At 40.7% G+C, this 1,153,433-nt stretch overlaps 3 protein-coding genes, 2 long non-coding RNA genes and 2 pseudogenes across 8 annotated transcripts; 2 read left to right on the top strand and 5 right to left on the bottom strand.

Moving 5' to 3' along the window:
- Positions 1-57,790: 57,790 nt before the first annotated feature.
- LOC144308606 (ATP synthase F(0) complex subunit e, mitochondrial-like) lies at positions 57,791-58,006 on the bottom strand. The gene has a single exon (XM_077889362.1). It carries the CDS (start codon positions 58,004-58,006, stop codon positions 57,791-57,793), a length of 216 nt encoding a protein of 71 aa, XP_077745488.1.
- A 126,936-nt stretch (positions 58,007-184,942) lies between these two features.
- LOC144308676 (uncharacterized) lies at positions 184,943-197,513 on the bottom strand. The gene is made up of 4 exons (XR_013375048.1): positions 197,372-197,513; positions 189,914-190,047; positions 185,548-185,673; positions 184,943-185,051 (listed from the first exon to the last, which is right to left on the bottom strand). It is a non-coding gene; the product is annotated as an uncharacterized LOC144308676 (long non-coding RNA).
- A 100,989-nt stretch (positions 197,514-298,502) lies between these two features.
- Positions 298,503-405,550, bottom strand: LOC144309103 (uncharacterized). The gene is made up of 4 exons (XR_013375220.1): positions 405,396-405,550; positions 345,401-345,567; positions 300,350-300,469; positions 298,503-299,151 (listed from the first exon to the last, which is right to left on the bottom strand). It is a non-coding gene; the product is annotated as an uncharacterized LOC144309103 (long non-coding RNA).
- LOC144309102 (putative MAGE domain-containing protein MAGEA13P) lies at positions 325,926-330,309 on the top strand. The gene is made up of 2 exons (XM_077890235.1): positions 325,926-326,088; positions 328,726-330,309. The coding sequence occupies exon 2, from the start codon at positions 328,792-328,794 to the stop codon at positions 329,833-329,835; it is 1,044 nt and encodes a 347-aa protein (XP_077746361.1). The 5' UTR covers positions 325,926-326,088; positions 328,726-328,791; the 3' UTR covers positions 329,836-330,309.
- Positions 405,551-432,596: 27,046 nt separating the features above from the next.
- On the bottom strand, positions 432,597-934,649 carry FGF13 (fibroblast growth factor 13). 4 transcript variants are annotated; one of them, XM_077890187.1, is made up of 7 exons: positions 934,501-934,649; positions 933,168-933,386; positions 631,421-631,588; positions 500,984-501,094; positions 495,370-495,473; positions 435,531-435,729; positions 432,597-434,007 (listed from the first exon to the last, which is right to left on the bottom strand). In XM_077890187.1, exons 2-7 carry the CDS (start codon positions 933,214-933,216, stop codon positions 433,871-433,873), a joined length of 768 nt encoding a protein of 255 aa, XP_077746313.1. In that variant the 5' UTR covers positions 933,217-933,386; positions 934,501-934,649; the 3' UTR covers positions 432,597-433,870. The 4 variants fall into 4 exon arrangements, with proteins under 4 accessions (XP_077746313.1, XP_077746312.1, XP_077746315.1 ...); XM_077890186.1 differs by lacking the exon at positions 934,501-934,649 and adding an exon at positions 934,057-934,157; XM_077890189.1 differs by lacking the exons at positions 631,421-631,588; positions 934,501-934,649 and adding an exon at positions 934,057-934,155.
- A 94,567-nt stretch (positions 934,650-1,029,216) lies between these two features.
- LOC144307783 (broad substrate specificity ATP-binding cassette transporter ABCG2-like) lies at positions 1,029,217-1,032,240 on the bottom strand (annotated as a pseudogene).
- Positions 1,032,241-1,092,452: 60,212 nt separating this feature from the next.
- LOC144307883 (large ribosomal subunit protein uL22 pseudogene) lies at positions 1,092,453-1,093,051 on the top strand (annotated as a pseudogene).
- Positions 1,093,052-1,153,433: the final 60,382 nt, after the last annotated feature.

Genomic DNA, 1,153,433 nt, shown 5'->3' with positions numbered 1-1,153,433 from the left:
TTTCCACTATGCACACACAAAGGTAGCTAGGTGAGATGATGGATGTGTTAATAACTTGACTGTGGTAATTCTTTCACAGTGTATACATACATCAAATCTTCACACTGTTCACTTTAAATATATATAGTTTTATTTTCAATTATATCTTAATAAGGCTGGGGAAAACGTGATATTAGCTATGCCACAAACGTCATGATTTACTCTCATCAACTTTGACACTTCTTGAAAATACACTTTCACTCATAGCCAAAGCAAATTCTAAGCACTTCCAGAGATCCAACTTCATGAACACTGAGGTTCTTCTAGATGGTTCTGATAGACAAAGGATTAGCTGGCAGATAATGATTTCTTTGGTAGACAGAATAATGATTCCTCCCCCATAGGTCCATGTTCTAATCCCTGGCACCTGTGAATACATTACTCTTACGTGACAATAGGGAATTTCCAGTATGATTAAATTAATGATTTGGGGCTAGAGAGATTATCTAGGATTATCTGTGTGTGAGTCCAATCTAGTCAGAAGGGTCCTTCCAAGTGGGAAGTAGGAGAGTCAGAATGAGAGACTTGAAAATGCTATGTTGCTGGCTTTGAAGATGGGGAAAAAAGGCCATGAGCGTAGGTATCTGAGCATCCTCTAGAAACTAGAAAAGCAAGCTTCTTCTCTAGATCTTCCAGAAGGAATATAGTGACAGTTTGATGACAGTTTGATTTTCACCCAGTGAGACTGATTTTGGATCTCTGACCTCCACTATTGTAAGATAATAAAAGTGTTGTTTAAAGACACTAAGTTTGGGATGCCTGAGTGGCTCAGCAGTTGAGCGTCTGCCTTCAGCTCAGGGCGTGATCCTGAGGTCCAGAATTGAGTCCTGCATTGGGCTCCTTGCAGGGAGCCTGCTTCTCCCTCTGCCTATGTCTCTGCCTCTCTGTGTGTGTCTCTCATGAATAAATAAATAAAATCTTTTAAAAAATTAAAAAGAAAGGATAAAAATAGACACGAAGTTTGTGGTAATTTGTTAACAGCAGCAGCAGGAAGTTAACACAGCCCCCAAAGATTATGATGTGAAAGCTGCAGTAGTCCTGCCATAGTTGGATTTCCTGGCTCTACTTAACAGAACTGGGACTTTAGCAGGGGAGTCTGAGGATCTGATGAGTGCTTCTTCCCAATTATTCCAGAGGATTGGGCCTTCTGACTCTGACAGTGATTATATTTTGGGGTATGTGTGTGACACCGTCATCAATCCTTTGTCATATATGTGGGGGATATTTATTCTGTATCTGGTATCACACTGGGCCCTGAGAATATGAAGATGAATCAGACATGATTCTGCTCCTCAGGAGCAACCAGTCTCCTATGGAAGTCAATGAGGTAAGCGAGGCATAAAATTATATCAGTGTGATAGTGTCCTAAGGGAGAGGTAAGTTCAAGGCTCAGGAGGAAAGGGCCACCTCAGCCAGCTTGTGCTCGGTTAGAGAAGGCCACTAGAGGAAAGGGGAATCTAAGCTGAAAGCTTAATTGCAGGTTGGCAATAGGGAGAAATGTGGGACAAGAAAAGGGGGGAAAAAGAAAGGGAATGGGAAGTTGATATGCCCCTAGGCACCGTGTCAATTGCAGTTCTGGTGTGGGGGAAATGCCTCTTAGTTCAAAATGATCTGCTTGTTTTCAGAGTATTTATTCAAGACTCCAAGAATGCCAGGGAGTTGGGGGGAGAGAGACAATGGGCATCATCAGAAGCAAAGCTAAGTTTTCAGACCATCAAGTCAAGATTCTTGATTGGGAACTACAAACAACAGAAACAGTCTCTGATTGGGTTAAGAAGGTAAATATTTACATAAAAAAGATGTTGGGGGCAGCCCTGGTACCTTAGCAGTTTAGCGCTGCTGTCAGCCCGGGGTGTGATCCTGGAGACCTGGGGTCCCACATCGGGCTCCCTGCATGGAGCCTGCTTCTCCCTCTGCCTGTGTCTCTGCCTCTCTCTCTCTCTCTCTCTGTCTGTCTCTTATGAATAAATAAATAAAATATTTTTAAAAAGATGCTTGGGATCAATGTCAGTACTGGCAAACCAGAATGAGACAAGAGCCCGATGAAGCTAAGTGGTCAGAGTCCCAGCTAACATATGACGGGAGTGTAAGATGCTGGACAGATGATTACTTCCCTGTTGCCCAATACATAATAAAGAGGTGCATTGTGGGGTCTGCAGCCAGAGAAGACCAAGGATGATGGGGAATGTGGATGGCAGGGATTGGCTGGCTGCAGTTGCCTGAGGGGTTCAGGGATTACTTGTGACTGCCAGGATTGCCCAGCCACAAGTATTCACACTCCAGGAACCAGCTGGTTAGGGTGATGTTCTCGGTGTTGATCTTCTTGCTACTGTTCCCACTAGGAGCTGGTTTCCAAAATGCCCTGTTTCTCTGTGCCATTTTCTTCAGAGATCGAGAACATTTGATTGGTCTCATACAAATGATATGCCTGTGGCACTAGGCACTAGGCCATGGGCAGGGAGAACAGGTATCTTGCCTTTGCAGTTTCCTTTATGGGATTTGGAGACCGGCCTCCCACTGAAGTTAACAGGGGGAGGTTCCCCAAAAGTAAGGATGGGATGTGGATGTGAAGTAGCTAGCTGTCCCCTTGCTGCCCACATACCGTGGAGTGGGGCACTGTGACTTTTCAATCACATGAGGCCCAGGGTGACAGGAATGTGGATGGTGGCACTGTTCACTCTGAGCACTCCCTCAAGCTGAACTATGCAGGGGTGGCTTGTGACTGGAAGGGTCCCCCTGGCCTAGATACAGGTGTCTGCCTATCCAATTTACCCACGGAAGAGGGTTTGGGCTGAACTGGGTTACCAGGCTGGTCAATTCCCTAGAATCCATTAGTAGAGCCAGCCATTCTCAGTGTGATTAGCAGCCAGCATATGCATATGCAATTGCAAAATCTGTGAAGTATACTGAGCCTGGATCAAGGACCAAAGTGTCCTGGTTCCTCTGATGCTGGCTGGCTATGGCATTTCCGGAATCGGTTATACTGGGACCTTATGCCCAACGTGGTCTGTTCTACACAGTGTCAGACAGTCTCTACCAGGTTCAACCTGTGGCACAGTACATGACCTTCCCCATCTGTAGCCAGGGCCGTCAGATGACTCTGTTAGTTGTGCTTTCCCCAGCAGTGTCACCAACTACGTCCCAAGTTGACCAAAACTCCCGTGTAATTCTCCCAGCAGAAAATTTGAAGTTATTCAATATAGAACAAGTGGTAAAGAATCTGGGCTTGGGAGTTGGCCAGAGAGGGGTTTAAAACCCTGCTCTGCCATTTACTAGTTGTGTTATCCTGGGTATATTACCTAACCTCTCTGATCCTCACTCTCTGCATATGTATAGTGGGGATAATCATAATATCTACCTTGCAGAATTTTCGTGGGGTTGAATAAAAACAATAATATATGTTAAGTGCTTAGCACAGTGTTTGGCACATAGTGAGCAACTGTTTGCTATTACTGTTTTTTAAGCAATGTCTTCTTTTGACTTCTTAAGTAAGGCATATATTACTTCTTTCCAGTCCCACCACCACCATTGAACCATGCTTCCTAGGTGTTCATGAGCAACTGAGGCTGCTTAAAACAGTAGCGGCAGTTTATGTTGCCTGGATTTTTCTTTCTATAGGAAAACAAGGGGGGGCAGAGCTAAAGCTGCTTCAGCTTGCAAAAGCACGGGGTGAGCCCCTCTACCCCTCATCCAACAGAGGAAAGAAGATCGGTGCCTCACCCAGAGGCCTGTGTTTTCTGAGGTCAGTCACTTCCATGTTCACCAAGCTTGGGGATTTGAAGGCAGCTGTCAGCTTATTTTTGTTGCTATGGTAACGAGAGTTCCCGTGGAATTATCAGGTCACAGAAAATGTCCAAATCTCTTTCTCACAGGGGGTGAAGCCAGTTAGCCAGCTGGTGCCTCCAGGCCAGGGGTAGATGCCTAAGGGACTGGTTAGGATCTGGAACAGGAAGACCTAGTAATGCCCAGTGGCCAAAGCCCATGAGGAGGACCTGTCAGCTGGGCGCGCCAGAGAGCAGTTGCAAAGTCTGTTCCAAGTGGCAGGCCCCAGACTGTAAACCAAAGAACTGTGGACAGACTAGGCTTTGCGGGCACTGCAAAGGGACTGGCTTCAAGTGGGAGAAGATCTAAAGTCAAGGAAAGGTTTGGCAATCACCTGGATCTATCAAGACGTGTTTCTGTGTCTGTTTCCCCCTAGACTTTGTAATCCTTATGGGCAAAGATCTCGTCTTCCTTGCCTTTGTCTCCTCGATGCATGGAATATATTAGGAGAATCATGGTTAAGAGTATTAAACTTGCAGCCAGATTGCCCTTGTTTGAATCCCAGCTGTGCTACTCAAGAGCTGTGGGAACTTGCATGCCTTACTTAACTTCTGTGTGTCTCGGTTTTTTCATCTGTCAAAAGTAGTACTTATCTCACAGGGTTATTTTGAGGTGACTGTATGCAAAACACTTAGAACAGTGCCTGGTACATGTTAAGAATCAGGTAAGTGTTTTCTATTATTATGATCATCATTATTATTGTGATTTTCAAATTTAGTCTTTAGTATATGGCAGACAAAGACCTCCCAGATGGGGTCCTCTGCCTACCTCCCAGCTCACACCCTCACTCTAATCCACACTTGTCCTGTACATACTGTGATATTTACAGGTCCCATGGCCCACCTGGCTGCTGTGTGACTCCATGCCTCGGTTCCATCACTCTGAAGCCTCTGCCCAGACAGTCTGTCATATGAACTTCTACTCAACTTCTGAAACTCACCTCAAGGGCCATTTCATCTGAAAACTACTGCTTCTTTTGTGTTGCTCTTCCTTGTACAGATAGCTGTCAGCATATATAGGACATCCTCTTACCGATCTTTAAGATTCTGCTGAGGTGTCCAGGTGAAAATTTGGGAGGGTGACCTTTGACAGAGAATGTCAGTAAACCTGGTCTTCTGTAGGTAGATTTCATCCTCTGCAGAAAGGGCTTGACTCTATCTGGATTGGGAGATTGTCAGGTTTCTTCCCGATGATGGCCAGAGTGTCAGACCCGCAAACTTCTAGAAGTTATGTGCCTGGACAGGCTTGGAAGCATGTCACTTCACCAGCAGAGTGGAGCAGCTGGCAGCTGCCAAGGTACTGGCTGCCACTAGTTAGTACCCCTGAATGTCATCGATCCTGCGATATAAGTGAATGAGGGTCACGGGGCTGTTGTTATCATGGACATTGCTCAGTGGCAATATTATTCTTAAAGTTTTTTTCTGAAGTCAAGGTGCAAATATCTTACACTTAAAAATAATCTGATTTGGGTCTCTAGATTCCTTAATTGAGTGGACCCAAAGTGATATGTACATTCATGTTGTGGGTATGTATCTGGGTCATTTGAAAATTGTCAGTAAGGAAATAAACCCTTGAAGGCACCCTTGAAGAGTTTAGTTGAAAATCGTTGAATGAAGAGACTAGTTACAAAATGAAGAGACTAGTTACAGAATGATGGCCAGGCTTAAGGAAACCTCATAGGACACTGAAGCACCAGGAATCTACAACTGTGGGAAGCCCTTCCATTCCTAACCCTAAAGAGACAAGTGGAAGAAATGAAATTACAAGAACCTGGAGAGAAATCGAGGCCTTGGAATAGAGGCTACCTGGCAAGATTTATGACCAGTGATGAATGTAGTCACTTCCATAAGCATGAGAGGTAGAGATAAGTAGTCGGTTTCTTTCTCCTTCCACCCTTAACGCACACCCCAGTACTTCCCTTGGTGAAACTCAAATGGAAGGCAGACAGCAGAGAGAGCCCAGGTTTTATGATCTGTGATCAGCTTCTCAGGACACAAAGCTGGATATCCAAAGGGTAGAGAGTAGATAGGGAAAGGTCCACTAGAGGAGGGTTGCCAGATTTAGCAAATAAAAATATGGGGTATGCAGTTAAGTTTGATATATAAATTATAAATTACAATAAATTATAGTCATAAATAATGGAAACTACTTAACGTAAGTAGGTCCCATGCAATATTTGGTACATACTTGTATATTTAAAATTATTATCTCTGATATTCAATTTTCACTTGGCATCATTCATTTTACCTGGCAACTCTAACTAGAAAATAACCAACACAGAGATGTTTTTAATATTTGGGTTTATGAGAAAACTATGACTTTATATACCAATATGTGTATCTCAGCAAGAATGGGATTACATTTTCCTGTGTATCAGAAGAGATGGTTTCTGACCTGGATCCCTATCCCCATGTTCATCCCTAGACAAGCTCACTGGATCCATTGAGGTGAATGGCAGCTCTTCAGGAGAAGCTTGCTAGATTTTTTGGGGTATGGAGAGATTGTCACATGTATGGCATTTCAGCCAAATTGTGAATAGGTGGCAGTCTTGATCAATTTATCAAAGGGAATAATATTTGCTTTTTGAAATTAAATCAGTGACAGAAAAGGGAAAAATATGTAGATAGCAGAATATAAAAGAAGACATTTTGATTAATTTTGATATGACTCAGGATTGACACTTTGTACTATAGTGAAACTTCATTTGTATTTTAATGAGTTGTTTTTTTTTCTTTCTTGAGTTATTTTTAAAAATTAGAACTGACTTTATTCTTGAACTTCCAAGCAATTGTGCTTGAAACTAAAAGGCAGTGGTGAGCCATAGATAGAAGAAATATGTGCTTAGCCTGATAAGGCTACAGGCTAAATTGTGTGCTTTAACCTGGTAAGGTAAGCCCTGCCTTTATAGTAGGGCAGTGAGACAGGAGAGAAGAAGCAAGGCCAATCACGTGTAATTCACTTAAAAACATAAGCGCTTTCTAGGGACAGATATTGAGCTAGGTGCCTAGGATGCATAGAAGAATCAGGCTCATTACTTTCTTCAAAGAGCTTTCAATATAAGTTTATCACATAACATGGAAAAGTGGCATTGATTAAGCTAGCCAACTACTTTAAATGTCTTATTTCAATCTTCACAACAACCCTGTTGGTAAATGCTGATTGTCCCATTTTTCAAATGAAAAATTGAGGCTAAAAAAGGTCAAGTGACTTGCCCAATCTCACACAGCTAGGAAGAAGCAAGGCTAGGATCTGAATACACATACAAACAACGATAGGATGTAGCAGTGTAAATGTTTTCTTAGTAATACAGGGTGCTTCTGATCAAGTGAGGGAGTAATCTCGTTTCTTGGTCATATTCGGAGGGGGGTTTTGTGGAGAGGGAAGTATCTGAACTGGATTTTCCTGGGAAAAGAGCAGATTTAGTACAATGATAGAGGCAATAAGGTAGAGTGGAGATTAGGAGAGAACCACAAGTAGACCAGTTTGATTCAAGCATGGCGATAATGCAAGCTGGGGGAATGAGGGATTCAAGAGAAAGAAAGTTGGAAAGATAGATTGGGGCCTGAGTTGGATGGCTTTAAATGCCATAGAGGAGAATTTTTAAAAAGTAAGTACAAGAAAACTATTCTTTTTTTTTTGTATATATATTTTTTTACTGGAGTTCGATATGCCAACATATAGCATAACACCCAGTGCTCATCTTGTCAAGTACCCCCCTCACTGCCCATCACCCAGTCATCCTAACCCCCCGCCCACCTCCCTTTCCATCACCCCTTGTTCGTTTCCCAGAGTTAGGTGCCTCTCATCTTCTGTCACCCTCACTGATATTTCCTACTCATTAAGAAAACTATTCTAACTCTGAGAGCAGCAACCTAATGAGACCGGTGCTACCAAAATCACATAGGGTGGATTGGAAAGAGGAGACAACACAGGCATAAGAACCTGTTAGAGACCATTTGAGGGTGAGAAGCAGAGTATTAGGTGGGGTGCCTGGGTGGCTCAGCTGGTTAAGTGTCTGCCTTTAGCTCAGGTCATGATCCTGGGGTCCTGGGATTAAGCCCCCTGTTATGCCCCCTGGGTGCCCCTGTGGAGCCACCTGTCAGGCTCCCTGCTCAGCAGGGAGTCTGCTTCTCCCTCTCCCTCTGCTCTTCCTCATGCTCTCTCTCTCAAATAAATAAAATTGTCTCTTTTTTTTAGAGGCAGGGTATTAGGGAAGACAATGTGTTGTCCACCTGGAAAAATCATGGATTAAATTTTCCTGCAAAACATATACCGAGGTAGGTGCAAAAGAGTTGCTCTAATTGATTGGCATTATGCTAGGAAATAGAGAGCAGCTGGGTAGATAGAAATTGCCCTATGTCAGAACACCATTTTAGTCTGTTCGGGTGGCTGTAACAAAAGATCATAGACGGGGAGGTTATAAACAACTATGGAATTCTTACAATTCTGGAGACTGGGAAGTCTAAAATCAAGGGACTGGCTAATCTGGTGTCTGGTGAGACCTCACTTTCTGGTACATAGATAGCTGTTTTGTCCCTGTGTTCTCACATGGCAGAAGGCAGCTCTCTGGGTTCTCTTTTATAAGGGCGCTAATCCTGAGGCACCTGGGTGGCTCAGTGGTTGAGCATCTATCTGCCTTTGTCTTAGGTCATGATCTCGGGGTCCTGGGGTCAAGTACTGCATCAAGCTCCTCATGGGGAGCCTACTTCTCCCTCTGCCTGTGTCTCTGTCTCTCTGTGTCTCTCATGAATAAGTAAAAAAAATCTTTAAAAAAAATAAAGGCACAGGAGAGGTGAGAAGATGGTGGAGGAGTAGGGGTCCTCACCTCACCCGGCCCCACCAACTTACCTAGGTTACTTTCAAACCATCCCCCAAACCTATGAATTCGACCTGAGATTTAAAGAGAGAATAGCTGGAATTCTACAGAGAGGAGGGTTTTTGCTTCTAACAAGGTACACACACCTGAGAATCAGCACAGCAGGCCTTTCCCCCAGAAGACCAGCTGGAAGGACAGGGGAAGAGCAAGTTTTGGACCAAGCAGCACTGGAAAGCTCCAGCAGAAGTTGAGGGATTTACAGTATATAGAACCAGAGGGAAGCCCTCCTATTTTTTTTCTTTTCTTCCTTTTTCCAGTACAGCTCCTTTTTTTCAGACTGTAAATTTCCAATTGTTTTTTCTTTTCCCTCCTTAAATATAATATTTCATCACCTCTTCATTTTTAAGATTTTTCCTTTTTGACTTTCATATTTCTACAATTACAGGTTCTAGATATATTTTCCACTTCTAGATTCCCTTCAACATACTCAACTTAATTTTGGGAGATATACAAGATATGGTTTTTTTGTTTTGTGTTTTTTGTTTTCTCTGCCTCATTTTGTTCTACAATGGCGGAAGTTAATACTTCCTAAAACATGACAAGCATATACCCAGAACCAAGTGGTATACTGTGCTTGTTCATTCTGTGAGATTCCTCATTCCCACTCTGCCCCCCTCTTTTATCTCATTTATGTTTTGGTGGCCAATGTTGGGACCTTCTACAAGTATTTCTAGTTTATATAAATTTGGAACTGTGCATCTTCTAACATACAGAACTGAATATACTCAGAACTAAGAGGATCACCCTCTAGAACTCCTCAGGTAGTTATATTGGAGGTATTCTCCCTCCAATATAACTTCATCACCACAACCATCTCCCAGTCCCACCCCCCTTTTTTTCTTCTTCTCCCCCCCCCCTTTTTTTCTCTTCTTTGGGATTCTTGGCCTTTTATTTTTTACTACTTTGTTTTAAAATTTGTTTTTCACTTTAGTAGTCCTTTTGTTTTATATCGTTCTGATCTTTGTTTTCAATTTCTGAGCTCTGACCTCGGCAGAATTATCTAGGGTGAAATTTACTTAGGTTGTGGTTGATACTCTTGACTCAGCCTGCTCATACAGCCACTCTGCGCTGAGCAAAATGACTAGAAAGAACTCACCATAAAAGAATCAGAAACAGTACTCTCTGCCATAGAGTTGCAGAATTTGGATTACAATTTGATCTCAGAAAGCCAATTCAGAAGCACAATTATAAAGCTACTGGTGGCTCTGGAAAAAAGCAAAAGGAATCAAGAGACTTCATGACTGCAGAATTTAGATCTAATCAGGCTGAAATTAAAAATCAATTAAATGAGATGCAATCCAAGCTGGAGGTCCTAACGACAAGGGTTAATGAGGTAGAAGAAAGAGTGAGTGACATAGAAGACAAGTTGATGGCAAGGAGGGAAGCTGAGGAAAAAAGAGAAAAAGAATTAAAAGACCATGAGGAAAGATTAGGGGAAATAAATGATAGACTCAGAAGGAAAAATCTACGTTTAATTGGGATTCCAGGGAGCTCTGAGAGGGCCAGAGCGCCAGAAAGCATATTTGAACAAATCATAGTGGAGAACTTTCCTAATTTGGGGAGGGAAACAGGCATTCAGATCCAGGAGATAGAGAGGTCCCTCTCCAAATCCATAAAAACCGTTCAACACCTCAACATTTAATAGTGAAACTTGCAAATTCCAAAGATAAAGAGAAAATCCTTAAAGTAGCAAGAGACAAGAGATCCCTAACTTATATGGAGAGAAATATATGATTAACAGCAGACCTCTCCACAGAGACCTGGCAGCCCAGAAAGGGCTGGAAGGATATATTCAGGGTCCTAAATGAGAAGAACATGCAGCCAATAATACTTTATTCAGCAAAGCTCTCATTCAGAATAGAAGGAGAGATAAAAAGCTCCCAAGATAGGCAGAAACTGAAAGAATATGTTACCACCAAACCAGCTCTGGAAGAAATATCAAGGGGGACCCTATAGAAGAAAAAGAACACCCAAAGAATAATCCACAAAAACAGGGAGTGAATAGGTATTACGATGACACTAAATTCATATCTTTCAATAGTTACTCTGAATGTGAATGGGCTAAATGATCTCGTCAAAAGACGCAGGGTTTCAGACTGGATGAAAAAGCAAGACCCATCTATTTGCTGTCTATAAGAGACTCATTTGAGACCTAAGGACACTTCCAGCCTGAAAATTAAAGGTTGGAGAACCATTTACCATTCAAATGGTCCTCAAAAGAAAGCTGGGGTAGCAACCCTCATATCAGATAAATTAAAGTTTATCCCAAAGACTGTAGTAAGAGATGAAGAGGGACACTATATCATACTTAAAGGGTCTATCCAACAAAAAGACCTAACAATAATGAATATTTATGCTCCTAATGTGGGAGCTTCCAAGTATATCAATCAATTAATAACCAAAGTAAAGACATACTTAGATAATAATACACTAATAGTAGGAGACTTCAACACAGCACTTTCTGTAAATGACAGATATTCTAAGCACATGTCCAAAGAAACAAGAGCTTTAAATGATACACTGGACCAGATGGATTTTACAGATATTTACAGAATAGACAAGGCCAACAAGCACGTGAGAAAATGCTCTACATCACTGGCCATCAGGGAAATGCAAATCAAAACCACAATGAGATACTGCCTCACACCAGTGAGAATGGTGAAAATTAACAAGACAGGAAACAACAAATGTTGGAGAGGATGTGGAGGGTTCCAAGAAAGAGGAATCCTCTTGCACTGTTGGTGGGAATGTGAACTGGAAAAGCCACTCTGGAAAACTGTGTGGAGGTTCCTCAAAGAGTTAAAAATAGACCTGCCCTACGACCCAGCAATTGCACTGCTGGGGATTTACCCCAAAGATGCAGATGCAGTGAAAAGCTGAGACATCTGTATCCCAATGTTTATAGCAGCAATGTCCACAATAGCTAATCTGTAGAATGAGCCTCGGTGTCCATTGAAAGATGAATGGATAAAGAAGTCTATGTATACAATGGAATATTCCTCAGCCATTAGAAAAGATGAATACCCACCATTTGGTTTGACGTGGATGGAACTGGAAGGTATTATGCTGAGTGAAGTAAGTCAATCGGAGAAGGACAAACATTATATGCTTTCATTCATTCGGGGAACATAAAACATAGTGAAAGGGATTAAAAGGGAAAGGAGAGAAAATGAGTGGGAAATATCAGAGAGGGTGACAGAACATGAGAGACTCCTAACTCTGGGAAACTAACAAAGGGTAGTGGTAGGGGAGGTGGGTGGGAGGATGGGGTGACTGGGTGATGGGCACTGAGGGGGGCACTTGACAGGATGAACACTGGATGTTATATTATATGTTGGCAAATCAAACTCCAATAAAAAAAATAATAAAATAAATAAAGGCACTTATCCCATTCATTAAGGATTCCACTCTCATCACTTAGTCACCTCCCAAAGGCTTACCTCCAAATACTCTCCCATTGAGGATTTGCTTTCTACGTAAGAATTTGGGGAGACACAAACATTCAATCTACAGCAAACACCAACATGAGTGATCTGTAAGAACCAAGTCCAAAATGCTGTTTTGAATCTAATCCTGGTCTCTGCAACATTACCCAACATGAGTTGGAAAGAACTGTCATCCCATGTACTGAACTAAAATCAAAGGTTTCTGTGGTCCAGTAAATGTGGAAAGTGCTGTGTATTCTAGGTCCTTCTTGATGAGTCATAACACACAGCAGCACAGGGATGGATCTGAGCATTCCTGCAGCAAGGAAACTAGTTTAATTTTTCTTGGATGATCATTTTCCAAACTTATTTGACCTAGAACCCTTTTTAAAATGTTGAAACCTAGGGCAGCTCGGGTGGCTCAGAGGTTTAGCACCTCCGTTCAGCTCAGGGTGTGATCCTGGAGACTGGGGATCGAGTCCCACCTCAGGCTCCCTGCATGGAGCCTGCTTCTCCCTCTGCCTGTGTCTCTGCCTCTCTCTCTCTCTCTCTCTCTGTCCCTCTCGTGAATAAATAAATAAAATCTTTAAAAAATGTTGAAATCTGGTAACATCTGGGAGAAATTATATTTTATGAAATTCATATCAACATTATATTCATCTGCAAGGCATTCCCTCTTGTGGACTCTAGAGAGCACTCCATTCTTTCAAACTCAGTCCAGATAAAACTGTATCAGTGTTTGGTGAATATTTGCCAGCAGTGACCTCTGCTGTAGCAAGTATTGATCCTGACGTTAACAGCTGATGCCACATAAAATTTTTTTTAAATGTTGATGTCACAAACATAGCTGTTAGTCATCAGGCTGGAAGCCCATCTCCTGGAAGTTGTCAAATACTTTCTCCTCAACATTTTTATTATCAGTTGTTTATTCATCTCAACAAACCTTGGTGGCTTTCTAATTTTTCTCCTGACCCCAGCAGCCTTAGTGGTGGTGGAAAACTTGTGTCCGAGTAATTTTGAAATGTCATTATTTAGTAATATAACTCAGAATAACTAGCTAATTTCACCATCCCCTTGCTCAGAATCTTCCCTAGATCCTCATCACCTATGGAAGTGAAGATGAAAATTATTTGCAAGGCCATCGTGGCTCTCATGATCTGACTTTAGCATGCGTGCGCACACATGCTCACTCATGCACCACCCCCACACTATCATTTGCCAATATGAATGTCTGCTCTTTCTTGCTTCCTTGTGGTTGCTCTGTTCTCTGTGACAAATGTCCTTTTCTTTGACTGCTAAAATCTCACTTAGCCCAAAGGTCCACATCGAATGCTTCCTTCTCCTAAAGACTTACCCAGTTTCCTCCAGTTGGAATTAGTCCCAATTGCACTTTTTATACTTTTTACATAACCTTTATCACAGGTATCTCAGAGCGCAAACTAGCTTTGTACGAATCAGTCTTTCTCACTGGATGTCAGTATCCTGAAGGTAGAGAATGTTTTTTACTAACTGTGGCAATCCCTCCAATCAATCCATCCACCAGCAAATATTTGAGTGCCTACTTTGAGCCAGGTACAAAATCTTACACACAGTAGGGGCTCTATAGATGTTTATGGACTCAAACCACAACCACTAGAAGTGGAAGTGGGTTCTCTGGTGCAAAGCCTCAGTAGGTCATGTCACCACCATCACCATGATTAATGTGACTACAGGATAAGCATTGTTGTGGCCATCCTAGGTGTGACATTGGTGTGAGAAGCCTTAGATTGCCAGAGACGTGTACAAGAGGAGTCAACAATTCTGCTGGGAATCCTGGGCAACTCTAAGTGAATCAAAGACGTGTGTTGGGGGAGTGGCATTTGTAATTATTTTAGAGATTTCTGGCTTAAGCCAGCCTGGATAAGCTGCCAACAGGAAAGTCTCTTGCCATGTTTCTATAGTTGTGTTGGGATCCTTATACTGACACAATTTGAGGAAAAGAGTGAAGATCAGGTTTTTCCTTTTTCTTTTCATTTGTGGAAATTCTGCCCCCCAATTTAATCAGAGTAACCACCCCAATGGGTCAGATACTATATACACAACAGCTCTATGAATTATGGTAACAACCCTAAGGTATTATTATTATATTCATTTTACAGATTAGGAGAGTGCAGCTCAGAGAGCCAAAGTGCTCTTAGAGTCTCATCAAGAAAAAGCAGACCCATTAGTGAGCCAAGTCACTCTGTGAATTCTGTGAACCTTTTCAGTCTCAGCTGATCATGATTAAGAACAGCTAGCATATATTAGTACATGCTGTATCTTAGGCATTTTTATAAGTGTTACTTTATTGAATCTTGACAACAATCCTTTGAGTGTCCTTGCATTTTAAAGATGAGGAAAATGAACCCCAGAGAAGGTCAGAAACTTATCCAAGGTCATAACAAGATGTAAGGTGTGGCCAAGGTACAAATTCAAGTCTGTTTGACCCCAGACTCACCACTCATGTCCACTGAACTACAAGGCTTCTTCTTGCAAAGCAGCAGGCAGGCTCAGATGCTGCTGCATGGAAGGTGCATACAGTTGGTGGAATTTAACGTGTATCTCCTATATAGAATAGTTCCACACTAGTGACTTAGTCTCAAACCTTACTTATGCTCCTCTAAGCCCTCCTTATTCCCCTCTTAGAGCTCAGGTGACCCCTCTTGTTGGCCCCTCTGCAGGTCACTCTGAACTTCTTTCCCATTGCAGCCTGTGTCATCCATGGTTTAGTCTAGAAGCAGAACCATTTTCTTTAGCGTCATTAGTGTCTGCAAAAACAAAGTCCTTTCGCAGGTTCCCCATCAATTTCCCTGAACAGCACGAGGGTGAATTTGTCTCCTCTCCTCTGGGCACATAGCTCTCCACTCAACTTTCTTCAGCTGCTCCTGGGGTGAACAGTCCTTTAAGGCAGGACAGCTTTTTTGCCTTTTAATGGTTTCCAAGCCCAAAGCTCTTTCTTATCTTGTATCACTATGTTTCCTTCATCTCTTAGACCTTGCTTCTTTTGTTCGATAAATATTAGCAGGTTCTAATAGGAGGTACAGGTTTGAGCCCCACCTCAACCACCAACTTGGTGTTTCATTTTGGATAAATTACTTCTTGCCCCTCACTCTTTTTTTTAATTTTAATTTTAATTTTAATTTTATTTTTAAAATAAATTTATTTTTATTGGTGTTCAATTTGCCAACATACAGAATAACAGCCAGTGCTCATCCCATCAAGTGCCCCCCCAGTGCCCACCACCCATTCACCCCCACCCCCGCCCTCCTCCCCTTCCACCACCCCTAGTTCGTTTCCCAGAGTTAGGAGTCTTTATGTTCTGTTTCCCTTTCTGATATTTCCCACACATTTCTTCTCCCTTCCCTTCTATTCCCTTTCACTATTATTTATATTCCCCAAATGAATAAGAACATATAATGTTTCTCCTTCTCCGATTGACTTACTTCACTAGCATAATACCCTCCAGTTCCATCCACATTGAAGCAAATGGTGGGTATTTGTCATTTCTAATGGCTGAGTAATATTCCATTGTATACATAAACCACATCTTCTTTATCCATTCATCTTTCGATGGACACCGAGGCTCCTTCCACAGTTTGGCTATTGTGGACATTGCTGCTAGAAACATCAGGGTGCAGGTGTCCCGGCATTTCATTGCATCTGTATCTTTGGGGTAAATCCGCAACAGTGCAATTGCTGGGTCGTAGGGCAGGTCTATTTTTAACTCTTTGAGGAACCTCCACACAGTTTTCCAGAGTGGCTCTTCCAGTTCACATTGCCAGCAACAGTGTAAGAGGGTTCCCTTTTCTCTGCATCCTCTCCAACATTTGTGGTTTCCTGCCTTGTTAATTTTCCCCATTCTCACTGGTGTGAGGTGGTATTTCATTGTGGTTTTGATTTGTATTTCCCTGATGGCAAGTGATGCAGAGCATTTTCTCATGTGCATGTTGGCCATGTCTATGTCTTCCTCTGTGAGATTTCTGTTCATGTCTTTTGCCCATTTCATCATTGGATTGTTTGTTTCTTTGGTGTTGAGTTTAATAAGTTCTTTATAGATCTTGGAAACTAGCCCTTTATCTGATACGTCATTTGCAAATATCTTCTCCCATTCTGTAGGTTGTCTTTTAGTTTTGTTGACTGTATCCTTTGCTGTGCAAAGGCTTCTTATCTTGATGAAGTCCCAATAGTTCATTTTTGCTTTTGTTTCTTTTGCCTTCGTGGATGTATCTTTTTTTTTTTTTAATTTATTTTTTATTGGTGTTCAATTTACTAACATACAGAATAACCCCCAGTGCCCGTCACCCATTCACTCCCACCCCCCGCCCTCCTCCCCTTCTACCACCCCTAGTTCGTTTCCCAGAGTTAGCAGTCTTTACGTTCTGTCTCCCTTTCTGATATTTCCCACACATTTCTTCTCTCTTCCCTTATATTCCCTTTCACTATTATTTATATTCCCCAAATGAATGAGAACATATAATGTTTGTCCTTCTCCGACTGACTTACTTCACTCAGCATAATACCTTCCAGTCGTGGATGTATCTTGAAAGAAGCTACTGTGGCCAAGTTCAAAAAGAGTGTTGCCTGTGTTCTCCTCTAGGATTTTGATGGAATCTTGTCTCACATTTAGATATTTCATCCATTTTGAGTTTATCTTTGTGTATGGTGAAAGAGAGTGGTCTAGTTTCATTCTTCTGCATGTGGATGTCCAATTTTCCCAGCACCATTTATTGAAGAGACTGTCTTTCTTCCAATGGATAGTCTTTCCTCCTTTATCGAATATTAGTTGACCATAAAGTTCAGGGTCCACTTCTGGGTTCTCTATTCTGTTCCATTGATCTATGTGTCTGTTTTTGTGCCAGTACCACGCTGTCTTGATGACCACAGCTTTGTAGTACAACCTGAAATTTGGCATTGTGATGCCCCCAGCTATGGTTTTCTTTTTTAAAATTCCCCTGGCTATTCGGGGTCTTTTCTGATTCCACACAAATCTTAAAATAATTTGTTCCAACTCTCTGAAGAAAGTCCATGGTATTTTGATAGGGATTGCATTAAACGTGTAAATTGCCCTGGGTAACATTGACATTTTCACAATATTAATTCTTCCAATCCATGAGCATGGAATATTTTTCCTTCTCTTTGTGTCTTCCTCAATTTCTTTCAGAAGTGTTCTATCACTCTTTTAAAAGATTTTATCTTGAAGCCATTGCTATACTCAATGTAGGTCCCGAACCTACAACCCCAAGGTCAAGGGTCACATGCTCTGCCCATTGAGCCAGGCACCCCTGGACAAATTACTTCCCCTTTCGAGCTTCAGTGACCTTATTTATAAAAGTTGGGAGTGATCTCTAGGGCTCCTTTTAGCTCAGACACCCAGTGGCTGGAAGTTCAATGTCAAAGGACAATACTGCATAAACAGTCTAGGGACCTTTCCCATTCTCACTTGATTGCCTGGGAAGGTAGAGATAAAACTGTTCTACTGACCCTCCACCCCACCTCCCAAGTTCACAAATGAGTACCGCAGAGGGAAGAATATATATATTCATGAGAGACACAGAGAGAGGCAGAGACACAGGCAGAGAGAGAAGCAGGCCCCCGGTGGGAAGCCTGATTTGGGACTCGATCCCAGGATTCCAGGATCATGACAGGAGCCAAAGGCAGACTCTCAACCACTGAGCCACCCGAGTGCCTGGAGGTAAGAATTTAAAGGACACATGACCCAATGTTTTAGGATCATTCTAAGTTAAAAACAGTGTACTCATTGAGAACTTCGGTCACACCACTGCAGGTGGATGCAGAAATGACTTGTTCAAATCCGAAATCTGGATGCAAGTATGAGTGGGCAGAACTTTCCTGAAAGATAACTTTCCTGAAAAGAGAAAAAAGAACTTTTTTTCGGAAAAGAGAACTTTCCTGAAAAATCCAGGAGGCCTGGTCTCTGCTGTGTATGTGAGAGCACTCGAGAATTCTGACCACAGGGTGCGACCTGGACAAGCAGGCCTGAGGACAGATAAGAACTTCACAACTCTGGGGCTGTGGCAGCTGCCTCTCACCACCTTGTGTCATCCCGGGGAATGATTATACCTTCAGATCGGCCTAGTGAAAGAATTAGGAAGGAATAATGGTCCTTTTCATTCCATACACATTTAGCATAGTCACCAAAGGGCAAGTTAGCAGCTTCAAATAACACCTTGCCAAACAGTGAGGCTAACACAGGCTCTGACATCTCTGGAGCCTCCTCTGACTAAAACAAAGGGATCTGGCTCAGAAGGGGGTCCCCTAAACCAAATGAAAGAGCAGTTCCCAAATGGATAGCAAAACCCAGAAGGAGACAGGGAGATGAAGGGTGGAAGATGAGGGTGTTTACTTGGAATTTGATTGTTCACACTAAGCCCAGCAACCCCTGTGGTCTTGAGCTTGCTTTCAAAACACAACTCTGCTAAAAAGATCAGGCTTCGATGGGAACTTTCACACTTGAACATTTGCCTGGCTCTTCAGAGAAGTGCTGAAGTCAGTGGGAGGGGCCCTGGCACCTCTGGGATTGCAATCACAGCCCAGCCCAGGCTCTTTGCCCAGGAGTATGTCTTCCTACAGCATTTCCAAGCTCAAGTACTTCAACTTGATTTGGCTAGTCCAAAGACACCCAGGCTATTTAGGCCCAGAATTAGGCACTGAAGCCATAAGTTCCATAGAAATCAAAGTGGTGAGAAGTATTTAAAGGTAGTTGTCTGCTGAATCATATGTAAGCAGTGTTTCCCCATGGTCTCTACCTAGAAAGAACCAGATCTTTCCTGGGAGAGGAGGGCATAGAAACACAGGCTGACACCAAAAACTCTGCTTTCACATCTTTGGGTTTTGACAACAGAAAACTCTGTTTTCACATCTCTGGGTTTTGACAAACAGAATGGTAATGAAGTTGGAAGGCCCCCTAAAGGTCTCCTCATTCGAATTTTTCATTTTACTGATAGAGCCATAGAAGACCGCAGGCCTTCTGACTTCTCATCCTGGGTTCTCTGTGATTCATTGACACATAGCACAGACATGAAAACCAGGACCTCAGCTAGCTAATATTTGCTTTTGTCTTAACAGCTGTCCACTTTGGCAGCCTCTCTTCTTTCTAGACCTCCAGCTGCTACTGACCAGCATCTCACACTCTTCCCCCTCTCTGAATTTGTCTTTCTTGTCTGGCTGCAGAAGCTCATTTTGCTCTCCTTGATGGACTTGTGGTCTAAATTCCACTCCTATCATGCCCTTGCGCTGGTCCCCTCCTCTTCTATGCATAAGAAATAGAAATTAGGGCATCTCGGGTGGCTCAGAGGTTTAGCGCCGCCTTCGGTCCAGGGCATGATCCCAGACACCCCAGATCGAGTCCCGCGTCAGACTCCCTGCGTGGAGCCTGCTTCTCTCTCTGCCTGTGTCTTTGCCTCTCTCTCTCTTTCTTTCTCTCTCTCTCTCTCTCTGTGTCTATGAATAAATAAATAATATGTGATTAAAAAAAGAAATAGAAGTTAGCTAGGAGCCCATTCCACACATTCTAGCTATCTTGAGCTCAGCAATTCTCCTTGGTTCTCATGCCATTGGCTAATTTCTCTAAACTAATGCTTTCCCTCTTTTTTTTTTTAAGATTTTATGTATTTATTTGGGAGAGACAGAGAAAAAGCGAGAGAGAGAGCATGAGCTCGGGTGGGGGGTGGACAGAGGGAGAGGGAGAAGCAGACTCCCTGCTGGACAGGGAGCCCCTCCACATACTCAATCCCAGGCCCCCTAGGACCATGACCTGAGCTGAAGGCAGATGCTTAACCAACTGAGCCACCCAGCTGCCCCATCTTCCCTCATTTCATTCCATGACTCTCATATCAGGCTCTCTGTCTACCAAAAAATACATACATAAATAAAGGGTTTGTAAACATTTCTCAGGAACATTTTAAAGTCAAATCCCTTGAAAATAAAAGCAAGAATCTTATTCTTTTTTCTTGAAAGTAAAACAAAATAAAACAAAACAAGATGATATGTTACATTTAAGACTAACTTCCAAAAATAAACTGCATCACAAAAATTCTCAACAAGATACTGGCCAATAGGATCCAACAGTACATTAAGAAAATTATTCACCATGACCAAGTCGGATTTATCCCTGGGACACAAGGCTGGTTCAACACCCGTAAAACAATCAATGTGATTCATCATATCAGCAAGAGAAAAACCAAGAACCATATGATCCTCTCATTGGATGCAGAGAAAGCATTTGACAAAATACAGCATCCATTCCTGATCAAAACTCTTCAGAGTGTAGGGATAGAGGGAACATTCCTTGACATCTTAAAAGCCATCTATGAAAAGCCCACAGCAAATATCATTCTCAATGGGGAAGCACTGGGAGCCTTTCCCCTAAGATCAGGAACAAGACAGGGATGTCCACTCTCACCACTGCTATTCAACATAGTACTGGAAGTCCTAGCCTCAGCAATCAGACAACAAAAAGACATTAAAGGCATTCAAATTGGCAAAGAAGAAGTCAAACTCTCCCTCTTCGCCGATGATATGATACTCTACATAGAAAACCCAAAAGTCTCCACCCCAAGATTGCTAGAACTCATACAGCAATTCGGTAGCGTGGCAGGATACAAAATCAATGCCCAGAAGTCAGTGGCATTTCTATACACTAACAATGAGACTGAAGAAAGAGAAATTAAGGAGTCAATCCCATTTACAATTGCACCCAAAAGCATAAGATACCTAGGAATAAACCTCACCAAAGATGTAAAGGATCTATACCCTCAAAACTATAGAACACTTCTGAAAGAAATTGAGGAAGACACAAAGAGATGGAAAAATATTCCATGCTCATGGATTGGCAGAATTAATATTGTGAAAATGTCAATGTTACCCAGGGCAATATACACGTTTAATGCAATCCCTATCAAAATACCATGGACTTTCTTCAGAGAGTTAGAACAAATTATTTTAAGATTTGTGTGGAATCAGAAAAGACCCCGAATAGCCAGGGGAATTTTAAAAAAGAAAACCATATCTGGGGGCATCACAATGCCAGATTTCAGGTTGTACTACAAAGCTGTGGTCATCAAGACAGTGTGGTACTGGCACAAAAACAGACACATAGATCAGTGGAACAGAATAGAGAATCCAGAAGTGGACCCTGAACTTTATGGGCAGCTAATATTCGATAAAGGAGGAAAGACTATCCATTGGAAGAAAGACAGTCTCTTCAATAAATGGTGCTGGGAAAATTGGACATCCACATGCAGAAGAATGAAACTAGACCACTCTCTTTCACCATACACAAAGATAAACTCAAAATGGATGAAAGATCTAAATGTGAGACAAGATTCCATCAAAATCCTAGAGAAGAACACAGGCAACACCCTTTTTGAACTCGGCCATAGTAACTTCTTGCAAGATACATCCACGAAGGCAAAAGAAACAAAAGCAAAAATGAACTATTGGGACTTCATCAAGATAAGAAGCTTTTGCACAGCAAAGGATACAGTCAACAAAACTCAAAGACAACCTACAGAATGGGAGAAGATATTTGCAAATGACATATCAGATAAAGGGCTAGTTTCCAAGATCTATAAAGAACTTATTAAACTCAACACCAAAGAAACAAACAATCCAATCATGAAATGGGCAAAAGACATGAACAGAAATCTCACAGAGGAAGACATAGACATGGCCAACATGCACATGAGAAAATGCTCTGCATCACTTGCCATCAGGGAAATACAAATCAAAACCACAATGAGATACCACCTCACACCAGTGAGAATGGGAAAAATTAACAAGGCAGGAAACAACAAATGTTGGAGAGGATGCGGAGAAAAGGGAACCCTCTTACACTGTTGGTGGGAATGTGAACTGGTGCAGCCACTGTGGAAAACTGTGTGGAGGTTCCTCAAACAGTTAAAAATATACCTGCCCTACGACCCAGCAATTGCACTGTTGGGGATTTACCCCAAAGATACAAATGCAATGAAACGCTGGGACACCTGCACCCCGATGTTTCTAGCAGCAATGGCCACGATAGCCAAACTGTGGAAGGAGCCTCGGTGTCCAACGAAAGATGAATGGATAAAGAAGATGTGGTTTATGTATACAATGGAATATTACTCAGCTATTAGAAATGACAAATACCCACCATTTGCTTCAACGTGGATGGAACTGGAGGGTATTATGCTGAGTGAAGTAAGTCAGTCGGAGAAGGACAAACATTATATGTTCTCATTCATTTGGGGAATATAAATAATAGTGAAAGGGAAAATAAGGGAAGGGAGAAGAAATGTGTGGGAAATATCAGAAAGGGAGACAGAACATAAAGACTGCTAACTCTGGGAAACGAACTAGGGGTGGTAGAAGGGGAGGAGGGCGGGGGGTGGGAGTGAATGGGTGACGGGCACTGGGTGTTATTCTGTATGTTAGTAAATTGAACACCAATAAAAAAAAAAAAAAAGAAAAAAAAAAAAAAAAAAAAAAAAAAAAAAAAAGGATAAAAAGAAAAAAAAAAAAAAAAAAAAAAAAAAAAACAAAAATAAACTGCATCAAATATGGATCAGTAGAAAACAAACAAGCTTTCATCAAAGGAATTTCTGGACCCCTGTGGATATCATTCAACTAAAAGTAGATCTCTTAGTAGAAGAAACCAAAATATATAGAAGCCGTGATAAGCTGTTTTATGTTCCATCTGAGCTTAAAGGCAGTGGCCATATTGTATTGTGACCTAATTTATTTAATAAAATATATACTTGTAACCTGCAGACATGAAAATATCTAGTACCACTGAGCACCTACTATGTACCAGGTGCTGTATCTAGGTGCTGGCAAATTTCACCCCTTTTACCCTTCTGGCTAACTCTCAAGTGCAGTCTTCCCATTCCCACAGGAGAAAGCGGAGGCCACGCTAAAAGCTGGCAGGGCAGCTGGGAAGAACACAGCTGTAACTTAAGTGCTTGTAGTGCAGACACTAATTCACAAAGCAAATATCTGACCATAAAGAGGAATCACACATGTTACATGGTCCTAGATGACTCCTGCTTGAATAATTATCCTAAGAGAGTAAAAGAGTAAAAAAAGACTTCTTTTGAAGTGACAATCCAGTTAGTGTTTTATCAGCACTTGTAAAAACTGATCAGAATTTGTGATTAAGAGTCAGCAGGAATGGAATAGAGTTCCACTCTTGTCCACTGAAGGCGTGAACTCACAACAACAACCCCACAGCCACCTTGTCATTACCTTTTTGGAGACCATGTCCATTTGGGGGAAGCAGTTGAGAGCTCCCCTTCTGCAAGTACATGACCCACAACATGCTTGCGATGGGCTCATGTGTTCAGATGGGAATATTTGTAGTATTTGGTTGTTATCTTGATTTTAAGCAACAATCATGAGTAATGCATTATCTTTCCAGAAGCTGGGTCACACTCAGAGTGGCAGAAAACAGTTTGACATCAATAATTAATGTTAGTTTATTGATTTTTTAAAAACTGAAGAATGCTATCACAAGCACTTTCAAACCACATGGAGTTCATAGAGAGTGTTCATGTGCTCACGATTCCCAGGGAAAAGTTCAGGCTGCTCCAACAAGCACCTTTGAGGATAGTTTGGCTAGAGTGAAATAATGTGTGGAAAACAAAACTTCAGTATTGGCATGGCTTTCACCAACAAAAGATGGACCCTGTTCTCTCTGGGGTAGTAGCAGTTGACGTCATGGCTCTTAAAGACATTAGCCAGGAGAGGAGAGAGTGTCAGTTTGGTAGCATCAAGTCTAACAGTCTGTATCCTCAGCTCCATCACTCTGGGCAGCTTCCCTTTCTGCTGGCACAAGATCTGCCTCAGATGTAGGTAAAGCTTCAAATTATGTCTGGGCCCAATGCAGTCTTTAAAGCCACCCCACTGGGTGGCTCAGAGGTTGAGCTTCTGCCTTTGGCTTAGGGCGTGATCCTGGGGTCCTGGGATTAAGTACCGCATCGGGCTCTCCTTGAGGAGCCTGCTTCTTCCTCTGCCTCTGTCTCTGCCTCTCTCTGTGTGTCTCTCAAGAATAAATAAAAATTTTAAATCATAAAAGATAAACACACCCCCAAACTAGAGATGGTAGAGCTTCCACTTCCAGCATATGTCACCTTGGTGAGTCTCGGATACGGCCAGAACTGGTGAGCTGATAAAGTGTGCCAAGAGTACTACATGCTCTGGAGTGGCAGCCCATAGGTTAGACTTTTAAACCTCCATAGGCAACTTCTAGAGCCTTTCCCCCACTCTCTTCTTGGGTTATAATGCGGATGTGTGTGTGCACCCACTGCTAAACCACTCCCATTCCCCTCCTTCAGTAGAGGCCACTGGAAACGTGGCCCACTCTCCTCACTCATTTAATTGTTTCATTCTGAGCTTGGTCCCTCCTTCCTTCTCCCTTTTGCATGGCTCTTGTAATTCCTTGTTAAACAGATTTTCTGGATTTTTCCTGACTGTGCCAATTTCAAGCATTCAATCCCATTGTCTGTCCACGTGTATCCACTTGAGTCTCAGTAAAGACTGTCAGCAGGTGGTCACATGTGCTAACATTTGGGGTCCCTCTTTATAAGGGCTGTGCAATAGCTGAAGCTATCCCAAAATGGGAGGGACTGCTTCGATGGACAGTGAGCTAGCTGTCATTGGAGGCATTCAAACAGAAACAAGAGGGGCTTTCTACATTTGATGTGAAACTGAACTTAGATGGCATTGAAGTCCCTTCTGATGTTTTTCTTTTGGGATTTTGGTCCTCTAGGGACCTGCATAAAGAAGTGAGGGAAAGGCCAGACTTGCCCAAAAGAGCATCGAGAAAGTGGGGGCTGGTGGAAAAGTAGAGAGGAGTGGCAGAGATGGTGTAAAATGAACTCCTGCTGTGGCTGCATCATCTGTCGGGGCGACTACCTGTAGGGGGAAGGACATGCATGTGCTGCCTTTTCGCCTCTGCTGAAGACTTGCCTTGCCCAACAAATTGGGCCTATGATGTAAGATAGACACTAATATTTGTTGAGTACTTTGTTTATACCAGGCACCTTGCTAGGCCTGGTATAATTTTTTTAAAATTTATTTCCCACAGCACTGCTAAGAAATAGAGCCATGTTCATGTTGTGGATGAGAAAATTAAAACTCGGGGCACCTGGGTGGCTCAGTGGTTGAGCGTCTGCCTTTGGTTCAGGTCGTGATCCTGGGGTCCTAGGATGGAGTCCCACATCAGGCTCCTCAGAGGGAGCCTGCTTCTCCCTCTGCCTATGTCTCTCTGTGTCTCTCATGAATAAAAAAAAATCTTTTAAAAAAGAAAATTTTAACTCAAAAAGGAGTTGACTTGACTAACAGTTCCTTATAAGTAACAGAGTTGGAAATGCAAGCCAGGCCTGGCTGACTCTGCGTCTGTGTGTTCAGCCCATCACTGTACTCTCCCTTCATCCCTCCCTGCCAGTTTCCCTTAGGAATACCCTCCTGAGCAATGTCAGAAAAGGAGGAAAATGGTGGGAACCTCCTTATCATTTTCTGGGCAAGCCCTCTGGTTTCTCAATGCTCCAAACTGAGCATGGACCCAGTGACAGGTTGCTCATCTCATCCGCCCCTCAGTCATGGATGAGATGGGCAGGGTGAAGCAGAGTTTTCAAGGGACCCTGTAATGAGCACTCATCACAGCTACTCCTATGGCCAGCAGCCTTTAGAGCAGTCCTCCCTCTTGATTCTGCCAGGGATAGCCTCCTAGGAGATGTTGGCAGAGAGTAGCATGTGAATACCTTCAGCTGGCCTTGCCTGATACATGATTTTGACCTCCCCTGAGACTGCTGGGCTCTTGATGTTTTCCTTAGGACATTGATGTGGAGCTTTCTGCACTCCATTTGCATAAGGCCCACCCACAAGCTGTGAGCCAATATGGTAAAGCCTTTGCTGGCACAACTATGCCCTCGAAATAGCAGAAACCTCAAGTTTCCTTGGAGACAATAACTGGTCCAAAGGATTCCACATGGCCAGGGTGGTGGCCAAGCCTCGGACTGACCTGCTCTCTGACTGACCGTGCCACTAACTGAATTCAGCCTCCATTAAAACTATTATATCCCAACTGGACCTTAGGACAAAGAAAGCACTCTTTGTTACTGGTACTAACAGGTGGGGAAGGACATACTGATGCTATAGTCCCAGGGAGCAGAATGGACTTTCAGATGAGGGCCGAGGGCAAGGCTGATGCCATAATATAAACTGTGAGGCTGTTGGAAGGCTCATCTGCTTCACAGGATCTATATTTCATGGAAAGCCTCACTCCATCTTCAGCCATTCTTTTGGAGTAAGGAGGGAAGAATTTGCTAAAATACAAATCAATCCCACTAGAGTGATTATCCCATGTGACAGCCATTTGGGCACTTGACAGACATGTTTGTGGCATTCCCTACATGCCAGGAAGTGTGCTGTGCGCTGGGACCAGAACAATGAGCCATGCAGGCATGGTTGCTACCCTTTGAGAACTTAAGATCTCGTAGGAAAGACAGGTGTTGACTCAGTGATTATGAAAGCCAAGAACATAGTCGCCAAGAGGCCCAGAATTGGAGAATGCAGGTAAATCTAACAGGGGCTGACCATTTATGAGGATGTAATGATCCCGCTGAGACCCTAATAAGCTATCAACCAAGTGTAAGAGGAGGAGAGGAGGTAGGTAGGCTGAGGGAGCAGCAGTGTAAGTGACCAGAGAGGGCCGTTTCCTGAAACTATAAGTAATTTACTTTTCAAAACAGAAATCCTAAATAAAACTGCACTATACAAAAATGACAAGTCAAAGACACTCCAGTGGAAACTGAAGTGGGGCCTGGCACACATCCACCTGGCTCAGCCTGCCTACCCAACCCCCCAGTCCCATTCCCTCAGAGAGAACCTCATGGAGCACATTTTAAAAACACCAGTATAGGGCAGCCCCAGTGGCACAGTGGTTTAGTGCCTCCTGCAACCTGGGGTGTGATCCTGGGGACCTGGGATCCAGTCCCACGTGAGGCTTCCTGTATGGAGCCTGCTTTGCTTCTCTCTCTGCCCGTGTCTCTGCCTCTCTCTCTCTCTCTGTCTCTATGAATAAATAAAATCTTAAAAAAATAAAAAATAAAAACACCAGTATAAAGGAATGCCTGAGTGTTGGAGTCAGACATACTGGGTTCAAATCCTAGCCTATTAGTATCATGTTGAGCAATTCGCTTAATATCTCTGAATTTCAGTCTCTTCACATGTAAAATGGGAATACTAATACCAGTGTTGATGGGGGGAAGAGTTAACATTAGAGATTTGTCAAAGTTCAGTTCAGGACTTGGTAGACCATGATCAATGTTTGTTCTCTTTTCTTCCTCTTCCCTTTTCAGGCACATCTTCCATTCTCTGTCTTAACTTCCTTAGCCCTCCCCTGCACCAGGCAAAGTATTTAGTCATAAACAGCAGAAACAAACTCTTTGACTATTTCAATCAGAAAGAAATTTGTGGAAAATTTACTCAGTAATCCCCAGAATCACAGAGAAGGCTGTTCCCATGTTTGGGAACACATAACCAGGAGCAATGGCTGAAATCTCACTGCAAAAGTGATCAAGCGAGAATACTATTTTTGCTACTGCCACTGAGCACATGAGTGCCACTAGTGTCCTTGGAGCTTGAGCCTCCTATGACTGTCACCACTTCCAGAGAGAATATTCCTCTCTGTCCCATGGGACAGAAGTGTTTGATGTATGGTGGCCAAACCACCTGCCCTCACTCTAGCTGCAAGGGCAAGTGTAATCCTGGACAGCAGGAGATGGCTCTGCTTTCTATGACGACTCTTAAGGTAAGAGAAATTCCCCAAGCATAGAGGTTGGTGTCAGCATTTTGGCAGTATAGTGGATGCTCTGATACACAGCCCAGAACCATTCATTCTTCCATTCTGTATTCCCCAGCCCTAAGCAATCACCTTTTTACTCTCTGTATCTGTAAACTTGGGACAGTTTCCACTTTTTGATATTATAATCAGTTTATTTAATGCTGTTGCTAAACATTGCTGTACAAATATGTGTTTGAGGCCTTGCTTTCAATCACACTACATTTTGTAGTTATTTTTTCAGTGGTTGTCCTTGGGATTACAATTAACATGCTAATTTACAACAATCTCATTTGGATTACTACCCACTTAATTTTAGTAGCATTTAGTAGCATAAAAAACTTTTCTCTATATAGCTCAATTCATTCCTCCTGAGTGAATGACTTGTCTTTAGTACTCATAATAGGGCAGGTTTGCTAGCACTGAGTTTTGTTAAATTTTAATCTGATAATATCTTAATTTCTCTTTCATTTTAAAAAAGATTTTATTTGTTCATGAGAGACACACACAGAGAGAGGCAGAGACATAGGCAGAGGGAGCAGTAGGCTCCTCACAGGGAGCCCGATGTGGGACTCAAACCCAAGACCCTGGGATCATGACCTGAACCAAAGCAGACGCTCAGCCATTGAGCCACCCAGGTGCCCCTCCTTCATTTTTTTAAAAGTAGAAACCACGCACAATGTGGGGCTTGAACTCAGACCGTGAGATCAAGAGTCATGCACTCTACTCACTGAGCCCCCCCAGGCGCCCCATCTCCTTCAGTTTTGAAGGATAGTTTTGCTGTATAGAACATTTTTGGTTGACAGGTTTTTTTCCAGTACTTTAATTATGTCACCCCTTTGTCGTCTGGTCTCCATCATTTGTGATGAACCATCAGCCCTTAATTTTATTGAGGATCTCTCATGGTGGGTTGCTTTTCTTGCTGCCTTCAAGGGTTTCACTTTGTCTTTGGGTTTTGAGAATTTGATTATGATAAGTCTAGGTGTGGATCTTTCTGAGTTTTTCTCACTTGGAGTTTGTTGATGTTGTTGGAAGTATATTTTAGATTTTATCAAATATGGGAAGATTTTGACCATTGTTTCTTCATCCACTCCTTTTGCCATTTTCTCCCTGTCCTCTCCTTCTGAGACTCCCACTGTGCATACTACGTTGGTATGATTGATGATTTTGCACACATCTCGGAGGCTCTCCTCCTTTTTCTTAATTATTTTTTCTGCTCCTCAGACTATGTAATCTCAACTGACCTGTCTTCAATCTTTCTATTTTTTTCTTCTGCCTGTTCAGATTTGCTATTCAGCCCTGCTATGGTCTGAATGTTTGTGTACCCCTAAAATTCATATGTTGAAATCCTTACCCTCAAAGATCATGATATTAGGAAGTGGGGCCTTTGAGAAGTACTAAAGTCATGAAGGTGAAGCTCTCATGAATGGGATCAGTGCTTTTTAAAAGAAACTCCAGAGAGATCCCTAGCACCTGGCACCATGTGAAGACACAAAGAGAAGTTTGCAACCCAGGATAAAGTCCTTGACTGACCCTGATATTGGACGTCCAGTCTCTAGAACTGTGAACAGTAAATTTCTGTTGTTTATCAGCTACCAAATATTTTATAGTAGCAGTTTCAATGGACTGACAGAAAATTGGCTCTCAAAAGTGGGGGTGTTGTAACAAATACTGAAAAATGTGGAGGCAGCTTTGTAACTGGGAAATGGGTAGAAGCTATAAGAGTTTGAAATGTTTGCTAGGAAAACCCTACACTGCTATGGTTGGAGTGTTAAAAGCAAGTCTGATGAGGGCTCAGAAAAGGAAGAAAAGAGCTTACAGATAGAGCCTCAATCTTAGAGAAAACTGAAGTGGTTGTGAATAAAATGTTCATAGAAATATGGATGGTAAAGGCCATTCTGATTAGGTCTCAGAAATGAGGGCCATGTTATTGGAACCCGGAGGAAAAACAATCTTTGATATAGAGTGGCAAAGAACTTGGCTGAATTGTGTTCATGTTCTAATATTTTTTGGAAGGAAGAACTTGTGAGTGATGAAATTGGGTTTCTGGCTGAAGCTATTTCTAAGCAAAGTGTTGAAGGTGAGGCTTAGCTTCACTTAAATGCTTATAGTAAAACGCAAGAAGAAAGGAAGGACTTAAATGTAGAATTGTTAGTAAAAGGGGAAGCAGAAATAAAACATTTGGAAAATTCTCAGCCTGATTATATTGTAAAAAAAAAAGAGAGAGAGAAAACATGTTCAGAGGAGAACACTAAGCATGTGGCCAACTGATGTTTTGTTAAGATTAGTATAAATGTGAACCATAAACTTAATCAGCCATTTCAGGGGGAAAGCAACCAATTTGAACTGAAGGGGAAGGAGACAGGAAGGAATGAATAAATGTTATCAGACTTATTAGGTTTTATAGGATGGGGCCATAAAACTATTCTTCAAGACAAAGGAAGAAGGACCCCAAAGGTGATTCAGGATCATTAAAGTTGCCCACTCAATTTCAAAAGGGGGCACTATGACCTGGGTTTCAGCAAGCAGGTAACCCCACCCAATACTGTGGAGGCGGAGCCATCCCCACTAAAGCTATGAAATTAGGGCTGTCCCTGAGACATCAGACCAGTAGAGCCATAGGCACATGATTCCAGCTTGGGAAAACTCCCTTGTGGGGTATGTCCACCAAAGCCATGGGGGTGGGAAAGCCCCAGTGTTCCTGGAAGGTAGGGCCCCACCACCCAGAGAAGGAAACATCAAGTTAAAGAAGGTCATACTCAAGCCTTAAGATATAATGTTGTTATAATGGTGAATTGGAAAGCAATCTGCATACCCAAGACTGAACATTCTCTCAGTAAATGACTGAGAAAATCCTAAGGTTTCACTTCTAATTGGCCTTCAGATTCTGCACCAACAGGAAGTAAAGGCAAGGGTAGAGTTGTAAGCAGCCTGGCTGAACACTGAAGTACCCAACAAAGAGTCAATCTGCAGATTAGGAGAATATTTTTTCCTCTACTTTTCCTACACACACGTGTGTGTGTGTGTGTGTGTGTGTGTGTGTGTGTGGTGGTGGTGGTGGTGGTGGTCTCCAAACATCTATAGGTGTTTACAATAACTTTAAAAATACAAGCTGACCATTAAGCTCATAGGACACAGAACTCACAGAACAACAATACATGATGAAGAATACAGATTCTACAAACATGCTGTAGAAAATGTACTAAACAAGCAAACAGCAACAACCTGCAATAAGTGGCGACAACAAACCCTAAGAAGAAACTGTCCATGATGAAGCCAAGACGTTGGACTTAGCAAAGACTTTAAATCATCTGTCTTAAATAACATATTCAAAGAGCTAAAGAAATCACTGACAAAGAAAGAAAACCAGAAGAATGATTGTTTTCACCAAATGCAGAATATCAATAGAGATAGAAATTGTAAAAAGTAATGAGATAAAAAATTTGGAGCTGAAAAGTATAATAACGGAAATGATAAATTCACTAGAGGGGTTGAACAGCAGATTTGAACAGGCAGAAGAATGAATTGGTGGACTCAAAGATAGGTCATTTGAAATTTTCCGGTCTGAGGAACAGGAAGATAAAAGAATAAAGAAAAATGAACAAAGCCTAAGAGAACTGTGGAATACAATAGAGTATATGAACATATGCAAAATAAGTCTCAGAGGAAGGAGGAGAGAAAGAATATTTGAAGAAATAGAGTCAAACTTCCTGAATTTGATGAGAAACGCAAATCTACCCATCCAAGAAGCTCAATAAAATTCAAACAGAATAAAATCAAAGATTCACACCAAGACACATTATAATCAAATTGTCAAAAGTCAAGGAAGGAATTTTTTTAAAGCAGCAAGAGAAATGACTAATTATATACAAAGGATACTTAATAATATTAGCATTCAATTTCTCATCAGAAGCCATGAAGGCCAGAAGAAATGAGATACACATGAGATTATATATTTAAAATGCTGGGGAAAAAACTGTCAACAAATAAATCTTATCTGGCAAAACTACCCTTCAAAAATAAAGGAGAAATGAAGACATTCTCCTTTAAAAACTGAGTGAGTTCATCACTAGCAGACTTATAAGAAAAGCTAAGAGGATTCCTTCAGGCTAAAATGAAAGGACACTAGACAATGTGAATCATACAGAGAAAAAAAATTAAAATGGTTAAATTAGATACTTAAGTAAATCCACATGCAGAGAATGCAGTTAGATTTCTTTCCTTCCAGCATATACAAAAATTATCTCAAAATACAGCAATGAATGAAATGTAAGAGCTAAAACTACAAAACTCTTAGATAAAAGCAGGAGTAAATCTTAAAGATCTTAGATTTAGTAATGGGTTGTTATATATGACACCAAAAGCACACACAATAAGAGAAAAACAGATATATTAAAATTAAACACTTTGTACATCAAAGGACATTATGAAGAAGGCGAAAAGACATAAAAAATGAGAGGAAATATTTACAAATCATATAAGGATTGATTTTTTAGAATATATTAAGAAATCCTACAACTCAATGACAAGAAGAAAAAAAATTTAAGTGAGCAAAGGACTTCAACAGATATTTCTCCAAAGAAAATATATAAATGGTCAATAGGCACATGAAAGATGCTCAACATCATCAGTCATTAGGGAAATGTAAATCAGAGTTACAATGATATATCAGTTCACAGACACAATTGAATGTTTATATGTATATATATATATTTTTTTAAAAAAAGATTTATTTATCTGACAGAGTGAGAATGAGTGGGGTGAGGCAGAGGGAGAGAATCTTTCAAAGAGACTCTCTGCTGAGTGTGGAACCTAATGCAGGGCTCAGTCCCATGACCCATGAGTTCATGACCTGAGCCGAAACCAAGAGTTGGACCCTTAACCAACTGACCCACCCAGGTACCAACACACACACACACACCACACACACACACACACACACACACACGGAAAATAACAATGGCTAGTGAGACTGGAGAAATTGGAATTCATTCATTCCTGATGTGACTGTGAAATGCTATAGCCTCTGGAAGTTTTGCACTTACTTTAAATGTTAAACATAGAGTTAAAATACAATCCAGAAATTCCTGTCCTAGATATGTACCCCAAATAACTAAAAACAGGTATTCCAGCATATCCTTGTACAGAAACATTCATAGCAGCACTATTCACAAGAGCCAAAAGGTGGAAACAACCCAAGTGTCCATCACTGGATGAATGAATAAACAAAATGTGATATATCCATACAGTGAAATGTTATTCAGCCACAGAAAGGATCGAAGTACTGATATACTTGTGATGGTTCATTTTATGTGGCTTTTTGACTGGGTTACAGGAGTGCTCGTAGTTGGTTAAACATTATGTCTGGGTGTCTGTGAAGGTATGTCCAAATGAGATTAGCATCTGAATTCATAGAATGAGTAAAGGGGATTGCTCTCCCCAATGTGAGTGGGCATTATCACTGAGGGCCTAAATAGAAGACAAATGTGGAGGAAAGGAGAATTCACTTTTCCCAGCCTGACTGTGAGAGCTGAGACATCAGTCTTCTCCTGTTCTTGGGCTGGGACTTACATCATAGGCTTGCTTCCCTGGTTCTTAGACCTTTGGACTTGGATTGTATTATACCACCAGCTGTCCTGGATCTCAGCTTACAGACAGCAGATCATGAGACTTCTCAGCCTCCATAATTCCTTGAGCCAATTCCTCATAATAAACCTGGATAGATGGATGGATAGATAGATTCATTCTTCATTCTGCCACCAAAGACTCCAACCCATTTTCTTGGTCTTTCTCAAATAGTAGTACTAACCATTATTTCAGCCTTAGGTTATGAGATGATCAATTGGATATGGTCTCTGGAAAAGGTTTGTTTCTCATTATTGTTTCTGATCAATTAGCATGTGTTTGCTTGGAGACATTCCATTGAGTGTTTTGATAGGATGGATCTCTTGATCCGTCAGATCACGTCCAGGGTTTGAGATGAAGGAAATGAATGATCAGTTCTAGGCATGTTACATTTTACATTCTTATGGAAAAGTTAGGAAGAAAAGTTTAGTGAATAGCTGAATACTCTGGATGTGCATCCAAAAAGAAAGACTGTGGCTCAATATATAGATCTGGGATTCACAACTTACAGATATGAGTGAAGCATGGAAGTGAATAAGATCAATGATGACAATGTAGTTGAGAACAGAGACCTGGGAAATAACTAAAGCTTTAGAAGGAGAAAGAGGAGCTCTAGAAGGAAATGGAAGAATGATTCAAGGGATAGATGGGCAAATATGGTAGTATGGTGTAGTAGAAGGGAAAGGAATAAGTGGTTTCCAAAAAGACTATCATTGATATTAAAGACAATTGTAAAAGCATATATATTTTACTTGGTTATATTGAAAAGCTTCTCTATAATACGGTTATACCACTTTAATAAAAGGAATTGCAATGAGGTCATCATTTACTAATTATTATCTGAGTAAGTTATTAGTGAATGTAGTAAAAAATGATTATCCAATAACTTTAAAAAATGATTTCTAGTTTCATACAATTGTGATAAAAAAAGATGCATGATATGATTTCAGTCTTCCTGAATTTATTGAGACCTGTTTTGTGGCCCTAACACGTGATCTATCCTGGAGGATGTTCCACGTGCACTTGCGATGAATGTGTATTTTATTGTTTTTTGATGGAACGTTCTGTATATATATACATGTTAGGTACATATGCTGTAATGTGTGACCTTAAAAACTAAAAGCCTAGTAGTAACTGGGGAGTTGGCAGAGGTGGTTGAGTTGGAAATCATCAAAAGCCCCATTTCCAGAGAATTGTCATTATTTGATCTCTTTGGTGGCTCCATGGAAGACCCCACTTCCATGTTTATCTATTTTTTGACTTGACTTGCCTAGTGCAAATAGTCTTACCCAGGGCATTTGTCAAATGCAATCAGCATCTGCTCTACCAATCTATAAGCTGATACATATATCAATAATATACTGCCTGGTTTACAGTTGCTTTATGGTAATTCTTAAAATCTAGTAGTCCAACCCCTCCAATAATCGTTCTTCTCAAAATTGCTTTAACTGATCTAACTAAATTTTATTTCTGTATAAATACTAGAATTAGCTTATTAATTGCTATAAAAAAGTCTATTGGGATTTTAATTAGATTGCATGGAATTTATGGATCAATTTGGGGAGAACTAATATCTTAACAATATTGCATTTTCTAAGCCATACATAGGATTTATTTAGTCTTTAATTTCTCAAAGTTTTCTAGATTTCCTTATTCATGATGCTCCTCTTGCTATTTCTAATTTTCAACCTCAAATAATTTGTTGCTTACATTTAAGAATTTAATTTTGTATATTGTATATTATAGTTTAACCTTGTATCATGGAACATTTCTGAATTCATTTATCAGTTCTACTCACTTTTTTTTGGTGGATGTCCACTATCACGTCATCTATGAAGAAAATATTTTTACTTAGTTCATTCTGTTTCCTATGCTTTTACTTCATTTTCTTGACTCAAAGGATTAAATAGGACCTCAAGAACAATGTTAATAGTAGAGGAACAGCATCTGTTCCCTGTTCCTGATCGTAAGGTGAAAGCATTCAGCCTTTCGCCGTTAAGTATAATATTTGCTGCTGGGTTGTTTGTAGATATCCTTTATTATTTTGAGGGTGATCTTCCCTAGTTACTGTCTGCTTGGAGCTTGTAACATGAGTTAGTGTTAGAATTTATCAAGTGCATTTTTTGCATCTATTGTGAAAAATATTTAGTTTTTTCCCTCTTTATTTTGGTAATGTAAATTATATTGATTTTTCACATGGTAACTTACATTTGTATTACTGAGAAAAACCCCATTTGGTCATGATGTATTATCCTTTTTATATATCATTGTATTTTGTTTGCTAAAATTCTGTTAAAGATTTTTACATCTATTTTCAAAGAGAATATCGGTTTGTAGTTTTTCATTTCTTATAGTGTCTTGGCTGGTATAGATGTCAGAGTATTGCTAGTTTCATTAAATGAGTGTTCTCTTGTCTAGTTTCTGGAACACTATGTCTAAATTTGGCATAATTTCTTCCCTGAATGTTCAGTAAAATTCACTAGTGAAACTACTGAAATTTGGAATTTTGGGAGATTTTTAAATGCAACTCAAATTTATGTGATAAATATGGATAGAAACATATAGGTTATCTATTCATTAATAGTGAGGTTTGTATGTTTGTTTCTTTCCAGAGATTTCTCCATTTAATCTAAAGTGCTGAATGTGTTGGCATAAAGTTGTCCTGGTATTTATTCCCTTATTATTCTTTCCATGTTTGAGTATCTGTAGTGATCTTCACTCTTTCGATTCTAATGCTGATAATTGATATATTCTTTCTTTTTTCATGATCAGTTTGGCTAGATACTTTTCAATTTTATTGACATATCCAAATAGTCACCTTTTGGCATCATTTATTCTTTTTTTTCCAATTTCATTGATACAGAACATTATCTTAATTATTTATTTTCTCCTGCTTATTATGAGTTTAAGTTGTTACAACCTTCCTACAGGTAGAGTTTTAGGACACTGATTTGACACCTTTGAACTCTTTTTGTATAAGCATTTAATGCTATTATTTTATGTCCAAGCAGTACTTTATTTTTTTATTTTATTTAAAATCAACTAATTAAGATATACTCTATTATTATTAGTTATGAAGGTAGAGTTTAGTGATTCATCAGTTGCATACAACACTCAGTTGTCTAAGCAGTACTTTAGCTGCTTCACACCAATTTTGGTATGTTGCATTTTTATATTCCTGTCAAAATATGTTGTAATTCCTTTTTTAATGTGTTAGTTAACCTAACTTTCATTTGCTATGTTGCCTAATTTCCAAATACTTTGGGATTTTTCAGAGTCTTTGTTTTAAATTTCTAATTTAATTTCACTGTAGTCAAGGAACACACTCTGTAGAGTTTCAATAATTAAAAATTGATCTGGAATTTTTTTGTGTTCCAGCACATCATTTATCTTGGTCAGTGATCTATGTGCATTTGAAAAGAATCTGTATGCTCTTCTTGTTGGTTAGAATTAGGACAGGTTGGTTTGGTGGTAGTGTTCAGGTCATTTACTTCCTTACTGATTCTTTCTACTACTTCAACAATTACAAAGAGTTTAGCTTACCATCAGCAATAACTATATACTTGTTTATCTTTTCAGTTCTGTCGGCTCTTTCTTCATGTATTTAGAAGTTTTTCTATTATGCAAATATACATTTGAGGTTATGATACTTTCTCAATTAATTGGTCTTATTATTATATGAACTATCCATCTGAATCCCTGGTAATCTTAACTTTTCTGAAGTTGACTCCATATGATATTTTTACAGGCACTTCATCTTACTTAGTGTTTGCATGGTATATATTTTTCCATTCTTTAGCTTTCAGGGTATGTGTCCTTACATTACAAATGAATATACTGTATTCAGTCCAAAGTTAAGGCTTTCTTTTCTACAAAAGTCTGGAAATCTCTGCTTTCTATTTAGAGTGTTTAGGCCATTCAAATTTAATGTGATTGTTTATCTTGACAATTGTAACTCTACTATATGTTGAGTTTAACTTTACCATTTTGCTTCTTCTTTTATATTAGTCTCATCCATTCTTTGTGTTTTTCCTCTTTCTCAACCTTCTTTTGTGTTATTTAACTTTAAAAAAATAATTCCATTTTATTTTCTCTGTTGGCCTGTTAGCTATACTCTGAGCCACTGCTGTGGAGCTGGGAGGAGGAATGACACCCATGCTCTGTTCACAGGGCCCTGTTCTCCTTGGCTTGCTTCTCCTGATGTGGATCCTCTGCCCTAGAAGTAGGCTGCAATGAGGGCAGTTGTGGTCCTAGTATTCTTGGTATGCCATTCTTAGGGTAGAGCTTCCACTCTATGAGTTAGGACTGGGTAGAGGCCATGAACTCTCAGCCACACTCAACAGAAAACTAGCTGCTGTGAGTTGGAGTTGAACAAGATGAGAAATGCTTGTGGCCTGCTCCTCCCAGTAAGATCCCATTTCCTTTGAAAGGGAGCTGAAGAGAGAGGGATCCCTGTCACTTTTCACCACACCCAGTCAGAGTGGAGCCACTGTCATCTTGAACTGGGAGAAAGAGGGAAAGATTATTATTATTATTATTTTTTTAAATTTATTTATTTTTTTTAATTTTTATTTATTTATGATAGTCACAGAGAGAGAGAGAGAGAGAGAGAGAGGCAGAGACACAGGCCGAGGGAGAAGCAGGCTCCATGCACCGGGAGCCTGACGTGGGATTCGATCCCGGGTCTCCAGGATCGCGCCCTGGGCCAAAGGCAGGCGCCAAACCGCTGCGCCACCCAGGGATCCCGAAAGAGGGAAAGATTAAGTCTTGGCTCAAATGTCACAGACTCATTTTGTTTTCACTGAGGTTTCATTTGTTTTTTCATTTGTTTTCCTGAATATATGTTATTCATTTGCTGAATGCCCTTACAGCTATTTCCAGAAACTTTTTTTTCAGAAGCTTTAAAAAAAGATTTTATTTATTCATAAGAGACACACACACACGCAGAGAAGCAGGCTCTATGCAGGGATCCCGATGTGGGACTCGATCCCAGGACTCCGGGATCATGCCCTGAGTCCAAAGCAGACGCTCAACCGCTAAGCCACCCAGGCATCCGTCTAGAAACTTTAAATGGCACTTTAAGAATATAATCTCCACCAGTATGTATGTTTACTGAGGAACAGGTCCACAGAACTTCTGCCACTTTAGATGCGGGACTCCTATTTGTTTCTTTTTTAAATGTTGTTCACTTTTCTCCTTACTGAGTTTACCTTTGCTCTCAAATATATGAATTTAGTTATAATAGCTGTTTTTACTTTCTTGTAACTCAATTTCAGTCATTTCTCTGTCTTTTTCTATTGAGTTTTTTTTTATAGTTTATTTGCCATATTTTCCTGCTAGTACAACTAGGGCATGTCTAATCATGTTTTATTATAGGCTGGTTATTGTGATTTTATGTTTTTTTTTAGTATCTTTTAAATTTTTTTCTTGATGCAATTAAATAACTGTCATTCAGTTTGATCATTTTGAAGCTTTTTAGAAAGCCTTATAAGGTAAGGTCTAGAATAGCTTTTACTCTAGGAATAGTTTAACTTCACTATTAAGATGTGACCCTTCTGTATTTTCTACTGAATACTGTGAGCGATCAATGAAGATCCTCCACTCTGGCTTGTTAGAATTCAAATGCCTCACATGTGACCTCCAGAGACTGAGCAGCTCATAACTTCATGATTGTAATTAGCTTGGTCTCAAAAAATTTTAGTATGCCCATACAGATTTTAGTATTTAACCAATAATAAAGGAAATCCCTCTGAAATTTTCTGAAGCCCTTTATTTCTATGTAGCTACCTACTTTTCAGAACTCTTCCCCAAAACTCCCAATTGCCTCAGCCTCCCTGAACTCCAACTCTATCTTTTCAACTCAATGAGCCCACTCTGCTGTATTTTTGTCATCCTTTCTACTCTGTGATCCAGAATATTTTGACAGATAGAAAGCCAGGAAGACTGTAGGATTTATCTCATTTGTTTCCTTTCACTCAGGAATCACATTTCAATGATCCTGTTGTTCAAGGTCTAAAAATAGTTTTATATGTTTTGTCCAGTTTCTGGTTTTTGTAGTGAAAAGGTAATTGGCAGGAGCCAATCATGGCCAGAAGCAAGATCTTGAGATTTGTTTTTAGGCTTTGCTAATGTAGATCTAGAATATCTTTTACTCTTGGGCTAGTTTAGCCCCATCAGAATAGATTGATCTTCCAGGGTTCACTACTACATTTCTGGAGTGCTCAGGGAGTTCTATTTACTCTAGCTGGACTCAAGTATTTTCCAGCCTGTGCAAATTCTGGTGTGTGTTTACAGCTTTACAGTAATTGTTTTCTCACTAGTAGTAATTCTTTGCTATGCCTCATGGAATGTCTCCTACGCATGCACAATTTAGTATTCACCAACAGTCTTAAAAAGACCCCTAGGTAAAACTGATGAAGCTCTTTCTCTTGAGAGTTCCATCTTCCCTAGTATTCTTCCTGCAAATTCCAGCCACCTCAGTGTTCCTAAACTCTGATGTCTTTCTCCTCAACCTAATGAGACTACTGTACTCTGCTTGGGATCCTCCTCTTTTCCCAGAAGATGTCCCCATGCAAAAACCAGGACAAATTGTAGAACTTTCTGTCAGATATTACAATTTTGACTTGCTTGCCATCCAATATCTGAAACAACTATTTCATGTTTTTTTTTCTAGTTGTCTATGGCAAAAGGAAAAGTTCCATAACAATTACTTTACCATGACTAGAAATCTATTACTGTTTTATTTCATTTTTTAATCTATTTTTTATTGGAGTTCAATTTGCCGACATATAGCATATCACCCAGTGCTCATCCCATCAAGTGCCCCCTTCAGTGCCCGTCACCCAGTCACCCCAACCCCCCGCCCACCTCCCTAGTGACATTTATTTTTCTAATCAAATATGGTTAAGATATAGTTTGTAACTTCCATTCTCTTTTTAATTATGGTCTTATTTAAAATAAAAAAAATTCCCCTCCAAGTCATTGGGGAAATAAAACACAGTTTCATTCCAATTGATATTCACCATGAGAAAAATAAGTGTGTTAAGAGCATTGGGCTGGTTATTTGGTCTGCAGAGAAATGTAAGGAAAAGGAAAGTTCTAGGATGCTTGGAAATATTTATTCATTGGTTGAAAAAAATACTGATTTTTAAAGAATATTTATCCAGGCATATAAAATATTTCATGGGGAACCAGAAAAAAAGGGGGTAAGAATATAAAGAAAGCTCAGGTTAGTTTGAAAATTAATTCCAGAATTCTAGATTTTAGAGGCCTCAAATGTTCTTTTGTGATGAAGCTGTAGTTTCTAAAAGAATAAAAGCTGTATAACCAATTGGGTTTAATGTTTTGCCTTGGGAGGGAGGAGCAAGATGGGGGAGGGAGGAGCAAGATGGCGGAAGAGTAGGGTCTCCAAATCACCTGTCTCCACCAAATTACCTAGAAAACCTTCAAATTATCCTGAAAATCGATCAATTCGGCCTGAGATTTAAAGAGAGACCAGCTGGAACGCTACAGTGAGAAGAGTTCGCGCTTCTATCAAGGTAGGAAGACGGGGAAAAAGAAGTAAAGAAACAAAGGCCTCCAAGGGGGAGGGGCCCCGCGAGGAGCTGGGCTGAGGCCGGGGCGAGTGTCCCCAGGACGGGAGAGCCCCGACCCGGAGGAGCAGGAGCTGCACCAACCTTCCCGGGCGGAAAGGGGCTCGCAGGGAGTTGGAGCAGGACCCAGGAGGGCGGGGATGCCCTCGGGTTCCCTGAGACAGTAACAGAGCAACTGCGCGCCCAGGAGAGTGCGCCGAGCTCCCTAAGGGCTGCAGCGCGCACGGCGGGACCCGGCGGGACCAGGAGCAGCTCGGAGGGGCTCGGGCGGCGGCTCCGCGGAGGGGGCTGCGCGGCCCCGGGAGCAGCTCGGAGGGGCTCGGGCAGAGGAAGAGGCTCCGTGCAGAGGGCGCTGCGCGGTTCCAGGAGCAGCTCGGAGGGGTTCGGGCGGCGGCTCCGCGAAGGGGGCTGCGCGGCCCCGGGAGCAGCTCAGAGGGGCTCGGGCGGAGGAAGAGGCTCCGTGCAGAGGGGGCTGCGCGGTTCCAGGAGCAGCTCGGAGGGGCTCGGGCGGCAGCTCCGCGGAGGGGGTTGCGCGGCCCGGGAGCGCGAATCCAACAGCGCAGGCTCCGGAGCACAGGGCGCCGGGACACAGCCCAGGATCCGACCTCCCCCGGGACAGGCAGAGGCCGGGAGGGCCCAGGACAGCAAGGACGCTCCTGCCCCGAGCTGAGCAGATCAGCGGCCCCGCCCCAGAGCCTCCAGGCCCTGCAGACGGAGTTCCTGCCGGAGCTGAATCCAGATTTCCAGAGCTGGCCCCGCCACTGGGGCTGTTCCTCCTGCGGCCTCACGGGGTACACAACCCCCCCCTAAGCCCTGCACCAGGCAGGGGCACAGCAGCTCCCCCAACTGCTAACACCTGAAAACCAGCACAACAGGCCCCTCCCCCAGAACACCAGCTAGACTGACAACTTCCAGGAGAAGCCAAGGGACTTAAAGTACACAGAATCAGAAGATACTCCCCGTGGTTCTTTTTTTTTTTTTTTTTTTTGCTTTTTGATTTGTTTCGTTCCCCCACCCCCTTTTTTTCCTCCTTTCTTTTTCTTTCTCTTTTTCTTCTTTTTTTTTTCGTTTTTTTTCTTCCCTTTTTTTTCTCTTTCTCTTTTCTTTCCTTCTTTCTCTCCTCTCTTTTTCTCCTTTTCCCAATACAACTTGCTTTTGGCCACTCTGCACTGAGCAAAATGACTAGAAGGAAAACCTCACCTCAAAAGAAAGAATCAGAAACAGTCCTCTCTCCCACAGAGTTACAAAATCTGGATTACAATTCAATGTCAGAAAGCCAATTCAGAAGCACTATTATACAGCTACTGGTGGCTCTAGAAAAAAGTATAAAGGACTCAAGAGACTTCATGACTGCAGAATTTAGAGCTAATCAGGCAGAAATTAAAAATCAATTGAATGAGATGCAATCCAAACTAGAAGTCCTAACGACGAGTGTTAACGAGGTGGAAGAACGAGTGAGTGACATAGAAGACAAGTTGATAGCAAAGAGGGAAACTGAGGAAAAAAGAGACAAACAATTAAAAGACCATGAAGATAGATTAAGGGAAATAAACGACAGCCTGAGGAAGAAAAACCTACGTTTAATTGGGGTTCCCGAGGGCGCCGAAAGGGACAGAGGGCCAGAATATGTATTTGAACAAATTCTAGCTGAAAACCTTCCTAATCTGGGAAGGGAAACAGGCATTCAGATCCAGGAAATAGATCCCCCCCTAAAATCAATAAAAACCGTTCAACACCTCGACATTTAATAGTGAAGCTTGCAAATTCCAAAGATAAAGAGAAGATCCTTAAAGCAGCAAGAGACAAGAAATCCCTGACTTTTATGGGGAGGAGTATTAGGGTAACAGCAGACCTCTCCACAGAGACCTGGCAGGCCAGAAAAGGCTGGCAGGATATATTCAGGGTCCTAAATGAGAAGAACATGCAACCAAGAATACTTTATCCAGCAAGGCTCTCATTCAAAATGGAAGGAGAGATAAAGAGCTTCCAAGACAGGCAGCAACTAAAAGAATATGTGACCTCCAAACCAGCTCTGCAAGAAATTTTAAGGGGGACTCTTAAAATTCCCCTTTAAGAAGAAGTTCAGTGGAACAGTCCACAAAAACAAGGACTGAATAGATATCATGATGACACTAAACTCATATCTCTCAATAGTAACTCTGAATGTGAACGGGCTTAATGACCCCATCAAAAAGCGCAGGGTTTCAGACTGGATAAAAAAGCAGGACCCATCTATTTGCTGTCTACAAGAGACTCATTTTAGACAGAAGGACACCTACAGCCTGAAAATAAAAGGTTGGAGAACCATTTACCATTCGAATGGTCCTCAAAAGAAAGCAGGGGTAGCCATCCTTATATCAGATAAACTAAAATTTACCCCAAAGACTGTAGTGAGAGATGAAGAGGGACACTATATCATACTTAAAGGATCTATTCAACAAGAGGACTTAACAATCCTCAATATATATGCCCCGAATGTGGGAGCTGCCAAATATATCAATCAATTATTAACCAAAGTGAAGAAATACTTAGATAATAATACACTTATACTTGGTGACTTCAATCTAGCTCTTTCTATACTCGATAGGTCTTCTAAGCACAACATCTCCAAAGAAACGAGAGCTTTAAATGATACACTGGACCAGATGGATTTCACAGATATCTACAGAACTTTACATCCAAACTCAACTGAATACACATTCTTCTCAAGCGCACATGGAACTTTCTCCAGAATAGACCACATATTGGGTCACAAATCGGGTCTGAACCGATACCAAAAGATTGGGATCGTCCCCTGCATATTCTCAGACCATAATGCCTTGAAATTAGAACTAAATCACAACAAGAAGTTTGGAAGGACCTCAAACACGTGGAGGTTAAGGACCATCCTGCTAAAAGATAAAAGGGTCAACCAGGAAATTATGGAAGAATTAAAAAGATTCATGGAAACTAATGAGAATGAAGATACAACCGTTCAAAATCTTTGGGATGCAGCAAAAGCAGTCCTAAGGGGGAAATACATCGCAATACAAGCATCCATTCAAAAACTGGAAAGAACTCAAATACAAAAGCTAACCTTACACATAAAGGAACTAGAGAAAAAACAGCAAATAGATCCTACACCCAAGAGAAGAAGGGAGTTAATAAAGATTCGAGCCGAACTCAACGAAATCGAGACCAGAAGAACTGTGGAACAGATCAACAGAACCAGGAGTTGGTTCTTTGAAAGAATTAATAAGATAGATAAACCATTAGCCAGCCTTATTAAAAAGAAGAGAGAGAAGACTCAAATTAATAAAATCATGAATGAGAAAGGAGAGATCACTACCAACACCAAGGAAATACAATCGATTTTAAAAACATATCATGAACAGCTATATGCCAATAAATTAGGCAATCTAGAAGAAATGGACGCATTCCTGGAAAGCCACAAACTACCAAAACTGGAACAGGAAGAAATAGAAAATCTGAACAGGCCAATAACCAGGGAGGAAATTGAAGCAGTCATCAAAAACCTCCCAAGACACAAGAGTCCAGGGCCAGATGGCTTCCCAGGGGAATTCTATCAAACGTTTAAAGAAGAAACCATACCTATTCTCCTAAAGCTGTTTGGAAAGATAGAAAGAGATGGAGTACTTCCAAACTCGTTCTATGAGGCCAGCATCACCTTAATTCCAAAACCAGACAAAGACCCCACCAAAAAGGAGAATTACAGACCAATATCCCTGATGAACATGGATGCAAAAATTCTCAACAAGATACTGGCCAATAGGATCCAACAGTACATTAAGAAAATTATTCACCATGACCAAGTAGGATTTATCCCTGGGACATAAAGCTGGTTCAACACCCGTAAAACAATCAATGTGATTCATCATATCAGCAAGAGAAAAACCAAGAACCATAGGATCCTCTCATTGGATGCAGAGAAAGCATTTGACAAAATACAGCATCCATTCCTGATCAAAACTCTTCAGAGTGTAGGGATAGAGGGAACATTCCTCGACATCTTAAAAGCCATCTATGAAAAGCCCACAGCAAATATCATTCTCAATGGGGAAGCACTGGGAGCCTTTCCCCTAAGATCAGGAACAAGACAGGGATGTCCACTCTCACCACTGCTGTTCAACATAGTACTGGAAGTCCTAGCCTCAGCAATCAGACAACAAAAAGACATTAAAGGTATTCAAATTGGCAAAGAAGAAGTCAAACTCTCCCTCTTCGCCGATGACATGATACTCTACATAGAAAACCCAAAAGTCTCCACCCCAAGATTGCTAGAACTCATACAGCAATTTGGTAGCATGGCAGGATACAAAATCAATGCCCAGAAGTCAGTGGCATTTCTATACACTAACAATGAGACTGAAGAAAAAGAAATTAAGGAGTCAATCCCATTTACAATTGCACCCAAAAGCATAAGATACCTAGGAATAAACCTAACCAAAGATGTAAAGGATCTATACCCTCAAAACTATAGAACACTTCTGAAAGAAATTGAGGAAGACACAAAGAGATGGAAAAATATTCCATGCTCATGGATTGGCAGAATTAATATTGTGAAAATGTCAATGTTACCCAGGGCAATATACACGTTTAATGCAATCCCTATCAAAATACCATGGACTTTCTTCAGAGAGTTAGAACAAATTATTTTAAGATTTGTGTGGAATCAGAAAAGACCCCGAATAGCCAGGGGAATTTTAAAAAAGAAAACCATATCTGGGGGCATCACAATGCCAGATTTCAGGTTGTACTACAAAGCTGTGGTCATCAAGACAGTGTGGTACTGGCACAAAAACAGACACATAGATCAGTGGAACAGAATAGAGAACCCAGAAGTGGACCCTGAACTTTATGGTCAACTACTATTCGATAAAGGAGGAAAGACTATCCATTGGAAGAAAGACAGTCTCTTCAATAAATGGTGCTGTGAAAATTGGACATCCACATGCAGAAGAATGAAACTAGACCACTCTCTTTCACCATACACAAAGATAAACTCAAAATGGATGAAAGATCTAAATGTGAGACAAGATTCCATCAAAATCCTAGAGAAGAACACAGGCAACACCCTTTTTGAACTCGGCCATAGTAACTTCTTGCAAGATACATCCACGAAGGCAAAAGAAACAAAAGCAAAAATGAACTATTGGGACTTCATCAAGATAAGAAGCTTTTGCACAACAAAGGATACAGTCAACAAAACTAAAAGACAACCTACAGAATGGGAGAAGATATTTGCAAATGACATATCAGATAAAGGGCTAGTTTCCAAGATCTATAAAGAACTTCTTAAACTCAACACCAAAGAAACAAACAATCCAATCATGAAATGGGCAAAAGACATGAAGAGAAATCTCACAGAGGAAGATATAGACATGGCCAACATGCATATGAGAAAATGCTCTGCATCACTTGCCATCAGGGAAATACAAATCAAAACCACAATGAGATACCACCTCACACCAGTGAGAATGGGGAAAATTAACAAGGCAGGAAACAACAAATTTTGGAGAGGATGCGGAGAAAAGGGAACCCTCATACACTGTTGGTGGGAATGTGAACTGGTGCAGCCACTCTGGAAAACTGTGTGGAGGTTCCTCAAACAGTTAAAAATAGACCTTCCCTACGACCCAGCAATTGCACTGTTGGGGATTTACCCCAAAGATACAAATGCAATGAAACGCCGGGACACCTGCACCCCGATGTTTCTAGCAGCAATGGCCACGATAGCCAAACTGTGGAAGGAGCCTCGGTGTCCAACGAAAGATGAATGGATAAAGAAGATGTGGTTTATGTATACAATGGAATATTACTCAGCTATTAGAAATGACAAATACCCACCATTTGCTTCAACGTGGATGGAACTGGAGGGTATTATGCTGAGTGAAGTAAGTCAGTCAGAGAAGGACAAACATTATATGTTCTCATTCATTTGGGGAATATAAATAATAGTGAAAGGGAATATAAGGGAAGGGAGAAGAAATGTGTGGGAAATATCAGAAAGGGAGACAGAACATAAAGACTCCTAACTCTGGGAAACGAACTAGGGGTGGTAGAAGGGGAGGAGGGCGGGGGGTGGGAGTGAATGGGTGACGGGCACTGGGGGTTATTCTGTATGTTAGTAAATTAAACACCAATAAAAAATAAAAAAAAAAAAACTAAAAATAAAACAAAAAAAAAACTGAAAAAAAAAATGTTTTGCCTTAAATGCCAGGAAGTACAAGTTGAAATTTATTGTTCAGTTGCAGTAAATGTATCATTTCTAGTTTCTGGTAAAATGAACTACCAATTTGCTCTATATAGTTTCAAATATCTGGTAATATTATTTTAAATGTCCTATGCATATGTATTTACATTTTAAACTGCTTCAGTTGTTTATTTTGATTACGAGAGCTCAATAATAAAAACAATAAAAGTTTGGGGTGCCTGAGTGGGCCAGTCAGTTAAGCATCTTCCTTTGGCTCAGGTCATGATCCCAGGTTCCTAGGATCTAGCTCTCTGTCAGGCTCCCTGCTCAGTGGGGAGTCTTCTCCCTCTCCCTCTACCCTTCCCCCTCTCCCTCTGCCCTTCCCCCTCACTTGTGCTCTCTTTGTCTCTCTCAAATAAATGAATAAAATATTTGAAAATAATAATAAAAGTTTAGAGATAAATAAAATGGATCATGCATTTGAATTTTTTAAGAGGTAAGAAAGATTTTAATAATGATCATTTCTAAACCACTGAGCCACCCAGGGATCCCCAATGATCATCTTTATCCAAATAACACTACCTACTCTTTTGACCTCTACATTTTCTAGATATTTATCAGCCCACTATAATTTGGAGCTCACCACTCCACTGAACATACTGTATATAATGCAAGATCTCCAGTGAAATTTATATTGTAAAGTTCAAAGACATTTTTGAGACCTTATTTTACTAGATCTTTCTGTAATTCAAGGCTGTTGACCACTTTACTCCTTTTTGAAATTCTACTTCCTTGATTTCTAAAATACCAAGTCTTTTGGTTCTCCTACTTTAAATTCTCAGACTGCTTCTTTATGGTCTACTTTTTAGAGTGTTTACTGGCTGATTAAACTAATTTGTCAGAGATTCATCCTTGGCTCACTTTTCTTCTGCATGCACAAACTCTCTCACTGATCACATTCACATATATACAAATAGTTCTTGTAGTGAATAATGCAGAATTCTTTCTCCCAGATCTTTATGTGACATAAGGAAAAAATTTTCACATTGGGAGTGTTTACAGACTTAGTCACCAGATCTTCAAAGAGAATCTTATAATTGTCATCTAATTTCTCCATTTCTCTCAGCATCCTAGAAAGAAATAATTATTTCTTGGTGAAGAAAAGGCTGTTTATATACTTAAGAAAATTTTGAGGGGCAGAGAAGAGAAAGAAGGAAGAAAGCTGACAAAGTTGGGGAAGGGAAAACTGTTATCCCCACAGGGGACTGTCAGAGAGTAGAGTCTTAGGGGCTTCATGGTGTAAGGTTAGTTGATTAGAGAGCAAAGAGGATATAAATAAGGATTGCTATAGATTTATACTGGAATGTACTCTAAAATCTTTTTAAAAAATGAATAAATTAGTTTTGGCTATTAAACAATAATTCTTTAAGTCCCACTTCATACAGACACTGAACCACAAGCCTTCCCTATCAAGAATTATTATGATAAAACATATGATTATGTAACAGCTAGTGGATTTCCTTGTGGGTATCTCAGATACAATGTGTCTAGAACTGAACTAATCCAGAATTTAAATCCAAAACTGAATTCAGTAGCATGTAAAGTGATTAAGAGCATGGATTCTACAGATGAATTCACTGAATTTGAAGCTTATCTACATTGCTTCATACATTTCTTCATACATCTGGATGGCCTCGGGAGTATTTCTGGACTTATCTGCTTCAATTCTGTTTAAAAGAGATTATACAAGCACCTACCACAGAGGATTGTCATGGTGATTAAATGAATTAATATTTCTAAAGCACTTAAAATGGTATCCGATGCCTACTAAAATAATTAATGTGTTAAATGAAGAAAACACATGTCTTTGTCCTGTCACCCTCAATCTTCTTCCAGTGAATACAATCTCAGCAAATCAAACCACCATGTATTCAAGAGCCCATGTCATGCCTTGATCTCTCCTCCTTCATTTATTTCTCACCTCTAAATACTGTTAATTATGTGTGCCCAATATCATCTCCTAAACTCTGAAACTACCATACCATTAGCTCATAATTTCTGTGCTGGGCACTAGAAATACAACAATGAATAGATAGGAAGTAACCTTTCTTCTCACCAAATTTATGACTTACAAGAAGAAGATAAGAATTGAAAATTTAACAAAGATTAGGTTTTATTCTCTAGGTAATATAGTTATAAAGATGATTATTTGGAGGGCACCTGGGGTGACTCAGTAGGTTGGGTGGCTGCCTTCGGCTCAGGTCATGATCCCGGGGTCCTGGGATCAAGCCCTATATCGGGCTTCCTGCTCAGCAGGGAGTCTGCTTCTCCCACTCCCTCTACCCTTCCTCCTGCTTGTGTGTGCACTCTCTCTCTTTCTCTCATAAATAATTAAATAAAATCTTTCTTAAAAAGATGATTATTTGGTCCCTTGATGAGGTCACAGTATATAAGAGAAACTGACACATAAGAGAAAATTCCAAATTACAATTTTGTGACCAGTGCTCTAATAGAATGATTTGCAGAAGGCAGTGGGATTCTAGTGGTCCAAACAACCAAATCTTATCTGAATGGGAAGTCTTGTAGACCTTCCTGGAAGAGATGACATTTTTTTTAATCTAAAAGGAAATCAAGGACTTTATTTATAGCAACAACAAAAAAAATAAAGAACATTTCGGGGATAGGAAATAGTATATGCAAAGTCATTTAGTCATAAAAAAACATCATTTTAATGAGAATTGAGGAAAATTCCATGGAGCTAGAATATAGACAGAAGAAAGGAATGGCAGGAGGAGGTGAGGTAGGTTGGGTTTTGATGGTGAAGATCCTGCTGACAGGCTAAAGAGTTCCACCTCAATCCTCAGGAAGTAGGCACTAGTAGAAGATTCTGATTAGCAGGATACAGTGATTTCATCAGGATGCTTCCTTGATAAAATAGGATCAGGTCTACATTACTGTATCCTATTTGCAAAAGGGGAAACTCCTCCAGGAATATTTAATATGATTAAGTGTTTGTGCAGCCCTTACAACTACTAACTTGGGCAGACACGACTCACATTGTAAACGCTTCAGGTTTTGTGAAAAAGATCAAGACCAAGGCCAAAAAACAAGTTAATTTGATCTGTTTCCTCTCCTTCTGTGGAGTCATTTTATTAATTCTCTCCTTTAATGTCTCCAATTTTTCATTTTATCATTTTCTAGTTTTAATGTGCTTAACTATTGATTTAATTTTCTTCTCATTCCCAGGCCTCAGATCTTACCACATCATTCCCTTATTCTCCCTTAGAATTCCTTATCTCATGATAGATTTCGCCATCAGGAAATGATACCATTTGCTTAAATCTGAAACCTAAGTGTCATCCTTGATATCTCTCTTTTCCTCATTGCTCACACTGCATTCACTGTAAGTCATGCTGGTTCTGCCGCTAAAGATACACAAGCTCCAAGCTACACAAGCTTCCACGACCACTTTTTTTCCCCACAACCACTTTAAGAAGTAGTTCATATGGTGCTAGAAGCACCATTTCATTTCTTTGATTTTTCTGGTAAATAATGGAGAAGTTTCCAATTCTGAGCTTCCTCAAATGAAAATTTTTAAAAGATTTTATTTATTTATTTATTTATTTATTTATTTATTTATTTATTTATTTATTCATTCATAGAGACACACACAGAGAGAGAGAGGCAGAGACACAGGCAGAGGGAGAAGCAGGCTCCATGCAGGGAGCCCGACGTGGGACTCGATCCCGGGTCTCCAGGATCACACCCCGGGCTGCAGGCAGCGCCAGACTGCTGCACCACCAGGGTTGCCCTCAAATGAAATTTATTAAAGAGTTCTCACGTAAATTTTCTCTAAACCCAACTTCCAAATATCCACTGCAGCACCATAGGAGGTAATCACCTTTAGGGACCCTAACTTGACCTGGGACCATACACTTGATCACTTAGGCATGCCTATGGATGCAAGAACCTCTTTCTCACTCCAGGGACCACATTTCTTTACTTGGATTTATAGTGAGTGAATCCAAACAGCGATTTTCCAGGTTCACAGGGCTCAGAGAAAGTTCTATTACTTGCTATGACCTTTTTCTACCTGTTTAATCTTAAAAGAAATTGTCTAGATTTTCTAATATTTTCCCTTAGGCTACTAAACACCAGCTTAAAAAAGAAAAACCAACCATCCTTCTATTGGTACGTGGCAGGGAGAGGTTGTAGTTGAGGAAACGAGAATGAAAAAAATTGCAGAAGAGAAAATTTATGATAATCATCACACAACGCTTCCTTGCAGTGAGGTCTATTAGCTATGGATTTGGAAAATGTTGGAAGTACTATCTCTAGAGATAGTGGCTGAGGTCTAGTGATGAAAAAAAATATAAATAGTATTCAAAGCAAACCCATTTAGAAAGCTATTTATCCATTTGCTTCACAACATCTTTTTATCTCAGATGTATGAAGATTCCATAACATCATCAAGAAAATTGAGCTTTAGTACTTAGGACTCCAGTAGTCCACCTTACAATGAGTATCTATGACACACTGCAAATTATTTTTGTAATAGAACTTCTCCCAAGAGCCACAGGATTTTGAAATGTTAGAACTAGAAGGATCTACCTTAGAGTATCGGGTTTACCCTATCATCTTCTAGATGGAGAATCTCAGACTTAAAATAGGTAAGGGACTTGCTTATTGGAAGACAGACAACTGGCAGAGCTGAACCCGGGGTCCTGCACTTCAGTCCCCTTTTTCCTACATACTGGTTTACAAAATTATACTAAGTCCACATATTTGTATATTTTTGTACATATTTGTACAATTACTGAGAATGTTTTCTCTCTGTTAGATTTATTGAAATTGGAACTATTGTGAAAAAGAAACAATAAAACAGGAAAGGGATCACAATCTCTGCAAGCCTTTTCTTCATTAGACTTCAAATAATAACCCTCTTCTCCCTTTATTCCGAGGCCCTATTGATACTTGATTGCTGAGAGTTTTTTTTAAACCCAATCTTGTTTTGCTTTATTTCATCCTTGATTGCATTCTGCTTCTCTCTCCAGCAGCCACTTCTTAACTGCTACCATTTTATAAGCTTCCCTGCTGCTCTAAGGCTGTCATTGCGACTGATTAATTTCATTAGCACAACGATGCACTTAAGCAGGACTAACTCATATCTTTTGTTTTCTGATCTGGAGTACATATCACAGAGTATTTGCCGGAAGAGATGGCTGCTTAGACACCAGATAGGAAGAGAAAAACATGAGGACCTTTCCTTGTATGTCTTTAAATAAAATGTTCAAGATCTCCCCTGTTCCTGAGGAACCCAGTTAAGGTGTTCAGCTACACTATCAGAATCGTATTCTTTTGCCAGTGTTTTCCTTATCCTGGCACTTGGGAGCATGGCTTCCAATCTATCATTTGTCAAGTGAAGAGGAGAAAGAAAGGGCATTAACATTTATTTAACATTTACTAAGTACCAGGCGCCATCCTGGTAGACCTTTTATCATCAAATTAAGTGCCAACTTCACAATGATAAATCTTTTGCTGCTCTGGAAAGCTTTGAAACTAGGATGTACAGTTCCCTGAAATCATGTCACTGTTCCAATCCCTGGCTTCCACTCATGCAAGTTAAGAAACCGAAGTAAAAGATGAGCAAGGGGGGGATCCCTGTGTGGCGCAGCGGTTTGGCGCCTGCCTTTGGCCCAGGGCGTGATCCTGGAGACCCGGGATCGAATCCCACGTCGGGCTCCCGGTGCATGGAGCCTGCTTCTCCCTCTGCCTGTGTCTCTGCCTCTCTCTCTCTCTCTCTTCTCTCTCTGTGACTATCATAAATAAAAAAAATTAAAAAAAAAAAAGATGAGCAAGGGAAGTGAGATAAAACCCTACAATTTAGAAATGAGACCAGTCGCACAGAACCCACCTCCCCACTCAAGTAAACTTGGCATGAGTGAAAATAAATTTATGGTTGCTTTCTTCAAAGTTTGTAGGTTTTTCAGAAATATGGTATAGCACAACACTGTGGGCTTACAGACCATGGTTCTAGCCACAACTCTGCCACTGACTAACCTAGAGATGTTGGGTAAAGCTCTTTCTCCCCGTGGGGCTCATTTTCCACAAATAAAGAAACTACCTTGCAGAGCCCTTTTAGGAGTCAAAGGGCAGAGGCTGTGAAGCAAGGATCAGAAGAAGGACTCTGAAGCTTCCTACCTCTGTTACAAAAAGGAATCACTTTCCTTTGTTTTAGATAGTAGTGAGGTTCCAAGAAATCTTTCATGTTAACAAGCATTTATATGGCTCTAAAAGTTCAAAAATCATTTGGGTAGATGATATCTTCAGTCCTTTCTGCCTCCGAGTCCTGTGGATCTGAGTTTTGAAAATCCAGCTGTTGATTGCCCAGCACTCGAGGCTAAGAAAGCAAGCTAAGATTCTAGAATATTTGCTTTCACTTCCAACTGCATTTTTTCACTCTTCTGCTTCTGAAGACCCATTTTAAATACATGTGGCTTGCCACTGCTTATTTCATAAACCTATATCCTAAATCATTATTGTTTTCTCTCTTGAGAGGCAAAAAACACACCCCTTTGTATTGAAGAATAATCACATGGTTTGGGGGAAGCTGTATGTTTTTAAATTAGTGATCGAAAAAAAAACAACCATTGCTGAAATTGTTTGGGGAGAGGATAAAACCTTTCCAAACAGCCCTGGGGATGAGAGAACTGAACTCTGATGCATGGATTAGCGAACGGAGTGCCGAATACAGGGTCTCTTTGAACATTCATTCCTATTTTGGCACAGGTATCCCTGTGAGATACTCTTCATATTTTACGGTGGAACAAGCCAGAAAAGAAAGAGATTTTTTGATATTACCACCAGCAGCCAAACTTTATCAGACAGGTATGGGCTTGGAGTGTGTGTTTGCTCAAAAACCTCCAAGGTTTTCTATCCATTCCAGACCCAGAGTGCTCAGAGTCTGTGTTCAGTAGCCAGGTTACCATTGCCACAAGTCCCAAAATGCTCCTTTCTCGGCTAGAAGTGGTTAGCAGTTCTGGTCCTTCTCCATTAAGCCTGAGTGCAAGATTATTTTCAGACAACCTTTTTGAAAACCTGGGTTTTAATGCTTCTTTTCCCTATCCTAAAAAGATGCTACACACAGAGATCTTTCCTATTCCTGTGAATATCAAGTGGATTTTGCTGCCCCAGAAACAGATTAGCTTTTCTTAAAAAAACTTCAGTAGAAGGATTTCAATGGAATGCCCCAAGCCATCAACTATAGTTTTTAATGCCTTTGTTATTTAATCTATTTTAAAAAAACATTTAATCTTCCTTATTATAAATGGCACTATAACATCAACATTATATAAAATCTTGAGAAAAGAGGAAAATTTTACTTATCCATTCCCTTTCACAGATCCACTTTACATTTCATGCATTGTCTCTCAATTGATATACACATCTTTATAGTTATTTTAACCAGAAAATTGGTGTTTTTTTAATTCTCCTACATTCACTCAGCATCATACAATACTATATATTGTATAATGCTTTCCTTTATCTTCCTTTTTCTTTTTACTGTTTTACTGATGTATTATGAAAACATAATAAATTGCACATATTTACAATGTGTGAATTACTGCTATGTTGGTACTTGTTTTCTAAACAATTTATGACTTTATTCTTTCATTAATTCATTCTTTTTCCTTAGAAATTTTCTAATATATCATTTTAAAATTACATTCTTGTTTCTCTTAATGTATTTTTGAAGATTGTTTTTAGCAATTGCACTGAGATTGCAATTAACATCTTTTTAAAATTTTTATTTACTTAAGTGATCTCTACACTCAATATGGGCTCGAAGAGGTCAAGAGCCAGATGTTCTACCAATTGAGCCAGCGACGCACTGCTACAATTAACATCTTAAACAATCTAATTAGGGATGCCTGGGTGGCTCAGTAGTTTAGCGCCTGCCTTCAGTCCAGGGTGTGATCCTGGAGTCCTGGGATTGAGTCCCACATCAGGCTCCCTGCATGGAGCCTGCTTCTCCCTCTGCCTATGTCTCTGCCTCTCTCTCTCTCTCTCTGTGTGTCTCTCATGAATAAATAAATAAAGTCTTTTAAAAAACCAATCTAATTGTATTTAATGGCAACTTCACTTAAAGAGTACACAAAAGTTTTTCTCCAAAATAGGTCTATCCTCCCCTTTATATTATTCTCGTCATTCACATTTCATCTTTATACAATATATGCCCATCAACATACATTTGATTTACTGATTTATGTAGTCTTCTAAATCAACTAGGATAAAAATTATTAAAATAAAAATACACATTTACTATTTTTATAATTATGTAGAATCTTTCTCTAGTTCTCTTTTTTTTGTGTGGATTCAAATTATTTAGTGAAGGACAGTTTTGCAAGATATAGAATTCCTGGTTGATGATCATTTCTTTCAGCACTTTGAATGTATCCTCTCACATATTTCTGGCCTCCATGGTTTCTGATGAGAAGTATTGTTTATTTATTTTCTTTTTAATTTTTTTAAAATTTATTTATGATAGTCACACACACACACAGAGAGAGAGAGAGAGAGAGAGGCAGAGACACAGGCAGAGGGAGAAGCAGGCTCCATGCACTGGGAGCTCGACGTGGGATTCGATCCCGGGTCTCCAGGATCGCGCCCTGGGCCAAAGGCAGGCGCCAAACCGCTGCGCCACCCAGGGATCCCCAGAAGTATTGTTTAATTTTGTTCAGATCACTTATGTGATTGGGTCACTTGTCTCTGCTTTCAAGATTCTTCATCTTTCAAAAAGTTGACTATATCTTTTAAAATTTGTATTTGGAGTTCATTGAATTCGTAAATGTGTAGACGAATGTTTTCCATCAAATTTAGGAAGTTATCAGCCATTATTTCTTCAAATACACTTTTGCCCTGTTTTCACTCCTCTTGTGGGACCTCCCTTATGTATATGTTCACATACTTGATGGTTTCACACATATAACTCATGCCCTGCTGACTTTTTTTCCTTTTGCAAGCCAGAAAGTGAAGCCTCACCAAAAACCAACCCTGTCAGACCTTCATCTGGGAATTCTAGCCTCCAGTTCTGTGATAAATAAATTTCTGTTGTTTAAGCCACCTAGTCCATGGTAATTTGTTATGGCAGCCTGAGCTGCCTCCTTAGCCTTTGATATTTTCTTCACAGACATGCACTGATCAATATGTTGCTAAATACTTGAGAGGGGACCTATGCAGATCTTTAGGATTTTCTCTATATATAGCTCTTTCTTCTCTGGAATTCTGGAAAATTTTCCAGTCAGCTTGGGTTACTATAGAGATCATCCTGTTTGTTTTCCATATCTTTCACTGTCCTTCATTGTCTGATGTTTCCATTATTTTTGAATATCATTTAAAAATATATTTGCCTGCTTTTTTGTTTTGTTTTGGTTGTTTCATGAAAGCATGTAAATCTGGTTCTTGTTACTCCATCTTGGCTGGAAGAAATCTTATTTTATCTGAAGTTTTTTTTTTTAAGATGTTATTTATTTACCTTAGAGGGGGAGAGAGAGAGGGAGGGGCAGAAAGAGGAGAGAAAGCATCTCAAGCAGACTTCCTGTTGAGCACAAAGCCCAATGCTATCTCAATCCCTTGACCCTGAGATCATTACCTGAGCCGAAATTAAGAGTCAGATGTTAAACTGACTGAGCCACCCAGGTGCACCTCTCTGAAGTTTTGATTAACATTTGAATTTCACATCCACTTGATCTTCTTTTTTTTTTTTATAAATTTTTATTTATTTATGATAGTCACACACACAGAGAGAGAGAGAGGCAGAGACACAGGCAGAGGGAGAAGCAGGCTCCATGCACTGGGAGCTCGACGTGGGATTCGATCCCGGGTCTCCAGGATCGTGCCCTGGGCCAAAGGCAGGCGCCAAACCGCTGCGCCACCCAGGGATCCCCCACTTGATCTTCTTATTGCTAAATAATTGAAAGCAAATTACCCCACATTTGTGAGGCAACTTTTCTAGATTCAGATTTTTCTATTCCTTTCAGGTCTTCTACAGCTTAATTATTAACTCTCACACAGTATGCTAAGATTTTCCATGTATCTCTGTGTCTTTTCATATATCTCTAATCCTCTGGAATTACCTTTACCTTCCTATCTTTATCAGAAAACTTATTTCTCAGGGCACTATCCAAATGAGGATAGAGGCTTCCATCAGTTACACCTACAGGAAAAATCCATGTTGTTATTATTGTTACCACTATTACTGTCAATAAGAATAGCAATAGCTGCCATTTATTAAGCATTTTTTTCATTACATAACACAGAAAGCTTTATTCATCCACACCATTCCAGAGAAAGACTGTCTCACTTTAGTAAGCTGTCATCCTGGACTTCTGACAATTCTCTCTCAATCCATTTCTGCTCATCCTGCTTCTTTTTCTCCTCAGCTGCTCTCCTCCTTTCATCTTTTGCCTGAGGTCTCAGGTAACTGTAGCGCTTGACTCCATAGGCCACACTGAGGAATAGGACAGGGTCATGGTTGAGCTTGATGAGTGGAGAGACTTGCACCAGCAGCACCATCTTGTCTGTAACCTCTATTAAGCATTTATTATATGTCAACCTCTAATCCTGACTACAACCCTCTGAAGTAAATCCTGACATTGTCCTTTTTGAAAATGTATGGTAGAATTTAAGACTAAGAGAAGACATGTAACTTGCCCAAGGTCAGACAGCTAAAAATAGCTGAGCTCTGGTTCAAACCCAGATCAGAGTCTTAACTGTATATGCTTATGATTGATTTTCTCTCTTAATATAAAGGCATATTTCTGTGCCTCTTTTTACCACTAGCCTGTGTGCTCCTTCAATGCAAGTACTCTATCTTATTATTTCTGCATTTTCAACACCTGAGCACCATACCTAGCACATGGTAGGCAGTCATAATATGATGTTATACACTCTTACTAATAATAATATTGGCTGACTAAATAGATGAGTGAAGGGGATCCCTGGGTGGCTCAGCGGTTTAGTGCCTGCCTTTGGCCCAGGGCATGATCCTGGGGCCCTGGGATTGAATCCCACATTGGGGTCCCTGCATGGAGCCTGCTTCTCCCTCTGCCTGTGTCTTTGCCTCTGTGTGTGTGTGTGTGTGTGTGTGTCTGCCATGAATAAAGAAAATATTTTTTAAAAAGTAAATAGATGAATGAATGTGTGCACCAGACAGAGATGTGGCTTGGAGCAGATGTAGGTCCTGGGCTGTGGAAGATTATAGAACACCAGCCTATGTGGCAGAACACTGAAAAAGTCCAGTCAGATACTTCATCCAAGATCCATACATTCTGAAATTCAATCCAGATCATAAGCCTTGCTCTAGTAGTAGTCTTGCATTCAGAATTTTACCTCAGCTCTTCAGAGGTGGAAGAAAACATCTAGTCCTTTAACCATTTGAGGAAGATGAATTTCATATGTCAAATCTGTTACAGGGCTTATGTGATTTAAGAAAAATGTGACCTCAAACATAATGCTCATCCTCTTGGTTTAGAATTTCAAGCCAATTAAATTTGAGGTGCCTTAACATATTCCATGGGGGCCAGAAATTCTGAAAAGCATTCTGTTTCTTATGGCCTAAATATTGAGAGTATTATCATTCTAACTTTAAATTTTGGAATGAATTTAATATCTGTGAAAGCATAGGACTAAGAGGCCTGGAGGCAGCACAAATGTATTGACATTTATAAGGAGAAGGGTATATTTGACCTTTGCTCCTGAGTAGAGAGTATGTGCTCTTACCTTTCTGAATATGTCAAGCATGGTAAGACTTGAGCCATGTGATTGATGCTAGCTAGAAATACCTTAGGTGCTTCGAATGTTGCTTTTAGCGACCTGTGTCTGTGTCTTTGCACTCAAAGATTTAAGAAATTAAGTGTGGTCTGGATCAGTGAAGACAGGAGAGGATTTGGACAAACTGCAGTGTGAATTTGGCAGCACAATATGTCCGCACATATTTGGATTCTACCAGACTTTCTGGATGTGAACTCTGGAAATCACGATATGCTTCACAGAGTCATAGCATGTCATAACCGGAAAGGACTATCCAAACTCATCATGGCTGGATGGAGAAACTGAGGACCAGAAAGGGAAAAGGATTTATCCAAGGTCTTAGAGATAATGCATACTATGTCTAGAACTCTGGTCTCTGACACCTCAATCTGTTGTTTTTTCCACTACCCTAAGTTATCTCCTAGGAGAAAGAGCAAGTCAAAGAAAATGTATCTCCTCTCTAAGTGAGAGGCACCACCACTTACTGCATTCTTCTTTCATTGAATGTTCTTGGCTAAATACCATCTGAAATGATCCCATAATCTGCTTATCTGCTTTTGCCCTAGAGCCTGTCTGTGCCACCAGAGAAAATCTTGAGGCAAATTCATAGCCCCTAATCTCAGGTGGGTCCTTGATACTTCTTGGCCATCATTTTTCTTGTCATTTCTTTCAGTGATTCTCCCAAAATCTTCCTAGTCTCTGTAAGTCCCTTACTCAGCCACTAGCAGATAATGTTCATCAGGAGTTATAGTCGTGAGACATGACTTTACCCACTGTTCTTCCACCTATATTACATTTCACCTATACCCAATCTTTCTTCTTCTTTCTATTTTCAGTGGAAGATGTATTTTTTTCTCCCATTCAAGTCCATTCAATTATCCTGTTTCTTGGTTCTACTGTGAATTAGCTCCTCTTCTGGGACCAGTTAGCTACTCTTTATTCTATGTCTTCATGTTCCCTCTTTCTAATTTCCCCGCAGTCTATCTTTCTATCCCCTATCTGTCTACCACTCATCTATCTTATTGTCTACACACATATGCACCTATATTCAAATAATTCTGTTTGAAAAACAAACAAAAATTCTCATGAGCTTACATTTCCTTGTAATAGTCACCTGTTTCCCCTTTCCTTTTAAAGCCATGCTTCTTGGAAGAATATTCTATACTTGCTTTCTACACTTCATTTGTCATGGAAATTGCATTGCAATGTAATTCATCTTCTGTTCTCACTACCACCAAGTCTTTTTACCAAGGTGGCCAGTGATCTTCAAGTTGAAAAATACAACAGATAACTATTTCTAACTCTTTGGATCTCTGCTATATTTGAAATTTATTTTCCATTCCCTCTTTCTTTTTAAATACTTTATTTCCTGGGCTTCCATGATACAAGGTCTTTTTTTCCCCTCTGTCTCTCTGTCCACTCTTTTTCAATATTCTTCACTAGTTTCTTTTCTTCTTCCTTAAACATTGGTGAGATTCAAGTGTCCCTCTTTGGCCCACTGTTTTTCTCTTTTTAAATGCTTTTTTTTTAAATCATATCATCATATCCCATGGTTTCAACTACAACTTGGCTGGCAATGACATCTGAAATAAGATATTCCACTCAGACCCCTTTCCTGAGCTCCAGATCAAGTTTATAACTTCCTGTTGTATATCTCCAGTATCTTAGTCCAACTGTGACCCTAGCTGAACTCATAATTCACTACTCATTTCAGTAAATTGTATCACCTATCTAGGCACCTAATAATGTGACATGACAATAATTCTACACTCCTTTCTCTTCTTCACTGCTCCTCCCTTCTCCAGCCTTCATCAATCACTATAAACTCCTGATTTTACCTATTAAACATTTTTCAAGGCTTTTTATCTCTATCCAAACTATTCTCTGCCATACATTATCTTCTTTCTGCCAATATCTTTTGTATGGACTCCTGCAGCTGCCTCTGAATAGCTATTCTCACTTTTAGTGCTCAGGATAATCTTTCTAAAACAAATTGACCATTAGATCTCCATATTTAAAATTCTCAATGGATACTCAGCATCTACAGATTAAAGGTCAATTCTTACCATGACTTACAAGGTTCGTCATGACTTGGTTCCTATGTGATTCTTAAGCATTTTTTCCTACCATTTCTCACTTCTGTACAGTCTACTCTTATTAAACTATACATCATTCTCTGTAAATACTATGCTGACTTAGACCTACCATATTTTTCTTTTACCTTTATTCCTCTAGAAAATTACAATATACTTTCAGCAACAATTCCCTCTACGAGACTCCAGGCTAGGGGATCCCTGGGTGGCGCAGCGGTTTAGCGCCTGCCTTTGGCTCAGGGCGCGATCCTGGAGACCCGGGATCGAATTCCACGTCGGGCTCCCGATGCATGGAGCCTGCTTCTCTCTCTGCCTGTGTCTCTGCCTTTCTCTTTCTCTCTCTATCATAAATAAATAAACATTAAAAAAAAGAGACTCCAGGCTAGGCTATGTGCCCCCCTTCAGAATTCCCATTACATTTATGCACATTTTTAGCATAGTATATGCCATATTTTACTGAAATTTTCTGTTTATTTTTCTCCTCTATTGGATGATAAGTTCCATATTGGCTAGGCTTACATCTTCCTTTATATTTGCAGTTCTATGTTTGGCACATAATAAGTGCTCAGTAAATATTCGTAAATAATTTAATCATATTCATCACTCAGCAGACGTCTTAGATTCTCTGTTTTATTAATCCTTCCACATCTAATCATTAATCAACTTCTAGACAATCTCTCCAACCTATTTTTTCCTTTTCATCACTACTGCTACTACCTTACTTCTGGACTTGATATTTTCTTGCTTGTACTATTCCCCCCTCTTATTTATCATCCACACTGTAGCCAGACTAACTTTTCTTACTTGCAAATTTAACCATGTTATTCCTTTGCTTAATACTGTTTGAGTTTAAAAAAAATACTGTTTGAGTTTATCATTTCTTTTAGGGCGAGGAGCAAACACTTTGGTCTGGCTTTCAATGATGCCCTTTTTATACTTCTCCAGCTTCATCTTTTGCCATCCCCTTACACACACATACACACACACACACACACACACACACACACACATTCCCTATTCATACCAACAAAATTTTAAGTTCCTTAATCATTGAATTTATTTCCATGCCAATGTAGTTTTCCCCATATAGCTGCTTTTGCTTAAAATGATTTCCCTCACCCTTTGTCCCCAAGAAAAATACCTACTCATTTGAGATATTTAAGACTGGCTAATTACTAACAATGTTTGGCATGGTGCAAATCTTCAACAACTTTTGTTCAGTGAATAAATGTATGAATAAATATAGGTGGTATTTCAGTCTAGGTATCATATAAAGACAAGGAGAGAGAATAATTTGAAGGATAATAAATGAAGAGTTTGGGAAGTCTATGAGACTATAGGAAATAATTCCTCTGGTCTGAGAGAGTTTTGGAGAGGGTACAAAGGTAAAGAGATCATTCTGGAATCAGACAAATAATCTGTTTCAGCAGTCATACAATGTTGGTGGATTAAAAAGAATAACCTTTACATCCTAATGCCATCCTTCCCCTCCATACACACACATCCCATTTCTTTCTTCCTTGGAGGTAAGCACTCCTCAGATAGCTCAAGGAAAGGGACTTACTATGAATTAGTTTAATCAACTTGCTTTTCTAACATTAAGTAAGCAAGCCGCACTGAGGAAATGTGATTTTTAATATAGGAGTAGGACCAGTGCTATGTGTTGAATCTTGGCATGGGAACCAAGGCATGAATATAGGCATATAAAAGCACAGAGAGATTGAGTAAAGGGAGAGATGGCTGAGAAGGAGATAAAGGTGCATGAAAAATAAATCATAAGCAGAGTTATGAGCTTAAATCTAAGTTAGTTTGAGCAAACATATTTAACAGAGGAAATGAAAAGGCTTTAAAAACTCAAACTTTGTACAAAACAGAGCAGAAAAGAGGAAGAAAGAAAAAGCCAGAAAAGAGATCTCCAAAATAGCCATTTGGTCAGGACAGAAACAGTTTAATGTTGACACAAGCCTGTTGTCTGGTGTATTCATTTTTCTATTGCTGCTTTAACAAATTATCACAAACTTAGTGGTTCTTAAAACATTGCAAATCATTATTTACACTTAAACGTTGAGATGTCAAAAGTCCAAAATGGGTCTCACTGGGTTAAAAGTGAGGTGTTGGCAGGCCTGCATTCCTTCGGGAAGTGCCAAGAAAGAATCCATTTTCTTGCCTTTACAGGCATTTTCTTGCCTTTTGAGCTCCTAGCAGCTATCTATATTCCTTGATTCATGGCTCTCTTCTTCCATTTTCAGCAATATTGGGCCAAGTCATTCTCGCTGTCATCTTCCTGGTTGCCTCTCTTCTGCCACCCTTTTCCATATATAAGGACCCAAGAGGTTACGTTGGGCCCATATGGATAATCAATCTCAAGGTTAACTAATTAAGCAAACTTAATTCCATCTTTGACCATAATTCCCCTTTGCTATGTAACCTAGCATACTCACAATTTCTGAGGATTGGGCAATGGACATCTTTGGGGAGGAGACTCATTATTCTATACCTGGCCTGCCCAGTGCAACATGAGGATATGAAGAAGAACTATGATCAGGGAGCAAAATGAGAGAAAGGCTGGGCAGAGGCTCCCAACATTCCTTGGATCTTGCCTTGGGGCATCTGTAAAACACTAGGTAGCTACAACTACTGGATGGAATATTGAAACCAGCAACCTATGTGCCGGCCCTGAGAGTGCAGGTGGATGGATAGTTGAGGTTCAGCTAGTCTTGCATTATATCCCTCTAGAGCCAGGGATCTGATAGATCCCCTGAGGCCCTCCCACATCCTGGCAGGGGTTTGTAATGCCATCACCATCCCCTGAGACCTCAAGGTTTTATTTGTCTTCTTTTTAAATGAAAAAAAAAAGTGTTAGAAGAAAACATCTGACCAAATGATGTGTGGAATTGCTATGGCTGCTCGTGCTGACTGCAATCTCCAAGGGACAGTTGAGCTGAGCTCAAGAGGAAGACAGAACTTATGCAGAAAATCTTTTACCAGATTGATTTTGCATTGAGTATATTGAATATTCTGCCAGCCATAATTAAGTAGGGTCCATTGTGCTCATATTGGTAGTCATTTTCATATTCATTACAAATTTAAAAATATTTTCTAAATCAGCACAGCATAGAGAATGGCAGGTTGAGTGAGGACAGAAACATAGAATTGCCTGACCTATATGAAGTCTTAGGTCAAAGGGACACCCCACTTCTTAGGTTTACTTTTGGTTTCAGCATTTTGAAATGCATTGCCATATTAATTAGAGCCTGAAATGCTACATTAGTTTCCGAAGGAGCACGTTACAGGAACAAAGATGAAGGAAGATTGCCACTAACAAGTACAACCTTTTTATTTTCCTTTTAAAGTCAACAAAACAAAGGAAAAAGGACAAATCCTGACTCATTTGAATTAACTAGTAACACCAGAAACACTGGAACCTGTTTGGGTAACTCCTATAACTTGCATACATCAGTCAGGGTTTGGTCAGAGAGGCAGAGCCACTATGAGTGATAAAAGGAAGGGATTTACTATAGGAATTTAGCGTTATGCTACTATAGGATCTTGGGTTTTTTTTTTAAGATTTTATTTATTTATGAGAGGCACAGAGACACAGGCAGAGGGAGAAGCAGGCTCCACGCAGGGAGCCTGAGGTGGGACTCAATCCCTGGTCTCCAGGATCACGCCCTGGGCTGAAGGCGGTGCTAAACCACTGAGCCACCTGGGCTGCCCCTACTATAGAATCTTGTTAAGCAGTCTGCTGCTTCTGCATCTGATGTTAGGTATGAAGTCATCAGGGCTGGCAACCAGGGAGAAAATGTGGGCATGAAGTAGAGAGAACAGGGACAAACTGGAACTCATGAGGATAAACTGGAATATATGAGAATGAAGGAAAACCATCAAGGACAAACTCCAAGCTACAAGAGCAAATAACCTTGCGAAGACAAACTGGAATCCTGGAAGAAGACAATTTGGAAACTGTATTTGCTCTCATCATCACAAACTTCAGTGATGCAGATGACCTCCATGATCTTCATCACATGAACTTATTATCACACTTCATTGTCCGTAAAACGAGTCTCTTGGTCAGAAGCAATGCTATGTGGAAAATCATGAATGGGAAGACACCAAGAGTGGTTTTGGCAGTAGGAATGGTAAATCCATAAACAGAGTAAGTGTCTATTCCAGTGAGAATAGGCCTTTTCCATTAATGCAAGTAGTCCAATGCAACTGTCATACCGCCTAGAAGCTGGCTGATACCTCTGGGGAATGGTGCCATATTAGGGGTTCACTGCTGATCTCTGCTCTGACAGTTTGGATGACACTCAGCAGTGTCTGTAGCTGATAAATCTTGGTAGAAGTCCACGCTGCTTAGCCAATGCATAATCTCCAGCCTTGTCAGTAGCTACTTTGTTCATGAATACACTGGGCAATGACAGAAGTAGCTGGGAAAATAGGCTGGCTATCTGACTTCTACAGAACAGTTAAACTTATCCATCTGATTATTAAGATACTCCTGTGCTGAGGTCACTCTTTGATTGAAATTCACATGGAACACAAATATCTTCATATGCTGCCCATTCAGAAAGGACAATCCATATATTTCTTCTCCAGATCTCCTTGTCACCATTTTTTCTAATTGTACTTTTTTCCGAGTCCCTGAACATCCAGCTAAACCATTAGCTAAGCTCATGAATCAATGTAGATTTGTGCTTCTAGCCATCTCTTCTTTTAGGCACAACGAACAACCAGGTGCACTGATCAAAGTTTTGCCTAATGGAAGAATTCTCTTCACAACTTTTTTCTAGGGGCATCCAGAGTGAGGCTGGAGTGGTACACCTCGAAAATTTTGGGTGGTGCCTACATACTGTAAACTGAGCTTGAGTTTGTTCCTCTTCAGATAATGTCATAGGTAACTCCCCAGGAGATGAGTGTGGTCTGGGAGAGAGAAGATAATGTAGCAGTAATAAGGGTGATGGGTGTCTGGGCCACTTGCTCGTGCAACTTACTTGTACCTCCAGGACTTGCTTGAGTCTGAACTAATATATACCATCTACCAGATGATAGACTACTGCTCTGCAGGACCAACTTTTTGTCTCAGTGGATCAAGCAACACCTAATTTATGAGGAGCAACTTAGATTTCATGGTAACTTGGAAGTCTCCACAGAGGCACAATAGTAAGTTGTTTGTCAAAAGGAGAATGCCTACAGAGGATGGCATTTTTTACTCCCAAGTCATAAAGGCATATGCTGTGCTTCACCGACAGGTGCCAGACAGAAACTCTATGCAGCTTCTCTATTTGCTGTTGACACTTCAAGCACCATTAGATTTGTTGGGTAATACAGCCTGAGTGGTTGAGTTCTTTTGCATAGGAATTTGAACCAGATGTAGAGCCTTCTCTTGTTCTGAGCCCACAAAAACCTGGCAGCTTTTGGGTTACTCATTAGATGGATTGGACCCAAATGAAGGCTCAAATGAAGGCCCAAATGCCTTGAAAATCCAAAAAGGCCCAGCGCACCTGGGCTTCTGTCACCAAAGAATATGTCGATTTGTTCCAGCAATGAAACCATGTCTGGAAGAGCAGGTGTAATTATGGTTATGACATGATTAAGTTTATGATAATACATTGTCATTCATTCTCCATGCTTTCTGCCTTCTGCACAAGCTAACAGTTGATTTGGTCGGGATGTGGTAGGTAGAGGCAGTTTTAATGGATTCTACTTGTTATTTCTTATCCCGATGGTCCTCATTCTGTAGATTATGAAACCAAGGGACTCAGCCAGTTGCTGAGTAAGTCTATTCGAACTATGCATTTGGAAATGGAGAAATAACCACAGGGTGGGATTGAGGACTTGCTGGTTCACTATGAGATAGACCTGGTAACACTGCACTGATTACTTGACTTACAAAAAAACCCTACTCTGAGTAGTAGATCACAGTGGTTTTTTTGGGTCTTTAATAGGTAGTGTCATTCATAGCCAGTATCTAGTAATCCCCCAAATTTCTGATTATTCCCCTTTCCTCAATACATATTCACCCTGATAAATAGACACATATCTCTTTTCCCACCCTCTCCAGTACAGTTAGAAGCAACCAACCAACCCATTATACTCCCTTTTTCCCACTAAAATGCTCAGTGACAGCAAATGTTTGGTTGCCCCCAAATCTTGTCCTTTATTATAGATGTCTTACAGGTTATGATTTAAGTTACTATTTGCTACTACCTAGCATGGGCTGAGAGTACTCCTGTTAACCAATGGAAACAAAGTAATTAGTGCCTTTTGATCTCATCAGTTCAGAAAATCAATTGTAAATCACCTTAAAAATGAGAATCTATTCTTGAGGCTCTTGGTACCCTGAAACTACTTCTGGTCCCAAACACTGTATCAGTTAGCATGTATTTGGTCAGAGAGGCAGACTAGTATGGAAGATATAGAATAAAAGGATTTATCATAGCGATTTTACTTTTTGCTACTGAGGGATCCATGTAAGCAAGCAGTCAATACAAAGGCATTGTTTATTAGTCTTGTGATGGTATGGAGTCCTCTGAACCAGCAGTCAAGAAGGGAAATGGATATGAAGGAGGGAATAGAATAGATAAACTGGAGCCTATAAGGACAAACCTCATCCAAACTTGATAATGCAGACCTGCAGGATGAATCGCAGGAACTGCAGTACTTGTTGCTGTCCCACCCAGCAAGATAAGCCAGATCAGTGGCAATATGTCTAAACTGCAAAATACCTGGTTCTTTTTTTTTTTTTAATACCTGGTTCTATACCAAATTTCAGAGCATAAGAATGGTTACTAATTTACTTCTGCTTTCTCAATCTCATGTAAATTTCTCTTGTGGAAAAGTTTAACCCAGAACCACACAAGAAGTGCAACTCAGAAAAAAAATTTCCAGCCTTCTTAGCTAAGTCCACACAGAACTAAGCCACCATATTATACAGGAATCCAACAAACATTTATCAGGCTCTTCCTACTATCAGGCTTTATGCTAAGTGCTTAAGATACAAAGCTATGAGACATAGGCCCTGATGTTAAGAAAGTTCACAGTCTAAAAGCAGAGGGAGGCAGTTATGTCAACTGCTGATTATAATGTGCCATGTGCTATAACATGTGCTATAACAAATACAATCACCTAGAATTTTTAGAAGATGCCCAATAGATATTTGTTGAGGTAATGTGTATGATAGAAGTACCTACTGGTGCTACTGAAATGCAAAGTTGGGGGTGCCTAAGGCATTCTGAAAGTATAAAAAGAAGGCATAATGGAGGAAGTAATTTCTGAACCAACTCTTGAAGACTGAGTTGAAGTTAACCAGGTGAAGAAAAGGAGGAAAGAATTCTAGAGAGAGGAAAGGTATGGGATTGGAATAGCATAACACCTTTGGGGAAATAATAGAGCATTGGGAAGACAGGAGAAGTGGAGATGCAGGCAGATCAAATAATGAAGACTTCAATGCCATGTTAGGAGTTTTTTTTGTTGTTGCTACTGTTGCTTTTTTTTAAGATTTTATTTTTAAGTAATCTCTACACCCAAAATGGGGCTCAAATTTACAACCCCAAGACCAAGAGTTGTATGATTCACCGAGCCAGCCAGGCACCCCACATATTAGGAGCTTTGACTCTCAGTCTTAGCACTGATTATGTGGTATTTCTAATTTATTCTACATCAAGAATGTCTTGGCTAGTCTTGGCTCTTTGAGTTCCATATAAATATAAGAATTAGCTTGTCAAATTTCATTTAAAAAACCACTGAGGGGATCTTCGTTCATGTTTTCATAAGTTTGTCAGCTCTTTGTTTTCTGTTAAAAAGATGAGTAGTTATTTAGCAGACCAAATGTTAAGACTATTCATAATGTGGTAGAAAAAGAAATGGGTACGTTCTTATGTAGAAAACATTAAGTTGACATTCAATAAAACTTCTACCACACTTGGTACACAGTAAAACAAAAAACAAGAAAACAAAACCAAAAAACTCCAAACGTTGGATTTTCATCTGTATTGTGTTGAATCTATAGATCAATTTGTAAAAGTTTCTATGCTCTCCATATCAAATCCTCCAATGTTATATTCAACTGTTTATTTAGGGATTTAAAATTTTTCTCTCAATAGCGTTTTGTAATTTTTTGGTCTTGCCCATCTGTTAATTTTTTTCCCTTACTATTTGATGTTTTCCTTTTTAAAAGTTTTTATTTTAGTTCCAGTTAGTTAACATACAGTGTTATATTAGTTTCAGGTGTACAATATAGTGATTCATCACTTCCATACAAGTATTTGCTGCTGCTATTGTAAATGTACATTTTAAAAACATTATTTTCTGACTATTTGCTACTGGTTTGTAGAAATACATTTTTTTACATTGACCAATTACCTTGAAAATTTACTTATTAATTCTTATTGTTGATTCTTCTGTACTTTAAGTTTATATCAGGTAATTTGCAAATATTTTCATTTTTATTTTTTCTTTTCCAATCTTTATATCTTTTATTATTTTTTCACTTGTTTTTTCCATTGGTTTCTGTCTCTAGTGTAAGATTTAATAGAAGTACTGGTATAAAGCATCCTTATAGTGTTCCTGATCTCAGGGTGAGGAGTGGTGGGAGCCTTAAATATTTTGCCATTACCTATGATGGTTGCTGTGAGGTTTTTTTGTTTTTTGTTTTTGTTTGTTTGTTTGTTTGTTTGTTTTCTGTGAGCTTTTATTGGGCAAATATTCCTTATCAGATTAAGGATGTTCCTTTCTCTACATAACTTTTTTTTCTTCTCTACATAATTTGTTGAGAAAGTTTTCCCCTTAGTTTTGAATGGATATTGAATGCTTTTTCCAGTATCTATTAAGAAATCCTATGCTTTTTCTCTTCTTCTGTTAATTAGGTGAATTTCATTGATTTATCTTTAAATGTTAAACTACCCCTAAATTTCTGGAATAAACTCTATCTGGAAATGTTATATTCTCCTTTTTCCTATAACTGAGTTCAACTTGATTATTGTTGCAGGTTGAGTTCCCCAGGGTTAGCAAACTCTTAAGGTAGAGTTCAATAGGTGGAGTGTTTATTAAGGGGTACTTTTAGGATTAACATTGTGGAATGGAGGTGAAAGGACTAGGGATAGTCAGAGGGAGACGTCATGATGCGATGAAGTCCAAGAACCTCAACTGATGCTATGGAAAGGTCTGGAGGTAGAATGGCCATTCAGTATTGTGTCCAAGGTATAGAACATACAAGAAAAGAAGTACGGGGTTCCCTGGGTGGCTCAGCGGTTTGGCGTTTGCCTTCGGCCCAGGGCGTGATCCTAGGGTCTGAGGATCGAGTCCCACATCGGGCTTCCTGCGTGGAGCCTGCTTCTCCCTCTGCCTGTGTGTGTCTCTGCCTCTCTCTGTGTGTCTCTCGTGAATAAATAAATAAAATCTTTAAAAAAAAGAAAGAAAAGAAGTTGGCCTCACTTTATTCTCACTCCAGTTTGGTTATACATTTATAGAACTAGCCAGGAGAGGCACTGTAGTTTTGAAATAAATCCAGAGCTATCTCCATGATGGTTGGGGAACAAGAGAATATCTGGCCACTGTTTCCATTTGGCTTGGAGTGTCAACCTAGCCAGATGTGTCCCTCATCAAAAAGAAATAAAAACTTTTGCTACTCTATTTCTAAAGAATTCTAGCATATACCCTTTTGGAGTTATTTCCACTTTAATTTTAGACTCCATTACTACTGGTGTGCATAATGAATATACTGGCATTGATATTCACATTTCTACTTCCCAGCAGTCAGAATGCCAGGTTTCTGCTCACATACAGTTAAGAAGCTTTCCATTGTTTGCATCCCACTTTACTTCTTTAATCACGGTAGATCTAAGAACAGTAACAAAATACTGATGCACTAGTCATTAACTCAATGTATTTGGTTGGCAAGATGGTAATAGAACACCTAGCTCAGAGGGCAACCAGAGCCTTAGAGGAAAAAGTCTTCACTTGAAGGCATTTCATGAGAATCAATGTCTTACTCTACATTGTCACCCTTTGAGAGCTAACCCCTTAAGTGCTACCACCCTCATGCCAATAACTTGTAAATATTCCTCAAAAGTTTTTCCTGCACATTCAGGATTCACTTCATATCTTCAACCATCTACTGGATATTGCATACTCCAACATAACTACAAACTCAGTATTTTTGAAACCTAACATCAAGTCAATCTCTAGCCCAAATCAGAGCCCCCTTTCAACTTATTCCATCATGCACCACTATCCTGGGCACCTGGATCAAAATTGCATCATGCTTGCTCCCTTCATCCCTTCTGCTATATTCTCACACTTATATCATATGTATATTGCTGTGAAATCAATGAGCCCGTATCTCTGAGCCCGGTTTCTACCCTCTTTACCAGATTCTGCTGTCAGAGGAATCTTCCTTAAACACTGTGTCTGTTGATTGCTCTGTGAAGTAAGACACTAGGTGGAGTTCAAGAGCTTTATCAGAAGTTGGGAGGAGTAATACTTGTGAGAGATAAAAGGGGAAGGAAGCAGGATTGGGCATGCAGTGCATTCAGACCATAATGCAGACCTGATACTTCGGAAAGGAACAGGGAGAAGCTGGACACAGACCTGACAATCTTGGTCAAACCAGCATGAAACTGTGGAGCAAATACTACCCACTAGAGGAAACCTACTTTGAGTGGAAATGGCCAGGCTGTGGTACCCTTACCATACTAAGTCACCGAAAAATGGGGCTGACTGGGGAAAACATGTCTCAGATTGAAATTTGAAGAGGTCTCTGAAAATGCTAACAGCAAGAGGTATGCAGCTAACTGCAGTCCTTGTAGCTGGATGGCAAGCTCTTTCTTGAAGGAAGATCTGGGCAGCACACTTCCTGGCTGCCTGAGTCACCATTTTTTATTTTATTGTAATTCTACTAAGAGTCTTTAACAACTTGTTTAAATCCTAATTTATTTCTAGCTTTTAAGATTTCCATAATCTTGTCCCCTGAAAATGCATACTGTAGTTTCACAGTTAGTCTAGAAATCGAGTAGTATATGTTTTCCATCTTTGCTCTATTCTTGCAAAATTGTTTAGGCTACTCCAAGTACTTTTATATTTTGCATACATTTTAGAATCTATATGTCAACTTCTACCAAAAAAAATGGCTGGAATTTTCATTGCAATTGCATTGAATTTAGGAATCAGTTTAGGGAGAATTGACATCTTAACATCTTCTGATACATTAACTTGATGTTTCTCTTCATTTATTTAGGTCATCTTTAATTTATCTCAGTAATTTTTGTAGCTTTTAGTGTACAGGCATTGCACATATGTTGCTAATGTTGCTAAATTTATCTCAAAATATATCTTTTATTTTGATACTATTATAAATTTTTATTTTAATCTCCAGTGGTTTGTGACATATATATAGAAATATAATTTTTTAAGATTGATCTTACATTCTTTGCCCATACTAAATTCAATCATTCTAGAAGTTTTTTGCAGATTCCTTATGATCTACAATCACGATTTAGAATTTTATTTATTTCCTTCCAATCTGTATGTCTTCAGTTTTGGTTTGCTTGTTTGTTTTTCCTTTGTGAACTAGCTAGGGCCTCTAGATCTAGATCTAGATTAATTTTGGAAGTAGATGAGACACCTGGGTGGCTCTGCGGTTGAGCGTCTGCCTTTGGCTTAGGGCAAGATCCTGGAGTCCTGGGATCAAGTCTCGCATTGGGCTTCCTGCATGGAACCTGCTTCTCTCTCTGCCTGTGTCTCTGCCTCTCTCTCTGTCTCTCATGAATATATAAATAAGATCTTTAAAAATAATCTTTGGAAGTAGAGCCAACAGGAATTCCTGACAGTTTGGATGGAGGGCAGGGGAGTGAGAAAAAAAGACAACAGTCAAGGATGACTATCATAGTGCTTTTCAACCCTGGCTGCAATTAGAATCACCTGTGGGAACTTAAAAACTTATTGATGCCAGATTTACACCAGAACAATTAAACAAGGATCCCCAAGAGAAAGACCTGGGCATAGGGATATTTTCTAAAGATCTCTGGGAGATTATAATGTGTAGCTAAGGTTACACATTATACTGTCATCTACTGTTTTTTTGTATTATTGTGAATTATTTTATTTGGTGGGTGTCATTGCTTTTTTTTAAGTTATGAACTTTACAAAGTTAATTACTCACCATCACTTTTAGATTCTCTTTGTTGACTTTTAGGTTGATATTTTTCATTACTCTAGAGTATGTCCTTCAAGGGTGCTTTCTAAGAGGGTCACTGTGCAGTATCCTTTATGAAGTTGTTCAGGCCTGAGAATCTTTACTTCTACCTTACATTTAAATGACCATTGAGTTAGAAATAAAATCCTAGCTTTAAAATTCTTTCTCTTCAATTTTTAAAAATATTACTTCATTGTTTTCTTGCATATACTAAGTCTGACATCAATGTGATTCATGTTCCTTTTTTAAAAAAAGATTTTATTTATTTATTCATGAGAGACACGGAGAGATAGAGGAAGAGACATAGGCAGAGGGGGAAGCAGGCTCCTCAAGGGGAGCCCAGTGTGGAACTCAGTCCTGGGACTCTGGAATCATGCCCTGAGCCAAAAGCAGAGCCACCCAGGCACCCTGTGATTCATATTCCTTTGTATATTATCTACTTTTCCCCTCTAGACATTTTATAATTTTCTCTTTGTTATTAATGTTCTACAGTTTCCCCATAATATATCTAACTAGGAGTGTTGGGTGGGGTTTTTTTTGCCATTCTTTACTTTTTCCTTTATGCATATCTTCTAATATGCAAAACATTTTACTTAGCCTTTTCTTCCTGTTCATTAGACTCTCTTGACTAGAGTGTCATCCCCAAGAGGGCAAGGATTTCACATTTGCCTAACTAATATAACTCAAGTGACCCCAAATGCTTGGCCCCTATCAGACACCTACAACTAGATGTTGAATGGATAAACAATGGTGTATTACATTTTGGTAATTTGTAACCACCTCATTTCATAGTAGGAAAATATACTCGTGGCTTTATTGAGATTGCAAATCTTTCATATGCAACTTGTGATCATTCAAAATTCCCCATTTCCATAGTAGAACTTTCTATTGTGCTGGAACCTAAAGGGCACACACTGGCCACACTGGCCATATCTCTCTCTCTCTTTTTTAAGATTTTATTTATTTACAAAAGAGAGAGAGAGAGAGAGAGAGAGAGAGGCAGAGACATAGGCAGAGGGAGAAGCAGGCTCCATGCAGGGAGTCTGACATGGGACTGGATCGCAGGACTCCAGGATCACACCCTGGGCCAAAGGCAGGCACTAGACCGCTGAGCCACCAGGGATCCCCTGGCCATATCTCTCTTTCGGCAATGGTTCTACTATTAGAAAAAATTTATATCAAAGCCTGCTCTGTGCCAGGGTTGTGCTAGGTGCCAAGGATAAAAGGTGATCAAGACATTGTGTCCTTGGGCAACCCCGGTGGCTCAGTGGTTTAGCGCCGCCTTCAGCCCAGGGCATGATCCTGGAGACCCTGGATGGAGTCCCAGTTTGGGCTCCCTACATGGAGCCTGCTTCTCCCTCTGCCTGTGTCTCTGTGTCTCTGTCTCTGTCTCTGTCTCTGTCTCTCTCTCTCTCTCTCTGTGTGTCTCTCATGAATAAATAAATAAAATCTTTAAAAAAAGACACTGTGTCCTTGCCATCAATGAGTTCACACTCTAGCATGTGAGACAATCAGTTAAATGGATGATTACAATGAAGTGTGGAAAATGTTAATAAAGAGAAAGGAATAACTCACTAGTTTTTTTTAAAGCATGTTAGACAGGTAGGAGGGGTGGGTATGTTAAGTGGAGGGACTAGAATGTGTAAAAACAGAACTGTGAGAGAGTCTGGTATGTTTGGGAGGTGGTAAGGAGTTTTATTTAACTGGACTGTATGTGGCATGGTAGGGATGGATGGGAATAAAATGGGGCTTCATAGTGATCACAAGTGCAGTTCTTTGTCCATAAGTGTGGGGATCCTGATGATGAAAATATAGGGCTATTACCAGATTATGGAGCAAAGATATTTCAAGTATATTATTCTGTGAAATGTGTTCACTTTAGTTATGACTTTTTGGTAGATGTGTACATCTGCTTTCCTTCTTTACCCAGGCAACAGTCCCATCTGTATAATTTTCCCTTGTCCTTCTCTCATGATTTATAGTTTTTTCCATGCAAGGATTACAATACATTTCTTTTTGTACTGTATATCGTAGATGAATGATGACATGTGACTGAGCCACTATCCATTTTGTGAATAATACTGCACAGACAATGGAGAATCATATGGTGGGTTATGTGGGGATGTCTATATGTGTGTGAAGGGATATGGATAAGGAAAAACAGATGTTCAGTGAAAATAATTTTTTACAATGGATCCATTAGGAAAAAACTATTGCAAATTGCCCATTGATCTACATAGATCAACTGAGATTTTTTTTTCAAGTTGTGGGAAGCTTTCTGATATGTATTCACCCTAAATTTGGAACTTATTCTTAGTGAACTTGGTAACTCATGTGATTATCTACTATTTAGATTAATTCAGTCAAATTCTGAAATGGGAATATTTAGGTATCATTCCATTTTGAAAAAAATAATCAAAAGTATTCATTTTGGCCAAAAACTTGCAGTTCCTACGGATGTAATTTGAACTCAAATTACTCCTAAAAAATAGGAACATGTACGTGCTTGATTATTTTCAGACATGATGCATATTACTGTCAAGACTTTGACACATTTTAACAATTCAACAATTTATTCTTCATCTCAAGTTGTTGAAGTGTGAATAGACTGCTAATAGTTATCTTTCCTTTTATTGAATGTTGACATGACCTTAACTTTTTGTTATTTCTATCGACTTCCTTATTCAACCATATTTAGTTCTATCTTTCCTGTTCTTACATAAAATTTTAGAAACTTTTGAGATAATTTTGAATTTACAGAAAAGTTTTAAATATATTAATATTTCTTTAAACCTTTCCTTAGCTTCCTCTAATGTGAACATCTTATGTAACCACTGTGTGTATGTGTGTGTATAAACAAAGAAATGAACATTGATACAATTCTATTAACTAAACTACAAACTTTATTTGGATTTCATCAGATTTTCCACTAATGACCTTTCTGTTTCAGGATGCAGTCCAGTATCATGTATTACATTTAGCCATTCTGTCTCCTTAATATCCTACAAACTATAACAGATTCTCAGTCTTTTTTGTCTTCCATGACCTGGACACTTTTGAAGAGTAATTGTTAGGAAGTTTGGTGCATATCTCAATTTGGATTTGGCTGATATTTTCTAATGATTACACCTAGGGTTTGGATTTTTGGAAAGAATACCACAGAGGTGATATGTCCTTCTCATTACATAGTATCAAGGGCACATGATATAAACTTGCCTTATTACTGGTGATGTTAGCATTAATCATTTGGTTGAGATAGTGTCTACTTGGCTTCTTTATTATAATTTTACTATTTCCTTTTCCATAATCTATTCATTGGAAATGTGCCATTGAAGTTCAGCCCACACTCAAGGGAGAGGAATAAGCTCCACCTCCTGGAAGGAAGAGTATCAAATAATTTGTGTACATATGCTAAAGCCATCCCAGTAATTAGTGAATTTGGGGCAATAAACTTTGAACTGAGCAAATATACTGTTTTTTCCTCCCTCCTCCATTAATTTTCACATTCATTTGTGCATCATGCTTATAGCAATTATTACTATAATTTCCTAATGATGATTTTCTATTTCCATCATTCCTTCTATATTGGAAATTCTATTTATAAAAATATGTTCCTTCCTTCTCATTTATTTATTTATTCAATAATTTATTTATATCCATAAGGACTCATCAACATTTATTATTTGGATTATAATACAATATTGTTATTTATTTTTGTTGTTCAAATTAATCAAGCTCTGATCATTGGTCACTTTCAGATGGACACCTGTGTTCTTTTAACCTACCTTATCTTTTTTAATTTTTAAAGCACATTCTTCCTTTCTGACACTGTAAGCTGTCCCATGCTCATCTAGTTTTGCTGTTTCAGTCCTAGTTCCAGGCATTTCTCCAGGGAGCCTTGATTCCTTTGATGTAAAAAAGGTATTTGGAAACCAAAGAATAGGTGCTTTGTTGTACTTGCTGCTGCTGGGCTGACATTGCTTCCCTGCTTTCTCAGTGGACATGATTGGAAATATGTTTGTATACTAACTGTCTACATGTATATTGTAACATGTATTTACAAACATCTATATTTATTTCTCTGTCTCACTGGTTCTCAACTGTGGGTGTTTGTACAATTCTCCCAAGGGACATTTGGTAGTTCCTTTAGACATTTTTGTTTGTCACTACTAGGGGAATGCTACTGGCATCTAGTGGGTAGAGGGCAGGGATATCGCTAACCATTCTACAATACACAGGACAGCTCCCCACAACAAAGAATTATCTGACTCCAAATGCCAATAATGCTGAGGTAGAGAAACCCTAAATACATGTTAAATGCAGTTCATGTTGATATCTCCAACTACAGTTCATCACTGAAGGGTTCAGGTTCATTCTGACCTTGCTCTCCTGCTTATCTGCAAACTCATTCTCCAATGGTGAGAAATCTATTTCCTAGTATGCACAGTATATTTACAAAGAAGTTTCAGGATTGCCAACTTATACATCATGAAAAAAATATAAATCAGAGTAGGAAAATGTCTGTATAGCTCCTTTTGCCTTTGTCCTTAAAATATCCTGTTGGCTGTATCTATTCCCCACCCCTTTCAGCAAGTCATACCATATGTTTTGTATTAAATTCATTTGTCAGTTTGCATTCAATCCTGGGATCCCTGATATCCAGGTTATTTTTTTATCTTAAAAAATTCATAGAGTCATGTTCACTTTTGTGGTGTGACAAGTCTATGAGTTTTTAAAATGCACAGAGTTATGTTTGTATACCACCACAGTGCCATACAGAACAGTTCCATCATCCTAAATATCATTTTATGAGGCAGCTTTGTACTCAATCTGACTGTCCTCTCAGAACCCCCAGCAACCCTAATTTATTTTTTCCCAAAGATTGGCCTTTTCTGGAATGTCAGTTTAGTCTAACCTCTTTTGCTTAACAAAATATTTAAAATGTATCCATGTCGTGTGAATCAATAGTTTATTCTTTTTAAATTGCTGAACTGTATTCTATTGTATGTATGAATGTGCCACAGTATGTGTATCCCCTCACCATTTGAAGGACATCTTGATTATCTCTATTTTTTGGCAATAGTGAATGAAGCTGCTATACATATTTGCATACATATCTTTGTGTGAACATAAGTTTTCAGTTCATTGGGTAAATATCTAGGAGTAGGATTGTCGGGTCATCTGGTAAGTGCATATCTAGTTCTATTAAGAAGCTGCCAAATTGTTTTCCAGAGTACATATACCATTTTCCATTCCCAACAGCAATAAATGAGCATTCTTTTTATTCAGCATTCTCAGGAATGTTTCATATCAGTGGGTTCATTTATTTTGGCTATTTTAATAGATATGTGTGGTTGTCTCATTGTGGTTTAATTTGTGTTCCTCCAATGACTAATGATTTTGAGCATCTTCTTGTATGTTTATTTTCCATTCATATATCTTCTTTGGTGAATTATCTCTTAACATCTTTTCATTAGGTTGGTTTCTTATTTTAGTTTTAATATTATTTTTATACATTCTGTATACAAGTCCTTCGTTTGATATGTAATTTCCTTGATAAGTCAGTATATGACTTATCTTTTCATTCTTTTAACAATATCTTTCACAGGGAAACAGATTTTTTTTAACTTAGACTTCTTGTTTTGAGATCACTGTAGATTCACATGCAGTTATACAAAATAATAGAGATCTTGGGGGCATCTGGGTGGCTCAGTGGTTGAACATCTGCCTTTGCCTCAGATCATGATCCTGGGTTCCTGAGATTGAGTCTTTCATTGGATTCTCTGCAGGGAGCCTGCTTCTCCCTCTGCCTATGTCTCTGTCTCTCTCTGTATCTCTCATGAATAAATAAAAATAAAATCTTTATTAAAAAAATAAATAATAGAGATCTCATATATGCTTTACCCAGTTTCCTCCAAAGGCAACATCTTACAAAACTGTAGTACAATATCACAACCAGGATATTGATATGGATACAGTCAAGATAAAGAATATTATAACCACCATAAGGATCCCCCATATTGCCCTTTTATAACCACACCCCCTTCCCCCAGGCCCCACCACTGGCAACCACTAATTTGTTTTCCATTTATACAATTTTGTCATTTCAAGAAGTTATATCAATGGAATCATGCAATATGTAAGTTTGGGAAATTGGCTTTCTTTCCAAAGCATGATTGTCTGGAGAGTGATTCAGGTTGTTGCGTACACCAGTTTTTCATTCATTTTTATTGCTGAGTAATAATCCATGGCAAGGATTACCACAGTTTAACAGTTCACCCACTCCAGGACATCTGGGTTCCAATATAAAGAAAGCAATTACAAAGGTTTATGTGTGAACATAAGTTTTCTTTTCTCTGAGATAAATGCCTAATAGTGAATTTGCTAGGTTATGTTGTGATTCCATTTTAGGGGTTTAAGAAACTTTATTATTATTTTTTTCCTCAAGTTTTTATTTAAATTCCAGTTAGTTAACATACAGTGTAATACATATTAGTTTCAGGTGTAGAATTTAATGATTCAACACTTACATACAACACCTGGTGCTCATCATAAGTCTCTCCTTAATCCCATCACCTATTTCAACCATCCTCCCACCCACCTCCCCTCTGGTAGCCGTCAGTTTGTTCTCTATAGCTGAGAGTCTGTTTCTTGGTTTTCCTCTCTTCCATACCCCCATGTTTATTTGTTTTGTTTCTTAAATTCCACATATGAGTGAAATCCTATGATATTTGCCTTTCTCTGACTTATTTCGCTTAGCATAGTACCCTCTAGTTACATCCACCACATTGCAAATGGCAAGATTTCATTCTTTTGATGACTAATATTCCATTGTATATATACACCACCTCTTCTTTAGCCATTCATCAGTTGATGGATCCTTGGGCTGTTTCCATAATTTGGCTATTGTACATAATGCTGCTATAAACATCAGTGTACATATATCCCTTAGAATTAGTATTTTTGTATCTTTTGGGTAAATACCTATCAGTGCAATTGCTGTATTGTAGGGTAGTTCTATTTTTAAATTTTTGAGGAACCTCCATACTGTTTTCCAGAGTAGCTGCACCAGTTTGCATTCCCACCAATAGTGTAAGAGGGTTTTAGAGGGGGTATTTTTCGTCTTTCATCACTAAATATAAAATTAGCTCTTAATCTTTCTATATTTTCTTTATGAAGTTGAGAAATGCCCTCTATTGCTATTTTTAAAATGCTTTTTTAAATAATGGATTTTGATTTTTATCAAGTGATTTTTTTTGCTACAATTAATGTGGTCATGCAATTTTTTCTTTAGCTTATTAATATGATAAATTACATTAACTGATTGTTTTTTTTTTAACTGATTGTTTTTAAGATTTTATTTTAAGTAATTTTTACACCCAATGTGGGGCTTGAATTTACAACCCCAAGATCAAGAGTTGCATGCTCTATTGACTGAGCCAGCCAAGCACCCCTGATTTTAATTATTGAACCAGTTTTGTGTCCTTGAAGAGCAAATTCCTTTGGATTTTTAAGTTTACTTTGAAATTTTTAATTTTGAAGAAAATCTAGTTTTTAATGGATTGTACTTTTTGGTGTTCTATCTAAAATGTCATACCAAAATCACACAGATTTTCTATGTTTTCATTTACAAGTTTTATAGTTTTATGTTTTACATTTAATTCTAAGATTCATTGACTCAATTTTTATATGAGATGTTAAAGTCTGTGTCTATATTTTATTTATTTATTTATTTATTTATTTATTTATTTATTATTTACTTATGGATGTCCACTTGTTCCAGGACTATTTGTTGAAAAGACTGTCTTTTCTCTACTGAGTTGGCTTTGTACTTTTGTCAAAAATTAGATGAATACCTCTGTGTGGACCTATTATGGACTCTGTATTTGCTTCCCTTGATTTGTATCTGTTCTTTCACGAATACCACTATCTTGATTATTGTAACTTCCCAGTAAGTCTTGTAATCAGGCACTACAATGCCTCCAACTTTATTTTTTTCTGCACTGTTTTAGCTATTCTAGTACCTTTGCCCTTCCAAATAAATTTTAGAATCAGAGCCTTGAGCATAGTTTGAACTCAGTAAGAATATGTTTATTTAGTAATACCATTCATTAAGTGCTTACTATATACCAGGAGCTTAAGTCATTTAATTTTCACATTAGACTTGTATGATGGGAATTAATTTTAATTTTTACTACACACATGTGAACATTGAAGTTCAGAGGGGTTAAGTACCTTGCCCAAATTCATGCAACTTGTAGACTGTTGCTGAGATCTGAGTCAATGTATTACAAACTGATATAAGCAATTTAGTAGTCTAAAAATTGTCAGGTTGTTTTGGAGAATATTGTTTGTCCTATTACCCTTCTACCTGGTGGCAAATTACAAAGAAAGCAAGTCTCAGGTATATGTAAGCATAAATTAGCAAGGCCCAATTAGTCATGCCACCTGTTCTGAAGACTTGATGAAATCCCACTGTGTTCTTGGGCACTGCACCAGTTGGTAATTTATTGCTTCTTGGCGTCAGACCTATCCTTCTTTGCCTACTTTGTGACACTGGAGTTTGACCCTGCTGACTACAGTTCTCCTTTGCTCCATGTTAAGTTCTGCCAATAGAGTGCAGTCATGGACACTGCCAGGTGGAAGCTCAAAGTGACTCTTGTGCCAGTGTGCTGTTTTCCTCATGGCAGCAAGCACATCGGTATATGGAGAGGCCTATTGACCTTCATATCTCAGCAATGCACACGATCTGGCAAATTTCCTCACCTCCAGAGCAGCAGGCTGCTCTTGCACATCAGAGGCAGGCATTCTCTGGCAAGTTTGTCACCACAGTGGCTGCAGATCTCACAGTTCCCAGCAAGAGCTCCACCCTCGAAGTTTCTTCATTACCACAGAAGTGCAGCCTGACTCTGTGACAGCCATCATGCTCCTCAGAAATCTGAAATTCAGCCTGGCAGGGGCTCCGCCTCTCATTGTCCAAGTTCCTTTCTCATTCATGTTTCCCTCAGCATTTGCTACCTCTTTACACTTTGAAATTCTCTTGTGCCCTTTTAATAGTTAACTACCATTTACCTAATTAATAAGACTTTATATAATTTTCCATGTTCAAATCACTACTGTTAATGCTCTCTCCTGACTGAACCTTCAGACACTCTATTAAATGTCTTACCTAAAACGGTTTCTCAAGGCTGCCATAATGAAATTTTGACAGCAGGAAAGAGCCAACATCTAGTCCTCCTTTTGTGACAGGACTCTGGGACAAACAGAGTTGGTTCAGGACTTAGGATGTTACTCTTCATTGGTTATTGGACTTTGTTCAAGGATGAGTGAACTTGTACAATCTTTCTATTCAATCATATTTTGAACAACATTCATTTGTCAATGATATGTTTCTAATACCTTTTATGCCAATTAACAGTCTCTGGTATAGATTTAGATAACACTGTTGAAAGCACTTGCTCTAGCCCACTTTGGAGTGTAGAAGCCTGACTTAAGGTCTTTCAAGTGGTAAAAGCTCACTAAGCTGTCCTGGATTGTGGATTCCTGATCAGGAAATTTGATTGGTAGCTAACCCCTGAGTTATAGATTTAATGCTACCTTACATAGTTGTCTGCATCAACCTCTTTATACCAAAATATTTTAAAATAAATCACCATAGCAAGTCTATGTTTAACTCTGTTGGGATATCACAATGACTTGATTTATCTAAACTGACTGAGAACAAGGCCCAGCTCTGCATAATTCTTTGTCTATAGCAGGGATCCACAAACTATAACCCAATTGGGTTAAATCTGGCCAAACACATGTTTTTCTAAAGATTTATTGGATCATAGCCATGACCATTCCCTTATATATAATTTTGGCTGCTTTTGTCTATAATGGCAGAATTGGATTGTGACAGTCAAAAGGTCTAAAATATTTACTACCTGTAAAGAAAATGTTTACTGACCACCATGAGTCATGTTTAAGAAAAGATTTTGATTTTGATTATCATTGTTAAGAGCACTGAAAGCCAGCGGGTATCTTCATTAAAGATTAGAAGGAATAATGGTAAAACCATAAGTATAGACTTCATTCATTTCTAGTTCCCATCATCAGTAAGTAATTTAGAAGCTTTGAAGTGATGAAACAGATTAGAGCTGGAAAATCCTTAGAGGTATCACTTGCCATCATTTTCAGAAGTGGAAATTAATCCTCGAAAGGATCTTCAAGAAAGGCAGTAGTGATAGATAGTCAGCTTGCTGACTTTTACTTAGTACATTTCTCTGTTACATAGTGTATTTCCAACTGGAATACCTATGCCTTGATCATCAAGGCATGAAACCATGAAAAGAGAAATATGGTCCATCAACCCATCTCTACCATCTCTGATTTTTGTGGCCTCAGGCAACTTGCTTAGCTTCTCTGTGTCTTAATTCATTGTCTATAAAATGGGTTGTTTAATGTATGAGATTTGGAAGAAAGAAAGTGTAAAAAATTTAAAGCAAATATGAGGATGCTATTGGTTAGAACACAAAATTTTCATGAATTTAGAAGATTAAATATGAGATCTAAAAGCAGTATTTAGAAGATAAAATATGAGATCCAAAAGCAGTATATTGAAGTCCACCCCTCTATGGGGGAACTTGGCTAGGAAAATTAGAGAAGCTCTGTGCTCTACCCTGTGGTCTTTCATTATTGTCTGGTCACAAGTCCTCTGACCCTGGTGTCTGTGTGACTCCTACTTCAATGGAGGGCCTTCATGGCTCTCATAAATCTGCATTTGCATTTCCATCTGCAGATGCTTGGGGAGAAGCTCTCTGTATCTGTTAAAGGGAGCTGGCTGAAAAATTGTGACCATTCTTTTTCCCAAAAAATTGACTAATGAAGAAACTCATCTAGAGTTTTGCACTTGAACTTAAGAATGATGCAGAGCCATCCCATTCTTCTTGTGGTGCTGGTTTCTTAATTATATACTGCAGAGGAAACACAGAGTGAATAGGCAAGGTCCCTTGGGGCTATTATGCCAATACGATGGAGGGAGTAGGTTGCCTTGTTACTGCTTGTTCCAAAATTTCTCATTAATGTGATTAATATGGATAGAATTGTCAACTTTCATTTTCACTAAACAATAAAGCAAGCCTAACCTTGTACCTGTGAGGCTAACAACTCAAGAAGCAGAGGAGATAAAATTGGGATCTCATTTAAATCGAGTATATTATGATTTTTGATATTAGAAACTCAAAATATATTGCATTAACATTACTAAATTTGCTGTTTGACTAAGTAAGTCATAAATTGGTCAGTCTTTGAAAATGTCTAGACATAGCTTTTAAAGATTGGGACAAATTGTCCCAAAATGTTTCTTGACGTTCTAGGAAGGATGTGAGGGTAGGAAAGATATTGATATTGCAGAAATCTCTTAAAGGGAACACTTCCAGGAAACACTTGGATAAAACAACCAGATAAATTCATTGTGAGGGGGTGGGTATGAAAGCAAACCAAATGAATGTTTGGGGTTGTGGAGAAGGGCCTGTCATTTCCTGAGGACCCATTGTGTGCTGGGTGAGATGCCAGATGCTCAGAATTCAGTGCTAAACAGGCAAAATCATTGTCCTGACAGAGCTCACAATGGAGCTCATTATGGAGGAGAAGATAGGAAAGTAAGCAATTCTGCAGTGAAATCTGATAAGTAGTAAGACTGAGGCATTCTGAGCATTATATAGGAACATACAAAGGTGGAGTACCTAACAAGGCCAGGAAATGATAAGAGAAGTCTTCTGGAGAAAGTATCCCTTCAACTAACTTCTAAAGGAGAAATAGCTAGGGAAAGTACAGGCAAATTTACACTGGAAGCAAGAAAACCCTAGCAGAGAAGGGGTGGACCTCAAACAATTAAAAATTGAATCACCATACAATCCAGCAATTCTACTTCTAGGTATATACCCAAAAGAATTACAAGTAAGGACTTGAGCAGATTTGTATATTCATGTTCATAGAAGTATTATTTGTTTATTTATTGATTGATTGATTGATTTATATTTTTTAGAAGTATTATTTATAATAGCCAAGAAGTAGAAGCAGTCTTTGGATCGTTTCCATTGATGGGTGGATAGACAAATAAAAATATTCATAATAGAATATTATTCAGCCTTAAAAACCAAGGAAATTCTGACACATGCTGCAACAGAGATTAACTTTAAAGACATACTGCTAAGTGAAAGAAGCCAGACACAAAAAGACAAATGTATGATTCCACTTATAGGGGGTACTCAGAGTAGTCAAATTTACAGAGATTGAAAGTAGAATAGTGGTTACCAGGGGCTAGGGGCAGAGAGAAATGGGAGTTGTTATTTAATGGGTACAGAGTTTCAGTTTGGGAAGATGAAAAAGTTGTGAAGATGGATGGTGATGATGGTTGCACAACAATGTGAATATAGTCAATGCCACTAAACTGGTTAAAATGGTAAGTTTTGTTTTACATATATCTTACCACAGTAAAAGAATAAAAGAAGGGGTTGCCTGGGTGGCTCAGCAGTTGAGTGTCTGCCTTCAGCTCAGGGTGTGATCCTGGAATTCCAGGATAGAGTCCCACATTGAGCTCCCTGCATGGAGCCTGCTTCTCCCTCTGCCTGTGTCTCTGCCTCTCTCTCTGTGTCTCTTGTGAATAAATAAAATGTTTTAAAAAAATAAAAAATAAAAGAAAGCATGGGGACCCCAATACTTTTCCCTTTTGAAATTAAATGTTATTAGGACATCACTGATGTCTGAGATGAGATAGTTGGTCCCAGTTGAGATCATGAGCAGGAACAAAGGCCAGCAGTCCTGTAAGAACTAATTCATCATGCGGGAATATGGAATATGGATTAGTGATCCAGGCTCAGCATTTGAGTCTACATTCCTCTTTGAGGGGAGAATCTGTTTACAACACAATATATTGGGAGAGTGAAAAGTGTTCTTGGCCTGGCCTCCCCTGCACTGTAGGTGTGCTTTTGGATTTTTTTTTGTGTGTGTGCTTTTGGATTAATGGCCATTTGATAATGGGTGAAGGTGTCGAACAGCATAGCCGATCATGACTCTAGGGGAGAGACTTTCTTCCTCTACTCCTCTTCTCTGATCTATAGAAAGTTACTGCAAGAGTAGCAGTGAAGCCACCACAGTGACAAATAAGGAAAAATATTGGTATGTAAGATGATTTGCTTTTACCAGTGTATCTATGACAGCACACTTGTTTGTTCTATATTATGCTTAGAAGAACTGAGATTGGCCCCATGGAAAACACGTTGGTGGTAGCAATGCTGATATTTTGGTGGTAGTTGGGATGCCAAATCTTTTTGGAGTTTCTCAGTACTGAATTATGGTCTTTGGCATGATGTCACCATCCAGCAGGCTTTTTAGAGCAAGTTCTGGTGGCAGTGGTAGCATTCTCAGTGTCAAGGTGGCAGATTTGTAAGAGGCCAAGTGGGAGTTACCAGAAATGAGGAAAGAGAATATGTCAGTAGGAGTGAGCCTGTGACAGAGAGAAAGAGGTTCTCATGGTGACAAAATAAGTGCTCAGAGTCATTATTTTTTTACTTTTTTTTAAAGATTATTTATTTGTTTGAGAGAGAGAGAGCACGAGTGAGGGGTGGGACAGGAGACATAGACTCCCCACTGAGCAGGGAGTGCCACAGCTTGGGGCGATCCCAGGACCCCAGGATCATGACCTGAGCCAAAGGCACATGCCTAACTAACTGAGCCACCCAGGCACCCTTTTCATTTTTACTTTTAAAGGTAAAAGCATTTGGTCTTAGAATGGTGAAGCAGTGCATAGCCGTTAATAAGAGACAGAAGAGATAAAGGAATTCTAAGTGGAAGAAACAACATTTGTAAGGACATTTAATCCCTCCCAAAAGTCTCAACAGCATCTGTGTTATTATCCTTCATGCCGAGGAGGAACTGAGATTCATCAGGGTTAAGTAACGGCTTCAGAGGTTGAACATCTAGTGAGTTGGAGGCACAGGAATTCCAGCTCAGATGGTGAGTTCCAAGGCCTTTGCTCTCATTATAACAGTGTGTGCCTTTCAGATAGAATATCTGGTTGAGGGATCCCTGGGTGGCTCAGTGGTTTAGTGCCTGCCTTCAGCCCAGGGCATGATCCTGGAGTCCAGGGATCGAGTCCCACATCGGTTTCCCTGCATGGAGCCTGCTTCTTCCTCTGTCTGTGTCTCTGCCTCTCTCTCTCTCTCTCTCTTTCTCTCTCTCTCATGAATAAGTAAATAAAATCTTAAAAAAATATCTGGTTGATGGACCAGTAGTCAAATATATTAACATTTCAATTTTCAGACACCAGTTTTGACATTATACTGGTGTCTTATTTACTTGCCATAAACAAAGGCAAGTTTGCTAAGAATCTGGCAGACTTAACCTGGCGAGGCTTCCAAGTCCATCCCAGTCAGGTGACACTCAGCTACTCAACAGGTAATGCCCAAAGACCCTTACTTTTCACACAATCTCTAGAAGATGCCTGATCATTTGTAAGTCACCACTGACTATCTTCTTATTATGTATACAAGGCCCATTTCAAAAAATTTCCAGAACCCAGTCTCTGGCATATAGGTGTTATTCAATAAATATTATTAAATAAATAAGTAATTAATTGAATGAAAACAAATTCCACCTACTAGCACTATGTCTTTTTTTAAAAAACAATTTTTATTTATTTATTCATGAGAGACACAGAGAAAGGCAGAGACATAGGCAGAAGGAGAATCAGGCTCCTTGTGGGAAGCCCAATGAGGGACTCCATCCCAAGACCCTGGGATCATGACCTGAGCCAAAGGCAGACGCTCAACCACTGAGCTACCTAGGTGCCCTTGCACTATGTCTTTATTCAACAGAATTTTGAATTTATTTGCAATTCCAGAGTTAATGGGGAAAAAAACCAACCCTGGTTCACTGGACCTCAATTTGATGAATTTTTCTTCCTTTAGTTGATGTTTCTATCATTTTATAAAAACTGCCAAAACTGTGGGCAGCAGGGTGGTGGTTAAGCAAATTGTTTGCCTATGCAGTTGAGGAGAGAGGTTTCTGTATGCAGTTCATGTAGCATTTCTGGGTACATTTTATTCTGGACAACTGTCTCTGCGGCTGTCAGGATTTGGCTTTTCCCTTGGATGTTCACAATAGCAAAAAGATTTTCCTTCCTAAAAATAGAGAACTAAGATGGTAGTGATGTAATTTAGAATTCCAGCCCAATACCATATTTGATGAGAAACTATTTCTACACAGCCCTACACAGACGCTTTGAGAGAAATGCAGTGGTATCCAGGGGCTCTGGCATTAACAGGTTCTACCCACCAAGCATTTCATCCAAATCTTACTTCTGTGGGTGAGCACTGGGGGGACATTTCTTTATACAAGCTTCTGCCTGGCTACTGCAGAGTCTATTTCGAAGATTCAAATTTCAAATAAATTAGAGTCCTATTCAACAGGAATGACCAAATGGAGGCGCTGATTTGGGCCCTGGTTAGTTTCAGATCAGCTGCTGTTTTCCTTAAGGCAATAAGTTTTCTTTAGTGTATTGGAATGATGTAGATGTGTTTCTAGCATCCTCTTTGAAGGAAGATCCCATACAGGTGATAAACAGACATAATTTTACAAAGTTTTTTATTATGAAAAATTCAAACATATGCTAAAATAAAGAAAATAATATAATAAACCCCCATATACTCATTCTCCTACTCTATTGGATTATCTTTTTTTTTTAAAGAAAGAAATGCTTTCATGAAATCAGAATTCCCCCTACCTTTTTTTTTAAGAGAGAGAGAGAAAGAGAGAGAGAGAGAGAGTGAGAGAGAGCTCCAGTGGGGGGTGGGGTATAGAAGGAGAGAGAGAATTCCAAGCAGGCTCCATGCCCAGCATGGAGCTGGATGCAGGGCTGGATCTCATGACCCTGAGATCATGACCTGAGCCGAAACCAAGGGTTGGACTCTCAACCAACTGCACCACCCAGGTGCCCCAAGGCCATGGTTTCCTGAAGAGTTGAGAAGACTTGTAGAAGCTGAAGGTCGTGAGAGAAATGGAGAGGACAGGAGCTTTTAAAGGTGTTGGAGGTGGTGGTTATGGATTGTAGCCATTTTAATGCTTTTTGAAATATATGAGTAAAATTCAGAATTACTTCTTGAAATGAGTTTTTCTGAGTTCTATTTCTTTGAATGTGACACCACTCTGAGACTGAATCCCAATTCTGAATGTGATTTTTTTTTCCTCTGCAGGCACATTTGGACTCCCTCTGGGTGATTTCCAGGATGACCATCTTTCTTTCTTTTCTTTCTTTCTTTCCTTTTTTTCCCCAGAATCATAGTAAGGGAAACAAGACAGTAGTTTGTCTTTTTTTTGTAAATTTATTTTTTATTGGTGTTCAATTTGCCAACATATAGAATAACACCCAGTGCTCATCCCATCAAGTGCCCCCCCTCAGTGTCCACCACCCAGTCACCCCCACCCCCCACCCACCTCCCCTTCCATCACCTCTAGTTCATTTCCCAGAGTTAAGAGTCTCTCATGTTCAACAAGACAGTAGTTTGATATTTACTTAGACACTCTGAACGTTCTCATTCTTTTTGGCTCCCTCTACAGTTCTCATCCCTGCCACCAACTTGGAATATGTGCATGGTCTATTTGTTTGGTGGCAAAAAGGAAAACTTAAGTCTGACTTCTATTTCTCCTATTCTGAAACTTACATAGAGAAAGTAATCAGTATAAAAGCACCAGGCATGTTTATGTATAATTCATTGGCAGATCCTATTATTAGGTGGGATCTAGACCATTTGGCCAAGGTCCGAAATTTACAAATGGCCTCAAATGTAGGCTTTCCACAAGATATTATACATACAGATATATGTATTACAAATTTTTAAAGCACCTCAATTCTTAGAAATATATTTTGGCACTTCTTAATTTTTAATATAAACAGAACCTCAAAAAATGGAAACAGTTAAAGAAGACTTCTTTAAAGTCTCAGGACTCCCTTTATCTCCAACTTGGTTCTGCCCCTTCATAAGGAAGAAAGATCATAGATTTCTAAGTCCTTGTGTGCATACTTCTCAGTTTGCAAAAATCTTAGGTGTAACTCTTCATTTGTATAGCAGTTCACAGTTCATAAAGCCTTTTCATGTTTGGTTCCTATCTCACTAGGTTCCCACAATAGTTCAGTGGGCTAAGTATAGCACACATGTACAGATCAAGAAGTTAAGCCACTCGCTCTTGGCTGTATAGCTGGTGGGTGGCAAAATCCAGACTAGGACCCAGTTTTTTGCTTCCTACCTGATTTTCCCATTGTACCACACTGACTAGGGTTACAGAATAAGAAAATTAAGATATTTAATACACACATTCTTACTCTCAGTTCAATTTGACAATTGTGGACTTAAGTGTTTGTTTATTACAGCTTACATTTTCCTTTATTTTAACCAACTGAGCCACCCACGCACTCCACCTTTTCCCTTATTTTAAAGATTCCCTTTCCCATCACAGGGCCATTCCCAAAAATATTCATGAAATACACCCCAAACAAAGCATTGGCTAGCCATTTCCTCTTTAGAATATATTTTTCAGACCTTTACTTCATTATGAAATATCAAGCCAGTTGCTGAATGCGATTCAAAATGAAAAGTTCATCATTTTTCTGGCCCTGCTATCTTTAGAATAATTGTAAACAAGAATGATGCAGAAATTGAATAAACTTATCTAGGGAATGCACTTGTTTTTCATGTTTTAATGTCACTTATCATGACTTTAGAGTGAAAGACTTCACCAATGGAGTGGGTATTTTTCTAGAGCAAACCTTTTAGTTTGGATAAAAGAGTTTTAAGGAAATAAAATAATAAAGTAACATAAAATTCTCTTGAAGAAATGATGGAATTTTTCTAAAGAGCTGATTTTACCTTTAAAATTCTTTTCATATTTGCATTTCAGACTGAATTCCCATTGGAATGTTAAAAGCTACTGAATGACGATTACAGCTCATGGCAGTAAGTCACTGGTTCACAGCACTTGAGAACATCATCTAGCACTGCCAAGGAAGGGACAGTTTCTTAGATGCTAGTACACAAATCTAGGATTAGAGCTCTCTGGGTCATTATCCACTGAATTAAGACTAATCTCTCTGGATAGAGAGGACAAACTCCAGTTATTTAGTTCCCAACCAGTGGGAATAGAGATAGGTTGGTGAAGAGCTGCCATAGAATCAACACTAATGGTAGTTGATTGGAGTGGGCAAAATGTAGCAGAGGGACACTGTGGAATGTGGGTTGATTACTTGGAGCATGAGACTAACCAACTACTGGATTTCAAATTTGAATTTTAACATCATGGTGGGGAGGGAGGAAGGAATGAATATTATATCCCTGTCCTAGCTATATGGTTAGTATTAGTCTTGACTGGTTCTTGTGATAAATAAATAGGCCTCTATTTCTGAGGAAAGGAGTATCCTTTAAGTGTGTTCCTAGCTTAAAATTTTGCCTTGGTTCTTTATTGAAATATCCACTTAGTCATCAGGATGTTACCAAGGAAGGAAACAAAGTATAACACACTTTTCCTCATTACTGAAAGGATAATAGCGATGCCCAATATATCATGGATAGAGGAGGAAATTGGATTCTATTCCTAATCCATTGTTAATGACTTAACTTCACTAAAATACTTAGTCTTCATTATACCTATTTTTGTGTTAATTGTGGAAGCAATGAGGTAAGTCTTCCTGTAAGAACCAATTATCTTACATGACACCTTTTAATTCTGTAATTCATTGATCCTCCTGAAGTAGAGAATTTTTTTTTGAAGTAGAGAATTTGAAACCAAGTTTGGCAGTAAGCAGTTAACTTAATTATAATTGTGTTAGCTTAATGGCTATAGTGAATAGCTTCAAAATCTTCAAGAATAGAATAAGCAATCATCACAACTGGATATGGATATTTATCTGATCTTAAGGCCAACTGACAACCCTAATTTAAAGTTCAATCATTTATTGGGCACCTATTACATGCCAGGTGCATCTCTGAATGTTTCTGTATGTATATTCAGGTTTCATAGTGGGGACAGGAATAATAAGCACCTGTGTGAATACAGTTAAACCATATGAGGAAAAATCAAGAAGGTTGAATCTTGTCGAAAAGCAGGTGATTTGCAAACTACCAGTTGTATTCAGCCAACCAACTGTTAATAGGCTATTTTCAAAATAACTAAATGCAATCAGATTTTAGGTCACACACATTCTGACCAGAGGTCAACTGTTAGCCTGCTTTCTTTCTGGTTCTTTAGATTGTTCTCTCACATCCAAACAGAGCAGAAAAATGCCTTCTGACCTCATTATATGGTATAAAGCCAATCTTAAACTTTCTGATGATCTCTGGAAAATATATACAAAACATAAATATTCTGTCTCAGTGAGAAGTTTGTTTTGAGCTGAAATGCTCTATTGCATGTGATTTTGTTTATTGTTAAAGTATAATTTTCCTGTTGAAATATTAAAGTTAATGTATGGAAATAAAAGTATTTCCCCAAATGCTCTTTAAAAACATTGATTTGGGGGCCTACTATTGAGTTTAGCACTTTGATAGGCACTGCATACTAGGAGAGTTAATTCTCCTTATTGTTACCTTCCAGTGATCAGTTAAGTGAAGTATCTGGGCTTATAGTTATTATTATGTTTTTCAGATGAATAATAGAGAAAGCACCATTCTGTTTGATACAGAAAAGAAGTGTAATTAACTTTGGAATTAGTTTTTCCTTTTAATAACTCCTACTTCCTTTCTGAGGATTAAGAGGCCACAGGTAATTATTCTAATAGATACCTGCCTATATCTTACTAGGAGAGCTCACTGGGCTGGAGTTTGGATTTGAGCAAAGAAGAGCTGGGATACATCCATACTGGAAAGAGTAAAACTTTTGCTTGTGGAATGGCACTTAAAGCTCATTCTCCTGACTTCATTGAACAATTAGGAAAAATGAGATCCAAGAAAAGAGAGACACTTGCATGCAATGAACCAGCAATTAGTAAGAGAATTGGACTAGAACCTGAGTTTCTAATCTCTAGTTCAGTAAGTACTCTTTTACTTAACGACACTCAGGGTGGTAAAATCTAGATAAATGTGACCTGTGAAGAAGGAGACTGTGCATCTGTGAATTATCACATCTGGATATCATTTATTATTTAGGAAGTCCTCAAATAGTAGTCACTTTTACCTTCAGAATGACTGGCTTACAGTATGCTAGGTCAGGAAGTAATTGAAATGGACACATGCTAGAGAAGAATGAAAGGGAACAATCATCAATCTTTGAAAGAGAAATCTTTTTCTTTAGGGTATGCAATTGGGAATGTAGCAATAGGGGAAGTAGAAACACTTGAGAAATGTTCTTTTCCCCATCATTCCTGCCACAGTTGTTCACAAGGAAAATCTGATCCTAAATTTCTAGACATTCCTCTGATAACCAAAGAACCAGACACAGTCTTGGTGCTCTTCTAGGTGCCAGGAAAACAAGTCCTTCAACTTTCCAATCAAAGTTTTCTGGCAATGAAGGGGAAGAAAAATAACCCACTCTGATGAACATCAACTGAGTGGTCCTTCTCTGGGTAATTGGCTTCCTGGAAGGTGAATAGGCCTTCATTTACCATCCAAGGCCAAGTGAGTACTGGCCAAGGGAAAATGAAATATAACACATTTAGTGCTAAATTAAAGACAGGATCCACAAGCTGAGAGCTCACATGAATCAGAGACATGAATCATGAAGCCTGTTCTGTTTATGGCAAATTGGCCCTGAAGACAAATAAAAAATCAATCATTAATTTTCACGCTCTGCTTTTGATAGACTTTTTCATTTGAAGGCAATTACTATTATAATAACAAAAATGACACCTTATAATTTTACTCTGTAAAGTGCTTCCTGTATACTACTCATAATTTTAATTTCTTTAAGTTCAGAGAGGAAAGTAGGACTTTAAAAAATTGATCCAAAATGATAAGTCAAAGAAAATTCAAAGAGATATTAAAGCTTCAATTTTATCATGCCGAGCATAGAGTGATTGATTATGCTTAAATCAGTATAGATGACATTGATCAGAATTCAGAAATTTCTATGGTTTGTTTGGGGTGATGCTGGTTGAGAATGGTAATGTGTAGCCTTGTGAACTGTGATATGAAAGTTCAAAATAAGTTGTGTTTTTTTCAAGGGTACGTTAGTTCAACAGCCAGCCTTAACTGATTACCTCTTAGTCAGTTGTCACATGTGCTAAATTCTGAAAAATCATATTTGAATGTAACATTGCCCATGCCTTTGAGAGAGGAAAAGCATTCATGGTAGAAAGAACAGTGGATACAGAGGCCCAGAGATATAAAGCAGCATGGTCTGTCTGATGAAATACTAGAGTTCAGGGTCCTTGGGTGGCTCAGTCATTTCGGCATCCAACTCTTGCTCTCAGCTCAGGTCTTGATCCCAGGGTTGTGAATTGTGCCCAGCATGGAACCTACTTTATTTTTTTTTATTTTTATTTTTTGGAACCTACTATAAAAAAGAAAAGAAATACTAGAGTTCACTGTGAGCAGATCATAGAGTATAAGGATGTGTGGGGAGGGGATAGTGAAGGAGTAACAGAAGATGAGTCTAGGGCCAGATCATGGAGAGACTTATGGATTATGCCAAGGCACACTGACCTCAAGCCTGAAGACAAAGGGGCATCACTAAGGGGTTTCAAGATGGAGAGTGACACAAACTGATACTTCCTTTCCAGAAAGACCACTCAGGTGACTTGTGGATAAGAGACTGGAGGGAGAGTGAATTTGGAGATTATTACTAATCCAGTAGAGAGATGAGGACTTGAGCAATGGCAGCAGCAACAGAGATAAACAAGACAGGATAGATTTGTTGTGCTTGATAGGTAAAATCAGAAAATATTGGTGATCAAGTAGGAGGAGTGGAGAATAGCGTCAAAATATCAAAGTAACCAAATAAGTGGCACCATGTTCAAATATCCATTCTTTATCTTACCCCCAAATATGTTAATGCTTCAGTCTCATTTGTCTCAGTAAATGGCAATGCCATCTTTCAATTTACTCAGCTTCAAAGCATGAACTCATTCTTGATTTCTCTCATTCCCCACATCCCATATGGCAGTTAAATTTTGTCAGTTCTATCTTCAAAACACACACAGAATATGACTATTTCTCACCAATCTCACTGCTTCTACCCTATTCCAAGGTATCATCATCTCTCACCTGGACTATTACAATAGCCTCCTGACTAGTGTTTTTGTCTCTACTCCTACTCCAAAGTATGTTCTCCAACAAATCATCCAGATGGTTCATTTAAATGTATGCCAATCTAATCAAGCCTTTATTTCTAATTTCTGGTTTACAAAAAAACAGCTGATGAAGTAATGAGTTAAATGACACAAGAAAACAAGCAGACAAAGCTCTTCAGGATAACTGAGTCTGGTTCTTCAAAAAATTAATGCCATAGGGAAAAAGGATGGGGATCGGAGAGCTGTTCTACATGAAAAGGTAGTAAGAAGCCTAACAATCAAATGGAATGCATGGGCCTTGACTTAATTCTGGTTTAAACAAAACCACTATAAAGGAAATTACGGGGATAACTAGGGAAATATGATTATTAACTGGGGATTAGGATTGTTAGTTTGGGTAGGTATGATAATACATACAGTGATTATGTGGGAAAATGTTTTGTTCTTTAAAAAGATGTATACTGAAGTATTTGGGGCTAAAAGGTCATGACATTTCTAGTTTAAAATACTTCAACAAAGGGATCCCTAGGTGGCGCAGCGGTTTGGCGCCTGCCTTTGGCCTAGGGCGCAATCCTGGAGACCCGGGATCGAATCCCACATCGGGCTCCCAGTGCATGGAGCCTGCTTCTCCCTCTGCCTGTGTCTCTGCCTCTCTCTGTCTCTCTCTCTCTCTCTGTGACTATCATAAATAAATAAAAATTAAAAAAAAAATACTTCAACAAATAAAGTATATATGAAGTAAATATGGCATAATGTTAACATTTGCTGAGTCTAGGTAATGGGTATATAGATAATTATTGTGTTATTCTCTTTACTGTATATTTTTAAAAATTTATAAGTCAAGAAATGTACTCTTCTTCTTTAAAAAACTGAAGTGTCTTCCTGTCCCACTCAGAGTAAAATTCAATTTTACTCTGACTTTCACTATCTCTCTGATCTCACCTTCTACCACTCTCCCCCTCACTTACTCTGTTTCAAGAACAACATAGCTCTTTGCCAAGTACAGTCTTACCTCCTGGCCTTTGCATCTGCTTTTCTAGTTGCCCGGATGACTCTTCTCTCAGATGTCCACATGGCTCACAGTTTCTCTTTAATTTAGGTTCCTGTTTTCCTTAGTAGTGAAAATTTTCTAGACCATCCTTTATAAAATACCTCTCCATTCAGTTCTCCCTGTGCCCTTACCTGGTTTTATTTTTCTTTTTGACATTTATGACCTGACATAATATGTTTGTCTGCTTATTATCTGCCTGTCCCCAACCTACTCCGGCACACACTAAAATGTAAATTCATATGAGCAAGAGTTTACCTGTTTCATTTTTATTGCATTAGCCAGTGAATGGACAGGGATGCAAAAAATATTTGTTGAGTGAAATTATGAGTAGGAAATGCTAGTTTAGTGGAAAGACTAAGCTGAATTCAGGGCACATTGACTTTGAGGACTTGTAGCATATTTAAGTGGAAATGTCTTATTCTGTATTCAGCTTGGATAAGTTGTGATTTCAGATTTTGCAGGGGGAGGGAGGGATAAATAATTTTGCCTCTGGTAGATTCTATTTTTTTTCATTAAAGAAGGAGGTAATGTCATCAACTGAAAATAGCACATAGATGAAAATTAAAATTATAGAAGTTGATGGTCTCTCATTTTATGTACTTTCCTAAGTGAGGAGAAAGAGGCAGAAGAGAATCAAGGTTAAAGTCTTTGGGAAAAGTAATATTAAGGGGCAGAGAGGCCAAGATGAGACCAGGAAAAAAGACCAAAAAGATATGAACAGAGAGATAAGGAAAAAAAACCAGGAGAATCTGATGTCATATAAACTGAGGGAGATAGTAGTTTTTATTTTTTTATTTTTTTTTATTTTTATTTTTTGAGATAGGAGTTTTTAAAAGAGATAAAAACCAAATGACCTAGTATTGGTCAGGCAAAATGAAGATAGATGGTAGCCATTGTAGAGAATTGTCGAATCAATATTTTGTACACCTGAAACTAACATAACATAGTATGTCAATTAAGCTTGAAAAATAAAAAAAGATAGATAGTATCCATATGTAGGACATTATGAAGGCAAATGGAGAAAGGTTAAGTGGAGTATTGAAGGCTTAATGTCAGGAAAGAAGGAGAGGCAGAGAAATAAATATCCAAAGTAAGTGACTCTTATAGAAGGTTTGCTGAGAAGAGAAAAAGGGAGAAAGTAACTTGGGCAGTGCCTTGTTACTTGTTACACTCAACACCAATTGAGTCTTTGGGGTTAGAAGGTGTTTAAACCTACTTACATACTGAAGGTAAGAAGATAAGGGGAAGAAATTGCAAATCAAGTACTGAGAGAAAACATACGAAGGAGCAAGATTTTTTAAATAATAAATTTATTTTTTATTGGTGTTCAATTTACCAACATACAGAATAACCCCCAGTGCTTATCCCGTCAAGTGCCCCCCTCAGTGCCCGTCATCCAGTCACCCCCACCCCCCGCCCTCCTCCCCTTCCACCACCCCTAGTTCTTTTCCCAGAGTTAGGAGTCTTTATGTTCTGTCTCCCTTTCTGATATTTCCCACTCATTTCTTCTCCCTTCCCTTCTATTCCCTTTCACTATTATTTATATTCCCCAAATGAATGAGACCATATAATGTTTGTCCTTCTCCGATTGACTTACTTCACTCAGCATAATACCCTCCAGTTCCATCCACGTTGAAGCAAATGGTGGGTATTTGTCGTTTCTAATGGCTGAGGAATATTCCATTGTATACACAAACCACATCTTCTTTATCCATTCATCTTTCGATGGGCACCGAGGCTCCTTCCACAGTTTGGCTATTGTGGACATTGCTGCTAGAAACATCGGGGTGCAGGTGTCCCGGCGTTTCATTGCATCTGAATCTTTGGGGCAAATCCCCAACGGTGCAATTGCTGGGTCATAGGGCAGGTCTATTTTTAACTCTTTGAGGAACCTCCACACAGTTTTCCAGAGTGGCTCTTCCAGTTCACATTCTCACCAACAGTGCAAGAGGGTTCCCCTTTCTCCACATCCTCTCCGACATTTGTGGTTTCCTGCCTTGTTAATTTTCCCCATTCTCACTGGTGTGAGGTGGTATCTTATTGTGGTTTTGATTTGTATTTCCCTGATGGCAAGTGATGCAGAGCATTTTTTCATGTGCATGTTGGCCATGTCTATGTCTCCCTCTGTGAGATTTCTCTTCATGTCTAAAAAAAAAAAAAAAGAATGGAGGGCTGAGGGAAAAAACCACCAATATCATCTCCTCACTTTCCTGGTGCAGTAGAAAGGTATCCATGCACAGCAAAACCAGCTTGGGGCTTTCAGTTTAGGGACTTTGCTGTACTTTTCTTACAATAAAGACAAGAAGGGAGTCTCAGAAAAAAAAAAAAGAAAAAAACGAAGGAGCAAGTTTCAGGAAGAAACAACAGAGGGCACAAGTGAAGAGGCTGGCCTTCAGTAGGAAGAGAGATGTTCCTGCTCATGCAATGGGGAAGAAGAATGGGTGATACTGAGAGAATTCCATAGGTGGAATACTGGGACAATGAAGGATTTCCCCCAGTGGGCCTAGAATTGATGATATAAGAATCTGAGAGTGAGGTAATTGGGTAGAAAACTTGAGAGACAAAGACTTGGAATGGTTATGGTGAGAAATAGGAATAAACTCATAATAGGTAAAGGGATTGGTAGGCTCCACTGAGGTCAGAAATTAGGGATTATTAGAGGCATTCATTTGCACGATTTTATGAGGTTTTCTTTACCAGCCCTCTGGTTCTAGGAAGGAAGGCAGGTTGTATGCTCAGAATCGGTAGGGCAGATCTAGCAGCAGGGGGCAGTATTGTGTTGTGGTTAAGAGTGAAGGTCTTAGGCACAGCCAAGGCTTGGAGTCCTGGCTCTGCTGCTTACTAAAGTGTGTTAGCTTGGGCAATTTGCGTATCCTCTCAAAAACTTCAGTTCCTCATCTTTACAATGAGGCAATAATAGTAACGACTTAATTGTTGGTAAATTAGGTGGAAGAATCAATGTAAATTGCCTGACACTTAATAAGCCATCAATAAATCATAGCTAAACACACACGAAAAAAACTAAAACAGAGGTTAGGGGGAGCTAAGAGGACTGATGAAACAGAAATTCATGCTATTGGCCTGGGCTGCAGGCAGCACTAAGAAGAAAGTGAGATTGAGGCACTGCTAAACTGGAAGCTGATGAAGGAGTCAAGGGAACACAGTCTTTTAGTTAAGATGAAGAGCAGTAGTAAAGGGAGTAAGGGAGCTATATAAAAGGTAACTCTGAAACTGGTATTCACATTTGAGATTTAAGAGATGGAATGTTTTTTGGTAATTACAAAGTCCAGGTTGTGGTCTTATACGCTCAGTGTTGATGATTATAGGAACTTTTGAGAGTGAGAGATTGGGAAATCGAAATTGAATAGACATTAAGGGATACTACACCTCTTGTGTAGGTCACCCGGGCCTAATGTTTCACTTTTGAGCACTTTTTCCTGGAATGGTAAATGATCATGAAGAAGGAATGATCCAACTCTCGTTACCTAAGTTTTCATTAGACTTGTTGATAAATCACACAGAAAATCAATTAATTTAGAACAATAAATAAAAGTTATAAGGAAACCGAAATGTCCCTGTTGGCCAAATAAGCCCAGTCTCCTTCCAGAAGGGAGATCACATGATTTTTTAAAGAGTTTATTTATTTATTAATGAGAGACACACAGAGAGAGGCAGAGGGAGAAGCAGGCTCCATGCAGGGAGTCTGAAGTGGGACTCGATCTTGAGACTCCAGGATCATGCCCTGACCCAAAGGCAGACGCTCAACCACTGAGCCAACCAAGCATCCCAAGATCATATGATCTAAAGGTGGATGAAGATGATGTCCTCGTTGAAATAGGATGCAGAAAAGGTCACCAGCCATGGTGACAAATGAGTGCTCCCTCCACTCCACGTGCCTCCAAACCAGATGTTAAGAGGTCAAGATACTATCTCCCTGGATGTAGCCAGAGACACTCTCAAGGGCCCACTCCAATTACTCTTTTTCTAGACTCTGACATGAGTGCTGCCCAATTGGTACTTAGCATTACATCATCCTTCTTATTTTAATAGATTTGTAGAACCTGTTATAACTTCCGGGTTGATAACTTATTTTACACTGATTGCATTTAAGGTTGGATGCTTCCTAGGGAGACATTTTAATCTTATTAGTAATATTTCATCCTGCTGGATGGGTAACTTTGGGGAAAATTTCCAATAGCCAGCTCCTTCCACTCACTGGCAAGTTTCCAGAGGAAAATATTCCTTTTCATATCTTTTCCCATTCCATTCCTTTTTTTTTGAACTAAAAAAATGTTGTTATTTGAGGTCACTGCGTTTGGAGTTATTTATTATGCAGCAAAAACTAACAGGACAGAAAAATTAATGCATTCCATCCCTTTTACTCTTTGTTGTCCACACCTAAGCTATTTTCAGCCTACTAGAGGCTGTTCATAAACCAGTGAAATGTATATAACTGGAGTGAATGCTCATGATGTGCAGTTTTCCATGAGCGTCATTGTTTCCCTATTCTTTTCAAATGTCAAAACATAAAACATCCAAGTTGCAAAATGTAAAATAGTTTAAATGTTCAGATGAATCTTTACCAGACAGTTGGAAAAGTCTTTTTGTGGATGATGTATCAATTAACACCAAATCATCAAATCATTAGAGATGGCCTCATACAATTTCTTCATTTGGTACTTAATGAAATAGATCCATAAAAGTTAAACTCTTTTCCTGAGATCATACTGCCAGTTCGGTTGCAGTTCAGGACAGACAGTGGAGTGCCTATGGCTATTAAAGTTATATGTGGGGGAACTTGTAACTCTCATCCTTTCCTTTAAATTAATGCTATCTATCTGGAAAATCAATCCTCAACCAATGTTTTCTACTGCACCTCCAGTTATTAGAAAAAAATCAAAAGCAGCCCCAGTGGCCCAGTGGTTTAGTGCCACCTTCGGTCTGGGGTGTGATCCTGGAGACCCAGGATCGAGTCCCATGTCAGGCTTCCTGCATGGAGCCTGCTTCTCTCTCTGCCTGTGTCTCTGCCTCTCTCTCTCTCTCTCTCTCTCTGTGTGTGTGTGTCTGTCATGAATAAATAAATAAAATCTTTTAAAAAAGAAAAAGAAAAAAGAAAAAATCAAGCCATCAGTCATGTTGAATATAGAAATTATCAGCATCCCCAAACCCATGTCCAAAGGAGTCTAAAAGAACAGCAGCTGAAAGAGGTAATTGCACTGATATACGCATCACATATCTTTGTGTTGCTTTAAAAACACATGTGTATACATCTTATCATGCCCACCAGACATCCAGAGAATCTGCACAGGCTATGTGGACTTTTGCACAGATCCAATATTTAGGAAGAAAGAATAAAGGTAATCACACTGCTCCAGATGAAGAGAGAAAAGCTTCATTAACATGGATTTTGATTGAGCCAGTCATTCAGGCTATGCCTGCTAAATGCCTCAATTGATGATCTCACTACAATGTATAAGTCAAGACTCCATTTAATTTTCTTGAACTAAAAGGGAGAAAAGGTTGTTCTTTTAATCTGGTTATTTTCATCCTGCATCCTTTAGTTTAGGGTATGGACTCCAGAAGAAACCAACTGAGCAGCCTTTTCGGTGCCAGCAGAGGGAGCTCAAAGCTAAGTTGCGAAGCTGCAGCAATGCTCAGGAGAACGAAGGCCTTTGAGGGTGGGTGGGAGGGTGCTCAAGAAAGTGCATCATTCGGAAGAAAGACAGCAGCAAAAATAATTGCCCAAAAAAGTGCAGAGATGACATAAATGAAGCCAAGTTTGGGAATCTATTAAAAGGGTCATTCTTCAACACCCACATTTACCCCTCCCACTGCCTTCCATCTGCTGATCAAAATGAATTCCACAAGGTAATATTAACATCTTTTTCCAAACAGAGGGAGTAGCTAAGCAATTGTGGGAACTTTCTACTTGATTTCTTTAACCATCGCTCCAAAATAGATGTTAAAACTTTGCTCTTCAAGATCCAGTTAATTATAAATTAATTTGAGGTTTGTTTTACCGTAGAGTGTTTCTCCATCCATCTTTTAATGCTCTTGTACCCTTATTTTAAGAGATTTTTCTCTTCCTGACCATACATTTGCTCATAAGCTAGATGTAAATAAATTCTATGGCTATATGCATATGGATTCATTGTTTTGTAAACATCTTGATGTCCCACCTAAATTCATGTATTATTTTATCCAACATGTATTTATGGAGGACCTATGGTGTGCCAAATACAGTGCCAGAACCTAGGGAGCCACCAGGAATATGACAAAAAAAAAAAGTTATAGTCTAACAGGGGTTAACAGACAATAGCCAATCAAACAAATAAGATAATTTCAGAGAAGTGCTATGAAGAAATCGAGAAGGTAATATTGAAAGGGTGACTAGGGGACATGTCTCTCTAAGGGGATGACACTAGCACACAAACCTAAATAAGGAGACAGCCATTCAAAGATACACCTGAGTTTGGCCAACTTTTGCTCAAAGGGCTTGTGGGTCATATGGTATCTGTTGCAACTACTTAATTCTGCCATTGTGGCATAGTAGCAGCCGTAGTCAATTGCAAATGAATGGTCATGGCTGGGTGTTACAATCAGACTTTATTTACAAAAATAGGCCCATGAAAGGGGAAGAATCTTCTGGGCAAAAGGAATAGCAAAATCAAAAATCCTAAATCAGGGATGAGTTTGGTGTTTTATAGGAACAAAATGTCCAGTATAACTATTATATAATGAGCAAAAAAGAGTGATACCAGCTTAAGAGAAAGGTAGAGTGGTCAGATCACATAGGGCCTTGTAGACCATGGTAAGGAGTTTGAATTTTGTTCTAAATATGGGTGATATTATTGGAGAACAGTATCATCTGATGTGCATCTTAAAAAATAAAATCTGCTGCCATGTGGAAAGTGGATTGTAGGAAGAGTAGAAGATTAGGTAGTCCAGATGAAAGATGATGGCAGTGTTGCTTAGAGTAATAATGATGGAGATGGACAGCAGTGGGTGGATTCAGCATCTGTTATGGAGGCAGAATCAATGGCAATAACAGATGAGAAAGAGAAAGAGGGGGAATCCAAAGTTTTTAGCTTGAGCCACTGGGCAGGTGGTGATGTCATTCACTGAGTTGAGAGGGATTAGAGAAGCAGGATGTGGGGCAGGATAGAAAGAAGTTTTGTTTGGGACATAAGAAAATGTTTTCTGTCTAGAATGAAATCTTGCCATTTGCAACAACATGGATGGACCTAGAGGGTATAAACGTAAGTGAAATAAGTCAATCAGAGAAAAACAAATACCATATGATTTTACTCATATGTGGGATTTAAGAAACAAAATAAATGAACAAACAAAAAAAGAAAAACAAACAAAACAAAACCCCCAGACTTTATACAGAAAACTGATGGTTGCCAGAGGGGAGATGGGTAGGGGGATAGGTAGAATAGGTGAAGGCAATGAAGAGTACCCACATCTTGCTGAGCACTGAGAAATGTATCAAATTGTTGAATCACTATAGTGTGATACACCTGAAACTAATATAACACTGTACGTTAATTATACTTAAAAAAAAGTTTTAGCTGGCTAGTAGATGCACAAAGAGGCAACTGGATGTACAAGATTAGAACCTGGAGCACAGGTCAGGTCTAAAGACATAATCTTTGGAAGTCATTAGTTAATAGACAATATCAAAGTCATATAATCAGATGAGATCACCTAGGGAGAGTGTGTCAGAGAAGACCAGGAGGACTAGTGCCAAGCCCTGAGACTCTCAGTATTTAGAAGTTGAACAGAGGAGGAGCAGCAGAAAAGGCCACCTCCCGGAAGTTAACTGAAAAAGTGTTCCAATTTGAGAGTAGCAATAATTGTTGGTCAGTCCCGGTAACTGGTGAAGCACATAGCAAGCAGGGAAGCTGAAAGTGGAGGACCAAGCTCTGTTGTGCCTCTGAAGGAGGAAAAATGCATGCGGTATCTTTACCAAATTATCACTCTACTTAAGAAAAAAATAAACCAATTTTAACACTTTGGAGGCTGTGTTGCACACGCAACCTATATGCTCTTTATTAATAGTCCTAATTGTTCTCACATTTGTTCCCCAGTGATGAGGTAGTGTTCTTAATTAGAGAACAACACCCAGTGCTGTTTATCTCTGTAAGATCGTCTCTGCCTTACCTAACTTACTTCTCGATGTTCTGTTACCATCTCTAACCAGGAATGAAATAACACAAAGCCCTATTTTAAAATTTTTTTTTAATTTTTTTTTAGATTTTTATTTATTTATGATAGTCACAGATAGAGAAAGAGAGAGGCAGAGACACAGGCAGAGGGAGAAGCAGGCTCCATGCACCGGGAGCCCGATGTGGGACTCGATCCTGCGTCCCCAGGATCGCGCCCTGGGCCAAAGGCAGGCGCCAAACCGCTGCGCCACCCAGGGATCCCTTAAATTTTTTTTTTTTTATTTATGATAGTCACACAGAGAGAGAGAGAGAGAGAGAGGCAGAGACATAGGCAGAGGGAGAAGCAGGCTCCATGCACCGGGAGCCCGACGTGGGATTCGATCCCAGGTCTCCAGGATCACGCCCTGGGCCAAAGGCAGGCGCCAAACCGCTGCGCCACCCAGGGATACCCCCCCTTAAAATTTTTTAAAAAGATTTTATTTATTTATTCATGAGAGACACACAGAGAGAGGCAGAGACAGAGGGAGGGAGAAGCAGGCTCCTCATGGAAGCCTGATGCGGAACTCGATCCCAGGACCCCAGGATCACAACCTGAGCCAAAGGCAGACGCTCAACCACTGAGCAACCCAGCTGCCCCCCTATTTTAAAATCTTAAGTGCTAGTATATTTGCTGCCTTGATCTCTTGAATAAATGAGAAGAAGGGATAGGAGACCACAGCAGGCGTCAGTAAAATGCCTGGCAAGAAAACAGCATTACTCCGGGTGCACAAAGAGACACAAAAGCTAAGACAGACCGTTTTTTTTCTTCCTGGCATCAGGAGAGATGCTCCTGGCAGAGGTCAAGAGCTGTGGTTGTCTCTGAGAATTCCAGTCTCAGTGTCTTTACTGTTACTATGACGCTCCATAAATTGACATTTGCCTTTGCCACCATATTAAACGGAGTCACTATGTCTGAGAAAGCAAGATGTCTGGTGCCCAAAGGAAATAATAAACTAGAGAAAATAGACAGGCAGATGTTGGTGAAAGTTCTATTCCTGAGGAGGAAGACATATAACAACAATTTTTAAAGTCTTTTGGATTTTTCCACCGGGGAGTTCCTCAAGGAATCATGTCTTGAGAGATAGGCTTTTGGCTCGTACCTTTTCAAGTAGTACTCAAGGTTCTTCATGAGCAAGCACCCACAACCACTGAAATCCTATCTCTCACCACTTCTTCACATGCACCCTTTACCCCAGTCACCTTGAAACTCTTGCAGTTCCACAAATATACTATTATTTATCTCTTGCACTCTTGGGTTTTTGAACATATACTATTTTGTTTTGCTGTAATGCTGCCTCTACCATCTTCCCACACCCACTATGTGACCACCTTAATTTAGCTAAATCCTCATTTTTTCCAAAACTCAGCTCATATTAAATATCTGCCAGGAAGCATCTATTGACTGTACTAGGGTGGGTGCTGCTCCTCTAAACTCCCATGTTCCCCGTGTATAATTCTCACAGCACTTATCATGTCATATTGAGGTTGCCTGTTTTCTTGCTTGTTTCTGAACTGTCACATCCTTGAAAGCAGAGACCATATTTTGTCCCTGTCCATAATCCCAGACCCTAAAATAGGCTTGGAACACAATATGTACTAAGTAGGTTTATTTTGAGCAGATAAATGAAATCTATTGGTTTAACTCAGTACCTTACTTAGATTCCATGACATTGTCTAGTTCATAATTGTCCTGTGCTCCTTATTGGATGGATATACTTTGTCTGGGACAAGTTCTTTGTTGTTAAAATCTTAGTTTGTCCTCATGGCAAGGTCCTCTTCTGTGTACTGTTTGTTTGCTTGTTTTTAACTGTATTCTGGAGATCATATTCCCATACTATAAAGTTCACCTTTAAAGTGTACAACTCAGGGATGCCTGGGTGGCTCAGTGGTTGAGTGTCTGCTTTTGGCTCAGGGCATGATCCCAGAGTCCCCGGATCAAGTTGACATTGGACTCCCTGCATGGAGCCTGCTCTCCCTCTGCCTATGTCTCTGCCTCTCTCTCTCTGTGTCTTTAATGAACAAACAAATAAAACTTAAAAAAAGTGTACAACTCAGTGGTTTTTAGTACATTATGAATTTCCATATTCCCTGTATGTTCCTTAATTTCAGAATCCTTTCATCACTCCCAAAGAAGCCCAGTAACATAGAAGTCATCTTCAATTCCCTTTTCACCCCATCCCCCTGGCAAGTGCTTTCTGTGTCTACAGGTTTTTCTATTCTGGACATTTCATACACTTGGAATCGTACAATGTCTGGCTTCTTGCCCTTTAACATAACATTTTCAAGGTTTTTCCATGTGGTAGCATGTATCAGAATATTCCTTTTAATGACCAAATAATATTCCACTATATGAATATAGCCCATTTTGTTTATCCATTCATCAGATGATAAACATTTTGTGTTTCCACTTGGGGGCCACTAAGAATAAGATTGTCATGAGCGCTCAGTGTTCAAATTCTTGTGTGAACATGTGTGTGCAGTTCTCTTGGATATAATTCTAGGAGTGAAAATGCTGAGTCATGTGGTAACTCTTGAATTTTTTTGCAGAACTGGAAACCATTTTGCCATGTGGCTCCACCATTTAACATTCCTCCCAGCAATGCATGAGAATTTCGATTTTTCCACATTCTCACCAACACTTGTTCTTTTCCACTTTAAAAAGTATATGTTTTTATAGCCATCCTAGTGGTTATGAAATGATATCCTCTTGTGGTTTTGTTTGCATATATCTGATGACCAAGGATGTTGAGTACCTCTTCATGTGCTTACTAGCTATTTGCATATTGTCTTTTGAAAAATATCTGTGCAAATCTTTTGGAACACTTATGATAGTGTTGCTTATCTGTTTACTATTGAGTCAAAAGAAATCTTCAGGGATCCCTGGGTGGCGCAGCGGTTTGGCGCCTGCCTTTGGCCCAGGGCGCGATCCTGGAGATCCGGGATCGAATCCCACATCGGGCTCCCGGTGCATGGAGCCTGCTTCTCCCTCTGCCTGTGTCTCTGCCTCTCTCTCTCTCTGACTATCATAAATAAATAAAAATTAAAAAAAAAGAAATCTTCATATATTTTAGATATTAGATCTTTGTCAGATATATTGCAAATATTTTTTCCCATTCCATGGATTAAGTTTTTACTTTTCTGACAGTGTCGTTTGAAGCACTTTTTAATTTTAAATATGGTATAAGGAAGGTGTCCAAATTCATTGTTTTGCATGTGGATATCCAGTTGTCCCAGCATCATTTGTGAAAACATCATTTTTTCTACCATTAAATAGGTTTGATATCCTTGTCGAAAATCAATTGACCATAGATGAATTAATTTATTTCTGAATTTGAAATTCTATTCCGTTGTTCTATAGATCTCTCCTTATGCCAGTATCAGACTGTTTTTTTAGAGAGATGGGGGAGAGGTAGAAGGACAGGAGAGAGAGTCTTAAGCAGCCTCCACGCCCAGCATGGAGCCCAACACAGGGCTTGATCTCACAACGCTGAGATCATGACCTGAGATGAAATCAAGCATCGGCCACTTAACCAACTGAGCCACCCAGGCGCCCCACCAGTGCCAGACTTTTTTAAGTGTTGTTGCTTTGTAACAATTTTGAAACCAGAAGTGTGAATCCTCCAACTTTATTCTTTTTCACGATTGTTTTGGTTGTTCGGACCTGTTGAGTTTCCATAGGAATTTTAGGATCAGCTCATCCATTTTTGCAAAAAGAATCAAAAAGACAGCCACACTTTTGACAAATATTGCCTTGAATCTATAGATCAATTTGAGGTGTATTATAATTTTAACAATACTAAATCTCCTGATCCATGAACAAGAGATAGGCTTCCATTTATTTAGGTCTTCTTTAATCTCTTTTAACAATATTTTGTAGTTTTTAGAATATGCATTTTACACTTCTTTGTGAAACTTAATCCTAAGTATTTTTTTCTCTTTGAAATGAAACAAAAGTTTAGGTTTAATGTGGTAGGCATATAATTATAGGCTCAAACTGGAATATAATGAAAAATGGCATTTCTGGCAGTTATGGAGGCATGTTGCCTGAATCACTCTTCAAGAATTTTTTTTAAAGATTGTATTTATTTATTCATGAGACACACACACAGAGAGAGAGAGAGAGAGAGAAGCAGGCTTCATGCAGGGAGCCTGACGTGGGACTCGATCCCGTGTCTCCAGGATCAGGCCCTGGGTTGAAGGCGGCGCTAAACTGCTGAGCCACCTGGGCTGCCTCTTCAAGCATTTGTCAATCAGCTGTAAGGAATGCGTTTATCTGACAACCTCTACCTTCAGGTTCTGCCATGATTTCATGGTCATCCTCCAGTCAATGACTGAGCATGTGTAGAAGTACTAGGGCCTGGCCATTTCTCTCCATCATGAGACTCTTTAATGAAACATTTTTGCTTGAGAGCTCTATGTTACAACCTAACATAGATGAGGCTTTGTGAGATCTGAACCTCAGTCTGACTCTCTTGTCTAATCCTACTTCCTGTCCCTTTTCCTTTCACAGTAGCATCATAGTCTAAAGTCTTTCTCTACCCACTTCTGCTTACTCTTCCTTTTACTCTTCACAGGCATTACTTGCAATAAACCTCTGCACTCCTTTGTTTCATCATCTGCTTTGCAGAGAGAGCCTAACTGACATACAGTTTAAGCCACATTTCCATGTTGGGTGAAAAAAGGGAGATAATAAAAGGGTTTTCAGAGAAAAACAACCTCTTTAAAAATTTATTCTCTTTAGGGTCTGATATAGTTCCAGTCAGGACAACACTGTTTATAGGTAGTAAAAGTCAATTTAGTTATTCCATAGTTTGAAGGGTGACAGAAGATGAGTATAAACAGGCACTTATCAGTGCTAATTTGCTTCCAAATATGAAATGTATACCAGATTCCAATATAAATAAATGGTACAAGTTATTCTAGAAAATGTGTGCAGTCGACCCTTGAACAACATGGGTTTGAACTATGTGGGTTCATTTATATGCGGATTTTTCCCCGATAAATATAATACAAGGTTGTAAATGTATTTTCTCCTTCTTACAATTTTCTTAATAACTTTCTCTTTTCTCTAGCTTACTTTATTGTATGAATACAGTATATAATACACATAACATACAAAATATGTGCTAATTGACTATGTTACTGATAGGGCTTCTGGTCAACAGTAGGCTATACATAGTTAAGTTTGGGGAACTAAATACAGATTTTCAACTGTGCAGGTGGTCAGCACCCCTAAATCCTTTCATTTTTCAGAGATCAAGTGTATTCTGCAAGAAAAAAGTTAGCCCTTTATTCAACTGATATTAGCCAGTGTGGCTTAGATTCACAAATTCAACATCTACCTGGCACTCAAACATCCAGATGAAAAGTGAAAAGAAGACATCCATCCAGATATTTGGTGTAAGGCAGCCAAACACAAAGTTAATTGCAGAATTGAGAGGACCATCCAATTAATTTGTACCCTAAATGCGATCACCTGAGACATTTAACTAATTGACTTAATGGACTTCATGAGGTAGAAAGAACCTAGAGATCATCAGTGAAAATGTCTACTCTCCCTAACTGTACAGAGCAGAAACTGAGGCCCAAAGAGAGCAAAAGACTTGCCCAAGGTCACACAGCAAGCTAGTAGTTAAGATTGGAACTGAAATCCTTTTTTTTCTGATAGAGCTCCCTCCCTCTCATTTTTATGGTCACCATACTTGAAATATCACTGATTCTAGCATATTCCTGTCAGGAGGGAGCTAAATTTAATAAAGTACATACATCCAGTTTTTACCTTTCCCACTGAGATCACATGCAGCCCAAAAGAAAATCTTCTCTTTCCATCTGTAGGGATGATCTTTGATACTTGACAGAGTAGAAATCCACTAGAGGTTGCACAATTTAGGTTATTCAACAACAAGGCAAGAGAAGGCCTTAAGCAGCACCATCTGATTATGCAATTTTCCTGTTGTGGAGAATTAATCAAATTCATCCTAGAGGATCATCTGCTGCGTGACACATTCATTCGTTGATACTGAAACTCCCTAACAAATTTAAACATGAAAAGTGCTGTTGACTTCTTTTCTTAGTAATTTCTGATTTTATTAGAACCCTAAACTCCAGAAATTGGAAATGAGTTAGTTACCTTCAATTTTCTAAAGCGTTTCATAGTCAGGCTTTTTGGCTAGAAGATGTCGATTCTCTGGCAAGGTAGGTCAGCTCCTGGAAGAACAGCAAATTTATTAAGTTATTTTTATAGAGAAAAAAGATGGCAGGAGCAAAAGAATTGGGTGCAATTGCATCTATTTCTCCCAAAGTACCAGCTCTGCTGATAATTGTATCTTTTGGTGATTCAGTAGCTGGCATGTTCTCTTAGTCATTATTTAACTTATATACCAAAAAGATATCAGGGAATACAAGGCTCTATTAAGTGCCAAGCTGTTGACCAATCCTGGCTGCAGAAAATCTTATGACAAATGAAAGGATTTTGCTTGACTCCTCTTTCCTCTCCTTGTTAGTACCTTTTGATTGTTGTCTCTGAGAATGGCCCCGTGGTTTGAGATTGGCAATGCCCTGAACTGGAGAAACTCAGACACCTTGGCAGGGTGAGATATGCAGAGGTTGGTAATGGCTACAGTTAATCAGGGATATAGGAGTCTGTGAAGACCCTAGAGATTTTATTGCTATATCTACTTTGGGTGAGTAAATGTTCTTTCTGGAGAAGTGAAGCTTAGTATATGCTCCTGTGTCAGACTTTCTCATAGCAGAATAAGGTTTAAATGAATTCCAAGGGAAGTTCACAAGAGGCAACTGTGTGTGTATGTTTGTGTTGGCAAGATATTACAAAAACAATATTTGCTCATTTTTAAAATGAAACTGCTATGTATGAGATTCTGGGCCAGACAATGGTATTATAATACTAAATAAGACAGAAAAAGTCTCTGACCCCAGAGAACTTATGACCTAGTGGGGAATAGAAACAGATAAACAGGCTATTATAATCCACTGTACAGTGATGGATTCTATGGGAGTGCCTAGAAAGGGAATCCAACCTGGACTTGGGGAATAATGAGACTTCTTAGAGGAAGTGATATCTAAGTTAAGGCCTAAGGAAGGTGAAAAGTGAGGGACATACAACAGTATGTACTCAGTAGGGGGAATGGCATATACAAAGAAGATTAAGAAAACATGGAAAAAGGCTTGCTAGATAAAGAGATTTAAAGAAGTGATGTACAGGGATCCCTGGGTGGCTCAGCGGTTTGGCGCCTGTCTTTGGCCCAGGGCGCGATCCTGGAGACCCGGGATCGAATCCCACATCGGGCATCCCGGTGCATGGAGCCTGCTTCTCCCTCTGCCTGTGTCTCTGCCTCTCTCTCTGTGTGTGTGTGTGTGTGTGTGACTATCATCAATAAAAAAAAATTTAAAAAAAGAAGTGATGTACAAATAGAGTATAATGTGAAGTAAAGAATGATAAGGATCTGAGAAGTGGTTAATATTCTGAAGAAGATAGGCGTTAGTGTCATAATGTGCATAGGTATGTTTCAAGGACACTATATTTGCTATATGTGGAACTCTACACTGGACATTCTGGGAGCTAGAACTTTTAATAATTATTACAGCAAACATTTATTGAGCACCCAACTCTATGAAATAGGTATATAGGTATCCCCATTTTGCACACAATAAAACTTTTGAAGAAATAAGAAATATAGACAGAGAGTGAGACAGAGACAGAGACATGGACATTTATAAGAAGAAAATGTTGGGGCACTTGGGTGGCTCAGTTGGTTAAGCAGCTAACTATTTGTAAATATATATATTAATACATATTAATGTTAATATTAATATAAATTATTAATATAAATTAATATATATTATTGAAGTTCGATTTGCCAACATATAGTATAACACCCAGTGCTCATCCCATCAAGTGCCCCCTCAGTGCCCGTCACCCAGTCACCCCATTCCCCCTGCCCACCTCCCCTTCCACTACCCCTTGTTTGTTTCCCAGAGTTAGGAGTCTCTCATGTTTTGTCACCCTCTCTAATTTTTCCCACTCATTTTCCCTCCTTTCCCCTGTAATCCCTTTCACTATATCTTATATTCCCCGTATGAGTGAAACCATAAATAATTGTCCTTCTCCAATTGACTTACTTCACTCATCATATTACCCTCCAGTTCCATCCACATCGAAGCAAATGCCAACTCTTGATTTCTAGTCAGGTCATGATCTCAAGGTCCTGGTATCAAGCCCCATGTTGGGCTTCCCACTCAGTGGGGAGTCTGCTTCTCTCCTTCTCCCTCTTATCTTCCTGTTCTTTGTCTCTCTGTCTCTGTCTCTTTCTGTGTGTCTCAGATTAATTAATTAATCTTTTTTAAAAAAGAAAATGTCATAGGACTTGAGTGCTCACAGATAACAGATCTGTGATCTTGAGATGAAGATATAGATATAGGACTGGATCATAAAGGAGGGAGAGGTCAGCTGGATTTGCAGCTATGGTCTCAGATAGACCACCTCTCCCAAAGGTGTGAGTGTGGCTAGAGAAAAGCAGAGGCTGATGATCAGATCTTTGAAGATGCTCATGGTTTACTAGAGAGTGACAAAAGGAAACTATCAAGTGAGATCAAAAGGAAATCAGAGAGAAATTAACTTATATTGTCCTGGAGCTTAAAAGTGGGAGGAGTTTCAAGGAATGTGAGAATGAGTGTGTTAGCTAAAACCAAAGAAGGAAATGTGACCTCCAACAACACAGTTTTACTTTTTCTTCCCATTCCTCCCTCAAATGTACTATGTAACGAAGCAAATGTTGATAGTTTTCTTGCAATATATGAAAACTGAGATGCAGAAGCACGATGTGTTGACAGGTATTAAGACAACTCTTTGATGTAGTCAAATCCTAGAGATGTGTCAACATTTCCACAGCCAGAGATTTTTGGGCGCATCACCAGATCATTCTTTGCAAAAGTATTTGATGTTTCGAAAATTACATTATCGATTTATTTCACAAGAGGAAAGGAGAATCTGCTCTAACAATCTCTTCTTCCCCTCCAACAACAACCAGTTCCCCATAGTAGAAAAACATGGCTCAATGGCATAAGTTTAGGATTCACAAAATGCTTCAGTTAAAGCCAAATATGTTACTGGTAGTTATCTTCTGCTGGGATTAGAACCTACAAATGTAAAGCTCTAAATTGTGCAATTTCTTCTGGTTGGCCTCTTTTTTTTTTTTTTTGGTAGGCCTCTTAATACAAACTAAATGAAGAAGAAATAACCCTCAAAATGACACCTCTTTTGCCTTCATTTTTTCCTAAATGGTTAACATACCATTTGGATTTTTGAGGGGCGATGAAGTTTCACTGACCAATGATCTTTGATGCTGTATACTAAAACACAGCAAGATCAGGTATATTATAATCCAAGTTGCTTCTTACTTGATAAGCTATAATCTGTAGCTTAAGAAGCCATAGCTTATGTAAAGATACTTTTAAAATGTGGTATGTTAAAATTTCCGTATAACTTTAATGGCTGTGCCCCTACACACATGCCTATTTAAGTCCAGCCAGTACTTGCAAAGGTGAAGGGATTATAAACTATTTCAACTAACTAAACTAATGGAATTTTTGTTTTCAGATACTTACTTTGGCTTCATGTAGACACGGTCTGATAAACAGATTTTCAGTGCAGAAAAAATGTTAAAGATGCAGAATAGATTGGAACAAGGTAAGGCTAAAAGAATAAAAAGAAACTTAAAGAAGGTTGAAGCATTTTCTTAGTCTGTCTGACCTTCTACTTAGGTCCACGGGAAAAGGTCACGTCTCTTTCTCTAGACAAAAGTGAATCTGATTTAAATGGCGATATTGGATTTTTCAGATCACTGCAGAATGGCAATCGTGCTATTCAAATGATTCATTTCTTTTGTTGACTCCACTTTGTCTTCTAATCTTTATATAACTGAATAGCAAAAGAAGCACCTTAAATAATGCAGGGAACTTCAAACACTCACAGGGACTATCCCATCTCTGTTTTTCTCTGTCCATCAGCTATAAACTTCACATTAACCCTAGCTAGCCAGCTCTCAAAAGTGCTGTACCATCTATAAGGAATTTGTGGGGAAAGGAAGGAAGTCTAGGTCTATTATCTAGGTTCCTCTTTCTTTCTTTTTTTTTTTTTTTAAAGATTTTATTTATTTATTCGTAGAGACACAGCTAGAGAGAGAGGCAGAGACACAGGCAGAGGGAGGAGCAGGCTCCATGCAGGGAGCCCGACGTGGGACTCGATCCAGGGTCTCCAGGATCACGCCCTGAGCTGCAGGCAGCGCTAAACCGCTGCGCCACCGGGGCTGGTTCCTCTTTCTATGGGAATGATGCAGAGGGGACATTGTCTACAGATGGGGGTACACAGGGAGTGTTAAGGGCAAGATGGTGTGATACATGTTTGGTGTATCCTCAGATTCCCACATCAGGAATGAGGTGTTCATTATCCTAACTAGAGTGTTAGCTTCTGAAAGCTTCAAACAGAATTTCTTTCTGAGAATCACTGTCATCCAAAGGGAAATTCCTCATCCGAGGCTACTGTTACTCCCCAGGGACAGCCCACATCCAGTACTTGGCAATGTGGGTGTAGAAAGCCAATACCCTTTATGTTTATTGAGAACAATTTAAGAGGCCCATCCCAGCTGTAGAACTCTAGATCATTTGAGGCCTCTGTTGCAACTGCATATCAGTAGACCCTCCCTCTACTAAATCCTGCTTTCTCCACCCCTTTACAGTACTGTTCAGACAGCACTACCCAAGAAAACACCTGCACACAAGTTTTCATCTCAAAGTCTCTTTCTTGGAAAATTTGGCCTAAGCCAGAAGGGGAAAGTAGAGATGGCGCTAGCTAGAAACAGAGGATCTCTAAAGCTGGGTTTTCCTCCTTTCTTCTGGATTAGTAATAAAATACCATATTCCTGGCCTACTACTTTCAGCCTAGGAGTTGCTGAGATTTTACCAGTACTGAGGATGTTTCTGATCTATTTATACTCCACTGCATCTAGTGTGACTCCATTGGGATGGATGAAATACTCTGTGATATTTTAACTGAATTGACTAATCAATTCAGTTAAAATGGTAGACCCACTCAACTGTGTAGATAACAGCCAAAAAAAAGTGAATCAAATTGGACTGGGGAATTTAAGGATAACCACTAAAGACTTATGTGACTCATAAATTTGAAACTTTTTTCCTCAGTAGAATGAGTGATTAAATGAAGGGCTGATGGACAGAAAAAAGGAATGTATTAAGGGAGGTGCTGAGACAGACATTATTAATACATAGGCTATTACCCTTGTACTTCTAAATGATCCAGGATTACTGACAAGGGACAAGAATGTTTTGTGCCTCAGTTTGATCATTTTGAAAATAAAGACTTTTGATAAGTTTGGTGTGTTACAACCTTCTCACAACCAGAGACTTTTAAAAAAATCCCTATTCTCACCCTCAATAATACCACAGACCCCATGATTTGAAATACTAAATCTACTATACAAACTGCTTTTTAGTAAGTAGTAATTTATTTTCTCATATTTAAGTGATTAGCTACATAGGGATCTGTCAATAAGAGCTTCTGATGAATGTGAGGTAATCAGTTAAACCATACTAAGCTCATAAAACTTCAAAGCAAAGACATTTGATGTTCTAGTTAGCCTATGTAACTTTATTTTTGAGAAGCTAGGGTTTCCAATGGAAAATAGCTACATATATCATATTTTTGGCTTAGAAAGCCAATAGGAACCCCATGATATCAGATTGGAAACCACTAGACTGGTTTTACCTTGAAAGTCCCTCTCAGCTATAATATTCTATGTTTTATGAAATTTCCAAATGATGTTTGATTTTAGAAATTCATTTTTATCCATTTTTCAATTATGAAAAGTCACACCTGATTCTGAGCCTTAATAATTACAGGAAGTAATTTCCTTGTTAATTCATAATTATCTCATTAGAGGTGAGAATCAGAAGTTTGTTATGACAACCTACATGACAACTGGTGTTGAGAAAGTCACAATGACCTACATCTCTCATTCTCTTTCTTTTCCTTTCTTCCTTCTTTCCTTCCTTCTTTTTAAAGTAGGTTCCATGCCCACTGTAAGGCTTGAATTCATGACGCTGAGATCAAGAGTTACGTGCCCTATCAAGTGATCTAGCCAAGTGCTCTCTTCCACCTCTTATTTTAACTCAGCATGGTAAATCATGGGCCACAGAAATCTTGGATCCATTATTCCAGCAATATAACCTAAACCTTCCAGTGTGTGAATCCTGCCCCACAAACCAATTCTTTGCATATAGAATTAAATCTGTCATCTGAATTATTTCTGTAATTCCCCTGGATTTCATGGGTTACTGTGTTTGTAAGTGAAAAAGGAATATAATCATCCATCAGAGACACATACATTTTGTACAGACATGGAAAACATTTGGCCCTGGGCTCATGAGAAAGTGACGGCATAGATTATCCATGCTTATTGGCAGGGCTGGTGCAATTTACTGGCATGCCTGAGGAGTTTCTAACCAATATGCAAAGTATCTCCATTTATGGACAAGATGGCTTTATCATGTAGTAACAGAGAGGCCTGGCTGAGAGGAATGCCAAAGCCTCCCTTCAAGCTGCCTAGCTCCATACTACAAATCTCAGCCAGAGTATGGAAATTAGAATCTTACTTGATTCTAAATAACATTTCATGTTGGTGTGGGGAGGGTGGGAATACTCCACATGTTGAATAATAATGACATTAATTACTCTTTTTTGAAAAAAAAAAGGCTGAAGTTATAGAGGGACTGCAGAAGAGCTTCTTTATTTTTTTTTTAAAGATTTATTTATTTATTTGAGAGAGAAAAGAATAGTGGGGAGGGGCAGAGGGTAAGAGAGGGAGAGAATCTCAAGCAGGCTCCACAACCAGCTTGGAGCCAGATATGGAGCTCAGTCCCATGACCCTGAGATCATGACCTGAGCCGAAAACAGAAGTCAGACACTTAACCAACTGTGGCCACCCAGGCACCCTTTGGGCTACTTTAAAAAAAAAAGATTTTATTTATTCATATGAGAGAGAGAGAGAGAGAGAGAGAGATTGAGAGGCAGAGACACAAGCAGAGGAAAGGAGAAACAGGCTCTATGCAGGGAGCCCGAAGTGGGACTTGATCCCGGGACTCCAGGATCACGCCCTGGGCCCAAAGCAGGCGCTAAACCGCTGAGCACCCAGGGATCCCCCTTGGGATACTTTAAATACACTTCTGTGAAAAAACATGCTGAAATAAGTGCTTTTGGGGTTCCTGTGAGTCTTGTTTGCCTTAATTCACCAAATGCTAATGGGCAAGGACTCTTCAGTTTAGAAAGTCATTCAAAGTCGTGTTCAAAGACCAATGCAGTCAGATCACATATGCAGGGCTCTGCCATTTTGGAGGTCACTCAACATTAATGCCTCGATGCATGGTTTTGATACCATGTAGAGGTAGTACAGAATGCTGCTTGTGACTTTATTAGCAGCACCTCTTTAAGTTGCTTACTGTCTAAGTGGATTGGCTTTCTGGGAGACTGTGACTATCATTAAGGTTCTATGAATTTAGTAATCTATGGATTTAGATTGACTTACAGCTAACAGAACTGTGATTATGTTTGAAAAACACCCAGGCTTCTTCTTAACTTACTTATGTGAACCTTGGAGGGCAACTTTCTTTATTCTGTTCTCAGGATTTGACCCAATAGCATCTCAGAGGCACTGGGGACCAGGCACTGTTTTCTTCCATCACAGTTTCAGTAGAGGGCAGGGAACAACTGTAGCATACTGAAAGGCGCCCTGGAGTGGGAGGGAGTTGGGGAAGGTGCTTTAGGAACAGTACTAACTTGCTATCTAATGGAGGGCAATCACTTCACTGTCTAGGATGTGGTTCTCCTGTTTACAAGGTGACAGGCCCCGGGGCATGAGAAGAGAAGGACATTCCTTTTTATTGAAAGTTTTCCATATGATAGACACTGTGCAAACTCTTTAATACCTTATCTCATTCAAAACTATCATAGGAGGTAGACACTAGCATTCTTTTTTTTTTGAGATTTTATTTTATTTATTTATTTGAGAGAGAATGAGAGAAAGCATGCACAAGCGGGGGTGGTGTGGGGAAGGACAGAGGGAGAAGGAGAAGCAGACTCCCCGTTGAGCAGGGAACCTGACATGGGGCTCTATCGCAGAACCCTGGGATTGTGACCTTAGCCAAAGGCAGTTGCTTAGCTGACTGAGCCATCTAGTCTCCCCAACACTATCATTCTTCCATCTTACAAAGAAGCTAAAGCTCAGAGAAACTAGAAGTTTCAAATATTGCTCAACACAACCCTAAGAGTCCATGAAGGTGCCTCTGCAACTCTCAAGGTAGTTAAAGGGTAGATACCTTGACCCCCAGTTTCAATGAAACCTGCTTTGCTTTTATATGTGTATTTGTACATATATAATTTCTATTATATATATAATTTTTATTATATATATAAAATATGAAGTTTTATATATATATATACATGTATATATAGTTGTATATATTGAATTTCCATGTAAATTTTTCTTTGTATTCTATATTCTGCTATTGAAAGACAATTGAGTGTAGTCATCTCAAAGATCCTGTCTGTCTTCAACATGACATACAATATCTAGTCTCTGTAAGAAAATACTAAAAGGTAGACATCTGCTGGGCCTCTCATTAGGGAGCCTCAATTTATCACATGATTTTGAAATAGTCTATGTTGTTCTTTTGCTCTTACTATAGAAACAGACATTCCTGAACTTGTTATGACTCACAGTATTTTGACTTCCACATAGAAAGCCAGGTTGATCTGGACAGGGCCAAGATGAAATGCAAATATGAGTGGCTGGGTAAGCTTATGCCTTTAGACTCAGTGTCCTAGGCAAAGCAAAGCAAAAGTTCAGGGTGAAATTGGGACTGTCCTCAGTTCTCTAAGTCACTTGAGGGAGAGGTGAGCTATTAGGTTTGCCCCACTTAGATGAGGCTGGGACAATCTCCAATTCCCTAGCTAATTAGGCAGCCCCTACTGCCCTGTGGAAGTTTCCAGTACTGCATACTGTCATAAATATGAGTAAAGCACCCCATCTTGGCTGTGAAATCACTCGAAGTTACAGTTCGGTTTTATTTTAGCACTCCTTACCATCCATCTCTGTCCAAGTTTATTGCTAAAGACAATGTAAAAAAAAATCTCATAAAAGAATGAGATTTAAAGCCACCCAATCAACTCTAAAATGTTTTCCTGATCAATAAGGCTTTTTCTGAAAAAAAAAAAAAGAAGAAGAATTAGGCAAACAAAACTACAGAACATTATAAGTCAATTGGCACCAAAGCTGGGAACGTGACCTGAAGCTTCATCAATGTATTAATTCCTCCAGACAGGCAGTAGATTCTGCTGTGACCTCCAAACCCATCATGATCCAGGGTTCCTTTACCTGCTCTCCTTCCCAGGGCCCTGCACCCTAGGTATAGAGGTGAGGAATAACAGTCTCCTCATTAGGCTTTAGCAATAATCCCTTGGTGTTGGTGTTTTGTAGTCTCTAGAGCAGTAGGATGTGTTTCTAATTTCTCCAACCAATATTTCTTGAAGAGGAAATTTTGGGAAGTGGTAGATATGTTCACTATATCTTGGTTGTGATGGTGGTTTGCAGGTATATACATATCAACGCTCGTCAGATTGTAGAATTGAACTATGGGAAGTTTATTGTGTCAATTATACCTCGATAAATCTGTTAAAATGATTTTTGGATGCTTCCCCTGTGCCAGACACTGTACTTGATGCTGAGAATACACCAATAAAGAAGGTCTCACAGTTGCATCCTGTTTGGTTGAACCATAAGAAATAGCTGTTTGTGTATGTGAGAAATGAACAAATACTGATAATGGATTAATGTAAGTTATTAATTATATGTGCTGTATAGTCACCATGAGATAGGTGGTGTGGGTATGAATCTCCTCTTATAGAGGAGAAAATTGGGGCTCACACAGGTAAGATGACTTGCCAGAGGATACTTCCTCTGGAATTCTCAGATCTTAGCCATCTCTTATCCAGGCTGTCTGGCCTTTGTTTTGTTTTAAAGATTTTCATTTATTTATTTGAGAAAGAGAGAGAGAGCACAAGCAGGGTGAGGAACAGAGGGAAAAGCAGACTCCCTGCTGAGCACGGAGCCTGATGCCAAGCTTGATTCTGGAGTTCTGGGATCATGACCTGAGCCGAAGGCAGGTGCTTAACCATCTGAGCCACCCAGATATCCTGAGGCTGTCTGGCTGTTGTATACTGAGAAAGCCAACTCATCCAGGGCTGGACACAGAGACCACTGACCAAAGGTATAGAAAGTAAACTCTGGGTATGAGATTATTGTGGTATCTATGTTCCAAGTGGTCCTTGGAGCTGCTACTTGTGAGGCGACTCTAAGGAGCCCCTGGGCCCCAAGGTCCAGTCCTGTTGTCAATGTTAACATACGCCTCTTTGCTGAGCTAGTCTCTTGTGCTTGGGATTTGTCTGTGGATCTGAGGTGCTTGCCTCCGTTTGGTGCAACCTTGCTTAGCTCTTGGTGCTTTGGTTTCTACTCATCATCTGCTTTTTTTTTTCTTCTCTATTTCCAAATGAAATTCCTTGGCCTCTGACTTTCATTTTTCAATGGCTTGGTTTTCCTGCCCAATAGTGAATCTTACCTTCTAATTAGAAACAGTACCTTCCAGATCATGGACTAAAAGGCCCTGAGGATAGCATGGCATAATAATTTTTTGTTAAATATATTTTGGATTCATGAAATGATCCTTGCCATCAGTGGATATTTATTTATCATCCATTATTGTTCAATTACTTTCTATAAAATTGGAACAATGATAGTCCCTTAATTTATGGAGCTTTATAATCATTAAGTGAAATAATCCGTGCAGACAACCTAGAACAGTGCCTATACGTAGTTAGCAGTTAAATATGTTAGCTATTTTTACTACACACACAACATTACATAAAATGGTCAGTGCATGGGTGGAGGGGGGCAGGATTAGGGGCAAAACAGAGATGGATAACACAAAGCTACTGCTTATAAAAAGCTTGCAGTCTATTATCTATTTTTAGTATAAGGGATAATATGATGATTAAAAAATTTTAAAGGCAAAATATGCTAAAGGAAAGGTAAAATTCCAAGTTAGGGATGGGGGATGTTGAAAAAAACTTCATATAGAGTGTGGCATTTGAAGTGGCCCCTGAAGGACAAATCAGCTTTTGGCCTGAGACATTGGCAAGAATGGAGATGGGCAAGTGTTCCTGGGCATGTGGAAGAAAGGCAAGTTGGTGTGGTATATACCTGTAAGGCTGCAGGAGGTAAAGCTATAAAGGTAGATGAAGACTACACTTGAGTAGATTTTAGTGTGGGGCCACTATAAGTACCTGTCAGATCACTTTGTGAATTCTTTTTTTTTTAAATATTTCATTTATTTATTCATGAGAGACACAGAGAGAGAGGCAGAGACATAGGCAGAGGGAGAAGCAGGCTCCCCACAGGGAGCCCAATGTGGGACTTGATCCCAGGACCTGGGGATCACAACCTGAGCCAAAGACAGATGCTCAATCTCTGAGCCACCCAAGTGCCCCCACTTTATGCATTCTGAGCCCAGTGTCAAGTGCAACTGGATGTTTGTTACAATATATGGTGAAACAGATTCAGGAGCTCACTATGACGGCTAACTCTAAAAACTGTTTCTTCTGGAACTCTCTGATAGGACACAATGAGAACACAGCATCACTTGTGTGGTATTGCTACCAAAAGTACACAACCTGAATCAAATAATGAAGGAACATCAGACGAACTCCAATGAAAGGGCATTCTATAAAGTAGCTAGCTGGAAATATTCAAGAGTGTTGAGATCTAGAGAGTGAAAGAGAGGCTGAGGGGCTGCATAGGAAGGAGACTCGAAAGACATGTCAACTAAATATAACACATGTTTCTGAACTTGATCCTTTTACTATAAAGGACATAATTGGGACAACATGATTGATTGGTGAAGCTTGGGTGGGGTCTAAGGACGAGATGATAGTTATATATCAACATTAATTCCCTGATTTCAATGGTCACATTGCAGTTATATAGGAGAATGCCCTTATTTATAGGAAATAGTGAAGTATAGTAATGCAACAGGGCATCAGGATAGAAACTTGCTCTCAAATGATTCAGGGGGGAAGAAAAGGTCTGTGAACTTTATTGGCTGTATTTGAATCTTTTGTGGTAGTTTGGGATTGTTTCAAAAATATGTATAAAATTACTAAAGTAAATTTCCCAGGGAGAAAAGTAAGATTAAAATAAAGTTAGCAAGTTATCTTTAGACAAATGCTGTCTAAAGCTGGCTACATGGTTTCCTGGAGAAGCCCCTTAGATTGCCATACATCTGGCTGTAGGATTATGGGTCAGAGGCCAGCATGGCAGAAGGCTGCAGGGCCTTTTGAGGGAGCACACATAGAGAAGCAGTATCTGGGAATGGTCTTTTGCTTCAAGCCCTTAGTCATATATTGTGAACTTTGGACCCTTCTCCTTGCTGTAAGAAGCAGAGGGCAGAGAGAAATAACACTGTGGCCCAATAACAGTATGCTACTTCACATATGGGCTGCCTTTCCTCTGCTTGTAAGAAACATTAACAGGTATATTTATGCCCTACCTGATACATTTTGATAAGCCCTATGGGAACCTGGAAAAAAAATGTCCATCCTCTTTACCCCGGCTTAATCAGAAACAAGCTCTGGCTTGATAGTTGAAATGTATGGAGACCACCTACTTTCCATGAGGCTTTCAGCAGGCTCATTCCTCCTTTAGCATGGTTAGGGATTGTCTGTGTTGGCAAAATCTGTTACAGAGGAAATCAAGTTGAGAATGTTCAGTCCCCATCCCACACCCCAGTTTCTGCCACAGTTTCAGCCACAACTACAACCTGCCACCTAAACTGTGATGACATCTTTCTGAAAAGCCCAAGAGGTGTGCTACATTGCCCAGTTGGCTGAATACCCAACTGGATGGTATGATGGTATCCAGTCTATGTAGTTCCAAGGGTCAGTGATTAAACCCCTCAACCAGTTGCCTGTTAAGCGCTTTGGATAACTTATGCTAACATTTATTTGTCCTTATCATATGCCAGACACTACGCTATGCGCTTTTTATTAGTTTATTTGATTTTCCTAAAATCCTATTAGGTGGGTACTAGTTTTATTCTTAATTTTATGGAGGAGGATGCTGAGATTTGGACAAGGAATCTTACTTGCTCAAGGTCACACATCTCTGAAGTTGCCAAGCTGGTATTTGATGCCAGGTTGAATTGATCCCAAAGCCAGTCCCTTGGCCACTTTGCTATACTGTCTCTCAGGCCATTCAGTCTTATCAACTGTAGCATGGGGAATACTGGGCCCCCTGAAACAGTATCCAGATGATGCTATTCAATCAGTTGGTGATCCCAGGAGGCAGAGATTCCTTTTAGCTCTCAAGATAGGCCTAATAAATCTGGGATTTCTGCTCTAGTCACTACCTCCTATAAAAATAGAGGAACTTTGGGGATCCCTGGGTGGCGCAGCGGTTTGGCGCCTGCCTTTGGCCCAGGGCGCGATCCTGGAGACCCGGGATCGAATCCCACGTCGGGCTCCCGGTGCATGGAGCCTGCTTCTCCCTCTGCCTGTGTCTCTGCCTCTCTCTCTCTCTCTCACTGTGTGCCTATCATAAATAAAAAATAAAAAAAAAATTTAAAAAAAAATAAAAAAAAATAGAGGAACTTTGTTTTCTTCTGTTTAATCATTTAATGCACCAGTATTATGGAGAAACTAGTACCTGTTTTAGCATTGTACTAAGAATGAGACCATTACAAAAGATGTGTGATACAGGGACCCTGCCTCCAAGGAGCCAACAGTCAGGCCAAGAAGACACTGGCATGGGAGAAATAATAGGAATGCTGGGGAGAACATAATTGAGCACTCAGTGGTACAGTACTGATTTGAAGAGACATAAGGGTTCAGCAGACAGAGAAAAGGTGAATTGTAATCAATATTCACATCTAAGCCAATTGATGAGGACAAATGTCACCTAGTCAGTTCCTTGTGCTTCTCAGCAATCTCCTACTTCCTTTCAGGACTGTTTACTAGCCAGCCACTTTAACTATTTATCCCCTCACCCCATGGTCTTTTTCTTTATAGCCTTTATCATAATCTGATTTGATCATATGTATTTCCTTGTTTTGTATCTTGTCCATCTTTCCCACTGGATTGTCAGCTCCTTGACAGCAGGAACTTTGTTGTCTACACTGCTGAATCCCCAGGCCCTACAAAAGTCCCTAGCTCAACACATATTCTTTTGGACAAAGGAATGAACTCTTGCCAGATCTGCTCTATTCAGCTCTCTCCTACTTTTCTGAGGCCAAGGCTGTCTCCAGTGCCAAAGCCATAGTTAGCTACTGCAGATAAGTATAGTAGTTACTGTTCATTGAGCCTTGCTATTATGAGTCAGGGTATGTAATATGATCCACACCAACCATCCCATGAAGTAAAGAATGTTGTTCTTCTCAGCTTCCCAATGCAGCAACTGAGGCCTTAAGACATTATGAAACTTATTCCTTTCACATACCTAAGAAGTAACTGAGTTCCAATGAAGGATGACAATATACTTCATGCTCTCTGGCTATAGTCTTCTGACAAGCTTTAGTGGTATTAGAACATGCCCAGAATTGGATGCAGAAAAGTAGAACCCTGAAGAGGTGAGAGTGGAGGAAATATGGATTAGAGTTGGTGGGTAGGTGTCTGAGGTTGAATTGTGCCCCCCCATTCACATATTGAAGTTCTAACCCCAGTACTTCAGAATGTGACCTTATGTGTAAACAGAATCTCTGCAGATATAATTGCTATAATTACTATAATATGAGGTCAGATTTCAGTAAGGTGGAACCTAAGTTCAATATAACTGGTGGTCTTATAAAAGGGAGACATTTGGACATAGACACACACATAGGGAGAATGTTCTGGGACGATGAAGGCAGATTGGAATGATGGCCAGCAAACCACCACAAACTACTAGAGAGGCGTGGAATAGAGTTCTCCCTTACAGACCTCAGAAGGTACCAACCCTGACCACACATGAATAAATTTCCGTAGGTTAAGCCACCAGTATGTGGTGTTTTGTTACGGCAGCCCTAGCAAACGAATACAGTAGGAGTAGGCAATGGGAGGCCTGAGGTAGAGCAAAAACCTTACAGCTCCTGGTAGGCATCCTGGCTGATACTTCATCCTAGCCTCTCCTACCTTCAGCCACAACCCAATCTGGCATTCTGAAGATGCAGATGTAGCTTCCTTGTGGCAAGACCCTGTGAAGGCTTTTGGAAACGAAGCAGTGATTTCCTAGAAGAGGAAAGGGAGCTTCCTCATTCTCCTTGTTAATTCTGATGTCCAGGTCCTTGGATCCTAGTGTATGGGAACTGCCACTTATGGACTCTTACACAAAAGTCTGCAGAGACTTCATAGACTGTGGCTTCTTTGAGGCCAGTGTTGCCCTGAATTAGCCCACATCTTTGTATGTGCACGAACTTCAGAAGATCCCAGGAAGCTAGATCCTTCACATATCTGTTGATGGCCCTGCTTGAAAGAATAAGCTAAAAACAGGACACTGAAGGAAGAGACATCCGTAATCTCTGCAGTGTCTGGTGCAGGCTATTGATTTCATTGTCCTTTAACCCTCTGGCACCGGGCTGATATTATATTACTGGTAACAAAGAGAATACTGCCAAGAATTGTTACATAGCTGGAAAACACTAGAGTAGATCTTTTCACAGTAGAAATGAGGGCTCAAGACTGATTTTATAAATAAGGGCAAGAAAAAAATGTTTGTGCCTATCCCAGGTGCAATACCCATTCCCACAAACCTGCTCAGGGATTTTCAACAATGTGGAGTCTCTTCTAAGCCCCAGAAATTTCTGTCTTAGACCGAACTTCCCTATCCTGACAAAAGGAACCTTTCCTCCTGAGTGGGGTTAGAGTTTGATTTCAAGTATGTTTCTGTAAAGGGCCAGAGGGTGAATAATTTAGGCTTTGACAGCCATCTCTGCTACAACTCAGCCATGCTGTTACTGTGTAAAAGTGGATCTAGAACATCCAGAAATGAATGACTGTAGCTGGGTGCCAGTAAAACTTTCTCCAAAAAAATAGCTAGTGGCCAGATTTGGCCTGTGGGCCATAGTTTGCCAACCCCTGGTACATAGCATAAAACAACTAGAACTTTGCTACCTATGGAAACATGTTCCTGTTTCCAAAATTTTGGAGTCCAGATATTTCCTGAGCAGTGTCATCCTAGGGCCACATTTTTGGGCATCACTGTCATGAACTAGAAGAGAGAAATGAATAAATCTATCTCATTATTCCATTTAGGGCTCCCTATTGCCAACACTGAAGTAAAGTGATGCTGACCTGTGACCTTTTAATTGCTTCCCCTAGAATATATCAGCCCATAAATTTTGTGAAAAGGAAGAAATTGCCCTGTAGAGTGTCTCCTTCAGTGGTGAAATGGCATTCATAGAGGAGGACTAGCCTGTATGTCAGAAGCTCCAGCTTCTTGTCCCTGTCTCTGCCCTTGACAAACCCAGTGACCCCTCACAATCATTTCATCGCTTCAGCATGACAAGTCCTCCTCTACCTGACTCTGCAGGACTGTCAGGGGAGTAAACTAAAAAGACCAAAATAAGAGATGTGAAAGCATTTGGTAAAAAGCCCCAACATTACAGATCTAGTTCTCCATGGAAGCCAGGATGGTGAGAGGGATGCTCTTCTGCATAGATGGAAATGTTACACCTGAGATAGAGCACTGAACCATCATGACACAGAGACCAGGACAGGAGAGGACGAAGGGCTGCATGCAAAGCTGGGGCAGCTTCAAGTCTTCCCAGCAGATAGGCGGTTATCTTGTCACTTACATCTAAATTAATTCCTTTCACTTTTGACTGTTTCCCAGCAAGTTTATTGCAAAGAGCAGGTGCTAGTTATTGAATTTCTTTGCTTATTTTCCCCAAAATCTATTAAATCAGCACCAAACAGAATTCTCTGACACTAGAGCAAGTGATTTATTTATCTATAGTTATCTAGTGCATCTGGCTTTGATAGGCTTCATTTCTATGTGTTAAAAATACAGAGCCCTTTAAAAGTTAATCTTATTGCAAAAAGAAAAAAAATAGCTTTATAGAGGAATGTGGATGGGAATGAAAGGGAGCAGCTCTCTGACAAGTTTAATATCTGTGTTTTTTAAAAATGCATCAAAACAGGGGTGCCTGGGTGGCTCAGTCAGTTAAGTGACTGACTCTTGGTTTTGGCGCAGGTCGTGATCTCAGGGTCCTGAGATCCAGCCCTGCCTCAGACTCTGCGCTCAGCAGGAAATCTGCATGGGATTCTCTCCCTCTGCCCCTTCCCCCCATGAACACTCGCTCTCTCATTCTCTCTTATTAATCAATCAATCAATCTTTTTAAAAATGCATCAAAACATACACTATATGAGTTTGGAACAATAGGCCTGACTTTGGTCATAAATCTTTATAGAGATCTCTTGCTTTGGTTTAAGCTTGAGGTGGGTGATTTGGTGCTGGGGAAAGAACAGTGAGACCAGGAATCCTGATTTGAGTCCAGGCTCTGCCACTAACTTGTTTTGTGATTTTAGCTAAGTTACTGAGTTATTTTTGCCCTGAGTCTTCTCACTTGTAAAATGAAGAGTTTTAATTTGTTGTACTCTAAGACTTTTTCTTACCCACTTTCTATGAATGAAGAATTCAGTTGCCATTATGTATAAACCCATAGGACCGCCTATGGTTCTCATCCTTTGTTCAAGAAACATTTCTTGAGATACCACTATGCACTAGGCACTGGAAATTCAAAGATAGACAAAGACAGCCTCAGCTCCTTCACCTCTTGGATCCCGCGAGGTAGACATAGTCTTTCTCCTCCCTCCCTTGCATCAGAGAAGTGGAAGCACTGTGATAGGACCAATGCTCAATTAGGCGATTCTTTTCAATAGTACAAATTCTGCCCAAGTTTTAAGTTAATATTTACGTGGCCTAGAAACTGTTTTTGTGGTGGTCGTGAACATATAGTTTGAGTGTTTCCTGACTTAAAGATTATCGGAGGCTGGAGATTCCAGTTTTGGCCAGAGTTGCCAAGCTTTTAGACCTTGTCTGTTCAGACCTTGTCTAGTTAACCCTGCAACCTTACCAGAGGCCTTGAACCCAACTGGCTGTACCTCTAGGCTGGGCCACCAGGGACAAGATTGGTAGCAATTTGCCTGGAGAGAAAAGAGAAGCTGGAGAGGGCTCTCCAGAAAAAGAGATACAGCCCAGAACTCCAGCTCACAGCATAGGACATGAAAGAAATGAGTAGGATAACACAAGAGTGTCCCAAAAGGCTGGCCTGACCAGGAGAAACAGGTCAGGAATGGGAAGGAGGAAAGTTTGGGCCATTTTCTGGGCTTATAATAGACAGAGCCATGCTTTAGCTACTACACAGTTGTGAAAACTGAATATTCAACCATGGACATTTACTTGCTTAGTGCCTAATATGCACTGAGTACCTTGCCACTGTCTAGAGATACAGTGGCGAGTTAGACGTGGGCCATGCTTTCAGTGAGCTCATGGCCCACTGAAGGAGGCAAATGGATAAATGGCCAATTAGAATACATGCCCAAACTCGATGACAGTGTTCTAGTCTGCTTCGCTTACTGCCTTTTCCCCAGGTTGAGTATGTGACCTGGTACAAGAGGTTGTTGTAGACCAGATGATGGCTCAGAGAAAGAAATGGAAGAATCAGAGATATTAAGGACAGAGAGACTACATCCCATTTTGTGATGAGCTGGAGGGAAGAGCCAAGGGCAGAATCAAGAAAAACCTTCAGCCCTCTGACTTGGGCAAGTAAGTGGATGGTGATATCATTCACAAAGAGAGGGCCCAGGAGCCTGAGGCAAGTACAGAGACTGCTAAATCAGGATTGGAAGCCTGGTAAGGCATGGAACTGGCTAAAGGAGCTGACTGTGGTACTGATCTTTCTAGATTTGGTTTTGTCCCAGGGGTCTGTGTCATATCCTGAGAAAGAATTCAGGTCTTTCTGAAGAGGAAGTAGAACCTGAGAATGGTCTACAGTCTGACACACAGTTAATCCAGGTGTGTGTGTGTGTGTGTGTGTGTGTGCGCGCGCGTGTGTGTGTGTGTGTATGTGTTTAGTAAGTAGTGTCTGTCTCTGTATTCAGGAATTCCAATGCTTGAGTAATGTCCTAAGGTTTCCAAAGGGATGAAAGAGAAAATCTACTTGAGGATATTTCACCTAATGTCAGTTCAGTAGCTCTGCTCACAGACGTGGGTAGAGGGTTTTCCTTTCATCTACAAAGCCCTGCCTCATCTGCGACTCCTCAAAATGTTGAGACTATCACTCTCTTAAAGGTTCCTTTTTAGCACCGTTATGGCAATTAAGTTCAGCAGAATGGAGCCACATCTCCAAACATTATATCAGGTAGTAGGATGAAAAATGAGCACATTACCAGAGAAAAGTGCTCCTGCCTGGAATTTCTTCTTGGTAGTTTCCTTAGTGACGTATCTTTGGGATTTTGTCAGTTGAAACTGGCCATAGCACAACATTTGGTATGTGCCTGTGTATATGTGGGGCTGGGGAGCTTTGTTGGTATGTTTTGGTCTAGAAGTTTTAGTAATAGAATTTAAAGTGGGAATTTGGTACAAAGGCAACCTCCATGAGCGACTTACGTGTGGAAGAGCACTGGACTGGGAGTCAGAAGATCTCTGTACTGGGTTTACCTCTATCATGAACTAGCTATATAACCCTAAGCAAGATCCTTCTCTTCACTAGATCTCTCAGTTTCCCCAGCTATAAAATAATAAAACTGGACTTAATATCTGTCCCTTTCAACACTGCTGTTCTGGGAAATTGAATGAAGAATAAAGTCATGATGACATAACTACTATGAACTACTATGAGCTGAGCTGAAAATGGATAACAGCTCTGGTCAACAGCTCTGCTGCAGAGCCCTTTGAGAAGGCAGTAACCAGTAGATTAAAAGATAATTAAACCAGCTTATTATTTTCATTAATCATGTTCCCATCCTAGAAATTAATCTGATGCCTTTCTCCTGAAAGAGCCAAATTGCAGTTCTGAGAGGTAAAAAGCTCCGTGTTCTTTTGAGAGAACACCAGTTGGCCAGAGTGTCGCCCAAGAGTGTTGGCTGGGAAGCCTCTGCTAATGCAAAAGGTGGCTGTAGACTTGGGCAAAGGCTCCCATACCTAAAGAGGAGGTATACGGAGCACCCCCCAACACACACACACACACACACACACACACACACACACACACACATCCCTGAGTGCTCTTTCCTCTCCCCTTAAACAAAACGGAGTACCCTCACAATGTTCTAGGGCTTACTTTTCAACACAGCAAGCACAGCCTTCTCAATTTCATAAAGAAGGTGTAGTAGCTAACAGTTCTTCAGTCTGGCTAATTACAGGAACTTATCACCTTGAATTCAATTCACTTGAATCGTGATGGGGGTCCACATTACCTCTGGATACAGAGGCTCTCCATCGCTGTCAACCCAGAGCTGACATGATGAACACAGCCAAGTCGTGTTCTCTTAAAGGCGAAGAATCAAAGATATAAAGCAAACTGAGTAGGGCAGGAGACATTAAAGTGCCTGATAAATGGCTCCAGATATGGGGCTTAAGGCCCTGAAGTTCCCCTTGTTCATCTCTTTTGGAAATGGATACATTTCCTGACAGTGTTATTCATGGCCTGTGCTGACTACAGCCATGCAAGAGAAAACATGAGTGTTCGCTTCCTATCTGTGTACTCCACCAGCACCTCGGGTTTACAAAGTCAGCTGTGGGGGTCCCAAGAGATCTTTCTGACCCCCCTTCATTGCGTAGTTGAAGAAATGGGGACAAAGCCTCATTGGTTGGGTCAGGGATATCCCACAGGTCACAGGAAATTCATGGCAATATTAAAACTCAAAATCAGAATTGCTTTGATGAATAATCAATTAAAGCTCCTTTCCCTACCAGTGATTCTCAACTGGAGGCAGCACCATCTCCCCACTACCACTCAGGGACATTTGGAAATGTGTGCAGTTATTTTGAGTTGTCAGAATGACTCAGGGTAGGAGAGCTACTGGCATTAATACTCGGGCTTGCAGTGAACTAGACCCTCACATATTACAAAATGCCAACATATCCCTATGAGAATCACTGCAGGCCTACAACAGGCCATGCCCACTTAGAAGAATACAGAGTCATAGCTTCATTTTGTCTCCTTCTCCTCAGGACAAAGCATGAAGGGGGTGATAGACTTTGCTTCTAGTTCTAGCTCTGGCATTACATCATTGTGTGACCTCAGATAAACCTTCCTCTCTGGTTAACTCCTCTATAAAATAGTGGTTTTGCTCAGATGGTCATCACGAACTTTCCCCAAAATTCTGGGCCTTCTTCTTTCATAGTATGGTCCAGGAACCACCTAGGCAGCCACTTGTTAAGAACATAGATTCCTAGATGCCCCCTCCCACACACACACAGACCTGCTAAATCAGAATTTATAAAGGTGGGACACTGGGATCTGAATTCTCTCCTCCCCTCCCCCACCATGATTCTGAAGTGGAAAAAGTTTGAGAACCAGGATTCTAGTGCTATAAATGGTAAAGCTGCCCTGGATCAGCTAGCACTTACAGTATAAAGAGATCATTCCCACATCCCATTCAGGGCTATGGCATTTGTGTGATGGCAGACCTGTCCCCAGTGAAGCCCCAACACTGAGTTCAAGGCCTTTTGCCTGACCGTCAAGGCATCTGAGCATGGGGACAGTCAGCTCAGGGGTCGGCGCTGGTGGAGGCAAAGGACCTCAGAGCAAGCAGCCTGACATTTTAAGACTGTAGGGCTTTTACATCTCAGGTAATTGAGAGGAGACAGCCTGTGCCTGTTACAGCTGCCCTGACAGGCCTGCACACTCAAGCTCCATGTTCTGATCTCACCTAACCGCAGAACTGCTTCACTGAGTTGAAGCACCACCTCTGTAGCCTGCCTCTTTACACAACTCCAGGGGTTGTCTCCTCCATGCCAGCTCGGGGGATGAAGCTTGCAACAGACACACTGTGTATGTACTCTGTACGATACACCCAGAGCAAACCAATGGCTTCTCCCTGTTGGGTCCTAGAGTGCTTTGCTCTTCCATCCAACAACCCAAAGTTGAAGGCTTCCATCAGTGTTCAAAGCCAAAAGGCAAAGATGTAGATTTCACCTTTTGACTAGTTTGATGGAGAAAAGAGGGGTGGGAAAAGAGCTTTGAAATACAGTGTCAAAAAGACTGCTTTTATTCATCTTGAGGAAGATGCAAGAGGAAGCTTTGAAGATTTATTACCTGGCATTCTAGATGACCTCCAGGCCAACAGGCCATCGGTAATCACCCTACTAAATAATGCAAAACCTGTTGGCCATGGTTTCTTCAGGGAGTCTCAGGGATTTTGAGTCCTCTCAAGAGAATGGAGGAAAAGAAGTTAATGGCCAAACATGACCTAGTGTCCCAATTTAAGGAGATCCATCTTTCTGAGCTGATTTTATCCAAAGTTATAAAATCTAAGTTGGGGGGTTATAAATAAAATCTTGAATATCAGTGGTGCCTGGGTGATTCAGTGGTTGAGTGTCTGCCTTTGCCAAGGTTAGGATCCTGAGATCCTGGGATCGAGTCCCGCATCAGGCTCCCTGTGGGGAGCCTGCTTCTCCCTCTGCCTATGTCTCTGCCTCTCTCTCTGTGTCTCTCATGAATAAATAAATAAATAAATAAATAAATAAATAAATAAATAAATCTTTAAAAATTTTTGAATATCAATTTTCCAGCATACCTCCTCCTGTGATATTTCATGAAAGTTAACAGTTATTTCCCTCATACTGCCCTCCCTCTAGGAGGAAAAAAAAAATCAGTACTAAAGTAGTGTTTATAGATCCTGAGCCGAGGGCACCAGTTTCTGCACCGAGAAACATATGCCAAAGGATGCATATGTCCATCATTCAATAGTTGGATGTGAAGATTTAATTACAAATAATTTATTGAGAGTAAAAAAAAAAAAGTCAAAACAAAAGCCAAAAGACAATGCATTGTCAGTGAGGTAGGGCCCAATTTGCACCTGTTGGAAAGCTTGCTAGTTATTAATCTGCCCTGACAGGAAGAAAGCATTTTTGTTCCTGACAGAGTTGATAAATGTGGCGAACACCAGCCCTACATTTTAAAATCAATATGGAATGTTTTTCAGAGCAAACCCGGATCAAGCCAGCATACCAAACATAAATGGCTAACAACCAGCATGGAGACTAATTGTTTAAATGAGTTCCAGGGGACAAATAAAAATTACAAGAGGGAAAGATAGAAGGAGACAAGGACGATAAAAGGAAAATGGGTTCAGCTTGGTTCAGGGAAACTTTTCTCTAATAAAAAGGATCTATGGAATGTGAAAGGGACTTGTTATGGCCAAGAGCAGTAAAATGCAGGCAAGTAATGAGCAGGCATTCAGTGAGGGATCTTTATAGCTCATGTGCAATTCGGGGCTAGAAGTACGAGCTATGAATCATAATCACACGCAGCTCCAGTGCAGAAGCCCTAACACAACCACCGACCACTCCAGGTTGGAAATAGGCAAATGCAGCTTAGAATTTGCCTGGATCCATTTGTCTATTCAACACACGTTTACAAAGAATTCCAGAGAGTCGCTGGTGAACCAAACAGCATCCCTACCCTCAAGGGCTTCACGGTAGAATAAGTCAGAGATACAGACGAAAACTTAGAGTACCCTGCAACAAGCACTGTGCTTTTGTGGGACTTGGGGGGTGGTTGTAGGAGCACAGAGCAGGGCAACCAGGTCTGACCTGGCAGCAGGAGAATCTGGGCAAACTTTTCTACAGAGGGATCAGGCACTTGGACTAGCCGGAGTTCATATCTGGGCTCTACCACTTACTTACAGGGTGTACGACTGTGAGCAAGTCACTAATTTCTATGGGCCCCACAGATAAGACCACAAAAGAACTATCCTCTGTAACACAGAAACCTACCTCATAGGGGTGTGGCGATGAAATGAACAATCCATGGAAAGTGCTCAGCACAGTTTCTGTCATCCTAGAAGTGTTTGGAAAAGAAAAGAGTATATATTTATTCATTTCCTTCTTTTTAAAGCAGCGGGTGCTATAGACAGAGAGTATTCTTCTCATGCATTCTCGGGTTTCTGCCATCCTAGTCCCATAAGGAGATAAAAAAAGGGAATGATTTTTCCAGAAGTCTTTCTTGTGCTGATTTGGCTCTACCAGCTCTGGAAAACCAATCTCACAACTACTATTGCCATCTGCTGCTCTTTGTGTCACTAAAGCCGGCAACTCTACCTGAGCCTCAGAGAGAGCTGGGAATCCAACATGTACGCGTGTGCGCACCCACATCTGCACATGCTATATGCATACACACATATGCACATATCTACCCCGCACCAGCCTTTGGGTGACGTTCTCTCACATGCTTTATCTCATTAAATCCTCACACCAACTCAGAGACAAATGTTGCTCTCCTCCACTTACAGATGAAGAATAGGAGGCTCGGGGTTGAACTAGCTCACCGTGGTGGTGAATTTTGTGCCAGCTTGACGAGGCTATGGAGCTGTGGCAGATGTTTGGTCAAATGGCTCTTTAGATGTCTGTGAAGGTGTTTCCAAATGAGACCAACATTTGAATCATCAGAATAAAGGAGATTGCCCTCCCTTGGGTGGGTGGCCTTATCCAACCCATTGAAGGGAAGAAGAAGAAGAAGAAGAAGAAGAAGAAGAAGAAGAAGAAGAGAAGAAGAAGAAGAAGAAGAAGAAGAAGAAGAAGAAGAAGAAGAAGAAGAAGAAGAAGAAGAAGAAGAAGAAGAAGAAGGAGGAGGAGGAGGAGGAGGAGGAGGAGGAGGAGGAGGAGGAGGAAGAGGAGAAGAAGAAGAAGAAGAAGAAGAAGAAGAAGAAGAAGAAGAAGAGTGTGAGGGAACATCTGCTTGCCTGCCTTTTGGCTGAGCTACAGGGCTTTTCTTGCCTTCAGACTCCAACTAAAACCCTGGAGTTTCCTGGGTCTCCAGCCTGTTGGCTTTCAAACTGGAATGGCACCATTGGCTCCCTTGGTTCTCTGGCTTTCATACTTGGACTGGAACCACACCACAGACTCTTGGATCTCCAGCCTGCTGCCTGCCTATCAGCCTTCATAATTACACGAGCCAATTCTTTATAATTTACATGAGTGTAAATGTGCAAGAGTGTATACACACACATCCATGGTCTCACTGGTCCCGTTTCCCTGGAGAACCCTGAGTACTACACTTGCTCAAGCTTACACGGCTAGGAAATGGCCGAGCTGAAATTTCAGATTGAGTCACTCCTACCACCACTCCCTTGTTCAGGACCACTGCACTAGCATAAGACTGTATTCCCCTTGGAAGCTACCAGACCCCAGCCCCAACTTGGTAGGGCATTTCTTTTTTTCTTTTTTCATTTTTTATTTTTATTTTTATTTATTTATTTTTTATAAATTTATTTTTTATTGGTGTTCAATTTGCCAACATACAGAATAACACCCAGTGCTCATCCTGTCAAGTGCCCTTGGTAGGGCATTTCTGAATGAAGCACTCTGGGACAACTTGCTTGCACTTGTGCCTGCTTCGGATCCCCCCCACCTGCACTTCATTCTGGGACTAATGTGCTTTTTAGACAGGAGACAAAGTCAGAATTCTTTCAGTTCTAGGTATTAAAAGTCCTCTTTTTGCATGAAAATCTCAATCGTTTGCACGACAAAACAGGAACACTGCATCATATGTGTATGTATATGTTTCCCTTGAAATTTTATTCAAATTGAGCAAAATGGCATTTGGAGCTTAAGTTCTCCACACTTTGCCTAAATTATGTTCTCATTAAATAAAGAAGCGTTTTGGTTGCTTTTAACCAATGTGGACTATATCATTACTGTTAAAAAACAAATAAAAGAAAGCTGTTGTTTGTTAAGCATCTACTATGTGCCTGCCTCTGTCACTGTGATGATTAATTTTATATGTCAACTTGACTGGGCCACAGGGTGCCCAGATATTTGGCCAAATATTCTGGGTATTTCTGTGAGGGTGTTTTGGATGAAATTCACATCTAAATTGGTGGACTCTGAGTAAAGCAAGTTTCCCTCCCTAATATGGCTGGGCCTCATACAATTAGCTGAAGTCCTGAATAGAACAAAAAGACTGACCCTCCCCCTAAGAAAGAATTCTCTAGCTGACAATCTTTGGACTTCATCTGCACCACTGGCATTCCTGAGTCTCCAGCCAGCTAGCCCACATTGTAGATTTGGACTTGCCAAATCTCTAAAATCACGTGAGCCAATTCCTTATAACAAATCTCATTCTTTATATAGGCTTGTCCTATTGGTTCTTTTTCTCTGGAGAACTCTGACTAATACAGTCACGTATTTTATTTAATTCTTTAAAAAAATGAGATTTAAATATTATTATGCACAATTAACAGACAAAACAGTGAGGCACAGAGTTAACCTTTGCATTTCCCCTTCACCAGGCTGATTCAAGATCCCTGTCTAAATTCTCCATTTGCACAGAGCAAAATGTGACCAGTGGAAATGTTACCAGTGATACGACTGTTACTAGTGGCTCCAGGTTGTAGCCACATCCAGCCCAAGCCGTAATGCCCTTTGAAGTAATGGCACAGCCCAGACATACAAATCAGGCTATCAGATGCAAATAGAACTATCAGGTTCAAAGTGTACTTTAGTGTTCACAAAAGCTGCTTCTTTATCTGGTACACATTTCTCAGACCTGAAAGCCTGCTCTGGATAGCAAAGATGGGCCACCGGCAAATTCAATTTTCTTCCAGTGATGAAATGCTCCTAGTTTGGAAAACTCTCATTTCTTGTGAAGGTGCTGGATACCATGCATTGAGTTTGGCCCCTTAGGAAACTACTAAAGGGAAAGGGCATTTTAGGACACTGGACAGCAAAGCAGAGTCCAGAAGAACTGGGAGCGAGCAAGTGGTAAATGAGGATAGATTTAGTGGAGGAGTGGGCTGGCCTGAGATTTTCTGGCAAAAAGTTTTTTCATTCAACATTTACTAAGAGCCCATGCTGTGCTAGACTAGAGAAGGAAATCCAAAGACAAATAAGACACTGTCTCTGCCTTCAAGGAGCTCATAATCTAGTATATCTCACAAGATGACAGGAAATTCTTTCATCTGTAGAACAAATACTTATCAATGACAGCCATGTGCCAGGCTCATGTGCCAAGTGCTAGGCATGGAGTTGTAAGTTTGTGTATTATATATAGACTCCCAGACCTAATGACGCTTACAGCCTACTGGGCCATCAAAATCAGGAGAGGGGAGAGAACCCTGTAGCCCTTCCCCCAGTTGCCCCGCCAATTTCCTTGAGCTGATCTCTTTTACAACAATGTTCTGTGTCTCTCTGTAGATTTTCAATTCACTCACTCAGGAACATAACCTTGTGACTGGGTAAAGATTACTGTATTTTCTATTATACAAAGCCTAATGCTTTGGGAGAAAAAATAAGACAGACAGACACTATATTCAGACATGCAATCTCCTCAGCCAGGAAGCCAGGCAGCCAGAGGGAGCAGTGATAGCCATCCGTCTTCTTGCCCAGCCCAAGAACAAACAATCTTCTCTGAATATTAAAGGCCCAGGAACAATTTAGAGAAAGTCTGCGCTTGCTTTCTCTCCCCTACCATATTCAATGAAATGCAATTCTGATGTTCAGAGAGGCTCCGACTAAGTAGATAATACAGCCACATTTTTCAAAGGGCCTGCCACGGCTTTTTATCCTCCACAGCATCTAATACCTGTCAAACATTTTAGATTAAAATGAGTATGAAAAACACAGCCTCACTCAGCATTTCCTTTGCTCTGCAGGCCAGAGACCAGGATGAAAATCAGACTTGGGGTTCCAAGTCCATAGTGGGATACCCACCCACACCCAGGTATTAACTATCTAATATGTTCAGGAATGGTATATTAGAAATAGCATTGGGGGATCCCTGGGTGGCGCAGCGGTTTGGCGCCTGCCTTTGGCCCAGGGCGCGGTCCTGGAGACCCGGGATCGAATCCCACGTCGGGCTCCCGGTGCATGGAGCCTGCTTCTCCCTCTGCCTGTGTCTCTGCCTCTCTCTCTCTCTCTCACTGTGTGCCTATCATAAATAAATAAAAGTTTAAAAAAAAATAAAAAAAAAATAAAAAAAAAGAAATAGCATTGGCTTTGGAGTTGGGCATGCCACTGACCTGCTGTTGACCTTGGGAAATCACTTAAGCTCTATGAATCTCAATTTCCTCATTTTGAGACTGGGAATAATAATAATTATCCCCCTCCCCATAGGATTAGGAGAATCAAATGAGATCACACATGTAAGGGATCTGACACATGGTAGGCACTCAACTGATAGTTGTCCATCTCCTTCATGTCCCTCAACTTGTCGTAAGGACAGCCTGAGAGCGCCTTCCTTCTCTGGGCTTAGACCTCTGTTTTTGCCTGGGCTTGCTTTCTACTTCTTTATTCCCATCATATACCTAGGAAATTCCAGAATTCCTCCTGACCTTTCCTCAGGTTTTTACTGCTTCATTCTGGTCTCTGTTTTGCTGCCAATTAGGAGGTAAGGTGTCTATGCGGTATTTGTACAACCCAGTCAAATGAGCATGTTCTGTCATCATTGAGAATCTATATAATTTAACTGATGCAACTTCTCCGATAATGAGAAAGTTTCATGTTCCATATGAAAACAAATCTCCAGTAATTAGCATCTTCTTGTCATCAGTGTGTTCCAGCAGGTTGGCTGAACGGCTTGGGCCAGGGATTGGCAGCACTCCAAAGCCTGGGTCTGTTGGGATTTCAGGCCTCTCCGTGGGCGGAAAGGAAGTAGCTTAGGAAAGAGGGAAGACTCTCAGCATTTCTAATTTCCTACCATAGGAGTGGCCTAACACTCAGCACCCTGTATGTGGAAGCCCAGAAACATTTCCTGTCATTATCTCTCCCCCATTCAACTTTCTTTGGTGCACTTATTAAGTTAGTATGTCTATTATAAATTCAAGGTATGACTTGGGAAAGTCTCTTTCCTTCTCTTTGTCTCAATCTTCTCTGTTAATTGAGTAATCTAGAGGAGAACCAGGAGGAACTCTGGAATCCACTGGATTGGTTATTGGTTATTCTTCACCCCTACCTCCATCACTACCAACAATACTAAAGTCTCTCAGTAATTAAAGGAGTTCTACAACCAATTCCAACATAGGGAGGGGTGTTCCCTATATCAGCAAGAAATTTTTTGACATCAGCTGGTTCTCCTACAATTCAACTCAATTCTGACACTATCTACCCAGGGACAGCATCAGATTCCACAGATTAAAGGTTCAGTGCTGTAAGACTGCCCCCAACTTCAGAAGTCAATCACAAGCCTAGGTTATCACCAAACTTCTGACTGACTGGCTATAGATCAGAGCGGCCCCCACCTTCAGTTGGATTAACTTGCTAGAGTGGCTCACAAAGCTCCAAGAAACATGTTACTACATAACTGGTTGTTTATAAAAGGTTATAACTCAGGAACAGCTTGATGGAAGAGATGCACAGAACAAGGTCTGGAGAAAGAGCTCACATGCCCTCTCTAGGAATGCCACCCTCCACGTGTTCACCAACCCAGAAGCTCTCTGAGCCTGTCCTTTAGAGTGTTTATGGAGGCTTCATTAAGTATGATTGATTAAATCACTGGCCATTGGTAATTAACTCAACCTCCCCCACATAAATCAGGGGGTGGGACTGAAAGTTCCAATCCTCCATTTGTGGTTAGTTCCCTGGCAACTGGCCCTATCCTATGGTGCTTTCCCAAAGTCGCCTCATTAACATAAATCCAGTTGTGGTGGAAAGGAGCATCTTGAATAACATCTTGACACCAATTTCACCATTATGGCTCTGAAGGGATTTCAGGAACTGAGGACAAGAGATCAAATATGATAAAAGATGCTCCTATTGCTCTTATTGCTCAGGAAATTCCAAGAGTTTGGGGAGCTTTGACTCAGGAACCACAGACAAAGACCAAATACATATGAGAAATTAATTTTGTTCATCTGACCAAATATATTTTTCTTATAAATCATAGTCTCATGGTAACTTAAAGAACAGCAACAAAGGACTTTACTGGCAGGATGTTGGGAAGTTTGCAGGTGCAATGGGAGGCTGGAGACAAGGCTAGGAAAGTGGAAGGAACCGGCGCAGAAACAATTTGAACTCAGAGTGCTGCTATGTGCATGGATGAATCCCAGTCATATACATTCTGTCCTTGCATTGCTCTGCTTCACGTTGGAAGTTCTTGGGTTTAGAGCCCAGATGTTTCCATTTGGGTCATGTGCTGGCCTCCTGGATTTGGAAAAAGTGTAGGCAGAAGGAGTCTCCAAGAACCCTTTTGACTTCTATAATGGAAAGGCAAGCCTCACTGATCACCTCTGCAACTTCAAATAGCATAATTAACCTATTCCATTTGTGGATCCATAGGCAATGAACAAAATCCCTTGGCTTCTTATGTGGTACCTTTCGTCTTACATCTCCTCACCCTCTTCCAGCTTGTATCAAGCTGCTCCTTTACTTTTTGTGTTGTCAAGGTTGATAAGGTATGTGCTTTGTTTGGCAACCATGTTTAAATTTTCCATGCTTTTTCTATAGATTGATTGTGTGATTTCTTTTTAATTTTTAAAATAAACTTTAACATCTATTCATTACTTTTACTTATTACTTTGTTTACACACCAGTCCAGTTGAAGTCTCTCTAGTTATTTTGGCTGTCTAAAGCTCATTCTCTGATAGATTTCTCAGGAAGTACTCATGGGAGTAATATCCCCTGATTTTTTACATGTTGTAACAACTAGTGGCCCTTTATACTTAAAAGTTAGTTTGGATGATATCGAGTTCTTGGCTCCAGCTTTTCTTTCCTAGATGTCTTAAATATATTACTTCATTTTTTTTCTGGCAGAAAGTCTGATGATAATCTAATTTTCTGTCATTTATAAATAAACTGCTGTTTTTCTGGATGTCCAAATGATTTTTCTTTTTCTTTAAAGTCCATTAGTTTTATTAGAATGTGCCTTTGTGTTGTTGGTTTGGGGTCAATATTCTAAGATATTCAGTGCGCATTTTCAATATGTAGTTTCAAATAATGTTTTCATTCAAAGAACTTTTTTTCTCAATTGTAGTTTTCAGCATTCAGTTCCTTTGACCTTCTTGAGGAACTCTTATTATTTCTGTGTTCAGAATCCTCTGTCTAGAACATGAGAGACTCCTAACTCTGGGAAACGAACTGGGTGGGGGAAGGGGAGGTGGGCAGGGGGTGGGGGTGACTGGGTGACGGGCACTGAGGGGGGCACTTGGTGGGATGAGCACTGGGTGTTATTCTATATGTTGGCAAATTGAACATCAATAAAAAATAAATTTACAAAAAAAAGAATCCTCTGTCTATAATCAATATATTTTCCTCTCAAACCCATTTTATTTCCATTTCTTTCTGTTATTACAAAGCATCTTTTTTATCTTTTATTTTATTTTATTTTTTTATTATTTTTTAAAAATTTATTTATTTATGATAGTCAGAGAGAGAGAGAGAGAGAGAGGCAGAGACACAGGCAGAGGGAGAAGCAGGCTCCATGCACCGGGAGCCCGATATGGGATTCGATCCCGGGTCTCCAGGATCACGCCCTGGGCCAAAGGCAGGCGCCAAACAGCTGCGCCACCCAGGGATCCCTTTATCTTTTATTTTAAAGGACACTTGCATTTTTTCACTCCATTATTCCTTCTAGTGACCCTTTTTCAAATGATTCTTTTTTATTTATAATTCTTAACTGAGTTCTATCAACCTCCTTCTGAGTGTGTTAAATTTTGATAGGTATTGTTCTTTTATTTGTTGTATCATTTTCTTAATACATTGTAGTGTGTTTGAAATCATAAGTTACCATGGTTATCTATTTTGTGGGCAGGTCTTTCTGGCATGCTTTCATCATGTGATGTTATGCCTCTTATTTTCTTTTTTCTTATAATGACTTTGTATGAGATTTGGCCTTGGTAAACTTTGGTTGTCCATTTTTTAAAAAAGATTTATTTATTTTAGAGAGAGTGTGTGTGCATAAGTGGAGGAAGGGCAGAGGGAGAGGGAGAGAGAGAGAGAGAATATCAAGCAAACTCCCACTGAGCACGGAGCCTGAGATCATGACCTAAGCCAAAATCAAGAGTTGGACACTAACCAACTGAGCCACTAATTTTATATTGTGGTTGTAGTGTTCACAGACATGGTGGCTAGCTTTCTGAGATTCCCTGGCCTTCTCCTCTCCTGTAATTTGTTTTGGACCTTCCCTTTGTTTTGTCTCTGGTCCCTGTCCTGCTCAATTTTGATTCCATTACCACTAACTTTTCCTCAGTATGGGACTCAAAAGAAACCACATCCAATTTTGAGAGCCTATAGGGGTTGGACTACTTCAGTAGCTTAGCAGTCCTTTTGAATTTTCAGTCATATGATTTGATCTGTGGAGAGCTTTTATGTGTGTTTGTGTGTTTGTGGGGGTAAGCCCTAAAGAACACTCTAGCTATCCACTATAACTCAAACTTCAAACTGATTATGTTTCAGGCCTATGGTGATATCCTAGTAATTTCTTCTACAATACTCTTCCAGGATTGATCTAATATCTTCTTTTATGATTTATTCTCTTATTTTACTGGGTTACAGTTATAGGAAATGCCTTTTAGAAGGGAGTTACAAGGATGAACTTTCTGAGTCCTTTCATGTCTGAAAAAGTCTTTATTCTACTACAATGTTTGACTAATAGTGTCAGTGAGATAAAATTCTAAGTTTTCCTTATAGCTTTTTATGTATTTCTTTATAGTATTCTAGTTTCCAGTGTTGTTTATGGGAAATCTGATGGCAGTCTGATTCTTACTCCTTTATAGGTGACCAATTCTGTATCTCTGGGAGTCTTTAGGATTTTCCCCTTATCTGTGCTGTTCTGAAATTTTTCAGTAATGTGCATGTGTACAGGAGAGAAAGCAAATCATTTGTCAGCATTTGTTTTGAGCACTCGATAAGCCCTTTTGTTCAGGGACAACCTCCTTCTATTTTCTCTGCTCTTTCTTCTAGAATTCTTTTTAGTCAGCTGTTGGACCTCCTGGCGTGAGTTTTAAAAAATCAACTTTAGTGCACTATTGCTCAGGTAAGATAATATGCACTTATTTTAACTGCATATATACCCATGTAATTGTAGGGGCTGAGAACAGGGGATGCCAAGATGGGCCACTTCAGCATGAAGATTATTCTGAGCTGAAGGCAATCAAGACTTTGTGGGCTCAAGAGGAACTTTGTCCCTCCCTAAACAGAGACTCAGTTGGGCCTGCCTGGACTTCTGACCTTCAGAGCTGTGAGCTAAAACATGAGTACTATTGAATTTGTAACAGCAGCAATAGAAGGCTAGCATAGAGCCAGACTATATGGATTCAAGTCCTAGTTGCACTACTTTGTAGCCATGTGACCTGGGGCTTCACCACATATCTGTTTTCCTCATCTATAGAATTGGGTACTGGTAGTGAATGTTATGGTAATCTTTGTCATTTTGCATTTAACTCTTTTGGAGATTATATCAACTTGATCTTCTAATCTTTCTGTTAAACACAATATTTTAACAATCATTTTCTTTTGTAGAGTGCTTTCTTTTTGTCTGTCCCATTTCTTTTCAATACAACACCATAAGATCTTGTTTCCTGAATAATCTGTTTACTGGTCTTTTTTGGTTTTGATCTACTTATCTTGATTTTTCTCATTCATACTGTGTACCAGTGGTCTTTGGTTTTCCATCCATATTTTTTTTAAAGATTTTATTTATTCATGAGAGACACAGAGGGAGAGAGAGAGAGAGAGAGAGAGAGAGAGAGAGAGAGAAAGAGAGAGAGAGAGAGAGAGAGAAACAGAGACACAGGCAGAGGGAGAAACAGGCTCCATGCAGGAAGCCTGATGCGGGACTTGATCCCAGGACTCCAGGATCAGACCCCGGGCCTAAAGCGGCGCTAAACCGTTGAGCCACCCAGGCTGCCCTCCATCCATATTAAAGAGTCAAACAATAGGAAAGCTGACTGGAAACTCTAGGCATATGGGATGCATGGCTTCTCACCTGGCTGGCCTTGCCATTGGGAAGTGAACAGAGAGATGTTATGAGGCAGGAGTCCCCTGGTGTTTCCCAGTTCAGAGCCTTACTGTGAGCCCAGCAGGCAGCTCAGTTTCCTGCTAAGCTGCAGTTGCCTCTGCACAGATTCTCAGCTGTATTTTCCTCTGATTCACACTGATAGTCACCACTTTTCTATCTTCTGTCTATCCTCTAGAAATTTACTGCTATTTCTCATCCAGAGATGGTCCTTCTGCCAGTCCTCTTTCTATTGGACATTTAAACCTATTGAATTATCAATAGCTTTACTACTATAATTTTCATGGGATTTCCAGATACCTATACTACCATATTGAACCAGAAGCCCCATGCCTCAGTATGTCTTAACATGTGGCATTGCCTTTTCCTTTAAGCAAATAAAGGCTTTCCGAGACACGATATTCTCAACTTCCTGCCCTTACTCTTATAAATTTGTATCTGCACCTCTACTCACTTTCTCTTCTCAGCAGAACATATGTCTCATGTTTGTCCAAGGGTAGTCCTCTATCTCTATGTCCTTATTCCTCTGGTTATGAGAAAATTGGGGTATCTGATGACTCCTTTCTTTAGAATATCTTCTCAAAAAACAGGCAAAAACAAGCTGTAGACAAGAATGATAAAATCATTAAATAATACAAACTTCTTTTTTTTTATTTTTATTTATTTATGATAGCCACAGAGAGAGAGAGAGAGAGAGAGAGAGAGGCAGAGACACAGGCAGAGGGAGAAGCAGGCTCCATGCACCGGGAGCCCGATGTGGGATTCGATCCCGGGTCTCCAGGATCGTGCCCCGGGCCAAAGGCAGGCGCCAAACCGCTGCGCCACCCAGGGATCCCCAAATAATACAAACTTCTTAATAGCTCAGTAGAAACATTTCTGAAGGAACCTGTACTTCCCTGAGAGATTATTCATGTTTCTTGCCTGTGATTTCAAGTGTTTATTCCTGCCAAGTTCTTTTTTTTTTTAATTTTTTTTTTATTTATTTATGATAGACACACAGTGAGAGAGAGAGAGAGGCAGAGACACAGGCAGAGGGTGAAGCAGGCTCCACGCACCGGGAGCCCGACGTGGGGGTTCGATCCCGGGTCTCCAGGATCGCGCCCTGGGCCAAAGGCAGGCGCTAAACCGCTGCGCCACCCAGGGATCCCCTCCTGCCAAGTTCTAAGACAGAAGAAGAAAGGGAAGAGAGTCCTTTATAATTTATTAGGGATAAAAAATGGAAGGGATTGATTAAGTCCACGAATGTTGTGTCCACATATTGCTAGGGGCAATCAAGCACAAAGCTTGCTGCCACATTTTCCAAGGCTACTATTATAAATATATTAAAAATAAGGATCTTTCTTCTTTTTTTAAAGATTTAATTTATTTATTCATAGAGACACAGAGAGAGGCAGAGACACAGGCAGAGGGAGAAGCAGGCTCCAGGCAGGGAGCCTGACGTGGGACTCGATCCAGTGTCTCCAGGATCATGCCCTGGGCTGCAGGCGGCACTAAACCACTGCACCACCGGGGCTGCCCCAGGATCTTTCTTCTATCCCAGTTTAGACCTGCAATTTCTTCAGTTGGTTGTATCTCTTCATTATCACTTCTCTTTCTCACTCAATATTTGCACATTCTTTGAAACAGTCTTGAGAAGAATAGAAAAAAATCAAGATGCAAGGAAACAGGTTTAAACAAAGAGTAGGCCATTGGCAGTATCAGTAAGAAGAAGGAACTAAGAAAAATCATATTGAATTCGGTGATATGAGATCATCGAGGATCTCAGTGATTTTTGTTTCTAGAATTTGCTTAGATCAGAAGTCCGTGATGCAGATGAATGAGAAGTACATAACATGTGGAGAGGTTGAGGAGAGGTACCCAGGTGATAGAGGAAGGACTTGGGAAGAGGGGTGAAAAACAATGTTACTTCAAAAATGGAGATGCTTGGGGCATGTTTGTGAGCAGAGGATAAAAAAAATGAGCAGAAAGTGTATGTGGAAGAATTGAAAGAATGAGCAGGAGTAAAATATTTCTTTCTTCCCATAAATGTGATAGTTCTCCCACATGTCTGTCTTCAGTTTTCTTTTTTGTACTTACACACTCTCAAATATTTCAGTCATCCCCACAGTTTTAATCACCACCTCTCTATTAACAAACTTCACAGCTCCAGCTCCAGGTCAGACCTCACTCATGAGCTTCAGTTTGGCACTTTGGATTACTTGTTTTATACAAGTGTCCTGCCAGCCCTCAAACTCAGTCTCAAAGTCCATTTGCCAGTCTTCTACTCATGCTGTCTGTCTAAACTGAAATGCAATTCTTTCACTTATTCTTACCATTTACCAATATTCTTTCCATCTGTTGGAGCCCAGTTTGGTTACCTTTGTTCCATCCACCCTTCTTTCCAGGAATGATTCTGGGAATCTAATAGTGAACAAGCCTTTTCATTCATCTCCACTAAAAATTATCTCATTTTATAGACTATCATAATACTAACACTGAAAATTCTCTCAAATATACTCTAGCCTGACCTTCTCACTTCAGGAAAATGAGACCCAGTGAGGAGAAGTGTCCTGTAATGGTGGCACAGTGAGTTGATGATTCAAAGGTGAGTCTGGAATCTAGGTCTCTGGTATCTCAAGCCAAGACACTGACAACTACCCCAGCTGACTGCCTTTTTATGTACCCCATGTTTCTTATACATTGCTGTCTTAGAATATAGATAAGCAGTTGGTTCCCACATCCTTGATTAGTACTGAGTTCCAGGAGGGTAGGTGATATTTATCCTACTTCTCTGAATTCCCCACAGCATGTAATCCATTGCTTTGGACAGAATAAGCATTAAGCAAATATGTATTGATTGAACCAGAAATGATACATCACAACCTGACATAAACCATCAATTTTCATTGTCTCATTACCATATTCTGTCAATTAAAATTAGTAGTGGCCTTGGGTCCTTGAACAGTTATAGTGACAAAGCATGATATTCCAATATAGTCAGGTAAACTCCAGGCCCTAATGTATGTTTCATAAAGTCTATAAAGGGCAGAACTGAAAAGGTCATTTCACATAACAGTCCTCATCTACGGCCATACCACCCTGAACACGCCCGATCACATAACAGTCCTCTTTCTTTCCCCCATTTTATTGATGGGACAATTGAGATTCACAGAGGAACAAATAAGACTGGCTGAATGTACACATTAAATGAATGGCACTATCAGGACAAAAAACTGTCTCCAAATTGCTGAGCCAGAGTTTTTCATAACCCAAGATAGCAGGTTATACAATATGATAAACTGTTATGGTCATGGGGTTTAGAGTCCAACTGACCTGGTTCTGCCACTTGACCAGGTCTTTCAACCCCAGTGAGCCTCAGTTTCTTATGTGCATAATAAGCCTGCTTGCGGACCTGTGAGGCCAGCCAAGGAGATAGTACTCTTTATAATCTGTGGTGCCTCCCACACTGGAGGAAAAGATCCAACCATCAGCTTAGGTCCAAGGCTATGCATGCCCCTGGATATGCTAAGGGGAGGCCATGGCCAAGCACATCCACAGATGTGTACTAGATTTTTCCCATAGGCCTGAGATTAAGCAAGTGCTCCCATGCCTGCCTGGCATAGTCAAAAGCATGAGGAACATTTGGAAGATTAACTAATTACTGTGGGGCGCCAAGGAGTAGGCATTGAAGTAATAGGACAGCACCCTCAGGAGCTGTCAGTTCTCCATGACAAGCCCATTAAGAAACTGTCAATAATGGCAGCTGAAACTTCCTGAGTGGAGGACATCTGGTCCCCAAGGCATTCCGTTGGAGCTGCCTAATGCTGGAACAGCCAAAGGGACTCTGAGGTCTCACCAAAAATTACCAACTGAAGTAAGAACCAAAAAAAGTAGAGAAGAGTCTTTCCAGGATAAGGAGCACCAGCCCCTTTAGTAGGTGTGGCTACAGGGACAGAGAAGCAAGGCGGATGCTATGACCTCCAGGTAGAGTTCAGACAGGACAAGGCTGGGTATATGGATACCAGGAGCACTTTAGAAAAGTCATTTTGAGATGAGAAGCATGGGAGCTTTCTCAGAAGAAATCCATGACACAGAATACAGAAGTAATAAGTGTCAAGCACTCAAATAAGCAAGTAAGTGGTAGAAGGGAGCTGTTATTTTCTTTTAAGATTTTATTTGTTTATTCATGAGCGACACAGAGAGAGGGAGAGGCAGAGACATAGGCAGAGGGAGAAGCAGGCTCCACGCAGGAAGCCCGATGTGGGACTCAATCTCGGAACTCCGGGATCATGCCCTGAGCCAAAGGCAGATAGACACTCAACCGGTGAGCCACCCAGGCGTCCCAGGGAACCCTTATGTATTAAGCACCTATGGTGTGTAACAGATTACTGCAAACTTAGTTGCTTATAAACAATGCCCACTTGTTATCTCACAGTTTTATGAGTTGAGTCTAGGAATGGCTTAACCGGGTCCTTTGCTCAGTTTCAAGCTACAGTCAGGGTGTCACCAAGGCTGCAGTCTCACCTGAGGCTTGGAGTCCCCTCCAAAGCTTATAGGTGGTTGTTGGCAGAGTTTATCTGCATGAAGCGCCAGCAGGAGAGAGACTTCTATCTCTGATCTCTATACTTTACTTTAAAAGGCTCCCCTGATTATATCAGATTCACCTAGAATAATCTCCTTTTGATTAACTCAAAGTCAAATTGATTAGGGATCTTAATTACATCTGCAAAGCCCCTTCATCTTTACCACACAACATAATGTAATCACAGATGTGATGTGCATCATAGTCACAGATTCTGCCCACATGGAAGAGATCATTCACCAAGGGGATAAGAATATTAGAAGCCCTTTTAGAATTTTGCCGACCATAACCTGCCCTCTGACCTCCAATGACTCACATCCCTTCTAATGTGAAATACATTCACAGTGTTCTCAAGAGTCTCATCCCATTATAGCATCAGCTCAAAGTCCAAAGTCACACAACCTAAATCTGATCATCTCATCGGCTCAAATCCAAAAATCTCATTTAAATCTCATCAGCTAAAAGATCCAAATCTCATCATCTAAATTGTCTATATCAGGTACAGATGAGGCTTCCTCTCCATCTGTTAAACTCTCTATGTGCATTATTATATTTAATCCTGAAGACAATCTTTGAATAAACTTTCATCCCCATTTTATAGATAAGGAAACTGAGGCATCCACAAGTTAGCTAAATTCACCTAAGGTCATTTAGAGATTAAGTTTCACAGTTAAAATTTGAATCCAGATATGCTACCTACACTCATTGTCTCTAAAGAAGCATGTTCTGAAGCCCTCTCAGCAAGCCAGGGGTCTTAAATGATTATCTACATCCCCAGTAGCCACACTCTGAGGGCTATTAATATTCTCAGACTGGAAAGCTAAATGTCAGATAGCATCACTAACATTTTAGGGATGAAATTCCCTGCATATGTCCCTATGTAGAGGTGAGAATTGGATTGGGAGAAAAGTAGGAATTCTCATGAGAAGAATGAAACAAATGTTAGTAACTCCAATTACATGATACAAGAATCAAAGAAAAGGAAGGAAGGATATATGGGTATAGCTCCAGTCCTAGTATAACTTGATATATGATGTTGGGCAAATGTTTTTTTTTACTTCTTTGAGCCTCAGTTTCTCTCTTTGTAAAATGAAGAAGATATGTTTGAATGCTACATAATCTCTAGGCCATTTTCAAAGTCCTGCAATTCTAACAAAAGGAGCAACCAACAATGCAGACATATGTCATGATTGGGTATTTGGTAGAGAAAAGATCCCTGGTTATTTGAATTTCATGACATTGTTTGTTCTCCAACAGAAAATGCTAAGCATATGGACATAGCCTTGACCTCAAAACAGGTGATGGAGCCTTACAAAATACTGCCAGGGCGGGAGAAAAACCTTAAGAAATTCTTAACTCTAGGAAATAAACAGAGTTGCTGGTGGGGAGGTGGGTGGGGGTGGGATAACAGGGTGATGGGCATTAAGGAGGGCACATGATGTGATGAGCACTGGGTGCTCTGATGCAAAACTCTACATCTGAAACTAATGATGTATTATATGTTGGCTAATTGAATTAAAATTTAAAAAATACTACCAGGGAAAAGCCCAGGACCTTTGGAAAGCAAATAAAAGATTTAAGCCATTGATGACCATTATTCAGGCCAATATATTTCTAAAAAGCAGGATCCTGAGGAGTGTCAAAGTGAATGAAGCTCCATGAGAAGGCGAAATATCTTGGAATGCTCTGGCTGGGAAGACCAGAGACTCTGAATGCCTGGGCTGAGGTGAAGTTGTATACGCAGGAGTGCATTTTATCACTTTACCTAACCAGAGTCATTCATGTCCTGCAAGTCTCTTCTCTCCATTCACAAAGTTCTGCACTTATTTTCATTCCTTCCCCAAATACTGACCCTGTGACTACTATGTGCCAGACACTATGAAAGGATATAATAATGATATAATGATATAGTCTAGAGCCATCTTACCCCCTTTTTATTGATAATATCTCTCCCTTGAGCTTCAAAGTACCTCAAACAATTATTCATCCTTCAAAGCTCAGGTCCACACTGCCTCTTCCATGAAATTTGCTCTGGTAAATGGTGCTCATTGCCTTTATTCTTCTCTTCTCATCTCATCTCATCTCATCTCATCTCATCTCATCTCATCCTATCCGATCCCATCTAATCTTATCCCTTCCCTTCTTTTCTTTTCCTTTCTTTTCCTTTCTTTTCCTTTCTTTTCCTTTCTTTTCCTTTCTTTTCCTTTCCTTTCCTTTCCTTTCCTTTCCTTTCCTTTCCTTTCCTTTCCTCTCCTCTCCTCTCCTCTCCTCTCCTCTCCTCTCCTTTCCTTTCTTTCCTTTCCTTTCCCTACCCTTCCCTTCTCAGCTCCTTCTGTGGTTTCCTCATACAAAACCTGGCCAGGGATCCCTGGGTGGCGCAGCGGTTTAGCGCCTGCCTTTGGCCCAGGGCGCGATCCTGGAGACCCGGGATCGAATCCCACATCGGGCTCCCGGTGCATGGAGCCTGCTTCTCCCTCTGCCTGTGTCTCTGCCTCTCTCTCTCTCTTTCTGTGTGACTATCATAAAAATTAAAAAAAAAAACAAAAACAAAACCTGGCCAATATCTATTTTATATTACAAATACATGTGTGTAAGTGTGATCTTCCTGGTAGTCTGTGAGAAACTTAAGAACAGAATATGCTTTATCATACAGTAGGGCCTCAGTGCTGAAAAGTCTTCCTGAGGTTGCCCTTAGTGGCATGATTCAGGGTAGTAATTGCTATATTTACTATTTTAGGTACTGTACTGAAAACTTAACATGTGTCATCTAATTTAATCCTCACAATTCTACAGAGTTCTACAGAGTAAATTGGCTATTAAAATGGTACAGTACCAAACTTGCAGTTATAAGTATATATAAGGGATATAGCATACACCATGATGACTATAGTTACTGCTGCTATGTAATAGATAGGGAATTTCTTAGAAGAGGAGATCCTGAGTTCTCATCACAAGAAGGAATTTTTTTGTTTTATCTGTATGAGATGATAGATGTTAACTAAACCTACTGTGGTCATCATTTCACAATATATGGAAATCAAATCACCATGATGTACACCTTAAATTTATACAGTGGTGTCAATAATTTCTCAGTAAACTAGAAAAAAATTAGTACAGTTCCTATGAGAACATAGATCTGCCTGATTGTCAAACCTGTTAACATGGTAATCCACCTCCCAGAGTAGCCTAATAATGCACTGTCATCCCCCTATAGTGCCTATAAATGTCATTTTAGTTAGAAACTAGTTCTTTTCAGCTTTGTTTACTTCAGGTCAATGCTAAAGTGAATTTGGTTTGGGTATGGAAGAAGGGGAGTGAAGGAAAATAGGAAGAAAGCAATCATGAAGCTAGGGGAAAGGACCTTCCAGGATCCCCAGTGTCACTGGGGTATGATGAAAAAGAATCTTGAGATATAAGATAGAAAGAAAACAGCCACAGACAAGATTATTACACTTGGCGCAGCCACAGGTTCAGGCTTGCCAAGTGCTTACTATGAGATTGTTTTCTGGGAAGAACAGAAGGAAAAATCCATTACCAATAAATTCAGTTTCCTTGACTTACAAAGGGAATGTGAGAGATACCCAGTTCCTTGAACCCGCCCCCCATACATCTTTGTTACTTGCAGTAGGAACCAGCCAAGTTGTCACTTTATGCCCTTTACAGTGACAGATTCTGTTTGATACTTGAAGGCTTTTATCAGGCCCATGACACATAGATGAATTTTTGACTGAAAGCACTAGAAAATAAACCCACCATTACTTGTGAACAAAAAAGCACAAAGCAGCTTTACAAAATTCCAGTATAGTGGGCAGCCCCGGTGGCCCAGCGGTTTAGTGCCACTTTCAGCCCAGGGCCTGATCCTGGAGACCCGGGATTGAGTCCCAGGTCTGGCTCCATGCATGGAGTCTGCTTCTCCCTCTGTGTCTCTGCCTCTCTCTCTCGATGTTTCTCATGAATAAATAAATAAAATCTTTTAAAAAAATTCCTGCATAGTTAATGTACAGTGTTGTATTAGTTTCAAGTGTACAATACAGTCATTCAACACTTCCATACACCACCGGGTGCTCATCACAAGTGCACTCCTTAATCCCCATCACCTAATCCACCCATCTCTCCTTCTCTTCTGTTAACCCTCAATTTGTTCTCTGTAGTTACGAGTCTTGGTTTATTTCTCTTTTTTTCTTTGTTTGGTTTTGTTTCTTAAATTCCATATATGAGTGAAATTATATGATACTTGTCTTTCTCTGACAGGCTTATTTTGCTTAGCATTATACTCCCTAGCTCCACCCATGTTGTTGTAAATGGCAAGATTTCATTATTTTTTATGGCTGAATTGTATTCCATTGTGTGTGTATACATATATATCACATATGTTTATATATGTGTAATGTGTATACACACACAAACCACATCTTCTTTATCCCTTCATCCATCTGTGGACACTTGGGCTGCTTCCATATATTGCTATTATAAGTAATGCTGCAATAAACATAGAGGCATATATATATTTTTACAAATTAGTGTTTTCATATTTTAGGGATAAATACCCAGTAGTGGAATTACTGGATCATATGGTGATTGTATTTTTTTAAATTTTTATTTATTTATGATAGTCACACAGAGAGAGAGAGAGACAGGCAGAGACACAGGCAGAGGGAGAAACAGGCTCCATGCACCGGGAGCCCGACATGGGATTCCATCCCGGGTCTCCAGGATCGCGCCCTGGGCCAAAGGCAGGCGCCAAACCACTGCTCCACCCAGGGATCCCCTGGTGATTGTATTTTTAATTTTTGGAGGAGCTCCATACTGTTTTCTACAGTGGCTACACCAATTTGCATTCCTACCAATAGTGCAAGAGGGTTCCCTTTTCTCCAAATCCTTACCAACTCTTGTTGTTTCTTATGTTTTTGATTTCAGCCATTGTGACAACTGTGAGGTGACATCTCATTGTGGTTTTGATTTGCATTCCCTTGATGATGAGTGGTATTTAGCATTTTTTCATGTGTCTGTTAGCCATCTGTATGTCTTCTTTAGAGAAATGTCTGTTCGTGTCTTCTGCCCATTTTTAATTGAATTATTTTGTGGGTTTTTTTTTTTTTGGTGTTGAATTGTAGTTCTTTATAGATTTTGGGTACTAACCCTTTATTGGATATGTCATTTGCAAGTATCTTTTCCCATTCCATAGATTGCCTTTTAGTTTTGTTAGTTGTTCCTTCATTGTGCAGAAGCTTTTAATTTTGATATATTTGCAGATGACATGATATTATATATAGGAAACTCTAAAGACTCCACCAAAAATATTACTAGAACTAATTCAGTAAGGTCACAGGATATAAAACCAATGTACAGAAATCCATTGTATTTTTATACACTAATAATGAAGCCGCAGAAAAAGAAATTAAAACAATCCCACTTATAGTTGACGAAAAATAGCAAAATATCTAGAAATAAACTTAACCAAAGAATGAAAGATCTGTACTCTGAAAACAAAGCAGATTTTTTAGCAAATATCACAATGACTCTCCAATCTGAGCACTTTTTTTTTTGCACAAGAAGATGAATTATTTCTCTATATATTTACAGGCAGTTGCAGTAAACTCCAGGCTTTACAAAATTCATTACATTTTAATTCTGCATATCAGACACAAATTAGGTCTTCTCCCAATTTTCTTAATAGTTTATATTCCAATCACTTTTCCTTGTTCATATTTTATATTAACATTTTTTTTTAATTTGTCTCTGGGGCAGTTTTTAATAAATCATTTGATGGTGCTCAGCTTGCCTACTCCAACATTCTCTGTTGTCTGTTGTCATACACTCTACATCCAAGGTCAATACACCTTGGGTGTTCTGAAGCCACCCAAGGTCATTGTTCCACACCTAGGCACTTGGAAGATGTCAAGGAGCTCCCCCTTAAAATGCATTTTGTCAGTTACAAACAGATAATCCACTATATAATTCACTGTGCATTGTTAAAAGAAATGTATGTGCACAGACCTGTGCAAGAATGCACATTATACACACACACACACACACACACACACACACACGCGCATTTTATATATATAACCTATGGGAGGAAAAGAGTAAACCTTGAGGAAAGCATTGCTTCCATTTGTCAGAGATGTTGAAACATTTCAGGTGCTGACAGAGTTTTGGCTCTACCAAGGCCTTTACAAGTACACATTCCCCAGGGTGCAAATTAGAACACTAGTAAGAGGAAAAGGCACCGTCTCTTCCAAAAGAATTTGCTGGTTTCCCAGAGTAAGAGCAAACTGAACTCCCCAGAGGGGCAAGAGGAGATGTCACTATAAGGAATGAGGATGTCCAGCTGATACACACTCAAACTTCACTGCTCTGGAAGAAGGCAAACTTCTGGAGATGTAGTGAGAGTCACCCCACTTTTAAGGGCAACCTAGAAACCAGATACAGCTGGTTCTTTGAAACTGGAGTGGTAAAATCTGAACACATCAAACAAGCTTGAAGTTCAGGGCAGTGGAAGCAGAGGAAAAGTGCCTGTGTGGAAGGACAGACAGGAGGTGGAGATCTATGGAGGCAGTAAAGTCAAAGTGTTTGTCAGCAGGTTTCAGGTCTTGCCTGAAAGCTGGGTTCTAGAATGGCAGATGGTTAAGTGATTAGAAGCACACAATCTTTGGAGTCATACAGATCTAGGTTTAAATATTGGCCTCACACTTAAGAGTGTGGCTTTGAGCAAGTTACTTAACTCCCTCTGCTTCCTCAGTTATATCCCAGTTATATTCTCTGTTGAACAGGCATAATTACAGCACTCACCTCCTAGGTGTGTGGTAAAAATTGAATTTTTAATATTAAGGTACTTAGGACAGTACATAGCCCAGAGTGAATGCTCAATAAGTAGTACTCATTATCAAAATTAGACTCTGGAAGAAGGTTGGGAAAGGGTGGACCTGGAGCTGAAGTGACTGAGTAATCAGATACCAGGGAGACCAAGTATTTTATCACAGAACTTTAGTTTAATCTGGGTTGGGAAGTGAAGCCATAAGAACAAAGCTCAGTTTCTAGAATTTTTATCACTGTATTAGAGAATGATTTTATGCTGAGGTCCTTGAAATGGTTAACCAAGACTCCCCGAGTCCAACATGCTGGGTGGAAATAAGTCTCTGAGTCTGCATGGGGGTGGGTTCAGTTGATGCAGCTATAGAGAAAGAAAGGCTGAAGGGATAGAGCAGCCAAGATGTTGGCAGGGATGCTCAGAGCTGCTCATGATCCTCTGTTCTCAAATTACTTCGATCCCAGCCATCATCAACTTTTGCCTAGATTATTTAATAGCTTCCTAACTGGTGATCCTGCTTCTACCCTTGCTCCCTCGGCCCAAAAATCTGTTCTCAAAATGCAGACATAGTGATCCTGCTAAGCAATGATTCTCAACTGTAATGCACATTAGAATCACTCGAGGAACTTTAAAAAATACCCTATTCCAAAAAGTTAAATCTGAACCCCTGATGTAACATTTTATTCCATTGCTGAAACCTTTTAGTATCTTCTCTCACTCTGAGTAAAAGACAATTTCTAACCATAGTCTGTATGATTAGGTGGCTGCCTGTTCTCTAACGAGCTCCTGCTACTTCCTTCCTTGTTCACTATGTTCCAAACACAGCATCTTCTTGCTTTCTTTCTTTTTTTTTTCCAAATGTGCCAGGCAAGCTTCTCCTTCAGATACTTTTCATTTACTGTTCCCTTTGCCTGGAGCTCTCCCCCTCCCCAGACATATGCACGGTTCATCCCCTGACTTCCTTCAGCCGTGCTTAAATGTCATTTCATCAGAAAAGCTTTCCATGGCTAGTTTATCTGGAGTACCACTCCAGTCACACTGTCCCTCTGTCTTGCTTCATTATCACTATCTGACATATTTTAGACCAATTTGTTTCCATTTCCCCCACTAGAATATAAGATTTATGAAGATGGGGATTTTTGTCTTCATATCTATATCTCCAACTCCTAGAGCTGTGTCTGACACATAATAGATACTCACTAAATGTTTGTCATTGGTTGATTGATTGAGTGAATGATTAAGTGAGTGGATTTCCGTTTGCACCTTGCTAGACCCTGAGTATTTAACAGCCAGAGGAAGTTCCCAGGCTATCATGGTGCATATTTAGCATATGGCTGGGTAGAAATGGTGCATAAAATCTAAGCCCAAGATTACATTAATTGAGTATTTATTAATAATCATTTTGTCCAGATAGTTTTTTTTATTCAAAACTAGGTCATAGGATGGATTCCTGGTGATCCTCAAAGCCCATTGGTGGCACATAACCTGATAGATACTGCAAGGCCTTATCTAGAGTCTTGGAGTGGAAAGATTTCTGAGCTTAGCTCTAAAAATGTAGCAGATGGCTATGCAAATGTGGTAACTGATAGTAATACCACATTTGCATAAGTACTGTATTTTCAAAGCAATTTATTACTTTACAAAAAGCTGGACTAGAAATGGTACATTATGTGTTTCTCATTAGCCCTTGAATATGGCTCCAGTTCAGTTAATAGGCTGGGTGGCTCTGCATTGCTCAAATTTGCCAGTAAAGCTTTGTGGAGCCACCATGTGGATCCAGGTGGATCTTAAAGAAGTATAAAGCTTCCCCAAACTGTCCATGCTCCAATTTTCATCACTGAGGAGTGATAGAATTGGCCCTCATTACTGCTGTTTTGCTTTATTTCTACTTTACCCAGTCCAACCCAGCTGGATAATTCACTGTTGCAGGAACAGTCCTGCCTTGGGCATTGCCATGTCTATAGCTGTGCCTCTGGAATTTTCCCCGCCTAGAAAACTCTTTGCTATCTTCTCTGCCTATTTGAGTTCTAGCTACCCTCCAGGGCCAGATCAAGTACCCCCTGCGTAGCAAGGTCTCTGACCATCCCAGCTCAAACTGATGGCCTCTCTGATCTCCAGTAGGAATCACTGTCAATGCCATCAACTGAGCCCTTCAGTAGCTTTATTTCTGGACATCATGACATGACATGAGCACAGGCTCTTGTCAAGGCACACCTAAGCTTTAGCCTTGGCTTAACATGCCCTTAGGCAAGTGAATTCACCTCGAAAAGGATCACACCTTAGTGGCAAAATTAAAATAGTCCCAGAAAAAAGCTACACTTGACTGCACTTAACAAAGTTTCCTTAAAAACCACAAAAGGATAAAGCTGATTTATGAGTAAAATCACTGCCTGTCAAAACAAGTTCTTCCTTAAAGGAAGATAATAAAATCTGGACACTCAACAAAATAACTTTTATAATATTCATCAACCAATAAAAAATTAATAGGCCTCAAAAGAATCAAGAAAATGTGATGTATAACAAAGGGAAAAGTTAGTAAAAAAATTAGATTCAAAAATAGCAGATGCAATTAGCATATGAAGAGTTTTAAATGAGTATTATAAATATGTTAAAGAATTTAAAGGAAAACATAATGAGAAGAAATCGAATCTCTATAAGGGACTTCAAAACCTTTAAAATACAATAGCTGTAATTAAATGTTCACCAGATAATTTTAGGAGCATATGAAACACTGCAGAAGAAAATGTAATTGAACTTGAAGATGTAGCAGTAGAAACTATATAAACTGAAGCATACAGAAAAATAACTGGAAAGATCAGAATTTTAATGATATGTGGAACAATATCAAGAGATAAAGAAAATGGGGCACCTGGGTGGCTCAGTTGTTGAGCCTTTGCCTTTGGCTCAGGTTGTGATTCTGGGGTTCCAGCATCGAGTCCTGCATTGGGCTCCTCTCAGGGAGCCTGCTTCTCTCTCTGCCTATGTCTCTGTGTCTCTCATGAATAAATAAATAAAATCTTAAAAAAAGATATAAAGCAAATATATAATCACATTTCCAGAAGGGGAAGGAGAATGCAGAAAAACATTTGAAGAAATAGTGGCCAAATATCTTTCAAATTTGATGAAGAATATAAATATACAGATATGAGAAGTTCAACCTAGCACGGGCAGAAAAAAAGCATGAAGTAAACCACATCAAGACACATCATAACTAACAATAAAAAGAAAATGTTAAAAAAAAGTTTAAAAAGTAAACTTTACATATAAAAAACGAAATATAAAAATAAACACTGATTCTCCATCAGAAATGATGCTGAAAGAAAAAAAATACCTGTCAATCTAGACTGTTTTTATCCTGGTAAACACAAACTGAGAGAATTGACTACAAGAAATATTTTTCAGAAAAAAAAAGAAAAAGAAATATTTTTCAGGCTAAAGGGGCATAACACCTGTGCAAACTCAGATCTACACAAAGAAATAAAGAGAATGCTGGAAATTGTAAAACTTCCAATTATTTTTTTAAAAAATGCATGACTGTTTTTAAAAAATTAAATAGCAATGTATTGTGATTTAGGTAATGTGTAGAAGTAAAATGTATGAAAATAATGGCATAAAGTTGAGGAGGGATGTTGCAAAATTCTTACATTATACATGAAGTGATATATTAATATACAAAGCAGATTGTAGCAAGTTAAAGATACATATTGCAAACTCCAGAGCAACAATTAAAAAGAGAAACAAAAAATAAATCTAATAAGCCAACAGGGGAGAAAAAATTCTATCCTAAAACAAAACAAATAAAACAGACAACAAACCCCCCCCAAAATACAAAAACAAAACTTCTAATTCCAGAGAAAGCAGGAAAAAATGGAAAGGGGGGAATGAACAGGTAAGGTAAATAGAAAAAAATATTGATATGGTAAATTTCAACCCAACCATACAGATAATTACATCAAATTTAAATAGTCAAAACATACCAATCAAAAAGCAAACTTTGTCAAATTAATAAAAAGGACAGACTCAACCATATGTTCTCTAAAGAGACATACTTTAAATATGCCCACACAGATTAAAGTAAAAAAATCGAAAAGATATGCCATGTAAATATTAATCACTTAAGAAAACTTAAGTAGCTAATTAATATTTAAAAAGTAGACTTTAGAATAAGGAACATTGCCAATGATAAAAGGATCAATTTATCAGGAAGATACAACAATCATAAATGTTTATGCATCTAATTATATAGCAAACTTCATAGAACTGAAATAAGAATTAGACAAGAGCATAATCTTAGTTGGAGATTTTAATATTGCTCTCTCAATAACTGGTTAAACAAGTAGAAAGAAATCCATGAGAATATAGAAGAGGTGAACACCATCAAACAACTTGACCTTGCTGAAATGTATAGGCTACTATATCCATTAGCAGCAGCATACACATTCCTTCCAGGGGCCCATTGGGCATTCATCATAGGCCATTTTCTAGATCATGAAATAAGTCTAAATAACTTTTAAAATACTGAAACAATAAAGGGTGTGTTTTCTGCCTGCAACAATATTAAATTAGAAATCAATAAAAACTTAATGAAAATTACTATAATCTTCAAATATTTGGAAACAAACAACACACTTCTAAATAACCATGGGTCAAAGAAGAAAGCACAAGGGAAATTAGAAAATATTTGAACTGAGTAAATAAAAACACAATATATCACTGCTTGTGGGAAGCAATTAAAGCAGTGCCTAGAAGGAAATTTATAACATTGAATGAATACATTAGAAAACAATAAAGTTTCAAAATCAGTGATCTCAGTTTCCATCATAAGAAACTAAAAAACCAGTTACCAAAGTAGTAGGAAGGAAATAATAAGAACAAGGAAGAAGGCAATGAAATAGAAAGACAAATAATGGAGAAAATTAATGAAACCAAAAGTTGTTTCTTTGAAGAGATCAATAAAAGTGAAAAGCCTCCAGTCTGACTGATTAGAAAAAAAAGAGAGAGACCACAAATTCTCAATATCAGGAATGAATCCAGAGACTCACTAGATATTCTACAGATAATAAAAGGGAGATAAGAGTATGATAGGGATGAATATATACCAATAATTTTAACTTAAATGAAATGGATAAGCAATACACATTACCAAATCTGACACAAGAATGAATAGAAAATATGAATATCATTATATCCATTAAAGAAATTGAATTTTTTAAGAAATTGAATTTTTAATTTAAAACCTTTCAACAGGGCAGCCAGGGTGGCTCAGCGGTTTAGCTCTGCCTTCAGCCCAGGGCGTGATCCTGGAGACCCGGGATTGAGTCCCACATCAGGCTCCCTGCATGGAGCCTGCTTCTCCCTCCTCCTGTGTCTCTGCCTCTCTCTCTCTCTGTGTCTCTCATGAATAAATAAATAAAATATTTTTTTAAAAATAAAAATAAATGAAACCTTTCAACAAAGAAACCATAGCCCACTTGGTTTCATTGATGAATTACATCAAATGTCTAAGGAAGATATAATACCAATTTCACAAATTCTTTCAGAAAATATAGGAGGGAATACTTCCCAACTAATTTTATGAGGTCAGAATTACCCTGATAACAAAACCAGATAGAGACATTATAAGAAAGGGCAACTACAGACCAGTATCTCCTTTACATAGATAGTATCAGCCCTTCTCTTAAGCTTCAATACAGGGGTAGGAGTTAGAAAATGTACTCAAGTGAGCATATCCTAAGGAAGAATGTGATTAGCATTATAGAATGCTCTATGAGCACGGTCAAGTTATTTGATGGTGTTTAAGTTTTCTATATCCTCACTGATTTCAAACAGGCACATAGAGAAGGGAGCTGGGAGATGTTCTCAACATCTGGATAATTGGGCAGTTATCCCAGAGGAAGAAGAGAAAATGTCTCATTCATGTCTGTCTACCCAGTGTCCATCATAAGGCTGGCATACAGTAGGTACCCTAATAAATTCATACTTCAAAGCAGGAATCAGTAAACTGTTTTGGCAAAAAGATCAGATAGTAATTATTTTAGGTTCTTGCTGATCACATGGCTTCTGTTGTAATTACTCAACTCGGCCACTGAGAGCAAAAGCAGCCATAGATGATACGTAAATGAATGAGTCTAGGTGTGTTCCAATAAAACTTTATTTACAGGGGCATCCAGGTGGCTCAGGCAGTTAAGCATCCAATACTCGATTTTGGCTCAGGTTCTGGGTCATAAGATCGAGCCCCATGTCAGGTCCTGTGCTGGCCATGGAGCTTCCTTAAGACTCTCTCTCTCTCCTTCTGCCCTCACCCCCATGCTGCTCATGCTCTCTCTCTCTCTCTCTCTCTCTCTCTCTCTCTCAATCTCTCAAAAAGGAAAAACAAAACCCCCAAAACAAAACACCTTTATTTACAAAAACCACTGGGGGCCCCGATTGGGCCTGAAAGCCATAGTTTGCCAACCAGTGATATAAAGCATGCTACAGAATATGCCCAAGACTGACCCTATGTGGTGAAGCTACTAGCACAAGTCAAAATGGTGTCTCCCAATTCTTGATGTTATTGGTGTAACAAAATATTGGAAATAGTCCATACGTCCAACAATAGAGAAATAATTGACTAAATTTTCTTATAAACATACAGTAGAATACTGTGCCCTCATTCAAAATGGTAAAGATTTACAGTGTTTGACATGAAAAGGTATTCTGTAGAAAATTAGGTAGAAAAGCAGAATATAAAAGTCTTGTCTATATTATTGCCATATAGTACTAATGGGTCTCCTTATTCCAAACCACCATACATCAACCAGCAGCTAGAGTGATATTTTTAAAATGAAAATCAAGGTATGTTACCCTCCCTCAAACCCTTACATGGCTTTCTGTCATATTTGCTTACAAAGCTTTATGTGATCTGCCTGTCACCTAACTCTTTGATCTCATATCTTACTGCTCTTTCCACTAGCCACCTGTACTCTAGCTAGCTCCAACAACTTCATTTACGTTCCTTGATACCTTTTTCTATCTCAAGAGTTTTGTGTTTGCAATTTTCTCTGCCCAGAGTATCTTCACTCTCACTCTCAGTTGAAATGGCACCTTCTTATAGGCACCTTGCCTACCCATTCTTTCTCATGTTGGCATGCCCCGATTACTTGTTTATTTCCTTTGATTTTTGTCTATAATTCTTTAATTATTCTGTTTATTCATTTGTTTATTATCTGTCTTCCCAACTAGTATGTAATGTAAACTCCAAGAGAACAGATTCTGTATCCTAGCATAGTACAGGCACATTGTAACATTGTAGCCACAAGTACATATTTGTTAGATGAATGAAGGAATGAAACACATTCATGGTAGCATAGCATGAAAAAGCAGATTTGAGAGGTGTTAGAACATGAAAATACCTCCAGGCTTCATTCTCTCTCCTTCCCTCTCTCCCTGTACCCCTCTCCTACATTCGTAGTCACACACATATGTATGTTTACAGTATGATGTCAAATTACATGTTGGTTAAAGCCTCAGTAAACTTGCACTTAATTTTTCAGTGTTTAAAATTTATTTTTTAAAGACTTTATTTTTAAATAATCTCTACACACAACATGGGGTTAGAATTTATAATCCTGAGATCAAAAATCACATGCTCCACTGACTGAGCTAGCCAAGAGCCCCTTAAAATTGCTTTAAATGTAGACGTTATTTAAATGTACTGACTAAAAAAAATGTACTGACTATACTCAAAAGATATTCAGAATTTCTTAAGAAAGTAGAGAGTGAGCTATCTACTTTCCCCCTCCTTTTCACAAAAGGTACCAGTTATTTCTTACTGGGAAACAGTAATAACACAAGCTTTTCATTAAATTTTCAAAGTTTTTTCTTCTTACCCCTGATAAGAACCTCTTCACTGGAAGTATAGCTTGTGGTATTTTTAATGGGTTTTGCAATCCGTGTGTGTGCGTGTGTGTGAGTGTGTGTATGTGTATGTGTGTGTAAACTTATCTCCTTCATGTAGCTAGAAACAGCTCTTAAACCTGAAGTGTTCTTTAAAACATATACCTATATACGCAAAATTCTGTAGGTATTTACTTACTCAGATAATTTTAAAACATGACTAGATATCTGTCATCAACAGGAAAGAAGTGGTGTCTAAACAATGGTGACATTTTTTCAGAAAACACAAACTACTTATTAAAAGAATAAAGTGATGAGACAGAGAGCTTTATCCATCATCAGGAAATCAGCTTAGAGATAGGAAGTAAAGGGTACAGTTAGAGACTACTTTGTATGCAGAGGGTTTTTGTTGTTGTTGTTATCCTTTTCCACATGGTCAGCTTTTACTTGCCCTTAATTTCCCAGCTTAATCATCACTTTTTAAGGAAGTCTTCCCTGACATTGCTGGGTTCTTCCCATATTATGTCAAATCATATGAAATAGTGCTTTATAAAATGATCTAGCATTGGCAATATAATATGTTCAACCTAATACTTAACCCATCATAACACATCATATTGGATTACCAAGGATCTGTTTATCTGTGAATTTCCTGTCTTTGACTGTAATCTCTGTGACTTGTCATTGTATATCTAGCTAGTAATCTTTCCTAGGTATTTGTTGAATGAATGAATGAACAAACAGTAGAGGTTTTTTTTTTTTTTTTTTTTATTTAACAGTAGAGTTTCTTTGAGTAAACTCTGGTTCCAGTATTTTAATTAAAATGTTAATTTGGAAATAAGAGTATCCAGAAAATTGTCCAAGTTTGTAATGGATAGCAAATCATTTCAGGTAATAAAACTCTAAGCCAATAAGGAAGAAATTGTAGAAAACTCACTTGAAGTTGTTGAATGGACAGTATTGCCTTTAACTGAGTATCTGAGAAGCAAAAACTTTGTATAGAAATCAGTCAGGCTTAGGAAAGGAGAGCCTATAAGATGTATTTACTCTTCAGAAAGAGGGGTCTGATAGTGATAGTAGACTTTTTTCTATGAAATACTGAGGCCATCAAAATACTGGATGTTATCAGTATGAGTTAGGTACCTATGTAGACATTTCCTGGGCTAGACCAGCATAGCGATTCTTAATTTATGTTTTCTTTTAATTGCACTTAATTTAGTCTAGATAAATGCTTCTCAAATGTTAATGTGTATATTAATTACTTGTGAAAATGTTCAGTGTTACAATGCAGATTCCGATTTAGTATATCTTCTAAAATTATGCATACTTAACAAGTTCTCAGACAACGGCCATGGTGCTGGTCCCTGGACCACACTTTGAGTAGCAAAAAGGTAGAGAATATACATTTGGAAGCAGAGGAAGATGGCTCCTTGGCTCCTAGTTTCTTAATGTCTAAGTTATTCAGACTGTATTGGAATTCGATTTGCCAACATATAGTATAACACCCAGTTCTCATCCCATCAAATGCCCCCCTCAGTGCCTGTCACCCCACCCCCCCCATCCCCCCTTCCACTACCCCTTGTTCCTTTCCCAGAGTTAGGAGTTTTTAAATCCAGACTCATGAGTTTGTGATAGGTAGACATTAAAACCATGGAAGTGATTTGTAAATACAGATACTGACCTTGGACTTTGTAATTCCTCAGAGTTCATCAAAATTGGGGTAGGTGAAGTATGGGTTAGGTGGAATTGGTCAAAAGGCCCTGCTAAACAAGGAACAACAAATTACAGATTGAGCACAGGGGCATAGTGTGTTGGGAATCAATGGAACTTACATCAGAATTAATTGGTCACATATGTAATGACAAAATCGTTATTGTGCTGAGTGGTAATTAGGCCTCACTGATAAAGCCATTTACCCTAATGACAGCAATGATCCTTAACAGGGTCAGTCTAGGCAATGAGCAGTCTGAGGGACATATCTAGTACCCTGTGCCACAAGCAGTGAGCTGACTCCATAGTAATTATTTGGCAGGACACTTGGCCTCAGAGTACTGCACAGCAAGACAGAGAAGTAGATTAAACAGATCTCCATCATCAAGCCAGCTGACCTTTGACATCCTGCATATTTGAGGTGTAATTGTTAATGTTGCTGAAAGGTTTGGAATTATGTTCCAAACTTCTACAGTCCCCCTTCCACAGCTTCTAACAATCCTCCAGGAGGGCCAACCTCTTGAACTCTCTTCCTTGGTCAGGTTTGGGGCAGGACAGTTGAATAACCCATATTTTAAAGTGTTCAATGGAGTTTGTTTTCATTAGACATGTAGAGGATACTGGTAGGATGTTATACTCAGCAAGTCCACACCCGTTTCTCTCCCTGGCCCTAACCAGCTCTTTATACTCTCTGGGTATCAATATTTCTAGGTCATATCTGAGCCAATTAATGTAGAGGTTTTTATTATTCTTTTTTCCCATTATTACTAGAAAAGGTCATTAAAACTGAGAAGCATTGATGGATTTGACAACATAAAAATTAACTTGTATAACAAATTTATCATGAAGAAAATTAAAGTTCAAATGATAAAATAGGAAAAACGTTTGCAACACATATGATAAAAGATATAGCCTTAATATATAAAGATCACTTAGAAATCACTAAGAAAAAAAGTAGGGATGCCTGGGTGGCTCAGTGGTTGAGTGTCTGTCTCTGCCGTGATCCCAGGGTCCTGGGATTGAGACCTGCATTTGGCTCCCTGTGAGGAGCCTGCCTCTCCCTCTGTCTATGTCTCTGCCTCTCTCTATGTGTCTCTCATGAATAAATAAATAAAAATTTTTAAAAAAGGAAAAAAAGTAAACATGCCAGTAGATAAACACTCTAATCTGGCAATTAAAAAATTATAAAAGTGGCAAAAAATGTGAACAATATTCAATCACAAAATAATCAATGAAAAGCAAATTGAAACAATGAGTTACTATTTTATATCAAGGTAACAAAAAATTGACACTATATTGTTCTATCAACATTGTATGTAAACAAATGAGATAAATACTATTATCACGTATATTTAGTAGTGAATACATCTTTCCAAAAGGGAATTGATTTGTTAATAAATATCATAAAGTTGTGGTAATTCTTTGACTTGATAATGCTGAAATTTAATCTCAAGAAATAATCAGGAATGTGTACAAGTAATGGGTGACATGTATGCCTATCTCAGTATTATTAATAATAGTACAAATGTGGGAAAACCTAGATGTCCATTCATCGGAGATTGAATAAATACATCATGGTATGTCCATATGGTAGAATTCTATGTAGCCATTAAAAACCATTCCAGTGGAAAATCTCGACATGTGAAAGTTTTAAAAATTGAAAAACAATTACAAGTAATAAGTTTCAGATAAGCTTTAAAAATTTATAAGTATGAATAGAAAATATTTTTGAAGGAACATATACCAGAACATTAATAGTGGCTTTCTATGGAAAAAGGGATTAATTTATTTCCTTCCTCTTTCTGCCTTTCAGTATTTTCTTGCATTAACAATATGACTTTGAAATTATAAATTAGAGGGAAAATGTTTATTAAAAGTGGAGAATATGTATATCAATATTATCACTGATTCTGCTCGGGAAGAAAGGGCTTTAGAATTTCATTGTTTCAATCATCATTTGTGAAAATTATTTTTTTGAACTATTCTGAAGTAAAATGGGTTTTTAAAATTAAGGTATAATTTACATAAAATGCAAAGATATTATATACACAGTTTGGAGAACTTTGACAATTGTATACATCCAAGTGACTTCTAGCCAATCAAGACATAGAAAATTCCATTGTACCCCTTTCAAGTTAATTCTCACCACTCAGAGGTAAGCAGTTTTTTATATCTGTCACAGCCGATTAAGTTTATTTTTTAGAGATTCCATAGACATGGTAATCTAAAGTATTAACTCTTTTGTGGACTTCTTCCACTTTTCATAATAGTTTCCAGATTCATCCATGTTGTTGCATATTTAACAGTTCATTCCTTTTTATTTCTGAGTAGTATTTGCTGTCTCTCTTGCATGTAAGAGATGGTATCTCTTATGGCTGAACCTAGGTTATTGACGTTGAGCACATTTTCAAGTGCTTATTGGCCATTCATGTATCTTCTTTCGCCAAGAGTTTATTCAAGTCTTTTGCCCATTTTTATTGGGTTGTTTTCTTGAGTTGTAGGAGTTCATTATACATTCTTCATACAAGTCCTTTACCAGATTTACTTACCACAAATACTTTCTCCCACTCTGAGGCTTGTTGTTTTCTTCATGGTATCTTTTGATGGGCAAAAAACTTTGATTTTGATGAAACCCATATCATTAACTGTAGAACAATGTCCAGGTTTTGCATTCAACACTAATATGCAGTAGTATCCTTCCCCAACATAGGTGGTTCCCTCACTCAACTAGCAGCCCAGGTATCTTATTCCTAAGAAGGTAGACTGACCCTTGCTACCCAGCATAACATGGGAACATGTTATGGGAATATGAGAACATTGAAATGCATAATTTCAAGCTCCATTCCAGACTAACTGGATCAAAATCTACATTTTAATAAGATCCCATGTGACTGGTAAGCACATTAAAGTTTGAAGAGTACTAATCTATGCAAAAGTCCAACATCTCACAATTAGCCTCTAATTCCATCATGCATTTCTTCTTCATTTAGTTGAAGGCATTCAACTAAATATACAGTATTCAAGTAACTTTTTAGCCTCTAACATTTTTAACATTACAGCAAAAGAATTTATGTCAGCATGTGGCTGGGTAGATTTTCAGATTCAGTATTTAGTTCAACATCAGATACTCGACTCAGCCAGAGAGCCTAAATAGAACAGCTGGGTTAGTTTATATATTTCAAAAAACCTGTTTCCTTACCTCTCCTGAGAGACCACTGAGTCAAGCAATGTCTTTTTCCCACCATCTGGTTAGCTCCTGTACTAATTCATTTTGTCCCTGCTCTGAAAAAGCTCAATTTAAAACTCATAATCTGGTTGGGCAATTTCTTTCTTTCCCTCTGCGTTCTTGGTTTTTCTCAGAGAAACTTACTGAAAAAATATACATGTTTTTGCCCATTAATTTGCCCAAGTGTCTTTAAGGCACATCAGCGTAGGTGAATAACTAATTTATGCCACAACACAGTCTGAATAGAAAAGTATTCTTTTTTTTAATAAATTAATTTTTTATTGGTGTTCAATTTACCAACATACAGAATAACACCCAGTGCTCATCCCATCAAGTGCCCCCCTCAGTGCCCGTCACCCACTCACCCTCACCCCCCGCCCTCCTCCCCTTCCACCACCCCTAGTTCGTTTCCCAGAGTTAGGAGTCTTTATGTTCTGTCTCCCTTTCTGATATTTCCCACACATTTCTTCTCCCTTCACTTATATTCCCTTTCACTATTATTTATATTCCCCAAATGAATGAGAACATACACTGTTTGTCCTTCTCCAATTGACTTACCTCACTCAGCATAATACCCTCCAGTTCCATCCACGTTGAAGCAAATGGTGGGTATTTGTTGTTTCTAATGGCTGAGTAATATTCTATTGTATACATAAACCACATCTTCTTTATCCATTCATCTTTCGATGGACACCAAGGCTCCTTCCACAGTTTGGCTATTGTGGACATTGCTGCTAGAAACATCGGGGTGCAGGTGTCCCAGCGTTTCATTGCATCTGAATCTTTGGGGTAAATCCCCAACAGTGCAATTGCTGGGTCGTAGGGCAGGTCTATTTTTAACTCTTTGAGGAACCTCCACACAGTTTTCCAGAGTGGCTGCACCAGTTCACATTCCCACCAACAGTGTAAGAGGGTTCCCTTTTCTCCGCATCCTCTCCAACATTTGTTGTTTCCTGCCTTGTTAATTTGCCCCATTCTCACTGGTGTGAGGTGGTATCTCATTGGGGTTTTGATTTGTATTTCCCTGATGGCAAGTGATGCGGAGCATTTTCTCATGTGCATGTTGGCCATGTCTATGTCTTCCTCTGTGAGATTTCTCTTCATGTCTTTTGCCCATTTCATGATTGGATTGTTTGTTTCTTTGGTGTTGAGTTTAATAAGTTCTTTATAGATCTTGGAAACTAGCCCTTATCTGATACGTCATTTGCAAATACCTTCTCCCATTCTGTAGGTTGTCTTTGAGTTCTGTTGACTGTATCCTTTGCTGTGCAAAAGCTTCTTGATGAAGTCCCAATAGTTCATTTTTGCTTTTGTTTCTTTTGCCTTCGTGGATGTATCTTGCAAGAAGTTACTATGGCCGAGTTCAAAAAGGGTGTTGCCTGTGTTCTCCTCTAGGATTTTGATGGACTCTTGTCTCACATCTAGATCTTTCATCCATTTTGAGTTTATCTTTGTGTATGGTGAAAGAGAGTGGTCTAGTTTCATTCTTCTGCATGTGGATGTCCAATTTTCCCAGCACCATTTATTGAAGAGGCTGTCTTTCTTCCAGTGGATAGTCTTTCCTCCTTTATCGAATATTAGTTGACCATAAAGTTCAGGGTCCACTTCTGGGTTCTCTATTCTGTTCCATTGATCTATGTGTCTGTTTTTGTGCCAGTACCACAATGTCTTGATGACCACAGCTTTGTAGTACAACCTGAAATCTGGCATTGTGATGCCCCCAGATATGGTTTTCTTTTTTAAAATTCTGCTGGCTATTTGGGGTCTTTTCTGATTCCACACAAATCTTAAAATAATTTGTTCCAACTCTCTGAAGAAAGTCCATGGTTTTGATAGGGATTGCATTAAACGTGTATATTGCCCTGGGTAACATTGACATTTTCACAATATTAATTCTGCCAATCCATGAGCATAGAATATTTTTCCATCTCTTTGTGTCTTCCTCAATTTCTTTCACAAGTGTTCTATAGTTTTGAGGGTATAGATCCTTTACTTCTTTGGTTAGGTTTATTCCTAGGTATCTTATGCTTTTGGGTGCAATTGTAAATGGGATTGACTCCTTAATTTCTCTTTCTTCAGTTTCATTGTTAGTGTATAGAAATGCCATTGATTTCTGGGCATTGATTTTGTATCCTGCCATGCTACCAAATTGCTGTATGAGTTCTAGCAATCTTGGGGTGGAGACTTTTGGGTTTTTTATGTAGAGTATCATGTCATCGGCGAAGAGGGAGAGTTTGACTTCTTCTTTGCCCATTTGAATGCCTTTAATGTCTTTTTGTTGTCTGATTGCTGAGGCTAGGACTTCTAGTACTATGTTGAATAGCAGTGGTGAGAGTGGACATCCCTGTCTTGTTCCTGATCTTAGGGGAAAGGCTCCCAGTGCTTCCCCATTGAGAATGATATTTGCTGTGGGCTTTTTGTAGATGGCTTTTAAGATGTCGAGGAAAGTTCCCTCTATCCCTACACTCTGAAGAGTTTTGATCAGGAATGGATGCTGTATTTTGTCAAATGCTTTCTCTGCATCTAATGAGAGGATCCTATGGTTCTTGGTTTTTCTCTTGCTGATATGATGAATCACATTGATTGTTTTACGAGTGTTGAACCAGTCTTCTGTCCCGGGGATAAATCCTACTTGGTCATGGTGAATAATTTTCTTAATGTGTTGTTGGATCCTATTGGCTAGTATCTTGTTGAGAATTTTTGCATCCATGTTCATCAGGGATATTGGTCTGTAATTCTCCTTTTTGGTGGGGTCTTTGTCTGGTTTTGGAATTAAGGTGATGCTGGCCTCATAGAATGAATTTGGAAGTACTCCATCTCTTTCTATCTTTCCAAACAGCTTTAGTAGAATAAGTATGATTTCTTCTTTAAACGTTTGATAGAATTCCCCTGGGAAGCCATCTGGCCCTGGACTCTTGTGTCTTGGGAGGTTTTTGATAACTGCTTCAATTTCCTCCCTGGTTATTGGCCTGTTCAGGTTTTCTATTTCTTCCTGTTCCAGTTTTGGTAGTTTGTGGCTTTCCAGGAATGCATCCATTTCTTCTAGATTGCCTAATTTATTGGCGTATAGCTGTTCATAATATGTTTTTAAAATAGTTTGTATTTCCTTGGTGTTGGTAGTGATCTCTCCTTTCTCATTCATGATTTTATTAATTTGAGTCTTCTCTCTCTTCTTTTTAATAAGGTTGGCTAATGGTTTATCTATCTTATTAATTCTTTCAAAGAACTAACTCCTGGTTCTGTTGATCTGTTCCACAGTTCTTCTGGTCTCGATTTCGTTGAGTTCTGCTCGAATTTTAATTAACTCTCTTCTTCTGCTGGGCGTGGGGTCCATCTGCTGTTTTTTTCTCTAGCTCCTTTATGTGTAAGGTTAGCTTTTGTATTTGAGTTCTTTCCAGTTTTGAATGGATGCTTGTATTGCGATGTATTTCCCCCTTAGGACTGCTTTTGCTGCATCCCAAAGATTTTGAACGGTTGTATCTTCATTCTCATTAGTTTCCATGAATCTTTTTAATTCTTCCTTAATTTCCTGGCTGACCCTTTCATCTTTTAAAAGGATGGTCCTTAACCTCCACGTGTTTGAGGTCCTTCCAAACTTCTTGTTGTGATTTAGTTCTAATTTCAAGGCATTATGGTCTGAGAATATGCAGGGGACGATCCCAATCTTTTGGTATCGGTTCAGACCCGATTGTGACCCAGTATGTGGTCTATTCTGGAGAAAGTTCCATGTGCACTTGAGAAGAATGTGTATTCAGTTGAGTTTGGATGTAAAGTTCTGTAGATATCTGTGAAATCCATCTGGTCCAGTGTATCATTTAAAGGTCTCGTTTCTTTGGAGATGTTTTGCTTAGAAGACCTATCGAGGGTAGAAAGAGCTAGATTGAAGTCACCAAGTATAAGTGTATTATTATCTAAGTATTTCTTCATTTTGGTTATTAATTGGTTTAAATATTTGGCAGCTCCCACATTCGGGGCATATATATTGAGGACTGTTAAGTGCTCTTGTTGGATAGATCCTTTAAGTGTGAGATAGTGTCTCTCTTCATCTGTCACTACAGTTTTCGGGGTAAATTTTAGTTTATCTGATATAAGGATGGCTACCCCTGCTTTCTTTTGAGGACCATTTGAATGGTAAATGGTTCTCCAACCTTTTATTTTCAGGTTGTAGGTGTCCTTCTGTCTAAAATGAGTCTCTTGTAGACAGCAAATAGATGGGTCCTGCTTTTTTATCCAGTCTGAAACCCTGCACCTTTTGATGGGGTCATTAAGCCTGTTCACGTTCAGAGTTACTATTGACAGATATGAGTTTAGTGTATCATGATATCTATTCAGTCCTTGTTTTTGTGGATTGTTCCACTGAACTTCTTTTTCTTTTTTTTTTAATTTTATTTTATATTTATGATAGGCACACAGTGAGTGAGAGAGAGGCAGAGACATAGGCAGAGGGAGAAGCAGGCTCCATGCACCGGGAGCCCGACGTGGGATTTGATCCCGGGCCTCCAGTATCACGCCCCGGGCCAAAGGCAGGCGCTAAACCGCTGCGCCACCCAGGGATCCCTGAACTTCTTCTTAAAGGGGAATTTTAAGAGTCCCCCTTAAAATTTCTTGCAGAGCTGGTTTGGAGGTCACATATTGTTTCAGTTCCTGCCTGTCTTGGAAGCTCTTTATCTCTCCTTACATTCTGAATGAGAGCCTTGCTGGATAAAGTATTCTTGGTTGCATGTTCTTCTCATTTAGGACCCTGAATATATCCTGCCAGCCCTTTCTGGCCTGCCAGGTCTCTGTGGAGAGGTCTGCTGTTACTCTAATACTCCTCCCCATAAAAGTCAGGGATTTCTTGTCTCTTGCTGCTTTAAGGATCTTCTCTTTATCTTTGGAATTTGCAAGCTTCACTATTAAATGTCGAGGTGTTGAACGGTTTTTATTGATTTTAGGGGGGGGATCTCTCTATTTCCTGGATCTGAATGCCTGTTTCCCTTCCCAGATTAGGAAAGTTTTCACCTAGGATTTGTTCAAATACATATTCTGGCCCTCTGTCCCTTTTGGCGCCCTCGGGAACCCCAATTAAATGTAGGTTTTTCTTCCTCAGGCTGTCGTTTATTTCCCTTAATCTGTCTTCATGGTCTTTTAATTGTTTGTCTCTTTTTTCCTCAGTTTCCCTCTTTGCCATTAACTTGTCTTCTATGTCACTCACTCGTTCTTCCACCTCGTTAACCCTCATCGTTAGGACTTCTAGTTTGGATTGCATCTCATTCAATTGATTTTTAATTTCTGCCTGATTAGCTCTAAATTCTGCAGTCATGAAGTCTCTTGAGTCCTTTATGCTTTTTACTAGAGCCACCAGTAGCTGTATGATAGTGCTTCTGAATTGGCTTTCTGACATTGAATTGTAATCCAGATTTTGTAACTCTGTGGGAGAGAGGACTGTTTCTGATTCTTTCTTTTGAGGTGAGGTTTTCCTTCTAGTCATTTTGCTCAGTGCAGAGTAGCCGAAAACAAGTTGTATTGGGAAAAGAAGAAAAAGAGAGAGAGAAGGAAAGAAAAGAGAAAAAGAAAAAAGAAAAAAGAAAGAAAAAAAGGAAAAAAGAGAAGAAAAAGAGAAAGAAAAAGAAAGAAAGGTGAAAAAGAAGGGTGGGGGAAGCCATCAGAAATCAAAAAGAAAAAAAACGGGGGGGGTTATCTTCTGATTCTGTATACTTTAAGTCCCTTGACTTCCCCTGGAACTTGTCCGTCTAGCTGGTCTTCTGGGGGAGAGGCCTGTTGTGCTGATTTTCAGGTGTTAGCACTTGGGGGAACTGCTCAGCCCCCTGCCTGGTGCAGGGCTCAGTGGGGGTTGTTTACCCCGTGAGGCCCCAGGAGGAACAGCCCCAGTGGCGGGGCCAGCTCTGGAACCCTGGATTCAGCTCCCACAGTAACTCCGGAGCTCTCCGTCTGCAGGGCCTGGAGGCTCCGGGCGGGGCCGCTGATCTGCTCAGCTGGGGCAGGAGCGTCCTTGCTGTCCTGGGCCCTCCCGTCCTCTGCCTGTCCTGGGGGAAGGCCGGATCCTGGGCTGTGTCCCGGACCCTGTGCTCCGGAGCCTGCGCTGTTGGATTCGTGCTCCCGGCCGCAGCCCCCTCCGCGGAGCCGCCTCCCGAGCCCCCCGAGCTGCTCCCGCCCCGCAGCCCCCTCCGCGGACCCGCCGCCCGAGCCCCCCCGAGCTGTTCCCGCCCCGCAGCCCCCTCCGCAGAGCCGCCCCCGAGCCCCCCCAGCTGCTCCCGCCCCGCAGCCCCCTCCGCGGAGCTGCCCCCGAGCCCCTCCGAGCTGCTCCGGGTCCCGCCCTGCGCGCTGCAGCCCTTTAGGGAGCTCGGCGCACTCTCCCCCGGAGCGCAGGTGTCTGTAAGTGTCCCAGGGAGCCCGAGGGCATCCCCGCCCTCCTGAGGTCCTGCTCCAACTCCCCGCGAGCCCCTTTCCGCCCGGGAAGGTTGGTGCAGCTCCTGCTTCTCCGGGACGGGGCTCTTCTGTCTTTGGGATACTTGCCCTGGCCTCAGCCCGGCTCCTCGCGGGGCCCCTCCCCCTTGGAGGCCTTTTGTTTCTTTATTTCTTTTCCCTGTCTTCCTACCTTGATAGAAGCGTGAACTCTTCTCACTGTAGCATTCCAGCTGTTCTCTTTTTAAATCTCAGGCCGAATTCGTAGATTTTCTGGATGATTTGAAGGTTATCTAGGTAATTTGGTGGGGACAGGTGATTTAGGGACCTTACTCTTCTGCCATCTTGCCCCTCCCTCCCTAGAAAAGTATTCTAATGGCACTGTATTAAACTACATTCACATCTGCAATTGAAGACATCAAATGGATATAGTGCTATGTGAGGCAACTATTCTAACTAGAGTGGTTGTTGATCACTGCATAAGACCTGCACTTGCATTCATTTGTTCCATCCATAGTGAGAGTTGATAGAGCCTTGAGAAACCCTCCAGATCTTGAATGGGGTTGCCATATTTTCTGTAGGCAGTGAAATCAATGACTAAAGAATCTGCAGAGTGGGTCAGGGAAATCTAGGCTACAGGCCAAGTTTTTTGACTTACTAGCTGTGTGAATTTGGGCAAATTACTTGAAGTCTCTGAGTCTCAATTTCTCTCATATATGAAATGGTGATAAATAAAATGTGTGGATCAGATCCAATAATTTCAGGAAAACATTTTGACAGTTTGCCTGGCCCATGGGGTGTGTTCAAGAAATGCATGTTCTAATCATTTATTTCATAAAGCACAGTTAGCCTGGTCTGATGCTTAGAATTCATCTTTTTCAAGCACGGAAGTCAGGGCTGCGTCTCATGTGGTGTATATGTACATATGCATGTATATACATATGTATGTATTTGGAATTTGAGCCATCAAGGAGAGACTTGAAAAGCCATAGATAACTGATGAGGATTAGAATAGGCAGATGCTTCTTAATCATTGCTCATTCAATTTTTGTTTTAAGTATCTGTGCAGAGACTGCGGGCAGATGTGCTCAGGGAAAGGACAGTTGTTTCAAATGCCCCTGCTCATTAGGCCAGCCGAATGACTAAGGGTGAATTCAGGACTTGCCATCTCTGCCTCCTAAAAGAAAATATCACATCATTTTTTGTTTCTATTTGGTTTTACTGAAGTATAGTTGACATACAGTATTACATTAGTTTCTGGTGTATAACACAGAGATTCAACATTCATATACATTATGAAATGCTCACCAAGATAAGTCTAGTTACCATATGTCAGGATACAAAGTTATTACAATATTACTGACTATATTCCCTATTCTGTACTTTTCATCCTTGTGACTTATTTATTTTATAACTGGAAGTTTGTGCCTCTTAATCTCCTTTGCCTGTTTCACTCATCCCCCTCTCCCCTCACATCATTTTCTGAATGTGCTGTATCAGAAATCCTGGGAGATCTCTGGACATGAGGCTAGAAAGGTGATAATTAAGCATGTGAAGAATTTTCTCCTTGCCAGGAAAAGATTTTAAAAAATGAGAGTAGCTGTTGGGTCAGATAATATTCCGCATGAAGAATTGATTGGTGAAAGCACAGAAAGAGTTTTCATTTTCTGATACCAGCTCTCTGAGCTGGACTTATTTGTAAGGTTCCTTAAATTCGGCTGATTCCTGCTAGGGACTGAAAGGTCTGTTGCAGACTGTTTCATTTGGAATAATGGACAAGCACATAAATGCAGAAACACAGAAAGGCAACAGACATTTTACTGCTGTTTATTAGGACAGTGGAAAGTCAAAGACTGAAGTCCTTTATGGTGTGCTTCCTGAGTTAAGGCGGCTGCAAACCCTCCTTACTTACATCCCCCTCCCTCTTCCCCTGGCAGTAGGTTTAAGATAGGTTGCATGATATACCTGCCTGTTGGGACTTTATGTGAACATAAATTAGTGAGCTTCTATTGCAAAGGTAACAGCTTGATAGGCAATCAGCTTAATAGCTAAAGGTTACTCTTAAATATTACATTGCACATTTATTTTTATGTCCACCTTGCAAAAGTGCTTACCAAGGAGGTGTATGCCAGAAAGCACTATTGATTCAAGAGCCCTTTGCTGCATTGTGGCACGTACTCTCATTAGGCCAGCATCTGCGATGTGAAGGACTTGCTTCCTGCAGCAGGAACTGTGTGAAAATGGCCAGGAAGATAGTGTGCTAATGACGTCACACCCTTGCTCCTGCTTTTCCAGTATTGAGTGCAAATTCTCTGGGCCTTTGCCTGTGTTGTTCCCAAGAATTCTGAGGCCACCGGGGAGTGACAGGATGTTTATTGGACCAAATTCTCTCAGCATCCTGCAGCAATACCGCCTTCTTTATCCCACCTCTCTCCTATTGCCCACACTGGCCTCTTGTTTTCCCAGTGGTGACTCTGGAACTCTGGATGGACTTATGCATGCTTCAGCACTTTTAGCTCCCTTTCCTTAAAGGCAGCTGATACAGTGAAAGGAACTATAAAGTGAAACAGACTTAGGTTTCACTCCTGGACTTGGATGCTCACTAGCTGTGTGTCCTTGGGCTAGTGACTTCATGTCTCTGAGCCTCATCTTCGTATCTACAAAATCAAGACAAGAAGAGCTCACTCATAGAGTTGACAGGAGAATTAAATGAAAGAGCATATCTACCACTTGGCACAGTGCCTGGCACCTAGTAGTCACTTTGCAAATATTACTCTTTCCCCATTATTGCTCTAAGCATGAAGTAATTCCCACACCTCTTTTGGATCACTTGGATGCCCCAGTCCTCCCTGCTCCCCTGGCCCACATAAGGGCTGTAGTGTGTACCTGCTACCTGCCTGCCTTCCCTACTTCTGTTTGGGAACTTGCTAAGATTTCCCCTCTTGGTCAGGACCCCTTACTCCTTTATCAGGAATCCAAGGATTTCCAGAAAATAAAAGCAGCCCCTGTTGTCACAATTGTCCAGGACTCTTGGCCTATAGCATCTTTTTTTTATTTTTTTTTTAATTTTTATTTATTTATGATAGTCACAGAGAGAAAGAGAGAGAGGCAGAGACATAGGCAGAGGGAGAAGCAGGCTCCATGCACCGGGAGCCTGATGTGGGATTCGATCCCGGGTCTCCAGGATCGCGCCCTGGGCCAAAGGCAGGCGCCAAACCGCTGCACCACCCAGGGATCCCCCTTTTTTTTTTTTTTTTTTTTAAATTTTTGGCCTATAGCATCTTGATTAATCTCTTCTTTTACTTGGAGTCCTCTTTAGTGAGACTGATGCCTTTGGTAAATTGGCAACTGGTTTAAGCCCTGGCTTTTTCTTGCACTGGCAGATCCTTGATTCTGGATAAGTTGGTAAGGGAGGAGGAGGCTATCAAAACTTATGGCTTCCTTCAAAGCTCTAACCAAATGCCACAAGGACTGGCCATGCCCAAGACCCAGCTTTAAGGCAGCAGAGAGAGGCATTGGGCTTTATTTCTTTTACTCTACAGCTTTATGAACTTTAACTTGACTAAGGCATGGCTAGGGTCATTGTCAGCCTCATGGGGCCCCACGGCGGGGCAAGGTGGGGAACAGCAGAGGTCCTAGAAGCAGCTGCCAACTTTCTGATGCCCAAGCTCTTTGGAGCCCTATGTTTAGATTGTAGTCTTGGCCTCTTGGGCCTGAAAACCCTGAAGGCCTCCAAGCTTCACAATGCTTCACAGAGCTAAGAGGGAGTAACAGCATTCATTTAACTTTACTGAATTCCCTGACACCTAATTCAAGTGATAGAAAGAAGAAAAAAATCCAGTCAAATGACCCTTTGGAAGTCACTCCAGTTGGAGTAGATATGGAATAGCGGGACTTCCTTAGAGGTGGTCTTGTCAAGGGAACAGGCCAAAATATCACATACTCTTACAAAGCAGAGTAGCACGTCAGAAGACACGTGGGTGTGGAACTAACCACCAGATCATTCGGTGTGCTGATGAACTGCCAAATCACAAGTCACTTTGTCCTCTTATTTAGTATGCTTGCAGAACCCCTTCCCATAAATACCTGATTTCTTCTGCCTTTCTCACTACAGTCTATGTTATCACTTTCAGAAGATGAGGAAAGAAGCTGCTTTACCCTCCTTCTCCCCAGTGGCACACTAGCTCTGCGCCTTCCAGCAAGTTCCTTTACCTCCCAGGCTCAGCATCCTTGTCCAACAAGGTATGTGATGATGCGTGTTAACTGAATGGATGAATACATGAATGTAAATGAGGATAATGATAACACTCAGTTTACAGCAGTCTTGTGGGAAGTAAATGAGAAGATACATGTCTTTAGCCCTGCTCCTGGCACATAGCAGCAAGAGTTTCAGTAAATGTTAGCACCCCTTCTCCCCACTCCCCGGCACACACATAGCCTCACCATCTTCCAGGCAGCCCTGTTCAGACTACTGCAGCAAACATTTCATTCCAGGCTGTCTTCCTTCAGCACCTCTAGAGACTGCCTCCCACGCAGCTGGTGTGTGCGTTCAGACATCAAGTGACTCAGGGACAGTGTCAACAGGGTGATGGAAACTGCAACCAGACGAGAGGGTAGTCTGGAGGCAGAAATAACTCTGTGAGTTCAAGTGCCCACTGATCATTGTTCTCAGCAAGCTGAAAAGGTGCCCTGTGGGTGACTGGAGGTCTAGCAGAGACGGATTCTGTTAGAATATTTCAAGATTCCGACTCATTTAGATACTTTGCCAAATTAGAGAAATCTCAGCAGAAGCAAACCTGATCATTTACATGTAGTGCCAGAGGTTTCAAACTAGGTTTCAGATTTCCTTGAGAGCTGATATGTGCTCAGTGATGTGCTAAGAAAATGGGGGCTAGGAGAGTAGCTGCTGCCACTGAAGAGCCTCATAGCCCACCTGGTGTTGATGAAACGTAGCCCTCTTTATGGTCTTATGCCACTTGTCTTAGCAGCTTCTCCACGACATGCTTCTTCCCCATGTTTTTCTTGCCTCTCTAACCCTCTCTGCATCCTATCTGATACTTTTGTCCTTTTCTTCCTTCTTCCCTTGCCTTTTGTGAACTCCCTTCTTCCAGGGTTTTTTATTTTCCCAAACACATTTCTCAAATACATTGTTTACTCTCCCATGTCCAATGTGGTCTCCAATTTAATCTGCCAGATTACCCCAGACATCTCATCCAATTTTAGAGGTCTGCAGCCAGAAAGCACATCTTGGAGAAAACAAGACTGCCTGAGAAAGTTGCATGAAAAGTAAATGGACTTCCTCAACAGGTTGTGAGATCCCCTTGACAGGAGATACACAAACAGTGCCTCAATGCCCCATTGGTGTAGATGTTGGAGGGAAGGTTTAAATATCTCATGAATCCCTTAAGAATTCTGAGATCCTATAAACTTCAGTGAGCCAAACCCTCTCATTTGTCAAATGACAAAATTAAGGCTAGATTTTTATAGAGATGCATGTCAGTACATGAACAGGGACAAAAGCCTAGGTGTCCTGACTTCTAGTCAAGGTTTTTTTCTCACTATAGCATACTACTGCCCCAAACCCACCATCAATCTCACTCCTTCTAGAAAGCTCTCTTTGATTAAATGTGTTTCATCCTAAGTTGCATTCCACCTTAAGTATAACACCTTATCTTCCAAAAAATTCCACCACCACGATGAATGACTCTTACTCACACACCCATGAAGGGGTGGCATTAAATTCTTTACCAAGAAATGCCTTTGTGCCAAGCTGCTGGGTATACCATTGTCAATGAAAATAACCAAGCATGGAAGGAGGTAATCAGGGAGTTCAGCTAATACTTTTAACCTTTCAAATGCTATCCATGCCTCCTTTCTTGATTACTTATGGTTATTTAGGCAAGAAGCTTTAACTGAATCTCTAGGTTGGCCCTGCCAAGTCCAATATAATGCAAGATGAAGAGAAACAAAAGAAAGTAGTCAGTTTTGCCTTTGGGGAGCTGAGAATCTGGTTGGGAAGATAGCATGCCCGTGAGAAAATGACTTGAGACCAACTATAGGTAACATGGTAGCACGGACCCAGATGTATGCTTTAAACTGGAACTATAGGTAACAGCTTAGGATACACTAAGGGAAAAGATTAGGGCTATTTTTCCATCAGTTTTTCCCCCCAATGATTGCTCAACCATCATCATCATCAACAACAATAAACATTGATGTGTGTCTGCCTTGCTGAATGGGGAATAAAGGAAGCATCCGTGTCAGGATGGAGATCAAGGCCACGCCTCAGGTAGCAAGTGACCAGGGCCAAGAATGTTCAGGTACATCGATGTGCAGAGGAGGTTGCAAAAGCAGAGATCCTGAGGGCCTGAAGAGAAAGAAGCAGCTTGCCTGCAGAATGCTGGTTCCGGGCTGTTCCTTGAATAACTGGGAGGCTGAGAAGTAAAAGGTATGTCAGGTGTGGGAAACAATAGAGAAAGGAGGTTAATTTTACTACGAGACGACAATGAAAAGCCCAACTGTGAAATGGATGACACATTAAAGAAGGAGTTTGCACCTTATCCTATAGCCACTTGGGTACCACTAAGGACATTTGATAGGAAAAAGAGATGGATACACTTTGCAAAAAGTTTTGTAGGAGTATTCATTTGACTTCTAGGTGTGATTTGTTGGTGGTAGGTGGTGGGGGAATGATGATGTAGATGGACATATGGAGCCAAAACCTGGAGATGTGGATTTCAGGGAGAAGAAACAGGTAAAACTGGAGCCCTTGTTTCAGCGGGGGGATTTATGGAAAACAACACACTATATTTTAAACACAAAAATCAAAGAATGTTGTTTACATAAAATCAATAGGCAATTCTTCAGTGATTTGGACGTATTTGACCTCTTCTTCCAGTTTCATGTTTTAAAGGAAATATAAGAACAAGATGAATATTGATTTCTTCTTCTGGTTATGCATGAGTAAAAGTGTCTTATATTCCTGTGAATATCTTGCCTTCTTTAAACCTAAATACAACCAAAACACTATTTCTTGCTAAGTTAACAATTCTATAACATTCAAGTGAATTTTTAAGTTTTATGTCTTTTTGTGGTGGAGGCTGGTGCCTGGGTGGTGCAGTCAGTTAAGCGTCCAACTCTTGGTTTCAGCTCAGATTGTGATCTCACGGTCGTGAGATCGAGCCCTGAGTGGGGCTCCACGCTCGGCAGAGAGTCTGCTTGGAATTCTCTCTCTCCCTCTGCCCTTCCCCACCACACACACTGTCTCTTTATAAAATAAATAGATAAATCTTTTTAAAAAATAAAATGAATTTTAAAAAATAAGCTCTTGCCCCTGAGAGTAAAACTCTTTTTATTTTCCATCTTCCTTTGCAGATTTAATCCCTATATATAAATTTATTTTACATGATTGTCATTGCAGTTAATTATATAACTATCATTTAAACCTACATAGTAAAAGAATGCTTTTTAATTGAAAACTCACAAAAGTGAACAAAAATGTCACAAAACAGAGTTTAAAATAAATTGCTGTATTGACACAACTTTGTAATGATCCCCAAACTCTCTCTAAACTACACCTAAAGTCACACAAGCTGTTAGGAGATCCACTCATATTTCACCAGCCTAAAACCTGACATCCAAAAAACATACCTGATATTTTTGTAGGACCATTATGCTCATCATGAGCTAAAATGGACTTTAAGGGAGGTGGGGGGGATGGGTGACATTGATGATGGAGATGAAGGAGGACACTTGTGATGGGTACCAGGTGATGTATGGAAGTGCTGAATCACTATATTGTACACTTGAAACTAATAGCACATTGTATGTTAACTCACTGGAATTTAAATAAAAACTTGAAAACGTGGGCTTTAATGTCTGGCCCTAACCCTAGCAATGCTTATCTAATTCTTCCAAGAATAATAGCAGTTGCCTCCATTGCATGCTTACCAAATGCCAGGTACCATGCTGAGCAATTTGCATACATTAATGATCTCATTAATTTCTTACAACATCCTAATGGGATAGGAATTATCCTCATTTTATATAGCAGGAACCCCATGCGAGAAAGATTAGTGACTCAACCAAGACCACCAAATTCATAAGTAGCAGAGGGGGATTTCAGGTTTGGGTTGGCCTCATTCCTGTGTCTGAACTCTTAACTGGCTCTCAAGATACTATTTTCAACTTTAACAGGAAAGGAGCTATTTTTGTTCCTATTTAGTGTCTCGCTCCCAGCGCCCATGTAACTTTTCCTTTCAGTAGCAGCAACCCTATAGAATCCTTGATCACAGCCATCAGTGGGGTGAGCAACCCTGTGGCTGACTTCAAAGGCGTAAATCCTGGGGATGCCGCCCGGTGAGAACCAGCCCTGGCCAAGCCTTTGGAGGGTTTTACCTGGTAGAAAACTGCTTCTTCCTCCAATGATATCGACCCCAGGTGCTAAGCTGCTGAGATCACTTACTCGCATAATCCGTGTCTCCTCATATTTCCATATTACAGAACCTTCTGGGCTTAGGGGGTGGGGGTGGGGAATGTGACAAAGCACAGCTTCTATCCTGCTAGTCCTTTGGCAAATACTCTTTGAGTACCTTGTCTGTGTCCGGTGTCATGTTTGATCTGCCCTTGTCACTGTCAGTTGTGTTTGCACAGATGTCTTGTTTCTTTCATTGGAGCCTCAACTATTTTTTTTAAAGATTTTATTTATTTTTTCATGAGAGACGAGAGAGAGAGAGAAAGAGAGAGAGAGAGAGAAAGAGAGAGAGAGAGAGGCAGAGACACAGGCAGAGGGAGAAGCAGGCTCCATGCAGGGAGCCCGATGTGGGACTCGATCCCGGGACTCCAGGATCATGCCCTGGGCCCAAGGCAGGCGCTAAACTGCTGAGCCACCCAGGGATCCCCTCAACTATTTTTTTTATCTTGTTGCTTGCTTTCCTCTACTGTATAGTTGGAAAAACAGAAACTTCCATAGCAGTTTCTCTTGGGCACTCTGGGCTAGCCACATCAGGCGAGGTCTGGTCACTTTCTTGATGAGCTAGTGCCTGAGAAGAAGTCTTCTGGACTCACCATCAGTGCTCTGGGCGGGGACAGGGCCAGATTCCAGGGCAACCTGTGTTGTTATACAGGGCCTGTGTTGAGAAGGGCCCCGGACTTGGTTAGATGCTCTGCTGTTACTATCTTGAAATTCTTAATGATTTTTGAACAAGGAGCCTTGCATTTGCATTTTATGCTTGGCCTCACAAATCACATAATCCCAGATGGGGCCTTGGCCCACTGTAGCCAGGGGGAGCTATGCTCACACAAACGATCTTTCCCATCCCCACCCCAGGTCCCTCCTAGAGGATTGAAGGCTGGTGGGAAGATGCATGTCCAATTGGCCTTACTCAGTGGAAGTTTGCTCTCTTTCCAGTATCCAGTGGTAAACATCTTTGAGTTATCAGATATTTTGCAATTTGCTCTGCAGTCAGACATAGTCTGACTATAGAGAAGTAGAGTCAGAAGATGTGGCTTACATTTAGCTCCACCACCCACTCACAAGATAATCTTAGTAAGTTGCTTCATGTCTTGGGGCCTCAGTATTCTATCTGGAAAATGGAAATAACCATGTCCGCCTTACATACATACCTGAGGGACGTTTGTAAGGCTCAAATGAGATTGTGTATTTGAACACCGTCGAATGCCATTTCAAGCTTTTGGGACCAGGATAATTGTTTCTTTCCAAGGTTTAAGTACAATAGCTTAAAAGTTGTCCTGTTTAACAGAAGAAATGGTTATGGTTATTGAAGAAAACTGTAAGTTAGGAAATGCACAAAGAAAAAGATCAAAAGGAACAGGAAACCTTGCAGAGAATGCCTGACATGTCTTGTGTTGGAACCTACCAGAGTGACTAGCAGCCATGATACTGTCAAGTTCTTGTTGTAGTTCGCATTATTTTTAAATAACAATTAAAATCTCAGGAGCAATAAATAAATAAATAAATAAAATAAAATAAAATAAAATAAAATAAAAAATAAAATCTCAGGAGCATCATTTCTCAGCTGCAAGTCTATCGCTTTTCTGAACATTAGCCTAACTCTTCAGAAAGCAGGAATGGAAATATTGGGGAGGAATTTGTGCCTACTTGTCTAATTTCCAAATGCCTTGTATTCCTCTTTCTTCTGTCCTTCTGTCTGTTGACAGCTGATATTAAATTGTTGTTGCTGTCTTTCAAAAAAAAGAAATAAATATTTAAAATAGTATTTTTCCTGTGTGTCAAAAGCCACTGTCAATCTCCCACTCCCTGCCCCCCATTTCCAGCCAGGGATGGGCAGTTACCTGGTATCACTTTTACTGAAAGTTGGGGGAAAAAACACAGAGGAGCCTGAACCTGCCAGAACTGCCAGTCTCCTGTCCTCTTAGCTGGTATGAGGTGAGGAGCCTAGCCATTTTTGAAGGTTGTACTCTTAAATAAGCTCCCTTTTATCTTCCATGGTTGTTCTGACAGTTTTCTGGAAAGTTGGCTCATCCAGTGATTTATATAGTGAGTTCATTTTTGGGCTCATTTGCCACATTTCCAGAGTAAAAAGCATAATGTGTGTTCCTGATTTACAAGCTGGGCTTTGTATCTATTTCTTCTAAGTCTAGAATTTGCTTCTTGGTTAAAAACATCATATTTCCAAGTTAGTAGACAACTAGATGGGCCATATGCTGCTCAAAAAACTTAGAGAGGGGATATCTCATGATCACTGCTAAGGTTACTTTTTCCCCAGGCAGCTCATTTTGGACATGGTAGCCTTGCTTGATCTGTGCACAAATTATTCTAGCATCCAAACAGTCCATACAATTTGGCCATTAAGATGGTCTAAAACACTGATCAACCATTTGCAGTCTTGTTTTGCTTATCCAATACACATGGCTACACAGTGTAAAATTTAAACTTAAAAAGCAATTTTACAGTTCCTTATACTTCATTTCATTTTGTCATATCACCAAGAGCCATTCATAAATGAATCTTCATATTCCTATGGCTTAGCCTCCAGTCTTATCACAGATCCTGCCTTAACACTTTGGCTATTTTTTTAAAGGCTATAACCTTTCTGGATTAGTGTCCTCTGAGGTGTTTCACTAGATTTGTCAAACTTGCTTTCCCCCTAATACTCCAAGGCCGATATATTATGGTACTTTGAAAGGTGCATATGTGTGCAGCTTTAAGCAAAATATACCCCCATTCACAATATAAATGACAAAGGAGAAACAAAATGGAATGATTCTATGTGCTCACAAACTGGCAAAGGGACTCTGTTCCTAACCAAATGTGCTCAAGCCCCTGAAATAAAGGCTGCTAATGGTAGCAGGGACAGAATTGTGTACGATTCTCATGGAATAGATGCCTCCCCTCAGGAGATTGGCTGCCCAACTTCCAGGAAGGAGCAGAGTGCATGTGAACAATGGGCTCTACCGATGACCACTTGAGCCCAAGGCCAATTGCCTCTCCTCTCCTTACATTCTCTCATCTGTAACAGGAGGGGGTTGGGATCCTCCAAATAGTGGGCTTTGATAAGGAAGTGATAGATAAGAGACTGTAGAAAATAGTAGCAAAGAGCACGGGCTATGTAGCCAAGTTGCCTAGGTTCAAATTCTGACCCTGTCATCTACAAGTAGAGTGGCCTTGGTGAAGTTACTTAAACACTCTGTGCTTCATTTTCCTCATCCACAGAAACTGGACAGTAATAGAGCCTATGTCACAACATTGTTATAAGAATAAAATAAACTCATATATGGAGAGAGTTTAGCACAGTACCTGATACATGGTAAATGCTCAATAAATTATAGCTATTATTGTTACTGGTGGTCGGCAAGCGAAGAAAGTTCAGAACTTTGGATTAGGGTGATGCGTGGCTCTAGAGTCCCAGAGAGCCCAAAATATCAGGTGACTCAGTATCCCTCAGCCAGTGGGACTGCTGGATACTAAGTCACTATCCTCCTTACCTAGTTGGGCCATTGGTGGGTGGAATGTTCCCCTCCCCACCCCCTCACCAACACACTACACACACCCTATAATTCCCACCCCTTTACAGTGCTTCACCCGAACCACAAAAGATATCCACAGACACACAACACATGCAGGCTCACAACATCACACTTCCACACATCATTCAGAGCATGCTCTCACACACACCTCCCACACTGCTCACACATACACTCTGGCGCTCTCTCTCTCTCTCTCTCTCTTTCTCTTGCTTGTTTCAAGACCATTAAAAGCAATAATGACACTTATAACATGTAGGCTTAGAATAGTGCTCCGGACCTACACTGTGACCCTAGAGGCCACCTCCTCCACAGTATTATGTGCCCTTCATCTCTTAATGGAAATGATGTGCTGAGGCTGGCCTTGCGAGGCCCCTGTCCAGCTGGCTGCTGAATGAATGAGAATGTCTCATATTTACTGACTGAGTGAGGCCTTCATTACCTGAAGTTCAAAACTCTTCCCTTTTCAACACTGTATGGGCGCCCAATTACACAGAGTCCCTTCCGGCATCACCATCATAGCTGTAATCGCTGCCTCAGAGGCCCATGCAGAATCACAGCAGAGAACAGGAGGGCCTCTGCGGCCTGTGGAAACAGAGTCATTTTGACAAATGTTCTATGGTCTTCCATAGTTCGGGAGCCAGGTATTGGTTATTGGGCCAGAAGAACACAGTGTGGCTGGACTCCAACTTATTCGGATATCTTATATTCTGCACAACACTGCGTCAGGTCTCAGGCTGGTCAGTGAGAACAGTGGGAAGCAGACAAACCTGCTACTTGAGGGAAATTCAGTTGAAGAAAATGAGTACCCCCTCTTCCAGCTGCTGCCTTACACAATGACTATCCCTTCAGGATTACCGAGCCTCCATGGGGCACCCTCCAGTCTCAAATTTTCCTTCCTTCTTTAAAAACTCTTTCTTCCCAGTGCCCTGTCAGTTGTTGCACTAGAACAATGATACAGGTGTCACCCTGCTTCAGGAAAAGCACTAGCCTTCAAAGGACCCCAACCTTGCTGTGACACTTGGTGCAAGACACCTCTTCACTCACTTTGAGGTGGCAGTTTCTCCATTGGCTATGTAAAGGTCAGAGGCCATGTTCTGCAACTTCCTCTTCCGTGACTTGTTATTTGAGGTGTACCCATTTACTTCTAACACTGGAGGAGATTATGTCCCAGATCTGAAAAGTATCCCTGACCTAGAAGCTGCTCCTGTACCTAGAATCATTTCCTAAAACCAACAGGATTCACTGATCAGGGCATTGAGTGAGGGAGGGTGACCTAAAAGCCTTTGATTACCACTTGTGATTGGAAAGCTACTCTGAAGGAACCAGATGTCAACTTCTAGAAGTGAAGCTACCTGAAGGCTGCAGCCAGAGCTAAAAAGCCCAGAGAAAGACTGATGGCATGGAAGGAGACCAGCCTTGCAGTCAGAGAACCAGACTTCTGGTCCCACTATGCCACCCACCTGCTGGGTGACCTCTTCACGTCCACTATGAGGACTCATTTTTCCATTTTGAGAAACAGAGAGTCAAAATGGATGATCTCTAAGGTCTAATCTGCTGTTGATATTTGGTTTTTCTCCCTAAAGCTTTTACACAGAATATCACCCATTCTAAAGTCACACACTCTGTCCTCAGTCCTGGACCAGTGTTTGGTTGCCAGGGTAAACAGGCAAGCAGAAGCGTATGACGATCCTTACGGCCCCTGACATTTGCCAAGTGTGTATCTATCCCGCTGACAGTGTCAGTGGGGTCACCTTTGTGTCTGGACAACAGCATATGTGTATTATTGCTCAACTTGAATAACAGCGCCACTGACTACCTGACAGACAAAAAGGCAGCGGGTCCTTTATGACGGCATTGAATGCTCTCCCACTGTCAAGGAAACTGACTATCTGATCATGTGAGCTGATTGATGTGGAGGGGCTGGGTAAAATATAAAGCATGGTAGAAATGAGAGCTGTTATTAAAAGAGTAAAACATTTACCCAGATGGCAGTATTGATGTAGCACTGTGGTTAGGTCTTGCCAGTTTTGTTGAAATGGGTGATTGATCTTAGTGAGCATCCGCCTAACCACAGGAAGATAACCCAGCTTGCTGTCTTCATAAGCTCCTCCTTACCTGAGTGAGAGAAAAAAAAATAGTCATCTAGCCTTTATGTTCCTAGGGCACTTTTAGGCAAGGTTTTAGATCTTCCTTAATAAGAAAATGCCAGCTTTCCAAGCCTGTAATCTGGTTATCTAATACCTTGCTAAAGTGATTAAAATTGATTAAAATGAGGAAGGAATGCTCTTTTGAAAAAAGAAAGAAAAAAGAAAATGATTGGATTTCTATGCTTTAGGTTATACTTAGGCACAGATTAAATTAGCTTGATCTTGATTGAATAAAGGACACTTTAAACTTATTCCAAGTATGAACATTGTTTTCTGGAATGCTTCAGCACAAAATGTCACTGTCACTGTCACTTTTGTTTCATAAGCACAGATATCTTTTAATGCATAGATAATGTACTTTATATTATAGAGGCTCTGAAAGCATCCACACATGCATAGATATTTATTTACAACTGTTTTTGCTAAACCAACAGAGAAAAGCCTTGGTTGACTTTTAAGCACTTGTATTTTCAAATTTAAACACAGAGAATTATGACTACGGAACACCTCATTTACATAACCAAGAGGTGGCAGTATTACATCCATGATGTGTTCACTGCACCATGTATCATTTGACAATAAAAAAGTGAAATGTGTAAATAAAGATATGTAACAAATATTTCTGTTCTTCCTAAATGGCTGCATCGGTGATAGCCACTAAAAAGCATTCATTAAAGTGTGATGTTTCCTTGTAAACAACAATCACCTCCCCACACCACCACCACCAAGAAAAAAAAAAAGAAAAAAAAAAAGAAAAAATCAAAGCTAGGAACCACAATTTATTACCACCAGTAAGTTTATTGCAGCTCTGGGAATCCATACAGATCTCCTTCAGTAATCATTTGTTTTCTGGTAAAATATTCACCTCCTTCATAAATATAGTTAAAAATCAATTTAAAAAAAAACAATAATGAGACTCCCCAAAGCAAGAGCCTCTATTTCTACATAAAAAGCAATTTAGAACAACAAAAAAGAGAAAGAATTGACTAGAGATCAATAGTCTCCTACAAACTGATTATTAACTACTAAAAAATAACTATTTGAAATCAAACCCCTTTGGTTACCTCCCAAGATTTTTTGAGCAACTGCTAAGTTATGACTTGTGATTTGTGACTTGGGTTATGGTCCAATTAAATTGTACCTAAGCTACCTGAACCTGTTCTGTTTTATTTTTGGTTTTCTATTTCTAACCAGTTGCGGCAATCAAAGACCAATAACAGCAGAAGCAAAAATCATTTAAAAACATGAGTCTGTTGGGTCACCAGTTTCCTATAAAACTACTCTTAGCAAAAATCAATACCATAAATATATCTGAGTGCTTAGGAATAGGTATTTAGAATAGAAGTTCTTGGAAAAAATAGTTTAAATAGGAATTGAGTACTTTACATTTGGCCTTACAGAAAGTTAGGTAGATCAAATTTTCTGGCACTCATAGGAAAATATGTTATTTTAAACCATGAACTACATCATGCAAGACTTCTAAAGGTCCACCAGCCCTATAACTCAGCTATTTGGGTATTCGGAAATATTTTTATGTTATTTGTGTATTTATTAGATTCGTTTAGAATCAGCACACAGTCTGTCTAGAATATTTTTTGTACAGGCTCTAAAAGTCATCTAGAGACAACTAAAGGGTATTTAGAGCATTAATAAGTGACACATACCAAAATGATATCCAGCTTTCAGTTTCTAAAAGAATATTCAATTGATTAGACAGTGAGACTGGCAGTTCTGACTGATGCAGGCATTTGACTATTTTAGATATATCCTTTTCATTTCTTCTGTATTTCATTTTAAGTCAGAAATTGCAGTTGTGATCGAAGGTACTGAATATTTTCTTCATATATGGCACAAACAGCAAACACTTCTTCAATGTGTCTAGACTGAGCACCTACTTTGGCAAAAACTGATCTATGGGCAGGATTCAAAGAGTGAGGATTGTGTAGTAGGATGACAGAGAACAGGGTTGTGCCAGTGGGCACATAAGTAGATCAAATACTCCAGTAACTTCAGTAACTTCAAAGCAGACAAGAGTTTCAATTCCCAAAAAGGGATGGGGGAGTTAATGATTTGAACAAGTCTTCCAGTTTTATTACACTGTGGAAAAATTTCTAGTCTCAGTTTCATTCTTAATCAAATTTGGTGCATTATGTTGTCATTTCCTACAATGTGAAAATAAAAATGTATTTTAGTGCTTTAATTTAATTTATATTCTTTTCCTATGTATGAATTATGTGGTTGTGTCAAGATATTTGATGCTTCATCAATCCCTCACCTTTCTCTGTATCCAGAAACCACGCACTCAGATTCTCCCCACTCCCATCCCGCTATTTTCCCTACTAAGAGGTTTCTTATTTCAGACAAAAGATGTGAGTTGGTCAAGAGTAACAAGAATAATATCAACATTGGGACGTCTGGGTGGCTCAGCAGTTTAGCGCCTGCCTTCAGCCCACGGTGTGATCCTGGAGTCCCAGGATGGAGTCCCACATCGGGCTCCTTGCATGGAGCCTGCTTCCCTCTCTGCCTGTGTCTCTGCCTCTCTCTCTTTCTGTGTCTCTCATGAATAAATAAATCAAATTTTTTAAAAAAGAATAATTTTGACATATATCTATTTATAATATACCAGATACTTTGCTAAGAGCTTTACGTGGATTTTTTCTATGTAATCCTCACAACAACCATTTCAAGTAGGTGCTGTTGTTTTCCCTGTTTGAACGGTGAGGAAACAGAGACCCAGAGATGTGAACTGACCTGCCTGAAGTTCCACAACTGGTAAGTGCCAAAGATACAGCATGACACCACTTAAGGGAGGCATCACCACCACCACCACCACCAATTTAGTGAGTTGCATTACGTGTCAGGTACTACCCTAAGCATTTTATAAGCATCAGTTCATTTACTCCTCACAAACCTTGGGAGGCAGGAGCTAATGTTATCTCCATTTTACAGGTGAGCAAATGGAGACACAAAGATTATATAACCTGCCACAAGCAAATAGCCAATAACCTGGGATTTAAGGATTTAAATTCAGGTCTCTCTTGACTCCCAAATTCTTAACAGTCCTGTTCTAAAATAGAAGACAAAATTCAAGATGGACTCCAAGGACCATCCAGTTTATAAAAGCATGTTCAAATAATCTTAGTGCTGAACAAAGATCTAAAATTTTACTTTATGCTTCTTATTGGTAGTTCTGCTTCCAAAAGCCCAAGACTCTCTCTGCACACAGACTCACATGTTTCCACTTCACTCAATATAGTGTTTGGCTCTGTTCTGTAAATACGGATCAATCCAGGAGGAAACATGCTAATATCAACCTTCTAACTCCAAAAAATTCTTAACCGACTAATTTCATCAAAAGAGTTGAAGATTTTGCCCATACATATATCACTTACAGATACAAATGATTCTTTGCCAACACTCATACCATCAAAGCACCGTGGATAAAATAGATCCCTTTGGATTTCACAGACCATTTAAAGCATAGTGCTGGTTGAGAGAAGAGGGGACTCTGGGCCTCGATATTTGCATTCAAAGAGATAAATAATTGAAGACTGATACTTAAGAAATATAAAAAATGAATCAGATATATGAGAATTTCATACATTGAAAGACATTTTATGGACTGTGGTGCAGATCTAGGACTGCAGAGCATTCTTTTACTCAGGGAATAATAAAAGCTTTTTGGCACTAATGTACCATGAGGCAGAGCTATCTACAAAAGACTACAATTAAAGAAAACTTTCTTTTACTTTGCATCAAAGAAATGATTTCTATCCCAGTCTCCAAAGATTAAAAAAGCTCATGTGCAAAGATAGAGACATCTATTCTTTGAATTATTAAAGTTGTCTGTCCCTATTTTTAAAAAGTCAAATTAATATGCAGTCCTGGAGGTCTGAGCCCCACTTCCATTTATGGGAGACAGCAGCAAGGATGCTGGCGTTGTCTCTCTGTTTCTCTAAGTAATGATCAAACTGAAAAGATGAGTTATTTGTAATTAACCCATCCATTAAAAAACAGGATATATCTAAGGAAAAACCCAGTCATCATCAGTTGAAGTTTGGGTTCAGTGACAGGCTTGTCTTTGGAAAGCTAACTTAAATCTCATTTATTGGTGTGTGCTTTAGAAATTTATTGCTAGCTCTTCTGTTGGGCTTTGTGCTATTCAGCACATTGCTGGTATTTATAATGAAAGAACTTGGTGTATGGATAATTTCAAACAGGGTAAATACCACGGAGATATGACTTCAAGTTAAAATTCTCTGTGACCTCAGGCAAGATTACTTAACCTCTCATGCCTTGGTTTTCTCTTGTGTAAAATAGGATGTCTGATTTATTAATTCCACAGATGTTTCTGAGTACCTATTATATGCTCAACACTAAGATTGTCATGATAAACAAGACAAAGCCCTTGGCTTCATGTTGCTTATAGTCTAAGTGGAGAGATAGCCAATAAATATATAAACAAATGATATAATGTAGTATTTCAGAGGATAGTATGTTCTATGGAGAAAATAAAGCAAAATAAGGGAATGGAGAGGGATGAATAGAGCAGATGGACTTTTTTTTTATAGAATGTTCCATAAAGCCTTCTTTGAGTCAGAGACTTCTGAGCAGAGACCTGAATGAAATAAGTAATCCAGTCATGCAAAAATTTTGGGTGAAGAGTATTCCTTCTAGAAGGAGACAACACAAAGACTTTAAGGTGAGTATGCTTAATATATTGGAGGTATAGGCTGGAACAGAGTAAGGAGAATTGAAAGCAGTAGGAGATACGGCAAAGTCATAGACGACCTTCTAGGTCATGATTTTGGGTTTTATTCTAAGTATGATGAGAAGGTATTGGGAATTCAACCAAGGAGGTGATTTTATCTGACAGGGTTTTTTTTTTAAGAGTTTACTTATTTATTCATGAGAGAGAGAGTCAGAGACACAGGCAGAGGGAGAAGCAGGCTCCCCAAAGGGAGCCTGATGCAGGACTCGATTCCCAGACCTAGGATTACGCCCTGAGCCGAAGGCAGACACTCAACTGTTGTGCCACCCAAGTGTCCCTGACTTAACAGTTTTAAAAAGATAATTCTGCTATGCAAAGAATGGGTTTTAGGTGGGGCAAGAGTGGAAATAGAGAGCAGTTAGGAAGCTATTACAATAATCCAGGCAAGAAATGATGTTGGCTTAGATCCTGATTGTTTTCAGCAGAGAGAGTGAGAATCAGTCAGATTTGGGACATATTTTAGAGGCAGAGCCAACAAAGTCTCTTGATTGATTAGATATGGTGTATGAGGGAAAGAGAGGTGCCAAGAATGATTCTGAGGTTTTAGGCCTGATCAAATGAAAGGTTCAAATTGATATCAACAGACATGGGATAGATAGACTGAGAGGACACAGTTTGGGGGGAAGAATCATAAGTTCCCGTGGACACGTGAAGTTTGACATTCTTATTGGATACTTAAATGAAAGTGTCAAGTCAGGAGTTAAATATATGTGCCTGGAACTTAGAGCTTAGATATGGAGAAACAGACATTTGAAAAATTTCAGTGTAATAGTGGTTTGGGAAGCCACAGAAATGGAAAATCACCTCCTAAAGGAGAAAGTGTAGATGAAGAAGGAAAGAAGTTCCAGGATTGAACCTGGGCTACCCCTAACATTAAGAGATTAAGTAGATTAGGTGGAGCCAACTAAGGAAACTGAGAAGGAACAGCTAGTGAGGTAGGAGGAGAAGTAAGAGTGGTGCTTCAGAAGGAAACATTTCAAGGCAGGAAGAAAGTGGAAATCCATGTCAAATTTTGCTGAAAGATTGAAATCCTGAGATTTGGCCAACAGACTGAGCCACGTGGAGGTAATGGAGAAATATAATAAAGATGGTTGCTGAAGAATGCTTGGTGAAATCCTATTGAAGTTGGTTGAGGAGACAATGAAAGGGAAGGTGAAGGAGTGTCAATGAGTACAGACAACTATTTTAAAGAATTTTGTTATGAATAGGAGCAGAGAAATGATGTGATAACAATGTTGATCTTACTCAATTACAATGAAGGTGCTTTGCAAGTTGTCAAGTTTATTATGCACAAATAATTTGGCTATGATAAAAGGCAATCACTTCCTAATATCCATAACCAGCAAATTCACTTTACACATTTCTATGCATTCACCCTTTAAGAAAGTTTATTAATATTTTTTGTTGACCACCTTCATCTGTATTATAAGCACATGACAGTCTTGACTGAGTCAGGGACCCCCTGATATGAAATTCAAACCTCTGCCACATACTTACTGGCACCATAGATGTCTTTGTTCACTAATAGCCAGAATCTAAGAAGATGTCAATAAATTTTCCCATCAGCCTATATATATATATATATATATATATATATATATATATATACTACCCAGAGAGATTACACTTTCTCTTCTGTCTTCAATAGATGCATAATATCTGGGAGAAACATAAACAGAATGAGTCAAATTTCTGGAGAGCGGCTTGAGGTCAGTGTCATAGTTATGGAAAGAGGAGCATCAGATTAGAAAACAAAACAAGTGGGAGTGAATGGGTGACGGGCACTGGGTGTTATTCTGTATGTTAGTAAATTGAACACCAATAAAAAAAAAAAAGAAAACAAAACAAATAATAATGTCTTTTTAAAAAATGAGACAGTCATGGAAAGAAAAGAGAAATAAAACTTGTATTGAAATGAAACTTTCAAAAAGACCTTGAGGGATAGCTATGTGATGTCATTTTTTCTTTTTTGTAAAAGATTTTATTTATTTATTCATGAGACACACACAGAGAGAGGCAGAGACATAGGCAGAGGGAGAAGCAGGCTCCATGCAGGGAGCCCAATGTGGATCACGCCCTGAGCCGAAGGCAGACACTTAACCGCTGAGCCACCCAGGCGTCCCTCATTTTTTTTTCTCGTTCCATGGTGTCCAAGGACTTATTTAGAACCTGATCCCATTCATTTACAAAATGGAGACAGAGGAGGAGTTTAAGTCAATATGTAGTGGAAAGTATTAATTAGTTCTGGAGGTCCTGGGCGCCGCCAATATTCTCTGTATTCTAAAATGTTACTTACAGTAAAAGAGAAACAGAATTTGACCTCAGGCAAAGTAAATATTGACCACCATCTCAAGGATTTATCCTGTGAGCTTGGTACAAGCTAAGAATCCCCAGTGTGCAAAGGAGAGAAAGGGATCCTGTCTCCAGATGCAGAGTCTATAATCATCACACGCAGCCGTTTATATTAAAAAAGGGAGCTCAGCTTGGAAAACAGCCCCCCTCCATACACACACACCACAACCTTTGTGCCATCCAATAGTTAAAGATCAACTCTGGATAATGTTCTTCATGAGGAGAGCAGTCGGCAGACACATAAACTCTGTTTGTTGACATATTTATTCCCAAAGCTGATTGTGTTAATTTCCCAAAACTCTTGCCTTGATGAGAGCTGGTGGGGAGGAAAAAGAAACAAACTCTATGGCATTGTATAATTATACCCATATTCAAAATTTTCTTTTTGTTTCTCATCAAGATGCAAGGCTTACCATATATCACTGTGCTGACAGCCCTAATAGAAGAAAAAATAAAGCAAACAATTAGCCTTGGGGAAAAGATATAAACTAATGCACAATTCATGAATTTGCTACTCATTCATACCTGCTGTGATTCTAAGAGTTGATGAAATGCAATCGTAAGTGATTTTGAACAATTTTGATTTAATCTTCTAAAAAAAAAACACTTGGTCTTGAGATTATTTAAAATATGACTTCTTATTATGGATTACATGCAGAATAGTCTTTCTCTGACAGAAATTAAGTTTAATGATGTAATTTGGTACAACTTTCTTAAAGACACCTGGGATGGTGATCAAGGCAGCTTCATTACTGCCACAAAAGCACCCCTTGATGGGACACAGTTTCACAGATGCAGGTATCTCTGCAGTAGTCAGTATTCTGACTCAAGCCAGTTTATGCGAAAGTGAGAATTCATCTGTTGAGGTTACCAAGTATAAAAGAAGAAGGAGCATAGCTGGTTGTCAGCAATGACTGGAACCAGGACTTCATCGGCCCCTAAATATGCTCTTTTTCTCCATTGCCAGTCAGTTTCGACATCAGTTTTATTGTCTCAGATTTGCTTTTAAAATATTTGGAAAGACAGCTTATTGCTCTAGCTTGTGTGTGATTCCCAGTCTTATACCAAAGAATGATCTTTTGAGTGCTGCATCTGGGAAATATAAGATCATCCATGCCCCCATGAAGCTTGCAGAAACCTTAGAAAAGTGGTTTCCGGGTGTATGCCAGACACAAAGCACTACCTGGACTAAATCCAGGAGCAGTTGTTACTACCTGCCTGGAGCTTGGAGCTATTCATATCTCAAACAAGATTAATGTAAAACCAAATGAAAGAAAGGGAAAGAATTTACAACCATACTTATCTCTCCAATAAATCAAATGGGTTTCATTTTGTTAGATTCCCTTCTAGGCCTACAAGGCGACCGTTTTGGGGTTGGAGGAGCTCATTACTCAGGCTTTTTTTTTTTCTTCTTCTTTCTGAAAACAGCTGAGAAATAGACACAGGAACCAGGCAAAATTGATGTATTTGTCTATAGGTGGTAAAGGTAGATTGGAAGAAGTAGTTTGAACTGGTTGCCAAAGTAGAGGTTCCATATCACTTCCTTTCATGTCTATATCATGGGACTTACATGAGAGTTGGGTCTTTAGACCAAGCATTACCTAGTTAGCCACACAGAAGGCCATGGCTTGACATATATCTTGGATGAGCAGGAGTCAAAGAACAAGAAGAAGGAAGACTTCTACTCTTACCTGGAGAAGCTAGGTTCTGAGTCCTGAGCCAGCAGTCTTTTCCACATATGGAAGCAGTGTTAGAGGAAAGAGCAAGTGCCCCCAAACAGAGCAGGTAAGAAACATATGTATGCATGTATCCAGTGATCCTCCCCCTACCTTGTTAATCATATACATAGTTTTTCCTCCCTAGAAGAGAAAAAAAGAGATGAAGAGAATACCTTAAAATGTTTTTCTGATACTACTTCCTCCTGGGGAGTAGAGCAAAAGATCTCTCACGGGAACATAAGGACAGGGGAATAAGATCCACACTGACAAAATATTTGCCATAACTATGTTTGTACTATAGTTATATTCTTACCTTATACTTTTTCCACTTATGTCATAAACATTTTCTGTCATTTACATTGTCTTCCAAATCATAATTGCATAAATGTATCATCATTTAGATAATTACTGCTTCACCAGATTATTTACCTTTATTAAATATTTAGGTGGTTTCTTATTTTTCTACCCTAGATAATACTTAAATGGACATTTTTATGACTACAGTATATTTTCTCCTTTTGGATTGTCTCCTGAAGTTGAATTCTCAGAAGTAGGATTACCATGCCAAAGGCTATACACATCCAAACCCAAAATGTTTATTCCAATCTACACTGCCACCAGTGATACAGGCATGTGCCAATTTTACCACAACATTACAAACATCAGGGATAGTCAATAACATTTTGGTTTTGAATAATTTAATGGCTACAAAAAGCACCTCATTAGTGTTTTCATTTTTATTTCTTTGATGCTAGAGGGTTCAAATATTTTCCTGTATGCTTGTTTACTAATAGCACTTCCTTTTATAAATTGTTTACTTCCATTGTCCACTTACCTACTGAGTGTCTTAATGTCTTTCTTGTATGAACTTCTTAGCTTATATAGATATTAACCCTTTGTCATACTTACTGATAACTTTTCCTCATCTGTTGTTTGCCTTGTTATTTTAACCATTTTTCAGTGTATGTAGATGGTGTGTACACCATCCATTTCTCCCTTGTAGCTTCTTCAATTGACTCCAGTCTAATAATGTTATTAATCTCTTGTTCTAAAATTTTGGGGAGATAAAGCTATGTAAGAAAAAAAAAAAAAAGAACAAACATGTCACACTTCCAAAAAGGTTTCATGATGATCAAAGCAACCTCGAACTCAATCAGTTTGTAAAAGAATTAGTGAAGCTTCCAGTTGATTTTTCCTTATTTGTGCTTAAAAAGACCTTTTCTCTTTAAGAAACCAAATATGGATCACAGCGGGAAGTATTAACTTCTAACACTTTCTGAAGAGCACAAACCTTCTGTTATTCCATTCACATAAAATACCAGTTGGCAGATGGTATTTGCCAGAAAATAGGGGAGAAAAGCATTTGAACAGAGATTTAGAAATTGAAGATTCTTTCAAGAATAGTACCTGTCTATTTGGTCATATATTTAAGAGATAATCAATCTAGGGCTAGTGTAAGAAAATGGAAAGATAGGGAGGAAAGGGGTTTTGATCCTGAGCCTGGTTTGACTTTTAACTAGCTCTGTGACTTTCATCAGCTATCTACCCTCTCTGAGCCTGAGTTTTCTTCCAGATTTCATAAGGAAAGTGGAGCAGATAATTTATTAAATCCCATTTGGTGCTAACGTTCTATGATTCTTCATTCATTCATGTATTCAATACATATTTCTTGAGCCCCAAATACGTGCCAAGCACTGCTAGTTGCTGGGATTAAATATTCCATAAGAAACCACTCTTGTTTCACTGATCTTTTTAGTAGAGAAGAGAGAGACATAAGTAGAACATTGACAATCCATGTGGTCAGTTCTATCACAGCGGTAGAGAGCTAGAGCTTTGCACTGGGGGCTGAGGGAACACAGTGGAAGGACACCCTATCCTCCTGCCATCCTTAGCACAAGCTGACTTATCAAGGGGAAGATTTCCGGGGGAGGTGACACCAAATTGAACCTTAAAGATGAATAGGATTTAGTAAAGGGAAAGAAGAGATGTGAGCCTATGAGGCAGTCTTTGCAGGGGAATCAGTAGGGACAAAGACTGAGAAGCATAAAACAGCAGGAAGCATGTGAAGAACTATACATTTTTTTGAGGAGCTTGGAGTGTGAAGCACAGAGACGAGTCTAGAGGATAGGGCTTAGCTCTTGGACTCTTTGTGTTAAGCCAAGGCATCAGGAATTTATTCTCTAGGAAATGGAGAGCCATCACAGGATTTCAGGCATGAGAATACCATGGCTAGATTTATATTCTGGCAGAAATGTGTTTGGTGAGTTGAGGGGGAGTACAAGCAGAGGCAGGATCAGATAGTATACTGAAGAACTATTGTCATAATCTAGGTGTGATCTCATGGACTTGAGTGAGGACAGTAAGGGTGGCTGAATATAGTTGTTCAGGTTGTTTACTGCACAAGGGTGCCTGTCTAAGGGGGCCCATGGGAGCTGAAATCTAGCCTGTGTTCTAGTCACAGAGTCTGTGCCTTGGGAAGAGACTTTACCCTTCTGGATAAAGAGGCATTGTGTTGTAATTCACACAAAGAAGTCCTAAGGGCTAGCACTGACCAAAAAGGTAGTGGTCATAGACATGGAAATATATTATATTTAGGATGGATATAGATAGGACTTTCCAAATATTACTGCAAGTGTTGAAGAATCTAACTATTCAGTATTTTAAAATGTATCATACTAAAAAAATAAAATGTATTGGGTGGCATTTATCTTTCCCCTCATTAAATTTGCATAAGTTCCAGGGTATATAAAAATTAAATTAATTTATATAAGAAAAACTACCAGACATAGTGTTTCATGGTCTTTTAGTGTATTCACTCTTTGTTGCTTTTGATTCTCACACAAACCTTCTAAGGAAGGCAGAGCAAATGGCCTTATTTCCTTTTCGTAATTGAATACACCTAGGATCAGAAAAGCTAGGAAACTTGGCTGTAGTCATGTACATAGACTCAGATATGACATGAGAACCCAGAGTCCCAGGGTCCAAAGCCAGCGCTAGTCATTCATATCAGCTGGCCTCCACGGCTACCTTGCCTATTGTAGTCTCACTGTTAAACTAGTCTGAGAGATACAATAGCTGAAAATTACTGTACAAACTTTCAGGAATCATCATACAGAAATCCTATTGTTATGTAGAAGTTCATTAGTTAAGACAATCTCTTCGACCAAAAAAAATACTAAGTGTCAGTCCCATTAGACTAATGAAACTGACTGAATTGGAGGAGGCACCATTTCTCTGGCATTCATTCGAGCATCTGTGCTTTTGGCTCCTGTGTTGTTTAGCATTGCATAAACAAATTACTCCAAACCTTAGTGACTTAAAACAACAAATAATCATTTATTATCTCTCATGGTTTCTGTGGGTCAAGAATTTAGATAGGGTACGGTGAGAATAACTTATCTCTGCTCCACAACACCTGGAGCCTCAGCTGGAAGACTGATGACTAGAATTATCTGAGGCCTGGCTCACTCACTCACAGGGCTGGTGGTTGATGCTGACTGTAATTTGATGGCCAAGCTGGTATGCTCAACCAGAATACAACTAGCTAGCCTGGGTTTCCTCACAACATGGTGGCTGCACTCCAGAGAGACAGACAGGCAGGCAGATGTAGACAGACACATAGACAGAGAGAGGAATAGCAGAGACAGAAAGAATAAAAAATTATATTGTTTTTATAATCTCACCAAGGAAGTCACATATCATCACTTCTCCCAAAGTCTGTTGGTCATGGAAGTGACAAACCCCCATCCATACTTGAGAAAGAAGCCTTCCTAGTGGGAAGAATGTCAGTCACATTATACAAAGATCATGTCAAATGGGATAAATATATTGATGCTGGAATATCTTGCAAAATACAATCTGCTACCATCTTTTATGCCATTTCTCCTCCCATTTTCCCTTTCTGTGTTCTAAGGATTGAGTAGTTAACATCCTAGAGTCAAATCTTTAGTGGTCTATCAGCTGGTATCACTGGACTATGTCAAGAGATGATTTGGAAAAAAAAAAAAAAAAAAGAGATGATTTGGGTCACTGATAGTCCAAAGCTAAGACTTGATTTCCAAAAAAAAAAAAAAAAAAAAAACTTGATTTCCAGAATGTGCTGCAACAATGTCAGTTCTACTAGTAAAGCAGCCTGTGCAAATCCATATGCCTCTTTCAATTTTCTAAAAATCCCAAAGACCATTTCAAAGCCTATGCCAAGCCATAGCACTCTATGCAAAGTTCATTTTGCTCTGTCCTGAAACAATATGTGAGAATGGCCTTAAGGCCTAAGCAGACTGTATTTATGACTGAATCAACTGACTTTTAACTGTTCATGACCCAGACCGCTTAGCCCTGCCTAGATACCTTAAAGCATGGTGAATGACAAGAGGGTCTGAGAAGAGTGGATGGATAACAACATGGTACAACCCTTCTATACCATTCAAAAAACAGCTCTTGGCTTGTTGTCTTAATGTATCTTCCTTCTTGTAAAAGCAAGATGAAACTTAAGTGCACAGAGCTGGATGGCCAATAGGCCTATAGCTGGATGGTGCAACAGTCTGTATCACCTTCTAAGTTGAAAGCTCTTTGACACAAGAGTTGTAACTCATCCAGATGATGACAATATTAATAACAGTAGAAATACCTTATACTTACACACATAGTCTAATTCATCTTAATCTCCAGAGGATCTGGCACAAGACATGGCATTTAGTAGGTATATTAGCTAGAGTTCTCTAGATAAAAAGAACCAACAGGAAATTTTATGTATTTTATTATTTATATATGTGTGTGTATACATATATACATATAAAAGATTTATCCGAAATATATATTTGTGTGTGTGTGTGTGTGTGTGTGAGAGAGAGAGAGAGAGAGAGAGAGAGAGAGAAAGAAGAGATTTATTATAAGAAATCGGCTTACACAATTATGGAGGCTGACAAATCTCAAGATGTGCAGTCTGCAAGGAGGAGACCCAGGAGGATGATACCGCTCCTGTCCAAGTCTGAAAGCCCAAGAACAAGGAGAGCTGATGGTGTAAGTTCTAGTCCAAAAACCTATGGCTCAAGACCCAAGAAGAATTAATGTTTCAGTTCAAGTCCAAAGGCAAAAAAAAAAAGACTGATGTCCCAGCTCTGCAGTGAGGCAGAAGGAGTTCCCTTTTACTCATGAGAGGGTCAGAGTTTTTTTGTTCTAGTTTCAACTAATTAAATAAGGCCTACCCACATTATGGAGGGCAATCTGCCTTACTCAGTTTACTCATTCAAACGTTAATCCCATCCATAAATACTCTTACAGACACACCCAGAATAATGTTTGACCAAATATCTGGGCATCCCATGCCCCACTCAAGTTGATACATGAAATTAACTATCACAATAGGTATACCACAAATAATTATGAAATATATTAATGGATTCAACAAATAGTCCTCAGTATCTACTATGTGCCAGGCTCTACCTTAGCTGTTGGGGTACTGTAAGACAAAGTTCCTGCCTTTGTGGGTCTCACAATTTAGTGGGAATGGCAAACAAGCCTATTAGAACAATGGAGTATGATGAGAGCCTTGGTGGGGTAAGCCTAGAGTACTCGGGAAGTACGAGTAGTGTGAGTACCTATCTCAAAGTCTGTAGTGAGGGGAGAATGAAGAAAAATGTCACAGAGGAGGTAAAATATCATAATCCTGTAGTAGAAGTTACTAAGTTGATGGAAACATGGGTGAGGGGGAAGAAATAGCACTCCTGGTAGCCAGAAAAGGAAGCGCAAAGTCTAATTACAAAGTATGTTTGGGTTGCTGTATTAGTGAGTATTGTGAGGATTCTTCAGAAAAACAGAATTAATACAGTGTGTGTGTGCATGCGTGCATGTGTGAATGGGGAGCGAGAGAGAATTTTTAAGGAACTGCCTCATGCAGTTATAGAGGCTAGCAAGTTCAAATCTTCAGGGTATATCAGTAGACTGGAGACCCAGGGAAGAGTTGGTGTTGCTGTTCAAGTCTGAGAGCAATCTGCTGGCACCATTTCTTGTTCAGGGAATGTTCAGTCTTCTCTATCAAGGACCACCCATGTTACAGAGGGTAATCTGCTTTACTCAAAGTCTACTGATAGAAATTTTAATCTCATCTAAAAAATACCTTCACAGAAAAATATAGAATAATGTTTGCCCAAATAGCTGTATACCATAGCCTACCCAAATTGACACATAAAATTAACCATCACAGTTGCTAAAACATGGTTGAGGGAGCAGAACCATAGGGAGCAGAACTCATGTGGAGGGGGAGGTTTTGTAATAGTTGAGACAAAAAAGGCAAATAGGGTACAAATCCCTAAGGATCTTATAAGTCAAGCCAAAAACTGAAGACTTTACTCTGAGAGCAGTGAAGAGCCATGGAAGGACCGGATTTTCATTTTAGAAAAATTCTTTTGACTATGATGTGGAAACTTAATTGAGGAGGGCAGAGAATGGAGAACTAGCAACAAGAAGACCAGAGAGGAGACAGTTACTGGTTCAAGTACAAGATGGTGGCCACCTGGACTAAGGGGTTGATATTGAAGATGGAAATAAGTGATTGTAATCTAGAGATAATTTGGAGGTAGAAGTCCCAAGAATTAGTCATGGATTTAATATGTTAGGGAGGGAAAAAGAGTCTAAGTTGACACCCAGTTTACTGGTTGGGGCTCCCGGTAGATAGTGATTTAATTTACTGAGATGAAAAGAAAAGGAGGAAGAAGTTTGGGGGATATGATGACGGTTCATTTTACACATGTTGACTTCGAGATCCTATGAGGTTCTAGTTCCTCATCAGGAAAGTAAACTTTGGGGCACCCAGGTTACTTGGTTTATTAGACATCTGACTCTTGATTTTGGCTCAGGTCATGATCTCAGGGCCGTGGAGTCAAGCCCGGTGAGGGTGCGTGCTCTCTCTCTCTAATAAATAAATAAATAAATAAAATATCTTTTTTTTTTTTAAAAAGAGGGAAGTACACTTGTAAATTTTTCTTATGTTCCTATGATCTAATGATTGTCTGCCCTCCTCCCTGGATTCACTCTGGATGCAATCCAGAATGACACAACAGAGCTGCACACACTAGTACCAAAAACAATTTCCTGAATCTCTTGGAGATTTTTATTTTTTTTTTAATTTTTTTTTAATTTTTATGATAGTCACACACAGAGAGAGAGAGAGAGGCAGAGACACAGGCAGAGGGAGAAGCAGGCTCCATGCACCGAGAGCCCAATGTGGGATTCGATCCCGGGTCTCCAGGATCGCGCCCTGGGCCAAAGGCAGGCGCCAAACCGCTGCGCCACCCAGGGATCCCCTCTTGGAGATTTTTAGATTAAAATAATTGAATATGGATTTTTTTGCACTGGATTCCAAACCAGTCCCATTGTCTCCAGAGTCCTGGCAAATTATTTGACTTATGTGATGTCAAGTGGGCTCCCACAGTACCCTCCTAAGCTGTTCTATATTTTATTCATACAGAAGCCAGTGGATCCTTTTAAAATGTAAATAAGGCCCTTCTCCTCTGCTCAAAACCCTCTCATGGCTCCCCATTTCACTCTGAGTAAAAGCTAAAGTCCTAATAATGACCCCCAAAAATGGAGCCAGAAGTGACAGAGGCTCTATCCCTTGGCTAGTTCTCTGATCTTATTCCGTTCTGCCCTTACTACCTCTGCCTCTAGCCTCAGTGGCCTCCCTGCTGCTTCACAGATGTGCCAGGGATACTTCTGTCTTTAGGTCTTTGTACTTGCTCTTCTGCAGTCCAGAAAGCTCTTCTGCCAAATAGTACCCTAATGCTTTTGGTCCGTACACCAATGTCACCTCTTCTAAGAGGCCCTTCATGATCACCCTAAATAAATCTTGCCTAAATGTGTCAAATTCAACACCTGTCCCTCTCCACCACCCCACAAGCATGCAGATCCAGTCATTTCTACTCTGAAAGGAGAGTTAGTTGGAAGAAACAAGTGTTATTGACAAAAGGTCTCCTGGGATACAGCACCGTGGCAGAATGGGAATAGGAGTAACCAGTAGAAGAAGGATGAAGTCAGCCTTCTTTGGGGCCTACCTAGACCTCATACCCACTTCCAATAGCTTTGTCTTCTTTTTCTAGCACTTCACTGTGCCTCCTTAACATTGGATTCTCCGTTGGAATGGAATGTCTCTAGTTCAGCGTCTAGCTCTGGGTTCTCTGTGCTGATGATGATCTTCAGAAGACAGGAGCCCTGACCTAGTTAGATGAGAGAAGGTAGTGTCATAGAAGTAAGTCAGGACCATGGAACCCCTGGTTCCTCTTTTTTCACCCTAAAGCCTAGAGCCTTAAAATTGCTTTCCTCTGCACTACCATACTTATGTTTTTGTCCATTTGTAGTTCTTCAAACAGAGTAGAGCATAAGCTATCCTTCAACAATGGTGCCTAAAATCTTGGAATGATGAATGGTCACCCTGCTTCAGAAGGCACGTGGGGGTTGTAACAGGAGAGGGTACCATCTCTGATCTTACTCTATCACTTAGCATATCAGGAGACTGTTTTATTTCCCATTTGAGCATCCGGAAATAAATGTTCTACTCTCTCAACTCCTAGAGAATATGGTTCTGTTCTTTAGCTGACATTTATGTTCCCTGCCAACAACTCATTAGATATGCTAGGGAAAAAAAAAACAGGGGGCGGGGTGGGAGGTGAGGGGCTGAGGGGAGTAGGCCAAAAGGATGAGATATCCAGGAACATTTCATTTGCTTTAGGCTTTATTCTTGTCATGTATCTTCCCCCACTCTATCTCCAACCCCATTGCTGTCCTTGCAATATCAGTCTAACAAACACACCATTATAATCGAGGAGCTTTTTACAATTGTTTGAAGGCATTAATTGTTAAGCTGGCTTAACAATTTGGCTATTACATTCAACAGACACTAATTCAAATTATAAATAATGCTTCATCACCAGCTCTTTCCATTTTAATTTCTCACCTATGTACAGTATCTTGCTGCCAGAATGACAGCTCGCTATCAGGGAGAAAACACAGGTAGAGGAAGAAAACACCCAGAAGAGAAAATGAAACTAGCCAAGAAGTTCAACATACGTGCCTCCATGCAGTCTGATCTTGGAAGAGAGAACGCTTTCAGTTAGAGTTAGAAATCTAGGGCAATGTGTATCTAAGAAATGCAAATTCCAAATCCTGTAGCTAGTTCATTTCTCCAAAACTAGTTAGCTAATTTATTCCTCTACAGCTTCCCCAAGGGACTCACTGTACCTAGAGTGTCTTCTCTGGAGTGGCCTCCCTTTTTTTTTTGTCTACCTAGCAAACATCTACTTTTCTTTCAAAATGCAAGTCCTACCTCCTGTGGAAAACCCTCCAGCAATACTCGAAGACTGGCTTTATTTTCACGCACCTTTGATGTTTTAAAACTTTTTATTTTGAAATGCTTTCATGTTTACAGAAGAGTTGCAAAGATAGTTTCCATAAACCCTCCACTCAGCTTTTTCTGATGTCAACATCTTACAATGTCACTGTACATTCATCAAAACTAAAAAATCTACCTTGTTATGATACTACTAACTCAACTACAAAACTTATTCAGATTTCACCAGTTTTTTCACCCATATTCTTTTTCGGTTCCAAGATCCAATACAAGATCCCACATTACATTTTGCTGTCATGTTTGCTTAGCTTCCTCCAATCTATGACAGTTCCTTGTTTTTTATAACCTTGACACTTCTGAAGAGTACTGGTCAGATATTTTTCAAAATGTCATGTTCCTCCACTGTAAAGTTATTATCTTTCCCTTTCTATATTCTATTCATAAGAAGTGAGTCACTAAGTCCAGCCCACACTCAAGAAGGGAGGAATGAAGTTACTCTTCCTGGGGGAAAGAGCATCAAATAATTTGTAGACATTTGTTAAAACCACCAGGGTAATTACTAAATATCTGAGGGGATACTTTGAGGCTATATAGATACCCTGTTCTGCCTATATTAACTTTAGCATCCATTATATCTTGCCTGCAGCACAATCACCAGAGTGTTCTAATAGCAATCATCTTTCTCCCATTCTTTCCACATTTGTAATTGGAGTTCTTCTGTAAGGAAGATTTGTCCCTTCTCCCCATCTATTTATTTAAACACCTGTTTATATCCATGTGGTCTTATGGGTATTTGTTTTATAATTTGGGTTATAATCCAATACTATTGCAATTTATTTTGTTGCTCAAATTTTCATGTGTTAGACATAGGAGCTATTTTAGTTTGGTTCTTGCATTATTCTAACATCACCTGTAACATCTTTATTACATTTGCCTGGGTATGTGTTCACCTCATCTAATTAGACTGTGAGTCCTTGGAGACAGAAATATTGTCTTATTTATCTTTGTGTCTCCAGTGCTGACTACAGGGCCAGATACATAGTAGGTCCTTGATAAAAGCCTGTTGAGTGAATTAGAAGAGCCGTAAAATGAGAGTGGAAGATTTTCTAATTAATGAAAGAGCCTATCATTTCAGTTCCACACAAACCCCTAAGAAGCCACAGGAAACTTTGATCCACAGTTGTTTATAAAGATTTTCTCATTTTTAATTGGATATAATCTAACACAATCGTTGACCAATTTGTGAACAGAATTGCTGCAACCAACAGAAGTAGTTTTTGAATGGATGAGCAGAGAAAGAACATCTGAAATAGTAAAAGTGCTTTCATGATCATGGCTTCCAGGTTGGCTATGTGCTTTGTGAAGAGCACTTGAAAGCAGTCTGTTTAGCTTCCATGAACACAGGGCCCTTGCAAGCTCCTTCTGCCTGGCGGTTGTCACTGGTGTCCCAGATGGGATCAGGAGAATGAGTGGTATAGATTTTAAAGTAAGCCTGTTCAGCCAATCAGAACATTTTACCAAGCAACTTAATGCTTTGAGATAATATCTCCTATTATGTCAGCATTTCTGACATTTATTTTCATCTTTGATTTACATTATTCTGGGAAGAAAAGCCAGCAAGTGGCAGAATTTTAGAAAATCTCTGATTCTCACCCATTTTTGTCTTTGGTGAGGACCAGTGATCCAGGATTTCTGACAGAAAGCTTAAATCTCCTGAAGGCAAAGCTGTATGAAACCAGGTCATGGTGTTCTTGGTCTCTTCCCAGGTATTAAAGAGCTAGAAAAATCTGTACTGAGGCCAGCCCACAGCTACTCTACTGTTTCAGAGTCCAGAAGAGGAAGATAACCAATGATCTTTGATATGGTGTGAAAACCTTTCTAGAAGAGTAGCAGAGTAGACTACAGAGTCAGAATTGAGTTGGAATCTTCTTAACCTCTTGCTTACTGTACATGATCTTGAAAAAAATCACTTACCTCTCTAAGCCACATTTTCTTTATATGTAAAATGGTCATGACAATAGTGCCAACCTGATTGGTGGTTATAATGAGATCTTGGGTATAAATCTCCTAATGGAGTGTTTGACTCATAGTAGGTGCTCCAGGATGACAACTGTTATGAGTATGTTGTGTGTCAGAGGCTCCACACACATTCCCCAAGTGCTTCCTATTATATTTCAAGTTCTTATCTAGTCTGCAACAAATACTTCATGCTGCTCTACTCCATCCCAAATGTAGAAACAATTAGCAAGCCTTCCTTCATACAAACCTCAAGCCCCTTGCTTGCAACCAACCTTTCTTTCTTTCTTTCTTTCTTTCTTTCTTTCTTTCTTTCTTTCTTTCTTTCTTCTTTCTTTCTTTCTTTCTTTCTCTTTCTTTCTTTCTTCTTTTCTTTTTCTTTCTTTTCCTTCCTTCCTTCCTTCCTTTTCTTTTTCTTTCTTTCTGCAACACAATCATGTTTATAGCTCTCCTCAAAATGACTCCAAAAAATTTCCAAATTGTTACCAGCAGCAAAAGCCTCCAAAATCAAACTCCTGCTTGTTTTTATTGCCCTCTCTCCAGACCATCCTGCGGCTCTTTTGACAATACTCCATGTTCCCACAGCTTGTTCTAGTACAATGGGATAAAGTCTCTTGTGATTTTCCTTAGGTAGCCATGTTGCTTCCTGATCAGGTGTTATCAAGATTCTTTTTTCAGTGGAAGGAGAGATGGGGGAAAATGCACTTCTCATCAGCCAGAATCACAAGAAGAAAAATCCCCCCCATGGGAATTTATCATCACCTGGAGGTCCTGATTAGAATGCAATGATTAGTCTGGTTTGTTACTTGACTTCTGAGTAGCATGCACCTAAAATCACAGGGCTCCAGCCTGCATTCCAGCTTCCTCTACATCCAGTCCTCTGGCAAGTTGGGCTGACAGAGAAGAATCTCTGGGAACAAGCCTTGAGGTCAGACTCTGGCTAGCACAGCCCTGAAGACCCCATAAGCTGACAATAAATAATAAAAACATAGCCTAAGCACCTATAAAAGTTATATGGCCTGACCTCATGTGGTGCAAGATATGATTCCTATAATCAGGAACTAATTGGCCATTTTTAGGACATGAGTTCCCTGCCATCAATCCTGCCTCCACTACTGTGGTTTCATCTGTGCATTTGAGAAAAAAGTTGGTAAATGAAAGGATATTTGTCTCTAAATATTGGAGGAGAAACAATAAAAGGAAGAGCTGGGAATTATTCAGTGTGGTCAGTGGGGCAAGAAAGAGATTACAGAGCTTAAATTGTGTTTTTCCAAGCATCAGGCTAGCTGCATCATTAATGAAAACAGCATGTAACAAAAGGTGAAACAGAGGGCATTCTCGAGACTCATCATTAAAATCATTTCACTACCTTATATTTGGAAGGCAAGTTAGTCAGGGACAGAAGACTACAAGCTGCCTTATAAGATGAGTCTCCAGAATTGGGGGACAAGGTCAGGCAGTGTCACTCTGATTGGGATAATAAGAATTGAAAACGGAATAGATGGGGTTAGCCATCTGTGGAAATCTTTTCAGAAGCAACCAACCCTAAGAGATGACTTGAAAATGTGTTACTAATGAAATGAAAGCAAGTCCCTAAAATTTCCTCAGGAAGATGCCAATCAAAATGTCACGCCTTTAGGATCTGCTGTGATCCCAGAATTGTTCATTAGACTGGGAGTCAGTAAGATATGGAATCCTACATTTACTTGTTGAGTGACCTTGGGCAAGTTCTTTGACCTCTCTGGGACTCAGTTTCTTCATCTGCACTATAATGAAGGTGAATGCCTACCTGATAGAACTGCTGTATTATATGAAAACATCCATTTGAAAATGGTATGTAAATTACATGGGCCCTAAAATATTAGTTTGATTGATGATGATGATGATGATGATGATGATGATGAAGTGACAAAATGGTGAATGGATGTGGGCTACAGAAAAAGGAGAACCACAGTTTACATTCTTTTTCACCAATTGTAACTGGACCTCCCTGCCTGGTTTAGGAATATCTCAGGATACCTCTGTCCCCTGCCTATCTCTTAAACCCTCTCAGCCACAATTACCAATGATTTATTGTCCAAAGTCCCCATTCTTTTTTTTCCTATGCATATCTTTTTTTAAATAAATTTATTTTTTATTGTTGTTCAATTTGTCAACATACAGAATAACACCCAGTGCTCATCCCATCAAGTGCCCACCTCAGTGTCCGCCACGCAGTCACCCCCACCCCCCGCCCACCTCCCCTTCCACCACCCCAGAGTTCGTTTCCCAGAGTTAGGAGTCTTTCATGTTCTGTCTCCCTTTCTGATATTTCCCACTTATTTTTTTCTCCTTTCCCCTTTATTCCCTTTCACTATTTTTTATATTCCCCAAATGAATGAGACCATATAATGTTTGTCCTTCTCCGATTGACTTATTTCACTCAGCATAATACTCTCCAGTTCCACCCACATCGAAGCAAATGGTGGGTATTTGTCATTTCTAATGGCGAGGAATATTCCATTGTATACATAAACCACATCTTCTTTATCCATTCATCTTTCGATGGAAACCGAGGTTCCTTCCACAGTTTGGCTATTGTGGACATTGCTGCTATAAACATTGGGGTGCAGGTGTCCCGGTGTTTCATTGCATCTGTATCTTTGGGAGAAATCCCCAGCAGTGCGATTGCTGGGCTGGGTGTAGGGCAGATATATTTTTAACTCTTTGAAGAACCTCCACACAGTTTTCCAGAGTGGCTGCACCAGTTCACATTCCCACCAACAGTGCAAGAGGGTTCCCCTTTCTCCACATCCTCTCCAACATTTGTGGTTTCCTGCCTTGTTAATTTTCCCCATTCTCACTGATGTGAGGTGGTATCTCATTGTGGTTTTGATTTGTATTTCCCTGATGTCAAGTGATGTAGAGCATTTTCTCATGTGCTTGTTGGCCATGTCTAGGTCTTCCTCTGTGAGATTTCTGTTTGTCTTTTGCCCATTTCATGATTGGATTGTTTGTTTCTTTGCTGTTGAGTTTAAAAGTCCCCATTCATTTCAGAGTCATTCTTCCCCCTGGAGACAAATATCTTCCTTTAATTTGCCAAGGCCTCCTCTCTTCTACTTTCTTTCTCCTCTTTCTTCCTTTCCTTTTTCCTACCATTTTCCTTTTGCTTATTACTCCCCTAAAATACACATGAATGTAAAATGAGTCAAGTCAAAAATATGTGCCTTTGATTAGGTTGATAACCTTAGCCTTTGCTCTAAAGTCCTCTCATCCCCTCCAGTGGGGTAGGGACCATATTAGCTCACTTATATTGTTCAGGGCTGAAGGTGCTACAGTCCACAGAGGTCACCAGGTCTCTGTACAATGTGATATTTCATCTTGTGATTCTGCAGTTGATTTCCAGTGTATACATATCTTCTACTCATGCCTACATCCCAACCAGTTCCTTTGTAAGTCCTGCTCTAGAACTGTTGACATGTCCAGATTGTGTTCTACATCGGCCATGCACTGTCAGTACACAGAATTCCCTTTGTTTTGGAAAACACTTGAAATGGGGTTCTGCACTGGAAAGAGTATTAGACCGAGAAATCAGAGAAACTGGGTTTAAGTTCTCAGGATACCATTAACCAGCTCTGTGGCCTTGGACAGATCACATTATTTGTTCAACCTGTTTTCTCATCTGTAAAATTGAGATGATCATTGCTTCTTGTGGGACCCAGGAAATTGAACAAAATCTCCTATCCCTGGACAAGCAGAGCAGGACTGACTCTATTTTGGGCTGCACCCGCCTTGTGCTGACCTGCTTATTACTTAGGGCACTGCCCCGCCCTAATCAAAGACCAGGACACACCCTAATCGGAAATCCGGCTCAGCGGACCAGCATGACTGTGCAACTTTCTGCATATCCCATTGGCCACTGGCCCCTATAAAGTTGCTAAGCCTCTTAGTCTCGGGGTCCAAGTCCCTGCTCCGCTGCGTCGGGTATACTTGGACCCAGGCTCGAGCTTTTAAATAAACCCTCGTGTGATTGCATCGGTGTCGGCTCCTTGGCGGTTTCTCGGATTCGCGATCTTGGGCACAACACTTCTCTGCTTGTCTCACAGAGTTCATGCAAAGACTTTACAGAATTCTACACTTGTGCCTCTCATAGCATTTTAAATTTGCTTTAATTTCTTTTACTTATCTGTGTACTTCCAGTGGAGTAACAGTTTCCTGAAGGCAAGACCCGCTGTATCCCCAGAGCATGGCAGAAGGCCAGGCACATGGTAGTTTCTCAGTGATATTTGTTGAAATTAGAAGCACATGAATGACTGAAGTAATGATTGTGAAAGTTCTCTCTGAACATAAAAACATATTTGAAATTATTTGAAAATATTCTATCGAGGCAAGTATTACAGGCATTTGCATACCCATTTTACAGGTGGTGAAGTATATACTTCATTATCCAAGGTGATACAATGAGTGGGTCAAGGAGAAGGGTAGCCCCTATCTCTTGACACCTTGTCCAGCTCATTTGCTGTAGTGTATGGTCTTTAACTTTGCTATCAGTATTATTATTCTTATTGGTTGGAGTTTTCAGATATCTTACCCTGGGCCATGTGGGATGAGGTTACAGTAGTGCCCAATCTGGCCTGGGCCTTCCAGAGACACTATCGAGTATAAAACGTCCCATTCTGTAGCTTTTTTACAAATCAGTTTGTAAAGAAATCCATTAGACCAGGAAAGTCAATGCCAAAGGACACAGCTTCTGAACAGAGTCCAGCTCAGTAAGAAACTGCTACCAAATAACTCAGGTTAAAAATATTTGCAGGAGTGACTATTCACAGATAGTCAGACAATTGACAGGAAGCCAGGCTCTTCTAAAGCTCTTTAAACGATCTTTTTTTTCCCCCCCTCAGGAAACCAAGTCACTTGCCTCTATTTTATTAAGAAACTGTTACCCTAGGATTTTTTTTTACAGCTAGAATGGATGCTAAAGGAGCAGCAATCACCTTTATGAAACAAGTATAGGGCAGCTTTCAGGAGCCTTGCAATTGCAATGTGGTGTCTCAATCAATTACATTGAAATAGCAGCAGCTGCAGAGGCGTTGTTACCATAGAAACACAATAAGCATAGCTTATAGAAGTGGACAACAGGACCCAAGCACCCCACGCACTTCTATGTGAAGATGGTTCAGAGCATAATTATGCCAACTCTTGCCACACATAAATGCCCATTTTAATACACAATCCCTGAACTTGTCCGTAGGGTTCCCTTTGGGGACTATATTATAGCAAATATACTGAGTAACCAAACCTTCATGTGATCCAAGAAAACTCTGAGTTGGATTCAGTTCCATACTTGAATAGGTCAGCTTTGCCACTAAATTGTCATTCTCCTGCCCTGAGGAAGCCCTCTTTTCTCATCCGGGCTCTCACAATAACCCCTGAGGTGGTTCCCTGCTCTATTTTTGGATCCTGCAACTCTTCGTTTCCACTGTTCCCAGAGTGATTTTTCTAAAATTCAAATATTTGACCATGTTACTATCCTCGGAATACCCTTTCCAGTGGTTCCCTATAACCTCAGCTGCATTTCCAAAAATGTGTTCTGGGATTCGGTTGCTAAATAAGTTTGAGATGTACTTCTTAAAATATTCTTGCTTCTGGGCATTCTCCATGCATTCTGGTGTATTGAAAACTCTGAGAAGAGTACTATAAGAAACCTGATCTGTGTAAGCCCGGTGCTTCCATACTTATTTGACCACAGAACCCTTCTTCATACTACTTTTATCAACATATCCTGAGCACCGATAGACCAATTTATCAGTCTCTTTGGCATCAAAGCCAGGTACCATTTTCCAAAAAGTGGTTTCCAGAAAGTGACAGTGGTAAGATGTCAGTAGTTTATTCATTCCTTAGACCCATGTGCTTTTTCAGCTACAAGTTTCCTAGAAAACCTGAAGTTCTTCAATTGTTTAGCTTGTGTACTTGAATTTTTACTAATAAACTATTTTTATGGAGAAGTTTTCGATTCACAGTAAAACCAAGTGGTAAATACAGATAGTTCTATATCCCCTTGCTCCCACATATGTACAGTCTCCCCCCTCGACATCTTGCACCAACGTGGTACATTTGTTATAACTGATGAACCTACATTGGCACATCATTATCACCAAAAATCTCTGGTTTACATTAGAGCTCATCTTGAAGATACCTTAAATTTTCACTATGAATTAAAGTTCCTTGTCAGTTTCCAATCTCTCTTGGGATTGTTCTTTTATTTAAAATAGGAGCACCAACCAAGCAATCTATTTTAAGAATCAGGTTTTCAAGATTCAATAAAGGTCTTTTATGAAGAATTTTACTACACCAGGAACTTGTCCATACATCAACACCTTGTTGTTTTCATTAGCAAGGGCTGAAGACTAATCCTTTCCTATCATTAAGAGCTTGACACCAAGGAACAGTACACACGCAGAAGAGATGTGCTGAATTTTGAAGGGGTGGGTAAAAGTTTGCCAGTTGAGAGATGGGAGGAATGGGATTTGCTATGGACTGAATTTCGTTCCTCTCAAATTCACGTGTTGAAGCCTTAACCCTCCATGTGACTATGCTGAAAATAGAGTCTTTAAGGAGGTGACTAAGGTTAAATAAAGTCATAAGGATGAAGCCCTGATCCAATAGAACTGGTAACCTAATAAGAAGAAGGGTCACCAGCACACTCTTGCACAGGAAGAGATTCCTCACCAGAAACCATCCATGCTGGCACCATGATCTCAAACTTCCAGCTTCCAGAAACTGTGGGAAATACATGTCTGTTGTTCAAGCCACCCAGTCTATAACATTTTGTGACAGCCTGAGAAGACTATTCTAGCACCCAAGCAGAGAGAGGAGCCTATGCAAAGATAAAGCACCCTAAGAGCTTGCAAAGAATAGTGGGTGATAAAGCCAGACTGTGAAATCCCTCTGTATCATGCTAAGGGTCTTCCAAAACACTAGGCCTATAGGATTCAGTCCAGTGTGTGTTCTTTTCAGCAGTAGTTATGGAGTTTCAGAAAAAATTTATAAGAAAAACCAGTCAGGAAGTGGGGTTGGAGCAAGTGAAAGCTCCAGGACTGATTCTCTTTCTTTCTTTTTTTTTTTTTCTTTGTTTCTTTTTAAATTCCAGTTAGTTAGCATACAGTGTTATATTAGTTTCAGGTGTACAATATAGTGACTGAACCCTTCCATACATCACACAGTGCTCATCACAAGTGCCCTCCTTAATCCTGATCACCTATCCCTCACTCACCTCCCTTCTGGTAACCACCAGTTTGTTCTCCATAGATAAGACTCTTGGTTTCTCTCTGTTTCCCTTTCTCTCTCCCTCTCATTCTCTCTCATCCTATCTCTCTCTCTCCTTTACTCATCTGTTGTGTTTCTTAAATTCCACATGAGAGTGAAATCATATGGTATTTGTCTTTCTCTGACTTATTTCACTTAGCGTTATACTCTCTAGCTCCAACCATGTTGTTGCAAATGGCAAGATTTCATCCTTTTTGTGGCTGAATAATATTCCATCGCATCTTCTTTATCCATTCATCAGCTGATAGATACTTGGGCTGCTTCCATATCTTGGCAATTATAAATAAGGCTGCTATAAACATAGGCATGCATGTATCCCTTTGAATGAGTGTTTTTGTATCCTTTGGGTAAATCCCCAGTGGTACAATTGCTGGATCATAAGGTAGTTCTGTTTTTAACTTTTTTTTAAAGATTTTATTTATTTATTTATCACACACACACATACACACACACACACAGAGCGCGAGGTAGAGACACAGGCAGAGGGAGAAGCAGGCTCCATGAAGGGAGCCTGACGTGGGACTCGATCCCAGGTCTCCAGGATCAGGCCCTGGGCTGAAGGCGGCGCTAAACCGCTGAACCACCCAGGGTTCCCCTGTTTTTAACTTTTTGAGGACCCTCCATACTGTTTTCCACAGCGGCTGCACCAGTTTGCATTCTCACCAACAGTACATGAGCACTTCTTGTCCTCCACATCCTCACCAACACTTGTTGTTCAGGAACTGATTCTTTAAAAAAACAAAAAACAAAAAACTACAAGATTGATAAAGAATGATCTGCTTTTTAGGTGTAGGATCTTCAGGGCTCATGTCCACTGTGAACTGAATTACCATAAGAGCTTTTTAACTATTCCCCACATTCAGTCTTGTCCCCTCCCACATCTGACAATCTATTGTGTTCTGTTGCAGCTAAGTGCTGTAAATCAATGGCTCTCAAAATCGAGTATGCATCAGAATTGCCTGGAGGGCTTGTTAAAACACTGATCGCTGGGCTCACTCCCACAGGCTCCATGTCAGCAGGTCTCAGGCCAGGTCTGAGAATCTGTATTTCTAAAAGCTCCCAGGTGACACTTTTGCTGTAAGAAGACCACTGATGGGCAAATCTATCAGTCACCTGCTAAAACCCCCTCAATATCTCCTGAGTACCTTAGGGTAAAGTCCTTAACCTGGCTAGCAAGGTTCTAGATTACCTGGCCCTTGCTCTTTTTGTCTGCCTCATACCTCATCCCTTCCCTTGTCAAACTGCTTGATGGTCTCTATTCTTGCTTTTTTTTTTTTAAATGATTCTGTGATTTTGCATATATTTTTCTGTCTGGAGCTCCCACTAGAAGCCTTTCTTCATACGGTTACTCCCGATTTATTTTTTAAAACCCGACATATCTATAACCTACATGAATCCTCCTCTGAACAACTAATCTGCAGGAGAAGCCCTTTATCTGTGCTGCTAGAGCATCCCATACTAGCACCTGTTGTTGTCCTTAACATGTGGTAGTTAGTCTAAGTATACATTTGCATGTTTGTTTTCTCCTTTAGAACATGAGCATGCTGATGGACAGGATCTTGGATTTCATTCATGTATCTGTTTTCCCAGTGCCTAGAACGGTGCTTCCACATAGGGTAAGTTCAATTAGAGCAGGATAAATAAGAAAATAAATAAGTACATAGGCTCTGGCTTTGGTAAAGACCACAAACCACTGCTCTGATTCCTCTCCTCAATGACCTGTGAGGTAGGTACTATTAGAATACCTATTGTGCATATGAGGAAATTGTGTCTCAGAAGTGAAGTAGTCTGCCCAAAGTCACACAGCTAGTGAGTGATGAGCCATGACTAGAATCCACATATGTCTGACTCCAAAGTTTGCTCTTTTAACCACTATCCTATACATAATGTCCAAATGGTTAGCTACATAAGAAAACAAACATCCGGTGAGGTGTATATATGTAAGAAGTAGAACATGCCATCCTAGAAGCCACATATGAGATGGTACTTACTGCTACTAGGTCCTTGCAATGGGTCTGAGAAACACTCCTTTCCATTATCCTTTCATGTGGTGTTTGGGGCATGTGTGTCCATCCATGAGAAGCCACAGCAAATACAGAGGAAGAGACTCAGTTTACCCTTGTAGGACATCAAAATCCAACACACACACACACACACACACACACACACACACACAGTAAAAATATCTCATAGTTTCCCTTGTTCAGAATTAGAGCCTTGCAGGGAAATGTTTTTTTTTTTCCCCAGAGGTTTGTCTACTGCATTCAGAGAAACCCAGTTTGTGGATGCGTTGCTGCTTATATTTGTAAACACCAAATATATAAAGTTGGGTATGAATTTAATCAATCAATTAGCTAGGCTTTGGGTGGGAAATAACTCAGATCTCTGGCTCATTAATTCAATTAAAGTATTTTAGCTGTAGCTTATTATTGCCCCCTGGATATGTGCATGCATTTTCAGCAATGCTGAAACATAGCTATTTTAGAAAATAAATTTTATGTATAGTGTTAAAGACTAGCAATGCAAACCTAAGACCACATATCTGAGGAATCCACCAAATTTTTCCTTACCATGAGCCATTTACTGAGGACCAGGTTAGTGCCTTGTCAATTTGCCTCTTGCCACCTTCCCACTGCCATCCAATCAAATTATGAAGCCAAGTCAGCAATGGAGGTGTGTGTCAGGAGACCAGGGTGGCCAAATGTTTGGTCAGTCCACATTCTGTTCTCCAATATCACCCTTAACCAGTAAATAGCAACAAGGTGAGGTCGGAAGCAGGTGGCACAAAATCCTGGTTATAGCAAGCACTTTGTCATAATGGCTCCAATTTCCATTCCCTTACCTGGCTTTGGTCTGTGAGAAGGTATTCATTTAGGCACTGGAAAAAGGTAAGATATGTATACACATGCATATATGCGTGCACAAACAGACCGTTAACACAGCTCTCCAGAAGCATACTTCAGGACAGAATGTTGTGAATGATGTTTTGGCTTAGCACTTTTGGAAGGAAAAGGGAGGAAGTGGGGTTGTGCTCAACCTGACAAGGGGTACTTCCGATCGGCATAGAGTGACTAGGCTTTTATACTCTCACCTCGTTCAGTCATCAGATTTGGGACCCTAGAGAAATGCATCCTCATTGGTGAAGTGGCTCAGAAGAAGCAGGCCCAGGAGGAGCTGGCAGTTGGGTTCTCCACTGCTAGCAGCTGGGCAGTCAGTCCTTCCTTGAAGGGGAACTTAGGCTGAGCATCTCTGTGTCCACCATAGTCTACCCTTTTGCCACTGGGACCCACTTCACAAGTGTGAGAAGAAGCTCCCCCAATCATTTGGTGCTTTGTTTTTTTTTTCTTGAGGAGACACTAGAAAAAGGAAGTTAGTGGAGCTAACTACAGCATCTGCCACTGCAGTTAAGCTCAGAGTTGCCACTGATACTTGTTTTCTTTTGTCCACTATCCAATCTACATTCCTCTCATTGCCAGCTACCACACATACTGGACTTGGTGCTTCCCTTATGGTGTAAACTTGACCCTCATCCTTGAGTGGTCTGAGCCCTGGTCACCATACTTTTCTCAGCCTGGGACTGCTGCACTTGCTTTTTTTTTTTTTTTTTTTGGTGGAGAGGGACTGCTGCACTTGTACACTTGCAAGTTACAATGGATATGTGAGGGTATCAAGAGATGATCAAGTTGATCATCTGTGTTCTATAAGTATTCACCCTGTTGCCATTGTGAAACAACCCCACCTATTCCTGTTGATTGATTAGGGTCAATGACTCCTGCAAGATGGTGACTCCTTTTGTCTCTTGTGGTCCAAGAACACAAGGATCCCCAAGTGGTCTACTGCTAGTTGTAGCTTGTAAGTCAGTGTTACCTCTAATGTGTCCCCTGGTAAAAGTGTGCTTCCTTTGGTGACAAGGACCTCTATTCCAACTCTGATGAGCCCACAGTTCCATGGACAAGAAGCAGGAAGTACCAGTTAGTGGGGGCACTCCTACTTTTATATCTATTGTTTCCCAGACCATATATGCATCCTGTTGGGTCACAGAACCATATATAAGTCTTTGATTTTATTCATATACCGCATACTAGAACAGGGGACTTCAGAGTTTTGTCTTCAAGGTGGCACTCCAGCTGTGTCTTCAGCAGGCCCACCCACGTTCTGTCAGGCTGGCAATTTCTGGGCCATGCAATATGGGAAACAACCAGTGGAGCTCATGGTTTGGTCCCTACTCCCATACTCCTTTTCTAAGTGCCCCTTCCTGGGTGCCATCTTCTGATGATATGTAGGATCCCATTTTGATGGATCCCTTTATGAACCTTCAGATAATGGTGTCGATAGATGCCCTGCAGACCAAAAACAGCCAAATTAATACCTATCTAGTTCTGAGAATCCCTTTGTCTCTTCCATGATGGAAAGGGACCAGAGTGCCACAGCCGTGGCCAAATGATATCCTCAAAGAATAGTTCCATATTGGAAGCTCAGGGTTGGCCTTTATTGCTGGACAGGTAGACATTTGACACCAGCAGAAGCTAGATTAGCCTTGAAGAATGGAAGCCCATGCTGCTGTGTCCATGTATAGCCTTATTTTCTGCCTCTATGTGTCCACAAGCCAGTTTTGGGGTGGCTGATATCAAAGGCTAGCTGATAACAACTGATCAATTCATTTTATCAGTTTGGTTGTTAAGTGCCTCTTTCATAGTAGATGCTTTCTGGTTAGTTAAAATACTAACCAAAGACCTTCATACGTTGCACCCACTCAAATATGTCTATCCACATGGCTCTATTCCAGTGTTCTTCTCTCAGACCTTTCCATCTTTTTTCTTTTCAGGCCCCTACCAGCCAGACAAGCCATTCACCACTGCTTATGAGTCTATAATATATTCTAACATCTGACCACTTCTCCTTCCACAAAAGAGGGACAGTGAGGTGTACTGCCTGAAACTTTACCCACTGGGAGAATTTCTCCTGTGATTGTAATGCAGCTACCTTCCATTTTTGGTTTATACTTATCTACCAAGCTGACTCATCTTTAACCAAGCTTGATATTTTTCAAAACTTGAGCATCAGTTGATCATAGGGGCTCCCAAAAAAACCATAGGCATGGCTGAGGGAGAAGTGACAGTAAAAATGTGGTGGATGACACAGGGATCTGAGTTACCATCATGCAGTTTGCTGGTACCCTCTGTTTCTCCTTGCACTTAGTCTCAGATGTAGCACTTCCATCTGATGATAGGTTGTTTCTGGGCTTGCCAGACCTTATGACTGATATGTCTGACAGAACCCAGCTCATAATGGGAAATTCCAGATGCATGGTCACTTGGTGTCCTAAAGTCACATAATCCATCTTTGCCAGTGTCCAGTACCATAATGAGTTGTTTTTCAAGAAGCTTTTATCTCTTCAATGTATAGGGAATGGCCTTATTGCAGAACTCCAGGGTCTCATGTTATAATTCCCCCACTACCCTTTCCACAAACTCCACATAACATCTCCCCCTACGACCGATATCTGTAGAACCAGATGGTTTGCAGAACTGTAAGGCTCAAGCATCAGGGCTGCTTGCATCTTGGCCTGCTGTAGAGAGCTTTCCTGCTCTGTGCCCCCACTCAAAGGTGATAGCTTTGCTTTTCACTTGATATATGGGCTGAAGCAGTATTGCAAGATGTGAAATATACACATCCTCTGCCTGAGGAACCTAAGACGGTTGACCAAACACAGTGCTTTCTTCTTTGTGGTAGGCAGAACAAGTGAAAAATTTTGTCTTTTCCTTTGATGACAAAGGCCCAGCATACTCCTGACAGCTGGACCCTTGAAAACTATACTTACATGGCAGACTCCTGAATCTTTATCTCATACCTCTTAGAGTGGACTGCACATGTCTTACCAACATCTCCAGCATGCTAACCATCTTGTGCTGCTGTGACCTAATTAGCATGAAGTCATTGATTTAAAGGATCAATGTGATATTCTGCAGGATGTACAGACCGTACAGACCTCTTCAGGCTACTTATAGCAAAGAGTCAGAGATTTTACATAACATAGGGGTGAAACTGCAAATGTATATTGCTTTTCATCCTTGAGAATGTGAACTGCTTTTGATCCTCTTTGACTGGGATAGAGAAGAATTTGCCAAAAGTGTGGCAACATGTCATGTACCTGAGACCATATTAATTCCTTCTAACAAACACATCTGGCACTGTGATTGCAATTTCAACTACCACTTGCTTGAGTTTATGGTCCTCTATGGTCATCATCCAGGATCGATTGCTTTTCCGCAGGGATCAGACTGGTGAATTAAATGGGGATGTGATGGAAACTACAACCTCTGCATCCTTCATATCCTTATTGGTGGTACGAATTTCTGCAGGATGTCATAACTGGTTTGAATTTACTATCTTCATCTGGGGCTGGGGTAGGGGCAGCTTTTACCCTATAGGCAAAGGTCTCAGTGTGTGGATTGCTTCAGCTTCCAAGTATGCCAATCCAATAATACATTTGGGACCAGGAAAATGACATTGCATGGGTTTATGGACCCAATAGACACACACAGTAAGCAACTTCTGACCAGGGCTTTGTCTACTATCTATCTGTCCTCTAAAAAGAGTCATGACTTTCAGATTACATCTTGTTTCCTAGAATTGAGTCACATTCCTAGAATTCCTAGAAATGTCAATTATGACAAGAGAGGCTAAATTGTCAATCCAAACAAAAGCTGAGTTCTGTAAGTAAGGAAGAAGTGGAAAATGGATGTTGAGTACATAACTGCCTGTGAAATCAATGCCTATTGCACCCAAGAATTTTCATACTTGAGGTTTACATAACTAGGCTAGAAGAATTACAACAGTGTTCAGTATTATTCCAGTAATGTTCTCAAAATACTGCGGTCTCAAAATACAGTGGGTTCATGAAATATGGTAAGGCCATAGAATAAGTGCCCACATGACACTGAACCATATCTCTGTCTCTACCTTTCCAACTTTCCAAAATGACATTTTCCTCAAATTCATATGAATTGTCAAAAACATTTTGTGTTTTGTACTGTCTAGTCTCGGATCATGTCCTTCCTGCTTTTTTGGTAATCAAATGACCTCTTTTGTGATGTGAGGATGATAATAGCTGGTAATTTGATCCCAATTAATTTGCTTCATATCCTCATTTGGAAAAATCAATTCATCAAATAGAGGTAGGATCAGAATTTGACCCTTAAGAGTAAAAAATGGAGAGTTATGCAGACCTTAACCAAAATGTCTGATTGTCAGAGGAGTCCAAAAGAAGATAAAAATATTCTCTACTTTGAGCTTATCTATATATTTCAAATCATTTGCACCTTGTCCACAGAATAAAGATTGTCTTCTCTATATCATTCAATTCATGCCAAGTCTCCTAATGAACATGAGGTCTTCATTCTACTCTTTCAGCTTATGAACCATTTTGCCAACCCTTTCCCACTGGAGAAAAACCTCTTCCTTTTGAAACCACTCTGTCTCATTTCTCTCACATGCAGCTACTTACACCCACCGATTTTTCCTCTTGCCCTGTGAAAAGGGTTGGCAAGCATTCTGATCCCTGGACACTTGGAAGATTACTTGGTGTATTAGAAAAATTGAAGTTTTAGATTCTGAGGGATAAAAAGGGAAAGGGTGAAAGAAGCTATTAGCTTTGCCTTCAGGGTGGAGCATCTACAAAACAATCAGATACTTAATATGCCCAAGATCAAACTACTCCTAGCACTTTCACTCTGCATTACTCAGCCAAAAGAATTTCTAGTTCCTTCTTAGCATAGAGTTGTAGAACCAGAGAACAACTTTAGTTATTCTGGCCTAGATTTGCCTCATACACCAATAAGGAAAGCAGGAATAAAGCAGGAATAAAGTGATGCATCCCATCACACCTATATTACTCCCTACCCTGAACTGATTTTTGAAGCTAGATAGGTGTAATGAACTCCAGATGTATGATAGTTAAATTATAGCAGACTTGTACCATGTAGTTATAATCATCTCGTACATCTAAGTGCCACTTTAAAGTTACAAAAGACCTGCTGTTTGATTCATTACCTCATTTGATTTTCCTTGAACTCCAGTGATGATACCTGAACATGGTAGTCATTAGCACTGATCACAAACATTTAAGCTCTCTCTCCTTCTTGGCATGTGGAAAGATTGCACTGCCCTTACCTCCTGAAGTTAGTTGTAGTCATATAACTTGTTTGGGCCAATGAAATGTAAACACATGTGTCATTTCTAGGTAGAAGTTTTTACAGCCTGTCTATGCTTGAATACATTCTCTCTTCCCTCTGTCAGAGTAACCAATCTCTATCTCTCTCTCATTCATTCTTTTGCTCTTCCTCTCTCTTACTTACATATACACATCACACCTTTTTCTCTCTACACCTCTACTTTATTCTTTTCTGCTTAATTAACCATTCCATATGGGCCAGCATGCCTGCCTCCAGCAAATGGCAGCTTGGGCCCCAAGTTTACATGATCAAATTTCCAGAAAAGAGAAACTGATTGTCCAAGCTTGAGACAAGTTTTTCTTTCTTTCTCCTTTCTTTCTTTCTTTCTTTCTTTCTTTCTTTCTTTCTTTCTTTCTTTCTTTCTTTCTTCTTTCTTTCTTTCTTTCTTTCTTTCTTTCTTTCTTTCTTTCCTTTCTTTTTTTAGACAGGTTTTCATCCCTGGAACATTTAGCTGTGGCCAGGGGTACAGGGTCACAGGGTCACATGGGAAGTAGGCTGCTCACTTTATGCTATTGGTAAGGCAGATTCTCTAAGAGAAGGGAACAGGCATAGTGAAATAATGGGCATTGCTAGAATACAAGCCAAAGTTAGTAGGCTTTCAAAACAAGAAACAGGACTCAGGTGTTCTAACTTATAGTTCAGGATTTTGTCCACCACAATACCTGCTGCAGCTTCTAACTTTTATATTTGAAAGAAATGACTGGGCATGAACTCTATTTGAACACATGCAATGATACTACTTTTTATAACAGGATGCCAGTATAGTTTGTAAAAAGAAGCATATATGGCAACACAAAAATCAACCGGTATTTGACAGAAGATATTTGTTTTTCATTGGACAACAAATCGCAACCTTCTTGGATTTACAGCTATAGAATATTTATTTTAAGTGCTCCTCCTTTCTCTTGTCTTTTCCCAATGTTTCTGTATTGAACGATCTGTTTGTCCTAAATCCATCTAAAAAAAAAACTTGTCTTTAATTCTCTTCTCCAACTTTCATAGTTTATATGTATTTTCTATCCAGATAGTTTTGCCTCAACTTATATTTTCCCTAAGTTAACATTAACTCCTTAACAGTTAGTGTTCCCTAAAGAATTTGTAACAGCATTAAGAGGAACTTAGTAACTTGTTTCCCCAAAATTAATAAATATTTTATTTTTATGACTCCTCTGATGTTACTGTCACTATATACATAGTGTTTACAAGCTCAATGTGCAAAACTCCATCTCCTCTGAAGGATTTTCTGTGTCATTTGGGTAAACTACTATGTACCAAATGAGCAGTGGCAACTTAGTCATGGTTTTGTGAATAGAACTCCCCCTCCTAGGATTAGTTCACCTAGAGGAAAAGTGATGATTCGTTTATTCTCTGTAAAGAAGTAAGAGATTTATCTTCTTCATTTGCTCTTCCCCACCTTACCTATCATATGTACTTCTGTACCTTACTGTGGTGTAAAATAATTTTATCACATGTTCTCCTTAGCAACCAATAATTGAGCTATGTTTCCTAAATCCAGAGCTTATAGTTATCCAGATATTGGCCTCACCTAGACTTACTTTTTGAGGAAGCTTGATGTGGTAGAAAGAGTTCAATCCAGGATTGAGGAACCTGGACTCTAGTCCAAGCTTTGTTCTTTTATTAACAGTGGTTAACCTTCTACAAGCCATTTAGACTCAGAGCTTTTATGTCTTCATTTGGAAAGGATGCGTGATAATGCTGTTCAGTCATTTCTCAGGCCCACTGAAGGCTCAAAGGAAATGCCTGTGGAAACTGAGACACAATACACAAATACACCTTTATTATTTTCCATAGGAGTCTATCTCTTAACAAACCCTTCAAAATCAACATTCAAAGAGAAAATTTAAGAATACTCTTAAATAGAAAGATAAGCGATCCCTGACTTAGCAGCATCTGACTCATAAATGATTCATATATGCAGTTTACCACAGTTACCCCAACTGTTGCTGTCAATGTAAAAACAATTGGAACTTTTAAACAAGCTGTAGGTTTGCAAATGGAAGGGAAGACTGTTTAATAAAGCAATCACTTTAAGAAGAGACCCAATGACAGACTCATAGTCACACCCTGTAGTTGATGCCTAAATCCTAAATTTCACACACCCTGTTGAATTTTTCACTGCAAGAAGTCCTACCGGTTATAGGCTCCATTGTATTAATATGCATCTTCTTTGAAAATGTGAGAACTTCCTCGTAACCCTTGCTTTGTAAGGATCGAGATTTGGGTTGAGACGAGGAAGAAGATAGTTTTGTGTCCTGCAGTACTTTTGGTAGTATCAACCTGGGTGGCTTTCCTTAGTGGAGGACTAGAACAGAATTGAGCAGTATTAGACCCCAAACATAAGGAACAAGAGGCAAAAAATCAAAACCACAATGAGATGCTACCTCATACATGTCAGAATGGCTAAAACTAACAATACAGGAAACAAAAGGTGTTGGCAAGGATACAGAGAAAGGGGAGCCCTCTTTACACTGTTGGTGGGAATGCAAATTAGTGCAGCCACTCTGGAGAACAGTATGGAGGTTCTTCAAAAAATTAAAAACAGAGTTACCCTATGATCCAGCAATTGCACTACTGCGTATTTACCCAAAGAACACAAAAATACAGATTTGAAGGAGTATATGCACCCCGATGTTTATAGCAGCATTACCAACAAGAGGTGAGAGGATCATAAGTATAATTTTCATTTATCAAAACAAAACACCTGATGATGGCTCTGTTACTTGAAATGGAGGAAACAGTCCCCTCCACATTCTGCTTGTGCTACTGCTTTTTCTTCCTCCTCCTCCTCTTATTCCCCTTTTTTCCTCTTCTTCTTTCCCTTCCCCTTCTCCTTCTCCTTCTTCCAACATGAGTTGTGTTAGAGCTACAGGGAGTTCATGATTCCTAACATCTAGAAGCTTCCTTGACCCAACCCTATATTTCAGGAATATAGCTCTCAGAATCCAGAGATCAGACCAATGGCATTAGATCTAGAGTTCTGGAGGGATGAAGGTGGACTCCTAGAGAAGGGACATACTGGGGACATCTAAGGTATTGATGTAAAGACTACTTCTTTAAACTGTACATATCATTATACAGGCTCTTTGTGTAGATGATACATTTCATCAGTTTAAATTGTAAAAGAAAGAGTTTATTATTTTATTTAGCAAATGTTTAGTAAATGCCTGCCATATGCTAGGTGCTGGGGATATGGTAGTGAACAAGAAGACAAAAATCCCTGTTCTTTATGGTGCTTACGTTCTAGTGAGGGGAAACAAACAATACATAAAACCAATCATGACAGTCGTTTGTATTTTAGAGAGTGATAATTGCTAAGGATAAAACATAAATCAGGAAAGGAGTTAAAAAAGATGGAGGATGGGTGGCAGGGAAACCATCACCCAAGAGTGAAAGAGGAGATGGGGTCTGAGAAGTGATGGGGATCGGATCACATAAGGCTTTATAGCAGGGACTCTGATTTTTAAGCAGTGGCAGGGAAGGCATTCTTTGGAGGGTGTTGAGCAGATGAGTGGATATGATCTGGCTAATATTTTAACACGATCACTGTTAACTAATGCCACATCATTTGCATAAGAAATACAATGGGTGCCATAATTGTTCTCCTGCAGTATAACCATGACAATGAGAAATAAAGCATTAAATACACAGCCAAGGCCTTGTAATATGGTGACCATAATTACTTTTGAAAGGTTTTGAGCATAACGGTAATATAAGGGAAACCCAATACTTGAGAAGGACATTTTGGTGTGGGGGCTAAAGTCAAAGGTACCAGTTTGGCCACTATGACAATAGTCCACAAGTAAGATGGTGTTGACCCCATGATCAGTGTTACAAGCAAGGCTTCAGGATATTTGCTGTTCAAGCCTGTCTTCATGTATGCACCAGGTTTCATGGTCACCCTTTCCTATAAAGCTTTCCTTTCACTTCAAAATAACTCCCAAAAGGAATGACTGTCAGGAATCCAGGTAGGAGCTACATATTGTCATGTAGGGATCATAGTTTCTAAAGTGACATTATCTGACAAACCACACAGCCACTCATTGCTCAGAGCCTGAGAATTCTTTCTATAGCTGAAATGCAAAAAAAAAATAAATTAAAAAAAATTAAAAAAAAGGACATACCTGAAATATATGAACCAAACAAAGATGTCCTTGCAGAGAAGTTTGAAAAATAAGTGCAAAAATAATGGTAGGGTTGTCTGCCCATATTTCAGTCAGTGTGCCTTTATCACTCTGGCAGGCACATCGAGGAATAAGTCCACAAGCATATACTAAGATTTATATGCTGAACTACTCGTTTACTTCCATTTTAGAAGATACCAACATGTGCAATTTTATATATGAGAAATTTGGGAAAAATAAAAATGAAAACATTAAAGTATGAGTTCACAAAATATAATAATTCATAGTAACTAGCAAATGCTTTGCTATGCATAATAGCTATATGAGTTGACCCTATTTATTTTCCTCAAGAAAGTTTTATAAATTATAGCATTAAACACAGGCAACATAGTGATTTAGCATTTTCCAAGTCAAGTCTGATTCAGATAAATGCTAAGATGCAATGAAACAACACATGGGAAACATCAGATATGTAGAGGGAAATTTAAGAGTAATTTTAATTGATTTGTTTTCTGCATACCTAAAATCAGATACCAAATTCAGAAAGCTTGGGAAATATACTGATATTAATTTGACACTGAGATTTTAAGGCAAAGTAAATATAAATGAGATCTCTATTCATGTCACAAGAAATTGCTAACTACATAAAGGGACTTTTGTCTCTGGCTGTTGGTTAAAATCAAGCTGGTGCTGGCCAATGCTGTAGTGTCTGCTAGGACACTGGCCATATGATTTTCTTGTACAAGTATTTGAATGCACCTTAGAACACAGAGGCACCTGGGTGGCTCAGTCAGTTAAGCATCTGACTCTTGGTTTCAGCTCAGGTCATGAACTCAGGGTTGTAGGATCAGCCCCTCATTGGGCTCTATGCTCAGCATGGAGTATGCTAGAGACTATCTTTCTCTCCCTTCCCCTCCCCCTACTTGTATGTGCACCTGCCTGCTCTTTCTAAAATAAATAAATACAACCTTTAAAAAAATATATTCCAATGAGCCTCCTGGGTGGCTCAGTTGGTTGAGTGTCTGACTCTTGATTTTGGTTCAGGTCATGATCTCAGGGTTGTGGAATCAAGCCCCACAATGGGCCCCACACTTGGCACAGAGTCTGCTTAAGATTCTCTCCCTCTGCCCCTCCCCTCACATGTACACTTTCTCTTGCTCACTCTCTATAATAAATAGATAAAATCCTTTTTAAAAATGTTCTTTAGAATACATTAGCCAGAATCTAGGCTTTGAAATCTTTGTTACACAGAGGTTTGTATTGGGTATGGGGTGTTGCGGGTAATAAGAAGTAAAAACTGAGCGTTCTATTTTTTTACTTGTGGATTTATTGGGTTGAACATGTTTCAATGTAGACTGATTTTTTTAAAAAAAGGCATAATTCACACAGAAGTGAGTCAGTCAGGAGCAATTGGCGACAGGCAGTCCTTCAGTATAAAAAAAGCAGCAAAAGAGTCAGGGAGAATGGACTAATATATTGAGTCTATGCAAGGGCCATCCTTCTCTTAGTGGGAGACTGCCCCCAGAAACCTGAAACCATGGCTCTCCTGATAATAGGAAATTGTCAGGCACAGGAAATTCAGCAAAAGAAGGCTTTTCATAAATGAGTGAGCAATGAAATAAACTAAGCTTGACACTGAACCCTGCTGAGACTTCCAGGGCTTAAATTGACCAAGAATGGGCTGAGGGAGAAGGTCAAGGCCACTTTAGGTCAAGTAAGTTAGAAAAGAAATTACCATTCTTTTTTTTTTTCGTATTTACTTTGGTCCTAAGTTGGCTACTTTATCACTTTAAACACACAGCACAATGCTAAGCATTTTGTTTGTTCACACCACAAATATTTATTGGGCTACTGTTTTGTGGCAGATACTTTACTTGGTACAGGTATAAAGTGATGAACAAAATAGATATGGTCCTTGTACTCCTCAAATGAACAGTCTAATAGGACAAGCAAATATTACACAAATTAATCTAGAATATATGAATGAATATATACATAGAAACTGAGATAGGTGCTTTAAAGGAAAATAATTGTGTGCACTAAGGGAAAATAACATGGGTACTTACAAGTTGATTGTATGCTGGGGAAGGCTTTTTGGAGGAAGGGACTCATGTCATTTAAAACTCAAGATAACTGTAAGTGAAAAGTGTCATTATCCCCATTTTACAAACATGAAATAGGGAGATTTTTAGTAAGTAAAGAGTCAGCCGCTAACTCAGCTAGTAATTGGAAGAAAAAGAATCGAACCAGGTCTGCCTGATACTATAGCCTATGCTCTTAGCTCCTAGCCTACACTGAGCATCAGCTTGACAAACAGGTGCCTCTGAGTTTCCCTAAATTGCTTTGTTCAGGTTTATGTGTATTCTCAGCAACAGGGCTGTCCATGCCACTTAACCACTAGCACTGCTTCACCTGCTGACAGTGAGCAGGAGTTATGGTATGGTCCCAAGTAATAAAGAGATGACAAAACCTAACCGTAAAGATTCACAGTAGGAAGAACTGTAACAGCATTTGATTGGTGTGTCACTCCATATTTTCCATTAAACTGTTTTTTTCTACGTAAATCTGTTTTCAAACTAAACTTCAGCTATAGTTGTGTAGCTGTGGAACTCTCCCCACCTGCTCCAGAAAATTGGTTAAGCATAGTATCAGGCAACTTGTAGAATTATTCTTGTTAATAAGGCACATAGCTGTACATAGATCAAGCATTTAATCCAAAAAACAAGGAGAACAACAGAGTAAAATCAAACTACAGGGAAAAATTAATAGGACAAGAGCAAAAATGGACAAAAAACACAAAAACTGTAGAGGATATTAACAAAAGCAAAAGCTGATTCTTTGAAGGGGGGCGGGGAAGAGACAAATAGCTAGCAAGAGCTACTGTCAGGTCCAGGAAACCTTTCTCTCTCTCTCTTTTTTAAAAAGATTTTATTTGTTTATTTGAGAGAGCAAGCACAGGGGCAGGGGCAGAGGGAGAAGGAGAGAATCTCCAGCAGACTCCCTGCTGAGGGCACAGCCCAACACAGAGCTCCATGCCAGGACCCTGAGACCATGACCTGAGCCAATATTAAGAGTCAGAAGCTTAAACTACTGAGCTACCCAGGTGCCCTAGAAACATTTCTTTATATTCTTCTTTATCAAATGTGCCATCTTAGGCTAATTTCATTTCTCCCACCACAAGCAAAAGGTAGCAACACTGTTATTTCATACACTGCCATGGCTTTTCTGTTTGTATTGAACCAATATGTATTTTCTTTCCTTTGCAGTTTCTAATATAATTGATGTAGGCTGGTTATATCATTACTCTGGGCTCTAACCCTGTGGCTAAGAACCCATCTCAGCCAGATGGAATAGTGGAACCACATGTGAGCTGAGACTCCATTGTCTTATCTTAATTCACTTACAAAACACATTTTCATGGGTAAAATTATTAGGAGTTTCAAGATTGCAACCACAGAGCTTCAATCCCTGAGTGTGGGGCCCTTCAGAGCACAGGGCCCCAAATAACTGCACTGATAATGTGGTCATGAAGGCAGACCAGGTGGATCAAATGATTGCTCATTACATGGGGGCTTTTGCCAATTACACTTTTATAGCTTTAATAGGCAAACATACTGAGCTAATTCCACTGGATGGTACATTCTCGAGACTATACCTGTAGAATAACTCTTCCAGCTACACGCTACTTGTTTCACTTTTAAGAATGGAGCCATGGAACAATCAAATCGATCAACAAATATGTGAACTACCACTGTGCTTTGGAGGAAATCAACAAAGGTAGAGAGACAAGCTTCTTGTCCTCCCAAGAGCTCACAGTGAAGTTGGAAAGGTAGAAATAGAGGATGATCAATAGATATGTATCTAACTTACTTTTCTTAATAGCTGCATAATTTCCCGTAATGTGCTTCTATTTATTCTAGTATTCCCCTATTAACAAGCAATCATATTCTTACCAGTTTTATCAGTTAGCTTTTAAAAAAATCAGTTAGCTTTTGCTGTGTTATTAACTACTCCCAAATTTAGTAGCTTAGACAGCAACATTTATTAATTCCTACAATTCTATGGGTTGGCTGGAAAGTTTTTCTCATCTGGGTCAATGCCGCTCATCTCTGCTGGGTTCACTCTTGTTTCTATGATATACTGGAAAATTAACAGAAAGTTGGACGTCCAGGATGGCCTCAATCACATCACTGACAGTTGGCAAGCTCTTGGCCATACTGACAGTTGGACATAGTGACAGGACTGGCAAGTACACAGATCTCCCACCATCTAGCATTTTGGCTAGGTCCATTCACATAGTAGCCTTAAGCTTTCAGAAAAGCAAACAATCAAGCCCCGGGGCACAGGCACTTTTGAGGCCTTTGGATTATATTAGCTAATGTCCTATTGGCCAAACAAGTCACATGGTCAACCCAAATGAAAAGGATAGAGAAATAGAATCTACTCCTTGCTGGAAGAAGAAGAATTTAATCACTTTTACAATACATCACACCAGTTTTTTCGGACACTACATAATATGCTATAATAAATATATTTATATAACTATGGTGATTTTATTTCTTTAAGATAGGTTTCTTAAGGGAATCATCAAGCTAAAGGGTATGTGAAATGTTTATTTTGATAGATATTACAAAATTACTTCCAGAAAGACTAGTAATTTATATATTTGAACAGCAATTTATCAGTGTTCTTTTTCCTGCATCTTCACCAGGAAAAGAAGTCATTGTTATTATAGTCTTTTGACAATCAAATGGGTGAAAGATAATATCTCATCACTGCTTTAATTTCTATTATCTTGACTACTAATGTGTGGTACATCTCAGAATATAGCTGTATGATATATTCGCTGAGAGATGATGTATTAAGGTGATTGGAGGAATACTCGAGTGATTGAGACATGGAGCCTACAGATAGTCTAGTTGTCGAGATAAGGCAAATACATAAGTCCAACATTAGGACTCGCTGAGCAATACCATAACAGAGACTTGGATAGAGTGTATGTAGCAAAAGTACTGAGTTTTGTCTGACTGGGGAGATCAGGAAGGATTCCTGATGAAGTGATATATTTGAAGTGTCATTTCTTGAGTCATTGGCTTATTTGATCACGTTCTAATATGTGACTGATGTTGAGGACCACTTAGGCCAGATGATCTTTGAGGTCCTTTCTGCTCAAACAGTCCAAACACAGAATTTCTATAAATGTCCAGAAGATGGAGAGGTCACTTCCATCCAGGGGTAATGACAAAGGCTAAATTTGTGTAACTTTGGTGGGTGATTAGTCTTAATAGTTAGAATTGAGAAGAAAATGGGCATGAGAAGCCATGAAGGAAGGAAATCACAATATGAGTTCAGGTAATATTGTGTAGATCATTTTTTTTCTTGAATAGTGTAATAATATGTGTAAAAATGAGTTAAAGTTCAATCTAAGGAATTTTGCACCTTATCCTATAGACAATGGGGAGTTGTAGGAGATACTTCACCAGGGAAGAGGCATGGTCAATTTATTTTTGTTTTTCAAAGGGAAGTATAGCAGGCAGAGCCATAATCTTTGGGGTTCCTTGTTCAAAATGAAAGAAAACGTGCCATTAATTGTACATATAAAGATATTTCTTTTTTTCTTCAGCCTCTCAACTTGTCACAGTGTTTTTATATTTGCTATTGAATGTCATTATGAGTAAGGAAAAGTTAGAATTTTAAATTATTAACATGAATTTTACCATTCATCTTTATATTGTGCAATGCCAGTATACATGCAAATATCAGAGCATTAAACATGTATGCAAGATGGCTAACGTCACACATTAGTACTCTGTGGCTCATTTCTGGAGGGTTCTTCTAGGTGGCCAGAAGAGAAAAGTCAGAATAGGGAAAGCTGGAAGGAGAAAGAGAGACTACCCTCAGGTCTGGAGCTGGCTGAAGGAGCGCTCCTGGGCACTGGGATACTAGCAAGTTGAGAGGTCACCCTCACAGGTGCCCAGAGGCCTTGTATCACATCATGAAGCATTAATGCTGCTGTATTGCCTCCCCCACCAGCCACTAGACCTATGCACCGTACCCTGGATGGGGAAGTGGTCTGGGGAAGTCAACTTAGGCATCTGCCACACAACCCATGGCAGACAAATGATTCTCAAAGATCTTTAGACCTCTGCATTGGGCCATAATTTGTACTTGGATTGGAGGTGGTTGGGCAAGAGGCTTGCCCTCACCAAAATGCAGACTCAGGCTGGCTACCCAGCAGCCATGCTGTGGTGCTGTCAACCTGGTGTGGGGATGGCTGTCCCTATGCCCCACCCTGAGATGTCATAGAACATGCACAGCTTACTCCAGCTCTCCCCACACCTGCACCCAAGTTCTTGCTCAAATAAGAGAGCAGCAGAGCCTAGAGAAAGATAGGAGACCAGGCAGGGTCCAGGGTGCCAGAGGATAAGGAACGCATAGTCAAGAACCTGTTCTGAGAGGTTGCAAAAGGTGAGACCTCATGTGAGCCAAGACCCAAGCCTCTGATGCATGCTCCATTGTCCCATCTGACTTAACTTACAAAACAATTTTAAAGGTAAAATCATTTTTAAAATATAAGACAGCAAGCTCAGAGCATTTATGAACATGGAGCCTTCTGTAATTGCACTGATCACATGGTTGTGAAGCTGGTCCCTGTGGCAGGAATGTGGAAAGTAGATGAAAGGATGGGCGGAGTTAAAGAATGGATACAGTTGTGAGGCTGTTGTAACAGTTTGAGAGAGCTGACCCTTCATATTCCTGCTTCACAATTCTCACCTAACACCTGCCACTTCTGTCTTCACACTCACAAATATAAAAATCTTACAACAATTTAATCCCATTTACTTCTTTTTATCATCTGCACTATTGGTGGCATATTTATTACTTCTACACATAGTATGAACCTCATTATGTGGTGTTTTTAGTTTAATCAATTGTCTTTTAATTACATATGAGAAGAAAAATAAAACCAAGCATTTTCTATTTACCTATTTGTAATTTCTGATATTCTTCTTTCTTTTATTTATTTATAAATTTATTTTTTATTGGTGTTCAATTTGCTAACATATAGAATAATACCCAGTGCTCATCCCGTCAAGTGCCCCCCTCAGTGCCCGTCACCCAGTCACCCCCACCCCCCACCCACTTCCCTTTCTACCACCCCTAGTTCGTTTCCCAGAGTTAGGAGTCTTTTATGTTCTGTCTCCCTTTCTGATATTTCCCACACATTTCTTCTCCCTTCCCTTATATTCCCTTTCACTATTATTTATATTCCCCAAATGAATGAGAACATACACTGTTTGTCCTTCTCCGATTGACTTACTTCACTCAGCATAATACCCTCCAGTTCCATCCATGTTGAAGCAAATGGTGGGTATTTGTCATTTCTAATGGCTGAGTAATATTCCATTGTATACATAAACCACATCTTCTTTACCCATTCATCTTTCGATGGACACCGAGGCCCCTTCCACAGTTTGGCTATTGTGGCCATTGCTGCTATAAACATCGGGGTGCAGGTGTCCCGGCGTTTCAATACATCTGTACCTTTGGGGTAAATCCACAGCAGTGCAATTGCTGGGTCATAGGGCAGGTCTATTTTTAACTCTTTGAGGAACCTCCACACAGTTTTCCAGAGTGGCTGCACCAGTTCACATTCTCACCAACAGTGCAAGAGGGTTCCCCTTTCTCCACATCCTCTCCAACATTTGTTGTTTCCTGCCTTATTAATTTTCCCCATTCTCACTGGTGTGAGGTGGTATCTCATTGTGGTTTTAATTTGTATTTCCCTAATAGTCAGTGATGCTGTTTACCATTTGGTATCATTCCCCTTTAATTTAATGAGGATCCTTTAGCATTTCTTATATTACAATTCAGATGGTGAAAATTTTATCAGTTTCACTTACCTGGAAAATACCTTTTTTAAACCCTCATTCTTGAAAAATATTTTTGTTGGATACAGATAGGTTTTATTGTTATCCTTTTAAGTACTTTAAAGATGCTACATCACAATCTTCTGGTCTACAGTTTCTGATGAGAAGCTAGTAGCCACTCTTATCATATGTAATGACATTCCAGTTTGCAGCTACCTTCAAGATTTTTTCTAATTTTTTGATCATTAATTTGATTATTATATGAGCAATTTTGATTTTTTATGGCTTTGCTTGTTTTTTTTTTTTTTAACTATTTGTATCTCCAAGTCAATATTTTCTTATTTGGGCAATTTTTGACTGTTATTTTTAAATTTCTTCCACTCTAATACTACTCTCTTCTGGGATTCCAAATACAAGTATGGTATATCTTTCAATATTATTCCATAAGTCTGTGAGGCTCTTATTTTATCAATCTTTTTTTCTCCATCTTTCAGGTTGGTTAACATCTACTGTTTTGTCATCAAAGTCACTGACTCATAATTGTGCTATCTCCAGTCTGAAATCTGATATTGTTCCTTTCAGTGAATTATCCCTTTCAGTTATTGTGCTTTTCACATTTAGAAATTTCATTTTCATGTTTTCACGTTATCTGCTAAAATTCTTTATCTCCTCATCATTAAGGTCATGCTTTCCTTTAATTCTTTAAATACACCTTCTTTTAGTTCTTTGAACATTTTTATAATGACTGCTTTAAAGTCTATCTGTTGAATGCAAGTCTAGACCTTTAGTGGGTCAGATTCTATACATGTTTTTTCCTTGAATATGACTCACATTTTCCTATCTCTTTGCAAGTCTACTAATTTTTTAAAAATTCTATTCTGGATATTGTTGATGACACATTTTAAATACTTTAGATTCTTTTATTTTCATCTGGAAAGTGTTGAATTCTTTTTAATTGCTGACCCATCATCTTAAAATTGTGTTAGCTTCTAGGCTTCCACTTTGGTTGGTAAGATCTATGGAAATTGCACTGTGTTTCCTAAGCTCTTCTTACTTGGTAGTACTCAACTTCCAAACTTTGTATCCCCTGCAAATTTCGTCAGGGTTCAGTTTCTAGTCTTTGTTAAAGCAGATCTAGAGTCAGCCATAGTGTAGTTCTTGATCTTAAGGTATAGCCTTTCTGGTGTCTCAGCTCAGGATGTTATTGAAGTGTTAATTAAAATTTTATACACTAGCGAGGTCAGACTTCAATGTTTCCCAGCACCAATTGACCTCTAGTATCTCTGTTCTTTTCATTTTAAGATTTTACTTGCTACTTACTTATTTATTTAAGAGAGAGAGAGAGAGAGAGAGTACTTGAATGGGGGTGTGGGGAGGGGCAGAGGGAGAGAAAGAATCCTAAGCAGGCTCCCCGCTGAGATCACGACCCTGAGATCATGACCTGAGAAAAAAACAGGAGTTAGATGTTTAACCAATTGAGCCACCCAGGAGCCGCTCCCTCTCTGTTCTCTTCTCAGGCTCATAGCAGCTGCTCTCTAGTAAGCATCACACACTCTCACCATACGACTTGCACAGGGCAGTCAAGAAGTCGGGGAGTCCTCATGACTCAGATTCCTGGCCATGCTCCCTCTGTGTAGCTCCTTTCCCTCCAGTGCCCTGCACTTGCCTTTTCAGATTCCAGGTTTTTCAGTTTCCTTGAACTCCCATTTCCTCCTTCTCAGTTGAATGGGACCACTATGCTCAGCTTGAATTCCAATCCTCTGCACCATGTTCGAGAAATTGTCTTTAGGCAGAGAGCCATTTGTTGTCCAGACTCTGAAAACTTGCTTTATATATTTTATCCAGTTTTATGGTTGCTTATACTGGGAAGGCTAATCCGGTACCAGTTACTCCATCATGATTGGAAATCATATTATTTTTCATTCATTTCCTTTCCCAGTGGTAGCTGTTTGCAATCACCATGTCTCTGGTCAGTGACATGGGGTATACTTCTGGATATCGAAGTGATCTACTTTCAATATCCTTATCATCCCTTTATAAAATTATATTTACAAGACCAGAATTACTCAGTTGACGGTAAGGAGACAGTGTTACTTATACTAAAGATAGAACCATGAAAAGTCCATCATCTGTGCTGCTGTTTAATACTTCATCAATTAGCAGTTATTGTTAAGACTGGTTACTTGTTATTCATTATGCCTCCTATTTCCCTTCACATTAATGAGCTTTCTAATTTTTCAAACAACATACATTTGTTGAACCTTTACTATGTAATACCACACACACACACACACACACACACACCACAGCTGACTTGAACAACACAGATTTGAACTGGATGTCCACTTACACGTGTTTTTTTTTTCAATTAATACAGTACTGTAAATGTACTTTTTTTTTCAATTAATACAGTACTGTAAATGTACTTTCTCTGCCTTATGATTTTTCTTAATAAAATTTTCTTTTCTTTAGTTCACTTTATCATAAGAATACAGGACCTACAACATGTAACATACAAAATAGGAGTTAGTCAATTGTTTACGTTATTGGTAAGGCTTCTGGTCAATGGTAGGCTATTAGTAGTTACATTTTGGAGGAGTCAAACATTTTATGTAAATTTTTTACTGAGTCTGTGCCCCTTACCCCTACATTGTTCAAAGGTCAATTGTACTGTGTACTGTGAATACAGAGATTAAATGCAGTCCTTCAAGAAAATTACCATCTAGTGAGGGAGCAAACAAGCAAGTAGATTATTGACAGAATGCCCAAATTGTGTGAATTAGCATATGCCTGGAAACTGACAAGTAGCAAAGTGTTGAGACCTTTCTCCATCTGTTATAAGTGATCAATTAATTTGATTATTCTTTGACATCTTATTTTTCCATCAGCTGATGCTCAAACTTGTGTGTCGTTCAAAAATCTTCCTGGATATTTGTTTAGGATCTACAAAGTTAGTTACCTCAATTTCTTCTACATTGAATAACACAATATAAACTTTTTCAGATTTTCAGATATAAAATTTTAGACACAAATATAAATGAGCTAAGTTTTAAATAGGTGTTTTTATCAAACCTTACAAATATGCAATCACATTAGTAGGAATAAACACAATTTTTTTGCTCCTTTCTCCGAAAAATAACAAAGCCATTCATTTAATACACAGTATTTTTTATGATTAATCCACAATTGAAGATACTATAGTTGGCTTCTCCAAATGTATGGTGAGACAGAAGGCATTGAGAAGAAGCACATAAAACACCTAGTCCCACTTTATTGAAAGGCTAAGGGTTGGAATAGTTCTATTTGATGGGTTAAGTACTGACCTATAAAAGTGGAGAAAATAGGCCGGGGAAGAAGGGGTAAGCCTGGTGGAAAGAAGTTGAAGTGTGGTTGCTATACCGTTATAAAACTCCTAGACCTGATCAAAGACAGGAAAGCTAAAGGGATTCTTTCATGTGCTGGAATAGGAAGTTTCAGAACATTCTTATGAAAAATAAGCAATGATCTTGCTTAACTGCTAACTGGGCTTCCTGGAGACTTTTTCTGCCCTTTTATTCCAACATCAGCAGTTTAATAAGGTTTATGAAGAGAGAGAAGAGCTTGTTAAAACTCCTGCTTCAACTTTTCTTTTTCCCCCCTCTTTCCTGTATACTGTTCAGAATCACCCAACAAATGAAAAACCTACATGGTAATGTCTCAGCTCGTTAAATGCAAAAGGAAATAGGAGGCATATTGAATAACAAGTAACCAATCTTAAAAAGAACTGCTAATTGATGAAGTGCAAATGATGGGCCTTTCATGGTGTTATATTTGGTACAATTCAGACTCATCCATAAAAACTTCATTTTAGAGGAAATGAGAAAATTGAGTTTTAGAGAGCAAAGAGTGGGTTTTCAAAAATGAAGAGGAAACAAATGCAGAATATTCAAATATGTAGGAAGATGGTAGGACTATAATTTCAGTGATAACTTATTTGTAACTATTGTTTCTCTGACTTTTGTCTTAGAGCATCTAGGTTCTCAATACTTTTACAGAACATAAAAATTGCATTAGCTCAGTAGCAAATATTTAGTATCAGTGGGAGAAAAAAAAGTGACTGTTTTTTGGTCTTTGTGGCATGGGATAATAGAAGAAAGAAAATGAATGTCTTTTCTATTTTGGACGTTTTTAGAAATACCATGAGTGATTGATTGCTTAATCAAAAGACCCAAATAGACTTTTGAAATACAGGTTTCTGTGTGGTCTTTTAAGATCGATTCTGTGTGAAAATTTGTGATACAAACAACTTGGGTTCACATCACATCTCCCATTTATTAATATCTCTGTGCCTCAGTTTATTTGTTTTTTAATGGGTAGTGAAGAGTATCTTTCTTTTAGTGTTGTTAGGATTTAATGAAGTTATGTGTATAAAGTGCTTATGATGAATTCTGGCATATGTTAATGTAAGTTATGTTACTCACTAAAATGGAAACTCTGTGAGGGTTTAAACTGTGCATTATTTGTAATCGTGCCCCGAACACCTTTGTAAGTGCCAGACACATAATAAACACAATAAATGTTGAATGAATGAATGAAATCCAACCCCCCTGGCATAAAATCATAGGGAAATTGGTCACATCAAGGATGGTGTTGGCTGGTATTAGTGATTTCTCAATGAAAAAAAACTAGCGTAGTCAACAACAGAGTCGCATGTGGGAAAAGGTTGCTCTGGCTCTGCTCCTACCTAGTACAGGTACAATACCTGACCACTAGAGGGCAGAGAGATAGTAACTGGCTCTCCGACAACATACCAGTTGGAATACATTGAAAGGCATGCGGTTTTGGTTTTAACCTTTGGGTGTTTCTAAATTATTTCATCCTGTTGATGATGTAAAATAATGTTTCTGATAGGTAGTATGTCTCTGAAAATGTTCTTCGTGGAGACCATTATTTAATATATGTTGGTTTAAGACTACTGGATACAGCAAGAATATTCACCAAAGGCATTTGATTTTTTTCTTTTTCTTTCATGAAAGTGTTACAATGTCCATTTGATCCTCATTAATTTGATTTAAAAATTACCCATAAATATGTTGATACTGCTGCAGTCTTTTATTCTTTTTTTTCTTTTTTCCCTTTTATTCTTAATATCTTTCTTACTTGAAACAATTCCTCCTGAAAAATATTAAATAAATGAAAAATTCATAATTTATCAATATTCAAAGAAACAACAAAATGAAGGCAGAAAGGTCCAGAATATGCTGGTAGTAAATTGTAATTGTATAAAACTACAACAAAAACCCCAGATGAATGGGAGCAAAAATAATCAGCGACCTTCCAACATGTATACATTATACGGGCAAGTGAACTCTGGTCTATATAAGTAGGAGAGTAAGCCAGGTCTGAGCCTTTGAAGATTACCATGGTGATAACATTTGGATATTATCTGAAATTTATAGCATTCTTACCAGAGTTATGAAAGGATTTCATTTTCAGTATGCTTTCTAACCCAATGACCCAATAAATGTTTGTCTTTCCATTATATAGGCATATATGCCACTTATTAATAAAAATCTGTGATTAACATTCTGTTATGAAATTAGTTTCACTTAATTGGGAGTAGATATAAAAAGACAGGTGTTCAAGTCAGGAAGATGTAGAATCAGAATCTGTATGTCATATATGACCTTCAACAAATCCCTTTTTCTGTACCTGTTTTTTCATCTGTAAAATAAGGAGTAATATCCAGATAATATAAGTTTAAAGTGGTATCTTACATGTTAAATCCTCTTTTTTATCTATCACATAAAGTAAGAGAGAGAAATGAAAGTTACAGATAATTTTGAGATTTAGATACATAAATTTTTGGATTCTTTAGTTGGTTGCTAGTTAGTATAATTAATTACATTTCACTAATACATGGGACTTCTCCAGATTAGTAGAGAAAGTGCTGAACATTATCATTACATTTCCAGAGAAGAGCAACATACTTACTATAAAAAGTATTTGCCAAAATGATGAAATATTCTTTTTGAAAGATTGCAATATAAGTAATAGACTCAAGTAGCTTCCAGTGAGTAGAAAATCTAGCTGTGTCACTTGGTTTAAAGAATTGTAGCTATCTTATTTTAGATTAGAAATGTGGTGGCTAGGAATTTATCCTGTCTTTCAAAACTATGCCATCTATGTGTAAGGGGAATGGAGATGACTAAGCTCATTTAGATAGGCACATGGATGCCTGTCACTCAATGACCCAAGTCTTCCCTCAGAACTAGTGCAATTGGAGAAACTGACCTATTTCATTTTAGGCTGCATCAAGAATCAGAAGCAAATATGGAACTATTAAATGTCCAGATGAGTTTGGGCCAAGTTGAGGGGGGGAGGACGCAAAATTTGAAACAAAAACAAAGACCACAAAAGAACCTGATTAGAAAATTGCTATTCCCTATGGAAGCAAAACTAATGCAGATAACTTACTTTTAATAATTTTATTGAAGTGTAATTCACCAATATAGAGAATCCAGTTTTATTATATTCCCAGTGTTGTGCAACCATCATTATTATTCAATGCTAGAATGTTCATCGCCCCAAAGAGAAATACTGTACCCATTTGGCTGTCAATTCCCATTCTCCCCTCCTTTTCTAAGCCCCTGGAAACCACTAATCTACTTTATGTCTCTATAATTTTGTCTATTGTGGACATTTCATAAAATGGGATCATACAGTATGTGGCCTTTTGTATCTGGCTTATCTCAGCATAATGCTTTTAAGGCTTATCTATGTTGACACACACATCAGGACATATTCCATTTTATTGCCTAATAACATTTAATCATATAGATGTACCAAGTTTTATTTATCATTCATCATGTGATGGACCTTTGGGTTGTTTCTACTTTAAGGCTCTTATGAATAATGCTGCTATGTATATTCATGGAAAGTTTTGTGTGGCCATACGTTTTCTTTTTATAACTTTATTATTTTTAATATTTTATTTATTTATTCATAAGAGACACACAGAGAGGCAGAGACATAGGCAGAGGGAGAAGCAGACTCCTTGTGGGGAGCCAGATGTGGAACTAGGTCCCAGGACTTCGGGATCACGACCTGAACCAAAGGCAAATGCTCAATCACTGAACCACCCAGGTGTCCTAGCCATACGTTTTCGTTTCACTTTGGCTATATATACCTAGGACTAGAATTCCTGAATTATGATACTCATACATTTAACCTTTTGAGGAACTATCAGATTGTTTTCCAAAGCAGCTGTACCATTTTCACTCCCACGAGCAGTGCTTGAGCTTTCCAATTTCTCCACACCCTTGCCAACCTTTGCTATTATGTGTCTTTTTGGTTATAGGTATCCTAAAATGTGAAGTGGTATCTCATTGTAGTTTTCATTTGCATTTCCTATGAATAATGATATTGAGCATCTTTTCATGTGTTTATTGGCCATTTGTGTATCTTCTTTGGAGAAATATTTTCTAAGATGCTTTAACCAATTTTAAATGGGTCACCTGTCATTATATCATTATCAGAATTATTTATATATTCTAAAAAATAAGTCTTTTATCAGATGTATGATTTACAAATATTTTATCCCATTCTGTGGGTTATTTTTCACTTCTCTACTGCTACCTCTTGACATACAACTTAACATTTTAAGTCCAATTTATCTTTTTTTTTTGGTTTCCTGTGCTTTGGGTGTCATATCTAAGAAACTGCTGCCTGATCCAAGGTCATATGATTTATTCCTACATTTTCTCCTAAGAGTTGTATAGGTTTAATTGCTAAATTTAGGTTGTTGAGCTCATTTTTGTATATGGTGTAAGGCAGTTTAGATGTCCAACTACATTCTCTTGCATGTGGGTATCCAGTTGTCCCCAGACCATTTGTTAAAGAGACTACTATTTTCCTGTTGAATGATCTTGGCACCATTGTCAAAAATCAATTGCCCATGGATGTATGCATTAATTTCTAGATTCTCAATTCTATTCCATTGATCTATAAGTCTTCCTTTAGGCTAGTACCACACTATCTTGATTACTCTAGCTTTGTGTTAAGTTTTCCCAGACTGTTTTGCCTATTCTGGGTTCCTTATATTTCCATATGAATCTTAAGATCAACTTATTAATCTCTGCAAAAAAAAAAACAGCAGCTGGGATTTTGACAGGAATTATGTTGAATCTGTAAATCAATTTGGGGATTATTGCCATCTTAATAATATTAAGTCTTCCAATCCAAGAACACAAGATGTCTTTTCAGTTGATTAGCTGTTCTTTCATTTCTTTCAACTTAATAATCTTTAATAACTTAATTTCATAGAAGGAAAATTTTGGAAGGGATAGTCTCTGGCAGTCATCCATCTCTGATCACACTGTGACACCTCCTTCTGGCATCCACATTAGGCCATGCTTTTAAGGTCTTTTCTTGGAAAATATAAGAGCCTTGATATTCAAGTAGACCTAGTTTAATACCACTTCTGTCACTTAAGAACTGAAGGATCATAAGAAAATTAGATCATTTTCTATGCCCCAATATCCTCTTCTTGAAAATGGAGAAAATGCCTGCTTCAGGATTACCATAAAGAATCAATAAGTATCAGAAAGTGTCTGCATGGTTCTGGCACATGGTGGTCATTAAATAATGCTACTCTTCCTTTTACCCTTTGTTCAGATAGATAATAAATCTTTCCTTAAGATGAATGCCAATGGATAATGGGAAAACCAATCACTGATACCATGCTGCCCTTGTAGGTAGCAGATAAAATTTTCTTAACATGATAGTCATCTCAAGAATTATTTGGGTGAGATTTTCGGACATGTGCCTTTCCAACCACACATTACAGACTACTCCCCCACAACTGTATTGTTTGCTACCCATGGAATTTTGTTAAGGGTTACAGATGTGTGCAAGGTATAAACAACTCTGCCTAAAGACACTGGCATTTGAGATAGGGAGACAGGAATACAAAGTCAGTAATTTTTAGCTGTGATCAAGATGGTTACCTTCCAATAACTTCTCAAAAGAATTATTCAAAATAGGTGGTATGAGGCTTCAAAGGAAAAGATTCAATATGGTCTGAGATAATCTGCAAGGCTTTATGTATATAAAAGTAAATTTAGCCTTGGAGAGGAAGAGAAACAAGGAAGGAGAGAAAGGCACGAGGGAAAAAAAACCTTCGTGTGATTTTTCAGGCCCAAACATAGGCAGTTACATCTTTACGGGTCCCCCGTGGCAGGGGTGTGTGTGTGGGGGTGGGTAGGGTGCTGCCCTCCTGGCACCAGATGGTGGTGCAGTCAGAGCACTGCAGTCCCTTAGGGGGGTTGCGGTCAAGGACTTAGATCCCTGCATTTCTACACTTCCCCACTCTACTTCCCAGGACTGATCCACTTAGAGCCCTTCTCCATCGTCCCTCTCTCATCAGCCTCAGGGTTCATAAAACTGCTGGGGCTTTTGGTTCTGGACTTCAGCAACAGCGAAGTAAATAACCTTCACACCTGCGCTGATCATCTGACCCTCAACTGATCGGAGGTTCTGCAGACAAAAATGAAACGGGGTGGGGGGGGGCGTCAGCACTTGCTTCAGCTTGAGGCTCTTGCTTTGGCTTTCACAGAGAACCATTAAAGGCTTCACATTTTCATTTTTGGCTTGTGGCTTCCATCAGCGACTCTAACACCTGGCAGCACAGCCATCTCTCCAGGCTCAGCCAAGCTCTTGAGAGCAGGTAAGAGCACCTTGTTCTGGCTAAGTGCACAAAAGGGAACATTTCTTGGAAAGAATATGAGAGGGGTGAGAAAAATCGAAGGAAAGCCAAGGAACCAAAAAGTTCAGAAAGGATGGAGAGCTGAGAATCCGAGGCAGTAAAATCTCACAATATTTCAGGAATCACTTTCTGAATGAATTAGGCCTGGCCCTTGTGTTCGATACTTCTAGAACTTCATTCTGAGTGAAAATTCCAGAGAGGGCGACAGCCCAGTGAGGGCCACATTCCCACTGCAGTACTTCATTGGATGGTCCATGTCCGCCAAGATTGTGCCTGATAGGGGTTGGGCTGTTTCCCAGAGCAAAATGTGCTACCAGAAAAAGATGACTGGATATCGGTAGGAAAAAACAAAGGAAGGGCATGTTTACCAGAGGTAAGCATTTGGAAGGACAGTAAGGATCCCGGTTTCCCAGGGCCACAGGGTTCATGTGGAGTTGTAGTAGGAGACAGATGAGGGATATCAAGACCATATTGTGAGGACTCTTAAAAGCTGGACTAAAGAGCTTGTTCTTTATCCTACAGCCACAGGAGCCATTACAAATATTTGTTAGTGCAGCAACATGAGAAAAGTAATCATTTAGTCCTACCGCCCTGGGAACAGGAAGAGGAATAGGGAAAGGAAGATGGATCATGCTAGAAGGTTATTGTAAGGGTGCAGGCATGACATATGCAGCGTGCAGCTGCATGACTAAATAGAAAGAAATTACTAGCCCTTGCAATTTAGGTACCTGACAGGCTGGATGAAAGTTGAGAGAGTCAAAAATGAAGCCTGGCCAAAAGATACACTGGAAAATGAGGAGGAACACCTTGTTTTTGGAGAGAAGAGAACCTCAGTTTCTTTGTACATGAAAGAAGTTGGACTAGCTCTCGAAGGTGACCTCTAGCTCTCAATTTTTCTGACTCTATGAGTTTTGTCTTAGACACATCTGTATGTATACTAGGCCTGTGCATGCACCGTTTCAACAAATAGGCCCATTCTCAGGGGGTTAGGGCTGGAGAGGCTATTAAATGTTATTCATTGTTATTCATCGTGGGGTGCCTGGGTGGTTCAGTGGTTGAGCATCTGCCTTTTTTTTTAATTTATTTTTTATTGGTGTTCAATTTACTAACATACAGAATAACCCCCAGTGCCCGTCACCCATTCACTCCCACCCCCCGCCCTTCTCCCCTTCCACCACCCCTAGTTCGTTTCCCAGAGTTAGCAGTCTTTACGTTCTGTCTCCCTTTCTGATATTTCCCACACATTTCTTCTCCCTTCCCTTATATTCCCTTTCACTATTATTTATATTCCCCAAATGAATGAGAACATATAATGTTTGTCCTTCTCCGATTTACTTACTTCACTCAGCATAATACCCTCCAGTTCCATCCACGTTGAAGCAAATGGTGGGTATTTGTCATTTCTAATAGCTGAGTAATATTCCATGTGCTCACTGCCCTACGACCCAGCAATTGCACTGTTGGGGATTTACCCCAAAGATACAAATGCAATGAGCATCTGCCTTTGGCTCAGGTCGTGATCTCAGGGTCCTGGGATTGAGTCCCACATCGGGCTCCCTGCAGGAGCCTGCTTCTCCTTCTGCATATGTCTCTGCCTCTCTCTGTGTGTCTTGTAAACAAAATCTTAAAAAAAAATGTTATTCATTTTACTTTGTAGCCCTAGACTATTCTTGGGCAGGAGACAGTTGTGCTGTCTCCTACCATCTGACAGGAACAGAGACAGAGTTCTTTATATTTGCATATTCCTCTTCAGACAGAGTACTCTTCACATCCATAATCTCTTATGATTGCACTCTGTGAGGTAAGCAGAACAGTAATATATCCATTTTATTGATGAAGAAACTGAGGTCTAAGAAGATAAAGTGAGTTGCCCAAAGCCACACAGCTACAAGATGGAGTTAGGGTGGGATTCATTTGTTCTGATTTTTAGTCCAGGTCTCTCGTACTATACTGGTTACTAAAATGTCATGGCCCTTGAAGAAATTAAGATTGCCTATAAAGAACCTAGCTTAGAGGATGCGACAGTAGATGAACATATTACAGGGATTTGGGTTCTTAAAAATCAGATCTGCTAGCTTTCTTTCCAAAAGTTAGAATGAAAATTAAACAGGAGACACGTGTGTATCACATGTATCACAGAATTTCTGTGAGCTAGTTTCAATAATTTACCTTCTATTTTACTTCTCCCTAACACAATCACATGATTCAACAAAATTAAGCAGTCCTCAAAATTGGGCATTGAAAAAGAAGCTTATGTGTTGAAAGGATTGCTAAAAATGGGAAAACAGAAACGAGACCAATCACTATTTCCATCTCCCAATAGCTGCAGTATGGAACACTTTTTATGGTTTGGGCAATGTTCCACTTTAGGGATGAATGTTCTTATGACGGACGATGTAAATAGCTCCTACTGGACCACTGAATCAGCTGCCTGAGTATCATGATAGCACTTGACCCTCATTCTTTTTTCCCCATCCCTGGGAGCACTAGTGGGTCGCAGAGTTGGTTCTTCTGGCATGGATGCTCATAATGCCTTTTATAAATCTTGCCCATCTGAGAACAACCAACCTCCCACTGGTCCTACTCGCCTAAGCCTGGAACATTAGAAGCGGGGACAGGCACTTCTGACTTATTGATTTACTGCTTCCTAAAACATAGACAAAGGAGAGGAAGATCCAGCAATACTGGTTTGGCTATATTATCTTCATTAAGGAGAAAATTTAACTCAAAACATTCCTCTGACTGGGTCATACTGACCAGTACAGAGTCATCTTTTGAAATGTGAGGTATTCTGAGAACACATTAAAAAAAAAAAAAACAGTTAAAATCTGAGCACGAGTTTAGCCTTTATTTGGCTTTGTTACAAAATGGGGAAACTCACATGCAAAGTCTAAAATCGACTTCACTATTCTTTAGCCCACCAGTTAAGATCAGATAATCACAAATAGAACTTTCAGAAATGTTCTCTACTGCCTCCAGTTAATCTATCTCATTGAGGCAGAGATGGAGCAATCAGCCTTTGGAGCCACTGCTTTATCTTCAAGCCTCACAAATCCAGGCTAAGAAAAAGGCCAACATAACAAACTAGGCTTCCCAGAACACTGATTATAGGTGTGCTTACCACTGAGATGTCTGTCTCTGTGTGTGTAAGGGGGTGGAATTAAGTCAATAGATATAATTTTTCCCATTTGAATTCTTTCTTCCCATAAATCTTTTTCTTTAACCTTTGGCACCTGCCACAACATGTCTGCTAGTGAGTACTCATAGATAACAAAAACTAATTAGCAAATAGAAAGCAGGTACTAACAGGAAAAAAGCTTACAAAAATCTTCTCCACTCCCCCACCCCTGTCAAATGAGTATAGCTTTAAAGTATTTGGGAAATTTTCTCAAGTTCATTTTTCAGGCAAGGTTTTCTTCAACACATGGGTTTGTGATCACTCTCAGCTTAGAACACTTCTGAGGACTTTCATCGAAGTCTGGTGTTTGATCTTCTGCTGAAGCTCTACCCTGAAAGAAAAGAGTGAGTGTCTCATCCCAAACATTAGCAGTTTGAATCTGCTGAACTGATCTGAGGAGGGGAAATGACCCTTCAGTTAAAGCAGGCCTCCGCATTTCTTGTTGCAGGTCTACACCTACTTCCTAGTTAACTGAGCCCACACAAAGCACCAGTGCCAGTCAACAGAGATAGAAACTCAGATGGGAAATGGCACCTCTCAGGGGACACCTGAGTGGCTCAGTGGTTGAGCAGGTGCCTTTGGCTCAGGTCGTGATCCCGGGGTCCTGGAATCGAGTCCCACATTGAGCTCCCCGAGGAAGGGGTATCTACTTAGGGTGTTGAAATATAATTAGGAGCTCTTTGGGCATGGCAAAATGGGTAAGGGCCATGTGAAAGTAAAAACTGATATAAAGTTGAGATGACTCGTACAACCAAATATATGGGGCAAAATAAAAAATTCAAAGAAGCCCATTGGCTTTTTCTATTGATTTACAGCTTAATCATATGAGCACAATGAATATTTAGAGACCGTATGATATAAAAAGAACAATCAGAATAAGCTATTATGTCTTCCTGAATCTCATTTAAAACCTAATTAGATCTGGTGGGGAGCTGGCTGAGTCCTGTCTGGGTGGAAGGAGATAGATGTGTCAGTATAAAAAAAAATATCGAAAAGTCAGCTTATTTCTCTACAAGCCCAGCATTTATCTATAAACACCATTGTGCAATGCTGGAAGAGTGGATACTTGTGTTAGAAGAGACAGTTTGGTTTATAAAGTGGTGTTTAAATATGTTTTCACCCCCCTTTGAGATATGGAAAAATAGATGTATTATTATCCATTTTACTCATATTTAAATTAAGGTCAGAGAAGTAAAGTAACTTGCCCAAAGTCACAGAGCCTGTCAGTTTGCAGAGCCAGGACTAAAATCCAGATCTTCTGGTGCTAAACTCTTTGTTCTCTGCTCAGCCATACACTTTATTTACCCAAATGTGCAACACATTTACAGAGCAAATTATGCCACGCAATTGTAATTGTACTTAAATTGTCCTAGAGTAATCTTCAATTATATCAATTAAAATTAAATTGAATTAATTCACTTCCTCACAATAAACCTACTTATTATAAATCTACTTATAATCATATCCACCTGGAGAGACACATAGACAATGAGGTCACTTTTCTCTAAAAATCCTTGCAGTGGAAAACTGCATTCTTCTATACCTTGCTAATTGCCCTGGGAGTTTGACTTCTGTACTGACACCAGCGAGCTCCCTTGCCTTTGGCTTCCTGCTGGGTTTGACCAGCTGGGAGGCACTGGTGGGCAAGGGAAGAAGGTGATGTGTGATTGGGGTATGTATCCTCCTGCCTCCCTCCCAGCTGGTGGGACGGCAATGACACTCTACCAACAGCCACAGCTCCTGTCATGTGGCCCTTGCCCTATAACTATCCCCCTTGGCTCCCAATAATCATTCCCTCCCTTGTCCCCTCAAGCCGAGGGTTGGTAATCCCATGTTATCCATGGGGTATGTAACAATTCCTTGTTGCTTTTCCTAAACCCCACCCATGCTTTTGTCAATAATTCCTGTATTAATTAATCCTCATATGATAGAAGAGTATGCCATCTGTGAAGCTCCTAGCTTTTCTTTTTGTTTCCTTGTACCCATTTCTGACATTCTTCTCCTGGTTTTTGAATAATCATCAGATATTCACCAGGGTATTCTCAAGCTACCGTGCCCCAGATCATGTCCCAGTGCTGGCTCTTAGTTATTCATTTGAATATCTCTTTGGATGCGGATGCGTTTAGCGGTCAAGGATACAACCCTTTAGTCCCTTAAAAGTGATGGAGTTGGTGCTTTAAATGTAATTGTGTGAGTTTAATGGCAAGACTCAATGTGACCCATTTCACAAACACAGGGCATATGTATCAGCTGGGTCTAGGTTTGTTTAAAACTGTCAACTTGGGATCCCTGGGTGGCGCAGCGGTTTGGCGCCTGCCTTTGGCCCAGGGCGCGATCCTGGAGACTCGGGATCGAATCCCACGTCGGGCTCCCTGCATGGAGCCTGCTTCTCCCTCTGCCTGTGTCTCTGCCCCTCTCTCTCTCTCTCTGTGACTATCATGAATAAATAAATAAAATCTTTAAAAAAAAATTTAAAACTGTCAACTTTATTTTTTTAATGATTTTATTTATTTATTCATGAGAGACACAGACAGAGGCAGAAACATAGGGCAGAAGCAGGCTCCCTATAGGGAGCCTGATGCAAGACTGGGTCCCAAGATCCGGGGATCATGACCGGAGCTGAAGGCAGATGCTCAACTACTGAACCCCAGGTGTCCCTAAAACCATCAACCTTAAACAGTTGATCATGCACTAGAAAAATCCACCATACTCCTACATTTTGATAACCATGAATCCAAAAAACTGCTTTTGTCATTTGGACAGTGCCTTTCTCTATACTATTTTACTGAAAGAAGGAAAGAAAACTGACAGTGAATTCTTATGCAAAGAATATTTGTTTATGGGAAGAGAGTTATTATTTGAAGTACTGACGTTGCCACGTACTCTCAACCTAAATTCGCTTTTCCTTGACTACATTTTCTTTCCTCTACATCTATAAGGCAGCCCTTTGAAAACGGATTACTGTGTTGCAGGCTAGCACCTACGACTCAAACAAAAGAGCCTCTATAAAAATCAGGGAGCTACTGGGAGCAATTATCCATATGGAGGAGCAAAGCTTGTAGATATACATGCCTACCGAATAGCTCAAATGAGCATGAACTTTTGAAGAGTGAGAGCTCTGGTGACAGAGTCGAATTTCTGAAGTCCTCCCTCTGAAGAGCATAATACAGAGAAAGCGTGAGCAAATACGTTAACAAACATGCTTCTTCGGTGTTAGAAAACTGCATCAGTTCTTTTTGATGGATTTACTGATTGGTGCCCTACACCAAACTCTCAGCTGATTCAAATAACTCCTATATTTTGCCGCTTTTGACACATCCAACCAAATAACTAGTTGCTGGGGTTTTCTGTAGCTGGGGGTACATTCTGACAAACTCTAGTGCATGGATGAGAGCAATGTAGGTGACTTTGTAATGCACATCCACAAATGATTACCAGAAACAAGGCACATAGTAAGGGATGACAAAAAGATTCCTGAACCACCATCGCAACCCCATTCTTTAAAAATAGCACAACAATGCAACAATTTGGCGATAACTTCTAAAATTGTACTTGAACTAGGGCAACTTCTATGCACAGAAATAGAGAGAATTTGTTGCCAGGATGCTTCTAGTGTCTGTGGGTTTTAAAAATAAGTTCCGGTTTTACCCCGATCTGGAACATCTCATTATCATCATCAAAAGGAATATCTGGTTCTGAAGTCTTACATATTTACTATCTTTAAAATATAGCCAGGGTATTGCAGTTCTTGACGTTTACATTTATCTAATTTATTGTCCACAGGCTGTGAATTGCTTATTTAATTTAAATTAATGAGCCGTGTTCAAATCAAAGAAAGCTAAACTAATTAAGGCAGAATAGTCTAATCTGGCACTTTAAACCCTAAGATTTATGCAGACATTCAAGATTTGCATTTGATTGCATTTATTTAATCAAGCCAGGAAGCTATTTGCCTCTAATGGTTGGGCTGGGTTAATCTGTAATAAAGATTAGAGGTGGGAGTTCAATTCAGTTCAACATTTGAGCATGTGTGCCATATAGTGCTGGGTACTAAGGCTGGATGGCTAGGCCTCGTACCCTACCTTCAAGGAGCCCACAGTCTATTGAGAAGAATCAAAGGGAAGAGAGAGAGAATATCACAAGGGACAAGTCTTTCTATTTCCTCCCAGTCTGAAGTCTACCCTCCAGAAGAGGATAGAACTTCCAAAGATACTTTCAGTTCAACAATCTCCTGGGGTGCCTGGGTGGCTCAGTCAGTTAAGGGCCTGCCTTCAGCTCAGGCCATGATCCTGGGGTCCTGGGATCAGGCCCCACATCAGGTTCCCTGTTAAGCAGGGAGCCTGCTTCTCCCTCTCCCCCTGCTTGTGCTTTCTGGCTCTCTCTCTCCCTCTCTCTCAGTCAAATAAATAAATAAATAAAATCTTGAAAACAATGCCCACCAATCTCCTCCTGAGTACCTACTACTATGTGTCAGAGTACTGGTACCAGTGCTAGTGAGTAGGAGTACTTGGATAAAGTTTTTGTTTGGGCAAATGAGATGTACCTAGTGAAGACAGAACATAAATGTTTCCAATAGAGTAGGACTAGATAGAGATAGAAGAAGCACTGTGAAGAGAAGCACAACTTGTTCCAAAGAGCTAAGGACGTGAGATGTTGCCAACTAGTACATTCAACAAACATTTAATAAGTTCCCACTATGTGCCAGCCCATGGGGTGAAAAAGAGTAAGACACGTTTCCTTCTGTTAAGGAGCTCATGATTCAGCAGAGCCATGCATTGCGAAGTGCTAAAAATATTTGCATCAGATGGGTTATCATAACAAAAAAAAAAAAAAACTTAAAATATTTGGAACCCTCAACCTTCCAAAAGTCATATCACCCATGTAAGGTTAAAAAAATAGAAAATTCTGCATGAACTATGTATATTTCAAAGACTCAGAAATGTCAGAGGAAGGTTAACAAGCAATTTTACTGAGTTGTACTGTGCACACAAATAATCTGCAAGCTCAAGTTCCAAAACGATTCACAATGCAATTACAATTTCTATAAATTAACTTGTGCGAAGTTGCTTCAAATATTTTCCTTGGATTAAATTCCAATTTTATGACATGAGACTATACACACAATGTCAAAAATCAACAGCTGAAAGTATAAGATTTGGTCAACTGTTTTTCATCTACTTCATTCTGATTTTAGTATAACAATATTTTTAATAAATACAGCAATGTTCAAACACCGATTCACAGAACTGTTGCGTCAGTACATTTCTGCCTTCTTACAGTTACATTAGGCAGTTTGTATTTACAAAGGGCATTTTCTTTTCAAGTTCTAAACTTTACAAATACTAAGATTGCAAATTATTTCCCCCTCAAACTTCTGTTTTATGGTTAAAAATCATTAATTTTTCGATCTTTTTTTACATACATCACCAACAGTGGACTTTCTCCTGGGGGCTACATTTCCACCACATAAATTTTAATCATTTAGAATTATGTGAGGTTGGGGCACCTGGGTGGCTTGGTGGTTGAGCGTCTGCCTTTGGCTTAGATTGTGATCCCAGGATCCTGGCATCAAGTCTCACATCAGCTCCCTGCATGGAGCCTGCTTCTCCCTCTCCCTATATCTCTGCCTCTGTCTCTGTGTCTCTAGTGAATAAATAAATAAATAATCTTTTAAAAAAAGAATTATGTGAGGTTGACTAGAGAACAAGCATGACGTTGGCAGAGGAAGCGCTTGCCAGTCCACTGGCTTTACCTGCCATCTGAGTGAATCCCAAAAGTTGCTAGTGGTGTGGGGAAAAGATAAATTATCACATCCACCTGAAGGGTCACTTGAAATTACTTTAAGCTTTCAATATGAAATCTAAGATTGCTGTACCATAGTATATATTTTTTAAAATGATAGCCTTATTTTTTTAACTTGAATTCCTGGAAATTTCTTTCTTTCTAAACAATACAAGGATCTTTTTATTGAAGATTTATTTATTTATTAGAGAGAGAGAGCTCAGGGGGAGAGGCAGAAAGAGAGGGAGAGAAAGGATCTCCAGCGGACTCCCTGTTGAGCACAGAGCCCTACACGCGGCTCGATCCCAGGACCTTAGAGATCATGACCTGAGCCAAAATCAAGAGTTAGACAATTCACTGACTGGGCCATTGAGGCACTGCAATACAAGTAACTTATAAATGGCTCCAGTCACCCCTCCCACTTTCCACGTTATTGTTTTCTAGTATAGTCCCCACCTTTTCTAGAATCACATTATCTCAATATTATTCATTAATGATCAGTCATTAACATGAAGTTAGTGAACTAGTTTTGTAAAGATGAGACAGTAAATATTTTTGGTTTTGCAGACCATGCAGTCCCTTTTGCAGACCCCACAAACTTAATTCTGCTGATGTAGCATGAAAGTGGCCACGGACAATAAGTAAGTGAATGCAAATGGCTGTGTTCCAATAAAACTGTATGTACAAAAATAGGCAGCGGGTGGCATCTGGCCCACCAGCAAGAGTTTGCAGAATCCTGGTTTATAGACTCAGAGTTTATTCAGGTTCCACTTCAGTTCTCCCCACCCCCTTCCTTTTCTTTTTTTAACTTTTGCATCCCACTCCTTGTAGGATCAATTTCCTTCTTTCTGAAATGCATCCTCTGACAGGTCTCTCAGAGAATTTCTTTTTTCTTTTTTTTTTTTATTTTCTATTTATTTATGATAGTCACAGAGAGAGAGAGAGGCAGAGACACAGGCAGAGGAAGAAGCAGGCTCCATGCACCGGGAGCCCGATGTGGGATTCGATCCCGGGTCTCCAGGATCGCGCCCTGGGCCAAAGGCAGGCGCCAAACCGCTGCGCCACCCAGGGATCCCTCTCAGAGAATTTCTAAAGCATAAGCACTCTTTGACAGCAAAGAATTCCTGAAGGCCTTTAGAGTTCCTAATCTCATTTGATGGGTAAAGATTTCAGGCTCCATGTAAAAAATTTCCCAGTTCAGATTATTTTCTTCAAAAGGTCTTACTCTAATACAAACCTATATCTCCCTTATCGTTAAACTATCTAATCGTTTATATAGATACGGACAAGAACTGAAAATATTCATTTTCAGAGAGAGAATAAAGAGATGATTTGTTACAATGGTGATTGTAGGTGATTTTTTCCTAGTTATGTTTGCTCAATAAATAAACTTTTTAAAGTTTCAACGGATTCAACTTTCTTTTCCTTACAGAAAAAAATATTCCCAGCTTTCACGTAAATTGGTACAATACCAATATTTAAATAGAGTGACATTGGTTCCCCTTTGTAAGTTTCCAATTTCTCAAAGAATACCTTGGGGAAAGCTCTTGACAACTCTGTGCAGTTATGCTGTCTGGATGACATAAATGATTTGAACATGGATTCCCAGAAGTGTACACTAGTCCTTCCCAAGAGGCCTGCGTGCCCACCCCATGTGCTGGCAATTGGCATCCTCTGGGTGTAAGAAGTGTACTGCAGTTACAGCCCAGCTTCCATCAGTGTCATCTGCGTTGCTGATTTAATTTCAAATGTATGTTGATCGTAATGCCCTTGGCAATGGGCATTTGGGGAAAAAACTGTTATTAAACTACAGGTAGAATCACCCTAATCTTACATACTCTTGGCTTTTAATGATTACTATCATCATGTCATATTCTGTATTAGTTATCTATTACTACATAATCAACTCACCTCAAGACTTAATGGCTTGATTAAGCAACTATTTCTTGTCCCTCCAGATTCTGTGATACTTGTCTGATCTGGGCTGCTTTGATTTAGCTTTTCCAGGTTCACTGATGTCTGTCATCAATTGGTGGGTTGAATGGCACTGGATGATCTAGGATGGCCTCACTCACATGACTGGCACTTGTCAGGCTTGAATGGAACATCTAGGTTCACCTCTATAGTGCATACTATACATGCAACCCAAGTCCCCCTCTTCAGGGACACATTTCCCCCATGGTATTTAGAAGTGTTGCCACTAACAGTTACTGCTGAGTCTCTACCCCAATAATTGCCAAAAGGAGTTTCCTTACCCAAGATTATATTCCTTCCTCAAGGGCAGCCCTCATCCAATGACTGACTGATGCAGACATTAAAATGCCTGGCCCCTTGGCCTCAACTTGAAACAACTTTCAAGGGTCATCTCAGCTCTAAAGCCCCACCAAAGGATCAGCGTCTTGAGACCTCTGTCTCAATTGTGTTGCAGCCTAACTTCCCCATGACCAATCCCACATTTATTATTGCCTCACAGTTGTTGCCAACCGCACTCCCTAGTAAACTTCCCGCTTGAAAGTCTCAATCCCAGAATCTGTCTTCTGACATGACCTGAGACCTTCTCCATGTGGCCTCTCACCCTCCAGCAGACTTTCTTGGGCTCACTCACCTATATAAAGGTGGTTACAGGGTTCTCAAGAGCATAAAAGGAAATCACCAAGTCTTTGAAGGCCTGGGCTCAGAACTTGTACCATTTCTCTTCTGTCACATTATTTTGGTTAACGCTATCAGTCAGTAAAATAATTTTGAATGGGTTAAATAATCTTACTAGCACTGATGATGAGCAAGAGGATGAGGATGATGATGCTGACATCCTTTTAATGCTTAATTTGTCAAAGGCAATGTTCTAAGCACTATATTTTTTATTTCTATTTTTATTTAAACCTCACTTGGTTTACATACACTGCAACATTGGTTTCTGGAGTAAGCACTATATTTATAATAACTTATTTAATACCAGAGCCTTATGAGGTAGGTACTGGTGTTATCCTTTTTTACAGCTGAAGGAACAACTTCCTCAAACATTTCCCCAAATGAGCTAAATCTAGCACATGAAATCGATGAAATCCCTCTGACCCCAAAGTAGAGCTGGGTGATACTGCCCTGTGAAGCACAGAGCAGTCATTCCAACTGGCGGATTCCATCTCGGGGCTTCAAATCATTGAACGATGCTAATGCTAAGTGAGAAGTTTCACTGATTTCAGAATCTTATCAAATGACTGAGACTCGGGTGCAGCAGGGACAGTGGGAGGCTTCACTCCTTCTGGCCTTTTTTGGAGCACATTGTGGCCTTCATCATTGTGCTCATGAACCTTTACCAGGTTTTAGTCTTTAAGGGATTTCTCTGTGGAAAGAATTCCACCGGAAGGATTAGTCTGGTGCAGTCAAAGGCCCTGCTGTGCATCGGAGCGGACATTTCAAGCATTGAGCCAGCTCATATTTGAATAGAGGTGGATTTAGTTACTGATCCCATGTATTTATACTGTCTGCCTTGTATTTTAATGATTGCTTTTTTCCAACCTCCCTTGATAATCAGGAAAATGATTTATTTATGGCGACCCAAATACTACATTTATTTATGGCCACATGGATTTCGCAGAGAGCTTTGTACGGCCATGAACTAGCCAACCATCCCCTCATTCCTCTAACTTAACCATTTGTAAGGGAAGGTGAGAGCACTATTGTGGCACCATTTATACCCCATGGATTGGCAGGATGGATGTTCAGTCTCCCTGGCTGGGTGGGTATTCCTTTTCTCGCTCACTGTTTGGCATTCTTGACAAAGAGGTTGACTTGGTCATGGGAATGTAAGTTCCTGTCCCCTCATACCACAACTTCCAGACAAGCTTCTAGAAAACAAAAGGGACAGCGTAAATACCCTACATTTACAGCATCTGCGTTTTTTGCCATTGTGAGATTTTTTTTTAAAGATTTTGTTTATTTATTCATGATAGTCACAGAGAGAGAGACAGAGACATAGGCAGAGGGAGAAGCAGGCTCCATGCAGGAAGCCCAATGTGGGATTCGATCCCAGGTCTCCAGGATCGCGCCCTGGGCCAAAGGCAGGCGCTAAACCACTGCGCCACCCAGGGATCCCCCATTGTAAGATTTTAAGTGGTCTAGAGTTGTCTTTGTGGATTCTCCACCTGAAGCTCTTTCCTGTCACTTGTACTGTTACTAGAACACTAAAGATATGATGCATGATATAAACACACACATATTTACCCCTTAATAAAATAAAATAAAAAATTATTTGCAAAGTGGGGCACTCTTCCATTGTATTCTTTGAAAACTGGTCTAGAGTGTGTTATCAGAAAATTTGAGTTGAGGAGGGAGGGTGTGACCTAACTACTTCCTTCAAAATGTAATCATTGACTTAAGAAAATTATAACTATGCTCCTCGGACAATTAGTAAAACCATTAATGAAAGGTGACTGAGCACTAATAAAGTTTGAAAGGTTCCCCAATGAATGGCAGCTAGCCAAATCAGAATGTTAATTTTGCTTTTATTGTATTTATCACTTGTTGAGCACATTAAACTAACAGAGATCAATCTTAGGTTTCTTGACCTCAGTATTATTATTGATATTACTTGCAAAGTAAGACTTTCACCCAGGGAAATTATTTTGATGAATTTCTCAGTGGACTAAGGAAAGATTCTATCTTGTTTCTGACTCATAAAATTTCTATTTCATTCATTTCAGTGGGCAATGGAAAAGATAATTCTCTGAAATTGCCAGGCCACTCATGCCCTCTTTTATATTATATTTGGGTTTGTCTACTTCGATAAGTAGGACAGGGCCATAACGTGATGACAGAGTTCCAAGAGTCCCTGCCTACTCCTCTCCGCAGGCTACTAGGTATTGTGTGCATCTGCCTCAGAGCAATCCCTTCTCACTAAGTAGGGCCAAACTTCTCAAACTGAGAGAACACCAGCATTTTGATTCATGGAACAATGTGCTAAAAATGCTTTTAGCAAATGATGTGTTATAATTGAGTTAAAAATGTGTAGACCTGTCTAGTTTTTTGTTTTTGTTTCTTTTTAAGCTGGGTCTCTATTTGTTTTTACCTTAGGTGACTGAGATGTCAAAAAAGAGGTAGAGAAATGAATTTAAAAAAAATTGCCCCAAATAAGGACAAATATAGGCTTTAAGGCAGTTTATTTTCTCTTCTTAAATCTTCCTGATTCCACTGATGACATCTTGTTCCAAGAGAATTAAAATCAAATCATCAGTTAGCTGTATCTATATACAGTTAAATACAGATATTTCCTTCAGTGTTCAAATCCCTTTGAAATTGTCTTCCCTTTAGCTGTTAATTTCTTATTAAGTGTGTTTTTGGTACAAGCCTGAAATATCATTAAATTGTCACAGATGGTTCTGCCTTGATCACATTTTTTTCAGTGTGATCAGTCAGTTTTCCCCTTGATATATGTAGCTAGGAGCTAGCTTTCTGCTTTGATTTGCCTGAGATTTTGAAAACAAGAAATGCAAATGTCATTTTACACCATAAACCAGACTAAATTTCTTTTCTTCCTCAGGATTCCTTGGAGGATCTTTATTTACATTGATTTAGGTTGTGTGGCTATTTCTAGCCTGTCACATGTGGATTGTTTACCTGAAATTTGTTTGAACTGATTCAGTCTTTGTGGTCAACTGAAGGCATTTATCAAAATCATGACGATCATTCATTTATCTGTCTAGATGTTCTCAACATACGTGTTTTAGGATCAGTATTTCAAGCATTTTCCCCATCTGTCCACTTTTCTATGCCACTGTAAACCTGAATGCCAGTAGTCCTAGTAATAGCCATAGGTACAAGAAAAGGATTTGTAGGTGCCAATGCTGACATTTTATTTTTATTTTTTATTTTTTTCAATGCTGACATTTTAAAGCAGTTTCCCCACGTTCATGTACCCAGTTTTGTTTTATGTGCTGAATAGATGGTGGAATTCCCTTCCAAATATCTGAAGACAAAGAGCCACCTCTTGATTCAAGCTGTTGGTTTTTTAAGGATGGAAATCTAATTAACCTTGATTATGGACCTTCAAGGGCCAGTGTAGTGCTGTGGGCTCTGAGTAGATTCGTGGTGAATTACAGACTGATTACCAGAAAATCAGGGGCTATGAAGAGACTGTTAATTAGAAATTAAATTGCGGAACTGATTAAATAATATTTAATATATTCTATGAGATTAATTTTAATCTAAAAGATATACTAGAGATCTTTAAAAATGATCAGCTCTATAGAAACCATAATTGGAGGTAAACATGAATTCAAACAGTCCAGAAAAAAAACAGCAGCATCAGATTGTGACCAATAAAAAGCTTGGATACCCCCCCCCCCCACCTAACATGTGCCCCTACATTTTTCTCCATTCCCATTATCTGGAGAAGAGTTAAAGAAAGGAAATCATAGGGGAGGTGATGCTTTGCATATCTTTCTTGTTCATTGAATGTGCTTATTATTCTTGGTCACTTCTGGTTTACCTTGTTCTTTCTAAGTGTCTGTATTTGTATAGATGGGAAGTAAATTGTAGTAAAAACATATAGTTCAATTGTAGCTTACGACTACATAACTAACTTGGTTTTTGTATATTACTGTGACCTCAAACAACTGCAGAAAGTTGGTGAGCCTGATTCATGTCCAAATTGATTCTCCTCCTGAATATCCAAGTATTGACCATGCTAAAATAAAAGAGGTGGCTTATAGAAGTTAACTTTACCTCATCTCTTTAGCAACCCACTTGAAGCAAGAAGTGGGGTCCAATGACAACACAGTGGTTTGGTTCCATCTCTCCCTACAGGCCACCTCCATGTTACGACTGGCAAAAACTGCCTTTGGTGACCTCCCATAGGCTGGCACTCCAAATGCATGTGCTCCTTTACACCCCTCTGCTAAAGCCCTTGTGAAATACCTCACTGATTTTGTAGAAATACTATAAACATTAAATATTATATTTAATATTTTACATTTATAGCATATATTTATGTTATATAATGTATGTAATATTTTGTAGAAATATTATAAGCCAAAAAATTTATAAAACATTCACACTAGACCTCTTCATTCTACAAATGAGGAAACCAAAGCTCAGGAAAGTAAAATGACCTGCCTGATATTTACAGAGCTACTTGGTCACATTCAATACAAATATAATTATGCCATAATCCAGAACCTGAAAAAACGATTGTACATTACTTTGAAATGCAGTTATATTCCTCTGCAAGAGCCATCTGAATTGGGGACATTGGCAAAATGATAATTTTGATCAGATGAAGAATGGAGGTAAACCCTACATGGAGTTTATTACTTTCATTTTTTTTGTGCATATCACAGGCATGTGAGGAATGACACAGTAAACATCATGAATACAAACGACACTTAGGTTATAATTTCAGCACTGGGACACAATAATAATTATACCACCAATAATAAAAGAGTTGACCCATGAACAACATGGGAGTTAGGGGCACTGACCCCCTACAGAGTCGATGATCCACCCATAACTTTTGACTCCCCCAAAAACTGAACTACTAATAGCTTACTGTTGACAGGAAGCCTTACCGACAATATAAACAATTGATTAACACATATTTTTGTTATATACTGTACTCTTAGAATTAAGTAAACTAGAGAAAAGAGAACATTATTAAGAAAAGAATAAAGAAGAGAAGATACATTTACAGTCCTGTACAGTAAAAAAATCCACATATACCTGAACGTGGGCAGCTCAAACCATTTTTGTTCAAGAGTCAACAACTATATTTCCTTACTTATTTTTTTGTCATTTTTTTGTTATTGTAACACTTACATACAGTGAATGCCCATATTTTAAGTGTAGCATTGGATTAGTTTTGACAGTTCTACATACCTGTGTAAATACAACCTAATCAAGAACATAGAATACTTCCATCACCTCAGAAAGTACACCTGTTCACGTTTCAAGTCAGTTCCAATGCAACCCCAACACAACCATGTTTGGATTTTTATTACCATAGATTTATTTTGCCTGGTTTTTGTACTTCATATAAATGGAATCATGAAGTGTTTACCTGTTTATTGTTCTGACTTCTTTCACTCAATATACTGTGAGATTCATTCAAGTTGTAGGTATCAGTGTTTTGTTTTTAAATCCTACTGGAGTGTTCCATTATATGACTATAATACAATTTGTTTATCCATCCTCTCCTCGATGGACTTTTAGGTTGCCTCCAGTTTTAGACTCTTATGAGTAAAGCTCCTATAAAACATCCATTTACAACTCTTAGGATGAAAATATGCCTCATTTCTCTCGAGTAAATACCTAGCAATGGACTCTCTGGGTCAGAGGGTAGGTGTATATGAAACTTTTTAAGAAATTGCCAGATGATGCTCCAAAATAGGTTATCATTTTATACCTCTACCTGCAAAGTATGAGAGCTTCGGTTGCTCCACATCCTGACCAATACTTGACATTGTCAGGTATTTCAATTTTAGCCATCTGGGTAGGTGTGTAGTAATATCTTACTGTGGTTTTCATTTGCATTCCCCTGCTGCCTAATGATATTGCACATGTGTTCACATGGTTAATGGTTACATGTAGAGCTCTGTTGGTGAAATTTCTGTTCACGTATTCTGCACATTTTTATTAGGCTGTCTTTTTCATTTTGATCTTAGGAGTTCTTTGTATATTCTATTTAAGTCTTCTGTCAGTCTCCGGCTTGTTCGTTCCTTCGTTCCTTCGTTCCTTCGTTCCTTCCTTCCTTCTTTTCTTCCTTCCTTCCTTCCTTCCTTCCTTCCCTCCTTCCTTCCTTTTCTTTCTTCTTCCTCCTTTTTTTCTTTGTCCCCTCCCTTCTTTCTTCTTTCCCTTTCTTCATTTCTCCTCTCCCTCCCTCTTTATTGCTCCCTCCTTCCCTCCATCCTCTCTCTCTCTCTCTCTTTCTTTAATAGATTGAATTTTTAAGAACAGATTTAGGTTCACAGAAAAATTGAGGGGAAGGTATAGAGATTTCCCATATGCCGTGTGCTCCCACACATGCATAGCCTCTTCCATTATCAGCATCCCCCCAAAATTGTATATTTGTTACAATTCATGAAGCTGCACTGACATACCATTATTATCCAAAGTCCAGTTTACGTTAGATTCACCCTTCATGTTGTACATTCTGAGTCTGGACAAATGCGTAAGGCCAGGTATCCACCATTTTAGTATCATACAGAGGAGTTTCACTGCCTTAAAAATCCTCTGTGCTCTGCCTATTCATTCCTCCTTCCCTCAAATTCTTGGTAACTACTGACCTTTTTAATATCTCCTTAGTTTTGCTTGTTCTAGAATGTCATCTAGTTGGAATCAAACCATATGTACCCTTTCCAGATTGGCTCCTTTCACTTACTAACATGAATCTAAGGTTCCTCTATGTCTTTTTGTGGCATAATAGCTCATTTCTTTTTTAGCGCTGAATAGTATTTCATTGTATGGATGTACCACAGTTTATTTGCCCATTCTTTGCTTTTTTTCATCATCTCTTTAAAAAGAAGAATACTTTAATTTTAACGCAAGACATTTTTTTCATTGTCTTGTTAGTGCTTTCTGTGTCTGGTTTAACAAACATCCACTTACCCCTAGGGCTATAAATGTATTTTGCTATGTGTTCTTCTAGAAAAAGTATAATTTTATCTTTTATGTTTTGATCTATTACCAATAATAAATCACTTTTGTAAAGTGTTCAGTAGAGAATCAAGTTTCAGTTTTTCTTTGTATGTTTATCTAATTATTCTAGCACTGTCTGTCAGAAATATGTTATTTTCCCGTTCAATTACTTGTGTTTTCCAAAGATTTCTTGTATATGTTTAAATAATTTCTGTACTCCTTTTGGTTTCCATTGATCTATATGTCTGTCCTTACATCAACACCACACTGTCTTGATTACCACAGCTTTACAGTAAATACTGAAATCAGATACTATGTTTTCTTTGTTCTTTTTCAACATTGTTTTGTCTGTTACATATATTTTGCATCTCTGTACTAATCATATAATCAGCTTGTTAATTCTACAAAAAAAGTTTCTTAAAACTGGATTTTAATTGGGATTGTACTGAATCTCCAGATAAATTGTAGACCATTAATATTAACAATACTGGGTTTTCCAATTCAAATACTCAGGCCTTCTTTGATTTCTGTTACCAATATTTTTTTTTATTTTTTTTGTCACCAATATTTTATAATTTCCAGTATAGAAGTCTCATCTATCCTCTGTTAAATACAGTCCTAAGTATTTCTGATGCCATTGTAAAAGGTAATATTTAAAAATTTTATTTTCCATCTTTTCTGCTAGTATATAAAAATGCAATTGATTTTTATATATTGAACCTTGTATTCTTCAATGTTATTGAATTTACTTACACTTCAGTAGTTTTTTGTAGATTCCTTGGATATTTATGTGAATAATCATGTCATCTGTGAACAAAGTAATTTTACTTATTATTTTTCTACCAATACCTTTTATTCATTTTCTTACTTTACTTCATGGGCTATGTCCTCTCCATCACTGTCAAATAGAAATGGTTAAAGTTTATATTCTTGCTTTGTTCTTGATCTCAGAGGGAAAGCATTCTATACTTCATGGTTATGTGTAATGCTATCAATTACCATTTGACACACTAACACAAAACTTAGTGGCTAAAAAGCACACTGATTTATTACTTCTCACCAATCTGTGGAGCAGATAGGGCCTTACTCTGCTAGTTTCTCCTAGGCTAACCCATGTGGGTTAGTGTGATGTACAGCATAACATACTTGGCTCAACTGGATGCTAGCACAGCCAAGGCCTTTCTCTGTGAAATCTCAGGACTTTTCTCTCCATGTGGTCTCTGATCTCTCAATAGTCTGATGACGCTTCCTTACATGGCTGCAAGAAGATTTCAAGCAAGCAACAATGGAAGCTATAAGGCCTCTAAATCCTAGGCCCAAAAGTCAGGGAGGACATTTCTGCCACACCTATTGGTCAACAGAAGCCGCAGTACCAGCCTACATTCAAAGAGAGAGGAAATAGGCCTCACTACTTTTTGGGAGAAGTGATACGTGTTTGATTGTGGGTGGCTGTATTTGTAGAAAATCTACCACATTAACTGTAGGTTTCTGGTAATTGTCATATGTTATGCAAATTCCCTTGGATTCCTAGTTTGCTGAGAATGTTTTTATCAGGAGAGAGTATTCAGTTTTATCAAAGGATTTTACTACATCTACTTAAATGTCCATATAATTTCTCTCCTTTATTCTGCTAATGTTAATGTTCAGAAAATTATATCGATTTTCAAACGCAAAAGCAACCTTACTTGCTGCCGGTTATTAAGGACCTACTATGTGCTAAGGACTTTATATGCATTACTGACTTTTATTTTTCCTAAAACGTAGGCATTATTTTCCCATCTTACAGATAAGAAAATTGTGTTTCAGTGTTGAAGTTATTTGCCCAGGTTCCCTCAGCTAGTAAGTGGCAAATTCAGTATTCAAATATAGGCCTGACTCTAACGTCAACATTTTTCTTCTGCATCTTGATAGTGGAGTACTTAAAAAGGAGGTGGAAAATCTCCAGCAGCAAAAGTTTCTAGCTTCATCATTTTGATACTTATTTATATGTAGGCCTAACCTTTGAACTTCTTGAAAGTTCCTTATTTTTTATTTATTTACTTTTAAAGATTTTATTTATTCATGAAAGACACACACACACACACACACACACACACACACAGAGGCAGAGACACAGGCAGAGGGAAAAGCAGGCTCCATGCAGGGAGCCTAATGTGGGACTCTAAACCCGGGACTCCAGGATCATGCCCTGGGCTGAAGGCAGGCGCTAAACTGCTGAGCCACCCAGGGATTCCCGAAAGTTCCTTATTACATATGGACCTGTTGCTGCCTACTTTTGCGCTTGATAGTCTATGATTTCTTTTTTATCAAATACCGAAACTCAAAATATAGAGAAAAATTAGAAATGACTAAAGCTGAAAGATTTTAACATCCCTCTCAGATTCAAGTCACATCAACAGTGGCTGAGTAAGTACAGAAATATGTAAACAAAAATTACATTACAGAACTTCTGACCCCAAATCCTATTGCTACTGACTCCCAAATATGATTAGATAGGATAAGAACACCCAACATAATGTATTATATTTCCATCAAACACAACAGATGATCTTAGCTATGACAAAAATGCCAAATTATGGTGAACCCATGACTCGAAAATTGCAGCTCTTCCTACACTAGTACTCTACTTATAAATATATTCATGAAAATTATCATTTGTCATAGAGCACTAGGGGGAATAAGATTCTGTTTTTAGTCATATTAAGTGATTTTAGTCATATTGGGAAGTTACCTGTAGTTAATCAGAATTTCCCCACTTCGAAAGATACATTTTTGTAAGTCACAATACAATAATCCTTCCTGGTACAATAGTTATGAAGCTTTGTCTCTATCATCATGTTACTCTGTCTGTAAATAACCCCTTATAAGAATATAAGCCTTTACCAGGAATCATACTTAAAAACAATGCTTGAATAACTAAAACTGAGGTTCATGTCCAGTGTTTTTTCACTGTGCAATAGCTATCTCTTAGCTAAAATATTTCCATATATGGCATTTATAAAATAATCTGCATTTGTAGCTCCAAAGAAAGAAACTAGGCCAATATTAAGAAGTGGTCTTCGATAACACAGACATTATTGGTGATATCATGTAAGGAAACCTAGATATGTTCTTCTGCCCAAAATTATTTGTGTCCCACACTTCTCACTGTTTCTAATTCACCCATTTTGATTGGCAGTCTCTTTTAAAATGTAAACTATCTAAGGGTAACCACATCAACCCAATGATAAAGCCAAGTAACAGGCTCTACAATATACATAGTGTTCTGTATTTTGTAGAGAACAATTACACTTTGGGAACTACATACGTTGGGAATTATTTCTACCTCCTTTAGCTTATTTGATCTTCATCAGAACCATATGGCTTAGGTGGTTATAATAGTAGTAGTGGTGATAGTAGTAGGAGCAGCAGTACTATTCATGATAGTAATGATAAACCTTTCTGTAACACATATTATATACTAGACACTGCTTTAAGTACTTTACATATATTAATTCATTTGACCATCACATCAACCTTACATGGTAGCTTCTATTTATATTACCATTTCTAAAGATGATAAAGCCAAGTGATGGAAAAGTTAAGTACCTTGCCCAAGGACAGAGGACTGGTAACCAGTGAGTCAGGATTCATATCCTGGCAGTCTGATTCTAAGGGCCTATGTTCTTAACCACTTATCCAAGATCATTTATTTATTTACCCAAAAATTATTTACCGAGTGCATACTATAGATGCTCTTCAACTTTGGAGATATAGTAATAAACAGAGTTGGTCTCTCCTCACAAGGAGTTCTTATTCTAGCAATAAAGGGATATGAAAACAATTGAAAAGGCTGTGTGAATGACAGTAATGGGGGTGAAGTTGCTTTTGTTTGGGATCTAGGAAGGCCATTCTGAGGAGAAGACACTGGAGCTGAGATAGGAGTAAGAGGAAAGACGTAGCCATGTATAAAGCTTTAGGACAGAGTCTATCAAAAAATAAGAATAGCCATAACTCTAAGGTAGTAATGACTTTGAAAAGAAAGCAAGCGGGATCCCTTGGTAGCTCAGCGGTTTGGCACCTGCCTTAGGCCCAGGGCATGATCCTGGAGTTCCTGAATCAAGTCCCACGTCAGGCTCCTTGCATAGAGCCTGCTTCTCCCTCTGCCTGTGTCTCTGCCTCTCTCTCTCTCTCTCTCTCTGTGTGTGCGTGTGCGTGTGTGTCTCTCATGAATAAATGAATAAAATATTAAAAAAAAAGAAAAGAAAGCAAGCAAGGGCAACTAGAATGTAGAGAATGGGGGAATATCAGAACATGAGATGAGCAACATCAGAGGGGCCTTGATTACATAGAAGGATTTGGAAGTTTGCTCTGGCTGAAATGGGAAGTCATGGAAGGCTTTTAGCAAGGGAGTGTCATGGTCTGATTTAAATTTAAAATAGCTATTTCTGGCTGCTTTGTTGAGAAAGAACTTTATAGTTTTAAAAGTGGGAGCACCCCAAAAAATAAATAAATAAAAGTGGGAGCAGAAAGACCAGTTAGGAGAACACTGCAGTAGTTCACAAGAGAAATGATGGAGGCATTGTGTAGACTTGGGGGTAGGGGAGATGATGATAAGTAAGTGGATTGGGGGTATATTTGGTAATCACAGCCAGTAAGGAGAGAATCTGGATGAAAATTCAAGCCTCTTTGACTAAACTTATGCAAATAGTGTCTACCTTTTAAGAAGGTAGTTTCAGTTATAGCAGTGAGAAAGTGAAGATTTTATTTGTGGAAGGGGGAAGAGGAGAGAAATGAGAAGGGTGAAGGATGAGGTAGAGAGGGAAGAAGGAAGACTCAGAAAGATATCTGGGGAATATGGAGCACTGAGGGGTATCCTCCAAGTGGGTTGCCACAGTTAGGGGCTTTAGACAGTAGATGGTCTCTAGATTTGAGGGAACAGATATTTACTCTTCCAGAATAGGAAGCCAATTTAACCTAGAAACTCTGCTCATAAAATAAAGCCAGACAGACATTACATGGCTTCTAGGTTGAGAGATATTATTAGTGTTTACAACTACAAAGATGGTTTTCCCCTTTATCTGCCAACTGACATCCCCCGCTCAAAATAACAAGATCATAGAATTCAGTCAAATGAACTTAAATTTTCTTTTGCTTCTTTAACAGAGAGTGATTTAGCAGAGTACTGCCATTCTCCTTTCAAACGGGGCTGTGTATAAGCAACACATATGTCTTCGTGCATCCCAGCCAGTCTAGTATGCTGTGAAAGCCTGATAAATGTTCAATCACTCTAATGACCTAAGACTTCTTCCTGGATGTCCTTAGGCTTTTCTCTCAGGTGTAAAGACTACATTATTCTGGGAAGCAGTAACAGTAATGGTTTGGTCAATTAGTGTATTAGCTGTGACTAGGTCCAAATGATGAAATCGTAGTTTTAAGCATTTTAGATGTAAGGCACAATATATCTAAAACCTCTTTTGTAGATTAAATCAAGCTATAGCCAATATTTCATCAAACCTCATTTAACAAAGCTTGCCAAGACTTGGAGGATCACTCTCTCTCAACTTTGTTTCTCCTTCGCTTCCCTCTCTTGTCAAATCCTGTTCTAAGGAAATGATTTGAAAGTCACTTGCAAAAGTATACATGTCTAATAAGGCTTCAGGTATTTGCTCCTCCATGAATAGTCTCATTTTATCAGGAAAACAAGAAATTCTGAGCCAAAAGAATAAAATCTCAGTTGTAGAATTTGTCCATCAAGGAAATGGGCACAGCAAATAAATCAAATGGCCACTAATTTCATCAGGGTTCTCCAGAAAAACAGAACCATTAAGGTGTGTGTGAGTGTGCATGTGCACACACATGTGTACGCGCGCATGTGCACACAGATTTATTTTCAAGAATTGGCTTGCAGGGATACCTGGGTGGCTCAGTGGTTAAGCATCTGCCTTTGGCTCAGGTCACAATCCTGGGGTCCTAGAATCGAGTCCCACATTGGGCTCCTTGCAAGGAGCCTGCTTTTCCGTCCATCTATGTCTCCACATCTCTCTCAGTGTCTCTCAGAAATAAATAAATAAAATCTTAAAAAAGAAAAGAATTGGCTTGCAAGATTATAGAGCCTAACAAGTCTAAATCTGCAGTGTGGGCCAGCAGTCTGGAGACCCAGGAAAGCCAATGCTGCAGTTCCAGCTCAGAGGCAGTCTGCTGGAGAATTCCTGTTTGCTCAAGCGGACTGGTCTTTCTGCAGTATTCAGACCTTCAAATGATTAGATCAGGCCCACCTGCCTTATGGATGACACTCTGCTTTACCCAAAGTTCATGGATTTAAAAGTTAATCTCATCCAAAAACATCCTCTCACTTCACACATAAAACTAATAATCACACTTTTGATAAGAACTGTTAAGAATATGGTTCTATTTGTTTACTTCTTATATGGTTTGTGTCCCTTATTATATTTGATCCTGTTTTGTTTGCAGTTCTGTTCAAACTAAAGATAATAACATGTAAATCATCCACATGTTCGAAATGTTATTTTAACTTCTATTTGTATAGGATATGATAAAAAAAACCTATAGGGAAATACTGATTGTGTCCAATTTGACAAATGTATATATTAAGCCCTTATTATATTGGTAGGGATTGCAGGAGAAATAAAAAACAAGACATGGTCTCTGTTGTCACATGACAGATAGTTAATACTCTTATAAACGAAGTATGAGCACAAAGAAGGGAAATTTAGAGAAAGGAGACATCATATCCCATTGAGAGAATATGTCCATTCCTTCCTTCTTTCCTTCAACACATATTTATTAAGTTCTACTCTAGGTCAATTACTATTTTAGGCTCTGCAAGTACAGTAATAAAAAAAAAAGAAAAACTCCTTGCCCTCATGGAATTTAATCATTTATTTATTTATTTGTTTGTTTGTTTGTTTATTTAGAGTGAGAGAGCATGAGCAGGGTGGGGGCACAGGGAGAGGAAGAGAGAATCTCAAGCAGACTCCTTGCTGAGCAGAGAGCCTTATACGGAGCTCGATCTCATGACCCTGAGATAATGACCCAGCCAAAATGAAGTCAGATGCTTAACTGTGCCACTCAGGCACCCCACCCTCATGGAATTCAGTTTCACACCAAATATGAAAACAAGTAAGCAGAGTGCTTTTAGGGCCTGATAGTCTTCAGAGAGTAGTAAGTTAAATTAAAAAAATAAGATGGAGTAATGTGAATGAAGATGACTGGTATTGCTATTTAAGTTAGGGTAGCCAGATCTTTATTTCTACAGAGGGACATTTGAGCTGACACCTGAATGAAGGGAAGGAGTCATCTATGCCTGTGTCTAAGGGAACAGCATTCTAGGCAGAGGGAATAGCAAATGTAAAGCCTCTGAAGAAGACATAAATTTGGGGTGTTCATGGTAAATATCTTTGAGAGGTGGTGTGGGTGAAGGAACTTGAGGACAAGGTGAGATTTTTATGAGATTAGGAACAGATAAAGAAGTGCTGGTTCAGAAATACAAAACTGTCTACAGAGACTGTTGGTTACATAATCACGTGGCTTCATAATATTGAGTCAGAGGAGTTCAAATATATTGCAATCTTTTTTTGTCTGAAGTCTTCTATTTCCTTTCCAGTTTTGCACAAGTAATGAGCAATTACATACATTATGAAATATCTGTCCATCAGCCTTCTCTGTCTGAGACCAGGAAGAAGAGGGGTGAGGTGGTCGGGGGGACTATCCAGAGTACGTACAAAGTACTAGAAAGTCCTCTTTCCTCAAAGACCTTTGCTCTGTAACTTCACAATGGGACTAATAGAAAGTAAAAAGCTGTTTTTATAGGCTTCAGTAAAAGGGTAAATCTATCTGCACTCACATCAAACTGAGAATCATTTTGAGCAGGTAACTGGATACTTTTCATGTGTGCCAATACAATCTCAGGTGATCAGAAGGAGACTTAAAAGTTGTCTCATCTAAGCACATCCTAGTGCTTTTGTCTCCACCAAGTGATTGCCCACCTTATTATGATAGAGCATAACGAATGATCTTTTTGAGGTATTCCATTCCATCATTGGTCAGCTTAATGAAATCATTATCCTTGTAACACCTATCCATTGGTCTGAGACCTATACCTGTATCCGTCTGAGTTTTTAATTACAGATAACAGAATCCATTATAGCTAACTGAAGCAGAAAGGGAATTTTTACAGGTTACTTAGGTAACTTACAGAATGTCTGGGAGTGTGCGGGACCTAACCTCAGATATTATCCAGCCAATAACAGCACGGCCAAGTGGACCACTCGGCCATACCATGAGCACTGGCTAATACCACTAACATCACTGTCACTCAGCACCTATGATTTTGGATGACAGACTGTAGGACCTTTTGCCATAGTTTCCTAGAGGATTCTCTATTCACAGCCACCAAATTTAGTGAACAAGTGCATCTGATTGGTGAAGCCTAGATCACATGCAGATGCTGAGATGCAAGAGAATCTGGGAAATGCAGTTTTGTGATTGCAGGACTCTTATGGCCGAGAAAAGTATGGTAGAAGAGGACTACAAGGGGTATTGAGTGAGCCAATTTGTAATATTTTTCAGATTTCCTCTATGAGCTTTCTTGAGATTAAACATCTCTAGATCCTTGAAATGTTGGAAGATGCTGAGCTTTTGAGTCTGTTCCTGGTACTTCTCTGAGCACATCCTGGTATAAATCCTCCAAAATGTCAAACCAAAAATTGGGTACATTTTTCAGTTATCTTTTAGCTTATGCAAAATGGAGCAGGCCTATCTCCAATTCTAGAAACTAAATATCTTATAGATATAGCCACATAACACTGTTGATTCATGGAACCTTCTGAGTAAGAAAGGAAATATCTTTTACATGTCCCTCACTTTTATAAGGCAAGTCACCCCAAAACTGTATTACTGTACTTACAAAGTGTGTTTTATACACAAAAACAAAACATCAAAATGTGTCACCCTTAAGTATCACCTTTTTAAAATCAGAATCCAAAATCTGTGATATCAACAGGCTCAAGAAATGGGCAAAATCTATTTTCCAATGTAAGTCATTATCCCTTCTGGCTTTGTATCTACCAATGGTTGAATAGGCATGTCAACTATATTCTCACTCAATTCATTAATATAAATGATTAATATGACAAGGCATAAGATAGTCATTAGAGATGGGTTAACATTGATGTGTTAATTAGAACAAAGATAATTTAACCCGATATATATCAACACAATTGTCTGGTCCCAATTCATCCATCTTATGCATAGGATACTAGATCAGGCTTTGTAAAATGCCACATAGAAATCCAGTCACACTATTTTCACAGAATTCTCCTTATCCAACAGTCTGACAAAATTCAACATAGTCCATCTCATCACCTTACCTTATCATCAAAAGGCTCTGTCTTTTGATTTTCCTATTCCCAACAGAGAGGCCCTCTCTCCTTCAGGCAACCCAGGATTGAAAGCTAAACCATCTCTGATATTTTCATTAATGTTTACCTCATTATTAATTAATCTCTAAGCCAGTTATGTGTTTTTCATTATAATTCTCTGGAACTCATGTCTCTATCTTGCACCTTTACCACCTTGGATTAGGCCCTTATCACTTCAGACATGGACCACTGCAAAAGCTGTACTGATTTCCCTCATTCTTTTATGTAGTGACACTATGAAGAATGGCTTTCTTTTGCTCTTGTCACTCCTATCTAAAATGCACTCACCCATTTCCTCTATACACATTTATCAGATATTTGGGGGGAGGACTATTTCTTGTTTCTTCCAAACCCTTTGTAAACAACTTGAAGACAAAAATTATAGTATCAACCCCTATCATTGTTCACACAAATATCACAAATCTGTTTAATAGCTATACAGCACACAAACAGCATATAGCTGTTAACTAGAAATCAAATACTTATTGAATCAACTCATTTATTAAAGGTAGGTATGAGGTATTTTTATAGTATCAACTATTTTTCTAGTTATGTGAAAATAAGTATATGCAACTTTTTAGAACCATATTGAATTCATCTGAGTGGTCTTGCGGTAAAGTATTAGGAATTTGTCCATTGAAAATCTTCCAAATGTATAGGATGCTAGTCCAAGCAAAAATCTATTGGCAAACGAAACACCCTGAGTCCAATGCTTCACTTGTAGTGTTAGGCTGAATCGTATTTGGCAGCAAAATCCATCCAGAGACCTCGAGAGACTCATTAAAACCAGATAACGCTGAAGCATAGCAAAATGGTTTCCATTTGGACCATGGTGCCAGCTTAATAGATGTATGAAAAATAAAATGATTAAGTATTTTCTTGTAAGGACATTCATCTGACTAGGCAGTTCCTAAAAACAGTCAATATGTGTACACTTATTAGGTCAATGTAGTTGACCCAACTTCTTTGAACCATATGACCTAAATACAAGTAACAGGAGAGATGGCCTGATACCACACCATGTATGTGCTAGAATAGTAAAAACAAATTATATAACTTTAGAGTTGAGGTATTAGTACATAAATATGCCTCTTTTGTATGACATAAAAAAATAAGAATAATCACTCTATGAGAGAACCATTCCATGAGGCACATAGTTCAGTAGTTCCGAATCTTGTATATGATATATGTTTATCTTGTCTCAAAGCAATTAAAAATGTTTTTCTAGGGATCCCTGGGTGGCGCAGCGGTTTGGCGCCTGCCTTTGGCCCAGGGCGCGATCCTGGAGACCCGGGATCGAATCCCACATCGGGCTCCCGGTGCATGGAGCCTGCTTCTCCCTCTGCCTAGGTCTCTGCCTCTCTCTCTCTATCTCTGTGTGACTATCATAAATAAATAAAAATTTTTAAAAAATGTTTTTCTAGGTACTAGAGTGATTCCGTATCATTGTAAAGAATCTGGAAAACACATAAACACAAAGGAAAATGAAATTTTCCTACTGGAAGCCTACTATTCAGATATTATTCCTATTACCATTTGGTAAAACTATGTAATTTTAATATATTTTATACAAATAGGGATATGATTGTGCATACTGTCACAGGAAATATTTTCTTTTTTAAAAAAGATTTTATTTATTGATTTATTGAGAGAGAGAGTGTGAGCTGGGGGAAGGGCAGAGGGAGAGAGAGAGAGAGAGAGAGAATCCCAAGCAGACTCTGCGCTGAGTGAGAAGACCGATGCAGGGCTTGGTCCCATGACCCAAGATCACGACCAGAGCCAAACCCAAGAGTTGGACATCCAGCCAACTGAGCCACCCAGGTGCCCAGAAATATTTTCTATAATAAAAAATTTTGTTCTTCATTTTCTCATGTCACTGACACTAACACTCATACATCTATTCTTATCAATTTTAATCTTTTTGGTGATTTTCATTAGTGCTCTAACAGGTAAAGTCAGGAGCATATGCATTGTCAAGATAACTGTGTTAGTTTAGCAATGGTGACAACTATTGTGAAGGTCCTTTCTAAAAGACCTCAGAAGAAAAAAAAAAAAAGGACCTCAGAAGATATGGTAATCTCCAATAAAATATGTAGCTGTCAGCAAGTGCCAAGTAAGCCCCTTGCAGGGAAGACTGAGTGTCTTACTTCTTGGAGCCCCTATGGTGAGGAATATTGGAAATTGGGATAACTGCTTGTCTAGGCATCAGGAGATCTGAGCTCTGATTTTGACGCTGCCTCTAAATCACTGCTAATGTCATTATCTTATCTGGATATGGATTTAAGAAGGCGTTAGGAGGAGAATATTTGAAACGATAAGAAAACTAATCACAAAACCTATTCTGATCTAGACAGAAGGTACAGGTGATCAGTGCATTACATATTGAATGTTGAATGATTGAACAGCATGTCTAGTTCAAAAAGGTTATGATATTAAGAAGTTATAGGTATAGCATTAAATTATCTGGAGAGGAGGAAAAGAATAAAGGAAAAAAATGTACAGTCCTTCTAAAAATGCTTTTCAATAAAAAATACAAATACAAGTCTCCTTTCCAACTACAGATATTTGTAAATCATTATCAGACAATGTTAGGTCATAGATTTGCTGAGATTGGAGTCTTGACTCCCTATGCACCTCTTCCTATCATAACATTCCTTTAAAAAAAAAATCATCTGAATCCCACAGCAATGTATCAGTATAGGCCCACGGTAAACATCGAGAGATGTCTCAAGCTGGGTAGTTCTTTATATTAAGGTTTTGAATTGTAATATCATGTGCCCTATACATATTCTTATAAAGTAGTTACGGTTAATGTTTCCTGAACTACATCTGCTCTTAATTCCTTTTAAAATGGACTGAGAGGGCAGCCCCGGTGGTGCAGCGGTTTAGCGCCGCCTGCAGCCCAGGGCATGATCCTGGAGACCCTGGATCGAGTCCCACATCAGGCTCTCTGTACGATGCCTGTTTCTCCCTCTGCCTGTGTCTCTGCCTCTCTCTGTCTCTATGAATAAATGCAAAATCTAAAATAAAATAAAATGGACTGAGAGAACAACTACATGCATAAGGTTTACTAATGAGGCATCCTATTTTTGGTTTGTGGGGTCTCCATATTACTGATTCAAGGCTGGAGAATGACATGATGTGGCTCTTCAAGACCTCACAGCTGACAGAGTATATTATGAATGATACAACGGAGCAGAGCTCTGACAGTGATAAAGTGATAAAGCACTGGGGCCAGAGACAAGCAGTGATAAAGCACTGGGGCCAGAGACAAGCAAAAACCTAAGAAATTCAAATCCCTGTCACACAAATCTCTGAGTCTTCAACACTAATCACAGCCACATTTCCAAAATAAGAGAGAAGCCCCACTGTCCTGGACACCTGCCCTTCCCCTGCACTGCTCCTGTGTTTGCCTTCTTTAGACCTGGTTTCTCCACCCTTCATTCAAATTTCTCCTTGGTTTACTTTGACCTATCAAAGCGCAGAGCCAGCAAGAAGTCTTTGAGGGGTGGAGAGAGATCTGAGAATTCTGGGGGCATCAGAGATGTTGCCTGTGAAGGACACTGCCCTGCTATTCCCTGTCACTGGCCACAGGAAACCAGGAAAACAGGACTGAGTGTCAGATGAAGGGAGGAGTGAAGGACAGGAAGCATCAAGTATCTTTTATTCTTCTCTGGGATCTGCAGGGGCCTCTCTCTGAGCAATGCGGGGAACTATGAGGGACATGACTAACCATTGTCACATGTGATCTCAAGTGGGGCAGCAGGACAGACTGGATGACACATCAACCTTTCTCACTGACACCTGGATAAACATGCCACTAGTCTCCAGCAGCACAGCCATAAACACCAGCTGAGGACGTCATAGGGAAACACAGGGGACTGACGACTTTGCCTGGGCTCAGTGGCTGGTTCACAGCATCTCAAGGGAATAAGGGAGTCATAAGGGAGAAGGACATTTAGAGAAGCATCCCAAATCTCCAGCTTTTGTTAAGTGTTCTGTTCACACCCATGCAAGTTTCTCCAAGAGAGCTCTTGGCAGAGCCTTGAGACAAATGAAAATTCACGTTTCTGCCTAATAGGAAACAAAGGGTTAGCCTAGATGGCTTTAGATGGCTGCTAAAGCATGTCTCCAATCTTTCTGGTTCTACAACCCCAACAGTAAAATGATAACCCCTACTAAAGCTAACATTCAGCCAAGACATTCTTATATAGTCCCATCTACTGTTTGTATCTGTTCTAATTACCCAGTGTCCAATTAGGTTATAGTACTCATTAAGGCAATTTTTGAAAAGATAAGGTTTCCTCAGGATTTTGCCTGAGATACACTGGTCATGGATAGGAAGCCCTCTTCCAGAGAGTCACTGGAGAAAGGTCTGGGGTGTTCACATTAAGCACACTTCTTTATTTCACATTTGAAAGGCCTTTGCCACCAGCTATTTAAGGGTTGACAAAGTTAGTAAGCCAGGGGAGACTTAAGGAAGGGGTCCATATAGGTAAAATACCAGATGGTATAGGAGTCCCAGCAGGAGCTTATTAAGCATCTCCTCACCACATCTGTCTTCTTCTATTGCTGGTTGAAGGGCATTCTCATGGCTGCTCATCTCCACCAAAGCCAGGCGACCCCAGGAGTTCTAGCTACTACTTCAAAAGCCATGCAGATAAAAGTCTAGAAAACTTAAAGTAACAGCAGGGACATGCTGGGTGGATTCCCCCAAACAGCACCTATGGTAGATGGAGCGGCTAAAACAACAGTAGTAGTACAAAATAGTTAGTAGGATAAGACCCCCCCCCCATCCTCCATAGTTCTTTGAGATTTGGAAGTATTCAGTGTCTCTGGTCACATGGCTATAGCTAGTTTCCTGCCACCTTTTCAATCCAGCTTGTGGTTATGGGATGAGGAGAAAAGCACAAAGGACAATGCCCATACCAGCCATTTGCCTATGCAATCTGAGGGCTAAGTGTGAGAGAGGCTGGGAGTGTGAGACAAGTAGCATGAAATGCAAACATTCTGATTCTAAAATAGAAGATTAAGTTCATTCCTATAAGCCAGTATAGGAGGTTCTCAGAAGCTCATGATTCCTGAATGTCCTTTCGTGGTGTAGGTATGGTCTTACCAAGAGGCAGAGAAGTGGGTCGTAATGCCCAAATATCTTTTTTAGCTTGATATAATTCTGTCAGAGACACTGTCCAGCCATAAAGATGTAGCTCAAAATATAAAGGAAACTCAGATGGGTGACTTACAAAGTGGGCAGTATCCATAGTATGATGAAAATTGCACAGATTTTGAAACCCAGGGTTGAGATCCCAGATCTGCCACTGAATATGTATTCTGTGACTTCAATCAACATGGTCTCAGTCCTCTCATTTGTTAGATGGAACTTTATCATAGCATTTATGAAGGTTTAATTAGGATGAACTAAAATACTGTGTATAAGCCCTTAGCATAAAGGTCTGGCACATAATGGGTGCTCAATGAATGAAAGCCATATAAACACTTCCTTAAAACATCCCCTATTCATGTCTTTTGCCCATTTCATGATTGGATTGTTTGTTTCCATGCTGTGGAGTTGAGTACGTTCTTTATAGATCTTGGATACTAGCCCTTTATCTGATATGTCATTTGCAAATATCTTCTCCCATTCTGTAGATTGTCTTTTAGTTTTGTTGACTGTTTATTTTGCTGTGCAGAAGCTTCTTATCTTGATGAAGTCCCAATAGTTCATTTTTGCTTTTGTTTCCCTTGCCTTCATAGATTTATCTTGCAAGAAGTTGCTGTGGCCAAGTTCAAAAAGGGTGTTGCCTGTGTTCTCCTCTAGGATTTTGAAGGAATCTTGTCTCACATTTAGATCTTTCATCCATTTTGAGTTTATCTTTGTGTATAGTGTAAGAGAATGGTCTAGTTTCATTCTTCTGCATGTGGATGACCAATTTTTCCAGCACCATTTATTGAAGAGACTGTCTTTCTTCCAGTGGATAGTCTTTCCTGCTTTGTCAAATATTAATTGACCATAGAGTTGAGGGTCCATTTCTGGATTCTTTATTCTGTTCCATTGATCTATGTGTCTGTTTTTGGCCAGTTACCACACTGTCTTGATGACCACAGCTTTGTAGTACAACCTGAAATCTGGCATTGTGATGCCCTAGCTATGGTTTTCTTTTTTAATATTCCCCTGGTTATTCAGGATCTCTTCTGATTCCACACAAATCTTAAGATGATTTGTTCCAACTCTCTGAAGAAAGTCCCTGGTGTTTTGATAGGGATTTCATGAACAATGAGATACCACCTCACACCAGTGAGAATGGGGAAAATTAACAAGACAAGAAACAACAAATGTTGGAGAGGATGTGGAGAAAGGGGAACCCTCTTGCACTGTTGGTGGGAATGTGAACTGGTACAGCCACTCTGGAAAATTGTGTAGAGGTTCCTCAAAGAGTTAAAAATAGAGCTACCCTATGACCCAGAAATTGCCCTGCTGGGGATTTACCCCAAAGATACAGATGCAGTGAAAAGCTGAGACATCTGCACCCCAATGTTTATAGCAGCAAAGTCCACAATAGCCAAACTGTGGAAGAAGCCTCGGCATCCATCGAAAGATGAATGGATAAAGAAGCTGTGGTCTATGTATACAATGGAATATTACTCAGCCATTAGAAATGACAAATACCCACCTTTTGCTTCGACGTGGATAGACCTGGAAGGTATTATACTGAGTGAAATAAGTCAATCAGAGAAGGGCAGACATTATATGGTCTCATTCATTTAGGGAATATAAAAAATAGTGAAAGGGAATAAAGGGGAAAAGAGAGAAAATGAGTGAAAATATCAGTGAGGGTGACAGAACATGAGAGACACCTAAATCTGGGAAACGATCAAGGGGTAGTGGAATGGGAGGTGGGCGGGGGATGGGGTGACTGGGTGACACTCACTGAGGGGTGCACTTCACAGGATGCGCACTGGGTGTTATGCTATATGTTGGCAAATTGAACTCCAATAAAAAAAATTTTTAAAAAAACATCCCCTACACTTTGCCCACATTTTTTTTTTCTTGGCTTCCTGGAGTCCAAGGGCTTAAGTCACAGACACAGACATGGGCCCGAGAAGTCCAAAAAATGTAAAGGGCAACTGATCATTACATTTTTTTTTCTCCAGACTATGGCTAAAGATAAACCATTGCTGCCTTGTGGCTCTGAAAGGATCTCCTTTAACAATCTGGGGTGTATAGAAGGGAGGTTACAATAAACAATTCATTAAACCAGAACATTTAAAATGTTACTACAAGACGCAGAAAGGAAAATTTAATGAACTCTCAAGGTTCCTTGGTCTGCTCTGTGCATATTTATATTGAAGACTTCAACCAGATGGGCTTGTCAGGGTAGGGTATTCTGTAGGAGACTCAGCAGCCCCACAGCTTTGCCCCAAATGCTTCATAAAGACCTCCACATATGAAGAGCTATATTGACTGATTGGAGAAGTTTATGAATTGAAGAGACGAGCTAAAATTCTTTGCAAGCAGCCTTTTTTGTGAGGATGGAGAGGAGGAAGACCAAGCAAGAAGGGTGCCAACAGCAGTGTTGCCAAGCAGGCAGCCCTACTTCCCATGTCTAGAATCAGCCACAAAGTTTTCTTTTAGACAAGCCTAATGGAGTAGAGGCCTAAAGCTCAGACGTTACACAGAATTTAGTTCAGAAAAATAGCTGAAAGTTACAAATGCTTATTCAAGTCAATTTGTTCCTCTAAATAGGCCCTGCCTGTGCTTTCAGAAATGCTAGAGAAAAGCAAACATGTTACAAATGTAGCCTAGTTTATACATAACATTGGAATTCCCTATGTTGGATCAGTTGAAAATAAATTAGAAACTATTTTTTTTACAAAAAGACTCACGCTAGGATTTTTTTTCAATTGTGCATTTTAGAATAGCCTTTATCCATATGCAACTTCTCGTGAATGTCCCTATTGAGCAAAGGCAGAAAGTCTTGTACAAAAATGGAAAGAAGTGGGGTGCCTGAGTTGCTCAGTCAGTTAAGCATCTGACTCTTGATTTTGGCTCAGGTCATGATCTCAGGGTGGTGAAATCAAGCCCTGCATTGGGCTCCATGCTCAGCTGGAAGTTTGCTGGAGGTTTTCTCTCTCTTTCCTCCTCTGCCCCTCTGGTTGTTCTCTCTCTAAAAAAAGAAGTGGAAAGAAGTGATGATTTATGAAGAGCCAAAGAAAGCATGAATTGGACACAACTCTTATTTGTCCAACCATCTTCTCATTGGTCAACCTGTGTTAATACCCAATTACTAGGAAGAGCTGAAAGTTACCCAAGGAGCTGAAATTTTAAGTGTGGTTTGCAATCAACATTCCACAAAGTTACTATGTATACCAGGATTTCTTGTAATAAGTATTCTGTTCTATAACTATATACTATTGTTAAACCTCCTAAATACTGATTCTAGGGCCCAGGAAGTCTACACATCTTAGCTACAGTTCTTTTGGTGATAGGGGAAAAATTATAATTTAGAAAGGCAAGAAGGAAATAAAATTAGTTTCCATTAAAATTAAAGGAAAGCATTAGCTGACTTCATTAAGACGAGTCAGAGCCATTAGGAAATCAAATTACATGTCTAAAATCATGAAGCCCACAGATAGAGCAATAAGTATGGAATCTATTTCCCTTCTAAATTTACCCAGTATTTCCTCAAAACTCTACCAGAAATATAATTCACTTATCATGCACCCTTCCTAGCTAGAGTTATAGAACTTTACATAAGAAACTGCAATTATAAAAAAAAAAGAAAGAAAGAAAAGAAACTGCAATTATCCTATATTGTAAGACATATACAAGGTTGTTATTCTGTGTTTATTCCTGGAATTAGATGGTAGCCAAAAAGAGCCTATACAGTGATGAGTAATTTCAAAACAAGCCAAGTTTTTATTTGTATTTTTAAATATTGCTGTATCAGTCAGAGTCCCGGCAGGCCACAGATGGATGGCACACTCAAAGGGTGTAAGTGAGGAAGGTTTAATATAGAGGTCATTTTCACAAAGGGCTAGGCAGGTTAAAAGAATCCAACAAAGAGGATAAAGGGCCTGGAGAGTAAGAGCAGAGGGAAGCTGCTACCATGCCTAGGACTGAAGGAGCCAGAGAAGGGAAGTGATGTTACTAGAACTCAGTGCAAGCTGTAGCCATCAAAGGATAGGGGGGAAAAAAAGCCCTACCCCCACTTCTCTCTTTTCCCATCCACTGACCTTATGCTAGTGCCTCCCACTGACTGAATCTGACCCTAGCCCCATCTACAGACCCAGGAGGTGCAGTGCCTAGAGCCTCCAGGGGTACAAAGCAGAGCAGAGAAGGGTGGAGAATGACTCTGTACAAACAAGTGGAGAATAACCAGCATAACTGTGAATATTCATAAGCCGTATCAACACTTCCTTAAAATGTCCCATTTCTATTTCATCCACTTCCTTCGTCAGTCACAGCTCTTCTTTTCATAATCCCTAAAACATCCGTCCAGCACTCTACTCTGTATGCTTCCTATTAATGCCTTATGCTCTTGTTCTCTCTCTTTACTCTTTTTAAAAGTAGGCTCTGGATCCAACATGGGGCTTGAACTCATGTCCCCAAGATCAAGAGTCATATGTTCTATGAACTGAGCCAGTCAGGCACCCTTCTCCCCCTTTACCCTTGATTTATTCTATATCACAAAACACCAAGAATGGATCTGATAAGGCAGAGCTGTCTTTCCAGGGTACAGGAGAAGAAGAGACTGACACATACCAAGCAAACTAGAATTCTCTTTAGCAAGTGGGAGGAAAGAAATACCAGAAGACTTGGTTTATTAATCATTGTCATCCCTTTACAATAGGATTTTCTAAAATTCTTTTTTAAAATATATTTATTTTTTATTGGTGTTCAATTTGCCAACATATAGAATAACAGCCAGTGTTCATCTCATCAAGTGCCCATCTCAGTGCTGGTCACCCAGTCAAATTCTAACCTCACCACCCATTTCTTACCATCAGCATCACTACAACTATTACCACTGCTCAGCTGTCACTCTGCTAAAGTCATACCTGCTAACCCCCAAGGTCTTGACTCCTCTGAGAGCCAATGCCATCATGCTTTCTGCAACCTCTTTCTCCAGGAGTTGAGAGTGTTCTGTAAAGAAGTAAAGTGGAATTATTTTGGCAGTTTAAAAAATTAAAGTAGTAGAGTAATAAACCTGCAATTAATGGAGCTTATCATCATCTGCATGTAGTCAGGGAAAGAGATAATCAGAGGGAGCCCTGCTGAGACCACTGTCATCCTAGGGTGACTATGTGCATACCAGGCCATGCCTTCTAGGGAACAACATCAGAGGCTTCATATTACAAGGGAAGTAGACTTCACTACAGTAATCTGGCAGGTCACCAAACAAACAAGAAAACCATAATAACAAGACCAGAGGCTATGAGTGCAGTCAGCACTCAGACTTGCTACAGTATATTATCTAAAATGTCCAGTTACCATAATAGTTTATGAAACAGGATGGACCAATGCACACAAAAGAGGAAGATCTGGCAACAGAAAACAACCTGTAAAATGGAACAGATGACATATTTAACAAAGACTTCAAAGTAGTTATTAAAAGCATGTTCACGGGGTGCCCAGGTGGCTCTGCCTTCCACTCAGATCATGGCCTCAGGTTCCTGGAATCAGGCTCCGCATCGGGTTCCCTGCTCAGTGAGGAGTCTGCTTCTTCCTCTGCCCCTCCCCCTGCTCATGGTCTCTCTTGGTCAGATAAATAAATAAAATGCTTTTTTAAAAATAGAAACATGTTTGAAGAAGTAAAGGGAACCACACTTAATAAAGGTAGTTAGGTGAAAATGTCTAGCAAATGGAGAATATATCTATTAAAAGTAGAAATTATAAAAGAGCACTCAATGAAAATTCTGGTGCTGAAAAGTTAAATACCTAAAGCAAAAATTTCATGAGAGGAGCTGAACAGGAGACATAAACTGGCAGAAGAAATAATTTGTGAATCTGTAGATCAATAGGGATTATGCAATCTGAAGAACAGAGAGAAGAATAAAAATGAAGAGAGCCTCACAGAAATGTGGGATACTGCTATATGGGCACCAGCATTAGCACCATGGGAATGACATAGGAGAAGAGAGAAAAGGAAAAAAAAAGATGTTTGTTTTTTTTAAAGATTTTATTTATTTATGATAGACAGAGAGAGAGAGAGAGAGAAGCAGAGACACAGGAGGAGGGAGAAGCAGGCTCCATGCCAGGAGCCCGACGTGGGACTCGATCCCGGGACTCCAGGATCACACCCTGGGCCAAAGGCAGGCACCAAACCGCTGAGCCACCCAGGGATCCCCCAAAAAAAGATGTTTAAAGAAATAATGGTTTGGGGCACCTGGGTGGTGCAGTCAGTTGAGCATCCAACTCTTAATTTCAGCTCAGGTCATGATCTCAAGGTCATGAGATTGAGCCCCGCATCAGGCTCCATGCTCAGTGTGGAGTCTGCTTGAGATTCTCTCCCAGTCCCTCTGTCTCTCCCTCCACTCATGCTCACTTTCATGTGCACACACTCTCTCTTATAAATAAATAAATAAATAAATAAATAAATAAATAAATAAATCTCTAAAAAGAAATAATAGCTCAAAACTTGTCAAATTTGGGGATCCCTGGGTAGAACAGCAGTTTGGCGCCTGCCTTTGGTCCAGGGTGTGATCCTGGAGTTCCAGGATCGAGTCCCACATTGGGCTCTCTGCATGGAGCCTGCTTCTCCCTCTGCCTGTGTCTTGGCCTCTCTCTCTCTCTCTCTGTGTCTCATGAATAGATAAATAAAATCTTCAAAAAAAAAACTTGACAAATTTCTTGAAAAACATTAACATATCCAAAAATCTCAACAAATTCCAAATAGGATAAAAGCAGAGACCCCAAAACATACACATAATAGCAAAAGGGCTGAAAAAACAAAAAGGAGAAAATCTTGAAAGCAGTAAGAGAAAAATGGCTCACTGGTTAGAAGGGAGTCCCAATAAGATAAATAGTTGACTTCTCATCAGAAACATTGGAGGCCAGAAAGCAGTATGAGAACATATTCAAAATGCTCAAAAAAGAAACACCACCTGTCAACCAAGAATCCTATATCCAGCAAAACTATATTTAAAAATTGAAGAGGAAATAAAGACATTCCACATTAAAAAAAAAAACTGAGAATTCACTGCTAGCAGACGTTCCATACAATAAATATTAAAGTAAGTTTTTCAGGCTGAAAGTTAGTAAGCCCAGACAGTAATTCAAGAACATGTGTATGCACGTGCATGCGTGCTCACACACACACACACACACACACACACACAGCACAAGTTAAGGTAATTATGTAATTATAAAAGACAGTATAGGTGAGTGACATCAACAAAATGATGGTGTAGGCAGCTCCAAACTTACATCCACCCCCGCCCCCAAAGAAACATCAAAAACAAGCAGAAACTGTCAGAACCAACACTGTCAGAGTTCTGGAAAACAGTCACAACTTTAAAGCAACCAAACAAACACTGAATCAAGAAAAAGGCAACTTAAATAAAGAAAAGAAAGTTTTGTGGTGTTCCCTTTGTCCTTGGCTCCCCTCCCCCACTCCATGGTAGTGGTGTTGCTCTCTAGCAGTGGCAACCTGCATTTCCGCTATGGGACCACAGTCCCAGGTTCTGGACAGAGCAGCACAGAGTCCCTCCACCCAAACCACTGTGAATGCTGGATATAACCTCTGGAAGACTGACACAAGGGACTCATTTCTGGTCTGCTGAACTCCAGACTCAGGCTAGAAAGGTGGTGAGGACAGTTTCTTTGTGAAACTAAAGATAGTTGAAAGCAGGTGTGCACCTGTGGTAATTTGGAAAGCCATGTGCATGTCCTGGGCAAGACTTAGGCCTCTAAAAGATCTAAGAATACCCTAAGGTTTGATCTTGGGCTGGCTCCTAGAACCAGTGCAAGCTTAAGTGTTGGAGTGCCCTGGCACAGAGACAATCTGCAATGCAGGAGAGAGGGATCATTTGTTTGTTTGTTTTAGCTCTGGAAGGACAAGGAGATCTCTGTCAAAACACTAGCTGAACACGAGCTAAAGAACAGAGATTTCAGAGAAATGAAAAGGAATACATGTCTTTACAAGTTAATTTGGGTTAGTCACTAAACAGACTATTATAGATTTCAGCAATCAAAAAGCAAACGCTGGGGAAGAGGGAAAAATCTCAGAGAAGCTAAAATTTGAGATGGGCCTTAAAGAATGGGAAGACTAACCTTTAATAGTAGAGTGGAAAGGAGAGAGGAAAGCTTTTTCACAATTTTCTACAAGATTTTATTTATTTATTTGAGAGAGAGCATGTGGAGAGGGGCAGAGGGGAAGGGGAGGGATAGGGAGAGACTCTCAAGCAGACTCTGCTGAGCACAGAGCCCAATGCTGGGCTTGATCTCACAGCCGTGAGATCATGACCTGAGCTGAAACCAAGAGTCAAGATGCTCAACCAACTTAGCCCCCCAGGCGTCCCAAGAAGAAAGCTTTTGCCATGGAGGAAAACAAGGAGGCCACACTATAGGAAATAACAATATTTAATCATGGATTTAGGACAAATCAGCCTCTGAGATACCAGACTCCAATTGTTGTTTGGGGAAGAAGGGCAAAGGAAAAATTATACCACTCATTATTTCCAGATGAAGCTGCATGAACATGAGAGTTACTTTCTCCAACTAGAAGCTTATCCTTTCCATTAGTTTGGCAAGGGCTGAAACTAGTTCAGTAGCTCTTCTTGAAGTGGACTAATACAGATGTTGGGAGTTAAGAAGTAGTTATTACCAGGTGTAAAAATAAGACCGTGACCCATACTCTAGTTTACAGATGGGGAAAACAAGGCCAAGGGAAAGAAGGTGACTTCACCCCCAAATATATTAAGAATCTAGAATTTGAGCTAGGGCTTAAGAAATGGTTGACATTCTAGCTTTCTTTCTTTTTCTTTCTTAGACCTTAATGTCTTTTTAGGCAGAAAGAGAAACAAGTTATATGATACTGAAAATAGTTCATCAATGTCTCCTTTTAGATATCCTCACACACCAAGGGAAAAAAAGATATAGATTTCATTATTTGATCTATTTTGTACAGGGAGCTATAAATATCTTATCAGTACCCTCTTGAGATACAGTATTTTTTTAAGATTTGTTTGTTTATTTCAGAGAGAGAGAGAGTGCAAGTGAGTTATTTGTGGATGGAGGGCAGAGGGAGAAGCAGACAGTAGACTCCTCGCTGAACTCAGAGCCCAATATGGGGCTTGATCCCAGGACCCTAAGATAGTGATCAGGGCTGAAATGAAGAGTCAGCCACTTAACCAACTGAGCCAACCAGACACCCCAAGATATAGCATTTTTAATGAAGTAAATAATGTCTAAATTTTATGTAGTGCTTTAGAATTGACAAAGCATTGTTATGTATTCAATTTAATCCACACAACAACCTTATGCAGCAGGCATTATTATCTCCAATTTTGTGAATGAGGAAACAAGACCAACGACCATTTAAATAAATCCCCAAGTGGCCAACTAACTAAGAAGGCACTAAAATTCAAATATAAATTTCCTGGCTTCAAATGAACTCTAGCAATCATCTCTGACTGCATCTTCCTATACTAATCAAATCCCACATATTTTGCTTCCTAAGCAGGCCTCAAATCTGTACCGTCTTCTCCATGCTAGTCTAACTAGCCTACCTAATCCAAGCTCCTCCTGTGTCTCCCCCACACTGTTGCAATGGTACCTTAACTTTTCTCCGTCCCCACTCTCATCTCTCTAAAATATGGCCTACATGCAATAGCCAAGGTGTTATCTAAATGCAAATCTGAACACACATTTAAGATACAGCGAGTGAAAATGGAAGAACAAGTCAAAAATTGGCACTATTTGAGTCTAACTGCATTTACACCTTGTTATGGGGACTGCAACCACGGAGTGCCACGCAAGTGTTTCTCTCTCTGTGGATCTATGCGTTCAGTGATTTTACAACCTTTTTGGGAAGATGGAATTAACATTCTCCACACCAATAACCCCCTCAAAGAAAGGGAGTATATGATTAAGTGCTGAACTGTAAATAATTAAGAGCCAGAACATACAACAAAGAATCATAGGCTTTATTCTCTTTGTTTGAGAAGCTGCTTTGAAAAAAAAATAATTTTTAAAAAACTAGATAACTAGTATATCTTTCAAGTGTTCACATTATTTTGTTTTTCTTTTCATCCTTTAAGCACACTCATACACTCAAATACATACAATGCCATACAATTCCACTAAGATCTCAAGCTCATTAATGAGAATGATACCTCTGATGGAAACTGTGATTGCTTTCCTCAAACACTTTCACACTGAGTGCTGCCATCTCTGTCCTCTGCCCAAATGGCTTTTCAAGTTGCTGAAGGGAGTTTTTCCTCGTCATCGAAGTGAAATGCCAGGCTTATAATAACCACTGCCTGGAGACAGGAGCTAACAATCTACTACACCAAACCCTGAGAATCAATTAAAGTACTTTATTGAATCAACGAGTCAAACTTTCATCAAGTATCCACTCTAAGGCCCTAAAATACAACCATCCTTGACTTGGACATCCATTTATCTTAGTGTTTTCCCTCCTTCTGAATTCTCCTATATATCTGTCCATTTTCTGTTTTGGCAAAAAAGAAAAGTATGGTATATTTATTTGGTAGGCCAAGGAAGTGTCTGTTAGCATAAGAACACTAAATAAAATTTTTAGTGATGAAGAGAACCATATGACGAGGGTGGCAGGAAGAAGAAATAGAGAACTTGATTATTCTAAGATTATTATTAGAATAGATAATTCTAAGAACTTGATTATTCTAAGAATAAATTATTAAGAAATATTTAAAATACACCAAATTATCACAAAACCTATTTAAGGAAACAAAACTGCACAAGAGTAAATGAAGTCTCATGCCATGTTACTAAATGTGAAGATGTGCCATTTCCCATATGTTAACTTTTTTCCAAATTATTCTATACATTGAATGCAATTTTGAAGACAGCGGAATTACTCTGGGACTTAAAAGTAATCTTACGCTCATCAGAAAGAATAAATGTGACCCATCAAGAAATTGTGTAAAAGAAAAAATTTAAAGGGTACTTGTATTACAAAATTATTTTATTTTAATCTTTAAAAGATTGTATTTATTTATTTATTTGACACAGAGCACGCACAAGGAAGGGAAGCAGCAGGTAGAGGGAGAGGAAGAAGCAGGCTCCCTGCCAAGCGAGCCAGACCCGAGGTTCAATCCCAGGACCCTGGGATCATGACCCAAGCCAAAGGCAGATACCTAACCAACTGAGCCATTCAGGTGGCCCCACAAAATGATTTTAAAAGCATAATATTACCACAGAAAGAGTGTGCTCAATGAAATATAATAGGAACTCTTGAGAGATACTGAAGAATGCATCAAATACAAATATATGATTAAAATGTCATGTCAATTTAATGTGAAAAGGAAAGTTGTCGGGATCCCTGGGTGGCGCAGCGGTTTGGCGCCTGCCTTTGGCCCAGGGCGCGATCCCGGAGACCCAGGATCGAATCCCACATCGGGTTCCCGGTGCATGGAGCCTGCTTCTCCCTCTGCCTGTGTCTCTGCCTCTCTCTCTCTCTCTCTCTGTGTGACTATCATAAATAAATAAAAATTAAGAAAAAAAATTTAAAAAAAAAAAAAGAAAAGGAAAGTTGTCATACGTGATGTCACAAAAATCAGCAAACCAACAAAATCTTACGTAAGGAAAAAATACTGTGAAGAAAATTGAAGTCAAATGACAAATCAGGGGTAAGAAACCTACTGTGCAAACCACTATTACAAATCAAAAAGAAGAAAAGTAACATTTTCCCCAACTTGGTAACTATATGAATTCAAAAAGGAAAGACAGAAGGCAAACAAACACGAAGACAAACCATGAAAAGTTCAAACTCACAAATAATAGATGTAAATAAAGACAATTTTCACCTATCATACTGGCAGAACCATAGAAAATTATAACCAGTGTAGGCAATGAAGTAGGGAATGGGGATCCTGATTCCTGAAATTGGGAAAGTCATCTGGTGAATCTCTGGAGGCATTTCGGCAGCATGCACCAAAAAACCCTAAAAATATACATAGGCCGGGACACAGAAATTCTGCTTCTTGGAATTTATCTGAAAGAGATAATCATGGAAATACATAGAGATTTAACTCATTTCAGTGTTATACGTGATACCCCAAATTTTTAAATCTACTTTTTGATCTCCTTCACCCTAAATTTCTACAATGAACAGTTACTTGTGTTATAGGAGAAAAATAATTGTCGGTTTATGAGCAGAGTTAAATAAATGAGAGAGGGGCCATAATGATTTAACAGAAAGAACACTGGGCTGGTCACCAGAGATTAGGGATCCCAAAACTACATGCACTTTAGAATAACCCAAATAACTCTCTCTTTTTTTTTTTTTAAATCACCTTTATTGAAGAATGTGTTTGTTCTGGCTCCAAGCCTCTATTACTCAATTACCCATCATCCTCATGACTGTTAACAAGCCACACTCTGCGATCACCTCTTCTACCATCATTCCTGGCCTGCAGAAGAGAGCTACCATTTAATTTCTTAATGATGTTAGTATCCCTTACACTAGCACATTCCTGATAACCTTGGTGAGTCCTTTGGGTTCCCCTGTGAAATACAATTCTTTGGTGGGTTTTGTGGCCCTACATAATATATCCCACTTCCCTGAGTCTTTTTATTCCTTCCTCTACCCCCTGCTAGGGAAACTCTGGGATCTATTTCCCAAAGCATCAGCTGTATCTTTCTACACTAAGGGAATTTGTACCATGCACAGGGGTCCTTGCCAAGGTGTTAAATCTTGTGCTCTAAGAAAATGCCCTGAGTCAATTAATTCTCCATAATCCAATCTTGCATTCCAGCTCTTTTATAGAAGCACCCTTAAGATCCAATCCCAGACAATAGTATGGCTTCTACAAGACATGCGAGCAAATTCTTTCAGCTCCTTCAGTGTGTAATCCTTTTCTTACTTATCAGACCCATTGCATCCTAAGTTATGTTATGCTCATATTTAACCCTAAGTTGTTGCCCGGGCAAACAGGAGAGGAGATGAGGCAACTCTGAGGACTGAGGGGCACCTGTTGCCTTGCATTGGAGAATACTTCAGTTTCTTCCCTCATGGGAAAAGTACTAGCTTTTACTCCAGCATGGTGGACCATCTCTGCAAGCTCTGAGGAGTTTAAGGGGAATCTACAGAGCCAGAATCCTCAAGAGCATCCTCTCAGATATCTACATCTCATGTTCCAGGGATCCTCCCAACAACAGATTTGCCTTTGGCTGACAATTCAAACATCTCTGGAGTGGAGCTGTCAGATCCTAACTAGCGGATCCTGAATTTGTTCCTCAGCTATGCCTGTTTTCTCACTGGCAGAGGTAGAGGCCTCTTTGCAAACTACCTGGCTCTCACACGTGGCCTTTAGCCATTTGTTAACCACCCTTAGTTTCTTATTATCTCTCTGCAGGGTATTAGGGCAACTGAGTAACAACCAGCAACTCCTACTGGACCCCATCAAAATTTAAAACGTTAGTTCTTTATATGGTATTGTTAAGAAAAGTATACAACTGACATTCACAAAGACAGAACAATATTCTGGGTCATAAAAAGCTCAGTAAACTTAAAATAGTTCAAACTATTCAAAACACATTCCCTAACTGTAGCAGAATTAAGCGAAACATCAGAAAAAGTAGTATTCAGGAAACTCCCCATAGGTCAAAGTGGAAATCACAAAGGAAATGAGAAAATATTCTGAGTTTTAGTTTAACAAAAACACAACATAACCAGAGTTTGTGAGACATAACTAAAGCAGCGCTGAGAGGAAAATTTGTATTATTTGAGGCTTATATCATAGAAGAAAGATTTTATATCAAAGACCTAAGATTTCACAAAAAGAAACCAGCTAAAGAATAGCAAATTTAAGAAAAAGCAAGAAGAAAAAATAAAAAGATGAGAACAGTAAAATTGAGAAACAAAAATAGCAGTCAATCAATGAAACCAAAAGCAGGTTCCTTTAAAAAGTCTGTATAAGGGCACCTGGGTGGCTCAGTTGGTTAAGCGTCCAATTCTTCATTTCAGCTCAGGTCATGATCTCAGAGTCATGGGGTCCAAGCCCTGTGTTGGGTTCCCCCCTGGGCATGGAGCCTGATTAAGTCTCTCCCTCTCCCTCTGCCCCTCTACCCCCCACTCACATGCCTGTGCTCTCTCAAAGAAAGTTATGTTCTAAAAAATAATAAATAAAATACTGAATATAATTGATAAACTAGCTGAACTGACCAAAAGCAAAAGAAGACATCGAGTACAAATGTAAGGAATGAAAGAGGAGAAATCACCATAGACAATATAGAGATTAAGAGGACATAAGGAATACTCCAGGGGCACCAGGCGGCTTCAGACAGAGGAACACACGACTCTTTGATCTTGGGGTTGTGAGTTTGAGCCCCATGTTGGGTGTAGAAATTCCTTAAAAATTAAATCTTTTTTAAAAAATAAAGAATACAGGCAGCCTGGGGGCTCAGCGGTTTAGTGCCAGCTTCAGCCCAGGGCCTGATCCTGGGGATCCGCAATCCAGTCCCACAGCAGGCTCCCTGCATGGAGCCTGCTTCTCCCTCTGCCTGTGTCTCAGCCTCTCTTTCTCTCTCTCATGAATAAATAAAATCTTTAAAAAATAATAAAAACAAAAAATAAAAAATAGAGAATACTACAAACAACACTATGGTAATACATTTTACAACTTAGATGAAATGGATAAATCCCTCAAAAGATATGAGCTTTCAAGGTTCACTGAAGGAAACATAGATAACTTGAATAATGCCATGTTATTCAAAGAAATTGAATGTGTAGTTTAAAAACTTCCAACAAAGAAAGATTCCAGTCCAGATGGCTTCTCTGGCAAATGTTATCACACGTTTAAGAATAATAACAATTCCACACAAATTCCTCGAGAATATATAACAGGAGGAAACCCTTTCTAACTCAATTTATGAGACCAGCATTACACTGTTAAGGACTCCAGACAAAAACATTACAACAAAAGAAAATTACACAATATTCCTCATAAGCATGAATGCAAAAATCCTCTATGAAACACAAAATAGATGTGAAGCACAAAAATAGAATCCAACAATACATAAAAAGGATAATGCATCATGGCCAAGCAGGGTTTATCTCAGAAATATAAGACTATCTCAACATTCAAATATCAATCAGAAGAATTCACCACACCAACTGACAAAATCATATGATCATCTCAATAGATGAAGAAAAAGCCTTTAACAAAATTTTACATCCATTCATGCTAAAAAAAGGAAAAAACTACAAACCTAGTAGTAGAAAGGAGCTTCCTCAACCTGATTATCTCCAAAAATTTACATTTTTCCACTGATGATCAATTTTTACTGTTTTAGTCACAGAGAAAGTTTATTTTTCAGTTTCTACTGAACCAGTGACTTTTATTCACATCCTAAAAATTCACCATAAGCTTTTAAGACCTTAGAATGAGGAATATTCTAAGTTTTCCACTGATTAAACATCACATAAGACAGTCTAGAACCTCTTTAGCATGTACAATTTTTCCAGAAAATAAACCTATGTCACTTAACTTCTTGGGAGAGACATGTGGCCACGTGAGTTGGTACTGGAGACCAGGAAGTCTAACAGCATTTTCTTTATATTTCTATCCATTCCTTAGGCTTTCATATCCCCTGAAGTCCACCCATGCTTTCCAAAGTACTTGGGGCCCCAAATCAAAGCCTTGCTTTGACAAAGAAAGATTAATTCACTTCTTGTTGTTATTCCCCTCCATAGCTACCTAGGCTTACGTTCTCTATATTCTGTTAACTCACTTACCAATCTTCCATTCACTGTATATTTTTCAAATATCTTTTTCTTTTGTTGTTGTGGGGTTTTTTTTTAGGATTTTATTTATTTATTCATGAGAGACAGGTAGAGACATAGAGGGAGAAGCAGGCTCCATGCAGGGAGCCCAATGTGGGACTCGATCCCGGGACTCTGGGATCATGCCCTGAGCCAAAGGCAGACGCTCAACCACTGAGCCACCCAGGCATCCCTGTTGTGGTTTTTTTTTTTAAATTTTTTATTTATTTATGATAGTCACAGAGAGAGAGAGAGGCAGAGAGAGAAGCAGGCTCCATGCACCGGGAGCCCGACGTGGGATTCGATCCCGGGTCTCCAGGATCGCGCCCTGGGCCAAAGGCAGGCGCTTAACCGCTGCACCACCCAGGGATCCCCCTGTTGTGGTTTTTATGTGTGGTATTTCTTTATTGTTGTTTTAATGTGATTTGGGGTGGTAGCATAAATATGGGCATGTGCTTTCTTGTGGCATAATTTCTATAGTATATAATTTACCCCTTCTAAATACAGATTTTAATGACTTTTAGTAAATTTACAGAGTTGTTCAACTATCACTACAGTCTAGCTCAAGAATATGTCCATCATTCCAAAAAGTTTCCTCATGTCCACGCACAATCAATACCCACTCCCAGACCCAGTCCTAGGTAGCCAGCTAACTGCTTTCTGTCTCTATAGATTCATCTTTTCTGGAAATTACATATAAATAGAATCATACAATATATAATATTTTGCATTTGGCTTTCTTTCATTTAACAGTATGTTTTTGAGGTTCATTCATGTTGCAGAATTATAAATACTCTATTTCTTTTTATTGATGAATAGTTTTGCATTGTATGGACAAACCACATTTTGTTTATCCTTTCACCAGTTGAAAGATACTTGGACTGATTCCAGTTTGTAGATGTTATGAAAAAAAAAGTTTCTATAAACATTCCATCATAAGTCTTTGCGGGAACATGTTTTCGTATCTCGTAGATATCGAGGACAAGAATTGTCGTGTTGTGTGGTTTGTTTATGATTAACTATCCAGGAAACTGTCAAACTGTTTTTAAAATTGTCTGCAACATTTTACATTCCCACCAGCAATGTATGTCCATTCTAGTGGCTATCATTGTGGTTTTAATTTGCATTCTCATAATGAGTAATGGTATTGAGCATTTTTCATGTATTTATTTACAATCCATGTATCATTTTTGCTGAAATGTCCATTTGAATCTTTTGCCTATTTCTTAATTGGTTGTTTTCTTGAGTTGGAAGAGTTCTTTAATTATTCTTGTATCAGCTCTTTAGCAGATATATGACTTGCAAATATTTTTTCTCCCAGTTTGTAAGTTATCTTTTCATTTTCTTAATGTTGTCTATTGAAGCATAAAAACTTCTTGTATAAAGTCCAATTTATCAGTATCTTCTTTTATGGACCATGCATTTAGAGTTATATTTAAGAATTTGCCAAGGGGCACCTGGCTGGCTCAGCCAGTAAATAGTGCAAGTGACTTTTAATCTCCAGATTGTGAGTTCAAGCCCCACGTTTCATGTGAAGATTGCTTAAAAAGAAAAGAAAATTAAAAAAAGAATCTGCCTCATCCAAGGAGACAAAGACTTTCTTCTAAATTTTTTTATAGTTTTATATCTTTCATTTGGTATGCTAGATTTTGAATTGCTTTTTGTGTATTGTGTGAGGTAAGTGGTATAAGTCCATTTTTTTGCATCTGCTATCCAATTGTTCCAGGACCATTTATTGAAAAGAATCCATTCTCTATCAAACGGACTTCACAAAAAAATAAATTAATTTAAAAAAACCGGACTTTACAACTTTGTCAAACATCAAATGACCACAAATATAAGGATGTTTCAAGAATTTCAGGTTTTTTTAATGTTTTCAAAATAATTTTATTTTTAATTTTTTTGTATATTTTTTATTGGAGTTTGATTTGCCATCAGTTTTGTTCCGTTAATTGATATGCCTATCTGTACACCACTACCACACTGTATACTAATGTCGCCTTATCCTAACTTTTAAATTGGGAAGTGTGAGCCCTCAAACTTTGTTCTTTCTCACTATCTTTTGGGTTATTCCAGATTCCTTGCGTTTCCACATGTATTTTAGGGATAGCTTGTCAATTTCTGCCAAAAAGCCACCTGAGAATTTGATTGCAGTGAATCTATGGATCAATTTGCCATCTTAATAATATTAAGCCTTCGAATTCATGAATGTGAAATGTCTTTCCATTTATTTAAATTTTCTTTAATTTCTTACAACCTTTTATAGTTTTCAGTATATAAGATTTGCCCTTATTTTGTCAAATTTGTTCCTGAGCATGTTTTCATTTTAATGTTATTGTGAATGAAACTTTTTATTTTTTAATTTTTTTTTGTGAATGAAACCTTTTAACATTTTATTTTCAGATTATTCATTGCCTTACATGAAATACCTTATGATGGTCATTCCCAGCCCTTTCAGGTCAAATGCTAACAGCATGTTAATATGTAGAAATCTGCACAGATATGGCTTCCAGGACTGTGTACAATAACTCCACGTATCCTCTTCCTCCGAAATCCAAGGCTGAATGTTGAAGAGTAACTTTCATATAAACAACTGGATGCCTAAAATTGTGATTTAAAACAAGAGCTTTGAGTTTTGTTGACTGTATCCTTTGCTGTGCAAAAGCTTCTTATCTTGATGAAGTCCCAATAGTTCATTTTTGCTTTTGTTTCTTTTGCCTTCGTGGATGTATCTTGCAAGAAGTTACTATGGCCGAGTTCAAAAAGGGTGTTGCCTGTGTTCTTCTCTAGGATTTTGATGGAATCTTGTCTCACATTTAGATCTTTCATCCATTTTGAGTTTATCTTTGTGTATGGTGAAAGAGAGTGGTCAGTCGGAGAAGGACAAACATTATATGTTCTCATTCATTTGGGGAATATAAATAATAGTGAAAGGGAAAATAAGGGAAGGGAGAAGAAATGTGTGGGAAATATCAGAAAGGGAGACAGAACGTAAAGACTGCTAACTCTGGGAAACGAACTAGGGGTGGTAGAAGGGGAGGAGGGCGGGGGGTGGGAGTGAATGGGTGACGGGCACTGGGTGTTATTCTGTATGTTAGTAAATTGAACACCAATAAAAAAAAAAATAGGATACAAACCCAGAAGTGACATTAAAAAAAAAAAAATAAAACAAGAGCTTTCTGAATTTAGATTTAGATTTTCAGGAATTTAGAGTCTCTTAGTTGGCTTAATTCCTGACAATTTTTATTAGACAATATAGTTAGTTTTAGAGTTATGATAAGTAAACAGGTTGAGAGATGGAAATAAAATAATTCAGATTGTACACATCTGTGTAATATTCTGCAAATCTGTTTGGTCTTCATTCATGATAATAAATACAGGTAACATAAATAGATATAGATAATGTAAATCTGTTTGGTCTTCTCTCATGATAATAGAATTCTTGTTATGACATAATATTACAGAACTTTTTACATGTTTGTACAAACTTATCAGTCAACTATGGCCACAGTAGCAATATGTGGCAAACCAACACAAAATCTCAGTGGCATAAATGGTAAGTAAGCATTTTGTTTAGCTCACAACACTGTGGCTCAAGTAATCAAGGCTGGAAGCTGCAGGACAGATCTGCTAATCACAATTTTGCTTGCTCATACTTCTAAGGGTTGGTGTATCTAGGTCGGGCTCAGCTGGACAGCTCTTATCACAGATATACTGGCTCACACATTCAAGGATTGGTTGATCTAATCTGGGATAGCCTGGGCAACTCTGTCAATCTCAGATTTGCTTGCTCACATACCTGGGAGTTGGCTGATCTAGGCTGAGTTTTGCTATGGTCTCAACTCTGCACCACTTTTCCTTCATCCTCCTTTGGAGTCCGGTGGGCTATCCTGAGCTATGTTCTGGCAACAGCAAAGGTCTAAAAGCAAGCAGAAATAAGCAAACATGTTGAGGCCTAGGTTTGGAATTCGCTCACTGTTACTTCCATCTTATTCTGCAGGCCAAGGCAAATTACACTGTTCTGCTCAAATTTGGGTTTGGAAGGACACTGCTGCAACATACACTTTTGGAAGGATGAGGTCTGAATCAAATAATGCAATCTTCAACAAAACTTTAAAGACTTTTGAGACTCCCTCAAAATTACTTTCAAGAATGCCAACTCAGTGTCAGAGTCACAGACTTTGGAAAATGTCTTTGTATTTGTGCCTTTATTCTACTTTCTGCAACATAAGTAAATACATACATTTCTAATACAGGGCTATATTAGTGTGCTGACCTACACAGTATGCCCAGAACCAGAGACATTTATTTAAATAAAGCTTTGGAATATTTAATTTGATAAGAAAAACAAATGGCTTTGTGCTTTTGAAATTCTGGTCTAAGCATTTATTAGTCATTTGTACATTGTTCCCTCTGATTGTTATCAAGCTCTAATGGATGTATGTTTTAACACTCCCTAAGCCTCTTGTGTTGAGTGAGGAGACTCTGAGTGGGATGTTCAGCAGTTGGTATATGATTCCTAGCTGGCAAGATTCCAAGTAATCACTAGATGGTAGAAAAATATCTTGGTTCATCATAAAAAGAAAAAATATTTGACATGTAATTAGACTGTACTTATTTAGTAAATTATATTGGGAGCAGAGGAAAATTGCATTTTGAACAAATATATCAAGAAGCTAGTATTTTACTCTAATTTGTAGCTTGACTATGGTTTTCCATTCAACTGTGACTAGGAAATTATTTCACTCAGTGAACTCTAAATATAGAAAAAAAAAGAAAAACAAGAACCAATTATGTAAATTTGAAATTTCCTACAAATCTTTTTCTGTTAGTCAAAAGCTTCACAATATTTCATAATCTAAAACCCCATAAGAAGTCACATAATACCCAGATAATATAGTGTTTACAGAATGCTATGGAACCTAGAAGAATTGAAAGTTTTGGTTATAGCTAAATATATGTTTGGAAAGAAAAATTGGCTCAGTACAAGTTCTCATATGTTCATAAATGTCTTTATCCACTAGGGAACTGACCACATATCTCATTTTGAATCAATTCTTTTTTTAATAAATAAGAGGAATTGGCATTTTTATTTTTTTATATTTACTTTATTTTAAAATTTTTATTTAAATTCAATTTGCCAACATATAGTATAACACCTAGTGCTCATCTCATGGTGCAACCTCCTTAATGCCCATCACCCAGTTACCCTATCCCCCCATCCACCTCCCCTTCTGCAACTTTTTGTTTGTTTCCCAGAGTTAAGAGTCTCTCATAGTTTGTCTTCCTCTCTAATTTTTCCCCACTCAGAATTAATTCATCTTAACCTCTGTTTATTGGGTCCTCATGATTTACAAAGCCCATGACAGGTACTGTGCATACCCAGACAGTTTTGGAAGGCCCAAATCTATAAAGGGGAAGAGATACCTAGAGAAATACTAATGAAAGAACTTATATTTACTGAGTACTTGTTCAATATTTAATGCATATCTATTATGTGCCAGCCACTTCGTGAAGTGTGTTATCATTATGTCATTTAATTGTCACCACAACCCTATGACAAAGGCATTATAATTATTTCCATCTTACAGATGAGGAAACAGAGGCTTAATATGGTCAATTAACTGGTGCATGGTTTCACAGCAATTTAAAAAGGTAGAGCTTTAATTTGAACATGTCCTGTTGGACTCAGTATTAACCACCACCGTCCAATAGGATTAAGTGTTCCCTACTAGAAATAAAGCCCAATAAGCTCAAAAAGAAGTGATATAATATATATATGATATATTTAAAGATCATATTTTATTATTTATTCATGAGAGATAGAGACAGAAAGAAAGTGAGAGAGAGAGGCAGAGACAGAAGGAGGGAGGCAGAGGGAGAAGCAGGCTCCATGCAGGGAGCTGGACGTGGGACTTGATCCCCAGTCTCCAGGATCACTCCCTGGGCTGAAGGCGGCGCTACACTGCTGAGCCACCCAGGGATCCCAAGAAGTGATATATTAAATACTAAGTAAGGGAGCCATAGAGGGATGGGGTGCAATTGGTTGAGCCAATTTCAGTATTAAACATATAGTGAAACTACTGCATCAATGCTATATTAATCCATCAGTGCCATGTAGATGTTTGTAAAAGCTGAGCCATTTGAAATGTATTTTTCAAATGAATAAAACTGATAGTAAACATTCAGGAATCATAAGATTCCTCAGGGAATTTTAGGAGTTATAAAGTGAAAGAAATATACCACCATATAGAGGAAAATTCTGAACTGAATTGTTCAAAGAGGTGATGAAATATCACATTAGGACTAAAAATGAAATTTCCTATCCTATTGAAGTTCTTGTTTTGTTACCTCCAGAATTCCCATTTCGACTCTCTTAGTATTAGCTTATTGTTTTGGATACTGACTTTTCTTTCTGTAATGCCTTTCCTCTGTTCTTTTGCTTAATTCACTCCTAATACTCAGTCATGCAAGACTTGGCTTGGGCATCACCATCTTCTCTAGTAAGTTACCTTAGAAAATATGCTTCTCCATTCTTAATTAAATATACATTTTGTGGGCAACCAAAGCCTCTTGTTCTCACTTCCATCTTCTCTCATAGTTCTTATACTATGTTGCAGTATTCTGTTTCTTTCTCATGTCCCAATGACTGTGAGTTCCATGAATGCAAGGACAGTCTTACTCACCTTTGGGTCCTCAACTTTTTTTTTTTTTCATTTATCCATGTAACTACATATCCAACAGAAAGTATGTTGAATGTGACTTCAAACTATATTGTAAAGCAATTGTAATGGCACTGCTACAAAAACAGACATGTACACCAATGGAATAAAACGGAGAACCCAAAAATGAACTTAGATATTTACAGTCAGTTCATATCCAAAAAGGGTGCCAAAACTACACCATGGGGAAACAATAGTCTCTTCAACAAATGGTGCTGGGAAAACTGGATATCTACATGTAAAAGAATGAAACTGAGCACTTATCTCACACAATACACAACAATCAGCTCAAGTGGATTACACACTTAATAAACATAAAGCTTGAAATCAAGACTCCTGGAAGAAAACAGGGAAAATGTTCCCTGACATTGGTCTTGGCAATGATTTTTTGGATATAACTCCAAAAGCACAAGCAGCAAAAGCAAAAATAAACAAGTGGGATTATATCAAACTACAAAGCTTTGAGCAGCAAAGGAAACAATCAACAACAAGAAAAGACAACCTAAAGTATGGGAAAAATATTTGCAAACCATATATTTGATTAGGGATTAATATCCAAAAGATGTAAGGCACCTACACATCTCAAAACCAAAAATATAAATAACCAAATTTAAAAATCAGCAAAGGGGGATCCCTGGGTGGCGCAGCGGTTTAGCGCCTGCCTTTGGCCCAGGGCGTGATCCTGGAGACCCGGGATCGAATCCCACGTCGGGCTTCTGGTGCATGGAGCCTGCTTCTCCCTCTGCCTGTGTCTCTGCCTCTCTCTCTCTCTCTCTCTGTGACTATCATAAATAAATAAAAAATTAAAAAAATCAGCAAAGGACCCAAATCTACACTTCTTTAAAAAAGAAATTCAAATAGCCAACAGGTACATGAAAAGGTACTCAGCATCTGTAATCTTAGGGAAATGCAAATCAAATCCTCAATGAGATCACCTCACATCTATCAGGATGATTATAAAAATATATATAAATACATATATTAGGATGACTATTGTAAAAAAGACAAAAAGATAACAAGTATTTATGAGGATGTGGAGAAAAGGGAACCCTGTACACTATTGGTTGGAATGTAAATTTGTACAGTCATTATGAAAAACAGTATGAAGATTCCTCAAAAACTTAAAACTAGATCCAACATTCCCACTCTTAGGTATGTATCCAAAGGAATTGAAAACAGGACTGTGAAGAGATATCTGCACCCCCATGTTCACTGCAGCATTATTCACAATAGCCAAGGTATGGAAACAACCTAAATGTCCTTTGACAAATGAATGAATAAGGAAATGTGGGGTATACACAATGGGACATTATTCAGCCTTTAAAAATAAGGAAATCCTGCCATTTGCAACAACATAGGTGAACCTGGAGAATATTAGGCTAAGTAAGCCAGACACAAAAAGATAAGTGCTGCATGATCTCATTTATGTGTGGAAGCTAAAATAGTCAAACCCATAGAAGCAGACAGTAGGATAGTGGTTGCCAGGGCTGGAGCGGGGGCAAGGGAAATGGGGTGATGCTGGTCAGAGCATACTAACTTTCAGTTACACGAGATAAATAAGTTATAGAGATATAATGTACAGCATGGATGACTATAGTGAATAATACTGTATTGTATACTTGAAATTTGCTAAAAGGATATATCTTAAATCTTTTCAACACACACACATACATGCACAGTGGTAACCACATAAAAGTGATGGATATGCCAACTAGCTGGATCTTGGTGATGATTTCACAATGTATATGTTTACCAGAACTTCAGGTTGTATACCTTAAATATATAAAATTTTTATATGCCAGTGATAATAAAGCTGCCTTAAAAGTTTGCTGAATGGATGAATGCTTATGTAACTGCACAGCTAATACCTCTGGAGAAACAATTCACTTAAGAGCTATCATGTTATTTATTTATTTTTTAAGATTTTATTTTTTATTTATTAATGAGAGACACAGAGAGAGAGAGAGGCAGAGACATAGGCAGAGAGAGAAGCAGGCTCCATGCAGGGAGCCCAATGTGGGACTTGATCCCAGGACTCCAGGATCATGCCCTGGGCCTAAGGCAGATGCTCAACCGCTGAGCCACCGAGGCGTCCCAAGAGCCATCATTTTAATCTTAAATGCTATAAAATGGGATAAGCTATCCTATTTTTTTCTGTTTAATGAATGTTTACATTTAGTAATGGCTATGTATTGACAAAGGAAAATAAATATTGAAGCTAAAAATTGGATGAAAGTGAACTACTGGGACAGCCCTTACTCTGTCAATGACTATAAAGACATTCAGGGCAGCCCAGGTGGCTCAGTGGTTTAGTGCTGCCTTCAGCCCAGGGCCTGATCCTGGAGACCTGGGATCAACTCCCACGTCAGGCTCCCTGCATGGAGCCTGCTTCTCCCTCTGCCTGTGTCTCTGCCTCTCTCTGTGTGTGTGTATGTGTCTCTCATGAATAAATAAATAAAATCTTTTAAAAATCTCTAAAAAAAAGACATTCAGAGGATACCCCAGAAATTATCAACTCTGATCAATGTGAAGTATTGTAGCCCCTCATTACATCAAATCCAAGGCAAGGCTGACACCACTCCTGGGCTTTTTGCATTTGTTCTTTAGTTCTTATTTTCTTTACTATTAAATTTTGTTCCTTGTGTTTGAACCAACACACAGGATTCACTTGCTGCTTTCAACTTATTGAAAGGTATTTTTTATATATATTTGAACTACTGGCTTCATATTTACATCAAAAGTACTGTAAGAATATCATGAAGTGCCTCTTATAAGTACAAGTTGGCACCCAGCTCTTTCTCTAGTTTGATCAGTTCTATCTGCTGAATTTGAGTATTATGAAATTCAAAACAAATCTCAATTTTGTTCTCCTTCCATAGTGTTCATAAAAATAAAAGCAACTTCAAGTTCTTTTCCTGAACTCTACAAACATATCTAGTAACTGGTTTCCTCACTGGCATATGGGCCTACTATACCACACAAAGCATACATTGATGGCATATATTTCTCTTCTGTAACATCCCTTCCTTATGTGAAATTTCAGAGGAATTTTTCTTCCTCTTGGAGGAATTTAGGGCTCAAAACGCCTCTCATTACAGGAGTGAAGCTGTTATCTACAATGATGAGTTTAGGTCATGGTTGAAATACACAGGTCCTATAGATCCATGCTATGCTATTAGTCATGCCATGAGTATGCTTAGGCTACCAGATAAGGCAAGACCACACTAAGGCCTAGAACCCTGCAGTGTAGAAGCTTTGTGCCGGGGACACCTGGGTGGCTAAGCAGTTGAGCGTCTGCCTTTTTGCTGAGGGTGTGATCCCGGATCAAGGGATTGAGTCTCACATCAGGCTTCCTGCGAGGAGCCTGATTCTTTCTCTGTCTATGTCTCTGCCTCTCTCTGTGGGTCTTTCATAAATAAATAAATAAAATCTTTTAAAAAAGAAAAAGAAAAAAGAAGCTCTGGGGCCAGGTTTGGTATGATTCCTTCCTCTACAATCTAGTAATAACTATACTTAGCAGCAGCTTAATACATATTTGTTAAATTACAAAGTCCATCTGCCTGACCATTTTTAAAGGTTCACTTGGTTCTTCATGCTCAGTGATATCCATTATAAAGTGATTAATTTGATTGCACTTTCTTAAATTGCATTTTCCAAATATATCATATCTTCATAATTTCATTTCTTCACTTGGAAACCAGAATTTACATGTCTAGTCATAATACATTGAAATCATTGCCTCTTATCAGGTCAGCTTTCAATTAGCACAGTCCAGAAATTTCATTCAAATGTATAGTTTTATACTGTGCACCTACATATTTATCCACATCCATAATTCTGGATTCATCTATACCTTCCTTAGGGGAGAAAATTCTAATTAGAATAGCTATCTATATGCATGCCCAATGTTGTTAGAACCATGCCTTCAAAACTGTGACAAAATCCAAGAGGGAACTTCCAACCTGAACCTGAACCTCTGGTTCAACCAGAGGACAGCAGAACTGAGCTCTGTGTGACATATATATATCATATATGATTTCAATATATATATTAGATTATATGTATATTAGATTAATAATAGATTAATAGACATAGTTACACAGAAATATATAAAATATATAAAACACCTTGTTATATATGACTACATGATGAATAAAGAAATTAAATTACATTAAATTAAAGGTCCTGGGGCACCTGGATGGCTCAGTTGGTAGGCATCCGACTCTTGATTTCAGCTCAGGCCATGATCTTAGGGTCATGAGATCGAGCCCCTTGTCTGGCTCTGTGCTGGATGCGGAGCCTGCTTAAAATCATCCCTCTCCCTTTTCCTCTGCTCCCTGCTGCCAATTGCGTGCACACACACTCTCTATCAAAAAAAAAAAAAAAGAATAAAAAGAAATTAAAGGTCCTTTCACACCAAAAAAAAAAAAAAAAAAAAAAAAACCTTAAAAAAAAAAGACTACTTTTTTATATGGTATAGTGAGTTGATTTTCTTTATGTAATATTTTTAAAGTTTCTTGTAGTAGATAGCCCTTAAAGAAGATATTATCAACAGAGATTCATATTGCATTATCTTAAAATCTAAGCATTTCTTTTTAAGACATCTTCAAGGATGAACATGGTTTAATTATAAGGAGAGAAACCAACAGAAATACTTTTGGCACAGAAAGTCTGCACTCTGCCAGAGAATAATTTATTCCTGGCTTCACATACCTAAGAGTATATTCTCCTTTTGGAGCACATTGTTTACTACAACCCCATAAAGATGAAAGGAGGAAAGGTTAAATACCACATAAAGCCCATGATTTTCACATTCAGCAACAGAAATAGGATGAGCATTCATTTATTTAACTAGCTTTTGACTACCTACTAAATGCCACAGTTGTGGGTTACATTACCTAGAAAGACAGTTCTGAGATGGACTTCAATGTGCAGGATGTTAACTAAGGATTGTCCTTAAGATAAACATCTATGGAAGGGAGAGGAAGAGTAGGAGTGGGCAGAGGGAGAAGTTACGATGTAGCCCAATGACAGCCTTGTCTAACCCAATTGTACTCTGAGGCTATAGCTGCCCTTCAGAACTGCCCTCTCCATGGGTGGATATTACCAGGCCTATATACGTCTAAATCAACTATTCATAGTGTCTGAGCTACCTTGGAAAGGGATGTGACCTTGCACAAGGCAGCTCTGTGTAGCTGAGGTAATCCCTGAAGGGGCTAACTGAAGACAGTCTGCTGACAGTTCTCCTAACAACTGGGGCAGCAAGCCTTTCAATAAAGAGGGATCTGGATGGCACATCATCTTGTCCACCATAGTTATGTACCACGTTAGAGTCTGGAAACAAACATAGGCACAATTCTTACCCTTGGAATAGTCAAAGTCTGATAGGGTAGATTGTCTTGGTGACACATAAACAAAAATAATAGTGTTATTTGTTTTGTGCCTATTGTATTTAAGGCACTGTTACATACATTGTCTCTTTTAATCCCCACCAGGAATCAATGGGTGGTACTATCAATATCTTGTTCAAAAGAAGAGGAAAAAGAATCAATGGGAAACTAACCTGCCCAAGGTCCAACGGTAAGTGGCTGTTGGATCCAGGATTCAAGCCCTTTCAATCTGACTTAAGTGTAATAAGTGATAAAATAGTAAGTACTGTAGAAATACACACAAAAAAAGCATAATCAACTTTGTTCACATAATTCTGTCTCAAAGAATAGGATTTTTTCTAAAACACAATGCAGACCATATTACTTCTCTCTTTTAAAGCCTTAGGTGACTACTTACGGCTTTTAAGACAAGGTCAAACTCAATAGCATGAGGTTTTCCAAAGCACTTTCTGAGCTAGCCATTCTAATTGCATATGGCCTCTCTCATCCCTCACCCTCTCATTCACTCACGTGGTCAGGTTGAACAATGTGAAGTTTCATTGCCCAAATACGGTTATATGGCTTTAAACTTGAGTCTTTGCTTTGCACACAAAGCTCCCTCTTCCAGGAATGATTTCATAGGAACTCCTATATGCTCTTGAAGACTTGGCTCAAGGCTACCTCCTCTCTGGAGCCTTCCTCAAATTTCCGATGTACAGTAAATCACTTCCTCCTTTTCATTCCCCACTACTAGCTTGTACATAATTTCACTATAGAACTATCATGCTGCCTTATAATTATTTATATGCATGTCTATTTCTTTTACCAGAAAACAAGGACTGTGTTTTTCTTATCCTTGGATTTCTAGGCTCTAGCAATTCCTGGCACAAATTAGGAGATCAATATATTTTTGGAATGAATGGATGAATAAGTCTTTCTGGACTCATACCTCCACTTCATCCCCCACACCCAACCAGTCACCAAGTCTGGCAGCATCTGCCTCTTAAAAAAGATTCTGAATATCCTCTTCATATCTGCAAGCACTGACTAGTTCAATACCTCATCATTTCATACCTAGACTGTGTCAGCAGCCTCCAAAGTGGTTTTCTGGCCCTTGGTTATACTCCCTCCTCTCTCTACTCAGGCTACCTTCTGCATGACTAGCAGAGTGATTTGTCTGAAATGAAAATGGGATTACTCGAATCTCTTAGCTTAATCCTTCCCATGGATCCCAATGACATATGAAACAAATTTCCTATTTATGTTGCTTATATGGCCTGCTAGGTATTTGTCCCCTGCTGATCTCTGCGGCCTCATATCTCCCCTATAATCAGAGTCAGAATGGTAAAAACTAGCACTCCCAGAATTGCTAATAGTTTGGCACCAAATTGAATCCAAAATACTCTTTAAATACTTCTTCAGCCATTTTTGAAAATGAGAATGGGAAGAAATGAATTTCCTAATAGTAAAATTTTATTCTTCTTTATGTTTAAGGTAAAAGATTTGACATTAATTTATTCCATACAATTTCCAAATCCTGACAACTTTTTGGGAGGCACACTGAATCATTTAAAATTTAGCTACTGGATGAAATTTCTTACTCCAGATAAATAGTCCTATACTTTGCTGCTGAATTTGGGTGGCTGTATATAACTGGTCTTAGGTTTAGCTGTGTCACCTATAGATGGAACTTGCCATTTGCATGAGTCTGTTGCAAAAACCATTCAACAATGAGAAGTCATGGACACCTGGGTGGCTCAAGTCTGCCTTCATGAGCTCGAAGTCCTGGGATCAGAGCCCTGCATCAGGCTCCCTGCTCAGGGGGAAGTCTGCTTCTCTCTCTCTCCCTGTGCCCCTCCCCGCGCTCATACTGTCTCTCTCTCTCTCAAATAAATAAATAAAATCTTAAAAAAAAACAATTAGAAGTCAGTTTCACTAGGAGCATTTTTATTTCTACTTGAGGTGCTGAATATTTCAGTCAGAAGGAGTCTGATTTCTGGTTTTGCCTGTTATATGATGAATTGTGAATAGAAATTTGAATTAACTGATGTCATTTATATTTAACACTTCAGTGGTTTAGTGCCTGTAATCGGTTGACACCCCGTGCATTTGCGTGCCTGCCCTCCTCCCGAATCTGATTCTGTCCCTACCCACCTTACCTAACCATACCATATATCTGGAAGTCTTCAACATTCCATAATTTCCTAAATGTATGTATTATAGGCACACTGTTCTATCTTCCTTCAATACTCTTCAACCTTTTTTTTTTTTTACTTACTAGGTTTTTTATCAGTCTCATGTCCTCTGTACAGCTCTCCCTGATGCCCACCCTCAAGACACCAAAGGCTGAGTTAGGGTCCTCCTTTTTCTTTGTTTCTATAGGGCTCTATATGTGACTTATAGGTTTGTCTTCAGTCATTGGGTAAGAAGTGAACATACTGGGCACCTAGGTGGCTCAGTTGGGTGAGTGTCTGCCTTTGGCTCAGGTCATGATCTTGGGGCCCTGGAATCAAGTCTTGCATTGGGCTCCCTGCTTCTCCCTCTCCCTCTGCCTGCAGCTCCCCCTGCTTGTTCTCTCTCTCTCTCTCTCTCATATAAAATCTTAATAAAAAAAAAGAAGTGAACATCCCTGAAAGGGTTATGTAGATGTTTGGGGAAAAAAGAACTCAATTTTTACCATGTTTAATTTGTTTTGTTTTTTTTAAGATTTTATTTATTCATGAGAGACACACAGAGAGAGTCAGAGACATAGGCAGAGGGAGAAGCAGGCTCTCAATGCACAGCCTAATGCAGGGCTTGATCCCAAGACCCTGGGATCACGCCCGGAGCCAAAGGCAGACGCTCAACCACTGAGCCACCCAGGTGCTCCTGAACATGTTTAATCTGAAATTTCTTTTAGGACACCCAAGTAGAGCTATCCAGCATTCAGTTGAATATGTATCAGTCTACAGTTCAGATGACAGCATTAGGAGACAATTCACCATAGTTTCTCATATTTCTTCATGTCTTGAGAACAAAGTATTATATGTAGAAATTCTGGGTATAGGGAGATTTATTTGCCATGGAATAAGATTCTTAAAGTACAGTGGAATAGGCCAAGAAAGAAGTCAGTAGTAGAAGAATGATTTAATGCTGAGCACTAAAAAGTGAGAGCAACTATATCCTTGACTTAAAAATATAACCTGCACTGGAGCGCCTGGGTGGCTCAGTCAGTTAAGGGCTCCCTGCTCAGTGGAGAGCCTGCTTCTCCCTCCTCTTGCCCTTCTCCCCAGCTCTCACTGGCTCTAAAACAAATAAATAAAATCTTCAAAAAAATAATAACCTGAACTTAGGGCACCTGGGTGGCTCAGTTAGTTGAACATCTGACTCTTGATTTCAGCTCAGGTCATGATCTCAGGGTCATGAGATGAACCTTGTGTCAGGCTCCATTCCATGCTCAATAGGGAGTTTGCTTGAGATTCTCTCCCTCTGTCCCTCCTAATTCACATGCATATGCTCTCTCCCTCCCTTTCTCTCTCTTTAAAATAAATAAAATCTTCAAAATAAAAATAACCTGCTCTCTCAATCTAAGGGCCACCACCTCTGTGAAGCCTTCCCAAATTCCCTGGAAGACTTGGGTTCCCCTTTTCTACTACATATATATTTATATCATTATCTGCTTTAGTCTACCACTTATCATACAGTATTGTTACTGTTGGTTTACATGTTTTTTTCTGCTATGACCAAAAATATCTTAACAAAATGCAAAGATCACACTCATTTTTCTTAAGGTGTATTTATTACTTATGGGTTTGATGAAAAAAAAAGAAAAGGGATATCTGAAATTGTGCTGATATAGTATAGCTGTAAGTATTCACTTAAATAATCTTATGTAAATAAATAAATAAATAAATAAATAAATAAATAAATAAATAATCTTATGCAGGGCAAAAGTATGATCAAGCTGTAGGGTAGGGTGAAGAGGCTAAATTAATTTGACCACAGAATTTCTTTTCCACAGACCACACATTGCCATCTCTCATGACACTAGTACCAGGTTAGTTGGAGAAGTCCTATAAATGTCACCTATATAAAATGATAGCAAATGTCACCTATATAAAAATCTCATTTCTGTTTACAGAGGAAATGTAATAAAAAAAAACCTGCATGAGTTTCACCCACTCATTGTCACTCATAAATTATAAATAAGCAGACCACATAAAATAAGTGGCTCAGAACTCCTATAAGCCAGTTCATATTGTTAGCTGTCAACCTACCATTCTATTACAGAGGCCTCAAAATGGACTCAGTCCATATGAGTGGCACTGGCATTTTGCTTCTGACTGGCTCTGGGTAGGAAAATGTTCCATTCTACTTTAGAAGTGGTACCCAGGTATAATTACACATGAACAAAAAGATCTGCTGGTGATATCACACCAATTTTGGACACCAATGAGTCTTCTTAAACTAACCATTTTTGTATGTAAAAGTTCTGATTAAAAACTCTAGGGAAAAATATACTATTCACTCTGACATACACTTAAGCCGTCTACTCACTATGCTTTGATCACTGTTCTACTTTAGACAGCTATTTGGTATTTACTCACCTTATTGGAGAACCCAGCTCACACAGTCTGCATATGATCATATAGGCAAAGGAAGATTAAGACATTAACTGGCAAGAAGAGACCTCTTTTTATATTTCCATATACATATGATTTAAGATGGTTTGCATTTCTCCTACAACCTCAAGATAAACATAATCTATACTAATTTTTGTTTTAATATAGGCAAATGGTACTGCAGTTCCATGTACTACTTAAAGTAAATGCTTTAGAAGGGGTGCCTGGCTGGCTCAGTTGGTAGATCACACAACTCTTGATCTCAGGGTTGTGAGTTTGAGTCCCACATTGGGTGTAGAGATTATTTAAGAATAAAAACTTAAAAACAGTAAAGCATAGCTGGGGGCATCACAATGCCAAATTTCAGGTTGTACTACAAAGCTGTGGTCATCAAGACAGTGTGGTACTGGCACAAAAACAGACACATAGATCAATGGAACAGAATAGAGAATCCAGAAGTGGACCCTCAACTTTATGGTCAACTAATATACAATAAAGGAGGAAAGACTATCCACTGGAAGAAAGTCTCTTCAATAAATGGTGCTGGGAAAATTGGACATCCACATGCAGAAGAATGAAACTAGACCACTCTCTTTCACCAGACACAAAGATAAACTCAAAATGGATGAAAGATCTAAATGTGAGACAAGATTCCTTCAAAATCCTAGAGGAGAACACAGGCAACACCCTTTTTGAACTCGGCCACAGTAACTTCTTGCAAGATACATCCAAGAAGGCAAAAGAAACAAAAGCAAAAATGAACTATTGGGACTTCATCAAGATAAGAAGCTTTTGCACAGCAAAGGATACAGTCAACAAAACTAAAAGACAACCTACAGAATGGGAGAAGGTATTTGCAAATGACGTATCAGATAAAGAGCTCGTATTCAAGATCTATAAAGAACTTATTAAACTCAACACCAAAGAAACAAACAATCCAATCATGAAATGGGCAAAAGACATGAACAGAAATCTCACAGAGGAAGACATAGACATGGCCAACAAGCACATGAGAAAATGCTCTGCATCACTTGCCATCAGGGAAATACAAATCAAAACCACAATGAGATACCACCTCACACCAGTGAGAATGGGGAACATTAACAAGGCAGGAAACCACAAATGTTGGAGAGGATGCGGAGAAAAGGGAACCCTCTTACACTGTTGGTGGGAATGTGAACTGGTGCAGCCACTCTGGAAAACTGTGTGGAGGTTCCTCAAAGAGTTAAAAATAGACCTGCCCTACACCCAGCAATTGCACTGTTGGGGATTTCTCCCAAAGATACAGATGCAGTGAAACGCCGGGACACCTGCACCCCGATGTTTCTAGCAGCAATGTCCACAATAGCCAAACTGTGGAAGGAGCCTCGGTGTCCATCGAAAGATGAATGGATAAAGAAGATGTGGTCTATGTATACAATGGAATATTCCTCAGCCATTAGAAATGACAAATACCCACCATTTGTTTCAACGTGGATGGAACTGGCGGGTATTATGCTGAGTGAAATAAGTCAATCGGAGAAGGACAAACATTATATGGTCTCATTCATTTGGGGAATATAAATAATAGTGAAAGGGAATATAAGGGAAGGGAGAAGAAATGGGTAGGAAATATCAGAAAGGGAGACAGAACATGAAGACTCCTAACTCTGGGAAATGAACCAGGGGTGGTGGAAGGGGAGGAGGGCGGTGGGTGGGGGTGAATGGGTGACGGGCACTGAGGTGGGCACTTGACGGGATGAGCACTGAGTGTTATTCTGTATGTTGGCAAATTGAACACCAATAAAAAGTAAATTTATTATTAAAAAAATAAATGCATTAGAATATAGTTTTAATTCTGTCTGCCAAGGTAGTTAAAAGGATGGACCCTACAACCACACCATGTGGACGCCATTCCTTACTAGTCATGTGACATGGAACAAACAATACATTTTTCCTGTGCCTTGGATTCATCAACTACAGAATAAAGGCAATATCTGTCCTTGCCTCACAGAATTTTAGGTGGATTTAGTGAGCTAACATATAGAAAGCATGTAGAATAGTGCCTGACACATAGTAATGCTATATAACTGGTAGCAGATTGATTAACCGAGGGGCTTCACAATAGCTTTATTATGGTTATGTTCATTGTGAATCTATGAGTCTAGTTGTTAAAAATGGACCAGAATCCTATCATTCAATACTGTAGTAGAATTCCTAGCACTATAAGACAAGAAAAAGAAATAAAAGGTGTTAGATTTGGAAAGGAAGAAAACAGGGCTGATATTAATCACAGATATATTGTTCTACATAGAAAATCAAGAGAATATACTGACAAATTTTTTGGAACTAAGGAATGGGTTCATTTATCTTGCTGAAAGTGATACCAGCATACAAAAAGGTATTTAATCTCTACACACTAGCAAAAAGGAGTTGGAAATTGCAAATGAAAAATTTTAGTATTGCAGTACCTGGCTGGGTCAGGTGGAGCATGCAACTCTTGATCTCAAGGTTGTGAGTTCAAGTCCCATATTGGGTGTAGAGTTACTTAAAGAAAAAAGATCTTTTTTTTTAAAAAAAGAAAAATTTTAGTATCATTTATATTAGCCACAAAAATACTACATACCTAGAAATATATCCAATGAAAGATGTGCAAGACCATTATATACAAAATTGTAAAATTTTAATTGAAAAGTATTTAAAAAATCTCAATAAATGGAAAGCAATAAATAGTCATGGAAAGTCTCAATAGAGTAAAGCTATCAATTCTTGCCAAATTAATGTATAAATTCTATGTAATTCCAATTAGGAGAGTAAGCTATGGATACAAATTCTGAGGGTTCAAACTATAATGCAGCTACCTACTATGTGACCTTGGGCAAGTTACTCCACCTTTCTGTACTTCAGTTTTGTTGTCAGGTAGAGCTAATGTATTCTATTCTTTTCTTGTGAAAAATAAATAAAATAATAAATATAAAGTACTTACCATATTTATGGCACACGGGTGCTCTAACAATGTTACTTATCATTGTTGCTGTTATATTAACACTTACAGATCCATAAGAAAAGAAACAAATAACCCTAATAAAATGGGCAAGAGGGATGCCTGGGTGGCTCAGTGGTTGAGCACCTGCCTGTGGTTCAGGGTGTGATCCCGTGGTTCCGGGATCGAGTCCCACATCAGGCTCCCTGCGTGGAGCCTGCTTCTCCCTCTGCCTATGTCTCTGCCTCTCTGTGTCTCTCATGAATAAATAAATAAAATCTTTAAAAAAGAAAGAAAATGGGCAAGCAAACAAAAAGGAATTCACAGAACAAAGTAAAACTGTCCAATATGCATTTAAAACCGTCTTTACTAATAATTGTAAAAGGCAAATTAAAATTCTCAGATATCATTTCTCCAATCATATTGGCAAAGATTAAGATGTGCTGGCAAGAATGTAAGAGAAACAAGTGTTTTTGAACACTGTGAGAGTATAAATTGGCACAATTTTGCAGGAAAATGTGACAGTAACTAACAAATTAAAAAATGTGCATACATTTTTGATCAAGCAGTTCCATTTATGGGAATTCATCCTACAAAAACTGTCACGTAAATACACTAAGATAGAAGAATGTTTGTTGCCATATTACTTGTAATATAAGAAGTTGGAAAACTCCTAAAGACTGTATTACTCAGTCGATGAAAATAAAGAGATAGACAGATATATATTAACAAGGAAAAATGTCCAAGATCTAATGTTAAGTGGAAGAGCAGGATGCAGAACACTAAGTCCAAAAAGATATCATAATTTAATTTTTTCATATAAATGTTAGTATATGTATAAAACTCCTCGGAAGGATATATAGAAATTGTTCACAGTGGTAAATTCTGGGAGTGTAAATGGAGAAGAAATGCATGTGGCTTTTATCATCTATTTTAAGCATGTTTCAATTGTCTAAAAATATTACAAGGTGAGTGCATTGTTTTTATGGTAAAAGAGATATACTTCTGCTAAGTTTTATTTAACATGGTTCCCGCTGTTAAGCATATTTCTTCACTTTATATATACATATAATATATATAAAGCATATATAAATATACATATACATCTATATACACACTTATATGCTAAACTATTTGTCTTAAATTATTTGAAGAAATACTAAAGATTTCCCAAATTCAATGGGATAGGATGTTTAGTTTTGAAACATGAAAACTTTGGAATGGTGATTCATTAAATTTTTAGTTCTACCTTTTTAGGTGCATGCTAAAATTGATTATGTATTTCACCAGAGCCAAATGACAAAGGTTTCAGTTCTCTGAATGAATGAATAATTTTTGTCATTTCCATATATATATTTCTCTTCCCAGGACAGTGAAGAATCATACCTTAAGCTTTGTTTGGTCACTAAGTGATTTCCCCAGCAATGGTAACTCTTGGGCAGCTTGGATATTAAAAAGCACCACTCCTGATACCTCAAGGAGTGGGGGGTACAGTGTAAGGGGATCCTGAAAGACAATATTCTCTAATTGGAGAAAGGAGTATTTATAACAACTCTAAAGAGCCTTCCCAAAATGACCTTCCACCTTTCCTCATCTCATGTTCCATTGTGACTGCCCATAAAGCAAAGACAGGATGCTTCTTCCAAGTCTTTCATCACAGCCACCCCATTCAGTGGTTCTTTCTGTTCTCTCCCACCTTTCAGCAAGTTAGACCTACTATTTTGAATGTCTTACCTAAGATCCCTTCAAGGTAATGTGACATCTAATATTTAAGTCTTCATAGATATGTGAATCATCTCACTTCTTTCCTACAAATTTCCCTTATGTGCCTTGAAGACCATTTACTTCTTGGCTACTTCTAGGTAACTTTTCCATCCCTTATCATTTTCCCAGTGTCCATGGAACACTTCCTAGATTTCTGTTTCCAGCCTAAAAGCACTGCCTTCAAAGCTTCAATACAATCATTTCTGTCAAGACGTTACTGAATTAAACGTGCCCTACCAAGTAGCCTAGTACTGTTTTAAACTCAAAGGGTTAATTCATCTCAGAAACTGTATTACCCAGACTTAAGGTCTTTTGCAGGATAGATGGAGAGGAGGCAGATATTCACATGCTAGAAGTTGTTCTGAGCATTTGCATTCAAGAAACTACAATCAAATGGTGTGGAGAAAACTGGACAGCAACATGCAGAATAATAAAATGGAATGGACCAATTCCTTATACCAGAAACAAAAATAAATGGATGAAAGACCTAAATGTGAGACAGGAAACCACCAAACTCCTAGGGAGAACACAAGCAGCAACCTCTTTGACCTCAGCTGCAGCAACTTCTTACTACACATGTCACCAGAAGCAAGGGAAAGAAAAGCAAAACTGAACTATTGGGAATTCATCAAGATAAAAAGTTTCTGTGCAGCAAAGGAAACAACCAACAAAACTAAAAAGGCAGCCCACAGAATGGGAGAGGATATTTGCAAATGACATATCTGATAAAGGGTTAGTATCCAAAATCTATAAAGATCTTACCAAACTCAACACCCAAAAAACAAATAGCCCATTAAGAAATGGGCAGAAGGCATGGAATAAACATTTTTCCAAAGAAGATACAGATGGCTAACAGGCACATGAAAAGGTGATCAACATCACTCATCATCAGGAAAATACAAATCAAAACCACAATGAGATACTACCTCACATCTGTCAGAACAGCTAAAATTAACAACACAGGAAACCACAGATGTTGGTGAGAATGGAGAGAAAGAGGAACCCCCTTACACTGTTGGGAATGCAAACTGGTGCAGCCACTCTAGAAAACAATATAGAGGTCCCTCAAAACGTTAAAAAGTACCCTATGATCCAGCAATTGTACTATTGCGTATTTACCCAAAGGATACAAAAATACAGATTTGAAGGGGTACATGCACCCTGATGTTTATAGCAGCATTATTAACAATAACTAAACTATGGGGATCCCTGGGTGGTGCAGCGGTTTGGCGCCTGCCTTTGGCCCAGGGCGCGATCCTGGAGACCCGGGATCGAGTCCCACGTCGGGCTCCCGGTGCATGGAGCCTGCTTCTCCCTCTGCCTGTGTCTCTGCCTCTCTCTCTCTCTCTCTCTCTCTCTCATAAATAAATAAAAATTAAAAAAAAACAATAGCTAAGCTATGGAGAGAGCCCAAATGTCTGTCAACTGCTGAATGGATAAAGAAGAGGTGGTGTGTATATATTACTCAGCCACCAAAAAAAATGAAAGCTTGGGGTGCCTCGGTGGCTCAATTTGTTAAGCATCCAACTCTTGGTTTCAGCTTAGGTCATGATATCCAGGATGGGAGATCGAGCGAGCATTGGACTCCGCACTCAGCAGGGAGTTTGCTTCTCCCTCTCCCTCAGTCCCTCCCTCAGCTCATGCATGCACATGCACTTGTGCTCTCTCTCTCTCATATAAATAAATAAATTAAATAAATATTAAAAAGAAAAGTTATCTATAAATGCAATTAATTAAAGAAGACCAAGATAAGATCATCCTGGGTTATCTGGATGGGCCCTAAATTCAATGACAAATGTCCTTATAAGAACAGGAAAAGATACAGAATACACAAAGGAGAGACACATGGGAGGAGGTCATAAGAAGATGGGGGCAGATATTCAAATTATGCAGCCCCCAGTCAAGGAATGCCTGGAGCCACCAGAAGATGGAAAAAAGCAAGGAAGGATTCTTCCCTAGAGTCTTGGGAAGAAATGCAGTCCTGCCAATACCTTGATTTCAGACTTCAGGCCTCCAGAACTATAAAAGAATACATTTTGGGCGGCATCTGGGTGACTTGGTGAGGTGTCTGACCCTTGATTTAAGCTGAGGTGTGATCTCAGGATTCTGGGATCAATCCCCATGTTGGGCTCCACACTTAGCACAGAGTCTGTTTAAGACTCTCTCACTTCCCCTCTACCCCTCTTCCCCCTACTACCATGTACACACGTGCCCTCTTTCTCTCTCTCTCTGTCTCAAATAAATAAATCTAAAAAAGAGAATATATTTATGTTTTAAGGTACTCAGTTTGTGGTAATTTGTTAAGGTAGCCCTAGGAAACTAATACACATATGTAAGAATTACAGTAGACAGTGGAATTACAGAAACTCAGAAAAAAAGGGTGAGGTGAAACATATAAGGATTGAAAGGAAAAAAATCCACCGACATAGAATTCCATATCCAGCAAAATTGTTCTTCAAGAATGGAAGAGGGGACACCTGGGTGGCTCAGAGGTTGAGCATCTGCCTTTGGCTCAGGTCGTGATCCTGGAGTCCCAGGATTGAGTCCCACATCGGACTTCCTGCGTAAAGCCTGTTTCTCCCTCTACTTATGTCTCTGCCTCTCTCTCTCTATGTCTCTCATGAATAAATAAATAAAATCTTTTTAAAAAATGGAAGAGAAAATAAAGAATTCCTCAGACAAACAAAAATTAAGGCTATTCATTTCCTATACACACACTTCGAAAGAAATGTTAAAAAGAAGTTCTTCAGGCAGAAGGGAAAAAAACATAGGTCAAATCCTTCAATCTACATAAAGAAAGGTAGAGCATTAGAGAGGGAATAAATGAAGGAGAAAGAAAATGATTTATTTTTCTTATTCTTAATTGATCTAACTGATAATTGCCTAGTAACAATGTGTTGGATGATTATAGTATATGCATAAGAAAATGAATAATAGGAAGGAATTGGGAACACTCTTTAATAAAAAATACATATAGTACATGTGAAGCAGTTGAATGTTCTTTCAACTTTATGAATTAAAAATGTATATTGTAAACTAGGGAAACTGTCCAAAACTTTTAAAGACATATATTTGACAAGTCAGACAGAGAAAGACAAATACTTTAAGATCTTACTATAAGTAAGATGTGAAATCCAAAAAGCCAAACTCACAGAAACAGAGAACAGGTTGGTGGTTGCTGGGGTGGAGGTGCGAGGGTGGAAATGGGTGAAGGTGGACAAAGGGTACAAACTTCTAGTTATAAGATGATGAAGTTCTAGGAATATAATACACAGCATGATAACTACAATTTATAATACTGTATTGCATACTTGAAAGGGGCTGAGAAAATAGATTTTTAAAAGTTCTCACACCACACACACACACACACACAATTGTAACTATAATGGACATGTTAAACTAACCTTAATGGGTAATCATTTGCAATACATATGTATATCAAATTATTATGTTTTATACCTTATACAATGTTATGTCAATTATGTTTCAGTAAAGCTATTAAAAGTTTCTTTGATATACTGAGTGACTGAATAAGAGAGGAGATAAAATGGAATATTAGGTACTCAAAATCAAAGAAGGGGAGAAAAAAGAAATGTAAAATAAACAAAACAAATAGAAAACAGTTATAAATATGATAAATATCAATCCAACTACATTAACAATCACTTTAAATGTGGATGACTTATATACACTAGTTAAAAGACACAGCCAAAGTGATAGAAAACAATATCCAATCATATTTTATCCATAAGAAATTAGTATTAAATACAAAGATTCAGTTAGGCCAAAAGTAAAGGGATGGAAAAAATCATACCATACTAACAATAATCAAAGGAAAGCTGTTGTAGCTATATTAAGTTCATAGAAGCCAACTTTAGAGCAAGGGAAAACATCAGGGATACAGAAGGGCATTACATAATGAAAAAGGAGTCAATTTTCTCCAAGAAGATATTAAATGCATATGCAACTAAAAACAAAAATGTCAGAATATGTGAAGCAAAATCTGATAGAGATGAAAGGAGAAATAGACAAATCCACTATTCTATTTGGAGACTTCAATACTACTCTGTCAGTAGTTGATAGATCAAACAGGCAGAAAATCAGTAGGGATATGGGTGACCTGAAGAGCACTATCAATCAACTTGATCTACTTGACATTTATAAAATACTCCATCCAACAAAAACAGAATGTATATTATTCTCAAATGACATAAAATATTTATCAAGACAGAAAAAATTCAGAGCCATTAAACACACCTTAACAAATGCAGAACAGAAATCATACAAACCATGTTCACAAGCTACAATGCAATTAAATTACAAAGCAAGAGCAAGAAGGCGAGTACTCCCCAAATATTTGGAAATTCAATAACACACTTCTAAATAATTTGTGGGTCAAAGAAAAAATACCAGAGAAAGATTTAAAATATGTATTTTGTCTTGACAATAAAAGTACAACCTAACAAAGCGGAGAGAAAAATAGAGCAAAAATCAATGAAATTGAAAACAGGAAAACAATAAAGACAATCAATGAAACCCAGAGTTGGTTCTTTTGAAAGATCAATAAAATTGATAAGCTTCTAATCAGGCTAACCAAGAAAAAAGAAGACAGAATTACCAATATCAGAAATTATATAGGGATCGTCACTACTTATCTCATGGACATTAAAAGGATAATAATGAAATAACACAAACATAAATAAATACTATACTTGGCAAAGCTGTCCTTCAGAAAGGAAGAAGAAATGAAGACTTTCTCAAACAGAAACTTAGGGAGTAGTTCATCACCACTAGATCTGCCTTAGAAGCAATGCTAAGCAGATCATATCATGATCATATAAATAGAAAATTCTCAATAAGAACAAAAAACTATTAGTAATAATAAAGAAATTCAGTAAAGTTTCAGGATACAAAAACCAACATACAAAAATCAGTGGTGTTTCTATGCACAATGAACAACTAAAAATGGATATTAAGAAATTGATCCAATTCACAATAGCAACAAAAAGAATAAAGTATTTAAGAATAAATATAACCAAAGAGGTGAAACACTTGTACACTGAAAATTATAAAACATCAATGAAGGAAATTAAAGACCACAGAGATAAATGGAAAGACTTCTGTGTTCATGGAGTGTGAGAATTGATATTGTTAAAAAAAATCCACCCAAAAAAATCTGTGGTCTACAGATTCAATACAATCCCTATCAAAATTCCAATGGTGGGGCACCTGGGTGGCTCAGTCGTTGAGCATCTATCTGCCTCTGTCTCAGGTCATGATCCTGGGGTCTCAGGATCAAGTCCTGCATCGGGCTGCCTGAGGGGAGCCTGTTTCTCCCTTTGCCCGGGTCTCTGCCTCTCTGTGTGTGTCTCTCATGAATAAATAAATAAATAATCTTTTAAAAATAAAGTAAAATAAAATTCCAATGTCATTCTTTATAGAAAGAGAAAAAAACAGCCCTAAAATTTTATATGGAACCACCAAAGACCCTGGATAGCCAAAGCAAACATAAGCAAAAAGAACAAAGCTGGAGGCATTACAATCCTTGATTTCAAATTACATTAAACATCTACAGTAATCAAATAGTATGGTAAAAAAAAATACAGACCAATGAAAGAGAATAAAGATCAAAAATAAGTCCACATATCTACAGTCAAGTGATCTTGGGCAAGTGTGCTAAGAGTAACAATGGGGAAAGGATAGTCTCTTCAATAAATGATTGGGAAAATGGGATGTACACATGCAGAAGACTCAAGTTGGACCTCTATTTCACACAACATATATAAATCAACTCCAAATGGATCAAAGACTTAAATATAAGATCTGGAACTTTAAAACTACTAGGGAAAAAAACAGACTTTGGTCTTGGCAAGGATTTTTTTTTTTTTTTTTTGGTTATAATCTTAAAGCTCAGACAACAAAAGCAAAAACAGAAAAATGGGATCGCATCAAGCTACAGATCTTATGCAACGGCAAAGGAAATAACCAATAGCGTGAAAAGGCAGCCTACTGAATAGGAGAAAATATTTGCAAATCATCTAACTGATTAGGGTTAATATCCAAAATATTAACAACTAAAAAGCAAAGAACAACCTGAATTGTAAAATATGGGCTAAGGACCAGAATAGACACTTCTCCAAAAAAGGCATACAAATGTCCAGTAGGTATATGAAAAGGTGCTCAGCATCATAAATCATCAGGGTAATGCAAACCCAAACCACAATGAAATAGCACTTTTCACCTGTGAGGATGGCTATTATCAAAAACGGCAATAGATAACAAGGGTTGGCAAGGACGTGGAGAAAAGGGTATCTTTGTAGGCTGTCAGTGGTAATGTAAATTGGTACAATCATTATCAAAGACAGAATGAAGGTTTTCAAAAAATTAAAAATAGGACTTCGGGCAGCCCCAGTGGCTCAGCGATTTAGCGCCGCCTTCGGCCCAGGGCGTGATCCTGGAGACCCGGGATCGAGTCCCACGTCAGGCCCCTGCATGGAGCCTGCTTCTCCCTCTGCTTGAGTCTCTGCCTATCTCTCTATGTTCTCATGAATAAATAAATAAATAAATAAAAATCTTTTTAAAAAAATAGGACTTCCATGTGATCCAGCAATTCCACTTCTGGGTATATATCCAAAGGGAAATGAAATCAGTATCTAAAAGAGCTATCTGCATTCTGTGTTCATTGTAGCATTATTTGCAATACTCAAGGAAATAACCTAGTGTCAGCTAATGGACGGATGCATAAAGAAAATGTGCGATATATATAAAAATGTGAGCTACATGTGGAAATGTGATATATGTTAATATATTATTATGTTAATCAATACATATATTCCACTGTGTCACTGCAATATTATCCAATTTTTAAAAAGCAGGAAATCGGGATCCCTGGGTGGCGCATTGGTTTGGCGCCTGCCTTTGGCCCAGGGCGCGATCCTGGAGACCCGGGATCGAATCTCACATCGGGCTCCCGGTGCATGGAGCCTGCTTCTCCCTCTGCCTGTGTCTCTGCCTCTCTCTCTCTCTGTGTGTGACTATCATAAAAAAAAAAAAAAAGCAGGAAATCTTGCTATTTGTGACAATAATGGAGAGCCTGGAGGCCATTATTCTAAGTGTAATAAGTCAGACGGAAAGGGACAAATACTGCATGATCTCAATGATAGGTGTAATCTAACAAAGTCAAATTCATAAAAGCAGAGCGAGATGGTGGTTGCCAGGGGCTGAGGTGTGCGGTAAATGGAGAGCTTGTGGTAAAAGGGTATAAAGGTTCAGTTACATGGGATGAATAAGTCCTGGAGATCTAATAGGCAGCATGATGACTACAGTTGTCCATACTCTACCATATACTTAAAATTTACTAAAAGAGTTGACGGTGAGTGTTCTCACCACACACACACAATAGGTAACTATGTGAGGTGGTGGATATGCTGATTACCTGGATCGGGCAGGATTCGGGTCAGCAGAGGGAGCAATCCCAGGCCCTGCACGGCATCAGGGTGAGGACCCGTATGGAGGGCTGAATTAGCCACTGACCCCAAACAGAGGGGCCCCACAGGAATGTACACCTGCTTTCAGCTCCTACAGACCCCACACAGGCCTGTCATGCTAAGGCCCATTCTCACTAGTATGTGGGTGAAAGCAGTCAGGCCTTAACCTGACAGATGAAGTCTCAGCTCAACAGGGCGCTCAGCCAGTGCAAGAAGTTAAGTAAGGACTCCCGAGTAGACTGGAACCCACCACACTCTGCCCCTACCATCAACCTGGGGAAACCCAGGGATGTGTGGAGTCCTGACTTCGGGAATCTGAGGTAGATGAGGTTTCCTCTGAGGCAACTGGACTCCCGTCAGCAGAGGGAGGAGTCTTAGGCCCTGCCAGGCTTCAAAATAAAGAACTAGGAGGAGGAGCGAGGGGACTTCTTACCAGACAGAAGGGGCCCTCGGTTCCGCCCTGCACCTAAGTCATCCCTGGAAGGCCCCCGGGCAGTGTTCCCAGAAGTGACGTATCCTGACTTCCGCCTTAGGAGTCTGAGGGACGTGAGGCTGTGTCACTTCAGGTGTGGACTCAGATGGTCAGACTCAGATCGTAGGAGGGACGTGTCCCAGGCTCTGGCAGTCGTTAAGGTAAGGACTCCTGAGAAATAACTGAGAACACTCACCTCGGAGGGTCTGCGCCTCTCCTCCCCCAATCCCCCAGCAACTTCGTCCCCCCACCGCGCCCCCCGCACCTTGTCTGCCCAGAAGCTCCACGCAAGGCCCCGGATGTGTTTTATCCAGACTCCCATCTTGGGAGTCTGAGGGACGTGAGGCTTTTTCTGATGGGAGCCGCTGATTCAGGTTGCCAGAGGGAGGAGTCCCAGGCCCTGGCTAGCGCTAAAGTGAGGATTCCAAGAAAGGGCGGAGGGGAGCTCTTACCCTTTAGTGGGTGCCCAAGCCTTCCCCCCACCTTTTGTTTGCTCGGAAGGCTCCTCGAGGGCAGGGCCCCAGACGTGGTGTATCTTGGGAGTCTGAGGGACGAGAAGCTTTCTCTGACAGTAGCGGATTCCGGACTCCGGTTGTCAGAGGGATGTGTCCCAGGTTCCGGCAGGCATTGAGGTGAAGATCCAGAATAAGGATTGAGGGAGACATCACTCCTCACTCCTACCTTGCCCATTGTGTGCCTTAAAAGCCCCACACAGAGCATCAGATGTAGTATATCCAGCCCTCCATCTTGGGAGTCTGAGGGAATGAGGCATTTTTTTGAGGGGCGTGAATTCAAGCCACTCCTCAGACGAGTCGCAGGCTCTGCTGGGCCTGAAGATGAAGAGCCTTGTGGCGGGCTTAGGGGACCTCCCTCCAGACAAAAGGAGCACACGGGTACCCTTCCCTGTTGTCAGCCTAGGGAGGCCCCGGGCAGGGCAGTTAGATGGAAGCGGCTCGCCCAATTCTTGGTACTTCTTTGCGACTGGTTTCTGGGAGATGGGAGCCTTGGCCTGAGGGTCATTCCCAGGTGAGCAGAAGGGACACAGGGGACAGCCCCGGTGGCTCAGTGGTTTAGCGCCGCCTTCAGCCCAGAGCGTGATCCCGGAGAGCCGGGATCGAGTCCCACATCAGGTTCCCTGCATGGAGCCTGCTTCTCCCTCTGCCTGTGTCTCTGCCTCTCTCTCTCTCTCTCTCTCTCTCTCTCCCTCTCTCTCTCTCTCTGGCTCTAATAAACAAATAAAACCTTAAAAATAAAAGAAAGGACACAGGGTACAGGCTTTGTCAGGAATGAATACGAAGTCCTTGAGAAGGACTGTAGGTATGCCCCACCACTGAACCTGGACAAACCTCCACAGAAATGTATCCTGATCCCTTATGTCAGCCCTGGAGACCCCGGGAGATACAGTCAGGCTAAGCTTCCTTCTATTTTCAAATTGGGGGTTTGGGGGAGGTGAGGGCTTTGGTCTGAAGGACTCAATATCTGGTGATCATAGAGAGGAGTTTCAGGCCCTACCAGATAAAGACATGAGGATCTTAAGGTAGGGCTGAGAAGATAGAGGGCCCCACAGAAACCTGTTCTTTTTCTTAGCTGTGAGAGGTCCCAGTCAAGGCTGTCAGACACAGATGTCCCCTCTACTCCCCCTCACTTCCTTGCCCTGGTGTCTTTGGGAGATGAGGGCCTTTGCCTGAGGGAAACATTCTTAAGTCAGCAAAATGTGGCTTTAGGACCTATCAGGAATAAATATGAATCCCTTGAGGAAAGCTAAGGGTAACCATCAAGCCAGAACACGGAGTGGTGCAGATCCCAACACAACCCTAGCTGTCAGCCCTAGTATATACCATGCAGGCCTGGCAGGCTGAGGCCAGGTTTTACTTGCTTCTTGGTGGTATTACTGAGGTGATAGCCTTGGTCTGAGAGGTGCAACCTCGGTGGACAGAGAAAAGAGCCCTAGTCCTGCAAGAGTCAAGGTGAAGACTCTGAAGTGGGGTGGAGAGGACCTTCAACTGTAAAGGGGTCTCCAGCCCTGTTCTGCTCCTGCTGTCAAGCCTTTGAGACTCCAAGTAGGGCTGTTAGGCAGAACCATCTTTTTATAATCCCCTGAACTCCCCCTCACTTCCTTATCTGGCATCTCTGGGAGACAGAGGCTTGGGATAAGGGATGTAGGTCTGCAGAAAGGAAAGAATATAGGCCCAGTCAGGAGTAACTATGACTAGCTGCTGGAAGGCCAAAGGTAGTTTCCACCCCCAGAGAGGTCCCCGCAGATACCTGTACTGAGTGAGCATTGAGAGGACCATCTATCCCAGAACAGTAGAGATATCACGAAGTCTGGCCCTCCCTCTCCTGTCAGTGCTGGGAGGGCCAGAATTGTGATTGTAGTTTACAGCCTGAGGGGTTCCTTCAACTCCCCTTATAGGGGCTCAAATAATCCCAGGGGTGAGGGTCTTGGTCTGAGGCATATGTCCTCAGGCCAGCAGAGCAGAAGAAGCACAGGCAGCACAAGGAGTCAGTCAAGGTGAGGACTCTATCAAGGGGAGAATATCTACCAAGGACTCCACTCATGCCAGAACATAGGAGACACCACAGCACCTGACTTTCCACACCCTACTGTCTTACCTAAAATCCGCAGGCTATGCCTGCTGGCTATACCCTGAGGAGCTTTCTCAGGTTCTTCTATAGGTTCTTAGGGGATAGGCCAAGACGGGAGACCCCCAGAGTACTATCTAATAGGAGACCTGTCAAGATGGCCTTTGTCAGAGCTGACAAAGTTGAGTTTCTCACACTATTCCTCTCTCCCTCAGTCCAGTTGGTTGTCATCATCTACCTCCTGCCCACACTCCTGCCTGCTGCCCCCAACACAAGTCAACATGCCTCACAGTAAGAAGAGTCAGTGCTGCAAGCTTGAAGCAAGCCATGAGGCCCAAAGAAGGGCTCAGGACCCAGTGGATGCACAGGTTCCTGTAACAGAGAAGGAAACTACCACCTCCTCTCTCTCCCCTTTGATCCAGGGCACCCCAAAGGTGGTGCCGGCTGCTGGAAAACCAAGTGTTTGCCAGAGTTCTCAGGGAGTCTGCTCCTCCCCCTCCACCATCAAAGGTGCTCCATTGAGCAAGCCAAATGAGGGCTCCAGCAGTCACAAAGAGGGTCCAAGCACCTCCCAGGCTCCACCAGATCCTGATTCCTTGCTCAGTGAAGTGCTAAATCAGAAAGTGGCTGAATTGGTGCGGTTCCTGAGTGTCAAGTATGTAACAAAGAAGCCCACCATGGCGGCAGAAATGCTGCAGAGTGTCATCCGAGAGCACAAGGGCCATTTCCCTGTGATCTTCAAGAAAGCCTGTGAGTGCATGGAGGTTGTCTTTGGCATTGAAGTGAAGGAAGTAGACCCCGTCAATCACTCCTATGAGCTTGTCAAGATCCTCAACCTTACCTACGATGGGATGCTGAGTAATGAGCAGGGCATGCCCAAGACCGGCCTCCTGATCCTTATCCTGGGCGTGATCTTCGTGGAAGGCAATTGTGCCCCTGAGGAGAAGATCTGGGATATGCTGAATAAGATCGGGGTGTTTGCCGGCAAGAAGGATTTCATCTATGGGGAGCCCAGGAAGCTCATCACCAAAGATTTAGTGCAGGAGAAGTACCTGGAGTACCAGCAGGTGCCCAACAGTGACCTTCCACGCTACGAATTCCTGTGGGGTCCCAGGGCCCACGCCGAAACCAGCAAGATGCAAGTCTTGCAGTTTTTGGCCAAGGTCAGTGGCACTGCCCCTACTTCCTTCTCATCCTGGTATGAGGAAGCTGTGAGAGATGAGAGAGCACGAGCCGAGGCCAGAGTTGCTGCTACGGATGATACTACTGCCATGGCCAGAGAAAGTTCCAGTGTCCCATCTGGCAGCTTCTCTTGCCCTAAGTGAAGTCTGAGGAAGATTCTCCACTATGTGTTTGAAGAGGGCAATCAAGGTTCTAAATAGTGGAGGGCTGAATTGCAGATTTTATCTTTTTATCTTTTTGATATTTTTCAAATGTTCTTTCTTCTAAAAGGTTTTTGAGCTTCAGACACTAGGCCCATGAATGATACTGGTCACATGTTTATTGCCGTTTTCAGGTTTAAGAATAAGAATTTTGCTCTTCTGGAAAACATATTGGGAAACTTTTATTTTCTGATATGGAGTAAGATAGCATAGCATTGATAGCAGAATTTCCTTAGAAATATGCAAGAGCCCAGCAATAAAATAGATGGACTCAAGAAATAGAGGGGAAAATGGAAAAGATGGTTATCCTAGGATTCCTGTAACCCATTTAGTCTGTTGGTTAGTGAAATTAAAGATCTGTACTTGGATTTGTTTGGCTAAAGAATGCATGAGAAATTAAATCTTAATAAAAGAAAATCCTGGCTCACTAGCTCATTTATTCTTACAAGTGTTTTACAGATGAGAAAAAAGTCTAGAAAGGAAAATTACCCTTAGCCGTTCCTTTGGAATCATGGGTAAACCAGAGAGAAATCTCCACCTGTGGCAAGAATGGAAAGTGCCCTGCACCCATGTCCCCATGCCACTGAACACAATGTACAAACCATGCATTCTATATGCATTGTCTACAAGATTTCTGGAGAATAGGGTGATTTTCTTTGATGTGGTGCCCAGGGGCTAGCACTTTTTCCCTGGCCTGGAAAAGCCCAGAGCCCACTCCTTGGAAAGGACATTTTAATTAGGTTATCTTGAGTGTGATTTGGCCAGCTCTAAGCAAGGGCTAGACCTTTGGTGGGAGTGAAATGAGTGAAAATAGTGGTTTGAATGGAAGAACAACTGGGAGGGAGGAACAGAGTTAGTCCTTGACTCAAATTCTAGGAGCTTTGAGTTGCATTCAGCTGGGGTAGACTTCCCCCATATCCAAATTAAATCATATATCCACTAACAGGGACATTTTATAGAGTTTTATTTACAAAGCACCATTTCTGGCTCATGTGGTGGTTTGTGTTCTGGAGTGCTACATATTCTCTGAGATGTCATGGAAAACATAGTCACAGTTAGTCACAGTCAATCCCAGAGGAAAGAAACAGTCAATCCCAGAGGACAGAGTGATAGAGTCTTGGGTCAAAGTCATATTAGCAAGTATTGCTGTTTGTTAAAGATCCAACAAATACCAGGCACTGTGCCAGGCACTTCACTTACATACATTCTAGCAGTTCTACGAGAGGCTTATCAAACTCACTTCACAGGTGAAGAACCGAAGGCCCAGAGCACTTGGAAGTTTGCCCTGGGACTAGATCCTGGGTCCAAATTTGTCGGTTCTCACTCCTCCGAGCCTGAGGCTGATCTCTTGTCTCTTTGCTCATTTCTCTTCTCCATGCTCTATAATGTCTTTCTGGTAACAAAAAGAAGGGCCCTTTGGCCAAAGTAGGCCTAAAGAAAGAAGAAGTCAATGATACCAGACATGACTTGGGGACTGTCGGCTTTATTTCCCTCGGGTCTACCAGCCTGAGCTCCCCAGAGCTCCTGGAGAACTGATGCGGCCCACCTGCTGCTGTGTGTGTGTCCGGTCCCAGCACTTTTCTGTGTGACAGCACCCTTGCCCTGTCTTCCTCTGCCTGCCTTCCTGTCCCACTCTAGAATCTGACCTGCTGACCAGCTTTGAAGCCCTGTGCTCCCAGTGGGACAGCCCTAGTCACCCATCTTCCCCACCTTGTCATGGAGCATCCCTACTCTTTACAGAAGGATGTCCCCCTGGCTGTCCATCCATCCCTCTTTCTGGAACCCCAATAGCAACAGCCTCTTATCAATAAAAGTGCACTTTGGAGGATGGTTAGACGCCTGAGCACCCAGGCTGGCCTCTTCTTTTTTTAAAAAGATTTTATTTATTTATTCATGAGAGATAGAGATAGAGATAGAGAGAGAGAGAGAGAGAGGCAGAGACACAGACAGAAGGAGAAGCAGTTTCCATGCAGGGAACCTGACGTGGAACTCGATCTCGGGTCTCCAGGATCGCGCCCTGGGCTGAAGGCGGTGCTAAACCACTGAGCCACCCAAGCTGCCCCTGTCCTGGCCTCTTCAACACACACTCCCAAATTATTTTTCAAATGAGCTGGCGAGCAGAGTCTGATTTGCACATAATCTACTGGCTCTCAGGATGTAACCCTGATATTAGAGAGGGTTTTTGAGACCACACGAATATTTGGAATAAGAGTCTAATAAGATGTATAATTTAAAATAGGCCACTGATCACATCAGCAGATGAGCAAGTTTACCTGGATAGTCAAAAACCAAAACACCTCTCCTCTAAGTGGTAGGAAACAGCACTGAAACCACCATGTAAGCAGAGAGCTACAGGGGCTGAATCCCTAAAACCTCGGAGTCCTAGCATGAGCAATGTTTTTTTTTTTTTTTTTTTGGTGTACATGTTCTGGTTTAAAAAAACAAAACAAAACAAAAAACAAACAAAAAAACTGGGATGCCTGAGTGGCTCAGTGGTTGAGCATCTCTCTTCGGCTTGGGGCGTGATCCCGGGGTCCTGGGATTGAGTCCCACATCAGGCTCCCTTACAGGAAGTCTGCTTCTCCCTGTCCCTATGTCTCTGCCTCTCTCTTTGTGTCTCTCAAGAATAAATAAATAAAATCTTTTTAAAAATTAAAAAAAAAACAAGTTAGCCATCCTTCCATCCTTCCACTGCTTCTTGTACATACATCTTGCCCACAGGAAAATTCCAGTTTGCAGTATGCCTCATGATGCCTGTGCAGGTGTTTGGGAAGATTCAGTCATTCAGAGGGGAGCAGAACCTCTCAGGTTAAGGTTGTGATTACACATCATAAGAAAGGAGAACAGGGATCCCTGGGTGGCGCAGCGGTTTGGCGCCTGCCTTTGGCCCAGGGCGCGATCCTGGAGACCCGGGATCGAATCCCACGTCGGGCTCCCGGTGCATGGAGCCTGCTTCTCCCTCTGCCTGTGTCTCTGCGCCTCTCTCTCTCTCTGTGTGACTATCATAAATAAATAAAAATTAAAAAAATAAAAATAAAAAAAAAAGAAAGGAGAACATTCTCAGGCTACTGAGATTATAGAGATTATTGGAAAGGGCAAAGCAGAACTCCTTGACAATGCTGACAGGGTCACTTGAAAACTAGATGTGGCCCTATATTTGAGAATGCTTATCACACAGTAGGCACTTGAAAAAGTTGGTACAAGGCAAATATGGCTTTCTCAGGAACTCCTCCAAGAAATGAAAGGAATTGGCATCATAACAGATTATAGTAGTTGCTTTTTCTTGAGTACCTACTACATGGTGGCTCCCCAGACAAACTACAAGTGCTCATCCACATCTTGTCTTTCTCTCCTTCCTGGGTAGCCCACTTGTAGTTAGGCAGGAGCCAGTATGCCATTTCCATGCTTCCTCTGCTGTTCAGAAGCACACCTGGGGACCCAGGTGGAGAGATAGAGCTACCAGATGGAAGGAGCCTGGATCCCTGAGTTACCTGAAAGCAGGTGCCCCTTTGTACAATTACTTTTGTGCTTCCACCTTTTGGCAATGGTAAATGATGCCGCTATAAACATGGATGTACAAATATGTGTTCAAATCTGTGTCTCGGGATCCCTGGGTGGCTCAGCAGTTGAGCATCTGCCTTTGGCTAAGGGCATGATCCCGGGGTCCTGGGATCAAGTCCCACATCATCTTCTAACCTAGGGCATCTGTTGCAAGTAGCTGGAAGCTCTGCAGTAACTAGCTTCTCATCATAAACACAAGGGGCTGGAGGTCCCTGGTAACTGGAGGTAGAGTTTCCCTAATCTGTCTTATACCTAATTGGTGGATGATGATTGTCAAAATTGTAGACGTGGGACATCACATTGCAAATGAAACTTCAAAAGAAATCCAATCCATGAACATGAGAAGGCACAGCAGTCTAACTGAAGTGAGAGCTATTATCCTGGAGTCCTGTCCACTCACTACCCTTCCCTCTTCCTATGAGACAGTGGCCCTGTCACCCAACCACAGAACTCTAGTTTCCCTCTGAGCAATCTGGGGAATGCCTGGTGCTAGAAGCCCCTTCCTGGGCCGTTGACTGTCATGCCCTTCACAGGCATGTATCTGTGTGGACCCCATTCCACCCAATGTACTGAATCCTAGTTTTGCTGCCTGGCTCTGCAGCATCATCAACAATGTGTGAGCCCCAATTTCTGCGTCTCCAGCATACCTTACCACCCCATTTCTCATTCCCAACTCCTCACTGTCCCACCCCTGACCTAGACACACTGGCACATGCTGTCCTACCCACTCATTGAGTCTCAATTTTCAGCATGGGACCGGCTGCCTTCCCTGTGACCCACACTCTCCCCCTTAGGATTCTGTTAGGATTTTTCACAGGCTCTTCCCGCTGATCCCAATCCTTGTCTCTTCCTTCCTTCCTAGCTTTGCTTCAATCTCTCTTCTGCAAAGAGGTCCCAGCTAGTGCCTTTCTGCGGGAGCTTCTTAGCACCAAATAACATGGAGGGCCTTCATTGACTTTGCACCTACATTTCCCTACAAAGGCAGAACCCTTTCAAGAACCTTAAGTATGCCACACGAACTGTGAGGATTTCTACTCTGATAGGAACAGGAATTTGTCCCAGCCTCGTGTGAGTTCCAGAATTCTCTTTCTGTGTAGCAATCTCTTCTTAGTATTTGGTCCTGCAAATTTTAGGCCTTCCTGGCCTCCCAGCTTCATCTCAATTCAAGGAGATTATCCAGGCTTCCCCATCTGTGCACTGTGGCATGCATTATCTCCCCAGACATATAAGCTAGGGTATCATAGAACTGACCTCATTGGGTTTCCATTTCTTAGAGATCACTGTCCTTCATGACCTGATGTCCAATAAATTGAAAATTGTTTCATATGTTTCTTTTTAAGTTTTTTTTATTGGAGTTCAATTTGCCAACATGTAGCATAACACCCAGTGCTCATCCTGCCAAGTGTCCCCCTCAGTGCCCATCACCCAGTCACCCCAACACCCCGCCCACCTCCCCTTCCACTACCCCTTGTTTCATATGTTTCATCTGGATTTTTAGGTATACTATGTAGGAGTTTGGTTCTTGTTACTTCATTGTAGCTGAAAGACCTATAAACCAAACTTAAAATCTAAATAATCTAGGCATGATTAATGCCCCCAAAATTTCAATCTTATTCAAATTAAAATCAGAATTGAAAGGCTGTGGACATTTATGTAAACATAGACATACTGATTTACAACCAAAAAAATATACAGTAAAGTACCAACAGTGTTTTTCTCTGCTAGTGGAAGCCTAAGTCATCCTTTTATTTTCTTACGTATGGTTTTAAAAATTTCCAACATTTGTAAAACATGAATTACCTTTATTATGATGAAATATAAGTATTTTTGTTTTTTTAAAGATTTTATTTATTTATTCATGAGAGACACACACAGAGAGAGAAGCAGAGACACAGGCAAAGGGAGAAGCAGATTCCACACAGGAAGCCCAATGTGGGACTCGATCCCAGAACCCCAGGATCACACCCTGGGCTGAAGGCAGGAGCTAAACCGCTGAGCTACCCAGGGGTCCCATGATAAAATAGAAGTATTTTTAAATGTGGTTTTGACTACCAAAAATTAATACTCATTCTCTAGATGGTTTGTTTATAACAGTGATCAACCTCTTGCCAGATTCTACCCACCTCTGGCAAGCCTCCTGCTTGTTTGACTAGAAAGAAAAAACATGCAATCCATTTAGCTATGTGTAGTAATGCAACTTTCCCCACACTTTCAAAGTTAATGCTAATAAGAATCTATCTTCTTTTTAAAGCCCTCTCTCCAGAAAAGTATTCACATATTTTAAAAGGGGAAATTATATTTACATCTAAATCATATTCTCCATGATTTGATTGGATCCAATATTTATAGGATGCATAGTATACAAGTAATTTTAGGAGAAGGAATTAGAATTACCACATTCATTACTAGGAGTGTTGTTTATGTCTCTTGTCAAGGCTCATAATAAATAAATCATGCTATTTTAAAAATATGTTCTTCAGTCATTACTGCATTAATTCCAAATTACGCCTGAAATGCACTTTAGATTTTCCTGATGGATGCAACATTTTCGTAAGAATGTTTATCCTTCTTTCAGAGACTAGCACACAACTATCAACACAGTTTCTTAACACACAATTATCCTTCACAAAGTAACTATCATGTTAAAAGTGCTGACTCATCATTTTGGTAATGCTTCTCTATATGTTCTGTGCTTTGTTTTTAGCTCACATTCTGCATGCGATAATTCCACCATTTTAATGATCTCATTCACACACTGCCCAAACAAAGCCGTTAATGGTCATCAATATCACCCAAGATTATTTGGGTACCTTAGGATTTTCTCATTACTGGACTACTTGTTCTTTTATTTTAGAAGAACTACACAGCCTCTTTCCTCATGTGAGCCTTTTCTCTTCATTTTTTGGACCATGGCACTCATTCTGAAACTGAAAATTCCCAAATTTTACCAGATGATTGGGATCCGAAGGTGTTTCTGTAGATTTTAAGCAGTAAAATATATACACATTATTTATTTATTTGCAATGGAAACCCCTTGTAATACTTTTATTTTTTCCCTTTTAAAATATAGGTTCACATTCTCCAAAGAAAGATACAAGTAAATTAATAAGCACAAATATCTGCCAATACCATTTTTTTTACCAACATCACGTAATACTGAGCTAGCATTTCCCTCCTGCAAAATTAAAACTGTTCCTTATTTTCCCACATTACCTTATCGCCTTAAATGCATTTGGTGTAGATCTAAATAATTTGATGTCTATAGGCCAACAATTACAAATTGCTAATACATCATTTATGACCCTAAGTGTCCTGTCATTTTTGTCCTTTCTGCAAGCTTATGTAAATCTCTCTATATGCACAGTTTCATGTACTTTAAACTATGTCTACAATAGGTTGAATATTTATGTCTTCCCCAAATTCATGTATTTGGAGGTGGGGCCTATGGGAAGTACTTAGTTCACAAAGGTGGAGCCCACATGAATGGGACTGAATCCTCATAAGAGGCTGAAGAACTAGCTGGTCATCTTTCTGCCATGTTAATATATCAAGAAGTTGGTAGTCTAGAACCTGGAAGATGAGGGCTCTCCCCAGAACCCAGCCAGGTGGGTTCCATGATCTCACAATTCTAGCCTTCAGAGCTGTGAGAAATAAAATTCTTTTGTTGATAAGCTAGCAGGTTTATGGTATTCTGTTACAGGAGCCTAACCTGTCTAAACCAAGACAATGTCCAAAGCTATTGCTTTATAACAATCTTTTAAAAAATTCTTGGTTATTTTAGCTTCTCTGATCTTTCCAAAGAAACAGTTTTTGTCCCATTGATGTTATTTACCATTTCTTTAATTTCAATTTCATTGATTTCTGCTCTTATATCCTTCTGTTTGCTCTGGATTTAATTTACTTTTTCTTTTTATAGTTTAAGGTGGAAGCTGATATTAATCAGATTGAGTCCTTTTTCCTAATACAAGCATTTAATGACATAAACTTCGCACTTGGCACTGCTTTAGATTTTCATTCAGTTCAAACCATTTTCTAATTTCTTTCAATTTTTCTTTTGAAACATAGGTTAGTAAAAATGCATTATTTAATTCCAAATATCTTGGAATCCTGCTGACATAAAAAGAAAACTAAATAAATGTTGAGGCCTTAAATGCCAGAGTGAGGAGTTTGTACCTAATGTATTGAGCAATGGGGAGCAACTGATGATTTTTGAGAAGTATAGTGATCAGAGGTATGTTTGATTAAAAAAAAAAACAATTCTGAAGGATACAATGGATTGGAGGCAGGAAGTAGGTAGGTAGCACGTAACTCCTTCTACTCAACTATGCCATATCATGCACTTACAACTATTAAATTTCTGTTTCTGAAAGACAATATCTCTAAGTAGTTAGGTCACTTTGAATTTAAATCCCAATTTAAATGTACTAGCAAATTCACTAGTTAGTGTCATCTGCAAACCTAATTAGCACACACTTGAACTATCTACACAAATAACTGGCTAACCGTTATTACAGCTAAGCCAGTTAAATTGCTCAAATTGGGCTAAAATCATTGTTAGTGGAATAGATATTTACATTTAATATATGCATCTCAAACTATACATAATTGCAATTTAGGTACTCAGAACCTACAACATAATTGTCATGAGATCGAATTAGTGTGAAATCAGAATCTTATAAATCTCTGCCTAATTATTCTGAATCATATACCTAGAAGTCTGGTTGCTATATATTTTCACAAGTTTTCATCCTGTTTTAAATCAAAACACTTATCTCAACAAATTTATTGGAACTTACAAATACCACGGAAGTGGAACAATCATCAGCCAACATGCATGACTTAAAAAGTAACCAAAACTAAGTTGGGCTGGGTTAATAAAATAACATTACATTCTATTCAGCAAAGATTCTGCAGTTTTAAAGGCTTCTGATATTTTTTCAATAGAGCAAAAGATGACAATGTCCATATTATAGAGGCAGGAAGTTGGAATGTTCTCTGGAATGTCTATATGAGGAAATAGGAATAATTACTTGCCATGAATGGGAGATGGGCAGAGCATCTGAAGCCAGGCCCTGCACTTAAAAAAATCTAGTAAGGCTTTCACTTTCCTTTACTTGGCTCTTCACAGACAGTAAGCATAAGAGACACTCTTGAATCATGAATTGGATATACAACACTCATCCTGAAGTCACATAGCAGCTTTCAAAGAATACTCCACAATTTTGTCAAGGACACCCTTTTTGCCATTCCCATCAATGTCGCTTCCATTCAGAGTGTGACCCTTAATGTTTTGGGGTTACAGATCCCTTTCAGAATCTGATGGAAGTAGGGGAGATGAAAACTTTTGCCAAGAAAATTCTCTAGTTTGTGCACAAAACTCATAATTTTGTCTATAATTTCAAAGGGTTGATAGATTCCTCCCTGTTACAGGTTGACTTGTGTTCCCCAAAAGACATGTTGAGGTCCTAACCACAGTACATATGAATGTGACCTTATTTGGAAATAGGGTCTTTATAGATTAATCCAAACATTAGGGGTGGGCCATAACCCAATACAATTGGAGTCCTTACAGAAAGAGGGAAAACAATGTGAAGAGACAGACACACAAGGAGGATGCTATATGAAGATGAAGACAGATTGGAGTGACGCTCCCATAACCCAAGGAACACCAAAGATCGAAGCTGTCACCAAAAGCTAGAATATAGGCATGGAACATACTCCCCCTCAGAACACTCAAAAGGAACCAACAATGCTGACATCTTGATTTCAGTCTTCAGGCCCCCAGAACTGTGAAACAATTGATTTCTGTTACTTTGTGCTACGTGATTTGTTTCAGCAGCCCTAGCAAACCAATACACCAACTTTCAAGTCCCATCCATTATTATAAATATTTTTAGCAACCTATGAAACCTAGGATCATTCCATTTTCAGGTATTTGTCCAACAGCCAGGCGTAAGATATCTTGAGGAGAGTATAAAGGAAAATTTGCTGCAACTTCTATGAGTAAGACTCCAAAATATTAAACCTTTTAGGAAGCACCGCGCAGTTTAATGAACCACTAAAGAGTGTGCTTTGAAAACAGGATAGGCTGGTAGCAGAAACTTCATTGCAGTGTTCAGATTCTCCATATGACTAACATTTGCTTACTCATTGATTAATGTGTTTACCTGTCTTCTCCATGAGCATAGAGTTGAATATCAAATTTGCAGCTGACTCACTTTTGAATGGATCTTCAAACACTCTTTTTCCACCGCTAAGTAAAAAACTTCTTTTTAGGGAAATAAAATGTAGGCAACAGGCAAATATACTTGTACCTACCAAACTGTTAGTGTGAGTTCCTTTTCGGGTTGTTAGCTGGGATTTATATCAGTTTCCCATGCCCACAGATCTTTGAAGTATGGAAAATATATGAGTTTAAAGATGTGTGGGTACAGAAATGCAAAATCAAATAATATTAGCCAGTACATCATATTGTTTTGAGGTCAAAAAAGGTGTTAAAAATCCATGAGGGCAGCCCAGGTGGCTCAGCGTTTTAGCATCTCCTTCAACCCAGGACCTGATCCTGGAGACCTGGGATCGAGTCCCACGTTGGGCTCCCTGCATGGAACCTACTTCTCCCTCTGCCTGTGTCTCTGCCTCTCCCTCTCTCTGTGTGTGTCTTTCATGAACAAATAAATAAGTAAAATCTTTTTTAAAAAAATTCATGAAAAAAGACAGGTCTCAATGTTAAAAAGATAAAGAAAAATTGTTTCCATTAAGTTTATTTTAGTTTCTTAATCTCTAGGGGAAAATACACTGTCCTATCAACTTTGAGTTTGGGGCTCTGTTTTAAGAAGAGTTTTCATCTGGGGCACCTGGGTGGCTCAGTCAGTTAAGTGTCTGGCTTTGGCTCGGGTCATGATCCTGGGGTCTTGGGATGGAGCTCTGCTTCCGGCTCCCTGCTCAGGGGAGCCTGCTTCTCCCTCTCCCTACCCCCTGCTCGTGCTCTCTCTCACCATCTCTCTCTAGTAAATAACTAAAATCTTTTTTTAAAAAAGAATTTTCTTCTAATTTTCTTTTGTAGAGTGGTGAAAATATTCTTCATGTTGGGTAGAAAGAGAAAGAGAAAACATAAATATTAATAATAAAAGAATTATTTATTCATCAAATATTTGCAAAGTGTCTACTATATATGCGGCACCCTGCTGGACAATGGCAAGGCAGAGACAAATGGTCCCTGCTCTAAAGGAATTTCACTGATAGGAAAAGACACAAAACCCAACAATTATAGTATGTGATGACAGCAGTCATCTAATTCATTCAGTATTTGTGGGAGAGACTGTGGAGGATGGGTGCCCTACAAGAGATAATAATTCAGTTGGATCTTAAAATTGGCAAGTGCATTCCAGGGAGATGTGATTAGCAGGAACTAAAGCAAAGATAAGACACAGTGTGTTACATGAGATATACTTATACTAAAAAAAGTATTCGTTGTTTATTTGAAATTCAAATTTAGCTGGGTGTCCTCTATTTATATTTTCTATGTCTGGCAGCTCTTTATGTAGAGAATCAAACATATTTCAGGGTTGTTGGAATGTCAAGTGCACTTCAGGGACTATGAGAGACAGGGCTGGAAAGGTGCAGATGTTAGATCATGAAAAAGTATGTTTACCAAGTCAGGGATCTTAGTTTTGTGAGCAATGGTGATCATTGAAGACTTTTTATTTTATTTTATTTTTTAAAGGTTTATTTATTTATTTATTTGAGAGAGAGAGCAAGAGCATAAGCAGGGGGCAGGATCAGAGGGAGAGGGAGAAGCAGACTGCCCACTGAGCAGGGAGCTAGTTGGATGCGGGGCTCAATCCCAGGACCTGGTACCCCCAGAAAAGTTTTTAGCATAAGAGTAATAGTCTCTTTCAGATGAGTGGTTCTGAAAATACATGGAATATGCATTCAAGTCCATAAGAGTAGAGACAGGGAAATTACTATAGACTAATGTTAGGTTAGTCCAGGAGAAATGATGTTAGCTTAAACCAGTGCAATAGTTGGGAGAAATGGAGATAAGATCATAGAATAAACTAGCAGGAGTAAAATCCAGAAGTCTAAGTGGTTGACTACATGGGGCGATGAGAGAGAGTGAGTCAGGGCTGACTCCAAATGTCCTATCCTAGTGACTAGAAAAATGACATGGGAAATGTAGGAGAAGGGATAAGATTTTTAGGGAAGAGGACAAATTATATTTTGGGCATGTTAAGCTGGTAATGCTACTGGACCAGCCAAATAAAAATGACTGAAAAGTATCAGGGGAGCAGTCTATGTTGATAGTAGAGATTTGAGAATCATCAGGATAGAATTAAAACTATAAAAGCCAGAGAACCAATTAAGAGCACTCATTCTTGCAGTTGATAGAATTAGAAATCTTGAAAGAAAATTGCCACTCAATGTAGTTTTAATCTCAGCTCAACAATATACCATAAAAAGATCCAATACAGCGAATACACAATTATGGCAGGACCCTGTACTTATTGCAAACCATGTGGTGGAGTTGTTTATCTTATTTGTGGAATTATCTCATATTTAATATACCTGAGTATAATGAGAGAGATTGCAGCTAGGAATAGGCCAACTTGTAGAAAAAGCTAACAATATTTTTGTAGAATGTATATATTATCCTCATCACAAGGTGCAATCAAGATGACTTCTCTGGGCCAATATAGGCACTTATAAAATTGAATTTCTGGTTTTTAATAGAGTTTAAAATTTCTACACTGAAACATGAGTTGTAGTCTTACGTAGCAAAGGAGCTTATTCAATCACATGTGAGTAAAATGCGAGTGTGAGGTTCATATGAAAAGCACTTTAACCTGGAGAAAGACATTGTGTGTTCAATAAAACGGAGTCTTTCACCACCTATCAAGGTGCTAACGTATGTATATCAATAATAAGCTTATAGGTGAATTACTGAGAACCTGATGTGCCAATTTCCATAGAAATTTTATGAGCTAAGTAAATGGTCACTTTCATTTCATCATTGAAGAAAGTGAAACTCAGAAGTTGCTCAATATTTACAGAGACACAATCATTTCCAAAGTCTACACTTAAGAATTTCATATATATATAAATATATCTACACATACATATATGTAAAATACATATACCCCTAGTTATTTTCTTATCATGGTCAAAGTAACCATTTCTAATATCACTGGTTGATTCACAGTTCACATTATAAAATGTTCTTCAAAGGGAATGGTGTAACATGGATCCCTCCCTCTCTGAATAGCAATGAAATTAAATACCAACATATTGTTTTGCCATATGTCAATTTACCTTCCTAGGTTTGAGCCATAGCATCTCAGTGTTGAAAACAATTTGGGTTTATCAAGTCCAACTTCCTCTTCTGTGTAGGAATCCCTCTTTGACATCCTTGACACAGAAATTTTTAGTCCCTACTCAAATATTCACAGTGACTAGGAGGACATAAGGTCACCAATCTCATTGTTGGGCAGCTGTGGTAGGTCCTAAATTTGCTTCTGAAGATTTACAGGGGGCAGCCCGGGTGGTGCAGCGGTTTAGTGCCACCTGCAGCCCAAGGTGGATCCTGGAGACCGGGATAGAGTCCCGCATCGGGCTCCCTACATGGACCCTGCTTCTCCCTGTCTCTGTCTCTCTCTCTCTGTGTGTGTGTCTCTCATGAATAAATAAAAAAAAAATAAAATCTTTTTAAAAAATAAAGATTTACAGGTCCACCCATGTTGTTTTATTTTTTAAAGCAAAAAATGGTATTTATTGGCTCATATAACTGAAAAGTCCATAGGGATATACTAGCTTCAGGCAAGGTTGGATCCAGGGGCACAAACATTGTCATCAGGACTCAAGTCTCTCCATCATTTGGCTCTGATTTCCTCTGCACTTGCTTCATTTTCTGGCTCACTTGATATGGTGGGCCCTGTTGGTTAGAGCTTTTATACTACAAAGCCAAGCAACCTCAGTAAAGATAGCTTCTGAGCTTCTCCTCCACAGTTCAGTAAAACTCTTACAGCTGAGTATCACTGGACCAATTTGAATCAAACAACCATTCCAGAACCAATCACTATGGTGAAGGAGATGGGATATGCTGATTGATCAGGTCTGAATTACATGTCCACCCAAGAAGCTTAAAGTTAGGCCAGACTGTCTGAACCCATGTTGTTTTAAATAGAAGATTTTATTCTTTCTTTTTTTAAAAAGATTTTATTTATTTATTCATGAGAGACAGAGAAAGAGAGAGAGAGAGAGAGAGAGAGAGAGAGAGAGAGAGAGAGAGAGAGAAAGGCAGAGACACAGGAAGAGGGAGAAGCAGGCTCCACTCAGGGAGCCTGACGTGGGACTCAATCCCGGGTCTCCAGGATCACGCACTGGGCTGAAGGTGGCACTGACCTGCTGAGCCACCCGGGCTGCCCGATTTTATTCTTTCTATGGCTGAATAATATTCCAGTGGGGTGTGTGTGTGTGTGTGTGTGTGTGTGTGTGTACACCATATTTTTTCATTCATTCACCCAAAGGACACTTAGGTCATTTCTGTTTTCCATAGTGGCTGCACAAATTTACATTCTGACCTACAGTGCACAAAAGTTCCCTGTACTTCACATCCTCACTAGCACTTGTTATGTCATCTTTTTTATTCTAGCCACTCTAACAGGAGTGAGGTTATAGCTCATTGGGGTTTTAGTTTGTACTTCTCTCGTGAGTAGTGATGTTAAGCATCTTTTCAGGTACTTGTTGGTCATCTGTATGTCTTCTTTGGAAAAATGTCTACTCAGATCATTTTTTATTTTTTTATTTTTTATTTTATTTTTTTTTCTCAGATCATTTTTTAAAAGTATTTTTTCTTCTGACTCCTCCACAGTATTTTATAGCTTTGTTTGACTCTACTTTGTGCTTCATTTTTATTTTAGGGAACTAGGAGTACTTTAAACATTACTTTTTAAAGCTTTGTGACTTCAGAGAATACCGTAAGGATAAAATAAATCACTTTCCTAATAATGTTTGTTTTTTGCTAATGCATCAAGAAGAATGCTTTACTATTAATAGTGGGGATGGAGGGCAAGGATACATTATGAAGATCTGTACTGGTTTTGATCTTAATATTATTTATATTTTCAATTAATCTGAGCATAAGGGCTGCCTGGGTGGCTCAATGGTTGAGCATGTGCCTTCGGTTCAGGGCATGGTCCTGGAGTTCCGGGATTGAGTCCCACATCAGGTTCCCCTCAAGGAGCCTGCTTCTTCTTCTGCCTGTGTCTCTAACTCTCTCTCTCTGTGTGTCTCTCATGAATACGTAAATAAAAATCCTTTAAAAATATATAATATATTAATCTGATTATGAAGTGAACCTAACTTCCGCATGGCTCAGGTCGTGATCCTGGGGGCCTGGGATGGAGTCCTGCCTCAGACTCCCTGTGGGAAGTCTAGTCTACTTCTCCCTCTGCCTATGTCTCTGCCTCTCTCTGTGTATCTCTCATAAATAAATAAATAAATAAATAAATAAATAAATAAATAAATAAATAAATAAATAAATAAAATCTTTTTAAAAATCTACAGGTAAAAGTAAATCAATCCATGTTTGTAGATAGTATCTTTTACATGGAAAATCCTAAAGAATACACAGACACACACACAAAATATTAAAGCTATTAAAAGAAATTCAGCAAAAGTGCAAAATAGGAGATCAACATACAAAATTCAGTTGTCATTCTATATACCAGCAATGACCAATTTGAAAAGTAAATTGAGAAAATTCCATTTATAATACCATCCAAAAGAATAAAATACTTATATGTAAATTTAACCAAGGAGGTAAAAGTTCATGCACTGAAACCTATAAAATATTGCTGAAAGAAATGAAAGAGGACCTAACTAAATGTAAATAAATTCCATGTTTATGGATTGGAAGACATAATATTGCTAAGACAATATTCAGGGGTACCTGGGTGGCTCAGTCAGTTGGGCATCCAGCTGTTGATTTTAGCTCCAGTCGTGATCTCGGGGTCCTGAGATTGGGCCCCATGTTGGGCTCCACGCTCAGCTCAGAGTCTCCTTGGGATTCTGTCTCTCTCCCTCTGCCTTCCTTCGGCTCATGTTCTCTATCTCTCTCTAAAATAAATAGATAAAATCTTTTTTAAAAAAGATAGTATTTGGGAAGCCTGGGTGGCTCAGCAGTTGAGCATCTGCCTTAGGCTCAGAGAGTGATCCTGGAGTTCCAGGATCAAGTCCCACGTTGGGCTTCCTGCATGGAGCCTGCTTCTCCCTCTGCCTATGTCTCTGCCTCTCTCACAGTCTCTGCCTCAAATAAATAAATAAATAAATAAATAAATAAATAAAATCTTTTTTTAAAAAAGATAATATTCAAACACTACCAAAATCAATCTACAGATTTAATGTGACCCCACTGAAATTCAACATCCTTTTTTGCAGATATGAAAAAGCTGATACAAAAATTGATCCAATATTGCCAGGAGTCCCAAATAGTCAATATAATCTTGGAAAAAAAACAAAGTTGAAATTTACACTTTCCAATTTTAAACTTACTACAAATCAACCATGATCAAAACAGTGTAGCATCGCATATGGATAGATACATGGACCAATGGAATAGAAATAAATAATAAATAAATAAAATAGTCCAGAAACAAATCCAAGCATCTACAGCCAACTAACTTTCAACAAGAGTGCCAAGACAAATCAATGGGGTTAAGAATAGCCTCTTCAGGGGTGCTTAGGTGGCTCAGTCGGTTAAGCATCTGCCTTCAGCTCGGGTCCTGGGATCAAGTCCTACATTGGGCTCCCTGCTCAGTGGGGAGTCCGCTTCTCCCTCTCCCTCTACTTCTTCCTCAGCTTGTGCTATCTCTCTCTCTCTCTTTCAAATAAATAATTTTTTTAAAAAAGAATAGTCTCTTCAACTAATGGTGTTTAGACAATTGTATATTCATATGCAAAAACATAAATTTGGACCTCTATCTCATACCACATACAAAAATTAACACAAAATGGATCAATATTCTAAATGAAAGAGCTAAAAGTATAATTCTTAGAAGAAAACATAAGTGTAAAACTTCACAACCCTAGATTCATCAAAAACACAAGCAACAAAAGAAAAAATAGGTAAATTGGACTTCATCAAAATTTAAAAATGTGTGTGCAAAGGATGTTACCATGACAGGGAAAAGAGAACCTACAGGATAGGAGAAATTCTATGAAAACTACATATCTGAATAGGATCTCACGTCCAAAACATAGAAAAACTCATACAACTCAACAACAAAAACAAAAAGCCCCAAACAACCCAATTAAAAAATGGATAAAGGAAAAAAAAATAATACATAAAAAAAATGGATAAAGGACTTGAATGGCCATTTATCCTAAAAGATATCCAAATGACAAGCACTTGAAAAGATGCTCAACATCATTAGTCATTAGGGAAATGCAAATAAAACCCACAAGGACATATCACATCACACCCACTGGGATGTCTATAATAAAAAAAATAATACCAAATAACAAGTGTTGGCAAGGGCAGTGAAATGTTGGTGGGAATGCAAAATGGTGCAGTTACTGTGGAAAACATTTTGGTGGTTCCTCAAGTTAAACACAGAATTACCATGACCCAGCAATTCCACTTCTGAGAACAAATAAACCCAAGAGATTTGAAAACATTCAAACAAAAACACGTACACAAATGTTCTTAGCAGCACTATTCACAATAACTGGAATGTGGAAATATCAGAAATGCCCATCATTGGGTGAGGGGATAAACAAATGAAGCATATCCACACAATAGGATATTACTAAGCCATAAAAAAGAATGAAGTATTGATACATGCTACAATGTGGATAAACCTTGAAAATATGCTGAGTGAAAGAAACCGGACGCAAAAGATCATATATGTTGCATAATTCCATGTATATGAAATATGCAGACTTGGTAAATCTATAGAGACAAAAAGCAAACTGGTTTTGCCAGGGGCTGGGAGGGGGTTTAGTGGGAAGTGACCACTTAACTGGTACACAGTTTCCTTGTGAGGTGATGAAAATGATTTGAACTTGACACAGGTGGTGGTTGAACAACATTATGGATGCCCTAAATGCCACTGAAATGTACACTTAAAATGGTTAATTTTATGTTATGTAAATTTCACCTCAATACAAAAAATGAAAGCTATCTAATGCAATCATACAGCACGTAACCTTTTGAGATGAGTTGTTTTCATTCAGCATAATTCCCTTGAGATCCATCCAAGCCATCTGCCTTCTGTGTCTTCAGAGAAACTGATGAAATGGCCAAAGCCAAGCACAAAGCCAGCTAGCATTCTCTACCCAAATTAACATTGCTCCATTCATACTGTGTACATTTCCTCCAGGTGTGATGCCAGTTACCTATCCTATCACCTAGTCCATGTTTCTCTTTCTTGTTTCTAAGGCTATGGTGAAATTCTTAGCTGAATTTAATGAGCATCTGTATCAGTTACTATTGCTGCTGTAACGAACTGCCACAAACCTAACAGCTCAAAACAACATGAATTTATCTCACAATTCTGAAGGTCAGAAGACTGAAGTCAGCTTGACTTGGTTAAAATCAAAGCATTAGCAGGGCCGCATTTCCTTTGGAGACTCCAGGTGAGAATATGTCTCCCTGCCCTTTTCAGGTTTTGGAGAATGCCGACATTCCTTGCCTCCTAGCTCTTTCAATAATCTCCAAAGCATCAGTCCAACTCTGCCTCTGTTATCACAACCCCTCTGTCTCTGACTCTAATTCTGCTTCCTGTTATAAGACTGATTACACTGGGCCCACCTGGGTATTTCATGTTATCTCCCCATCTCAGTTCCTTAATTTAATTACACCTGCAAAGTCCTTTTTGTCGTGTAAATTAACATATTCACAGATACCAAGGTTCTGAATGCAAACATATTTGATGGGCCATTATTCAGCCTAATACAGTATTTTTTGCTGAATTCCAGACATATTGGTTCAACAGTATTCCCCTGATTTACCAGGCTAGTTAGCCTTTCAAGGATCATCAGCAGAACCCATTAATTTAACTGCAATGCACTGAATGAATTGAGTAGAAAGTACCACAATAAACTGGACATGCCAATTATCCTGCACTACCGTCTGAACACACACAAAATGACTTCTCTAGAGTTATAACTTTTATTAAAGTACAAGCCTTGCTTACTGCCATTCACACTCTGCCTGTTTAGGAGCAGTGCTTGGGATATTTTTCAGACTTGATATGCACTGGTTAATGATTCTTTCTGCATCTTTTCACCAAGATATTATTTTGATGGCATGTATTATTGACTTGCATTTTCCCACCATCACAAATATGGGTCCCTGGGTGGCTCAGTCAGCTAAGTGTCCAACTCTTGATTTTGGTTCAAGTCATGATCTCTGTCTGGGTTGTGAGATCAAGCCCCACGTTGAGTTCCACGCTGGGCATGGTATCTGCTTAAGATTCTCTTTCTCCCTCTGCTCCTCTACCCCCTCCCTCTCTCTCTCAAAAAATAAAATAAAATAAAATCACAAATAATTTGCACTGGTAAATAGAACAAACTGATAACTGGTGCTTAAATAACTGATGCTCATTTGAGCTATGCTATGACCAGTACTTTCAGAGCAAGATAACAGACAATATAATCTCACAAAAGCTAAACAATTCTTCTAAATATACATAAAATAGAAAAGATTATATATATAATTTTATATGTAATTTACATATTATTACATATATAACTTCCCACGTTAAAATGTGAAAGCATATACACATGGCAGCATTTTTTTCCTAATCTCTACCATCCTAGGTCTTCAAAAGGAATTTTCTCACTAGTGAACTAGAGTTGATCCTCAATATATAAAAGTAAATCACTTTTTCAGGAGTTCAGATTCAAAGTGCCATTACTACATATGACTATTATTAGTTGTAGATGTAAAAAATATAGAAAATCTGACCAGAACTTCTGGACCAGTTGACAGGGATGAGAGTTCTGGGACATTTACTCCCTTGGCCTGAGATTCCAAACACACTTCTGTGTATTCACTGAATATGTTGACTTAATAGGACCAAAGACACTACCTCAGGAAGGCCCCTTTGGAACATGCCCAGAAGACAGGCTTTCGAGCTTTGTTTGGACACTTCCCAAGACCACTTTGGTCTTTCTAAGATACCTCTACCCCCTCCTTCTCTCCCTACACTCCCATCTCAAGCTAACTACTTTGCTGCTCATGCTCTTTGCTTGTGCTTACCTCTGCATCTGGTTAGGCCATTTTGATATGAGGGAATTACTGAGAATCTCTCATTAAGCTTTGGTTTTCTTCTGTGTCACTAAGTCCAAAGGACAGAAATCTCTTTTTAGTGACCTTGGCCTCTGCTGTGTTTCCATGGTACCTTTACTGCACTCTGTAGTGACCAACGATCTGCATGGCCTTACCATTTCACCATATGTCAAGGCATAGAATTTATTAACTTTTTAATGAAATGGTATATATTGATATTTCATTGTTTCTGTGTTTTTCTTTGTTTCCATTCGTCTCTCTAAGCTGTGAGCTGAGAGTTTGAGAGCCAGACTTTGAAATGAGTCAGCTGTTTAGAGCCCAGACACTGAAAGAGGTTTCCGTAGCAACAGGAGATGTGTGGGAAAGCCTTATGCACACTATAGCTTAGGAAGCAGGATTTACTGGCTGAAGAGCAAAGCTTCCCCTCCATCATGGGGTTATTTTCTTAGTACAGGGATATTTGGTTTGGACTATTTTAGCTAACATTCAAACACGATAAAATTTCTTCTCAAGGTAAACTTGGCATTTTGTGGAAATAAATTAAATACTGATATGAAACACATACTGTTTCAAAAATAACCATAAAATCAATAAAGCCCTATTAAATAAAGTAGCTAAGCTTTAGTCAAAGGTAAAGAGCAAAAGTATCCTATTGTTCTCATCACAAACACATTTATGGCTAAGTGAGTTCAATCTGGCAAATGTCTTGCCTGAATCCTTATCTATAGAGTGGTCCTTCAATATTCTGAAAATATCTGACATCCAGCAGGTTTCCTAGAACAGATTTCATCTTTCAGACGAACAACCCTTATGTGATCCATGGCCAGCTGACTTGATCAGTTAAAAATTGTACAAAGCAAGTCGAAGCTTATGGAGGGCTTCAATATTCCACTCAACCCTGGGTAGTTGCATTGTGATGCAGCCACTGGGCAGAAAAGTGAAAGAACCAGTGTATTTCCACATGCACTACTGGAGAAGCACTCCCAAGGGCACTCCAGGAATCGCATCTTTATGTAATATGGAGGCTGCATATTGCCTGGAGTTTTGAAAACCAGCAACAAAAGGACTTGTTACTTAATAAATATTGCAATTGGATCAGGAGGGTAGTGTAAACAAATTATGCAATACAGAAAAATTTTCCAAAGACTCTATCTCAACTGACCGCTAAGCATGGTCATTTGCTAGTCCAGGGTTCTCCTCCCAAAATCTTTGGGGCTATGGTGATAACCTGGTTTATGAAAACCCATTCTTTCCTCTTTATTTCTGTTGACACCCTCTACACTCTTCTGTTCTCTATTCTTGTCACCATTCTGCTGAAAGTAAGCTGTGTGTCCCCTACGGAATCATCTTGTTCATTTCTCAAATGACCTCATTTCTTAGCGAAAAAGTGCCTCAGATTTGTGGTCATGATAATTAAAATATTGAATGGTCTTTTAAAAGTGGCTATCACTAGAAGCTGTGTGGGAGTGCTTACAAACTAGCAGCAATGTTTTGTAACTTCAAGATATCCCACGATTCTAGGCTTGGCTCCATATTTATAGAAAGTCAGAACAAGAATTTCTTTAGTGATCAAATAGTCCACCCTCCTATTTTATGGGTGGTAAAGGCTTTACTTTACTTTCCTGTTCGTAAAAGGAGGTTTGGAGATTATTTAATTTAAAATATGTTTCTCAGTTCTCTGCTTACATATACTTTAATGTCAAATTACATTTAGCTAACATGTCTGTTTTTCTTTAAAAGATCTTATGTATCCGTAAGGTATTTAATGGAATTTGAGATAAAACAATCTTCTACATCTAGGTTTTGTAACTTTTCTTATGCAACTAAAATGGTTTTCCCTCTCTGTTGATGAAAGAGGAAGGTGTTGAAAATGTCTAATATTGTCCAGACTATTATGTGATGTTCACAATCACTAAGTTTATAAGTGGCATGCTGACTCTTACTGCTGCATTAATATAATGACATTAAAGTCATAGCTATAGTCTCAGCAGGCTACCTCATTGTATTTGTTGCCTTTTTATTAGGAAAGCTCTTAATAGAATGTCTGCAAAACAACTTCTCAAATATGTGTGCCAATTTTACTATTGTGCTGCCTTCAATCTTGGAACTACTGAGATAATAAAATTAACCCAAATCACAATGACCAGTCTGTGGAGTAATAAATATGTGTGAGTAAATACATGACACATAATTTGTGCTTAGTAAATGTTTGTTTAATGAATGAATGAATGAATGAACATCCCTGGTAGTTTTTACCAGTTTCTCTCATGGACTTCTCATCCTCCATCCCATCCTCCCATGTTTAGGAGTAGTAACCAATGTATCATTCTATGGCTTCGCATGTCATTTATGCTTCCAGTTTGATGTTTTCACTTCAGTCCCAGTGCTAATAGCTCTGCCTGGATACTAGACATTTTCTTGGATTCTGAGCTCTTTTCACCCAAACAAATTATAGCCATTTAAGTGAACTTCCTTTTCCACCACTACTTTCTCCAATCAAATTCTGTTTCATTCCAAATAACTTTGTCCATGTTAATATTATTTGTATTCTCTTAAACTATTCAGGCTCAAAAATTTGAAACATTTTTGGTAATTTCTACTGATGTAGCTCTCATTCCAATTAGTCACAGATTCTATCTATCCATTTTCTTTAAAAAAGACCATTTTCATTCATATTATTTCCCTCCTCTATGTCCATTTTCAAATAGCTGTCCCTCATCCTTGGATTACTGCCACAGCTTCCTAGTCAATCCCTCAGGTTCCAAGTTCTCCCTCACCCCAAGTTATCTTCCACAGAAAATCTCAAGTAACAATGCCTTATGCTTGCAACACCATGTGAACCGGGAGAGGCTGAGATATGTTTTCATAATATATAGCCCCCAAATCACAGACTTAAGACACAAACATTTCTCACTCACAAGAAGTCAGTTGAGGGTCATGAGGGAGATGGGGTTTTCTTTCCTCCATTTGATGACTCAGAGGTTGATGCTCCTTCTCTTTTACAATAACACCATCTCAACATATCGTCCCCATGGTTACTAAAGAAGAGGAACAGAGAGCTTGGAGATGGCACACGAACTCTTAATGCTTTGACTTAGCAGTGACACGTGTCACACCTCCTCACAGCTCATTAGCCAGAGTATTCACATGATCCCAACAGAACTCAAAAGACCCTGGGATCTGTAGGGGAGCATATGGAAAGTGCAAGAGCACTAGAGTCTCCCACAAGCACTTTTATGTTATCCAAGCGATTTTATGTCAAGTTCTCACTTGATTCCCACAGCTATCGTGGGAGGTGTCTGGGCCAGGTAGCAGCTCCCTTGTAAAGATGTAGCAGCCAAGGCCCAGAGGGCAAAAGTGACTTTTCTAAGATTACAAATTTAACGAGCAACAGAAGTGGAATCATAAACAAGGATGCCTTTCTTCAGTCCTGATTTCTTTGTGCTTTAAAATATCCCTCCTGAAAAGGAAAAGACTCAAGGGCCAAGAGCAAGCCAAGAAGATGAAGATGGTCAAGTCCATACTCAGCCACTTTCAGTTGCTTATAGATATTGTGATGATACCTAATCTGACTCTGAATGAGCTTTAGACCCATCACCCATTGTCAACAGGACCTTGTTAATGGTCCTGAAACTCAACCCAATTCCAACTGACCCAATTATCTCCTTCAACATACCCCAAACGCCTACTGTTCCTATGTTCCTAGCTCTTTAAATGGCACCACCATCCAAACAATGACTGAAGCCAGATATTTGGGAGTCATCTTTCTTCCTCTCTATCAATTATCTACCATGATCAATCAATCACCAAATCCTGACCTTTCTGGTATTCTAGTACTGGAATACTCCTACCTTTCCTCTTCTACTTCATTTTTCATACATCAAAGAGAGTGATCTTTCTAAAATACCGGTATGATCTTGTCACTACCATACATAAAAGTAATCAAATATCTGTTATTACTAGGGACTTTGAATATACAAAGATGAAAAACCTGTGATTCTTATTTTTAAAGACCTTCAAATCTACATAAGGGTGGTGTTATGGACCAATAATGCTTATGTCCCCTCAAAATTCTTCTGTTGAGAGCAACTGGGTGGCTCAGGCTGTGATCCTGGGGTCCTGGGATCGAGTCCTGCATCAGGCTCCCTGCCTGTGTCTCTGCCTCTCTCTGTGTGTTTCTCATGAATAAATAAATAAAATCTTTTTTAAAAAAATTCTTCTGTTGAAACCTTAATCCCAATGTGATGGTATTAGAAGGTGGGGCCTTTCGGAGGCAATTAGGTCATGAGCATGGAGCCCTCATTAATAGGATTACTGCCCTTAAAAGGAGAGGCCAGAGAGCTAGCCAGCTCTTTCCACTGTGAAACAATACAGCAAGAAGTCAGCAGTCTACAACCTGAAAGATAGTCCTTATCAGAAACTAACTCCTGATGTCATATCCTGATGTCTAACTTGCGATCTCCAGTACTATGAGAAATACATTTCTGTTGTGTTTATAATCTACCCAGTCTATGGACCTTGTTTATAGAAGCGTAAATGGACTAAGTCAGGCAAAGATGGAAGGATAATATAGTCTATAATAAGTTAAGGTTTTTGGACACAAATAATAGAGACTAACTCTGGCTAATTTAAGGGAAATGTTTCTTGAAAGAACACTGGAGGGGTGCCTGGGTGGCTCAGTCAGTTAAGCAGCTGCCCTCAGTTCAGGTCATGATCCTGGGATCTTGGGATTGAGCCCCACATTGGGCTCCTTGCTCAGCAAGGAGTCTGCTTCTCCTTCTCCCTCCTTCTGCCCTTCCACCTTCCACTCATTCTCTCAAATAAATAAATAAAATCTTAAAAAAAAAAAGAGCAAACATTGGCTAGTTCACAGGACCAACAGGGAGTCTGGCAAAGTAGGTCGAGAAACAGTCAAGCACCAAAGGTAACCAGGAAGCAAGAAATACAGCCAATGTCACCCCCCAGGAATAGCTGGTGCTAGTACCACTGCCGCTGGCCACTTGACTCTACCACCTCAATTAATAATCTCCAAAGTTTCCTGTTTCCTTGCATCAGTTCCTCTGAATTCAAAGTCCCAGGAGGAAGCATAGCCTAGGCTTTGTTGGAAGTTTAGGTTACGTCTCCATGACTAGGCACCAGGGAGGAAGAGGTAGAAGTACCCGGCCACTTCAAAATCCATGATGGAGATGGAACACTAATTGCTCCCAAGACTCACACAGTGGCCAATTCTCTCAGAACTAAATGATTGTTGAGATATTGGGTGGCAAAAAATGACAATTGTACATAACTATAATGAAGTTTACAATCCCTATCTAAAAAACTTAGAAACAGATTATTTCATAATTCATAAATTTTCAGACTTAGAACAGTAATAAGATCCATATATTACATATTAAGTAGCACACTGAGTGGGATTTGGGGCAGTAGCCCATTAGCAAACACATCTATATTTCTAAACTGAAATAATCAACTATTAACACGAAGGTGAGATAAATAAAGATTAGAAAGAGTCTCGCATTACTTCAAGTATGATTTTACTACCAAATAAATTCAGGTCAGTTTGATTCTTTAGTGAATTATGATACGTTTTCTATTTTCATAGCTTTGGGGATTGGAGAATTGCAAGAAAGAAATGGTTGGCCTGTGTTAGCACCATAAGAACTCTTTAAAGTTTCTGGAGAAAGGAGAATATGATTATTCTGAAGGGATCAACCATAATTTACTAAAAAAGGTAACATTTAAACCTAGTTCAACATAAAGGATGAATAGGATGGGAATGGACTTGAATGTGAAAAAAGGCCATGTACATTAGAAAGCACAGCATGAGGAAAATCAAGGGAACACGGAAAGAATAGTTTAGATCAAGTTTTAGGGTTTGTTAAGAGGAAGAGCGGGATATAACCTGGAAAGGCAGAACAAATAACAGAGCCAGATTAAGGGATTAATTTTATTCTCCAGCCAATGGAGACCCATTAAAGCTTTCAGAGTAGAGAATGATTAGATCAGAGCTATGCTTTTGAAAGTTTAATCTGGCTGTATTGTGTCAGTTTCACATAATCTATATAGGTAAGTTTTATCTGATGTCACAGGAGGTGTTTAATTTATACAATTGAAATCCATTTTCTCTTGTCCTTGTCTCAGTAAAGATAAACAGCTGCTTAGCATCACCAGGTCAATATTCCTATACTTGCAGAACATTCCTACTCAATTGCCTACTAGGAAGTATTGAAGAATTGTCAGACTTGTGAGAAACCAGGTTACTGGTATAAGATAAACCACAAACACACAACATAATGCAGAATACTGGGCTTAAGTGTTAATATTTCACTGCTTCTCAGGTTGTTGCTTGTTTCATTTAACGATCTGGTATCAGTATGCCAGATACTGATCAGAATCATCAGTCACTTGCAGTTATTCCCTGTGAGAGAAGTAGTTAAAGAGAAGATCAGCTCCAACAAACATTTATTAAGCATTCGGTGGGAGCCGGACATTATCCTAGACAATTTCTGTAGATGATACTCAAGTCAGACGGGAGCTATTTCTTGGCCATGCATCGGGAAACCAATCTGTCTCCCTTCTCCCCTCCACCCCACATGCCACCCTCCCTTCTTGGATACAAAACAGAACTTCCATCTCTGGCACCACTTTGGCCTTCATTTCAGTCTCTCTAGTCTTGGCTACCACAGAGGTCAGAGTGACTATGTATCAAAGACCATTGGCTGCCCCAGCTGATTAGCAGCCAAAACCACAAAAGAAATGCATTCGCAGCATTTTTTATGATATTGGCCATTACTTCCCACTAAGTGTGAACTATAAAAGCCACTTCACTGCCTCCACCCTCACTACTGCTGTTGGCTCGATAGCTCTGTCCTCCCTACAAGCTGTTACCTGCAGACTCTGCCATGACATATATTGGCCCAGTTATGGTTGAGATTAAACTGCAGAATGTTTTTGTTCTGTGGGCTAGAATATTCCCAGGAATTACGGGACTCAGTTGTTGAAAAACAGTTTATTTTTCAAGCATTTCACCAATATCATTAGAATACTGTAGAGTCCATCCCTTCAAATCCCCTAGTTCCTCCCACCACCAATTCATTCTCCAAAATCACTCCTTTTTAGCTTGCAAAAACAGTTTTGTCTTAGCATTCTTAAATTTTCCAGGCTGTAGTTAAAAGAGATCTTTTTTAAAGATCTTCATATTTATCCGGCTACTGTAAATGGAAAGATACCATGACTCAAAGCAACAATTCTCAACTTGATTCTCCCATGGTACATGGAATGGAAAGCATGAATATGCTTACCCTGCTCATCTGAGAAAGCCCTAGGGCACTAGTCATAATTGCAATTCTTTTCATTCAAGAAAACAATTCAGAATATAAGAGACTGAGAGTGACCACATATTCTCCTGGTTTACCTCCCAGCCCACTCAGAGTCCTTTGGTTGGCCCCTCCTCCACAACTTGACTTGAAAATGATGGAGCACTTTGGGACTCAGTCATGGGGGCATCTCTTCTCATTCTACACTTTTTTTTAGAGACTTCCTTGGAAGGCATCCAAAGATCCATTTTGTATGTATATGTTGATTACTCCAAAAATGTATACTTCCAAGGCAAATCTCTCCTCTGACCAAAGAAACACAGCTCTTCCTTTGTCTATTTGATATTCGATTTTTTCAAAAGCATTTTATTTTTTAAAAAATATTTTATTTACATTCAATTTGCCAACATATAGTATAATGTTCAGTGCTCATCCCATCAAGTGCCCTCCTTAGTGCCCATCACTGAGTTACCTCATCCCCCCACCCACCTCCCCTTTTGCAACCCTTTCTTTGTTTCCCAGAGTTAGGAGTCAAATGCATTTTAAATGCAATTTTTCCTTATAACCTTCTTCCCCCAGCCAGGTCCTCTTCCAAGATGCCATGCATCAGTGAATAGTTCCACTTTCCATTGTGTTTGGAAAGTCAGAAACCTAAGAGTCAGCTATAACATCTCCTCCCTCAACACCTGCTAGCTAATCCATCCTCAAGTCCTGGAAGTATCCTCAGGTAAGGATTTCTCAAATCTATCCATATTTCTCCCTTTCCACAGCTTTTCCCTTAGTCTAAGCCATGATCCTATTGCACCTGGACTACTATAATTTACTTTCTACACGGTAGACATAGAGTATGATGTTAACAGGGCCCAGAGGTGTTATTCAAATCAGCAGTTGTCAAGCACTGGAGAGGAGTAAAATAAGGTGATCAAGAGTTAAATCAGTTACTGGAATCGTAGAAGAGGAGATGCTCATCTTTAAGCAGACTATTGTGAAAGACACACAGCCCTCTACAGAACAGTCTAAGGTCGTAGTTGATAGTAAAATATTAATAGAGAATCTAGGACGTAAGATTCAGGAGCTGAGAGGCCTGGATTCCTTTTCTGGAAAGAAGTTAGCTTGCACCCATGACTCTTATGACCACCCTGAACTTGCCTTTGAGAATACAACTTGCCCATCTTAAAAACAATACTCAGAACTTGCATTTGTCTTCAACAACTGTCTGCTCTAGTTCTTGGATTTATTCGACTTACATCTGCTAAATTCAATTCTCTAGCAGAAGGAAAAGGATCAACAGAGATGTGGATGAAGACAGGGATAAAGGGAACAGAGGTTCAGTACTAGAAAAGAAAGAGACACATAAGATGATCTAAAACAGTGAGAACATGGTTCACCCATAGCTACCTCTTCCTCTTACAGAATCACAGAATCAGTCTCATCATACATTTCTAATTAGACATGAGCCTATAATAGTGGAAGTGTTCCTCATCTCTTAGCACTCTCACCTCTCTTGTTTCCCTCCAGCCACACTGTCTCTCTGTTATTCCTGGAATATATTAGGCTTTCCCCAGGCTTAGAGAGATACTTGCTTTTGCCTCTGCCTGGGCCAGTCTACTTTACTTCCTTTATGTCTCTGCTCACACAATATTTTTTAGAAATTTCCCTAATTGTCCTCACCGGCACTTCCTATCCCGCTTTATTATCGATATACCCAGTGAGGGGGTTAGCCTCAGAAGAGTAAGCTCTTGTCTTAATCTCTCTCTCTCCTCACTCACCCCAGGGTATCCTACAGCATTTTTGAAAATTAAGGTGTTACTGACACATAACATTCGTTCCAGGTGTAAGACATAATGATTTCATATCTGTATACATTGTGAAATAATCACAAGAAGTTGGGATGCCTGGGTGGCTCAGTGGTTGAGCGTCTGCCTTTGGCTCAGGGCGTGATCCTGGGATCCGGGATCAGTCCCACATCAGGCTGCCTGCATGGAGCCCGCTTCTCCCTCTGTCTGTGTCTCTGCCTCTCTCTCTGTGCCTCTCATGAATAAATAAATAAAATCTTTTTTTAAAAAATCGCAAGAAGTCTAGTTAGCATGTCACCACACAGTTACACAATTTTATCTTGTAATGAGAACTTTTAAGATCTACTCTCTTAGCAGCTTTCAAACACACAATACAGCATTATTAACTATAATGAGTCGCCATGCTGTACATGACATCCCTGCATTTATTACTTTTATAGCTGGAAGTCTGTATTTCTAACTCCTTTCACCCATTTTGCCCCCTCCTTACCCCCCTACCCCTAGCAACCACCAATCTGTTCTCTGTACCTAATAGTGGCTTTTTGTTTTGTGGGGTTTTTTTAAAGCTTCCACACGTAAGTTAGATGATGCAGCATTTGTCTTTCTCATTACAGAATTTTAGAATAATGTCAGACTTTTAGTAGGTACTCAACAAATATTTTTACATGAAAAAAAAAAGGAATACATTATCTCTTGTCACCTAATGACGAAATACCCTAGTGAAAACTCTTCCTATTAATTACTAGCAAAGTCTAACAAAGAAAGTCCTACATATTTAAGCAGCCTCAATCCGGTTGGATAGGATCCAAGCATTATGACAATCTCTGCCAACACCCACACAAAACCCCCTTTGCCCTATCCATCTGCTAAATGTTTCTCTTCATGTATTTGCCTCGTGGCTTTGTTTTTAGTCCCATCTAAACTTTTTCTTGTCCAAAGGAAGAAGCATAATCTCAGTGTCTGGTACATATTTAGCCTTTTCCTGTTCAAGACTTGGTGTTCTTTCTTATCCTAGGCGTTCTGAACCACAGCCTCCTCTCCACAGTGGTTATCCTCCGTCTGGGCCACCTGCCCCTGGCTCACCACATTCCTGATCTGACACATGTTCAGCTCCTGTCCCGAGTGAGCTAAATACCTGCCTCATCCTGGGAATGTGCGGACAGGCTGAGCTGTGTGTGGGCAGGTACAGCTGTAGAAGCGAGTTTTCGAGCTGCTTTTAGAAGCTGTTTGAGAAGCCATGCTGATGACAGAAAGCAGCAAAAGATTGTATTCATGCCCATTAAACTCTAGAAAAAAAATACTAAGCACTGAGCTTTACAGAATTTAAAAATAGAAATGTATACATATTTATACAGAACCAAAATAAAGCACTAATTATTCTACTGAGATTATATTGAGCCTTTTGGTGTGTGTGAAGGTTTTGCATGGAGCATTTTATAAACGTAGCTAAATCAGCCCAGCAGAGAATAAGAGCAAATGCAACTCTCATGCTCTGAAAGGTCCATGAAGTGTAGACTGAAGTCCTATTCAGAGCCCCACCTCTTCTCTAGGGGGATTTTCCCAACACGTGGTATTGATTGAGGACACAAGAAATAAAAATATCTCCTAGCTTTACATTTTAGGTATACTTGGAACATTTCCCTGACCAATCTCAGAGGACAACACAGTTAAAAGAATTAAAATGGGAATGAGGGGGGCGCCTGGGTAGCTCAGTTGGTAAAAAGCCAGCTTTCAGCTCAGGTAGTGATCCCGAGGTCCCAGGATCAAGCCCCGCATCAGGCTCCTTGCTCATCATAGAGCCTGCTTCTCCCTTTCCCTCTTCCCCTCCTCCTGCTTGTGCTCTCTCACTCTCTCTCAAATAAATAAATAAATAAATAATCAATCTTTTAAAAATAAAATAAGCTGAGTAATATCCCATTGTATACATAAACTACATCTTTATCCATTCATCTTTCGATGGACACCGAAGTTCCTTCCACAGTGTGGCTATTGTGGCCATTGCTGCTATAAACATTGGGGTGCAGGTGTCCCGGCGTTTCATTGCATCTGTATCTTTGGGGTAAATCCCCAACAGTGCAGTTGCTGGGTTATAAGGCAGGTCTATTTTTAACTCTTTGAGGAACCTCCACACAGTTTTCCAGAGTGGCTGCACCAGTTCACATTCCCACCAACAGTGTAAGAGGGTTCCCTTTTCTCCGCATCCTCTCCAACATTTGTGGTTTCCTGCCTTGTTAATTTTCCCCATTCTCACTGGTGTGAGGTGGTATCTCATTTTGGAATATTACTCAGCCATTAGAAATGACAAATACAAAATAAATAAATAAATAAATAAATAAATAAATAAATAAATAAAAAGGAAAAAAAGAAAAAAAAAAGAAACGACAAATACCCACCATTTACTTCAACGTGGATGGAACTGGAGGGTATTATGCTGAGTGAAGTAAGTCAATCGGAGAAGGACAAACATTATATGTTCTCATTCATTTGGGGAATATAAATAATAGTGAAAGGGAATATAAGGGAAGGGAGAAGAAATGTGTGGGAACTATCAGAAAGGGAGACAGAACATAAAGACCCCTAACTCTGGGAAATGAACTAGGGGTGGTGGAAGGGGAGGAGGGTGGGGGGTGGGGGTGACTGGGTGACGGGCACTGAGGGGGGCACTTGACGGGATGAGCACTGGGTGTTATTCTGTATGTTGGTAAATTGAACACCAATAAAAAATAAATTTATTAAAAAATAAAAAAATAAATATTTTAAATGAAAAAATAAAATAAAATGAAATGAAATAAAATAAAATAAAATAGGAACTAGGGTATAATGACCATTCTGTAAAAAAAAAAAAAAAAAAAAAAAGAAAATGGTGTTCAACTTTAAGTAAGTTATCTACCCTCTCTGAATCTCAGTCTCTCCACCTAGACAATGTGATTTTGTAACAGTGATACCTAATAGCTTAACATTGATTTAATACCCCTCTTTGGGACTGTGGAAATGTATGGCGGCATTTTTGACATTTAGAAGGCAGGTGCCAGTGATATGGAAAGTCCTACAATGTGCATGACAGTCCTGCACAATCAAGAATTGTCTCCCTTAAAATGCCAATAGTGTCCCTTAGGGGAAACACTGGACTGGATGATTTTAAGATCCTTCCCAGCTCTGACATCCTGTGATCCCGTGATCCTGCCTCTCTTAGAGTCACTATGTTAACATGTAAACTACAAACCCCTAGAATCAATAAAATCACGACCCTGAGATCACAACCTGAGTGGAAATCAAGAATCCAACACTTAAGCGACAGAGCCACACAGGCGTCCCTAAGTGGACTGTTGAAAAGTTAAAGAAGTATACTGTAATCTCTTGAGTAAATACTAAAATAAAAATAGGAAAGAGATATAGCTACAAAGCCAAAAGAGCAAACAAAAAGGATTTCTAGAAATGTATATTCAATTAATCCAATGGGGCAAGGAAAAGAGGATTAGTAGAATAAACAAAGGAGACATCACAAAATAAATAGTAAAATGGTAAACCTAAATCCAACTGTATCAAATTGTATGGTAAATGTGGATGATAAACAAACACTCCAATTACAATGCAGAGGTTGTCAGAATGGATAAAAACCAAGATACAAGTATATGCTATCGACTGGAGATACACTTTAAAGGTACAGAAACAAATTGATTTAAGAATATTGAGGGATGCCTGGGTAGCTCAGTTAAGCAACTACCTTCAGTTCAGGTCATGATCCTGGGGTTCTGGGATGGAGCCCCATGTCAGGCTCCCTGCTCCATGGGGAGTCTGCTTCTCCCTCTCCCTCTGTCTCTCATCCTGATTGTGCTCACTCTCTTGCTTTCACTCTCTCTTCTTCAAATAAATAAATAAAATCTTTTAAAAAATATATTGATGGGAAAAAAGATACAGGATATTAAAGTATGCCAGGATGATATGGGTCACTATATTAATATCAGATAAGAAAGACTTTAATAAAAGAGTATTACCAGAGATAAAAGGGAGGCATTTCATAATTTTACAAAGGGGGGTCAATTCATCAGGAAGATGTAACAATAATAAATGTTTATGCACCTGATAACAGAGCTTCAAAATAATGAACAAGTTTGACAGAGTAAAAAGGAAAGCTTGACATTTCTGCACTCATAGCTAGAGACTTTAACATCTCTCCTTCAGTCACTGTAGGATAAGACAAAAATCGGTAAAGAGACAAAAGACTCGAACAACTTTTAGCCAGCGCTTTGAGTTGCTTTGTATTTATGGGCCATGGCACCTCATAAGAGTAGAGTACATGTTTCCATCTGAGTGTAGAAAGACCACTGTCTGAACCAAAAGAAAAAGTCCAGTGCATTTAATCGGACTGAAATCATACAAAATAAGTTCTCTGATCATAAGGGAGTTGACTTTTAAACTCATAATAACATATATCTAGAAAAGGAAATAAGTATCTGGGAACTAAACAACCTGCAACTAAATGATAGGGGATGAAATAATAAGTCATGGGGAATTAGAAAATATTTTGAACTGAGTAATAATAACAATAGTAACAAAAAAATCACAATAGTAATAAAATATAAATAAATCAAAATATAACATACATAAATTATGGGATGTAGATAAAGCAGCACCTGGAGAAAACTTTGTAGTTGTAAATGCTTGCAATAGAAAAACATTCCACTCCAAAAAGCTAGAAAAAGAAATGCGAGGACAACTTTTAATTCTTATTCTTTTTTAAAATTTTTAAAAAATATTTTATTCATTTATTCATGAGAGACACAGAGAGAGGGAGAGAAGCAGAGACACAGGCAGAGGGAGAAGCAGGCTCCATGCAAGGAGCCCAACGCGGGACTCCATCACGGAACCCCAGGATCACGCCCCCGGCCAAAGGCAGGCGGTAAACCGCTGAGCCACCCAAGGATCCCTCTTTTTATTTTTAAGGATTTATTTATTTATTCATGAGAGGCACAGAGAAAGAGACAGGAAGAGACAAAGGCAGAGAGAGAAGCAGGCTCTTCGCAAGAGCCCAATGCAGGACTCCATTCCGGACCTCGGGATCACAACCTGAGACAACAGCAGCCACCCAACTGCTGAGCCACCCAGGCATCCCAACAACTTTTAATTCTAAATTAAGCAGAAGAAAATAAATAAGGAAGAGCAGATATCCATGCAATAGAAAATAGACACCCCTCAGAGGACACAAACAAAGCCAAAATTGGATTCTCTGAAAAGTCTAACAGAAATGATAAACCCCTTAGTTAGACCAATTAAGGAAAAAAAGAGGGAGAACATAAATTAGCAATATAAGTCATGAAAGAGAGGTTATCTCAACAAATCTTATATTCAAGTATAAAAAAGAAATATGGATAATTTTAGAACATCAAAGTAGACAACTTAGATGAAATCTTCAAATTTATTGAAATATACAATTTCCCAAAACTGACAAAAAATAAAACAGAAAACTTAAATTACACAATAAACCTTCAAGAAGTTAACTTTGTTATTTTTTTTAACTGTCCAAAACGAGAACTTCAGGCTCTTATGGTTTCACCAGTGAATTATATCAAATATTTAAGAAGGAACTAACAGGAATCTTAAACTCTTTCAGATAATAGAGGAAGAGTGATTGATTCACAGATATTAGAGGAAGAGGGATCAATTCACAACTTATTTTAGGAGACAAAGCATAAACATAATTTTAAAATGTAAGAAACTCATTACCAAAAAAAGAAAAAGGAAAAAAAAAAAGAAAAAACAGAAGCACCTGGCTGGCTCAGTCAGAGAAGCCTACAGTGCCTGATCTCAGGGTTATGAGTTCAAGCCCCACATTGGGTGTAGTGATTACTTAAAAGTAAGTAAATAAAATGTAAAACACACACACACACACACACACACACACACACACACAGTATCCCTCATGAGTAGAGGCAAAAAAACACTTAATACAATATAAGCAAATAAAACTCAAAAATATGGAAAGATGTAACCATGAAACATTTATAGCAGGAATATAGCATTGGTATAATTCAAAAAATTAAATAATGTATTTTGCCATATTTATTAAATAAAGGAAAAACCACATATGGCAGAATTCAACACCCATTCATCATTAGAACCATCAGCAAACTAGGTATAGAAGGAAACTTCTTTATTTAGATTAAAGGCATTTACCAAAAAAACCTAGAGTCAACATCACATTTCATGGTGAAATACTGAATTCTTTCCCCCTCAGAACAAGGGAAGAATGACCACTTTCACCATATCTATTCAGCACTTTACTGGAGGTAATTAACACCTAAATAAATGGAGACATTTGCCATGTTCATGAATTGGAGAACTTAATATTTCTAAGATGTCAGCTACCAATCCCCAAATTGATCTATAGATTCAATGCAATCTCAAACATAATCTCACCATGATTTTTTGTAGAACCTGACAAGACACTTCCCTAAATGTATGTGGCATTAAGAGGATCTAGAATAGATCCTCTTAATGGATCTATTAAGATCTTTAATAATAAAATAGGTTAGAAAAAGAACAAATTTGAAAAAGAAAAAAGAAAAAAAGAAAAAGAACAAATTTGGAGAAACACACTACCTTATTTCAAGTAATGTATATTACTCTATATGTATATTACTAAGAGAGTGTAGTACATTACTTTACTAAGAGAGCATAGTACTGGCATAAAGAAATAATGCAACAGAGCCCAGAAAAGACCCACACTTACAATAGTTATTTAATTGTTTGAAAAAGATCACTAAAGCAATCCAACTTTGAAAGGGATATCTTTTCAACAAATGGCTATGGAATGACTGGCTACCCATATGGCAAGGTAATAAAGGTTAACTTCTGCCTCACATCATTAAAAAAAAACATAATTTGAGATGGATCATTGACATAAATGTAAAATACTGTATATTTAAATAAATAAATAAATAAATAAATAAATACTATAGTGTGTATTTATACAATGGAATATAGTTCAGTAATAAAAAGGAACAAATTATTGATAAACACAGCATGAACCAATCTCAAAAGTATTGTGTCAAATAAAAGCCTTTCTACACAAGAGTACATACTGTCTGATTCCACTTATATAAAGTTCTACAACGGACAAAACGAATCTACTGTGAAAAAAAAAATCGGAACATTGCCTCTGGTGAGGGTGTAGGTAAGGTGTGACAGGGAATGAGGCATTAAAGAAATTTCTGGAGTGATGGTTATGTTCTATAGTTTTTGAGGCATTAAATTTCTGGAGTGATGGTTATGTTCTATAGTTTGAGAAAGTTTGAGGTTACATGGTGGGATCCTTTATCAACACTCATTGAATGTTACATTTAAGGTTTCTACATTTCATTTTGTGAAACTTTTACCTAAAAAACTGTAAACAAACATTTAACTCTGGTTGACAATAGGCATCTTGTGGTGTTTCCTTCTTTAGTGAACTATGCCTGCCATTTATTTTGAAATGCATTACAGAAAATAAGGTGAATTATCGGTGGATAGATCCAAGATTAAACAGGTATTGTAAACTGTTCATTTTAAAATCTACATAATGTGTATATTTGTACTCACTGTCTCATTATTTTAATTATTTGTGTGTGCTTCAAAGATTTAGTTAAAAGATGCTGGTAAAAAAATCAAACCAACAGGAGATGCATAGGTTTACAATGAAAAGTAATGGTCTCTAGGGTGGCTCATTTGGTTAAGCATCTGCCTTCGGCTCAGGTCATGATCTCAGGGTCCTTGGATCGAGCCCTGCATCATGCTCCCTGCTCTGCTTCTCCCTCTCCTTCTGCACCTCACCCTGCTCCTGCTCTGTCTCTCAAATAAAGGCTTTTAAAAAGTAATGGTCTCTAAAATATGTCAGTAAGTGAAAAAAGTCAAGGTACAGATGCTTCCATTTGTGTAATACATATGTACACATTTTTAAATATTATATGTATGTGTGTGTGTTATGTGTGTGTAGTTTCTTGTATTCTACGCACAAAATATTTTGGAAGGATAGACAAGAGACCATTAATGGTGGTCACACTGTGCCTGCCTCAGGTATATTTCACTGCCTCAGGTATATCTCACCATTCTATACTGGATCGAATTTATTATGATAATGAATTACTTTCTCAAAAAAGGCCTATGTAAAAACCAAAAAATAAAGAAAAAAAATGAATCCACTCATCTCCTTCTCATCTGTATTTAATAAGCAATGCACAAAGCTTATTAGGAAAGACTAGAATTTGGGAATCCAACAAGGTCTTGCTGCTCATCTGGGCAGCCAAGTAAACAATTTCTGGAAGATCACTTTACACATAGTCATATACTGGTGTGGACTTTAGGTAAACTATTTAAATTTTCTGAGCTTTTGTTGCTTACCTGTAAAATAATGATAATGATATAATGCTGCAACTCTTAATTAAATGGCATGGGTGTAGCAAGTTCTACAGAATGGTATTAGCCCCCGTGACGACAAACTTCCAAAACAGAGTGGTAAAATCAGTGCATTGAGGATCATTGGAGACACTGGATTTCAATAAAACAAGGTACATTTCTTCAAATGAGCCACCATAGGTGCCCAGATGCTCAGGAAAGCATTGATAAACTGCCAGAATAAATTTATTAACTCAAAGGATTGCTGCATTCTACACATGCTGATAACAGCTTCAGTTCATCCTTAATGAACCCCTCATATCTGAACCCCTGAGTATCTTTGCTCAGGTGATTCCAAGTCATATGCCAAGTTCTTGGGCCACTAATACATATAAGGGCGAGGCACCTGGGGTGGCTCAGTCAGTTCAGCAGGGAACTCCAGATCTTGGTTCAGGTCTCCATCTCTAGGTCATGAGATTGAGCCCTGCATTGGGCTTTGCGCTCAGCACGGAGTCCACCTGAGTTTCTCTGTCTCTGCCCCTCCCTGTGCCGGTTGCTCTCTCTAAAATAAATAAATAAGTCTTTAAAAAAATTCGTTAAAGCCAAGAAGTGCTCTTTGGGTGTTCTGAGAATCAATTTCCAATGTGTGTTGGGAAAGGGGTTCCTCCACCCACACCAACAAACAATTTTAAGACACCAGCGAGGTGTCCGAAAATTCACCCTAATTCTGACATGATCTACCCGGAGACAGAGTCAGATTCCGGAGGCGGTTTCACAAGCCTGCCCCCTACCCCGACTTCAGAAGCAGGTAGCAAGCCCAGGCCATTACCTGTACTTCAGACAAAGTGGCTATAAATCAGAGGTTCCCAAGACCTCCTCCTTGGGCTCAATTAATTTTCTAGAGCGACTCACAGAACTCAGAGAAGCATTTTACTTAATAGAGCACTGGTTTATTATAAAAGGATGTAACTCAGGGACCCCTGGGTGGCTCAGGGGTTGAGCGTCTGCCTTCGGAACAGGGATTGTTCCTGGGGTCCAGGATCGAGTCTTGCATCGGGCTCCCTGTGGGAGCCAGCTTCTCCCTCTGTCTATGTCTCTGCCTCTCTGTCTCTCTCTGTCTCTCTCTCTCTGGCTCTAATGAATAAATAAAATCTTAAAAAAAAAAGAAAGAAAAAGGACGTAACTCAGGAACAGCCAAAAGGAAGAGTTATGTAGGGTGAGCTCTGGAGAAAGGGCTTACAGCTTCCCTGCCCTCTCCAGACCACCACTCTTCCCAAATCTCCACGTGTTTATCAATCCAGAAGCTCTCAGAAACCCGGCCTCTTTTGGGGGGTTTTAATGGAGGCTCCTTTATATAGGCGTGATTGACTAAATCATCGGCCATTGGTGATGGAACTCAATTTCCAGCCCCACTCCCTCTGAGGTTGGGAGGGTGGGACTTAGACTTTCAAAGTTCTCTCTAATCACAAGGTGGTCTCCAGAAGCAACCAGCCCCCACTCAGGTGCTTTCTGCAAGTCACCTAATTATCATAACAAAAGACACTTTTAAGTTCTCATCACTTAGGAAATCCCAGAGGTTTTGGGAGCTGTGAAACCAGACCTGTGGACAAAAACCAAATATGTATTTTGGTCATTCAGATATATTTGTTATAAATTATAATACTGCAAGTGCATAAAACATTATAGAAATAATCCCATTAAACTTAAGGATTAATCTTCATCTACCTAGAAAAAGAGTTTATCCAAATAACTACTTCTCCAAAGCTTTTAGTGTTTTTTTTTTCTTTTAATTGAAGTATAGCTGACACACACAGAAACTTCAGTTTTATAGGGCTCATGCAACTGCTGGAAGTTTACACAGATACGACACAACTATAGTGGCAGGTACAAAATGCACGTACATACGAGGTTCAGATTGTTAAAACACAAAATTCAACTGAATAAAATAAAAAAGACCTCACTGTTCCTGGGAATGTGGGTGTTTCCATTAGATCTGTGTTTGCTTAATTTAGCAAATATTTATTGAGAACCTACCTACTACGTGTTGGGGCCCATCACAGGCACAGTGATGGAGGTGCTGGGAAAGAAAGATCAGGTCTTGCTTTTGTGAAGTTTGCATTCTCATGGGGGATGATAGACAATACGTGAGTAAACATATACACAGTAAGAGAACCTTAGATGATGTTAGCTACCGTGAAGAAAATGAAAGACGATGAGACAATGACTTCAAGTAGGGGGCCGGGCACCTTGCTCTGGAGTGGCCCTGGAAAGCCTTTGGGAAAGGGGTGACATAAAAGCTGAGACCTGGAAGATGAGAAAAAGTTGTATGTGGATTTGGAACAAGGCGCTTCCAAGGGAAGAAACAACAACAAGCAGCAAGGACCGGTTCTTGAATATTCATGTATGGTAAAGTCTCCCAGAGTACTGATTTAAATGACAATTTCTGGGCTCCAATTTCACTATTCTGGTTCAGTAAATCTGAGTTTTAGCAAGCTCCGTGCCCACCCAAGGCATTTCTGACTCTGGTGGTCTATGAATCCTATTTCGAGAAACACGGATCTAGGGCCTGCTTCTTGGTGTGTGGGATGATTTGCATACTAAAGCCCAAAACGGGTTGGGGAATCCAGAGCTTTGGGCCTAGAGAAAGGATCCTTGGAATCTTGTAAGCCCTGACGCAGGGGTGACAGGGGAATGGGCAGGCCAGGTGGAATCCTGTGGGCTTGTTACTCAAGGCTGGAAAGGAGACAGAGGGAGGAGGGTGTAGGCCGCAGGTCTAGTCACTGTTCCAAATAGCAGAAATCAGGAAATCTGTGAGATCCACAAGAGCTGAAGCCTGTTCCTACCTCAGGCTGCTCTCTGCCTTGCCTGCTGGGTCCCAGCAGCCTTCAGAAGCCTACAGGGATACTCTGTCTCGAAGGAGGATAAAGGTTGAAATGCCAGATTTTACTTCTCCAACTGCTTTATCTCACCAGTTAGAAATATCCAAATGTTGTTGACTGGGAGAAACTTGAATAGAGAGGAGATGCAATCCACTTTTTATTTCCAACCCAGATGATGATAATGAGCTTCACCACATTCTAATTACTGATTTCTGCCTGGAGGAACATCTTGGCTTTTCCAATTAACAATAATTTAATATGTTATTGCTTATCCTTTGTTCTTTTTCTTTGAGCTCATCCAATTACTGCATACTGCTTTTGTTTTCTTAGCCCTAAACACTAGTTTTATTATTTTTTCCTTATGAGATTTTTCTTAGATCTTGTCCTAATTATAAAGTATTTCCAGTTGTATTTAAAATCATGGTTAAATGCCTCGTATTTTGGCATGTATTAAAAGAGTGGATAAAGTATCATTGTTAGTTGGGGAATAATGTGAGTTACAGAATATTGTTTGGAGTTTTTTTTTAACAAACCACTTTTATTTCTTTAAACTATTACTAGTTCGAGGTAGATGCAATTTAAACAATATTGCAACAATATTGCATCTTTTTTGCAGATCAATGGCTTCAGAAGCAACCCCCTTTGTTGACTGAATAATCAGTCCAGGAGGCATTTTGTACTTTCTTGCCTTTAATACTGTGTGGGGCTCAAACCATCTGAGAAGCATGGTGGTTTCACCATATTTCTCAAATATTTTACAAAGAAACCAACAACTGGCACAAAATTTCTCAAGATGCCAGCCCACCTATTTTTATCGAGTAAAAACTATCTGCTAGGCATTGTAATTAGTTTCTTCCAAACAGCTCTTGCAGCAGACTCCTCATAATCTACTGTCTTGCAATGTTGAAACTGTAAGCTTCTTGAAGGCAGAGAACTTATATTATGCCTTTGTTTTCCCCAAAAGATCAAGTGAAATCTTAGGGTCAGAATGGGTCCCCAAATGTGAAGTGATTGACAGGTTTCAGCACCATTTCTCGTTCAATGCCCTGGCTACTGGCATTTACACTATATGGCTCTCTCCGAGTATAAAATCAAGGAAAATTAATCTTTTAACCCAATTGGCCACCTACAACTGCACTGAAGTCATGCTTTGTCCCCTCCACAGGCTCATAGATTGCCTTACCAATCTGCCAAAGGACAATTTTCATAACTACTCTATTAAAAGACCTCATCAGCTTTATTCTGTTAATTTCATTTATAGAATTTCTCATCTAATAGAAGAAATATAACCTCTGACCCATTATTATGAAGGACTATGCTTTTAATCAGGCTGTGTACTTTTAAAAAGGTTATGCATATTGCAATATCCCAATTACTTGCCAACCCACCCTTCCCAAGGGATTGGGCAATTCACTCTACTGCAATAAATCATTGCTCCTTACAAATAAATTATCAGCAATGTGTCTATGAGGACTCTTTCCATTTAAATTTGCTAAAAAGCTCTTCAGCTGATTTGTGTTTATGTAAGAGAATGTTTTCAACTGTTGATCTAATTTCAGTTGTGAAAATGTGGAATAGGCTGACATTAGTAGAATAAATTTTGAGCTTGCATCTGGAAGAACTGGTTCTAGGCCTGACCCCATCACTTATTAGTCTGGTAAGCTGGGAAAGTCATTTTGTCTCTCTAAGGCTTTGACTTGTTTCCTGTAAAAGGGGGAGATCATGCTGCCTGTCCTCTTACCTCTCAGGTCTGTGACCATATACAAGCTTTGTGAGCAGGAGAGCACAATACATACTTAAGGGATGACAGTCAAACCATAACACAACAAATTCCTCTACCTTGAGCTTTTATGGATTGAGCATAAATTTTCCTCGAGGAAATTCTGATTCCTAAGTGAATAAAATTTAAAGCCCTGCTGGCTAAAACTTGTTTCTTGCATGGAAACATGCTCTCTCTAGAAATGTGCTTCTCTCCCCTCTCTCTGACTTAGCTACTTATTTCCAACTACTGCTCTCTCCATGCAATTCCTCCACCTTCTTTTAGGCTGGTGTGAAGTCTAGCTCCTTGGGGCTCAGTGGTTGAGCATCTGCCTTCAGCTCAGGGAGTGATCCCAGGGTCCTGGGATCCAGTCCTGCATTGGGCACCCTGCAGGGAGTCTGCTTCTCCCTTTGCCTATGTCTCTGCCTCGCTCTGGGTCTCTCATGAATAAGTAAATAAAATCTTAAAAAAATAATAAAGTCTAGCTCCTCAATGATATAGCCACACCACACTGATTTCTTCACACACTGATGTCTCAGAGATTTTACGATGGTCTAAACCATTTGATTAATGCTGGCTCCTCTAGCAATCCTTCTCTGACCACCCTGACCAGGTCTAGGGTACAGGCCCCTCCTCTGTGCTCTCAGAGACCCCTGGAGCATATCTCTTTTCTAGTACCTGTCACACTTCACATTCAAAAGAGCATTACAAAATATATCTGATGTAAAGTTGAATAAAACAATATTTGATCACTTATTTACTCATCATCAGGTTAAAAAGTCATGACATCATCACTACATTGACCCCTCCTAGACAGCCCTTCCATAACTCTCAGAGGTAGCTACTATTCTGAATTGATGTCCATTATTCCATGCAATTCTACCTCATTTAGCTACACACAAGATGTGGAACTATACACCATATAGTATGATTTGCTATGTTTTTAAAACTTTATATGGAATTATACTCAAAGTATCCTTCTGTGGTATGCACTTTTACTCAATGTTGTTTGTGAGATTCTCCTGTGTTGTCTCCTTGAATATACTATGTATACAGGTTTGAGTCTACTACAAGATAGTCATGAATTCTTCTAATGGATGGATTTTTTTCAAAACATTTTAAGATAATTGTGCTGTGAACTTTCTTATATTTGTCTTTTTCTGCACTGGTGTATATCTTTCCATAGAGAATATACATAGAAACACAATTGTTGGGTCACAATGCATGAGGGGCATCTGGGTGGCTCAGTCGGTTGGGTGTCTGCCTTCAGCTCAGGTCATGATCTCAGGGTCCTGGGATCCAGCCCTGAGTCGGGTTCCCTGCTCAGTGGCAAGTCTGTTTGTCCCTTTCCCTCCACCCCTCCCCTGACTCAGCGTGCTCTCTCTCTCTCATAAATAAATAAAATCTTAAAAAAAAGAAAGTATGTGTGAGCTAAGCTTCAACAAATATTGCCAAATTGCTTGCCAAAGCAGTCATAGGAATTTATATTCCCATCAAAATTGTCTTGGATTTGCCCTAGTTTTCCATACTTTCCAACACTTAGTGTGGTTAGACTTAAAGTGTAATGGGTCTTATGTCATTTCTATTTGGTCTCATGTGGGGAGCATCAGAAGGAAATTGAATGGAGGGCAGAATTTTCATTCCTTCAGTCCCTTCTCTGTAGGGCCACCACAGCACAAGCTAGAATCATACCTTCACTGTCACTGGAGAGACTTTTCCTTACTGATTTGTGGGCATTCTTTACAAATTCTGGCCACTAATATTTTTTTCTTGGGTATGTGCATGACAGATATTTTCTCCCAACGTGTGGTGTGTCTTTTCACTTAAAAACCTATTTGGGAGTGAATGGGTGACGGGCACTGGGGGTTATTCTGTATGTTAGTAAATTGAACACCAATAAAAAATAAATTAAAAAAAAAACCTATTTGGGGGGGATCCCTGGGTGGCTCAGCGGTTTGGCACCTGCCTTCAGCCCAGGGCGTGATCCAGGGATCCCGGGATCGAATCCCGCATCGGGCTCCCTGCGTGGAGCCTGCTTCTCCCTCTGTCTTTTTTTTTTTTTTTTATATTGGTGTTCAATTTACTAACATACAGAATAACACCCAGTGCCCGTCACCCATTCACTCCCACCCCCCGCCCTCCTCCCCTTCTACCACCCCTAGTTGGTTTCCCAGAGTTAGCAGTCTTAACGTTCTGTCTCCCTTTCTGATATTTCCCACACATTTCTTCTCCCTTCCCTTATTTTCCCTTTCACTATTATTTATATTCCCCAAATGAATGAGAACATATAATGTTTGTCCTTCTCCGACTGACTTACTTCACTCAGCATAATACCCTCCAGTTCCATCCACGTTGAAGCAAATGGTGGGTATTTGTCATTTCTAATAGCTGAGTAATATTCCATTGTATACATAAACCACATCTTCTTTATCCATTCATCTTTCGTTGGACACCGAGGCTCCTTCCACAGTTTGGCTATCGTGGCCATTGCTGCTATAAACATCGGGGTGCAGGTGTCCCGGCGTTTCATTGCATTTGTATCTTTGGGGTAAATCCCCAACAGTGCAATTGCCGGGTCGTAGGGCAGGTATATTTTTAACTGTTTGAGGAACCTCCACACAGTTTTCCAGAGTGGCTGCACCAGTTCACATTCCCACCAACAGTGTAAGAGGGTTCCCTTTTCTGCCTTTGTGGTTTCCTGCCTTGTTAATTTTCCCCATTCTCACTGGTGTGAGGTGGTATCTCATTGTAGTTTTGATTTGTATTTCCCTGATGGCAAGTGATGCAGAGCATTTTCTCGTATGCATGTTGGCCATGTCTATGTCTTCCTCTGTGAGATTTCTGTTCATGTCTTTTGCCCATTTCATGATTGGATTGTTTGTTTCTTTGGTGTTGAGTTTAATAAGTTCTTTATAGATCTTGGAAACTAGCCCTTTATCTGATATGTCATTTGCAAATATCTTCTCCCATTCTGTAGGTTGTCTTTGAGTTTTGTTGACTGTATCCTTTGCTGTGCAAAAGCTTCTTATCTTGATGAAGTCCCAATAGTTCATTTTTGCTTTTGTTTCTTTTGCCTTCTTGGATGTATCTTGCAAGAAGTTACTGTGGCCGAGTTCAAAAAGGGTGTTGCCTGTGTTCTTCTCTAGGATTTTGATGGAATCTTGTCTCACATTTAGATCTTTCATCCATTTTGAGTTTATCTTGGTGTATGGTGAAAGAGAGTGGTCTAGTTTCATTCTTCTGCATGTGGATGTCCAATTTTCCCAGCACCATTTATTAAAGAGACTGTCTTTCTTCCAATGGATAGTCTTTCCTCCTTTATCGAATAGTAGTTGCCCATAAAGTTCAGGGTCCACTTCTGGATTCTCTATTCTGTTCCACTGATCTATGTGTCTGTTTTTGTGCCAGTACCACACTGTCTTGATGACCACAGCTTTGTAGTACAACCTGAAATCTGGCATTGTGATGCCCCCAGATATGGTTTTCTTTTTTCAAATTCCCCTGGCTATTCGGGGTCTTTTCTGATTCCACACAAATCTTAAAATAATTTGTTCTAACTCTCTGAAGAAAGTCCATGGTATTTTGATAGGGATTGCATTAAACGTGTATATTGCCCTGGGTAACATTGACATTTTCACAATATTAATTCTGCCAATCCATGAGCATGGAATATTTTTCCATCTCTTTGTGTCTTCCTCAATTTCTTTCAGAAGTGTTCTATAGTTTTGAGGGTATAGATCCTTTACATCTTTGGTGAGGTTTATTCCTAGGTATCTTATGCTTTTGGGTGCAATTGTAAATGGGATTGACTCCTTAATTTCTCTTTCTTCAGTCTCATTGTTAGTGTATAGAAATGCCACTGACTTCTGGGCATTGATTTTGTATCCTGCCACGCTACCGAATTGCTGTATGAGTTCTAGCAATCTTGGGGTGGAGACTTTTGGGTTTTCTATGTAGAGTATCATGTCATCGGCGAAGAGGGAGAGTTTGACTTCTTCTTTGCCAATTTGAATGCCTTTAATGTCTTTTTGTTGTCTGATTGCTGAGGATAGGACTTCCAGTACTATGTTGAACAGCAGTGGTGAGAGTGGACATCCCTGTCTTGTTCCTGATCTTAGGGGAAAGGCTCCCAGTGCTTCCCCATTGAGAATGATATTTGCTGTGGGCTTTTCATAGATGGCTTTTAAGATGTCGAGGAATGTTCCCTCTATCCCTACACTCTGAAGAGTTTTGATCAGGAATGGATGCTGTATTTTGTCAAATGCTTTCTCTGCATCCAATGAGAGGATCATATGGTTCTTGGTTTTTCTCTTGCTGATATGATGAATCACATTGATTGTTTTACGGGTGTTGAACCAGCCTTGTGTCCCAGGGATAAATCCTACTTGGTCATGGTGAATAATTTTCTTAATGTACTGTTGGATCCTATTGGCCAGTATCTTGTTGAGAATTTTTGCATCCATGTTCATCAGGGATATTGGTCTGTAATTCTCCTTTTTGGTGGGGTCTTTGTCTGGCTTTGGAATTAAGGTGATGCTGGCTTCATAGAACGAATTTGGAAGTACTCCATCTCTTTCTATCTTTCCAAACAGCTTTAGGAGAATAGGTATGATTTCTTCTTTAAACGTTTGATAAAATTCTCCTGGGAAGCCATCTGGCCCTGGACTCTTGTGTCTTGGGAGGTTTTTGATGACTGCTTCAATTTCCTCCCTGGTTATTGGCCTGTTCAGGTTTTCTATTTCTTCCTGTTCCAGTTTTGGTAGTTTGTGGCTTTCCAGGAATGCATCCATTTCTTCTAGATTGCCTAATTTATTGGCGTATAGCTGTTCATAATATGTTTTTAAAATCGTTTGTATTTCCTTGGTGTTGGTAGTGATCTCTCCTTTCTCATTCATGATTTTATTAATTTGAGTCTTCTCTCTCTTCTTTTTAATAAGGCTGGCTAATGGTTTATCTATCTTATTAATTCTTTCAAAGAACCAACTCCTGGTTCTGTTGATCTGTTCCACAGTTCTTCTGGTCTCGATTTCGTTGAGTTCTGCTCGAATCTTTATTAACTCCCTTCTTCTCTTGGGTGTAGGATCTATTTGCTGTTTTTTCTCTAGCTCCTTTATGTGTAAGGTTAGCTTTTGTATTTGAGTTCTTTCCAGTTTTTGAATGGATGCTTGTATTGCGATGTATTTCCCCCTTAGGACTGCTTTTGCTGCATCCCAAAGATTTTGAACGGTTGTATCTTCATTCTCATTAGTTTCCATGAATCTTTTTAATTCTTCCTTAATTTCCTGGTTGACCATTTTATCTTTTAGCAGGATGGTCCTTAACCTCCATGTGTTTGAGGTCCTTCCAAACTTCTTGTTGTGATTTAGTTCTAATTTCAAGGCATTATGGTCCGAGAATATGCAGGGGACGATCCCAATCTTTTGGTATCGGTTCAGACCCGATTTGTGACCCAATATGTGGTCTATTCTGGAGAAAGTTCCATGTGCGCTTGAGAAGAATGTGTATTCAGTTGAGTTTGGATGTAAAGTTCTGTAGATATCTGTGAAATCCATCTGGTCCAGTGTATCATTTAAAGCTCTCGTTTCTTTGGAGATGTTGTGCTTAGAAGACCTATCGAGTATAGAAAGAGCTAGATTGAAGTCACCAAGTATAAGTGTATTATTATCTAAGTATTTCTTCACTTTGGTTAATAATTGATTGATATATTTGGCAGCTCCCACATTCGGAGCATATATATTGAGGATTGTTAAGTCCTCTTGTTGAATAGATCCTTTAAGTATGATATAGTGTCCCTCTTCATCTCTCACTACAGTCTTTGGGGTAAATTTTAGTTTATCTGATATAAGGATGGCTACCCCTGCTTTCTTTTGAGGACCATTCGAATGGTAAATGGTTCTCCAACCTTTTATTTTCAGGCTGTAGGTGTCCTTCTGTCTAAAATGAGTCTCTTGTAGACAGCAAATAGATGGGTCCTGCTTTTTTATCCAGTCTGAAACCCTGCGCCTTTTGATGGGGTCATTAAGCCCGTTCACATTCAGAGTTACTATTGAGAGATATGAGTTTAGTGTCATCATGATATCTATTCAGTCTTTGTTTTTGTGGACTGTTCCACTGAACTTCTTCTTAAAGGGGAATTTTAAGAGGCCCCCTTAAAATTTCTTGCAGAGCTGGTTTGGAGGTCACATATTCTTTTAGTTGCTGCCTGTCTTGGAAGCTCTTTATCTCTCCTTCCATTTTGAATGAGAGCCTTGCTGGATAAAGTATTCTTGGTTGCATGTTCTTCTCCTTTAGGACCCTGAATATATCCTGCCAGCCCTTTCTGGCCTGCCAGGTCTCTGTGGAGAGGTCTGCTGTTACCCTAATACTCCTCCCCATAAAAGTCAGGGATTTCTTGTCTCTTGCTGCTTTAAGGATCTTCTCTTTATCTTTGGAATTTGCAAGCTTCACTATTAAATGTCGAGGTGTTGAACGGTTTTTATTGATTTTAGGGGGGGATCTCTCTATTTCCTGGATCTGAATGCCTGTTTCCCTTCCCAGATTAGGAAGGTTTTCAGCTAGAATTTGTTCAAATACATATTCTGGCCCTCTGTCCCTTTCGGCGCCCTCGGGAACCCCAATTAAACGTAGGTTTTTCTTCCTCAGGCTGTCGTTTATTTCCCTTAATCTATCTTCATGGTCTTTTAATTGTTTGTCTCTTTTTTCCTCAGTTTCCCTCTTTGCTATCAACTTGTCTTCTAGGTCACTCACTCGTTCTTCCACCTCGTTAACCCTCGTCGTTAGGACTTCTAGTTTGGATTGCATCTCATTCAATTGATTTTTAATTTCTGCCTGATTAGCTCTAAATTCTGCAGTCATGAAGTCTCTTGAGTCCTTTATACTTTTTTCTAGAGCCACCAGTAGCTGTATAATAGTGCTTCTGAATTGGCTTTCTGACATTGAATTGTAATCCAGATTTTGTAACTCTGTGGAGAGAGGACTGTTTCTGATTCTTTCTTTTGAGGTGAGGTTTTCCTTCTAGTCATTTTGCTCAGTGCAGAGTGGCCAAAAGCAAGTTGTATTGGGAAAAAGAGAAAAAGAGAGGAGAGAAAGAAGGAAAGAAAAGAGAAAGAGAAAAAAAAAGGGAAGAAAAAGAAAAAAAAACGAAAAAAAAAAAGAAGAAAAAGAGAAAGAAAAAGAAAGGAGAAAAAAAGGGGGTGGGGGAAGGAAACAAATCAAAAAGCAAAACAAAACAAAAACAAAAACAAAAACAAAAACAAACAAACAAAAAAAGAACCACCGGGGAGTATCTTCTGATTCTGTGTACTTTAAGTCCCTTGGCTTCTCCTGGAAGTTGTCAGTCTAGCTGGTGTTCTGGGGGAGGGGCCTGTTGTGCTGATTTTCAGGTGTTAGCAGTTGGGGGAGCTGCTGTGCCCCTGCCTGGTGCAGGGCTCAGTGGGGGTTATTTACCCCGTGAGGCCGCAGGAGGAACAGCCCCAGTGGGCGGGGCAGCTCTGGAAACCTGGATTCAGCCCCCGCAGGAACTCCGGAGCTCTCCGTCTGCAGGGCCTGGAGGCTCCGGGGCGGGGCCGCTGATCTGCTCAGCTCGGGGCAGGAGCGTCCTTGCTGTCCTGGGCCCTCCCGGCCTCTGCCTGTCCCGGGGGAGGCGGGATCCTGGGCTGTGTCCCGGCGCCCTGTGCTCCCAGGGCCTGCGCTGTTGGATTCGCGCTCCCGGGCCGCGCAACCCCCTCCGCGGAGCTGCCGCCCGAGCCCCCCGAGCTGCTCCTGGAACCGCGCAGCCCCCTCTGCACGGAGCCTCTTCCTCCGCCCGAGCCCCTCCGAGCTGCTCCCGGGGCCCCGCAGCCCCCTCCGCGGAGCCGCTGCCCGAGCCCCTCCGAGCTGCTCCGGGTCCCGCCGGGTCCGGCCGTGCGCGCTGCAGCCCTTAGGGAGCTCGGCGCACTCTCCTGGGCGCGCAGTCGCTCTGTTAGTGTCCCCGGGAGCCCGAGGGCATCCTCGCCCTCCTGGGTCCTGCTCCAGCTCCCCGCGAGCCCCTTTCCACCCGGGAAGGTCGGTGCAGCTCCTGCTCCTCCGGGACGGGGCTCTCCTGTCCTGGGGACACTCGCCCCGGCCTCAGCCCGGCTCCTCGCGGGGCCCCTCCCCCTTGGAGGCCTTTGTTCCTTTATTTCTTTTTCCCCGTCTTCCTACCTTGATAGATGCGCGAACTCTTCTCACTGTAGCATTCCAGCTGGTCTCTCTTTAAATCTCAGGCCGAATTCATAGATTTTCAGGATGATTGGAAGGTTTTCTAGGTAGTTTGGTGGAGACAGGTGATTTGGGGACCCTACTCTTCCGCCATCTTGCTCCTCCCCCCCCTCCCTCTGTCTGTGTCTCTGCCTCTCTCTCTCTGTCTCTCATGAATAAATAAAATAAAATCTTTAAAAAAACAAAACAAAACAAAAAACCCTATTTTTTAATTAAAATGTTTAAAAATTACAGTGGTTCTATTTATCAGGTTGTTCCTTTTACAGTGTATGTTGCCTTTGTCTTCTAAAAGAATTACTTCTCTACCCTAACGTCATAAGGATCTTTTCCTGGATTTTCTTCTAGATGATTAATAAAAGTTTTGCTTTTCACCTTAGACTTTCGAGCCACCTAGAACTGAGTTTTGTATGTAGTGTGGAGTAGAAATCTACATGTACTTAATTTTCCTATGGCTAATCTGTTTTTCTAGAACAAAGTATTAAACTGTTCTTTATTCTCTACTATGAAACACTTCGTGTTTTTGCTTTAGGCCACTCTTCTCTTTATGGCTCCAAGTTTAGTATATATGCTGACAAAGTGGGCACTCGCACTTCACTTTATTATCTGGTTATATATCTCCCTGTAATAATTTTCTATTGCAGCTATAACAAACTGCCACAAACCTGAAGGCTGAGAACAACACAGATGTGTTCTCTGAACTGTAAGTTCTAGAGGCCAGAGGTCTACAATTAGTCTCATGGAGCTGAAACCAAGGTGTCAGCAGGGCCAGGCTCAGCCACATACTAGCTGACGATGCTGGGAAAGTTCTTAATTTCTAGGGGCTGCTATTCCCCATGCATAAAACAGGATAGCACCTTTCTTGCCAATTTCTTAGGGCAGTTGTGAGAATGAAACAAGACAACAGAAGCAAAAACACTTTTCAAGCAAAGGAAATCCACCCTGATTGGAACAGTAAAGACAAATAAGTAAACTTATGAAAGGAATGAAGCTTTTGACACTTTAAAAAGTGGCTAAGAAAATGATTATCTAAAATATAAAGGTACTGTGCCAAATCCCAGTTTCCTGTGGCTCCTGGGGCCTCCTAGCAAGGTTAATTATTCATGCTAACTGGCTGTTGCCATATTTTACTTACAATTTCTCCCATTACACCATCACTCTGATTTTTTTACATGCAGAAATGGCTGCCTTTATATATCACGTCAATATCGAGACTAATACAGCACAGGGACATGAATAATAGCCAATCTGCCACAGCATACACTACACCTCCTAACATGATTCATCGATGCAGTTTTGGTAGTGCCCTGTTTCTTGATTTGAAGTTCTGGAGGTCTATGTTTCCCCTTTATATTAACTTTGAATGTGCCTTGTCAGTTATCTAAAGCATGGTAGCTTTGGACTGAAGAGATGCTGTATTTTGAGGGCCAAGGACTCTGACATTTGTATAGAACTCGGGTTTGTAGACTAATTCAATCCTTTTCTTAGTTTTCATGCCCTTGTACATAAGAAATGACGACCTGGCACAATTTACATAATTAGTGGTGACACAAAGTATTCCCCTTCTTTTCTTAATTTTCTTTTTTAAAGAGCAAGGCTGAGTTAGAAGAGCTATCACCAAAAGACTTTTAATTGAATGAGCAGCCTAGAAAGTAATCAATGGTCATGCTGAGGGTAATCTCATTTATGGCTTGTCTGCTTACTTGTAGCTTTAAAATAAAAAATCCCCCAGCACTTTCTGGGAGATTCTTTCTTCAAGTCTGTGAGTTATTCTCTTTGTTCTAGGACATCAACCATTTTCATATCCCCATACCTGCTAAAGTCCTGTGTCTAACAGAAGAGCCACTTATCTATTTTTAGCCGTGCTAATGGCCGATTTTCACACAATAGAGCAACCTGGCCAAACAGTGACCTGAAACAGCATGTTAAGACAGGTGACATGTAGAGTCACTGTTACAGTCCCCAATCCTGGCTGTTAAAAGCTCTATGTGGTTAACGGCTAAATCCGGGACTGTGTAAAGATGGCGCTCCCCACACAACTTTGGGAGAGCTATTTTCAGCTCAGGTTCAGATAGACGCTGAATACGTGGTCTAGGACAGTGGAGTGAGGCCTTTTATGGGCTGAGGTTGACATTTCAACTGCCTGATAGGATATTTCTTGAGTCCCCGCCATGTGTCCATGGCTGTCAAAGTGACTAAATTGTTTGATTGACTTAGAAGGCGAAAGATGAGTTTTAGAGCACAGATCAAATTTGTGAAGTGAGAAGTTAAAGTGAAAATGTCTGGGTGAACAAGGCAGTGATAGCTTAAAAGTTCCCCCAAATGGTGTGTCCAGAGAGCAAGCACTGGGAAAGCCATAAGCAAGGGGCAGCAAGATGGGGATGGTCTTAGAAAGGGACAAGGAGACAAGGGGGGAGGGCCAGGCATCCTGTCTGTTTCCTCTCACAGCCACTTAGCTCCCATAGGAGGCAACACTGGATGCCTCTAGTCTCTTTGGCCTGCAGGCAAAGTAGTTAGTTGGCAAATATGAACTGCCTACTGTGCACACCCTCCTCTAAGTACTATAAGAGGGAGATACAAAGAGATATGTGACATGGGCTCCAGACTCTAGCCTCTAGTTGCTTATAGGCTGGGGAGGCAGTGAAGATATCTATGCATGAGAACCCTACCCTGAACTTTATGCCATGTGCCACATAAGACGTATAGCTTATAAAGGTTCATGGGAGTTCATGATACCCCATCTGTTTGGGGCAATTTCTACCTTCCTCCCCTGACTTTACAATCTAAGGCAGGTCCTTTCACTATAGGCTCTCCTAAAACCTCCACTTTCCTGGAGTCTATAACTCTCCATGATTATTTTCTTTGTAGTTACTTTCACTGTATAACCTGTAATCAACATGAAAAAGACCAAGGGCATTTTTCTGCTCACCACTGCATCTCCAGCACCTAGCAGAGTATTTGGTATCCCTCTCATGTACTCCAGTTAGTATACTTCCTAATATTTCTTTCTTTCTTTACTTCCTAATAGTTCTTTTTACTTAACTTTAGATAAGATTTACATACGATAAACTGAATTCATTGAAAATGTACAGGGTCTGATAGATGCATACAGCCACAGAAGCACCACCACAACCAAGATACATTTCCATCACCCCAAAAAGTTCTCTTGACCCCCCTATCTCAATCCATCCCTATCTCCGATCCTGGCCTCAGGCAACCACTAATGTGTATGTCTGCATGTCCTACAATTTCTACAAAATTTCCTTCTCTCTAATTTTTAGAGTTTCACATAGATGGAATTATACAGCACCTAGCTTCTTTTGTTCAGCATATTGAGTTTGAAAGCTCTTCATTTGGTTATCGTGTCGCCACAATAATTTTTATGTCTCCTCCAACAGCATTTGCTGATGACGCATTTCTGTTTTATTGTCATATTTTCCATGTATTATGTCAATCATTTTGTCGTGACAAATGAGTAAGTGTGTTCCAAGCAGTGTGCGAAATTTTGTAGTTTGTTAATAAGCAAGAATCCTCAGCAGAGGCTTCAAAACTTTCATCGTTGTTAAATGAACTTGGGTGAAATACTGAAGTATCACACGATTTTTCACACATTCGAAACTCTGGCATTAACTCTCTTCTTTTTCCTTTTGGCAAAGTCTGGCATATCTATTAGGTAGTCACTGCTTTTACCTTGTAATCCAGCTGACCGAGAGCTTGTACTGGGAGTCAGAACATGTGTCACATATGCCATTTCCTTGTCATTAATTTGTGCTTATGTTATTTGTGTTAGCCTCAAAGCTGAGTTTCTCTGAAGGAATCTTTTTTTTAAAGTCACTCATCAGTTTTGTTAAGGTTTCTTTATTTCAAGCTAGATTTTTGAAAATCCACAAGTCAACTGGGGCTCACAGAAACTGTAATTAATTGTAATTGGGGGAAAGTGCAAGGATGAGCCAGGGCCCCACCATAAACCCCTGCGTATGGAGAACTTGCCACTCTTTCCATAGGATGCCCGGGCCTCCCTTGTGCAGTAGGTGGTTGCGTGAATACCAAGTGAGGCGCCAGCCTATATCCATGTATACAATAGAAATACAGCTCTTAAAAAAATAAAGAAATACAGCTCTTTTTCCTTCCTACTATTCGAGCTAGAAACTATATAGAATAGTACATACCCCACTTTGAAGACCATGGTGAAGTGGTGGAGAGTTCTGGAAACCTGATGAGCAGGAGTGACATAATAACAAAGGGTATGATAATTAGATTTACAGGGTGATGCTTTGGAACCTGTGTCACAAGGAGCAGTGACTAGAGGCAGGGGGAAGAAGAGTCAGAGGTTGTGTTTGCTTTTATTTCCATTCATTTTTTAGTTAGTATATTTAAGTGATATACACTCAAAGTAAAATATTGAAAAGAATAGGGGCACCTGGGTGGCTCAGCGGGTTAAGTGTCTGCTTTTGGCTCAGGTCATGATCTCAGGGTCCTGGGATCGAACCCCACATTGGGCTCCTGGCTCAGTGGAGAGTCTGCTTCTCTCTCTCCCTCTGCCCCTCCTCCTGCTTGTGCCCCCTCTCTTAAATAAATAAATAAATAAATAAATAAATAAATAAATAAATAAAATCTTTTAAAAATATTTTGAAAGGAATAAAAGGTACAAAGTCTTCTTCCTGCTCAACTTTCATCCCAACTCCTTAGCTCATGACTGCTCCTAGTTCCTTGTGCATTCCCTGGATGGCTTCTGTGTGTATACATTTCCATGTGTGCCTATGTTTGTCTACTGGCACAAACGTGGTTAACAGTTCATATGGTTCTAAACATTGCTTTTTCACTTAACAACATACCTCAGACATCTTTCCACATATATAAAAGGAGAACCACCTGATTCCTTTCCACTGCTAAGTCTTCTATTACCTGGATATGCCATCATTTTTAACCAGTCCTCTTCTTTCTATTTAGATCCTTATCAGAAGTACTGCAGTGGTCATATGTGTATGTATGTCTTGCATCGAGTTATTTTTAGAAGCAAAATTTGCTGGATAAAATCACATACCAGGTTCTACTGTTGCATAACAAAACTTCCCTATAAAATAACAGCCATTTATTTGTTCATGATTTTGTGGGTTGGCAATTTGGGCAGGGCTCAAGTTGCATGGTTCATCTCTGCTCGTGGAGCAGAGATGCATTTTCATGCTGTTGGTGGGTTGGCTGGGGAATTGGTTGTTCCTAGATGTTCTCTCTATCCCATCAGGGCTCTGGCTCCAGGGGCTGCTACAGCTGGGAAGGCTGGGCCTCTACTGATCTCTCTGCGGTGTCTCTTCCTTAAGAAGGTTAGCTCAGACTTGTTTATAAAGTTGTAGTGATCACATACTTTCTAGAACATTCATCCTCTCTACTGATAGCACCATTTGGATATGCTCCTCTTTGTCAATCTCTCTCAAAATAGTGTCCAGAACATAAGACAGTACACGAGGATGGTCTGACTAGTATAGCAAAGCAGAACCATTACTTGTTTTCCTTGGACATTCCATCTTGGTTAAGAGAGCCAAGGCTACACTAACTTTTTTAGAAGTTGCATTTTATATTTTATTCATATCTGCTGTCAGTAAATTAAAAACCTATGTGTTTTTTCTTCAAGTATGCTCCTTTTAGTACTGTGCCAAGAGACACTTGAAAGGTTTTTTTGTCATTTTCCATGTGACAATCCTCTAATTTTAATTTTTAAAAAGATTTTATTTGTTCATTTGAGAAAGAGAGTGTGAGCGAGAGACAGCACAAGCGGTGGTGGTGGTGGTGGTGGTGGTGGTGGCAGAGGGTAGGGAAGTGGCAGAGGGAGAGGGGGAGGGAGAAGCAGACTTCCCACTGAGCAGGAAGCCCATGCTGGCCGGCTCATCTCAGGACACCAGGGTCATGACTTGAGCCAAGGCAGATGCTTAACCAACTGAGCCATCCAAGTGCCCCGTGACAATCCTTCATTTAAAAAAGGGAAATTGGCTTAATAAACTCATCCATATTCCTAGAAAGTGGTATCACCAGTACTTGGCCATCCTGTTTTCAAATGATAATTTAAGCATCACATACTTTACCAGGGAAGGGAACAAAACATGAGATGTTCTGCAAAAATGTTCAATCTTGTTTTCTGTTGAGACAATATGTACGTTGGTTACTTTGCCATTTTCCAGTACAGAGGAAGCCCACTTCTTATGTTCCAAATGAAAAAGGAAAACTGGTAATTAGATAAGACTATCATCTCAGTTATAGGAGTCAGGTGTACTCTCCCCAAAGACGCAATAAATATGAAATGTTCAAGGAGCTTGGTTCTCCTGACAAGGTGAAGATGGGTTCACCCCTTCCAGATTCTTTTGAAAAAGAAAAAATATGTTATCAGCATAGGGTTGAAAATCCATTACGTGTAAAAACAAATAGTTCTTTAATACTAATAAAAATAAGTAAATAAATAAATATTATCTTAATATTTTTTGTTGAAAAACTTTCAACTTTCTTTTCAAGTCCAAAATCTTTCACTTGCTGCTTTATGAAAAATGATCAATCAATTAATTTAGGGCCTGGAAAGAAGTATCTTCTGATCTTCGACTAAGAATTCCCCCTGAAATAAGAAACCAGCTTTTTGTTCATCATAAATATCAAACTTTACGTTTATTTATATCAATCAAGTTTCATCTTCTAGATTCAGATGAAGAGTCTGCCTTGGAGAGATCCTTAAGGCTCCTGATTATGTCATAACAATCCATTCACCACCCCTACCAAATTCTTGTGATAAGCAGATTTTATACATGTTTCAAATGTCCTCCTCCAAGTCATTAAAAAATTGTTGAACAAGACAATCCCAACTTTCCAGCTCTGCAGTATGACACTAGAAAGTTCCCTCCAGGATTGCAGGGAGCCATAATCAGCACCTTTTGGCTACAGTAAATTGACCAAGGCTGAATTCACCAAGCTCTACTGGGCATCCAGCCTATGCTTCTGTAGCTCATCCAAAAGGACATTGTGAAAAATGCTAATATCTGCTTTCTGGATGCCCTCTTTTTACTTCCTTTCTGAATTCCTACTTTTAAACTCAGTCAAGTGGTTTCACAGACTGGACTGGTGTTTATTTAACTTTTGTAAGGAAAAATATTTCTAATGCAGAGGTATTTTTAAATGTCTGTAAAGTTCCTCAATTAAAAAACGCCAAATTCATCTATACACCAAATAAATTGAAATAGCCCAATGCACACTATTCTTAGCTCAATCTGCCAGAGCTCATTTGCATAATATCACAATGTACTGATTTCAGCTGTTTGTAATATCAGGACCAGACGGAGCAAGGCCAGGAAATAGAGTGCAAGTAGCAATGAATGCTACAGTACTGCTTTTCATTAATGAGAAGCTCAAAGCATGGCCTCTACAAAATCACACTTGTCAGAGCCTTAAATGGGTACTGTCTAAGGAGTATTGATTGATCTCGACTAGCCAGGAAATTAGAAAGAGGAGAGTCATAGTGGAACAATTCATCTTTGTCAATAAAAGGAATCTCTGTTTCTATGGGAAACCATCTCTCTCCTGGTCCGTAGGATGTAATCTTCAAGAACTGTATATTCTGTAGCAATTCATGTGTTTTCTTGGAAAGTCCTCCAATTGCAAGAATTATGTATGCTTCTACTTGTTATCTTAAGCCACTTGTAATCACGTTCACCTCCTCATGTGAAATGCCACAGAAGTGAAATGTCCACCCAGCGCACCCAGGAGTTGCTTAGTATTGTAACATTTTAAATGGGGGATAGTTGTTATAATGGCCATGGAAACCCAAAATTATATTCTGTGATGTTGTCTAGAGGGTGATTTTTTTGCTTAGAATGTAGGTGCCATGGAAGTAGGGATGTTCCTTTGCTCAACGCCATGTCTTCAGCACCCAGAAGTGTGCTTGGCACATGGCGGACGCTCAGGAATATTTGTGCGATGACTACATGGATTGACAGAGAACTACTTCAACACAGACCTACTGAGTTTCTGCTGGGGGCAGGTACCAGGTCATATGCTATTGGGACTGGTCTTTCATTTGTTCAATGGAGAGCATGCCTATGTCTGAGGCACTGAGCTAGGTTCGAAGGGTCTAGCTATGGAAAATTTAGTGTGTCTTCTTAGAGCTTCTAGCCAGCTCAATGACAAGTAGCCAGAAGTAAAAGATAGATTCCTTGCTCTTGGGAGCTAGCTATTTTAAAATCGAGTTGAGAAGGCCAGACTTAAATGTAAGAAAGTTAAATAATGAGACTTTCTCACATAGATCATTCAAAGGCGGTCATTCCTTTTTTTAGGTATAGTCCTAAGCCTTACAGATTCTCTCTGCAATTAAGTTCATGTCCAGTTTTGTTTTCTGAGGGCTCAGAGGCTCTTCTTCCCTCAAACACTTAATCCTACTCTCTCCTTTCTCCTTCACTCTATGTGATTCTCATTTATCATCTTGGCTTTCCTGCATCCTGTAAACCCCCAGTCAAACAGGAAACCAAATAAAGTGTGATGCGTCTTGTTTACTTTGAAACATCTCAACCTTTCTGCCTACACCACCGAAAGCAATCAAACTTCAAAGTCTGTTGGCTGTATCATCTCAGCACTTTTAATTTAGATGTAGTTACATTTGCATAACAGTTTAGCTGTGAATTTGGCAGGAAATTTCTGAAGAGTTATTTTGGTTCTACAGAGAGCGTGCCCAATGTCTAATAAGCAGATCTCCTGTGCGGTATTGCATTTTTATCATTACAAAAAAAGTACCCTGGAGGCTCATACCTTGGCAAAAGCTTTTTTGCTAACAAATAATACGATTAGCAGCATTGCTTTTCCTGAGAGTGATAATGTGGTAAAGCCTGTTGAATTTTTGAAACCATAGTAACAATACCGGAAAAAGTCAATGAAAAACGATATTTTAATATTGTGTGGTATATATTTTTTCCATTTGTTTTTATTGAAGTTTGGTTTGCCAACATATAGTATAACCCCCAGTGCTCATCTCATCAAGTGCCCCCCTCAGTGCCCATCACCCAGTCACCCCATCCTCCCCGCCCACCTCCCCTTCCACAACCCTTTTTTCGTTTCCCAGAGTTAGGAGTCTATCATGATTTGTCTCCCTCTCTAATTTTTCCCACTCAGTTCCCCTCCTTTCCTCTTATAATCCCTTTCACTATTTCTTACATTTGGAAGAAGCAGCAAAATATAGACCAGGTAAAAATCACTCATAATCCTACTACCTGAAGCTAAGCACTTTAATATACTGAAATAAGTTGTTTGAGTTATTCTTTTGCTGTGTGTTTGTGTGTGTTTGTATGTGTGTGTGTGTGTGTGTGTGTGTCTGCGTGGAATGAACTCAGGAGTGTATGCTTCAGGCCAAGGATGGAAAATAGGTGTTCTCTCTTTCACTTGCTCTTTTGCTTATTAGAGAAGACTGATATACTGAAGAGGATTCTGAGACAAGGATACTATGATGGATTACTAATGCCTGCCTTATTTCTTTTATTCTTTTATCCTTTGTTTCTTTTTCATGACTTTGTATTATAAAAAATTCAAACATAAAAGAAGCAAAATGATATAATGAAACCCTGTGTACTTGCCTAGCTTAAGCAAGTATCAACTTTCTGCCACTTCTGCTTCGACTGTATCTGTTCCTTCTACTTCCCAAGCCACTTGGTTATTACATTCATACACTTCTTTTTTTAAAAAAATTATTTATTTATTTGAGAGACAGGAAGAGCATGAGCAGAGGTGGGGTGTAGGAAATGCAGAGGGAGAGGAAGAAGCAGACTCCCCACTGAGCAGGGAGTCCAACACACAGCTTGATCCCAGGACCCTGAGATCATGACCTGAGAGGAAACCAGAGCCAGCTCCCTAAATGACTGAGCCACTCAGGTGCCCCCATGCACTTCTTTTATAACCAAAAATGGCATATGTTAAAATGTACACATTTCAACTGCACAATTTTGAAAGGTAGATACATCCATGCAATGCACACCTCTGTTCAGAACATTTCATTCATAATCAGGCCTGGCCCTCCTCTACCTTGGAGACATCCAGAATTCTGAGTCTTCTAGAACTTCATCTACACATACGTATATAGTATATACACACTTGTGTCCTGCTCCTCTGCTCAGCATAGTGCCTGTGAGATCCATCCTTGTTTTTTTTTAAAGAATTTATTTATTTATTTATTTATTTATTTATTTATTTATTTATTTGACAGAGAAAGGGAGAGGGAGAGGGAAAGAGAGAGCGAGCAAGCACACAAGCAGGGGGAGTGGGAGAGGAAGAAGCAGACTCCTCACTGAGCAGGGAGCCCAATGTAGAACTAAATCCCAGGATAATGGAATCATGACCTGAGCCGAAGGCAGATGCTTAACTGACTGAGCCACCCAGGTACCCTGAGATCCATCCCAGTTATTGTGTGCATCAGTAGTTCATTTGTTTATTGCTGAATTTATGAATATACTATGGTTTGTTTATCCATTTTTCTGTTGATGAACACCTGAGCTATTTCCAGTTTGGGCTATTATGAATAAAAGTGATATAAACTTTCTGGTGCATAGTGCATGTGTCTGTGTCTGTGTCTGTGTCTGTGTGTGTGAGTGGGTGAGTGGGTGTGTGTCTGTGCATGTGTAGATATATTTTTACATTTCTTGAATACCTGGAAGAAAATGGTTAGGCCATATAGTACGTGTATGTTTAGTTTCATATAAGAAACTGTCAGACTTTTCCCACCCTGATAACAGTGTATGAGAGTTCTAGCTGCTGTACAACCTCATCCTTGTTAGGGTTATCAGCCATGCTGGTGGGTATACTGGTATCACATTCTGGTCTAGTCATTAGGGTGACCAAGTGCTAGCACACACATTTCTAGGCTGAGGCCTGATCAGGGCCCAGTGAACATCAATGACATATCAATGTCTATGGTGTCACAAAGGCCTCTCCCTGACCAATGAGTGGCTGGAGCATGGGGAAAGAGAGGGCGGTAATGAGCACTGGGCACTGGTGTCTTGGGACAGTCAGACCAGCTGGACACTCGAGGTAGACCAATCAGAGCAAAACACCATGTCTGGGAAAAGAAGTAGTCAGAACTCCTGCAGGCTTGGGAAGCAGACACTCTCCTCTTCCACAAAAACCAAGTTGAAATTCTCTGTGAGCCATGAAGACCATCTCCTGCAGGAAAACCACCCTGCCCAGCACCTACGCTTTTCCAGCCAGGTTTGCCTCTCCGCCATTCTGAAATATGTGGCCACCAACATTCTGGAGCTGGTGGGCAATGAGGCCCACAATGACTGCAGGGTTCAAAGGGCAGTGAACAACAACATGCAGAGCAGCCACCTCTTTGAGGATGACACCACTTCTCAGGTCTCTGAAATGTTCTGATCCAGCAAGAACTGCTGATGCCTGGGTCCCAGAGACTGGAAGGAGTCCACACAACCTCATCCAGTGCCGAGACTTCTCACAGAAGGAGCCTGTGCTGCTAACACCTACGCATGCCATTAAAGAATTGAATTCCAATTGAATTCCAGCAGGCTTCTGGCTCTCCTCAATTTTAGTCATACCGAGGTGAAGTCGTCCATGTGTTATCTAAGAGAATAAGTTCCATGAGTAGTTGGGAGGGATAGAGGACGTGGTCCATGTGGGGTACTTGAATCAGGTGCCTTCAGAGGAGCAGTCTGCAATGGTACCAGTGTCGGGGGTGGCCATGGTGGGGGCACCTGGCTGACATAGCAGGAGTAAGAAGGCTTCCTCATTGCTTCTGAGGAAGGAAAACCTGGTGAGGCCAGAAAGTTGGCTAGTGGGGGGTCAGGTGAGGCTTCAAGGCTTGCTGAATTCCCAGAACACTGGTAGTAGTTGGGGTGGGGCCGAAGATGAGGAGGTAAAGAAGGCTTCATTCATGCCAGGGAATGCCAACAGGTCAGAAGGAGACAGCAATGGGGCTGGGGAGAGAGGCTGGCATAGCAACTGGCATGCACTTAATGGCACAGGGGCTTTTACATGAAGATTGGGGAGCGATGAAGGAAAAGGTAAACAAGTATAGAGAAATTACAGGCCTGTTGGTTTCATTGATTATTTATTTATACCCTGTCTCATCCCAAAGAAGGACTTGAAGCAGGGATTATTAAACAGTGCTGTGATTCTTCTGGTAGAATATATCCTTCTGTCCTCTCTAGCGGACAAAAAATAGGAATATTGCATATAAGCACCCTCTGGCCTAAGTCATGCAAAACAAGCAGTTCTCAATGGTTATCAAATATTAATGAGCGGATTTGTTAATGTATTCCATTGTAAATGCAATTATCAATCTCATTCTCCGACGAAACACCAATGAGTCTAACGATCATACATTTGATAGAACATCAGAGTTAAAAGTGCTTAAATAAGTGTTTGAAAAGATGTATGTATATCCTATGTAAATTCTGCTCCAAAGAATAAAAGCAAATACAGTTCTTATAAAAACACTTTCATGCACTGTATGAAGTCAAAAATAGATGTCGTGCTACATGTAGAAACCAGAGATGAATTTTTATGAACAATAACCATTCACCCTCCACTGTGTCATTACCTGAGGTTTTTACTTGTTCAGTCAATGCTCCAAGGCCACTCTCTGCTGCACCTCTGGCCTTTTTGTAGAGGGCTGGTAACCTGAGGCCAGATAACTTGAGCAACAGAATTAGATGGACTGAGTTCAAAATAGCAGCTCACCACTCACTGGCCATTTGATCTTGGACATCCACTTATTCCCTCTGAACAGCAGTTTCCTCGTATGTAAAATGGGAACTACGAGTTCATCCATCTTTGGGTTTTTACAAGAATGAAGCAAATTTATGCCTGCAAACTGTCGTTTAGCACAGAGTACTCTTAATGAGTAGCTACATCTATCTTCTTCCACATATACCAGATGTTTAGGCCTGGTTCTTCTTCTTCTTTTTTTTAAAGATTTTATTTATTTGAGAGAGAGAGAGGGAGGGAGAGCACAAGCAGGGGGAGCAGCAGAGGAGACGGAGAAGCCAACTACCCCCTGAGCAGGGAGCCTGACACGGGGCTCTATCTCAGGACCCCAGGGGATCAAGACATGAGCCAAAGGCAGATGCTTAACTGCTCTGAGCCACCCAGGCGCCCCTAGGCCTGGTTCTTCCGTGATCGCTGGATGCTGGGGCCACTGGCTCTGAAAGCCATACCCTGCTAAACCTCGTGGAGAGACAAAAGAGTACCATGAGGATAAGAAGTCAGAGTTCAAACAGAACTAGACAGTCCACACACTGGGTTCCTCTTGGCTTCCCACTGCCTGGCGACCTCCCCTATCTCTGCTTTCCACCCTTCGTCAAGGCAGAAGGACTCCGCGTGGCCTCTGCCTGCTACACAGGAGTACTCTAAGAATGAAAGTAATAGAACTGGTTGTGGGCTTGCAGCTCTTTGGAACATGTACTTATATAAATAAGTCCAGGAAATCTTCCTTGTCACCTAATGCTCATTAAATATATTTACAGATAACTCACTGTCAGAATGTTCACCCACAGAAATCATGGTTTGTTAGGCCCACAAAGTCCTCCTTGCCTTAGCAGGCCTCTCCCCAGTAACTGCCAGTGGAGAGTCACCATCAGATAATAACACCAACGTTGCTATCACCACCCCACCCCAAAATGGAGTATCTGTTGGCCCCGGGCATTGGTTTCCTGTATTACAATGCCCTTCAGCCTACAGCCTACAGTGTGGTAGGGAATGCCAGAGAATTAATCATTATACTTAAGACTGTAGCATGTTGGTTAAATAGCTACTTTTTAAAAACTGCTCTTTTCTGGACTTACAGCTATTGCTTATAGCACGAAACACAGTCTCCCGGGTACTCCATTGAGCAGCCCAACAAAGGGAATTTGTTAAAGGTATCAAGAAGCCAGAGTAGGTGGGTGGACCATGTCCAGGTTAGCATTCTCTACAGCCAGGACTTTGCAGTCCATGCAGGAGCCAGTAAGTAATGATCAGTCATGACTCTTGTAAGGAGGCAGGCTTCTGAGACTCTTTCAGATACTCCTTGATGGCCGCAGTGAAGTTTGAAGGCTGAGCCCTCTGGGGAGTCCCACAGGTGTGAGGCCAAGGAGCAGAGCAATACCACCAATGCCTTTAAAGAACTGTGTTTCAGCTGTCCTTGTGGCTTTTACAGGAAACATGGGGACCAAGATAAACATAGCATCTGGCCTGGACTTTGCCTATTCATTTCTTTTTTTTTTTAATTTTTATTTATTTATGATAGTCACAGAGAGAGAGAGAGAGAGAGGCAGAGACACAGGCAGAGGGAGAAGCAGGCTCCATGCACCGGGAGCCCGATGTGGGATTCGATCCTGGGTCTCCAGAATCGCGCCCTGGGCCAAAGGCAGGCGCCAAACCGCTGCGCCACCCAGTGATCCCTGCCTATTCATTTCTTAATGATATCTTCTGAGGAGGAGAAATTTTTAATTTTTATGAAATATAATTCTTCAATATTTGATCTTATTTTCTGTTAAATTGTGAATTACATGGAATTATGTTTATCTTACTACATTGCTAGGATAATTTCATTAAGTCATATGTATTTTCTTTTCTTAATTTTTATTTCTTTTTTTTAAATTTTTTATTTATTTATGATAGTCACACACACAGAGAAAGAGAGAGAGGCAGAGACACAAGCAGGCTCCATGCACCAGGAGCCCGACGTGGGACCCGATCCCGGGTCTCCAGGATCGCGCCCTGGGCCAAAGTCAGTCGCCAAACCGCTGCGCCACCCAGGGATCCCCTAATTTTTATTTCTTTAAAGATTTTATTTATTCATGAGAGACAGAGAGAGAGGCAGAGACTTAGGCAGAGGGAGAAGCAGGCTGGCAGGAGGGAGCCCGAAGCGGGACTTGATCCCAGGACCCTGGGATCACGACCTGAGCCAAAGGCAGATGCTCAGTCACTGAGCCACCCAGGTGCCCCCTTTTTTTCTCTTTAAATATTTTATTTATTTATTCATGAGAGACACAGAAAGAGAGAGGCAGAGATACAGGCAGAGGGAGAAGCAGGCTCCATGCAGGGATCCCAATGTGGGACTCGATCCTGGGACTCCAGGATCATGCCCTGAGCCAAAGGCAGATGCTCAACCGCTGAACCACCCAGGTGTTCCCCCTTTTCTTTTCTTAAAAAATATTTTATTTATTTATTTGAAAGAGAGAGAGAGAGAGCGCACAAGCTCAGGATGGGGAGGGAGAAGGGCAGAGGGAGAAGAAACAGCCTCCCTGCTCATCAGAGAATGTTACTCGATCCCAGGACCCCAGGATCATGACCTGAGCCCAAGTAGGTCCTTAACCGAATGAGCTACCTATGCATCCCTAATATAATTTCATTTTAATTAGAAACATGCTCTGTAAAGTTTCAAACTTTTCTGAAATTTATTGAAACTTGGTCTGTGTCCCTGAATATGGTCTATCTCGGTATACATTCCATATACATGTAAAGAGAATGCCTATTTTGCAGTTGTTTGGTGTTTAATTCTATAAATGTCAATTTAGGTTAAGGTGGTTGATAGTGTTCTTCAGATCTTCTATATACTTACTTATTTTCTATCTAGTTTTATTAGTTATTCAGAAAAGATGTTTTAAAATCTCTGATTATGTTTATGGGTTTATATTTTCTCTCTTTAATATATAGTCAAATTTGTTTCATTAACTTTTTTGGTTGCTTTTCAGGCACATTCAGAATTGGCATTCTTCTGTCCTCCTGATGTATTATTTATTATCATTAAGAAATACCCTTCTTGGGAAGCCTGGGTAGCTCAGCGGTTGAGCATCTGCCTTTGGCTCAGGTCATGATCCTGGAGTCCCAGGATCAAGTCCCGCATTGGGATTCCTGCATGGAGCCTGCTTCTCCCTCTGCCTATGTCTTTGCCTCTCTGTGTGTCTCTCATGAATAAATAAATAAAATCTTTTAAAGAAAGAAATACCCTTCTTAAAAAAAAAAAAAAAGAAGGACGCCTGGGTGGCTCAGTGGTTGACTGTCTGCCTTAGGCTCAGGTCGTGATCCTGGGGTCCTGGGATCGAGTCCTGCATTGGGCTCCCTGAAGGGATCCTGCTTCTCTCTCCACCTAGGTCTCTGACTCTCCCTGTCTCTCATGAATAAATAAGTAAAATCTTAAAAAAAAAAAAAGGAAAGAAAGAAAAGCCCTTTTTGGGGTGCCTGGGTGTGTGTGTGTGTGTGTGTGTGTATGTATGTATATATATATATATATATATATATATATATATATATATATATCCATATCTCACACTGTCTTTATCCATTTATCTAGTGATGGACACTTAGGTTGTTTCCATGTCTTGGCTGTTGTGAATAATGCCACAATGAATATGGGGGTATGTTTTAATCTTCTTTGGATATATACCCAGAAGTGGGGTGGCTGGATCTTATGGTAGTTCTATTTTTAATTTTTTAAGGAACCTCCGTACTGTTTTCCTTAGCAACTGTACCAATTTACGTTCCCACCAACAGCGCATCAGGGTTCCCTTTTCTCCACAACCTTGCCAACAGTTCTTTTTTGATGATCGCCATTCTAACTGGTGTGAGGTGGTATCTCATCATGATTTTGATTTGTATTTTCCTGATGATGAGCCATGTTGAGCATCTTCTCATGTGCCTAGTAGCCGTAGTATCAGTAGTATATCTTCTTTGGAAATATATCTATTCAAGTCCTTTGCCCATTTTTAAATCTGATTGTTGGGTTGTTTTGTTTTGTTTTGCTATGGAGTTGTTTGAGTTCCTTACATAATTTGGATATTAACACCTTATCAGATAGATAGTTTACAAACATTTCCCCCCATTCCACAGGTCGTTTATTTTGCTTTGCTGATTGTTTCTTTTGTTGTGCAGAAGCTTTTTCATTTGCTGTAGCCCCTACTTGTTTATTTTTGCCTTTGTGGCCTGCACTTTTGTCATCATATCCAAAAAGTCTTTGCTAAGACCAACATTTTAGGAGCCTTTGAGCCTTCTTAGAGTATTCTTTACTCAAGATCTGATCTATCTCCTCTACCGTGGTGTTATCCTTCTGACAACTCTACCCCATGCACTGTGTGTTATGACGTTTTTCCGCTCTGACTGGTAGGAGCACAAAATATTCTCAGCCCTCTGGGACCTCTGGAAATTGCTCGGCCTAGTGCTTCACAGAGATTCTATTTCCTGAGTCTGGCAGTTTCCTCTCATGCATGCACAGGAGTAATCAGCCAAAGGCTCAAGGGAACACATCGGCAGATCTCTGGAGTCTTCTGTCTGCAGTTTTCTCCTCTCTGGGGCTCTGCTCCATGATTACCAGCAGCATCGGCCTTCCTAAATCTTGATCTTTGTCTTTGCACTCCATTCCCCCCTTCCTCTGCACCGTAGCTTGGAAACGCCTCCTGGCAATAGGTTGAGGGAATTGGAGGGATCATCTCATTTATTTCTCTTCTCTTTGAGATAATAGGCCTGTGCTGCCTGCTGTCCAGCCTGAAAGCAACTGGTGCATGTATTTTATCAAGTTTTCTAGTTGCTTAAATCAGGAGAGTCAATCAGATCCTTATGACCCTACCATAGATGATGGCAGGAATCTGTGATAAATTTCATGGGTTCTCGCTTCCCACTGACCTTTTAAAGCTTTTCTTTAATTCCTTTAAGCACAGTGAACACATCTGTCTTACAGTTGATGACAGATAGTTCCAGTTTCCCAGGTGTCTGCTGATTATCATTTTTCTATTGTTGCCTAACAAACGACGACAAACTTATTCCCTTAATTCAACAGCCAATTATTAGCTCACAGTTCTGTCAGAAATTCAGGCACAACTCTGTGCTTTGAGGTTTATCAGCTAAAATCAAGATTTGGGGCAAGCTGCATTCTCATTTGCAGCCGAGAGGCTTCTTTCAAGTTGTCACTGTTGTGGTTGAATTAAAATGTTTGCAGTTGTAGCACTGAGTTCACAGTTTCCTTGTGGACTGGCAGCTCGGGGGCTCTCTCAAGCCCCATAATAGTCCACACTCCTTTCCACAGGGCATCTTGCCTAGACTACCCATTAGGTCTACTTCACTTCTGGCTCAACTTGACCCTGAAGCTATAACTGTTTGGTTTCCCAGCTTGGAATGGTTGGTGATCTATTCAATCTTCGCACCCTAGGCAGACCCTGGGATTTAATGACTTGACCCAATCTTTAGTTCTTGTTTTCCTGCAGGCACATGAGGCTGCTCTGTTGCATTAGGGAGAACACTGATGGGGCACTGATCTTTTTTCTCAGAGCTCAATCAGTCTTATAAGTCGTAGAAACTCTTTCCAGAGTCTGAAGTCATTTTAAAGCTGAATGTTACAGGAAAAATTATTATGGTGGATTTACAATTTTGCTGTCATATATGTGATGGTATCTTAAGTAGGTATTTTCTCTTTCATAACATTCCTTCAGAGATCAGTAATTCCTTCTGCTTCCTGGTCACTCTAGGAAGCTGGTCAAGGATTCTGGACATTTTGGACAAAAGGTTTTATTTTTTGTATTTCTCCCACATCTCTGAAACAGGACATGTAACCTACTCCCGGATACAGAAGGAAGGAATATGACAGGCAGGGACTGGGTTCTGGGTGCAACAAGCTCTGTCACATCTAAAGGCAGAGGTTACTTGGGCCCTGGTTTTCACAATTGTGACTTAGGTCTTTTTCGGAAAGGGAATATTATTAAGAGCTCAAATAGAAGGCTCTGGAATCAGTTCTGCCCTTTTGGCTTGCAGGCTTTTCAGACTCCCTGTAGTTGTTAATGTGCTTGGGGTAAAATCACCCTGCAAGGTGGATGACACCTACAGGGAAATTAAGGTCAGCGCAAGAAAATAACAACTGTACATAGATCTCATTTCTAACATATCACGTGTTGGTAAAAACAGTCTTTAAATGTTCTTGCTAAAGCGGTATTAAAATGGATGGACTGATACATCTTGTTACATGTAGCTTTTATAGAGATTAGGAAGTGAGGCTCTCTTAGAAGGTCATTTCAATTTTCTCCTAATATAACTTGCTTTGACACCTCAAAAAAAAACTTCCTTTGAATTGCATATTTGCTTTTAATTTCAGTACCTTCTATTTGTTACCCTGTGTATGCATCATTAAGTATGCAGTTTTGTCTTAAAAAATGGAGCAAATTTTAAAATGGGAAGATTACCATTCAAAAATAATGATGTACCTCTAGAGAAGGGTTGTGATTCAGTTTTATGTGTGTCTTTGAATTATTCTCACCCAAATTAACAAATCTGGAAAATCCTGATCGCCAGTGTCAGATTTTTTTTTTAGCTTGAAGCAAGCTTAGAGATCATCTAATTTCTTTTTTTTTTTGAGATTTTAAAAAAATAATCTCTACACCCAACATGGGGCTCAAACACACAAGCATGAATGAGATCAAGAGTTGTGTGCTCCACCAACTGAGCCAGCCAGGTACCCTGCTGATTTCTTATTTTATAGAAAACAAAGATTTATTAAAATTATATATGTAACCTGGGATCATACAGCAGAGTCTCACAATCACTCTTTCCAGTGCTTTTGTGAGATAATGAAATGTACCATACACAAGCTACAGAGGATACTATTCTGGATAGCATATGATAACAAAATCCTCTACTCATTTGTGGAGCAAGTATTTTCTTTCTGTGAAGCAAGAAGAGATTAGAGCAGTGACTACTTGTGCTACCCCTTAGCTATAAATTTAGCTCAGATCTTTTTTTTTTTTAAGTCTATTTGGTAATTACACAAAATCACAACCATTAGGGATGAGTCACTCTACATACAAGAAAATTGGTATTGAGATTAATTTGTGTTAATCAAGCATAATGGGCTGACCATGAGCAATGACAGCAGCTAATATAAATACATGATCAACTTAGGAGAGTGGTGGTACTTTTCCTAATAAGTCCATTTGGACTGAAACAGACTCCCTCAACCCCTGTGCTACCATCATAGACCTGTCAATCCTTCAAACTCCCTAAGGCCTATGCTTCCTAAGCTTTGACAATATCTAGAAGAAACTAAAAAATGATTTCGTAATTCTTTCAAAAAAATCTTCTGGCATTTAGTGTCTTGTTAGGCACTTAAGCAGCAGATAAATCTCAGCTTCATAAAATCTGACTTTTTGGCTCTGCTTTCAATGGAGATGAAACCAAAGAAAAAGACTGTCAATTTCTGACACCATCATGATTTCCTGCAAAATTATGTGAATATATTGTTGTCATTCTGATGTGGACTCCTCTAGCTTTTCCTTTGTGGACTTCGAGAGAATAGTTACTAATAGACTTCCCTGGGAATGCAGTGGTTTGTCTACTGATGACTCATCTTTCCGTACAATCTCTGCTTTTCAGAATGTGTCTATTGCCTCCAATTCTCCAAGCACTACCTCCCCCGTTTCTTCCCCTATCTCTCAACCTCAAAATGCAAAAGGGACTTTAAACTAACACACGGTTTCATTTGATTTCATCTTGAATACACACGGCCCTTTTCAATCAGCCTTCCAGATCATTAATGTACATGCAATAAGTATCTCCAGCAATGTCTAATTTTGGTGTTATCATTACACAAATGATATTGGGCTACACATCTTAACTCTTTTCATTTCCTTTTCTTTTCACTCAACATTATGCTGTTGAAACCTACACCTATTCCATTTTTTACTACCATATAATATTCCATCGTCTGCACATACCTTACTTTATGCATTTCTCTACTTGCATTTAGATGGCATCTAATACTTCTATGTTACTAACACTGCTACCATGAACATACTTTTATGTGTGTTTGTGTGCCTAGACAGTAATTTCTCTGGGCTCAATACTCAGGAGTGGAAATCCTGGGTCCTGGGAAATTCACATTTCTGTTTTTGCTAGAAACTTCCAAATATCTTTTTATAATAGCTGCCATCAGTTTACATTTCCATCAAGCATACGTGAAGATTCCTGATTATGCATATCTTTTCTAGCACTGTATAGTATCCATTTTTTGAAGTTTGGGCTGTGAGCATAAAGCAAAATAATGTTGCTGTTTCATCTCACATATTTCTGATTACTTTTTTTAGATATATATTTTTATTGAAGTTCGATTTGCCAACATATAGTATTAACACCCAGTGCTCATCCCATCAAATGCCCTCCTCAGTGTCTGTCACCCATATTTCTAATTACTAGTGAAACTAATCATCCCTTCATACATTTATTGTGCATCATGCTGCCTTTCTGTGAACCACCTTTTCATAATCTTTACCCAGTTTTCTATACTGCAGAGTCCATTTGTCTTGCTGACTTGTACAAGTTTCTTATATATCTAGACTAACTATTCTCAGTGGAGATAGTATTCCTTTCAAGAGGACATTTTGGAAATTAGTGGGGGCGTGTTTAGTTATCCCAATGGTCAGAGGGTATTATTGGGTTTTAGGGAGTGAGGGCCAGGAATGTTAGACATCTTACACACACAAAATATTCCTTTATCCCTCCTAACTTTCTTTTTTTTAAAAAGATTTTATTCATTTATTCATGAGAGACAAAGAGAGAGAGAGAGGCAGAGACACAGGCAGAGGGAGAAGCAGGCTCCGTGCAGGGAGCCTGACGTGGGACTTGATCCCAGGTCTCCAGGATCAGGCCCTGGACTGAAGGTGGTGCTAAATCACTGAGCCACCCGGGCTGCCCTATCTCTCCTAACTTCTTTTTTTTCTTTTTTTTTTCCTCTCCTAACTTTCAAATGTCTTGTCAGATACTTAAGGAGATGACAGATCTGTTTGTATATGAAACACAGTAGATTCTGAGTTCAGATCATTTAAAGCACAAAGTAGTCCTGAATCTTTTTTTTTAATTTTTTATTTATTTATGATAGTCAGAGAGAGAGAGGCAGAGACACGGACAGAGGGAGAAGCAGGCTCCATGCACCGGGAGCCCGACGCGGGATTCGATCCCGGGTCTCCAGGATCGCGCCCTGGGCCAAAGGCAGGCGCCAAACCGCTGCGCCACCCAGGGATCCCAGTAGTCCTGAATCTTGTTCAGGAATGCAACTCTCTTTCATTTGAATGATTACCTAGGTTCGCTTATCATTTTGGAAAGGCAGGTAACCAATGGCAACAAGGCTCAAGAATTTGTGACTCCAATAAAACATGCCTAGTTTACTTACAATAAAACATACATTAATTTACATTTGTAGCTGTACCATTCCTAGTGATTCTATGTCTGTGTGCAACTATCTCTCTACTTCCTATGTCTTCTAACATATTTGGCCCTTTTGAAACACATAACTCTTATCCTTTTATTTCTTTTGATATGACAATTAGGACATTGTAATACTTATTTTTAATTATGTGTGTTAGTAGATAATATTATCTACAAGTTTTATTTTGGGGTAATATAAGGTGGTTACACAACAATTTTTTAAAAGAGACCATTAGATCTGAAAGGATTGAGATATACTGTTCCAAATATTAATCTGTTTGTGTTTTTGACATTGCGAATGATTTTCCCCTAATATGTCCCTCGTCTTTCTTTGTGGTGTCTTCTAATGAACTGTGCCTTGACTTTTGATGTGGTCAAGTGTAACTCTTCCCATTATATTTTGTGCTTGCTGTATCTTAAGGAATCCTCTTGAAAGCCAACAACAAATGGATCTTCTATATTTTCTTCCAATAAAGTTGCAACTTTGCCTTCCATTGGGGGCTTTTTGTACATGATGACAGGCACAGGTTTCATTTCATTTTCTCAATATGGTTAAGTCCGTTTTTCTAATTACCACTTATTAAATAATCTGTCCTTGATTTGATACAACTTTGTAATATATTTTAAAATTGTGTAGGGCAAGACCCTTCTTTGGTCTTATTTTTTAGAATTATATTGGTTATTTGTGGATATTCACTTTCTCCTATACATTTTAGAGTCTGTATGCCCAATTACTCCCAAAATACAGTGGGATTTTTGTTGTAATTGCATCAAAGCTGTAGACCATTTCGGGTAGAAATGAATACAAAAAGATTTTATGTACTTCTATTTATTCAGGCATTCTTCAAAGTCCTTTGTAAACATTTAAATTTTCTTCATTAGATTTTGTGTTTTGTGATTAGATTAAGTTTCAGATGCTTTACAGTGGTACCTACTATTATAAATTGCATCTTATTCTCTACTGTATTTTCTAATTGGTTATTATTGATCTAGAGAAATGCTATGGGTTTTTATGTTGACTTGTGTTAAGCAACTTTTTTGAACTCTTCAGGTAGTTCTAATAGTTTGGGAATTCTCTTTTACCTTCAATGTAACTTAGAGGCTGGACAGGGAAGTGTCACCCACTTCCTACCATTTCTGGAAGGAGAATCAGAAATATTTTGGTTATTAGCTATAATAACTACCATATTTGATGATGAATATGAGGTAATATATACCTTCAAGGTTCTCTAAGTTCATTACTCACACCCACAAATAACTACAAAGTGGGCAGATATGATAAAAGCCAAAGAGAGATTAAATAAAATACTGTGGGACTTTAGAGGAGGAAGAGATCTATTGGGCCATGGTGCCCTACAAGCACAACACTCCTTCTATAAAGGTACTCCCCTTACTTCTAGTTGGTGGGACTAAATTGATCTTTATGAGGATTGTGTCCATTATGTAGACATTAACTTCAGAAACCTCACACTATACATAAGCAGAAAGATTTCCAGGTGCACTGCATAGACAAGGGAAAAATAAATGTGAGATGAGGCTAGAAGATTCATCAGCCACTGGGCTCAAGCTATGATTTAGCTTAGAAAGGGGAATACATTTTTGGTTCATATAGTCAAGTCAGCTCAACTGCTGTTATTGTTGAGCTACTCTGGAGCCTCTATTTCAGATTGGCTTCCAAATATGTGGACTCATATCTGAAATGTTTCCCACCAACACTGGCAAAGTGAAAGTGACTCATTGTAAACTTTTCAGAGATAATAGTTAGACCTTGAGCATCAAAATTGATTATACTTTGAAGCTATTTGCAGTATGAGTTTGCTGAATTACTGTTCAATTCCTATTAATCATGCTTCTGAGAACTTCTCAGTGGATTGGAATTATGGCATATTTTATTTATTCATTTATCAATGATGGGGCTATTAGAATGTCAATTCCAAGCCTCATTATATGTGTAGCTTCTTAGACGCTTTTGCTTTTGTATTTGTGGATTTCTAATTTTTTCATTATTTTGTAACCCTTGCTAATCCTTAGCTGAGCTCCCAGCCCACTTTCTGCTCTCCAGTTCTGAGACCAGTTTCCTTAGTTCAAATTACCCTGACCAGACTCAAGTGTACACAGATTTCATAGCTCATGAAATTCCAGTCCCAGTCCCAGTGATCGCCTCAATTGTGTGAGGTCTAAGCGCCCCCAAGTCCACCTATGGCACCCTCAAATGCATATTCTTCTCAGTACTATTTGTCTGTGCATATGGTCCTCATGGAGAGATGCTCCAAAGAAGACTTCCCAGGAATTTCTACAGCCATTGTATTTGGCTGCAGGGAAGCTTATATTTATTAGATCTTTATGTCATTTAGGGAAAAGGATGGGAGATGTAAAAGCTTAAAGGAACATTTTGAGGACAGCTGAGAGAAATCATAGTTACTTTGTACTGGCAACAGTTTTATTGTTCTCAAATCCAATGAACTGTCTTTATACCATAGGTTAATTGTTAAAAGAAATTACTTATCATTAGTTTCATTTTCTCTACTCATTTTTAGGTGGTGACCTCCCTTCTTTTACTGAGAAAATAGAAGCAACCAGAAGAGAATTTACCTACCATCAGATATACTAACCCAATTACATTGTACACACACTGCCTCATCCTTTTTTCCTATGTAACAGCAACCTTTGCACACTTGTCCTGGACCCCTGTGCAAGGCTTACAATCAGCACCCCTCTCTACTGTGTCATTATATGCAGATGAGAGTGCTCTATGACAAGCAGAGAAAACAAACATGCTATGAAATCTCCCTGTTAAAAAAAAACAAAAACAAAAAACTCTTCTTAGACTATACAACCACCCAAAGAAACCCTTTTTAGACTATATAACTACTCTCCACACTCCTCCCCCCACCTGTATTAGTTATCTAGGGCTGTGTAACAAATTTCCCAAAACTTAGTAGCTAGAAATGACATGGATTTATCTCATGGTTCATCTGGATCAGGAAGTTGGGAGCAACTTAGTTGGTGACTATAGCTCAGGTTCTCTCATGAGGCTGTGATCAAGCTGCTAACCAGGGCTGCAGTCCCACCACCAACAGAGCTGAAGGATTCATTTCCAAGTTCACTCACCAAGTTGTTGGGAGGCCTTGTTTCTCGTGGGCTATTGGAGTGCAGTCCTTAGTTCCTTGCCACACTACTTGGTCCTCTCCAGAGTTGGAATGGCAGCTCGCTTCTCCCAGCACCAGTGTTCAGAGAGACAGAGAAAGAGAAAAGCCAAGAAAGAAGCTACAGCCTTTATGTAAATTAATCTTCCTGCTCAGAAGTGACACCCTATCACTTCTGCCGCATTCTATTCTTAGGAGTGAGTCACTATATCCAGCCGGAACTTGAGGGGAGAGGCTTACACAGGGGTGTGAATACCAAGTCAGGGAATTAGGGGAGAGTACGTACTTCAGAGACTCACTACCACACTCCCCTCAAAGGTGTAGTGTAGACTTACTATCTTCATTTTCTCACTTCCCACACCTAGAAGGTTTTTGCCTCCTCCACTCTTTTGGAACAACCTTCACCTTGCCAAATCTAACGATCGGTTCTAAGCCCTCATATTAAGGATTTATCAACATTTGACAGTTAATCATATCCTGTTTCTTGAAAAATTTTCTTCACTTGACTTCTAGGACTCCACAGTCCCATGATTCTCCTGATACCCCACTGGCTTTTCCTTTTCAACCTCCTTTGTTGGCTCTTTTCATCTAATCTCTAAATATTGGAGTCTCTAGGGGATTTCCTCTGGGGCTCTCTTACCAAGGTTATATCATCCAGACTCACATCTAATAATCACCTAAATCTTAAAATGCCCCAAATAAAACCCTTGATTTCTACCCATAAAACTGATTTCCCCAGTGTTCCCCATCTCATTGAACAGTACCACCATAAACCATATTGCTTCTGTAAAGATCCTCAGCGTCTTCATGCTTTCTCTCTCATTTCATACCCAGATTCAATGTTTCCACGAATTTATTGTACTCTACCTTCAAAAATATCCCAAATTCAACCCCCACTCACCCATCATACCACTGGCATTTTGGTGCAACATACCAAGATTTATGAAACTAAAGCAGTGCTCCAAATGAAATTTACAGCTGTAAATACCTATTTTCTCTTTATTGATATTCTCTATGTGGTGATACATGGGCCTCCTGGTTTCCTTTTGCTCCTTGTCCACACTTCCTTTTAGATCTTGAGTGTACTCAAGATAGTTGATTTAAAGTTTACTGAAGTACAACATCTGTGCTTCTTCAGGGACAGTTTCCATTGACGACTTTTCTGCCTGTCAGTGGGCCATATTTTTTTGTTTCTTTGCATGTCTCACAACTTGTTGAAATCTGGGCATTTTATACAAAACAATGTGGCAGTGCCAGAAATCGGCTTCTTCCTCCTCCCTGGGGTTTGATATTTTTGCTGTCTGTTGTTTGTTGGTCTAGTTACTTTCCTGAACCAATTTTCTGAGGTTTTGTGTCTATTATAAGTAAATTCTTTGTTGTGTGTGGCCATTGAAGTCTCTGCTTAGTTAGATTATTGGTCAACTAAAGACTACCCAGAGATTTCCTAAACACTGGAACTAAAGGCTCCCAGTGTTAGCCTAGGGGCTCTGCTTTCCTGTTCAGGCACTCGAGACTGTTTGCCACACTGCTTTAGTCTTTACTTCCTGCTTGTGAAGAGTTTAACTCAAGGTGACAACTTAGCATGTTCTCAGTTTGTACAGAGCATTCATAAAATCCTAGCTAGGAATGCACACTTATCTACACATGTGCAGCATAACCTTTTAGATTTTCAGGAAACTGTCAGTTCTTCAAAGCCCCATATGGACATCTTATTCCCAAGCTTTCCTTCTTATTTATTTATTTATTTATTTATTTATTTATTTATTTATTTATGAGAGAGAGAATATGAGCGGGGGGCAGAGGGAGAGGGAGAAGTAGACTCCATGCTGAGCAGGGAGCCTGACGTTGGGCTCGATCCCAGAATCCCGAGATCATAACCTGAGCTAAAGGCAGACACTTAACCAACTGAACCACCCAGGCGCCCCTCAAACTTTCCTTTTAAGCTTTTTGGTTGGCCTATTGTTGGCTCTGTTGCCAACTGCCTCAAACAGCTATAAGTTTAAACAACTGCTGTAATTGTTTTCAACAAATACCTTCAAGACAAGATAGTACTGGGTGAGTTTTGAATTAGGTTAAAGAAAGACAGGCCTCAGGAATGGAGTCTTCTAGTGTGTTTTACGCTGGTCTCAGCCTATCATTAGAAATGTTATGGGCTAGAAGTCTCTGGAGATGCTTCTGTAGACATCTTTTTCCCATTCAATGTTAGGACTGACCCTTGTAGTTCTTATTGAAAGATTCTGTCCAGCGACAACCCTCAGGAAACTTTGAAAAATACAGGTTCATTACTTCTAAAAGTAGGATATCACACAGCACACCTGAGGCCACACAGGTTGGGGGAGGGGGTGAGGAGAGAGAAAGTGAGGGAGCAAATGGGCTGGGGCTCTGCTTTTATTGGGGTCAAAAGCGGAGCATAGGGTTTCATGGGCTCATTTCTATTGGTAAATTTAAAACATAAGAGCAAGAATTTAAAGAGTAGGGAAAAGACAAGTGGCCCAAATGGTCAGTTACTGAAATCAACCAACAGCCCCAAAACCAAGGAGCTTCAGTGCAGGGAGATCTTTGTCTACTCATGTGGCTGACAATGTTTTAATTCCAGATAGATAGCCTGATAGCCAGCTTTGAAGTGGATGCCTCAGCAACCAAAGCTTAAGTCAGGCACTTGTGTTAACAAAACAGAAAAAACCCTCATAACTGTCAGGGCTTATACTACACAGGGAACGCCAGATTAAACAATGATGGGAATGGGACTGCATTCTCTGCTGGCAGCCAGACTGTTGCCTTTCACTTTGGTTGCAGGTTGTTAGTTCTTTAGGCTACTGTTGAGCAGAGAAGAGAGGCTGAGGAATGGGGCAGATTAAAATGCCACAAAGCTGGGGTGCTTGGGTGGCTCAGTCAGTGAGGCATCTGCCTTCTGCTCAGGTCATGATCTCAGGATCCAGGAATCGAGACCCAGTGTCGGGCTCCCTGCTCAGCAGAGAGCCTGCTTCTCCCTCTCCTCTCTGTTCATGCTCTCTCTCTCAAATAATTAAATAAAATCTTTAAAATATTAAACTTTAAAATGCCACAAAGCTCTCTGTCCTGACCAAGATTCAGCTTTTTTTCTTGAATAAACGTTCCCAGATTGTTCCACGGCTTTGGTTAATTTCCAGAGTTCTGAAAACTGATACTAACAGTTTTTGCTAGTGTTTTCATTGCTTTTATGGAGGAAAAGGGTTTCAAAATTCCTTACTCCACTATTCCCACCGATGTCCCCTAATTGCTGCTGTTTTGACTAAATGTTCCTTCTGTGAATATTTGCATAGTTGGCTACCTCACTTCAGTCAGATCTTTGCTAACATTGTCACTCCTCAGACTGACCTTTTCTCATCTACTCTTTCTGAAATAGCCCCATCATCCTACCCTGCTATATTGTCCTCATAGCACTTGACATTGTGCTATATACTTAATCATTGTCTTTCCCTCTAGACTAGAGTCACTCAGTAAGGAGGAGGACTGTAAATTTTCTTTACAGTTTTAACTCCTTCATATAGCACTCTCTGGCATTTAGTAGAAACTCAATAATTATTTGTGGAATGAATAAATAATTGGAACTATTTAATTTATTCTTCCCCAAAATAAAATATCTGGCTCAACCAAATCTATTTTTCATAAAATAATAGTCATCATTTTGTAGGACTATTAGTGTAGTAGATACTAATTAAATACGGAAAATCCAGAAACTTAGAAAGAAAAGAATAATTACCCATAGATATTCTTGTGAACTTTTTGTTATATATCATACAAATTTCTTTTACAGAATAAGATTGTTTTATTACCTGAACATATCTCTATATGTGTGTGAACCATAATTTGTTTAACCATTTCCTTATTGATGGACATTTAAGTTGCCTCTAATTTTTTTTGAAATTGTGATGAACATCTTTGTAGAAAATCTATTTTTCATTTTTATGGCTATTTCCTAAGATAAGAATCCTACAATTAAATTTTCAGGTCATGGAGGGGCACCTGACTGGCTCTGTCAGTAGAGCATGCAACTCTTGATCTCAGGGTCATGAGTTTGAGCTCCATGTTGAGGATAAAGCTTACTTTTGAAAAAGTAACAAATAAATAAATAAATTTATTTTCTGGTCATGGAATATATAAAATGTCATATTATTTTTATACATATTGAATTTCTCTCAAGAGATGATTTTATTAATTTATACCCTGATCAACAGTGTTGGAGCATTCCTATTCCCTCAAAACTTTCTTTTTTTTTAAATATTTTTTTTTAATTTTGAGTAATCTCCACACCCAACGTGGTGCTCAAATTCACAACCTCAATATCAAGAGTTGTGTACTCTACCAAATGAGCCAGTCAGTTGCCCCTCCCTCAAGACTTTCGAACCCTGAATACTTTCCTATTTCAAAACAATGTTTCATCTTCATGTCCATTTCTTTAAATGCTAATAAAGCTAGCAGTCTTATATTATTGAAAATGTTCATTTTGGGGACACCTGGGTGGCTCAGCGGTTGGGCGCCTGCCTTCAGCTCAGGTCATGATCCCAAGGTCCGGGATCAAGTCCCACATTGGGGTTCCTGTGAAGAGCCTGCTTCTCCCTCTGCCTGTGTCTCTGCCTCTCTCTCTCAGTCTGTGTCTCTCATGAATAAATAAATCTTAAAAAAATGTTCATTTTGATTTTATGATTACTCATCCCTTCACTTTATTTTTTAAATATTTTATTTATTCATGAGAGACACACAGAGAGAGAGGCAGAGACACAGGCAGAGGGAGAAGCAGGCTCCCTGCAAGGAGCCCAATGTGGGACTCAATCCAGGACCCCGGGATCATGCCCTGAGCCAAAGGCAGATGCTCAACTGCTGAGCCACCCAGGCGTCCCGACTCATCCCTTCATTTTAAACACTTTTTAATTATTCAATTTTTCCTTATTGATGAGGGAGTACTCTTTAAGCAAATAATCCTTTATTAAACATGAAAGCTTTCATGGTTCCTCCTTTCTATTTTAATATAAATTTTAATGTTTTAATTTCTAATGCAGCCAAATCTCACTATTTTTGACGTAAACATTAAATGTTACTTGTTTAATTATTTATACATTTTTTGCTACTGTGAATAGATTTTTGTTCTTTATATTTTTGAAATAATAATATTGGTATATAAAAAAGGCTTGGATATTTAAATTTTGTAAGCCGGGATCCCTGGGTGGCGCAGCGGTTTAGCGCCTGCCTTTGGCCCAGGGCGCGATCCTGGAGACCCGGGATCGAATCCCACGTCGGGCTCCCGGTGCATGGAGCCTGCTTCTCCCTCTGCCTGTGTCTCTGCCTCTCTCTCTCTCTCTCTGTGTGACTATCATAAATAAATTATTTAAAAAAAATAAATAAATTTTCTAAGTCTTCTTTATTCTATATAGCATTATTTCTGGTGTCTGTTTAGAAAAGTTAAGAAAATATGAAAATACTTATTCATATGAAAAAGTAAGCAGCAGAACCTACCCCATTATTTATGGATCTATTTCCTAGGCAGATCCTCAAACTCTAAAACTCAGAATCAAAATGAGCATGTGGTTAAATGAAATACAGAGAGTATTTGCCCAACTGCCCATGTGCTTTTCTGAAGATTGCAAGTTGTGGCTTCAAAATTTAATAAAACCAACTGCAATGGCCCTGAATTGAAAATACTCCCCCTCCTCAAAATCTGTAGCTACTCCATCCCTGGCCAAAAACAATGAAGTTCACGTTCTTATCTTGCAAAAATACAATCACTGTATGCTCTCATTAATGATTTCCCCGATGCAGTTCCTTTCCTTTTCTTTCTAATATTTTATCATGATCACTGTTCTATTTTCAGCTTCTCTCCTCTCCATTTTTTCATCAACTGTCACTTATTTCAAGTTCTTCCTCACTTTTGCCCTGTCATTCTTGTAATAATTCCACTTTGACTTTTCTTAACTATTTATTTGTTTATTCTCTTTTATTTCCATGTTGATTATCATGTCACTTGAATAGAATGATTCATTTATTCCTTCTTTCAACACACATTTATTCAGTACCTAATCTCTGCCAGACATTGTTCCTCACACTGGGGATATATCCCCAACCACGGAAACAGACAGACGATGACTCTACCCTCACAGCAGAAGAGATAATGATCAAACAAGACCTTCTACAATATATCAGGTGGTGATAAGCGTTATGAAGAAAAATCAAGCAGGGAAAGAGGATATTGAGTGATGATGGCAGAGAGAGGTTGCAATTTTAAGTAGGGTGGTTCAGGAAGGATGCTCTGACAAAGTAACATTTAAAAACAGACTGGAAAGAAGTTAGGGGGTAAGTCATGGCAAGATCTTCATCTGGGTAAACGATGTTCCAGACAGAGAGAACAGCACATAAAAAGTGCTGCCCTACATTAGGAATTAGTGATAATAAGAAGGCCAGTGTACCTGGTGTGGAGTGAGCAAGAGAGAGAATAAGGAGGTGAAGTCAGAGAAGTAGGGGAGGGTAGAATGTGTATGACCTTGCAAAATTTTCACTTTTATTCTGAGCAAGTTTTGGGAAACCACTAAAGAACTTCACTGAAAAGGGTGACATGATCCAACTTAAATTTTAGTGACTACTCTGGCTACTAGGTAAAGAATAGGCTGATGGGGGTAGGATGGATGCCTAGAAACTATTAGAGGAAAGGTGATAGTCTAGATAAGAGATGACAATGTTGGCTATGACTAGGATGCTTGTGGCAGAAAAGTTCTCTCTATTTTGAAAACAGAACTGATAATAGTTACTCACGGGCAGGATTTAAATTATGAGAGAAAGGGGATCAACTGAAGGGTGAAGTATTTCTCTGTTTTGGGCCTGAACAACTGGATTAATGGCTTATTTGTTAAGCAGATGGGGAAGTCTGGGGAAACACAGGTTTTGGGGTCGAAAAGGACTCAAGAGTTCTGCCTTGTATGCAGATTAAGTTTCCAAATAAACATCCAAGTGGAGATGCATGTAGCCAGTTCAAAATACGAAGAATAAGTTCAGGGGCATGTCCAGGCTAGATGTAAGTTCGAGATTTATCTATTTTTTCAAAGCCATTGGGTTAGATATCACCATATACTTTTGCATATGAAGACAAGATCTCAAAGTCTGAGCCCTGGAGCACTCCAACATTCAGGAAAATGAGGAAGACCCAGAAATGGAGACAGAAAGGAGTAGCCCATGAGGTAGACAGACAACCAAGTAGTGTCACAGGAGCCAAAAAAAAAGAGAAAATTTCAAGGAGGGATTGACTTCTATGTTCTAAAATTAATATCTCATTTATTTATTATTGCATTGTCTAGAAACTCCAACAGTGACAATATTAACAGTTAAAATTCATTAAGTACTTAGTATGAATTAGACATGGGTTAAGCCTTTTCCATGTATTATACAATTTAGTCCTCATATTAATCTTAGGGGTAAGCAAAAATTATCCTCATTTTCAGATGCAAATCTAAGGGCCAGATAAATTACATTGCTTGCTTAAAATTTCACAGTTTATAAGCCTTGGATTTGTATTCGAACTCTGGAATTCAGAAGTCAGAATCTGTGTTCCTAAGCATTATCCATTTTGCCCAAGTAGTATTAATTATTAGTAATGTTAATCGTAGTCATTATTGGTTTTGAAATACCTTTTACACTTATGTATTGAGTATGATGCTGGCTGTTGGCACATATATTAGATAATAGAGAAATAGACATAATCATGCTATGAAAATGTAAAAAAAATGACTTACTTCTAATTTAGTACAAGTTTTTATTGGGAATAAATGCTGAAAAAGTTTTAAAGAGCAATTTGGGGCTTTTTAGGGTAAACATCGACAAGATTATTTTAAAATGTATAAGGAAATTCAAAGTATCTAGAATAACTAAAATTTCAAAAAGAATGAAGAATCTACTTCATCTGATTTGAAGACTTAATATAAAGCTACAGTAATCAAGATATTGTGGTATCGGCATAAGGATATAGACATTTACATCAATGGAATGAAACAGAGTCCAGAAATAGACCCATACATATATGATCAGTTGATTTTTGCCAAAGGTGCAAAGAAAATTCAGAGAAAGGATAATCTTTTAAACAAACTGTACTGAAACAGTTGGATGCAAAACAACCTGATGCTTTCTCACACCATACATAAAAATTAGCTTGAACTGCACCTTAGACCTAAATCTAAGATCTAAACTTATAAAACTTACAGATTAAGGAGAAAAATCACTCCAACCCTTAGGTTAGGCAAAGATTCTTAAAAGGGACATGAAGCACAAGGAAAGAAAATTTGAAAAGTTGAACTTCAAAATTAAAAAGTATTGCTCTTCAAAACACATGGTTAGGGGCAGCCCCGGTGGCGCAGCGGTTTAGCGCCGCCTGCAGCCCAGGGCGTGATCCTGGAGACCCGGTATCAAGTCTCACATCGGGCTCCCTGCATGGAGCCTGCTTCTCCCTCTGCCTGTGTCTCTGCCTCTCTCTCTGTAGCTGTGTCTCTATGAATAAATAAATAAAATCTTTAAAAAAAACACATGGTTAAAAAAATGAACATGCAAGCCTTAGATTTGGAGAAATAGCTACGAAGCATACTGACAAAAATCTTACGTACAGAATATACAAAGAGCTCTACAACTTTCAACTCTATTAAGACAGCTCTACAGTAAGGTACACAACCAAATAAAAATCAGCAAAAGATGTGATCAGACACTTCACAAAAGAAGGTGTATGAATGGTCAGTAAAGAAAGATGGAAATATGCTCAGCATCATTAGTCATCAAGAAAATGCCAATTAAAATCACAAGGAGATATGACCACATACCATTAGAATGGCTAATATTTACAAAAAGATGGTAAATGACAACTGGAACAGTCACACATTTTTGATGTGAATATAAAATAGTATAACCACGTTGGAAAACAATTTAGAAACTTCTTATTATGTTAAACATACACTTACCATGTCTCAGCAATCCCACACCTACATTTTTATCCAAGGGAAATAAAACCATATGTCTACACATAGACTTGTACATGAATGTTCATAGCAGCTTTGTTGGTAATAGCCAAAAACTATATAAGCAATCCAAATATTCTTCAATTCATCAATGCAATGGAATACTATTAGCAATAAAAAGAATGAACTACTGATAAAGGATACAGTATAGATGAACCTCAAAAAAATTAGGCTGGGCAAAAGAAGCCAGACACAATGAGCATATAGTGTATTATACCATTTATATAAAACTAGAGAAACGACAACATAATCTATGGTGACAGAGAACAGATCAGAAGTTACCTGGAGCTAGTGCCAGATGTATGGGCTGGGGGAGGATTGACAGTGATGGGATCATGATGGGACTTTGATGGCACAAAGACACTTTCTGGGATAATAGAAAAGTTCTCTATCTTGATGGTGGTGGTGGTTATAGGAGTGTATCAATTTGTCAAAACTCAAAAAGTTGCACACTTAAAGTTGTATTTTATTGTAGATGAATAATACTGTGATATATTTTAAAAAAGACAATGTGTTTTGGCATCCATGAGGGTAATCTTATGGTTTTTCTTCTCTATTATTAATGCAAGATATATATTAATACATTTCCTAATATTTAATTCCTTGCATTTCTGAAGTAAAGCATATTTAATATTGATATAGTATTAATTTACTGTATTGCTAGATTTCAGTTTTTAGGGTAGCATTCAAGGTATTTGCATCTGTTTTCATAAAATTGGTCAGTGATTTTCATTTCCTATTATATCTGTTGGGTTTTAATGTCATGGTCATGATAACATCATAAATAAATTTGGAAGCATTTCTAAACAGTTGAATACCAGGGATATGCACTTACTGGTTTATATAACTGGAAAGTGCAGTGATACTAGTTTTAGGCAATACTGTAGTCAGAGATACAAATGATATCATCAATTTTCTGTTGCTCCTTTTTAAAACAAATTTTATTTGAGAGAGAAGTGAGAAAGCACAAGCAAGAGGAGGAGCAGAGGGTGAGGGAGAAGCAGACTCCCCACTAAGCAGGTAGCCTGACATGGGACTCGATCCCAGGACCCTGGGATCATGACCTGAGCCGAAGGCAGACACTTCACCAACTGAGTCACCCAGGTGCCCCTCTGTTGCTCTTAGTTCTACTTTTCTTTTGATTGGTTTCACTTCAGGCTGAATCATTGGGTGACAAAGATGGCCCACAAAACTTCTAGGCACATATCACCACACCTATTGATCCCAGGGAATAAGAGCACCTATTGTCATACCACTTCAGGAAAAGTCCCATGGAAGATTGCCTTAGCCCAGGATGTGTGTACATCCTTGAGCCAATTATATTGGGCCCGAACATGGTAGGCTAGGGTAGGCTAGGTAGGCTACATATGCTCAGTCATGTAGCGGTCCAAGGAAAGCTCAATCTCATTAGAAGCACATAAAATAGGCTCCCAAAAGGAATAAGTGGTTCTGTTACCAGAAAAAGAGGGGATGGGAAATGTGCTATGAACTCAAACACCATATAAATTACACTCTTACAAGCACACTTGCTCTTCTTAACTCTCTCTCCCTTTTACTCCCTGGTATTTTTTCAGAGTCTGGTATTCAAGATCAAGTTGATTACTATTGAGTTAGATGTTTTTCTTGTGCATTTTTCTGAGATAATTCTGAGAATTATTCGTGACACTTAAATTATCTTTTATAAATGTATTGAACCTGTTTATTGAATGACCTGGGCTCAATAGGGATTGGCGGAAGCTCTTTGACTGTTTCTCACCACCTTCTACTAAACTTGTTCTATCAGTGTACTACTCTGTCTCCTTAGAGAAAATATTGGGCATGTCCCATATCTTCACTGGTCATCCTCAGGCAACAGAAAATCCTCCAGGGACGTTCAAGTAATGAAGAGTCCGGTTCAGTGTAGTATCAACATCATATGCCAAGGTCTCCAAACAGTTCTCTTGAAGTCACCCTGATTTAGGCTTCAGGTGGGAAGAAATAGTTTCCTCTCCACCCTTGTGAATCTCCATAAGGGTCTATATACATCACACCAAAACTCTAGATTTGTCACACTCTTCAACTTCTCAAAGAATTCTTGGCCTCTGCTTATATAACTTAAACATGATTGCCGGACACAAGGTGGTAGATATAGTTTGGGGACACAGCCTTTGCAAGGCCTAATAGGTGACTTAGCTCCTCACTTTAGGATGCAGAGGTTTCAGGACACCTATTTATCTCAGCCTTTGGAGTGTATGAAATGTCGCATTAACCAACTAGCTACATGAGATTCAAATTATTTAACTGTATTTAACTGGTTACAAAAGTCACACTTTTTTATTTTGGGGTTATTCACTTTTATATATATAACTTTTGGCTGATGAATGTCATTGAATATATATATTCAATTCAATATATATATTGAATTTATATATGACATATATATGTCATTGAATTATACACACACACACCATATTTATCAGAAAGGATAATTTAGTCATTCAGTTATGCAAAGGCTCAGAAAATATATCGATAAGACCTTACACGAACAGATTATTTAGCTTAAAACATTTCCCTCAAAACTATTTCCCAAAACACATTTTGTGAATGTAGAATACTGATTATTATTACATGGAGAAAGGGGGGCGGTTATGGTAAAATTCTTTCTCACACACAGACAAATGTGAGTGGATCTTCCTTTTATATGTTTACTATTTATCAGTTTGCTGTTCAAGAGAATGGGCTGATACATATATTCAATGTAATAGCTGGTGAGGGAGTAGAATGTGGAGAGGAGGATGGTGCCTTGGGAAGTTCCAGAAATATCTTCATCTCCCTCTGATTACTACTTCCTTCTTGTTTGGTAAAGCCACTCAGCTATGGGGCAGAGCTTTTTGTATTTAGATGTCTTTCAGCTTAGCTGCCATTCCAGCTCTTTGATGGTTCTGTCTGGCCTTCTTCCCAGGGCTGTTGTCAGAAATGCAGCCATCTGTAGAGCTGGCTATCTGCTTCTAGTAGTTTTGTGCATCCTGGAGCCTTCCAGAGCAGCTGCTTGTTGATACTGTGGCTCTTTAGTGGCAATAGGGGCTAGATGACACTTGTTTCACATCTGCCCTAAGGCTCACCCTTGCCTGCAGCCCTTGCCCTTCCAAATGGTAATGGTTGGCTTTTTCCATCATGGCCTCTACATGGAGCCATAATTCTGTCATGTCTTTTTAGAAGAGAGAGACTGGGATTTGCACCTTTCTTCAGGATGCTGACGTGTTCATAATATTTAGAAGAAATTCCTTGAAATTTCTAGTGCATGAGTAGCACTCCTACCTGCTTTCCAGAGATGAAACAGGTTCCCTGCCAGCCTTTTAATTCCTTTGCTTATTCCACAGGTATATATTTGGGAAGAAGTAGGCACTGTTATTCACACCCCATCTTATGTAGAGTTCCTGAAGTTCACTTTATTTATTTTTTATTTGAGAGAGAGAGAGAGAGAGCAGAGGAGAGGGGCAGAGGGAGAGAGAAATTTAAGCAGACTCTGCTCTGAGCGTGGAGCCTGATGTGGGGCTCAATCTCACAACCCTGAGATCACAACCTGAGCTGAAACCAAGAGTGGCTTAACCCATGCTTAGGTGACCCTTAACCGACTGCACCACCCAGGTGTCCCTCCTGCAGTTCACTTTAAACACATGAAGACACATAAGCATTCGGAAGGAAATTAAATATTTCACCTCCAAATGCAAATGTCCTGCTAAAGGACACTTGACATCGAATCAAATGCATCTTGGTCCAATCAGCGAGGGGACTCACTGGACTGGGACCCAGAGGCTCAGTTATGAAGTTTGTGACCAAGGGCATGGGAATTAAAATTTCAATGTCTCCATTTCGTTGTCTGTAAAAATAGATGTTTGGAAGAGAATCTAGTTCTCAAGCAAAGCTATACAGAGGAAGATTAAACTATCCAAAATTTGTACCACAAATTTCGGGTATAAATGAACAGAAGAAAGGGACAGAAGAGGGCCTGTTTTCAAGGCATGAAATAACAGACAACAAACTAAGATTCTTTCTAGCTCTGATAGTCTACTACATTGCCTGTTTCAGTGTGTGACAAGACATTTCTTGAAATTACCACACTCTCGTAAAAAATGGGCTTCCACATTCCCTAGAAATACATTCACGTTATATATATTTACATATAATTATTTATATATAAATATATATAATCATATAAATAAAAATTATATAAGTAATCATTCATATAAAATTTTACATATATACATATATATCTTTGCATACACATTGGCTATTTATTTTTAATCTGGTGATTTTTTTATATTTTAAATATATTTTAGAGTCTACATTTTCCACATAGTCATTCTTTTGGGGTTGCCAGAGCCAGTTCCAACGTGGGGGGAATTCCCCCACCCTGCACCTCAATTCTGACACTACCTAGAGCTAGCATCAGATTCCTCAGGTTCAGGGCACTGTCCTAGTAGACTGTTCCCCCTGCTCCCCCACTTCAGACACCAGATGCAAGCCTCAGGCTCTTACTCATACTTCTGACCAACAGGCTACAGGTTGGAGGCACCAACCACTTCTTCCTCAGGTTCTTTCAACTTGCTAGAGTGGCTCTCAGAACTCAGGGAAACCCTTATCTACACGTGCCAGTCCAGGATATGATAAAGGATACCAATCAGATGAAGAGAGGGGAGGGTGAGGACTGGGAAAAGACACAGGGCTTCCGTGCCCCTCCAGGTATGCCACTGTCCCCCATCTCCCATGTATTCACCAATCTCGGAACCGCCTCTTTCCTTAGGTTTTTATGGAGCCTTATTGCATATTCATGAGGAAGTCATTGGCCATTGGCTGATTCAACTTCCTGGCCCTTGCCTCTCTCCGGAAGTGGAGAATGAGACTAAAAGTTCCAACCCTCTAATCACTTAGTAGGTCCTCCTGGCAGCCCGCTCCTGCCCTTGGGTGAGATCCAGAAATCATCTCATTAACATAACAAAAGGCATCTTTATCATCCTTATCACAGGAAATGCCAAGTGTTCTAGGAGCTGTGAGCCAGGAACTTGGACAAAAGTCAAAACATATAGGAACTATATACTTGGTCACTTAGATGACCAAATAGCATATTTCCTATAAATCATAACATCACACCCAACATATCACATATTTAATAATAAAAAAGAAATGATCATTCTTGCATAGGGGGTTGTCTAACAAAAACCAATGGGCTACACAATATGCTCCTGTTAGTTTCCAAAAGGGAAAATAAAGCAGCAGCAGCAATAATAATGATAGAAAACACTAAGCTCTTATTCCATCCCTGTTTTTGTTTTATACCTGTGTTTTGCGTTATATTACAGAGTGAATATTTCGTATTTGCCAGGCGCCAGTGCCTGTTGTAAGCTCTTGGCTTTAATCTTCGTAAGAAAACTATAATGTCTTAAAAAAAACCTGGGGAAATGGGGTTCTAGATCATCAGAATGCCACCCCAGCATATGAAAGAGCAGAGGGGGGAACAACATCAACCCAAAGAACTCATTTTCTGGTGACAGCACGTAGGAAGTGCTCTCCCTCCTTGTTCCGTAGAGCTGTGAGTCTCTGCTGTGTTGACTGGATACCCATGTTGTGAAAGATGTCAGGCATATTTTGTTATTAATACTAGTTCAAAGACCAGAGTGAGCTAATTATGTGCTTTTTTCTAAAGTTTTTAGAATTTTCAAAGTGTACAATGGCACAGGTTTATTTATCTATTTAGTTATTTTTTGAGTAGAGTTGACACACAATGTTAGATTGGCTTCAGGTGCGCAACTTAGGGATTTGGCAAATGTATACATTATGCTGTGTTCACAAGTGTAAATACCATCTGTCTGTCCCATTACATCCCTAATATGATATCATTGACTCTACAGCTTATGTTGTGCCTTTTATTCCCAGGACGTATTCATTCCATGACTGGAAGCCAGGACCTCCCACACCCCTTCAGCCGTTTCACCCATCCCCCATCCCATCCAGCAACCATCAGTTTGTTTCGGTTTTTGTTATATTCACAATGTGGTACAAGCAGCTCTAGGAATTCCAGGATATTTTCTCATCCCCAAAGGGAACCCCAGACCCATTAAAAGTCACTCCCCAATCTCCCCTTCCTGCCCCCCTCCCCTCATGGCAACTGCAAATCTACTTTCTGTCTCTAAGGATTTGTCTGTTCTGGACATTTCCTATAAATGGAATCTTACATTAGGTGGCCTTCTGTGTCTGGCTTCTCTCAGCATGCTTTCAAGGTTCCTGCATGTCGTAGATAGAGCAGCACTTCACTCCTTTTATGCACAAATAATATTCCATCCTATAGATATACCACATTTTGTTTATCAGTTCATCAGTTGGTAGACAATTGGATTGTTTTTACTTTTTAGTTATTGTGACTGAGGCTGCTGTGAACATTCACGCACAAGTTTTTTTGAGAACAGATGTTTTCATTTTTCTTTTTCGTCTGTACCTAGGAATGGAATTGTGTCATGTGCTAACCTCTTGTAAGGTTTTCAGGGATGGCCAGACGTTTTTTTCCCAAAGTGGTGGCACCACTTTACATTCCCACCATCAGTTGTATGACAGTTCCAGTTTCTTCACATCCTCAACAATATGTGTCATTACCCTGTGTTTGTTTTAGCCATTTTAGTGGGTGGGTTTATTATAATTTCATTGAGGTTGTGATTTGTATTATCCAAATGACTGACAATATTGAGCATCCTTTCATATACTTATTGGCAATTTTTATGGTGTCTTTAGAGAGATGTCTATTGAAATCATTTGATCATTTTTAAGTGACTTACTGTCTTTTTATTGTTAAGTTGTAAGAGTTATTTATGTATTCTGGTTAGTTTCCAGAGTTCTTAAAAAGCTGATTTAGAATTTCTGCCAATATTCTCATTGCTTTTATGGAGGAAAATATTTTCATGGGTCCTTACTCTACCATCCCCAAAGGGCTCCCCTAAGTATATACTTTGAATAATCAATCACTGGAAGAAAACTTGCAAACCATACATCTTCCAAAGGATTCATACCTAGAATATATAACAAACTTTTAAAGCTCAATGGTAAATTTTTAAAAACCCTATAGAAAATAGACAAAAGCCACGAATAGATATTTCACAAAATAGGATGTATTAATGGAAAATGAAAACATGAAAAAATGGGGAACATCGTTAGCCCTGGGGAAATGCAGTTAAAACCACAATCATATATCACATGCATCTATCAGAATGGCTATAACAAAATAAAATAGGGGCAACACCAAAAGCTGGTGAGGATGCAGAGAAATCGGATTCCTATGCATTGATCATGGAGCCTGAAGTAATGGCAGCCATGCAGAAAGCAGTTTGTCCATCTCTTACAAAACTAAACATGATTAGTATATGGTTCAGCAATTGCATTGTTGTGCATTCATTCCAGAGAAATAAAAGCTTACGTTAACACAAAATCTTGTACATGAATGTTCATAGCAACTTCATTGGTAATAAACAAAACCTGGAAATGATACAAATGTGTTCAGCAGGTAGGTGATTAAACAAACTATGGCACATCTCTTCCAGAGAATACCATGCAGCAATGAAAAGGAATGCACTTGAACATGCAACAACTTGGATGGATTATTCACTGATTTAAATGATTATTGATTGATTTTAGTGATTATTATTATTATTGATACATACAACAACTTGGATGGATCTCAAGGGAATTTGGCTGATTGAGAAAAGCCAATGTCAAAGTGTGACATACTGTGTGATGGTATTTATACGTAACATTCTTGAAATAACAAAATTATGGAGATGGAGAACAGATTAGTGGCTTCTATGGCTTTTATGGACAGGGCAGATGAGAGAAACAAGTGTGACTCCAAAGGAATAGCACAAGGGATCTCAGTGGTAATAATATTGTGATCATTGTGGTAGTTGCAGGAATCTACACAGGTTATAAAATTGGAACCACACACACCCACGAGCACATTGTAAAATGGATGAAATCTGAAATGGTCTATGGACTGTACCAAAGTCATTTTCTTTGTTTTCATATTGTACTATAATTACGTCAATGTTTTCATATTGTACTATAGTCATGTAAGTTGTTACCATTGAGCATTGAGGGAACTAGGAAAAGAGCACATAGGACTTCTCTGTACTCTTTGCATCTTCTATGAATTTATAATTATTTCAAGATAAAAGTATGAAGCAATCAGAAAACTTGCACTTATTCTTATAGTCATAGTATTGCACCCAACTACATTCTGACAGCTTTCTTCAGAAAGAGGAGGTGGGAAGAGGTCAGGGCTAGTCATTAGGAAATTGAAAAGAGCCACGGTACATCCATTTGAGTGCATACCATGGCAGAAGGAAAGGTTCTGAAACACTATCTTTTGGTACCACTACCTTTTAGTAAAGAACAAGGATAATGCAGTAATGGAGAGAATTGAAAGACTATAGGTTTGCTTGTGTGTGTGTACGTGTGTGTGTGTGTGTGTGTGTGTGTGTTGTTAAAATTTTACCCTGGAAATGTCTAATACTGGATTTCAAAATGATAGTCTTTCAACCTCACTAAGGGTAGTTTTAGATCTAGGACATTCTCCCACTATGTTTCTATTTTATTCTGTGTGAACAATTCTGGTTCTGAGAAAATGTAAAATCTTTGATGTGTTCTTATGCTAGCAATGCCAGGAAAGAAGGGGCAGATGCGTTTTCCTTAAAAAAGCCCTACAGTCCAAGGGACTAAACTGACTCAGTTTCCATAATTGGTGACAGAAACCCTACTATTTGCTGTGATGTTGCTAACCTATCAGAATGTGGTCCTGTAACACATTGTAAATATTATATTACATTCCGGTCAGGAGGGTAATTTCTTTGTAGACATCCTGTCTTTCTCATTAGGCTGTATTATTTTCCAGGACAAGGACCATATTAATTTCATTCCTGTATTCTGAGTATCTACATGAGAACTGGGCCTTAGTAAGAACCCCATAATTTTTTTTTTTAAGATTTTATTTATTTATTCATGATAGACACAGAGAGAGAGGCAGAGACACAGGCAGAGGGAGAAGCAGGCTCCATGCATCGGGAGCCTGATGTGGGATTCGATCCTGGGTCTCCAGGATCTTGCCCTGGGCCAAAGGCAGGCGCCAAACCGCTGCGCCACCCAGGGATCCCCCCATAATTTTTTGATAAACGAATGACTGAGTATGGCAGATGAACTCATCAGTCTTGGAAGATGTTTATTCTTTGGTCTCCAGTCTTGATTATATGAGTAACATATTTCATCTCTTTACCATTTTAAGTTTCACTTTCAGAACATGAGGTCCAAATATGGTCCAGTAGTGGAATAGTTCTAGATTTTGGGCCAACTTAATGTATAAATAGACTGGGAATTGCCTACGTATGGTGTTTTGAGGGGTGGACTTCATTCAAATATCTTCCCTCAGATACCCAAAAGGCCTTTGTCTTAATTCATCTGGGCCACTATAACAAAATACTACAGACCAAATAACTCATAAACAATAGACATTTATTCCTCACAGCTCTGGAGGCTGGAAGCCCGAGATCAGGACACCAGCGCTGTCAAGTGAGGCCCCTCTTCTGGGGTGCAGACTTCCCTGTGGTGTCCTAATATGGAGGAAGAAATGATGGATTTCTGTGGGGTCTCTTTTATAAACATTAATCTGGTTCATGAAAACTTCATCCTCACCACCTAAGCCTGTCCCAAATATCCTGTCTTCTTACACCATCAAGTTGGCAGTTAGGATTCCAACATATGAATTTGGTGGTGGTGGGGGGGGGACACAGACATTCCAATCATAGCAGCCCTAAATATAATTCTATACTAGGATAATCAGAGTGTCCTTCAACACCGTTGGTTCAAAATCCCTCATTTTAACAAATGAAACAACTAAGAAAGGAGGAATGTCTTATCTTAGGCCATCAAGCAAATGAATGAAAGGGGTGGAACTGGATAAAGTGCCTATCTCCCCAATTCTAATAAAACTAAAATCACATGAAGCTTCTTTCTACAAGGATAGGAATTTTATCAGGGAGCAATGAGTATGGATTGAAAGGGATGCAGTGAGAAATTCATCATGTATAAAATGCAAAAAGGAAACCTATCAGTTTACTAAGGCCCATTTTGATAATAACTTTCTTGTTGAAGTCAAAGTAACAGAACAAAAGAACACCCTTAATCTGCTGCCTACAGAAGTGTCAAGGAATAAAGGCAAGAGAAAATTCCTTTTTTTAATTTTAATTTTTTAAAGATTTTATTTATTTATTCATGAGAGACAGAGAGAGGCAGAGATATAGGCAGAGGAAGAAGCAAGCTCCCCACTGGGAGCCCGATGCAGAACTCAATCCTGGAACTCTGGGTTCAGACACTCAACCACTGAACCACCCAGGTGTCCCAAGAGAAAATTCCTGATCAGCATCATTGTTCAGGTTGAGGATGATCTGAAGTTCTGACCAACTACTTGCTCAATGCTGAAGAGTAAGTCACAGTGTAACGAAGGGAACTGAAGTGGCTCTGGGAACTTGACTAATTAACAGACCTAAGAATACTTTGAAAAGATAGGACCTATTGGTTAAATAATCTAAATTTGAGCTTAAATGATCATTGAAGGGTGAAAATTTTTAATATAGTGTAGCTATTAAATAATAGGGATGGGTTTTACTTATCATCAGAGGAAACTCTTTATAGTTACACCTTGTAATATCTGGAAAGGCTGAATTTTATGTAGTCAAAATGACATTGTTAAAAGGCTCAACTAGTTACCAGATTACACATTTACTTATAAAGGTGACTAGGGCATGAAGTGTGAGAGTTGGAGAAAGACCATACATAGGCAAGCCTCCAAGGCCAAATCCAGAGGTTTAGAATTGATCATACTTTATTAAATAAGGGAATAATACAGCTTAAAGGATTGTTAGAAAGATTATCTAGCCAGGATATGAAGGGGAGATAGTGAGAGACAGTAACATTAATCTAGGTAGAATATTCCAGAGGTGTCAGTAAGAATGGCCAAAAAAATAAAAAAGGAAAAGAAAGAACAAATAAATACTTGGTGACCCTCAGCGATTGGCTGAGTATGGGAGACAGGCAATTCAAAGACCTCCTTTGTCTGAACTTGAAGCTGGTAAGGATGTCCTTGGTCCTGATTTGGACCAGCTTGGAAGAGACCTGAGACCTAATGAGTACAATCCCTTATTGATATGGAGAAATATCTAAGCTTTAGGGGAATGTATACAAAGGTTTGGCCCTGAATTGGATTTAGCTGGAGATTAAGGTTTGGAGATTCATTAATCGGCAATGATTAGTGTAAATATAAGATGAAGTAAGCCCTTCAAGGGGATGGAAAAGTAGAAAGACAGAAGACTCAAGAGTGAGACTAGAGGGATACCTCCAGCTACCTGCAAAAGACCTAGAATTTTCCAAAGCTATCTGGGAAAGAAGCACAAAGCTGAAGGAATTATTACCTGACTTCAAGACCTAGTACAAAATTAGTCTATAATTTAGACGGGGTACTACTGGCATAAGAATCAATAAATATACCAACAGGACAGAATAGAGAGTCTAGAAATAGATTCACACAAACATGGCTATTTGATTTCTGACACAGACACCAAAGCAACTTAATGTGAAAATTATTTTCAACCACTGGAGCTGGAGAAACTGGATATCCATATATGAAAAAAACATGACCTCAACTAGAACCTTACATCATACACAAAAATTAATTTAGAGCTGCATCATAGATGTAAACATAAAAGCTAAGGACAGGACAGAAAAATCAATAGTCATAAAAGAAAAGAATTTATAAATTAGACTTTATCAAAATGAAAATTTCGGCTCACTAAAAGTCACCATTAAGAAAATTGACACAAATGGGTAAACTGGGAGAAAATATTCACAAATCATATACCTGACAAAGAAATGGTACCTAGATTATATAAAGAATTCCTTAAAAATCAATAATAAAAAGAAAATGCCATATAAATGCACGAGTCAGAGAAGCAGACATTTCACAAAGGAAGATACAGGAATGGCCAATAAGGAGGTGAAAATGTGCCTGCCATTACTAATTGTTAGGGAAGTGGAGATTAAAACCAAACGTGACACCATGACACATATACCAGAATGACTAAAATTAAAAGGACTGGTTACACCAAATGTTGACAAGGATCTGGAACAACTGGAACTTTCATACACTGCTAGTAGGAGTGTAAAAATAGTATTACTACTTTGGGAAAAGTTTTAACAGTAGCTTATTATTATTATTATTATTATTATTATTATTATTATTGAGAGAGAGAGCATATTCATGCATGAGGGAGGGAGGGGCAGAGGGAGAGGAAGAGAGAATCTTAAGCAGGTGCCACGCCCAGCACAGAGCCTGAGGTGCAAGGCTTGATCTCAAGACCCTGAGCCCACGACCTGAGCCGAAATCAGGAGTGGGACACTCAACCACCTGAGCTCTCCAGTGTCCCTAACAGTAGCTTATAAAATGAACCATACACCTACCTTGGGCACAGAAAACCTGCTCCTCAGTATTCATCTCAGGTAAATGTAAATAGAATTCCACAAAAACCTTGCATAAGACTGTTTATAGCAGCTCTGTTCAAAACAGTTCAAATCTGGAAACAGACCAGGTGTTGCCAACTAGATAAATCATTTGAGGGACCATTTCCTTTTGTCATCTTGCTTCCTTTTTTTCTCTACAAGATTGTAGTGGCCAAACCACCCATATTGCTTGACAAATTCTTCTCAGGGCAGGCAAAGAACGCACTGTTATTAAGTCCACTCCAGTCTAATAAGCTAGGCCGTGAATCATACTTTGCTCATAAACTATTTCCTTTGGTTTCTGTCTACCAAAGAGACTAATTTACTCATTGGGTTTCTACATAACAGAGAGTAACTAGGTTTCAGAGACACTCCAGGAATCCAGGCTTGGGAGGCTTATAGTGTCCTTCAGGCAATGAGACAGTAAGAGAATGAAACGTTGTGGGGAGGGCATTCTTCTCCGAGTGTCATTCCCAAACCAGGGGCTGTGCCTCCTTTGTCCAGCCACACTGTAGGCTAATGTTTTCTGGATGCTTTGTGCTATTTCAGGACTCTGCACCTTTCCCTAGAGTGGTTTTTGGCCTAGGGTTGTCTATACTACCTTTCTAGCTGTTGAATTCCCACTCCACTCTCTTTCTTTTTTTAAAATAGATTTTATTTATTTATTCATGAGAGACACACAGAGAGAGGCAGAGACATAGGCAGGGGGAAAACACGCTCCCTGTGGGGACCCCAATGTGGGACTCGATTCCAGGACCCCGGGATCATGCCCTGAGCCAAAGGCACCTGCCAACCATTGAGCCACCCAGGTGCCCCTCCCATTCCACTGTCAAGGCTCAAGTAAAAATTAACTCCCCTTTGAAACTTTTAGTTTCCCTCATTAACTTTTTCTTCCCCATTTCGTTCTCCTGGGATCTTGATCGTATTATAGCATTTGTTGAAATCTGACTATATCTGCTATCTATGTTACACTGAGAGTTTCTAGAAAGTAGAACCTGTGTGTTTGGTTTCTAGTGCAGTTTAGTCACATGATGTTAGGAAATGTGAAGATCTCTCTACTGAAACCTCCCTGAGAGTACACACAGCAAGACTGTGTCCTGCCCCACAACACACACGCACACATAGGTGTGCACACACATGCATGCACACACACATACACACACACACCCCATAATCAGTGTTTTGTGTGTATTTGGCCTTCAGTATATGGGTTAATGTAATGATGATGTGTTTTGAAATGCCCCTAAAGCCCATGAAACTCAAACGTTGTTCATACTGTTTTGTTCAGCTGTTTTACATTAGAGGAAAATTGTAGTGTAGCCAGCCTTTGAGAATGAATTCTTCCTGGTTTTGCAATTTTTAAAGAAGGAAAAAACACTTGAGTAGTAATCATCCAGTTTGTGTAAGGGTATTGTGACAGAGAGGTTTACATATGTGAGGAATGTAGAAATGAATTGTTATTTCCAACTGTAGTTCCACTTTATTAATTCCAATAAGGAAATAAAATTCCCCTGTTGCTAAACCCCAGAATATCTCTTTTCTTGCAAGACTGACTCAGTCTCAATCCATTTGTCCTTGCGTGAATGCTTTATCCAGGCCTCAGTTACTTGCTGTGCAGCATTGACAGCTTAGAAAGTAATAAACATCCACTGAGCCAACAAGCTGAGCAATTGATTTAAAGGAGCTGAGCTTTCACTCATTCATCACCCTTGTAGATTTCTCTTACTCTAATTGTTAACTTTACAGAATTGCAAACAAATTATTGCAAGAGCCAGTGCAAGTATTTAAGGTACCAAATATGCACACATGTGAACATGTTGAAGGACAACCCTGGGTGATACTCTAGTGTACCTAAGTGTCACAGCAGGCGGGACGGCTTCTGAAGCCAGGGAGCCCTGGCTTTTTTAACTTGATTGTCCCAGGCTCCCTACTGAATAGACCTCTGTTCATCTCCCCAAAGGATAGAGCATCTCTGAGACCTTTGGGAGGCACCTCTACATGTGTGTGCATGAGTGAAGTGACTCTGTGTGTGTGTGTGTGTGTGTGTGTGTGTGGGGAGAGAGAGAGAGAGAGAGAGAGAGAGAGAGAGAGAGAGGCATTGTTTGAAAAATAAATAGAAAAGGAGAAATTGGATTGATATTTGTTTAGTTTAGAATTTTAATACTGAAAGCCATCCATGCTGAGTGTTCCAGAAAGACTTCCTGCACAATGACAGAACTGCAGCTGTTACAACCCTCTTTAAGAATACCCACATAGAAACTGGAACATTCCCAAGATGATGCCATGTACTTTTCTGTATTTTTTATTAGAGTAATTGTGATGAAGAAAATACCAGACACTTGTTCTCATGTGATATTAGCAAAAGGGCTGGTTGATTTGGCAAAGATTATTGTTCTCAGTGCAACAGATTCAAACTAACATTTAGAAAGGAGCACAGTGTTTAGGAGACTAAAAAGGTCCAGGATAGAGGCAGCTGGCTGGCTCAGTCAGAAGAGCAGGGGGCTCTTGATCTCGGGGTCGTGAGTTCAAGTCCCATGTTGGGAGTAGAGGTTACTTCAATAAACACAACTTTTTTAAAAAAGAAAAGATCCAGGATGGTCTATGAAAGAGTCATCTCCAAATGCTGTTTCTCTAAGTTTGGATTTTCCTCTTTTTCTTCTCAGGGCTAAAAAGCAGCCCAGAATTAGAGACATCCTGTTGTGTGTACTATAGTTTGATTGCATTCTCAATCCTTAGCAGGGAAAAGGCACAACCCAAGGTGGCAGCCTGCTGCTTTCATTCCATGGTAACTAAATGCATCAAGCCAAACCATGGGACCACAGAGGGATAAAAAGTATGAAAAGCTGTCATTGTAAATATGGTTCCTAATTTGGGGTGCTAGTGACCTGCCTAGAACCTACAGTTCTTCACTGCCTTTTTTAAAAAGTAGGCTCCATGCCCAATGTGGGGCTTGAACTCACAACCTAGAGATCAAGAGTTGAATGCTCTACTGGTTTTGGGGATTGGAAATGGTCATCCATTATATCACTGCCATATCCCTGTACGTTTTGGGACAGGCAAGTGGCTGCTGCTTATAATCAGTACCTGAAGTGTGGAAATGGCTCTGTGTAAGGACTGGAAGAAGTTTGAGAAGCATGACAGAAAAGCCTAGATTGCCTGGAAAGGACTGTTGGGAGAAATATGCACATGCCAGTGAGGGCACATTTCAATTTAACCTGTGAATGGCACCTTCGGCTACATGAGGCTCCTAAGGTACATTTGAATGACATCGATTCAAAGTGGATCAGTTCTGCTTTTGCCATCCCTTATCCCCAGACCGGTTATGATCGGCTGCTTCCGATGGAGAGGTAATCCTAAAAGACATCCACTCCCCCTCCCCAGTGTTCACTTGGACAATAGATGCTTGGAAAATTTGGAAACTAGTAGCTGGGGTCTGTAACAAATTCTTCCGCGAACTTGGCTGGCTTAGGGATGGGGCATCGTGCTGCCGAGGGAGGTGGGAAGAAGCGTTAGAGGTCACGGCTCCTCTCGGGCCTTTGAGGGTTCTGTGGCAAGGAGTGTGTGTTCCCTCCAGATACAGACACATCTCCTGAAGGAAAAAGTCAGCATTTGTTTTGCTAAATTTTACTTACAAGTAGCTTGGTAAAAGCGGTTTCTACCTGTATTGTCCCCCTGGGCTTACAACGATGCAGGGATTGGCTACATACTCACCGACCATGGAGACAACATGAAATCGAGGGCTCTGCCATCGAGGAGTGGGAGCTGGGCTGGGCTGGGTGGCAGATGCAGCAGATTCCCAGGCCTAGCCTAAAACCAGGCAGTGGGTGGCCACCACAGGCGATTTGGTACCCGAGAAAGGCTGGAGTATCACCGCTCTGCCGCAGTGTTAATAGGTGCTCTCTGACACTCTGGCTTCGTGGCCAGATCAATTTCTTTATCCCAGTGTTTCTCAAAGTCAAGCAGGCTTCCTTGACACGGGGCTTCTTAGAATTCAGTGTGCTACCACACATTTTGAATCCCAAACAAGGGAATAGTGTATGTGAGTGGTTCTCGGAGAGTGATTCCCCAGGACCAGCCGCCTCAGCATCGCCTAGGAATTTGTTGGAGATCTGAAGTCTGGAGCCCACCCCAGACCTACTCAATCAGAGACTCTGGAGGTGGGGTTCAGCAACCTCCTACAGGCCCTCTAGGTGGGTCTGATGTGTCTGAGAGCCCAGTCTCTGCAGTGTTTCCCAGAACCGTTCTTTCATCAAGCGTGTAGCAGGGCTAATATTTTCTACCACGGAAGTAAGTGTGTGTGAAGATGTGTGAAAGTATCATCACTTGTTGGGAGGTTTTTTTGATGGCTACTGAATTATTGATTTATTTAAGCATCGCTTCCTGTTAAAAGCAATTCAAAGAGAATGCTGGGAATAACGGATTCTTCCTGGGTTTTCTGACCACTTTTTATTTATGCCAGCCTTCCCTGAGACACCAGTGCTCTGATTTGTTTATAGCCAGCAGACCTACGCTTGTTTGTGAACAATGAGAAAGCTAAAGCAACCAAAATAGTCAGTAACCAAACCTGAAAGTCCTCGGAACAAGAGGGAGACAATGCATTACTTTTCTCTACTGATTGAAAATCAGTAAGACTTAATAAGGGTTGAGTGATTCTATTCATGGTACTTAATACAAGGCTACTGAATCCAAGCTAGGCGGGCAGCCTCACTTCATGCAGGCAGACTTCGGAGCTCAGGCAGGGTGAGGGCTTAGGATGCCATTTCTGGATGACTGGGCTGGGCGAAGAGCTCCCACTGAAGCTGGCCCAAACATCTCAGGAACGGGGAGCCTTCCCTCTGTGCAAAAGCATGCTGCCCAGGGCCCCAATAACCTTGTTTGATGGATGCCACGGAAAGCACCAGTCGATTATGTTTTTTACCTGTTCTCCACTCTTTCCTTCATGTATCGGCTACTCCTGAAGCAGGTGTTGCCAGGTGGTGGCAGCTTTGGGGAACTAGTGTGAACTCACTGACATTAAAAATGCTGGGGATCCCTGGGTGGCTCAGCGGTTTGGCACCTGCCTTTGGCCCAGGGCGCGATCGATCCTGGAGTCCCAGGATTGAGTCCCGCGTCGGGCTCCCGGCATGGAGCCTGCTTCTCCCTCTGCCTGTGTCTCTGCCTCTCTCTCAATCTCTCTCTCTCTCTCTCTATGTCTATCATGAATAAATTTTAAAAAATGCTTACATTTTCCTTCAGCCTTTGGAGGTGGAAAAGCCTTTATGCAGTCCTGTGCTTTCCCCCTCCTCCAAGAGAAATGACCAGGGGAGAGGGGAACTGACAGTGTGAATGGCAGAGAGAATACCAGAACACAGGTCTCATTTGTATAATTCCATCACTCACTGGGAATGAGAATTCTCTGTTCCAATCTGAAGTCCAAGTCCAATAACTGGTAACAGCCTCAGTTTAAAGGGTGTTCATGTTAATCTGAATCTCTAGACTGTAGACCAAAGGCAGTGACCTTATATACATAATTCAATGTTTAGCACCAGTTTCTATGATGGTTAATGGCACGTGACAGACAATAAATACACGTCGAAGGATTTCTTTGAATGAATATAAAGAGTTTATTCGGTGCGTATTTGGGTATACAACAACAAATATTAAACAACTTTTTTTTTAACTTTTTTTGTGCACAGGACAGAAAACTGCCTGTACATGCTATGTCCACTTTTGGAACACAGATTTTAACAATTATTAATGCACAAAATCTTACACGTCATGCAACTCTATGCCAAGATTCCAACTTTCTTCCATGCAACAGATATGAAGATCTAAATGGAAACCTAGCTAAGTCTTAAACACTTTTCCAGAAGCAAGTATAAGTATATGTTGTTTAGGGGTAACCAGTCTTAACATTTCCTTGTACACAATATTCACATGCCAAATACAATGACAGGAGGACTCGTACATATACAGATAAGACATTTCTTATTTTAACAACACAAAAGACGACATCACAGTTCCACAGGTCCTGTCTTTATACAAGAAGCCACAACAGTAGTTTAACATGGTAACACAAATGGAATTAAGAGAAATCTACACTTGAGGATAATCTTTTTTTTAAGTAATCTTTACTGACTGGGGTTGACAATACACCTCAATTTCTATGCACAGAATACAGCACAAGAACTTGACCAGGATACACTACAAATCTAAAAAAAAAAAAAAAATTGGTAGAATCACAAGAACACTGTTACCTTGAGCCTGAGATGCCAATTCAGATTCAACCCTGAATTTGGTTGATTTGGATTAAGTGACACAGAGTCAATAGAACCATTGAATTTCAGAAATCATAAAGTTGCACTATACCAAAGTAAATACATTTGAATCAAGCGTAGATAGAAAACATTAAGCCAAGAAAACAACACAAGTCACATAATTTTGTTTGCCCCTACAAAACATTTAAGCAGTTAATTTTGTTTTAGTTTAGTTTAGTTTAGTTTTTGAAGAGCAATTGTGGTCTTTTAAATTTTCTTGGTTGGAGAGCAAATTTTTATCGGCATTAGTGCTGTGAAATGTTTTTGGCTTGCCATCCCCAAAGCACAGGTGAGATCATGAGAAATTGGGCAGTCCTTCTCCAGGATTTAGTTCACCACTGATGGCGCTTGGCAGTCTGCTGCACAAGCTCAATTGAAATTATGGGGCGTTAGTATGGATGATAGGAAGGTTTTAGTGGCAGAGAGACTAGTGCACTCTGCCTGTTTGTTTGGTAAACGTCATTGACAACTGTGAACTTTTGGGTGAAGGACTGCTAGAATTCAACAGCACCTGGAGGTAAGGTTCTGTTACAGAGCCCTTGTCTTGCCCTCACTGGCTACGTTGATTCGTTGTGGCTCATGGATTTGCCTCCGTTCAGCACGCCGGAGACACTTCTACTCTTCGTAGGGGTCCCGCTTCCAGATCGGGAGAACTCGGTCAGGTCGTGCAATGACGGCTCCTTGTACATGGCCACTGGAAAGCACAGAAACATCGGGTCAGTGGCCTTCGGACGTGCACCCCGCACTGGCCCTCAGCTTCTCGTCCGGTTACTAAGGCTTCCGTGCTTTAGGATGCACGCTGAAAATGCTGCCTTCAAGGACTCGGCCGACAATAGGCTGGCTTGGCTTAAGCAAGATCTGGGCTTGGTGCAGTCGTGTGCAAAGAATTCTAATGCCTCGTTGCCCTCACTTATGTGTTATGTACATGAGGGGACTGATGAAAAATGCATTTAATAAAGCTCTTAGAAGTTTAAATATAATCTACAGCATGCTGTGCAAGCCAAATATTAAAATTTAAAACATTTTAAAACACCAATTTCTATCATACTGAAAAGGACATTCGTTCTCCAAGGATCTAAATATTAGTGCAATTCTTAATGCAGGAAGCGGTAAATCTTGTTATTGCGGTGCCGTGAGTAACAATACTAGCTTACACTTACAGGGCACCTACAGCGTACTAGACACTATCCAAAGCACTTCACATGCACTACCTCATTTGTTCCACCTGAGAAGCCTGTGACTCGAGTGCTCTATCCACACTTTACAGTTGATGAATTTGAGGCACACACACAGGTCAATAATCCACCCATGACCGCCCTGTTCGTATAGAGTGGAGTTGGGATTCGAATCCAAGCAGCCTGGCCACAGAACATTTGCTGCTCAGCAGTGCTCTGCAGATCTGATGGGGCTGTCTGTTGCCACTTTCACCTTGATCCAAACCCCAGGCCGGCAACCTCTTGGATGTCTTGCTCTGCCTTGCCCGCGTGCTCTAACCCTTCTCTACCACGTCTCAGCTACTTCCGACATCCTTATCTTCTGCATCCCACTTCCATCCCTTACCCTTTCCAGTTTGCTACTAATCTGCCAACGATGGCTGCAGACAAAGTATAATGAAAACTGTTGGGATGATATTGCTGGGCCCTTAAAGGGATTAAGTGTTAAGTGTGTGCACGTTTTAGCATCTGTGTTTCTGTCCAGGAACCATTTTGGTGTAATTTGGGGTTTTTGGCTGTCCTGAGTTAGCCATCAAGCTGCTCCCACATAAGCAAGGTGTTACTATCTATAGGTGTACTGTGGGAAAATTCAGATCAGAAGATTGGATGCTATTGTCAATGCTTCATGTTTTAAGTGTTATAAAATGTTACTGAATTTCTGTATAATTGCCTTTAACGAGGAAGAATTACGTTCTACTTAGAGAAGTGTGATGAAGGATTAAGTATGGGTATTCTATTTTTTTAAATTTTTATTTATTTATGATAGAGAGAGATAGAGGCAGAGACACAGGCAGAGGGAGAAGCAGGCTCCATGCACCGGGAGCCCGACGTGGGACTCGATCCCGGGTCTCCAGGATCGCGCCCTGGGCCAAAGGCAGGAGCTAAACCGCTGCGCCACCCAGGGATCCTTTTTTTTAAATTTTTATTTATTTATGATAGAGAGAGAGAGAGAGAGAAAGTATGGGTACTCTAAATCCATAGTTCCTAATAGTATGAGGTTTACCTTTGAGTGGTTTGGGCAGAAAGTGAGCTGCAGGCTTGTTTTTCTTCACATGGTTTCCTTTCATGATCTCCCCTTCCTTGTTCAGACCCAGATACCACCCTCGGCCGGACTGCTGCTGGCGGTATATCATCGATGAATACGTCACGTAATAATTTTCAAACACTGATTCTTTGAATTTGCACTCAGGTGTAAAATGTTCCTGCAAGAAAAGTCAATAAACCAAAGCTCAATATTTACAGCTGTGAATTTTGTGGAGAAGCCTGTGGTATTGTCCTTCAGGAGTTGAGGACATAGTTTGTACAAGCTTCTATGACCAGTGCTCTATCTTAACAGCATAAACTATTATCATTGGAAACCAAGACTATATATAACATTTCACGTGATGCTTTGGAAAAAGCCCTAAGTGCAAGTGCTACTGATCAATGACTATCTCTCTTTGTAAGAAGATAATGGAAAAATTAGAACAAGCTACATAACTGTAATATATTGGACAAATGCAAGAGCTAAAGATTGAAAAGACAAGTATAAAGCTGTCACATGGAGCTTTGTTTCCTTCAGGATTAAATATGAGAAAATAAACATTTGGTCCTTCTACTTAATTTTCATAGATTCTTCAGTTACCATACACTATAATTGTCAACGGCCTGAGGCTAAAATCTGTGTTACAATGTGACATTACTGGCTGCCTACATTTGTAGGGAGTTGCTACCAAGAAAAGCTACCCTTCACTTTTAGGGAAACCAAATTGATTTGTTTTTTAATCATTGGACCTGGACTTAAAAAAGGAAAAAATATTCTCCCCTCACCTCATCCTTGGCTTACAGTAATGTTTACAAGCAAATCAATAGAGAAGCAAGGAATTTACAGTAATTCTACAAGCAGACATGAGAGAGAAGCCCAGGGGACTTTGAACCCTGGAATGGGATTTCTGCCATGTTCTTGACCATGTTTTCTTTGGATCTGCCCATACAAATGAAGGGTTCTCAATCCAACAGACTATCTCAGGAACAAAACAAAAACAACAAACAAACTAAAAACCTTCTTTTAAGTTCTGTGGATTTTTGCATATGCAATAACCAACCATTAAAAATAGCCATTTGTAAGCCAAATGAAATGAAGAGCAGATTCTAATCCCTAAGTAACCCAAAGAGTAGCAGGGGGTCCATGTGCGGTCGAAGACAACGAGAAGAATGCTAACTGAGCTACGTGTGTCAGTGGCACTGAGGAAGCCATCTTAGGTATTGGCTAAGTTGCTGTTATCAGGAATACCTTCTGACAAAACCCTAAAAAACAACAACAACAACAACAAAAAAACCCTTGTAAAAATATCGTATGATTTCTGGACACCAGCCCTTTATGAACAATGCCTCCATGGCCCTAGCTTCCTTCATTTTCATGTTAGATCTCAGTTGAAGCAATGCATGCTATCTGCAGAACAGAATCTGAAGTGCTCTCAGAATCTGGGGTCACTTCAGGAAAGAGGGACAGATTCCTCAAATGAGGCAGCCTTGTGTTGAAAGTTAAGCCACATTTTCTTCCAGGAATCCACAGAACCAGTTTGACTCTGTTATCTCACCAATTCTCCCCATCTGGCCTCCACAGCACAGATGAGAGTCATCTTTTGGGGTTATTTCAGCCACACTTGGTAGCTCCTCCAAGGATTCACACAAATTCGACCTGCTCAAGAAGAAATGTATTTCCAAGGCAACTATCACCTGTGGGAACGAACCCACGTTTCTTCATGGGCTGTGAAAACTTCCCTTCGTAGGGGAACACGGGGAAATCCAATGAATGCCTACAAAGAAATCTGACTAAAATCTCCACGTTTCTTCTAGTGATGAAGACTGTTGCATAGAACATTGCTGAAATTCTTTAGGAATGAAATCACCCTTTGGGGGCGCTGCCTAGGTGGTTCAGTCGGTTAAGCATGTGCCTTCAGCTCAAGTCATGATCTCAGGGTCCTGGGATGGAGCCCCATACTAGACTCCCAGCTCAGCGGGGAGTCTGCTTCTCCCTCTGCCTCTCTCCCTGCTTGCACTCTCTTTCTCTCTCAAATCAATAAATAAAATCTTTAAAAAAAAAAAAGAAATCAGTATTTGGGAAATAAAAAAAATCTCATCCTTGGAAGGTGAGTTTTACTTTCATAAACCATTCAAAAATAAATATTGTCAAGAACATATATGATCGAGGTGAATGATACTGGGTAGGCGCATAAACATACTGTATCACCGACTCCCAAACGGTGGGATGGGATGACCATGTGCTGAGGTCGGTCCCCGAAAAGGGCTGCAGTTAATGTTCTGTGTGACGGCAGCATTCATGCATTCATTCATACGCAGTTTCTGACGATCCACTGGATGCTTGGGTGGCGTCACAGTTCACAGGTAAACAAGTAGCCTCAAAAAGCCTGCCATGTCTTTGCAGGAGTTGGCCAGATACCCAAATGATTTGGAACACAAGGTGTGCTGCCATTCGGTTCAGCGGGGGAGACGGACAGGGGGTGTTTTACAAGAACAGAGGAAGCCCGCTTCACTCGGACTGGGGGACAGCGGAGGGATGGGCTTCACAGGGAGGGTGTCATCCTAGGTGAGCTTTGAAGGGTGGGTAAGAATTCAGAACAGAAAAAGCAGAAGGATATTACTGGAAGCCCAGGGCTACAGTCTCTGTAACTTCCACTTCTGGGGCCCCCGTGTCTCAGTATCACCCACCACCCTATCCTGGCAGCTGCTCCCACGGAAAACTTGAGGCGACCTTGAAGTTCACCCACAATCCCTCCAGCCCACGATCTCTCCCTTTCATTTCCATTGCAAGTGTCGTAGCTTGTGCCCTCTGACCTCTCTGCTGGCCTGCGGTAATAACCGCGCTAACTGGCTTTTCCCCTTCTGCTGGCACATAAAATCCCCTTCCTTAGGCATTGTGGACAGTTCCGCCCGTTTTGCAGTACAAACCACGACTTGATGTGGCATCTAAAATTCTCCACAACTCAGCCACTACCACGACTTCAGCCTCATCCTCTGCCGCAGGCTCATGGGTGCCTCATTCCCTTTCCAGATGCCACTAATTTCCTTTGCTTAGAATGTAACACTTTTTTTTCTTTTTAAAAAATTTTAATATATCAAAAGGCCTGCTTTAGTGACATGCTAGTCCCATCAGAAAATAATCCCAATAACCCCTTGTCAGTAACATGCAAGTTGACCAGCCAACTCTTTATTTCTAAACCTCTGTGTGTACTTGTGTGTCTTTTAAACCAAAGCCACGGGGCTCAGGTGACTCCTCCTTCTACACCGTGCTTTCCACCTGTCAACCGACCGGTGTCTACCCCCGCCTGCAGAAGGGTGGGCAGGGCACATGGGAGCCCTATAGTGGCAGTGAGGGAATACCAAGTCTCCGTCCGCTCAGTAGGAGATCCTTATTTCCAGACTATTCACCTCAAATCTGGCTCCCCGAGAATGTCACACTTCTGTCTCTCCGCCCGCCGGTTGTCCTCTCACCTCTCATGGCCTGGCTCAGATAGAGGCTCTCTTTCAGTCAGAACTGCATGACACTGGTCTCTGTGCTTCCTTAAACCCTACCTACATCTCTAGCTGGTCCCGTGACTCAGGCGTATGCGTGACAGGCTCCAGATGGCAGGGAACATTTTCTGGACCCACCTTCCACTCTCACCGATGACTGGTCATATTGCCTAGCACGCAGCAGACCACCTGACCATTGTCTATAGGATTTGGCTTGCAGAGAGTCAGATTTCAGCATGAGAAATTCCAGGATTCGAAAGTCTCAACCAGTAAAAAGTCTGCAGGGAACTTCCTTAATACCATATGGGATCGGCTGTCTGCAGAAGGAGGCTGTCATTGCACGGACAGATCCTGCATGCGCGATTTAGTATCTGTTAAGAATAACAGATACTACAGAGATACTGGCACAACATTAGGAGGAGAAACTTGGCGATTGTTACAACTATTGAAAAATGGCAAGGAAGGACTCAATGAACTGAATGCTCTGTCACATCCTGGCAATTTCTTAGTCATCACCACTAAATTTGGACTCAGAAACTCAGTAGAGAGGAAAATGAGGCCAAAAAAAGAATGTTGAAGTAACCAAAGGAGTGCTCTGTTCTCTGTGTGTGACAGTGTCATTTTATCCAGTGTTGGAATGAGTAGGCAGGGGAGGCTTCATTTTTACCCAGTGTGGAAAAATGTGAACATCCCACCCAACACAGGAAGGACTAGCAAAGGGAAGAGGGGTATGGTTGTCTCTCTGGGCCTCAGCACTGATTCACATAAATAACAGATAGTGGGCTTGACCCTATCAGGGAAGCCCCATCTGGAGGATGCCCAGGTAGACATATGGCAAGCAGTCGGCTCCTTTGATTGTTGGGAAGAGGATTACTCGTGCTCTTGAAAAAGGTTCCATCATGGCCTTGACACACCGTAGACCCAAAAGAGTGACAGCATCACTCTTCAGTATTCCATATGCATGAGATAAATATCTGCTATCACGATGAATGAATGAACGGTGGCAAAAGATGCCATGCATTCCTTGGGCAACCACTGAGAAGTGACTTGGCATGAGTACATAAGAAAAGGTGCTTTATACCTTACAACTTTTTATGCATGGATTTCTCCTAAAAGTTGTTTCTCTCGCATACCTGTATTTTTTTTCCAGAGGAATAATGTCTTTTTAGCTCATGAAGTAATCAACCTGTCGTTAAATTGCCTCTGATTCATCATCTCTCTTCTTCTTGAAGTTCAAGGTTAGTGCTTTCTTGGTGAGTATTGAACCTTTTTATCTGAGGAATCCGTACCAGTTAGTTACAATGATTATATGTTGTATAAGGAAGAAGAATCCATGCAAAGTGAGCAGATCCAGGAGCAAAATCCAGCATTTCTTTTTTACTAATTTATTCACTCTTAAGGGGGAAATAGATTTTTGGAGTTTGGAATATCATTGACAGGGATAAAACATCTGAAACCATCCGTATCACATTCACAGAATGGACTGAAGAATATTTACAGCCACAAACGGTCATGGTCAGCTGCCCTAATCAGGGCTCATGACCTCTACACAGACTGAGAGGCAATGATGAAAGCATTCATATAATCGGTAACGTCGGTTATGTGCAAACAACTCCCAGACCCAATGGTGGCCAGAAAGAATCTTTGCCCCAGGAACAAAAGGCTTTGGACCTGTGTCAATTGCTTTTGTCTATTAGGGTCAGAAGGAGCAACAGGGCCCTGGGTTGCCCCTGGCACAGAAAGCAAAGGATGGAGAGGGTGCAGTACGTCTCTGGCCTCCTGGAGCGGGAACCAGGTTGGGAGCAGCATGGGCTGTGATGGTGCTTCGGCTGGGGGGAGCCAAGCAGGGGCCGTGTCACTCAGCAGGTGCTGTGTGTACCTGCACCCTGGGTCACCAGAACCAAAAGGGTGAGAGTGAAATGTCTCTATCCGTCATTTCCATCATCTCAGTGCCCTACACACCGCTGCAAAAGCAAGATACACATGCCATGACAAAATGCCTTTCTGATTAATGTGGCAGGCATGGGCCTCAGTAGCAGATTTTTCATACGTTTTCCCCCTTGCTGTTGTGTTTTCAGTTCTGGTACCACTGATCAGGTGGCAGTGCTTCATTTGAGTTGATATGTCAGTAGGATGGGAAGCTTTGAAGATTGCCATGTATACTGTAAATGTTTCCTTTTAATGCACTTCTCTTGAAATAGGTATTTTAATTAAAAAAATTTTGATGATTTTATTTATTTATGAGAGACACACAGAGAGAGGCAGAGACACAGGCAGAGGGAGAAGCAGGCTCCCCGTGGGGAGCTTGATGCAAGATTCGATCCCAGGACCCCAGGATTATGACCTGAGCCAAAGGCAGATGCTCAACCACTGAGATACTCAGGTGCCCCAAAAGATATATTTTTCAAATGGGCTGCACTGATTCCCTTGGGTCTCAAGAGAGTAATAGAGTCTACTGAGGATGTCCATATGTAAGATGGCAACACTAAGCCTTGGGCCAGTGAACACAGCTTGTGACAGCAGTAGTGTCACACGTCCAGCGTAGCCTTTCACATACACACATGCTGAGTGCACACATCCTGCTCTAGATGAGTATTTCTCAATACATTCTGTCTTGTTCACACATAACGCTTTCTACATCAGGTACCACAGAACACGGAGATGAACACAGTCTATAGATATGTGAGTGAGCTTTCAGAGAAACTTAAAAAAAAAAACAAACGTAGTAAAACACAGTATCTTCCTTTCATCAGGTTCTATAAACATACTGTAACTACTCATCTTTCCCTTTAATCTTCTCATTTGGTCCTGTCTTCCGGCCACATTTTCAGTAGCCTGACAATCCAATTATTTTAACAATTACTGACAAAAGCAAGGGTCACTCTTCTAATTCTGAGCCATGGTCGGATGACAATTTTCCAGATTTAAAGTTTGCAGGTTACTTAAGCATGTCTGTCTCATGTGCATCAATTAGTCCCCAGACTCATGAAAATACTATGCAAATTAAAATTAGATTTTCAACTCTGTCAAAAAATTTAAAAAATAGATTCTTAAAACATAAATCAGACCCATGGGGGGGGAACACTGTAACTACCTATATTCTCTAATATAGGTCTCCCCTCAATCAGTAATTTCAAACTCCAGGATTAATTATTATATTCAAGACTTTGATGTTCTCTCCCAGGGTATATGTGATGTGAATGAACTTCATTATTATTAAGATCAAAGAATGGGAAGGGAGAGGCTGGGGGGGGGAGGGGAAGGAATCGATACTCACCCAGTGCAACACGGGTAAGCAAAATTATTAATTCATGATCAACAGTCAATGGTTTGTTCATTCAAATATCCTGTGGACTGTGAGATACTTGAGGGCAGCTCCTAGCATCAGGCCTGGCTTAGAGTCCATGATTAGTACACATAGGATGAAATAAATAAATGAAAGAGCAGAATAACATATGAAGGGAGCTTGGAAGCTCCCGTGTACAGGTCCAACCAGGGGTGAAGTGTGCAATACTCTGCATAGACGACTGCAGAGGGAGGAGAGGAAGAGGGAGGACGGGCCGTGAGGGAAGGAAGGAGAGAGGGAAGGAGGGACAGAATGCAAAATGGTAAGAGGGAATAATAAAGACAAAACACTGTGTAAGCTGTAAGAATAGATTTCCTTGTTAATAACCAAGATAGGGGCATTAAAACTTATCCTCTTGGTCTCTGGGTCTGCAAATAGCCAAACATTTCAATTACTTTCTATTAGCCTGAGTTTTGTTACAATGGGAGGTGGGTAACCCTGCCAGTCTTGCTGACCTTACTGGATTGTTGTACAAGGATCCGATGAGACGAGGCGTGTGAAAACAGCTCCATAAACATGAAATGTGGGATGACTTCTCAAAATATATGCCCAGAAAACCAGGGCAAAAGAAATACATTCTTGTTTCTTTCCAAGGTTCTTCTTCACTCCGGAAATCCATTTATAAAGGGTCTGCTTATACATGTTTTATTAACATGGGAGAAGATAAATTCTGCCCCCAAATTAGGACTGTACATGAATTACACTTTGTGTTTAGTGCTCTCCTCCAAGCCTGCTTCCCAGAAAACCGTTTTGCCTTTCATTTTTCATTTCTGTCTGCAGCGGGCTGCAAAGGCTGCACTGCTTCCAGCCACAGCAGTAAAAAAAATGAGGTGCTTACAAATGGGCTTCATGAAATACCATGCAACAAAATGACTTCAAAGTACACATGCTATTTAGCAACTGTTTGTAAAGAAATGCAAATTATAATTAAGAAAATGGATATGGGATGATTTTTCCTCATATGGTACAGTGAAATTTCTTGATACCATTTACATATTCCAGGATATTTCATAAGATATTTTGATTTATCGTATGTTGACCCCACAAAATATGCCGGCACAGTATTGCTTTTTCTAAATTCTTCGCAAACCAAAATAACAACAACAACAACAACAAAAGTATTAAGGACCTTATCAATCAGTGGCCTGTTTAAAACAATCAGGGCACAGATCTGACCACATTTTACGCCTGGGGTTCATTTAGTCCTTTGTATTGGCCTGTTTTGGATTTTCATGTATTTTTGTAAAGCAGTCTCATGCAGTGGATTACTCGGGCTGCCAAATTTTACTAAGCGATTTGTTTTATTTTTACATACACTTAAATAAGCTAGAAAAAAGCAGGAGGCAAAACAAAAACAATGCATGCCATACAAAGCCTAAGAGGGGTTGTTTTTGTCAAAATAGAAAAATTCTGTGATCCCAAGGCCTCACGCAGCTCCAAACCTGGTCAGCAAATAGGTTTTGGAATGGAAGTAATTTGCTAGGATTTGTAAGGAAGATGGATGGGCCACATGTCTCCAAGGCTATGTAATTGGTTCAAGACAGTATTGGTGTGACCCACCCCTTGCGGAAGAATACAGCTTGTTTAGGCAATGCAATTAGGTAGCAGAAGACATCATGTTCTGGAAGACACATTGCAGAGAGACTGTGTGACCAGCACATTAATTTTCAAATTTTACCAGATTAAAATCTTGAATCACTGTATAATGAAAGACTGCAGCGAAGTATTTTTTTCCCAAGGGAAGAATACTTCTCTTAGCTGAATAACTCCCTAAAACTTTTTTTTTTTTGTCTGTGATGTGCATTACCTCTGGATGTTGGTTTTTCCTACAGAATGGCTGACCTATGTGTTTTGAGAGGGGAATCAAATATCAGATATGCTTTCTAAAAATAAACTTCCTTGTCTTCTGGCTGCTTACCAGAATTAATTTGTGCCCATTGGGCAAATATTCTCTGTTACTATGGTGTTCTCTCATTTGTGGCAGTACTCTTCAGTGTAATAACTTCAGGGTGGGATCTAAATCTATCTCCAAGAGAATGACCTGGGAAGTATTTGTAGTCAGCAAGAGAATAAGCTTAGTAGGTTGTATCTTTTTAAGTGGCTGTTGCAAGTTCCTTGTGTGCAAATTCAAATCCTGGGAACTCTGAAAACTTTTCCCAGAGATCCAATGAACTGTCATGCAAAGGAGAAAGGTTCTTCCCTCATAGATCAAATAAAAAACTCTAGCAAGGTAGGTGGCCTATTAAAAATGAAGTCATACCAAGATGGGTGCACAGGATGTTCTAGTACTTCAGGTAGCTTTGAGGATCGTCATTTTGATTTGTATTGGACAGTGGTTGTGTTAAATTTGATAGGGTCTGCATCTGCAGAAGAGACACTTAGAATAACCAGGAATCTACTTCTTCAAAGACTTTCAAAGAAGACTTATCTTTTCTCTTGCACAAGTAGGAGAGCAATGCTGGACCATACTGCCTGCTCAAATGGAAGTCACTAACGTGTCACTAACACCTTCCACCTCAGGGATCCCTGGGTGGCGCAGCGGTTTGGCGCCTGCCTTTGGCCCAGGGCGCGATCCTGGAGACCCGGGATCGAATCCCACATCGGGCTCCCGGTGCATGGAACCTGCTTCTCCCTCTGCCTGTGTCTCTGCCTCTCTCTCTCTCTCTGACTATCATAAATAAATAAAAATTAAAAAAAAAAAAAAAAAAAAAAAAAAAAAAAAACACCTTCCACCTCAAACCATAAAACCTGGAATTGCAGGACAAGGTGCAAAGGCCTAGTCAAGGATGAGAATAAATCAAGGATGAGAAAGGAGTTACAGAGGGCTACTGGACCACCACCACATCGTATGACACCTGCAAACTGCTTCCAGGGATAGGAAGCTGTAAGGACAGTCATCTTTCCATGAAGGCAGTACATTTCTAACTCATTTGCCCCTTGAAAAGAGCTAACATGAGGATGCTACTGACAGTCACTGACAAGTCTGAGTTAATTAATTCAGCTCATTAATTCAAGACACAAATGGAAGGATTTATTCCAAACTACTATTTTCCATGCACCTACTGTGTGCCAAGCACCATGGGAGGTTCCTGTATATATATAATAATCTGATTTCATCCTGATGGCAGCTCTCTGTGATAAATACATCCCTCTGGCCTGAGAGAAGAGACTTCCACTTCACAAGAGACAAAACCACAACAGGAAAGAAGCCCTTAACCAGTCCTTTATAAATTTGGCTGCAAGTGTGCCTTGCTAGTCACTGTACAGACGGACAAGCTGTGATGTCAATTCTCCTCTAAACGACCGTTCTAATGTCTGCTGAATATCCAGCTCTTCCTCCTACTGGCGTGCCCTGCCTCTCTGAACCCTAAGCTCTGCTCAAACCCACCTCTTCCACTTTCCAGCTTTCTGAATTTGGGCAATTCACCTGTGCTCTGCTGCAGCACCTGTGAGAGGAGACTGGAATCCTGTGCCTCACGGCAGGGACTGCAGAGGCCATGGAAGGCAGCGAGCATACGTGTATATGATCACTGGCCATGGGGTCCCTTTCCTCACCTTCATTTTCAGATCATGTGATATGTAAGAAGATGCGGCATCCTCCCCACACCAACTTGAAACTGGTATGAAAACGCAGTTGGGGGAGCCTGGCTGGGTCAGCTGGTTGAGTGTCTGACTCTTGGTTTCAGCTCTGGTCATGATCGCAGGGTTGTGGGATCGAGCCCCGTGTCAGACTCCATGCTCAGCAGGAGTCTGCCTGAGATTCTCTCTCCCTCCCTCTGTCCCTTCTCTTCCCTATACTCTCTTTCTCTCTCTCAAATAAATAAATAAAAATCTTAAAAAAAAGAAAACTAGCAGTTGTCAATGAAAACAAATGAGCAAAGAGGCACCTTTCCACTTTTGGGAGGGGTTCAAGTTACACATTAAGTGTATGCTTTCAGTAGCGATTCCTTTTCAAGGCTAATAATACATAAGCTTTGAATTTGGGGCTTAAAATATCCCAAGATTCTAAAATTTGCATTACTATAATGTGTATAAGTGGAACCCACATGATATTAAAGAGATTGGTGAAATAATCCAGTATTAATGGGCCAAATGACATTTGCATGTCTCATTTTAATTACTATGCCACTAGAAAGTACAACATTATTATCTCATTTCTTTTGTTCTAAACTACTGTTTTGCTGGTTCTACTTTCATAATGTAGGTTACTAATAACAACAATAATGAAAAATCTAATAGCACCTTGTGTTGAAGCAGTGCCTACTTTTAAAGTTTTTTTTTTTTACAACTGCTTGCACAGTTATGGCATGCAAGTGACAGATAAGGGACAGTTGAATAGTGATGATGATAACAAAGGTAATAATTATAATGGATTTTGGTAGGCTTATTTCTTCTCTCTAGAGAACTCTTTTTACTTTTGAAAAAAATGGAACCAGAGATGCTAATCAACCGGAACCTGGTTTTCACACTTTGTTCTAGAGAATAACTCCAGAGCAGGGAAGCAGCTTCTTCTAGAGGAAGCCGGAATGTGTTTCAGATAGCTAGTGTTGACACGTGAGAGGTCCTTATAAAGGCAACCCAAGCTCTCTCTGGGACATTTCCAGGGCTGCCAAACCCTTAGGACCCTGCAGCCCTAACTGGTTCTGTGAAGGAAGAGCTTTACCACAGAGCTCAGGCTAAGCCCATCGGCCTGTCTCAGCCCACTTCTTTCCCACCTTGCCAGAGAGCTTTCCGTGAGTGTGTTGATTTGATGTTCTCCTACATTATGCCACGAAAAGCTTTCTTTTACTGCAAAATGTTCATGAGTGAATTTCAGCAAATTTAGTTTTTTTTTTCTTTCCAGTGACCTTTCTACCTTAGGGGGTTTTAGGGGACGACCCTAGAGCACATTTACTGAAACTAGGCTTCTGCCTCTTTAGGTGTAGATGTGGGTAACGGGAAGGAGACATAGAGATCCATCTGATAAGGTATGTGTGTGTTGGAGAGAGACAGAGACAGAGAGATGAGGTGGGGGACAGCGAAAGACAATAAAAAGTGAAAACAGAGAAAGTCAGCGTGATGATTTGTTTCCCCTAATTCTATAATCCTGTGACCGTTGAGAAATGCTTGCCCTCCATGCACTCCCCATTGAGGTTTAAGGTGGAAAAGTGAATTGTTTTTCCTCTGTGGAAACAAATCTGTTTCCTGTCCAAACTCCCAGTTGTGCTCTGAGCTCAGGGTAAAATCTGAAAGGCCACCCAGGGCTGGTTATGTTCTCCCATGAAGTGAGCCTCTCTAGAGGAGCCAGACAGAAGAGTATGCCTATTTCTTCCTGAGGATTTTCCGATGTGCAATACACACCCAACTCTGGAAAAACAATGACAACAAAGAGCTCCAGGTCTCTTGAGAAACTCAGGATTATGGCAGAGAAGTCCTGGGCAAATTCATTAAAATAAGACACTTTGAATGGATGCTGCTATCATAGAGTGGATTGGATTTTCGTAAGAGAAATGTAATGCTTAGATGTGTAGCTATGTCACAGTAAACACGACAACAGTTCCCCATTTATGACCAAAGTGCCGTCACCAGTGATGCCATGCATTCTCACCATCATCTTACATTATGGTTGTGTAGAAACCACCACAGTGAAGCCTGAATTCTAAAAATATGCTTTTCAGGAGAGTTTAGACCAAGTATCCAGCTATGATTCACAAAAAAGCTTTCAGTAGCTTAGCTTAAATTCAATTTGGTTTGTTCTGTCTATCCTGAGATACTGTACCATTTTTATATTAATTTTTCAAAGGGATTTTGAGGACATTAAATTTTGAAATAGGCAAATTACGCTTCTTTATCAAAATATGTAATTTAAATTTTCAAATATTCGTTACCTAAGTGTTACTGTAGTCGAAAACACAATGCAAGAAAATAATATAAACGATGAGAATCTGTAAAAATGATTAATACTTCATAAGCTCTGCACAACCACGACCTATTTGGAATAATTTTTGGCTTTCACTTTCAACTGTGTAGACTGTTAAAGCATTTGCATGAGAATGCAAAATGCATAAATTATCCTTGCAAGGAACACTTAAAACTTAAGGTAATTATATAGCATAGAAGTGGTCTCAAAGAACTCAAACAAAATAACAAATAAATCTATAGTCACCCGTGAAAACGAGTATTATTCTGTGCTTCCGGTGATCTCGATCACGAAAATCCCTCTCTTTACAATTACATTCACATTTTCAATTCTTACTTTGTTCTTTTACCATCAAGCTCTTACAGCTGGCCCTGAAAATTTGCATGCTGTAAAAGCTGAACCAGACAGCTAGTAGAGATGAATTCTGCAGTCATATTCATGCCGTGAACAGAACCATGACACTCCCTTAATATATCTTATCATTGCACTTTTATACTAAACATGCATCCAAATCACATCCTATTTTTTACAGTCCTCAAGGTCTTTCACAATCTCGCACATGTTCCCCTACAACTCTAGCAATAGCATTCCTCCACTTAAGCCAGATTGGAGAAATGAGGCCAGGACCAAAAGTAGCAGTGATCTGTCCTGTGAATGGGAAAGTCTCTCCTCCAAACCAATTCCTGTGCTTCGGAGGCTGGGACGGTCACCGTGATTAAGAGAGAAGTGCTGGGTCACAGGGCAAACGTAACTCATCCCCGCCTGAGCTTCTTCCTTATGTTCTGCAGTACTAGGACGTTTTACATTCAAAAAATGAAACAAAAGAAAACAAAAACGAGTTGCACTTCTTGAGCCTCCGAGCTGCCTCCTGTCATGGTTCCACACGCCAAGCAAGCAATTCTTTGGGGGGCGGGGGGTGCTTGCTAATAATCAGCATCTCTTTTTTTCCGCAGCACGCAGAGGAAAAAGGGCCGAATGTCAGCATGTCAGAAACGTCCAGGCTCAGCACTGGCTAGAAAGCAAAAGCACTTTGTAACTGATTATTTCTGAAGAGTCTTCCCAGCATCAAGAGAGGGGGTAATGAAATTACATCTGTACAGAAGAAAGCTCAATTATTTATCTCGTGCTAATTTGTACCAGGTGGCTGGTGATGAAAAACCATACTGGCAAATATGCGCTTCGTATTATTTAAAAGATAATCGAGAGTGCTAGAACTATAAATGCTCACAATAGATTTGCGGTTGGTCTTACGGCTCCTGGAGACTCCATACAGAGGTTCTTCCTAATGCACGTGACTGGTCGATGAGAGACTGTCTCACCAAGGCATCACGTACCCATGAATCACATTAGCACTGGGGCTGCTTCTCTTTTTTTAACCTCTCAGATGGAACAAACTAGGGATATCACCACGTGACGGTGCCTGCTCTATTCCTCAGCATTAGGAGGGTGCAAACGACGCTCCTTCCCCAAGAGAAAGAGGAGGATGTGGCCCTTCGGGGAGATCACAGTCCCCAGAATTAAACTTCCTCACTTAGCTTCAGGCAAAACTGGTTAAATGTGGGACTTCCAACTGAAATAGTTGACGGAGAGGTGACGGCTGTCAGGAAGACAGGGCGTACCAGATGCACAGCCTTTTCCTTTTCTACCCAAGTTATTTCTCCAGGGAGCGGGTGGTGTGGGTTCGACATCCACTTCTTCCCTCCCCCTCCCTGCCACGGATCCGTTTTCTTTCTGCTCTGAAATCCACCGCTGGAGAGAGGAGACGCGGACTTGTTCTCTGGTTGACTCTCACACACCAAGTGTTCAGGGTTGGTGACCAGACGTTCAATCACACGTGCTGGCTTCTATCAAACAAGGCATTTTCGGAGGCCCCTTCTACCCTGTTCTCTAGGTAAAGCAGGTAAAAGTTCCGGCCCCAGGAAGGAGTCGGGTTTGTGTACAGAATCACAGTGGCGTGATCTGCCTAGTGAGTCACAGCTTCTCGGAACAACATCTTTATATAACGGTTATTGTTTTGCCGAATGTGCAGTACCAATCTCTGGCTGACTTGCGAAGACTGGTTATTTTAGATACCATTTTATGGGGATTATACTCATTTAAGTCAACAAAAACTTCTTGAGGGCCCTATCAGGTACTTTGTCTTTCCTACACCAGATGCTGACGCTTATGATGCTTTGCACTTGGGGAATAGCAGTCGCCTTCCCCAGATGGTTGTCCAACGAAGGTTCCCCAAGCTGCCGCCAGAACTCAAGCAGTGCCCCAAGCTATGTTCTCAGAGTCAGAGAGGATGGACCCAAACTGACTTCTAGAGTCTACAGTGGGCCCAGCCAGATAGAGATCCACGATGGGTAACCAGCATCCTGACTGAGCATTTCTTTCATTCAAAAACGATTCATAAAAAAAAAAAAAGATTCATTTGGTAATTTCAGCTCTTATAGTTAAGTGTTATAGTGTCATCAGCAGTGGCAGCTAAGCATTCACCACTCTGGAAAAAGTATGGCTGTCCTAGGTCAAGAGGTAGGTTAGAACGGCAATAGCTTATGTTGAAACCTAACTGATCCTTCATGATCACAAGGGAGTGACCAAAGTTGCCATTATGATGGTACTTGAAAGAACATAAAACTCATCTATTCTCTGACTAGTCAAACATGAGTCAGTGTAATCGTAGGGAACTACAAGTGATACTGTGCAGTATATGCCCGAGGAAGAGTTAACAAGGTTCCATTTTTTAACCACCCTCCTGCATGGTGAGATTACTAGTATGCCAACCACCAGAAACAGTATGCTTTAAACACCTTGGCACCACTGAAGTTATACTTCTTGCGATTCTGATCTAGTGAGAGAATGTTTACAGAAGCTGGATATTTGCTGAAAATCATAGGGGAAAGGAATGAACAGGGAGGCTCGAAGCTAAATGACTAGAATAAAGGACAGCATAAATATGTTGAGCAAACACTAACACAGTTTCAAACCTCATAGCTTTGGTGGTGGCTCCATAGGCCATGCCCAGTTGTCAGGGACTTTCCAAATTTTCTAGCATTAGTAAAGGAACAGGAGAAGGCAGATTAAATAGGTGTGAAGCCATTAGAGCTGCAGTGCTGTATTTGCGCAAACACATCAAATTACATATGCAACTCCAACAGGAAAGCAAAGAGATGAGTATGCAAGCAGCAACCACTGGAGGACAGACGTACATGCAAAGCCGGTGTGGGAACTGCTGCAGATCACAGATCTGTCTTCTTCGCAGCATTGACTCTCTGTCCTAAATAGTGTCAATGTTTATCCACAGTTGCTTACTGTATTTTCAGTAAGCAATAATAGGTTCAATTTTCCCTGAGCCTGAGTCACAGCCTGGTAGTAAATTAGGTGCTTAGGAAGGTGCGCTACTTCCTTGAGGCCACTGAGCCATCATTTAAGGCATAATATGCTTGCTTTGGTTTATGAAGATGCTACTGACTCACTTCAGTGGGAGTCGTTTTTCCTGCATTGCTGACGGCTGAGTTAAATGAATGCACTAGTTTTTCTCCTCCTTGCAGTGGGGATGGGATGACTGAACTAATTATACATTCTTGCCAATTCCGTGGTGACCCACAGAGCGAATGCCCACAACGCGGGGTTAAAGTTTGAGGTTGGATCTGCGGCTGTGGAACAAAGCACAGCCAGTGAGGGCTGGAGGAGATCGTGGATAAAAGCCATACTCCTAGTGAAACCTTCATTTAAGACATAAGGCAAATCATGCCGCGCCTCCACGCGGCACCTTCCAGTGGCTTCCCGTCTCCCTTGCAGCCAGAGCCAAAGTTCGAACCTTGGACGGTAAGACCACACTCTCTCAGATCCTGGCTACTTCTGGGTTCTCATCTGTCACTTGCTCTCTTGCATTTTACGCCAGTCACACTGGCTTCCCAGATTGTCCCTTGAATATGCCATCCATCTTCTCACCTCGGGGACTTTGAATTCGATGGCACTTCTGTCAGGAATGTTTTCCTTTCAGATATCCACCTGAACCCTTCCCTCTTGTCTATCAGATGCCACCTCCACAGAGCGCCTTTCCCTGACCACCGATGCGGAAGCTGTCCTTATATCTCAGCTTGCTCTATCCCCTAATCCAGCTTGTTTATTCACCAAAGCAAACTATGTATTAATTTATTTATCTACCATCTGTCAACCTACTCTAGAACATAAGCTCCACAAGGGCAGGGATTATGTTTTTTGTACACGGCTCTATTCCAGTGTGCGGAACAGTGCCTTGATCTGCTGAACGAATAGACGGATGAATGTCACTGGCCTGATGGATTAAATGGACAAATTATTCCAGATTAATAAGGCCTTTGCATAAGCATTGAAGATATAGATCTGTCAAAAAATAGTATTTAGGCTCCACTTGCTATTGGGGCTTTTATTTTCACTGTGGTTATGATCTGCATTATAATTATAAACTAGCATCTCTGCCCAAAGAAACAAAATAAACCTTTGCTAAAATTCTTTTGAGCTATACATGAAAGGTTACTCATAAAAAAGGGTAGGTCAAGATGAAAGGAAATAGCTAAAAAGAATACCTTTGAATAGCTAAAAAGAATTACCTGCCAACAGGTAATTAATCATTGAAAGCAGCGAATCCTTGGGCAGCCCAGGTGGCTCGGCGGTTTAGTGCCGCCTTCAGCCCGGGGCTTGATCCTGGAGACCCAGGATCGAGTCCCACATCGGGCTCCCTGCATGGAGCCTGATTCTCCTTCTGCCTGTGCCTGTGCCTCTGTGTCTCTCATGAATAAATAAATAAAATCTTTTTTTAAAAAAGCAGCAAATAATGGCTAGTAAATGGCTAGTAAATTTCACGGGTTTATCTTGGTAAAATATATGAAAGTGCAATCTTCTCCTCAGCATAGGAGAAATGTCAGTTCGTTGTACTGAACAACAGAAGAAATGAAAAATACATTGTTTCCAAAGAGGACACTATTATTTTTGATGATTTAATTAAAACATATTAAAGAAAGATTAAAACACTAAAATATCAAGAGGAGTTTAGCCAGGGACCTAGTGTTTAACTCCAATGTATTTTTCATAAGGGCTTACAAACCAATGTGGTCTGTGCCTAGATGGGCTCTGTGCAGAACTCAGCTATCGCCAGCTATGTACATACCTCTGCCTGTAATGGTTTTCAAGAGTGTAAAAATAAGTCATAATAGCATTTGCCCTGGACCACATTTTGTCTTCAATTCATGAAAACAAAAATAAAGACTTTTTTTTTTAAGAAAGAGATATGTTAAAGAAATAAATGCCACAACTTGCTTATTAAGTACAATGGGATAGAAAAAACTCACTTTGGTGCTACACTTCAGATATTCTTTAGAGAAAGGAATAATTTGAAAGGAACCATAGTGAAGGAAACAGAGAAAAGAATGGTTTAAATTATAAATCACATTTGACATCAATTTACTTGATTTTGTCAGCAGCAATAAATGCAAAGTGTACCACTATTCCACTCACCAGATGACCACAGCCAGCTGCGGAAAGTGGATAGGTAGGTACACCAGGAGTTCACTGCAATGCTAATGAGTAGACCCATAAGTAATGGTATCTAACCAGATGCCTGGGATGGGCTAGCCAGGAGCAGAGGCTCAGGGCCCTGATCTCCGTATAGAGGTTTGGCTGTATTCCCTGCAAGACAGTCTCTTTTGGATATAAACTAATGAACTAGATCCTGATCCCTTATGTGACAGAGTGAGGCAACAAGTATATTAAGTCTCTAGTTGTTCTTTTCATGGAAACTGGTTTTTAAGATCTGTTCACATTGGGACGCCTGGGTGGCTTAGTGGTTGAGCGTCTACCTTCGGCTCAGGGCGTGATCCTGGGGTCCCAGGATCGAGTCCTGCATTAGGCTCCCTGCAGGGAACCTGCTTCTCCCTCCGCCTATGTCTCTGCCTTTGTGCATCTCTCATGAATAAATAAAACCTTTTTAAAAAAATCTGTGCATGTCAATCAAACGTCTTTGTTGTTGATTTCAGCACACAGGTGAAGGAAAAAGTAGATAAACGATCCTAACTATGGCCAGTAGCAAATGGCTGCCCAGAACTGCAGCACTGTACATTCTTTTCTTCTTCATTTTATGTTCCATATTAAGGCAACTTTGTATACGGATTGAAAGAACAGGCTTTCAGGTCAGAAATGATTAGAACTCAGAGCAATGATTAGAACTCAGGTCTAGCTGGGTAATGTCGGGCACAGACTGGAACTTCCAACCTTAGTTTTCTCATCTTTAAAATGAGAAAAATATTAGTACTTTCTTCATAGGGTTGTCAGGAGGATTGATAAATAGGTGAAGACAACATGTAAAGGGCTGCCTCGCCCCTAATCAGGTATAGAATTTTCTAAGCAGATGTCTTCAACTCAGGACCCAATGGCAGTATTGCAGGACATTTGGATTTATATAAAGCACAATTACTTTGCACCTGAGTAAAAGAGCAGCACAGTGACCGCTGCTAACAGAGCCACATCACTTGCATGTAGAAACCACAGCAGGATGCCAATCAATTCGTGCCTGCAGTCACTAGCAAATCTGCTTCAGGGTGGATGATCCAGGCACTTGGTTCCTAAAATGGGGTGGTGGCAAGTGAATTCATTTTTGGAGTCAATTCTGTTTTTCCCTCTGTCCTTAATCAATCACCCTTAGAGCACAGGTTAGGATCCCTCACCTTCCAGAATTTAAAGAATAGTTTGTAAACATCTGGCTAAGAAATCCCTGGGGGATTTCTCTGGGGATGCTCTTCCCCTCCTCTGCTCTTTCTCAGCTTTTGAGGAGTGAAGCCGCCTTTCCTGTTGCCAGGCAATGAATCGCAAGAGCTTAACTTTGGATAGTGACTACTAAAAATGTGTCTCATTCTAGTGCACCTCCTTGTCTGCATCCTCGTTCCTAGGCCTTTCTTGTTCTTTGTTCATATGCACGTCTATGAACGCTCTTAGAATATTGCTCTTCAACAGTCCTGTTCATGGAAGTGGTCAGATACTGGTACAAAGGGGACCCTGGGTAGACATCTGGTTGTAATCAGCAGTTCAAAGTGTGTTTCCCCCGTTTGATTATAAGTTCAGAGAGGGCAGGGGCTGTGTTTGCCAAGTATCAGGCAATCAGAGGATTACTGATTGCTTGGATGGAAGGATGAAAACACACATACATACATATATTGGGAAGCTATTAAGAAAGGAGCAGAAATAGTACAGATGAAAAAGGAGCAAAAAACATTTATTCAGGATCTTACCACCTTGTTAAAGAAAAACAGGAGAAGCTGAGATTACGTGTATAATTTGGTGAGAGTAGGGAAAGTGCCTATGCCTTTTTAGGGGCTGCTACCCCGAGCAGATTTTAGCCAGGGAGTCGTGATACTGCATAATGATGGTGAAAGGATAATTATTTACTGTCCAATCAAAAGGGTTTGCAATTAACATCTAAGTATGATTATTATATGGCATCTAACCCGAGGCTAACATGTGGAGCATAACTGGGAGTATTAATGCTTTGCATGTATTCATAGCACCCATGATGATTATGCTACCCCTATGTTTTGAGGATGGAACTAGAGAACGCACACCTTCTTTGGGGACCACTCTCACTCTGTGGGAGTCATTCAGTACCTGTGATATTAGGACCTTTGATTCCTTCATTCATTCAGCAAACACTGAACACCTACTATACACATGAAAATTTCAGATGCTAGGCTAAGCACCAGGCATAGAGCAGTGGATGCAATGTAGCTATATTCTTCATTGGAGTTCACAGCCTGGTTAAGGAAACAGGAGAGTGAGCCCTGCAAGTACTGTTTGGCAAGCTAAGTACTGAAGGAGTAATCACAGGGCACTAGGGAGTCTTGGAGAACACGTGGCTCTCTAGTCAGGCAAGGACTGCCTGGTAAGACCATCCCACACCCAGGTTTAATAGCTGTTTTATCCTGAGAACCACTAATTTAATGCTGGAGGGTAAAAATGGAAAAAATTGTGGGGGAAACACAACCTCTTTTTCCATCCTCTGTGTAGGTACCACTAAACTGTAAGTTGAATGACAGACACTCTTCTGAACATTGGAAAAATCGGCACAACGTCCAGGAAAACAGGACGGCTGGGCAATCCTGGTTTGGGAACATGGTGAGGCATCTTAACTATGAAAATAAAGTGCCAGCTGCAGGCACTGGTAAGGCCTAATTTCCTCAACCTGACCAACAGTGTTGAATGGAATAATCCCTTGCAATTTAATGGCCCCTACCGAAGCTTTTCAGACACGATGGCAGTTCACAGCAACACCCCTGCACGCTCTGAGCTCAGGCCCCAATTATAGGTAAAATGACTTCTTTTTACCTATAATTGTTCTTCTTGAGTGAATCCTTGTTCTTTTTTTTAAGATTTTATTTATTTATTCACGATAGACATAGAGAGAGGCAGAGATACAGGCAGAGGGAGAAGCAGGCTCCATGCCAGGAGCCTGACGCGGGACTTGATCCTGGGACTCCAGGATTGCGCCCTGGGCCAAAGGCAGGCGCCAAACCGCTGAGCCACCCAGGGATCCCCTGAATCCTTGTTCTTTAGAAATTTTAGGAAATCAATCTTTACAAAAACAAAGCTAATTAATTGGCATATGTTAATTGACTGCCTATGGGCAGGGTACTGTACCAATTCTTGGAAACAAATGAAAAGATTTAGTTGAATCTTTAGTTTTAATTTTGATCCCCTAGGGTCTCATTTTTCATGAATAAACACAACCCATTAAAGCCACTAACTTACAGATTAGGTGTCTACGTGACTGCATCTACTATTAAAATAACATTAATCACTCCACACTCTTCAATGATCTTATTAGAACCAGACACAGATCTCCAACGATCACTGACTTCATACTAGCATAATCATTTAAAGATGGGCACCTGTCTTTTCCCCTAAAAAGCCATTATTAGAAGCTTTCCCCTCAAATCACAGGTATACATGGTCTATTGGAAAATATTATTTGAAAACAATGACACAGCGTTACAGAACTATATAGCATGCGATGCTGGAACCACACTGCCCACTTGTTTTTAAAGATTTATTTGAGAGAGAGAGAGCAAGCCAGAGAGGGAGCGAGCATGGGGGAGGTCGGGAAGGGCAGAGGGAAAGGGAGAGTCCTAAGCAGAATCCTCGCTGAGCACAGAGCCTGACATAGGACTCGATCCTACAGCCCTGAGAGCATAACCTGATTGGAAACCAAGAGGTGCCCCTGCCTACTTTTGATTTTCTCAATTTTTAACTTTACAGCTGTGGCTAGATGCTTAAAAGAAACCAGATCTTTTATTGATGACTGGGCTTTATGAAGGCTTATTCTGGTAATCCACAACAGAAATTGTTTATTTCCTAGCATTTTGCCTGTCAGAAGAAACCACCACCCCCCACTATGATTACTGCTCTGATCCCACAAATCACAACCTGAAATACTTAATCAATATAGGTCTTTGATGATTCCGTTTCTTTTTTTTTTAAAAGATTTTACTTATTTATTCATGAGAGACAGAGAGAGAGGCAGAGACACAGGCAGAGGGAGAAGCAGGCTCCATGCAGGGAGCCTGATGTGGGACTCGATCCAGGGTCTCCAGGATCAGGCCCTGGGCCCAAGGCGGCACTGAGCCACCCGGGCTGCCCTTCTTTTTCAATTACTGTATAAGATAGCAAGAGATTCTAAGACCTTGACTTACTGATTTGCTCCGGATTTTTAAAGTGACCATGTACAAATCGATGGAATATTTATTATGCCCAATAGGTTGTTTTCTTTTCTTGAGAATGAGTCATGAAAACGGAGACTGAAATAAGCCCCCCAGTTCTGATTGTGAAACCCCATGAGACAAAGCCAACCAGTGAGACTGAGCATTTAGATTCCACCAGGACTAAAATATTTGTGCTCAGGAAGGAAGGATGTTTCTTCTAAGAGAGAAGGAAAACTAAGTTTCTGCACTCAAGTAATTTTCCCAAGTAATTTTCAGAATGAGCAAAAAAGGTGAGCTTGTCAAAACAGACAAGTTTCCTTTAAAAGAGAGGTATGAGCAAATACAAGCAACAATTACTAACAGAAATTGCCCTCACTACAATAGCTATCAGCCAGGCTGCACAGCACATGTAAGAAACTAATCCTTAAAACCTTGTGTCTTTTGTACAGATGCTTAAATGAATGCAACTAGCTAATCCAATTATTTTAATTGTACTTTTTAAATTACATTTTTTGATTTATTTTGGCTAGGGAGATAATTCAAAAGTTACAATTATGACAAATTCGAATTCAATTTACCGGTACAGCGGAAGAATCATTCTTATGAAATACTATGGGAGATAACTTTTCAGTTTGTCTAAAAAATGTTTGAGCATTCCAGTGTCTGGAGAAGCTTATATAAGTCTAGTTACATCCTGTTTGATCAAGGAGTTGTAGTGGGGAAGGACCTTTGGTTCTGTCACCAGTCTTTAGTGAACATGGCTCAGGGGACACAAAATTTACCTGGATTTCCAATTTAATCTATAAAAGGAAATCACTGTTAGAACCTACTCCTTTAAAAGTGAAATACTGTAGCCTTCCCTGAAAATCTTCTGGGCTGTGAATAAGTGACAGAAGCCCCATATTTTTTTTTAACCTGTGTATTTTTTTAACCTATCTGTATATTTTGTTTAAACTATATGTATGGACTTGCTCATGATTTGGAGTGCCCTCCCTAGAAGTACACTATGACATACATTTTATTTGAATGTTGCTCTATATAAGAAATGTTCACTTTTAGAACAAAGTGGTTTGAAATTTATCATATTTGGGGGAGTCACATAGGAAACACACACTCACTTTAGTATCCATTGAAGCAAACTACAAACAGGAAGAATTTCTCCCCCCCCCCCCAGGACCATCTTCTATAGTCCAAAGGTCCTCCAATAAAAACATCTGAGGAGTTCTACTGCTTTAGACAACATACACAGTGTTGTCTTTCTGGAAGTCTACTACTGCTACTCATTTGCTAGAGGAGTTAGGACCAATAAATGGATCAAACTGCATGGTGATACTTAGCTAGTATACGTGCATGTCACTTTCCATCCTTGCCCCATTCTCCATCACAGCTGTCTTGCTCAGCCTTCTCCTTTGGCTAGTCACTGAATAAAGAAGAGCTTGGGAAAGTTTATTAAAAGCAGTATGACCCTCAAATCTCACCTTCTCAGTGGCTTGGTACTCCTCTATGATTCGCATTTGTGGACATGGACTAATAAAATGTTTTGTGCTTCTTACATAAATTGAAACAATGATTTTCTTTACCAAGGCATCTACAAGTCAGGAAGGCTCGAGTTTTCTAAGCTCTGATGCTGAGTCTACTCGGTGCTTTGGAGCTCCAGTGGGAATGAACAAAAATATTCCATGGTGAATTATGATGATGTCACTGCCGCTGCATTACTTAATTGTATTAGATGCTTTCCACACTAGGGAATCTGAGAGGCACCACAATTCTGTTTGGAGGTTTTCCTTGCTTCTCACATAGGTGAGAAATAAGGTATAGGAATAGGTGAAGATCAATGTTTCTTTGTTCGTTGTCACAGGTAGTTTGCCATTTTTGTGTGTTTTATTCTATAGGAATGGTTTTACTTGATTCCATAATTGGGATATAATGAGAAAGAGAATCAAGCTGTGAAAACGTTCATGACAAAATCTCACTCACTAAGCACTATTTCTTTCAATGTGATGCAATTTCATCAGGTGGTTCTAACCTTTACTGCCTGAGTTGTCAGGAAAACTAAAACACAATCCTTAACAAAAATTCTAACTTGCATATTAATCAAGTTTTGCTTCTCTTTGGAGGAAGTAGAATAACAAAGAATGAATAAAGCCTCAATATTAGAAATGAGAGGATTTGTATTTACATAAAGCGTCATCCAAGTCTGTGTGAGAAATATAAAAAACTCCACATTATTAAAGCTGAAATTCATGAGGTCCTAATGACATTCCCCTGACTTCTACAGGCCTGGCATTGAATGATTTTCTTCCTGAGCACTGACAAAATCAGATCCATTGTTCCTTTAATTTTACTATTTTTCCCTATAAAAAAAGTTCCTTTTTACGCAAAAGTACAGTGATAGGTAATGACAAATACAATAAAATTGAAAATGTTCTCAGTTAACAATGAAGGATTAAACTGTCTAAGTAGTGGTCAATACGGTTCCTTATTCTTGCTATTGTGATTTGAAAGATGCCTTTGGAATATGCTCTAACCATCATTTTAATACATATGTTGTTCAGCATGAGGAAATTAGCTTACTAAATAATGTTTTCAAAAAGCATCTGAAAATAAATGCAGCAATCAGCAATACATATACTGAATTCATGTTTGGAAAATTTCCGTTTTTAGATGGTAGAAAGTACATATCCATGACAGAGGAATAAAATGTAATTCAGGTAAAATGGCACATGTGACTCTGAAAAAAGCATCCTGCTTCCATTCAAAAGTTGCTTCTCAACACTAAAAGCAGCGAGGGCCCCCTTCAGTTTTCCATTTGCTAATTGTTTCTAATCTATTCTGCAATAATAATTTAAAAACCCCCCACAGCGTACTAATGGATAATCATTAAGGAGGAGGGAACAGCTTTCGGCTAGCGCCCATTCTCTCGATGTCCAAAGAATGCATCAGCTGGGGGCTGGAGGCTCTAGTGTCTACTGAGTAGCTGCTGGGGGCTGTCACCAGCTGGCTGACAGACGTGATAGCTGGAGTGTCTCTTTGCTCCAGAAGCTCCCAGTGTTCACATTTCCTTTCTTATTATCTGGTCCAAAGCTGTCCTCAGGGTTTCTAAACGACCTGTGCTTTGTAAGGAGCTCTAGCTTGGATGAGACTAGCCCCTTTCTCACTCCTAAAAGCTAGATTCTGGACTAATGGGAAGAAAACAAAATAGTGTAAGTTATCCAAGAGAACAGATGACCTGAAATGTGTCTCTGCTGGAGTTCTCTATTGTGCAATGCAGGATTCAGGGCAGAAGTTTTTATCTTCCTAATTATATTTTTGCTTAGGTGGATATTAAAAAGATTGTGTCTCTTCTGAGCCTCCTTAGATAAGGCGGAAGAATTGGGAGAGAGCAGAGCCTGACATGGCCAGTATGTAACATCTTGTACAAATTCAAACCATCATTTCAACATCCTAATTGTCTCCAATCAATTCTGAGCTGAAATGCTCAACAAAATCCATAAAGTAGTTAAGAGTACCTTCGTTATTTATATACAGGTAGCTGGAAGTTGACTAATGAGTCTTAAGAAACAACATCTACAAAGCAACTGCTGCCCTTCAGGAGAAAAGTTTACATTAAATCCACATCAGAAACCAGAATGTCCATTTCTAAACTGAAGCCTTGTGTACAGACATCCATTAATATCCTAAGAATAACAACGTTTGAGTTATATGTGCATGCCGTATCTAGTCCCAAATGAGTCATCCTCAACTACTCTCCCTTACTTGCCAATATGTAAGCATACAGTACATGAATGGACATACGGTCATGGATAACCTCAGCTACAGATGTTCACATAAATAGGCAGGCACATGTTTCATTTATTAAAAAGCAAACTGACCATCTAAAACCCAATTTTTAAAAAAATTTTTAAAAAGATTTTATTTATTTATTTATTTATTTATTTATTTATTTATTTATTTATTTATGAGAGAGAGAGAGAGAAAGAGAGAGAGACAGGAGAAGCAGGCTCCATGCAGGGAGCCTGACGCGGGACTCGATCCCAGGACTCCAGGATCATGCCCTGGGCCAAAGGCAGGCGCTAAACCGCTGAGCCACCCTGGGATCCCCTAAAATCCAATTTTATATCAGAAATCAGAAGGCTAGGATGCCTGGGTGGCTCAGCAGTTGAGCATTTGCCTTTGGCTCAGGGCGTGATCCCGGGTCCGGGGATCAAGTCCCACATCAGGCTCCCCACAAGGAGCCTGCTTCTCTCTCTGCGTATGTCTCTGTCTTTCTCTCATGAATAAATAAATAAATCTTTAAAAAAATCAGAAGGCTGCTCTGTGTGAGTGTGAGTGTATGTGTGTATGTGTGTGTGTGTATGCACGCAGGGGAAGGAAGGGAAAGACCAGGAGAGAGGCATGCACAATCTGGTTTATATTTTCAATGCTTTATACTTCACTCAACGTCACTGCAGCTGAAACTTTAGTTATTTCTAGTCACGGAGGGAAGCACTACAGAAAAACCCATAGCATCATCTTCTGTGATTCACCTGCCTCTTTGGTATCCTTTGTCATCTGATCGTCTACCAGCCTCATTTAGGACTCCTTTAGTTCACCTCCATGGCCGCTCTTACAAACGAGCAGCTGCTGCAAGAGCAACTTCTTTAAAAAAAAAAAAGATTTTATTTATTTGAGAGAGAGTGAGCGAGCGAGCACGAGGAGTGGCAGAGGGAGAGGGAGAAGCTGGTGCTCTGCTGAGCAGGGAGCCTGATGCAGGGCCCAATCTCAAGACCCTGAGATTATGACCTGAGCTGAAGGCAGATGCTTAACTTGAAGGCAGACGGTTAACCGACTGAGCCACCCAGGCGCCCCTGCAAGAGCTACTTCTTAAAGGGCTCCCTAAATGAGTAAGTAAAGAGAATGGCTGTTCCAGTGGCCTGTTTTGGCTCAGTGGTACAAACTCCCAGCTGGCAAATTCCCCAGGAAGTAACCACTACAAGAACAATCTGTTTGATTGATGCAGTGAAGTCTGCAAATTGTGATGGCATGAAGCTCCCTATCCAGATTGGGAGGAAACTTTGACTAAAGTAATCTGTTAAGGACGATAATGTGAAAGCCCACCTTGCTTTTATGGGGAGAGGAGAGGTGCCTAGGGCCCTCCTGAAGCTCAAATTTAGTCCAAATTATGAGTTGGTTCTCAAATGTTATACTCAATACCTGTACAGGCACTGAAAGACAGATCATGCCTTTGTTTCAATGAAATTACCTCATTTAGGATATTTTAGGAGAAAATATTCAGAAAAGCAAGAAACAAAGTTCAGCTGAAAAAAAGGAACTTGTTACAAGAGAGATTGGTTGCTCATTAATCCTCAAACACTAATCTGAGGTTGTGTGTATATGTGAGAGAGAAAAGGAAAATAAATTAATACAAAATTAAATTAAGGGAAAAAAAACCCTCCTTCCACAGATGGCTGGTTATAGAACACTTGGCAGTTAGAAAATGCCAAGAGGGTTTCCCACGTAGGGCCAAGAAAAATTATTTTACCTCTTTTTAAAAGAAGCACTGGCAGAAAGACCAAGAAACGGGGGAAAGAAACAAAGAAGTGGCAAAACAGAACCAAATATCCAACAGTGGTCTAGTTCTAAGAAGCTAGGCAACACAGAACAATTGGTTCAGCTCTAAGAAGTCCAAAAAATCCAAAGTATAAGAAATCAGTCCCCTACTCAACCTTTTCTACCTTCCTTACCACTGCCGCACTCACGGTTATCCCCATGCTGATTAAGATTGTATTTATTTATTCATGAGAAACACACACAGAGAGAGGCAGAGACACAGGCAGAGAGAAAAGCAGGCTCCCTGAGAGGTGCCTGATGCGGGACTCGATCCCAGGACCCCAGAATCACACCCTGAGGCAAAGGCAGACGCTCAACCGCTGAGCCACCCAGATGCCCCTCCCCAGACTGTTTTAAATTTGGCTGTGCATCGACCTCAAGGCTCAAGGACATGCTGAATGCAACAAGCTCCCTGGAAGTGAGGGCAGACGGCCAAGGTCTCTCTATGAAAGGGGTTCTTAGTGATCTGGCGTCTGCTCCTTCAGTTCCTTCAGAGGCATCTGGCCCTGGAGAGTATTCTAAAGCTCAGTTTCCAGAGATCATCTCAAGGCAAGATCCAGGCCTTACTTCAGCCTCAAATGCCTTTAATTCATAACTAATTTGAAGGGACAATGCCAGACCACCTGCCTTCTTTGGTCTTGGGAGGCCTGGGAACTTGGCAATTCTCCTTTAAATATCATGTTGATTCTGGGGTATGGTTCAAGCTGAGATTCTTATGGTTCCAAATTATTCTTTCTTTTTTTTTAGGGAGGGAGTGGGGATGGGCAGAGGGAGAGGGAGTGAATCTTAAGCAGGCTCCACACCCAGCACAGAGCTTGATCCTGCAACCATGAAATTATGATCTGAGCTGAAATCAAGAGTTGGAGGCTTAACTGACTGAGCCACCCAGGCGCCCTGTATTCTTGATCTGACTATGTAATCAAGGCTGTTCCAACCTTGTGCACTGAACAGCCATTATACTTAGCAATTGGTCCTGGTTGGTTTGAGGGGATAGCTGGTGAGCCAATATTTGTGCCTTTTAGGGAAAACAATTTTGGAAGATTTCATAAGCCCTTCGGTTCTGTGTATCTACAAGGTACGTTTCTGGTCGGGCCTTTGAAAATGAAGCATCAGTACCTAGTAGACTGTACTTCATGCCCAAACATTAATTCTGAGCAAAGGAATACTATTAAAAGTATTTCATTGCTGTTTACAAAGAATATGAGGATTGTTTTACAGTAGACAGTTTTAGCATTCTGTAAGTGCTCATTAAATGCAGGCAATTTAGCTGAGATGTAATGGCTTCCTTCTCTAAAGAAAAGCAAAGTCTTTACCTCACACAGAACGGGTGGCAAAAGTGCGTGCCTACCACTTTTTAAATAGGCACCACGATAACAAAAAAAAAAAAAAAAGGCATCAAAAGTGCTACTTTTTAATTAAAAAGAATACCAGGTTAAAAAAAATAATACCAGGGGCACAAGGGTGGCTGGGTTGGTTTATTGGCGACTCTTGATTTTGGCTCAGGTCATGATCTTGGGGTCGTGGGATTGGCCCTTGCATCGGGCTCCGCACTCAGCAAGGGATCTGCTTGAGATTCTCTCTCCCGTTGCCCTTCCCCCTGCTCTCTAAGATAGATAAAATCTTTTAAAATATATTAAAAAGAATACCAATCTGCTGTAAAGGGAAAAAAAAAGGCAAGGAGCAAAACTGCCATCACCTAAATTAAGGCTGATAGAGCACTGGGAGGCACATGGTCATCAGTTTCCCAGGAAATCAGGTAAGGAGGGACCCCACTCTGGGCAAAGGCACCTTTAGTGTCTCTCATTCTCTTTTTCTCTCTCACACACACATACCTGCCCTCATGCATGCACACACTTCTCACTCCTGCTCCACACGGCCTGGGAATGTAGTTGAGAAGAGCACTAGCTGACCTACAACAGCTTAAATAAGCTGGCTACTGGGCAGGCTATGCTCACCAGCACCCTTTAGTCAGTGTCTTTTTATTTGATTATGTATCCTCTTTCTAAGAAGTTCTGATAGGGAGTTTTTGCCCTGTGGTTTATTTGCCTGGCATTTATACTAGATTTCTTCTTTCAAAAGATATTTTATTTATGTATTCATGAGAGACACAGAGAGAGGTAGAGACACAGGCAGAGGGAGAAACAGGCTCCCCACAGGGAGCCTGATGTGGGACTCGATCCCAGGACCCCAGGGTCACGATCTGAGCCAAAGGCAGACGCTCAATCGCTGAGCCACCCAGGGATCCCTCTATTAGATTTATTAACCTGACTATCCACACTTTGAAATCAAGAAGTTCCAACTCTGAACAGCTGCAGTCCTGTCCCCCTAAATTATTAGAGAAAAAGAATGGATTTTTGTCTTCCTGAAAAAAGCCGGAGTTTCTCTATGAGGTATCTCATAAACATCAGCAATGAGAATTCTGCATTGAAGAGTTTTTTTGTAGATACATTACACAGCATATTTGCATTTCTGAAAGGACGAATGTGTTTTTACAGTTAGAATTTACCCATATTCTGTTTTCTGCTAATGACGAAAAAGGTGAGAAAGCCATTCTTCTGGGTTATGACCAAAAAAAATATGTAAGACAATATGTGAATAAGAGTTTTTAGCAAGAAGCATTTAAATAGAGGCACTGGGACATGGCAAAACGTACTGGAGAGAGGACTGGTTTGGAGTAAGAAGACTTGAGTTCAAATTCCAGCTCTGCCACATATTTATTAAGCATGTGTCCTTGAGCAAATAACTCCATCTCTCTGAATGGCAGTTTCCTCATCTACGAAGACATAATCATAACCATGGCCCTGTATATCTCACAAGGTGGCTGCAGGAATCCAACAAAGAGATGAATGTGAAAACTATATATATTACTATATATTTTAAAGCGTTAGTCAGACATATGTCAATTTCTATTGTTACAGATGAACAGGATACAGAACAATATATAATTTGTAAGTAAAAGATCATTATTAACTATTCCACTTCCTCACACTTTTTCAAGGATTCAATTGCCCTGATCTAGACACGGAGGTTGCACACATTCAGATGTTTCACAAAAACAAAATCAAAGAATCAGAAAACAAATAGACTGTTAACTATTCGGCCTTTAAAATGATAACATGGGAGATTATTTTTTATATATGAGGGAATATTAATGGTAATGACAAAAGGTTTCAAATATGGTATGTATAGTGTGTGTTTGTGTGTGTATAAGTACATACATATATATATATATATGACCCCTCCTTGATATATACACATATATATCAAAAAAGAGATCTATATATGCAGTTGACCCTTGAACAACATAGGTTGAACTGTGTGGGTCCACTTGTATGTGGACTTTTTCAATAAATACAGTACTGTCCATGTATTTTGTCTTCCTTATGATTTCCCAAGTAACATTTTCTTTTCTCTAACTTACTTTAAGAATATAGTACAAAATACATATAACATACAAAATATGTGATCATTGACTGTTTATGTTATCAGTAAAGGTTCTGTTCACTAAGAGGTTAGAAGTAGTTTAGTTTTTGGGGACTCGAAAGTTATACACAGACTTTCAACTATGTGGGGGTTGTTGCCCCATACTCCCATGTTGTTCAAAGGCCAACTGTGCATGTGTGTTTGTGTCTATATATATGGAGGGGGAGAGAGAGTATATGCACATGTGCACTTATGCGCACATGAACCACCACAAGAATCTATAATAGAATGTTAACATTGGTTGTCTCTAGTTCAGGGGATTTTTTTTATGTATACATTTTTGTATTTTCCAATTTTTCTACAGAGAACATAGAATTCATTGATAAACAGAAAAGAAACATGTACAAAATCACTGTTCCTTTAGAGATAGGGAGGTGAAGGGGGGAAGATTGAGCTAAAAAATTAAAATTCTTGTTCAGATGAAGACTGTAAGAGAGTTACAAGGACATTTCGTAACTACTGAAGAGACTTATCAGGGTTGAAGCTTCTTCTTAGGAGCAGAGCAGCTGAATTGTCATGAAGCACTGGACTGGTGGGGTGGATTCCAGTTGAAATGGCGGTGGTAGCCTGTGCCCTCTGTATGGGAAACCCTGCCCTGCGCTCCCTTCAGTAAGCATACAGATAGAGTGCAGACCAGGGTCTCCCAACAGCAGCCGATTCAACATTCCACTTCAGATTTTCTCTCTTCAGTTGTGATTGTGCGTGAGAAATGGATGGCTCAGTGAGTTACTTTTCCTTCTGAATTGTCCCATTGCATTGATGAGCACTGGCTGATGAGGGTAGACTGCCCTTGTGGATCAGTCTGCCCCCTGTGAATCCCTGTGCTCTTGGACTTTATATAAATCTTATTAATTCAGTCTCAGAAAAAAAAAAGCAAAATACGACAATTAAATACATGATAAGATCTTCACAGTCTTCCTGGAATTAGAGGCTGCTACGTATTGGCCTGAAGTCTTATGTCACTATATGGACTCTAATCATTGTTGTCTGACAGAGCCATCCCTATCACCTGCTGCAATGCAAGCATCCTAAGGGCAAATATTAAGTCCCGTATTACTGATGCTGGGGACTGCTTAAACCTAGGACACCACAGCGTGACAAGCAGGGTATTCTGTTCGACTTTGGAGATAGAGGCAATGATCCACTGCTGGCTATTTTGAGTCTGAGGAACCATCAGTGATAGACAAATGGGGATGTGCCCTAGCCAGTTGGATATACAGGTCTGGCTCTCAAGAGGGAAGCTGTTTGCATATGGATGGTGACTGAAGCCAGGAGGAGGAATTTAATCATCTGGAGAAAGAAGACTGTGGCTGGGACCTGGGGGCAGGGAAGACATCTACATTAAGAAAAGGGGAAAGAAAGGGAGGAATCAAAAGGAAAACAGTGGAAAGCCAAAGAGAAGAGTTAGTTTCAAGGAGGAGGAAGTGATCCACATAGTTCAGTGCTGCAGAAAGGAGAAAGGGGAGGACTGAAAGGAACAATGGATTTAATTGGCCAGTCAGTGGTGACCTCAGCAACGGAGTTTGAGGATGGTAATGAGGGCCGTAGATAGAATGGGAAGGGCAGAGGACTTAGGATGCAGATAAGAAAAAAAAAAAAAGAAAGAAAGCAAAGAAAGCATTAAGTTGCCCCTTGGCTATCAAGCGAAATAGACAGGCAAACAGTTTGAGGGGGAAATAGAGTCCCAGGAGGGACTTTTTAGGATAGGTAGTTCTGGAATGATCTGAATGCCAATGGGGAAAGGCCAGCAGTCGAGGAAATAGTGAAAGCATGGGAAAAAAAGATAATGGATGGATCTAGATCTATATTGCTTAGGGAAGGGAGAGATCAGAGGGCTCAACGCTGAAAAGGAAGAGGAAGCCTTCTTCTGGGAGAGGGAAGTTGAGCTCAATGACCTGTTAAGGCCCTGCACAATACTAATATTCTTTGATAAAGGATGAAAAATATCTTATAGCTATTGTATTGAATTTTGGAAAACTAGGAAAGAGATGTACTCCTATGGACTCAGGTTGGCTCTATCTGTCACAGAACAAGGTAATGTTACAAGGATCCAGTCTACTTCAGACAACTATCAATACTGTCAATAAACCCCTTCCCTGGAAGCTAAACCTAGACTTTTTCCAACAAAGGTCTCTCTTTCCCTGGTTTCTTTTAAGAGCCAAGAATGAAATTTGATACCTTTGCTTTAGAGTGACATATAATCTCCATTTAAGTTGACAAGAATATATTGGAAATATGTCATTTTAATAATGTGGATTGAGGTTCCCTTCTTCACTTCTGGCCCCGAGCAGTCCTTACTATCTCTAGACAGCCCCTCTTGCTTCCCCCTAAAATATCTTTAGGATTTCTCCTGTGTGCAAAACAAATACCAGCATGATGTACATTTCAGCACTTCTTCAAAGAGGTTTCCAGGTGCTAGATACAAGCAGTAGAAGATCTTGTATTTTTTCCTTTAGATCTAAATAGTCTGAATCTCAGTATTGCTCATGGGAACTGTTTCAAAGGCTGAAGTGTCAGAATCAGAAAGGAAAGAAATGTGTGGGTGGGAAGTTGCTACATGCAAACCTGTCATATTCTTCTTTCATTTTCAGACCTGAATATGCATAGATGCAGAAATTATAGCTTATTCCAAAGTTTTTATTGTCAGCATCAAACATAACAAAAATGTCAAGAAGATAAGATTGGTATATTTAAGTGAAAATGTTCAACAGATTTGATCTTTAACTCAAATAGCTCTATCTCTTAATGAGCCCTTTCATTCCCTTTGAATATATTTTAAGAGAGGGCTCCGGGGCAAAGTACACAGTAAAATCTCCTTTATTTAAATGTCACTACTTTGAAACTTACAATAATTAAAAAACAAAATAGGGGAGAAACTTACTTTTGTTTAACAATCCATTTATATGGAGTACAAAACTATGACACTGAAGAAGAAACTTTAAAAATAATTTTAACTAAAATTAAAAACATGTATGCATAAGGATGTGCACCACAAATAGTTTTATAACAACAATAGACAAGGAAACAATCTAAATATTCATCCACAGAGGATTGCATAAGCAAATTCTGGTACATATATACAATAGAATATTATTTTTTAAAAATGTCAATATACTTATTGACATAAATATATGTATACAAGATATAAGTGATAAAAGTACTATCACATTTATGTACAATCAAGTACATAGATTGTATATATACATAAAGAGGCATATGGATGACAGACACAAAAATCTGTGGGTGGTGACTTTAGGATGATGTTAAATTTCATTTTCATATAAAATAAAAATTAGGAAGTTAAAAAGTACCTGTGAACAAACTTTTCTGGAGTCTTCAAATAACCTAAATTCACATGTAAATAACTGAGGTGTTAATTATATATCATTTCATTAAATCGGGTCATCTCAGGACCCTTACTAAATAAAGGAATTAGATAGTTTAGTTAATCTAGGGAATAGGTATAATTGCATCTCTTTAAAAATACTTTGTAAGACTGACCCACTTTGTAATTCTTTTTTAGTAGTGAGTGGGTTGTGTGTGTGTGTGTGTGTGTGTGTATGTGTGTGAATTGGATGGCAAGTCTCAAAGTTGTTCTTTAGCTGTGGTGCGCATGCACACACACATCACCACTACCACCACCATCAGCATTCCTGTTATTAATCTATATCATCATAAAGAATATTAAAGATATTAAAACTGATCACATAACTCTTAGTGGAAATAAATGTATACTTAAAATACTCACAGTGCTTCCTAGCAACAAATCTAAACAAGTGAGAAAGGAATCAATGGTTGGACTATAGAGGTTCAATATAAATAAGGCTGAATGACATCTCTGCTTCATATAGTGAAATACTCTTAGAAAGAAAAAACTTTGGTTTTTATATTTATATTTGGCAATTAAAAAATATAAATCAGCATTTCCATATCATGGAGCCAGATAAAATTATGAATCTTAAAAAGACAGTCAAAAGTTATCAACACATATTCCTCATAGAACACTTGTATATTTATCCATCACATTGATATAAGTTTGCACATTACTCTTGGAAGTTGTTGCAACAAGTTGAATCAACTTGAAAGCCTAAACAAATTAATCAATTAGTCGAATATTTCGACATACATGTATTGAGCACACACTATAAATCAGGCACTGTTCCAGGCAATGGGGATAGAATACTGAACAATAAATAAAGACCCTGCCCTCAAGGAGCTGACATTCTAGTAGAGCGAGGCAATAAACAAACATGTGCATATTCATTCATTCAACAGAAACAGTGAACACAAAATTCCCACCAGCAAGTAATTTATATTCTAGTACATAGATATGAACTCTAAAAATAAACAAAATATACAAATCAACATTTTAGTCAGCAAATATACATTCAACATATTTATCATGACTTGACCTATTCATATATGCTACATAAATCATGGATAATGGGGAGACAGAGAATGGGGGGGGGGAGTGCTATTTTAAGTTAGTTGGGGAAGCCTCTTTGGTAAAGTGATATTTTAAAAGAGATCTGAAGGTACTGGGAGTGAGCAATGGGGATATGTGGGGAAGAGGAGTCCAGGCAGAGGGAACAGCCCATACGAAGGCTCTGAAGCAGAGGAAGGCCTGTCATGATGGGATGAAGGAACAGTATGAAAGCCAATGTGACTTGAGCATAGTGAGTGGTGAGTGGTGAGTGAGAAGCTGGTGAGTGTTAGGAGGGTGCAGTCAGCCGGATAGCTGGGCAACCATGTCACAGAGCATCTCAGAGTCCCTACTAAGGTCTCTGAGTTTGATGGACTCTGCAGAAGCCACTGGAGGACTCTCAACAGAGTTGTCAGGAGATTATCTGACTTACATTTGAAAAGAATGATTATATGGAGAACAGAGTGGGAAGGCAGAGAATGTAAGAGGGAAGACTAATTAAGAGGCTGCTGCCATAATCCAGGTATGAGAGGGTGGACCTAAGAGGTAGAAGTGAAGGGGATGAAAAGTGGTTTGGATCTCAAGTGTATGTATTTTGAGGAAAAAGCCAACATTTGCTGATGTATTAGGTGTGTAATGTCAGAGGCAGAAAAGGTCAAGGCAAGGTCATTCTAAAGATGTTGACCTCAGCACCTGGAAGGCTAGGGCTGCCATTTATTGACCGGGAGAAAATGGTAGGAAGAGCAACTCTTGGGGAGGGACATGAAGATGTCTATTTGGACAAGTTAAACGAAAGATGCTAATTAGGCATTCCAATGGAGCTGTCAAGGAAGTAATTGGACATAACGATTCTGGATTTTAGATAAGAGGTCCAGGCTGGAGAATCTGGGGGGCCATCCACATACTAACAGTATTTAAAGTCACGAGAATGGCACAGCAAGAGAGAGAATATAGACAGAAAAGAATAGGTCCAAGAACTGAGCCCTGAGACCTACCTAAGTTTAAAGGTGAGGAAGATGAGAAAGAGCTGGCCAAGGAGAAGCAAGGATGAGCCAGTAAGTGGAGGGGAACCAAAGGATTGTGGTGTTCTAGAAGCTAAGTGAAAAAAGTGTTTCCAGGAGGAAGGAGTGTAAACGGCATCAAACACCACTGTTAGGTCAAGTAAGAGGAGGATTGAGAACTGGTGACTAGATTTTGGAAATATGGAGATATTTGGTGGACTTGTGAAGAATCACTGTGTAGAATAATAGGGTTGGGGGTAGTAAAAGCCTGACTGGAATAGGCTTCAGAGGGACTAGAGGAGAGGAGGTGAAGACAAGTCTTACTTCTTTGAGGGATTTTGCTCTAATAGGATGCTAATGAATGGGATCGTAGCTGGTGAGGGATACATAATAAAGGGAGATTTTTCTCATTTAAATGGGAAAAACAGGAGCATGTTTATGTACTGATGGGGATTATATGTGAGAGGGAAATCTGATGACACAGGAAGGGGGGGGACAATTTTTGGAGTGATGATCTTGAGTAAGAGATGTAGAGTTGAATCTATGGCAAAACTGTACAGGCTGGCCTTATATGGGAGCAAGGAAAAGTGATCCATAATAACAGGGGGAAAAACGCACACTATATGGGTACACATATACGTGAGTAGGTAGATATGGTGGTGAAGTACAAGGCAATTTTATTCTTTCTGTTTTCTCTGTGACACAAGAATCTTAGCCTGAGAAGGGGGATGAGACACTCAGGATTTTAGGGGAAAGAAGTTATGAAATCATCAAGGTTGGTGCAAACGTAATTTAGCTAGGGAAATTATAATACTAATAAGGAGAAGGAGGTTAAGGATGAGGAGAGGGGGTAGGAGGAGGAGAAATAAGCACTTGCTATGTACAAGGCACCATTTTAGGGGCTTTATCTATGGGAACCTATTTAAATCTCTCCATTCTAGGACACAGTTTCCTAAGACTATCCCCCTTATTATAGATGGCAAAACAAAAGTCAGCAACTGATCCGTGTAGTAAGCTTATTGGACAGCACTTGTGGCCTACCAATGGTCATGAATGTAAAGCAAAATCAGCAGAATTGCTTTCTTCCAGTAGCACTGGTATAGATGGAGAATTGATATAGATGTGAATTTTACTGGGGCTGGGATGTGGCCAATCACTTCAAATGGGGGGAGGGAAAGAAAATTGCATTAAACCAGTAACATACAAAAGGGCAATTCTCATGATGGACTGTGTCACCTAAGTTGGGGAAGGAGATGAGTGAGGGGCATGGGGGTGCTGAGGAAGGTAAAAAGATTTTTGAGTAAACACACAGCCCTCCTAGTGGGAACAAGAAATTGTTAGAGAATAGAGACTAGAAGGAATGAACTGTAAAGGTAGAAGGTGAGAGTCAATGGGTGAGATGCTTGAAATTGACATGGGGGGTAGAGGTTACTTTTAAAGTTTTCCATCAGAGTGATGGCTGAGATAAGATAGACAAGATCACTACAGAAAAAGGTCAAGGAACTGAGAGGTTAGAGAACTTGAAAATAATCTGCATGAATACTGAAATCATTAAGATTTATAGCAAGAGTAAGGGTGCAGGGTGTGGCAATGATCTAGGAGTTAAAATTGTCAAGGGGTAGGTGCCTGGGTGGCTCAGTCGGTTGGGTGTCGGACTTCGGATCAGGTCATGATTTCATGGGTTGTGTGAGCAGTGGAAGGGCTCTGCTCTTAGTGGGGAGTTTACTTAAGGTTCTCTCCCCCAACTCCTCCCCCCTCTCTCGTGTACACACACTCTCTAATATAAACAAACAAATGAACGAATGAATGAATCTTTAAAAAAATGTCAAGGGGCAATGGATAGTGGTGCTAGAATGACAACCAAATGCAAGTGAGCTCCCTTTATGCCCCCTTCACAGGAGGAGCAACAGGAGAATGGACGAGTGGTGTGTGTGTACCACAAGGTAAGCTAATGATGGAGGACAAACATTGGAGAGTTCTCATGGTTAGGATTCTGAAGAGCACCCCAAACTCTGGCCACTTTCCTAAGTAATCAGTTCACTGTTCCCATCAATTTGCTACTTGCTAACTTCTGCAGCTATGAGGTTTTGAATTCTATGAATATTCTTTCATGCCCTTTTTTATTCCAATGAAACAAGCTAGGTTCTGTATGATGCAAAAGCCCAGCTCAAGTGTGAATAGCTCCCAACAGAACTGTTGGTTAGATATACATACTTTTTCAGAAGTCCTCATCACCTAGCCCAAGAAATAGGATTTACTGAATAAATGCCAAGGCAAAGGAGAAAGGAAATCTAAATCTTCCTGAACTTTGAACTATTTATAATTTTACTATGAAAAGCTGGAGAATTCCTAACAGTCATCTGTTATGTTTTTAATTCTACATTGTATACCACATGTAATAGTAATTCCACAAAAGGAAAATTCTCATGACTTTTATGTCTAATTTATCATTTATTTTACTCCGTTTCTTCACATTGGGGCAATTCTGATCATCTACTATGCATCTTAGTGACAATGTCACATATTAAATCAACACCTATGGCCAGCCCGGGTGGCTCAGCAGTTTAGCACCGCCTTCAGCCCAGGGCGTGATCCTGGGGACCTGGGATCGAGTCCCACATCAGGATCCCTGCATGGGGCCTGCTTCTCCCTCTGCCCGTGTCTCTGCCTCTCTTCCTCTCTCTGTGTCTCTCATGAATGAATAAATAAATAAAATCTTGAAAAAATAAATAAATCAACACCTACAAAGCGGGGGGGTGGAAAATTGAGGTAAGTTAGACACTGTCTAAAGAGCCCATTGTTTGGCTTTTTTATCCTTTATAAAGGTAATACAATAAAATTAATTTTAGAAAATCTGATAAAGGCATAAAAATAAGAATTACACAATTCTATCATGTGATAATAACCATTCCGAATATTTTGAGGTATGTGTCTCCTTTACAGGGAACGAGAGTCAAGAGGTGGGGCCTGAGTCCTCCAAGAGGCATTTCTGTTGTAACTTCTCAATCTCTGCATTTTGTAGTAATTCTAGCTCCCATTAAATAAAGGGGCGAATACATGCTAGCTGCTAAGGCATTACTATTAATGAAAGCTTTTGCCATAGAGGAAAAATGTTTGTTTTAAATGAATAGAAATGTCTTCTGTGTATAGTCAAATGGTTTAGTATAGATGTACTATAAGCTGTATGGATGACCAAAGCTGAAAAACCCCTACTCCAGTGAGTCTGCAGCTTCCTGGTCCCTATGAGATATACTAGCCTGGTAGCCTAAGGAAACAGGGTGAGCTGGAATCAGATACAGGACAGGTTCATGGGGCCATTCTGGGTTCAAAGCAAAGATGGGATTAATGAGCATGGAAAACCTAACTACATGTCTGCTAGTGGTTTATTTCCCTGAATACACATTTTCTTCCCCGCTATGATCACTGAATTCAGAAAGCATGAACTAGATCCTCAGTCTCATCTATCAAAAAGGTAGGATACCAAGGGAAAATGATCTATTATCTGAATTCCAGTGGACTATCTTTGTGGGGACTGTCATGATCTCCTTGTAAGGAATTCCCAAAACTCTGAACTCCTACCCATCAATCAGCCAATAAGAAATGTCTAAGGTTGGGAATATGATTAACATTTCAAACCAGCTTTTCCTTCAAATTTAGTTGATCCTTTCCCAGAGAGCTTTTCATATTTCACTGCCTGTTTTCACATTATGTACTGCCTGTTAAAATCATGCACTGCTAGAACACCTCTGCAAAACAGAATAGCAGGGATGGTGGTGAACTATGGGATGCCATCTTGGGAAATAAAGTAGCATTCCAAATAAATTATCCTGTGGAATGGATTATTTAATCTGTTAGATTCGGTCATGTCAATTTTTCTTTTCATAGCTTTCCTACGATCTTTGTTCTTTTCTAATATAGGGCATATACCACTCACACCTAACTTGGGTCTGCAATAAAGCTAGAAAGAAGAAAGCTATCTAGGACTGTGAGCTGTCACAAACAACCCTTTTGTGCACACTTATGAGGGGACCTTATGTTTTCATGACAGATAGGTAAGCTGGGGAAATTGCTAGCTCTGAAATGATCCCAGACTTATGTAACCTGAACTTACATGAGTGTTGTTTTTTTTTTCCCACTGATATTCCTTAATTAATTTAACTTACAAGAGGTTTCAGCCAATCACAAAGTACACTCAACCAAGTAAACCATAACAAAGCACCCACAAGAGATGTTTTTCCTTATAAAAATGTTTCACAAAAAAACCCTAAAAAACTGATTGCTTTTCCGTAAGCCACACTTCTTAGCGAAAATGATATTTTACAACTATAACTGCATGAACCTCAAGAAGTGTTTCCCAAACTTTTGTTACAGAGAAGCCTGCCTTAGTCTGATGTTCATTCAACCAATGTAATGGGAGTGCAAATGTTTATTGAGCCACCCAGATGTACCAGAAAATTCATAGAAGTAATCTTACTGAACCTCAGGAATATGTAATACCTCATTTATAAGATGAGGAATCTGAAGGTCAGAAATACAGGATAATTTGCTCAAGGTTACATGGCTGGCGAGTGATAGTAAAGAATGTATCTCCTTATGATGCCTGTATTGGGTCTCAGAGGTGGGTCTTCCTATTCTTCTATTTTCTGCGACCTTATGAACATGGACAATAAGGCTGTTTGTGGCTACCCCTGTAATCCCTTCTGCTAACTCTCCATAAATATATCATGAGAGAAAATTTCGTGCATTGCCATGTCTAAGGAGTATTACACTGTCCCTAAAAGTTGTACCACTGAGGTGGGCTGTCTTCCTAGGACAGAGAAAACTTGTTAACACTGGAAAGCTACCCCATGAACTCCTCAGCAATATCCTGCAAATTAAACATATTCAGACTCTTCTTAGTACCTCGCAGAATTATTTTTTTAAAGATTTTATTTATTTATTCATGAGAGACAGAGACAGAGAAACAGAGACACAGGCAGAGGGAGAAGCAGGCTCCATGCAGGGAGCCTGACGTGGGACTTGATCCCAGGTCTCCAGGATTACGCCCTGGGCCAAAGGCAGATGCTCAACCCCTGAGCCACCCAGGAGTTCCAACAGAATTATACACAACTCCCATCTCCAAATATATTTTCAAAGGAGGAACCTGGGAACATTGATCTCATTATGTTTCTCTAAAATGAAATAACTTGCACATAAATAGGAATTTTATGACAGATTCGATGTCCTCTAAAAGTTATCTTTGACTTCACTGCCATTTAGAGATGGATGAGAGGAGACCATGCTATGAAACAGCTTTTCCCGGCTCATTTATAAGGGAATAGGACAGAACTCTTTGCGTTTAATTTTCAGAAATTCCAAACATCAGCATTTTTGATTCTCAATGGAATTAGATACAAAAGGATAGATAAGCAAACTAAGTCAAATTGGGTACATTAGCCCTTACTCCCCTTCAGACCACCAAAACTTCGATGTTTTATCTGCCAACAATTCTGGCAAAGAAATCTCAAGCATGTTTTCCTGCAAGCCAAAGCAATATAGATTCTGGAGAATCATGACTTTATAAATTCATAGAAGACAGAAGATTGCCATGAATATTCTGGAAGCTTGCTGATGTTTTGTAGTAACACTAGTAAAACCTGTTAACATAGTATATAACTGGGGTAACTTTGAGGGTAGATTTGTTTTAATTTAATTTAAATGTGATCTATGAGCATACATTTGTTAAATCTTACACATTGAGTTACATACCCAGAGATCCCTTCTGATTAACATCAACTTTTCTAATACTGTTTTACTGGGTTTGGAATGAAACTACAGAATGGATAATTACCATCTGAGAGAGTAATGCCTCTAACTACCACAATTATCCACATTAATTCAAATTGCATGAAAAGAGAAATAACAAATGTTTGGAAGACTATGCTATGGGGGAAACTAAACAAACCAATGCAAAGGAAAACTTGATATTAAAAGAGGAAGGAAAATCATGTATTTTCCCTCGTTGTAGGGGGTAATGACAACTGAGTCCTAAGTCTACTTGATTTGCTTCCTGGGTCATTACCAGTGGGACACAGATACAGAGAAAGCAAATGAGCCCTCATTAGGGGATGCAATAACTAAATGTACTCCAAAGGCCGAATGAGATATTTTTCAGCTTAGAAATATCTAGTTATGTACCTTACCATTTTCAAAAGCTGTCGACATCCCTGTACATACAGAAAATTGCTGTATTTTGACACTATTCACACATTCATTTATTATCTGAGTCACAGACCATGGAAATGTGACTTTTTCCATAGTTCAGTGCGATGAAGAGCAGGACCATTAAGTGGAGGCAATTAGAAGACACAAACTGTCATCCTTTATTGGTCAAGCCCAATTATGTCCCCAGTAGAATCCTAATGTTACTTTTATCGAAATAAACCGGATAATCCAAGAGAGAGAAAAAGAAAATGTTATCATGAAAGATGCATTAGAAACCCATGTCCACTATTTTGATCATGAATAGAAAATAACTGTCCCCTTCCCCAGTAGAACCCATCTATTTCAAAGATGATCCCCTGGGGCAGCCCAGGTAGCTTAGTGGTTTGGTGCCGCCTTCAGCCCAGGGCGTAATCCTGGAGACCCAGGATCGAGTCCCACGTCAGGCTCCCTGCATGGGGCCTGCTTCTCCCTCTGCCTGTGTCTCTGCCTCTCTCTCTCTCTCTCTCTCTCTCTCTCTCTCTCTCTCTCTCATAAATAGTCTTAAAAAAAAGAACTGCTTCAAAGATGATCCCCTGACCCACCAATACTAAGGAGTACTCATTAGATCTGCGCTCTCCTCAACCCCATCACTATGGGTTCTATTAAACATTTAATGATGGATGCAAAGCTGAAGTATTTATTACTTGCAAAACAGATTCTACGGACCATGGGAATTAAATTTAATATTTGAGGTAACTGAGATCCTGACAAAGGAAAGGGGCTGCCCAAATTCGTAGATTCATTTGAGCATGGCTCAGAAGCTGCATTTCTTGATTTCTGGTTCAGTGTGCCCCTATTGTGACATGTGGTGCCACCGTGACATCACTACCTGTTCAACCACTGTTTCTCGTGTGTGTGTGTTACATGATTCATCAAATAGCATTTTATTCACCACTATTTTAGAATGGTGACAGAGACCTGAAATATACATACACCTCCAGGAGGGAGAGGGAGAGACCCAGGCATGTGCTCATGCATGAAAACACATGTAAATTGGATTTCTAGATGGTTCCTTCCCAAACTGCACCACTCTTGATTTGGTCACCTCTTACTATGTGAAAGAAACAAATCATTTATTTACTCTTTATTTTGGCCTCTCACATGGTAAAACTTCCATCTATCGCCTATTTACAAAATATTAGTCTCATGTCTATCCACTGGGTCCTCAGCAATGAATTTGGTATTATTGGCAATGGAAAAGAAGGAGAGGGCTCTATTCTTAGCCACAAAAAGCTTGAAGTATCATTGAGGGGAATACCAGATTCACACACGAGAACATCTGGACGATATGAGAGGTACGTGAAGATACGACACTTGTACTCTGCGCACATACAGTGAGGGGTCTGGGATGCTTGTACAGGCTTTGGCAAGGTTGCCACATTACCAGAAAACAGTCTGGTGTTATCAGATCCTTCTTAAATCTCTATATTTACAATTAACTCAATGAAGCCCCAACAAAGTACGGCCTTGAAAGATGTAAGATGTGTAATCTAGCTTCTACTGAGGGGCTTGTGCTAAACAAAAATGTAGAGGCAGTGAGTCCTTCCAGGAGCAATCCAAGAGAAAGGGAAATGACTACAGACAAAACACACAATAAAGCCAAACAGCACAAAAAATCCTCCTATCTGAAATCACAACATCACATCTGAAGGGAAAAATGAACTACTAGATATTCTTACAAAAGAAAATTTCAATTAAAAGCAGGAATTAAAACTCAGTTGGCTAGGAAGCTTCTTTTAGCACCCACAAGGAAATACAACAAAACTGTCTAGAGGAAGAATTTGCTCTTGAATTATGTGGGACCACCACTCATGATACATAATTGCCTTGGGAATGACTGCCAACATCACAGCTAGGAAAACTCTGGAAACTCTATGAATCTGCTACAAGATTATAACACAGGCAGAGATTGTGGGATTCTGTGGAAGACTCAAAATTCATGAAACAGCTAAAGAAAACTTCACGTATCTTGCAAGAAAACCACTTCATGTTTCCTGGCCAGCACTGCCTAATATATAAAGATGACATACACACCTACAACTTCTAGAAGGACAAAGAACCATATTAGTGTAACTCAAGCCATAATGATAAAAAAAATTAAATAGAATGATGAATTTCAGACTACTGTTTATTTGTTACACAACATACCTATTTTGACTTTTTATTTAATTCAGCAGCACAAAATAGTAATCCAAATTCAATAATTTTTCTCAACCACTTCTCAAGACACAGACTGTGATGTAAGGTGATGTAGGCAGCAGGGCTCCAAACGAATATATCACCATACTTAATATTATTATTTTAATATTATGACTACACTGGGCCTCTATAAAATTCTTGGGAGTCCTAGAGATGGGACAAACTTAGAATGGAAATTCTTTTTATAGCCAAATTTCTCTGGCATGACACAAACTAAATAAACTCTCTCAAATGGGATCTTCCTATATAAAGAGAGTGTATTTATATCAAGGGACCCCCAGGAACTTTTGACTCATCATGGATTCTGGTATAGCAGCCTTGCATGTAGCTTCATGAAAGATTAATTTCCTCAGTACACTGAATAAAACACTGATTTGTGATGAAATGGTAATAGGCTGAGTGGCAATAGTAAGAGCAAATAAAGGTTTAATAAAATGGAGTAGAAAAGACAAAATTTTTTCATGACTGTAATACTTAAATTCCCCATGAAAAAAGAGTATTTTTTTAATATCTTGCTGCTTTTAACAACAAAGTTTATTTTACTTTTTAAAAGATTTTATTTATTCATGAGACACACACACAGAGAGGCAAAGACATAGGCAGAGGGAGAAGCAGGCTCCCTTCATGGAGCCCGATGCGGAATTAGATCCTGGACCCCGGGATCACAACCCGAGCCAAAGTCAGATGCTCAACCATTGAGCCACCCAGGCGGCCCAAGAACAAAGTTTAATCTTAACCTCTAAGAGAAAATATATTACTTATGTCAAAGTATCACTAGTTGGCTTCAATTTTTCCCTCATGCTCCAACAAATGTTTGAAAATGTAGAGTAGCCAGTCGGTTGGGTGAATCCATATGCTAATTTATAACCTATGGAATAGTCATCGATTCATTAAGAAATTAAACGTTGTTAACATTTAGAAAAAGAAGTGTTATTGTGCTTATAAAAGTGAAATGGGAACATGATGAACAATTTGCAAAGTAATTAACTAATGTGCCAGAAATGAGCAACTTGCTGAAGACATTCGCCAGGTTTTTTTCACATTTTCATTTCCCCTGACTGAAACGCACCATATGAGGTTTCAGGTCCCTCAGGTTGAGAAGTGCAGAGCCATATAAAAAGGAGGATTTAACTACTAATAAATGCTCTTGATTCAGTGTATCAGTGGGTTGGTATCTCATACTCTTATGACATGCTTCACACAGAGAAACCTCAATATGCTTTTACCTCTATACAAATGACATTTGGTATCTTGGTAGAATTTCTTGGATTACTGAATTTTGGACTTGATGAAGTCTATGCAATGTCAGCTAAAAAAACTATACCATTGGGCAGCCCAGGTGGCTCAGCGGTTTAGCGCACCCTTCAGCCCAGGGCCTGATCCTGGAGACCTGGGATTGAGTCCCACGTCAGGCTCCCTGCATGGAGCCTGCTTCTCCCTCTGTCGCTCTCTCTCTCTCTCTATCTGTCTCTCATGAATAAATAAATAAAATCTTAAAAAATATATATCATTAAAGGAGTGATTCCAACAAATTGTGTAAATGACACCTATTCTTTAGGATTACTTAGTTATACATAGAAAAAGGCTAGATTCTATGTCTGTAAAGCCTCTCAAAGGCTGACTTAGGTCACCATTCAGGGATGTGTAACAATAATGTGTAATAATAATAAAATATTTAAAAACCCACTCAATTAAGCATTGGTGGTTAAAGCAAAGATCCAAATCAACTAACCATCCATCTTATTTCAGCCTGCTTTTTTTTTATATTATCTGTAGCCAGTACAAGAACCTACCATAGCACCAATCGAATATCATTATGGTTCCCATTTTTAAACTATGGTAGTTCACAATTATTCTGACAAAAATGGCAAGTCCCCTCCCAAATGGGAGAATGACCACATAAAAAGACTATTTATCATACGTATGCTTCTATATTTACCACCACAGAACACCCTTTGTCAAATATTCTGGAAAAATGTGAAATAAAATAGGAAAACCTGACCTTTAAGGAGGTAATCAAATAATTTAAAACCTGTTGGCTGACGGGCACCGAGGGGGGCACTTGCTGGGATGTGCACTGGGTATTATACTACATGTTGGCAAATCGAACTCCAATAAAAAAATATACAAAAAAAAAAAACCCTGTTGGCACAGCTACTTGTTTGAATAGTAGCACAAATGAGGGGTAAAAGGCAACGAGGTGAACTTACGTGAAAATGTGTGCCATCCTGTTACCTCCTCTCCTGATTCACCGAGTAGCTGCAATCTCCTGGCAGATCTTTACCACTAAGGCTGGGGCAGGGATCAGGGAGGGCCAGGGCCACTTGCTCCCACACTTCTGAACCTGAAGGTGTAACCTAGCACTTGGGAGCAAGGCAGAACTTCAGAGTACTGATAACACTGGGGAAGGAATCACATTCTATTTTCATTTCAGCTCCCTAACACTGCCGAGACCAAAGGTCCTCACTGCCAAACCAACAGTCTGAATTGAATCTAATCCAGAATTGGTTTTCTTTCTTTCTTTCTTTCTTTCTTTTCTTTCTTTCTTTCTTTCTTTCTTTCTTTCTTTCTTTCTTTCTTTCTTTCTTTCTTTTTATTCATGAGAACAGAGAGAGAGGCAGAGACACAGGCAGAGGGAGAAGCAGGCTCCCTGCAGGGAGCCCGACGCAGGACTTGATCCCTGGACCTGGGATCACACCCTGAGCCAAAGGCAGGCGCTCAACCACTGAGCCACCCAGGCGTCCCTAATCCAGAACGCTTTCAAACACATGTGGAATTCTTACATTCCTTTACTATTATTATTCTTCACCTGTTCGCTTGCTTCTTTTGCGTGTTTTGATGGTACACAACTACAAAAACAACACTACCATCCGGCAACTTGTAGAACAACTGTCTCTGTGTGTCCACATCCAGGTGCGAGCACCAAGAGGCAGAGCCTGCACCTCTCTGAAAGCAAGAACTGGCAGTGGCTCATGCCAATTGATGAACATCACCAGAATGTATTACAGATACTGGAAAACAAATAAAACAGAAAAAACCTCCCTTGATGTCAAAACTCTGCTAGTCTCACTAAGGCTTCAGGGCTTCAAGACAGATGCTATTAGTGAGGGGTGGTGAATAAAACGATCAGTTATGATGAGAAAAGAGCATCACCTCAAAATCTGGAGGGAAGGCAGACCAAGAGATTCCACATCTCGTAAAATAAAATACTGTTCTGCGTGCCCTCCATGTGAACAGAAATCACAGCAAGGTCCAGAGCAAAGAAATGTACTGAGCAAAACCACTTATCACGGTTCTGTTGAGCTCCACTCTCAAGGTTAATTATCGGTTTAAATCAAGTCTCACACCTAGATCAGAGCCACTAGCAGTTAAAGTGTTTCCTGAGCCTATTATGTGTGCCATCGTGTGCCATATTATGTGCAATTTAAGATTCAAATACCCTTGTGGCAGACAAATGCTTTGATTTATTGACAGTCCTACTGGGAGTGGAACTTTTTGTTTGAGCAAATAATCCTCTTTGGGAATAGAAGAGTATGAGAAACACAATGAGTTGGCTAAGTGGCTTCCCTTGTTGGAAAGGATATTAGGGATATAAATGTAATAAACGACTTTAATAAATGTGCTTTTTTATCTACCTAATGTCTCTGTTAACCTGCCAAGTAACCACCCATCTAATCAGAGAGAAGGAACATGAGTAACAAGGATTTCAGAACAAAAGGAGATCGTAGAGTCAAAAATCTGACTCTGTTTCTTCAGCAATCATGAAAGTCACAGGTAGGAAATAATCATTCCGTTCTGGAGAAATAAGTACTTTGTATTCCTCAAAATAGCAGGTGTTAATATATCTTGCATGTTATAGCCCCAAGAAGTTGTATCTGGGTCTACGGGTCAGCATCGTTTCTCTTTGCTATGGCTACTACTACAGGATGAAATTGTAGAAAACTGGAGGGAAAGATTTCCCAGTGGCATTGTCCAAATATGACAGGTGGAATCTGACATATCTCAAAGCTCTGGTTTGTTGAATCCACTGTAACTCACTTATGTTATGCAAGTGGAGTCACACGTTTACAAGACTTTAAAAAAAAAACTATGTATTTATTCATGAGAGAGGTAGAGACACAGGCAGAGGGAGAAGCAGCCTCCCTGCAAGGAGCCTGATGTGGGACTCAATCCCAGAACCCCAGGATCATGACCTGAGCCAAAGGCAGAAGCTCAACCCCTGAGCCACTCAGGTGCTCAACACATTCACAAGACTTTTAAAGCCCTTCGACTTCCATCATTTCTTGATATAATTGAAAACCATCTTTCCATTCTATTCAATTTAACCATCCCATGACATATAAACATGGTCTTAATGTGATCTCCTAAGATTTCAGTGCCAAATACCCAATATATACTGCTTAATACAACTGGTAAATTTCCATAAAGCAGCACCCTCAACCCACCCCCATCCCCAAGGACATTCAAATTGTTTCCCTATATGGCATTTTCTTACAGTGAGTTCAGGAGTAAAAATAGCATTGCCAGGCTGCAGAAGTTGGGGAGGAACAGTTCATGCCAATCCTTCCCCTGGTAGATCAACTATTAAGAATCAGTGCTCTGGGGATGCCTGGGTGGTTCAGTGGTTGGGTATCTGCCTTTGGCTCAGGGAGTGATTCCGGGGTCCTGAGATTGAGTCCTGCATCAGGCTCCCTGGGGATAGCCTGCTTCTCCTTCTGCCTATGTCTCTGCCTTTCTCTCTGTGTCTCTCATGAATAAATACATAAATAGAATCTTAAAAAAAAAGAATCAGGGCTCTGAACATAGGACAGCCATTGTATGGAGCAATGTGATCACTGTGGCCAGATTATAGCCTGGTACCTTGGGGATGTTCCCCGGATATCTGGTCACTGATTGGCCGCCCGAGCTCCTAGACCATTTCATGCCTCTGGTTCTCTGGGAGTTGAGACATGTGACTGGGCTTTTGAGACAAGAGGCATGGGAGGAGTTTTCAGGAGATCTCTGCCTGTAGGCTCAACTTCAGTCTTCTTCAGTGCAAACAGCCTGCAGAGAGGCTCTTTCATTAGCACTTGTATTACAGGGAATCATCAGGACGTAGACAGGAATCAGGGAATATTTTACACAACATTTTTAAGAATTCTTTTTTTTTTTTTTAAATTTTTTTTATTTATTTACTTATGATAGTCACAGAGAGAGAGAGAGGGGCAGAGACACAGGCAGAGGGAGAAGCAGGCTCCATGCACCGGGAGCCTGATATGGGATTCGATCCCGGGTCTCCAGGATCGCGCCCCGGGCCAAAGGCAGGCGCCAAACCGCTGCGCCACCCAGGGATCCCCCATTTTTAAGAATTCTTTAACCAAACAACCAAAATACTTTTTGTTGCTACTGTAACCTTGCTGATTTCCTGGCCAGATTAGAGCAATGGATTTGTTACGCACAGGCTTTTCTGTTATAGTGTTTGCTATATATAATGGAGTTTTACCAGTTGGAATCTCTTTTCCGAAAGCTATCACTGTCGCTTTCTGGTGTCTCATCGTCAATTATGAAAGTATTATGGGATGATTCATACCCTCCCTCTGTTAAGCCTTTTTCATCCTCTGTATTACTGCTAAGTTGTTCATGCCTTGGGGTTGTTATTTACATTTGACTTTTCCAAATACCTGTAATAATTTTTTTCTTGGGTAAAACTCCACGTCACCTCTAATTTTGGCTACACCCATTATATGCTGAGCCAGAGTTCCTATCCACATCTGGGGCCTTTATGGAAGGGTGTGGTCTAAATTATGGCTGCTGGCTGTATGCAAAATATATCCAAGAAATCAATTGAGGCTTTCCCAGCAGTTCCACTTCCAGACTGTCAAAAGCAGTTAGCATCAGAGTATCTGATGAATAACTTAATCAGAATTTTAGCATGGACGTGTTATCTATTCACACATTCTGCTGGGTAAAACATATTAAATGTATTAGTCAGGGGCTTGCCAGTCATTAACCTTGGTTACAGCTATTATAATGATCAGAGAAATGCTTTCATTTAAAGTTTCCCTGTTCAGAAGTCACAATTCCCTTTGAGTGGGGTAACCACTAAAACCAGTGCTGCTGCCTTCAATTTTTTTGGGTCTCACTAATTCACTATTTATTTTTAAGTAGGTTCTACACCCAGCACGGAGCCCAAAATGGGGCTTGAACTCATTACCCTGAGGTCAAGACCTGAGCTGAGATCAAGAGTCAGACACTTAATCGCTTAATCAACTGAGCCCTCTAGGGGCCCCTTAGTAATTCACTTTCTTAGGTAACCTGGAACTATTAACACTTGAGAGGATCCATGAAGGGTTATAATGGGGCCCTGTCACTTATTTCACATATTCAAAAGGCCTGACACAAATAGCATGATTTGCCTTTATTTTTTATTATACACATCTTTATTAATAAGTTTAAAACTTACTAAAAAGGTAGTTTTTGGCATATGTTGCTCTTTGACTAAGGGGGTGGAGAGAAATCAATTACTACTTAATGAGTAGAGGATTGGTAGGTAAACTATTTGAAAACACAACTTTCCTGAAAAGGATGGTGAAAAAAAAAAAAAAAAAAGCCTTGATGACCTCTGTTTTTTTCCATCACACTATGGATTAAAGTTCTACAAGTAAGAAGGGAAGGACTAAAAGCACTGCCTGCATCAAGACATGAGACTCACTGGATAACTGCACGAAATGTCCCTACAAGGTCTCATGTGCTCTGTTCTATACAGCTAGTAAGCATCACTGAGAATGTTGCTAGAGCAATCTCCAAAGGTATTGCATGTTCAGTGTAGGGTATATATTTAAAACAGATTTATTTTGGGAATTCCAAAATAACTACTCCCATAATAGCAACAGAGCAATGAATGCAAGACTGGCTTCTTCCATTTGTCTTTGTGTATGTGTGTTGTGTGTGTGCATAAGAACAAGCACGCGTGTGAGCACTCATGGGTTACCCCCCTACATCTGGCTATACTTGCTAAAATTCCTCTTCCTCATTCTTGCCAGTTATTTTATTCTTTAGCTCCGTGAGACTGGCTTTTTTCCTACAAATATGAATGCAGCTTCTGAGTTAAAGCCATGAGACACTCTTTTAAATATGTGCCCCATGACCTCTCATTTGGATGATTTTTTCAACTTGGCCTCAAAAACAGAATATGGAGCCAATCTCGCTCTATTTAGCTACAACTACTATTGTCTCTTTGATTCCTGAGAAAGTACCATCCTCAGTCATTCTTCTATCTGAGAAACTATACTTTCACTCTAAATAATTTACCAGTTTGGGCTCTGTTTTTACAGAGACTATAAAGCGAAGGCACTTGACTGTGAAGGTACAAACAACCAGATTTATCTAATTTCATATTCAAATACTGCCAAGCTTGATTTTCTTTCACATTTGAATGAAACTTCCACGAAATGGAAAGAGAACTAAACATTTGAAATAATCTGTGACTTGGGAAATGTATTTTGAGTTTGAAAATTATGCTGATTCACTGGTATTCTGAAGAATATTGAAGATGAATACAACCATATACAGCATATTTTTCAATACAATAATTATAATGATATCTACCTCAATAGTATCAACCCAATATCTGAAAGCCTCTTTAAAACATAAAATTTAGCTCTTGAGCTAGCAGAGCTATTCATTAACAAATAAAATGGGCTTGTTTTCTGTTTTTCTTTCTGTAAAATAATTTGATCCAACAAGCCTGCTGGATATAGGCACCAAAATTGGGGACCTAAGTTTTCAGTCAACCTTTTTCTAATTTTATATTAAATAAATCAAATCCAATACTTTGTGGATTTCTAACTGAACTATACAAAGAAGCTAAACTTTTAATGACATGTTAGACTTTGTGTCTCCTAGTTCTGTAGGGGAGTTCTACATGACGGCTACTGGCTGCATGCAAAATCCATCGAAGAAATCAATTTTGATTAGATAATGATCATGTTCTTCTGTCCTGGATATTAATAGCGTTTGTGTTTATTTTAAATCTATTTCCTTATATAATTGGGTCATTCTTACTTCCCTAAACATTACAGTTGTCATGTTTAAACCAGTGCCCTTCATTTAATTCTAATTAAATTTATAAGCCTCTATGACAATAACCCTAGAAGTTAAATTTTATGGATTTACTGATATTTGGATTTAACAGAACTCAAACATTTTATATGTTACAAATGTTTGCTAGGAGGACATTCATCACACTGAATTGATCAAGGAATTCATCTAAACTTTAACATCCTTTCTTAATTAGAATATGGGCTACAGCTGGGAAGTCATATCACTTAAAATTAGACCTTAAATTGTCACATACTGAAATACGAGAAACAAAACAAGTCTGCACAAGAGTAAGCTCGCAGTTGACAGCTAAGTGTGCTGAGCATCTGAGGCCTTTTAACACAAATGAGCCCCTCACCCACAGTCTGAAGTTAAAACATCTATCAGAACTGATTTTATTTATTTTTTATTTTTTTAAGATTTTATTTATTTATTTGAGAGAGAGAGAGAATGAATGGGGCAGAGACACAGTGAGAGGGAGAAGCAGGCTCCATGCAGGGAGCCTGACCTGGGACTCCATCCCAGGACTCCAGGATCATGCCCTGGGCTGAAGGCAGGTGCTAAACCGCTGAGCCACCCAGGGATCCCCTCAGAACTGATTTTAATTCCCCCAAATGATATAAACTAACCTTTTGCTGATATTTAAGCCCAGTGACCAGAATGCTAAACCCTGGAAACCCTTTGCTTCTGGATCCTATTTTTTATGATGCTTCTTCACTTTGTAAAAAACATGTTCATTTTTCTCTACCTTGGTTTAGCTATTGGTAAACTTATATGACATAGCTAAGAATCAATGGTCATTTCTCAAATTTTTGATTACTTATCATATTTTTCTAAAGAGGTTTGGGATTCTTGAAAATATAATGTTAAAAATTGGGTTTTTAAGGAGTAGGATACCTACTCAAAGCATCTGCCAATGGGTTGTTTACTAGTTGCAAAGGAAAAAAAAAAGCAAGAACTATATGGTGGAAAATCAGACAATATCTTGATTGGATCATCAAGATGAACATCTGTGATGGGAGAAGAAACTTGGTAAATTTAAGGTATTTGGAAATACTCCAGCAGAGAAGGAAAAATCTGTCCCTGTAGTTCAGATTCCAAGTCTGACTGGGCCCCTGGGATCAGGGACACAGCCCGCTTCATTCCCATGGCATCAAGCTGACTCTCAGAGAGACCTGCTTCCTGATCTTGCATCTGATTTGCTGTGGTAGTCCCAGGACCATAAACCTGGCAGTAAAATCACTCCAGTAAGTCCTCTCTAGGAATGTGTGAATGGAAACGGTTTACTTGTCAAAGGGTTTCTACTTGACCCCACATTATTGCCCCCAACTCCAACGAACAACTCAAGCAACATTGTGCACTCTGGACATGGAAAAGCGGTGTTGATGAGAGGTGAAGTAATGAGGCAGGTTAAAAGGCTGCTGCTGAGTTCTGTAACATTCCAAAATCAAAATAAAATGCTTTTGGTATAGCTTTGAGTTTGTGTTCTGTTTCTAGCATCTGGTATTACTCCTCCTAAAAACAGATACTAGGACATTGATAATATTTTCACATTTAAGACTCTTGATTTTCTGCAGTTACTACTTATTTATTTCAACTGGTTCTGAAATATGGATTATGAACAGCTTTATGCTATTAAATATTTATACTATAAAGTTTTGAGGAACTCTCAAAAGCTTGTGTACAGCTCATTATTGGTAAAGAAAAGCCAAAGGTATGAAAAAAGTTCTCTATGCTCAATGAATATTAATTTCCTTACAGCTCCAGAAAGCCTGAGTTCTATCATCGACAAAAGTAAGTATGTTATGAAATAATGGCTAATTATGATTCTCTGTGCCACAGATGGTTTCTCACTGCCACTTGAGCCTACATCAAGTCTGTCCCCCGTGGCAACAAGAAAAAAAAAAGGAGGGGGGAGGGTGCAGTGCAGGAATCCTAGGATTAATCATGGAAAATAAATTACTATCTCTGTGGCAACAACAACACAGAGGTATTGTTTATGTAATGGGCAAAAAGGAGGGGAAGAAACAGTAAAAAAAAAACATAAAATGGAACTTCAGAGAAATTGAAGTCGTACAAACGGAAATGCAAAAGCATAGAAAGAAATACAAGGGAAGAAAGTGAGAGGGCTCTTCCAAGGATCAGCATTTTCCTTCATCTCAAGAATGAGTCCTTCAGAAATGTAAAGTCGATTTGTTTCAAAGAGGAGAAAAACAAGATTAACGTTGGAAATTTCAGCTAAAGGCCAAAAATGCGTCTGAGTTCATGGTTTCTGACTTCATGGTGGGGACAGGAGCAGTTCTTGGTGCCATTCGGCAATTAGTTGTCTTGGCCCTAGAGCAGTGCTGTTCCACCCAGGATACCTGGTAGCATCAGCTGGGGAGTTTTAGAAAATATGTCCTGCACCGACATCACCTTTAACTATTCTGATGTAATTAGTTTGAGTGTAGAATGGAATTTTTTTAAAGGTCCCCCGGTGATTCTAGTAGGTAGCTAAGCTGAGAACCACGGTCTGACTAGGATTCAGCAAAGTTTTTTTGGTAAAGGGGAAGATAGTAAATAATTTAGCCTCTGTGGGTCCTACAGGCTCTGCTACAACTCTGCTGTGATAGCACAAAAGCAGTCAGAGACAAGGAGTCAGTGAGCGGATGTGACTGTGTTCCAATAAAACTTTATTTACGAAAAACAGGTCCTGGGCTGGACTGGGTTCAGGAGCCTCAGTCTCGGAAGCCCTGGTCAGTAGACTGCATGTCCCTTTCCCAAAACGGGTGTTCCCAATCTTCACTCCCCACCCCCGGGGGGGGGGCTGATTTTCATTCTACTTCATTGAGGGAGAATGCAGGTCATTCGGCTACAAATTCCTCAACTTTCTCATCCATCAGCTGCAGGCTTAGGACACTGATGCTTGTGTCTGTCCTCATCTCTTTGGCTGCTACTGTCAGGGTGGCCTCCTTCTTACCAAAGTGAACCTAATCCTTTCACTTAAAACACTCCATTCCATCAGTCTCCTCCACTCCTTTGGGACCCCACTCCATACATGATTCCATTTCCCATGTCTTTACTTCCTGCCTCTATATTGGCTCTTTCCCTTCGCATGACCGGTATATTCAAGTGTCTTAACCAAAGAACCTTCCATCTTGTGTCCTCCTCTAAATACTCATGTCTTCCTGTTGGAGATGCTATACCTACTGCCTCTACTTCTCCCTTCCCATTCACTCCTCAAGTTATCCAGTACAGTCCATGGTTTCTGTCCCCGTGACTCCACTGGAAATGTTCTTGTCAAGATCACTGAAGACTTTCCTATGACCTCTTCCTAGTTTCTGTTTTCCTTATTTTCTCGGAAGCATCTGACACTGCTGACTCTTCTGAAAACTCTCCTCTCTTAGCTTTTGTAACACCATGATATCTGCCACAATTAGGTCTTTTTCTGCTGCTGGCCACCTACATGATGGTATTCCCTAATATTACTTGACAAACTCTCTTTTTCTTCTTGTGCTACATATTCTCCCAACTATTCTCATGGCATCAACCACCACCTACATGCAATAACTCCCACATTTTATCTCTAGCTCACATCTTTCTCAAACTCCACGTTCATATTTTCAAGTATCGATAGCAAGCTATGCTTGGGTATCTTCTTTCCAAGGTCTGCTTTTTCCTTTATTCTCTATGTTGGCTAATAGCTTCACCATCAAACTGCCAAAGGTAGGATTCTCCTTCTCCCCCACACCTCACGGTCCCTCATGACCCGTCATTGTGCAAATTTTAAGAAGTGTCTCTACCGGAAACTACTTTACTCCCATCTGGGCAGTGAATGGCAAGCGTACATGTTCGACCATACATGGTGGTCCTGCTTTCCCTCCAAATCCAGTCAGCCACCAAATCCTGGTGATTCCACCTCTAAAACAGCTCATGAATACATGTCCTTTTAGCCAGTGCCACTGCAAATGCTCTAAGGCACACCTTAGTCATGCCTCACTGAGATCATTTTCTAATAGATTTTTTTTTTTACTTGCCCACATCACCCTATTTTTGCTTCATCCTTAGGTCGTTGTCCAAAACCATTTTCTCTTTGCTAAGTGGCACTTCACAAAACTGCATACAATTGTCAGCAGTAGAAGCACCACGGTTTCATATAAGTGAAGAATGATCCTCTCTCTTTTGATGAGGGTTATTTCCTTTAGCTTTTTGGTCGCAACACCACAAGATGCCAAAGTCACTAAGATAGACTCTATCCTAACAGACTCTGGGCACCATACTTTAAATGATAACGAAATGGGTGATCAACACAGGGAAGGGATTCCAAGCCATGATCCAAGAGAAGTAATAAGGAGAACTGGAAAATATATCCTGGAGGAGATTCAGATTCTTTCCTGGAGCAGACTAACTGGATGTTTTCCCTATATGAACTCCAGGGTTATCAATCAGACAGCTTTCCTTCCTCAATGAAAACAAAGGTTCTTTCCTTTGCTTACTCAAGGTTCCTTTTCCTTAAAGGGAAATACATACAAAGTGTCCCACATTTCGCTATCAGTTTGCCCAAGCGTGGAAAGGAAGCCCATCAATCTATAATGCTGATTCCTCCTGGGAAGTCTTCCTTAGAAATGAGCTCATGTTGGCATTTACCTGTTTGCTAAAATAATGGTCAGTCTGAATGGTAGGCTATAAATTTTTTATCTCAGTTCCCTAAATGTAATACTGAGTGCTCTAATTTTCTTCAGTGGGGGCACCTGACATATTACCTAACTTACATAACTTTTTCCTCACTCTAACTTGTTATTTCCAAAATTACAGTTATTGTTGCAAGATTTAAAAAAAATCAACCTTCTGGATCTTTGACCAGTAATGCTAATAATTAGTTTCTATGCCATCTGGTATTTACCTTCTCAAAAGTATGCTTTGTATATTCCATTTCCTTCCCATGCCTGCACTGTAGTTTCAGAAAACAAGCATTTACTTTTTATTAAGAACCTACCTTTGTATCTGGTCCTGTTGAGGTAGGCTGTGGATCTAAGTGATGTTAGTTAAAATCCTGCATTATTAAATTCTCTTACCTTAACACACAAACCTGAAAAACAAATCTCCTTTCCTATCCTTTATAATAAGAGCAATGTATTGATAAATGGCAGAGCCCATGAATATAGCAATAAATCCAAATTTTTCATTTGTTGAACATGATAAAGCCCCTGCATTTATTCGACAAGACCTTTGAAATGGCCTGATAGGAAGCTGATAGTGACCAGGGTGAGAGGATCATGCTGGTGATTACTCTTTTCTGGTAAATATGAAACAGACTACCCAGTTTGGCAAATGAGTCGGCCCTCTGTGGTCTTACTCTTCTCCCAACTCTCTCTCAGCCTGGACTCTGAAAACCAGGGCTATGTCATGGTTTCCACCACACCTGCCAACAGTCTTTCTACACACCTGGCTTTGCAATAACCTCAGGGAACAGACTCGAGAGCACAAGGATTTACAGGTTAAGCATTCTGGCAGTTGGAGGAACAGATTTCTCCAACCACTGGAACAGCCTCCATGACAAGCTTCCAGCGGGAAGCTTGACAAGCAATTCTCTCCATTTTACACATCCTAGCCTTTTCTTGAAAGATAAGAAATTCCAAACGAAGATTACAGACTATCCACAGATTAAGGTGTCTCCTGTGATAGGGAACTACATTTAGTGGGAAGAGTGAAATCTTCACCCTGATAACTGTACCACTTCTGCCTGTATTTAAATGTTAAACATTTTTAAAAAGTGGAATTCGGCCTCAGGTTCCTAACTGAATTGTTGTCTACACTGTCCACAAATTTCTTGGGAAAAGCAGGAATTTGCACACATGGAGAGGCTGAAATGTGCCTGATGGAAAAAGGAGTAGAGATAGCCAGTGTGACTGAATTGAACTGAAGATAAGAAATAGAGACACTTCCAGAATTGTCTTTTATGTCTTACAGTTAATTTGAGGAAGAGGTCTCCTTGATTTCTTGAGGAGAAAACATGGATAAACACATGTTGAGCTGTGCTATAGAAATGGCTTTGCTTCCCACAGCTGCAAAGCAAGACAGCAAGGCAGAGCATTATATTATACGCTACATAAAATGATAACCCAAGTATCATCGTATGCAAAAAAGTTTAGTGGCTCTTTGATTTTATACCAAAAACGTTAGCTTCAAATGATTAACCAGCAATAGATATAATTTTCACTGGAAGTTAATTTGTCCTTTCAGATGGGATATTTCCATCAAGAACATTCTTCCTCATCACAGAAATCTGCAATGATAACACATATGCAGCATATTTTATTTCACATCTGATGAAAACCAGAGTAGTCAAAGCACAAGCCAGTGAAAGGCTTACCGAGGTGTACAGGTATCCCTCGCTGTTCATTGCCAAATACAGCTTGGTCTGAACTCCTTGGATGGCCACCACTCGAAGACCCACAGGGATGAGGTTAAATAGGGCTAAAATCAAAAGAGAATGTGAAAATAATGTTATCATTCTGAGTTCCATAGCTTTTGTTTCCAGCAGGTCTGGCCCTCCAAAAGTAACGTGTGCTTGGTAAAAATATGTCTACATATTCACACATAGACAGATAGATAGGCCCTCTTCTACCCCTTAGTATGCTTGTGTGTCTGCTTGCAGTCACAAAACTGGCGCTCTGCTATGGCTGCATATTGTCAAACATCCTGGGGAAATGAAAGACAATCCCATGGTTTGTATAGTGTTGGAAGTAGGGAATCCCGATGCTTTTGGAGAGCTACAGTTTCAGGAATTGGTCGATATATTAAATAACTTTATCCTCAACGAACTATTTTAAACTGCTCTCCCCGCCTAGATGACTGCTAAAATTCACAGAAATGGTTATGATCTACCAGTTGGGGAGATATTCCTAGAATCTTAGAAAAGATACTAGTCTAACTCCCTCATCTAAATTATCTGTATTATTTCCAATGCAACAACCCAAAAATAAATCCAGGCCTTGAAAAAAAAAGTCATTTTGTAGTCTTATGTTCCTGGAGTAGTATTTCAGTATTTCTTAAAGAACCAACATTTTCCAAGATAGGGTTTGGGATGGCGGTGGGGGGCCGTGCCTAGCTTTTAGTGTCTAGTAACAAAGGTGATAGGAGTACAAATAATGAACTAAGAGGTCTGTTTGTTTATTTAGCAAAATAGTTGTAAGTAGGCAGCCAGCTGGTACCAAAGAGGCCTTCATTTCTCCATTTGAAGGTTTGATTGCGTGAAACTTACACCCAGCCTCTCCTCACAATCACACACCACTCACTGGAGAAAACCAGTGGGCGTCCTCCCCCTACCAGCTGTCTACTCCCTCCTACACTGTGAATAAAAATAAAACAGTACATTTTTAAAACGTAGTGCTTGCCACACACATCTTTTGAAGCTAGCCTGTGCACCTTTCAAGAGTCATAGACCAATGTTGATGATTTTTGCCTTGGTGTGTAAGTTTACTGAAGATGATATATTGGTCTGCTATCATTTCTGTGAACAAGAATGTAAGAGAGTCACCATATGGGTAAGAATAGCTTTTCTGAGATCTCTCACCTTGATACACACACACACACACACACACACACACACACACACACACACTGCTGCAGTAGGTGGGGTAATGTGGATTAGAAATATTAATGAAGAACTAAATATTCCTTGGGGAGCCTACAATGTATATTTCCCTTAAAATCAGGGTGTTACCAGAGAGCAGCTAGGACATATTGTACAGTTCAAAATACAAGTGTTCCTACCACATGCCACTGATGGCACCTCATTCAATGCTCATCATATTAAAAGCTGTGCCCTTCTGTTATGTGAGGTAAAGGAAAGTAATTGCACAGATTGCAAGCCAGAATCTCATGCTATATTTGACAATGCAATGCATAGGAAAGGAGTCTGTATTTTTGCGTATGTCATGTATATATCTCTTTCTGTTGATGATGCCTTGCTCACAGAGGTGCTCAACACACATTTGTGTATTGATAGCAATCTGTGCAGTGAAAGCATGATAATATCATATTTTTGGAATGTGATAGATCATAATCCCATTATATAAAAGTTCTCGTTTAAAAAAAATCTGGGATCTAGAAAACAAAAACTTCCATATGGGTTTTTGCGTAAAAGCCATACCACTGCATACCACCAGACAACTAGAATACCAGTCTGTGTCTGAATCCTAGTTCAGTCATAGTAATAGAGGACAGGGAATGATAAATGAAATTCAGAATGTTTCTAGAACCTCATTCTTCACAACATTCAGAACCTCCTTAATTCTCTCAATGCAGCTTGTAACAAGCAAAAAAGAAAAAAAGACAAAAGTAAGAGAGAGAAAAAGATTTGATTTTCACCACATGCCTCAATCACTCTCTGGTGTGGGTTTTAATAAGCAATAAAATGCTTGAATTCCAAATATCAGATAGCATGAGGTGGAAGAAAAGCAAAAACTATCAGTAATCCACGTCTGAGATTCTCTGTTCCTGAATAATGGCACAAACTAGCTGGTAGAACATGAATTTTTCATTATGTACCATAAATTTCTGTGACAAAAATCAGCACCCTAAAACAAAAAAAAAATTGAAGAAAGCAGAAAAAGTAAACAGTGGCTGGTCATCCTAGTCCAATCTTTTCTTTTCTTTAGACATTCCAGATAGATCATAAACTGGGTTGGCTGAAAGTCTGAAGGGGCACCCTTTCCAGATAAGAATGCAAAGAAATGTTATCAGCGGTAAGCTTGGGCAGAATCAATATTTTCCTGTGTGTCTGTGCTTCTCTAAATCTGGAGTACTCCCTCAAGGACAGAAGATACTATTTCAATTAGGATGCAAATATTCTAAATATGAGAAGAAAATAATTGACTTCATTCATGTATCTAAAACACATCCATTCAACACCTAAAATCTCTTCCATTTCCATCAAATTTTTGAAGAATCTTTTAATAAATAAAAAGGCTTTTGTTTCTTGTTTGTTCTGTGTGTCTACATAAAACCAATTAAACTCCTTCTACCCTGAAGGGATCATCTTCTCAGAGATGTGCACAAGTTGGCACTTAGTGTTTACTGGATAGGATTACTGAGGTCATCCTTCTTCATTCGTTGGGCTAAGGTCAATTTCTCAAAGGGAGCAATTATTAGAAGTGTATCTTAATGTAGATTGGGAAGACTTGACAAAATGAACGGGTAACATGGCTGGAGATTTGAAGGGAAAGTTGCCTATTCTTTGAAAATAGCCTTCATCCCACCCAAGGCAGATTAGAATAAAATTGCTGCCACGAAGTATCTATCATCTTATCCTTTTCAGGGGGAAAATACATAATTTACAACGGATGATTTGCTCACGATGAGATTTTATTGAACTGACATCAACCATTGTAATAATATATCAAAGGTCAGCTTAAACGCATAATAATATACAACATATGTTTTTTTAGGAAGAGATAATATCTGGACAAATGTGAACGAATTTGTTTTGTCATGATTTTGCTTACCATGTCAGAATTCAAGTATCATCAACTCAATTTGAACAAAATGAGAAAAAAAAAAGGATGAAAGGTCCTAAAAATAAATAAATATAAGAAAAATATAAACGTGGTATCCAGAATACATATTAAGGAAACACTATATAAATGAAAGAGTTACAGTTGAAGAAAAAAACAACTTGTATTCTTGTTCTACTCATTTAAAAAAATGAATGAATGCCAAGAAAATTGCTTGGCTTTAGGGGGGAAAAAGGAATGAATTCACATGGCTAGACTTCCATTGTAATGATGATCATTTTAATCATTAAACATCCTTCATGATGATTTATGCCCTACAATATCCTCAACTGGGGAGATTAGCTGGTCCCCTCAGCCTCTGGCCACACTTGGCATCTGGGGTAGGGTCAAGCTGCACAGACTTGCTATGTCTTTCGAGATCCTCTTCATCTGAATGCTTCACGTTGTGGTAATACTTACCACTGGTTGACTTACCTCTTATTATTTCATTCTGCCTCAAAACAGACTCTGCTTATCAGGCTAAGCTCTTTCAAGGTCTTATAATATCATTAGTACACAGAAATGCCATTCGTATCAGTCACAGGTATAAGACAAAGGCAGAAGCTATGAGTATATAGGAACTGAAGAATGAAACCTACTACGTGATTTAAAGCTCCACTGTAGGAAACAGAATCTTGATATACATACATATATGTGTTTGCCTGTGTGCATGCATTCAAGTGTGCAAGTGTATACATGTCTTAAAATGACTGTGTGCATGCATTCAAGTGTGCAAGTGTATACATGTCTTAAAATGAATCACATACCGTGTGATCTTGATACATTTGGTATGCTGCTGTTTACAAAATACAAGTGCACTGTCTGATTTTAAAAAGTTTTTCCTTTTCAAGAAAACACATGTGAACACTGGACCCCCCAAATAATTTTTTCTCTGATTTTAATGGAGAGAAGACGTTAGAAACAGATGGAGGAAAACTTGATGGTGCTCATTAGCAGCTAATCATAAACTTGCTTTCAATAATGCCCACTAGATCCGTTTTGCCCAGGCACTTCGAAGAAATAGACTGGCTCACACCCACTGCCCTTTCCTTCCCCGAACACTGATTTGTATATATGATTTATGGGAATGTTTTATTACTGATCATTATGTATTAATTGTCTATTATATGATTACAGTAAAATCCTCTAGTTACATCTGACTAATTTTTTCAAATAGAAGAGTATGCACAAAAGAACATCTAGGATACTCACTGTAGAACTTTCATATCACAACAGTACCACAGCATTTCGCAAAAGCAGTGAAGACCTCATCTGGTATGGATGTTTTTCATCCTAGGGTACCACCAGGGCTTTCTTCAAGGGTAATTAAAGGTGACTTCCTCTTGACGTCCTAGCTTGGACATCAGCCCAGGAGGCATTTTTAAAAGGTGAGAAACTCCTTTGACACTTAGCATGGGGACCCCTGTCTATGGCTTTGCTGTCTACAGCCCAACATCTCTAAAAATGCTTCAGAGGACTTGTTAGCCTTCTGACCGGCTTTCCTTAGCTGTTTTCTTAGCCCATAAAGGGGATGTTTCTGGGAAATTATTGAAGTCTGATGGAATTGCAATATAAATTAGGGAAAATAGTGAATTGTGAGAACTAGGTGCTTCAGCCTAATGGAACAGTTAATGGGTCTGCAGAAATCTATGAATTGCAGGAAAACAGTAGTCATGAGGGAAGAGAAGCTTCACTATTTGCAAGTTTGTTTTTATTACTTCAAACAAATAAAAGCATATGTGATAAAAAGGTTATATAACATCTCATCATCACATTACTTCAATAATTAGAAATAAAATTGCCTTGATTTTTGATGTGTTTCCTTTTTTTAGGTTCACCATTATGGTCCCAACTTGGTCTTTACTTAATCCAAGGTAATCAATCAATCAATCAATCAATCAATCACTAAAAGAAATCCCTTCACCCACCTGTGGAGGTATCTCAGTCGTTAAACTCCCAATTAGTCTCAGAGTTATCAGTGTGTGTGTTGGGGGGGTGAGGGGTGCAGGAGTGAAAGCTTGTAATGATGAGTTCTCATGACACGAAACCACTCCTCTCTCTTGGGATGAGACCGGTTCTTAAGAGTAGAGATAGCATGCTATTTCAGGATCAGTGTGGGGGTGAGTAAATTTTCTGTGGGAAAAAAAGTAATAAAATCCAAAGGACAGCCATAATATCCAGATTACCATGGAGATGACATTTGGATTGTTCTTCCGATGGTGTCAACATTATCTGCTCTAGTTCACTACTTTACATATTTTCACGTTCAACTTCCTTTAGGTTCACCAGCATCAACAGGATTACAAGTGTTGACTGTATTTTTTGCATTCAGGTCCGAATTTCACAAGCGTTGTTAGCTTAAAAGAAAAACGAAGAAAACACAATGCCAAGACACGCTGGGGCTATGCTATTTATTCTGCAGTCACTTACTGTAAGTGCTGTCCTCGTCTTTTGTGCCATCAATGGTTCCATCTGCTTGCAGCTGCAAGTGGTAGCCTTGTCGGCTGTAGAGTTTGGTGACTATACCCTTAAGTTGTGGCTCTGCAAAGACAACGAGGATTGGGATCAATTGGTAAGTTGTGCATGTGTAGCTGAAAAGACGCAGAATTCAAAATTCTAGTTTCAAATTTTCGTGTAAAATGTCACGCCCCAACTTTAAAGAGTCCTCTGAAAGAAAACAAGCCAACAAACTCCAAATTTCAGAGTGAATCTCCAGACCGGGGAAAAAAAAAATAGGTTTTGACCTCGTCACTCTGGGACAAGCCCTAAAGCTTCTTCTGACAGTGGTAGCTAGTTTCTGATAGCGAGTGCCTCGGCTTACAGAGTGGTACTCTATCTCATTGAGCATTCGGAAGGGGTTGGCAAATGTTATGTTCTGCCTTTTAACCATGTGCCACTTTGCGCGTGGAAAGAGAAGGAGAAATAATCAAGATAATTTAGAGTGGTTTGCCAACCAGAGACCAAAAACACACTAACAAAGACTTCTCTCGGAATTATTGCTCTTTGAATAAATATTCCCCTCCCATCATAATGTTGAAAATGCATAAATAATCTGGAACCCCATCAAAGGACTCACATTTAGAAAACTGAGCTGTGCTACAGAAAAAGAGGGGAGAAGGGGAAAAAAAAACAACCATTACCATACTCTATCGTGTTAAATAACCTTAGGGAAAATGGGTGCAAGAAGAGCAGTGTTTTTGTTGGTGGGGAGGAAAGCAAATTAGTTCACGTTTATTTTCAAATTTTGTATCAGAAATCTGAAGATCTAAACTACGGGTCCTCAATTACAAGGATTCTCAATTATGAATCCCCATAGATTTAATAAAATACCAAATTTACCAATAACAGCCGCGCTACCAAAATTTGCTTTTACTGAATACAGACACCTGCACCGAAATAATGTGTATGTGATTATTCAGGCCACATAATCATGCTTTGCAACCGCTGAAGCCTTTTTTTAAAACAAGCCCAATTCACAGCGAACGCCTTAAAAACTTCGAGCAAACAGAAAATGGATGTCTGCGTTTCCATTCCATAGCGTGTGAACCACACAGGGCACAAATTGATGAATAAGTCTGAAATTCTGTATTATTTGTCTAGTTAGAAGTAAGAAAACAGCGTCAAGGATTCATTTGATGAAGGATAGCCACAGAAGCTGCAGGTTCGCCTGAAGCTTTACCTTGACGCAACCTGACACCTAGAGCTGAGTGAATTTCCCTGGCACCGGAACAGCGCGCTACTCTTCTCACCGAATAGGTTCCAAAGGACCTACAATCTGGCGATGAGTTTTAATTCTTTCCTCTATCCAGCATTTTTGTAGCATTTAGTAACCAGTTTCACTAGCCTAACCAGATCACCAAGCTCTTTGCCCCAAGGTTTTAGGAATCCACTCCCCCCCGCCTCCCTCACTCCAGCAAATATTTCCAGGGTGCACCACAAGTCAAGTCTGTCCCGATAAGCTTAAAAGTGATCAAAGAAACACAAGGCCAAGAGAGCCAAAGCCCGCGTCCCTCGGGGGGTGGAAGCTGGCTCGGGGGAAGGGTCAGAGTTGCAGGGGTAAAGGCAAAGGAAGGTTTCTCCGGGTTCACCAGGGCGGGCGGCGGTGTCTGCCCGGCTCCGCGCCGGCAGTTTCCACGCCACGCGCACAGCTCCGCACGGCAGCCACGTCTGGGTCACGCGTGCCAGAGCCCCCCGGGGCTTGCACAAATGCGGCGCGTCCGAAGCGGAGGGCGCCCCCCCAGCCCCCGGGCCGGCGCGGCTCCGGGCTCTGCGCCCGTCCCACGGCAGTTGCAATGCAGCAAACCAGTTACCGCTAGGAACGTGGCGAGAAAGCAATCGCTTCCCACGCACGCACACCGGCGAGGTGGCCGCATCCGCACCAGATGGGCCCCCGACAAACTCACCTACGCGTACATACCCGCCCTCCACCCCCCTCCACTCTCGTAAAGTATGGAAAATTTAAAAAGCCCCAAAGCCGTCCAAGCGCCCCTTCCAACCTGGTCTCCTTCTGCGCCTCTTCTTGGAGCCGAAGAGTTTGACCCGGGAAAAGACGTTTAACTTGTTTTTGTCGCAGCTGGTCTTGCCTTTGCTAGGGCTGCTGACACACTTGCAGGCGTTGGATTTCTCGCGCTCGCGGGCTTGTCTCTTCTGACGGATCAGCGAGCTGGCGATAGCCGCCGCCATGGCCACGACGCCCACCACCACCACTTCTTTGGCGGCCCCTCTCTGGCTTCGCCTTCGCCTCCCGCTCCTCCGCGGCGCGTCCGCTCGGTCTCGCGCCGCGGCCGCCCTCGCCTCCCTTGCCGGGGCTCGCCCGGGCTTCTCCGCGCTCGGCCGTCAGCCGAGAAGGGGGCTCAGCATGCCGTCCCGGCTCCTCGGGCGGTGGTCCGGCCCCCGCGCGGGCTGCGGGCTGCCTGGGTCCGAGCCGACGCCACAGCCCGGGCCGGGATCGCGGCGAGACTGGCGGCGGAGGCAGCGCGGCGCGGCTGCGTGCGCTCGGCCCCTGCGCCCCGAGGACACTGTGCGAGTCCAAGTGGCTCGGGTCGGAGTTTCGCGGCACCCCCCGCCCTGTGCCGCGCGGAGGGGGCCGGAGCGGGGAGGCGGGCGGAGGGAGCGGCGCGGGCGGGAGAGAGGCCGCGAGCGCGGGCGGCGGGAGGGGGGAAGGAGGCAGCGCGCGGGGGAGCGCGCCCTCGCCCTGGCCCCTCCGAGCCTCCGACTAGTCCTTGCAACTTCGGGGCCTGGCGATCGGGAAAAGTTGGCCCGCGCCGGCTGGCCGGCGGGGATCAAACAGGTAACGGCCTCGCATCGTGGCGGCGGCGGCGGCGGCGGCGGCGGCGGTGGCGGCTGCTGCTGCTGCTCTGGGCGCGGCACCGGCTCTGCATAGGAATCCAGTCGCTGCAGGCACCCTCCGGAAGAGCGCCGCGGCCTCCCCGAGGCCCCCTCCCCCGGCGGCCCCTCCCTCCCGGAGCCCAGCCCGCTGGCTCCCGGCCGCCCCGCCCCCCGCCCCCCCCCCCCCCCGGGCCCCGGCGGGCGGCGCAGGCTAACACCTGTAGGGGCTCGGCCACTGCCCCACCGCCCGAGGCTTCCCGCCCTCCTCTGGCCAAACGGAGCTTCGGGAGGAAGCGGTGATGCAGGGGCCCCGGGAGGAGGTAGTTGGGCCGGAGGAGCGGGGGCGGGGGGCCGCCCGCAGGTGGCGGGGGGGTGGCGGTGTGGGCTCTTTCGTTACCGTGGGACTCTTAGCGGGCCACACCGCCCCGGGCTAGCGCCCCTGGGAAGTTCGCCGGGCCCCTGCCGGGGTGTACGACTCACAACTGCCCCCTCCCCCAGACACGCACACCCGCTGAGCCATTTCGCCTGGCGACACTTGTAGCCCTTCGGGAGAGAGGCCAGGGCTCGCAGACGGTTCGGCCCTCCCGGCGGCGGCGGCGGCGGCGGCGGCGGGCACTGCAGAGCTGCGCTCGCACACCACGCTGCCACCCAGTGGTTTCTGCTGACTTTTCATTACAGGCCAATCTGTGCCGTCCGAACCCCGCTTCTCCTCTTGCCCCAAACCATTCGTTTGGGTTTGGTATCCAAGCCGGAGAGCTCGGGTCGTGTGCACAAAGCAGTATTGGGGAAACGCAGTGCCGAGACTCGTTATTGTAGCCCTGGCCCATCTCCAATCTCCTCTAACGTCTTTTTTTTTTTTCCCCCTCCTCCAGTTCTAGCAGCATCTCTCCCTCCAATTCAGGAATCGAGTGTGGCTTTTTCTCGCCTCACTCTATTCACAAGTTCTGTCCTTTCCCTGTTCTATATTTTAATCTGGAGAAGAAAAAGGAGTTTCGAGGTCAAGGATGCAACAAAGAGAATGCCCCATCCCCGTCCCCATCTTCAAAACATACACTAGCGTTTTACTTGATTTCTAATGCCAAAAAGGAAGCTGCCAACAGTAGGGCTGCTGTCTCGGAGCTGCCACTATGCTCCTTACTGGACCCCCCACCCCATTTCCAGATCTTTTCAGAATTGATGCAGATGCAAAACCAAATGCCCAGAGCCCAGTCTCTTCTTGCCCGAGCTCCCAACTAGGAGAAACTCCTTTGGGCTTCTTGGCGCATCAGAGCTGTAGCACCTGACCCTTCTGGAGATTTCACTGCTCCACAGGGGAAGCTGCTGCCACCTCCCCTTCCACTTGTCCCCAGTCTGGAAATGTCTGTGGCCCTATCAGAAGCACTGATAGGAGCCTGCAAAGGCAGGCTGGGGTGAAGGTTGCAGGGACTGAGGCGGAGGGTTACAGGACAATCATGCCTGAACAGCTGAAACTCCCCCCAGGTTTGCGGGCTCTGTGTTTTTGGCTCTCTCGAAAGCACAGGGAGGATGGGCTTGGAAGAGAGTTTTAGCACCTCAAGTCAACTCCAGTACCCACTACTCCAGACATTAATTCAGGAGGGAAAAACCCTGGTGGGCCCCCACCGGACTTGGAACACCTTGAAAATCGGGACTGGGTCTTGGTCCCCACTATATTCCCATCTCCTGGCGCAGTTCCTGTCACATATAGTTGATGCTCAATAAACAGTTTGTTGAAAATAATTGACGAGTGACTGATTTACGTTGCTTCTTAAGGGAAGGAGGATGTTTCCTGGCTCCGGATGTAGGGGACTCAAATCCCAATTACCATAAAGAGAAATAATCTCACCAAAAGAGGCCTCAGAAGATCTGACCAGGGGCAAAATATTCAGGGTGTGGAATGGACCTTAAAGGGTTCCTACTCCCTTTCAGCATGCTTTTAACTTCTACTGAGCACCTGTGGCCTGTCTGCCTACAGACCACACAAGAATTCTCCTGTCTCCTTCCTTAATAGAATTCCCAGAGACCTGTGACTAGAGGGGGGAATCATCCATGGGGAAAGGGAAGGAAAGCCATTTGACTTTGGGTCCAAATCATACCATGCAATCAGCTTAGCCATTAATCACACAGATATATCTCATCCCTTCCTAATGCCCATGTATATTTCGCAGGTGCTTCTCAACTCAAAGAGTGAGTGTAAGTCTCAAATTCTCAAAGAACTGTGCCCAAACCTAATCCACCTTAGGAAGGCATAATTTAAAAACTGCAGCCAACCCTGGAAAAGCATTTTTTGCCTTGCCTTTCTGCCTCACTGCCACTCCACCAGGAGGATGGCATCTGAGTGGGAGGGTGAGGAATCTTCCTTTGACACCTATTTCCACAGTGACTTTTTCTCCTGTCTTGCTTTGTTCCTCCCCGTTTACACTGCACCCTGCTTAAGCCCAGGGCTCCCAGTTGCTCTGTGCTGGGTGGGTCCACTCACCTTTGCTCCTCCCGGACCCCCTCTTCCCAGTGCACTGTCCACCGAGCTCCCTCCCTGATCACGTTCGGTGGGAAAGCACCCTTAGCTCCTTTCTCCTGCTCAAGTCACACAGAGTTCTAGCCTGGGTGACAGGGGGCATATATTTTCATCCTGTCTCTGCCACTAATGGGCTGTGTGACCTTGGGCATGCCATTTCTCCTGTTGGGGCTACCGTATTCCCATCCTTAAAGTCATCCTTTAGACAACCTTAATGGCTTTCAAATTGTATTCTGCAGAGCCCTAAGAGTAGGTGGAGGTGATTTAAGTTCCTTCACCCACATTCCAACCACAGCATCTCTGCTTTCATCTATTTTATACACTGGGACTATGATTTCTTTCTGTTTTAAGATTTATTTATTTGAGAGAGGAGAGAGAGAGCACACATGCTCACGCACAAGTGCAAGCTGGAGGAGGGGCAGAGGCAGAGAATCTTAAGCAGACTCCTTGCTAAGTGCTGGAGCGGCTCCATTCCAGGACCCTGAGGTCATGACCTGAGCTGAAACCAAGAGTCGCACGCCCAGCCCGCTGAGCCAGCCAGGCACCCCTGTATAACTTCCTACGAAGAAAAAAATTAGAAAGATTCCACTGCTCAAAACAAGGCATTTGAAAATCTCTGGATGAGATGTTCTTTAAAGTCTTTCTGATTCTGGAGCCTATGATTTGTTGGTACATTCCCCTGTTCCTGCTCTGTCTTTTCCTTACCCTCCTCATGGGCCCCCTCTTCGCTTTCCCTTCTTGCCCCACTGGAACATAAACTCTAAATTGGATTCCAAAGAAAAATACCACAAGTCTCTTTGGCTCCATTCCTCCTGGGTTCACTTGAGAACCAGGTTTTAGCATTCTTTTCAGGGAGAGTTATGTGAGTTATCAGAGCATAGAATGCTGATCGTTCTCTGCCAATCTCTTTTGAGATTTTGGCAGGCCTCAGATGAGCTGTAAAGAAGCTGAGGGGATCTGCTCTCAAGAGGCATCTCCAGGAGAGAGACAGAAACCCAAACAGATGTGACTGTGATGAGTAAAAATGAGGGAATTCAGACAGTCTAATCAGGAGCAGTCTCAGTACTATCTGAGCAGAAAGGAGTTGGCCGTCTTTCTGAAACTCTGAAAATGAGAGATTTCAAACACCCATCCTTCGTGAAGATACACATAATTGGTGCCACTTGCCAGTTTGCTCTCCATCCTCACAAACGGTCCCTCAGAACCTCTCAGTGACCAGTTATCAGGTCAAGACTGGTGATGAGCTCAGAGGGAGGACAGGGGGACAGGTTCAAGTGTACCAAGGTCAACCAACACTGGGGTCTCACCATTAACCAGGTAGGGCAGCAGAGGAGGTGTTTAAGAGACCAGGTGGCAAGTACCACCCTTCGTGTCCATCTAATTATGTTCAAAATCCCAGAGGAATGACTGGATAGAACTACAAATGAAGAGATTAGAGAAAAGCCATTTGCCAAAGGCTTTTGCCACTTAACTCCAAGCAGGGAGAAAAATGCAATTTAAAGAAATCTTGTCAACGTCCCACTGGAATTCCAGGGACAGAAAGAGTGACTACTGTATTCTGGAATACAACTTGACACATTTATTAGCTGGCAAAGAGTCTCTCCTAGTCAGATCATTTGGGGGAACTGTGCTTCAGAAACAAAGGTCTCCAGAACCAATTTTATAGAAATGGATTGGCTTTCTTGATTTACATTCAGAAAGAAAAGCCAGAGAATCCTACACTTGCAATTGCACTAGGATGGTGGCTTGGTCTTTACCGTGTCCTTTCTCTGGGATCATTCTCCAAATAAATAAGTTCTAGAGTTTCCTAAAGCAAATGAACAAGCAAATAAATTCAATGGGGAACACACTGATGAATTCTGATCCTTAAGAAAAATCCTATAGCCCATATAAAAATTTTATTGTTCAATCATAATTTATGAACATTAAAACCAGAGAGTACCCTGATGGTATTAATCATATCTCTGAATTCAGTTCTTTGCCATTTAATTAGCCATAGAAGCTGCAACATCAAGAGTTCAAGGCCTCTGATTACCTGCTTGGTCATTTAATCAAGAAAACCTGGAGAGAAATAGCCGATTGCTGGGGTGGACGTTTCTCCCTTGATCATAAAAAGAGAACACCAGGAAATGAGCTTAAGCTTCCATATGTGAGGATTTAAGTTTTGCACAAGGAAAACATGTTTTTCAGTAAAGGCTGTTAAAAATCATAATTGACGGAAGCCTGAGTGGCTCAGTCCGTTGAGCATGTAGAGTCTGGCTCTTGGTTTCCACTCAGGTTGTGATCTCAGGGTCTTGGGATGGAGCCCAGAGTCTGCTTCTCCCTCTCCCCCCGCCCGGTCCCTCCACTCACCAGTTCGAATGCTCTCTCTCTCTCTCTCTCTCTCTTTAATAAATAGATAAAATCTTTAAGAAAACGTAATTGAATGCTGATTCTCCTATGGAAGTTTTTTTTTTCTTAATATTTTATTTACTTATACATGATAGACACAGACAGAGAGGCAGAGACACAAGCAGAGAGAGAAGCAGACTCCATGCAGGGAGCCTGACGTGGGACTCGATCCCAGGACCACAGGATCAGTCCCTGGGCCAAAGGCAGGCACTAAACCGCTGAGCCACCCAGACATCCCTCCTATGGAAGTTTTATGAATACAACAGAAACATTGTCTATCTCAGCGGGTATGTGGGTTGATTCTCGTCAAGGCTCTCATTCAACCATCAGACCACACTATGATTAATATACCCATGAGCTGCACCCAAGAAATGATCACTGGAAAAGGGGCAGCAGCACTGTTATTGAGAAAGTTCAAGGCCCTCTCTGAAGGGGGCATGAGAGACAGTGCCTTTGCCTTTGGAAGATCATACTGGGTGAACTCGAAACATGTGGGTCAAGGCAGCACAATCATTTTGTAAAATTTCTGTTGTTCAAGGGGGTAGGAAATACTTTGCAGATAACGGTAAATTTATTCTTAACCAAATGAGTTGCCTCAGTGGTGACAGAGCATCCAGAGGCAAAAAAAGCACCAACTTCTCCGAGTTCTATTTAGTTTTCTTCAGTAATATTCAAAGATTTTTGAAGGAATGGTTGCTATTTTATGAACTGACTGGTGGCTAACAAACATAAATGAAGTGTTTCCATGATGAAATGTTTATGGCAGACTAAAAATGTGCAAGACTCAGAGGCAAAATATCTGTAACACTGGGTTCATTTCTTGCCCAGTGAACTAAATAATCTAAATGAAAAGCTAGGGGAAAAATGATGTGAGGATTTGAGGCAAAAGCAGGCAATCAGTAATTTTTCTGGATCTAAGCTGTTTCAGGAAATAGGATTTCTGGAGGAAGGTGACCTACACTCAAAATTTGAAGAAGGGAATGCAGTGTTTGCAAATGATCTAATGTTCAGTATTACTTACCCTATGGGGGCGGTATTGGCAACCAGCATAAGCAACTCTGGATGGATTTCCTATTTGTCAGTGGCACTGTTTCCACCAATTTCCTACCAAGATTTGCCATTTTTTAAAGGAGCAGAGAGGTAATGGAAACTGCTTCAGTGCTCTTTCAGGATTAACAGTCCTAACATATTTCCTTTCAGACACCAACCAGGATTTGGGCAGGGGAACCTGCTGAACTTGGGAGAAATAGTATCCTCTAGATTCGAAAGAGGGGACGAAGGACTGGTCCATGATTCATCTGAGGACTCTGCAGATGTAGGAAGTTTCAAACTCCTCACTCTGCTTTAATTTTTTCCCCCAGGAAGCTGGGGTTTCAAATGGTGAGGGTAGTCCATTAATGCTGTGGTTATAATTGGACAAGCAACTTAAGTGCTGTTACACTATTTTCTTTAATCCTTCCAACAACCTGTAAGGTAAGGTATTGCCATTTTACAGATGAAGAAAGTGAAGTCTAGTGAGACAAAGGGATACATCTATGATCTCCTGGCATGTCCACAGATGGCAGTGCCAAGATTTCAACCAAGGGTCCTCAGCCACTACATATGTGTATAAGTCCTGCCCATTACTTACGACTTTTTCCTCCTTGGCACTGGTCTAGAATTTGGGTTCCTGAACAGTGGTGTCTGGATATAGCTCTCTCTTGGCTTGGGTAACAGAAGAAGATGGAACATAGCATGACTTAACTTGGTTATGTTTTCTCGTTCTTTTAAAACAAAAGTGAGGGATCCCTGGGTGGCGCAGCGGTTTGGCGCCTGCCTTTGGCCCAGGGCGCGATCCTGGAGACCCGGGATCGAATCCCGCGTCGGGCTCCCGGTGCATGGGGCCTGCTTCTCCCTCTGCCTGTGTCTCTGCACCTCTCTCTCTCCCTCTGTGACTATCATAAATAAATAAAAATTAAAAAAATTTAAAAAAAAAAATAAAATAAAATAAAATAAAATAAAACAAAAGTGAATTTTGAAACAAACAATAGATATCATCTATACACACTTATTAGCCTGGTTCATACCCTGTGAACAATAACTTCTTAGAGTGAGTGATATGTTAAGAAAACATCACTACCTTTCTCACTAAAACTAAATGATTACAAATCACTGCTTAATATCCTTCTGGGTTTCTCACCCTTAGGAGTTCTTTAACACCAGGGCCTGGTGGGCCGCCCGGGGTGGGGGGTGTTGTTTCTCAGCGGTTTAGTGCCACCTTCAGCCCAGGGCGTGATCCTGGAGACCTGGGATCAAGTCCCACATCAGGCTTCCTGCATGGAGCCTGCTTCTCCCTCTGCCCCCCCCCCCTCTCATAAATAAAGAAAATCTTAAAACAAAAAAACACCAGGACCTGTTCTGAGTCAGGTAATCTGGGGTTTTGGAGTGCTATGAGACCCAAAAGACACTTCCTGGACTTTATCTTCATCACTACTTAGCAGAGGCAGGAAGTTGAAGTGCTCCAATTCTCTTGGTTCTTTTCATACCCGGAAAACTGGCTTTCCACACCATAAGCTTCTTCGTGCCATCTGCTTTCAGCTATGGGAAGCCTGAGTTCAGCCAAAAGAGAGAAAAATATTGCACACAGTGTATTCACTTGCATGGTCTGAAGCCCAGGACTATGCTTTCGAGCTCAGGGGTGTCTCCAGTATCCATTCTGATTTGCTCTAGCTTGTCCCTTCTGACAAACAGCGAAACATATAATCAACAGATTGAAATTGTTTAGTGACTTGTCCTGCAACCACTGAAGACCTCGAGCAATTTTTAGAACCTGATTTCGTAACAGGGACCTTGATGCTCAATTAGCAATCTCATTTTAGAAGAGATGTGAGGCAAGAGAAGTAAATGAGTTTGCCCTAGGCTAAGCTATTCATTCATTCATTCCAAATTTACTGAGTTCTCTTTGCCATGTACTAGTTGCACCCTAAAGGATGCAAAGGAACGATTAGCTATAATGTATTTACTGAGCACTACCTATATCCCCAGCACTAAGTACTTTATCCTGGTTTACTCACTTAATCCTTACAACAACCTTAGGAACTCATACCCATTCTACAGATGAAGAAGCTAAGGCAAAGGGAGGCTAATGAGTTCATTCACGTAGGAAGTGGTAGAGCTAAGTGCACTCAAATCCACGCATTCTGACTTCATATCCCATGTTCTTGAAACTGCTCGACTGCCCTTCCATGACTGCCCCTAGCTACAAGTGGAGGAGAAAGAGAAGTAAATAAAATAACTAAAATACAAATGTGATTGAGCACTGTAAGAGCGGTGCCAAATGTCCGAAGTTTGTGGGGCACTCAAAAAAAAAAAAAAGGCACAGCTAAATCTGTGGGTAGGAGGGCAGGAATTGGGATCAGCTTCAGAAAAATCGCCACCACCACCACAAAACCATCTCACTGAAGATGAATTTTGGAGGATGAGGAGGAGCTAGAAAGTTGGGGAACAAAATTAGGTAAAGCCAGATTTCAAACCTGGCTTAAACTGACTCTTGATGCTAAACTCTTAGGAGGCCGTATGACTTCCCCTCAGCTGAGAACTTACAAAACCTTGGATTCTTTTTTTAAAAAATTATTTATTTATCCATGAGAGACATACAGAGAGAGGCAGAGACATAGGCAGAGGGAGAAGCAGGCTCCCTACAGGGAGCCTGATGTGGGACTTGATCCCAGGACCCTGGGATCACACCCTGAGCTCAAGGCAGACGCTCAATCACTGAGCCACCCAGGTGTCCCACAAAACCTTGGATTTTTATGGCCCTACACTTTAAATCACTTGGCAACAAGTGGATCTCCTATTGCAACCATTCTCCGGGAACCTACTTTTCTGTGAAATATTGATTACTGGTGTGGTCATGAAGCATTGTGGGGATTGGGAGAAATAAAATATACTATGTGGCTATTCCAATGGACATTCATGAGTTGTTTATTCCATGCTTGTAAACCAATCGTCTTCCCTTTCTCACTGATTGTGTTCCGTACATATTGTCACTGGTGATGTTCAAGTGTACAGTAGTTTATTGATTTACAACTGCCATCAGTAGAGGGTTTAGTAGAAGTAACCCCTTTGGAAAGATGCCAATCAAAAGGAAAATTCAATTGGCATGTATGCCACAGTGAGTCAGGCAGTCTCTGCCTGCAATAACTGGGGTGAGCTTGGAGACCAGAGATTTGCATGTGGGCAGTTATTAAATAATTTTATGATGATTATGATAAATGAAGCTAACAAATGAATTAAAGATGATAAGAAAATGACTGTCCAAGCCAGATAGATAATCCTAGTAATTCCTATTAGAGAGAGACAACTAGGATTTGGTTGGTATTTGAATATATTCAGAACCTATTTGAAAAGTCTTCCTACTTATTACATTCCTCTTTCTGCCACTAAAATACCATGCCTACTTGCTGTGTCCGAATCTTAGTATCCTTCAGTCTGAAAAAATAAATATTTAACAGAATTGTTAAGGGAAACAACAGTGCCTTATTTCACTCTAAGAAGAACGAAACCAAAACAAATAATCCAATTAAAAGATGGGCAGAGGACCTGAATAGACATTTTTCCAAGCAAGAGGCACAGATGGCCAACACACACATGAAAAGATGCTCAGCATCACTCATCATCAGGGATATGCAAATCTAAACCACAATGAGATACCACCTCACACCTGTCAGAATGGCTATTATCAAAAGGATAAGAAATCACAAGTGTTGGCAAGGATGTGGAGAAAAGGGAACCCTTGGGCAGCCCGGGTGGCTCAGTGGTTTAGCGCCACCTTCAGCCCAGGGCGTGATCCTGGAGACCCTGGATTGAGTCCCACGTCAGGCTCCCTGCATGGAGCCTGCTTCTCCCTCTGCCTGTATCTCTCTCTCTCTCTCTCTCTCTCTCTCTCTCTCTGTGTGTGTGTGTGTGTGTGTCTCATGAATAAATAAATAAAATATTTTTAAAAAAGGGAACCCTCGTGCACTATTAGTGGGAATGTAAGTTGGTGCAGCCGCTGGAGAAAACAGTATGGATGCTCCTAAAAAAAATAAAATAGAAATACCATACAGTAAAGTAATTTCACTTCTGGGTATTTACCAAAGAAAACAAAAACACTAATTTGAAAAGATGCTTGTACCACTATGCTCATTGCAGCATCATATACAATAGCCAAGATATGGAAGCAACACAAGTGTCCATCAACAGATGAATAGGTAAAAAAGATGTCGTATATACACAGGATGGATTGTTACTCAGCCATAAAAAAGAATGAAATAGCGCCATTTGAGAATGTGGATGGACCTAGAGGGTATTATACTAAGTGAAATAAGTTAGAGAAGATAAATATCATATATAAATAAACAAACAAAATACCAAAACAAACAAACAAAAACAGACTCATAAATACAGGGAACACATTGGTAGTTGTCAGAGGGGAGGGGGCTTAGGGGATGGGTGTAAGATGGAGGGGATCAAGAGGTACAAACCTCCAGTTATAAAATAAATAGGTCACAGGGATGAAAAGTATAGCATAGGGAATATAGTCAATAATATTATAATATCTTATATGGGGACTGGTGGTAACTATATTAATTTTGGTGAACATTTTATAATGTATATAATTGTCAAATCAGTTTATTGAATATCTGAAACTAATATATGTATGTCACCTCCTTAAAAAAAAAAAAGAACCAAACAACACATTGTCTGTTTGTGTGTGTGTGTGTGTGTGTGTGTGTGTTTACTCCAGGCAGGCCTCAGGCAATGTTGAAAAGCCAGCACCTCAGCCCAGATGCCCACTGTCCTTATAAGGCCCCACAGGAACCTGCTTTCGCAGATAAGGCTCTAGGATCCAGGTTGTCCTAATTCTTCTTCATTCAAATGGTCCTTTCCTATATCTCATCCCTGCGACACTGCTTTCCAAGACGACAGCTAGTTGATCAGAAACTCTCATCAGAGCTGGGTTAAGTACTAATATATCCTCATAACCCACTCTCTTTCCCCCAATTGGCTCATTCTAACGGGAATTTTATGGAGGCAATATTATACTACAAAAGAGTGCCTCTAGTGGTAACATTTTACTTTTTTTTTTAATTTATTTTTTATTGGTGTTCAATTTACTAACATACAGAATAACACCCAGTGCCCGTCACCCATTCACTCCCACCCCCCGCCCTCCTCCCCTTCTACCACCCCTAGTTCGTTTCCCAGAGTTAGCAGTCTTTACGTTCTGTCTCCCTTTCTGATATTTCCCACACATTTCTTCTCCCTTCCCTTATATTCCCTTTCACTATTATTTATATTCCCCAAATGAATGAGAACATATAATGTTTGCCCTTCTCCGACTGACTTACTTCACTCAGCATAATACCCTCCAGTTCCATCCACGTTGAAGCAAATGGTGGGTATTTGTCATTTCTAATAGCTGAGTAATATTCCATTGTATACATAAACCACATCTTCTTTATCCATTCATCTTTCGTTGGACACCGAGGCTCCTTCCACAGTTTGGCTATCGTGGCCATTGCTGCTATAAACATCGGGGTGCAGGTGTCCCGGCGTTTCATTGCATTTGTATCTTTGGGGTAAATCCCCAACAGTGCAATTGCTGGGTCGTAGGGCAGGTATATTTTTAACTGTTTGAGGAACCTCCACACAGTTTCCAGAGTGGCTGCACCAGTTCACATTCTAGTGGTAACATTTTAAATGACAGAACAGGCTGCTGCAGTAGCTTAGAGGCAGGAAGAGCTTTGGAGAGAACACTTCAATTGAAAAGTTCCCTGCCACTTTAGAGTACTGGTTCTATGACTGTGTGTGCACGTGAGTGAACACATAAGGCTGCTGTGCTGATTTGGCTATTCATACACCACACGTACATGTGTCAGACACACTCATTTAGCTCCTGTTCAATCTTTCCTTCTCTTCACAGCCAAGATTATTCGAAGTCTTTACCAAGAACCCCACTTCCTGGGGCACCTGGGTGGCTCAGGGGTTGAGCATCTGCCTTTGGCTCAGGTCGTGATCCCAGGGTTCTGGGATCAAGTCCTGCGTTGGGTTTCCCCCAGGGAGCCTACTTCTCCCTCTGCCTGTGTCTCTGCCTCTCTCTCTGTGTGTCTCATGAATAAATAAAATCTTTAAAAAAAAGAACCCCACTTCCTTACTTCCTTTCCCCATTCACTCTGATTTTATTATAAATTATATATATATATATATATATATGTGTGTGTGTGTGTATTCCTAGCCATTTTTTATATATAGATTTCAATATCCTTCAATATCTCTTTTGATGATGGACGAGTATTTGCTCAGTCATTAAAATTGAAATATTCCTAGTCATTGTATTTCTCTTCAGTTGTGCTCCTTCCCTTGTTCAATTATTTTTCTTCAGTTATAGAAATTTACCATCAACACTTCATCCGCTACCTCTCCTTAAATCTCTCTCTAGTCTTCTGAAACTTCTGTTATGTGACTCATTCTTTCCTCATGAATCCTCACTTCTATTCCCCAGTTCCTTCTCTTTATTTTTCTGTGTAGAATCTGGGTGCTTTGCTGATCCCCCCCTCTGGGCTTAGTCTATTGTTTGACTGTTTGATTTCATTGACACATGCACACACACAATACCATATCACAATATTATCCAATAATATATATGACATGTTAGAAATTATATACATTGACAGACATACACACGTGGGCATACATATGTATATATAATTTTTACAATTGCTGTTTCATCTTTTCTAATAAGCCTCCTATTCTTTTCGCTATGTGCTGTTCATACCTGATGGATTTTAATCCTTCCTTTATCTCACTGAATGTTTTGAAGGTGCTTATGTTAAAGTCCCTTTTATACTGCCTTATTATACAACTTCTCTGGAATGTGCATTACTCTCCTTATTGTTGTTGCAGTGGTTTATTTCTCTTCTTGCTCTGTAAACTTGACTGTGGGCTCACCTTTAGCATGAGAGCTGTTTTCTGTAGAAGTCTCATGTGAGCCCTGGATAGCACAGTTATCTATTTCTATGGTTCTGTGTTCTTTCTCTGCCAGCACGCTATGGATTCCACTGGATGCAGATCCAGTTTTTCATTTTAATTTCCCAGCTTTTAAATACAAATTAAGATGTGGGGATCCAATTTCTTGTCCTCCAGGCACAGAATGAATACTCTGCTTACATTCTGTGACCTTAGGCCTTGAGTCCTGATCTATCACCAGTTGGACAGGACATCCTGGCTCCTTGCTTTATATAAAAAGCTCAGGGCTCTGTGTCAGGGCTCTAGGTTCACCTTCAGTATATGATACTCTTGATGGCCAATTAGCTCCAACTGTGACACTTTGCTTTGGCTTTAAATTTCTACTTTGTCCCTATCACCAGGAAATTTCCCTTTCTTACTTTTGATTTTTTTGTGTGTGTATTGTCAGACTTAAGGTAATATTTTATCCACTATTTCTATGTTTTCATGGAAGGATAGGGGTTTTTTGCCATATCTGGGTTCAATACATTGACTGGAAGTCCCTATTCAACCTACTTTCACCATGACAGTAAAATTGCTTTTACCAAGATGATCAATAACCTTATTGTCACAGTTGATGACTGTTTCTCAGTCATTACTTCCCACAACCTTTCAGCAGCATTTGACACTATTGGCCATTAGCTTCTTGATACTTTTCCATAGACTTCTCCCAGACTACATTCTCCTGATTTTCTTACTACCTATATTTGACTGTACCTTCTCAGTCTTCTTCTCTTCCTACTCACCATTTGAGTTCCTTAGGATCTGCCCTATGCCCTCTAATTTTCTCCCTTATTCTTCTCTTTCTAGGTATTTACTTTTCATTCATCCATTCAACAAATGTTCTTTGAACAGTTGCTCTGTGCCAGACTGAGTTGTAGGTATTCAGCAGTGAACAAGGCAGATGTGATCCTGCTCATGTGGAAATTACAGTTTAATGAAGAGCTAGATAGTAAACACTTAAACATAAATATGCAGTTATAAATCGTGATAACTGCTATAACACAAAAGGATAGAATGTCATTCAAGGGTAATACAGAAAAAGCTAATTGAGATTGGAATTATTCCAACATTTTGTTGACTCTTGAAATATGATACTGGCTCAGCCTTATGAATACTGCAGGATATCACTACCTTTTCTACTGAAACAAGTCTAAAAATCTTTACTGCTTTTTTTATAGGAATCAGGCCATGCTACCCCAAAATATGGTACTTTGGCATATTGAATGTTTAAAGCTAAAGGAGTTTGAGGAAACAGCCGAAGCAGAAAGGTCACTCTGATTTTCCCTCCTCTCTTCTCCCCTGATACAGGCCATAAACCTCTCATGTGAAAAGTGACCTCCTTGTACAAACAGGAAAACATCATATCTCTTAAGACAAAGAGATACCAAGAAGAATCCTGAGAGACTTTGCTAAGTTTCCCCTGGTTTACTACACTTACCTCATACTCCTGGGCCTATCAGAGTTCGGACTGTGCATTCTTCACCAAACCTAGTATAAAAATACTCTGGTCTAATTGTTTCTTCAGGTCTTCATTTCCTTTTGAAGATTCTTATGTCATGTAAAACTTGTATGAAATTATTTTGTATGTTTTTCTCTTGTCAATCTTTTGTCTAATTTTCAGATCCAGGGAGGGACGACGCTAAGAGGATATAGGAAACGTTTTCCTCCCCTACACTTTCATCAGCTCAGACAGCTCCTCTGAGCTCTCTATATGGATACTTCTACCCAAAGGGCACTCAGGACCACAAACTCAACAAATCTAAAGTTGAACTCCTCTCCCCAAACTGAGTCCTCTTCTCTTATTCCATATGGCTATTAAGTTTGTTTCTTGTATCATACCCCTTTCTGGATTCATCCACCATCTCACCCAAGCCAGAAATCTGGGCATTATCCTGAATTCTTCCTTCCTCAACCTCACATCCAAGGAGTAACCAAATACTGCAGTGTCTACATTCTTAATATCATTTCTAGATTCCTATTAAAATTTTTGCCTATATCTATTTCATTTTTTGCCTGAATTTTACCATAGCCTCCTCTGTGGCCTGTGATCAAACTACTTTGCTCACTGCTACATTTCTAACAGACAAATCTGATCATGTTGTTGTTGTTGTTGTTGTTGTTGTTTTTGATCATGTTGTTAACAAGTCTCAGTGGCTCTGTACTTACAAGTCCCTCCATTATCTGGCCTCAGACATCCTTGTCACCTTTATTTCCTGCCTCAGACACACTGTATTTCAGACATACCAAAGAACTTACCTTCCTCCAAACACCCTCTTCCAGCCCATTAGCCACTCCAACTGCTGTACCTTTGAAAATTCCACTCCCTCCTCCTTGGCAAACTCTTCAAGATTTATTTCTGGCATCATCTCCCCTGGGAAACCTTCCTCAACAATCCCTGTATAAAGACAGTTTCCTCTCGTCTGCTCTGTAGTATCCTATGCATGTAGCTATTACGGCACTTGTACTATTTATTTCTGTCTACTTTGTCTGCATGCCCACTAAACAGTGAACTCCCTGACACAGGGACTGGGACTTCATCTCTGGATCCCCACATCTAGACACAGTAGGGACTCAATAAATGATAGTCATGGCTAAACAAATTAGGCAACTCTTCCTTCTCTGTTTAAAAAGCACACCTAGAGCAGTGAAATGCAGGACAGGTCTATTTTGATAAGAGTAGGTTAATATGCAACTCATGGTAGAGTGTGGCCATGTTTTTTGTTTGTTAAAAAGGTTTTATTTATTCATGAGAGACACACAGAGAGAGGCAGAGACATAGGCAGAGGGAGAAGCAGGATCCCTGTGGGAAGCCCAATGCAGGACTCAATCCCAGGACCCCAGGATCACGCCCTGAGCTGAAGGCAGAAGCTCAACCCCTGAGCCACCTAGGTGTCTCAGTGTGGCCATGTTTTAATTATAAACATAACTATATCATTCAGTCATTGCACTAGAAGTAGGGAACTACTGGATTCTTGTGAAAGGGAAAGTTAAATCAGGTTAGTAATGAGATTGGCCCCTATTTTAATCAATAAAATATTTCTTAGAAGTCTACAATAGTTTAAGGTTTGACTTACAGAGCCCTTTTACAACAGCTATTGTCTTATTGATCTGCATGGGAACCAGTGAGGTAGCCAGAGTAGGTTTCAACTGTATACATTTTACAGACAAGAAAAATGTTTCTTACTGAGAGGTCATCGTTTGCCTTCCATCACACAACTAATTTATTTATTAATCAGTTTAGCCCCTATCTCATTACAAAGAGGGAATGTAGTTGCTTACAAGGTGTAAAGGAAAATAAGTTTGGGAAGCAAAGCAAAGGGCATCAGCATGAAGAAAGAAGAGTCAGACACCAAAGATGGCCAGCAGGGATTCAAACCCAAGGTCCTATTAGGCTGCCTCCGGAAGCTTTTGAACCACTGGGTGGTGATCCGTAGGAGTTTTGTTTGCATTAAAAAAAAGCAGCAACAATTTTGACATCACAAAGCAAGTAGCCTGGTATCTATTGAAATACTCTCCCATCAAATGTAAACACTGAAAATTAAAGCCAAACTTGAATCACTGCAATTATCCTGCTTGGACTAGAGACCTAATCAAGCAACAGAGAGAGGCAAGGTGAAATGAGCTGAGACCACAAAGAAAATTGGTCCATGAGAGGGCAGGGACCGGGCCTTGTTTTTCAGAGCTACATATATATTATAAAATTAATTAGATCAAGAGGTCACTCGGTTTCTGAGATAAACGAATTCAGTTTTGATCATATCATGTTTTGTAGACATCCATCTGCTCTAGATTTTGATGAGAGTTTAAATAATAACGTGGCTTTACTTGTATCCTATGCCTCAACCAGACTCACAGTTACCATTTTCCTAAGTGTTTTACTGAAATTGAAAATGATAATACCTATAAAGCCTCTCTACTGCTGACATTTCCAAGTCTCTTCCCCAGCACAAACAAAATTAGAAAATGGAAAATATAACCTTTCTAGCCCTGTATTTTCTTCACAGGATATAAAATTGAAAGGTAGTCTCTATTCCAGAATCATGACCACCTAGCAGGGATGATAATCACAATGAGAGAGTGTTAATAATAGCAGCCAACAATGTTTGAGCATTTACTCGGGGCCCGGCATTGTTTTAAACACTTTACATATGTTCACTTATTCAAAATTCTCACAACAATCTTACGAGGTAGGAACTATTATTATTATTATTATTATTATTATTATTATTATTATCCCCAAGTTATAGATGAGGACAAAGAGGCATAAAATGAGGTTAAAAGTTTGCCTAAGGTCATACAGCTAATGAGTGGTGGAACTGGGGTACTAATCTACATAATCCTGCTACATGTAGACATGCAAATAATCCTAATCTATAGTTGCTTGGTTAAATAGATGGATTATATATTTTGAGAATCATTTCTGATCTTTTATACTCCCTGCTACCTTTTTCTGTTTATATCATTGCCAATTAACAAACATTCCAGTAGTAGAGGCTCAGGGAAAGTAAGGATACTACTAAACTTCTAGAAAGTTCCATGAATTCTTTCAAAAGGTGGGAATACTTCTATTTTTCTCCCCTCAATGCTCATTGCAGTGATTTCCATCATACTTTGTGGCTTTCAAATCACTTCTTCACATGTACATAGCTAGCCCTGGTGTTGCCATGGAGATTTATATCAAGACCTAATTTGCATATTCTGTTGATTAGCAGGGGTATTTGCTAATCCCTCCCATCCACTACCATGACTAATCTCATGTGTTGGTGATGTATGGGATTTACGAATGTTAGGAACTGATCCTCTCAGGTTATTTAACACTCCAGTTCTGTTCAGTAACAGCTTAATTAAACCTTGCCGGTGGTGGGGGGGAGGGGGAAGGTCAACAGAAAAATAAAAATAAATCTTTTAGGAAATTAGCTAATGAGAAGGGGAGTTAGAATCCACTGCTGTGAGGAAGAGCAAAGAATATGAGAATATAAAACAACCTAAGTGGAACATTTCAATCTGGGTATTCAGGAGTTGAGCATCCCAACTATCAGTTAAGAAGAGTTTTCTGTGTGCCTGGCAGTGTGCTAGGTTCTTTCATAGTATTATTTCCTTTTGTTCTCACAATAATCCTATGAAGCCAGAAGAAGAGAAATTGAATCACACGCTCAGATTCAGACACATCAAGGGATAACCATCTGAACAAAGCTGAACCACCAAAATGTGTCTGACTCCTTCCATACCACTGGAGTGGGACTGTAGATGGAGCTTACTTTCTATCCAATATCTTGATCCTCTAGAGGACAGAAACAAGGCCAATAAAGACAAGCTGCAAGGAAACAGGTTAGGGCTCACTTTGACAAAGCCATTTCTAACAATGGGGGCTGTCCAAAAATGGAGAGAATGGATTATTTTGGGAGGTAACCAGGGCCCTGTCATTGGAAGTGGGCCTGTGGGGTTCATAAAGACCTGGTAAAGACTTACTTAGATGTTATAGAAGAGATTCTTGCATTAAGTGAATGATTTGAATCATTATGAACCCCCCTGTCAAAACCCCAACACAAAGACCACCAGAGAAACCTGTTGATCATAAAAAGCTGAGCATGTGAAACATGAGGTGGAAGAGAAAGTACCCCCTAGACAGAGTCTCAGCAGTAGCTCAAACATTGCTGAAGAGTACTTACAGGGTTTTAGGGGTTGAGGTTGGTCATAAGGTGTTTTAAGGCAGAACTTTGTAAGCGCCGTCCTTACAAATTCAGTTCAGATTTTGTAAACTTGGAGTGGCTACAGTGGTCTTATTTTGGGGACACATGAGCTATGTGGAGTTACCATTAAAACAGTTGGAGGTAAACAAACAAACTAACAAACAAACAAAACAGGATACCAAGAGACTGTCACAGACCAGAGGAGAAGAAGACTTGACAACATGTGATATGATATCTTGGATGGGACCCTGGAAGGGAACAAGAACGTTAGTGGAAAAACTAGTGAAATACAAACAAGGTCTGGGGTTTGACAGTTAACACGCCAGTGTTGGTTTCTTAGTTTTGACAGGTGTACCATTGTGATTTAGGATGTTGACATTGGGGAAAACCAGGTGAAGGATATATGGGAAGTCTCTGTACGACTTCTGCAACTTTTCTGTAAATCTGAAATTATTCCTCAAATTTGAAAGTTTATTAAAAGGCAGCTTCAGTTGCATTTGTCTTGCACATTGTGCCTTGCTTCAGTTTATCTATCTTGTGAGTAATAGTTCAATCTGTTTTGTAACTCATGGTTTGGTCTGTTTCTCACCTTGATTTAGAAAACATCTCAGAGGCCCTCTAGTCAGAAAATAGTTTCTATTTAACCCAACCTATGGGGAAATAAGTCATAGATTTTGATGGGGTTGGAAAAGAAGTGTCGAAAATGAGACCTATTTTCACTCGCTCTTTTTTTTCTGATTTTATAAATTCCTGAGTTAAGGGGATGATCATGAACACACAATGATCCCACACCAACAGGGAAGCAGAAAGCTAGCTGCTAAGTCTGGAAGGGGGAGGCACGCACATCCTCTTTCACTGCTACCAGCAAAGCAACTTGTAAAAACTGGAAAAGCCCATGACACGGTTATTGAATCAGAAACTGCACCCTTGTTCTTCTAAGCTGGACTGTGAGATTTCTCAGCATTAAGATTGCCAGCACCAGGCATTATGAATTTCAAGTCTTTACCTCTTCAGATGGTGTTTGTGATTGCAGCAGAGGAGATGCCATTTAGGGCAAGGAATATTGATAATATAATGGCTTCTTCCCTAACTAAGGGTATTTGGCACACATTCCCACTGATATTTACTTTTATGTGCCCAGGAAGCTTGAAGATCCTTTTCTCCTCCCTGCAAAAATATTGATATTATTAGCAATGGACAAGGCATGACTTTGCATTTGCAAAAATAAGGACTCTGCATTGTAATAAGGTAACTTTTGTTGTGGGTTTGCACGTGGTAGTTAGAAAGAGTATTTAGTTGTGTCCAAGGTAAACTGTCATTTCCACTTTGCAAACCATAGCCTGGAGGGATGCCTGGCTGGGTCAGTCAATGGAGCATGCTACTCTTGATCTCGGGGTTGTGAGTTCAAGCCCCATCTTGGGGGGTAGAGTTTACTTTAAAAACAACAACTATAGGCTTAACAGAATGATCAAAACAAGAATCTGGGTTTGAGTCTCAGTTCTCCTACTAACTAATCTTGAGACTTTAGGAAAACTGTCTATATTTCAGGCTTCTATTGCCTCATCTATAAAATAAGAGACCTATGTACACCAAACCTCCTTGAATTTAATTCATCCACAACTAATCAGAAACAATGGTCGTGGGAGTTTATCATGTAGTCATAGTCTTTTTTGTTTATCATATTTAGTTGTTTTATCATATGGAAAAAGTCATGAGGCATAGGAAGCCTGAAGGCCCAGGGCAGGCCCTTCACTTAATGCAGAAGATAGTGGGCCGCATGGGTTCTGCAACTAGAAAATTTGATTTCATAGCATGTTAGATGTATGACCAGAGAATGCCAAGTAACTGCTCTGTTCCTCAGCTTCCTCAACTGTAAGGGGAAAAGAACTATGGTACCTACCGCCTAGGGTAATAGTGAGAACTGGATGAGCTAATGTTTATAAAGAGCTCAGTATGGGGCAGCCTGGGTGGCTTAGCAGTTTAGCATCGCCTTCAGCCCAGGGTGTGATCCTGGAGACCCGGGATCGAGATCCATGCAGGGAGCCCGCTTGTGTCTCTGCCTCTCTCTCTCTCTCTCTCTCTCTCTCTCTCTCTGTGTGTGTGTGTGTGTGTCTCATGAATAAATAAATAAGATCTTTATAAAAAAGCATGTTTATAAAAAAAGAGCTCAGTATGTACTTGGCATACAGTACACACACAGTAAATTGTTGTTGCCTTCGTCACGTTGATGTAGGTTATTTTTTTTATGTAGGTTATTAAAGCCAACTTTATCTGCATACCTATCTTGACAAAATCAGCCAGAACTTTCCATCTACTGTAGACCAAGAGAAGGGACTGATGTTAGTTGAGATCTCCGATGGTTTCCCTTCTCCCGAGCTTGCCCTGGTCTGGGCTGTCGGGAATGGAAGAGAATCCTGGCAAATATGTATACTGCACTTACTCAGTGTGCCAAACACTGGACCTGTCATGTATGAATTAATTTAATCCTACTGATGAGGTGGGTGCTATTATCATCCCTCATTTTTAGATGATAAAATTGAGGTATAAGGAGGTTATTAAGCAACTTGCCTAAGTGGCAGCTAGTACATAGCAGAGGCAGGACTTGGACCCAAACAGTCTGGTTCCAGAATCCCTGCTTTTAACACTATGCCTAGCCACCCTAATAACAGCTCGTGTGTGCTAAGTGCCTACTAAGTGCCATATGATTACAAACCTCCACTCCTCTGTGTTGTCTCTTAGCAAGAATGGGACTCCTGATTATTTTGGTTTCTAACTCGGAGGCTTTCTAGCAGGAGATGAAGGCAAATTTAACTGAGTGTAAGATTTCTGGGAGACTTGTATAACTACAACACCAAAATTCTCTCTGGGAAATATGCAGAGCACTCTCATTAATGAGGCTCAGGAAGCAGTAGCATTCAGGGAGGCCCCCTGTTGCTGGTCCAGGTCCCACGGGCACTGGGGAGATCTGTAGATTTCTCCAACAAGAAGATCTTCTCTAACATAAAGGGAAAGAGTTACTGAAGCACATAAAGAAAGCTTTCATATGAAATTCAAATTTGTTCAACCTTCCCGAGAATGAATCTTAAGTGAACAAAATAACATTCTGACTAAAGCCCATAATCACATCACTTTTTACATGATGAAATACAATGAGATGCATGGAAGAAATAACTGTGGAACAAATTCACTCTATTTAATTCTGTGGGAGAACAATTCTTCTTGATTACCCTAAAAATACATACGATATCAATGAAACTGATATACTTTTTGTGATCTACTAAGAAAATGTACCTAGGAAAATGGGTAGTGAAGCTAATGATTGCTATTTCCTTCTCTTTAGAGTTTGGAAGTATAGCCCACAAAGAATGCTCCAGAGGGCATCATAGCGAACAACAAAGAAATGGAAAAACATGTAAGTTCTGTGGCTTTTATGCTATTGCTACTGGATGTTACTTGTATATAATTCCTTATTTTAATTTTGTGTAAAAAAGAAAAGTCTCTCAAGTTCCACAGGGTCATATCATGAATCAGGAAAAGAAGACAGATGGGGGAACTTATATTTTTAATCATAACAGTAACTTTTACTTGCCCAGTATTTTAATATTATATTATTCTTTCCAAAGCTACAGTTAGCAAAAACTGAAGAAAAAATGTACAAATCCATACTCCATTGAGGAACCTTATATTCAGTAAATTATGAAGACGTTTATATGAAATAAAAGCCTTTTATGAATAATAATCTGTCATGCGATGGCTTATTGCTTACACTCTACCTTAAGGTGATACAATTTTTGCAGCTTTCCTGTTTTGGTGCTCTGGGTTATACTGCCAGGTTCTCTGAAATTTCAGAGGAGTCAATCTCTCATCTAGCATTTAAATGTGGGTGGACAGAGACCATGTTTCCCCTTTCTCCTTTTCCCAAATAATCCATCTCTTGAGCCATGGCCTCTTGACTCTTCAAAGACCTTTCACTGAAGATTTACCATGAAAAAACTCTGATCTCAAAACTGGAGACTTTTTAAAAATTTTTATTTATTCATGAGAGACACAGAGAGAGACAGGCAGAGACATAGGCTGAGGGAGAAGCAGGCTTCCTGTGGGGAGCCTGATGCAGGACTTGATCCCAGGACCCTGGGATCACACCGTGAGCCAAAGGCAGATGTTCAACTGCTGAGCCACCCAGGTGCCCCTAAACTGGAGATTTTTGAAGTAGGCCATATGCGTCATTTTTGCTTTAGTCAAGCATGCACAGAATTTTGGAGTATTGTGTGGATGATGGATATTTTACTAACATCATATTGAGTTCTATTGCTTTGTTAAGAATGCTACTCAGGCACAAATCTAAGGCAGGATGGTAAACAAAACTCAGAAAATATAAATTAGAACTCCTTTCACACTCTAGATTTCACAATGAATAGGAGTGGTCATCTGCCACTAGAGGAGGGGTGGGGTAGTGGAGGTGCCATAGTGCAGGGAAGCCCTCAATCTGAGGTGTATAGGGCGGGGGGGTGCAGAGTAATGACTGAGAGAACCCCCACAGGTGATGAGTCCATTGAGAACACTGAGTACCATTCAGTGGCCCTCTACTGCTATGAGGGGCAGGAGATTAAAAAGATAATGCCCCTCCAGCCAGGGCTCCAGGTTACAGAACCTGTTGAAGTATGGGGTTAAGGAAAGAGAACAGACACAAACTATCCAGGGACACAGAGTGAAAGCCATTCTGAAAGGACAAATACCCACCATTTGCTTTGATGTGGATGGAAGTGGAGGGTATAATGCTGAGTGAAGTAAGTCAGTCAGAGAAGGACAATCATCATATGGTTTTACTCATACAGGGATGTAAGAAATAGTGAAAGGATAAAGAAGATGTGGTTTATGTATACAATAGAATATTACTCAGCCATTAGAAACGACAAATACCCACCATTTGCTTCAACGCGGATGGAACTGAAGGGTAGTATGCTGAGTGAAATTAGTCAATCGGAGAAGGACAAACATTATATGTTCTCATTCATTTGGGGAATATAAATAATAGTGAAAGGGAATAGAAGGGAAGGGAGAAGAAATGTGTGAGAAATATCAGAAAGGGAGACAGAACATAAAGACTCCTAACTCTGGGAAATGAACTAGGGGTGGTGGAAGGGGAGGAGGGTGGGGGGTGGGGGTGACTGGGTGACGGGCACTGAGGGGGGCACTTGACGGGATGAGCACTGGGTGTTATTCTGTATGTTGGCAAATTGAACACCAATAAAAATTTTATTATAAAAAAAAAGAAATAGTGAAAGGGATTTGAGGGGAAAGGAGGGGAACTGAGTGTGAAAAATTAGAGAAGGAGATAAACCATGAGAGACTCCTAACTCTGGGAAATGAACAAAGGGTTGCGGAAGGGGAGGTGGGCAGGGGGTTGGGATAACGGGGTGACGGGCACTCAGGAGGGTACTTGATGGGATGAGCACTAGGTGTTATACTATATGTTGGCAAATTGAACTTCAATACAAACGAATGAAAAAAAAAGAAAGCCCTTCTGAGGAGAAGGTTGTGTTCTTGCTCTTAAATAAGATGAAGCTTATGGGTTAAATATAACTCAAGAGACAACAAAGCACAGATCCAGATCCACCTACCAAAAGATTGATCCCAAATCAAGTACTCACAGCCTAATAGGAGAAAAGGTGTTCCCATTTTGAGTACTGACATAATTTACCACAGTTTCTGTTCTTTTATACACAGTGACTTGTATTCCAACAGAAATTACAGGAACAAACAAAAGACTTACAAAAAAAGGGAAGAAAACAGGAAACATTCCTATGAGATGAAGAGTCAACAGAACCAATTCCAATGATGGACTAGATGGAAAAATGATTAAACAGGGACTTCAAAATAACTATGATAAATATTTCAAAAGATCTAGTGGGAAAGGTAAGTAACATGCACAAATGGATGTAGAACTTCAGCATTGAGCTGGAAGCTATAAATAGAGAAAACTGGAAAAACTAAGAATGAAATGTGGAGTATCATAGAGGATGAATTTGTTTGAACGGATTATCAGTTGGCTGGATAGAGCAGAGAATGGAACTTATGACTTGAATACATGTGAATAGAAAGGATCTAAAAGAGGGCACCGGGGTGGCTCAGTGGGTTAAGTGCCTGACTCTTGATTTTGGCTCAGGTCACAATCTCAGCATCCTGAGATGGAACCCTGTATTGGACTCCTCACAATAAGCACGGAGTCTACTTGAGATTCTCTGCCTTTCTATCCCTCTACCTCTCCCTCCTGTGTGTACACACACTCTCGAAAATAAATAAATAAATAAATAAATAAATAAATAAATAAATAAAATCTTTTTTTTTTTTTAAGAAAGGATCTAAAAAGAAACAGAATGAAATAAAGCAGTGACAAAACTAGAACAGAGTGCTGTGGGACAACAGAAAGCCTCTGACATATGAGTAATGAGAGTCCCTAGAGAAGAAGAATGAGAGAAATGAGCAGTAGAAATGTGTGAGAGCATAATGGCTAACAGTTTTTCAAACTTTATGAAAGCCAATCTTAAATATCCAAAAAGCTCAGAGAATATACCAAGCAAGATAAACAAAACCCAGCTAGGCATCATAGTCAATGTACAAAAAAACAAAGATAAAGAGACAATCTTGAAAGCATCCAGAAAAAACAGAAATACTACATCCCGTGGAGCAATGATAAGAACCATATATAACTTCTCATCAGAAATAAGGAGGGACAGAAGACAATAGAATATCATCTCATCTGCTGAAAGCAAAATAGACCCTGTCAAACCTGAATTACATACCCAGCAAAAAAATATTCTTCAAGGAGGAAGGTGAAATAAAGAAATTTCTTAGGAAGAAAAAAAGCCGAAAGAATTTTTATCCAGCAGATATGCACTGTAAGACATGCTTAAAAATAAAAAAAAGCTATTACTGAAGTAAAATTATACCACATAGAAATCTAATTCTGAAGGAAGAAATGAAAAAAAAAACAGCAGTAGGAGTAAACATATTGGTAAGCATAAAGGATCATTATTTTTAAAAATAGTATTGTGTTTATGTGTGTGTACATGTAGAAATCACATAGAAGACTACTGACTGTTTATAGTAAAATTAATAATCAAGTAACAAGAACGTACAGAATAAAGTAGATGAGAAAATTATGATAAAGGCCGTGAATGCGATAATTGGAAGAATAATGCTGCAAATTTCTTACCTTGCTTGTGAATAGAATATATATTCAAAGTAGTAAAGGTAAAGGTGCATATTGTAATCTTTTGAAACTGCTAAAAGCAATACCTAGAACATAATATGAGAAAAAATATTTGATTCACCCCAAACATGCTGGAAAAGAGAAATAGGGGGACACAGAGAATACTGGACAAATAGAGACCAAGGATCAAGATGGAGGATTTAAATTAAAATGTATCAGTAATTATTTAAATATGAATGGTGTGAAAACCCTAAACAAAAGGGTGAGGACTGGAAGGAAAGACTCAATCATATACACACCAGAAACACACTTTAAACAGAAAGACACAAAGGGGGTGAATGTCAAAAGATAGAAAATATACATATTGCAAACACTAAGCCTATCAAAGATGCTGTGGCTCTACTAATATAAGATAGGGTAGACTTAGAAGTGATGAATGATACCAGAGATAAAGAAGGAAACTTGATAATTATAAAGTGGTCAACTTATCAGAAATATAAGTTCCTATATGTTTGTACTTACTAAGAAACATACTACATACATATTGCATACATACATATTGCAAAAATTGATATCAATAAAAAAGATTGAGATAAATGCACCCTCATGGTTGGGGGTTTCAATACTTACTTCTAAGGCATTGATAGAACACGTAGACAAAAAAAATTTTGAATATAGACTTGAACAACACTATCAATCAATTTGACTTGACATAAATATACAGAACACTACACTACCCAACAGCAGAAAACACATTCTCCTCCAGGGTACCTAGAATATTCACCAAATAGACTATAAGCTTAGTCATAACACAAGTTTAAATAAATTTCTGAAGATCAAAATCAAACAGAATAGGTTATCTGACTGTAAAACTATCAAGTTTGAAATCAACATCGAGAACATAAATAGACCATCCCCCCAAATTTGGAAATCAAATATCACACATTTAAAAAAGTCATGAGTAAAAGAAAAATCAAAAAAGGAAGTGGGATCCCTGGGTGGTGCAGCGGTTTAGCGCCTGCCTTTGGCCCAGGGCGCGATCCTGGAGACCCGGGATCGAATCCCATGTCGGGCTCCCGGTGCATGGAGCCTGCTCCTCCCTCTGCCTCTCTCTCTCTGTGTGTGACTATCATAAATAATAAATTTTAAAAAAAAGGAAGTTAGAAAATCTTTTGAATTGAATGATAATTAAGGTATGATATTAAAAAAAGAAACCAATCTAAAGCCATCTTATAGGGAAATGTATAGCTTTGAATGCCATTAGTGAAAAACAAGAAAGGTACAAAATAAATGACTTATGCTTCCACCTTAAGAAACTAGAAAGAGGGGCACCTAGGTGGCTCAGTGATTCAGTGTCTGTCTTTGGCTCAGATTGTGATCCCAGGGTTCTGGGATAAGTACTACATCAGGCTCCCCAGAGGGAGCCTGCTTCTCCATCTGCCTGTGTCTCTGCCTCTCTCTCTGTGTCTCTCATGAATAAATAAATAAAATCTTTAAACAAAAAAGAAACTAGAAAGAGAAGAACTAACTAAATCCCAAATAAGTATGAGGAAGGATATAATAAAAATGAAAAGGGAATCAATGATGGACAATAGGTAGAGATAATCACCAAAAGCAGGAGTTGATTTTTTGAAAAAAATAATAAAATTTGAAACCGCTAGCAATATAGATCAGGATAAAGGGAGAAAAATATAAACTATTAATAAAATAAGTGGAAATGAGGACATTACTAGGGATGCTACAGACATTAAAAGGACAATGAGATGCTATTGTGACCAACTCAATAAGACAAAGAACCCAGTGAAAATAGGCAAAATGCTTGAACAGATACTTCAATAAAGATCTACAATAAAGAAGATCTACAAATAGCCACAAAGCACATGAAAAAGCACTCAACCTCATTAGTCATCAGGCCGACATAAATTAAAACCAATGTAATACCAGTATACAACACAAGAATATGTAGAAATGAAAATAACTGACAAGCCCAAGTGTTGGTGATTATATGGAACAATCACATACCTGCTTCGCAGCGGCTTGAAAATTAAATTTACATCAGTCTTATGACCTAACAATTTCACTGCTAGGTGTTTGTCCAAAAGAAACTAAGGGGCTCCTGTGTGGCTCAGTAGCTTAAGCGTCTGACTCTTGATTCCAGCTCAGGTCAGGATCTCAGGGTCATGAGATCCAACTCTGACTCTCCTTGAGATTCTCTCCCTCTCCCTTTGCCTCTCCCTGCTCCATTTGGGTTCTTTCTAAAATAAATAAATACTTTTTTAAAAAAGAAATTAAAACATATGTCCATGGAAATATTTGCAAAAATTCTTTGTAGAAGATTTACTCAGTGTAGCCAAAATCTGGAAACAGTCCAGATGTCAGTCAATGAAAAAATAAGTAAACAAACTGGCAAATTCATGCAATGGAATAACGCTACTCAGTGAAACAATGTAAGGACTTATTGATACAGACACATAGGTGAATTTCCAAACTTATTCTGGGTGAAAGAAGCTACACACACACACACACACACACACACACACACACACACACACATACTATAATCTTCCACTTATATGAAGTTCTTAGAATAGGGAAAATGAACCTGTGATGATAGAAGTAAGTTCAGTGGTGGCCCTGGCAACAGAGGGGTGTTGACTAGGAAGGGGTATAAGAGAACTTTCTGGGGTGATGGAAATGTTCTATATCTTAAATATAGATTACTTGAGTGTATGCATTTTTCCAAACTGATCACACTGTCTACTTAAGATCTGAACACTTAAATGTACATAAATGATACCTAAATGGCAGAAAGCTTTGAAAGTAACATACACTCAACTTCTTGGGTGTGGGGGACTGGTAAGGGAAAGACAACAATGAAGATTGGGAAGACAGTGAGTAGTGAAGAAGAATACTAAGAGGAGGATTTCTCTAAGTGATATATATGTGGTTTTCCTGTTCCAGAATCTCATGGAGTACTTGTTAAAATGTAGACTCTTGGGTTCCAACCAAATTAGCTAGGAATCTCCAATTTTAACCAGTTTCACAGAGGAAACTGATGGCACACACTAAAGTTTGGGAACAGCTGGGTTATAGAATTTTCAGTCCAGAACACAGAATTTTACCATATAGAGATAGTGTAGTTAGACAACACTGAAGCTAATGCTTGGAATGTGATTTTGGATATTTTCACAAGTTATGGATGTTATGAGTCAGCTTTCATATGTCTATAAAATCAGATTATTTTATTTTATTGAGAAGGGTTGACATCATAATTTTTAGTTGGATGCTTGAAATTTTAAGCATCTGATAGAAACTATAACTTTACCCAAGACTCTAAATTTTCCTGTTATTTAGATGAATTGTCAATATGGAGTCACGTAAAAATGTTTAAGGTAAGTGAGTTATGTTGTATCAAAACAATAATTTTGCTTCTATTAAGCATAAAACATTGTAGTCTTGCCATCGGAACATAAAAACACCTGCTTGGGATTGACAGTGACCAAAGACTACCAACCTCTTCCACTGGAGTTTTAAATATATAAAGATATTGCGATCAGAGCAGTAATAATCAGCCAATCAGCAAACCAGTATTTGCTCAAAATCTATTATATTGGGGATCATATGGCATTATATGGATCGGTTTTAAAGACTGACTCTAATGTTCATTAATGGGGAACTCTGTCTCATTGTTGACCTCTCTGAGTCTCAGCTCTCAGTTCCCTCCATAGTAAAATGAGGGCCTATTCACTTACCTTGCAGGGTTGTTGTTAAGAATTAGAGTCACAGGGATGCCTGGGTGGCTCAGTGGTTGAGCGTCTGCCTTTGGCTCAGGACGTGATCCCAGGGTCCTGCATCGGGCTCCCCCACAAGGAGTCTGCTTTTCCCACTGCCTATGACTCTGTCTCTGCCCCTCTCTCTGTGTCTCTTATGAATAAATAAATAAAACCTTTTTTAAAAATTAGAGCTACACACCAGTACATGTTTAAACTGGGAATTGACCCATAGTCAATGCTCGCAAATGGTAGTTGTTTGCACTTGCTCACACAGTCTAACCATGAGGGTGATTATTTCAGCCTCTTTCCTAATGAGGACAACAAAGAAACTGTTTATGAAGAGCAAGGATCAAGTGGATCACATATTTAGAGACTGAAATATCACGAAGAGGAAAGATAATGAATGAAATACTGAGCTCATCTTTCCTTGTTTTGGGACTGTTAAGGTCTCTAGGATAGGATTATGATGTGATTTAAGGGAAAGGGACTAAAACGGCTGAGTGAGCTGCTTCTAGACTACATTCCTTGTTTTATTCAGCATTGTATATCTCGAGGCTTACACAGTGCATGCAACATAGGAGGTTGCCAGGGCATGTTTGTCGAGTGGATGGAAGGGAGCAAAAGGAATCTTCATGGTCAGTACGCACTCTCGTCGAGCTCAGGAATAGTGAAATTGACTAGTTTTGTTCTCTATCTTGGCATATTACGGTGCATGAGTGGTTAACCAAGAAGCCAAGGAAGTCCCAGGACCCAACCAAGAGGGATTTTTTCCCGTATAAATAACATTTTTAGTTACTACTATTCTTCTTAGTCCTGTGCTCTTGATTAGGGAGATGAAGGACTGAACATGAACCTTGCCTCTTAGGAATTTCTAATCTAGTGGTGAAAATGAGCACCAAGTTTAATACACTATGAAGGAGTTTAGAATGAGGGTCATGACTGGTTTAGTCAGTAAGCACTATGAGGGTTCTAGCAGTGAAGAAATCTTCTCTGGTTGGGGGAGGGGACAGGAAAAACCACTCAGAGGACATGAACCAAAGTCACACATTGAAGTCCCTGGTTACATTACACCTCTGCAATGAGGCCATCCCAAATCCTGCCAGCAGAGGGCGTTTCTCCTATTCCTCATCCCTTGTGGCTTTTGTATATTTCCATTAGATCACTCATCACAGTGCCTCTGGTATTAGCTAGCTGGGCAATCGGACTATGCCTTCCTGACATAGAACTGGAAAGGGATGCTGAGCCAGACTATTGTGAGATCTGCTTACAGGATAAAGTCAACTACCCCCTGCCCCCCAACTGGTTGGCATTCAGAATGAAGTCAGTACAGACAGGTTTTTAAACAGGGAAGGAATATGTTGAATGTGGCATTTGGAGACCTTATCATATTCCATTATAACAGCTAGTATTAGAGCTGGAAAAATACCTTCTTCTTACTCAATTATGTAGTTAGGCCTAAGAAGAACAATGAATGTACGAAGGATGACGGAGTGTTGGGTCTTCTGGAGCCCTCATCTATGCCTAACTAGCAGCCATCTTAGCCAGGAAAGGCCCCTGGATCATAATTCTTTGTCCTCTCAAAACAGAGTAAAGAATGGAATATGTTGCAAAAGAGTCAATATTTGGACAGTGCAGCTCCATGTTGAACTAGACAGGGAATTGGCATGGGTAACCAATTAAGAGTTTTGGGTCCAGGAGGCATGTGTAAGCCCTCCTTAAAAATGGAAATGATCATGCCAGTTACTTACAACTCCCTCCAAGTAAGGATATTTAAAAATTCTATTTTATAAGGCAAGAGTATCGTGTCATATCAGATAATAGGCACTAACTCGGAAGAAACACTAATGAGTTATTCAGAAACTTGCAAAACAAAGTGAGTAGACTTAAATGTGACCATTTTCACATTCTTACAAATGAAGTATTGTTATATTAAAACATACTTCAGCAAGTCCTAGTCAAACAATGCCTTCTGAACAAAATGTAGATATCATGTTTTCACTCTGGTACAAAAAATTTAGGCTTTCAAATGGATAGGTTAAAGAGTAATCCTTTAAATCTGTCCACTATAAAAGAAGTCTTCACCCTACAAAAACATTCACCAAAAGGTTCCTTTCCTTACGACACACTCTGTGCAGAATTCAAATGGGACTTGATTTACACATAATTTTCTGGAAACAATTTAATTGTATAGGGTGGGATATACCTGTGCTGTTGACTGAGATACGCTCAAACTTTCAGGCCATGCTCAGTGGCACTGCTGGAAGTAAAAAGAAAGTTACAGCATATTCATCTTTCTCTCAGGGAACCAACAGAACCTTTTCTACTCAGGAGGCACTTGCTTCCTATGGATACTTCTTTGTTCACAAGAGCTTAGCTGCCAGGGCGAACTGTCCTACCACCTGAGACCTCTTCCCTTGCAGTAGTATCCACGACTCCAGAGCCTCCAGTTTCTTTTTTTTTTTTTTTGAGCCTCCAGTTTCTAAATCAAATGGCACAAGGCAAATACAGACTTCCACTATACATTCTAAAGACACAATTTGAAGACAATCTTTCCGGTCAGTTTTGTAAGCTCAGCTTAGATCATTTAATCATTTGTCCAAAGCAAATGTACAGAAATATTTTTGAGTATCCTATGCAACCATTGTGGATATAATCGTCTGCTCAACAAATGCTGGGTACCTACCAAGCACCAGGCCTGGGTCCAGGCAGTCAGAAATGCATATTATGGAAAGGCACGCTGACTTACTGCCCAGGTGATAAGGGCTTCAGTATTCAGAAACAGTGATCTATGGAACAGCTGAAAGTGCATATCTACATCCCCTGATAAATGGACTAAGCAATTACTGATAAGAACACAGTTAATAAATAGATCATTTCCTAAGTGCCTATCAATAAGAAAACAATTAACAAATGTATTGTTTCCTCTACTGCCCATAGAGAGAGACATCTGTCTTATGTGTTCTAAATTCTGGAAGCTCTAAGTCAATATGATATGTGGACTATTGGGCAGGTGTAAGCATGGCCACGGAATAGCATGCTCATAACCCACCAGAAACAGGAAAGAGCATGAAGGGACCTTGAAAAGCTGAAGAATGAGTCACGGACATGCAGGAGGTGGCAGAGCAAAGACATAGCACTTGGAGCAATAAATGGGTGAGCTAAAACAGGGCTGGTTAGACACAAGACTAAAAGGGTAGGCTAAAGAAATTTGGATTCCTTTAACGGCAATCAGCATGATCATGAGGGCTTCCAGGCTGTAAAGGGTTACACAGAGCATGACGACCGCCCTTTCTTTAACTTCCCGGAGGACCAAATGAGAGGCACCAGACTCAACTAGAGAATGAGGGATTTAGGGGAGTGTTCTTGCCTCCCCTATTGAAATGGGTCCTTTGGAGGGCTCATGGGTGCTGTGGCTGGGACAGTCTCATCTGTATATGAGGGGCGAAGTGTTTCCTATCAAAAGGCAAAGGGACAAACTACCCAACCTTTCTTGGGACTTGTCATTCCTTCATAGTAGCATAATCCTCTCTTCTGGTCTCATTTGCACAGTGCTACCCTGGACTCGGCACCTCTCCTATACGCACCAGGTACTTTTCACATTCCTTTCAAAGAGAAATGGTAATGTTCCCAGTCCCTGACAATCTGTCCCCTAGTTGGCATGCACTTCTGCAAGGGGGCTCTGTTTGCCATGCATCTATTTAAAACAGACACGTCTATTTATAACATTTCATCAATCAATCTAGAAGTCTTTTGTAAGCATAGAGTTGCTCTGTGCTCGGATCTAACCAAACAGCTCAGATGGCAACCTGATTGTTTCCAATGAATACATGCACATGTCAATGCAATAATTGTCTGGGGGGGTGGAAATTACCTGTGTCACAGACCTTACTTAGCAAAGAATTAATGTGTGCACTCCACTCAAATACTTTACAAACAGAGCAATGGGTTTAAATGCTTCTGCCACATGTACCATGTCCTGGGAGAAGGGACATAGAGTCTGTAGTTCCATCCTTTAAGGATGGCTATAAGCTGTTTCCCATCTTGACAGGAGGAAACTTTCATGGGTTTATAGAGGCATGAATTGTGAGAATAAAAAAAATGAAATTCTGGACTCAGTTCACGAATTCTAGGATTTTCATCACTCATCTCCTTGATGCCCTAACCATTCGAATGAGCTTCCCCACACCCTCCTTTTCATGGGGAAATCAACTGAAAATTACCAAGCAAACAATGCCCATGCGACAGGACAGATCAACCCAACCCTTCCTCTGGGAATGCTCTGGGACCACCCCAAGTAGTTCAGGAGATCCTCAGAAGGGAAAGCCTATAAATCCCAGTTAATTCCACAAATAAACTCAAGCTACTCAGCAGTTTGAGGACAGGTGGAAGGACTTTGAAGAAACACAAACTGCAAAGAGTCACCACTCATCCGGAGGAAAGGTTCTAGCAAAATACAACAGTGAGAGGGGTTAGTTAGCGTTCTCGGGGATCCGTTGGGAGTTCAACGATAAAGTGCAAAGGGTTTTCAATGGAAGCATTTGCTTGAGGAAGCTACTTCGCTCAGGTAATACGAAAATGGGCAGGATGTTTTCCAAGAAAAGATGTCATTTTCCATTTAGTTCTGTGCTAAAATTTCTCATCAAAAAGTAGCCAGTGGAGAGATTCCAGCCATCCAAAAGCATCCCTGTCTTGCTATTTTCAGAGGCTTGAAGCTGGCCGCTTCAGCAACCATCTCTCATCTTGTTTTTCTGGGTGAGCCAGAGGCTCTTGGGCGTTGGTTCCATTAGCTGTCTGCCGCATCTCCCCTGCCGCCATGGAGGGACAGATCCTGTCCTGGGTTCGCGCAGACACTGCAGAGTGCCCATCTTCTGTGATTTCCCTGAAGATGCACCTAATACGATTCTCAGAATTAAAGTGATTGTGTCCACCTTTCCTTAGCTCTATGTTGCCTTCTCTTTCTCTCCTAAGCTAAGAGCAAAATACATTTAGAGCTTATCATAATGATTTATTCTTGCTTCTTCCTTGAGAACTAATATTTTGTGCTGTCCGCAGGGTACATGCAGATCTGGAGGGAGGAAATATCTCCAGAATCTGCTGGTGTCACAGTTTTCTAAAGACGAATAGGACTTTACACAGACAGATAGACACATTCGCTCTTCTCTCACAGTTAATCCCTACAATTCTTCTAAGAAAATAAAAACAAAGGAAGCATTTTTCAAAGAGCCTGCTCACTAGCCAAACATCATGGAGTACAGGGAAAACTCCAGAGCCCTCGTCCCATCCGGAAAGAAAAGATCTCAACAGAAAGATCCCCGGCATAATTTTGTTAATTTCTATAAAGGCGTTAACGTCCAGGATAAGCTTTTACATTTACGTCCTTCAAAAACATTGCTTAAATAAAATCTTACCTGAATACGACTTCCTTAACAAAGCCATGCTTCTTTATAAGCTGGTCCTACCCAGACAATTGCTGTCTACATTTGGAGCAGACACAGAGAAAGGAGATCAGAGAAAGTTTGAGGCATATCTAAAGTATTCTCCAAGGTACTGGCCAGAAACATCAAGCCCATACTCGCGGTATAGAGAGATCATTAATGGGCATTAGTGACAGACCATTATGACTCTCACAGATCATTAATGATTCATCATGTAGCAGTATTGTTCTGGCAATAATCAGACCATTGCTTGGACTCAGATATAAGCTTCACCCATACTATTTGCTTAAACTTATTATTTCCAAGCATAAAATTTTATTTTGCCTTCTAGAATTACAAAAAAAAAAAAAAGGTCTGTAACAGGATCCTTCTGCACATCAGAGGAGCTTCTGGAACTAGCTGCCTTCTTTGGTAGACGCTTCTCCCACTGTCAGGAATCTTGTAGCCTGAAATGCTCCCCAATAGCTTTGGGGATGTAGAAAATGTATCTTTTATTTTGAAATTGAATTATTGATGAAGAGAAAATGCTACAAGCAAAACAGACATTTATAAGAATCACAGTTGCTCAGTCCTCTGTAACAATTACTTGTAAAATGATGAAATTCTACCTGACTTTTGAGATTCTTGCCAAAAAACACATTTTCACATCAGAGTCCTTTGTTAAAAATTCAGAGACTCTACAAGCAGCCTATGACAAGGCTTTCAGCTAATTACAACCAAAAGCAAGAAACACAGACTATTTTAGCATTATACCATACATGTTACTGAAGCACTCAACAGTGTTAATATAGGAATCAAAATTTTAAGAAAAAGTGAAACCCCACACCAAATTGCCATTCTTTTTATTTTTGCCTTATGGAAAATTCACTATTTTGGTTGAAAATTGAAATGAAAATGGAAATTTAGTTATTCCGGGAGCAAATGAGTCTTTCCTATTGAACAGATTGGATTCTCCTTCTGTGTAGCTCTGGGAAAACTTCCCTTGAGTCAGAGAGAAAGGAAATCTGTTTCAAGGTCTGAATATCGTCACTATCAATGAATATTGAAGAATTACCGACACCTACAAGGAGCTATATTTATTGAGCCCCATCACCCATGCTCAGCGCTATATGGAAAGGAAGATCATGTATATCCAAAAGCATTCCATCAACTTACATAATTTTTCCCCTTAAGCTTCTCTGCATAATCAGAACTGCCTTGTTCTCTCTGCCTCCACTTTTCCATCCAACACTAAAGAGTGTAACAGACAACAGCTGCAAACGTAAGCCCCTCCCAAAGGGATCCAGCCTCCAGCAAAACTGGCTTAGCTGTAAGGACAGGATTTCAGCAGTAGGCAGAGGGTGGAGAAAATCTGTTCTGCCCTGAAATCAAACACTCTCCCCCAACCCCCACCAGACGCCCACAGCCCAGGGGCCTGAACATCAGGAGGCCTCAAAACCCAAATGCGCCAAAGAGTTGTTTCTCAGCAGACTTCCTGCCATTATACAGGGCCACCCCCAAACCTCCCCCCACACACACACTCTGAGAAAGACCCTGCACTTCATGTAATGCTCTCCTGTCACCGGTTTTTATTGGCCAAAGGTTTTTCAACAGAAGGTACAATTTTTGAACATATTCATTTTGTCCTGGGCCCTGCAAACAGCATTTTTTAAATAGTCAGTCAGACTTAGAGGGGCAGATGATCTGCTTTGGAGTGTGGCCATTGGGTCTTCCCCACTGCCCTCTGACTAGGCCACCAGGCATACAGTTGTATATGCGCAGATCCCTGTTTGCAAACCAAAGTGGCTAATGGAAGAATTTAGGCTTCAGTGAACTCCCTACACAGGAGAGATGCCAAATTCCTCCAAACAAAAATAGAAAACCCTAACATGAAGGCCATGTCTCTTGGCCAATATAAGGGCTCTTAAAGAAGAGTATTTCCCAAGGGGCAAAATTAAGTCATCTCAATAGGAGTGGTCTTCTCAGGTCTAGTCAAGAGATTCGTCTTTTCACTGTGCCATGGCTTCTTATGGCCCTACAGGGTCTGCAGTGCTCAGGGAAGCGGGGGAGGGGGGGAGGTCCCCTGGGATGACAGTAACTCAATCTTTGGATGTCTAGACTGCACAGAAATAAACAGAGTGAGGGTTGACATAGAGCCAAATTGCAAGGTAGGTGAAATGTATTTCAGCTGTTCTTTCTCTCCAATGAATTCTCAGCCACTCAGGGCCTTCCTGCTGCTCTCTAGCTACTAGACCTGTCCGGCAGGTGTAACCCCCACAAGGCTTGGCGGCCCCCCTCAGTGCCCATGCTTCTACCTTCTTTTGTATTTCATAGAGACCTCCTAGTCCTCGGTGTGTCTGATCTCGGCCAGGTGTCACGGAGGAAAGCCATCGGATTCCATGCTTTGCACAGATTTGTGAACAAATGCTAGACAGGCACAAGGGATCATAGTGCTCACCTGTCCTACTTAGCCTTACTTGGTGATATACGTCGGTGTCTTTATCATATCTTTATTGGTATCGGTTTCTAAATCTTAGGGCTAAGGTCCTCCCACCCTTTAAAAAGTGGCACAGGGATATAGGTTTTCAACTGATCCATCCACTTGGCTCAGGGCACCACTCCCAACCTCACACACCAGACTGAGTTGTCTGGATCATGTTCTTTCGCACCTTCGAAGATCTGTTCTGGATCTTCCCCCACCTTGGGGTCCCCCCTTCTCCTTATCCCTATTTATCTTTCAAGTAGGACATCTACTACGAAGGCTCTCAAGTTGACCCTTGAGAGTGGTCTCATTGGTCCCTTCACTGCACCCAACATAAACTTCTACCACTGGATGATCAGACTTGATTGCGTTTGGCTGTTTACACGATTCTCACCCGCCTCCCCGCTATTTACTGGAAGTAAGTGACAGAGGGCAAGGGCCACAGGTGATCTGACAAGCACCTGGGAATAAAGGGCATCGCTGGAGAATGGTGTATCCTTATGGGGAATGCACCAGAAGTCCGAACCTGTGTGGCTTCCATGATTGTGGCACATACATATTCACAGGTGGTAGGGTGCAGGTTTGCATTAGTTGACTTAGGTGGGGGCTGCATGGGCGTCCTTCACTTCCTTTACAATGGGTTTCATACAGAGAGGATTGATACTGGGATCAGCGTTCAGTGCCGAGTAACTCACCCTCTTCTAATAGATGCCATCAACAACTAACTCTCTCTGCCCCTCGACAGGGAGTGTGCCTCTAAGGTCACAATCTGTCATCTGTCCCTACAGGCAGGATGCAACTCAACAGAAGCTGACAAGTCTAGTTAACTCTCTGGTGAGTGGCCTCTAATCCCTGCCCCTGAAGTTACAGATCTCCAAGCATTCACGGCATTATGGTCAAGTGGCCCAAGCAAGCTTCCTGCCTTCCTGGAGGGCCCAATCAATACTTTGCCCTCCTCTTAGGGCCCAGACACATCAAAAGTAATAATGCCTGATATTTAATCATTTCCCATTAAAATGCAAAGCTCTGTCTCCAGGTCCCCTTGACAGTTTAATTGTTTTAAAATGTCTGGAGAAGCCGATGTAAACAGATTTGTGGTATATTGTTTACTTGCTGTGCCCTCAGCCTCTTGGCTAATTAATAAGAGCAATTTGCTGCTACTGGGCATCTTGGCTGTGCGGATCCCTCCCATTGGGAAGAAGTTATGGGAGGAAGAATTTATGGGAGTAAGGACAGATACTTTTTTATTCAAAAGTACCAATGGGTTGAAATCTTGTCTTCACAAAAATCAATGCTCAGGTGTGTACCATGGCTTTATTCACAATTTTCCAAACTTGCAAGCAACCAAGATGTCCTTCAGCAGGTGAGTGGATAAACTGTGGAACGTCGAGTCAATGGAGTATTATTTAATGATAAAAAGAAATGAGTGATCGAGCCATGAGAAGACATGGAGGGGGACACCTGGGTGGCTCAGTGGTTAAGCATCTGCCTTTGGCTCAGGGTGTGATCCTAGAGTCCCGGGATTGAGTCCCACATCGGGCTCCCTGCATGGAGCCTGCTTCTCCTCCCTCTGCCTATGTCTCTGCCTCTCTGTGTCTCTTGTGAATAAATAAAATCTAAAAAAAAAGAGAAAAGAAAAGACATGGAGAAACATTCAGGGCATGTTACTAGGTGAAAAAAAAAAAGCCAATCTGAGAAGCTATATACTGTGTGATTCCAACTGTATGACATTCTGGAAAAGGCAAAAAATGGAGACAGAGAAGTGCTTGCCAGGGTTTAAAGGGGAAGGGGACAGAGGGATGAGTAGATGGAATGCAAGATTTATAGGGCAGTGAAAACACTCTGTATGATACCATCGTGATGGATATATGTCCTTATATACTTGTCCAGACCCACGGAGTATACAACACCAAAGGTAAATCCTAATGTAAACTATAGACTTTGGGTGCTAATGATGTGCCAATGGAAGTGCATCAATTGTGCAACCAACTACTCTGAAGGGGCATGTTGATTATGGGGGAGGCTGTTTGTGTATGTGAGAGGGGGAACAGGGGTACATGGGGCATCTCTGTACCTTCCCCTCAGTTTTGCTATGCATCTAAAACTGCTCTAAAAATAAAAATCAGAAGTACTGGTACCTAACATGTTCCCGGAGCACATGTTTTCTCTGAATTCTTATGGCAACCCTGGAAAGTTTCCTTTGTTACTGGGTGGTTAAACTGGTCACACTTTATGGTTTCTCCCAACAGAGAGTTTTCATCATTCCGTGTCCCTCCTCCTCCATAAAGCATTCTGCAGTGCACTAATTGCTCCAAGTTCACTGGCACTGCCCATGTCTCTCCTTTCCCACAACAGGCAAGAGTCCCAGGAAGGAAAGAGAATGTGACCCGGGAAGCCCCCAGCCCAGTCAGAAGACAGGAGCCACTTGACTGCTGGCAACTACCACTGGCTGCACCTCCCTTGCATTTTCTCAGAATAGCAGGCGCCAGAGAGGGAGCCAGGGAGACCCAGGCTGCCCTCAGTACTCCAGGGAGACGCACGCTGCCCCCTACTCCAAGAAGCACAGGATTCAGTTTCAGTAACAGCTCATTGACTCTGTTGCCCACAGCTCCAATCCAATCCGTGCCACCACGGCTCTCAGGTACAGGGGAAACCTTGGCCACTAGTAGTTGAGTATTTTAATGTCCAGCCACGACTGCTTGAGAAGATAGGTGGTTGGATTCAGATGATAATCATTTCTTCACTGGGCTATTACACGAATGAAATGAGAAATTCAAAGAAAGTGCTTAGGGCAGCGCCTGGCACAGTGTGAGCCGTCAATGGAAATTAGTCCTCTTCTCATCTTCCCCTGAGTACCTTCTGGCCCATTTGCTTGTATCCCCTGTAATCTCACTGTTATCCTTCCTGATGTTTTTGGCAGCATTTTTATGGAAACTGATCAATAAGCAAGCAATCTATGAACACTGAGTCCTCACAATGTACCCTTGTATTAATGGACCTTTGCCATATGCAGAAGATACGAATACACATAAATAGAGCTCAGAGTTTAAAAGGAAGATAAACTTGGAGGGACGTGCTGCATGAAGGCAGTAGCTGGAGCTATGATGTTGAAAACGAGATTTGATTTGCCTAAGTCACTGGATATACAAACTACAACTCCCCAAATATTGACCACATTGTGGGTGTCCTGCCATTATGGCCTCCAAAACTCCAAAACTGAACAAGTACACACGATCTGGTACTGCTGTGTCTGTACTATTCGTAACAAGAGCTGACTGACAACCCATCTCTGATATTTGGATGGGTCTTCTGTAACACTCCACTGAATGTCAGGGTTAAAAGTGCAGCACATTTTATGCTGCTTGATTCTGCTTCTGACGGCCTAGTACATAACACCTACATCGGTCAATACACAAATTTCAGATCTACAACAAATCACTCAGCTGCAAACTTAATGCCTGGATCTTTTAAAGGTGCTAGAGGCATGTGTGTGTGTGTTTGTGTGTGTGTGTGTGTGCACATGTGCATCTTATTAGCAAGGAGGCTTGTTCCAGGCATACATGATTTTCAAGCATGAAGGGGGAGTGTTTCATTCCTTGCAAAATTGTACGCAATGCAGGGAAAATTTTTTAAAAAGTTATTTGGTTTCTGCAGTTTCTCTCTGAGGGAAGAACAAATTAGCGGCGCCTACTTTCTCTTTGTGTTCATAGCACCCCCTGGTGGAGAACTAGCATATTTTCGTTGCATGCTAATCCACCGTCCATGATCTTTATTTTCCTCTCAAGAGCTTTATGGAGGGAGAAATTAAATATTTCAATTTAAAAATAAATAAATAAATAAATAAATAAATAAATAAATAAATAAATAAATAAATAAATAAATATTTCGATTTTTCTAGATTCATATCTCATGACCAGAGGAATAGAGAATCCAATTCCAGTTACTTTTGTTCACTTATTCTGAAGATTCTCTTGGCTGATCTAAAAATTAATGTCAAGTACTTGCCTATTTTAAGGAAACTTCCTTTTCATTCTTTCATTCAGCAAACATATCCTGGGGGCCTATTATGTACTAGGTCTTTTCTGGGTGCTTGAGGCAGAGGAATAAATCAGTCTGGGTCCCTGCTGGGGAGTAGTTTGTTCAAAGCTGAGAGATAACCATGAAAAGCCATCTTCAAAAGCACAAGGCTGAGGGGCTGAACCAGGCCTGATAAGACTCAAAGGTGAGTGGAAACCAGCCAGGCCACATAAAGCAGGTGACAGCAGACCTAAGCACTGAAAATTGAACAGGTGTTCCCAAGGCAGATGGGGGCTGATGAGGGAGAGAAGATATTCCAGGTAGGAAAAGTAGAGAGAGCAAAGACTCAGAGGTATGGAACGTCCTGAAACCGGATGGATTACATTGTAAATTAAAAGTCGTCTGGCATGGCCACAGGCTAAGGGATGACAGTGGCATAGAGGAAAGGATTTTGGAGGCATCAACCAGAGAGGTAAGGCAGGGGATAACTTAGAAAGCTGGTTTAAGGAGCTTGGGCTTTATCCCAAGGGTGATTGGGTTTTATACCAGAAAACACAAGAATGCTTTCAGATGGATGACTTGGGCTGCCACCTGGAAGATCAGAGCGCAGGGGGTGAGCCTGGAGACCAGGAGCTCTGTTAAGGGATACAGGTGAGAGATGATGATGATCTAAATTGTACTCTACTGTAAGGATGGAAACCGCAGTCGTAGGTTCCCTCTGAAGACCCCACCAAAGCCTGGATCATTGTCTATAAAAAAACAAATAGTTCGGGGCGCCTGGGTGGCTCAGTCAGTTAGGCATCTGACTCTTAATTTTGGCTCAGGTCAGGATCTTGCAGTGGTAAGATCGAGCCCCGAGCCCCATGTTGGGCTCCATGCTGACAGTGGGGAGTCTGCTTCAGATTCTCTCTCTCTCTCCCTCCTCCTCTGCACAACCCCCCCACCTGCTCACACACCCATACTCGCTTACATGTGCTCTCTCTCTCAAATAAATAAATAAATAAATAAACACATAAATAAATAAATAAATAAATATATAAATATATAAATAAATACATAAATACATAAATAAATAAAATATTTTTAAAAACTTAGTTCTGCTGACCATAAAAAGAGGACTTTTGGGTTGGGAAAAGGGGCAGGCAGTGATTACTTCAAACAGTGATCTAAGCTGCTCCTTTGACCAACACAGTGCACTTGAGCTCCATTCTGGTTGTAGATTCACAAGGAGGCAACTGAACAGAGTGGTGAAAAGCATGGGCCCCAGAGAACTCAGACAAGACTTGGCTCTACTACCCATTGTCAGCTATGCCTCCTTGGGCCTGTTTCCTTGACCCTCTGAGCTTTGGTTTCCTCTTCTGTCAAATGGATGTAGTAATTGTATCTAACTTGTAGGATGGTTGTACCAGCTCAATTAGGTAACGTACAAAGCCCTCGCTGCAGTGCCCAGCACACAGGAAGCAGTTGATAAGGGCTAGTTCATTTCATCTTTCTCTTCCTTGTTCAGTGTGACCAGGCAAACTGGTCTTTTGTAAGATGGCTAGTCCCATAGTCTTCTCCAAGGTACCCTACCTTGGGCTGTAAGGAAAACTTCTATTTGAAAGGTGATTTCAGCAGTTTGTCTCCTTCCTAACCAGAGCAGAGTGTAACATCTACAGATGGAGTTGAGAAGAAGCCAGGTTATAATGGTCCAGAGGGCCTGGTCGACATAGCTGCCAATTCTCACCAGGGCCACGGAGCCTGGAAACAAGGCTGGCGGCAGCATCCTGTGGGATTTCTAAATTGGCCAAGAAAGAGAGAGGTGAATAAGAAAAGGCCCAGCCACAATGGGAGGCCAGGTGGATTTGGTATCCCTGAGAGCTGTTGGGTTGCTGGTGCTGGGAGAGATGGCTCATGCAAAGGTTTTTAACATGATTCTCCCAGAATTAGCGTTCATCAAATTGAGTCCTGGGAACACTAATCCAGCCAAAATTCTCTGACTGAGAACTCATATCCTGTGATCAGTCAGTTTGGGAAAGGCTGTTCAGTACATCCCCTCTTAGAGATTCATATTATACATTTGACTTGGGTTCTAATAATGCCAACACTAAAGAAATCCATAAACTGTGAGAGACTTTGGGCTAACCTTACTAATTTGCCCCCCAGAAGCCTTTATGTCTTATAAAAACTACTAATATTCCCCAGAAGCCTTTATGTCTTATAAAAACTACTAATATTCCTTAATAATAATATCTAGTGAAGAAGAGTTTGAGTGCATGCCAGGCTAATGTCTCCTGGGCACCAGCCTCTTTTGCCAGGGCAGACACAATCACATAGAGAGGTGTAGAGAGGCCCCTGTCAGTGGCCTCCCAAGGGCCCAAATCCCAGGCTGGTGTTGTATTCTCAACCCATGTATCCAATGGTGGCAGGGATGAGGTCAGAAAGTTGCCTCTGATGGGGCCAACACCATTGCTTCTGGTGCTACTTGTTTCCAAGCTAGGCCTCCCTTAGGGAGGTTTTAGATCTCTGGTACCTAGAAAATGGTAAAACTAAAGCACTTGAAGAAGGTAGTCCACTTGACCTAGAGAGAATGGAGCTTCTGGGCCTGCCACAGCAATTCTAGGCTTTTGAGGCAATGAAGGCTAGAAAGGGAAAGAATTCAAATATCATTTCTCCAGCCCAAGGGTTCCCTGGGGTTCTCACTTGTCCTTGCACTGCTCCAGCAGCAGAAGCTCCCTCTTCTGACACATGAAGTGATGGAAACCCAGGAAAAGCTCAGTGAGGGCACAGTGTCAAGGTAGCCATCTATAAGCCAGGAAAAGGTTTCAATGGAAATCAGGCCTTATGGCCCTTTGATCTCAGACTTCTAGCATCTAGAACTGGGAAGAAACAAATTTCTGTGGTTTACGTGACCCAGTTTCTGATATTCTGTTATGGCAGCCCTAGCAGACGAATATAGTACTACTACTTCTTCTTAAAAAAAAAAAAAAAAAGATTTATTTATTTTAGAGACAGTTGGGGGGAAAGAGTGAGAGGGAGAAAATCTCTAGCAGACTCCCATTCAGTAGACGGCCTGACACTGAGCCCAGTGTGGGGCTTGATCTCATGACCTGGAGATCATGACCTGAGCAGAGACCAAGATGCTCAATCAACTGAGCCACCCAGGTGCCCCCAGTACTATTCTTCTAAAGCATACATAACTTTGCCATTTCTCTTCCAAACAACCCCACCTAGAGGACAAAACAGTAGTCCAAACTTGTAAAAGTGTATCATGCTTGGATAAGCAGATACAACCCGGAGTGGTTTCAAAACAGAAATTCAATTTTAATGAAATAGGAATGAGGCAAAATCGCAATCTCCAAATGAGAAATGAAACCAGCAAATTTTTGATGAGTGCCTAATTTGTACCTGGCTCAGTGCTTGACCGTAGGGGGCCGGACTGGGGTTGAATAAAATCTAGCCCCTTCTTTCAAGGATACCAGTGCTTAGTGGTTGAGAGATGAGTGAACAGGCATTTAAAAAGCAAAGGAGAAGTTCTGTGTTATAGAGGCAGGGCATCTAACTTTGGGAGGTTTTTTTTGGGGGGGGGCAGGGAAGGCATCCCAGGAAGGTGATATGAAGCTGAGACTTGAAGGAGAGCAGAAAGCAACCAAGTGCAGAGAGGAATCCTACAATCTCTCTGCCCTAAGTGAGCTCCTAGCTCCCAGGAGAGAGACCAACACACATGCAATCACCTTATAAGGTGCTAAGTGAAATGACAGAGATGTGGCACAAGCCATTATGCAAGCATGGGGGCGGGGAGGCACCTACTGAACCCAGCCTCAGGGGTGGCCGGCGGGGGGGGGCCTTTCTCAGAGCAGGTGGTGGCAGCTGGGTTTTGAAGGCCAGTGGTCATCGGTCAAGTCATTTGCAAGTGGGTAAGAAAATGCATAGGGCTAAGAGAATGCCAAGCACAGGCAACAGGTACAAAGATATACAGGCTTGAGTGGGTCTGACACAGGTAAGAAGTGCAGGCAGTTTGGAATGCTAGCAGCACAGGTTTCCAGGGATGGGATGAGACATGAAGCTGCAAAGTTGCCAGGGGCCGGATCATGTGGTGCCTCATGAACCACAGAAAGGGATGGGATACAATCCTGTCTTCCAAGGGGAAACACGCAAGGGTTTTAAGCAAGGGACAGGCCAAGATAATGTGATTGGCATTTTGGAAAGATCTCAGGGACTGTGGTGTGAAGACTAGCGTCGTGGTTCCAAGTGCAAGACTTGACACAGGGAGACTTTTGAAGAGGATGGCAATTGTCCAGAGAGTAATGTTGCTAGCCTACATTAAGGTGACTGGGGAAAAGGCAAGAGACTTCAGAGCCACTGTGGTTGCAGAATTAATGGAACCAGGTTATAGACTGGAGATGGAAGGTAAGAAAGGGGCAGCTGTCAAGGAGTACTCTCAGGATTCTGACTTGGGCAATTGGATGGTTGGGGTGTTGTCATTCACCAAGATCAGGTGTCTTGGAGTTCATTTTGCCAGTTTTCTGTTTTTTACAGATGAGGAAACTAAAGTTGCCTAACATCATTCAAAAAGTGAGTGATCGCTGGCACTACAAGCAGATGTTTTCTGATTCTTTGCCAACTAATTGTTTCACACACGCACGGATTCAGTTTTGGATATGCCTGTGGGGGTATGGCAGTGGAGATGATGTAAAATTAGTAGGTCTGGAAGAGGGAAGAGGTACCTGGACTAGAGATAACTTAGATGGTGGGGCAAAGAGCAAAGCCATGGTGGTTGCACTTATGGCCAGTGGGGTAGATGAGATGCCCTAGGAAGGACACATAGAGCGAGATGAGGTGTAGAGATAGTGACAAATGAGACTTCAGTAGCCCTGACCTCCTAGAAGTCACACATAGAACTGTCTGTCCCCTGAGCCCATGCTCCCAAGCCTCTCTATTTCATACCACTTGGACTTAACACAAATCCCTTGTATTGTTTGGACTGAAGCACAGACCATGACTTTAATTTAAAATATAGTTTTGTGAACAATTTATTTTCCAGACATTTATCTTCTGAGGCTATTCCTCATTGTCAGAAAAAAATCAGAGGCATCTATGTTTGAATCGGCACCTTCCATTACTCATTTTTATTGATGATGATTTTTTTATGGTTGAAACATGGAAAGAATTTAAAAATTTAAAACATGTACCCAGAGAGCCAACCACACTACAGGTTAGCTTCATATTTTCACACATTTCCTAAGCACTCTTTGACCTTTATATATTTAGTCCATCCATTCATTTGCTCATACATTCATCAGATACTTATTGAGAACATTTTGGGTTCCAGGCACTGTTTTAGGCCCTAAGGAATTCAAGCATTCAACTCCTATGTCAGCATATATCAAATTTTTGTCTTTTCCAGGAGCTACATAGTAGGTGAAGCTTTACTTATCTGGAGTCTTGTTTTTCCCTTGCTCTGAGTTTCTTGACCACCTATAGTAAAAAGGGAGGCTCTGTCAGTTGCTTAGTTTTAATTGTTAGATAAGACTTTTGGAAATATTGTGGAAATTAATTTTATTGGTAGAAATGAACCCACAGTTCCAGAAGTAGTTTCCCTTTGGATGGTTATGAGCTACACTTGGAATTCTTAGCGTGCAAAGATGAAGCTGTGTCTGAATTATCAAACATCTACCCTATCAGTATGGTAGAATTTCAAGACAGCCTAATTCAGCTGAAAATAAACAATATCAAACTAAAAGGTTCCTGGAACCTTTGACATGAATATATGAATCCTATAACCATCCTATCTTTCTAGTTGTGTGACCAAATCTGGGCAATATTTGAGTCTCTGACTTAACTCTGTGGAAATAAATTTTTCTTTTGTGAAATGTCTCAAGTTTAGAGCCACTATTAGTAATATAATATAGAAATGGGATTGGGATGTGTCCTGGCTGATTACACTAGACACTTAATGAGAATATTTTAGTCCGTTAAGTGATGGTATTCTAGTTGACTTAATCAAAATTGATCAGATACTAGACTTCTAACAGTGCTTTTCTGTTCAAATAAAGCTAATTAATCTGTTTTCTGGACTGGCTGTGTCTTATCACTTCTGAATAGCTAACAGATTATTCCTCACTTACTATCACCACCACTACCACCACCTAACAAAAGCCTGCTGCCAACATACAAATGGATTCAGATTGTGAGACCCACAACTGAAATAATGCCAAAGTGTCTGATCATAGCAGCAACAAATGGCTTCCACTTAAACTCTACTTTATCAGGGAACTCTGGGTGGCGCAGCAGTTAAGCGCCTGCCTTTGGCCTGGGGCGCGATCCTGGAGACCCGGGATCGAGTCCCACGTCAGGCTCCTGGTGCATGGAGCCTGCTTCTCCCTCTGCCTGTGTCTCTGCCTCTCTCTCTCTCTGTGTGTGACTATCATAAATAAATAAAAATTAAAAAAATTTAAAAAAAACTCTACTTTATCAGCAATCAATATGTATGTGTAATAGGTTATAACACACAGGCTGAACTGGAATTTTGGATAGAATGTGAAACCTCGTCTTTCTTTTAATTAGGGAGCATGCCACAAATATACTTAAATGTTGATGTTCTGCTTAAAACTGGAGAGAGAACTTCCAGTAAAATAGATGGAGCATAATTCAGCATAGGCAAATAAAATGCACTAAAATGTAGGCTCTGTGAGGACAGGGACATTTATCTAGTTCCCTTTCATGTCGTCAGTGCCTCACATAATATTTGGCACAGGGCAGGCACTTAATAAACATTTTTTGGATAAATGAATGGATACAAGTATCATGAAGATTATCTGCTTGATTAACTGGATTGCTCCCCTCTCTCCTCAAGCAGACCAAATTTCTTTGTTTCGTGAATAAGCCAAGCTCCTTTTTCCATTGGGATTTTGCATCTTTCCTTGTTGCTAACTGGAATGCTCACTTCCAGAAATTTAGCCCCTTGACTCCCCATATATTATGCTACCAAGGTAACTGCCCTGACACTGCTGTCCTTAGAAAGGCCTGCTTACACATTTTGGCCCTTGACTGGTGTCTGGGAGCTCAGTTGGCAAACAGTCCCCTACATTCCCTACAGTGATATAAACCTTCACTAAATGATAAAAGTGGTTCACCACATTTAAACAACTTTGAGCAAACAATGTGGTTTATGCTGAATGCTTACCTGTTTTCCTTCTGGGCACCTGGAATTTTGGTATGTACCAGGCAGATGGTGCCCACATGACCAGCCCTCAATAAAAACCCTGCGCACTGGGTCTCCAATGAGCATCCCCTTCACATATGTGGTCACATTTATTGCTGGGAGAAATAACCATGTCTTATGTGACTCCAATGAGGAAGGACTCTTGGAAGCTTACACCTGGTTTCCTCCAGATTTCTTCTCATGCACCTTACCTCTTTGCTGACTTTGCTCTGTATTCCTTTGCTATAATGAATCCTAGCCATGAGCACAACTACCTTCTGAATCCTGTAAGTCCTTCTAGTGAAATCACCAAACCTGGGGAAGGGTTTGGCTCCTCTCAACATATCTTCCACTGTATACTCATCATATTTCATAAAATAAACAAACCAGCCTCAGTCACCCTAAGCTATAAGCTCCACGAGGCTTCATTCACCATAGTATTGTCAGCACCTAGCACCATGCCTGGCAAACTGAGGATATTTAAAATATTCAGAATGTACAAAATCAATGAAAGAACAAATAAATAGAGAATTAAGAATGGGGAATAAAAACTTAAGACTATGTTTACAAACTCATTGTTAAAGGTAAAAGAGTGGTTACACTTAATTAATATTGGTTCTGGGGACACCTGGGTGGCTCAGTCTGTTAAGTGTCCAACTCTTGGTTTTGGCTCAGGTCACAATCTCAGGCTCATGAGATTGAGCCCCATGATGGGCTCTATGCTCAGTATGGAGTGTGTTTCAGATGCTACTCTCCCTCTGCCCTTCCTACTTAAAATCTCTCTCTTTTTCTCTCTCTAAAATAAATAAGTAAATCTTTAAAAAGTATTGGTTGATTTTTATACCTCAGGGTCCAACAATTTATGGTGGAATGCATATCTAAAATCATAATAAGAGCTAATTAGAAAAGATGATCTAATACATTCAGCTTTCTTCTCTTGCATTTAGCACCTGGCATATAGAAGGCACTAAAATATGGCTATTTAATAAACAAATTAATGACGATATATACCAAGTTCAAACTCTATAATGAAATTGCTACAGTAGTTGGCTCTCAGAAGAAGAAATCAGTCTGGACTGTGAAAATCCATTTGTTAGCAAATCATCACAGATTTGCAATTCTTTTCTGCAAAACTTATCTGTATTTTATAGAATCACTGATTTTTTTGAACAAATTTTCTAAGATTCTAGCTCTAATCCATTTACTGTAATGATTAGGAAATAAAGATCTATAGAGGGAAAGAACTTGCCAAAGTCCCAAGGAATCAAGAGTACCCTCTTCAATGTATGAGGGGTGATAGGGAGTAAGTTGTGTCTCCCCCCAAATTCTTATGTTGAAGCTCCAACCCCCACCACCTCAGAATGTGACTGTATTTGACAAGGCCTTTAAAGAGATGATTAAGTTTAAAGGAACCCATTAGGGTGGGACCTAATCCGAACAGAAAGGTGTCCACATAAGAACAGGAATTTAGGGGTGCCTGTGTGGCTCAGTCAGTTAAGTATCTGCCTTTGGCTCAGGTCATGATCTCAGACAGAGCTGTGGGATGGAGCGACCTGCTCATCAGGGAGTCTGATTCTCCCTCTCCTTCTGCCCCTCTCCCTGGCTTGTGCTCTCTTTTGCTCTCTAATATAAATAAAATCTTTTTTTTTTTAATGAAGAGGAAATTTGGATGCACAAAGAGAAGCAAGGATGTGTGCACACAGAGGAAAGTCTGCGTGAGGACATGGTGAGCAGGTGACCATCTGCAAGCCAAGGACAGAGACCGCCATAGAAACCGAACGTGCTAACAACTTGATCTTGGACTTCTAGCCTCCAGAATCGTGAGACATCAGGGTCTGTAGTTTGAGTCGCCCAGACTGTGGTGTTCTGTTATGGCAACCCTAGCAAACTTATACAAGGGGTTTCTTTTTTTTTTTTTTTTTCTGGTTTATAGTTTTATTTTTTTTTTTATTTTTTTTTTAAATTTATTTTTTATTGGTGTTCAATTTACTAACATACAGAATAACACCCAGCGCCCGTCACCCATTCACTCCCACCCCCCACCCTCCTCCCCTTCTACCACCCCTAGTTCGTTTCCCAGAGTTAGCAGTCTTTACGTTCTGTCTCCCTTTCTGATATTTCCCACACATTTCTTCTCCCTTCCCTTATATTCCCTTTCACTATTATTTATATTCCCCAAATGAATGAGAACATATAATGTTTGTCCTTCTCCGACTGACTTACTTCACTCAGCATAATACCCTCCAGTTCCATCCACGTTGAAGCAAATGGTGGGTATTTGTCATTTCTAATAGCTGAGTAATATTCCATTGTATACATAAACCACATCTTCTTTATCCATTCATCTTTCGATGGACACCAAGGCTCCTTCCACAGTTTGGCTATCGTGGCCATTGCTGCTATAAACATCGGGGTGCAGGTGTCCCGGCGTTTCATTGCATTTGTATCTTTGGGGTAAATCCCCAATAGTGCAATTGCTGGGTCGTAGGGCAGGTATATTTTTAACTGTTTGAGGAACCTCCACACAGTTTTCCAGAGTGGCTGCACCAGTTCACATTCCCACCAACAGTGTATGAGGGTTCCCTTTTCTCCACATCCTCTCCAACATTTGTTGTTTCCTGCCTTGTTAATTTTCCCCATTCTCACCGGTGTGAGGTGGTATCTCATCGTGGTTTTGATTTGTATTTCCCTGATGGCCAGTGATGCAGAGCATTTTCTCATGTGCATGTTGGCCATGTCTATGTCTTCCTCTGTGAGATTTCTGTTCATGTCTTTTGCCCATTTCATGATTGGATTGTTTGTTTCTTTGGTGTTGAGTTTAAGAAGTTCTTTATAGATCTTGGAAACTAGCCCTTTATCTGATATGTCATTTGCAAATATCTTCTCCCATTCTGTAGGTTGTCTTTGAGTTTTGTTGACTGTATCCTTTGCTGTGCAAAAGCTTCTTATCTTGATGAAGTCCCAATAGTTCATTTTTGCTTTTGTTTCTTTTGCCTTCGTGGAAGTATCTTGCAAGAAGTTACTATGGCCGAGTTCAAAAAGGGTGTTGCCTGTGTTCTTCTCTAGGATTTTGATGGAATCTTGTCTCACATTTAGATCTTTCATCCATTTTGAGTTTATCGCAGAAGAATGAAACTAGACCACTCTCTTTCACCATACAAGGGGTTTCTTATCGTCCAGATGACACATCCCCATCGGATCAGAGAAGGCAGCTGGCAGTCAGAGATTCTAGGAGCGCTGGGCAGCTCATCCCTCCCTCCAGCTGCCCTGTCAAAATTCTGGCTGGAGAAGCCAAACCAGCCAGTGGGGGTTGCAGTGGGGGCAGGGGAGGAGCCTGCCTGGGCAGACAGTTTGCAGCAGGCCTGCTGTGTGCTGGTTATTAGCAGGCAGGTTCCTGGAGATGGCAGCATTAGCTAATGATTACTCCTTCAGGCAGTCTAGCTGCCTTTTTGCTTTTTCCCTAACATTCTGCGGCAAGAAGAGAATAAGGCATGAGCCCAAATAAAGCAAGGACCCTTGCCAGGGCCATATGTTTCTAACCGGGATGGGGAGCCCTATAGAGCTTATAGAATGAATCTTTTTCTCTTGGCTAATTTCCATACCTGCCCCCCCCACCACCACCCCCAACGCCCGCTCGGCCCTTTAGCAGAGCAAAGCCTCCATGCCGGGGACCGGGGTGGGGTGGGGGTGGGGTGCAAGGAGGGGAAACAATGATGCCCCTGCATCACCCAGGACAGGTCACAAATACCCCACTTCAGTTATCCTGGTGAACTCACACTCCTGCCCACCCCCTACCTCCCACACCCCGTGGCAATGGGCTGTGCATAATTCTGGCTCCGGGCTTGTGTTCCTACTATCTACTCCATCTGGAATGCCCACCTTCCCGTTGTCTACTCCCTGATCCTTCAGCTACTTCCAGGCTGAACTAAGTCCCTGTCATCCCATCCGTTCTGGTGTGTTGATGGCTGCTCCGTCGAGGCTCCCCCTGCCACGATGACCCCTCTCCCCACACCCCCACCATCATCCGTGCTCTACCTAGGGTGTGTGTCACTAAATATAGTCCCAAGTCGCCTGTAATTCTCTGAACTTTGTAGATGTTGCATATACATGCAGAAGGGAATTCACATCCAGCATGGCACCTCGGTGCATTTCTGAGAAAACCTAAAAATAAGTGTCTTGCAATTATTTTCCACCACCGTTGAAATGTCAGTCAAGGGCCTGAAGGAAGAGCTAGGTGCTCCCTGTGACAAGCAATGCATGGGAGCCAACCGGGAGCTGGCGGAGTGCCAGCAGGGGCAGGGGCAGAAGCTGGAGGACGGCACCAAATGCTTCCCCCGGGGTCCCCAGCCTGGAAATGCTCAGATCACTGAGGAAGACGGCTGAGTGCTCTGCCGTGAGGGTGGGCAAGGAGATGCGGGAGCAGTGGGAAGACAGGCAGGGCGGGGAGGGCAGGCGATCTACTGAGATCCCCCTCCGTACCAGGTTCTGCAACTGCGGCCCAATTTGCATTATCTGAACCCATTCCTTCAGCAGCCCCGTGAAGTCAGTCCTGTTACCACACCCATTTCGGACTTGACAAAAAGGCCAACTGACTTGCCGGAAACCCTACACCCAACAAGCAGTAGGGGCGAGATTTGAGCCTGGGTCTGTTAGCCTCCCAGGGGCTGTAGCATTAACCACTGTGCTGAACTGCCAACTGCAGCACCGAACACCAGCATCACCTAATGTTTTGGCTCTGACTGCCTGCTGACTCGACTGCCCCTCTGAAGTCAAGGTAGAGGGGAGGAGCAAATGCTGTCCACAGGTGTCATCATCGGAGTACTTCCTCCTCCCACCAGAGCCTAGAGGGCCTTTGTGAGCCAGTCCTCCCGCCCCAATGTTGAAATTGAGGGAATGCACCCTCAGGAGGGGAAGGGGGCCTGCTCTGGGTTCACACAGCCTTTGCTAAATGAGAGCTGGACCTTTCTAGGCACAGTACTTGGGCCACTGTGAACGGGTCCACAGAAACACAGAAGGCTCCTTGGGTCCCCATACCCGGCAGCCAGATTCTCAACTCCCTCCCCTGGTCACTCAAGAAGGGCCTCCTCAAAGGGGCCCCTCCCGCTGCCTGCCCTGAAGCATTCTGCTTTGCTGCAAGTTGTGATTACAAAAACTCTCAGAAGTAAAATCATTTATCCTTGTTAAAGGACGCAGCCCAAATCAATAGATGCATTTTATCTTATAACAGTCATTTTATTCATGCTAATTAAATAATAGATCTACAATCAATTATTTGGCTATTCACTAATGGAAAATAATGACAGTGGCTCATGTGAATAAATTCACACCCCCCTCCCTTTTTAATCATCTTGGGATGGTCTGCACAGACTCTAATACAAATGTGTTCACACTTCAGGGCTGCTTGCACAGCATTAACTCTTTCAGACTGCCTGGCGGCACAGAGAATATCGCGGACCTTCCGTTAAGAGGGTAAAGATGTTGGGACACCTGGGTGGCTCAGTGGTTGAGCATCTACCTTTAGCTCAGGTTGTGATCCCAGGGTCCTGGGATCGAGACCCACATCGGGCTCCCCACAGGAAGCCTGCTTCTCCCTCTGCCTGTGTCTCTGCCTCTTTGTGTGTGTCTCTCATGAATAAACAATCTTTTTTGCCCGTACTTGGTTTCCATCGCAGGTTAGTCTAACTCACTGTTGGCTTTTGGTTCACGAGAAGCAAATTTCTGGTTAATTGTAGATCCCCAGACCAAGGGCTTGGGATAATATCATGAATCTCATCAGACCACTTTTGCTTCAAGATTGCAAACTCCTAACTTGCTGCAACAGATTGGGAGCATGGCATATACCCAGTGAACCTCGGTGTCCTGACATCTCCTTAGGGCTTATTTTATACTGGTCACCTTCCCTATATAATGCCATTTATGGCAACTGGCAGAGTGGGAGCTATTTATAGTCAGCAAAGCAGGGCACTGCTCTTGCAGACATCTCAAGTGTGCTTTCTTCATCACCTGTCTCTCTGGACAAGCAAACGAGGGAAGAATGAAGTTCTAATATAGGTTGAGAAGAAAGAAAATGTGTGGAACAGCCACAAAGGCCTCGCTGGCTTATCCCAGGCTGTGGGTCACAAGAGGAACGCGATGATCTTGAACCCTGCTCAGTACAGTTCTGCCTGCCTCACTATGTGGCCTAATCCTGGGCTCTTCATTGCTTCTTCTGTCCTACTTCTTGAGTGCAATGTGTAGAAGTGGAAAGGGTATACAGTTTCCAGAGCCAGAGACCCAGACTGACTCTGCTGCTTGGGAGCTGGGGGACTTTGGGCAATGACGTCACCTCTCTGGACTTCAGTTCCTCATCTGTAAATTGGGGGCTCTGCAGGTTTGTTGTGAGGCTCCAAGGAGATGATTCAGGTAAAGCAGCTGACACATGATAGGCCTGCAATAAATGGCAGCTGTTGCTGCTACTACTGAATCAGACTAGGACCCTGCATTTCACATCTTGATTAGCACAGTTCTTTCATGAATAAAAGTAGCCTTTGATGAATCCTTGCTATATGCCAGGAACTGTGCTAGATGCTACGTGTGCCTTATTGGGCCATCCAAGGGTGCATTTGGGTTAAGGGCGGGGGGGGGGGAAGAGGATGATGGTTATTATAATTAAAGGAATAAGCTGACTCCTGAACTTCTGCCAACTTCAGCAACCGCTATTAATCTTGGAAATGTTCATGTCAGAGTCCCAGAACAATGCACAGTCAATCCAGATCAAAATTATTTACATGGTAGTCCACCTAACGCATCTGCCCTCCTTCAAAAGTCCTTGTGTTCATTGTCAGCGGAAGAGGTGGAAGGGCGCTGCTGTGCGGTTTGAATAAGAGCATGCACACTCGTGCCAAAGAGAAAGGCCAGAAGTAGAAAGCCTTTTGCAAGCGTCTGAAAGGTGGTTGTTTTCCATTACTGTAAAGAAATGTAAAGTTCCTGCCTTTGGGTTCCAGGATTGATTCCTGGGAATCAAGGACCAGGCAGTCCCCTTAAGGAACTGAGATTTCAGAACCCCTCAATGGGGGTGAGGTAGAGCATTGGAGGATGTGGCCAAAACAAAAGAAGAAATAAGTGGAGCATTTGTTGCAGATTAGAAGAGTGAGGCTAGCAGGCTTTGTCCACACTATCCCACCTCATCCTGGATTCCACTACAGCTCACCATCAAGGCCTCCAGTTCTACTCCTGTAAACAAGTTCACCATCGGGACTTTACCAACAGCTACAAGTAAAAGAAAATCTGGAACAATTGAGCATGGACAGGTCAAAATGAAAGCTAAACTGTCTTCCAGCTTCTAGGAACACATGTCTGGACACACACTGCATTATCACAGGCACTGGATCAAAATCCTGAACATGCAGATTTATGTTCCTCTCTCGCTCTGATCTCAGCAGAATCACCATGTTAAGTGTGCCTGAAAGAACCCCAGGGGTTTAATTTAAGTCAAGGAGAGGACCTTTGCCAATGCTTTTTATGGCCCTTGAGATTTAATATCCTCTATGATGCTGTCTGGTCTTCCCTTACTTGCCATTCAGTTCTTATTAATGATTACTTATGAATTTGACAAAGGTTGCAGAGACAGTTTTTTACTCTCATTACCAAACCCAGTCATCACCTTTGGATTGAATAGTACTGCTCTACCAGAGCTCAGAGCACTTCACCACTCCTGGAACTGCTGTGAAAATGTTCAAGGTCAAAGGCTTTGAAAGGGCCACTGAGGCAGCAGGGTAGTCAGGAGGCATGCTGTCCTCCATGCTGTTAAAGCCAGTGGTAAAACCAGACTCTCAAAAAGCAAGTCCATAGTGCACTTTGTGTGATGTCTGCCCCAGAGCAGGGGCTGGGGCCCTCCACTGTCCAGCACAATGTCTGTCATAAAAGCAGTCCCACCGGGGCACCTGGGTGGCTCTGAGTTGTACTTGGCTCTTGATTTCGGCTCAGGTCATGATCTCACGGTCATGGGATGCAGCCCCTCCTGGGCTCTGTGTTCGGTGAGGGGTCTGCTCCGGATTCTCCCTTTCCCTCTCTCTTTGCCTCTTCCCCTGCCCTCTCTCAAATAAATAAATAAATCTTTTTTAAAAAAAAGAAAGAAAGCAGTCCTATCATCAATGCCCACCAATATGGCACCAAGTGTCCTACTGATGAAATCCAGAGATTTCTTTTTCTTTTTTTTGAAGATTTTATTTATTCATTTGAGAGAGAGAACGAGCAGTGGGGAGGGCAGAGGGAGAGGGAGAAGCAGACTCTTTGCTGAGCGGGGAGCCAGACGTGCGGCTCGATCCCAGGACCCTGAGATCAGGACCCGAGCCGAAGGCAGATGCTTACCCAACAAGCCATCCAGGCACCCTCAGAAGAGATTTCTCAACTCTTAACTTCAAAAGACTTACCAGCACTTGACATTGAGAACCTTGCTCCTCGATACCCCCACTCTCGGCTTTCCTGAGCTCGCATTATCCTGCTCATCTTTCCAACTTCTCCACGTCTTCCTTTGTCTCCTTCGGTGCCCCATTTTCTACTTCCCAATTCCTAATTGTAGGCAATAGCCAAGATCCTGTCAACATCTCTCTTCAGTTCTTCTTCCTTTCTTTCTCCTGAGATCAGTGCTGTCTAATAGAACTTTCTGCCATGATGGAACTACACCTTTGCTTCTAATACCATTGCTGTCCGACGTGGTAGCCATAAGTTACATGCAGCAATTGAGCAATTAAGTGTGGTTAGTGTAACCGGTTTTTAAATTTCATTTAATGACAATTGATTTAAACTTCATTAGGCATATGTGGCTACTGCCTACCTTACTGGATAGGGCAGCTGTAGACTCTGGCATGTGGCAGTCTGATCACTTTGCATGGCTTTAGGTAGCACTTCCGTGTTTATGACTCCCCAGTGTCCTTTGACTTGATAACCAACTGTGAGTGCAAGAATTGCACAGATCTTACCTGCAGTAAAAGCTCTACTTACAGACTCAGCACATACAATAAATACTTGTTAAATGAGAGGACGCATAAAAACAGTGAGTGAATTTTAATTTCATCCAATCTTGTGAGTACTAGATTTTTGGACTGAGAACAAGACTGTTCAAACAAAGAACAAATCAGTTAGCTGGCTGTAAAAGACAGAACCTACGCTCTTCTCCAAATTATTACACTCTGTCATCACACATAGGACCTGAAGCACTTGGATTCTGTCCTTTGGGGAGCAGCATAGTGTTGGGGGTAAGACCTTGATATCTGCAGTCGGAATGTCTGGGTATGAATCCTGGCTTTCCCACTTATGAGATGTAAACGTGGGCAAGTTTCTTCATTGCAAAATGGGGATAATGATCATACTTCATAGACTGATTGTGAGGATTAGGTGAGGTCATGTGTAAAATTGCACCTAGTGCCATGTCTGGCATATGCTGATGGTAACAGTGGTAGCTAATACTGATCTGGAGCACAACCCTCTGAGTTCACTAAATCTGCCTTAGACACATCCTCTGTTAGCCCATGGGACTTCAAGATATTCTGGATTTATGAAAGGATAGTTTCCAAAATGGCTGAGTCACTCCATCATATTTCACTATAACTAGAGACCACTGGAGCCCATTGCTTAGCTCACAGCAAGCTTGGGAGAAAAATATATATGTTCAGATAATATACAAATATGTATTATATTGCATATATATTTTATATAATATAGAAACATGTACATATATACATATATAATACATAAATATATACATATATATGTATATATACACTCACATAAAGCTATTTTTCCCAAGCTTGCTATGAGCCAAGTAGAGGGCTCCACTGTCTCTAGTTGAAGTCTAACTATCTAGACATATAAGTGTACATTATACATATCATATAATATCTTATGTGAGATATATCTCATATGCACATGCATATCCTAAATAATGGAGGGGTTTTCCCTGTGCGAGTGAATCCTTAGTACCTACAACTCTAGTTGGGAAACCTGTGTGTCTTTGTTGGTTTGGGGACAGACCCATGGCTCACTTCACCAGTATTTGCTGTCCTTCCATGTCATACCTACTATATTCACCTGTGCACAAAATTGTGGCTGTTGTACCCATAGACACTGTGTCTCCTGTATAGCAAGCAAGATAATTGGAGAAGACCTTAAAGTCAACATTCATTTTTTGATTGAGTGTGCTGGTACCAGTTAATTAGTGTCTTCATTCATAGTATTCTCTTCTATCCTAAATCATGAACTGCAACACGGGGGCTGATTCAGTGGATACTACAAAGTTGGCATTCCCCTCCCCCCTTAAGTGCCACCTCTTCCCTGCATCAAATTTACCAGTTGTGAAACAAGGCCTTCCATTCTTTTTCCACATGGTAAGCTGCAGTTACGTGCTACATCCAGTGCTACATCCTCAGCAATGGGACGGCATTGTCACTCTTGTATTTATGGGGCAGAGAGAAAACAGAGCTGGGGAAGTGTCTGAATCAGGCGAACCTAAGTACAGTAAATGCTCACACTGTCAGCTGGTTGCTCTTTAGACAGAAGCAAGTGGTTATCAGCCAGATACCTGGCTTTCCACTCTGTGCCTGAGGCACGGTAGGAAGATGGTGTCAAGTTGGTGGATCCAGGCCTTCCAAACCGTTCTCTTCTCCCCCTGCGTGGGTGGCATTTTTGGCTTATACCCTGAGCTGAGAGGCCCCTTCCTTTGCCCAGAAGGCCTCAGATTCGGGGCCCCTTGAGCACAGTCCAGTGGCACAGACACAAACTATGGTCAGGTAGCATGTGAACTGTGAACCTGCACCAATGGACTCTTGGCAGCTCTTCCAGATGAAAGCATGTGTAATTAAGCCTCTGATACTCTAGAATAAAATCAAATTCTCTTGTTCTACCTGGAATAAAATCTAGGTAGAGAGCAAACCTCTAACTCTTGCTGACGCAAACACCCAACTTCTTATTAATAGTTCAACAGTTATTAGGTAGGCATCCTTAGGCATGCTGCTCCACCCTATCAATGCTGAGGTGGGCAAACTATGGTTCAAAGGCCAAATCCAGTCCACCGCCATCTGTTTTTGCATGGCCACAAGAATGTTTTTTTACATTTTTTAATGGTTGAAAAAATCAAAAGGAGAGTAATAGTTCATGATACATGAAAATTATGTGAAATACAAATGTCATGGTCCAGAAGCAAAGTTTTATTGGAACACAGCCATACTCATTTGTTCTGGTACTGTCTGTGGCTGCTTTCTAACTACAGTGGCAAAGCTGAGTTATTGGAGCAGAGATGGCAAAGCTGAAAATATCCACTGTCTAGCCCTCTATGGAAAACATCTGCCAACCCCTTTCTTAGTGTTCCAATGGCCTCTTTTATAGAATGCTATTGTTAACTCGATCTTCACCTTAAGACCTCCGTAGGAATCAAATTAGTTGATGTATATAAATGTGCCTTCTTGGGGATTTAAGAGGCAACACAGAGACAGGAAAGAAATCTGGGGTTCTCTGAGAGATGGCTGTTAGCTTCCTCTCTTTAGTTAGGTCTTTCATGATAATGGCAAGGACCTATTCAATGCAATAAACATGTACTAAACCCCCCAGTGGTAAAGAAAAATGAAGAAGTCAACAGTTGGAGGGATCTTGCCTTGGATATCAGCTCTACCGTGTGCTCAATATGTAACTCAGAGAAGACCTGTGACTTTACAGATCCTCTTTCCTGATCTGTGGCTGTAAAATGGGTTGATAATATGTCATTCCATTTAGCGTTCCCAGTGGTCCAGAGACTTACTTAGCTATGTCAAAGTGCTTCCAAAATGCAATAATAAAATCCTTTCCATGCCAGTGGGATTATTCTTACATGTACTGTCTCTCCCTTACTCGCTTGCTTACTAACCCCTTCAAAACTGCCAGAACTATGAAGCATGGCTTCCCCTGACAGAAAGTAATGACACCTGCTGCCATGACATAGGACTCTGGTCGTGTTGCCTAGTATACATGTTTGTTTACTTGTTTGACATGGAAAGCTAGACTCCTTCATCTCACTGGTACCATGCCAGGCACCCTACCCAGTTCCTGTTAGTCACATAGCAGAAAGCACCCAAGACATACTTCAAGACAAATCAAAGCATAGAGTTTGAATGAGAGGCGGCCTGGAGATTTCTGAATAAATGTAGCCACGTGGAAACGGACAAGTGCAATGTTGTCATAGTGAAGAGAGCTGACTAAGCGGTCAGATGGGCTTGGATTCGAGTCCCCACTCTGCCCCTTACAGCTGAGAGGCCTTGAACAAGTCATCGAGCCTATCGAGAACGTGTCGAGGTCTCCTCCTTACTCCACAGACAACATTCACCATCCTTCCCATGACTGTCAAGGCCCTGCAGGATCTGGCTCATCTGCAACTCTCCCTCCCTCTCTTCTCTTCAGCCTTATTGGACCTGTTTCAGGTCCTTGAATGCTCTGTGCTCTTTCCCACCAAAAAGACTCTGCATTTGCTACTTTCTCTGCTGGGAACGAAACTTCCATTTCTGCTCTACTCTTTCCCACTTCCCCTGCTTAGCACCTTGTTAATGGCCATTCTCCTTTCAGACCTTAGTGTGGATGTCATTCCTTCTAGAAAGCTCTTCCTAATGCCACCACCATATCCACACAACTAGTTTGATTCCTCCTCATGAACCCATCACCACATCTGGTACCTCTGGGTACTACTATTTTTAAAAAATATTTTATTTATTCATGAGAGATACACAGAAAGAGGCAGAGTCATAGGCAGAGGGAGAAGCAGGCTCCCCACAGGGAGCCTGATATGGGACTTCATCTCAGGACCCCAGGATCACAACCTGAACCAAAGGCAGATGCTCAACCACTGAGCCACCCAGGTACCCCAGGGTACTACCATTTGACATAAATACCTCCATTTTAAAAATTGCAAATTACATATTATTTGTTGAGCGTCTGTCTCATCCATGAGAGGAAGGGCTTGGTCTGGTCACCCACCATTTTATCTCTAGCAGTAGGATTTGCGCTTGCTACCTTGTAGGTGATCAGTAAATACTTATTGGATAAATGAATGAATGACTCTGTGGCGTGCTCTCTCTTAAGAACCATTAACTTTATCATCTCACAGATAACAAAGATCCAGAAGGCTAACGTCTGCATAGTGGTCAGTTCACTGATGACAAAATGACTTGGAGAACAGGCAGCAGTTCCAACCTCTCCGCTGACATAACTTCACGGCAAACCTACTTCTCTTCACTGTTGCTAGTCAAAATGCCATTAGAAGCCATATAACGCAGCCCATATTTAGGGAGTTTAAGTATGTTTTTGACATTGCACATGATTTATGCAAAGGCACAGCTGAGATGGCTTATGTTTCCTTACACTGCAGCAAATTAAGGTGTCTATTTTCCCCAGCAGGTATGTGAATATTGTAAATCCAATTAATGCTAATGATAGCACGTGCCTACAAAGAGAACAAAGTGAGTGAAGGAGGCTGTTCCTATTATAACCTGCTCACAATCTCCCAGTGCCTCAGCGAGAGGGAGGCAGCTTCTTTTTCTTCCTCTTGAAATGAGGCAATCAATAATCTCACTCATATCTTCCATGTCTCTTACCAAAGATAGATAGAAGCTCCACATAAGCCCATTTTGAGCAGACTACACTGAACTTTGTTCTCTGGCATTCAACTATGCTTCTCAAACTTTAATGTGTGTACATATCCCCTGAGAATCCTGTTAAAATGCAAATCTCCACTCAGGAGGTCCTGGGCAGGCTTGAGATCTGACATTTCCAAGGGCCACGCTTGGATATCATTCCCTGATATCATCAGTAGTGATTGATGGGATCAGTGACCATTATGAGGGCCCTGCAAATCCCTTCTTTTTTTTTTTCATTTGAGAGAGTGAGAAAGAGAGAACAAGCAAGTGGAAGCAAGTGGAGGGTAGGAGGAGGGGCTGAAAAAGAAGGAGAGAATCTCCAGCAGGCTCCACACCAGCACATAGCCTGACTGGGGCTTGATCTCATGATGTTGAGATCATGACCGGAGCCGAAATCAAGAGTTGGAGGCTTAACCAACTGAACCACCCAGGTTCCCCTGCAAATTCCTTCTGAACCATCCTCCAAAGAAGAAAAATTTGGGTCACCAATTGGAAATTCCCGGGGGTCATGGTTAAGCATTGCTTCAATAAAGCAACTCTCTGGGAAGCTAAGAGGTGTTTTAACCTTGGTTAATGATGACTACAAGCAGAGGTGCCAGTCAAAACAGACTGGGCATTTTGGCCCAGCCACTCACTAGCTGTGTGACCCTGGCCAGGGCATTTGCCCTTTCTGAACATCAGTTTTCTCATCTGTGAAAAGAGATCACAAATGCAGACAGGAGCTTGGAAGATATGAGACTAGAGATACAGGGCAGAGCCTGGCAGTGATTAGATCAGCACAGCTAAGGATCACCTTGGCTCCAGCAAACCTGGCTACATTTAAGACCCATACTAGCTGGTCTACTAAGCTTCCTTCTTGGCAGTTTCCTCTGTTTCCTCTGTGAGAATACCTGCTAAGAGGTGAGCCTTCTAAAGGTAATTCAAAGCTTCAGAGGTTTAGGGCTTGGCCCTTAGCCTTTTGACATCGCTACTGCCATCAGCCCTACCAGAGACAGCATCCTCCCAGACTCCCCTTTCTGCTCTTTCAGGCCTGGTGATTAAGGCACCTATCATTTTATCTTCAGACCCCATCAAAAACTTTTTTAAAAATCTAGAAACATTCTTCTTTCTATGGGATTCAGAAAGTTCTATAATTTTCGGCATGTATTATCTGATGCGTCAGCTCTGGAATAGGCCATTGCCATACCTCTTTTAGCTTGTGTGCTGTTCAAAGTCAGGATGGAGGTCACCTGTAGGGATTAGTGACCAGAGAGGCTCTGCTCAGGGTGCTAGTAATATTCTGTTTCTTCATCTGGGTACTCCTTACATAGGTGTGTGCAGTCTGTAAACATGAATCACTAATTATATGTATACTCTTCTATATGTATGCCATAGTTCACTATGAATTTTATTTTTTTAGGGTTTATTTACTTATTTTTTAGAAGAGGCAGGGGAAGAGGGAGAAACCCAGGCAGATTTCGCATCAAGTGCAGAGCCTGACACAGGGCTTGATCTCAAGGCCCTGAGATCATGACCTGAGCTGAAACCACCTTACTATGAATTTTAAAACATGCAGTTCCTACTAACTCATCTACAAAGACTATGCAATGATGTAAATTAATGCTTTTATGTTCAAAAAGCAAGAAGTAGTAGGGTTAAAATAATCCCTCAAAAGTGGCCAGTGTCTGTGCCAACAGCCTTGGTGACATCTCATTAATTCTGCCAATCAGCCTACCTCTTTTATTTTGGTCTACATATGAGAAGACACATGAAGCAGGATCATGAAACCCTAGAATTCTGTGGGGAGAGGAAGAGCAACTGGGAAGTTTGGGGTCCTGTAGAGCATGGTCCTGACTGGTTTGGTTTGGTTCTGTCCCAGGGGGTATCTAATTGTGTTATGCTGTGGTAGTCAACATTCTGCATCAGTGACCAGTTATGAGTCAGTATTGACCATGACTCAGCTGACTGTTCTAATCCAGTTAACATGGGTGACAAGCTCGATCTATCACGTATATGGCAATGATACATATTCAATCCATGACTACCTGGCAAGTAGTCCTCAATGGACCCTATTGCATAGTAATCACTGATGCTAGGATTGTTTTCTTGAAGATACATTTGTGCAAACACAGGGAGGAAGTATATTCAGCTTCTATTTGGTTATACACAAAGGATTTATAGTAGACCTAAGAGCGCTTTGGTGTCAGATCCAGTTCGAATCCTTGCTCTGCCACTTACTAGCTGTGTCACCTTGCACACATTAATTAAACTCTATGTGCCTCGGTTTTGTTATAAATGAGTCAGGTTGTTAGGATTAAAAAAGATAATGTTTGTAGAATGTACTGAGCCCACTGCCTGGCACAGAGTAAACACTCCGTAAGTAATTATTATTACAGCATTATCATGCCCTTAATTATCTTGGATAATCAATGAGATAGAGTGCAGAAAACTCCTGATGTAAAGTTAGTGCTTGATAAATGCTGTTATTATCTTGAGACCACTGTTTCAGAGATTAGCACTGGTGTGGGAACATTTGGCCCACAGGGCAGCTGGATGTTTTCCTGACTAGCTTGGGGTATCATCTGGACTTGGAAAGGAAGGAAAGGAAAAAGTGACTATAAATTATTTTCCCTGAAAAGGTCTTGCAAAGCCTCCTGGGACTGGGCCCAGCTAACTCATGCTGCCTACCTGCCATCGATCATCCAGTTCAGGGACAATCTACAGCAAAGGCGGAGCATTTTACCCAAGTGTAATCCCTGAAATCTCAGCCTGGATTTCTCTCACTTTATATTCATTCATGCAGTTATTCATTTGCCTCTCTCTTTTAGAACATGACTTACCCAAATGTGTTCCAAAAAATAACAGTCTCTGAAAATATATTCAGTGAAAGAAAATAGTTCTGTGGTCAAATGCGGTGCAGACTGTACATACTCCATGCCTCTTGATATCCGTAACTGCCATTGGCCTATTAAAGGCTCTGACAAAGACCTGCCATTCATTTGATCACCTATTCATTTGTTAGTTTAATAAAATATGCATTGGGTGCTTACTATTTGCCAGTCACTATTCTAGACATGGGGTGGGGAGGGGGGAATATAGCAGGGAAAAAAAAACTACCCTACAGGGCACTGTCTAGCCCAGTGTTTTCCAAAGGCATTCTCATTTTAGAGACCCTTCATGATTGGACATTTCTTGATTGCCCCACTCTCATTACAGCTGAGATGAGTATCTAGAGGTTTCCAAAGCATGGCATTCAGTGTCACACCTCTTGCATTTGCTTGTGCCACTCTGCCCTCTGCCTGGGATGCCTCATCTCCCCTCAAGCCCCTCCTGCCCTGCCCCATTGTTCCATCTAGATTCTGCTCAAGCTCCAACTTCTTTGAGTATGCCCCTTAGCTCAAGCCACCAGGCTGAAATAGCTTCCTCTCCTTGGTGCTCTCATTGTGCCCTGTGCATACCCCGTATCACAGCACATATTATAGTGTTTTTTACTTGTTGGTCTCCTGCCAGACTCTGCAAGAAGGAAGGGACCATGCCCAATACATCTCCATATTCCCAGAATTTAGCACAGTTCTTGGCTCTCATAGTGATTTTGCAAATAAATGTTAAATGTCTGTATGAACCAGGGCCAACAGCCTGGTGACTTTTATGCAAATTATTGCTTTAAAAGGCACTTACTTGGGGCACCTGGGTGCCACAGTCGGTTAAGTGTCTGACTCTTGGCTTCAGCTGGGGTCATGATCTTGGGGTCATGGGATCAAGCCCTGCATTGGGCTCTGCACTCAGTGTGGAGCCTGCTTGAGATTCTCTCTCTCCCTCTCCCTCTCCCTCTGCCTCTGCCCTTCTCCTACTCATGCATGCTCACTCTCTCTCTTTCAAATAAATAAATTAATTTAAAAAAATAAAAAGGTACCTGCCTTTAGCAGGCTCAGACGGGGAGTGCATTATTTGGCAAGTGCAAGGCACACCCATGTGTGGGTGGGTGGGAGGTGCCCTGTCCTCTAGGTGCAGAATAAGGAAGCAGAATATGGGCCGGGCTTCAGCTCCAACTGACCCCTTTGGCCTGGAACCTTTTTTGCCAGCAACCCTGGGATGAAAGAACAGGGTTTCAGCTGGGATGTGGCATTTTGGAGGGAATGCTACACAGACTGACCTCCACTGCCCTTTCAGACCTGAAACACTATAAGTTTAAAATAAGTAAACTAAAGAGACATTTCTATGCAAACCCAAATGTAATTAGCATGTTTCCTTTCTCTTGCTTAAATTATCATAGAAGTTGGTTGTACTCAGCTGATGGCCCATTAACCAAATCGGACATCTGCTGCTCATTTGTCTCTAAGGAAGCAGAGCTCATTCTGTAGGATTCCTACTATAAAGAAATAAGTTAAAATTGGCCTTACTGCCGTATTTTATTTATGTAATTTGGAAATTATAAATAGCTTCAGGATTGCCAGAGAAAAATGTAGGATGCCCAGTTAAATTTGAATTTCATATAACAATGAATTTTTTTAGTATATGTCCCACGCACTGTTTGGGGCATACTTGTACTAAAAAATTTGTTGTTGCTGCTGTTTATCTGAATTTCAAATTTAATTGGGCATTCTCTATTTTTATTTGCTAAATCTGGCAACCACACGATACCCTTGTGTATCAATAGCTAGAATAGAAGAGTCAGATTTTCTGGGTACTGAACCTCTGGAGAAAGGTACAGGGTAGTTGGGGCAATAATTAATGGATACACATGAGAACACCCTCTCAACGCCTTCCCTGACATACAGGATGGAGTAAATAGAAGCATTACTGCCAGGATACTTTAAGAGAAAGAATCTTTTCTCCCAGAAAGGAAGGAAACATACTCAGTTTGGAAGGATTTAGAACATCAAGGTTTGGTTGCTAAATTCTGGGGAGGCTGTGATAACAGAACACATTTAACATGAAAAGTAGAGAGTGCCTTCATTATTGCGGCTAGTTTGTTTGGTTTTGTTCTCTTTGCTTTTAGAGAAAATATAAATGTATATTTTTCTTTAAAATTAAATTTTTAGAATATTACAATGAAGAGAATTTAAAAATACCTATGTCTTAAGGCTTTAGCAAGAACTGAATTTGCTAACACAATTTGAGCTCCTAAACAGAGCAAATGTTCCAGAAATTGGAGCTAATACTATTATCATCTTTATTGTTGGTATTATTTCTAAATCTGGAGCAATCTATGATGAGCTGCCTTTCTTTTAGAACATAAAAGGAAGGAATACAGCACAAACATAACTATCGGGGGAAGGAGAAAAGAGTGGGCTTCCATGCCTTACGTTTCACCCTCAAGGCTGGATTTGTGCCCTCAAATTGTGGCACCCACAGCAAGAGCAAATATTCTACCTAGACAGAATCTTGATGCTGTTCAGTTTTGATTATTTTTTATTCTGTGTGCCAGTCCTCTGCTTCCACGCCGTTTTCAACCATGTTTAACATGGGCCAAGGGCAAACTCTGCTAGTTTTGTTAGTGAGCTGTAGAGACAGAAATATGGGTAGAGGTTGGGTCTCCTCTTCTATTCCAAAGCATGTTCTGATAGCCAGGTTGTAAATTAGCAACTCAAACTCTACCACAAATTGATCCATTATTGTTTGGGGCAAGCCACTTTTCCTCTTACCTGTGACCTATTTAACTCACCATTAGCTTTGAAAACTTTTAAAGCTCATGAAGTACTCTAACTACAAATAGATCCTGTGTTAAGCTGGTATTACTTCTCGTATTATTAGTTCCTAATAGGAATCTGGACAAAGTATTATTCATTGAGTCTTGCTGGCAGAGCTAGATATGAATGTATATAGTGGGCTCAAATCACAGCATCAGAAGACTATTTCTGCACCATTGACTGAGCTCACTGCTGTGTCATTTTAAGTTCAAGCTGATGGCTGGCCTATATTTAGTTTAAAAAATGGTCTTGCTGAAAAATGACAGAGGTGATCAATTGAGCCTCAGCTCAAGCAAATGATAGTTGCCACATAAAATTAAAAGAAGGATTGGTATTGTAAAAGGCAAGTTAATTCAAATAGAACCATGAAATTAATCAGCCCCCCATATGGCCTGTACTACCACAGTCTATGGTGTGCCTGGGAATCGGGCCTGATGCACAGTGCTGCTCCTGCCAGGGAGTCACATGCAGGCCTTCCAGAGAAATCCTGATCGCACTGGGCCTCTAGAGAATAAAGAATCAAAGGTAGACTCAGCAATGGATGAAGCTGATGGGCTTCCCATATTTCAGTGTCCAAGTTGGAAGGGGTAGTGCAAACATATCATTCTTCTCAGATGGACACTGGACATTTTATGAAACATTAAATACGAATAACAACTGCCCACTAGCCTGAGAACTTTGAAATACTGAACAATCAAATGATGTACACTATTTACTTTTTGTAAAGCCATGCTGTGTTCTATTTTAGGTGGCTATGGCGTTACAACCCAAGTAAGATTTTGACTGTCCATATACCGTAGCAGAAAACTTTTATAACCTTACTTCTTAGCTGTCAATAATTTTTGTGCCATAGCAAAAGTAATTAACCATCAAGCAATTTGGTAGGAAATGTATTTCATGGAGGGACGATTCCACAGCGTAAGAACACAGAGCATTCAGCATTCATCGAGTGTCTACAGAGACACTTAGAGTACGATATGCCAGCAATGGGACATACCCTTAACCTTTACTTTTTATGGTATTTTTGAAAGTAAGCTCTAGGCCCAATGTGGGGTTTGAACTCATGACCCCAAGATTGAGACTTATGTGCTCTACTGACTGAGCCAGTCAGGTGCCCCTTAATCTTTATTTTGATAAGCTTTTGTCCAGCTATTCCCAGAAACTGGCAAAAAAGTAGTATCTCACAAGCAAATCCCTGTCAAGTACAAAGACAGAAGAACGAATAATGAAATTTAGCCTACCCTACACAGCACACCTGAAATGCCTCCTCGGCAGGAATAGAGATAATGATGATGTTGGCAGCTAAAATTCACACAGTGCTTGCTCTGTGCTAGGAGCTATCCTAGGTGCTATGTACATATGAAGTCACTTAGTCCCCACTTTAGTCATAGGAAGCAGGCACTATATGAGTCCCATTTACAGATGAGGAAACAGGTATAGAGAAATTTAGTACCTTGCCCAAAGTCACCCAGCAACTGAGGGGTAAAACTAGCATTCAAACCCAGACAGCTTAGTGCCATAGTCCATGCTCTCATCCACCATGCTAAACTGCTGTGCCCTTCGTACAGCTCTCCTAGCACCTTCACAGATTTTGGCTTAACCTAACGCTCTTGGCGTTTAGTAGAAATGACTGGAATATGAGGCATGCTATCTAAGTGTCCACCTCCCCCACGGAATGGTGACACACTTGCAGGCAAGGCCTATGTTTCATTTATCTCTGTATCTCCCAGGGCCTAGTATAGGTCCAGAAGACATTTTGAAAGTAAACCAATATTAAGGGGCACCTGGGTGGCTCAGTTCGTTAAGCATCTGACTCTTGATTTTAGCTCATGTCATGATCTCAGGGTCATGAGATTGAACCCCATGTCGGGTTCCATGCTTAGCATGGAGTCTGCTTGAGATTCTCTCTCAACCTCTGCCCCTCCTGTTCATCCTGTTTCCCCCACCCCTCTCTAAAATAAATAAAATCTTTTTTTAAAAAGTAAACCAATTTGAAATATTATGCCAAGCCATATGAAACTGACATTGTTATAGGTCCAGATGGCTCTAAAGGTAGCCATATTCTTATGCCCTTTGCATCTTTATTAGTTTTTGGCATAATGCTACTTATAGGAAGAGAATAATACTATCAGATAGTCTACTCACCTACCATTGGAAAGGCCAGAACATGGCAATGTTGGAACTCCTTGATTTCCCCATGCAAATATTTTATTCTTCATTTTCCTCTATGGTAGGTATGTAATTATGCCTTTAGGTATCTACAACATTATTTTTTAAAGGTCTCCAAACCAACTATGGTCAGTGCATCAGACATTTTATCGATATGACATCCAGCTTAACTTTCCAAAGCAAGTCTCCACTCCATCCTTATCCCCTTCTCTCACTCATTCATTTATTTGGCAAATTATTCTCAAATATTTCTTCCAGACTGGGCCTTGGGGGATACTAAGCAAACAGATTCAGTTCCCACTGGTGTTTTTTTTTTTTGTTTTGTTTTGTTTTGTTTTTTGTTTTTTTTTTTTGTTTTTTTTTTGACTTTCAAGTGGTAATGATAGATCCCTCCACAAGATGGCACTCCTAATTCTTCTTTGTATTCCTTCTCCATCATGATTTTGAAAGAGCCTGATTTCTCCACTGTGGGAGAATGAACAGAACAGAACCAGGACTTATTTTGCAACTACTGTAGCTAACTGCTCATATGAACATATTTTAGACACTTGAAAATGGTTTTCTCAGAGACTTTCAAATGTTACTTTGGGAGAAGATACATGTTGCAACATGGAGGGCATGCTGTGAAGAGGCTGCAATCCTCTGTTACTGCTGGTCCATGGAGGAACATTCAGGCTTATGGAAAAAGAAGGGCAGAAAGCTGCATATAACACTGCAGGCAAACGGGCACTCCAGAAGGATTTGCTCACCGGGCAGAAGGCACTTGCCCTAAAGCTTCCCAGGGAAGTCAATGATCCAGCTGAATCTTGGAGTTCAGTTGTTCCCTCCCCAAACTGTTCCCACCCAGACTGGTTCCTGGTGCCTAAGCCTGTCCTCACCTGGTCCCTCTCCACCAAAAGCACAAGCCTGAGCTGAGTTTGGCAGATTTAAGCCAATGATTTTATTTCAAAGAAATGGCCTAAGGCTGAAAAGAATAAGTATGAAAGTCAGAGGAACATTTATTGAATGCTTTGCTTAGCAAACTTACCTCATTTAATACTCAAGAGAACCCTACACATTTGTGTACGAAACGCTTATGTAACACCTGATTCTAAGCACTTCACAAACATTCATTTATTTCAATTAATCATCCTAATATTCCCATGAGGATACATGCTATTATCATCATCGTTTTACAGGAAACTGAGGCACAGAGGGATTAAGTGACTTGCCAAAGGTCTTACAAGTAGTAAGAAACACAACCAGGTTTCATAGTCAAGGATATCACACTGCAGGGTCTGGGCTTTATGCTGCCTCCTTGTTTCACAGAAAAATAATTAGGTCCATCCGTTGAAGAACTCAAATTCCTGCTACTAAACTTATAAACTTACCTGAATCTGCACCTTTCCTCCTTCCAACCAACCTCTTGCTAATGCTGATATTCTCATCTGCATTCTGATCCCTTCCCTCTTAGCTATTTGTGGGACCTCACCCTATTCATTGTCCTCTCTCTATTGGCTTCCACTTACTGGCATTTAAAACAGAATCAGATAGGGCACCTGGGTGGCTCAGTGGTTGAGCGTGTGCCTTCGGCTCAGGTCTTGATCCTGGGGTCCTGGGATCGAGTCCCACATCAGGCTCCCTGTATGGAGCCTGCTTCTCCCTCTGCCTATGTCTCTGCCTCTCTCTGTGTGTTTCTCATGAATAAACAAAATCTTTAAAAATAATAATAAATAAAACAATCATATGGATCTCTCCCTGCTCCTCTGTAAAAAGTGTAACTATAGAGTTTAGGAATAATGTAAGAGGCAAGTAAAGGAGAACTCTGAAAAGTGGCAAGAAGGAAGGCTAACTGGACTAGGATCTCAAGACTGGAGTAACAGCACAGTGCAGGCTGTCACAGGATCACTCTTATCCATCAGAAGGTGATCCAGACCTGCCATTTCCTGATCCTGGCCTGAATAACAGAAGGGATCTCAGGTAGGCTTCATTCTTCCCCAAATCAAATGGTCATCCTTCTGACCACATCAGGTGAGCCTGGTGGCACCAGCAAGGAAAGCATCCTTCTTCCTGCTGGCCTAATACTCTCCTCCCTTACTGAGAAAGACCACATAGCCAGACAGCACGGGTAAGGGGCATCCTGCCAATAAGCAGGCCTAGTCCAGAAAGATTCTCTGTTCCTGCAGACCTGACACTCCCTTCTGCTTTGAGAGACATCAGGTTGCAAGGTAGGAGGATCTTACCTAACAAGTACCCTGTGCTACCAGCACTTTTGTCACCATAAAGGGGACAGAGGAACATGAGTTCCTTTCCCTTGCTGAGGGATGTTGGGGCAGATGGGTGGAACTGGCAGGGGGAACCCAGTCACTACAAGTAGACTTCCAGTAAGTTTCTTCAACCATGTGGGCCTGGAAAAACCTCTGACCCCTTAGGCAAGGAGAAGGAGGAGCCAGTGGGAACCCCCTGTATAGATAAACTAAGCCAACCAAAGTAATACCGCAAAGGCTCCAAAAATTAAATTTCCATTGGAACTACAACCCACAAGATAGGCCAGGACCTGTGTGCCAAAGCTAAACAGAATGACTGCCTAATTTCTAGGAAAAAAAAAGATTTAGCTAGGATTCAGAGTCTCCTAACATATTAGCCAAAATGTCCAGTACATAATTAAAAAAAAAATCACCTGTCACACTAGGAACCAGGCAAATCACATCTTGAGTGGGGGGGAGGGCAGGGAAAGATAATCAAGTAATGTCAATACTGAGGTAACTTAGATGTTGGAATGACCTAACAAGGATATTCAAATTTTTATTTATTTATTTTAGAGAGAGAGAGAACATGAACAAGGAGAGGAGCAGAGAAGGACGGAGGGATAGGGGGAAAGAAAGGATCTTGAGCAGATTCCCCACTGAGCATGGAGCCCGAAGTGGGGTTTGATCTCAGGGCAGGACCCTGAGATCGTGACCTGAGCCAAAACCAAGAATCAGATGCTTAATCAACTGAGCCACCCAGGCGCCCCAATCAGACAAGGATTTTAAAACAGCCCTCATAAAAATGCTTAAACAGCAAATACAAATTCTCTTGAAATAAAAGAAAACATATAGAAATGATAAAAAAAAAGAACCAAATGGAAACTATAGAAATGAAAACTACAATAACATAAAAAAAAAACCTTGTTGAATGGAATCAATAGCAGAGTGAAAATGACAGAGGACAGAATCCATGAACTTGAGAATGGATCAACAGAATTCACGCAATATCAACAACAGGGATTAAATGGACTGGAAACAACATGAACAGAACCTCAGAGACTTGTGGAACAACAAGAAAAGATTTAACATTCATATCATGGGAATGCCAGAGGAAAAGGGGGAAAATGTGGAACTGAAAAAAATATGTAAAGAAATAAGGGCTAAAGATGTCCCAAGTTTGGTGAAAGGTGGAAGAAGCTGAGCAAACTACAAATAGGACATACCCAAAGAAATGCAAGCCGAGACAAATCCTCATTACATTTCTCACAAATAAAGACAAAGAAGACATTTTGAAAGCAGCCCAAAAGAAACAACACATTACCCATAGAGAAACACCAATTTGAATGATGGCAGACTTCTCATCTGAAACCATGGCAAATAGGAGTAAGTAGCACAATATTTTTCAAGTACTAAAAGAAAATTCTTTTCTCTGAGAAAGGCCATGTGAAGAGAATGAAAGACAAGCTACAGTCTGGGAGAAAAATACTTGCAAACCACTTATCTGACAAAAATGATTGAGGCTACCTAGAACATACAGAAAACTGTCAATACTCAACAGTAAAAATCAAGCAGTCTGAAGAAAACACGGACAAAAGCCATGAAGAGACATTCCACCATGGAGGACATACAGATGACAAACACATGAAAAGGTATTACAAATGATCAGCTATCAGGGAAATGCAAATTAAAACCACAGTAAGACACCAAAATACACCTCTCAGAATGGCTAAGACAAATAATAGCAACACAAAATTCTGGTGATGATGTCAAGAAAGTGGATCCCTTATATATTGCCAGTAGGAATGTAAAATGGTGCAGTCACTCTGGAAAATGGTTCGGCAGTTTCTTCAAAAGTTAAACATGAAACCACGGTATGACCCAGTAATTGTACTCCTGGGCATTTATTCCAGATAAATGAAAACCTGTCTTCACACAAAACCTGCAGATGAATGTCTGTAGCAGCTTTATTCGTAAGAGCTAGAAAGTGGTAATGCCTTGGATGTCCCTTAGTGGGTGAATGGTTAAGCACACTGTGGTATGTCTGTATCATGGAACTCAACAATGAAAAGGAGTCAACCATTAATACTCACGGTACATGGATGAATCCCCAAGAAATAGGGTGAATGAGAAAAGACAACCCCCAAAGCTTACATATTGTGGATTCTATTTATAGGGCATTAATGAAATGACAACATTACAGAAATAAAGAACAGATTACTGTTTACAGGTAAGGTAGTTAGGGACTGAGTGGTGTTGTGAGATGGATGCGGAGGGGGACAGGTATGGTTGGTTATAAAAGGGCAACAAGAGCAACTCCTGTGGTGGAGCCATGTGGAGTCTTAACAGTGGTGACACATACATAACATACACAAATGACAAAACTGTATAGGATTTAATATGTATACACACATATAACCACACAGGTGGATGTAAGTGGTGCTGGGGAAATCTGCGTAGGACTCGCATTGTATGTCAGTGTCAGCATCCTAGTTGTGACATTGCACTGTGTTCTTGCAGAATATTACCACTGGGGGATGCTGGGCAGGAGGTGCAAAAGAATCTCTGTATTATTTCTTGCAACTGCATGTGAATCTACAGTTACCTCAATAGCAATTTCAAATAAAAAAACATAATTAAGGGGCACCTGGGTGGCCCAGTGGGTTAAGCACTGGACTCTGGTTTTTGGCTCAGGTCACGATCTGAGGGTTGTGGGATCATTCCCCGCATCAGTCTCTATGCTGGGTGTGGAGCCTACTTTAGATTCTCTCTCTCCCTCTCCTTCTGCCCCTTCCCTCATCCTCCCTAAAAAGAAAAACATAACCAAGTGTTGCTCAATTTTAAAAAGCCTTCATTTAAGACTCCAAACTCTTCTCTAACTACCACCCTATTTGTTGTTTTAGTTTCCCTTCACAGCCAAACATTTTGAAAAGGTCCTCTGACTTCTGTGTCAACTACCTTATTGCTCAATCAATTCTCAATCCACCACAATGGATCCTATCATGTTACACTGAAATGGCTCTTGTCAAGGTTAACAATGAACTTCTTGTCTTTCTATTCAGTGTTCACCTTTCTGTCCCAATCTTACTAGATGCCTCAATCTGTGGCCTGCTCCTTCCTTCTAGAAATACTCTTTCCCCCTCCTACCTTACTGGTTATTCCTTAATCTCACTTTGGGTTCTTCTTTTTCTATTTGCCTATTTCTTTTCCTTCCAGTTCCCCCAACACAGTATAGTTTACCCTTGAACAATAGGAGTTTAAACTGCTCAGTCCACTAATATACAGATTTTAAAAATACACTACAATTCTATAAATGTATTTTCCTTATGATTTTCTTAATAATATTCTTTTCCTTCGTTTACTTTATTGTAAGGATACAGGAGATGATATATATATAGCATACAAAATACATGTTAATGGACTGCATATGTCATCAGTAAGGCTTCCAGTCAACAGCAGCCTGTTAGTAGTTAAGTTTTGGGGGAGTCAAAAGATATATGTGGATTTTCAACTGCATGGGGGGGTTGGCACCCCTAACCCTCATGTTGTTCAAAGGTCAAGTGTAATTCATTCTAATGATGAACTTCATTAAGACCTGCAAGATACTGGCCTTACCACCTTCTCCTAGTAGTTCATCACTCTATCCAGACCTTAGATTCAACTGTCCATCATTATACACATTGTCTTGCAAACAAGCTAAACTTCCTAATTTCTCTCTGCCTCTATCACATCTCTTGCAAAGTCCCACTTTCAGTCAACTCTCTCTGCCTACTTCATCCCCGTATTCTATTTATCTTTTATATTTTATTTATTTATTTGAAAGAGAGAGAGAGAGAGAAATGAGTGGAGGGAGGGCCAGAGGGAGAGGGAGAAGCAGACTCCCTGCTGAGCAGGGAGCCCAATGCAGGGCTCGATCCCAGGACTCTGGGATTATGACCTGAGCCGAAGGCAGACACCTAATCACTGAACCACCCAGGTGCCCCCCTTATTTATTTATCTTGCAAGTAGTCTCCACACCCAGCATGGAGCCCAACGTGGGGCGTGAACTCACAACCCTGAGATCATAACCTAAGCTGATATCAAGAGTTGGATGCTTAACTGACAGAGCCACCCATGTACCCCTTTCATCCCTATATTTTCGCAGCTGAGTATTTCCTGAAAAACCACACAGCTGTGTTGACAGGTTTCATTTTAAAGTCAAACCACAAATGTTGGAGAGGATGCGGAGAAAAGGGAACCCTCTTACACTGTTGGTGGGAATGTGAACTGGTGCAGCCACTCTGGAAAACTGTGTGGAGGTTCCTCAAACAGTTAAAAATAGACCTGCCCTACGACCCAGCAATTGCACTGTTGGGGATTTACCCCAAAGATACAAATGCAATGAAACGCGGGGACACCTGCACCCCGATGTTTCTAGCAGCAATGGCCACGATAGCCAAACTGTGGAAGGAGCCTCAGTGTCCAACGAAAGATGAATGGATAAAGAAGATGTGGTTTATGTATACAATGGAATATTACTCAGCTATTAGAAATGACAAATACCCACCATTTGCTTCAACGTGGATGGAACTGGAGGGTATTATGCTGAGTGAAGTAAGTCAGTCGGAGAAGGACAAACATTATATGTTCTCATTCATTTGGGGAATATAAATAATAGTGGAAGGGAGAAGAAATGTGTGGGAAATATCAGAAAGGGAGACAGAACGTAAAGACTGCTAACTCTGGGAAACGAACTAGGGGTGGTAGAAGGGGAGGAGGGCGGGGGGTGGGAGTGAATGGGTGATGGGCACTGGGTGTTATTCTGTATGTTAGTAAAAAGAACACCAATAAAAAAAAAAAATAAAGTCATGGTCATAAATTTCAAATGAACCCTCTATGTTGCCCAGACATCCTACCACACTAGCTTTACTGTCCACATTCCCACTCTCCAAAACAACTACTTCACAGCTACAAACCTACAAACACATCTGACATCCAGCCTGATGCTCACACATGATGCCCTTGCCTCCCTTAATTGACAAAGCAGGAACACGACAGTGAAATGTCCCTGCTTCTCTTGGTGGCTGACTCCTCCATTTGGGCTCAGGGTCCATCCCATCTCCTCCAGCCTTCTCAGGGGTTACTCTCCTCTCATTTAGCCTGTCTATTTTTTGAGTCTTATATTTCTCCCTCTCTACCTGATTGTCATCAGCAAACAAGCATGCCCTATTTATCACCTACTTTTACCAAAAATTCCTTTTACCTCACATTTCTCCATTCCCCTCACAACCAAATCCCTTTTATAAGTCTATATCGTTATCACTTGCACTCTTTGCCTCTTGTTTTCTCCTCAATTCACTCTAATCCACTGTCTCTGACACTCTAGAAACATTGCTTTTGCCAAAGTCATCATTGACCTTCATGTAATCAAAGTCAGTTCTCTCTTCTCTGCTCTTAATTTACTTGACTCCAAGCAGGACTTGACACAGCTGACTCTTCCATCCATTTTAAAACCTGTTCTTCCCTGGGCTTCCAGGACACTGCACTCTTCTGGTTCTATTTCTATCTCACTGGCCTCTCCTCAATCTGTTCTGTAGCCTCTTTTCCTTCTCACCCTAAGTGACCTCATTCAGTCCTATAGCTTTAAATACTATCTATGTGCTGATGCTTCCCAAGCTTACATTTCTACTCATATGTCCAAGTGCCTCCTGGCCATCTCTACTTAGACGTCTGATAGGTACCTGAAAACTAATGTGGTCAGCCCCAAACTCATGATCCTTCCTGCAAAATTCTTCTCCCCTAGACATTCCCACTTGCTCACATCACAACTCTAGGATGGATTACATTCTTTTTCTCACCTCATGTTCAATTCTTCACAAATCCTACTTATTCTACCTCCAAAACTGCATCCTGATTCTGTCTACTTCTATCCATCACTAATATTACCATCTTGATCTGATCCACCATACTCATTTGGCCTAAAGCAATTGCTTCTGATGTTTTTTCTTAGCTTCTGTAACTCCCTGCCATCCATTCTCCACTCAGCACCAGAGTAATTTTTTAAAAAATCAAATCATTCACTTCTTTTCTTAAAATCTTCCAGGGACTACCCAGCAGACACAGAATAAAATCCAAACTCCCTTTCCTACCTCTTTCCAATAAGTCCTTTGGGAAAAGCCAGGGAGGCGCGTTGGTCTCCACTTTCCAGAAAAAAGAAAAACCTTACTGTGGACGAGGGTAAAGGAAGTAACATATAAACACTTACCCAGTATCCGTACCTGAAGAAGAGGAGACTGCTTTACTTGAAGAAAATTAAAAGCCAGGGCACCTGGGTGGCTCAATGGTTGAGCATCTGCCTTTGGCTCAGGTCGTGATCCCGGGGTCCTGGGATCGAGTCCTGCATCAGGTTCCCCGCAGGGAGTCTGCTTCTCCCTCTGCCTTGTGTCTGCCTCTCTATGTCTCTCATGAATAAATAAATAAAATCTTTAACAAAGAAAATTAAAAACCTTTGGCAGTTTCTTCCTAAGCATGGGTCAATCAATCCACCAATCTGAGCCTTCCCTGGGAGACTGCTTTCGAGAGAACTTCCTGCCTCCAAGAATTTGTTACAATTCCCCACCCCCTATCTTTACGTCACTTCCTACTGTCTTCCTCACCACCTAGCCAAATGCAAGCATCATTCACTGCCAAGGCCAGAGGGCAACAGTGATCAAAAGAAAGGCAAGGAAAGCTTTGGCCTTCTGTCTTCTGGTCCAGCTAGATGACACTAACCAGCTGTGTGACCCTGGGCAGGCCACATAACCTCTCTGAGCCTTAATGTTGCTGACTTACGATTCAAGAATCAACTGTTTTCAAGTCGCAACACATCACCAATTCTATTAGCACCAGGTCAAAGATGGGAAACAATAGGTAGTTTGCGGGGGGAAAACCTGGGCATTTCCTTTTTTCTTAGAAAACCTTAACGATTAACCAATGATTTGGTCTTTCTTTTGCGAGACAGAAACCTTAAGCTCCTGAACCAAACTGCCGACAGCTGCTCCCTTACTCGTTTACAATTTGTCAGTGTTGGACTAATTTCTTTAAAGTGGTGGGTCTCTCTTGATATTTCAAAGGAGAAGATTTTTCCTCATTATCTGCACTGTGAAAAATGTTTTAAAAGAAATTAAATGAGGAACGATTAATTGATATTTGAATTAGCCCTTAATCAGCCAGATGGGGCTGTGGGAGCTTCAGGAGCGTCAGCTCTGGCAGCCCAGGTTTTGTTTCATGGGCCAAGTGCACCAGGGCAAACCCGAGGTGGGCCTCCACCCCAATGCCCAAGCCTAAAGCCTCACAGCCTTCCTGCCTCCATGCCCTCCCAGTACTCTTCCTATAGCCTATCCAACACCTGGCCCTGGTGAATCTGCCTCAAAAAAACATTTCAGAGATAGGAACAACCTCAAGAGCCAACCCTTTCATCCTGCACCATGACCCCCCCCCCATGCTTTGTGTGTGTGTGTGTGTGCTTTTACATTTCTGTGTCTTTGTCCTCTGCCTTTAGTAAAATCTCTGCCTCTCATGCCCATTCTTAGTTCTCATCCATCCTCTCCAATGTAGCTGAAGTGGCCCTTCCTCTGGAAAGTCTCCCCTGAGTCTGCAAGACATAGGCACGCTTTACTCTCCAGCATGTCCTGCACGCTGCCCATACCCTTCCTAATGTGCACAGCAGTGTAGCATAATAACCTTTAGAGTTTACCTGTTAAGGCTGAGTCTCCTTTAGCTCTGTATTGCCAGCACCTGGCATAAGGCTGGTAACATTTTCAAAGTACTTAGTCACTACCTATTGAATAAAAGAGCAGAGGAATGGATCCTCTAATCTTGGATCTGCTCATTCAGGAATCAAAAATGGGGCTTCCTAGACCACAGGCTTAGTATGATGGCAAGACCTGCCTTTTATATGTCAAACTGTTCATTGGCTGTTTTACTTAGGGAAGTCCTTTTCCTCCACCATTGGTGGTGCTATGACATTGGAACTGACGTTGGAAGATTTAGCAGCTATTATGTATCTAACTGCAATCAAAGGGGGAAGGGCTAATGTGGACTTCTCAATTTTTGTCCTGGAAGGCTCCCTCGGTGGTCTATCTATGAATGGTAATATCCTGATGTCTGCAGCAACATTTTAATTTCTGTATGAAGCAAGATATTTATGAACAGTCAAGCTGGTTTTGTCACCCTAATGACCCTAATTGGAATTTGCCAGTAAAACAAGAACCCCATGCACATTCGGCTAGAAAAGTGAAATGCAATTAAAAAGGGTTCATTTGTTAGTCAGCTACATTTCTCAACTTATCCTCGGGATATATTTAAAATCTATGCATTTTGACAGGAAAGACATTAGCTTTGATCTGTGGTCTTGATATCAAAATGTTCACCATGGTTAAAATGTTTGCTCATTAAAACATAATTCAGCCCCAGCTTCTTCATTCTTTTCTGAACTCCACAAATTTATGCAATTTCACCGAAGAGTGAAGATGATTTAACTGTATCCCAAGGAACTGGTTTTCAGGGGCACAAATCGAGTGATGTTTCTAGTTTTTCACAATAATACCACCTTCCCATTCTAAGTTAACCACTTCTCCGGGGGGACCAGGGGGTACCTCAGCATTGCAGCAAAGTGCATGGTAGGATGTCTGCCATAGATCCGGCACTCTGTAAGTTGCAGCTAAATGACAACAATAAGTTTAATAAATGTGCGTTGACACCATCTATATTTTCTGTGTATTTTATCATTAAATCCTAACATCTCTGTAGGTCAAGAGGCATTATCCCTCTTCTGTGGATGAGGAAACTGAGAGGTTTAGAGAGTTTCAGGGTCTTGCCCCCAATCACATAGTTGGTGGGTGGCAGAGCCAGGAAACAAACTCATGTCTCTATCTCCAAAGCCAAGGTATTTTTCCTCTTGCAGGAGCCTCTGGCCACAATGAATTTCATCTCATTTCTGTTTCATAGGTGAGTAAACTGAGTCTGAGATAGGTTAAAGTAATTGTCCCAGGTCACCTCACCAGGAAGTGTTGGAGTAATTTGTAACCCAGATGCCTGTCTGATTCCTAATTTCATGCTCTCTCTTAAACTAACCTGTTTTCCTGACAAATGGACATAGGTTGACCTGAGTTTGATCCCATGAGGTGTCAGGAAAGCCTGGGGACTGGAGGGTGCAGTGGGTGAGGGGCAGTATTTAGAAAGGTTGGAGGGGACAGCAGCCACAATACTATCCTCATGATCCTAGTGACTCAATTTGGCTCTAGATAGCCTGATTCCCTGTGGTTCAGGACACTGTTGGGGGACATCAAGCCCTAGTAGTAAATTGAATGGCTATCCCCCAAAGTGTATGACCACATTCTAATCCCCAAACCTGTTAATGTTACCATATTTGGAAAAAGGGTCTTTGCTGATGTAATAAAATTAAGGATCTTGAGATGAGGTCATCCTGAATTATCTGGGTGGGCACTACATCCAATTACAAATGTCCATATAAAGGAAAGGCAGAAGGATGCCTGAGTGGCTCAGCGGTTGAGCATCTTCCTTTGGCTCAGAGTGTGATCCTGGGGTCTGGGGACTGAGTCCCGCATTGAGCTCCTTTTTGAGAGGCCTGCTTCTCCTTCTGCCTATGTCTCTGCCTCTCTCATCTCTCATGAATAAATAAATAAAATCTTAAAAAAAAAAACAAAATAAAGGCAGAGGGATATTTGAGACAGCAGAGAAGACACAGAGGAGGTGACATGAAGACAGAGGCAAGGATAGAAGCGATGGCAGCTACAAGCCAAGAAATGCCTGGAGCCACCAAAAGCTAGAAGAAGCAAGGAATAGATTCTCCCCCTAGAGCCTCTGGAGGGAGTGTATCCTCGCCAATAACATGATTTGTGGTCACTGGCCTCTGGAAACATGAGAGAATAAAATTTGTTGTTTCAAGCCATTGAGTTTGTGGTCATTTGTTATGGCTGCCACCGGAAACTGTTACATGCCCTGAGTATGGATTGAGGTGCCTCCATCTGCAGACACACCAAAGGAGAGCTCTGTCTACCTCTAGGGCTGAGTAGCTTGATCATGACAAATCCCCAGTCAGAGAATCCAGGATGCTTAGAATTCAGGGTGCAGGCCAAATTCTTGGACTATAAGGCTCAGGGAGTATGTGGGTGTCAGTTGGGGCCTAGCAAAATCCCCATGATTGGAAACAGCTGGTCTAATATGTGTGCCAGGAGAGTCTTGATAGGTGTGAAGGATTCTAATGACCTGGTAATCAATACCACACAAGATGTACTAGCCTATAAACATGTGGGTTTCAGCGAGGCTTCAATTAGGGCAATTTACCCTGCCTTTAAACTTCATCTGAAGCTGTATGAGGTAGAGAAATGAGCATGGTCTAACAACCTTGGGCTTGAATGCTAGCCCTGACCAAAGCTATAGTCATTGAGCTGACATAACTAGAAAGTGTCTCAGTTCCCTTATCTGCAAAATTGGGACAATGACAGGAACTCTCTCGCTGAGATGTTGTCAGGATTTAATTAAATATTCCAAGTTTACATGTAGTATCACTGACACAAAGTAAGCGCTCACTATAAATTGTAGTTACTGGGCAGCCCGGGTGGCTCAGTGGTTTAGCGCCGCCTTAGGCCCAGGGCATGATCCTGGGGTCCTGGGATCGAGTTCCGCATCGGGCTCTGCATGGAGCCTGCTTCTGTCTCTGCCTCTCTCTGTGTCTCTCATGAATAAGTAAATAAAATCTTTTAAAAAATGGTAGTTACTCTGTTCGGTCATGAGACTGCAGCCCCATTACTGGAGAGTGCAGCCATTACATGAGAGTGCAGCCCCATTACTGGAGTCTTGTCCTTGAGCTGGTTCAGGAGTAAGGGGTGGGCTTCTTCTCATGCTCAATGCTGCCACCTAAGTGGAAGACGGCTCAGAACAACAGCTTCCTCTCCATCCTGGGCCCAGTTCTCAAAGTGGGGCGGGGTGGGGGGGGAGGCATGTTGAAATCCAATGTATTTCATAGCTCTGAAAAGACAGGATGGCTTTTCTGTAACTCAGGATAAAATTTACTCACATTCATATTAGGGATGATTCATAGGGATTACAGTTTTTAAAATGAGGTCCACAAAACAATACAAATGGCCATCCCAGCTAATGGGCTCAATGTGGTCATGCTACTCTGTGATGGCATCCACTCGAGTAGCTGGGAATTGGATGACGCAAGGGACATGGCATTTGAAATGAGTACTTTCTATGAAGTCACACTCCATTTGCATTGTGACATCAAACGACTCAATTCATTTTCGTCTGTTCCACTCAGTTCACAGGCCTTACCTGCAGTCTAATCTATCAGATCCTTTTAGAGGTGTTACAAGGAAGATCTGTCAGCATAACAAGTGGACTTTTGTATTCCTACTGTTCAGTGTTCCTGTGTTCTGGGATTCTGACAACTGAGAAAACTCCTGCAACTTCTTATTTAATCATGGAGAACCTCGGAGGTGAAGAAACTGACCTCTCGTCCCAAAGGCAATAATTTTGTTTTAAAATATTCTCCAGGGAAAGGAGAGGTCTGGATGGAGTGAGCAAAATTTGGAGTACTTTTAACAGGTCTCTATTACCGTTACTAAGTTACATGTTAGCTCCTGCCTTAGGATGTCAGTCACTCAAAAGAAAAAAAAAAAACTCCCAGAATCACAAATAAGTCCAGCCAGGAATAATACAAAGCATATGTTTGTCCCTAACTGAAGAGGTATTTTGACATTTTGTGCTGTGCCTGACATCTCAGAATTTCTCCGTGGAGGTTTACAGGAAGCCAAACTCATACAATCCAAGAGAGGTTTTATTCATTCTGTTGGGAGTTCTCTTTACAACTACAAACATTGGGTATAAGAAGGGTCAAGTTATTCCCTCAAGAAGCTAAACCGTAGGTGGAAAGGAGTCAAATTAATTAACTCCTACATAGGTTTAAGTTATTTATAAACCCGAGAAATAAGCACAGCCTGGATTCCCAAGTGCCTCTAGCTAACACACTTAACTCTTTACTGACCAGCTAAAAATACCCTAATCCTCACTTCTACTTGAGAAATTTTGGTATAGCCAAGTCAGCTCTGCTATCCTCACTTATTCTTCACACTATATGATTTGGCAAAGATGTCTACAGTCCTAAAATAAACACAGTGAATCTAGGCTGGTTTGTACCATGACTTATTCCTGCGAGTAAATGACAGACCTACTCTGAATCAGCTAGATCAATCCAAACTGAATGGCTGTCATGGATTCTTGGCAGGTAACATGTGAATAGTGGGTCTGGGGCAGGTGAATCTCAGAAACACATGCAGCCTATGTTGTAAGACATACGTATGGGAACAAATGACCCATGTTGTAAAGACAACAATGATGGTTATGATTCATAGACAACTTGGCACACATGGGGGTCCCATTCCAGTTGAGTTCAGGAGCTCCTGCCCAGGCAAAAAGAATCATAGGAGTGGACGAGGCCGTAGGAGTCTGGAGAAGTGGACCATAGGCAAATAATATAATTTACTGTCCAAATCAGGACATTGATGACGATGAATTGAGGAGCTATTAATAATTATATCCAAAAAATAATTATATCAAGACATAGCTAGAAGGCAGGGGGAGGGTTCTGCTAATATAACTCAGGTTGGCATCAGAGAGAGGACATTTTGCACAGGGCCTGGTGTGTAGTAAAGTTCAATAAAGGTTTGTTGACTGAATACATGGATAAAGTAAAATTGTATCACTTCTCCAAAGTCTTACAGTCACCAACCACTGGGGTTAGTATACCATTATTGAGGACTTGGTGATGGTGATAGTCTTGGCTCATCAGTGTTATCATAAAGGGAGAGAACAGACTTCTAACCACCAAATCCAATGGCTTTGTCTCAGCTCACACACTCCTTGATCTTTTGAAGTATTGGATATTATTGGCCAATCTCTCTTACCTTGGTTTCCACTTCACTGTGCTGTTTTTTTTCTCTTCTTTTCTGAGCACTGCTCCCTGGCCCCCTTTACTAGTCCCTCATTGCCTTTTTCTCCCTCTGCCCCACAAACAGGTATTTCCAGATCTATCCTCAACTCTTTGTCCTCTCTTTCTTTGTTCCTTTAGTGGTCTCATCTACTCTGAGTACTACTCACATGATTCTCAAACTTGGGTCTCCCTCCAAAGCATCAGTTCTGCAATGTCGTATTCCATTTGTACCCCAGGCTCATAATATTTGAAACAGAATTTACCATCTTAAACCAACTCTTCCTTCTGATGTCTTTCTGTGAAGGGTATCTTCGTTTGTCAAGGGACCAAGGCTTGAAACCCCAGGTTCATCATTTTGTCTTCCCTTTCTCTAAGCCACACATCTAGGGCAATACCAAGGTCTCCCAATTTTTGCTACATCTGTCCAACTCTAATGGCAATTGTCTTGGTTCTGGCCCAGCATCTTTTTCTTGTTATAGTTTATGTACCTTTTAATTAGCCTATCTGCCTTCATTTTTAGCTTCCCAATTCAAATCATTAGGGTTTGAAGTCTCCTCTATTTAGATGTCAAAGCATGACCCATCTTAGCTGCATAATTGCTACTGCTAAAAGCAAGTGTGTGTATGTGTGTGTGTATGTGTGTGTATAGGGGGAGGGGATGCAGAGGTGATCCAAGCACACAGATAAAGAATTTGAGCAGAAATCTATATGATTCTTTTATATAGCTAGTAGCAGGTAGGAGACAAGGGTCTGGAAAATGAGTCAGGGTGAGTATCCTGGGAGTAGGAGTTACTTGGTCCCATTTTGTGTCACTCACCTCTGCTTGGGCTAGACTCTTGCATACACTTACTGTTCTGGGTGGAGGTCTTGGCAGTTCAGATTGAACCCTCAGGATTCCCAGTCTCACAGCCTACTGGGTGAGACCCAAATGCATACTCCCTGTAGAATCTATTCTGGAGACTGGGTGATGGGCACTGAGGGGGGCACTTGGCGGGATGAGCACTGGGTGTTATGCTATATGTTGGCAAATTGAACTCCAATATAAATAAATAAATAAATAAACAAACATACAAATAAATAAATAAATAAATAAATAAATAAATAAATCTATTCTGGAGGCCAAGCTGATAGTTGGTACTTGAGCCCTAGAATGTGATTTCTAGGTTAAGAGTGTATGAAACTGGTAAGACAGTGCCTCAGTTATCTAAAGTTGTCACTGTTGGATCTCCTGCCAAGTATTGGCATCTCTTTGCATGTCCTTCTGGATTGGCTGACAAGGCTTTGGTGAAGCCTTCCACTCATCCTCCCAGTTCCACAATGCTTCAGAAAAAATGGCAACACCGTAGCCCTCAGGAAGGTGCAGCTTTGCAGCTACATGTGCTTCCTGGGCAACAGAGCCGGCTGTTTGGATGCCAGATGGGGTGGCAGCACCCAGTCCAGTTTGGGACTAAGAAGAAAATCAGAATGCAAACCCACTCTCTGAAAAGCAGTGCCCACTTGGGTGCCATCAGCGCCATTCCTTCTGCCTGAGTTCCAGCAAGGAGCCAGTTCTCGAGTTGACCCCTCTGAAGAGAAGCACACATTACCACATTTAGACTTATTCTGCTTTATAAAACCTGACACACTTTGCTCCCACAGAATTTAAATTTTCCTCTTCATTCACTTAAAATATCTTCAGTTCCCTAACAAGGAAAAAGTGTGGAAGCTAAACAGCAAGCACTCTGCTTCAAATTTGTCCTCGCAAACCCCTTTCCTTAGCTAATTAGTACCATTCACTTTCCTCTGGTGGACAGCTAGATGCTTCAAGTGTGGCACTATGTTTTCTCATAAAATGCTATCTATCTAATTGTCACAGCTCCTCCTATCACCATCACTACCTGTCATAAGTCACATGCACCTGACTGGTGCAATACACTGTAGGCCTGAAAGCATCACTCAGAAGCCCAGACTCTCATTTTCAGTACGCACCTACATGAACCGAGGGTAGGTGGACACAATCATTCATAGGAGCCAGTGATGTCTTCTACCATAATCCTTTATCACGATTAGTCCAATATTCTACACGTCTATGTGGGATGTGTATGCACACACGCACATACACACCTGAAACCAGATATATATTCAAGATCTTCATTGTTCGTAAAAGGAGAATCATTAACATGACCTATCACTCTATCTCTGCGCTTCATGGGCATTTCTGCTTTGTCAATGTGACTTAGGCTCTTTTTGTATACACACATCTTATTTTTAAAAGGCTTCTTTGCAATTCATATCTACTTTGCATCAGTGTATCAGAAGAAACAGTTCATTTCAGCTTTGCTTTGTACTACATTGTGGTAAGTTTTAAAACAGATGGATATTCAATTTCTGAGGCTGTCTTTCCCATTGAACTACATTCAAATAGTTTTAACCCTAGAAACGGATTCTCTAAAGTCTTACAAGTTCATTTCAGACTGTGGGAACTAAAAGATCCAGCATTACTTTTTTTTTTTTAAGATTTTTATTTATTTATTTATGAGAAACACACAGAGAGAGAGGCAGAGACATAGGCAGAGGGAGAAGCAGGCTCCATGCAGGGAGCCCAATGTGGGACTCGATCCTGGGATTCCAAGGATCATGCCCTGGGCTGAAGGCGGCACTAAACCACTGAGCCACCAGGACTGCCCCCCACATTACTTTTGAAAGAAATATTGAAATATCAATTTAATCACCTGATAGTAGGGCAAACATTAATATGGTTTCATACTATCTAATGTATGACTAATGACTACCTAATAATGAATCAACTGAGATTAAAAAGAAAGACTCCTAGCAATGATTTGTTGATACTAATCACATGAAAAGGCAGACATTTCAGGTAGGTGCAAAATTTATGTCAGATGTCAAACTGACATGGGTTTATATATGTTATATAAATATAAATTAGTGTACATATAACCTCCTATGCATTCAACTCTAAATAAACACACTTGGATATGGAGGAGAAAACCCATCTATATGTAGTGACTTCAGGGAAATAACTGTACAAGGTAATATCAGATGCCAAGTTATTTTCAGATACTGGGGCCTGAAGAAATCTGTCTCCTGTCCTTAAAGTATTTCAAAATTCTTTCCTATATTTTCAGATACTTGATATTTTATAGCTAAAATGAGATGAATTGTGATAAATATAAGTGCACACAAACACTGAGGGAAGAAATCTAAATATAAAAATGGCTGATGCTCTTATTAAATTGACTAGATGGACTGTAGTTTTTAAATGCAACATTTGGTTGGTCCTGTGCTCCAGCAACCGAAAGTGGGGGGCAGGGGTGGAGGAGTCCATTGGGCCATACAATCTAATTAATCCTCTAATTAATGAAAACAGAATAAAATTTCATGGTTCAAAAATGTATAGGGCCAGTTGAGTTCCATAAATGTTAGGACCTAGCTGCTTTTAAAAAATGTATATTTTATTTATTTATTTGAGAGAGAGAGAGTAGAGGGAGAGGGACAAACAGACTCCCTGCTGAGTGCAGAGCCAGACATGGAGCTTGATCCCAGGATCTTGAGATCGTGACCTGAGCTGAAGGCAGACGCTTGACAGAGCCACCCAGGTGCCCCAAGACCCAGTGGCTTTTAATCATAGAGGAAAGAGGGAAAGTTGGGGCACTGTTAAAAATCTGGGGTGGCGGATCTGAATCTAGTCAAATCAAGAGTTTGAATCTACCCTTTATACTTTTTAAAACAGTAAATTTCAACTCTATGTTAATGAAACCATAACTCAAAATACAAAACAATGAAAAAGTAGAGCTCTGTCTTAGCATCCCATCACTCAGAATCCCTAGAGTTCCCCAAAGCAGAGTTTGAAAACTGGTACTCTAGGACTACCTCCAGCAAGAAGAGAGAAGGAAAGCCAAGTTCTATCTCAGGGTGGGAATGTGAGGACATGAATCTGGAGCTGGACAACATGGAATGACTTGAAAGAATGTATCACAAGGTAAAATGAGCAAGAGCTACAATCAGATTATGGTGGCTTCCTAGAATAGCACAGCCTGTGCTCCTGTTGGTGGCAGCTGCCTTAGCAGAAACACACAACCTGCTGTCTATATTCAGAGTGCATTGATGCAGCCCTTGTCAACGCTTCCAAGTGTGGGAAGTGCTTTTCTCCCATGTGTTCTCCCACCCACACATCTGTATTTCCTTCCATAGCTTCTCTACCTGAGAAACTGCATTGATACTACTTTGAGGAAACCACTCTGCATCATGGTCCAATCAGAGGTTGTAATCCCAGGAGAAGGTTATTATCTCCAGTGCCAAAGATAGGCCATATAGGGCACAAGTATTTCAGATTCTTTGAAAGTCATGTGCCCTGCTGCACTCCACTATCCACAGCCCTTAACCATGAGCAAACACTATAGCAGAATCGGGGCATTTCTACCGCAAAGCAAAATGGAGCACAGCACCCAGAGCATGCTTAGGAAATGTCAAAGTCATCAAATGAAGCTATCTCGAAGCACATTCTCACTAAAAACAAAGGTTATGCTATATTTTAGCAGAGCTTTGAACACTCATACCCTTGTTCTCTCCCTGGGCACAGTCTTCAAGGCCCAGAAAAAAAATGCTACCTTCTGCAGGAAGCCCTCTTCCTTCTACTGTAGTCTGCAATAATCTTCCTCTTTTCAGACTTCCATTTGCAGTTACCATTTCTACCACACTTCTTTTTAATTGCTCACGTTTGCTTCCTAAATTTTTCTAAGATGGTTTTCTGTCTCTTAAGCTAGACTGAAGGCTCTTTTAGGATAAACACTGTATAACATATAGTAATGAACCACTTAGTTCGAGGTCAAACTTCTGAAAATCAATCATATAGGAGGGAGCTGTGAAGAAACAATGGCTTCAGCACCAATTTATCCCTTTACCTCCACATTCATAAAGCCAATTGCATGCCAAATATCTTTGCTTTGATGTTTAGTGTACATCTCAAAATTCACATGGTCGTAAAAGAACTCTAGATTTCCAACCCCACCGCAACTCCATCTTGACCCCTCAATATTCCCCACCTTAGAAAATGGCACCCTCATCCATCCAGTTGTTCAACTCTCAAATCTAAAAGTCATCCTTCTTTCTTGTATCTCCTTCAACTCTCACATTCAATCCAACAGTAAATCTCATTACTTCTACCTATAAGATAAATGCCAAATCCAACACTTCTCATCTTCTCCACTGTCACTTTGGAGTTTAGACCAAACCACTATCGTCTTTTGTCTATACTGTACCAACATCCTCCTAACTGAACTCTCTGCTTCTGCAGTTGCTCCATTATAGTACATTCACTCTAATTTTCTCTCCCTACCCCGTTTCTCCACCTCTTACCCCTCTCCCACAAACTCTTTAGTCAACTGAAACTTTTCTAGAAAATTCAAGTTGAACCAACAGCTGTCACCTTGTTTCACTTCCTTGTTCTGATCTCTAGAGCAGTGCTGAGTTCCTGACACCCATTTATCAAAGCTCCAAGTTCTCTCTTCTTTTTCTCCAAGATCCCCAGCTCTTCCAACAATTCCAAACAACAGACACTTTTTGACACCTTGACATGTCTGGGAGCTCTCCTCTAGATTCTCTCTTGTTGTCCGTATTTCCCTCAATTTATGATTCTTTTTCTCAAATGAAGAGAGTGCTACCTACAGGTGGGTCCAACCAAAGCAGTGCACTTCTTGCCTGATCTGGTCACTACACTTGTTTTAATGAAGCTTGGATGAATGTGTTATTTTAACAGTTAAGTAGAATGAAGCTTGGATGAATGTGTTATTTTAACAGTTAAGTAGAAAGTATTGGCTCCTATTAAGTTTATGGGTCAATCTAGAATTCTCCTTCAGATATCAAAAGTATTACAGCTAGAGCAGTGTTTTTCTTGAATTTTACATATGTGATTCTACTGTTGAAGCTCAGGGTAGATTTTTCTCTACTTGTTGAGTTTGGGCTGACCATTCCAGACTGCCAAAATATTTTTGAATCTTCATTATTACCTGTCATGACTGTCATCTTCCATAACTATTCTCTTGGCTTTTGATAAGCTATTCCTTGGCTTCAGTGAAGTCACTGATGAGAATGAATGAATGAATGAATGAATGAATGAGTGAACACTGGACATTTCATCTTGGAATACAACTGGAATAGGCTTGGAGCAGATTTGTCCTTCCCTGGACTATTTGTTCTAAATGTAAATGGCATTATCATGAAATATATCTCTCATGTTCTGAATAACTTCAACGGTCCAAAGAAAAGCCTGCTTTTCTTTAATTTTTTTACTTATAAAACACACAAAGATAGCCTTGGAGAAATGGAAGGACATTTTTTTTTGTTTTTTGTTTTTTGTTAATGGAATGACTCAACAGTATAAAGAGAGTACTTAATCTATCAGTTTAATTTATAAAGTTAACTTGTAAATTTTATGTATCCCCAATAAAAATATCAACGAACTTTCTTATAGAGTTAGACAAGTTGTCACTGAACCTCATGTGAAAAAATTAACGATAGTTATGGAAACACAAAGTTAAAAAAGGATGAGCACGCAGTAGCCCTACCAGTATAATGAAACATAAAGCCTCTGTAATTGAATAGGTGTGGTAGTAGGGCATCAATAGAGACACTTAAAAAAAGAAAGTTCAGAAGGAGACCCAAGTAAATATGGAACTTTGGTATATAATAAAAGTTATATCGTGAATAACTAGAGCAAAGACAGGCTTTTTTGACAGATGGTGCTGGGACAAAGGTTAGCCATTTGGAAAACGATAAGTTAGATCCATATCTCAGACCATACATAAGAATAATTTTTGGCAGGAGACGGGCAGAGGGAGAGAGAGAGAGAAAATCTTAAGCAGGCTCCACACCCAGTGCAGAGCCAGATTCGGGGCTCGATCTTACAACCCTGAGATTATAACCTGAGCCCAAATCAAGAGTTAGAAGCTTAATCAACTGAGCCATCCAGGTACCCCAAGAATAAATTTAAAGTAGGTCAGGGATCTAATGCAAAGTGAAACCATATAAACACTAGAAGAAAATATGGGTGAATTCCTCTTTAAGCTGGGTGTGGTAAGAAATCTTTTAACTAGAACGCCAAATGCAAAAACAATAAAACAAATGATTATTAAATCTCACTGCATAACAATACCTTCTCGCTACATAACAATTAAAACAGCTAATGAATGTCAATAAATACCATAAACAAAATGAAAAGATAACTGACAAGCCAAGAGAAATACTGCAACATGTAAGGCAGAAAAGTGACTACTATCTCTACTATATAAATAAAATAAATCTTAAATTTTGAAGGAAAAAAACCCCCAAATTCTAGATACAAAAATGTACAAAGATATGGGTAATGTACACACAAAACAGATATTAAAATGGCCTTTAAGCTTACAAAAAAAAAAACATTCACCCTCACTCAAGTGATATGTAAGTCAAAGATATGAAAGTTAAAACTACATTAAGAATCCATTTCTCATCCACCATACTGGAAAAAATTAAAAAGTATAACACACTCTGTAGGTGAGGCTGTCAAGAAACAGGCACTCTCACATATTGTTGGTGGGAATGTAAACTGGTGCAAGTCTTTTGATGGGAATTTTGCAACATTTAACCAAATTATATGTGTACTAACATTTGGGCTCAGCAATCCCATTTGTCAAGATTTATCCTGAACATATATCTCCAACAATATGAAAATACAGAAGCACAAGGTTACTTACTGCAGCAGTGTAATTGCAAAAATATGGGAAACAGGAGTATGCCATAGAGTACCATTCTTGTAATTTTCTGGAGTCTAAAATCATGTCAAAATTAAAAGTAAAAAAAAGGGGGGGGTGATTTCCTCTAAAGAGACCCTCATGAATCAGGAATTTTCGAGACTCCCTTTGTCGAAGTATCTATCTCACATTGCATTTTAAAAATAGAGAATCAAGGCTTTGACATATAAGTGAGCAGGATATTTAACAAATCATTAATCACACTGTTGTAGTCCTCTTCAGACTGACAATAAATTGTAGAAGAAGTCAGTCAATCAATCCATGCCACTTATCTCGAGAATTCCTACTGTGAAGGGAATACTCCAGGAGGTCCTATGTGACATTAGGGCAAAAATGATGGAGGTGGTTCTGGTTGTTCTTCCCTGTCTCCCTACAACAGGTCATTGAGCACCTCTGAGTCCAGTTTACCAGGACTTCGGTCAACTGCCAGGGAGATAAAAGCATGGCTGCAGAAGCGGGGGGTCTCATCCTGGTGTATGGGAAGGAGGGCAGGCCCCAAGACCTTATTCCCTCAAGCTTCCTGCAGGTTGATGGCATCAGCATAGGCCAGCTAGAGAGTCTGAACTTGCTTCATCTGAAATTCAGACAGTAACATTAAGACTGGTGGTTCTTAATCCCTTTTAGAATGCAGAGGCCACCTATGAATCTCTTGCACTTCTGCATAAATTGGCAGGCTAAATTTTTTTTTTTTTTTATTTATTCATGATAGTCACAGAGAGAGAGAGAGAGAGGGGCAGAGACACAGGCAGAGGGAGAAGCAGGCTCCATGCACCGGGAGCCCGACGTGGGATTCGATCCCGGGTCTCCAGGATCACGCCCCGGGCCAAAGGCAGGCGCCAAACCGCTGCGCCACCCAGGGATCCCCGGCAGGCTAAATTTTATAAGATTTTACCACTTCTCTGCAGGGAGCATGAATGCTTTCATTCTTCAAGAAATGCAGTACATCAGGGATGCTGGAGAGGCAAGATATAGAGGAATGGATGAAAAATTAGTTGAAACCGCTAAGGTTTCTTCCCACTCAAAGACATCATGATTATATGGTTTAATTCCTCTGAAAAATTTCTGATCCCTCTTGAAGAAGTAATTACATGTGCTGCCTTTGTGCCTCCTCCGATTCTGTACGTAGGCCACTAGACTGAAGTTAAAGATGTACGTGTGCATCTACAGCAAGGGTTGGCAAACTTTTGCTATAAAGAATCGAACAAGCAAATATTTCTGGCTTTGTGGGCCATGTGGTCCCTGTTGCAACTACTTGGCTCTGCTATCGTAGTGCAAAAGTAGCCATCAACAGCATGAAAGTAAATGGATGTGGCTGTGTTCCCATAACATTTTATTTATTTATAACATTTAGAAAAAAAAAGGTGATGGACAGGATTTGGCCTAAGGGCCATAATGTGTTGATCCCTAGTCTGTGACATTCAAGGCAGAAGCTGTGCCTTGACATCCTCAGTTCTAGCACCGTACCTCGAGTCTTCAATGGTATTCAATAACTACTTGTTGAATGACTACACAGGCAGCTGGAGGTTAGATGGTATGGTTATGTCTGAAAATCTCCATGTATTTCATTTCTCACAGAGTGTGAAGTATAGAAATAACCTTAAGCTTAACTGTCATCCAATCATCACTATAACATCAGAATAACTTCTACAATATTCCCACCAAGTTGCGGTCCATCTCTGCTTGGATATGAAAATTGGCCATCTCTTAAGGTACCCCAATTCGTTCTAAAATGGCTGTGCCCTTTTGAAAGAATTTCTTACACTGAGCCAAAATTTGTTTCCTTTAATCGATCCTGGCACCTCCTAATTGCTCTCCTGAAATTGTAAACTATGGGCCAGAAAGGACCTTAGATTTCACCTAGTTCAGATTCTTCATTTTACAGATAAGAAATTAAGGCTCAAAGAGATCTGGAGAGTTACTCACAGTAGCCCAGACTGTCAGCAGCAAAACTCTTAAGTAGCTAATTTGATGTGTGCTGGCATCCCTTGCTGGGTTCCCCACAGATTTGGTAAAAATAAATCATCTTTCATTTACTTCTGGAGTACTGTTTTCTTTCCTCTTCTTTCAGCAGAAATACTTTTCTTAAAATGAATCTTAAAATAAAATGAAATGGGTGTACACTTGTTTATATGCAGCCAGAAATGTGAATTGGGATGTAGTATAGGAAGCACTGGGCTAGGAGTCAGGTGACTATTGTATTTATTACTAACTCAGCTGAGGTAATGCAGGCAAGTGGTTCAACCTCTTTGAATTAAATTAGGTGATTTCTCTGGCCCCTTCTAGTTCGAGGATGAAGTCCTTCAAATGAAAAAAGTAGAATATTTAAAAGCACAGAATGGGCAACTTTTCCCCTGCAAAACCTAATTTCTTTCATTTCAGAAAATATTTCAGCTTCCATAGTGGTTTTAAACCCAGGGGCCCCTGGTACTTGAGTTCGAATCTCAGATCTGCCACTTACTTGCTTCATGACTTGGGCGCAGGGAATTCCATCTCTTTGAGGTTCAGTATCCTTATCTGTAAATTGAAGATAACAGTACCTACCTCACAGGCCTATTGTGAGGATAAGAGATGCATTACATAAACAAAATATATAAATAGTATATAGTAGTATTCAATAAATGAATCTGTCACTGACCTAAGAATTTGGGGGCAAACTGTGAGGCAGAAACAAACTGTGGGTATGGATAATGAATGCCTCTAAGCTGCTACAAGAAAGTTCTGCGAGAAATGAAACTTCCCAATGACAGCCCCTATATCTTTTGCCCTCGTGTCATAAAGCTTCTAGACCTTTCTATAGGATCTGTAGCTTCATAAAGGTATGGCTCAAGTGTGGAAGCCATCTCCAATGTTTGCTTTCAAATTCTAGTTTTAAAATGCAACCTTAGGAGGAATAGCCAAGCGGCCTTTTGGTGTTTAGTACCCAATTATTATAGGATTATTGATGGCCAGTAATTTATTCCCCCAAACAGGAAACTTTTAGTATTAGAGGCTGACTGTAAGCAATGTTTAATATTGGTGCACATACTGCTTATTTTTCCATTCTCTGTAGAAGAAAAATAGCTTCTTTTACTTTAGCAAAATGTGTTATGTTAATAATATACTCATTACAAAGCTGCATATTATACTTACACACACTACAAGCAATAACTTGAAGGTGGGATATTGTAATTTGCACTAACAAATCAGAAAATAACACTAACAAGTTAGGTCAAGTGTCTTTTATAAAGTAACCAATTAGGCCAAAGATCAAGCCAAAACTTGCATTCACAGCTTCTACCACTTCTGTGTGTTGAAGACACTCAAATTCTCAGGAGTTAATCAATTTGTATCTGTGGGAAACAAGTGAAATCAAATAGAAATCACAGTACAAATGGTAGGTGGTACATAGCATTAAAAAAAAAGAATGAAGGTGGTAAAACAAAACTTGTTTTATTCAAGCAAATAGTGACAAAATGGCAATAAGGTAGATCATAAAGAACTCTAAAGAGGTAGCAAAAATGTTTCTCTATTCTCAAAAATCTTATCAATTACAGACAAAAATATCAACTTTCATTCAACTCATCAATGCAATTTCATCCAATTCACCCATTGTTCAATTCCACATTTACTGAGAACCTGCCATGAGCCTATTGCAGTGCTAGGCACCAAAGGTGGACAAGATGCAAGTCCCATCCTCTAGGATGTAGGTAGGCAAACTTTCCCTATAAAAGGCCAAATAATAGAAGTTTTTGCCTTTGTTGGTATTCCATCTCTCTTGTGACTATTCAGCTCTGCCATGGAGCATAAACACAGCAACAGACAATATGTAAATGCAAGAGCTTATTTAGTAAAGCATAATACAATTTGGCCTGCAGTCTAAAGTTTGTGACCTGCTCTGAGTTCTGAGATTAGCTCACGAGCCAGATCAACTCACGTCTGAAGACAATACAATGGGAAAAGCATTTCATTTGAGATAGGAGTAGGGACATTAGTGTTACCTGGCAGAGGGCTAAGGGAAGGCTTCTTATAGTAAATAGCATTTAATCTGGGCCCTGAATAAAGAGTAGGATTTGGGAGAACCTAGTGCAACTCTCCTTGTAGAGAGTTGTTTGTAATATGATGCTCTTAGAGAACAGGGAATAATGCAGTATGTCTGAAGCACAGGAGGACCAGCAGAAGAGGCTGGAGAAGTTGACCAGGACCAGGTCAGAGAGGGCCTACCTAGCAGGCCATATTGAGGAAATCTGGCTTTCTCTTGCAGTAAAGAGTCGGCACTGAAGAATTCTTAAGCCATGAAATGATGCGATCAGATATATATTTTACCAAAACCCTGCATCAACCAGTAAGGATGATGGGCTCAGATGAAGTAGAAGAAGATAAATGACAAAGAGGTTGGATAGGAGAACATGGTAATAGTCCAAACAACCGATCTCAGCTCTCATTGGTTACAATTAGGCTTGGTTACATTAGGGCTTTATTGGTTACATGACAAGAGGAAATGCACTCTGGGGATAATTTCGACTTGCGTGGTCCAATATGGCAGCCACAAGCACTGAAATGAGGTAATAAAACTAAGGAACTGAATATTTAATTTGTTTAAACTTTCAATTAAAATTTAAATGTAAAAACCAGTATTCAGTTCAGTTATTGCAGATATTCAAGTATGCCTGGAACAACTTGGGTGATATAGATGTACATTTTTAACAGTAAATTTGATGAAATCAAAATACAGGCTAAATATTTCCAATGAATATTTGGTATTGGAAGTGAGATGTGCTGTAAGTGTGAAGTAAACAGATTTTAAGGACTTAGTATTTAAAGAGTATACTTAGTAAAATTATTTATAATAATTAAATGTGAGATGATAATATTTACACTATTTTGGACTAAATAAAATATATTATTAAGTTTACATTTACCTAAAAGAAAATTAAGTTTATTTTTACTTTTTCAGTGTGGCTGCTAGAAAATATAAAATTACACATGTGGCTCATATTATGTTGCTATTGGACAGCACTGCTTTAAAGGGAGGATTTCTATGATTTAATGAGTACATGGGACAGAGTAGGGGTAACAGCAGTGATCAAATTGAATGATCTGAGGAAGAGTATAAAAGAAAGATGATTTCAATGCTTTTAAAAAGAAAAAAAACAAATGACCTTCTCATAATGTACATGCCCATCCAGGTTCTTCAATCTGGGAAGGAAGACCAAGGTTCCTATACTCTGCACACCTATACCTAGTACAGGTCCTCATATATGGAGGACACATGATATCTGTTGGCTATTACTGATGGTGAAGATCACATGATCATGAATACACATCGAACCTCAAATTCAGATCAGTCAAGAAATGTGGTAGCTCTGTCTTGGTTATCTGTGCCTGGTTAGAACCACTCTAAAGCAAATAGAAAGCCATCATTATATCTCCCTGCATAAACAAAGACAGATGTAACCATCATATTCCTATTAAAGCAGTCAAAATAATTCCTTAGTTTCACTTTGTTATTCATAACAATGCTAAGGTTTGTCAACAGCTTTTCAGGACCAGAGTTACAAGTAGTGGAATGGGAAACTTACAAGACACCTCAAAGGCAGTCAAGGCCCTGATGGAAACAAGCTACTAAAAGCTACCTGGGTTCACTGAAAGAGAAGGGTCATCTTGTATGGGCAGCTTTCTAGAAGGAAACAGATGGCACATTCAAGGGAGTAACTGAAGAGTGTCTAATAAGTAGACCATTTAGAGAAACAAGGGCAGCATTCAGAAGACCCTTATGAAATAGTGAAGCTCCCAGGGATGAGAAAGAGTAAAAAGTCCTTATCTCACGTAAACCTGAAAGGGCATGGGATAAGTTATTACTGGAAGCCAGAGAGAGCTGTAGCCTTGGAAGAAGGACCACTTGAAAGAAACTCTGGCCAAAGACAGAGGAATATCAGCCTTTCTCTCTTCCTGTCCTCTCATCTCTTGTCAGTGCTCCATAATGGCCTGTTCTAATGGAACTATCTTGAAGCTTGAGGGCAAAGGTTTTTGGATGATTCACTTAGGCCACACTCTATGGTCAGAGGAGGTCCAAAAGGAAAAAAAAAGGATAGAGAATGGATGTAGAGGGGCAAATGGTTAATATTTTTGCCTTCCAAATTCATTCTTTGGGGGATCCCTGGGTGGCGCAGCGGTTTAGCGCCTGCCTTTGGCCCAGGGCACGATCCTGGAGACCCGGGATCGAATCCCACGTCAGGCTCCTGGTGCATGGAGCCTGCTTCTCCCTCTGCCTATGTCTCTGCCTCTCTCTCTCTCTCTCTGTGACTATCATAAATAAATGAAAAAAAAAATTCAAATTCATTCTTTGGGCCAAGTATAGAATCTACAGTAAATCTACAGTAGAAATTAAAACACAGGCATAGCCTATGTTGAGGAACCTAATCAAAAGAAAAATCAATTAATAAGGATAAAAATGAAAACACACAATTCCTTACACTAGATAAGCACTAAAAAATATCTGGAAATTAATTGAGATTGACTTGCATTATTCTTTGGAACAACCTGCCCAGCCTATCATTTCCACCTTTTTTTTTTTCCTTTCTAAAATAGAGAATTCTTCCTATGTTCTGGCATGGAGGCTTCAAAATGGACAAAATGTGTTAAATGAGTGGTTCTCAACTGGAAGTGTTTTTGCCACTCCGCCCCACCTCACTCCACCCCCGGGCACACATGGTATTCCAGGGACATTTTTGGTTGTCACAACTTGAGGGCAGGGGTGGTATACTGCTTGTATGTCAAGGGTAAGAGACCAGGGATGCTGCTAAACATCTTATGACAGAAAGGACAATTGCCTACAACAAAGCTATCTGGCCCAAAAGTCAATACTGTTGAGAAACCATGTTTTAAAAGCAAGTATTGTGGTTGATTTAAGTAAGTGAGAATGTGAAAAAAGAGGGTAAAAAAATTTCAGAGATTTGGTATGCCAAAGAACTTAAAAAAAAACACTGATATTTTAACTTCCTAACAGAAAATGCATTTACTCTGAGATAGCCTGTTTCTGCAACATGAAATGAAAGTAGGCCCTGAAATTAAAGTGACTTTCTTAAAGTGTTCAGATGACTATTTTGAAGCCAGGCCTTCATCTGTGAGATTGCTCACTGATTGGGTAATTCTCCTCATACTTGAGAATTCTTGGACAGCTGGTAACAACATACAGTATCTCTCACTCTACTTGCTTCAGACTGAACCTCTGCATTCAGTGACCATCTGGAGGTAATGGTCACAAGGTAAAGTTTCTTCACTGAGACTCTTGAGGACATTAGTAAATGTTTTTATGTTATCTGAAGGTGACTGAGCTTGCTCTGCATAGTCCTATGGGAGGTAGTAGGGGTAGAAAGAAAAACTAAAATCAATTCATAACAACAAAAGTCAACTTTTCCCTCTGTCTTCTCCCAAGGGATATTTACAACAATCCTAACATTAGGTACTCATATTCTGACAATCTAACATATGTGGAAACTCAGGCTCAGAGAGGTTAAATGCCATGCCAAAGGTCAAATATGTGTTCAGTGGCTAAGCTGGTGTGTGTGTGGGGATCTTAACCACAATGTTCAAAATAGAGGTACGCCCAGTACGAAATGATTCAAGCAAGAATAAAAGGATGTTTGAAGAAATTGACCTTTTGGGTCATTTTTTTAAACCTGAGGGCGCCAACGAATGAAGAACTAAGTAGAAAATCCACTTTTGGAAGAAGGGATTTGCTCTCCCTGCAGGAAAAACAAAGCAAGGCTTTTAGGGTATCTGTAGCCAGTGACTAAGATGTAAATAAACTATTAGTTATCGCAAGGTTGCCAACCTTAAAAGTAATCAACGGTCCAGTCCCTTGGCTAAGGGAGCCCTGCATACTTCTTTCTTCCTCCTCAATCAATTTCTTGCCTATCAACATCCTGCCCCTGACATTGCCAACAGGATGGAGACTGAACCAATCGGATCATCTTCTTGTCTGCAACTGTTTGTTAGATGCTGAAGCCGTGCTTTGCCTCTTGGATAAAAGAGTAAGTTGATGATGATCACAGGCTCCAAGCTTGCTAAGTGGCCTCATACACATTGAACAGGGAAGATGGCAGAGTTGTCTTTCAAGTTGATGAGAAATCAGTAAAATCACTCATGCCCTCACAGAGAGATGAGGGAAAGTGGCTGAGAAGGGATTCTGCTTATTGAAGTCAATTATTTTTAAGAAGCTACCTCCCCCTTATAATCAAGAAGCTAAAAGGCTCGATTTCTTGGCATCCATTGGAATAGAAAGGAGGGAACTGAATATTGTATTAACTTCCCATCTTTAGAATGTCTGAGAAAGGAGCATTGCTATTTAGTGGCTTGAAAAGTAAAAGAAGACGACTCTCCAATCATGGGATAAAAAATTTGGTTAAAGTGAACGCAGAGTTCTTCAACTGGTGGGCAGTGTCACGAGGTCCTATTAGCTGTCCATTATCAGGACTGTGAGGCTTTTAAGGAGTACCCAGCCATTGGAGATGTCAAGTTTAACTCATGTAAGTCCTCCAGGAGTTCCAAGAGTAGCAGATGGAAAAGCAAGTCAACAAGGAACATACAATGTGGGACAGTATATATAAAGGCTATGGGATCACCAATTCTGCCCAGAGGGGTGTGGGGATGAGAAAAACATCACCGATCAAGGTGTACCATTCCAGGTCTTATAAAGAAGGGGGAAAAGCAGGGAAAGCAGGGGAACCAGCATGAACATAGTCACAAGGCACAAAACTCCATAGCATAATTGGGGAATGCTAAATGGTCCAGTATGCCTGGAACAAGGGTGCTTCAAGAGGATATGAAATTGGGAGAGTTTGGATTTAGTTACAATGTATTAAACACTGTGAAAAGGATTGGACAGGACATTATAAGATCCAGACTTATATGTGGAGAGGTAAGGGGCACCTTCAAGATATTTCAGCTCAATTCCCCCATATAATTATTCCTATGAGGGAGGCCTGGGTGGCTCAGTGGTTGAGTGTCTGCCTTTGGCTCAGGGCGTGATCCCGGAGTTCCGGGATCAGGTCCTGCCTGCATCAGGCTTCCCGTGGGGAGCCTGCTTCTCCCTCTGCCTGTGTCTCTGCCTTTCTCTCTGTGTCTCTCATAAATAAATGAATAAAATCTTTTAAAAAATTATTCCTATGACTAGTACAAGTACTATAAATAATACTATGATGACAGCCATTGTCATTTTGAGCACCTACTAGGTGCTAGTTTCTATGTTTGATGATACACCTTTGTTCAGTGATAAGCATTATTTCATTTGATCCTCAAAAGAACCATATCATGTCCATTTCATCACACCCATTTAGGAGATCAGAACATTTCCTTAATGGATTATTTTTATATAGGGGATAGATAATGGGAGTAAACTGAAACTCATTTTCCTACATTGTTTAATACCCATGCAAATTAGCACCGAAAGTGTCCTGTCTCCAGAGCTCCTTTATCTGAACATATTTATATTCTGAAAGACCGCATAGCCAGTGGGACGGAAAATGCTAGAATTGTAAGGGACAGAAGACTGATTGAGAACAAGGTCAGCAAAGAGGCAGGAAGAATGGTCTGCAGCACACACAGAATGGGGGATTACAACCTTTGAGCAGGAAGAGATGCATCTCCTGTGACCAGGGAAATGAGACAGAGGACTACGACTGCAAGTGCTGGTAAGTCTGAAAGTGCAGAAGGGGGAAGCTGTGGGAGTTCACCTGGACTTTTTCCTGCAACATTGTGAGTACATCCACTGGGAAGGTATGACAGTTAATTTTGTATGGCAACTTGACTGGGCTGAGGGATTCCCAGATAGCTGGTAAAACATTATTTCCGAGTGTGTCCGTGAAGATGTTTCCAGAAGAGATGAGTATTTGAATCAATGGACTGAGCAAAGAAGATCACCCTCCATAATGTCAGCAGGTATCATCCAATCCATTGAGGGCCCAAATAGAACAAAAAGATGGAGGAAGAGTGAATAGGCTCTCTGCATGGGCTAGGACATCCACCTTCTGCCTTCCTATGTTGGTGCTCCTGGTTCTCCAGCCTGACAGCTCTAACCAGGATTTACACCATTGACAAGCCCCTCACACCGACTTTCAGGCCTTTGGACTCAGACAGGAATTTCTACCATTGGCTTCCCTGGTTCTTACGCCTTGGAATGAATTACACCACCAGCTCTCTTGGTTCTTCAGCTTGTGGATGGTAGATTGGGGGTCTTCCTGGCCTCCATAAGCACATGAACCAGTTCTTAGGATCAAAATCTCTCATTCTACCTCCCTTCCTATTCATTCTGCTTCCCTGGAGAATCCTGAGCAATATGGTAGGCTTCAGATAGGGCAGAAACTTGAGCTAAGTGGCAGAGGTTTAGGACATCTGCTGTGGGAGATGAAATGGAGACAACACAGGATATAGGACTGACCTGATAACCTTCAGTGGCAAGGCTATACATCCTGGATGCATTTTCCCTACTTTCCATTATAAAGGGTGAAATTCTTTTACTATGTCCCAAATTATAAATAATCTAAAAAACTAGAACATGACCAACTATGACACTTTTTGTAAAAACTGACCTGATAGAGGTCAAATGTTAAAGGACAATTGAGAGCGCGTACTAATAACTTCTTAGGGATAAAAAAAAAACACATCTTAAAAGTAGAGTTGTGTCAAAGACCTTGGCCATAAATACAGGCCTAGTTTCACAGAATTCTGCCTATATTCTCTTTAAGTGTATTCAAAGAGCCCATAATATAACATTTGGACTTTAAAGAGAAGGAATAGGGAGTGGTTAGGACTTTCTATGTTAAAAACCCTCTAAACTCACATCCCTTCCTTCACTTACCCTATAGCTTCACAGCCCCCAAGGAAAAGTAATGCTGTCTTTCTGCTTCAGAGAACAGGCTATTACATCTTGCTGCAAAGAAATTATACGCCCTACTTGATTTGTGCTTTAGAATGGTATTTGTGCTCAGACATTTTCTCCTTTGGGCATTTCCTCCCCCACACAGGTAGCTTCCAGTCCATGTCTTATGCAGACAGGACCACTAGCCCAAGGAGTTGAGTAAAGCATTCCTTTGAAGAGGATGACTCTTGGCCCACTGAAAAAGACCACAGGAAGGTTGGACTGTCAACGTCACTCATCTTCCCTTCTCCTACCTGTTACTACGGCACCTCGGTTGTGGGTGATAAATGTGGTGGTCAAATGACTTGTTCTGATAGTATTAGGAGCTACTCATTGGAACAAAATATATACAAAGAGAGAGTAGTTAAAGACCATGGTCTATGGAGTCATGCAGATCTGGGTTCAAATCCCAGCTCCACAATTTACTAGCTAGCTGGTCTTGGATGAGTAAATTCAAATTTATGCTCCAAATCTCCATTTTCTCATCTCAGACCTGAGGACAAATAATAAGAGCAACCTCACAATATTGTTGGAGGGAATCACAAAAGGTAATGCATGGAAAGCCTTTCCATGGTACCTGGCACACAGTGGTGCTCCAGATTGTGCAGGTAAGTGAAAATAATTCAGTACCTCCTCTTGCCTGGGTTTCGGAAGGAAAAGTAACTTGTCCTTTACCTTTCCAGGCCCTCATGATAAACATGCAAACCCTTTCAAAGTGGACTGCTATGATTAAGAACTTGACCTCTGGACTCTACTGCCCCAGTTTGAATCCTTGTTCTGCAACTTATAATCTACCTTTCTAGGCTCCAATTTTCTTTAAATAAAGTCATTTATGTAAAGCACAGTGATTGGTATATGGTCATGCTAAAAATGTAGGCAATTGATATTTTACTGAGTATGTTCACTCTTAGCTCATGAAGTAAAGATGACATTTTCCGGGGACAGTCTGACAAATTCTAGATTTCCCAACAATAGTGTCCAGAGCCCTGCACCATACTCAGTTCCATGCTAGCAGCCAAACTCACATCAGGATGGTTAATTCTTTGGCTTCTTAGATAGGGAGTTTCTAATTCCTCAGGGAATGAAGAAATAGTTTGGCCATGCTGGAACAATCTGTGACGGATTCTAGAAAATGTGAACCCCCTCCTCCGCAATGGTGGTTTTCACAGAATGGGTGAGAGTATTTACAGAAATAGCACCTAAATGAAAAGTTTTGCCTGACTGAAAAGCAATCTATCCTCTCACTCCCTGTCAGGTCGCCTTTCTGATTTATAAAGATCCTTTCTAGAAGATCATGATATCTGGCCTTTCTTAAATATTTGGCTGTGCCAATTCCCACAGGACTTTAGTATTATAATTCTTCAGAGTTTTGGGATGATTCACCTGATGCATTTTGTGCTCTTGGGAATGAGTCTGCTATTTCTGAAAATCTCTTATCTCTGTTAGGCCAAATGAATACCATTTGGCAACGTATGTCTATAATGTACTAACAGCACTCAGGTGGTCTAAAAGTTGGCACATCCCTTAAATGCCTAACTCATTTCCCTACAAGTCATTTATAGTGTTCAAACAAAATCCATCCAAAATGAAACCAAAGAATGGTGCCTTTTCACAGAAAACAAAACCTAGGACCACAGGTCTACAGCACAGATTTCTCAAATGGTAGGAGAGACCTGAATGGTAATATTTCACAAAATATTCTAGTCATGAAAGCTTCTTCATGATATGCCAACTATGCAGAAACAAGAAAATCAGATCCAAAGAACGCTGCTAAGGGAAGGAATCAAACCACATAGCCCAAGGCAGCTATTTCTTACTTTATCTAATAAAATGCTTTGATCTTGGAAAGTTGTATATAGCTCAATGCTTATTTAAATATATTTTGCAAAGGCCTTACAAATCAATCTTGCAGTGGATCCATTAGTAAAATGAATAATTACTCCCATTTACCTCTTCTACAAATTCTAATGCTTGAATAGTAATACTTAAAGTGGGATTTACTTATGACCCAGGAGACCCTAGCTTAATAGCTATGAACCAAGAGCAACTTTTATTTCAAGATTGCATTATGGTTCTAAACTGGTACACTGGTATATTAATGCATAGGAAACTGAAAGACAAGCCATAAGCTGTGACACATAGAATAGCATAGTGGTGAATATGTGATATATAGCCTTCTCTATGTGAGAGTGTACTTCCTGTTTAATTGGCTGCACTTTAAAATTCAGCTGATCTCAAAGGAAGTCTTCCAGTTACCAGAGCATGTTGTGATGTTAGAAGAACTTGCGTGCAAGCTAGAAAGAAGCAATGAATACCAACCACCTGGAAGCTTCCAGTGAACAGACTGACACGTTCTATGGTCCTGGTGGTCTGATTGCAGTGATTGCAACTTCACAGCACCTGGCTATTGAAGGACTCCCTTGAAGTGGAAAGACAATGGAAGAATGGTAAGGGTTGTTGATATAGAAGTGAAGATAGCAAAAACAAAAAGGAAGATGGCAAGAACTAAAGAGTTTTCATTGGACGGAGGTACCTTGTAATTGCAAGAACAACTTCATATGCATAAAATAAGAATGATATAAGACTCTTTGGCAACTTTAATATTCCAAAGCACAGTATAAATCTCCAGGGCAGGGATGTGGCAAGCAGCTGTTTCTAAGTTTTTACACTTGGGACCTTTCCTAGGGGAGCATTTCATGTGGGTAACATATTTGCTGTTCTTTTTTTAAAAAAATATTTTATTTATTTATGAGAGAGAGAGAGAGAGAGAGGAAGAGACACAGGCAAAGGGAGAAGCAGGCTCCATGCAGGGAGCCTGATGTGGGACTCGATCCTGGGTCTCCAGGATCGGGCCCTGGGCTGAAAGTGGCGCTAAACCACTGAGCCACCCGGGCTGCCCCATATTTGCTGTTCTAAAGACAATCTTAATAACAATAATAACTAGCATTTACTAAGTGCAAGGACAAAGTATGTGAAACTCAGGAACCAGTCTAAAAACATAGTGCCAAGATGGGCCTCATGAAATAGTTTAGGATGTGGGGTTCCTGGGTGGCTCAGTCGATTGAGCATCTGCCTTCAGCTCAGGTCGTGATCCCAGGGTCCTAGGATGGAGCCCCACATTGGGCTCCTTGCTCTTCGGGAAGTCTGCTTCTCCCTCACTCTCTCAAATAAATAAATAAAATCTAAATAAATAAATAAATAAATAAATAAATAAATAAATAAATAGTTTAGCATAGTGGCAACAAACTGATGAGGGCTCTGAGGTCCATTTATACATGACAATGGCTGGACTGGCTTATGGATGGGCTGATGGGTTAAAAGATCCAGAGCTGAACTTTCATTATCTTTAACAATGATAATAATAAAATAGTTCACCTTTATCGATCACTTGCTATGTTTCAGGTACTATGGTCAATCAGTCCTCAAGAGAGCCCTATGGGATCCCTGGGTGGCGCAGCGGTTTGGCGCCTGCCTTTGGCCCAGGGCGCGATCCTGGAGACCCGGGATCGAATCCCACATCAGGCTCCCGGTGCATGGAGCCTGCTTCTCCCTCTGCCTGTGTCTCTGCCTCTCTCTCTCTCTCTCTCTCTGTGACTATCATAAATAAAAAATTAAAAAAAAGAGAGCCCTATAATTTCAATCCTAGTATTGTCTCTATTTCCCCCTCGTGTGCCACAATCACTCAGCAAGTGTCAGGGAGGTCAGAGTGAAAGCCAGGTCTGCTCCACAATGAGTTCTGTGTTCCTTCCATTCCACTACAGCTGTCTCTCATGAACACACTGGTGAAGACAAATCCTGAAGGGCCTGTAGGATGTCATGTACAGTGGTTTATGCTGTAGTTAATTGCACCCAGCAGAAGGCACTAGGAGAAAATGATATATATGAGTGGATTCTCACAGCAGAGAATTAAAAATACAAAAAAATACAATCAGCAACCCAAATGTTTTTAACCTGAAGTAACCTGCAAGCAAATTCTATGTGGAGTCTAATTGCCTTGATAAAGTAATCAATCTATTGTTCACTCTGCATTTTAAAATTTCCATTAAGGTAAAACAGCACTCAAGAGACAGACGTTATTGTACAACACATTCTGTGAAAGCTTCTTGCTAGTAAGACAAACATGCCCTTAATAGCCTTGCGTAACACATAGTATTTTCCAATCCTGAGAAGTATTCTTTTGTGCATCGAGAGGTAGCAGAAGGTTCTATTTACTTGATATGCCATGCTGCTTCATCTCTAACATAGCAACATTGCAGTCTTCAATGGAGAACTTGTGCCTACTATGTGCCAGGAGGAAGACACAGGTCCTGCCCTCTTTGGGAAGACAAAAGGCAGTAGTAAGGCCTAACATGGAGGGAAATCGATAAGGACAGACTAATCCCAAGAGGCCTCCGAGTGGAAGTGTTGGGAACAGATCTGGGAAAGCAAAAGCTAAGGTTGGATTTGAGCAAGGCTTTTAAGAATTTTGAACCTGACTGACTTTGAACTTATAGGGATGATGTCCACAGTGAAAGAAAATGGAAAGATCTTCAGGGTTTTTTTAAAGTCCAGAGATGAAGATACTCAAATCAGATCTGCTATTTATGGACAAACAGATTTGAATGCATATGTATGCAGCTACTATCTTTAGAGCTAATAAGAGATTTACCAAAGCAGAGTTTTATGCATCTAGTATACCTATTACTCTAGATAAAATTATTTTGTATATAAAAAATACACATTTAAATGTAGTCACATCTTAATCAACAATTCAAGTCACCAACCTAGGTGATACCTCAGATGGAGGAGCTGACATATCAGAAGAGCAGTTTAGATCCCTTGTCGTTCAAAATTCAAATCAAATTGTATTTTTAAGGGGATCCCTGGGTGGCTCAGTGGTTTAGCGCCTGCCTTCGGCCCAGGGCATGATCCTGGAGTCCCGGAATCGAGTCCCACGTCGGGCTCCTGGTATGGAGCCTGCTTCTCCCTCTGCCTGTGTCTCTGCCTCTCTCTCTATGTCTATCATGAATAAATAAATAAAATCTTTTTAAAAATTGTATTTTTAAGTACCTACTTTTCTCTAGTTCTGCCTCACTCAACTGAGCCTCAGTTACCTGAGGTATAAAATTGGGATAAAATATGCCTACATTAAAGGATTGATAGAGATATCAGAGAAACTTGACATGGCATTTACTTGGCTTGGATGGGCCTTCAAATAAATAGCGGCTATGGTTACTGCTGCTCCCGGGCCAATGCAAGGTGCTGGGGACAGTGGGGAGGAGACATAAGATTAGAGAGCCTACCTTGAGGTGATATTCCCCAAGGTTCTCTCATTTCCAATCAACCTGGCACGTCACTCTGGTTTTCTAACCATTCCTTAAACTCCTCTGTCCCTGAAACCACCAGCATTTGGAACAGTTGTAGGAATATCAGAGCAGGTGTGGTACTCACAGAGGAGTGGTGCTGGTTCTCTGGATGATAGGCTGTCATCTGGAAGAAAACTAGGTCATTCGGAAGACTCTAAAACTTAGGTGAATAAACATCCCACCATTATACCTAATGCTCACCCAGAATTAGTTTACACACTGGGAGGATATGGGTTGTTATTCAATTTCCAGCAGAAACAGGAAAACATGGGAGTAGATGGATGGTAAAATTTGATGTGTCCAAGTCCCCCTGCCTCTATGTACTTCTGCTTCTCCACAGGGGAAATTGTAATGAAACAGTGGGGTTCAAAATGAAACAGGGAGAGAGAAATGAAAGAATACCTGGCTACTTTCAGAACAGAGCCTCTCCCGCACCTCCTACATATGCTCACCATGTGTCTGGAAGAGACGGAAGGGGATGCAAGGAGAGCATAAATGCCAGGACAGCCCCAAGATGAGGGATGGGAAGTTGAGGAGTGATGTGAAGTTTGATGCCTGTGATTCTGAGCCAGGAAACAGAGGTGTGAAGTCCAGTGGCTAGCAAGCTGTGCTGGTCTACCTACCAACCTACCAACCTACCAACCAACCAACCAACCAACCATTCTCTCTGCTCCCAGCTTTTGACTGTCTGTGTGAAGGGATCCTCTTTGCTCCAAAGCACTTCTCCACAATAGGGTACAAATATGAGGTTCTTTACATGAGGGCCATGACCACATTAGGTCCCTGAGGTCCAGTTTAGAAGAACTAAAGGGAGGGGTTAACGGGTCACCTCTTCTAGGTAGGTCCTAAAAGCCCCCCTTGTGGAGAAAGCAGAGCATTGCTTAAGCAGCACATTCAGGTTTGAACCTCAATTACTCCATTTTCTAATGGTGTGATATTGAGCAAGTTAGCTAATTTGATCATATGAATTAATTTTTGACATGAAGACAGTCAAGTACTCAGAAAATGTTACTCCTCCCTATCCCTACCCCAGTCCATGCCTAGGCTTCATTCTTCTCAAAGCTAGCCCAGAATCAAGATCACCAGCTTTAGCAAGAATCTGGAAAAGGAAAAGCCCATGGCCATCAGCATATAGACCATGGAGTGCTCTAGCTTTTGATCCATGAAGGCCCACTTGAAGGTAGCAAACACTTGAAACTTATGAAATCATACACTTTGACAAAATCTATTAATCCAAGTTACATCCTGACTATACATAAATCTGTTAGGAAACCTAGGAACCTACTGATTCTTATTTTATATATCTGAGATATTTAAAACAAGAGAAATCAGTACATATTCAATCTATTTTTGTTTTCATTTTACAGAAAAAGATATGGAGACCCAAGGAAGGAAGGGATCTTGTCCAAAGTTATATAACCCACCAGGGGCACTTTACTATGATAAGGGAATAAAAGCAAAGCTAAAAAACAGGAACTAGATAAACCACAAATGCTTTTGAAAAAAAAATTAAGTTAGCTGAGAGGTAAATTTAATTCTGTTCTTTGTCCTTTATAATATTAATTTTTCTGAACTTTGATGAGTTTAATTTCTGTATATCCCCTAAAATATTATGCAAGGCTTCACAAAATTCCTTTTTTCCTGATCTCATGTTTGTTGCTGTAAAGGAACCAAGAGGATAAAGGGAAAAGTTGATAGTACATCTTCTAGGGTTGTTTTAAGGACCCCAAGGGAAGCAACAAGCCCAGTGCAGCCAACGTTAGTTGAGTCTTAATGGTTAGATTTAATGTTCAAAACTTTTTGAATTCTCAACTAGATATGAAAACATGTAAAAAAAATATTTAGGAATACTTTCACCTCTGCTCATCATCAGCTCTGCTGAAGAGAGTGGACTGAACAGAAGCTTTCTAAAAGGACCACAATGAAAAGAACTTTCTGAAGTCGGTTGTAGCTGAGCCTGGGCCCTTTACACAAACTGATTCATACTACTTTTTATATGTCCAGATCTCCCAGAGAAGACTCCAGGAAAAACCAAGTAGGTACTCAATGAATGACCATGGAATCATTCGTTTAACCAGAGGCCTAAGTTTTCTTCTACCAAATAACTGCATTCAATTTTACTGAAATGTCTTCTAAATACTTTACAAAACTTGAAAAGCTTTTGGAGAGGTGGGGGACAGATTGGGAGGGGTGACGCAGAATTTGGATTAAGTTCTCCAAGGAAGGAGAACACTGGTCGTGATTAAATGGAAGCATTTGGACTGGCTCTTAAAGAAAGAGTAATTTGTAGACCTTATCTTTCTTATTTACATTGTTGTTATATAGCCCAGTGGTTCTTCACAGGGGATGTCTCTCCTCATGGGACATTTGGCAATGTTGACAGACAGTTTTTGTCACAACTCTGGGGAATGCTACTAGCATCTAGTGTGTGGAGTCCAGGACAGCCCCTGAAGACAAAGAATTATCTGGCCCCAAAGGTCAGGAATGCCAAGGTTGAGAATCCCTATTCTAGCTCAACACGAAGGCTGGCATGACATGACCGAATAAAAAAAAATAGTTATGTCAACTACTTCTTATAGCAGGATAGAAGCATTAAAAAATATACCCACTGGGTTCTCACTTGGTTTCCCACATTAATTTGATATCATTTTTAATCCAGTGTCATTCATTACCAAGTATTGGAATGTGTTGGCTGATTTGTTTAGATCCTCCATGTAGAAAAAATTAGGCTTGTTTAGATCCTCCATGTAGAAAAAATTAGGCACCAGTGCACAAGGATGATGGATACTACCACTTGGAGTACTCTAGGGGTGTGGGTCCATTTCTGATTTTTCCACTGTTCACTCCTCTATAGCCAGCGGGGATGATACTAAACAGGAGAGAAGACAAAGTTCACATTATGTGTTAAATCGAACCTTCTTCCTCCTGTGTGCAAAGATATAGCTCCTTCCTCTTTAAAGCCCTTTCTCAAGGCCAACAGACAGGGAGAAAAGGTTGACAGGTACCAAATGGTTTGACAAGCCATAGAGATATATAGTCTCCTTGGTTAGCCTCCTTGTTCCACTACTGAGACCCCACCCACATTTTATGGTACAGATTGCTGTCTCAGCACAGATTAAATTGAGATGCAGGAAGGAAAGTTAGCACTAGATAGGCTAAGGACGGGATCCCTGGGTGGTGCAGCGGTTTGGCGCCTGCCTTTGGCCCAGGGCGCGATCCTGGAGACCTGGGATCGAATCCCACATCGGGCTCCCGGTGCATGGAGCCTGCTTCTCCCTCTGCCTGTGTCTCTGCCTCTCTCTCTCTCTCTCCGTGTGTGTGTGTGTGTGTGACTATCATAAATAAATAAAAAATAAAAATAAAAAAAATTCAAAAAAAATAGATAGACTAAGGTCAAAATTGAATGCTGATAGGAGTAGGTGCATGAATGCAGTATTTTCTACATTTTCCTGTCTTGGTAAAAAGGGTACTGAACAAAAAAGGGTTTAGTAACTATAGCCTCTGATCTTAGTTTAGAAATGAGTAGCTGCCTAATATAGTCTTAATTAAGGGGTGAGCCAAGTACAAGGCTTCTTTCAAAACAAACTTTTCCCCCAAAACCCTGTGGACCAGCCTGCACTATGAAAAGCTAATTAAAATTTTCTTTTCTCATCCTAGAAACACAAAGCTTCTTTTGACTCTCTAGAGGCCACTAAGGAAGACTTATTTGACCTTGGACAAGGGGACAACCTATACAGAAAACTGTCGTCCAGTTTTGCACGGGAAGTTAACATTTCCTTGGGATCCAAATTTGCAAATCCTAGGTGACAAATCAGCTCAAATATATAGACTCGATATCATATTGTCAACTCAACAGTTCTTTACCACAAAACTGTGTATTTGTTCTTTTTAAACATTAGCTCTTCGATTCAGCAAGAAACCTTCCCTACTAGACAAAGAATCAATTTCCATAGTCTAGCAAAAGTGCACATCTTTGTAAAGTTGGCAGAAAACGTGCTGCATTGGAAACTCACATAATGTCATCCTTGATTGCAGCATATTAATACAACTCCAAAGTGTATCTGTTTTTAAATACTGAACTCAAGAGGCAATTTACTTTTAATTTGAATTCCCGGTGGTCCAATATTTTGAGGCTATTAAAAAATATTGAGCAAACTTAACTACATTAAAAAGGACAAACAACAAAAGAATAAATCAGTCTTGGCAAAGACTTAAAACTTTAGATGCATTATGGAGAAGAAAAATCAATGACATCTTTATAAAGACCTACTGCTAAAGGAATAACAGGTATGATATAATTCCTCCGCACTCCATCCTATCAGGAGTCATTCTAACCAAGTGCACTTCAGTGATTTATGCCAGTTATTTACTAGTGTGAGAGAAGTGGAGAGATACCTGCTCTATATTGAAATGAATTGGGCCACAAAATCTAGATGTTAAAAGGGATATATAAGAGGCTTGGGGCACCTGGGTGGCTCAGTTGGTTGAGTGTCCAACTCTTGATTTTGGCTCAGGTCATGATCTCAGGGTTGTGAGATCGAGCCCCATGTCAGGCTCCACATCCAGCATGGAGCCTGCTTAGGGTTCTCTCTCTCCCTCTTCTTCTGCCCCTCCTACTCCTAAAAAATGAATATATGAGTGGCTTACAATAAATTAGTACCTCCGCACTGCATTCTGCTCCACTAATCTATCTCTACTTCTTAAAGCTTACTCTTCCCTTGGCTTCCTTATTCCCCTTTTTTCCTTTCTTTTACTTCTGGGAGTCTCTTCTACAGCACCTTCAAATACTGGTATGCTCCAGGGCTCACTTCTCTGCCTATTTTCCCTCCCTAGGGGATCTCTTCTGCTCTTGGGTTTTAATACCATGCCATGGGTGGCATGTCTGCCACCAACCTGGAACTCATTCTTAAGCCATTTGAAGGCAGGACCCGGTAGTGTCTGATATGTAAAAGTTGCTTGGTAAGTGTTAAATGAATAAACAAATGAAACATAAAAATGGGTTCACAGGACTTCAGTTGAAAACATGTGCAGGAGCGGAGTTGTCCTAGATGAGCCCATCCTAGAACCGTCAAACCATCCTGACTCAGCGACTGACCACAAATGTATGCATGAACTCAGTCTAGAGCAGCAAAACCTATACATGGCCTTAGCCAGCCTACAGATGATGAGAAAGAATAAAATTGTTCCTGTTTTAAGCCTGTTTTAGGATGACTTGAAATGCAAAGAACTAACTGATAGACTAGTTCAGTCTGCCTTCCCTTCCAGTCTTTCCACCTCAAGGGCAGAGAGTGCCCCTATTCAATGCTGTGCCTAATAACCAGCAAAATTATTGGCTTGTATAACACAATAAGTTTCTATCAGCAAATGTATTAATTCTGCTAATAGTGACTGAAAGTGTTGTCTGTCACTTGCTGCCTAGAATTAGGGCAAATGGCTGGTTCTACTTGGAATATCAAAATTGGTTATTTGAAGTAATAATAAATGTTATTGAGTATTTATTGTTGACAGACACTGCTCTGCCTATGGCATCTATTTTAACAAAGCTTATTCTATAGGGATGAAATAAAGGATGGATGTTTAAATGGGTCATAATTGGGAAGGGAGACAGACCTCTTTTAAAACACTGGTAACTGCTCCCAAAGAAATAGCTGTCCTAGAATAAAAGGTTCCCAAACTATCATGATTTGCTTTGGGGATTTTTTTTTTCCTCCCTCAGTAAATATTCTGGATATATTTAGCCAATTATCCACTAAGTGAACAGCTAACCATGCATGCCAATTAGAAATTTACTGAATCAGTTCATGAACCTTCTAACACGGATCCAAAATGCTATCTTCTTGGAGAAAAATTAAGCGATTATAGAGGAAAAGTGGCAGAAGAAGGAACAAAAGAGAAAAAGTAAGTAGCTCGAAGTGTCTATTACCCTTACTTTTTGAAATGCCCTTTGTTCCTTCCTTGTTGCATGAAAAGAAAGAGATTTTGTTCACAGCCTGAGGCAGCCTGCTAGACAAATGGCCTCACTGTGTGAATGGCCTGCTTGAGTCCACATTATCCCACAGAGGTCTGTGATTAGGCTGTGCATTGCTGGGCTGGCTGTCTCCTAGAAAGGGCTCCAGTAGAGGGACCACGTGAGCTCTACTATTTGTGTTTTTCTCAATAAGCTATTTTAACTAGAGATGTGCATACGTGTGTGTGTGCATGCATGTGTGGGCTCACACCTTTTTCGAATGGCAATTAGCAACCACAAGGGGCATATTTCACTTGTCCCAGTGTGCTGTGTTTCTGGAAGGGGCAAAGTCAACAGTGTCACCGTAAAGGACAATAGCAGATTTCTGATTGAGTTGAACCTGGACAGCTCTGGCTACATGGAGATCCTCAGTCAAGGCTCTGCACCAGATCCAGGAGAGAGGGACAGAAGGACAAATAACCCCATTACAGACATGTCTGTCCCTGTAATCTCCCTGTATCTACAGATAGACTACTCTAAAAAGGGGGCCACCTTTGGCACACAAGATTGCTCTCCTCCAAGGTGGTTGCAAAAATCCAGCATCAGAATGGAACCCCTGAGTTCCCACTGGGAGTGTTCAAGATGGATGGTCTCAAAATGGGCTTTATCTGTGTGGATCCCACCTCAGAAACATGGCACTCTTAGAACCATACATCACCCTTTCTCTTTTCTTGGGGAGGCGGCTCATGGCACAACCAGTAAAGGCTGCTTTATGGTCTAGTGGCTCCATGAGGAAAACTATGGCTCTAAAGCATTGTTTCATTTAAGGAAGTACTACAGGAAAAATGACCTACAGTTAGTAGACGTGAATATAGGGAACAAAGGACAAGAATATGTGAAAAATCCAATGATACTGTAATAGCATTGTATGGTAACAGATGCTACCTACACTTGTGAGCACAGCATAACGTATAGAGTTGTCAAATCACTATGTTGTACATCTGAGCCTAATGTAACATTGTGTGTCAATTATACCTCAATAAAAATAAATCAATAAGTAAAGAAATCTGGGGGATGAAAAGTATAGCACAGGAAACGTCAATATTGTAATAACACACAGTGACAGATGGTGATTGCACTTATTGTAGTAAGCACTAAATAATGTACAGAACTGTGAATTCACCATGTTGTACACCTGAAACTAATATAACATTGTATGTCAACTATACTTCCATTTAAATAATAAAGTCCAGAAGGAAAGAAGAGAGTGCATGAAAGATTATCCAAATTCAAAGAAGGCAGTGAAAATTTCAAAACAAAACAAAATAAAAGTTAAAAACAAGAAACATGTGACAAATCTCAAATATGGTGCTTTGTTTAACCCCTGGCCTCCTGCTTAGACCAGCATTCAAACTAGGTTGTAGAGAAACACATGACACATCTCCCAGTGTATGCACTGGGTATGTGTACTCTGTTGGGTGGTTAAAGACAGCTCTAGAGTTTTCTTCCAAACAGCACCTGTCACCAGCAGTGGACAGGATGGTGCTGAGCTCTTTTCTCATGCCTTGCACCTGAAAGGGGGAGTCAGAGGTCATGGTATAGAACAAGCTGAGGCAGCACAACGTAGAAGAAACCAACCAGGCTTGGGAGAGAAAAAGACTTGGCTTCAAATCCCAATTAAGACACTTATTAGTTGTATGACTTTGAGCAAGTTATTTCATCTCTCTGCACTCCAGTTTCCCCCACTGTACCCTTGAAGACTGATGACACCTACCTCATGGGTTGGGAAGATTAACAGTAATAAATCTGAAGTGCCTGGCATATAAAAGATGTTAAAAATTGATAGCGAAGCATCTCACCAAAGCACACTATAGAATGTCCTGAGCAGAAGGTATCACACAAATTCCTGAGACCTACTTCTTCATGCTTCTGGAGGGAAATGGACCATTTCACGCAATCTCGCTCCTTGTGAAAGTCACACAGAACAATATCTTGACAGTGACCCAACCCAGTTTGGAAGGACTTTTTCTTCACGTGCCTTAAGTCAGTCCTCACCTTGTAATGAAGGTTTTATCATCCAGGGACTTATCGCAACAGATATTTTGTGAGATGATGTTTTGAGGTGGGAGGTCAGTTGGCCTGAGGGATTAATATCTGGCCTGCAGCTAAATAAACGTATACCAGCTCAGGGAATAAATCTGAATTCTGATACTGCAAGATATAAAGCATTTTGACCAAGTCAAATTTGATGAGAATTTGTCCTGTAAACATTTTAAAGTTAAATGTAGCTGTTTCTCTTTTCTCTGAAGAGCAAGGCACCTTTTAAGTCTATTGTTTCTCCGACAGCAGGCACAAGGTCCCTCCTGCTTACTTAGTATATACAGCAATTTGTCTCAATAAGAGGACACTGGAGTAACTGGAGAACAAAATGGAAGATATTTCTAGGTTCAGCCTTGTTATGAGATATAGTCTCTTGTAATTTAGAGACCACGGTCTTAGGAGTGAGACAGGCAGCATTAGAGTATTGGCTCTACCACTGCCCACTCGGGTGACACTGGACAAGTTATTTCACTTCTCTGACTCTTGGTTTCCTCATTCATAATACAGAGAGAAAAAAAATACCTACTTTCCAAGGACTGTTGTGAGAATTAGTGTTAGATAAAATGCTTGGCACATAGTAAATTCTGGATAACTGTCAATTACTGTTTTTATTATCATTTACCTTAGGCTAGAGAGTAGGGCTCCAACAAGTGATGAAAGAGAATTCATTGCTAATATCCAGACCTCCAGGTAATCCTAATCTTATGGAATTGGGCAAGTCTTAATAACATTCCTGTCAATGGTGGCAATTTTATTGAGCTGAGAAAAAATTCAGCAATACAATCAGCTCTTTAATACTTCGAAATGACCTTTCCTCATTTCTACCATTACAGGTGAAAAGCATCTCCCGACTTAAAGAAAGGAGATGAGGCCAAGTAACCTGTTTATGTTTTCTACCTAAGGACAGTTTTATCGCATTCAAAGTGAATTCAGCTATTCATTGAAGAGAGAATAGAGAGAGAGAGCTAATCACTATCTTCTTTTTTTGTGTGTCCTAGATTAAGTCATCACACCCTTAAAGCTAAGGGACATTTCACCTACTTCTTTTGAGTGCTGCACTACGTCCAACTCTAGGCCCACGGAATTAACAAATAACTCCTGAGTTCCTTCCACATATGGCAACTCCTTTTCATAGCATAGCCTGAGAATGGAGTGTGGATAGCATTTTAGTCCTTTAAACCTAACATGTCTCTTCTGCACTTAAATTGCTGTTAGACAATAAACTCACATGGAAGGCAAGATGGTAAAAATGGAACATATGGAGAAGCCACGGAGGGAAAGGGGCATGAGCTTCAGAGGGCAGAAAAACGGGGTTCAAATCAATTCTTGTCATTTAACAAGGAAGTGACTTAACCTTTCCGTACTTTAGTTTGCTTATCTGTAAACTGTTGGTAGCAGCCCCTACCGTACAGAGATTTTGTGATGATGCCTCTAAGGTTGCTTCGCACAGTGTTCTCATATGGAGGAGCAGCTAAGTGGAACTGTACTTTTTCCCTTCTTCTGTGGAGATCTGGTCTTCCAGCCAACATACACTTGTCGCTTCCAAAGCTGGATGGGCTTGAAGGATGACCTGGAGCTGTTCCAAGAATATATATCTTAAAATAGCTGGGGCTCGTAAGTAGAAATATGCTAGCACATGGGTGGAAGTGGACATGTGATTTTGATGTGTTGGAGTGAGTGTGGATATCAGCTGTGAAGCAAGACAAGGGTAAGTGTTGATAAAATGCAGGATATTATACCTCTTGTTCTGCACTTTCCCATGGGCATTATTCAAGCTGCGTATTCTGGAGCACACTAAGAAATGCTGTAGAGTATAACAAATGAATACGAATCAATGTAGGCTAGGCAGGATTTAGAAACATGGATAGCAATTAAAATCTCCCGATTGTGTCAAATTCTTCAGCACATACATGCTGCTGTAAGAATTTTATGCTGCAGGAGCTGGTGATGTCTGCACGATAGGAGGGCAATGTCCTGATGATGACAGCCTCTCATGTAACTCAGGGACAGACACACAGGTCATGAGCAGTTTGAACCAACTTTTGCAATCTCACCGAGAGCAGGAACAATCAAGCAAAGAAGTAATAGTACTTTTCTGACATATGATACACCCTTCTTCTCCATCTTCTTCTTCAAGTGCACTCCTATGTCGTCCCAAGAAACTCTTCCATTTGCATTTGCAAGCTGAATTGTAGTTTGAGAAGACACATGTTGCAACAATTGCTTGCAAGAAAGGATGTTGGTCACAAGGTGGCAGATTACCATGCTCCTACGGAGAAGCCTGATTAATTCATCTAAAAGCAGAGAGTGGCAGAGGCAAGAGAACTTCAGAAAGGGGTGTGTGCCAATAATGAAGCAGCAGAAAGAATTCAAGGAATCAATCCCATCTACAATTGTACCAAAAACCATCAGATACCTAGGGATAAACTTAACCAAAGAGGCAAAAGATCTGTACTCTGAAAACTATAAAACACCAATGAAAACAACTGAAGATGACACAAAGAAATGGAAAAGCATTCCATGCTCATGGATTGGAAGAACAAATGTCATTAAAATGTATATAACTACCCAAAGCAATCTACACATTTAATGTAATCCCTATCAAAATATCAACAGTATTTTTCACAGAACAATCCTAAATTTGTATGGAACCACAGAAGACCCCGAATAGCCAAAGCAATCTGGAAAAAGAAAAGCAAAGCTGGAGGTATCACAATTCCGGAGTTCAAGTTATATTACAAAGCAGTAGTGATCAAGATGGTATGGTAGTAGTACAAAAACACACACAGATCAATAGAACAGAATAGAAAACCCAGGAAAAACCCATAAGTATATGGTCAATTAACTTACAATGCTGGAAAGAATATACAACAGGAAAAAGACAGTATCTTCAACAAATGGTGTTGGGAAAACTGGATAGCAACATGCAGAAGAATTAAATGGAGCACTTTCTTATGCCACACATAAAAATAAATTCAAAATGGATGAAAGACCTAAATGTGAGGCAAGGCACTATTAAAATCCTAGAGGAGAACACAGGCGATCTCTTTGACATCAGCTTAGCAACTTCTTGCTAGATATGTCTCCTGCGGCAAGGTAAACAAAAGCAAAAAATAAACTATTGGGAATCTCATCAAAATAAAAAGCTTCTCACAGTAAAGGAAACAATCAACAGAAAGGGGTGTGTGTGAGTGCGCATGCATGTGTGCGTACGCGTGTGTGTTGCGAATGATGGATACCTTACATGGCCACAAGTTCTAAAGGTCATATAAGTGCTGGCTGTCCAGCAGTGCCCTCTCATCACAGGGCACCTCCTAAAGAGGCCCATGCAATCAGCACGATAAGAATTCTGAATTGACAGTTGACATCACACTCCAGACCTTATGCCAAGGTGATTTTTCCTAAGGCAGTGATCCCAACCCTGTTAGCACATTAGAATCACCTGGGGAGCTTTTTTAAAACTACCTCTGCCAAGAGAGATTCTATAGGTTTCTGTTTGGAAAAGTTATCAGTTAAATGGTTGGTTTTGGTCTGATGGGCTCAGGCATCAATACTATTCCAAAGGTCCTCGGGTGATTCCAGTGTGTAGCCAAGGTTGAGAATCATCTAAGTAATCTAAAGCAGCATCACTCAAAAGTATGGTCCACAGACTTAGTGCTGATCTGTGAACTATGTCACTACACACATTTTTTATTTCATTCAACTAACATTATTTTTCACAGCAAGACAGTAATACTTTCTTGATGAAGAAAGCACTGCATTGGTTTATATTCTGGCACAAGCTCCTTATCTCATCATTGACTTGTAACAAATAATTTCAGACCCAGCACTGATCCGTGGAACCCCGCTTTGAGGAGCTTTCCTATCTTAGGAAAGGGTGGGGGCAGAGAGATAAAGAACAACATTCATTCCCAAAGTGTATTACTTGTCAAAGCCCAGCTGTGATGGGGAATAGCTGATGCTCAGTGGAGCCAGCATGGTGTTTCCCAAAGTGATTTGTGGGATGTTGATAGGAATTACGAACAAAAAGTGCTTGGTAGCTGGAAGATGTTTGCCCAAAGTCAGATTCCTGATTCATAAGGCTCCTCAAAACTTTTAATATATTCTTATGAATTGAGACCCTCTAAGAGTGGTGTGGAATTTAGGAAACACGCATTTGATCACAGAATCTGTCTTTTCACATAGATGTATGATCAATATTTCATGAAACATTAATTTGGAAAATATCGATCTGCTAATTATTTAAGAACATGTGGAAGAAAGTATAGTCAGTCCCCACAGTCTCTTCAACCAGGCAAGCAAGTTATCATTTAAAACAAAAGACAGAGTAAAAAGTAGAATGGAGGCTACAGCACAATCTTAGGTATCTCCTTAACATGGTGAGGCCTTCATACATTAGGGTTGGGCTGGATTTTGGGAAATGGCTGAAAGTCATTCAGGCTATGTCTTTTTGGACAAAGGAACATAGCCTCCCTGGGTCCCACCATGCTGAGTCAGAATGGTATATTTTCTTAAGTGGTTTATCCACTGGCTTTGAAGATCAAACAAACAAACAAGAGGAGTTGCTGAGATATCAGACCCTCAGAAGCCATATACTATTAAACTACACTACTATTACTCAGAAATAATAGCTTTGATGGGGCAGTACCCATATGGCTGGATGAGGTTTTCAAGTATCGGCACTTAGATTTTCACTTCATTTTTTTTTTTTTTTATCAAAATCATCGCCATACACTGTCATTCATCCAAAAGACATTTCGGAGCATTTTCCCAGAGCAGTGTTCTTTTAAACATAAAAAAAAACTTGCAATGGGTCATCAGTGTTGGCTTCATATAGGAGAAATATCTACCTTCGATACTAACAAAGGGAAACCGCAGGAAAACCTAACCGCCAGCTTGATGAAAATACCTAGGCTCAGGTAAGAAAGGAGGTCTATTGCTTTAAAAAGCGAATCATATTTTCTAGAAATGAATGGTTGCTAGTTTCCACTGCAAAGGCCAGCCTGGAGAGTGAGTTGAAATGCATGTAACTAAAAAGAGAATAATAAATGCCCATCCTGGCCTGAAATTGAATTACTGGCTGTTAAGTATACTTCCTTGATCAAATTATGAGTTTTCTAGAGAGTAGAAACTATCCCCAAAATATGATTTAATTTTGTTTGCTGCCGTAGGTGGGAAATAGGACACAAGAGAATGTGCCATTACTAGTCTCCTAATGTTTTAGGATATAAGTCGTCTATTAAGAAATAGCTGACATGCAACTGAGAGAAACACATTTGAATACCTTCTGGGAAGAAGATAGTATTTACTCATTACTAATCACCAAGGCCTTCAGATTTCTGGCTTTAATTTGTTTTCAATTTGGACCAGTTTTAAAATCTTTCTGGTGACTCTGCAATTAAGCTGCCATTTGCTTCAATGAGCAAAGAAAACCCTCTGGTGTCGTTTTGTCATCCTTCAGGTAATACATCAAAAGGCAAGGTGACCCTAAGTCATAGTTATTTTGAAATTAAAAGATTAAGAATAAAGTCTTTTATCTCTTCAGAGTCACCCAAACATATGACTCCATGTTCTTCTAATAGGAATATCCCTCAGTTCTCACCCTCAAGGGGACAGATATGGAACCGTCACATCCCTTCCGCAAGTCAAGACATTTTCAAGGTGTCAAGCATCAGAGGTTGCTTAGTTTTTATCATACTATTAATTCAAATAGTATTAGACCCATTTTTCTCAAAAGGCCAATTATTATTAAAAATGAGGAAGACACACGACAGGAGACAACAAAGTCGAAGAAAAAGTAAGGATGAAAATAAAGACATTTCCCTTTGTACGCGCTTTACTATTCTTCTACCCTCTTCCTCTCCTTCCATTTAGGCAAGACTAATGCTATTCATGGAGACATATTCTTTTTCGGGTGTAAAGAAAGCAAGCCAACATCAGAGCAACAGTCGTTGGCACTAGTTACAAATATGCCCCCTTAACATTTGGCACATAATTTTGCTTTCCTTTGGTTGGTAAAAGCTGCCATCCTTCATCACCACTCTTGAGCACAGATTCTCTTCTCCTCCAACCAAAGTCACTATGGTTGGATGCCTCTCTGAATTAAAAGGTTATAGATGCCCTGAGGGAGATGGAATATAAATATAAACAAGACTGTAAGAAAAAGGCCAAATGCTTGATCAAAAGACTGGGTGACAAACCCCCGAGCTCTGTAATATTTTTTCTACATTGTGTTGACTCCTTCAAATTTACTATTGTAAACAGGATTTTTAATCCTAAAAGCAAATACTGAAAATCCAGGATTTATTTCTCTCAGTAGATTTTCAACAGTATCGACCTGCAAGCCTGTATATCTTGGTATGATTCCTTTGAACAATCTTCAAACATCCGTAAAAAGCCCTGAGACTGGCATTTAGGAAACAACAAGTATGAGGATAATAGGCTGGCTCTCAGAAGTTACTCAAAATCAGGGATTTCATTTTGGCACACATGACAATGAAAGGAAAGAATAAAAGCTACCAGACTGTATTTTCTCTTCTCAAAAGGCTCCTGGAACAGTAAGGAGAAAGATCTTGATAACAACCGCCACTCTCTGTGTGTCTTTTCTTATAACAAAGAGCGTTGCTGGTACTGAGCCACATTAGACTCTCAGATACTTGTATGTGCGTCTTCAGCCAAATTCCAGTACTCACATAAGATTACATCATAAGTGGTTTTTATGGAAATAATCATATCTCTCAAAATCACAAGCGTTTGGAACAGATTAAAGAACTTATTTTGGAATTGGCTGCTCAGAAATAGAAACCTGTTTTTGGCAAAGTGTGATTTGGCTTTAGTGTATCCTGAAAAGCCAGTGGGATAGTTCCATCCTTCAATGCATTGTTTCACATGGCTTCTGAGTGCCCTGGACAGGATATAAAAATACCTTTTAAAAGACAGATGACTGTGAACTGTAAATAAATGGTCTATACCAAGTCTCACAGGGATAATCTGGCCCTCACAAAGACATCACCGATCAAACAAAACACCAAGACTTTGTCTAAAATAATAGAAAAAGGGTTGGTCGATTTTTATCAATTCAGTAAGAATAAAATTAATTGCAACTTTATTGTAATACACATAAAGCTCTTTGACCTAATTTCATCTTTTCTAAACTTACCCAATTCAAACTTTTATTTTCCTCCCAAATTTCAACGAAGGTTTCATTTTTCACTTGAGGGTTATATAAAAACCACCTCGTTAGAAGAGGTTATCCTGTCCATTGCCTTCACATGCCGTGGAACTGGTAGGTATCCACAGCCAAGGTCAGTTAAGGTCTCATGCTGTGGCCCAGAAACCATGTGAGGAACTCTCTTCAAAATGCTTCACATGGGAATAAAATGTTTCAAAGTATGGATATAGTTTACAGTTAAGACTCTATTTGTAAGAGGCCTTTTATTTCCACTTATTGCAATAACATGTTACAGCAACTATAAGAGAAAACTTAAGACTGTACTTTACAGCATTTAAAAACCAGTCTTGCAAAAATCTTCCAGGTTGCCAGAGTGACCACTGAACCCTTCCAAACCTGCAGTTCCTTCACCTCCTGGAAATGACGAGCTTTGGCATCCTACATGAAGCAAGCATGTTAGTTTCTTGGCAGAGTCTCCTTATTTATCCTAGACTGCTTCCACAGCATGATTGCTCTCACCCCATCTAAGATCTTCTGGACCGCTCTAATTTGTACAGAGATCAAGTGTTTTCATTTCAAGGTCTGGGTTTGCCATTAACTTCTGAGAACCTTGTTTGAAGGGGGTACAGTAAAAGTATAAACAGTATTCAAATGTCATTTCAGAAAGCCTGTAATGAGTCTAGTACTATTTATGAATAAGCCATAGGGGTAAGGAGGGAAATGTTAGCTTCACTATCCCAGAGGACCTGGAAGGAGAGCAAGATAAGGAAAATCTTCAATCTGAAAGAAGACAATGCCCATCATCAAAGTGTACAAGTGAAAGGATGATAGTCACATTAAAGCATGATGGCAGCCACTCAACGTGTGGATGAAATGAGAGATTAAAAACTATCCAAACCTTGTATAAGGAGTTTTACCACTACCCATTCCTAAAGAATTTTTCATATCTGAAAACATTCATAACAGTATGTATATACAATATACTCCAGGTGATATTCTAAAAATTGACAGATCCAAAAAATAAATAAATAAATAAATAAAAATAAAATAAAATAAAAATTGACAGATCCTGCCAAAATTGTCTGTAGTAAGAAAGGGGATGAGGGTTTAAATGTATCCAACTGTATTTTTCTTAAGTGAGTACTGTTAAAATAATTCGAAGTAAGTTTCTGATTGCTTGACTGAATTTAACCAGGTGCTTCTCAAATTGCTTCTTTTTCTTCCTCTCACCCAATTCTGTTTTTCAGGCTGACATGCGAGTAGAAAAATAGTATAGTATCGGTCACACATATATTTAATTGTGTTATATATGTTTCACATATATGACTATATAATAAACGCTCTATATCTATAACACAGATACTGGTTTTATACTTGCAAATACACACATGTCATTTTAGAGAAAAGAAAGCAGAAAATATTGGAACGCATCATAAATAAGTAACTGTCACTCATTGAAAGTTTTTGTTTCATGGAAGCATAAAGTCAAGTTGGTATCCTCTCTACCAAACCACCAAAAGATTCATTTTACTCACTGTAAAGGGTCATCATCTACATCTCCAGATGGGTTAAGTGTTAACATCAGAACTCATGCCCAAAGTAGACAGCTGGGATACCAAAGCATGGGTAAGAAACAAAGGCAAACATTCTATTCTAATGCGGAAATATAAACAAACATAGTAAAATGTACACCGCTCCTTTTCTGCCAGTGAACATTTAAAACCCTCGTTGGAAGTGAGGGGAAGGGGGGCTCTGCGATGTAAAATATTGAGTCCAGAACTATGGACTAGAGTCAATCTGGAGTCGTCTCCTTCCACACCAAACTTTAAACAGAACCACGTGGCAGTTTTTCTAGGTCGGAAAGACAGTTGTAAGGCAGATACCCGAAATGTTGCAAAAGGGCAACCTGAAATAGGAACAAAGTCGCTTTTAGAAATCATACCAGCGCCATTTATGGAGAAGTGTACATACACCCACTGCCAAAGGGAAGGTGCATTTTGTCACTTCCAATGTCACTCCCCGGTCAACTGCATCACTAGGATCTGCCCTGGAGGGAACACAGGCTGTTTTACCATGAGGAATTAGCACACACAGGGGGCTTCTCAACTGGCACCTTGGGAGTTGCAATGTACACAAATGGCAAAGACCACATTTTGTCACGTGAAAAATGTTCCCGTTTGGTATGTGCAAAAAAAAAAAAAAAAAAAAAAAAGAGGGAAAAACAGGAATACTCTATCTAGACAGACGAAGTACTTTAGCGATAGATCCGCAGCGCGGATGGCGATGGCCACACTACCGACCCCACTTTAAGTACCAGCAAGTCGAATTTTCCACACCTGTCCTTGAGCTGCAAAGGGGGAAAAAAACCCCACCAAACCACTCATGGTTTCCTGGAGGCATGCATTTCACCATGGCAAAGTGCAACGGGGCGTGCATTACATGAGACGGCAGGCCCGGCTTCAGCGGACTACGGAGATCGCGAGCATTCTTCAAGCACAATGCAGGAAGCTTTACGGAGCGGAGGAGAGCCCGAGAATTTGGAACCATCTTCTCACTCAGTCATTTGGGAAGTGTCATTCCTCAGCCCACTGCTGTCTCAGGAATGCCGGGTGATGGGACCCAGACGTGGCCAGAGGTTGGCTGTGGGAGCAAGCAATGTCGGCAGCCAGGATGGGGCAGCCGAACCCGGCTCAGCCACGACAAGCAGAGGCTGCTGCGTGCTGCGCCCCAGGGACTGTGTCACGCAGGGTCCCTTCCGAGCCCGCACGACACAGTCACCGGCGCGCCGGGGGTCCTCCTACCTGCCAGGGGCCCGCCACCACACAGCACACCAGAGGGCAATGCACAGTCAAAAAGAAAGAGAAAGAAAGAAGGAGAGAAAACAAGCAAAACACGCGGCCGGCGTGCACAAACCTTCGGGCTCTGTGTTTTCTTTGTGGTGTACTTGCTTCAGCGGGCAGCAGAAGATTTCGTGACACTTAGCACGAAAGGGGGACTCTTTTTTCTTTAATTCCGCAGATTGGATGGAATCTTGCCGTAACATAATGTATTCCTGTGTGCCAGGGGGGGCGTCATCCAGAACTGTGGTCACCACATAACAAAATGAACTCGAGTTAGAGCTTCATGAAAGCAGCGAACGTCTTAAATCACATCTACTCCCAGGGAAGACCAAAGAAACAACATTCCTAAGAAAAGTCGCAAAGCAAATCATTGAATGGCTTTCAGATGTTATTCTTAGGGGCTGACTTTAAAATAACCAAGCCCTGGGAATAGCTTCCTCAACTACGTAGAGCTCTGTTGCTAGTGTAACGAAAATTTAAGGGCGTGAAACTGGGCCAGGAGCACAATAAAACCAAAAAATAAATAAATAAGAAGGCCGATAAAAATAAGGCCAGGAGCCTTAACATCAATAACCATATTGTATCTAAATAAACACCATATACTCGCTCACATGTTTCAGCTTAAGATACAATTATAAATATCTGCAGGTTGAACTGGCTGATGTCCCCCAATTGTCAGTGTCTTAGTTGATGTTTCTTTCCTTGGTCTGCTCCCCGGGAGAACCTGACTTTAGCACAACATATACTCAGTCACACAGAAGATTCAAGGGCGCTGCTCTTTAATCTTTGATTTTCAAAGAGAACTGGAGCTGTTGCACATATTCTTCAGATATTCAGAACCCCTTAATGAGGACAAGAAATTCTAGTTGAGAGCCTAACAATCAACACCGGATCTGTATGAAAGACCTACCTGGTTCACGAAATTTGGCCTGGCCTTAGATATATCCCAAGCCCCTCTCACCTTCTTTCCAGACCCTTTCTGGATTTCCTAACCAAGATTGTCAATAACTAGCGCTTTCTCCCTGCAAAAAAAAAAAAAAAAAAAAACCATGGGTTCTGCTTTTACAGGGTCCACCACAACATTCTTCAGCCTGAAAACCACCCACTGAGGGGAGTGGGGTACAAATTCGATCTGTATTTGCATAACAGGGAACTGACCCCAGAGTGGATTTTTTTTTCTCTTTCACACCCTTCCCAATGAGGCCGTTCCATTTTGCCAGGAGTGAGTCAGTGCCTCTAAAGCTGTGATTAATGGCATGCTGACTCATCCTACTCCCCCAAATGCATACACTTAGCATGCATTTAGAAGGACCGATACCACCAGCAACCCTCTTATCTGGAGAATAATTCTGTGGTGTTTGTAAAATATAAACAGCTTCTGGTTGGTATTCAGTGGGACCTGAAGCTTCTGTGTTTGGCAAAGCATTCCAGCTCATTGGCTGGGATTTTAATGACCTTTAAGAACTTTCTTTCATGTTGGGCTAAAAAAAATGGTGTAAAAACCAACAAAACTTTTAAATTAGCATTATGAGTTTAGAACAAGTTATTGATAGATGGCTTGTATGTGCAATTGTTGTCTTCCTTTATAAGCCATTAAATTATGCAAGAAGGTGATGAATATTTTAGTCAGCTCTCTATTTTCCTCTAGCATTCAGCAGCAGTAATCAAAAATATTATATAGGCACACCATCACAGTTTTTCCTGGCAGAGAGTTCCCTTCATCTACTAGGAATGTGACTATAACTCCATAGAATCTCGTTGTGAAATGCACATCTTTCCTAGCAACAGCTGCTATTCAAAACATTTGCAACCATTTCCTGCTATGAGCAGAGTTATGATAATATAGACACTTATCAAATTCCAGCATCACAGCTGAAGACCAATTCTGGTTCTACCACCCAAAATATTTAAAGAAAACCTCCCAAACTTGGAACTCTTTAAAAAAAGGAACTCCCATCATTATATAGAAGCTAAGAAATTCCACTTTCACGCACTGTATATAAAAAATATATTTTACGATGAAAGGACAATTGGAGGAATAAGAAGAAAAGAACAACTTTTTGATAATACATAGGGAACTTGTCATTCAGAAGCCCATGATAAACATCAGGAAATTGACTTCCACCCTCATTTTGCAATACCAACAATGACGTCACAAATGGGCATTTCTGGAGATTAATGGCAGACTGAAGCTAATAGCCTTTTGCTGACTCTCCGGCCATCAGCTTTTCCCAGCTGGTCATTAATTCCCAGAAAATGCCTTGCGCTGCCATCATTATTGTTTAATTATATACAACTGGTTATCTGTAACATACAACAAAATCCTAATAAAAGCGACATGCTGTCCGATACAAGAACCAGTCCCAAAATTCATCATGATGGGGAAAGCATGAAGGTCACAAAAGTGCAGGATAATTGCTTTCCACAAAATTCTCTCTCCTGTTCTTCCTTCGAATTGAATTCAGCAAGTGCAAAAGGTGCCAAGATGAGAGCGTTTAAGGAGCCATGTGAGTAATAACCACAGGCATAGAACATTTCCTTGGAAATTGTGAACATCTGGGAGTTAATGGCTCAGCTTTGGGTCTCAGCCTGTCGCTACTCAATGCCCCAAACATCAGTCAATTCAGGCAAAACAGAAAAAAAAGTCAATTTATCAATAGCTTGGTGTCACGTTGACACAAGAGCTAGAACCACTGTGGACTTTTTAACCAGAAGTGACACTGCATGGGCAACACCTCACTTGGGTCTATAAAATTTCCGAACTTGAGGATATTCTACATGAAAAATTAAAACTATTGTATCAAATCCACTTATTCCCAGGGCTCCCTCAGGTAGGACAGTGGCTATATGTGCAATGACAGCAACAGGATTGGCAGGGGACTTCCCACAGGACCCCAGCACTAGGGCGGGTGAGCACCTTAATTCTTCTTCTCTAGAAAAGAGATGAGGATGCAAAGCTTTCAAGGAGCATTAGCTCTATAAAAGGGGGAGGAGGCTTGTAAAGTAACCAACTCATCAAAACAGGAAGAAAAGAATGTGACTCTTTTTTCCCTGGCTTAGCCCAATGTTTTCTGCCATCTTCCTCCTTCTAGTACATTCCCTTCTTGCCCAAGACCTCTATCCTCTGTAGGCCACTCCTTCTTCTGTTCATTTGAACTATCTGTCCAGATTTATGCAATGACTCCTGCTGCCCTCCCCAACAATAGATTTATCCGATCTTGGAGGGAGATAAATGACTCCAGTGATTAGGTAGACAGTGGATTTACACAAAGCCTCCTCCAGTTTCAGAGGCTCAACTTAACTCTTCACGACAAATAAGACCGGAAGAGTAGCCCATGGTTGATTTCCAGACCATGTGGTCCCATGCTTTGAGGAAGGTTGCTGAGCCCCATGACAACAGCTACCAAGAGGTAGGCCTTTCCTGGGAAATTGCACCCATATAGCCAGTGACCTTGGCCTTGATCACCCAGCCCATTTCCTCGGGATTGCAAAGTCCCACAGGAGTGGTCAAGAGCTGGGAGAAGACAAGTGCACACATGCAAATCCACACATCCAGACACGCAGACACTGGCAGGTGGCATACTCAGACATGGAAGTGACAAGAATAAGTGACTTTAGGAAGGGGATGACTGTTATGAGCACAATTTATGAAAGAACTAGGGCCTGTTATAAATGGTGTTCTATTGACTAACCACTGAGGTAGGTAAGCCTGCATCTAGAATTGGTGTCCCAGCGGCAGCACTGGATTGTTACTAAACCATCCCCACTGTCCTCTAGGTCTTTCAGCAATCACCAAGATCAAGGACAGGGGTAGGGGGGCAGTTAGGGCAAGGGAAGGGGGTTTAAGTCTAAGCCTGATGACCTGGTCTAAGCTACTCATGTTCACAGAGATACAGTATTCCCATTTTCAACTAGACACAGAGAAAGCAATAATCCATAGCAAAACTTAATCACCAATAAAAAATAATCCCAATGTGAGCACTGGGTGTTATACTATATGTTGGCAAATTGAACTTTAAAAAAACTAAAAAAAAATAATCCCAATGTAATGTACCTTTTAAAGGTGTTTTTAATTAATGAAGTTAACATTTATCCCTATTTTTAAAAATCCAGTTGTTTTGCTCTAGAACTTTACCAATAAGTATAACATTGGCTACATAAAACAGCTACCCAAATATTTAGCAATATCACAAACACTACAATGTAATCCTCCATGTCATTCCAAACAAAATTTCTTCAGAGATTATTAAATGCAACCCCTTTGTCTCAAAACATAAGAAAAATAAAGCTCAGGAAAGGGTACTTTGACAAAGCCCAGCCTGAGAGCCATGATTCCAGCATGTTTACCAGCAAAATCTAAAGTAAGACTGCGTTGTACAAACACTAAATTAAAAAGGAATAGGGTACTTCAGTATGACTTAGCTTAAAAGATTACCCCTGCCTCTAACACATTTTTCTTTCACATTTTTCTTTCTTCATCCAAAGACAGAAAGGCAACTAGAGACAGCCTAGGAAACTATTTCGACAATGCCACATAGGCCCTTGCCCCCTTGCCAGGTCACTGTAATTTTCAAGGTTTGCTGGCTTCAAACTGGAAGCAGTTAACAATCCCTCAATTATTTGATGATGGTGTTTTTTTTTTTTTTTTTTTTTGCTTTCAAATGAACTCTTCACAGAGATGACTCAACATACGTAATTAATGGTACCTGATTCTAAATCAAAGCGAATCTGAGATCACCAGGGCAACAGAAATGAAATGATTGGAACTACCAATCAAAGTTATTAGACATATATTAGTGACTCCAAGAGACAACTACATAAAAACACCTATGAATCAGAAAATGTGGCAAAATATACACATTATCAAATGTCCTCACATAATGAGAAAAAAAGTGAGAAGAAAATAGGAGTAATTGGAGCAATTACTCTTCCATGTCATCGAGCACCTGTCATGCTGAAAAGTACATTCAACCACAGGATGAGTTAGCTCAAGACCTCCATTTTGCCTTCTGGCTAACTACCTATTACTTATCTGTATATGATATTTAAACTCTACTGCCAGAGTGAAAATGATCAGGATGGCAGGTCTTTTTTTTTAATTTATTATTTATGATAGTCACACAGAGAGAGAGAGAGAGAGGCAGAGACATAGGCAGAGGGAGAAGCAGGCTCCATGCAGGGAGCCCAATGTGGGATTCGATCCCGGGTCTCCAGGATCACACCCTGGGCCAAAGGCAGGCGCTAAACCGCTGTGCCACCCAGGGATCCCGGATGGCAGGTCTAAGGTAAATGAGTAACTGAAGTAAGTAATTCACTTAACAGAATTGAATACTAATGATCAGCCTAAAAACAACTTTAAAATACTTCGTCCAGAAGTTTCAGTTGCCTTCTTCTTTGCAACCTCCCCCGTCTCCATTCAGCCCCCTCAGCCACTATTAGGAGTTCCTCCAAATTTTGTTTGTTCAGGCTGTTTTGTTCTTTTTGCGGTAGGATTAAATGCAGACTCTCTGTCGTGGTGGCTTCCCACCTCCTCAATTCCATCAATACCTCTCTTGTTCTTCCTCACACTAGATTTTTCCATTAGTATCTAGAATATGGTAAACATTTTCTTGCCCGAAGACCATATACTTGCTGCTGATTATGACTCCCCCTCTATGTCCTACCAAGTTCTACTTAAATGTCACCTTCTCAGAAATGTCTTCTTGGCTACCTTAGGTAGGTCTGTACACAATTATAATTTGTAAATGTGTGCATGTATGTGTGCATGTATGTGTATGCATGTGCGCAGGGATGCACATGTGCATGTGTCTTGTCTCACTCTCCCTACAAGAATATTGAGAAGCTCTCTCAAGCAGGAACATTAATTGTCTTATTTATCACTCTGTAGTTTTTGGGTTATCATAATAGGCTTTTACTGAAACGTTAGGTTGACAATTGTTTTCATATGTATGTCTTTCCTCCACAACTTAAATGTAAGTTCCAGAGGGAAAGAACCATGTCTTTTGGTGTCATCTTTGCTTTCCCTAATGGCCTAGAATGCTTTTGCACATGGTAGCTCTGCATGCATAAGATCACTCCCTTCTAGGGAGAGTCATGCCTACCCTGAAAGTGTGTGCTGAGAAGGGATCATAAATGGAAGGGGTTCAGCATGTTGCCTGGCAGCTGGCAGGCACACAGTGGACACAGCCATGGAAGAAATGCTATCTGTGAGAGAGATGAAACTGTTGAGCACTGCACTCTGGCAGTGAGGACACCAGGCCTCACTGCTAACCTTCTGGGGGACCTTTGGAATACCACTTCACCTCTGAGCCTCAATTTTCCCATTTCAAAAGTGATGGGTACTAGGCCAAGGGTTCTCAACACTGGCACTTTTGACATTGGGGCTAGATAATTCTTTGTTTTAAGAGGCTGTTCTGTGCATCAAAGGATGTTTAGCAGCATCCCTGGCGTCTCCTCACGAGGTGCCAGTACCATCCCTTCACTCTCCTCCCCTGGCCAAGTTGTGACAACCAAAAATGTCTCCAGATATTGCCAAATATCCCTTCCTAGCAGGATGAAGGCAAAATCACCTTAGCTGAGAATCGCTGGACTTGATGATGGATAAAGCCCCTCTGGTTTATAAACCTCTTTATAGAGAATAAGTACCAATCCTGGAAGTCTCTTTGTGACCCTTAGAGATGCTAAGCATCCTGCCAGGACTCCGCTATTCTGTTTGGGGCATGATTACTACCCCGCACAGTCCAGACAAGAAAGAGAAGGAAATGCACCAGTGAGTGTGCCCCATCACCTCGGTAACAGAAAGCCGTTGACTGGCAAGATGTCAAGCACAACTGCTACACATCAGTGGAGTCATTGCTCAGCCTAGGGCAAAGGCTTTTTCCGGCAAATGATGACACTGGGCAGCACCTATGGTGAGCATCCTCAGACACCTGCTGTGAATAACAGGTGGGGCACAGCCAACCAAAGACCTGGCTTGGATGGGTATGAGAAGTACAAAGAGGAGGCTGGGAAACTCTCTCTGACCTTATCCAGGGAGCTTTCTTGAAGCCTGGCCTTCCCATCTTCTAAAAGCCCAAGTCACCAGGGAGGAAGCATCCTCCTAATGAAGACAGAAATGAGTCCGTTAACAAGAAAAATAGCCTGTTTCAGCTATCTCCACCTAGCCGAGTTCCCCTCAGCCTGGTGCAACCACAGTCTAAACCACAGTTCTCAGCTGTGTTGGAGCATTAGCGTGACCTGGGGCACTTTAAAAAAGTAAGATACCCACGGTGATCAATTCAACCAGAATCTCCAGGCTGGGGCCAGGCACTGGTAGGTTTCCAAGTTCCTCAGCTGATTCAACTGCACAACTGGGGTGCAGAATAATTCAAGCCTTTCCACATTGTCCCCAGTGAAAAGTCCTCTTTCCCCCCTTGGAGGATGGGCCCTGGCCCCCTGTCATCTTATGATTTCCATTTCTTTCCATATCTCAGCCCAGCATTGCCACCATGCATTGTGCGGCGGTGCTATATGAGGTATAAAATTGTACAGCAGTCCATATCTCCACATCGCAGCCCCGTTCCAGCTGGAGCAACCACCATGGCTTGCCCACAGCTCTACCAGTGCATTAATCCATCCCTGCCCTCTGTTCTCTTTATTATTTTTTTCAAAATGATTCATTCTCTCACCAGCCAGTTCTGTTGAACTGAGTCAAACGAAGCTATATTCTTATCAACACCCCTCAAGGTGAATGTCTTAGGCTGGTGACAACATATGTCTTTGGCCTGAAGCCAGCCCATGATGCCTCATCTTGCTACCCTGGTCCCTCCACATCAGCTTCTTACATAGGCTCCTCACCCTCAAGATCCACACAGCTATTTCCAAGTTTCCATATGCTACAGCCTTAACCAAGTACAGTCTAAGCTCCCAGTCACAAAACAAAATGGTGCCAAGAATTCATTGGGAACTTTGTTGGTGATTGGCTAAATATGCTGGGACTTCTTTCATGACATCAGACAATTAGAGATTGGGGATACATTTCCCAGAAATTGCTTCTTTGAACCCTGTAATTCAGGGGTTCTCCACTCTAGCCCCAGAATCAGAATTGCCTGGGGAGCTTTTTTAAAAAAGGCTCACCTCTAGAGATTCTCATTTAATTGGTTGCATAGCACGATGTGGGTCATAGTAGTCCTTAAAAAGCTTCTCGGATGTTTCTAATTGTGCAGCTAAGGTGGCAAACCAATATGTCTAATTGAGGGAACAAGAGAAAAAATAAAGCCACAAATGTAAGCATGATTAACTGCAAAGATGTTATCCTGAGCAAAGAAGGAAGAACTCTAAAGAAACTGGGACTTTTAGGTGCTAGGCCTTATAATTGAGTAAGGAACACAAATGGATCTTTCAAGGAGAAAGTCTCAAAAGCCTTAGGGAATGCAGAGGGGTGTATAGGCAAAGGCCTTACAACCAATCTGTCCTGGTTTCAAATCCCAGGTCTGAGACCATAAGTGGTCTCTACAGTGTGGCGTTGAGCAAGCTATGTACCCTCTCGGAGGCTTAGTTTCTTCACCCATAAAATGGGATGCCCGCTGTTCTTAAAGGAAGGCCCTGAACCAGCAGCACAGATACCACATGGGAGCTTGTTAGAAATGCAGGCTCTTAGCCTCACCAAATTCAGACCAAGAGAATCAGCATCAGTCTTTTCAAAACATTCTGAGGTGACTGCTACACACCTAGAAGTCAAGATTTGCCTAGAACAGTGGCTGGCACACAGTGCAGACTCTGTCTGGGTTTACTTCCTTCTCTCTCAAGGCCAAACAACTATTTGGGCAGCACTTCAATGTATATTTGTGGCAACCCTGCCACCTCTGCTATGACCTTGGGCACATCCATGTCCCATCTTTTATAGATGACCAAACTGAATCACAGTGTTCAACAGGGCTGTTTTAAGAATTAAGAGAGATTTTGTGGGTAGAAGCATATGTGGGTAGCACAATGCCTAGCCCTTGATAGGTACTCCATACACACGAAGTACTCCTTGAGTATTGACCGAGGTTGAATCGCCCTTAATGCAAAAGTGTCTTTCCCTAGTCTCCACAAGGCTTACACAATCTTCATTTTAGTTTTCTAATCAAAGTAGGGGGGTTGGCCTGCAGGAGAAAAAAGGTGGCTGTACCACCCATAGAGCAGTAAATTGACTGACAAAAGGTATTTCTTCTGGAACGATGTATAGAATTTCTTTTTTAGATTAAGATTAAGATTAAGATTTTATTTATTTTTTCATGAGAGACACACAGAGAGAGAGAGAGACAGAGAAACAGAGACACAGGCAGAGGGAGAAGCAGGCTCCATGTAGGAAGCCTGATGTGGTACTTGATCCTGGGCCTCCAGGATCATGCCCTGAGCCCAAGGCAGATGCTCAACCTCTGAGCCACCCAGGCATCCTATACATATGGAATTTCTAGAAAATGTTTACCTATGATTGGCTTCATTGAAGAAAATTGTATTTGGTCTCACTTATTTTCTTTCTAATGCAGTGGTTCTGGCCAGTCTCTTAAAGACTGAAACTCTATGGGTGCCTGGGTGGCTCAGTCGGTTGAGTGTCCAACTCTTGGTATCAGGTCTGATCATGATCTCCCAGTAGTGGGACTGAGCCCCACTTTGGTCCATGTGCTCAGCATAGAGTCTGCTTCACATTCTCTCTCCCTCTCCCTCCCACTCACACACACTCTCTCAAATAAATAAAATCTTAAAAAAAAAACTGAAACTCTAGGCAGCCTGTAAAGATTACTGTAAGACAGACTCTGGGTATTACTTTTGCATCAAATTTTCTGCCTCTTCGTCCATGCATAAATAGGGAGGCAATGGCATCATTCAATAAGTGGCCTTTCTCTTCAGACACAATAAGCTAGGGGACAGTTCCCATATAATTCCCTGCCTAATGCATGTTTGTTCCAGTCAGCTTTGCTCTATTTGTGTGTGTCTCTGTCTGTCTGTCTGTCTGTCTGAGGCTTTGCTTTTAATAATTGTTAGTACAGGTGCTCTGGTTAGGCTCACAAAATGATGTCATAGCTACTCATAGCAACATCCTGAAGTCTTCTCAGCCTTCGATCTTAAGACCTTTCTTGGGCAATATCACAGGCTAAATTGCTAGGGAAAGCCTATTTTCTCCTATCAATCGTTTCCATTTTTAGAGCACCAACTCTCAGAGGACTGGGGTTTCCTCACCAATATACTAGAGAGCACACTCTCAAGCACCACACCCACATCCTCCTGGAAAATGTGCTCAGCAACACCATACTTCTTCACATGGCATGCTTGAAGAGTCCTGCACTAGTCGTTGTCATTATTTCCCTAGAGTTCTTATTGCATATTTCGAAAGCTAATCTGTGATATAAATCTCATGGTTGCTCTAAGTCTCTGGAGAGCTCAGGAAACCCCACTTTACAGGCTCTATTGACAGCCAGGAAGTCCTTGGTCCTGGTAATCGTAACTGGAAAACAATATAATGCTGCTTAAAAATTATGACTGGGAGAGTGATGAATGCCATCAAACTCACTTCTCCCTCTCCCTCTCTGTCCCCAAAAGGTAACTAAGTAGCAAACTCATTGTACTTTATTGGTCAGGAAATAGTACCTTTATTTTCAAGCAAAAGGAATTCCCTTATTTCCCATTCTTGCTAGTGTTCTGTGGTCATATGTGCCTCTATCACCTACTGGCACTCCTTCTACCAAGGTGACATGGATGAAAGTTCACTCACGTCCATTAGCAGCCCGCCATGACTGACCCTTTGGCAGGAACCATAAAGCAAATACCAACACATGGGCTGATCTATAAAAGCCATTTCTCAGAAACAATAAAAAACGTGTATATCACTGTGGCTTTGTGCTACCTGGCATTCTACATAACGTGACTGTGCCAGTGATTTGAGAAGGGGTAAAGGAGAAAGAAGGTCCAGGAAAAGAGGGAGGAGAAGGCTTTTCCATTTGATCAAGATGTGAATCCTGGCAGGTCTTGTTTCATTTAAAATATGCACTGGTTACATCCTTCTCTCCCTAATTAGTCACAAACTGTACTCAAGCTCATCAAAAGGCAGTTAGTTCAGTTCAGCTGCAACATCATATTATTCAGTGTGCAAGCTCAAATGGCCCTCAACACCTCCAAGAAACACAGTTCTCACGTAGATGCTGCAGAAGAATTCTTACCCTTTGGATAGTTAAAAGAGGCACATTAAAAAAAAGGCACATTTTTAGCTAATGGAAAGCATTACAACAAAATCCCCAATTACAATAGCTGAAATCCAGAAAATAATTCTAAACAAGAAGCATTCTAATTCAATGAGCTTCTTTCTTTGCACTCAAGCCTGTCACAGTTTCTAACTCTCCATTCAGTAAATAGAGCTGGTGTTTCTTCTCAGGAGGGCTGTCCCTGCAGGAATTACAGATGGGAGAAGATATTGTGCCAGGTTAGAACCCACTCTAAATTTGTTTGAGAAGAATTTCAAAGCACATGGTATTTGAGTTTGTTTACTCTTGGCAGCATTTCTGTTTAAGAAAAAGGAATTACAATTATTTTAAAAGCCTCAAGCCATCAAATGTCCTTTAAATAGCATTTAATGATTTAGGTGTAAATGAATCATAAACACTTAGATTAAACTTCCTCCTCATTCCTTACAAACCCAGCTGGTTAAGTAAGGTTTTAACAAAAGAGCACTCAGTCTGCTTCATCCTTTTCAAGATAAGGTCATTGGAGGGGGGTCTCCAAGCTGGGTCTGGTGCTCATGTTTAAAACATTGGGAGTACTCACATTATATTTTTAAAAGGAGTAAAATAGAGTGCCGGGTGTCTACTATGCACTTTCACATATCATTTCTAATATCCACAACAACTCCATGAGACAAGTATCATTATTATCCCCACGAGACACAGAGGAGATTCGATGTTAGAAAGGTTAAGGAACATGCCTAGAATCACCCAGCTATCAAGACACAGAGTGGGATTCAAACCCAGGTCTTCATGCCTCTGTAGCCTATATTCTTACAACACTGTATCTGATAATCATTTGTGTATCCGTGATAGGCAGGATAATGACCCCTCAAAGATGCCCACATCCTAATCCCTGGAATCTGTGAATATGTTACCTTGAGGCAGCAGATGTAATTAAGGTTGCTAATCAGCTGACCTTTAGATGGAGATTAGCCTAGATTATCCAGGTAGTTCCACTGTAATCAGATGAGCTCTTAAAATCAAAAGAGGGAGGCAGAAGAGTCGGTCAAAGAAATGAAAAAAACGAAGTGGCAGGACACATTAAAAGTATGAGAGGACCCAACCTACTGTGGCTGGCTTTTAATGCTGAGGAAGGAGGCTAGGGGCTAAGGAATCCATGTAGCCTGTAGAAGCTGGGAACAGCCCTCAGATGCCAGCTAGCGAGGAAACAAGGATCTCCAGGCAACCAGGAACTGAACTCTGCTAACAACCCAAAAGAGCAAGGAGACACTCCTTCTCTAGAGCCTCCAGAAAGGAATGTAGCCATGCCAAGACCTCCATTTGGGCCCAGTGAGATGTGCATCTATCTTCTGATAAAAACCTTATGTTGCTTAAGCCGCTAAGTCTGTGACAATTTGTTATGGCAGAAATCAAAAACTAATACAATATTCAAAGTTTAATGCTGAAAACCTAACTCAGGTTTATAACTCATAAGCCTTCTACAGTTATTTTAATAACAGTAATTAAATATCACTTAATAACAGTAATCAAATATTACATATGGAATTGACATATCTTGATCGTCAGCCTGAGAAGAAAATATATGTACAAAAATGCTTCCTCCGGCCTTTTCATTTTCTATTCCCAACATAATAGTACCTTTCAATACTCTTTTAACGAATACTTACTGGGAACCTACCATATGTCAGGCACTCACTAGTGAATGTATACAGTATACAGCAGATGGGGAAAAAACAAAAACCCTTGCCCTCATGGAGTTTACACATTGAGGGGAGGGGATAAACAGTAAACAAATCAGAAAGGTGAATCCCCCAAGGGTCTCTGAGTCACTCACAGGAAGAGATCTGCTCTGAATTGCTGCTGGACCCATATACATGAGAAATAATCTTTTACAAGGTAAGGGTCTGCTGTGTGAGCTTTCTGTCACTATAGTATAACTTGGTCTCATCAAAATAATATGGACAGCCTCACTGGGAAGATGATGTTGGAGAATGAAGTGCAGAAGACACTGAGCCATGGAGACATCTAGAAGAGCATTCCCAGTGGAGGGATCAAAAATGCAAAAACTCTGAGGTAGGAGTAGGAGTTGCTGGTTTTTTTTTTAAAGATTTTATTTATTTTTTCATGAGAGACACACAGAGAGAGGCAGAGACACAGGCACAGGGAGAAGCAGGCTCCCTGTAGGGAGCCCGATGCGGAACTCGATCCCAGGACCCTAGGACCACGACCTGAGCCAAAGGCAGACGCTCAACCATGGAGCCACCCAGGCACCCCTGAATCGCTATTTTTGTAGAAAATGGAGGTCAACGTGGCTGGAATTGAGAGAATGCGGGGAAAGAGTGACAGGAGGTCAGAAAAGAAATGGGAAGTCTGCTCATGCAGGCCACGGTAATAACTGGCTTTCCATTCTGAGTGGCAGGAAGCCATGGCATGGTTTCAGGCAGAAGAGTGATGTGATCTGGCTCATGTGTTCAAAAGCTCACTCTTCCTGCTGTGTACAGAAGGGACTTCAAGGAAGAAGAAGCAGAGAGACTGCTTAGGAGGCCACTGCTATAATCTAGGTAAGAGATGATAATAGTACGTAGTGGTATATGTGGAAAGGATTCTGGGTACACATTCTAGGAACATAGACTCTTATGAATAGAAGTTCCATCTAGAATGGATAAAGAAGTGAGATATATATATATGATTATATGAGATATATATGTATATATATCTGATTATATATATATTATATAATGTAATACTACTCAATTATAAAAAGAGAAAGATATCTTGCCATTTGCAACAACATGGATGGACCTTGAGGGTATTATGTGACGTGAAAGAAATCAGTTAGAGGAACACAAATACCATACGATTTCATTTATGTGTGTAAGCTAAAAAACAAAACAAATGAACAAACCAAAAAAAAAAAAAGACTCAAAAACAGAAAAACAGGTAATTACCGGAGGTAAGTGGGTGGGGGGATGGGCAAAACGGGTGAAGGAGATTAAAAGGTATAAGCTTCCAGTTATAAAACAAGTCAAGGAAATGAAAAATGCAGCACAGAGAACACTGTCAATAATATTCTATTAACACTGTATGGTGACAGAGGGTGACTACACTTATCACAGTGAGCACTACCCTTACCATAGAATTGTTGAATCACTATGTTGTACACTTGAAGCTAATGTAGCACTGTATGTCAATTATACTTCGATAAAAAATAAATTAAAAAAGAAGTTATATGTAACAGTATGCAACATCTAGCAACACTAATACAGATACCTTTTGATAACGGTACATGGACTATATAGTTCCCAGAGGATAAATATTTACTGTGGACTAGCTAATTCTGTTCTTTAGACATTGGAGAGATACTACCTCGCCCTTAGCTCTCCCCTGTGGTATCTCATTTGACTAAATACATCTATATGGAATATGATCAAGTAGGTATCCAGCAAACATGAACATTGCAGGAGAGTATTAATGGCATCAATAGAGATGATGGGCAGTTTGCAAAACAACATTCTTGAGAAATCAATTCCCCTGACCCTTTACACCATTCTTGTTTCTCTTCTATAAACCTAGTTTCCTTCTGTCATGTCAAAGACTCCACCAAACAAGTCTAACACTTCAAGTGCTACTAGAGAAGAGGAATGGTGGGAAAACAACCTTAGAACTCAGGTGCCTGGACTCCAAGCCCAGCCTAGTAGCCTTCCCCTTGCCTTATAAGTCACACCATCTGTATGAGCCCAAATTTGGACCTCAAATGGAATGGACCAGATGATCTCTAAGGTTCTTACTGCTTAAGTTCAGGGTAAGGGTCGGGGGTTCTTCTCTCTCCTTGATAATGTTTTCAATATGAAGCTCACTAGCATAAGACTGTTGGCTTCTCTCTGGTCCATCATTCACTCTTTCCTGGATGGGGTACTGCTGAGGTCTGAAAAGACAAACTAGCAGCCCTAGCCTAGCCCCTTCCTTTTTCCTTTCTCCTTGGGAGCCAGCTCATCACAGAAAGCATGCATTCAAAAAAAAAAAAAAAAAAAAAAAAGGAAAGCATGCATTCTGCTCTGCTCCTCTATGCCTTAAGCTTTGCAGGTAGAGGTCCATGCCAGGTAAAGGAATGAAGAGTAAGACAGGGATCTGCAATGATCCAGAGCTGCCTGCGGCTGGGTAGATACATCTAATTATGGGGTTCATTATTAGAATGTCCATCTCTTCTTTTTAAAAAAAATATTTTATTTATTTATTTATTTATTTATGAGAGAGAGAGAGAGAGAGAGAGAGAGAGAGGCAGAGACACAGGCAGAGGGAGAAGCAGGCTCCACGCAGGGAGCCTGACGTAGGACTCTATCCCGGGACTCCAGGATTAGGCCCTGGGCTGAAGGTGGCGCTAAACTGCTGAGCCACCCAGGCTGCCCCTAAATATAGTTAACACAAACAGTTTTATTGGTTTCAAGTGTACAACATAGTGATTCAACAAGTCTGTGTGTTCTGCTATGCTCGCCACCAGGGTAGCTACCCTCTGTCCCCATACAGCCCTATTACAGAGCCATTGACTATATTCCCTATGCTTTACCTTTCATCCTTATAATTTATTCCCTAATTGGAAGTCTGTACTTCCCATTCCCCTTCACTCATTTTGCCCATTCCTCTACCACCTCCCATTTGACAATCATCAGTTTATTCTTTGTATTTATGGGTCCGTTAGCAGAAGGTTTTTAAATTAACATCCAGCTCCTTCCATCTGTGGAGGGGGCAAGCCAGCCTTCATGTCTCCCCTCCTTCCTGCCTATTCCTCATTCCTCCTTACCATTTTTCCCGTCCTAGGAGTAGAAGTCTCCTGGTACTGATCCTGGCCATGAAAAAACAGTGGTAACCATTGTAAGTCAAATTGGCCAACAGAATTTGACGTTCTTGTAGAGGTTTTAGGATTTGTCCAATACTCTAGAAGCCATGATTCTGAGCATTCGCAAATATTGATGGCATTTGCGGGGGTGGGCGGGGACACTCTTTCTTCCTCTGTCCAAGTTGGGAACAAATTAAGAAACAAGTCAAAAGAGAAAGGTGTATAAAGAATAAAATATTACCTTTATTCTAAATAAGTCTGACATTGGGAGATTAAGTTTTTGTCTGTGAAGAGGTGGACATTCGGGGATCCCTGGGTGGCTCGGCAGTTTGGCCCAGGTGTGATCCTGGAGTCCCGGGATTGAGTCCTGCATTGGGCTCCCCCGATGGAGCCTGCTTCCCCAGGAAAGCAAGGCCTCTGCCCATGTTCCTGGCTTCACCTTTGCCTCTTTGCTCCTGAGCAAGTACCACTTGCTTCTCTTTTCCCAAAGGCTCCCTGGAGGCATGTGGACTAAAGTATGTTAACCAGACTTGTAATATGCTCCAGCCATGGCTGTTGGGAACAACCTGAGGTAAGTCCCTCAGGCTCGATTCAGGTTCCTAGAAAAATCTGGAACTAGAGGAGTCCTACTGCCATGATAATTGGACTAGTCCCACTTGTCAGGGGAAAAGGCATGCAATCATTGAAGAATACTGTAATGGTTCATTTTATGCATCAACTTGAATGTGCTGCAGTGTGCCCAGATATTTGAGGGTATTTCTGTGAAGATGTTTGTGAAATGAGATGAACATTTCAACTGGTAAAATGAGTAAAGGAGACTGTTCTCCCTAATGCGGTGGGCCTCGCCCAATCAGTTGAAGGCCTGCATAGACCAAAAGGGCGGACATTCCCATAGTAAAGGGGAACTCCTTCTGCCTGATGACCTTTGAAGTGAATCATCAGCTTCATTTCTGCCTCCATACTCAAACTGAAACATTGGCTCTTCCTCGGTCTCGAGTCTGTTGGCCTCTGGACTAGCGCTATACCATCAATTTTCCTGGTTCACAGGCTTTAGGACACAGACTGGAACTAATCCATTAGCTCTCCTGTTTGTCCAGCTTGACTCACCCTATGGACCTTGGGACTTGCCAGCCTCCATCACTCTGTGAACTAATTCCTTATAATTAACAAATATATCCTATTGTTTCTATTTCTCTGGAGAACCTTGACTAATGCAAACACCACAGGAAGCTGGGAGACATGGAATATCATTTGTCCATTTCTCTAACCAAACTGCAATTTAGCCACATTGATTCTTGATTGTAAAAATAATCCTTCTTCTCCCCATTTACTTCCAATGCTGGGTGACAACTCCACATTGTGGACAGATGCTTGGGTGACAACCAATGAGTTGAGTTATGCCCTTGTTTCATCCCCCCCTTAAAATGTAAATGAAACCTGTGATGGCAAATTTAAAAAAAATTAAGATGTAATACAGCTCCCAGATCAGTTGATTTTGTTAATCAAAAGGGATAAATCTGGGCGGGCCTGACTTAATCAAGCAAAAGCATTAAAAGTGAGAGACTCACCTGCTGGCCATGTGAGCAGCCTTAGGAGGGGGCCATGGAGCAAGGAACTCTGGGCACCTGAGAATGGCCCCCAGATGACAGCTAGCAAGAAAATGGGGGCTTCAGGCCTATAGCCACAAGCAATTGAACTCTGCCAATTGTCACATGAGTTTAGAAGAGGACCCTGACCTCCAGAAAAAAAGATAACCCAACCAATACCTCCATTATAGCCTTGTGAGATCCTGAACAGAGAAGCCAGCTATGCCACGGCCTCCAAATATTTATTGGTAGGGACTTTATCAGCTACAAATGTGCTGTTATCCTGAGGTTTTGATTGTTAAGACTGAAGGACCAGGCTGTTGAGCCAGAGTAATTAGGATGGCTCTCTACCTGTTCCATAAAGATTACCATGATAAAGAAAAACAATTATCTCAATATTTAGCATTAGTCACCTTAGAAGGATTACAACAAAAGAAAAATTTCTAAATAGAATGTGAGTAGACTAAAGCGTCAGTAACATTTCTTCCACTTGAAGTAAAGTCATTCTGAGTATGAAATATAAAAGCCTCTTTTTTAGGAGAAATTTTCTATTCTTAGAAGAAGCTCGTTTGTGGTTAGCTTTATTTCTTCTTTCAGAGAAAAAGATGATTTGAAAACACGGTCATTTCATTTTAAATAACATAATCACTTTTGAGGAACTTTCTTTTTAATTAGAAAAGGTTATCTTTTTTCCTATCTTTTACTGTGGTAAAATATATAGAACATAAAACTCGCCATGTTAACCATTTTCAAGTGTACAATTCAGGGAATTAATTATATTCACCATGATGTGCAACCATCACCAATATCTAGTTCAAAAATTTTTCATCACCACAAGCAGAAACTCTGTAACTCTTAAGCAATAATTCCTCATTCTCCTCTTCCCCACCCCCTCCAACTTCTAATCTACTTTCGATCTCTGAATTTGCCTAAGTGTAATGATACAATATTTATTCTTTGGTGTCTGGCTTATTACACTTCACAAAATATTTTCAAGGTTAATACATGTTGTAGTACGAATCAGAACTTCCACTATATGTATATGCCACATTTTGTTTATCCATTTATCTGTTGACGGACACTTGAGTTGTCTCCAACTTTTGGCTCTTGGGAATAATGCTGAAATGAACATTGGCATACAACTATCTGTTTGTGTTCCTGTTTTCAATGCTTTGGCTATATACTTAGAAGTGTAATTGGTGGGTCATAAGGTAAGTCTATACTTAACCTTCTGAGAAACTGCCAAAGTGTTGTTCACAGTGGCTGCACCATTTATATTCCCACCAGCATGGTATGAGGGTTCCAATTTCTCCACATCCTCACAAACACTTGTTATTTTCCTTTAAAAAAAATTATAGCCTTCCTAATGGGTATGAAGTGGTAGCTCATTGTGGTTTTGATTTGCATTAATCTAATGGCTAATGATGTTCAGCATTTTATCATTGCTTACTGGATATTACATATTTTCTTTGGAGAAATGTCTGTTCAAGGCCTATGCCCATTTTTTTTTTCTCATTTTGTTGCTGAGTTTTAAGAATCCTTTATATAGGGGTGCCTGGATGGTTCAATTGGTTAAGCATCTGAGTCTTGATTTCAAGACTTGATCAGGTCATGATCTCGGGGTCATGATGGGATTGTGCTGCACACTGGGCAACTTGCTCAGTGGGGAATCTGCTTGTCTCCCTCTCCCTCCACTCCCCCCCATGCTTGTGCATTCTTTCTCTCTTAAATAAATAAATAAATCTTTAAAACAGAGTTTTTTTAATATATAAAACACATATCAGATATATTATTTACAAATATTTTCTACCATTGTGTTGGGTGTCTTTTCACTTTGACACTGTCCTTTGCACAAAAGTTTTAATTTTGATGAAGTCCAAATTTATCTATTTATTCTTCTCTTGCTCAGGCTTTTGGCATCATATCTAAAAAATCTGGTGCCAAATCCAAGTACATGAAGAACTATCCTTATGTTTTCTTCTAACAATTTTACAGTTTTAGCTCTTACATTTAGTTTGTTAATCCATTTGAGTTAATTTTTGTATATAGTGTGAAGTAGGGATTCAATGTGATTCTTTTGCATGTGGAATTCCAGTTGTCCCAGCCCCATCCATTGAACAATTGTTTCGGCATTGAAGGGACTTGTCACCCTTGTCAAAAAATCAACTTTTTAACTTTTAACGGATCATGTTTTTCCAAAATCTTTCCCTTCTGTTAGGCCCTAGAGGTTCATTGAAAACATATATTCTAAAAAAAAAAAAAAGAAAAGAAAACATATATTCTTTTGTCCACGATTAAGATGGCTTTGTACCACGATAGCCAAACTGTGGAAGGAGCCTCGGTGTCCAACGAAAGATGAATGGATAAAGAAGATGTGGTTTATGTATACAATGGAATATTACTCAGCTATTAGAAATGACAAATACCCACCATTTGCTTCAACGTGGATGGAACTGGAGGGTATTATGCTGAGTGAAGTAAGTCAATTGGAGAAGGACAAACATTATATGTTCTCATTCATTTGGGGAATATAAATAATAGTGAAAGGGAATATAAGGGAAGGGAGAAGAAATGTGTGGGAAATATCAGAAAGGGAGACAGAACGTAAAGACTGCCAACTCTGGGAAACGAACTAGGGGTGGTAGAAGGGGAGGAGGGCGGGGGGTGGGAGTGAATGGGTGACGGGCACTGGGGGTTATTCTGTATGTTAGTAAATTGAACACCAATAAAAAATAAATTAAAAAAAAGATGGCTTTGTACAAATGTCATAGATATTTCAAAATCCAAAAGGGTTATGTTGACATATTGCCAGAATTTACAAGTTGTCTCCAGTTGTGTATTAATAAGTAGATTGTAGGTGACCGGGAGAGGAATATATTGTTATGTACAGAAAAAGCTGTAGATCTTGGTATTGTGTCCTGTTTTTTATCTGTGGCCATCACTTTCAGGTCAAAGGGAGTATGGGAGTAGGTTCTCCACGAAGAAAATCTGTTTTCTTGAGAGTTACAGTGCTGAGCAGCACTTTTTTAGAGTACCTACAGTCTATGCAACTGTTTACAGATTTAGCATGTTAAGGATCTCTGGTCTCACATAAGTTAGCATGTTTTTCTTAAATTCCATGGTATTATATTTTCCTTTGGTACCATTGCCAGAGCACCTGTCATCATTCTAATAAAGTTATCACATCTCCATGGAGAAAAAGGACTCCAATGGGTAGTCTATAATCACTTATTTTTACCTCTATTGAAATCTGAGCTCCAAAAAGCTCTGAAAATTTTGGTTTTCAAATTTATGTATCTTATTTAGCAGCCAAACCTGACTTGAACCTCTGTGAGGTTGTTTGTTTGTTTGTTTTTTCTGTAAGGTTGTTTGTATTGTAGCCTTTTATTTTTATCCTATTTAGTGACTATTCATACATTTTGTGCAGAAACACAAATGTGTCTGATTATGGGATGGTGTTCTAAACTCTGTAGAGAATTTTATGCAAATAGTGTATGCATTACAGTATGTTTCTAAAATGAATTTTAAAAAATCAGCTTTTCAAAAAAAATCAACTGGACATACATGTATGCATTTATTTCTGGACTCTCAATTCTTATCCATTGGTCTATATGCCAATACCACACTGTTTTAAGTTACTGTAGCTTTGTGGTAAGTTTTGAAATCAATAAACATGAGTCCTCAAACTTTGTTCTACATTTTCACAATAGTTTTGTCTATATTGAGGCCCTTTGTCATTCTATATGAATTGGAGGATTGGCTTTTCCATTTCTGCAAAAAAAAAAGCTTTTGGATTTTGATACAAATTACACTGACTCTGTAGATCACTTTAAGTAGTATTGACATCTTCACAATATTAAGTCTTTGTATCCATGAACATAAGATGATTTTTGATTTATACTTAGGTCTTACTTAATTTCTCTTGGCAATATTTTATAGTTTTCAGTGTATATGTCTTCACTTCCTTGTTTAAATTTATTCCTGAATATTTTATTCTTTCAGATATTACTATAAATGGAATTCTTGTCTTACTTTGCTTTATAGACTGTTCATTGTTGGTATATAGAAACACAACTGATTTTGTAGGTCGATCTGGTACCCTGCAACTTTCCCCAATGAGTTTATTAGCTCTAGTAGCTTTCTCATGGATAATTTGGGATTACCTACATATGGTATGTATTTCTGTGAAGAAATAGTTTCATTTTTTCCTTTCCAATTCAGATGCCTTTGATTTTTTTTCTTTTTCTTTTTTTGGATGTTATTCACTTTTATTTTTCCTTTATCTCTTTGACTTAGAAACATAGATTTTTAAATTTGAACAAGACTTCAAGTCACTTCATTAAAGGTCTGCGAACTCTAGCCAAAGGTTAGGTAGATGCATAAAGTCTACCTGAGAAACTTTATTTATTTATTTATTTATTTATTTTTTAAATTAATTTTTTATTGGTGTTCAATTTACTAACATACAGAATAACCCCCAGTGCCCGTCACCCATTCACTCCCACCCCCCGCCCTCCTCCCCTTCTACCACCCCTAGTTCGTTTCCCAGAGTTAGCAGTCTTTACGTTCTGTCTCCCTTTCTGATATTTCCCACACATTTCTTCCCCCTTCCCTTACATTCCCTTTCACTATTATTTATATTCCCCAAATGAATGAGAACATATAATGTTTGTCCTTCTCCGACTGGCTTACTTCACTCAGCATAATACCCTCCAGTTCCATCCACGTTGAAGCAAAGGGTGGGTATTTGTCATTTCTAATAGCTGAGTAATATTCCATTGTATACATAAACCACATCTTCTTTATCCATTCATCTTTCGTTGGACACCGAGGCTCCTTCCACAGTTTGGCAATCGTGGCCATTGCTGCTATAAACATCGGGGTGCAGGTGTCCCGGCGTTTCATTGCATTTGTCTCTTTGGGGTAAATCCCGAACAGTGCAATTGCTGGGTCGTAGGGCAGGTCTATTTTTAACTGTTTGAGGAACCTCCACACAGTTTTCCAGAGTGGCTGCACCAGTTCACATTCCCACCAACAGTGTATGAGGGTTCCCTTTTCTCCGCATCCTCTCCAACATTGGTTGTTTCCTGTCTTGTTAATTTTCCCCATTCTCACTGGTGTGAGGTGGTATCTCATTGTGGTTTTTATTTGTATTTCCCTGATGGCAAGTGATGCGGAGCATTTTCTCATGTGCATGTTGGCCATGTCTATGTCTTCCTCTGTGAGATTTCTGTTCATGTCTTTTGCCCATTTCATAATTGGATTGTTTGTTTCTTTGGTGTTGAGTTTGATAAGTTCTTTATAGATCTTGGAAACTAGCCCTTTATCTGATATGTCATTTGCAAATATCTTCTCCCATTCTGTAGGTTGTCTTTGAGTTTTGTTGACTGTATCCTTTGCTGTGCAAAAGCTTCTTATCTTGATGAAGTCCCAATAGTTCATTGTTGCTTTTGTTTCTTTTGCCTTCGTGGATGTATCTTGCAAGAAGTTACTATGGCCGAGTTCAAAAAGGGTGTTGCCTGTGTTCTTCTCTAGGATTTTGATGGAATCTTGTCTCACATTTAGATCTTTCATCCATTTTGAGTTTATCTTTGTGTATGGTGAAAGAGAGTGGTCTAGTTTCATTCTTCTGCATGTGGATGTCCAATTTTCCCAGCACCATTTATTGAAGAGACTGTCTTTCTTCCAATGGAGAGTCTTTCCTCCTTTATCGAATATTAGTTGCCCATAAAGTTCAGGGTCCACTTCTGGATTCTCTATTCTGTTCCACTGATCTATGTGTCTGTTTTTGTGCCAGTACCACACTGTCTTGATGACCACAGCTTTGTAGTACAACCTGAAATCTGGCATTGTGATGCCCCCAGATATGGTTTTCTTTTTTAAATTCCCCTGGCTATTCGGGGTCTTTTCTGATTCCACACAAATCTTAAAATTATTTGTTCTAACTCTCTGAAGAAAGTCCATGGTATTTTGATAGGGATTGCATTAAACGTGTATATTGCCCTGGGTAACATTGACATTTTCACAATATTAATTCTGCCAATCCATGAGCATGGAATATTTTTCCATCTCTTTGTGTCTTCCTCAATTTCTTTCAGAAGTGTTCTATAGTTTTGAGGGTATAGATCCTTTACATCTTTGGTTAGGTTTATTCCTAGGTATCTTATGCTTTTGGGTGCAATTGTAAATGGGATTGACTCCTTAATTTCTCTTTCTTCAGTCTCATTGTTAGTGTATAGAAATGCCACTGACTTCTGGGCATTGATTTTGTATCCTGCCACGCTACCGAATTGCTGTATGAGTTCCAGCAATCTTGGGGTGGAGACTTTTGGGTTTTCTATGTAGAGTATCATGTCATCGGCGAAGAGGGAGAGTTTGACTTCTTCTTTGCCAATTTGAATGCCTTTAATGTCTTTTTGTTGTCTGATTGCTGAGGATAGGACTTCCAGTACTACGTTGAACAGCAGTGGTGAGAGTGGACATCCCTGTCTTGTTCCTGATCTTAGGGGAAAGGCTCCCAGTGCTTCCCCATTGAGAATGATATTTGCTGTGGGCTTTTCATAGATGGCTTTTAAGATGTCGAGGAATGTTCCCTCTATCCCTACACTCTGAAGAGTTTTGATCAGGAATGGATGCTGTATTTTGTCAAATGCTTTCTCGGCATCCAATGAGAGGATCATATGGTTCTTGGTTTTTCTCTTGCTGATATGATGAATCACATTGATTGTTTTATGAGTGTTGAACCAGCCTTGTGTCCCAGGGATAAATCCTACTTGGTCATGGTGAATAATTTTTTTAATGTACTGTTGGATCCTTTGGCCAGTATCTTGTTGAGAATTTTTGCGTCCATGTTCATCAGGGATATTGGTCTGTAATGCTCCCTTTTGGTGGGGTCTTTGTCTGGTTTTGGAATTAAGGTGATGCTGGCCTCATAGAACGAATTTGGAAGTACTCCATCTCTTTCTATCTTTCCAAACAGCTTTAGGAGAATAGGTATGGTCTCTTCTTTAAACGTTTGATAAAATTCCCCTGGGAAGCCATCTGGCCCTGGACTCTTGTGTCTTGGGAGGTTTTCGATGACTGCTTCAATTTCCTCCCTGGTTATTGGCCTGTTCAGGTTTTCTATTTCTTCCTGTTCCAGTTTTGGTAGTTTGTGGCTTTCCAGGAATGCGTCCATTTCTTCTAGATTGCCTAATTTATTGGCGTATAGCTGTTCATAATATGTTTTTAAAATCGTTTGTATTTCCTTTGTGTTGGTAGTGATCTCTCCTTTCTCATTCATGATTTTATTAATTTGAGTCTTCTCTCTCTTCTTTTTAATAAGGCTGGCTAATGGTTTATCTATCTTGTTAATTCTTTCAAAGAACCAACTCCTGGTTTTGTTGATCTGTTCCACAGTTCTTCTGGTCTCGATTTCGTTGAGTTCTGCTCGAATCTTTATTAACTCCCTTCTTCTCTTGGGTGTAGGATCTATTTGCTGTTTTTTCTCTAGCTCCTTTATGTGTAAGGTTAGCTTTTGTATTTGAGTTCTTTCCAGTTTTTGAATGGATGCTTGTATTGCGATGTATTTCCCCCTTAGGACTGCTTTTGCTGCATCCCAAAGATTTTGAACGGTTGTATCTTCATTCTCATTAGTTTCCATGAATCTTTTTAATTCTTCCTTAATTTCCTGGTTGACCCTTTTATCTTTTAGCAGGATGGTCCTTAACCTCCACGTGTTTGAGGTCCTTCCAAACTTCTTGTTGTGATTTAGTTCTAATTTCAAGGCATTATGGTCTGAGAAAATGCAGGGGACAATCCCAATCTTTTGGTATCGGTTCAGACCCGATTTGTGACCCAATATGTGGTCTATTCTGGAGAAAGTTCCATGTGCGCTTGAGAAGAATGTGTATTCAGTTGAGTTTGGATGTAAAGTTCTGTAGATATCTGTGAAATCCATCTGGTCCAGTGTATCATTTAAAGCTCTCGTTTCTTTGGAGATGTTGTGCTTAGAAGACCTATCGAGTATAGAAAGAGCTAGATTGAAGTCACCAAGTATAAGTGTATTATTATCTAAGTATTTCTTCACTTTGGTTAATAATTGATTGATATATTTGGCAGCTCCCACATTCGGGGCATATATATTGAGGATTGTTAAGTCCTCTTGTTGAATAGATCCTTTAAGTATGATATAGTGTCCCTCTTCATCTCTCACTACAGTCTTTGGGGTAAATTTTAGTTTATCTGATATAAGGATGGCTACCCCTGCTTTCTTTTGAGGACCATTCGAATGGTAAATGGTTCTCCAACCTTTTATTTTCAGGCTGTAGGTGTCCTTCTGTCTAAAATGAGTCTCTTGTAGACAGCAAATAGATGGGTCCTGCTTTTTTATCCAGTCTGAAACCCTGCGCCTTTTGATGGGGTCATTAAGCCCGTTCACATTCAGAGTTACTATTGAGAGATATGAGTTTAGTGTCATCATGATATCTATTCAGTCCTTGTTTTTGTGGACTGTTCCACTGAACTTCTTCTTAAAGGGGAATTTTAAGAGTCCCCCTTAAAATTTCTTGTAGAGCTGGTTTGGAGGTCACATATTCTTTTAGTTGCTGCCTGTCTTGGAAGCTCTTTATCTCTCCTTCCATTTTGAATGAGAGCCTTGCCGGATAAAGTATTCTTGGTTGCATGTTCTTCTCCTTTAGGACCCTGAATATATCCTGCCAGCCCTTTCTGGCCTGCCAGGTCTCTGTGGAGAGGTCTGCTGTTACCCTAATACTCCTCCCCATAAAAGTCAGGGATTTCTTGTCTCTTGCAGCTTTAAGGATCTTCTCCTTATCTTTGGAATTTGCAAGCTTCACAATTAAATGTCGAGGTGTTGAACGGTTTTTATTGATTTTAGGGGGGGATCTCTCTATTTCCTGGATCTGAATGCCTGTTTCCCTTCCCAGATTAGGAAAGTTTTCAGCTAGAATTTGTTCAAATACATATTCTGGCCCTCTGTCCCTTTCGGCGCCCTCGGGAACCCCAATTAAACGTAGGTTTTTCTTCCTCAGGCTGTCGTTTATTTCCCTTAATCTATCTTCATGGTCTTTTAATTGTTTGTCTCTTTTTTCCTCAGTTTCCCTCTTTGCTATCAACTTGTCTTCTAGGTCACTCACTCGTTCTTCCACCTCGTTAACCCTCGTCGTTAGGACTTCTAGTTTGGATTGCATCTCATTCAATTGATTTTTAATTTCTGCCTGATTAGCTCTAAATTCTGCTGTCATGAAGTCTCTTGAGTCCTTTATACTTTTTTCTAGAGCCACAAGTAGCTGTATAATAGTGCTTCTGAATTGGCTTTCTGACATTGAATTGTAATCCAGATTTTGTAACTCTGTGGGAGAGAGGACTGTTTCTGATTCTTTCTTTTGAGGTGAGGTTTTCCTTCTAGTCATTTTGCTCAGTGCAGAGTGGCCAAAAGCAAGTTGTATTGGGAAAAAGAGAAAAAGAGAGGAGAGAAAGAAGGAAAGAAAAGAGAAAGAGAAAAAAAAGGGAAGAAAAAAAGGAAAAAAAAAAGAAGAAAAAGAGAAAGAAAAAGAAAGGAGAAAAAAAGGGGGTGGGGGAAGGAAACAAATCAAAAAGCAAAACAAAACAAAACAAAAACAAACAAAAAAAAAAGAACCACCGGGGAGTATCTTCTGATTCTGTGTACTTTAAGTCCCTTGGCTTCTCCTGGAACTTGTCCGTCTAGCTGGTGTTCTGGGGGAGGGGCCTGTTGTGCTGATTTTCAGGTGTGAGCAGTTGGGGGAGCTGCTGTGCCCCTGCCTGGTGCAGGGCTCGGTGGGGGTTGTTTACCCCGTGAGGCCGCAGGAGGAACAGCCCCAGTGGCGGGGCCAGCTCTGGAAACCTGGATTCAGCTCCGGCAGGAACTCCGTCTGCAGGGCCTGGAGGCTCCGGGGCGGGGCCGCTGATCTGCTCAGCTGGGGCAGGAGCGTCCTTGCTGTCCTGGGCCCTCCCGGCCTCTGCCTGTCCCGGGGGAGGCGGGATCCTGGGCTGTGTCCCGGCGCCCTGTGCTCCGGAGCCTGCGCTGTTGGATTCGCGCTCCCGGGCCGCGCAACCCCCTCCGCGGAGCCGCCGCCCGAGCCCCTCCGAGCTGCTCCTGGAACCGCGCAGCCCCCTCCGCACGGAGCATCTTCCTCCGCCCGAGCCCCCCCGAGCTGCTCCCGCCCTGCAGCCCCCTCCGCGGAGCCTCCGCCCGAGCCCCTCCGAGCTGCTCCGGGTCCCGCCGCGCGCTGCAGCCCTTAGGGAGCTCGGCGCACTCTCCTGGGCGCGCAGGTGTCTGTTAGTGTCCCGGGGAACCCGAGGGCATCCCCGCCCTCCTGGGTCCTGCTCCAACTCCCTGCGAGCCCCTTTCCCCCGGGAAGGTCGGTGCAGCTCCTGCGTCTCCGGGACGGGGCTCTCCTGTCCTGGGGACACTCGCCCCGGCCTCAGCCCGGCTCCTCGCGGGCCCCTCCCCCTTGGAGGCCTTTGTTTCTTTACTTCTTTTTCCCCGTCTTCCTACCTTGATAGAAGCGCGAACTCTCCTCACTGTTGCATTCCAGCTGGTCTCTCTTTAATTCTCAGGCCGAATTCATAGATTTTCAGGATGATTGGAAGGTTTTCTAGGGAATTTGGTGGAGACAGGTGATTTGGAGACCCTACTCTTCCGCCATCTTGCTCCTCCCCCCTGATTTTTTTTCTTACCTCATTGCTCTGGCTAGAACTTCCAGTACAATGTGGAATAGCAGTAGTGAGAGTAAGCATCTTTGTCTTGTTCCTGAACTGAGGGGGAAAGCTTTCAGTTTTTCACCATTGAGTGTGATGTCAGCCTTGAGTTTTTCAGAAATGCCCTCTATCATGTCGAGGAGGTTCCCTTATATTCCTAAGTTTTTCTGAGAGTTTTTATCATGAAAGGGTGTTGGATTTTATAAGATGCCTTTTCTGTATTTGTTCGGATAATCATGTGATTTCTTCCTCCTTAATTCTATGAATATGATGCATTGATTGATATTCTTATGTTAAGCCACCTTTACATTACTGGGATAGACCCAGGTTGGTCATGATGTGTAATCTTTTTCATATGCTGTTGGGTATGGTTTGCTGGTATTTTATTAAGGATTTCTGCATCTGTATTCATAAGGGATACAAGTCTGTAATTTCTTTTCTTATGATGTCTTCATCTGTCTTTGGTATCAGGGTAATGCTGGCCTTATCAAATGAATTAGGAAGTATTTTTTTCCTATTTTATGAAAGACTTTGTGAAATATTGATAATTCTCCTTAAAATGTTTGGTAGAATGCACCAGTGGAGCCATCTGGCCCTGTACTTTTCTTTGTTGAGAAGTTTTTATTTTATTTATTTTATTTTTTTTTAAGATTTTTTTTTTAAATTTATGATAGTCACACAGAGAGAGAGAGAGAGAGGTAGAGACACAGGCAGAGGGAGAAGCAGGCTCCATGCACCGGGAGCCCGACGTGGGATTCGATTCCGGGTCTCCAGGATCATGCCCTGGGCCAAAGGCAGGCGCCAAACCGCTGCGCCACCCAGGGATCCCCCGTTGAGAAGTTTTTAATTGGTGATTCAGTCTCCTTACTAGTTGTAGGCCTATTCAGATTTTATATCTCTTCATTAGTTAGTCTTGACCAGTTGTATATTTCTAGGAATTGGTCTGTTTCATCTAGGTTACCTAATTTGTTGCAGTTGTTCATAGTACTTTTTATTCTGTAAGGTCCTCTTTTAATTCTTTTTATTCCTGTAAGGTCAAGAATAACGTCTCCATTTTCATTTTTTATTTTGATTCTCTCTTCTTCTTTTATTTTGATTCATCTTCTCTCTTATTTGCCATGCTAGCAAAAGTTTTGTCAGTTTTGTTTTTTTTAAAGATTTTATTTATTCATTCATGAGACACACACACACACAGAGTGGGAGGCAGAGGGAGAGGCAGGCTCCCCTCAGGGAGCCCAATGTGGGACTCGATCCCTAAACTCCAGGATCAGGCCCTGAGCTGAAAGCAGAGCCCAACTGCTTAGCCATCCAGGCATCCCATGTCAGTTTTGTTTTCAATGGTTGTTTTAAAACAAGTAACTTCTGGTTTCATTCATTCTATTGTTTTTCTATTCTGTATTTTGTAAATCTCCACCCTAATCCTTTTATTTCCTTCCTTCTGCTAGCTTTGGATTTAGTTTATTCTTCTTCCTCTATTTCTTCAAGGTGTGAAGTTGGCTTACTAATTTAAGGTCTTTCTTCTTTTTAAATGCAGGCATTTACATTTATAAATCTCCCTTTAAACAATGCCTTTGCTGCATCCTGTAAGTTTTAATATTTTGTGTTTCCAATTTTTAAAAGATTTTATTTATTTATTCATGAGAGTCACACAGACAGAGGCAGAGACATAGGCAGAGGGAGAAGCAGGTGTCCCATCGGGAGCCTGATGCAAACTCGATCCCCACGACCCCAGGATCATGACCTGAGCCAAAGGTAGATGCTCAACCACTGAGCCACCCAGGCACCTCTTGTGTTTCCATTTTAATTACTAAGTATTTTCTAATTTCCCTTGTGATTTCTTATTTGACCATTGGTTGTTAAGAATGGGTTGCTTTCTCTGCACAGCAAAGGAAATAATCAACAAAACTAAAAGACGACCTACTGAATGGGGGAAGAAATTTGCAAATAACATTCTGATAAAGGGTTAGTATCCAAAACACATAAAGAACTAATACAACTCAATGTCCAAAAAACAAATAATCCAATTAAAAATGGGCAGAAGACATGAATAGATATTTATTCAAAAAAGGCATACAGATGGCCAACAGACCCATGAAAAGATGCTCAACATCAATCATCATCAGAAAAATGCAAATGAAAACCACAATGAGATATCACCTCACATCTGTCAAAATGACTAAAACCAAAGCTACAAGAAACAAGTGTTTGGAACAATGAGGAGAAAAAGGAACCCTTGTGCACTGCTGGTCAGAATGCAAACTGGTACAGCCACCATGGAAAACAGTATGGAGGTTCCTTAAAAATTTTAAAATATGGGGTGCCTAGGTGGCTCAGTTAGTTAAGCATTCAACTCTTGGTTTCAGCTCGGGTCATGACCTCAGGAGTCATGAGATGGAGCCCCGTGTAAGCTCTGTGCTCAGCAGGGAGTCTGCTTGAGATTCTTTCCCTCTTCCCCTCCCCCTACTCTCTCTCAAATAAATAAGCCTTTAAAGAAAAATTAAAAATATAACTTACTGTATGATCTAATAATTCCACTACTGGGTGTTTACCCAAAGAATAAAAAACACTAATTCAAAAAGATATATGCTCCCCTGTGTTTACTATAGTATTATTTACAATAGCAAAATTATGGAAGCAGTCCAAGTACCCATCAAGAGATGAATGGATACACAAGATGTGGTACATATGCATACAATGGAATACTACTCAGCCATTAAAAGGATGAAATCTTGCCATTTGCAACAAGTTGGATGGGTCTAGAGAGTATGATGGTAAGTGAAATAAGTCAGTCAAAGAAAGACATATATCATATGATTTCACTCATATGTGGAATTTCAGAAATAAAACAAATGAATATCAACAAAAAAAGACAAAAAAAAACCCTCTTAATTATTGAGAACTGATGGTTACCAGAGGGGAGGTGGGAGGATGGGTGAAATAGGCGATGGGAATTAAAGAGTATACTTACCTTGATAAGCATTGAGTAATGTATAGAAATGTTGACTCACTATATTGTATGCCTGAAACTAATATAACACTGAATGTTAACTATAATGGATTTTTTTTAAAAAGAGTGGTTTGCTTAATATATACATATTTGTGGATTTTCAAGCTTTCCTTCTATTATTGGTTTTTATTTTTACTCTACTGTGGTCAGAGAAGATACTTCTGGTTATTCCAATCTTTACAAAATGGTTACGACTTGTTTTGAGACCTAATGTATGGTCTATCTGGAGAATGTTTCATGTGTACTTGAGAAAAAGTATGAATTCTGTTGTTGGGCAAAGTGTTTTGTATATATGCTTGTTAAGTCTAGTTGGTGTGCAGTGTTACTCTATACAATAATCCTTTTAAGAGGAGAAGTTTGGAATCAAATGGCTTTCATGTTGGAATCACATGACTTTCTAAAAAACTAACTCTCCTTCTTTCTCCTTCACCCTCAAAGGAGTTCCAAATTCTTCATAGACAACCAGTAAAACCTTAAGCCCCTCACTAAGTAAAGTGTTACATCAACAAAAGCATGGTATCATTTTGTGGCTCAGAAAAGTCAAGCCATGGGGATCCCTGGGTGGCGCAGCGGTTTGGCGCCTGCCTTTGGCCCAGGGCATGATCCTGGAGACCCGGGATCGAATCCCACATCAGGCTCCCGGTGCGTGGAGCCTGCTTCTCCCTCTACCTATGTCTTTGCCTCCCTCTCTCTCTCTCTGTGACTATCATAAATAAATTAAAAAATAATAATAATAAAAAAAAAGTCAAGCCATGTAAAATCAATTGGTGGTTAGCTTCAGCTCTCATTTTGTGAGATGAGATGAATGGGGCTGGTTTCAGAACACAGGTCATCTGATACTTAGGCCTGAAGTTAGTATACCATATCAGTGTTTTTCAAATTTCCTTCAATAGTAGAACTTTGTTTCAAATGAACTCTTGCATGAAACCCAATACATGAACTGGTTTTAGGAGGGGGTACAGAGAGAGCCCTGCTGGCTTTCCTCCTCTGCTTCCCCTCCCTCAAACTGACCTTGAAAACCACTGCCCTAAATCACAGGCTTTGAGGCTAGGAGAAAGGATGGAAAAGCCTGCCCCAGAAAACATTTGTATTCTCTAGGACAGTGGCAGCCACCCCTTGCAATTGAAGTTCCAAGTCAGGCACAAAGCATATGTGAGAAGAAACCTAGACACATGGCTCTATCAAGACACAGCCCAGGCAAACTGCAGTGCTGCCATCTTTAGCATCAGCTGTCCAAGGTTGGCACTGGCTTCAACAAAGTGGGTCTATACTGCAGTGTCAGCACTTATCTCATTTCCATTCTACTGTGCACCATGCAAATAAAACCAGCCTAGTGCAAACATTTTCTAACACAAAATTCCTAGAGACTGCAAAAGTAAGCCATTTCTGGTTTGGAGGTAAAGCCCAACCAAATCTCTATCAGTCACAATTTGTATCGAGCCATATCTTCAGACAACGTATGGGAGTCAGGCATTAGGCGGCAGAGGTCACAAGATGAGAGAGCAGCACAAGTGATACCACCTCATTAAAGACAGCTTTCCTTCAGGCCCATAAGGTAAACTCATCCCCAAACTAAGATATCAAGGTCTGCACTTGGGAGCGTAATCAGAACTAAGAGAGGGAAGATCAACCTCTTCAAGGCATACCACCAGGAATCTGGGGTCACAAGTCATTGCCACCAAAAAGGCTAATTAAACAGGAGACTGAGCTCAGTTACTTCAGCTGTGGGGAATGGAAAATCAGAAATCACCCCTTCCTTCTACATTTTTTATTGAGCAGCCTCTATGAGCCAGGCACCCTCTGGAGTGGAAATGCCCAGAGCAATCAGAGGAATATGTGGTGAAGAGAAACACAGGATTCAGAGAATTTTCTGATTTTAAGACTCAATCCATGAGGCTGCAAAATCCCCATGTCTCCAATGGTGATGTAAGAGCCAGAGCAGACAGCCAATGATATGTGCAAAGTTACACGAAGCAAAGAACTCCAAGTTCTGGTCCTATCTCTACCTCTCTTTTGCTGTGGGACCCAGAGCACATTGGTTCCTATCTGGGTCCCAATTTCTCCTCTGTGAAATGAGACAGCTGGGGGATGAGGGACTCCTCTCATAGTCAATAGGAGTATAGCCCTGAAAAGCAAACTCTGGATTGGGTGAGTGTCCCAAAGTGTTGATTATATAAGCTTCAACCTCTCTCATGTTGTGATGATGATAATGATAAATAGTAATAATAATAACAAAATATCAGTGATGACAGCAGCTACTGCTTACTGAATGCTGAAGAGGTCACAGGCATTCTTCCCATGTGATTGATTTTATGAATCTTCACAAGTGTCTTGCCAGAATGCCTGATGTGGAAAAGCCCGTAGATGTTTTAGCAGCAAGAAGATCAAGAGGCAGACCTACTCAAATGTTGCAGGACATTGTCCCTCCTAACACTCACCATCTCACTTCCTCTTTTTCCAGATTTGAGACTTATCCATCCCAATCATAAATCCAGTAGCTGTGGGTTTCGGTGCTTTCACCATCCCTACTGCCAGAGTCCCACATGTCCTAGGCAGTACGTTGGGTCTGCAGAATTGGAAACTTCCCCTCCTTCGGTATCGTGAGAGAGTACATTTTTGTTGGATGGGAAAATACTTGGCTTTTTCCTCCATATTTTATATCCATGTGTCAATACACACTGGAAAAGGTTAAAATCAACATTTCAACATAATTCTGTGCTCTCTTTGCTCTGAGGTAATTATTGTAATTGAAATTTGTCAATAATCAGCAACATTTCTATTGAATGCTATCAAGATGTTCTGAGGCAGTGAATGAAAAACACTGTTATCATAATGATACGGCAGAGACCCAAACCTAATGTCACATGTGACCAATAGAATAGTAATCAATTCGATGTGTTTATTAGCATTTCAGTTTAAGAACTATTTTCCCCTTTAGTTCCTCATTTTGATTTAATTTTGATCTTCCTAACAATTATGTAAAATAAACAAGGCAAGTGTTATCCTGATCATTACAGTGAGGGGAGCTGAGGCTCCAGGAGTTATTTGGTTAAGGCTGCCCGGAAAATACATGCCAGAATTAGGAACAGAACCAGGTCTCTGATCCTAAATCCAACATCTGACACACAATGCTGGACACCATGCCCGACATAGCCAACCTGAAAACCTTCTGAGCTAGGCAAATTGAGGGCTAGTGGTGATTTTATAAGCAAATCTGGTAAAGAAAACACCATTAGACAGGGATTATTCAATTAAGATCTGTCAGCATTGCCTCTTGAGAGAAAATTACTCCAGACAACTCTTTATCTTTTTCCTTTTTGAAATTAAACACAGCAGCAACAACAAAGAGTTGAAGGGGGAGTCCCCAAAACCAGACTGAGGAACTGTACTTCCAGAGAAGAACACAAAGATTGAATCGGCACCTCTACATACTTAGCTGCGGAGGAGATGGTAGTATTTTTCCTCATTGAATTAAAATGTAACAAACCTCTAATTTTCCCATGTTTTGGAGAGAAAATTATAAGTAGCTGTGCCCCCTGGGCTTGGCATGAATCTAAATACAGTCGGCTGTACATAACCCTAAATGTGTGAATGCTGCCATTTAGAGGTCCACACATTACTTAGCATTCGGTATATGCATTATTTAGGAGGCCTCTAAAATCTCTCCTTAGCCAAATGCCCCAGAGAGGTCACCCAAGCCCAAATGGTTGCTTTACAAATGGTGTTTTGCCGAGACCAGGCTTCTTCTCTCCTGCTGGAAAGGGCATAGTGCCAACCTAGCAGGTGCCCTGGCATCTACACAGAGGTGTGGGAGCCTTCTCTCACATACCCAGCTTCACCACAGGGTCTGTCCCCAGTCAGCTTGGCCACTTCATACACAGAATGGACAAATTTAAGGTGAGAGTCTCAGTTTGTGCTCTGGCCAGCATGTCACTGGTATATACCCCTGGGCAGAAGGAGAACCAAGTGCAAGGGTAGTGGTGACATGGAAACAGAGGCCGTGCAGTGTCTGCCTAAGCCTAGCAATTAATTACCTAAGGAATCAAATTCCAGGGAGCTGCCCTATCTTAGGTGTGATGGGCCACAAAGACAGCCCGTTGAGGTCTTGTAAGTCAAGGTCCCTAGAAAGTTTCCCAGGGGCTCAGTCAACATTTATAATGGAATTGCTTCCCTTTGGCCACCTATAAAATAATGGCAAGAGAGGTCCCCTGCCATCTTTGATGCTCTGAATCACTGGGAGGGATCTACTTTCCTTCCTCTGTAAAAGAAAAAATAAAAGGCACAGCCAACAACTTCTCCAGCAGGCACTGAGTACTTGCTCATTACCTACCCTCCACAGCTCACCACCAGCCCCCTGCTCTCTAAGACTTTAACCTTCCAACTGAACTGGAAGCAAGCTGATCCAAACATAAGGAGGTGGGTTGTAAATGTGTTTGACTATTTGCTTGTTTGCTTTTGGCAAATCCTGGTGGAATAGGTTGGAGCCTCAGTATATAAGCATGGGCAGCCCTGGGACCCGTTCTCAAGAGTCCGGATCAGAATTCTACACAAAGCATGGCATAAATTGATGACATTTCTCAATAATAATCAACTAGGAGCCAAGGTAATAAGCTGGAGAGGCAAATATGTTGCCAGATGCTGGAGATGGAAAAGGACATGGCCATGCAAGTGAGGAAAAGGAATGCAAGATACAGCACAGGTGCATCCCAGCCACGATCCAACAGCTCCAGACTTGGGGGCCCGTGGCAAGGGAAGCACAGCAGGCCACGTGGAGGCTTTCATGAGGAGAGCACTACCTAGACAGATTACTCGGAGGGAACAACGATTTGGCTTGAATAAACAGAGATGCGCTGACACCCCCCCACACCAGGAGGAAGCAGAATGACTGTATTAACAAGCAGAATGCTAAACATAAGTCATTGCACTTTCATAACACTTTTCTCAGGAAGGGCACAACCATTCAAAGACCTGGGGTCGAGGTGCCTGGCTGGCTCAGTCAGTAGAGCATGTGACTCTTGATCTTGAGGTCATGAGTTCGAGCCCCACATTGGGTGTGGAGCCTACTTTAAAAATAAATAACTAAAACATTAGAAAAAAAAAGACCTGGGCTCTATTTCTGACTGTTGCTTACTAGCTTTGTGATCTTAGGTGAGTCATTTAAGTGTCTGGATCTTTATTGTTTTATCTGCAAAATGGGGACAATTGCATTTCCTCTGCCTGCTTCACAGGGTAGTATTAAATGAGGTATGAAACAGGGCACCTCACACCATCTGGACTCTAGATGAGTATGTTGGGGGAAGAGAGAGCAGGGCAAAAGGACCTGAATACATGGGGTCAGGTTCAAACTAGACTCCAGCTGAGACCACAGCCTAGCCTCTTCTGTTCACTCTTATTCTTCTGCAGAGAATCTCTGTCTCAGGATCGGCTTCGAGGGAACCAAACTTAAGACACCAACTTTCAGCAAAACAATTTTAGAAAATTAATATACTCTATTTTCTCCTCAAAGCTTGAGTTTGGTCTATATTTTACTGAACCAGGTACCCGAGATGGCGAGGCGGATCATTCATGCCAGTCTTCACTACCTTCTATTGTCTCATGGAGCAAAGAGAGATATTTGTGAGCTAGATAGCACTAGAGATGCCCCTATTGCCACTGTGACTGAGGGTATTTTAACTAAGGTCTTGATGGTACTATGTTGCAGTGATCCCAAAGAACTCCAAAGTCTCTTATACAGTGGTTTACACGTGGCTCTGTGAAAGGGAAATCAAATGTCCTCAGGAACACGGGCAAATCCTGTGTCAAAAGTGGGTAGTGGAGAACCTCAGAGATTTGGAGAGGCCCTTCTGGAACCTGGCTTTGCTCATTCACAGCCCACGCAGGAAAGAGGGCCTTCAGCTGGAGTTCTCTCACACTAATTGTTAAAGGTCAGATTTATAGCCAGGCACTTGTTACCCAAAACATTTGTTCTCGAAATCTTGTCCCTGAGGACCAAGTCAGTTTGCCCACACTAGTGAGTAGTGGGGGAAAGGCAAATTTATTACTTGATTATTTTTGAAATGGGTTCAGATTTTCTAGCCACAGCTTATTTCCCCTTCCTAAAGTGGAGACCAGGAATGAGAGGCTACAGTTAGACAAAAGGTGTGTAAAACACTGGTGTTTCTCAGAAAAGGGCAAGTACTGCATTCACTCACACACAAATGCAGGACCACAGGGAGGAAGTCAATATGTATTGACTGGGATTTCAAATAACCAAAATGAGGCATCTAAAGGGACTCTCCTGTGGATTTACTTGCCCATGTAAAAACAAATCAATCACTGTAACACAATACTATAAAGACACTAGTTCAAGTGCCCTCCTCTGCTGAGGAGAATTAAAAAGACCGTCACAGGTGTCAACAATGGCACTTCTTCAAGTGCCATCTAGCTCACAGATATCTTTCCCGGCTTCTTAAATGGAAGGTAGTAGAGACTGGCATTGATGATCTGCCTCACGACCAGGGGGTGCCTGGGTCAATAAAATATAACCCAAAGTTGACCTTTGAAAAGAAAAATGGAGCATATTAGCTTTCTGAAATCATATTGCTGCAAGTTGGTTTCTTTGGCTAGGTTCCCTAAAAGCGGATCCTGAGGTAAGGGATTCTTCTGGGGAAAACCGGAGTGATCAAAGAGAGGGTGGAGGAAGGGAGCTGACCAAGGAAGGCTGTGGTCTCAGCTGGAGTCTAGCTTTAACCTGACCCCTTGAGGAGCTCTGGGGCACAAACTGCATCAGGTGGTTGGACCCACCCGTGAGGCAAAAAGGTCGAACCAGCATGAGCTGTGAAGTGCCCCCAGGGGGATGGGGAAGCAGTAGCTCTCAGGCAAGAGGCCTCCTGCTCCAGAGAAGGGGGCAACAGTGAGCCTTAGGAAGCAATGCTCTCAGCAGCTAAGGGATAGGTCCACATGAGTAATAAAGAGAACATGGGCAGGGCACCAACAGTGTCCACTGGCTGAACATCCACCAGATACCTTGAAAACAAAACTTACTGCCATGGGTGGGCCAGCTTCCCTGCCACCTCTCCAACCTCATCTCCTCTTAATTCTCTCCCTTCACTCCACTCCAGCCACATTGGTCTCCATGCCGGTCCTTGAACGCGCTCTCATCTTACGGTCCTTGTACTTGTTCGCTCTACATGGAACTTTTTCTGTGCGTATATCTGCATTACTCCTCCCTTACCTCCTTCAGGGCGTTATTTGAATGCCATCTTCTCTATTCAGCTTTCTCTACCCCTGCCGTACACACGCGCACACACGCACACTCACAAACCCACGCACGCATGCACACACTTGAGCAACACCATCTCTCTCCCCTGCTTTATATTTCTCCATTGCACTTATCACTATCTGGCATAAAATGTGTTTTATTTATGTTTATTTATGTTATTTATGTCTCTTCCCTCTTGAATGTCAGCTTCAACAAAGCAGGTATTTTTGACTTATTTTTTAGTTCACTGCGGTATCTCTAGTACCTAGAACAATGCCCAGTTCATTAAATATTTGTTGAAAAAGTGAGTGAATATCTCCTTAATTTTAATGCCCTCTCCCCTAAGCTTGAGCTGACTGGGATATATTTCCATTGTTCACATTTTCTCCTTCTATTTCATCTACACCATTTCCAGTGCATTAGGTTCGCTTTAAAAAAAACATTTACAGTAATGATCTTGTTTATTCCCACTTCATATTTTCAAATGTTCCCCAAATCAACTACAGTCATCATATCCACATGGGTTATGAGTCATATTTGTTTTGAAAGTGAAAATGTTTAAAGCAACTAATCCTGCCAGTCATGAGGGATAAGACATGGCAAGAGAGAATTCATTGACACCAAGTAGACAAAATCCAAATGGACTGAAGGTATGTGGTATATCCTAAAAGGGACCAAAACCCCCACCCTCACCCAGATATGTTGCACCTGAATAGAAATCCCTATAGTTTCTACCAACTAAAGCTATCCAGATATGGTACTTACTTTAGGAAACCTAGAAAATAATATGTGCTACTTTTTGCATTACTTCTGTAAAACATATGACAACGTTTATGAACACAATCAATACTTACTGAATGAGTTTTCTGAATCTGGAGTGGAAAATAAATCTTAGTAAATCACTGTGCACCTACATACACAGTATATATTTTGAAAAGTCAAATGTTTTTCTGATTAGTTCATTCCAGTGGGGGCACAAAAACAGAATTGCCAAGTGGTGATAAGCTTCCCAAAAAATGAATATGCTTTCGCCCATTTCCAACAGCAAAACAGCCCCAGAATAACTCTAAAACCCTTGCTGGTTACATGACCTTGAACTTTCTCAGCCTTACATTTCCTCAACTATAAAACAGGAAGAACCTCACTGGGATTGAATGTGAAGGGACTTCATAAAGCAAGACAAACACATGAAGTTTGAGGTAAATCTTTCCTCTCAGCAAGATTCTAAAATTCAGCCTGGGTTAAAGTTATGTTTTGTAGCTTTAATTACTTGGAGAAAATACACACTAGGACAATAGAAAGGCCTTATAAATTATGACCACAATGGGCAAGACAGTGGGAAACTCAAAGTCAATAATAGTCACCTCACATTTGAAATTAGCAGATGTGGCCAATATGCTCTTCTATGTCTTGTGCTTTTTCACCTATTAAACAACTATGGGAGTCCTGCCACAAAGAGTAATCTTTGGCCTTTGTCCCAGACTGCCCTTTGTCTCTGGGCTAGTGTCATCTACTTCATTCCAGTCTGGTAGACAGATGCAACATAGCATGGCAACTAACAGCACGGGCTATGGAGTCTCCATGGGTTTGCTTTCTAAAGCCCTAAATTACTAACTGAGCAACCTTAGCAATGCTGCAGAACCTCACTGAGCCTCAGCATCCTCATTCATAAAACAGGTGAATGAGTATGAATATGTACCTCACTCATAGGGTGGTTATTAGGATTAGATCCATGATGTGTGTCAAATGTCTATTCCACAGAAATAATTCAAGAAGAGGAAGCTATGGTTGTCACACAGTTGAGCTGTGTTGACCAAATTCTGTTTCTGTTTCAACTTTACCTTTTATAGTCCCAGGTTCCTGACATGCTCAATGAAATCTTAGGAAACACCAGCTGCTAGAACAAAAGCTAAGCTGCCTCATCTGACCGAGCCATCATGGATGTGACTGACAAGATCTCTTCCTTGTGGAGCCACAATGTGACAACATGGAAAGAGCATTGGACTTGGAGTCAGAAGACTTCAAGTTTCAGCCCTACCAGTTCTCAGTTCTGTGACCTAGGCTAACCCGTTTTACTTTCCTACTAGAAAGTAAGAAGAGCAGGGACCATATCTAAACATGGTCATAAAGCTCCGGCACAGTGACTTAAACCTAATTGGTGCTTGATAATGACTCATAAATGACTTAAAGACATGCATATGTCACAGTCTCAACTTCCTTATGCATTCAAAGAGATAACAGTTGTTGCCCTGCCTGTCTCTCAAGGTTGTTCAGAGACTAGGCAGTGACTCTTGCAGTACCTTCTCCTTCTCTCTCAAGTTTGTTTGGAGACTAGGCAGTGGCTCTCGTAGCAACCACTCCTTCCCTTATCATTTATCTCACTCAATTGTGACTGCTTTTTTTTTAATATTTTATTTATTTATTCATGAGAGACACAAGGAAGGAGAGAGGCAGAGACATAGGCAGAGGGAGAAGCAGGCTCTCTGCAGGGAGACTGATCTGATGCAGGACTCGATCCCGGGACTCCAGGATCATGCCCTGAGCCAAAGGCAGGCAGACGCTCAACCACTGAGCCACGCAGGCATCCCTGTGACTGCTTTTTTATGTTGGTTCCCCCTGCCTAGTAGAATGTCTCTTATGATTTCCTTCCTCCTTCTACTCGCTTCTTAGTTAATGCCTATTCATCCATCAGTTCTCAGCTCAAAAGGCCCTTTCTCCGACTCTTAATAGCTCCTCCTGCTATTATAGCTCTTCCTATATGTCCTCGATGGAACTCAAATTACATTACATTTGTATGGTTATTTCATCCTTCCCATTGGATTGTAAATATCACCAGGGCAGGGCCTCATGTTTATCTTGATCACCAGCATATTTCTTGTTTCTTGGCCAATTGTTAACCTACTTGAACAGCTTATTAAACTGTTGGAAGAATGAGTGAATGGAAAAGTAAATGAATGAATGAGAAGCAGATGAAATGAAAATGATCCTCCTTTCTACCTTGCCCTTTTACAGATCTCGCTGGTCGTTAGTTAGACTATTGCCATTCTGTAGTATCATTCCAATCTAATGCTCTTAAGAATATCACTTTGCAAGCCCTACTACTTAACAGGAAACATGTACTAGAACAGATTCTCAGACACTGAAACTGAGAAAGCCAGCACTCAACCTCAGTGTTTGTGGACATCCATCTACCTCGTTATGATGACAAACGTTCCTATCCTCGGACCCTCCCTATCTACCTCTAGCATTTGAGCCCCTAGGCTCCCATTTCTCCAGCTTACCTGGAACCTGGCTTAGTGCTCTACTGTTCTGAGCCTCTAAGATCCATGTTTAGCAGGTTCTCACCTAGGGTGCTTCCCAGACTCTCTAAGGTTGATGGCTGGCCTTTACCACTCCTTTTGGCTTAGCAAGGATGATGGGGAGGGGAAAGAAGTAAGGTGAGGAAAGAGAGTCATCTTTGCTTGCTTCCCAAGGCACTGCCATTTTTGCTTCTTCCCCATTCTTCTGCTTGCTCATAGAATTTAGGTGAGGGGAAAAGCAAAATTTTGCCTGCTACCATAAAAGTCATGAACTAGCTCCCTTTAGAGGATCTTCCCACTAAACCTCTACAACCTTCCTGGGAATTCACTCTTATTATTGTTCCTATGTTGCAAATGAAGAAACTCAATGACCAACAATTCCCCTAGTAGATGTCCCATGAATTCCACCATTCTTCTGATATCTTTGTCAACAAGAAGTCCTTTGTGTGACATAAATATGACGTGTGGCATGGTAATTGTTCTTGCTGTACACCATAGGCATTAAAATTGTTCATCCAACTAATATTTTTTCAGCACCAACCACTGGCTCAGCACAGCAGTAGACAAAACAAACACAGAACTACAGGGATTCAAAAAGGGGCAGAAAGACAGAGACATTATTATACAGCAATGGAGGAAATTAAGGATGTGTTGGGGGTACAGAAGAGAGCTGGATAATTCAGACTGAGGTGCAGGTGGAGAGAAAAGGCTTTCTTTGCTGCAGTACAGACAAAAATGGCCAAATCCAAACAGGCCCACCTAAAGTATTTCCAGACCTCAGCTTGCAAAATATTCATTTAATCAACAGATATCTATCAAATATCTACTCTATGTTATACACTGAGGATGAAAAGGAAAACAAGGCAAACTTGGTCCATGCCCTTAGGTAGATATTTCAGCCAGATGGTCTCAAAGGTGCCTCCCAACAAGAATATTTGATTGTTTTCCCTCCCAACAGAACAAAAGTCTTTTGATTTGATGCCACCATGACAAATCTCAAGGGTAACAATAGGCAGTCTTTCCAAGATTAGAGAGGCATCTCCTTAGAATCCTACAAAAAGAAAACCCATCAAATCTCCCTGGTGTCTTAGAGAAGACAATGCATGTGGCTTTCATGACACATCCCACAGCCCAGCTCTCTTCAACAGGCCCATAAAGGAAATGACAAATAACTCAAAGCAGCAGGCATGGAGAGCTCCAAGAAAAATCATTCTCATTCATATGCCAGAGAACAGAGTTATTACTGTGGCATCCTTGCTTATAACTGTATATCAAGGCTAGAAGAGAAAAATATCTGTCATGAAAGAGGGGCACTGCCATGATGCTAAGCCAGAAATTGGGCTTTGGGGGCTCAGAATGGAGGGAAAGACTGGATGTTAGCATACATTGGAAACACAATCATTTTTTAAATGAGGGAAAGATATCTAACCTCTACCTTTTGAACTTTTTCTACATAGATATCTTAGCACTTTAAAGTTTGAGATCATTCCAGAACTTGTTCATTCTACAAATATTTTTGTAGTGCCTGTCAGGCATTAAGCACTGTGCCAAGTTGCATATGAAACAGTGCTAGGACTTCTCTTTCCCTAAGACATATGGGCCACTGGTATCATCATCAAAAACATCCCTTTCCAGTTTGTATAAAACTGTACACACAAACAACAACAACAACAGAAACCTTTAGGGCTTTCTCTTTGCGTACTAAGTACTGTGCATATATTAATACACTTATTCCTCACAATAAACCTATGAGAGAGGTACTATTATTATTCCCATCTTACAAGTGAGTAAATTAAGGCACAGGTTAAGTAACTTGGCCAAGTTGTATTTTTTTGCATAATTACACAATCTGGAATTAAAATACATCATCCTAGAAATGTTTTCAGTACACTTTCCATGTTCCAAAGTAAGATATGCCATGGTCGCCCTTAAAGAGGTTCAGTAAGCAATTAGACAACATACAAATATTGACCACCCAAGAGGTTCCTGGCTCTGTTTCAATATGCTAAGGGAAGTGACTTTGCCTGCTCAGGTTGCCACAACAGAATACCACAATGGATAGCTTAAGAAACAGAAACTAAAAAAAAAAAAAAAAAAAAAAGAAAGAAAGAAAGAAAAGAAACAAATTTATTTCTCAATGTTCTGAAAGCTGGAAGTCTGAGATAAGGGTAATTTTTGAGGGAACTCCACCCTCTTTTCCATAATGGCTGTACAAACTTCTCATCATAAGGGTTTCCTTTCCTCCACATCTTTGCAAATACTTGTAATTATTTTACTTTTTGAAAAATAGCTATCCTCATAGGTGTGAGGTGATATCTCATTGTGGTTTTCATTTACATTTCCCTGATTAGTGATGTTAAGCACCTTTTCATTATCTGTAGGCTGTCTTTAAGTCTCCTTTGGGAAAATGTTTATTCGGGTCCCTTGTCCATTTTTTGATTGGGTTATATGTTTGGTTTTTTTTTTTTTTTGCTATTGAATTATAAGAATTCTTTATTTACACTGTATATTAACTCTTTCTGGGATATATGGCTCACAAATATTTTCTCCCATTCTGCAGGTTGCCTTTTTATTTTATTATCTGCTTTGCTCTGCAGAAACTTTGGTTTGATGTAGTTCACTTGTTTATTGTTGTTTTAGTTGCCTGGGCTTTTGGTATGAGACCCAAAAAATCATTGCCAAGATGGTTATCAAGGAACTTTCCCCCATGCTTTCTTCTAGGAGTTTTATGGTTTCAGGTCTCCTATTTATGTCTTGAATCCACTTTGAATCGATTTGGAGTATGGTGTAAGGTAAGGGCCCAATTTCATTCTTTTTCAAGTGGATATCCAGTTTTACCAGCACCATTTATCAAAGACACTATCCTTTCCCCATTATGTATTCCTGACCACCCTTTGTCAAAACTTAGTTGACCATATTCATGGGTTTATTTCTGGGCAACTACTCTGTTTCATTGGTTTATGTGCCTGTTTTTAACACCAATACCATACTTTTTTGATTAATATAGCTTTGTAATATGTAGTTTGAAATCTGGAAGTGTGATGCCTCCAGCTTTGCTCTTTTTGCTCAAGATTACTTTAGCTGTTAGGGGTCTTTTATAGTTCCATATGAATTTTAGTATTGTTTTTCCTCTTTCTGTGAAAAATGCCATTGGACTTTTCATAGTGATTGCATTGAATCTGGAGATTACTTTGGGTAGTATGGACATTTAAAAAATATTAACTCTTCCAATCCATCTTTCCGTTTATTTGTGGTTTCTTCAATTTCTTCATTAGTGTTTTTAGTGTACTGATTTTTCACCTCCTTGGTTATATTTATTCTTGAATAATTTATTATTATTTTTTTTTTTTTTTAAATTTTTTTAAAATTTTTTTATTTATTTATGATAGTTACAGAGAGAGAGAGAGAGAGAGGCAGAGACACAGGCAGAGGGAGAAGCAGGCTCCATACACCGGGAGCCCGACGTGGGACTCGATCCTGGGTCTCCAGGATCGCGCCCTGGGCCAAAGGCAGGCGCCAAACCGCTGCGCCACCCAGGGATCCCTATTATTTTTTATACAATTGTAGATGGGATTGTTTTTCCTAATTTCTTTTAGGAACAGTTTGTTGTTAGTGTATAGAAAAGAAATTGGGTTTTGTATGTTGATTTTGTATCCTGAAAATTTACTGAATTTATTATTTTGAACTGGTTTTTGTGGAGTCTTTACGATTTTCTTATATAAGATCATGCCACCTGAAAACAAAGACACTTTTACTGCTTTCTTTTTTATTTAAATGCCTTTTGCCTTTTATTTCTTTTTCTTGCTTCATTGCTCTGCCTAGAACTTTTAGTACCATGTTGAATAGAAGTGGTAAGGCTGGGAGTCCTTGTCTTGTTCCTGATTTTAGAAGAAAAGCTTTCAGCTTTTGACTATGATGTTAGCTGTGAGGTTGTCATATATGGACTTTTTTATTCCGAGATACATTTCTTCTATATTGTTGGAGTTTCATTTTATTATCTTTAAAGATTATTTATTTATTTATTTATTTATTTATTTATTTATTTATTCATGAGAGACAGAGAGAGAGAGAGAGAGGCAGAGACACAGGCAGAGGGAGAAGCAGGCTTCCTATAGAGAGCCAGATGTGGGACTCAATCCCAGGACCCCAGGACCACAACCGGAGCCAAAAGCAGATGAGCTGAGCCACCCAGGTGCCCCTGGACAGTTTTTATCATGAAAGGATGTCAAATTTTGTCTAATGCTTTTTCTGTATCTGAGACAATCACGTGATTTTACCCTCCATTTTGTTAATGTGGTGTATTACATTAATGACATGTGTATGTGAGACCATCCGTGCATCCCAGGGATAACTCTCACTTGGGATCAAATTTGTATTGCTAGTATTTTGTTGAGGATTTTTGCATCTATGTTCACCAGAGATATTGGCCTCTAGTTTTCTTTTCTCATAGTGCTCTGTCTAGCTTTACTATTAAGGGTAATATGGGCCTCTTAAAATAAGTTTGGAAGTGTTGCTTACAATTTAATTTTTTGGAAGCTTTTGAGAAATATCAGTATTAACTCTTCTTTAAATGTTTGTTACATTCACCAGTGAATCCATCTAGTCCTAGGATTCTTTTCTTGAGAGATTTTTATTTTTATTTTTTTTAAGATTTTATTTATTTATTCATGATAGACATAGAGAGAGAGAGAGGCAGAGACACAGGCAGAGGGAGAAGCAGGCTCCATGCAGGGAGCCCGACGCGGGACTCGATCCTGGGACTCCAGGATCACACCCTGGGCCAAAGGCAGGCATCAAACTGCTGAGCCACCCAGGGATCCCTCTTGAGAGATTTTTAATTACTGATTTAATCTCCTTACATATGATTGATCTGGTCAAATTTTCTATTTCTTCATGATTCAGTCTTAGTAGGTTGTGTGTTTCTTGGAATTTATCCATTTCTTCTGGTTTCTTCCTAGGTTATTCAATTTGTTTAACTTTCCAAAAACCTAGTCTTAGTTTTGTTACTCATTTTTTATTGCCTTTCTGGTCTCTAGTTAATGTATTTCTGCCTTGTTCTCCGTTATTTCTTTCCTTACTAGCTCTGGGCTTATAGTTTGTTCTTTTTCTAGTTTCTTAAGGTGTAAAATTAGGTTGTTCATTTGAAATCTTCCTATTTTCTTAATGTAGATATTTATTGCTATAACTTTTCCTCTTATAACTGCTTTTGCTGCATATTATAAGTTTTGGTAAATTATGTTTCCTTTTTTTTTTTGTCTCAAGATATTTCTGACTGCTCTTTGATTTCTTCTTTGACCCACCGGTTGTTTAGGAACATGTTGTCTAATCTCTACATTGTTTGTGACTTTTCCAGCTTTCCTCCTATTATTGATTTCTCACTTCATAACATTGTGGTTAAAAAGATGCTTGATATGATTTCAATCTCCTTAATTTTTTGACTTGTTTTGCAACCTATAATATCTATTCTACAGAATGTTCTTTACGCACTTGAGGAAAATGTATATTCTGTTGCTGCTCGATGGAATGTTCTATATATGTCTCTTAGGTCCATTTGATCTGGTGTAGTTCAGGTCCAATGTTACCTTATTAATTTTCTGTATCAATAATGTATCCTTTTTTGAAGTTGAAGTATTGAAATCCCCTACTCTTATTGCATTACTGTCTATTTATCCCTTTAGGTCCTTTAGAATTTGCCTCATATGTTTAAGCACTCTGATGTCAGATGCATAAGTATTTACAATTATTACATCCTCTTGATGAATTGATCCCTTTATCATTATATAATGACCTCCTTTGTCTTGTCATAGTTTTTGGCTTAAAGTCTATTTTGTCTCTTGCAGGCAGCACATAGTTGGGTCTTGTTTTTTGTTGGTGGTGCTAGTGTTGTTGTTTTTATCCATTCTACCATTCTCTGTCTTCTGATTGGAGAATTTAGTCCATTTACATTTAAAGTTACTATTGATAGACAAGGGAGTGCTACTGCCATTTTGTTAGTTGTTTTCCAGGTGCTATGTAGATCCTTTGTTCCTTTCTTCCTTTCTTGCTGTCTTCCTGTGTGACTCAATGACTGTCTCTAATGGTATGCTTTAACTTCTCTTTTTTTGTTGTTTCTACTATATGTTTTTGTTTTGAACTTACCATGAAAGTTACTCAAAACATACTAAAAGTCTATTGTAAGGTGACAACTTAACTATAACTAAATAATATAATAATGGATGCACAGTATAAAAAGATGTAAATCATGACATCAAAAACAAAATGTGGAAGGGGAATTAAAAGTGTAGAGCTTTTGTATGTGGTTGAAGTTATTTTAGTATTTTTTTTCTTTTTCCTTCCTCTTATAAGGGTAGTAGTTCTATCATGGAGACTCTATCATCATGACCTCATCTAAACATAATTATCTCCTAGAGGCTTCATTTTCTAATACCATCATATTGGGACTTAGGGCTTCAACATATAAATTTTGGGGGAATGCAAACATTCAGTCTTTAAATGAGATACACGATGTAAAACTCTTGTCTTCCCAGTTATAGTTTGAGCTCTTTTATGGTATAGATTAATACCCAACAATGTAATAGTAAAGTATAGGTTCTGATTTCATATGAGAACTGAGTTCAAATTCCAGTCTCATCACTAATGAACTATGTAGCCATGTGGCAAGCTACCTAACCTCTCTGAACCTTATAAGATGGCCAGAATGACAATTCTGAGCTGTAGGGATTAAGTGATATGATGGATATAAAATAGTAAATACAGTGCCTGACTAAAAGCAAACAATCTATACTAGTGAAACATATATGCATATCACATAAAACAGAATAATTAAGTAGGGAATCGGTGGTACTGAAGACAAGTGTTGCAGAAAGTCCACAGAGTGAGGATCAATATAAACAGCAGGTGCAAGAGAAGGCTTCATGGTAGCACCGGAGAATGATTAAAAATAAACAAAGAAGAATAATGAAGGAATTTCAGCCCAGGAAACAACCTGAAGCCCACAAGAGATGATCAGGGTAGTCAGGGTGCCAGGAACAGCTTCTGTTTCATAATATTTATTACCATTCTCACTCCAAAATAGTCCTGTATTCCCAAATGCACTGGGTTCCAAGGGGTTTGGATAGAAGACTGGGAACGTGTACTACTTTCCCTGCTTATCTTACACAATTCTTCTAAGGAGACAATTTAAGTTGGTATAAATATTCCAGGAGTTCAGAAGAAAAAGGGCTGTGTGAAAATCAAAATGATTTTCATATAGTTAGGAATTGCAGCTGTGACTGAGCTTGTATTATAACAGCAACAATCTATAAGTGGTGGCAATGACTGTCAAATCATTGCAAAAGAAAAGACTATTAGTTCAATCCATCAGGAAGGCTGGCAAGCCACTGACTCTGTAACAAGATTCAGTAGGTTAGCCTGAACTCTGTATTTCACTTCCTCATGCAAGGGTTCCAGTGGCTATTGTGTGTATCATCTCCACCACAATCAAGAGATAGAGGTGTTTCTGAAGTTGGCTCCTTTTGGTCCCCTTAGGCTCTATTTCCTGTGACATAGAAGCATCTTAATATTTTCACATGTATGATTTCGAAAATCTTCTTCCAGGTCTTTCTGACTAGTCTCTAGATGCAATATTTCATTTAAAAAAAAAAAAAAAGAGGGGCACCTTTGTGGTTCTGTCAGTTAAGCCTCTGCCTTCAGCTCAGATCATGATCTCAGGGTCCAGGAATGGTGCTTCTCCTTGGGTGGGCTCCCTGATCAGTGGGGAGCCTGCTTCTCCCTCTTTCTATCTACTCCTCCCTGCTGTTTGTACTCTCACTCTATCTCAAATAAATAAAATCTTTTTAAAAAGAAGAAGAAGAAAAGCAGTACCTGAGCTACTACACCCTATTTTTCAGCCCCGTGTTCACAGGACAGAGTCAGAAGTATCTGATTATAAAGACCATGTTATTATTACTAAGAATGCAGTGAGAGTTCTATAAATAATTAGAATCTAACTCCCTTTATCAAAATAAGTGAACAAAGTACATGTTGTGACATACCATCAACAGCCCATTTGCTTTGCTAAATCTCTAGCTGTCAATTCCTGTTATTTGCAGCAATTCATTCTATTTATTCCTGGGAATCTGTAAAATCATGCTGCATACATGCACAATCAATGTCTTTTAAATGTAATTGGTAGCAATGATTCACATTTTCAGGCTTAATCTCCAAATGTAATTACTATGGTCTTGGTGGTTTTGAATTTAATGAATACTTTTAGTTGTATTTTATTTATCGAAAAACCAAGTTCTTCTTGCCAAAATGACCCCATAAGTATATCATTGCATCTGTACTGTATTCATAAATGGCACTACAGAGATTTAATTTAGCAATTCTATGAGGCTACAAACAATAAATAGCTCAAGGGAATAGAATGCAAATGGCATACTCAGAAAAAATTAAACAAAAGGTGACATTCATTTGCAAAGGTTCCTGATGCCTTACTGAAATTTACTGGTCAATCTAATTTATTTGATATTCATGAAATGTAAATTAAAATAAATAAAGCCCAACTTTCCACTACCACCCAGGGAGCTACTCAATTCCAACTACCTTTCCATTGGGAATGGCATGAGTTAGATCAATATGAGACCAGTAATAGAATGTACTCAAAAGGGGAAAGCAAGCACTAACAAATTTCCTTTTTAGATAATGCTATATTGATACGAGCTAGGGGGCACAGAATTGATTACATTATGTTAAATGAAATCTAGGATCCCCATCCCACCTCAAATTACTTAAATGTAATTAAAGAACTTTGCATCCTTCTCTGCCTCTAGTCTGTGCCACAGATATATTTAGATTAACTTCTGCTTACTAAAGTTGCACATGCCCATTGTGGAAAATTTGGAAATTGGGAAAAGCAGAAAGAAGCTAATAGCTACACACTAGCCCACCAACAACAGATAGTCCTCTGTTGATATCTTCACTTATTTTTTCTTCCAGCCCTTTTTCCTACATATTGTTAATTTTTCTCCCATACAACTACACTCAAACTTTCATATCTCAGTCTATTCACATAACATGACACAACAGGTACTATCTATTTTTCCAAATTTATTAAAATTTATCATACACTTAAATTTTAAATGGCCACATAATGCGCTACCAAACAATCCTCTAATGTTGAACATTTAGGTTGTTTCCATTTTTGTTATCATAAATAAGATAGCAATGAGCATCTAAGTCAGATCTGCAGACAAATGATAATGAAGTTTCTTAGTTTTTGTTCTAGATGTATAATTACAACATCAAGTGATATATACATTTTAAGGCTTTAGATACATCTGTTCAATGTGATTTCCAGAAAGATTGTTTGAATGTACCTTTCCAACAGAAGTATACTTGAATACCAGCCTTAACTTAATACTCTTTAACAATGTGTATTATCAGTAAAATACAAACAAATGAACTCACCTTTTGCCAACATCATAAATATATTTATCTATTTAAAATATATTTATCTAAGAAATAAATGATTTATTACGTTGCATGTCCTTGATTACTAGAAAAGGAAGCTAAACATTTTCTCATAGGTCTATTGGCTGTTTGTAGATTGTATTCTGTAAATAGACTCTGTGAAGCCTTCTGAGGCTGGGGCCATGTTTAAGTCAATGAGATTCTAAATATTTTCAAAGAAGAAATAAGGAGTCCTTCTTTCTCCCTAAATTTATGCTAAATACTGCTTTCTATTGTCCAAACCTACTTCCAACTTTCCTCAATGAGGATAGCCGACTTTTTCTATTACTTTATATAGAGAGATCAATTAGTTCAACCTTCAGCCTCTTCTTTTTTAAAATTAAGATCCTTTAGTCTAATGGCTCTCAAGGCTTAGTGCACATAAAAATCACTTGGAGTACTGGTTAAAATAAAGATTTCCTGGTCCATCTCCTAGAGCTTCTGATGCAGCATATCTTGGTTGGGATCCAGAAAGTGTATTTTATTTAACAAGCACTCCAAGAAATTTTGGTATTGATGATCTAGAAACCACACTTTGATAAGCAGCTTTAACCACCTGTCACAGATCTTTGCTAATCCAAGAAATCCCATAGGAACTCTCCTGTGCCTTTCTCGCCAGTGTCCTCTTCAGGGATTCCCTGGGCCAATAGCTGCCTTCTGTCAGGGTGACAACTCAAAAACACTCCCACCACTTTGCCAAATGCCTTGTAGAAGAACCATACTGCTCCTGGGCATGGAGTCCCTGCCAGAGTCCCTTTGGCTCAAAATTTTAGAGTACATCTGACCACTGCTGAGATTCCTGAGAGACACTTAACGTGTGTGTGTGTGTGTGTGTGTGTGTGTGTTTAGTCCAATATCATGTTTGTTTCTTTTTAACAACCTTCTATCTACTTGTAATTGCTATTCTGCAAGGAAGACAAAGATGCTTTGCATACATACAAGAAAATGGCAAGGTCGAACAGAGAGCATATGAGTATCTCTCTTTGGAAATCTACACATCAGTATCCTTTCAAAGCACAATGGAAAAAACAAAAAGGAGCTAGAAAGCTAAATGATGACTTATATTAAACAACGACTGCTCTCATGCCTCTCAGATAATAAAGGCCTTGCTATTCTCTTTGCCAAAGCTGTCATCCTATGTCAAGGATGGTTCTGATTTTAGGCAGACAGGTAGCTCCTGGCATTGGAGGCTAAGGGATATGTGGAATATGTTCTCTTAGAATGCCCACCACACAAGAGCAGGAATGGGCAGGGTGAAGCAGTGGGTATACATTGGACAGTTCTTGGCAGTTAGAGGCAATTTGTGTGGAAGTACACTAATATTTTCATCACTATGAGTTTCAGTGACCCTTGGGCCTTTTTTCTCTTCCTTCCTGGCAATGAAGCTGTAATAAGGAAGGAGGGCTCACCTGCATTAATAGTTGGAAAGCTGTTAGAAAAGTTGAAAGAATTTATTTCTGTCTCAGTCTATGGAATGGAATGGTCCAGCTAGCATGACTGTCAGCTTCTTTAATACATTTTATATTTTTGTCCTAAGTGGGTTGAAGGAGACAGGCTGAAGAAGTGATTCTTCTAGAGACACCTTTCAGTTAATAACATTATGAGAATCTAAGACCAGGAACTACTCAGAACATAAAGCAAAAAACTTGCAATGGAGCCAAGAATAAATACTCATGCAAGGCCATATTATACAGATGTTTGGGTGTTAGTGGGTATCAATACTGCCCCTATGGTTTTGGGTTCTCTGTCTACACTACTCTAGGTGCCCGGTCTTGTGTAAGGCACGTCCTTTGTTAGCTCCTCTTCCTCCTCCAGTCTGCTGAATACAAATATCAGCCCAGGTGAAGGCTTTGGGCTTGTGGTCTTCACACTCTACATTCTTTGTCTTGAAAAGATTCTCTAAGTATCAACTGTTGCCCACATGCTTATGGCTGCTAAATTGCTACCCCTAGCCCAACTTTTCATCTAAGCCTCATTTCTTTTTTTTTAAGATTTTATTTATTCATGAAAGACACACACACACACAGAGGCAGAGACATAGGCAGAGGGAGAAGCAGGCTCCATGAAGGGAGCCCGATGTGGGACTCAATCCCAGGAGTCCAGGATCACGCTCTAAGCCAAAGGCAGACGCTTAACCGCTGAGCCACCCAGGCGTCCCTAAGCCTCATTTCTTTTTTTTTTTTTAATTTTTATTTATTTATGATAGTCACAGAGAGAGAGAGAGGCAGAGACACAGTCAGAGGGAGAAGCAGGCTCCATGCACCGGGAGCCCGATGTGGGATTCGATCCCGGGTCTCCAGGATCGCGCCCTGGGCCAAAGGCAGGCGCCAAACCGCTGCGCCACCCAGGGATCCCCCTAAGCCTCATTTCTGTATCATCAGCTGGGCATCTCATCTGTACTAGACCGGCCTGCTACCAAAATCAAACCCAAATCTTCAAAGTCGCAGATTAATAAGTCAAAAGGGACCTCAGAGAGCACATTCTTTCCTTACTTCCTAGCTTCAACCTTCGGCCCAAAGATCGCCCAGACCCTCAAATATAATGCTTATAATTACAGGCTTAGGGTCAGACTCAGATTCAAATGCTGGCTCAGCTTTTTCTTGGTATCATGACCAAACACTGTACTCTTTTTCCCCCCAACCTTATTGAGATAGAGTAGACAAATAACATTAACATTGTGTAAGTTTAAGAAGTACCACATGATGACTTAAAACCTACATATATTATGAAATGATGTCCACAATAAGGTTACTTAATACCTCAATTATCTCACAAAGATACTTTTTTTTTGCATGGGTAGTGAGAACATTTGAGATCCACTGTCCTAGCAAGTTACAAGTATACAACACAGTATTGTCAACTATCGTCACCATGCTCCATTTTACAACTTCTGAAAGGGAATTTCCTTAGCTTTAAATTTGGATGATCATAGGACCTATTTTCTTTCCATGGTGGCTGTGAAGATGAATTGAGAAAATGTAATTAAAGCACCTGCTTTACTCAAAACATGTATTCATGAGATGGTTGCTATTATCATCCTTTCTCTAACTTTTTTTTTTCTTTCTCTAACTTTTAAATGTTTATCTACTTCACGTCAGCCAAACCATTTCAAATCTTCTTTCACTGTCTTGCATCTGCATTAATTTTCTCAACCAACATGTATTTATTGTGCATTACTATGTGCCTGAAACTGTATGGGCATCAAAGACAAAGCAAGGACGAAGAGAGAAATGGTCCATGGCCTTATCCGGCTTACAATCTAGTGGGCAAAGACCTGCTTTAAAAAATACAACTCAAGGGGTGTTTGGGTGGCTCAATTGGTTAAGCATCTGCCTTTGGCTCAGGTCATGATCCCCGGGTCCTGGGGTTGTGTCCCGCATCAGGCTCCTTGCTCAGCAGGGGGTCTGCTTGAGGATTCTCCCTCTTTCTCTGCCTCTCCCCACCTTCCAGCTCATGTGCTCTCCCTCACTCGCTTGCTCTCAAATAAATAAAATCTTGGGATGCCTGGGTGGCTCAGTGGTTGAGCATCTGCCTTTGGCTCCGGTCATGATCCCAAGGTCCAGGAATCAAGTCCCGCATCTGGCTCCTTGCAGGGAGCCTGCTTCTCCCTCTGCCTATATCTCTGCCTCTCTCTGTGTGTCTCTCATGAATAAATAAATAAAATCTTTTAAAAAAATAAATAAAATCTATAAAAATACAACTCTTATCAATATTATGATGGAGAAATTACATATCAGTAGCTTAGCACCCAGTAATGAGTCTTAAATCATTTATGACTAGCCTCTTGCTTTGCTAATCCAGCCTGCACATGGTCACTGAATTCATCTTCCTAAAACATTGCTTCCTTCATGTAAATCTCCTCCGTCACCTTTCACTGGCTGCCCACTTCTTACGAGAGACAGCCAAACTCCTCAGCCTGGCCTTCATAAGGCGCTATAAGTACAAATACAACAGGCTTTGGAGTTAGACACAGATGGATTTAAATCTGGGCTCTGCTGCTCACTGGATATGTAAACTTCAGCTCCTCTAAACTTCAGTGACCTTACTTGTAAAATAAGGAAACAATTACTCTTCCACATCTGGGACTGTTACATGGTCCTCCCCGGCCTGGGATGCCTTTCTCAACCCTTCCTCTGTCACCTCTGTCTCAATGGCTCCCATGCATCCTTCAACCAGTGCTTCAATAGCAGTGGCAGATCACGCAGAAGAGTAAAGAGATAATGTAGATGATGCTCAATGACGGTGAGGGTCTAAATCCCTGATCCAGTACAAAGTTCAGGGGCGGGGGGGTGCTTAATTCTGCTTTGCTTGGCTAAGTGAACATGGATCCCAGGCTTGGAGTGGCTCACACTCCACTGATCACTAACTACTATGGACAATTATGTGAGTGGACCCTAAGGTCATAAGACATCAGGTACAGTTGTGAGAAATCTAGAAGGGAAACTCACCAGTGAAGCAGCAGAACAAGCCACGGCAGATGTTGCACAACTGCCACACCTCTGCCTGCGGGACCAGCACTGTTTCCACTGGCCTGGTTGGAGCAGATTTTTAGGAGGCCACCAGACTCTTGGGCGCACTTTCTTGTTTAACCTGAACACGGGCCCAGAGAACTCGTCCTGCCAAACCACTATGGGGCTGATGGGTATCTGTCCTTCCACCACGTCTAGGGTCTGCATGGCCAGCTCTAGTAGTTTGTCATGTGAATGCTCCGGCCAGGGAACCAGTCCAGATTCAGATCTGAACCAAGACTGTTCCCTCCGTGATAAAGGAACTAAAAAGCTCATGCTTCTGTGTTTGTTTGATGAGGCCAAATATTCACAGGACTCTCTCAGACACCTGCTGGATCACGGAGCAACCCCTCAGGCTCTCAGGCACACTGCTGACAAATTCTCGCACATTACCTCAGCTTAGCCATAATATCAGCAGCCTCTGAAGTTCAATTCCACTTGCCTAAATACATGCCATGGGATCTTTCTCCAGCTACAAGAGGCACATTCACTCTTCTGTTTAAAAATGCTCCCTCTGACATTAACAATAAGAACACAAATTAAGATTTCCTAATGGATCTGGAAACAAACAAGGCAAAAGGGAGGGGAAAGAGCCCTACTTTATTCCATTGCATACCTTTTAACTAGCTAAAATCTGTAGGTTGTTTGAGGGCAGGCACTATCTGTGTTATTCACCTGTGTCATCGGTGACTACCACAGGATCGAAGCTAAAAGCAAGTGGTCCATAAACAGTTCTTGAACACCCATTAGGGGCCAGGTCAGGCACTTTACTAGGTGCTAAGCAGGTGCTCGGTATATGTGTGGTGAAGCGAATTGATGGTTGTCACACTTCCTTCTATCCAGTCACTGGGGCAGACCATGGGGGGCCCTACGCACCCACTTTATACTTCGGTTCTCTGAGGGAGAAACACAGGCCCTTGTTCACCCTCAATCAGCGTGTCAAGACTCCCTTTTCCTCGATGCCTTCTTATTATTTTCAAGCATTCATACCTTTTTTTAAATAGAAGTTTCCAAGAATACTTAAGAGATGATTCAATGTCCCGAGTTTGCTAGGGAGGAGCAGATTGGTGAGATGAAGAGAATCAAAAGGAGAATCATTTCTTTTAACATCTTCATGAACCATCAGGGCGATGTTATAGAAAGAAAAGGAGAGAATCTGCATCACCTGCCTTCTGCATTCAATGGGCAGCTGGCAAGTGAAATAGCTGAGTGATGCTGTTTGATGATTTATTGTTGTCACCCTCTCTTTACTCCTATTGTCTCTCCTAGGCCCATAGCAAGGGCTCAGGAGGATACTGTCCCACTGAAATTGTAGGAACATTTCCTCTCGCCGAGGAAAGATCTTTCTGGCATTTGCCTTCATGCTGGTGGGTTTGTCCTCCCCTTCCTGCTCCTTCACAATCCACTCAGGTCCACAGAATCAGAACCCGGATTCAGTGCTCTGTTGTTTTCCCTCGGATCCTCTAGCCTTTATTTAGTGTTTTATTCAGGGCTGAGGCGGTTGTTGTTGTGGCTTACATATTGGAAGGGCTTAGATGCAAAAAAAGAAAAAGCTCGTATGAGTGTGTGTGTGTGTGTGTGTGTGTGTATAGAGGTGGGGGCTTATCAGAATGTGAAGAACCTGAACACTTGCTGACCGTGGGTTGAGGTTGATATGTGTGAGTAGGAGAAACACAAGGAAATGGAAGCCTATATTTAAATACAATATTCAGTGTAATGATTGTTAAGCTGATTACAATTCCCCCTGCCAGACAAAGCAAAGCACACTGTCCAGGATGTACACTGCCCTCACATCCCACAGAGCAGCCTTCTTGGCTGGGCAATGTCATCTTTTCAGCCTATTCCTCAGCACAAAACTGCAGTCATATTGGCATTATTCTCTCCATTTCTGGAACAATGGTACCAAAGTTGCCATTCTAGGAAAGTGTGGTGAGGTTTTATGAGGAACTGATGTTTTGGGGCCCAAATGACACATGCCTGGAGAAGCCTTCTCTACGTCTCTAAGCAGAAAGCAACCAGAGTTACAAAAATGATTATACACGTGGCAGGCCATGGCAAAGGCTCTGATTTCTCCAAAGAAACTTCCATGCAGCATATTTACCATCCCCTAGCCCAAAAGCCTATTTTTAGCCTTTCCTAATGTTACTAATAAATGAGTAACTAACTCACATCCCCAGGAGACTGCCTGCAATTAGAGGCATGAAGCAGAGAGCCAGGCCAGCTCCCTAAGTGAGATCACTCATTCTCAGAAAACTGGAAATGATACGATTCTGTGCGTGTGTGTGTGTGTGTGTGTGTGTACGTGCGCGCGCCCGGGTCCTCACACACATGAGAATACGTGCGTGTGCCCTGGGTTTATTATCATGGAAGGAGGTAAGTTTGAGAAAGAGAGAGAATGGGAGAAGAGAAAAAGAACTAGGAGTTACCTTACAGATGACCACAGGTCCTATCGGGCCAAAGAAGTCAGCAAGATTCTTTTTGTGCATGAGTCAAAACCATTTTTCCTAGACATCTGCCAACACTTCAGGGCTCCCAATGGATGCCCAGCTACACTTTTTTTTTTTTTTTTTTTGCCCGGCTACACTCTTACATGCCTTAGGCTTGATTGTGTTACCCACCAGCGTGCAAACCTCCAGTAACTCAGAATTCCGCACAGAATCACGCCCTAACTCCCTCACCACACATCATACACAGATCTCTCCACTGTTACCCTCTGTCCCTTGGCATGTGGAAGCTGAAACTCCTGATCCTCATCCCCTCACCTGTCTTCCTCCTGCCGGGCCTCGCCATCTGGCAACTCAGTACAGAACCTGGGTTTCTCTGTACTACTCCCTGAATTCCAATCCACGAGCAGGTTCTACCACAAAAAGCAGCCCCCAGGTGCGATCATGCATCATCCTCATACCACCAGCGCTCCGCTGGACTCCTCCGCTAGCTTCCTAATTTATCTCTCCACTTGCATTTTTGCACTTTTCTACTTATTCAAATAATGTCCAGAGCGACCCTTTATTTTTTTTTCCCCAGAGCAACCCTTTATACCCTAAATCTGATTGTGTTACTTCTCTGCTTAAAACCATCCAATGGTATCTCATGCTGCTTAGAAGGAAATCCAAACTCCTTAGCGTGGCCTACGAGGCCTTAGATGACACGGGCCCTGTCCACCTTCCTGGCTTCATCTCCTCTGACTCTCCCCCTAGGTCACTGCTCATTTCTGTCCTTCCGACAGAAGCTGCTTATGTCCGCCTTGGAGGCATTTCGCACCTCCTCTGCCCTCTGCCTGGACCACTCTTTCTTCACTGAGGTCTTACTCTTACACCTCAGAGCTGCCTAGCTGAAGAAACTGCCCCACCAGTTACTTCCCACCCATTCCCCCTGCTGTAGTTTCTTCAGAGCATTTAGGACTTTATGATATTCGCTCCACACTGGGTCACATAGGTCTTACACATCTCCTCATTCTGGCACATAATCCGCACATGACTAGGGACGTGGTCTGTCTCTTGCGCTGCTGTATCCCCAGCAGATCGTCTGGCACATAATCAGTGAATATGTGTGGAAAGGCATGCTAGATCTGTTTCTAATTTTTTTTTTTTTGGAAGTTGGTAATTCCTCTTTCCTCCCCAGTTTCAGTATTTAGAATCTGGACTGATGCAGTTGATTAAATTATGAGGGTGGGGCTGCTTGGTGGATTCCTACCCAAGCCTGGGAGTTCTGCAGGCCCTAAGCTTGATGACCATCGTGCACTTCTCTCTGTTATACATCACCAGGAAACCTGCACAGCACACTGGGGAGCTTAGCATGCTGTGGGCAGAGCTGGCTGTGGCAGGAGCCAGGGCAGAGGGTTACAAGTTCCCCCCACTTTGATGCACCTTTTCCATAGCATGCACCTTTTCCCTTTATGTCCATAGCAGTCCCCTTGTCAGGAGCCATCCTGGACTCTTGCGAACCTCTGAGCTTTTGAATACACAGTGCTTCTTTTCTCACTTCCATGCGTTATCAACATCCCAAACTCCTACAGATCCTTCAAAATCCAGTATAAACATTGCTGCATCTGCAAATATTTCTCTTACTCTCATTCCTTCCACTGGTTCTCACAATATATCTTACAGGTCAATCAAAAATCACAAAGCAGGGCAGCCCGAGTGGCTAGCGTTTTAGCGTGGCCTTCGGCCTAGGGTATGATCCTGGAGACCTAGGATCGAGTCCCATGTCAGGTTCCCTGCATGGAGCCTGCTTTCTCCCTCTGCCTGTGTCTGTGCCCCTCTCTCTGTGTGTGTCTCTCATGAATAAATAAATAAAATCTTTAAAAAAAATCACAAAGCAATGTGATGACTTCCCTTCTAAAGTGTAAGCTCCATGAGGTCAGGGACTAGGTTTTCCCATTTACACAGGGTTCGTGGATTCATTTTTCAATTCAGTCATTCATTAGATATTTCTTGAGCACTTGCTATTAGGAAAATAATCCAAGACCAGTGTTCTTTCCATGATGACACACACCACAGTTACTGATAGTGAGTCCAGTTGAATTTCTAGTTAGTTTAAAGGTGTCAGAAATCATGCAAATTAAATAATGAATTCCTTGCTATTTTGAATCCATGCATATCTGAAGAATCAAGTAAACTGGAAGCTTTCTGAGAACAGAAACCCAGATTGTAGTACAGAGAGATACACAGATGGAAATTACGAAGACCAGGTTAGTGGCATGTAAGGCAAAGTGAGGAATGCCAACTGACATCTAACAGGACTTCCAGAAGGAGGTAATAGAGAGAAGGGGAAAAAAGAAAACAATTTAAGATGTAATGGCAATCATTTCCCAGAATTGAAGAAAAAGATATGACTCCTCAGACTTAAAACATACTAAGTTCCAGGAAAGATATACCTTTGTCATGAAATTCGTACATTGTAGTGAAATTATAGGACCTTGAAGAAAAGCAAAAAATATTTAAAGTGAAGAAGAGCAAAAAAAGCGCCTACAAAAGATAGACAGTTGGGCTGAAAAAAGACTTCTCATGGGCAGCAAATGGAGTAGTGTTTTTAAAGTACTAAGGTTGGCAGCCGGATCTAATGGGTCTCTAACCCATCAATCAAAGAGTGAAAGTAAAATTCCAACAGCTTCGAACAAAGGGAGACTTAGTTTACTTCTTAGAGAACTTCATTACAAGGATATACTATGGTTCAAAAGGAAGGCAACTGAATGCAAATGAAAGGAGTCGAATGTAAGGGAACTAATGGCAGGCAAAGAAGTTGCTAGCGAATCTAAATAAATACTGATTGGGAGATCAAAGAAAAAACATTCCAAGTTCCTTACAATTCTCGGGAGGAACGTAGAGAAATGGAATAGCTTTAGATTTGTAAAGCTAATCATATGTCTTAACATTTAAAGACAAACCAGTAAAATAACCGAACTAGACACCTAAGGGAAGTCTGTTCTCGGTTGTAGAAATCTAGGTTCTGGGATGTCTTGATACGATTCAAAAAACTTTGAGCCCACTGACTTGCAGATTTAATGATGTCAGATACTTCTGCTAGATTGCTGGAGGAGGGCATTCTAGAGTGGTTATTTTGATGCTTATACCAAAGGGTAAACGTGGCACCTGTTATGTGTCTTCCTTACAAATGTTGGCACCTGTTACGTGTCTTCCTTACAAATGTTCTTAATGTTGCCGATCAACTGACAAAGAAACAGAGGGAATGTTTCACTTACCATAGTAATTCAATCTCATTCTCATCTCATCTGCCCCTTGTTCTCTGAAGGAAACCATCCTTCCTTTTCTTTCTTTCTTTCTCTTTCTTTCTCTTTCTTTCTTTCTTTTCTTCTTTCTTTCTTTCTTTCTTTCTTTCTTTCTTTCTTTCTTTCTTTCTTCTTTCTTTCTTTCTTTCTTTCTTCTTTCTTTTCTTTCTCCTTCCTTCCTTCCTTCCTTCCTTCCTTCCTTCCTTCCTTCCTTCCTTCCTTTTTTCTTTTTTGAGAGAGTGAACAAGTGAGCAAACTAGCTGGGGGCAGGGCAGGAGCAGAGGGAGAGGGACAAACAGACTCGGTGCTCAGCGTGGAGCCCGATGTGGAGCTAGATCACACAACCCTGAGATCATGACCTGAGCCAAAATAGAGTCGGAGGCTCAACTGACTGAGCCACCCGGGAGCCCCCATCCTTCCTTTTCTAACAGGATTCACTCTGTCCTGCAACCTCTCTTTCCAAAGATATTCTCACAATCTCATTTTCACTAACCCTTTTACTTTCCATCCATCAACTTTTTACCTATTTTTAGGGAAGGAAAAAAAATTCTAAAACAAATTGGAGCTCTGCTTATTCCCCAACTTTCTGTCAGGCCCCAACTTTCTGTCGGGGCAATAACGAATAGAAAGGAAAGAAGAGGAAGAACTGAAAAACCATGGTGATGAAAACTCTGCATAAGAAATGACTTGGTAGGGATGCCTGGGTGGCTCAGTGTTTTGAGTGTTTGCCTTTGGCTCAGGTTGTGATCCCAGGGTCCAGGGATCAAGTCCCTCATTAGGCTCCCGGTAGGGACCCTGCTTCTCCCTCTGCCTATGTCTCTGCCTCTCTGTCTCTCATGAATAAATAAATAAAATCTTAAAAAAAGAAATGCCTTGGTAGAAATTCTTAAATACCATAATGACATTTATGCAGGCAGTGGTTTATTGAAATCTATGAAGGAATTCTAGATATATTGGCTACTAGCCTCTGTAGTGAAAGCAAAACATAAATGGTGTGCAGTATCACCTAAATGCTTACATAAAACCATAAAATCATTTATAGGCACCTTTGAGAGACCCATCACTATATTTTGCTAAATCCTCCTAGTTTAAAAAAAAAAGATTTAATTAAGTATCAAAAGAACCAACAGAAAAAAAAATGTTATGTCTCATGTGGAATATATCAGTGCCTGATGATTAATATTTGAATCTAGAGAACTGGATTAGACAGTCAACTTTTCATTATCTGTTACAGTAGGAAAAGAGTTTAAATGAACATCAATTTCAGAGAAGCTGAGATTCGCTACTGTTTCTGGGAATGGTGGAAAGAAAAAGGAGGAGTGCCTGTCTGGCTCAGTCATTGGAGTGTGGGGGACTCTTGATCTTGGGGTTGTTGAGTTTAAGCTCCACATTGGGTGCAGAGATTATTTTTGAAAAAGGAGGGGAAAAATGATCTGGTTCCCAGTGAAACAATTTCCAATCTCTACCAGTTTAAAAGAAGCTTAACAATTAAAAACAGGAAAAAAATACTAGTTACCAGGCATTGGTGATTGTCCCTTGCTTACAAGCTTCTAGGACATCAATAAAAAAGTGGCTCTCCAAATTCCCACTACTGAATATGCCAATAGTTAAATCTTTAGGTTGCTATTCTGCTGGAAAATGTTATTGTAGAACGGAAGACAAGAAAACTGACAAGTCTATAAAAAATTAAAATGGTAAAATGAACAGGGACCAATAAAACTATACTCTACCAGCTGAAAAGCAATCACCTTGTCTAGGGAAGCTGTTTCTCCTGGTGCAGTGACGTCCACAACTGTTTAGCAGGGCATAACCCAGCACCCTGGGGTGTTAGTGTTTGGAGGCTCCCCACATATCTCACCCACACTATAAGTCAGGCTGAGAACTCTTCTCAAGTAATTAAAGTATCTGCATTCACATGGTTTGTATCATTGTTTCATGAAAGAGGAAAATGTCTTCAGGCTGCATCATGATTATTGCTCCTTCCAAATAAGAATTCCCCAAACTCCAAACTAGTAGGTCAAAAGGACATTGACTTGTGTCAGGATACTTTAAGTGTGATGACACAGAAGCAGTGCGGCTGAAGTTCCAAGGAAGCACAGCACCATTTCCAGGAGGACACAGGTTTTGTAATTGCATTGGTGTGTCTGGGTGGGAAGGGGTGGGCTGGGAGGGGGCCTGTGGCTGGGTTCAGAATGAAACATGGTCAGAACAGCAACAATATTTCCGACAATGACACAAGGTGACAGGTGCGAACTGAATTATTTAGAATATCTATTATCCTTTGCATACATGTGTTGAGCACCTGGCAGGTTCTAGGCTCTTTGCTAGGTACTGGGAAAACAGAAGGATTCAAATGGAGGACCTGCCCATCAGCTACTCTCATTCCAGCACGATGGTTCTCAACAGCACTGGCTGCACAGTAAAACTCTGGGTGGGAACAATGAAAATTCTGTAATTCAGTGATTCTTGATCTTAGACACACATTAAAATCTCCTCAGCCTTGGGTATGCCTGGGTGACTTGGTTGTTTAAGTGGCCAACTCTTGGTTTCAGCTCAAGTCATGATCTTCGGGTCATAGAATCAAGCCCCATGTCGGGCTCTGTGCTCAGCAGGAAGTCTGCTTGAGGATTCTTTCACTCACTTTCTCTCTCTCCCTCACATCATCTCCCTCTGACCCTCCTCCTGTTCACATCCACTCTCTGTCTCCCTCTCTAAAATAAATAAATAAATCTTTAAAAAAACAAAATCCCCTCAGCCTACCCCCCCCCCCAGACATTCTGGCTTACATGGCCAGTGGCAGAGCCAGCACACTGGTAATTTTTAGAAGCCCTCCCAAGTGATTTTCATGTACAACCAGGAAGACAACTCCCAAGCTAGTTGGGAGAAGAGACATGTGCATCCCAAGAGAACAAATCACATGGGCTAATTTTCTTCCTTGATGATTTATGACTTGAACTGATGAGAAGTATGAGGTGTCTGGGTGGCTCAGTAGGTTAAGCATCTGCCTTTGGCTCAGGTCATGATCTCGGGGTCTTGGAATCAAGCCCCACGTCAGACTCCCTGCTCAGCGGGGAGCCTGCTTCTACCTATGTCTCTCTCTCTCTCTCTCTCTCACATTCTGTCTCTCATGAATGAATAAATAAAATCTTTAAAAAATGAAAAGTAAGAGTTTGTTAAAAAATAAGAAAGATAGTTGGAAAGCAAAAAAAAAAGGAAGAAAGATTTTTCTCTTACATAACAGGAATCCAAGTGTCAGGAGTCTGTACTATTAGGGATTTACTTATTATCTACAGATCAATATGAAAGATAGAAAAGTACTTTGAAATCTCAGTAGTTTCACCATAGATGTAAATACAGTTGCAACCCAACCGGAAGGGAAGAAAGAATGGCTCAGGAAATCTAAGTGATTTGAACGCTGAGAAGGGACCTAGGTCCAGAGAGGGCTGGGTAGCACAGAATTTCCCTACAATTGGGGATTCTTGGGCCAAGGATCTGACTGACCACAGAATCCACGGAATAAATTTTGCTGAAGCTTGCCTTTGATAACAAGGCAGGGACCCCTTGAATCTTCCATGGAAACAGAGTCTCTCTCTCTCTCTCTCTCTCATATGTAGGTCTCCTCTAAAAGGAATAACAGAACTCTGTAATTGGCTAATTAGAATACAAACACATGATAGAGACTTTAATTTTCATAAACACACGATAATGATGTGACTACTCTGACGATGGATCGCACCAGGTGCTGCTCATGGATAAGCTATGCTCAGGATGGAAACAAGCGAGACTCCCTGTGCTTCCCCAGCCAGCATGCTCACAGAACCACAGAGCCCGGGGAAGGAAATGATCTCTGAGGGGGCTTTAGGGACTTTCAAATGCATATATCAATGTTCGCTGCCCTTGGGGACCTCAGGAGTTTGGTGGGCTGCTTTTACTTGATGCGGTGTTTGGGTTTGATGCATTTTCATCGCATTTTATTTTGGGAGGAGGAATAGATGTGCATTGCACTTTGCAATGATATTGGGGAAGAGGCCTAAGCATGTCAGTACACAGGGTGGCCCGGGCCACATCTCCTGCAGGAGAAAGTCAACAACATAGCAGGTCTGAATGGTCATTAATCTTTGCTCCCAAATCTTTTTTTTTAATAATAAATTTATTTTTTATTGGTGTTCAATTTGCCAACATACAGAATAACACCCAGTGCTCATCCCATCAAGTGTCCCCCTCAGTGCCCGTCACCCATTCACCCCACCCCCCGCTCTCCTCCCCTTCCACCACCCCTAGTTCGTTTCCCAGAGTTAGGAGTCTTTATGTTCTGTCTCCCTTTCTGATATTTCCTACCCATTTCTTCTCCCTTCCCTTCTATTCCCTTTCACTATTATTTATATTCCCCAAATGAATGAGAACATATAATTCTCCCAAATCTTCAAGGAAGGGGACTCCCCTTACCTATCTGGCAGTATGGCCTCACCAGCAAGCCACAACTGTGCCGAAGAATGTGGCTCTTTCCACCGACAGAGCCACATGGCCATAGTCTGCTCTGTGAGTTTGGATTCATGGGGACCAGTTCGTGGGTCGGTGTGAGATAAGTTAAAGAGATACAAAGGAAGCTTATCCACCCCATGAGGCCATTTTTGTGAAAGAGCTTTATAGAGTTGGGGAAGAATCATGGAAAGAAATCCCTAAGAATTCAATTTAAAATATTATACAGGGAATGAACACACAGCCTGGCCTGTCAGCCATGGTTTGCCTCCAGGCCGGCGATCACAGCCCAGCTCTGCCACTTACTCATGTTGTGACCCCAAAATCACAGAGGATAGTCACTTAAGCCCTAAATCAAACTTTCCTGAACTGCCAAAATGGGGATAAGGAGAGTGCAGTTGCTGAAAGGGTAGGGGGTTCATGTGCAGCATTCAGAAAATATTGTTGCCCTTGGTGTACTCATTGTCTTGTTGATACTAGGTTCAGTCTTTACCAATGAATGGATGGTGAGAGATTGGCCTCTTGCCACGTGCCAGGCACGGTTCTAGGCCCTGAGAACACAGTAACGAATGAAACCAAGTCCCTGTTTTCTTGGACCTTACATTCTAGCAGGTGAGACAGAGAAGGAGAAAAATCAGTAAGCAGATAGAAAGCCTAATGTCAGGTAGTGATGTGTGCCAGTTAGAATAATGGAGGACAGAGAGACGGTCGGTGTCAGGGAAGACCTCACTGAGGGTGACATCTGAGGAGAGACCTGAGGTTTCAATGCTCCCAGGGACCAAGACACCAATTTTTTCCTCAACTTAATCACTTAGGCAACCGGTGATGCAGGCTCCCTGGGCCTGCAGTTCTGTGTCTCCTTCCCCCAGCATTCAGGTTTTGGTCTCCCAGGGTTGTGCGATTTTGCTGCCAGCACCACACAAAGGCAGGCAAAAAAAAGCCTCATTTGCAGCCCAGCTTAAAAAAAGAGAGAAAAAAAAAAGAATTTTTGAGTTTGGCAGATTGTTATTCCACCTGCCGATCCCTAAAGAATAAGCTACTACCTTTTTTTTTTCCCTCTTCTAAAAATAGATGGCTGCTTCAGTAAGGTGCTGCGTAACAAAGAGGCTGCATGGCTCTCGAGCCCATTTAATTCCTATTATTCAAGTCGGCCAGGATAGTCTCATTGGCTCCTGCCTCCCCAAGGAATTGTGGCCACATGATGAGACAGTGAGGCGCATAGGACGCCTGGTAGGAAAAGCCTTGGGGAGATGTCGCGGGGGGCGGGGGGCAGCCGGGGGTGGCAGGGGAGCTTCTTAGCTCAGCTTAACTAACTGGAGCGGGAGCTACTCTCTCCCAGTGCACAGGATGGTACAGAATCACTCCATTAAGGCAGAATCAACTGGAAGGACGGTCTGCTTGTGTCCGTCCCCCTCAGTCGCATCCCCATGAGCACCCCCCCCCACTCCCCTTCTCTAACAGACTGATATCAAGACTGTGGGCTGGGAAGGGACAGGAGTTAAAGCGGGCGCTGCAGCTGGAGTTCCAGTAACTCAACCTTGAGGAGAAAGAACAGAAGCTGAGTCAAAATGCCCTGGGGCCTAGGCATCACATTCCCGACATCAACAGGACTGTAGAAAGCATCCCCTGTGGCCTTTTCATTTTCTGCTCTGGTTTCCAGCTGGCAAGAGGGCTGGCTTAGAGGCCCAGCTTCATTCAGATAGTGGCCACTGCCACTGAGCACGCTCCCCGAGGGGGAGGGCTGGGAGGTGCTTTTGGGGATTTCCCCTGAGAATCTAGCACCTTCTTGGCTTTCTGTTCTGGGTCATCTTAGTGATCTCATTTGTTTCTGATCTCATAATTACACCTGTTTTCTTCCTGAGCCATATGGGGGCGGGAAGGGGCAGGGGTTGGGAAGTCACTGGCACCTTGACTGGGTTTTGAGAATTAAAAACCTAATTACCACTTATCAAAAATCAAATAAGGATGCTGATTAGAAAGGCAGCCTGGGTCACCTGGCTGGCCCAATTGGTAGAACGTGTGACTCTTGATCTAGGGGTTGTGAGCTTGAGCTCGCATTGCATATAGAACTTAGTTTAAAACATAAATAAATAAAAATACAAAATGGGACGCCTGGGTGGCTCAGCAGTTGGGCACCTGCCTTCAGCTCAGGTCATGATCCCAGGATCCCGGATCAAGTCTTGCATCAGGCTCCCTGTGAGGAGCCTGCTTCTCCCTCTGCCTATATCTCTGCCTCTCTCTCCATCTATGTCTCTCATGAATAAATAAGTAAATCCTTAAAAAGATAAAAAAGAAAATTATAAAACAAAGGCAGCCTGACATGGTCAAGAAAAGCATCACATGTGAGGCCAGAAGACCTGGGTTTCAGTATATCCCCAAGTAGATGCAAGAAAATGCACTGGGAGAAGACAGAAAGGAAGGAAATACGCCCAAATGGTAATAGTGGATATATCTGTGGAGTGGGATTACGAGTGGTTTTTTCTTCTTTATCATTTTCCATATTTTTCAGAGTTTATCTAGTAAGCATGTCAAATCAGAATGCTGACATCATATAAGATAAAAGACTGGCATTAAAATCTCATGTTAGGGGTGTCTGGGTGGCTTAGGCAGTTAAGCATGTCCCTTCAGCTCAGTTTGTGATCTCAGGGTCCTGGGATGGAGCCCCACATCGAGCTCCAAGCTCAACTTAGAGTCCTTGAGTTTCTCTCTCCCTTTCCTTCTACCCCTCCCTCCTGCACTCATGTGCACGTTCTCTCTCTCTCTTTCTCTCTTTCTCTCTCTCTCTCCCTCTCAAATAAATAAACAAACAAATCATTTAAGAAAAAGTCTCCTTTTAATCATTTATGACTTGTGTCACTTTGGAGCCTAGTACAGTCCCTTCTTTGGGTCCTTAGTCTTCTCATTTATAAAAGAAAAGGCAGGGATCCCTGGGTGGCGCAGCGATTTGGCGCCTGCCTTTGGCCTAGGGCGCGATCCTGGAGACCCAGGATCGATTCCCACGTCGGGCTCCCGGTGCATGGAGCCTGCTTCTCCCTCTGCCTGTGTCTCTGCCTCTCTTTCTCTCTCTGTGACTATCATAAATAAATAAAAATTAAAAAAAAATATTAAAAAAAAAGAAAAGGCAGAAATTGGAGGAGGAGACTTTAGCTCTAATGTGCAGTGTTACTAACACATTTTGAGGGGTAATAGTAGTAGATTTAGGCAATTTAAAGAGCTGGAACATTACCACAATTTCAAGTCACTGACCAGAGTTGCCATGCGCTGTAGGAACTAATCCGTTCCGCAGGGTTCTGACATTGAGTCCAAGAGCTAGCAGGTGTTGCTATTATCCTACATTTGCTTGTGAGTCAGCCTGGTCTTGGGTCTTGATGTGTGGGATTAATAACAAACTATTCAGAACATCTGCCTTCAGCTGATACAATCTGTTTATTTCAAATCCTGCCTTGGAGTGTTCATCAGAAACATATATAACAAAGTACGTCAATTATCTCATTTAATGCTTGCAATCACACTATTAAACAGGGATATGCATTATCACCCCCACTTTGTGAGTGATGAAACAGGCTCCGAGAGGCTCGCACCTAGGTACCAGCATTTGAACCCATGTCTGCTCAGACATGCTAAGTGCAACTCCACCAATGTGGCTGAAACAAAACTGTGGGCAGTAGAGTTTACTGGGGGCGTCACAGAGCTTCTAGCTGTCTCTATCTGGTTTTCCGCCATGACTCAGGGACTTCAAATCCTCTGGAAGAAGGATTTGTTATTGTTGTGCTTTTTCCCTCAGTCCCTGGGGCATAAAGATAATGATCAGCACTGCAAGAGCCTCTACCACAGTCACTCCCATCCAGGGCCAGAGGCCTGGGAGGCTTGGGGGTGAGTGTGGAGGAGGCCGAGAATCCCCAGTGAGAGCAGGTGGTGATTATGCCGGGATCGGGCTCCTCCCGTTTGAGAATTCTAAATGCAGGAGAGAGGGAAAGATGACAGAAGGCCCCATGGCAGGCTCCTGGGTGTAAGACTGAATGACATGTCAGTAAGAAACTTCCTGACTTTGTTTCATGGTCCCAGTTCAATTCAGTCCCAAAGTAGAGCCGTTAAGATTCAGGGCATTAAATTAACACTGGATTGTGATGAACACGGGCAGCCTATGGAAGGTACTGCTCCCCAACTTTGGGCTAACATGATGTTTCTCTCACAAGGGCCAGTAACAGCAGTGACAGTGAGTGTGGTAGAAAAACAGCAGCATTTCCAAGTGGTGTGAGTGACTCTATAACTTGCTTATTAAGTGACAGCGGATGAGTCCTATAATCTCTTTGAACTCCACTTTCTGTACTAATAAAATGAAGACAATAAATCTATCTTGCAGCATGTTTATGAAGATTAAATGTGCACATTTTCCTAAAGCATGGAGAAACTATTTTCTAGATATGTTAATGGGTAGTTGGTGCCTATGTATGTGAATCAGGAAGAGTACCATGATCTAAAGATTTCTGAAAATAATGAAGTTATTGTATTTGTAGTCTTACACACCAACTTCTCAGTCTATCGTGAAGTCTAGAATCTGCTCAGAAGTGCTGTGGACAGCTCAAGGCCGGCCAAGAGTGCTAGGCTGACCCAAGGGAACCATTCTGGATCACCAACTTCTTGAGAGTGTCTAGACCAAGTGTATTGATCAAGCTATGACCCACAGGTCCTCCTACCTTTGCCTAAGGGGCATCATCTCTCAGGAGCTGCCAGGGCCGAGGAGTCCAGCTCAAGGTCAACAAGCACACAGGCTGGTTTCAAGCTAGTGTCCAAGGTCCCCAGCCACGACCAGGTTGGTCACCCTTGACCACCATCAGTAAGACTGGCTGGCAATAATTGCCACATGCAAACACTGGAGTACCTTTAAGAAGACATTAACATAGCCTAGCCCAGAGAAAACACTGGTACCTCAGGAGGGTTACGGTTAGGCTCCCATGCAGACTGGGCAAAACCAGCAAGAGTAGAAAGTTCAAGTAAGGGCCAGAATGGCAAAGCACAGCAAAATGGGAGCATCAGCTAAAAAATGCGAAGGAGACATACATGTTATAAAACAGCAAGAGAAACAGACGTGGCCTTATGGAAACCCAAGTGAGCGTCCACCATCCCCCTCTGAAACTTGGCCTCTACGGATATGACGTGGGCAATTAATCTGTTGAAATTTACAAGGTACCAGCTATACTAGCTACACCATGCACAGTATATTTTATTATTCAATCATTTGCCTACGGTAACACCGATAAGTAAGTCACAGAACCAGGCCTGAAATCCAGGTTGACCTGATTCTGAAGCCTAGGCTTTTTCACTGACACTGAGAGAGACTCAGGTTGCTTGGCTTTCCTACACCTCTTGACTTCTTGTGGTAACTTGTCCCAGGGTTGGATCCTTACCAGCATCCTACAGCTGGCCGATTTGTTCCTTCCTACAGTTCACGAGCCCTGACATCCCAGGCCCCTTTTATGCAAGAGAGGTGTTGTGATGCCTAATAAATCCCTTGATGACTAAGTAGTAAAAAGAAGTCCCAGCTTATGCCAATAAAGGGAAAATTACCCCCTTTTCCAGGACACTCTGAAAATCTTTCAGTAGATTTTGAAGACAATTTGAAATATACTTTGCCTGTGCCCACTGCCAGGCCATTGTTCTAACTGTTTCCTGTAGTGTGAATGTCTACATTTTGTCACATTTTATGTGTTTTTCAGAGCTCATTTCTATTTTTTTCTTCCAAGATTTTATTTAAATTCCAGAGTCCATCTTAAATTATGTTTCCCACCATGAAGTATTTGTTCATTCTCCCAACACGCTGGGACCCCTCACTGCTCTGAATCTCCAGGGCATATACTGTCTTATATCACAAGCAACTCATAATTTACATTTACTCTAAACTTCCCAAGCATTGCTGTGAGCTTGTCAAAGCAGAGATTGCATATTCCCTACATTTATAAGTCCTAAAACACTCAGAATAATAAACACCCAGAAAAAGACCCCTGTCCCTGGAAAGTACTCAGAAAAAAATCCATGACTTAAAAAAGGATGTATAAATGCCCAACAGGGATCCTGAAAGAACAGCTCCTTCCCCTTCCTGGAGAAAGGGAATAATGAGTAACACCTCCTCCGAGGTCCCTTAGCAAACAACTTCCTGCTCTTTTAGAGATTGGTCTTTGTGTCTATCCCAGAAGCAGCACAATACATCTTATAAAAAATGTTTGGGGTTGGTATAAAAAATAATAACTTGGGCAAATTTGGTCCCCAAATCTGTAATTTCCTCTTAAATCACTTTATTTAAGGCAACAAGGAGAGACTGATTAATCCACCATTGGTGAATGGAAAGTTTCATCCCCTTGATCTGTCTCCCCCTTTGTCCGCAGTGTCCATGTTTTACTGACACTATAATGTTTCCATGGCAGTTTACATTTTGAACCTTTCACAGTCATTTTCCTTTTGCATTCAGCATGCTAAACAAGAGTGGTTAAATCCACACAAAAGATGGAAAAACTCAACCACGGTGATGTTAAAGGTCATCCTTCAAATCAGAGGCAGATCTGAGAACAGTACACTGACATCGAAACTTGGGCTCTGAAGTCATTATTAATCAACCAGCCAGCTGTCCGTACAAAGGAAAGGAAGAAAAATGTAACTGAATTAGAGTTAAAAACCTCTTCTATCAACACATTATTATTTAATTGACTCGAGGAAGAGACTGACACAAACTGACCAAAGTTGGGCAAGCCAAGGAGCGGATGGAAGAGCACGGACTACCATGCTCCACCCAACACCTACCAAATCTCGAAAACAGTGCCCAGGAATCTGCATTTTAATCAACTTCCAGGTGATTCTGCTGTGCAACTATGTTTGAGTCCATGGGATTATGTCACTACAAAGGTGTAAGATTTGGAGTCTCATCCAGGTTCTGTTTTGAGTTCCCAACTAAAAATGGCAGTAGGGCATGGGAGAAAGTGGGAACAGTCCTCAGGCTGCATCCAAGGAAGAAGAACTCCTCAAAGAGCCCTGTACAAGTCTCTGGGAGAGAGTATCTTTTTTTTTTTAATTTATTTATTTATGATAGTCACAGAGAGAGAGAGAGAGAGAAAGAGGCAGAGACACAGGCAGAGGGAGAAGCAGGCTCCATGCACCGGGAGCCCGATGTGGGATTCGATCCCGGGTCTCCAGGATCGCGCCCTGGGCCAAAGGCAGGCGCCAAACCGCTGCGCCACCCAGGGATCCCTGGGAGAGAGTATCTTGATCCTTCTTCTGGCTGCACCCAGTATTTGGCCCTGACATTTCCTGAGGATGTGCTTTTCACTCTTATATTATCCTGGTATGAAGAGAAAACAACCTGCTAGCAAAGACAACTCATTCGAACCCAGGCATATTGTTTATTCCACAGCAATAAACTGCAAACACTGCTTTCATTACATCATCTTAAAACCCATTTGTAACCAGACAGCATCATTCCCCTTTTAGGGACAGGACTGTATTATGATTTTCTTCTCTTGTACCTGAGCAGAAAAAGCCTCTACTATTTAGAAACCCCAATTATAATTGGGTTACTGTTGGATTTGTGAAAATATAATGAATTAAATTACCCAGAGTTAACAATGATAAACAGGGTAGGAAAGGGGAAAAAAAAACCTACCCACCAGCCAACCAAACAGAAAAAAAGGACTACCATGTTTAATAACTAGCATTTTTAAATCATCCTTCAAAAAAATGATATGATTTGACCGGTTTTGCGAATCCTTAATGATTGGAAGAATTCAATAGCTTGCTTTTGGATTTTGGTGCAAAGACAAGGCTCCAGGAAGAAATGACTTAATGGAGGCAACATGCCTCCAATCCAGGATTAAATCCAGACCTACCCTGAGGGAAGGCTCTCACCGCTATCCTGTTAGGATTATTTGTTCTGTGCTTGAACCAGGTGAGCTAATGCCTCATTAATGAGAGCAAGGCGACCACTGAGATAATTCCTCCTCTTCCAGGCCTTATAAATAAAGAAAATACAAAAAGCCACGGAAATATTACATGTGCCTTTGACAAACTTCATTCACTAATTACAGATCAATCATCAGTTCTCTCAGAGATTTTAGTCTTGGGCTCCTCTGGAGACAGCTCCCCACCTTCACTTCTACCACTGCCCTGGTCAGCAAGCAGCTAATAGCCAAGGAAGTATTAAGATGCCGGCAAAGGGGCACTGGAGCAGATGGTTTGACCTATTCCTGCTCCCCTGAGCAGCTACTGCCTTTCCCACAAATATGCTGCCAGTCCTTTTCTTGAATCTTCCTCTTGCCATTATTTTGCAGGTACCCCACACTGTAATGTAGGCCAACTCCCTGGTCCCTGCCTGTTCTTTCCCCACTCGCAAAGAATAAAGCCTAGCTCCTCGTGCTACGCACTCCTTCTCGGCCTCCCTAGACAGTAGGGCTGGGTCATCCATGGCTCAGGATACATTTATCTCTGCCCTTTTTCTTTAAAACCAATCTGCCTGACAGCATGTTGACAGCTTCCAAACCCACTAATGGTTTCCAAAGCTTTTGTAAAGCCAAGACCTTGCTGCTGTTTCTGAGCTTCTCTTGGACCTGTCTTGCCTTACAAACAGAAAAATAAGAGAAAGAAGGAAAAATATAACCTTTCTTATTTGTGCCCCAACCAACCCTCATGCTCAGGTTGGGACAGTCCTGGTGAGAACTCCTTGCAGAGGAAAGGAAGTAGCAGGAAAGCTGTTCTAAGCAAAGGTTTTGTTAATGCTCTTAGAAAATCCACCTGGTCAGGTCCGTCAGGTCTCACAGCAAATGCTGTGTTGTGTCTACCCTACCCATATTACCTTGGTGCTCCGTGTTCTGCACACATGGACACCTTTCTACTTCACATACCTGCAATTTCTGCCAGCCAGAGTGCAACTTTCTGACCATGGGAACTTGCTCAGCCTGGGCTCAGGGTAGGCTGGAGAGTTGGTAATTGCCAGGCAGTTGACATTTCCAGGAGTAGCCCTTAACACACAGGAGTTCGTGATAGAGTTGGTGAATAAATACTCTAGTTTCTTAAACTCTGAGGCATGTTCTGCACAACTCCTACGATTCCCGGGATGACTGAATCCCAGATGCCTGCAGTTGGAACCTGCTAAATAACCTTCCATTCCTTGCTTCCCTGTCCTAAACCTCCCTACTCCAATAATGGTGCTTCCTGGAATCCCCTCCCAAGTAAACCACTTGAGCTCAGGTCCTGCCTCAGTGTCTACTTCAGGGAGAAGCTGACTTAAGATCCTTAGCATTATCATCCCCAGGCCCATGACTGCCCCTCCCCAATCGCTGCCGCCATCACCACATGACCATGTCTGCTAAAAAGCCAATGGGTTTGGGAGCAGTGCTGTGGACAGCAACCTTCTTGCCCACAGCTCTTGTCAGCTCTTTCCAAGGACTGTTCATATGTGCACTTTACACACACTTTACACACGGTAGTTATGAGGCTTGCTAGGCCGATCTCTGCCCTGGGGGAGGGGCCTACAGCATTTCTGAGGCAGCACAGGATTCTATCCTCTATGACAAGGAGGGACACTTGGTGAGTTGGCTAGAGATGCTCAATGAAGGATATGATATGAAAACTGCTACTAGGAGTCATTTATTAGGAGTTATATGCTAAGATTTCTCACTTCGTCCACCCAACTGGCCACTCTAGAAGATTCTCAAAGTCAGGACCATACTTCCTGGCTCTGGTCTGGAGAACATGGCTTTGCTGTGACTGACCCCATGCGATTCAGCCATTCAACCGTGCTCTCTGTACCTATTAGGCGAAATGTTTTCTGCCGTCTTCATGATTCCATGTGGAAGGATGGCTTGAAGTATAACATTTGTGGTCTCTTTCCATGAGCTCATTCACCCCTCCCCAGGGACAGAGTAACCAGTCTATTTTATAAGTTTGGAAGAAAGAACTGGGCATATTCAGCTCAGCTCCCCACCCCCCTTCTCTTGTAACCTGCTTGCTTGAAGGAACATGTATTCTGGTCTGCTTGGCCAGGGACCTAAGCCATGATCTCTAAATAGTTTTATCAGAAATCAAGGTGTTATGTTCATATCCATTTATCTCACTACTATTTCTCATTTTGTTCAGAACTTGAATGGAGAATGAAGGGGTATTATTTATTGATCCACTAAAGCCTCAACGGGAGCTTGTGTCTTATCATCCCTTCCACTGTCAGAAAGGATCTACAGGTGAGGAATTACAAATCCTCAAGGATTCCAGCTGATGAGTTCATGGGCTTCTCTTCATCATTGTCATCATTTTCTACACCCTCTGAGAGAAGCAAAGATACTCATTATTTGGCATGTGAACTTTGGGAAGCTACCTAAAACTTCTGCACCACAGTCATAGGATTGTCATGAGGATTAGCTATAAGCTGCCTTTCCAAATGCCTAGCATAGAATATGCATACAAAAAAATGATCGATACATATCCATGGTGAACGGTTTCGGTTTCTCTAATCTCTTTCTAGTCCAAGCACCCTCACTGATCACCCTTCCTTCTTATCCATTTCACCGCAAATACTTCCATAAACTCTTTTTTGTCCTGGATCCTAAGAAGCTGCAAAGTGTGAACCGCAAGTAGCTCTATGATGTTTGGGTAATTTCCCTCAATTGGTCCTGCTGGTGTCACACAAAGGTGCCCCCAGAGCTTTGGGAGGCCTATCGATCATAGAGCAACATCTGCTCCACAAACCCCAGTGAGTTGATTGTCAGACAGCAGGAGATGACTTGAAAATCTCATGCCAGGTCTGGGATGGCAAATTTCTGACATATCAGCCACTCTGACAATTCTAAGTCCACAGCGGCCAAAGAATCCTCACAATGCTTCTGAACACAGACTCCTGGCATCTTTCACCAATTGACTGGAGTTGGCAAGTGAAGGAAGTCCATTTGAAATCTCTGATCTGGATAGACTAGATAAAAAACAAAAACAAAAACAAAAACAAAACAGGCTTCATAACACAAAGAAATTTGCAGGAGTGTTTGGACTACATGCCAAGGGTCCACATTCTAATAGACCACCATCAGAAGGGGGCAGCAATGAGTCAGAGAAGGGCTAGCTTGCAGCATATCGTGTTGATTATAAATTCCTATTTCTGATGTGGACAGAGATATCACTAATAGAAATATTAATATGAAGCAGGCGGAACACATTAACTCATTTTTGACAAATTGATTGCTTTAAAAAAGCACTTTCAGTTAGGAGAATGATATTATTGCTTGTTCAGGCATCACATCAATACCCAATTGAGCAGTGATCGTATTTCAATGAGACCAATATGAGCAGAGGCAGAAGGAACTTTAGAGATCGAGTTGTCCCATCCTCTCTGCATACATGGGAAGACTGACTTCAACATAGGAGAAGTTCACATGGTGAGTTAGGGGCAGAGTTACGACTAGAGCCAATGTGTTTTAGCTTCAGGACCAAAGCTCTTTTACTAAGCCAGATGGTTCCTAAACTACAAAAACAAAAAGAAGAGGGGGGAGCAAGAGTGAAGGAGAGAAAGTGGGAGAGCATAAGAGAAAGACAGTATGAAACGTAAAAGCTTTTTTTGAAGCTAACTTTGACTATAGTCGTGTACTGGCTTCAAAGAGCACTGCTAATTATGCAAGAATAAGGTGAAATAAAAAAAAGAAAAGGAGCAGCATTAGACCAAATAACTAAGTAGTCTAAGACTTAAATAAATGCATGTTTAGCTGTGAGCCTTCTGCACCTTCACTTCACTTTTTGAGCAGCAAGACCTATTTAAGGGAATTTACTTTCCTATAATTTACCACAAATGCTAAATGATAGTTCACTTCTGGACAATTGCTTCCGGTTCAGTAAAGATTATCCGATTGTGTTCATCATGTCTCATGCTTTCTTGAATTCTGCTGTTTATTTTCCTGTTTTTACTTGTAAGTCGCCTTGCTATGGGCATATTTTTGCTCCTGGCAGAATCCAGGAGTGTGTGTTTCATCTGCAACAGGTTGCCATGACATAAGATCCGGCTTTCAGCTCTCTGATTAAAAAGAGTCTTCTCACTCCGCGATTAGATTGAAGCCCCAAAGCAGCATGAGGTACCAAAAAAGAGGCCCTATATTCTTCGTGCTTGCCAGTGGAACAATTTTCATGAGTTACAAGGATTCAGAAAGGAGAGTACATGATCACGTCATCTGAAATCAGAAGCTGCTGGGAGTTTTATGAGGTCTGACCCATCTCCCTCAGAAAGAACATGTGTCTGTGTCTCTGTGTCTCCGTGTACACATCTGATGGGGAAGGGGAACCATACCACCAGACAGTTTAAACATCTTGGGGTAAAACCTTCCTAAAACAACTGGCGCACTTCTCTGTCTCATTAAATAGAGCACAGAAAATAATGTAAGAGTCCCTGTCTACTTGTTCTTCACTATTATTTTCATGTAGCTCTTGGCACTGAAGCTTGTTGTTCATCCATGTTCTCTCTCACTTTCCTTCACTTTAATTTAACCGACCCCCTCCATTACCAAGGCCCCCCACTGCCTTAAGCATGAAATCCCCCACACTGTAGCCTATGACACCCAGACCCTGTTCTCTGCCCTCAGCATCTCAGCCCACAGAGCTCTGGCCAGCCTACTTCTCCCAGGAGAAAAGGAGTCCTGGATCACAAGCAAATGCCTCTCTACATGAAGTACACTAAGCCACAATGCTTTGTGAGGTCTGGTGTTTGCTTATTTTAAATGATTCTCCGTCATTCCCACATTCATTGAAGGTCACTGACCACTTACCATGGGATCTGACACTGTACTCAGGGATATATCTGTTAGACAGACAGGCACAATCTCTTCTTTCATGAAGCCAAAGCCATATGGGGGATATAGATGAGTCAATGTGCAGTTACACGGCAGTGTGAGAAATGCTATAATGAGGGTAGCATGAGATGACATGGAAACATAAAGGAAGAGCTCAGAACAAGACTTGAGAAGTGGCAAGGGAGTCTTTCCAGAGGAGTAGATATTAACTTAAATCCTGAAGGATGAATAAAAGTGAACGACTGGCTGGCAGATAGTAATATTAATTGACATGAACTGAAAATCATTATTTGCTGTCATCAGAGTATCTGTCTATAGAATTTCCCTACCCCTTCCAATGTACTGCTTCTAATGTGTGAGGCGCATCAAAATCAGTTCAGTAGGAGTGTTAGTATCATTTATAAATTAAGAGCCAAGAGACTGTTTGAGACTCTAAAGGGAGTGCCTAAGAATAAAGTGCAAAAGGATTTCTTATTCAGGATCACAAAAACCACAATCCATAAAGGTAAAGAATGACAAATATTACTATATTAAAATGTGAAATGTGTACACAAAAAAGACACCCTGGAAAAATTAACTCAACAGGTCACATATCAGAAAGCACTTGTAATATTTAACAAAAAAGGATAACTATTAATAATAAATAAAGAACTGCATCAAGTCAGTAAGAAAAGGGCCAAAAAGCTCATCAGAAAAAAAGTGGGCAGATAATATGAATTTCAAGGAAAAGAAAGCCCTAATGGCCAAGGAATATATAAAAAGATGTTCCACTTCCAATATAATCTTGAAAATGCAAATTATCAAGAGGGAGAAGGTTCAGCCACTTCAGAAAATAGTTTGGCAGTGCCTTTCAAAACTGAAAATGGACTAGACCATACAACCCAGCAGTTGCGCTCTCAGGCATTTATCCCAGAGAAATGAAGGCTTGTTTTCAAAAACCATAAATTGTCCAAGTGTCCTTCCATGGTTACCTGGTTAAACTGTGGTATACCATACGAGAGCATGCTATGTGCAACAACTTGGAGAAACCTCAAGAAAACCATGCTGAGTAAAAAGAGCCAACCTCAAAGAGTTACATACTGTATGATTCCTTTTGTGTAGCATTTGTGAAATAACATAATTATAGATATGAACAACAGGTTAGTTGCCAGAGATGAGGGAGGGGGAGAGGGGAAAGGTATGTCTATAAAGGAATAACACGGAAAAGTCTTGTGTATAATGAAGTGTGCTGTGGTGGTGGTTATACAAGGCTACACAGAACATGAAATTACGTGTAACTACACACACACAGGTGCGCCTAGGTAGTTCAGTCGGTTGAGCATTCAACTCTTGATCTCTGTTTGGGTCTTGATCTTGGGGTCATGAATTCAAGCCCTGCATTGGGCTTAAAAAAAAAAGAACTATACACACATACATACAGAGACACATGAGTGCATGTATAACTGGTAAAATCTGAATAAAAGCTCTAAAGATTGTATCAATGATTTTGATATTACACTATAGTTGTGTAAGACATTAACACTGGAAGGAGCTAGGAAAGGGTGTAAAGGACTTCCCTGTACACTTCTTTACAATCCCTTATGAATCTATAATTATTTAAAAATAAAACATTTTAAAATAATTTTCAAAATGGGGAGGGTAGATCAGAAGCAAAGTAGACAAAATGTTAACTCTGTCTTTTTGATGGGCATGTAAGAGCAGGTAACATTATTTTCTGTACCAATACTCTACGTTTGGATTGTTTTGTGACCATAATAAATAATAACAGTAACAGGAAAAACACAGTTTAAAGAGAGAATAGGTTTGTTGCCAGAGATTAGGGAGAGGGGAGAAGATGCAGGTGGGGCTATAAAGGATAACCCAAGGAAGTCTTGTGTACAGTAACTAAAGCATATCTAATTTCAAATCATAGATCTGTCACTGACTAGCTGTGTGACCATGACAAAATTACTTAATCTCTCAGAGGAAATATGAGTTTCCTCTTTTATCAAGTTAGCATAATAATCCCTGCCTTAAAGAGATTTCTTTTTGTAAGATTAATTAAAATAATGGATATAACATGCCTGGCATAGAGCATGAATGTGACTAATGGCTGGGAGTTAATATAGCCTGTAAGCAGTATAGCTTAGCTCTTTTTAAAAAAATGGTTTTATTTTTTTTAATTTTTATTTATTTATGATAGTCACACAGAGAGAGAGAGAGAGAGGCAGAGACACAGGCAGAGGGAGAAGCAGGCTCCATGCATCGGGAGCCCGACTGGGATTCGATCCCAGGTCTCCAGGATCGCGCCCTGGGCCAAAGACAGGCGCTAAACCGCTGCGCCACCCAGGGATCCCAAAATGGTTTTATTTTTAAGTAATCTCTACACCCAACGTGGGACTCAAACCCACAACCCCAAGATTAAGAGCTGTATGCTCCACCAACTTAGCCAGCCAGGTATCCCAGCCCAGCTCTTAAGACCATGGATCTTAGATTTAGCTCTGGATTTGAGACCTGGCTCTGCCACTACTTCTTGTATGCCCTCAGACAAATTACCCCTCTAAACCTCAGTTTTCTTGTCTATAAACATACAAATGATAAAAGCTATTTCATAGGGTTATTTTAAGGACTAAATGAAATAATCTATATATAACACATAGCATGGCGCTAGGTATATTGTAACACTGAAGAATTAGCTAATGTCAATCTGTCCAACCATTAAGTATGACTTATATCAAAAGCAAACTCTACTGACAACAATATCATGTCTTAAAAGTTCATACAGGGAATTAACAGGTCATAAGAAATGAATTGGTTTAGAACATTTACCCCCTCATCATTGCTACCACACAGAACTTGTGTAATATGAACTCCAGAGCACGTAAAGGCTTTATTTTACTGTGTGAACTTAGGTGGTGATACTATGCATATTTATCAAGTTCTTTGCAAATTTATTATTTCATTTTATGGTATTTCTAACTCCAAAGTGGCCTTGCCTCTTTAGTGACTATGTTGATGGGATATGTATTATAAGAAATGCTATTACCACATTCCTTAGGGTAAGTCTTACAATTATTCTTTCCCGTCTCTATGACTGCTAATTCCCTGGGTCTTTCTGACTGCTAGCTATAAAGAGCCCTTGAAGCTGTGGTTTCTCCACATGACTTTTTTTTGCCTCAGCCTAAGAAATATATCTTGTGATTTATAAGAAGGAAGTCAATATTCCTGGAACAGCTTGATTGCAATATTGCACACAGGCATATGAACAGATTTGATGGCGTTTCAAAGATCTTTCCATCTACCCTTATAATTGCACTTGTTGGGATGTAGTTTTTCCCACAAGAGATATGTGAATTTTGTTGCACTAGTCCTGTAGTGTGCTAGGAGCTGCAGGAAGGTGCCACAATTATGAGGTGGAACCTAGGCTTCAAAAGAACTGAAAATTCATTGTGGAGATAAGATTTACACACATAAAACAGCCAAAGAAATTGGCCAATCAAGTCTTTCTTATGGAATTAAAAAAAAAGATACAAATCCCTGAACTATTGTTCTTCATTTTGGTCTATGGTTCAGGGTGTCAACAGCTGATTTTGCTGCTGGCTATGCCTCCAAATGAGCCTCTCTAAGAAATCACTACCCATTTCTAAAAATACTTAATGTTACTTAAATGTTAAATTAAGGATTCCTAACTGTAACTTTGGTGGAAGCAATGTTTATATTCAGTGTTTAAGGTCCATCATTCAACCATCAAACAGGCTTCCAGTGGCAAAATGTGAATGTTCCCATAAATTTCCCTCTTCCATTGTATAAGGCTTGAATTCCAAATCAAGATGGACCTCATGGGGAAAGTCATGGAGTATGGCCTGCATAGAACTCTCTCTGCAAGCCTCAATCTGTGGGAATTCTCTTCTTTCTTCATTTCCTTATAGGATGAGCCTATCCGTTTCCATGGCCTTAGCAACCATCCTTCATGGAGGCGGGTGGTGGTGGTGGTGGTGGTAATCTCCAATGCTGCATCTTCAAGACTTAACCTCATGTTCAGCTCTAGACCCGCCTTCCAGATATCCATTAGTCAGAACCTTCCCAAACTAGATTTCCTCAAATGTTCCCAAGTCTATCTAAGTACCATCAGTGAACAGACTCCACAGACATATTTTTGATTCCCATTGCTCCCTATTTCCCTATCTAATTTGTCTCCAAGCCCTGACAGTTTAGCCCATAAATATCTCTATCTGTCCACTTACCATCTCTACTGTCACCTTTGCAGCTCATGCAAATATTTTCCCTTCCCCAGAGGACTGGAAGTGTTTCTTAATAGGACTGCCTACGACAGAACATGAAAGACTCCTAACTCTGGGAAACGAACTAGGGGTGGTGGAAGGGGAGGTGGGCGGGGGGTGGGGGTGCCTGGGTGACGGGCACTGAGGTGGGCACTTGACGGGATGAGCACTGGGTGTTATTCTATATGTTGGCAAATTGAACACCAATAAAAAATAAATTTATAAAAATAAATGAATAAATAATAAAATTAGTCTCTTGTAGACAGCAAAAAAAAAAAAAAAAAAAGTAGGACTCCCTGCTTCATTTCTTGCCTCTCCCCCCATCCAGTCATTCTCAATGGGAAGAGTCTTCTGTCCACACTGCAAATCCATACCTGACACTTCATATGTGTTCACTGAATTGAGGTAAATTAAATTGCAGTAAAACTTCTTATTCAGAACATGTGCACATGAATGATTTAGGGATGCTTTCAGTGCCAGGGAATAAACATGATTTCAAGGTATTTTGCAAGCATAATGTCCCAGGACTTAAAAAGAAAAATGCACTTCTATTATATTCACATTCCATTAAATTGCCAGCATATTTGAGGTATGATGAACTTCATAATACCAATTTATTAATGTTATGAGTTCATATTTTATGGTACTGCCCTTTGGAAACTATGCAACATTCTGAAAGTAAGGTGCTCACACTGAGATAGGGTGTCCTACTGGCCCATCTAGGGCAATGAGGAGGCAATCACTAAATTAAGCCCTAGTGAATGTGAGAGGTTAATTTCTTTCTCAAACCTGAGTCATTTATTCCCAGCTCTGCTAACTTACTAAAGGATCAAACAGAATATATTTAACTATAAGATCAAAACAGAAGGATGATTCACTGACTTTTTTAGGTTGGTAGTACAGCAATTGATTTGCTCCTACAACCTTGCAGAAGCCATCTTATACAACTACACTGAACGACACAGCCCAGCAAGCCACCAGGTGATGTTATTGAATGAATATGGGACTTCCTCACTGTCTTGGTTGTTGCCAATTCTCACTCCTGTCTCATATGAGAGGGGGTAGATGCCCAGGCTACTCATCATTCGCCATCATGCCTTCTCCTGAAAGATGTATGGCTCCCTCTCCATTCCCTTGGCTCCCTCTCCATTCCCATCCATCTCCCCTTTCACAAAGCTCTAGCCACATGGACCTTCTGTGGAGTTCTCAAACCAACACCAAGCTCTTTCCTGTCTCTGGGCCTTTGTTCTTGGTGCCTCCTCTACCTGGAATGTGCCTCCTCTAGATAAGCACATGTCTGGCTGCTTCTCGGCATTCAGATGTCAGCTCAAATGTCACTTCTTTTATCTAAAGTAGCAAACCTCCCCACTACCTCAGGTGCACCTTAGCCCATTACCAAGACAGCCTGTCTCCAGTGGCATCACTATCTCTGCATTCCTGAATTGATCAAGGCAGAAGAGGATAACCATGGAGAAATTTTAACACCAGAACCTATAACCTTTTGCTGATGAAATGTTCCTTTTGATTTTCCCAAGGCTTTATGAGGTACAGGAGAAAGGGTGTATTAGTCAGTCCTCTCTTGATTGTAAATGGCAGGGACATCACTCAAATTAGCTTTCATAACAATGGGAATGTATTGGCTCACAAATGGGACATCCTGAGAGGGGTATTCAAGTTGGCTTCAGGCATGACAGGTTCCGAGGATTTGAGCAATGTCAACAGTTTTCTTCCTCTCTTCTCTGTATCTCAGCTCTTCTTTCTGTTGACTTCATTTTCAGGAAGAATTTTCTCACATTTGGCAAAGATGCTCACAAGAAGCACTAGGCTCTCTGCTAGGGACATAGCAATGAATAATAAGAAAGACACGTTCCCTGTTCTCTTGGAGGCATGACTTGGGGAATGATGAGCTATATGGGCATCTTCTCCTATCTGACATGCCACAGGAGTGGAAGAGGCAACAATGCAAACAGCAAGGAGAGAGAAAGAGAGACAGACAGATAGACAGATGGATATAAAGAAATAAATATGATCATTTCTTATAGTGGTATTAAACACATCCTTGGGACACAATGGTCACAGCTTCTCATATATTTGAATTCTAGCCAATCTTTACAGAATACCAACTCTGTGCCACCCCGGATCAAAGGGTTAGGGAGCAGAATGTAACAATCAAGTCCCTGTCCTTGAAAGACACACAGTACTGCACTATTCCCCAATAACTCAAATATGTACCCAGCAAGCAGAATAGGATGGAAACCATAAGGGATATCATAACCAGGAGCATGGACCATGCTAGTAGGTAAACTTCCAAGTGGTTGAGGTAGGGGGGAAGTCAAGAAAAAATACTGGTAAACTACTGTATGAAGTGATGAGAGACAGAACTAGAGTATTGGCAGTGGTGATAGAAAGGAAGTGATGAGCCATCACGGCGTCAGAGAGAAAGAATGGTGCTCGCCGACAGCTACAGGGAACTCAAGGAGTAGCAGTTCTCAATGGGAATAGTAGGGCAGGAAGTGATGAGCATGGTTTGGGACATATTTGTTTGAAGGATATATGGAAAGCAGTTATCATTATCATTTCTGTTCCCATTTGTTTAGGGCCCATCTGTGCCTAGAAGTATGCTTCATATACGTTTTTCCACTTAATTACACAGCCAGTGCCTCTCAAATTTTTACTTATGCAACACATGAATATCAGGGAAGTTAGAGAACTTAGTTAAGGTCACATAGCAAGTTAGTGACCAAGCCAGCATCTGGCCGTCTATCTGACCCTTTCCACCTTACCCCTCTACCTTACCACAACCTGTATTTTCAAAGCTGGAAACCACAAAAATCTTACAGGCTCACCTTCACATTAAAATCATTTCCAGTTGAAGAAAGAAGCAAGGGGGATGACTAAAGCCCATGTTGATTTATTTGGGAAGACTTTTCACAAGACTCTTTAAGGAGCTCTCTGACAGTGCTAATTTTAACCAAGTCATTGTAAAGCAACCTTGGATTCCTCCATGCAAGGCAAAGTACAAATACAAGTGTATGACTCAGCACAAACCAGCTGTGGATCTCTCTGCATCCATTACCCACACCCCGAAAGGGATGAGTAACAGCCCCAAGATTCACTAAAGAATTCAAAACTTGCTCAGGATGCCCCCCCACATTCCCCACACTGAGGCTTCTGCACCACTTCCCAAAGAGTCTACTCCTCGTCAATCTTTTTCTTATAATCTTCTGGCATACTGGTGTTGAAGGCAGGGCACAGTTGGGCTATGGAACATGTCATGCAAATGATAAGTGGCAGTGAGCATCTGTTTGCTGAGACCACTGATCAGAGGGGGAAGTGGTCAAGGAAAGATTCAGATTGTAGTAAAAGCAGCAATAGCAGCCATGGCAATCTGGTCTCCACATTTAGATGCGGCCCCTCATGTAAACAGCTCTGAGAAGCTGGCCTGCATGACAAAGCTGTCCAGAATACTCGAACCCCTGATTCTTCCCAGTTTTATCCCAATTCTCCTATTGATCTCACGACCACCACCCCTGAGAAATAGAGGAGGGTGTTTCATCAGACTTTGATATGGAGTCCACAGCCCAGGGGATAGAGGACTTTTCTCCCTTGTTCTTCCAAATTCCTCTTCAGTGGCACCTGCCTATCCCATGATCAGTTATTCATCCCACATATATAATGCTCCCCCTACTAGGTATATAACACTGCTTGGACTCCAGAGGTACAGCATGACCAAAACAGACAAAGATTCTTGTTTCCATAAAGTGTGTGTGTGGGGGGTGGGGCAGACAATAAGTAATTAGCATAATAAGTAAATTGTACAGTATAATACATAGTATAATTTGAGGAAAAAAGGAAAATGTGAGCAGAATAGGGGGGATCAAGAGTGCCAGAGCTGAGGGTTTTAAGGAGATTGTGGTTTTCAACTGGGTGGTCGATTTGGGCATCATTGACATTGTAAGAGATGAGCCAAAGCCCTGAAGGATTTAGTCTAGTATCTAAGAAAAGGCCATTCCACATTAAGGGCCCAAAGGCTCAGCACAAAGGCCCTCAGGAAGGAACAGCCGGCATTTCTGAAGAACAGCAAGGAGGCCTCTGTGGCTGGAGAAGAATGAATGAGTCTTGTTCAGGTAGTCTCTTAGAAAGCCAAGATGATTCCTTCAGGCCCAGAGTGCAAACCTTGAACCAGCTTCCTTACCTAATGCATTTGAACAAACTACCAGAACAAGAGAGCCCCAAGGTGATGTTCAAAGAAGGCATCCCCACTATGAAAAGAAAACTGACTCAAAAAGAAATTGTTAAATGGATGACTGAATCCATGAATAAATAGAAAAATCTGACTTTTATTATTACAACCTGATCTCCCTGGAGCCTATCCAGACTCACTTTGTCCCTAGGCTCCGGGGACCCTCGAATCTATCCACCTGGGATCCAGAGTTCGATCTACTGATTTTTAGACTGAAATGATTCACAGTCCACTGTGCAGTCACCTGGGATCTGCTACATGGAGTAGAGCACCTATATCTTTTTTCTTTTTAAGATTTTATTTATTCATGAGAGACACACACAGAGAGAGGCAGAGACACGGGCAGTGGGAGATGCAAGCTCCAGGCAGAGAGCCCGATGTGGGACTCGATCCTGGGTCTCCAGGATCACGCCCTGAGCCGAAGGCAGACCCTCAACCGCTGAGCCACCCAGGCGTTCCGAGCACCTGTATCTTTAAGAAGTTTCTCTCCCTGTCCCTATTTGCTTATTATTAAATTCCGATGCACCTAACACACCATGGGCTCACTAGCCCTTCACTTCCCAATCCCATCCCTCCACTGCCAATTCCTACACTGGCTTTAAGGACTTTCCCCTTGACTCTCCCATACACCTGGAGCAAATCACACACCATCCCAATAGATCTTACCACCTTCCCTTTTGACTGGAGTTTATTCAACAAATGGGCGTATTGTGCCCGATGCGTGTTTGGCACCATTAAAGAAGGGAATGTCACAGTACCCACCCTAGAGAAGCTTCCTAGCCATCCAGCTGATACAGATTACAAGCCATGCTACCACGCAGCACCAGAAAGAATAGGGTCAGCGATTCCCATGAGCTGCCCATGCAAGTATAAGTTGATACACTCTGTAGCAAGCAATTTGGAACTTGTAGTAAGACCTTAACATTTCACTTCCTTTCCCATAGTAAACTTAATTCTGGAAAGCTGGACTAAGGAAACAGAGCTGTGGTCAAATGTTTACACACACAGATATTTGTTTGTATTGATATCTGGGAGGGGGGAAGCGGACAAATTCTTCCAAATAAGTAAATATTTCAATATTTTTTCTATCACTCTATAACCACTAGGAATATGTACTGACATGGAGAAATGCTCATTATAAACTATAGGAAAAAGTGGATAAAAACTGTACGTACTACATTGTTATAATTTTATTTTATTTTTTTACTTTTTTTTAAAGATTTTATTTATTTATCCATGAGAGACACAGAGAGGCAAAGACACAGGTAGAGAGGGAGAAGCAGGCTCCATGCAGGGAGCCCGATGCGGGACTCGATCCCAGGACTCCAGGACCACGCCCTGGGCTGAAGGCAGGCGCCAAACCGCTGAGCCACACAGGCTGCCCATTTTTTATTATTTTTTTTATTTTTAATTTTTTTTAATATTTTATTTATTTATCCATGAGAGACACAGAGAGGCAGAAATAATGGAAAGAAATCTAACAAAATGCCACCTTGCTCTTTCGCTGTTTAGAGTTTCAGGCACTGTGTGCACTTTCCTGATCTCTCATAATGAGCAAACATTCTAATTTCTTTTTTTTTTTATTTATTTATGATAGTCACACAGAGAGAGAGAGAGAGAGGCAGAGACACAGGCAGAGGGAGAAGCAGGCTCCATGCACCGGAAGCCCAACGTGGGATTCGATCCCGGGTCTCCAGGATCGCGCCCTGGGCCAAAGGCAGTCACCAAATCGCTGCGCCACCCAGGGATCCCAAACATTCTAATTTCTATATTAAAATTTTATGCATGTAAAATCTATAAATTTTTAAATTAAATAAATAACTTAAATATTCTAAGACGAGCAAGAAGCATAACACAAAAAAACTGACCCAATTTTGGGAACAGGGGTCTCCAAGAAAACTGGCTTGTATGTGTTACTTACGTCGGTGTATTGCATTACACCTAGATGGCGGCGGGGAGCACAGGAGAGTTTTGAATCTCTTCCATTTCTGCCTTTGAAGGACACTGTCCTCTTGTGGGTAGGTGTTGGCACAGTGCTTTAGGAAGGTAGAAGGCCAAACCTGGGGGTGCCTGCACCTCCTCAGAGTCTCCCGATCCCCGGAGGACACCACGCTCCCCACGGGAGAGAGGAATCAACAAAATCACTCTCAGAGAGGAATCTGAAGGGACCTCAAATCAAAGACCCATACGCTGGGAAGAGATCTCAGAAAAGGCTTAATCCAGATCCACAGCTCCCCAGCCAGGGCAGGATTTTTCTCCACCGTTTCTCTATGCATCAGGCAGTCAGAATACGCTTCAACACCAATGAGACATGCACACTTCCCTTGCCCACATGAAAACAATCTCCTAACCCACAGGCCCACTCCAGTTCTCTTTCCAGGTACAATCTCACCACCTCTCACTACTTCCTACCACAGTGAGCCTGGTTTTCAGTGACAGCAGTCGCCCCACTGTTTATCAAGCATACATACTCCGGTCAGATATTTAGCCGCTGCTTGGGCTTTGGCTCTGTCCCCCAACAGTGACTGTCTGTACTGCAAATGCAATCATTTCTCTTGCTCTCTTCTCAAGATCATATGACTTGCCCCACTAGGCATAGCTGATTGGGACAGCTGATACAAGCGAGGCCACTTTGACATTAGAACCCGGGACTTCTGGCCAATCCCTACTGGATCCTTGAACTAGGAAGTGGATTTAAAGTTGAGGTTGATGTGGCCATAAGTGTGTGAAAGCAGAAAAACAAAAAGCAAACAAACAAACAAAACTTGTGTGTGTGTGTGTGTGTGTGTGTGTGTGCATTTAGTATGGGGAGGAGGGGAGGAGAGAGAAAGTGCTGTGAGAAGCAGTGATGAATGTCTATATGACCTGACATGATGGAACAAGTAATGTTGGTCCTTGACCTTCCAGTTCTTGGGTCTTGCCACAGGATCTGGGGAAGGCTATACTCCCAGACTCCCCCAGTCTGGTCACCTCTTTTATTGAAGCAGTTTATAAATAGATTCTCCACTTATTTACAGCACTTTGCACATTTGTACTAACTCAGCCAGTAAAACATAATTAAAATAATTGTCCTCATACTGGATAAGCCCGACAGCCCAAACAATGCCTGGCTTGTCCTTCGCTCTGCCCCTAGCATTCAGCACGTAAGAGGTAACTGCTTGCCTTAGTTGGGCAATATCATGACTCCCTCTGCTTTGTGTTTACAATATTCTCCTAGTTCTCCTTGGTCCAATTCAAGCTCCATTTTGCCAGAGCTCCTTCCCTGGCTCCGTGATCACAGCAATGACCTCCTTTCCGTAAAATACTCTACAGCAACTGTGCGGTCCACACCATTCATGCGGATCCTCAGGCATATACTGTCAGGAACTATTATGCCCCTGCTCTAGCTGTGCTTCTGTGTGCACATGCGTGTGTGCGTGCATTCAGTCATCTCAACAGCTTGAAAGCTCTTGAAGGCAGGGGCTACCCTGTTTTCTACCTCTCTTTATATTTCCAATCCTTAGCACTATCTTTGGCTTGAACAGGCGCTAAATAAATACTTGCCTAAGAAATGCAGCATGGAGTCTAAATTTGCCTTTTTCAGTCTCTGAGCCAATCTTTGGCAGGAAACTGATAGTTTTCGAAGCCATGGACTCAAGCCAGCAGGGTACTGGGTGCCTAGCAGCAAGTGGCCTGAAAGAGTTAATGCGCTTCAGCGAGTCAGAAAGAATACAGCTTGTTTACTTTGAGGCCAACACATTTGTCAAGCTCCCAATGAAACATGTGCTGTGGTAGGGTGTCGGATTTTTATTTCTGCTGTGTTTATGCCATAATAGAATAATGTTTTTATCTAAAAGCTACTTGAATTCAACTAATAACGACTGTGTTCACTTATTTAGTAAAAGCAAAATTTAGGTTATAGAGCTCTGTTCATTTTAATGTTCACAGAAACAAGGTAGAGGGCTAGTAAAATGCATACAGAATGGAAAATATGATCTGCTGTTTTCTGAATGGGGCATACTACCCCCCCCCCACAAAGAGGACTCCCCAAACTCCAGAGAATGGGCAGAAATAAAGGGATATGAACAAAATATTCTGCTGAGATTTGGGAGGACAGATGTGAAAGTCTTTTAGTTTTTTTTCTTTAAAGTCAGAGTCATTTGCCAAGCGTGGTCTCCCTTCAGGAACTTAAGAACCTACACTTTGAAACTCGACCTCAAGGGTATTATGCTGAGTGAAGTCAATCAGAGAAGGACAAACATTATATGGTTTCATTCATTCAGGGAATATAGGAAATAGTGAAAGGGAATAAAGGGGAAAGGAGAGAAAATGGGTGGGAAATATCAGTGAGGGTGACAGACCCTGAGAGACACCTAACTCTGGGAAACGAATAAGGGGTGGTAAAAAGGGAGGTTGATGGGCGGGGGGCTGGGGTGACTGGGTGACGGGCACTGACGGGGGCACTTGACGGGATGAGCACTGGGTGTTATGCTATATCTTGGCAAATCGAACTCCAATAAAAAAATATACAAAAAAAAATAAAAAATAAAACTCAACCTCCTGGGATGCCTGGGTGGCTCAGTGGTTGAGTGTCTGCCTTCGGCTCAGGACGTGATCACAGAGTTTTGGGATCGAGTCCCACATCAGGCTCCTGCAAGGAGCCTGCTTCTCCCTCTGCCTATGTCTCTGCCTCTCTCTGTGTCCCTCATGAATAAATAAATAAAATCTTTAAAAAAAAGTAAAAATAAAACTTGACCTCCTTTCCCTTGCCAAATCCCCCTCCCCATGCAGTGACCCGGGCAGCTTAGACAGGATAACACACCAGCCTGAGAAGCTTCTGCACTGTAGCTGTTTACCACATGCACCCATCACTGGGACCACACACAGGGTAAACCACAACTGGACCAAACAGATTTATAATTGAAGTTGTAAAGTCAAGGGCTATAGAGATACCCCACACCTCCCTGAGCCTCTCCGGGCTGATGCACTTGATGTATCCCTAGCAACTTGGGTCACCAAGGTACACACGTATCCCCCATTTAATAACCGGTTGTCTGCAGGAAACAGAAAATGAAAAGAAAGGACAGTAGACATGTCGCGGTGGGGGGGACTCTTGAATCAATTCTCTTCTGGAGTAAATTTATCACGGATTATAAATTGAAAAGGATTTGCTACCATAATCCGAATTCTCATCATGTCTTTCTCCCTCAAGGCCCATCTTTGGGGCTATTTACTCTCTAACTACCCACACTGCTCAGCAAGCATGAGTACATGCTGGAGGAGGTACTCAGAGAAATACCTGGGCACTGGTTATGGCTCATTTGCCCATAGCAGACTTGATTCTTTGTTGATAGACAAGAATCCTCTTTTTTAATAACTGCCGATTTCCCCCCAGCCAGCAGTGAGGACTGCAGACCCATCCCTAGCTACGGAGTAGGGACTGACAGGGACTCTTCTAGCTACAGATGTTTATGGGAAATCTTCTGGTGAACACTGTCTAGGATGGTCTGAATCCCCTTTGCGTCAGCGCAGATGTTTTTGTGAAAACTCCAATCCACCAGGGAGCGGAGATTTTGAGCAGAATCCTTTTGTCAAGAATCAAAATGATGAACCAACACCTCTGAGCTGAAACAGGAAAATACACTCATTAAAAATAGAACATGTCACATTATCTAGTTTGGGGGCTGAGCTGTCTTCCACACCAAAAAACAGCTCGCCATGGCCAAATTGCTCCAGGCCTCCAAAAGCCTTAATGTAGCTCTCTGTGAATAGAGTCATCACCTTCTGCGAACTGATACACAAAAGCCTGTATATTTTTCATTTTACCCCAGGATATAGAAATGGGAGAATTTACTGTTTCCAAAAACTTTTGTGTACTCTACTCAGCTATACCCTAAACACACGAGCCTAGGGAGAAGAGCCTAAGAAAGGGCGCTTTGCAGCATTCAAAAATAGGTTTGCATGCACAAATAAAAACCATCACATATCTAAATAGGAAAGAATGACCACAGCTCAGTTTCTAACAGATGCAATCTGATTCTGTAGCTAGTGTTTTCCCATGTGCGTTTCCCAGCAGCTTAGGTGGCCACACAGATCGAAAAGCCAGCTGCCACCTGCGCACCCCCTCAACGCACACGACATTATAAAGGTCACTCCTCCGTGGAGTTGAGAGTAGCTCACCCCTCCCAAATGCTGGCTTTAGCCAATGGGGTATCCTCTGTAAATGAGCTCATCGCCACTGACTGTTCCTGAGATCAGTTCCAGTGGTGCACTTGTCCCTCCCAACAGTGTCATCTTAAATCTGAACATCTCCACAAGAAAAAAAAAAATCTGAACATCGCCACAAAGATAAGAGGTACCTGGTGTAGAGTCAGAAGAGTTTAGGCCCTTTTGCAACAAAACGGCCCAAGAATCCCCCCACGCCTTCCACACCAGGTCACAGCTTACTGAGCCATTAAAACTAAACCTGTTCCCTGAAATACAGTGAAAAATAATCCCAGCAAAAAGTAGAAGAGGCAAAAAGTCTGCCAGGAGTGTCATGCCTTGGTTTGTTAAGTTGTGAGTTTGTTTGCTTCTTGTTTTTAAATTGCTGCTCAGTGTCTGCAAGAATCAATGGGAATCCTGGTAGCCTGGGCTTCATTGCTGGCCTCCAGCTCCACCGGCCGAGGCATGCAGAGGCTCAGCCACTTCCTCCAGCTTGTGAGCAACTTCCATTTACTGGCTGGGCTGTGGTCAAAGTAGCTGGGAGCTAAATTTGAGGCCCATCGACATCACTTACTCACTATATGAGACCTTGGGCAAGTATGACCTCTCCGGAGCTCCTTTCCTCATCTATAAAAAGAAAGGTCTTGATGTGTTTTCTAGCTTGAAATAAGTCTTTGGTCCTATGCCTTTCTAACCAGGAGCATCCAGATTTTTAAGAAAATCTTTATTTCTTAGAGGATAACAGTGACAGACCTAGGAAGATTCTCTGAGACATTTTTTAACATAGACACCCACTGGCTGACTTGTGGGTTAAAGGTATTGTCCCCTAGGACTCGGCTTCTGCAGTGTGGCCTGGGAGCCCAGCCAGTCAGAGAGAGAGAGAGACAGAGAGACAGAGAGAGAAAGAGAGAGAGAGAGAGAGATGCCTGCTGCCCTTACACTGAGGGGCCCTCTGAGCTCCTTGTTGCTCAGAAAATGCAAAGGGAGCAAGGCCATCCTCCAAGTCTCACTCTTGGAAGTCCCCCGGTTGAGTAACTTGGGAAGGAGGTCACTCTGGGTGAATGGCATTGTCTTTATCTTAAGGCCAAATAGTAAAATGTGTGGCCTCTTAGCAATGGCTCCTTAACTGGTCTCTAGGCTTCAGGCCTCATTTTCTTCACACAATTCTGCAAACTGCTGTAAGACAAATACTCCTCAAATAGTTTTGTCCTCAACGTCCTGCTCAGAACTTGGACTGCCTCCCTGTTGCCTACAGGACTAAGCTCACGTATTTGCCTTTCCCACCAGTCTATGAGGGGACTGAGGTCAGTGCACTGACCATGCCACGGTCCTCTGCAGATTCACATCAGTCACAGTAGCGAGCCACATGAAGCTAGATTCAGTGATGAATCTTTTTACTTAAGTGGTAGACTACTGATAATTTTAATTATCATGCTTTTGCTAATTACTATTTCAAAAGTTTCTGTAATCAAAAGATTCGGTTTTACTTTTCTAACTGAAAAAAATAGGTTGCTTTGTTAGACTCCAGTGCAACCCCTTTGGCTTTCAACTTTCAACTCAAGAGCTCAGTCCCAAATATCAGCAATGCATGAGACACTGTTCACAGAGCCCCGAGCGAGATGTGGCTGCCCTAGAGGAGTTTCTAGACTAATTGGGGGATGCAGCAACTAGAGGAACAATGGTGCCATAAGGCAAAAGGCAGCAACAGCTGGAAGAGTGGTCCCGGCACGATGTTATGGGAGTTCAGAGGAGGGAATGGGCCCATAGCCAGGAAGCAGGAGATGATGCTTTCTCCTCAAAATGCTGATAGGGATGCAGAAGCAAGAATGTTCTCATCCCACATGACCACACCTCAAATATGTCTGGTTTAAACGTGGGCAAGCACAGATGAATTGCCATAATGATAAAAACTGCTCTTCAATCTTGTCTAATTGTTCTGCAGCGCAGTAACAATTTGGCATCTTGTCTAATGTGTCAGGGTACCTTGATGGGAACCTGTGTTTTATTTCAAAAGTGTTTTTCTTAGGGAGTGTGGCTCTCTGCTCACAGCTTTGAAAATAAACTGGATGAAATGTGCTATAGGTTGCAAACATGCATCTGTGATTTGGTTGCTTAGGAGGCTGGAAATCAAATCACATGATCACACAGAAAGAAATGGTAGGTATCCAAGCTGGCCCATCCTAAGTCCTATTCAATGTACCTTTATCACCCAGCACTTTGCAATTGGATTCCAGGAGTCCTTCTGTGAGTTGAGCAAGGCAAATATTATTATCCATACGCCCCAGATGAAGAAGGAATCAAAGGAATCAAAGAAACCTAAATGCCTTGGCAAAGTCCCACAGCCAATAATGGAAGAAGTCTGCAGAAATACTGTGTGTGTTAGTAAAGCTAGTCTAGATGGAATAGGATAGTGACCAAGCTTTTCCTCTCTTCTCACCCCTGCCCTGGACTTGGGCACACCTGCGACCTCAGGGGGAGGAACAAGGAGAGGAGAAAGGACAGCTCTCCAGTTTGGCAGCTATGAGTGGTCCTTCGACCCTGTAGCAGCAGACCCTAACTTCCCAGAATCGTTAGTCTTTGCAGAAAACTTTGTGGGTGCCCTCCAATGGATCAGGGCCCATGTAAATCCAGATCCACCTGTTCTGTGCCACAAGTAGAAACAACCACTGAGGTCATGACAAATACTGACACACAGCTGGGAAGCAGAGCATGTGAGGATTGCGGGCAGCAGCACGGGCAAGACGCTCTTCCACCCAGCTTCACGCTACTTCTCTGGAGCGCACACTATCATCACGCATCGCCCCATATCGCCCTCATAGCCATTTGCAAATAAGGGCCTTCGACACCTTATCAATAGAGATGGCACGTGGAAGGATAAATTAGTTTCTTGTGACTTGAAAAGACTCAGGTGCCAAGTTTAGGCAATCTTCCTCTTACCATCCTTTTTCCAGCCCTGCAAGATCATCAAAGGCTTTGAGTACCTGTGTTTTTGTACAGGAGGAGGTAAGAAGTGAAAAATCAAATCTATGTAGGGTACGCTTGGTTCTTCTTAAAATTCTGCTTTTCAAAATTAACACACAGTTCTGAGTCGTAACACATGTATAGATTTGGGGAAGCACCACCACATCCGTCACTCCCCAGCTCACCCTCATCCGAGCCTTTCTTTGTCATACCTGCCCCCTTCTACATCCTAATAATCGCTTTCTCTACATCACTATGGGTTGGGTTTTGTTTTTTGTTTTTTTTTTTAAGAACGTCACACAAATGAGAAGAATAAAACCTCTCTGGTGTTTCATCTCGGTGTGCACGAGGCACAACCGCAGGCCCTGGTGCTTTTAAATGTGAGGAATTAGGTGTATAGCCTGCCTGGGCTGACGGGTCAAGAAAAACTTGTGAAGACTGAACCTCTCAGATTGTTTCTCCTGGGTCCCCTGGGCATTCTGACGGCCATAGAAAGGGACAGGCATACTGGTTGACCCCAATGCCCCAAAGTAACACCTGAGCAAAGATTAAATCATCTCAAAACTCTCACTAAGGCTCTGTCACCTTTGGGAGAGAAGGCCACACAGTCTATGCCGTGAGTGCTGCCACAGACTCCCGAGCCTGCGACATTCCATGGCCTCTCCCTAAAACTCCATCCCTGGGCTGCCTCTCCTTGCACAAGAAAAAGCTCTCTCTGTACATGTCAAAACTCCCAGAAGCTTCCATCCAGATCCACAGGCAATGTCAACAGCACCGAAAAGCCTAAGTTTTGGAGTTCATCTGCCTGGAGCCCAAGTTTTAGAGTTCATCTGCCTGGTTTTAATCCTAGCTTTGTCACTTTTTAAAAAACAAAACATTAACTTCCTTGTGACTGACTCTGTACCAAAGAGTGGGAACTAATAAAACATCTCACACAGAGTTATTGTAAGGATGAAAGGAGATAATTCATATGGAGCCATACCTGGACACAGTCAGGGCTCCATAAGCATTAGCTGTGATTATAATAATTATAAGACCACGTGGCATCTCCTTGTTAACATTTCAGTCTCTCACATTCGATCGTGAACTAAGCTCCTTCCCCTGAGCCAGGGACCTGGTGTCATTCATTTCTGCTTTCCTAGTGTTCAAGCTTAACAGCGAGCCAGAATCAATTCAGGCTAACTCCTGCTCAGACTATATCCGGTCATTTACTTGACAAACATTAATTGAGCACCTCTTATGTGCTCCTCCCCACGAAAGCACACCTTCTACGGGAAAATTTCCATGAATATCCACATACACTGGTCTCTATGAGGAGTTTGCTCCAATGGCCTACCACTCTCCTTCCCCTATCTGCACTAAGACCCCAGGAACTGATCCTGACAAAGTGCAAGACCATGGGTGGGGGCATGGGTCACAATGCTCTAGGACAGAGTTGTCACTTTGGTGAGGAGAAAGATTGGAGGTCTGTGTCTCTGCAAGGTGGGGATAAGAATGAGAGTGACTATGGCTTTTGTTGTCTCTGCCTGAGAGAACACCTCCCTACAAAAGCAGGTCATCTCTCTCTACCTGACTAGTGTGACAGGAGCAGGCCCAAGACTCCCTCTGCTTGAGTAGAGGTGCCCTCCCCGCCCTCCAGCCCATCTCTGATCCCCTCCTTTAGAGAGCTTAAAGAAACCCAGATAGACTGAATGTAGACATCATGATCCCTTCTGGTCTTGGAAGTCCAGCTCAGCTCACCAGGACTAGGGTTACAGCGTCGGGTTGAGATCCAGAGCCCCAGAAAGGGTTCCTTTGTGTATATTGTGGGGCAAGCTGGCAAATACCAGTATTTCCAACACAGCTTACAAAAATATACACAAAAATATATAAGGGCTGAATTTGAGACCCTCAGCTATATTCATCCCTGTACCCAAATCATCTCTGTGGGACCCTTAACATTGCCTATGATTGCCTTCTGACTCCCTAACTAAACTCTAGGCTGCTTGTGAGCAGGAGCTGTGCCCCGGTCCTCACGGTGTACCTAGTGTGTGGCATAGCATCTGGTACTGTAGCTTTCCAGTTCATATTTGCTGAATGAGTATTTGTATTAATGACTGCATGAATAAACATATCCTTCTTTGCCATCTCATGAAACCACATATCCCTGTATGCTGCTATTGTCTACCCCCCCATCCCCAATCTCTACAGCAGCTAACAACTGTGTCTGACATCGTGCAGACTCTCTGTTAATATTTGCTGAAAGATAGTGAAAGGGAATAAAGGGGAAAGGAGAAAAAATGAGTGGGAAATATCAGAAAGGGAGACAGAACATGACAGACTCCTAACTCTGGGAAATGAACTAGGGGTGGTGGAAGGGGAGGTGGGCGTGGGGTGGAGGGAGGTGACTGGGTGGCGGGCACTGAGGGGAGCACTTGAGGGGATGAGCACTGAGTGTTATTCTATATGTTGGCAAATTGAACACCAATAAAAAATAAATTTATAATAAAAAATATTTGCTGAAAGAATACCCATAGAAGAATGATCTAGACATGGAAAATCAAAGCCCATGGAGAAAAAGAGAAAGCCAGTAAGCAATCAGTGTTCTTCACAGTGAGAAATGCCCCCACAGTTCTTTACTTGAGTATTCTGCTTTAGAGAAAATATTGAGCACAACACACTGGGGGAAAGGATTAGGACTGGAGAAAGAAATATGGAAGCCAAACTGCAGAAAACATGAAAGCACTGAGACCAGATGAGATCACTGGGGCAGGGTTCACATGGGGAGGAGAAGAAAGCTCAGAGGCAAGCACTCAGAGATTAGTTAGAAGGGGGCAAGCCAGCAAGGGAGATGGGAAAGGAGTGTCCAATGAGGAAGGAGAACCAGGAAAACTTCGTGAAATCAAGTAAATCGAAAAAATGACAGCAATCAACTGATAGGTGCTACTGAGAGATCAAAGGAGACGCGGAAAGAAAGGACTGTTCTATCAGGTAACACAGGTAACAAGGTCCCTGGCGACCTTCACCAAGAGTAGTCTCAATGTTGGGATGGCTAGAATGGCACTAGAGAATGGGAGAAGAGGAAGAGTAGGCTGTCATTATAGACACAAACAGTAAGTCCTTCCTCCAACCTTCGGGGAAATTTAATATGCTTGCCAAATACCTTTTTAGTAGTTCATTTCCTGCCCACTACTTAAAAAGACATTTCTCTCCTGGCCAACTTAGAGCAGTTCTAGGATGCAAATAACAGGCATCCAGAAAGGGGGGCAGGGTAGCAAGCTTTTGGCCTGAGATTCACTGGATTCTCCAGCCCCAAAGAGCCATGAATGATCAGCCTGTGCTGCCCTCTGTTTGCTGCTTAGCCCCTGGCACATTCTCACTATCCCAGTTCCATCTATTATTAATGATATCATTGTAATCAAAAAAGAGTTAGGGAGAATTTGGAATGCATCAAGTAGGAGTTGCAACAAAATACTTTGTTATTCAATGCTGAATTTTTAAATGAAACATCTAAATACAGATTTCTCCCCAAGAGATGTTCTGATTTGAGGCTGAGCTTGATGTACTGCCAAGAAACTGTCTAATTACAAATTGGGCCCTAAACCTAGATGCTTAGGTAAGTCTCTCATGCAGAACACAATGTAGTCTTTTCTACCCAGTTCTTCATGTGGGCTGGAGCGCAGAATAACACCAAGGCCAGATAAGCTCTGATGAGAAGCTTGTCCATTAAGCCTTGAGAGACATTTACTGACGTTTCCCCAGCTTGGTTGGGTTTAAGTGCAATTTTAATTTTATTTTGCTTTTAAAGGGCTTGGGTAAGAGAGGCTGGTATTTAAAGCCATTTCCTAAAACAAAACAAAACAAAACAAAAATCTGATTTATCTGAAGATGTTCATGCTTGGTTGAGGCACTGCCAGGAAATAATGAATCTGGGCCTAGCCTGACATCTGTTGACGTTGCCAACGCTGCTAGTGAAAATTTATTGATGGAAACCAAGCCATGGGTCAAGTGCCCCAGGACAGGACCTAAGTCAAATGATCTCACCTTTATTCACCTGGTAAAAATGAGAAACTACAGATGCTGTTTCATATTTCACAAATTACAAATGCTTTCTTATACGGACAAAGTCCTCAAACCTCATCCAGTAGCATTCAACTAGGCGGTCCTAGTTCCTGGAATTGGAGACCAGAGTGGGTTGTAGCCATGGCCTCTCATTCCTCTGAAAACGGGGCACTTCTGTTGATCTACAGGTGCCTGAAGCCCCCTCTTCACTACTGTGTCTATACTCAATTTCACCTGGACTCCCTTGAAACCAAGTCCTCAATCTAAACGAGTATTGGACAGAGTTTAAGCCTGTAGTCAGTGGATGTGCATCAGAATTCTTCCCTGAGTGAGACCCAGTGGCCCAAAAGATGGGGTCTTCTCATTAGTGTCACATTCAAAGAAATAGTCTACAAACCCAGACAGTCCTTATTCTACAAAACACTGTTGTTATCATCGACCTTTAATTAAGCAACTACTTACTATATGCCTGGAATGCTGAGAAGGATTTTTATATGGAGCATCTCATTTGATCCACAAAACATTGGTATTATTATTTTCCTAATTTCTTAGGTGAGCAAACTGAGGCTGAGAGAGGGTAAGCTATCCAGGCCAGATCATATATGCAATGTATATAATAAATATCAGAGCATAGACCCCAGATCCCATGCTCCCACTCCTGCATACTTCCGTCTGGAACAAAATGCATGCCTGAGTCAATTAACATAGTGCCATCTCCATCCTGAAAGAAGCCCCCCACAAACAGCCAAAGTTGGAGTGTGTTTTTGATATACACTTCTACGTAACAATTTGGCAAAGAAAGGGACATCGTGGACTCAGCCATAGCTCCAGGGACACCTGTGACTCAGCCGTAGCTCCAGGTTAAAAAAACCTGGTCACTGGAGCAATAGGATAGGTACTCTCCTCCCCTGGCTTGCTCAGAAAAACCAGTAAGAAGAAGTACACCTTTTTTTTTTTCTTTGCTAAAAAGCTAATTCTTCCTGTCCATAGAAAGAACTCTTCTCAGAATCCCCCCTCACATAACAAATCTCTGGACAGTTAATTAAGAATCCATTCTTAACTAGACTCAAAGGTATTTTCTATCCCCTTAGTTCACAATGGGGGAAAAAAAACCCTCAATATTGCAAGGAAAACAAAACTGGAGAAATTCTCATTACACCAGCACGTTGCACATTGTGCTCTTCAAGTATTTTGTTTGTTTTGCCATTCAACATATAACTTTTCATCTTCAAGATTGCTCTAGGCCACTTACAAGATTGAAAAATTTTATTTGAGCCTGACAGTTTCTGCAAGCATTAGACCAGCCAAGATTCTACTTTGCTCATGAAATTTATATCAACACTACCTAGAATTATGAGGGAGGAGAAAAACTCACCAATTCTCTCCTCTTGACCCTAAATCCTTATAAGAATCACACTGCATATTTTCTTTTGCATTGTGGGGGACGTGAGAAAGTCTGCTGAACAGAGATGAGTTGGGATCAGCTGTTCCTCCCCTGGCCATCAATGTGCATGAGAATGGTGTCGGCTAACCCTCATAGCCCACAACCAGTGAGAGGGGCCTGTAGAGGCCCCCTGTGGGCTCCGATATGGAATGTGGAGTAGGGCCTGGCCATCTAGTCCTGTGGGCTGTGCACAGCTCAGTCTGGTGGACATGAATGGCACCCTACGTGTAGGACAGTACATGGCAACCAAAGCCCTACAATGAAGCCCATGCCTCAACATGTCACTAAGCTAAGAGTCTGAGTTTGGCAGGGCTCCCAATATTAATTCCAATAAAAATTACATAAAGTATGTACCACTGAAACTTCACTACCTGACCTACTAGGAAGTAGGTTTATCTGTCTGCCTGTCAATAATGTCATTAACTAAACGACCAATGGATGTGTCCCATATGGGGAACTACAGGGCATCTAAATGGTAACAGAGCCATTTTGCTAAGGGAAGAAAAAAAATCAGAGTGGATCTTCACTAGGACTCCATTTAGAAGGAGTGGGAATGAGCCTTCCAGAGGTATTCTTATTCAAATACTCACCATTTTAGTAAAGATCAGCACCATAAAGGGGATGAAGGCAAAAGAGGAGCCTGCATGAGGTTCACTGCTGAGAATAACTCCATGCCTTTTTCAGCCCTTGGGGACAAACTAAAACACAATGACAGGATGCTATTTGACTGCCTGTGTGAATCTTTTTTGAGAGCAACAGCACCTGAGACACTCTTTAGGGAGATGCCCAAAACAATTTACAGAAAGAAGGCTTGGTACAAATTCAGGACTCAGAATTGACTATTAGTATTATTTTACAGGTTACTTAATGAATTCACGATGGATGTTTATTTTTTGTATCTCCTATGTGTTAGATATGTTATGGGAACTCCACTCCATCTCTGTCAGCTCGTTCAATATACACACAACCCCATGAGTTAAGCCGCATAGTCTCTATTCTACGGACTCATCAAATATCTACGGGATGCCTCTATGTGCCAAACAGGTAAGTTCAGGGTAATAAGGAACCCACCCAGGGTCACACAGCCACTAAGTGGCAGAGCCAGACAATGAACACAAGGTATTTTTGACTCTTAAGCCTATGCCCTATCCAGAAAACTACATAGTCACCTCAGCTTCCCCAGTGCCTTCTGTTCTCCAAAAGGTCTGTATCCAACATTTCCATCCTCAAAGTTCTCCAGATACAATGTGTCATTTTCTTGTTCCCATCTCCTCATTAAAAAGCCTTTGTCACCAAAGAGGAAAAGACAATATTAATGAAGCTCTTGTACTTAAAGCATGTGCAAATCGAGGATGTGGATCAAGTGGATGGAGGCTCAGGAGACATGAGTTCTGGTCCTCGGTGCTATGTGACCTTGGGCCAATCACTTTGGCTATTAAATCTTAGTCTCCTCATCTGCCTGCCCTTATAGGAGGAGAAGATGAATGGCTCTCCATAAGGATTATGAGAAGGTCATGATGGGAGCTCTAAGAGCTATTTTTAACATTTCAATAAGCCAAAGAGAGATGGAATGATTGTAAAGATCCCAGAGGTCTAGCAGACCCCAGGCTAACTCAACCATTGAGTACCTTTGCTTTGGAAGGAATTCTATCAGCGTATTGTGGTCATATTGATTATTTCATGCTGACCAGATGCTCTAACGGGCAGTTATCAATGGCTCTGAGCAAAAAGCAATGGGAAAATAAATTACGATGTGATAAATGTAATTTATTTAGTAGGCCGGATATTTGAAAACATGGAATGCAGGGGTAAATTAATTAAAGGTGCCCTTGATGATGAAAACTTTTGGAACCACTAGACTGGATCATCTCCAAGGGCCCTTCCAGTTCTAAAATCCTCTAAAGTACTCCCGGGCAGCCAATAGATCATAGGCTACATCGTAGAGCCAGGCAGGCTAATTTCAGGATGAAAGATTAAAAAGCAGCTACTGTGTTGCTGCTCCTCAGACCTGCTTAGATATTAAATTTTTTAGTAGCTGAAAAGCAGTAGCAATTTTCTCACTAGTATTATTCTACTTGGGAAAGAGGTAATCTAAAATTTTAAGAATAAACATTCCCACCACCCCACCACCCTCATAGGATTAATAAAGCCATTTTATTTTTTAAAAGATTTTATTTATTTATTCACGAGAGACGCACAGAGAAAGCCAGAGACATAGGCAGAGGGAAGCAGACCCCCCGCAGGGAGCATGATGTGGGACTCAATCCCAGAACCCTGGGACTACAACCTGAGCCGAATTCAGGTGCTCAACCACTGAGCAACCCAGGTGCCCCAATAAAGCAATTTTAATTTAAAAAAAATCATTCATCTGTCATTCCTTTCTTCCTTCCTTTTGGTCCTATGTATTTGAAATGGCTACTATTTATCCCAAACATTGTTTTCTTTTTCTTATTTTGGCCTCCCATAAAAGCTGTTGGTCATCATTGCTCTCAAGACTGTGTTGGTGGGGGACACCTGGGTGGCTCAGCGGTTGAACACCTGCCTTCGGCCCAGGGAGTGATCCTGGAGACCAAGGATCAAGTCCCACATCGGGCTCCTTGCATGGAGCCTCCTTCTCCCTCTGCCTGTGTCTCTGCCTCTCTCTGTGTGTGTCTCTCATGAATAAATAAATAAAATCTTAAAAAAAAAAAAAGAAGACTGTGTTGGTGGTCCGTAGACCACGATGAGGTATTGAGTATACAGAGGCAGCTTACACTAAGGAGAAGTTCAAGTGTACCTGCAAGGAACAGCCTAGGAAAAGGTAGCTACTGCAGTTAGAAATGCAGTCCCATATTAGGCCTGTGGTGTAATGGAGTACTTGGATTGTCATTTCCTACACATTTATACCACAAGTGGTGTTCTTCACTGCTATGTAAGGAAGAGTTTGTGGATGTGCACTAGTCCTCTTCCTGGGCAATATTCTAAGTCCTAACAGCATGTTAAATCATCAAGACAATTTAGGTAGGGACTCCTCCTCTGCTTCTCCAGTACAGATGCTGACCTCCAATATCCTGCACAGTGAGGGTAAATCATAGGTAGCAATGAAAGAGGTAGTCCAATGTCTACAGATCATTCAGGCAATGGAGTCTGAAGGAAGGCAGTTTAGTGCAATACTCCTGCCTACTCCATGAACAGTGGGGACTATTCCTAGGGGAAAGGATCAGCCTACCCAGGACTCTACAGACCCAGGGCTCCTTATTATGATGCTTATTAACACCTCTTGCCAACAGAAATGATTAACCCTTTACCAGGAAAGCATCCAGGAACTGAGACTCCTATTGGTCAGTGTGTTTCCAATTAAGTGATTAGACATGAACTAGAAGTAATAGGTATGTGGAAAAAATTCAGTGGGTTAGGGAGATATGAGGTCAGAAATAATTTCATATCAGGATAAGCAACAAAGGCGTCTGAGCACTCATAGTGACTGAGAAGCGTGGCTTACACCATAAGCTTTCTACCCACCTGTAGAAGACTATTCTCTAATTAGACAATGTAGATAAGTTGACAATTCCACTTTCCAGGTACACATTCCATGTACTTTTCCAAGAGTATTATTTATGTTTGACAATCTGTTTCTTTAGGAATGGACTCCTTCAAGTCTAGGGCGTATAGTGATTAAGAGCAATGAATTGGAGGCAGATTGGATGACTTCAAGGTCTGGCTCTGCCACTTACTCTCTACATAACCTTTAGAAAGTTACTAACAGCTCCAAGCTTCAGTTTCCTCATTTGTAAGGTAGGTATGATAATACTGTCACCAGCGAGACCCCAAGACCTGACATTTACTGCTCACTTGCTTGCACTTAATAATCTTTTTCCCACGTTTTCCCTTAAGCTCTTCTTTCCAGCTTCTCTCTTAACTCAGGCAAAAGACTCAAGGGGCATAGTGTCCCACAATGGGAACTGAAACTACCCCTCAGGCAATAATGACCCTCAGGACAAAGAGCTCTGGCAGCCCAGACCACCCAGACCAGCTTGAACTCAACCCCCAATTCATGCCTGTGCAGATGGACCATGGAGAGACCGACAATGACCTTTACTTCATTATAATACTAAAATCTCAGCCCAAGGATGAGCACAAGCCTCACTTAGATAACATAAAATGTATATATAGGCACGTTTCCTCAGGGTCCATGCGCCACCTTATGCTGGCCTCTACATATATGACAAGGCTGTCCTTTCTAAATATTTATTCTAACCTTAAATAAAGGGAACCCATTCGCCCTTGCTGGAGGAGTCATGGCTTTGGAAGTGATTTCCCTAGTGATCTCCTGATTTGCTGCAAATAAAGCTTTCTTTGTGCAACAACTCCCTCCATCTGGTGTAGTCTCTACCTGTAACTCACCAAGGAGCTGAATTCACATAAGTTTGGTTACAATACCTCTCTTTCAGGGTCCTTGTGAAAATTAGAAGGGATGCAAAGATAGCACTTGACACATGGCTAATGTTCAATAAACAGTGGCTATTTGTTATGAATTATTAGCAGCGAGAAGAAAGCAGTGGATGGAAGAATGGAATATGGACTGAATTAACTAAATGCTCTGCTTTACACAACCTAGGCAGAAAAGAGCCCCCCTATCTTAATGGGCATGCACTAGGCATTTGAAACTAGTAAGTGATTATTCATGGCCCCAATTCACTTATAAATTTTCCCAGGAGGAAATGCTCCTGGAAATGCTCAAGAGTTGAAAGTGAATGAAGTCGGTGTGCTGGACTTATAAAGAGTAATTTAGTAAGGGAGTCGAGGTGATCAAAAGACTTGGGAGTTGGCCTTCATTTAACCTCTTTGAACCTCAATTTTCACATCTGGAAAGTAGATGTAACAAGCCCAGACTGATTACTTCAATATGTTTTTGTGAAAATCAAATGAGACCAAGAAGGTCCATGTAAACTGTAAAGAATTCAACACTATGAAGCATTGCTATTATCATTGCTCTCATCATTTTTAACAGGCCCTCCAATCTCCTGAAATATATTTGATCTGTCACTTTGAACTGCCATCACCCCCCTTCCTCTGCAAAGAATTCATCCCTAGGAACCGATCGATTCACTGGGTAGAAATACTCTCACAAAATGTATCACAATCATAGAAAACATCCAGAGAACTGGGATGCTCCTGATTTTTCCTATATAATCTCTGACCGCTTTCAGAGTTTGGGAACATAACTGCATAGGGAACAAGGCACAGAAACAGACCATTTTCTGTACCATAAGCCACGTGTTGTGACAAAGTGAGTTGGAGCTTGATTGCAGAGGCCATAGGATGAAACTGAATCACTTCATTCCACCGGTGTGGCTGAAAGGGCTCTGTGCACTCTCACCCCTCATTCTCTTTTCAATTTAAAATTAGCTACTTTGCTGTCACCATTTCCTACTTCTTCAGGTGTGCAATTTACATAACAGGCTTTAAAACAGAGTCACCAGGTGAGATGATACTACAAAGAATGCATAGTCAACTATGGGTATAGGATAAATGGAAGTATGAATAAATTATGACTATAAACACTGAGAAACTCTTTCATAAAAGTATTTTTTTCCATTTTAATGCAACAGCTTGAAATGAGAAAAAAAAAAACCTTGTTTTCCAATTTCAGATAAGGGATGCATGTAGAAAGGGCACAGCTTTACAATCAGACAGATTTACAGTCAAATCCCAACACCAGTACTTACTAGTTTTGTGCCTTTGAGCAAATCACTTTAGCCTCTCTGAATCTTAATTTCCACATCTGAAAACTGAGGGTATAAATATCTATTTTGCTGAGTGACTGTGAGGAGCAAATAAAAAATCCCATTACGGTGCTTGCTTGGCACATGGTAGTATTCAACAAGTGTCAACTTCTGTGATTCGTCTGCCTCTCCTGATAAGGAAAGCCCATGAGTTGTACTTGAGTAATACCTATGTATATGCCATGAGTCTAGTCTCAGGCCTCACAAGATGTGATCACTAGAGAACCAAGATGAAACAATAAATTCATCACAAAGAGATCTCCAAGCCTTTTGATCCTGATCCTAAAACAACTACAGGCCTGTTAAGGGCTGAATTGTGTCTTCCCCAACTTATTATGTTGGAGTCCTAACCCCAGTACCTCAGAATGTAACAGCATTTGGAGATAAGGCCTTTATAAAGTAATTAAGGTAAAATGAGATTGTTAGGGTAAAGAAAGCCTTAATCCAACATGACTGGTGTCCTTGTAAGAGGAGGAAATTTAGACACAGATGTGTGCTCTCACAAAAGAAGGACCACGGGAAGACAGAGGGAGAAGACGCTATCTACAAGCCAGAGAGACCTGACAATGAAAACAACCCTGCTGGCACCTTGATCTCAGACTTCCCAGCCTCCAGAACTGTGAGAAATCAATGTGTCTTGTTCGAGCCACCCAGTCTGTGCTATTCTGTTATGGCAGCACCTAGCAAACAAATATGAGGGTTTCCCCAGCAGAGCGGGCAAGTGTTTTGTGCTTATTCACTCGGCCATGCTAACCAGAGAGCAAATCAATGTTTATCAGCACTTCAGTGTGATTTCACAAAATGGCTCTCAAATAATTCTGATGATGTATCTAGAAAAGGAGATGATGGACTAAAAAGTCTTAAAAGGATGCTGCTGCTCTTGACCCTTTAGAAGAGACTGGTGAGGGGGGGGAATGAGGAGTCCAGACAGTCAAAGGGACTTGGGCCTGGCCGTGAAGGCTCCAGGACTAAAAGAACAGAAATACTTAAGGGATGAGGCCTTTTGGGAAGGTGTTCTGCAGGAAGACAGACCAGAACACCAGGTAAAGAACTTCTGGCTTTATCATGTCCAGCCAGGTGTAAGGATGTTCGAGCACCTATATTTGAGCTATGCAATCAGTACAGGGCTCTAATGTTTCCAAAGGTCTTGCTCCACATTTAGCCCCTGAGACCCAAGCCACCCCAGATCTTATAATTCCAGAGTTTTGAGACTAAAAGCAGACTTCCCCCCTTTTTTATAACTCAATTTACAAATTTATGGCTGGAACTCCTAGTAGAGAAAACTGGATTCTTGCTACCCTCATTTTGGAAAAGTAGACTCTTTGAACACTGCTTGTCTCTACCAGGGATTGCATTCTTACAGTAGACAAAATTGCCTGCATACCCATCCATGTTCTCTCTCACGCCTGAACTAGTAATAACAGAACTACTGCTCTTCTAACAAAACTATTACAGTATGTAAGGCAGAGTGGATGAGAGAGAGGGGGAGTCACATTTATGGACATGACAACCCTACAAGGTAGGCATTATGACTCCCATTGTACAGATGAAGAAATCCAGTCTCAGCAAGTGGGCTAGGATTAGATCCAAGATTTCTCTGGCACCAAAGTTGGGGATATTTCTGTGATGCTGTTGCTACAGAGGTCAAGAAGAATAAGAAATGACATCTAGTTGAGAAGACCTGGGAAGGTGTCATATTTGAGGTGGACCTTGAAACATGGTGTCTTAGTTCCCTGGGGCTGCTGTAACAAACTACCACACACAAGGTTGCTTAAAACAACAGAAATTTATTCTCTCACAGCTGTGGAAGGTAGAAGTCCAAAATCAAGGTGTTGGCAAGGTCATTCTTCTTCTCGAGGTTCTAGGGGAGAATCCTTCCTGGCTTCCAGTGGTTGCCAATAATCCTTGAAATGCCCTGGCCTGTGTCTGCACCATTCCAGTTGCCATCTCTGTCTTTACATGGCCTTCTCAGTGTGTCTGAGCCTCTGTGTTGTCAGTGACTTCTTATAAGGACACCAGTTGCTAGATTCGGGTCCACCCTAATCCAGTATGACCTCATCCTAACGAATGACACCCGCAAAGAACCTATTTCCAGGGGTACCCGTGTGCCTCAGTGGTTGAGCATCTGCCTTCGGCCCAGGTCATGATCCCAGGATCCTGAGATTGAGTCTCGCGTCAGGCTCCCTACAGGGAGCCTGCTTCTCCCTCTGCCTGTGTCTCTGCCTCTCTCTGCGTGTCTCTCATGAATAAATAAATAAAATATTTTTTTAAAAAGAACCTATTTCCAAATGAGGTCACATTCTGAGGTTCTGGGTGGATGTGACTTTCAGGGGAACTCTAACTCAGTACAGCCATTTGGGTTTTCAACAAACTGATATGAGAAGAAAGGCTTCTCAAGTCAGGGGGAAGGAACAGCATGAGCAAAGATGCGGAAACAGTAAGACATGGGAATTACTTGGTAAATGGTTTTACTCTGGTAAGAAAAGAGGTAAGACTATGAAGACGGGTTGAGACCAGAGCATGAAGAGCCCAGATTGATTCCCATGGAGAGAACGTCAGCACAGGTAGCTCCCAAAGGCTTGACTGAAGTCTTTTGTTGCCTTCAAAATGCAGACAGAATGCTCAGCTTTCTATGTTCTGGCTGGGTATACACTTCATTCTGAAATCAGCAGCAATAGTAGTAGCAGAAAGCCACTTACCTGCACCATCTTCCCTTTGCCTTCCCTACCACAAGAGGAAGATGTTAGAAGGGAAGGTGTTAAAGGGGTAAATGTACAGAGCAAATACCACATTCTTCTCCATTACAAAGAATCATTTGAATGTGTGTTTCCATCATTCAGACATGACAAATAGCCAGGGATCCTCCTCTATGATTCAGGAAAGCACCGAATCAATGAGTGATCTGCACACGGCTTCACATATCAAACAAATATATTTTGTGAATATATTCTCCAAACACAGAGAAGAAGTTCATCAAAAAATATTATTTTCCTCTTAGGATGTAACTCATTTGAAATTCGATATCACTTTTGTTTGCTATTATGTATAAAAGTAGTAATATAAGTCATTAAATATGAGGCTAACCAATAAATACCATTTTGAGGACCTACTATGTGCCACACTGTGCACTTGTATTCTATGGAACACTCACAACACACTCACCAGTACTTACTTAAACTCCATTTTAGAGATACAAGTAAGGCTCACAAAAATCAAGTACTGTGTCCAAGAATTCAAGTTTCATGTTTGTTTCATCTTCAAGACTCTGCTCTTTTCACTCTATAACAATGACTTAAAAATCTCCTAAACACCTGCATGTAACCACATTTAACTACCAAATTGCATTTTTGCAAAAGCACTTCATGTGTTTGTTTTTTCACACAACTTCAGTTTCAAAAAAAAATGTCCTCTTATGCCAGGGAGTTGTATAATTGTATCTGTCATATCTGGGCTGGGAGAATCTGTTATCAGTAATAATCAAAAAGTATAAAGATGTGGGGTGCCTGGGTAGCTCAGTCAGTTACGCATCTGACTCTTGATTTTGGCTCAGGTCATGATTTCAGGGTTGTGAGATCAAGCCCCACATCAGGCTCCACGCTTGGTGGGAAGTCTGCTTGGGATTCTCTCTCTCCCTCTCTCTCTGTCCCTCCCCACCCCATCTGGGTGCTCACTGTCTCTATCTTAAAAAAATAAAATGAATTATCAAAAAAAGTATAAAGATGTGATTTTAGACTTATATATAAAGAACTATGTCCATAACTACAGCCTGTCTCTTCATGGTGAATCATCTCTATGTTCAATAATTCCATTTCAAGTCTGCTAAGGGCATAAAAGGCAACTCCCCTTTATTTGCCTCTAGCATTAATTGCTCTTGGTGAGAATGGTAGAACATGAATGAAAATTATTTTAGCAACAGCAGGAACTGTTTGTTGAGGGTGTACTATGTGTTATTCCCTGTGCTTAGAATTGATCATACAATTGTTCATTTAATACTCGTAATTACTCTGTGAATTGAGCAGTTGGTATCATCCCCTTTACATAAATTAAAGAACTGATGCACAGAAAGATCAATGTGCTATGGTCACAATGCTGGTCAGCATTTGAAATCAGGTCTGTCATACTTGAAAGCCATCCTGTTGAATTCAGCAGTATACTGCCTCCCATCAGCTCATTCTGATAAAAATTATCTGATGAATGAATGTATCCACTATAAAAAATAAGGTCAAAGAGAGGGTACATTTTATAGTTGTTCAAATGGAAATTCTAGGAGACACTACAAGAGAATGTCTTCATGGTTTGGGGCTGGCAAATATCTCTTAGGACACAGAATGTGTGAACCATTGACAAATTGATACATTAGATATCATCAAAATGAAAAGATCCTATACACAAGAAGAGAAGAAAAATAATAAGCAAGCCGCAGTTTGGGGAAAAATATTCACAAAACAAAGATCTAATAAAGAACTTACATCCAGAATATAAACAAGCTAATAAAAAATAGTGAAGGACTTTAACAGACATTTCACAAGGAAGATAAATGAATGACCAGAGACATGAAACTGTGCTCACCAGGGACATATAAGAGAAATACACATTAAAACCATAATGATACCATGACACACCCACTAGAAGGGCTAAAATTAAAGGGACCACAATTATCAAAGTGCTGGCAAGGATGTGGGGTGTCCACAACTCTCATACATTGCTATGGCAGTCTATTTGGAAATAATACTCTTTCCATATCACCAAGGAAATCCATATCTAGATAGATACTGAAGAGAAATGAAAATGCCTGTCTACAAAAAAACTTGAACACCAATGTTTATGGCAATTTTATCTGGAAAAGCCCCAAACTAAAAACAATCCAAATGTCCATCAAGAGGAGAATGATCCACTGTGGTATATTCATACGTTGGAATGCTACTTATTAATAAAAAGAAATTACTTCTATCTACTAATGATGTGGACAAATCTCAGAACCAGCACACTGGGTGAAAAATAACAGATACAAGGGGCTTCATCATATATGATTCCATTTATATGAAATTCTAGAAAACACAATACTTACATATGATGCAAATAAAAACAGAAAGCTTTGGCCCCCAGTGTATGTGGAGAAGTTGACTGGAAAGGGACAAAAAGGAACCATCTGGGGTGATGGAAAGTTTTGAGATCTTGATAGAGTTGTGGGTTACATAGGTGTAAAGATTTGTCAAAGCTCATTAAATTATACATTTTATGCAAATTAAATATTAGTACATTTTATGGCATGTAAATTTAACCTAGGTCAAAGATGTGTGTATAGGGAGGAACTACTTAAAAGGGAGCTTTGATGTCAAACAGACGTGGGTTGAATCCAGGCACCATCATGTAACTTCTTCTATAAGTCTGTATTTATTGAGCCTATGTTATATGTCCAGTACTGTTCTCCCTGCTGGGGATACAGCAGTGACCAAAACAGGCAAAAACCACTGTCCTCATACAGTTGTTTGGATACTTTCTTAAGGGTAAATAATGAGACACTGGAAGACTTTAAGAGAGGAAGTAAAGCTATATCCAATTTGCATTTTCAAAAGATCATTCTTTCCCATTCAGCAAGTGAAGATCATTTATCAGCTTTGTGGCCTTAGATAAGTCACTTTACCTCTTTGAGCTTTATCTTTGTTAAAAATATTAATGCTTATCTCAAGCATTATCATAAGGATTATGGAAATACAGGTACCAACTGACATTTAGAAGATGCTCAATAGCTATTATTATGATCTACCCTGAGATACTTCTAACTCCATTACATTTACTGTTAAACTTCAGTACTTCGGCGTCAGCATAAAATAGAGAAAATGCAGTTTTAAGATGATGTGAATGATCATCTGGGGAAGCCAACAGAAAGGTGATCCCTTAAAGTTCACCCTGTTCTAGTATTACATCCCCTGAAATCTGATACCAAGTCACTAAAGCAAGAACAAAAGGAATTCTCCATGGAAGAGAATCTCATCTTTGAGGTCCTCTAGAAAAACTGTAAATACTCTTTGTGTCAAATACTTTGTGTGAAAACCACCATGTTTGAGTGGTGGGCCTGATTAATGGGGAGAGAATTTTGTTGAAAGTAAGAAGTACTAAGACCAAAGGAAATCAGGGAAGGGAGGATCTGGAGAACTCTTCCCAAATCAGTGGTTCCCACACTTGACTACCCACCAGAATCACCTGAGGACTTGAAAGATCTAGAGATCTGTGACCACACTCTAGATCCCCTCAGACTTTCCAGTGGGCATCTGTACTTTAAAAAAGAAAAAAAAAACCTCTTAAGATAATTTTGATATACTGAAGTCCTGGATCACATACAGAACAATTTGTTCAGGTGCAAATCCCTCCTCCCCTATTGGGGAAACTGAGGCCAAACAGGGGAGAGGGAACTAAATCATGGCTTTCACAATAGCTAGTGGCTAAACCAGGGCTCTTATAGCCACACCTTGCCACAGTTCCCATGTTCTCTCCATGCAACAGAGAGTTATAGATGATCAGTGGTGAATGCAACATTCAGAATACAAAGTTGTCCTCATCTCAGACCAGCAAACAGCAAAGGAGACCAAAACAGACTTGACTTGTCTTGGTTTGCCCATTGTCAGGTTCATAATGAGTCTGGAGACCACAGCTGGGACTCAGTCAGGTTTTCTGACAGTGACAAAGTAGGTTGGAAGATGAGGGTAGAGACCAGCCCAATAATAGCCTAGGTTGCCTAGTTGGGTTGGCCTGCAGCCAAGCAGGCACCATGCCAGGACCATAACTGGCTGCCACTTCTTTAAGAATTATGGCAGAGTGTTTGTGGAAAGCCAACGAGATGGTGCTTTGTTGAGGACACAGGGGATGCTTTTGATTGTGATGGGTATTCTACTAAAGTCCATACTGCCGGATGGATGCAGGTGACAAGGACAAGAGAACCAGCAGAAATGAGAGAGGATGAAGACCTTGATGGAACAGCAGCACACAAGTCAGCTTTAATTCCATTTCCTGCTGTTGAGAGAGTGGTGACTTTATATAATTGTGAGTTTAAACTGTGTCATGTCCAGCTTCTTCGTGAAGCTAATGTGGTATGGGTGGTAGGAGGTCTGCAATTAGAAGAGAAATGAGAGATAGTTGAAACTCTACCCTGGAGATTAGGGGCCTGGGTTCCAATCTCAGGTCTTCCACTGACTGAATGCATGACCTTGTGTTAGTCATTTCTGCTCTCTTTGGATCAATATTCTCATGCAAAGGAATGAAGGAACTGGACTAGTTCACTGGGTTTCCTCAGAACGTCCTTAGGAAGCACTTTGAGGGAGGGGAAGGGTGAGCACCACCCAGCCTCTCTTTCCTTACTGCCTTTGACCAGGGGATTATGTGTTTAAAATAATTCTGAAATCCAGTGAACTCAATGACCTGTAGGATTGATCCACCATGGAAAAATCTGCGGTTCTCATGTGCTGTGGGGAAACATCCATGGATCAAGAGACTCCTGCAGGCTGAATTATATGCAGAGATGCAAAATTATACTTTTCTGGGAAAAGGTTAATATCTTTCATCAGATACTCAAGATATCCATGATCCCTGCTAGAAGGGATATGGAATGTTCAAAAGCCCCCTTACCGTATAAATCCATTTCACTGTAAATCTAGATTGAGTATAAATTAGGATATTGGAATAGATATATATCTACAAACAAAGAACAAAAGAAAGGAGAAGAAAAGGAGAGCAGGGGAAAGATCAGGCCCATCATTGAACCTCCCATATCAGAATGAGAGAAATCATTGCAAGCCACACTGAGTCTCTTCAAAGAGGACACTAGGAGCATTGTCCAAGCTAATTAGAACACATTATAATAAGGAGAAACAATTAATACTTCCATAATACAGTATCAAAGTGCATAAATGATTTCATGGCATTCAGAAAGGCTTGGTACAGCTGCTGGGGACTGTTTAGTGGAGAGGAGGATGAAGAATGAACAGGCACAGAAATAGATTTACTTTTCACCTCTAAATCAGATTTATATTCAACTCAAGATGAAGAAAAGGGACAGGAGTGAAAAGTTCAGCCACCAGAAATAGAATCCCCATTTGACTTTCTTGGCACACAGTAGGCACTCAATAAACATGGCTTAAGAGACTCTCCCAAATTACTCAGCGGTAGAAGATTAAAGTCTTTCAGGCCCCAGAGTCCTTTTTTTTTGTGAGTCATGAAATCCCTACTCTAACTTTCTGGGCAGCCACTAGAAACCACCCTCCTCCTGGCAAGGCCCTCTGACCACTGTCATTGCTCTCAGTGCTCCTGCAGTGACAGACTGGTGTGTTGTGTGGCACTCTGGGGGACAAATTACCTGGGAAAGAGTCCAGGCATGTCCCTACACATCTGCCTAAGAGGTTCTTATTCCTGTTGTACTGGCTAGCCAGTCCCCATGGAAGGGTCTCTCTGGAGTGACACAGCCTAGGTGACTCCTGTGACTTAGGTCAGTGCATGCCTCCAACCTTCTCCATGTCCCCACTTCACCACAGCAGCCCACACCTACACAAACCCTCCTGGTCCTTGCTGCCTACTGCCTTGGATTGTTGGACTTCTTTTCTCTGCAGATATCTAACATCCCTTATTACACTTCATTCCCTGTGGGAACAAGGAGAAAACAAATCAAACAGAATCTTCAGAGTTGATGTTTTACTTATAGAAAGTCCTATTTAACTTGCTTTCTTTGTCTCGCTTCCAAACACGCCCTCTGAATGTTTACAAAAGGGATGTGGTTAACTAGAAAGCTATTTCTATTTCACCACCTAACAGCTCTTTGACTTTGGTCAGGATCAACTAGCTATGCTTCACTTTCATCACCTGTAACATGAGGACAGGGGTACTCTCACTCACTCATACCTACATTCAGCAAACACTTGTTGAGCAGCTATTCTCAGGCAGGCAGTTAGCTAGGAGCACAGCATGGGTTGAACTGTGGAAAGAGAATACAGCTGGGGACTCTGCTTCCATTCAGTTTCCAGTGTATAAGGAGAGTTAAACATTAAAATATGATGTATGACTTGATAGGGAAGATCCAAGGATGCTATAGAGACATACAGCAGGAGTGAATGAAGTTCAAGCCTGATCTGGAGAGCAAGAGGGCTTCATCGAGAGTGAGGACAGCCCTAAGACAGAAGGGAGGTGGAGGGAAAGTTTTCTTGGCAATGGAAAAACAAATGCAAATAAAGGATCTGGGGTCTTAATCAGCAAACGATGGCCCAATCTAGCCCACTAACTGTTTTTCTATGGCTCGTAAGTTAAGAATGAAGCGTGGCTCTTCAAGGGCTCATATAAATTTAGGAGAATCTGAGTCTACTTGAAATCTGGGCCTTTCTAAATATCCAGGTGGGTGATCTGATGCCTTAGGGATATGGGATGCAGTGGATATTTCCACTTTCTTCTGCTGCAGAATATACTGGACATCAAACAATATGTAGTTCTACCTATCCAAGGATGCAAGCACAGAAGTATGCAGCTCGGACTGGGGTCAACATCCCAAGTAGAGGCCAACCAGCTGTTCCAGCCCCATGGAAGCATGCTGTTTACATGACCTGACTGCCCTTCCCAGGGTGTGCTTCTCAAATCTACCTCTTTTCTTCCTTTAGGCCAGTTTGGATGTCTTCTCCCTTCAGAAGCTTTCCTTAAATCTTCTTTCAAGCTGTGTTAGGGGACACTGCTCTGTGCTTGGGCTGCCCTTTGCACTTACCTCCACATTGTACTGTGATCTTTCACTTATATCTACATCACTTTCACAACACTCATTTTGCTCACCGCTTTATCCCCAGTGCAAAGTACAGTGCTTGGCACCAAGGGTAGAATCGGAAAATGTTTTGTTAAATTAATGAAGGCACAAATAAACGAATGCCAGGATATATGGCACATTGCCAAAGTGTGGGACATGTAGTTGCCCCTCAATACTTCCTTTTAAATCTATATTTACTGAGCAGGTGCTTTCCTAATTCTTTTGCTAAGCCTCACACATGTGGGCCTGATGTAAGAAGTATCACTAGGAACAGGGAGGTTCTTGAATGATTCAAGAGATTCAGGGCTGGGTACATAATTTGGGGAGCTCAGTACAAAATGAAAGAGTGGGTTGTCCCTTGCTCAAAGAGAACTTCAAGATGGTGACAGAAGAGCATTAAACCAAGCACAGTTCACACATCCATGAAGCCAGCCCTGAAGACACTCTTAAAGACCAGAAGTCTCTTTAACATCTACAGCCAATGAAAGGGAGTGTTGGAGAAGACCTGGGTCTTTTTTTTTTTTTTTGGTATTATGATGGATGGAGGGTTTTTTTTTAAATTTTGGTATGTCGAGTGTATCACTCATTTTCTTTGTGATTTCTGCTTTTCTAACGTCTTACAAATTCTGACAATTATTACATAGAGGATGTGAAGGCAAAGATTAATTAAGCTGTGTGTGAGAAAGATATCACTTAATTTCTTAGTTGAATAAAAAGCTGTTGAGACAATGACTTATACACCAAATCACAGAGGAATGTTCATTCCTTCCATACTTTTTAGGAAATTATTATTAGTTGTCGAATTTAGTGGCATTTTCTTGACTGCAATCCTACTTGGTCATAATTTAAAACTACTTAAAATTTTTCCAAGCTAAGAATAAATGGGAAAGAATTTGTTTTCTTCCTTCCCTCCTTCCATTCTTCTTTCCTTCCTTTCATTCTTTCATGGACCAAAATACATTTTCTGAGTCCTGATGAAGTGCTGGCACAGTTCTGGCTATTGTGAAGACAAACTGAAAAAAGATAGTGCTCCATTAAATGGAGAACATCTTGAGGGCTGGGTAAGACACACCAACAATGACAAATAAGAGCCCTACTTAGAGGATGCAAAAGTCCAGAGAAAAGAAGAAAGCAGGCTCCAGTCTACCTTAGGTGTAATGCTTAAAAGCTGAATCCTGAAAAAAATGAACTATTGGGACTTCAGCATGATCAAAAACTTTTGCATAGCAAAGGAAACAGTCAACAAAACCAAGACAATCGACAGAATAACAGAAGATATTTGCAAATATCTTATCAGATAAAGGGCTAGTATCCAAAATCTATAAAGAACGTATCAAACTCAACACTCAAAGAACAAATAATCCAATCAAGAAATGGGCAGAAGACATGAACAGAGATTTCTCCAAAGAAGGCATACAAATGACCAACAAACACATGAAAAAATGCTCAACATCACTTGGCATTAGTGATTAGTGATTAGTGAATCAAAACCACAATGAGATACCACCTCACACTAGTCAGAATGGCTACAATTAATAAGTCAGGAAATGATAGATGTTGGCAAGGATGCGGAGAAAGGGGAACCATCATGTAAGCTGGTGCAGCCCCTCTGGAAAACAGTATGGAAGTTACTCAAAAAGTTGAAAATAGAGCTGTCCTATGACCCAGCAATTGCACTACTAGGTATCTACCCCAAAGATACAGTGATTTGAAGGGGCACCTGCACCCTAATGTTTATAGCAGCAATGTCCACAATAGCCAAACTATGGAAAGGGCTGAGATATCCATCAACAGATGAATGGATAAAGGCAATGTGGTATGTATATATGTATGTATATACAATGGACTACTACTCAGCCATCAAAAAAATGAAATCTTGCCATTTGCAACAATGTGGATGGAACTAGACGGTATTATGCTAAGTGAAATAATTCAGTCAGAAAAAGATCAATTATCATATGATCCCACTCATATGTGGAATTTAAGAAACGAAACAGAGGACCATAGGGGAAGGGAGGAAAAATAGAACAAGATGAAATCAGAGAGGGAGACAAACCATAAGAGACTTAATCATAGGAAACAAACTGAGGATTGCTGGAGGGGCAGTGGATCGGGGGAATGAGGTAACTTGGTGATGGACATTAAGGAGGGCATGTGACATTATGAGCACTGGGTGTTATATAAGACTGATGAATTACTGAACTCTACCTCTGAAACTAATACACTATATGTTAATTAATTGGATTTAAATTTAAAAGTATTTCAAAAAATTAAAAATAAATATTTTTAAAAAAACTTTTAGGGGGATCCCTGGGTGGCGCAGAGGTTTGGCGCCTGCCTTTGGCCCAGGGCGCGATCCTGGAGACCCGGGATCGAATCCCACATCGGGCTCCCGGTGCATGGAGCCTGCTTCTCCCTCTGCCTGTGTCTCTGCCTCTCTCTCTCTCACTGTGTGCCTATCATAAATAAATAAAAAAAAAATTAAAAAAAAAAACTTTTAAAAAACAAAGCTCATTCCTGAAAGGGGAGTAGGCAATATTTAGACAGACAGAGGGCTAGATAGTTTCCTCAGACAGAAGAAAGGGTAGATGAAAAGATAAGTTGTAGAAATAACGTTCGTGCTTGTTTCCCCACTAGAATATACGCTATATGTAGAAAGGAACTTTTGTCTGTTTTGTTCACTGAGGCATACCCAGTGTCCAGACATAAATAACTCCTTAGTGAATGAACGACATATCTTGGAAGTGGAAGTATTTGGGTATGCTTGGGAAATAAACAGGGATGATGAGAGTTGAAGCTGGATAGAGTTGGCAAAGTTGGGCAGAGTTGTACACATCATGCTAAGGCATTTAGGCTTTATTCTGTGTAGGCAACATGGAGCCATTGAATGATGCTGAAGAGGAAAGGGACACAGTGGTAGGAAATGTATTCTGAAAGAAGGCTGGCAGCAGGTGGGAAAAGACAAAGAGGAGGATTGACCGGAGGGCAACAGGCCTTGTATGTCATTGCTGTCATTGATGACTGAGGTGACAACAGCCTGAACTACAGTGGTGGCAGTGGGGACGGAGAGGAGACCTATTTAAGGAGCAAATTCAAGAGAACTTTGGGATAAAACACATTTGGGGGAGGATGGGGGCAGAGAACAAAACGTCCAGGCTGACTTCCAGGTCTCGGACTTAATTGGTAACATCCTTCACAGAGATTTGAAATCCACTGGGCAGAGCACTTTGTGGAAGAGGATGATCCATCAGCCACATATAATCGCAGTACAGCAATATAACTTATATAATGCCTGCAAAATCAAGTGAATTTGTGAGGTGTCATATTCCTGTAATTTGTCACAGGAAAGCATAGTGCATTTTTCATTACTAGTGTCATTTTCTTATAAGAGCACTGGCTTCTGAACCTAAAATTCAACGTATTAGGGATGCCTTTTAATTAGCACATCACTACAACAAATTGCAGAGCTGATAGCTTGTCATTGCCTCCCATGTATAACCAGCAGCAGGGAACTAAATTTGAAATTCTAACACCAGTGGAAACCCTGAAAGCCACCTGACTCAAGGACTATATCCATACTTTGTTGGCAGGCAAGTCACTCAAGCAAATCAATCAAGCCTGTTTTTGACTGGCTGATTCACCTGCCAGAAGGGCTGTGCATGCGAATGGCAACAATCTTGGATTGAAATAGACACAAGTCACAGAGATCTGAATGTGTGTGTGTGCGCACATGTGCAGGTGTGCATGATTGGGTCGGGTATGCCAAAATAAAAGGACGAAAAGAAGAAAGACAGAAAGATAGGTATAATCTGTTAAATTTTAAGTGTCATGGGGGCAAGGAGAATGTTTTATTCGCCATTATAGCCATACTTCCTAGCACAGTGCCTGGCACATGGTTGGCTCTCAAGAAGTTTTCTTTAAAAAAAAAAAAGAAGCTTTCTTTAATATAACTGAATGGGGAAGAGAAGGAGGCTGGGCATCAAGCCCCATTTTCCAGTGACTCAGGCAATTAGAAAGGGGGCACAGCTGGGATTTATAGGCTCTTGGCCCCTACAGCCTATGCTATGTCTATGCTGTCACACTGTTCCCCTCAATGAGATGGGGATCAGGACAAGAGGAACCCTGCCCAGGGATTGGTGTGCTGTAGAAACAGTGCCAATTCAGATACCCCACAAACAGCCTTCCATGAAAGCCTTTGATCCTTCTAGTTTAAGAGTGTTTCTATTTATACCAAATATAACTTTCGGAGAAATGTTTGTTCCTACAAAGCACCAAGTGGGCCTATGACATCTGCTAGTGACTAACACACAAGTCTCCGTGGTGAATGGCAGAAATAATTTCTGAACTACTTGAGTTTTCATGTGGCCTTTCAGATTCTTTAAGTTCCCACCCATTGTCCATACTTTTTGCAGCAATCACATTCTATTTTCAAATATGGCAAGTAATAAAACACTCTTAGGTACTACAGTTGTTCACAATGCACTTTATTCAGCTAGACTTCAGAAAGCGAATATTACTTAGAAAAGTAGTGAAACCCGGTATAAGCAAATTTGGACAGAACTAACCATGGTGGCCAACTGTGCCAGTGTTCCCTGGGGGAAAGGTAGGACTTTTTTTTTACTGCTTTGACTTCAGGGCCCTGAGGTCAAATGGAGATACATTTAATAACTGGTTCTAGTGTCTATTAGCTGTGCAGCTTTTGGCAAGTTACTTACACTCTCAAGATTTCAGCTTCCTCATCTGGGAAATGCACACAACAGCAACTACCTCATAGGGATATTGTTAGACTTAAATAAAATGTTCCATGTAAAGCACTTAACTCAGAGCCTACTGCATAGTGGGGATGAATAAATGCTAGGTGTTTTTAATATTATCTTGAGCACATTAATAGAATCATAAGAATCAGTTGGGTGGTTTGATATTTTTCCTTCAAGAGGATCCTTCCTTTTTTTTTCTTTTCTTTTCCTTTTATTTATTTATTTTTTTTATTTTTATTTTTTATTGGTGTTCAATTTACTAACATACAGAATAACCCCCAGTGCCCGTCACCCATTCACTCCCACCCCCCGCCCTCCTCCCCTTCTACCACCCCTAGTTCGTTTCCCAGAGTTGGCAGTCTTTACGTTCTGTCTCCCTTTCTGATATTTCCCACACATTTCTTCTCCCTTCCCTTATATTCCCTTTCACTATTATTTATATTCCCCAAATGAATGAGAACATATAATGTTTGTCCTTCTCCGACTGACTTACTTTGAAGTTTACATTTTGGCTATACAGATAAGACAAATACATGAGACATACAGGATTACACCACCTGAATGGCAGTTAGTGTTTATTTTGTGAGTAACTGAATAAAGGAAAGTTTGATGTAGAAAGTGGAAGAAATCACTGGAGTTCAGGCATGGAGGTTATTACCATGAAGCTCATTCAGAAAGCAATTCCTGATCTCAGGTTAGCATGGTGGGCTGGAGCTAGCCTACTGCAGCTCATGAGATCTGAACTTCAGCAGAAGGAGGGAAGGATAAGACAAACAGATCATTCGTTGCCTTTAGGATAGAGAGCCCCCAAATGGTCACCAGACCCAGGGCGTGCTAATTTCCTCACAGCAGTTGCCTTGGCCTCAGTGGGGGGCAAAAGAGCCTGTCGGGTTAGCCAATGCTGGAGTTGAGTGCTGGAACACCTGAATTAGACTGAGCAAGAGGACAATTTGCAGGTTGAGCCCACAATTTCTTCCTGAGTATCAAAGTCACATCAATAGTGAGTTTGGGGCTAGAAAGTAGAATAAGGATCAGAGGCCAGCAGTTGGGTGGATGCAGAATTGGAGAGGGTGGGATGGGAGAAAGTTGGAAAGAATATATGAAGCAGAAAAGTCTATGGTGTTAACAGAACTAGGCTGCCCATAACTCTTTTTCTTTTTAAGGAGGTGGGTGGGAGAGGGACAGAGGGAGAGGGAAAGAGAGAATCTCAAGCAGGCTCCACATCCAGCCTGGAGCTTGACGCGGGGCTCAATCTCACAACCCTGAGATCATGACCTGAACCAAAATCAAGAGTCAGACAATTGACTGGGCCACCCAGGCAAGCCCCCCACCCCACCCCATAACTTTGCTATTGGTTGCTGGGGACATGGTGAGTTGGTTAAAAGAGAACGAGTGGGATGGAGAATGGATCTCCCTGGCTGGTGCCATTTGGTTATTTTATAATACAGCCTGCTTAGGAGCTCCTGACCCTGAGAACAAGAGCTCCAGCAAGTCCTCCACCCTGCATGGCTCTACTCTGAGACCTCATTCCCACCTCTCAACTCCCTTTTCGCTGAGTCATTATCTCCTCTCTACTTTGAAGTCTTCAGCTCTTAGATATTTAATGAGAGTTGGGACACCTCCCCCCAACCCTGTAAGACAACTAAGGAAAGAGAAATGCCTAACATTACATCAGACTGGCAAAATACGGGTTTTAGAACCTAACAGCTAGGATTTCAACTAGACGCATTCCAGCAGAGGTTTCTGGCATTCGTCACAGCTCACTGAGACTTACGAGAACGAGCACATCGTATGTATCAGCATCAGCATGGTGCTAAGCAGTGTAGAAGACACGGAGCTAAACCAGCTGCGATTTATGTCCTCATGGAACTCACTAGTGCAAGTGCTGTAACTACAGCCACCCTGATTTTCAAACCCTAAATCAGAACATGTAGTATGACTTAATGTATTCGGGCCTGTCTGGTGCTGGAAGCCAACTAGAAAGTAGAGTGTGAAAAAAAAAAAAAAAGAAAGTAGAGTGTGGAGGCTGAAACCCTAGTTTCTGGGACAGTTTGATAATCATGCCAAGGGATTACATGACACACTTGTCCTCTCTGAACCTTTCAAAATGATTGTTTCGTGGCAGCATTGGCTGGTTTTTCAATGGAAGAACAATTACAAGAGGAACAACACTCCCCATGTTCATTGTATACCCAGAACTTTCACATGCACTATCTCCTTCGAGGTGTGCAGCAAGCTTATGACATGTGCAGGGAAAGTATTATGATCCCCATGTTTCAAATGAAGGCATAGGCTCTGAAAATGAGGTTCAATGTCTTGTCCAAGATCATACATCTAGCAAATGGTGGAACTTGGATTCAAATCCAGGGTTGCTGATTTCAAGCTCTTCCATGTACCATAATGTAAAAATATGAGAGAATTACAGAGAAAAAGCCCTTCCTTTGTTCCACTGGGGACTCTGGGAAGGTTCCTTGGAGGAGACAGGATATGATCCAGGATTAGAAGATGGACAGTTCTTTGGCCATCAGAATCCAGAGGAGGCAAAGGATCCTGGAGGAAGAATGCTATGAATAAGAGGGGATAGCCAAAAAGCACGGGGGATGATAAGAGAACCAAAAGCAGTTCACTGGGGCTTCAGGGGAGTAGAACAGTGAAAAAGGCTGAGAACAAGGGTAAGAGCACAACTGCAAAGAATCTGAACTTTTAGGTTAGAAAAGACTGTATCTGGTAGACATTAAGGTGGTACAGAGGTTTGAGAGAATAGCAAAGGGCAAGAACACTATGCTATGCTTTAGGGAGCTTAAGCTTGTAGTAGCACTGAGAATATACTGGAAAGGCTGCAGTTTGATCTATATAGAAAAATGGGATTTGAGAAAGTTATCTGGGACCTGCAGTATTAGATTTTGAGGCACTGTTCATTAGAAACTTCTCACACTGTCTTAATTGGGAAAAAAAAGATTTTTGAAAGCCTGGACTTGCATTCATGGCCATTCACTGGCAACTACTGTTCTCACTTTGGCCTTTTTTTTTTTTTTTATTGGTGTTCAATTTACTAACATACAGAATAACCCCCAGTGCCCGTCACCCATTCACTCCCACCCCCCGCCCTCCTCCCCCTCCAACACCCCTAGTTCGTTTCCCAGAGCTAGCAGTCTTTACGTTCTGTCTCCCTTTCTGATATTTCCCACACATTTCTTCCCCCTTCCCTTATATTCCCTTTCACTATTATTTATATTCCCCAAATGAATGAGAACATATAATGTTTGTCCTTCTCCGACTGGCTTACTTCACTCAGCATAATACCCTCCAGTTCCATCCACGTCGAAGCAAATGGTGGGTATTTGTCATTTCTAATGGCTGAGTAATATTCCATTGTATACATAAACCACATCTTCTTTATCCATTCATCTTTCGTTGGACACCGAGGCTCCTTCCACAGTTTGGCTATCGTGGCCATTGCTGCTATAAACATCGGGGTGCAGGTGTCCCGGCGTTTCACTGCATCTGTATCTTTGGGGTAAATCCCCAGCAGTGCAATTGCTGGGTCGTAGGGCAGGTATATTTTTAACTGTTTGAGGAACCTCCACACAGTTTTCCAGAGTGGCTGCACCAGTTCACATTCCCACCAACAGTGTATGAGGGTTCCCTTTTCTCCACATCCTCTCCAACATTTGTTGTTTCCTGCCTTGTTAATTTTCCCCATTTTCACTGGTGTGAGGTGGTATCTCATTGTGGTTTTGATTTGTATTTCCCTGATGGCAAGTGATGGGGAGCATTTTCTCATATGCATGCATGTTTCTCATATGCATGTGAGATTTCTGTTCATGTCTTTTGCCCATTTCATGATCGGATTGTTTGTTTCTTTGGTGTTGAGTTTAATAAGTTCTTTATAGATCTTGGAAACTAGCCCTTTATCTGATATGTCATTTGCAAATATCTTCTCCCATTCTGTAGGTTGTCTTTGAGTTTTGTTGACTGTATCCTTTGCTGTGCAAAAGCTTCTTATCTTGATGAAGTCCCAATAGTTCATTTTTGCTTTTGTTTCTTTTGCCTTCGTGGAAGTATCTTGCAAGAAGTTACTATGGCCGAGTTCGAAAAGGGTGTTGCCTGTGTTCTTCTCTAGGATTTTGATGGAATCTTGTCTCACATTTAGATCTTTCATCCATTTTGAGTTTATCTTTGTGTATGGTGAAAGAGAGTGGTCTAGTTTCATTCTTCTGCATGTGGATGTCCAATTTTCCCAGCACCATTTATTGAAGAGACTGTCTTTCTTCCAATGGATAGTCTTTCCTCCTTTATCGAATAAAGGCATTCAAATTGGCAAAGAAGAAGTCAAACTCTCCCTCTTCGCCGATGACATGATACTCTACATAGAAAACCCAAAAGTCTCCACCCCAAGATTGCTAGAACTCATACAGCAATTCGGTAGCGTGGCAGGATACAAAATCAATGCCCAGAAGTCAGTGGTATTTCTATACACTAACAATGAGACTGAAGAAAGAGAAATTAAGGAGTCAATCCCATTTACAATTGCACCCAAAAGCATAAGATACCTAGGAATAAACCTAACCAAAGATGTAAAGGATCTATACCCTCAAAACTATAGAACACTTCTGAAAGAAATTGAGGAAGACACAAAGAGATGGAAAAATATTCCATGCTCATGGATTGGCAGAATTAATATTGTGAAAATGTCAATGTTACCCAGGGCAATATACACGTTTAATGCAATCCCTATCAAAATACCATGGACTGGGATCCCTGGGTGGCGCAGCGGTTTGGCGCCTGCCTTTGGCCCAGGGCGCGATCCTGGAGACCCGGGATCGAATCCTACATCGGGCTCCCGGTGCATGGAGCCTGCTTCTCCCTCTGCCTATGTCTCTGCCTCTCTCTCTCTGTCTCTCTGTGACTATCATAAATAAATAAAAAAAAATTAAAAAAAAATTAAAAATACCATGGACTTTCTTCAGAGAGTTAGAACAAATTATTTTAAGATTTGTGTGGAATCAGAAAAGACCCCGAATAGCCAGGGGAATTTTAAAAAAGAAAACCATATCTGGGGGCATCACAATGCCAGATTTCAGGTTGTACTACAAAGCTGTGGTCATCAAGACAGTGTGGTACTGGCACAAAAACAGACACATAGATCAGTGGAACAGAATAGAGAATCCAGAAGTGGACCCTGAACTTTATGGGCAACTAATATTCACTTTGGCCTTCTAGCACTGTATTACCTGTGGTAGACACAGGACTCAGAAAGGATCTTGAACCCTGGGGGCCACCCCAAAGCAAGGCCCACTCTCTCATGACTTTCCAAGTGACTTGCAATTTTACTAAATACATTTATTCTATGAACATGTGTGAGAAGTTACAACAGTTACTTCTATTTTAAAGAAAATGAAAAGTGCTTGTGAGAGTTTCTTGAAAGAAAAAGTGGCAGTTGAAAATGGATTAAGGTGGGTTATTAGCAGACAGATGAAATGACATTTTGTATAAAGAAAATGGGCACAACAATGCATTTGGGACTTGACTGTTGAAATTATGGTCCTCTTCTCCATGGTCAAATGGAATAAAATGTCAGAGTCACCATTTTCCCCCACAGAAAGCTGCTATAAAGTTATAATTTTAATATAGATGGGTTCCACAGATAAAAGAGTTTTTATGGTGCTCTAAAAAATAGCTTCTTTTACAATAGCAAATGTTAAAGCCATTTAAGATATTAACTATGACTCAGTGCACATTTAAGATATTCAAAATACTAACAATGAACTACTTTAACCTGAATATTAGAAATGCACAAAGGGGTTGTTTTCAGAAGGTCTATAACTTTGTTCACATGGAAACACTGGCCCTAAATAGTGCTCAGATGACAATATGCATGATTCTCAATCTGTAGGGTCCAGATAGTACTTCTTTGTCTTCCAAATGCATTAAGTGCGATTCATTTTCCTGACTTAAATTAAATGTTTTTCTTTCCCTCTCTGTGTCTCTCATGAATAAATAAATAAAATCTTGAAAAAAATAAATGTTTTTCTTTCCCTTAAAGGACTAAACTTTCAAAATATAAGATTTCGTGAGATGAGGAAGGCATTGAAATATCATCTGTATCTAGTTATGGTATACAGTAGTAGCCTTTGTAGATAGTCTACAAAATCTTTTTTTTTTAAGATTTTATTTATTTTATTTGAGAGAGAGAGACAGCATGAGCAGGGGGTGGGGAGGTAGAAGGAGTAAGAGAATCTCAAACAGACTCCATGCTGAGCACAGAGTCCAATGCAGGCCTTGTTCTCAAGATCCTGAGATCATGACCTGAGCCAAAGCTAAGAGTTGGATGCTCAATCGACTAAGCCACCCAGGTGCCCCAACAGTCTTACAAAATCTTAAATGATTTTGCCTGTGATCTACTTAATGGATCTACTACTTAACAGTAAATTGATAGAAAAAGGTACTTCATATGGAAATAGTGTGGGAAAAGATCTCTTTTTTGCCACAGCTTGCAATGTTTTCACAATTAGCTTCCATTCCTAAGGAATCAGCCACTATACCACAGGTATCTTTTTTTTTTTTTTTTTTTTTTTTTTTTTACCACAGGTATCTTAATACACTTCCTTGACCTTAATTAGTGGGACTTAATTGGTAAGGACATAGGTCTCAAAATACTTGGCTGAGAGGCTTGACCACAGGGAAACAAAGAGGAATGATGGAGGGGTATATAGAGGAAAAGTGAGAAAGGAAACAGTCTAGAGGGAGATGAAGGAGGTAAGAAAGGAGGAACAGAGCCAGAAGAGGGACATATGGCATACCATTTGGAACTGGCCTTTACCTAAACATGGCACTTGCTATCCTGGAGTCACTTTTACCTTCACTATTCTCATAGTCTATTTAAGCTATCTTACTACTCAAAGATTTGAGGTAACAGACAAAACAAAGCTGGAGTCTTAAACTTGTACTAGCCAAAATGGTAGCCACTGGCCATAAGTGGCCATTTAAATATAACTGGAAATTAGTTAATATTAAATACAATGAAGAATTCAATTTTTCATTAGGATTTGTCACATTTCAAGTGTTTAAGAGCCACATGTGACTAGTGGCTACCATATCAGACAACGTAGATACAGAACATTTCTATTCTATTAAAAAAGTTCTATTGGTCAGCATGGTCTTAAAACATTATTTCATATGTGGCTTGATGAACCTTCCATAAAACTGTCTAGTCCCTTCCTTTCTGCAGGCCTGCTCTCTCTCCTTCAGAGCTTACCTCTGTGTGAATTTAATGTACTTTCTAACCTGCTTTCTTTTCATGGGCTAGCTCCCCTCATGCTCTTAAGATTAGATTACTTGGTGGTTTCATTTAACTATATTGATAAAAATAGCTAACACTTCCTGAGTACTTATTATAATTATACTTCTATGCACTTGATTCTTACCATATACCCAAACCTTACTACCCATTTTACAGACGGGGAAACAGAGGTATTGAGAGGTTAATATTTTACCCAAAGCCATACTGCTGGCAGGTGACAGAACCAATACTGGAATGGAGGCACTCTGATTCCAGAAACATCTACGCATCATAGTACTAAAACAGTGTTTTAGAGGACTATGAAGTAAAGAAACAAGACAGAGTTTATGTACTTGGAAAACTTAATCCCAGAAGCTAACAAAATGAGGTAAACAGTAAGCATTTCAAAAAATTGATAACTACTAAGAGGTTTTGGTCTCATGTTAAAAGTACCTTTTCCACGAACATAGAACAGACCTGTTAAGTCACAGGCATTTGAATGAAAGCTTGCTAAGTGGTAACCCTACCTGCTTAGCCTTCAAGTAATGTCAGAACAGTTACAAACAAATAACTACCACCTCTGAGTTCTCTGTTTACACATCTCCCTGTGAAGAAATATCAAGGTCAGACCTCTTGTCTTCTAAGAGAAAGCTCCACTGTGATTGTCTAAAGAGACTACAGTCACTGAAATGTAGGGCAGATTAATAAGACATCATGGGATAAGAAGCACACACCAACTAGGAAATCAAAACATCTATATTCCAGGACTGGCTCCACCACTGGTTAACAAGCACTGCCGCTTTGAATCAGTACTTGCTCCTTTTTAGGGCTTAGTTGAAACATTAGGAAAATTAGAGAACAGTACACAAGATCAGAAATTTTCAAATTTGGGTATCTGACTTTCCAGAAAGTAAGTAGGCTGGGACAGCTGCCACTCATTTATAGATTCTCCTTCCTCACTTCCACTTCCACGGTGTTCCTTTTCCCATTTGACAGAAGAGAGATAGACCCCCTTGACCATCCTGAATTTTACTTTGGAGCACTGTTGAAGAGAGTAAAACCCTCTGGAGTACCAAACAACAAAGGGAGAATTCAAGAACAGAGAAGCTCCTGAAGGAGAGTCCCAGTAGAGCAAAGCAAAGTGTTCAGGTAAAAAGTACTGATGAGGCAATGCCTTTATGTCATCCAGTTGACAAACCGTGGCAAAGCTCTGTGGCTTGCCTACCTATCTTCATGTCAGAATTTGGTAGTGTAACATTTGTCACAGGAAAATATAATAAAATCAGATTCTAATAGAAAGTCTATCTGAGTTGACTGGTTTGACAATGAAGACTGGGTTCACTAATCTTAGAGGTTATATGGTGGACATTTTCCATAAACTGAATGAGCTAACTAAGCCATTTCCAAGGTTGTGACAAAAATAGACTTAAAGCCTATAAAAAATACACAATATGCTGAAAATTATGTCTTTTGCAACCATTTAAAGTTTTTAAAGTATTTATTTAAGTAACCTCTACACCCAACGTGGAGCTTCCACTCACGACCCCAAGATCAAGAGTCGCATGTTCTCACTGACCCAGACTGGCATTCCCTTTTGCAATCATTTAAGCTCCTGGTTTATATAAATAAAAATAATTATGTGAATAGTTATGCAGTTTTTCAAAATACTTTCATCATTTTAGAGGGAATGTGAGCAAAAATTTTGAGGATCACTGAACTAGATGTTAGAAGCCTTTCCAGCTCTATTAGTCTGGGTTTCTATAATGTTCAGAAAGCACTCCTTACCCATTCCTTTTAATCCTTGAGCCAAACCTTATCTCATTCTAAGTCTCCAGCATTTGTATCATTGGATTCTGCAAATTTCCTTGAAATATGTGACATCTTACCTTTCAATTTATTAAGTAGGAATCAAAAAGAATTTACCCCTTCATCTCTCCCTGGTTCATGAGTGCTGATCAGTTATAATTTCATGTTGTCTTTACCATGAGGATTTGATTAGAGAGAAAATGTTTTCTTTTAAAAAACAAATTTTGCATTGGTATCCACTTTGTCCCTGCAATTAGCTGCAAAAATGCAAAACAATTGCTAAAGCTCTTCCCATGAAACAGCTGGTTGATAAATGCTAATAATCTCTAGTGAGTAATAATGATAGTCAGCACTATAGACGCTTCCAGACATACTTTTTGGCACTAATGGAGGGGAAGCATAGGAGAAATTCATGTTTGGAGAGATACAGGTATCTTTTGTTTCCTAGATGATAAGAATGAATAGGGTTTGCTTGTCAACGCTCATTAATTTTGGCGCCTTCATGATCTATGTATTCTGTTCACAGACAAAAACAATAGAAGAGGTGAACAAAAGGGTCAAACAGAGCAGACAAGATAAGTAGAAAGGTTTACATTCACATCTTTGGGAAACAGATGGTGAAGGCTTAGTATGCGCCAGGCCTTGGTTAAACACTAGGGATAGAAAGAGATGAGTAAGATGCAGCCTCTGCCCTCCATGAGCTCATAGTTCAATATGGGATGAGATCAGAAACAAAACTGTTATGTTTATTTCACTTTTATGACAACGATGCCCTAAGAGTGGAATACTATGAGAACAGAGAAAGAACATCTGGGGGAATTGTAGGGTCAGCAGAAAACATCTTTTGGACAAAGTGATGCTTGTTCTAAGACTGGAAGATTGAACGAGAGTTAGGGCAAAAGGTCATTCTAGACAGAGAAAGAGCCAGTGCAAAGGCAAGGAAATGTAAAAGAATATGGCTCAAAGAAGCACAGCTGAAATGGAAGTGTTCGTGTGTGTGTGTGTGTGCATGTGTGTGTATGAACATCAGACAGGAGGCTTATAATGGTATGAAATGAAGCAGGCAAGAATCATGGCTCCATGTGTCATGCTAACAAATTTGAGAATTCTCCCAAATAAGAGATCTTCTACTGAGCAAATACTGTATACCAGCTATATGCCAGTATGCTAGGAGTGAGGAGGAAGACATGAAGAGGGGTAGGACATATTCCATGAAGGGCCACAGACCAATTGTACACTACATACACTATCTACTATCTATACCAGTTCTATACCTGTGTTCAACAGATAGGTTTCCACAGAATTTTCAATCAGTCCTTCCTTTCAGGTTCAGATGATAATGTCCAATAATCCACTTGCTCCATAGTCCACAGAGTTTTAGAACTAGGGAAGCAGCCTACATCTTTTATTTAACTCATCCTCAATCTCCATCCAAAACCACAGGGCATTAATTTTAGGTTCAGAAGCCACATCACGAAGCACCTCTCATAATCAGCACTCCCCACCCTTTTCCTCACCTCTTGTTCTCTCTCCCTCACACACAACCTCTTGGTTCATTTAATTCCCTTGCTCTCATCTTTGCTTTAGTAGCTAGGCAGGATCAGGGATCAGACTGAGCTTCTGATCAGGGCTGAGTAGTTTGGCAAGTATTGGAAGCAGAGTCAGGATGCGTACCTCCAATACAACTGAGGTGTGGCCACTTTGGGGAGCATGAGGGTAGAGGTATAGTCAACAGTTAAGGATTTGACTAATGGGATAAATGGATGTCTCAGTGAATGGAATGGAAGTCTCAGTGGAAGTGGCTCTTTCAGGCTGCAGGATTTAATCAGGGTTGGGGGAAGGTCCCTAAGGTCAGGAATGCAGGTGGGACCAGAGATAGGGTACAGACAGGTGTGGGGGAAATCATCTGAGTTTTCGGGTGCTGTCAAAATTCATGAATCTGATTGAAGTTAAGAGAATATTTGTGAATGGAATAATTACACTTCCTTTTTTTCTTATTTCATGCCTATTTTCTCTACTTTGCCAATATCTCTAACCCTTTCTCCTATGGAATGTCACAATCCTCATCCAGCCTATCCCTGTAGTCACAGCACACCCATGCCAGGGAAAACCAAAGATAAAGCCCAAACTCAGAATGTGTATTTCTCACCAAAGAAGTGGGAAGAAATGGACTCTGTGTTTCAGTAACAGATTTCTGCTTGGAACTCAGGAAGGCATTTAGAAAGAAGCCATAGAGGAAGCTGTACAAGGAACGTTGAAAAAAATCATTCTTTCAGCCAAATATGATCCAATACATGCCTTCACAGACTGAGAGAAGAGAAACCTGAACATGTATGATCCAGTGGTGGAGGAAAAATCAGCACAAGCTGGAGTGGGAAAAGGCACGACTCAGGAATCAGGAGGCTAAGGTCCTCATCCTGGCTCTGCCACCAGCCTAGCTGACAGTCTTCAGGAAAAGTATATTCCTCTCAGAACCCCCAGCTTCTTTATCTATAAAATGAGGAGCTTTGAATAGTTGGTGCCAATGAAGACCAGAGCTGGAAGGGGCCTCAGCATTTGATTTGCTTGTGTGTGTGTGTGTGTGTGTGTGTGTGTGTGTGTGTGTGTGTGTGTTAACTGGAAGCAAGGTAAAAATGTGATGTATTAAGCTTCTGTGTCAGTTCCCTGTGTGGGGCTTTTTATTTGGTTTTGTTTTTTCCCTTTAAGAGCTATGAAGTAACACTGTCATCGGTCCTCATTAAAATAAAAACACAACTGGAGATTTTCCCCAGCCACAAAAATTACCTACAGCACAAACAGGATTAAGGCAGTTTGGGGAAATATTAATGGCATCGCATGTATTCATACTAATGCCTTTTAGTTATATAGTTGCTTCCTCCCAAAGAGCTCAAATGGCATGGCCTCTACTTTTAGCATGCTTGTCCTCAGGATGCCACTGTGAAGGAAGGAAGAACATGAGCATCATCCATTAGGAAGGGGCCATAGGACTACGTGGAAGACAAAACCGAGGCTAAGTCTAGATCACAGCAAACACGTGGCAAGGAACTAAATGCTTCACAGATTCACAGAGAGGGACTGATGTCCTAGTTTTTTAGGCAATTCTTTTTGGCTGTGTGTGTGTATGTGTACACGTGTGTGTGTGTGTGTGTGTGTGTGTGTTACCCAATTGAGCTAACAAAGCTCATCCAATCACAGTCTTCCAGAGATACCTAAAGGAGAGGGGCCAGTAAACAGTGGCAGGGATGCAACAGGACTCAGGTCAGCTGTTTCTCAGCCGATGCTTTTTCCACATAATCTATCTGGTAAACATGATGGACTTTACTGCAACAATACCTCCCCAACCATTCTGGTTTATCACATAGATTACAAATAAAAGTGACCCTTAAGCAAAATCCTCTACTATCCTTTTGTTCTGAGGAAAATTTAGAAGATGAGAACTGTTGCTGGCTGAACAGGTTAAAAGAGCTTGAAAGTGCCTCAAGGCTTTGCCCAAGGTCCATCTAGACAAGTGGGGACTCTGAGAGGACCCTCCACTGAGCTTTGCACCCACCCCAGTGTGCTGGCTTCCAGCTGAGAGTCTCCAGGAAGAAAAAAGCCATCAAAAGGACCTTGACTCTTCCCAAACCCTAAGAAGCCAGTTGTCTACAAATATGAGTGATTACTGAATGCAATTGCTAATTTACCAAACACTGATCTTAAAGGAATGGAATAATTATTACTCAATCATTGTTGTTCAAAAATAAATTAGTAAATTAGAATACCATTTCCTCAATGCAATGATTAGCATTAGAATAATCTTATAAGGAGAAACTATTATCTTGCTGATGAATAAAAGCCCTCTGGTCATAAAATTAAACATGGCATTTTTTCTACAAGGTGCCTTAAGAGAAAAAAGACTGCTGTATTATATGATCTATACAGACACCATATAGCTTGACTACTTGAATAAAATTTAGCACCTTGTTTGTAACTGACTCTTGAATCTGCAGGCTCTACATACAGTAGCTTATTTTACCCCTAGAACAATCATTTGTTGTTATGTTGTATTATCCCATTTGACAGATGAGAAATCTAGGGCACAGAGAAATGGAGAAACTCGCCTACAATGATGGAGTTTATAAGTGATAGGAATAGGATTTAAACCTAAGCAGCCGAGCTCCAGAGCCTATGCCCTTAACCATCATGTGTTGCTGCCTGTGTGAATGGAAACTTACCAAAAATGGGATCATTCCTGTCTGTGCTTTTGTTCCTTAAGAGAACCCAGCTCCATGACTGGGCATTGTAATTACAACCAAAGTAGTACTCTGAACTCATCTGTCATAATTTCTCTAATTTTACTCATAAGGAAACCAAAGTGCAAGCAAAGTCCAAGATCAAACAACCAGTGAATGGCACAGACGTGCCAAGACTCTACATCACCTCAGCCTGAATTTCTTCCACTACACCATGTAGTCGAAGCTGAACATGCCCTCTGCTGGGTTAGCAAATCCAGTTAATCACCATATCACATAGGAAGGGAAAGGGGTACATTTTCCCATATAATGGAAATATTTTTAAAGAGAAGGCTGGCATACCCACTAAAGAGGCTCTAGAGTTAACTTCTGTAAAGCCACCCAATTTTCCCATTGAATCCACTTTAAAAAATAGGAATATTTTATATTCGATTTTCTTGTCACAGGATATTATGAAAAGTGTATCAAAATAAAGAGTCACAGGAAGGAAATATGGAAAATTAACAGAAATAGAATGAACATTTTTTTAAAAAATCACCCATTATCCTGCCATCTCTTCAAGCCAAATATTTAATACCATTATAATGTTGCTTGTGCAACAAATATTCAAAATGAACAAAACCTCAAAACACTTCTAAGGAAATAAAACAAAGCACAGCTCTGTAAACGCATGTGTCCCTCTGGCGGTGTGTACTGAATTCAGTGGCCCAACCACACTCCAGGAGATTTGACCCCTACATACCAAGAAACTGGCTGGAGACAACTTACAAAAGACTCCTTAAGATTTTTAGAAGGCAGAGCAAGAATGTTGTGATATGGCCACAAAGGCAGCATTACTTCCAGTGGGAGGAAATGCAAGCCACCTCTGCTTTTCTAGGGATCTCATTATTTTAAATATTCAGATCTGGGTGGGGGGATGGGGTAACTGGGTGATGGGCATTAAGGAGGGCACTTGATGGAATGAGCACTGGGTGTTATATGCAACTGATGAGCCACTAAATTCTACCCCTGAAACTAATAATGCAGGATATGTTACTTAAAAATTAAAACTTCTTAAAATAAATAAATATTCAGATCTGCCCAGGGTCATTGTATGCTTTGCCTCTTCCTTTCCCTTCCCCTAGAGTGTTAGCTCCTAGACTCTCTTCCTCCTCTACTAATAAACCCCTGGGTTCTTCTGAATAAACCTGTCAGGACTGCTGGAACCAGCATCAGCGGCAAAATGCAAGGGACAAATCCTGCAAGTAGCTCTAAATATGCAGCTCCACAGAGGTAATTCATGACTTAAATTCATTAAATCAAATCTTGAAATTCAAAATCGGATAATCCTCAGCTAAAGCAAAGATTTGGCTGGTGTTCCCATAGTTGAATAACCTCAACAATGACCAGAATGACTTCTTATTGGCTTGAATAGTGGATAGACTGCTGGTCTAAAAAATGAACAAACAATCAAAAATGTTAACATTAGCGAATTAGCTGATGGTAATTGTACTCAGATACATCAGGGGGGGGGGGGATGAGTTCTTGAACTCATATTGGAAATTTCTCAGGGATGGTGGGTGAGGTTAATATTTGTTTTCGTGATAGCTATTATTCAGGTTTTGGCTATAAAATACATGTACAGCATTTTAGTGATAAACTAAGTATATATAAAACATATGCTCTTCATTTGTGAGTTCACTTCCAATGCTGATGAGGAGCCAAAAACCCAATCTATAGGATTCCATTAGTAACTTATAACACCTTTAAAGATAGGAAAGAATCTCCTCATTATAATGGAAATTGCCTAGTTTTATTATCATAGATCAAAATAATAGTTTGATTTATGAAGCTCAGTCACTACTCACTCTCTGGTTCTCAGGACTTCCCTAAGTTAGCAAAAATAAGCAGAATCATTTTCTACCTAACTCACCATGTGTTCTCTTGGTGGGCTCTTTTTCATTTCTACACCTCTCATTTAAATCTAGGCGTACCAGAACCTCCCTCATTAAGCCCCTTCTCTTCTCCCTCTATTCTCTCTCCTGCTGTGAACGTCATCTGCTCTCCGGATTCAGCTATCCATATGCTACAGACCCTCCAATGGCCTTATTTTCCATAGCAGGACTAACGAGGCAATTAGGTGAGCAAATCAGACTTCTAATTCTCACCACAGGTGAACAGGCACATATCAGGTCCCCCATAAATATTTGTTAAATGAACGAATGAAAAAGTGAATGGATCTATATTATATAATGATGGGCTATTATCACAGGCTCCTCAGCTGGGATCTCCAAATCATGCTGCATAAATGTGTAGGGAATCACACAGATTGGAAATGTACCAAAATTTGCTACTATTTTCCTAAAAGGCTCCAGTTTTCGAATGTAAATACTGTCATTCCAAACAACTCTGCTCTGTCATTAGCATGCAGAAGGAGTATGCTTGAGGGAGTATGAGAGCATTGGTGGAAAGGACTGCTACACCGTGTACATTGCACAGGAGGCCCGGACTTCCTCTACTTCTGGAACCAAGAACCGCAAGGAAAGTAAGTTCTGGAAGTCTGCTTGTACCATACAGCTTCTGTAGTTAATAATATAGTATTGTACACTTCAAAATAAAAGGGTAGGTCTCATGTTAAGTGTTCATGTCATGATTAAGAAAAAACTTAGGTAAATGGGAGCCAGTCTATCCAGCTGCATCATTTAAAAATACAATCACAGGGATCCCTGGGTGGCGCAGCGGTTTGGCGCCTGCCTTTGGCCCAGGGCGCGATCCTGGAGACCCGGGATCGAATCCCACGTCGGGCTCCCGGTGCATGGAGCCTGCTTCTCCCTCTGCCTGTGTCTCTGCCTCTCTTTCTCTCTCTGTGTGTGTGACTATCATAAATAAATAAAAATTAAAAAAAATACAATCACAAAAAGAAGGACCTAGAACTAGCATAAAGAGGGTTTTGAAGTTTAAGTATGGGGTAAAGGAGGAAACTGTACACCCACAGCCTCATTCTGAGCATGCCTGCTGACACCTTCTCTATGGTAGCTGCTGTCTCAGTGAATTTCTATACTTCATTTTCTGGCCACTGCTAGGCATATACAAATATCCTGAAGACTGCTGAGGAGATTAGAAATTAAGAATAATTAATCGGGGTTTTTTTAAGATTTTATTTATTTATTTGTGAGAGTCACAGAGAGGCAGAGACACAGGCAGAGGGAGAAGCAGGCTCCCTGTGGAGAGCCTGAGGCGGGACTCAGTCCCGGGACCCTGGGACCACACCCTGAGCTGAAGCCAAATGCTCAACCACTGAGCCACTCAGGCATCCCTAAGTAATAGTTTGAGAAGCAAAATGAGGACTGGAGTTTTTACCCTTTCCCTTTAACTTGTATCCTTGGGCATCTGCTGCCACGTATAGGTGGATCAAACCTATCCTGTCTTGTCATACCAGGTTGGGAGATAGATTTCTTCCTTTATGCGAATGCTACCTTTTTAACATCTCCAACCAGGAACAATGCCAAGAACCAAGAGAGAAATGGTACTTGTATTTAAGGATCAGGAAGGTCTCATTATGAATTGTATCAAAATAAAAACTCTGTCCCCTGGAAGCCAGTTTGTCAATAGGGAAGGACTCCATTTAGCAAGTCAACCGATTTGGTGTCCCGGGATGTTATTTTACTGCTGAGATGTCCTGGCCAGTACACCAGAGGCTACGCTGGCCACAGCCACACTTCACACAAGAGCCTCAGGGGGTGTTTCTCTGAAACTTTCCTAACCCAAAGTATTTCCTTAGGAAGGACCTGGCACACGGTAATATTCAATAAACAATATTATTATTGATTTTTCATATTTAGAAATTTCCAAGCTAAAGAAACTTTGTGCTATTGTCATAGATACCTGGAGTGGAAAGATGCCATCTGAAAATAACATTCAAAACTAGGGGGTCTCACAGAGCTGGAGTTACAAAGGAAATCATCACAGATACGGGAAACAGCACAGACATCTAACCATAACAGGAAACAGATTAATTTGATATTTGAGTCACACAATGAATATTATGCAGACATAAAAATAATGACGTAAAAGAATAATGACATGGGGAAATACTCGTGATGTACTGTTAAATGGGGAAAAAAGCAATTTACATATTTCAGTGGGGTTAAAGGTCTTGCCTAGAGTTATATAACTACCATGGGGAATGCCAGGATAAGAAGCAAGACTCATCTAACCTCAAACCATGTTCACATCCCCATGTCACATTAAAACCCACAAATTTGGGGCACCTGGGTGGCTCACTTGGTTGAACATCCAACTCTTGATTTGGGTTCAGGTCTTGGTCTCAGCATCGTGGGATGGAGCTCCACCCCAGGCTCTGTGCTGGGCACAGAGGTCTGCTTGTCCCTCTCCCTCTGCTCTTCCCCAACTCTCTTTCTCAAAAAAAACAAAACAACAGCCCCAAATTCAAGGTTGGAATCCCCAAAAAAGCTATGACATCGACCAGTGCTGAACTGAATGAAGCGTTAGCACACATTTCTAAGCAGAGCTTGTAAAAGATTTTGGAGAAATAAAGCTGGGAGAAATTTTTGGGCATTTAAAAGAATCTGTCTGGGCAGGATGTGTCCAGACCTGGAGACCTCTTAATTTGAGAAATTAAAGATTTCCCTTTTTTTTTTCTCCAGAATTGCACTGTATGAACCTTTTTGATGGTACAAACAGTCCTGGACTATCTGTCCTGACCTTTAGGCTTGGATCTGTACTACGTGACCATGTGCAGTCTCTTAACCACTAGGAGCCTACACTTCATCTATCTCTAACTGGTAAGGTTTGGATTAGATATCCACTCAGCTCTTTTTTGGCTACAACCCTGTAGGCACAGGAATTCTGAGCCTATGGGAGAACAGTGCCCCTTTCGTAGAAGGAGGCAGTTCTGAGTTAGGGCTCATGGTTTCATTAGCAGAGCATAGGCTGGATTCTAGCCCCCATCAACTCCCTCCTCAGGCATCTTTACTGCAAGCCTTTGAAATGGAGGTCCCAGGCCCAGTGCAAGGCCCATGGACACTGAAACTTGGGAGTTAAACCATCTGTCGCAAAGGATAATGGTGCTGGTCCAGGATTTAGTGGTGGACACACAACTCACCTGTTGGTGCCTTTCCATGATGTTATGGATGTAATTGCTAACGAACTGCTGCTACATAAGGATTCTGGGAAGATTCCTGATGTTCACAAAAATAGAGTATACACTTTCTCTCAGCCTTGGTACTCAGAATACGAGTTCCTCTCGTGGAACAGAACTGAAGAGCTTATTATTGCTCTCATAGATTGTGTGCCTGATTGTCTCGTACTTTACAGTACCTTGCAAGAGACTATGAAGTATTCTGGTCAGGACTCTTTTCTTCCAGGCTTGGCTCACTGTGTGACCCTGGGCAAGTCACTGACACTCTCTGGGCCTCATTTCCTCCTTTAGATCATTCAGGAATGGATTAGATCATCTCCAAGGGTCCTAACAGCTCTGACCTTTATGGCTCTATAGCTCCCTTTACATTTTCTAGAGGCATCAGATCCCAGAGTTGGGTGGGGAGGGGAAGCAAAATCAACAATGATGGCTTCCCAATCATGAATGTGTTTCTTTAATGATTAAAAAATAGGGGATGGGGAGTATTTGGAAAAGTGTTTCAAGTACCTATAAATGCCTGTCGGACAATCTTACGTAATATAACTTACATTTCCAGTGACCTTTAGGAATATTGTAAACCAGCCTTTTCCCAAACTTCACTAGAAAAAGGAACACACTTCTGCTTTCAACTTCTGTACAACCTCTGCACTAGGTAGTTTAAAAAGTCCCTTTCTGTATCAGTTTGCATTCCCACCAGCAATGTATGACAGCACCTGTTTCCTCACAGCCTCAGCAACGGAATTATGTTGTGATACTTTGAAACTGTCACCATTCTGATAGGTGGGAAATGGCATCTTGGGGTTGCTTTCACTCGCACTTCTCTAATTATGAGTGAGCTGGAGCATTTTTCCTATGTTTGAGGGCCATCTTCATTTTTTTAAATTTTTAATTAAAAAAATTTTAATCTTAATTCTGGTTAGTAAACATGCAGTGCAATATTGGGTTTCTGGAGTAGAATTTAGTGATTCATCACTTATATACAACACCCAGTGCGTTCATCACAGGTGCCCTCCTTAATGCCCATCCCCCATCAAACCCATCACCTGCCCACCTCCATCCCAGCAACCCTCAATTTGTTCTCTATCCTTAAGAGTCTCTTGTGGTTTGTTTCCCTTTCTCTTTTTTCCCCCTTTTCATATGTTCATCTGTTTTGTTTCTTAAATTGAAGGCCATCTTTAGATCTTTTTTGTGTGTTCATATCTTTTTCCCATTATTCTGTAAGGCTGATTTTTAAGATATTTTATTCTTTCCTACACATATGATGAGTATATATAGATATTGTGATTTATACTAAATATATGGTATTTTTTCACTTAGCATTTGCATCAATATACCTATGGATTTATTTAGGAAACAGAATATCTAGGGTTTTTAACCATCTAATATTTCATCAGAGCATGTATTATAGTTCTATCCCTACTCTAGCATATGACATAGTTGACTTTGCCATCATTCTTTTTTTTTTTTTTAAGATGACTTTGCCATCATTCTTAAAAACAATGGTATAAGGTGCTGAAAGACACATAAACAAGGATCTTCATCTTTGGGAACATTTCTCTAGGTCAGTAAATATTCTTTCACACTATGCTTTTTAACAAGTGCATTATATTTCATCATGCATTCCATTTTCTTAGCTAGCTTCTTGTTATTGAACAAAAAAATTATATCTAACATTTTGCTGTGAGAAATGACCCTGCCCCAAAGTTCCTTGAAAAAAAAATGGCTTTCTGCACATCTTTCATCCTTTATTTCAAATGAATTCCAAGAAGTCGTATTCCTGGATCAAAGACTTGGGGTGCCTGGGTGGCTCAGTTGGTTAAGTGTCCAACTCTTGGTTTTGGTTCAGGTCATGATCTCAGGGTCATGGGATCAGGCCTCAAATCAGGCTCCAGATTCAGCAGGGAGCCTGCTTGAGATTCTGTCTCTCTCCCTCTCCCCCAGGCCCTCCCCCTTCACGTGCTTGCTCTCTCTCTCTCTCTCAAAAAACAAAAAAACAAAGGCTTCACAAATTCTTAACGTTTTGATACACACAGCCAAGTTGTCCACAGAAAGGGCATTATGTTTCAAGCCTCTCTAGAAAACAATGAAAGTCCTACTTCCCTCTACCCTTACCAACACGTCATCTTTAAAAAAAAACAAAACAAAAAAAAACTCTGTTTTTTTAATATGTAGAAAATATTTTGTGTTAACTTTTTTCTTTTAGTTGAGCTACAGCTTTTAGTCTCATTTTAAATGTGAATTACGTGGTCTTGTGTAGCGGTCTTTTAAAATATCATCTAAAGTTAGTAAGTTTGGTGCTTTATATTTTGATAACAAGCAATATGTGGAAAAGGTAGGAAAGTTATTATTGTCCCTACCTCTTTTTTTGTAAATAACAAAATGAATGTTCAGAGAGTCAGAGTAGTTTGCCCAAGGTCAGTGAAAGATCAGGACTTCTAGCATCTTCCTAGTCCCCATCCCGAAGTTGCTAAGTAAACATGGAGCTGGTAGGAAACCCAAGCTTTTCCAAATGCAAATAAAAATGTAACATATATAATTCAGTGATGGAGTCAGCCCAGCCCTCTCCTCTCCTCTTGACTTTCCCTTCTAGATTATATCTTGGCAAAAGAAAGCAAAGGGAGGAGGAAAGTAAGGCAGCTGGGCCTGGGAGGTCTCCCAAGCATAACTAGAACATATTTTATTCGCTTCAGCATTTGGCTCCGCAACAGTACTTGAGATGACAGTCTGCGAGGTGCCTCAGGGCCAATCACATGGCCTCCCCACCGATGTCCTATCTAGGTTGCTCCGGCCTCCCTGGTCCCAGCATGACTCCAGTTTGCCTTTTGCATGAAGATCCAAAAAGAAATGGGCCACTCAAGGGACAGTTGCTTTCCCCCACACCATACAAGTATGCATATTTCTTAATTTTAGTTTCTGTGTTATTAAGAAAGATGCAGATGCACTGATTTCTTTCAGTCAAAGTCACATTATATTTTATGTTTTTCCAAAATATTTGTTTGCTTCTCTCATACCAAATGCTCAAAACTGTCCTCTGTGGTAAGGTATTCAGCATTTTTTCAAATGACATAATCTCAAATAGCTACTCATTTTACCCTAGAGGATAGATTATGTACAAATGTATATATGCATGCACACACACACACACACACATACACAATGGCCATTTGTTGTATAAATGAAGGTGCTAATATGGGGCCAGAGGTAGGGATGCATGAACTAGCATTCATTCAGAGACTACTGTGTGCTAGGTACTATAATCATATTACTTCACTTAACTTTTCAAGTAATCCTATAAATGGGACATCATGATGCTGGATTGGTTTCTCAGACCTACTGGACGTTTTCACATGTCAGGTTCCTTCTAATCATATGGAATGTCTTCAGTAAATTTGTATCAGGTGACTCTGCTTTGTGCTGTGTTAATACGGGATGGTTTCAAGGAGAGAAAAATAGACTGAACTCCTTACAAAATCAAGGCCCAAGATGTGCCATTTATTTTCAGCCCCCCGGTCATGTTTTCTTGTGGAGACCAGACAATGTAACCCCTTACAAATGGAGGCCCAAGGTGGTGTCCCCAACTCTTAAATCTTCCAGATTGTGTCAGATGTCTCTAGTAAAGCTGCATCAAAGTAACTCCACTTTGGAGGATCTTTCTTAGTGGAGATAAGCAAATCAAACTCCTTAAAGGTATGCCTTCAACCCTATCAAATGTCAACAACTCTATCAAACATCTCAAGTAATTCACATTGCAATTACTGGCAGTAGCAGGCCAGAGAAGTTGGCAGTGAAGACAAGAAGATCAAATCCCTTAGAAAATTGGGGCCTGAGGTGTATCTCAACTTTTCAGATGGGGACCTTGGGAGGCCACTTGCTCCCATCTGCTATGAAGCCCCAGGTGACAAATTATTTTTGCACTGTGCATACTTTAGGAAGCTGCAAAAAGCAACTACCAAAATCCATAAAGGGGTAGAAATTTCCCAGCAGTAGTTCCTAAAGGGAGGCAATCCTTCCACCACAGCCACAATGCTGCACCCAAGGGGACTTTGTCCAGGCCCAGGACCATGTACTCATGGGGCTTTTTTGAACCACAGAATCACATGGCCAAACTCAAGAAGGCCAAAAAGTTGGACTGGGCTTTTGCAGGACTATACTATCTGTCACCTCAGAAACTCATTTCCTTTATTTACTATTTTTTTTTAACTTTTTAAACCGTTTTGTTAAGATATAATTCAGAAACCATATAACTCACCCTTTAAAGTGAACGATTCCGTGGTTTTTAGTATATTCTCCGATGCTGGGTATTTCATATAAATGGAATTATACAACTTAAAAAATAACTCTGAAATGTGGCTATTTTAACTTCTCATAAAGAAGTAAATGGGAGCTCAGAAAAATAGTAATTTGTCCATGGTCTCACAGGCAGAGAGTGGTGAAGCCAGGAAACAAATCAGGGTGTCCCTGGATCTAAAATCAATGCTATTTTTATCTTTCCATCGTATACATTCCAGAAGACCTGGATTCCAGCCTTGCCTTAGCCAGTATTTTGCTTTGTGAAATGAAATAATTCAATACAGACTTTGGATGTTTGATAGAAAAGACTGTGATGAATTATCTGTAGGTATTCAGAGACAGAGAGTTCCTGGCTTGAGCAACTAGATGGATGAAAGTTCCAAGGTAAAAGTAGAGGCAAGGTAGGTCAAGTAGAGGGTAAAAGTAGAAGTAAGGTAGGTCAAGAGAGACACATTAAGAGGCAAACTAATACCACAGAAAATAAAAGCAAATATTCACATACTGAAGATCTCTGGAACGTAACAAAGACTAAAACATGGCAAAGAGATAAAGGATAATAGATATGCATCATAGGCATTCCTAAGGAAGAAACCAGAATAACTAGAAGACATGTGATGGTTAAAAATATAACTGAAGATAACTTTCCTGAGCTGAAGGAAAACCTGAGCATATTGATAAAATGGGTGCCTCAAATTCCAGGAGAAACCAGTGAAAAGAGATCCACACCTAGATAAATATGTGGGGTGTGTGTGTGCGCGTGCGTGTGTATGTAAAATGCTACAAGAGGGATCCCTGGGTGGCGCAGCGGTTTGGTGCCTGCCTTTGGCCCAGGGCGCGATCCTGGAGACCCGGGATCGAATCCCACATCGGGCTCCCGGTGCATGGAGCCTGCTTCTCCCTCTGCCTGTGTCTCTGCCTCTCTCTCTCTCTCTCTCTCTGTGACTATCATAAATAAATAAAAAATTTAAAAAAAAAATAAATAAAATGCTACAAGAATCGAGTCTAGAATAAAGGAGGTCAATTATAAAACAACAATCAGCCTGGTATTCTCTGGGGATGTTTGTGGTTTTTTACCCCCTGATATTTAGAACTGCAGAATTCTTCTAGGAAAACCTAATACTTTAAGGGCCTGAAAGTTGTGCAATATAAATACTAGCAACCAGTGTTACCATTGTTAAAAACGATCATGTTTAGCCTGGAAAAGCAGTGCAGACTGACGCAAAGACCATCAAACTAGGTGCCCTAAGATCTGGCTAATGGTATGGGCATATAGAATCACTCAACTGACCTCCTTAAGCCTTGGTTACTTCCTATTTAATATCAGAATAATTATACTACTTCCTCAAAGCTTTGAAAGAAGGATAAGATATGCTGGGTTTTACTTAATTAGAATTACAAATCCACCAGTAGAATCAGCTTAATGGTTTTTACTTTGCTTTCTTAAAGTGGTTCTGTTCTGTTCCTCCCTTCTCGGCAGAGATTTGTAGTTAAGACAGCATGACCAATGGAGCCATAAAAGTTCCTTTCCTTTTCTTCATGTGGCAACAACACAGCCACGAGCATCTGTCTTTCGCACAGAGAGTAGCAACTGTCTTGACAATCTAGGTCCTCCAGAATCTTTTGCCATCCTGATTAGTGGACCATATCTTCTCCTCCCTCCAGAGTGAAGCTCATGGGTCTTCCTTTACATTTTTGGTTCCTGCTCTACCTTCCATCACCCATCCTGTATTATGGGGCCTGCCTCATGCCAGCTCTAATACCTTCATTAAATAGAAGTGACTTAGCATTGAGGAAGAAAGCAATGTTGAGCTTAAATTCCACATTTGCAATGAAGTTTTCGCCAAGGACTACAACCATCATTCAAGTTTTAGAATTCAAATTGTCTAAACTGTGGCATCTAAATGTGATGAATGTTCAAGTCATAGTCTTTGTTATCAGTACTTCACCATTTGATTCTGTTATATTCACTATTTTAGGTATATTTGATTGTATCCCAAAGTCCATTTTAAATCCCTTGGTGGTTAAAGATATAGAAATATGATGTCCAAAAATAGGCTGTAGTAACTTGAGAAAATGTTTATGGTAAAGTGAAGTTTAAATAAATCAAGATCCAATATTATATTTTATATATGATCTCAACTAGAAAAAACGTACTGAGAGAAGAATGAAGAACTGTATGGTGAAATCTTGGCAGTGATTATGACAGGGTGATGGGGTTGTACTTAAAATGTAGGTATGGATAAAAGAAATCAATAATAATTCTAGGGGGATCCTTGGGTGGCTCAGCGGTTTGGCGCCTGCCTTCAGCCCAGGGCTTGATCTTGGAGTCCCGGAATTGAGTCCCACATCAGGCTCCCTGAGTGGAGCCTGCTTCTCCTTCTCCCTCTGCCTATGTCTCTGCCTCTCTCTCTCTCTCTCTCTGTGTCTCTCATGAATAAATAAATAAAATCTTAAAATAATAATAATAATAACAATAATAATAATAATAATTCCCACAGTGACCAGGGATTGCTTTTCATAAGTTAAAAAAATCAAAATAAACTTCAGGAAATAAATATTATGCCTCCATCCCTTATATATTATAATACTTCTAAAAGGTAAGTATTTAAGATTTTATTTTATTTTTTATTAGTTTTATTAGAAATAAAGAAGTTCATTATATAATGATTATTTATAAAATATATCAATATAACCTAAAAATAAATGGCATACTTACAAGGAAATATAAACCACAATTATAGTGGAAGAATTTTATCAAACGTCTCTCAGAAAGTGACAAATCAATCAGGCAAAAAATTAATACAGTCATAGAGAATTTGAAATACATAATTAACAAGCTTGATCTAACTGAACCATAAAGAACCCTGTACCCAATGATTAGAGAATTCACATATACACATTCTTTTCAAGCACACGTAGGACATTAAGGAAATCTGATCACACACTGGCCATAAACACATTCTCAAAAATTCCAAAGAAATGCTTTCAAAAAGAACATGAGCTCTTTCCAAAAATCCTAAGATCAAATGACAAGTGGCCACAAAGGAGTAGTGAGGGAGAGAAGGAAGGAGGGAAAGAGAAAGACCTACTAGGCGGTGTGTTTGGAAACTGAAATAGCAATCTAAATAATTTATATATCAAAGAAAACATTGTAATGGGATTTAAAATATTTTGAATAGAGTAAGCATGGTATATACTTAAAAGGTGTTACTTGAAAAAAAAAAAAGGTGTTACTTGAAAAAATAGTTGCCATATCAACTTTGCATTCCATCGATCTGGAAGACTGAGAATTGACTGTATTAGGAAACATCAGTGACTGGCCTCTTTCATCCTGTATTCAATTTCCTGCCCTGTGGTCCTCAAATACCAAAGAGGACCCAGTGAAAAAGTTTCTATAGAAAATTCCTGTTTCAAACAGGAATGTTTGAAGATTAAGGGATACCTGATGAAGAAGATGGGAGATTTACCAGTTGACAAAGGAGCAAGAGGAAAAAGGGGAAACAAGACCAATGGACTAATCTTGATAGAAAAGGAGGGACTGTTTTCTTCTAAGATGAGAGACAATGATAAAATGATGAGTGTGGGAAGAAGCACAGAAAGGACTTCAGTTATTTAAAATGGACAACCAACCTTTGGTTACATGGCAATCTTTGGGTTCTGAAGTCATTTCTAGTGATGTACTTAAAAGCCTATGTTTTCGGTATATTTTTTCCTGTATTCTTTTCTGGGTACATAATACTGACAGCCATCTTTAAAATCATTGTCCTAAATCCCGTTAAAGTTTAAAAAAACCTCATCGCACTCCAATACTTTCTCTTCTCTCTGCTTCCCTCTACTCTGGCAAGCCCCTCTTCTCTTTCTTTATACACTCTTTATCCAACCAAGTTCTTATCACTTCCCTCATTGTCCTTGTTTTCTCTCAATTGTTGATGGTATGAACATTTGTAATCCATGTGATGCTGATGGTGACTTTGTAGCGGAAGTGAAACCCACTTAATCTCTTTCAACTAACAGAAACACCCAAGGTACTTCCACAAAGGGGAGCAACCCAAAGATGCCACTTGATAAAGAACAATTCCCACCCCAGCCAAATAAGGGAGCATCTGCAATGGTCTCAGAAGTTAAATATGTGTCTAACATACATATATGAGTTTCACCGAAATAAACAAACTTGGACTTTCCTCCTTTGAAGTGAATGGCACATCCTATTAGTGAACACTTTGCCAACAACCACACACTCTCCAGTGACAGTACTTATCAGTTCTAAGTCAGGCGCTACTCTAAGCACTTCATATGTGTTAACTCATTCACTCTTCACAAAAATTATGTGAGACTGTCATTATTACCCTCATTCTACAGATGAAGAAATAATATAGGCACTGGTTTACAATATAAGATAGAGAACAGCATACAAGGAAAGTATCTAGAGTCAAAATAAAGTTTTGGTATCATCCATAATAACTTTCTAGACCCTTCTGTCCTAAATCAGGAATTATCAATCTTTTTTCTCTAAAGAGCCAGATAGTAGATATTTTAGACACTGTAGGTTCTATTGTCTCTGTTGCAACTACTCAACTCAGCGATATGAGCATGAAAGGAGCCATAGGCTATAAATATAAAAACAACTAGGCATGGCTGTACTCCAAACTTCATTAATGGACACTGAAACTTAAATTTAATATATTTTTTACATATCACAGAATATCATTCTTTAGATGCTTTCTAAACATTTAAAAAATGTAAAAATCCTTCTGAACTTAAGGACCAGACAAAAACAAGAGGCAGGCTGGATTTAGCACGTGGTCTAAAATTTGTTACCCTCCCCACCAGTGTAAATTAGTAATGTATCTGATAACAAATCCACAGCACCATAATCCCAAGGATAAATTTGATTTCAAGTGTAATTTTAACCAAAAAAGAAAGGCCAACAGGAAGGCAGGAAGAAAGAGACAAAGAGAAAGCGAAGACACAGCGGGAGGGGAGGAAGAAGGAGAGAAGACACTTTGATAGAGCCATTATATTTCTAAGGATTTTTTTAAGTGATCATGAATGTGTGCAAGATTAATTTCTTCTCAAGGATGTTCATATCAGCATGATTTATAATTCTAAAAAGATGAAAAAACCCTCCAGAAAATAGCATGAGACTGGTGAAGTAAATACAATAAATCAATGGAATATGATATTGAATATCATCTTGTGGCAGAGTATTAATGACATTTGATTATGTTCAAAAGACAAGAAAAAAATGTTTTGTTATGTTCTCATTTTTGCTAAAAACCATACAGACATAAAGATGATAGAATAATATATATCAAACTGTTAACAATGGATATCTGCAGCTGGTATGATTAAAGGTGATTTTTCTTTTTTGATTTTCTATAGCCTTTGTTTTTAAATATTTACAACAAATATGTCTTATTTTCATAATTAGGAAAAGTGAAGTTAAATTTCTACCACCTACACCCCAGTCAGGTAGTGCTATAAAACTTCTGAAGAGGGGGGATCCCTGGGTGGCTCAGCTGTTTAGCGCCGCCTTCAGCTCAGGGCGTGAACCTGGAGACCCAGGATCAAGTCCCACGTCGGGCTCCCTGCATGGAGCCTGCTTCTCCCTCTGCCTGTCTCTGCCTCTCTCTCTCTCTCTGTCTCTCATGAATAAATAAAATCTTTAAAGAAAAAAAACTTCTGAAGAGTTTCTATATGCTTCTCCTACTTTTAAACATCTTTGGCTTAGGTCCATGGGAAAAAAAAACTTCTCCCTTGACGGGCTGGCTCTTACATCCATGGCAACATCAGTGAACCCACAGAAGACCATCAGGTACATATAGTTCTGCCACTAAGCAGTAGGAAAGCAGTAATCAGTGAGATCCACAGATAGTTCCCAAAACATCATTTGGACTAGAAGTTTCTCTGGAAGACATTTTTAAAAAAGACTGTTGCATAAACAAACAAACAAACAAACAAATAAATATTAAACCTGGAAGAAAAAAAGACTGTTGTAAAATGAGTAATTTGGATATTATATTCTCTTTACAATCTTATGGGGGATATTTTCAGGCTACAGAATATCCAAAAACTGGGTGGGGAAAAGGCCAGTTCAACCCCCTGAAAGGCTTTTCCAAATTAACTAATGATACATTCCCAGTCAATTCCATTAATGCTTCACACCAGGGACCTCACAATACTAAATTTCTGCCTTAAATCTTCCTTGAAATAAGGCAGGGGCACAAATAAATAGCAAAAGCAACCAGAAGTGATGCCTGGGTGGCTCAGTGGTTGAGTGTCCGCCTTCAGCTCAGGGTGTTCCAGGATCGAGTCCCACATCGGGCTCCCTGTGAGGAGCCTGCTTCTCCCTCTGCCTGTGTCTCTGCCTCTCTCTGTGTGTCTCTCAAGAATAAATCAATTAAGCCTTTTTTAAAAAGCAATCAGAAGATGGAGTATTAATAAAGAAATAATGTCCTCAAGATATTGCTAGTCAAAGAAGCTGTATCCAAACACACTGATGGCCTGGTAAGAAATATTGACAAAGTACCTAACTTTGAAGTTTGGGGTCCTTATCTAGACTCAAGCTTTAGACCCCAAGAGCTCTCACCCATGACTTACTTATCTACAACTTACAAGGTTGTAGAGAAACTCCACAAACATCACCACGGGCCTCATGCACCAACCTCAGGCCAGTAAATCTCAATGAATCCTCTATTCCAGAAGTGTCATCCTTGGTCATTACCCTTCCTCACCTATAGTCTCATTCTGGTTATTCTTCCATCTATTCTTCATATCTCCATATTGGAATATTGGGGAGCTGGCCCTGTTGTTTACTAACCCAATATCATGATCATTATTCCTGAAATCCTTATGGAAAAACTTCTGTCCTCCTGAAATGCTTGCCTTCAAGCTCTATGGCTTTCTGTGCCTTCTAATTACTCTTCTCCAGTTAGGATCTATTCAGGATGATTTTAGATTATGGTTTGCCCCCCTCCCTTTTCTACTTTGAGTCCTGACATCATCCTCTGAGAGTCCTGAAGTCCACTGATGCCTGCATTTCCTTTGAGTCTACCAGAATCTGTCTTCATGCTCTATGCTGCCTGGATCTGATGGTTACAAATCCAATCTACTTGCCCTCCAGCCCCCTTGGCTTCTTTCCACCACTGTCCTTCTGCCACAATAACAAATTCCAAGCCCTGGCCCAATATTACAATCTACTTTTCTGATCTACCCAGCAAGAGAAAGTCATGCAAACCAGGCAGTTTAGCATCATGATAAATTCATGGTCTCCAACCTTTGCTGGAATCTCAGCAACATCCCTTTGTACTTTTCATTAGTCCATACTCTATTCTCCCTCAGGAGAGGATCTTGTTAAGCCTCTACTGTCTCATTCACAAGCCCCTTACTCAACCCTACTCCTTCTCATTTCAATATTTGACTTGCCCCCTGTTTCACTAACACAATTGGCACCTTTGGCTATGATTTCCTGAATTTTCCATATCTCCAACATAAACATTCACAAATCACAACTTTCATAATTTTCTTCCCTCAAGAATAAGGTTTGGGAGTTCCCTCATCCAATTCAAAAGCAACCCTTCCCCTGTGTGCCCTGGTCTGCATCCTCTCCTGTCTACCTCTTGGACATTGGCTCTCAAGTTCCCTCCCATATCTCAAACCATTCTCTCCATACAGGCTCTTCCCTTTCAAACTACAGGTATGCTATAATCCCCTCATTGCTTTAAAGTTTTACAAAATGCCCCTCCCTTAAGGACATGCCCTCTAGAAACCACATTTTCTCCTCTCCCTGCCCCCGCGAAACAATTGGAAGTACCCAACTACTCACTAACAGTCTTCTCTTCCTTCATTTCATACTCACCTGTTCAGTCTACACTATCTGCTTCTTGCCCTTTTCATTTCATAGAAAGGGCTCTTGGTAAAGTCAGCATTGGTCTCTCAAATGCAAAATCCTGTAGCTCAAAAAAAAAAATCCTGTAGCTCTTCTCAGACTTTACCACTCTGGACCTCTCTTCTAGGCATACAATGTTGAACACTTGTTCCATCTTGAAGTTTCCTCTTTCTTTGGTGTCCATGACAATGCATGCTCCTGGTTCTACCAATCTATCTGACTCATAGTTTCTCTTGTAATGTCTGCCACAGAATTCAAGACTGATCTCAACACGTGTAAGCTCAGTGTTACTCATTATATTTCAATTCCCTTTGTCCCAACTTCCCTGCCTTTATACCACTTCACCAGTGAAATGCGTCCTTGTTAAAATTTTTGATGCCTGATTAAGATTTTTACAATGATAAATCTTTTAAAAGATTATGGCCTTATAATTTTTATCTCACATTATGTATTTTTTAATAAAAGTATTAATATCTCCTCTGAAGCTAATCATAATTATTAGTTAATATTCTTCCTAATATTAATGCCCCTAAAGTAAGGAGGGCCACAGCATAGGTTAGTAGAAAGGGCCTTGGTTTATTCATTTAAAAATGGGAATAGTGCCATTACCCTAAAAATACTATGAGAATTAAATGAGGTAAAAGTGCCAGAGTGACCAGAACATTGCTTGGCATAAAGCAAGTTGCCTGACAAAGGTTTGTTGCATCTAAATCTAAAGTCATCGAGTCTCCCTGGATGTTAAACAATGGGTCAGTTGAAAAAAAAACACCAAGTTAGTCAAGGTAAGTAAAGTGTATCCATCCAACAAATTGCCTGGCGTACTAAGATCAAGGCCAGAGGTTAGCATCCCCTGGTTGTACTAAAGTATGCAAATGATGACATGGCAGTCCACTGTCTCCCATGGCAGGCCCAATGGCGGCTTCCATTCTTCTCTCTGTCATTCCTGCTGGCAGCATGGTGAGAACCAGTAGCAGCAAAGAGGTGAGAGGGCTAGAGCCTGAGCTCCCATGGCTGGCAGGCACAGCAGGTATGGGAAACATTTGCTGCCACTCCAACCAGTGTTCAATCAACATTCTCCCCTGCCCCCAACTGTGACCCAGCACACCTTGGCACACCCCTTTATGAAGCTGCCAAACACCAGCATAAAGAAAGCCAGTGGCAGATGGACTGGATTTTGATTTTTGCAAGCAGTCATTCTGGCATTATACAGCCAGTCTTTGAGTGCTTCTCCTCCCCAAGATTAATGAGGTCACCATGGGAGTTTGTGAATAGACACAGGAGGTGAAACTGCCACATTTCTTTAGCTCCTCTTTTTTGGCTGTCAAGTGAAATTACCCAGTGTGGCTTTAGTAGTGCCCAAGGCAATCACGAATTTAGCACACATTACACATACCCATTGCATCTCTTCCATTATGCCCCTTATTCAAAGTGGCATTTGATTGTATTGGGAAAATATTTGTTCTTATGTAAGCTTCCTTAGACCTTATAAAATGTACTGTCACTTACAATCTAACTGATACAGAGATGTTTACATAACATGACACTGATCTTTTGGAATTCGAGAGTGGCATTAATATATAACACTTTTCCATAATGGGATACAGCTTCTTTTGTCATTTTCCTAAAAATTTTAATGTTTAAAAATCTACTTCCATTGTCAATTCACTTTATGATGCAGGAAACTTTTAGTCCAAAGCAATATACAGCATGTCACGCATCATCTCTCGTGAATCCTTAAGTCTTTAAACTTCTCAAGCCATTTATCTGCCTAAATAACATCTCATTCATATTTTTTTTCATCTCATTCATATTTTGCATGGATTCAGTTTACATCCAAAGGAACACACTGATGGTGACACTTAAAACATATAATGCAATTAACATCTACGCTACTTCTGTCTGAGATACAAACAGGTTTATCTCAAGTCAAGTTTTCACTCATTACTGATAGGCTGTAAGTAGAGATAAATCCTTAAACATGCTAAATAAAAGGTCAGGGGCCTTTTGTACCTTTTCTTTAAGGTCCTTGTAAATAAGGCATACAAATGCAGACAGACAACAGACAAGGAATGAAAGGACAGTGGGACACTCAAGAAGAATTCAAGAAGCATGCCTAGATTCTTGCAGCCTAGCCATTTCTTCTCCAATTTTTGAAACAACATCAGAAAGTATCACAATATAATGCACACAGATAACTTATATTTGGCAAACTGACTGTTTCTACAGCCTTCAAAAGAAGGGAAAATACACAAAGGTCTAAAGCCAACAGCAACAATCACATAGAACCCCTCTACCCAGAGATGACCATCAACATTTCCGCACAGGTCTCTCCAATTTTATTTGCCTAGGGCTGAATGAGATAATACACACCCTGACCCAAATCCATCATGAAAGCTGAGATCATAATGTATACAGAGTTCTTTAGTTTTATCAGCATTACACTGTATTTTCTCATATTACTATCATTATAAACATAATTGCTAATATTTATACATAAAGCTCCATCACATGGATGTACTAAAATAAGATAAAAAATACCGAACGATACTATTCAGATTACTTTGGATTTGAATAGGGAAATTTGAAGCTTGGAAGTGGTCAAAGTAGTCACACAAACAGAAATATTAGTCCTTGAGCTTTTTTTGTGTGCGGCAATTTTATGGAATGCCTTGAAAGTCACTAGCATTGAGGCAAAACAGCAATCAGATATCTATGCTACAGGAAAAACAAAGACCAAATAATAATGGACCAAATTTCATGTCATTCCATCTTTTGTTGTAGGTCCTGAAAAGATCCACACTATGTTTAAGTTCAGGCTGAAGTTGGGGCGGGAGAGAGGAGTGGCATACACATACATGCATGCATGTTGCAAGAAGGAGGGGTATAATTACAGAGTACTTTTGCCAAAAAATTTTTGCCTTAATCTGTTTTATATATAGGGTTCGTGGATAGCATTTTTGAGTAAAAGAAGGTTCTGCTGCCAAACACTTAATTGCAGGCACACATACATACATACATACATACATACATACATATATGTAAGTACAAAAAGTAACATAAAATTTGAAAAGCACTGGTGCAAGAAAAAGAATCCAGTACTTGGAGCCTATGGACTGGGTTCACATCCTAGCTCAATCATGTTAGCAGCTACATGACCTTAATGGGATCATTTTTTTCTCTCAAAGTCTCAAATATTCTTATCTATAAAGTGAAGACAAAATACTCACCTTGCAGGATTACTACATGCAGTAATGAATAATATAAAACACATATCCAGACACTAGGTACCTAGTGCATAGTAGGTCTTTAAAAATGTTGACTGAAGCTAAATTTACCTGCTTGGTGGTCCCAAGAAAAGATGAGGTTAGAAGAACTTCATCATGAAGTCAAGTTCTCAGAATCAGTCTAAGTATAATATCATACACAGTCTAAAATGTCATCAACCAGTTAACTCACTGATCTTTCACCAGGGCTTGGCAAACTTTTCTATAAAGGTCAAATAGTAAATATTTTTGGCTTTGCACACCAAGCCATCTGTCACAACTACTCAAGTCTGCCAATGCAGTACAAAACCAGCAATAGACCATATTTAAACAAATGAGCTGGTTCCAGTAAAACTTTACTCAAAAAAAAAAAAAAAAAAAAAAAGGTGGTCTGCCTGCAGACTCTACTATGCCAACCCTGGTTTTAACAGTTATATGAGATCAGCCTGGCAAGTAATTTGGAGAAACCATACCACAAAATCTACAGAACCTATCTTAAGGGATGCCTGGGTGGCTCAGCTGTTGAGCATCTGCCTTTGGCTCAGGGCATGATCCCAGAGTCCCAGGATCGAGTCCCTCATGGGCTCCCTGTGTGGAGCCTGCTGCTCCCTCTCCCTGTGACTCTGTCTCTCTCTGTGTGCCTCTCATGAATAAATAAAATATTTTTTTAAAAAGCACTTATCTTAAGAATAAGAAAGAAGGTATAAACTTGGATACCAAGTGGCCAGTGGGAGAGAAATAAGCTGTATTCTTGCCACAATAGTCTTAACCCAATTACAAGTGACTTTCTTGATTTGAGGGTTAAGGCTCAACAGCTGGAGTCAATGGCAACCAGTGTGGCCCCTTTACTAGGAAGCCATCAGGCCCTCCAACAACTCTACCAGCTATTCTGCTGGAAACTGCATACAATTCACCAGTGTTTATGTCTGACCACACACATGTGATTTATACATCCTTTTCAGTGATCTATTGCTGTAGAAAAAAAGCCACCCAAAACTAGTGGCTCCAAACAACAATTTACTTTATTGTCTCACAGTTGTCTGCATTAACTGGGCTATGCTAAGAGTTTTTACCTTGGGTCTCTCCCAAAGTAAGAACTTGCACTCAGGTGGCAGTTGGAGTCCTGTAAAGATTCACTTGGGCTGGATGTGCAAGATGGTTTTTTCACTCCATCTGACACCTCAGCTAGGATGGCTAGAGCAGTGGGGAGCTGGTCAAACATCTCTTTCTCCATGTGGCCCTATTTAATATTTGAGCTTCCTCGAGCACGATGGAACTAGAGTAGTCAGACTTCCTGCCTGGTACCTAGCTTCTCCCAGAATTAGTATTCCAAGAGACTCAGACTGAAATTGCAAGGCTTCTGGAAAGTCATGCAGTGTCACTTCCACCACATTCTATTGGTCAAAAGCCAGCCCAGGTTCAAAGGGAGGGCCCCAATATACAGAAGCATGGTTCATTTAGATGCCATCTTTGGATACGAGCTACCACAGGCCTGTCAAAACGTATCCATTCTGAAGATCAAGTGTTTGGAACTGTATTTGGTTGAATTATTTATAAGTGTGAAGCCAAATCAGATCACAAACACTAAGCTTATAGTATCTGCTCATAAATGTGTGCTTCCCTAGATTATTTGCCTACAGAGTACAACATGTCAGAAGTTTTGGTCAGTCTCCTCACCTTCCTAAGGGGCATGTAGAGCCACTTTCAAATAAAGATATAAAATCTCTTCAAAGAAGCTGAGGATATTTTTTAAAGACTTTTTTTTTAAAGCTGACCTTTGAGGCAAAAAGTAATCATTGCCCAAGATTCTAGTCACAAAGCCTGTTTGAGAGTAAATCCGAGGCAAGAAAATAACAGTTTCTGGGTTATTCTAAGAAACAGGGCAGAAAAGATAAACCAAGAGGGAATCTCAGAATCACAAGGGACCTGAGAGAGTATCCATTTCAACTTCCCACACAATGCAGGTGCCCTTTCTGCAATAAGTTGTAGGGAATGGACATTTTGATCAAGTATACTATTCCATGATCAATTATTTGCGTGCATTATCTCACAACAACCCTCTGAGATCATTATAAAATAGGCAATATCATTATTCTCATTATATAGATAAGGAAACTAAGGCTCAGATAAGTGATTTGTCTATGGAAACATACATAGAAATTGGCAGCAATAGGATCTGGAGCTCATTTCAGCTGATGCCAAGCCCAGTGTTTTTTTCTAGTATTGCTCTGACCAGAGATGTGCCCAATGAGAGATGATTAGTTGTCTATGCATAAAAACAGTCAGCATATATAGACCTTGGTCTTCACAAGCTCACATTTCATTTGTAGAGATAGAAAATGCATCAATGCAACCCCAACAGGTACAAAATAATATGATTCATAATGAACAGGTCCCTATCCTCCTATAGATAGGAAACAGAACTGAGAAAATGCTCTCCTGACTAATTGTTTTGGCCATAGAATTGTTTCTTTAAATGAAATCTTATGCTGATGTCAAAGGTGAAGTGTAGACAAAAATAGAACTTCTCTGGTCAAAGCAATGATAGGTTGCCCATAGCCTTTCCTATTCAGCTTTTCTTTGACACTCATCTCCCACCAACTTCCTCTCTATGACATCCTTGATACTCCTCCAGAGTACATCAATAGGGCCTTTGACACAGAGTTTGAAAACCACCAAGTAAGCTGTTAGGATGCTCCCTGAGAGCCCATTTACTTCTATACTTCCCTGTAGCTCTATGTCTCCATGTACTGTACCAAAGTCCCAAATGAGCCTATGATGTGTTCCCAGCTAGGTTACACAAGAAGTGTTAGGTACTGAGAGGGGTGCCTGGGTGGCCCAGTCAGTTAAGCATCTTGACTCTTGATTTCAGCTCAAGTAGTAAACTCAGGGTTATGAGATCAAGCCCCACACTGGGCTCTACACTTGGCGGAGAGTCTGCTTGAGAGTCTGTCTTTCCCTTTCCCTCTGCAGCTTCTACCTACCTGTCGCGCTTTCACCCACTCTCTCTCGCTCTCTTTCTCATATAAATAAATAAATCTCTAAGAAAGGAAGGAAGGAAGGAAGGAAGGAAGGAAAGAAAGAAAGAAAGAAAGAAAGAAAGAAAGAAAGAAAGAAAGAAAAGAAAGAAAAGAAAAGAAGTTGTTAGGTACTGAGAGCAAATGACTAAAAGAGATTCCAAGGAGGAAAGAGCAGAGCCCTCAGAGCCACCAGCAAAAGAGGACTTGGGTTAGACACTGGAGGCACAGGTAGGAAGGCATGAGCCAAGCTGCTGAGTAGCCTAAGGAGTGTTGCTACATCAGTAGCAGCAAGTGGGAGCTCATGTTTGCACTTTGCAGCTCAGTGCTTCCTGCTCCGCTGGGCTCTGAATGCCAGACGAGCCATGACAAGTGAGATGGATGGATGTTTCTTGACTCATTTCTCTACAACCTTCCTGTTTCAAGTTCACAACCTTGCCATCTCAGGAGACAGATCGAATGCATTCCAAAGAACAGAGGAGGACTTCAATGGGCTCTCTGTTCTTTGAATTTTGTGGTGCCAAGGAAGAATCGGGCTTATTTGTCAGCTCTCTTTCCCCAGCCTGGTAAAATAATTAGAAGACTAGAGGCAGAGTATCTGATTATACTTAAAAAAGAAATGCAGTTGATATTCAGGGGCTAATTTGGAGAGATTTGCAGGCCTTCTTTTCCCCCTCAGCTCTGTAGGGAGATCCGCAGTTCACATTTGTATCAAAGCAGAGCAGAATTAGAGTTTCTGGCAGCTATTGCTTTATTAAACAAATAAATTTTATTTGGAAAGGTAAGTTACATGACATTTTTTGTATCTTTTTTTGCAGAAGGGTACTGTGTAAATAAGTAATGTTAATAGTAACAATAAAAATGTTTAAGTTTACCCACAAACTTTGAGAAAGAGAAAAGCCAGAAGGTTCACACTTATTAATCCCAATACCGTAGGTCTTTTTTTGATATTTGAATTTAACAAGCCTTTATCAATCACCTATTTAGGTGCGTGATAAATATTCCCCAGATGGCCATGAAGCTTAAGTTACTGTCCCCATGTCAGAGATGAGAAAATAAAGGCCCAGAGTGATAACTCATGTGCCCAAAGTAACATTATTAGGAAGTAGAAAGGTAAGAAGTTTGAGTCCAGGTTCAAAGCTCTTTCCAGTATACAGAGCTGTGTTCTTACAGGGAAACAGACAAAATCTTATTGGCCAAAACACAAAGCCATATAAATGCACATGGTATTTCATGACACCCACCACTGTGCTTCTACCTCCCACCTGTCGTATTTCAGGTACCATCTACCTCATGATCAAATGACTGAAGCACAGGGCAAAGCCAGAAGCTCTTTCGAGTTGTGGAAATAGGCAATCATCTTGAAGCATTCAAGCTCCCAACTAATATGACCTTTCACTGCATAGAGCAAGTGTTAACCAAAAGCGAAAATTAGTTTGGAATGAGCTGATTTCTCTCTATTGCTGTACGTCTTATTATCCCTAACATAATATCTAAAGAGCCAGGAAAAGTAATGTCTGGCTACAGAGTCAAGATGTTGCCTGAGCTTCTATCTTCTCTCACTAAACGATCATGGCTGTCCTGCTCCCAAAATGACTTCTATTAGCATTACCAACATTTACCAAGCACCTTTAAACATGGAAACAGATACTTTATAATCATAATAGCCAATTCCATTTATTGAGTACTTAACTCTGTGCTAGCCGCTGTGGTCACTGCTAGAAATTCAGTGACAAAGTCAATGTCCTAGAGGCCTACAGTCTAGGAGGGGAGACAGACCTGAATCTGGTAATCACCACTTAGTGGGAGAAGGAGCCCAACAGGAAACATAGCTATAGCAGAGAAATAATCTGGAAACTCAAGGAAAATCTCCAGTGGGAAATGACATCTAAGCTAAAACATGGAAATAATGAGGGGAAGCTAGCAGGTGAATGTGGGCAGGAGGGAGAGAATATGCTTCTGACAGCATGTGTGAAGACCCAGAGGCAAGAAAGAACATGTTCTAGAAACTGAAATAAATACGTTATGAGTAAAGTGAGGGTGAGGGGTTGGTAATGAATGGTTTGAGAGTTGAAGAGGTCAACGGGGGCCCTATCTTAGAGGAGCTTATAAACCATGGTGTCTGGAGCACAGTAGGAAGCCACTAAAACAAATGGCGTAGAGTTTAGGGTCCATGATTCACAGGTGGAAAATGTGGCTTTTGAGCATCTTGAATACTGGGCTTACTTTCCTTATATATTTGCTTTGCTGAATTTTCTACTCCTATTTATTTTGCTGAAAGAAAAGCCCCCTGATGACAATTTGGTGTTCTGAAAGAAAAAGAAATGTTTTCATTATATTGGGTGGGGGTAGAACTGGGAATGATTTTTTTAAATTACCTTTTGTTTTATTTTTAAAAAGATTGCTAATACTCCTCCTCTCAAATAACAAGTAAAATAACTAGAGGAATGCTTTTATGATAGTATCACAAAGGACAATGTATTCTATTACCTCTGCAGCAGGACTGGCCAGTACAGTGCCATTTGCAGCATCTAATGTGTGGAAATATCCCAGGGCAGGGAACAGACCCACTGTAAACACTGTATGGCACTGATCTTTCTATCATTGCTCCACCCACCAATCCATCTGCTGCCTCATATCAAAGATCATTTAAAAAGAGCCCCAATACATAGAGACAATATGATAAAAAAAAATAGGTAAAGGGGATCCCTGGGTGGCTCAGTGGTTTGGTGCCTGCCTTTGGCCCAGGGCACGATCATGGAGTCCCAGGATTGAGTCCCACGTCAGGCTCCTGGCATGGAGTCTGCTTCTCCCTCCTCCAGTGTCTCTGCCTATCTCTCTCTCTCTCTCTCTCATAAATAAAAAAATTTTAAAAAAATAGGTAAAAAATTTGGGATGAAAGGTAAATCCAAATATGTCACTAAGATCAATTCCAGATCAGAAACACACTCAGAACTGCATACCATGAAGTCCTGTAGAGCTATTAGAAAATGACCCAAACTTGATTTTGAGCTTTCTGGTAGCCAAAGCAAAGAAAGCCAATCAGTTTTAACAGTGATCCTCAGCCCTGGCTGCTCATTAGAATCACTAGAGGGAGGGAGGAAGGCTTTTAGAAATGATCCTTACTCTAGAAAAATCAACTTCTTGAGAGTGGGGCCATGCATTCATAATTCTAATATTCAGCTATGGTTTTGTTACTCAGTAGATCTGATCATTGAATAACAAATGCCCATCTGTTAGAAAACACCTCAGTTGCTCATAAGAAACAGTTTTCCTGGCAGTGAGGACAGAGAATACTTCCTCTCTCTCATGGTTTCTTCTGAAGTGTGTAGAATGGAATATAGTGGACAATGTGCCTAACCCCATTCCTACCACTAACACAATGTCAGGTCTCTGATAGACAGTTCTTTTCTTTTTAAAGATTTTATTTACTTAGAGAGAGAGAGAGAGAAAGAGAAAGAGAGAAAGAGAGAGCATGAGTGGGGGGCAGGGAGAGGGAGAAGCAGGCTCCCCATTGGGCAGGGAGCCTGACGTGCGGCTCCATCTCAGGACCCCAGGATTATGACCTGAGCTGAAGGCAGACGCTTAACCAACTGAGCCACCCCAGTGCCCCTCTGATGGACAGTTCTTACAGAGCTGCATGGACGTCCAGCATCTAGGGCTAAAGTACAATTCTGAGAAGACGGGCTCAGGAGGCCTGAGATGCTTTTCTGGGACATAGCTCTCTGACGTGTTCACTTCATTGAGAAAGAGCATTTCCAGAGAAGCAGACAGAAAAATATAGTTTCTTCACTCACCACCCCAAAGAGAAGCCCTTTGAAACTCAAGCACCTTTCTCAGCAGCCAGGCAAAAAGCAACAGCTCAGTGTGCCATCATCCCAGATGATATATTTGAGGTATTAGAGATATGAAATGTCCCTCATTTGCCAAGGGACCAGTAAGTAAACCTTAAAAGTCATTTTTATGTCAAGCAAATACTTAAGGATCACAGGGAAACTCACTAGTGATCTATGGAATAATAGCACACATGACCCATAAAATAGGGGAAGTTTGGATAATTCTATTGATTTTGACCTTTACCAATGCAACAGAAACACCCTGGCATCACAAATGTGTTGAAGCCTCATGGGTGACAGAGCTCCAATTTTTATAATCCACTTTAAAAATCAAATAACAGCCCAGATGCTGTCATATGCATGACATTCTGCTGCTTCTCATAGCTATCCTCTGCTTGGAAGCTGGAAGGCCAGGCCTCTGGGGGGGCTCCAAAAAGTCTGCTCTTCCTCCCTTTCTCTGAGGTCCATGAGGTTTGATTAGCCATCACTCCAGAGTTTCTGCTGTTTTTTATTTTCTACAGTGACAATTTGCAAAATGACCACCTTATTTTCAAACTTCTTTTTAACCCCAGTATCTGGTTTTAGTGAAATCTGACCTAGAAGTCTAATATTTTAAAAATAGATACACACAGAACTTCTCTGGGTGAAGGAAACCCATCATCCCATCATCTCTTGTAAAAAGCCCTAAGTCTCTATGATGCTCAGCTTGAAAACCACTGCCTTGTAACAAGCACAGGTTTAATGAGGGGTGACACCCTGAAATTGAAGGTAGGGGGGCTCAGATCAAGTGGCAGACTCTATGAGCCCCAATAAAGACCACTCTTCTACTATCTCTTTACTCTTCACCACCTACTTAACTCTTTGCAACCTGGCATCTTTCTGCCACTTCTCTACAGTGGTTCAGTAAGTATAGTGTCAAGCGAAAGAACACTGACCTTAGAGTCAAAACAGCTGGTTCTATCTCCAGCTGCCTCCTTTCCTGGCACTGGGCAAGCCTTTTCATATCTCTGACCCCCCCCGCCCCCACACACACACTTCCCTATCTATACACTGAAAAAAGGAATTCCTTCCTCAAAGAGTTGCTGTGAGCATTAAAAGGAGGTGATGTTCATGAACCTGCTTGTTCAACTGAAAAATGACATGGAAATAAGAGCTTATTGTATTTGGTTCCAATTGCTGTAAAAACTGATCACTGATTTAGTGTCTAAAACAACACTAATTTATTTTCTCCAAGCTCCAAAATAGGTCTCACTGGGCTAAAATCAAGGCGTCAGCAGGGCTGTGTTCCTTCTGAAAGTTCTAAGGGAGGATCCCTTAGAGAACAGCGTCATTAAAAATGTCCAGCTTTGGGAGGCTGCCCACATTCTGTGGCTCACATCCGCATGTCACTCTGATCTCTGCCCCTCTTTACCTTATAAAGACCATTCTGATGACATTGGGCCCATGTGGATGATAATCCAGGATAATCTTCCCATCTCAAAATCCTTAACTTAATCACATCTGCAAAGTCCCTTTTACAACATAAGGTAATAGATTCATATTATCCAGGGTTAAGCAGTGGGCATCTTGGGGGTGAGGGGCATTATTCAGCCTCCAAAGTACTATATTAGGAGCTGTGTGATAGTCTCCATGTGCCGTTCCATACCTACATTACCCTCCCCCCACACCTCACTATACACTCCGGAAGGTTGACCTCTATGGTCTACATCAACCCAGCTCCCTTCCTCTCTGGCTTCCAGTGAGGTTTGGCCAATAAGACGCATTGGCAAGAGAGTCCATGAAGCATGGGGTATGCATCCTCACTACCACATTTCTTGGTGTTGGGCTACAGGTTGGTGATACCTGTGTTCCTCGACCAAAGGCCACAGCTCTGTCCAAACAGCTGCTGCTCTCTTCAGACTCTGTAACCACCCCTCCCTCAGCCTCATCAGAACAGGGGGCAATAATGAGTCCCTGCTGTTGCTTGCCCTGGATGCTTTCTCATTGCTTCTTGGTCTCCTTTAACCATTAACCTTAAACCTGGACCAAAGCTATGTAAATAGTTCCTTCATTAAATTATCCTTTAATTACTCTTCTGGGTGTACACTTGTTTTCTGCTGGGAACCTGATAAAAATACTGGCATTACTTTTGGAAAGTTTACCATGACCACCACCTTAAAACTTACGTGCCCTCACTCCCTTGACCTCTCTAGAATATCTGATGATGTCAACAGCTTTTCCTTACTTTTCTAAATAAAGGGTACATGTACTCTTTAAAAACTTAGGACAAGGGCGCCTGGGTGGCTCAGTCAGTTAAGCATCTGCCTTCGGCTCAGGTCATGAATTCCGGATCGAGCTCCGCATCGCACCAGGCTCCCTACTCAGCAGGGGATCTGCTTCTACCTTTGCCCCTGCCACCCATCCCCTCCCTTGCGCTTGCTCTCCACGTGCTCTCTTGCTCTCTCTCTCTCAAATAAATAAATAAATAAATAAAATATTTAAAAAATATAATCAAGACCTCAGGCTTTATTTAGCTCTTTGAACAGGCCAAGCTCTTCCCGTCAGGATCTTTCTATACGTTGTTCCCTCTGGTTTAAATGCTTTTCCCATTGCTAGTTCCTTCTTATCACATAGATCTGTTTAGATGTCATCTCATAAAAGAAGTCCTTTCTGCTCCTTTGATTTCAACAACTACTATTCTCTATAATAACTCTGCTTGTTTCCTTCATAATATTTCACCATCTATGCTTATTTAATTAATTAATTTGTCTCCAGGAGGGCAAGGGATCATGTCTATCTTGCTCTCCACTGTACCTCCAGGCTAAGCACAAGACATTAAAAATGTTTATAGTGAACGACAGACCTAATAAGAGTGGAAAGACCATGTTCTGCTGTATCATTAAAAATTTTATCTCATTTAATCCGTAGAACAACCATGTGGATAAGTAGATATTAAATTTCACTTTACAGAAAAGGAAGCCAATCCTCTGTGAAAGTAAGTAATTTGCTAAATGTTAATCAGCTAAGCTTGGAACAGAGGATTGAAACCAGGCATCCTTTACACTCTGCAGCTCTTGCTAATAATAGCTAATGTTTATTGCACACTTACTTTGTGCCAGGCCTGTACTAAGTGCTTAATAGACATTTTCTCATTTTAATGGTCACAACAACCCTACAAAGCAGTAATCATTATCCTTCATTAACAAGGAGGAAAATAAGGCTCAGAGAGGCAAAATGACTCGCTGGAGATCACACAGCTAGAAAGGAATAAAGATTTGAGTCCAGCTTGATCTGATTCCAAAGCTCTGTCCTTGGCATCAGTAAGTCCAAGAGCCCTTAGAAAGGAGTCAGAAACACTGACATCAAGAATAAGGTAAGGTTGGGGGGAGGAGCAAGATGGCGGAAGAGTAGGGTCTCCAAATCACCTGTCTCCACCAAACTACCTAGAAAACCTTCAAATTATCCTGAAAATCTATGAATTCGGCCTGAGATTTAAAGAGAGACCAGCTGGAATGCAAAAGTGAGAAGAGTTCGCGCTTCTATCAAGGTAGGAAGACGGGGAAAAAGAAATAAAGAAACAAAGGCCTCCAAGGGGGAGGGGCCCGCGAGGAGCCGGGCTGAGGCCGGGGCGAGTGTCCCCAGGACAGGAGAGCCCCGTCCCGGAGACGCAGGAGCTGCACCAACCTTCCCGGGCGGAAAGGGGCTCGCGGGGAGTTGGAGCAGGACCCAGGAGGGAGGGGATGCCCTCGGGCTCCCCGGGACAGTAACAGCAACTCCGCGCCCAGGAGAGTGCGCCGAGCTCCCTAAGGGCTGCAGCGCGCACAGCGGGACCCGGAGCAGCTCGGGGGGGGGGGGGGGGGGGGGGGAGGGAGCTCGGGGGCGGCTCCGCGGAGGGGGCTGCATGGCCCCGGGAGCAGCTCGGCCGGGCTCGGGCAGAGGAAGAGGCTCCGTGCAGAGGGGCCTGCGCGGTTCCAGGAGCAGCTCGGAGGGGCTCGGGCGGCGGCTCCGCGGAGGGGGTTGCGCGGCCCGGGAGCGCGAATCCACCAGCGCAGGCTCCGGAGCACAGGGCGCCGGGACACAGCCCAGGATCCCGCCTCCCCCGGGACAGGCAGAGACCGGGAGGGCCCAGGACAGCAAGGACGCTCCTGCCCCAGCTGAGCAGATCAGCGGCCCCGCCCCGGAGCCTCCAGGCCCTGCAGACGGAGAGCTCCGGAGTTACTGCGGGGGCTGAATCCAGGGCTCCAGAGCTGCAGCAGCCACTGGGGCTGTTCCTCCTACGGCCTCACGGGGTAAACAACCCCCACTGAGCCCTGCACCAGGCAGGGGCACAGCAGCTCCCCCAACTGCTAACACCTGAAAATCAGCACAACAGGCCCCTCCCCCAGAAGACCAGCTAGACTGACAACTTCCAGGAGAAGCCAAGGGACTTAAAGAACACAGAATCAGAAGATACTCCCCTGTGGTTCTTTTTTTGTTGTTGTTGTTGTTGTTGTTGTTTTGTTTGTTTTTTTGTTTTGTTTTGTTTTGCTTTTTGATTTGTTTCCTCCCCCACCCCCCCTTTTTTTTTCTCCTTTCTTTTTCTTTCTCTTTTTCTTCTTTTTTTTTCTTTCGTTTTTTTTTCTCTTCCCTTTTTTTTCTCTTTCTCTTTTCTTTCCTTCTTTCTCTCCTCTCTTTTTCTCTTTTTCCCAATACAACTTGCTTTTGGCCACTCTGCACTGAGCAAAATGACTAGAAGGAAAACCTCACCTCAAAAGAAAGAATCAGAAACAGTCCTCTCTCGCACAGAGTTACAAAATCTGGATTACAATTCAATGTCAGAAAGCCAATTCAGAAGCACTATTATACAGCTACTGGTGGCTCTAGAAAAAAGTATAAAGGACTCAAGAGACTTCATGACTGCAGAATTTAGAGCTAATCAGGCAGAAATTAAAAATCAATTGAATGAGATGCAATCCAAACTAGAAGTCCTAACAACGAGGGTTAACGAGGTGGAAGAACGAGTGAGTGACATAGAAGACAAGTTGATAGCAAAGAGGGAAACTGAGGAAAAAAGAGACAAACAATTAAAAGACCATGAAGATAGATTAAGGGAAATAGACGACAGCCTGAGGAAGAAAAACCTACGTTTAATTGGGGTTCCCGAGGGCGCCGAAAGGGACAGAGGGCCAGAATATGTATTTGAACAAATTCTAGCTGAAAACTTTCCTAATCTGGGAAGGGAAACAGGCATTCAGATCCAGGAAATAGAGAGATCCCCCCCTAAAATCAATAAAAACCGTTCAACACCTCGACATTTAATTGTGAAGCTTGCAAATTCCAAAGATAAGGAGAAGATCCTTAAAGCAGCAAGAGACAAGAAATCCCTGACTTTTATGGGGAGGAGTATTAGGGTAACAGCAGACCTCTCCACAGAGACCTGGCAGGCCAGAAAGGGCTGGCAGGATATATTCAGGGTCCTAAATGAGAAGAACATGCAACCAAGAATACTTTATCCAGCAAGGCTCTCATTCAAAATGGAAGGAGAGATAAAGAGCTTCCAAGACAGGCAGCAACTAAAAGAATATGTGACCTCCAAACCAGCTCTGCAAGAAATTTTAAGGGGGACTCTTAAAATTCCCCTTTAAGAAGAAGTTCAGTGGAACAGTCCACAAAAACAAAGACTGAATAGATATCATGATGACACTAAACTCATATCTCTCAATAGTAACTCTGAATGTGAACGGGCTTAATGACCCCATCAAAAGGCACAGGGTTTCAGACTGGATAAAAAAGCAGGACCCATCTATTTGCTGTCTACAAGAGACTCATTTTAGACAGAAGGACACCTACAGCCTGAAAATAAAAGGTTGGAGAACCATTTACCATTCGAATGGTCCTCAAAAGAAAGCAGGGGTAGCCATCCTTATATCAGATAAACTAAAATTTACCCCAAAGACTGTAGTGAGAGATGAAGAGGGACACTATATCATACTTAAAGGATCTATTCAACAAGAGGACTTAACAATCCTCAATATATATGCTCCGAATGTGGGAGCTGCCAAATATATAAATCAATTATTAACCAAAGTGAAGAAATACTTAGATAATAATACACTTATACTTGGTGACTTCAATCTAGCTCTTTCTATACTCGATAGGTCTTCTAAGCACAACATCTCCAAAGAAACGAGAGCTTTAAATGATACACTGGACCAGATGGATTTCACAGATATCTACAGAACTTTACATCCAAACTCAACTGAATACACATTCTTCTCAAGCGCACATGGAACTTTCTCCAGAATAGACCACATATTGGGACACAAATCGGGTCTGAACCGATACCAAAAGATTGGGATTGTCCCCTGCATATTCTCGGACCATAATGCCTTGAAATTAGAACTAAATCACAACAAGAAGTTTGGAAGGACCTCAAACACGTGGAGGTTAAGGACCATCCTGCTAAAAGATAAAAGGGTCAACCAGGAAATTAAGGAAGAATTAAAAAGATTCATGGAAACTAATGAGAATGAAGATACAACCGTTCAAAATCTTTGGGATGCAGCAAAAGCAGTCCTAAGGGGGAAATACATCGCAATACAAGCATCCATTCAAAAACTGGAAAGAACTCAAATACAAAAGCTAACCTTACACATAAAGGAGCTAGAGAAAAAACAGCAAATAGATCCTACACCCAAGAGAAGAAGGGAGTTAATAAAGATTCGAGCAGAACTCAACGAAATCGAGACCAGAAGAACTGTGGAACAGATCAACAGAACCAGGAGTTGGTTCTTTGAAAGAATTAATAAGATAGATAAACCATTAGCCAGCCTTATTAAAAAGAAGAGAGAGAAGACTCAAATTAATAAAATCATGAATGAGAAAGGAGAGATCACTACCAACACCAAGGAAATACAAACGATTTTAAAAACATATTATGAACAGCTATACGCCAATAAATTAGGCAATCTAGAAGAAATGGACGCATTCCTGGAAAGCTACAAACTACCAAAACTGGAACAGGAAGAAATAGAAAACCTGAACAGGCCAATAACCAGGGAGGAAATTGAAGCAGTCATCAAAAACCTCCCAAGACACAAGAGTGCAGGGCCAGATGGCTTCCCAGGGGAATTTTATCAAACGTTTAAAGAAGAAATCATACCTATTCTCCTAAAGCTGTTTGGAAAGATAGAAAGAGATGGAGTACTTCCAAATTCGTTCTATGAAGCCAGCATCACCTTAATTCCAAAGCCAGACAAAGACCCCACCAAAAAGGAGAATTACAGACCAATATCCCTGATGAACACGGATGCAAAAATTCTCAACAAGATACTGGCCAATAGGATCCAACAGTACATTAAGAAAATTATTCACCATGACCAAGTAGGATTTATCCCTGGGACACAAGGCTGGTTCAACACCCGTAAAACAATCAATGTGATTCATCATATCAGCAAGAGAAAAACCAAGAACCATATGATCCTCTCATTGGATGCAGAGAAAGCATTTGACAAAATACAGCATCCATTCCTGATCAAAACTCTTCAGAGTGTAGGGATAGAGGGAACATTCCTCGACATCTTAAAAGCCATCTATGAAAAGCCCACAGCAAATATCATTCTCAATGGGGAAGCACTGGGAGCCTTTCCCCTAAGATCAGGAACAAGACAGGGATGTCCACTCTCACCACTGCTGTTCAACGTAGTACTGGAAGTCCTAGCCTCAGCAATCAGACAACAAAAAGACATTAAAGGCATTCAAATTGGCAAAGAAGAAGTCAAACTCTCCCTCTTCGCCGATGACATGATACTCTACATAGAAAACCCAAAAGTCTCCACCCCAAGATTGCTAGAACTCATACAGCAATTCGGTAGTGTGGCAGGATACAAAATCAATGCCCAGAAGTCAGTGGCATTTCTATACACTAACAATGAGACTGAAGAAAGAGAAATTAAGGAGTCAATCCCATTTACAATTGCACCCAAAAGCATAAGATACCTAGGAATAAACCTAACCAAAGATGTAAAGGATCTATACCCTCAAAACTATAGAACACTTCTGAAAGAAATTGAGGAAGACACAAAGAGATGGAAAAATATTCCATGCTCATGGATTGGCAGAATTAATATTGTGAAAATGTCAATGTTACCCAGGGCAATATACACGTTTAATGCAATCCCTATCAAAATACCATGGACTTTCTTCAGAGAGTTAGAACAAATTATTTTAAGATTTGTGTGGAATCAGAAAAGACCCCAAATAGCCAGGGGAATTTTAAAAAAGAAAACCATATCTGGGAGCATCACAATGCCAGATTTCAGGTTGTACTACAAAGCTGTGGTCATCAAGACAGTGTGGTACTGGCACAAAAACAGACACATAGATCAGTGGAACAGAATAGAGAATCCAGAAGTGGACCCTGAACTTTATGGGCAACTAATATTCGATAAAGGAGGAAAGACTATCGATTGGAAGAAAGACAGTCTCTTCAATAAATGGTGCTGGGAAAATTGGACATCCACATGCAGAAGAATGAAACTAGACCACTCTCTTTCACCATACACAAAGATAAACTCAAAATGGATGAAAGATCTAAATGTGAGACAAGATTCCATCAAAATCCTAGAGAAGAACACAGGCAACACCCTTTTTGAACTCGGCCATAGTAACTTCTTGCAAGATACATCCACGAAGGCAAAAGAAACAAAAGCAAAAATGAACTATTGGGACTTCATCAAGATAAGAAGCTTTTGCACAGCAAAGGATACAGTCAACAAAACTCAAAGACAACCTACAGAATGGGAGAAGATATTTGCAAATGACATATCAGATAAAGGGCTAGTTTCCAAGATCTATAAAGAACTTATTAAACTCAACACCAAAGAAACAAACAATCCAATCATGAAATGGGCAAAAGACATGAACAGAAATCTCACAGAGGAAGACATAGACATGGCCAACATGCACATGAGAAAATGCTCTGCATCACTTGCCATCAGGGAAATACAAATCAAAACTACAATGAGATACCACCTCACACCAGTGAGAATGGGGAAAATTAACAAGGCAGGAAACAACAAATGTTGGAGAGGATGCGGAGAAAAGGGAACCCTCTTACACTGTTGGTGGGAATGTGAACTGGTGCAGCCACTCTGGAAAACTGTGTGGAGGTTCCTCAAACAGTTAAAAATAGACCTGCCCTACGACCCAGCAATTGCACTGTTGGGGATTTACCCCAAAGATACAAATGAATGAAACGCCGGGACACCTGCACCCCGATGTTTATAGCAGCAATGGCCACGATAGCCAAACTGTGGAAGGAGCCTTGGTGTCCAACGAAAGATGAATGGATAAAGAAGATGTGGTTTATGTATACAATGGAATATTACTCAGCTATTAGATATGACAAATACCCACCATTTGCTTCAACGTGGATGGAACTGGAGGGTATTATGCTGAGTGAAGTAAGTCAGTCGGAGAAGGACAAACATTATATGTTCTCATTCATTTGGGGAATATAAATAATAGTGAAAGGGAATATAAGGGACGGGAGAAGAAATGTGTGGGAAATATCAGAAAGGGAGACAGAACGTAAAGACTGCTAACTCTGGGAAACGAACTAGGGGTGGTAGAAGGGGAGGAGGGCGGGGGGTGGGAGTGAATGGGTGACGGGCACTGGGTGTTATTCTGTATGTTAGTAAATTGAACACCAATAAAAAATAAATTAAAAAAAAAAGAATAAGGTAAGGTTTACCTAGAAATTACTTATTCTGTTATTTCCTAGACAGAAAGAAAAACAAAGTGTGAGGCTTGTTCTTGGGAACAACAGAGAAAAAGGAAAGCAGAGATTTTCAACTCCTACTTTGCTTCTACATTCTCTATCAAAGGTAATGAGCTGACCATTGGAAAAGGCAGAACTAAGGTACTTTATAAGAGAGTAATGGTTAGGATGGGGCAAAGCTTGGTGAAGAGACTGTGATAGAAGATTCCTGAAGGCAAAGGTGTTATTTCATTTACTCTGTATCCCTAGAATGGCAACTGTCCCATACCACTCTACCACTATTTTATGAATAAATCAATCAAGAATGGCAACTGTCCCATACCAGTCTACCACTATTTTATGAATAAATCAATCAAGTCACCTGCCCATTTAGGTAATGTTACCAGCAAAGACAGCACCTGCAGATTAGATTTCTGAATGGCCCTTTGGAACATAAGGAAAGATAAAGAATGTGAGACATGTGGGAGAACTAGGGATGGGCAAACAATTTTCAAAAGGGTTGAATGTTTACATTCTCAAACAAATCAAATGAGATCAATGGGCTACTTTCCCAGGTCAGTTTGTTTAGCGGCTGGGGAGAACTTTTTGATAAGGAACCCTAGTGCTCACCATTATCTTTTGTGACATTAACTGAGCATTTACTGTGCAGGGATTGTAGTAGATGTTTCAAGTATGTTTTCCCATTTAATCCTCATGGTAGCCCCATAAAATACTATCGCTATTTCCTTTTCAGTGCTGAGGAAAGTGAGGCACACAATAGCCCCATCTCATCCTTGTTGTGACTAAACCTGCCAGGGGAGTTGAAGACACTTGTCAGTGTACAGGTCAACTAAAAGGCTGGCTAAATAAGGAATTGGGTTTCACTGAAGCATTACTTGTGGGAGGGGAGGGGGGAGATCAGAGACAGAGGGCAAGAGAGATGTTCAGCAGCTGGGAATAGGATGTAGATTAGATTGGCAGCATCGAGGGACACTTAAGAAACAAAATCCTTGGAGGGGATGAGTGGGGGATCAAGAGTTGCCTAAGAAAACCCAAGCTCACATAACATTCCATAGACCAATATGTATGCTGATACAACAAAGGTTTTTTTTTTTTTTAAATCTATTATGTGGAATAAAATAGGCAGATCTATTTTCTATTATAACACATTTAAATGAATGGAATAGCACTCTTGAGAGGATTAGCAAGGATTATAACGTGCATACAAAAGCACTAAGGCTCATATATGGTGAGCTTGTTGGAACAAGAATTTCAATCTGAGTCTCTTCTACAGGATGGACTTCTCCTACTGACACCTAAAATTATATTCTGGATTACTTTCCTTTTTTGTTAATTACATGTATTCATCCATTTAACTGGCATCTACTAAGCCCTTAGTGTATTTTCAGCACAGCTCTTGGCCATATCTTAGCTTTGCTCTTCCACGTAAACCCAGGTACTTTAATAGAACTCAGCTGCTTGGATCACAGTTCCTAACTTTTTTCAGGTAACCCCAATGGGTATTTTCCAATTACATTAACCACATCAACTTGGATTTTAATTTAATTGTAAAAGCGGCATTTGAAAACACATCACAACACAATGATTGTGAGTGGAAGAACAACATGGAAAATGCCCTAGTAGAATTCATCTAGATTTTCGATAACAAACTGCAAAAGGATCTACTCTATTTTTAAAGATTTTATTTATTTATTCATGAGAGACAGAGAGAGAGAGAGAGAGAGAGGCAGAAACACAGGCAGAGGGTTAGAAGCAGGCTCCATGCAGGGAGCCTGATGTGGGACTCGATCCCAGGACCCCACGATCATGCCCTGGGCCGAAGGCAGGCAGGCGCCAAACTGCTGAGCCACCCAGGGATCCCCAGGATCTACTCTCTAAAAAGGAAATGATGTTCACTCTTCTATCGAAGACATTCAAAAAATTATTTATGGTGTTTAGTAGCTTGTCATGCAGAGGAAATAGCCTGAACAATCAGTCACATGAGTAAAACTGCTGACCTGTCAGAATGTTGCATCATGGTATCTGACAAAACTGGGCATTTAGCCATTAACTAGAAGAATGAGTATATCTACATTACCTAAGATTTTAAATAAAATTTATAAGAGCAGTAAAGGAGACATCATTACCTGTATCTATTTCCATTTCAAAAGCCAAAGCTATGCTCTATAGAACAGTGCTGTTATTTTAGCCACAGATGGGTATTCTCTGTGGTCCACACTAACGTAGTACCCATGCATGCGGAACATGGGTTTGGGGTATGTGGAGGCCGATCCAAAAAAAAATTAGTCATTTGGACCAGGAGTCATTCTGAAAATGGAGTGTTGTGCTGGTATGATATCCAAGGTAGTGCCTGACAATTGTCTAGCTGAGTATGGGAAGATATAATCAGTTCACAGGTAGTACCCACACTTAAGAATTTAGAGACAGATTCACATATTACACGATGTTGGTAAACTCTCTCAGCTAACAAATATAATCAGTGCAGTGTACATTGCCTACCTAGTAACATCCATTTATATAAAAAATGTTTGATTTTAATAATAAAGTACAGCTAATGATCCCATTTGGTTTCTTAATTTAAATATTATTTTTAAAAGACAGATGATTCACTGGAATTTATTCAATTTTGTGCAGTGCTCATCTCAACTGAATTATATGTAATTTCTTTGGACATGGCCCTTTAAATATTTTATGAGTGGACATAGTGTGAGAGCAAGTTCACGTATCATTGAAAGCCATCACCATATAATGTTAGATTTGTATTTGAGAGAATTGGATTTTTAAATGTATCGTGGATTCTGATTATTGCATTATTTCATTTATTTATTTTGCTTTATATCGCTTTATTTATTTATTTATTTATTTATTTACTTATTTCATTTCTTAAAGATCTATGCTCAGCTTTTAGAACATGAACATGAACATTCCTTGTTTCTGTATTCACAATGCTTGTTACACTCCCACAATTATGGTCCTCAGTAAGTTTATGTTTAATATGTGGATATCAGCCCCAGCTATGTGTCATCTCTTGGGGGTAGAGGTACTCCATTTCTCTGACCTAGGTGCACATGTGAATGAGTTTCAGCTGTAGTAATAGTCCTGGCTTTTTACAACCCCCACCCCTTACTTAATCTACCACAAAGAGGAAGAGTAAGTTGTCCAACTGTGAGGCACATCCACTGGGCCACACTTCCTAATAAGGGAGGGGTAATCTATATTAAAAGGCCACAAGTGGGGAAAACATCTTGATTGTTTCTTAATAAGTTAAACATAAAATTATCAAATTCCAGAGATTCTACTCCTAGATATCTACCAAAAAGAACTGAAAGCAGGTATTCAAATCCTTAAATTTGACAGTTCATAGCAGCACTATTCACAATAGCCAAAAAGTAGAATCATCCAAATGTCCATCAACAAATAAATGGATAGGGATCCCTGGGTGGCGCAGCGGTTTGGCGCCTGCCTTTGGCCCGGGGCGCGATCCTGGAGACCCAGGATCAAATCCCACGTCAGGCTCCCAGTGCATGGAGCCTGCTTCTCCCTCTGCCTATGTCTCTGCCTCTCTCTCTCTCTCTATCATAAATAAATAAAAACAAAAATTAAAAAAAAAAAACAAAACAAATAAATGGATAAATGAAATGTGGTGTATTCATTCAATGGAAATATTATTCTGTTATAAAAGGGAATGACGTACTTATACATCCTACAGCATGGGTGAACCCTTGAAAGTACTATTCTAAGTGAAAGATACCAGACACAGAAAGCAATGTATTATATGATTCTGTGCATATGAAATTGCCAGAACAGACAAATTCATAGAAGGAAAATAGATTGGTGGTTGCCAGGGCCTTGAAGGAGAGGGTTATGGGGGAGACTGCTCAGTGGGTATACAATTTCCTTCAGGGATTTCCTTTTGGGCTGATAAAAATGTTCTGGAATTAGGCAGAAGTGGTAGATGCATGACATTATGAATGTTCTAAATGCCGTTGAATTGTATACTTCAAAATGGTTAAAATGGTAAATTTTATGTATTTGATCACAATTTTTTTTAAAAACTCTATAAAGTATTTTCTTTTTTCTGTATCTACTGATAATATAGCTTTTCTGCTTTATATCTATCACAGTGATAGATTTAGAATTGTTGAACCAGCCTTGCATTCCTGGAATAAACCCAACTTGATAAAGTATCTCTGTCACTCATCCCCTCTCCCTCTTCTCTGCCGACTTGCCAACCTGAGTCCATGGAAATGAATGAGTTCGTGGAAACCTATTTGTTAAGGGTGTCAAAAAAACTGGCTTTTGTACTGCTCTTGCCCTTTCTGGTTTCCACTCCGGGTAGGGGCCTCTGCTCTGCAGGAACTTGCCATGAGGCACAATGGCAGCTGGACTTCACAGGGAAAGTGGTCTGAGTTTGTTGTCTGCCTATGCAGATGTTATTTCTATCTTGCTGACTGAATGACTTTTCATAGTTCAGCCATACATGGCACAGATGGCAATTAAGTTTTGGAATCCCATGACATTCCTTCTGATTTCTGGGATCAGTGCCCTTGTATAATGGGCAGTCAGGAGAACAATTTGGACTATCTTTGGGATCAGACTGGTATGAATACTTGGGAAGGGTCTAAATCTTTACCTCAACTACCTGATGGTAGTTCAAAGCCCAAGCAATTAAAATTTTCCTCACCCTTGATATCAATAAAAATTTCAAACAATGCATAGGAATACATCTTTACCACATTTTCCTTTTCTAGAAAAGCCCCTCCCAAGTTATATCTCAGACCTCTTTTTTTTTTTCATTCATTGAATATGATGGGCAGAGCCAACTCTACAGGCAGTGTATTAGGCTCTGGGAGCCCAACGTCTAGTAAGGAGGAAACATATGTTAGCATATCAATATTATACAATAAGATATGATAAAAGAAGGATGTACAGAACCCATGTCTTTTAAGTCTTCCCCCTCAGCCTCCATTTTAGATACAATAATTGATTTTCTTTCACTAGTCTTAAACAAGAACCTCACCTACAATGCTATCCTTCAAAATACTCCCTTCCAAAATGCAATAACATACTAAGAATCTCATCATTCTCTCTATATCCCTGCAGTGCCTAATACACAACCTTGCTCCACATGGGCAGCCAGCCTATCTGTGTTCTGGATTGCACAAATGTATGAATGTAGTCAAGTATCAAGAGCATCAAAACGTATAGAGGAAGAAGGCAAAGCAAAAAATGAAGGAATGAATAGGCAAATAGACATGGAAGCTGAAAACAAATGGAGAAATGCACAAAAAATTATCACCAGTGCCACAAGATTCTCTCCCCCATTTACAATGACACTAATAGCACTATTGTCACTCAGCGGGAAACCACGATGTTTTAAAATGGAATGTTATAGACCTCCAGTTTATTTTCCAGGAGATGCTGGGAGTATCCTGACAAAATCTATATTTCTCCTTTTGTGCATGGGTTTTTTAGTCACTTGGAAATGGAATAGCTCAGAAGAACCATTTTCAGTTATAGTTAATTCAGATTGTCTGAAATAACTCTAGGCCACAAATAAATCAGCCTTTACTATATGTCTATAAAAATCAACCAACACTCAATACACACACCTATTCTCTGGCTCTTCATCATGACATCTTCTGTATGAGTGTGAGAAGCACTGCCCCAAATTGAAACTGTTCACTGTCTGATTCTATAAACTTCTTGCTGCCTGGCATAGGTGGGGAATGGCATGTGTGGGTTAATCAAACATTCTACTTATTGAAGACTCACCAAATATACTTAGAGCCCCAATAAATACTCTGAACACAGAAGTGTGCAACAGTAAAATTACATAAAGTCAAATTCAACGTATCTTTGATGTTTCAGATGCTCTGCTGAATCCAGTAATCCAAGGTGTGAGATGTACCTAGATAGTATAGTGGGCATATCTATTACCATTGTTATTTCAGCCCTAAGGCTGGCTAACATATGAGTAATTGAAAAATGTCACTGGTATCCACTTTGGTTATTTAGATATCATAGAACCTTAAAACATGAATAATCTTGAGGCTCGCTTAGCCTAGTGGCTTTCAATCTTACACCTCAGAACCCTTTATTCAAATATAACCCCAGGAAGAACCCATATGTATAAACCACTGTAAAATGGAATCACTTGGGTTGGGTTTGGGGGTTGAGGTCTCAGACTAACTCCTTCAGTGATCTCTGAGGTACCTCTGTAGAACTCTATGAATCCGTAGCATGAAATTTATAATTAAGAGTTTTGGCTAGATCAGTACATTTCAGATTGGGAAACTAAAACCCACACTATCAAAATGATTTGTTCAGGGTCACACTAGAAAATAGTGACTGATCTGGAACTAGAAGCCAGGTCTCCACCCCTAGCAGTCTTTCTTGCAATTTCCCTTGCCCTGTATTTGCTCTGGAAAATAGGAGTTAGCACTAGTTCCCAAGAGTTCCATGTTAAGCATATGAATGATTTCAGCCATGTTCTTAAAGTCCTCCTGGCAAAAAAATCCTACATTTTTTCACTTGTTTTAAGCCATTGATCTAGACTCAGGAATCAGTATAAATTACAAGTCTTTACAGCTTTATTACTAACATTTACTTAGATAGGAGGAGTTACTTCAGCTCATCTGTCTATGATATGTGATATATCGGATTTTCTATTGAATCATTCTTCACAACACTGTTAGCCCTGTTTTAGTATGCTAGACCTTAGCACTGGTAATAATGGTTATTTATAAAAATCATAAGCTAAAAATAATAAAAAATAGGATGAGACATGCTTGAATGTGGAAACTTTTTGCGTCACACTCCTCACCCCCACACTTACAGGATTAGAAAGCAATCAATCTATTATCAATAAATAAATGAATGAATGGACAAGCTTGAGATAATTTGGGGAGGTTGGAGAATCAGTAAAGCCATCTTCTTCTAGTCCATAGCCTTCTCCAGCAGAGAATCTAACAGTAGCTACCAGACAAGGAAGATCTACTAAGTACTAGGTACTTTACATACCTCTCCTTGAAATGGGAATATGATCATCATGTATTACAGCCTAGAAATTAAGGGTCAGATAATTACTTAAGAAATAAGGTTCTTCCATTTGATATCAATTCACAGTGGACCAAGGGGTCGAACCCTGAAACCTGGCCAGCCAGTCTGAGTGTTACCATCTCCATCTGAGGAGCAAGTGTAACAAGATTGATCTAGGGCAGTCAGTTCATGATTAGGATTAGGAAGTTCATGTTTACAGCATTTCCCCTAATCTCCTTTGAAGAAATACCAACAATATGAAATTACAGAGCATCGTTGTTATTACAAGAGATTTTGAAAACTGCTGAATGTATTTTCAACTCGAAAGATTGTGCTGGGAATCATTTTAATTCAAATTCTCATTTGGTATGAAAGCAATAAACATCTTTTAAAAAGATTTCTTTCTTTGCTCTAAGTGGTTATGAGTAATAATGTGGGTGTAAATCTTCTTAATTCTTCCTGAGCTATTTGAAATTCTTAATCATGATCAGAGTATAAAACAGAACAAGATATTATATGTGTATCATTGAAAACTGTATTTGCTGAAAAGTCACTTTAAGTTTCCTTTCCCTGGCCTAAACGATGGTAGTTCTTAGTGCTGGAGCACACAAACTTTCAATGATAGGAGAGCTGCTGCTTTGACTTTGAATTTAAGCCCTGGAAATATGCATTTTTGTTTATTGTTTTTCCTGTGTGTTTTCCCTTGCCAAAGATTAATTTCATTCTCTGCAAATTAGCAGCAGAGGGGAAGCAAAGATGAGTGGAGGAGTCTGGAGACCTGTCCACTAAGCTCAGGTTGTCTGGCTATGCCTGTTCTCTCTCTGACTTTCCACTTTCTCATCAGTAAAATGATGGGATTGGGTAAATGAACTCTAAGGCCCTCCCAGAACTTGGGTACTAATATTCTTCAACATAACAGCATGCAGAATAAGACTCTACCAGTAAAATATGGTCACTTAGCAAAGGTGTATTTGGGTTTCTACTTTGTGCCAAGCATGTGCCAAAAGACACATAAAACAAACAGGTCTTCAGAGAGAAGCCTTGGTAAAGAAGAGTCAGGGAAGGCCTTCTAATAGAAACAGCAATTGAGCTAAATCTTGAAGGGTCTATCCTCATCTTTAATTTTTTTCCCTTATCTTTTAGAAAATACAGGGAAATACTGGTTGCTCCAATTAGAACCCTGGATTGGAAATGACTTAAGATCAATTAATTTGTACAAGTTAGCTTTGGAGTTATTTTCTAAGTATATAAAACACACACACACACACACACACACTATAGACAAAAATACCACCTTTCCCATCACAATGGCTAAATTTTAAAACACTGACCATACCAAGTGTTGGCAAGGATGTGGAACAACCAGAACTCTTATAAGCAACTAATAATGTAAAGCAGTGAAGCCATTTTGGAAAACAATTTGGCAGCAGGTCAAAAAGTTAAACAGAGCTACCATATGGTCTAGCAATTCAACTAGGTATAACCCCAAAATAGTTGAAATCATATGTCCACACAAAAGCTTCTACATAATTGCTCATAGCAACATTATTCACAATAGCCAAAGAAGAGAAAAGAAAAACAAATCTCCCCCTGTGTATCCATACAATAGAATATTATTCAGCAGTAAGAATGAATGGATACTGACACATGCTACAATGTGGATGAACCATAAAAATTTTATGATGCTAAATGAAAAAAAGCCACATATTATACCATTTATATAAATGTCTAGAATAAAAATCTAATCTCTTGGTATTTGAAACTCTAGTTATTACTACTCTTATGGTGATGAGTAAGTTCCAGACAAGGTCAGGGAAAATGTTTCTAGGGTACTGGCAATGAACCTTTCTTGATCTGGGTGCTAGTTAGAATGGTTGGTTCAACTTGTAAACATGTAGTGAATTATACACTTAGGATTCGTGCACTTTGCTGTATGAATGTCATTCTCCTGAAGTTTACTAAAAAACTTAGAGGCTATTTATAATTCAGCTGTTTCTACCTTATTGGAAAATGCTAACTCTATACAATCAAATACCTGCATCATCTTGAATGCTGTTTGAACTCAAAAACAGAAAAGAAGCGGTGTAGTTTTGATGTGGTTTTCTTCCCTTAGTCCCTGGGATGGGCTTCGAATATTTTCAGGATCATAAATAGCAAGCATCCTGTGGCTGGCACCCTGGGTATCTAAAGAAGGGGGCAGATGTTTTAAATATAAAAGGCAATGTTCCTGCAAAGTGAATACCCTCTTTATGAAAGCCTTTTTCAATGTTTATTCTTTTTAGAGAGAGAGAGAGAGAGAGTGTGTGTGTGTGTGTGTGAGAGAGAGAGAGAGAGAGAGAGAGAGTGCTGGGGTCGGGGGCGGGGGGACGAGGTAGGGCAGAGGGAGAGGGGGAGAATCTTAAGCAGGCTCCATGCTCAGTGGGTAGCCTGATGTAGGGCCGGATCCCATGACTCTGAGATCATCACCTGAGCCAAAAATCAAGTCTGATGCTGAACCAACTGAGCCACCCAGGCACCCTGAACCTTTTAAAATCAAATTTGTCCTACTCTCTTTCCATTCTCACTTCCATCCATCCATCCATCCATCCATCCATCCATCCATCCACCTACCCTCTGTCCACCTACTCATTCACTGAACAGACACTGAGGTCTTACCACGTGCCTGGCACTTTGCTAGGACCTCCCACAGTGAGCAAGACTGCCAAAGCCCACACCCTCATGGGGTTTACCAAAAAAATCATCAAAATGATTGAAAATTCTAAAATTGCATCTAAGTTCAAGTATCTTCTTGAGGCTTTGGGGACTTTTTTAAATTCCATAGCCATAGATGTAGTCATTTAATGACTAAAATGTCTTTTCTTAGACAGTGGGCTGGGCCAATTTCCTATATTGCTTGCTGATTTGACTACCTTCAGTCACATAAACAGTGTTCACTGATCCCCAAAATAACGCTGTGAGAAATGAGATTTTTTTAAAAGTCCATACATCACTAATGATATCACAATGGTTTCTATAATTAGCACAAAGCAGTCCATCAACAAATATATATACTAACTGCAGGTTCCAAGAATGAACAGAAAAAATTCCAAATAAATACATAACCCAGCCATGCTCTTTCATGTGTGCAGGGAGGATGAGAGATACAAACACCAGTACCCATGAATCCATGAATCCTACCACCTAAAATATGGCAACAGGAGCCGGGGTCACCACATGAGATGAGGTTCTGATTTGGTTTGTGGCTGGGCTCCCCTTCTCTCTTTGAAAGTAACACTGAGTTCAAGAGGATTAATCAACCAAAAAGTTACTTTTCAGAAGTGCCTTCATCTTTCGTGTTCTGAGATTGAAAAAAAGGAGATGCGAGGAAGGTATGGGGAAATCGGAAAAACTTTGAGCATCACTACCATTATTAATATGCCCAAAAGCCTGAAAATTCTGAATTTTTGAGATATGACTTTCTGATCTTCAAAAACCAACCAAAAGTGATTAAAAAAATAACCACAGAGTCCTTTTCTTTCAAAATGTTTTCAGTGATGAATAAAGAGAAAAAAAAAAACCCACAATTTAAGCTCCTCTATGGCAACTTGTAAACTTCAGCCTTTTCATCTAGAATCCTGAGTCATTTGACCCCTCAACTCCCCAGCAGACAGCCACCACACAGCATACCTGAGTCACTGCCACAAAAAATAGGTGTTTCTACACCACACTTTTCATCAAGGGTAAAGAGAAGAATGTTTTTTAAGTAAAAATGTCCAAGAAGGTCTCCCTACTTCCCTGCTTCAGGTTTTCAGGCACCAGGAGATAATATTAAACTTTTCCAACTGTCTCCTCAGGGAACATTATGGGGTCTGTGTGGCCCAATACAAAGGCCCCAAGAGACCCTCTAGGCATGACCAAATGTATTTTCCTGTCCTTTTGCACAAATGTACTTTTCCGATACTTTATCACTTTGCTTTGCATGCCTAACCATAGTTTCCAGATTCATCTTTATTGATGCACAGAGATATAGTTCATTCATTTAAACTGCCATGTAGTCTTCTAGTCCTTAAATATGCTATTTATGATATTAATCCATTCCCAGTATTGTTGGATATTAATTTCTTATAGGACAGTAAACAGTTTTGTTTATGTCTTCTTACCTGTGCAAGGATTTTTTTCATGGTAAATACCTATAAGACAGACTTCAGGATCACAATAATGTACACACATCTTCTCCCACTTTGCTAGATATTGCCAAGATATTCTCCAAAGCAGATGTATACATTAAAGCTCCCAACAGAGCTCCCAGTTGCTTCCATCTTCCCTTCTGATGCCCACTTGGCATTATCTTGCTTTTTAATATCTGCCAATTTGATGGTTGTGAAGGATTGTCTTCTTTTGAATTTAACTCACATTTCATGTAACTCATTACTAGTAAGGCTAAATACTTTTCATATGTTTATAGATGAATCAGCTTTTTCCTTCTGTAAATTGGCTGGTCATATCCTTTGCACATTTTTTCTCACAAATGATCTTTTTCACAATGATTTTTAGAGTATTTATAGCTTCTGGATATTAATCTTGTATTGTTTGTAAGAACTAAAAATACCTTCTACTGGCCTGTGGCTCATTATCTTAACCGTTCTCGTGGTATATTTCATCAGTTACGGGTTTTATTTGTAATGAAGTCAAATTCACCAATCTTTTATGTATGGCTTCCATTCTGTGATTTAAAAAAAAAATCCTTCCCCACCTTGAAATCATTAAGATATTCTCCAAAATTTTCAGAAGCAAATTATTTTTGCTTTTAACATTTAGGTCTTTAATCTACCTTGAATTCACATTTCTGTATGGTAGAAGGTAAAGAATTTTCCTTTTCTTCCATCTAAATAGCCAATACTCCCAGGACTATTTATAGAGTGATTCATCCTGTTTCTGTTGATTTGTAATGTCCCCTGTCATAAACCAAGTTCTCATATAGGTGTGAGCCTGCTTCTGGAATTTCAATTTTGTTCTATTGGTACACTTCTCTGTTCCTGTACCAACTTCACATTTTTATTAATATGGTTTAATAACCATTCTTGATACCTGATAGAGCTGGTCTCTTCATCTCATTTTTCTTCTTCAAGAGAATCTCGGCCAATCTTTGCCTTTTCTCTTTCTGTAAGAATTTTAGGACAAGTTTTTCGAGTCTCATGAAACAAATCTATAGGGTTTGATGGGAACTGCACTGATATACAAGTTCATTTGTGGAGAATTGACTTCTTTATGATATTGGGTCTTCCAAACCATTAAGTTGGCATATATCTTCCATTATTTATGTTTAGGTCATTGTTTATGCTCAGCAATAAAATTTCACAATATTTCCTTAAAAGGTATGTATTTCATTAGGTGTATCTCTCAATTTATTATGGATTTTGCTGCTATTGTTAATGGATTTTTTCCTTTCCAATTTAGTGACTTATCTTGCAAATAAACTCTAATTCTAGTGTATATATTCATGAATTACATAAACAGCTAAGGAAATAGAGCTTATGTGCTTGAAAGTAGCTGACATCCTGAGCTTACCAAATTAGAGTCACTTTTTATCCTTTCATTAAAGTAGAACAATTCCCATTGTGCTCAGAGACTGCTTTTTAGTCTGGCATTGTTTCTATGTTTCAGAAAGATTTTTTCCTATGAAAGCTTCCACTTTCCCTATATAGGGCTCATTCAACTGTGGTAGCTCTAAATACAGTTTTTTTTCTTATTCTTTAGACTATGTATTGGTCCTTTACTTTTTCTAATATGCATGCTTGTTTTTTTTATTTTTTATTTTTTTTAATTTATTTTTTATTGGTGTTCAATTTACTAACATACAGAATAACCCCCAGTGCCCGTCACCCATTCACTCCCACCCCCCGCCCTCCTCCCCTTCTACCACCCCTAGTTCGTTTCCCAGAGTTAGCAGTCTTTACGTTCTGTCTCCCTTTCTGATATTTCCCACACATTTCTTCTCCCTTCCCTTATATTCCCTTTCACTATTATTTATATTCCCCAAATGAATGAGAACATATAATGTTTGTCCTTCTCCGACCGACTTACTTCACTCAGCATAATACCCTCCAGTTCCATCCACGTTGAAGCAAATGGTGGGTATTTGTCATTTCTAATAGCTGAGTAATATTCCATTGTATACATAAACCAAATCACCTGCATGCTTTTTGTAGGCATGTTTTTTTTTTCTCCTTAGAAGGGTTTAGAGGACATATTATGTGTACACACACAAACATATACACACTTGCATACACAGGCACACACGCTTTATCTGTTTTTTTCAATATATAGTGTTTCTTCTTGATACTGTTTTGCTTGTTCTGTATTGATATTACTCTCTGTTCTCCATTTGTAGTCACTCTGTCCTTATGTTAAACATTAATTTTTTCATCTTTTTTTTTAGAGGGGAAGGTTTATTGGAAGTGACAGTTTTTTTTTTAATTTTCTCATCTTTGAAGATCCCTTTTTTATGTATTTTTTAAGATTTTATTTATTTATTTATTTATTTATTTATTCATGAGAGACACAGAGAGAGAGAAACAGAGACACAGGCAGTGGGAGAAGCAGGCTCCATGCAGGGAGCCCAACGTGGGACTCGATCCCGGGTCTCCAGGATCAGGCCCTGGGCTAAAAGTGGAGCTAAACTGCTGAGCCACCTGGGCTGTCCTGAAGATCCCTTTTTTATAGACAAAGCTGCTTCTTCAACAATTTCCTCTTCTTTTAGATAGAGGCTCATATTCTTCGGTAAGTCAGTACTTATTATTCAGGAACCATCTTCCACCAACTTGCTATCATACACATCTACATACTAAACATAACATATATCCTCTGTAATGGATTCTCCAATAGGTGAAATTTTCCACAGCCATCTATATTTTCATATCTATAATCATCAAGATCTCTTTTTACCAAATCTTCAACAACCTTCATAAGTTTCAAAGATTCCTCAAAATGATATCATACTTCAGTTTTTTAATACAGTTCTAAAATCCACTTGCAATGCTTTGCCCAAAGACTAATTTTTTTTTATATGAATGGCTTCCCTCCATTCTATGAATCTACTCACAGGAACCCGGAGCTTTAAATAGTTTCTTATTTACTTGTTAAAGTCTTGAAGTATTTATATTTACTTTTGGTCTTCCTTTTTCAGTACTTCTTTTCCTTGAACTTTTCCAAAATAGCTTTTAAAAGTCAAAGGAGTTGGTTTAAAAGGAAAGTAACTTTAATGAACTTCTTACTTAAATACACTCAACTGAGGAAACATATGCACTAATGGGTTTTCAATTTTCATAGCAGTGGCTAAATTGAAGTCACTACAATCTTGAGAAAGGAACCATTGCAAAGGGCTATTCTCAAAGTTCTTTCCAGTGACCCTGTTCCCTCTTCATTTGTTCACTGCTTTAAGTTAGTTAATTTCCTTTTAGAGGGCCGGCTGAAAGGAAGAACAAACCTCAGGGCCCAAGCTTACTGTGGGGAAAGCAAGGAAAATCTTGCAAAAACAACATGATCTAAAAGAAACTACAAGGTGGAAGAAGAGATACCAATGCACAATTGTGGATGCCATGTTGGTTATTAGCATGTCTTTTTTTTAATTTAAATAATCTGCTAACATAGAACACCCCATGCTCATCTCACCATGTGCCCTCCTTAATGTCCATCACCCAGTTACCCTATCCCCACACCCACCTCCCCTTTTGCAACCCTTTCTTTGTTTCCTGGAGTTCAGTGTCTCTCATGGCTTGTCTTCCTCTATAATCTTTCCCCACTCAGTTCCCCCCCTTCCCTTATGGTTCCTTGTACTATTTTTTATATTAAGAGTAAAACCATATGATAATTGTCTTTCACCGACTGGCTTATTTCACTCAGCATAATACCCTCCACTCCAGTTCCATCCACACTGATGTAAATGGTGGCTGAGTAATATTCCATTCTGAATCTCACCTTTCTGATGGCTGAGTAATATTCCATTGTGTGTGTATATATATCACATCTTTTTTTATCCATGTATTCTCCTAGGTTCTTAATGTTGTAGAAGGGCACTAACGACTTTTCTATATTGACCCTGTATCCAGAAAACTTGTTGAGCTCTGTATCAGTTCTTTTAGTGTCTACAGGTACTCTTCATTATCTGTGCAATCACGCCATGGATGAAAATAACAATATACTTTCAAAACTTTTATCTTTCTTTTCCCAATGAGCTGGTTAGGATTTCATTTATAATGCTGAATAAAAAGGTGATTAAGGGTTGTCTTGGAGTGCCTGGCTGACTCAGTTGGTGGAGCATGCGACTCTTGATCTTGGGGTTTCGAGTTTGAGCACCATGCTGGGTGTAGAGATGACTTAAAAATTTTTTTAAAAAATTTTAAGGGTTTTCTTGTCAATCTTGTTCCCGACTTCAAAGAGACATATGGACATCCAATATTTTGTCATTAAGCATAATATTTGCTATAGTTTTAGCAGATAGCCTTCATCAGAGGATCTATTTCTAGTTTGTTAAGTGGCTTTATTGTTTGTTATTAATCATGCATGTTTGTTAACGTTTACTGAATGATTTATATACCTATCACAAGGACAACAGGGCTTTTTTCTCCCTTAATATATTTTTATAGTTATGGATATCACACAGTATTGCATTTTTGTCAGATAACTTGGTTTGTATAATACCAAATTAGAGATTTCCTTTAAGGCTTAATACAAGGTCAATCTTTGTACATGTGCCCTATTTATTAGAAAACAATTTTTATTCTCTAATCATTTTATTCTCTCATCTATACATATCCTTTGGATCTGATTTAGCCATTCATTTATTTAAATCTTCTCTATTCTAACCAATATTTGTTTGCTTGCTAAATCCAATTACTGTCTTCCCTGAAGATGTCTAGTACAAAGCATTACCCAGAGAACTTTCGCCAACCACAACAAATATCAATCAAATGGAATTGAACCATTTGAAAGGCTTGGGCATGTAGCTTCAGTGTTTTCCTACTCCCACCAGGGAAGTTGTTTGAATACCTATAATCAAAATCTTCACTCACAGAGCCATTTGTTCCTTTTTGGACATTGAGCAAACTTATTACAAAGCATAGGGTGAGGAGCTGGCAAGAAATTCATGCCAAGTTGCAAAAGTTTGAGGGAAGACACTATAACCCTGAAAGGCACTTTCTTTTGAATTTGTGTTGGAAATGTTTCTAACTATAAGAACAAAAGGTAGTCTTGGACTGTTTCTCCTCAGATAGCTGGCACTAAATTTCTATTTACTGTTATCAGTAAATAGAATACTGTTATCCTATACAAGCGTAGTTGTATTTAATTACTGTGCAATGCTGGGGAGACTTCTGTTGGCTCTTTTGTTTAGCACTTAAGAGTGAAAGGAATAACAGGTGTGTGTTATGTCAGTGTCCCTTTATTCATTTCAAAGCCAATTTTTACCATAAAAATGTATAACTCATCCAGGCCACCAGCCTCACTGAATTGTGTAATAAATACAATTCTAAGGGCTTCCAAGCTAGCTCTGTTTTTCCCTCATATCAAGTGTGGACAAACATTTTGTTGAATAGTTGGCATCTAAAGGGAGGTTGTAGATAGCAGATGATCTGAGCAGCAAAGCCCACTTTTAAATGACTAGATATGATAGATGAAACCAAAAAAATGAGCCTAATTAGGTTCAGAGAGGTAAAGCTACTTGCCCAAGGTCACACAATCCATCCATTTTTCTCTTCCACTGCATCAACCCAAGTCTAAACCACTACCATACCTTGTTTGGTCCACTGAAGTAGCCTCCTAAATTGTCTCCCTCTCTCCTCCATGGCTCCTGCTTTCATCCACCATCCACCTCCTTATAGCCAGAGTCATCTAATGAAAATATGAACTTACATAAAACCCACCAATGGCTTCCTACTGTTCTTAGGGAAATGTTCACTTTTCCATGGACAGGTAGGCCTGGAAGACTCAGCTCACTTCCTATCCCTTCAGCCTCAACTTTTGCCACATTCTCCCCCATTTGCTATGGTCCAGGAATGCTGGCCTTCATGTAATGCATTAGAACATACTGTATTCTCTTAGGCCTGTTCTTCCCTCTCTCAGGAATGTTTTCTTTACATACCCTTGCCTAAATGACTCTTCATTCTTCATATTACCTCAAGTTTCACATCTGAGGGTCATGCAGTTCCATCAGTGAAGTTCACTGATGCTCCAGACAAGGTCAGGTTTCTTCATAGCACTGACCATGTTTGTAACATAGTAAGTTCAATACCTGTTTGGTGAATGCACAAATCATTTGATTAATGTCTGTCTTCTTGACTAGATGGTAAGGCCTAAGAGGCTCACCAGGACCATTTTTTTAAATGGATAAATAAGTAGTAGACCCAGGATTTGAACCAGGACTCAATCTCCTCATACTCCCTCCTATTCCCAAATTCTACCTTCCCACTCTGTCCTCCCCTCTTCTGTTCCTCAGTCATCCCAGTGGCCTCCTCACAACATACATTGCCCAATTCCAGTGGTGCCTCTAGGGGGCTATTCTCAGTTCTACCTAGACATTCACTGACAAGTGCCCCTCATCTAGGGACAGCTTTTGTCATGGGAAGAAGGATCACTTACCTACTAATACCTAAAATGCCACCATCAGGATATTGTTTCTTCCCAATAAGGATGGCTGTCTTCATGTAGCTCCCTTTCAAAACGTCCACTGGCCTACTGTGGAGGAAGGTAACATTTGACTTATCTATCCCTCCAAGTCAACACCTTTGAGGTCATACACTTCACCTGGCTCAGAGTTGGCTGAGGTACTCAAATAATTAAATGGAAGAAAAAACTGAAAGCAGAGGAATGGAGGAAAAAGAAAAGGCTCTCAGTTTGGCCATAGGCTAAATCTGTCTTTCCATTCCAGCCTATTTTCCCATTAGTTTGGAATGGATAACTTCATGTTAGACCTGTATATACCTGTATATTAAATTACCCATTTTAACCCCATGGTAAATGGCATGTGTATGTGTATTTCTCCAATTATCTTCATTTATATAGTTTGAATCTCTAACAATCAGACATGATCCCTAAGAAAGAGTGCTCTCCAATGATTATGGTGGTGCCCTTCTCTGACCATTTATAGCCTCTGTGTGTGGAGACCACCTTCCCTACATTTAAACCTCCCCATTAGCAAGAACATCATACAAATGGTTTCTCTGGTCACCCAACACCAAAGCACTCCAGAGACCATTAGTGCATCCTGGATTAGAAAACCCAAAAAGTATAAATTGAGAATTTGTGATCTGAATGTGGCCTAATTATCCCATGGTCAAATACAATCAGTGCAATCACTGGAATAAATGCACAGGTATGGAAGCATAATTTCCACTCATTTGGATACCTAACAATTTACTTGAAGCACTGTCCATCATGCTCACCAGAACCTAAAAAGAAAAAGTAAAGGGAAGGGCCACAGCATCTTTTGCAAGCAGGGAGATTAATTTGTTTCAAAGCAATCAACCTTGGTGGGTGGTAATTTTTTTTCTTTTAACGATTTAATATGTTCTCTCCATCATCTCTTTGACCAGTGAAATAAGAACATCAAGTCTTAGTATGAATAAAATGCAACTCTATGCAATCATAATGTTTCTAATGAGTTATGATCACAGAGAAATCTGAACACTGCAGAGGTGAAAAGAATCACTTAACTGAGGCTGGAAGAATCCGATTCTCACCCGGGGAACTGGGGAGAAGAAAAAGTTCCATGTTTTCCTCAGTGCCCTCCCATGATCCTCTGGCAACTCAGAACTTTCAAGGCCTTGAAAGTGTCGGGGCCATTTGGCACATATAGCAAACTGCCTCCGAATTCCACCCTGGAGACTCTGAGGATGTATTCTGGCCTAACCTCTGACCACAGCCCATGGGGAAGGTGGTGCCTAGCACAGGTGTGTTTACCTGCTAAAGAATGTACTCCCTGAAACGTTCAGATTTGAAGAGTTTTGGGTTTTGCGGCACCGCAGGACCATTCTTCCCGGATCACTGCACCTGAACTACGTTTGGGATCTGGGATCGACTTCCTATTCTACAAAAGGACAGGGTGGTGGGCTGCTGACTGGGACGGATGACACAGCTTCAGTTCCAGGGCATTGGTTGGACGTTGATGGCACTGTTTTCTAGTGGGCTCCGACTGCCTACTCACCAGCCCCCTTGGAGGTCCTTATTTAAGCAGCAGGAGGCACCTCTGAAACTTTAATATGCACCTTAATAGGACACTTCAGGACCAAAATGCAAAACACATTGTTTTACTGGGCTTGTGTTGTTTTTAGTATTCGATTCAGCTGCATATAAATTCAGTGGGCAACCTCACACATAGTTCAAGCAGAGGTCATGGAGATGGCTTAGTTGAGCTGAAAGCCATATAAAACAGTGGTATTGAGGATCACACAGCTGATAACCACAAAGTATTAATTTGATTCATAATACAAATAATCGAGCTCATCTGTGAAAAAAAACTTGATCCACTCAGTGGAACACACTAGAGAGAACACACAGGCCATTCTCGACCTTAAAAGGGATCTCTAACCCCAGCACAGTTAATATTTCTCGAGCTTATCCATGCATTCAGCACATCCGTCTACCTAGCCTTGTTCACATGTATCAGCCAAGATGGTCCTTCAACTTTGCTCAGGAATTAGCTCCCATCTTTTAACTCCTGTGTGCACGGGGGAAGAGGGGGGAGAGGGGACAGAAAATGTGACTTGGGAGTCAGGCTGGTCCGGATTCAAATCTTGACTTTGCACTTTCCTAGCTATGTGACCTTGACCACATTACTAAACTTATCAGAGCCTTCGGTTTCTCATAAATTTTCATGAGGACAACTTCATAGACTGTCATGAGAATGTAAAGAAATAATATCAAACTTAGGCCTGCCATATGGTAGTAGTCAATAAATGCCAATTGAGCCTCAATAAAATGCACCTCCATTTAAAAAGCAACTGGAAGATAATCAAAATAAAAATTACCAGTGGAAAGTTTGTTACTGATTAGTTTAAAGAACAACTGTGTTTGGAGAAGAAAGCTTCAGCTTATTAGCAATAAAACCCACCTCTGAATGCCACAAAGACTTTTAGTTAATACTGTATTTGGAAATACTGCACCACTTCATCACGGAGCAGAACACAGTATTAGGTGACTCAATTCTTCAGGATAGGGACCGTGTTTCATGTGTCCTCAGGACCTAGCGCACCATCAACATGACATACATACATACAAACCTACATACATACATCCTTTTAGAAAGCACCATTGTAGTAGCATGGACTCTAAACTGGCTTCCAAGCACTGACTTAAGGAAGGTGCTTCTGTTTTCAGTTAATAATAGCACTCAAACATTAGGCATATTTTTTTGCAATGTACTGTCCACTGGATATTGTTACCTCACATTCACCCCTCTCCACAGTCTTATGAAAGCAGCGCTAACATTTTACCCACTTGTGCAATGAAGACAATGAGACTTGGTTTGCCCAAGGGCACGTGACTATCATGTGATGGAACCAGGATTCAGACTGAAGTCCATGTGACTTCCTCTTTCCTCCTACCTTCCATCGACTTCAGCTACATGGACTTGAGTTACTTGACTACCACCACTGGGGCTTAAGCTTGTGCATTTCTTTTTTTCTTTCTTTAGTTCCCACGGTGGTCCTGACTCATACACCTAGTTAAGAGTAAATTAGAGAATGATGAAAAATGCGTGAGCTAGGAAGGAAGCTAGCAGTTGAGACCATTAGCACAATTCTCCACATCTGAATAAAGTTATGCGGACTAACCCATCTCTGAGACTCAAGCAAAGGAAACAGGACCTTCACGTGGCTGCAGACCATGTCCGCAAGCGTTCTGACACTTCTGTCGCTCTTGGCTTGCCCTGAACAATCTGTCACCACATAGCAAGGCTGGCCCGGCTGTTGCCACAGACAGCACCATTGCACAGTGCTCACTGAGTCTGACAGATGGGACTGGAAAGACAGTGACATCATCTGTGAGGTATCCTAACTTCATACGAAAGAGAAGATGCTATTAGCAGTTCACACTGCCTATTCTTCTCCCAAGTGAATTTTTAAAGACTTTTGGAAAATAGTCTAAACAAAAAACAAAAAAAAAAAAAAAAAGGAAAATAGTCTAAACCTCCATGCTTTTGCCGAATCAAGAAACAACTACTACCCTAGTTCCGTAATGAATGCAGATCAAATACATTTCAATTGGAAAAGTCAATTTAATTTGCAGGTTTCTGCCTACGTGTTCTGCTTCTATTTTCTTTGATAAGATTAGTGGAACAAAGTTCAGAGAACTTTTTTAGTTCAAACGTTTTCCCATAATGGCAAATCAATCTGCTCAGGCAAACAAAACATCAAAACGCTAACAATAAGGAGCTATCCTTGGAAGTTGATCCGATTTACACATAAATATACCCACTAAAATTTAAATGGAACTTTATAGAGGAATGAAATTGGCCGAAAGATTTTTTTTGAGTCTTTTAAAGCAGCCGCTACAATAACAACGGCAGAAGAATGCACAAATTGGGCCAACTCTAATCAATCTTGTGTATTTCTTCCACACTGTTAGAAAATACATTTCATAGGAGGGTAGAGCAAGCTCACAGCAGGCAAAATGTGGTAGCTGAAGTCAAGCATAGCTAATTTGCTGCTTAGGACAGATGCGATCTACAGAATTCACCGATCCATCCTGATCAGCTCGCATATGGAGGACCGATTCCCAGCATGCGTGGCTTCTATGGGTTTTATGTTGATGAAACAGGCTTCTCGGATCTAGATGGATACAGGAGATGGTAGCAGTATGTAAACACAAAGCATATTCTATTTTACATGCCAGCGTTAAGTATGATAAGAAGGCGATTTGTCACACCAAGCCTAGTGAAGTGGGAGCCAGAAACAGGTCTCGGGCTCTCCTATAAGAGGTGAGAGCTCAGAGAAGAAGCAGCAGGTAGGATGACAGCAGGAAGAAGAACAAGACAGAAGCCTGATATCCACAGAACCAGCAAACCCAGAAGATATAAAGGTCTCAGAGAGGAAGAAGGCAGAGGCACAGTCCCACGGGCTTAGTCATCAGAATATATACCAAGAGCCTTAAACTCATGTTTCCAGAGCAGCTTCCGGGGACAAAGGCAACTCCCCCTCTGGCTTCTTTTAGAACCTCTAAATGAGCACAGAAGGGAGGAAGGATTGGTGGCTGAGCCTCACCCACACCCTCTCCCCACCCAGCAACTGACACAGTGACTTAGCCTGGAGCTGGGATAGGGAGAGTTGCACTGAACTGAGAGGACAGACAGATGAATGAGTGTACCAGCTCCAACATGCAAAATGTTGGGTGCTGAAGGGCGGTTCTGGAGTGGTTAACAATGTGGGCTATGTGATCCTAAAGGCCTCGGTTCAAAACCCTGCTCTAAAGCTGGTTGGCTGTGTCATATTGGGAAAGCTACCTCACCTCATCTCAAAAGGGGAGTAACAGTACTTAACTCCTATGACTGCTGTGAAGATTAAGTGAGTTTAGGCATCTAAAGTGCTTAGGGAAGTGCCTTCTTCATGGTAAGGACTCAAGAAATGTCTTCATCACCATGATCATTGTTAACAACAAATGACCAGGAAGCTTTTACATTGACCAAACTGGAGACCCTGCCACCTCAGAGGATCATTAAAAGCAGAATCGTAGGGAGTTTTCCCCCAGAATACCTGCCTTAGAGTTCCTTAAAATTAAATATCCTACAAACTCAGTGCCAGTCCCTCTGACTTCCATACACATGCTTCTTCTGGAGCTCCGCCGTATCTATTTGTAACTTGGGAGGGCATATTTCATACTTGTGTAGGACAGGCACCTGCCACATTATAAAGTCAGGGAAGACATAAAAAGGTAACAAGGTAAGGAGGCCAAGGGAGACAAAGCCAAGAAGAAGCTAGCATACACCTTCAATTCCCCCTCGCCTCTTCTCTCAGGAGCTCCAGTTAATTCCAACTCTTCACAATGACTCCACACTTGCTCCCAAGCAGCTTAACATGGCTGGAAAAACACACAACTACGTTGTCTGCTGTCCTTGAAACTAAGATGTTAAACCTAGATGTTAAGTGTGGGCCCTCCATGCTGTCTGCATCCTGCTCGGTTCCCACACCCAACCATTTGGTTGCCCATCCTGAGACTATTTTGTACTGTCTCCTCTCTGCTCACATCTCTAACTCTCCTTTCTTCCTCCTCACCGCTCCCAGCTGATGACCTGGCTTCTGATTTCAGTGAGAAAAAAGAAGCAATTAGGAGAACTTCCACCTCCTCCAATACCATGTCTACCCACCTACCAGCATCCGTACCTGTAAACTTTGCCTGCTCTTTGCTAACTGTGGATGACATGTCCCTGCTCCCAAGGATGACCCTCCACCCATACTGAGCAACAATCACACCTGCTCTCACTGTCTTTGCAGTATTATATTATAGAAATGACCTGATAAAATAACATAGGTCTACTTGTTTCTCTCTTTACTGTCTTCCCCACCCCATTGGAATATAAACTCCTTGCAGATAATGTTGTAGTCTATAGCCAGAAGTAGTTTCAGGCCCTTAGTAGGCACTCAAGGATTACCTGTGGAATGAACAAGAAAACTGAAAGAAGGAAAGAAAAGCATGAATTTCCCACTGTGGGTGAAAATACCTTTTGCATGCTTATAAGTCTTTCTCTCTCTGCCCCCCAATCCCATACCCCTACCTCCCTCCCCCAGCCTCCTCATCATCTGGATAGAGGTCTAATGTCCCAGGAGGCTAGGTTATTACAAAGGGACACTCTTCAGGGAAGCATACCCTGGGCATCCATGTGAGTGATGATGTCTCCATGGAATTTGTTCTTGGCTAAAGGGTGCCAGGCACTGGGGCCCACAACCCTGGGCCAGCCAGGGAATATGGGAAGTATGCTTGCCAAGCCAAGGTCTATTTAGGATCCGGATCCAATGACAGGAAAGCTTCTTAACTTCCTTCCTTCCTTCCTTCCTTCCTTCCTTCCTTCCTTCCTTCCTTGCCACTGAGCCTGAGGCTATGCCAGGGAAAGTCCCACCCTCAGATGTCTAGAGAAAGTATCTCAGGGAGGAAGTCCATGGCTTGTATATACCATCTGCACCAGGCTCAGGAAGCCAGCCAGCCTGAATGGGGAGGGGGTCTTGGGCTTGCACTTTCTGTCTATGCATAAATAGTTCCATTTCTGAGCGCTGTGGCCAAGACAGATGAAGGATCAAATGACATAATCGATGTAAAAGCAGCCTGTTAATTAGATAGTGTGCATAATGCACACCAGGGAGGTTGTTAAGGAGATGAGAATGGAGAAGATGAACGTGAAAGAGGTGGGAGAGGTAGAGAAAGGGAAGATGGGGGAAGGGAGAAGGAGTGGCAAAGGTAGAAGAGATGGAGGAGGGAGAAAAAAAAAGTAGGAAGAAAAGTGATCTAGTTCGCCGTGTCAGCAGTGAATCTAACTTTTACTGGAGATGGCAAACATGGCTACTGAACTCTGACACTGGAGTCACGGTGTGGACACCTTGGGCAAGTACCTTTCCTTGTCTGCCCCCCCCGGTTTCTTCACCAATCAACACAGGAAGCCAGTATCCTAAGATGATCTACAGTGACCCTCATGGCTTTGACCTCTGTAAATCCATAATCTTTGCAGTCACCAGCTTGGCTCCGTGATCTGGGTCAGTGGAGCCACCAGGCACCAGGGCCAACCAGAACACAGTCTGGAGCTTTAGCAGATGTCCTTGAAAACAGGCAGAGACTCCCAGTGCCAACATCATTTTGGTTCCTGAATGGAGCCTTAGCTGCCTTCCCATAGCCCCCAACTTACTTTCCAGGAAGACATTCTCCCCAGGAACCTACTGGTATGTATGTCTCACTTTACAGCTTCTTTTCCCTGAAGGAATAACAGCACAGACTATCATTTGTTCCTCAGTACAGAATGAAACAATCCAATGAATTCAGCCAATTTGTCCTTCAATAGCTTTTATTGGCCCTTTAAATGATAAATTCATTGGAACCCTTGACCCCAGAGCCTAATACGCAGTGACTCTTAATGTAAATGAGACCTCTCCCCCTAAACGCTCTCTGCTCCTGGTCCCTTTCGAACATCCATAAATCATCCCTGACCACCTCAGGCACAGCCACTCTAGTCTTACTCTGGGAAAGGCTCCAGCATGGCAGGCACCACGCTTTAAGTTCTATGGACCACATGGTGAAATCAACCACAGGCAGGCATCCCCTGAGGAAACCACCCTGTACTGGGAAGGCAGGGGACATGGTCTATGAACTCCATTTTCCTTCCTTATTGGTGAATTTTCCAAGTTAACCAGTATGGAATTGAACTCACTTGTCCATATATCGCCTTAGAATATCTTGTAATTCAGAGGCTTTGTGGTATGCTGGAAAGAATACTGGATCTAGAATCCAAAAGACAAAAGTAAAATCTGAGGGAGGGGGGCACCTGGGTGGCTCAGTCGGCTAAGCGTCCAAACTTGATCTCAGCTCAGGTCTTAGATCTCATGGCTGTGAGTTCCAGCCCCATCTTGGGCTCCACGCCTATGGAACCTACTTTAAAAAAAAGTAAAATTTGGGCTCTACCACTGTCATATGTTGGGCAATTCAGATCTCTCTAAAGGACCTCCTGCCTCTTCCCATCTCTAGAACAAAGGTATAATTGTGCATAAGGAGAAAGACTGAATAAGATCCCTATGTCTAAAGCACATAGCACAATGTCTAGTACATGTGTGTTTAAGTATTAGCTAGTAGCCACAGGTAGTATTAAATGAAATAATGGGTATAGGCATGCTTCGTAAAATCAAAAAAAAAAAAAAAAGACGCCTGAAGTATGTTTGTGCAATAGCAGACTCGAATGTGAGTAACTAAGTTTCTGCCTTGGTTTCATTATGTTGCATCCTTAGCAGCAGCAGCAGCGAAAAGCACGTATTCACGTTTGTGCGAAAGAACTAATACATAGATAAGGGCACAAATTTCGGCACCGGCCACAGCATCATTATGACAGCTGACAATCGGAAACCGCCCAAACATTCAAAAACGGAGCCAGGTTTGAGGACATCATAACATATGCATGTAAGAGATTACTGGACAGCAATTGAAACAATGCTCTGAAAGCATATTTGACAGAAAAAATAGGCCTAAGATACACGCTGAATGGAAGAAAGGGAAGTCAAGAACCACAGATGTCCTCTTTTATACGTTATAAACCACTCTTGAATGAATTTTAACATATTTTACCTTGACGATGAATAAAAAGTGTATGCCACATGACCTCACTTTTGCAAATGTATAGCATATATGTTAAAATGTATGGAAAATTTCTCAAAAACTTGACACTAAATGGTGACTCTCTGGATATTAGGAATTTAGGTGGTTTTTTTTGCTTTTTCTTTGGACTGAGCTGAAATTTTCTGAGGTTTTTTTTTTAATGATTTTTTTTTTTTAAAGAATGAAACTGGGGATGCCTTGGTGGCTCAGCAGTTGAGCCTCTGCCTTCGTCTCAGGGCATAATCCCAGGTCTGCAGATAGAGTCCCATGTCGGGCTCCCTGCAAGGAGCCTGCTTCTCCCTCTGCCTATGTCTCTGCCTCTCTCTGTTTCTCATGAATAAATTTTAAAAATCTTAAAAAAAAGAATGAAACCATATTTGTTCAACACCATGACAGATAGAGTCCCTAACCCTAAGTCTCTAAGTCTGCCAAGGAGTCAAAACTTGGTTTCAGAGGCAGACCTACTGGTTTCAGGGAGCCTTGGGTCTCCCAGGAAACAGACAGGCACTGACTTGCTGTCCCCTAAATGTGTTCTAACAGAGAAATAAAGGCAGGGATATTTGTTGCTTTCCCTGCTTCAGCTTCCTAAGCAACCAATCCCCCTTTGAAATCACTTCAGAGATACATTTTTTAAATGAAGCCATTCTGGGGAGAGAGGAGAACGGAGAGTGACAGCTTCATGGATATGGGGTTTCCTTTTGGTGCGATGAAGATGTTTGGGAATTAGATAGTGCTGATGGTTGCACAACACTGTGAATATACTAAACATCATAGCATATGTTTTCAAATGGCTGGCTGTTGTGTGAATTTCACATCAATAAAATAAAAATTAAAATTAAGCTATTAACACTGAGTGCAGGACAGGTAACTTCATTACGGATGTGGGAAATGTGCCTCTTTAGTTTGTGTGTGTCCAACATGTAAATATTCTGCACACCTAAGTCAAAATTTTATTTTTATTTTTTTAAAGTTATTCGAGAGAGAGAAGGAGCAGAGGGAGAGGCAGAGGGAGAAGGAGAAGCAGACTCCCCACTGAGCAGGGAGCCCAACATGGGGTTCAATCCCAGGACCCTGAGATCACGACCTGAGCAAAAGGCAAATGCTTAACCGACTGAGCCATGCAGGCTCCCCTAGATCAAAATTTTAAATGCTCCATATCACTTGTCATCAGGGAAATACAAATCAAAGCCACAATGAGATACCACTTTACAGTGGTGAAAATGGCTAAAATTAACAAGACAGGAAACAACAAATGTTGGAAAGGATGTGGAGAAAGGGGAAACCGTCTTGCACTGTTGGTGGGAATGTGAACTGGTGCAGCCACTCTGGAAAACTGTGTGGAGGGTCCTCAAAAAGTTAAAAATAGACCTACCCTACGACCCAGCAATTGCACTGCTGCGGATTTACCCCAAAGATACAGATGCAATGAAACGCCGGGACACCTGCACCCCAATGTTCACAGCAGCAACGTCCACAATAGCCAAACTGTGCAAAGAGCTGAGATGTCCATCGACAGATGAATGGATAAAGATGTGGTATATATACAATGGAATGTTAGCCATCAGAAAGGATGAATATCTGCCATTTACATCAACATGGATGGAACTGGAGGAAGTGAAGTAAGTCAATCAGAGAAAGACAATTATCATATGGTTTCATTCGTATATAGAATATAAGAAATGGTGAAAGAGACCATAAAGGAAAGGAGGGAAACTGAGTGGGGAAAGATTAGAGAGGAAAACCAACCATGAGAGACTCCTAACTCTGGGAAACAAATTGAGGGTTGCAGAAGAGGAGAAGGTTGGAGGGATGGGGTGACTGGATGACGGGCACTGAGGAGGGCACTTGATGGGATATGCATTGGGTGTTATACTATATGTTGGCAAATTGAATTTAAATTTTAAAAAAAAATTTAAAAACCTTTACCCCAAAAGAACACTTTTCACTTTGTTTAAGGGGGATGTGTGTTATTAATGAATATGTAGTTTTTATCATGTCATCATAGTCACAGGATGTTAGAACTGAAAGATAGTTTGACCAGCCACTTCCTTTTACAGAATTGGTAACTGAGGTTAGAGCAAACTTGAATATGCAAGTAATTTACAAAAGCAGTAAATTACAAATTGTAAAAAAGCCAAGTGTCTCTACAGTGTTCTTGCCACAATAATCCACTACTAGTCTTTTATTTTATTTTCTGAGCCTCGTTAAACTTATTTTTAAATAACTATCTATTGTTTGATCAAATTCTCTGCCTCATGCCCTGTTCCTGATTTTGCTTTGTGCACCCAAAATCCTTTGATATACTGTACATTGGCTTTGTGTTTTGATAGTTGTATTGAGCAAATTCATCCTTGTTTAATACAGTTATTTCAGTTATGAGAAGCAGGTGATGCTTGTGGATTAACCCAGTAATGCTCCACAACTTATTTATTCCTGGGAAAGCTAAAGATCCAGGTTTCATCTGAGTCTCAAAAACACTGTCATTAACACAGCAGTTTCTTGATCTGCATCTCTCACAATGCCCTAACTCCATAACCCAGTGAGATTGTTTATTTGAGGGACAAAAAAGCTTTCCATTCACAACCAAGAAAATTATACCTTCCTTGTATTTTGTACAGATTAATTTTTCAGAAGGTCTGTGATCAAATGGCTCTCAAATACATCTCTCCATAGTTGAACTGCAAGGTTGCCAGTGATCTACTTGGAATCAAAGGAGTACTGACATGACAGAGGCAGCAAAGATTTTTCTGATCACTTTGTTAATGTACGTGTCACCAATTTGCAGTTTGTGACACCCCCATTCAACGGTTGGAGTCCGAGCTGGTGTGCCCATTCCTGCAAATGGCAGGTTTTAGGAAACATCTGGGCAGCTCTGATCACTCTGACGAGTTTGGATACATCTGGTGGGAATGATCTGAATTGAATCTGGATCCTAGCCTCCAGAGGTTTACCCACTGCACACCATACCAGCGAAGTCCTCTATGCTTCCACAGCCCTATATGGGATTCAACATCACTCCCTAGATTTTGGAATGAGACAAAGGAGCTCAACTTGTTTCCTGCCTATCAGAAAGCCAATGATGATGTGTTAAGTGGCAACTTCAGTGGGAAGGAGAGGGGAGGGAGTCGTATTTGGTCAACACAGCCCCATCTGTGCACATAATCAATCTAGAGCCAGGGCCAATTTTACAGTGGGGTTTTTTGACACAAGGGAAAGAAATGGAAGAGCTATCCCAAGCAGATTCAACAAAGCCAGCCACAGTTGGATTCACTCATCATCATCTGAAAGAAAAATCCCAAAGAGCCAAATAACCCCCAACATTAAATTTGACCACTATTCATAGGTAGACATGGACCAGACTTCAAAAGAAATGTCAATGATATAACCCCACTCAGAGTCTCCAATCCAGGGATCTCTTCTCTTTTAAGGGTGGGGTGGGGAGGTCAGGGGCACAGGGAGAGAGAGAGAATCCTAAGCAGGCTCCACACCCAGCACAGAGCCCGATGTAGGGCTCAATCCCACAAACCTGACGCCATGACCTCAGCTGAAATCAAGGGTTGGACGCTTAACAAACTAAGCCACCCAGGCACCTCCAGGGATCTCTTTCGATCTCTTTTTCACAGCAGAGAAAGTATTTAATAAACGTAGTGACAGGTAATACTAATATCATCTTTGTCCCTATTACTATTAAGGTGCTTTTCATAGTTCCCAGAATAAATAGGCACTTAAAATTGGCTTTTGGATTAATTTATTAGGCTACTATACTGTAATGTATACTATAATCATGATCACCACAATAACTGCATTTTTTAGCTGTGATGTGTCAAGCACCATGACTATGCTAGGCAGTTTAATATGAAGTAACTCACTTAATACCAACAATGGATCTGCAGTGTAAATGCCCAGAAGAGGTTCCTATAGATCAAAAAGTTCTATTACTGGTCACATCACTAGTAAGTGACCAAACCAGAACTTGAACTCAGGTCTTTCTTACTGTAAAGTGACTATTAATCATAATAATGAAAATAGCAAAGCTTCAATGAGCACTTATCAGATACTGTACCCAATATTCAACCTGCCTTATTGCTATGTTAAGCAGATTCTGCACAGCTATACAATACTGCCTTGGTTTCCAGGGTCATAAATCAGAAAGGCACTAGAAATACTGGGAGAATTGGAGTTTCATAAAGCAAAAGAACAGAGGCTGTCCCTTGGTCTCTGTCCTTATACAAAGATAGCAAAAGGTACCAAGAGCCCATGCTACAGAACAATTTGGGCCCTAAGGAGAAAATCCAGTCACATAAAGTCTTCTTGTCAAGTTGGGTCATGGAATACTGGCAATGGCCAAGACCTTGGCAAACAAACTTTACAACCCACCCCCCCATCATTGGTAGACCAGAAATCTGAAGTCCTGAGAAGGGGAGCAATGCGTTTTCATCACCTCACAAAGAAGCTCAGGGTTTCTGAAAGCTTTTCAGAGTGGCAGGTGGGGCCACTCCAACATTTACCAAGGGCTCTGTCAGTGCTCCAAGATGGAATATGACAATGAATCCAGCACAGGCCCTGGCTCTCAATTTGCTCACTGTCCAATGAGGGAGATGGACAAGTCACAAGCAACAGGAATTCAAGCCAAGGAGGAAGCTGAATGGCACCAGGCTAGGTGAGTTCAGAGGAAGAAAAATCCTTTCCAGCGGGCAGCGGGGTGGCAGGGGAAGGTCAGTAGAGGAGATGATATCAGCAAACGACGAGTCAAATTATGAGAAGGAAAAATACAAACAGCAATGGCTGTTTGGGAGCCATAGGGAGAAACCTTTCGGGGGTGTTCAGGAAGCTTCGCAGGGCTTCAATTTGGCTGAGAATGAGTACAAGTAAGGGAGAACAGAGGAACATAAGGCTGTCCAGTTGTTTGGGAAGCCCATGGACGGGAGGCAGAAGAGGGGAGACTGTCCTGAGCTGTTGGAGTCTGAGCATAAGACCGAGACAACCACAACCGGCCTCAGAAAGATGTCCCTTGGCACTGCTTTCTGGTAAACATCTGCGGGGGGAAGAGGCCCAAGAGAAGGGCGGTAGGAATGAGGAGAAGAGTCAGGAGGCTGTTGCAACAGACAAGAGGGGACGAGAGTGGCATAAAGTGTGGCAGGGACCCACAAAGGGTAGAGGAGCGGGCCCACTCCACAGACTTGTCCTTTCCTCCCCTAGCGCTGCGTTTCACTGCAGGGACACTTCGGTGATCTGGAGCAGCTCATGCACACCTTACTCCTTAAAGAGGCTTTTGCTCCCTGAAGGGATGGGACTGTCTAGCTTCAGAATACTCAGTCCCTCTGGCCTGTGTTTGACCCAATCTTACATGACTGAGTGCCTTTTTACATCCTCTAGTCCTAAACTTTAATGACTTCACATCAACACAACATAACTGTTTGCTTTTTTTCCCCCCAGTGGAGCTTGAGGATGGGATGCACAGACAGAAGCCAGCCACTTCCAGACAACAGCCCTTCCACTGTGACCAAACTGACAACTGCATCCCATTGTCTGTGACCACTGCTTTTCCTGGGTCTTGGATCTAGCTGGAGCTTTTCGCTGCACCAATCCTCGAAAAAGGCACCTGCCTCCCAGGATCAAAGCGAACAGAGAAAGCAACTTGGCAATTAGATATGTCCATTCAGAAGTCAGTATTTCCCAACTAAAACTCTGCAAAAGTATCTGGGAGGCACAGAGCAGAGGAAGATCCACCGAGCTCCTAGACTCTGCAAGAAACCCAAGAGCCCCACCAGAGAGACCAATCCTCAGCACCACATATTGATGTTTGACCTACTCACAGCAATCTGCACAACCTTTCCGTGTTCGCTGAAGATATCTGCTGAAAATTAACTAGGTGGGTTTGGTTTTCTCCCCTCTGATGAGTTACTGATCTTCGGATAAGGCAGTATTACTTGATAAAGCCTTGTCTACACCAGTAAAACACATTTCAAATCTATAACAAAATCTCCTAATAACAAAATCTGCTGCACAACCCTTACCAAGACTAAAAATGGAACACCCACCAGCAAGCAAAGGAGCTTGGAGTGATCGGCAGGGACAAAAATAATAAAGTCTTCCAGAGATGAGCACTGGAGCATGCCGCAAACACCTGTGGAGTACTATTTACCAGAACCAACCACAAGCAAAATCATCCCTATGGACAGAGATGTAAAATCAATGGGCCAGTGGGCCTTTTGCATCACACCAGGTAGGAGATATGGCTCCAGTGGGCTGAGGATAGCTGTCGTCACAATTATACCCCAGAGTACACATCCATGGGATCGCTCGTCTCCAAAGCTGTCCCTTGGTAATTCCAACTTACTGCCCCGCATGTGCCCACAACTTTCGGACAGCTGCATTCCAAGATGCTCATGGATACTTTTAACCATCTGCTCTGGCTAGGAGAGCTAGACAGTGGAAAAACAAGTGGCAGCTGGAACTGCCTCAAGAAAAATATAAGCTCCCTCCTCCACCAGGAATCAAGGGGGCTCTCAAAGATATTGAAGGGGGCTCTGGACTTCCCACGGTACTTGGACAGCTATAACTTGGATGTTAACAGAAGGTGTGATCCCAGAATCACCTAGGGGACTGGAGTTACCTTTCTAACCTCCTCTTCTGGCCCAGGACAATTAATGCCCTCAGACTGCAGGAAGTGTCAGTGGCCTCAGCCTATTAGGTTTCCATGGAGCCAAGATACACATACTGGGTATCACTCAGGACTCTGGGCTTAGGGGATGTGTGGGAGCACAACAGTGGCTTTGCTCTTACAATAATCCTCTACAACTAAATTTTATTATATTCTATGATTGCCAATAATGAGCAATCACATTGCTACTGCCCAGAGGACTCTATATACACCATGTCCAATGGCCTTGACAGACATTACCACATTGAATCCTCCCAACATTTTTATCTCTCTCAATGGACGAAGAGACTGAGGTTGGGAAAGATGAAATGACCAAAATCATTCTGCTTGGTAGAGGATGCCGGAGTAACACCTCAGAGTAATATAAAAATCTAGATGAAGAAAAAAAGGAGGAAATCTGATCTCCCATTCAAAAATAAGGTTGTCTCTCATACAAGCCCTCTATAGTGTCTATTTGTTTGCTTACAGTTAAGAATAATATCTTGGGGCACCTGGGTGGCTCAGTTAGTTAAGCAGCTGATTCTTGGTTTCAGCTCAAGTCAGGATCTTGGGGTCCTGAGACTGAGCCCCCATGTTGGGGGCTCATCAGGGAGTCTGCTTGCAGAGTCTCTCTCTCTCTCTCTCTCTCCCTTTCCCCCCCACTGGTGTGCACTCTCATGCTCGCACATTCGCTCTCTCTCTGTCAAATAAATAAATAAATAAATAAATAAATAAATAAATAAAACTTTTTATTTTTTTAAGACATCTGACTCTGGAATTTAAGCTCAGGTCTTGATCTCAGGGTCATGAGACTGAGCGCTGCATCAGGCTGCAGCACAGAGTCTGCTTGAGATTCTCTCCCTCCTCTGTTACTCCTCCTGCTTGTACTCCTGTGCGCTCTTTCTCTCAAATAAATAAATAAAACATTTTGTCAAAAAGGAATAACATCCCAAGGGAAGGTTCCTTTCTTAAAGTAATAGGACCCAGAAAACCAAGAGTCATAAGCAAATTATTCTGCATCTTATGGACATGGTGAACACAATTATACATATTACTTACTAGTGCTGTGTGAAGAATCACCATATAGCTCTAGAGTTAGGTGGAAAAAAAAACAAACATACCACACATGGTGTGTATGCAGTGAGGGACCATTTTAACAGATCTGCATGAATTAGAAACAAAATTTGGAATGTATTTCCTGAAACTGGAGCTAACAGAGGTTCAGTTTGCTGAGGGGCCACCTCCGGGTGAGAGGATCTACACATGGCAGAGGGCTACATCTGCTGAGGGCAATGCCATACAGAGAAACCAGGAGTCCTGTGGGATAAGAGTCAGAAGAGGAGAAGGCTGACCTAATCAAGCCACCAACTCCCCACTGAGAGCCAGCTATGTGCGAGTCATGGTAGGGAGCCCAAAATCAATTAGAAAATGTGCTTTCTGTCTTCAAGGCACTTTACAGCCTGACTGAAAATAAAAAGCATGTTCCCTTACAGAGATAAGTGATAAGAAAGGATAGTTCAGGGGTGCCTGAGGGGCTCAGTCAGTGAAGCATCTGTCTTCGGCTCGGGTCATGACCCTAGGGTCCCAAGATCGAGCCCTGTGTCTGGCTCCCTGCTCAGTGGGGAGCCTGCTCCTCTCTCTGCCCTTCCCTCCTGCTCTGCTCTCTCACTATCTCTCTCTCTCTCTCTCAAATAAATAAAATCTTATTTTTTTAAAAAAGGGTAGCCTGCAATAAAGTTTCCCAATCTAGGACATTCCATCAAAAGCCCCGAGTCTTAATGCAGACTTGACTTCCACTCTATGTGTCTCTGGGTGAGACTCTGCCCCTCTCTGTTCCTCTGGCTCCTCATCTGCACAATGATGGGTTTGGCCCAGATGACCTGTAAGCCTCTTGATCTGGAAGCTCCTGAATTCGATCTGTAGGTTGGTGGGGTAAGGGGAGGAAAACGTGCTCTCCCAGCCAGCAGACAACTACCTGGAAACAGTAAACCCCAAATTGCCTCCAAATATACACAGTACCGAAACATTCAGTCTTTGGTTGCACCTCTGAGTTAGTTCCCAGCTTACTTGGAAGCAGCTGTCCCCCTTCCCTCTGATCAAGGAAGCTGTTGATTCCAAAATTCAGAGGTTGTACATTAAGGTTTCAGGGACAGCCTGTAGATGAGGTGGGAATGACGTGACAAGGCAGCGATGTTTGTTTCGAAGGAAGCTCCAGACCCTTCTGAAACCCAGAAGCTCTGAGTCGGTAAGTAGGCAGAGATGCTATTGGGGCAGGAAGCCACCGAAGCAGCGGCACACATTCTTACCTCATCTAGCAGTCTCCAAGAACAGTCAGCAGACAGGAGGTCACATGTGACCACTAAAATACCTGAAAAACTGACCATGGGATAATGGGAGGCAGGCAGAGGCTACCCACATAACAGGTGGCCAATACATCACTGAGGAAATCGCTTACTCTCTCTGAATTTCAGCTTCTTTGTCTGTAAAAGTAGAGATGATAATAGTACCTACCTGTTTGAATTGGTACAAAGATTGCATACAACCCGGCATAATACTTGGAATATAGCAGATATTAGATAAAGTGTAACAACTATGAGTATGCCTAGCCATCCTTTTCTGCATCCTTGTTCCCTCAAAGAGAAGCTCCTTGTCCATGTCTCCTCGGTATTGCTCTCAGGAAAGGATCTAGTAAATCCACTCACTTGTTAGGAAGCAGGGAAAATGGTGAGAGGTGTGGGGTCAATGCCTGCCATGGCTTCCTTAGACCAGGGAGCATTTTTAGTAAGCAGGAAGCACATACAGACGAATGAGATTCAAATGTTGGACTTTCAGACTTCAGCCAGTTGAGGAAAGGGGAGGTTTCAGAGGTAAGGACATCTTCACATTAGCCAAGATCACAATGTGTGGCCTACAATTCACTTCTTTAACTTTACATTTTGCCACAGGATGAATACCTGTTCAATTCCACTCAGTTTAATTCAGCTCGATAGAACTTAGACTCTTGAGTTGTTCTCCGCTAGGATCTTAGAATGTGGGCATGAATAACCCAGAATCTCACCTTCCAGAGGTTCATGACCTGCAGGAGCTTGCACACATGTGAACAATTCATTAAATATAAAATGGAACGTGAGACCTGGTATGGAGCAGTTGGGGGAATATGCGGTTAACACAGGAGGAGGAGATACTCATCCTGTTTGAGGGAAAATAGGAGAAAGCTTCATAAAACAGGTGGAATTTGAGATGAGCCTTGAGAAATGAGTAGCTCAAAGGAAGAAGATGTAGGAAAGAGCGATCGAAATGGTGAGAAGGCCATAAATGAAGGCACTGCTTAAGAAAATTATGCATCCATCAGGAGAAAGGCAATAATCCAGCATGACTGGAATGCCAAGTAATGAATAGGAAAACAGATTTTTTTTTAATGCAGAGCAAGACTATATGGGCTTTGAAACAAAAAGGAATAGAAAGAACTGAAAGCAGAGTGGCAAATAAATAATACTAAGAATTAAAAGGGGTTTAAACTATAGATCAGGGGATCCCTGGATGGCGCAGCGGTTTGGCGCCTGCCTTTGGCCCAGGGCGCGATCCTGGAGACCCGGGATCGAATCCCACGTCGGGCTCCCGGTGCATGGAGCCTGCTTCTCCCTCTGCCTGTGTCTCTGCCTCTCTCTCTCTCTCTGTGACTATCATAAATAAATAAAAATTAAAAAAAAAATAAACTATAGATCAGCAGAGGAGAAAAGATCAGATAATGTTATGAGCAACTTTATACTCATAAGTTCAGAAATTTCAATGAAATATGCAAATTACCAGAAAACCATAAATTTTCTAATTGACCCAAGAATGGCCCTATAACCATTTTAAAAATTTAAAGCATCATATTAAACAAATGCCAGATCCAAGAGGGTTTATTTACAAGCAAGATCGACTAACCATTCAAGAAACAGATAATTCCAATCTTACACAAACACTTCTAGAGAACAGAATAAAGGAATATTTCCCAACGCATTTTATGAGGCTATTTTCACCTTGGTACCAAAAATAGTCAAGAATAATAGAGAAAGACAAAAGGCACACTAACCTAACTTGTGAAAATAAATGTAAAAATGCCCAGCAAAATACCAGCAAATGAAATCTAACCATGTCTACAAAAGAAAATCAATTATGACCATGTTGGGTTAATTCCAAGAATTTAAGTTTGTTTTAACATTAAAAATTCTGTGAGTGTAAAGCACTGCATTGCTTCAAAGGATTAAAGGAGAAAGAAAAAACTATGCTATATGAACATCGCAAAAGGTACAGAAAAATGCATTCGATAAAAATCAACATCCATCCACAATGAAATCTACTAGCTACCTGATAAAAGCTATCCATACAAAATATTTTGGAGGCATGATAACTCAGTGGTAAAATATTATAAGAATTCCTTTTGAAATCAGGAACAAAAGAGGAATGTTCATGATACACTCTTGGGCTGGTGCCACCTTGACTCAACATTGCACTGCAGGGCTTAACTGGTGCAGTATGGCCAAACAAGGGAAAAGAAGAAATAAAACCATCATTATTTGCTAATACTCTGATTAATTCTATAGAATAAAAGAATCTTATAAATCATTATATTTTTATTAAACAAATTTAACAAGGCTGTCAGAGACAGACTTCTAAAGTATAGGCGGTATTATTCAATTGTCCAGGCTATACAGTAGACAGGTGGGGGTTCATTTTTTTATTTTAATTATTTTTAACCTTCACGCATATGGTACATGTAGGCTTCTGTATATGTACATTTCATCATAAACATTGAGAAACAAACAAAAAGTTTGGGGACAGAAAGATGAGTGCTGCATTCTCCTGGTAGTTCAGGTGAGGGACAGGAGGGTCTGCAACAGTGCAGGGACAGTGAGGACGGCTAGCTGGGGGCTGCTGCAGGAAGCCCACTATATAACCACAACTAGCAGAGCTCAGGGGAAAAGGCGAGAGAAAGAAGAGTCTGAACAGAGCACAGAGCCACCCTTCACCTCCGTGTCAATGAGGTCTTTGCCCCAGGATCCCTTTCCTGACAGCTCTGCTCTGTACCTGTCAGTAGTAGATGGGGGAACCACTTTCTTTGTGCCCCCCCCAAGGCTACAACTGGTGGTCTCATCTCGGCTCCCTACCTTGCTAACTCTGGCAACTCTTGTCTGCGAGCACAGCCCGTCCTAGCCCTGGCCTTAGAAAAACAGAGCCGGATGTATTGAGTAAATATGCTTTCCTGGGTCTGAATGACCCAGCTTCTCTTCTTAGAATAAATACAGGAAATAACATCCTCATAAGATAAGCACAAATCTTCCTTAACTAATCTCTAGCAAAGGCATGGTAACCTGTCAAGTTGCTGTCCATAGCTCAATCTGTCTGGGGCTTTGGTGGGTGGGGATAGTAGTGGAGAGGACCTTTTCTGTCTCCGAAATAATAATTCTATATCCTGTGTCCCAAGGCTGGCCACCTGGCTAGTAGAATACTGACATAAAAGTAGGAACAAGGGTTATCTTTTTGGTTCCTGGCACTTCGACTTTCTGCCCTTAAGTCTTTCTGTACCATGCCCTCTCCCCTGCCCCGCTCTCTGGATCTCCCCTATGGATTGAAAAGAAAGGGGACCAGTCCAGGAATATATCAAACTCTGCTCCAAAGACCCAGAGCATTCTGCCATGGAATCCCTCAGCGGGCCCCTGGGCTGGGAAAGGAGGAGGACAGGAACTGAATTTTCCACCCACACTTCAAACACAGCAGCCCCAGGGTGACCTGTTGGACATAATGGACTTTGTATAAGATTTTTCCGTGAGGATTCAAAAAAGTCCTGTTAAAAGAATACAGAGCAAAATACGAAAAATGTGTGAAAACTGCTATACTGGAAGACCTCTGGTCATGAAAATAACAGCTTACTCCAAAATGAGTAAGTCTAACGAGCCCAGAACCATAACCCAAAGTACTGGCAGCAACTGACCCGCCTCACACTCTGGGCCATCCATGTTCCCAGAATAATCCAACAGCCATGTAGGTCAACCAGCCCCTTAGTGGGGAAAGCAAGCAAGCATACACACACACACACACACACACACACACACACACACACACCAACCAGCAGCGAGGCAAAACTACTTCTTTGGGGCTGGAAGCCATCATGACATGCATAGTGTGACACACAAAGACTGGGTATGAGCAGGATCTGCAGAGCAGATGGCCCCAGCTTGGTTCACCACATTAGGCCATGTACTAAGGACACACAAGCAGAAGATTAAGGAGGTAAGGAAAAACTACCAATAGGTACCTCAGTAAGGACACCCTAGCACCTAGCAGAGAGAGGAATGGAGAGACGGAAGAAGGGAGTAAGAGGGAGTGACCAAAGACAGGAAGGAGAGAAGGACAGGAAAGAAGGAGGAAGGGGGAGAAGGGGGGACAACAGGCAGATCAGAAGAGTGAGAGGCTCTGAGCGGCACTGACAATAAACAACACTAGGAATGTGATGCGCAGACCAAACCCCAAAAGGTGGCCACTGCAAGGAAGGCAGACTACCTAGAAAGCTAAGTTGAAGATCCCTCAGGGAAGCTCTATTACCAGGAAGAGGAATGGAAGATTTTTTTTCCCTTTGAAAAGTATGAACACCTGCAAACAATAGGATCCATCCACTAGCCAAGAAAGGTGAATTTCGTAATTCCCACTTTCTAGAAGAGTAAAAGCTCAGGGGCACCTGGGTGGCTCAGTCAGTTAAGTGTTCGACTCTTGATTTCGGCTGGGGGTCATGACCTCAAGGTGGTGAGATGGAGCCCATGCTGGGCGTGGAGCCTGCTTAAGAATCTCTCTTCCTCACCCTCTGCCCCTCCCCCAACTCTGTCCCTCTCTAGAAAAAAAAAAAGAATAAGAAAAGTAAAAGCTCAGAGGTGCAGGGATGTGATCTCTCATCTGCCAAAGGGGAAACGGGCATCACTGACTTTATATGTGAGCCACCCTCCTTGGCCGGCCCAAGGGAAAGGGACTCGATACCATTCATCCTTTACTCTTTTCCCACAATACCATGAGCCAAGAAAGGTAGCAGCTGTGCCTTAGCATCCAAACCAAAGATTGAGCAAGATGAGCAATCTTTTATAAGGTTGAGATGCCCTGAGTCTGTCCGGTCCCCAAATATGACTCATGTCCCTTCAAACTGCAGAAATCCACCGAGATTGGGGAAACTTAGCTGCTAAGCCATAAATGCAATGGACTCAGGGACCCAACTCTGACCTCTGCTGAGAAGAACCAAAGGCTACATTCTTCTCAAAGCTATTCTGACAAGAAGCCAATAGTCCACTATGCCTCCAGAGATTATTAATATAGTGGTTTGGTTAGAAATCAATAAATGTACTTTTTAATCATCCTTGAAGCCAAAAGCTATTGAATAGTCTGCTGCAAACACCTACAAACTGGTGCGATTTATTTTACTGCTCTTCCAACTACAGCATTAGTTTTGAACACGTGCTATTATTTGTGGGTTTTAATCAGACACAGTATCATATTTTTAGGTGAGAAACAGGTTTACGATTTTGCCAAAGAATATTCAACGGGTTGGGTATTATCTTGCCTTTCAAGAGAACTGAAAGAACTCTTATGCTTGAGGAATAAAAAATAGAACTCAAGGAAGTATAAAACCTTCAGAATAAATATAAAATACTTCTGCAACGGAAAAAATACATTAAGGCCGTAATCTATTCCCTTTAAAACTGTAGTAAATGAAATTAATTGCAGATTTAAAAAATCAGCTTATATCTGAGCAGACCACCAGACATGTCCCTGAAACAACTCTGTGACACTATACTTAGAATAGTTTCAGAAGATGAGGAGAAAACAGTACTCTGGAATAGAAGTTAAGTACCTAGGAAAGGACAGATTGATCAAAATCGAGTCAGGTTTTGTTCTGAGGACACAGAAAGGCTTTTCAGAGGAATGCAAAACAGGGCCCAAAGCAACGGTAGGCTTCCAACCCAGCCCAGGCTCACCCTGTTAGAGGCCCAGGCATCTGTCATGGGCTGTTTTCCTTCCTATGGCTTCTTGGGGGACTTCGTGGGAGCACGTAGCCAAGGCATCCTACAGGACTATCCATATTTCCTTATCATGCTGGCCTATTCTGAACTTGGATCAATTCAAGAGTTCAGGCTCATGTGCTGTTTTGCTTCCATATTTCATGGCACAGATTCAAAACGAGGAAAGGGGAGAACCTACACAGGCCGTGGCCCTTCCTTCAGGCTGCTGCCCTTACTAAGAGGGCTGACTTGTTACTGCCACAAGCATTGCTCTACGTCTGTGCGTGACTCATACTTCGGTGCGTAGCTGGTTGCTTTTGTGAACTCTCCCACAAATTACAGTCACTTAAAATGGTGTTGCTACATTCACCACAACAAACTTATTTAAAATAGAAATTCAAGTGATACTGACGGACCTCGTCCAAATGTATAATGTCCTTGGCCTGTCCCTTTGAGAAATATAAGCATATTATAGAGCCACACGCCCATTTCCATATTATGCAACTACTTATTTCTTTCTTAACAGCTGTCCCAGTGGTGGTGAGACCAGTGCCCAAACCCTTAGAGAATTTGGGTCAACGTGGAGGACTGGCCTGGAGAATGGCCCCAGAGGAAGATGTCAATCTCTTCCCCCCACCCACCCCCCACCGCCTCTCTCCTCTCTGCCTTACTAAATTCATGCCTAACATCAATATACCCTCATCCATAAAGCTTCATAACTTTTCTAAAATTTCTATGGCATTTATAATCCTCACAATATAGTATCTTATAGTTCCCCTACTTGTTTATGTATGTGCATCTTCTCCTCCCTACTGTTTTATAACATGATAATTATCATCATCAAACAGCTTGCCAAGGCTCCAACATACACTAATACCATGGTACAGTCGGGGAGAGTAGAAATGTGCTTAGAGACAGAAGTTCTAATTTTAAAGTCCCTGCTTCATCATTTACCAAGAATGTAACCCTGAAGAAAACACTTAGCTTGTCTGGGCCTTAATTTCCTCATCTGCAAAATGGGAGTGATGCATAATGGTGGAAGAGGAGAAAGAAGGCAAGGAGGAGGAGGAGGAGCAGGAAGAGAAAAGACCTTCTTGTCAGCATGGCATTGTGGAATGACAAACTCTGGAGTCCGATGGACCGGAGTCCTGTCATTTACCTACTAAGTCATCAAATACAACTTACTTAGATGCTCGTAGTCTATTTCCTCCTCTATGAAATTGGAATAATAGTCCTTATCCTGAAGACTTGCCTGGTTAGTTAATCAACCAAACGACCCTTAGAGGACCATAACAATGCCTCAAACAGATGATAAGTATTATTATTATACTTGCAATCAGGATTATTATTTACACTTGATTCCTGACCTCAAAGCATTCCCAGTCCAGCCAAGCAAATGAGATACAGAGGGAAGCACACCTCCCTCCCAGTGTGCAGCCCCACATGCTGAGGACCAAATGGGCAGTAACAGAGGTGAGAGCTTTGGCTGATGACAAGGGAGGGAGAGCTCACATAGGCTGCACCATCATGGGAAGGCTCCATGTGCAGGAAAGCAAAGCTCCCTTGCCATCCTTCCCCCAGCATAAGAACCCACTCCGTGTCACATCTTCCCATAACAAAGTCCAGACTCAGAGGAGTTTAAACAATGTCCAAGAGCACTGGAAATCAGTGACAACTTTCAATCAGAGCATTGACATGACAAGAGCTACACATTAGGAAAATTAACCAGAGTCCTGTCCAGAATACATTTAAGAGGCCAATAAGCTCATGATATCCAAGAGGTAGAAATAACCCAAATGTCTATTGGTGGATGAAGGGATAAACAAATATAGTCTGTCCATACAGTGGAATATTATTCAGCCATAAAAAGGACGAGATCCTGAAATATACTATAATAGGAATGAGCCTTGAAAACATCAGGAACCTCAAAATCATTATGCTAAGTGATAGAAGCCAGCCACAAAAGTCCACATTCTCTATGATTCCAGAACAGGGAAATCTGTAGAGATAGCAAGAATATTGGTGATTTGCTTAGGGCTGGAGGGAGCATGGACAGGGGGATAGAGGCATGATAGCTGAAGGGTTGGGGGCTTCTTTCTGGGGTGATAAGAATGTTCTGAAATAGATCATAGGCAACTTATGAAATACATCCTAATAGTGCTGAGGCCAGTTGGGAGCCACTGCAGCAGTCCAGGTGGAAAGAGTCAAGAGCATGGGACAGGAAGAAGTGAGAAACTATTCTCAGACCCAGATTCAGAGGAAGATGAGGATCCCTTGAGAACCGGGGACCGGGACAGGAATGCAGCACAGTGGTAAAGAGCATAGACTTTATCATCACCCAGCCTGGGCTTTCCATCTGCCTCAGCCACTTTTTGCTGTTTGACCTTGGGCAAGTCACTAAACCTCTCTGAGCCTCAGTTTCCCAGCTAGAGATGGAAGAAATGGTAGTATCTGCCTCATAGAGTCATGGTAAGTATTTGACGATGAAAAATGCATTAATATCAGTTTTTGAGGACCTTTCCTGAGGTCTGTGAATTGAAAGAAACATTCTAAACACAGGACCTGGCTGAAAAGTGAAGTGGCCACTGGCCACCAGCAGGTAGAGGGTTTATAAAGGAGGAAGAAGAGGTACTGAGAACAAACCTCACAACTCAAGGTCTGGCCAGGGGTCACATTCCCAAAGGCAGGCTTCTGAGAAATAAATGGATAAATGAGAGCTTTAGGAAAAAAATGTATTAATGTCAGGTAAATTGCCTAACACATGGAAGGTCCTCAATAAATATCAACCACCATGATCAACTATCATTATCGTTATTCAGAAATGCCTTTGACCAAATGGGAAGAACAACGTGGGGGGCAGGGGGTTAAGTTCAGAGGGCCTGGTATCTGGTGAGGCCAAGACTAGGGCTTCTTGTCATTACATTTGAGATACATATTAGCTGATGTGACTTCACTGCTCAAAATACTTCTTACACTGGGTTTCCAAAAAGAACAGTGAAACTTAATAGGCGGGCTATTAGTAAGGAATACCCTCTGAGAAATGTGGTCTTTGGCATACCCAAGGGTAACCAGGGACATTGGGCAACATTGGACTGCTTAACCCTAAATTGAGCTTGGCCATTTCCTGCCTGCCTGACAAAAGGAGAATGCGCACTCCAAAGTGCACATAAGCACACCAACTCACATTCCTTGTATGATTGTTTAATTCAGAGGCCAGCAAATTACAGCTCCGAAACCAAATCCAGCTGCCACCTGTTTTGTAAATAAAGTTTTACTGTAACACAGACATGGCTGTGTGTTTCTGCATGATCTATGGCTTTTGTCATACTACGATGGCAGAGTTCAATAGTTGCAACAGAGACTGTATGGCCCACAAAAGCCTCAAATATGTTATGTAGTCCTTTACAGAAAAAGGAAAAAGTTTGTCCAACCCTGGTTTAAATTATATTGAGCATGCTACTATGTCCTGTATGATTCTCATTTTTTTTTCGACCTTTTCCCATTTTAAACTCCGATTCTTTACCGCGTTTTACCAAGTTTCATCATTTACATTATTAATATCAACATTGTTTTCCAGTGGGATTCCCTATCTGGCCATACTAAACAAGTCTCAGGTACAAAAGGCACTGGACTCAGGGCTGCCGGACACTTTTCTGTTTCTAAAGATTTATTTATTTATTTTAGGGTGAGGCAGAAGGGCAGAGGGAGAGAGACAGAGAAGCAGACTCCCCACTGAGTACAGAGCCTGGTATAGTGCTTGAACCCAGGTCCCTGAGATCATGACCTGAGCCGAAGGCAGGCACTTAACTGACTGAGGCACCCAGGTGCCTCAGGTTGCTGGACACTTTAAAAAATAAAATCTGTTGGTGATTCATTCATTCTTTAACCTGCAACTGCCACTATCTGGCCTGCATAGATCGTGAGGTGCCCCATGCAGAAGAGACAGGGCAGTATGGGGAAGAGGCAGGGCACAGGGAACCAAGAGGCCGAAATTGTAATCCTGGCCTTCCCACTAACTTGCTGAGTGACTCAAGGAAAACTGCTTTCCCTTTCTGGGCCACATAGTCCCCCTCTGAACCCTTATGGTCCCTCCCAGCTTCATGACTCCAGCTCCAAACTCTATACAGTATAAAGGACTCTAGTTCACCTTCATGACATCTATCAAATAGTGAAGATCCAATAAGTTTGAGCATATTAAGCAGTTAGCACCGTGTGGGGTCCAATAGTAAGCACCCCATAAACAAGAGGCCCAATAGTAAGCACCCCATAAACAAGAGCAATTACTATCACAATAACTAAATATGGATTTTTTATTTACTAAATATTTAAAAGACATCATCTTTTTAGAATAGAGCACATGATTTTACATTCTAATACTTTAGAATAAAAAAATACTTTAGAATACATTACAGGCTGGTTTGACTACAAAAAAATTTTATGAAAGAATCTAAATTTATAGAAGAGCTAGAAGATGATTAGTTCCATTACAAAAGGACTTTTTCCTCTATCCAATAATTCATCAGGTTTCACTTCAAGTTTCCTGCAAAAAGTAAACTTCCTTTAAGTAAATAGGAGTTGCTGTATGAATATGTGATTTTCATTCAATTCTTCAAATTCCCTTCCATTGTGTAAACCAAGATGGCTTGCTTCATACACATCAAGGGGAAACACTATGCTGGCTTCTGTTGGCAATCACAGGCAGGATTCCAGAAGTAATGGGAGTGACACAGCATGGGAATGCTAATCCTGTATGTTTGTTAACTGGAGCTAAGGCAAATCTTTGCCTCTAATCTAAGATCTGTGACTGAGTCATCATCCTAAAACACATCCCTCCCCTGTGTGTGACAGCGCCCTCCAGCCAACGGAGCACATTCTAGACCCAGAGGCACCCGAAAGCTGCCCTTGTAACTCCACAGAGGCACTCAAGACTGATTACCCATTTGTCCGATTACTCTACCAAGCCATGCAGAAGTTTGGTGACTTACCCAGGGCCATTCTGCATGCCTGCCGCAGCAGTGGTGTTCAAAATCCAGGGCTACCACTCACAATACCTGCGATATGGATTCGTTTAAGTCCAGTGCTGTAAACTTCTAAAGAAAAGGTTGGGCTTTGCTTGTAGGAGCCCAGGTTTTGTAATTTCCTGCTGACTAGGGTCTTACGGCCTCTGTACTTTCAAACTTGTAGGGGCGGATGGAGAATCAGTCTTCACAGATGGAATGGGAGCATGAGATCATCGATTTGGGCCTCCAAGATGTTTATCCTCATTATGCTTTCTGGTAGCTGATTTAAATATTTTAATAAATCAGTTTTATTGGGTTGGGCTCAGAGAATATGTGAACAAAGACACAACTTCTAAGATCTACTTAGGACTCCAAATTTACCAATGAAAATATGTGAAAGCGGCTATATAGAGTTAAAATGGGCCTTCAATCTACAAATGGATTTTAAGTTCATCATAGCCAAGTGTGAAGGAGGCTGGATGTGCCACTGCAAGCACTGCTCTGAAGGACAGGAAGGAGACCATGGAGACCAAGAAGAAGCTGGAGGGGAAACAGCAAGAGTCCCTGAGAGCTACTCTGTAAAATCACTATTGTACCCGCTGAACAGATGCAGAACTCAAGCCTTGGGATATTTCCAGAAGGCTTTGGAAGCTTATAAATTATCCTTTGTACACAGGCCATGTTATTTTCTCATCGTTATTTTACTTTTAATATGTATCAGCCCCTGAGGATATGAAAGTGATTAAGATGCAGTCCTACCCCTAAGGAGTACACAGTAGAGAGAGGAGGAGGGGTGTGGACAAGTATATTGACAAGGATAACACAGTATTATCTACAGAGGCACATGCTAGGCACTACCATAAGGGGCTCCAGGCTCCTTGGAGTGGTACTTATAGATGGTATTTTATAATATCTAAAATTATGGTTGTAGGGGGAAACCATATCATAACGTGCCCCTCTAAGATGAGTTTCGTTGCAACAAAAGCAACTGGTTATTTGTCATGAATGCATTACATACAAGCAACCTCGTAAAAAGCCAAGGCAACAAAATAAACTAGGCCCCGCAGATGGAAAGTAATCAGAAAGCCTTAGGCCATCGATAAAATATGCTGATCATGAAATATTTATCCTTCACTGCAGAAAAGAGAAGGATCAGGTTATGAAAGCTGGCCTCTCAGGCCATCTGCCAGGGCTAAGTCTGCATCTCCCTGAATCTTGGGAAGGAGAGTTTAAAATAAACATTTATAGAATTAACTAAAGAATGGAAGAAGGATGGAGGGAGGAAAGACAGAAAAGGAGACGTGAGAGGGATGATTTTTGCCTTTGATGTCACCTTTCCTTTTCTGGGGGTTCTAGCACATGGGAATGATGAGGGCTCCCTTGGGAATGGATATTCAGTATCTCAAAATCTATAAAATATAAATGCCCACAAAGATACTGAATAGAAGGAGGAAGAAGGGGAAGAGGGAAGAGGGAAGAAGGAAGAAGGAAGACAAGACGATGGTAAAGAAAAGGAAGAGGAGAAGAGGGAGCCATAGTTTGTTGAATATCTAGTATCATCTCATTTAACTAATGAAAACACTCGGGGATCCCTGGGTGGCTCAGCGGTTTGGCACCTGCCTTCGGCCCAGGGCGTGATCCTGGAAACCCGAGATCGAGTCCCGCATCAGGCTCCTTGCATGGAGCCTGCTTCTCCCTCTGCCTGTGTCTCTGCCTCTCTCTCTCTGTCTCTCCGTGTCTCTCATGAATGAATAAATTAAAAAATATTAAAAAAAAAACACTGATCAAGTGGTAGAGAAATGTGGATTCAAGTTTTGGCTTTGCCACTTCCTAGCTAGTCCCTCTGGACCTCAGTTTTTACATCTGTAAAATTAAATAACAATCCCTGTCCTAACCATCTAGAAGACTGTGAAAGTCAAATGAGATGTTCCAAGTGAATGAATGGGCCATAGAAACTCTAAAGTCTTGTCAAACATTAGTAATACTTTTTACTCCCAATAGGGAACACTATTTAACTGTGACATAAAATAATGTACCTTCTCAAGTTCCCTTTGAGTTCCAGATCTGAGAAAGGTACAGTTTTGCTGTTTCCACATCAAATAAGGCACAGGAAACCATGTACGAAAATATATTCTGGAGGTCAACAGCCACAAACCTACAGAGTTCTGGTCACTGGAAGTTCTATGCTATGGACAGTCTGGTCAATGCTCTAGTTGGGCTTCTGATGAGACCCTCATGCCATATAACCCTGGCTCTGCCTGGGCAGCTGACACAGAAAAATGTCATATCTGACAAGCTCAGAGACAAGGCACAGATGAAAGACATGGAATGGATTCAGCTTTAAGAACATGCCAATACAGACCATAGTCAACACTTCGTTTTTATCATTCTTTTGCTCTTACAGAAGCCACACCAAGTCATGATAGAAAAAATGAGAATATAAATATGAAAAATAGAATCAAGTAAACAAAGTCATAACTGCACTACCTACATATAGCCATGGATAATACCTTTGAACATGTATTTTCAGATCTCATTTCATGCATATAAACATGGATCTTTAAGATTACAATGATACATGGTAATCTTTTTTAAAAGTAAGGATATTTTATTACAAAAATAGATGGGTTTTATAAAAAGAAGACTATTAGATAATAAACACAAGGAAAAAATGGGATAATATGGTGTGGAAACCACAATGTTTTCTAGTTTTTATTCTCTTGACAGCTGTTAGAAGTAGGTCCTGTGGTATCTGTCTTCACTCTGGGAGAAGGGACCAGCTCATTAGTGTTTATTAACAACCAGCCCAGCAAGGAAAAAGCTCCCAGCTGTCAACACATGTCAAGTGCATTCAATACCAACAAAAGTACTCTTCACTTCAATACCAAGAAAAGGGTGAGAATCGTAAGATATAAGCCAGGGCACCTGCAGTGTTTTTGGATGATGGTGACAAAGATAAAGAGTGAGGATGAAAAAAGAATGTATGGGAAGGAAAGTGGAGAAGAAGACAAAACCATGCCTCAGATGTGATTCTCTTCGAGAAACTGAAGACTTTCTGAGTGATTATTAAGAGCACAGGCTCTGAGCTCAGATAGACATGATTTGGCACTTGAGCTAAGCCACTCACTTGTGGTGTGAGCAGGGACAGGTCACTTCCCCTTTCTGAGCACCCATTTCCTCACATATGATACAGGAATGTGTAACAACTGTAACTGCCCTCACAGGGTTACAGAGAGTCTCAAATGAAACAAAGCATATGAAGTGCTTAGAACAGAGCCTGGGGCTTAGTGAGAGAATGACAATGGTAGCTTGTCTTGCAGAAGTCCTCACAGCTCAGCCAGGGAGTCCTCAAGTACATAAAGCTGGAAACAACTTGGGAATCATGGAGTCTAACCCCTCCTTTCTCAGAGAAGAACACTAAGGCCCAAGGAGGGGAAGACAATTTACCAATGACACACATCTATTTGCAACTAATTCAGTAAACACCTAGTAAACATTTGGGCCAAACATTATTCTAGAACTTTCGGAGGGGGAGGGGGCAGTCACAAAATATGTCTTGTAGGTGAAAATGCTTACAATCTGTGCAGGATACTTTGATCTCTCCATGCCTCAGTTTCCTCATCTAAAAGGTGGGGGCAATAATTATACCTACTTCAAAGGGTTAACTGAGTGAATACATGTCAAGAGCTAAAAGCTTAGAACACTGCCTGGAACATAAGCTATATACATTTTTATATGAATAGGTGAGGCATATCTATTTTTAGCATTTTAATATATTGTAAATTGGGAATATATGTGTACATGTATTTGTGTGGGTATATATGTGTATACATATATTAAGTCATTTATTTGTATATTATATGTATATTTGGAAGACTCGAGTGAGGTAAAGGCCGTCTTCCCATATCGTCGGTTGTTCTGTTTTCTTTATTCTTGGCAAGCAGAGCAGAGGAGGCGTAGAGTACTCCACAGCAATGTTTCAGGGTCCGGGTGCTTGCTGTGTGTCTGCTGAGAGACAAGTGTGGTGGCAGTGGTGGCAGTCCTCCTGAACTACCACACTAGCTAAGTGCCCGGAGGCCCCGTGTTCCAGCAGAAGCTTCCTGATTCCCCACCTCCCTAAATGCGAAAGCAGCAGTGGCTCCCTTTGGTGGGCCAGCTCAGGGGTGGTATCCTGGGTATCCTTCCAGGAGTTCCAGCCTTCAGCAACCCCCCCCCCATCTCAGCGATTTTTGTAAGCACCTAATTAAAACACCTGCCTAAAACAGCAAGAGCACCTTTTGTTGCCCTCAGACGAATGCTGATTGCTACAAATGGGTTAGACCTCAAAAAAAGGCAGAGATGGAGTGGAGAGAGAAAGTAACCCACCCCAGCTAGTGGGACCAGCCTGAGCATGGGGCACAGCAGGAATGGGCAGGATGCAGTCCGGGGAGCATAAGAAGTTACCTCCTGCCAGAGCAGAAAGAGATGAAGGTTTGCTTTCTGGGGACTCATGCCACAAAATGAACCCCATGATCTTGTTATCAGTTATCAGAGAGGACTGAGAGCAACTGTATGCCACCCCCATGAGGCAAGGCTGGGCAACTAGTGCCATCACCAGCCTCAAAAGCCCCCTTTGAAAAAAAAAAGATTTCACAGAATGGTAGTTGCCAGGGGCAGGGGGATGGGAAAAATGGGGTGATGCAGGTCAAAGGACACAAATCTTGAGGTATAGAAAAGTTCTGAAGATGGAACGCACAGCATGGTAACAATAGTTAACGATGCAGTATCATATACTTGGAAGTTGCTAAGAGTGGGTCTTCAGCATTTTTGCCACACACACAAAAAAACAGGTTACCTATGTTGACTATGTGGGCTGATTGATGTGCTAATTATCTTGATCTTGGTAATCACTGTTCACTTTAATCGTATACAATTGTATTTGTCAGTTATTCTTCAAAAAAGTTTTTTTAAAACAAAAAGTTCTCTATCACTACTAGGGAAAGGAAAATCTGGAGATATATAGTTATGGTGTCGTACTCCAAAGATTAAAGATGTTTAGAGCAGGAGGGAACTGAACCCGCCTAACAATGAACAATTTTATTGCTTCTAAACGGAAATTTTTGATTAAAGTATATCAATATTAACTCTATTTTATAGGATTCCAGTATCTCTGCCAAGACAGCCTGTCGCAGTGCCACAGAAAAATCTCCCCGATGAAACTGTTACAGTTTATGAATGCTATCTATTTCTAGAAAAAAAATTCTGCTATGTGTCATAAATGGGGAAAGTTTACATAAGAGAAACAAAACAGAACACCCAAAACGAGCAGTACATTTAAAATAAAATGCTTCAGTACTACCGAAAGTGAGCGCAAGAGCTAGCTAATACATTTTCCCCATTCTAAATTCCTCAGACATGAAGCATTTGCCAATCTTCAGCTTATACCTGACATATTAAATTTTAATCACTAAACTGCTAGATGAACACTCCTACTCGTGCCAGCTTCTTCTACATGACAAATAATGCATGTGAGTGGTAATGTGGCAGAAACATTGCAAAGTTTTATGCCATGACCTTTTAGTAGTAGAAATGATGATAAATTCTAAGACCAATAAAAACTGAAGCCGGGCAGCCTGGGTGGCTCAGCGGTTTGGCACTGCCTTCGGCCCAGGGTGTGATCCTGGAGACCAGGGATCGAGTCCCACGTCGGGCTCCCTGCGTGGAGCCTGCTTCTCCCTCTGCCTGTGTCTCTGCCTCTCTCTCTCTGTGTGTGTCTCTCATGAATAAATAAATAAAATCTTAAAAAAAAAACGGAAGCCATATTTCTGTGATACCAAAAAGAATACCAATCTCTATCTAGTTCTCGGGAGATAGAAAAGCACAAGCTATAGAGTGAAATAATTATGGGGTTGAGTCCTGGTTCCAAGGCTTATTAGATCTCAAGCAAGTGTCTTAGTTTACTTGAGCCTTGATTTTCTCATCTGTAAAATGGGGATTATGGTACACCTACTTTAGAGGGCTGTTAGGATATTTAATAAAGTAGTATTTATAAAACTCTTCACTTAGTGCACGACACAAAGTAAGCTCTCAATCAGAACTAATCACGAAGTTAACCTGCCTTGTTATAATAATGGCTTTGAAATAATAATATGCATATCATACAATTCACTCATTTAAAGTATGCAATATAATTATTTTTGTATTAATTCAGAGTTGGACAATCATCACCATAGTCTAATTTTAAAATATTCTTGTTACCCCAAAAAGAAGCCTTTTACCCATGAGCAGCCAATATACTGCCTTTTTAATCTTGCCAAAGATTGCTAAGAACTTGGGCCCTGGAGCCAGTCACAACTGAGCTGAAGTCCAAGCTCTACCACCTGCTTACTGTGTGATCCTCAGCAAGTTACTAACCCTTACTGGGCCTCAGTTTCTTCACTGTAAAAGGGAGGTGATAGTAGTACCTACCCTATATGCCAGCTGTGAAGATCTGGTGAGACAATGCATACATAGGACCAGCCAATGGCTGGCCCACCAATGAGCACCTTTCAATTCATTCTGCTTAATTTTCTCTTCCCCTTCTTCACCTGTTTTTCCTGATCATTCCATTAAAACACATCCCCAGGGTCTAGAATAATGCTTTTGCACAGTAAGCACAATAAGTATTTCATGAACTCAACACTTAATCATATGGCAGTTGTGTATATGTGCACACATGCATGGAAGTACACGTGTGTGTTTCTTTTCATTTAGACAAGATCCTATTCCAGAAAAAAAAAACTGCAAATGATTTATTGAATATCAGTAAAATAGTATGAAAGCAAAAGAAAGTGTTCACATCTAAGGCCAACTACAGGCAAGCACATCCAAGGGCTGTGTCCATCAACACTGCTCCAAATGATCATAATCACAGTCTAAACTCAGCTACAGAGACCACATGGAATGAACTCACACTCTAGAGATCCAGACCAAGTCATCATCCCCCTCACCGTGAGCCCTTCTCACATCTTTCAAGTATATGAACCTACACCTGCCATAGTCTCCTACAGCTTCCAGAAGGTTCTTAGCAAAGGCTCACAAAGCTAGTAGGTTATGAAGCTGTGATTCAAAGCCAGGCCACCTCACTCCAGAGTCTATGTTCTCTTGGCTACTTCCCACAGCTTCCTTATTAGAATCATTCATATTTTTTTAGGAATCCAAAAAAAAAAAAATTCTGCTTGCTTTCTTCGTGTCTTCTACAATGGTGGCAGGTAACGTGAATGCTATTTCCAACCAGGTTGGGGGTTGACTATACTTGGCTTATTATATTTGAAATACCTGGTTAAATTGTAATAAATAACCTCCTTACTCTAGAAGAAGAGTCCATTCACAATTCCTTCCACTGGGTGAGAATCCCTTTTAATGTGTGGCATGAGCATCAGCATGACCGAGTAGAAAGAGTGTTGGAGTGGGAGTCAGATGACAGGGGCACTAACAGCTTGCCTTGGCCAAGTGCCTGTGCTACTCTAAATCTCCATTTCCTCTTCCTGGGAAGTGAGGGGGACTGAACCAGGGATGACTAAGGCCCCTTCCAGCTCTAATAGTCTCTGATTCGCTGATGTCCCTAGGCAAAGAAAAACTGACTCCAGATTCTCTTAACACCCACTTAATTTAAATAATTAATGTCTTTACAGCCTTTGATGGCGAGTCATCAAGTGATTTAATCATGAACTCCTCAGAAAAGAGCAGAGAGTTCAGGTCTCCATCCCAGGCCTCAGGGCCTGGATCACTGGAAGCTGGCTCACTAAAGGGAATGAAAGGAAATTCATGGGCACAGAGAGAATGACTTTTGTGCAGAATGATTTGCCTTGGAGAGTCCAACTTGTTTTACCCTGAAGTGAATCAACTATATTAAGAGAAAAAAAAGGAACTGGATCTGCTTTAGAAAACACAGTTACACAATTATCGGGGCACCTGGCTGGCTCAGTTGGCGTAGCGTGCAACTCTTGATCTTAGGGTTTAAGTTCAAGTCCCATGTTGGGTGTAGAGATTACTTAAAAATAAAATCTTTAAAGAAAACACAATTATCTAAAATCTAGACGTATAGTAATATTATATTAACAATCCAGGGCAGTCTGGAAGAATAAATAAATAAAATCTAAATGTACAAGATGGATGTATCACGGGCAACTGCTCACACGACGAAGAACACGGGCTTGTAGTTCAACACACTTGGATGGAATCAAATCCTGGCTTAGAAAATTAAATGTGAGGTATATGAGCTTGAACCAGTTCTATTCAACAATTGTACATTTATTGGGTACTGACCAGATGCCAGGTCCTGGGTCAGGGGATCCACTGATTAAACTCCGTCTAATCAGTCCCTATCCACAAGGACCTCATTGTCTCATGAGTGAGACAGACACTTAACAGGAAGCCTTCCTGGAAGAGGTGACATCTGAGCAAAGATTTGAACTTGCTTACCCACATTCGCAGCTGTTTCCTCATCTGTTCAATGGGGGAATGAAGTCAGCCTCACACAACTGATGTGAGTGGTCAATGAGGCAATCAGTGGAGAAACAAAACACAATAAAAATCTATAACAATAGTACCCATGATGTTTTCTCAATCTTATGCAAAGCATGACCTATACAATTTGCTTCTTTTTATATTATTTCTTGTCTGTCTCATCCCACTAAAATGCCCTACATGAGGACAGAGATCTCTGTTTGGTTCTTAATATATTATCTCCAGAACTTAGGATAGTGCTTTACTTAGAGTAAGTGCTCATCAGATAGTTCTGGAAGGAAGGAAGGAAGAAAGGAAGGAAGGAAGGAAGGAAGGAAGGAAGGAAGGAAGGAAGGAAGGAAGGAAGGAAGGAAGAGAGGAGAGAGGGAGTGAGAGAGGGAGAGAGAGAGGGAAGAAGTTCATTCAGGAAACTTTACTATTTTTAGCAAATTCCATAAAAAACGATCTAAGTTAAAAAGCGTGTGTGTTCTACATCTTTGAGTTAAATCTCTAAGTTCTCCCTCCCAACCATAAGAGCTTTTTTATGGATTCCTGGAGGTACCACAAGGAGTAAGTAGTTGCATATGCCAGCCTGGAGCTCAGTGGTGCATCAACCTGAAAACTCCAAACCACAACAGCCATCTCAAACTTAATGAGTCCCAAACTGAACTCTTGCCTTTTTCCCAGACCTGTTCCTTTCAGCCTTCCCCCCAACTCAGTACACCTATTCTTCACATGGCTACCTCCTTCTCATCCTTCCAGTCTATTGAAAATTCTGTTAGTTGACTACTTAAAATCTATTATCTTTCCTTCTTACTGTCAAAACCCCCATTCTATTCTGGCCACATGTCAAGCTAAAAAACAGTAGGACCTAGACTCCTTTGCAAATGTCAGGTAAATGACAGTTTTGGGTGGGCTTCCAAGGATTGCTCTTCAAAGGACTGACTTAGCTGGGAAGCAGACCCTTTTGCCTCCTCTCTTCCTCTTTCTTCTTGACCTCTTGGACTAAGAAATGACTTTATGGAAGCCCCATCCTAAATCCAGAGGACCTAAAAGCGAGCTAGAAGGTATCTGTGTCCTCATAACATCATGGAACTACTCTATCTACCTCCTGGAATGCACACCTCCAGATTTCTTACATGTGAGAGAAACATATTTAAGCTATTATTTTGAGAAGTTTCTGTTATCTGGTATTAAATGACTTTTCTGATATAAGTTCTCAGCTCAAATATTACTTTGTTCCTTTCATAACATTTCTTAATATTTTTTATGTAATTGTTTATTTCTTTATGGTTTTGTTATTGTTGTTTGTCTGCCTTCCCAACTAGAATGTCAGCTCTATGACTATGGAGACTGTTTTTTGGCTTACCATCTCCTAGCATGTGCCTAGAATAAAAGAGGCTTAATAAATATTTTTCAAATAAATGATTCAAGTAGCTTAAATATGGTATGATATACAGTGAGTGCACCAGATCTACTCCCATTTTGAAAAATGAGGAGCTTTTAACCCAATGAGTAATGTATAGATTGCCAGGATCACTTTGTTAACACCATTCAACAAAAGTTCATTGAGCACCCACTGGGTTCCGAGCCCTATGCCAAGGACTAAAGAGAAGTGTTTCCCAAATATTCATTTCATAGCACTTCATGCAAAAACTATCTCAACAGCAAGTTAGCAAAAGCAACCAGACTCTGATCATGGGCTACTCTGAAATTTTAACAAGGAAGATATGGTGAATGATTATTGCTCATTTTCATTAAAAATGTACAAGTTCCAAAATTTGGATGCTCATATTGTGGCATTAAGATTAATACCCTTAATTTATTTCGCTCATTTCTAACATATTTTTTCCATTGGTATTCTTCCTCCTAGATCAAGAAAATACAGTAACAAATATTTCTCATTTATCCCAAAAGACCAACTTGTTTTGGGTAATTAATATATGACAGACTATAATAATTCCATTGTGGATTTGTCTATTCTAGTGGTTGAATTCTTCCCATGAATATTGTTTGGGCATTTTCTTGAATCTTTAAAAACACATGAATATTAATATAAAAATGGCAAATGCCCCTTCTCCTTACAAACCTAAAAGCTGATTTTAATGGGCTTTCAGCGGCAGCAACCTAAAGGAATACTGGAAGCTGTTCTGGGGGTTGAATGCTTTTTGCTTCTAGTTGGTAAAGAAAGGAAAACCAAGGAGTGGGAAAAAGTTCCATTTTGTACTGTGTCTGGTTAACCAGGAAGAGAGAAAAGAACACCAGGGGGCATGTTAGTAAGGACAGGAAAGGCCAAATTGAAGAACATACAGCAGGAGGGAGAACAGTACAGAGTGACCATGTTCCGTCTCCACCATGGCAACCACCTGATTACTGATGGTTAGACTGCCCTGGAGACTGCTAATGAGAAAGCAAAGTAGACCATTTCCCTTCCCAAGATGAGATATGTTACCAAATTAGACATTAGAAATAGCTACAGTATGAGATGAGGACTAGTCAAGCTATAAGGTCTACTGAAGCGGAGCACCTATATAACAATAACAATAACAATAGCCACCATCCCTGAGGATGTGTGATGTGCCTGATACTGTGCTAAGAACCTTGTAGGTATAACCATTTAGAATGTAAAGAAGAAAACAAACAAACAAACAAAAAAGAGGCACCAGAGACCATTTAGCTCAGTGGTTCTCAACTGGAAAAGGTTTGGGTCCCCTGGGGACATTTGGCAGTGTCTGAAGACATTTCTAGTTGTTACAACTGGGGAGAGGGTCAGCGGATGCTACTGGTGTCTTAGTGGATAGAACTCAGGGATGCCACTGGGTATCCTACAATGTGCAGTACAATCCCACACAACAAAGAATTATCCAGTCCAAAATGTCAATGTTTGGGAAATCCAGATTGAGCTCTACCCCTTATGGTACAGAGGAGATCAAAGTCCAGAAGGAATGTGTCTTATCCATAGCCATTCTCTTTTTTAAAGATTTTGAGAGAGAGAGAGAGAGAGAGCGCGAGCTGAGCAGGGAGAGGGGAAGAGAAGGAAGGAGAGGGAAAGGGAAAGAATCTCAAGTAGACTCCGCAATAAGCATGAGCTCAATGTGGGGTTCAAACTCACAACCCTGAGATCATGACCTGAACTGAAACCATGAATAGGACGCTTAACCGACTGAGCCACCCAGGTGCCTCTGTCCACAGTCATTCTTATCTATATATCTATTTATCTATCCATTCGTCTATTGGCCATAGTTAAAAATTTCATTTGAATAAAGGGCCCTGCTACTTTGAAAAGTGTGAAAACCACTGCTCTACCCCCAGATATATTTTCAGAGAAGCTGAAGTAGGTGCTTTTATTTTCCAAGAAGCCCATTACTATCCAGAAAAACATACAATCTTCCAAGTTAAGTCCTCTTAGTATCATTTTTTAGATGAGAAGTACAGCCATAATGAGAGCAGAGAGAGCCACTCCCCTACCCCCCAACTCACACACTACATCCCACGGATGCCTGAGGTCATACCTTCCTGCTGCTCAGGACACAGACAACAAGCTTCCTGCCCTCCCTCAATCACTGCCCACTTGGTTGCTCAATGAAGCATCCCCTTTCCTGCTTTCTCATGCAGTCAACCCTCTTCATATCATCTCCTTGGTATAAGGCACTAAGCTGGGGCCGGGAGCAAAGGATCAAGGAAATTTAGAGGAAAAACAAGGCACAGTCCAGGTCCTCTAGGGGCTCCCAGGTTCACAGGGGATGGGGGAGGCAATGAACCATTTGCTACCCGGTAAACTGGGATAAGAGTCTCCGGAAGCTACACAGTGCTGTGAGAGGCCACAGGAGGAAAGGAGTACATTTGGCATCTGGGAGAATCAGAGAAGACTTCCTGGAGGAAGTATCCTGCATGGCCAGAGGCAAGCAGCAGAGCGTTTCTTTACAGAAGTACATGTGCGAGGAACCTGGGAGAATCAACCCACAAAGGAGGAGATAGGCAGCAAAGGAACCTGCATCCAACTCTAGTTTTAGGGCTTTTGATATTTAAGTAAAACAAAAGACTCTTTCGGAAACCCCCAACATACCCCGTATTCAATGATTTATAGCCTCTACTGCCAACAAAATAAAACCAAACTCTTTGCCTTGGCATCCAATGCCCTTCAATGCCTAGCTTAAGCCACACGTCCCGCTACAGGAAGCTGCTAAGGGATCCAAACTGGTCTGCTCCTTACCGCTAGAACTGCCTGGGGAGCTTCTCTCTACTCCCCCTCCCCACCAGCCTTTGCTAGTACCCAAAGCTCTCCTGCCAAAGCACCCATGGCCTTGCCCACCTTTCACAGCAGCAGCTGGAACTCTGCCCGCTAATAAGGAGTTACTCCTTGCACTCATTGCAACCATGAGAATGAGTGGTGATCAGTAAACAACATCTTCATTTACTGAATACTAACCACGTGCTATGCACTTACTTTACTTAATCCTTCTGAGGATGTGCTGTTCTCATCCTCATCTTGCAGCTGGAGAAACCGAGACGCAAAGAGGTGACGCGAGGTGCCCAAGGTCACACAGCTAATGAGTGGCTGGACGGGGAGCCAAGCCTAGTTCCAGTAGGCCCCATGGCCCTACTCCCCTCCAGCAACCCAAGCAGTGTCCCTAGGGCCTACCTGCTCTGTGACACCTTCCTTGAACCCCCAGCCTCTGAGCTACCCTGTTCTTCTGAACTCTGAAGCACACAGGGTCTGCAACTCTTGTAGTCCATGCTGCCTTAGCTATGGACTGAAATCAGCACTCTTAGTAACAACAGCAGACATTGAAACAGTGCTTATATGTGGCAGCAACCCTTTGAGTGGCTTAACATAGGGTGCTCATTTAATCCTGCCAACAACCCTATTACTATTGCCACAAAGAGGTGAAGACAATATCCCAAGGCCCTGGGATAGTAAAGTGCTCAAGTGAGGATTTTAATTTAGGCAGTCTAGGTCCCATAGTCTCCCTAATCCCTGTATTTCCCTCTTGTATACTAACTCCTCTCATCTCATAACAGCCTTATGAGACAGGGACCATCCTCGCCATGTTTACAGATGAGGACATTGAGGTTCAGAGATGTTAAGTAACTCACTTGAGGTCACACAGCCAATAGGAAAGAATCTGGGATTGGAATCCAATCCAGAGTCCATGCTCTTGACCACCACACTGTACGCGTAACCCTAATGAGCCCTAATGAGTTCTTTTCATCTCCCAGCTATATCCCTTATTAAATCATCCCCAAATACAGCAAGTTCTAGCCAAAGAAAAAGTATTTGTGGTTTTTGAGGTAGGTTGCTCTAGGAGGCTCCCCACCAGGAGGTCTGTCCTGACCTCCGAACATGCCCCAAGGGCAGCTGCAGAGCCTGGGCCTCCCTAAGCCCCTGCCTCCCCAGCCCTAGATTACAGTCAGGCCCAAGCTGACAACCAGGTTCACTACTGTAATACAGATGACTAATGAAGGCAGAGGAGGTGGGAGAAATGACAAGCATATTACTCATTTTTAAATCACAAATGTACAATTATAACCTTACTCACTAATAATTTCAGGTGGCACTCTTCTGACAAGTAAGGATGACTCTATATCTAATAGTACCGTTTTATAGTAGTGAGTGGTATGGGGAGAAGCATATAATCATTTATTGTTGTTTTTATTTCCCCCAAGGGCCGCCAATGTTACAATTCTGACATCACTATAATTTATTGCATTTCCTTCTATTCCTCATCCATACGGCCTGTCACAGAATGAGCTACCAATTTTCATCCTCCATGAAAAGATTGGACAGGATTTTAAGTGTTTGGAGTGTTTTCTTGAGACCAGCGCCTCTGTGCTGTTTGTGAAATAAGAAAGAGCATGAGTCTGTATTTTGGGAGATCTGGATTCCAGAAGTGACTCTGTCACCACCTGTGTGATCGTAAGCAAGGCAGTTTCCACTCTAGGTGGCTGTAATGGTACCCAGGATTTGTTTTAATCAAGCGTGGTAAGACACACAGACATGGAAGTGACTGTCATGAAGGAAATTCATTACAGTACTCACAATCCCCTTGAAGCAGGATGCACGCCCTTCCAGCAGGGCCACATGGGAAAGAACTGGGGCCAGCCAGGAGGCAGAGGGAATGAGAAGAAAATGTGAGCAAGAGCCTTGATTGTGCTTTCCTTGGGAAGGGACAGGTGACGTGAGGTAAGCAGATTTAGTTTGGGCTACCTTTTAATCATCTCAGCAGGCTCTGGGGCAGAAAGGCTCCTGTAGTTGTCTGGTACCTTGCCCTAGAGTAATTAGGGCAGGTGAATAATCTTCGGAGTGTGAAAGCCCCCTATGGACGGTGGTTGGGGGTATGAGCTCTGAACTGATTGCTTGGCATGAGAAAGGCACACTGGAAGGCAACTTGCTTACTATCTCCAGGAAGTGATGACCTTGGAACAGCAGTGCCTCGGAGGTCAGCAAGTCCCCAAGATGTCAAAGCACCAGAACAGAGGAAATAGAAAGCATGCTTGATAAAGGGCCTCAGTCCCCTTCTCTATAACATGGGATAGCCAAGAGTTGAGTGGAGTTGGTGTGGAGTCCATACCTTATCTATAAATGCGAGCTTCTCCATGACCTCCCAAAGCCATGTGCAAGTTGAGCTGCTGGGTAGAAATCATAGGAAGGCAGATATTGATTCAAGAACTTGCTCCAAGCATGTTTTCACCTCTACCACTCCACAGGCACCACATCTGTGAGGATCGCCAATGATCTCCCCATAGCCCAATCCAATAGGCAATTCTCTATGACACTTGAGACACTTGGGTACATGGAAACTATACCCAGTACTCTCTTGATTCCCATTTTTCCTCTTTGGCTACCCCTCCTCAAGCTCCTCTAAAGAATGTTTAGATTCATAATAGCCTTCTCAAAAGTAACACGGTCACACTGGAATTCGTGACTCCCACCCAAACTTAATTGCCCCAGATGAGAACCACTGCCCTAAACCAGTCACTTCTCAAACAACTCTACCTAAATCCAAGCCACCTTCAGCTTTCACCTGGGATAGGCAACATTCCTGCAACCACGTCCTCCTTCCTAAGTTTACTCTCGAAAGAACAGCCACTGATCCTTTCAAAATAAGTCAAATCATGGCATTGTTTGCTCAAAATCTTTTTTTTTTTTTCAAAATCTTCTTAAGGCTTGCAGTCGCATTTTTCTTAAATGCTGGCATCCTCATCATGGCTTACAAAGCCCTATATGATCAGGCCCTTGCCCACCTCTCCTGACCCTCTTCCCCTTGCTCACCACACCATGGCCCCCTTGCTGGTCCTCAAGCACAGCAAGCAGATCTTGAGCAGAGACCCTTTAGACCCACTCTTCTCTTTGCAGACAGGCTCTTCTGCAGTTGTTCAGATGGCTCACCTACTATATGTAGGTCTCAACTTAAATGTCACCTCCTTGAGGAGGCCTTTCCCAGCTAAAACAGCACCCTAGTCACTATCCCCTTCTCTTCTTTTGCCTTCAAGGCATTTATTACCACCCACCATTAGATCCTTGTCTTACATGGGAGTAGTGAGTTTCAGTTCCATGCCACCCTACAGAATTACTCAAACAAGCCAATCACCTCTTCCCAGAGTCAGGGCACTCCTACTCTCTTGATGCTGCAAACTCTGTGTTCCACAGTCCCTGGCTGCTCACTCTGTTCACAGGTGCAACTCCTGCGTGGCACTGCATGGAGGGCGGTGGCCCACTGCCCTGGGCCGTGAGTATATGTAACTAATAAAATGTCATCCATCTCATCTGTCCAGTGGCAGATATTGTGTTGGACCACACCCATAACCCTATGGCACGAATCTCTCCCTCACCAATGGGGCAAATTAGGAGACAATTCAAACAGTGTATAAACGAACAAAGAAATCTCTTCACTGTGGTACACCCGAATGACCCAGTCACTTAAACTTCTGGCTCTTGGTTTCAGCTCAGGTCATGATCTCAGAGTCCTGGGATAGAGCTCTGTGTTGGGTTCCCCACTTATCAGGGAGTCAGCTTTCCTTCTCTATCCCCTTCTGCCGCTCCCCTGCTCATTCTCTCTCTCTCTCTCTCTCTCTCTCTCTCTCTCTCTCTCTCTCTCTTTCAAAGAAATAAATCTTTACAGAAAAATAAAAAATAAAAATAAATCTCTTCATGCTAAATCCCATCAGATGGAAACTGAGCTATTAATTCCTCTGAGTCTTTTCTTCCCCAGGACAAACATCACTCAGTGCCTCCAAAACCACACAGGCCTTGACTTCAAGACTGTCCACCCTCACACACTACTCAAGAAGTCTAGATCCTATGTGCCTTGCAGTGTAGAGCTTACGACTAAGCATAGGCACTTCCTGCCACAAGTGGGCTAGCTACCAAAATGTAAACATCATAGCTCCAAAGTTGATACCATTTCTGGAGTCAAATCAGAGCCCCTCAGCTTCCACTCACTCTGGCCAGTTGTTGTCTCGGTTTGCTCATCTGAAGAATGGGAATAACAGCAAGACACTCACAAGGTTTTTGTGAGGCTCGACCGAAAGCATGTTCGTCTGGTGTCTGGCCCAGAGTTGGTGCTCATTAAACACTTGCTGTTTTGCTATTTTACCACGATCAAGTCAGACAAGACAAATGGTACACAGGAGTGAACAGGGGCCGGGGGTGGAGGGTGGGCAAGAGTGAGTTGAGGATGAGCACAGGCGGCCTGGGGTTCCAAATGAACTCTCTGTGGAGAGGTTGCTACTGCTAACTCTCATTCCAGCTGCATGGACAGTGAACTGTCTTCAGGTTTTAAAACAAATTTCAACAACCAAAACCAGATAATCTGTTTTATGCTTCTCTCCATGATACAGAAAAAAACCCTTTTAGCTTTTTTCCCCCCAAAATCATGAAGCCAAAATGGTATGACATGGAACAAGGATTCAACCAACTGAAATCCATTATGGGAGCGAGGTGGGGCAAGTCACAGAAATAGATAGTGCCACACATCTGACTTCAGGGGTATTTTTAAGTATCCTTAGAAACAGCCTCCCTGTGGGAAGATTCATATTTAGGACTGATTATTTCATAAATGTCTTCAATCTGATCCAGGGGAAATAAAACTGTTGTCACTAACACCAGTAAATTTTTCTTTGGCATGAAAATGATGTTCGGGTTTATTTTCAGCTTACAGAATTATGGATTTTGTAGTGTTCCACCTGCCATTCATTTAAAAAATAATTAGTTAAGAATGAAAACTATTTTTTCCCCTTGGGGAAACTCCAATATAATCTGGAAAACATCCTATGTTTGTGATGTAGCTCCACAGAGTTGAATGTCTTAGTTTTTATGAGCAGTAAGCTGCATCAATTAAAACGAATGGAAAGAGCAAAAGATTGTGACTCTAGTTATATTACAAACAGCACTTCAAATGACCCATAGCCCTTAGCCGAATCCTAAGTAAATCAATGAAGCAAATGTGGGCTGGGCACCTATTCAGTGCCAGGTCTCATGTGTGGCCTCGGAAAGGGGAAGTCCAGCAGGTGGAAAGGACCAGGGTAGACAGTAGCAATTGGTCCAAGTGCTAGGACCAGTCCTGGCTGCTGTGGTCTAGTCCATGTCCACCTCCTCCAGCTCACTTACCTGCATATCTCATGTGTCCCTCTGGCCCCTGCTACTAGTGCCAGGGATCTCTCATCTGCTCGGGTGATGGTGCTTAACACACAAGCCACTGGTTGACCTTGAGCAAGTCACTTCACACCTTTGAGCTTCCATCTGCTCACATGTCAAATGGGGACACTCAGTGCACCTAAACCTCATACGGCGGGGTGCGCTTCGGCAGGCAGCAATGGCTGGAACACAGCCGAATTCGTTTGCTTACATACTGTCTATGGCAGGTTTTTGAACTACGAGGCAGAGTTGCATAGTTGGGACAGAGTGGCCCACAAAGCCTAAAATATTTACTATCTGGCCCCTTACAGAAGACGTTTGCAGATCCTTGCCCAGAATGTCCTCTCCTTCCTTCTAATTAATCCCATTCATGTTTCAAAATTCAGGTCGAGTCCTCTTCTCTGGGAAACCTTTCTAGACCTCTTACCCCACCAAGGACATTGGAGTCTTCCTCTAATATGTACCCCTACCCCCACTCTGCACTCAGTTCATGACCCTATGAAGCACTAATCACACTGGGTTGGAATTATGTGTCAGAAACTCAAGACAGTGACCTCCTTGTGGGCAAGGGCTATGGCTCTTTCATCTATGGACCCTGACCACCCAGCACGCAGGGCTTGACCCAGAAAGGGTACTAAATAAATCCTGATGGAATGAACGAGCTTGGCTATGCTGCATCTGCAATGTCACGCAAAGCTACACCACCCCCTACTCAACAACTGCCATGGCACTTGTTGAAGTCAAGGTCATGGCCCATCAGTAAGAATAAGGACCACTTGAGGAAACTATTCTCCAACAACCAAGTGTGGCCAAAGAGACATCATCAGGAGAGTCCAACCTGCCCCTGCTGCTTGCAGAGAAGGTTCATCCACCAGGCCTGCAGCCCTAAAGGCTCTTTTCAGCTCTGAGCACAGCTTACCCAGAGGTTTGTTGGCTGAGCCACATTGCAAGCTGTTGGGTTCTCTTGCCTCTCCAAAGGGCTTACCTACTTCACTCCAGCTCCCTATACCTTGCTTTGGCCAATCACCCACCAGTTGCGCCACACCCACCATGTCTCAAGTACTATCTCCTAGAGGTATGCTAGCATGTCCATGGGCCTGATTTTTTACCTTGACATTTTCTTCTTAGGTACTAATCTTAATATCAGGGATAGGGCACAGTGCCACAGAAAAAAAGCACTGGACTTGGAGTCAGAAGACCCAGGTGTTACTGCTGGCTCCCCCTACTTCCTTTTTTTTTAAAGATTTTATTTATTTATTCATGAGAGACACAGAGAGAGAGAGAGAGAAGCAGAGACACAGGCAGAGAGAGAAGCAGGCTCCATGCAGGGAGCCCGACGTGGGACTCGATCCTGGATCTCCAGGATCACGCCCTGGGCTGAAGGTGGCGCTAAACTGCTGGGCCACCTGGGCTGCCCCTCCCCCTACTTTCTAACTGTGAGAACCTTGGGCAGCTCAGGCATTAGCTTCCTTATATATAATTTGAAGACAATAATGGTACCAGATCAGAGGAAGTGAGGAGACCAGAGGAGTGAAAATGCTCTTCACTCCAGGAAGTACTAATTCTCAAATGATAGGAACATGGCCTCTCTCCCCGGAAGACATTTTAGAGTCATCTGAGGGGCTTTTTCAAACCATGTCCAGCTCTGGAGGGATCTGGAACATGGCCTTCTTCTCTTGACATTCAGAGCTGTGGTGAAGCACCTTGGCCCACTGGAAGGGTGTTGTCACTCAAGGGTCTGGGGCAAGAAGAAGGTTGAATGGGACCACTGTGCTGCTGGACAGGTGGAAGTGGACATGACTGTCAGTGCTGAAGAAAAGGCCAAGAAGGCATGGGGTTCCAGTGATGTTTCCCTAACGTTTTCATGTCATGGCATCTACACATAATGCCCACCTTACTTAGCATGCCGGGGCAAACAGCTGAGGCTACTAGCTACCACAGGCAACCCAGACCCCTACTTCTCACCATTACGAGGGCTGAAGGGAACACATTGAACATACTTTAAATCATTTTTTCAGCACACCCTTAGGAAGCTGTGCTCGAGCAAGAGCTGGTAACTTCAAGATATATGACCACCTTTCAGGAGCAAGTAAACCTGCCCCAAGACCAGTGTTAGGTATATGCCTGTAATAATTTCCCCAGTGACCCTTAGCACATCAGAAGGAGTCAAAACCGTGTCTCACCATTTTAAAATGGTTGCCATTTGTGTCACTGCTTTTCACTTTGGTCTGGGACTAGAGGTCACCTTAGGAGCAGCCCTGCTTTGAGGGTGCTTCTTGGCCCTGTATCCCAAGTCCACCTCTCTCTCTATCTCTAAATAGTTCCTCAGCCTGGACTCACAGGCATGCACTACCTTCACTTGGGTTCCAGCCTCTTCTCAGTCAGAAAACACAATCGGCTTCAAGAGCTCAGTCAGCATTAGCACCAGAATCACCTTTAGGACTGGCCCTGGCCTCTAGTTCTCATTGCAGGAGTCATCCCTGTTCCTTAGAGGCAGGCCCTGCCATGTCCCCCAAATCCAGTCACTTGTTTCTTGTCTTGTTCCTCTGCATCCAAGACTAATAGTATTCCCTGGTTCCTCCAGGCCTGGGCTCCTGTCTTATTCTTTCCCCATCTCTGAGGGCCTGGAATGCATATTTTCAGCCCCGACTTGGACTCCCAATCACTATATACTGCCACAACTTCCAGTCACCAACCCCACAGTGGTATCTCCAGATACCATATTCTAAATTTTCTCCAAGGCCTTGCTGCACAATATTCTCCCCAGCACTTGTGCTATCCTGCCTGGGGTGTGTGCTACCTGCATCCATGTACTTCCTGGCCTGGCCACTGCCTAGTCCAAGGGCTGAAAAGGTGCCTTCTGCTATTACATAACTTTTGGGGACTTGGGCTTTGGAATGACGAAGACATGAAGGAAAACCACAGCTCTACTGCTCACTAGCTATATGATCTTGAACACATCGGCCTACTTCAACTTCCTCATTTATGAAATGATAAGAAGAGTACCCATCTTAAAGGGTCATTGTAAAAAAAAATAAATAAAGGGTCATTGTGAGAATGAGTAAAAAATAAATATTGCTTTCATTCATTAAATAGTTGAGTTCGTACTATGTGCAAGACATTGTGCTAGTCAGTCAACGGAGGATATAGTGGGACCACCTAGTGCTAATATCCTAGTAGAAATTAGCAGATGCTCTGTAATTGTTAGTTAAAGTAAGGAAAATGTTGGTTAGAGCATTCCATTATAAGTGTTCACTAGCTCCTGAGGTATATTCCAGCACCTGGATGGATCATCCATGTGGTCATAGCAACGCACTATAATCACTGAACACTGTGCCTAATTTCATCCCTTCATTCAACAATTGTGTGCAGGGGCCTCCCCTGTGAAAATACTCTGCCCAATGCTACGGAACCAGTCTTCCCAAACCTGGTTCTTCAGCAAAATAATCTGGGAAATTTACATACGTATGTATGTATGTATGTGCGCATGTGTGTGTATGTAATATAACATGTAACGTAATATATTCATTGTATACATATTATACCTCTAGACTTATAGAATCTGAATCACCAAGGTCAGAGATATTGGTCTCTTTTAAGGCTCAGGTGATTCTGAGAACCAGCCCAGCTTCAGAATTGATGTGATAGAGGAAAAAGAAAGGAAGGCCTAAATCCCATCCCCCAAGGAAGTTGGTGGGGAAGCATACCTGTTATGTTAACATGAGTTAACATGGCCTGGTTTAGGCTCTTCACGGAACAAATAAACACTAAATGCCATGATTGCAGTGCTTGAGCACTCTGCGTGCTGAGGAAAAGCCCAGGCAAAGAACAGGCAGATCCCTTCTGCTTGAAAAATGTCAGCAAGCTATGAGATCCTGGAAAATTCTCTTTTCTGATTATGACCACTCTTGCCTGCTTGCTTAAAGATGAGGCCAAGTTACTGATGTTTTATCTCATTAGCTCTCTGACACCTTGGAGAAAGCCACTAGTCAGTCTCTAGCTCATTTTCAAAGCTCCTATACAATAAGGATCCCGGGCAGCCCAGGTGGCTCAGTGGTTTAGTGCCATGCCTTCGGCCCAAGGTGTGATCCTGGAGACTCGGGATCGAGTCCCGCATCGGACTCCCTGCGTGGAGCCTGCTTCTCCCTCTGCCTGTGTCTCTGCCTCTCTCTCTCGCTCTCTCTCTCTCCCTGTATCTCATGAATAAAAAATAAAATAAAATAAAATAAAAACAATAAGGATCCCTCCCCCTCTTCTTTCAGTATTTACAGAGGAACTTCATGAGTCAGGCACAGTGCTGGGAACTGGATGGATATGGAAAGAAAGACTAACTCAATAACGAACAGACACACCACAGAAAGTATCATTTCAAATGATTAGTTTAAAAACTGTTTCGTATTTCTTACTGCTTCTTTTTCTAGATGAATTTTGCTAGCAATTTGTCACATCTCATGAAGTCTCCCACCAGGTCTTTAATTGGCAGGTATTATTACATTAACTCAAAGAACGCGGTAATCTTTCCCATGTTTTGTCTTTCCAACTGGAACAAAGTATCTTTCTGTTCAGTTATTTAGTGCCTTCTATTCTTCCCTTTAGGATTATATAATTTTATTTAAATAAATCTCATGTCCCAAATTCAATTAATCTCCAAGTATTGAATATATTTTATCTCCATTGTAAATGAATTCTCTTCGTCAGTATATTCTTCAGTTGTTTGCAACCAAGAACATGACTATTTGTGTTAATTTGCCTTGAATTTCAAGATGCTTGTTAACTTCATTTATACAACTAGTATATGTTAACCTTGGATGTTCTAGAAATGCAGTTTTTCTGGGGCATCCCTCCAGTATCTATGAGAGTCTGGCACACAATAAGTGATAGGCCTACTGAAGAAAAGTTATGGCTTGCTTTGCTGATGGTGTTCATCAAATTTCTTTTTCCTTACCAATGACTATGGCTTATATTTCTAGTACAGTGTTAAAAAAAAAAACAATAAGAGTCCTACCTTCATCAGTCATAATTTTTCCAATTTTTATTAAACTCTATTCTCTATGAAGGACAGTGTTAGATTTTATATTTAAATATATGAAAACCAGATTCTTTTGGGGGTTGGGTTGCTATATATACTGTCCGAGAATAGTTGTTCCACTTATTAGATGCCTTTTCAATATCTATTGAGATCTTACTTTAACTGTGTTCTCCTATTAATAGGATGAACTGTCATAATAATTTTAATTTTATCAGTTAGTCCTGTGTTCTGGAATTAAATATCACTTGGTCAGAGATAAATTTTTAAGTGGAATTATTTTCTGTTTATAATTGTTAATAAAGAATGAATATCTATAAGAAAATTGGCCTGTAATTTTCTTTTTTTGTACTTCCTACCAATTTGGGGGTTGAAATCATATTTTCTCAAAAAGTAAATTGGAAATTGAGTAAACCAGCATCAATTCAACTTTATAAACAATTTAGTGGAGACAGGATTTTTTCATACTTGTAGAAAATACAGTATAGGAAACTCTTATAAGCTTTTTAGCCAGATAGATCTGAGTTCAAATCCTAGCTCACCACTTATATGCTATGTGATTCAAGAAAGCCATCTAACTTTTCAAAGCCTCACATATGAGTTGTAAACTGGTGTTACTAATAGCTCCCATAATATAATCATAGTATGGATCAGAACCTATACAGGTGTGTGTGTGTGTGTGTGTGTGTATGATCTAGTCCATGATAGGTGGTCAAAACGTACCATACCATGGCTTTCAAAATTCGGGATCTTTCTATTAATATATTTTGTCCAAATACGCATGGTTTGTTTGAGTTTTTCACTGTAAGACTTTAATAACGTCTTGTTTCTTTCTCTGTAATTGGTCTGGTCATGTTTTCTGGTTAATCTTGCATGAGCTTTTATATTTTGTAATTTTGTGAGGCATCATTCATTCCCAGTCTGATTTATCTGATTTATTAGCATACAGTAAAGAGTACTGTTTATCTGCAGATTTCTAAATCTTTTCCGTTATCAGATCTCCTGTCTCATTTCTAATGTAATGAATTTGTGATTTCTCTTTTAGTGAATTTGTGATGAAACCACTGTTCATTTTTTCAAAACTCAGCTATAGAGTTTATCAGCTTTTTCTCCATTTTCTTTCTACTTTTAGGTTTTATTATTTCTGCCCCCTCTTTCTGGCTTCTGACATCGCTCCTATTCAAAAACATCTAGATGCAAGCTTAATTCATTATGCTTTGCCTTTCCTTTCTTAGCAACATAAACACCTAGAATAATGCATCTCCCTGTAAGCACCACTTTGGCAACATCCCACAGTATTTTGATATGTTCATATTTATGTTCGTTTTGCTTATTAAAAAGTCTGGGTTACTGGGTTCCGCACTTCTCTCAGAAGATGTTATTTAAGACAGTGTGTTGTTAACTTCCCTTATTTATTTCGCATTTCTTTATGGTTTCATAAAGTGTTTTTTTAGTACTTTTGTCTTTTTATATTTTCAAAATATGTACCTAAATGTATCTAAATCTAGGCATATCATTAATTTTTATGAATGGTCTGCATGCATTTGCAAAGAAATTTTATCACCACCTTAAGAGTAAATAATGTGATTAGTTTGAAATTTATGTTGTCATTTTTAATTAAAGTAAGAGCAAGAGGACCCTGAAAATGTGCATTTTCTTCTTTAGATTCTAATCTTAGTTATGGGAATTCTTCCAAAGGAAAATGAAATGCTGTTAGTTAATTTCCTAATGTTGCCACTTAACGTAAGAATGACAGTCTAAACAAAATATTTTAATGTGTTAATTCTAACTAAATGCAGTAATTCATGGTATTTAAACTCGGAAAGGCAAGGAAATCTCATTTTGGTAGTTTCAAAATACACTAGTGTTGTCATAATGTTCCTCTTCTAGATAAATAGCCACTGATCAGGGGGAAAACCCACATCATTCTTTTCCGACAGCTGACCAGTACTTTCCAATGTATTTCCATAGGTTAATGGGGGGAAAGGCTTCAGTGGTCAGTTACAATGGGAAAGCTGGTTTACACTAAAGTTTCCTTACTGCAAAACGTCTTAGGGTCTTTATGTACTAATGGAGATTATGAATTTCTTAAAAAGGGATATAGGCTCGACCCGAGATCGAGTCCCACATGGGGCTTCCTGCATGGAGCCTGCTTCTCCCTCTGCCTGTGTCTCTGCCTCTGTGTGTGTGTGTGTCATGAATAAATAAAATCTTTTTTTAAAAAAAAGGGATATAGGCTCCCCAGTATTTGACCACGAAACCTATCATTGCTAACCATGTTCAAGCCCTGTATTTTCATGGAATACACTTTGCGAAACACTACTGCTGAATAACAAAAGCAGTTCTCCAGCCTGGCCTTTGGAAGCAAGTTACCCCGGGCAAACACAAAGGCCCCAGCAGGAGACCCAGTGAGGTCAAGTAGGAGATAGTGAGCAAAACAAAAGCAGAAGATAGGGGGGCAAGTAGTGAAAAGAGGGCACTGATTACTGTTCCACAGATTCCAAGGGGTGTCCATCCCTTGAGCCCCAAAACAGAGACTGTCCCAGGTCAAACTGAGCTTTAGATAACAGAGAAAGAAGAGCAACCTCATACTATAAGAAACATGTCCCTTCTCCTTGGAGGTTCACAGCCATGCAGCATGCCCTCTCCAACTCCTCATTACGGTCACCTCAGGCCTCACAAGCACTCCCTCACATTCACTGGGGGCTCCCAGTCCCCTCACTCCACTGTAAGCCCCACCTGCACACAATATGACTTCAGTGTGCAAGTAGATAACACGTCTGACCTCAGCCCTCTCGGTTCCTTGCTCTCCTCCTTTCCAGAGGTCACATCCATACATCCAGGTTGACCTCCAGAATTTGTATTCACCTACAACAGTTCAAGTTCAACTCTGATAGCTTCAGCTTCTTTTTTCTGGGCACTAGTTTTCTCAGCCTGTGACTCTCACACTTTGGTACTTCAAAAGTAGAGAAGTCAGAAGATGACGAAGGCTCCAAGAAGTCTATTAGGCCACTCTTGCCTCCGTCTTAGATACTGGAGTCCTGAACTTCCCTCTTTTGGCAACATCCTTAACTCCTGTGCTTCCTTTTCCTCCCATTTTCCCCACCTGGCAAACCCGCAACTCCAGATCAACACAGCAGAAGAATGACAGGTTCTGACAGCAGAACATATGTCATGGAGCAATATGGAGTGGTGCTACTATGTATTTATACTGTCCAACCTTACTTGTGCCTTCATCCTGGCCCACAACTCTTTCATATATCTCACTCTGGTTTCTTTCCCATTCCATAATACAACTCACTGAATCTTTTCACCTGTTCCCTTACACTTGACCTTACTACCTGCAAAATATACCCTCTGCCTACCACCCCTTATTGGCCACTCTCCAAACACACTGAACTACTTATTGTTCTCAGAAGACATCACGGTCTGTCTTGCCACTGGGACTTTGCACATGTGATTTCCTCTTCCTGGAATGCCTTTCTCCTGTCTTCTTTGAAGCTTACATCTCCTTCTATCTTGACACTGCCTCTCACAAAATGCTTTACCTCACTCCCTACCCAACAGGCTAGCCTAGGTGTTCTCATCATTGTGTGCATCACCTTGCATCATAATTTCCTCAAAGCCCAACCATTTCAACCCATAAACTGCCAGACCTGCCTTGAAAGCAGGGGCCATTCTTCTTTACTCCTGAAACCCAAATATTCAGCACATAGAGGTCTAAGCCCGTCCTCAACCCAGGTTAAATGAATGAGTGAGCCTAGTGCCATTAAATACTATTATAGAAAAGAGTGAGAGCATCTAAAATGATTCAGAAGAGCACGTTAGACTTTAGAGGTCTATCATGTCTTTTCCTCCTGCTCCACATAAATAACTTCTAATTACCCTTCAAGAGTCAAGTCCAATGTTAACTCCTCCAGAAAGCTTTCCAGCTCCCCCTGGGGCCAGAGCCAATGCCCCTCCTCAGGGCTAGCACAGCCCCCTGCATTAACCTCACTCACTATATTATAAGTAAGTAGTTACATGATGATCTTTCTATTTAAAAGTGTGAGTTTTCTGAGGGCAAAGAATGTGCCTTACATTTACATCTTTATCCATGTACCAGAGACCCTGGACCGCCCCCAGGTTCAATGATCTCCTAGGAGACTCACAGGACTTGACAAATTGTTGCACTCGTGGCTGTAATTTATTGCAACAAAAGGATACAAGGCCAAATGGGCAAAGGGTAAAAAAACACATGGGGCGAAGTCCAGGGGGGTAACCAGATGCAAGCTTCCAGAGTCCTCTACCAGGGAAGTCACAGTACACATGCTTAATTCCTATAGTCACAAGCTATGACTAGTCAAGTGAGATGTTGTTTACCAGGGAAGCTCATTCAACTAAATGTCCAAGGTTTTTCTTTGGGGACAGTAATACAGATACTCTACCAAGAACCTATCAAAATTTTCGACTCCCCAGATTCAACATAAACCACAATGTTTGTACAAACAGTTCAGGCACAGTGAGCCTTCTTATCATTTCAGGAGTGGTGGGAACCTTCCTGAAATCCAAATTCTCAGATGCTGGCCAAGGACCACACTAACCTTATACGTAGGCTTCTGAAGGACAGCAGTCAGGCCTGCTATGCTAACTCTTCTCGGCATAGTCTCTAACACCTCATACTGAGCCTGACCCAGGGGAGGCATTCAAAAAATGAAAAAAGAATGAATAAATATCAGACATTTAAGTAGTCAATTTACCTTGGTAAGCCCATGACTTTTCACAATCACTCCACATCATACGTGGTGCTATTCTAACTGTTGACAAGAAACTGGATGATAGGTTAAACAACATGTTCATTAAAATGGCAAGATGAGGATCTGCACTTCTGGGTGCCTGACCCAGACCTCAAGCCTTCTGCGCTTTCCCACAACTGCTTACCCAGTGGGGATTACACAAGCAGCACACAAATAGAGTAGAACAGCAGAAACTGCATGGCTAGAAAAACACACACACCCACAGAAGCTACTCGACTTGCAGGACACGTGCCAAAGAAATTTGTAAAAGTTCTCAAGAGGAGGGATCCCTGGGTGGCGCAGCGGTTTAGCGCCTGTCTTTGGCCCAGGGCGCGATTCTGGAGACCCGGAATCGAATCCCACTTCGGGCTCCCGGTGCATGGAGCCTGCTCCTCCCTCTGCCTGTGTCTCTGCCTCTCTCTCGGTGTGTGTGACTATCATAAATAAATAAAAATTAAAAAAAAAGTTCTCAAGAGGCATTCATGCATTGTCTGATGTGGAAGTTGCTCAGTTCTCTTCTGGTCTCCAGCCACTCTCCTGAGGTAGCTACTTTGGTAGGGGCAATGGCTAAGTTATATACTGAACCACCATGTCGAACTCAGGCAACATGCCAGACTCATAGCCGTGCCTGTCAGGCTAAGCAGACACCAGCCCACCAAAGGGCTCCACTTGGGACCTGGCCCAGAGAAGGAGAGCTGTAAGTAGCCAAAGCACCAGAGTCCCCAGGCCCTACTTCAGGAACATTCGTTCACCTTGGCCAACTTCCTCCCAAAAACATTCTGATTGTGTCAACCCTCCCACTCACTGATGGAACTAACATTGAGACTGGACAGCAGCGGACTCATGTAATGACCTAGGGGTCATGTATGTTTAGGGAAAAACTTTCAAATCACTGTGAAGCAACTTTTAGGTATCCAGTTCCAGTTCAAGTTCTTTGCCTTTATTCAGTGCCTGCTCTGGTCAGAGTACTACACTGGGCCTCGGGATTACAGAGATGAACAAGTTCCAGTCACCGTCCTTGAACATTGTGACATAGAGTAAGGGGTCAACAGTGGAAGTTCTCTTGCTCCCTTCTCCCAAGATTGACTGTAGGGACTATCCTTTCCCGATGCAAAGTTGAAAAGACCCACTGGAACCAACATCAACCATAATAACAATGACAACCACCACTTATTAAGCACTTACTGGGTACACCAGGTGCTGTGTTAAGCACATGACACGCATCATCTCTTTTCCTCTTCATAAGAGCCCTGTGAGGTAGGAAGTCATATTAGCCCCACATTGTGGAGGAGCAAATGGGTTTAGAGAGGTTAAGTAGCTTTCTCAAGCCCAAACATTCAATAAGTTGTAAAGCTGGGATTCAAACCCACTTCTACTTGACTACAAAACCTGACTCACAGGATGCCTGGGTGGCTCAGTGGTTGAGCATCTGCCTTTGGCTCAGGTCGTGATCCTGGGGTCCTGGGATTGAGTCCTGCATCAGGCTCCCCACGGGGAGCCTGCTTCTTCCTCTGCCTGTATCTCTGCCTCTCTCTGTGTGTCTCTCATGAATAAATAAATAATCTTAAAAAAATTCAAAACCCAAGTTACCATTCACCTCACTCACTGCCTTAGAGAAGTTAGTGTGGAATTAGGGAAGGCTGGCTGAGGAAGTAAGGCAGCAAGGCAGCGGGATCTAGCCAATTTGCTCCTCCCTCCCCCTACAACCCAGGGGCTATTTCTGCACTAAGGACAAAACAGTGTGGTCATGGCAGGTCTACACTGGGCCCAAAAAGAAGATCCGTGTTCCATAGCCCATCAGCCTTTTTCACAAGAACAGCTTCTCTCCATTCACACCCAAATGCACAGGGGACTGAGACAGCTACCAAAACTCACTTAATACTGTCACATCTTAGAGACATACACTGTGGGAGAAACGATGGCACAGGTTGGGTTAGGATCCTGTCTCCCCAGGCCTCAGAATGTTCTGGCTAGGGTTTCAATAATAAGCATCATACCTTGCAGGGGGACGGAGTTCCAGGTTACAGAGCATTTTTGCCTGCACAACCTCACCTGATCCTCCCAGCAACCTTCTGAGCGAGGTGTGAGTCCCTCACTTCTGATTAGAGGAACCTGAGGTTCAAGGATGTCAAGCAACTTGTCCAGATCACAGTTGGTATGAGGCAGTGTGTGGACTCTGACCCAAGTCTTCTGATTCCAAACCTTGAGCTTGTCTATACGAAATCACATTTGTTACTAATAAATATTGAGAGGATTCCCTGGGTGGTTCAGTGGGTTTAGCGCCTGCCTTAAGCCCAGGGTGTGATCCTGGAGTCCCAGGATCGAGTCTCACATCAGGCTGCCTGCATGGAGCCTGCTTCTCCCTCTGCCTATGTCTCTGCCTCTTTCTCTCTCTGTGTCTCTCATGAAAAAAATCAATAAAATCTTTAAATATATATATATTGAGGGGCATCCCCAGTGGCCCAGTTTAGTGCCATCTTCAGTCCAGGGTGCAATCCTGGGGACCCAGGATAGAGTCTCACGTCGGGCTCCCTGCATGGAGCCTGCTTCTCCCTCTGCTTATGTCTCTGCCTCTCTCTCTCTCTCTCTCTGTCTCTCATGAATAAATAAATAAAATATTAAAAAAATAAATAAAGCCTGCTTTAAAAAATATATATTGAGTTGTCATCATCCCACCCTGCAAGTCAGGCAAAGATTTACTGAGTGCCTCACTGTCTACAAAGAACTATAAGAAACACCCGGGAATCCACAAAACTGGGCATGAGCTATGTGCCCTCTCTTGATTACACAGACACTTGAGAATGGTCAGATCACTCAAAATACAACAAAATGTTAGCATATTTTTTAAAGAGCTTATTACATAAAGTGTTAAACTCCTTACAATGTTGAAACATAGACTCCACATAGGAGGGCAGCCAATTAAAGGCACTAAGAGTGTTCAGGCTTCCAGAACTGTACAATGGTAATTGAAAGGGGGTAGAAATGGTTTGTTCTGGTTATCTTAAAATGATTTGTATGTACCTTAAAGAAAAAAACTAAAAGTAGAAAGACCTGTCATCGCCATGGGTCCATTACAGATCCATTCATTCATTTTCTCAACAAACACTGAAGTAGAACTACATGTCAGGCATTATGCTAGATGCTAGGCACAAAAGGTCAAATGAGGCACAATGTGGGAGAAATACACAAAGCAGGGTGAGAAGGAAAGCCTAGGGACAAAGAACAGTGTGTACAAACTCACTGAAGCAACAAAGTAAGGCAACTGCTACTGGCCAATTCTTTCTTCTTGAAACGCTCTGCTTACCTGACAAACACCATTCTGATTTTCCTTCCACTCCCTTGGACTTTCCATTTTTTACTGATTTTACTCTTCCCAACTTTAAAAAATGGCGTTCCTCAACTTGGGTCATGCCCCTTTCTCTGTAAACACTCTGCTCTTGTATGAGCTCAGCCATAATCCATGGCTTAACTTTGCATTCATATCTTTATCGTCCACCTCCAAATCTTCATTTCCAGAATGCGTCATGCATCTGAAATTCCGACTTGTCCATCCAATGAGCTACTCCTTTTCTCCCCTTTCAGGTTTCACAGTATCTCCAGCTCAACCATGGTTCAAAGTGGAATCGTTCACCCACCTTACTTGAGTCTAGTGCTTCCAGTTAATGACATCACCCAGTTGCTCCAATCAGAAACCTGCGAGTCATATCCTTACTCCCCACATCCCACCCATCAGCGAGTCCTTCGGGGCAGCTGCGTGCTCTAACTCTCTCTCAGACTTGCCCACACTGCTCCATCCCCCGGGGAAGCTGGTTCACAGATCTCCCTGCTTCTATTCCTCCGCTTCTACAAATCCAGTCTATACTAAGTCATTCTGACCTTGCCTTCTGCACTCAAATCCCTGGTCCAAGTTGTCATCTCCTTCTGTCCACAAGACAGTGGCCAGGGAATCCAGGAGGTAGGCAGCAACCAGTTGGGTCTTGTCAAACCATCATGCACCTGATACCATTCCTCCTATGGCTCCCCTCTCACCAAGTGGGAAAACTGAAATCCTGACCCCAGCCAACAAGACTTTCCACAACCTGGTCCCTACTCTCTCAGGGACTTCAGCTCCCACCACTCTCCCTTGCTCACTCCATCCCAGCCACACTGGACTTGTTCCTGGGCCTCAAACATCCACATTATCTTCCCTCTTGAGGGCCTCCATACCTTGCTCTCTCTGCCTGGAACATTCTTTTCCTCTCATGCTTCTGTCTCTGACTTCCTTCAGGCCTTTGCCGAAACGTGGCCTTCTGCTTGAGCTCCTCCAGCACGGCTCTACGGAAACGGGCACCCTTTCCCCCACGGCTCACCCCCGCACCACTGCTGCTCTTCTCTATGTACCTGCTGTTCTCTTGACTGTCTTTCCCCCACCGCACACAGGTGCATGCATGCACGCACACACACAAAAGAATGTAAATCCCATGAGGGCAGGGACTTTTTTGGTCTATTTTATCCCATGATATATGCCCAGAACCCAGGACAAAAACTGGAAATGTAGTAAATGCTCATTAATTTTTTTGTGGAATGAATAGTAATTGCACTGACCTTTACAAAATGTAAATGCAAATTGGATCATGTTACCCCAGGCCTAAACTCCTTTAAGGACTTCCCATTGCCAGAGAAAAAGGTACCAAGGCAGAAGCATCTCGGGCCACCCTCCATTCACTCTCTCGCTCTAGCCCTGCTGGACTTCCAGTTCTCTACCATGTTCTTGTTTCCTCCACTGATGGGGCTTCACATTTGCTGACCCCTCCATGGGCAATGCTGTCTCCTCCCTTCTCATCAGAGACTAACTCCATCACATCCTTCCCATTCCAGCTGAAAAGTCACTTTCTGGGGAAGCCTTCTTGGAACCCCTAGACTAGGGCAGCCCTCCCAGTCTTGTATATCTTCTCTATAGCCTTTCTCTACTTCTCTCTCTCTCTCTCTCTCTCTCTCCTCTATTTTAGATTTTATTCATTTATTTGAGAGTGAGAGGAAGAGCATGAGCTGAGCAGGGGGAGACAGAAGGAGAGAGAGAAGCAGACTCCCCACTGAGCAGGGAGCCCAATGCAGGGCTGGATCCCAGGAATCTGGGATCATAACTGGAACTGAAGGCAGCCGTTTAACCGACTGAGCCACCCAGGTGCCCTCTCTACTTCTCTTATTAACATTTCTATTTAGCTCTTTGATGTTCTGTTTCCTCCAATAAACCATGAAGACGGAGATCATATCTTATTCAGTACTTTGATGCCTAAAAGGCACATAGTAGGTACTCAGCAAATACTTCTTAACTGATTGTTCAAAGCTTGTGCCTGATAACACAATTCAAACCATATTCACTTCTGCAAATGTAAGGTCATGGGGTTAGTGCACCCTGGGACTGACATACTGATTAGTCTGAGAACCAGAAACAGAGTTCCCTGGAGCTCAGGCCAAGTTATGACTTTGCAGGGCTCAAGGACTCAAGGTACAGGCTGTGCGGAGGAGCCCACAGTTGCTCCTAAGTGAGACCACCACACTCCATTCATGAGATCTAAATCAGTACTATAGGGAAGCCCCGGTGGCTTAGCGGTTTAGCGCCGCCTTCAGCCCAGGGCGTGATCCTGGAGACCTGGGGTCAAGTCCCATATCAGGCTCCCTGCATGGAGCCTGCTTCTCCCTCTGCCTGTCTCTGTGTGTGTGTGTGTGTGTCTCTCTAATAAATAAATACATAATATTTTTTAAAAAAATAAATAAATCAGTGCTATAAACACCAGTTATTCACAAGTGCCCCTGTCACCTGAATATGAAGACAGGAATACCCAAAACGGAGTTATCATAAATGTGTTTTACCACATTTTTTTCTAAGCTTTAAGCAATGACTGAGATGTTTATTGTCAATATTTTAGTTGTCATGTGAGAAAATACCACAGATAATCAGCTATAGGTTCTCTAGATAAAAATGACAGCTAACAGAAAGGGAAAGATAAAAACATGACCACATAAAAACATCATAAATGGAACTGCAAATAATAAAAATAGACAATGTGAAAACTTCCAGAGAATAACAAAGTACTCTCTCCAAGGAAACTTTAATTAAGTACATGATTCTTCAAAACTGCTACTAAGTAGTAGACCTCTCTAATTCTTAACAGTTTGGGGGAAGAAATGATTTATGGCTTTTAGGTTTGGTGCAGTGGGTAAGAAAGAGGACTTGGTACCAAAGGATCTGCCAGGGTTCAACTCCAGGTGCGGCCCCTTTCAAGTCATGGGACCTTGGGCAAATGGTGATACCACTGTGAGCCTTGGGTTCCTCCTCATATGTACAATGGAACAAAAATAATACTTTTCTCATAGGTTTTATGAGGATTAAATGCAGTCATATATGAAAAGAACAGAATGAGCACTCATTGAAATGTTATTTTCATTATGGTGGTGCTAGTTGCCATCATCCACATAGAACACGAGCTAAAGCTAAAGAGATATTGGCAAGTAGAGGTCCTGCTAGCCTTCCTTTAATGGGAAGAAGAATGAGAATTTGGAGAGTGATGTAAGGCCATTCAAAATAATCACGTAACAACACACTGGCAAAGACAGGGCTCAGCAATGCACACACTTCATTCCCTCTACGTTTGATAAGCCAGATGAACAGTACAAGCAACCCATGAGATTAAAAGGCCACTGGGGACCTCTTGCCTCGGAGAGCCCTGTTATGCAGATTTTGATAAGAGAGCCAGGGTCTTTAAGCACATTTATATTTGGATATTTACTTGGTAATCTGGGTTGCCAATTCCACATTACTCATGACCAAGCAATAGGCCCCCTAGTTTGGAAGAGCTGCCACAGTCCAGCCAGAAACCCTAGAGATAAGAAGTTGCTTCCCTCTTAACCACTGCCTGAGACCCTCCCCTTTCTGGGGACCACTTCACTACCACATCCTCTGAGAACAATGTCTTGGGATTGTACCTTCTGTCCCAACTACCCCTCAAGGCAGAGCACTTCCCACCAGCCCCCAGGGCCATGCCCCTTGGGCAGGTGCTCCTTCTCCTGTGCTTGGACCCTTGCAGTCTTCCCCAGTCTCTAGGCTGCCAGAGGCATCCTTCTAGAACCAAGGCAGAGCCCATCACTCCTCTGTTGGAAAGATCTTCAATATGTCCCTGCCACTTAGGTAATTAATTAATTAATTAATCAATTTCATGAACCTCAGCATAGCATTCAAAGCCTTCTATAGCAACCATCCTCAAATGTGGTGATCTCAGATTCTTAAAAATAATTGAGAGGTGGCAGGGGGGAAATAAAGCATAATTTCTTGAAACAATAGGTAAGGAGCCCTAAGGGCCTTTATTCATAGGGTTATATCTGTCAATATTTATCACACTAGAAATTAAAACTGAGGCGTACCAGGCTGGCTCAGCAGGAAGTGCATGTGGCTCTTGGTCTCGGGATCGTAAGTTTGAGCCCCATGTTGAGTGTAGAAATTACTTAAATAAATAAATAAATAACTTTAAAAAAGAAATTAAAACTGAAAGTTTGTAAAATATTCAGGTATTAATGCATTTAAAGTTAGCCATAATAGGGCACCTGGGTGGCTCAGTCAGTTAAGCGTCTGCCTTTGGCTCAGGTCATGATCCCAGGGTCTTGGGAACGAGCCCTGCATCAGGCTCCCTGCTCAGCTTGGCTCTCCCTCTCCCTCTGTCTCTCCCCTCTGCTCATCCACATATATTCTCTCTCTCTCTCTCTCTCTAATAAATAAATAAAATCTTTTAAAAATAGCCATTATAAACCTACTTACTACATGTGAATATAAATAACATAATTACATGGATACATAAATATCAATTTTTATTTAAAATAACCACATTTTACTGAAAATAACCATATTTTTCAAAACAACCAAAAACGTAGACAAGAGTACCAATGCTTGTATTTTTGCAGATCTTTTTAATGTCTGGTTTAATAGAGGAAAGCTGGATTTTCACACTTGCTTCTGCATTCGATTCATTGGGATAGGTTGTTATAGCTGAGGTGTGTGAGGAAACTCCAGTCTTACCCAGAGATGTAATTAGGAAAGGGAGGACTTCCACATTCCCCCACTGTCTTGATGGTTTCACGGTATACACATGCATCGAAACTTAACAAACTATATACTTGAAATATATGCTGTTTATGTCAATCATACTTTAAGAAAGCTGTTAAAAACAGGAAAAAAGAAAAAATCTGCTCATCATGGCCTCGACCTCCCTTTCTTCCTCCTCTCCCTCCACTCCCTACAGAGCCACACAACCTACACCCCAGCTCTGTGGTACTTTGCAGTGGCACCTCAGCTCCAGCCAGCCTGGCATCTTTCCTTCTACCCCTTCCTTGGCCTGAAATGCCTTCCCCACCCATGATGCCTCCACCCTCTGCCTCCCTCCCTTCTCCCACTAGCGAAATTCCTCAAAATCCACATCAAATATTATCAGCCTAAGAAACCTTCCCAGATCCCAACACACTCTGGAAGGAAAATTAAGCTACTGTCCCCTCAACTTTTGTGGGTGAGGAAAGAATCAAGTGAGAGCACCTGGGGGAGGGGACACATCTCCATCTGGATTTCCTCACACTGGCCTATTTCCTGTTAATCCTCTGTGAATCGAGAAGAGACACTCAAAAAAGGGGCTCCAAGGAGCCTACAAGCAGATGAAGGCAGCCCAGGGCTAACAGCCTAGTGTTACAGGGCCTCTGAGGAAAATCCAAGTCCATTTCCAGCCCCCACCCCATACAAAGGAAGTGATCACGACTCCATATACACACTCAGAGAGCTTCCTGAGAGCAAGGACCACACTTAGCCACCACAACCCTCTAAGGTCTTGGCACATAGCAGGGCTCCACGAAATACCGGTGCTGCAAGTAAGGCAGAAGACTCAGCTTCTCCGGCCACAAATGGCATCTGAGAAGACACGGGTTGTCCTCGGTCCTTAATTACAGAGGGTATTAGTTTCCTAGGGCTGCCATAACAAAATATCACAAACAAGAGAAATTTATTCTCTCACAGTCCTGGTGGCTAGAAGTGTGAGACCAAGGTACCTACAGGACCATGCTTCCTCGAAAGGCTCTCCTAGCTTCCCCTACCTGCCAGTGAACTGTAGGGTTCCTTGACTTGTAGTTGCGTAACTCCAATCTCTGTGCCCATCTTCACGTGGCCCCGTAGATCTCTCTGTATCTCCGAATCTTGTTTTCCTTATACAGACACCTGTCGTTGGATCTATGGCCCACTCTCATTCTGTATGACCTTCATCTTAACTTGATTACATCTACAAGGATTCTATTTCCAAATCAAGTCCCATTCCAAGGTTGTGATTAGACATGAGTTTGAAGGAGAACACACAGAGCACATGAGAGAGTGCCTGGTACCCAGTAGGTACCACCACCCAGGAGGTGACCATCCTCCCTTCCTTCTGCAGATGCAGATGAGTAGCCAAGTGCTCCCTTCACTGGGGGGATGGCCTAGGCTTGTAGGCTTTCTACTTACACGCTTACTTGCCAAATGGGAGAGGCTGGTGGAAATGAAAGACAGAAGTGGATGATAACCACCTTTCTTCTCGGCTCCTATCCTCCTCCCACAACTGCTCTGCCTCCCTGTTTCCTTATTCCCTCACCCCGCCCTGCATGGTCAGCCCCATACAGAACACACACCTGCCTGTTCAGATGCTATCCAGGAATCGCCTCCTTATACTTAGGGACTATAATTTAATGCTAAAATTTCTCAGCAAGAAGGGTAGAATTTCCCAGTGAGAGGATATGTTTGGTGTATGCAGCCTACACAATAAATTGTAAAGGCCAGCTTTTTTCGAATGAATAAAAGGGAAAAAATGACTCTGAATATAATTACCCTAAAAATGCCTTCCCAAATCAGCACCGATCCAGCATGCTTCTACTGCAGTGGCCACTGGTTACAACACACCATGAAATGTTGCGGTAAAGCACCACAAAGTCTGTTGAGAACCAGAAAGACATAAATATGGTGTGTCTGTCTTTAACACTGAAAGGCCAGGAAGGTTCAACAACACCCACAAGGGGAGACCTGTAATTGAGCTGTTGGCAGGAATGAGTGAGTCCCTGATGTCCTAATGTCAGTTTTGCCCTCAACACACAGCAGGCCTTGCCGGTTGCCAAAGGCCTGGATTCCTAGAGAGTATTCTAACACTCATGGGGACAGGCCCAGTAGGGCCCTAACCCCCTCTGCCCAGAACACAAGAATCTGTCAGACAATGAGGTAGAGGGCCTCCGCCCTACTGTGATTCCCTTTTGTCCCCAACACCTCATCTTTAGTACAATTCTGAGTTAGTCAAAACGGCATTCTTCTCAAAGGCAACCTGGACATCATCTCCAGCGATGTTAAAATGGCCTTGACCTTTTCTGCTGTCAGTCTTGGTGATTTGGCAATGTACTTGCAAAGCCCTATTATTCCCCTTGAGGATTCTTTGTCTCTCTCTGCTCTCATTTCTTTCTTTCCTCTTCCTCTATTCTTTTAGGATGTTTTCACTTCCTTCTTCAAACTGTGAGACTTAAGACATCATTAACTTGCCCCATTTCAAAGGCTTTCCATTTCAAGACACCTCTGCGTAATATATACTGTTACAATACGTAAGATTAAAGGTTGAAAAATTAAGCCAGACACATGGAATTGACATCAAGAGTGCCCACGTACTGTGTTATACAGAGAATACTCTGTTAAGTAGACACAGGGTCAATACACAAGGACTTGATCTGTACAAATGTGGAAAATTTGAAGTGCTCATACTTATAAGGGCTACAAACATTATATCCAGTTAGTACGTTTAGTGAAAGAAAAGTGTGTTTAAGTGTAAAGTGGCCTAAGAATACCAGCTAAGGGTAAGTCACTAATGGTGGCTCAGCCGTTGAGCACATCTGCCTTCAGCTCAGGGCGTGATCCTTGAGTCCCAGGATTGAGTTCCACATCCGGCTCCCTGCATGGAGCCTGCTTCTCCCTCTGCCTGTGTCTCTGCCTCTCTCTCTGGGTCTTTCATAAATAAATAAATAAAATCTTTAAAAAAATAATACCAGCTAAGTATCTGGGTCAAGATTCCCATTCAAGTAATTACATTTTACCAACCAAATGTTAATTAGTACTTCTAAAAAACCACCATTGGATAATGCTACTTGGTAAGATTCCTTGAACAGGTACCTATCACCATGCACACAGCAACCTAGCTCTCCCACGGGTTACTTTTTTTATGAATTGGAAATTTGTACTCCCTGATCCAAGGCTGAAACCCTTTAAAAGTAGTCTTGAATGGCCTACTGAGGTAAACTTCTTCATATGTCTACTTTCTATAAACTCTTCTGAGAAGACAGTGTACCAATCCCTTGCTTATCCAGCACAAAACTTACTAGTGCATTTCACCAATCCAGAACTCAGATGATAACAGGAAGAGAAGCAGAACATGTGCACAAGTGTGCACGTGCATGCACACGTACACACACACACACACACACACACACTTCTACAAAATTTTATTCACAGGACAGCTCCTCACTAAGAACTTCCTTTCTCCTAAACGCTCTGCATCACTTGCCATCGGGGAAATGCAAATCAAAACCACAAGGAGATACCACCTCACACCAGTGAGAATGGGGAAAATTAACAAGACAGGAAACAACAAATGTTGGAGAGTTTGTGGAGAAAGGGGAACCCTCTTGCACTGTTGGTGGGAATGTGAACTGGTACAGCCACTCTGGAAAACTGTGTGGAGGTTCCTCAAAGAGTTAAAAATAGACCTGCCCTACGACCCAGCAATTGCACTGCTGGGGATTTACCCCAAAGATACAGAGGCAGTGAAACGGCAGGATACCTGCACTCCAATGTTCCTAGTAGCAATGTCCACAATAGCCAAACTGTGGAAGGAGCCTCAGTGTCCATCGAAAGATGAATGGATAAGGAAGATGTGGCCTATGTATACAATGGAATATTACTCAGCCATTAGAAATGATGAATACCCACCATTTGCTTCGATGTGGATGGAACTGGAGAGTATTATGCTGAGTGAAGTAAGTCAATCAGAGAAGGACAATCATTATATGGTTTCACTCATACGGGGAATATAAAAAATAGTGAAAGGGATCATAGGGGAAAGGAGAGAAAATGAGTGGGAAATATGAGTGAGGGTGACAGAACATGAGAGACTCCTAACTCTGGGAAATGAACTAGGGGTGGTGGAAGGGGAGATGGGTGGAGGGATGGGATGACTGGGTGATGGGCACTGAGGGGGGCCCTTGACGGGATGAGCACTGGGTGTTACACTATATATTGGCAAATCGAACTCCAATAAAAAAATATACAAAAAAAACCTTCCTTTCTCCTATTTGATACAAAGTTTTAACAGGGTTGGCTATTGATGTCCAGGTGAACATTTGAGTACCATCAAATGATAGGAAGGAGAATGAGTGCTATGAATAGGCCACTAACAACAACTCAAAGTGACAGTTACTAGCCTGCCAGGGAAGGAGTCAAAAACAAAACTCAGAAACATCAGCCCAAGAACCCAAAGTGGTCTCAGAGCATTTGGTAGATAAAGTGTTCCTCATACCTCAAGACTTGATTCTTCTTAGGAAGCTTCTAAGCCTCCAATCAAAGGTAAGTTATATTCAGCAATATTTTCTACAAGTGGTGACTAGGACATCTTAAAAAGATACTCGCTCCAACTTTTCACGTTAAAACTACTTTGGCAACCTAAAGTGCAAATAGTCAAACTCAGCTATCCACAGCGACCTCCTTCCTGGGGCTCAGGTAGCTGAGCTGGTGTGGAAGAGAAAGCTTTGTCTGGACGTGGTGGCTTGGGATTCTTAGCAAATAGTGCACCTTCTGTTTTCCTGGTGGATCCAGCCCTCATCTACACCCTGAAGTAGGCTGAGTCCCCTTGTTTCAGTACCCTACTTGGGCTGCTCTCCCAGGGCCATGGTTCATGCCCTGAGTCTTTTCTAATCTTCCACCCTATATCCTTTTAATACCCAACTTTTCTGGGCCCTATATATTAGGGAATTAAGATTCCTAAGAGGATATAATCCGATAAACCACGCAGTCTCTTGGAGACAACACAGACTCCAAGAGGGTGAAAGTTGTTTCTTAGGGAGGGAAGGCAAAAAGCTTACATATTACAATGGCTTGTGGTCCTCCGAACTTCACCCTACCTAACAAAATCCCCTTGCTTAGAGTTTAATTTCTCCTGTTAGGTTTTCTTAGCTATCTGATGAACAACAATGACAATTAATTCATAGTTGATACAAAAAACATACACAAGATCAGTACTACAAAACTATAATCAATACATAGTTGTGATTGGAAGACTTTCTTTGGATGGATTGTTCATCCCAGAAATCATATAGCAAGAGATGGCATATGTGTGCCAATCTGCTGCCATCGGCTACCTTGGGAAGATTATTTACATTTCGCCCTCAATTTATATTTTATTACACTATTTATTTCTAAAAAGATCACTCAACCACCATTAATTATGTCATATGCAAAGATCTGAATAAGTATCTAGGAGATAATTAAATTAGTTATTTTCTCAGTTCAAACAATAGTTAAGAGTTCACTAAAAGTGCTCTTAAGTGAATTTATTTTTTCCACTTGTTTACTTTTACTAGAACAGTTTAGAATGATTTTTAAAAATCTTGGGGATCCCTGGGTGGCTCAGGGGATCCCTGGGTGGCTCAGCGGTTTAGCGCCTGCCTTTGGCCCAGGGTGCAATCCTGGAGACCCGGGATTGAGTCCCGCATAGGGCTCCCGGCATGGAGCCTGCTTCTCCCTCTGCCTGTGTCTCTGCCTCTCTTTCTCTCTCTGTGTCTATCATGAATAAATAAATAAAATCTTAAAAAAAATAAAAATAAAAATCTGATCACATCGTTACTATTATTACACATTTCTAGAAATTGTAAATCTGTATATGCAATTTGGCCCATTACAATTTTTAAGTATATAAAAGTTACTCTGCAAATACAAATAAACCAATAAGTTTATTGGTAGTAGCTTTTTCATTTTTAATTTGACTTTTATCTTTAAAATGTCATTCTTAATCTTGCATGTTATCAAAATGTAAGTAAGCCTTATTCTTTTTCTATATGAAGCACAGATATACATATAATACATAAAGAGAACTGCAGCATATCTCTGGTATTAAAATTTCATGGAGAGGGGGGTTTAGGGAAAAAATGGCTAAAAGGGCTCTTTAGGGGAGAATAGTTTGTTTAAAAAGGCAATGAACTAATCTCCATTGTCTAACAGGATTTAACTGCAGCACCGTGAACAATTGGGAGGCAAGAGGATACTCCCTGTACTAGAATTTGAGGAATTCCCTGGAGATGGAAAGCTCAGATCCACAGGCAAAGAGGAAACCATAGCTCAAATCCTGTGCAGGAAGGTGAAAGTAGATCCAGAGAAAGCAACGAGTTCACTCTAAGCAATGAGTGAACTATTGCAAAAAGATGGAAGAGGCCCTGGGGCAATTACCAAGGCGATTAAGTTAAAAAACAAGGCCAATGTGTCCTAGGCTTTAAGTGTTCTTGTGTGGGCCAGCATAAGGGTATATGTGCACTTGAGTGTGCACCCGCACACACATGCTCACGTACACACCCCCTCCAAGAACCAACCACAGACTACAACCTGTGCATCACGCTCTCAAGAGAACTCTCTAGCTCCAGGGCCTGAAGAAGATGCTGCAGCTAATTGTGAACCCACATATATGGGAGAGAAAAGTCCAGAAAGGTGGCTTTATCTTGAATGGAGCTATCCTGATGCTTTCTTCATTCAGAATAAAGCTCTGCTCGTTCTCACTTGGGGGTTGGAGTCCCCATCCTGAATGCTTACTTCACACCCAGACCCCCCTGAAATGACTCAGCATTGCCTCAGGGGAAATCAAATCAAATCCCTGAAATAGTTTGCAAAGCTATTCATGACATGCCCCCACCACCACCACCACTGAACTTCCATTCAGTTCTTCCAACACATGCTGTTCTTGTCACCTCCAAAGCCCCCACGTACACCTTCCCTTTGTCAGGAAAGCTCCTATACCTCCAACCCTTCTCCATTCTTCCTTTTCTGGAACTCCTAATCATCTTTTGGGTCTCGGCTCCCCACCCCCAACCCCCAGCTGAACTGGGGGACCTGTCAGGCCCTTCTCCTGTCACAGCTTTCAGATAAATGAGCAGACAGGTGAGTCTAGCACTGTTTCAGCCCTCACTTGACTGTGAGCTCTGTGAGGGCAGGAACACTACCTACTCTTCTTATCAGCCAATCCCTGAGGCCTCCTTTAGGTTAATAACTCAATAAAAATATTGATGGATCAAGCTGAAATGGGCAGAAGACAGACTTGGGAGTCTGACAAGGGTTCTTTTGGCTATCAGCTCCCCTCTCCCCAATTGAGAGCCAAGAACTCCAACTATTGGCCAGACCAACTTTGGCTTCTACTTTCTCAGCTATTTCTGGTTTTACAGGAATTTGCCTCCATGCACTGGTGCCCCATGAAGGTTTTCAACCACAACTGTCAACATCGTTATCAAGAAGTAATGCAAAAAAAAAACAAAAAAAAAAAACAAAAAAAAAAACAAAAACAAACCTGACCTGGGAGTGAGGAAACCTAAGGAGATTGATGAAAGGTTCTACCCCTCACCAGATATCTGACCTCAACCAAATATTCTCCCCCCACTAGGCCTCAGTTGGTAAAATAAAAGGACGGTATCTTCTAATTCCTCCTCCAGCTCTAGCAGTCGATGACTTTTCATCCTAATTTACAAATCAAGTTATTCCTATACCATTAGCTGGATGGGGTTGAGGGGAGTTCTCCTTTCATAAAATATAATAAGGAAAACAAAAAGAAATCAGGATGCTTGGGTGGTTCAATGGTTGATTGCCTGCCCAGGGCATGATCCTGGAGTTCCAGGATGGAGTCCCTCATTGGGCTCCCTGCATGGAGCCTGCTTCTCCCTCTGCCTATGTCTCTGCCTCTGTGTGTGTGTGTGTGTCTCTCATGAATAAATAAATAAATAAAATCTTCAAAAAAAAAGAAAAGGATATACCTACTGTTGTGGGTCAAACTGTGTCCTCAAAACACATGTATTCAAGTCCTAACTCTTATGCTACAGACTGCCTGCTTGTGACATCCCAAAATTGCTATGTTGAAGCCTTAATCCCCAATGTGATGGCATCTGGAGGTGGGAGCTTTGGGGAGTAATTAGGATTGGATGAGGTCATGTGAGTGGAGTCCCCATGATGACACCAGTGTCCCTGCAAGGGATCAAAGAGACCCGAGTTCACTCTCTCTCCACCATGTGAGAAGACAGTGAGAAGATGGCTGTCTATAAACCAGAAAGAGGGCCCTTATCAAGAATCTGACCATGATGGCACCCTGATCTGGGACTTCCAGCCTCCAGAGCTACGAGAAATAAATGTTTGTTAATTAAGCCCCCCAGACTATGTATGGTATTCTGTTATAGTAGCTCAAACAAAGATATCTCAGTACCTGTGAATATGATCTTATTTGGAAACAGTCTTTGCGGATGTAATCAAGGTACGATGAAGTCATAGTGAATTAAGGTGGACCCTAATCCAATGACCGGTGTCCTTATAGGAAGAAGGAAATTTGGTCACTGGAAAAAAGGAGACACACACATCCTGGAGAGAAGGCCATGGGAAGATGGGAGCCAAAATTGGAATGCTAAGGATTGCCAACAATGCCAGAGGCTAGAAGAGGCAAAGAAGGACTCCCCCTCAGAGTCCTCAGAGGGAGCACGGGCTCACTGACACCTTGAATTCTAGGTGTTTAGCCTCCAGAACTGTGAGACAATGAATTTCTGTTATTTTCAGCCATCACATTTATGGTAATTTGTTAGCAATCCTAGGAAACTAACACAGGTACCATCTTGAGGAAAAAACAAAAACAAATAACAGAAAAGGTCTTCTCATTTTACTTAGGACCTAACACCCCTTGACTAACCCTGGTTGGTATGTCCTTGGGTCCTGGTAGTAACAGGACTTCCTAGGACAGCTGCTAGTGAAACAAGGTTCTGGCTATACAGAAAGCAGGCACATGTGCAGGAGTGGACAAGGGGACTCAAAATCGCCTTACTTAGAGTTACCAGGAGGTTTTTTTCTATTCAGAACATTTTGTGCTGCTCACAAAGCATACAATAAGTCACCATTTTGGGAGCAGCAATGTAACAGTGTATTTACCAACCCCAAATCAGCAGCAGAGAGGTATCCACGACAACATGTCCATGGTTTCAGGAGAGGGTCAGATGAACATATAACACGACCATAGAAAGAAACAATTACGAACAAGGGCTCTTCTGCATTTACTACCTGAGAGTGCCCAGTGCCTGCTTGTCAATTTGAGGAGTTCCCTAATATCAAAATGGGGTTACTAAACAACCATAGGCCCTGAACAATAACAAAAACAACAAAAAGCTCAATGTATTTTCATTAAGCAAAGGCTTTAAGAGACAAAAAGTAGAGACCACAATAGCAAAACAACGTGGCAACTAGAATCAGGAGCCCTGGGCCCCAGCCCAGCTCTGCATTTATTTGCGGATGTGATGGCAGCTGTACTTTTGTGTCCTTTGACTGAGAAACCATGAACCAAAAACAGCTAGGATGCACTGAGCAATTCTTTTCATGTGCCCGTTAGTAATAACAAAGGGTAGCACATATAGCAGACACTTTGTACCCGGTGCTGCTCTGAGCACCTTCTTGGAAAATCTATCTTAAGCCTGACGACAACCTTTTGAGGCATGTATTATTATTGTGCCCATTTCCCAGATAACAAAGCTGAGCCTCAGAGAAGTTAAGTAACTTGTCCAGCATCATCACACATCACACAACGGGTGTGTTCTAGATGGAGAATCTCAAACCAAGTGTTCAGATTCCAGAGCCTCTGTTCTTCATCTGCCGTGACGAGCATAAGCACATCCACGTGAAAGCCAGGAGCACACACGCAGAGCATGTTGATCACTTAGTCTAGAGCTAATATAAGCTGTACATACTTAGTATGAGGCGTTCATGTCACCCCCTCCATTCTCAGGCTCCAGGACTCACAGGTTGGGACTTGGTGCTAGAGATACCCAAAAGCCTAGTCCAGTTGTGCATCTCCATGGAGGTCCCTGCCAGGTCAGTGCTGGTCAAGTACCTACTAGAAGAAAAGCCCCTCAAGTCCCCACTCCTTGGGCAAAGCAATCCCCCAGTACTCAGATGGCAGGAGGTATAAGGATGTGACTTATTTGACTTGCTAGCTTGTCCCGTGTGAGTTATCTTCAGGATACTGTAGCTAAATGTGGACTCCCTGAGTCACTGTCCTGGGGTAAGAACCTGTAAAGTCTGGATACAGAAAGAAGTGCAGAAACATTCAAAGGCTCTTTCTGGCCACAGCACAGGAGCCTGGAACCAGCAGCACATTCGCCCCGGAGATACAGACTCCTAGTGGAAGACAGATGTGTAGAGACAAGTGTGGCAAATGCTTGCCTGAGACTTCTATTTCCTCCTCTTTGCTTTGCATGAGCCCTCAAAGAATGCTGGACCAGATACAGGCACAGTCTTCTGGAACTTGTCCTCTACATTCTTCAGAAAGTGCTTGGGATGGTGATTTAGGGATTTCTCCTCTGCTAATGACCACCTCCTGGTAACAGCTGTTAAGCCAAGGTGTCACAAGCCACAGCTAGGGGCTGTTTGTCATGGTGAGCTCTGGGCAGCCAAGATTCCTCCAACAAGAACAAAGAAATCACCTGAGGCTGGGCTCCAGGGACCTGGTATGCTTGGTGGTAATGGACAGCTTTCCCATTCTGCAATCAGCTACCCATGCATTGGCCGACTGACCTTTCTGTTAAGCTCCAGACTGAAGAAGCTAAGTGCCTACCTGACATCTCCTACCAGCCAGGAAAAAACTGAGGCCCTCAGCCCGACAACCCATAGAACTAAGTAAGTGGTTCTCGAACTTTGGTATGCAAAGAATAGTCAGGGAGCTCACCAAAAATCAGGGCCCACCCGCCCCGAAGGTCTTCCTCAGGAATGCTAGTGGGGGGTGGGGGGTTACCTCAAGACTCCAAAGCATTTTTCACAAAATGGTGACTGTGAAGTCACATTTTGCCCAACAATGGATCCTAATTCCTGTTCATTTTCTTGTCTGGAGTCTTTTTCAGTCCGCCACCTCTTCTCCGTTCCCACTGCCACCTGCGAGCTGTATCCCTCATCCTACCTACACTAATGGAATAGTCTTCAATCTACCCTTTCTCCCTGCTTCGAATCCCTCCATCTTTTTAATCGATTTTTCATAGTACCCCCCAGAAAGATCGTCCTTAAACTGAAATGGGATCATATCAATGCCTTTCTTTAAAAACCTTCACTGCCAATGCAAAGATTAACCAAGTCATTCATCACAGCCCTCAAATACAGAATTATACACTTCTGAATCAGCCAATAATAAAAGAACGATTAGATACAATGCAACACACCCATGTGATCGAACAGTATGCAGTCATGACAAATGATGTTTTAAGGACATTCTAATCGCATCATAAAATGTTCACAAAATGATAGGTGAAAAAATACAAGAAGTACAGCTGTAACTATACTTGTAAATATAGAAGTATAGCGTAAACATGTATGATCCCCACTGAACAGATTCAACACTGAGAAGAAATCCACCAAAAACTTGAGTGGTTTCTCCCTAGGGTAAATTATGCTGTCTTTGAATGTTTTGTATATTTTCCAGGTTTCTCATAATGAGCATGTACTAAAAACGCACACAACAAAATAATCTGCAGATAATGTCTAGGACCCCCTCAATGTCAAGCGTATGCCGCTACAGCTGGCAGTCAAGGCCATCCAGGACCCTTGCTCTTGTATTTGGTCTTGTCTTCAAATACATCTATCCTCTGATCACAAAGAACAACGTGCTCTTCTTCAGCTACATGCCTTGTCTTTGCTTACACGGTTGTTTTGGCCTGGAGTGAAGCCCCTTCCTTTGCCACCTCTCCACCTTCAGATGTCTTACTCAACTTCCAACTGTCACGTCAAAAGCTACCTCCTCCCAAGAAGCACTTGTCTGATCCCTTCCTGATGACTGTCCCCCTCCTTTGTTTTCCTACAACAAGTCTTTTGCTAGCTCATCTGCTCATTCATCTCACTCATTCAATTCTACTTTCAATCACACGGCAGTTCACATGCCTCTCGACACCATGGAAAGCAAGTATGGGGAAGGCACAGGCATGTGTGAATCAACACTCACTGCCTCAGTTGACCCAGAGACCTGGATGTCACAGACACTTAATAAAAGGAATGCTGAAATGAAATGAAACTTATAGGGCATTTATAGAAAGTAACTCATTACATCTTTTGGAAACTGGTGAGTATGGTTTGGATCCAATGGAGCATCAACTCCTAATTAAATTCAGCATTTTACAGGAAAAAGAGTGCCATCCAACAAATTTCCTGCCTGTAGATATTACTGTGCATCACCATGAGGAACATACTTAAAATCTAAGGCAAGGCAAGTACAGTGTGGTCCACAAGCCAACACCTTTGAGATTTACAGGCCATCATCAATGAAGGTGAGGAAAAAGTAACAGGTCCTTCAGCTGCTAGTTAGGGCAAGTTGAAGCGACGAGTCAAAAGCTAAGTGCAATAAAATAAACCCCACAAAGTCATCTGAGAAAAACAAGACCCAAACAGATGCTGTTGGGAAAATATCAGAGCAAAATAGACTATTCTCGGCATCGTCCAAAAGATAGGAATGCAGACGTGAGACCAGGAAAGGAAGTGGCATTTGCTGAGCAGCTACCATGCACTGGGCCCATGATGCAGGTAGCACACGCCTGACATTATTTAGTCCTCATGACAGCTCTGCAAGGGACAAACTGTCACCCCCACTTCACCAAGGGCCAACTGAAGCTCAGAGAAGCTCTATCATTTGTCTGAAGTCACACCACCAGTAAGTGATAGAGCAAGGACTCCAACCAAGGTCTTTTTTGACTTAGCCCCAGGCTCTTTGCGTTAGACCAGATCATAATGAGATTTTAATGGGGCCCTGCCTTCCACCATCATCTCAGGTATAATTCCCCCAGGCAGCCACCACAGAGCTCTTCCTAAAACCCAATCTGAACATTCCACTTTGCCATATAAAACTCTCCACCAATTCTCCACTACCTCAGAGATAGTGTCCAAGCTCCTTATTTTGAAACAAAGGTCCTTTATGACCTGGCCCAGGTCCGGATTTCCTCCTCTTACCCATCCCCCCCCACCACATGCTTCCCAAACTCATCCTCCTGTCATGATCCTGTGCCTTTGCAACTAGTATTCTCTTTGCATTTCATTTTGGCAAATTTCTATTCCTCCACTAACGCTCATGCCAAACATCACCTCCCCCGAGAAGCCTCCCTTGAAGAATTATCCTTTAGAAATTAACATCCCCTTTCTCCGTGTTGCTCTAATACACCACACGTAACTCAAATGAAGGCCTTGTGGAAGTACACTGTCTGTCTCCCTTCCTGGATTGTGAGCTCTTCAAGGGTAAAATAATCTCTCTACACCTTGTACTTGGCATAGTAGCTGACACACAGTAAAATGTTCATGGGAAAATGGCAGATTTCATCTAAACATTGAGACCAAATATATTCTAATTACAGAGATGAAGAAAAGTGAAAGTCAAGTCAGCAATTACGTTTCTGCATGCACACATGCACACACACACACATCAAGCCAATATGTCAACATTGCACTACTTATAGCAAAGTAGAAACTCAGTCAATGTCAACCATCTCAAGTCACTCCAGGCAACTATTACCAATATCTGAGATACGAATGGTGGCAACACCTCAAGAATGTGGACATCTCACTTGGAATTTGGTAATAACAGTTTCCCAGATGAGTTCCATCCCCACGATACATGGCCAGGTGTCCAAACCTCCGGTGGCCCCAATCTCTCATGTGTGATATGTAATGATGAATGCTCTAATCGCCAATGTCTGTGGAGTCCCAGCACGCAATCTCAGAGCCTGTGTATGATATCAGCACTGATCGGCCACATGTTTGATCCCGAAGATAAATATGGCATCCTTTATCATCCCACAAAACCAGACAAATTCCATGTAGCAAAAATGAGGGTTGATATCATAATGCCCATGACATATACTGCTTTTAAAATAACGCAAAAAATAAAATAAAATAAAATAAAAAAAATAAAAAAATAAAATAAAATAAAATAACAATGCATAGGTCCCCTCCCAAATGCCAAAGTGCAAATGCTGCAGAGTAATGATCTACCAACTTTACCAGAATATAAACTACAAACGTCCATCTTTTCAAAAACTATTCAATCACGCTTAATGAGAGGACATCATACTTCATAAATAGAAGATGCTGGCATTCAAAATGGACACTACGATACTATTTCATGCTCAAATGCCTAAATGTGAGAGGGCAGTTTCCAGATGCATGGTGTTTTGTTATAACCACTTGTGAACTGAACTGTTTTCCATATTACTTTTCACGAAAGTCTCATGCTTACTAGTCAAAACGCCAAGTCTTTAAATCCAGGTGACTGTTGTGTAAACAAAATTCTGGAAGTTTCATTGATAAAGCCATCTAATCAAGCACTGGCACACTGGACTCAGGATTGGCCTATAGGTGTATCAGAGAACATTCCAAAATCTGAGTTTCTTGCTGCCTAGAACATGCAGAAAACCAATTTTAAATACCATGCCTATTTAAAAAATATAAAATCTGTCTATTTTACGATAAATAGGCAATGGTCTTCTCCATAAGAAGTAACGAAAGTTTTCCTTCCCTCCCTCATGTACTGCAACAAGTATATATTAGTATCTATGCTGGATAAACACTGAGGGGGAAAAAGTGATCTGTGAAAGAAGAAATACAGTAAGAGGTCTTCTATACAAAGTAGAAATGATGAAAAACAAATGATATATTCTTTTGGATAGTTCTAAATGGAATAGCAATATAAAATCACGCATGTAAGTACTGGTGCCAAATTCAGAAATCTTGGTAAGTTCCAGCCAGGAAGGATGGCAGTACAATCAGTGAGGGATACACAAGGAGCTCCAACTGTATCTGTAATATTTAGTTACGTGACAGTAGTGTTCACTAGATTATTCTTCATACCATTTTTTTAAAAGATTTTATTTATTTATTTATTTGCCAGAGAGCGAGACAGAGCACAAGTTGGGGGAGGGGATAGCAGAGGGAAAGGGAAGAAGCAGTCTTCCTGCTGAGCAGGGAACCCTGATACAGGGCTCGATCCCAGGACCTCGGGATCATGACCTGAGCCAAAGGCAGATGCTTAACCGACTGAGCCACCTAGGCGCCCCCTTCATACCATTTTTATATGTGAAGTATTTCCTAAGAATTTTCAAAACCCAGTGCTGGTGTTAATTCCTGGAGTTCCCTTTATGGGACATAACTACAAATAAATGATGCTCACACTGTTGAACCAAGACTTTTTGTACTCAAGAGAAATTTATCAGGAGATGAAGCCCGAAGCCACTGGTGTAAATGAGGAAACAGTCTTCTGATTACAAATAAGAATATCAATAGCCAAAATGTATCCAACACTTAATATGTGGCAGGCCCTGTGTGAAGCACTTTATGCAAATTCTCTTCTTTCACCTTCATAAAATCCTTCTGAAGAAGATACTAGTATGATTTACATTTGCTTGATAATGAAGTTGATGCCCTATGCGGTAGGGAAAACTAGAGAAGGTCACATACCTCGTAAGGGGTAGGGTAGGGATTTGAATCCAACTCCATTCCTCAATCCTCTCCTGCTTTTTACCACCTCTTCCTACCATCTTCCCAAATACCCAGGGCTTAGAGCATGAGGTGTTGGGGTGAATTCAAAAGTATATCCCCTCTAGAAGAGCCCAGACCCTTGCCAGGCTGCCAAGCGCTATCTGGATTTCAGGCCCATTCACCCCAAGAGCCGGATGCCTTTGTACAGCGACCCTATTACCTGCTCCCCCTGCTGGCCTAGGTACCACTTTTACCTGCTTTCTTCCTAGAGCCCCGGAAACCCTTTCATAAATGTAGCCCGGTTGGAATACAGTTAGAATGCCTGGGGATCACCGATGACCTAGGTATCAAAGAATACCCCCAGACAACTCGCCAGAGGGCCACCAGGGACAGAGAGAGCATTTAAGGAAAGCCAGCTGACTGTCCCCGGCTAAGCCTGCATTCTCAGTGCCCAAACCGGCGAAAGAGTTTGTATGAGATTTCCTTTGAATCAAGAGACCTATTGCTAAAACTGTAGTATTAATTAAAGGCATTAAAACCATTCCCCTAAATCATTTTAGTCTACCCTCCCCATCTGTCCAGGACTCTAAGCCCCAGACACCGTTCACACATTTTGGTCCCACTGCCATCTCTCCTCACCCAGCAAGCCACCCTTCCCTCCTTCGTGCTAACACACCCTCCCTACCTCAGCTCGAGTGCTGTTTCTAAAGCAGGCATCCAAATAGGCCTCTTTCCTGCATGTGGGCCTTTGAAGTTCAAGCTGCTTAGCCAGGCCTGTCAGGTCTGTCACCATCTGGTCCTTGCCCTCTTCCTAGTCTTACCTCCTGCTACCCGCTTCCTGAATACCTACACTGTCTCTACCAAAGTAGCCTTCATTCCCCAGCATGACGATGTTCACAGACCTCTGGGCCCTTGCAGGTACTATTCCTTCTGCCTGGAAGGCTAGTCCCCACTTCATACCCCGGATAATTCGTAGCCATCCTTTGAGACTCAGCTAAGTGTCATCACTTACATGAAGCCTTTCTTGAGTGTGCCAGGGCTTCCACACCTTGGCAACTTAGTGGCTCCCTCCTCTGTGCTTTCAACCACTTTGTACTTGTTTCTATTATGTTTCTTGCCATAATATGCTGTAAATATCTGTTTGTAAGGCTGTCTAGCTAATCCTCTGGCTATGTCTTAGCACAGCAGAGCTAAATAAAGCCAAATAAAGTCCAAAAGGCATCATTGGCCTGACATCCAAGGCTGTCCTTACCAATCTAGCTTCAGCTTACATGACTAACCTTTCTGTCCATTCCCTTTCCCAAGCCTTACACCCCAAGAAAAACCTACTTCCCAGGTAGCCACCATGCCACATGCCTTCACAACCCTGTGACCGCTCCCTCTGCCTTCCCCCTTCTTTGCATATCCAGATCCAACCCACCTGTAAAGGACCAGCTGGATTGCCCTCTTCCATGAGTCCCCCCCCCACCCCAGCACGAATCAATTTCCACCTCCCCTGAATTCCCAGAGGCCTTTGAGGGTGTCTTTATGTGTGTCTCATCCTGTGAGGCCTACCAGATAGTGAGCTTCTGGCAAGCAGAATATGTCCCATTCATCTCTGTGTCCCCAGAGCGGACAGCAGGTGCTCAACCGCAAGCTTGACGAAAGAAGGATCCATTCTCACAGCTATTTTTAAAAGAAGGATCCTTATTAGGAATGTGTGAAATGCAAAGTCTAGATTGTGCTCCTTTTCCTCCTTAAGAAAACTATTATTAGATGCCTAATTTCTCGTAGGTTGTACAACAGAGTACCAAAAGAATATTTAAAAGGCTTTTTAAAGAAACAAGTGCAAGGGAGTAGGGGGAGGGGATGTCTATGAATATCTTCTGATCTGAGGTTCTAATCCAACCCTTTACTGAATGCTCTTAGACTATGATCTCCTCTCTGCAGAAATGGGGCTGTGAGCAGACCCTACACCCCAATCCAAGCTCTACCTTACAGCCTGTTTGTCTACCTGCTTGTCTCCTTATAACCATCCATAATGACTTTTATTTTGTAAAAACAAAAACCAGTGTCATATCTAAATCTGCTTTTTTTTCTAAAATATATAAGGCATTAATAACAAATCAGCTTCCTGAGTAAGGAGGACTTATCACAGTCAAGTGAAAGAGCATGCTAATTGTTTTCTTTTCAAAGTGTGATTTCCAAATGAATAAGTTAGGATGTTAACGACTCTATGCAAGAAAACAATGGATTATCTTCTCTACATTGTGATTATGATATTGCTTTGATGTGCAGCTGATTCATAAACTTTTCAAGAATAAAGAACATGCATTGTTCTATTATTTTCCTTTATAAACATTCAAGTCACTTGGATGTGATTGGTTCTGTCTCTTTCTTGAAAAAAAATAAAAACAAACAAACTGAAAAGCATACATAGAATGTGTTTTGCCTCCAGTGGGTCCTCCATAAATACAGTTGTTTAAAACTAGCTTCATCTGGATTTGATTCCAACGTAAAAATTCAGACACTACTCCGTATTTCTCTTTCATTTGTATTACATTCCCTACTGGTCCATAAAAATCCCATATACTTTCATAAACATTTGAAGTGGTTATTTTTTTATTCCTTAATATCAGGACCCCAATCCAATTTGAGTAGAAAGTTATATGTGATGAATTTGATAGTTCTTGAGCTAGTTCTGCAGCAGGCTGGAAGGCCAGCCTTAGTGAAGGAACACTTATTAACTCGTTCTGGCCAGCTGGTGGGGAGATGACAATCAGCCAGGCCCCTGGGGACCTTGTTTCCTGAATCCTATGTAGGCTTATGCCAAACTCCTGCTCACATCACTCACACCTTCCATTTCTTCCTTCCTCTTGCTCTCTGTCTCTCTCTTTCTCTCTCCATTTTCCACCCCTGCCTAATCTCGCTTCTGCTTTCTTGGCTCTTAGCAGAAACCAGGTATTTGATCCATTCTAGGTTTCCAAGGTCTTGGTTTGAGGAGTAGAATATTACTCCGTGAACCTGTGCACAAAGCTCTGGACACAGAAATTTTTAAAGGAGAAACAAAATCAATTTGTTCATTATTGGCAGAAACCAGAAAGCTCTGAGGATAATTTAGATAGTATTCCTTACACAAGCCCTCCGCCAGAATTCTGCAACCACAAATTAATCTGTATATTCATGTTCCAACAGAGTCAAGATCTGCTGGCAGACACAGATTTTCTCAAATCAAGATACAAATTTTACATAACACCTGATTAGGCTAAGAGACTCGCAAATTCTATTACCCGTGGTTTTTTTTTTTTTTTCATATTCAGCCAAGAACCAAAAAACACTTTAATTTCCGGATTTATGTCAGACATATGCTCAGCCCCCAGCTGAATTCAACAAAAATTCATAAAGCATATATCATGTGGTTGGTACCAAGGGGGATTCAGATGCTGTACAAAACCTGCCTGTCTCCAATCTTCAGAGAGATTATAACATGGGAAGTGCGATGGTCTGGATGTTCCGTCCTCCCCAAAACTCATATGTTGAAAATGTAATGCCAACGGTATCCGTTTTAGGTGGGGCCTTTGGGGGGTGATTGATTAGGTCATGAAGCTGGATGAGTACCCTTAGAAAAGCAGCCACAGAGGGGCCCCTGGGTGGCACAGTCAGTTAAGCACCCAACTCTCCGTTTTGGCTGGGGTTGTGATGTCACAGTTGTGAGATAGAGCCCTGAGATAGGCTCTGCACCCAAGCCCAGTGGGTTCTGCTTGGGATTCTCTCTCTCCCTCTGTCCTTCCCACTCATACTTTCTCTCTCTCTCTCTCTCTCTCTGAAATAAATAAATAAATCTTCAAAAAAAAAAAAAAAGAAAAGAAAAGGAAAGCAGCCACAGAGAGCTCCCTAGCCCCTTCCTGCCATCTGAGGGCAAAGCAAGACATCTGCACTGAAAAGAGGGCCCTTGCACAAGCACACTGGCACCCTGACCTCGGCTTTCCAGTCTGTGGCGTTGTGTTATAGCAGCTCAGATGCACTAAGACAGTTAGAGAAACAAAATATCGATCAATTTTAAAAGTTAATTACAATCTAAGGCAGTTTACAAGCACCAATGAATAACAGCGCCAAAAAATGTCGTAGGAGGTACTCTGACAACCTCAACACAACAGAAGTGTCTGCTCTGAAAGAAAAGGATTCAGAGGCATTAAGGCATCCTACCAGAAATCAGAAAAGCTGGGCTTTAGGCCCAGCGATGCCACTGGCTATCTCCTGGAGCCTGAACAAGCAATTTCACTTCTCTGGCTCTCAAGTGTCTCATCTGGACAATGGAATAAAACTACCTGCCCCACTTAGCTCATCAAATTGTTTTAGAGATCAAGTGATATGATCAATGGAAAGCATTTCCAGAAGCTATATTTTGCTGTACAAAAACATCTTGACCACATCCTTTACCCCCTCCATGCCTCAGTTCCTTCAACTGTTAGAATGCCGAGTGATCTCTAAGGTCACTGAGTGTAGGATGATGACAGAGAAAATGGGAAGAAGGGATGTGAGAGACAGCTCTAATGCCATATTGCCAGAGGAGACTTCTAACTAAACCAAATCGATATTTCTATCCATTCAGCTCTAACAGCCCCAGAGAGAATGCTATCAAGTATATGGTATTTTCATGCTAACACCCCAACAATCCCATCTCCAACTTAGAGCCACCAGCTCACACTCCACACCACGTCACATAACTTTACACTCCTGCAAAGTTGGACATTCTCCATGAAAATCTCAAGGGGGTGCAGGCCTGGACTGTGATTACCAGAGACGGAATTTCATAACAGTCAGCTCTATGTCTAAGGGCTGTAAAGAAAGACCAAGCGAACGATGCCTAGAAAAACACGACACCATGTGTTTTGTGTGGTCTCAATCTGCATAATTTGGGTGTCAGGTCTATAATCATAATTTTGGTGTGAGGTCTGTAATCACAGTCAATTTCTTTCTTTCATTCTTTTCACAAGCCCATTCCAGTTATTTCCCTACTTTATCCTCTGATTGCAAGAAAGAATGAGGGAATAAACTGCACATCAGTGTTCTAGACCCTTTTTATATCTCTTTCCTTATCTGAAAATTACTGACTCAGCCAAAGAAAGAAGAAAGGAAGGAAAGGAGGGAGGAAAGAAGGAAAAGGAGAGAAAGGGAGATCTGTCACCCAGACTACCTAACAAAGTCTCTCTTTTAAAAAATTTATTTATAAATTGCAAGCCAGCCAAGATTAATGACACCTGACACTTGCACGTGATAAGATATCACAAGTGACTTTATAACAATAGTTTTACTTTACAGAACATTTAACTCTACAGTCAATATTCCATGATGCCAATTGACTCATCTGTCAGTGGCCTAGCACTGGTTATTCGGGAAAGGCAGAGATCACAACCATCCCAAGAGTGGTGTGAAGGGGAAAGAGTTTTCACATGGAAATGGCTCGTGTCTGGTTAAGTTCTCAGTTTTTAGTCAAAGTCCACTCCAAATATTAAGACTGCTTTAGTCCTCAGGAGTCAGTCTGGAAGGATTCCACAATTGCATGTAGGCTCCTAGGCAAGAAATAACAACACAGAATGTACCACAAATCATGGTAAATCCAAGGTATCTCACCGTGGACTGGGGAAACAATGTACCCAGATGTGGTCCCCTCTGAGTTTTAGTACTTTTGTTGCCCTCCCGTGACATGTCTTCAAACTTTTCATAACTCTTCCTGAGTTGACAGCAAATTTTCCCATTCAGAGAAATCATTCTTGCATCTCTTTAGGAAAAGACGCATCTCTTTCCACAGACAATTGGTTTCAAGTTTTATTTCTGCTCATACAGTTCTGAAGCAAGTAATCCTGTGATTCCAGGATGGAAGGAAAAACATGCAGAACTGGGTTCATGTCCCAACCCGGCTGCTACTGCTTCTTAGCAGCAGGATCACAGGCAAATCGCTTAACTGCTCTGGGCCTTTGTTTTCTAATCTGCCAGATGGGGACGATAATGGAAACAGTCTCAAGGGATGGCTACAGGAATTAGACCCGCCTCATCTGTGAAAAAGTGCTTTGTAAACAGCCAATGGCTGACTGCATGTTTTAATATATGCATCTACCTAGAATATGGATCTGATTTATGTCTGTATGCCTAATATCCAGTATTGAGACTCAAACAACACACTTATTAGATGTTTGATGGAGGCACAAAGGAGTGATAAGTGAAGGAATGCAGTCCCCATGTGTCCCCACAGCAACAAGAGCAGGGACCATTGTCCTATGCATCTCTGTTTCCTAGTATCCAGCACAGGACATGGCTCATAGTCGTCGATCAAATAAATTTCACCTGATGAATGAATGAGTGATCCTGTCAGGCCGGGCCCATCACTAACACCCATGATCATTTTTCCTGCCATTCCTGTCTCCCAGCTGTCCCTTCCTGGACTGCAGCTGCCATCCAAGGGTGCCCTCCCCCCTTTCAAAGGGCCTTCCCTGGTTCATTCCCCTCCCCCCCACAGCACGCTCCTCCTGAACACCTCACACGTGTGCAAAACACACAGCTTTGTTTCACGGTTGCTCCCTGACCTTTCAGATATAATCCTTCCGGAGACCAACACAAACTCTTTGGGGACAATGATCAGGCCTTATCAATCTGTGGAACTCGCACCATGCTGGGCACTTGGCTAAATGGTGGCCTTCTAGAACTGATATTCCCTAAGGGCATTCCATGCCCAAATTGTTCTAAGCCGGGATGGCCACTGCAAAAATTCTAGTAATCAGAAGCCTCACATTTTGAGTCTTCTGAAATACTAGGGGTTAATGTTTTTTCTTAGCTCTATTGAGATGGACCGAAGCACTGGATGACAGAACTCATTCTCGCAGCTAGGATATACTTCTCTAGCTACTTAAGCAGAGGATCTCAAACATGATCGGCCACCTTATGTGCATCAGTATTCCAATGGGCTGGGCTGTACACACAAGATGTGGCTGAAGAGGACGTGTAATGGGGCTGCCTGATGTAGCTGGTGCCCATGTAACTGTGTGTGGTCACCGCCCCAACGGCTTCTAAACAGCACAGGTTGGCACAATGTCCTCCCCCAGGGACTACTGCACTATGGGTTGCTGATCTGTATTCTTGCCACCCAATACACCCACCCAGAAGGCAAAAGTACCCTATACCCGTACTCCTTTGGGGACCATTCAATTCAACTGAACCCCTCCTGTGTGCCAGGTGCCAGTGAAAGAGAATGGGTCCACACTCTGCTGAATGAAGGTCGGCTCAAACAGAAAAGCCGGCTGATACACAAGTCATTAGATACGTTTTTCAATGTACTTGAGCAGATCATGGAAGTAACAGCAGAAAGATAAACCAGTTCCCTTATTCATTTACTCATTTACCGACCATTTACCCCTGGCTGCTCAACAGAGCCAAAAAAAAAGACAGAGTACCTGACCTCTTGTGGCTCACAGTCTAGTGAGGAGCAGACAGGCCAACAAAGTACGATGTAGGTATTATTACTTACGATGCTGTAAATTCACCTGTTCATGTAGCTGCACCCACTGCAGTGAGCACCGGGGAGGAGGGGCCCTGGGAAAGCCACACGACCAGCCTGCAGGGCACAGAGCTACCAGTCCTGCCCCGAGGCCCTCAGTCTAGCAGGAGGGAGGGGGAGAGAGAGCAGCCCCCTCCAGCCTTCCACCCCAGGAAGGAGAGATGTACTGTCTCGTAACTGCCTCTTTCTCTTTCTGCTCCAGCCACCACCACCACCCACCTTGCTTGTGATGACCGCCTCCTTCAGCTGTCCAGCTGCCCACTGCAGAGTGCACACCTCTGGCCAGGCAGTGAATCGAGCCAACTTGGGGCTGGCTCTATGATAGTCTTGTGGGGAAGGCAGTGACCACCAGGAAGGCCAGCAGTGAAAGAGAAATCTGCCCAGCAAGAGTCAGCTATCCCACTAGTATAAAATGAGTACCTACTGGGTACCAAGGCACCGTGCTGGAATTATAGCAGTCCCAGGCCTCAAGGAGCCCAGCGTTTAGTGAAGGGGAGAGACCCACAAACAGATTAGAGTACAGTACAGTAAATGAGATAATCCAGGAACTTACTGATGAAGTGTTGATATTATAGTAAGAATTATCCACTAGGTTTAGGGAGAAGGGTGGGGAAGGTAGGGGAGGTAGATGTTTGAACTGGGTCTTGAAGAGACTTGAAGGGCTTTGCCAGGTGGATGAGGTAGGAAAAAACATTTGCGGCAGATCCTACTGGTTCCTTACAGAACAGAATTCCTTTATCACCCCCTTTCCTCTCTCTAACAGAATCCAGACTTTGGTTTTCACAGAGACCCTCTAGGCTGATATTCTTGGTAATGAGGGTTTAAGTAATAACTATAGCAGCAAACACTTACATGATGCTCACTATATGCCAGACACTAATCTAAGTATAATATACATTAACTGATTTAATGTACACAACGACCCATTGGGGTAGGTACTATTGTTATTCTCATTTTACAGATAGGAAAACTAAGGCACAAACTGTGTGCTTAACCATTACACCACACTGTCTCTTTATCATGAGACGCTGAAGCCCCACACAGCAAAAGTGACATTAGTGAGCAGTCTCACGGGTTCCTTCACTTAAATATCAAAGGGCAAAGCCTGAAAGGGGGCAATGGAAGGCATTACCCTAAACATTTTAAATTGGAAATATTTTAAGCTGAACCTTCCTATCTTGGATCGTCAATGGGACCATCAGTCTTTTATGTTAAATAAACTGAAGTGTCTGTCATAAGGTTGCTTCTGCGAAATTGCGGACTGTTCTAATACATATAGTATAAAACGTTCTATAATGTTTCCATCCCTGAATGACAGCAAGGCAACAGAAATGCAAGCTCTCCTGCTGATTTGGGCCTGTCACTTTCACAGTACCTTGTCTTTATTTGTTAAAAGTAAATTGCCCACTTGTTCCCTTGGGGTAGGGTGGGGAAAGTATCGAAACTAAATAAGTGATGTAATCTTAGTGGTTACAAACATGTAATGCCATACGTGAATAATGCTAATTTAGGGAAATTTCCCAATAAAAGGCCACATGTCATTTGCAACAATCTTCCACCAAAAAAGGCCCTCTGGATGGGACACACAGGTGGCTCCATGGTTGAGCATCTGCCTTTGGCTCAGGTCATAATCTGGTGTCCTGGGATCAAGTCCCACATCAGGCTCCCTGCAGGGAGCCTGCTTCTCCCTCTGCCTATGTCTCTGGCACTCTCTCTATGCCTCTCGTGAATAAATAAATAAAATCTTTAAAAATAAATAAATAAGAAAATAAAGGCCTTCTGGAGAAGCAAATCTATTCATTTGTAAAAGTCTCTGTACATGTACAGTGCTATCACATGCCATATCTCATTTTATTCTCCAATAAGCTTGGTAGGTGCTTTAAAATATTACTCTCATTGTACAGGTTCATGAAACTGAGACCCGTTGAAACAAAGAAGCTCACCTGAGGGCACCCAGTTCTTGTACTCTTTCTACAAATATACACCATTCCCTCCTCCTTCTCCTCCTCCTCCTCTCTCATCCCATTCAAATCCTTCTATAACAAATGAGCACTTAAATAAAGACAAGAGGAGACAGCCTGTCTGCAGCCTCTTCCCAACTACAAGAGCTACTACTGTCCTAGCACCCATCCACTCCCACGCTCGGCCGGTTTGCACGCAAGAAGCTGGCTGCTTGTACCAAAGATAAAGCAACACATACCCAAATCTTGTCCAGGAGAGGCCAATATTTTTCACTTTGGATTTATTGTCTCCCCAGTATAGAATCAACTCGGCGCTTCCATACCTAGTGGGCTCTCTCCCACCTTATCTACCCACAAGTGGCAAGGGTTAAGCATGCAATATTGAGAAAGAAAGGGAATATACATCTATTAATTCCAGCCTTAATCCACAACAAATACTGAACAAGAACCTCTCCTCATGGCTTTGACTCTACTCAATGAGAGTGCTTCAATGCTGCACTCGTCTGCACCTTTCAGGTCCTCAGGAGAGATGCCTATCTACCTAACTGATGCTCCTCCTTCCTTTCAGAAGTCAAATGGTCCAAAGTAGCTCAAACTGAACCTCCCATACCAGGGAGATGCTCATTCTTCCAAGACATCAGAGTGGTTCATGGTTTCTTTTGCATGAATGAAAATTTGGCATGCTTGCATTTGCAAATCGGTAGGTAGTTTTCAACACCAAAGCAGGTGTATACATGGGTACAGACCAATTTAGTACATGCAAATGTTATGTACATATATACACAGATTTCAGAGAACGCAATAAAAAACCTCTGCATTTTTTAAGTTTCACATAACTGTAGGCTGCACTTGAAATTTTGCCTTGCACAATTTATACAGGAATCCAGAAAGGATGGCTTCACTCCTGTTCGGTAAAAAAGAAACAGCCCTGACTGCCTGACTTCTAGAAAATACATTTTTTATTCTTGTTCACTTTTTTCCCCAGGCAACGTGCAAAAGTTGGCAATCCTCTTCTCCCAGATATCCGCATGGCTGTCTCTCAGGTTTTCACTCAAATGCCATCTTAGTGAGTCCGTCTCTGACCACAGACACAAAACTGCAGCCAATTACCACCGCCACCACCACACATTCTTAGATCTATTTTTCTCCATACATTTGTTGACGGATAACATATCTTTTTTTTTTAAGATTTTCTTTTTATTTATTTGAGAGAGGGAGACAGAGAGAGAGCACAAGTGGGAGAAGGGGCAGAGCAAGAGAATAACCAAGCAGACTCCCGCTGGGTGCGGAACCCGATACAGGGCTCCATCTCAGGACCTATGAGATCAGGACCTGAGTTAAAACCAAGAGTGGGATGCCCAATAGACTGAGCCACCCGGGTGCCCAGACAGTTTTTTGCCCATATATTTTACTCATTATATGTCCCCAACATACATATAGACAGACACACACGTACATGCGTGTGTGCATGAACATAAGCCCAGAAGGGCAGGGATCTAAGTATCATTCCCTGCTGTATCATGTACACCTAGAATAGTGCCTGGCACATAGTAGATATTCAATAAGTTAGTGAGCAAATGTTATATGAAAAAAATCCTTGCATCAACATTGAAATAAAATTTCCCATACAAACTATTTCAGAATGCATTTCTGTCTTAACATAACTGTCTTCCTCTGAGAAAACACTCAAATACATATTCCAGAACACAGTATCAGGCCAACTTTCACTATCATAGCCTCAAACACAAACCATTTAGTTCTAGCTCGTGCACAGACGAAACCAACCCTGGGCAGTACCTGTATTAACTCTGTTGTGCACCCGAGTGAAACTCATTAAAAGAGATTCAATGTTAACAGAATTCACAAATCCTGCTGGGGCCAACCCTGAGCTACCTATGTAGCATCCTCTGAGTACACTGCAAAACCGGACCAAACACTCTAGCAATAAATATGTTCTAAAAACAATAAGAACATTTCAAAAGCTATGTATTTATTCATTATGGCAAAATCACAAAATCCATGAAATCTATAAAACTGGGCCAGCTAGAAGTTCAGTCTACTTTGCATGCTTGTGCATAAGAAAGTATTCCTTTCACCCCATGACATAATACCTGCTCTCCTTTCTACCCTTCAGATGACACCAATCCCCTGATGCAATGATTCCCGAGCAGTGTGACTACACTGGGCTGATCTTAAAATCTAGCCCCTGTAAATGGCAATACCAGTATTTGCACCTTTCTCCTTAACTGAGATTGGGTTCTTACCAGTTGCAGTTTCGGCTTTAACGTTTGGTGTTTCTGAAAGAAGGGAAGACAGTGCTGCCCAAGACCAGGCAGAGGGACTCCCCAGACCGCAGCAGCCGCTGTGCACGTCCAGTCTCACCTCCACGGTGCCGTCAGGACACACACTCAATGGAAAAGCACCTCAAGGGCTTCTATTCTTCAGCCTTGGCCCACCCTCAATGACACCCACCCTTAAGTTCTTAGGAGAATGGTCTATTATAAACACTAAATGCTAAATGCTATTATCTTGTTAATAATAGCACCCCTTAAAACTCAAGTCAGAATCTGGCATTATCATCTACATTTTGCAGACACGAATATTGAAATCAACCTCTTAAGAGACTTTCTCTTGCATTAAATAAAGGCTGGAGAATAGTAAAGTAGGACATAAAACTTGAGCTCTCCAGTCCCACTCCAATATGAGGACCATTATAAGACACTCACCTAAGGTTTGATTTCCACTTTTATGGGGTTAGTCCTCATTTGAAAATAATATTCCCAGCAGTAAGCTGTAGATAAGAGAGACTGTGTATGCTAATATGTACATAACTAAGAAATGTAGTTGCATAAAATATGAGGGGTGACTGGCTAATGTTACTTCATTTATTTGACCAACATTTACTGAGGCTCTGTAACGTACCTTAGAAATAAATGAAATCAGGGTCATTACCAGTCACCAGTGAAAATGGGTCTCATACTGGGGAGACTTAGGGGATGAATAGAAGGAGAGGAGAGGTGATACTGCCCAATTACGCAGTTTATAAGTGCTAGCGAGGGAACTGGGTTTTAGAAACATGAAAGCCATTGTTCTTGACTCCTCTCTCCCCCTTAACTGGGATATGAATGGACCACTTACGTTATTATTAGCATTATACCCAATCTCCTCCAACCCCTGAATACTGCTGTCAAACCTAAAGACGTTGTCCATCTTCATTCCTACCCTCCCGAGTCTGAGCTTGGACCACTGTGCCAGCTTTCTCACTGCTGTCCCAGCCCAGACATAACTAAAAATGTACATCAGAGCATAGGGCTCCCTACCATACCAAGCCTCTAAGGGCTTCCCAATGCATGCGAAATGAAGTTCAAGCTCCTCGCCCTCAATGCCTTTGCATGTTGGCCCCTGCCTACGTCTTAAGCTGCACCTCATGCCTCTCTAGCCACAGTGTTATTCAATTATTCACATTTATAATTATAGTTGCAATCTCTCTCCTTCTGCCTTGCCCTGTCTCTCCCTTTCCTCTATTCCTCTCATTTCTTTGTCTTCAAGTGTGATGGTCCCTCTGCTTGAAATTCTCTCCCCCTCCCTTTGCCTGCTCAGCTCTTAACTCACTGTCCTGATCTCAGTTAAATGTCCTTTCCTCCGGAAGCCTTCCCTGACCCTTCAGAGCAGAGTTAGCTGCCCTCCTCTGGGTTCGCACAGTGTCCTAGGCTTCTATTACAGCACTGCTCACACTGTGTTTGACCCAATTGGCTACTTCCTGGTCTGTCTTGCCCACTAGACTACCTTTAGTCTCACCTTTGTATCACTGGCACCTAGGATCATGCCTGACATGGAGCTGGTACCCAATACACGTTCAGTGCATGAACAACTGATATGAATGGAGCCATCCCGAAAGTTCTCCGTGGCAACATCTGGGCAGTATTTGTGAATACACACTCACTGCTAAATACTGCTAAATACAAATACTGGGCAGTATTTGTGAATACACACCACTGCTAAAGTCAAAGCTGAGAGCCAACAGATGTAACCTGAAGTCAGAAATGAGTTGTGTCCTGCCTAACCATATCCCCAGCTCTCAAGAATGATATCTGTAACTATCAATGGTCTTTTGCCTTAATAGAGATTCATGATCTACTAATACTAGCCATATGACTATGTACCTTTGCATGAATAAAGTTGATTAAGAATAAAGTTGATTAAGCTGCCTTCTGCACTGGTAGTGTCTGACTGCTAAACAATCCTTATTCTGGATAGCTAAAAGGTTACCTCTCACTCCTGTTATCAATTTTTAAAAAATCACACTGCAAATACATATATAGATTCTGATCACGGAGCCCACAGTGGACAGAGCTCCAAGGCCTCTGATCCTATCAGCAAAAACTAAATAAATAAATAAATAAATAAATAAATAAATAAATAAATAAATAAACATTAACAACAAACAGGATTTCACTTAAAATCTAATGAGTTTTATTCATTGGAAAAGATGATATCCCATGGTTTTGTTCACAGTTGGCATTTAAACATGTACATTATGAAGTTATCACTGAGCCTGCTTGAATTCTGAGTTACTTGTCTTTTCATGGATCTCTTCCAATCAAGGAACCTCCTTGTTAATGCACAGAGAAATGGTAGGTTTGATATACTGGAATCAATGGAAAGTCCGCTGAATGGAGAGTGGCCTAAGTCAGCATACACAAGGGCTGCCCATGGACTACGCGACTCGCTCCTCTCAAATACTCGACCTCCTTTGGTTGTGTAGGTAAGCCGCGTGTTCTGTGCCTACTGTCCCCATGGTCCAGGACATATCTCTGCTTTCTCATCAACTGGCAAACCCTTACCCATCTTCAGGTGCTGGGTTAAGGTTCTCACTACTACCCCTACCTAACTACGTTAGCTCCCTTTTTTGTGAGCTTCCTGACCTCTCCATTGGCCCCGCACAAGGGTACTGCTGCCTCGTCTATTCCTCCCACCATCAGCTCCATGTGTGCAGAACAGGGGCTCTCTCCCTCATCAGTTTCCCCGGAGCCTGGCACGGAGCCTGCCATATGGCTGGTGCTCTCTGAATGGTGTCCAGATTCTCAGGCACGTGTTTCTAAAGTGTTGTCTATCACCTGCAATAAATGCATCTGCACACTCTCGCGCACCAATGGGGAACAGAATATATTAAACATTGTGAGAGGCTTTATTAGAAACCAGAGCCCACTTTGGGAAATTTCTATTTCTGGAAACATACGGAGATGTTAGGAAGGATTCAGAAGACGGCGGGGGGGGGGGGGGGCGCATGAAAAACAAGGCTTAGGAGCCAAGACATGGAGTGGGAAATCTGTGCCCTGATACAAATACAGCACTCACACTGCACCTGTGCTCACCATCTTGGGAGGTGGTTGAGAGGAGACTGCCCAGGGATGAAGATCAGAGGGGCCTACCCAAACCAAAACTAAAGTCCAGGCTTGGTTATTTCCCCAATACGATGCCAAGAACTCAGCAAATGTTTCTCCCATTCCCCACAAAGGATTGAGAAAAAAAAACTTAATTGCCACATATTTAAACCTAATTTGTGCTCCTGAACATAAGCCATGTCTCACACATAAAAGAAACAGAGAAAACAAATAAAAATGTCAAATTGTTCCAAGACTAACTAGGAAGTTTAAATTTTCCAAATGACAGAATGAGTCAAATTTCTATTCGAACTAGCATTTATTGCATTTTGCTTCGTGGGCTAGGCTCTGTCCGAGGGACTGGGAATCCAGAGAAGAATGACAGCATCAAGAAGTTTACAGTATAGTAGGAGAGACATACAAAGCAAAGGGGAAATGGAAATAAACTGCAAAGAGCACAGGAAGGCATGATCCACTCCAAATGCAGGGATCAAGGGTCTGGAGGCTATCACAGAGGAACTAAATTATTTCTACAAAAAAATTATCAGAAAGGGAGACAGAACATGAGAGACTCCTAACTCTGGGAAATGAACTAGGGGTGGTAGAAAGGGAGGTAGGTGGGGGCTGGGGGTTGACTGGGTGACGGGCACTGAGGGAGGCACTTGATGGGATGAGCACTGGGTGTTATTCTATATGTTGGCAAATTGAACCCCAATAAAAAATAAATTTATAAAAAAATCACTGTACAAGAAAACACCATAAACAATAAATAGACCTAATAGGACCAAGGAAAGCCCTATACACTCTTCTCATGGTTCTTAAACTTGCAAGTCATTGGAACTCTCCGGGTCCCTGAGGGTTTGGGCTCTTCCTTCACTATATTCACCATGTTATTTTGATGATCTAAGACTAGAGATTGAGAAGACCAACTGAGTATGTTAAAACAACTTCTCGCATCAATTGAAAAAAATAAAGAACCAACACCTATGTTCAAAGCAGCATTATTCACAAAACCAAAGACTGGAAAAACCCAAAGAGGTATGTATCACCTTGACTAGGCTATGGGATGCCCACACAGCTGGGTAAAACATTATTTCTGGGTGTATCTAAGAAGGTGTTCCTGGAAAAAAATAGCATCTGAGTCAACAGACTAAGTAAAGAAGATGGCCCTTACTAATGTGGGCAGACATCATACACTACGTTGAGGGCTCCAATAGAACAAAAAGGTTGGAGGAGGGCATTCTCTGTCTCTCTCTCTCTGTCTCTCTCTCTCCTTCAGCTAAGATGTCCTCCTCTCCTGCCCTCAGATATCAGAGCTCCAGGTTCCTGGGCCTTCGAATGCCGGGACTTATACCAGCTCCCTCCCTCAGGTCTTCAGGTTCAGACTAGATGCTACACCATCAGACCCCCTGGTTCTCACACCTTCATGCTTGGTGCGAGTTACAGCATCGGCTTTCCTGGTTCTCTACCTTGCAGATGGCAAAGCACGGCACTTCTCAGCCTCAATTACCATGTGAGCCAAATCCTATAGTAAATATCCTCTTATGGATCTGTATCTATCTACCTACCTATCTATATCGATATCGACATAGATAGGTATGTATTAGGAGAACCCTACTACAACATGTGATGAAATATTCAGCCTTTACAAGGAAGGAAATTCTGACACATGCTACAACATGGATGAACCTGGGGGACATTATGTCAAGTGAAGTAAGCCAGTCACCAAAAGACAAATACTGTGGGATTCTACTAATACAAGATCTCTAGCCAAACTCTTAGAACCAGAACATAGAATGGTGGCTGCCACGGGCTGGGAGAAGGGGCGTTGTCGGGTAGGGGTTGTTATTTAATGTGTATAGAGTTTCAGTTTTGCAAGACGACAAAGCTCCAAAGATAGGTTTCACAACAATGTGAGTATACCTAATGTCACTAAACCATATGCTTAAAAATGGTTAAGAAGGTAAATTTTATATTACGTGTGTTTTACCACAATTAGAAATAAAAGAAAATTTTTAAAAAAGGAACATGCTATAAAGATACATGGTACAGTGTCATGAACCTCTCCTTTAAGAAAAAGTGCTTATGGAATACAAAGGCCCCAAATGTTTAACTCGTGTAGAAATACTCTACTCCTTCTAATGAAAGCTTCTTCATTTAATGCATAGATAGAAAAAAATGCAATGCTTCAGTTCTTTCAGTCATGGGCAAATACAATGAAAGGAGATGAACATACTTTTTAAAAATGTTCTTGCCTTTGTGGGGGGAAAACAATACAAGCAATCTTATTTAGGTCACAGCAGTTACTGTAAACATCCCAAGGAAAGCTTATTAATAACAGCCACCCACAAAGGACCTGGTTTTCAACCATGGAATGCCATGGAGTCATTGGAAGAGAGAATTTAGAGGAAAGAATTTGCCCAGATTTTAAAAATTAGAATGTTAGCATCTTTTTGATGTTCAATTTGGATTTAGAAACAGCAAATAGGGCCAATATTTTAAATTTGGAATTTGGACTAGATGGTGCCTGAAGGGCCTTCTGGCCATAAATCACAACAATTGATTGCTGATTTAAAATATCAGGGAAGCATCCTAAGTATCTATGCCAAGCTTTGATTACTGCTATCAGGTAAAGGATGCCACCTGGCTCAGTCTCTCAGCGTGGGTACAAGGAAATGCACTAAGCTAGGGCCCTACCACTAATGGGCTCTATGACCCTGAACAGGTCACTGCCTCTCTATGGGTTTGATTCCTTCTTCTCCACAATGGGAAAGTTAGATCAAATGGTTTTTATGGTCCCTTTCGATAGCTATAAGCTCTGATTAAGAGCCTGTAAAGCATGTGGTGAAGGCTGAAGAACAATCCCAGTGTACATAATACCACTGAACAGCACACTTAGAAATCATCAAAATGGTACATTTTAAGCTGTCCCTTTACCACAATAAAAAAATTTTAAATAAATAAAAATTTTCAGGGCATCTGCATGGTGCAGCCTGGTGAGCATACAACTCTTGGTTACGATCTCATGGGTCATAGGATCGAGCCCTGCATCAGGCTCCATGCTCAGCACAGAGTCTGCTTAAGACTCTCTCACTCTCTCTCTATGTCCCTCTCCCCACTTCTAAAATATATAAATCTTTTTAAAAAATAAAACAAAGAAAATGTTTCAAAAACAATCTGGGAAGCAAAACCAGCCACTTTGAGCAATAACTTAGAATTGCAGGAAACCCAAATGCTTCAACAGGAGGCCTCCAGGCTTGGCGTTTATTTCTTTATTTTTAATCAAGTAATCCTTGGTCCCCAAAGAAACATTCAGATACATGGAAGATGATGCTATTAAAAGAAAACCTTTTCATAAAACAGTAACTCCTTTAATACTGGAACTACCTCCCATTCACCATCTGAGTCCAATCCGCACAAGTAAAGCTTTCATGAACTGAGCCTCACCTGTACACAATATGGTCAAGAGCATGCACCCTAGCAAAAATGTCACTCTCGCTAGAGCAACTCCTCTCATTTCCTCCAGCCATGGAAACTAAGCAACTCAACTTTTGGCTCAAAGGCAGGAGGACAAGTTTATTATCTTCGGCCAGGTTTTTCAGATCCTAGGGAGATACCCTCTGCACTAAAAATCAATACAAGATTTTCCAAGGTGTTCGGTTTTGTCACTTGTCTGGAGACAATGGCCTCCGAAAAGAGGATGGACTATCTTACTTCCCTTCCTCCCTTTCTGTGCATGCTGCCCTTTAAAGACATGCTCTTTGTTCTGCAAATTCAAAGGTTGCTTTTATGTCCAGTGGGGTGGAGGGAGAAAGCTGTGTGTTTTTTAAATGGTGAAATCTGTCAAAGTCCCAAAGGCTCTTGTGATACAAACCAGGTCATTCTATACAGCCTGAACCCCCAATTCCGTAGGGGAAATAGGAACCATTTTTAACTCAAAGTAACTAGCAGTAGCAGGTGAATGCACTTGATTGGTCATAAGCAAATTATAGGGACACCACTTGGGGCCTAGAAGATGAGAAGAGCTTGGGGTGTACCTAGGCCTGACCTAACCCTCACACTCCTACCCGCCCACACGTCATCTTAGATATAGACAGGAAAGTGGTGGTACCCAAGAAGGGGAGTTCCCTTGTCATGTGCTCTGGATTGGCAGAAGGATATCTGAGAAGTCCCACTCTCACCTCCTTGAGCCCACCCCACAAAGATCCACAGAGGCTCAAGCCACCAGAATGGTCAAACTGAGCATTCACCTCTACCATTCTGAGAGCATCTCCCAAGCTCCCTTCCAGCCCTGCCCTCTATGGAAGGGTCAAGGCTGTGAAGTTCTCTTCCTTCCTTAGTTTCTCCTACAGAGGAGGCAGTGAGAAGAAGAATTGGAGGTGATACTGTCAAGGAGGAGAGAGAAGAGGAACACAAAGAAGAAAGGAAGGTCCCAAACAGAACATCTGCATGGGCAAGATGAGCAGGGCTGGGGGAATGCGAGAGGTTAATTAATCCAACCCAGGAGAACACCGAGGACCCGAAGCACACAGTTCATTAACGATGCTGGGCACACCCGTCAGGGCTCCAACTCACTGAACAGTTGTGGAGATAATGAGGATATAGGTGTGGAGTTGAAAGCTATGGACCCCAATGACACCTAATTTCCAGGGGTCCTTTGATGTCTCCAGGACACTGTTTTCCCAACTCACCTGATGATTAAGAATCACCTAGACACTGTTTACAATTTAGATTACCAAGCTCTCTTCCTAAAGTTCTGATTCCGCACACCAGGAAGAGGGTAGGCAATTTTTTTCTCTAGCAAAACCTATAGGTGATTCTTCGGGCAAGCTTGAGAAACACTGCCCAGAAGCAGTAAGTCCCTAAAACTGACTGTGCCTTAGACGTAACTGATGAGACATAAAAAATATGGGTTCCTAAGCCTCTGCTGGGGGATATATGTGGGAGGAAGTGATGCTGATGCCCAGGCAGGTACAGGAAGCTCTCCTGTGGTGATCCCTGGACTGAAGATGAATAACCCACGTCTGACTCCCTGCAGGCTGCCCCCTTGGTAGATTGGCCTGGCCAGGGCCCCAGTGGCCATGATGGGCACTATGATGGGCACCATTCACTGACATATGACCAACATGGATTAGAGTGCTTGGTGTAATGATAGTTTGTTTCTTCAAAGTAAACTTGCAAAATTATCAGCTCCATGAAGGCACAGATCGTTATCTGTCTGCTACCTGCTGTATTCTCAGTGTCTACAGCAGTGTTTACAGTACATAGAAAATTCAATAAATATTAAGCAAATTAATGGATGAATTAGTATAACTGAAATCCATTAAATTGGAGTATGACTGTCAAATGTATGAATCTATAGCTTTGTTTCAGTTGCCAACAAGCCTACTAATAAGAACCTTCTAACTCAAATAATCAATATGGAAATTACTACTATTTTAGTTGTGTATTATCAATATCACCACTGACCAAACCCAATGTTGCTAGCACTGTCTTTGATGTTTTCCATACATTATTTCGTTCCATATTTAAAATAGGCATGTGAGAAAAATATAACTATCTTCCATGTTGGAGAAGCTTAGAAAGATTATTTGCCCAAGATCACACAAAGAGTAAGTACAGGAACTCAGATGTGAACCCAAGTCTCTAAAATCCGTGCTTTTAACCATGTAGCCATGTTTACGTGGAAGATGGCCTACTATAAAGTAGAAATTATACCCCAAATTAAATTAGTAAGATTAAATCCAGATGGAATGTTGCTGCCATTCTAAGGGCTTTTGGTATAGTCTGGAGTTCCAAAAAAAGAAACCTAAGAAGGATGTTGACCACTGTGGTTGAGTAACACATTTACTGAACATGTGTTTTGCGAAAAGGGCCCTTGAGGAGGTTACAATCTATTTGGGAAGCTAAAACATAAGCAAGTGAAAACTTCATCATGAGATTTGTCCAAAGTAGCCCATGGGCACTGCCAGAAGCCCAGTGTTGGGAGGTAAGCAGTTCCTATGGGGAGGGTGGAAGACAGGCTTCCTGGAGGAAGAAGAGGAGAATCATAAAATGTAGAAATAATAGGTAGAACATTCCAGATCAAGAAACAGTGGGAGCTGGAGCAGAAAAGGCAGTTTGAAGACAATTCATGAGCAATATTTTGTTTATATTATTTTTATTATATGATTATTATCATTATATATGTCCACTGTAGGGAAAATAGAAGATACAAATTTTTGAAAACTATAAATATTCTATAAGCCAATCAACCACTCAGAGATTCCTTTTACTGTCAATTCTTTCAAGATTTACTCTAAGCATATTGCATGTCCCTTTATTCAGACATATGCATGTTTGTCTACATGCATTTAATTTTATGTTTACAGATTTACCCATGCATATATTATGTATCTTTATATATGCATATTCATATATGCACATTTATAAAATACTGATAATGTTTGTGGCACCCAGTGAGATTGAGTTCAAGGTGGTACAGAACAACTGTTCACACCCACAGGCACAAAATCACCATCTCTCCCCTTCCTCACCCTTGAGTCCACAGCCAGAGTGCATATGCTAAAAAGGATGGTGCTGAAGATTATTTAATAACGTAGAAAAGCATTCTAATATGTTAATGAGTGAAAAGAGCAGGTCAAAGTCTATACTGCATGATCCCACCAAGACTCAAAGGTGATTACCCATGTATATGCATGTATTCTAAAATTCAGAGAAAAAAAGACTGGAAGGACAATCTCAGAAAATTAACCTGGGAGTGGAACCCTTGGGTGATACTCTTATCTCTGGTTGTAAGATTTTCCAAATTGTCCCCGGTCAACATGCATTATTTTGTAAATCTGAAAAAAAAAAAATCAGTGCAATGAAACAGAAGGAAGGTAAAAAGCGTACAAATGAATTCAGATCGGCCCTGAATGTTCTGCTCAAGACTCCTCCTATGTTTCTGAACAGCTAAAACCGAATTAGCTAGTGAGGATTAGAGGAAGCAAAGCTCTCCGGGTGGCCAAGCCCTGACTTCAAGGCTTTGATGGGGATCTGTCTCCTGGGGCTGCCTTTGAGGCGCAGCGGGTGGGTCGGGGGTAGCGGGAGCCGGGACGCCTGGGGGGACCTGGAGGGCCCCCCCCAACCTCTCGCCCTTCGGCCCCCCGGCCGCGCGGCGATCGCGAAATCCTTCCAGCGGGGCGGCCGCTTCCTCCGCAGCGTCCCCGCGCCGGTGGGCCGGGCCGCGGGCACCGGACAAGTGGGCACAGCCGCCGCCGCCGCCGCCGCCGCCGCCTGGAAGGCGCTTTGTCATGCCCGGCGCTGAGCAGCGCTCCGCCAAGTTTCACCTTCGGTGACACAACTTTTCCGTGTTTCTTTTTTAGGCAGCCGCCACATCACGAGGCTCATGAGCACACCGAGGTCTGTAACAGACCCGCCTGCCAGATCCACGGCGACCGAGGAACGCGGGTGACCCGAGCGCCCAGCGCCACCGTCCTGTCCGGTCCCCGGCTGGTCGGGAAACGAACACTCCCTGGACCCGCAGCCTCGAGCGAGGAGCGGCCGGCCCGGTTGCCCGGAGCCCGGAGAATGGCTCGCAGCGTCCTCAGCGCTCCGAACGCCGCGCGCAAACGCAAGAGCCCTTGGAAGTCTGAACGTTCCCGATCCCCACCCCCCCCCCCGCCCCTCGCACCCCGAGGGGAGAGGCAAGCAGACACACAGAGAATCAAAAGCAAAGGCAAAATAAGCGGGTCAATTCACAATACTTTCAAAGTCACGCTTGAAAGAAGATTCTGAAAATATCCATAGGCATATTCAAGAACTGCACTCAGCCTGCCTTCTTTCGGTTGTTTACTTCTACTTTTAACAGCAAGCTAAATATTTTAAGAACTCGATCTGTTGACTAGCCCCCAGTTCAAGAGCAGTAGAAATGCCACCTCCACAATTTGGAGGGATGTTTGAGCCCTGGGTTTCATGTTTGTTATTCAACTTACCTACAACCATGCGATACACCCTTTACTGCTCATTACAGCCCCTAAACATAGGTTCTGCAGCACAGAGAACTACAGGATTCCGAACTTTGGGAAAACTATAATTAATATGCTAGTTCAAGGCTGTGTCTCCATTAACAAGATATATTTTTGGAAATATTATCTAACGGAAGGCAGCATAAACAGTATGAATGAATAAATAAAGCTCACACTTTATTTTTCCATTTAAAATGAGTTATATAATAAGTAGTGAAAAGCCTCTTCCATGGAGCTACACTTTAAGGAGTAGATTTCTTCACTCGAGTTAATATAGCTGTCAAGGGAGAAAATTCAGAAATGAGAATTCTCCAATGAGCCCAGTATATATCCTAAGGAACGCCATTCAGCTAATGAAACCACTGACATCTGTTGACAAGAAAAGGAGGGGGAAGAAAAGGAGAGAGGGAAGCAGAGAGAATGGGGCAGGCTTGAGAAAGAGAAGGAAATGAGACAGATGATTCTGATGAGAGGCAGGCTGAAAGCATATGCCATGTAATAGGGGAAAAAAATAAACAACTGGGAGTTTTACCCAGCAGTGAATTAAGAGGAAGTGGCATCTTTAGAACACAGGTGAAACAAACTCCAAGACACAGTTCTGGAGAAAAGCACCATTATTTTCAAACTGACAGATGCTTAAATCTTGTAAGTCACAGTAGTGGCCAATTGAGGGAAGATGTACACAATGAAAAAAAAAAAAAAAAAGAACGTCCAAAGCCAGAGGAAAAGGAAGGGTAACTGTAAGGTAGGGCTGAGTTTCTTTTGTCTCTGTGTGCAGAGGCCCAGCATAGTGCCTGGTAGGGAAGAGTCGCCCAACTAATGTTCAGAGATTCTTTCAGCTGCAAGAGGACCATAGCCCTAGAGCTGTCATGCACGTATACACAGGCACACTCTTCCTAACCATGCCCACAGTGGCAAACAGGAAGCAATTTTGTCTTTGTGCAAACCGAGATTAGATAAAGAATCACCTGTGTTGCCTAGGGAGACACTATGACACAGTGGTAAAGAGGTGGATTTGATGGGTGCCTGGGTGGCTTAGTTGGTGAAGTGGCAGACTTGATTTCGGCTCAGGTCACAATCTCAGGCTCTGGGCTGGGGGTGAAGCCTGCTTAAGAGTCTCTCTCTCTCCCTCTGCCCCTCCCTCGCCCCCAAAGGACGTGGATTTGAAGTCAGTCAAACTTGGCTCAAACCCTCACTCCACCATCTTGCTAGCTGAGTGACCTTAAGACTGGCCTTAGTCTCTGAGACTTAGTTTTTTCATCTGTCAAATGGGAATACTATTAGTATGTATATCTATCCTTGATAGAACTGTTAGGAAGATCTCAGGAGATAGTTCATGCCAAATCCCTTAGTGCTTAGAAAAACTATTAAGACCCTAACCCAAAGTATTTTCCCAACCAACCTAGATGCCAGAAAGTCAACTAGACATTATCAGTTCCTTTGGGTTAAACCTCTGCCTCTGGCAGTCCTTAGTTAAAATGATAATATCCCCAGGCATCTATCAGATTAAACCAAAGTGAGACAGTGACAGAGCCATTCTGTAACAGACAACTTTCTGATATGACAGCAAACTGGAAATGAACATAGAACATAGCATAGGACCAATGAGTTTTGGTACATGTATTCCACAATTATTCATTAATTACTACAATGCCAGTCACAGTGCTAGGTGCAACCCACTATCTATGTGACCTCATAACGCTACATTCTATGTGGAAGCTTCAATTTTCTCATCTCTATAGCCGGTAAACACTAATCACTACTTTGTTTGGCTGTCATGAGGTTTAAATGAGATATATGTAAAACTAATAAATGCCTACTGTACAAGTACTCAGTAATTTAGAAGCTACTATACTAATGATAACTATCATTATTATTGTCATTGTTATTAAATGATGAATCGAACATACCCTTGCTTAATGGAATTCCTTACCTTGCCGAGAACATTCAACAAATACTCTTTATGGGCACTCAACAGGGTTTTGTACTGGGGGAGTCCCCAAGAAACCAGAGAAAGGATGGGAAAGGAATCTTCCTGAAAGGGGAGGTGACTGAATGTCAGAAACAAAAAGGGCATACTGCAATATTCCATTTATATTAAACTCAATAACAGGCAAAACTAAAATATGATGACAAAAATCAAAAGAGAAGCTGCCTTTGAAGAGGGAATAACAAGAGAGGAACATGCGAGAACTCCCTGGGGCGATGGAAATATTCTATATCTTGATTTTGATACTGATTACATGGGTGTAAACTTTTGTCAAAATTAATCAAGAGGCACACTTAAGATCTGTGTAAGTTACTGTGTATAATCATCAATTACCCAAAAGGAAATTGGGTTCATTCTATTTTTTTTTTAATGAACTATTTTCTAATTTGGCTTCTGACCAGGCCTGCCTTTCACCAAAAGATATTTTCTTTTTCTTTTTTCCCCAGCCCTCCTGACAGGATCCAGAAAGAAAAGACATGTACACCTGAGAATTCCATTAGGCCAAATAGTGACTGTCCAAACCAGATCTGAGGTCTCCACAGAAAGGTGAGAGCAGGCAGGCCAAGCAAGCAACCCAGGTCACACCAACCCTACTGCACCTCCTAGAATGTTGACCCCAGCCTTACACCAACCAAAGCCAAGGGTGCTGCCAGAGTTCAAAATTATCAGGGATGCCTGAGTGGCTCAGTGGTTGAGTGTCTGCCTTCAGCCCAGGTTCTGATCCTGGGGTCCCGGGATCAAGTCCAACGTCGGGCAACCTGCATGGAGCCTGTTTCTCCCTCTGCTTGTGTCTCTGCCTCTTTCTCTCTGTGTCTCTCATGAATAAATAAATAATATCTTTAAAAAATAAAATAAAAGAATCAACAAGGATACCTACTACCCTCTCTGCCCTTTGGCTCTGGAGAATGTCATTAGCCAATGACACTAAGACCGTTTCCATCTGCAACTCAATGCTAAAAGTAATTTCAAAGGGCAGAGGCAAGCATAGGGCATAAAGGCAAGCATAAAGCATAGGGCCTTTACTTACAGTAATCTCAACATACAGTCATTGTAATTTGGGTTTCTTGTCTATTACAAACCCAGATTTTTAATAAACTAGTCCCCATTCCCATCGTGCCCCAAGAGCCAAGATTTTCTCTCTTTCCTAATATGAAACTGCCATTTTCAGGAGCAGTGGAAAATACTGCTTTAGAGAAAAAAATAAATGGTCCTCCAATTCAAGGAGAAAATAGACCTGCAGGCTGGCGTGGTAGTCATAATGATCACTATACACTATCGCACGTTCTTTAGGAAATTAATGCTTTTACCCAGATATCCACATCCCTAATGAGTGGTTCATCAAGATATGGCATTCACCAAAGTGACAAGAATGCCACAGTAGAAAAACTGTCAAAAATCTGATTCAAGTGAGTTTGTAGAACCAGTATATCACAAACAGATAAGCTATCTTTCAAGTTGATAAGGACCAAGATGAATCGTGTTTCCCAGTACAATGAACCTTAAGTCCACTCCTCAGCCTGTGCTGAGAAATCCTGAGGCTAATGTGTCTTCTAGAGAGGCAAACAGAAATTGGTGACCACAGACAATGATTTACGCAGACGTTTATCTTCCTTACTAAATACTAAAAGCATATGTGTTAAGCTTGACCAGGAAAGAGTCAAGTGGGATCCCCTCCACCAGCAGGATTTTAATTCATGGGTTTTTTTTCTCCTTGGATCGTTTAATCGTGGCAATTATTTTCTATTCCTTTCAAATTTCTCAACTCCAAAAATATAAGCCATAATGAACCAGACACTAGAAAGCCTTTTTATTGGATATATTTGAAGAGCTGCAACACATTCTGGTTGTTCTGTGTTGATTGTAATTCCCAGAATGAGGAGTTGATTTGAACATAAAACAGCACAGCTGCAAAGAGACCTGGAATGTTAACAGCTTCATCTCCCTACTCACTGCCTCACAACTCAGCCCCCCAGTTTACCACCCAAACTGTGACCCCCCAATCTGTCCCCTGTTCTGATCCTGTTCTCAGGGCCACTATACATTTCCCTGCCCTAGGCATGGGCCTCAACCCTTTCCCCTTCACCCACAGCTCACTTTCTGCTTCTCACCCTGGCCCCAAACCCAAGTCCATTCCCCCCTCCAACCTCACCCACATCTCCACCCCAAGGATGCACACTAAACGCCTTGAATGGGTTGAACTGTACCCGAAAGAGACTTCAAGGAAGGAACACTCAGGAAGGAAGAAGATACAGCAACCCTAACCCATGTCCCAACATGCTCCTCCTTCTCGCTTCAGCCTCTGTCAATAAAGAAGCTGCACACCACTAGAAATCATAATGAAGAGGACTGGGGCGGGGGGCACTGTGCAGTCCTCTCCTACACCTATCCCCACAAACAGATTAACACTTCTGATTCGAGATCGCCTTGGCCACACACTCTCATCAAGCCAGTGACCACTATCCTCAGCATAGAAGAAAACATGGGGTTTATGACACTCCGTAAAACCACTGGTCCATGATGATTTATTCACAAGGTGAAAAAACAAGTCCCTACATGAGTAATAGGTAGATTATGATTGTTAGTTTTTAGTGAGAAGTCACCAACGTCATGATTTCTTGTGGGTAAAATACCTCTAAACACCTGCTTTGCCCGGCCCAAATCTGAGAGAGACACTTGACAGAAGCTATTGCAGTAATCCACCAAGACCAAGATGATCTTTTGGAATGGCATTCATGGTTCAATACTGGATATGCTGGCTGTGTAACCACAATGCCCTGTCCTTAGGTATGGTTAGAGAGACTGTTGGAAATGGACAGGAAGGGAGCAGAAAATGAGCCATACCCACAAATGCACACTGGCACCACAATCTATTACAGCAACAGCTGTGCAAGTGGCTGGCTTCTTGGGCTATGCGTGGAATTGTCGTCCATCACCGGCAGCCAGCATAAGCCCAGCCTGACGCTATTACAGACCGTCTCACCAAGAGAAACCACAGCCTACATTACACGGCCTCAAAACTTGCCTGGTTGAGATGGCTCTCCCTAGGCACATGGTTGAAAACACATACCCAACTTCAAACAGGTAACTACAAGCCAAATGGTAATTCCAAAAAACGAGAATTGGCTAGCACTTTTACTCAATCTAGGGATGGTTTGGTTTTATCTGTCAGCAGGCTACACGTTTTCTGAATGTCACATAACACAGTTGCGGTAAACCAGACACAGCCTTAACCGAGTGCTTTACCAACAGAGAACTGCCGAGAAGATTTTATGTGACAAGGTAGAGAAGAGTGAGTCAAAGCTAAGGGACTATCTACTTGAACAAACAAATGTTATGCTTTCTTCTTCCCTGAAATGGAAATAGGTCCTCCTGTTCAGAAGCTGAATGCAGCTAACTATACACCTATCTGCCAAATTAAAAGTTTATACAAAGCCTAAAGAAATGCACAAAAGGTGATTTGCTACACAAGAAGCCATTTTCATAGTTTCAAACAAAATCAAGATTCCCATCCCACCCCACCCTCCAAGGGGACAGACTATCTCATCTGGCTACGTTACTGAAAAGATTATAAAGGATCACTGCCCATCACTGAGACTGGTCTTAACCTTCATGAGTTGAAGAAAATGTCATTTAAATACAACTGGCAATTGATGTGTGTGAAAGCCGTATTTCGTTCAGCAGCACAAAATAACTTAGTGATTCCCTACTATCTGTGCTTTAAGAACTCTAGAAACACTATACTGTATTATAATCTTCTAGGCTGTGGGCATGAACCCCAGATGATGGGGTGGGAGGCTGAATTTAAATGAACAGGAGGCTCTGAAAGCAGATTATGAAATTCATTCAAATAATTGACTTGATTCAACCATTTGTCACACTGTTGTTCAAAATCATATATGTGTATATTCAAAGTATCTATTAAACGTTCAACTCTATATCCTGCCATGATGCAAAGAGTGTGCTCATGAGTCCCTTAAACTCAGAAAAATATTAAAAATGATCCAATTGTAGGAAATGTGTAAATAACCAAACCTCTTCATGAAACTTTATTGGTTAAAATAGAAATAGACCTGGTATCTTTCATCTCTAACACAAAAAGTAGTCTTTAAAATTTGGTCACATAAGGCTTTGAACATACTTGAAAGGAGGAAAAGCTAACTATCACGCATTGACTATTTTCAAAATGCTCTAAATTCAACAACCAACAGAGGCAGAAATGGGACTCCCGCTCTCAGCAGCCATAAGATTCCCATCTCCTGGGGAAAGTAAACTCCCTTCTTAAAAGTTGTCTTATAAAATTACTTTAAGTTCTTCTAATTACAACCATAATTCCAAATGCTAATTACATAATTCCTACAGAGAGGTATTCCGTTTCAAATGTGGTGAGTCAACATCATAAAATATTATGACATACGCCTAGTAAAAATTATCATTATCTAGTTACAGAAACCTGTCCTAATGTTTCCAGACTTGTTACTCATTTTGGACAATTGCAAATTATATTCCTAAGACAGCAACTCACTTTCCATGAATGAATTCGGACTTAGGGTCCTCCCAAAGGTAACCTAAAATAAATGTTAGGTAACCACCTGCTGGAAATCGGGAACTAAAATCCCAGAAACAAATCTCAAGTACTCCCAGATTCAGAAGGGAATCACTGGCCTAGAACAATTTGGCGCTACAATCTTCCATTGCAGTTACCTCTCCAGGCCCTCACGGCAGAACAAAACCTTTCAGCAAATCTGAAGGCATTTTCTTTTAAACCTATGAATGCCTGTTTAAGACAAACTACAAATAGGAAAGCTCTGGAAATGCACACCCAGAGTTCTACTTTCTAAGTGACTGTTTCAATTAATCTGCGCACCTCAGCCAGCAGCTGGGAGTGGGTAGGGAGGAGCCTTGAGCCAGGCCAGTGGCAACACTGACCCTCAGGACCACAGATCTATAGCCTCCCCCCAAACTTGCCCACCTTTCCTCAACGCTTTGCCTAATTGGAAGAGATCCACTCCATTTAGAAATAAGGATAAAGGCCCTGAGCTGAAGACTTTGACAACTTTCAGCGGGGGAGGGCTGGTGCTGCCCTAGAATCTCCTGGGGAAGGGAAGCTCTCAGATGGGGAGAGGCGAGAAGGAAGAGATGAGAAAAAGGAATAGGGACAGGAGTGGGAGGCAAAGGGGCCCCAGAGTGCAGGGAGGAATGAAGGGCCCCGTCAACGAAAGCCGGGGCTCCCTCTGTGCAGTCCCACTTGGGCTGCGGTTCAGCGCGCCTGGGGACCTCGAGCCGGCCCAGCCCACTCGAGCGTCTGCTCTGTGGCCGCCCGACGCTCGCCTCTAAGGCACCTGCCGGTTCCCAACTGCTCTAACCACACCCCTCTCTGTGCCTCTCCCCGCACCCGGGTCTCCAAGGATGCGGTCTCCAGTCTGCATTCCGGAGCGACGCCGGGTCCTTCGCAAGGCAAAGGCCAGTGCCGGCGGGGGTCAGAAGGAACCCCCCCCTTCCTTCTTCTGAGTTCTCCCCGGGTGTGAGCCCTACTCTGCTGCGCCTCCCCAACCCGCCGGTGGGAGGCCCCAGGCCGAGATGCACACTCCGGGGGACCGGCGGCTGGCGCCCCGGGCCAGGCGGCTGAACCCCAGAGAGGGGAGGGAGGGGACTCTCCTCCCTCCCAGCGGAGGCCCGCTCCCGCTGGGCACTAGTGGCAAGGGGACAACAGCCTTTGTTCTCCCGGGGCTTGGCGAGGCTGCGCTGCCGAGGCGCGGCGCGGGCGGCGCCGGGGCACCGGGATTGCTCACTTTTGCACGCGGCGTGTTGAAGGTTGCAAGCTCCTGCCTTCTGGGGAGGGGGTAGAGAGTTGGGGGAGTAGGGGGTGTGAGGGGGAAAGGAGCGTGGGGGGAGGGGTTAGGCGTCTCGGCCAGGCTCTTTGTTTGCATTGGGGGCGGGGAGAGGGGTTTGAAGGTGGATTGGAGCTTGGGTTTCTGAGAGTGGGGCAGATTCCTGAGTATGTCACCATGTTGCACCCGCGCAGCACACATATGCACACTCGCGCACACGCACACACATGCACTCGCACAGATAGGCGGCCGGCTGGTAGCAGGCAGCGCTGTTCCCGGCGCTCGGGGCTGCAGCAGCTCGGGTCGCCCGCAGCGCCACCACGGTGCGTCCAGAGGGGGAGTGGAAGAGGCTGGAGGCACTCGCGGGGCGACAATTCCACGAGGAAGGAGGGAAAGTGGTGCAACCCCAGCCCCCCCCCCACCCACCCAGCGGCCAGCCTCCCCCCCTTCTCGCCCGGGGTCGCAGAGGTCACGGGCAGCTTAGGCTCCAGCAGGAAGGCAGGGAGCCACCGAAGGGCGGCGCGCACGCGAGGGGGCGAGGGAAACCAAGGGAAGGGAAGCCGGCGGACTGGGCGGGCGGGCTTACCCTTAGAAGCATCTTTCTCCTCTTTGGGCTTGGTCACCTTTCCACTCATAGATCCCAGCTTGCTTGACAAGGGTCGCCCAGGAGACGGAAGTCCTCGCCGAGCGGGCCGGACTTCGGAGAGTGCTTAGGGCGGCAAGTCGCGATCGCGAGCTCCCCTCGGTGTGGCTCGGGGCGGAATCCGCTTTTCCCCACCACTGCCGCTGCCGCCGCCGCCGCTGCCTACGAGAGAGTGGGGAGGAAAGGAGAGGGGTGAAGGAGGAGCCGCCGCCGCCGCCGCCGCCGCCTCAAGCCCGAGCGGCCGGCCACGGGAGGAGCCGCTCGCCTTGCTCCAGAAGTGAAGAGACAAAGCGGCGCGGCGCTCCCTCCGCGCCCCGCGCCCGCGGCTCCGGCCCGCCCGCCCGCTCGCCCAGGGCCGCGCTCGCAACCCCCGGGGCCGCCGAGAGGTGCGGCCGGCGCTCTGGGCTCCGCCGCCGGCCTCCCCGGGCTCCGCGCGGGCCGCTCTCCGGGCCGGCGCGGGCCGCGCGGGGAATCGCCTGGGTGGGCTGCCCGCGCGCCGGCGGGCTCCTTGCCCCCGCCTCTCTCAATCCGCCGCGGGCCGCCAACTCAATCAAAATAAAAACCCGAGGAAGGTTGAAAAAAAATCAAAACAAAGACGAAAATATTCACTTAAAAATAACGAGCCTCCCCGAAAGGGAAATGTTTGAACATGTGATGAGCAACGTGTGAGCCTGTTACACCGCAGAGCCGCGCAGCTCCTCGCCCGCGGAGAATCGAGAGGGGAGGGTCGCCTCTTTCTTTCTGTTTAATCAATTTTCAGGTTGCTGTGATTTTGCCAAAAGGGGGGCCCGAGTGGCTCGCGAGCCGAGGAGCGGGAACCGAGGGCCCTTACCTGCTCTCTCCCTACACCCACACCCCCTCGGAGCTCGCCCGCTCCCTCGCTCGCGCTCTCCTCCCCGACAACTCTCCGGTCCCAGAGAGCCGCGATCCAGCCCGCGGCGCGTTCTATATAAACGGCAAGGTGTGGGCACGCGGGGGGCGGGGGCGACGAGGGCGGGGCCCATTCGGAGCCACCCGCCGCCTGTAGTAAAAGGAGAGCTCGGCAGGGGCGCGCCGACGTCAGCCGCCGGTTGGCAGAGCCCCGGCGAGCCCAGCGGAGAGCGGGCGAGCGTGGCGGCCGGGCGTCCCCGGCCCCTCCTGGGCGGGCAGGGCCCGCGGGCGCCGCCGCAACGGGCTCGCGCCGTCCGCCGCCGGGATCGAAGCCCGTCGCGCCCCCAGCCCCCACCCCGCCCCTCAGCCCGCAGCGCTGCCCGGGCCCGAGCGAGCCGTCACCTACACTTTGGGGACTCCGCTGTCGGCAACTGCCTGCAGCGAGCGGCGGAATCTCAGTCCGGGAAGTCGGCGACTCGTTGCCTCCGGCTAGCTGCCCAAGTTGAGACAGCCGGGCTCTCCGGGCAGGGAGGAGGGCGCGCTGGGATCCGAGGGTCACTAGGGCAGAGAGTGAAACTGGCCTCGGCGGCTGCCACCTCCCACCCCCACCCCCACCCCCTCACGCAGGCCCCTCCTCCCAGGGCTGATCGCTCTGGTTGGCACGCTGCGCGCGAAGAGTGCCCACCATCCAGGACAGCCAACCCCAAGCAAAGGGAGTGAGGTGGCGCTGGGGGCGAGGGCTGTAGAGGGATCAGTGGGATCGGCGTCTCGCCTGGGGCGCGCTAGCGACAAAACACAGGGAGGGACCCCGAAGATTTCAACTACAAGGAAAACTGCTGGAAAATTGTACAAGGGAGGGGGCGACTGAGGAGGGAGATAGAGCCAAGGAAATGGAAGAGGGGGGGTTACAGAGTAGCTAGGAATCAGCCCTGGGGCGATCTGGGGAACCCTGTCCGCGATGGCCCCTTTTTGGGCGCGCGGAGACCCGGGAGCCCGGCGCCGGGTTGAGAGGCTGGGGGTGGGTGGGGGGCGGCCGCTACCGTGCCTTGGTCCTCAGAGCTGTCCATTAACCAGACCCAAGGCTCCAGCCTGGCGGTGGAGACTCGGCAGCGACTCCCACGCAGAAAATCCGTTTCCCACCCAACTCCACCCGCTCCTTAATTCGGTTTCGTTAATGGCATTAAACCAGGCAAAGAAATTATATAGATGGATTAGTCCCACTGAATCCCAGGCGGTAACTCAATTACAAGAGCCTGCTGTGGCTTTCAAGACCGGGAGAGTGGGCTGCCTCCCAAGCCGGCCCAGGTCTAAAGGTCAGCAACTCTCTAAACTCAATTTGCAGCCTCCGTCCTCGGGCTGGGAGGAACTCCAGGTCTGTTTTTCCTGTAAATTATATCTGATAATCGGGAGGCTGATGACACAATGTAATTATCCAACCCAAGGTTAGACCATTAATTAATACCCGTACTTTGGGAAAGAAGGAATCTCTCTTCAAATGACCGGAAATCAAAGGGGGTGGAGACTTGGATGAGTTTAGAGGAAAAGTCGAGGGAAAGATGGTATAGAGTCCTTAGAGAGCAAACACCCAATAGTCGGTTACCATGGATTTAGTGCCTACCTTGCACCAAGCAGCACACTAAAATCTTTACATCATTATCCTAGTTTATCTTCACAACAGCCCTAAGGAGTGTTGATACTGTTATCTCCATTTTACAAGTGAGAAAACTGAGGCTCAGAGAGGTTAAGTTACTTGCCTGGAGGTCACACAGCTGGTAAGTGAGGAAGCCTAGACAAAAAAAAAAAAAAAAAAAAAAAAAACTAGGAGAGCCAGGATAGGAACAAGGCGAGTCTGTCATTCTAGACAGTGCTCTATTAGACCACATAGTCTCTCAACACTCCTACTAGCCTATTGAAAGGTTGGGGGGGGCACATTTTTACTGGACCTGTCTCTGCCAGACCTAAACCTCTAAAACTTTGCAAACTCCCTTAACCCAGCACATTCAAACACACATGCATGTGTACACAAACACACACACACACATTTTATTTGTCCACATACCCCCAATAAGCCACAAGACCTTTTGGGGAAAGGGTCAGTCTCTGTCTTGGGAAATATTAAGCATGACACTTAGGTCTGTCCTGAGTATCTCAGCCTTCCTGCTACATTAACATTTCCAGATTTTCAGGCAAGTTCTCAGCACTGATAAGACTTCCCCCTTCCCCTCCATACCCTAGTACCAATGGCATCTCTAGCAGAGCTAACTTTCCTGGAAGCCAGATGTTACCCTGTTCCTCAAAGAACATTAACTAGTTATCATATGAATAAACCTGGGTTAGTTAAGATGATTCAGATGAGTTGAGATGTCACTTTGGGAGTATTTGCAGGATCTGTCTACCCATGAACACTAAAGTGTGTTTCTTCACTATAAGCCACTCTGCAAAAGAAATAATCAGAGGATAAAGACAACAGACACCACATGCAAAACCAAAACCATGATGTGTGTCTATACGGGGGCAAATCAGTGACATCGTAAGTGTGTGCATTCATGCCAGAGCCCAAGGATTACAAAGTACCAGGATAAGCAATCTCATCTAAACAAAGCTGAAGACCCTACCAGGGAGGTCACAGGCAGCCTCTTTTGTGGAAGCCATGGGGGCTTTCCCCTTTTCAAAGCCCTGTGTTTAATACGAACAGAATGTTGGTATTGGCTCACAAGAACGCATGCTCCAGTGCCCCCAGGTCACTTGGTAATTTGGGGTGGTCAGCTGGGAGAGGATCTGCCATCTGTGTGAGGGCATTCAGGGGGGTAGTCTTTCCCTCACAACCAAATGGAGTAGTCTTTTTTTTAAGATTTTATTTATTTATTCATAGACACACACACACACACACAGAGAGAGAGAGAGAGGCAGAGGGAGAAGCAGGCTCCATGCAGGGATCCCGACCTGGAACTCGATCCTGGGTCTCCAGGATCACACCCAGGGTTGCAGGTGGCGCCTAACCGCTATGCCACTGGGGCTGCCCAAAAGGAGTAATCTTAAAGCATCTAGTGCAGCTCTGTAGCACTTCCTCTTCCCCACCCAGATCCTTCTGCCCCTTCCCTTGGGGTAGAAGGGCCTTCCGCCAACAGCCCAGCAACTGGCCCTACTGATCTCTTCACTTCTGGTTGCCTTGTCACTATGGTAACATGGTCTTGTCCCTCCTGTCTCTGCCCACCCTACAAGAGAGAGAGCCACTATATTTGATAAAACACGGGGCACAAGGGTTATCTGGTAGAGCTGAGTAACCTGATCCTGGAATTAAAGCAATATGCCAAAGCAAAATGCCGCATGGCCACACCTCTAAAGAGGCCTGGGTGCTTTCAAGAGTAAGGGGTGGAAGTTTGAATCTTTGGAAGGAAAACAGAAAAGGTCCTGAGAGTTTCATTCCCTTGGCCCCATCATCTCTCTGGTGTCTGTTTCATGCCAGTTCCCAAATGCCTCAAGACACCAGCCTCTGGATCCCAGGTTCACTCATCCTCCGGCAGCTCTGAGCAATGTTTCTGGGCAAGATGCCACATGCTTCCATTGTCTGTGCTGGAGGGTAAGGTTGGGGTGAGTCGGGGCACGGTGGACAGATACACTTAGGGCTTCTTCCTGGCAAGTTGGGACTGACTGAATGTAAAGCCATTATCATCAGGCACCACCAAATTAGACGCTTTAGTGACAAGACAGCTTCTCACTGGACCAAATGTGTTTTTCATTTGCAAAAACACTTAACAGCAGAAAGCTGGTTCTAAAGGAGGCAGCCTGGCAAAAGCTAGACTTGCAGCCCGGGTACTTGAGATAAAGAAAGGCCCATTGGGCCAAGATCTAGGAGTTGGAAGTCACTTTCATTTTTTCAGCTCACATCTTAGCGATTTGAACTTTGGGATCCAAAGGCTAGAGCTCTGAAAGGCATTCGTTTCTGATTCAAACCCTACAGTGTTCATCTACATCACCATTTAACATTGCTTTTGATCGGGATCTTCAGTTGTGGATTTCTGTGACAAAAGAGTTAGGTAAGATCATCTCCAAAGATGGTCACTGTGGCAGTTTTAAAACATGGCCACTGGGCCCTACGGCCTCTCCTCTTGACCCTGGGTAGGCCTGTAACTGCTTCAGTCTATAGAGTATGGCAGCAGTGATGCTCTATTACTCTTAGGCTAGGCTATAAAGGGCCATGCAGCTTTGGCCCGGGCCTCTTGGGATGTGTGCTCTGGGGAAAGCCAGCCAGCCAGCAGCATGCATGAAATCTGCCGACTGAGACAGGCATGCTGGAGAGCTCACCTCTGGACTCTCGGGCTGACACTGGTAGCTGAGCTCCCAACCGACAGCCAGCATTGACCGCCAGCCAAGCCAGAGACCCATCTTGGGCATCCAGCCCAAACCACCACATGACTGCAGCCCCAGCTGACGTCCGACAGCAACCTGGTGAGACACCCTTCAGTGGGGAACTGTTCAGTGGAGCCCTTCTCCAATGCCGAGCCCACAAGCTTCCTAGCAAAACTAAATGGATGTTTTCAGCTGCTATGTTTTAGCGTAATAAGCTATCTGGAAATAGTAAGTAAAATAGTGACCAAGAGTTTCTCCTAATCCTATGGCATATGCCATACCACCCTCTGGAGGTAAAGGCCCCTTGAATCCAGGCTGGCCTCATGACTTGTTTTGACCAATAGGATGTGGCCCAAATGATGCTGTGCCAGTTCAAGGCCTAGCATTTAAGAGATGTGGGAGCTCTCCTTTCTTCCGGGGGAGAGGGGAGCCAGGTACCCTATAAGAAGGCAGACACCCTGAGACCTGTGTCATGAGGATACCCAAGCTGGCTATATGAAAAGGCCATCTGAGGAACCCAGCAGATGGCAAGAACAAAGCTCCAACATGTGATCCCAGTCAAGCCATCCCAGCCAGCTTCCAGCCCTGTGAGCTGCGAGGCCCCAGCCTTCATGGAGCGAAGAGCCAGTCTTGCCACACACTGTCCAAATTCCCGACCCACCGATTTATGTGCATAATGGCTGTTTTAAGCCACTCAATTCGGGGATAAATTGTTACACACAGCAAGAGATAACTTAAATGAGACTCCTAGAACCATTTTGGGACCAAGTTGTCTCTGTTCCTTGGTCTTCTTTTCAGAGTAGAATGGGTTTTTAGAGTGGGTGCCAGTTATAAACCAGATGTCAATGATTTATCCAAAAACAGCTTCCTACCAAGACCTTTCCAATCCACATAAATGTGACTTTTCTGCCTCTCTTGAAATTGAGCATTTAGACCATTATGATGTGATGTTGGGCTGGACAAGAATGGACATCTGTAGGGACACCTGGCTGTCTCCGTCAGAGGGCATGTGACTCTTGATCTCAAGGTTGTGACTTTGAGTCCCATATTGGACGTAGAAGGCTACTAAAACAAGGAAACTTTTAAAAAGGAGAGAGAGAATGAACATCTTTAAATGTTTTAGCAGTTTCTTGTCCAGGGAAGAAGGAAACAATGAGATTTACCTTGTTCAAGGATTCAGTCTCGCTCCCAAACAAAGAACATCACTGGGCAGCTTTGGTTTCCCACCCAGAATTCCCATCATTCTATAGCATTCAAGAATCTCCTGTGTCAAGGGGAATAGGTAATCAAAGGTGGCCTTTTCCTCACAGCAAACTCCTGTTTTTCTCTATGTCCGAAACAGAGGACCTCGCCATCGTCTCTCCCAGTAAATAACACGCAAAAGACTTTGGTTCAACAAGCACCTGAGAAAATGCTCCGCATCACTGGCCATCAGGGAAATACAAATCAAAACCACAAGGAGATATCACCTCACCCCAGTGAGAATGGGGAAAATTAACAAGACAGGAAATGACAAATGTTGGAGAGGATGTGGAGAAAGGGGAACCCTCCTGCACTGTTGGTGGGAATGTGAACTGGTGCAGCCACTCTGGAAAACTGTGTGGAGGTTCCTCAAGGAGTTAAAAATAGACCTGCCCTACGACCCAGCAATTGCACTGCTGGGGATTTACCCCAAAGATACAGATGCAGTGAAATGTCGGGACACCTGCACCCCGATGTTTATAGCAGCAATGTCCACAATAGCCAAACTGTGGAAGGAGCCTCGGCGTCCATCGAAAGATGAATGGATAAAGAAGATGTGATCTATGTATACAATGGAATATTCCTCAGCCATCAGAAACGACAAATACCCACTATTTGCTTCGATGTGGAGGGACCTGGAGGGTATTATGCTGAGTGAAATAAGTCAGTCGGAGAACGACAAACATTATATGGTCTCATTCATTTGGGGAATATGAAAATTAGTGAAAGAGAATAAAAAGAAAGGAGAGAAAATGAGTGAAAATATCAGTGAGGGTGACAAAACATGAGACACCTAACTCTAGGAAATGAACATGGGGTAGTGGAAGGGGAGGTGGGTGGGGGGTGGGGGTGACTGGGTGATGGGCAATGAGGGGGGCACTTGGTGGGATGAGCACTGGGTGTTATGCTATATGTTGGCAAATTGAACTCCAATTAAAAATTGTTTTAAAAAGACTTTGGCTCTGGTCTGCTTCCAGAAGATTTTCAAATCGTGCTCTTGCCTCTATTCCAGTGGTTACAGTGATGATGCCAATGAAAAAGATTTCAGATAGAAGGACTGTATTTGTTGAAAACTATTTGGATATGGTAGTAAGTGCTTAGCCCATTTTGATTTGCTCTTATCTAGAGAGATAACTTATCTTGAGATTGTATACTCCCAGATGAGAAGGACTGGGTTAAACTCTGCTCAGACGAACTCCCTCCATGCCCACCCTGTGGTAACATAGCACAGAGCACATCAAAGGCATGATAAACAGCCTCATCATCATAACATCATTTCTTCAATATACTGAGTTTCTTGCTCCATAGTAATATTTATCCAAAGTATGCAACTTTATACTCAAGGCAACCCTGAGTTAGTGACCATGATTGCCTCCATTTTCCAGATGAGGAAACAAGCTCCAAAAGGTGAAGATTGCAGGAAAAAGGTACACGCAGGATGAAGACTCAAGTAGCACCTTCTGCTTCCCAAGTCCCCCCTCTTTCCCTTACATGATGCTGCATATTTTCTAAGTGTTATGGAATAATTGGTGCCTCTAAAATTTCTCCAAAGATAAAGCCAAGCATTAGAGCAAGAGCAGAGGTCTCACTCGGGGCTTCTTGGGCTTTCATTCACCTTCTACCAGCACCTGCCACTCTGTGTGGGAGAAAAAGATGTGTGCCGTCCAGCTTCCCCTCCCAGGAAGGGCTCGCTGCCCAGCTGTGAGCCACCCCTGGATGTCAGCTCCTTCAGAATCTGCCTCAGCTGCAGAATCCTAACCTCACCTGAGGTCACGCCCTTCCTGGGGCAGGCCACATCCAGTGACCGAGAGAGGCCTGGCCATTTAGAACCAACACAAGTTCTCTGACAGGCAGTTCTCACTCCAGTTTGCTTGGCCAAAGGCTTTGTTGGGCCTGCTTTGTGGTTCAACTGTACCCTCTGCCCAGTCCTGCCTCTTCCCCCTTCCTTTCGCAGCCATTGAGCCCTAATGAATATTTTCCTTCATAAATTTCATCTTTCAGAGATCGCAGCCTGTGACTTGTCTCTTTTTCTCTCCAACCCTGTCTTTTTGCCCGGGCTTTTGACAAAGAGAGATTCTAGAATCTTCCTCTTCCTCTGCCAGTTTAAGTGATCTCCACTGTATTGCTAGTGCTTTTTGCCTCCAACTTCCCTGTCTTCTTGGGAAGTTGCCTGGAGCCTTCTTTGGAGCTCCAGGGTTTGGGGCTTGGCTTTCTACTGCTCCCCAGAGCACTGATACCCAGCTGGTACTGTAAATAGATATTACATTTTAGGGAAAGAGGAGCAACCTGCAGATGGTTAACAAATGCCAAGCTGAGTTTCTAACGATGAGACAGTTGTACCTGCACTTTCCTTCCCTTGAAACTATGTGTAACTCAGTTGGTGGGGTTGACCCGGCACCAAATGGACATGCACGTGCTTGGAGTGACTGTACCATCACACTCTTGACGTGACTGTACCTGCCATACTGTAGCCACCTGTGTCTTCTCTAAGGGACTTCCCTACTCTGTTGCCCATTGCTGGAATTATTTACGCTTCCCCATTCCACTTCCAGCAGCGCAGCCCCCAGTGTCATTTTCAGGGTTGTGTTCTCATCCTCTCACCCACTGCCAGGGTCTAGCATGACTCTTTCCTGTTACTCCCCCCCCCATATTTATTCCCCTTTGTTACATAAAACCTCCCTCCTCCCTACGTCACCCAGCCTGCAAACATTTGCTACTGTGCACTTCTGGACAGAGCATCTCAGATCGCTGGAAGGAGGTTTGCCCCCTGCCTCTAGGCTGGGAAAAGAGGAGCCCCCTTTGAGGGTCTCCCACACAAGACTAACGACCAAAAACAGAGGATGGCATCTAATAGATGGTGCTTTATAGAAACTATCATTTCATCCTTGTTCCTGTCCCTAAAGCTACATACTGCTACCCTTTATTTACAAATAATGAAAAGAACCGAGAAAGAGCAATTCACCTGTTCAAGTTCCCACAGCTGGCGAATCGCACTGACAGTCTTCGAACCCAGGTCTTTCTGTTGCCAAAGGCTGTGCACTTGCACTGCCAGTTGCTGACCTGGTCAAGAAGGCTTAGGTACCTGTCTTGGCACTGGTTGGCAGGGGCCACAGGATTCTGGAAGAATCCATGACTAGCAAGTGCATAACGCTTTAGCTTCGGTGTCAGAGAACATCCCTGAGAGCTATAACAAAGCATGCCAGTCAGAAGAGGTATGGCACTGAGACCGAAAGGAGAGAAGTCCTCTCCAGAGGCCTCTGTAGCCACATCTATGATCCTACACTGCTCTTCTTTGGCCTGCCTCTGCGGTACTGTGCTACGTGGTCAGTTTTCAGCACAGCTACCACTGCCACTCCCGCCCCAGTCCAGAACTAGGTTACCCAGAGGCCCCTTACCCATGTGGCTCCAGGTTAGCATTTGCCACTGAGAAAAACTCACTGGAGACTTGGAAGGTGGGAATGAAGCAGAAGTCGCTGTGCTCAAGAGCCTGTGGCAGTCAGACCGCGCAGCTTCACAGATCTCTCTATGAGCTTCTACTCCCCAGTCACCTTCTGGGTGACTTCTCAGGATTCCAGTGCATTCTGGCTTCCTCACTTTCTCCCCTGCTTCTAATTGAAGTCATTACAGACCTTTGTCTGATCCTCTGGCATGAACCTTCTGGACCTTCACTCTCCTAAGTTCCTCTCACTGCTATTGTGTGTGTGTGTGTGTGTGTGTGTGTGTGTGTGTGTTTCTATTTCTCTGTTTATTTACTTAACCCCTTATTGCAATATTTTAGTAGCTCTATTTTTACCCAGACACTGATATAGGTATCACCCTGAACTTCACCACTGGCCATGTGTTATTAAAAAGCAACTCCCTGGGAAGTAATAGAACCAAGGTCCAGTCATATAAAGGCCTGCTTTCTTTTTTATAAGAAATCATAGCAAGTTCTGGAAAGATGGTGACCTAAGCATGGGTTATTTCCCATTTCCAACTCCAACCTACCTGTTTCTCCTTAGCCAAATGGCTATCAAGTTCTCTGGAGAAGAGCCGGATGTGAGGCCCTAGGCATTGGGGAATTTCACACAAAGAAGTATTGTCAGGCTATCTTCCTTGTGTGCTGAGCAAAGCCTGGATCCAGTGCCAGCAAGGCCAGCACAGGGACACCAGGACATTGGGAAAGCAATATCAAACTTGTGTCCCTGGTCTCCTAGGCCTCCAAGGGGCCAAGAAAGAATAAAGTAACAGTGCAGGTCAGTGTAGAGAAGGACCATGTGAAGAGGCCTGGGAAGAAGATGGCTTCCCACCACTTGAGGGCCTACCAGCACTTAGAAAGCTCCAGCATCAGCTGACCCCCACGGGCTGATGACAAAACACTTCATAACCATCTCCGTGGGTGCAGCAACCAACCAGCACCCAGAAAAAGGTTGACTAAGCAACACATGCCTAAAGAAATAGACTGGCAAGAGGAGACACAAATGATCACTTCGACAACAACAAGAATAACAAAATAGGAACACAGAGAGAGATTCAAGTGCAGCATAAAAACAGACTTTCTGGAACTACACATGATTCCTAAGTAGACAGTACAGTAGATGAACAGAAGGAGAGGATGATCACTGCTGAGACCACTTAACCTAGAAGATAAACTAGAAGAATCACAAAGCACAAAGCCAAAAATATCACGAGAAGGAAATAAGGAAAATCTAAGAGGTGCAGAGATCCTGAAGAAGTCTTCTAGAAGGAGAAGAGGGAAGAGACAGAGGAAGGCAGTACTTGTTCTAAAAGATAATTACAAAGAGCTTTTCGGAGCATAGCATATGATAAATTTGAATATACAGTTTTATATTTAAATGTTTAATACTTAAAATATAAAATAAATATAAAATTTGAATAATTTTTAAAATGCAAAAAGTCACTGTTTGGAAACTAAGAAATATACTCCTAGAACACGGAAACTAAGAAATATACTCCTAGAACACTTGTTGGATGATGGAAAAATTATGAACTATCTCAAAAGCAAGTAAAACAAACACTTTCTGGGGCACCTGGGTGACTCAGTCAGTTGAGCATATGGCTCTTGGTCTCAGCTCAGGTCATGATCTCAGGATGGTGGGATTGAGCCCCACATCAGGCTCTGCACTCAGTGGGGAGTCTGCTTGAGATTCTCTCCTTCTGCCCCTCTTCCTACTTTCTTTCTCTCTCTCTCTTTCTCTCTCTCTGATAAATAAAATATTTTTTAAAATAAAATTTAAAAAATCATCATAACAATGTGGTTCATCTGTTATAATTCAACTTTTTAAAAAAGATTTTATTTATTTACTCCTGAGAGACACACACAGAGAGAGAGGCAGAGACACAGGCAGAGGAAGAAGCAGGCTCCATGCAGGGAGCCCGATGTGGGACTCAATCCCAGGACTCTGGGATCACGCCCTGAACTTGAAGGCAGACGTTCAACCACTGAGCCACCCAGGTGCCCTTCAACTTGTTTTTTAAAACAAGTAGTTTCAATATCATTTAAATTACTGCAGGACATAAAAAAAGAAAAAGAAAAGCACCTTAATTCCCCTTTTGCCAGCTTTAGGGGGGTATAAATTCCCTTTTTTATATATAATTGGCACATAACATTGTGTACGTTTAAGGTGTACAAATGAGACAATTTGAAATAAATAATCTATATATCAATTTGAAATATACAATCTATATATATGTTATATATGTATAACAAAATGTTCACCAAACTAAGATTAGTCAACCCATTCTTCACCTCACATAATTACCTTTTTGCTGTTGTTGTTATAATGAGAACATTAAGGATCTGCTCTCATTGCAATTTTAAAATAAATGAAACAGTATTGCTAACTGCAGCCATCATGCTGTACATTAAATCCCTGAAACATGTTCATCTTATAACTGGAAGTACTCTTTGACCAACATCTGTTTCTACCCTCCCCCACCAGCCGGTAGTAACCACCATTCTTCTGTTTCCATGAGTTCAATGTTTTCAGATTCCACATACAAATGTGATTGTACAGTATTTGCCTTTCTACATCTGACTTATTTCACTTAGTGTAATGCCATCAATGTCCATCCCTGTTGTCACAAAAGGCAGGATTTCCTTCTTTTTATGGCTCAACAATATTCCATTGTATATATACACCATATCTTCTTTTTCCATTCATTCATCAATGGACACCTAGGTTGTTTCCATGTCTTGTCTTTTGTGAATAATGTTGCAGTGAACATGGGGATGTAGGTATGGCTTCAGGATGGTGATTTCATCTCCTTCAACTATATACCCAGAGGTAGGATTGCTGGGGCATATGGTACTTATATTTTTACTTTTTTAAGGAACCTCCATACTGTTTTCCATAGTGCCTATACCAATACACATTCCCACCAACAGCACATGAGGGGTCCCTTTTCTCCACATCGTCTCCAGCAGTTGTTATCTCTTGTCTTTTTGACAACAGCCACTCTAATGAGGTGATATCTCATTGTGGTTTTAACTTGTAATTCCATGGTTATTATTGACGTTGAGCACCTTTTCACATATGTCTTGGCCACATTAGTTTATTATAATTTTTTTAACATTTGATTTTTTTCTTAAGTAATCTCTACATCCAATATGGGGCTAGAACTCAGGACCTCCAGATCAAGAACCGCATGCATGCTCTACCTACTGAGCAAGCCAGGCACCCTCTCTTGGCCACAAATGTATATCTTTTTTCAAAAAATGTTGATTCGGGTCCTTAACCCATTTTTTAATTGAATTTTTTTTCTTTTTTTGCTATTGAAGTGTATGAATTTCTTTTAGACATGTTAGATACTAACCCCTCATCAGATACATAGTTTGGAGATATTTTCTTTCATTCTTTAGGTTGCCTTTTCATTTTTTTTTAAATTTTTATTTATTTATGATAGTCACAGAGAGAGAGAGAGAGAGAGGCAGAGACACAGGCAGAGGGAGAAGCAGGCTCCATGCACCGGGATGCCCGACATGGGATTCGATCCCGGGTCTCCAGGATCACGCCCTGGGCCAAAGGCAGGCGCCAAACCGCTGCGCCACCCAGGGATCCCTAGGTTGCCTTTTCATTTTACTGATTGTTTCTTTTGCTGTGCAGAAGTGTTTAGTTTAATGTGGTCTCACTTGTTAATTTTACTTTTGTTGCCTGTACTTTGGGCATCATATAAAAAAAAATCATTGCCAAGACCAATGTCTTGGAGTTTTTTCAAGTTTTACAGTTTCAGGCCTTATAATTAAATACTTAATCAATTTCAAGTTAATTTTTGTGAGTGGTATAAGATAGGGGTTCAATTGCATTTCTTTTGCATAAGTATCCAGTTTTCCCAGCACTATTTCTTGAAAAGACTGTGCTTTCTCCATTAAGTATTCTTGCCTAGTTTGTGGCTTCTTAATTTTTTTCCATTGGTATGTTTTTATGCCGATACCATACTGTTTTGACCACTACAGATCTGCAATATAGTTTGAAGTAAGGGAGTGTAAGGTCTCCAGTTTCCTCCTTTCTCAAGATCTCTTTGGCTACTTGAGGTATTATGTGGCTTCATATGAATTTTAGGATAGTTTTTCCATTTCTATGAAAAATGACATTGAAATTATTTGATAGAGATAGCACTGAATTTATAGATGGCTTTGGGCAGTATGTACAGTTTAATAATAGTAACTCCTCCAGTAGGATCCAACAGTACATTAAGAAGATTATTCACCATGACCAAGTGGGATTTATCCCCAGGATGAAAGGCTGGTTCAACACTCATAAAGCAATCAACGTGATAGATCATATCAACAAGAGAAAAAACAAGAACCATATGATCCTCTCAATAGATGCAGAGAAAGCATTTGACAAAATACAGCATCCATTCCTGATCAAAACTCTTCAGGGTGTAAGGATAGAGGGAAAATTCCTCAACATCTTAAAAGCCATCTACAAAAAGCCCACAGCAAATATCATTCTCAATGGGGAAACACTGGGAGCCTTTCCCCTAAGATCAGGAACACGACGGGGATGTCCACTCTCACCACTGCTATTCAACACAGTACTAGAAGTCCTAGCCTCAGCAATCAGACAACGAAAAGATATAAAAGGCATTCAAATTGGCAAGGAAGAGGGATCCCTGGGTGGCACAGCGGTTTGGCGCCTGCCTTTGGCCCAGGGCGCGATCCTGGAGACCCGGAATCGAATCCCACGTCGGGCTCCCAGTGCATGGAGCCTGCTTCTCCCTCTGCCTGTGTCTCTGCCTCTCTCTCTCTCTCTCTCTTTGTGTGTGACTATCATAAATAAAAAAAAAAATTGGCAAGGAAGAAATCAAACTCACCCTCTTCGCCAGTGATATGATACTCTACATAGAAAACGCAAAAGACTCCACACCAAGATCGCCAGAACTCATGCAGCAATTCGGCAGTGTGGCAGGATACAAAATCAATGCCCAGAAATAAGTGGCATTTCTCTAGACTAACAATTAGACTGCAGAAAGAGAAATTAAAGCGTCAATCCCATTTACAATTGCACCCAAAAGCATAAGGTACCCAGGAATAAACCTAACCAAAGAGGAAAAGGTTCTATACCTTAAAAACTACAGAACACTTCTGAAAGACATTGAGGAAGACACAAAGAGATGGGAAAATTTTCAATGCTCATGGATTGGAAGAATTAACATTGTGAAAATGTTAATGCTATCCAGTGCAATTTACACATTAAATGCAATCCCTATCAAAATACCACGGACTTTCTTCAGAGAGTTGGAACAAATCATCTTAAGATTTGTGTGGAATCAGAAAAGACCCCGAATATCCAGGGGAATATTGAAAAAGAAACTCAGAGTTGGGGGCATCACAATGCCAGATTTCAGATTGTACTACAAAGCTGTGGTCATCAAGACAGTGTGGTACTGGCACAAAAACAGACACGTAGATCAATGGAACAGAGTAGAGAATCCAGAAATGGGCCCTCAACTCTGTGGTCAACTAATATTTGACAAAGCAGGAAAGACCATCCACTGGAAAAAGGACAGTCTCTTCAATAAATGGTGCTGGGAAAATTGGGCAGCCACGTGCAGAAGAATGAAACTAGATCATTCTCTTACACCATACACAAAGATAAACTCAAAATGGATGAAAGATCTAAATGTGAGACAAGATTCCATCAAAATCCTAGAGGAGAACACAGGCAAAACCCTTTTTGAACTCGGTCACAGTAACTTCTTACAAGATACATCCATGAAGGCAAGAGAAACAAAAGCAAAAATGAACTATTGGGACTTCATCAAGATAAGAAGCTTTTGCACAGCAAAGGATACCATCAACAAAACTAAAAGACAACCTACAGAATAGGAGAAGATATTTGCAAATGACGTATCAGATAAAGGGCTAGTACCCAAGATCTATAAAGAACTTATTAAACTCAACACCAAAGAAACAAACAATCCAATCATGAAGTGGGCAAAAGACATGAACAGACATTTCACTAAAGAAGACATAGACATGGCCAAAAAGCACATGAGAAAATGCTCCGCATCACTGGCCATCAGGGAAATACAAATCAAAACCACAAGGAGATACCACCTCACCCCAGTGAGAATGGGGGAAATTAACAAGACAGGAACAACAAATGTTGGAGAGGATGTGGAGAAAGGGGAGCCCTCTTACACTGTTGGTGGGAATGTGAACTGGTGCAGCCACTCTGGAAAACTGTATGGAGGTTCCTCAAGGAGTTAAAAATAGACCTGCCCTACGACCCAGCAATTGCCCTGCTGGGGATTTACCCCAAAGATACAGATGCAATGAAATGCCGGGACACCTGCACCCCGATGTTTATAGCAGCAATGTCCACAATAGCCACACTGTGGAAGGAGCCTCGGTGTCCATCGAAAGATGAATGGATAAAGAAGCTGTGGTCTATGTATACAATGGAATATTCCTCAGCCATTAGAAACGACAAATACCCACCATTTGCTTCGACGTGGATGGAACTGGAGGGTATTATGCTGAGTGAAATAAGTCAATTGGAGAAGGACAAACATTATATGGTCTCATTCATTTGGGGAATATAAAAAATAGTGAAAGGGATTATAGGGGAAAGTAAAGAAAATTAGTGGGAGATATCAGAGAGGGTGACAGAACACGAGAGACTCCTAACTCTGGGAAACAAATAAGGGGTGGTGGTAGGGGAGGTGAGTGGGGGGACAGGGTGACCGGTGATGGGCACTAAGGGGGGCACTTGATAGGATGAGCACTGGGTGTTATGCTATATGTTGGCACATCGAACTCCAATAAAAAATATACAAAAAAATAAAAATAAATATAAATAATAGTAACTCCTCTGATCCATGAACATAGGATATCTTTTTATTTATTTGTGTTGTTTTCAATTTCTTTCATCAATGTCTTATTGTTACCAGTGTATAGATTTTTTACTTCCTGGGTTAAATTTATTCCTAAGTATTTTATTCTTTTTGATGCTATTGTAAATGAGAGTGTGTTTTTTATTTCTTTTTCACATAGTTCATTGCTAGTGTATAGAAATACAAGTGATTTTTAAATGCTGATTTTTTAAAAGATTTTTATTTATTTGAGAGGGAGAGAGACAGCCCAAGCAGGGGGAAGAGGTAGAGGGAGAAGCAGACTCCCCGATGAGCAGAGAGCCCAATGTGGGGCTCAATCACAGGACCTTGGGATCATGACCTGAGCCAAAGGCAGATTTTTCACCGACTGAGCCACTCAGGCAACCCTAAATGTTGATTTTGTATCCTGAAATTTTGCTGAACTCACATATTAGTCCTAAGAGATTTTGGTGGAGTCATTAGGATTTTCTAAATACAAGATCATATCATCAGGAAACAGAAACAATTATATTCCTTCTTTTCTAGTTTGGATGCCCTTTATTTCTTTTTTGTTACTAATCACTTTGGCCAGGACTTCCAGTCCTAAGTTGAACAGAAGTAGTAAGAGTGGGCACACTTGCCATATTCCTGAACTTAGAGAAAAAGTTTTCAACCTTTCACCTTTGAGTATGATGTTAGCTGTAGATGTGTCATATGTGACCTTTATTATGTTGAAGTATATTCCTTCTATACACAACCTTTTGAGAGGTTTTATTTTTATCATGGAAGGATGCTATTTTTCTCTAATGCTTTTTCTGCACCTATTGATAATATGATCCTTTTAAGTTTCTGTGGAATTCGGTTTGCTAGTATTTCTTTGAGAAATTTTGCATCTACATTCATCAAGGATATTGGCCTGTAGTTTTCTTTTCTTATTGTACCTTTAGCTGGCTTTGGTATCAGGGCAATTCTAGTCTCATAAAATGAGTTTGGGAGTATTCTCTCCTCTTCTATTTTTTGGAAGCGTTCAAATGAATTTGCACTAGTTCTTCTTTACATATTTGATAGAATTCACCTGTTAGGCTATCTTGTGCAGAGCTTTTCTGTGTTGGGACATTTTTTTATTACCAATTCAATCTCCTTACTTGTTATTGGTCTGGTTAGATTTTCTATTTCTTCATGATTCAGACTTGATAGGTTGTATGTTTCTAGGAATTTATCCATTACTTCTAGGTTATCCAATTTGTTGCCATATAATTGTTCATAGTATTCTCTTATGATCCTTTGTATTTCTGTGGTATTGGCTATAATACTTCCCCTTTCATTTATAAGTTTATTTACTTAAGTCCTTTCTCTTTTTTTCTTGGTAAATCCAGCTAAAAGTTTGTCCATGGTTTTTTTGTTTGTTTGTTTGTTTGTTTTTCAAAAAACAACTCTTGGTTTCATTGCTATATTTTTATTGTTTTTTCTATTCTGTATTTCATTTATTTCTGCTTTGATCTTTGTTATCTCCTTCCTTCTGCTAATTTTGCACTTAGTTTGTTCTTGTTTTGTAGTTCCTTGAGGTATAAAGTTAGGTTGTTTGAGATCTTCCTTTTTTCTTGATGTAGGCATTTATCACTATTAACTTCCCTCTTAGCACAGCTTTTGCCACATCTCATACATTTTGGTATACTGTATTTGCATTTTCACATCTGTTTCCAGATACTTTTTTATTTGCCTTTTGATTTTACCCTTGGCACTACTGGTTGTTCAGGAGTATGTTGTTTAATTTCCACATATTTGTGATTTTTCCAATTTTCATCCTGTCATTAATTTCTAGTCTTATGCCATTATGGTTGGAAAGAATAATTGGTATGATTCCAATCTTTTTAAATTGCCAGACTTGTTTAGTGGCATAACACATGATCTATCCTGAAATATGTTCCTTGCACTTGACAAAAATGTGTATTCTTTTGCTATTGGGTAAAATGTTCTGTGTGTGTATTTTAGGTCTATTTGGCCTAAAGTATAGTTGAAGTCCAATGTTTCCTTATTGATTTTCTATCTGGATGATCCTTTCTCTGCTGAAAGTGTGGTACTGAAGTCCCCTACTATTACTATATTACTGTCTATAACACCCTTCACATCTGTTAGAGTTGGCTTAATAAATTTAGGTAGTCTGATATTGGGTGCATATATATTTATAATTGTTATATCTTCTTAATGAATTGACCCCCATATCATTATATAATGACCTTGTCTCCTGTTACAGTTTTTAACTTAAAGTCTATTTTGTCTGATGTAAGTATAGCTACACATTCTCTCTTTTGGAATGTACTTTTCTATCCCCTCACTTTGAGTTTGTGAGTGCCCTAAAATTGAAGTGAGTCTCCCATAGGCAGCATATACATGGGTCTTGATTTTTTGTTCATCCATCCACTCTATGCCTTTTGTTTAGAGAATTCAATTCATTTCCACTTCAAGTAGTTACTGACAAGTAAGGACTTACTATTGCATTCTTGTTCATTGTCTTCTGGATCTTGAGAGTTCTTTTCTTCCTCTCTTGCTTTCTTCCTTTGTGAATTGATGCTTTTTGATAGTGGTAAATTTTGATTTCCTTCTCTTGTGCATATCTACTACAGGTTTGTATTTTGTGGTTACCCTGAGGTTTACTTAAAACATCTTATTGATATAAGTGATTTTGGAATTCTTGCCATCAATATGGAATACATTTCTCTGCCCCTTAACTTTAGAATAAGCCAAATGACTTTGGGCAAATAAAATGAGGTAGAAGTGTGTCACTACCCAGCCTATGCATTAAGAGGCTTCATACATTTCCATCTTCTTTCCTGCCTGAGCTTCTGCAATCACTTTAAGACTAGCCTGGCTAGTCTACTTGCCCTGGCAAGTAGGAGGATAAGAGTTACCTGGGTCAGAGCTGCTCCAGCCACAACAACCTGAAGCAAAGCAGCCTCAAAGATCAACAGACCTAAAGTGACAAGCGAAGCCACTAAGCCAAGCTCAGACTCTATCACCCAGACCCCAACTAACCTGAAGAAAACATGAGCAAAAACAAATGATTGCTGTTTTTGAAGCCACTGAGGCTTTGGCTGGCTTGTTTTACAGAAATTACTAACTGACATATAGGACTACACTTGAAAATGTAAAGGAGGCTCAATATCAGCAGATCTATTGGCATAATTAATTACATCAATTAATTAATGAGGAAAAATCATGTGAATAATGATATCAAGAAAAGCTTCAAAGTCAATTGATAAATTCAGCTGTAATTCGTAATACATTTTGGAAATAAACAGGATTATGGGGACTCCTGGGTGGCTCAGCGATTGAGCGTCTGCCTTCAACTCAGGGTGTGATCCCGGTCTGGGGATCAAGTTCCACATAAGGTTCCCTGCAAGGAGCCTGTTTCTCCCTCTGCCTATGTCTCTGCCTCTCTCTCTGTGTGTCTCATGAATAAATAAATAAATCTTTAAAAAAAGAAAATAAACAAGATTAGAAGAAAATTTCTTAATACAGACTATTTACCAAAAGCAGGTGCAAGATACTATTTCAAATGACAAAGCCCTCACCTGTTCAAATAAAATACTGAAGTAGACAAGAATCCCCCATCCCTATTATTATTCAACATTGTCTTGGAAAGTCTAGCTTATATATATATATAAAAAGACCTGACCCTCCCCTCAAAAAGAAAGAACTATTATAAATATCAGAAAATACAAAGATTTCCTTGCCTGTTAATGGTATATTTGTACATCTAGACAAAGCACTATAGTAAAGCCTGTGAGACTTATTTAGAGCAAGTGGTACAGTAAAGAAATACAAGGTTGCTATACAAGACGGTGTTTCTCTATTCAAGGGATCAACACCACAAAATGAATATAGGAAAAATGACATTCAGAATAATGAAAAAAGCCTATATAATATACACAGGACTAAATTTAACAAGCACCAGACCAGTGTGAAGAAAACAGCAATAGCTTACTGAAGGACATAAAACAAAATCTGAAAAAAAGGAATAAATGAAAAAAATCATAAGACTTCATATCATAAAATTTTAATTCTCCCCAGATCAATATTTTTAATCCAATTAAAATTCCTGAAAATTAAAAAAAAATTCCTGAAAATTTTCAAGAGAAAAAGAGAACATTTATTTATAGACATAATATAAGTATCTCTATACTTTTACAGAAGAATAAAACCCTTAGAATAACCATGACAAATAAGGATAATGGGAGAGACACACATCTCAAGCCAGATATCAGAATATACCCTAAAGTCACCATAATCAAGTTGAAACTTAGTAGTGGCATAGGAATAGTAGGCAATTAGATAAAGGAATAAAATAGAGAATGTGGAATTTAACCCCATATATAAGCATTTAATACATGGCCAAAGCGGTATTTCATTTCAGTGGGAAAGAGATGGATTGTTAATGAACAATACAGATGCAACTGGCTATTAATTTGAAATAATATGTAGTTGAACCTATACTTTATGCCAAAAATCAATACAGTTTCTAGAAAAAGACATATTTACATATAGAAACAGTAAAAGCCCTGCAAGAAAATCTGAGAAACTACATGCACAACATAGGAGTAAGGATACCCTCTTAACCAATCCTTAAAACCCAGAAGTTAGAAAAGAAATTTGGCTATAAACAATTTTTCAAAATTTTGGCACAAGGCACAATAGTTAAAATAAAACAAGAAATTGGAAACATAGCTGCATGCAAAGAACAGATGAGGGGCTTATAGCTATAATGTACAAGGAGCTCTTACAAATTGACAAGGAAAAACAACCCATACCAAAAATAGGCAGAGCACATGAAGAACCACTTCACATATGAAGCAAATCCAAATGGTCAACAGTTTTTTTTTTTTCCAAAAATGCTCACATTCATGAGTAGCCAGAGAAACTCAACTTTTTTTTTTTTAAACAAATTTTTTTTTAATTTATTTACGATAGGCACACAGAGAGAGAGAGGAGAGAGGCAGAGACACAGGCAGAGGGAGAAGCAGGCTCCACGCACCGGGAGCCTGACGTGGGATTCGATCCCGGGTCTCCAGGATCGCGCCCTGGGCCAAAGGCAGGCGCCAAACCGCTGCGCCACCCAGGGATCCCGAGAAACTCAACTTTTAAGTAACAATGAGATGACACTTTTCACCCATAGGACTGTTAAAATTTAAGAGTAGTAAAATCATCTGTTGCTGGGATCGCAGGAAAAGCTATACATACATCCATATATTATTGGTGGAACTGTGCATTTGTTACATGCTTTTTAAAAAGAAGTATTGCAATATTTGGTGAAATTTAAAGCAACATATGTATACCCTTCAACCCAGCTATTAAATTCCCACAAATCTTTCCTAGCATAAGAAAAACAAGTGCACGTAAGGGTATATATACAGAGGTGTGTATTGCCATGTTGCTCTTTAGTGACCAAAACATGGAAGCAAATTGAATGTCTGCTAAAAGTCAAATGGTTGAATAACCTGGTCACCATCTATATCACAAAATCCTGTGCTGCCATCAAAAAGAATGAACTTAAAAAAAAATGAACTTAAGCAAGTGCAGCCGATTTGTAGATTTTGTTTGATGAGAATGGCCTTCATGATGACAATAGCAAACACTCACATAGAGCCCTGTCTTAAAGCTTTATGTATTTTAACTCAATGAATCCTCACAGCAACCCTGTGGACAGGCAGTATTACCACCTTCATTTCCTAGATGAGGAAACTGAAGCCCTAAGGTCACACAGCTCATAAATGGTAAGGTAAATGGCAAGAAGCATAAAATGCAGAAAAGTGTAACATGATATAATTTCTGTAAAATATAAAAGACACATGCATGTATATATGTGTACATATGCATGTTTCACATAGTTACATGAGAATAAAAACATGGAAGGGTACATATTAAGTTAGTAACATGGGTTATTACATATGTTTTATATAGTTATTTTATATGTATATAAGTTAATTAAAAATAATTAAGGAGCCTCAGCATTTCAATGACAAACAATTCCAGAGGAGCTGCAGTGCTACACCTGGTAAAGCAATGAAAGGAAGCCCATCTCAAGTGGAGGAAGACCCTGCAGATCCCCATCACCCAATGTCTCCTGCACCTCCTCTGCACCCCTTGGCACTGTGTTCATCCCTCCCTTATGACGGAACTACTGTATTTAGAAATGCCGGTACTTTCCCATCCTACCTAAGCCAAAAGACTCCCTGGAATCTAGTCATCGCTGTGCTCTGAGATTGCCCAACCCCAGAAGACTTCTCAGATCCCACTCTTGTGCATAAATCTCAGATTTGGGGCATGGAGACAAAAAGGACCTGCCTCGCATCCACATCTCTTAGGGAAAATAAAGCTTTATCTTGGGATAGGGGATTTCCTTGCCTCATATACCGCAGAGTGATGTAAGCTTTGCTATGCCCACTGACACACTCCACAGTCATGCCCAAGGTGTTTCCAGAGATCAAAGGGCAGAGATCCTATCTCCTAAAAAGCTTGGGTTTTAGAAGGAAAGATACACCTTTTATGTTAGGTACTTGATGAATGTTTGTCGCATGAGGCAAATGATGATGTCCAGCAATAATTCAAATAAAAAAAAGAATGAAATTTTAAATTTCAGAGCTCTAAACAAAATGCTATGGAAGTTGACATGGGGAAACATGAATGCTTCAAGAGATGGTTTTACATTATATGGTTTTACTCATACAAGGAATATAAAAAATAGTGAAAGGGATCATAGGGGAAAGGAGAGAAAATGAGTGGGAAAAATCAGAGAGGGTGACAGACCATGAGAGACCCCTAACTCTGGGAAATGAACAAGGGGTAGTGGAAGGGGAGGTGAGCAGGCGGATGGGGTGACTGGGTGACGGGCACTGAGGGGGGCACTTGATGAGATAAGCACTGGGTGTTATACTATATCTTGACAAATCGAACTCCAATAAAAAATATACCAAAAAAAAAAACAGAGATAGTTTTATAAAGAGATGACACTGGAGGGGCACCTGGCTGGCTCAGTCAGCAGAGCATGTGACTCTTGATCGGGGGGGGGAGGTGTCATGAGTTCAAGCCTCATGTTGGGCATAGAGCCTACTTAGAGAGAGAGAGAGAGGGCATTTGAGCTAGATGCACTGTTTCTTTTTTTTTAATTTTTTTTTTATTTATTATAGTCACACACAGAGAGAGAGAGAGGCAGAGACACAGGCAGAGGGAGAAGCAGGCTCCATGCACCGGGAGCCTGACGTGGGATTCGATCCCAGGTCTCCAGGATCGCGCCCTGGGCCAAAGGCAGGCACCAAACCGCTGCGCCACCCAGGGATCCCAGATACACTGTTTCTGAAAGCAAGGTCAGCATCACAACCTCTGAGGTGCTCCAGACCTGCTGAATCAGAATCCCCAGAAGTGGTATTCTGAATCAGAATCCCCAGGAGTAGTATTTTAAAGAAGTCCTCCAAGCTCTTCTTATGCACACTAAAGTATAGACCACAAAAAAAGTGGGGCAGATTTGGGTGTGCAGGAAAGTGAGGAAGGACACAGCAGTCGAAGGCAATAGCATTAGTAAAGTATTTGGGCATGAAAGCAAAAATTGGAAGTGCTCCGTTTGACTTGACAGGGGGCAGGGGTTGGTGAAGAGGCATAATGAGGAATAAGATTCAAAAGACGGGTTAGGGCTAGATCATGGAGGGCCTGGGGAATGCCAGGCAAAAGGTTTGAACTTTATTTTAAGGACAAAAGAAAATCATTGAGAGATTTGAGATAGGCAAACAAAACAAAAGCAGGAGGACATTGATTTTTACAACGCTCCCCAAATCTGGCCATGCATCAGAAGGACCAGGATTGCTTGCTAAAAGTCCGGGTTCCAGGGATCCATTCCCAGACCCTTTAAATCTGCATTTCCAGGGATGTGACCCAGAAATTATATTCTTAAATAATCCAGGTGATTCCTGAGCACCTAGCCTGGCACTAGTTCATGAAATGGAGTTTGAGAATCATTGCTTTACTGACAATGCATTCCTGAAAAGCTGTTTGTTCACGGAGGTTTTATTAGTGGAATCCCTTGTTCAAAGTACTAGGCAAGTGTGCTACTTGGAGGCAACCTTCAGAGACTCACTTTCTCTAAGATGCTTCAATAAAACACACACCTAATTTGAATGCAAAACCCCTGACAACTTTCAATAAGATGTGACAACATGTTTGGGTGGTAAGACCAGCACCTGGTATTGATGATGCCATATGGCTGCACAAATGCAACATGGGGAAAATAATTCAAAATGTTTCATCTAGCTTTGCAGCAACACAAATGAACCTTAAAATAATAATATGGGAAAGAAGAAAGTGCTAGTAGGATGTGATGCTGATAGAGCCCTGGCTTCAAAACGGAAATATCCACCGCATATCCATGTTGAGGTCACTCATCCCAACTTATCCTCCAATAAGAATTACACGCCATATGACTCCCAAGATGTTTCTTCTAGGTTTAAGATTTTAAGTTTATGCTCTCTGGACACTCATCTACATTGAAGATGGATGAAAGAAAAAAAAGTGAGGAGGGGATACAATGTCCAAGTGTTAGTTAGAATAATCCATTCCTCTACAAAATGCACAGGGATGATGAGTTGGCATCTGAAGATTCATTTCTTCCAGCCATGTAATATTTTAAGATTATGATTTTCATTTAAAGTAAGCATATCTGTTACTGAAGTGTCTCTTCGCTTACATGAAAACACCTTTGTTTGGCAAGCTGGAATGTTGGCACAGGAGTTCATTTAGCACAGTGCTCTAAAGTCAACTTTAAGCAAGAAGTTGTTAGTGTTTCACCTCCCAACAACTAAGGCAGTTTCTTTTTCTCTCTGAGGGCTCCTAATTTTACCCCTAAAAGTTTCTAGCTACCCTTTGATTCCAAGTCCTTTCCAAGGCTCACTGCTATAAACGGGTTAGAAATCAGAGATGAGTTCTGACAGCAGCATTTCAGGAAGAAAATGGAATCCAAGCAAATCTTTTGTGTACCTGGACTGGCTTCCCTCTTTTGAGGCAACTGCCTGGATTATGGGAATCCCTACTTTAGGCAGCTCTATAATATCTCTGTGGCTGAATAGCAAGAGGCAAACGCAGACAACCAATGTTCTGAGCCAAATTCACATTCTCAGATTTACCAGCAGGACAAGAAGGACAGGGCATCTACAATAAAGCAGCTCTAGGTAGAGAAGTTGATAAAGGGTGAAATTTAACATTTGAGGTACTTTCTTGCTAGCTACTACCTTGGTTTTTGGGTGGGAGGGTGAGAGAAAAGGAAATAATCGCCAAACATTACTGTGGCTTGATCAAGGATAGGAATGACTTCCCAAACATTACTGTGGCTTGATCAGGGTGTTGGGAGCATGGACTTAGACTTTTATTTATAAGCTACGTCCTGTCCTGACATTTGCCCCCCCGGCCCTCGGCCAAGGAAACCCAGGCAGGGGTTACCCAACAGGATCACAATTCCAGTAACATTTCCCCAGTTAGTTTGTTTTCACCTACCTTAGAAGTGGAGATGCAATGGGCCTGGCAGTGAGGAGCAAACAAGATCCCACCATGGACTAAAATCTTAAAGGGATCTGTTGTTATTAGTGCCAACAGTCACGCGCTCCCGGGGGGGAGGAAGCTTCTTGATCATATCATCATCGAGCGTTTCTGAGATTTGCAAGAGTCTGCATCTGAGCCAAAGCACCCCCAACTCCCTAAGCCCCTCCTGGTTTCAAGGGCTCCCAGCAAGGAAAGCAAAAAGTCCAAAGTAATCGCAGGGGTCAGTGGACCCTGTGCAGTTCACATCAGACTGTTCTGAGGAGTGGTAAGTCACAGGGTCTATATTGCAGCTATTTTTAGTGAAACCAAATTCCTTCCCCAAGTTCTCTTGCTTCCAACTTGTTCTAAGTGTAGGAGACCAGCTGTGGTCAGATCATCTTACTGGGACCAAGGCTCTGTCAAGGCGAAGGGACCAAACCAGGGAGGCGGAGCAAAGAACTGGCGACTATTGGTGCTTTGGCTCTTTTCCACTGTGTCAGGCATCTCCAGAGAAGGAGGATCCTTTTGGAAAGTGTTACTACCCAGAGGAGTGGGCATTCCCCTCCAATCTGGCAGAAACTTGATAGGTAGATGTTAGAGAGAAACATTGAGAAGTTGGCAGTCCTTTCCCTGTTTTCCCCAATTCCTAACACACATTCTCTCTCTCTCTCTCTCTCTCTCTGTTTTTCCTTCTCCCTCTCCCTCTCTCGCTCATATGCATGCATGCATGCACTCACGCACGCACTTGCACTTGCATGTCTGTGCCAGGTTCTGCAGCCAAATCCGGATGCCGGCCTGACTGGCAAAGAAGGGTCTTGAAAAGAACGTCCTCATCCAGGAGCCAGAACAATGGTGAAAGCATGAGGAGGTCTGATGTCTAATCACTTTGTAGCTGTCAGTCATTGTTCCGACAGGTAGTTTTAATGGGGAAGAAAATTCAGGAAACATCTATTTTGGCTCCAAACCCTTAGCCAGAGGTGTTAATTCAGAAGAAGACGGCTCTCTGGGCTCCTGAGAGTGCTAAGTGCCTTCCCCAGCTTCATCTAGGTAAGCATTTAACAACCAGTGGGCCATGACCCATTAGATAGTAGTGAAAGCTATATAGCAGGCTGTATCAACATTTAAAGATGAAAGGAAATAAAATAGAGTAGAATAGAATAGAATTGAATACAATAAAGTAGACTAGACTAGAATATCATGCATTGCACACAGTAAGGGTGAGTATTGTTCTGTGAAACTTTTATTTCTTCTGTGTTTATGGGTACTTGATCACCACATAAAATATTTCTTATTGCTGGTCACCAGAAAATTTTTACTTTTTTGAAAAACACTAACCTATGAGCACTGGGTGTTATGCTATATGTTGGCAAATTGAACTCCAATACAAAAAATTTTAAAAAAAGAAAAACACTAGTTTAGATGATTTGGTAGAAAAGCACATGAAGGCAAGCCCTCAGACCATCCCCAATGTTGTAAATACCACTACTACTACAACTACTATAACCACTATTTTGGGGTTTCTTTTTTTTTAATATTTTATTTATTTATTCATAGAGATGCAGAGAGAGAGAGAGAGGCAGAGACACAGGCAGAGGGAGAAGCAGGCTCCATGCAGGGAGCCGGACGTGGGACTCGATCCCAGGACTCCAGGATCACGCCCTGGGCTGCAGGCCGCGCTAAACCGCTGCGCCACCGGGGCTGCCCTATTTTGGGGTTTCATTATGTGTCAGGCACTATTCTTAGTGTTTCATGTTTATCATCTTAATTAATATTTATCAAAGCCTGACGTAAATTCATCTGGGTTCTACAGAAAAAGTCGTAGGCGCAGCATCAAGTTCAAGCAGCTAGAAAGGGGGATAAGGGTAAGAGCTGGGTGAACCTATGAACCTAGATGCACCTGTCTCCAAAGTTTGTATTCTTAACGGCTCTAGACCATTTCCTTCTTTAGGTCAATATATAGTTAAATTCATTCATTAAATACATAATGAAAATCCTGGTTGTGCTGGAAGCTTTACACAAAAATGAGAATGCTTAGAAAAATAATTTCAGATTCCAGGAAACTTCCAGTAACCTCCTATTAAAAAGAGGATTTTATTTTGAATTAGTTGCCTATTTGACTCAGAACCCCAGGCCCTAAACCCACCCTTAAGACCCTCTGGTGGGCCTCAGAAAATCAGCTGGAAGAACAGGATTTCAAGGCACTAGGTCTCCATGCTCTTACCCCTCTAGTTGCTTCCACTCTAATTCCACACAGAAATCTTGTACCAGAGCGCATTTGGTTTTTGTCTTTTTATAGTTCGAGCTAAATTGGTTCAACCACTTTTGAGTTGATGAGGAAAAAAAAATCATACTTCTTCCACTTCCAAAATAAGCTCCTCTTTTGGGCACACAGAAAGCTCAGAAAAGGCTGAAACTTTAAAACTTCCCACTTCACATATGGGTACATTTAGGTCCTCCTTACTTTTAAATTTACTTTTTAAATTCCTAGTGATCATTTTGCAAACTCCCATGTTCTGTTGTGATTTTTGTAATTCCCATAGCACACACCCTACAAGGACACCCAGTATATTCTAGACCAGAGGTATTGTCTCAACAAGTGCCACCTAGTAAAAAGTGGGGCTGGGGGTGAGAGAGGAGATGAGTAAGGGGGGAGTAGGGGGGGAAATACCACCTAAAGCCTCCCACTGGAGTACAGGTTAGGTCAAATATGCCCCAAAGGGGAGGCCCTCTTTTGTTTCCTGGCTGCTTGCATGAGCCAGAGCAATATCTCATGGCTGCTGGCATGGAATTCTCTTTAAACCAGGGAAGGCTGAAACTTGACCTAACTGGCTATTCATTCTTCTGTAGCAGTTCTTGGCCACTCATCAGAGTTTCTCTGATCTCTTTGTTTGGAATGAAAACTAATGGACTCATAAACACATGCAGAATTTCCAGGGAAGAAGTTCTCCATTGTCATCAGTGACATGACCAGACACTGGGGCCACGGGTGCTGTCGGGAGTCCAGCCCAAATCTCAGCTCTCCAGCATGGGGGCCCAGCAACTTCCTGGCTGGGATTTGCTCTTAGGGGCAGACCTTCACCCCCACCTGTAGCTACATCCTTCCGACGCTTTTCAAAACAGGAACAGTTGTCCCCGTCCTCACATTCTCCTGGCTATTCTATTTTTGCCAGCATGCAATAGGATATTGCAAGCCTGCCCCAGCCAGAGCGGCGCTGACCGGACTCCCCACCCCTGGGGCGTGCGCCTAGCCCAGCCTGTTTTAGTCACCACACTCCTAAAAGCACCAAAGAAAAAGAAAAGGGGTTCTACTTCTCAACCTTACCACTCTGCCTGAAGCTTCTATGAACAAAGGACATTTAATAATAGAATTCCTCCTCTGGTATTTATAGCACCAATTGCTCAAAGCTGTTTTAGGCTTTATTTTTAAAATCCCAGCCTTTGTCACAACCTCCCAGGAGCTGGAGCAGAAGGCAGGGATCAGCAGCTCCACTCTGCAGACCGAGAAACTGAGGCTCAACAAAGAGACACCAGTCCAAGGATGGACAACAAGCAAAGGCAGCTGAGAAGTGGAAGCCCCATCCAAGCAAGGCACCAGGCTGATGAGGCTATGAGCCTTCACATACCTGTTAATTCATTCTCTCAACATCAATTAAGTTCTGATTCTTTTATTAGTGCCACACTAGGCACCAGGGAAACAGAGAGGCAGGAGTTTATAGTCTCCTGTTTGCTTCAATGAAGAAATTTCAAAGAGACAAAAAAAGAAGGGGGAACTTCATGATTGAAAGATATTTGAGAGACAACGTATGGACCCTGTTTGGACCCTGGGTCAAATATACCAAATGTAAGAACACATTTGTGACACAACTGAGGGAATTTTAATGTGAACAGGATATTTGGTAGTTAAGGAATCGTTAATTTTCAGATATGATAGGATGATAAAATTACCTTACCATTTAGAGACATATCTTGAAGCATTTATTGATGAAATGGCCTGATGTGTGAGAATGGCTTCAAACAATATATGATTGATAGGAGAAAATAGGTAGGGATATAGATGAAACAGGAATGCCCTTGAGTTGGGTGGCTCAGTTGATTAAGTGTCTGACTCTTGGTTTCTGCTCAGGTCATGATCTTGGGGTCTTGAGATTGAGCCCTGTTGTGGGCTCTCTGCTCAGCTGGGAGTCTGCTTCTCTCCCTCTCCCTCTGTCCCTCTCTCACTCATTCTTAAATAAATAAATAAATAGATAGATAAATAAATAAATAAATAAGTCTTTTTTTTTTTTTTAAAGAAAAGAATGCTCTTGAGTTGATGATTGTTGTAGCTGGGTAACTGGTAAGGGCAGCTCACAATACTTTTCTCTTTAAGTTTCATGTCTGCTTGAAATTTTCTATAACAGAGGAATAAAAATAATTTTTTAAAAAAGTCAAAAGTCATGGTACCTGCTCTCAAGAATTCCAAGAGTCTGAATCACCTAGAGAGTTTTCCTGACAGCCATGTGAAATAAGCACAACCTTTCCTGTGCTGTGGAAGCCAAGAACAAGGAATGTGGGGCTCCAGCATGGGGCCACAGGTTCACAAGCAAGTTGGCTATAGAACTGACAAGGCAGGACAAGAGCATTCCTCACTGATGTGGATCATGATTTTATTCTTCTCCATGACATTCCATCAGGAATGGACAGGCTGTGTTTGACCTGGACAGACCTTAAGGTCCTAAAGTGGGGTAACTAAGTCTGAGAGGCTGGAAGTGACTTCTCAATGCTACATGGCAAACAAGTGGCAAAATTGGCAGTCTAAAATCTGGGGCCACTGACTCCCATAGCAGCACCGTATTCTTTAAACATTTATAGGATACTTGCTATGCTCCAGGAACCATGCTAGGCACTATTATACTGTCATCCCACCCTCAGATCCAAATAGGCAGAGAAATATGTATTTCTTTCGTTCTACTGCTCTTACTTTGGCATCCCCTATACAGTAAGCACTTGACTAGAATTGGAATTAATTAAGGTTTAGGTCCTGAAGAGCAATTTTCCTTTGTCTTGATTGGGGGGTAAGTTGTAGATTGTATTATGTTCCCCATAAAATTCTTATGTTGAAGTCCTAACCAGAGTCCTTAGAATGTGAGCATATTTGGGGGTCCCCTGGGTGGTGCAGTCAGTTAAGTGCTGGACTCTTGTTTTCAGTTCAGATCATGATCTCAGGGTTGTGAGATTGAGCCCCATGCTCAGTGCGGAGTCTACTTAACACTCTCTTTCTGTCTCCCTCTGCCCCTCTTCCCCTCATCGTGCTCTCTATCTCTCTCTCTAAAATAAATAAATAAATATATTTTTAAAGATTTTATTTATTTATTCCTAACAGACAGAGAGAGAGGCAAAAACACAGGCAGAGGGAGAATCAGGCTCCATGCAAGGAGCCTGACATGGGACTCAATCCCAGGACCCCGAGATCATGCCCTGAGCTGAAGACAGACGCCCAACCACTGAACAGACGCTCAACCGCTGAGCCCTCCAGGCACCCCAATAAATAAATCTTTTTAAAAATATGACCAAATTTGGAGATACAGTCATTGCAGATGTAATTAGTTAACAGATAAGGTCATTAGGGTGATGGGCCTTAAAGCAATGTGACTGATACCCTTATAAAAAGGGGAAATTTGGACATGAAGACAGACATGCATAGAGGGAAGACAATGTAAAGGAGAAGAAGTTTGCCTATAAGGAGAAGACAGGCAACTAGCAGCCAAGGAGAGGGTTCTGTAACAGATCTTTCCCTCAGCCCTCAGAAGGAATCGACCCTGCCAACACCCTGATTTTGGACTTCAAGACTCTGAAAAGAGAGACAATAAATTTCTGCTGTTTTAGCCACCCAGTGTTGGTACTTTGTTATGGCAACTGTAGGAAACTAATACAGCATATCTGAGTGGTCAGGTGAGTAGGGGAGGAAGAGACTGAAGGAGAGTTCATGGATTCATTCCACAAACATGTATTGTGACCCTCTGATGTGGCAGGCACTGTGCCAGGTACCAAGGGGGATAGAAAGATGACTTTTTGCTCCCAGTGCCCAGATAAGTGGTAGTCAGAGTTTATCTTGTTCACTCACAACACTAATACAGGACAGAAAGTCATCAGAACCATGAAGGAAGTACTGATAAAAATACCATTGGAGTTCAGAAGAGGAGGAGAATCTCTTTCAGCTAGGAGAAGGAGAGAATAAGAGAAAACTAAATTCAAAGGTTATCAATTAAAGTATGTCCTAAAGAATGGGTACAATTTGGGCAAGATGAAATATCAGGAAAGAACATTCCCAGTAGAAAAAAACAGCATAAGCACAGGCATGAGAGTGGCATAAAAAAAAGTAAGTCTAAGGTAAGTGAAAAAGAGTTTGAGGAGAAAAAGCTGAAAGGTATCCAGATAGAAAGGCAGCTGTAGAAATCTAGATGAGACAAATGATGGTGGCTTTGAGTAGGACAGAGAGATAGTAGAAGGATTTGAGGCAAAGAATGTAGCTCAAAATCGACTTATTAATGGTTTTCACTCAGGTTCAGGACTAGAGCAAGCAGAGAGATTGGATGTCAACTGGTTTAGAAAACTAACCAAACTTAGATGAGTCAGCATGTTCCTGCTCTGTGCCACACTTGTACTAGGCCTTGGCCATGGCCTGTAGACCCAGTGGTGAGCAGAGCCATGGCCACCACCCTCATGGAGCTCAAGATGCGAAGATGAGGGCCACATACAACCACTCATTGCATACTAATTTCAATCCACTTTGAGAAATGTGAAGAAGACAATATATGGAGTACTAAGGAGGTATGAGAGGAAGGTCAATCCAGTCTTAACAGAGACCAGAAAGTAAAGAAAGTTGGTGGTGAAAGGGTAGGACTGAGAGGGAAGCTTCTCAAGTACAAGCAAGACTCTGAAATAGGATAAACCTCACAAGAAGGTCAGTGAGGTTGCAGCGCATAGACTTAGGGAGAGTTTGGTAGGAGATGAAGATAGAGAGGCAGAGAGGGAACAGATTACACACAGGGCCTTACAGATCATAGTAAGGAATGGAGGCTTTCTCCTGAAAGCAATGGGAAGCCAATATATGTTCTAAGAAAGGGGTTGACATGCTCTGATTTTCCCTTTTAAATGTAGATAGGAGTACAAGCATGGGACCAACTAGTTGACTATTACAGAGGACTAGGTGAGAGACAGTGGTGGCCTGTCCTGGAATAGGGAGGTGAGAAAGAAGCAGACAGATGAGATCAGAATTCAGAAAATAGAATGAACAGAATTCAGTGTCTATTTGAAAATGAGAAAGGAGTGGGAGGAGTCAGGGATGACTTCTAAGATTTTGTGCAGAAAAGCTAGATGGAAGGGGTGGGGATGAGGATGGGGTGCACAAGTTTAGGGGACAGTGAAGATTGTGAGATCAGATTTGGATTTGGTGTCCAGTGCTTGCTGAGCAGTTCAGCAAGGGTATAGTGGCTTCACCAGGCTGAGGACTAAGTCTGGATAACATCCTTTCACTCAGCACAAGCCATAGGCTAAATCAATGAGCAACCTGAGGTGTCATGGTACCCCACTCCTCATTACTGGCCCCGTGAGCATTTTTGAGGTGACTATGCTGGGTCTGTGCTCTTCGTGATCTCTGTTCTTCTAGATGCTTTTTTTTCTGGGACCTCACACAGATGGGTCCAGCCCCTAGGTCAGATGGCATAGGCAGAGTCAAAGAAAAGGAGACCCTGGATCAGCCTGGAAGTAACTAAGACTGACCACAAGAATACTACTACCTCCACCTCCCACCTGAGAGACTCTTGGGGTGCTTCCCCAGCCATAAACCTACTTGTTTTCCACAGCAGCACCATGACAAAGGCAGAAGATGAAATAGCTGACAGATGTGGACTCTCTAGAATAAGGTCACATGTGTGGTTTGAAGACAGGAGTTGTGACTTCTTTGTCCATCTCTCTCCCTCCTTCTCTCTCAGTGCCTCAGCCCCAAGCACATGGCTTGGCACAGAAAAGAGACATAGTGAGCAGCACTTGGTGAAAGACAGAAAATGCTGTCGTTCCCCTTAAACCCAGGAAACAGCAGTATCTTCCTAAAGCTGTCTAGCCGCTCCCTGAAGCTCCTACCTAAAGCTATCTGGACATGCTTCCCAGAAACACAAAATAGGTAATGGGGGGAGGGGTACTGCTTTTATTTGCTGTCATTTGTTATATATCTAAAATGTTTCAAAATGTCAAGTAAAGTAAATGGTGCAACCCAGGCTTCCAGAAGCCATATGATCCATCATTAAAAAGAATTTAATCAAGGAAATTGCCTTTAATAGGCACAGAGACTGTCATCTGGGAAAATGAAATTTGCAAGGGAAGCAGCAGGCCTTCATCCCAGGAGCCTGGGGTCGGAAACGTCCTATGAGGATGACAACAGAATAGAATAGGCACTTCTGGAGATAAGGAGGCTGGGTTAAAGGAGCATGGTGAAAGAAGAAAACTGTTTCCTTGATGCGGAGATCCATAGAGGCAGAAAACACAGACCTGAGCTCTCAGCTATATAGATCCCTCCTGCACGCTGCAGCGTGCAAAAGTTTAGGGCAACCTTACTAAGAGACCAGTGGATTTCTGGTTTGACAGCTGAGGGAGAGAGGGGTTTCCCTGAATGTATCTGTTAGGACTTTTCATTGCAAATGATTGAAACCCAACTGAAACGGGGCTAATCCCCTCCTCTATCAGGCTAGTCCCTCTCTGAGAATCTCAAAGATATAATCTTAGTAAAGAGACCTCTTTTCCATTAGCACATATTTTGTATGCTCTAGGTAAGGCATACTGTATTACTACAAGGTAAGCTAGGGGAAAGAAAATGTTATTAAGAATATCATAAAGAAAATACATTTATAGTATTGTGCTGTATTTATTAGAAAAAAATCCCTGCGTAAGTGGGCCTGCACAGTTCCAACAATTGCTGTTCAAAGGTCAACTGTATGGGTTAATCGAATGCTTATGCTATCTGTAGGCTTCTGGTCAATAGTAAGTTATCCGTTGTTAAGTTTGGGGGGTGTCAAAAGTTTTACATAGATTTTTGGCTGCGCCAGGGGGCAGGTGGTCAGCGTACCTCACCCCAGCACTGTTCAAGGGTCAACTGTACATTCAAAAACCTTTGAGGGGGGCAGCTCGGGTGGCTCAGCGGTTTAGCGCCGCCTTCAGCCTGGGGTGTGATCCTGGAGACCAGGGATCGAGTCCCACGTCGGGCTCCCTACATGGAGCCTGCTTCTCCCTCTGCCTGGGTCTCTGTCTCTCTCTCGCTCTCTCTTTCTCTCTCTGTCTCTCATGAATAAATAGATAAAAATCTTTTTTAAAAAACCCCTTGAGGGGAATAAACCCAGGCAGGATGAGGAAACAGCACTGGATGAGGATGAGGAAGGAGGATGTCAGTGGAGAGAAGGGCACTTCGTGAAACTCTGGAATGGCCTTCAGAGATTTTTGCCTTGTGCTTATGGCAGCAACAGAATTCTTCACAGGATTGGTGGAAAATGCTCTTCTGCTGGTCTAATCAAACAAGGAGGGCCTCAACCTGGACACGCATTGGGAAGCAGCAAAACAGGTGTACTTGGGCCAAGCAAGTGTTTTATTTTTTGTTGTTTGGTATTTCTTCGGTTCTTTAGTCAAATCATTCTGGTCCAACCGCCTTCTTCACAGATCTCAGCTATCACAAAGACTAAAATAATTAATACCATCCAACAGCCATCCTGGAGCCAGGCACACCAGGAAAGGACTCATGTATCACCAGTCTGGCTCCACCAGTTACCAGGGAAGTAGGAGAGAGAGTAGGAACAAGAAACTGAAAGTCTATCAGCCTGATGGGGGCACTCCATCTTTGAGCTTTCACTTCCTTACCTGTAAAATGCAGGGGCACCTGGGTGGCTCAGTCAGTTAAGTGTCTGACTTGATTTTGGCTCAGGCCACGATCTCAGGGCTGTGGGATTGAGCCCTGTGTCAGGCTCTACACTGAGTGTGGAGCCTGCTTAAGATTCTCTCTCTCTATCTCCCTCCTCTCCTTTTCTAAAAAAATGCAAAAAAAAGGTGCATTTGGAAATACCTAGCATCCTATTTGGTTCATGGCACACATGCAAAAATGGCTATTTCTTCTTTTGTTCTACCCCTCCATGCTCCAAGATCATTCTAGCCAACTTATTTTCCTAAAAGCATCTGTTAACTAGTCAACTGAACCATAGTCTGAAATCCTGAAAACAGAACTAAACCATCCTATCCCTCTGATCCTCCTCACTCCTTGAGGTCACTGGGAACTTCCCAATGGCCCATCTCCTCTTATTTTGTGAGGGAGTGGAAATAGTCATATCTTGCCTTACTCAAGAATCAGAAGATGCTATTAGCTCATTCTGCCCATCCTGTTCTACCAGAGGACTGAGAGAGTCATAGTATTTCCAAAACTCAGATGAGCCTTAGAAGTCATCTGGTCTAGGGGCTCCTGGGTGGCTCAGTCAGTTAAGTGTTTGCCTTTGTCTCAGGTCATGATCCCAGAGTCCTGGGATCAAGTCCCAAGTCAGGCTCCCTGCTCAGTGGGAGTCTGCTTATCCCTCTCCTCACTTGTGTGCTTTCTCTCCTTCAAATAAATTTAAAAAAAATTTTAAGCTTAAAAAAAAGAAGTCATCTGGTCTAATTCTCTACCCCATTTTACATATAACAAGACTGAGGCCAGAGGGGGAAAGGAATTGGCCAAGGTTGCACGGTATCTTAAAGACAGAATCAGGGGTAGACATTGAGACTCAAAGACCTGTGCTCTTTCTATTGCCTGATTATAAGTCTTTTTCATTTTCATAAAGTATAATATACTTTATTAGCTAAACTAATGTCTTTCAACTTGGATCTGCAAGAAGGGTTTTCAGAGATGAGACAAAGGGATTAAATGAGAACTGCTCCTCAAAGAAGAAAGTTACTCTACTATTCATCCACCAAGGCAGATTATGTGGTATGGGGGGTGTGAGGGAAGGAAGCCCCTGGGCCTAAGCCACATATTCACAGAAGGCCTCAAAGTTCATCTTTTGACATCTTTTTTAAATAATAACAATGACAGTGAACACACAGTACTTGGTATATTCCAGGACCTGTTCTGAGCCCTTTGTAGGTAATAACTCATTTAATCCAAATAAAGTTATACTACAGTGATATTTTAAGTGTATGTCAAAATTGTTAATATAGTAATAATATTGTAAACATAGCATAAGTGTTTTAACCCTACTTTGCTATTACTTCTTTTCTTAATGTATCACAAGCTTTCAAACAAGGAAAGAGGCCTGGGTATTGACCATGAAAAGACCCTGTACCATCCACTCATCCATCCATCCATCCACCCAATCAACCATCCATTCATCCACCCATCCATCCATCCATCCAATCATCTTTCCACACACCCATATACCTACCCTTCCATCCATCCAACATAATGCCAGGCTCATCCTATTAACTAAGGCCTATGTTTAGTGTCAGTGATACAGAGATGAAGAGAACATATTACCCATGCTTGGGTTGTTCACAGTTCCTCCAGAAGAAGAGTAAGTATGAACCTGCATGAAACCACAGTGAAACAATAGTATAAAGGCATGCAGGAGGGGTACCTTACCAATTTTGTTCCCTTAACTATTTTTAGAGGGAAGTATCAATAAAGACTTGCCCAAGAAAGCGACACCTCAGCACACCTCAGAGGAGACTAGGAAAATAACAGTGGGATTCCCCAGCAAAAAGAGTTCTTCAGCTTCTGGAGTCATAATACCCTTGGAAAATATGATGAAAATGTATCTTTCTAGATAATGGCATATGTATAAACTTGTACACACATTTCCCCCTTTCACAAGTAAGCTTAAAATTCAGCTCTCTTACTCACTAGTCATGAGACTCTGGGCCTGTTACCTCTTTGATTAAATGAGAGGAACAATAGTACTTGTCTTCTTTCAGGGTAGTTGTTACTATCAAATGCAAAATTGTGTGTAAAGCATTTTCAGAGACTTGGCAATCAATAAGTCATAGTTCCCTTTCCTTTCCCTAAGTGGAATTTAATTTTCAAAAGCAATGAAACGACAATGTAGCCAAAAGGGTAGATTGATCTTTTCTTGATTCCTATGGAGTCTCTCTCTCTCTCTCTCTCTCTCTCTCTCTCTCTCTCGCCTCTTCTATCATACAGACTAGTCTATCAGGCCTCATTTCCCAACTGTCTTTTTATAGCCAACATCTTAGATTATTTGGAGCCCCTTAGGGTACCATACCATAGAGATGTGATTACTGGTTAGGGCAAGAAGTCATTGATTCCCTTGGGGAATCTTCTCTTCTACCTGAAAGGACTTTGACAAGGGCTGGAGATGCTGTGTCAGGCCAGAAAATACCTCCACCACCCCAACTGATCTCTTAGCTCAACTTCTAGTATCAGTAGCTTAACTTCTGTATCAATTTCCCATGGCTGCTGTACAAAAGTACCACAGACTGGGTGGCATACAAAAACAGATTCTCTCGGGCAGCCTGGGTGGCTCAGCAGTTTAGCACTGCCTTCGGCCCAGGGTGTGATCCTGGAGACCCGGGATCGAGTCCCACGTCGGGCTCCCTGCATGGAGCCTGCTTCTCCCTCTGCCTGTGTCTCTGCCTCTCTCTCTCTCTCTGTGTCTCTCATGAATAAATAAATAAAATCTTAAAAAAAAAAAAACAGATTCTCTCATAGTTCTATAAACCAGAAGGGATGGTTCCTTCCGGAGGTTCTGAGGAAGTATCCATTCACTGCCTCTCTCTCTCTCCTAGCTTCTGGAAGTTGCCTGCAATCCTTGGCATTCATTGGCTCATAGAGCAGCACCCCAATCTCTGCTGTCATCTTCTTATCCACCTCCCTGTGTGGCTCTGTGTCAAATCTCTTTCTCCTTTCTTTAGGAGGATCTTTATTGTTGGATTTAGGGCCCATCCAGACAATCCAGGATGATCTTACTTCAAGATCCTTAACTTAATTACATCTGCCAAGACGTTTTTCTAAAAAGGATCACATTCTCATCTTCTGGGAATTAAGACGTGGACATTATTTTGGGGTTCCACCATTCAATCTACCACTACGGGTCTTATTTCTTTGAATAAATTCCAGCTTTTATGAGCCTGGTGATAAGGTGTTTTGTTTTGTTTTTTAATTTTTACTTATTTATGATAGTCACAAAGAGAGAGAGAGAGAGAGAGAGAGGGGCAGAGGGAGAGGCAGGCTCCATGCAACGGGAGCCTGACGTGGGATTTGATCGCGGGTCTCCAGGATCGCGCCCTGGGCCAAAGGCAGGCGCCAAACCGCTGCGCCACCCAGGGATCCCCTGTTTTGTTTTGTTTTAAATGATGTCATTACCTTTGAGTCAGGGGGAAAATCTATCAGTTACAAATTAGTGCCAGACATAGTGCTGGGGGTTGTATATGCATTAACTCACTTAATCTTCACAAGCCTTTGTAGGAGGCAGATGATACAATCATCTTTATTTTGCAGATGAGGCTGAGAGTACTTCAGTAATTAGCCCCAGGTCAAACAGCTAGTATTTAGTGAAGTTGCATTCAGAGTCCTTTCTACCTGATTCTGAAACTTACTTTATTGAGTCCTGACCCTAGGCAATACACCCTTCTATGTGCTTTGCAAATCAATACATGATCTAACATTCATAATTACCTTACAAGTTAAATACATTATTAGTAGCCCTTCCCCTCTCTATGGATGAGGAACTCAAGGCACAGAGAGGTTTAGTAACTGGTCCAAGGTAATACAGCTAAATGATCATAACCCTGGGCGTCCTTTGTCTGTAAGATTAGGAACGGAGATTGACTCAACATCTATGTCAGGCACTTTGTATTTTTTCACAAGGAATCTTCCATGGAAACTTGCAATACAGATCTTATTCTGTTTCCAGAAGGGAAACTGAGGCTCAAAGGGTGAAATGGCCTGCCTATGAATGATGAAAATTTGATATAAACCAGGTCTTTTCAAGTGGCCAGGTGTGTTCTTTCCACTAGCCCTAACTTCTTCCCAGAGTCATTGTGAGGATCTAAGGAGATGATGAGTGTGACTGGGACTTTGAAAAGAAGACAGGTCTTATGAAGATAATTATCTATGTCCATATAGGACTCTTCCTCTTCAAACTCATCCTAACTGCTGTTGTCATCACTATTAAAGTACTATCACACTTGCTTAACCTGAAAAGTCCAAGGCCAGGGTCACCAATGCCCAGGAGGTGCTACTGGCTTGCACAGCCCTGATTTGATAACACTTTTGAGAAAAAATTACATAACCTGAGGGAAGAAGGATGAGTTGGCATGAAGCACAGAGTTCGGTCACATTGTAGTCACACTTGGCGTGTCTAATTAACCATCAAGTGTATGCCTCCTGGCAATGGCTGAAAAGAGGGTCAGGACAGAGCCACTCACCCCCTACATACACAAAGAAGTAAGAAAGTAGAATAGGGAAGCTCAACAGAGCCACAGATCACCAATGGCCAAGGGCTTCTCAAGGCAGACCCAGGTATTAACAAGGCTAGGCAGGGCTGGGGATTGAAGGGATGCTGGAGTTGATGTCATTAGGAATGCAGTTCCCTTATATATGCTGGAGGTCAAGGGCAGCAGGAATATAACCACACAGGGCACATGCCCCAACACACGAGCTCCATCTCCTGAATCCCCAATGTTTCATTTTGAATGATATCATCAGGCCTGAACTGTTAGCCCACCTTCACTCCTTCATCACCCTCAACTCTTATGGGCCCTGCATTATGGTAGTTGCCCATGTCTCAGAAGTTTCCTCAGACCTTTCCTTGGGAAATCTTCTTTTCTACCTACATCTCTACATCCAAGGTGGGTGGGGCTTGAACTGGGGTCCCCACCTTTCTCTCTCTCTCCTTTTTAAAGAGAGATAGAGAGATAGATAGACTTACTGGTTTAAAAGAAAGAGAGTGTGTGTATGTGTGTGTGTGTGTGTGTGTGTGTGTGTGTTTGTGTGTGTGTGCCTGCCCATGGGCATGGGGCTGGGGAGAGGGAGAAGGAGAGAAGCAGACTCTGCGCTGAGCATGGAGCCCAATGCAGGCTCAGTTGCACAACCCTGAGATCATGACCTGAGCTGAAATCAAGAGTCAGACACTCAATTGACTGAGCCACCCAGGTGCTCCACCCCACCTGTCTTTTGAGAAAGTATTCTCCGCACGGTGACTATGTGACTCTAGAAAGTACCCTACTTCACATCCCCACTGAGGCTGTAGACAGAGGTCAAATGGCACTGGTAAGATATAAGCCTGGCCAATATACATCCTTTTCTGGCATTTTACAAATTGGAGCTGGAGACATTCTAAGGACATTCTTTGTCCTTGGGTCAGTGGCCTGGAAAGACATGAGCTTGAGATTGCCCTGTGGTCAGGTTTCTCACCGCATGGAGAGTGCCAGCCTCCAGCAGGAAAGAATGAAGCTGACACATAAAGAGAGGCGCGTGGAGGAAGAACAAATGCCTAAAACCATTCTTCCTGATTGCCAGCTGTCCCCAAGGCCAGCTTCCCTGGCTTGAGCACAGGAACCAATACACTCCTCTCTCTCTCTCTTTCTTTTTTAGGAGTTTATTTTTAAGTAATCTCTACACCCAAGGTAGGGCTTGAACTCACAACCCTGAGATCAAGAGTCACACACTCCGCTGACTGAGCCAGCCGGGTGCCCCTACACTCCTCCTCTCTTTTTTGGTTTAAACTCAATTGAATTGTTTTTCTTTTACTTTCAAAGAAATAGTTCCTATACGCTCCACATGCCGACCAGAGTCACAATTATTCTATGTAGTCCATGTCATGGGGTGCCTTAGAACATTTCTGTGAGGCAGCCAGTCCCATTTTACAGAAGAGGAAGCTGAGCCACTAAGGACTTAATTTTCCTAACCCTCACAGCCAGTCAGTGGGAAAGCCTGGAATCTGTGCTCTTCCCCTATCCCTTGCTACTAAAAATTAACTTAATCCCTGCAACATGTGTTACAGTCATCCTTTCCTCTGTCCTTTCTGCCATCTGCCTCCTACAAAGGCCTCTTTAACCCTTTCCTAGTATGGTGCAATAGCATCCTGCCAGGTTCCCCTGCCTCTCCCCTCACTAATCCATCATTTCCCAGTCAGTATTCCTAAAACATACTGGATACATAATTTACCCAGCTAAAAAATCTTTGAGGACTTCCCCTTGCCTATTCAATTAACATCTTAGCCTGGCATTCAAGGCTGTTCAGTCTGAGCCTAAGCAACTTTATGGGTTTCTCTCCTCTCGTTACTTGCTGTTGAGGTTCCAGCTATACGAGACATGCACCATGCATCCCTTTGTTCAAGCAGATCCTCCATCTGAACTGCCCCTGTGCCCACTGTGGAAATCCATCTGGTTCCTTAAGGACCATCTCAGAGTTGCTTTCATTCTCCCTTTTTAGGCCACTTTTCACATTCTTCTGGGTATTATAGCAATTCTGAGATTTTTCTTAAAATCTTTACCAAGCCAAGAGTGTCAGGAAAACAAGGTCTGTGCCTTCTTTCCTGATTTCATTCAACATACATTATTCAGCACCTTCTGCATGATTGGCCCTCTGCTTTGTGCTAGAGATAGTAAATTATATTAGATAACATGACAGGCACTATTCTAAGAATTTTATGCACGGTAGCTCACATAAGTCTTACAATAACTCTACAAAGTAGGTCTTGTCACACCCATTTTATAGATGAAAAAACAGAGGCTCAGGAAAGCTAGATAAATTGCCAAGATCTGTCATGACAATTCCTAGGTGATCCTATCTACTCTTGCCTCTTCATTCCTTTATTCTTGCATTCACTTATTTCACATAGTTTCACTAAGTGCCCACTGTAAGCCAGGCACTGATGGGGATTCAGTAGTGCACTGGGCTAAGGACTGCCCCCAGAGACATCCTCATTCGAATCTCAGAACCTGTGATTATCACCTTACAGATCAAAAGAGGTGATTTAATTAAGGCTCCTGAGCAGAAGGTAGCTTGAATTATCCTGGTGAGCTCACTGTCATCACAATGGGTCCTTATGGGAGGAAGGCAGAGGGATCCAAGTCAAAGAGAGATGTGATGATAGAAGCAGAGATTAAAGTGATGCAGTCACAAGCCAAAGAAATCTGGAAGCCACTAGAAGCTTAAAGAGGTAACAAACAGATTCTCTCCTGCAGCCTCTAGAGGGAGAATGGCCCTACTTGACACCTTGATTTTGGCCCAGTGATACTGATTTCAGACTTCTGACCTCTGAACATGTGGCAGAACACATTTTTGTTATTTCAAGCCACCCAACCTGTGATAATTTGTTATGGCAGCCCTAGGAAATTAGTACAAACAATGAGCCAGGCAAATGATCTCTGTGTTCATGGAACAGATAGGACAGATACTAATTTTAAAAACATCGAGAAGGTCATGGAGTATTACAAATGGGTAGTGAGTTTCTATACTAGCAAGCTCACAGCCATGGCTCTCCTACCCTGTAACACATGTGAACCAGCCACAAGGGTGAGATGGCTGGGCAAGGGCTAGAACAGAGTTAGTGTACTGAACAAGCTTGGCAGGAATGTCTCTTGAACACTGCCACTGAAAACATGAATTTATCATGGTATTGCTTTATGAGACTGAAGATTAAAGGATCTAATCCTTATCCTTCTGGCTATTAGCATCTTCATAAATGTTACACAGAGGCTGTTTTAGCTCCTCCCTCACCCCAAAAGAATGCTTCTCTCTTTGGTTAAGATATGCACACACGTTACTGTGGAGGCAGTCCTGTAGCCCCTTATGTTGGTCTGACAAGTCGGTCACCTCCATTACAGTGGTCATGACTGACTAGAGAGCTATTTTTTGTTTTGTTTTGTTATAGGGAGAGAGAGAAAGCTCATGCTTGAGCAATAGAGGGGGGTGGGTGGGGAGGGGCTTAGGGGAGGAACAGACGAAGAGGGAGAGAGAGAATCTTAAGCAGGCTGCTTTTCCAGCATGAAGCTTAATGCAGGGCTCGATCCCATGACCCTGAGATCATGACCTGAGCTGAAATCAAGAGTCAGATGCTTACCTGATTGAGCCACCCAGGTGCCCCTAGAGTGCTGTTTTGAAAAGTTCTGAGGCTATGGCCAGGTTCAGTCAGACACAAGGGCATGACTAATAAGCATTGCCTGCCATGTGTTGTGTATAGCAGCATGGGAACACATTCAGCACACATCTCTGACTATCCTCTAGAGCATTGTTCTCAAACATTGAACTCCCATCAGAATCACCTGGCAAGGGGCTTATTAAAACAGATTGCTGGGCCCCATCCCAAGGGTTTCTGATACTTTAGATTTGGGGTGAAGCCTAGGAATTTGCATTACTCACAAGTTGTCAGGTGATGTTGATGCCGCTGGTCCAGGTACTGCACTTAGCAAACCACTGCTCTAGTGTGCTTCTTAAACTCTAACATGAGTATGAATCATCTGCAGTCTTTGTTAAAAGGTGGATTCTGATGCAGCAGGCCTGGGTGAAGCCCAAGATTCTGTATTTCTTGTTAAGCTCCCAGGCAATGCCCATGTTACACCATGGACTACACATACCTCGAGTGGAAAAGAACTAGAAAAATAGTTCTTGATTGTGGTGGCGTGGCATACTTCTGTGCCACGGACAATTGTGAGGTGTCACAAGTAATTTAGAACTTAATTACTTTCTCTAAAAACAAATTAGGGAAGATTCATTACTTTCTCTATTTAAAAAAATCTTTAACTTGAGTACTTGTGTAGTATAAGAGAAAGATGCAATTATAGCACATTTCCCAGGAACTGAGTATAGATTCAGAGGCCATATCATCTTTCTCCTTTATCCATTAAAATCTCATTTATTTATACAAATATACAGAGAGTTATAGGAAACCAAGAAGACTTCACACTCCATGCCCTAGGGAAGAACAAGAGAATGCCATCTCTCCACATGGGTGACCCTGTAAGGACTGGAGGGGCTGCCCTTGGAGGAATGTTTGGGGAGGTAGGGACAGGCTGCTCTTCCAAAGGTATCACTTGTTCCCCAGGTTGTTATTGGCCCTAGAGGCATTGGGTGGTGTCTGGAAAGCCGTGTTAAGGGACTGGAGGAGGTGGGGTAGACTTGGTGTGCTTTCTGGGTGGGCCAGGCCCAGCATTCCCACTGAACACAGAGTGGGATCTAGCTGGCTTCATGGCTCAGCCAGAGCAGGGGCATATGGGTTCCTTCTGTCACAGCTCCAATCCAGGTCCAGGAGGATGTAGAGACTTTGGGGCTTCAAAGAAAGAACATGGCATCTTCTGGTATCTTGGCAAAGCAAATCCCTAAGAACACTCCACCCTGGTTGTGCTGCCCTCTCGAGCACAGTGTAGTTGTCTATAGTGCATGCCATGCCTCTGAAGGTCATCTATCATGTGTAGAGCAGAGAAAAGCTATGATCACAAGGCTAGAGGGTTAGGATGCAGTCCTTTGGAAAGGGCATCCCACTTTTTCCCCTTAACCTAAATTACAAGGACATGAATAGTGAGGAAAGAGATAGTAAGCTCTGTAAATAGAAAGGCAAGAGAGAACATGGTAGGGTGACCAATCATCCTGGATCTCCCATGCTGAGGGCTTGCCCAGCATGCAGGAATTTCAGTGCAAAATGCTAGAGAGTCTCAGGCAAACTGGGATGGCTGGTCACCCAAGTGTCCAGCATCTTTCTTCTGCCTTCCTCATATTTCATGTTTGGGCACTACATAACCCTGCCCCTTCCCAAACATTCTCAGGAAAGTTCATGTTCTTGGTGCAGTTGTAGAAGATTATCATTGCTTATAGAAAGTTAGCCATTATCATTGCAGCTGTGGGCACTTTTAGGGACACAAGGTATAACCTCCAGTTCCCCCATCTTTCTACAACTCCCAAAAGGAAGAGGAAAAGCATGGAAGAGGAGAGGGATGGGGAGACTTAGAGGAGCTTTGATGTGGGCAGGAAACACACAGTGAGTAGGAAGTTGTGTTTTCAGAGGGGAAGAGAAGGTACCATGCATTTCCCTTCCTCCCTGTGGGTTGCCTTCTGGTTAGCTTTGTAAATTTTTCTTTTTTTCCCCTCTGCTCCATACCTTGCTTGGTATTATGGGCCTATGAAGTGAGCCTGAGGGTGCCTGTTCATCATATGAATAAGCTCTGATCTTTGTGGATAAGCATGGTTGGACAGACAACAGAAAATCACTCACCCAATAACCTGCTGACCTGAGGTCATCAAGGGGAGTGCAAGGCCCACACATCCTCTAAAGATAATTGATCATACTTGTATATTTTAGGAATCCCAGGTTTGGGTTTGTCTCATACTAGTTCATCAACAAAGGGAAATAGCAGAATAGGGACCCCTTTTTTGGGGGCGGGGGTTAATCTTCTTCTTGGGCTGCAGGGCAGAAGAAATAAAACTGAATTCAAATGTAATACTCATGTTTAGAATCCAGATGCTTTAAAAGCTCAAGGTATCCCCCCCCAAAAAAAAAAATCCAAAAAAAAAAAAAGCTCAAGGTAATGTCATGGTCTACAACTTTCTTAGAAACCAAAGAAAAGGGATCCCTGGGTGGTGCAGCGGTTTAGCGCCTGCCTTTGGCCCAGGGCGTGATCCTGGAGACCCGGGATCGAGTCCCACGTCGGGCTCCCAGTGCATGGAGCCTGCTTCTCCCTCTGCCTATGTCTCTGCCTCTCTCTCTCACTGTGTGCCTATCATAAATAAATAAAATAAAATAATTTAAAAAAAAAAAGAAACCAAAGAAAAATCTTTGGTCAGAAGTTAGATGGATTGTAGAATGTGTCGAGAGAGAAGAAAATTCTCAGTCTTGTGTTGCAGATGTGAATTTGAGAAACAAATACCTACGTGTACATATTAAACTTAGCTCTAGACCTCCTATATCTACTGAAGACAGGAAACTTAACCTTACCAGTTCAAAGTAAACTCAGTCATTTATGGGTGATTTCCCTTTTTTATTCTCTTTTAAGTAAATACTTAGAAAATCCAGGATATTTTCTCTCCCTTGTTTTATTTCTTTCTTAATGCTAGGTAGACAGGGAGAGACTTCACAGGTTCCAGGGATCTGTGACCTGCTCCTTATCTTTGATCAGTCTTAGTTCTAAGCTAGCATGGACTGTCCATGCCATTTGGCTTGCCTGTTCTTGGTAGTCCTTTGGCAAATGACATCCCACTTCTTCCCCCTAGGTTGAGTTACAAGGACAACATGAAGGGTGGGAAGAGAGATAGTAAGCTCTGTAAATAAATGGGCAAGAGGGAATACAGTAGGGTGATCAGTCATCCTGGTCTGCCCAGGCTGAGTGGACATTGCTGAATCCACTGACTGCCAAAGTGCCGATGTTTCCCTCTAATATTTTATTGCCCTGGACCCTGCAGATTGTTCTGTATCATTCTTGCTCTGTGTAGTCCCCTCACATCCACTGGTCTGCTGTTAAGCACCATCCCAAAGCAACAAGAGCAAAGAGAGTATGTCAGGCAGCATCTTTCTAACCATTCCATACTGCCCTTGTTATTAGCAAGGTATGGTAGGGTGGAGGTACATTTCCCTACTGGCCCCAGAACATGTCTTGATCAGAGGATAGGGGATGCCTCTGCCCTCAGACGACAAATAAAGAACCAGAGTGGCTCTAAGAGAAAAGAAGAAAAGGAGCAGTTTGCTTAGCCTGCTTCTGGTCTGGCCAAAAACAGTCTGGGTCATCCAGACCAGCTCACCAGAGGAGGACTGGTCACATAGGGATCTGGAGCCAGAGCCCCAGCTACTAATGTGTTTTTGGAGATGATTTCAACAACTTCCAGATTATAGAGCAGTAAGAGGAAAAATGGCTTGAAAGTTAGTAGATTTGGATATCTAGCCAAACTGTGACATCCAGAGATCAGCTGAGCTTTCTTCTTCCCCCAGTATCAATTGGTTATTTCTGTTATTTTCCCTTATCTTTCCAGTTATGTTTTGAGGCATTAGCTTATCTCAGCTGTATTGGCATTTCAAAGAAACACTTTTTCCCCATAAGGCAGAAGTTCGTGAAAGGTGATCTTTATATATTCTCTCAGAAGGTTTGATTATTGAAGTCCCCCAAAAATCTCATTAGCAAATGTTTTAATGATGACAATACTAGCCTATTGTCCTTCCCATTAGTTTAGTAATACATAACTGTTTTTCAAAGATATCTTTACTTAGCTCAAAAGACAAAGCTTTTTTTTTTTTTCTTTTTTTAAAGATTTAGTTATTTATGAGAGAAAGAGAGAAAGAGCATGAGAGCAAGTCATGGGAGGGGCTAAGGGCAAGAATCCCCAAGTAGACCTCCTGCTGAGCATGGAGCATGATTCAGCTCCGTCCCACAACCCATGAAATCATGACCTGAGCCAAAACCAAGAGTTGGACACTTACCTGACTGAGCCACCCAGGAGCCCCAAGACAAAGCTTTTAAATTAAATACATACACATCTTAGTTAAATGGATAGCTTTTTTGATATGGAAATTATAATGTTGGATTATTATAGCAGTAGCTGAAGGAAGCATGTGTTCAAAATTCTCCCAACAGCAATTTAGCCATATGTACAAAGAAGTCTTAAAATTATGTGTTTATGCATATCCTTTGTTTCAATTGCACTTCTAGGAATTTATAGTAACAAATAATTCAAGATACATGCACAAGACTGTACTTCCACTCAGAATGTAGAAAGGTGTAAGAGAATATCACTTCCACTCTAACCATGAAAAAATTCTGGGTAATTTATAAAAACAGAATATATCTTGAGCCCAACAGAAATCTGAAGTCACAGGAAAAGCAAGTAAAATGAGTTCCAGGGGGACTAAGCCCTCTTAGAAATGAGGCACATGATCTATTTCATCCTTGGCCAGCAGAGGGAAAATGAGGCTGCCACACAAGTGGTATCAACTAACATTTTAATGCATTCTTTTTTTTTTTTTTTAAAGTAGGCTTCATACCCAATGTGGGGCTTGAACTCATGATCAAGAAATCAATAGTTGCATGCTCTAGGTACTAAGCTAGCCAGAGGTCCCCATTCTAATGAATTTTTAAAGGCCAAGTATGAGTTAGCATATTTGGAATAGCTACGTTTGGAATAGCTAAGAACCATAGACATTAGGAGAGCTCACAGTCATTTCCACAGACCTCCACAGAACACCCAGTGGTGTTCGCTAGAAATACTAAAGGGAGGTCAGGAGACTGGAAAGAACTCACTTTATTAACATAGGCATAGAGGAAGTAGGTAGCCTGCTGCTGAGGAACTAGTATAAAGTCGCACCTGCTTCCCTAAACCTTATATTTTATGACAAAAGTTTTAAGTCACTAGGGGAATGACAGTAAATCCTTTTGCTCATGCTCCAAGCAGAAATCTATCACTTTAGGACAGAGATAGAATCAAGAACCTTCTGCCCCTATAGGAGGGGCAGGATTCCTTCTTAGGCTCAGGATACTGTAAGATACCAAATAATGATCCATATCATCTAGGAAACGGGGAAGGAACTCTCCTACCAGATCAACCACAAAAACAAGGCAAAGTTTGGCTACTATAGACAAGAAGGGAAAGAACATGGAGAAAGCCCTACCCTTGAGACCCAAGTGATCAGCACTTGCTTAAGAAAGAAGCTGAGCCAAAACAAAAGAAGACTCTTCTATCCCCTACTATGAGTGTACCACTAAGTAACAAGCAATAGCAGTTTAGCAAGAATGTAGAGAGAGTCAACCTCCATAGGGTATGTGTATCAGAACTAGTAATTTACCAAGGGGGATAATGGAAACATTGGGGAAAACCCATCAGCACCCAGTCCCATTATAAGAACAAAGTAACAGCACAAAATATCTGGAGGAACTTGAAGATGGTAGCATATTTAAGGGGAAGAGCAACAACAAAACCCAAACCCCACAAAATGACTGACTAGACTGATTCAACCCCTAACACCAATGGCCTAGCATAAGAGATGTACTCATTGCTAAACTAAATACTATTCACCCTTATTCCCGATGCTCTTCTACTCATAATGCCCAGAGATCAATTTAAAAATTACAAGAAACACAGAAAAACAAGTTAAACGCACACTTCCCTACCACACACACACACAGTCAAGAGATGACATAATCAGCACAACCAGACTCAAAGCTGATCCATTTGTTGGAATTTTTAAACAGGGACATTATTATTTCTTTTAAACAGGGACTTCAAATATTATTAATATGCTAAAGTCTGAAAAAGTATGATACTAGGGGGAAATTTCGGTATATGTAAATAACTAAGAGTGGAAGGAATGGTAAAAATTAAGGTAAATATAAAATATATTCTTTCTACATTATAATTGTTTAAAAGACAATTGATAAGTTCAAATTCTGAGTAACTTGGAGAAAGCATAGCCCTATGCTCTTTCCCACTGAGATCAGTTGTAAAATCTTGATAGAATGTATGAGTTTCTATTTGAGGACTCTGAAAAATAATTAGCAGGTGGTTTGAAGCACTAGATCATAATTCAAGATATTACCAAGTGTGCAGTTAATTTACCATTTTCTACTCCCTCTGCTATCATCAAGCCTAGACCTAATGCAGCCTAAAACCTGGAAGTGAGAATTGACATGGTCAAAGAGAAATTCAGGAGATACCTTATAGTTATTGCTCATTGAGTAGGAAAGCAACTTGCTGGGATCCCTGGGTGGCGCAGCGGTTTGGCGCCTGCCTTTGGCCCAGGGCGTGATCCTGGAGACCCGGGATCAAATCCCACATCGGGCTCCCAGTGCATGGAGCCTGCTTCTCCTTCTGCCTGTGTCTCTGCCTCTCTCTCTCTCTCTCTCTGTGACTATCATAAATAAATAAAAATTAAAAAAAAAAAGAAAGAAAGCAACTTGCTAATCCACAAAGTGGAGGAAGTCCACATTTAAAATTTTTTCTCCATTCTCTCACACTCCAGCCTTCAAGAAATTCTGTATCAGAGGAAGTAGCAGTAACAAAAGCAGGAAAAGAGTCTGGTAAGAGCCAAAAACTCTGAAGGAGAAAAACCAGTCTTTTTAATCAAAGGAGCTAAAATCCAAAATGGGTAGGCTGAATCTGCATTGCCTTTTTTCCCTCTCTGTTCTCCCACAGATTGTGCCAAGTGTGTATTTGGGAAGTGCACAGCAACATGGGGTAAATACAGACCCAGCTATTGAGCCAGGGGACCAAAATAGGGAGGCCTAGGGCACCAGAAGTACCCATGAGGTCACAGAGAGAGATCAGGATATCAAACCCATGAAGTTGTTTATGGAATCATGTGCATATGTGAATCTGACCCTAAGCAATAGAATATAGACTTTGAAAATTGAGAAAAAGGATAGCCCATTACTCAGGTCCCAGACTAGCCATTAGATGATACAGATACAAAAATCATACAAAGGCTTTGAAAGTGTAACACTGGAGCGCCTGAGTGGTTCAGTCAGTTAAGTGCCTTCGGCTCAAGTCATGATCTCTGGGTCCTGGGATTGAGCCCCAAGTCGGACTCCCAGCTCAGTGGGGAATCTGCTTCTCCCTTTCTCTCTCTGCCCATCCCCCCCCCCCCCGCTCGTGCTTCTCTCTTTCTCTCAAATAATATTTTTTTAAAAAAAGAAAATGGAACACTGAAATCACAACTCACAGAAGCCTGGTTGGAAATTGTGCCCTGAACAAGACAGTGTTGATTATCTGCAAAAGGTAAAATATCAACATTCTCCATTTGATTTAAACAATACCCAGAATCTCATAATATAATATTTAAAACACCCAATAAAAAGCTCAAATTACTAAACCTATGAAGAACCTGGAAAATGTAAATTTGCATGAAAAAAAATAATCAATAGACAGCAATATCAAGATGACACAGATGCTAAAATTATCTGACAAAGCAGCTATTTAAAAATTATCTGTTTAAAGAAGCTGTTATAAAAATGCCACAACAAGGGTGAATAACTAAAAAGATGGTCTTGGGAAAAAATAAAATATATATACAAAAAAGTACATTTAGAACTGAAAAACACAATAACTAAAATAAAAAAGCAGACTAGATAGGCTCAGTAGCAGAATGGGGAGAAGAGAACAAATCCATGAAACTGAAGATAAATCAATATAAATGATCTAATCTGAAAAAAACAAAGAGTAAAACATAAATTCAAAAACACAGCCTCGGGCATGTAGAAACAAAATCAAAGGCCTAACAGTTATGTCACTGAAATCTGAGAAGGAGGAGGAGAGTGGGTACAGTACTGAAAAAATATTGGAAGAAATTATGACTAAAAACTTCCCAAATTTGATGCCATGTTCTTCTTGCCTTCATGGACTCTGAGGAGGAATCTCTCACTGCAATTGTTTTCTCCCTATAATCAAGGTGTCAATTTTCTCTTACTGCTTTAAAGATTTTTTTCATTGCCTTTATTTTGCAAAAGTTTGATTGTAATGTGTCTTGGCATGGGTTTCTTTGGGATTCTCCTTTTGCAGTTTGTTCAGATTCTTGAAGCTGTTTCTGTCTTTGCTACATTTGGGGAATTTTCAGCCATTATTCTTTAGGTATTTTTTCAGCTCTGTTCTCTTTTTTTTTAATCTCTTTTTTTTTTATCAGGTCTCTTATTAACATTAGATATTTTGTTATAGTTCCACAGGTTCCTGAAGCTTTACTCAAAATATTTTTAGTATATTTTCTTTGTTGTTGTTCCAGTTCATGGATTCTTTCCTTCTTCACCACCCCTGCCCCTGCCACCATTTTGTTGGTGAACCCATACAGAGCTTTCTATTCCAGTTGTGTTTTCAGTTGTAAAAGTTAACATTTTGTTCTTCTTTGCATCCTCTATACCTTTGTTAAGACTTTCTATTTCTTTGCTATGCCTTTTTATTTTTTCACTATTCCTGATTGTACTTGGGGACAATTACCCCTTCATATGATTTTTATGATGGTTGCCTTTAAATCTTTGCCAGATAATTCTCATATCTATGTCAGCTTGGTGTTGGCATCTCTTGATTATCTTTTTTCATTCAGTTTGAGATCCTCCTGGCTTTTCATATTTTTCTATTGAAACTTGGGGAACTTCATACTGTTTATGAAACTTTGAATCTAGTTTATTTAAAACTTAGTTATTGTTCTCTGACACTACTATGGCAGGGGGAGGGTGAAATATACCCATAGCTGACAAGTGGGGTTAGAAATCCAAGTTTCCTGCTTGGCCTCTATTGACAGTCAAGAGGAGCCACCTCATTACTGCAAAATGGTGAGTAGGAGTTCTGGGTTTCCCATTAGGTCTCAATTAATATATCCCTGGCTTGAAGGGGTACGACATCCTTTTACTGCACCCAAATGATCTTCACTGACACCACGAGGTAGTGGGCTCATTTCTAGCTTCCAGGAATGAAAGTTGTTCCCTACTTGGACTTCTTTGACACTGACTTGGTGGCAGTACTGGGTCACCTTGTTATAATCTGCGAAGGTGGCACTCTAGCCTCCCCATTCTGTCTTTACTGGTATGAGTGGGGCTAGGGTCACAGTTTTTTCTATGGTGTTTGGAGGAAGTGTAGCAGTACTATCTTAAAGATTCTGTCCTGCTAGGCTGCCTCTTTTCTAGTCCTTTTTCTAGAGAGAATGTACTTTTATTAAGGCTTCTTCTTCTTTTTTTGGGGGGGGGGGTTGGTATATGTGCCCACTGCTGCTTCTGTGTTGCTGACTTCTCCAGCTCCAAGTCTGAGACATACAAGGAAAAAGAAAACCCAGCGAATTCACTATCATGTTGTGCCTCAGATCCTGAGGTCCATAGATGGTTTGCATTCTTCTCTGTGTTTCAAAGTCTTCTTATATTTGTTATATCTATAACTTCCATGGCTTTTAGTTGTACTTAGCAGAAAAGATACGATAAAGTATATCTACTCCATCTTCTTTGAAATGTAAGTCCTTCAAAAATATTTAAAGAATTAAAATCATATAAAGTATGTTCTCTGGGGACATACATACCCAGGTGGGTGGCTCAGCAGTTGAGCGTCTGCCGTGGCTCAGAGTGCGATCCCTGGAGTCCAGGATGGAGTCCCGCATTGGCTCCCCGCAGGGAGCCTGTTTTTTCCTCTGCCTGTGTCTCTGCCTCTTTCTCCATGTCTCTCATGAATAAATAAATAAAATCTCTAAAAAAATTATGTTCTCTGGATAAAAAATAATTAAACTAGAAATCAAAACCGAAAGCTATCTGGAATATCTCCAAATATGTGGAAATTAAAAGATTCCTCCTAAGTAACTTAGGAAACAAGAGAGAAGTTACAAGAGGAATCAGAAAAAAAAACTTGATTGAATAAAAATTAAAACATACGTTAGTCAAACTCTGTTATGTTCATCTAAATCAGTGTAGACAGGGAAATTTTACAGCAGTCAATGCATGAATTAGAAAAAAACTATAAGTCTTAAATCAATAATCTAAGCTGCAACCTCAAAAACTAGAAAGAGTACAGGAAATTAAACCCAAAGCAAACAAAAAGAAGGAAATAATCAAGAGAAGATAATATTAAAAAAAAGAAATACAAAAAATAGCAATGGAACTAAATTGTTCCTTTGAAAAGATCAGTAAAACTGGTAAATCTCTAGCAAATCTACTCAAGAGAAAAGAGAAGAACAGGAGAGACACCTAACTCTGGGAAACGAACAAGGGGTGGTGGAAAGGGAGGTGGGCAGGGGGCTGAGGTGACTGGGTGACAGGCACTGATGGGGGGCACTTGACGGGATGAGCACTGGGTGTTATGCTATGTGTTGGCAAATCGAACTCCAATAAAAAATATATACAAAAAAAAGAGAAAAGAGAAGACACAAATCATCAACATCCCAAAAAGAGACTAGTGTTATAACTACAGCTTTAAAAATTATTAAGGCCATATTCTGAATAATTTTGTAGCAATAATTTTGGCAACCTGATGGAACCGAAATTTTCACTGAAAAACAAAACCACTAACATTATCCAAGAAAAAGAAATCACCTGATATCCTTAAGGCTATTAAAGATACAGAATTTGTAGTCAAAACATTCCCACAAACAAAACCCCAGTCCCAGGTTAAAAACCTCCTCAAAGAAAATTATTGAGCCAAAGGAGGAATGAATAGTTAACAACTCAGTTGATGAGGCCATCTTTATTCTGATACTAAACCAAAGACATTAAAAGTAAAAAACAAATCAAAACAAAACAAAAACAAAAACCCAGGGAACAACATCCCTCTTGAATATAGATATAAAAAAACCTTGGTAAGATATTAGTATATTTAATCTAATAATATATAAAAAGAATAATATAATATGTCCAAGTTGAGTTTAACCCAAGAATGTAAGGTTGGTTCAAAGTTCAAAAGACTAATAATGTAATTCATTATAACAATGAATTTAAAATTTTTAAAAAACATCTCACTCCATGCCACAAAATTATTTGACAAGATTCAACACCCACTCATGTTAAAAACTCTCAAGAAACGAGGATAAAAGAGAAATTCCTAACACTGGTAAAAGAGCATCTACAAAAAACTACAGCCAGCAGATATTCTCTAAAAGCAATTTCTCCATCACACTCAAATGGTAAGAGTTAATGTTTTCCATCTATGATCAGGAATAGCACAGAGATGTCCACTTGTACCTCTCTTATTCAACATTGTACTAAAGGTCCTAGCTACAAATAAAATAGAAGAAAATACTTTTTCCTATTCTCCAATCAAAAGAGAGTTGAAAGGAAGAAATAATACCACCTTCATTCTTACAAGACATGATTGTTTCCGTGAAAAATGTCAAATAGTCTACTATAAAGCTTCTAGAAAAAAATGAGCTTCTTAAACTTATAGGATATAAGGTCTAAATACAAAATTCAATTGTATTTCTACATATTGGCAACGAACAATTGGAATTGAAATTTAAAATGAAGTAATGCCTTTTACAGTACCACCAAAATCATAAAATAATTCCGTATAATCTAACAAAGTACATGCAAGATCTGTATCCTGAAAACGTATCTTCACTTTAGTATTAGGGTTTTTTGTTTTTAAAATTTATTTATTTTTATTTATTTAAATTCAATTAGCCAACATAAGGTAAATAGTTTCAGGTATAGTGTTTTTAATAGATATAAACCACAAACTAGATAAAATGCCAGTAATAGAGCACCAGATGAATAATGTATGGTTCTTTCAAATAAAGAAATGCTATTCAATCATTTAAAAAGACATTGTAGATCATTATTTATTAAAATGTGTTTTAAATATTTTTTAAGCTTAAAACAGTATTTGTAGCAATTTTTTTGAAACTAACATGTGTGTGTAAGAATGAGCTGTGACAAACATCAAGATTTAAATAACACATATCTCTGAGCGACAGATTGAGTGTTTAAATTCTTACATCTACTTACCTGCTTTTCCTAATTTGTATATATGAACATGTATAGCTAATGTAATTAAAAATAATAAATGTTTTTATACATTAAATTTGGTCTCTATCAGAACTCTTGTATAGTTAAGAAGGAATGTTACAGGGTGATATGCATGTATCATCTTTCTAAATTTCTCTTCACCCTTCCCATCTTCATCAGAGTAGCTCTCTAGATAAATGTGGCCCCAACCTTATCATGTAACTGTACTGAGATTTGGATAGTTCAATTCAACTTTCATCTTTTCAACATTCTATAATCTTAATTACATTTCTATTTCCTTAAAATACTTTCAGATACACTGATATTTTGACATTTATATACAATTTTTCATTTTTTAATTTCCTTTATTTTACCCCTGCTGCATTTGGTGTGATAATAGGACACATGACTAATTCCAAGATTAGTTTTAATCAAACAATAGTTTAAATGATCACATTTCTATTTGCATTTAAAAATATCATTTAAGTATTCACGTCATGTGTATATTTAATTCAAATACTGCTGAGGAACATAATTTCTGTTTTACTTGTACTGTCTGCATTGGAAAAAAATCACTAATTTACATCTTGAATTATTATTATGTTAAAATGTTCCTCAGCAGAAATCAGATCCTGAATTGTCAACAAAGTCTTCCGCCTGATTTTTTTTATGCAAGTCACCTATTCCAACCTCTCTATTAAAGGATTAGCAAAATGAGTACACACTGGTCACTCACTGGATTTGAAAGAGAACTCTGGCCCATAATATGAACTCTAGCATATAATTATGGAATTGAGTAATAACACTGGTAGCTGATACATCTGCAGCATATAGCTTGGCACTTTGGAGAACAAAGTGCTTGGGTTCCGATCCTGGCTTACTGGCCAGGGACCTTGAGTAAGTTACTTCATCTCTCTCGGCCTCTATTTCTTCCTTTGTAAAACCAGGGTAATGCCAGTACCTTCCTCAGAGGGATGATATGAAGATTAACGAAGTCACTACGTGTCAAGTGCTGAGAATAGTGCCTGGCACTCAATAAAAATATCGTCTATTTTTATTTAATAAACTGGTGGTTTAGGGTAGGATGAGCTCAGTATCTACATGAGATGAACATTGGATTAAAAGATCCTAATTGATCTAATGACATCAACATGACTAATAAAATATACCAACATTTACCTACTGAGTACTGAATTTCATATACCTGTGCTAATCACTGTATCATGGCATGTCCTGGATTAAGGTAATCTTCCAGTAATCATATGGAATAAGTATTAGTGTCTCCATTTCATAAGCATCACAACCTAATGGTAGGACTTCAGATCAAGATTCAGATTTCCAAGGTTTTAATTAGGGCAGTACTACTTGTTAGCTACGTGAGCTGGGGCAGATCTTTTAAACATTAAAAACTTCAGTTTCATGGAAAACTCTGAACTCTGGGAAACGAACTAGGGGTGGTGGAAGGGGAGGAGGGCGGGGGGTGGGGGTGACTGGGTGGCGGGCACTGAGGTGGGCACTTGATGGGATGAGCACTGGGTGTTATTCTGTACTTTGGCAAATTGAACACCAATAAAAAATAAATTTATAAAAAAATACGTCAGTTTCCCCATCTCTAAAGTAGGGAAATTTTTAAAAAAGATTTTATTTATTTATTCATGAGACACGGAGAGAGAGGCAGAGACAGAGGCAGAAACAGGCTCCTTTCAGGGAGCCCCATGCGGGACTCTATCCCCAGACCCTGGATCACTCCCTGAGCAGAAGGCAGACACTCAACTGCTGAGCCACCCAGGCGTCCCTAAAGTAGGGGGCACTTTAAATATGAAAGGCTTATATCATGTAATTACTGTGAGGATTAATGAGCTACTGCATATTAAGGTCTTAGTGGAAACAGAACGAGTTAGGGGGCCTCAGAGAAAGATGAGATACAGTTTCTGTGACACAAGAGAAGTCATCTTTGGCCCCTGGCTATTTCTCCTGATCCTCAGTGGCCCTATTTGCCCAAGCACACTTCTTGCAGAACTTCCTAGCAAGTGTTAGAAGAAAGAAACCCGAAAACATCAGTAGTTAAGGATTTTAAAGGAACAGAGGGAATACAAAAGCTAACTGCCTCTGCCAGGCCTACCCATATCAGAGACGAGGAGTCAATGGTTAAACTCCCAGGGCCGTTAAAAAAGTAAGATAACTTCAGCAGACTTTCCTGGAGGGAGAGATTCTCTAACTGCCATGTTCAGGGTAGCAGTTCCAAGGGGGCATAAGAAAGAGTGGCCACGACCTGTCCCTGGTACTCATGATTCTATTGCAGAAAGCTGATTTCCAAACTGACAAATGACCCCAACAGTGTTAAGTGTATCCTGGGATGGCTCAGCTACTAGCCATACTGTCAGCCTACCCATCCAACCACCTGCCCTTACGATCCTGAAACCCTCAGAATAACAGCCCTGGAGGCAGCAATGGAGTAAGAAGAAAGACTGACTAATTTGGAAAAAAAAATTATCTTTTCTCTTTTTCTTTTCAGGCAATGCTAAAGAAAATAAAGGGGGCGGGGGTAAGACTGAGCTTGGCTGAGCACCATGCTAACCACTTTATACAGATCATTTATCTAATTTGTTTCTTTTTTATATGCTTTCTAACGCAAAAATTTGTAAGAATAATACAAGGAATCTCTGTATCCCTTTACCTAGATTTGCCAGTTGTTTATATTTTTCTCATTTGTTTCATTATTTTATCACTCGTTCTCATTCCCTCGTTCTTTCTCCGTATATACACTACGTATACAGCTGACCCTTGAACAATGCATGGGTTAAGGGCACCCATCCCCATGCAGTCAAAAATCTGTGTATAACTTTGGACTCCCCCCAGACCTAAATAATAAATAGCCTAGTCTTCACCAGAAGCTTTACCGATAACAGAAGAGTTGATCAACACCTATTTTGCATGTTAGATGTTTTAGATACTGTATTCTTATAATAAAGTAAGCCAGGGAAAAGAAAATGTTATTAAGAAAATCATAAGGAAAAGAAAATACTTTACAGTACTGTGCTGTATTTATTGAAAAAAATCCATGTATAAGTGGGCCTAACCAATTCAAATCCATGTTGTTCAAGGGTCAGCTACAGATTTGTGTATACGCACACACACGCACACGCACATATGCATGTATATAATTATTTTGAACCACTGTAAGATGAAAACATTGTGCCACATAATTCTTAAATATTACAATGTGTATTTCTTAATAACAATGCCATTCTCAGGGCACCTGGGTGGCTCAGTGTTTGAGCGTCTGCCTTTGGCTCAGGTCATGATCCCAGGGTCCTGGGATCAAGTCCCACCTCAGGCTCCCTGCAGGGAGCCTGCTTCTCCCTCTGCCTATGTCTCTGCCTGTCTCTGTGTGTGTCTCTCATGAATGAATGAATGAATAAATGAATCTTTAAAAAAAAAAGAACAATGCCATTCTCTTTTTTTTATTGGGGTAAAATATATAGAACATAAAGCTTACCATCTTTACTCTTTGTAAATTCCTTAATTCTGAGAATTAAGTATGTTCACATTGTTGTGCAACTATCACCACTATCCACCTCCAGAACTTCCTCATCATTCCAAAACTGAAACTCTACACATTAAATAACTCCTCATTTCCCACTCCCTCCAGCCCCAATAACCACCATCTAGTTTCAGTCTCTATGAATTTACCTACTCTAGGTACCTTGCATAACATGTGTGGACTCATACAGTATTTTCCTTTTGGAACTGCCTTATTTCACTTAGCATAATGTCTTTAAGGTTGTAGCATGTGTCATAATTTCCTTCCTTTTTGAGGCTGATTAACATTCCATTGTAAGAGTGGACCACATTTGTTTATGCCTTCATCCATTGAGGATACTTGGATTAAGTCCATCTTTTGGCCATTGTGAATGATACCGCCTTAAAAATGGGTGCACAAATACCTGTTCACGTCCTTGCTTTCAATTGATTTGACCATACACCCAGAAGTAGAATTGCTATATCATATGGTAATTGTAATTTTTTTCTGAAACCATCAAACGGTTTTCCATATGTTTTGCACCATTTTAAATTCCCACCAGGAGAGCACAAGGGTTTCCAATTTCTCTACAACCTCACCAACACTTACTGTTTTAACAACAGCTAATCTAATGGGTATGAAGTGATATCTCACTGTGGTTTTGATATTCATTACCCTAATAATAATGATGTTGAGCATCTTTTATATGCTTGTTGCCCATTTTTATATTTTCTATGGAGAACCCTATTTAAGCCCTTTGCCAATTTTTAATTGTTTTGTTGTAGAGTTGTAGGGTTTTTTAAAATATATATTTGGATATTAATCCCTTCTTAAATATATGATTTGCAAATATTTTCTCCATTTTGTGGGTTGCTTTTTTACTCTATTCATAGCGTTTCTTTGTTGCACTGAAGTTTTTAATTTTGATGAAGTCTAATTTATTTTTTCTTTTGTTGCCTGTGCTTTTGGTGTCATATTCTAGAGATCATTGCCAAATACATTTTCACGAGGCTTTTCCCATTTTGTTCTGAGAGTCTTATAATTTTAAGCTATTATATGGTAGGTCTTTAATCCCCTTTGAGTCAATTTAATCCTCTTTGAGTCAATCAATACGCTAGAAGGTAAGGGCCCAAATTCATTTTTTTTCTTAAGTCCAAATTCATTTTTTCTTAAGCATAACACAGGGCTCGAACTCACAACCATGAAATTAAGACCTAGGCTGAGATCAAGAGTCAGATACCTAACCGACTGTCCCCCAACTTCATTCTTTTACATGTGAATATCAAGTTTTCCCAGGATCACTTGTTAAAAGACTACCCTTTCCCCATTGCCCATTCTCCTGGCAGCACCTTGATCTTGGACTTGAAGCCTGTATAACTGTGAGAAAATAAATTTCTGTTGTTTAGGCCACCCAATCTGTGGTATGCAATAAAAAGAGAGAATGACATTGTTCTTTTTTAAAAAAAAGATTCATTTATTTACTCATTCATTCATGAGAGATACAGAGAAAGGCAGAGACACAGGCAGAGGGAGAAGCAGGCTCCCTGCAGGGAGCCTGATGTGGGACTGGATCCCAGGACCCCGGGATCACGACCTGAGCCAAAGGCAGACGCTCAAACACTGAGCCACCCAGGTACCCTGAGAATGGCATTGTTATTAAGAAATACACATTGTAATATTTAAGAGTTGTGTGGCACAATGTTTTCATCTTACAGTGGTTCAAAATAATTATATACATGCCTGTGTGCGTGTGTGTGTGTGTGTATACACAAATCTGTAGCTGACCCTTGAACAACATGGGTTTGAATTGGTTAAGCCCACTTATACATGGATTTTTTCAATAAATACAGCACAGTACTGTATTTTCTTTTCCTTATGATTTTCTTAATAACATTTTCTTTTCCCTGACTTACTTCAAGAATACAGTATCTAAAACATCTAACATGCAAAATAGGTGTTGATCAACTCTTCTGTTATCGGTAAAGCTTCTGGTGAAGACTAGGCTATTTATTATTTAGGTCTAGGGAGGAATCCCAAGTTATACACAGATTTTTGACTGCATGGGGATGGGTGCCCTTAATCCATGCATTCATTGTTCAAGGGTCATAGTGTATACATAGTGTATATATGGAGAGAGAGCGAGGGAATGAGAATAAGGAATAAAATAATGAAACAAATGAGGAAAATGTAAACAACTGGCAAATCCCATCTGTGATGGCAGCCCTAGCAGACTTAACCACATTGGCTACTTATTTAGAATGTTGAATCCGTTGTATTCTTTAGACCAATCTCAATTGTTCATGGCTTATAATCCTTTTAATATACTATACTCCTGGATTCTGTTCACTAGTATTTTGTTGAGAATGTTTACATATATACTCATGATGGATATTAATCTGTAGTTTTCCTTGCTTGTGACATCTTTGTCTGGCTTTGATAGGGTAATGCTGGATTGAAAGAATGAGTTATGAAGTATTCATTCGTCTTATGATTTGGAAGTTTGATGATTGGTGTGAATTCTTCTGTAAATGTCTGATAGAATCAGTGAGACCACCTGGTCCTAGGCTATCTTTGATGGGAGGTTTTTAATTACCAATTCAACCTCAATTATGAATCTACTTATATTTTTCTACTTGTTCTTGACTCAAGTTTGCTAGTTTGAATGTTTCTAGAATTTATCCACTTTATCTAGGATATCTAATTTGTTGGCATGCAACTGGTCATAGTATTGCCTTATAATACTTTTTATTTTTATAAGCCAGTAGTAATGCCCTCAATCTTATTTCTGATTTTAGTAATTTGAATCTTCTCTATGGTCAGTCTAGCTAGAGGTTTGCCACCTTTGTTGATCTTTTAAAGAGCCAACTTTTGGTTCTGTTGATCCTATTTTCTTTTTATTCTTTATTTAATTTCTTTCTTTTCAAAGATTTTATGTTTCACTACCTTCTGTGGGCTCAAACCCACAACATCAAGATCAAGAGTCACAGGCTCTACTGATTGAGCCAGCCAGGCACCCCAAATTCCATTCTTTAATTTTTAAAAAACTATTATTTCCTTCCTTCTGCTATTGTAGGGTTAGGTTTACTCTTATTTTTCTAGTTCTTTAAGGTATAAACAGATTATTGATTTACAATCTTTCTTCTTAATAAATCCTTTAAAAAGTATTAAAAGGGGTACCTGGGAAGCTCGGTCAGTTGAATGTCTGGCTCTTGGTTTTGGCTTGGGTCGTGATCTCATGGATCATGGGATCCAGCCCCTCAAGGGGCTCTGTGCTCAGCAGGGAGTTTGCTGAGGGTTCTCTTCCTCTGCCCCTCCTTCCATATACTCATGGGCTGTCTCTCTCTCAAATACAGAAAACTTTTTTTTAAAAAAAAGTATAAAATCTTCCTTCTTTGTTGTAGGAGTTTGCGGCTATGCATGTCCCTCTGAGCAATGCTTTCACTGCATCTATTAAGTTTTGGTATAATGTCTTTTCACTTTCATTCACTCAAAAGTATTTTCTAATTATCCTTGTGATTTCCTTTAGCATTTTAATATGTATAGGATCTATAGTGATGGCTTCTTTCATTTCTGAGATTAATTCGTGTCTATTGTTTTTCTTATTTAGTCTGCCTAGATTATATTGATCTTTCTTCAAAGACTTAACTTTTGGTTTAATTGATTTTCTGTATTAATTTTCTATTCTAAATTCACTTCTGCTCCAATTCTCATTACTTCTTTTGTTCTAAGTCCTTGGATTTAATTTACTCTTTTTTCCCTAGTTTCCTAAAGTGGAAACTTAAATAATTGTTTTAGATCTTTCTCATTTTCTAGTACATAAACTGAATGCTATCAATTTTCCTGTAAGCACTGATTTTGCCGCATCTCACAAATTTTGGTTAGTTGTGTTTTCATTTTCATTTAGTTCAGAATATTTTTAAGCTTCTCTTGAGATTTCTTCTCTGACTTATATGTTATTTAAAGTACGTTGTACATAGTACTAGAAGTCCTAGCCTCAGCAATCAGACCACTAAAAGAAATAAAAGGCATTCAAATTGGCAAAGAAGAAGTTAAACTCTCCCTCTTCACAGATGACATGATACTGTACATAGAAAACCCAAAAGACTCCACCCCAAGATCGCTAGAACTCATACAGCAATTCGGCAGTGTGGCAGGATACAAAATCAATGCCCAGAAATCAGTGGCATTTCTATACACTAACAATGAGACTGAAGAAAGAGAAATTAAGGAGTCAATCCCATTTACAATTGCACCCAAAAGCATAAGATACCTAGGAATAAACTTAACCAAAGAGGTAAAGGATCTATACCCTAGAAACTACAGAACACTTCTGAAAGATAGTGAAGAAGACACAAAGAGATGGAAAAATATTCCATGCTCATGAATTGGAAGAATTAATATTGTGAAAATTTCAATGTTACCCAGGGCAATTTACACGTTTAATGCAATCCCTATCAAAATACCATGGACTTTCTTCAGAGAGTTGGAACAAATTATTTTAAGATTTGTGTGGAATCAGAAAAGACCCCGAATAGCCAGGGGAATATTAAAAAACAAAACCATATCTGGGTGCATCACAATGCCAGATTTCAGGTTGTACTACAAAGCTGTGGTCATCAAGACAGTGTGGTACTGGCACAAAAACAGACACATAGATCCATGGAACAGAATAGAGAATCCAGAAGTGGACCCTCAAATTTATGGCCAACTAATATTCGACAAAGCAGGAAAGACTATCCACTGGAAAAGAGACAGTCTCTTCAATAAATGGTGCTGGGAAAATTGGACATCCACATACAAAAGAATGAAACTAGACCACTCTCTTTCACCATACACAAAGATAAACTCAAAATGGATGAAAGACCTTTATTTTAAGATTTATTTATTTATTTATGATAGACACAGAGAGAGAGAGAGAGAGAGAGAGAGAGAGAGAGGCAGAGACACAGGAGGAGGGAGAAGGAGGCTCCATGCCGGGAGCCTGACATGGGACTCAATCCCGGGACTCCAGGATCGCGCCCTGGGCCAAAGGCAGGCGCCAAACCGCTGAGCCCCCCAGGGATCCCCAAAATGGATGAAAGATCTAAATGTGAGACAAGAATCCATCAAAATCCTAGAGGAGAACACAGGCAACACCCTTTTTGAACTTGGTCACAGCAACTTCTTGGAAGATACATCCATGAAAGCAAGAGAAACAAAAGCAAAAATGAATTATTGGGACTTCATCAAGATAAAAACCTTCTGCACAGCAAAAGAAGCAGTCAACAAAACTAAAAGACAACCTACAGAATGGGAGAAGATATTTGCAATTGACATATCAGATAAAGGGCTAGTACTGTGGAAAACTGTGTGGAGGTTCCTCAAACAGTTAAAAATAGACCTGCCCTACGACCCAGCAATTGCACTGTTGGGGATTTACCCCAAAGATACAAATGCAATGAAACGCCAGGACACCTGCACCCCGATGTTTCTAGCAGCAATGGCCACGATAGCCAAACTGTGGAAGGAGCCTCGGTGTCCAACGAAAGATGAATGGATAAAGAAGATGTGGTTTATGTATACAATGGAATATTACTCAGCTATTAGAAATGACAAATACCCACCATTTGCTTCAACGTGGATGGAACTGGAGGGTATTATGCTGAGTGAAGTAAGTCAGTCGGAGAAGGACAAACATTATATGTTCTCATTCATTTGGGGAATATAAATAATAGTGAAAGGGAAAATAAGGGAAGGGAGAAGAAATGTGTGGGAAATATCAGAAAGGGAGACAGAACATAAAGACTGCTAACTCTGGGAAACGAACTAGGGGTGGCGGAAGGGGAGGAGGGCGGGGGGTGGGAGTGAATGGGTGACGGGCACTGGGTGTTATTCTGTATGTTAGTAAATTGAACACCAATAAAAAAAAAAAAAAAAAGATAAAGGGCTAGTTTCCAAGATCTATAAAGAACTTATTAAACTCAACACCAAAGAAACAAACAATCCAATCATGAAATGGGCAAAAGACATGAACAGAAATTTCACCAAAGAAGACATAGACATGGCCAACAAGCACATGAGAAAATGGTCCACATCACTGGCCATCAGGGAAATACAAATCAAAACCACAGTGAGATACCACCTCACCCCAGTGAGAATGGTGAAAATTAACAAGGCAGGAAACAACAAATGTTGGAGAGGATGTGGAGAAAGGGGAAGCCTCTTGAGCTGTTGGTGGGAATGTGAACTGGTGCAGCCACTCTGGAAAACTGTGTGGAGGTTCCTCAAAGAGTTAAAAATTGACCTGCCCTATGACCCAGCAATTGCACTGCTGGGGATTTACCCCAAAGTTACAGATGCAATGAAATGCCGGGACACCTGCACCCCGATGTTTATAGCAGCAATGTCCACCATAGCCAAACTGTGGAAGGAGCCTCGGTGTCCATCAAGATGAATGGATAAAGAAGATGTGGTCTGTGTATACCATGGAATAGTCCTCAGCCATTAGAAATGACAAATACCCACCATTTGCTTTGACGTGGAGGGACCTGGAGGGGATTATGCTGAGTGAAATAATTCAATCGGAAAAGGACAAACATTATATGTTCTCATTCATTTGGGGAATATAAAAATTAGTGAAAGGGAATAAGGGAAAATAGATAAAATGAGTGAAAATATCAGTGAAGGTGACAAAGCATGAGAGACACCTAACTCTGGGAAATGCACAAGGGGTAGTGGAAGGGGAAGTGGGCGGGGGGTTGGGGTGACTGGGTGATGGGCAATGAGGAGGGCACTTGGCAGATGAGCACTGGGTGTTATCCTATATGTTGGCAAATTGAATTCCAATTAAAAAAAATCTGCAATCCTAAATAAATAAATAGAGTATGTTGTGTAATTTTCATGTATTTTGGGGTTTTCTGTTTATCTTTCTCTTAGTGATTTCCAGTTTAATTCCATTGCTGTGTGAGAGCAGACAATGTGTGATATGTATTCTTTTATATTTGTGAAGGTGTGTTTTATGGCCCAGAATGTGGTCTATCTTGGTGAATGTTCCATGTAAGCTTGAGAAGAATGTGTACTCTGCTGTTATTGGATGAAATAGTCTATAGATGTCAATTATATCCAGTTGATCGATGGTAATTTTAAGTTCAACTCTGTCCTTACTGATACTCTCCCTGTTGGATCAATTCTTTTCTGATAGAGGGATGTTGAAGTCTTCAACTATGGTAGTAGATTCAGCTATTTCTCTGTGCAATTCTATTATTTTTGCCTTACACAGTTTGATGCTCTGTTGTTCTCCTTCCAGTAGCTACTAGGCTACTGCTTTTCAAGGCTGCCATTTAGTTGTGAAGAGGAAGATGTGAATACAGGAAGTTAATAGACAAGAGAGGCCTCTGATGTTATCAAGATACAGTTTTCCCTTGAATAAAATGCTCCGTGGATTTTTGCAAGTCTTTGGTTAATTACCAGAGTTGTAGAAAAGTTTATTTTGACAATTTGTCATGGTTTCCCTTGCTTTCATTAAGGAGTATTTTTTGAAGGTGCTTACTCCTCCATTCTGCAAGTGTTTCTCTCCTCTAATGCTTTTTGGTTCCAGTCCCATACTGTCTCTGTGAATTTGGGTTACTCTCATTACTTCTCTGGGCTCTCTTCTTCTCTACAATACAGAAATGTCTGTGGGTATGAAGGCTAGATATTCTCAAGATCATTTTTCTTACATTGTCAATGCAGTTTAAGTTTTCATCATGAAATATATTAATATTGTTTCACTCATTCTAAGGTATACTTATTTTTCAATTTTAACATCACTGATATTGGAATGCATAATTGATGTATAAGATAGCATTGTTTCATAGTTTCATTTTCAGCATTTAAAAAAATTTCTTAATGGTAACCTAAGAGAACATCTTACAAAAAAGGCATTTTAGATTTTATATGAGGTACATTAAGTTAGTTCAATTCAGGAGGCTTTAAGGCACATTAAGTTCTTTTTTACAATTTTATTTATTTATTCATAAGAGAGAGAGAGGCAGAGACATAGGCAGAGAGAGAAGCAAACTCCCTGTGGGAAGCCTGATGTGGGACTCGATCCCAGGACCCGAGGATCATGACCTGAGCCGAAGGCAGACACGCAACCACTGAGCCGCCCAAGCATCCCAAGGCACATTAAATTCATAGTGAGCTGATTTAAAGGTTTTTCATAAGAGTGACCAGAAAATATCCTATTTCTTCTCTGCATGCTCTGGACCAAGGGTCTATTGTTAGACTTCCTCAAATGCCTACCCTCTCTATAAACTTCATAGTTTAGAAAAAGGTGTAAATTTCAACCTATTGATCTTTAATCCTAGGTCATTAAAACTGGCAGGAATCCTAAAGAGCAATGACCAACCTCCTCTTTGTGCACAATGGGACACTGAGTCCCAGCTCTGCAGAAGGACTTCTCAAGGTCACACAGAGATTTAGTGGTAGAGTGAGTCAGGATCATGATCTACTGTTCTCTACCAGACCAGGCTGCTTCTCCTTTATCCCTTCACTCTGTTTCACATTTATCCGTATATCATTCTAAAAGCATTCTCCTCACCTTAGTGGGCAGTCAGAATGGAGACAGCTACACATTTTTAAAATCAATAAATCATGTTTGTATTTCTAGTAATGTGATCTCCATTTGGACATAGGTAAAAATGCTAAAATAAGCCTTGTTACAGACCAGGTTCTCCTCTCCCAGGGACCAGCCAGGTCACTGTTGGTGGGAAGGAATGAACTGGCAGCAGCCTTTGCTAAACCTCAGGAGCAACCCAAATGTTTCTAAGTCAACTGGGTCAGGAAATGCAGGTTTTAGCCTCAGCCCTGACAATAGTTACCTGGCTGTGTGAACTGAGGTCTTGACTGGTGGGGCAACATTTGGTCTGAGGTTTCTGCAGCCAAAACTGGAACAATCTGGGAGGCAATATTTTTAGGAGAAGCTGGATCAAAGGCAAAACAGATAGGGATTAAGAACCTTGAAAAAGTATATAACTCTTGATGTAGAAATTCAGTTTCTAGGAATTTATAAGATTATTAGTATACAGTTTGAAATATATTGTATATAAAATATAAATTAAATATTTTATTTATTATGTATTAGATATTATTAATAATATCAGGCATGAAAATGTATATATAAGGATGAATACAGAAATACTTATGCATTACAGTGAAGAATTGGAAATAATCTGATGTTCAACGACATTATTAGTAGATTATAGCTACCCTTCACAGTGAAATGTCATATAGCCACTAGAAATAAAAACTAAAATGTAGTATGTATTTCTGGGCATGGAAAACTTTTCATAATAGATCAAAGGCTGGTTATAAAATAGTGTCTGAAATATAGTTCCATGAGTATAAATTACAAATGTATCTCTATGCACAGGAAAAAAAGACTAGAAGTATGTTCACTAAATGTCAACAGTGGTTTCCTGTGATTGGTGGAGTTAGCACTTTTTTTTCTCCATTTGCTTGTTTATATGTTGTATATCTTGTACCAAGATAATGTAAAAATTAAAAAGTTTAATGCTTAATAAAAAGTAAGACAGACCATTTAAAGCAGAAGAGGCTCAGTAGTGGGGAAAACAGTAGTAATGAATCCATGAACCTGAAAAGATGGATCCTGGATAAAGGAGTGCTGACCAGGCGAAGGCAGGACTTTGGTGTATGGTCAAAGCTGCTTTGGCTTTCTGGAAGGCTCCTGTGGAGGAATACAGGGGATGCGTCCCAAGAGCTTAATGGCTTGTACCGCAGAGCAAGGCACTCTCTTTGGCTCATGTATCCACATACTCTTCCAAGCAACACCCAGCACAGTTCCCCAATAAGTGGCCTCTAAATGTTTAATGACTGAATAATGATAAATAGATATGCAGCTATTAGTCACTCATTAAGAAACAATTTTTTTTTTTTTTTACAAAACACAGCTGAGGCAAAAACTGCATGATTTCAGGCAAATCTCCAAATTAATATTTCAGAAATACTTCATTTACAATATCCTGATATCTTCAAATAAATATATATATACAAAGAGATTACTCACTCAGCTATATTTCTACAACTTTCCCTGAGTTTGGGGGAAGATATGCCTCCAAGCCTAGCACATTGTAAAAGATTTATTAAATTAAAATGACTTCTCATCTTTATGAAATGATTAATCCCAAGTTTGCTTTGGAAGGATCTGGAGCAGTGAATTTTAACCTAGTTCTCACTCTGGCACTGACCAGCTATAAGATGCTGAATAGGTCATGTCCACCCACTCGAGGTCTCCGTGTCCGCATCTGTACAGTCTATCAAAACTTCCTCCAAATCTAAGAGTAATGACTCCACAGGTGGATGAAAGCTGCAGTAAGCCTCTGTGTCACCTGTGAAAAATAGAGAAGACTTTTGGATTCCTGCCCAAAGCCGTTTCCATTAGGGTTTCTGGTATTAAACATGCAGAACTCCCTTCATCCAATGGAATGATGCTGCTTATGTTGACTCTCATGGGTCAGAGTCCCTGCTAGAGGACTGGGAGGACAGGTTGATCTCCAGAAAGTCTCATTAGGACTGGTATTGAGGAAGGAAGACCCCTGACTGGTCAGTAGTAACTTCTACACATTAGATTTCTCTTCAAAATATCTCTCCCATATTCCACCAATTTGAGAGACATTGAGGTTGATCAATGCGTTTGCATATACACAGAAGTTATTTACCCATTGGTGTCTACTGCTTTTAATTAGGGAGGAAATGGTCTCATTCAAAGTTCTACTGATTCTTGGGGCGCCTGGGTGGCTCAATAAGTTAAACATTCTACTCTTAACTTCAACTCAGGTCATGATCTCAGGGTGGTGGGGTGGAGCCCTACATTGGACTCTGCTGAATGAGGAATCTGCTTGCGATTCTCTTCCTCTGCCCTCTGCCACCCCCACCCCGCTTGTGTGCATGTATGCATTCTCTCTCTCTCTCTCTCTCTCTCTGTGTGTGTCTCTCAAAAAATTCTTCTGATTCCTCTGAAGGACAGAGAAGAGAGAAATAAAAGGAAGAATAAATGAAAATGGAGAAAGGAGGTTATTCATTTACCATATGTCAGATTTTTCCTCATTAGGGAGTCTACTTTCTTTGGCTTGTTATACTTCCATCCTTCCCATCTATATTATGGACACCCAGAAATTATTGTTTTCCTCTGTATTAGTGAGGGTAAGCAAAGCTAGTCTTTTAACTCAAACTTTGGTGGCTTAACAAAAATAGGATTGTTTGTTGCTTATGTCACAATCCAACATAAGTCTTCTTGATAGAGCAGCTCCCTCACTGTCATCCTAGACCTAGGCTCCTCAACTCTTCAAGTTCTCCCCCATCAGTCTGATATATAAGAAAGGGAGTGAGGAGCACATGGAGTTGTTAAGGGCTAAGTCTGGACAAAGTTCATATCCTCTCCACTTATATTTTATGTAGAATAGTCACATGGCCACCCCTTTATTGCAGGGGAGCCTGGGGATATAGTAAGCTGTGTGCCTAAGAAGAGGAGAATACAAATATTGGTTACTGCTAAGGCTTTCTGCCACATACTCCAAGGTCAAATCCTCCACTGTTTGATTTTCAGTTAGGAATGCACATCACTAAGACTTTGGGAGGCAGTGGGTTTAATGGAAATAGAGCAAATTCTTGGGGCACCTGGGTGGCTCAGCAGTTTAGCGCCTGCCTTTGGTCCAGGACGTGATCCTGGAGTCCCGGGATCAAGTCCCACATCGGGCTCCCGGCATGGAGCCTGCTTCTCCCTCTGCCTGTCTCTCTGCCTCTCTCTCTGTGTGTGTGTGTCTTTCATGAATGAATAAATTAAATCTCTAAAAAAAAATAGAGCAGATTCTGGAGGTAGACACTTTGGTTTTATTTTTTTATTTTTTAAAAGATTTTATTTATTTGAAAGATAGAGCGAGAGCAAGAGAGAGCACAGGCAAGGGAGAGGGAGAAGCAGACTCCCCACTGAGCAGGGAGCCCCATGTGGGGCTCAATCCCAGGTCCCTGGGATCATGACTTGAGCCAAAGGCAGACACTTAACCCACTGAGCCACCCAGGCACCCTGACACTTTGGTTTTAAACCCTGGCCCTGTCATTTACCAAATCTATGACCTTGGGAAAAGAACTTGGCCTAAGCCTTGGTTTTCTCATTATTAAAATAGGTATAATAATGATAGCTTTCTCACAGGGCTTCTGGGAAGGGTAAATAGCTTATGTAAAAATGATTGGCATGGGAGGCACCTGGGTGGCTCAGTCAAGCATTCAACTCTTGGTTTCAGCTCAGGTCCTGATCGCAGAGTCCTGGGATTGAACCCTGCATCAGGCTCCACACACTGCACAGAGCCTGCTTGCACCTCTCCCTCTGCTCCTTCCTGTGCTCTTTCTGTCTTTCAAATAAATAAATAATCTTTAAAAAAAAGATTGGGGGATCCTTGGGTGGTGCAGCGGTTTGGCGCCTGCCTTTGGCCTAGGGCGCGATCCTGGAGACCCGGGATCGAATCCCATGTCGGGCTTCCGGTGCATGGAGCCTGCTTCTCCCTCTGCCTGTGTCTCTGCCTCTCTCTCTCTCTGTGTGACTATCATAAATAAATAAAAATAAATTTAAAAAAATAATTAAAAAAAGATTGGCATGAAACTTGGCATAGAGAAGATGCCCAATAGAGGGTCTCCTTTTTAAAATAGTGGCAAGCCAACGCCTAAGTGTGAGGCCTGCTGCACTAACCTGTCTCTCAGATATCCAACCAAACAAAGGAGAGAGAGGAGGCAATGAGATCAGAGAGCTAACAGGGACTTGCAGCCCATTGCAAAGGTTTTGACTGTTATTCTGAGGGAGTGGAGTAGCCTCTGGGGCTAATATTAGTACTTAGCTCACGGGTTTATTTGGAGGGTTATATAAAATAATATGACCATGCTTAGCCCAGTGCCTAGCACATAGGTATTGGTATAACTGTAAACAGCACTCATTTATTCTCCAGAACAAGAGGGAAGTGGTACTGGCTGAGTGAGGAGAAAGGGAAAGAAATTGTGGCATCTCTTTGGTTGGTCTCAGTTTTCTCAGTGGCTTGAAGAAGGAGATGGGGGTGCAATGGAGGTCTTGAGGCGAGTCAAAAAAGCCTGGCGATGCTGCCACAATGAATGCTGTCTTCCTTAGGTCAGCCTCATAGGGGGGATGTCTGAAGACAGAATGAGATCATGCCTGGAAAGTTCTTTGTGCTCCAGAGGAAAAAGATGCCCTGCACATCTACGTTGCTATTATTTTGAAAGCCAAATGTGAGGCTTTGAAATGCAGGCAGCCTCTCTTCAATATCTAGTTATGTTTCCACAGCACACGAAGAAAAAAAGCCAACTGTTTATATGCAGTAGTATTTCTGGTAACTGAACTTATTAGTTTAAAAGGCAATATTTACAGAGCTCACAAAATAGCATGCTTTCTGTCCACAGAGACCTATTTTAATTAAAGCTCTATCTTTAAAATTCATTAATCAGTTCTAAGAGATTAGGAGCCCGCATATTAGATTTCAACATGTGAGCTCCACATATTCCCTTCTGCAGGTGCAAGAGGCAATGATTTAAACAATCGTGAGGATCTCTTCTTTCATTTGATTTCCATTTTATTTAAAGGCACTGGCTGCCTAGCCTCAGGAATTTCACATTTTCTTAGGCCTGAGCAACTCCGTCGCCTATTATGTAGATATCTCATTATTATCGTCACCTGGGCAGAGCGGGACTTGGAAGCCGACTCTCCCACGGAAGAGGGGATGGAAAAGGGGAAGTTGACTATTGAGAGACAAAATGTCACCATGCTCCCCTGCCACAAAGAGGCTTTGCTCTTATACCCTGGATCCCCGGCTGTGCGGGCAGAAGGATGGCTGGAAGAGCTCACAGTGGTAATGGTACCATAATAGTAACCATAGCCACTGAAAGCACAACAGCCACAGTGTATGGAGCACTCACTGTATGCTATGCACACTATGTGTTGTGAGCCTCACAGCAACCCTATGAGCTAAACACTATTATCATCTTCATCGCACAGATGAGGGAACTGAGGCTTGAAAGGCTGGGTCACTTGCCAAAACCCACACAGAGAGTGACAGGAAAGCTGTGTAGGAGGAAAATGATTGGCCTTTGAGTTCCATCAATGGCCATTTTCTAGATGTGAGCTCTTCAGCATCAGTTCCCTGAGCTTTGGTTTGCTCACACATAAAATGCGCATGACTATGTCTACCTTAGTGTTGTGGCAAGTGTCACGTGCCATAACTGGAGTACAGAGCATCTAGCACAGAGCCTGGCCCAGAGAACATGCCAACGCAGGGAAGCAAGTCAGACCATGAGACTGTGAAACATAAAGCTGGGCATACAATCACCAGAAAGCTCACCCACCCCCTCACCCCGCTCCACCCCCCGGCCTCAACTACCTCCCTTGCAACCTCGATTGGGAGACTAGAGATGGAGGCAGGAAAGGTGCTCTGCAAGGGGAAGATGGGCCTTAAGTCAGCTGGTGTTGGGGTGTAGAAGAGCCCTGGGCACCAGGGGTTGCAGCAGCAGATAGCTAACAGAAGTGGAACAGAGGCTTCTAGGTGCAGGATGACAGCACAGGACAGTGAGACCAGGGAGGTGATAGCTGGGCCTAAAAGGGGCCTCAGCCACTTCTGCCAGGAAAACAAGCTGTCACTGCCAGATGAAAACGCTAAGAAAGGCCCTCGATGGCAATCTTGTCCAACCTCTGCAATTCTCCCATAGGGATACCAGGTCTCGTGAGTCTATTTTATTATATGTCCAGAGAGGAGGCCTCTATACTGGAGTTCAAGATGATTCTGCTACCTTACTAGCTGCATGGCCCTGACAAAACTACCTAATCTCTTTATGCTTCAATTCCCTCATCTATAAAGAATTGCCTACTTCATGGAGTTGTTCAAGGCTTAAATGAGAGAATGCCTGTAAAACCCTTAGCACAGTGCCTGGCACCTGCTAAAGCATTCAATACAGAGAAGCTCCTAATTACCTTTTCCAAATTCTCTGGAACTTTACTCCCTGCCACATTTATCTTTGCTGTCCTTTATCACTGCTGCCCCTAAACCATCCTTCAAAGCTTGCCTCATTGTCTATTGCTCACACCCATTACCTATGACATTTAGGCCCTCACTATCAATGCTCACACTGGTGAGGTATCTATTTCTATGGGACTCTGGAAAATGGAGGGCCTAATTCAGTGTCCCCATTCTGAATGCCCCTTTTGGGATAGCTGAGCCCCAGAAGGATTAGCTCTAGGAGTTCCCTCTGGGCAAATCTTCCCTACCAGCTATGGCTTCTCATGCTGGGAATACTGAGTGGGCCTCCCACAGGTTTGGCATTCATTTTTTTTTTTAAATTTTTATTTATTTGTGATAGTCACACAGAGAGAGAGAATGAGGCAGAGACACAGGCAGAGGGAGAAGCAGGCTCCATGCACCAGGAGCCCGACGTGGGATTCGATCCTGGGTCTCCAGGATCGCGCCCTGGGCCACAGGGAGGCGCCAAACCGCTGCGCCACCCAGGGATCCCTGGTTTGGCATTCAGTAGCAGGCTCCTATAGCTGCCTTACTCAGTACCCCTGAGCTAAGGCTGGTGCCTCTCCCTGAACCTCTCCCTTACCCCTTTGCCAGGCACTAAGCCTATGGTGGTAAGCAAGAGGGACAGAGTCTCTGCCCTCAGTGATCAGAAACAACACTCGACTGGGCAAGAGGTAACAATAACAGGTATTAGAGTTATTCACTTACTTATTTAACCACCATGAATTCAGCACTTTTTAAAAAGACATTTCATTTTCTTTATTTTTTTATTTATGATAGTCACACACACAGAGAGAGAGAGAGGCAGAGACATAGGCAGAGGGAGAAGCAGGCTCCATGCACCGGGAGTCCGACGTGGGATTCAATCCCGGGTCTCCAGGATCACGCCCTGGGCCAAAGGCAGGCGCCAAACCGCTGCGCCACCCAGGGATCCCAGACATTTCAGTAAAAGTCTGAAATCCAGGTTTTTATGTGAAATCTTCCAGTTTTAGATCAAACCAAAACAGTTTTAACACTGGTAGAACCAAACGAATTACATGCAGCAAATCTGGTCCAGGCCCTCGTATTGGCAGCCCCTACATGGCATCAAGTACAGAACTTGACAATCAATCCATCATTCAGTCAACAACCCACAAGTTGGGACTGCTCACTCACTATCATCAGGCACTGAGCTAGAGCATAGGCTCAACAGACAATTGTTCCCATATCCCATTTTTTTTCTGGTACTTTAAGGATTTCATTTAAATCTTTGATTCAGGGGATGCCTGGGTGGCTCAGCATCCGCCTTCGGCTTAGGGCATGATCCTGGAGTCCTGAGATCAAGTCCCACATCAGGCTCCCTGCATGGAGCCTGCTTCTCCCTTTGCCTGTGTCTCTGCCTCTTTCTCTCTCTGTGTCTCTCAATGAATAAATACAATCTAAAAAAATATGTATACAAGGAATATTCCTTAGTCATTAGAAATGACAAATACTCACCATTTGCTTTGATGTGGATGGAACTGGAGGGTATTATGCTGACTGAAGTAAGTCAATCAGAAAAGGACAAACATTATATGGTCTCATTCATTTGGGGAATATAAAAATTAGTGAAAGGGAAAAAGGGAAAGGAGAGAAAATGAGTGAAAATATCAGTGAGGGTGACAAAACATGAGAGACACCTAACTCTGGGAAATGAACAAGGAGTAGTGGGAAGGGAGGTGGGCAGGGGGATGGGGTGACTGGGTGATGGGCACTGAGGGGGGCACTTGGCAGGATGAGCACTGGATGTTATGCTAAATGTTGGCAAATTGAACTCCAATAATTTTTTAAATAAATAAATAAATAAATAAATAAATAAATAAATAAATAAATCTTTGATTCGTGTGGGATTTATTTTGGTATAATATATGAAGATATAAACTAAACTTCTTTCTTTTACAGATGGGCAGCCAATTGATCCATACCAAATATGGATAAAAATCCTTTTTCTAAAATAACAACTTGATCATATAGTAACTTCCTATATACACTGGGTGACTTCCTATACATTCTACATTGTATACTATTAATGTATCATAGTTTTGATTATTTCAGCTGTAGAATAGATTTAGAATACATGTAAATATCTGATAGGGTTATCTCTGCTCTTCACATTTCTTTTTCAAATTTTTTCCCGGATAATAGTTTGAGCACATATTTTGTGTCAAGTCCTATGCTCAGTGTAAGAAATATGTTGGTGATTCAAAAGCAGACACCATCCCTGGCCATATGGTGCTTATAAACTACTGGAGGGGACTATATAATTGTAATTATATACTTCTTGTAATTACTTGCTTGATGTCTAGGTGATAGAAAGAAAAAGAACAGGTTGCTAATAGAGCAGATAATGGGGACCTGACCCAGCTTGAATGATCACAGAAGTTTCCCTGAGGAGGTAACATTTGGTCTGATCTCTGAAGGATGCAGAGTTACCTATGCAAAGACAGTAGGATACAGGTTGGTGGGTAGGAGAAACCATTAGAAGCAGAGGAAACATTAGAGAAGGCCCCAAGAAAGGAAAGCACATGCCAAGTTTAAGGAGTTGAGACACTGCCAACTCTGGGCTGGCTCTGGGGGTAATCAGCAAAGGGAAGAATGGTACAAAATGCAGTAATGAGTTTCACAGGCACAGGTCACACAAGGCCTTTTGTTCATGATAAGGAGTTTAGACTCTCTTTCAGGGGCAGTGGGGGATGGGGGGCTGTTGATGGATTTTAAACCAGAAAGTGGCATGATCTGAATGATGTTTTCAAAAGATCTAGCTACTGTGAAGATAATGGGCTATGGGAAGGCCGAGCAGAAGAGCAGGGCTCAGGCCAGTTAGGATGTCCAGTGAGAGATGATGGTAGCTTGGGATAGGAGGGTGGTAAGAGGGAATGAGAAAAGTGGATTGATTTGAGAGGGGTCAGAGTTATACTGAAAAAGACCTGATGAACTGGATGTAGAGTGTGAGGGAGAGGTGGGGTTGGGAAGGACGCCTCATTTACAGGCTTGCTCACTTGAAGGGGGGGGGACAGCAGGAGCTGCTCACTCACATGGGAAACACAGCAGAAAGAGCAGATGTGTATCTGGGGGGGAGGACAGTGAGTCCATTTTGAAATGTGCTGAACAGAGGTGCCCCGGCAGCATGGCAGTTGGCAGTTGCATTTAGGAATCTGGAGCTCAGAGGAAAAGAGAAATCTGAATTCTGTTGACTTAGTACAGAGATGGTAACTGAAGCCAAGGGGTGAGAGTGTCCACCTGGGGGCTGTGGAAAGTGAGCATGGAGGACTGAAGACAAGCCTACTGAGCTCAAAGAGTTACAGGTCAGCTAGAGGAGAAAACTAAGGAAGCTGAGAAGAACCAGCCAGAATGGTGGCCGGGAAAATGAGTGCTTCAAGGGGAGTGTGGTCAACAGTAGCTGCTGGGGCAGATGCCAAGGAAGATGAGGACTGAAAAACATCCATCGGACTTAGTGACATAGAAGTAGTGGGACAGGCTGAAGTACCGGCCCTGCTCCTCCCATTCTCCCCTTGAGCTGAATGGTACCCTTTAGGTGACTGGCATTACGTGCCAGAAGGCAAGCTCAGTTTTTCACGTGTCCCTTTGCCCTTTTCCCAGGCCCACCCATGTGCCAAGGACAATGCTAGTGGCTGAGCAGACCCCCCCTCGGTACAGCTCCTTGGGTGCTTCAGGTCTCTGGGCAACGCCAGCCCAACCAGCGTTCAGAGCATCATTTATATAACTACCACTTCCCTCTAGTTTGGTCCTCTTGCTGGCTTCATGTCATTTGCCTTTCATTGAGGGCTAATAGTTATGCATTAGCTATAATTTATTCCAACAATTACTTTTGAAGGGCTCAGCAATGATAGTACTTTTTAATCCTATACTATAAAATGTGTTTTTTGAGGCTATAATTACATAATTATATAAATAAGTGAATGAGCAAATTATCCGAAACAAAATCTTATTTAGACTTCAAGAAGCCCATCTGATTCTTTAATACTCCAGATACCTTCCTTTTCAGGTAACTTTGAACTACTTTCCTCACCCCTGTATGAATACATAAAAATTAAAGCACAAGGCTGGATTATCATAGTGGCAGACAAGAACTTTCAGATCCACCGTTGGTAGGAAATTTGATGATGCAGATGTCACTGAGAAATGGGTAGTTATTTAAAAATCACATAAATTCATGATTAAATCAAATGCAGGATTGCAATTCTATTTGTTTCAAAATTAGTTGTTTCCTTATATAAGAAAGCAGAGCATAATTGCGGTTGGATTTACTTTATACTGTACAAGTTCATCCATTATCTCTTCCTTTGAGGATTCTCATCAAGTTTAGTTTCAAAGATGTCATTAGTGACTAACATTTGGACAAAATGGTTCCTCTTGCTCTCTTGTTGTGTTTGCATTTATTAGGAATATAATTGAGTATTATCTATCCAATTTGGCATCTCAAAAATATCATATAATTATGGGGAAGGAAAATAAGACAAAATGTGATATGTACATATTCCTGTATGGTTCACTGGGAGCACTGGAATCTGGAGAATTCTTTTAGGAATTTTGCCCACTGTTCTGGGCAAAACATTTGGCCCCACCCCCAAATGTGGGGAATGTATCCTCTCAGTTAGCTGGGCACTTTTTACCAGCGACTCTTCAGCTGGTTTTACAAATAACTTTATTTTTTAAGTATTTTATTTATTTATTTGAGAGAGAGAGAGAGAGAGCAGGAGTTGCGGGGGGAGGGATAGAGGGAGAGGGAGAAGCCGACTCCCTGCTGAGCAGGCCCCTCTACTCTGGGCTTGAGCCCAGGACCTCAGGATCATAACCGGAGCAGAAGGCAGAGGCTCAACTGATGGAGCCACCCAGTGTCCCTGAATTTACAAATAACTTTAAAAACCAATTACTGGGATGCCTGGGTGGCTCATTGGTTGAGCGTCCGCCTTTGACTCAGGGCGTGATCCCAGGGTCTCAGATCAAGTCCCATATCAGGCTCCTGCAGAGAACCTGCTTCTCCCTCTGCCTATGTCTCTGCCCCCACCCCCATGAATAAATAAATAAATAAAAATTTAAAAAAAAAACAATTACTGTTTGACATTGGCCTCACAACAATAGGCTTGGTCTCCATTCCGTTTCTGGGACTCAGCCTCTGACTCAGATGAGGATCTGCTTCTAGAACTCTTCCTTCTCATTGTCTGGTCTCCCAGGTTCTCCTGGGGTTTGCTGGTTTGTGTCCTTGTTGCTTCTAGTTATCTTCTAGAAAGCTCTATCCTTTAAGAAAGAGACCACCCACACTGGGATCACCAGCCCAGTGTAATGTCTCCTCAGGAAAAAAAATGTATCTCTTTCTTTATAAAGTCCTTCTTATGCTGCTACTGCTGGTGATCAGTGAAACAGATCTCTAGTCAGAGTGACCAATGCTGTCGCCCAAACTTACTTTTCTTCCAGTACCACTTAAAAATGGGTACTTTCTTTTTTTAGAAGACTATAACCAAATCTCAAAGCCTTCTCTAGTCTCTTGTTTCTGCCTCATCTATCGAGATGGAACCAAAGGAGCACAACATACAAATTAGTCAACTAAGAAGCAAACAGGACTCAACACCCATCATCAGAGGTTTGAAATCTAAAAAAAAAAAAAAAGGGATCCCTGGGGTGGCGCAGTGGTTTAGCGCCTGCCTTTGGCCCAGGGCGTGATCCTGGAGACCAGGTATGGAATCCCACATCGGGCTCCCGGTGTATGGAGCCTGCTTCTCCCTCTGCCTATGTCTCTGCCTCTCTCTCTCTTTGTGTGACTATCATAAATAAATAAAAATTTTTAAAAAAGACAAAACTTCCTGGTTTTAACTGCTTTCTTTCTTTTTTAAGATATCAGTGCCCTGGGATCCCTGGGTGGCGCAGCGGTTTGGCGCCTGCCTTTGGCCCGGGGCGCGATCCTGGAGACCCGGGATCGAATCCCACATCGGGCTCCCGGAGCATGGAGCCTGCTTCTCCCTCTGCCTGTGTCTCTGCCTCTCTCTCTCTGTGACTATCATAAATAAATAAAAATTTAAAAAAAAAAAAAAAAAGATATCAGTGCCCTAACTCCAGTTTAAGAACCAAAAAAGGGAAAACCTTTTTGCATTTCTGCTACTATTTGGAGAACACAGGGCGACCTACTTCATCTTTAAAGGAAAAACAAACACAAAAGCAAAAACAAAGATCTTAGTGCCATTATCCTGATATTTGATACCTGGCTTCTGTTTTATTTCACGATCTGCTTGATTTTTATTTTGTTTTGAAAATCTCCCGCAAATATCCCAAAGCTTGATGTTGCAAGGTGAAGTGGCTCTTAAAATCAGTATTTTGCAAGACTCATTAAAAGTATAGAGAAACAATGGGATATGAATTTCTAGGTGGGCTGTGTTTAAAATGAGTCACTTATACATAAACAATATATTTGTGATTTGGGACATTACTAATACATCCTCTTTAAGAAAATCCTACACACAAACTCAGAAACAATACAGATAGATTAGAGGGAGCTTATTTGCATTATAAAAGGTCTCTTCAGTTTACAAAAGGATTCACCAACAAGGCTTCTTTAATGAGAAAGCATTTGTACAAGATTTCTGTTTACAGAAATAAAAACACCAATTTAGGGGATCCCTGGGTGGCGCAGCCGTTTGGCGCCTGCCTTTGGCCCAGGGCGCGATCCTGGAGACCCGGGATCGAATCCCATATCAGGCTCCCGGTGCATGGAGCCTGCTTCTCCCTCTGCCTGTGTCTCTGCCTCTCTCTCTCTGTGTGACTATCATAAGTAAATAAAAAAAAAAAAAACACCAATTTGTACCAGAGCTACAGGAACTCTCCAACGGGTAATATGAGATCCACTCTCTATTAGATGATTTATCTCGGGTCAGCTGGGATGGAAGGCCACACTCTGGAACACACTGCCTGACTCCAACAGGACCCTGAAATCCACTGTGTAATTCTAAGCTCATATTTCCCAGATGCCCCACTCTTGTTTCCTGAGCGCCCAAGTGAGGAAGAATATTCTAAGAAAACAATCTTTTGGGACATTTCAATTCAGAGATTGAGAAATAATAACACCCCTACTCTCCCACCATTCCTCCTTTTTTTGTTGTGTATTTATTTTTAAGAAATCTCTACCCCCAACATGGGGCTCAAACTCACAACCCTGACACAAAGAGTCACATGCTTTTCTGACTGAGTCAGCCAGGCATCCTCCCCTGTCTTTTGACCTCCATAATAGGGATGGGCAAGTTTGGTGGTCAGGACTTGCCAGACCCATGGTGCTTGACCTTAACACCCATCTGTGGAGATGGGGCTCTATACTTCTGCTGACTAGAGGCTTGAATGCAACTGCTTTAGGTCTCCATTTGAAACCTTTGTCGATGATTAGGTTAAAACATCTACAAAGGTTCTGTTGTGGAACAAAGCCTCACTTTGTGCTTGGAAGCTCTGCCAAATAAGGCCATTTGTTAGTCCCAGCAGCTACTGAAAGAAACTCTGAACCACATTTTAATGTTATGTTTCTTCATAGATGGTAGTTTCCAGAGAAAGAAGCAGAAAACATAAAAAGAGGACTGTTCTGTTCTTCCCCAAAGGTGAAATGGGTAAGCAACCTTTACCATCAAGGATCCCATCCTACTGTGATGGGGGCAGCTTCTCTTTCTGTTTCAACTGGGGGAAGAAACAAAGTAAACATCGCATGAACAGGACTGGTTCCCCTGATCTGGAGATGAGCTAGAAAGGCAACTGGAAGCAGCTGAGCTTATTATTAGAAAGAGCCTCTGGAGCTTGGCAGCTCTACAGACCTGGGTATGAATCCCCGCTCCACCATTTATTCTCTGTGGAACTTCGGCAAGTGATTTCATCTCTTTAATGAGATGATTCCTCATCTGGGAAATTGGGAGAATAGCATAAAACTTGCAGGGTTGTTGTGTTAAATGAGATAGTGTATGCAAAGGGCTTTAGGAACACAGAGAAAAAATTAATAAAAAAAGAGCACAGAGGAGGCACTCAATAAATGTTGAATTAGTGACCATCTATAAATATCAAAATGAATTTAATTGTTTCTAAAGCTTAAGCAGGACTGAGAGAATATGGATGGTCGTGACATAAGGAAAACTAGACAGGTCATTCGGATTTAAGGCAAATCCTAGACCGAGGAAGGATTTGATTCTCAGGTATCATTTAGAGTAACAGGGATGGTCTAGGCAAAGTTTGTAAGCAAAAACAGACTTAGATTAAGTGTGGATGATTTTTCATTAGTGGATGGCAAGATTGTCAACTCTGTTCTGCTACAGTTGAGCGCAGCACATTGGCTCCCACACCAGGGCATATGGTGATGGTGTGATTTCTTTGCATACACCTTCCCTGAGAGGAAAAGTAATGCTAGTGCAGAACCCGCTAGTCCTATTATCTCAAAAGTGTGGCACCCCTTATGACAATCCTTTCCAATCACTGCCAACTACTGAACTTGGTGCATTAAGGAAATGAAGATTCAAATGTTTTCCCCTTCTAGCGTGTGGCTCTCAATCAGAGAGGTCTTCAGAAACAAGGTAGGCCCCTTGCAAGGATCTCCTTCTGATAGCATTAGGCCCCTTGGCTCTTCTTTTTGTTGTCTTGGATTAGTTCAATGAGAAACCTATCTAGAAAATAGAGGCATTCTACAAAGCACAACAAAGCATAAAACTTGCTTTGGCTTACTGAATCTCTTTTTCTTCATCCAGTTTGGTATCAGAGAAAACATAAGCTGGTATCTCTTATTTGGGCTATATCCATAGTCCTCTGCCCTGACCCCCAGTTGAATTCACCTTACCTGAGGGTGAAAGAGGTTTTCCTAGTTCTCCTTCCCCAGAAGTCCTTCCTCTCATCTTATTTTCATGTGAGACGATCTAAAGTCTGCTATAGAAACTTACTGTGGGCTCCAAGGAGCTCTTTACATAAGAACCCCATTTGGGCTATCCCAGTTCTATTCAAGCAAACATGAATGTCAGTATTTGGGCTATACTAATTATTACAGGTGGTGTTTCTGACCTTTTGCAGTTCAAGTTCACTTTCCACCTTCCACAGGTACCATTCATGTATGGCTTTATAAAATCTTTATTGGGCACCACAGGCAAGGAACACTTATTGGATTGGTAAATTTCAGTAGATTACTGGACATGCTCAATTCAGTTCAGTCCTCTTTTCTATTGGGAGCAATTGTACTCATGGGAGCAGGTGTTCTACTCTGCTCCTCCAGGTAGGCAGCCTGCCCTGGTCCCATGCTGCTTCTATTTAAGTGGGTAAATTTGCCTAATTTTTACAATTCATTTAACAGACACATTTTGCTTGCTCATTAAACTAGGTGTCCTAGCCTGGCCTCCATCATTAATGAAGTGATATTTCCTGTTTTGTGTATGTCTTAACTTGTTCAGAATCTGGATGATGAAATGGAACTCTACTTTCAGGCCTGTGGAGGCCTCCATAAGAACCAACTGTGTGCCAGGCACATAGTCCAAGTCACAGGGATATAACAGTGTCATCAACAGAGTTCTTGTCTTCATGGAGCTTATATATTCCAGTCTTTCAGGTGACATTTCTGGAGTGAACTGCACTTCTCTCACTATCACTTATGCAACATGTTATCTCCAAGAAGTAGGCAAACAGGGCAGTCCCCCAGCCATATGACATCAGCGGCAGAGCCGGTTAAGTGCTGTACCCTGTTTTCCTGCTCATGCCTTTTCCTAAACTTTGCCTGGACTTATGCTCCTAAAGGATAGGACTCTTGCTGAATTGGAGAAGGGATTCTCTTTGTTATATCTAATGTCAAAATTGGCACTTTTTTCCTTTTACATACTGTTCTCTTCTCATTTATAGATCACATCAATGCCCTGTGGCAGAGTCAAAGCTTTTGAAGGCTCACTGTTTAGGAGCCAGAATTACTTCAAAGCCCAGGAAACTTTAAACCTTGACCAAATATCAGATATAATTTTCCAAATAAAACCAGAGTTTCCAAAAATACTCTACATGGTGTACCATGCTTAAAGTTCTAAGGCCGTTTTGATATTTCTCAGTGTGCAAACCCAGAACCACATCTTGGAACCAATTATATTTCTATTGAGTAGATTTGGTATCACCTCCAACAAGCCATTCCAATTAAAATGTTTTGACTGGATGCCAATGATGTACCCAGAAGTGTGGTAACTGTCAACCCCTACTTTCCCCGGCTCTGCCCAACTTTTAGTACAAAAAGCTATGAAATATATGCAAAATAGGATACCAGAAGCCCAACCTCAGTTAAGGGTAGGGTAGTCTTAGTCCTACTACCTGGAACCCGTTCTCTGGTGTATCTAAGAGGAGACTCTGGGCACTCATATCCCAACTGAAATAAAGCCTTCACCCCAAATCTCATTGTATGTGTCCAACAATAGTTTCTAATTATCATTTCATTTCCAACCACCCCCCATACTGGAGCTCTGTTCCGCCCCACTATTAACATTTTTCTCATGCCCAAGAATTCACATGATAACTAGCTTCACAATCATCTTTTGCATATGCTGTAAGGTTACACTGCCAAAGTCACAGTTATATGTGATGTAAGACTTATTTCAATGAGAGTCAGACTCAAAGATTCCAAAGGGGTTGGTGAGGAAATATCCAGGTGAGAAGTTAGTGATGATTGCTTTAGAGGAAAGAAGGAGCTATGGTCTGCTTGATCATCCCTCCCTGCTCACACACTGACTAAAACATGGGATAGCTGTGGTGATTATTTTCTGAACCATCAATCCTCAAGACATATGGTCTGTCAAATAAATGTTTATACCATTTACAGTGTGAAAGACACTAAGAAATAGAGTTTGTAACCCCCAGACACTGACAGGTCTTGTACATTTTCATTGTTTATGTCAGGGGCTAAAAACTCAAATGTCTACAAGGTCAAATATATAAGTGAGTGAAATGAGGTAAATGTAAGACAAAGGGGAGTGGTGGGTTGTTGGTGAGCTGGAGTGTGCCTGTTCTATTTGAAGACATATCAATTTAATTTTTAAAAACTGAAACAAATTAAATAGGCCTGTAGGTTGTATTTGCCTTAGAGCCACCAGATTGCCAATTTTCGTCTACTGAGATAAGAGATTACTGTACCATCCTTGAAACTTCAGGCTTTATGATCTCTCTGGCTAAACATCTTCTTGATAGAATTACTCAGCTTTGCACAACTGTGGATGAATGGAAAAAACACTATTCAGGAGCAGAAGACCTGGGCTCTAGTTTAGAGCCTATAAAATTATAAAATTTATAAATTATAAATTATGATATTGGATAAGTCCTTTACCTTCTTTAGGCCTTAGAATCCACATCTGTAACATTCTTGCCTATAAAGCACCTTTGTCTCTAATATTCTCTTTCCCATTTTAATCTTGCCCTTAGGAATGAGTTTCTGGGAAACAGAAGAGAAAGACACCACAATACCACTGTATTTCCATGATGTGCAAATAAGATGTCCATGATCAAGATCTGAAACAATACATTCTATGAAGATTCATGACAAGCAGTTAATTCAGTGTGTGTGCGTGTGTATGAATGGTTTGGGGCAGGAGATAGTGAGGGAGCACAAGGTGGAACAGTTCCATTTTTATTTTTTCCAATAATGCTGATTTATAGGTCTGACTCATGAATAATTGTCAGCAGGGAAACAGGAAATGGATGCTACCTAAGGATTTCCATTCACCATTAATTGATTATTCATTCATCCAGCAAACATTGAGCACCTCAGAGTCTGGTGATGTGGGGCTAAATGAGCAAGGTCTCTTAGCCTATGGATCTAATTGATAAGCATCAAGAGGCATCTGGTTTCACTGAAGAATAAAATGAACACAAAGGATGTGGTGATTGGGGTGTTTCCAAATGATGTCCTCTCTTCAGGTATAAATTGGCTGTATTCAAACTGGTCCTACTGGGATTGTCACAGATAGTTAGTAGTAGAGACTAAATGGGTAAGACTTTAACTATAGCTGCTTTGGGGCACCTGGGTGGCTCAGTCGATTAGGCACTTGCCTTCAGCTCAGGTCATGATCCCAGGGTCCTGGGATCGAGTCCCACAATTGGGCTTCGTGTTAGATGGGCAGCCTGCTTCTTCCTCTACAACACTTGTGCTTTCCCGTTCTCTCCTTCTCTCTCTCCCAAATAAATAAATAAAATCTTAAAAAAAAACATAGCTGCTTTGCTTTGATGCAATTTATGTATTGGGGTTCCTCATATGATTTCATTTGAAAAAGTAGTTTTACTAGATGTGGTAGGCTAAATAATGCTGCCATCACCACCACCACCCCACCCAAGAGATCCACATCTCAATTCCTGGAACTAGGATGCCTGGGTGGCTCAGTGGTTGAGCATCTGCCTTTGGCTCAGGGTGTGATCCCAAGGTCCTGGGATTGAATCCCACATGGGGTTCCCCACAGGGAGCCTGCTTCTCCCTTTGCCTGCGTCTCTTCCTTTCTCTGTGTGTCTCATGAATAAATAAAATCTTTAATTCCTGGAACCTGTGAATGCTATCCCACAGGGCAAAAGGGTTTGGCAGGTATGTTTTAAATTAAGGATCTTGAGAAGGGCAAATTATCTGAGATTATCCCGGTAGGATCAATATAATCACAATCATAAGAGGAAGCCAGGAGGGTTAGAGTCAGAAAGACAGAAGGCAATGTGACAACAGAAGCAGAAAGTTAAGTGATCCCACCACAGGACAAGGAATATGTGCAGCTTCTAGCAGCCAGAATAGGAAAGGAATGGATTCTCCTTTAGAGCTTCCAGAAGGACCACAGCCCTGCTGACGCCTGGATATTAGTCCAGTGAGATTTGTTTTCAACTTTTGACAACCAGAACTGTAAGATAATAAATTTGTGTTCTTTTAAACCACTAAATTCGTGGTGATTTGTTACAGCAGGTATAGGAAATGAATGAATACACTAGTATAAAACACTGTGATGTTTGGAGGCCCTTCTAATCAAAGGCCAGGTCTTATTTAACCAGAGTGTATGTAGACAGATGTTTTCTCAGAGCAGTGCCTCTTCATGACTCTAGGGTCCCTATAATACTGACACTGTAGTCAAAATTCTAGGTGTGAGCTACTTAGATGGTCCAATTTTGAACCGTTTTCACACCCATCAGTTTCTCTAGGCCAGAAGCTGATTTCCTTACTTTAGGTAGCACTCAGAAACCTCCAGGTTTCCTCCCTGTAATAGCACTGACCCACTTCTGCAAGCCATTGCTAGTTTAACGATCTGAAAAGGATATGTAAATTCTTATTCTTCTCCATCTTATTTTCTAACCTGGCTGGATTAAGGGGTAATCAGAAATTAATGCTCTGAGTAGGCGCTTCTTCTGACTCAACAGTGAAAACAAGTCAGCAAAAACTTCAGTGACCATTTTATTGCCCGCCTCCACTCCAACAGGGTTAACGATTATGAGGCAGGGAACTTAGGCATCATCATTTCCCATTGGGATTTTGGCTATTCTTTTAGTTCCTGAAATTAAAACAAAACAGGAAATAAACTGTTCATGGTAAAAACTTGTTATATGGTAAGGTCAAGGGATGTTTTCTTCAGTGTTTCTTTCTCTTTGGATCAGCAAGGCAGAGGAGAGGAAGGCTCAGTAGGCTGAGTATCAGGCAAAGTGGTTCGAGTCCTGGTTCTGCTACAAACTTGCTATGTGAGTTTAAGTTCCTCAATTATCTGTATGACTGAGATTGGCACTTAATTTCAAAGAAAATTTTCATCTTTGGCAGTCCGAATCAATGGTCCCCAGATTTCTTGATTTTATGGACCAGTAACATTTCCCATGGATATACTGGACACATATGTAAGATTTACAAAGTTTGATCACCAAATGAGGACAGTTAGAAATCTACCATGATAGGAGCACCTGAGGGGCTCAGTCTGTTAAGCATCTGACTCTTGATCTCAGCTTGGGTCTTGATCTCAGGGTTATTGAGTTCAAGCCCCATGTTGGGCTCCATGCCCAACTTTAAAAAGAAAAAATCTACCATGATAATTTTAAAAACGGCAAGACATTATATTACCAAAAGAATTGGAAGGACATAATCTCAAAGCAGAGGACATGCCATTATGTTCATTCCTTTTAAAAAGCTTCATGAAAAATGCACTAACTTGTCTATTTTTTCTCATTTAGATACAGACATGGGAAACACTGTTTAAGAAAGACTGACAAAGTCCCTCAGACCCACTTTGGGGATTCAATGTTCTACAGGACCAAAACTTTCTTCTGTTTCCCCTTAAGTCACCCTAAGTGGATGATCCCTCTGCCACGTTTACTCATTGCCACTCCAGTCAGAAACCCATCACAGACGATGCCATCAGGCCTTCTCCTCTCCAAGAGAAAAATAACAGACATATCTAAAAGCCTCAGCAGAGAACAAGGAGGAGAATAAGGTGGAAGCTGGGTTTGATGGGTTGGAAAAAAATCAAACAAATCAAGAGGACATGTGTGCTCATGCACACACACACATTCCAAAAGAAAAATCCAGGAAATTTAAAATTTGGCCTTGGGCATCTGAATCTAAGTCTCATTCATGTGACTCTGGTTCACAGAGAAAAATGCCATACCCTAGATTGCTCCACACACCAGAATAAGCCTCTCTAAGCATTTCAGAAAATGCTACAAAGATAATCCCAGCTCAGAAATGTAGGGGCTACTTATTGATTCATAGGATGGACCACTGGCCACTATTGCCACAATGTGCTAACTTTTTCTCTCTTAGACTCACAGAAGTTGGGTGACTTACCCAGTCACATCTTGTTAGTAGGAGACATACATATTGTTAGTTAGGAATTGTTAGGAAACTAACATATTGTTAGTAGGAAAGCTGAGATCCCACTGATGACTGTCAAAATACAATGCCTACAATCTTAACCATGGTTACATACTACCTTCCACACAGTCCAGTTTCACCATAGCATAGGCTCTATGATGGTTTGGTTTCCCATTCAAGAAGATGTTTTAATCCAAACAATACAATAGGAATGATTGTGGTAAAATCTACGTGAAGGGTAAACGGGAGTTCTTTGCAAGTATGAAATTATTTCAAAATGAAACATTATTAAAACAATAAAAGATGGCCCCAAAAATCTAAATTTGGGTGATTTGTTGAGAATGATACAAAGGCCTGAGTGCATTCAGTACTTATTATGTACTACACAATGTGCAAAACACTTCACAGGAATCATTTCATATAATTCTCAGAACAACACTTTAAGTACTACGATTATCCACAATTTTCGAGTGAAGAAACTAAGATACTAAGAAATTAAGTCATCTGGCAGAGGTCACACACCTAGCAAGTGGACTTCAACCATGATCTAGACTAATGCTTTTCCACTATAGTGCACCAGTTGGATATGGGGTATTGGTATTTCAAGCATATAGATGTGAAGAGATGATATTAACAAACATCCATTTACCTATGCTCTGCATTATCAAATCTTAATTTTAGCCATATTTGTTTCAAACCTTATTTTTTTAAGAAATAAAAACTATTTCATGATACCAAAACCAAACAAGGACGCCACAAAAAAAGAAAATTATAGGTCAACATCCCGGATGAACATATATGTAACAATACATTAAAAGGATCGTACACCACAATCTAGTGGATTTATTCCAGGGATGCAAGAATGGTTCAACATCTGCAAGTCATTTTGATGCACCACATTCATAAAACAAAGGATAAAAATCATATGATCTCCCAGTAGATGCTCAAAAGAGTATTTGACAAAATTCAACATCCATTTATGATAAAGATTCTCAATAAGGTGAGTATAGGGAGAACATGAGTCAACATAATAAAGGTCACATATGAAAAACTCACAGCTAATATCTTACTAAAAGCTTTTCCACTAACATTAGAACCGAGACATGGATGCCCACTCTTGCCACTTTTATTCAACATAGTATTGGAAACCCTAGTCAGAGCAATTAGGCAATAAAAAGAAATAAAAGGTATCCAAATTAGAAAGGAAGAAGTAAAACTGTCACTATTTGCAGATGATATAACATATAGAAAACTCTAAAAGACACCACAAACTGTTAGAATTAATGAATTCAGTAAAGTTGTAGAATACAAAATATATATACAAAAATCTGCCACATTTCTATATACTAATAATAAGCTATCAGAGAAATTATGAAAACAATCCTATTTATAATAGCATCAAAAAGAATAAAATACTTACAAATAAATATAATCAAGGAAGTGAAAGACCTATACACTGAAAACTATAAGACACTGATGAAAGAAACTGAAGAAGACAAAATAAATGTAAAGATATTCTATGATCATGGATTGAAAGAACTGGATATTATTAAAATGTCCATATTACCCAAAGCAATGTACAAATTCAATGCAATTACCTTCAAAATTCCAATGGCATTTTTTTCACAGAAGTAGAAAAAACAATCCTAAAATTTGTATGGAACCACAAAAGACTCCAAATAACCAAAGCAATCTTGAGAAAGAAGAACAAAGCCAGAGCCTCACACTTCCTAATTTTAAACTATATGACAAAGCTACAGTAATCAAAACAGTATGATACTGGCATAAAAGCAGACTCATAAGTCAGGGGCCCCTGGGTGGCTCAGTCAGTTAAATGACTTACTCTTGATTTCAGCTTAGGTTATGATCTCAGAGTCAGGGGATCAAGCCCCGCATCAGGTTCTGTGCTCAGTGAGGAGTCTGCTTGAGATTATCTCTCTCCCTCTCCCTCCCCTTGTGCCCCCCTACTCTTGCTCTCTCTAAAATAAATAAATACTTAAAACAAAAACCAGACACATATATCAATAAAACAGAAATAGTCCAGAAATAAACCCACACATAAGGTCAATTAATCTATGACAAAGGAGCCTAGAGTATACAATGGGAAAGGACATTCTTTTTAATAAATGGTGCCGGGAAAACTGGACTGCAACATGTAAAAGAATGAAAATCTACTACTATCTTCTACAACACACAAAAATTAACTTGAAATGGATTAAAGAGTTGAATCTAAGACCTGAAATCATAGAACTCCTAGAAGAAAAAGAGGCAGTAAGCTTCTTGACATAACTCTTGACAATGATGTTTTGTATGTGACAAGAAAAGCAAAGGCAACAAAAACAAGATAAACAAATGGGAACAAATTGAATTTAAAAGCTTCTGCACAGCACAAGAAACCATCAACAAAATGAAAAGGCAATTCACTGAATGGGAAAATTATTTTCAAATCATATATCTGATAAGGGGTTAAAATCCAAAATATATAAAGAACTCATACAACTCAATAGCCAAAAAAACTAACTTAAAAATGGGCAGAGGATCTAAATAAACATTTTTACAAAGAAGACAAACACATGGCCAACAAGTACAGGAAAAGGTACTCTACATCACTAACCATCAGGGAAATGCATGTCAAAACCACAGTGAGATATCATCCTACACCTGTTAGAATGGTGATCATCCAAAAGACAAGAGACAACAAATGTCTGCAAAGATGTGGAGAAAAGGGAATCATCATGCACTGTTAGTGGGAATGTAAATCAGTGCAGCTGCTATGGAAAACAATATGGACATTCCTCAAAAACTTAAAAATAGAACTACAAAACGATCCACAATTCCACTTCTGGGCACTAATCCTACAGAAATGAAAACACTAACTCAAAAAGATGCATATACCCCCAATGTTCATTGCAGTATTATGTATAATAGCCAAATCATGGAAGCAACCAAAGTGCCCATCGATAGATGAATGGATTAAGAAAATGTGGTATCTCTCTCGATAGATGATTGATAGATAGATAGATAGATAGATAGATAGATAGATAGATAGATAGATAAATAGATAATAGATAGATAGATGATAGATACACAACGGAATATTATTCACCATAAAAATGAAGGAAATTTTGCAATTTGAATAACACAGATGGAATAGGTGAAATAAGTCAGACAAAGACAAATATTTATGAACTCCTATGTGGAATAAAAAAAAATAATAAAAAACAATTCCTAAAATAGAGTGGTTGCCAGAGCAAAGGGAGTGGGATGAGCAAAATGCATGAAGAGGGTCAAAATGTATAAACTTCTAGTTTCAAAAAAATTAATCATGGGATATAATGTCAGCGTTGTGACTATAGTTAATAATACTGTACTATATATCTTTAAAAACTTATTCACAAGAAAAAAATTTGTCACTATGTATGGTATTAGATGCAAAGTAGACTTACTGTGATCATTTCTGTATATATACCAAATCATTATGGTGTACACCTGAAACCAATAATGTTATATGTCAATCATATCTCAATAAAAAAGAAAACATTTCAGATAAAGTTGAGAACCCCATTGTATTCTTCCCAATCCGATTCCCCACTTTTCTTGTTAGGAATTCAGTATTAAAGTTCCCTTCATTTTAAAAATTGTTTTGTAATACATATATACATCCATAAACAATGTATACCATGAGTGTATTTTTCAACATTTAACAAATGGAATTATACTGCACCATGAGGTAACATGGTTTTTTCACTCAACATTATGGTTTCAAGATATTCAATGGTGTCTCTGCAGAAATTTTTTTTACAGAATCAAACTTATTAGTTGTTCTCGTTATGATTTGTTTTTTGATTTATTTAAGACAATTTTCCTGTCCTATAATGATAAAGATGGTCTGTGTTTGATTTCATATTATGATTAACAGATACTTAATATTTTTAAACGTTCTCCTCATTTCTTTTTTTTTAAGATTTTATTTATTTTGAGAGAGTGTGGAGTGTGCTTGAGTGTATGTGGGGGGTAAGTAGAGGGAGAGGGAGAGAGGCAAGCAGACTCCACACTGAGTGTGGAACCTGATCCTGAGATCATGACCCCCAGCTGAAATCAATCTGAAGCTCAACCAACTGAGCCACCCAGGCACCCTGAGTTTTAATTTTATTTGGTCCCATGTCATCCCCAATTCTAGTAGAACCACATACTGAATGATCCTTCCTCCCCCAACTGACTTGATATATCCCACCTCACACATATCCAGGTTCCATAGACATATGAGTATATTACTGGTCTCTCTACTCTAGTTTATCAGTGTTTTCATCCCTCCTGGTACCATGACACAGTGTCTTAATTACTATAGCTTTATAGAAAGTTTTAATCGCAGGTAGAGCAGGAGCCTCTGCTTAGTTCTTCCAAAATCATTTAGATATTTCTCCCCTGTTTTTTCTATTCTCTATAAGAGTTTGTAAAAAGGGGCAGCCCCGGTGGCTCAGCGGTTTAGTGCCACCTTCGGTCCAGGGCCTGATCCTGGAGACCCAGGATCGAGTCCCACGTCGGGCTCCCTGCATGGATCCTGCTTCTCCCTCTGCCTATGTCTCTGCCTCTCTCTCTCTCTGTGTGTCTCTCATGAATAGATAAATAAAAAATAAATCTTTAAAAAAAAAAAAGAGTTTGTAAAAGAGTAATTATCTGACCCCAAAAGACTTGGTAACATTTTTCTGTAAAACTCCCTGAGCCTAATGTCTTTTAAGGTAGAAAATTTTTGACTATCAATTCAGTTTATTGATTTATAGAGGTTTGTGTTTACCTTGAGTCATTTTTGATAACTTTTCTAAGAAAAATTATTTTTTAAATAGATTTCATTTATTTATTTGACAGAGAAAGAGAGAAGCACAAGCAGGGGAGAGCAGCAGAGGGAGAGGGAGAAGCAGACTCCCCACCAAGCAGGGAGCCTGATGCAGAAATCGATCCCAGGACTCTGGGATCATGGCCTGAGCTGAAGGCAGATGTTTAATGGACTGAGCCACCCAGACACCCCTCTTAAGAAAATACTCTTTTATGTTTTCATGTTTATGGGCACAAGGTTTATTATATCTTATGATCACTGAAATCTCTAATTTATCTACATAATTGTTGTATTCTTTTTCCCCAATACAGTCTTTTCTTTACTGTTGTTGATATTTCTAGTTGTACTCATTCTTTTTTCCCCAAATAACCAATCTTCTATTGATCCTGTCATTTTATTTGTCTTTTACCGAACTCATTAATTTCTGCTCTTTACAATTTCCATATTTCCAGTTTATTTTTCTTTTTTAAGTTGAATACTTAATTCATTTATTTTTAGTTTTCTATTAAAAGTAGTAAAGATTGTAAAATTACCTTTAATTATCATTTTAGCAATATAAAACTATTTTTGGTAGTATAGTACTTTTATTGTCATATAGATTTTTGTTTCATTTTCAAATAATTTAATGCTGACAGTAAAAGCAATTCTTATGTTCTACATCCCAAATTCCACAAATTTATTTTGTAGAATGTCCATCAATTAGGAGTTGATTTTCCTTTGTGATTCAATTCAGGTTATATAATTTTGGCAGAGCTAGTTCAAAAATGATACACCCCTCCTATTGCGTCTAACCAAGATACACACAATTACCTATGTGTCCCATTACTTGGGGATGCTAATTTTGATCACTTAGTTATGATGTCTTCTGGTTTCTTCACTATAAAGTTACTATTTGCCCCTTTGTTATTACAAAGTACCTTGTAGAGGAGATCCTTTCAAATCATGTAAATATCCTCATCAAAATGTAACCCAATAGTTTTGTCATCCATTGACAATTACCAAATAGTGATTTTCTACTATTCCTTCTTTTTTTTTTACTTAAATCAAGATGCTTCCTTTTTAATGTGTGAATCAATTATGTAAATTAAAGAGGAATTTAAGAATATTTTTTAAGAAATAACAATTTTAGGTAGGCAATTGTAAGGAAGATAACAATCATGCATCCCAAGGCTACGTGATTCTTCCACAGGCCCCAAGGGGAGAGCTCGATGCCCTGGGTTAGCAAAAATTCTTTGCCAGTATGTATTGCATAGCTACAGGTATTATTCGTTGTTACGTTGACTCCTGGGCAGAAGTTTTGTCTCAAAAATTCATTATACTGCAAAGCCGCATAACCAGATCGAGGAATGCTTAAGTACCGAAGCCATGAGAGCCAAGGCCCAATGGTTCTGAGATTTACCAACAGCCCTGAAAAAATCATCATAAACACAAAGTCATGAGGAGAGTTGCTATGGATACCACCTCTGGCCTGCTGCTATGGCCAGTGCCATAGAACTAGCTGAATAAGCCACCATCATAAGAGTAAACATCATGACGAAGAAGGCCTCCACAACTGGTTTCAATCCTAACAAGAAGTATGTTATACAAGTAAATATAATACTTGGTAACATCCTCATGGGTGGTAAATCAGATAACAGTTTTCCAAAGAAATAAGATGACACTCTGTAATATCCACTGATATATTCATATATAAAGAGCTTCTTCTCAACCACAAGGAGCTCCACAGCTGACACACTGTTGAAACACTGCTTGGTCGTCAGGAAGAAAAGCACCCCTGATCTATTCTGGATTCCTGTAGAATCATTTTTTAGATCATAGAAAATGGGACCTAAAACCTATCCCAGGATGACTGTTACAGTTATCTGAGCGATAGAGGCCTGGGGATTACCCAATAAATTTTTGTTTTTGTTTTTGTTTTTTTGCTCTTTTTTTATAATAAATTTATTTTTATTGGTGTTAAATTTGCCAACATACAGAATAACACCCAGTGCTCATCCTGTCAAGTGCCCCCCTCAGTGCCCGTCACCCATTCACCCCCACCTCCCGCCCTCTTCCCCTTCTACCACCCCTAATTCGTTTTCCAGTTAGGAGTCTTTATGTCTCCCTTTCTGATATTTCCCACACATTTCTTCTCCCTTCCCTTATATTCCCTTTCACTATTATTTATATTCCCCAAATGAATGAGAACATATAATGTTTGTCCTTCTCCGATTGACTTACTTCACTCAGCATAATACCCTCCAGTTCCATCCACGTTGAAGGAAATGGTGGGTATTTGTCGTTTCTAATGGCTGAGGAATATTCCATGGTATACATAGACCACATCTTCTTTATCCATTCATCTTTCGATGGACACCGAGGCTCCTTCCACAGTTTGGCTATTGTGGACATTGCTGCTAGAAACATCGGGGTGCAGGTGTCCCGGCGTTTCATTGCATCTGTATCTTTGGGGTAAATCCCCAACAGTGCAATTGCTGGGTCATAGGGCAGGTCAATTTTTAACTCTTTGAGGAACCTCCACACACTTTTCCAGAGTGGCTGCACCAGTTCACATTCCCACCAACAGTGTAAGAGGGTTCCCTTTTCTCCACATCCTCTCCAACATCTGTGGTTTCCTGCCTTGTTAATTTGCCCCATTCTCACTGGTGTGAGGTGGTATCTCATTGTGGTTTTGATTTGTATTTCCCTGATGGCAAGTGATGCAGAGCATTTTCTCATGTGCATGTTGGCCATGTCTATGTCTTCCTCTGTGAGATTTCTCTTCATGTCTTTTGCCCATTTCATGATTAGATTGTTTGTTTCTTTGGTGTTGAGTTTAATAAGTTCTTTTTTTTTTTTAATAAGTTCTTTATAGATCTTGGAAACTAGCCCTTTATCTGATACATCATTTGCAAATATCTTCTCCCATTCTGTAGGTTGTCTTTTAGTTTTGTTGACCCAGTAAAATTTTGAATGAACGCTTGGAAATCCATTTGAGTTGCTGACAGAAAGAGGTGGCATATGTGATCTCCTTAAAGGCTGAGCGCTTCCTTTTCTGACTCTTTGAGAGTTGATCTAATTCCTCTTTTGTTTTTCTGCAGAAGTCAGAATTGGCATAAAACTCAGCTATTCTTTCTATGAGTGGAGTACCTCGCTTGGAAGGCTCTTCAGTCACCTTGACTTTACCCTCTTGGTCCTCTCTGTTTAATACCACAGCAGAGCAGTCTCCATTAATGACATCCAGGAAGAAGTCTGCAGCGTTATTATAGGGCTCACAATGGTAACCCACTGATGCAAAGAACCCCAAGGCCTCCTGCGCAGGCCCATGGAACATCAGTTTTCCTGCAGCCAACAAGGTGAGGCTATCAAACAACTTGAAGATAGAATAATGAGGCTGATGAATGGAGAAGATGATTGTTCGTCCCTATTCAGACATGCTTGAGTCTAAGCCAGTTGTGGGCTCATCCAGGAACAAGATGGCTGTATCAGTAATAAGCTCCATTCCGATACTAGTTCTTTTTCTTTCTCCTCCAGACATGTCACGTATAAACTGAGTTCCAACCTTGGAATCTGCCACTTTATCCAGACCTAATTGCTGAATGACCTTTTTAATTTGCTCATTTTTTTCATGACTCGTCATAGTTGTTGGAAGCCGAAGAGCTGCTGAGAATTGTAAATTTTCTCTCACTGTTCCCATCATGACATCATCTTGTACCATATAACCTGAATTACATTTGAAATTGGCAGGTCGAGGTGCTCCATTTATCAAAACATCCCCAGATAATCCATGTGGATATTTCTTTTGCAGCTAAGACCTCTAACAATGAAGATTTGCCTCCACCTGTGGGTTCCAGAATGGCATTGAGGCCAGGTCTCATGACACCATTGATATTTGTTAGTATTTCTTTCTCAACTGTTTTTCGACCAAGAAGAAAGCCACTCTTCACTTTTACTCAATAGTAAATGTTATGAAAACTTAACATGGCTACTTCAGTAAATGTCTTCAGGTCGTTGGAGGTCATCCTGGAGAGGTCATTGGTGCTTCTTTGTGACATTGGGATACAAACTTGGTCATTTTTAGAAGACATCTGGAGAGTTTTTGTCTCTTCAGCTTAACAGAGGTTCAGTTTCACCAGGGTCTTTGATCTCAGAGTCCATGTGCTCAGAGGCCTTTATTATTCCTTCTATCTTTACTAACATTTTTTGTAAGAAAGCACTCTCATTAACTTATTTATTTATGCTTCATTTATATTTGCATGGGCTCCCAGATTCCTAGCTGGGCCTAGTGAAGGAAAGTTAGGTAGCTAGGGCACAAAAATGAAGGAGGTATCTCCTCTTACTGTTACGCCAGTGGCCTTAAAACTGATGTGCCTCTTGGTTTTGGCTCAGGTCATGATCTCAGGGTCCTGGGATTGAGACTCACCCCAGGCACCATGTGGAATGCAGAGTCTACTGGAGACTCTGTCCCTCCCCTTCTGCTCCTCTCCTGGCTCACACTCATTCTAAATAAATAAATAAATAAATAAATAAATAAATAAATAAATAAATAAATAAATTCTTAAGAAAACAGGGACATGCCTAGGGCCTGTTTGTTCTGTCTCTACTTTCATCTCTTCCCAACTAGAATTTTTAAATTTCATTTATTTATTCATGAGAAAGAGAGAGACAGAGACACAGGCAGAGGGAGAAGCAGGCTCCATGCAGGGAGCCCAACGTGGGTCTCGATCCTGGGTCTCCAGGATCAGGCCCTGGGCCGAAGGCAGTGCTAAACCGCTGAGCCCTCCAGGCTGCCCCTAATCTAGATTTTTATACTGGTCTCCACCCAGCCCTACAGGTCCCTATTCCAGAACGAGGCCTTATTAGTGTCATTTCGGAAGTTCTGTCCTGTGGTAATATTGGGGACTTGACAGATCCTTTTATCAAACAAATGGACAACTTGATTTATTCCTGTGTCATGAGGCTGTTTCTATATTCTCCTATTTCCTAAGGCCTGTATCTTGCTGGGAATAGGTTTTCAGGTAACATTTCTGTAGCTTCCTTTCATGAGTCAAGATGAAGTGTTCTGCCCCTTATTTCCAGTCCTTGATTTTAAGCTTTGAGTTAGTCTTAATACTCCTTCATACTTGAAGCATGTTAGCTATCTTATTCAAAAGGGCCTAAATTCTTGGCTATCACTGCCTATTACTAGAGCAGGAGCCCAGCAACATTGAACTCTACTCATATTCAGGCTTTTCTTTCCTGTGTCTGATCCTGCAGAAGCTTGTATTCCACCTAAGATCAGCTGTGCATTTTTATCTTTTCTATATTTTATCCATCCATGCTATTGTCTATAGCAATTATCGAAGTATGCACCATCTCCACATATGTCATTCTTCTTATTTTTCATTCAAAGATATCTAAGCTATAAATGTATAGACACATTATAAATAATTGATCTATTTATGATTTTAAGGCCTCCTACTGAAATCTATATGCTCTCTATTTTATCTAGGTATTTGAAATCTAGTTAATAATACATTCCAGTGAAGCCTGGGTGGCTCAGCAGTTGAGCGTCTGCCTTTGGCTCAGGGCCCAATCCCGGATTTCCGGGATCGAGTCCCACATAGGGCTCCTTGCTTGGAGCCTGCTTCTCCTCCCTCTGCCTGTGTCTCTGCCTCTCTTTCTGTCTCTCTCATGAATAAATAAATAAAATCTTTAAAATATATGTATATTCCAGTGTTAAACACAAGGTTTAGATTTCAAATAAGAGAAGCTGAAGAACTAAATATAGATAAGATAAGAGAGCTCCATGAGAAAACATGATTATCACTCTAAGGGAAAGAAAAAAAATGAAGTGAACTACTCCTACTAGATGGTACAGATTGAGCTTTTGGCTTCTATAACAAATACCTAAGAGAGAGGGAGAGGCCATTTTTGTCTTATGTATGCATGTGAATATTGTTTTCATTAGTGATTATGATAATAGATCTGTTCTCAGAAGAGAGGCTAATTGTCCATTTATCTAGGCTTCAGCAAACTTCCTATAAAATTAATTGTGTGGCATATACACTATGTTTAATGACCAGCTAATAAACTCATTTTTAAGAAAGGACTGGAGATTGGCATTCTAGGATTTTTTAATAGTGGGCTGAATATTTAAATCAAAAGTATGTCTGACACTTTTTAATTCATAAACTCATTGTCTCCAGGACCTAATTTATGTATCAAATAACTGACATGGGTTTGTGGTAGAAAGATTCAGCTCTAGCCACCTAAGACAAGTGACTAATAGCTCTGGATAGCAATAGCAGGAACAGACAACCTCCCTTTAATTAAATATCAGACTTAATATCTACAACATTAATGCCAGTTCAGAAAACATAATGGAAATGATGCAAATGCAAGTCTTTCTGAATCACAGAATAAAAGGTGGTAAACATGAAACTCAATCTTCCATTTTTAGACTCATTTTCATATATTCTCCAATCCCTTGCTTTATCTTAAACCTTTCATTTCAATAGTTGCAAAATGGAAAGTCTTCAAGAGATAGGAAATCAACGTGCTGAATGCTTAAAGAATGATACAGATACTACAAAATTGGAGTCAATGTCTTATAGTCTAACAAGAGCCCGATGAATATAGCCCACATGATAGATAATTTTCATTTTCAAATCTGTTTTGCATTTCACAGCAGAATATTCTGGCTAAAGTAAGATTTTGTTTTCCTCAACAACCCAACAATGTCAGGAGGAGTTGCTGTCATATACTTAGCATCATTATTTCTTTTCTTCTCATCCTCTCTTTCCACCACCTCAGGCTGGGCTCTCATCACCTCATGCATGCGTTACAATAACAGCCTCCAAGCTTTCGAGCTGGTCTCAGTGTTTTTCATGAAGAAAATAAATAGAAACTCCTGCTTAGCCTATGATTATGATGGGTCAAGCGTTGGGCACAGCATTTCAATATAGTTTGTCTTGTTTACTCCTCACAGCATCCCCGTGAGACAGGGACATTCTATTATAATCTTCATCTACAGCTGAGACAACTGAGGGTCCAGATACACAGAACGACTTGCCTAAGAACACACAGCTAATCAAGGACAGAGCTTCACTTCAGACTCAGCCCTCTGAGGCCTGTGCCTATTACCCTGTGCTCAGAGTATAGAAGAAGTGTCTTTACCCACTCTAGTTAGTATCATTCAATTCATCCTTGCACACCAATGCCTGAGAATCTTCCTAAAACCCAGCTCTCATTATTTCCATTGGCAATGGGATAGAGGACCAGAACTCATGTAATCTGGGCCCAGTGGACCTTTCTAGTATCCCTGTGAATTCTCTGTTCCAACAACACTTCTATTCATGGTCCCTGGGTCAGGACTTTGTTCATGCCAGTCACCCACATCTGGCAACATCTTGCTTAGCCTCTGATTCCTCATCTACAAACTAGAAATAATGACACTGTTCTTGTGATACCCAGTCTTAATGGATTAAGTTCCTAGTACAATGCCCAGCATCTAGCATGCTCTAAATAAAAGAAAGCTCTGTCTATTCAAGTCTCACTCATCCCTCAAGGATATATGTAATACCTCTTCTTTCATGGAGCCAGTCCTGAACAGAAGTGAGACCTCCCTCTTCTACTGGATTACATCTCCTTCTCTACCTCCTTCCTCTTCCCTCCACTTATTTACCCTCTCTCCTTCTTCTCTTTTTTCATTTTCATTACTCATATGGAACTTGCCCTGGACTTTGCATCACAGTGATTCAGGTTAAAGGTCATCCCTCACTTGTTAAAACACATTCATAACAGGGAAGGGCCCTGTTTGATTCTTCTTTGTAGCCTCCTTGTAGGCTGATGTTTTCAAACCAGAAAAACTATAGAGTTTTGAGTCTCAGCTCCGTACAAGTAGACAGCCTTGTGGATGCCTGTTTCCTTATCTGTATGTGGAGATGATAATGATACTTAACATTTAAGGCTACTATGAGGTTACTTTTTATGAAATGCTCCACACAGAACTGGTCACAAGTATTCTAATGAATACACTGCAAAATGTCTGTGTTGATCTGTTATCCACTGCAATGCACCTGTTTTTCATAACAGGGCTTAGTGGTTAAGAACACAGAGACTCGGGAGGGATCCCTGGGTGGTGCAGCGGTTTGGCGCCTGCCTTTGGCCCAGGGTGCAATCCTGGAGACCCAGGATCGAATCCCACGTTGGGCTCCCTGCATGGAGCCTGCTTCTCTCTCTCTCTCTCTCTTTCTCTCTCTGTGTGACTATCATAAATAAATAAAAATTAAAAAAAAAGAACACAGAGACTCTGGAATAAAACTACTTAGGTTCAACCTTAGCTTTGTCTCTTACAAGCTGTCCTTGGAAAATTAATTTTGATGAGACTTGGTTTCCTTATCTTTGAAATGGGTATGACGGTAATATAGTATCTATCCTACATGATTGTTTTGAGGTTTGGCAATACTGTTAGTAAGACATGTACTATAATATTCCTTTACATAGTCAATGCTCAGTAAGAACCAAGTCTTCCATTAGTTTAACAATTTATTTTGGTAGTGGGAATGGGGTTTATAATATTTGCCATACCTCTCTTGCCTGCTCTCATGGTAATGGCTGGTCTGGGCATGTCAATATAGAACCCTGGGGGGCTAATAATACAAACCCACTTTTCTCACTATGACTCTTTGAGAGCCATCACTTGCTCTGCTTTCCCATTTCCCAGTGAGAAGACTAATCTAATGTACATGGAAGTAAAGTGTTCCCTAGTATAATTATAGCCAGAACTCCAAACAGAGCCATGTCTAGCTCTAGCCTCACTAGAATATATGGCTTTGATACCAGGGGACTAGAGCCTCTCAATATTTGCATTCACCGCTCATATGAAAACTCAAGCTAGAATCGACACAGCATATATTTTAGTGGTAAAGACAATACTATACCAGAAAACTATTCATTTCTCTTGGCCAAAATGACCTCTTCCTTCAAGACTGGGGCCCAGTAATTCTCCTTAGAAAATTATAGCTCTGTTCTTAGAGTGCCTCTTCATCTGGGAGGAAAATTGCCCATTCACACAGTAAGCAAGGATGAATAAAACATGTTGGTGGTGAAATACACTAGGTATGAGGTCCCATTTAATTTCATTCCACTACGTCAGCACATTCTGTAGAGGTAAGTTTCCTAGACTGCCACAGGGTTTTGCTATTCAATACTTCAAATGGCAGAGACTGGATAGCTTGTTGCTTCCTATCATGCTTAGGCAGACTTGTGTCCAAGTACAGTGTGAAAAAGTAGAAGTGCCTCCCTCTGCTTATCAAAGATATGTGTGAGGTTGACACATTGGACATAATGTTTCTGCTTAGATGCCTCTGTAGTTTTGGTACAAATATGAGGGTATTGGGGTTAGCCAGCTTCTCCAAGCTTATCAGCAACTTCCTGAGAGGCATTCTTCATACAAGGTAGAATAAATATTGTCAAATCTCTCAGGTAGGGTTTGGTCCAGTAAGACAAGGAATGACTCCAGTGGTCCTTAGTTGAGGACAGGATTAATGAGGCAGAAGAACTCATTACCGTATCATATTAACAGGATAACTGTTATTATTATCATTGTTATTAATATTTGCTATTATTTACTAAATGCTTACTTTGCGACAAGCACTTTCCAACCTGCATAGCACACTCTCAACAGCTGTGAAAGATGGGTTTTATGATCTCTGCTTTCATTACTATGTGACTTTGGACACATTATTTCACCTCTCATTTTCTCTACCTACTCATTGGTAAATGGTGCTTGTGGGAACTTTCAGGTCCCCACAGGTAAAAACACACATAGAGGCATACACAGATGTCAGGGAACAAAACCAATATTTAATGACAAATACCCACCATTTGCTTCAACGTGGATGGAACTGGAGGGTATTATGCTGAGTGAAGTAAGTCAATCGGAGAAGGACAAACATTATATGTTCTCATTCATTTGGGGAATATAAATAATAGTGAAAGGGAATATAAGGGAAGGGAGAAGAAATGTGTGGGAAATATCAGAAAGGGAGAAAGAACATAAAGACTCCTAACTCTGGGAAACAAACTAGGGTGGTGGAATGGGAGGAGGGCGGGGGGTGGGGGTGAATGGATGACGGGCACTGGGGTGGGGGGACTTGACGGGATGAGCACTGGGTGTTATTCTGTATGTTGGTAAATTGAACACCAATAAAAAATAAATTTATTTAAAAAAAACAATATTTGCCACTGTGCCTCTGTGAGCAAAGATGGTCCGTGCTTGAGAGATTCTTAACAGTGTTGGGCACTTTCAATGAGGGTTGACATTGCCAACCATATCCAAATGGCTTCAGTGGAGCCTTGATGTAGAGGAAGCCTTCTCCTAGAGGAAAAGTCACTGAACACACAGATCTCTACATGAGTTCCAGTTCATCTGCTTAGTCTCTGGGAGACTTTAAATGTGGCCCTTAATCTCCCTGAGATTTCTCTAGAGACAGATTAATTAAGTAGGTTTGAATTCCAGTTCTGTCACTTGCTAAACTAGTGACTTTAAATAAGTTATTTTAAATTACTGTACCTCATTGTCCTTATCCATGAAATACAGTACCTATTTCATAGGGTACTTTTGCACATTAAGGAGAATAATACATGCTAAGTATTACCACAATGCCTCTCCCATAGTATGTGCTGGATCAATTTCCACTGTTATTGCTGTTATCTTCCATAAAGTAAAGATAATAGTATATAATCTGTGTGCCTTATGGGGGCAGTTACAAAGGCATCGTATAGGAAAAGGCACGACAGCTTCAAATGGGTAGTATTTTTAATTCAGTCTCTAAACTGGAAGAGACTCTCTAGGCTGTTATTTTTCCCTCTCTTCCTTATTCAAGAATGCCAACCTCACAAATGGAATGTAGCTACAAATGTTGTATCTATGTACAATCCTTATACCATGCAGAATGCCCTCAGTCTCTGTTCTGTAGGTCCTCCTAAATAGTAGCCATGTACTGCTGCAGATGCCATCCCACCCGACCTCAGGTATCCTGAGGTCATCAAGCCCTTCCTGAGCCAGTGGGGTAGAATCCCAATCCTGCCTTTATCCTCAAGACACAGATCTTTAGAAAAGGAAAAAGATATGGCACTTAAAAATAATCCATATCCTTTTTTAAAAAATCCAGATCTATTTGGTATTCGATGGCCATGTGAAAAAGATGCCTCTAGTGTTGGTTAGAATCAATTATGAAGTATATTAAGGTCAATTATGACTGATTGATACAGAAACTATTGAGAATCTGTTATATTTGACAACATGTGCCAGGCCCTTAAACATATGCATTACAACAAAGAAATAATCAATCAAAATATAGTCAAATGAGTTCATGGTAGAATTATTTATAATTGGTTTTCTAATAGCAAAAAAGGAAAGCAGAAAAATGTCCAGTGATAAGAGACTGGTTAAATGAGTTATGGCACAGTCATACGGTTTGCAACCATGAAAAGGCTTTCAACAAAATTTAATGACTTGAAAATATGCTTACAATAAGAGGTTAAATGTTAAAAGCAGAATACAAAACCATGAATAAAACCTGTTCATCAAAAAAGATCTATTAATTTATCCATCAGGGTAAAGACTTGGGAAAAATGTACCAAATACAATAGATATCTCTAAGTTAAGGTATTATGGTAACATTTATTCTTATTGTTTTCCTCATTATATTGTACCTCTTTCAAACCTGCTGTAAGAGTCACGTATAGAGGCATGATTTGGAGGCAGTTTGTAGGTTTGTAGGCAACAGTATCAGAAAAGCCAAGTCTTAATTCTAGCAACACCACCTCCCAACTATAAGAACCTGAACAAGACATTGGATGTCTTCGGACTTGAGTTTCCTTCTAAATTAAATGGAAATTATATTTAGCTCAGAAAGTTGCTGTGAAAATTAGTCAGTGTGCGCAAAATACCACACCCAGTACTGAGTTCTTCGTATGTACTCAAAAGCATAAGTTATGGTTTTGCATTGCTTTTATAATCAGAAATAAAATGGTACTTTAAAAATAGCTCTAGACTTCAATATCAAGGCTGGTCTTAGGCTCAAGGCATTTTGCTTGTCTAGCAGCTTGTTGGAAAGCAAAACATGAACAGAGTACAGACTGCTTAAATAAAGGCCCCATTTAAAACACATCACAGAAAACCTGTCCTGGGTGAAAAAGGAGTTACACTCTGAAACCCCTATGGGAAAGAAATAGTTTCTTTCTGTGTGAGCACAGAGCTGGTGAAATAGGATCCTGGCTTCCTGTGATATTTGTTGAGGGTTTGTCTTTTATGGACCCACAGAATATTTTTTTTAATTTATTTTTGATAGTCACACAGAGAGAGAGAGGCAGAGACACAGGCAGTGGGAGAAGCGGGCTCCATGCACCGGGAGCCCGATGTGGGATTCGATCCCGGGTCTCCAGGATCGCGCCCTGGGCCAAAGGCAGGCGCCAAACCGCTGCGCCACCCAGGGATCCCAGAATATTTTTAATATATCATGCTTTTGATATTTTGAGAGAAGGTGATGGTGTCAGGTGTCCACCAGTGATCCTTTCCAGAGAAACCATGTTGGGCTGTACTGCACACATCCATCAGCTTCCTTACACAAACTCAGGGTACCAAAGGCCACTGGGACAGGTGACTGCATGAATTGAACTATAAGCAGTACATCGATCACTCGATAAACCAGTGTAAGAAAACATATTCCCTCCTTCTCCAGGAAGTAATCAGCCCTAGGTAAGATGACACAGCGTCCTTTTGAGATGTCAGCCTCACAACCCAGTGTCAGGTCAGGAAGCAGGAGATGGATTGAGTTCAGCCAAGAAAGGAAATGTAGACAGTTCATCAAAGGATTGCACACAGAAAACGCAGCACCCAGCATAGACAAAGGTCAGATACTGAGTTAAATGAAGATGCCAAGCCAGAGCAGATGAGGGTTAGGGAATCAGGGTCTGAAAATTTAACTTGAGATTGGAGATGGCTCAATGCTGGACAGAGGTAACAAGAAACCGAGTAATTTGCATGGGAATCCTGGGGGGTGGAATACATCTCCGCTTGTTCAACTATTCTGGGTATGCTCAACAACTTTAAGAAAGCTCCCGAGGAAGAACACTCCCAAACCAAATAACTTCCCTGGAACATGATGCAAAACTGCTAGTGTACAAGTGGAATCGTTCACTAGACTAACTAGAGTCTGTGAGTGCTCACTAGGTTCTTTTCTTCCTGGGCACACACTTAGATCATACCTCCTAGTGACCCTTTCACTTAGATATGTCTTTATGACTAAATGCTAGCCAACAGAAAGTGAATGGAAGTGACCCTATCAGTCTGGGCTGGCCCCTCAAATCCTACTATATGCAACAGCTGCCCCCTCCATGCCACAGTCCCTGTGGACCCACATGAGACTGAAAGAAAGACATAAGCTTTTATTATTTCCAGCTGCTGAATCTTTGGTGTTAATTTATTATACCACTTAGTCTACTCTGATTATGCAGTTGAACATATTGTTCCCTTCCTTCCTATAGGAGCATTACAATTATATTCCAAAGTTACATTTCTTAATTGTGTTGTCAACACTCTGTAAAAATATTTCTTTTCTTCCTGAAATAATAGTAAAATGTGCTTACTGCAAGAACTAGGGAAAACACAGAACAACATGAAAAACACACCAAAGATTATCTTAAATCATCATCCACCTTTCAGAGATAATCAAGATTGACATTTTGGCTCATGTCTTATCAATATATTTTCTAGGAGGCTTTATATATGTCTGTATTTCAAAACTGGAACTAGAGTGCTCATCATGTACACTCAACACATATGTTTCCCCATCACACTTTTTATAACTTCATAAGAAATTCTTTAGCAAAGATAACGTTAACTTTCCTATATCCGACAGTTAGAAAATGTAATCAAATAAGCCATTTAAATTAGCAACAGAATGATTCTTACTGAAATAATCCTCTTGTGAGTGTTTGTAAAACTCAACAATCCCAGTAAAATACAAATAAAAGTCTATTTTGAATCAGCCACACTTAAAGTTCAAATGGAAACATGACTTGTCAGAAACCCAAGGAAAATTCTGAAAAAGAAGAGGAGTGAGAGGGGGCTAGCAAGAATACCTATTAAAAATTATAAAACTTGTGTAATTAACACAGTTTGATGCTGGTAAATGAACAGAGAGTCAATGGAACAGAATAGAGAATATATATATATCTGATGTGTACGTGTGTGTATATATATATATGTCTGATTATGAAGGAAGCACTTCAAATCAACAAGAGGAAATTAATTCTTCAATAAATAGTATTGGGCCAACTGGCTAGGCATTTGAAAAAAATGAGGTTGGATACCTGCCTCATTTCTTATACTAAAATAAACATCAGATCAATAACTGTTAGTGTTTTCTTTTTTTTAAAGTTTTTTTTAATTTTTATTTATTTATGATAGTCACACAGAGAGAGAGAGAGAGAGAGAGAGGCAGAGGGAAAAGCAGGCTCCATGCACCGGGAGCCCCATGTGGGATTCAATCCCGGGTCTCCAGGATCGCACCTTGGGCCAAAGGCAGGCGCTAAACCGCTGCGCCACCCAAGGATCCCCTGTTAGTGTTTTCTTTAAAATGATACCAGTAAAAAAAAAAATAAATAAAAAAAATAAATAAAATGATACCAGTAAAGTAAAAAAACAAAGAAAATTGATTTGTTACATCCTCAGGAATGTTTTTAAGTATAATGCATACATCAAAAGCCATTAAACAAGAGACAGAGGCATTAAAATTATTTCATGTATCAAAATACCACAAATAACATGAAGTTAAAAGAAAAGTGGCAAAATGCCTTCAACATACACAGTAAAAAATCTAAATCTTTTAATATATGATTTACATACAAATAAATTTAATAAGCCATAAGAAAAGTGGGCAAAGAATATGTATACAGAAAAAATGATGGGGATCCCTGGGTTGCTCAGTGGTTTGGCACCTGCCTTCCACCCAGGGTGTGATCCTGGAGACCCGGGATCAAGTCCCGCATCAGGCTCCCTGCATGGAGCCTGCTTCTCCCTCTGCCTGTGTCTCTGCCTCTCTCTCTATCTGTGTCTCTCATGAATAAATAAAATCTTTTTTAAAAAAGCAATGACTTTCAAATATATGAAAAGATGATCAACTCAGAGTAAAAGAGATACTAAATTAAACTAAAATAAACGATCATCTTCCAACATAGGATTAAAAAGGATACAAAACAATACTGGGTTCCAGGATGTGAAGAAACACCCTCAATCATTGTTTGTGATAATTAAACCAAGCCACCCTGTTTGGAGGACAATTCAGCAATATTTATCAACATTGTAAATGTACATATACTTTGATCTAGGAATTCTGGTAACAGCCATTTTCTTATGACTGTGCACGTGAGCCATGATGTGTGTATGAAGATAATGCCTTCAAAATTATTCATAATAGCAAAAGACCATAAACAACTTTGGGACTGTTTACATAAATTATAGGATATCCATATATTTGAATATCATGTAGCCACTAAAAATAATGAGGGAAATCTATTCATATGTAAACAGAAAGAACGCCAAGACACATTGCTAAATAATAAAAACAGGCCCAAAACAGTGTGTAGAATATGAGATCATGTTTGTGAAAAAGAGGAAGATACAAATATACAAATATGCTTGTATGTGAGCAGAGTATCTCTTCAGAGACACACGAAATAATTGCAGTGGTTACTTCTAGGAAGGATGACTGGGGGATTGAGAGTGTTGCGGAAGAGCAATTTATCCTTCAGTGTATAACCTTTGCAAGCTTTTGCCTTTCTCCTCTGTGTATGCATTATTAAAAACATAAAGGAAAAAAGGTCAAATTATGGAATCCTCCAAGATGTACATTACTTGAGAGGTTAGTATCTTCATGTTAACACTCAGAGCACAGAATTCTTGGATTTTACAGAGGGAGAGAATCAAGTACAGAACTGCTCCACCTTAATTTCCCTGATTTATCCAAATTCGAATGTAAAAAAAAAATTATATATTTCTCATGTAAAAAAGCATTGAGCTGAATTTCATTCATAACTACTACAAAGGTGAAACAAATCCTGCCAACTATCCACAGAAAGGCAAGATATATAATTACAGGGAAGGGAAGGGCAATGAACAGTTAGATGCTGGGCTAGATAGTCTGCATGCACTTTCTCATTTCATCTTCCTGGCAAGTTTTGTGAGGTAGGAGTTATCTCCACCATACAGATGAAGAAACAAACTCCTAGAGAGGAATGAATTTGGCCAGGATGACATGGCTGGTGACTCTGAGAAAGCAAAGAGATAACACTCCACTGCCCATGTTATTTCTCAGAGGTCCACTGATTAAAAAGAACAGGTTTTGCGTTTCTTACCAGCTCAGGAAGTATCTAATGAAATCCATTAGTGTACAGCCCTTGTACTCCACAAAGGCATTACCAAGCTTACCATTCTTCTCCATCTTGAAAGATGGAAAGTTTACAATTAAGAGTTGGGACCTAATCTCTTGAACCCCAGATTCCTTATTCATAAAATGAGAAGTACCTATTTAGCAGGGTTTTCATGAAGATCAAAATAAGTTTTGTGAAGTGCCTGGCACATCGTGGATACTCAATATATGGTGGTCCCTAAGACAGTTACCATGATCAACTGAAATTGAAAGATGTACAGGCAATTATAGATTCCAGATTATGGATATTTCTGGAAGTAGGACAGTGAAAGATTTAAGGATGTGAGCTCTGATTTACCTCATTTAGTATAATTCCTTCAAGGTCCATTCATGGTGTCACAAATGTTAGGATTTCCTTCTTTCTCATGGCTGAATGATAGTCCATTTGTATATATATGGAAGACATATAGAAGAAGTAAATAAAATGTATAAAATAAGATATATAAAAGTAAATAAGATACATAAAATATATTATTTTTAATAAAAGTATTTATTGGAGAGAGAGAGAGAGAGAGAGCATGAGTGAGGAAATGGGCAGAGGCAGAGGGAGAAGGACAAGAAGACTCCCTACCAACAGTGGAGCCCGCCATGGGGCTGAATCTCAGGACCCTGAGATCATGACCTGAGCTGAAAGCAGATGCTTGAACAACTGAGCCAGGGTGTCCCAGCCTCATTTATAAATTAAACTTTATCATAGATATGTATGTATAGGAAAATAACTTCTTTATTCATTCAATTGCTGATGGACACTTAGCTTGTTTCCATATATTGGCTACTGTAATTAATTCTGCAATAAACCTTGAAGTGCTGTATGATCTCACTTATATTTGGAATCTAAAAAAGCCAAACTGAAAGAAAAAGAGAGGAGAAGAGTAGTTACCAGGGGCCAGGGAGGGTAAAATTGAGATGTTGGACAAAGTGAACAAACTTGGAATAAAACAATGAACGAGTTTTGGGTATCTACCGCACAGCCTTGTGATCATAGTCAACAATACTGCATTACATAATTCAAAGTTACTAAGAGATTAGATATTCAATATACTCACCACAGAAAAGAAATGAAAATTCTGTGATGTGATAGAGCTGTCAGCTATGTTATGGTGATAATCATATTGCAACATATACATATCTCAAATCAATGTGCTGACACCTTAAACTTAGGTGTTATATGAGAATTGTACCTCAATTTTGAAAATAATAACGTGAGTTCTGAAGTCAGAATGACCTCTGAGCCTTGACTCCATCAAGATTGGGTATGACCTTGAACAAGTCATTTAACCTCATGTAGTATTCATTTCCTCTCCCATAGAAAGGGGATGACAGTTTGTAGACATCATCACATAAGTTTGTAAACATCCAATGAGATGATAAGCATGACATTTTTGGCATAGTTCCTGGTGTATCAATAAATGGAATCTCTAAATTTTTATCATATACTTTCTGAAGTTAAATGGAGATCCCTAAGCTTTTTTTATCAAGACTCCTGGATCCTGGCTATGGACATCCAAGTACAAAAATATTCATAACAAAAGAAAAGGGAAAACATCAATAATCACCACCTGTGCTGCCAAAACTTCTATTTAATGTTCTTCAAACTCTACTTCCTCCATAATCATGTTCCCTCATCCAGCCCCAGGGAAAATCTAATCGCTCCTTATTTGTGATTCACACAATACTCTGGTTATACTTCCAAAACAGCATATTGGAGAAACTCATGTGGCTTAAACTGACCGTATAACTTATGGTTCAAATCAAGACATTTTTGAGAGTAAAAAGGGTGCTATTGATCATTTCACTGGAATAAGAATAAACCAGTACTTTCCAAGGAAACCAAGATATATGTAACTTTATGCTTAATGTAATGAGAATGAGCTTTAGTTCAAATGAAGAAATGATACTATTATTTTTGTGTACTTGTACTCCCTAATAAATAATGAGCCTCCTAGAGTGAAGAGAGCAGGTTTTAATTAGTTTTACACCTTCCTAGAATTTCACTTCCATGATGCCTGGAAAATATTAGATTGTTGTTAACCTGTCAAGCAAGTGACACCTGTCACCACCTCCAGGGAAGGAGTCCCATTGTATGCAGTATAGAACAGAGGATAAAAATGCCTGCCACCGGGAACAGCAGTCCACTATATCAACTATTGTTTGAGGTCACCAAAATAGATATGAGTTGTACAGGCACTCGATAGAACAACACTTCACCCACACAGAGAAAACAGAGTAAGATCAGCTTCAGTAGTGGGCATCAGTCCCTTATGGCTGGCAGATCTTGGTGCACAAGGAGAAGGTCTGCACCCATCACTCTCCTGTTGCAAACAAAGAACCCTGCCTTCTCTTTACTGGGAACAGAGCAGTGAAACTGGCCAGGTATCATATGATGTACATGCGTAAGTAGAACAAAGGGGTACGCATTAAGTCTGTAAACAGGGAAAGATCCCCACTCAAGGAGATAAGCCCAGCACGGGCTGTGAGAACTCTATCTGTTGGGAAGAAAGCATTCCAGGCTGAAGGCCCATTCTTATGCAGCTGAGTAGGGGTCAAAAGACTGCATGCACAGATGAGACTGTTTTTCCAACAATGCTTAATGAATATATTCATTGACTGAGTCAATGGTGTAAATACCATATTCTCATTTCTGAAGCCTACTTTCCTAACTAGGCCTTCAGGCAAAACTGTCTGAGAGGAGGAAGTGGGTGTCACCAAGTAGGCACTTGGAACAGGAATGTCAGACAGCACTAAGGGAGTTCATGGTAATCTACTGATAGATTAATTTAAATATTTCAACATTTATCAAGTACTATGTGCTAGCTACTGGACACATGATGATTAAGACTAAGTCCCCATCCTCACAGGGCTATAGGCAGAAGTAGATTTCTGACAGAAGTAGACTCGGAAGGTAATCCTCTATTCAGACCTAGATAGCAAGATCTGAATTCCACAATGGTAGAATCGTAGACCTAGGAAGGACCTCAGAGAAGAATGGTTTGATCTTTCACAATAATAAAACTGACCATCATTGGCTGAATGCTTACTATGTATCAGGTGGTGGGTTAAGAGCTCTACATGCCCTTAACCATACAACAGCCCCTTAAAATTGGTATCATTATTATCCTCATTTTACAGATGAGAAGACTAAAGCTCAGAGAAGTTAGGCAACTTTCTCAAGGTCACACAGCTAAATGGTAGCAGAACTGAGCTTTAACCCATGCCTATCTGGCTCTCAAGCCTGGGCCCTTCTAGCTGAGGAGTATTGCCTCCCTTTGCATCAAAGCCTCCTGCTGATAGCATCCCTAGGCTCCAGGTTCCCAAACCTGTAGCCCTGGGTCTTTATCAGCGCCCTAGGGACAGGCTTCAATGAATCCTGAGTTCCAGAATGATTTGCAGAGTCAGAATCCTGGTCCAAATATTGAAACTCCAGGAAGTCTCTCTGATTTGTGGGTGTTAGGCCATTGTCCTGTTTGAAACTAAAGAGGCCCAGCCATCTGTCAAGTCCCTCAGTGATAATGGAATCAGTGAATACCCTCAAAAAGCAGCCAGCCTCTGCTCTTAGTCAGAAATCTCCTGAACCTGGGGCCAAAGCCCCCACCAGCCTCTGGTCCATACATACCATCCATTTCCTGTGCACATACTAAGAAAAAAAAAAACTGTATCCTACAACCTCTCCACTTGCCCATCAGGACAAATCTCAACTGAGCCCTGAAGGATGAGATCTGTCTTCACTGGTCCTTCTAACATTCAGAGAACCCCAAGTCATATGCATCCCAGATGTCCTGAAGTCTGGCAGAGGGAAGATGGAGTCTACTCAGAGAGGTACAGGTAGAACGACTCATCTCTGAAGGCTTCCCTTCCCAGGTGGGGAGTCAGAGATTTGGACACATTCCTACAGGTTGGAGTGGGTTTCAGGAGACCTCAGGGATCACTCTGCATGGCTCCCTGAGAAATTACCAGACTCTCTGAGGCAGTTCTCATAGGATCCACACCTTTGATATAGTTCCAGAAAAGCACTAGAGCCCTGGGACCTCAGAAGAGCCTCCCTGAATGACCCTGGAATCCCTCTTGCTATCTTAGTCTCTGTCTTCATCTAAGTCTACCACACCTTTTAGTGGATGTTATATCTGTGATAGGGAAGGGAAAAAAAAAACCAAGGCAAATCTCTGGAGTGACACAGAGAAGAATCAGAATCCCACTCTTCCACCCACTGGTGATGTGGCATCACTTGATCCCCTCTGGACCTCAGTTTCTTCATCTCTTAAATGGGAGCTCATGATGCAGACTTTGATCGGTACTTCATGAGGACATGCATATAAAAGCCTTTTGTAAATGTAAAAATTAAGTAGGCAGCCTAGTGCCTGGCATACAGAAAGTATTCAAGAAATATTCAGTTGTAGGAGAGACCCCTAACTCTGGGAAATGAACAAGGGGTGGTGGCAAGGGAGGTGGACGGGGAGTTGGAGTGACTAGGTGACGGGCACTGAGGGGGGCACTTGATGGGATGAGCACTGGGTGTTATGCCATATGTTGGCAAATTGAACACCAATAAAAAATATATACAAAAAAAGAAATGTTCAGTTGTAATGAAATGTAAGTTAGAGAGTTCTTCAGTGATGGGTCACTGGAACATTGAATAGTCACTCAAGAGCACAGATGAATCCTCTTCTCAGAGGCAGCTTAGTCGCTTTCTCCTCACACCACCTAGCATGCTATTATCCCTTCTTTGATTGGTGAAACTATGACTGAGGCTAGCTAATCTGTAACAAGTGTCTCTAACGGTAGTCTTCAGTTTGTCTAATCCAATGTTTTATTATTAAGTATATATTGGACTGAAATAGAATCTCTCGAATTTATTCAGAGTAAACACAGCTTTGCAAATTACCCACTTTGGCCCTTCCAGATGGTGGCTAGAAATGCTGGCCAAATGCAAGCATTTATCGGGTGCATTTATTTAGGTGCCAATTTGAGTTCAAAACCCTGCCCTCTTTACTTGTGTGCAAATAAATGGAAATTGATTTTGAGAATTTGTAAGCAAAATTTTCACACTGGCTGGTATATAAACAATCAATAGCCAAATTTTTCCTAGTGTTCACTATCTTTGCTGGCATTTTGGGATATAGGATAAGGTTGGTAAGTCCCGTTTGTTAATGAGCCGCTGTACGAAGGTGGTATGCAGTTTGCTTAAGTGCTTTCATCTGGAGTTTGCAAAACTTGGATATCCTCATCAGTATGCGAAAACAACTTTGAAACCATGACAAAATTCTGGGGTTTGCCATACTCCAAACCAAAAGATTTACCTTAGGAACATTCCAATTTAGTTGCTAGCTAAGCACAGGAATAACTCAAGGAATAATTTAAGCCTCAAAGATTGGTTCAGTATCCTGGTGACTAACAAACATCAAATTTCACTTTCTAAGGCAGAGGCATGGAATAAAGACATCTCGAGTTGTCAACAATAGGAAATACAAAGCAGATCCACCCTAAGCTGTGAGGCATACACAGTTACAGCCTCCCACACACAGCCAAGTTGGCTCTTTGTATGATGTCAATCCTCATACAGTGAATAAATGTACACTCACAGCCCCTACTAACTGAATGAACGACTACTATTTATTTATTCGGCAAATATTTCATAAGTACCTACAGTGTGCACTAAACTAGAAACTGATAAAAGACCCTGCTCTCATGGGAATTTCATTTCTGTGGGAGAGAGAAAAAACAGGTAAACAAGCAACTGAATAATTAGATATTATGATAGAGGGAAATTTTTTTCCACCTTTGTATTATGCTTACTATGTTTTGTGAATATTTTCTCCAAGCGTTTGGCTTGCCTATTCATTTTTAAATGGTATCTTTTGATAAACAGAAATTCGTTATTCTCATGAAATCTAATTGATCAAAATATTTACTTTTAGATTTCTTTCTTTCTGTGTTCTATCTACAAAAAACATTGCCTATCCCCAAATTGGAAAAACACTTGTTTCCTTTTAGAGGCTTTGTAGTTGAAGCATTATATTTATATCTGTGATCTACCTTGAGTTACATTCTGTGTATAGTGTGAGGTTGGGGGTCAAGATTCATTTTTTTCTCCTATATGGTTATCCAACTATTCCAGTATCATTTCTTGAAAAAAAAAACTTATTTTCCCAACTGAATTACTTTGGCACATCTGCCAAAAATCAATTGACATTAGAAGTTTGGATTTAATTCTAGAATCCCTATTCTGTTCCACTGATCTATTTTTCTATCCCTATGCCAGTACCATACTGTCTTAATTACTGAAACTTTATAGTAAGACTGGGATTAATATATATGAGTTTACTATGTTCTTTGTTTTCAAAATTTGACTATTCTATACTTCAACACGGTAAAGGCAATATGTAAAAAGCCCACAGCTAACAGCATGATCAGTTGGAAAAATGTAAAAGCTTTCCTTCTAAGTTCCAGTACAAGGCAAGGGTGCCTATATTTGTCACTTCTATTTAACATAGACTAGTACCAGTGGAGGTCCTTGCCAGAGCAATTAGACAGAAAGAAAAAATAAAGGCATCCAGACAGAAAGGAAAGAAGTAAAATTATCTCCGTTTGCAGGTGACATGATCATAAATAAAGAAAATACTAAATACTCAACAAAAAAATCTATTAAGGGGTGGCTCAGTTGATTGACTCTTGATTTTGGCTCAGGTTGTGATCTCAAGATTGTGAATCGAGCTCTGCATCAGGCTCCATGCTCAACGTGAGTCTGCTTGAAATTCTCTCCTTCTCACTCTCCCTCTGCCCTTCCTCCCACTGATATACTCTCTCTCTCTAGAAGAAAGAAATAATCTTTTAAAAATATTTTTGTATATTTTTTATTGGAGTTCGATTTGCCAACATAGAATAACACCCAGTGCTCATCCTGTCAAGTGCCCCCCTCAGTGCCCGTCACCTAGTCATCCTATTCCCCTGCCCACCTTCCTCTACACTACCTCTTGTTTTTTTCCCAGAGTTAGGAGTCTCTCATGGTCTGTCACCCTCTCTGATATTTCCCACTCATTTTCTCTCCTTTCCCCTATAATCCCTTTCACTATTTTTTATATTCCCTGAATGAATAAAACCATATAATGTTTGTCGTTCCCTGACTGACTTACTTCATTCAGCATACTATCCTCCAGTTCCATCCACGTTGAAGCAAATGGTGGGTATTCGTTGTTTCTAAAGGCTGAGTAATAAATATTCCATTATATGTATAGACCACATCTTCTTTATCCATTCGTCTTTCGATGGACACTGAGGCTCCTTCCACAGTTTGGCTATTGTGGACATTGATGCTATAAACATTGGGGTGCAGGTGTCTCTGCTTTTCACTGCATCTGTATCTCTGGGGTAAGTCTCCAGCGGTGCAATTGCTGGGTCCTCGGGTAGCTCTATTTTTAATTCTTGGGAACCTCCACACAGTTTTTTATTCTACTAAAGCTGTTCTGAAAGATAGAAAGGGACAGAATACTTCCAAACTTGTTTTATGAGACCAGCATCACATTAATTCCAAAACCAAAGATCCCACCAAAAAGGAGAAATATAGATCAATATCCCTGATGAATACAGATGCAAAAATTCTCAACAAGAAACTAGCCAACAGGATCCAACAATACTTTAAGAAGATTATTCACCATGACCAAGTGGAATTTATCCCCGGGATGCAAGGCTGGTTCAACACTTGTAAACCAATCGATGTGACAGATCACATCAACAAGAGAAAAAACAAGAACCATATGATCCTCTCAACAGGTGCAGCGAAAGCATTTGACAAAATACAGCATCCATTCCTGATCAAAACTCTTCAGAGTGGGGCAGCCCCAGTGGCGCAGCAGTTTAGCGCTGCCTACAGCCTGGGGTGTGATCCTGGAGATCCGGGATCAAGTCCCATGTCAGGTTCCTTGCATGGAGCCTGCTTCTCCCTCTGCCTGTGTCCCAGCCATTCTCTCTCTCTCTCAATAAATAAATAAATAAAAATTTTTTAAAAAAGTTTTTAAAACTCTTCAGAGTGTAAGGAATAGAGGGAACTATTCTTTTAAAAAATCTATTAGAACTAAGACAATTGGACACCGAGGCTCCTTCCACAGTTTGGCTATCGTGGCCATTGCTGCTATAAACATCGGGGTGCAGGTGTCCCGGCGTTTCATTGCATTTGTATCTTTGGGGTAAATCCCCAACAGTGCAATTGCTGGGTCATAGGGCAGGTCTATTTTTAACTGTTTGAGGAACCTCCACACAGTTGTGGTTTATGTATACAATGGAATATTACTCAGCTATTAGAAATGACAAATACCCACCATTTGCTTCAACGTGGATGGAACTGGAGGGTATTATGCTGAGTGAAGTAAGTCAGTCGGAGAAGGACAAACATTATATGTTCTCATTCATTTGGGGAATATAAATAATAGTGAAAGGGAATATAAGGGAAGGGAGAAGAAATGTGTGGGAAATATCAGAAAGGGAGACAGAACGTAAAGACTGCTAACTCTGGGAAACGAACTAGGGGTGGTAGAAGGGGAGGAGGGCAGGGGGTGGGAGTGAATGGGTGACGGGCACTGGGTGTTATTCTGTATGTTAGTAAATTGAACACCAATAAAAAATAAATTAAAAAAAAAAGAACTAAGACAATTGAGTAAAGCTGTAGGATACAAAATGGACATACAAAAATCAACAGCATTTCTACATTCAATAAACTATCTGAGAAGGAAACTAACAATCCTATTCATAATAGTAACAAAAGGAATAAAATACTTAAGAATAACCTTAACCAAAGAGGTGGAAGATCTGTATACCAAAAATTATAAAACATCAATGAATAAAATTAAAGAGCACATATATAAATGGAAAGATAGTTCATGTTCATGGATTGGAAGAAATAATACTATTAAAAAGTCCATATTTACCAACATGGTCTAAGATTCAATGCAAACCCTATCAAATTTCTAATGGCATTTTCCACAGAAATAAAAAAAAAATCCTGAAATTTATATGAAACTACAAAAGATCTAGAATAGCCAAACCAATCTTGAGCAAGAAGAATAAAGCTGGGGGTGCCTGGGTGGCTCAGTTGATTGAGCATCCAATTCTTGGTTCTGGCTCAGGTCATGATCTCGGGGTTGTGAGATCAAGCCCCATGTGGGGCCCACACTCAGTTGGGAGTCTGCTGGAGATTCTCTTCAGATAGATTCCCACTCTCTTTCCCTCTGCCCCTCGCCCCACTCATGAACACTCAATCTCTGTCTCTTCCTTCCCAAAATAAATAAATCTTTAAAAAGAAGAATAAAGCTGAAGACATTACAATTCCTGACTTCAAAACATATTACAAAGTGACAGTAATCAAAAAGAGTATGGCAGTGGCATGCTAATAGACACAAAGACCAATGGAGTAGAGTAATAAGCCCAGAAATAAATTCACATGTCTGCAGTCAACAGATCTTTGAAAGAATGGCAAGAACACATAATTGGGAGAGGATACTCTCTTCAATAAGCAGTTCTTGGGGGGGTGGGCACGGGGGCACCTGGGTAGTTTAGTCAGTTAAGTGCCTGACTCTTGATCTCAGGATTGTGGGTTCAGGCCCCATGTTGGGCTCCATGATGGGTGTGGAGCCTACTTCAAAAAAATGTGATTTTGGGAAAACTGGATATTCATTTGCAGAATAATGAAATTAGACCCATATCTCACATCATATACAAAAATCAACTTATAAGGGGTTAATGGCTAAAAGATAAGACCTGAAACTATAAAAACTAACATAAAGGAAAAACTTCTTCACATTGATCCAGGCAATTATTATTTTAGATATGACCTCTATATAGAGAAAACAAAAGCAGAAATAGACAAGTGGGATTGCACTGACTAAAAATTTGCTTCATTGCAAAAGAAACATTCAGCAGAGTGAAGAGACAACCTACAGTATGGGAGAAAATATTCGAAAACCATACATCAAGCAATAAGGGGGGGGTAATATTCTAAATATGTAAGTAACTCATACAACTCAACAGCAAAAACAAACAAAAAAGCCTCCAAATAACCTGATTTTAAAATGGGCAAGGGACCTGAATACATGTTTTTCAAAAGAAGACGTCACAAAAGGCAACAGGTATGAGAAGTTGCTCAACATGACTCATCATGAAGGAAATGTGAGTCAAAACCACAATAAGAAATCACCTCACACTTGTTAGGATATCTATTATCAAAAAGGCAAAAAGTAACAAGTATTGGTGAGAATGTGGAGAAAAGGGAAACCTGGTGTCCTGCTGATGACAATGTAACTGGACACAGCCACTAGAAAACAGTACAAGCATACCTTGTTTTATTGCACTTCATATATACTGTGTTCTTTACAGATTAAAGGTTTGTGCAAACCCCATGTCAAGTGAGTATATCAACGTGATATCTTTTTTTTAAAGATCTTATTTATTTATTCGTGAGAGACAGAGAGAGACAGAGAGAGAGGCAGAGACACAGGCAGAGGGAGAAGCAGGCTCCATACAGGGAGCCTGACATAGGACTTGATCCAGGGTCCCCAGGATCAGGCCCTGGGCTGAAGGCGGCGCTAAACCGCTGAGCCACCGGGGCTACCCACCAACGTGACATCTTTAATAGCATTTGCTCACTTCACATCTCTATGTCACACTTTGGTAATTCTCACAATATTTCAAACTTTTTTATTATTCTCATATTTGTTATGCTGATTGGGATCAGTTATTATGACTTGATGAAAGATCAGATAATGGTTAGAATTTTTTAGTGATAAAGTATTTTTTAATTAAGGTATATAATTGTTTTTTTCAGACATGCTATCACACACTTAATAGACTACAGTATGGTGTAAACATAGCTTTTATACGTTTACAAACCAATCTTGAGTAAATCCAATTCTTGGTTCTGGCTCAGGTCATGATCTCAGGGTTGTGAGATCAAGCCCCATGTGGGGCCCACATTCAGTGGGGAGTTTGCTGGAGATTCTCCAGCACTGGGAAACCATAAACATAATTTGACTTGCTTTACTACAATATTCACTTTATTGTATGGAAATGAACATGCAATAAAGAGGTTCCTCAAAAAATTAAAAATAGAAGTACCATATGATCCAGCAAGCCCACTTCTAGATACCTATATACAAAGGAATTAAAATCTTTATCTCAAAGATATATCTGCATTCCATGTTCATTGCAGCATTATTTCAAAATAGCCAAGATATGTAAATAATCTAAGTGCCCATCAACAAATGAATTTATAAAGAAAATTAGTATGCATAATTAACAGAATATCATTCACCTTTTAAAAAGGAGGGAAAATCTGCCATTTACAACAACATGAATGAACGTGGAAGACATTAAGCTAAGTGAAATAAGCCAGCCACATAAAAACAAATATTGCATGTTCTTATTATTTGTTTGAGAGGGGGATAGAAGGGGGTAAAGACGGAGAAGGAGAGAGAGAGAGAATCTTAAGCAGGCTTCACACCCAGCACAGAGCCTAACACGGGGCTCAATCCCAAGACCCCAAGATCATGACCCTAGCCAAAACTAAGAATCAGATGCCTAATCAACTGAGCCACCCAGGCACCCCTGCATGATCTCACTTACATGTGTAATCAAAAACAGTTAAACTCACAGAAGTACAAAGTAGAATTGTGGTTGCCAGAAGCTGGTGATGGAGTTGTTGGGGGAGAGATAGTCAACAAATACATAGTCTCAGTTATAAAAGATGAATAAATTATGGAGATCTAATGTACAGCAATGTGAATACAGTCCAAAATACTGTATTGTATACTTGAAATTTGCTAAGAGGGTGTTCTTTAGTGTTCTCACCATAAAAAGAAAAGAAGAAAAAAGAAACAGTATGTGAGGTAATGGATATGTTAATTATCTTGATTGTGGCTATTACTTCACAATGTACACATGTATCAAAACATCAAGTCTTGAACTTAAAACATACCTAATTTTTATTTGTCAATTATACCTCAATAAAGATAGGGGGAAGAAATTTGGCTATTCTAGGTCCATCGAAGTTCTACATAAATTTTAGAAAACACTTTCAGGATTTTTATTTTATTGGACAAATCTAGCAATTAATTTGGGGAGAATGAACATCTTAATAATATCAAGTCTTTAACCAGTAATTTTGTGCTTTTGAATGTAGAGATCTCATATATGTCTTATTTTTCCCCAACTCAGGTTTTTGATGCAATTATAAACATAACTGTTTTCCCAAATTTTTTTTCAATTGTTTTTGCCACTATAAATATATACTATTTTTCAGTTCTTATTTTTTTAGTATTTTATTATAATTTTTAAAATTTGAGAATAGTTGACATACAATGTTACATTAGTTTTAACTTGGTGATTTGACAAGTATATAAGGCTATGTTCACAAGTATAGCCACCATCTGTTACATTATATTGCTATTACAGTATCATTGACTGTGGGGTGCACGAGTGGCTCAATTGGTTAAGTGTCTGACTCATGATTTCAGCTCAGGTCATAATCTCATGGTCATGAGACCAAGCCCCCCATTGGGCTGCATGCTCAGTGCGGAGTCCACTTGAGATTCCCTCTGCTCATTCTCCCACTTGTGTACTCTATCTCTAAAATAAATAAAATCTTTTTAAAAAATCAGGATCTTTAAAAAAAATTATCACTGACTGTATTCCTTTATGCTCTGCTTTTTATTCCTGTGACTTATTCTATAACTGGGGGCCTGTATCTCTCTCTCCTCTTCTTTCATTTTGCCCACTGCCCCTCATCCTTCTCCCCTCTGGCAACCATCAGTTTTCTGTATTTATGGATTTTTTTTGTTTATTCCTTTTTTAAGATTCCATTTATGAGTGGAATCAAATGGTATTTGTCTTTCTCAGTAACTTATTTCACTTAGCTTAATACTCTCTAGGTCAATCCATCTTATCTAAAATGGCAAAAAGTCACATCCTTTTTAATGCCTATATAATATTTCAGTGTGCGTATATATGTCTGTGTACATACATACACAACATACTCCTTATCCATTCATCTACTGATGGGCACTTACTTTGCTTCCATGTCTTGGTTATTGCAAATAATGCTGCAATAAACACAGGGGTGTATATATACCTTTTCAAGTGAGTATTTTCATTTTTCTTGGGTAAATATCCAATAGTAAAATTTTTAGATTATATAGTACTGTGTTTCTATTTTTAATTTTTTGAGGATCCTCTATGCTTCTGGCCACAGTAGTTATACCAATTTATAGTTCTATCAAGAGTGAACAAGAGTTCCTTTTTCTCCACATCTTTGCCATGGTTGTTTTTTCTTCTTAATTTTAGCCATTCTAATAGGTATGAGGTAATATCTCATCATGGTTTTGATTTGAGTGACATTGAGCATCTTTTCATGTGTCTGTTGGCCATCTGGATGTCTTCTTTGGAAAAATATCTATTCAGGCCTTCTGCTCATTTTTAAATCAAATTGGTTTTGGTTTTGGTTTTGGTTTTTTTTTTTTTTTTTGGTGTTGAGTTATATGAATTCTTTATATATTTTAGATATTAATCCCTTATTGGATATGTTATTTCCATATATTCTCCCATTCAGTAGGTTGTCTTTTTGTTTTCTTTATCGTTTCCTTCACTGTGCAAAAGCTTTTTATTTTGATGTAGTGCCAATAGTTTATTTTTGCTTTTGTTTCCCTTTCTTCAGAAGACATCTAGACAAATGTTGCTATGGCCAATGTCAAAGAAACTATTTCCTGTTCTCTCTCCTAGGATTTTTATTGTTTCAGGTCACATGTGTAGGTCTTTAATTCATTTTGAGTTTATTTTTGTGTATGGTGTTAGAAAGTAATCCAGTTTCATTCTTTCACATGTAGCTGTCCAGTTTTCCTACCACAATTTATTGAAAAGATTGTCTTTTCCCTATTATATACTCTTGCCTCCTCTGTCATAGATTAATTGATTACATAAAAATGAGTTTATTTCTGGGTCTCTATTCTGATCCATTGATCTATGTGTCTGTTTGTGTGCCAGTACCATACTGTTTTAATTATTATAGCTTTGTAGTATATCTTGAAATCTGGACTTGTGATACCTCCAGCTTTGTTGTTTCTCAGGATCGCTTTGGTTATTCAGGGCCTTCTATAGTTTCTTTTTTTTTTTTAATTTTTATTTATTCATGATAGGCACACAGTGAGAGAGAGAGGCAGAGACACAGGCAGAGGGAGAAGCAGGCTCCATGCACCGGGAGCCTGACGTGGGATTCGATCCCGGATCTCCAGGATTGCACCCTGGGCCAAAGGCAGGCGCCAAACCGCTGCGCCACTCAGGGATCCCCCTTCTATAGTTTCATACAAATTTTACTGTTGTTTGTTCTAGTTTTCTGAAAAATACTGTTAGTATTTTGATAGGGATTGCATTGAATCTATAGAATGCTTTGGGTAATATAGAAATATTGACAATATTAATTCTTCCAAACCGTGAGCATGGAGTATCTTTCCATTTATTTGCGTCATTTGCAATTTCTTTTATCAGCATTTTGTAGTTTTCAGAGTGCACATCTTTCACCTCTTTGGTTAAATTTATTCCTAGGTGATTTTTTTTTATAATTATAAATGGTAGTCGGAGAAGGACAAACATTATATGTTCTCATTCATTTGGGGAATATAAATAATAGTGAAAGGGAAAATAAGGGAAGGGAGAAGAAATGTGTGGGAAATATCAGAAAGGGAGACAGAACGTAAAGACTGCTAACTCTGGGAAACGAACTAGGGGTGGTAGAAGGGGAGGAGGGCGGGGGGTGGGAGTGAATGGGTGACGGGCACTGGGTGTTATTCTGTATGTTAGTAAATTAAACACCAATAAAATATAAAAAAAAATAATTATAAATGGTATTGTTTTTTAAAATTTCTCAGTGACTTCACTGTTAGTGTATAGAAATGCTACCAACTTCTGCATATTAATTTTGTATATTGCCACTTTACTGAATTCATTTATTACTTCTAGTAGTTTTTTGGTGGAGTCTTCAGGATTTTTTATGTATAGTATTATGTTGTCTGCTAGTAGTAACAGTTTAACTTCTTCTTTAGCAGTATTGGATACCTCTGATTTCTTGTTCTAACCTGGTTGCTGTGGCTAAGACTTCCAGTAGTACGTTCAATAAAAGTGGTAAGAGTGGACATCCTTGTCTTGTTCTTGATCTAAGAGAGAAAGATCTCAGTTTTTCATTACTGAAGATGATGTTAGCTGTGGGTTTTTCACATGGCCTTTTTTATGTTGAAGTATGTCCCATCTAACCCCATTTTGTTGAGTTTCTATTATGAATGAATGTTATACTTTGTCAGATGCTTTTTTGTATCTTTTGAGATGACCATATGATTTTTATCCTTTGTTCTGTTGATGTGGTATATGATGTTTATTAATTTGCCAATATTGAACCATCCTTGCATCCTGGGAATAAATCCCACTTGATCATGATGAATGATTTTTTTAATGTATCATTGTATGCAGCTCACTAATATGTTGTTGAGGATTTTTACATCTATGTTCATCAGGGATAGTGGCCTTTCCCAAGCACATTGCTTATCTTTATTTTATTTAGTTGTTTTTCTAAGTTTGTTTCTTATTTTTTTCTTTTGGAACATATTTCTGTCTCCCCATTTTGCTTGACTTTTTGTGTTTGTTTCTATGGATTAGGACTTCTTGTGTTTGTTTCTACTTCTCCTAAAGTTGAAGGAGTAATCTTGTGTATGCAGACTATGTGTGCTTAGTGACTTCTGCTGGCTGGCTGGCTTTTTAATGCCTATTGGTAGTTACTCTTTTAAACCATGGTGTGTGTCTGTCTCTCTACTGGTCTCTTGTCATTCTATCTTTGATTGTTCAGTAGTTGTTCAGCCAATCCTTGTTCTTGTTCAGGAGGAATTATTCTATTAATAGGTGTAATTTGGTGTGTTCCATGAAGGTGGTGAGTTTAGAGGCTTCCTACATCATTATCTTGGATTGGAAATCTACCGTTATTATTTTTTTATATTGAGTCACATCACCTTGGTTGATTCACTTAGTAGGTTTCAATAATTGTTTTGTAGATTCTCTAGAATTTACTACATAAACAATCATGTTGTATATGAATAGAGATGCTTTTAGGTTTTCCTTCCCAATATTTATGCCTTTGATTTATCTTATTTATTGAACTTCCTAGGATATCCAGAACAATGTTCAATAGAAGCAGTAAGACTGGGTATCCTTGCCTAATTCTGAGTTAAGGGGAAAATATTTGTATTTGATCATCAAATATCATGAGACCTGTGGGTTATCATATGGAGGAAGGTTCCTTCCATTTCTAGTCTACTGAGGTTTTGGTTTGTATCATGAACAGGTGTTGGATTTTGTCAAAATCTTCTTATGTCTGTTGAAATGATCATACTTTTTTCCTTTTATTCTTTTTACATATTGCTGGTTTTAACTTAATATTTTATAAAGGACTTTTACATCTGTGTACCCTAAGTATATTGGTTTATAGTTCTTTTTCTGCAACATTTAACAAGATCTCAGTATAAAGGTTTTGCTACTTCATAGAAAAAAATGTATTAAATCAAATTCCTTTTCCATTTTCTGAACAAGTTTTTGTATGATTAGTGGCATTTATTACTTAAATATTTTATTTAATTCACCAGTGAAAAGTCGCCAGCATTATCATCCAGCTGGTTGCTCAGACTCTTAAGTCTGAGATCCTTCACTGTTGACTCCATCTTACATATTATCAATCACCCACACTTGTCAATTTACCACCTGTATTAGTAAGAACCTAGTCAGGAAAGAGAAACCATTCTAGAAATTTCAAACATGGGGACTTTAAAGGAGAGGACTGGTTGAATAGGTAAATAAATTACCGGGAAGTCAAACGGCAATCATAAGGTAACCCAGAGATTAATTACTACCTGCCCACCAAGGATTAAAGAACAAGTGTAGTTAGGGTTATCGTAGGCCAGAATTTGTAACCTTCCAGTGGGAACTAGAACCATGGTGGCGACTACTTGGTAGGGGATGAGATCATGTAGGCAAGCGCTATGAGGAAACACAGAGAAAGCACAGCCATTACTGAACATGATGTCCAAAGTAGAACAAAAAGGAGAGGAAAATGCCCTGGATTTCCCCCTTCACTGTCTACCATTCATTCTCTATATTGCTGTCAGGTTTCTTTCTAACGTGGATATATTGGCATTACTCTGCTTAGACTCCTTTCATATTTCTCAAATGTGCACAAAATCTAAATTCTTTTACATGAAATATATGCTAGCTTTCTATTGTCAAATAACAAATTACTACAAACTTAGTACTTTAAAACAATACAAATGTATTATCTCACAGTTCCCAGGCATAGGTTAACTGGGTCCCCTGCTCAGTGTCTCACCACCCTGCAACTGAGGTGTGGTCTAGGGCTATAATTTTCATATGAGGCTTGGGGTTCTCTTCCAAGTTCATTCAGGTGTCAGCAGTGTTCACTTCCTTGCATTTGTAGGAATAATGGCCCCATTTTATTGCTAGCTGTTTGCCAGAGATCATTCTCAGCTGCTAAAGACCACCTGCAATTCCTTGTCACGTGCTCCCCATAGGCAGTTCACAACAATTTTTCATTCTTTCTTCCTGGACAGCAGAGGTACATGTCTCTGACTTTTTAATCCCTATTTAAGAGCTCACTTGATTGTGTCAGACCCACACAATATACTCTCCCTTTGTGATCAACTCAAAGTTGGTGAATTAGTAATCTACACAATGGAGTGATATCCTATCATAGTCATAGGTCCTGCCTCCTGCATTCAAAGGGTAGGAGAATTTGAACAAGAAAACCAGACCAGTTAACACTAGGAATCTTGGGGACCATCTTAAATTTCTGCCTATTTACAGTATATAATTCCCTAGCCCTACTTACCTGTCTAGTTTCAACTCTGACAACTCTCTGTCATCCCCTTATAATTTCACTCTAGAATTACAGAAATATGTATATAGATTCTGGAATATGTATTTCCCTACTTTGGTACATGCTGCACTTCTCTACCTGGAGTGTTCCTCCCGCCGTCTGTCAATCAGGTAAACTTCTATTGATCCTTTAAGTCTAAGTTCAGATGTTACTTCCTCAGTGATGACTCCCTTGACTCCCGTGCTGAGTTAAGTGCTTCTTCTACTCTGCTTTCGTTGTGTTTTGTACTTGCCCCCTTAAAATGAACCTCCACTAGCTTAAGTTTCTTGAGAGAATGTACTCTATCTTTTTAGTTATATCTCCACATCTAGTACAGCATGAGTAAAAACTTTGTTAGTGATGGTGGGGTGAATGAGTGAATTAATGAATAGCCTAAGCAATTATGAGAAGTCTGGTATAGGAAGAAGGCACTGAAGATTAAGCTGGAGAGCCTGTCAAGAGCCACTTTTAGAGGGTTTTGTATGCCATACCAAGGGATTGGAACTTGTCCTTAAAGCAACAGGGAACCATTGAAAAGTTTAAAAGCAGAGAATGAAATTATTAGACTTGTGTTTTAGTAAGTTCACTCTAAAAGCTGTGGACGAGTGTTTCTCAAAATATACTCCTTGGACCACCTGCATCAGAATTGGTAGTATTAGTATAAATGCAGATTGACAAACTCCAGACCTGTTGCAGAAGGCTATCAAAAAGTAGAGTTTGGGAATCTGCATTTAGCATAATCCTCCCCCTTCATGATGTTTATGTTCACTAAAGCATGAGAATAACTGCAATACAGGATGGACTGGGGAACTTACTAGATGTGTGCAAACCTCGACAAGTATTTCCACTGCTCTCTCCCTCAGCTTCCTCTATCTGTAACACAGCAATGATAACAGCACTTACCTTATAGTGTTGTGAGAATTAAACAAGGTAATGAATATGAAGTTCTTAGAAAATACCCAGTACACAATAAGAACTCTGTATACATTAAATATTATACCAATATTTCTTGGAAGAGCAAGAATGGGAAAAAAAGAATATGTTAAAGCCATCTGGTTGGGTAATGCTATGGGGCTGACTTAAGGCACTGATATTGGGAATAGAAAAGAAGGGCAGAGTTGATGGGCATTTGGAGAGATTATCAACAGGACTTGTTCACTGAGTGTACAAGGGACTAGAGAATAAGAAGTTAGAGTTGCAACTAGAAGAGGTGAGGGATGAAACTTAACTTTTGGAAGGGAGGTCCTGAGTTCATTTTGGAATAATGTAAGTCTGAGATACCTACAAGTCTTCCAAGTCAAGTTGTCCTGATAGATTGGCCAACACACCGGAAAGGAGAGCAATGTGTTGTGAAAACAGTATCAAACACATGGTTGCCAAGACTTGCACAGTCAAAAATTATCTGTAATCCCAAGTCATTCACCAGTCAGTCACCCAGACCCATCAGGAGTTCCTCTGGAAGCCAGATATCAGAACAGGGTAGGGGGTGGCCATTCTACCTTAACCACTGGGCCAACCTAGAGACTAGCTTCAACTACAATCCAATTCATTAGACACGTTCTACTCAAGCCAAATGTTGCATGGCTGAATTGAACCAAGATTAGTTTTCATCTCCATTTGCAAAGGTCTCTCAAAGGATATTAGGCAGAGCACAGTAGTCACTGAGTATTAAGCATAAGTGTGATCACTTAACAAAACCAAAGCAGGGAGAGCAATGTTGCAAAGTGATACTTTCCAAACCTTAAGATCTGTGGAAGAGGGAGCCAAAAGCCCACAGTATTTGTTTTTAAAGCTGTTTCAGCTGTTTCAATCAGCTGCTTGTCAAGTCCTTCCTAAGGTATAAACCAGGATATAAAAGTAAAGGGGACAAACATACAGGTTTTATGATGAAAATGTTGCTGTGGAGTAGTCATTTATCAGAGATCTTTCATCAATGTCAAAAAACAAACATTTTCTAAATCACTTTGGCCCAAAGTAACATAAGTGTGACCCACCACCTTAGCTGTTTACAACTGCACAAAGACTCCTTTGTTTGTGCAGTCTTGCCTCTGCATACGGCTGAGGCTTACATTTAGTTCAAAAGGTCTCGGAGAATTTATACATCAATTAATTGTACTGCAGACCTGTTCCATAGCTGTTCCTCATTTAATCATAATGGATCAGCCTTTTCAGGAGTTCTGATGCACCCAGAATGAGGCCCAGTTGATTTATATAATCTGCACATCAGTTATCTCTTCCCTTCCGGTAGGTGGTAGGAAATACTGGAAGCCAACCATTGTCAATATCGTTGATATTTATACCTGAGCATTAGGAGGATATAAGCTTTTAAATTATATATGACTCTTTTCATGAACAGATCTAAAATGTTATCAGTGAGACAGTATAAATGACAAAACACCAGCACAAAGAATTCTTTTTCTTTTTTTAATTTTTATTTATTTATGATAGTCACAGAGAGAGAAGGAGAGAGAGGCAGAGACATAGGCAGAGGGAGAAGCAGGCTCCATGCACCGGGAGCCTGATGTGGGATTCGATCCCGGGTCTCCAGGATCACGCCCTGGGCCAAAGGCAGGCGCCAAACCGCTGCGCCACCCAGGGATCCCGAATTCATTTCTTCCATACAGTTTGACATCAAAATACAGGGTCCTCAGAAACCTTTAAAAAAAAAACTACCATGAAGCTGATAATACAACTTATTACACTCCCTTGTGATAGCTTCCTCTGCGACTGGCTCTGGCCTAGAGTCTAGGGGTTTGGGGTTATCAGAGCAATAGGAATCATTTTTCTTATTTTTGTTCTTTTTAAAGATTTTATTTATTTATTTATTCATGAGAGACACAGAGAGAGAGGCAGAGATACAGACAGAGGGAGAACAGGCTCCATGCAGGGAGCCCGAGGCAGGACTCAATCCCGGGTCTCCAGGATCATGCCCTGGGCTGAAGGCAGCGCTAAACTGCTAAGCCACCGGGACTGCCCAGGAATCATTTTTCAATTAAAGCTTCCTCCTCCAACAAAATTAGCAAATTTGTTTGCCCCCTACAAGATCTCTGTAGATTCTTTTACCTCTTGTAATAATTACGATAGTACTGACCATAAAAATTCGTATTTTAAAACACTGAGGTTTATATTTTGCCTAGTTCTTATGTATTTTTTAGTATAAATTAACATAAGTAATATACGCACGTGGTTAAAAAAGAAACCAAGTACCACAGAAGGGCATATTTTAAAAAGTGAATCTCCTGAGCCCCCATGCTAGACCTCGCAGAGGCCCATGTGTACATATGCATCCTTTTAAATCATAAACATGAATATACTGCACAAACTATCCTGTACCTTGTTTTTTTTGATTGACTAATTCATTGATTGAGACCTCCATTATCACTCAAATCCAATTTCCTCATTTCCTCTCTATATTTCTGCAGTAGCACATTTAATTGAAATTCTTATTGAGATAATCGAAAAGTCCTATGTCCATAAAAGAAATAACTGAGAGATCACTTACTTGCTTTGCCCAGTTTACCCACATGGCAACATTTTGCATACTATAGTATAATATCACAACCAGGATACTGACATTGATATAATCCACCAATCTTATTCAAATTACCCTACGTTTACTGATTCTCACTTGTGTGTGTGTGTTCTGTGTTTACTTCTATACATTTTTCCCTCCTGTGTAGGTTCAGGTATCCATCACAAAACTCAACATACTGAACAGTTCCAATTACCCAACGATCCCTCTTGTTTCCCTTTGTAATCACACTCATCTCCCTCTTGCTGCCCCCTCCCTCAACCCTGATCACTGGCAATTGCTAATTAAGTATCCGTTCTAAAAATTTTGTCATTTCAAAAATGATATATAAATGGAATCATGCTTTAAAAAATTTGGGGGATTGGCTTTTTTCTACTCAGCATAATTTCCTGGGGATTCATCCAAGTTGTTGCATGTATTAATAGTTGGTTCCTTTTAATTGCTGAGAAGCAGTATTCCATTGTATAGATATACCACAGTTTGTTTAATCATTTACTTTTTGAAGAACATCTGGGCTGTTTCCAATTTTTGGCTATTAAGACTAAAGCTGTGGTGAGCCAGATGTACAATAGATTAACACATCTGATTATAAAAGAATAAGGCAGCTATGAAGATTTGTGTATGGGTTTTTGTATAAACATAAATTTTCCATTTCTCTGGGATAAAAGCCCAAGAGTGCCCTTGTTGGGTTATATGAAAACTACATGTAAGACTCTGCAAAACTAGTTTCTAGAGTGGCTGTAACATTTTATATTTTCTCAGCAATTAAATTTTCGTATGGCCTACAGTCCACTGACAAATCCTTGAAATAGGCAGAGTGACATTCCTCTAGGAACTCAGATGCCTCAATGTTAATATTTTGCTAAGGGCAAAAGGCAATCTTAGCCCAACCCCCAAGATCCTATAAGTCTACCTGAACATATAAAAATTCCTTTGGAAACTTCCTTTTTCTTTACCTCCTAAGATATATGTTGGCAATCATCCCCAACACGACCCACTGATATACATCTGAAGGGTCTCATGAAGGAGTTTTTACTAAATAGTAATAAATGATCTTTTCCTAATAATAGCTAGTCCCCTCAAAGTGCTGGAAACCTTGTTTCCAAAATACCTTGGAGGCTTGTGCTGTAACTATTTTTTATTTTAGCCATTCTGGTAGATGGGTAGTCACATTTCATTTTGGTTTCAGTTTGCAGTTCCTTGGTGGCCAATGATGTTGAACATCTTTTCATGGACTTTGCCATCTGTGTATCCACTTTGGTGAAATGTCTCTTCATCAGGTTTCCTGATCATTTTATAATATAACTGTTTTGTTACTGCTGAGTGTTTTGTTTTTTTAAAATATTTATTTATTTATTTATTTATGAGAGAGAGAGAGAGAGAGGCGAGACACAGGAGGAGGGAGAAGCAGGCTCCATGCCGGGAGCCCAACGTGGGACTTGATCCCGGGACTCTAGGATCGCGTCCTGGGCCAAAGGCAGGCGCTAAACCACTGAGCCACCCAGGGATCCCCTATTACTGCTGAGTTTTGAGATCTCTTTATATATTCTTAGTATTTGTCCTTTTTCAGATACAGTTTGCAAATATCTTCTCCCAGCCCATAGTTTATCTCTCATCCTCTTCACATAGATTCTCACAGAACAAAAGTTTTTCATTTTGATGAGCTTAAATTTTTCTATTTTTCCTTTTAGGAATCACACTTTGATATCAAGTCTAAGAACACTGCTTAACCCTAGTTCCCAAAGATTGTCTCCTATGATTTTTCTAAAAGTTTTATAGCTTTTATGTTTTACATTTAAGTCTCTAACATGTTTTGAGTTCATTTTTGTCTTAGAGTATGAGATTTAGGAGGAAGCTTTTTGTTTTATTGCCTATAGATGTCAAATTGCTTCAGCACTCTCTATTGAGAAGGCTATCCTCCCATTGATTATTTTCATGCAATTGTTAAACACAATTGAGCATATTTTTGTGAGGATCTGTTTCTAGATTCTTTATGTTATTCCACTGACCTATGTGTCTACCTCTTCATACTATCTTGATTACTGTAGGTATATGTAAGACTTATTATCAGGTAAAGAAACTCCTCCCACTTTATTCTTCTTTAAAAACATTCTTTAATCTGTCCCAGGGCCCATGCTTTTCTATATAAATTAGAATAAGTTTGTCTATATCTGTACCCCCTTCCTCCAAAAACCCACTTGGTAGTGTTTACATCAAATGCATTGATCAATTTGAGGAGAGTTAATTTCTTTAGTATGTTGAGTCATCCATTCCATAAACTTGGTATGTTTCTCCACTTTTTTTATTTCTTTCACCAGCATTTTGTAATTTTAATCATATAGTTCAGGTACATGTTTTGCTCCAAGGATTTCACTCTATTTGGAGTGATTATAAATGATACTGTGTGTGTGTGTGTATGTGTGTGTGTGTGTGTGTGTGTTTAAAAGATTTTATTTATCCATAAGAGACACAGACAGAGAGGCAGAGACACAGGCAGAGGGGGAAGCATGACCTGAGCCACCCAGGCATCCCTAGTACTGTGTTTTTAATTTGTTTCCACAGGTGCGGTTAGTACAGGAATGTGATTGGTTTTTGTGTTTTGCTCTTAATAAATTGCAACTCTGATGAATTCACTTATTTTTTCTAAAAGTTTCTTATAGACTCTTTGTATTTTTTACATATATGGTTATGTCACCTCAAAACAGGAAGATATTCTTTATTTCTAATTTGTATGCCTTTTATTTTTCTTGCCTTGATGCAGAGGTTACAAGTTATAGTACTATGGTGAATAAGAGTGGCAAGAGCAGATATCCTTGATATCCCTGATTTGTCCCTGATATGAAGAGTAAACCATTCTTGGGGTGCCTGGGTGGTTCAGTTGCTTACGCATCCAACTCTTGATTGTGGCTCAGGGTTGTGAGATGGAGCCCCTTGTCGGCTCCACACTGAGCATGGAGCATGCTTAAGATTCTTTCTCAGTCCCTCCACACAACCACCCCTCCCCTTCTCTCTCCAAAAAAAAAAAAAAAAAAAGTAAACCATTCTTTCACCATTAAGTATGTTAGTTGTAAGTTTTTTGGTGATGCTCTTTATAAACTTGAGATAATTCTTCTCCAATTCAAACTTCCTGGGAGTTTTTATCATTGATGAATGTTGGATTTTGACAAATGCTTTTTATGTATAAGTTGATATGATCATATGATTATCTTTCTTTAGCTTCTTGATACAGCAGATTACATTGATTGTTCCTCAAATGTCGATCATGCCTTGCAACTTGGAATAAATTTTATTTGGCCACAGTGTAAAAACTCTTTTTATACATTGCTGAATTCAGTTTGCTAATATTTTCATGGTATTTTTGGCATCTAAATTCATGAGATATATTGGTCTATCATTTTCTTCTTTTTTTCCTTTCTTTTTGTACTGTCTTTATCTGGTTTTGGAATCAGGATAATATTGTCCTCATAAAATGTGCTGAGAATCTTTGCCATCGTTACTAAGGCATTCCTTAACAGGTGCCCAAAAATTATATGGGGAGGAGTGAAATTACTGAATAGTTTTTTAAATAAATGTGAATTTTTGGTGAATTTCTTGTATTCTGTTACCATGAAAACTTGTTAAAGGAGGTTATGGACTGAATATTTGTGTTTCTTCCATTCCCAAATCCATATGCTGAAGCCTTAACCTCGAATGTGATAGTATTTGGAAGTAGGGACATCGGGTGCTGGTTAGATTTAGATGAGATTGTGAGTAAGGGACCATCATGATCATATTCATGCCCTCATAACAGGAGGAAAAGGCCAAAGCTCCCTCGCTCTCCACCATACATAGATATAATGAGAAGGCAGCTATCTGCAAGCCACAAAGTGAGCCCTTACCGAGAACCAACTCTGCCGGCACCTTGATCTTAGACTTCTAGCCTTCAGAACTATAAAAAATAAATGTTTGTTGTTTAAAAAAACATACCACGTAGTACTTCCTCCCTTTATTTTGGAGGAGGTTACATAAAATTGTCAGTAATTCTTTAAGTGTTTAATAGAATTCCCCAGTGAAACCTAGAAATTCTTTCTTCAAGGATTTCTAAATTATGAACTCAACTTCTATAATGGCTATAGACCTATTCAGATTATCTATTTCACCTTAGGTCTCTGGACTTTTAATTTCCAGGGAATTAGTCCATTTCTAAGTATTCAAATTTATTGCCATAGGGCTGTTCCTAGTATCCCCTTATCTTTTTCTTGGTTGTAGGATCTGTAATGGTATCCCCTAGTTTACTCCTGATTTGTCTTTAATTTCATCAGTCTTGCTAGAGACCAATTTTCAATTGATCAATTTACTGGTTTTATTTATCGTTTTGCTTCACTCATTTTCTCTGTTTCCATATTTTCCATTTCACAGATTTCTGATCTTATAATTTCCTTCCTCTTCTTCCTTTGGTTATATTTTGCTCTTCTAGTTTCCTGAGGCAGGGGCTTAGGTTATTGGTTTGAGACCTGTCTTAATTGCTAATTTAAGCATTTGGTTATATAAGTTTCCTTCACAGCACTACTTAACTGTTTCCTACTTATCTTGATGTGTTTTATTTTCATTTTCATTCAGTTCAATGTATTTCTTTTATTTCCACTGAGACTTCTCCTTTGACTAATGGATTATTTAGAACGATACTTTCATTTCAAGGTGTTTAGAAATTTCGTACTGTAATTGTTATTGATTTTTAGTTTGCTTCCATTACTGTCAGAGAATGCACCAAATAGTTTGAATTCTTCTAAATGTCTTGAGGATTATTTTATGGACCAGAATATATATGGTGTATCATCTAGGTAAAGTTCCATAGGTGCTTGAAAAAATTGTGCATTCTATCATTCTTGGGTGGAATCTTCTATATACGTCAATTAGATATTGTTGGTTGATAGCATTGCTCAAATTTTCTATATCTTTGCTGATTTTATGTATAGTAGTTCTATTGGTTGCTGAAAGGGGAGGTTTTAAAGTCCTCAGGTATAATTAGGGATTTGCCTATCACTATTTTTAACTCCATCAGCTTTTGCTTCATGTATTTTGAGGCTCTGATTTTGGGCATACACTCATTTAAGATAGTAATCTCTTCCTGCATGATTATAAAAAGTTATAATTCTATAATATCTCTTTGTAATAATTTTTATCAGAAGTCTATCTTACCAGATATTAAGTCATATCTGCCTGTTTAAATTAATATATACAATATACATCTTTTTTCATCCTTTTACTTTCAATTTATTTATGCCATTGAATTTACTTGTCATAAAAAAAATAGTGTTGAGAAGAAAATTTAAAGCCCTAAATGCTTACATTAGAAATGAACACAAGTCTTAAATCAATAACTAAAGAACCTACCTCAAGAAACTAGAAAAAGCATTGAAATTTTTTAAGGAGCATATAGTTGGGACATGTTTTTTAATTTACTTGTCAAATCTTTGTCTTTGGATTGTTGTATTAACACCATTTATATTTTATGTAATTACTGATATATTAACACTTAAATTTACTATTTTATTTTTTGTTTTCTTTTTAATTCTTCTGGTTACTAATTCCTTGTTTCTTGCCTTCTTGGTTGCTTAGAGATTTTTTAATGGTTCTATCTTGATTCATTTACGGTGTTTTTTTTTTTAAGATCTTCTTTTTAAGGGCCACGTAGGTGGCTCAGTCAATTGAGTATCTCTTGGTTTGGGCTCAGGTCGTGATCTCTGAATCCTGGGATCAAGCCCCACATTGGCCTCTGTGTTTGGTGCAGACTCTGCTTCAGATTCTCTCCTCCTCCCTTTGCCCTTCCTTCTGCTCACTTACTCTTGCTGGAGTAAATAATTTTTTGTTTAATTCTTTTTAAAAAAAGATTTTCGTGGGGTGCCAGAATGTCTCAGTCAGTTAAATGCCTACCTTCAGGTCAGGTCATGATGTTGGGGTCCTGGCATCGAGCCTCACATCAGGCTCCCTGCATGGTGGGGAGTTTGCTGCTCCCTCTCCCTCTGCCTCTGCCCATGCTTATGTGCGCTCTCTCTCTCTCTCTCTCTGTCAAGCACCTAAATAAAATCTTTTTAAAAAAGATTTTCTTTCGAGGTAATCTCTACATACAACATGGGGCTCAAACTCACAACCCTATTTGGAAGAGTCCCATGCCCTTCCAAATAAGTCAGCCAGGCTCCCCATTTACACTATTTTTGAATCTATCTCTTCATGTTGCTTTCATAATGGTAGCTCTATTTTTAACTTCTTGAGAAAACTCCATATTGTTTTCCATAGTGGCTACACAATTTTACATTCCCACCAACAGTGTAAGAGGGTTCCCTTTTCTCCACATCCTTGCCAACATTTGTTGTTTCTTGAATTGCTAATTTCATCCATGAAATGGTATCTCATTATGGTTTTGATTTGTATTATCCTGATGACAAGTGATGTGGAGCATTTTTTCATGTGCCTGTTGGTCATGTGTAGGTCTTCCTTGGAGAAATGTCTGTTCATGTCTTCTGCCCATTTCTTGTTGGATTATTTATTCTTTGGGTATTGAGTTTGGTAAATTCTTTACAGATTTTGGATACTAGCCCTTTATCTGATAAGACATTTGCAAATATCTTCTCCCATTCAGTCAGTTGTCTTTTGGTTTTGTTGTTGCCTGTTTCCTCTGCTGTGCAAAAGCTTTTTATCTTGATGAAGTACCAAGAGTTCATTTTCGCCTTTGTCTCCCTTGCCTTTAGAGATATGTCTAGCAAGAAGTTGCTGTGGCCAGGGTCACATGTTCTGCCTATGTTCTCCTCTAGGATTTTGATGGATTTCTGTCTCACGGGTCTTTCATCCGTTTTTACCTTATTTTTGTATATGGTGTAAGAAAGTGGTTCAGGTTCATTCTTCTGCATTTGGCTGTCCAATTTTCCCAACACCATATGTTGAAGAGACTGTCTCTGTTCATTGGATATTCTCTCCTGCTTTATCAAAGATTAGTTGACCATAGAGTTGAGACTCCATTTCTGGGTTCTCTCTTCTGTTATAGTTATAGTGATCTATGTGCCTATTTTTATGCTGGTATCATACTGTCTTGATGACTACAGCTTTTAAAAAAAGATTTTATTATTTATTCATGAGAGACAGAGAGAGAGGCAGATCACGGGCAGAGGGAGAAGCAGGTTCCATGCAGGTAGCCTGATGTGGGACCATATCTGAGAACCCCAGGATCAGTACCTGAGCCAAAGATAGACACTCAACCACTGAGCCACCCAGATGCCCCGCTGATGATATTCTGATAGGGACTGCATTGAATGTATAGATTGGTTTAGATAGTATAGACATTTTAACAATATTTGTTCTTACAATCCATGAGCATGGAAGGTTTTTCCATTTCTTCGTATCTTCCTCAATTTCTTTTATGAGTGTTCTATAGTTTTCAGAGTACGGATCCTTCAACTCTTTGGTTAGGTTTATTCCTAGGTATCTTAGGGGTTTTGGTGCAATTGTAAATGAGATCAACTCCTTGATTTCTCTTTCTTCTGTCTCCTTGTTAGTATATAGAAATGCAACTAGCTTCTGTGCATTGATTTTATATCCTGACACTTTGTTGAACTGCTGTATGACTTCTCACAATTTTGGGGTGGAATCTTTTGGATTTTCTACATAGAGTATCGTGTCATCTGCAAAGAGTGACAGTTTGACTTCCTCTTTACCAATTCGGATGTCTTTTATTTCTGTTGTCTGATTGTTGAGGCTATGACTTCTAGTAATATGTTGAACAACAGTGGTGATAGCGGACATCCCCGTCATGTTCCTGACCTTAGGATAAAAGCTCTGTTTTTCCCAATAAAGAATGATATGTGAGCTGTGAGCTGTTGGTAGATGGCTTTTATGATATTGAGGTATGTTCTCTCTAACCCTACACAGCAGGGAGTTTTTTTTTTATCAAGAAAGGATGCTATGTTATGTCAAATGCTTTTTCTGCATCTATTGAGAGGATAATGTGGTTCTTGTCCTTTCCTTTATTAATGTGGAGTATCACATTGATTTGTAGATGTTGAACTACCCTTACTGTCTAGGAATAAATCCCACTTGGTGATAGTGGATAATCCTTTTAATAGGATCCTGTTGATCCTATTAGCTAGTAACTTGGTGAGAATTCAGGCATCCATGTTCATTAGAGATATTGGTCTATAACTCTCCTTTTTTGCGGGGGTCTTTGGTTCTGGGATCAAAGTTATGCTGGCCTCATAGAACGAGTTTAGAAGTTTTCCTTCCATTTCCATTTCCATAGTTTCATTAGAATAGGTATTAATTCTTCTTTAAATGTTTGCTAGAATTCCCCTGGGAGGCCATCTGGGCCTGGACTCTTATTTATTGGGAGATTTTTGATTACTGATTCCATTTCTTTGCTGGTTATGGGTCTGTCCAGGTTTTCTATTTTTTCCTGTTTCAATTTTGGTAGTTTATATGTTTCTAGGAATTCATCCATTTCTTCCAGATTGCCTAATTTGTTGGCAGATAATTGCTCATAATATTCTCTAATAATTGTTTGAATTTCTTCGATGTTAGATGTGGTCTCTCCTCTTTCATTCATGATTTTATTTATTTGGGTCCTTTCTTTTTCTTTTTGATAAGACTGGCTAGGGGATTATCAATCTTTCTTTAAAAAAGATTTTTTTTTATTCATGAGAGACACAGAGGGAGAGACAGAGACATAGGCAGAGGGAGAGGCAGGCTCCTTGCAGGGAGCCTGACATGGGACTCGATCCTAGAATCCTGAGATCACGACCTGAGTCAAAGGCAGACACTAAACCACTGAACCACTCAGGTGCCCTGGAGTTTATCAATCTCATTAATTCTTTCAAAGAATCAACTCCTAGCTTCATTGATCTGTTCTGCTGGTTTTTTTATTTCTATATCATCGATTTTTGTTCTAACCTTTATTTGATCCCTTTACTGCTGGATTTAGGCTTTATTTGCTGTTCTCTTTTTCCAGATCCTTTAGGTGTAACGTTAGGTTATGTATTTGAGACTTTTCTTGTTTCTTGAGGAAGGCTTGTATTGCTATATACTTTCCTCTTAGAACCACCTTTGCTACATCCCAAAGGTTCTAAATTGTGTTTTCATTTTCATTTGCTTACATGTATTTTTTTAATTCTTCTTTTACTTTCCTGGCTGACCCATTCATTCTTTAGTAGGATGCTCTTTAGCCTCCATGTATTTGTGGTCCTTCCAAAATTTTTCTTGTGGTTGACTTCAAATTTTAATGCATTGTGGTCTGAAAATACACATGGTATAATCTTAGTCTTTTTGTATCCATGAGACCTGATTTGTGACCCAGTATGTGATCTATTCTGTAGAATTTTCCATTTGCACTCAAGAAGAATGTGTGTTGCTACCTTTAGAATGAAATGCTCTGAATGTATCTGTTAAGTCCTTTCCGTTCAGTCTGTCATTCAAAGCTCTTGCTTCCTTGTTGGTCTTCTGCTTCGATGATCTGTCCATTGTGGGGTGTTAAAGTCCCCTACTATTATTGTATTATCAATGTATTTCTTTAATTTTGTTGTTAATTGGTTTATATAACTGGTCACTTCCATATTAGAGGCATAAATATTTACAATTGTTATATCTTCTTATTGGATAGACCCTTTAATTATGATATTATGTCCTTCCTCATCTCTTATTACAGTCTTTGGTTTAAAATCTAATTTGCCTGATATAAGGATTGCCAGCCCAGCTTTCTTTTGATGTCCATTAGAATGATAAATGGTTTTCAACCCCCTCGCTTTCAATCTGGAGAGTCTTTGGGTCTAAAATGAGTCTCTTGCAGACAGCATATCAGTGGGTCTTTTTTTTTTATCCATTCTGATATCCTATTGTCTTTTGATTAGAGCAATTAGCCCATTTACATTCAGAGTAATTATTGAAAGATACAAATTTATTTTTTATTATTTTTAAATGATTTTATTTATTTATTTATGAGAGACAGAGACAGAGAGAGAGAGAGAGAAGTAGAGACACAGACAGAGAGAGAAGCAGGCTCCATGCAGGGAGCCTGACGTGGGACTTGATCCCAGGTCAAAGGTGGCGCTAAACCGCTGAGCCACCCGGGCTGCCCGAAAGATACAAATTTAGTGTCATTGTATTACCTGTAAAGTCATTGTTCCTATAGATTGTCTCTGTTCCTTTCTGGTCTTCATTACTTTGGGGCCCTGTCTGCTCAAAGGATCCCCTTTAATATTTCCTGCAGGGCTGGTTCAGTGTTCACAAATTTCTTTACTTTTTGTTGTCCTGGTAACTCTATCTCTCCTTCTATTCTGAATGACAGCTTTTGCTGGATAAAGTATTCTTGGCTGCATAGCTTTTCCATTTAGCACATTGAATATATCACGCCAGTCCTTTCCAGCCTGCTAGGTCTCTGTGGAGAGGTCTGCGTTCAGTCTTAGGTGTCTATCCTTGTAAGTTAAGGACCTCTTGTTCCAAGCTACTTTTAGGATTCTCTCTTTGAAGTTTGCAAGTTTCACTATTATATGTCACTGTGTTGACTTATTTTTATTGATTTTGAGGAGGGGTTCTCTGTGCTTCTTGGACTTGAATGCCTGTTTCCTTCCCAAGATTAGGGAACTTCTTAGCTATAAATTTGTTCAAATAAACCTTCTGCCCTTCTCTCCTACTCTTCATCTTCTGGGAAGATCCTAGTATCCGGATATTATTTCATTTTATGGAATGGTTGAGTTCTCTAAGTCTCCCTTTGTGGTCTAGTAATTTTCTTTCTTCTTTTCAGCTTCCTTATTTTACATCATTTTATCTTCTATATCACTGACTCTCTCTTCTGCCCTCATTCATCCTAATTTTTAGAGCCTCCATTTGGGACTACATCTCAGCTATTTTTAATTTCAGTCTGACTAGATTTTAGTTCTTTTATTTCTACAGTAAGTATTCTCTAGTGTCTCCTATGTTTTTTAAAAGCCCAGCCAGAATCTTTATTTTCATTGTTTTAAATTCTAATTCAGACATCTTACTTATAGCCACCTTGATTAAATCCCTGGCAGTGAGTATTACCTCCTGTTCTTTCTTTTGTGGTGTATTTCTCTGTCTCGTCATTTTGTGCAGGAAAGAAAAAGAAACAACAACAGAAAGTGAAGAAAAACTTCAGAAAGTGTTTCTAGTGTGTGCTGTGCACACTCTGCGGTTGTGTTTTAGCTGTCCTTTCCCACTGGTCCTTCCTCTACAGAGTTCCTCCTTGCTTATAGTGGGGAGTGTTTGGACCTTTAAGTAGGTGTGCTTGATTTGTTTCTCGAGATAAGCTGCAGGGAGCATGAAGTTGGACAGAGTCAGGCAAGGCTGCTGAGAAGACTTAATCCATCCACAAGAGATGACCACAGCTTTGTAGTACAACCTGAAATCTGGCATTGTGATGCCCCCAGATATGGTTTTCTTTTTTAAAATTCCCCTGGCTATTCGGGGTCTTTTCTGATTCCACACAAATCTTAAAGAGAAATGCATCACAGGTGCTTGAGTATGTTGATAGAGTTATGACAATACTTTTTCAAAGTAAAAAAAAAAAAATCCATTTTTTCAGTGTTAGAGTTAACTGAATTTGACCCTTACTCCTGGTATTTCCGGTGCTGGTGACTATAGTGGTGAAAGTTCCAGTGGCAGCCACAACAAATACATGCTTTAAAACAGTTTGCACTATTCCTCAGCCATTAGAAACGATAAATACCCACCATTTGCTTCGACATGGACGGAACTGAAGGGTATTATGCTGAGTGAAATAAGTCAATCGGAGAAGGACAAATATTATATGGTCTCATTCATTTGGGGAATATAAAAAGTAGTGAAAGGGAATAAAGGGGAAAGGAGAAAAAATGAGTGGGAAATATCAGAAAGGGAGACAGAACATGAGAGACTCCTAACTCTGGGAAACGAACAAGGGGTGGTATAAAGGGAGGTGGGCAGGGGGTGGGGGTGATGGGCACTGAGGGGGGCACTTGATGGGATGAGCACTGGGTGTTATTCTATATGTTGGCAAATTGAACACCAATAAAAAATAAATAAAAATAAAATAAAAAACAGTTTGCTGGGGCGGCCCCAGTGGCTCAGTGGTTTAGCGCCACCTTCAGCCCAGGGTCTGATCCTGGAGACCTAGGATCGAGTCCCATGTCGGGCTCCCTGCATGGAGCCTGTTTCTCCCTCTGCCTGTGTCTCTGCTTCTCTCTCTCTGTATGTCTCTCATTAATAAATAAATAAAATCTTTTTTAAAAAGGTTTAAAAAAACAGTTTGCTGGTATCAGTTTTTTACCATTTCAACTGTGGAAACTTCAGTTCTATTTAGGTCTCTTTACCTTTCCCACTTTTAAATATCATTGTTTTGGGTATTAGCGTTATACTATTTGTTTTAATCATCAAATAATGATTTATAAAACTCATGAGAGAATGGATAATCTATTGTAAGTACTCATATTTCTGCTCTTTTCATTGTTCCTTCTTCCTTCCTAATCCTTCAAAATTTGTTCTTTTATCATGATCTTTCTGTTGGAACAATCTCTTTTAGTTAATATTTAATGGTAAGTCTGCTAGTGAAAAATTCTCCTACTTTTCCTTTGCCTGAAAATGTTTTTATTTCTTCTTCATTCCTGAAAGACAGTTTCAACTGATAGAGAATTTATTTACAGTTCTTTCCCTTCAGCACTTGAAAAATGTTATGTCACTTTTTTCTGGCCTTTATATTTTCAGATCAGAAATATACTTTTGAAATGGCATCCCCTTTTAGGTAATATGTCATTTCACTCAGGCTGCTTTCAAGACTTTTTGTCTTTATTTTGCAAAGGTTTAATTAGGATCTGTCTTAGACTTTTTCTTTAGTTTTTCTATTTATGGATCATTCAGCTTCTGGGGTCGGTAGGTTTGTGTCTTTTGCTAAATTACAACTTTTCAGGCATCATTTCTTCAAATTCAAATACTCTTTCAGCTTCACTGTCTGTCTCCTATCCTTCTGAGGCACTGATTATACAAATGTTGGAATATTTTATTATCTCATAGGTCCCTGAGGCTCTGTCTCCTTTCAATCTATTTTCTCTCTGTTGTTCAAAATGGGTGGCTTCTATTATTCTCTCAAGTTTATGTCCTCTGTCATCTTCAGGGTACTATTAAGCCTATTCAGCATGCTATTTATTTCAGTTGTTGAAATTTTCAGTTCTCTAACTTCCATTTGGTTCTTTTCTATGACTTTTTTTTTTTGCTGAGATTTTCTATTTTTTCCATTTGTTTCAAGAGAATTTGTAATTGATTACAGAAGCATTTTTATGGTGGCTGCTTTGAAATCCTTGTCAGATAATTCCAACATTTGATTCATCTCAGTGTTGGCATGAGTGGATTGTTTTTTCTCATTCAAGTTGTGATTTTCTGGTTGTTATGATGGGTGATTTTCAAGTTTATCTTGAACATTTTGTTCATTATGTTAGGACACTCTGAGAACTATTTACTTCTTTTATTTCAGCAGGCAGTCACCCTGTTTTAGTTTAGCATGCAGGTCTTGGCCTAATTTTGTGGGCTGTGTTTCCAATGGCAATTTGTTTTCAGAGACTTTGCGGTGTTATTTTGGGCTACCTCATTTATCTGGTGCCACTGGGGCTCCCTGTGTTTCCTGCTAGTGCTGACTGATGAAGGGGTACACAGAGGGTTACCATAAGGTCAGGCTGCAAGGTGTTATCAGCGGGAGAAGGGAAGGGTATGTTGGGATGCCCTAACTGATGCCTTCAACTGCTATGGTGTTTCTGGTGGGGAAAGGTAAAGAATTTTTTACCTATGAGGATAAAAAGGTTTCTAAGATCCGGCCACTAGCTATTGACTAGGTTCCTTTTTCCAGTTTTTTCTGTCTGTCCTGGTGTCTCTCAGCAGGGAAGAGACTCTCTGGCTCACTGGGACAAAGGTGCTTCCCAGACCAGGCTTCTGTCAGCCTTTATAAAAGTGTTTATTTTAGTTTTAATACTTCTATTAAGGTATAATTTACATAATACCAAATTCATCTACTGTAAGCATTTAAAAATAACTTGTGTAAGGTTATAGAGTTTTACAACCAGAATTACAATCCAGTTTTAGAAACTTTCCATCACCTCAAACAGTTTGCTCATACCCTTTAACAACTAATCTATGTATCCCTTCCCCCTGCAACCACTGATTTGTTTCAAGTCTCTATAAATATGCCTTTTAATGGTATTTCAATAAAGGGAATCATACACAATAAAGGGATTTTTTTGTGCCTAGATTCTTTCACTTATCACAATGTTCTTCAGGTTTACTTATATTGTTTCATGTACCAATAGTTATTCTTTTTAATTAAAAAATAATACTCCAAAAAAAAATAAAAAATAAAAATAAAAAATAATACTCCATTGTATAAATATGCCACATTTCATTTTGTATTACATATGTATTAATAGTTGTTTGGGTTACTTTCAGTTTTGAGACATGAATAAAGTGGTGTAGACATTTGAATGCACGTGTTTGTGTGCAACATGTTTTCAATTTATCTTTGGTAGATTTCTAGGAGCAGAAGTGCTGAGTCCTATGTGAAGCAATTAATGAACTGATTCCAAAGTGATTGCACCATTTTCACATCCCCACCACCAATGTATAAGAATTCAGTTTCTCTGTTTGAGGAGGCTATTGCCTCTCTGCTTCCCCCATCTCTACATCTTTTCCTGTTAATTCCTATTCATCCTTCACAGGTTAACTCAAACATCAGGCAAGCCTGTCTTGAAGCCCTCAACTAAGTCAGGCCTATTATATGCTCTGAAAATCATCTGTAATTTTCATTTCTCTAACAATCATGGTTAGGACTTATACATTATTTTGTGTGATTATTTGTTTAATGTCTATCTCTCCCAGTTGGCCCTATCTGTTTTGCTCAACACTATATCCCTAACAGCTAGGACATAGAAGGCCCTCAATAAATACTTTTTGAATAGATGAATGAATTAATATGTTATCTGAAGGGATTAAAAGTCAATCTTACCATTCAAAGGTAAAGGTCTCCCTACTAAGCTCTTTAGAGAAGCAAGGACAGACTGGTATGGACCACTGATTAATGTCCCGAATGCAAAATCTGAGACAGTGCTCCATTGCAATATTCTTTACAGGCTGAGGGTTAAACGATATTTCCCTAATGGTCCATTTTGTATTACCAAGCTGTGTGGAACTGGTCTCAAGACCTGAAAGGGAATTTAGATTCCCTTCCCACATGCTATACGCCAAGTCCTTTTATTTTTTTTTCAAAGATTTTATTTATTTATTCATGAGAAACACAGAGACTGAGGCAGAGGGAGAGGTAGGCTCCCTACGGGGAGCCTGATGTGGGACTCAATCCCAGGACCCTGGGACCACAACCTGAGCCAAAGGCAGACAGACGCTCAACCACTGAGCCACCCAGGTGCCTCACACCAAGTCCTTTATATAAAGGAAAAAAGACCTCTGCCTCTAATGCTTCCTTGTCTAAGCAAGGACTCTCTCTGCTGACATAAGCCAGTAAGGATGGCAATGTGGAGTAAAGCTAGAAGCCCCTACTTCAACCCTTTTGCTGTTTCCTAACTTGCAAAAGATTGGCTTGGAGTATTCTGTGGATCCCACAGTGAAGGCCTCAGACTACTTTACAGAATGACAGTTCTGTAAACTGTCTTATGTAATTCACATAAGAAAGAATTTATCAGAACTGCTCCAAGATTGAATGAGTGGCACTGAGAAGCAATGACCTGTTACTAGAGGTATTTCAGAGGAGACTCAATAAGGACTTGACAAAGTTAGTGCACATCAGATGGAGAAGAAAAAGAAGAGCTCTGAGGTTCTCTCCAACACTGACATTGGGAGATTACAAAATGGGTGCCCTTTGAGTTGTCTCTCTAGTCATGGGGGATGGGTTTACAAAATCATCTCCCTTTCTTTCCTGGATTCCCTTAACCCCAAGTGTCTTCTGGCTGGAGTTGGGGTACAGTCTGTGGCCAGAGAACATTACTGAATTAATACTTTTACAGAGACTGAACCTGTGACCTTGTCCTCATTAGCTCTGTCTTCTAACCCCCTCCCAAGTTCACAGACACATTTCTGATATGCAGCAGTGAAATTCACTCTAGAGAGACAAAGTTTCACACCATGCGAAGTGATGTAATCCTATGACATCTATTTCAGCATGATAACATTGTGATCCATTTAAAAATGAAATTTTCAGGGGTGACAAAAATTTAAATGATGGTTTTGAAGTATTTTGAGTGAGAAATTTTCTATCAAAGCGAGAGGAAATGTTATGCAAAAGGATTTGCAGCTTCAACCATGCAGAGACATAAATATCACATATTAATAGATTTGACCTAGTTGCAATCATACTCAGCTTCATTCTCATCTTGTCTCCCTCACATGTTTATTTTGCATTTGGGTAGCTTACTCTGAAAGGCCATGGGATATCTGTGGATGTGCAAAAAAAAAAAAAAAAGAGAAGTAGGCAGTTAGCATGATAATAAAGAACACTGAAAGTAAAGTGGGTTTAAAGAAATCTTTTAATATTACTAACTTGACTAAAATTATTGGGGCTTGCAAATGATTGATTCTTATTACTTTAAATCATACATTACATTATCTCATTACACAGATTTTCATTTATGCTTGTCTATGGTACATGAGATACAGCCTTCACTGAGCCACCTGTTGCATTTCCTATCAACCAAGGAAGAGCTGTAATTAATCTGCTTGGCAAATCTCTTTGAACTTTAGAGTTACACAGGAACTGAGAAAGCACTTAACTCAGAAATTCGTAATTTTCTGGGGTTTACATGAACATCTGAGACTCTAATGAAAGCCCCACACTCTTTCCTCAGAACACTGCACATACGTATTTACATAGACACACACACACACACACACACACACAATTTTTCATACACTTTCCTGGGGCTTAGAGACCCCTCTTGCAGCCCAAATCCATGGGGTCCAGACTAAGAATCTGTATTCTAATGTAACATTTTCCTTTTAAAGACAACGAAGCTAACAGGAAGGGCCTATCTCAATTGATCTTCTCAATGATATATTCCAATTACAATTCGATTAAAAATAGAAAACTTAAAAGAAATTGAAGACAAGGTTTAAGAGATGTCATCTGATCAAAAAAATACTGTTAATAAACTCCAAGAATCAGGAGTACACCGTATTTTCTAAATGGAATATAATTTTAAATGATAGGTCCAGAGAAAAAGAAAAACCTGACGGGATGAGCACTGGGTGTTATTCTGTATGTTGGTAAATTGAACACCAATAAAAAATAAATTTATGGGATCCCTGGGTGGCGCAGCGGTTTGGCGCCTGCCTTTGGCCCAGGGCGCGATCCTGGAGACCCGGGATCGAATCCCACGTCGGGCTCCCCGTGCACGGAGCCTGCTTCTCCCTCTGCCTGTGTCTCTGCCTCTCTCTCTCTCTCTGTGTGACTATCATAAATAAAAAAAAAAAAAGAAAGAAAACCATAGCTGGGGGCATCACAATGCCAGATTTCAGGTTGTACTACAAAGCTGTGGTCATCAAGACAGTGTGATACTGGCACAAAAACAGACACATAGATCAATGGAACAGAATAGAGAATCCAGAAGTGGACCCTGAACTTTATGGCCAACTAATATTCAACAAAGGAGGAAAGACTATCAACTGGAAAAAGGACAGTCTCTTCAATAAATGGTGCTGGGAAAATTGGACATCCACATGCAGAAGAATGAAACTGGACCATTCTCTTACACCAGACACAAAGATAAACTCAAAATGGATGAAAGATCTAAATGTGAGACAAGAATCCATCCAAATCCTAGAGGAGAACATAGGCAACACCCTTTTTGAACTTGGGCACAGCAACTTCTTGCAAGATACATCCATGAAGGCAAGAGAAACAAAAGCAAAAATGAACTATTGGGACTTCATCAAGATAAGAAGCTTCTGCACAGCAAAAGAAACAGTCAACAAAACTAAAAGACAACCTACAGAATGGGAGAGGATATTTGCAAATGACGTATCAGAAAAAAGACTAGTATCCAAGATCTATAAAGAACTTATTAAACTCAACAGCAAAGAAACAAATAATTCAATCCTGAAATGGGCAAAAGACATGAAGAGAAATCTCACAGAGGAAGACATAGACATGGCCAACAAGCACATGAGAAAATGCTCCGCATCACTGGCCATCAGGGAAATAAAAATCAAAACCACGATGAGATACCACCTCACACCAGTGAGAATGGGGAAAATTAACAAGACAGGAAACAATGAATGTTGGAGAGGATGTGGAGAAAGGGGAACCCTCTTGTCCTGTTGGTGGGAATGTGAACTAGTACAGCCACTCTGGAAAACTGTGTGGAGGTTCCTCAAAGAGTTAAAAATAGATCTGCCCTATGACCCAGCAATTGCACTGCTGGGGATTTACCCCAAAGATACAGATGCAATGAAATACCAGGACACCTGCACCCTGATGTTTATAGCAGCAATGTCCACAATAGCCAAACTGTGGAAGGAGCCTCGGTGTCCATCAAAAGATGAATGGGTAAAGAAGATGTGGTCTATGTATACAATGGAATATTCCTCAGCCATCAGAAACGACAAATACCCACCATTTGCTTCGACGTGGATGGAACTGAAGGATATTATGCTGAGTGAAATAAGTCAATCGGAAAAGGACAAACATGATATGGTCTCATTCATTTGGGGAATTTAAAAATTAGTGAAAGGGAATAAAGGGAAAGGAGAGAAAATGAGTGAAAATATCAGTGAGGGTGACAAATCATGAGAGACACCTAACTCTGGGAAATTAACAAGGGGTAGTGGAAGGGGAGGTGGGCGGGGGGTTGGGGTGACTGGGTGATGGGCACTGAGGGGGGCATTTGGTGGGATGAGCACTGGGTGTTATGCTAAATGTTGGCAAATTAAACTTCAATAAAATTAAAAAAAAAGAATATTGGTGCTCACAGACTGAATGTCATGGAAACTGAGAGAGACCTAATTTGGGTAGAAATCATTGCTAGCTAACTAGCTATTTATTTATGCATCTATTACTTATTGATTTGCTTATTTTTTTAAGATTTATTTATTTTAGAAAGAGAAAACATGCATGAGGGGGAGGAACAGAGGGTGATGAAGAGAACCTCAAGCAGACTCTGAGCTGAGCATGGAGGCCAATGCAGGGCTTCATCTCACAACCCTGAAATCGTGACCTGAGCAGAAACCAAGAGTTGAACATTCAACCAACTGAACTACCCAGGTACCACTACTGACTTTTTTTTGATCAGCCTTCTAAACCTAGAGTAAGAGGCTAGGGGATTCTAAAAATGTTTATAATATTTAAAAACATTTGTGTTTTTCTGAATGTAGGGCAACAAATATCAAATTTTCCTTGCCACTTGCTTCTCCTTTGCAGTGAAATTGTGAAGTTCAAGACTATGAAATTCTTGAAGACGGGCTTTAATTTTTTTTTTTGTAATTGGCAGAAATTACAAAAAAGCTTGGAATTCCCAATCTTCACTGGCAGCATCATATACTTCTGTAGCTGAAAGTTATCTTAGAACTGATCCAATTCACTACAATTACCAGTTCAATTGTCCGGTTGGAGTCCAAACTACAACTGTAGTCTAATTGACTACACTACTGATAAACCTGCTTGCTCACTTTTCTCTGGAGAGAAGACTTAACAAGGTGAATGTTGGTTTTATCTTCATTCATTTCAACAAAAGGCTGACTTGGCCCATTAAAGAGTTAGCAAGAATAGAATCTATGGAGTAGGAAAAAGGGCTCAATTTGCAGTTTTGCAGAAGAAAGGGGATAAATCCAAAGTTTTTATTTCCTGGATGTTGACCATTCTTGCTCTTGCTGGCCCTGACATTAGGCACACAAGGCAGGGATGGCAGACAAGCAAACAAACAAACATACATATGCCATAAAGGTCAATGTATCACACTCCACTCTTTATCAATGGCCTGGAAAGTACTGAGACCAAGTTAGAGTCATAACACAGCCTGTTTTCAAAAGGTAGGCTGATCCCACTTTGACGACTTTCTCTCCCCTTGAGACAGGATGGTGGGATGACCATGTGCATACACCCTAGAGACAGCAGCTGGATTTACAAGGCTGGCCTCTCCACTTTCCAGGTGTGTGATCTTGAGCAAGTTACATTAGCTCTCTATGCCTCAATTTCTAAACCTATAAAATGGTGATGATAATGATGATAAGTGTGCCAATCTCCTAAGGTCATTATGAGGATTAAGTGAATTAATGAACATATAAAAGCACTAAAAACAGCATCTGACACATACTAAGTGCTATATAAATACCAGCTATTATCACTGGCTTCTGCCCAGTTCTCTAAGTACCAGGACACACAGCTTCATTCAAGAACATACTCAGAGGACACAAACTGATTTATCATTTCTATTCTTCACTACATGGTTAAAGACAGAAGCAGGTAAGATCAAGATGGCACTGAAAGGAATCTCAGCTTTAGTCCAGTGAGAACTCCCTCCATGCTTCTAGCTCAGCTGTTGTACTGTGTGCTTATATTCTCAATTTTTTGAGACAACTATTATCACAGCTAGAGTATCTCATTTTGTCATCTCACAGAAATCTTCCAAGTTTGGTTTTATTATTTTACAGATGGGTAAACTGAGGCAAAGATCCATTAAGTAACTTGCCAAGGATCATATAGCAAGTAGTGGCATACCCAGGATTCACACCTAGCTCTGTGTGGCCTCAGAGTCTCCATGTTACACAGTGCCAAGTGGGGACTGTGTGGCCACAATATGAGATACTCAGATGCTCCCAGAAGTATGTGTAGATTTGCTCTCACTAGTCTGACAGCTCTATGCCTGTTTGCTTTGGAAGAATCAGTAGTAGCGTCTCAGAACCATGTCTTGGCTGGTGACCAGGCCTTAAGTTGGGCCCCATTTTGTAGCAGAAGTTTGGCTTTCACAGTCCGTTGGCCCCTAGTAACTCATCATTTCCCCAGGTGACCAGCTGCCAGGTGGCCTGCTGAAGTTGCTCTACAAATAATCTACACCATAAACTCTTTCACATGAAGGAAATGGAAAGTTCATAGATTTGGTTTCTGAGGAATTATTGCATTTCAAAAGAGAAGGAGTTTATTTGTGATTTCATTGTTTTCCAGAGGGAGAAACCTGAGATGTGCTTAGGATGCAGGCAATAGTGGGAGAGAACGAGAAGCATGGATGATGTTTGTATTATATCTATTTTAACTTTTTGCACTGGCTCGCAACCTCTGCTTACCAGCCCAGAACACTCATTAAATCATGTGGCCTTTTGAATGGTAGCCAGGACTCTGCCAAGTACACTAGTTAGGAGGCCAACCCCAAAGAGCATCAATATTTTGTCTGGGAGAATGTGGCTCATTAGTGTAACAGCCCTGACTTACAAGCGTAGATCAATTCTCAGTACTGTTTTTTTTTTTTTTAAAGATTTTATTTATTCATGAGAGACAGAGAGAGAGAAAGAGAGGCAGAGACAGGCAGAGGGAAGCCGGATGTGATCCTTGATCACGAGTCCTCAGGATCACGCCCTGGGCTGAAGGTGGCACCAAACTGCTGAGCCACCCAGGCTGCCCCCTCAGTACTGGTTTTACTCACTTCTACTTCCAGGTGTACAACTCTGCAACAGGTCACACAACTACAGACCTCACAATCTCACTTTTATTTTTTTAAGATTTATTTGAGAGAGAGATAATGTGTGTGCACATGGTGGGAGGGGCAAAGGGAGAGAATCTTCAAGCAGACTACCCCACTGAGTGCAGAGCCCAATGCAGGGCTTGATCTCATAACCCATGAGATCATGACCTGAGCTCAAACCAAGAGCCGGACACTTGGACACCGGACACACAAGGCACCGGACACCCAGGTGCCTCTCACCTCCTTACTTTTAAAATGAGGGGTCGGGTAGGTCTTTTCTCAGGATCCTTTCAGCTCTGATTCTCTAATTTCTCATGATTTTATATCTAGAGATTTAAACATGTAGAAATATGTTGAGATTTTTAAAGAAGTGATAGAGACAGAAGGATGAAGAAGTACCTCAATAATGGGGCTAGTGGAGGTAGTAATGAGTTGAACCCTAGGAATAAAAAGCGATAAAGAAAAGAGTTAGGGATCCCTGGGTGGCGCAGCGGTTTGGCGCCTGCCTTTGGCCCAGGGCGCGATTCTGGAGACCCGGGATCGAATCCCACGTTGGGCTCCCGGTGCATGGAGCCTGCTTCTCCCTCTGCCTGTGTCTCTGCCTCTCTCTCCCTCTCTCTGTGTGACTATCATAAATAAATAAAAATTTATATAAAAAAAAGAGTTAGAAAATTTCCACAGGAACTTCTAAGTAAGGAGTACAGAAAGGGATATATGAAAATCAACAACCCAATCTCAATCAGTCTCAGTGATGACAAGCGAGGACTGCAGGTAGTGGGCTACTTGCCTCTCTGTGCCCCTCTCATCCAAAGTCATAGCTCCCTTGACAACTCAGTGCCATGGTCCATTTCTGCCCTACTGAACACTCACTGATGAGGACTGTGGACTAGTGAGATCTGGCCAAGGCCAAGGGTTTGTTACAGAAGAAACAACACTGTATGCACCAAGGCCAATTTGAATGCAAGTTTACCCACTGTAGTTCTTGGCATGAAGAAAGAAACAGATTTGTTTGAACAGAGCAGTATTTCTATTTGCAATCATACCACTGTGTGCTGTGATCCTATTAATTCTCACAAGCTAAGCAACTATGTGGGGCTGGCTGCCTCCCTCCCTTTGCACACATGCAACCTCCAAGGAACACTCAAAATGGTATCATGGAGGCAGTAGGTGGCAGTCATCTACTTTTTAATTCAGGAAGAGTTTGGGGATGGGAGGCTGTCTTCTGCTCAAAGCAAAACTATGATCTTCTCAAAGCTTGAGAAATCATTACCCCTATGAGGGTTGAGGGAAAGAATCGGATCTGCTCTCTACTAGGAGCTCATCCACTAATGGAGGCAACCTGCCGTGGTGGATAAAAGCATGAGCTCTGGAACCAGGTTGTCTGGGTTTTTCTCCCCACTCTGCCACTGACTACCTGTGTGATTTGGGGTAAATTATTTAATCTCTGTGCACCTCAGTTTCTTCATATGTAAAGCAGAGGCATTAATAGAGCCTAACTCACACAAGTGTTTAGAAAATTGAATGAGTTAATATGTATAAAGCAGTTATAACAGTGCCTGGCAGAGTGTTTTTTAATTGTTTATTAAACAAAATTAATAATTTTTACATGTTTGGTACCAAGTAAAGTATCTTAACGTCAAGAGTAATTCAGCTGCTTGTCTCCTTTATTAAAAATCTTTAACCTACTTGCAAAGCACAAGAACTAGCAGCCAAAATCAGCAGAGAGGGTTTTAGATAGCCTCATGTTACTTTGAATCCATGACTGTTATAGACAGAATAGTCCCCCCAAAATTTGTATGTTTATATCCACTCCCAATGTGATGGTATTAGGAAATATTAGGACATGGTGGGGAAAAAAAGAAAAAAAAAAAGGACATGGTGAGAAGGCAGTCTTCTACGAGCCAGGAAGTGGGCCCTTGCCAGACATGGAATTGGCCAGCACTTTGATCTTGGACTTCTTAGCCTCCAGAACTATGAGAAATAAATTTGTTTTCTTGTAAGCCACCAAGTCTATGGTAATTTTGTTATAGCAGCCTGGACGGACTAAGACAATGTCCAAACTCAGGGAATGTTCTGATATAAATTATAAATCCAGAAAGATACATCTCACATAAAGTATTTGTATTAACTAGAGTAGGGTAACTATTAGAAAAAAATAGACTCAAATATGTGATAGGCTCAAACATAATAGAAGTTTGTTTCTCTCTCATTTAAAAGCCCAAATAGGTATTATTAGGTAGGTAGCTGTCTTCTAAGCAGCGACTCAAGGACCCAGGCTCCTTCTACCTTGTGGCCCCTTTATCTTCAATACATGGCTTCCCAGATCGCCATGCTCCTCTGCATCAGGCCAGTGAAAAGGAAAAATGGAATGTAGAAAACGCACATAATTGGCCTAGAAGTGATACACATCTCTTCACTCTAATGCTATTGATGAGAACTAGTCACATGACCCCATCAAACTGTAAAACTGGGAAATGAAGTCCCTGGGTATGCAGCCACTTTCCAGCAACCACTCCATATGGTGGAAGGGGAACAGGATTAGTCAGACAGCTAGCCATCTCTATCTAGGCTCTAGGGTAGCAAGCTTGGAACGGGCAGAGTAAGGGTAGGGTAAGACTCTAAGCTCTTAGAGACCAGAGGCTGTCTTCTATTCTTTCAGTATCTTCAGACTCAACACAGGGATGATTTCTTTGTGGGGGACAAAGAAGTCAAGTTGGAAATGTGCCAGGATAATCTTAAATTCTTCTTTTTTGTGACCTATCTCTACTGGGTCTCTCTACCTGGTACTCTCCATCCTCAACATTTATAATTATGTCCCCTTCATCCTTCATATATTGACTGAAGCCTAGAGTTCCCCAAGTCTTTTCCATCACCACAGATGAGGGGTCCAGGATTCTTGGCTTTCACATACCTGTAGTACTTCCCTCTCCTCCATCCTAATGAAGACCATGAGCTTCTCTTCCATACATTTTTTAAAGACAGTTTGAAAGTACAGTTCATATTCTCTAGTCACTTATTTTAAAATTCCTTTATGTTGCATAAATATAAAAGGTCTTCTAATTTGGGATTTCTCTGTTTTTGTAATATGTGTTGTTCATCTAAGTTCCCTTTCTCCTTGAATTCTAGTTAGGGATCAGCCATTCTGGAATCAGTCAGTTGAAACAATTCCCAGAAGCATTAGTCTGTCTCATGGAGTCAAGCTTTGGTGATACAACACCAGTCCAAACATCTCTAGAAGCTAAAGGATCTGAATAGGAATGACTGGTGCCCCAAGTCTTTTTTTAAGTTTATTTATTTAAGTAATCTCTAAGCCCAACATGGGGTTTGAACTCATGACCCCAAGATCAAGGGTCACATGCTCTTCTGAGCCAGCCAAGCACCTGTCACCAGTCTTTTCTGAGTGGTAGTTAGCCAAACTCAGTAATTCCACCAAGTGTCCTTCCTTGGCTGAAGAGGTAGCTACTGGCATCTTTTGTTTCTCCTCCTTTTAAAGATTCAAAGGCAAAACTGTAAATGAATTCAGTCAAAGCTACTTTTAAAATCTTTGCTTTGGTAAGTAATATGAATGTAACTGGTTTAAAAGCAGCAATGAAATCTGCAAATAATTATTTTAAAATCCTTCTGGTGTGATATTTTTCTCCACTGGCACCAAGTGCGCTAGGGTCTGAAGATGGATCTAGTCTGAAAATGAATCAGAGGCAAAGGCATATCTGAAATCTAGAGCCTGGTTCTCATGCCAACAAAATAGTGCTCTATGTGTATGTATGTATATGTATTGTGTAGGTATACATGAGTGTCCTTGTATCTGTGCATGTGGTATGAGGGTGGATGTATACATGTGTGTCCACAACAGCATATGTGTGAACATGTATCTGGATAAGTATGCTATGTTTGTATATGTGTGTATACTGTGTGTATGTTCATTTGTATTTTGGGAAGTATGTATGTGTATTTGTACATTAATGCATGTATGTGTTGTGTGTAGGGTTTAGATGAATATGTTTATATGAGCATGCTTGTATGTATCTGTGCATTACACACTTGTATATACATATGGATATTTTGTATCTGTATATATGTGCATGTGTCTGTATTTGTATATCTGTAAATATGTGTGCAACTATGTATGAACACAGGAATATGTGTTTTTAGGTTTATGTTTGTATAAGTGTATGTGTATACTTAAACATATAATTATGTACATATTTTTGCATATGCCTGTGTATGCATCTGTTTGTGATACATGTATCTATGTGTGTTACACATTCACACACATAAATATCTGCCACAAGTTTCATGAAACAATATTTGCAACATTCAAGGCACTCATATTTTTTACCCAATGCTATTTTATTAACGAAATATCCAAGTCATGTCTACCTAAATGATTTTTCTCACCTGCTAATGGGTTGAAACCACAGTCTCAAAAATACTGGTAGGAGTTAATAATAAAAGGACGTATTTGCTAAGCACCACTAAATACCAAGCACTGTACATACACTATTTCATTTAACTTTCATAACAATTCGATGAGGTAGGCAATGTTAATAGTTCCATTTTACAGATGAGAAAACAGTCACATAGGAGTTAATTAACATGTCACATGCCGGTGCTAGAATTCATAAGTTAATCACAGTTACAAAGCAGTCAGAATTGGCTCTTCCCCCGAGTGGCCTGAGGTGACATCCAGAGATGGTTCGCTACTCGCTGGACCCAGAAAACCCTACAAAATCATGCAAGTCGAGAGGTTCAAATCTTCGTGTTCACTTTAAGAACATGCATGAAACTGCCCAGGCCATCAAGGGTATGCATATCTGAAAAGCCACCAAGTATCTTAAAGATGTCACCTTGCCGAAGCAGTGTGTGCCATTCCGTCGCTACAATGGTGGAGTTGGTAGATGTGCGCAGACCAAACAGTGGGGCTGGACACAGGGTCAGTGGCTCATGAAGAGTACTGAATTTTTATTGCACATGCTTAAAAATGCGGAGAGTAATGCTGAACTTAAGGGTTTAGACGTAGATTCTCTGGTCATTGAGCACATCCAGGTGAACAAAGCCCCCAAGATGCGACGTAGAACCTACAGGGCTCATGGCCGGATTAATCCATACATGGGCTCTCCCTGCCACATCGAGATGATTCTTACTGAAAAAGAGCAGATTGTTCCTAAACCAGAAGAGGAGGTTGCACAGAAGAAAAAGGTATCCCAGAAGAAATTAAAGAAACAAAAACTTATGGCCTGGGAGTAAATTCTGCATAGAATAAATGCAAATAAAAATTTTTTAAAAAGCAGTCAGAATTGGAAGCCAGACACTGTGGTTGAAATGTCCCTAACTCATAGGTGATTGTCTATACTACCATGCCACCTATCTGTAAAAAGACCTCTTTGATCCCCTTACACACAGTTCTTGTCAAAAGTATATCCCTCTCCCTCACCTCCTTACTCAATTTCCCAGCTCTAGTGCCTGCTGCAGGGGTCATAGCTGGCAGCCTCCCTAACTCTGGCTACAATTCTTCAAGTGACTCTGGTACTGCTAACCAAGTTGATGGGCACAGATGTAGTGAAATCAGATGCGGCTCTAAGACGTAGTCATTATTCTCCAGCAACTTTCATTATCAAGCTTTTTCCTGCAATAACACTCCCATGTCTTTGGGGCCCCGTGAATCACAGGACTTAGGAGATGAGACCCAGCAAATCAAAGTGACTGAATCTTCCTGTTTTGTCTGATTGCACTATGGGCATAAATCCACTGGCCTTCATCATCTTTCTTCATCTTTCTTCATCTTCTTTCATCTTTTCATCTTTTAGTAGTTTTGACAACTACTAAATGAAGATTACAGTAACTACAACTTTCTTAAGCCCTCTTTGCTGATTTCCTTTAGTTTTCATACTTGGTGATTGGACTTCTGTGTGTGTCTTTTTGTTCTCTCTCTCTCTCTCTCTCTCTCTCTCTCCTCTCTGTTTCATATGCTCTCTACTTTCCATCTCTCTGTCTAGATCATAAGCTGCTCAAGGCCCAACCCATCCATCTCATTTCCTGGATGTTCCTCAGCCAGCTGAAGGAAGTGCTCTACATGCAAATTCCCCAGTGCATCTGTGCCTCACTCCATGTACTGAACTCCTATCCCCTACCTTGCACTGTGCTAAGAACTGTGGATACAGAGACCCAAAAAGACAGCCCCTGCCATTAAAGAGCTCAGTGCAACTAATACTCCAGGACACATCAGCAGTGCAGTCTCACGTGTCTTGAACATAAGGAGTCGTTGGCCTCCTATGAGGAAGGAAACCCCCTTCCTCAAGTGGTAACCCCCACTTGGCTTGATAGCACCTCACTAATATAAATTTTCTCTCTTCCAAGACTATCCTATCTTCAAAAAGCCCAATTCTTCTGCTTATCTTGGTTGGATGGGGGAAGGAGGGAAGGTCAAAAGGCACAGTTTAGCAAATATTGGAAAAGTATGTTTGGTGGCTCCTTGGCTGAACCTTTAACACTGTGAAGAGCAGCTGAAATGTGGCCATGAAGAGCATGGACTCAGAACCAGACCACTTGGGTTCTGCTCTCGACCCTGGTACTCACAGTATGGCTTCAGACAAGGGACCTATTAGCTCTGTACTTCAGTTTCCTAATCTACAAACTGCGAGTGATAATAGTACCAGCTTTGCAGGGTTGTGTTTAAATGAGTCAACCCGTGTGAAAGCACTTAGGAACATACCTGGCACATAGTAAGTGATGAATGGCTGCAAGCTTTCATTATTATTAATTTACTTAACACCCATTGCCCATGGTTTTGAGCCTCAGCCAAATTTCCAGGACTATGGGAAATGTCCCATCATGCATGCTATAACATCTGCCTTATCTCATTTTATCCAGCATGGCTGAGGCCGTGAGAAAAGGAGGAGAGTGAGACGAACTTTAAGAGGTCAGACGGGCCTCGTGGGACATGGCAAGAAGTCTGGGTATTATTCCAAATATAATCACAAGTGGTCAGGAGCTTCTGCACAGGAGAGTGACATGATGTCATACGCATTACTCAAGAATCATTCAGCCTGCTACTGGAGCAAGTAAGATCACTTAGAGTGACCAGAGAGACCAGTTAGGAGGCTCTGGCTGTGGGCCAGGCTAGAGATTACATATAAAATATTGAGTACACACAATCACATTCTGGATATTTTTTGAAAGTGTAGCAACTGGATTTGCTGGCAAATGCCATAAACACACACACACACATTTTCTCTTTTGTAGAGTCAGAACAGAAGAGGCACACACTAGACCAAAAGAATATAATATCACTGAATTTTATTTTATTTTTTATTTTATTTTTTTAATATCACTGAATTTTAAGTGAATGCTGATGGTGGCTGTCAGAGTGCAGAATTCTGAAATGGTTTAGACAAGGGGTCCTGAAGAAAGCAGGCTTGTGGGGAATATTCAGGCAAGGGCAGGATCGTGTTCTATAATAATGATGATAGTAACAGCTATAATCTGCAGATCATGAAGTAAGGATCTGATGATGGCTGGCTGGGAAAAGTTACCCCTCATGTGAGAAAATGAAGAATAAGGGGTAAGAGCATAGCGGTTCTCATTATTTCTTAAATATGGAGCCAAAGAATTGGTGAGTCTTCTTACAGTGTAGGAAAGCTAAAATTAGCAGAAAATGCTTGTTTTTAAAGCTGCTTATGCTTTCCTAGCATGGACGCTATCATGCTGCTGCCAGTTCAAGGATTTTCATACTTAGCTATTGCCTTTAGATCTGAAAGGTTCATTCATCAGTCAAGGTTTAATCTCAGCTGTGAGCCAACACCGAAATGAGTATTATATAACATGCTTTGCACACTTTGAAAAGCACATGAGATTCTGGTCTCCAGATTAAAGATGAAGATCCAGGGCTGCCTGTACATTTGAGAGCCCTGAGCAAGGCTAATTATGGCCTAGTTTCACCTGGCCAGAAAGAACATTTTGCTGTATTCAGGATTCTAAGGACAAAGGAGAAGAATAACAAAGAGCCCCAAACTGGCTCTTTGGGCGTCCTGAAATCAGTGTTTTCTTAGAAGGTATTTAACGGACCTGAGCTTAGTAAATGGAATGTGCTGGTACTATGGGAGCAGTTCCTTTGGAAGGGCCATGCTCAAGTCTCCCAGCATTCCATTCACCAAGCTACCAGCAAACATTGGCACAAAGCTAAGGAAGAGTGGAAGAACAACTTGTAGCAGTAGGAAGAGTGTGCTTTTTAAAATGTGTAAAGCTTGCTATATAATAGACATGCTATATAATGAGTCAATAGGCAGTGGCAAACACACTGCCCAGATCCCGCTTCAAGGAAGGACTGGCTGCCCACCTGTGGGAAGTGTGCTCACACATGGCCTCCAGCTGTCAGCTCCTTCAGGGTCTGCCTCAGAAGCAGAGAGCTGCCTTGCCTGAGGTAATGCCTGCAGAGAGCAAAGTGACCTGAAGTGATGCCTTTCTCAAGACTGCCATCATCATCTGGCAACAGCCAAGTGGCCGAGGGCTTGGGAATAAAAAGGTCTGGGCATTTCAGCCTGTCACAGAGTAACTGTGAAGGGTAACACTTGCCCCAGGGCTCCTTGCTATACTGGCCTCTGTTGTAGTTGGACTCCTTCCTCTACTCAAGCGTGCTTCCTTTCACAAGTGTCAGTCCCTAAAAAATATCCTGTCCTCTAAATTCCATCTTAGTGTCTGCTTCCAAGAAACCCAGTGTAAAGAAGCTGGGGCTGGGAGTGGTCCAAGGAAGCAGGTAATAAGATAGGTCTTTGAAGCTGGATCACACACGGCCAGGGCAGTAAGGAGTATCCCCTCACTAGTAATAGGTGAGGCACAAATGGCTCCCACCCCAAAGTAGTGGTCTGGGTGTTAAAACATTCACCAGAACTGAGAGGGTGTTTGTGGCAAGGCAGGCACCAGTGGGCAAGATGTATCAAGCTTTTAAGGAGGAAATAGTCCTTACTTCTGAACCTTGTGAGCGTACAGAAGTGGTCCATCTAAGTAAGAGTAAGTTCTCCGTGTCATCGCCAGGACATAATTCAAAAGTCTCTATCCAAAAGGCAGCAGGCTCTTTCCTTAGTATCCCCCTCTCCCTCTCCTGACAACTAGACCTATAACTAAGGCTAAGTTGTGGCATAACCTAGCTGGGACGGCGGTGTTCCATATGGCAGAGGCAGCATGTACCACAGGACCTTGAGGAATGACACAGGGGGCTAGATTCGGAGGTTGCTTGATAAGGTGAGGGGAATCATAAAATTAAATATGAAGAGTTTGTTGACTTGTGAGTATTCTCCAGAGATACAGGATTCAACACCCTGGGGAGGACCCCAGGAAATGGTGTGAACTCCTTAATAGGATGGCTCCTACAAGCATAGAAAAGATCAAAGATCACCCAGTTGAAATGTTGAAGACTTTTGTTGAAGTTGAAATGCTAGAACTGGTAAGGCAGTCAGTGAATTTGTGTGGAGAAGTGAATCAACATGACACAATGGGTAGACTGTGATAGATACGGGAATGTGCTAACCCGTATTCTTCTCCAAAGAAGGACTTGTGACCCAGTTGTGAGTAGTGCAGTTGGCAGACAGGCTCAACTGTGGAGGAACTGCCTCATTTGAGGTGATACGTCCCATACATGGAGACTGAGGGAGGTAGAGCACAATGCCTAGCCATTTCAGCCTGCCACTGGGCAACTCCAACAGGTAATACTCTCTCCGGAGCTCCCTGCCTGGTTAGCTGAAACTCTGATGAGCCTGAACTGTAATTCCACTTCTTCCTCCCTGCAATCAGTTTTTTCCTTGATCCTTTCACAAGCATTGATCCATAATAAAGGGCTTGCACCCTGAAGTCCATTCTGATGTCTACTTCCACGGAACCAAATCTGTGACTGTGTGGGGGGAGGGCCTATATCCTCAGAGGAATAGCTGAAACATCTGGGGATTTTATGAAAAGAGATAATTTCAGAATGACAGGAGAATTCTTTTTAAATTTATCAAGACTTGTCATAAGGTATCAGATACAGCAGAATCTATTAAACTTATTCTGGGAGCCCCCACAAGGCAAAAACTGAGTAGGTTTAATGGGAGGGCATCCCAGGCAGACTGAATTGGGCTCAATATAAATAGATAACTTTCTAGCATTTTCAATTATATGAAAAATGAAATGGCCTGGACATGAAATCCTGCCCTAAAGAATGTGCAGTAGAAAGTGTATGCATCTCAGGGTGATGGTAACAAAATTTCTTGCACTTATGGTGGGCAGAGGGCACAGACTGGACAACGTCTGACTTCTTTTCCTTCTTGGAGACTCTCTAGGGTCATGACATGGAGGTCAGTTTCTTTTTTTTTTTAATTTTATTTATTTATGATGGTCACAGAGAGAGAGAGAGAGAGAGGCAGAGACACAGGCAGAGGGAGAAGCAGGCTCCATGCACCGGGAGCCTGATGTGGGATTCGATCCCGGGTCTCCAGGATTGTGCCCTGGGCCAAAGGCAGGCGCCAAACCGCTGCGCCACCCAGGGATCCCTGGAGGTCAGTTTCTTTTGTGTCTGTTTTTTGGGGGTACTTTCAAAAATTACAAAGGTAAGTTGTGCCATCTATAAATTTGAAACAATACAGCAGTCAAATATGAAAGTCTTCAATTTCCTCCACCCTTCCAGTCACACTGCCCAGAGGTGACCACTAAGGGTATTTGACATGTCACCCTCCAGATAGTCATCTGATCACCTATTAATGTTCCAGGCACTGTGGTATACTTTACATATATGTGCAGATTTAACCCTCACCATCAACAGTCCTGTGAGGAAGGTACTAACACCCTTGTTTTACAGATGAGGAAACTGAGGCTTACAGAATGGCATGAGATTAGGATGTGATGCCAATTGGGTCAGGAGTCAAAACTACTTCGGTCTGACTCCAACCATGGGCCCCTAACCATGACATTATACAACCACAGACAAAATGGGGAGAGGAGAGCAGAGATAAACAAATATAGCCGCAACATTTATTTCTTCATGAAGGACCAGTGAGGGTTTCTGAAAATTTTCAAGGTGTTGATTGCCATATGCAACACACTGTGAATCCAAAATTTTAAATTGCAGTGGTATATCAGGTTCTAGGAAGTCACCTGGAATTTCTGCTACCCTGACCCTTGGAGATCCATTTCCACAACAGCGGCCTCTGGGGATCTCTGCTGGTTGCAAGTATAAGGTCTCCCTCTCTCCAGAACACAGCAGGTTCTTCCTATCAAACATGTACTCATTCTTTAAGAATCCACACATCTCTTCTTTTTTTCATCCCTGTTTCTCCACTCTTCCATTAATTCAGTCAGCCGACAGACATGCATTAAGCCTATATGATATCTGGGTTCTAGGGATCCAAAGACAAAGAAGCTTGCTGTCTACTGGGAGAAACTGAAATAGAAATGCAAGTAAAACACAATGTGGTTAGTGATATAATAGGGGTAATCTCAGGATCCTATGGAATTTGAGGTGAATCATACCAAATTCTGCCTGCATAGGAGACTGGTGGTCTGGAAATTTCAGAAATGCGGCAACACCAATAGAGTCCTGAAGCAGCATAATAAATATTCCAGGATCCAATGTACAGCATGGTGACGATGATTAATAGTAACACATTTGAAAGTATATGAGGAGGTGCACCTGGGTGGCTCAGTCAGTTGTGTCTGCCTTCCACTCAGGTCATGATCCTGGGGTCCTAGGATTGAGTCCTGTGTCAGGTTTCCTGCTCAGCGGAGAGTCTTCTTCTCCCTCTTCCTCTGCCCCTGACTCCCCACCACACCCCCAGTCATGCTCTCTCTCATGTGCATGTGCTCTTTCTCAAATAAATAAATAAAATCTTTTAAAAAAATGAAAGTATAGGAGGAGAGTAGGATCCTAAAAGTTCTAATACCCTGGAAAAAAATGGTAACTATGGGAGCAATAGATGGGTTAACTGGCCCTATTGTAGTAATCATTTTGTAATACATATGTATATGAAATTATCACATTATACAATATCATATGTAAATTATATCTCAATAAATCTGGGGTGGAGGGAGAAAAAGAAATATTTTAGAGGCACAGTAAGTTTTCTTAGACTTTCCTTACACAACTCTGGTAGTTCCTTCACACAAACTCACCATTCCTTGACCCACCACTCTTTAGCTCCCATACTCAATCTGTGTGGTTAGCCATCTCCTACTTGAGGCCCTGGGTATGCCCCGCCAAACACCTGCACTACTCTGGGGTTCATCTCTGATCTCCTGGTTCCACTGTTTTCCTAATATGGTCCTTCTACTGTGACCTAGAGTTGTGAATTCTCATGCCCCTGTTTTCCTCCTGGTAAAACCTCTTACAGACCCTTAGTCAGGCTGGACTCCAGGTCACAGTCCCACTGAATGAGCATACTGTGTTGCAACTTGGAAGGTAATGGGACCGCTGCAATCTAGAAGCACAAAACTATTAACTTTCTATTCTATCTAAAGCCAGATGGTCCATTTGGGATTAAATCTATGTCCTTGGCGTCTTCAGTGCTGGACTCTAGCCAACCGAGAGCTGAATGGCCTATTGTGGGCATACTACAAGTAATAACCTCAAGGCACTTCTATATTAGAGATAAGACAGCACTTTGTAATGAACGGTGTCAAGAACCCACTGGTAGCCATGTTGTGTATAATAAACAAGGAGCGTGTGCATTTGCCTCTCTAGAGCCACTTGAAGTCTGCCAGAAGAAAACATTTCAGAATCTGCTCCATGGGCACTGTTCAAGAGCAATATGATCAAGCAAAGTAGAGGCACTGAACACCTCAGGACTCCAGAGGATCTATTTCCTGCTCACTTAATCTCTGGTTGTTTAATAGAAAGAATGTCTTATAATCATCAATGCAATGATTTGCAACTTGAGAGCATCTTAGTTTTCCAATTTCAGGGAACTAGAGCTATTTCAGGAAGGAGTGATTTTTAAGTTTTCCTAGACTTGAACCTAAAACTAAAAATAACTAGTAAAAATGAACACAAAATCAAAAGCTAAAATGTGGTTTACCTTCTGTTGCTATACAACAAGGCCCAGAGTACAGCAGCTCACCTATAAAGCCACACAGCAAGCAAGTACAATGTGAAATGTTTGCTTTTGTGATGGTGGAAAGGCCCTGCCCCTTGCCCCTAAGTAACCCCCAATTACCATAACATTTTGCCTCTTTCTAGCTTCATACTTCTGAATATCATAAAGCATTTCAGCCTTCTAGAGCCCTGTAAGAAATAAACAATGAAAATGCTAGAAGGTATCAAAGCATGAACCCTTGCAGTTCTCATGTACCAGGCAGAGAGTAAATGAGGGTCACAGCTATCTTCTGGCATTGTATTCTGAGGAGGAGGTACTTTGAAGAGGGACGGGATACTGCCAAAGACATGGGCATTTGGCTGGCCTTGGTATGGCTAAGCCAGATATAAGACTGCACAAAGGCCTCATTGATCCTACTACTGTATTTGCCATTTTCAGAGGGGACCCCTTTTCTTAGGCAGCTTTGGAATCCAAATCTGGAGGCTGGGTAATGACAATTCTAAATATTAAACTGAAAGTTTCAGTTTCATGTCTACTCCATGGGTCTCTAGGTCAGTTGGCTTTCTTCAGACCCTCTGTGTGGTTCCTCTGGGCCTAACTCCAACAGCCTCCCTCTTCTGGGCTGGGTTGTAAGGTCACAACTCTGAGTCCACATGGATTCTGCTAAATTCTGCCCTGATTCCAAGAAGGAAACACACATCCAGTAAGGGCTAAAAGAGAGCTGCAAGATTTTGCTCACAAAATCAGGATCTATTTCTTCATGCTTGAAATCCCAAGCTTTTTTCTCCTTATTCGGCAAAAATAGTAACTGGGTCAAATATAGAAAACTCACCACCTCTCCCTTTTATTTACTTCTCCATCTGTGTACAGGCTTCATCAATGATGACAGCGGGAACTGGGTTGGCTTTGGAGCTCTGGTTTGTTAGCTATTTGATGTGAGGAAGCAGCTGGGAGAATGTACACACATGCCATTCCTAGGCTCTGCTCCAGAGGGGCCCGCCATTGGGCTTTTCCCCATTTGCCAAGTGAGAGACTGCTCTGGGAACTGGTTACAGGACCCTTGAAGAGGTGCCTTCCTTAATTTGATTTTTTTTAAATCATTTATGAGAGATATTTTAATAATATTTGTTTTACATGTTTTCTAAATATAAAAGTAATATATGCCCACTCTATATTACTTAAAAAACAGAAAAAGTAAAAAGAAGTCATCATTATCCAAGTTAACCATAACAATGACTTTCATTTATATCTGTTTTTTTCCCTGTGGATACCTGTGAAAATAACTAAAATTACTGCTTATTTACAATGCTTCCTACCCTTTCCACTATTTTCTAACCAAGGTGGATGCTAAGGAACAGTCATTGAGTCACCCATCAAATACTCTGAACTCAACGAAGCAAAGTTGAAGATCCAGAGGAAACCTAGCTTGTTCTGCCTATGAGGGCACTAGAGCTGTGCTGCCCAATATGATAGTGACTAGCCACATATGGGTAATTTAATTTAAATTCTCTACAATTAAAATAAATTAAAAATAAACTCACTCAGTTGCACTAACCATATTTCAAAAACCTAATAGTCACATGTGATTAATTAAACTTACATTCAAATTAAATAAAATTTGTGGGGTGCCTGGTGGCTCACTTGGTTAAGCATCTGACTCTTGGTTTCTTTTTTTTTTTTTTATTCATTTATGATAGTCCCAGAGAGAGAGAGAGAGAGAGGCAGAGACACAGGCAGAGGGAGAAGCAGGCTCCATGCACCGGGAGCCCGAAGTGGGACTCGATCCCGGGTCACCAGGATCGCGCCCTGGGCCAAAGGCAGGCGTCAAACCGCTGCGCCACTCAGGGATCCCTGACTCTTGGTTTCACCTCAGGGTCCTGAAATGGAGCCCCACATCAGGCTCCATGCTCAGTGGGGAATCTGCTTGAAGATTCTCTGCATCTGCCCCTCCGCCACGTGTATGCTCTTTCACTCTCTAAAATAAATAAATATTTCATGCTCATGGATTGGAAGAATTAACATTGTGACAATGTCAATGCTACCCAGGGCAATTTACACATTTAATGCAATCCCTATCAAAATACCATGGACGTTCTTCAGAGTTGGAACAAATAATCTTAAGATTAGTGTGGAATCAGAAAAGACCCCGAATAGCCAGGGGAATATTGAAAAAGAAAAACATAGCTGGGGGCATCACAATGCCACATTTCAGGTTGTACTACAAAGCTGTAGTCATCAAGACAGTGTGGTACTGGCACAAAAACAGACACATAGATCAATGGAACAGAATAGAGAATCCAGAAGTGGACCCTCAACTCTATGGTCAACTAATATTTAACAAAGCAGAAAAGACTTTCCACTGGAAAAAAAGACAGTCTCTTCAATAAATGGTGCTGGGAAAATTGGACATCCACATGCAGAAGAATGAAACTGGACCACTCTCTTACACCAGACCCAAAGATAAACTCAAAATGAATGAAAGATCTAAATGTGAGACAAGATTCCATCAAAATCCTAGAGGAGAACACAGGCAACACCCTTTTTGAACTTGGCCACAGTAACTTCTTGCAAGATACATCCATGAAGGCAAGAGAAACAAAAGCAAAAATGAACTATTGGGACTTCATCAAGATAAAAAGCTTCTGCACAGCAAAAGAAACAGTCAACAAAACTAAAAGACAACCTACAGAATGGAGAAGATATTTGCAAATGACATATCAGATAAAGGGTTAGTATCCAAGATCTATAAAGAACTTATTAAACTCAACAGCAAAGAAACAAATAATCCAATCATGAAATGGGCAAAAGACATGAACAGAAATCTCACAGAGGAAGACATAGACATGGCCAACAAGCACATGAGAAAATGCTCCGCATCACTGGCCATCAGGGAAATACAAATCAAAACCACAATGAGATACCACCTCACCCCAGTGAGAATGGTGAAAATTAACAAGACAGGAACAACAAATGTTGGAGAGGATGTGGAGAAAGAGGAGCCCTCTTGCACTGTTGGTGGGAATGTGAACTGGTGCAGCCACTCTGCAAAACTGAGTGGAGGTTCCTCAAAGAGTTAAAAATAGATCTGCCCTATGACCCAGCAATTGCCCTGCTGGGGATTTACCTCAATGATACAGATGCAGTGAAAAGCAGAGACACCTGGACCCCAATGTTTATAGCAGCAATGTCCACAATAGCCAAACTGTGGAAGGAGCCTCAGTATCCATCGAAAGATGAATGGAGGGATCCCTGGGTGGCGCAGCGGTTTGGCGCCTGCCTTTGGCCCAGGGCGCGATCCTGGAGACCCGGGATCGAGTCCCACATCGGGTTCCTGGTGTATGGAGCCTGCTTCTCCCTCTGCCTGTGTCTCTGTGCCTCTCTCTCTCTCTGTGACTATCATAAATAAATAAAAATTAAAAAAAAAAAGAAAGATGAATGGAGGGGCAGCCCGGGTGGCTCAGCGGTTTAGTGCTGCCTTCAGCTAAGGGCCTGATCCTGGAGACCCAGGATCAAGTCCCATGTCGGGCTCCCTGCATGGAGCCTGCTTCTCCCTCTGCCTGTGTCTCTGCCTCTCTCTCTGTGTCCCTCATGAATAAATAAATAAAATCTTTTTTAAAAAAAGATGGATGGATAAAGAAGATGTGGTTTATGTATACAATGGAATATTATTCAGCCATTAGAAATGACAAATATCCACCATTTGCTTCAACGTGGATGGAACTGGAGGGTATTATGCTGAGTGAAATAAGTTAGTCGGAGAAGGACAAACATTATATGGTCTCATTCATTTGGGGAATATAAATAATAGTGAAAGGGAATCGAAGGGAAGGGAGAAGAAATGGGTAGGAAATATCAGAAAGGGAGACAGAACATGAAGACTCCTAACTCTGGGAAACGAACTAGGGGTGGGGGAAGGGGAGGAGGGCAGGGGGTGGGGGTGACTGGGTGACGGGCACTGAGGAGGGCACTTGACGGGATGAGCACTGGGTGTTATTCTGTATGTTGGCAAATTGAACACCAATAAAAAATAAATTTATTATTAAAAAAAAAAGAAACGACAAATACCCACCATTTGCTTCAACGTGGATGGAACTGAAGGGTATTATGCTGAGTGAAGCAAATCAATCGGAGAAGGACAAACATCGTATGGTCTCAGTCATTTGGGGAATATAAAAAATAGTGAAAGGGAATAAAGGGGAAACGAGAGAAAATGAGTGGGAAATATCAGCGAGGGTGACAGACCATGAGAGACTCCTAACTCTGGGAAACAAACAAGGGGTGGTGGAAGGGGAGGTGGGCGGGGAATAGGGGTGACTGGGTGACCGGCAGGGAGGAGGCACTTGGTGGGATGAGCACTGGGTGTTACACTATATGTTGGCAAATTGAAGAAGCTTTTGCACAGCAAAGGATACAGTCAACAAAACTCAAAGACAACCTACAGAATGGGAGAAGATATTTGCAAATGACGTATCAGATAAAGGGCTAGTTTCCAAGATCTATAAAGAACTTATTAAACTCAACACCAAAGAAACAAACAATCCAATCATGAAATGGGCAAAAGACATGAAGAGAAATCTCACAGAGGAAGACATAGACATGGCCAACATGCACATGAGAAAATGCTCTGCATCACTTGCCATCAGGGAAATACAAATCAAAACTACAATGAGATACCACCTCACACCAGTGAGAATGGGGAAAATTAACAAGGCAGGAAACAACAAATGTTGGAGAGGATGCGGAGAAAAGGGAACCCTCTTGCACTGTTGGTGGGAATGTGAACTGGTGCAGCCACTCTGGAAAACTGTGTGGAGGTTCCTCAAACAGTTAAAAATAGACCTGCCCTACGACCCAGCAATTGCACTATTGGGGATTTACCCCAAAGATACAAATGCAATGAAACGCCGGGACACCTGCACCCCGATGTTTATAGCAGCAATGTCCACAATAGCCAAACTGTGGAAGGAGCCTCGGTGTCCAACGAAAGAGGAATGGATAAAGAAGATGTGGTCTATGTATACAATGGAATATTACTCAGCTATTAGAAATGACAAATACCCACCATTTGCTTCAACATGGATGGAACTGGAGGGTATTATGCTGAGTGAAGTAAGTCAGTCGGAGAAGGACAAACATTATATGTTCTCATTCATTTGGGAAATATAAATAATAGTGAAAGGGAATATAAGGGAAGGGAGAAGAAATGTGTGGGAAGTGTCAGAAAGGGAGACAGAACATAAAGACTGCTAACTCTGGGAAACGAACTAGGGGTGGTGGAAGGGGAGGAGGGCGGGGGGTGGGAGTGAATTGGTGACGGGCACTGGGTGTTATTCTGTATGTTAGTAAATTGAACACCAATAAAAAATAAATTAAAAAAAATAATTTAAAAAAAGAAAATAAATAAAATAAATATTAAAAGAATAAAACCAAATAAAATTTAAAACAATTTCTCAATTGCAATAATCACCCTTCAAGTGCTCTGTAGCTACATGTAGCTAGCAACTGCCATACTTGACAGAGAAGTTTAGAAAACATTTTATTCATTGCAGAAAATTCTATTGGATAATGCTTGACTAGGGAACCAAAGAAGGCTACAGTGGCAATGGTAGTAGAGGAGGAAAAAAAGGAGATGTTGGCAACAGAAAGGGAGAGAATCTCTGAAGGGGTTTGTGAGAAAAGAAAAGGAGAATAGTAGCTACAGAAGGACATCAAACATTGACAAGGGAGAAAGGGTAAAGGGAAAGTGGTTTAAAGGTTTTGCTGTTTGACAAATGAAATAACTCTATCTTCCCATGAAATCCTTAAAACTCACATCATTTGTCTATTTTTAGACTTGTATTTGTGGGTGTATTTTAATGTGATATATGTTCTGACCTCAAGGTGGACACCTGGTAAAAACAGGACAGGTCTACATTTGGGTTATGTATGATACACATGAGTATATAAAAATATAGTGATATTTTAACAGAACAATTGTCTTGTCCCTTGATTTAACTTAGTACTGTAATATTTCTTGTATTCATCCTTTACATACACAGTGCGTGTGTACACAATTAAACACACAAACACATATTCATTCCTTTAGATATATTTCTAGAAGTCGAATATACTGGGTAACAAGATATGTGCATGTCTAAAGCTCCTAGTATACACTATGAAATTTCTCATAATTTCCAGCAGTAATGTATGCATATTTCTATTTCCTTGCACTCCCCCAAACTACCTACTTTTATTCCTTTCATTTCTTGATGTTTGCTGATGCTAAAGGATAGTATTTATTTTAATTAGAAGTACTTTTGAAGTTTCCCTAAACAAGGGGGGAAAGAGCAATGCCAATGCTAATACTTTAATATATAATCTTTAGCTTCTCAAAGCATCATGAAAATTCTCTTCATGAAACTGAGAGCAGGCACCTCCAACCAACAATTCACTCCTGTACAAATCTCTTCTGACTTTAATCTCCAAATTACTTGGTGCGTCTATGTAAACACTTAGCAATCTGCTTGTACTCAACACATTTACATACAGCTTCATTTACCTCCACTAGATCAGGATTATGGTTCTTACCCCTATAGAATATCTCCAAGGATTTAGGATAATGTTTCATATACAAAGAGAGTGAATAATGTATATATTGGGTTGAACTGAAAAGCTTCTATACTTTGAAACCTTGAGTTCATGGTGGGGAAATATAGAAATGTGATGCTAACTGACAACACCTGACCTGGGTTTGGGTGCTGGCTTTGCTGTGTACACCTTCTTCTTGAGCCTCAGCTTCCCCATCTATAAAAGGAGGGAGGTGGCCCAGATGATGTTTCTGGTCCTTTCCAGATCTAACACAATTCTATTCCAAAGTCCCGAGTGTGTTTAGGGTTTGGGGTGGAATGGGATGGGAGAGGTGGGCATCTTCACCTAAGCATGTGCATGCAATTATGTGTGTAGGGAGAGGGAAGGGGTGATTAATGGATGCTCTCTCCTCTCTGCTGAGAGCCCTTAGAGATAAGGAGAAAGGAGAAGAGACAGCAACAGGTTTGAATGCCAATTAGATAAGGCTTCAAGATACACAAGCCCATTCTAATAAATTGTTTTGGGATCCCTGCTCTGACCATTGGGGGAAAAAGTTCCCATGATGCTTTGTGAAGCTGAAGGTCATATTAAAGTAGCAACGTTTGTACTGTTCTTTCCCTACTGAAGTAGCAACTTAAAAAAAGTCTCTGTAGCTTCGTTCTTGATTAAAAGCAGCCGAGAGAATTTCCAACATGAGTTAGTAGCCCCCTGAGGCTGACACTGAATGGTTCTACTATTAAGAGCCTCTATTCTAATTATCACTTTGAACAAGCTTTATACCAGGGACAGAACACTTCATTGGTAGAATGTCTTGATGCCATGGCCTCATGAATAAATGACTGCCTGGTTTGCAGTTGAAGATTCTGGGTGGTAATAAGGGTTTGCAGAAGGGCATGTCTTTATCCTGTTCAGAGGATTAGTTCTTTAATATGGCCCCACTAGAGTCCAACATTCTGGTCACACAGAGGACAATTTTTTTAAGGCACAAAGATGAAGCCAAACATCACACTGTGTACTGTCAGACTGAGAGAGTCAGCTCCTGTGCCTTGCTTTGTAACAAGAGTTTATTCAAATTGGGGAGACTTTCTGTAGATTCATTGTGAAAAACCACACTTACTGATATAAGTTGCAGAACCTGAGAACACAAAGAAAATCATTTTCTAAAAAAAAAAAAAGAAAGAAAGAAAATCATTTTCTTAATAGGCTAACTGATGTCCCAAGAACAGAAAGGATTTTTCCTAAGGTCACAGAAGTGGTAGACTGGCAGAACCAGGACAAGAAGCCAAGTATCCTACTCAGTTCAGTCATAAATATAGGAGTACCCCTGCCCCTGTTTCATTTAGGCAACGACCACCTAACTGAACATCACGTAACCACTACCAGGCACGGTGCTAGGGGCTAGAGATACATAATAAACAAGGCAGATTTGTCTTCCTGCAGCTTCCTAGCATGGCTGCTTCTTAATGGTCTATAAATCACCTGCTTGAGCTCTAAACCCACATATGAGGTCCATTTGCTATAGAACCAAAAATACCGGTGTTCTCTTGCCATCAAGAGTCCAAAGGACCTCTTTTTGGCGACTGAGCACCTTCCAGGTTTCCCTTTATTTGCCACGTCCTCTCAACAATTTACAAAGGACTAGGAGACATTTATATTCTCCTTTGTCGAGAAATTTCAAAAAACAATGCTCTCTCTTCTCCATCAATTGTAATATGGAAACACTAAGATACAAGTAGCATTCTGTCAAAGGAATCAGCATCAATCATGGATTTTACCAAACTCACAGTGATTCTGTGGCCGTATTTTCATTAGTTGAGAATTGTTTAATATTTGTTTCAGAAGGAGGGAGATAAACCAAACACAGTTCTATCAAGTCGAGGAGCTATAATGAATTGAATCAGGACCAGAACCCCAGGCCTTTTCGACTCCTCAGAGATCAGATGAGAAATAATTTTCATTATTTCTGGAACTTGGGCAATGGCTGTAGGAAGACAATGAACAGATATTTCCAAGATAAAATCATCAGGACTAAAGGGTTGGTATTTACTCAATAGCCATGTATCCCAGAGATATTTATTGAGCACTTGCTATGTGCCAAGCTTGTGCAAGAGGATGAACATGGAGTGATGAAAGTCTGGGCTCTCAGAGCTGAAAACCACTAACAGCCAATCTTAGGAACTTCACAAGACTGACACATCCTATACCTCTGCCCTCCCATGTGTCATCTAGTTCACTATTTGTCTTAAGTGTGATGATTACAATTAGGGGAATCAGGGCCCAGGGGAAATAAATCACTATGAATAGCTGTTCTGCCCTTTGAGCTGATTCTGAAAGTAATGCATATGCCCCTGATTACAGATTTCCTCATCTCTGTGTACATTATTCAATATTCTCAGAAAGCTGAGGAGGAAAGGTAAGATACGTACAGCTTCCTGCAATCCTAAGAGTATACACTCTGCGTATGACTCCAAAAACTTATTCCCAGACCCAAACACCTTCCAGAGTTCTAAGTTTCCAGCTCTCTGCCTGCCATCGTCACCTATTTTTCTCATCTTCTGCTCCTTGGACTTATGAAGGAGAAGGACATCCCTGTCATCCATGTCCAAAGAGATGACATTTTTGATTCCTCCACTCCCCTCACTCCCCACCTCTAATTGTCAAGTCTTCTATATTCTACCTTCAGAGTATCTCTCCCATCTGTTCCCTCTTCTCCATCTCCAACATCTGAAGGTACTGTGATGGCTATTTATTTATTTATTTTTTATTTTTATTTTTATTTTTATTTTTTTTTTTTTTTTTTTTTTTTGTCGACTGGACTAAGGGTTGCCCAGATAGATAGTAAATGTTATTTCTGGGTGTGTCTACGAGGGTGTTTCTGAGTGAGATTAGCAATTGAAACAGTAGACTGAATAAAGAAGATTGCTCTCACCAATGCACCATCCAATCTGTTGAGGACTTGAACGGACAAGAAGGCAGAGAACATACAAATTCATCATTCAAGAAGTCTCTTGATCTGAGACATCTGACATCTACCTTCTCCTGCCCTCAGACATCTGTGTTCCTGGTTGTCACCCCTTTGGTCCAAAGTAACACCATCAACTCCCCCAGTCCTCAGGCCTTCAGAACCAGCACTGAAATATACCACTGGCTTTCCCAGCTCTCCAGTGTGCAGACAGCAGATTGTGGTACTTCTCGGCCTCCATATCACATCAGCTAATTCCTGTAATAAATCACTATATATTGATATTCTGTTCTCTGCAGAACCCTGACTAGTACATGGAGCGAGTCTCAGACAGGACAAGTGACCTGTCCAAGTTCAAGCAGTTCATAAACAGCAGAGCTGATGTTCTAGCCCACGTATGTCTGACATCAAAGTACATATTCATGCACCGTGACAGATAAGACCCTGTATTAACTCTCACTTCTCTAACTCCAATGCCTTATTAGACCTCACTGTCTCTTTTCAGCCTTTATTACAAAATGTTTTCAGGTTAATCTTGCTAAAGCCCAGCTTTTACTAATAGCTTTTATCACTGCTCTCTAAATCTTATCAGATTCTAACTGTTTGGCATATTCCAAGAACTAAAACAAGATCAACGTGGCTTAACCACAATAGGTGCAAGGATCGATTTTCATCATCTTGGTATCTTTCTTCTCATTCCTGGAATACTGTTTAACTCATAAAAGGCATTTCAATAATATTTACTTCTGTGGCACCCTTTAATTCATGATTTGTCTCTAAGTTCATAGATGTACCTTATCTCAACTAGAATGTAAACTCTTTGAAGTCAGGTGCCATGGTTTTATGTCTTTGTATCTACCTCCTATAGCATCTGTGGGAAAAGAAAAGGAATTTTGAAATACTAAAGAGGGGTAAAGTAATGCCCAAAAGAGCTATGTTTTCTTCCACCTGTTCTGAAAGACTCTTGAGTACAGAACACACCAATGCTGCCTAGAACTTTCCAATTGGAAAACTGTCAAATGCTTATTTCCATGTTTACCCCACACTTAGTATTCTTTTGTTCCCACTCATCCCACCCTGACCTTTATCCACTGCCCTGTATATTATAAATATTAAAATAAGCTACATATTGTTAGTATCTTGAAGGCAAGGACTATGTCTCACTCATCTCAGTGTCCACCCTGCCCCACAGCACCTAGGGCATTACTTTTTACATACTAGGTGAATAATAAATGTTGTTTAAATGAAGCATAACAGTGACAGGTTAATAGCAGGCATACCACAGGCCAAGGATCTTCAGTTTGTGCTCGTTTGCCATTTTTCCAAATGGATCATATCCCAAATGGAACTCTTCATTTCCCAAAACCAGCTTTCCTATCATCTCCCTTACACCTCTGTCGTTGGCATCAGTGGCATAGAGAATCTCCCAGTCTCTGAGGCTACATACTTTAGAGATGTCTTTGATGAAAGTAAGGTGTACATGGCAATGTATCAAGATTGAAGTGTTCAACACACATTTGGAAACTAAAGTGGAGACAGAAGGACCACTTTTTAGGGAGGAGGATGTTGCCCTTGTTCTTCCTGTAAGAACGGAAAGAAGAACAATAAACATATATAGAGGCACAGATGTGTTGAGGCTGAGATAAGAAGACATACAAGGGACTGAGTCTCCACAAAGTAGAAGAGGTCATCTGCAAAGACTAGGAGTGGATTGAGGCTTGAGGAGAGAAGGGGAGATCTGAAATAACTGGTCGAAGGAACTCCCTTGGGTATGGAGAAGCTTGAAATTCTACATCAAGGATCCTGAATCAACATGACATTCTTAAATAAAGGTCCCATTGTTTGTAATATTTGAAAAATGACTGTAGAGGCTGACTAAATTAAAAATTCATCCTGGACAATTCATGGGTATAAGATGGATGCTCCTTGTGTAGAGTGGCCCAATTATATAGGCTCCCTTTTTAGCATAGTAGGACACAGTTCCTTTTATCCAAAATATCATTCTAGATATAGTGTGAGGTTATTCTCCTTTACACTGCAATAATTAGGATGGGATAGAAGGTCAATTCCTAATAATTAGTCTTATTATTTTTACTTGAAGACATATGCCCATAACCCATATTTTGTCCTTCTAACCTCTTCTAACCTTTAGATTTATGTAGGTCTCTTATCTTGCTTTATTTAAAAAATTTTTAAAGATTTTATTTATTTATTTCAGGGAGAGAGAGGGGAGGGGCAAGCAGGGAGGGAGAGGGACAAGGAGACTCCATGCTGGGTGCGGAGCCTGACAAGGGACTGGATCCCATGACCCTGAGATCATGACCTGAGCCGAAGTCAAGAGTCAGATGCTTAACTGTCTAAGCCACCCAGGCACTCCTCTTCTTGTTTTAAAACAGACACAGAAAACCGCATGAAAAAAAAGTAGAGCTCAGTGAACTATGTGAATAATAGCCTTGTAACCACCATCCTGACAAAAAAAAAAAAAAAAGCCCACCCCAGAAACTCTGCCAAATGCCCAATCTCAAACACAGCCCCCTCTTTCCTTCCAAATATAACCACTAGCCTCAATTTTAGAGTTATTATGTCATTGTATTCCTTATGGTTTCATCACCCAACAGTCAATCACTAGGCACTACAGAATAATCCTGCCCAATTTTTTAAAAACTTGATTTTAAGCCTCTATTAATCCATTTCTTCTTTCTGTACAATTTATATGGCAAAGAGCTCCTGCTGTTTACCAGAGCTCCCCAGTGTCTGCATGTTGCTGACTGCATACTCCTGGTGAGGTTCACCACATTCCTCTGTATATCCTGGCAGTGTCAGGTCTGGATCAGTCCCAGGCCTAGTTAGCTAGCCATTGATGCTCAATTTCCAAATGTTCACATTCTACGGTTTTATTTTCACTCTGACGAGAATGATGTTTTCTGAGCTATAACTCACATATCATAAAATTAATCATTTTAAAGGTTACAACTCAGTGGTTTTTAGTGTTTTCACAATCATTACCACAGTGTGTTGCCACTGCTATTTGTTTGGAGAATTTCCTACACTAATTACGTGAAGTCAGCATTCTTTGTTGTGTGTGTGGTCACTGAAGTCTCTGCTTGGGTAGCTTAATGCTCTGTTAATGAGTACACAGATGTCTGGGACCATGAAGTCTCCCAGTCATCACCCCGAGGTTGTGTGTGCATGTTGTGGCCCACTTCCAACAGTCAGCTGGGCAGTTTTCAACCATGCCTCAGTCTTCTTCCTTGTGCAGAGAACAAGTGTGAGTCTGCAGTGAGTTTAGGGTCTTCTCGTGCTTTTATTGAGCATGTACCAGCCCTAAAAATGAATGTGTCCTTTAAATTCCCAGGAATAGGGCAGCCTGGGTGGCTCAGCAGTTTAGCGCCATCTTCAGCCCAGGGCATGATCCCAGGGACCCTGCAGGGAGCCTGCTTCTCCCTCTGCCTGTGTCTCTCTGTCTCTCTCCCTCTCTCTCTGATGAATAAATAAAATATTTTAAAAATAAATAAATAAATAAGATAAATTCCCAGGAATATGTTGGAGATTTTCAAAGTCCCTATTGACTGCTCATTCCCCAGCTGTCTTTTTTTTTTTTTTTTTAAGCTTTTGGATTGGCCAAAGTTTGTCCCATTTGCTTTTCATTAGCTATTGTTTGTGCCATTTAACTGGCTCAGACAGAAGAGAAGTTTAAACAATTGTCCCTAAATAATTTTAAGAAAAACCCCCAAGGAAAAGTCTTTTTGCAATAGGTGAACTCTGTGTCAATTTTTTTTTCACTCTCCAAGAATCATTTTCTGCCCTCATTGAGGGTGATATTAGTATTGAGAATATTGACAGATTATTCCACACTCCTATAACACACAGTAATACTTGCATAACAACACTATTACTGCCCCCACCAAGATCATTATTGACTAGTTTAAACATTTGGCATATGCTAACCCCTTCCTTCCCCCATTTGTTTTATGATTATACTACATATACAATGTCTCATCATATATTATCTCCCTTTTAACTCTCATTTAGACTTACTTGTAGAATATATTTAATATTCACCACTAATCCGTATGTTGACATATCTCTAGAAATATATACAGATCTTTTGGTTATCTAAAGTTCATTCTCAGGGCATCTAGGTGGCTCAGTTAACAGAGTGTACAAATCTTGCTCTCTTGATCTTAATCTTCTGTTTCTCTTAAAGCATTATTTATTATGCTTACTCCCTCTTGTATTTCTTCCAGTTTATTATTCATTTCTAGATTGAACTTTCCCAACGATTTCCAGTTCTCATTCAAGTTTGGTACTAACATTTATACATTTGTCTAATTCTGATTTATATAATTCTTTCATGTTTTGTTATCATTTTTATGTATTTTGGGTTTTAAAAACTAATACGTGGCAATATTGGTCTGTTTTTATTTTTTTAAGATTTTATTTATTTATTCATGAGAGACACAGAGAGATAGAGAGGCAGAGACATAGGCAGAGGGAGAAGCAGGCTCCATGCAGGGATCCCGATGTGGGACTCAATCCCGGGACTCCAGGATCATGCCCTGAGCCAAAGGCAGACACTCAACCACTGAGCCACCCAGGTGTCCCTGATCTGTTTTTAAATCATGCCTTTTCTGATATGTTTCCATGTTCTGAATAGGTATTATTTTGCTCTTTATTCTCTTTTCTTAAAGTAACTACACATGAAATTTTAACATGAGACATTTCTTTTGCTTATTTTAATGTCAATTTAGTTTGACTCAACTTTTTTTTTCTTTTTTAATATTATATTTATTTATTCATGAGAAACACACAGAGAGAGAGGCAGACACAGGCGGAGGGAGAAGCAGGCTCCTCACAGGGAGCTCGATGCGGAACTCGATCCCGGACCTGGAGATCATGCCCTGAGCTCAACTGCTGAGCTACCCAGTGTCCCAGTTTGACTCAACTTTTAGAAAGAGGAAGAATTCAGAAAGATTTTCTAACTTTACAGGGTCTCATCTTCTGTCTTTCTTAAACAATCTGGCCTCTCATTTTCTGAGCTTTCTTAGATCTGTTTCCCTTCCCCACCTCTTATCTGGACGTTCTCTTTCCCTCTTCTCTATTACTGCTCATACGTTCAAATTGCATTCAACTGCTAAGATTTTTCCTTAATATGAGGCTCCATCATGGATGGGGGAGTCCTAGTAGGTCAATTTTAATAGATCATAGAGAATACACACCTCTAGCCTCTTCAGACCTTCTTAACATAGGCTCTTATAATTTGTTACTATTTAATATTTCGTATATAATTTTATGTCTCAAAAATGTTCATATTTATCATTTTCATTGGTTGCATACAAGCCCATTAAGTTAAAATACAATAATTTTATAACCATCTCTCTATTAATGGCTGTTTGGGATATATCCAGTTTTCCATGATACATAAATAACCCATAATGCTTTCCTTCTTCTGAATTATATCCTTAAAACAAATACTCCAGAGTGAGATTATTCAGTAAAAAGGTATGAACATTTTTATGACTCTTGCTAAAAACTGCCAGACTGTTCATCAAATTGACTGAAATAATTTACTATGTCACCAAAAATGTATAAATGTTTCAATTTACCCAAAAGCTGTCTTACTAGTTTTATTAATATCCCTTTATTGTTACCAACTTTAGAGTTATAATGTGACATTTCATCATTGTTTTAATTTGCATTTCTTTAATTGTTGGCAAGACTACACACTGATCCCTGTGTTAATTTACTAATGGTGTTTCATCTTATGTAATGATTCTTCATATACTTTTTTTTTTGATTCTTCATATACTTTGACCACCATCTACAGTGAACTTGTTTCAAATTTATAAAAACTCAATATATTTGGAAATGCCATCAGATTATTAAATATAACTTGCTATTTTGTCACTTAACTTTTATTTTGGTTTGTTGTATTTTAGTTATATTAATTTTCTGTTTATTTATTTAAATTCAATTAACATATATTATTAGATTCAGAGGTAGAGTTCAGTGATTCATCAGTCTTATATAATACGCAGGGCTCATTACATTGTGCATCCTCCTTAATAGCCATCAACTAGTTACACAATTCCCACCTCCATTAACCCTCAGTTAGTTTCCTACCATTAAGAGTCTTTTATGTTTTGTCTCCCTCTCTGATTTTGTCGTTTTATTTTTTCGTTTCCCCCTATGATCCAGTTTTGTTTCTTAAATTCCACATAGGAGTGAGATCATATGCTAATTGTCTTTCTCTGATTGACTTATTTGCTTAGCATAATACTCTCTAGTTCCATCCACATCATTACAAATGGCAAGATTCACTTTTTGATGGCTGAGTAGTATTCCATTGTATATAGATACCACTTCTTTTTTTTTTTTTTTTATAGATACCACTTCTTTATCAATTCGTCTGTTGATGGACATCCAGAATCTTTCCATAGTTTGGCTATTGTGGACACTGCTACTATAAACTTTGGGGTGCAGGTGCCCTTTTGGATCACTGTACCTTTGGGGTAAATCCCTAGTAGTGTAATTACTGGGTTGTATAGCTCTATTTTCAACTTTTTGAGGAACTTCCATATTGTTTTCCAGAGTGGCTGCACCAGCTTCCATTCTCACCAATAGTGTAAAAGGGTTCCCCTTTCTTGACATCCTTGCCAACATCTGTCATTTCCTGAATTGTTAATTTTACCCATTATGACTGGTGTGAGGTTGCATCACATTGTGGTTTTGATTCCTATTTCCCTAATGTCAAGTGATGTGAGCACTTTTTTCACTTGTCTGTTGGCCATTTTGTAGGTCTTCTTTGGAAAAATGTCTGTTCATGTCCTCTGCCCATTTCTTGCTTGGATTATTTGTTCTTTGGATATTGAGTATGATAAGTTCTTTATAGATTTTGGATATTAGCCCTTTATCTGATAAGACATTTGCAAATATCTTCTCCCATTCAGTCAGTTGTCTTTTGGTTTTGTTGTGGCCTGTTTCTTTGCTGTGCAAAAGCTTTTTATCTTGATGAAGTCCCAATAGTTCATTTTCACCTTTGTTTCCCTGTCTTTAGAGATATGTCTAGCAAGAAGTTGCTGTGGCCAGGGTCATAGAGGTTGCTGCCTATGTTCTCCTCTAGGATTTTGAAAGATTTCTTTCTCACCACTAGGTCTTTCATTCATTTTAAGATTTTTTTGTGTGTATAGGGTAATAAAGTGGTTCAGGTTCATTCTTCTGCATGTGGCTGTCCAATTTTCCCAACACCATATGTTGAAGAGACTGTCTCTGTTCCATTGGATATTCTTTCCTGCTTTGTCAAAGATTAATCTGTTGACCATAGAGGTGAGACTCCATTCCTGGGTTCTCTCTTCTGTTCCATTGATCTGTGTGTCTGTTTTGGTGCCAGTATTATACTGTCTTGATGACAACAGCTTTGTAGTAGAGCTTGAAGTCCAGAATCATGATGGCACCAGCTTTGGTTTTATTTTTCAACATTCCTTTGGCTATTCAGGGTCTTTTCTGGTTCCATACAAATTTTAGGATTATTTACTCCAGCTCTGTGGAAAAAATTGAAGGTATTTTGATAGGGATTGCATTGAATCTATAGATTGCTCTAGGTAGCATAGACATTTTAACAATATTTGTTCTTCCAATCTGTAAGCATGGAATGTTTTTCCATTTCTTTGTGTCTTTCTCAATTTCTTTCATGAGTGTTCTACAGTTTTCTGAGTATAGATCCTTCAACTCTTTGGTTAGGTTTATTCCTAGGTATCTTATGGGTTTTGGTGAAATTGTAAATGGGATCAACTCCTTGATTTCTCTTTCTTCTGTCTCACTGTTAGTGTATAGGAATGCAACTGATTTCTGTGCATTGATTTTACATCCTGCCCTTTGCTGAATTGCTGCATGAGTTCTACCAATTTTGGGGTGGAGTCTTTTGGGTATTCCACATAGAGTATCATGTTGTCTGTGAAGACTAGAGAGTTTTACTCTTTCTTTGCCAATTTGGATGGATTTTATTTCTTTTTGTTGTCTGATTGCTGAGGCTATGACTTCTAGTACTATGTTGAACAACAGTGGTGATAGTGGACATCCCTATCATTTTCCTGACCTTAGGAGTAAAGCTCTCAGTTTTTCCCCATAAAGAATGATATTCACTGTGGGCTTTTTGTCAATGGCTTTTATAATATTGAGGTATGTTCTCTCTAACACTACACAGAGGAGAGTTTTTTTTTTATCAAGATAGGATTCTTTTTCTGCATCTATCAATGCACCTATGCTTTTTCTGCATCTACCGAGAGGATCATATAGTTCTTGTCCCTTCTTTTATTCATGTGGAGTATCACATTGATTGATTTGCAGGTGCTGAACCACCCTTACTATCCAGGAATAAATCCCACTTGGTCATGGTGGATAATCCTTTCAATGTACTGTTGGATCCCATTGTCTAGTATCTTGGTGAGCATTTTGGCATCCATGTTCATCAGGGATATTGATCTATAATTCTCCTTTTTGGTGGGGTCTTTATCTGGTTTTAGGATCAAGGTAATGCTGACCTCATAGAACAAGTTTAGAAGATTTCCTTCCATTTCTATTTTTGGAAAGAGCTTCAGAAGAATAGTATTAATTCTTCTTTAAATGTTTGGTAGAATTCCCCTGGGAAGCCATCCAGGCCTGGACTCTTGTTTGTTGGTAGATTTTTTATTATTGCTTCAATTTCTTTGCTGGTTATGGGTCTATTCAGTTTTGGTAGTTTATATGTCTCTAGGAATACATCCATTTCTTCCAGATTGCCTAATTTGTTGGCATATAGTTCCTCATGATATGTTCTTAAAATCATTTGTATTTATTCAGTGTTGGTTGTGAGCTCTTCTCTTTCATGATTTTATTTGGGTCTTTTCTCTTTTCTTTTTGATAAGTCTGGCCAGGGGTTTATTGATCTTATTAATTCTTTCAAAGAACTAGCTCCTAGTTTCATTGATCTATTCTACTGTTCTTTTGGTCTCTGTTTCATTTATTTTTTTTTCACTAATCTTTATTATTTCTCTTCTCCTGCTGGTTTAGGCTTTACTTGCTATTCTTTCTCTAGCTCCTTTAGGTGTAAGGTTAGGGTGTATATTTGAGACCTTTCTTGTTTCTTGAGAAAAGCTTGTATTGCTATATACTTCCCTCTTAGGAAGACCTTTGTTGCATCCCAAAGGTTTTGAACAGTTGTGTATTGATTTTCATTTGTTCCCATGAATTTTTTAAATTCTTTAATTTCCTGGTTGACCCATTCATTCTTTAGTAGGATGCTCTTTAGCCTCCATGTATTTGAGTTCTTTCCAAATTTCCTCTTGTGATTGAGTTCAAGTTTCAAAGCATTGTGGTCTGAAATTATGCAGGAAATGATCTCATTCTTTTAGTACCAGTTCAGACATGATTTGTGACTCAATATGTGATCTATTCTGGAGAATGTTCCATGTGCACTTGAAAAGAATGTGCATTGGGATGCCTGGGTGGCTCAGTGGTTAAGTGTCTGTCTTCAGCCCAGGGCGTGATCCCAGGGTCCCAAGATCAAGTTGATGTTGGGCTCCCCATGGGGAGCCTACTTTTCCCTCTATGTCTCTGCCTTTCTCTCTCTTTCTGTCTCTCATGAATAAAATCTCTTTTTTTAAGATTTTATTTATCCATTCATGATAGACACAGAGAGAGAAAGAGAGGCAGAGATACAGGCAGAGGGAGAAGCAGGCTCCATGCCGGGAGCCCGATGTGGGACTCGATCCCAGGTCTCCAGGATCACGCCCTGGGCCAAAGGCAGGCACCAAACCGCTGAGCCACCCAGAGATCCCCTCATGAATAAAATCTTAAAAAAAAAAAGAAAAGAATGTGTATTCTGTTTCTTTAGGATGGAATGCTCTGAATATATCTGTTAAGTCCTTCCCGTCCAGTGTGTCATTCAAAGCCTTTACTTCCTTGTTGATTTCTACTTAGATAATCTGTCCATTGCAGTGAGTGGGATGTTAAAGTCCCCTATTATTGTATTATTATCAATGTGTTTCTTCAATTTTGTTATTAATTGGTTTATATAACAGACCACTCCCATATTAGAGGCATAAATATTTACAATTGTTAGATCTTATTGGATATAGTGTCCTTCCTCATCTCTTATTATAGTCTTTGGTTTAAAATCTAATTTGCCTGATATAAGGATTGCCAGTCTAGCTTTCTTTTCATGCCCATTAGCATGATAAATGGTTTTCAACCCCCTCACTTTCAATCCAGAGGTGTCTTTGGGTCTAAAATGAGTCTCTTGCAGACAGCATATCAATGGTTCTTGCTTTTTTATCCAATCTGATATTCTGTGTCTTTTGATTGGGGCATTTAGTTCATTTACATTCAGAGTAACTGTTGAGAGATATGAATTTAGTGTTATTGTATTACCTTTAAAGTCACTGTTTCTGTAGATTGTCTCTGTTGCTTTTTGGTCTATGTTACTTTTGGGCTCTCTTTGCTTAAAGGATCCCATTTAATATTTCTTGCAAGGCCAGTTTATTGTTGATAAATTCTTTTAGTTTCTATTTGTTTGTCCTGGAAGCTTTTTAATCTCTCCTTTGATTTTGAGTGACATCTTAGGTGGATGAAGTATTCTTGGCTGTATATTTTTCTCATTTAGCACCCTGAATATATCTTGCCAGTCCTTTCTGGCCTTCCAGGTCTCTGTGGATAAGCCTTATGCCAATCTAATGTTTCTACCCTTGTAGGTTATGGACCTCTTGTCCCAAGCTGCTTGTCAGGATTTTCTGTCTTTGAGATTTGCAAGTTTGACTATTATATGTTGGGCTGTTGACCTATTTTATAGATTTTGATGGGCATTCTCTATGCCTCCTGGGTTTATTATTTTTTTTAAGTTTTTATTTATTTATGATAGTCAGAGAGAGAGAGAGAGAGAGAGAGAGAGAGGCAGAGACACAGGCAGAGGGAGAAGCAGGCTCCATGCACCAGAAGCCGACGTGGAATTCGATCCCGGGTCTCCAGGATCGCGCCCTGGGCCAAAGGCAGGCACCAAACCACTGCGCCACCCAGGGATCCCCCTCCTGGGTTTAAATACCTGTCTCCTTCCCCAGATTAGGGAAGTTCTCTGCTATAATTTGCCCCAGTATATCTTCTAACCCTCTCTCTCTCTTTCCTCTTCTGGGATCCCAATTATTCTAATATTGTTTCACTTTATGGTATCACTTATCTCTCAAATTCTCCCCTTGTGATCCAGTAGTTTATCTCCCCTTTTCTCAGCTTTTCTCAGTTCTTTATTCTCCATCATTTGTCTTCTATATCATTATTTGTCTCTTCTGCCTCATTTATCCTAGCAGAGCTTCCATTTTTTAAAAAAGATTTTATTTATTCATGAGACACACAGAGAGAAACAGAGACATAGGCAGAGGGAGAAGCAGGCTCCCTGCAGGGATCCCAATGTGGGACTTGATCCCAAGACCCCTGAGCCACAGGCAGATGCTCAACCACTGAGCCACCCAGGTGCCCCTTAGAGCCTCCATTTTATATTACATCTCATTATTAGCCTTTTTTATTTTGACTTGATTAGATTTTAGTTCTTTTATTTCTCCAGAAAGGGATTATCCCTAGTGTCTTCTATGCATATTTCAAGCCCAGCTAGTATTTTTATAATCGTTATTCTGAACTCTAGTTCTGACATCTTACTTATGTCCATACTGGTTAGGTCCCTAGCAGTCAGTACTGCCTCTTGTTCCCTTTTTGGAGATAAGTTTTCTGTCTTTTCATTCTTCCAGAAAGTGGTTGCTTTTCTATTTGTGGAGTTGCAGCTATTTTCTTAGCTCTCTAGTTGAGTTCACAGCAGTTCCAAATGATTTGATAGCTACCTAGCTGAATTCCTGGGGCCAGATGAAACTAAGATCTCCCACTCCTCTGCCATCTTGGACTCCTTCTCTTAATTTTCTGTTCAATCACACTGCTTATCTTTTCCTTTATAATTTATTTTTCTCCTTTAGTCAAACATTATCTCCCTCCATAGACTCCATAATTGCTCTATTTTCTCTTCTTCCTTGTAATTAAATTTTCCTAAACATTTGACACTTTAATTTTTATGTTGTTGATCATGATATGTTGCATGGATATAGGTATAAGTTATTTTCTCCCTATGCTAGTGTCAAGTTATCTCAATAGCATTTATGAAAATGAACCCTTTCCCTGTTGCTTTGTCAAATTTAGCCGGACATGTTTTGAACTCATGCATACTGATTAACATCTATACTCATATGGGCCAGAGGGCACCTAACTAGATTTAAACAGGCTATGTTATTTATACTGCTTTTTGAGAAACAGGCAATGTTACAGTGTCATACCCTCAAACCCTATAGTGCCAAGTGTTCAAAAGTATCCATTTATGCTTTCCTTCACTCTCTCTTTCCTTCCTTCTTATGGAGAGCTCCATTCATCTCTTGTCTGCATTCCTACCACAAACATGAGTTACCAGCAGAGAGAGAGAGAGGCAGACAGGCAAACAGACACAGAGGGAGGGGGCATATCTACATAGAGATATATGCCTCTTATTGGTTCTATGCCTCTGGATAACAGCTGACATGTGATCACGATGGAGTTACCAGTCCTGCTCTCTGCCAGTTCTTGTCCTTTTGCCCCAATCTGATGTTCCTTTGGGTTTCAGCCTAAATGTCACCTCCTTGTGAAAGCATAACATCCTTCTATGCTTTATGGATGGACAATAGGTAGAGGGTGAAAATAACCAATATAGTACCCCAAATCCTTTTGTAGAAAACTCCTTTCCTCATGCCTTCCTTGTTCTCCAACATCCAACTCTTCTTTGACAGAAGGAAGAAAATAATGCTGACTAGAAGAGAGAATGCTTTGGAGAGCTTGTAGTGACAATCACACTTCCACACATTCCTTACATTAGGCAGTAGATAGGTTTCCAGAGTGTGAAATGAGTCATTATAAATTTAGCTGTATTTTCTCAATGAGTGCAGTTACAATATGTACCTTCCCTGTGGCATCATTGACAAGTAATTTTGTAAACCAAAACCTTGGTAAAGCAAATACATTAGGATTGTTTCAGAGTCACCTGTAATTTTTTGAATTTTTAAGCTGCTCATGCTGCTCCCTAAGGAAATACATGCTTTACTGCCAGAATACTTATAGAGATAGTAAAAGGGGAGAAGAAAAATATGGGAATATATATCATTTTACAAACCCCTAATGGGTAATCTTATACCTGAGGCTACACACACACACATGCATATGCACGCACACACACACACACACATACACACACACACACACTGAAAACCCCTGAGGCAAGGTAACACTGATTATGTTCTATAAATTCAGATTTTTTGCTTTACTAGGTTTTCTTAAAGTAGAGCCCATCTGTGGAGCATACAGCCAGCCAAACCCTCTGATATGCCAAAGAATGTAGACAGATATAAAGAGGATCATCAATAATTTTTAAATTAAATTGAGTCTTCAAAAAATATATTTCCAAAAGAAAGGTTTTTACATTTGGCAGTCTTTGTTGTTTAAGTAAGCTGGCACACTTTTGAGTTTAGGTGGCAATAAAATGAATGATCAAAAAACTGCTTCAGAAGCAACTTTTAAGTTTTGGATATTCAGGCTAGGACTCATGAGACATAATTTCCTACTAGGCATTGGGCCTGCAATAGGCAAACAGCAACTGTGTGAACACAATATCATCTCTTAAGGGCCAAGTATCCAGAGATACTTTGGACATGGAAATCTATATTTACTAAGCTCCTAACATGAATCTGACACTATTCTTTAGGTTTTAAAACATTTTAGTTTTCACAGAAACTTTGGGAAGTAGGGAATATGTTGATAGATTAGAAAACTGAGGCTTGGACTTTAGAAAGCATCCAAGTTCATAAAGTAGTATGTAGTGAAGATTTGGAATCCAAGTCTTTCTGACCCCAAACTGCTGCCTTTAACTACCAAATTTCAACATCGCAGAAACAATTTAGGATTATTCTCAGCTAGACAGAAAGCACCAGGGATGGCTATGGGGATGGTGACATTTAAGCTTCTTACTGCTATTTACCAGTAGCAGTAGAATGGTGATGCTAGTGGCAGGTAAAGAATGAAGGCAGTAAAGCAGAAAGCAATCACAACCCATGGTATGGTTGTCCTTATGCTTACAATGACCTGAAGAAATATGGAGGCCACTATCAATCAGGGTTGAATTTGTAGAAGGCCATTTCTCTTGAGAGAAGGGAGAGGAATAAAATAAAAATTTAAGCAAATCAACCTTCTTGACACCATTTCTTATCATATGCCATTTGCCTTAAGAATTATACCTGGGGTGCCTGGGTGGCTCTGTTGGGTAAGCATCTGCCTTCAGCTCAGGTCATGATCCCAGGACCCCAGGATCGAGCCCTGTGTTGAGTTCTCTGCTCAGTGGGGAGCCAGCTTTTCCCTCTCCCTCTGCCCATCCCCCCCACCAGCTCATACTCTCTCAAATAAATAAAATTTTTTTAAAAGAATTAAGTCATCTATTCCATGTTCCCATTCAGTATTTATAAAAGCACTTTAGTCATGCACTGTCTTCTTTTGACACTCTAAACTCAATCTGAGCTTTAATCTCCCTGTTTTAATCTCCCTTTCTAGAGTCTTGGGCAATGAATTAATACTTTTTATTGAACTTTCTGAAATCACAGTCTATGATGGGCTTTTGTGCACAGCTTCCCCTTTCTTTGTTTTTTTTAAAAAGATTTTAGGTAATATCTTACCTAAAAGAGATTTAGATTTAGATCTCTTACCTAAGAGATTTCACTAATCTCTTTTTGTGTTACCTTAGCCCAAAATAGGGCTCAACTCACAACCCTGAGATCAAGAGTCATGAGTTCCACCAACTGGGCCAGCTAGGTGACCCATTCCATTTCTTTGCTTTTATAAACACTAGTACTCCTCATCTTTCACAGTTACCATTACTTCTCTTAATTTTAGTACAATGTACCTAAGCTGAAATCTTTGCATCAGTCCCACTGTCTTTAGTACTACTGTACTAAAGAATATAACATTAAAGCCAAATACCTACTGGTTACACTGAGCTGGAACACTGTCCCAAATCTGTGGGTGGGCTCTTTTATCTGATTAGTAGGGTGAGGCTTTAATAATTCCTTTTGCTCAGAGGCACCTGTGTGACTCAGGTCATGATTTTGGGGGCCTGGGATCGAGCTGAGTGTCTGGTTCTGTACTCAACTCCTTGAGGATTCTCTCTCTCTCTCTCTGCCCCTCCCTCTCTGTCTCTCAAATGAATGAATCTAAAAAAAAGAATTCCTTTTGCTCAGATATGGAAAAGGCCATGCAGCCTATGCCTTGATGCCTTTCTCCTGTCCAACCCACCTTCCCACCCACCAAATGCTGGCCTTCTGACTTAATCTTCCATGGGTAGTACAGAAAAACAAATTCTGAGAATTAAAGCACTTCTCCCTAGCCCTATCCTGGTCCTGCCAGACCATTCTAATGTGGCTGGTTTGTAGAGATGAGTTTGAGAATGCAGAGGGAAGAAATTCTAATAAAGGGGCCTTCTCTAAGAAAGAATGTGGCCTCAGTTCCTATTACTGATTAGAAAGCATAAGGAAAAAGAGAATCCAAAGTGGACACACCATCACAAAGAGAGGGGTCCTCCATCTGCAAAAATTATGTCACTGCAAGTCATGAGATAACTTCTAGAAATTAATTTGTATTGCTATTTTGACCAATACTATTGTAGAGGTATTTAAGAGGTAACAAGTTCTGCTATTTATGGGATGTCTTTCTCAACTTCAAGCACACAAAGCCCTCTTTTTGAGAGTTAAAATTGCCAGCAAGGTACGTAAAGAACCTTCCAGATGCTATGCAAGAGAAGAACTCTGGCCATTATAAGTATAGTTGAAAGGTACCATCACTGCTCTATCTTGCTTTTATATTTTTTACTGTCACCATGTAACCATTATCCAAAACAGCTATCAGTTCAAAAAGTCCATACTACTCTCCCAGAAACATCACCACCCACTTGTTTTTCATGTTTCTCCTTGTGTCTTTGTATTTAGATTGTGAGGTACATCTTATGACTCTAAACCCCTATGAGTTTTTTTAGATAAAGTGCATACATCTATTACAGTATTTGGTTTTTTAAAAAGGTTTTTTATTTGTTTACTCATGAGAGACAGAGAGAGACAGGCAGAGACATAGGTAGAGGGAGAAGCAGGCTCCATGCAGGGAACCCAATGTGGGACTTGATCCCGGGACTCCAGGATCACACCCCGAGCCAAAGGCAGGTGCTCAACCACTGAGTCACCCTAGCATCCCCTATTACAGTATTCTAATCATGAATTCCACTCATATATCCCAGAAAAATCTAGGAGATAATATTAACTGCATGTATGAAATCTTTAAGGTCACTTTGGTCATGACCCATTCTATATACAGTGGAAATTAATATCTGAAGCCATGGGAAATTATATTCCTATATTTACCTTGTGAATTACTGGGTACCTTATTCCTTTTTTTAAAAAAGATTTTATTTATTTATTCATGATAGTCACACACAGAGAGAGAGAGAGGGGCAGAGACATAGGCAGAGGGAGAAGCAGGCTCCATGCAGGGAGCTCGACGTGGGATTCGATCCCGGGTCTCCAGGAACGCGCCCTGGGCCAAAGGCAGGCGCTAAACCGCTGCGCCACCCAGGGATCCCTGGGTACCTTATTCCATTTCCATTCTTCTACAGCAATTTTTAAAAACTTTTAAAGTCATAATTCTTCAATGAATTTTTAAGCAGAAGCCCAAAAGGTATATGGATAAAAATTATAGTTGCTCTGGGTAAGCAGTTGGAGTAGGTCTGAAGCCTCCCCTATACCAATCCCCTCCTACTCCTCTACCATCTGTGTGAGTCCTAGAGTTATTTCCTCATACTCCAAAAGCTTCATGTGGCATAACTTGGTTTTATCTTTTTTCCTCTGTAGTACCTAATTCGTGGCATTTTCCCCATGTTTTTAATTTCAGTCCATAACATTCTCCATCTAATCAGTGGGACTGAATGTCTCCTGCATCTTGGTGACTTAAGTACCCAGATGACTTGGCAGGTATAAATATCCCTACAATGTAAAAGGGTAATTTATCTGGTCACAACAGCTGGTTGAATATACACTTTAGTATTATCCAAATCCATTTGCTGTGACTTTGTTTTAATCAAGTATCCTTCTGCTCTTCCAAAGTTCCCAAGGAAAACAGAATCTCTGTTAAACAATTTCCATTTAAATTACTCAAAAAATTAATGAAATACTTCACTCCATCTGTAAAATATATTGTCCAATGGTCATAGTATGCTGAATGCCCAAGGACAAAAAGCAATGTTCTAGTATATTTACCCACACTCCTTCCACTATTACGCTGTGTGCATACTAAATATAAGTTTCATTTTATACCCAGTCTATTTATTCAAATTATAATTATCAGATTTAATTAAAATACTAGCTAAATCAAATAACCAAGTTTAGTAAAAATGTGCATTGTTCTTTGTAACAAAAAGTGTTCTTTGTAACTTTGTAAAGTTAAACTCAATAGCTAGGTGAAAGACAATGTCAAGAAAATGAGAAAATCCATAGACTTGAAAAAAATTTGTGAAGTCCACAAAATATACAAAAAAACTTTAAAACTCAACAAGAATACAAACAACCCAATTACAAAATGGACCAAAGACAGATAAATACCTCACCAAAGAAGACATACAGATGGCAAATAAACATATGAAAAGATGCTCCCCACCACATGTCATTGGGGAAATGCAAATTAAGACAATGAGTTACCACTAACACCTATTAGAATGGCAAAAATCTAATGCTGACAACACCAAATGCTGATGAGGATGTGGAGCAACATGAATTCTCTTTCACTGTTGGTAAGAATGCAAAATCGCACCACCACTTTGGAAAATAGTCTGGCAGTTTCATATAAAACTAAACTGAAAAAAAAAAATAAAATAAAACTAAACTGATTCTTACCAAACAATCCAGCAATCATACTCCATGGTACTTCTCAAAAGAGTTGAAAACTTATGTCCACACAAAAACCTGCACATGGACATTTACGGCAGCTGTATTCATAACTGCCAAAACTTGGAAGCAGCCAAAGTGCCCTTCAGGGAGTGAGAAGATAAATTGTCACTCATCCAGATAATGGGACATTATTCACCACTGAAATGAAATGAGTATCGAGACAAAAAAAGATATGCAGGAACCTTAAGTACATACCACTAAGTGAAAGAAACCAATCTGAAAAGGCCATATACTTTATGATTCCAGCAATATAAAGGCAAAGCTATGGAGACTATAAAATTATTATTAGTTGCCAAGAGTTGGAAGAGGGAAGAAGAGATGAACAGGCACAACAGAAAATATTTTTAGGGGAGTGAAAATACTCCATAAGCTGCTAAAATCAGAGATATATATCATTATACATTTGTCTAAACTCATAGAATGCACAACACTATGGGTGAACCATAATGTAAAATATGGACTTTGGGTGATGACAGATTTGTTACAAATGATGAACCTCCACTGACACATGTATCACCGTGGTGGGGAATACAGATAATGGGGAAGACTATGCCTGTGGGGAAGCAGGTGGTATATGGGAAATCTCTGTACCTTCCCTCAATTTTTTTAACAATTCTAAAACTGCTATAAAAATAGTCTTAATTCTAAACAAGTTAAATTGAATACTTAAGGATGTTATAAATGCCAGTCACTTAAGGGCAAGACATCTATGAACTAATGAAAAGAATAGTAAAGGCCTAGAAGGATTTTATACTCAGTTGTACTATAGTATCATTATCAAATTCATTACACAGTTTAAAGAATTAAAAACTGTAAATGTTAAAGGAGGTACAGTTAATGCAAAGGAAAAAACTCAATCTGACGTTAAATACTTATCAATAATGTAAATTTGTGTTCCAAATTAAAACATATTTTTATATAAACATTTTCAATAATCCCTACAACTGTCACTGAAAAATTAACTACACTTGAATCAATCATATTCAAAGTGATGAAAACATGAAAAGAAACTTGAAAATGAGAAGACATAATGACACATGATATATAAGAGAACAATAATGCAAATGATGCCTGGATTCCCAAAAGAAAACACAGCCACATGCAGAAGTATGAAACTGGACCATTTTCTTACACCAGACACAAAGATAAACTCAAAATGGATGAAAGATCTAAATATGAGACAAGAATCCATCAAAATCCTAGAGAGGAACACAGGCAACACCCTTTTTGAACTTGGCCACAGCAACTTCTTGCAAGATACATCCATGAAGGCAAGAGAAACAAAAGCAAAGAAGAACTATTGGGACTTAACCAAGATAAAAAGCTTCTGCACAGCAAAAGAAATAGCAAAATGAAAAGACAACCTGCAGAATGGGAGACAATATTTACAAATGACCTACATCTAAGATCTATAAAGAACTATTAAACTCAACAGCAAAGAAACAAGAAATTCAATCATGAAGTGGGCAAAAGACATGAACAAAAGTCTCACAGAGGAAGACATAGACATGGCCAACAAGCACATGAGGAAATGCTCCACATCACTGGCCATCAGGGAAATACAAGTCAAAACCACAATGAGATACCACCTCACACCAGTGAGAATGGGGAAAATTAACAAGGCAGGAAACCACAAATGTTGAAGAGGATGTGGAGAAAGGGGAACCCTCCTGCACTGTTGGTGGGAAAGTGAACTGGTGCAGCCACTCTGGAAAACTGTGTGGAGGTTCCTCAAAGAGTTACAAATAGAGCTACCCTACGAACCAGCAATTACACTATTGGAGATTTACTCCAAAGATACAGATGCAGGGAAACGCCAGGACACCTGCACCCCGATGTTTATAGCAGCAATGTCCACAATAGCCAAACTGTGGAAGGAGCCTTGGTGTCCATCGAAAGATGAATGGATAAAGAAGATGTGGTCTATGTATACAATGGAATATTCCTCAGCCATTAGAAATGACAAATACCCACAATTGGCTTCTATGTGGATGGAACTGGAGGGTATTATGCTCAGTGAAGTAAGTCAATTGGAAAAGAACAGTCGTTATATGGTTTCACTCATATGGGGAATATAAAAAATAGTGAAAGGGATCATAGGGGAAAAGAGAGAAAATGAGCGGGAAAAATCAGAAAGGGTGACAAAGCATGAGAGACTCCTAACTCTGGGAAATGAACAAGAGGTAGTGGAAGGGAGGTGGGTGGGGGGATGGGGTGACTGGCTGACGGGCACTGAGGGAGGCACTTGACGGAATGAGCACTGGGTGTTATACTATATGTTGGCAAATCGAACTCCAATAAAAAAAAGTACAAATAAAATAAAACAGAGAGGCCAGAAGACAAAAAAATAACATGTTTATTAAGGTGCTGAAAAAAGCTTGAAATTTTTCACTCAAAATTCTACATCCACAAAAGTATCCTTCAAAAATGAAGACAAAAAAAACGAAGACAAAACAGACATTTTAATATTTAAATGGAAAAAAAAGCTGAGAATATATGTCACCACTATACCTAGGAAAGTTCTTCAGGCTGAAGGGAAGAACACCAAATGGTAAAACTCACATCTCCAGCACTTGAATTAGTAAATATGTAGGTAAATATAAAAATACATAATTTTATTTCCTAAATTTTTAGTATTTTGTGTTTAAAACATACATAGATGTAATATATATGAAGACTACAGGACAAAAGACGAGGTTAAATAAAATTGTGAAGTGAGTTATAAGTTTCCTTTAGTTTATGTGAAATAATGCAGTATTAATTCTATGTAGACCACCAAAATTAAAGTTTCATGTTACAATCTGTAGAGTAATCACTGGAAAATAGTAAAAAGGTAAAATTTTAAAGTCAATAGGGCAATTAAAATGGAATACCAAAAATAATCAATTAACCTCCTAAAAGGAGGAAAAGAGAAATAAATGGGGGAAAAGAAGACAACTAGAAAACAAAAAAGGAAAATGGTAGACTTAAGTCAAAATAATTTAATAATTACACTAACCCAACTACCTTAAAAAACACTGAATTGAAATGAGTTATTTTTTAAAGTTTGAAATGATTTATTGAAATGATTTATTGTTAAAGATTTTATTTATTTATTCATGAGAAACACAGATATAGAAGTAAAGAGACAGGCAGAGGGAGAAGCAGGCTCCCAGTGGGGAGCCTGATGCAGGACTCAACTCCAGGACACCAGGATCATGCCCTGAGCCAAAGACAGATGCTCAACCACTGAGCCACCCAGGCGTCCCTAAATTAAAATGACTTGAATCTGCTGACTAATAGCCAAAGGTGGACAAATTATAGAAAAAAGCAAGGTTTAAAAAAAAAGGCAAGGTTCTACTACATGTTATCTATTTATATATTTTTTACTTGTTAATTGTTATTTTTTTTGTATATTTTTTATTGGAGTTCGATTTGCCAACATATAGTATAACACCCAGCGCTCATCCTGTCTAGTGCCCCTCTCAGTGCCCATCACCCAGTCACCCCATCCCCCCACCCACCTCCCCTTCCACTACGTCTTCTTCATTTCCCAGAGTTAGGAGCAGCTCGGAGGGGCTCGGGTGGCGGCTCCGCGTGGAGGGGGCTGCCCGGCCAGGAGCGCAAATCCAACAGCGCAGGCCTGGGAGCAGTGGGCGCCGGGAACACAGCCCAGGATCCGGCCTCCCCCCGGGACAGGCAGAGCCAGGAGGGCCCAGGACAGCAAGGATGCTCCTGCCCCGAGCTGAGCAGATCAGTGGCCTCGCCCCCGGAGCATCCAGGCACTGGCAGACAGAGAGCTCCATAGTTACTGCAGGAACTGACTCCAGGGCTCCAGAGCTGGGCGCCACCACTGCGGTAGTTCCTCCTGGGGCATCAGGGGGTAAACAACCCCCACTGAGCCCTGCACCAGGCAGGGGGCAGAGCAGCTCCCCCAAGTGCTAACACCTGAAAAATCAGCATAACAGGCCCCTCCCCCAGAAGACCAACTAGACGGAGAAGTTCCAGGGGAAGTCAAGGGACTTAAAGTATACAGAAACAGAAGATACTCCCCCATGTTTTTTTGTTTGTTTGTTTGTTTGTTTTTGCTTTTTGATTTCTGTTTGCTTCCCCCCACCCTTTTTTCCCTTTTTTTCTTTTTCTTACTCTTTTTCTTCTCTTTTTTCTTTTTTTCTTCCTTTTTGTCTTTTTTCTTTTTCTCTTTTCCTACCTTCTTTCTCTCCTCTCTTTTTCTCTTTTTCCCAATACAACTTGTTTTTGGCCACTATGCACTGAGAAAAATGACTAGAAGGAAAACCTCACCTCAAAAGAAAGAATCAGAAACAGTCCTCTCTCCCACAGAGTTACAAAATCTGGATTACAATTCAATGTCAGAAAGCAAATTCAGAAGCACTATCATACAGCTACTGGTGGCTCTAGAAAAAAGCATAAAGGACTCAAGAGACTTCATGACTGCAGAATTTAGATCCAATCAAGCAGAAATTAAAAATCAATTGAATGAGATGCAATCCAAACTAGAAGTCCTAACAACAAGGGTTAACGAGGTGGAAGAATGAGTGAGTGGCATAGAAGACAAGTTGATGGCAAAAAGGGAAAGTGAGGAAAAAAGAGACAGACAATTAAAAGACCATAAAGATAGATTAAGGGAAATAAACGACACCTGAGGAAGAAAAACCTACGTTTAATTGGGGTTCCCGAAGGTGCCGAAAGGGACAGAGGGCCAGAATATGTATTTGAACAAAGCCTAGGTGAAAACTTTCCTAATCTGGGAAGGGAAACAGGCATTCAGATCCAGGAAATAGAGAGATCCCCCCCTAAAATCAATAAAAACCGTTCAACACCTCGACATTTAATTGTGAAGCTTGCAAATTCCAAAGATAAAGAGAAGATCCTTAAAGCGGCAAGAGACAAGAAATCCCTGACTTTTATGGGGAGGAGTATTAGGGTAACAGCAGACCTCTCCACAGAGACCTGGCAGGCCAGAAAGGGCTGGCAGGATATATTCAGGGTCCTAAAGGAGAAGAACATGCAACCAAGAATACTTTATCCAGCAAGGCTCTCATTCAAAATGGAAGGAGAGATAAAGAGCTTCCAAGACAGGCAGGAACTGAAACAATATGTGACCTCCAAACCAGCTCTGCAAGAAATTTTAAGGGGGACTCTTAAAATTCCCCTTTAAGAAGAAGTTCAGTGGAACAATCCACAAAAACAAGGACTGAATAGATATCATGATGGCACTAAACTCATATCTGTCAATAGTAACTCTGAATGTGAACGGGCTTAATGACCCCATCAAAAGGCGAAGGGTTTCAGACTGGATAAAAAAGCAGGACCCATCTATTTGCTGTCTACAAGAGACTCATTTTAGACAGAAGGACACCTACAGCCTGAAAATAAAAGGTTGGAGAACCATTTACCATTCGAATGGTCCTCAAAAGAAAGCAGGGGTAGCCATCCTTATATCAGATAAACTAAAATTTACCCCGAAGACTGTACTGAGAGATAAAGAGGACACTATATCATACTTAAAGCATCTATCCAACAAGAGGACTTAACAATCCTCAATATATATGCCCCGAATGTGGGAGCTGCCAAATGTATCAATTAATAACCAAAGTTAAGACATACTTAGATAATAATACACTTATACTTGGTGAAGTCAATCTAGCTCTTTCTATACTCGATAGGTTTTCTAAGCACAACACCTCCAAAGAAACGAGAGCTTTAAATGATACACTGGACCAGATGGATTTCACAGATATCTACAGAACTTTACATCCAAACTCAACTGAATACACATTCTTCTCAAGTGCACATGGAACTTTCTCCAGAGTAGACCACATACTGGGTCACAAATCGGGTCTGAACCAACACCAAAAGATTGGGATCGTCCCCTGCATATTCTCAGACCATAATGCCTTGAAATTAGAACTAAATCACAACAAGAAGTTTGGAAGGACCTCAAACACGTGGAGGTTAAGGACCATCCTGCTAAAAGATGAAAGGGTCAACCAGGAAATTAAGGAAGAATTAAAAAGATTCATGGAAACTAATGAGAATGAAGATACAACCTTCAAAATCTTTGGGATGCAGCAAAAGCAGTCCTAAGGGGGAAATACATCGCAATACAAGCATCCATTCAAAAACTGGAAAGAACTCAAATACAAAAGCTAACCTTACACATAAAGGAGCTAGAGAAAAAACAGCAAATAGATCCTACACCCAGCAGAAGAAGAGAGTTCATAAAGATTCGAGCAGAACTCAACGAAATCGAAACCAGAACAACTGTGGAACAGATCAAGAAAACCAGGAGTTGATTCTTTGAAAGAATTAATAAGATAGATAAACCATTAGCCAGCCTTATTAAAAAGAAGAGAGGGAAGACTCAAATTAATAAAATCATGAATGAGAAAGGGCAAATCACTACCAACACCAAGGAAATACAAACGATTTTAGAAACATATTATGAACAGCTATACGCCAATAAATTAGGCAATCTAGAAGAAATGGATGCATTCCTGGAAAGCCACAAACAACCAAAACTGGAAGAGGAAGAAATAGAAAACCTGAACAGGCCAATAACCAGGGAGGAAATTGAAGCAGTCATCAAAAAACTCCCAACACACAAAAGTCAAGGGCCAGATGGCTTCCCAGGGGAATTCTATTAAACGTTTAAACAAGAAACCATAGCTATTCTTCTAAAGCTGTTTGGAAAGATAGAAAGAGATGGAATACTTCCAAATTCGTTCTATGAGGCCAGCATCACCTTAATTCCAGAACCAGAAAAAGACCCCACCAAGAAGGAGAATTACAGACCAATATCCCTGATGAACATGGATGCAAATATTCTCAACAAGATACTAGCCAATAGGATCCAACAACACATTAAGAAAATTATTCACCATGGCCAAGTAAGATTTATCCCTGGGACACAAGGCTGGTTCAACACTCGTAAAATAATCAATGTGATTCATCATATCAGCAAGAGAAAAACCAAGAACCATAGGATCCTCTCATTAGATGCAGAGAAAGCATTTGACAAAATACAGCATCCATTCCTGATCAAAACTCTTCAGAGTGTAGGGATAGAGGGAACATTCCTCAACATCTTAAAAGCCATCTACAAAAAGCCCACAGCAAATGTCATTCTCAATGGGGAAGCACTGGGAGCCTTTCCCCTAAGATCAGGAACAAGACAGGGATGTCCACTCTCACTACTGCTATTCAACATAGTACTGGAAGTCCTAGCATCAGCAATCGGACAACAAAAAGATATTAAAGGCATTCAGATTGGCAAAGAAGAAGTCAAACTCTCCCTCTTCGCCGATGACATGATACTCTACATAGAAAACCCAAAAGCCTCCACCCCAAGATTGCTAGAACTCATACACCAATTTGGTAGCGTGGCAGGATACAAAATCAATGCCCAGAAATCAGTGGCATTTCTATACACTGACAATGAGACTGAAGAAAGAGAAATTAAGGCATCAAGACAATTTATAATTGCACCCAAAAGCATAAGATACCTAGGAATAAACTTAACCAAAGAGGTAAAGGATCTATACCCTATAAACTACAGAACACTTCTGAAAGAAATTGAGGAAGACACAAAGAGATGGAAAATATTCCATGCTCATGGGTTGGAAGAATTAATATTGTGAAAATGTCCATGTTACCCAGGGCAATTTACACGTTTAATGCAATCCCTATCAAAATACCATGGACTTTCTTCAGAGAGTTAGAACAAATTATTTTAACATTTGTGTGGAATCAGAAAAGGCCCCGAATAGCCAGGGGGTATTTTAAAAAAGAAAACCATACCTGGGGGCATCACAATGCCAGATTTCAGGTTGTACTACAAAGCTGTAGTCATCAAGACAGTGTGGTACTGGCACAAAAACAGACACATAGATCAATGGAACAGAATGGAGAACCCAGAAGTGGACCCTGAACTTTATGGTCAACTAATATTCGATAAAGGAGGAAAGACTATCCACTGGGAGAAAGACAGTCTCTTCAATAAATGGTGCTGGGAAAATTGGACATCCACATGCAGAAGAATGAAACTAGACCACTCTCTTACACCATACACCAAGATAAACTCAAAATGGATGAAAGATCTAAATGTGAGACAAGATTCCATCAAAATCCTAGAGGAGAACACAGGCAACACCCTTTTTGAACTCAGCCACAGTAACTTCTTGCAAGATACATCCACGAAGGCAAAAGAAACAAAAGCAAAAATGAACTATTCGGACTTCATCAAGATAAGAAGCTTTTGCTCAGCAAAGGATACAGTCAACAAAACTAAAGGACAACCTACAGAATGGCAGAAGATATTTGCAAATGACGTATCAGATAAAGGGCTAGTTTCCAAGATCTATAAAGAACTTCTTAAACTCAACACCAAAGAAACAATCAATCCAATCATGAAATGGGCAAAAGACATGAAGAGAAATCTCACAGAGGAAGACATAGACATGGCCAACACGCACATGAGAAAATGCTCTGCATCACTTGCCATCAGGGAAATACAAATCAAAACCACGATGAGATACCACCTCACTCCAGTGAGAATGGGGAAAATTAACAAGACAGAAAACCACAGATGTTGGAGAGGATGCGGAGAAAAGGGAACCGTCTTACACTGTTGGTGGGAATGTGAACTGGTGCAGTCACTCTGGAAACCTGTGTGGAGGTTCCTCAAAGAGTTAAAAATAGACCTGCCCTATGACCCAGCAATTGCACTGTTGGGGATTTACCCCAAAGATACAGATGCAATGAAACGCTGGGACACCTGCACCCCGAAGTTTCTATCAGCGATGTCCACAATAGCCAAACTGTGGAAGGAGCCTCGTTGTCAATTGAAAGATGAATGGATAAAGAAGATGTGGTTTATGTATCCAATGGAATATTCCTCAGCCATTAGAAACAACAAATACCCACCATTTGCTTCAATGTGGATGGAACTAGAGGGTATTATGCTGAGTGAAGTAAGTCAATCAGAGACGATCAAACATTATATGGTCTCATTCATTTGGGGAATATAAATAATAGTGAAAGGGAATATAAGGGAAGGGAGAAGAAATGTGTAGGATATCAGAAAGGGAGACAGAACATAAAGACTCATAACTCTGGGAAATGAACTAGGGGTGGTGGAAGGGGAGGAGGGCAGGGGGTGGGGGTGAATGGGTGACGGGCACTGAGGGGGACACTTGATGGGATGAGCACTGGGTGTTATTCTGTGTGTTGGTAAATTGAACGCCAATAAAAAATAAACTTATTAAAAAAAAGATCTGCCATCCATTTTGAGTTTATCTTTGTGTCTGTTTTAAGAGAATGGTCTAGTTTCATTCTTCTGCATGTGGCTGTCCAATTTTCCCAGCACCATTCATTGAAGAGACTCTCTTTCTTCCAGTGGATAGTCTTTCCTCCTTTGTTGAATATTAGTTGACCGTAAAGTTGAGGGTCCACTTCTGGATTCTGTATTCTGTTCCATTGATCTATGTGTCTGTTTTTGTGCCAGTACCACACTGTCTTGATGACCACAGCTTTGTAGTACAACCTGAAATCTGGCATTGTGTTGCCCCCAGATATGGTTTTCTTTTTAAATATTCCCCTGGCTATTAGGGGTCTTTTCTGCTTCCACACAAATCTTTTTTTTTTTAATTTTTATTTATTTATGATAGTCACAGAGAGAGAGAGAGAGGCAGAGACATAGGCAGAGGGAGAAGCAGGCTCCATGCACCGGGAGCTCGATGTGGGATTCGATCCCGGGTCTCCAGGATCGCGCCCTAGGCCAAAGGCAGGCGCCAAACCACTGCGCCCCCCAGGGATCCCTCCACACAAATCTTAAGATGATTTGTTCCAACTCTTTTCTGAAGAAAGTCCATGGTATTTGATAGGGATTGCATTAAACGTGTAAATTGCCCTGGGTAACATGGACATTTTCACAATATTAATTCTTCCAACCCATGAGCATGGAATATTTTCCATCTCTTTGTGTCTTCCTCAATGTCTTTCAGAAGTGTTCTGTAGTTTTTAGGGTATAGATCCTTTACCTCTTTGATTAGGTTTATTCCTAGGTGTCTTACCCTTTTGGGTGCAATTGTAAATTGCCTTGACGCCTTAATTTCTCTTTCTTCAGTTTCATTGTTAGTGCATAGAAATGCCACTGATTTCTGGGCATTTTGTATCCTGCCACACTGCCGAATTGCTGCATGAGTTCTAGTGATCTTGGGGTGGAGTCTTTTAGGTTTTCTACGTACAGTATCATGTCATCTGCAGAGAGGGAGAGTTTGACTTCTTCTTTGCCAATTTGAATGCCTTTATTTCTTTTTGTTGCCTGATTGCTGAGGCTAGGACTTCTAGTACTATGTTGAATAGCAGTGGTGAGAGTGGACATCCCTGTCGTGTTCCTGATCTAAGGGGAAAGGCTCCCAGTGCTTCCCCATTGAGAATGATATTTGCTGTGGGCTTTTCGTAGATGGCTTTTAAGATGCTGAGGAATGTTCCCTCTATCCCTACACTCTGAAGAGTTTTGATCATGAATGGATAGTGTATTTTGTCAAATGCTTTCTCTGCATCTATGGAGAGGATCATATGGTTCTTGTTTTTCTCTTATTGATATGACCTATCACACTGATTGCTTTACAAGTTTTGAACCAGCCTTGCATCCCCAGGATAAATCCCACTTGGTCATGGTGAATAATCTTAATGTACTGTTGGATTCTATTGGCTAGTATCTTGTTGAGAATTTTTGCATTCGTGTCCATCAGGGACATTGGTCTATAATTCTCCTTTTTGGTGGGGTCTTTGTCTGGTTTTGGAATTAAGGTGATCCTGGCCTCATAGAACGAGTTTAAAGTATTCCATTCCTTTCTATCTCTCAGAACAGCTTTAGTTAAGAATAGGTATTGTTTCTTCTTTAAACATTTGATAGAATTCCCCTGGGAAGCCATCTGGCCCTGGACTTTTGTGTCTTGGGAGGTTGTTGATGAGTGCTTCAATTCCCTCCCTGGTAATCAGCCAGTTCAGGTTTTCTATTTCTTCCTATTCCCGTTTTGGTAGTTTATGGTTTTCCAGAAATGCATCCATTTCTTCTAGATTGTCTCATTTATTGGCATATAGCTGCTCATGATATAGTTTTATTTTTTTTCATGATATGGTTTTAATATCATTTGTATTTCTTTGGTATTTGTTGTGATCTCCCTTTTTTCAATCGTGATTTTTATTAATTAGAGTATTTTCTCTTTTGTTTTTAATAAGGCTGGCTAATGGTTTATCTATCTTATTAATTCTTTCAAAAAATCAACTCCTGGTTTTGTTGATCTGTTCTACAGTTCTCGTCTCTTTTTAGTTGAGTTCTGCTCAAATCTTTATTAACTCTCTCCCTCTGCTTGGTGTAGGATTTATTTGCTGTTCTTTCTCCAGTTCCTATAGGTACAAGGTTAGCTTGTGTATTTGAGTTTTTTCCAATTGTGTGAGGGATGCTTGTATTGCGTTGTATTTCCCTCTTAGGACTGCTTTTGCTGCATCCCAAAGATTTTGAACGGTTGTATCTTCAGTCTCATTAGTTTCCATGAATCTTTTTAATTCTTCCTTAATTTCCTGGTTGACCCTTTCATCTTTTAGCAGGATGCTCTTTAACCTCCACAGGTTGGGTTCTTCCAAATTTCTTCTTGTTGATTGAGTTCAAGTTTCAAAGCATCATGGTCTAAAAATATTCAGGGGACAATCCCAATCTTTTGGTATTGGTTGAGACGAGATTTGTGACCCAGTACCTGGTCTATTCTGGATACAGTTCCATGTGCACTTGAGAAGAATGTGTATTCAGTTGCGTTTGGATGTAAAGTTCTGTAAATATCTGTGAAATCCATCTGGTCCAATGTATTATTTAAAGCTCTTGATTCTTTAGAGATGTTGTGCTTAGAATATCTTTCATTTGCAGAAAGCGCTGTGTTGAAGTCTCCCAGTATTAGTGTATTATTATCTAAGTATGTCTTAACTTTGGTTATTAATTGATTGATATACTTGGCAGCTCCCCATTAGGGACATAAATATTCATGATTGTTAGGTCCTCTTGTTGGATAGATCCTTTAAGTATGATATAGTGTCGCTCTTCATGTCTTACTACAGTCTTTGGGATAAACTCTAATTTATCTGATATGAGGATTGCTACCCCAGCTTTCTTTTGAGGACCATTTGAATGATAAATGGTTCTCCAACCTTTCATTTGCAGGCTGTGGGTGTCCTTAGTTCTAAAATGAGTCTCTTGTAGACAGCAAATAGATGGGTCTTGCTTTTTTATGCAGTCTGAAACCCTGCGTCTTTTGATGGGATCATTAAGCCCATTCACATTCAGAGTTACTATTGAAAGACATGAATTTAGTGTCATCATAATACCTACTCAGTCCCTGTTTTTGTGATTATTTCTTTGGGCATCCTCTTTCTTTTACAGGGGCTCCCTTAATATTTCTTGCAGAGCTGGTTTGGTGGTCACATGTTCTTTCAGTTTCTGCCTATCTTGGAAGCTCTTTATCTCTCCTTCTATTCTGAATGAGAGCCTTGCTGAATAAAATATTCTTGGCTGCATGTTCTTCTCATTTAGGACCCTGAATATATCGGGCCAGCCCTTTCTGGCCTGCCAGGTCTCTGTGGAGTGGTCTGCTGTTAATCTAATTCTTCTCCCCATATAAGTTAGGGATCTCTTGTCTCTGGCTGCTTTAAGGATTTTCTCTTTATCTTTTGAATTTGCAAGTTTCATATTAAATGTCAGGGTGTTGAACAGTTTTTATTGATTTTGGGGGGGGGGAACCTCTCTATCTCCTGGATCTGAATGCCTGTTTCCCTCCCCACATTAGGGAAGTTCTCAGCTATGATTTGTTCAAACATGCTTTCTGGCCCTCTGGTTCTCTCCGCAATCTTTGAAACCCCAATTATACATAGATTTTTCCTTCTGAGGCTGTCATTTATTTCCCTTAATCCTTCCTTGTGGTCTTTTAATTGTTTTTTTATTTTCCTCAGCTTCCTTCCTTTGCCACCAACTTGTCTTCTATGTCGCTCACTCTTTTTTCTACCTCATTAACCCTCGTGGTTCGGACCACCAGTTTGGATTGCATCTCATTTAATTGATCTTTAATTTCAGCCTGATTTGATCTAAATTCTGCAGTCATCAAGTCTCTTGAATCCTTTATGCTTTCTCCAGAGCCATCAGTAGCTTTATAATTGTGCTTCTGAATTGGGTTTATAATATTGAATTGTAATCCAAATTCTGTAACTCTGTGGCAGAGAGTACTGTTTCTGATTCTTTCTTTTGTGATGAGTTCTTCCTTGTAGTCATATTGCTCAGTGCAGAGTGGCTGTATCAGTGGGCGGAGTCAAGAATGTCAACCATGACCTAAGTAAATTCCACTCTATATGATTCTGCTGAGGTCACAGCCCAGAAATTGAAAACAAAGATCAGAACGAAATAAAATAAAGGACCACAAAAGTGAAAAACAAATTTTAAACCAAGTAGTAAAAAATAAAAGGCCAAGAATCCCAAAGAAGAAAGAAAGAAAGAAAGAAAGAAAGAAAGAAAGAAGAAAGAAAGAAGAAAAGAAAAGAAAAGAAAAGAAAAGAAAAGAAAAGAAAAAAAGAAGAGAAAAAAGCAAAAGGGGAAAAAAAGGAGAAAAAAAAGGGAGGAGACTGGAAGTGTTGGTGGTGAAGAAGTTGTCTTGGAGGGAGAATGTAGTCTCTAGGACCTGAGGGGTCCTAGAGGGTGATCCTCTTGGTCTGAGTATATTAAGTTCTGTATGTTAGAAGATGCTCAGTCCCAAATTTACATAAACCAGAAATACTTGTAGAGGGCCCCAACATTGACCTCCAAAACATAAACGAGATAAAAGAGGGAGGCAGAATGGGAATGAGGAATCTCACAGAATGAACCAGCACAGTATACCACTTGGTTCTGGGTGCATGCTGGTCATGTTTTAGGAGGTATTAAGTTCCACCATTGTAAAACAACATGAGGCAGAGAAAACAAAAAATACATATCTTGTATATCTCCCAAAATTAAGTTGAGTATGTTGAAGGGAATCTAGAAGTGGAAAATATATCTAAGACCTCTAATTATAAGAATATGAAAGTCAAAAAGGTAGAAACTTAAAAATGAAGAGGTGGGAAAATATTGTAGTTAAGGTGGGAAAGGAGAAAAATAATTGGAAATTTACAGTTTGATGGGATCCCTGGGTGGCGCAGCGGTTTGGCGCCTGCCTTTGGCCCAGGGCGCGATCCTGGAGACCCGGGATCGAATCCCATATCAGGCTCCCGATGCATGGAGCCTGCTTCTCCCTCTGCCTGTGTCTCTGTGCCTCTTTCTCTCTCTCTGTGACTATCATAAGTAAATAAATAAAAATTTAAAAAAAAAAGGAAATTTACAGTTTGATATAAAAACGAGTTATACTGGAAAAAGGAAAAAAAAAAAACAAGGAGGGGTACCCTCTGGTTCTATACACTGTAAGCCCCTCAACTTCCCCTGGAGGTTTCCTGCGCTGCTCGGCCATGGACTCGCTCTTCCCCTGTCCTTCCAGCTGGTCTCTGGGGGTGGGGCCTGCTGTGCTGACTCTCAGGTGTGCGCACCTGGGGGAGCTGCCCTGCCCCCTGCCAGATGTACGGCTCAGGGGGAGCTATTGACCCCGTGAAGCCTCTGCTCCCTGGTGGCCCCCCTCTGTCCCAGGGACAGGGTGACACCAGGAGGAACAACCCCACTGGTGGTGGCCAGCTCCCCAGCCCTAGAGTCAGCTCCAGCAGTAACTCCCGCAGCTCCCCATCCGCAGAGGCCTGGATGCTCTGGGGGTGGGGGCGCTGACATGCACAGCTCAGGGCTGCCCAGTGGCAGGAGCATCCTCGCTGTCCTGGGCCCTCCCCGCCTTCACCTGTCCCAGGGGGACCGCAGGATCGGGGGCTGTGTCCCCCGTTGCCCTGGGCTCCGGGGCCTGCTCCGCTGGAATCGCGCTCAGCTGGAATCGCGCTCCTGGGCCGCGCAGCCCCCTCCACGCAGAGCCACCGCTGAGCTGCTCCCAGGGCCCTGCCGGGTATGCTCCAGCCCTTTACCACGCTTGGCCCGTGGAGTGGGTCCCCCCCGCCGGGCGCCCCTCCTGTTAGTGACCCCCGGGAACCTGGGGGCTCCACTGCCAGAACTGGGTTCTGCCCAGTTTCCCTGAGCCCTTCTCCCTCTAGGAAGAATCCCGGGCAGAGTTAAATTTCCCGCTTCCCCAGGCAGGGCTCCCCTGTCCCGAGGCCCCCGCCCCCCTTAGCCTGGCTCCTCGTGGGCCCCTCCTCCACTGGATTCTTTTTTATTTTTTCTTTTCCGCCTTCCTACCTTGTTAGAAGCGAAAACCCTTCTCTCTGTCCCATTCTGGCTATTCTCTCATTAAATCTCAGGTTGAATTTGTAGGTGTTCCGGATGGTTTGAAGGTATCTTGGTGAGTTGTTGGGACCAGGTGAGCTGAGGACCCTACTCCTCCGCCAGCTTGCTCCGCCTCCACAATAAATTTTTGATTAGAAATCAGTACCAGAAAGAAAGTGGAAGATCTCCCAATATCTGGTAATTGAATAAACATTTTTAAATATGGTTTCATACAATTCCAAGAATCAACAATCAAGGGAAAATACTTAAAAATATTTTGAGCTGATAACCAAATACATAAAACATCAAAATTTGTAGGATGCATCTCAATCATGCATTGAATGCTTATACTGGGGGTGGGCATAGGGAGGAGAAATGTTCACGTATCAATGCTCTAAAATCCTACCTTAAAAAAACTAGGAAAAAAGCAAATTTAAACTAAAGTAGGAAGATAGAATAAAGCAGAAATCAATCAATGACATAGAAAAAAAGAAAACCAATAGAGAAAAATCAGTAAAACTATAAAAGCTGGTTTATTGAAAATGTAAGGAAAAAATAGAAAAAAACACGCAAAATATCAAGATCAGGAATAAGAGAGGGGACATTGATATAGACCCTACAGTCAATAACAGTGAAGTTAGACAGAGAAAGACAAATACTATATGATTTCACTTATATGTGGACTCCAACCGAACCCATAGATAAAGAGAATAGTCTGGTGGTTGCCAGAGGCAAGGAGTGGGTGAAATGGGTAAAGGGATTCAAAAGGTACAAACTTCCAGTTATAATAAGTAAGTCATGGGGATGTACAGCATGGTGATACAGTTAATACTATATTGCATATTTGAAAATCACAAAGAGGGACGCCTGGGTGGCTCAGCAGCTGAGCATCTGCCTTTGGCCCAGGGCGTGATCCTGGAGTCCCGGGATCAAGTCCCACATCGGGATCCCAGCATGGAGCCTGCTCCTCTCTCTGCCTGTGTCTCAGCCTCTCTCTCTCTCTCTGTGTCTCTCATGAATAAATAAGTAAAATATTTTTTTAAACAAAGAAAAGAAAATCACAAATAGAGTAGATCTTAAAAGTTCACATCACACAAAAAATAAATTCTGAAACTATGTGTGATATATAATGTTAACTATGTAATGTTAACTAGACTTACTGGGTTGACCACTCATAATATATAGTTATGAAATCACTCTGTTGCACATGTGAAGCTAATATGTTGTACATAGACTATACCTCAACTAAAAAATAGTAATAATAAAGGAGATTCAATTCACACAGCTAAGTGCAATCCATGATCCTGAACTGTATCCTATACCAGGCAAGACATTAGCTATATAGGACGTTATTAAAATAATTGGGTGAATTTGAAAATAGACTGTGAATGAGATAACAAGTTTGGATTGAACCAATGTCAAATTTCCTGATTTTGGTAATCACGTCTTATTTATCATGTCTTAGAAAATACATACTGGAGTACGTGAGGGGCACCATGTCAGTAATTTACTGAAAAAATTCATGAAAAAAATACACATGCATGTATGTGTGTCTTGTGTACAGACAGATATAATTTACAAAAAAAGAGAATATAAATGGGGCAAAATGTAAATAGTTGATGGATCTGAGCAATGGATACATGGTACATGGCAGTTCCTCACAATGATTTTGTATTTTAAAAAATTTGTTAAAATAAAAAGTTTAAATGAAAGAACCAACCAACTGCACACCTCCAATGCATTAGAGAAGGGAAGGGTACTCCTGCTATGATTTTTCTCTCCCAAAAACGTAAAGCTCTAATATGAACATGAGTCATCATTTGACAGTTATATTTTCACTGTAAATTAATAGATTGATTTTTCTTTCTTTTCCTTTTTAAAAAAATATTTTATTTATTCATGGGAGACACAGAATGGCAGAGGCAAAGGGATAAGCAGGCTCCCCACAAACAGGGAGCCTGACACTGGGCTTGATCCCAGGACCCTGATCTGAAGGCAGCCACTTAACTGAATGAGCCACCCAGGCGCACCTCTAGATAGATTTTTTCTAATTCAGTCTGGCTTTGGTGCTATAGCTAGCTTTCCTAGAGCTGAATTGTTAAAGAATGAGCTGCTCAAGAAGATTGTAGACCTTCTTCCTTACTCTAGTATTTCCTGAGCACATCCTCTGTACTACTTTTGTTTTGAAGCCAAATAATTTACACAGGAGGCAGGGCCTATGTCACTTAGTATAAGACAATGCATCAGTCTCAACCATCTTCACAAGAGAGAATCCACCTCCCTGCTTTTTTTTGGCAAAAGACAAAAGCAAGATCATGTCACTAAGGTTTCTCACTCCTTCAACTGGTAGTACAAACAGGCTTTCCTCATTGGCAATGCTATAGTATCAATTGCCAAAACATTTTGTCAGTCACATGCTGTGTGTTACAATGTGCTACTATAACTTTGTTTACTCATTGAGTGATTTCTCCCACTACTATTAAGAAAATACCAAATTCTTTTTTAAGATCTCAAAATCCTTGGAGGGATATCACTCTATAAATCCTGAACTTCCTCCCATGTACCTGTTAACCCTGAAACCATATGCATGCACACACACATGTAAAAAGTTTTTCTCACCTGGCACTAAAATATGATTGAGCTGTGGGTGGCAATTTGTGAGAGACTATGCTATTCCCTTCTCTTTGATATTCCATATGCTTTAATTCTTTTTAATTTTTCAGCTGCTTATAAGTTGGCCCCTTGATTCCTACATATCCTATCTAAAATAGCCCTGTTCAAGAGAAACAAAAGCAAAAAAGAATTATTGGGACTTCATCAAGACAAAAAGCTTCTGCACAGCAAAAGAAACAATCAACAAAACGAAAAGACAACCTACAGAATGGGAGAAGATATTTGCAAATGACCTATCAGATAAAGGGCTAGTATCTGAGATCTATAAAGAACTTATTAAACTCAACAGCAAGGAAACAATCCAATCATGAAATGGGCAAAAGACATGAACAGAAATCTCACAGAGGAAGACATAGGCATGGCCAACAAGCACATGAGAAAATGCTCCGCATCACTGGCCATCAGGGAAATAAAAATCAAAACCACAATGAGATACCACCTCACACCAGTGAGAATGGGGAAAATTAACAAGACAGGAAACAATGAATGTTGGAGAGGATGTGGAGAAAGGGGAACCCTCTTGCACTGTTGGTGGGAATGTGAACTGGTGCAGCCACTCTGGAAAACTCTGTGGAGGCTCCTCAAAGAGTTACAAATAGATCTACCCTACGACCCAGCAATTGCACTGCTAGGGATTTACCCCAAAGATACAGAGGCAGTGAAACGCCGGGACACCTGCACCCCGATGTTTCTAGCAGCAATGTCCACAATAGCCAAACTGTGGAAGGAGCCTTGGTGTCCATCAAAAGATGAATGGATAAAGATGTGGTCTATGTATACAATGGAATATTCCTCAGCCATTAGAAATGATGAATACCCACCATTTGCTTCGATGTGGATGGAACTGGAGGGTATTATGCCGAGTGAAATAAGTCAATCAGAGAAGGACAAACATTATATGGTCTCATTCATTTGGGGACTATAAAAATTAGTGAAAGGGAATAAAGGGAAAGGAGAGAAAATGAGTGAAAATATCAGTGAGGGTCACAAAACATGAGAGACACCTAACTCTGGGAAATGAGCAGGGGGTAGTGGAAGGGGAGGTGGGCGGGGGGTTGGGGTGACTGGGTGATGGGCACTGAGGGGGGCACTTGGCAGGATAAGCACTGGGTGTTATGCTATATGTTGGCAAATTGAACTCCAATAAAAAAATTTTAATAAATAAAATAATAAATAAAATAATAAAATAGCCCTGTTACTTATCATCCACTTTTATCTTCTTAACCTGATTTATTTTTCTAATTACTACTTGATATCATAAACATGTTTATTGTTTTTCTCCTATCTAGTAAAATAAAGGCTCCCTTATAGAAAGTATATTATTTTCATTGCTGTATCTCAGAACCTAGAAGAGTGTCCAATATATATTCAGTAATCAGTAAATATTTGTTAAGTGAATGAATGATGAGATAGTGTTAGAGCAAAGCCTTGTTATCAATGCCTATTACAAGTCAAAAGCTTATCTTTATCTAATACCTTGTTTGATCCTTATAATAATCCTGTGAGATAGACAGAAAGGGTGATATTATCTTCATTTTATGAACTAGGAAACTGAATTCATATACCACATAATACCAGAGACATTAAGTGATATGTCCAAGTTCATAGAGCAAGTTATAGAGTTGGAAATATATATATCATGGTTTTCCAAACTTTGAGGCCAAGTACTTTCCCCCACCTCCTGAGCCTTACATATATACATACCTCTTTGGTCTCAGGATAAACTTGGAGGTTAAATGGTGACGGAGCAACCCACAAGGCTTAGGATAATTCTTCCTTCAAGGAACTTGATAATGGTACCCTCTTCCATGTGGGAACAAACATCCCCCTCCAATTAAAGTGAAATGATGAAATAATACATGAGAGGGCCATGGTTTTTACCCTCAAATCCAAGCCATGGTGTTTTATCTAATTAGAGTGGACTGGAGTTCCTCAGAAGAGATCAGGAGTTTAGTTTTGGTTTGTTTCTTAAAGATTTTATTTATTTATTTCAGAGAGAGAGTGTGTGTGAGAGCAGGGGATGGAACATAGGGAGAGAGGCAAGCAGACTCCATGTTGAGTGTGCAGCCCAACAATCTCATAACCCTGAGATCGTGACCTGAGCCAAAACTAGAAGTCAGATGCTTAACCAATTAAGCCACTCAGGTGGCCCAGGAGCTTAGTTTTATGAGTAGCAGGTTTGGGTGCACCTACCATCTCATAGCAAATATGCCAGCAGAAATGTTGCCTAGGAGAATGTGTGTGTATGATGACAGACTCTTCTTTTGTCAATAACATCAAAAGAGACAACTTTAGAATATTTTATATGTTTATGGTAACATTTTAATCAACCAACAGTATCTAAAAATGACATATTTAAGAGAAGTAAGCTTTCCATATAAGCAAATGTGAGATGGAGCCCTGCATCCAGCTCCCTACTCAACAGGGAATCTGCTTCCCCCCTCTCTCTCTCTCTCTCTCTCCCCACCCCCCACTCATGCACGCCTTCTCTAAAATAAATCTTTTTTTTTTGTATATTTTTTATTGGAGTTTGGTTTGCCAACATACAGTATAACACCCAGTACTCATTCCATCAAATGCCCCCCTCAGAGCCCATCACCCATCCCCCCGCCCACCTCCCCTACCACTACTCCTTGTTCATTTCCCAGAGTTAGGAGTCTCTCATGTTCTGTCTCCGTCTCTGATTTTTCCCATTTATTTTCTCTCTTTTTCCCTTTATCCCCTTTCACTATTTTTTATATTCCCCAAATGAATGAAACCATATAATGTCTCTAAAATAAATCTTAAAAAAAGAGCTATAGTCATTATTATATACATGTTTTGATACTGCTATAATTAGATCCATGCACTACTACTAATAACAACAGCAACAGTAGTGGCAGCAACAATATTTTTTGAATGCATATGATATGCAGGTGCTATTCAAAGCACTTTATGTGCATTAATTCATTTAGTTTTCAGGGTAACTATATGTATTAAGTGCCATATTAGCACAACTTTATAGATGAGAAAACTGAAACATGGAAATGTTAAGCAACTTGCCCAATATTACAATGGGATAGCTCCTGATTTAAATCCAGGTATAATAACAAATGGCAGGGCACCTGGGTGGCTCAGTTGGTTAAGTGTCCCACTCCTGATTTCAGCTCAGGCCATGATCACATGGGTGGTGGAACTGAGCCCCCCTGTGGTGCTCTATGCTAGGCATGGAGTCTGCTTGAGACCCTCCCTCACCCTCTGCTCCTCCCCCAACTCATGTGTTCTCTCTCTCTCTCTCAAATAAATAAATGAATCTTAAAAAAAAAAAAAACAAGCAAATACATGACCATAAAGTATAATGTTACAACGAAGTCCAGAAATTTCTATTTAAAAAGGACACTGACTATTCCCTTGTCAATAACACACACACACACACACACACACACACACACAGACTCTGAATTCACTTGTCCTGTTTTAGATAGCCTTTGCTTTTGGCATCCTACTTTCTTCACAACTCAGGTTCCCCCCATTAGCACTGAGCGATTTCACTCTCCTGTGAGAATGTTTAATTCCCCTCCATGTTAGTGCTTTTCATCTCTGCTGTTGCCACTGGGCCCTCTAACTCCAGAACACAGAGCTTAATGTCTACTATTCTAGTGTCCCCTTTTCAATTTTTATAAAGATTTTATTTTAAGTAATCTCTACACCCAACAGGGAGCTTGAACTCACAACCCTGAGATCAAGAGTCACAGGCTCTACTGACTGAGCCAGCCAGGTGCCCCTCCCTTCTTCAACTTTTATCTCGTCTTGGCTGTTTCCCCCCCATTTCTTAGGCTTTACACCAGATAACTTTGGGGCAATCTTGTCAACCAACAGGGCCACCTATTGCTATTAGGGTGAGCAAGCAAGGCATCTAGAACACAAATTCTAGGCACCTTGTTTGCTTCACACTAGCCCTGGACCAGTCACCTATTAAGAATGCCCCATTTTTTGCTATTAGAAAGAGGCATGATCTCAGATTCTAATTTCTCATGTTTATTTCATGATGAATTATCTCCTTTTCTTTCATTCAGGTTCAAGCTCATATAATTCCTGATCCAATCATATTCTAGTCCCCTTCAGAAGGCTATAAATCTGTAAAAGTTACAAGAGGATGGTTGGAATGATTAATCTGATTGTTAGATTCTTGAAACTCCTTCATTGGTTTGTATTAAAGGGGCTGAAACAGAACAAATAGTACCACAGGACCACGGGGCAGGGTACAGAATTATACCTGGGATTACTGGAATGAGCCCTGGGCATCCCCATTTCTATTGAGCTGTAATATTCTCTTCACACCCACAGTATATATTTAGTTACCTTTGCTGGTTCCCACTTAACCCACCAGGTTCCTCTGCTGGGACTAGAAACTTGTCCAAAGATTTGACCCACTTGATTGACATCTACCAAAGTTCTTGACAACCTCTTTTCCTTTGTTACTCCACTTTGTTACTGCGTTAACCAAGCTTGTTACTCACTGGCATTCTGTTACAAACAGATGGATCACCTGAAATTGTAATTAATGTTGATTGCAGCCTCCTATTAACCATCCCACTTCTTGAGATACCAGATGTCATGGTCACTGCTATTCACAGAAGTCTGATCTCACAAAAGACCTTAGAACAACTCACACTGCACCTCTGGCTATTACCTTCCTCACTGCCACTGCCCCAAATTCCCTCAGTCCCAGCTTCCTATCATTCACTGAATTCCCAACATGCTTCCTAGCTGAGCTTATCCAAGTTATAGTTGTAAACATCCTACAAACACATCTGAGCATAGTCTGGAACCACAGAAGGGAGATATTGTAAAAGGTAAAAGTTTTGTCCAAGCACACGATCATTAAGTGAAGAAGCAATATATTCTAAATTCACCGAGGTTTTTTAGATTTTATAGCAAGTTACTACTTGTATCAACGTCCTTCAGAGAAAGAGAATATATATTAGATATAGAAACTTATAGGAGTTGTTGACTCACATGATTATAAAGGCTGAGACGTCCAAGATCTGTAGTTGACAAACTGGAGACAGGAAAGCCAAGTGTCTAGCCAGTCCTAATGTGAAGGCCCGAGAACCACCAGACCCAAGTTTAAGTTCCAGTCTGACTTCAAGTCCACAGGCAAGAGAAGATCAATGTTCTAGCTGGAAAATAGTCAGGCAGAGATAATGAATTTGCACTTATTGAGCCTTTTAGTTCTATTCAGGATTTCAAAGGATTAGATAAGGCCCACCAACATTGGGGAGAGAGTCTGTCAATTCAAATGTTAATCTCATCCAGAAACACCCTCATAGACACACTCAGAAAGTTTAATGAAGTATCTGTGGCCTGCTAAGGCTGACACATAAAATCAACATCACAAATGCACCCCTTCTCAACTTGGCACCCATAGGGTTCTATTTAAACCATACTTAATCTCCAAATAAAGATAGTAACAAGGTCAGAGCTTCACCTAACATGATATAGATACTTGCATACAACAAAAAACACATCAATTCCTTTCCCAGGAAAAGAGGTAAAGCCCTTGAGCAATATTCACTCTTATCTTTGATATAGTATAACTTAAATACTGTGATGTAAAAAGTTTTTAAAGTTTTTATTTAAATTCCAGTTAGTTAACAATGTAACTAGCTACTCTATACACATGTAATATTAGTTTCACACGTATAATATAGTGATTCAACACAAATCAAAAAGCAGTAATAGATATGCAAAAAAATAAAGAGAAGTGAATCCAAGTATATAACTAAAGCCAATTGTGAGAGAACACAAGAAAAAAAAAACAAAGAAATGGAAAAAATAACCATAAAACAAGTAACAAAATGGCAATTAAGTAAATACCTATTACTAATTACTTTGAATGCAAATGGAATGAACACTCCAATCAAAAGACATAGGGTGACAAAATGGATTTAAAAAAAAGACCCATCTAGGCAGACAGCCTGTCTTACTATCCTGTCTGCCTCAACCTTGCAGGGTATTCAATAAACATCTATCTTCTTTATTTTTTTAAAAGACCCATCTATATGCTGCCCACAAGAGATTAACTCCAAGCCTAAAGACACATGCAGATTGAAACTGAAGGGATGAAAAAGCATTTACCATGCAAATGGCTGTGAAAATAATGCAAAGGTAGCTACACTTATATCAAACAAAACAGACTTTAAAACAATGACTCTAACAAGAGACAAAGAAGGACACTATACAATCATAAATGGGACAATCCAACAAGATATAACAATTGCAAATATTTATGCATCCAGAATGGGAGCACCCAAAATACATAAAGCAGTTTATAACAAACAAAAGGAAATAACCAATAGTAGTAAAATAATAGTAGGGGACTTTAACACCCCACTTACATTGATAGACCATTCAAATGGGAAATCAACAAGAAAATAGTCGCTTTGAATGACACATTGAAACAGATGGATCTAACGAACACATTCAGAACATGCCATCATAAAACAGAATACACATGCTTTTCAAGAGCACATGCGATTCTCCAGAACATATCACATATTAGGCCACAAAACAAGTCTCAAGAAATTCAAAAGGATTAAGTCTTCCATGTATCTTTTCTGAGCAAAACAGTATGAAACTAGAAATCACAAGAAAAAAATCTGGAAGGATCACAAATACATCGAGGTTAAAAGTGAATGAAAAATGAATGGATCAACCAAGAAACCAAGAGAAAATCAAAAATACATGGAAAAAAATAAAAATGAAAACACAATGGCCCAAAATCTTTGAGATGCAGCAAAAGCAGTTTAAGGAGGGAAGTATATAGCAATACAAGCCTAATTCAAGAAGCAAGAATGTTCTTGGGTTGCCTGGGTGGTTCAGCAGTTGAGCATCTGCCTTCGGCTCAGGGCATGATCCTGGGGTTCCACGATTGGGTCCCGCATTGGGCTCCCTGCATGGAGTTTGCTTCTCCCTCTGCCTATGTCTC

This window comes from Canis aureus, chromosome X (assembly GCF_053574225.1).
Source record: "Canis aureus isolate CA01 chromosome X, VMU_Caureus_v.1.0, whole genome shotgun sequence".
In the NCBI taxonomy this organism is placed as follows: domain Eukaryota; kingdom Metazoa; phylum Chordata; class Mammalia; order Carnivora; family Canidae; genus Canis; species Canis aureus.
Note: the sequence above shows the minus strand (reverse complement) of the source record. Positions and strands in the feature narration are given on the sequence as shown.

Coding starts and splice junctions, on each gene's coding strand:
- LOC144308606 (XM_077889362.1), bottom strand. CDS start 58,006: ATGGTGCTGCTGGTGCAAGTCTCTCCACTCATCAAGCTCAACCATGAC.
- LOC144309102 (XM_077890235.1), top strand. CDS start 328,792: ATGCCTCACAGTAAGAAGAGTCAGTGCTGCAAGCTTGAAGCAAGCCAT.
- FGF13 (XM_077890187.1), bottom strand. CDS start 933,216: ATGAGTGGAAAGGTGACCAAGCCCAAAGAGGAGAAAGATGCTTCTAAG. Junction 501,095..631,420: donor AGAAAACACAGAGCCCGAAG/GTTTGTGCACGC, acceptor TTGTCTTTGCAG/AGCCACAACTTAAGGGTATA. Junction 435,730..495,369: donor AGGGATACCTGTACACCTCG/GTAAGCCTTTCA, acceptor CTTTTCTTGCAG/GAACATTTTACACCTGAGTG.